Source organism: Rattus norvegicus, chromosome 10, assembly GCF_036323735.1.
Source record: "Rattus norvegicus strain BN/NHsdMcwi chromosome 10, GRCr8, whole genome shotgun sequence".
In the NCBI taxonomy this organism is placed as follows: domain Eukaryota; kingdom Metazoa; phylum Chordata; class Mammalia; order Rodentia; family Muridae; genus Rattus; species Rattus norvegicus.
In genome coordinates this window covers 93,544,197-94,687,901 of record NC_086028.1, presented here as the reverse complement: position 1 = coordinate 94,687,901, position 1,143,705 = coordinate 93,544,197, and the positions used below count along the sequence as shown (strand labels likewise).

Here is a 1,143,705-nt window from a genome sequence, read left to right as displayed (position 1 = left end):
AGACGGGAGGGACCGGGCGCCATGACAACCCTGGAAAGGAAGAGGCAGGTGAACTGGGAGCCTAGTGTGGGCTCTGTGAACATGGCTCCCAGGAAGGAATAAAGTAAGGAGGCCTGGTCCATTAGGGAGCGGTGCTGCCCTTCCGAAGGATCAAGAAAACGGAGAGAAGGAAGTTAGGGAGATAACTTCATGACCTCGAGCTAGCAGATGCTGAATTGGTTTCTAGGATAGAAGATAAGGCTGGAGTCAGAGCCCTGAGGGACACTGAAGGACTTAAAGGACAGAGGAGAGTCACCAGAAGGTTGTGAGGAGCTGAGCAAAGCAAGGAGAAGACACACAGAAGTTAGATCTTGAAGAAAGCTGGTGGGGAAGGCCATGTGGAGAAGGCAAGAGATGAACGGTAGAAGCTCCCAGAGATTCAGTCAAGAATCACCCACTCAGGCCTTGCGTGACAACTCATCTCCAGAGGGCAAGGATGTCAAGAGGATGAACATAGAGAAGGGCACTGGTTATGTGCACATCAACCTCCCTCTCACTTAACTTGCTGACTCCTCCCATTGCCTTTGTACGAGCTGAGAACTGGAAACTCGGCCTTCCCCCATCAGGTGAGAAGCATGGCAAGAAGATGCTTGCTTTTTGGATTCCAGGACACCAAGTACCGACCTGAAGTAAGTCGGAAGGGAACTGGGAAATGAAGAGGAAGGGCATGCACTATGAGTCTGGTGGAGCGGCCTGGAAAGACGTCTCCCAGAAGACACATTTGAGGAGAAGACATTCTGGACCCAAGGAGAGGAGAGCCATTGAGAACACTCTTAGGGTAAAGCCATGCCAACTGACCTGCAGGGCTGCTGTCCTCTCTCTGGCTACCATGTTGAGACTGGATTGTGAAGGCAGAGTGAGAGCAGGAATCCAGCCAAGAGGCTGCCAGAGGCCAGAGTGAGAAATGGTGATGATGATGATGATGATGATGATGATGGTGGTGGTGGTGGTGGTGGTGATGGTGGTGGTGGTGGTGGTGGTGGTGGTGGTGGTGGTGATAGTGATGATGATGGTGGTGGTGTGGCAGCAGGGTGAGGGAAGGGACAGTGTGTGTGTGTGTGTGTGTGTACACATGTGTACCCATGGCTATAGAGGGCAGAGGACAACTTCAAGTGCAGTTCCTCAGTTGTCCCTCACGTTGTTCTTTCAGAGAGGGTCTCTCAATGGCCTGACACTTGCCAAGTAGTCTAGGCTGTCTGAGATGCCTAAGGCTCTGCCTGTCTCTGTCTCCCTAGCACTGGGATTGCAAGCATGCACTACCACACTGAGGTATTCACATGAGTTATGGGGGACTGAACTCAAGTCTTCATGCTTGTGTAGCAGGCAGTTGACCGACTGACCTGGCACCCCATCTCTTTGCTTTGATGTTAAATCCCTCAGTGAGTTGGTTATGGCATCTGAGCACAGAGAAGGCTAAAGAGTAACAGTTTGGGGGAGGAGGAGAGAAACAGACACACATGGTGACATGGCTCCTTGTGGCTGGTGGGGGTGGATCAGAAAGAGCACTTATTGAGAAGATCAGGCGCTTCCTGCTACATGCAGGTCTCTAGTATATACCCAGTAGAGAAGTTAGCATCAGGCTAGGGCTCAGGGGAGTTCTTTGGACCTGAGTTAGAAGTCTGAGAGTTTCCCATAGGTAGGCAGGATCACCAAGCGAGTGCTGGTTGTCTAGAGGGTCTTTAAGGGTGTCCTGAGGCTCTCTGTGGAGGCCAGGGAGCACCAGCAAAGACTATTGAAAAGAAGCAAAAAATGGATGATGAACAGACCACAAGAACAGAGCACTGGAGGCTCAAGAAAGAAGTGTTTCACAGAGGAGAGAGTGATGGCTGTGTTCAATGCTCTTTTAAAATTGTTTTCATTTTTAAAGATTTTTTGTATATGAGAACACTATCACTGTCTTCAGACACACCAGAAGAGGGCATCAGATCCCATTACAGATGGTTGTGAGCCACCATGTGGTTGCTGGGAATTGAACTCAGCACCTACTGGAAGAGTAGCCAGTGCTCTTAACCGCTGAGCCATCTCTCCAGCCCCCTGTCTTCATTTTTTAAGGCAGGGTCTCATGTGTCCCAGGCTGGCCTTCAACTCACTATGTAACCATTGACTTTGAATTGATCCTTTGGTGTGTGCATGATGTTCTTGTGCCCAAGCGTAAAGATTATTCTTGTATCATTCAAATGCTGAGTTCTCTGCTCCCATCTGGTTGCAATCCTTATTCTAAGAGTCTCCTTTCTCTACCCTTGGCAGGGAATAGAGAGGCAAAGATTAAAACAGAGACTGAAGGAACACCCATTCAGAGCCTTCCCCACATGTGGCCCATACATATACAGCCACCCAATTAGACAAGATGGATGAAGCAAAGAAGTGCAGACCGACAGGAGCCGGATGTAGATCGCTCCTGAGAGACACAGCCAGAATACAGCAAATACAGAGGCAAATGCCAGCAGCAAACCACTGAACTGAGAATAGGACCCCCATTGAAGGAATCAGAGAAAGAACTGGAAGAGCTTGAAGGGGCTCGAGACCCCATATGTACAACAATGCCAAGCAACCAGAGCTTCCAGGGACTAAGCCACTACCTAAAGACTATACATGGACTGACCCTGTACTCTGACCTCATAGGTAGCAATGAATATCCTAGTAAGAGCACCTGTGGAAGGGGAAGCCCTGGGTCCTGCTAAGACTGAACCCCCAGTGAACTAGTCTGTTGGGGGGAGGGCGGCAATGGGGGGAGGGTGGGGAGGGGAACACCCATAAGGAAGGGGAGGGGGGAGAGGGATGTTTGCCCAGAAACCGGGAAAGGGAATAACACTCGAAATGTATATAAGAAATACTCAAGTTAATAAAAAAAAAAAGAAAAGAAAAGAAAAAAAAGAAAATTAAAATAATATGAAGCAAGTAAAAAAAAAAAAGAGTCTCCTTTCTCAATGTTGTGTGAGCAGTGCTCCTCAGTTATTCCTGATTGGTCAATAAAGCTAGTTGATTAGCCAGTGACTGAGCAGGGGAGAGAATAGGGCTGGACTTCCTCTCAGCTGGGGGATGGAGGCAGGAAAGAAAGAGAAAGGGAGAGGGAGAGGGGGAGGGAGAGGGAAAGGGGGAGGGAGAGGGAAAGGGAGAGGGAGAGGGAGGGGGAGAGGGAGAGGGAGAGGGAGGAGAGGAAGGCAATTAGCCAAGAAAAGAGAGTCCAAGAGAAATACATGGAGCAGAGAAAGCCATAAAATACAAGTACCATGGAATTTTGGCTGGAAGATGGTCAGATTAGCTTAAAGGATTAAAATAGAGTAATACTGCTCAGTAGTTGTGCCCTTAAAGCTTGACAAATAAATACACTACTCCAGTCTTAACTATTTGGGAGTTAGCTGGGTAAGAGGAAAACTGCAACACTTTTATAAAAACCTACTTACACTCTGGCCACTTGTGTGCTGGGGTTATAGGCAGGAACCACCACAGTGGAGGCTCAGGACTTTTTGCATTCTGAGTAGGTATTCTATAAGCTGAGCTATGCCCTCAGGTCTGTCCAATGCTTTTGATAAGGTCAAATAAGGTGCGGCTTTGGTGATGCAGAAGGCACTGGTGGCTGTGAAAATGGCAGTTGCCGTGGACTGAGGGGCATGCAATGGCCAGTGGACTCTGTGGTTTAAGAGATCAAGAGGGAAATAGAAGGCAGGGCATCAAGAAAATTTCCAAGAAGTTTTGAGAAGAAAAATGAGACCATTGCCTGCAGGACTGTGCAGCCAGGAGAGGTTTCAAGGTGGGACAAAAAAAAAAAATAGCTTGCTTATAATTTGGTGGAAAAGACCCAGAGATGAAGATATAGAAGGAGAAGGAGAGGACGGGTAACCATGTCCCTTACTATGTGAGAGGGGATGAGACCTTCTGCATAAGGGGGGGGGGCTGGGCTTCTGTTGGAGCACAGAGATATTGCCTCCAGGAAGAAGGGAACGGGGCAGAGTTCAGAGGCATCTCTGCTGAGAGCCATGCAATGCTATAGCAGGATCCCGGGAGAGCTCTCTTCCGGTGGCTTCTGTTTCCTCAGAGAGGAGACATGAGGAAGGATGGCTGATGGTGTGGGGAGAGAGGATGTGGAGGTGAGTCTTGGAGGAAGGCAAGAGCCAGAGCCAACAAGGTGAGTATGGGGGCTGCTGGGAGCATCTGGGATTGACCTGTGGTTAGAAAACATGCGCTTATATCCCGTGGGGTGACACTACTGTGCCAAAAATTTCCATAGGCAAATGCTTTGCTTAACTTCAACAAACCCCACTTGTCAGCAGGGGATACATTCCAAGACCATCAGTAGATATCAGACATCACAGACAGTATCCCCATACCCTTAATACACTATATTTTTCTATATATGTTGTATACACTGTGGTGGTTTGAATAGGTTTGGCCCCCATAGGTTCATGTGTTTCAATGCTCGGCCACAGGGAGTGGCACTATTAGTGGGTGCGGCCTTGTTGGAGGAAGTGTGTCACTGTGGAGGCGGGCTTTGAGGGCTCCCGCGCTCAGGCCGTGCCAGTGTGTGGAATCTAGTCTCCTCCTGGCTGCCTACAGAAGCCAAGTCTCTTCCTGGCTGCCTTCAGATGAAGATATAGAACTCAACTCCGCCAGCACCATGTCTGCCTGGATGCTGCCTTGCTTCCCATGATGGTAATGGACTGAACCTCTAGAACTGAAAGCCAGCCCCAATTAAATGTCCTTTATGAGAGTTGCCTTGGTCATGGTGTCTCTTTACAGCAGTGGAAATCCTAACTGAGACGTACACCTAACATGACATCTCAATGAATGGCTTCCCTTCAGTGTATGTGAATGAATGTCACTGTGCTCACAGGTTGGGGGTCATTATAAAGTAAAAATAGAGATTTATTTTAATTACATGCACTGGGAGAACCAAGACACTAGATCTGATTAACGAGACGGCCTCTAAGTGACTGACAGGTAGTACTCTGGCTGTGTTATCAGTTGCTGTGACAAAATGCCCTAATGAGAGAAAAGGAGCGGTTTGCTCTAGCTCACAGTTCTAGTTTATAGTCCATCATGGCTGGGAAGTCAATGGGGATGGAACTTGGGGCAGCCGGTCACACCCACAGTCACGAGGAGAGAGAGAGTTTGTTGACTGCCATCTATGGTAAGAAATCCCCAGACAACAGTGCTGTTGGTGTCCCATACGTGTCCCCTCAGTGTACCTCAGAGTCATGGTAGATACTCCCCCTGCAGTAAGACAGGGATGCTCTGTGTCCTGCCTTTCTGCCTGAGGGCCGTCTCTGGCCCTGTGTGAACCTTTGGCATTTTTGATGTCTAGGGCTAGGGGGCTCATGCCTAGGCTAGATCCTTCTCAGCAGAGGGCCAAGCTCGAGGAGGAATACTTCAGCTTTTTCACCTCCAATGCGACAATTCTGAACCATGTTCCACACAGTCTCAGAAGGGTTCCTCATCTCTAGTGACCCTAGTCACTGAGAAAGCAACAGTACCCACCTTGCTAGCTCCCTTAGTTCTTGCCTCCTCTCCTTCAGCCCCTCGCTAAGCTTTAGTACCTTTCAGGGCCATTTTCCACACCTGAATGGGATAAGATCAGTGATCCAAAACGGAAGCGTCCAGAAACCGTGCATAGCCCCAGGGAAGCCGCTCTATCCGTGGATTCTGCCTACGTAGACCCAACTAGACCCAACCTGGAAAACAGTCGTACCCGTTGGACAGGCAAGAAGGACAAGCTCTTCTGTAGAATTTGTGCTATTTCAGGAGTTAGGAGTAACCAAGACGTGTGATCCAGACAGAGGTGTGGGGGAAAAGCAGTGTTTTCTAGACGAGACAGGGCAGATGAACTCACAGAAACTAGGACAACATGGCAAGACCCGACCAAGCTCAAGTCAGATAAAATCCCAGCACGGGTTGGGCGTGACTGTGGGTAATGAAATCCTACTCCAAGCCAAGAGGCTATTCACGATTGATCCCTGCTGGGAAAGGAAAAAAGGAGTTTTCTTCAATGGAGGGACAGTGGGTTATATCAACCACCCAGCAGCACAGGACTCATGCTCAGGAATCAGACGGCACAAACTGAGCATGATAAATATGACCAAAGTATAGTGTATCCTTAAGGCCCACCCCCTAGCATAGCTGCAGCCATCTTGTTCCAGGCCTGCCAGCTATTTCATACTGCTGCCGTAATACACCTGCCAGTCACTGACTCAGAGCAGGGTCCTGCTGACCACATACCCTGGTATGTTCTGTATGTTATGAGGGTTGTCGACCTTAAGACGTTCCACAACCATAAGCATCACGTCGAATTAAAGGTAAAATATAAACTATGTCTAAAATGGCTTGAGTCAGGGCTGACCACTGGGCAGCACTTCCAGCACCTGCCTATGTGCTTACCGTGGGTTTTTTGAGGTTTCGGTCTCTGTGAGCGGACAGAAAAATGTTCAGGGTCTTAGCCTCAGTCTCTGAATTCTGAGCCCTGAGTCTTAGGGTGTAGGTTCAATTAACCATCCCTGTCCGACTGAGACCAGTGTTTGTGTGGTACATGGGGGGTGACTCCTGGACTCCAACAGTATGGAATTGACAAAGAATCAATAAAATTGTTATTTCAAATAACCTAGAGATGGGTTAGGCTTACTTAAGGTTTTGTAGGGTGCGTGTAGGCTCCGTGCAGACTGTGTACTACTATATTTAAGGGACAGTGCTCAGAACAAGTCCTTACAAAGCAAAAAACAAAACCCCTGAAATCATAGCAAGTGTATGGTGGGACTTGAACACTTACAGGTTTTGGTATCTGGGGGCGGGGCGTTCTAGGACCAACTCCCTGCAGCTATTGGGGGATGGCTGAACATCCAGTGCACTCTGACTTCCCTTTCTTTTCCCTTCCCCTTTCCCTCCCCTTTCCCTTCCCTCCCCCTCCAGCCTTCCCTTCCCTAATATACCTTCCCAGTTGTTTCGATGGTTCACTCTTGGACGCTATGCCACGGCTTCACGATCACACCCCCAAAGTTCAGGGATCACACTGGCAGTCTGAGAATGGGGCTGTTCACCGCCGGGGGCCAGTGAGTCGCCGAGGGCACGCAGAAGGGCGTCCAGTGGCGTGTGGACGCCTCTGCTTCATTGAGTTTCAAACGGACACTTCTTGTCAAGAGGCTCCTTCATTGGTCTCTGCTGACCATTTTGGCACGAAGCCCATTGGAGAGACAATGTTGCCCTTTTCTCTGAATAGTCCTTTGGGTCACCTCAGAGAAGACCAGGGCCGGGAACCGAGGGTGGAGAGAGCAATTAGGAAGGAGGAGATGTGGATTTTCAAAGGTCAGCTGGAGTATGATTAGCGATTGCCTGGAGATTTATTCCGAGTGTCTTTCCTGACTAGAAAAACAACAATGGGGGGGGGTAAAAACCCACCCAAGCCCGCAAGTGGGGTAGAAGTTGAAGAACACTTTAATTCATAAGGAAAAGGGCTTGAATAATGATGCTACCGCCCTGCCAAAGATAATTTCAGCCCGCTCCTTCTATCTCACAAAGACATTTAGCATTGACGGAGATCAAAGTATCAGGAACCCCTGCTGCTAGGCTGAAAGGCAAAACTCGCAGCGGCCTTTCTCCGCTCTGATAATGTCGTCTTTATGTAGTTAATAAACTGCGCACTCCAGTCAAACTATATCATTACAGAAGACTTAGGGAGCTAATAATTTAAAAGCAAAGAATTGCCTCTGTTCCTCACTTTGAACTAAACAACATTCTGTTGAATGAGGGGGACATCAAAGTCTTGTCAGTATTACCAGTGTGGCTCTAGCAGAAGGCCCCACAGAGTGGGTACTTCAGTCATCAAGGGGAAAAGAGGGAAAGAAAGGAAGGAAGAGATTAAAGACATTGGCTTATCCACCCGAAGGCGGTACCAGGTGTTTCGATTATTATTATTTTTACTGGGCGAGCATCAGGTGGCTCTCGGATCACTGCGTGTCCTTGTCCGACTGATGCCTATGAACCCAGGTCAGACAGTTCACTTTTCACCTTGGCCCTGCTTTGAACTTTGTCCTGATGATATCTCTGTTTGCCATTAGCCTGTCAGCCCTGCGAAGCACCTTGGCTTCCTTGGGTTCTGTTTAGGTGGCTTGCTTGGCCTCTCTCTGTGCAGGGTCATGGAACATCATGTTCTCCTTTCGGTGTTGGCTCACTGTTGGCCATTAAGTGGCTTGCAAGCCCGTTTGGCTGGACGAGGGAATCTGATGCATATCCACTTGGGGTATTTTAAGCAGGAAGTTATGAGATGGACAGCCCCGTCTCGATAGCATCTCCCTCCCCCACAGCCCCACCCCTCCACTCCCCATCCTGTGCTGCTGGGCAGTGCTGCCTGACAGGAGGGAGGGCCATTGTTTTAACCTCACACACTTCCTCAGGAATTATTCTGAGGATGGGGTTCACTCAAATCATGGATTCTCATGCAAGTGGTTTGAGAAACTCTGGGCAAGAAACTTGTATAAACACGAAGGAAGAGGATGATGAAGGGAGACCCCTGCTGAAGCCAAGTTTTTCTTGCCCTTCTGCAGGGGAGCTTTGCAATATGAATGGTGGTCCCGTTAGGGCAAGGAAGCTGCTGTCTTGTGTATTCTATAACAACTGTCTGGGGGCCGTGGCTATGACGGTGGTGGTGGGTACTGACATTTCAGACAGATCCAGCCTAACTGGTTCCTTACGCCAATGACAGTTTTGCAGACAACAGTTGGGGCTGCTCTGGGTCTTTTGCAGTCAATACTCACAGCAGCTGGGAGACGGTGTGTCAGCCTGCAGACGGCATCTGGGCAGGCTGACAAGGGTTCTGAGGGCAAAGCAAATTATCTACCAAATATAACTAGAAATTTGCAAAGTATAAACCTGAACCTCAAAGGAGACATACGTGTATTTAAAAGACGTTCTGCCGTCGGCTGGGCACGGTGGTCCATTCCTATTGTAGAGGGAGTAGGAGTAAGAATTTGATCAAAACTAGTCTCGGCTACATGGTGAATTGAAGGAGAACCTGGGCTAATTCTGTCTCAAGAACAAAATAAAGCACGTTCTATTATTTTTCTTCTCCATCTTAGTTGTCCCCAGCATCCTTAGACAGTTATGTCTTTTCTGCACACATTATATAATCTCATTTAGTTCTTTCAGACTGAAGCGCTGTGAGCGTCTGAACCACTTGAGCAGGCCATGTCTGGGGATGCTACTTGCTGCCGTGTTGTTTATAGCCATTGAGGTTTGGGATCAAGCTATTTCTCCAACACTGAGAAATAACAGAAAGATAAGCACTGCCTCTATAGAATGTCACGATGTGCCGTCGATAAGGATTCTATGATGACGCAGGGATGGATCCATAGTGCATTCTGGGATGGAAAGCATAGGCCTTCCAGCTTTATGATAGCAGTGTGCCTCAGTGGGTAAGGTCCTCCCTAAGCAGGCGCGAGGACCTGGGTTTGGCTCCCAGGCACCCACACAAGTGCCGTGTGTGAGTGTGTGTGTGTGTGTGTGTGTGTGTGTGTGCTTGTGTGTGTGTGTCAGTGGCCTATAATTCTGCTGCTTCGAAGGCAGAGGCAGAGAATCCTCAGAGCAAGCCATCTAGCTAAATCAACCATTACGAGTGAGCTCTGGTTCAACTGAGAAACCTGCCTCAATGGATAGGTGCAGTACGACAGAAGACTCCTGATGTCAACCTGGGACCTTGAGATGCACCTGCACATATGTGTAGGTGTGCCCCTCCGTGTGCAAATGCACACATTCATATGTGCACACCACACATAGATATTTGTCATTGGTATGATGTGAGTCCTGGGGCAGTTGTTGATGTATCCAGGTTCTTGTGTCTCACAGCAAAGAATTGCCCCAGGGAGCCACGGCTAGGAATGGAAAGTGAGGCAGCTTATTAGAAAAGGGAAAGCACTCTGAGGAGGGGGGTGGGCTAGTAGGTGAGAAGGAAATCCCCAGAGGCACTGGGCCATGAACCACACGACCAGCTATAGGACACTGACATAGTACCCACCTTTCCCTTGTTTGTATAGCATATACTTTTCTGGCCATGCTCTCTCTGTTCGTTCTAAGAAACTCAGGTGGGGAAGGGCATCTAGTGTTTCTCTACTAGCTGGATTCTTCCATGTATTACTACTAATGCAGACTTTTCTCCAGGCTTTATTCTCCAGCCACATACATACATGCAAAAAAAAAAAAAACCAAAACAAAACAAAAAACAGTGATTAGTGGTGTGTGTGTGTGTGTGTGTGTGTGTGTGTGTGTACATGCAAATTCGTATACATGTAGGTGCACATGAAGGTGTGAATGCAAATATGTTTGGAGGTTAGAGGACAAAGTTGGGTTGTTATGATCAGGAATGTTGTCCATTATATATATACCTGGTACTTACAGAGGATAGAGTGTCATTTATGTTGTGAGCCACCTTGTGGGTGCTCACAACCAAACCTCAGTCCTATGGAAGAGCAGCAGGTTTTCTTCACTGCTGAACCATCTCTCCAGCTTCCGTCTACCTTTTTTGAGGCAAGGTCTCTCTCACTGCCTCGAAGCTCATCACTTAGGCCGGTGTGGCTGCCCAGGGCACTCCACAGATCTCTCCACTTCCCTGAGGTTAGGACTGTGTCCCACCCTACTCAGTGGTTTATAAGGGTTCTAGGGACTGGACTCAGATCTCTATGCTTGCAACGCAAACCCTTAATTAGCTGAGTGATCTCCAGCTCTTGGGTTATTTTTTGTTGTTTTTGTTTTTTAACGTGCATTTTATTTTTTCCCCAATAAAAACATTAAATTCGAAGTTTGGAGAAACAAGCTAATTTAAAGTCTTTCTCCTCTTCCTACTTCATCCACGGCGAAGTCAGAGTAACAATGCTAACTCGTGTTTATTAAGGGCTCTTCAGATGGGGGTGGGCGCTGTCTGCCATTACTGTATTCTGTAGATAAGAAGTCAGAGGCTCGGAAACGTCAAACAACTGTTTCAGGGTGGCGAGAGTCAGGAGGCACGAGATTGGGAGGCCTGTGATCTTTCCCTTTCATCCACTGTCTATCAGCGGAACTTTATCTGCTAAACGTGAAACTAGCTGTAGCGTCCGGGGAAGGGGTTAGAGGCTGCGACTGAGCAAAAGTGCTGAGCCGCGCTGGCCCCGACGATAAACAGCAGAAGGCACACAAAGGGCTGGTCAGCGTGGGGCCGGAGGCCACAGCTGTCTGTGCAGTGAGAAAGGCAGACGTGCTTGATGGATGACATTGATGTCACAATGAAAGGGCCGTTTTCTGAAAGAGCGGAACTGTTATTAAAAGGCAAAGGCACATGAATCACAGAGGCATTGATCTGCTCCGTGTACTTTCTGAACAGGCAGTAGGGTTTGAAAGGTACATTGTCATTGAAGTCTGACATAAATAAAAAAAAAAGTGCATAGAGCAACCGGGGTACAGCTTGGTGGATCCTTCACAAAGAGGACTCACTTGTGTGAGGAGGGGCTCCCGGCTCTACAAGCAAGCCTTCTGAGACACCCAGAAACTCTCTTGGGTCTTGACCCAGTGATGTTCCCTTTAACAAGAGTAGCCATGACCCTGTGGTCTAATACTTCAGATTAGTTTGATATCTTTTTGAATTTTATGTAGATGAGACTTCTTGAACAGTGTCTAAACGGGTCACAAGGTATGCTACTGAGATCTAGTCATGATATCTACATAGGGTGTGGACTCATGCTCATTGAGCACATATTGGTCTGTCTTCTATCTGTCTATTATCGATCTGTCATCTGCACACACTTAAACACGTCAGAGTAGAATGCAATATTCCATTGAGTAGGATACATGTTGTGTATGGTGAGTACAGAAAATAGAATTTACAAATTCCGTTATCCATCTACCTCCCCTCCCCTTTCATGTTGCCTAGGGAACGGATCTGTTCATTTCTTCTGAGGAACGGAGTGCTCCATTGTGGGGTACACGTTCTACATGATTCGTTATTATCAAAAGGTTTTGTAAAGTATCGGACCAAGCTAGGAGTGTGTGGGTTTCTATTCTATTTTGGCCCCTTGGTATTATTTTTAAGGAATTTCAACACGTAAATTCTTTTATGCTATGGTTATTGGCCACATGGACATTCTCTTTTTATGAAGTCCTATGCAAGTCTTTTGTAGACAGTACTATTTTTAAATTTTCAGTCAGAGTTTCACTGTGTATCCCTGGCTGGCCTGGAACCCTCAGTGTAAACCAGGCTGGCCTCAAACTCACAGAGATCCACCTGCCTCTGCCTCCTGAGTGCTGGGATCCGTGAGTAAAAATGACATCTGGCAGTTCAAGCCTGACAACCTGGGTTTGATTGCTGGAAGCCACTCCACAAAGTTGTCCCATGACTTGCACAGCATGCCCTGGTGCATATACTCTCATATCACACAGATACACAACAAAAAAATAAAATTATGACTTTGGGTGTGTGGGTCCTTTGTGGGTCGTACGCCTGAGCACCAGTTGCATTCAGTATCCTTGGAAGTCAGAAGAGCGTTTTGGATCCCCTGGAACTTTAATTACAGGCAATTTGGGTGAGTGCTGGGAATCAAATTCTGGGTCCTTTAGAAGAGTCAGTGCTCTTGGTGCCAAGCCATCTCTCCAGCCCTCTTCCTCTCCCCAATTAAAATATCGCAGTTACCCATTTTTGCTAAGGTACAATATGTCTACATTGACTTCCTCTGATCTAGGACCTGCCTAAGCCTGCACACGCTAGAGGGGATGAAAATGAAAATCATAACAGGTCCTTTCGAGTAGTATGGAGATGAGGTATGTTCTGACTACCACAGTTAAGGGAGTTTGATAGAGGGGCATAAAGGCAATCTGGAGAGACGGGAGGTATCTCAGCTGTCCCAGCCAGGGCTCACGAGAATCACGACATCCTCCCATTTGCCAGGTGTTTCAACAGCAGCTCCTTCATCCAGAAAAGGGGTGGCTGCATTGCTACCTCTGAGCTGAAGATTTCTGGGGTCAGATTTCTGCTACTTTCCTCCCTCTGGCCAGATGTTGCCACGTAGGGGCTCCCACAGTCTCTGAAAAGTCTTCTCTCTGTCTCTCTCCATGACTGCCCCCCCTCTTCATCTGTTACACCTTTCAATTTCTCTGTAAGCCTTTATTTCAGCAAGAGCCATGCACCTGTATATCCACGTTCCCAGCACATTGTCCTTTCTCACTGTATGTCCTTGGCAAACCTGTCAAAAAATCAACTGGGAGGCTGAAGCAGGAGTATCATCATGAGTTCAAGGACAACCTGGGCTACAGAGTGAGAGCCAGATCAGTTTGAGTTATAGTGTAAGATCCTGTTTCAAAAACAAACAAACAAACAAAACAAAAACCAAAACCCCGCTTCTTTTCCGGTTCCCGCAGCGGCAGCCATGAGCAGCAAAGTTTCACGCAACACCCTCCACGAGGCAGTGCGGGAAGTCCTGCAGGGAACTAGCGTAAGCGCCGCAAGTTTCTGGAGACGGTGGAGCTGCAGATCAGCCTGAAGAACTACGACCCTCAGAAGGACAAACGCTTCTCGGGCACCGTCAGGCTTAAGTCCACCCCTCGCCCCAAGTTCTCGGTGTGTGTCCTGGGGGACCAGCAGCACTGTGACGAAGCCAAGGCCGTGGATATCCCCCACATGGACATCGAGGCGCTCAAGAAGCTTAACAAGAACAAGAAGTTGGTCAAAAAGCTGGCCAAGAAGTACGATGCCTTTTTGGCCTCCGAGTCTCTGATCAAGCAAATCCCACATATCCTGGGTCCAGGCCTAAACCAGGCAGGCAAGTTCCCCTCCCTGCTGACACACAATGAAAACATGGTGGCCAAAGTGGATGAGGTGAAATCCACAATCAAGTTCCAGGTGAAGAAGGTGCTGTGTCTGGCCGTTGCCGTTGGCCACGTGAAGATGACTGATGATGAGCTAGTCTACAACATCCACCTGGTTGTCAACTTCTTGGTGTCCTTACTCAAGAAAAACTGGCAGATCGACCGGGCTCTGTACATCAAGAGCACCATGGACAAGCCCCAGCGTCTATATTAGGACGCTCCAATAAACCTCGGTGCTGCCATCTCAAAAACAAAACAAAACAAAACAAAACAAAACAACAACTACAAAAAACGAAAAACAACAAAAAACCCCAAAACCCCCAAAACAAAAACAAGAAACCTATGAAAACCAATGAAGAAAAGCCCAATTAACCACATATGTGTGATTTTCCCGTGTCCCTCTTCTGTTTGGTTAGTTTACTAATCTTTTTCTATGCTAATATCACTGTTACTTTTAATTTATTCTTTAACAATTTCCTCCATGTAGTGGTGTATCTTGATCATATCCACGTCCACCCTGTCCCACTCCCTCTAGATGCCTCCTACCTTCATGCCTTCCCTTTGTTTCTTTGTTTCTTCCTTTGTTTCTTTGTTTCTTTCTAACTCACAGAATCCAGTTCCTGTTGCCCACATACACATGGATACAGGATCATCTACCAGGGTACCAACAACCAACCAGGGTTTATTCTCCTACCTAACTCACTCTTATTCTCCCTTCCTCAGGTGCCCACATCTCCTCAGGTGGAGGTCAGTCTCAAGCGCCCCTCCCCCATCACTCTGAATGTTGATGGCTTGATCTTGTGCAGTTCTTGTGCAGGTAACCACAGCTGCTCTTCCCTATCCTCTGTTCCTGCATTCTTTCTGCCCCCTATCCCGGGCTCCTGCCCCCTGCCCCTCGCCCCACGGCTCTTCTGTAAGGCAAAATTAAATTCTTCCTTCTCTAAAGCCATAGTTTCTGCCTCTAGGTTCCTGCCCAGGCTTCCCTCAGTGATGGGCTGTAACCTGTAAACAGAGATGAACCCTTTCCTGTCCAGCGTGCTCTTGATCCCAGAGTTTACTGCAACAGCAGAAAGCGACCTGGAACAGTCCACCTCTGCGTAAGAAAGACCTGGCAGCTCCCCCACCAGGCTGCATAGCCCCTTCTGGCTCCGTGAAAGCTGACCAGAAGAGAGGACTTTTTCAGGGCAGTTTGAGCTTGATTTCACTATGTCCTCCAAGCAAACTGTGTCTTCCTCAGCAGCAGGGCCTTTCACCTAGTGGTGGGGGCCGACTAAGTGTGCTCTCGGCTTACTGTAGTTCTATTCTGTAGTTTTGTACTGCCTCTGAGATGAGAGAGAGTGATACTACCAGCTTTATTCTTTTTCCATCCAGATTTCTCTGACCAGTCAGGAGTTTTGGGATTATAATCAAATTCTATGATTGCTTTTCTCCCCTATTTTTATGGAAAATGCCATTGGAGTTCTGGACAAAGAGTGCACTGAATCTAGAGATCACTTTAGGTGTCAGTGTGGCCATTGTCACGATACTACGTTTTCCAGTCTGTCAACATGGATTGTTTTTCCATCCATCTGTGTTAACTTCCTCTGCCAATTTTCAGTGTGTAGGATTTTTCACCTTCCTGGTAGATGGTGTGTGTGCATTTGAACCCAAAGCCACAGACATGTATGCCAAGCAATCGCCTTACCATTGACTTAGATTCCCAACCATCTTCAGTTAAAGTATTCCTACCTACTTACAGTTTTTATGAAGGCAAGCATACCCAAGGAGAAGTGGAGAGAAACATATGTGGTCTGTGGCAGAACAGCTACGTGACTGTAGTAGCCAGAAGGCATTTTTGTCCACTCCCCACCCCATATTTTTCCTTCTGGATGTAGCATCTTCTCTTTCTGATCTTTAGAATTACTCCTTGTTCATTCTTAATCAACCATCCCCATTGATCTGATCCGACCAATCAGAATACTCCTTCCAATTTTCTCCCTGTAGCGATTGGCTCAGAAGTGGGCACCTGGCACAATCCAGGCTTTTAGGATCAATCATGAGGCAGAGAACTGCTGAGAAAGACATCTATACTTTTCTCCCTGGTCATTGGCTGAAAGGACTAAAAGGCTCTGTGCTATTTGCTACGAAGAATCTTTTCAAAGTCACCTGTTTAAGCAATCCTTCTTGAGTGGAGAAGAGTGAATTTGCTCTTTAACTTTAAAAAGAAAGTGAATTCTGTTTCACCTGTATGGGTGTTTTATCTGCATGTATATCTGTGTAGTCCTTAGCGGTCCAGTGCTCAAGGATGTCAGAATACAGAGGGGATTGGGGGCTGGAGTTATAGACAACTGTGGCCATTGTTTTTGAGTGCTGAGAATCAGACCCAATTCTCCTGGCCGAGCAGGTAGCGTCTTTACCGGATGAGCTGTCTGTCCAGCCCTCAGAGTTTGCTCTTCAATTATTTATTATCATGCATTAGTTGTGTGTATTATTCTGTTTTGGTGGAATATTTCTATATATGCAAACACTGTGCACCGGTCAAACACATCTTCTTCTTTTCTCCCCACCTGTGAGAGTAAGCATCTGACTGTGATGCTCATTGACTGATTTCAGCTATACAGGAGGCAAACTGATCCCAGGGCTTTTGGGTTATGTACACTGATAAATTCGTGTGGCTTCAGCAAGGCTGAGTTATCTCCTATAACCCAAAGCATTCTGGGTAATAAGCACGCTGCCCACATAAACATTAATGTGAAGACAGTTGATCAGAAGTTGCAATCTTCTCCCAGGAATATTTTCAAGGTTTTGAGTACATGAAAATCCTCGAGTGTCCCTCCTCTGAGTACATGGAGTGAACCCTGAAGAAAGGGAGCTCTGGCTTAGCGAGACTTGAGATGAGGCATCCTGGGTTGGTTCTGCTTTGTTTCTGAAAGTTAATTCTTATACATTTTATCATTCCATTGTCTCAGTCCCTCTCCCGCTGCTGCAAGAAAATACTGCAAACCATGTGGCTTGTGAATATCATTATGTCTCACAGTTCTGGAAGCTACAGTCCAAAATCACAGCCCCAGCAGATTTGGTGTGTGGTAACCCTACTTTCCGCTTTGTGGACAGCGCTTTCAAGTTTGTCCTCCGATGGTTGAGGTGGAAGGGGCAGGGCTGTTTGAAGGTTCCCCAGGCCTCTACACTCAGGATCCAAACATTTCCCAAAGGTCCTGACAACTAATGCACACTGGTGGATAGTTTCAACATGGGAATGGGGAGGGAGAGGGAGGAACAGCAGATTTGGATGCTGGGAAGGATAGAAAATACTTGTCAAGTTGGATAATGTTTTTTCCATCCATCCATCCATCCATCCATCCATCCATCCATCCATCCATCCACCCATCCATCCATCCATCCAAATGCCTGTTAATTACAAATTTCCTGAGTTTAAGGGCTAAGTATAAGGCTGCCTGAGAGAGTTTGACCTGGGCCACAGGTCAAATTGAAAAGGCACTTTTCTCTCTAGAAGATGGGGTTCATCCAAGTGCCCTCTGTATTGCTTGCAAAGTGATGAAATCCAACTGAGTTCTTAAGTTGAACGCTCCTTTGAACCCCATTACTTGATGATTTACACAATTTTCAAAATAGGGTAACACCCAGAGGGTTGTCTGGTTCAATTTCCTCCCGAAATCCAGACTTGGGGATTTCCTTAAAGACCTGCCATTCTTTTCCTTCCTGTGGTGACGGTTTCACCAGTGCCGAGGTGGCTGATGGGTCTGGACCGAAGAAGATACTGGGCGGAAACCACAGGTACAGGCATCCGGTCCAGTTAAGATCGGAAGGAGCTTGTGTGGTAATTGGCATTGTGAGTGTTCATCCAGGTGTGGCAAATGGGAGAAAGGAGAAAGGGCGCAGGACACCTGCCTGCGTTTTTTCTTTCTCAACAGCTGATCTTCAACGATTCGGGTGGATTTAGAGTTACCTAGGAGACACAGCTTTATGCGCGCCCGTGAGAGCGTTTTCAGAGAGGTTTAACTGAAGAGGTACATCGGAGCCCAGATGTGTGCGGCCCTACCTCATAGGCTGGGATCCCTGGACTTTATAAAAGCATAAACACAAGAAAGCAAAATGAGTACCAGAATTCTGCTCTCCACAGAGGCGATGTGACCAGCTGCCAAATGCTTCTGCAGCCATGACTTCCCACCAGGATGGACCAAATCACCTCAAACCACAGGGATCCAAACGTTTCATTCAAGCTCTTTTTCCATCATAGTGCGTCATAAGACAATGAGGTGATTTGGTCCACCTTCCGCCCTTTCCTCGCTTCCTTCCCTGTCTCTGTCCTTTCCCTCTTCCTCCCTTCCTCTCCTTTTTTATCCTCCTTTCCTCGCCTGCTTCCTTTCTTTTTTTCCTCTCTTCCCTTTCCCAGAAGTTCAAAGACAGTGTGTGGACTTCCAAAGGAACTGGGTCCATCCTACTTCGCAGGATGCTACTTCTGAGCGCTGTCCCCTGAGCATGTGAAATGCACCCTCTCAGTGGGCTCTGGGCTGCTCTATCCAGTAGCCGTTTCCCCGGCTTCCCCTTTCCAGAGAGGAAATGGCAGGCATGTTTCTGCTCTGCTCAGGACCAGGGATTATGGAGTTTAAACTCTCTCCTCCAAGCCACGTTCAAGTTTTTGACTTAAAAGGGAAATGTTTCATTTTCGGCCAAATGTATCCCCCTCTTTCCCCCTCGCTGGAAGGAGAACAAAGCAATTCAAATCAGAAAACACAGGGAACTCCCTGCACACTGTCCACGGGGACCAGGCTCCCAACTGGATCCCACGGAATCTGATTGAAGTGCAACTGAGCCCTCTGCGTTTGTTCAAATGTCATTTAAATAGAAATGTTTCAAATCTCTGCCAAGGAACTGCCCAGGGGGTGACATGGGATGGAGTCAGCCCTCTCAGCTCGGCAGGCAGCTGTAGGCCCAGACTGCAGGGGCGGGACCCAGGCCAGGTGGGCTCAGGGGGTTCACAGGGGAAGCAAAGCGGTGGGAAAGGGGAGAGAGAGGAAGGGGGGCGGATGAAGGAAATGAGGTAGGGGAGGACCCTGGGCACTTTTTACCCCGAAGATACCAGCTACAAATGAGGGATATGAAATGCCTGTATTCTGCCATAGGCATTCTCTTTCTGTGTCTCTGTGTCTCTGTCTCTCTCCGTGTCTTTGTCTCTGTCTGTCTCTCTTTGTGTCTCTGTGTCTGTCTCTGTCTCTCTGTCTCTCTCTGTCTCTCTCCCCCCCGCATGTGTGGGGGTGTTTCCATACCAACCCTTATTCCTTTCCTTTCTTTCTTTTCTTCTTCTTCTTTTTTTCTTTTCTTTTTTTTTCGGAGCTGGGGACCCAACCCAGGGCTCTACCGCTGAGCTAAATCCCCAACCCCCTTTCCTTTCTCTCTTAAAACATGCACACTCCCATAACACACCTACTTTCAAAGCCTAGGTTTGGTGATCAAACCCCTTTGAGGCTCATCAAATCAGGAAGCACTCAAGGCCAATTCACCTGCTTAGCTTTTTTTTTCTTCTTCTTCTTTTTTTGGTGGTTGTTGTCACCAGCTGCCTTGCCAGGTCTTTGTATAGGATGTGGTTTGCAACTGGGGCTGAGGGTACAGGTATTTGCTTCCTGATTCCACATGACCAAGGTGGCTATGGAGTCTGGGATCTGAGATACTGACGGTACTCATTCCTGGGCCTCATCAGCCAGCCCTGCCTGTTTCCTAAGATGTCTAACAGGAAGTGTCAGGCAACTCATCCTTTGTCCACTAAGTTGTGGAAAATGATTTTTTTTTTCTTGTTTTGTAGTTCTGATGAAAAGTTTGTGGTAAGAGCTGGGGAAATGACTCGGTGGTTAAAGTGCTTGTTGGGCAAGGATTAAGATAGGAGCTCAGGTCCGCAGAACTCCCAAGTGGGCATGGTGGCCTACTGTAAACCTAACTCTCAGGAGCTGGAGATGGGGATCTCCTGAGCAAATGGGCTAAGCAGACTAGCTGTGTCCGTTAGCTCCAGCTTCAACTGAAGGACCTTGCCTCAGTGAATGAAGTGGGAAAATCTAGGGAGATACCTGATGTCAACCTCTGGCTTCTACGCATATGTGAGCCTCTACGTATGCAAACATGCATAGGTACCTTTAAAAAACTTTATGGCAAAAAAGTTGCTACAAACACAGCTACTAAAGTAGACGACATTTCAAAGTGTTAATGTTTCCATTCTGCATGGTTACAATTCAAGAGAGGTAGGAGCCGCGATGGTCAGTTTTGACTGTCAGCTTAACATGCTATAATCTCGTGGAAAGAAATTTTCAATGAGGGATTGTATAGATTGTGTTGGCCTGTGGCCATGTCTTTGAGGGATTATCTTGACTGTGCTCTTGGGGGATGGGAAGACCTGCCCACTGTTGGTGGCACATTCCCTAGGCAAGGTATCATGGACCGTATGAGAATGGAGAAATGGGGGTGAGCACTCGTAAACCTGTATGAATGAATTAATTGCACTCTCATACTGACTGTGGATGTAATGTATCTGGCCCCTTCGAGTTCCCGCTGCCTTGACTTCCTGCTAGGATGAACTGTAACCTGGGGTTGTCAGCCAAATAAACCCTTTCTCCTCTAACTTGCTTTTGTTTGGGTCTTTTATCACAGCGGTAGAAAGGAAGCTAGGAGAAGAGTGGAGGTTGTTCCTTCATTTCTGGGGATCCGTGAGCATGGAACGGGGCTAACCGGCTGCATGAGGAAGTTCCTAAGGGAGCCACGGCAGGACTACTTGATTGCAGAAGAGCTGAGCGCTGACCACCATGAAGCATAGAGCAACTCTGTCTGAAGGTTTGGTTCATGTCAAACCATTGCCCCATGATTACATCAGATGCCTTTCTTTCTCTTCACCTTTCGCACAGATACACACACACACACACACACACACACACACACACACACACACTACTTTGAATTTAATAATTCTTCAAAGTATGCTTTCATTTTGTTACAATATCTACCTGTCCTTGAGAACTGTTGTAATGCTTAACTAATGAAGACAGACGGGTACAAAATGCTCCCCATGGTGCTGATTCACATGAAGCCACTCACACCCTTCGCCTGTCACTGTGAATCAGAGCCCTGTTGGCTTTCATTAGCCTCTGCGAGACCGTTGCCTTGAAGGACAATTGAATTTCAAACATCCGCCAACTGAGGAATTAACAAGGTGTAGTGTATTATCTATAGCGAAAAAAATTTTTTTTATTAACTTGAGTATTTCTTATATACATTTCGAGTGTTATTCCCTTTCCCGGTTTCCGGGCAAACATCCCCCTCCCCCCTCCCCTTTCTTATCGGTGTTCCCCTCCCAACCCTCCCCCCATTGCCGCCCTCCCCCCACCAGTCTAGTTCACTGGGGGTTCAGTCTTAGCAGGACCCAGGGCTTCCCCTTCCACTGGTGCTCTTACTAGGATATTCATTGCTACCTATGAGGTCAGAGTCCAGGGTCAGTCCATGTATAGTCTTTAGGTAGTGGCTTAGTCCCTGGAAGCTCTGGTTGCTTGGCATTGTTGTACATATGGGGTCTCGAGCCCCTTCAAGCTCTTCCACTTCTTTCTCTGATTCCTTCAATGGGGGTCCTATTCTCAGTTCAGTGGTTTGCTGCTGGCATTCACCTCTGTGTTTGCTGTATTCTGGCTGTGTCTCTCAGGAGTGATCTACATCCGGCTCCTGTCAGTCTGCACTTCTTTGCTTCATCCATCTTGTCTAATTGGGTGGCTGTATATGTATGGGCCACATGTGGGGCAGGCTCTGAATGGGTGTTCCTTCTGTGTCTGTTTTAATGTTTGCCTCTCTATTCCCTGCCAAGGGTATTCTTGTTCCCCTTTTAAAGAAGGAGTGAAGCATTCACATTTTGATCATCCGTCTTGAGTTTCTTTTGTTCTAGGCATCTAGGGTAATTCAAGCATTTGGGCTAATAGCCACTTATCAATGAGTGCATACCATGTGTGTTTTTCTGTGATTGGGTTACCTCACTCAGGATGATATTTTCCAGTTCCAACCATTTGCCTACGAATTTCATAAAGTCATTGTTTTTGATAGCTGAGTAATATTCCATTGTGTAGATGTACCACATTTTCTGTATCCATTCCTCTGTTGAAGGGCATCTGGGTTCTTTCCAGCTTCTGGCTATTATAAATAAGGCTGCTATGAACATAGTGGAGCACGTGTCTTTTTTATATGTTGGGGCATCTTTTGGGTATATACCCAAGAGAGATATAGCTGAATCCTCAGGCAGTTCAATGTCCAATTTTCTGAGGAACCTCCAGACTGATTTCCAGAATGGTTGTACCAGTCTGCAATCCCACCAACAATGGAGGAGTGTTCCTCTTTCTCCACATCCTTGCCAGCATCTGCTGTCACCTGAGTTTTTGATCTTAGCCATTCTCACTGGTGTGAGGTGAAATCTCAGGGTTGTTTTGATTTGCATTTCCCTTATGACTAAAGATGTTGAACATTTCTTTAGGTGTTTCTCAGCCATTCGGCATTCCTCAGCTGTGAATTCTTTGTTTAGCTCTGAGCCCCATTTTTAATAGGGTTATTTGTCTCCCTGCAGTCTAACTTCTTGAGTTCTTTGTATATTTTGGATATAAGGCCTCTATCTGTTGTAGGATTGGTAAAGATCTTTTCCCAATCTGTTGGTTGCCGTTTTGTCCTAACCACAGTGTCCTTTGCCTTACAGAAGCTTTGCAGTTTTATGAGATCCCATTTGTCGATTCTTGATCTTAGAACATAAGCCATTGGTGTTTTGTTCAGGAAATTTTTTCCAGTGCCCATGTGTTCGAGATGCTGCCCTAGTTTTTCTTCTATTAGTTTGAGTGTGTCTGGTTTGATGTGGAGGTCCTTGATCCACTTGGACTTAAGCTTTGTACAGGGTGATAAGCATGGATCGATCTGCATTCTTCTACATGTTGACCTCCAGTTGAACCAGCACCATTTGCTGAAAATGCTATCTTTTTTCCATTGGATGGTTTTGGCTCCTTTGTCAAAAATCAAGTGCCCATAGGTGTGTGGGTTCATTTCTGGGTCTTCAATTCTGTTCCATTGGTCTATCTGTCTGTCTCTGTACCAATACCATGCAGTTTTTATCACTATTGCTCTGTAATACTGCTTGAGTTCAGGGATAGTGATTCCCCCTGAAGTCCTTTTATTGTTGAGGATAGTTTTAGCTATCCTGAGTTTTTTGTTATTTCAGATGAATTTGCAAATTGTTCTGTCAACTCTTTGAAGAATTGGATTGGTATTTTGATGGGGATTGCATTGAATCTGTAGATCGCTTTTGGTAATGGCCATTTTTACTATATTAATCCTGCCAATCCACGAGCATGGGAGATCTTTCCATCTTCTGAGGTCTTCTTCAATTTCTTTCTTCAGAGTCTTGAAGTTCTTATTGTACAGATCTTTTACTTGCTTGGTTAAAGTCACACCGAGGTACTTTATATTATTTGGGTCTATTATGAAGGGTGTTGTTTCCCTAATTTCTTTCTCGGCTTGTTTCTCTTTTGTGTAGAGGAAGGCTACTGATTTATTTGAGTTAATCTTATACCCAGCCACTTTGCTGAAGTTGTTTATCAGCTTTAGTAGTTCTCTGGTGGAACTTTTGGGATCACTTAAATATACTACCATATCATCTGCAAATAGTGATATTTTGACTTCTTCTTTTCCGATCTGTATCCCCTTGACCTCCTTTTGTTGTCTGATTGCTCTGGCTAGAACTTCAAGAACTATATTGAATAAGTAGGGAGAGAGTGGGCAGCCTTGTCTAGTCCCTGATTTTAGTGGGATTGCTTCAAGTTTCTCTCCATTTAGTTTAATGTTAGCAACTGGTTTGCTGTATATGGCTTTTACTATGTTTAGGTATGGGCCTTGAATTCCTATTCTTTCCAGGACTTTTATCATGAAGGGGTGTTGAATTTTGTCAAATGCTTTCTCAGCATCTAATGAAATGATCATGTGGTTTTGTTCTTTCAGTTTGTTTATATAATGGATCACGTTGATGGTTTTCCGTATATTAAACCATCCCTGCATGCCTGGGATGAAGCCTACTTGATCATGGTGGATGATTGTTTTGATGTGCTCTTGGATTCGGTTTGCCAGAATTTTATTGAGTATTTTTGCGTCGATATTCATAAGGGAAATTGGTCTGAAGTTCTCTTTCTTTGTTGGGTCTTTGTGTGGTTTAGGTATAAGAGTAATTGTGGCTTCATAGAAGGAATTCAGTAGTGCTCCATCTGTTTCAATTTTGTGGAATAGTTTGGATAATATTGGTATGAGGTCTTCTATGAAGGTCTGATAGAATTCTGCACTAAACCCGTCTGGACCTGGGCTCTTTTTGGTTGGGAGACCTTTAATGACTGCTTCTATTTCCTTAGGAGTTATGGGGTTGTTTAGCTGGTTTATCTGTTCCTGATTTAACTTTGGTACCTGGTATCTGTCTAGGAAATTGTCCATTTCCTGCAGATTTTCAAGTTTTGTTGAATATAGGCTTTTATAGTAAGATCTGATGATTTTTTGAATTTCCTCTGAATCTATAGTTATGTCTCCCTTTTCATTTCTGATTTTGTTAATTTGGACACACTCTCTGGGTCCTCTCGTTAGTCTGGCTAAGGGTTTATCTATCTTGTTGATTTTCTTTTTTTTTTTTTCCGGAGCTGGGGACCGAACCCAGGGCCTTGCGCTTCCTAGGCAAGCGCTCTACCACTGAGCTAAATCCCCAACCCCTCTTGTTGATTTTCTTAAAGAACCAACTTTTGGTTCTGTTGATTCTTTCTATGGTCCTTTTTGTTTCTACTTGGTTGATTTCAGCTCTGAGTTTGATTATTTCCTGCCTTCTACTCCTCCTGGGTGTATTTGCTTCTTTTTGTTCTAGAGCTTTTAGGTGTTATAGCGAAATATTTTTAAGTTCTAAGAAAAGAACGAGGGCTGAGGAGATGACTCAGTGGGTAAAGTGCTTGCTGTTCAAGCGTGAGGTCCTGGGTTTAAATTCCCAGAATGCAGGTAAATCTGCCAAGGGGAGAGGGAGCAGGAGACAGGAGAACCTCTAAAAGTTCATGAGCCTGTAAGCTAGACTGGCATACACAATGGTAAATAAAAGACTCTCTGGTAAAAAGGTGGAAGGCAAAGACTGACCACACACACACACACACACACACACACACACACACACACACAGAGAGAGAGAGAGAGAGAGAGAGAGAGAGAGAGAGAGAGAGAGAATTGAAAATTGACGAATGCTACATGCTACCACTTGGGTGAACCTTAAAAACATCATGAAAAGTTGAGAAGTCACACAATCAACTACATTTATAGGGAAGGTCCAGATTAGAGGAGATTAGTATCTTCCAAGATCTGTAGGGTTGGTGGTGAGGCAGGGTGATCACTGATAAATGTAGAGTGGTTTTGTGGAGCAACAAACAAAACAGTTCTATAATTACCAGAAGTTTCACAATCTACTGGATACACTCCAATCTGGGGACTGTACACTTTCAACTGCTAAACTTGATTGTCATAGTAGGGTTCCCATTGCTATGAAGAGACACCAGGACTAAGGCATTTCTCATAAGGAAAACATTCAGTTGGGGTTGGCTTACAGTTTCAGGGCTTCAGTCCATTATCATCATGTTGGGAAGCATGGCAGCATGAAGGGAGACAAAAATGGTGCTGAAAGAGCCCAGAGCTCTTCATCTTGATCTGAAGGCCACCAGGAGGAGACTGATTTATGCAGGCAAGGAGGAGGCTTTCTTCCTCTTAGAGTGGTGTTTGAGCACTAAGAGCCCTCAAAGCCAGTCCCACAGTGACACACTTCCTCCAACAAGGCCACACCCACTTCAACAAGGCCACACCTCCCAAGAGTGCCACTTTCCATGGGCCAAGCGTATTCAAACCACCATGTCAATGGAATGTGAGGTATGGATGGGTTTTAAGAAGAAGCTATGGGAATGAATTTGGGCAGTGAATTTAGACCATCAGCAGGGAGATGCTTAAGAAGCATCAGGACTTAATGTTGGATCACTCCAGGATTTTCTTTAATCATCCAGGATAAGTGGTACTTGTCCAACTCATTTGTCATTAGTGTCCTTGGCCCAGAGTCATGCTTCTGTGCTTTGTCTCCTGTCTTTCTTGGCTGGGTGATTTTCATGTTTCTGATAGAGAAATACTCATCTCTCCCCCTCTCCCTCCCGTTGTAGGTGCGTGTGTGCAGAAGTGCACACGTATGCATGGACACAACCATGTTTGTGCTTGAGTGGAGGTGCACACAAGCCCAAGACAACCTCAGGTGTCAGTACTTGCCTCCTACCTTGCCTGACGCAGGGTCTCCTGCTGCTCATTACTCTGTAAATCAGGCTCCCTTCCAGGCTCGAGAACTACCTCCTCTCTCCTCCCTTCCATGTTGCCTGAGGAACACGTTCTGCCTCTTCTGTATAAAGAGAAACAACGTGAATCCCAGAATCGCTGCGCCAGATTTTGGTTCTTCCTCTGCTCAACAGAGGACTTTGGTCTCCTGAAGTCTCAAATCCACCCCTGTGACAAGGGTGGTGGGAGAACTTGGTGCTAAGCTGTAGAGAGAATCTCTTGCACAATGTATGGAAGCATGACTTCTCGATAGTATGCTGTTGGCTTATTAGCTTAGGCAGGAAATAGGAGGTGGGGCATTCAGCTGGGGGAGGGGGGGCAGAATTCTGGGAGAGAGACTTGCATGGGAAGAGGATTCAAGCCCTTGACACAGAGGAAGATGGTCACATGAAACTGAGGACCAGGACACCAGTCATGTGGTAGAAGGTAGAATAGCAGAATTATTGAGATATGAGCTAGTCAGGGAACAGAGCTCTAGCTTTTGGTGTAGGCATTTATTCATATACAAGAAGTCTCAGGGTCATTATTTTGGATAATAAAATGGCTGGGTGAAAAGCACATGATTACACCAAGCAGGTGGAAGCTCTGTTAACACCTCGCTTTCCCCTTCTTTCCTCCAGGGTGATGAGAGCTTGGTGTTGATGAACAAACGGGTATTGAGGGATGCTGGTTGAAGACATTCATCTCCTCCACTCCCTCAGGCAACATGTGGTCACAGCCAAATCCCTTAGGTTCTGATTTGGTCTGATGACCGTTTCCTGTGGGTTTTCCAGGGTGAACCACATCTTGAACCAGAAGATGTGGAGCTGGATGAATTTCTCAAGTCGGTGTTAGTTTCAATCCTGTTGCTCTGCTAAAACCCACAGACAGAAAGCTGCATAAGAGAGAAAGGTGCTGATCTGGCTTACAATTCCAGGTTATTGTCTCTCAGAGCAGAGAAGCCAATGGAAGGATCAAGAGGTATCTAGTTGCATCACATCTTCAGCCAAAAGCAGAGAGAAATGAATGTGTGAGGTTTTCTGCTTTCTTGCTTTCTCCTCTCTTACATACCTACCTAGGGAATGGTGCTGCCCATGGTGGGCTTGGTCTTCCTATATCAATTAAAAATCAAGACAGTCTCCTACCGACATGCCCACAGGCGGGACTTTATCAAGAAAGTTCCTTAATTATGACCCCCTCCCCCCAATTACTTCTAGGTTACGTCAAGCTGACACTTAAAAACCAACCATCACCCCAAGTAATGACAACAAATGTCCCCACCCTGATGACTTCCTTTTCCTTGAAATGTGGACTGCTTGCAGGACTCTTTGGTACCTACATCATTGCATGGATGTTACCTGACTTACCTAGGAACCTCCCTTTCACTCTTTCATCCTCAGTAAGAAAAAAGAGGGAGGGAGGGAGAGAGGGAGGGAGGGAAGGAGGGAGAGAGGGAGGGAGAGAGAGAGAGGGAGGGAGAGAGAGAGAGACCCCAGCAGAGGCAGAAATCAAGGGAGACACTTTCTTCCAGAAGTCAGTCTTGTCTCTTTGTCCCCCTCTCCTCACTCTGACCTGCAAGCTGACTTTCATTCTTTTGGTCTCTCAAATCCTTCCTAACACTTGTCAAAAATTAAAGTGGGACCTCCCTTCAAACATTCTATCTGCCTTTGCCAAGAAGGCAAGTCTGTCACCAAAGAATTTACATTAATATTTCAAATATGCGCTGCTCGAAGACGAAATAGTGCCTTCTGCTTTCAAGCTGGGTTTGGGTGACCTCTGTGCTTTAATATTTTCAGCAAAGAGTCATGTGACAATTCAACTATGTTCAGAAAGAGAAGAAAGGAAGTGTGCCCTCATGGACGCGCCGACTCTATTGCAAATGGGGTGGGTGAGATGTAGCTCAGGGCCAAGTACTTTATTTTGTTTGTGATTTCTGCTAAGCAGGTCCACATGAAACACACACACTCTCTCTCTCTCTCTCTCTCTCTCTCTCTCTCTCTCTCTGTATGCTCTCTGTATGTGTGTGTGTGTGTATATGTGCACAGGCTCACATGCATATGCATATGCATACATACTCCGTACAAAAATGGAGGTCAGAAGATAATTTTGGGTGTCAGTCCGCCTTGAGACAGGGCCTCTCTTTTGACTGACACTGTATGACAGGCTAACATGCTTGTGTGCTTCTAGGAGTCACCTAAAACTTGACCCCACTGCACCATAAAAGTACTAGCATTATGGTTGCATGGTATCACGCCCGAGTTTGTGGGTTCTTGGGACCCACACCAGCTTTGAGTGGGTTCTAGGGATTTGAACTCAGAGTCTCACAATTGCACAGCAAGAATTCTATCCATGGAGCCAGCTCCAGAGCTCCAACATGAAGGACACTCATCTGCATAGAATGAAGAAGACCAAGGAGTCTTCATTTCCTAACACAAAAGCTCTTGTCGCCCCCCCCCCCAATCGAGCTTAGTAGCCTAACATTATCTTACTCCAGATTCCACTGGGGAGGGACTCTCATCACAGTCAGTGATGAACAGTTAGGATCTACCGACCCCTTTCAGGCCTGGGTCATGCCGTCCTGCGCCTGGGAGCTCAGAGGCTGCAGCTTAGGGTGCAGTTCCTCCAGAGGCCAGGAGGGGGGTGTCTTGTGCTTCAGAAGTTCCTGCGTCTGGGCAGCTGGTCCTCCTTGCTATCCTATCTTCTCTTGGCTGGGAAGGCCCGGTCCTGACAGAAGCATGGCGTTTGCTTCACGACGGCCTGCCACAATAATCAACTCTGCCCTAGGCTGTGCCACCCGGGTCTTTTTACTTAGAAGTTAGCCGAACGGCGGGATTTCTTGCAATGACCTCACTCATCACCCTGGCAGGCCTGGTGGGCATGCGACCGGGGGCAAGTTTACACAGATGCCTGCATCCTGGCACTCAGAGCAGGTGTCCACTAACCCCATTCAGACCACCCTCCCGGAAAAGAGCCCCCCTCGGGTTTGAGGGATGACAGGTCAGTCTTTGGAGTGGCCTGCAGGGAAATCCACTACCTGCCTGTCATCCACCAGTGAGCTGGTGTGGGAGGCTTGGAGCGGATGCTGGGGGACAGGACGCTGGCTTTGGTTGACACTAGGAACTTGATACAACACTGGCCTGATTTGTCACGACGGGCCTGAGGTACTTCAAGGCTGCTCTGTTACATATAGGAAACAGGCTCAGATCGATGACAGGCTATGCCAAAGGTCACCAAAGCAGCAGGTGGCAGAGCAATGGCTTGCTTGGAGGCCCTCAGAGCCCTGACCCATGCTGGTGAATCTGCCCCACCTGCACAAACAGATGGGCCCTCGGAGGTTGGAGAAATATCTAACCCTCACCAATGCTTTAAAATTTCTAGGACTTTTTCCTCTGTGCTGTTACTTCTGTTGTTTCGGATTCTCCCAACAGATCCCCTCCCTAGTGGTATGAACGGGAGAGACATTAGACCTGGGTGTCAACCATGTTGGACGGCTCACTTCACACCAGAGAGTCTCTCCTTCAGCAACCCCTGCTCCCCACCCCCACCCCCACCCCCACACTGGGCTTCATGGCTTTAATTAAAACCCTGAAGGGAGGGAACTTGCCCATAACGAACAGAAATGTGATCGAACGGTTCCCCTCTTAGAATATATGGAAAGGCTGCTACTTGGCACCTGGTTCTTACGTCTCAGTGCTTCTAGAAGCTTCCACCTCTATGTCTTTCACACAGAGAGGAGGGATGGTGTCTAAAGATTCCACGATATGTGGCATCTTACTTTTTAAAAGTTTGTGGAGGACCGGCAGGATAAAGGCAACTGTCACCTAGGCTGACGACTTCACTCCAGTCCCCAGATCCCACAGACTATCGAAAAAATCGTCCTCCGACCACAACAAATGTGCCATGGTTCACATGTACACAGCACCCAGTACGTAAATATAAATAAATACATATAATTTTTAAAAATTGTGGAAAATCATATTCTGTATCACAATTCTTCATTTCTTTTTAAATGTACCAGAAATATGCATTGTGTATCTTTTACCATTGTGACCATCCATAACCGTGTAATCCCACAGCACTAACTATATATATACACAGCCGTGGCCGTCTTGCCTTTATCTACCCACAGAATTCTCCTCACCCCTGCCTAACGGAAGCTCTGTGTCGATTAAATAGTAACATCCAATTCCTATCACCCCATCCTAAGACTTCCACTCTACTTTCTGTCTCTAAGAATCAGACTATGTGCGCCTCCTGTGCTTGGAATCAGACCGGTATCTGTCCATTCTGTGGCTGCCTTATTTCATTCAGTAGAAGAGCCTCACGGTTGTGTCCACGTTGCAGCCTGTGTCAGGACTTCCTTTCCACTCCACTGTGTGTCTATATCATATTTCGTTAGCCTGTCAACTCTTCATTTTTTTGAGGCGGAGTCCTACTATGTTGCTAGCTCAGACTGGCTTCAAACTCACTATATAACCCAAGCTGATCTCAAATTGACAGCAATCCTCCAGCCTAAGCTCCCAAAAGAGCTTGGGTTACAGGAATGAGCCACCATGCTTGGCTTATCTTCTTTAGGTGAAATATATTGTTGCTAACTCGGTGAAATGGATTATTAACACTATAATCTAGGGCTGGGGTCAGCAATCTTACCTTTAAGGACCGGACAGTAAATACCTTAGGTTTCCTAGGCGGTTTAGCACCCATGGCAGTCAAACAGTTGGGCAACTGTGATGTGGCACGGTGGTTAGTGGAAAGCATATGTAAATGAATGCGTAGAGCTATCTACCAATCAAAAATTTGTTTACAAAGAAAATGGCAGGGGGTTGGGGATTTAGCTCAGTGGTAGAGTACTTGCCTAGCAAACGCAAGGCCCTGGGTTCGGTCCCCAGCTCCGAAAAAAAAAAAGAAAAAGAAAAAAAAAAGAAAGAAAATGGCAGTGGGTTGGAGTCAGCCCAAGGTCAGTGATCTGTAGATTCTGGGAAGGAGATGGAAATAGAATATAAAACACAAACTTCAGGGTGGGGGGGATGAGGTGGTTTTTTTTTTCTTTTACAAAAAAGAAAAATTATTTCTAGCTTGATTGTGATATATAAATATAATCACAGTATTTAGGAGGCTAAGGCAAAGAGATGATAAGTTTGAGTCTATCCTAGGCTACATGGTAAGACCCCCCCCACCTCAAAACTCCAAGCAAGCAAGCAAGCAAGCAAATAACCAACTAACCAACCAGCCAACCAACCAACCAACCAACCAACCAATCAATCAGCCAGCCAGCCAACCAGCCAACCAACCAATCAACCAATCAACCAATCAATCAGCCAGCCAGCCAACCAGCCAACCAATTAATCAGCCAGCCAGCCAACCAGCCAGCCAACAAACCAACCAGCCAGCCAACCAACCAACCAACCAGCCAACCAACCAGCCAGCCAACCAACCAACCAACCAGCCAGCCAACCAATCAACCACTAATCAACCAACCAACTAACCAACCAACCAACCAGCCAACCAACCAACCAACCAACCTACCAACCAGCCAGCCAACCAACCACTAATCAACCAACCAACCAACCACTAATCAACCATTCAAATATTTTCTTCCTCAATAGCCACATATTTGCAGGGCTCATGAGCACCATGCTCTTTCCAGGACTACTCAACCCTGGTTTTCAAACCTAGAGCTGAGTTTGAATCCTCTGGCCAAACTCCTTCAACAAAGCTGATTGACTCTTTAGGGACCCAGTGGTTCTGCCCAGCCCCTCCATTCCAAGTTGCCCCTTAGTTGAGGGTCTTAGTTCTTACCTCATCCCCGATGGCCTCACATGGGGAGAGAGGACATTGAGGATGTGAGTACCTGAAGCGCATTGTCACCCTGCCCCAGCATAATCTCTGCGTTTGCTTGCAATCTCTCCATTTCCACATTTGGAAGACAGTTTTACTCAAGACACTTGACGCTTATCTCTCCCAGAGAAACTGACCCCAAGCCAGCATTTTTGACATCTTGTGCCTGATTTTTCAGAGTAGGAAATATGAGTTTGGGCACCTTCTATTTAGAGTCTTAAGACATTAAAAAAAAAAGAATTTACTGAGAAATAATTTACATAGGATAAGCTGCATATAAAGTCTACAATTAGACACATTTTACTATGCATACCTTATATGAGTAGGTTCATGCAAATTTTCATGCTATAAAACCCAACTTATTAACTCTATCTATCATCTATCTATCTATCTATCTATCTATCTATCTATCTATCTATCTATCTCATGTATCTATTGATGATCCATATCTATCAACTTATCCACTTATCACTGATCAATATCTATCATCTACCTACCATCTATCTACCTACCTGCCTACATATCTATCTTCTATCTATCTATTTATCTTTCTATCTATCTATCTATCTATCTATCTATATATATATCATCTATCTATCTCATCTATTTCTCTCATCTATCATTGATCCATATCTATCTACTTATCCATATCTACTTATTGATCAATGTCTATCACCTGTCTGCCATCTATCCATCATCTCCATCTATCTCTTTGTCTATCTATCTATCTATCTATCTATCTATCTATCCATCCATCCACCCACCCACCTACCTATCTACCTACCTACCTACCTATCTACTGACCTACCTGTATCTGAGAACTCAGCAGAGCAATCAGCATAGTCAATGGTTCATCTTCTAAAGTTTCCAGCTTGCACAGCCACTTAACCCCAGCGCTTCTGTGTGTATCTAATTTCTCATTCCCTTTTCACCTAGGCCAGGTTTCCAGAGCAGTACCTATGTTCTGGAGTCTCTGTTGATACACAGGCCTCACTTGACAGCATTGCCCACAGTTCATCCAGGTGCTCCATGTAGAGAAATGGGCTCTGACACATGTTTCGGGCCTCAGTGGTTTTTCTGAAACTTCAACTCAAGCCCCCTTGATCTTGTGTCTTGCATGCCTCCAAAGCCAGCACCTTGTAGATGACATCAAATTCTTCTGCCAACTTGAGATGTAGCCTGCTTGGTCCCTTGGAAGACTGTTGAAGCAGGATCTGAGAGGTTTCCTGGATGAACCCAAGAAAACAATTCCTGTTTGGACAAGATAAACTGGGGAGCACTCTCTGTTCAGGTATTCTCTTTGCCAATGAAGATACTTTCTGAGTGGGTTTGGATTCTTATGGAGCTTTCGATGGACGAGGTCTTTCTTCTTCCGATTGTCCCAGTGCAGAGGGTGAGATGAGAACTTAATTGCACTCATTTCCAACAATTACGCTGCTCTGTTTGACCCTGCATTGTGCTCTCTCCCTGGAACTGTAACTCACACATCTTTCTCCACCACACTGCCCAGTTTTCACCCCACTCTCCCTTTGCCCCACTTTCTGGTTTGAATTCTCACTATAAGTAAACCATGAAACCATCGAGCAGTAACCATGCCCTAGCCTGCATGGTCCACTAGGCTGGAATTTCCTCACCGAATGGATCATCACGTTACTTAACTAATTCAGCTTCTGACAGACTTGGGTGGAACATGGCCAGATCCTTTCCCAGAATGCAGCAGAATGACCCGTAGCATAATGCCTGGTAGAGTCTTTGTTCCCCTTTGAACCCCCATGAGTGTAGCCTTGGCTTCCTGACTTTCTCTTGGCTTTCTAACCACCCACGTGCCCACCAGAGCATGTTTCCACTCTTCTGGGCTTCACTAGCCTTTCTCTCCTAACACCTCCACATTCTTCCCACAAACCTCTTCCAAGGGCCTAGGAAGCACATGGCCAGGTGTCCCAGAGCAACTACCTTACTTCTTGGCATCACTTTGGTGGGGGGTTATGATATTTCTTGTTCCAGAGACCAAATGCTTACAACACAGACATCACAAGGGAGGAAGGGTTTACTGAGTATATCCCATCACGATGGGAAGGTGTGGTAGCCAGCTCCACGGTGTTGGGAGCATGTGGCAGCTGGTTATACAAAGTTAGCGGTCAGGGAGACTAGGTTGGAACCAGGGCTGGACTACAATTCACATGGCTCTGACCCACTTCCTCCAGCAAAGCGCCACCTCCTAAAGGTTCCACAATCTCCACAACAGCTTGACTAGCTGGGGATTGAGTGTTCAAACACCTAAGTCTGTGGGATGCGTTTTACATTTAAACCATAACTTCAATGGGTGAATATTTGAAAAAAAGGCATATGGGAATCTCTGATTACAGTGATGATTGCCCATTTCTCCTTACAGTTCTGTTAGAGTTTTGCTTCAGGCATCTTGAATCTCTGTTATTAGGAGACTCAAGGTTCAGAGTCATTATCTTTTCTTGAGATAGCAGGTGATCCTTTTATCGTTAAGAAGTGGTCATGTTTATCCCTGGCTTATGGCCCATAAGACAACGTTATGGTTGCTTAAGTACACCTTCACCCTTGAGACCACGGTGGATCGGATGAAGCTGATCCACTGTGGGAGGCTGAGTTACGGCGGGATCCGATCTACTCTGATGGACTCGCAATTTGCCATCTCCAAGCTATGCCCCTAGGCTTTCCCCAGGGAGGGAATTAGTAGAGGCCACTTGGGTAGCTGTGTAGAGTCCGATTTAGGGGCCAGGGATCTGAAACATCATATTCTATCACTGGAGTCATGCTCCAATCTGGTGAAGACTCAGGGTAGCAAAGCAATCGTGGTGACCTTGTCTAGGCTCTAAATATATATTTTAAGAGACAGATTTGGAAGCACGGCCCAGACTGTTCAATGTGTTCTAAGACGGTGTTAAAAAGAATCTACTGTACAGGGGCAATGTCCTGGGTTTACAGTTTCCTGACTAATACCATCATAAAGTTAATTGCCTTTTCTTTGGCTTTGAAGCCCAAAGACTCCCTTGGCACAAGACTCCCTCCTACACACACACCCAGACTCCTGGCAGGAAGCAATGACTCAATATCCAAGTACCAGAGCTCCCTGACTCGATCTCCAAATGGTTACTTCTGCCTGGCCGGGAGCTGGACTCTGCCTCTTCAGGGGGTGATGTCAGGGGGAATCAATCTGCCAACTACACCCTGGTGCCTTAGGAAGCCAATGCTGAGGCCTTGCTACATCCTACCTCTCTCCTGAGAGCCCTCCCGAACGCTAGGGGTTCCAGTCTGGCGTCTCCTCCCTCAAATTCACCCTCTGTGTAGTAGGAGCTGTGCCAACTCTCCCAGATGGCTTAACCTCTGCTGTCGCTACCTTTGGACTTCACCTCGCTCTCGCTACAATGAATGGCGAGGGCCAGGCAATAGTAGATCCTAGTCTTCTACAGAGCAGAAAGACCACTAAGGAGTGGTGAGGATGGGGAGTTGTGTAGGGACCCACAACAAGGAAGCCTAGGGTCAGGCTACACATTTGAGCCATTTGGTTCCAAGAACAGGACCGGTTCCATTACTCTGCATAAGCTTGTATTAATATCCTAGGTCCGCCATAACGAATCACACCGCAAGGCTTAAAGCAACAAGAATTTATTCCCTCAGAGCTCTGGAGGCCACACGTCTGAAAATTAAAGCATTGGCAAATTAAACTGAGGAGGCTCTGTCCCACACATCTCTCCAAGTTTCTGGTGACCATGGTGGTCCCTGTTCACTGGTTCATACATACATCTTGGTAACCTCTCTGTTTACACAGGAGCTTTTCTATGGTCTCCCCCCCCCCCGACCCTTTCTGATGGTAATGAAACCGGAGGCGTGATAGGAAAAGTGATTCACAGTGGAAGGAAGCCCTCAAGTCGTGAGCTTCTGGGTGAGTCTTGGCTAGTTAACCCTGCTGACTTTGCTGAAGTGTCCTCATGGGTGAAAGGAAGATGGCAAGGGTCTACACCTAGAGGATTCTGGAAGAGTTAAGTCTAAGTGGAACATTTTATCCTATACCTGGCAAGAGCCCAATTAGCGTTATTTGTCAGTATCTACTATTGGTTATAGGCTATGCATCTCACGGAGCATACAACCCGAAGCTCATCCTGGGGAAACAACACCTCTGTAGAGGACTCACTCTTCTGACTCAGATTTTGCACTCATCTCTTCTTCAGATTCCAAGCTGCCCCAGCTTTCATTTTTGTTGTTGTTGTTGTTTTGTTTTGTTTTTTGCTGGTACCTGCATGTGTCCAAAGACTTTCAAATATGGTTCCTTCTACTTGGCCTGCTCTCTTCTGCACCCCGGCCTGCCCAGACACTCAATTTATTCTCTTGTCTCTTTAAAGGCTGCTTGATTTGAGACAGGCAGTGACAAGTGACCTTTGTCCTTTTATGTATCTCTTCCGTCTCCGTGAATCATTTCTATTTTAATGCTCATCACTGATATATATTTATTTATCTGGTTGTTTATGTATGTCTTTTCCCATTAGGAAGCAAGCTCTATGGGACTTTATTTTTTGCCTCATCGCTCAGTCATTCATGCCTGTCACAGTGATTAGCAGATAGTGGTCATTACGATAACTATTTGTTGAATGAATGAATGAATGAGTAAATGAGTGAGTGAGTGGATGAAATCTTACTGATCTAATTCAGTTGGTAGTGAAGTCCATATCTACCATGATGTTTTAATAGCCTGTGTGTGTGTTTGTGTGTGTGTTTGTGTTTGTGTGTATCTGTGTGTGTTTGTGTGTTTGTGTTTGTGTATGTATGTGTGAGTGTGTGTGTGAGTGTGTGTGTGTTTGTGTGTGTGTATGTGTGCTTGTGTGTGTGTGAGTGTGTGAGTGTGTGAGTGTATGAGTGTGTGTGAGTGTGTGAATGTGTGTGAGTGTGTGTGTGAGTGTGTGTGTCTGTGTGTTTGTGTGTGTGTTTGTGTGTGTATGTGTGCTTGTGTGTGTGCTTGTGTGTGTGAGTGTGTGTTTGTGTGCTTGTGTGTGTGCTTGTGTGTGTGTGAGTGTGTGTGTTTGTGTGTGTATGTGTGCTTGTGTGTGAGTGTGTGTGTGTGTGTGAGTGTGTGTGTGTGTCTCTGTGTGTGTGTGTATAAAATGGAGATGGAGGTGAGAGGTCAACCTTGGATATCGTTCTCAGGTGTCATCTACCTTTCCTTTGTTTTGTTTTGAAATCAGATTTCTCTGCATCGGTCTCAGCTGCTGGGTAGAACCTGCCATCGGACAGCTGTGTTAGGTTCCCGTCTGTAAACAAACAGCATCACTGATAGTGTGAGGGTTGGTGTCTGCCCGTGGATGGGTCTCAGGCCGGGCCAGTCACTGGTTGGGTTTTCAGTCTCTGCTCTATCTTTGTTCCTGAATTTCCTTTAGACCAATTTGGGGTCAAAAGTTTTGTAGGTGAGTTGGTGGCCCTGTCCCACCACTGGGGGTCCTTCCTGGCTTCTGGAGGTGGTCTCTCCAGGTTCCACATCCCCACTTCAGCTAAGGTCACATTTCTCATTCACATAGCAGAGCTTATCCACTAAACCTGTGGGTGGAGAGCCCTTTGGGGCTGCATATCAGATATCCTGAATGTCAGTCAGTACAATGTCAGATATCTACAGTACAACTCACAGCAGCAACATATTATAGTTGTGAAGTAGCAACAAAATTATTTTATGATTGGGGGGGGGGTCACCATACCATGAGGAACTGTATTGAAGGGTTGCAGCATCAGGAAGGCGGAGAACCACTGCGCTCAACTAATCTGGCTGACTAGGGAGCTTCAGGCTCCATCGGCCTCCACCTTTCCAGACCTAGGTAGGAGTCAACACGGGCCACCATGCCTATGTGGCTCGAGGCATCAGACTCAGGTCTTTGTGCTTGCAAGACAAGTACGGTACATCTCTCTGGACCGTTTTTTATGGAAGTGGTTCAACACATGTTTATCAAAGCACAACCATGCAGTGGGCTTGCCCGATGCCCTGCTGCAGAGACTTATGGGGGAGGTCACAGTAGGCACCTACTGCATGTGCCTCACACTGTGCCCAGTACCTGAGTCTCTTTCCACATCCACTTTACAGGTGAATAAGTGGCCTCAGAGACAGTCGTCCACGACCGCATGGTTTCTAATGGGGAGCTAGCGTCCAATTCCCACTGGCCCAAGCAGGACATCTTTGAGCTTTGATTTCCAGAAGAGGAAGATCTGGGTAAACATGGAATTTGCCACCATTAGGGACTCCATGAGAATTCTCCTAACCTTGGCTCCCAGAAGAGGGTCTTGGCCTCTGAAATTCTTGGCAGGAGTCATGAGATGTACCCAGACCCTCCTGTGTCTGACCTTGAAGAAGTGTCTTCAGGAAGTCTTTTAATCTAAAATCCCCTGCAGCTTGGAGCCACCCACATCTTAAATCCTGTCAGCAGAGCCCTCTCATAGTTGACATTCTTTCCCCCAAGTTCCTGACCCCAGAATTCAACAGCAAAGCTCTTTTGTGTTCCCACCTCTGTGTTTAGGGAGCGCTAGGGAGGAAGGGGCAGGGGTGCCACAGATGGAGAGATTTGGGCCACCCCATTCGGGACAAGAGCAGAGGTTCTTCCACAGCTTGCCGAAGAAAGTCCATCTCCAGGAACATTCCAGAGCTTTCTTTGAAATGTTGGGGTTCCTTCTAGAGATGACGGCTCAGTATATTCTGGTCCAACCTCAGAGGTAATTGGCTTATCTCTCTCATGCAGGCATTTTCTCATTGTGGGCGGGCGGGTCTGTTCTCAGACATCAGAACCCTCATCCTAGGCTTCTGAGTCTATCCAGTACAGCCTTTCCCTCCAGCAGAGAAAGGAAGAATTCAGGACTAGTGGACCACTTGTCCCTTCGTGCCCAGTTCTGATGTCTGTCTGTCCATCTGTGGCCAGACCCTCACTCAGATCTCACCTCTACTCTGAAGTCCTCTCAGGTTAACTTGCCTAGCTTAGATTCCCCACAAACATCCTCTGAGAGGTAGCAAGGGTTTCCCCACAGCATGTGTGCTCCAGACAAAAAAAAAAAGCCTGGGTTCCGAAACTCTCAGTGACCAGTCTCTGTTCCCCTCTAGCTACCTCTTTGATTCTTCTGTCCTCAAAAGACTCTGGCCTCTCTGTCACCATCTTTGGCCCACAGCTTTGTCCATGTCACTCCTTTTGAGTCTTGGGTTAAGTGGCATCTTCTTTAAACCCACGTCATTCCCAGAGTCTCGGACTGTGACCTTATTGGACATAGGATCATTGCAGATGGAGTGGGTTAAGTGCATACTTCAGTAGGCTGAGCCTTTGATCCACTATGACAAGAGTCCTCAGGGCATGAGGGGGATGCAGGAGATGGGGGAGGAGGAGGAGGAAGAGAAGGAGGAAGAGGAGGAGGAGGAAGAAGAAGAGGAGGAAGAGGAAGAAGGGATGACAAAGAAACACCGGGATGACACAGCTCCCCCAGGCTTGCTCAGCTACCCTTGATGAGCCCCAGCTCATCTGCCTAGGGATGGTACCGCCTCCGGTGGGCTGGACCCTCCTTCATCAATTAGCAATAAGGAAAATGTCCTACAGACATGCCCATAGGTTAATATGATGGAGGAAATTCCTCCATTAAGGTTTCTTATTCTCCCATGCCTGACAACCAAGGAGAGTTAGCACATCCCATCAAAGCAGAGCGGGTTTCCCCAAAATGCGGCGTATCTTCCCGTGTTATCGTGATGTCCTGTTTACTTGACACGGGTCCTCGCACCTCCACCCCTAGCTGCAACAGGATATGTGGATCTCAGAGTTGCACCAGATCTGAGCATGTGTCCTAAGCGCCAACGGAAAGATTTCTATAAGTGGTCTCTGGTTGTGTTTAGTTCCTTCTTAGCCTTCCTTAACCATATCCTTTTTCCTCCCTCTGACCTAATGGGCCAGTTCTCTTCTTCCAGTGTGTGTGTGTGTGTGTGTGTGTGTGTGTGTGTGTGTGTGTGTGTGAGAGAGAGAGAGAGAGAGAGAGAGAGATGCATACACAATATACCACACACCATCTCACCTCCCTCCCTCACCTCTCTCTCTCTCTCTCTCTCTCTCTCTCTCTCTCTCTCTCTCTCTCTCTCACACACACACACACACACACACACACACACACGGCACCACTTGGCTTTCAAATGGGAGCTAGGGATTTGAACTCAGGTCCTCATGCTTATGTAGCAAGCATTCTTACCCACTGAGCCATCTCTCCAGTCCCTATACTAAGTTTTGACGGGCACCCACAGAGATAATTTACCAGCAAGACGAAGAGAGAGCTAGGCCAGTAGCATCTCCTTTTCTATTAGGGGTACTGCTCTGGCATGCATGTCCTTCTGGGAGCCCGTCTGGAGAGATTCTGAATTATCAGTGAGCACACGACCCTGGTAACCTTATTGTAAAGGCAGAACGCCCATTTCTGACTTCCTCTCACTTCCCTTCTCTTCCTTGAGCACTTCCCTGAGTCCGCATTTCACAAAGAAAGTGTCAGGGCTTTCTCATCTCTGCAGACTGTGCTTCCCAGAGGGCCTCATCTCAAACAGTGGCCAAATGAGATCAGGACGCAATATGCTTGGGAGGGGGAGGGGGAGGGGGAGGGGGAGTCACAGTGAACCTAAACGTCCTACAGGCTCTGTGCTGAAACAAAACTCCAATACATCTGTGAACAAACCACCAAGGAACGTTTATCGAATCCTTTTTCTGCAGTAAGCAGAGTCCAAGTGCTTTCGGGTTTGTCAAAATGCCTCTCAACCATTTGGGTTAAGAATCGCTATGTTCCCATTTTGCCAACAGGGAAATTGAGTCACAAGGTTCCTCAGTAACTTGTGACACAGATACCAAGGAGAGGCAGCTTCTTCTCATTGTTTTATTTTTTATTAAGAGCTCTCACAATGAGGGCCCAGGCTGGCCTCCAACTTAGGGGATTTCTGCTTCAGCCTCTTCAGTGGGGCTGAGGTGACGGGCGCGTGCTACAGTGCTGGGTAAAACAGTGTCTGATCTGGGAGTCCGGCTCCAGACCGAGCTCGAGAGCACTTCACTGACCTTGGAAATGCTCTTTTTTTTTTTTTTTGTGATGGTTGTTTGAAATCGGGTCACCTGCAAATATCAGCCAAGCTGACGCTCCTGGAAATGGGTTGTTTATCTTGGTTTCCTGCACAGCAGGCCCTGACCTTTCTGCCTTTGCTTACCTGATTGTTTTATGAGCTAATAATTTTACACTATGATAAATATTTGTAGGAAGGAAAGGATGGGGCAGAGGAGGGACCAAGGGACCTGCTGTGTGTGGGCGCATACCTATGCGTTCATGTGTGCATGTGTGCATTCATGTGTGTGCCTCTGTGTGTGTGTGTGTGTGTGTGCCTGCTTCTGTGTGTGTGTGTGCCTGCTTCTGTGTGTGTGTGTGCCTGCTTCTGTGTGTGTGTGTGCCTGCTTCTGTGTGTGTGTGCCTGCTTCTGTGTGTGTGTGCCTGCCTCTGTGTGTGTGTGTGTGTGCCTGCTTCTGTGTGTGTGTGCCTGCTTCTGTGTGTGTGTGTGTGCCTGCTTCTGTGTGTGTATGTGTGTGTGTGTGCCTGCTTCTGTGTGTGTATGTGTGTGTGTGTGCCTGCTTCTGTGTGTGTATGTGTGTGTGTGCCTGCCTGTGTGTGTATGTGTGTGTGTGTGCCTGCTTCTGTGTGTGTGTGTGTGTGTGTCTTCTTCTGTGTGTGTGTGTGGCTGCCTCTGTGTGTGTGTGTGGCCTGCCTGTGTGTGTGTGTGCCTGCTTCTGTGTGTGTGTGTGAATGTGAGTGCTCTAGTATCATACGTGTGTGCTGGGCTCAGAGGACACTCTTAGGGAACAGTAGGTGGTCAGTTTTCTCCTTCTACCACGTAGAACTCTGAGACCATACTCAGGACCATACTCAGGACCATCCTCTAGCATCATGGGGAGCAGTGGATTCCCTGGTGACACGGAAAACTCTTCTCACTCCTCCTTGTGGGGTGTCTGTCTTACGCAGGCTTACATGACAAGTGCCCTTTCCTACTGAGTCACCTGGCCACTCACCTTGACAAATAGCCCTGGATAGGCATCTAGGCATCTTCGATTCAACTTTCTTGGTTATGGCTCCCAAATTCAAAGCGGAGCGCCTCTTTTCTTGTACACGCCTGTTAGTCAAGTGCTTGACTCTGTGGCTTCTGACTATATCCAAGACCAAGAAGGATGACGTAACGAGAAAGCTCGGTGCTTTTTCTCTGGGAGTATCGCTGTCATGCAGTTATATAGGTTCACGACTTCAGGCTGTCCCGTTCCCATCATTCTCCATAAAACGGTTGCCCTGCACAGGAGCCACAATGTATGGCAATTGCCCAGGTCGAGGTCGGGTGGGGTGGGGTGAGGGTAATTGCAGGACTGTAATCGTTACGGACACAATCTGGCTTATCTGAGTGGCTCTGGGTGTATCCCTGTGCCATATCACAAGGCACCAGGAAGTCCTGACAGTGGCGCCTGGAAACCTGCCCTGTCTGAGGCGGGTTCTTGAGGGAGTGTTGGCAGCGGCATCGCCCCATCCACACGGTGCGCTGACCATCCTCTAGCATCGTGGGGAGCAGTGGGTTCCCTGGTGACATGGAAAACTCTTCTCACTCCTCCTGGTGGGGTGTCTGTCTTATGCATCTCTCATCTCTACCAAGGAGGCCAACAGCACCTTTTCATTTCAAAGTGTGAGCATCCAAACTGTCCCCATTGTCCCCAGGGACTGAAGTTGTTCAGGCACGAAAAGCAAATGCTTCGGAGGTCACTATTATCTACCACGTGGCCAGTAGCCACGTGTGGGTCAGCTCTGGTCCAACCTGTGCTCTAAGAACAAAATATGCACCAGAGTTTGGTCAGTCAGTCTGAAGGTAAATGCAACATACCCCACTGACGATTTTAAAGCATCGATTCCATGTTAAAAGGATAATACTTTGCATCCGGTTGGCTAATTCAAATATTCTGTGATACTCGCTTCATCTATCCATTTCGGTGTGTTGGGGTGCGTGTAGGCACGGGAAGGGCATATGAGCAGCTGCCCAACATGGTTGGTGGGAATCAAACTTATGTGGGTAGTGGGAACTGAGCTTGGGTCACCTGAATTCCTGCCATAGCTGGTTACACGGTCCTCCCATGTCACTGTCTAGGTCACCATGGCAGGCTTCATCGGTCACTCAGCCATGCTCTTGACTTCTGTCTCTTCCTTCTGGGATACCCAGATCCCATTAAACCTCCATCAAAGAAGCATCCATGGTTATCTCATGATGCCCCCAAGGAAGCCCAGACTCCCTAGCTGCATCCTCTGTCTTAGTGTAAGCTGCCTATAGCTGGGGTATGATTTTAGAGACCATCTCTATGGCTCTCACTTCCTGTTTCAGTCAGATGCGCCCATAACCTCTCTACCACTCCGTTCACTCTCTCCTTCAACCTGTCAAATCCCCATGACTGTTTAACATCTCTCCCCAGAGACAGGAAGACCATAAGAGCCAGAGATGATGAACGACTCCTGGGAAACAGGGTCTTCCAAACACGAGGCTGGTGTACATATAAACTCACGAAGACCGTAGAAACATGCACAAGTCTGTCAGGGTCCCCGCCCTGAGATGGATGGATGGAGAAGTGAACATGGCCTCCCAGCCCTACCCGAGAAACTGTATGCAGTTGATCTCCACCGGCCATGGGAAAATTGGTTTCCTCAAATGGGTAGTTGGCCAACACAAAATGAGCTCAAGGGTGGTTTTGTAGATTTTGTTTCACTTTACTTTGTTTTGTTTGTCTGTTTTGTTTTGTCATTTGGTCTCTTGGTTGTTTATTTTGACTTCTATTTTCGTGGGGCATGTGTGTGTGTGTGTGTGTGTGTGTGTGTGTGTGTATTTCTTGTTTTGTTTATGCATTGTTTGTTGTTGGTGACTTTTAAGATAGACAGAGGGGGAAAAAGAAGATAAAGTCTGGTGGGTAGGGAGGACAGGAGGATCCTAGAGCCATTGGAAGAGGAGAAAACATGTGATCAAAAGATATTGTATGAAAATATTTTTTTATTGAAAAATAAAATCTCTCCTCCTCCCAGGAGCCTTTCCAGTTACCATGGTGATCTAGACAACTATAATTGAGAGTGCCTCAAGGAAAATGGCAGGTAGGGTTCTCCTTCGCTCCTGTGTCTTTGGCTTTTCTTTCTTCTTCGTGAAGGACCTCCCTCCATGTTTTCTGAATCTCTGAATAGCCACTCAGGATTGACTTCTATGACTATGTTTTCCAGCGTTAGACAGGATGCTCAGAGAGTGGCGGTCGTCATGAGTGTAAGGTTCCTACCGTTTCTCAGCACGGCCCATGGTACGTCTGGCAACCATGGGTGCTTACCAGTTGGCTGAATGGAGAATGAATCCCCAGTTAGAAGAATGAATCAGACATACTGGAGGCAGTTCAAGATGGCTAGACAAAGGGGTGGATACGTTTTTAGAAATAACTGCCTACCACACCTGTATATTATAATGTGCCTCGGCCCTGATGGCTTTCACTGAGGATAGTGAGGGGTCATGGGGATATTGGTGGCACTGGGGCAGGGGTAGCGGTGATTGTTCTTTGGCAAGGCGTCTAGGACACTATTTCCTTGGATGTCTTATAGGTTGGTGAGTTCCTAGGATGTGGCTGTCTCTCTCCCCCTCCTGGTAGATCAACATTGGGACTGGAGTCTATTTAAATTACATCAGCCAACCAGAATGGTGAGACTTACTGCTCTGTGACACATGCACTGGGTTCTAGATGAAAGACTATAACCTCATCGAGGGGAGGGAGAGAGAGAGAGAGAGACGTCATGGCCCAGAGGATTGTTTTTCCCTTTCAGAGCACACAGCCCACATCGGGTCAGCCTGCCCTGAGCCACCTTGTTGCTCCATCTGCATTCCAGAAGATCAGCCATTGTTCATCTGTCTGTAAGTGCTTCTCCCAGGGCCTTCTGCACATTTTGGCCCAGCTGTGATCAAGCTCACTCAGCGGCTGATGCTGTCTCATCAAAGCCGTCCCTTCCCTTTTGTCTTTAGGGCAGGACAACGAAGACGAAGGACAAAGGTCCTCTCCGGTGTTCTTGGCTCAGGCTGTGAATAGGGAAGAATGAGGAGGAAGTTTTATAAAACGGCTGTGTGCACCAGGTTGAAGAACCCAGGCAGGTTCCCAGGGCTTCTGGGCTCTCTGCTTAGGATAGCCAGCAGGTGGCTCTGCTGCACAGTGAGGTGACACGAACCAGAAGCGGGCACAGAAAAGCTTTCTAGGCTGCTTGAGCGGGTTCTGAGGGCTGCCTTCTTGGGAGAAGGGAAGAGGGACATTTTAGGGTTCAGGAGGAGGAGTGAAGGTTAGAAAGGCAAGACAAAGTGAAGGTGACAGACAGGAGTGCACAGTGGAGAGGAATCAGCAGCTGGAGAAACTCCATGAGAGGGCCAGCTCTGTAGGGAACATGGCCAAAGTTGGCTGGGTATGAAGGGAAGCACACATCTTCAGGAGGAAGGCAGGGTCTGGGTTTGATTCCCCACTCTTCTTCTGGCCATAGAGTTTTGGGCAAATGCCCCAGTCTCTCTGTCTCCTACCCTGTGAACTGAAGCTCTAATGCCATTACAGGGTTGTTGGACCATATAAATGAGAGTCCAGGAGACAGGGAGCTGCCGCCATACAGATGTTAGAAGTGTCATTGGGTATAGCACCTTGTTGGACACGCATTAATCAGCATGAACTAAGCAGCGTGCACTGTGGCAAGGCACACAGCCTTGTGAGCACTCGGGGACTCTTATTTATCTGCAGGGGACCAGGCTATGAGGAGACATTGTCTACAGACCTGTGCGGCCTCCACCAGTCACCTGTCCTAGCCCCACTGAAGAAGCAACTAGGGAACTCAGGAACCAGATTCTCTCAAACTGGAAAGGCTGTGGAGATGTGGGTGTGTGGTCACTGAGAACAGGCCTGTGTCGGGGCATCAAGAGGAACCACCATTTATCACAGGGAAGAGGAGCTGTGTGGGTGGGGAACAGTTTGAAAGACAGGAGGCCACAGCCTGGAAGCTGAGTTTTCCTCCTTCCTGAGAAGATGTGTGGACAGGAACATGCTCCCTCCAGGGGAGCCTGAGGTGTTCTGGCTTAGAGAAGCTCAGGGGTCTTAGCATCCACACCCTAACCCTGCCACTGGTCATGTGGCCGTAGGGCAAGTGACATAAAACTCCTTTAGGTTTACTGACTGCCATGGAAGAGTTGTAAGTCATCAGTGAGTCAGCCTGGGTAGTGCCAGGTAGAGTGTGACATTGCCATGAGGCAGAGGAAGTGAAGAGGATTGTTAAGATCTCATTGTTCCAAACAATTTCATTTTAATTCACCTTCACTTTCAGGGAGGGTCACAGCAGGTTAGAACTATGAAGGGAATTTAATACACACACACACACACACACACACACACACACACACACACACACCACCTTCTTCCCAGGCGGAGTTATTACTCATGGTGAGTCAGGGGAGGTGGGGCTTGTCTCTTGACTTTAAGTCAAATGTTTCAGAAAATCGTTATACCTCAGGCCACTGAGATGGATCATCGGGTAAAGGTAGCTGGCTATTTGAGTTGGGTCCCCAGTATCCATGAAAAGATGAAGGACAGAATCAACTTCATAGAGTTGTCCTATCTATACCACAGCAAACCTTCCTGGATACACACACAGAGACAGACACACACACTACACATACACACACACATCATCGTTGTCGTCATCATCGTCGTCGTCGTCATCATCATCATCGTCATCGTCATCATCATCGTCGTCGTCGTCGTCGTCATCATCATCATCAACAACAACAACAACAACACCGATAAATGAAGTGCACTCCCAGCAGCCCAGTGTAGTGAAAACTCACTTTTAAAATTACATTTTGTGTGTCTGCGTGTGCATGTGCAGAAGTGGGCGTGTGCTATGTATGGCACACCGTGAGTGGGGCCCAGAGGAAAACCTATAGGAATTGGTCCTCTCCTTACGCCATATGGATTCTGGGGACCAAACTCCAGTAGTCGAGCTTGGTGGTAAGTGCCTTTACTTCACGAGCCATCTCTTTGCTCTGAGAAGCCTTTCTATTTTGTTGTCGTCGTGTTTATTTTGAAGACAGGGAGGGTCTCACTCTGGAGCCCTCAACAGCCTAGAGCACCTTCTATAGACCAGGCTGAGATCTGCCTGTCTCTGCCTCCTGAGTGCTGGAATTAAAGGTGTACACCACCACGCCCCACCTGAAATGTTATTCTTGAAGAAATTAAGTACCCCTCCCCACGCACACACACTTCTCTCAGATGCTTTCTGGAGCTAGCAGCAGAGAATATAGTTTGTATTGTCAACACAATCGTTGTATGAAGCAAGTTTTCATGTGGGACGTCTATGTAGCCAAGTATGAGTAATTACCTATCTGCTCATTCTCCATGATTGAATCTACAAATAAGGCTGTCAGTACAATGCATGCCCCTTAATCTGTGCTGATTGATGTATGCATATTGGACGTAGATCCATACAAAAGGACAGTTCTTCCACCTACCTGATGGGAAAATGAATTATCTTTCCTTCCGTCTTGGGCTTATCTGCACTCCATGACTGTTCCCAAATGAACGCACACGTCCACAGCCCCAGAGATCACTCTCATTGCGTAACCGGCGATGAGCCATCTACTTGAAAGAGTGCCTCTTCTCTAGGGATTAGCTACTGGTCCCATCTAATGCCTTAAAACAAAAGGATGTGGGGGATGTGTTCATCAGATCGTCACACGATACTAAATTTGGTGGGATGGCTCACACTCAGCAAGCCAAGAATAAAATTCAAAACAACCATGACAAATTGAAAACATGGCCCTACAGAATCCGGATGAAATTCAATAGGACAATTATAAGGTGACATACAGCTAAAAGCAGCCGCCATATGTTAACGGATAAAAAAATGGGTCCAGTACCCGATGATCAGTCAGCAACTACCAGGTGAGTCCCTCCCAGGCTCTACGCTAAAGGTAGAAGCACCCCAAAACAAGATCGCCCCAGGGATCCTCATTTCTGAATTTGAAAGTCTACTAGAATTCTGGAACCTACTAGAATAATCATGTATGAGGTACGACTTCCAGTTCACTGAGGGAAAATATCTCTGGGACAGAGTAGCCCTTCCCCTACCAGGAATGCCATTGTGTGACCTTACCATGTTAGGATATCATCCGTTCAGGGACAGGCTAGGGGAACGTTGTGGTGTGGCGGCCATGTGTCAGAGGCACTGTGGGACCTCTAGTGTAGGGCAGAAAAGTTAGAACTTCTGGGATGCTTTACTTGTTTATGGCGTCAGTCAAGAAGGCTATTTGAAATCTGAAGCAGCTCCAAAGAGCCTGTCCTAGACAATCCGGGGCATCTGGTGGTAGTCAAGTAAGCGCCTTGCCTGTTTCAAAGCTGGCTGGATTCCGCACACATAAAAGGACCATGATGTGCCACGAGCCCCCTAGTGACCCGCTTTGTCAGTCCCATGTCAGTTAGCTCCTCATTACAATGATGAGTGGAGTCTGTGTCAACCCCTCCTGAAAAGGCTTGAAGAAGCTGGAGTGGGTCCAGCCAAGAGCCACAGACACACTCAAAGAGATGGAAACTGGCTTCGTGTAGGAAGGCTAAAGGAATGAGAATTATTCCGCCTTGGGTAGAACAACACGGGTAAAGTCTGAATAACCCATGCCAGAGTGGAAGCACATACGACATTACCTTAGCCTAACCTCTCATCCCATTTGTGACTTGGCCATGGGTCACCTGGAAGTAATAACCAATAGCATGCATGGGTTCTACACTTCGTATGACCGTCTCCGGCTTTCAGTAGAGGACTTAGTGGTCCTATCATGATCTGGCCTTTGGCATGAAGAAGCTGGGTTCTGACACAGGCGTTCTGTCATGGCTGGAGTTATTTCCCTAGCGGGCAGTAGACACGGGCATCGAGCTAATGGTGTCTTGTGGTATTTCAGCCATGGCTCCAACAGCAAATGTCCTTTATGGGACCAAGTCCTTGAAAAAAGTCTTTCTCATCCCATGACGCACCAAAGGGCCCCAGAGAAGGCTATTAATAATAAGAACTTTCTTGGTTTTCCTTTCAGGTTTTGGAGACAGCACAGGCTGACTTTGAACTTGTGGCTTTGGACTCCTGATTGCCCTGCCTCTCCCTTCTCAAGTGCTGGGATTATAAGTGTGTACCATCATGCCTCAAGAACTTTCTGAATGACTAAAACCCTGACCTCCACCGGACTTTTTACACTAGTAATCTCATGTAATATCACATACCTATCCCCCTTGTACCCTATCAGAGTTTTGAGCTAGGTCCTGTTACCCATCTTCATTCATGCACTGAAGTCTTAACCTCTGAGACCCCAAGTTGTGACTGTATTTGGAGATGGAGTCTTTGAAGAGACTTTAATGGTGGTCCCTGGGCTGGGTCCCTCACTCTGTGTGACTGGTATCTTTGTAAGAAAAATACATTATTATAAGGGGACCCTCACAAAGGAAAAACCATGTGGAACCAGAGGGAGAAGGTAGACAGCTAAACTCAGGAGTGAGGCCTCCAAAGAAACCAGCTTTGCCCAGACTTTGGCCTTGAGCTTCTAGCTCCAGATTTGTAAGCCAGTATGGGTCAGTAGTTTAAAATACCCAGCTCTTTTCAGGGAAGCCTCAAATAAGCTACAATCTTCTGTTTAAAAGAATTATTTATTTTATGTATGAGTACACTGTCGCTGTCTTCAGACACACCAGAAGAGGACATCAGATCCCATTACAGATGGCTGTGAGCCACCATGTGGTTGCTGGGAATTGAACTCAGGACCTCTGGAAGAGCAGTCAGTGCTCTTAACCGCTGAGCCATCTCTCCAGCCCAGCTATAATCTTCTTAATAACCTTATTACCCACTGGTGTAAGGGTAAGACCCAAACCTGGAGCCTTTGAGTACCTTTCCCAGAACCAAGAACAGAGAAACCAGCAAGGCTCTCTTTGAGGCATATGTGTCTGAAAAAACCCAGCCAGCCCCATCAGGGCACAACAGCTCAGACCAAAGCTTAGAAACAAATATTAGCCCATCTGATTCTTGTAGATCAAAGAGCAGAGTGGCTACTGCCAGACTCTGGCATGTGGAATTTGGCTTTTGAAATCAGATCTCTGCTTTAGTATATAAAATTTAGGATCAAATTAATGGAAACTGGGAATCGAGTTCTGTGGACTCACCATGGATTCCCATGTGGAGGAAGGAGAAAATATCCCTAGATGTGAGTGAGGGGCTTTGAGGGGCTCTGAGGGGCTCTCACATATAATCCTCGCATAGAGTCCTTGGTAGACTCTTGGTAGAATGATGGTTTCTAGTGGGGAAGCAGCATTTGGAGGGGGCTACATGTCTTCCTTAGCATATAGGAGTGTTGGATCAGAGCAGTTGTGATGTGTCTGATTTCGGCCCATCGAGCGCATGATCCACGCACACCTTAATGGTGGCTTCCATGTTTGTCAGGTACTGTGGGTACCAAGAACTTTATTTTGAAGGCTGGCAGCTTCCAAAGTATCCTATTTTACCTGGGAATGAATGGAAGCCCACCTATGTCTAGCAATGACCAGAGATGGTAGGGGTCTCAACTCAAGTCTTCAGGGCAGGTCGGTCTTACCCTAAAGCTCCTGCCTTTTCCCAACACACGACGATCTTGCAATCTGCTTGCTTTCCTTTTGCTTTTGAACTTTCTCAGTGTTCAGCCTAGCCCTTAGTACCTCGTCTCTGTGCCCAACTCTGTTGGATCAGATGACAGGCAGAGCGTCTAAAGGAGTCACCTCCCAGTTGGACAAAAACATCAATCAGTGATGCTACCCTAAGCGTGTGTGTGATGACTCTGGCCCCATGGGTGTGAGGAGTGAGTGTAGCACAATCCATCTGAGAACCACGTTGCACATCCTCAGACAAACATTGTTGAAGGACACCTGAGGTACAGCGGATGGCCAGCCCAGCATTTGATCTAGCAGGCGCTAAGAAAGTAGGCATGAATCAAATGAGTGAGGCAAAATGGATGAAGTTCTTTTTAAAGACTTGTTTGGTTTTCCTGAAACAACTGAAGTTTAACTGACATTTCTTTTGGTTCTGAAAGCTAGAGGTCAAGGTCAAGGTCAAGGAGGACGGATTCCCTCCTGTGGGACTCCAGACGGCTGTCTTCTCACTGCAGTCACATGACTTCTCCATGGTGGGTGTGCAGAGGGCAAAGGGGGCGGGACAGGAATGGATGAAAGGAGAGAAAACAGGGAGGAAAGGAGGAGCACTAAAGAGAACATGATAAAGCGATAAGAGCATTCCAGAAAGCTGACTTTTTTTTTCTAAGAAGCACACTGAATTTACAGGGCCAGAGACCATCTCATTTAATTGTAATTACCAGTTTAATTAATTAGGGACCAACTCCAGACACAGCCACTCTATAGGACTCCAACACTCTGCTCCTAACATCCGGTGTCTCAAGCTTGTCTGTCTAAACAAATTCCTTTTAAAAAAATTTAAAGACTGATCCGACCTCCTTGGTATTTACATATCTATTCAAGTTTCTTTTTTAAAAAGTTGTATTTATGTGTATGTGTATGTGTACGTATGTACATGTATCATGTGTGTGCTGTTCCCAGGGAGGCCAGAGGAGGGCATCAGATCCCACGGAGCTCACGTTACAGGTGGTTGTGAGACACCAGTAGATGCTGGGAACCTAAGCCAGGTCCTCTGAGAGTAGCCAGTGCTCGTAACACCTGTGCCATCTCTCCAGTCCTTAGACAGGATCCTTTTTGGCATAGAGCAGCACGCTGTTGTACTCTGGGAGACGTGTTTCCAGAGAGGCTGGTGTGTATTAACACTGCCTGGCTTTCCAAACCCTCAGGGCTGGAGTTTGGAAAGGCTCATGGTGTAGAGTGGAGTTTGAGGTTAGGAGTTGCAGAGAAATATCCAGAGGATGTTTGGGTTCTGGAAGGTGCAGTTATTGGATGCCTAGGTTTTGGGGAAGGTACAGACAGAGTTTGGAGCCACTCTCAGGGCAAACTTTAAGTAACCCAGCAAAGGTACATTCTCCCTGCGCTGAGAGAAATCGCTTGGCAGCTCAGTTTGTTGCAGCAAACCCACAAATGATCGGGGTGGCTTAAACACCAGCATGCGTTTCTCTCAGTTTTGAAAGCTATGAGGTTTACCTGACTCTCTAAAGTCGTTAATCTCTGGACTGAGGAGTTGGCCCTGTTGGTAAAGTGCTTGACCTGAGTCTGATCCTCAACTTACACTTAAAAAAAGACCAGTCAGACAAAGAGACAAAAACGTCACCAAAGTAGGCAGAGTGGGGACACTCGTCATGCCAGCCTTGGGGAGGCAGAGACAGACAGGTGGGTAGATTCTTGGAGCTTGCAGGCCCAAAAGAATTCTAGACTGTCGAGTGATTCTGTCTAAAATACAACCAAACAAAAGGAGGGAGCTGGGAGATACAAATTGATTGAGAGTTCGTGCTTTGCATGCATGAAGGTTTTCCTCTGGCCTCCAAATTCATACATGTGTGTGCATATCCCCACAGACATGTATTCAAATACATACACACACACACACACACACACACACACACACACACACACACACACACACACAACAAGGGCTCCACCTTGAACTTTACTTTCACAAAACACCCTCCCCCTCTAATTCCCATCACATTACAGGTCAGTTCCCAATGTAAGATACTGAAAGGAAGGGCACAGCCTGTAGTCTATACCCAGGGTGAAAAGATCCTAATTTTATTTTTCTTAAGGAGTGGAGAGAAAGGGAGAGGTTGAAGGTCAAGCTTAGACATCCATGGGGAACCAATCTAGATGTCTGACTCCCCAAGTTGAGGGTAAGAGGCAGACAACCCTTTGGAAAGGGTGCCAGTTCCGGAGAAAATCCCCAGCCTGTGGAAGTCAAATCTCACCCCTGGCTGTGTTGAGCCTGTAGAGCTGTGGGAAACTGCTCTGCTCTAAGCGTTTCCTCCGGATACAGGCTGCAGAGTTGCTGTGTAGGCTTAGAGGAGGACGGTTGAGCATCATGGCTACAAAGTATCCATCAGAGCCTCAGTGACTTTGCTGGCTGCTACTCTCTGCATTGTTGAGCTCTTGGGCCTAGCATGGTTCAACCCAGCTCAGTAATGCTGGCCCAGTCTGGTAGATCTTTCCTTGCTTGCTCTGGTCTCTGTTTTATTTGTTTATTTTGTTGGGGTCTTTTTTGTTTCCTTTTTGGCACGCGCGCGCGCGCGCGCGCGGGCGTGTGTATGTTTGTGTGTGTGTGTGTGTAATAGATGTATGTGTCTGTGTGTTGTATATATGTGCTCGTGTGGGTGAGGTGTGTGTGCACGTCTGTGTGTGAGTGCATGTCTCTGTGTGTGTGTGCATGTCTTTGTATGTTTGGTTGTGTGGAGGCCAAAGGTAAATGGATGTTGAGTTGAGTGCCTTCTTCCCATACTCCCCATCCTACTTTGAGACCTTGTCTCTCCTTGAATCTGGAACTTATCCCTTCAGGTTGGCCCTCCCTGAACTCCATTGTCCGCTTGTCTTTACTCCCAACCCTTCAGTGCTGGGGTCATACATGCGCCTCATGCCCATTTCAAAATGGCTGCCAGGGATCCAACCTCGGGTCCTCACATTTGCTTGGCCATCATTTTACCCCCTAAGCTTCCGGCCTAAGCTTTATGCCATTTCTCTGCCCTTCTCTAAGGTCCCTTCCAACAGTTAACATAAGTTTCTGGGCTTCTAAAGGGATGTAGGGAGGCTTATGTTCCATCCTCAACCCAAGAGGTCTGAGTACAAGAGGGAAAGGGAGAGAGAGAGAGAGAGAGAGAGAGAGAGAGAGAGAGAGAGAGAGAGAGAGAGAGAACGACACGGTGTCTCCTTCCTTTCTCTGCAGCCCAATCCTGTCAGACCCGTAGCCTTGTGGCAGAGTCAGTTTGGAATATTTTTGTTCCATTCACGGGCCTCTAATGGAATCAAGACTGGGCTATTTATATTTACAGATGGCCCACATGTTAGCGGAACATCAATTGAGCCACATGTTGTTAGGACAGAGGAAAATTAGCAAACCTTTGCCTAACGGGAGAGCAAAGAGCCCCTTGGCAGCCGAACGTTTTCGGGACCGGGTTGTACTGGAGCCTCAACTCCGCAGCTGATACAGGACCGACCATGTGATGCAGGGTGGCTCGGCAGCCCAGCTAGGCATGTTAACTGCAACTTGTTTTGCTTGGGGGGAAAAAAATGCAGTCATTGTCTGTGTCTCTTGTTCCTTCTGAGACGATGCAGGGGATGAACAGTGGGCGTTTAATCTCCAATTATTTTCAGCCAAAGGGGGAAAAACAGATGGTAAATAGCACTAAAAATATTTTTTTTTTAGAATTAATATTAATAAAAGATGTGGTGGAGGTTGACTGAATCCCCTGGAAACAAGAGACAGCCTAGCGTTGGGGCTGGGGAAGGGGAGAGCGCCAGGACAGAGAGGTGACTGTAGAGGTATGTGTGGCCAGGCGAGACGCTTGCCCTCGGCCCCCGAGGGATCCCCAGGTGTTGAGGATGGTGTGGTGATGAGCTTTTGGGAGTCCAGCATCTGGTGCAGAGCAGAAGCCCTAATACCACGTGGCGCCTGTGTAAGCTTTGGGCACCGGGGGAGGAAGACAATGGGGCCAGGCTGAGGGCTGCCCACTCTCACTTACAAGGCTCACTGGCGCCACTGGTTCCTCAGCAGGCGGGTGTGGCCCAGATGGCTCTTTAGTGCAGCCGCAGCTCAGAGAGGAGGCAGGAGGGTGTCCTATACCTCCTGTGGCACGCCAGCCGCTGCGCCAGTCCAGCTCAGCTAGTCCCAATGTCTATCTCTCAGCGAAGGCTATAAGAGTGTCCGCCAGATGCCCAGCTGTCTTGGGAAGGCTTGAATTCCATTCAAGAAGAGGCGTCCACAGCGGGGGAAGAAAGGCCGGCAGAATGAACTCCGTAGAGAGGAGAGACTCGCTCTTCCGGGCATTCATGGACAAACATGGGCTCTCAGGCACTCCCTGTGTACTTGGTATTGTTCTGAGCCCTAGAGGGACACCGAGGGGCAGAAAGATGAGGCTGGTCCCGGGGAAAACTTATTCTGCGACACAGGGGAGAAGCAACCGTCAAAGGCACACGCAGATGTCTGAAGTCACCACTTACAGGGCCTCTGCGGCGTCTCCTAGCATCTGTTTCCCTTTAGCCCCAAGCTCGAGGAGGCATGAGCTTGGAGAAGAAGATGGGAAGAGAGTATGTGTAATCCAGAACTACAGACACCAGTGTTACAAAGAAAGGGCTACTGTAAGACAGAGATTCTCACTGGGGACCATCCTGTGGTCCTGACAATTCAATCCCGTTCCTTTATTTCTTCGCTTCTTTCTTAGGAAGCTTTCGGGCAAAGCACCATTTGCTTAACAGCAACAAATACCGCGGCACGTTTAGTAAGCCCTCGGGAAACAACTTTATCCCCAGCTTTAGGATTTCCTCCCCTGTCATATTTCATCTTTCTCTTGTAGTACCATCCCATTCACATCTGTTCCTATAAACTGCATCTTTTGGAGAATTTTTGGTCTTTACGTATGCGGTGCGCGTAAGTACACTCTTACGTCTGTGGGCGTGGCGCGGCGCCGGTGTGGTCAGAAGACAACCTTGAGTGCGGCTCTTCAGCTCCCACCTCCTGTGACGTGGAGGCCACTGGATATGCCAGGCTTCCTGGTCCTTGAATCAAGGGTTCTCCTTTCTGTGCCTCTCGTCTTGCCCATAGGAACACCGGGTGGAACGGCAGGTGTGTGCTACTGCATTTGCTTTATGTGGGTTCTGGGGATCGGGACTCAAATCTTCACGCTGACGTCACAGGCACGTGGTAGCCAAGCCTCGTTTGTTTTCAATGGGAATTCTGGGGATTTAAACTCAGGTCCTCATGATTTCATACCATGAGCTCTTATCCACTGAGCCATGGCCCCGGCCAAAAATCCCTTCTGAAACCCAGTTCAGGGCACAATACCCAGAACAGAATGGACAACTGGCAGCATTCTGTTTCGGCCTAGAAGTCACCTTTGCTTTATATGACTTAGGGTGGACCGTGAACCAGAGACCATTGAAAGCTACTGCTTGGATAGTCAGGGAGTTATATGGTACAGACTAGAGACTAGAGAAAGTACTGGCATATCGGGGATTTCCTAAATTTGGTAATTTATTATGGTATGTAAGAAAATGGAACCTTGCAAGGCATCTTGGAGGGTAAGGGCCCCTGTCGTGCAAGCATGGGCACCCAGGTGCAAATTATTTCTTTACTTTTGTTTTTGTATAGATGATGAATCTAATGTATTTTTTTTTTAGTTTCTTTTTTTAAAGACTTATTTGTTTCATGTATGTGAGTATACTGTTGCTGTCTTCAGACACACCAAGAGAGGACATCGGACCACATTACAGATAGTTGTTGTGAGCCACCGTGTGGTTGCTGGGAATTGAACTGAGGACCTCTGGAAGAGCAGTCAGTGCTTTTAACTGCTGAGCCATCTCTCCAGCCCCTAGTTTGCTTCTTTTTTTAAAAAAATATTTATTTTCTCATATATTACATCCTGACCTCTGTTTCCTCTCCCTCTCTTTGCTCTCCATCTCCCCTATCCTCCCCCCACCTCATCCCTTCCCATCTACTCTTCCTCTGTTTCTAGGTTTAAATTCTTGAAATCCATATGAAAGAAGGAGGGTGAAGAAGAGGAGGGGAGAGGACAGGAGGAGGGAGAAGAGGTGGGAGGGGAGGAGGGGATGAGGAGGAAGAGGAGGGGGTGGGGAAAGAGGAAGAGGAGGAAAAAGAGGAGGAGGAGAAGCATTTCTGTGACTGTAGCACTGGAGAATTGATACAGGTGGATAGAGAGAGTTTGCTGACCAGTCAGCCTTGCCAAAACATGTGACTTTCCAGTCCAGTGAGAGATCCTATCTTGAGGTAATAAGGTAGAGATGAACAGAGGAAGACACCCATATTCTGTTCTGGCCTCCACAAGCAAGTGGGATAACAGGTGCAAACATCCATCCATTCACACAATCTCTCTCACACACACACACACACACACACACACACACACACACACACGGTACCTCCTTACCTCTTCATATTCTGTCGTGTATTTTCGAAGAACAGACATTTTCGTGTGTGTGTCTGTGTGTGGTATGTGAGCTCTGGAGATGTGTCTCTGTGCCCCAGCACCAGCGGTATGCTGCTATGCCTGGGTTTGATATGAGTGCTGAGGAGATGAGCTTAGGTCCTCAGGCGTGCATAGACTTTTACCCCTTTTAAAAGGAAGCCTCTTTAAAAACCCATTCTGTCTTCTATTTTCTCTTTGAATTCCTTCTTTCTGCTTCCCACATCCTGGAGCACCCTGATTCCCTACTGGAATACTGAAGGAAAAATGGAGTTTAGAAGAACTAGGGGAGGAACTGTGTTCAGACAATTAGGCACAGTCCACCTGTGCCTCTGGTGTTGCCATAGATACAGATGTCCCATCTAGGTCATCAGCAAAGGGCTTCAACTTCTCAGTGTTTTTCTTCTGGAAGCTTTTATTAATCCAGAGGAGAGACAGCATCAGCTTTTCCCCTCAGCCTCTACTTTTTTGTTTGTTTGTCTGTTTAAATTTTTTTATTTATTATTTGTGTGTGGGGACACAGGGCAACTTTTTCTTTTCTTTTCTTTTTTTTTCTTTTTTTTTTTTTTGGAGCTGGGGACCGAACCAGAGCAACTTTTTTTAAATTTTAATTGTATATGAGTACGCTGCAGCTGTCTTCAGACACACCAGAAGAGGGCATCGGATCCCGTTACAGATGGTTGTGAGCCACCATGTGGTTGCTGGGAATTGAACTCAGGACCTCTGGAAGAGCAGTCAGTGCTCTTAACCGCTGAGCCATCTCTCCAGCTCCTAGCCTCTACTTCTTGACATTTGTAATGCAACCAAGCACTCTGGACTTCAGATAAAGGGAAGGAGAGATTGCCGGCAAGGTGAAACTCTTCTAGAATCATGGGTCAGTGCTTCCACTGGCTTTGCTCTTGGTGACTTCGACTGGACCATGAGTCCTCCCAGACCAGCACCCCTCCTCCCTTACACTCTACCATGTTTCACCCTCCATCCCAATTAAGGGGTGCTCCGCTGGGATCCCCAGCAAAAACTGTCGGTCCAGACAACTCCGGAAGGGGGCTTAGAATCTGCCTGCTCTGTACTTTAATTCCCAACGTGACCGGATGACAATCCTGAGACACCCTTCCAGGAGGGCACAAAACACTCGGGTTCCTAGCTACCCAGCAGAACACTTAGTTCTGTCCCTTAGGAACCTGTTTCAGAGTCCAGAACGCGCCTGCCCCTGCCCGCCCCGCCCCCGCCCGCTCCAGTCCCTGCCCCTGCCCATCGAGAACCTGACACCTGCGGGTTCACACACAACCTTGCCTTCTGAGATGCTTTAAGGAAAAATGACCTCGTAGGTCTCCTTCCTCAGCAAACATTGGAAGGAGGTCTTTCTTCTCCACTGTCTCTTTCCACTGAAGCTTGTCTCCCCAGAGTCTTCTAGCTTGAACTCGATGGGTGAATGGAGGCTGAGTCTTCCAATGGGTATTTTTTTCTAAGTCAGGAAAAGGTCAACACCATTGCCCTATTTAGTCCACAGAAATCCCATGTGCTTAGGGGGTGCAAGGGGGATTTGCGTCCCGTTCAGAAGTGTATAGGGGGGTGAGCAGGCAGAGTTGGGGCGGTCCAACAAACACGGCTGCTGCAGAAATTGTGAATTGAAGGGTGACAGGAGTTCCGAGAAGTCAAGGGACTTTCCTGGCACCACTTCTCAGAGAGTGACCCTTTATTCCGAGGCTCATTAATTTGCTTTTTTCCAACACTCTTCTTCGAGGCCTTTCATCCGTGCAGTTCAAAGTGTTTTCCCAACTTGAGTTCTTTAATCCAGGCAGCCGCTGTGTGACACAGGTGATGGTGGAGATAAGGCCTGGAGCAGGAGGCCCAAGCCCAACACAGCAAGGGAGGTTCGTCGGGAACATGGTCAAGGTGACCTCGGCCATCCCACAGGCTCTTCTTGGAGGTCAGGCTGGGCTGTGACCTAGGATAAGTTGAGGCACTTGAGGCAAATAGGGGTCGGGGAAGACTGAGGGACTGAGAAACTATGTGTGTGTCTGTATGAGTCTGGTGGGTGTGTGTCTGGGTGTATATCTGTGTGTGTGTCTGTGTCTATAGGGTGGGGTGTGTGTGTCTGTGTGTGTATGTGTTTGTATGTCTACGTGTGTGTCTACCCGTGTGTTTGTGTGTCTGTGTGTCTGTGTGTGTTTGTGTCTATGTGTATGTGTCTACGTGTGTTTGTGTGTATATGTGTGTGTTGTGGGCCTGTGTGTGCCTGTTTGTGTGTGTGTCTGTTTGTGTGTCTATGTGTGTATGTATGTCTGTGTGTTTTTGTGTGTTTGTCTGTGTGTGTCTATGTGTGTGTTTAGTGTGTCTATGTATGTGTTTGTGTGTATGTGTGTGTTTATCTATATGTGTGTTTAGTGTGTGTGTGTGTGTCTGTGTGTATGTCTGTGTGTTTTTGTGTGTGTGTTTGTGTCTATGTGTGTGTCTGTATGTGTTTACTGTGTGTTTATGTGTGTTTGTGTGTCTATGTGTGTTTGTGTATCTATTTTGTGTTTATATGTGTGTCTATGTGTATGTAACTGTGTCTGTGTATGTGTCTATGTGTCTATGTGTGTATGTCTATTATCTGTGTGTGTGTGTGTGTGTGTGTGTGTGTGTGTGTGTGCGCCAGAGTTGGGGTGAATAACCAGGTCCTAGACTGAAAGTGGAGCCTTTCACCTTTCAAGTCACCTCCGAGCTGGGCTCTGCCCCAGTTCTGCCTACTTTTCCGTCACACTGTCCCTTTGCAGCTTTCAAACCGTCCCATCCTCAGCTTCAAGGAGTCAGAGCCCAGGTCTAGCCTGGCCACCTGCTGCCTGCAAGATCAGAGCTTGGTGCCTTTTGTGGTCTCTAGGGTGGAAGACACCTGGTGGTCTGTCGGGGTACAACGTGCAAATTTGTGTCCCTCTCTATTCACGTGTTAATTCTGTACCAGCAGAGAGCTAATGGCCATCATTGGACTCCTGTGTATTTATTCCTTCTTCACCTGACTTATGCAATCTAGAATTATGTCTGATTGGCTTTAGTAGGAAGCTGACAGCCAATGGCTGGGCAGGAAGTGGAAGGCAGAACTTCTAGGCAGAGATAGAGAACTCTGGGAAGAATTAAGATTCTGGACACGGAGGTGAACTGACAGACCACAGTGGAGCAGAGGGGTAGACCTAGTCATGTGGGGGGATGTTGTGGCAGGATTACCTGGGTTGGAGTAGCCGGGAGATGGCCCAGCAAAAGGCCTAAGCTTTAAAATAGTAATAAGCCTCTGTGTCAGTGTTTGCAATGCTGGCAGGTCTGTGAGAGTCCCGTTAGAGGAGACTATCCTGCCTCGGACTGTCTCCTCCCTGTCTTACTCTCGAGTATATCTGGGGTCAGTTTTCTTGAACCCTCTGCTCTTAGCCCGCAAGCCCACCAACCCTAAGATTGGTGCCTGCTATCCAGTAGCTAGGTTTTCCCCTGCAGGTAAAATGGCTGCAGTTAATTCAGGCTTTGGGAAAGTCATCAACAGGAGACCTGAAGACTATTGGCATTTGAGAGGGGAAATGTTGGGACCATCTGTCATCCCACGCCAACCACTGAGTATGTAGTGAGGACTTCACTGCAAACCACTGCTAGGCTGACCCTGCCCCAAAATGGAGGACAGGCTAGCTGACGCTCATTTCACACAGGAAGACTCCAAGGCTCAGGGGATCTAAATTGCTGGGATAGAGTCAAGCAGTTTCCAGACATGGCTGTGAGTCTTCCCCCGACCCCTTAAGTTAAAGACACGTCACAGAACCCACAGGATGGTTGCAAGGTAGTATTTTATCCATTCACTTAAGAATACTAAACCATGTTGTAATCCAGCACTTGGAAGGCAGAGGACGAAGGATCAGAAGTTCAAGGTCATCCTTGGCTACTTGAGGAACTTTGAGGGCAGCCGTACGTTTAAACAACAAGCAAGCAGATGACAAGCGTTTGCTCTCATATGCCACAGGCACCTATGGCTTACTTTAAGATGGAGACACACAGGCATGGCTGAAGTTCATAGAGCTCAAGGCAGACACACACAGAGAAGGTACAGGCACCTGGCAAGTCAGACTCTGAGGTGGTAACACTTGGGCTGAGACATGGAAGGAAGAATCCGTCTGGAGAAGCAGAACTTCTGGTAAAAGACATAGAGGCCAGATGGAGCCTATCAAGTCAAGGAAGTGGCCAACTGTGGCAAGAAGGGATGCACATAGAAGGAAGAGGCTTCATGAGGGAAGCGTCTGAAGGCGTTGGTCTCACTTTCCAGAAGAGGTTTCAGCAGGGAGTTGAACACTGATTTTTGCTCCAGGGAGATGGTGTTAGCTTCTATGGAGAGAGACACACACACAGAGGTGGAGGCCTGAGGGACTCATCGGGGATGTAAGGGGGGGTTTGTGTATCTCATGTTGGAGAGTGCATAAGGGCATAGACAGAGAGATAAACTCCACTGAGTTGAGCATGCTGTTGACATGGGACACGGACCATAGGAAGCCATCAGGATGGCCTCACCCTGCTTAGATGAAGGTCAGACTGGCCTATGTCACTGCGCATAGCCCCACCCCCACCCCAGGGCCCTTCCCTCCATCATTCTTGAGGGTGAGCCCCATTTGCTCTCACTGTGGGTCACTGAGCTGAAGGCCTTTGTGAACTTCTGTCCCCTTTTATATGATGAAACTCCTTATAAGACACAAGGACGGGGGTGCCAGGCAAGGATAATAATATGGTTGCTAATGTCTTATGGATTTCCGCATACCAGCATTCTTGAAAGTTTTTTTTAAATGTTTATTTTGTGGGGATGTATGGATAAACGGTGTCACGGTGCACATGTGGGGGTCAGAGGACGACTTACAGAAGTGATTCTTTCCTGTTGCTATGGGAGAACATGCAATCGAACTCAGGTTATCAAGCTTGTTGGATAAAGTCATCTTGCTGGTGCCAGCACTGTTTCTTGTTGGGGTTACTGGGGAGGCAGAACCCGAAGTCCATGTGTATAATAGACATCCCTTTAGTTTCACTTTTTATTTCAAGATAGAGTCTTGCTAAGCTGCCCAGGTTGGCTTTGAACTCATGATCCTCCTGCCTCAGCCTACCGTGTGCTAGGATTACAGCACTTGGCTTCTATCACTCTTGCAAGCATTTCTCATGAGCAAACCTTTATCTGGTCCTCAATTCAGCTTAGGAGGCAGCCACTGTTGTTATCCCTACTTGACAACAAGGAAACTGGAACAGGAAGTGGGCCAGCATCCTGGGAGACCCCTTGGATAGAAACAAAGTCAGGGGTGTGAGCTATTGAATCTCATTCCACGAGGCAGCTTAGACAGTATCCGAAAGTCCTTCAAAATCTGGGCTGTGCCCAGCCTACACTGTCTCTTACACCCAGTGGCTCCATCAAGAAATGCAGACACTTCAAAGAGAGGAAAGTTCCCACTGTGCAGCAAAGCCAGGCAGAACCCCATAACTTTGGGGAAGCCTCTAACTCTTGAGGCATCAACACTGAGAAAGCCAGGCCCTTCTGTGGGAAAAGCAAGGATGATAGTGACTGGTCCCCTGCCACAAGAAACCTATACTTACGCATGATTAAATATGCTTTCTGGAGAGGAAGTACCCCATGGTTTAACCAAACTGCAGGGCACCCTCTCCCTCCTAAACACTGTTACAGTGGTTTATGTGGTATGTGCCGTTCTGAAGCTGACCCAAGTCTGTTAGGCCAAGTTCCAAAGTTGTTTGAGTTTTTGGTTATTTTCCAAGCAGGCCTCACTTAAGCCAAGCAGAGCCCACAGCGTAGTGGCTCTGTCCCTGAGCATGTGCACAGCTCAGGGCTGGGGCTGAGGACTCTGCCTTCTCACCCACCACCAGCTCCTTTTGGTGCCTCTTCTCCATTCACTAGCCTCCTCCTTTGAGCCTTCCTGAGTCTCTGGAATGCAACACTTCCTTTCTCCAGGAGAAACACGGTGAACAGGGTTTACCATAATATGCCTGCACTTTCGTCGTGACAGGCAACAAAAGGAATTGCAAGGGCTTGGTAAAAACCCACCCTTGGCTGGCCATCCCATCCCCAACGCAACTCCAGACAGGTGAAAGAAAGACCCTAACCACACACTCATGCAAAGACCTTTGTGGGGGAATCTTATGGTGATGATGGAGAGAGAGAGAGAGAGAGAGAGAGAGAGAGAGAGAGAGAGAGAGAGAGAGAGAGAGAGAGATCAGTAATTAACACCCCATAAAGGACGGTTCTCTGCCTCAGAAATCGCCAGCCTGGATCCTGGTGACTGAAGAAGCGGAGGATTTCATCTCTCTTTGTAGGAGAGATCTTTCAGATCTTTTGAGCGACGGTTGATCGCCTGGATGGATTAGGCTGAGGAGAGCACCTGAGCTCCTATCCCTGGCTTCCTGGACTCTGTCTCCCCACTCCCAACCATGAGATAAGACATCTGTAAACTCACTCTCTGAAACTCTTCCCCCTCCCTCTCAGGCTTGGGCTTTGAAGGAGAGTCGCGGAAAGACCTTCATAGGAGATGAAAATATCTTGCCAGTTGATAAAGGAGCAAGGCCCTCACTGATATCCACTCACTCATGGGGATTAGTGAACCTGAGGAGGTTGGTTTGGCTGGGAGACAGAGGTGAAAAATATGAGGTTCGGATTTTGGATTCTACCGAAAAAGAACCTAAACTCCAAACTTCCTTCATTGGCTACTCATCTGCCACTCCCAGGGGTGTGGGTGCTCAACCACGTACATCCACTCCCAGATCTAGGACGTCCTTCAATTTTAGGGACAATCCCTGCGACTTCTGTTTCAGTCAGGGCACAGCCTACTTGGAGACAGACTTGCTTGCAGGCAGATGCTGAGCTGTCACGGGCACAGTCTGACTTCCACAGTCCAGTTTGCAACCTGGCGTTATGGCTTGAACCAGAAATGCCCTCTGCAGGCTCATGTGTTTGAACTTCTGACTTCCTGCAGGGTGGTGCTGTTTTGGGAGAGTGCGGAATCTTTGGGAGGTGGAGCCTGGTTGGAGGAAGCGGAAGTAGATCTTAGACGGGGCAGACCTTCAGGGTTATAGTCTGGTGCGGCTTGCTGGGTAGTTCTGTTTTGTTTTGTTTTGTATCTTTGTTTCTTAAATTGAGAGAATCTAGGATCATCTGGGAAGAAGGAACATAAACTGAGAAAACGCTCCCACCAGACTGACCTATGGATGTGTGTGTGAGGCATTTTCTTGACTGATGGTTGATGTAGGAGAGTCCCGCCCACTGAAGGTGGGTGGGGCCACCCCTGGGCTGGTGGTCCGGCCTGATATATAGGAAAGCAAACCGAGCAGACCATAGAGAACTAACTAGTAAGCCGTGTTCTTTCATGGTCTCTTCTTTAGCTCAGGTTTCTGCTCCGACTTCCCTTTATGGGGGGCTGTAACCTATGAATCGGGAATAAATTCTTTCCTCCCCAGGTTGCTTTTTGTCATGGTGTCTTATCACAGGGACAGAAAGCAAACTGGGATCGCCTGTTTCCTGCCCCATCTGCGCACTCCGGTCTGCTGAGTAGTGAGCGTGTGGTTTCTACTGCCCAGCTTCTACTGCCCAGCTTCCCCACAGTGATGGGCTGCACCCTTCAAATCTAGGCAAAGTAGATCCCTTCTCCCTTCGGTTATTTTTTTTCTTCTTGTCCTCTTCCTCCTCTTCTCCCTCCCTTCATACCAAAGACCGGCCTCCAGTTCCCCATCCTCTTTTCTCTACCTCCCAAGTGCTGGGATAATACATATGCACCACCAAGCCCAATTCTTATATTTTTGGTTGTGAGCCCAGCCTTTAACGGCTATATCTCTCCAGGCCCCAAGCCCAATTCTTAAATGGCATCTTGTCAGGTATTCGGTCAAAGTGATAAGAAGAAATAACTAATACACCTAGAAAATTGGAGTTTGATTAAGACCCCAGGGGCTGCTTACTGTCTACACCTAATTTTAAGTATCATTTCTCCAGCGATTTACCCAAGGCTGTGGTCCTGAGGTACATACTAGTACTGGTGGTAAGAATATTGAGAAATAGTTATTCCTTGGACTCCAGGGGGGTCTGGAGACATCTTGGATGTCAAATCCTGAAGATGCACAAGCTCTTTATATAAAATGGCTTGGTATTTGTGTAAAATTCATGCACATCCTAGACACACCTTTTCTCCAGGTGCAGTGCATGAACGATACCTAACGTACTACAAATGCTCCTCTTGTCGTCCAGGATTATTAGGGAAGAGAGACAAGAAAAAACGTCCTCGTATATTCCTTATAAGTGACATCTTTTAAAGCAAGTATTTGCTGATTGCTGATTGGTTGGGGCTGACCGCACAGGGGCAATGGCTGATTAACGACCACGGCTTACAGTTTTCTGAGTGCTGCCAGATGGCTTAGCTAGTCTGCCCCACCACGGTGCCTTTTAGGCCTCCCCATAATTCAGGCACCGAAGAGTTAATTCAGGGCCCAGTAGAGCGTCTCTGAGTCCCTGCCCTTGCAGCTGAGGTGCCGTCCTGCTCTGATTGGCTGCTGCCTGTGATCCGCCTTCATCCCCTCCTCTGTATATACCTCTGGCATTGAAGTACACACCAGCTCCCAGATGCACGGAGGGTGGTGGATCGACGTGCATCTGTGTGCACTTTTCAGCGGTCAACCTTGGGTGATGTTCCTTCGGCACCACTAACCCTCTTTTCCTAGATGTGGTTTCTCATGGCCTTAGATTTTGCCAAGTAGGCTAGCTGGCTAATCACTGAGCCCCAAGGGTCCCCCTTTTAAAAATATTTTTATTTTTATTTATATGTGTACACTATTGCTGTCTTCAGACACACCAGAAGGGGGCATCGGATCCCATTACAGATGGTTGTGAGCCACCATGTGGTTGCCGGGAATTGAACTCAGGACCTCTGGAAGAGCAGTCAGTGCTCTTAACCACTGAGCCATCTCTCCAGCCCCTCCCATTCCCCTCCACGAGGTCCTTTAGTATCTGCCTCCCCAGCACTGAAATTATGCTCGTAGGGACAGCACACCTGGCTTTTCTTTTAAAACTTCAGTTCTGAGGAGAGAATATAGGTCCCCATACTTGCAAGACAAAGCACTTTACCAACTGAGACACACACACATCACACACACACACACACACACACACACACACACACACACACACACCATTCAACACAGACAGGACCCTTACCTCCGCCAGCCACAGGATTATTAAGATATCCCAAACTGAGAAAACAAAAAGCAAGCTTGTTAAAATGGTGTGCCCAGTAGAAGTTAATCATTCCAAGCAAGACAGAGACTCGGAAGAAAATATGCCTAGGATGTGACATTCGACGGATGCTCACTAGTGTACTAACTATAGCAGAGTTGGTGCACAGTGAGGGCAGGCGTCTGACTCCTACAGGATCCCACGGCTCCTCCTTTGAGAACCTGTCTCAGTAAGAGTGGAGTGGGGTTGAGAATCTCTGTTTTCTAGGTAGGTGCATAGGCCTGGGCAGAGCTTGTGTAGACCTAGGGGGCAGAGACCTGCACTGGCTGCCTCTGTGTCTTCCTCCCACCACCTCAGCATCACAGATGAACGCTTCTTGTGGCAGAGGGCTGACCCGGACATCCTAGGACTCTCGGCAGCATCCCTGGAGACACCAGAGGACTGCTTCTAGTTGTGATGATGACGTCCACCTCCTGACGGTGGTTGGCTTCTCTGGGAGGCGAAGGGTCCTCCAGTTGGAGCACCAGGTGTATTCTAGAATCCCAAGACAACTGTAGGAGACTCACAGACAACAGTCCAGAAAAGCCCGTGACCCTATATATACGGTGACATATGCGGCAGCTCCCAAGGCTCACCTCTGCGGCTGAGCGCATCTGGGCTGGCTAATTGTATACAAGAAAATCAAGGGTAGCTTTTAACTTCTCTAAAAGAGGTAGCCTGGTCAAAGCCTATTTGAAGACTGCCATGTTTTAAAACTCAACATGACTTAAAACAGAATCCTGTAAGTTCCTTTGCTAAAATACTTTCAGGATGTATTAAGCATAACAATAGCTTGGTACATGAAAACGGCTTTGAAAATCTTTAAAGTGTTCTAAAAGAAAAGGGACTTTTTTTTTTTTTTTGGGCCAGGCATTAAATTGGATGTGAATATGACAGAACTCAAAGACTGTCAAAATAACGAATTTACATCATAAATGCAGCAGCCTTCTTTGTAAAGGCTCTCCCACCACTCAGGAAGGCATTTAATGGTGAGGAAGTTCAAAATGTCGCTGACTCCCACTGGTACAAGAGGGAACCAATCCCCAGTAGAGTCACCAGGCTTCAGATAATGTCTCTGCTTCTTTTTAAGTTAATAAACTGCACTCCTGTCAAATTGCAGATAAATGAAAAGAGATGGCACCATTGTGGTCTCCCACCATCTTGCTAAGAAAGATATCTCCCAATATTTCGGGAGGACCAGTATGCCAAAAAAATATAATATATAATAATAAACTTGAAATAAATCCACCCTGCCGTGACTCTCCCGGATCAAAGACGACGGGATTTCCACAAAAGCACTTGTCTGAAGTTTGCCGTGCTTCCGTTCCGATAGCGGCTCATTAAGAAGCTTCTAATGCGTTTGATTGTTTCAAAGTTACCCATCTGTACGAGTGCGAGATAGGTACAGGGTTGCACCCAAACGCTGAGAAGCCTTTGTGTCCTGTAGGCTTATGTCAATATAATATTTTCCAGAATAATCAGCAGGTAGGGACTGGGGAGGGGGCGGCTTCAAACGGCTCCCCTCTTTGATGGGTGGGTGGACAGCTTTCTAAAGTTACCTTTTAAGGAATCCTAAGTCTGAACATTTTAAAATCTGGCGTCTTTTCTGTTTGACAGCGTAGAGGCGGTGGTCTTTCTGCTGCTCTTTCTTTCTGTATTAATAAGAGGGGGTTGAAACAGGGGTTACGCCACCCCCCCAAGCCTCTGTCCCCATAACTAGATTCTCCAGGATAAGAAACATTGCCATTCACTCATACTCATGGGTTTAATGTCCTTAACACGAGCCCCTTCTTTTTGGCAGGGTTGTTTTTCTTTCTTGAGATCCTCATGCGGGGTTGGAGAGAAGTCTCAGTGTGGATGGAGAGAGCTTGCTGCTCTCCCCGAGGACCTAAACTGGGTGCCCTCCAGCACCTTCGGTGTCTCACAACAACCTGTTAACTTCAGCTCCAGGGGGTCTGACACCCTCTTCTGGCCTTTCTGTGTTCTTGTACACACATGTGCTGACAACACGCACACACACACACACACACACACACACACACACACACACACACACACACACACAATCACAGCCAGTGCATTGAAGAATGCACCAGAAAAATCTCATAAGAGGCCACAGATGAGGACCATTCAACACATCTGTGGAAAGAGTCCTGGTGACTCATACGTGACCCAAAGGATAGGTTAGACCACAAGCAAGGATGAGCTGGCATCAGCCCCGCTGAGGCTCATCAAAGATGGGCAAGTACCTGATCGAAGAAACCCCATGTGCCACCCTGCCCTTCTGGATTAAAAAAAAAAAAAAAAAAAAGAGGATAAAGCTAAGAGTGACTGAACATGTGGGAACAGCCCCATAAGCTAGGGGTGGGTAAAAAGAGATGCCACTTTTCTGTAGGGCAATTAAAACCACATACACATTGCACCAAAATGTGTGCATTGCACACCTAAGAATGTGTTCCAATAGAAGCACACAGACACGCAGAATTTAGACATGTGTGTTACTTGCCGTATTGATGAGAAATTTTAAACTCCCTAGATGTCCCCCCCCAAAAAAAACCTGAATATTTCTTATAAGTTGTAGATGCTGAACTGCCTTTATTCAACTGTGTACGTTGAGCATAGAACGTATGTTTATGTGTGAGTATTTAGCATGTGACATACTATGAGCCAGGACCTATGACACACAAAAGAATACTTAGCCAGAGAACACAATTCAAACTACAATTAAGACAAAAGGCCATCTGCAGCTTGATGCGTGCGGAGCTAACATTATTTGGTAATTAAAACACAAGCATTCACATAGAAGAAGGGGATAGAGGCTCAGGCTGCTATCGCAAGATATGGTAGTAGACGACGGGTGGCTTAAACAGCAGGAAGTTACTCTTTCATGCATGGAGGCTGAAAACTCCCAGATTAAGGTGTCAGCTGACTTTTCCTGCTGAGGACTTTCTTCCTTGCTTATGGCCACCTTCTTGCTGTGTCTCGTGTTATCTGTGTGTGTGTGGCGTGTGTGTGTGTGTGTGTGTGTGTGTGTGCGCGCGCGCGCGCGCGCGCGCGCGCGCATGCATGAATGTGTTCAGACAGATCTCTGCTTCTTTATTCTCTTTTGAGTTCTTGTCATCTTTTTTCCCCCCTGAGACAGAGTCTCAGGTTGGCTTCGAACTCTGTAGTTGTGAAGGACCTTGAACTTCCAGTCCTCCTGCCCCTGCCTCCTGAGCTCTGGGATTACAGGCGTGTCCTATCATGACTGGTTTATGCAATGCTAGGCATGAAATCAGGGGCTTCATGTGTGTGCAAGGCAAGCACTTTTACTGAGCTTCATTCTTTCTTTTTTCTTCTTCTTTTCTTTTCTTTTTTCTTTTTTCTTTTGTAACCAAGGCTGGCTGGCTTGGAGCTTCCCGGGAGTGTTAGGGTTACACCACCACACCCAACTTTCTTCCTCCTTTAAAGGTGCCCATCCTATGGGTTAGAGCCCCACCCCATGACCTCATTCCATTTAATTTTTTTTCTAAAGCCCTGTCTCCAGATACAGTTCCATTTTGTGAAATGTATTCTGCATATGAATTTGAGGCCGAGGGGAAGGAGGTTGAAATCGGTCTGTAGGAAGATCACGCCGTTGACAGCAACTCTAGTTAAGTGATCGTTGCTATTGTCTATGTGAGCGAAAAGCCTCAGCCATAAGCCTGGGAACTGGGACACTTAGTGTCCAGTTGGTGGCACTGTTTAGGAATGGGGAGAAGGCTTAGGGGGTGCAGCCGTGCTGGGAGAAGCATGTGTGTCGCTGGGAGCAGGGTTTGAGAGCCTTGTGGCCTTGCTTTACAGCCAGCTTGTGTTCCCTGCTTCATGCCTGTGATAAAAGGTGATTTCTCAGCTTTCTGCTCCTGTTGCTATAGCTGGCCCTAGCGACCATGCTTCCTGACCCTGGGAGACCATTACCCCTCTGGACTAAACCAAGATGAACACCTTCCTCCATATAGCGCTTTTGCTCACAGTGTTTTATCTCAGCAACGGGAAACTAGCTAATACACAATGCCTATATGTTGAAGGATGGGTCCCCAGTTGGTAAAGCCATTCATCAGGGACACCCGGGTCATGAGTGTTCTATCTTTATTTATGGGTTGACCCCTAGGTGAATTCAGGGCTAAAGGGACTGTTAGGAGATGTGCCCTGGGAAGAGACAACCCCCATTACCTTTTATTTTCTGGCTGTTGTAAAGTGAATATCTGGGTCCCGCCATACCCTCCCACTACCCTGCTCTGTCATGGCACTTGTGGTAAAATGGTGCAATCTCTCAGCTGCCTGTTCCTTACCTCAGCACAGAGCTAGCTCACTCTGTACAGAGACCTCTAAAACCATGAGCTAAAATAAATCTTTCCTCCTTTGAATTTCTCTTCTTGGGTTTTTGTCAGTCACAGAACTGGCCGGCCAGCAGAAAGATGACAACAAAGGATTCTTGGGTCTTCTCTCAGCAAATCTTTTTATAGCATACATATGTCTTTGGGGAAATAAGAAAAAAAAATGTTTCTGAACATCAAACCTTTTTGCTACAAGTGACTTTAATCCATTTTATCTGAATAAATCCTAAAGGCCTCACCTCTGGAAAGTCCCTTGACCCCATCCCTTGATGTGTAGGATACCTTCACTACAACATGTAGCCCTGTCTCCTTCTGCTCTGGTTGGCCTGAGACATGCCCAGGTCACAGATGCTCTAGGACCGATATCCCCAAATGTATGTTTGGCCATGTGTGCTGGCCATGATTGGTGGATGGAACCCTTTCTGCAGCCACACTACTTAGAACCAGAACCAAAGCACATGAAGGAAGGCGCTGGTAACTTGATAACCAGTGCTCAGAACTTCGTTTAGCAGGATCCCAGCGGGTCCACAGCATGAAAGTCTGAGAGGAGAAAGAACTTCACCAGCCTGGAACGGGCTGAAACTTTGAAGCCAAACCATGAGGTGTGATTTCCAAGTGGGTGGCCCAGACAGGGAGTCTCCGCTTGCCTCTCAGTCCCACACCCCTCAAGCAGGGGAGCCTAGAGGTTCATCACTGTGTCAGACTCAAGGACAGGATCCAGCCCAGACACCATGATTCACTATTTGCTCTTCAGGATTTTTGTCTTTCTGGAATTGGCCCCAGGGGAGTTTTCAGTATTGTCATCTTATGTGCACCTTCCCAAGCAGGAGGTCTTCCCCTAGCCTCCCTGTACTGGTCACTTCAGGTACTACTTCAGGCAACCCATTTGTCTCTGTGACTTCGAAAGACTCAACAGCTTCCAAGTTGAAATGAAAGGATCTGTTGCACCTGCAGATCTTTAAAGGGACTCTCTCTTGTTTGCTGTGGTGACCCTGGCGGCTCTCACAGTGTCTGGCAATAGGATCCACGTGTAGAGAAAGAATTGTAGCAACACAGACATTAAAACCACGTAGTCCAAGAGATGGGCCAAGTCACAGTATGGGTGGCAGGCAACAGCTCTCATCAGCTTAGCCAGGGGAACTCCTGGAAGGGGGAAACAAGAGCAACAGTGTCACTAGATATTCTGGGGGCAAAGAGGAGATATAGAGGACCATTCACCTCAGACCTTGGGGTACGCAGTAGGTGCTTGATGTCTTCTGGGTGACTAAAGAAAGTAGAACATGAACTAGCGTGGGTGAAAGTGGTTTTCAAACTATAGAGAAACTTCATGAGACTTAGCTATTTGGTCATTACCACCTTCTCTGCTCACTGGATCTGCAGTTAGATGACACTAGCAGCCTCTTCTGCTGCTGCCACAGAAGAGGTGGAGCTCAAAGCCCGACTGTGGGGACCTCCAGGCAGCCAGGTTTGAAGAGGGCACAGCCTGGAGGTGGAGGGAGAGAGCCCTGTGTCTTCATTTAGGTAAAGCCAGTAGCTGACTGACTGCACAAGCCTGCTTTGACTTCATGTCAAGAAGCGATGGTTACCTCATTTTTTCCTTTTCTTGGGGGTTACTTAGCATCTGATGCTGTCTCGACTAACATGCAGTAGCAGAGGTCCTCCATGTTGCAGATTCAAGAGGTTCCTAGAGACTGTACAATGAATCAAGCATCCGGAAGCAGGGTGCTGGAGCCCTGGACACTATTCATAAGCAGAGAGGGTAACTTGAAAAGCCCTTTGAGAGCTTGTAAACCTGTGGCCCTGATGATGGTCCTAGGGGTCCAAATGGCCCCTGTGAAGACAGAGGGAAGTCACACTTAAGAGAACGACTATGGAGGATTTCAGCCTGACTGGAGCAGAGGATATTGACAAGGAGGCAGCAGTTGGAGACCGGCAGGGAATACTTACTGGCTCTAGTAGACAGACTATTGAAGCCATGGGATTCGATCTTAAGGATTCTAAGATGAGCTGCTGGCATGATTCCCAATTAGACCTTACAGAGAATAGCCAAAGGACCTGGACAAGGAAGGGAAGTAAAGCCTCTCTCCAAGAGCTCCAAAGGATGGAGGGTATCGTTTTGCATGCTTGCTTTGTGGATTCACTACAAATGCCTGGTTCAATTCCAAGGTCCCAAAACAATGCTTTCAGGAGAGCGCCTTGGTTCCTCACGAAGTAAATACACAGATTCCTGAGAGCAGGCCAGGCTTAGGCCATTGCAGTTCCGTTTCCCTCGGTCCTAATAGTCTAGCACGCCAAGGACATGCGATGGACGCTAATAATCAAGCTTTGTACGGCATCTGGCAAAGGCACTCATAAAATCCAGGGAGATTACAGGGCCTGGGAAATGGTGCAATTAGTTAGATTTATGGCCGGCTGACAGATTGTACCCAAAGGATGCTGATAAACAGGATATAGAATCTGCTAAATGGAGACCTTCAGGAATGAGACAGATATCGTCAATAAGTAGGAGTGGGCTCTGTGCCCGATAACAGGGGACAGTTGGGACAGAGGCCAAGTGGAGAGCCTGTGTATCGACTACCAGATGTGCTCATCGCACAAGTCCCAGGTAGAGTGCACGGTCTACAGCCTACATAACTGTATACAGCTGTTCCAGCTGTTAGGTTGTGGTTCTGGTGTTGACATAGCTTCAATCGTTCAGGAGAAGCTTTAAAAAAAAAACAATCCAGTGTTGGCCACTAATTCAAAGGTAAAATAAAAAAGAAGCATAAAATATTATTCACTCCAAACACAGCACATCTGCAGGCCTCATTTGGCAGCCAGGCCATCAATATGTGAACTCTGACCCCAGAAAGATTTTCAGTAGCACGGGGCTGTGACATGTGTCCACTACTATTCAACATGTTTATCAATGACTTGGATTAAACTCCAGAAAGTATGAGGATCAAATTGATTACTGATCCAAAGCCAGAGAGGCAGCTGAATGGCCAACTCTTGATTCTCAATCCTTTCAAGAGACTAGGGCTAGGTTATGCAAGAGGAGCACTGGGGTAAACAAACATTAGATCATGTCCTTGGGCAGGGTGTGAGGGGGACAGGGACCGATCCATACAAGAACACATGACTTAGCAAAAGCATGTGGTAAGAGGGGAAATGCTGTAGAGTTTCTGTTGCCCACAGATCAGCAAACACACATCGTTGAGATGCGGTTGCCAAGATGAGAAGGAATTTTCAGCTTCACCAGGGGGAACAGATCCCGTTCTGCTGGGGCCAGCAGCAGCTGGAGCTGTGCCCTTGGTTCTGGGAAAGCTCAGAGATGGATGACTGAGAGATCTGCAGCAAGGAGGGCAAAGGGATTCAATTCAAATGGAGAGTGATCTGCTAAAGATGTTAGGGCTTCCTCCTCTCTAAGAGAGCAGCAGTCCTGGCCTGTAACTCCTGGGCTCTGCTATCTGGGGAGTTTCAAATGGATGTCTCAGATAACACCAAAGGAGGAGGAAGAGGAGGAGGAGAAGGAGGAAGAGAAGGAAGAAGAGGAGGAGGAAGAGGAGGAGGAAGAGGAGGAGGAAGAGGAAGAGGAGGAAGAGAAGGAGGAAGGGAAGAAGAAGAAAGAAGAGGAGGAAGAGGAAGAGGAGGAAGAGGAGGAAGAGGAGGAGGAGGAGGAAGAGGAAGAAGAAGAAGAAGAAGAAGAAGAAGAAGAAGAAGAAGAAGAAGAAGAAGAAGAAGAAGAAGAAGAAGAAGAAGAAGAAAACCTTCCAAAGAGCCAGAGTTTAGTCAACCCTTCAGACACTGTACAAATGTGTCTCAGATTTGGGGAAGGACTACCTCACCCCTGTAGACAGAAAGTTGGGAGCAGAAGGATAGAAGTGATCTGACTGTGAAATGGGTGGCCATTAGAGACTCAGGACACAGCTGATGGGATGCAGAAAAGGCCCAGGTGAAAGTTAGCTGTGACATACATACATTCATTCATTCATTCATTCATTCATTCATTTATTTATTTATTTATTTATTTATTTGTTAGAAACCATTAAAACTAAATAGCCACGTACGAACTTCTAACTTGGGCTGTAAGGAACACCGTATCAAGGGAGGAGGGGGCCAAGGCCAGTGGGGACTTAGGAGACGTCAACAAGACAAACCAGTTTCAAAGGTGGGGTTTCTCCACCGAGGACCTCAGGAGACACCTCATCTTTTTCTGCCTCATGTAGCTCAGTGAGCCACACTTCCACAAAGGTGACTTTTCTCTCCAAGTCATGAGAACACTCTCCAATCTAAAACGTAAGAAACAGTTCTTCTCTCAGAATGGACTGGGATCTCTACGCAAAACATTGAAATACAATGTTGTCTTCCAGTGTTTGGAGGAAAAGTCCATTCTAGTGTTCCAGAGGAAAGAGGCGATCTTGGAATGCCAGGTGATTGCCTGCGGTCCTGGAGGTCTAAGTCTGTTCTAGAAAGTGTCACAAAGGCGAGAACCCCCGAGGCATGAGTCAGCAGACTCTGGGTGAGGTACAGAACCCCAGCAACAGACTGAGTTCAGATTCTTTGCTGCTTCACAACTCTTCACACCAAATATCCTGCTATAAAACAAATGGCCTTTGCATTAAGAACTAGCATTATCCTTGGCACGATAGAACATTTCTGTAATCCCTGCATCATCCACGAGGCTGAAGGAGGACATTTTTGACTCTGAGGCTGGCTTAGATTTATACAATGAATTGAAACATCAGCATGGGCTATAGAGTGAAACCTCTCTCTCTCTCTCTCTCTCTCTCTCTCTCTCTCTCACACACACACACACACACACACACAGAGAGAGAGAGAGAGAGAGAGAGACAGAGACAGAGACAGAGAGACAGAGAGGCAGAGACAGAGAGACAGAGAGAGACAGAGAGAAATAACCTGTAGACCATAAACATGAACATTGACTTTGTTCATCACAAACAATCCAGGTTAGCAATTCAGTGGTGTATGCTCACAGCAGGCAGGAGTTAGCCTGTAGGCTAGGGACAATTTCTATTGCCACACCATTAATGTGACCTTCAACCAGAGATGGAATGTCACCACAGTTGTGCACATCACCACCATTTTCCTGGGTGCAAGACCATCTCATTCCACTTCTGTCCTTAGCACTCAGCCTGGCCTATCATTGTAACAGAAAGCTTCTGGGGTAGTACCCAGTTATCCCTGGATTCTGATAATCACATCCATGCACACGGTTGATGGGGCCAACATGAATGAGGGTGACTCACTGGTGAGTAAGATATTACAGAAATGACAATTGTGATTCTTCAGGCAAGGTCACCAAAATACTCTTGTTTTGTCTTGGCAGCATCTCAGCCTACTGAGGGCAGGCCAGTCACCATGTTGTAAAGACACTCAAGCAGGCCTCTGGAGAGGGCCACACGGTGAGGGACTGGGGCATCCTGCCAACCCGTGAGTGGAAGCAGATTCTGAAGACTGAATCGAGTCCGTGTCACATGACCTCATGAGCTCTGTCTCATGTGGGACCCTGATCCAGGACCACCAAACCAAACTCTGGAAATCATGGTCCAGAGAAAGCAGAAAAGATAATATTTATTGTCATTTAAGTTGCTCTACTTTGAGTGATTGGCTACATAGAAAAATACCATTTATGCATCCTGGGTAAATGCTTGATGCATGGAGCCAATAAGGAGCAGGCAACAGAGCAATATATCTGATTATACCTGGATATAACCCAGTAGCCACTGTGGCTCAGCTCTGCTAAGACAAAACTGCCCATGCCTTATACAATGCACCTCAATTCCAGTCTACAACAAAGGAAGACGGCCGATAGCCCAATGTGGCTCTCACTCCACCTACAAAACTTATTTCCCCTCCAGCCCACCAGGAAAGATGTTTCCCTCAGAGGCCCAGATGCCTGACGTTCATTTCAAACTCCAACCTTATACATGTTCTTTACCCATTTGGAAGATTCTCCCCCGATTTCTCTACCCGGTTCTTTCGGCTCATATTTCCATAAAACATGGCCACGAAAGTTCCTGCCATCAACAGGGGAATCCTTATAAATACTCAAGGGATTCAGGAACCACTGTCCACAGGGTAGAATTCTGTACAATCATTGGATGGCCTACGGCATGTCTTGGACTCTAGTTCTAACAGGTGTTAGAGCATTTGTTAGGGTGAATGAGGAACCCTGGGTTCCATCCCCAGCACTATGGAGACAGGAGGAGAGGGAGGAGAAAGAAGAGCGAGGGGTCCTGCCAAAAGCAATTCATGGCAGGCAAGGAGCTGTGTTCATGACAATGCACTGCTGATTAAAACAAGAAGGCAGCTCTGATGGGCACAGGCAGATAACTTAGTGCATGATGTGCCTGCTGTACAAGCATGAGAACCAGGGTTTAGATCCCTGGTACTCGGGTCAAAGCCAGGCTGCCTGTGATCCCAACACTTGGGAAGGTGGAGACAAAGGACCATGCTAGCTAGCAAGACTAGCAGATGCAGTGAGCTCTGGGTTTGGCCAGAGACCTTGGCTCAGGGAATAAAGTGTGGAGTTAACAAGGAAGACGCTCCATTCCTACCTCTGGCCTCCATATTCACCGTCTCGCCTGCACACAATACACCCACATGTGCAAACATGCATACACACACACAACATAATACTTACTACCCATGTGATAGATAGATAGATAGATAGATAGATAGATAGATAGATAGATAGATAGAGATAGATAGATAGGCAGGCAGGCAGACAGATAGAATGACAGGTAGAATGACAGATGATAGATAGATAGATAGATAGATAGATAGATAGATAGATAGATAGATAGATAGATAGGCAGGCAGGCAGACAGACTGACAGAATGAGAGAGAGAGATAGAATGACAGGTAGAATGACAGACAGACAGACAGACAGACAGACAGGGCAAACAGCTTCTAAGAGAACAGACCTATATGAGCAAATATATTACAAGTACTTATTATTTATATTATTAAGTATGTTGTCATTGTGTATATAATATACGAATGATAAAAATACACCCCCATGCACAGCCAGATAGATATAAACAGACTGAGAGGGAGCATCTGGTTCTCCAAATGTGTGGGGTTTGCATGTGTATATTCAATCAACTGGGGAAAATATTTGGGGAAAAATCATGTCTGTGTGGAGCACCGAAGGGCCCTTTTTGTTATTACTGTCCCCCAAACAATACAATACGACAACTATTTACATAGCTTCCACATTGTATTAGAGATTACAAGTGATCTGGACATGTTTAAAGTGCACACAAGGAAGGGCCAGGTTATATGCCAATATTATATCATTGATATGAGATTCGAGCTTCCCAGATTTGGGGGCACACAGGGATAAGGTTTTATAGAACCAAGTCCACACGCTAAGCGAGAGACACCTATGTTCAGAAAATGCCGATGACTTTTCTCATATAAGATGATATGGCTAATTCTTTAAGAGTAGTGTTTTGTTTTTTTTGTTTTTTTTTTTTTTGTTTTTTGGTGTGTTGGTGTTTTGGGTTTGGTGGTGTGTGTTTGTTTGTTTGCATTCTGTAATATCCAAGTCTGTTCACTGTGTGTGCACTTATTGCTTATGATCAGAATAAACTCAGATTGTTTTTCCCAAGAGAGAAACATATGGCCGATTGCCTCAGCTCCAGGAGGGACCCTGCTCAGGGAGGCTGGAAGAACAAAGAAACACTCCTGCCCCTGATCCTTGTGATCCCCCACAGACACAGAATAAAGGCTAACAGGGAGCAAGGACCTGGCTAGGCTCCCACCGGCATGTGGCCCAGGGGCCACCATCTGGAATGGAAGGTCAGAGCCTTTTCCTTCCAACACAGCTGGAGTGGGATGGACCAGAGGTTGGGAGAGGAGGAAGAAAGCACAGAGATACAAAACTAGGTCATCAGGAAGTTGGGGAAATAAACAAGGGGTTCCTGTGGAGGGGGGTCCCTTTGATCCCAGGATGGGAATAGGAGAGACCAACTCTGGGAAGAGTGACCGGGTCTCTCTGACATCCTTGGTCCTCAGCAGGCTGACACAGTTAGAGCCTTAGAAACAAGCAGCGAGGAAGGGATGGAGCCCACCAGCCTCCCTCCCTCCCTCCCTCTCTCTCTCTCTCTCTCTCTCTCTCTCTCTCTCTCTCTTCACCCAACTCACAGTGGCACCGACCCCCCTCCCCTCCACCCTACCCCCACCCCCGCCTACTCCCCTGTCCTATGGCCTGCCACATAGCCCTAAATGATGTCCTTACCTGACACCAGCCATGGCAGTACCCTTTCTTCATCTTTGTGTGACTGGCTCTCTGCAAAGTGTGTTTACATCTCTGTCATTCAGAGCAGAATAGTCTGTGTTAGACTTGGCTGTTGAAATAAGTATAAAAGATTGCATTGTACTAAACACAGCCCGAAATGCACTCACTGTCTTATCCATGAGTGGGCATATGGTGACTAACTGTACTCACACTGTTGGGCAAGGTCACAACTACTGTTCCCCATCTCCCTTCTACCTTCTGTACGGAAATGCTCCCCATCAAATAGACTTCTCATTTCCCACTGTCTACAGACTGTGAAGGTGCCACTGGTTTCCTCCTCCTCCTCCTCCTCCTCCTCCTCCTCCTCTTCCTCCTCTTCCTCCTCTTCCTCCTTCCTCCTCCTCCTTTTCTTCCTCCTCTTCCTCCCCCACTTCATGAATTTGGCTACTCCAGAGAACTTCTATGTAGGCTCCTACAGCATGTGTCCTTTTGAGGCGGACTTGTTTAATTTAGAAAATGTCCTCACAGTTCACCTATACTGGAGCATAGGTCAGAATTTCCTTACTTCTCAAAATCAGAATAATATTCCACTTTTGTACAGACTACAATTTGTCTATGATGGACACCTGAGTTGTTTCCACCTTTGGTTTATAGCACTACTTATAATGTTGGTGTGTGTGTGTGTGTGTGTGAGAGAGAGAGAGAGAGAGAGAGAGAGAGAGAGAGAGAGAGAGAGAGATTATGACTATAGGAAACTGCATCAGTTACTTTTTTCCATTGATGTTACAAAGTCCCTGAGAAAGGCAAACTAAGGAATGAAGGAAGGAAAAAAGAAAGAAAGGATAGAAAGAGGGAGGGAATGAAGGAAAGAAGGATTAAAATAAAAATGGAAGGAAGGAAGACAGAGGTAAGGAAGGAAAGGTTTATTTCAGCTCACAGTCTGAGGGGACAGCCCCTCATTGTGGGTTGTTCTGTTTTGTTTTGTTTCAGAACTCCATGCTTTGCCATTGTGGGGATCCCTTGCCACTTGTCCAAGTAAGATCTGAGAAAAGGGCCTCCCTGCTCATGCCTCCTGAATGCATCTGAAACTAAATCAGTGGTCTTATTAGTTTGGTCTTATTAAACATTTACTGAAGTTGACAGAAAAAAATATCAGCCCCAAAAGTCCACACCCAAACCCATAGAACCCAAGAACACATTGTCTAACACAGGAAAGACGGTGAGAATGAGTAAATTGGGAACTTTGAGATGAGACTATCCAGCATGTGCCGAGTACCTCAGGATCATCACATGACCCATAAAGGAAGAAGGTGGGGAGATGGCTCAACCGGTAAAGTCCTTACCATCCAAGCATGAGGACTTAGTGTGACTGCCCAGAATCCACCTTTAAAAAGCCAGGTGTGGTGGCACACAGGTGTGATGCCAGTGTTAGGTTGGCAGACACAGGTATACCCCTCAGGCTTGCTGGCCAGTCAACCTAGCCTATTAGAGTAATCCAGGAAAAAGGAGACTCCTTGCTTCAAAAGCTAGTTTGATGGCATCTGAGGAATGATGCCAAGGCTGGTCTATTCTTCCACATACACACATGCACGCACACACATGTTTACACACAGAGAGAAGAAAGCTGGACTTAGAAGAGGCCATGTGAAGTCAGGTGGAGGCACAGGAAGGACTGGGTGTAGGAATACTGGGTGTTAGAAAGTGTTAAGACATGGATGAGGTAAATCCATTCCAACGGCTTGCACAGACTCCCGCTCCCTGCCCACCATCTCTCTCCCTCCAAAACTCCCATTTCCAAAACTCATTGCCAGAGGGGCCCAGTGTCCAGCAGGGGTTAGAAGCTAGAGACACTTTCTGTTGTGTATGAAAACTCTGCATGCTGACTTCCTGTGAGAGGAAGCAGACAGAATGAGGAAGGGTGCCACCTCAGACTTCCTGGATTTCAAGATACCTGCCTTGGTTAAGTACAGCAGAGTCAGAGAACGGTGGCCCTGGAGACCACCCCTCTGGGTGCAAGCCACCAAGTGTTGACATGTCAACACACACACACACACAGACACAGACACAGACACAGACACACACACACACACACACACACACACACACACACACACACACACACACACTTCCATGCTCCCTTTGGCCGCTCAAACTAGTGGTGACAAGCAGGAAGGCTATAAAGAAGAGCCTTTATACCTGCTGTCCCAATGGCCTCCAATAGAAGATGCCCAATCTTGAGAACAGTATTGACTTCCTTTTCCTTTTCTTTATTATCATCGTCGTCTGTCCATGCCTGTGTGTGTGTGTGTGTGTGTGTGTGTGTGTGTGTGTGTGCGTGCGTGTCTGTGTGTAAGCCAGAGATCAATGTCAGGTGTCTTCCTCAACTGCATCTCCACCTGATATTTTGAGACAGGGTTTCTCCCTGAACCTATAGATCATGATTCAGTTAGTCTGGCTTTCCAGGGAGCCTTAAGGCTCTCCCAGTATTTTCCTTCCCAGTGTTAGCATTACAGGGTGATACTTATGTGGGTGCTGGGGGATTGAATTTAGGTGTTTATGTTTACAAGGTAGGCCAAGCCATCCTCTCCGTCCCTCTATTCCCTTTTCCTAACAGTTCTACCAGTATCTCCAGATGCACGGCTCTTTTTATCACCACACACTGTAACAGTAATGTGTTACCCCTCTTCCAAATGGCCTATTGAGAAAATTCTCATATTTTAAAATCTCCAGTGTCTACTAGCATGCTTGGTAGCCCGGCATTCACAATCCTACCTGCTGTGAGTGAACAAGAAGGGCTGTTACCATGAGAGTGGGTCTATCCTACTTCCAAGCTAGGCTTCAACCACCAGACCTACCTGGCTATGTTTGGTGCGGAGAGAAATCTCTCCTGGCAAGTTCAGGTCATGTTGACATCACAGCCTCTCTAGGTGTTGGGCAGAGCTTACAGTTAAGTTTTCCTGATGTGTCTATCCTACACAGAAAACCATTATTTTTATTCTTATGGAATCTTGCCTTTCCCAAACATGCCTGTGTCCCATTTGACCCAGGAAGGCAACAGCATGGTTTTTAAATGAGCAGTCACAACTATTTTTAAGCAAAGTCCAGAATGACTTGGGGCAGGGAGGGGGCTGGCACAGGGGAGGAAACAGCCCGACTTTGTCTATTTTTCTCTTCTAGAGCTAGATTGACAAATCATCAAATTGAGAATAATCAGCCCAGACTATCTATTTACTTCTGAGACTTCTCAACATAAGGAACCACAGCGGGGTGGAAGTCATCAAGCAGGCAAAAAAGAAAAAAAGAAAAAAGAAAGGGGAAGGAGCTTTGAAATTAAACAAACAAAGGTCTGAAGTCTTTGCCCAGGTGCCTACAGCTGTGTGACTTTGGGACTAGGCTGTTGAGGGAGACATCATGCCCTCCGCTGTCAAAAGTGGGGTAACGCTACAATGTCTCGGTCTTGTTAGGATTCAAGGGTCTAATAAAAGTCTAGCACAGTACCAGGCACTGGCTGTCCAACCGTTTGACATTGCAACACGGTGCTAGGTCATACCCAGAACTATCCTTGGATGCATGAGCTGATAGGCAACGGACTGGACATATCTGACAGGCAGTCGACACTTCACTTGGAAATCAATCAATGGGACTCCTGACTGAGCTCAAGTGAACTAGATGCCTTGTTTACAAAATGGAAGAGCAAAGGGCTAGCCTCGGCACTTTCGTCCTACTGATCTGTCAGCTCCTGGTATGTATCTCTTCCACTTCTTGAAGATTTGATGCTGACTCAGGGTAAGACTTGATCCAGCTGTAGAGAGAAATGACCCAAAGCAACAAGAACAAAATAGAGACAAAATAGCATTGAAGGATATACTGCCTACATCCTCCCACCCTCTTGTTTAGGTTTCCTGGTTACAACCAACTCCAGTCTGAAAATATTAAATGAAAAAATTCCAGAAACAAGCATAGCATAAATCCTAAATTGTCCATTATTCTAGAGAGAGTGATGAAGCCTCAGGCTCGCCCACCCTTTTAACCCCTGGAATGTGGTGTCCCCTTGATCAATATCCACACCGTATATTCTATCCTCCTGGTAAGCACTATCACATCCGCTGTCACAATATACAGTGCTTGAATCACGACCCCTACACCATTTCCCGCAGGTCACCTCATCGGCTTCTCACATTAGATCACACCGGCTCACCTGAACACAAGGTGCATTGTGAATATAAGAAGTTTTGAGAAAGAGAGAGAGAAAGAGAGAGAGAGAGAGAGAGAGAGAGAGAGAGAGAGAGAGGGAGGGAGAGAGAGAGATCACATTCATATAACTTTTATAGTCTATTTTTATGATTATTCTATTTTATCATTCATTATTACTAATTTCTTAACATTTAAAAGATTTGTTTATGGGGTTGGGAATTTAGCTCAGTGGTAGAGCGCTTGCCTAGCAAGCCCAAGGCCCTGTGTTCGGTCCCCAGCTCCGAAAAAAAGAAAAGAAAAAAAAAGATTTGTTTATTATGTACACAGTATTCTGCCTGTGTATATGCCTACACACCAGAAGAGGTCATCAGATCCCATTACAGATGGTTGTGAGCCACCCTGTGGTTGCTGGGAATTGAACTCAGGACCTCAGGAAGAGCAAGTCAGTGCTCTTAACCTCTGAGCCATCTCTCCAGCCTGTTATCAATTTCATACTGTGCCTAACTTATAAATTAAACCTTATTATAAGCACGTCTGTTACAGGACAAAAAGTAATATAGAATATACAGGACTCAATACTATTCATGGTTTCAGAGGGTCTCTGGACATGTATATCCTACAGATATGCAGGGATCACTGCAAGGGACTTACTGCTCTCATGGAGAACTCTGGTAAGTAGCTTATGGTGGTTGGCTTTAATTGTCCTCTTGACACAACCTAGGATTATGTGGAAAGGGAGTCTCAGTGAAGGATGATCTAGGTTGGTAGACATATCTGTGGGAGACTATCTTGACTGAGGAGAGATGGTCTATTCATTGTGGGTGGCAATCCTTAGGCAGGGTCCCTTGGTTGTGTAAGAGTGAAAAGGTTGAGCTGAACAAAGCAGACTCATTTCATTAATTCATTGCTCTCTAGTTTTACCTTCTTTCACATTGTATTTATTGTGTGTGTGTGTGTGTGTGTGTGTGTGTGTGTGTGTGTGTGTGTGTGTGTATTGTGTGTGAGAGCACATTTCACACAGCAACATTTGGAGGTCAGAGGACAACTGACGGGAGCCAGTTATCTCCTTCCTGTAGCAGACTCCTTTACCCACTGAGCTATCTCTCTAGCCCTGCTCTCTCTTCTTGGCTGTGTTCATAATGAGACTAGCTGCTTCGGGTTCCTGCTGCCCTGACTTCTCTGCAATGATAGAGTGCAACCTGATATTTACCCTAACCCCAAGCTACAGTTTAGGTGCCAGACCCTCTTTCTTTCATGTTGCTTTTCTCAGGCGACTGTATCACTTCAACAGAAACACAATTAATACAGTGATACAAAGACACTGCTGGTTTCCAGACAACCAAGCCTGCAGGCTGCTGCTGCTGCTTTCTCCTCCTCCTCCTCCTCCTCCTCCTCCTCCTCCTCCTCCTCCTCCTCCTCCTCCTCCTCCTCCTCCTCCTCCTCCTCTTCCTCCTCCTGACACAGTCTCACTTTGTAACCTTGGTTGGCCTGGGACTCATTATATAAATCAGGATGAACTCAGAGATCCATTTGTCTCTGCCTCCAAATTAAAGGTACGCTCTAAAACACATGACTCTGGGCGTCTGTGTCTTCCTGCTCCACCATTTATCTGATAGCTAATATAGTGTCCGATTGAAACAATTATGTTACATCCATAAACTTAGAAAGGCAACAGGACCACAGCCTCCTGTTTCAAGACACTTACTGGCTGGGCGTGGTGGTGGGACACACCTTTAATCTCAGTACTTTAGAGGTAGAGGCAGGAGGATTTTTATGAGGTTAAGACAAGCCTAGTCTTCATAGTGAGTTTCAGGACAGCCAGAACTCTACAGAAAACACTGTCTCAGCAAACAAACAAAAACAAACAGCAACAACAAAATAATTTATAAAGAAACTTCCAGGGAGATGCCCACAGCACTTTTATCTGCTTGTGGAAATTTTGTCATATGGTCTCACCCAATTACTAAAGAGATTGGGAAACCGCATTTCTGTCTTAAACAGTCATGTATACAATTAAAATGTGCTAAGGCCTGGGAGTACAGCTTGGTGACACAGCACTTGTTTATTAAGTCCAAGGCTCTGGATTCAATCCCCATCAATGGAGAACAAACAACAATAAAATTTGTCAAAAATTGTACGGAAACCAAAATCCATTCGAAACCCACTGGTCATCTGCTGTAGTGACCTCATGGTCGACCTCCTTGCTCTCCTGGTGATCTGTTTACACAGGAGACGGAGGGTTACCTCCACAAGGAAGGATCAGTTTCTTCTCCAAATCCTACTTGTTTCTGGTAAAACATTTACCTCAGGTTGGTATTACACATTTTGGTGTGATTACTTGACTCCTCTGTCCTAAAGAATTAGCTAAGTGCTGAGGCTTATGTCTGTAATCCTAGAACCTGGGTAGCCTAGGCAGGAGGCTTGCTATGAGTTTGAGGCCAGCCTGAACTTCATAGTGAGACTGTCTAGAAAAATAAGGACAGAACATAAAGGCAGGTAAGAAAATCTGAGAGATGATAGACACGTAGCGTTGAGGGCTAGCAAAGTACAAGTAAGTATGTGCAGTTTATCATACGACATTTACTTAATAAGATTCTAGTAAGACAGTCATGGAAACAACATAAAAGAGTTACTGCGAATATTCAAAATATTAGCATGTCAAATGCATGAAAAAATAGTAAAGTGACAAGATTTACTTAGCAAAAAGGGCAGCCTAAAAGTGTGGTTCTAGGCACGTGGCCCAGCACAGTAAGAGGCTTAAAGTCACCACTGGAACTTAGTAAATACAAATAAAATAGTGGATAAATGTAGCATAAACAAATAAGTAATATACAGGAATTTCCTTTTATGTAATAATTTTAATGTTATTATTTTTCACAAGTAAATAAGTCGTGCCTAATGTTGGAACATTGTATTTTCCTTTAAAATCACAGGTGAGGGCTGGCACAATGGCTCACTGGTTAAGAGCACCTGCTGCTCTTGTAGAGGCCTCGGGTCTGGTTCCCAGGTCCCACACAGCGGCTCACTGCAATCTGTAACTCCAGTTCCACGGGTTCTGACGTCTTCTTCTGACTTCCGAGGGCACTGAGGACATGTGTGACACACATGTAAATGCAGGCAGGACAAAGCAACAAAAATTAAACAGCAAATGACATAATGATGGTTTCCGTCACTGCCTCACACATCTACTCTGTGCCACAAAGGTGATCTGGGCCAACGGAAAAGGTAAGAAAAGGAACAGAGGTGTGGTTTGAAAGCACAGCAGCAGGGCTGGCAAGGGCGAGTCACCATAAACATAAAGTCTCTAAAAAGTGACGTGAACACTACTGGAAAGGGGAGGATCTCTTGATACGGAATATTTTGGTAGGACCACAAGTGTATAAGAGGCTATGCTAAATAGATCTCGTTACAGTGGCAGCAGTAGTAAGTGGTGGCTCTCTCAGTTTATCAGGGTTTTCAAAAAGTGAATTGTGTTTTATGACTCACAATGCAATGTATAATTGAAATATAAGAGACAATAATGTAGTCCTCTCAACTGCAGCTGTGGCTTCCACATTGGAGCTTCAACCAGCCTTGGATGAAAAGTAAGGAGAGTCTCTTTTTCTCAGGAGTATGTCTCAAACCTAGGCTGCTGGCGCTCCACGGATGGCCCTGCATCATGTGTCTATGAGCAGCAAGTAGACTTGGTGAGTTATTAAAATAAAACAGGGACATGGAGTTGGTGAGGGGTAGGGGTGGGAGGAAGTGATTAAAAACAGTATACCCATATACAACATTCTCAAATAATAATACATAATTTTTAAAAGAACAGATTTTGAAAATAGTATGAAGGAAAGGGACATTTTAGTGATTTTAATTTTATATGTTAAATTAATACCGAATTAAAAAAGAATTATGACAGCACTGGACTCTTGCTCTGCAAAAATGCAACAGGATAGCTTTCTAGTAGCATTTACCTTGCATTCTGTATTACGCTTTTTTTTTTTTTTTTTTTTTGGAGCTGGGGACCGAACCCAGGGCCTTGCGCTTCCTAGGTAAGCGCTCTACCACTGAGCTAAATCCCCAGCGCATTCTGTATTACGAGTAGTCTAAAGTTGGTTTAAAGAACATTGGAGGGTACACAAGAGATAGATGAGAATGCATGTGGCCCTGGCTAGATCTTTGTCAAGCTGACCCAGAGAAACCTCAGTGGAGGAAATGCCTACATCAGGTCACCTGTAGGGTGTTTCTTGACTAATGATTAATGTGGGAGGGCCCAACCCGCTGTGGGCGGTGCCACCCCAAGCAGTCTTAGGTTATCAACACCAGGTGTTGATAGTGTTACAGAAAATGTCCACTGTAGCTTCACTCCCTGGATGGTTATAACTTTGCTTCTCACCAAGATTAGCTAAGCGTGTCCCCTTGATCTGCCTGTATCCATAAACCCTGCCTCCTTGTTTATCTGTATGTCATAGCCCTGTCTCTGTGTTCAACTGTGTGTAATAACTCTACCCTCGTATTCTACTATATATAGTAAACACTCTGTGCTTCTGAGGTGTGTGAGTGGCATTTTTTGGTAAGTTTGTTTTGCAGTTTTCTTCTTAACCCAGCTGGCTCACAAATAATTGGGATTGGACTATTGTATTTATTTAACAAGCTTTAAGGACACAACAACTGAGCAGTATTACTCTATTTTGATCCTCCCAGTCAAAATCCCCATTATACTTACATTTTAGTATTGATCTGGCTTTCTGGGTTCCAGTATTTTCTCATGGTGTCTCCTGGACTCTCCCCATCATGAATCCCCACTTTTGCTCTCTCCTTGGCCTCCCTTGGCTGAGAGGAAGTCTGGCTCTATCCTCTGCCCTGCTCAATCATTGGCTAATCAGCGTCTTTATTGATCAATCATGGAGTAATTGGGGAGCAATGTTTACACAACATTAAGACAGGAGATTCTCCAGATACGGGGGCACAGAAACCAACATTTGAATGATACAAGGATAATCTTTACACAGTGTTCAACATTATCCACACAAAGGTGCTGCAGTTTCTCCCTCAGAGAGCCCAGCCCACCTGATCCAGGTTTTCTGAGAATCTCTGTCTTTTCTTCTTTCCCTCAAAGCCCTAGTCAGGTCCATTCCTGGGATGGTGAAGGATGTCGGCATGATTGTTAATCATTAATTCATTAAGACATTTGCTGAGTTTGTGGCAGGTTCTGAAGACGCAGCCCTAGAAGCAAAGAGATCTCAGTGAGCAACACCAGAGCCAGGATTGGGGTTTCTAACACCATTTCCCAATGCAAGGATCTGGGGACCCATGGAGAAAGGATGGCTTCTAGGCTTTGGGCAAAGGATAGAGGAGCCAAGAATGACTCCTCCTATGCCAAAAGGACAAGGTTCCTGTGCTCACAATCACCATGCAGGAATTGATGGTTGAATACCAGGTATATAGGAAATGATAAGAAAGGACTCACACTGGCCAAGGCAGAAGTAATCTGAGATATGAAAAGGGCAGAGGATTTTAACCTAGGGCATAAAATAAATCTTCATGAGTCCAGACCAATATAAAAACGACTAGATGAATAATTTAAAGAAGACAGAAGAACCCCATATAAGATAATACTATAAGCCACACGCCTAGAAAACCTACTACCCTGAGGACATTAGTTTCCTAGCATTGCCCTAAAGAACAGCTATAGACTCGGTAGTCAGAGGAAACTACAGGTTCCCCCACAATTCTGAGTCTGGAAAATTGATAGCCAAGTGTCGGGTAGGTGGACGCCTTCTGAGTCCTCTGTAGACAAGAACACTGCCAACTGAACTACACAGCCCAATTTCTACTTCTTGTAATACCAACAGCTGTATCGGCTCAGGACTCATCTTAAAGGCTTCAATTTGACTTATTACCTTTTAAGAATATATCGTAAGAATATATTTTATTTATTCTTTGAGAATTTCATGCACGTATTCGATGTAATTTTATCTTATTCATCCCTACTCCTTCCTGCTAACTCATCTTAGACTCCCCATGCCATATGCCCAACTGCATATCCATGTCTTCTTCCTGTCTTCCTGTCTTCCTGTCTTCCTCTCTTGCTCGCTTCCCACTCCCTTCCTTCTCTTTCTTTCTCTTTTTTTCCTCAAAAACCCTCTGCACACAGTCAATGCTATTCACCTGTGTGTGGACGTGGAACCATCCACTGGAATACGGTCAACCTACCAAGAACAACACCCCTAAGGGAAATAGACAGCCCTAGAACTCACCAATGTCCCATAGCTCCTCAGCTGGCAGTGAGGCTCATATATTTCCCCTTCATGCTGGAATGTCATCTGGCTTGATCTTATTCAGGTCTTATTCAACCAGCTGCAGCAGTTGGGAGTTCGTGAGCACAGTAGTCTGGTCACATCTAGAAGACACCATATTTCCACAGTCCTCCCTGCCTCTGGCATTTACAGTCTTTCCACCCACTCTTCCACAGTGTTTCCTGAGTGTTGGCAGGAGAGTATGTGATCTAGATGTCCCATTTATGGCAGAGCAGCCCCAGACACGTACTCTCTGCCCTTGGACCAGGCGTGAGTCTCTGTATTAACCACTTCCCATTACACAAAGCTTGATGACCTCCTCTAAAGACTTTCTCCTAGCATGCATGCATTCCAAGACCCTGGGGCTTACAGCTTCAATGGATGTGCTCAGTGTGTAGCCTGCAGAAGATGAGGGGTGAGATTTTATATAGATTGTGGGCACCTTCTCTGCACTGCTTGGGATGAGAAGGCCTTCTGATTTTTAGAGTTTCACATATGATTGTAGTATTTGCTTTGACATTACTCAGGTCAAGTATCCGTAATCCAAAAATTCAAAATAAAAGATGCTTCAGACTCCAAAAGTTGGTAGCTAGGTTTGGTGGCTCACATCTGTATTCTTGAGAGGATTGTCAGGAGTTCAATGCCAGCCTGGGCCACAGAGCCAAACCTTGTCCAACACCTGGCAAACCTTATCTCACTAAGGACTCTATAAAGCCATGACACTGTGGGTGAGAATAGGAGCACTTTTTCCCCCTCTGGTCTTTGTTATGGAAATCTGAAACTCTTATTTAACCATGAGAAAAACATCAGGTATGTCAGATACATGTGTGTGGGACGCATATATGGGGAGGTCAGATGTTGACACTGAGTGTCTTCCTCAATCACTCTTATGTTTTAATACAGGCTTTCATACTGAGCCTGGAGGTTGGCATTTTGGCTAGGCTGACTGGCTGGCCAGTGAGCCCCTTCAATCCACTTGTCCATCCTACCCCACTGTCAGTGCAAGAGTAAGAGATGTCTATAGCCACGCCCAGATTTTACATGGGTTCTAGGGATCTGAACTCAGGTCCTCACCTTGTACAGCCAGCACTTTGTTCCTTGGGTCATCTCCCCAGCCCTACAGTTTGGATTTTAATATTCTCTGGACCTTGGCCTGAAGGTGGTGGAAACCATTAAGAGGGATCTACTGGGAAATTTTAGGTGTTTGGGGAGATGCTTTTTAGGGACTATGAGACGCTGGTCTCTTTCTTCTTCTTTCTGCCATGCTATAAGCACTTATCCCACAGTTCTTTCTTTCTTGCTGTGTTGGATCTCAGCCACAGGGCCAGAAGAAATTTCAAACATAGGTCAAGATTTGCACAACTCTTTGCCCAAGTAAGCTGTTTCTCTTTATAAATGTATTACGTAAAATATTTTGGTGTAGTAATAGAAAGTCAGCTAACATAAGAACTTATGGAAGAGATAATGGAGTCTGAAAGCCTACATTTTAAAGTAATATAAATTTTTTTTAAACCATGGGAGATGCACAAGCTATGGTCTGGATGTATCTCTCAGGTCCATGTGTTGGAAGTTTGATCCCTCAATGTGGTAATGTTGGGAGGTGGGGCCTATGAGAGGTATTTAGGTCATGGGTCATGCATGAAAGGGCAGGTTAATGTCATCATGTAAGGAATGGGTTAGTCACCACGAGAGCCTGTGCTATAAAGAAAGCTGTTCTCTCCCCCACTGCATTTCTTCTGCAGGTCCTCATTTCCATTCTGCGTTCTACCATGAGGCAACAACAACCAAAAAATAATGTTGTTGTCACGCCCTTGGACTTCCCAATTTCCTCCTCTATGAGCCAAATAAACCTCTTCCCCTCAGGGATGGGAGAGAGCTCAGCAGTACAGCACCTGCCAAGTATATACACGACCAGGGCTCAGCCTCCGGTCCCACAAATAAATTTCTTCCTGTTGTAAGTTACATAGCCTTATAACATGAAAAAAGTTGGCATATGACAGTCACAATAATACAAGAGGCTAACAACAGGAGAAAGCATGTATGGAGTATACAGGAATACTATTATCTTCACAAATGTTCTACAAATCTAAACTTCTTCTAAAGTTTATATATATAATTTATGTATGTATACATAAACACACACATATATAACATATGTATATGTATATATACTTAAAAATAACCTAGCCTCATGCATTTATATTCCAGAGTTTGGGAGGGAGTCAATTAGCAGTAAACAAATGTATGTAAGTTATGTGTTGGGTTGGAAGGAAATGCATGCCCACATGGGGCAGCCTGCACTCTGGATATTTTGGTAGGACGATTTCAAAATATAAAGTACTCATAACAGAAGGGTCAGGAAAATAATTCTAAGATTCGTTTTACGGCAAACAGAAGCACAATTAAAATATTTCCAACAGAGAGCCTACAAAACAAGGTGGTACGCACAGCACATCTAGGTCTCAAGGGTGTGTGCCTTTCTGAAAGTCTCAGGAGAAACAGGCTGTCAAAGAACCTGGGACAGTAGCAGCTCTATTTCAACATTCCTGTGGGGAATGGTGGCCTGCAAACTGGGCCTCAGTCTCAGATCAACTTGCAATGAGACGACACTGTAACCCATTTATAGATGAACTAACTGAGACTTAGCGTGCTTAAAAACCTTTCCTCTGTAAAGTGCTTTCTCTGGAGGTACAAGGTCCTAAGTTCAAGTCCCCAGGGCCCATGAAAGACAGCTAGGTGTGAGAGAGGGCACTTGAAACCCCCGTGCTGGAGAGACATAGGCAGATCTCTGGGGTCACCTGCCAACCAGCCTAGATGAACGCTCAAGTTCTCCAAAACGAGGCAGCTAGCACCCTGAGGAGTGACACACAATGGTGATCCCTTGCCACCAAACGTGTGTGCACACACATGCATGGAACCACACATGCACTCCCCCTCAACCCGAGACCCTTGCACCTTGCTTGTATTAGTATGCTTTTATACTTATGGGAGATGACTATGGCTTTCTGGTGGCTCCTCCCTGCTCTCTTTCAACGTTAGAGACCAAAGCACATGACACTCTCAACTCATTTATTTTGTTCTTGGCAGCCACAGAAGCCCCATACACTATACTCCCCTAACGTAGGTTGGCCAGCACACACACACACACACACACACACACAGAGAGAGAGAGAGAGAGAGAGAGAGAGAGAGAGAGAGAGAGAGAGAGAGAGAGAGAGAAAGAGAGAGAGGAGAGAGAGGAGAAAGAGCGCTCACATGCCAAAGAACCCCAAAGGCTCCATTGATGTGGTCCCAGAGGAAGCCCGTGTTGAAAGCAGACACACACAGACCGCTGCTGGTGACTCACAGCTTCTGAACCGCCTCTAGCCGGTTGCACAAACTTTTCCAGTGTATTGAAGTCTTGGAGGAACGGGGCTTCCTGGGAAGATATCAAGGAAAATGTTCTAGGAGCTGGCCAGCAAGCCCAACTCAGGGAGTCCTCAGCCTCTTTTTGAGGTTTCTTTCTCTCTCTTTTCCCCCTCAGCAATTCCTTTCAATTTTTTCCCTATCACCATTGACCTTGTTAGAGTTGCGAGCTCTCTCCCCGTTACACTGTTGCACTTCTGTAAATGTTTTTGCTCTTTGTTCTACTTCCTGCCCTCTTTGAGCTTGGCTGTGATGTCTGTTCACTGAGGCCCTTCTGATCCAATTGCTCCTTGCCTGCACATCCTCTCCCCAGGTATCAAACGCAAGGGCAGCCGGGCCTGGAGGGCCCCTCATTAGATGGAGGCGGCAGTGCCCAACCACCAGTCACAAGCAGAGAGGGCAGAGCCAACTCCACGAATGACCAGTATTGAAAAGAAAGCTCCAGGGGTAAGGGAGAGACACAGACTGGTGGAGTCAGAAGCAGAAGGTTAAAAATAAAGAAAAGAGGGAAAAAAGACCACCAAAAAAAAATCTGCTTTTTGACTGCCTAAGCGGATCCCCTTTTAGGACCTGCGGCTTTCCAAAAAAAAAGGGTTCTATGAGGGGCAAACCATTTCATGCTGCAAAAATCTTCTATCTGAAAGCGATACCTTGGGTACGTCAGACATCCATCCACTCCCAAGAGTGGCTGGCTGCACTCTGCTTTCTGCTCTGCAGCTGGGGGAAGCTCGTTCTCCCCGCCACAGTGATCAGAGAACTGGTCAGCTCCCCAGGAAGAGTCTGGGAACTTTGCTTGGGATCCAGATGAGTCAGCCTCCTTGGAGAGAGGACGATGAGGGACAGGAGTGCTGGAGAGTTGCCACTAGGGGCAGGAGGCACACACAAAGGGGAGGCAGGGAGATGAGAGGCTCTTTGGGGATGTTGTCTTTCCACTAAACTTGGGGGAGTGCAGGGGTGGGGTGCGGGGGGGGGGGCGCCACAAAAAGCTGTTTATTCTGGGTAGCGCAAGTGGGACTGGCCTTGGGCATTAGGAGTCCTGGCTCTGAGCCCCTCTGACCCAGTGTGACCTTGAATAAGCCTCTGTATTCTATTTCCTTTTCCATGAAATGGAGACAATGCCTTGTGTTCGCTGAGGATAAGACAGATGTTTACTTGAGCACCTACTATGCGCATGGCACATGTCTAGGATCCCCCGAGGAAGACTCTTACAGTTCAAGGCCAGGCTGGGCATCAGTCTCAGACTTTTTCTTTGAAATAAAGAATAACTATAGCAACAGATTTTAAATGTAATGGACAACATTTTAGAAAATTTGGTTTACCCAAACTAATACTAGAAGAATTACAAAATATCTCTATCCCTAAGCCCTTCTTTAAAATTAATCTTTGATTACAGAGATGCCAAGATTTTGAAAGTCCCAGATCCACATGGCGTCACCAGTAAATTATGTTCAACATTCAAATAAGAAATGACACTAGTTTCTCATAAACTCTTCCAAGAAATAAGAAAAACTCAATGCTTTCTAACTTAATTTCTAAGGACAGAATAAACTTGATACCAAAGCCCAACGAGGCATGTGTAAAATGGAAAATTACAGGCTGCTATGTCACATGAACAGAGTCAAATTCTAAATCTATTATTTAGGGGCATGTGTGTGTGTGTGTGTGTGTGTGTGGGTGTGTAAGGATGTATGTATGTATAATGTAGCTGTGTGTGTGTGTAAGGATGTTCGTGTATATAATATAGATGTCTGTGTGTGTGTGTTTGCACGCGCGCGTGCTGCAGGAGTATGTGTGTGTATAGGTTTGTGTGTGTAGTTGTGTGATGATGTGTGGGTATATGGATGTGTGTATGTAGGAGTGTGTGTATAGGTATGTGTGTGTGTGTATGCAGGAGTATGTGTATAAATATGTAGGAATGTGTATATATGTAGGTGTGTGTATAGGTGTGTAGGAATCAATCTACATATATGTATGTAAGAGTGTGGATAGGGGTCTGGGTAGGGGTAATTGTGTGTGCAGGAGTATATGTGTATGTGTAGGGGTGTGTGCAGGAGTGTGTGTGTAGGGGTGTATGTAGGGGTATGTGTAAGGGTATGTGTAGGTGTGTGTAGAGGTGTGTGTGTGTAGGTGTGTGTGTGTGTAGGGGTATGTGTATGTAGGTATGTGTGTATAGGGGTGTGTGCATGTGTGTGTGTGTGTGTGTGTGTGTAGGGGTATGTGCTCATGAATCTGCATATGTGCCCAAGATGCAGGTGCCCTCAGAGGCTAGAAGAGGGCATTGGATCCTCTGGAGCTAGAGTTATGTCTGCTGTTGGTAGCCAGCTGACCTGCGTACTGAGAATCTAATCCAGGTCCTCTGCAGAAGCAGGATGCCAGGCCTCCTGCCTGCTAAGCTGTCTCTCCATCCCCAAGACAAAAATTCCATATACTAGGTTGGGAAACCACCTCCAAAGTTTTCAAAAATAATAACGTATCATAACACATTAAATTTTTCTGTAAGTGTAGGGACTGTTTACTACTAGTTAGCTCACCAACGTAATTTGTAACCACTTATCGCTAAAAAGTAGAAGTCTGTTCCTTAGAAATAAAGCTAGGAGTGCCTGCTGTAGTTACTTCTACTCAGCATTCCTGTGAGAATGCAGCGATTCAATGTAACAAATTATCATTCTAGGGATTATTATTCGCAAACAGCATAGAGAATCAATGCCAATAAACTTGATGAGCTAAAAAAAGCAGTAACTCAGAAAGTTATTTTCGTAGAATTTTAACATGAAAAATTCACTATATTTATGTAACCCAACAACAAACAATTACAAAATAAAACTTCTAGAGAGTGGTTCTTAGCCTTCCTAACGCTGCGACCCTTTAACACAGTTTCTTACTGTGTGGTGACTCCAACTCTAAAGTCACTTTTGTTGCTACTTTATAACTGTCATTTTGCTACTGTTATGAATCGTAATATAAATATATAATGTAACATATTACATATATATGTAACATATACATTGTTTGTTTTATGCAATATATTATGATATATATGCATGTATATACGTGTGTGTGTGTGTGTGTGTGTGTGTGTGTGTGTGTGTGTGTTCCAACGTTCTTAGACAACCCATGTGAAAGGGTCACGACCTCCAAAGTGAGGCACAGGTTGAGAACCAGTGTCCTTGGGGATGGAGAGAGAGTTCAGTGGGCAAAAGCACTTGTCATGGGAGGCTGACAATCTGTGTTAGACTATGGCTTGCCTCTGTTATCCTAGCATCCCTACAGTGAGATGGGAAACCAAAACAGTAAAAGTTCATAGGCCAGCTAGCCTGGTGTACTGTGCAGTAGAAGAAACAAGAGAGACTCTGCCTGCTACACACACACACACACACACACACAAACACACACACACACACACACCCCACTCCAGTCAAGAATAAGTAAAACAAATATTTTTAAAATTTATGCTTACAAGCATATAAAATTGTAAATATTCAAGTAAGCTTAGAACTGGTAAATGTTCAAGAAAAATAAAAGATATAAGAGATAACTAAGGGACATTAAAGGTAATCTAGTCATAGAAAATTACATATTTATTGAGTGTCTTGGTCAGGGTAACTATTGCTATGGTGAAACACCATGACCAAAAGCAAGTTGTGGAGGAAAGGGTTTATTTGGTTTACACTTCCACATCATAGTTCATCACTGAAGAATGTCATGGCAGGAACTCAAACAGGACAGGAACCTGGAGGCAGGAGCTGATGCAGAGTCTGTGGAGGGGTGCTGCTTACTAGATCGATCTCCATGGCTTGCTAAGTTTGCTTTCTTATAAGATTCAGGACCACCAGACATGGGATGGCACCACCTACAATGGGCTGGGCCCACCCCATCAATCACTAATTAAGAAAATGCCTCCAGTCCAATCTTATAGAGATATGTTTTTCAATTAAGGTTCTCTCCTCTCAGATAACCATAGCCTGGGCCAAGGTGACATAAAACTAGTCAGCACATTGAGCGTTAATTTTATAAAGATCTCAGTTCCAGTTTCAATGCAATCCCATTTTTTTTTAAAAAAATGATGTTTTGTGTGTGTGTATTGACAAGAGGCTCCTGTAATTTATATTGAAATGCAAACAGATCTGAGGGGCGAAGGTACTATGAACAACTGAATGTAAGGAGGTGGCTGCCATGCTGATGTGAAGGTATCAACTGCTCTAATTAAGATCATGTAAGGATGGGGAGACGCTTGGTCCGTAAAGTGTTTGCTATGCAAAGAAGGGCCTACCTGAATTTGGATCCCCAGCACCAACATAAAAAGCTGAGCTCAGCAGTGTGTGTCTGTGATCCCAGCTCTAGGGAGTCAGAGGCAGGAAGATCCTAGAGCTACTGGCCAGCTAGTGTGGGTGCATCAGGGAGCTCCAGGGTCTGAAAGAGACTATGCCTCCGAAAACATGGTGGATAGAGATAAAAACACTCAGTGATGACCTCTGGTCAATATGTACATATATACATACATGCATACATACATACATGCTTGCATACATATATATACATACAGACAGACAGACAGACACACAACACACACACACATGACATGTGACCTTGATTATGCTAGTGAGATTTCCATCACTGAAACAATCAACTTAGAAAGAGAGAAGGTTTCTGTCGGCTCACAGTTGTACATGTTTCAGACTGTGACGAGGTTGGCCCTTTGATTTTTTTGGACGTTGGTGTGAAAGCCAGACAGACGGTGGGGAGTCTGTGGTAAAGCAAAATACTGGCTTTGCTGCTGACCAGGGGAAGTAGAAGAGAAAGGGGCTAGAGTCTGACGACTCTCTTCAAGGACATGCGCCCAGTGCTGGGCGGTTTTAAAGTCAACCCAACATGAGCTAGGGTTATTTGAGATGATGAAATCTCAATTGAGAAAATGCTGGGCATTTTCTGTGGGCAAGCCTGTGGTACATTTTCTTCAATGGTGATTGACATGGAGGGCCTAGATTGCTGTGCACAGGGCCATCCCTGGGCAGGTAGTCCTGTATAGTATAATAAAGCAGGTTGAGCAAACCATGAGGAAGGAGCAAGCCAGTAAGAGGCACTCCTCCCTGGCCTCTGCATCAGCCCCTGCCTCCATGCTTCTGACCTGAGTTTCTGAAATAAACTCTTTCCTCCCCAAGTTGCTTTTGGTCGTGATGGTTTTTTTTTTCCTCACAGTAATAGAAACCCTAAGACAAGCCCTTTGACTGGACAACATGACCCAAGCGTTAAAGGCACTGGTCTGCTTCTGAGTAGCACTAAGGGCTGGGGTCAACGTTAACTTATGTCCTTTAGGGAACATTCTAGACATAAACCACAGCAACTTGAACAGTGAGGGGTTAGATAATGGACCAAAATATCAGAGGATTCAGAAAGGACAGAGTCATGCTGTATTAGTCAAGTCTGTATTCTTTGAAACCAAAACATCTGAGGCCATCTTGAAGAGAAGGATTGTGTATGTTCGTGGCATCAGACATTTCGGTTCATCATGGTGGCGATGAGGAAGTCATAGCAGAGCTGAGCCCTTCACACTGTGGTTGTCGAGAAGCCGGGGAAGGGACTTACAGGAAGTGTGCAGGGCACAGAATAGCTCCGTAAGGACACATGCACAGACACCTACGTGCTCCAACTAAACTCCAGCTCTAACCTCACCCCGGGCCTTCCATAGCATGCCTATAATTATGAATTCATCAAAATTAATAGTTAATTCATTGACTTGGCCAGAGCTCTTTTAATCTGATCTCCTCCGGAAACACCCATAGAGACACGGGCAGTGCTTTACTCCTGACCTAGCCAATTCCCAAACCAATCAAGTTGACAGGATTAACCATCATATATACGGATACAACCGTTTGGTTTGCCATAAAGGTGATGCCACAGAACAGTGGGAAAATGATAATAACCCCATTTAAATAGTGCCGTGCCAGTTGGATCTCCAAACAGAATAAATTAAGCTTCATTTTATTTTTTTTTTTTTTTCCGGAGCTGGGGACCGAACCCAGGGCCTTGCGCTCTCTAGGCAAGCGCTCTACCGCTGAGCTAAATCCCCAACCCCTTCATTTTATTTTTTAATTGTGTGTATGGGCCAGGGGAAGGGTATGTATTCACTGAGGCCAAAAGAGGGTCATCAGACTACTTAGAGTAGTTACAAGTGGTTGTGAGCTACTAGGTATGAGGGTGGGGAGTTGAACTCAGGTCCTCAGGAAAAGCAGCAAGTGCTCTCAAGCCATCTCTCCAACCCCAGAATAAAGCTAATCTGAGTCTTGTTCCTATGGCCAATGAAGACAAATTTTAGGTAGAATTTAGATCCAAGCATGGGTGGGGGGGACCCTTCTGGATAATGGAAATAAACAAAGGTATTTTTAACAGAGAACTCAGCATAACACAGGATTCACTATAAGGTGAAAGTTAACAGTTGAAAACTTAGAACATTCCTGTTACCCCTCAAAGACATTATCAGAAAGCAAGAAGAAAAGGCATGTGGAGGGAAAGGACACTTGCGTGAAATATAGCGACAGAGTCTTTGATTCAAAATACATAAGAACACGTATGCTAGAGCACAAAATCAGGAACTACAGAAAAAAACTTTGAAAAATGCTCCAAGATGAATGCAGGTAGCTTACAAAAGTGGAAATGTGCTTAAAACAACAAGCAACCCCCAGGGGGCAGGGGAGCCAATCACAGTAACCCCCCAGGGAGTGCAGGGCCAGGCGAGTCAATTTCATTTGTCACCGAGAGGTGCTAGTTAAAATCTCCATGACTCGTTTCTATACATACACCGAAACAGCTATTTTAAGAAAAAAAAATCAATTATATCAATGACTTAAAAGAATCTGAGGTAACCGAAGACACGTGGTTAAGAGCTCTTACTGCAAGACCCAAGTTCAGCTCCCAGCACCCACCAGCACCCACATCAACAACCTGTAACTCTAGCACCAAAGGGATCTGACACTCTCTTCTGGTCTCAGGTGCACCTATGCCTTCACACACGTATTTCCATCATTAAAAAACAAATAAATCTTAAAGAGAAAGAATATGAAACAACCAGAACCCTTATTCATGCCTTGTAAGAATGTCAACTATTACAATCACTTAAAATAATTCAGCGTTACTTAATGAGGTTGAAGACAGGTACAGCCCACGGTCGACTTTACTCTTAAGGGTAAGGCTGACAGAGTATACGCACCACAAAACTTACATGCGCCTGTTTTCAAGAACATTACTAATGCTGTACCCAAGTGAAAGGAAACCACGTGCTTGTCAGAAGTAGAACAGATTTTCTCATCACTCAACACTGTTTAATACGTAAGTGTTGCAGTAGGCCATTAATGCTGCTCAAATCGCCCCAGCAGTGGTAGCAGTGTACACTGCCTGCCCCAAAGTTCTGTGTCCCCGAATGAAAGACAAACACAACAGATGCTGCCTTAAATTTCAATATGCCTTAAACGGCTCGATGGTTGGACCATTCTCGTGTCTTTATGGCTAACACCTGCCCTCCTATACAGAACATACTGATCATGTAAGAGCCCGAGAAAAGCAGCCCCACAAGTCCCCCCATCAGGCCTAGGGAAACAAAGATAGACTATAGATTTTAGTAAGTAATAACTCAAAAGTGTGGGAGGGGAGTGTTAGCCATGTAGAAGTTTGAGAGTGACCCAGTCACTGAGCTGTTTAAGGCATATTAAAATTTAAGGCTCTGTGTGTGTGTGTGTGTGTGTGTGTGTGTGTGTGTGTGTGTGTGTGTATTTCATTCAGGAACCCAGAACTCTGGAGTGGGCAGCAAAGAATGCATGTTGCCAACAGGGTAATTTGAATAGCTTTAATTGCCCATTGCAGCATAAAGTCTCACAGAAGTAGCGTCGTTAAATACAAGAAGCCAAATGGAGGGCCAGCAAAAGAGTTCCATGAACGAAGGTGCTTGCTGTCAAGCCTGTACACCAAGTTTGATCTCCAGGACCCACATAGCGGAAGGAGAGAACTGACTCCCACAGATTGCCCTCTAACCTGCACACACACAGTGTCGTGCACATTCTAGTGCACACATACATATACAAATGGAGTGCTTTTCTTTCTAAATTTAAAAAAAGAAACCAAATGCAAACAGATACATTCTTTTATATCCGACATTACTCAATCTATAAATAAACCTCAAAAACCAAACCAGCAAAAACTATTAATGGACTGCGGAATGTGTGTAAAGAATCGGTTACCAAATGTTGTCTTGCTGAGGAGGGAAGAATCATCCAGGGCTAGTGAGGTTTGTGGTATGGCTTGGGTCTGTGGTTTTGGCACGGAGATTCACAATGAATCTATTTTTGTTGTTGTTGTTGTTTTGTTTTTTTTTTAAGAAACAAATCACAAGATGACATACAAATATGTATTTATAGCAGACCCAGATCTGACTACGTACACCAAGAAAGCCAACACTTAAGGCAAGAGAGTTTGTGGGGAGGACACAAGCTTGGTTTTTTTATGTTCCCCAAGGTTGGGTCCTTGGAGGAGGAACTATCATTCTCAAAACTCCATCCTCGGAGACCTGACATACACCAAAGGGTCCCTGGGGTCATGCAGAGGGAAATGGCCAGGAGATTGTGTTTTATATCCTCTAAAACAGTGGTTCTCAACCTGTGGGTTGTGACCCCTTTGGGGTCGCCTGTCAGATCTCCTGCATATTAATACTTAAAGTACAATTCATCACTGTAGCAGAATTATAGTTTTGAGGGAGTAATAAATATAATTTTATGGTCTGGGGTCACCACAACATGAGGAACTGTATTAAAGGGTGGCAGCATCAGGAAGGTTGAGAAGCACTGTCCTAAAATTGTTATCTCTTCTTTTCTGATGGTGATGTCTATCTACATGGGCCTCAACCTCCTGTGGCGAGTTTCTGTGGTTCTCTGATAGACAGAGACTTTCTGCAAGTAATCTGACTGCAGTTTAAGTGATTTGTGTCCATGATGTATGGGAGCTAAAGAATTAGCAAGAATGCCACACATTCTGTGATTATTGTTCGATTGTTAGTTTATCAGCTCTGTAAGCCAAAGGGATTACTTACCAGTCATGATCTTAATCATTTACGTACAACTACTCTTTAGAATTTAAAAACTGGGCCTAAGGGAGGGGCTGTTGCCTTGTAAAAGGCAAGGGGAGGGGACCTTGCAGAGGACAACTCCCAAAGGACCAGAGACCTATGTTATGCATTATGCAACAAGAGAATTCCTGAGTATGTCTACACGTACTGTGGCTACTCAAACTCGTGGTCAGGCATTCAAAATAAATGACCACTTCTTTGTAAGACAATCCAGTGTCAAGAAAGGTAGCACAAATCGGTTGTAAGGAAACCCAGTTTTCCTCCTGCTTTTGCCTTAGGTGACAGCATACATCGCTGGGAAGGAACATAGAGAAGTGCATAGAGAAGAGCCTGAGTCTGAGTGTTGAGGGAAGTGGCTTGGAGGTGTCAATCTTTACCAGAAACTCCCCTGATAGCCTTCTGAATCCTGACCTCAGGGGGGGCTCACACATGTGCTGACCAGCTCTTCATCTCTGTCTGGTGTCCTCTGGGTCTCCTAACCCTGCTTCTAGCTGATGCGGAGTCTCTTTATTCACAGTGGCAAGACCCCTTGAGGTTGCCTCTCTTGCTTCTATCTAGAACCCTGGGCTCCTCAATGGCTCCTCCAGGTCCTTGTACCCTGCCCTCAGTCATACTTTATTTCTGTCATACTAGGGGACTAAGGGCTCCTGTAGCAGACGCTTCCTGTATAGGGAGTAGACGACAGAGCCCCGCTGTTGGCAGATTCTTCAATGTGAGCCTCTAGGAGTCACTGTGCCCTCTGTTTCTTTGCAGTCCATTAGAGACAAATTCAAAGTGGATGTGTACGTGTTTGTGCGTGCGTGCGTGTGTGTGAGTGTGTGTGTGTGAGTGTGTGTGTGTAGCTTGTCTCTATCAGACCCAAGTTTTCTACCTCCCCGTCTCCCTCTGCTTCTGCCATGCTGGTACGGAAAAGCTCTTCAAGAAGGAAGCTCACATCTTTTGACTCCCTCTTAGACTTTTGGGGACATAAATGCCAAGCTTCCGATCCCTTTGTTCTCTGCTTCCATGGTGACAGCTCTCCCCAAGGACAGCAAGAGGTGGGAAGAAAAATGGGAAGGAGAGAGCCCACCTGAGTCAGTATGATGCAAGCTCTTTTCTCTGCCTGTAGGCACCTGTGAATTTGGGGGAAAGATCTGGAAAGCATCACGGTGAACCATGCTTGGAGGTTACTAAATGACTAAAATACTGGCAACGTGCACACATTCACCTATTGTAGCAACTTGTAAAATGTTTGGCTTTCAAAGGAAACAAAGTAGACGATCAGCATCGACAGGCTTGTGTGTGTGTGTGTGTGTGTGTGTGTGTGTGTGTGTGTGTGTGTGTTTGTGTGTGTGTATGCAGAAGCCCAGGACAAGGTAGGGATGGAGGCCACTACAGACAACTCAAGTGATTTCCCACCAGCCTCCGGTGTTTTCATTCTTTACAGCCTAGGAATCTTCTGAGAACTGGTCAAAGGTATGCACAATGGCCAAGCTAAACATTTTTTTAAATAGAAACATTTATAAAATTCAAAAGTTTGAGGCACAATAAATACATCTGATCCCCCGGGGAAATGAGTTGGCTATAGAGGGAGTGCCATTTTTTATTTTATTTATTTATTTATTTGTCAGTTTGAAACAAATTAGAATCTTCTTGGAGGAAAGAACCCCAATTAAGAAATTTCCTTCATCAGATTGGCCTGTGGGTATGTCTGTAAGGCATTTTTTTTTTGATAAATGTGGACCATGCCACCACTCCTAGACAGGTGGTTCTGGGTTGTATAAGAAATGAGGCTGAACAGGCCATGGGGAGAAAGACAGTAACCAGAATTCCTCCACAGTTCCTGCCGGTGTTCTTGCTTAAGTTCCTGCCCTGACTTTTCTCAGTGACAGACTGTGACGTGAGAGTTGTTAGGATGAAAGGATTCCTTTCCTCCACAAGCTGATTTTGGTCAGAGCATTTATCCCAGCAAAAGGAAGTAAACTAGGGCAGGGAGTGCTTGTCACTCAGTCACTGACTGACAGCAGCATTCACTGAGAATGTCTTAGTTACTCTTCTATTGTTGTGAAGAGACACAATGACCAAGGTAACTAATAAAAGAAAACACTTAACTGGGGGCTTGCCTACAATTTTAGAGGGTGAGCCCATGGCCTCCATGGTGGGGAGCAGGGCAGTAGGCAGGCAAGCAGGCAGGCAGATAGGCATGGCATTGGACAGTAGCTGAGAGCTTATATCTTATCTTCGAGATGGAGGCAGAAAGAAAGAGAGAGAGCAAGATTGGGTCTGGTATGGTCCCCCTCCTCAAATCTCAAATCCCACCCTCACTGACACATCTCCAACAAGGCCACACCTCCTCCAACAAGGCCACACCTCCTCCAACAAGGCCACACCTCCTAGTCATTCCTACACAGTCCACCAACTAGGAACCAAACATTCACATACAGGGGCCTATAGGAAACCATCTTCCTTCCAAACCACCACAAACCACATCCTACCATTCCTCTACTGCTGGACACCTATCTTCCGCTGCTCAGCTGTTGTGAATGGTGCCACAGGAAACACCGATATGCTCGTGTCTCTGAGGTGTGTTGACTTGGAGACATCTGGATAAATAGCCAGGAGTGGCACAGCTATGTCATATTGGAGGTCCCTCTCCACTGTGGAAGGAGGAGGTTCAAGCAAAGGTGGCATTAGTCTGCAGAGGACACTTTCTACTTTGCAAGGGTTTCTGTCCCCAGTACTACTGCAATTTTGGAGACAAGAAAATGAATCTGGGCTTGTGTTGGAAGAGTTTTATGAAGAAGTAAATGGAGGCACAGAGAGATCCCTAAGATTTAATAAAATTAAATAGTCCTGAATAACAGATACAGGACGACTTTGGCCTCCTGAAAGAAAGTTCAGCCAATCACCCCTTTTTCCTAGGGATCAGTAGCAGGGGACTCCATGAGAAGCTCATAGGAATTTGGGAGTCCTGAAATGAGTGATGATTCTGTCCAGGTTTTACCAAGTGATTGCAAACGGCTCACTTAACCTCTAAGGATAGTTTCTGTCCTGAAATGTTATACCAAAGCTTTCACTGGAGGCTATTTAGTTTGCGCTCTTCAAAAGATGACTCAGAGCTGGGAAGATGCGTCAGAATCCAAAGGTCTTGGCACACAAGCAAGGGGACCTGAGTTTGATCGCTAGAACTCATTCATGCAAAACGCCAGGTATGGGGGCTGGAAGGATGGCTCAGTGGGGAAGAGCACTTATTACTCTTACAGAGGACCTGGGTTTGCTTCCTGTTGCGGTTAAGTAATAAATAATAAATGTAGTCTTTTATCCCGCGCTAGCGCCGGCACCGTAGGGTCACATGGCATCTGCGGGATATTCTCATCTCAGCGGCAGCGGTTCTAGTGTGGCACCATGCCGCGTTACCCCTAGCTATCCTCTAGCCCCGGCGGTCTCTACGTGTTACGTGTCCCCGTCCCCGTACTCCCCCCCCCCCCGCCTCGCCCAACCATGCTAGCCAACCTCTCCCCGCTGTCTCTCTGCTAACCCGGAACTCTCTGGTCTCTGCAACCCGGTAAAATCATGACTCTAGAGATCCCAGCAGCGGCTGGTCCATCGTGGCTCCCTGTCTCGGACTCTGCCCACACTCCCAGCGACGCAACGCCCCCTGGTAGTTATAGTATAAACTCACGACAACCCGTTAAAATCAAGACGCGATAAGCTGTAATTTAGCAATCAGACTTATATGCTAAATTCTCAATCCACAATAGGTCTACACAATAAACTCACAACCAATTGATAAAGATATAAACCGCCCACCCAGGTAAGCTGACCTATAGAAATCCATTCCTTAAGAAGAATTCATAACTACTTATGGTCATTTAAGACAACAGGATCTGGGTCATCCTTTTTTGCCTCCATGGTCCTTCTTTTTTCCTCTTCTCTCCCGCCCTAAAAAACTTTGTCCCCACCTTACTTCTTACTGTCCAGTCATGGGCCTTGACCCATCCTGTGCCAGTCCTCACCTGCACAAAGACATCAACCCTACAGGTTCCCAGCACTACATGTGCATGGATGTGGGCAAAACACTCAAATGCATAAAATAAAAATAAAATCTAAGTAAGACAGGTATGGTGCCGGGTGTTAATGACACTATGGATGCTAATAATACCGTCTTTGTATTAGAGGTGCAGGGACCGGTAGACTTATGGGCCTTGAAGACTGGACAGACTAGATTCCATGTCTAGGTGAGAGAAGCTGTCTTTGAAAAAACAAAGTTATATGTTACTGGAGGAAGAATACACCTAATGCCTCAATATACGTGGGTAAGCCTGTACAAACACCTGTACAAACACACGTGTGTGCATACACATTGTATGTGCACTTACACACATACATCATGATTCAAGATCCGGGCACCATGGCACACATCTGCAGGTTCAACCTACAGAGGAAGAAGTGGGAACACCAATATTTGAGGTCGGCCTGGGCTATATAGTGAGACCCTGTCTTAATGGCCCTGAGTAAGGACTGACTCAGAATATTAAAGCACTGCTGACATCCACCCATCGTAAGAAATTCGGTTCTTATGGAGGTCACAGAGAATGAGGTCATCCTTTGGACTCAGGTGTCACACACGGGACCACTGCTGCTAAACGCTCAAAGGGAGTCAGAAGGAAGCCAGCTACTAGAGGCAAAGACAGTTCGCAGGTAATGGACGGTTTTGGTGGCTCCCTTCTGGCAAAGAGCTACAAAACAGACCTCACAGAGAGAGAAGGCTTGCAGGCTCACGCTCCTCTCCCCTACCCCCTGCTTTTGCGCCTTTTGTCCCTTGACCTTTACAAACTTTAATTAACAGACTTTATTCTTTTGAACAGTTTAAATTCACACGCACACAAGGGTAGAAGCCGCAGCGTCCCTCTACTGAGCCCACCACTCTCCTTCTCTGTCACTCCCAGCTCGCAGTCCTGTGATAGCTTTGGGACAGATGGTACGTGTGGATGCACCGTCATTAGCTGGAGACCAGGGTCCCCATTAAGGCTCATGGTGCGCTGATAACTCATATAAATTTAATGGTTTATAGGAGGGTTGCTGTCCAAAACACACCTTGTGCACCATCAAGGAGTGGTGACAAGGGAAGGGTACTGAGAGGTAAATGCAAGCAAATAGTAAGATGTGTGTGAAAATGTTGTGATAAAATCCATTATTTCATGAATTTGCTAAAATGTTAATATTATAAATACATACAAATGTTTTGGCTCTCTTACCTGTTTGTACTTCTCCAGCTCTTGACAATGCCTGATCTCTGTGTGTTTGTGTGTGTGTGTATGTGTGTGTGTATGTGTGTATGTGTGTATTTGTATGTGTGTGTATGTGTGTGCATGTGTGGTGTGTGTGTGCATGGTATGTATATGTGTGTATGTGTATGCAGGTGTATGCAGTATGTGTGTAGTATTGTGCAGCTGCATAAGTTCGTGTGTGTGTGTGGTGTTTGTGATATTTGTGTGTGTATATGGTGTGTATGGTGTATGTGTGTGTGTTTGTGTGTGTGTGATGTGTATGGTATGTATATATGGTGTGTATGGTGTCTATGGTGTTTGTGTGTGTGTGGTGTGTATGGTGTGTGTGTGGTATGTATGGTGTATATGGTGTGTATGTGTATCTTGTGTATGGTGTGTATGGTGTATATGTGTATGCATGTGGTGTATGTATGGTGTGTGTGGTGTGCGTGGTGCATGTATGTGTGTATGGTATGTGGTAGGTATGTGGTATGTGGTAGGTATGTGGTGTGTGTGTGTATAGTGTGTGTGTGTGTGTGTGTGTGTGTGTGTGTGTGTGTGTGTGTGTGTGGTGTGTGTGGGGGCGAGTGTATGTGCAACTGTCTGTGGAGACCAGAGGTAACAGTGGGTGTCTTCCTCGATTGCTCTTCACCTTAAAGTTTTTGAGTCAGGATCTCTCACTGATTCACTAGGCTGTGTGGCCATTTAACTCTACCTTCTCCTTCCCAGATCCAACCACATTCAACTTTCTATGTGGACACCAGAGATCAGAACCCAGGCCCCACTCTGGTACAGGAGGCGGGCTCTTTACTAAGTAAGCCATCTCCCAAGAACTTTTCCTTGCCTCCACTATTTTGCCTTCTCTAGAACGTCAGAAAGAACTCGGGTTTGTGTACTATGTCGCCTATGTTCAGATTGGCCTCTTTTAAGTGAACAATATGCATCTTGTCTTTGTATGGCTTATCAACTCATTTCTCTTTAGCAATGACCATGTGACCTTTTGATGTGGGGCAGAAAACCCTGCAGGCTAGGCTCCTACTTGCCACCATCTCCTGGAAGCTGGGGGTGCTAGAGGCTCAGAAGTAGAAGTGTGCTGGCCAGACCTTCTTCAACAGTGATGCAGTTGAGTCAACCGCCCACCAGCTGCAAGGTGCCAAGGGGATGTGACAGATGTTGCGAAGGGTGTACTAAAATGAGAGGTAGGAAAAGCAACATCAATCGCCTGCCCACATCTTGTTAGTTTGTAGCAATTGGTTTGAGGAGGAGGAGTGCCTGGGAGATCCTTCAGAAGGACACATTCTCCCAGGAGCTGGGGAGACTCAGCCCATTTCATGCTTTTTATGCAAGCAGGAAGATCTGAGTTCTGTCTGACAGAGGCGGCATGTGTGTGCCCCTGTAACCTAGCGCTTGGGAGACAGAGGCAGACAGTTCTAAATCACTGGGGCTTCCTGGCCAGCCGGCCTAGCAGAATCAGAGAGCTCCAGAAAAGTCCTTTCTAAAAAAAATAGAGAAGGGAGTGATTGAGGAAGAGACCCAATACGATGCCGAGTCTCCATATACATGTGCGTGAACATGTTCACATGCATGAACGAAGACATATCCTTGAACCCATTAGACCCTCCGCCCTCCCCCTGTAGGAGACACAGCCTGTCACCTGAATAGCACAGACACAATGGGACATGATGAACCCTCCTAGACTCTGCCATGTGTTACCCTTTCCTTAAAACCAAGCAAGGAAAACGAAATCTCAAAGGTGAAAGATCACTCCCTGACTGCCTTAAATCAGCATGGCTGAGGCCAGCGGGCCGTAACAGCTGCCCTACTGCCTTCTGCCGTCCTCCATCAGTAAACTGTGTTTCAGAGGGACCAGGCAGCATCTGGACACCCCCAACCCAGGCAGGATCAGTTTGATCTCATCTGTCCCACTCCCCCAGGGCCAGGACAAAAGTGTCACTCTGCGTGTGACACAGTGGCCTGATTTGTTCTCACCCCTGCAGTCCCTGTCAATGACTCTCAACTTCCCGGCCTCGTTTCTGCTTTCTTCTTTGGCTGACGTTATTTATTGCAGCGAAATGAACAGAGAAGCAAGCCTTGGCCCTCAGGAGGGCCATTCGCCCACAGGAATTCGTCCACAGTTCTGTGGAAACCGAGCAGCCTTGAGGTGTTCGTTCCTTCATGCCGCTGGGCTCCAGAGAACTGGGGTGCAAAGAATTCCTGCAGAAGCCACCAAAGGAGCAGCATTGGAGTGGAAGGAAGAAAAATGGAAAAAACAAAAAAGAAGAAAAAAACACACATAGACTACCAGAAGAAAAAAACCACCATTTGTTACCATCTGATAGTTCTTCAGCAAAGGCTGGACGCCATTGCTTTGAAAGTCCGCATTTAACAATACCGGGGACCCCACGCCTGTGTATCTCAGGCCTAACTCATCTAAAGCCCAAACTACAAAGGTCTCTGATGTTTCTTCTTCCAGACTTTTTTTTTCCTTTCCACGATATGAACTTTCTTATGGCCCCCACTTTCCAAGAACCTGTCCTCCTCCGCGTCTCTTTCTTGCTGAAGCTGCAGATGTACAACTGAGGTGGTGTGAAGGAAGCTAATTAAACTGCAGAGTCTCTGCGGGGAGGCAGGGAAGGCCCCGCAGAGCGCGAGGGGTGATTGATTTGCACTGTCACACGGCTCTGCTGGGTGTCATAACTTAGTGACAAACCATGGATTACAGTGGCCCAGACTAACTCGCTCCCTTTGTTGTGCGGCAGACTTCAAAGCCGTCAAGCATATTAGTGTTTTTAATAAGTAGTTAGGTCAGGTCTATCTTACAGTTCAGACTTACTTTTCTGTACCACAGAAGATATTAGAGTTAAGGGGTGGGGGTGAGGGAAGGAGCCAAAATTTATTAGCAGGATGAAAAAAAATGAAGTATGATATAATAAACTAAAATAAAATAAAAAGCTGTCCTATAATGAGAGCAGGCTCTTTGTCGGGGTGTTGGAGATTTTTGCATTATTTGTCTAAACCACATGGCAGCCTGCTGTGGAAAACCATACCTTCCAGAAATTAGATTTTCTCCCCCGGGGGAAAATGACTCCCAGAACTTTACTTCTGCAAGGAGAGAGAGAGAGTTCATAAGCAAAGGGTTTCATTTTAATCAGCACAGGAGTCTGGGAGGGCCAGGGTGGTGTGTTTGTGAGTGAACATCCTGTTCTCAGCAACTAGGATCATAAAACAGGGGCGGATGGTCTTATCTCTGAAGTGCACATCTCCCCGAAGGCAGCTGCAGTGGGGGTTGTTTACCTTGGGGGTATTTACCTGCAGCCACAGAACATACACCTGAGCATCACAGTGAGGTGGTAGGCTAAAAGGCTCCCCTCTCTCATGCCGTGATGGCTGCTGTGGAGCTCATGGCTTCTCTGTGGACTGGCAAAGGTCTCTGGAGAATGCTACTGGGGTCAGGCCACAGTGAAATGCTTCAGTTGTCTTTGAGAGATAGAGGTTCTAACTAGGAAAGATTGCATGTGTGTGTGTGTGTGTGTGTGTGTGTGTGTGTGTGTGTGCATGTATGTAGGTTAGAGGAAGATGTTGAATGTCTTCCTCAAATTCTCTCCATCCAATTTTTTGAGACAGAGTCCCTTACTGAACCCAGAGGTTGACCAGTTGGCTAAGCTGACTAGGAAGCCTGTGAGAAACACTCTGTTTCTGTCTCCCAGGGTTATGCTCAGGTACGGTTACTATTTTCTTGAGATGGCACTCCTAACTCTAGGCTGGTTCTCAATTCCTGGGTTCATGCATGCATTGCCCTAGCTTCCCAAGATTCTGACACTACAGGCATACACTACCTGGGCTGGAGCCCTGGCAAGTTTAAGCATATGGGGCCTCTGGTCACGGCCATCATTACACCCGATCTCAACAAAGGAGATCCCACTACATGCTTAGTGAAAAGTTCAAAGACACAGTCATTCTGTCAGCCTCTCTGGGCTTCATTTCTTCATTCCACATAACTGAAGACAATCTGTCTTCCTCTCCCATCAAGTTATGGCCGTATAATAAGACAATGCTACAGGAAACGGTTCGCAAATTCCCTGGCACTATGAAATCCAGTCAGAAAATGAAAACTCCCCTGCACACTTTATGCACACAGTTGAAGACAGCCTGACCTTAAAGCCCCTATGGGGGCACTCAAAAAAGATTTCATCTCCAGAAGTAAGTTTACTAAGACTCATCTCGGTTGATGCTCTGTGTAAAGTCCATTTGGAACCAGAAGTAGCAGTGAATGCCTCTCATCCCAGCACCTAGGAGGTAAGGTAGGAGGACCAGAAGTTCAATGCCATCCTTTACTACTTAGCAAGTTTGAGACCAGCCTAGGGTGCATGGGACTCTGTATTAAAGTCAAAATAAAAGTGGGGCCAAGGAGGTGGCTTGATTGGTAAAGTTCTTGTCACTTATGCCTGAGAACCTGGTTTTGGAACTCTAGCACTCACTTGAAAAGTTGGGTGTGCTAACATCTGGCTGTAATCCCAGTCGAGGGAGGTAGAGACAGGAGGATCCCTGGTGTTCACTGTCTACTTAGTCTAGCTGATCGGGCACACTCCAGGTTTAGCAAGAGACTCTGTCTCGACACATAAAGTAGAAAGCAATTGAAGAAGGCCAGTTACATGGACTCCCTGGCCCCCCATGCACTAGTATACCCTTGTCCATTCACGCACACTAACATAAGACCCATTTGCAGTCAACAGTGGCCTCTGTTTCTCTCTTCGTACATGTATGAATCTGTATTCCTCCCCAAATCGTTATGAGCAAAACAAAGCAAACCACAAAACCCCACCACCAACCACAATGAAAAAGTACAGTTGTAGTCTCTTGCTTACCGTTCAGAATTAAAATGCCAGGATGATCCAGCTAAGATAGGCTACGGTAAAAACAGTAAAACGTAAAGACAAAGATGCCAAGAGCTCCCCTTTAGGGGGTCGCAGCAGGCTGCCAATAAAGCAGCAGCCAGCAGAGGAGGGAGACATGAGGAGATAAAGGTCCCAGAAACACAGTGCTTAGAAAGTGGGACCCGACCCCAGTATCTTGCTTCCTGCTATGCAGAGCCCCGTGACAAGTCAGAAACCCTATCTGTTTTCAGGTTGAAGACGATCCCCCTCTGTCTGGGTATCAGCCCCAATACATTACTCTTGTATATCCTTGTATATCCTCTGGGAACTGGCTCTAGTATCTGTCAAAGATACCCAAAGCCAGACATGCTTACAGAAAGCCCTTATAAGCATCGGTGGATTGGCACAGAGCCTACATGCAGCCTCCTGTGCACTTGACGTATCTCTAGGTTGCAGATAGCACAGAGCACACAGTAAGTGGCATAGGAACTGCAGCCGGGCTGCACTGTTCTAGGGGAACAGTGATAAGGAAAGGTACCTGCTCAGTGTAGACATGACTTTCACAAGTACTTCCTAGAGCTGGGGAGATAGCTAGGTCAATAATGTAGTTTCCTGTGCGAGCAAAAGCATCCGAGTTTGATTCCCCCAAAGCCCCTTTAAAAGGCTGAGTGAGGCATTTGTAACTCCAGTAGTGAGCTTATGGAGAAAAGCAGGTTTGTTCCCTCCCTAACCTGGACCCCGCTGCTCCAGCAGTCTAGCCAAACAGTGTAAGGTGCCAGGCCAATTTCAGACCAGTGAGAGACACAGTGGAAAGGAGGAGAGTGTCTGAGGAGCAACACACATGGCCTCCACACATGCATGAATACGCCCCCTACCCTTTTGTTGAATCACCAGATGGGAAGCCCGTGACACGTGACATGGAGGGCTGAGTATAAATGCACAGTGGCCTTGCTTCCATAGAGTCCCACTCAGAGCGTTCCATCCAGACTGTCCAGAGAGTGCGTCCCGCCCAGGGTGTTCCCTCTGCCTGAAACCAAACGCTTCATTGTGTGTTCATCCTTGTTCATCTGAATTAAGTCTACATCGAAGTTGAGATGGACATAAGGTTAGAGCACTTATAACCAAGACTGATAACCGGAGCTGAATCCCCAGGACCCACAGGGTGGTGGGAGTAAACAGACTCCAGGAGTTTGACTTCCGGTTTCCACGCGTGTCCTGTGCTGTAAGCAGCATGTCTGTCTCCCCCAAAATGGAATTCAAACACTTCTATGTTCAAGGCTTTGTGGCACAGGCACTCTGTCTTGGTTCTTTGGGAGGCTGAGGCAGGAGGATTGACCTGCTTGGGCTATTTAGACCCTGTCTGAAAAACAGATGTAAAGGGAGCTGCAGATGAAGCTCAGTGGTAGATCACTTGTCTGGCATTTATGATCCTGGGCATGGATGCATTTATGGTCTTAGGCTCAATCCTTGGAAAACACACACACACACACACACACACAGACACACACACACAGACACACACACACAGACACACACACACAGAGAGAGAGACACACACACACACACAGACACACACACACACAGAGACACACACCACACACACACACACACACACACACACACACACACGCACGCACGCACACACACACGCATGCACAGAGGAATTTACCATTACTTTTAACAAGCCGACAAGTCTCCTGTATGGTGATTACAGAAGGCAATCAGGAGCCCACCTGGGCCTGAGCTCCTCACGGTCAGGATGGAGAAAGTTGTTAGAGTGACGTCTCTCCGTGGGAAACCCTGTGTCTTATCTGGAGAGGTTGCACCTGCTCTTAGCACACTGCGCCACAGTTCCATCCCTGGGAGTTTACTTTGGAAACAGTCCCACAGGTGCACCAGGAGACAGGGACGGCGCTCTATGATCCCCGACAGGAATGCAGAGAGAACTGCCCAGACATGCAGCTACCTCAGAAGGGACAGAGGGCGGGGTTTTAATACAGAAGAATGTCAGTGTGTTGATTTTTAAAGATGTATTAATTTTTAATATTTTAATTAATTATTATTTACTTTTATTTCACGTGTATAGGTGTCTTGCCTGCATGTGCGTCTGTGTACCGCATGCACGCAGTGCCTGAGGAGGCCAGAAGAAGGCATTGGGTCTTCTAGAACTGGAGTTACAGCTATGAGCCACCACATATGTGCTGGAACAGAACCTGGGTCCTCTGAGAAAGCAGCAAGTGCTCTTAATCGTTGAGCCATTTCTCCAGTCCCTTAATACATAAGAATTTTAATAATATAAGAAGTAGAGGCTGGAGCGGGGAGCGGTAGCTCAGTGGTTAAACTTGTGCAAACCTGAAAATCCATGCTTAACCCCAATAACAAACCGTGGGAGGAAAAACTGACTCCTGAAAGTTGTTCTCTGTCTTACACACTCACACTGTCGTAGCCACTCACTCCCACCCCCACCCCAAACAATAACAGCAACAGTAAATGGCTTTAAGTACATTTAAATAAATACTACTGTTTTGAGGAAATGACTGAGCATTCTCTTTTGTGTGGAAGGGAAGTGGTCCAGGTGGATAAGACTCAGAGAGCTGGCACACTGTAGATACGGGTCAAGGTATGAGACTACCCACGGTCTTGGGGTCCTTACGTCATCAGCACGACCTGGCAATAGCCGGGTGGACACTTACTAAAGGCCAAGAGATTCCAGCCCAATGCTCACACCACTGGCTTCCTTCCTTCTACGTTCCTCTGAGAAACGGAATGAAAATGGATCACAGAATGGATAGACTGAGGCCAGCTGAGCTCTGGGCGTCCTCCCGCACCTTCAAATTCCAACATGCACTGTGCGTTTCCTACGTACAATGTCCTATACTCAGACTCCTCAGACAGAGTAGGGGTGCATGGGATGGGGCGGGGGTGGCAGGTAGGCAGTGGGGCAGGTACAAGGAAGGAGTGAGAAGGAGCAAGAGGTGACCCATGGTGACTGCCTGCTCCTTTGACTGTTAATGGGTAAGTATCTGTGTAAATGAAAGACGAGCACATGATCAGGCACCTCTCATCTTCACATTCTTCGGAGAAGAAACAGAGGAAGATGTACCACTCAGATACATATCTCTGTCTGAAAAGTCACCTCCCCATGAGAGACCGGAAGTGAGCACCAGTCACTGGCCAATGCCCCCACTGCTCATTCTCTGCACAGAACTTAACAGTGTCTCATTTTTATAATTTGTTCATTTGTCGCTGGTCTCCCTCACCCTCTGGCCCACAACTGCCCCTATTGCTTGTGTAAATAAAACTTTATTACTTTAGCACTCACATTCATGAGAGATCCTATGCTCTGCCCACAAATTAGGGCTCTGTTTGGATAGTAAACCCTTCATCAACCTCACAGCTATCTGCAAGACATTTTTTTTTCTTAGTTTATCCAGTGCCCAAGCCATCAGCAACGGCGGTTATTCCAAAAAGCATAACGACAACATGGAGGAATGAGGGGCCAAGAGAACGTTCTGCTCAGATTTAAGACTCAGACCAGTGGAACTACTCAGAGTGGGAAAGAAGGGAACATCCTTCAGGATACTGGTTTAGGCAAGAATATTTTTATATGGCCCTAAAAACATGGACCACAAAAGCGAAAAGTGGCAGAAAAGAGCCTAGTTAGTTTAAAAAGCTTCCGTGCAGAAAAGAGAAAACCAACAGGGTGGAAAGACCACCTACTGAGTGGGAGAAAATATTTGCGAGCTATTTATCTACAAGTGACTAATATCAAGAAGCTCTAAGGAACTAAACAACTCAACAGAGAATAGGCAGATGACTCGACTAGACAGTTTTTAAAAGGGAATAGAAGATTAGCCAACAAGGATATGGAGAGCGGTAAAAGCTGAATATCACTAATCACGCAGGGATGTGACACAAAGCGAGTGTGACTTTATCTTGCTGTTGTCAACTGGGCCAAAACCAAACCAAGAACAACAAATGTCGGTGAAGCTGGAAAGAGTCCATGGCTCTTGGGCACAGCTGCTGTGTATGAATACTAACTAGTAAAGCCATCTTGGGGCAGCATACAGAGGTCCTTTCAAATACTAGAAAGAGGGGCTTGCGAGATGGTTTAGTGGGTAGGAGTGCTTGCCGCCAAGGCCAACGGCCTGAGTTCAATCCCCAAGTTTCACAGTACGGAAGGAGAGAGTGGACTCCTTGTTGTTCTCTCACCTCCACACCTGTACTCTGTGTGTGTGCCTCCTTCTGTATAAATAACTGTCATAAAAATACATAAAAACCTAGAAATAGAATTGTCCCTGAGATCCCACTACCAATTTATGCTCAGGAAACGGAAGCCAGTATGGACATTTCAAACCGTCTCATTTGAAGTTGTCCTCAGGCCTCACCAGAAGGCCTACTCCTGTGTATCTGGAATTTATGCAAAATTATGTGGCTGTTCTCTCAGAATTTTTGTCTATTTGTTTGTTTAATTCCACGAAGTGCTTTTCTTTTTTTTAAATTAATTTTAAGCTAGCATACAACATCGCGGGCTTCCTTAAGGTATTTTCACTCGCGTGTTATATATACATTGTTGCAGTTCACTTCCCATCCCTGTGCTCCCTGCCCCCACTCTGGCTGCTCCTCTTGCTCCCTCCCCACCCCCGCCCCATAGTTTCCCCGTCGGCTTTCATGCCATCTGTATCCCATTACCTCTCTTTCCCATCCCCTAAAATTTCTTCCACTGTCCCATGATCCTTTTGTAGTGACACCACACCACACCACACCACAGACACACGCACACGCACACGCACGCATACACATACGCCCACAAACACATGCATGGGCACACACACAGAGGCATGGCACATGTGCACACACAGAGGTGCACATGCACACACATGCACACTTTTTGAGACAAAAATCTCATGTATCCCAGGCTGGCTTCAAATTTGAGAGATTGTAAAGGATGACCTTGAGCTCCTAAGCTTCCTGCCTCTACCTTCCAAGTGCTGGGTCACAGACCTGTGCTAAAGTTTATGTGGTGCTAGGGCTTGAACCTAGTGCTTCCTGCATGCTCGGCAGGTACTCTCCCGACTGAGAACGCCCTTCCCTCTGTAATTTTAAATTTAGGGTGTGCATATGAGAGAGAGTGCGTGCGTAGTCTGTGTCTAGGGCTGGCTTATCGTTTAAAAATGATTTTCAGCTTGATCCGTTTTCCTGCAAACGTCCTGATTTCCTTTTCCTCTGTGCTGAATAAAATGTCACTGTGTGTGCACACCTCGCTGTCTTTGTTCATCCGCTGATGAATGTCTAGGCTGGCTCCTTTCCCTAGGTACTGTGAATAGCACAGCAGTAAACATGGATGTGCAGAGAACTCCATGCTTCGCTGATTTACAGTCCTTCGGGTCTACACCCTGGGAATCCAGGCGAGTCTGATTTCCATTCTGATGTGCAGGTTTGCACTCCGACCGTCAGTGAGGGAAGGTCCTTTCCCTCCTTCCTCACCTCTTGCCAGCCTTTGTTACCACTTGTTTTGGTAACAGCCATTCTGACTAAAGGGAGATGGGATGGCAAAGCAATTTTAATTCGCATCTCCCTGATAGCTAAGGATATTGAAGGCTGTTTTAAAAAAATTCTTTTAGCTATTTTCCTTCAACTTCTCCTCCTCTTCCCCCCTCTTCCTCCTTACGTTCTCCTGAAATTTTCAAGACAGGCTCTTGTTATACAAGCACAGATGGGTCTAGAACTAAATATGTAACTCGGGCAGGTCTTGAACTCGTGACACTGGGTTTTATTTTTATCCCTTTCACCTTCCTCTTCCCTCGAGCACTCAGAAGCTTCCAGAGAAACCTCGGGAGTGGCCTATTTGTTTAAGTTCCAAAAGCGACAGTGTGCTGTCTCTCTGGGTGTATGCTTGCCTGGGAGTGACAACAGCAACCATGGCTAATGTTTCTATCCCTTGGGCTTCCATAAGGAGAGTGGCAGCCCTGCAGTGTCAGCCAGACAGCTTCATCCTCCCAGAAGGAGCCAAGCAGAGATCAGCCAGTGTTCTTACCAGCTGGAGAAGGTCCTCGCTCCTAAACCAGGAAGCTCATAAAAAGGTCTTATCTCTGGGTAGCCCGTGCCTCCCCCAGTTTCCACCTGCCTGGCGCTTGGGAAAGAACAACAAAGGGGTGTCAAGAACAATGGCCATCTGTGAAGCTGAGCCTGCTTTGCAGAGCCATGGGAACCCCAGGTCTCTATCCTCCCTTTCCCCGGCTCCGGGGGCCAGCCAGCTTCCCTGGGAGACCAGGCAGGCTCAGTGCCATTTGTGCTCCCCAGCTTGTGACTCAGCCACATCCTTTTAAAATATTCTCTTGATATTCTCTTAATGAATGCCCTCCTCTTTTGTTTTTTTTTTTTTTCCTTAGAATCCTCCCGAGGTCACAATTATAGAAACACCCCCTTCTCCCTCTGTCTCCTACCACTAAAGCCATTGTCCTGTGCATTCCAGTGAGTTTGGTTTCTGCTTTTATGAATGGGGGTCTCCCAGACCCCAGCAGATCCTGCAGGCAACCCCATCTTCACCAGCACTAAAACCTGGTCTGATTTTACTTTTGCCATTAGCCTATCCCAGTGGTTTTGTATATATTTTATCATTAATTTGAGATACATCTAGATGAATAGTTCTATTTTAAAGAAACCAATGAGCAGATTTGTCTGAGGCCAATATTCACTATTGGCTGAGAGAGGAGCCAAGACTCCTGACCCCTGGCCCAAGACCTCTCCCTATTCTGCCGTCTCAGGGACATTGCTCAGACTTCTGGTCCTATCCTATCTGTTCACAGCGCACACCACTGAAACTGAACAGGACCGTGTCTCATAAAGAGTATAAATCGGATACAGAAGTTGCTTCCCATGGTTAGATACTTCATTGGTGGCCACGCTCAGATAAGGTTGTGGGGCTGGTCCCTAACTTGGACTCATTAGAGACCCTTCCTCTGTTCCTGGGCTCTCAACTCAGCCAGCAGAGATGGGAGCATCTCTCAGCTAAGACATCAGATATTGGAGTGCTACTCAACCAAGACACTGGGAGGGACACTTTAGCCAGGACTTTGGGAGGAAAACTATTCAACCAGGATACTCGGAGGGACACTATTTGGCCAGGACACTGGGCTAGAGCATCATTCGGCCAGGACACCAGCAGGAATCACCATTCAGTTAGGACACTGAGCAGCTGAGTTGGAAACATGAGAGAAAAAGAGAAATTGCTGGTTTGGGTCTGGGCTTTACACTTTGACAGAAAATACAACGGGCACTCCCGAGTCCTGTCGGTTCCTCTCCAAAGTAACCCAACGCTCACGCCCCAACGAATCTAGGCTCTTGAAAGCAGAGTTTCAAGGCTAATTGTCCAGCCTCTCTTCTACCAGAATGGTGACCCCAAGTTCTTTCAGATGGAGACCTGAATGCTACCACAAATACAGAAAAATCTGTTTCCTAACAGAGAAAAGCCCTATCGTTTTAACACAGACATAGACAGAAGTCACATACACACAGAGTGGGAAAGACATATATTCACAGAAACATGCACACTGATAGACACACAGAGAGACACAGGTGGATAGACACACGCACGCACGCACACACACACACACACACACACACACACACACACACACACAGTGAGGAGGGGAGGACTGACATACACTCATTCCTGACAGTCGGTGTCTTAAATAGTAACCGTGAATGTCCTTGATTCGAAGGTTAGAGCCTAGTCATTGTCCCCTCTGCTTTGTTTACAACTGGCAAACGTGCTGAAGGGCATATATAGGAACGCCATGGCCCAAAGCATGAACTAAGGTTTTATTTCATTTACTTATAGATGTGTGAGTGGTGGATGTGTGTGCATGGATGTGTGTACATGTGAAGGCCAGAGGAGGGTGTTGAATGTCCTGTTTCAGCTCTCTTCATGTTATTAGCCTGATACAGGGCCTCGCACCAACCCTGGGACTAGGCTGGCAGCCAGCAAGTCCCAGTGGTTTTGTCTCCAGGTTTACAGGCGCATGCGTGGCTACGCCCAGCCCGTTTGTTTTCAAATGTACGATTGCTGAGGATTTGAACTTGGGTCCTCGCACTTGTGAAACCAATGATCTGACTCAGTTAGCCATCTCCCCATCCCCTGAAACAATGTCTTATTTTTTGACACAGGGTCTGACTGTCTAGGCCTAGCTAACCTGGAGTTCACTATGTAGTTCGTGATCACCATGAACTCAGACCACAAGGGATAGAATTAAAGGTTTATGCCAACATGCCCAGGCTGTACCAACATTTCAGAAAGATCCCAATCAAGGTCTTTGGAGGGAGTTCTTCCCCCACCTTCCTGTGGACAGCAGGTCCTGAGCTGTCTCTGGTGACTTCAGTGGGAAGCCCACCGTAGGTCTCCTTGAAGGTTCACTTCCTCACAGGGATGATTCTCTTTTGTGTCCCCACAGAGTCAGAGTCATATGGGAAAAGTCAAACTTCATTGTCCTCTAATCCAATGAAACAATGAAAACACAGAGCCGGGCCCATGGACCTGTGCTTACTTTTAAGTTGAGGCAGGACTCCTCCTGTCTCCCTTAATAGTCTCATATTAAAAACAGATGTCTGCTAAGGTGGTCCAGGGGCCACAGAGGGCATCACCCTTTACTGCCCCACCCCAGCTCTGCTTTTCCTCTCATCTCACATGAAAAGGGAGAGCTGTCTCTAACAAGGCTCTGCCTGGGATCTGGCACTTACACTGGGGAAGCGTACGCGGGAGAGCCGAAACCCCATCCACAGGAAAGCTTGCCTGTGAATATTCCTAATATCATTATCTATAACAGCTCGGAAGTAGAGTCGACCTCCATTTCTACCAAATGACTATCAACTCCTAACAACTGGTCCATTGTTTATCAATGGATACCCAGACGAAGAAATATTGTCCGACCATCCAAAGGAAGGAAGTGTTAACTCAGGCTACACTGGGGATGAGCCTTCACGGTGTAAGAGAAATGATGGTTACAGTTCCCAGACACGCGCTGGTTATCAAGACTCTTAGTTCTACATGTACTATGCTTCTCAGCCCTGCCTCTGAACCTACTGGCTGTGCCATCTGACCGTGGCTGTCCGTTATCATCTGTGGCTCCTTCAAGCACCCTCTCACCAATGTCTACTTCTGCCCCCTATCTCCTTCCTGCTCTGGCCATTCTCACCCTGCCCCACAGCTCCTTTAGTTCTTAGTGGCCCATGTCAGCACACTGGGTTCTTCCCTCTGTTAGAACAGCATAGAGGAACTGAGGCACACGCAGGAATGTTCAGGAACTGGGGTCGCAAATGGGATTGCCCAGGAGCGGACATGGTCTCCCATGAGGGGTCAAATCCCGCCATCTGGCACCACTGGGTGGGTTTAAACCAATCACAGTCTCACGTCCTGTCATGTAATCCCACCATCATGAGAAGGGCTCACTTCTGGTCCATGTGGAAATTGTTCACTGACGCTTGTAATTTGGGGGAGGGGGACAAAGGGTCTCAAACAGCCCTGACTAAGGTTGTGTTTTTGGGAACCAGGACAACCAACATTCACAACATCTATTGGGTGTTCCACACTGCCAGTGCTGGCCTGGGACAGTCTGACTAACTCTTAAGACTCAAGGCAGATCAGGCAATAGAAGGAAATCTAATCACTGATAATCAGAGAGTTCGATCACCCATCCTTGGTGTTACTGCTGATTTACATAAACCACATGCATAAATCTATCATTAGCACAAGCAATGATTTTAACCATGTTCTACACCCGCCAAAGAGGAAGTGAGTACCGACGAGTCTCATGCACACATTCCTTGGTCCTTTTCTCAGACTACAGCTCCCCACTTCCTTTATAGACCTGTCCTGTCCCCCAATACACCTTCTGCATAGGATTGTGGTGGCCTACCCTAGACTCAAGAAAAACTTGACATTCCAATATGGTCAATCAGAGAGCCTAGTCCCTGAACTACAATGATCTGTCTTGGGGTGATTTGTGATCCAGGCTAGCCCAATCAGAGTCCTTTTGTAGGACCTGATTGACTTACAAGCATTGAGAGGTTTACTTTTTCTTTGCCTCTGGGGCTGTTGGTACACAGCTCTATTGCTCTGTTCCTGTTGTGTAAGGGATATTTCTTGAACAACAGGCAGGGATGAGGCCAGTGTGTAGAACAAGACAGACGTGAAGGGCTAAGTTTGGGAGTGAGGAAATCCTGGCAGTGTTTAAGTTTCTGGATCAATTCAAACCTGTAGTCTGTGCCATCGTCTCTGTGGTTTCTTGTGTAATGTTAAATGTTGCTACCTCAGTAGTTTAAGTATGTTCTATGGTTTGGCTCCAGTTTGTCCCTCAGAGATTGATGCGTTGGAATCATGGGCCTCAGAGTGATGTTACTCAGACGTAGGAGAACTCAAAGAGGTGCATTCTATCAGGAGGTGTTACCTTCAGAAGGGATTAATGCTAAAGTTATGAAATGAATTAGTTATCATGAAGAGCAGGCTTGACCTAGGAATCCTGCTGGCTTTGCTGGATATTCTCTCCCTCTTACATGTTCCCACCACAGTGTCATCTGCCATGTTTTGATGCTGCCAACACAGCTAAGCTGAAGCCAGCATCACATTCTCAGTCTTCCAAAACTGTGAGCTAAAGAAACCTCTTCTCTTTACAAAGTAGCAAGCCTCGGGTATTTTGCTACATTTATGGAAGACAGACTCATAGTCTGGGTTGCTTCCTTACAATCAAGACAACCTCGAGGACATCAGGGATTTAGAGTAAACGCTCATCCCCCCACCCCCAAGGTAGAGCTGGGGCGCCTGGAACAAACTTTACAGCATCATTTTAATCTTTTCCGTTTGGGAAACAGTTGCGGAAAAGATGAAGGGCTCGCTGGTACTATATGCTGAAGAAAAGGAAGGAAAGATGATTGGGAAACTGGTCCCCTTATTGTCATTACATAGAAGCTATGGAAGACTCAAGGGTCACCATCTCCAAACAGCAGGTCTTCAATCCCATTTGACAGGACATAGACAAGAGAAGAAAAGCACACGATTCAGACAGGGAACCCAATCAGGGATGGAAAGAAAGACCTTGACCCCCCTCTCAATGCCCCATCAAACCACCTGTGCATCCAAACAGGAGCCCAGGGTCCCAGTGACATCAGGAAGCTCCTTCAGGCGTATCCTTCCTTCTTCAGGTCTCTTTGGGTCTCTCAGTCCATAAGTAGCTAATTCCTGGTCTTTCCAAAGCTCTCCTTTGCATTTAAAGTCAAAATGTAGTGTACCGGTGTCTTCTGAGTCTGAGGTAGGGGAGGTCACGGAGGTCAGCGGGCCTTTTCGTACAGAGAAGGAATAAGCACACAAAGCTGTGCAGAAATGTGTTGTGTGCGAGCACACACGGAGCTGATGGTTCCCTGACTTAATCCACTTTTCAGCTCCACTGTGCAAGATCACAGGAGAGAGCTGGGCAGTGCCTCTCACCAAGGTCCTTTAAAGAGCACAAGCGCATTCCCCAAAGTTGGCCTTTGTAGTTCCCCAGGTCTGTTGTGCAGATTTCAACCAAGCTAATTACTGGTCAGCCAGCAGTCACTTTGAACTGGACTCACACCAGAGGCCCTCCAAGGATCTCATTGGCTAGGTGACTGTTTTCATCTGGTGCCTATTATGTTTACTCTCGGTAGAGGCCTCCTTCCTTCGAGTTCTTTTTTTTTTTTTTTTTTTTTTTTTTTTTTTTTGCTTGAGACAGAGCAGAGAGGAGAGCCTTCTAATTAAAGCAGCGAGGAGGAAGTCAAGAAGCCCTGGGAGGTTCTGACAACGTCAAGGGCAAGGAGGCTGTAGAGAAGCTAAATTTGGTGGCTGTGATTCATTTGAAAACAAAACCAAAGAGAAAGAGAGAGCATGTGGGGTGAGGATGGGCAGTCATTTCCTCCGTGCCTAACCACAAGGTCTCCATCCACCCCCCTGTCTCCATCAGAGCTCCCAACGGTGTCCTGTGTGGCCATTTTCTCAGCAGCAATGAGCGATGAGTGCTTACTGCATGGGTGTCGGGGAAACTGAAGGGTGGCAGAGATCGTCTGCTCTGCTAACTAAGAAAACTGTTTTATAAATAAGCAATGGGCAAATGCTTGAGGACCTAAGTTCAGACCCTCAGCTCCCATGTAAAGAGCAGGGCATATGGGTGTGTGTGTGTGTGTGTCTGTAACACGAGTCCTGGGGTAGGAGAACATGCTCACCAGCCAAATGACAAGCTCCAAGTTGAATGAGAGACTCTGTCTCAAGAATATAGTGGAGAAGCAACAGAAGAAGACGTTCTGACATCAGCCTCTAGCTAACACACGGACACACACGGACACACACACACGGACACACACACACACACATGGACACACACACATGGACACAGATACACACACAAAGAAATACACATCCAAATATACACATACACAAACATATACACATACACACAGACACAGAAAGGAGGGAAACACAGAGAGACACACAGACACATATATGCACACACGATAAACACGGGGGGGAAAGAGAGAGAGAGGGAGAGAGAGAGAGAGAGAGAGAGAGAGAGAGAGAGAGAGAGAGAAACAGAGGTAAAATACTGGAGACCTAAATAATGAATAATAGTGATGTTCCCCTCAGGATAAGTTAACATTAAAATATGATCTTTGTAATTTTTTCAGGGAATCAAATCTAGGGTCTTACATGTCCTAGGCATGCAAAGGCTGTACCAATGAGATACACCCACAGACTTTGGTCTTAATTTATGCATCAAAAACCTGGGGATGGTAGAAGAAAAAGTGGCTTCGCAAGTAGAAGTATAAATTAAATCAACTGGATTGTGTCTCTTAAATCTGACCAGTCCTGAAGTTCCAGTGTGATGGTCCCCAGCATCTAGCTATGTCTGAAGACGGTTTTTATTTCCGTGGTTGGGATAGGCACTCTGCGTAAACAGACCTGGCTGCTTCTGCATGGAGGCCAGGAGCACCGCTCATCACTCTACAGAGCACCTTTCACTCTATAGAACGGGATTCTGACCCTAAAGCTATTCAGCGTGGGAGTCCATAGTGTCAGTGTTGAGAAACCCCAAATGCAGGTTATGTGCACATCTATCATGAACTTTTGTGACAACTCTAACTCCCAGGCAGTATAGCCCCCTTCCCTCAATCATGGCCATGGGCCTCACTGAAGACTTTGGGTGCCTCCTCCCTTCATAACAATGCACCCCTACAGACTCATCGGCCAGAAAGAAGAGAACATTTTTGGTCATGATTCAACTTCATTCCAGTGGTTTAGTTCAAACGTGTCCCCTTAAAATTCATGTAATGAGGCTGGGGAGGTAGCTATGCAAGCATGAGGACCCAGAGCTGGACACGGCAGCCTGTGCTTATAATCCCAGGGCTGGGGAGGTTGCTTCCCACAGCTATCCCTGCTGGTCACAGTGACTACCAGTCACACTAGCATTCCTGTCAAGCTCTAGGCCAGTGAGAGACCTTGTAACAAACAAACAAACAACAAAATAAACATAGGCAATGTCTAAGGAACTATACCTGCCATACCTGAGGTTGTTGTGTGTCACACACACACACATTCATTTATTAGAAACAATCCCTAAATCCATGTATTCTTTGTGTGTGTGTGTGTGTGTCAGGTCTTTGGGAGGTAATTAGCATTAGATGAAGCCATGAGCCTGGGGCCCCTGTGACAGGATTAGTGACTTTATAGGAAGAGAGACACAGCCGGTTCCCTCTTTTCACATGATGCTTCCTGCCCCTACCAGATGCTGGCATTAGATCCTGAACTTCCCATCCTCTTAAACTATAAAAAAAATTACATCCATTATATGCAACCTAGTACAAGATATTGCATGATAGCATCAGAAAATGAACTCAGACTCTGACGTGTGTCTGACTGAACCTGAGGTGGACAACTGACCAGAGTTGCTTTCTCCTGATGATTTATAACTACATAGAAGCCAGCCTGTTAGGGAGATATATGATTTGCTGTGACAATAAATAACTCTAAAGTAAACATAATAAAATTATATAATAAATATATTAAATAAAATAAAATACTCCTGATTTATTCCTTGCATGCCTGCCCATCCCTCGCATTACAGGCCACTGAAGGCTGTTGGAGGAACAACAGGAAAATGAGTTTTTCTGTTCCTTCCACTCACTCGGACCTCCTGGCTGACAGAGGCTTGGCAATCTTAAGAAACTATTGTCTTAACTTCAGGATTTGTCTCAGCAAGAGAAGAAACCACAGAAGTTGCTTCTACTGACCTCTAAGCGCTCAAACAGGCAAGTGGCGCAAGCTCCGCCCTCTTACAGCTCATTGGCCAAGATTAATCACATGGGTCTACCGGCCTGCAATGGCAGAGGCTTGTGCAAGACCCTAGAAAGGATGTGAGCAGCAAGAAGCTGAAACGCCACGCCCCTTCAGGACTAGAACGGATGCTAGAAGGCACTAGGAATTACGGGAATTATAGGTACTGAGAATGATGGGAGAGCAGTAAGAGAAGAAAGGATAGTTAGAAAAGAGAAAGTTTGGCAGATACAGGGGAAAAGAGTAGAGAGTCCCTGGCTCCTAAGAGATACAGACAGCAGGAACTTCCCTTTCCGACGATTTCCCACTTCTCAAGTGGCCCACTGCACTGACTCACGCTTGCTATTAATAATACTGCTTCAATACACCATGCACTTTCAGACTGTCTGGTTGGGCTGGCGTGTAGCTAAGCGCTAAGACACTTGTGTGGCATGCGAGGAGCCCTAGGTTCCGCAACCTCAATCGCATAACAAAGATGGCAGTGTTGTGGAAGGAAGCTGGACTCTCAAAATAAAGGAGCTACCCCCAAGATGACAAATATTCATCCTGAGTGAGCTTGACATTAAGAGACCCACTTTCCAAAAGCTCCGAGCCATTGATATAACTCAGAAGCTCAGAGGGACTATGTCCACAGCCACGTGATTCCCCCACATCCCAGTGATGATAATACAAAGGATTCTGGGGTGTTTTTGTTCTACCGAGCTCTTCCCCAAAAAAGCTCTTCGACGCTTTAAATAGTTTTAAAGCAGAAGAGAAAATACACAGGCCGACAAAGGAGGCCAATTAGCCCGAAGACACAGTTATCAAAATATCTTTTGAGATACACAGTTACCGCGCGAACTTTGAGTACATTAAGAAACCGTAGAGCCGGGTTTAATACCTACCACAATTTAAAAGTCGTAGCACTGAGTGTACATAACCATGGAAGATATTTGCTACTACTGTAAAAGAAAAAAAACATGAAAACATCTTTTTGTTTTTTCTGGAGTAAAAGATGCTGCTGTTGATACTGTGGTTTGCTGTCCATGTTTGTAACTGAAGCCCTGGCCCAATCACCCATAGACATCTATGAAAAGAAAGAGGTGTTCTTGTTCATGGAAAGAATATCTCATTGTTCCTGGAAACAGAGATGTACTTGGTATCAGTCGCATTTACAGGCGTCTGGAATTTTGGAGCCCTTGGCATTTCGTAGACCACTGGTTGTAACTCTCTGGCCACAGGCCCTAGACCAATGGTTCTCAACGTTCCTAACGCAGCAACCTTGAATACGGTTCCTCATGTCATAGTGACCCCAAACCATAAGATTATCTTATTATTTCTTCGTCACTGTAAATTTGCTACTGTAATCATAATGTAGATATTGGATGTGCAGGCTATCTCTGAATGTATGACCCCAAAAGGGTAGAGGCCCAGAGGCTGAGAACCACTGCACCTAGACAAGCTCAATTAGGCATCTCTCCCCTCCTCTTCTTCTCTCTGTCTCTGTCTCTCTCTGTGTCTCTGTCTCTGTGTGTGTGTGTCTGACTGTCTGTCTCTGTGTCTGTCTTTCTCTGTCTCTCTCTTCTTCCTCTCTTTCTCTGTCTCTGTCTCTCTCTCCTTCTTCCTCTCTCTCTTTCTCACTGTCTCTGTCTCTCTGCCTCTCTCCTTCTTCCTCCTCTCTCTCCCTCTCTCTCCCTCTGTCTCTCTTCTTCCTCTCTCTTTCTGTCTTTCTCTGTTGCTCCTCCTCCTCCTTTTCCTCCTCCTCTTCTTCCTCCTCTTCTTCTTCCTCCTCCTCCTTCTTCTCCTCTCTCTCTGTCTCTCTCTGTCTCTCTGTCTCTTCTCTCTCTGTTTCTTCTCTCTCTTCTCTCTCTCTCTCTCTCGTGTGTGTGTGTGTGTGTGTGTGTGTGTGTGTGTGTGTGTGTGTGTGTGTTTTATAGGTCACAGAATACCCTTCGGTGTTCTTCCTCAGGTGCGAACACCCCACCATCACCCCCAACACACATAAAAATGTCTCTGGTCTCTCACTAATGAGGAACTCACTGATTCATCTAGATTGGCTGCCCAGCGAGACCCAGATCTATTTTTCCCCACCTCTCTAGCACCGGGATTCCAAGCACACACCACTATGCCCAATGTTACTTTTACATGTAGTTTGGGGCTCTGCGTCACGTCCCTGTGCTTGCAGGGCAGGTGTCTTATTACTGAGACACCTCTGCAGCCTCCAAGAAGACTTCCTGCACATGTAAATGATGAAGAGGAAACAGAAGTGGAATGCCCCAAGGATAAGCAGCCAACAGTGACTAAAACCCAAGACAATGTCAGCTTATTGGTTTAGTTTTATCACCTTCTAAAGGGCTGAGTATACTGGGAACTTAAACTCTATAGAGGACACAGGCTCAGGGTGTGGGGGTGTGAGCTCACTGGGGTAGAATAGCCCATGCCCGCAGGGCTGTCTTTGAGGATTAATTTGAAGGGACTTTGAAGGTAGCACCTGCCTGTGGTTCCTGCTGTTTGCACTGTTTCTTAGTCTACGGTGTGAAGAACCTCCCACACATACTCTGGTTGGGTCAGTCACCGCCTCCAGACTCCCCTACCATGAGAACTTCTAAACCCTCCAGCCAACATAAGTCCTTCCCTCCCTCAGTTTACTTCTATTAGACATTGTGGTCATAGCAACAGAAATGCAACAAACTGATACAGGCTGATGTACCTGCCCCTTAATCCTTCCTTAAACCAGGTCTTTCTTACGGTTGAAGGAGAAGAAGTTGTGCTTGGGGACAAATTGAAAATTTTCTAAACACACATCCCTTCTGCCTCTCTCAAGGGCTAGCCCTTCTATGCGGAGCCATTCTTATTTCTCTGGGCCTTAGCATGATCTACTCTGAAAGGGGAGGTGGTTGGGTGAGATAGTCTCACCAGACAAGGTCTCCATGGAAACTTCTTCACCGTTGTTGCCAATTACAGCCATATGTCAAGATGTTCTGTGGAGTTTTAATGTAAAAACAAAATTACTGATTTCTGGAACTGTACATTGCTCATTGGGTAAACTGTTTGCTTATGAGTATGAAGGCCTGAGCTCAACTCCAAGTATCCACGTAGACACCAGACATGACTGTGACATTGGTAACCACTGCACAGGTAGGATGGGATGAGAAGGATCAGAAGGGCTCCCCGGCCAGTCAGCCTAGCCAAACAGTGAGCTGCAGGTTTGGTGAGAAGCCTATCTCAAAGAGTAATGTGGACAGCAATGGAGAAAGCCAGCTGACATCAACTTCTGATCCCCACACGCCCACACATGGGTATATACATACATGGGCACACATGTTTATGCATTCACACACATACATGTATACACACACAGACACACATGCACACATACGTGCACATGGTCATATGAAGACATGTGCACACAAAGATATACATTCACACACACACAGACACACAGACACACACAGACACACACAGACACACACAGACACACACACACACACACACACACACACACACACACACACACACACACAAACGCACCCTATCTCCTGGGTTAGTTGGCCTGTTCTGACTGGAGCATGAATGGAGCATGAAGATCACAAAGCTTCCTAGCTGATTTTAATTCCCTATCAAGGTCATGACCAAGACTCACACCCAATGCTGATGGGGTTGATCCTTGCCACTTGGTATAGCATTAATAAGAAGGGTAGTGGGTCGGTGTCCTGGGACAGAGGTAGGGTAACCAGATTCAATAAGACCCAAGAGTTGGGGCTGGGGATTTAGCTCAGTGGTAGAGCGCTTACCTAGGAAGCGCAAGGCCCTGGGTTCGGTCCCCAGCTCCGAAAAAAAGAATCAAAAAAAAAAAAAAAAAAAAAAAAAGACCCAAGAGTTAAAGGTAAAGGACCATACTGGGCCACTGAGAAATGCCAGGGAAGATGGCAAACTTGGGGAAGGCACAAACAGGGAATGGGGGTCATCCGGTAGAGAATGCTTGCACTGATTTTGTCCTCTTAGCTGAGTGGAGTTGGGCCAGGAACTTTGTCTCTGTGAACCTCTGGTTTCTCATGTATGAGTCTTGTATGAAGAAGAGGGGGGCTCACTGGGAAACTCCGTGTGGCTGATCATTTTCTGAAGTAGTACACACGCTGTTCCGTTGGATGCTTAGTACCTGGTGGACCAGGAAACCATTGTCGGAGAGGTCAGTCAAGAGTTCTTTCTCTTTCACTAACTGTAGGACCAACTCTAGTCGCGTGCCTAGAGTTGGGATTTCCAGCCCCAGCCACTAAAAATAGAAGCTACCCAACTCAATTTTAGGTTTACAAGAAGAGTTTTAGGTAAACAAGAAATACATTTTCCTTGCGATGTGTGTGTGTGTGTGTGTGTGTGTGTGTGTGTGTGTGTGTGTGTGTGTGTGTTTCGAATGTTGTTTTGTCTGACAACCCAGGCTTGAAGCCACTTTATCGACTGTGAAGACTCATGTTGTTCTAGTCCATTGTCTGGCGTCCTATTAGTACAGAGATGTTCGTCTTGGAGACTAACCCTCTGGCATGTGCCCTACATTTTTTTTCTTGCTCGTGTCTTATTTTTCATTTTCTTGACAGTGTTTGCTGCGCAGACGGTTTTAATTTTTATGTTGCCACATGTTCCAATCATTTTCTTTATGGTTTATGGCTCTTTTTTGCCATGCTAGAAATTTCCATTCAAGATTATGCGACTTTTCATCTACACTTTCCTGTAAACCTCGTGTGACTTTATTTTTCACATTTAGAGCGTCTGGAATTTATTTGGGGGGGGGGATGGCGAAGGCATTTTTCCCCCTAAACAGCTAGCCAGTTGTCCTGAACACACTCGATAAATTATCTTTTCTCCTTGCTTGTTTGAAAAATGCCCTTTATCACACACTGTATTGTGAGATTTACATGGCTATAATTCTGGAAACTCTAAATCTGTTCCACTACCCCGCCCTCCCCTTTCTGGTAGGACGCTGTTTAAATCATTGCTACTTTATAATGTGGTTTATTATCTATGAAGGCAAATGCTGCCTTGTTTCCACCCTTTTTAAGGATCCCCCAGTCCCCAGTGTGTCACTGTTCCAACATAATTCTACTGGTTTTTATTTGGCCCCCAAAACAGATTTTGAGATTTTTGATGCATTCTGCAGTGACCTTTCAGAAGTATTTAGGGAGTGAGGGCTCTTAATAGGGTGCTCTAAGAACAAAGGGATCTCCCTCTTTAGGTTCCCCTGTTCATGCTCATCCATGTTTTCCTTGTGCACATTTTTACACGGTTCTACTTAAACGTGTTCCTAGCAATGATAGTGATATATTTTTCTATTTGATTATTTACACAGTATGAACTGCTTTTGTTAGAATAGAACATGGGAGCAGAAGAAAAAGAGTGGGGGGAGCAAGTGTGATACATTGTATAACTTTCCCTAGGCCTATATTTTTAAGGACATCCCCAGGAAGGTTCTATTAGGAACACCATACAAGGAACCACATCCCCTTAAGGGCACAGTCCCCAAGCCTGGAGAGACAGAGGACTCATATACAGTTCTCCTCAGTCTTCATTTGCTACACCAGACTCAGACTTGCCCTTGATCGTCGGTGGCCCGGCCCCTCCCAACTGAGAGCCACCTCTGCTCCTGGTTCTATAGAACCAGGGACCAGCGTTCTTTGGAAATTTTTCTCCTCTTTGTTCTCTGGGTAAGCTTTCAGGTAATGTGCAACTCTGAAGGGCACCCAGCATCTCCCTGACACACGCATTTGCTGAAAGATTTACATTTTCGATTTCCTCGCCCCCTTTTTGACTGTATACATAAAAGAGAATTGTAAATGTTTAGAAAAATCAAAGTTCTTCTTAGACACCTGCAGTTCATCTGAATCTGTATTCTCCAGGTCGTGCCAATAAAAGGCGAGAGGAGTGAAGTGTAACACCCTGCCGATTTAGCACTGAGGACTCCTAAACTTTACTTCTTCCTCTTAGAGTAGCAGCAAGTTCCCGGGGCTGTTTGGGATCCGGGCAGACATCAGTGCCCTGCTTTTCTTGGACTGGGACATGTTAGGGACCCTCTCTGAGGCATGTAGTGGAGACAAGAGGGAGGGCGGGAACGGCAAGGACATCAGTTATTGTATAGGTGAGGATACACCGTGTGTTTATTAGATGTTACGCTCCTCACCCAAGACACAGAGCTTTTCCTGATACTGCCTTTCTACTCCTGTTATTCTGCCTGCTCCCTGTCTTTGGGCTTCTGCTGTGTTCGTAGGCAGAGGACACTTGGCGCTGCAGAGGTTATTGTCTTGAAAACTGGCAGATTTTAAGCTTAAGATAATTCACCCTCAGAAAAAAATATGAACTCCTCAGTCCTTTCTAGATCTTTTTGGAAGAGAGAGAGAATAGAGAGTGAGATGGTGCTACACTGGTGATCTAAGCACTCAGGGTGCTGGGGGAGAAAAATCCTAAGTCTGTGACCAACCTGGGCTGTATTGCAAGACTTTGTCTCAACATCAGTAATAATTCAAAGGAAGGGATGGCTCAGCGAGTGAAGGGGGCTTGTTGGCAAACCCGAAGGTTGATGGGATTTCAATCCAGGAACCTACATAGTAGAAGGAGACTCCTATAAGTTCTGACCTCCACACATCGCCTGCTGTATGCAGACACAAACACCCAAAGCCATAAATAATATTAACGCCAAGACCCTCAGAGCTATCCTTAGCATAGGCATGGAGTAAAAACAGCAGAGGTCATAGTTTTCTCTTGTTCCACATCAGGGGAAATGATAACGTCTAGGGTTTCTGGATGGACAAATATTGCTGCTCTGTGAACCACAGAGACCAGCGCAACTCTGTAGTGGCTCCATTGACTTGCAACCCACCCCAAGCCAGATAGCTATGAACTCTGCTCTAAGCTTCCCACATATCATCGCCAACCCAAAGAAACAAGGAAAAATAAGCCAGTGCTACCCCCAGTGCACCACACCTATAAAACAGGTTCTTTCTTCCAAATCTCCCACCAGGACCCTTTCAGGGAAATCTGAGCTTTAATAAGCTAACTTCTTTCCACAGTTCCCACCTTGTAATTACAAGGGAGTGGTCTGTGTTATGGTTGCCCAGGGCTTATATGGCGTCATCACATCCTCAGACTAAGATAGCTTACAACGTCAGTAGGCAGTGTAACCTTATGGGACCAAAATCCCACAAGTAGTCTGCCGTTGACCAGAATGTTACAAGGTATCTGACTATTCAGTAACAAAATGTGTCACAAGAGCTATAAGTTCCGAGACACCACAGTTTAGTAGTAGAATTAGTTCTGGATACAAATCTCACCCCTGACACAGGAATCTTCCTTTGTGGTCCATTGTTACATGGTTTGTGCACCCTGGTCTCCCGGGAGCCTCTCCTTCAATAGTTCAGCCTATCATGAGAACAGCTGGGAGTACCAGGGCAGTCGGGGAAGTGATCTCACGGCCCCTCTCCCCCTCATAATCTTTTATTGCTCTGCAGTCCCTCTGCTCAGTCTTTCCTTTACTTCCCCGGTCCTTTTGCTCACATAGGTCTGTGGGAACCCGCATCTGGAAACGGACTTGTGTTCCCTTGGAATGACACTGCCTGAGGAGATCTCAGTCAAATACCCAGCTGACAGGGTCATTTCCTCCTCCTTCATCTGCTCTTGTCTGGTTCCATTTGGGGCAGCTTCCAGGCTCATCCCAGCTAAGGCTTGGGGCTTTCCCCTTGATTTCTAGTTCTCATCTCTTGTGCATTCCCCCCAGGAACTTTTGAGAAGTGGGAATCAGGTAGCAAAAGTGCATCAAGGCTCTGAAACTTAAAAATAATTGGGAAAAAAAAAGAATCCCACGGAGCCCATTCCCTTTGGCTCCAAGTCCACATATGGTCAGCACATTAGAGACCTCATTCAAAAGAGCACATCAGGACTTGGGTGGGGCAGGGCTCCGGACTTCCGTCGTTAACACACAGTGCTTCCCCTAAATCATGTGGGCAGTCAGGGTTCTGTGCCTTCCTGTTCACTGCAGGTTTGACCATGACATTGGTCTTAATGCAACATGATACCTCTTCTAGGATGGTCTTCCTCTAGAGATAAAGTAGCAGTCTTCACGAATGATTGCTTCCAGGCCCAACAAAGAGAAACACATGTGCTAGAGAGGCCTGCCCTCCTTTCTCCACTGCACAGTGAAGTAGCCAACTTCAGTTTTGCACAGTACCGTTTGATAACACCCATGTGTGTATGTGTGTCTTCTGTATTTATAGACTCGGGAAAGGACCTGCTTGGTCAGTGTGAGATAATTTCACAAGCAAAATGGAACCAGATGTGACTTCATATTCAGCTCTTCAAACCCCAGCAGTTGAATTCCCAAGATCTCTTTGCCTGGATTTTCTGTTATTCTCCAGAAAAAGACCCCCTTTTCCACAGCGGTTGTCTTTTCAAGGTACCTAAGAAGCAAGAGTGGGCGGAATTTGAAGAAGCTGGTTCTCACCTTACTGTTTTCTTGCTTCCAACACTTGGAGAAACAGCAGGGCAGATGCTGCCTCTTTTAGAATAGAACATCTCAGTCAGGCAGTAGTCTTACCTCCCATTAACTAAACCATTCCTCTAACTTTCCAGAATATTCACAACTTATGGGTCTAGAGTCCATAAGCGCTGAAGTGAGTCCTTCAAACTCCAAAGCAAAGGAGATGGGTATGGCTGACACCACAAAGGGGCAGAACTTTCTTCTCATCCTAGTCTCTAAATTTTCATTCTTGATTGTTTGTTTAAATCAGTGGTAGATCTGCTTACTTTTCACGGGGGTACAACTTTTGCCCTACACAAAAATGCCCAGGCAAGAGACTAAGTGGGAACTGAAATCTTGGCTATGTAACCCCTTGTCAAGTCAGGTACCCCATCATGATATTTAAATATGAAAGAAGAAAGACCTCATTATTCTCTAGCAAAGAAGCTAATTGTTCACTGATTTGATTTTATTATTTTCAGAGGAAATAATTTTCTCCCAAGAAGTTGTTGGTGCCTGGGGTGCCTGCAAAACTGTTGATAGTCCAAGAGATGAACGTGTAAATGTAAGACAATATGTTGCGAGCTCCTATTTGTGTGTGAGTACTTCCCAGTGAACCCCACTCCTGTGCTCTGGGCTGTCTTTGGGAAGCTCCAAAATAACTCACCAGAATAGGTTTAAATATAGGACAGAAACCATGTGGCAATTGTAACACTGTGACTCTTTCTGTGGCAGACATAACTAATCAATTCCAGAACTCTTCACATTGAGCTCAAGTTGGCGGTCCTTCTGAACCCAGTAGACCATCCTACTCAGTCATTACAAACTGAGTGGATTCTCCATACAAGGGATATTTCTCCACCCTCAGTCAGAACTAGCTACAGCCACGTAATGCTACTACATAACAAAAACACCCTCAAATAAAAACTGTGTATCCTTTCTCACCATCTTTGGACAGTTAGGGAGGGTTTGGCTTTGGCACAGCCAGGCTTGGCTTCTCATCAGAGGCTGGGCTCAGATCTGCTCAATGTGTGCCCATTCTGGAGTCCTGCCAAGTACTCATAATTCACTGGAGCATACTCTCTCTTCTTGTGTCAAAAGCAGAGACACAAGAGGACCAGTCCAGTGTATAAGCACTTCACTTCTTTTCTTTCTTTCTTTTTATTTCTCTCTTCCTTTCTTTCTTCCTTCTTTCTTTCTTTCTTTCTTTTCTTTTTTTTTTTTTTTACAATGCTGAGTTGAACCCTGGACTTAAAATGCATACAGGCTCTACCAGTGAGCTCTGCCTCGTGCCTGGCACATTTTTAATTTGCTGATATCATACCCACTAGCAACTCCTTACTGGAAACAGATGTCGCTCAGTCCAACAATCAAAAGCTGGGAGCACGTCCCTCCCATTCTAAGACCAGGACTGGGGTGAAGAATTGTGAATAGGCTTTGGCACAGCCATGTAATCTTCCAGGGATGGAATCGAACCACATCAGTGTGATGCCCTGTGTCCAGCTGGGTCTCCTTTACTATCACAATGAAACCCACCTTCCTTAGTCATACAGGCATCATCCTGGACCAAAGGGACAGACAATAGGAAGGATGAAAGTTAAGCCCAGAATCTAAGACTACAGTGGCCACTTAGATACCCTGGCTGGTGTGCTTGTTGGGCAGTGCTGTTTGAGCTTGAGATGAAGAATGATTTTGCCCAAGGGAAAGGAAGAAGAAGCATATGAAGAAGGAGAAAAAGGAGGAAGAGGAGAAAAAAGAAGAAGTAGAAGAAGAAAAAGAAGAAGGAGGAAGGGGAGGAGGAGAAGAAGAAGGAGAAGGAGAAGAAGGAAGGAGGAGAAGAAGGAGAAGGAGGAGAAGAAAAAGAAGAAGAAGAAGAAGAAGAAGAAGAAGAAGAAGAAGAAGAAGAAGAAGAAGAAGAAGAAGAAGAAGAAGGAGAAGAAGAAGGAGAAGGAGGAGGAGGAGAAGGAGGAGGAGGAGGAGGAGGAGGAGGAGGAGAAGAAGAAGAAGAAGAAGAAGAAGAAGAAGAAGAAGAAGAAGAAGAAGAAGAAGAAGAAGAAGAAAGGAGAAGGAGAAGTAGAAGAAGAAAAAGGAGAAGAAGAAGATGATGATGAAGAAGATGAAGAAGATGAAGAAGAAGAAGAAGAGAAGGAAGAGGAGGAGGAGGAAGAAGAAGAAGAAGAAGAAGAAGAAGAAGAAGAAGAAGAAGAAGAAGAAGAAGAAGAAGAAGAAGAAGAAGAAGAAGAAGAAGGTGGTCAAGCAATCCCAGAAGCCTGGCTTCAGAGGGAATGGTTTGGAAGAATAAATAATGCAATAGGAAGCGCTCAGATGCAGAGTGCTAGCCCAGAGTGCATGAATCCCTCACTTTGATGTTCAATACCAGATAAACAAGAAGGGGTACGTGCCTGCCGCCCCAACACTTGGGAGAAACAAGTGGGAGGATCAGAAGTTAAGGTCATTTTTGACTGGAACAAATAAGGGGTAGAGAGTCTGAGCTTCATGAGACCCTGTGTTGAAAATACAAGAGCAAAGCATAAGATACGGTATTCAGGGGGTGGGGTGGGGGAAAGAGTCCTCACTCAAGAATTCCATGCTGGCTGCCGACCTCTGTCAACAGCAAACCCCTTATGCTCATCAAAAGCTGAGATTCCCTTCAGGGTATGACACATCATCACCATCATCAAAGCTGAATTCAGAAAATGACAGAGCTGGGATCTTCTCCCCCGGGAGTTCATGAGATAGAAACACCCAGGCAAAAAGCAAAACAGAGAACCCAGATGTCTGAAGCAGGCAGGTGGTAAAGGGAGTTCCCACCACAGGTAAGAGGAGGCAGGGACCACCATTGGGCTCTCTGGAGGAAGAGAGAAGGTGCTATCCCACCAGAAAAGTCTGTAGCTTTACAAAGGACATGGGAGAAGAGGTGGCTACAGGAAGAAGGGAAGCACTGTGCGCTGAGCTGAGAGGGGAGGAGGGGGAGGAGGAAGGGAGAGGGGAATGGGGCAGGGAAGGCCTGTGTTCTTACAAATGTCTGCAGCTTAATTCACAGCCAAGAGCTCTGTACCAAGACAACAAAGGAGCTTGAGAAGGGTGCAAATTTTCCCTCTTAGGAAAAGTTTAGCTGCCTTAGAAACATAACTTAAGCGCTTACCTAGGAAGCGCAAGGCCCTGGGTTCGGTTCCCAGCTCCGAAAAAAAAGAACCAAAAAAAAAAAAAGAAAGAAAGAAACATAACTTAAGAGGCTAAAGGGATGATTCAGTAAAGCGCTTGTCACACAAGCGTGAGGATCTGAGTTCGATCCCCAGAACCCATTTATAGAGCTGGATACAGTGACACATCTGTTACCCCAGAGCGGAGACGGGGATAAGATTCCAGGAGCACAGTGGCCAGCCAGTTTAGCCAAATCAGGAGGTGGCCCTGTTTTTAAAACTAACAAGAGGGACAATTAGGAAAGAACACCTGTTGTTGAACTCTGACCTCTGATGTACCTGGAGTTACACACAAGAATGTAAACACACACACACACACACACACACACACACACACACACACACACACACACCACTGGTGGGAGAGAAAGGCAAAGGTGGTCTTGTTTGTAGCTTGGCTGGTAGAAGGCTTACCTAGAAAGCACAAATCCCTTGGCTTTCATCCCCACCACCACTTAAACCCCCTGTGCTTATAATGCTAGCACTTGGGAGGTGAAGGCAGGAAGGTCAGGAGGTCAAGATTATGGTTAGCTACACTGTGAGTTCGAGACCAACCTAGACTATATGAGACTGTCTGGGAGACCAAGGTACTGGAGAGACTGATTATAATCTGATTTGGTTTTGTTTTGTTTCGAGACAGGGTTTTCTTTTCTGGGTAGCCCTGGCTGTCCTAGAATTCACTTTGTAGACTGGACCGGCCTCAAACTCACAGAGATTCGCCTGCCTCTGCCTCCCCCCTTAATCTAGAATAGACACCTTAACCACACCACTGTAACATCGCTAAGAGGTGCACTTGCCCAAAAGACCCAGCAGACACTACGTTTGATTAGACCCAGCCAGGCAGCAACTGCCTTTGTAAATCTGGATCATGAGAACGGAGCTGTCAAATCTGCGGCCATACAGAACAGTGCTGTGAGCGCAGAGCAAGCCTCCTAACTCAACCAAGACCCTTGGGAAAGGTCAGTCTCCTATCAAATGAGCCCCCCACCCCCATCTTCTGTCCGCTGCAGAGTGCCAGCATGCTTTCTTCCCTTGTGAAGTCAAGTGCTCCTGGCAGCCGAAGGGAGACCGAGAGAATGATGTCCCTTTCAAGCTGGTTCCCCGAGTCTGGCATGTAGGCAGGTGACTCATTGATTTCCCTCTCTCCTCCACAGAGGACTGCCACAGGTACATGGATTAAAGGCGAGGAAGAAAGACTGAATTGAATGGTCCAGGTTGAAAGGAAACTTTTGAAACAGGTTTGAAGACTACAGTCGGGGGTTGGTTTGGAGTGTGAAATGCCGGCTACCAGCTCCAGCTGCCTACCCTTGTTTAGATGTGGTTGAGAGGGAGGGAGAAAGTTACATAATTACCATGCTCCAATGCTGAAAGGAAGGGAAAGACTTTCTTGTGTCTTTCTTTGGTTTGGGGCGGCCTGTGTGTGCTGTTCTGCAAGTCTGACTTTGAGATTGCTTTTTTTTTTCTCCTTCCTTGTGTAAAACTCCGAGGCTCAAGGCTCCCAAAGAACAGTCTCACCCTCATGGGAGGCGATTGACAGACAAGGCCAGGAGAGGTGTGTGGGAAGCAGGTTACCTGACCTTGCTGTAGGACATACTGTGTCCTGCTCTGAGATCCTGTGGGACCTTCTGGGGAAACTGTCTGCAGTAGAGGCCAGTGGGGAAGATTGGGGGAAGGGGTGTGTGTGCTTTGACTTAGGTAAGAAGAAAGAAGAGGGACATGTTTGAGACTGCCAGACAAGGAACAGGAGTGCACATTCATAAGCACCATGTGGGTGCCTACCTTGGGCCCCGGGAGATGTACTAAATTGTGTAACAAACTGAATTCATTTTAGCCACTTTTGACAGGAACTTTGAGAAAGAATCCTAGCAAAGGCTAAGAAAAGAAGAGAGCTCACTGGGTTCTTCCTTCCAGACCAAAAGACTAAAGTTTTGGCTTTTCAAAGGAGTCTGGCTCAGTATAGGTGCTGGCCATCTAAGTCTTACAGATCTGGGTTTCACCCTGGAATTCACACTCAGGAGAGAACCACACATGATGATGATAGATAGATAGATAGATAGATAGATAGATAGATAGATAGATAACTTAATACATTTTAAAAAGAAATGACCAGAAGGGAGAAGAAAATAATTTATTTCATGTTCTCTCTCTCTCTCTCTCTCTCTCTCTCTCTCTTTCTCTCGGGATTGAATCCAGGACCTTGTGCATACTAACTAGGCAAATGCTTTACCACTGCACTATATCCCTGGCTCTCTCTTCACTTTTTATTATGGGACAGGTGCTCACTGAAACTACCCAGGCTGCTCCTGAACTAAGTTGCCAAGGTCAGCCTTGATCTTGTAGTCCTTCTGCCTTAGCCTTCCCAGTCTATGGCATCGCACCATCCAAGAAACAGAATTCTGTGTACAAAAGAGTCTGATTGCTGGTACCAGTCTCCCAGAAAGTCCCGTGGGACTCCTGCCACCAACGGCCTCTCCAGAGGCCAGGAGAGTTACACTGGGAAGAAGCCCTCTGTATGAAAGCACAAAGCCAGCCAGAGTGAACCCTGGCCTCCCCTTTGCTCCTGTGAAGTTAGCACCCCAAGTGTGCAGATGAGAAAGCAGAATGGTGAAGGACCCCACCCATGACCATACTAGAACTCATCCTGCTTTCGGACCAGCCTACTGGTCTACCAGCACATCCATTCAATGAACCCACTGTGGCTCCATGGACCTTGCACTCCTACCCAGGCACCCCCGTGTCCTTGATGAGCCCAAATGCATTAAAATTCTCCCAACTCTTCTAGAAGCTTGTGCTGTGTGTGGAAGAGTGAAGAGAAGGGGGAAGTGGAGAGAGGAGGTGAGTTCAGGTGATCAAGTCATGGGTCTGAAGTAGGACCACAAGATGACCAAGCATCCGTCTGTGATCCAGATCATCTAGGGACCCATTTTCCTCCTCTTTCCATGGAATCCTGAGTCTGACGTCGATTATGCTCCGGGTAGAAGCCACAGCAGATATTCCCTCCTCCTGTGTCTTTATATAGATCCTCTGTGAGCCCCAGCAAGCGTCTAGCTTCTTCCCGCCTCCCTGTGGAAGCACCTTGTGCACGCGTGCGTGTAAGTGTTTATTACGTGGCAGACACATTGCCGACTGCACGCCATCCTCCAATCCCTTGGTAGTCATTATTTTGAAGTCACGCCATATTTATCTTTTCTCATTCTTCAGTGGTACACACACTCTTGGCTTTCTGAAATTACCTGTGGTGTACAGATGTGGACACTTGTTGAAGAAGTGCTTCCTATTGTGAAAAAAAAAACTGTTAAGCTGCCTTAGGCAGTTTCCCTTGCCCTGGGACAATTTTTAATGTCCGAACTTAGTTATTCTATTACTCTAGGCCCATAAAGTGCTTTTGTGAATACCATGCTCCTTCCCCGAGAGGCTGCCCTGTTAATATTTCTATTTATAAATTCTATTACACATAAGGGAGTTAATTGCTGGGTGTGCCACATGGCAATACCTTGTGTGCAACAAGTGTCCTGTCATGTTTTGTAGTGAGATCTATTGCTGGATTTTCTCGGGAGCTTTTATCCCATGACCATTAGGTGAACATAAATGGCTTCCGGTTCATTCTCCTCATCATGCGTTGATCTATTGAAACGGTCTCCTGACAGGTTTAGAATTAATTGATTGTCTTTTATAAAGACTACTTGCAGGGAGCTAGGGAGATGGCTCAGTTGATAGGGTGCTTGTTGCACAAGCATGTGAAAGCTAGGAATGGTAGTCCAAATCTGTAACCCCAATAGATGGAAGGCAGAGAAGGAAGATCCTTGGGACTTGCTGGCCAGTCAGTCTAGTCCAGTTGGTGAGTCCCAGGTTCACTGAGAGACCCTGTCTCAAATAATGAATGAATGAATGAATGAATGAATGAATGAAGTGGTAAATGATAGGAAGACATTCAATGTCAGCATCTGGACTTTCATGAACACCTATACACAAGCTCACAAGCACATATGCATACCATGCACACACACACACACACAGATACACAAACACATACAATACACACAGACACACACACACACACACACAGATACACAAACACATATACACAGACACACACACATCCATACACATACACACAGATACACAAACACATATACAGAGACACACACACATCCATACACATACACACAGATACACAAACACATAATCAGAGACACACACACATATATACACAGATACATAAACACAAACACACAGACACACACACACAAACATACACACACAGATACACAAACACATACACAGAGACACACATACATATACACACACAGATACATAAACACATACACACAGACACACACACACACAAACATACACACACAGATACACAAACACATACACAGAGACACACACACAGATACACAAACACACACACACAGATACATAAACACATACACACAGACACACAGACACAGACACAGACACACACACACACACACACACACACACACAGACACATATACTAGCAGGAAGTCTATTGACACATTATCTTTAATTCCAGTTACTCAAGAGACAGAGTTAACAAACTCAATGTCAAGCTCCTGTCCCAAAATAAAAAATACAAGAGGAATTGGAAACGTAGCTCAGGGGTAGAGTTCTTGCCTGGTATACACGAGGCTCTAAGTTAGATTACTAATGTGGCCAAACAAACCAACAAATGGACAGAACTGTAGAAACACCCATTTTTGATACGTTCACACATGTAACACTACTCTTGCTCACAATTTCTTCCTCTCCCTTTCTCTGTCCTTCTTTCTGAAAAGTTACTCACGGGCAAATTAAAATGAGCTGTCACTGTCAAAGTTACAACCCACAAGCAGTATAATGAATCACAGCTGCCCCGGCTCTCAAGGTGACATCAGTCTGTAGCTTGTGAAGACCTGGGAACTTTTAGAGCAATAGATTGGATGTGTCCCAAGCCATTGATTACACTGAGTCAAGATTTTCTATTCTTTCACCGCCATTTTCTACCAGCTCCATCCTGGCAACAGCAAGCATCCTCTTCCTAATAGAAGAGACACAATGTAGTCAAGGCCTACAGGGTGGGGTAGCCTACACAAGCTCAGGACATGCAGGGTGTGGTCCGCAGACTCTGGCCCATGAAATCCTTTAGCTTGGCCTTGACATCTTGAATATCATGATGGGTGAATGAATGAAGCCACTCACAGATCATTTACTGCCCTTGAAAGCCCCAGAACGAGCGAGTGGACTTCCTACCTGTACACCAGGCCCGGTTGTCTCCCGAATGCTTCTGTGTGAGTCACATTAGGAATGGCTCCTGAGGAGTCTGAAATAGAAAGACAACATAGTGGTGACACTCCCCACCCCCATACAGTATCCCAGCGCTGGGGGTATGCGGGGGTGGGGTGGGGTGGGATGGCAGGACAAGTGGACCCTTTGAAGCTCAGTGGTCATTTCCTAGCTGTATCCGTGCTCTTCAGATTTAGTTTCAAAGCTAAGTGATTAAGGAAAACAAAACTCATTAGCCTCTGACCTCCACATGCTCATGTGCGCACACACATGCACACATACACACACACACACACACACACACACACACACACACACACACACGTTATCTTGTAATCCCCATGCTACAGAAGTGGAGACTGTTGAATTCCAGAGACTCACTGACCTGCTAAGCAAGCTACCTGGTGAGTTACAGACCAGTGAATGGGCCTTGTCTCTAACAACAACAACATAACCAAAAAAAACCCAAAGGCAGTCAGCACTTAGGAACAACACCCAAGGTTGTCTGTCCTCAGACTGCCACATGTACACAATACACGCGTGCACATGTACATCTGCACACATCGTGTACCTGCACACACACACACACACACACACACACACACACACACACGCATACACACATAACAAAAGAACACCTGTGGCAGGTGTGTTCACCCAGGATTCAAAGGTACTGAAGAGCACTGATGGGCTGATGATCAATCTAATAATAATTTCTCCTGGTCTCCATCTTAGGTCTGAATTTGTATAAGTAAATCCACACCAATGTAGCCTTTGGGACATGACCACAAAAGGGTCCCCAGAAAGCTTCAGTGCCCAGAGGGCTACTCCGGTTACCATCCTTTGCCTTGATACCTCTAAGCTATGTCCCGCCCCCTTCTGTGCCTTCCAGTTATGAAATTGGAATCAAACGTCCAAGTGAGAAACATTCAAAACCTCAGCCCAAGAACAATGGGCCCTTAATTAAGAAAAGATTGTGGATCTTTAAATAGACCAGCCCACAGATGTTCAATGCCGAGGGAAGCAGACAAAAGAAGGCTGACCACTTGAAACGTTTCATTCTTCTTAAGCACACAGATTTCTAAGAAGCAGTTCCTGCTGCGGGTGTCTTAGCTGCTAGCTTGGCGTCAGTGGACGGTGGGGGTCAGTGGGTGGTGGGCGTCAGTGGGAAGGTGGTAAGCATCCTTTGGCCAGGACTTTGCACACTCCCCTCTATACTTTCCAGTAACTCCCAAGAGAAATCTCATGATACCAGCTCTCCATAGAAAGAGCCCGAATTCAAGAACTGTCTGTCTCAGGGTAGTAAGTTTGGAGACAGTGCTGCTTTGAAGCAGCGGGTGTCCGGGAAATAGCGGTCAGCTTCCTGCAAATTTAAACTTCTAGGGGAACCAAGTATAAACTAAAGGGATCTATAGAATGCTTCATGTTAGATGGACTTAAAGCGCTTTTGGAGCTTAGTCTGGCTACAACTCTTTCCTTGTACAACGTAGGAACATGCAGGCCAATAGAATGCCCCTTCCTACCTGCCTGCAGCCTGCCTTCCCCCTCCCTTCTTCCTCCCTGTTCCCTTCTCCTTCCAGCTCCCCACCTCTGTCTCCTTCCTTCTTACCTCCCTCCCCTCCCCCCACTTCCTTCAGACCTTTTTCTTTCTCTTCTTTCCCTTCCTCCTCTGCTTCTTCTCTCGTGCTCTTGCTTTCTTATTTTCTTTTTATTATTCATCTCCTTGACTCCTCTCCTTCTTTCCTTTTTCTCTTCCTCCTTCCGCTTCCTTCCCGGTTCCCCACCCCACCCCCCACCGTGCGGCTTTCTTTCTTCTGCTTTCCTGTCATTTTTCCCTGTCCCTTTGCTTTGTTTTCTTTTTAAAAACATTCTCGGCATGTGGGCAGAAGAAGCCTTTTCCCTAAATTTGTTCCGTGCTGTTGTTCTGATTCATCAGCTCCAAGCTGCGCCAGCAAAAGGATTCTAAGCGCTTCCTACTTTCGAGGCCATAAGACGTTTTGATTGAACTTAACTTGGTAAAATTAGCGAAAATGTTAAGCCTGCTCCCCACTAGCTCTCCCCTTTGCAAAGTCGTTCCGTGCAAGTCTCTTTAAAATCTCTGAAGCATTAAATCCTCATTAATACAAACCCAGTATGTTTACGGCGTCGACGTAATGTTTCAGAGAGGCCAAGAGCAGCCGTTACACAAGTTGCTTCCTTATCAATAATCTAGGATCGTGCTTTTAAGTGTCATCTCTTTCCACAATGCACTATCATTGATGGCTTTCAGCAAATACATCATGGCAAAGGATTACCCTCATCAGAGACAGCCTTTGAAAAGGATATGCTAATTTCTAGGGAGCAAGAAAACATCAAAACAGTGCCAGCAAATAGCCAAGGGACTCTTATGTCTTAATATCCCTCAGAACAGCTTTATCTCCTGGTGCAACGTGCAGCAGTCTATAAACAGGAAGCAAGACGGCCGCAGCATCAAAGGGGCGCCCGGCCGCGCCTGTAATTTCAGATCAGGTTTAATAAAGGTTATCTGCAGTGGGCTAATCAAACAAAAGGGTGCATGTTTTAAACAGCCATTTGATAATTTTCATTTAAGGGCCCCTATCAAAGAACTCTCAACAACTGCCCTGAGTCTCTGTCGAGTCCCGGCCTCTCCCATCAACGGAAAAAAATCCCTTCATTGGATGAAGGCTGCTTTACCCTACATTTTTTTTTAGGGGATTCTAATTTTAAGGTGGCCAGCTTATCTGACGTTGGTTTACTTTAATGTTGACCTTGATCTCAATGTATATACGAACCCCCCCCCCCAAAGAAAATCCGAGATGGAAACTCTATCCGACATTCAGAGCCAGGCAAGGACTGGAACTCCTTCACCTGTACTCCTAATGATGATTTAGCCCACTAGTGTGACCTGGGTATTGGGCTTCGTGGCCTGACCTTGATGTCCAAGTACACTTGCAAAATTAGCGCGGCCACTGGGGTGCTGACTTAGGTACCCAACATTATTTCTAATATTCCACTCTGGGTAAATAAATAAGTCTTAAACTCCCGGTCTTCTTTCCCCTCTGGGTAAACCTACAGGTCCTTGCTCATCAAAAGCCTGGAGAAGCAGGGAGCAGAAAACAAATGTGTCGAGGCTGGGTTTTCAGCCGGGTGCTGAGAGAGGTACCAGAAGAGAAGAACACAGTTTCCCACCACACCCTATCCCCCCCCACCGCCAACCCCCAGGCCAGCCTTGACTCTGTTCTACCTCCCAGCTGGGCTAAGGGTTCCTCACATTTGCAAGTCAAACGCCCCCCATTCAATTTCTCCCAGCTGATGACCGCAGAGGTAAAAGGACGGATGGGCCACCTGCCCTCTATCTCCTCGGGGGAGGGGGAGTCAGGAGGGAAAAGGTCATCTGCTCAGGAATTGGGTCTGGCACAGTTTGGATCCAAGTGAGTCACTGCGGCGCTAAGTCCTCCCTTTGAGGTACTTCCAACCAAATTCAACATCTCTTGGCTAACCCGGGGCTTGTTTGGTTCCACGGGCATGCAGAAGTGGTGGTGGGGGCGGGGGGGTTGGGGAAGACTGTGGCTGAGGACACCTGCTTTGGGGGAAGATTTCCCCACACTCCATACCCTTTTTTTTTTCTGCCCCTCACCTGCTGGGGCTTTGCCTCCAACTCTGCTTCAGAGCCTGAGGAAAGCAAGGGAGGGGACCCTCTGGCGCTCGGCCTGTAGCCTATGCACCTCAGGCCGTCCGCAGACGAGGCAAGGCAAGCGCCCCCCTCCTCAGTGGTTACCATGGTAGGGCACTGCGCCGTGGGGACAGACACTGGTGGCCAGAGTAGGCAGGGTCAGTGCTGGGCTAGGAGAATGCCATATGCCAGGACTTGAGGCTAGGGGCTGAATCAGCCAACAAGACGCCCATCGCGAGAACCCTCCCGCTCCTTGTTGGAGCAGCTGGGGGGCGGGAGCATTCTGTGCTTTGTAGAGAGACAGTCTGTCCCTTTCATCTCTTCCCTGGCCCTCTGGCCTCCAACAGAGTCCTGACTATGCCTGGCTCGGGCTCTCCACATGTCTAGGATCTCGGCTACGTGAGAGTCATGCCGATGGGGCCCCGGGGTCGAGGAGTTGAGTCCCCAGTGGTCCATCTGCCCCAGACCCTTCCCAGACCCAGCATCCAACTCCCACAAGCAAAACTCAAGCTTGACAAATTCCCACACCACTAGCAACCCAACCCATCCGAATTCCAAACACTCGCTGTAATCTCTCCACCCCAATAGTCTGTGTAGGAATCTGATAAAACAAAAACTCAATCACTCCCACAAACAATGCGGCTGGCTGCGCCATCCATCCAGGATAACACATCAAAGCACCAAGGACACAGTCATAAACACCAGTCTTTAAAACCCCTGGGAGCTTTAATCCCCACCCCCACCCCCCCAACTCCACCCCGCCCGCCCGTTAGGAACGTGTGCAGGCCAAGTGCGGTTTGCAGACTCTAGGATGACTTTCAGGACAAGTGTCATTACTTTCTGAGAAAGCCGGCCTGGGAAAAGTTCAAGGGGAAACAAGCTTGTCAAAGTCAATTTTTAAAAGCTTGCTTGTCACTAGGATTCAGCGGTTCGTTTTTCCTGCCTTTTAACTTCAGTTCCTGCTAGAGGGGAGGCCGCCTGGCTCATGGACAAGTGTATAAGACTTGGGGTTCCAGGCAGCTTCTTGTTAACACTGCTTTAAATTCATTTACTCGTTCAGCATTTAAGGACCAAGTTTCTTTCCACATAAACACAGAGAGACACCCAGGAGAGTTCAAGGCTGTTCTACATGAATAGAATACACCACTCCTCGAAGTTTTGAGGGCTTTGATTGCTCTATAACCACGTCGGGTCCATTGGCAACTCAAAGCGGTCCATGAAAACCTGGATTGATGGGACTACAGTCCAGCTCTGCCATTTATTAGCTTTTGGAGCCCTGGTTTCCTCTTTCGCTTTGCAGTTGGGAAGATGGCTCAGTGGACGAAGCATTTGCCACAAAAGCCTGAAGACTTGAATTTCCGTCCTCAGAACCTGGAGACAGCCAGATACAGATCCGTCTGGAATCCCAGCACTTCTGCAGGGAGATGGTAGTGGAGACAGGAGGATCCCTGGGAGCTTGTAAGCTACCCTGCCTAGAGCATGCAGTGCCGAACAGGAGACCCTGTCTCTAGATGGCAGACCAAAGCGGACTCTCAAGGATGTCCCCTGACTTCCACTCACGAGTCGTGGCACATACACACGTGCACGGTGCGCGCTCACAAAGGTAAAAAAGAGAGGGAGAGATCGTTTTAAGGATGGACATATTTAGAAAGGAAACTTTATTAAGAACTTAATGTGGACGAGGCATGAAACTGAGCGCAGACCTATGCCAACGTTGTGCATGTGGAGGTCAGAGGAGAATCTGCAGGAATCACTCCTGTTCTACCATGTGAGTTCCTGGAGTTGAACTGAGGTCATCAAGCTTAGCGATAAACTTTCTGTCCACTGAGACATCTCACTGGCCCAGCTCTTCCTGTTTAGTTTTCTCAACTCCACAGTCATGAAGGCATTATGATGATGGCGATGATGATGATGGTGGTGGTGATGATGATGGTGGTGGTGGTGATGGTGATGGTGGTGGTGGTGGTGGTGATGGTGATGATGGTGATGATGATGATGGTGGTGGTGGTGATGGTGATGATGGTGGTGGTGGTGGTGATGGTGATGATGGTGATGATGATGATGGTGGTGGTGGTGGTGGTGGTGGTGGTGTAGTGGTGCTGGTGCTGGTGCTGGTGCTGGCGATGAAGTAAACTTATTCCTTTTGCAACAAGAAAGGACGATCCGGGAAACCACCCACGTTGCCTAAGGTCATGTCGCTACCCAATGTTGCAGTTGAGATTCGAACTTGAATCTACATTTAGAATAGAAACAGGCAAATGATCCTTGCCCTGTTGGATACAGTAGCCTCCATGTGGATAGGTAGAGCATTCCTACCATCATGGACTGCTCTACTGGAGAGGGTTGACAAGACACTCATTGTAAAACATAGCCGCGGAATTACTTTCTCCCCACGCCCCCTTAGAAATCATACATGAAACTTAACCGTGTTGAAAATGAACAAATGAGTTGCTTTTAACTGGGTTTCTATCTGAAGTCAAATGAATAACGTTTGCTAATTGCCCAATTGGTGAAAAGCTCATTTCTGTGCTTGTATATACTGGAGTGTATGCACATGCGGGGGTGGTGTACATGCGTGTGCATGTATCTGGATGCAGGAGTTAGCATGACTGTCTTTCTCAACCAACCCCACTTCATTTGTGAGACATGGTCTTTTACTGACCCTGGAGCTCGGCGATTAGCTAGACTGGTTGGCCAACGAGCCCTGGTAAGAGCCCTGGTATCCTCCTGTCTCTGCCTCTCTGGTGTTGGGATTACAAGCACCTCCCAAAACTTTTGATGTGGGATCCGAACTTAGGTTCTTAGGCTTGTACCAACTGAGTCATCACAGCAGTGCCATCCCCACCCTCATATTAATTAACATATTAATTAATATATTAATGAATTAATATATTAATTTCCATGCTGTCTGTTTTCAAATGTTTGCATTATGAAGCATTTTATAGGCGTGAAAGAAAGCCTAGGCTGTACTACGAAGTTTCATGAGTAATTACGGTGTTGACATGTATGTAACCACGGCCAAGAGAAGAAGCCAAACACTGCCAGTAGTTGAAGCAAGCTCCTTCCTTCCTCACACGGCCCTGTCTCTTTCCACTGTCATCTACATCCATCTTTTGGAGTTGATCACCACTCGATTGATGACAGCAACATCCAGCTCAAGGTTATCGATTCGGAGTGAGGGAAGAAAAGAGAGAAAAAAAAAAAAGGTTATCGATTCAAACAGCAAATTACGATGGCTCGTGATTTATAAACGGTTTCTGTATTTGTAAACTTTGGGCAATATTTAAAAGAGAAATAGTATTGCACAGCATGGGGGAAATTGTATATAATTTAGATCTCAGGGTCTGCAAATGGTGTATAGTTAGCACAAAGCCATGACCATAGATGCTATGCTTTCATTTGATGTGAAAAGCCATGTATCCACCATGAAGATGACACATTACCTTCTCCAAGCCAAAAGTACCCATTGTCTGGCTTCTTGTAGAAAAGTCTGCCTACTTCTGGTCTAGGTGATAATTCATTCCCACACCAGCCTCTGTATCTACTGTATACATTATTTCTACATTTCCACCTTGATTGCAATAACAACTGATTCACACACACCATGTTTTGAAACTGGGTTTTTCTTTTCCACGCATCTCACCTTACAAACTGTAAGACACACTTTAATTCAACTCATCTGAAGAGTTGAAATGGAAATAGTTTGAGATTTCATTTCCAAGTTCAAACATACATGATATTTAATTGTAGCTTACAACCCCCGCTCCTGTTTAGAGAAATGAATGATGCAGCTTTATTAATTAGGGTTAAAAAAAAAAAACCCTAAATACAATGTTTCAGGTCATAGCACGTGACACATTTCCCAGTTACGCTGCTACTCAACCCACAGTAAGACATGCCAAGAACATGCACCAAGCAGATGTTGCCTGAGTTCCACTGGTCTGTGAATGGAACTGGGCCCACACGAGCTGTGGTTTTGTGTGAGGAAACGGCCAGAGTCTGAATTTAGAAAAAGACCACTTCATGCTCTCTGACCCATGACACATTGAGTAGAAGTTCCAGGAGATCATGGGGACTGTAAGGCTGACATCACTATTTTGGATGTATTACACTTTGGTGGCTAACACCTATGAGCAGACCTGGTTGGTTTCTAGGAATGGCACGTGCATTCGTGTGTGTTTGTGTGTGGGACTTGCACATAGGTGTGCACATGTATGCTTGCACACCTCTGCATGGATGGATAGAAGCCAGAGGTTGATGTCAGGTGTCTTCCTCGGTTACTCTCTGTCTTAGGTTTTGAGAGGGTCTGTCTCTGAGCTTGGAACCTATCTATTCAGCTAGGCTAGCTGGCCGATGGGGTCTACTTGTGTACACCTCCCCAGTGCCGGGATTATAAGTACATGGTTTTTATGTTGATTGGCAAAAGATACAAGAGTGTAAGTGGTGCTGCTTGCCCAAGTTGAAGGAGGCTTGCACAGTCAAGCCCAGCAAAGCTGTCCTTTGCCATGGGGCCTGCGTTGGAAAGGTTGACTAGCTCAGCCCTGGTCTGAGTTGAGTCATTGTTACCAAACTTCATGGAGAGAGAGCAATCTGCATGTGCCAATGGCTTCATCACGCTCCTAGAACCTTCCTGAGTGGCTCCTCAGCCCTAAAGTCAGGTGCTATCATTCCCTAGTCTTTGTCCTCAGTGTCCGGCCCCAAGCTCTGATAGACCCCACCTCCCCTGCCCCCTTGTGAGTCTCTCCCCAGATGAATCGCAGAGTCTGGCTCACCCTTCCATCTCTTCTGTACATTGAGTCTTGAATCTCCTTCCCAGAACCAAGCAAGCATTTCCAGCTGGTCCCTTGAAAGAAGAGGTTCTGGTCTATCCCACTCCAAAACGCTCCATCCCTGGACTCTGAGGAGGGACGAGGCCACAGTTACTTTGTATCCTCACTGTTGGGGGGTGGGGGAGCTGAAACAGGAGTATTTTACTTAAAGATGTATTTTTATTTTGGAACTATCACAAAACTGAATGGAAAAACTCTCCCATTTTTTCAAATGCTTGTTTTAAAATGTAGGAATTTCAAAACCTAACCCATCAGAAAACAGATGTCTTCATTACAACTCATAACAGTAGCAAAAGGGCAGTTACAAAGTAGCAACTAAAATGATTTTATGGTTGGGGTGGGGGTGGGGAAAATCACCCCAACATGAGGAACTGTATCACAGGGTTGCAGCATCAGAAAAACTAAGAACCACTACTTTAAATCCTATTTAAATATTTCTTTTAAAGTGACATCCTCTTTGTTTCTATGTGGTTGTATGTGCAAGACTGCAAAGTGCATATAACTTATAAGGACAAAAATAAGAGCTAACTGTTTTCAGTCAGACCCTGGGTGCTGTTTCAGTGGACAGTTCTGAACTTGGATCTCCATCTTTGTTGTCTGAGGGTCGGGGGGGGGGGGGGACAAGCAGATTAGAGAGATGTTGAGCCTCCGGTTGGCGCTCTCTCCTTTGCTGAGATCCACGGCATGACAAAAGAGTTGGGTGGAGAGGAAACCATGACCCAGTCAATTCCACACCACCCAGCTATACTTCTTACACACTACTTACACATCTCTCCCTCCTGGAGCCACACACTGGGAAACAGTATACGTAGGAGCCCAGACTCAGATTTTGGTGATCTTGGCAAGTTCTAAGCCTGTTGTCCCTTTTTGATGAGGTAACTAACCTCCAGCCTCCAAGGTCTGGGACAAAGATGAAGTGAGAGATTGGACATGTGACATATTTCACGAGGCTCCCGTCACACGACAGGCACGCAGCGACTGTCTTCATTTGTTTGAGGACTATGCAACTAGCCTCAAACGTACTGAGTGCCCTCTGCTTGCTCACCAGGAGGTGCACTCTCAGTGTTAACGACTATGAACATGGAAAGTCCTCATGTATGTTCTCTACAGCCATATCACTGTAGACAGACACACACTTAGAAGATTACCAGGATGTTGTGACAGCCCTGTCTGTCCTCCAATTGGCCCTATGTCCTCTCTTTCCCTGCCCTGTGCCTTGTCACAGAGACGCCTGTCCTTCGTGTGTTCACTGCAAGCTCTGTGGTACAGAGCTCTCTCTCTCTCTCTCTCTCTCTCTCTCTCTCTCTCTCTCTCTCTCTCTCTCACACACACACACACACACACACACACACACACACACACACACACACACGAGATCAAAGATGCCAGGTAACCAAGGCAACCTCTGAGGGAGACTCTAGGATGCCAGCCTCCATTCTGAGCCATCTAGGCTGGAACTGAACTGTGTTGTAAATATTTTCCAAGCGGGAATTTGGAAGCTGGGAGCATGTAAAGAGTCCCCCCACCCCCACCCCAATTTGTCTCACTTGAGAAGCAGAGTAATGAACGGGTTTTAGGTTTTAAGACCACCCACTAACCTGAGCTCCTTTAAGTACTGGCAGGTGCTTGAAGTTCTAGAACGTTCTAGTGGAGGAGGGAAGCCAGATAGTGATCAAGAGGAATCTTGGGGCTGGGGATTTAGCTCAGTGGTAGAGCGCTTACCTAGGAAGCGCAAGGCCCTGGGTTCGGTCCCCAGCTCTGAAAAAAAGAACCAAAAAAAAAAAAAAAAAAAGAGGAATCTTTCTGTAAATATTTTAATTTTTCGCCCTGAATCTTACATTCTTTCGTTTAAAGAGAAACCCTCAAGCCCCATGTCTGCTCCTCACTGGAAGTTTCTAGATATGTTGCCCCAGAGGAAGCTGGCCCTGAGGAAAGCCAATACTATTAGGTAACAGAACTTTAAGCCACGGCTCTTCTCCAGCAACAAGCTGGGTGAGCAAAGAGGTCTCTCTGGACACTCATGTTTAAAGGGGGGATGGGGGAGACGCTGCTCTCTCTAAGGTCCCTATACACAAGTAGCTGAGTGACTCCTATGCTCTGATCATAGGCAGAGGAGCCTCCAATGCCCAGTGTCTCCATTTAGGAGGGAAACTGCTTTTACTCAGACTCCCCCGGATAGGTCAGCCTTCCCAGGACACACTGCCAAGCTCCTTCGTGTGTGAACTGACCATCAGTGGCGGTCCTGACGTTGGCAACCACTTTTTTTTTTTATAACGGTTCACCATGCCATGCTCTTTGTAATAGGGTGTATCTAAAAGGCAGTTGCTGAAAGTCCACCGGGTGTGTGGAACTTTCCAGGTGCACGATATCCCAAATGCAATCAAACCAAGTTCACTGTGATTAGACAACTTAGAAAAAGTCCATAAAAATATGTCTCTGGTCCTAAATTTTGCCTAATTCATTAGGACAGAATTTTATGCAGACTATATAATCCATTTAGATTAAGAATTTCCTGTGGTGTTCATTATGGCACTTTTAGCAGATAGGTTGTGTAGGGGAAATAGTAGAAAACCCCTATCAAGTCAGCCTAAACACCAAGGTAACTTCTTGGATCTTCTAATAAAAATTGGACTGTGACATGGGCTTCAGGGTTGGTGTGATCCAGCTATTCAAATCGCCTATGACTCAGGATTCTTGACTATTTTCTCCACCCTCTATAATGTGTTGCCATTATTCTTAAAACACTGAGTGACTAAACCACCAACCAAAGAGTAGACATGGGCTGGCTCCACGGCTCTTGCTACATATGTAGCAGATGTGTGCTATACCTGGCTTCAGTGAGAGGAAGGCACTTGGTCCTGTGGAGGCTTGATGCCCCAGAGAAGGGGGATGCTAGGGGGGCGAGGCAGGAGTAGGTAGGTGGGTGGGGGAGCAACCTTATAGAACCAAAGGGGAGGGGGTAGGGGTTTTGTGGAAGGGAGACCGGGAAGAGGGATAACATTTGAAATATAAACAAATAAAATGATTAATTTGAAAAAAAAATACATTGAGTGTCTTAAGAAGCAGGACCCCGAGGGCTAGAGAGATGGTAAGAGCACTGACTGCTCTTCCAGAGGTTCTGAGTTCAATTCCCAGCAACCACATGGTGGCTTACAACCATCTGTAAATGGGTTTCGATGCCCTCTTCTGGTGTGTACGAAGAGAGCAACAGAGCACTTGCATATATTGAATGAATGAATGAATGAATGAATGAATCAGGAGGAGGAGGGGTGTTGCGCCCACCTCGTCCGGCAAGGAAGACGCAACACCGTCGGATCCTTGTCAACAGCCTTTATTGCAGGACACCTTCCTTGCTAATACGGGGACCTCGAGCAGCAAAAGTGCTCGCCTTATATACACAACAGTATGCTAATAATCCTCCAGGGATTGGCGGGGCACGGGTCACCCCACTATCACCCCACTGTCATCCCACTATCACCCCACTACTTGTCCTCCAGGGATTGGCGGAGAATGAATCACCTCACTAGCATGGTACCGCCCCTCATTAGCATATTACTGGCCAACTGACACCAGGTGCAAAACCTGCGCATGCGCAGTACCATTGTTCACCACTGGAGGGCGCCCTACAGAGGGGCAGGGATCCTGAGACTAGGCATCTAGTATAAGTGGTTTATTTGAGAGATGGCTCCGAAACCTCTTAGAGGCAGGTGGGTGACACGGGTCAGGGAATGGCAGGCAGCTAACACAAGGAGCCGGTAAGGGACCACCGAAGACAACCGAGGTTTAATCATACCAGGAAACTCAGGAAGACTGTGAAACACACGCAAGAGACTAGGGGATCAATTTACAGGTTCCCGCCTGTAGTTATGGGTTGAAAAGTTGGTCTCTCGCACATGAACAGAAATGCCAACCGAGTCAAACCAAGTCCTCCCACTCGCTCTCCTGCCCCTCGGATGGCAGCATCCCAAACAAAACCAGGATTTATTCTGAATTATTTGTCATGCACCCTGAGCTAGACATGGCACCAGAAAGGGCTATGTGCTGGCTAGCACAATGCTGTGGGCTACGATGGTCCTCCAATGGCAACCTGGCTGTTGAGCAAGGACCGTGGACTGAGGGCCAACGCGAGACACAAACACCCACTGCACCACAAGGATAGGCCAGTCTGGACTAAGTGAAGGACACTGGATTACTAAACTCAAAGGCTCAGAGGCCTCCTAAGGGGTCACAAACCCAAATACTTAGGTGTCAAGTCATAGCATGAGCAGCTGAAACCTGTCAGAGGGGAGGTTGCTGTGTTTAGGATGCACACCCACCAGGGCCACCAGACCTCGCACTCAGCCGTGGCCAAGGACTGCCCCAAGGGATTGTGGGCCCGGGGGTGCCAGATTCTCTGATTATTTCAAGAGTAGCCAGAAATCTGGATTTTCATATGAACACTCCCCATCTGAAATGTTGGAAATGGATTCAGAATGTCTTGGCTCCTGCGTAGGCCAAGTGACACACATCTGCAAGCCAGACACAACCTCGGATTGCCAGTTTGCAGCCTCTGATGCAGATCCACCCCATAATTTACTGAAGGGGAAACCAAAGCGTTCCAGAGACCGTCAGTGACTTGCCCAAAGTCACGCAGCAGATCCCTGATGGAACTGGGCTGTCTCCATTGTGGTCCGTCGTCACGCTCTGAGCCACTGGGCTCCAGGAAGACCCATTCCAAGGGCACAAACCAAGAATGGCAAGCTACACAGCCCTCGGGTCAAATTGGGCCAGCACTCCGTTTTTGTAAATAAAGTTTTATTGGAACAGGGCCATGAGCATTTGTTTATGTATTGTCTGACACTGCTTTCCGGGTTACGGTGACGGAATGGAGTCGTTGGGACAGAGACCACATACCTCACAAGCTCAAAAATATTTACTGTCTGATCTCCACAGGGAAAAACAAGCTAACCAGTGGCTACTCTGGGCACTTGACATCCACAGATGTCACATTTCTTGCTTCAGCTATTCAGGAGGACTCCCCGGGGTCTAAGCAGTGTTACTTAGCAATGCATTTCAATGGAGTACAGCAGGCTGGGCAGGAGCATGCCCAGGGCAGGTTAGAGGTTGAGTCCAGCAGCTGAAGTTTCTCTCCCCTCACATAAGTTATTCCCTTGAGAGGATGAGTATGGGAAGCAGCAACAGCAACAAGGGCAGCTCTCCAACTAGCCTCAAGCTTCGACAAAAACGGTGAGTTCAGGGGCAGGATGAGGTGAAGAATGTGATTTCTGGTGAGTAGAAACTTTACAGAAATAGAAGTTGGGGAGGGCAGGCCAGCAAGATGGATTTAAAAGAAAAAAAGGGGCTGGAGAGATGGCTCAGGGGTTAAGAGCACTGACTGCTCTTCCAGAGAGGTCTTGAGTTCAATTCCCAGCAACCACATGGTGGCTCACAACCATCTGTAATGGGATCCGATGCCCTCTTCTGGTGTGTCTGAAGACAGTGACAGTGTACTCACATACATAAAATAAATAAATCTTTAATAAAAAAAAGAAAGAAAAGAAAAAAACAGCCTGCTGTTGAACCTGCTGACCTGAGTTTGATTCTCAGGAACACACGTGGAGGTAGGAGAAAGTCAACTACTACAAGTGGCTCACATCACCCCTTCTCTCCCTCTCCCTCTTCCCCTCTCCTTTCCCCTCCTCCTCCTCCTCCCACCTCTCTCTCTCTCTCTCTCTCTCTCTCTCTCTCTCACACACACACACACACACACACACACACACACACACACACACAGTTGGGCACTGGATAGTTGGTTCAGTGTTTAAGAGCGCTTATTACTCTTGCTGAGGAACTGAACTCAGTTCTCAGCACCATGTCAGGTGGCTGTACCTCCAGCTCCACGGGGATTGGATTCCCTTCCAGCCTCTGTGGGTACCTGCATTTCCACACCTGCATGCTTGCCTATGAAGACTCATATTCATTAAAAATAAAATCTTCAAAAAGTAAAAAGGCTTTGGCGGAGGCACATGCCCTGCCACACACAGACTTTGAGGAGCTGGAAAACATGAGGGCATGAGGGAGATGGGGTTTCAGAGTTCACCCCAAACTGTGCAGGAGCTCTGTGTGCAGTGAGTGTATGAGAGACTTTGACGTGAACCGAGATAGGTGAACCAAGCCCAGCCCAGTCAGGCATCCTGCCTGGTGCAGAAGTGAGATCTCAGTAACACCTAGGGCCTCTGGATTTTGTGTCAGCCATTATGGGATGTCATTTGAACGCTGATGTAGCTACCAATGCCTGTCCTTTTGTCAAATCTAACACAAGCAAAAGTTCTTTGGGAACAAAGAAAGAATTTGTCAAGAACTCAGGTCAGGTTTCTCAGAGGAGTGTGTGGAAGCAGAAGCAACTAGAAAACAGAAGAAACCTTGAAAACTCTATTGCTATGACTTTCTGCTGATCTGTGGTTCAAGAAGGCCATTCTTCTCTTGGCATCAAAACAATGAAGTTCTAGGAAAGCCACCAGACAGCATAGGAACTGTGGTGATGTTCGAAAAAAGAGTTACTTCTTATAATTCATTCTAACATCCATAGGGACCAGAATTAAAAAGTTAGTTCCAATGTGTGTGTGTGTGTGTGTGTGTGTCTACATTTGTATGATACAGCATACATATGCAAGCACATAGGTAGAACTTCAGTTTTCATTTTCCCAAGCACAAACCCAGCAACATAGAAGGTTTGGTGGCCTTAATCTTCTAGGTGACTATATATGGGGATAGGATCTACCAAGAATTGACCAAACTAAAGTGAGGCTATAAAGTTGGTTCCAAATCCACCATGACTAGGGATTTTTATCTGAAGCAGAAATTTGGTTATAGACAAATACACAAGGGAGACAGGTATTGATAAGCAAAAGAGAAGGCCTGGGAATGAATTCTTCCCTCATACCCCATTCATTTCTGCCATTTAAGTTTCCTAGTCTGTGGTACTCTGTCATAGCAGACAAATTACCATATTATATGCTAAGACTAGAAGTAATGTGGTCTTATATTTATTGTGTTCTAAAACCACCCACTTATCTATAAACACAAGGTGTTTATCCACATAATTTTTACTGATTGAAATAAAATCTATAAGCTGCCCAGCATATCTCCTTGATTAAGTGCAAAATATATAGACATATGCATATTTGTGTACTATGCATATGTGTAATGTACAGTGTGTATATATGATATATGTAGGGGTGGCTCTGGTTGATAGTGTATATTCAATTTGTAAGCTGTTCAGAAGTGTCTACTAGAGCCAATCACATATAAGCCAGTCATCTACATATGGATGTATGTACAGGTCATACATCTGAGATCAGCTTTGGTGATGGATACTTTTATTTTTTAACGTGTGTGTATATGTATTCATGTGCCTGCATGTGTACACGTGTGTGTGTATGTGTGTGTGTGTGTGTGTGTGTGTGTGTATGTACATAAGTGTGTGAATACATGCCAGAAGAGGGCTTTAAATCCCCTGGAGCTGAAATTACAGGTGGTTATAAGTTGCCTAATATGGGTGGGTGCTGGTAACTAAACTCAGGTCCTCTGTGAGATCAGCAAGAGTTCTTAACTGCTAAACCGTCTCCCCAGTGTCTGGTGATGTCTACATAAATATATATGATACATAAATTGTCTTCGGTAGATATTGCTAACAGGCATACAAACTGGAAGTGTGCTGTCCCCCTGACCTTCATTTTCTGACCCAAGGATCTTCCTGATCTCCCAAGAAGACCTGTGGGGGTAGGAAGCCCAGAAACATCCAGTTTAGATCTCTCCCACACCAATCCATTACCAATCCCCTGCCAGTTAGGTCCACCTGGGCCATAGCCAGCAGAGGTGAGCAGCATCCTCTTCCCTGAGACCCTTTGGTAGGCTCTGCCTGCCTCCCTGAGAAGCCTTGCTGGCATCAGGAACATTCAGCCAACACCAGGGACAACCAGATGGCCAAAGGATAGCATAAGAACACAATCGGTGAGAGCCAGGGCAATATGGCTCCACCAGAACCCAGCTATCCTGCTGCGGAAAGCCTTGTATACCCTAACACAGCTGAGGCACAAGAAGACAACCTTAAATATGATTTTATAAAAATGATAGAGGCCTTTAAAGAGGAAATGAATAAATTCCTTAAAGAAATACAGGAAAATTCAATTAAACAGGTGAAGGAAATGAATAAAACTGCCAAGGAACTGAATATGGAAATAGAAGCAATAAACACACAAACACACACACACACACACACACACACACACACACACACACACACACACACACACTGAGGCAACCCTGGAAATGGAAAACCTAGGGAAGAGAATACTCGAGATGGAAAAGAGAATCTCAGGCAGAGAAGACACAATTAAACAAATCGATAAATTAGACAAGGAAAATGCTAAATCTAAAAAGTTCATAACTCAAACCACCCAAGTAATCTGGGACACTATGGCGAGACCAAAACTAAGAATAAGAGGAATAGGAGAAGGAAAAGATTTCTAGCTACAAGGCCCAGAAAATATTTCCAATACAACTGTAGAAGAAAATTTCCCTAACCTAGAGAAAAATGCATGTGTGTGTGTGTGTGTGTGTGTGTGTGTGTGTGTGTGTGTGTGTGAAGTGTACAGAAAACCAAATAAATTGGACCAGAAAAGAAAATCCTCCTGCCACATAATAATCAAAACATTAAATATCCAAAACAAAGAAAGAATATTAAAAGCTGTAAGGGGAAAGGACCAAGTAACACATAAAGGCAGACCTATCAGAATTACATCCAACTTCTCAACAGAGACTCTAAAAGCCAGAAGATCCTGGGCACATGTCTTGCGGACTCTAAGAGACCATAGATGCCAGCCCAGACTAGTACACCCAGCAATCGCCATAGCTGGAGAAAACAAAATATTCCACGACAAAATAAGAGTTAAACAATATCTATCCACAAATCCAGCCCTACAGAAGATACTAGAAGGAAAATTCCAACCCAAGGAGGCTAATTACATCAAAGAAAACACAGGAAATGAATAACCTCACACCAGCAAACCAAAGGAAGGGAGGCAGGAGCACAAACACACACAAATACACACACACACACACACACACACACACACACACACACACACACACAACCACCACCACCATCAAAATATCAATGACTAGTCATTAATATCCCTCAACGTCAATGAACTCAACTCCCCAACAAAAGAACGCAGGCTAACAGAATAGATGCAAAAACAGGATCCTTCGTTTCTGCTGCATACGAGAACCAAACCTCCACAACCACCTCAGAGCAGAGGGCTGAAAAAAAGTTTTCCATGGAAGTTGACCCAAGAAGCAGGCTGGAGTATTCTAATAGCTAATAAAATAAACTTTTAATCAAAATTAATCAAAAGAGATGGGACAGGACACTTCACATTCATCAAAGGAAAAACTGACCAAGATGATATCTCAGTCTTAAACACCCATACCCCAAATACAAGGGCTCCCACATTTGTAAATGAAACATAACTAAAGCTTAAATCGTATATCCAACCGCGTACATTAATAGTGAAAGACTTTAACATCCCACTCGCACCAACAGATATGTCATCAAGACAAGAACTAAACATAGAAATAATGAAACAGAGGTTGTGAATCAAATGGACATGACAGGTATCTATAAAACACTTCACCCAAACACAAAAGAATCTACCTTTTTCTCAGCACCTCCAAGAACATTCTCCAAAATTGACCATGTAGTCAGTCACAAAGCAAGCCTCAACGGAGACAACAAAACTGAAGTAACCCCTTGCATCTTATCAAACCACCGTAGATCAAAGCTGGAATCCAACAACAGAAAGCCTACAAACTCATGGAGACTGAGTGGCCACCGAATCAGGGAAGAAATAAATTAAAGACTTTTTAGAATTCAACGAAAACGAAGGCACAACAGCCCGAACTTTTGGAACACAATGAAAGCAGTGCTAAGAAAAAAGTGCATAGCACTGAGTGCCTTCAGAAAGAAATTGGAGAGCTCTCATACTAGCAACTTAAAAGCACACTTGAAAGCTCTAGAAAGAAAAAAAAAACAAAAACAAAAAAACAGAAGAAAACACACCCAAGAGAAGTAGATGGCAGGAAAGAATCAAACTAGGGCTGAAATCAATTAATTTGAAACAGAGAGCAATACAAAGAATCAACAAGAACGAGAGCTGGTTCTTTGAGGAAATCAATAAGATAGATGGATCCTTAGCCAAACTAGCTAAGAGGCAGAGAGACGGTATCCAAATAAACAAAACCAGAAATGAAAAGGGAGACATAACAACTGACACTGAGGAGGCTCAAACAATCATCAAGGCTCACTTCAAAAGGCTGTGTTCACAAAACTGGGAAAATCTAAATGAAATGGATGATTTTCTTAGCAAAGTTAAATCAAGCTCAGGTAAACAACTCAAATAATTCTATAACTGGTAAGAAAATAGAAGTAGTTATTAAAAGTCTCCCAATCAGGAAAAAAAAGCCCAGGGACAGATGGTTTTAGCATAGAATTCTACCAGACTTTCAAAAAAGGATCTAATATCAATACTTCTCAAACTACTCCATGAAATAGAAACAGAAGGAACATTGCCAAACTCATTCTAGGAGGTCACAGTCACCCTGATACCTAAACCATACAAAGAATCAACAAGGAAAGAGAATTTTAGACCAGTTTCCCTTATGAATGTTGATGCAAAAATACCCAAGAAAATATTCACAAACCAAGTCCAAGAACACATCAAAAATATCAACCACCAATCTACCATATGAACCAACTGAAAGAAAAAGAAAGAAAACCCACATGATCATTTCATTCGATGCTGAAAAAGCCTTTGACAAAAATCCGAAACCCCTTCTTGTTAAAAGTCTCAGAGAGATCAGGGAAACAAGGTGCGTACCTAAACATAATAAAGGCAGCAGACAGCAAGCCAATAGCCAACATCAAATTTAATGGAGAGAAACTTAAAGCAATTCCACTAAAATCAGGAACAAGATGAGGCTGTCACTCTCTCCCTATCTATTCAATAAGTGCTTGAAGTTCTAGCTAGAGCAAGAAGACAACTAAAGGAGATCAAGGGGATACAAATTGGAAAAGAAAAAGTCAAAGTATTGATATTTGTAGATGATATGATAGTATACATAAGCAACCCAAAAAATTCTGCCAGAGAATTTCTACAGCTGATAAACATCTTCGGCAAAGTGACTGGATAGAAAATTAACTTTAACACAATCAGTAGCCTTCTTTTATACAAACAATAAATGGGCTGAGATAGAAGTAGGGAAACAACTGTACAACACCCTGTACAATAACCTCAAATAATATAAACTATCTCGGTGTAACTCTAGTCAAGCAAGTGAAAGGCCTGTATGACAAGAACTTTGAGTTTCTGAAGAAAGAAACTGAAAAGGAAATCAGAAGATAGAAATAGCTCCCATGTTCATGGATCAGTAGGATTAACACAGTAAAAATGGCCATCTTACCTAAAGCACTCTGCAGATTCAACTCAATTACCATCAAAAGTCTAACACAATTCTTTACAGACCGTGAAAAAAACCAATAGTCTACTCCATATGGAAAAACCAAAAACTTGGGATAGCTAAAACAGTCCTGAACAACAAAAGAACTTCTGGAGATATCGTCACCCCTGACTTTGAGCTGCGCAACAGAATAATAATAATAATAATAATAATAATAATAATAATAATAATAATAATAATAATAAATAGTAAATGCACAATATTGATATAGAAACAGACAGATTCATCAATGGAATAGAATCAAAGACCCAGAAACAAACCCACACATCTACAGACACTTAATGTTTGACAAAGAAGCCAAAACCATACAATGGAATTAAAAGAAAACATCTTCAACAATTGGCACTAGTCTAAGTGAATGTCTGTGTGTAGAAAATGGAAATGGATCCTTATTTATCACCCTGCACAAAACTCAAGCCCAATGGGTCAAAGACCTCAACGGAAAACTGGACATACTAAATCTAATAGGAGAGAGAGTGGGGGGCTGCCTTGAACACATTGGCACAGGAGACAAATTCTTGAACAGAACACCAATTGCTCAGGCAGGAGAATCACCAGTCAATACATGGGATCTTGGGAAACCGAAAAGCTTCTGCAAGGCTAAGGACACCATCGACAGGACAACATGGCAGCCAGAGAATGGGAAAAGATCTTCACCAGTCCTACTTCCCACAGAGGGCTAATATCCAAAATACATAAAGAACTCAAGAAAATAAGCACCAACAAACCAAATAAGCCAATTAAAAAAATGTGGTACAGAACCAAACAGAATTCTCAACAGAGCACTCTTAAACAGCCAAGAAAAAATTAAAGAAATGTTCAACATTCTTAGTCACCAGGGAAATGCAAATCAAAATGACCTGAGATTCCATTAGAATGACTAAGATCAAAAACTCAAGCGACAGCATATGCTGGCAGAGATGTGGAGCAAAGAGAAAACACTCCATCGTTGCTGGTTGGAGTGTAAACTTGTACAACCATTTTGGAAATCAATGTAGCAGGGTCTGAGAAAATCGGGAATAGCTCTACCTGAAGACCCAGCTATATCAATCCTGGGCATATACCCAAAAGATGCTCTACTATATTCAGAGCAGCCTTATTTATAATAGCCAGAAACTGGAAGCAACCAAGATGTCCCTTAATGGAAGGATGGATAAAGAAAACATAGTACATTTACACAATGGAATACTGTTCAGCTATTAAAAACAAAGACATTAGAAGAGCTGCAGGCAAATGGATGGAACTACGAAGTAACATTCTGAGTGAGGTAACCCAGACCTAGAAAGACATGCATGGTGTATACTCGATTATAAGTGGACACTAGCCATATAGAACAGGATAACCATGCTACCATCCACAGACCCAAAGAAACTAAGCAATAAGGAGGGCCCAAGGGAGGGTACATGAATCTCACTCAGAAAGAGAAATAAAATGAACATCGGAAGTGGAGGGAAGGAAGGAACTGGGCAGGTGATAGGGTGAGAAAGGATGGGGATTGGGTGTGGGGAAGGGGCAGGGAGGAAGAATGGAAGTCAGTTGGGGCATCTCTGGGACTAGCTGGAGACCTGGGATGGGGGAGACTCCTGGGACTCTGTAGAGGTGACCCTACCTGAACTCCTAGTGGCTGGAGATATAAAGACTGAAGTGGCCATCTCCTGTAGCCATGTGGGTCTTCCAGCGGAGGGAAGGGGGCATCAACCTACCCATAAACTTTCAACCCAAAATTTGTCCTGCCTACAAGATGCACAGCGATAAAGATGGGTCAGAGACTGAGGGAGTGGCCAACCAATGACTGCCCCAACTTGAGACCCATCTCATGGGAGAGAGCAAACCCTGACACCATTAATGATATCCTGCCATGATTGTGGACAGGAGTCTAGCCTTGGTGTCTTCTGAGAGGCTACATCCAGCAGAGGATGGAAATAGATTCAGAGACCACAGCCAAACATCAGGTGGAGCTCGGGGAGTCTTGTGGAAGAGTTGGGGATAGAATTGAGGGAGCCGGAGGGCGTCAAGAACACCACAAGAAGACCTACAGAGCAACAGGCCCATGGGCGCTCACAGAGACTGAACCACCAACCAAAGAGCATACAGGGACTGCATTAGGTCCCCTACACATATGTAGCAGATGTACAGCTTGGTCTTCATGTGGGTCCCCTGACGATTGGAGAGGGGTTGTCTCAGTCTCTGTTGCCTGCCGTCGGATCCCCTTCCCCTAGCTGGACTACTTGGTGGGGCCTCAGTGGGGGATGTACCTTGTCTTGATGCAGTTTGATGTCCCTGAATGAGTTGGTACCCAAGGGGCCCTCCCTTTCTCTGAGAAAAAGGTGGGGGAGGGATTTGTGAAGGTGAGATTGGGAGGAGAAGAGGAAGGAGGGGCTGCAGTTTGGATGTAAATGGGAATAAATTAATGGAAAAAGGTATATAAATTAAAATTCAAAATCTGGGAAAACCAATCATGTTTAATGTTTCTGATTTCATGGGTGCATATAGTCACAAATATAAATGCATATATTTCCATATATAAGTAAAGACAATTGTAGGCACGTGGGGGATGGAGAAATGATGTGTGTAAGTGCACTGTGGGCTACTTTCCCAAAGGACCCAGGTTCAATTCCCAGTACTCACATGGTAGCTAATAACCATCTGTTACTCTAGTCCCTAAGGGGTCCAACATCCTTTTTGGCCTCATGCACACATGTGGTACACAGACCAACAGGCAGACAAGACACCATACGCATAAAGTAAGTTTTAATACTTCTAGTGGGCACATAATTGAAAGCCATCTGTAGTCTAGAAGTCATCTGTAGATTTTTTTTAATCTATTATTTATAATTGACATGTTGCATAGAAAAGTATAATAGTCAGGGGCGGAGGATGAAGCTTGAGGGGCCGAGCGTTGCCTAACACCTAGAATCGGGGTTCAATCCCCAGCTCTGCTCTGACTTAGTTAATCCATTAACGAGTTAATATCCATTTTAACCACATCCCCTATGGGCTATGGGGTCATCGGTGGTCGCTGTTGACTGCTATAGAAGTTCCCAGGCTTGCAGAGTCTCTCACGGTAGGCATGGGATCTTTTTACAACCACAGAGGGAAATGTCTCTAAGGAAAAAAAAACAAAAAACAAAAAACATCTCGGAATCAAGCATGGCCACATGCTGTTATCATTGATCTCTGAGTCCTGCGACTTTGGATCGCTGTAGCTTGGTCTTCCTTCTAATTATCTGCCTCTTCTACGTAACACACCGACCACGCGTTACTCTTCGTAATGAGAGCGGGAGGAGCAGCGTTTTCTCTTTCTAAAATGGCCGCCGCCAGGCACGGAAGGAGCAGCCACGGGGTGTTTCCACAACCGTTGGCAGATGGCACGTGGTCAGCGTTCTTTCATCCCATTGGTCAGTAAGGAGGGACTCGGTTTCAACTGAACTACAGTTCCCCAAGTGGTTGCAAGGTACACACTATAGATCTAGGGGATTTGTGTCGTTTTTTGAAATGTGAAAAAGTGCATCTAAGACTATTCGGTAGGCAGCGTCACGCAAAGCTACGAAGCGATAAAATGTACCCAAAGCCTTAGAGCCTTGTGGGCTTTACTGACATCTGCAAGCCAGGATGAACCAAGGCCGTAAAGACCAGTGAAGACCCCTAAGTGGAAGAACACAGCGGGAGGGACTGAGACCCTCGCTTGGTCCCCAACTCTCTGGAGACCAAGGGCAGAAGGAGTCACCCGCTCCTCTGAGCACTCTCCTTGATGGAGGACACCCACTGACCGGGCTGGGAACTGTGTGTGACGTTTAATTGGCTAATGTCTGGAGAACGCTTTGAAGATGAAAAGTACCAGGTGGGTATCATCATCATATACTTCTTAAACTGATGCATGAGAATAATAATAATAAAGTTCTCCCCACTGGGCCTTTCATCCACGGATTTCAAAGCACTTAGCGAACCTTAATTAACCCTCCCAGCACCTCTATGAAGTCAGCATTAATAGCCTCTTGCATTGGAAAGAAGGGTAGGAGACTTGCCCAGGCCCTCAGAGAATCACACACACACACACACACACACACACACACACACACACACACACACACACACACACACAATGACTTCCTTGTATCAGACAGATGATGTGTGTTCGGTGCCTCCGCTACATAAAAGTCTCTTGTGAAGTACTTGGGACATCCCTATGGTGTGCTGAGACCAGCCAGGACTAGCTGGCGAGCCCCGGTTATTAAATTTTCAGGAAGTTAGTAAACCAGTTGTGAAACAAAGCCACTGTTCAAAATTAGGTTTACTATGGGTAACTGAATTGTATTGAAAACAAAGGAATAAAAACTCAAAATGTATCACTGTTGAGGATTTGCCGGTGTTTGCCCTCTCGCTCCCCGGTTCTTTACCACCATGTGGTAGAGATGTTAGATGGCACGAACAGAAGATTATCACTTCTTGTTTCTCTGCTCAGAGATATCCCAGGGCTTGTTAGAATCAGCCATGCTGGGAGTGTTTATACCACGGGAATGGGCGGACGCTAAAGGTCAAGACTTGATTGACTGCTCAACTGACGTCTAGACTAAAGGAAGTGATAGAGAAAATATCATTTCTGTCACTATTTAATTGCATAGAGAGGGAAGGAGGAGGGAGAGAGAGAGAGAGAGAGAGAGAGAGAGAGAGAGAGAGAGAGAGAGAAACAGAAAGACAGAGAGAGAATTCATCATTCAAAAGCTATTATCTAATTCAGCAAAAATTCACTCATGACGTCGCCGACAAGGAGTACCCCTGGGCACAGCACTTCTCTTATTTCACGAATGAAAATATTGGTCAGCACTTGTGTCAAAACTACATTTCCCTCCAACGCAAGCGGGCATAGGCTGCAAGCACCAGCGTTTGACAGATGGAAACAGTCTATGAGACCCTGTTGGCAAAAGTAGGTCTTCACTTGTAGGTCGCATATCATACAGTCTTTATAGGTGTGGTTTATTGGTGTCTGTGTCTGGTTGGTTTTCTCTTGTGATACATCTCAACTGGTGGCAGGCACTGGTGGGCTGTTTGTGGGCATGCAGTGAGCAAAGGCCTTCTCTGAGATAGAAGATAGACAAGCTGGTACCTTCAGGGCCTTGGAAATTTACGGGCCAGCTAGTCTAGGAGAAAACCAAGAGATCTGTCTCAAACAAGGTCTAACCCCCAAGCCTGTCCTCTGGTCTCCATGCATTCCCAGGTCCTGGTACAAGAATGTATTTACATTGTATGCACATAGGCAAAGTGTTTTTTTAAATAATAAACGTTTAAAAGTCACCATCAGCTGAGTGTGGTGAAACACACAGGCAGTCCCAGTACTTGGGACAGAGGAGTGAAGCAGAGGCAGGAAGATCAGATGTTTAAGGTCATCCTGGGCTACATAGCAACTTTGAGGCTAGGTATCTAGGCTACATGAGACTCTGTCTCAAAATTAATTAATTAGTTAATTAATTAAACTAAAATTAAAATCATTTTGAATGATGAATAGACAAAGCATGCAGTCAAAATATCAGAAAAGCATTCAAGAAGTTTAGGAAAATTCATTAAGAACCTGTATTATTTGCCAACTTTTAAAATTTTATATTTTTGTGGCTTGTTTAATCATTTTTTGAAAATATTTGGTCTTGCTTTTTAATGCTGCATTTGTCATTTGGGTCCTTCTTCTTAAGAAAGAGCTCCTCCCCAATTTCTAGACTGTTAGCCGATCACAGAGGGAGGGTCCCTGTGAGGATAAACATAGGGGTGTCCTATGGAGACCCAGAAGGGGTTGAACCTTGAGGAAGCCTCTAGGGATGATGCTGCCCACACAGAAATGTCATTGAAGGGTGGGAATTAAAGGTGCTGAGGACAGGAGGAGAGCCAGCTGGAGAGTAGGAAAGGTCTCTTTGATGTCAGGACATGACCCGTTGTGAAAACATCCCCTGGCCTGAAAGTAGCCAGAATGGCCCTGCCTCTCTGCAAAGCCCGTTTGGACTCCAAGTTTACTGTGTTCCTTCATTGTAAAAACAGTCTTCTTCTTTGACAAGGTTTGAGCGGCAAACCTTTAGGTGTTGGCAATAGGTGTGTGTGTGTATGTGTGTGTGTGTGTGTGTGTGTGTGTATGTTATATATGTATGTTGTGTATATGTGTGTGTTTGTATGTGTGTATACATGTGTGTATGTGTGTATGTGTGTATGTATGTGTGTATGTGTGTATGTGTGTATATGTGTGTATGTGTGCATGTATGTGTGTATGTGTGCATATGTGTGTATGTGTATATGTATGTGTATATGTGTATGTATTTGTGTATGTGTGTGTATGTGTGTGTGTGTGTGTGTAAACATCACCATAGTTTAAACATATATTTCACAGGGACCACCAAGATGCTTGCCACCAAGCATGATGACCTGAATTCAACCCCCAAAACATACATGGTAGAGAGTAGGAACAAACTCCAGCAAGTTGTCCTCTCTGACTTCCACACACACACTATGGCACAAGCATGCCCATTTACACATATACCCAATATGTACATATATATCGATGAATATTTGAACATATACATATGTCTACATATACACACAAAAGTGCACATACATATACATGCATATGTGTGCCATAAATATCTCAGATTCCAGGGTATATCTTTGTTCATACCCCAGCAAGCTCAGCTAAGGCCTGGCCTTGTCCAAGACTTCTTTCCAAAGATCTTCTGAGCTTTTTCACCTTAGAGTTGAAGAATGGGCTTTTAAATTACATCGGACTACAGCCCTGCTGTATCAGAAGGACCCCAGGCACCATAGATTCAAGAGCAAGCAGTTTCCCATAGAACTCCAGCCATCTGGATCCTTGCTGATGCCTTGGTCATAACCCATCTGACCTACATGTCGAGGTGATAGCCCAGTTTTCTGAAGTGGGCATGATGGGACAATCTTGTCCACCTGAATCTGACTGCCTTGTGAAGAGATTGCTCACTTTTTGTTTTTGTTTTTGTTTTTGTTTTTGTGTTGTTTTTTTTTTTGTTTTTTTCCGGAGCTGGGGACTGAACCCAGAGATTGCTCACTTTTTAGAAGATGGGCCTACAATAGCTGTCAGTAAAGCGCCCAAGGGTTCCTGAAGCAGCTTCTACTTGAGAGGCTTTCTATGTGTGCCTCTGTGTGTGTGTGTGTGTGTGTGTGTGTGTGTGTGTGTGTGTGACATTTTATGAAAACCAGAGAGCAACCTCAGGTGTCAACTCAGGAATGCCATCCCTCTGATTTAAATCACGGTCTCTCATTTGGCCTGGGGCTCACCAAATAGGCTAGACCGGAAAGTCAGTGAACCTTGGGGAACCCCTTCTCTAAGCCTCCCCAGCTTGAGGATGACAAACACCTCACCAGGTATCTTACATAGGTTCTGGAGCTCGAATTTAGACCCTTTACAAATTTACACCTTGTGAGGCAGACATTTTTTCTGACTGAACTATCTCCCTAACTCTATAAAGCCCATTTAGAAGAGTATCCCCCATTCCAAACAAAGGGTTCCTCAGGGAGGGATCGAGAACCCGCTTCAATGGAGGGAACACATCCTACCAGTCCCTCAGTCAGAGGTCCAAGCACCGTCCACCCTACCTCCTGCTTCTCCACTCCAGAGCATCTTGGGAGCAAGCACTTTATACAGTTTCATTCTGATTGGCTGAGAACAGGCTTGTCCAGTAGGGGCTAATCATGGCACCTTGCTCAGAACTGCCTGATTCTAAAGCTTGAAAGAGTGCCAGGCTGTCTGTAGCGGAAGCAGGATGATGTCACTCTATGGAGACAGGGTAGGCTGGCTGAGAACATCAATCTGTGGAGACAGGATAGCCTGGGTCCACATGGTCTCACACGAATAGAGTAGATTGGGAAAGAGAGGGAAGGGTGGAGCCAGGGCAGGAAAACTCAGAGAAAATGGAGTAAGTAACGTCATAGTTCCCAATTTCAGGTGGCCAGAGTCCTGTCTGCTTCCTGGACCCAGTGGGCTATTTAGATTCTCTTCAGATTCCATGATATTCCTCAGCATCCTTCCAATACATTCTTACCTTTGTCTTACCTCCCCTCCCCCTCCCCTTCCCTTCCCCTCCCCCTTCCTATGCCCCTCCCCCTTCCCATGCCCCTCCCCCTCCTCAACTCTGTTCTTTCCCTTTCCCCTCCCTCCCTAGGTCTTAGTATCTTTAGTTAGAAATGTCCCACATATTCTGACAGCTTAGGATGACAGATTGATTATTTTAAGATTTTTCTTTAAGATTTTTGATCTTTTAAGGTTTTTCCAGGCTTCTATCAAACTCATGATATAGGGTTAGTTGTGGGCACACTGAACACTGCAGGTTAATCTTTGAAAGTGTAGAATAGTGTGGTACTTGCATCTCGAAGACACACCATTGGATAAAACACAAATTCGAACCCAACATAAAAGGTAGTTTTCATGTGGATCCAGTAAAAAATAAGCCTTAAGCATATTATTTGTATTTAATGTGCATGGGTATTTTCCCTGCACATATGTCTGTATACCACCATACACACAGCACCCAGGGAGGCCAGAAGAGGGCATTGGATCTTCTGGAACTGAAGGTCCTCGGGAAGAGCTCCTAACCACTGAGCCATCTCTCCAGTCCTAGAAGTTAACTTCAGCTTCCTAATCCAGTTCTCACCCAAGGAATGAACTTCCTCTCCACCAGTGAGTCTCAACCTTAACGCTGAGACCCTTTAATGCAGTCCCTCATGCTGTGATGACTCTCACCAGACAACGTTTTCGTTGTTATCCATAACTGTAACTTTGCTAGTTATGAACAGTCGGGTGAATATCTGATAAGTGACCCTAAGGGGGTTGCGGCCCACAAGTTGAGAGCCACACTCCACCGTTGCTCCAAAGTTCTTCCATCCACCCCCACCCCAACTCCCCGAGCACGCGCCTGTCCGTTACAAAACAACCTTCTCAGGTTGAACCAAAATCTGCTTTTCCTGTAAGTTCTAACCACGGCTCTTAATTATACACCCTAGAGCTACGTGAAGGAGATCAAAGTCTTCGCTCACATGATAGCACTTGAAATATTTAAAGCCGAAGTCCTATTATTACCATCTCTGTTTATTGAGTAACCGCTCCGTGCCAGCACATAATTCTCACTCCTCCTCCTCTTCATCACAGCCAGCAGTCGGACCCTCGTCTTACAAGCGAGGATACCAAGGCAGGACTGGGATGGGAAGCGACGGTCCGGGAAGCGACGGTCCGTGGAGTTGTAGGTCAGCATCTTCCAGCAAAGAACTGCAAAGAGTCCAAGGGTCAGACCTTCTTGGTTGTTTGGAGTTTAGCCGTGTCATGATAGGTGAACGGAATGTGTTTAAGAGCGTGTGGATTTGATTTATTGCTTTTAATTATCGAGGCTCACGGTTTGCTGGCCTCTCTTTGTACTCCTGTCCTGAGTATAAAACTACCACAGCGAGCCAGCCGATTGCCTCAGGAGATGCCTTCTCTTGGTGACCGGCCAAAGACTATCCCTGTTCATTGTGGTCTCTCATTATTTACTTCTTAGGGTTCTGTGGTCCCCGGCCTCCTGCAGCATGGGCTCTGCCTCTCTTTCTCAGCTCCATCCAAACTGCCACAACTTTCTGCCCTTTGGCTGTTGTATGCAAAGGCCAGGATGGTGACATTCTCGGGTCAACGTGTGAGGGGCATATCCATTTATTTTATTGTTGTGGAGCAAACCATCCCAAAATAATGGCATACAGTTGCGGCCCTTACATCCTGACATTTATGAACAGCAATTTGAGCACGAGAAGTCAGTGGTCTCAGCTCCAAACTGTCTGCTGCCTTGAGTGGGAAGTCTGGAGAGCAAAAGATGCTTGCCACCTGGGCCAGAGATCATCTAAAGGTATCCCACACACCAAGAGGGAGACAACAACTGTCAGTTGGGACTTTGACTGGGTTGTTGATCAACACGTGGCTCTCTATGTGGTCTTTCTACATGGGCTAGTGTGGACTTCCTCAGAGCCTGGCAGCTGGGTTTCATGGGTCCTGAGAACAAGCATCTCCAGACAGCAGAGTGGACACATGTGGTCATTTCATGCTCTGACCTCAGAAGTCACATAGCACCATGCTGCCTTAGGCTACTGGTCGAGGGAGTGAATACAGGTCTTCCCAGACATAAGAGAAGGGACATGGGCCCCCGCAGTTCCATAAAGAAGAGCATATGAGATGGAAGCTTTTGTTGGGTCACTTCTGAAAGACAATTTTCCATAGAGAAGAAAGAGAATGGAAAGACCACCAAATGACACACTGGTCTGCACCAGGAGCTCTGTACTTAACCATATCTCGTCCGGAGATGCTTAGCTCTGAAAACTTAAGGATGTCCTCTTCTATTAGTGCTTATGGGTAAAGATAAGAGATCATCCTACATCCCAAAGGACCCCTCTCTTAAATTCTCTCATAAAACGAGACCTCATGAAGTGCTGGAGACAATGGAAAACTCTGGGTTACAGTTTCAACATTTCTAGATTTCTGCCTGTATATGTATTTGCTGGAGCATTAGACTTCAATGGGAGAGCCTTCGGGTCCCTCTTTCCCTTGGTGTGGTGGCCTTGATGACAACATTGGCTCTTTTTACTCTAGCAGAACATGCTGTTTTGACCAGAGGTGTGAATCTATTTGTCTTCACCGCAGATAGGGCACCAAAGACGATGCTAGAACGTAATTCTACTTGAGGCTAGCTCAGTGAACGGACGAGCTATTGAGATGCCTTACAGAAGCAGAGGTGACTCAAAGGTAACTGCATCGTCAAAAGCGCCAGCCCAGCATGGGCAACAACCCATGAAAGCTGTCACCCCGGAGCTCCCTTCCTGGCTTGCAGGCAGCTCCACCAAAGGAAGTGTCTACTCTTCTTTTTTTTTTTTCTTTTTTCTTTTTTTTTCCGGGGCTGGGGACCGAACCCAGGACCTTGCGCTTCCTAGGCAAGCGCTCTACCACTGAGCCAAATCCCCAACCCCGGAAATGTCTACTCTTATGGAACTGCAGGGAGGATCCCAGTGGATCTTGTGACCTTCTAGCCCACTGGGGGTCTGTAAGTTTTATGAGTGTCCTTAGTCTTCTAAGCTACCTTCCTCCCTCGAAGAATGTTTTGATTTGGTGGAAAGTGATTCCACAGCACCTGCCGTGCCTTTGAGGGCCTTAAAGTGAAATAAATTGGAAAGCATGGGTGTTGTTATGTCAGGACGTTATGACTTGAGGAAGCGTTTATTACCCCAGTATCACTAGTCTCTCCTAAATGACACGGGAGGAGAGACAGACGGAACATTCAGGCCTCTCCAAGGAGCATCATGAAAGACCAAAGGAAGAGCGGTTGGGAGAATGACGTAAGTACTTTGCTCCATTCCCTTGTCTCCTGAAGCCTCGTGACCTTATGACAAAACTCTGCTGACTTGGACCTTTAATCCCTTGTCCTTCTCCACACCCTTCCCCAACTTTGCCTTCCGTGTTCTTCGGCTGAACCCATTCTCTCTCCGCAGACATCTGGAGACAGCCTCCTGTAGCCAGATTCAAGTCTGCTGTTCTTAGGACCTCCACCCCGATATTACCCCCAGCCGGAATGCTAACAGCACACGAAAGGCAGCATCCTCTGGCTCCTGCAGGCCGGTAAAGAGGCCAGTGCTTTGTCAGTATGGTGCACACCGTATTACCCGGCCCCCTCCCTGCCTAACTGAGCATCCTTGGAAGATGCCCCGGGCTGACTGCGTTTGAGGCATTCCTGAACGTATATCCTGCCAGGCAGAAAGAAGAGAAAACTTCATGCTGCTGGTTTCCCACAGCACCCCACCAACAACAACCAAGGGGCTTCATTCAGACCATTGCCTTGCCCAGTAGAAACAGAGGCCCCCAGTTCTGGCAGAAGCAGCTGGGCTCCATGCCTGGGAGGCAGGAGGTGGCCAGAGCTTATCCGAAACTCCTCACCCCACCATCTGCTGTGCCGAGTTCCTATTGCTGTCTGATTTTTTTTTTTAAATAAGTTCAAGGGGAAAACAAAGCAAACTTGTCAAAAACAAAGCAAAACAAAACAAAACAAAACAAAAAAACAATATGAAGGAAGAATTTATATTTAGTTTAGAGTCTGGCCAAAAGAAAAAAAAATGTGTTTTTATCATCTTGAGTTTCATAATCCTATGGTTTTCGTCAAACTCTAAAAAGAATAACAAATTGTACTTCTCTTTTAACACACTTGGCGTCAGCTCCAGGAATCTCTATTTAGTCCCTTCTTGTCCCCTTAATATCATCCAAAACCCTACCCAGTCTCCTAACAGACCAGCAACTTCCTCAGGGGACAATCGCTCCTTTTAAGCCACACACAACCTTTGACAACATGCATGATATCTGGGCCTCTCATAAATGCTTTCCCAGATTGCTCTGCAGGGCAGGCAAAAATCAGAAGATCTTGACTTAGCTAGTCAGAAGCACCTTCATGGAGCGTGGCACAGGATTCACTATATAAAGGATGGCTGTGTAAACACCTGGCTTCCTGTGTAAACACGGAGCATCCAGGAACAGAGTCTGTGGTAGCAGCAGGGGCCACCTCTGCCTGGCCTTGTCCCAAGGAGTGGACAGCGACAGGTCATTTAAACATTGTATCAGGATACAGTGCCCAGTATCCGTCGATGTGATGATGACAGAAATGAGGCAAGATTCTTGTAGGCACGGCCAGCACACACCTCTATGCTCATTTCCCTGCTTTGAGGAAGGCAGAGCCGTGGGTATAGTAGCAAAAGAGAGACTTGTGGTGTCCAGCATTGAGCTATCACGGGCTATTGACGCAGTCTTAGCTTATCCCAACCACGCAATGGAGCAGATGAATGATTGGCAGTTAAATACAGAGGAGGAGGTGGAAACCCCTCTCAAGGTAGGAGAGTGGTCCCGTGCGATGGGAGGGAGCACAGGGAGGAGGTGGGAAAGGGCCGTGACTGTATGAGTCTGGGAGACTCAAGATAAGACTGTGGCGCTTGGTGGAAGCCAGACTTTATGATTTGTGCACCAGCCAAGTGACGCCGGGCCGGCAGGACTCACGCTGGCTCCCATTCTCCCTGCCCCTCACTCTGCCTAGGGTCTCTGTCTGCTTATTTTCAAGACCCTGCTGGCCTGGCCTCCTCTCCAATGCTGAGGGCCTTGGGAAGAAGCTGTACTTTTCCACCTACAGGAAGCTGCCCACATCAAAGCCTACGAAGCCACAGGCATTTGAGGAGTCACGGGTCAGATATTTAATTATCCTAATCTAGAAGTCTGCTCTCCTCACACTGCCAAGAACAGAAAGTTCCCTTTTGAAAAATAGGTTAGATCCCTGGAAAGGTTGAGTCTCATCCTTGATCTGCAGAGTTGCTCAGACCCCTCAGGATTTCCAAAGCTTGCAACGGGAAATACCACTCCTCACCCACAACATGGGCAAGGCAGGAACACACACACACCACACACACACACACACACACACACACACACACACACACACACACACACACACTGGTGCGTGTATACACACATGCACAGTGCCACGTCCATAGGACGGTTTGAGATGTATTTCATTTTTAGGACTAAGCCACCTTTGGAAGCAGGCATGTTTGTGCATACCTGTCATTACGACATTCTTGAGATAGGGAGACAGGAGGATCAGGAGTTCAAGGTCATCTTCAGCTACACAGGGAAGTCATAGCCATTCTGGGTACGGAAGACCCTGTTTCATCCTCTCACCCAAAATAAAGAGGACTCATCTTTAAAATGGGGAGGCACGAGTGGGTTCTGTATTAATAAACAGCTTTGTTGATCTGATGACATCAGATAAAGAAATTACTGAAAAAACATTGCCTCATCTACAAAGCTAAGGACATTTCCTCCCCTTTTTTGCTCTTTTTTTTTTTTTAATCTTTGAAAAAGATAATGAAAGAGGAAGCTTAAAAGCCCATTTCTATTGATGTTCGGACACACAACTGTTGGGTTTAAGAACCCTAAGAGATCAAAGGAAACGGGCCCATTCCAGCAGCGGTAGTGGAGGGTGTAGGGCTCATTTGGTAACTCGGAGGCAAGGAGTCATTAACACACCTTCTTCTGAGCTGAGGACAGGAGGAAAAAGTGCCCAAGATTCCAGGGGATTAATTAGGAGTGTGGCTGAGACCGTCATAGAAGCTGCACACACAGTCCACTAACGCCCCCATAGCAGCTTCATCCAAGAGAAGTGGAGGGAGGCGACTCTCCCCTACTCTCCAAAGAAACTCTAACCTGACGCTTTAACTGGCTTAGAGCCAGCAAGTCCATTCTTGCTGGGATCTGAGATCAGAGGTGGGGTTGACGGCAGCCGGTTCAGAAGCTGAACCACTGTGTCAGCTCTCAGTCCCACTTTTAAAAAACATTTTCTTTGTGTGTGTGTGTGTGTGTGTGTGTGTGTGTGTGTGTGTGTGTGTGTGTGTGCGCGCGCGCACGTATGTTGAATGTGCTAGTGGGTAGCATGCAGAGGCCAGAGTGCCGTTTAGGAACCTCTGGTGCTGTACCTCCTCAGTCAGTATCTCCTATTGTGGATTAGGCCAGTAGACTGGTAGACCAGCAAGCCCTTGGAGTCTGCCTCAGGACATCATGGGCAAGCACTTGGCAAGCAAAGCCTTTCTCCCAGTCCCATCTTGCTCTTGTGACCATTCCAATAATTTCCCACGCTTCACTTAGGGAATCCAAGAGGGGCCTCATTGCCTAAGACCCAGCTCTTCAGAGAGAGAGAGAGGAGGATGCTGGGCCGGTGTTATGGAGCGGGTGGCAAAGCTAGGGAGAATCCGCCTGGGTGGTCCTTCCAAATACCACCAACTGCTCCCTAAGTCTAGTCCTAATAGAAAGAACTGAGTCTCTGTGTTAAATGCAAGAACTTTGGCCACTGCGGGCAGCTGTCTTCATTCGTCACTCCAGAGTCCATGCCCGCGGAAAGAGCAGGAAGTGAAAGGGTCAAGATGATCACCTCCATCCTAAACCAGTCATTGCAAAGGGAAAGCCACACTGATACCAACTATTGAAGGGGGCACCACCTGTACCAAGTGGCCTTAGCATTGGCTCAATCCACGTGTAAATAGGGGAGTTGCGTTGACATCAAGAAGACAGGGAACCTTATTTTGAAAGCATGCCTGCCTGCTTGCTCAGCCCCTCTAAAAGGCAATAATTGCTTTATGAAGAACTAGAACGTGCTTAGCTCCTAGATTAGATGCCTACTGTGAGTTTCACGTATAATAAGACTTTCATTTCAGAAGCACTGTCATGGTTTGAATATGTTGGGCCCAGGGAGTGGCACTACTTGGAAGTGTGTCACTGTGGGTGTGGGTTTTAAGGCCTTCATCCTAACTCCCTGGTAGTGAGTCTTCCACTGCCAGCCTTCAGATGAATATATAGAACTCTCAGCTCTGCCTGAGTCATGCCTGCCTAAAGGCTGCCCTGCTCCCATCTTGATGATGATGAACTGAACCTCTGAACCTGCAAGCCAACCCAATTAAATGTTGTCCTTATAAGAGTTGTCTTGGTCATGGTGTCTGTACACAGCAGTAAAGCCTTAACTTAGACAGCCACCCACAGAGGAAGGTAGGTACCGTGTTAACCCATTTGACAGGCGAACAAATTGAGACTTGGAGTGGCCGAATGACTGTGCATCAGCACTGAGCCAGGGAATGGCAGAGCTACATTTGAAACATCCTTCCCTGGAGCTCCTAGTCCATGTTCTCTCCATCAGCTTCCTACCTACCTCTCAGAAGGTTGCTGATCAAATATCCAGTGACAGAGATTTGAATCTTCCAATCAGCAGATTGAGGGTGGTATTGACAGTTGGTTCTAGAGACTATGATCTTGTTCAGACTTTGAAAGGGATAATTCACTTGGGGGCTGGAGAGGTAGGTCAATCAGTAAAACGCTTCTTACGCAAGCTTGGGGACAAAGGTTGGCCATGTGAAAAATCCAGGCTCTCTGGTACCCACAGCACTAGGGGAGGCAGAAAGTAGAAGATCCCTAGTTGTCAATTTAACCAAATAGGCACACTGTAATCCTGTATTGAAAGAGGTGGGTGGCATTCTAGATTACACTTGAGATTAACCTCTGGCCTCCACAGGCTCCCACACTTGCATCCACATGCCCACACACATATACAAAAGAAAACAGAAAGAAGAAAAGTACCTTGTCACTGTAATCCTTTGATCAACCTATGGTAGAATGGACCAATGAGGAACACTGCTTGCTGGCTTGCTCCCTCTCTTTTGCTCAGTTACCTTTCTCTCTTAGCTCAGACCCACCTGCCTAGGGATTATACCACCCACAGTGGGCTGGGCCCTCCTACATCAACTGTCAATCAAAAGAATGCCCTTGTAGCCATGACCACGGACAATCTGTTGGAGGCAATTCTTCGGCTGAGGTTCCCTCTCCCAGGTGAGTTGACAACCGAGATTAGCGATCACACTGTGGCATGATGTCACTAGCCTACATTCTCTTGCTAGTTAGCTGCCTAGTTCCTTCAACCTGTTAACCCTGACGCCATTTCTATCAGGCATACACTTTCACCCAGTTTTTTTTTTTTCAGAAAAGGAGACTACAGTCCTGTGGACTAGTATGCCAGCTTTATGCAGCTCCTGAGGGCTAGAATTGGAATGTACATCCAGGGTTTCAAACTTACCCTCTTTCCTGTGACCACAGCTGTAATTCCCTAAGGACCCACATCTCTTTGGTCATTTCCTCTTATGTCCTGGTGTTAGGTAAGGCCCCCACCATCCTGCCTGCACCCTGTTAGAAAATTGAATTCTTGGGCTGGGGAAATGGCTCAGTTAGTTAAGTGCTTGCTCAAAAGCATGGGGACCTGAGCTCAGTCCCCAGCACCCACGTGAGAAGCCAGGCATGGCACATAGTGTGCGTCTGTAATCCCAGGTCTGGAATTCGCTGTTCAGTCAGCTTAGTTTAATAAGCAAGCCCCGGGTCTCGTGAGAGACCCCGTCTGTTTTTATAAACAGTGAACAACTCCAGAGGATCGATACTTCAGGTCGACCTCTGGCCTCTGTGTGCACATGCACAGCTGTGCACACATGAATATGTGTGTCCATAGGCACACACACACACATATGTACATACACACATACGTACATACACACAACACACACATACACACACACACACACACACACACTCACATTCACACACACAAAGGACATCTTCTGGTTGAATCCCATCTCATCTCAATATCTGGCTGCAGCCACGTTCATCAGTCTCCAGTTCACGTCTTCTTTAAGTCCTTTCTTACTAACCAACGTTTTTGTTTGCCTCCTCGGATAATGGTCCATAGAAGTGCAAAGACACAAGCAGAGAGAGAGAGCGTGCGTGACAAACATTCAGAGTAGAATGTCAGTTGGTAGACCGTTTGCCTAGTATACACAAAGCCCTGGGTTTGATCCCAGCACCTCATAAATGCAGGTCTATAATCTCAGCATATGGGAAATGGGGGGAGGCAGGCTGGGAAATGACCATTCAAGGTCATTTTCGACCATATAACAAATTCCAGACTGGCTTAGGCTTGACGAGGGACCCTGTCCTTTCTGGGGGCAGGGGGGAGAATGAGGAAGAGAGGGAGGGATAAGAAGGGAATAAAAAGAGGGAGGAAAGAATGAATAGGAAGGAGACAGATAGACAGACTATAGAGATTGACTGAGAGGTTCAAATAGCATTCTAACTGAACGTGGCTGAGCACGTCTATAGTTCAAGCACTGGGCAGGGGTTTGGAGAGAGGCTAAGGCAGGAAGATTATAAATATAAGGCCAGCCTGGGCTATATAGCAAGTCTTTGTCTCCCCCCCACCAACCAAATAAACAAAAACAAACTCAAACCAGTAAACCATGGGAATCTGAGCTAGAGAGTAGCTTTGAGTTTGAAATTCATGACAAGTGGGGAAAAGAAAAGAGCTATTACACTCAATCTCAAAAATTTTAAGTCTGTCTCCTGTTACATCTCTTGCAACTATGAAAACTGATACATCCTTTTGGGAAAATAATTTGGCCATATATATTAGCAGCTATAAAAACACTCATTCCCTCTCACCCAATAGGCCAACCCCTGGGAATCTATGCCAGGGAAATAACTCAAAGTAGAAGGGAAAAAAAACCCTTAGTTGTATGTAGATGTTTATTACATCTTTATAATAACAAAAAGTAACAAGAAGTTAAAAGCAAAAGAAACATTGAATTCTACTGGGACAGTAAAAAAAAAAAGTCAGTGTGATTACCTCAGTGTTATAAGTGGGCGACTGAAACCCAGGTAGCAATTTGGGGGCGGGGGGTACAGAGGAAGTGATGCCGAATGAAGTATATATGCCCCCCACAACTATAAATACACAAAACGTGTATTTATACAGATGAAAAATGGAAGGAGCCGTGGAGGAATGTAAATAGTGTGTGTGATTGATTGGTGGGATTATGGTCATGCCCTCTTTGATGCTTTTGAGTTAGAAGGAAATGTTCCAAAGCCCCTTTGAATCTCTCTAATGAGGGGACTGGTGGAGGTGAGTGGAGATTGCAGCCACAGGCCTGGAAGGAAGGGGTTTCTGCACTGTTCCGCTCTGCCCGTGGCGGCTGGCCAGCTCCTCACACAGACGTCATGGCCGCCTTGCATCTGGATGGATGGCAGAACCTTTCTTTGGAGGCTTTCCATTCCGGGCTGGTACCTTGTTCTCTAGAGTAGATGAATGCACTATCGGGCTCCTGTAGAAGGCAGCTCTGGGGCCTGGTCCTCTGATAACAGAGGGATAGCCTCAGCTCTACTGTTTTACCCGGTTTAAGAATGTGACACTCTTTCTGAAAGGGAGGAAGGTTCCAGTGGCCTTAACAGAAGCATGGTAAGGCCTGGACGAATGACACAGATCAGGATCTCGGCCAGGGCAGGTGGTTGGCTACAACTGAGCAAGGAAGCGCTCATGGGCAGCATTGTATTTCTCTGGGCTCAGAGCTTGATGGGTCACTGTTTGGGGACAAGTCCCTTCTGTGTCCCACCCAGGTTAGCCTTCTACATACTATGGTCTCCCCTACACCCCCATCCCACCCTGTGTGTATGATATGTGGATGTGTGCGTGTTTGTGTGTGCAGGAGCAGATGTGTGAACAGGAAGCCAGAGATCAACCTTGGGGGTTGTCCCTTCATGTGCCATCTACCGTGTTTGTGAGGCCATCTCTCGTTGGCCTAGGTGTCACCAATTCAGCTAGATTTCTTGGCCAGTGAACTCCAGAATCCTTTGTTGAGACCTCACCAGTGGTAGAATCACAAACGGGTGCTGCCAAGCTCATATTTGTTGAATTTCATTTGTGTGTGTGTGTGTGTGTGTGTGTGTGTGTGTGTGTGTGTGTGTGTGTGTGCGCGCGCGCACATGCGTGCGCGCGCACATGTGGAGGTCAAAGGACTTGTAGAGTTGGTTCTTTCCTTTTACCATGTGGGTCCCAGAGCTTGAACTCGGGCCTTGGGACTTGGCAGCAAGCACCCATGAAGCCATCTTGCTGACCCCAAGCCTTGTTTTTGTTCATGGATGCTAGGGCTCAAACTCATATCTTCATGAATGCCTGGCTAATAACACTTTGCTGACTGAGCCATCTCCTCAGCCCTCCTCTCTCCTCTTCTCCTCTCTTCTCTCTTTTCTTCCTTCTCTTCCTTTTCTCCTCTCTCTCTCTCTCTCTCTCTCTCTCTCTCTCTCTCTCTCCCCCCCCCCATTCATGCCTCCTTCCCTGCACCCCCACCTTGACCTTAGGTCTGTCAATGACACAAACCAAGGGCACAGGAACCCAGCTCTACCCCACCACCGACTCATTCTGGTAGGTACCACCAGCCGGCGCCCTGTTGGCTTCATCCATTTTGTCCTCTCCGAATGGTTCCAGGTCTGGCCATTTGCTGGAGGCCTGGGTGAGGCTGTCTGCAGTGACATTCTGTGAGTAAACACCCCTTCATCCCAGGCAGGATGCTTGCCGATGGTGGCTTTCATCTGGTTCCACACAGAAGGGATGGAGAATCAAGCCTTTGGCTGATCAAAACACAGCGGGCGGGAAGCCAGCAGGGGCTCATTGTCCTTGCTGCCATCTTGGACTGTGCTCCCACACAGCTGCCTCTGGGTTTTTAAACAGCATTTGTTCAGGGGACAGTGATTTAGCCAAGGCTGGCACCGGACTCAAAGGAGTTTGCAACCGGGTAACTCGGAATCACAATGATTGCTAGTAGCCTTTCCTCTCTTGGCAGGTGTCCTCTGTCCCAGAGACCATGGGCAAATCTGTTCAGGAAGAGAGGCCGGAATTCATTAGCAAGAAGATGTTATAAACGAAGTCTTCTTAACTGTGCCTGAGATGTTCAGGCCCAAAGGTAAAGCAAATCAGGGTTAATCCAGGATAATCGAGTGAGCGGCGTCTCTTCGAGGATGCTGGGAACAACAAAACGTGTTTCTTCCTGTTGCTTGTGCATCAGGGGTTCCACTGAGTTCTGGAGGGCACTTAGGAATGGGGGAGACTTTTAAATATCCCACTTGAGGGATGGTGAGATGGCTCCGTGGGTAAAGACACTTGCTGCCAACCCTGATTGAGTTTAATCCCCAGGACCATTGTGGTGGGAAGAAAGAACCAAGTCCCATGAGTTTTCCTCTGACCTACACATGCACACTGTGTTGTTCATACATGCATATACGTATGCACAATGTGAATGATGTAAAAAACTTTTTAAATATCTTGTTAGTTCTCTTCTAATATGTTTGGGCATTTCCCAACTTGCTGTTGCTCCTGCTGCTCTTGCTGCTGCTCTTGCTGCTGCTCCAGCTACTCCAGCTGCTCCTGCTGCTACCGCTCCAGCTACTCCAGCTACTCCTGCTGCTCCTGCTTTTCCTGCTACTCCTGCTACTCCAGCTACTTCAGCTGCTCCTGCTGCTGCTGCTCCAGCTACTCCAGCTGCTCCTGCTGCTCCTGCTTTTCCTGCTCCAGCTACTCCAGCTGCTCCTGCTGCTCCAGCTACTCCAGCTGCTCCTGCTGCTCCAGCTACTCCAGCTGCTCCTGCTGCTCCTGCTACTCCTGCTACCCCTGCTGCTCCTGCTGCTCCTGCTACTCCTGCTGCTCCAGCTTCTCCTGCTGCTACTGCTGCTTCTGTTGCTGCTCCTGCCGCCCCAGCTGCTCCTGCTGCTACTCCTCCTGCTTCTGCTGCTCCTGCTATTCTTGCTGCAGCTGTCGCCCTAAGATAGCACTGCTTAACCTAGCTAGTATGTGGCACCAGGGACTGAAATTGTCTTTGCCCAGGGAGAACTGCGCTTTATAAGGTGTTGAACAATATTCTTGGTCTCTATTTACCTTAGGACAGTAGCAGCCCTTCAGCTGTGATAATCAAAGATGCCTTCGTCATTTATATCCAACTTATGGGTCTTATGAAGCTGCATACAGCCTTGCTCAGGTATGAAAACATACAGTCATAAATTTAATTAAAACACAGCGAGATGGTCTTTTGATATTTCTTTCAAGTGACTCATGCAATTCTTAAGCATGCCGTTTTATAGATGGCAAACTTGACCTGTGATCTCCCCAGGATGGATATGGGATAGGGAGATAGATGGCTCAGTCTAAGAAGAAGTCAGCTCGCCAGCACAAGTAGCGCAATTCTATGCCCAGAACCCATGTTTCAAAATCTGGATGTGTTGGCATGAATTTGTAACCTCCCACTCTGGAGAGATGAAGACAGGTGTGTCCCTTGAGCTTTCTACTGAGTTGCAGGCCAGCAGAAAACTCTACTCAGAAGAAAGAAAGGAGGATGGGATCTGAAAAACAATAGCCAAGGCTGACCTCTGACCTCCACATGAACAAGCACAGATGTGCTCTCTCTCTCTCTCTCTCTCTCTCTCTCTCTCTCTCTCTCTCTCTCACTGTCTCTCACAAATGCACACACACACACACACACACACACACACACACAGAGTGAGAGAGGTTGGATGTGCCTACAAGTTAGACGTTATCAAATGTCTCTATAGGCAGCATTCTCCCTACCTCTGAACCCTCTGGTTTAAAGGGCGAAGGGCGGAGGAGGCTAAGGAGGAGGGATGTTAATTCAAAGAGAAAGAGCAGCACCTCCTCACCAACAAGTTACTATGCATGCGCTCTTGCTACACTTTCCACGGGAACCCCAAATAGGACATCCAAGTTTCTAAGTGGCTTCTCGTCTAGAGAGAAGCCACCAGAAAAGGAGGTGCCATTAAGTGCTGGTCACGTGGTGTGCTCCTTAGACTTCTGTCAACTTGACACAATCTGGAGTCATCTGAGAAGGCATCAGCTGAGGAAACACCTCCATCAGACTGGCCTATAGGCAAATCCGTGGGACATTCTTTGGCTCGGTACTAACGTGAGAAGGCCCAGCAGAGTGGTTCTACCCCTGGGCAGGTGGTCTGGAGTCATACAAGAAAGCCAGCTGAATAGGCCAGGGGGTCAAGTCAGTAAGCAGACCACCATGCCTCTGCTTCAGGTCCTGCCTTGAGATTCTGCTCCCATTTTCCCTTAGGATAAACTATGACCCAGACATGTAAGGTGAAATAACCCCTGTGCTCCCCATGTTTCTTTTGGTCATGGCCTTTACCACAGTGATAAAATGCTAACTAGAACCCATGTCATGTACAGAAAGTCCCTGCTTTTGGTGGGGAAAAAATTACCTTTTCTTTCTTTCTTTCTTTCTTTCTTTTTTTTTTTTTTTTTTTAATGTATGGGTTTTGCCTTTCTGTATGTGTACCGCGTGCATGCAGTTCTGTCAGAGGCCAGAAGAGGGCGTGGGATCCCCTGGGAATGAGGTTGTGAGCCACCTATCTACCATATGGAAATCTAACCAAGGTCCTGCAGCCCTATGTCCCTGCTCCTAAAATGGCCCTTGTATCAGTAACTATGCTGACAGACTCAGACAAGACAAAATATGGAGAGTTCTTTTTTTCTTTTCATCTTTCTTTTCTTCCTTCCTTCCTTTCTCTCTCTTTCTTTCTTTCTTTCTTTCTTTCTTTCTTTCTTTCTTTCTTTCTTTCTTTCCTTTCTTTCTTTTTTTAGACTAACAGGACTAACCTCCTAGCAAAGAACCCCCTTAGAATTCAGTTGCACTTGGTCTCACTAACCTCACAGCCTGTCTGAGCCACAGAAAAACTTCTGAGACTATTGCAATACAGTGGATGACACTGTCACCCGTTGTTTCTGTGTATAGCGTCAGCACAGGTCATTTTTTTTTAATCCGGCCTTTTCAGACATCTGTTAGCTAGAATGAGATTCATAAATGAAAGATAACAAGTGGTAAAAGTGTATTAAAGGATTCTGTCACTTTACTGTGTTTTGCCCAGCTGACACTGACCGGCTCTGACCCAAACGCTACATAGTAACAATGACCGGAAACAATTGGATATTCCGTCTGTTTGCAGAGGCAGGATGTGTGTTTTTCAGCCAATACAGGATGTTGGCTAGGCACCGAACATAGCTCTCAGTCAGAAGAGCAACTCAAAGGAGGCATCCTGGGAGGGAGGATCTTTGGTCAGGCATGGGTCCCCTTGCACCCCACTGGGCCTCAGAAAGCAATGCCCAGTACAAGTTCTCAGTTCTCCTCAGACACCTCACCTCAGCTTTGATGGCAGCTTGCAATTCTTTCATTCTCCAGGAATATTTCTCCTCCTCCCTTCTTTCTCCCCCTCCTCTTCTTCCTTTTTCCTCCTCTTCCTCCTCTTCCTCTTCCTCCTCTCCTTCCCCATCCTCCTCCTCTTCCTCTTCCTCCTCCTCCTCCTCCTCTTCCTCCTCTTCCTCCTCCTCCTCTTCCTCTTCCTCCTCCTCCTCCTCCTTCTCCTCCTCCTCCTCCTCCTCCTCCTCCTCCTCCTCCTCCTCCTCCTCCTCCTCCTCCTCCTCCTCCTCTTCTTTCCTGTGGCCCATGGCCCCCTAAGAAAAACCTCAGAATCTCCAGGCTCCTGTTCTTTCATTTTGGTGAAAGACATCAGGAGGAAAAAATCGCTTTGCTCGTTTCTTTTGATCTGTAAGCTACTGGTGCTATTTCCTGATAAATGAAGTAGACTATTGCCCTTTATTGCTTGCCCCCACTTGCCTCCAGACATTCAAAAGTTCAGGCTCAGGAGCCAGGGAGATAGCTTAGCCAGACCCGAGTTCAATCCTCAGAGCCAATGCACACTCTTGCAATCCCAGGGCTGAGCAGGTGGGTCCTGGGCACTGTTTAGTCTAATTGGTGAGCTCTGGGTTGATGAGAGACTCTGCTTCAAGAAATAAGACAGACGGCACCTGAGGAACAACATCCGAGGTTAGCCCTGCATGAACCTCATGCATGCCTACACATATGTAAGCCCACATACTAGGTACATTGCACACACTCATACAGAACTCAACACTGACACAATGGATGCTGTTTCCAGCATCGAAGAGAGCAAATCCCATAAGGCCAAGGGGCCAGGATCTTCAACTTTCTCATTTTCCCTCCCTTTACCTATGTCTCCGCATCCTTGCATGTAACTTTTGTGAGTAGAGCCATTTTCCCATCATCTAACAGCACCCCACTGGCCACAGCTGGTTGGTTTAGGAGTAAGCCTCCTCCGATCACTCTGAATTCCCTCCTCCTTATAGACTACAAACTATAAGCACCCCCTTCCCGGTACAACAACACATATTCTGTTTGTTTGGCAACTATATTTATGCTCTGTCTGCCTGTCACCTCTATATCATCTATCTGTGGATCTGTCTGTCATATTAATCTATATCATCTACTTATCCATTATCCATTTGTCATCTATCATCTATCAATCATCTGTTACCTATGACCTATCATCTACTATCTACCTATCTATTACCTATCTATCTACCTATTATCTCTCATCTACCTATCTATTTACCTATCTATCTACCTATCTATTATCTATCTACCTATTTATCATCTATCATCTACCTACCTATCTACTTATCTATTACCTATCTATATACCTGTTATCTATCATCTACCTATCTACCTATTTACCTATCAACCTGTATACCTATCTATTTATTATCTATCTACCTACCTACATATCTATCTACCTAGCTACCTACCTAGCTACCTAGCTACCTACATACATACCTATCTATTTGTACCTACTTACCTACCATGCCTTGACCTAAGCAGCTTATATGAGTTAATTTAATCTTTATAGCACTTCTGAGAGAGAGCTATGACTGCCCCCTTCTCTCCACATGCGTCATACAAATGGGAACACAAACGAAGAGAAGTAACAGCCAAGGACACAGAGCTGGCAAGAGACAGAGCGATAACAAACCATGTTCCTTTGAGGAAATAAAAATCAGCAGAGGAAAAGGTGGAATAAGGCTCTTATGCCATCTCTGTCACCTTCAAGTCGCCCTTATGTGAAGCACTTAGCTTTGCCGGGGGCGGGGGGTGTTTTCTTGTCTAGAAAAGGATGAGATTAGTTGAGATCAATGAGATCAATAGCTACCAAAGTGTGGGCCAGCTGCTGCTGGCATGAGAATTGCTATGAGTGATAAGTGAATACAGATATTTTCATTGTTATGCACTTAAGGGGACCAAGCCAAACTTGGTCACAGCATCATAGTTTAAAACCAAGATCTGGGTGCACAGGACCACACAGTAGAAAAGATGGACAATTTTCAGACTGCATCATGACCATGCTGCCCAAACCAAGGTGATCCGGGTGGAGATGACTCCATCCCTTCATGTCAAGGTGACTTTGAGCTGGCCCAGCCATCACGACTGTCCTAAGGCGAGAGATGACCTGTGCTGCAAGTGGACCAGGAAGACCTCCCAATAAGTTTTGCTGGGATGCTGGGAAAAGCGGAGCACTGTCAGAGGCATGTGCCTCTGCCAAGGGATGCCGGTGCTAACACTGAGACAAGGGGCCTGTGATGGCCCTGGGGAGCCCTGGGTGGCCCTAGGTAGCCCTGGGACCACCAAGCTGCCTTTACATCTACCTCTCAGTCTTCCCTACCTTTGTCTTTGCCTTGGGTGGCACTGTTTAGACTTTGTTTTGCTCTCTTGCTGAGCTCTGGCTGACACAGGTAAGTGACCACAGTTCTACAATTTGTCAGACAGCTTTTACCCTCTAGTAACACCGTGGCCCAAGATGCCATAGCAACTCTGGTGAGGAAATGGAGAGGTGGTGGTGCCCACATCAGATCAGGAGGAGGGAAGATGAGTAGACCCTGGTATTGAATTCTCCAAGCCTTCATTTCCTCATCTATAATGTGAAAATAATAACGGCCCCATGAACAGGATCACCCAGAGTCCAAATGGCCTATGGGGTGACCTATCTAACCAAATACCCAAGCTAAGACAACTATTGCCAGGCAGGTGCTCCTGGCATCTGTGGGTTCCCCAAGGACACCATATTCTACAGATATTTAAGTGCCTCGTATAAAATAATATCATGGTCACATAAAACCTACACATATCTTCCTGTGTATTTTCAGTGATCTTTGTATTATGTATAATACCTAATCCAACATAAACAACATATAACTCCCGAGTTGATGATAATGGACTGAACCTCTGAACCTGTAAGCCAGCCCTAATTAAATGTTGTCCTTATAAGAGTTGCCTTGGTCATGGTGCCTGTTCACAGCAGTAAAACCCTAATTAAGACAACCACATTCACATACATCATACTACACACACACACACACACACACACACACACACACACACACACGCACATAACCCAAACAAACCATTAATCAATTAATTAAATTACAACATAAGAAGGGCAGAGCTGTCATTTAAGCTACATCTAGAGGACCTAACCCATGTCTGGGTCCCCGGAAGGGATCTCTGAAACCTGGACGCATCCTTCCGAGGAGTCTGTTGTCACAGCATGTGAAGCCTACCCAGAGGTGTCAAACAAGCAAGGTGAAACACCACAGCCAGTTCCTCCGAGAGCTCCCATGGTGTCCTGCCCACCTTGGAAAGTTCCTTGGAAAATCCCGAGGCTCGGGGTTGGAGGGAAATCAGCTTCGTGGAACAAGATAGAAAACAATCAGCCCGGTCCCGATGCATGAAGAGGAGCTTATGTTAACCCACAACCACAGATCCCAGATGTTGTTATGGTTGGATTACAGGAACTTGGAAAGTTCAGGCATGAAATGCCTGGATGATAACAATAGAAAACAGATCAAAAGCCCACAGAAAGAAATCAAGAGAAATGAAAAACAGAAGGAATCGCTGGGGAAGATGAAAGAGGAAGGTTAAAATCTGACACCAAAGCAGAGCCAGCGGTGGAGGGCTGGCTGGAGGTGGAGGGCTGGCTGGCGGTTGACCCACATCCAGATGAGGGGTGTTTTTTTTTCAGCATTACTGAAGGTGTGGGGTTACAGTCCTTGAGTGTGTTTGTACATTTCTGGGACCTCAGATCTCTGCCTTGCAAGCAGAGATCTCTCCATCACTGGGTACAGATCATACCGAGCTTAATCCAAAGCTGGCAGGGTGGCTCAGCTTGTGGGGTGCCCGTCAGCAATCTGGTTGCCTCAGTTTGATCCCCAGAACATGGTGGAGGGGAAGACAGAGCCCTGAAAGTTGTCTTCTGATGCATGCCCACTCATGACACACAAGCCCATTTGTACACGCACAGACAGACAGACAGACAGACAGATACACACACACACACATGCAAAAATGTCACTTTAAAAGTTGAAAAGAAAAGAGCCTAATTTACAATGACAGGCAAAAGAGGGTGCCTATTGACGCCACTCGTTGAGAAGCCAAGATACATCTAACTTCAGGTATGATGCCCTCCAAGAGCAATGAAGATGTCACCAGGACCCCCCTCTCTCTGTCTGACATCACATTTATTTTTCTCTCCGGCTGCATGTGGTGACTTTGTGGCCAAATTTAAGCCGATTTTCCCATGTGTGAGTCTAACAGAAAGATATGTCTGTCTCCACAGTTTCAGTTCCTAGGCTCCTCAAGATTTATTGGCTTGCGGAGATTTGAGGAGACAGCTGAGCAGTTCAGAGCACTTGATTCTCTTACAGAGGACCTGACTTCGTTTCCCATTACCCAAGTAAAGCGGCTTACAACTGGGTGTAAATCCAGCTCTAGAGGGATCTGGTGCCCTCTTCTGGTCTCTGCAGGCACTTCATAACTCCGCACGCACACACACATGCACATACACAAACACACACACACACACATGCACATACACAAACACACTAGATCTCAAATACTGGCCATTGGCCCTCATAGGGTCATCTGCCCATTCTAGAATGCAGAATAACAAGATTGGCAGGTTGACTTAAATGCCTATACCAGAATGAATCATAAAACCAAGTCCATCTCCAGATTAGGAACTGAGAGTAGAAGACGGGTGTTCCTCCAGAGAAGAAGCAGAGGTGCAACTTTAAAATGAAAATGGATCCAGCCCAGCTCTCCATACCTGAGTTTGCTTAACTCTTCTATCCCAGCTCAGTGTCATAGACCACACCACACACACACACACACACACACACACACACACACACACACACACACACACACACGCCAGGTATAAAGTAGTCCAGGGGGGCCAATAAAAATGGCAAAGATTGGTGGTTCAAGTGTGACCTCCGGAATTTATGTGGTAAAAGGAGAGAACCATCGCCCACAAACTGACCTTTGACCTCTATACACCCACCACATGCCATCCCTTCCAAAAACACACAAGTAAATTATAATTATAATTTTTTTTAAATAGCTGGGCATGGTGGTGCACATCTTTAATCCCAGCACTCAGAAAGCAGAGATGGGTGGATATCTGGGGGATGTGGCCAGGTTGGGCTACACAGTAAGTTCAGGTTAGCCAGGGCTATATCGTGAGACCCTTGTCTCAGAAAACGGAAAGAGAGAGAAAGAGAGAGAGAGAGAGAGAGAGAGAGAGAGAGAGAGAGAGAGAGAGAGAGAGAGGAAGAAGAAGAAGAAGAAGAAGAAGAGAGGCACTAAAATTTAATTAAATTCAAATTTTTCTATCTTTTATTTACAAAAGTATTTTAAAATAAGTAGCCCATGCCAGCTGAGCAGGGGGCACCCATTGACATCTCTTTTTGACCATTTAGTGTCTGGGGAAAGGAGGGATATAAGAGTTTACAAGGCTTGGTTGTTATCTCTGAGGAATACACACTTCATTAAGGTTTAGGAAGAGACTTAGCCTTAAGGGGAAAAGATTAGCTCAAAATGTCTCATGAGATCGATTAGTCCTTAATTCTCCCAGAAAGAAACTTGCCGCCATGCCGTTCTGCAAATGTTGACCAGAGGCTTTACTGTTTTGCACTTATTTCTGTATTCAAGTTTTATTTTCTGCCTCTGCTTCTGTTTTTAATTGGCATTTCATGCAGGCAGAAACAAAGGTCAAGGAGGTTGACTGATTTGCATCGGGTCCAGTCTGGTTATCGTTGTGCCCAAACTTGGACTCTGGCTCCCCGTCCTCACGCCAAGCCACATGCACCTACCGGAAGCCTAAAACGTTGCCACTCAGGCTTGGGGAACATTGGTTATTTTCCCCCAAGGAACCAAAAGCATCCCAAAAGGAGCCAGAGGATGACAAAAGAGGGAAGGGCTAGAAGTCAGAAAGGACAGGGCAGCCTGTGTCTTCTAGAGATGTCAAGGCTGTTGCACTCTTGAACTTGCAAAATCTGTATGGCTGCCTGCACAAAACCAAGCCAGTCAAATTTCTAGCAAGGATGGGTGGGGGCTGGGAGCTGAAAGAGATTGGTGGCCGATGGCTCCTGAGGAAGAAAGAGCCTGTTTTCTTCAGGTGTGTGGCTTCTTTTGCTGTTGTTCGTGCCTCAGTGAGTGGCCCTGAACCCATGCATATTTGAGTAGTTCTAGTTGAACTTGATGGGTTATTATGAAAGAGAGAGAGTGTGTGAAACAGGGGGAGACCTGGGAGTCTGGGAGACGTTGCAAGGAGGATTGGGGAATGGATATGGTCAAACTATACTGTATTCTTCACCGTTCCAAGGCACTCAGTCCGGCTAGCCCATCTGCATTCTTTTAAATCCTCTGATAACCCACAAAACTGTTTTCTACCAAGAGTCACACAGCTGTCTGCCCACCTTAGCCCCTCCCCCTAGCTCATCTCAATTCCTTTCAGATTTGTTGCTACCTGTGACCAGAGGCGGGGAGCCTCTAAGCCTGTCTCTGCCACTCTTCGTGGAACCAGACCCCAAGTCTTGCTTAGAAGAACTTCAGAATTAGTTTCCTTCCCCTACCTACTAGCCTACCACCCAGCCAACCACTGCATCCATCTTGGACTGTTTGGAACCAGAACCAGAGCTCCAACCAGAACTTCAGATCAGACCGTCTGAACCCTAATACCCAGAACAAACCCAAGACTAAAAACAAAGCATCATTCTTCTGGTTTACAATCTGTCGGACCAAGGCAAATTAACCAAATAACCAGACATCCACCTGGTGAAGGTGAAATCAGATATCTACACCAAGCAGCGCCGTTGGCATATTTGTTTTATTATTTTATTTGGTTCTTATATCTCTACTCGCTTCCAACCCTTATTCCACCCTAATTCCTTCCAAATGCCCACCCCAGTAGGTAGGAGAGAAAGACGGTTAGAGGAGAAAGGGGACATAGACCTCTATAGGCTACCTCCTGCTAGAGTTGTTGGGTTCCTTGGGGGCAAGCCCAGTCTTCAGAATATCTAGCGGTCCAGCAATCCAGCAAACAGCAAATGCAACAGCAGGAGGAACCAGCAGCAGCAAGGGGAGCAACCACCACCACAGGCTCTCTCAGGACTCTCACATTCGCACCTTCTCCAGTGTCCCCAGAATTAAACTATCTGCAGCTGGCAAAAATCACACCCCTCTAGAGCGTGAGACAATCATAGTGAGCGGCTGTGGACAGACTGAAGCAGCCCCGCATCCCACACCTGGGATTAAAACAAAAGCATAGCCACAAAACAGAATCGGGTTTTTAAGGAAGTCAAAATTCTCACTACAATAATTCCAGATGCCTAGATCCCAGCACAAAAACACAAGACAGCGTGTGTCATCCAGAAACCGGCAACCCTACCTCAATAAAACCCGAGAAAAGCCACTCTGAAACCCAAGATGAGGACTTCAAAATATCAAGTATTAATATGTACGAGGACTTTACAGAGGGTATGAAATGCCTCAGTGAAGACTGAAAAGCACAAAGAAATTGAAGTAATTAATGAGAACAGTTCAACATATGAAAGTAGGACTTAACAAAGAAATAGAAGCACTTAAAAGGCCAAAATGAAATAGTGAGTCAGGAAGTCAAACAAAAAACTCAGAGGCGACTGTGTCTATGCAACTCATTTATAAATACAAGGTTTTGACCCAATCCTTCTAATAGCTGCTCTTACAAACTGTTTAAGATGACTAGAGAACACAAGTTAAGGGCCAGGTAGTGAACTCACATTAGATTCTGATTTAAGTGTTTTCAATTTATTCAAATAGAAATGGCTAAGAGTAGTTAAGGTTTAATAGTTCAGATATACTTAACCTAGATAGCCTTCAGAATATCAGAAATCCACAGAATGTGACATTTAATGTAATTTCATTATTAAGGATCACTTGACAATGAGCCATGTCTGCTCCTGACAGCTTCCCCACTCCCCTTCAGAGAAGGATTTGAGCAACCAAACTTCCATATAGAGTTGCTCCAGTTATGGCAAGGTAGCCACTGGACAAAAATTGCCCTATCCAGGAAAGGATCCGCAAAGTGGGATAGTTGACATTTTAGTTCTGCCAAGACAGAGCAAAGTAGTCCTTCATAATTCCTGGTTCATTTCAAGGTCTGTTCTGGGCCAAAAAGCTAAAGACAGATGCTCCAATGTTATAAGAAATTAGGGGCTGTCCAGGTAGTCAGCTGTCTCTACAATTTGTTTAAGTTTTAGAAGTTATGTTTTTGTCTTTCCTATATATTCAGGTAATAATTTGTTCTTAGGGTTGAAGTCCAGTTATAGTCTCATAGTCAAGCTCAAGGTCTTTAGTGTTGAGAAAGATGATGTGGATTTGAAAGGATGACTTTCAGGTAGTAATACAAGCTAAAGTCAGAACGTAAATTAAGATAGATGGTAGAGTACTTTATCTAATTGACATATATTATGGGCTGGATGTTAATTGTATATCACACTTTGTAATTTACATAATTGTTATGGTTGTATTCAATTTATGTCTGAGAGAAAAGAGCCTTTTTAATTGGACAGAAAGGGGGAAGTGAAGTGGGTTTGGCCTAATGCTGCTTGCATTATACTGTTAATTTTGGTCCCCAAAACTGCTTACACAGGTGGCTGCAGGTAAGACATTGAGGGACACTGTTCCCCAGTTGGTTCTAATTGGTAAATAAAGATGCCGGCAGCCAATGGCCAGGCAGGGCAGACAGAGGCGGGACTTTTAGATTGCTGGACTTGGGATGGGGAGGGAGACGAAGAATCCCTCTGAGAGGGGCATAGGATGGGCCACGCTGTGATGGAGAGGAGGGTGAAACAGCCGAAATGTAGTAGAAATGGAAAGCAGCCCTATGAGGGGTTGGGGGGGGGTATCCAGAAGGTAATAGGGCAACAAAGACAAAATGTAGATTTGGAGGGTGTCAATTCAGGTATAATGGAGGGGAGTATTTGCTATCTTCAGGGAGGTTTAAGAGTGCAGAAAGTTAATAAAGTTAATAAAGGCATATCAAACTTAACTGGCATGTGTGGTATGTCTTTCATTCGGAAATCCAGAGGAACATGAAGACCCACATGAGACCCTCTGGGAGCTCAGACCAGATTAATAAAATTACCACTACAATAAAACTAAATGCCCTGAATCTGATAGAAGAAAATAGATTTAATGAAGTCAAAAAGCTTCTTCACAGCCAAGGACACCATCATTTGAGCAAAGCAATTGTCTCTAGAATGGGAAAAAAATCTTTATCAGTTATATATCTGACAGAGGGCTTGTATCTAAAATATATGAAGACTTAAGAAAATAACCAAACAAATAACGATTAGCAAAACAAACAACCCAATTTAAAAACGAGATATAGAACTACACAGTTCTCAATGGCTGAGAAAAACTTAAAAACGTTCAACATCCTTAGGCATTGAAAAAAGGCAAATAAAAACCACCTTGAGATTTTTTTTTTAATCTCACTCCAGTCATAACGGCCAGGATTAATTAAATACGTGACCACGGATGCTGGTGAGGATGCAAGAGAGGGGGATAGTTACTCATTGCTGGTGGGAATATAATTTGGTACAGCCACTATGGAAATCAGTATGTCATAGTGATTTCATTCATAGGAGGTGTGGCAGAAAGCTGAAAATTGATCTACTATAAGATCCAGTGATATCACTCTTGGAAACAAACCCAAAGGACCCTGCAGAGTCTTTTCCAGAAACTCAACCACAGAGATACTTGCTTATCCACATTCATCGCTGTTTTACTCATAATAACCAGAAATTGGGAGCAGCCTAGATATTCACCAACTGATGAATGGATAATGAAAGTGTGGTACAGCTACACAATGGAATATTATTCGGCTGTTAAGAAAATTGGCATTTGAAAGTCAACGGACGGAGCTAGAAACAATTATTCTGAATGAGGTGACCCTGACCCCGAAAGCCAAACATTGCATGTTTACTCTAATGTGTAGATGTTAGGTTTTACGCTTTAGGTAGGTGTGTTTAATTTGGAATAACCACAAAAGTTAGGTAGCTAGTCAAGGACCAGGGTGAAGGAGGTATTCCTCCAATAAGAGGCAAATAGAAAACTGTGTTGTAAAGAAACTACAAGGATTAAATAAGAAAGAAGATGGGACCCTGGGGCCTACGTGCAAAATACATTCATGCAACAGTGGCACAAGAATGGAAGCAACCAATGACTCTTTTTTTTCTCCTTTCTTCTCTTTTATTTTGGGGCCTACTCTATGAGTTGAAACTCATACCCAACATTGCTAAATGGACAAGCACCTGAGACTGTAGGCCTGGGGCCTAGGGGAAAACCTACTGGGTGATATTTTACTGCAGCTATAGATCAGTGCCTCACTCAGCCTTTACCAGAGAAACTTCTTCTTGCATGAGATGGTAACTTGCACAAAGACTGACGACAGGAAAACTTGCAAGAGTGAGAGACTTTGGTGCACTCAGCCCTAAACGGAATGCCTTTATCAAACCTCTCTCCTTGAGGCTCAGGGATCTATGTGGAAGAGGAAGTGGGAAGATTGTGAGACCCAGAGGTGGAGGGTGAGCCAAAGGAAACAGCATCTTCCAGACAGAGGATGGGTGATACACAAATAAACTCACGGGGATTTGGATGACATGTAAAAAAAATCCACACGGGGTTGGGGATTTAGCTCAGTGGTAGAGCGCTTGCCTAGCAAGAGCAAGGTTTGTTTTGAGGTGTGTGTGTGTGTGTGTGTGTGTGTGTGTGTGTGTGTGAGAGAGAGAGAGAGAGAGAGAGAGAGAGAGAGAGAGAGAGAGATTGACAGTTGGGTAAGTAGAGATGTAGGGATCTGACAGAAGTTATGGGAGCAGAAATAATATGATCAACATATATGAATTTTATATTTATATTTATTTTATATTTATTTTAAAGCCAATAAATATAAAAACACATCATGTACATGTATGGAATTATCAAATAGATATATAAAATTAAATTAAAAAAATTTTCTGTCTAGGGGCTGGAGAGATGGCTTCAGAAATTAAGATCATTTGACACTCTTGCAGAGAACCAAGGTTTGGTTCCCAGCACCTATGGAGTGACTCACAACCACTCATAACCACAGTTCTAAACAATCCGATGCCTTCTTCTAACTTCCTCAGGCAGCAGGAACACATGTAGTGCACGTACATACATGCAAGAAAAAATACACACAGAAAATAAAAAATAAATCTGGAAAAGAACAAAAACAAAATAAAACTGAACTTTGTCTCACGTCTACTGGGTACAGAGAAGGCCAGAATCCCACAAAGAGATTGTCCCAAGGTGGAATATCTTGAAGCCATTTGAGGTTAGGGCTATCTCATATTCTGTATGACTCAAGCCAATGTTTACAGTTGTAAACCTTCCCGCCATTGAATTTATTCAATCAATAGTTTATGTTTGTTTGCTGGCCCGTTTCCCAGATGCCAGGGCCTCCCTGCACTTGCCAGTCTCAGAAGCTGACAGAGAAGACACAGGTCCTGCCTCCAGAGCTACACATTCAGGGGAGACTCAAGTGAGCAGGTCCTGGGGTGAAGCTCAGGAGTGGCTTCCATTTCTGGATACAGCTGGGTATGGAAAGAGTTTTCATGAAGTCAGGGTGGAGAGCTCTAGCAAGTGAATCCTACGAGTCTAGGAAGGCTTAAATGGCAGCAGAGCAGTTCATTCCACCTCACCCTGCAGTGTGATTGGCCCCAGAAGTGGATATGGACTTTGATATTAATGTCTATAGGTTGTACGACAGTCAAGGCCTACAGGTGAGCCATCTGAAGGCAGCTGCCTTACTAGGATGCTGTTCAAGTCACCCGCGAAATTATGGTGACCAGAGAGGGAGGGTGGACATGAAAAGGAAAATGCTCAGATTTGAGGGTGACTTGGGTAGACATCAAAAGAAAAGGGGGCACCTGGGAGACCCACAGTGGAGAACAGAGTCAGAGGCAACCAGGGGCAACTGCATCTGAGGCTGGTCACCTTGTCCAGGGAAGGGGCACGGGGACCAGAAGAAAAGGATGTTGAGGTGTTCTGAGCTTGGTTGAGATTCAACAGAAGTCAGCAGCCTAAAGCTTTCAAGAGAGCCAGCCTTTAGGAGCAGCCCAGGTTGGAAAGTAAGCCAGGACGCACCCTGAGCATCCCATGAAAGCAAACTCGGTGGTCATTGGAGCTGTGGGATTGAGAGCACCTCTTGGGGAGCAGTTCACAGAACGAGAAACAGATCACCTGCACAGTCTCGGATCCAGCTACGGGAGGGTGTAAAGGAAACAGGAGAGAGGATGTCCGAGGAGACAGGGAAGGAAAGCTTTTAGAGGAGACTAATTATCAGAGCCTTTGGGAAAACTGGAGAGATAAGGGCAGAGCAGTGTTGACTGGATTTCACAACAGAGATGTCCTCAGTCCGGTTGGCAAGCATGTGAGTGAGATGGTGAGACCAGGAGCCAGCGGACGATTACTGGACAGATGGACGGGAGGTGACGACATGGCCTCTGTGACCAGAGATGACTCTTTTATGAAGTTTGGCAAGGAAAGAACATAGGGGGAGAGAGAGAGAGAGATGTTAGGATGGAGGGATGAATTGGGGCTTAGTTCAGACTATTGTTATTTTAAAAGAGTAAAAAGTTTGGAATTGTTTGTGGGACCCTTGAGGCTTCTGAGCAGTGAGTAGGACTGGCCTAGGGTTCTGAGGGCTAAAGAGGAAAGGAGAGAGGAGTCAAGCATTAAATAAGTGTGTAAGTGTGAAGCAAGAGGTCAAGCGAGGTCAGGCAACCTGGGTTTCCTCAAAGAATTAAATGTCCGGAGTGTCATCTGCCTGAAGTGAGGGGTTGAGTCTGGGTCTACCAAGCAATGCTTAAGAACCTGTCGATCAAGTTCTTTTTAAAAAGTTGTCATAAATGTTTGCCGACTGTGGATTTGTGTTGGACTACTCTCATAGCTGTCCTTGGCCATTTGTGATCTACAAGGCTGAGGGCCAGACGTGGCTGGGAGGTTCTGGGTAACAGTGGCAGGGGACTTTCAAGGTTGCTAGGAACCCTGAGTTGTGGGTCTTAGAGGCTCCAAGGGGCTCTTAGCAGCCAAGTTGTGTGGGCTTCAAATCTGGTCTAGAATTCGTGCTGAAGCCAACAGGGACTGAGCTGAAATGCCTTGTTCAGGGAGAAAGGATGAGCTAAGCCAGTGGAGAAAATAAAAAACAAGAACAAAGAGCAATATTTAATCTGCCCTAGGGAACGAATTTTCAAACACTTTTACAGGGCCTGTCGACAGTCCCCGTGATGACATTATATAAGAAGACGCTGATCCATTCACAGAGGTGGATCTGCAGGATTTCTCCTTAACAACATTTGATAGCCTGGATTGAGTCACAAGAAGCCCTTGGAAGTAAAAAAAACCTTCTCAAATTGATCCAAATTCAATAATTCCAACTAAGCAAAGGGAGTAAGACTTTGTACTGTCACGGTCAATGGAATTTTTCATTAAGAAAATTAATGCTCAGACTGGAGAGACTGCTCAGCGGATAAGGTTTCCTACTTTCAGTTCCTAGCACCCAACTGAAGTGGCTCACGACAGCTTGTGACTCCTGCCTCAGGCGATCCATCACCCTTTTCTGGACTCCACAGACACCACACATGTACACAAACATACATACAGACATATACAAAAATAGAAAGTGAAACAAATCTTTTGGTAAAAGGAAACTAACGTAAAGAACTTAAGTAGCAGCATGTTGGGAAAGCCAAGCGTACTCCGTGTGCAGGCAGCATGGTGCACTGGGTCTGAACCTTCAGCTTGGGGCCACAGTCAATGTTGCTGTCCATGTCCCTCTACACCCAATACAGGCTCACACAGGGGAAAGATGAAGGCTGGCAAAGGGCGACCATGTCAGCCATAAGAGAACATCTTCTGATATAAGTCAGGTGAGGTCAGTCATCCAGGTAGGGACATGAACAGGACTTAGCACGGCCTGAGGATTCTTCACACTGAGGTTGCATAAAAGGCTGTGCATAGATGAACAACTAGGACCTGAGGACTGTTCCCATCCTCCTGTTGGAGATGAGGAGACAGAGACAAGGAAGGGGAGTAAGTAACATGTCCTAGGCTACTCAGATAGCACAGAGCAAAGCCGGGACATGAACCCATGGTGATAATGGTTCTCAGTTTCCAAGAAGTCTCTGCTGCCATTCTGGCTGTCAGTCTCCAGCTAGAGCTGAGCCAACCAGAGAGCAGCTTCATAATGAATTGGAAGAGACTCAGCAGCAGAAGCACTGAGTGAACACTGTGGCCGAATTGTTCTGTGTGCCATGCACCGTGTCAGATAACTGCAAGACTGAAGGACATGGAGTGGGTGAAATGATGTGACCAGAGTCAGCTGTGGAGGGGACATGGTGGAGGCTGCTAAGTTTAAGGTCACCAGCATCTTCCCTCAACGACAAGTAGCCAGTCTCTAATGAACCCTCGATTCTTTTCTAGGCAACCGGAATGCCTGGGATACAATCAGAGAAGGGCAGAAGTTCTCGAGGTGAAGGATTTGGGGGTTTGCATACCACAGTTCAAAGCCATCATGGTTGCAGATGTCCTGGTGTGAATCAAAAGGAAGAGTCATCAACTTGGCTGCAGTGAGGCAGCAGAGGACAGATGCTGAGGGGGATGACACTGAGAGGTCCTGTGGGCCCTGCTCCTGATCTCTCTGGCATATGGGCAGGATCTATACATGGCTTTTAGTCCGTAGAACAATGCTTCATCTCACCGGGGGATACTTGATATTATGTAAGGATCGTTCTTGCTCTGAGCCTATTGCCTTAACCCCTAGCTATGATGAAAAACCCTTTAGTACTTAAGGACAGTCCAACCCTACAAAGGATTGGCCACAAGTCATAGGGTTAATTTTTCAAAATTATTCATGAATCCTGAATGGTTTTGAAGACTGGATTTACCAAATTTGAATACCACTTCGTCCTGATTTGGGTACTTGATTTTTGTTTATGCCCTTGTTTGGTTTTGTTTTGGGGTGGGTCTCTCCATGGAGTCCTGACTGGCCCAAAATTCACAATATAGACGAAATTCACTATGTAGACCAGGCTGCCCTTGAACCAGCAGTGATCGTCCTGTTTCTACCTCCTGTGCTGGAATTAGAGGCATGTGTCGCCATGTCCAGTTGACTTCCCAGTTTTAAAATGACAGATCTCGCACCTAAAGAATGTTCTTACTCCAGAAAAGCTGGGGCAACTGATCCCCAGGTAGAAACACAACTGTTCCGTCATGGATCTCCCAGTTCTGCTGCTTACTGACCTGCGGGTGCCCTTGAGAAGACAGCATACGGGGCTGGGGACTTAGCTCAGCGGTAGAGCGCTTGCCTAGGAAGGCAAGGCCCTGGGTTCGGTCCCCAGCTCCGAAAAAAAAAAAAAAAAAAAAAAAAAGACAGCATACTTCCTCTAAGCCCTTCTTGGCTCTATAGCAGACATGTAACCCTTTCTGTACATAGCAAGGGTTGAGATTAGGATCTGAACCCAAGCTCAATTAAAATAGTTAATAAGAAAGGTTATTGATACTTTATTTCCCCCAAATTAAATGACATAAATAGCTAGACCTTGTATGCCATTATATCAGAATAGACACCTAGAAGGTTACTGAGAAGTTTTGAAGTAACTTTGCCTGGGCCAGGACAGAGTTGATAATGGGAAAGCAACTCTTTAGTAACTACCCTGAGATACTGGAGGTATAGATCAGGTGGTAGAGTTACTTGTCTAGCGGGCAGAAAGCCCCGAGTTCAATTTCCACCACCACATAAAAGTGGGCATGACTGTGTATGCCTGCAACCCCAGCACTTGGGAGGTAGAGATAGGAGCAGAAGCTTTAGGCCATATGGAGTTCACAGCCAATCTAAACTATAGGAATGCCCTCCCCAAGACGTGCATGTGTGTGTGTGTGTGTGTGTGTGTGTGTGTGTGTGTGTGTGTGTGTGCTGTTTTGAGATATTAACAGTAAACCTTGAGCATATAGACCCTGGCCACAAAACAATGCAAAAGCAAAGGCGGTTTCACAGGAACGTGTGCACGTGTGTACAGTGTATGTGCATTTGTGCGGTTCACACACATGCACACCCTTGGAGATCATCAGATCTTTCTCTATCACTTTCTACCTTATTCCCTCGAGACAGGTCTTTCACCAAATCTGGAGCCAGGCTGATGGCCATCCAGTCCCAGTAATCCTCCTGCCTCTGTTCTTCCCACAGTGTTGGGGTTCCTGCACATGCGTGGTCATGCCAGCTTGTTACATGGGTGCTGGAGATTTGAACTTGGGTCCTTGTGCTTTCAGGAGGAAGCACATGCTTTTACCCACTGAGCCTTCTCCCCAGCCTCACCCCTCGAGTTGCAAAATGTCTTAATCATTTATTGCTCACTGTTCTGAGAATGGTAATGCCATTTACAGGAACTGTTTCATTCATTCTGTTCTCATTTCTGAAGCAGCATGCATTTGCTTGGCTCTGACTCCAGAAGCCAGTGTAATTGTATCTCACGGTCATTTCTTCTGGTGGTGGTGATAAACATTTGTGCTACATTGTGTCGGCTTTCAGTGCTACTTCTAAAACAATCAGTGTCGGCTTTCAGTGCTACTTCTAAAACAATCAGGTAGTTGATAACACACAGAAGTACTTTGGGGCATTATAAACAACTTGGTCGAAATAAAAGAAGAAAAAAATTGTAATCTTTAAGTTACAGAAAAGTAAATAAATGCCTTCCTCCTCCCTCCTGCCCCCTCAATGTCTGATCATTCATTTGTGACTCTTAAAGGGTTGTTTTTGCTGGATTCAGACTTGGATGTAGAAGCTCTCGAGGAGGACGTCTCTTGGCGATCTGCTCCTGCTGCTTTTCTTTGTCTTTCTTCATTCTCTGGACCAATGGTTTCGCTTACTCTACAGCCTTTTCCTGGTTTCCCTTAGTGTGTTGTTTTTCAGAGCAGTATACAGTGTGCGTGCTGCAGGACATGTGGACGGACAGGACACTGAACCTTGGGCACTTTCGTCCTGGGCTTCTCATCTTTCTTTAAGGACATTCTGACTGTTTACTGGGGGACATCATCTTCCTTAGGGAGACTGAACCGCTTTCAGATTCTTTTAGCTTTTAGGAGCCCCCAACTGCCAAGGCTCAGTAGGACCTGTCAGTCCAGGAATGTGCTTGTCTCCTTTTATACAATAACCAAGTTAAGAACACTCAGATTGGCCTCCACAGCATCCTCAAATAGACGCTTGGTCTATAACAAGAATAACCTTTACTCAGGGCCAGTCCTGCAGATCCAAAGCTGATGAGGATCCAATATTGATGATTTCACAGAAACCAGAGACTTTGAACCGGACAAATGACTCATTGCGATGAACATTTGCAAGTGAAGGTGTGTGGACAGAGGGATGTGGGACATGCTGTGATATAGTACAGCTTCCATGATGAGATGCTTGCTATGCTGTGTGTGTGTGTGTGTGTGTGTGTGTGTGTGTGTGTGTGTGTGTCAAGATCAAAGGGCAGATAGCAGGGGGATAGGGAGATGAGCAGGACTAGGGTGAATGATGTGAAACTCACAAAGAATTAACAAAACATTAAAAAAATATTCGCCTTTACTCAACGTCAGGTACACTCTGCTGTGGGTCAGGATAACTCGGTTCATGGGAAAACCTCATCTGTCATTCCCACCGAGTCAGACCACACAACCCTCCCACTTTTAACCCAGAGCATGAGCAGCTACTTCTGGGGCCATACCCTTCTCAGAGAAAAGTACGAAGCTTGCATTCCCTGTCCACATCAGTGCATTTCTGTCAGCAGGTGACTAGAATCACCCTGTTGTGACTGACTGGCTAGGTGGTACCACGAGAAGTAGTTCTGGTTTTGGTTGGTCGGTTGGTGCCGTTGTATGTTTGGTTCTGGTTTGGTTTTGAGGCAGGGTTTCTCTGTGTAGCCCTGGCTGCCCTTGAACTCACTGTGTAGACAAGGCTAGCCTCTACCTCTGCCTGCCTGTGCCTGTTGATTGCTGGAATTAGGTGTGCCGTCACTGCCTGGTCTTTTGTTTATTTATTTTGATTGGCACACTGGGCAGCAGAGTTCACTGTGGCATTTACATCACTTGCTTTGCTCTTTCTGATCCTCATGCTCCCTCCTCCATCCCTCTGCCCACCCTATACTGGGTGCCTTTGCCCCTCCCCCCTCCCCCATACACACAACCTTCTACCTACTTCACATCACATGTGCTCTATGATCCTCCTTGTTCTCATTCTCTTTCTTTACTTCAGACCTTTCTGTGCCCTCTCATGATTCCCTCTCTGGTTTCATGACCTATAGACATCCCCAACACGCATCTAAAAATTAAGATCTAGGGTCTGTACACGGGGACAGAGGTGTACAGCGTTTGTCTCTCTGCGTCTGGGTTATCTCTGAGACCAGGTAACGTTCCTTACCGTGATAAATGCTAGTTGCGTCTATTTCCCCTCAAATGCCGTGATTTTGCTTTTCTTCACAACTGAATGAAATTCTATTATGTATGCATACTTTAGAACGTATCTGTTGACCGCCATCTGGGTCATTTCTGTTTCCTAGGATACACACAGATGCACATACATCTCTGTAATGTGCCGGCTTGGGCCTTCAGGTTTATACTATGATCATTTTGCTCCTGGTCGTGATGGAGAAACCCTATGCTGATATCCTCAGTGGCTGTACTAGTTTATGCTCCCACCAGCAGTGACTAGGGCTCTCTTCTCCATATCCTCTGCAGCCTTTGGTGTTGCCGTTGACCTCCTTAATGTCAGGCGTTCTGACTTGAGTGAGGTGGGATCGAAAACAAGCTTTATTTGCATTTGCCTAATCATGTGGACATTAATAACGTTTAAACGTGGAGCCCCATAGTATCGATATTATTGTTTTATGTGTACGGATGGTATATCCGCATGTATATCTGTGCAAGACTGATGCCTACCACACGAATGCTTGATGCCCAAGGAGGCCAGAAGAGGGCACCAGATGCCCTAGAACTGGAGATACAGGTGGCTGTGAGCTGTCATGTAGGTGCTGGGAATTAAACCCAGGCCCTGTGCAAGAGCAGTCAGTGCTCTTAAACCACCATGCCATCTCTCCAGTCCTCCGTATTGTAACTTTGTCCCGGGCCCTGTGAGTGTTGTAGTCCTGCTTAAAGAGAATCCTGTCATGTAAGGTTTGACCTCCAAATCTCCCTCCAGGTCTAAACTTCTAACACCTGGGGTTTAGCCTCAGCTGATCCAAATCCCTTGGGGTTAGAAACAGGAGCAAGGGGTTGGGGATTTAGCTCAGTGGTAGAGCACTTGCCTAGCAAGCGCAAGGCCCTGGGTTCAGTCCCCAGCTCCGAAAAAAAGAAAAGAAAAAAAAAAGAAGAAAGAAAGAAATAGGAGCAAATACTAAGGCAAAAGAATGGGTCTGGGGCCCCACAGCAGGTGCCAGCCTTCGCCCAGAACAAGCTAGCAAAAGCTAGGAGTTGTTCCCAGAAACAACGCCATGCCTGTTTGACTAGTTGAGTCTTTCAAAGGATCTTGGTCTGCCTGAGGCCAGGCCTGCTCTGCAGCTGGATGCTTACCCCCTAGAGGGCATGCGTATTAGTCATCCAGAAAAGTTGAGCTTATCGAGCTGGCAAATCCGGGCCCGCTAATGCCTGCAAATGCCGTTTACAGGGCTTTCATGGGCAATAACTGTAAAATCCCGTTCCCTGTCTTAACAAACCAGAACAAAGTGGGGTGCTGTTGCCAGAGGCATGCAGCTGCCTGCAACAGTGTATAGGAAGGAGATCTAAATCTCTGGAAGAACCCTCGAGAACAAAGTGTACTCATGCAGGGAAATAGCACCAGTCTGATCTTGGAGAAGGATGGCGCAGTCGAGACCAGCATTTTTGGGTTGACCGTCCCACGGCATGGAGGAACAACATTAGAACTCAGCCCTGGCGCCAACGACTTGGTGACCAGATAGTCCCGTGTTAGAGGGGAGACTCTACTGTAGAGTTAAGATTTAGCAGTGTCCCAGGTCTCTACCACGTACCCCTTTTTTTCTAGAGGCAGAAAACTTAGATCCATAAGGGTATTGTCTCCTGGGGCCAGAGGTCCAACCTTAGCTTATGCAGCAGTTACAAAACCAGCATTCAATCTTACTAACAGCTCTCCTCCTGGGGTTATGCAAAATTGCCTCCAGTTGAGAAACTCATTTATAGAAACTATTAGAGGGCAAAGGTAAAGCCCTACATGGTGGTGTTTACCCCAGCACTCAGAAGGGTGAGGCAGGGATTAGGAGTTCAAGGTCATCCTAGCTATTTAAGGAGTTCAAGGGTATTTTGGGTTACAGAAGAGCCTTCCTCGGGGGCAAGGCAGAAGTAATGGTGAGGATTAAATAAACAGAGTTGGTCATGATTTGGAACAGAACCCCACAAGGTTGGAACTGGGGGTGTGTTAAATAGATGAATAATGTACCCAACACTTCATCTGGGGGTAGTTTAGCCCATGCCCTTTCCATCAGCAGTAGTGCCCTACCCCGCAAACGGCAGTCAACACCCCATTTGCAGCTCTGTGTACCTTAGGGAGGTTTTGTTTTTTGTTTTTTGTTTTTGTTTTGTTTTGTTTTGTTTTGTTTTTTTGCTCACCTCTGCTTAAACCTCTGCCACCTGGCCATGTCTCAACTTCTCCGAGATCAAGACGGAAATGGGTTTATTACCGGACTCACCTCGTGGTGGTGTTCTGAAAAATAAATGTGTCTGTGCACCTGTAACAGGGGTCAGCGATTGTCACTGCCATCACCACCCACCTGTGGCTGGAGGGCATTAAGGAAGTGCATTGGTTAAGCCTGGGTGGCAGGTGTGAGTAGAATTCGGGAAAGTGGCTCTGAGGATGAAGTTCTTGCTACATGAGCGTGAGGAACTGTTCGGGGGCAAGTGCTCTGCAGGCATAGTGGCCCACCTGTGATCCTAGTTCTCAGGAGTCACACCAAGCCCCAGGGAAAGGAGGCAAGAAGTCTATCACAATTCCAGTTTTGCTGGTGGTAGAATGTTCTAGAAAGAAACCCCAAAGGAGAGAAAGCAGGTGGCTGCTGGGAAGCGATTGCGCTTACCTGCTTAGATCAGCCTGTTCGTTACTACAGTCCATAGCAAGCAAGGCTTCCCTCCAGAAGGGCGAGACTGGAACTACTTCCCAAAGGCAGACCCATCACTGCCCAGGCCCTATCTCCAACAAGGATGCGAAAGAGACACAGCCCACTGGCATCCGTCCTCGATCGCGAACCAGCCTCAGGAAGGGTCTCCCGGAAGCTAACTTCCAGCTCACGGGAGTTTCTGGTTTTCCGGCATTTTTCTGGAAGAGCTCTAGGCTTTAAAAACAAAACAAAGCAAACAATCAAAAAAAATCTAAGCTAAGGCTGCTGAATACTCATGCATATTCTTCAGAAACGCTCTGGATCAGGGCCTGCAAGGTGGCTCTGCGGACAGAGCACTTCCTGCCCTGACAGATATCCAGAGTTTCATCTTGAGAAGCTACTCAGACGAGTTGTCCTCTGACCTCCATGTGCACACTGTGGTATCCGGGCGTTTGCTTGCAGGCGCACGCACTACTTATTACACAAAATAAACAATTTTTAAAAATACCTTAGAACGGGGTTGGAGATTTAGCTCAGTGGTAGAGCGCTTGCCTAGCAAGCTCAAGGCCCTGGGTTCGGTCCCCAGCTCCGAAAAAAAAAAAAAAATACCTTAGAACAATACTTAAAATTTGAAAAGCATGCCTCCCCCCAAAAGGATAGGAAGGAAAGAAATATTTGTAAACGTTAATGCCTTAGATCGGTATTTATAATTGAAACTCACCTCCCTCCCAGTGAAGACACTGTCTGGCCCTTTCTTGCTCTCTTGTAGTTGAAAAGCACCTTTTGTTGGGCCCGTTCAAATATCACAATGGCCAAACACTTCAAGTGGCATTCAGATCAGGACCGCCTTCAAATCGCCTCTTCTGGGGCATTTGTGCTCAGGAATGGGCCTCCTTATGAAAGGTCTGTTTGAATCATACCTTCCAGAATTTTATTTTTATTATTCTTATTTTTTTATGTTTTCACTGTAAGGAAGAGCAGATGGATCATCCTCTGATTCCCCAAGGGCCTAGCTTGGCTCTTCTGGAACAGGACGGGCTGAACAGAGAGGACACTTGCTTTGCATAACACTTTGCCAATCAAGATTGTTTGACTGGACTAGAAACACCTCGCTCCCTAATCCCACGCTGAGGATCAAGCGTTTTAGCACCAACTGCTCCTCAGTGAGTCGTGAACTTTTTCCCTTAGAGTTCCCCTGTATTGAAGTTGGAGGCCAGTTCTGGCCTCAGCCAGCAAACTCAGAGTTGTTTCTCTAGGTGATGGGAACGATCTAACTGAGTTTTTCCAGCCCAAACTTTGTTTCCAGTTTCTGTTAAGTAAAAATATACCAGTTTGTGTTGAGTAAAAATATACCAGTCAGTAAAGTACTCATAGGGGAACCTGAACTCTATCCCTAGAACTCACTTTTTAAAAGCCAGGTGTGGGTGGTGATAGAATGAATCCGGGATCCCTAACTGAAAATGGGAGGCAGAAGGGTGCAGGTAGAATGCATCGCTATAAAGGACTAAACAGGAATAGTGATCAGAATGGGTTAAATTGGCATGAAGGAGTGAGTGGAGGGTAGAAAAGGGGATATAGGATGGTACTGATCTGGAAGCTTCATTCCTATTGGCTGGCCTTCATAGTACTAGAAGGTTCTATGCACTCTATAGGAGGAAATAAATAGTCATCGGTCTAACCTCCTATGAACTCTGGAACTGTGAGGGTCATTAATGACTTGTCTGGAAAATGGTTTCATTGCACAACAGTGGCATAAGCATCATGGACGTAACCAACCACTTTCTGATTGGATTTAAGTTCCATTCCACAGAATGAAACTCATACCTGGCATCATTATCAAGCCAAGAACCATGGCGATAAAGGTCATGGCCTAAGGCCCAGGGGGACCTACTACTATTATTCTTAAGTGAACGTAGTTTTAAAATGATTCCTAATAGCTTATCATTATACCCAAAAAGTAATGCATCTCTCGAACCCCATAAGAGATGTTTTCTATTTGCAGTAAGTAGTAATGAACACATAGATTTACAATTGGCTGTGGTATAGAGAATAAGACACTGTGGAATGCTCAGACCTAAATGGAGCGTTTATACAACACCCTCTCCTCTCAAAGCTCAGGGATTACTGCTGAAGAAGGGGAGGAAAGATTGTAAGAGCCAGACACAGTGGATGGCTACAAGAAAACAGTATCTTCTGGATACTGCAGGGCAGATACTCATATGAACTTACAGTGATTAGAACAACATGCACAAGACCTGTGCTCATCCAAACCAGAACAAATCCTAGCATTGAGAGGGGAGTTAGGTGCATAATCCCCTGCCTAACAAAGGAACTATTGTCAATTAACAGCTACTGGGAGAGGAGGAATTGGTTTTCTCTAAGAATGTAGCCCCTGATAAATCAACCACCCTACAATGGAAGGCCACACACTCAAGATCATTTAGGCAGCACAAATTGGACTTGCTGGTTTTTGTTGGTTTGATTTTTTTCTTAAACATATGACAGAAGGTTTGGTAGGTAAGGAAGGCAGGTAGATCTGAGGGGAATTGGGAAGAGTATGAATTGATCAAAGCACATGAAATTCTCAAAAAAAAAAAACAAATGAAACACACACACACACACACACACACACACACACACACAATTTCTAAAAGCCAGGTATGGTATTGCACATCTTTCAGCCCAGCACTGAGAAGTGGAGACCAGGAGATCCCTAGGCCAGCCGGACTGGCCTAATCAACTAATTGAAGCCAAATGAGAGACCTTGTCTCAAAAACACAATGGATGTCATCTGAGGAATGGCAACCAAGGTTGACTATAGCCTTCACATGTGTGTACACATGTGCATATGCATCTACACATAAACACTCATCTCCACATGCAAATACATACAAATACATACATGCACTTGTGCATTTGCTTTATGGGTTCCTGTCTATGCATCTTGGGATATTCTAGTTCTTCTACCAAATTGTAAGAGAAGATAGGATGCTTTTCGTACCAAGCAAGCAGCTCATCTTGAGATTCCTGAGGGGGAGCTAGGGTTGGGAGACGGCTCTGTCACTAAAGTGTCTACACATAAGCAGGAAGACACAGCTTCAATTCCCAGCAGCCATGTAAACAGCTAGGTGCAGCAGCATGAACCTGCAATCCAAGCATGGAAACATGGAGACTGAGGAGTCCCAGGGACATGCTGACCTGCCTGTTTAGCCTACTTAGTGAGATTGTGGTTCAACAAAAACAGGGTGGAGAGCATCTGAGGGGTGAAACTCATGATTAGCCTCTGGCTCCTACGTGCATATATGACCAAGCCCACTCAGTCAATCAGGTCTCAAGGGAGGGATCAGGGATGTATGACCCCAACAAATGCTGAAATGGGCTTAATTTTTTTCCAGTCTGTTTTTACATCATTCAAGGTATATGCAAAGAACAGAGTCAGCTCCAAGAAATAAACGAGTTAGTCAAGGAACAAACAGGGTATAAACAAAGGTCCCATGGTATTCAGGGGCTTACCAAGATGATCAAAACCTTGAGCCTACATTCTTGTCTTAGCCCAGTGTCAAATGCTCGCCAATATCTTTGAAGCGGCACCAAGAGCTCTCCACACATGGATATGCACCTGCACATATGTGATCACAGACATACATACACATGTGCACACACATTTTAAATCCAACAATTCAAAAATGTGGTTAAAGAATGGCTTCATGTCTTTTCAATGGAATCCTAAGTTAACTAAGTCTCACTGTGTAGTGCGACTTCTGTGCACAGATGCTGAGACAAGGCATTGCCTAAAAAGGGGTCCCTGAGGTATCAGCATGCAGTGAGAATTTTGGTTTCTTTAAAAACACAGCTATGTTATGTAAGTATGTTTTTGCTTTAATCCCAGGTGTAGGCTAAGAGGCTGCTTCATAGCAGACGACTGTGATTTGTCTTATGCTCTAGCAAGGGTGTGATTTTGCCAGCTGCACATAGTTTCTACCAGTGTGTGAGGTTTAGAATTCTGGGAAATTTTCAGAGGGTATAAATATCAGAGTCCTGAGAGGGGCTGCTGCTCCCCCAGCTGCTGCTGGTTCCTGCTTCCGTGGTTGTCATGTGGTAGTCAGCAAAGAAATGAGAAGAAGAAATTGGGTATCTTGAGGAAGATTGTACTTGCCCCAAAGAACTCAACGCCCTAATCAGCAGAAAGACTTTGCCCCTTTCCTCTCTAACCTTCTTTCTCTCCTACCTAGTGTTGGGGGTTTGGAATAGAGTAGGAAGGGGTAAGGGTTGGAAGGGTAGTAAATAAAAGAACCCAATAAAGTAGCTCAAAACAGAACACCAACACCATCAGAAGATTTTCCTGGAAAGAGGAGAGGAAGGAAGGATAAAGGGAGAGAAGGATTCAAGTATAACTGCTGACAGGCTTCTGCTCACCTTATGGAAAGCGCTGGAACCTGAATGGACTCTCATTATTGTCCCAAATTAAAAGACCATGCCTGATATCTCCTGCTCAAGACAATCCAGGGATGAAAAGGAAGGGACATGTAGCTGGGGACAGTTTCCTTCAATCTCAGGCAAGTATCAGTATCTGGTGTCCCTGTCAGTTGTGTCAAGGACAGAGACACAGGTCTATGTTGTTACTGACAGTCTAAGGAATTCCCTTTGAAGGGTCCTTTGTATCCCATTTTGTTTCCATTCAGAAACTAGAATGGGTAGCAAGTAGACCATTTGCTACCCATCTTAAGTGTAAGTTACTTTGCTTCCGCAGCTCATCTGCCTGTCTGGGTTCTCTGAGACAACAAGCTGCAGTGTCTAGTTTAGCATCTCATAGTAAAACAGCAGTAGGCTAGGTAAAGCAGTCTTTGTTCTGTATATACAGGGAATTGAACTGCTCTAAGTTTCTGGAAGAAAAGGGGAGGGAGACCTGTCTCTGTTCTCAGCACTTGTATGAATCTCAGAGTGTGTGATCACATGGTAAAGTTCACTACGAGTTTGCACATAAATTCAGGTCATAAATTGAATAAGACGTTTATAACAGATAATGTCGATATGCAATCCACCAGGAGTAATTATCTGGCTAAACATTCATCATTTGTTCCTAGCTTACAGGTTCATGGAAAATAACCATAACTAAGCTGTCCTTGAAATTTTGTATAGATAAACCCAGTCAATATTTTAATCTCCTATCTTTGTACCTGTGATGCATATCTTCTTATGACTTTCAGCTATTGGTTTGTATAACCCTTTGGAATATGTTCTAGTTTTTAATCTCAGAAGCAATTAAGCAGTTCTGTTATAAAAGGGGCTCAAATGCCTTTGTGTTACCATTCTGAAGTGATGGTGACCCTACCATGCTAGTTGTTTCTTCACAATTAAAGCTTTGTTTTTCTATACTATCTGAGTCTGAGCTCTTCCTTCAGTGAATTTTGAACCCTTACATTTGGTGCATTGGCCAGAAATGCTTTGGTTCCCCTTGACTTGATAGTAGAGTATTTTTTAAAGATTAATTGACTCTCCGCTGATCCATCAGGAGTTGGGGACATGCCTCGTTGTGCTGTGTGTGTCTTATCTTTGTCATGTTCTGAGTAGTCTTTTGTCTTGTTCAGTGTGGGGTGACTTCTTTTCTTTTGTCTGCACAACCTGGAGGACAATAGAGGTGGGAGAGAAAGGCCACTAACTCCCTCCCGGTGAGGGGGAGGAGTTGAGAGGATACTTACCAAACTCCTTCAGTTGGAACCAACCAACCCAGTTCTTCATGGATGCTAACAGGCTCTTCTCAGCCATGGCGCCCACTCCAGAGATAGGCTGCTGTTTCTGAACTCCTTTCAGTTGGAGTCAGAGAACACCAGTCTGACACAGGCTTTGTTGGAGACTGGCAGGAGCCTTCTGATTGGCAGAACCCACTTTTTTGATTGGCTGCCATCAGCTTCCTTTTGATTTCTTTTCTGCATCCCTGCAGGCTTGTTTTTGTGTTTGTGTTTCATTCTTTTTTTCTTGAGAACAACCATTGAAGTCCAGTCACACTTCAAGTACTTCAAATGCCTATTGGGGAATTTGGGCTTAACTGTATAGTAGGGGAGACTGATTTTTTTTTTTGCAGGAAAGCTTTCAATGTGGGGTGACCAGAAGGAGGCACTTTCTACTTCCCTATTATCTACTTGGTTAAAGGTATTGCGTATGGAAATCCTGGACATTCTGGTCACATACATCACTGTCTAGCAGTATCTGGTAGAAAGCCCTCCCCTTTGGCTGAAACTGTTCCTACCTCCTACCCCAGTGGTTTTGCAGATCAAAGAGACAGAGCCACCAAAGAATCGTAAGCCAGCAGTACTATCCCCCTTGGATCCAGAGGAGAACTCCTTCCTGCCCCCTTATCACCCTATCCCTGTGGACACCCAACCCTTATACCTTTATCTTTGAGGACCTTGACTCAGGTGAAATTGACCTGTTTCCTGTTTATGTGTCCTCCTTATTACAGTAAGAGCCTCCCTATATCCCCTTATACAGATAATATATCTCAACGATAGTGGTGGTATGAAGACTCCACATGGGCCCTTTGTTTCATCTTAACTCATGTTATATTGATGGTGCACATGTGTAAAAGCTGGCATGCCATGTTGGTGCAGTAATGATCTTAAATTGATGCATTGGAAATATATCTCTTAGCTCGGGCTGGTCTCAGAAACTATACAAACTTAAATGATATTCACTGGATAGAAGAAAGGAAGCACCATAATAGGAGAAAAAAGGTGGAGAAATGGGTCACTAGTCATTCAAGCCATTATTCACTGCTCAGTTGGTCAGTTTGGGTCTTATTGTTGTATGAGTCTAGAACTAACTGGTGATGGGAGAGGGAAGATAATCTGTGTCCTCCCAGGAGATATGTGCCCACACACTGTAGGCAGAGATAACCATGAAGCTGGGGTGACAGAACCAATGCCTGAAAATGGAAACAAAACACTCTTAGCCCTGTACAGACTTGTTGGTGATCTGCCACTAGAGTCAGGAGTTTGTGAACAAGATGCTCCAGCCAGCCCCTGAGTGCACTGGGACTTGGCTTTTGCAGCTGTAGCATGCTCTGACCCAGTAAGATAAGCAGCCGCAGATGGAGTAACTCAAATACCAAGACAGCTTGGCTAAGCACCCACTGGGAGAAGACTTGATCTCCTCACATCAGCCTCAACTCCGGACTCTTGCCTGGCAGAAGAACTGAGAATCCCGGGCCGCTCTGCTCAGTGTTCCCAGTGCCAAGGTACCGAGGTAGCCAGTGACCAGAAATATCTCAACTTTAAGTAGTGGAGCCCAGAACCAAGATGGTAGTTCCCACCTCCACCCCACCCCCATACTCTGATTTTCTTCTCAGTCCTATCTGGTTTCCTTGGGTCATGCATCTGGCCTGGTGCCTGGAACACTGGAATGGGGGTTGATAAAAGTTGCATTGAACTTGATGACTTTAATAAAACCAAAGAACAGCCACCACGGGGCCATTAGTTCACTCCCTTTGTAAGGGAAACCAAAGCTTACATCTTCCTGAGAATCAGAGCTTCCAGTCACTGAAAGACATTTCCATCACAAAAACCATATAAAACCATTGCCTCTGCACGAGCCTATTAGTGCTACCATAACAAAATACCATACAAACAGCACAAATGTTTTATACCAGTTCTAGAGGGGAGACAGCCAATCTCAAGGTATATGTTTGGTCTGGTTTCTATAGAGGCTGAGAGAGAGAGAGAGAGAGAGAGAGAGAGAGAGAGAGAGAGAGAGAGAGATCTCCATACTGTATGCCTAGCTGCTGGATCTTCCACATAACTCCTTAATTTTGTCAGCATTCCCCTGGTCTCTGATTTCCCAGCAATATGACATACTCCGCATATCCGTCATTCTCACATAACCAGCCATGTTGAACTCATCGTCCAATAGGATCTTGACTTAATTACATCTGCGATTAGTCTATTTCCAAGTAAAGACATAATTGCAACTTAGCCACAGCCTCCCTAAATGTGGTCATGATGAAGGTTGACCCGTGGCACCTGTGAGTAAGCAGCAGGTAGGAGGGACACTGATGTGCCATCTCTGCCTTTCTTCCATCGCTCTTCTGCCGTCTTGGAGACAGTGGACACGATGGCTGGAGCTACGGCTGCCATCTTAAGCTGAAAGGCATGCATAAGAAACTAAAAAGGGCCTGATCCTCAGGGCTCTCTCGCTCACAGTCCCCACACTAATGCTAGACCATCTTCCTCTGGACATTCATGGGAAGGAGAAATAAGTAGTATCTTGGTTGAGACACCATCACTGTGGGTCTGTTACTGAACTAATACAAATGGGTCCCTTCCCTATCTTACCATAAGTGATTAATCACTACAGATTTGCTAGATGAGATTTGGTGTTGCCGAGAGACTAAGAGACCTGTCTTCACTGGCAGCCATTTCTAGACTTTTCACTGCCTTTGGAATTGAATGTCTTGCTGAAGAATAGCAGAGAGACCAGCGCTGTTCTTTCAGACCCATGTCCCTGTGTGAGTAGCAAGCAGCCTGTGACTCAGAAGAAGAGCCTGATGCCCTCCTATGAGGATGGCAGAATATATTCCTAAAGCCTATGATGTAGTTTGTTTCCCTCTAGATTGATGAAGGTGAGTGAGAAATATGGAGAGAAATAGAAAAAAGCAGAGCCATTCCCAAATCAGACCAATCCCTCTACCAGCCTCCCCAGAGGAAGACAGTTACTATGACATCAGTCAGCACAGGCTCAGTCGCCTGCTGGCCAGGGGACCCCCACTCCCACTTCTCACTGGTGCTTCTCAGCTATGGAGGTTGGCTTTGAGAAGATGTTGGCTGGGTTTCATAGCCAGAGCCCACCCTAAACTTGTATTTAAATCCTCCAAACCCTATGTCCATCTTGCTAAGGTAGAAAACTATGAACACCCAGAGTCACACACAAACTGTTCTGAGCGAGTTGTGTATACGAGACCCCCACAACCAGAGAAAGACAAAGTGATAGGAAAAGAATAGGTTTCAGGGCTCTAAGGAGATTGAGATGCCAGTCCCTGCTTCCCACACAACAGCCATGTGACTGTAGGTGCATTCCTGGCCGTCAGACTGATTTCTTCATAGAACAAAGAATGCCCATTTCATGAGTTTCCCATGGGAACAAAACTGAAACCAATCTGATAACTTATGTAACACATCGAGTGAAGAGACTGAATATAAATAGCAATGTTCTTCCTCTTGTTTTAGATAGAAAGCCTGCCTAGTTAAAACAAAATGTGGGACAGAAATGGGACAAATCAAAATCATCCTTGTATATTGTTCCCAAACCCCTTCTGCCACTGACATAGAGCTCAGATGGAGATGGAGGCAAAGTTGGGAAATCAAAAGACCTGGGAGCCTGTTCTGTCTGGCCATTTGCCAGCTGGGTGACCTTGAGCCAGAGACATAACCTCTCTGGAGACCTAATGAGATCCCACACATGAAAGGATTTTATAAATTATAAACGACTATGCAAACAAAAATGGCAACCCATGCTCACACACAGCCTGGGGATAGAAGCCATCACTCCACACGTTTTCTTTTTAGAGGACAGCTGGACAAAGGACTATCCTCCACAAAGGAGTGGGGAAAGCAGTTTGGTTAATGGTCCTTCACCCAGAGGTCAAAAGGTGAAAGGTCATAGTCGGGCCTTGTCTTCCAGGGCAATTCCTACTGGGAGGCCAGGAGACTAGCTGCCCTTGCTGAGGCCTGGAGCAACTGGCTGTCTAACCAAAGAAAAGGACACTTTGTTTTTGAGATTCTATGGGGGAAAGAAAGAAGAGGAGAGAGAGAGGGGAGAGGGAGGTTGCCTGAGCCCTTCCACAGCCTATCCCACCCTGCCCTCATACTTTCTAACACACTAGACATTGAGTAGGACTCAATAATGTCTATCGGGTCTTTTTGTGATGAGTTAGCTTTGAATACTGTGTTAAGTAAACAGTGTCTCATTGGATAGTTTCCAGAATGACCTGACAACTGAGTTTAGACACATTACCCCAGCTGACTCCACAGCAGAAGCCTGTGAATTTTGTTCCATGGGCAAGTGCAGACATCTCAGAGCGTGATGGAGTAAGCTGAGTGGGGGCAGAAATTACACCAGTGAGGTTCCTCGGTCATAGATCAGGGAGCAGCAAGGGTTAAAGAGAAAGAGAAATGTGCAGAGGACATACACCTATCCCCTGTGCTGACAGCTAGCCCACCTTATTCTTTTCTTCTAGGGGACTATCATCTACCAATCAACAAAGAATTCTAGAAACTTGGGTCAGGGTCTCTCCCAACTCTTGCCCCCTTCCCTACATCCAGCTGCTTGTCCGGGTTAACCACTAAGTCCAAGGTCAAGCTCTGCAATCCTTGGTGATGGGTAGTGAGAGTTTCCTTTGGAGCCTTATCTCTAAATGACCCGAAGATATCAGGGTGGTTCCCATTCCAAGAAATGGGACAAGATGGTGGAAAGGGTCAGCCACTCCAAACAAATGAGGGCTGACTACCTTGACTTTCGTCATTTGATTGGTGGCTTCATGGGTTCTTATTTCACCTCCCCTCAGCAGACTGTATGTGACTCATATCTTTACTTCAGAGACAAGGAATTTGTGTCTGTCACCTTGGGTCACTTTGACAAAATGTCTGGGTGATGATTCTCTGGGTTTGTGTCCTTGGTCACTTGGCTTTGTTGATTCAGGACAGAGTATGATGAGCTACAGTGTCATGGTGGGACCACATGGTGGAGAGAGGGGGATCACCTCATGGCAGACAGGAGATAGGGACAGGTATATCTTTGCAGGACATGCCTTCAGTGGTGATGAATTCCTTTCAATGAGCCTCACCTCTCAATAATGCTGCCATAGTATGAATCTATCATAGGATCCATTCATTGACTAAACCAGAGCTCTCAGAATCCAATCACTTCCCCCAAAGCCTGCTGGTTGATGCCCACCTCATTAACACAAGAGCCTTCAGGGGACATTTAAGTTCCAAATCATATGGAAGTCTGAAAATCAAGAGGGAGAGATCACAAATTGATCACAAGGGATCACAAATTGAGGAGGTAGTCGAGCTATGGGTTTCTATTGTGATTCATTTCTCCATCTAGATGAACATAACACAGGGTGGGGGTGACGGATGCTGGGTTGATAGGGCCAGATTTCCACAATGACTTCAGAGTAGAGCATCTCAGATTCGAGCTAAGCTGAGTTTGGATGGGAAGTCAAGCCAATGGGTTGACACCATTCTTCCATCCTCACTATCTCCAGGGCCTCAGCTTCCTCTTATAAAGAAGATGTAACCATAATGTCTACCTCTTGGGATTGTTATGAAAAGTTCACAGATTAGTAAGTGCAAAGTACCCAGGGCAAGTACAATGTAACAACCCCTTCCATCATGGATGGGAAATTCCATGGAGATCATGAAAGATGGTAACAGTTTGTTCAGTGTCTATTCTTTGGCAGGAACTTGAGGTGAAGTTTTCACTAACTATAATACTACGAAAAAGAAATGAACCTCAAGAGAGGATGGGGCAGCCAGATTCCAAGATGACCCCAGGGATTCCTCAACTCCCTGCATTTATATTCTTCAACTAGCCACTGCCCACATCAAATATGGCTGACCTATATAACCAGTGAAGTAGTGTGGAACTGAGCACGAACTCAGAGACAGCTCATAAAATGCATGGCAGCTTTCTACCTTGCTTTTGGAGATGACCAAATCTGGGAAACTCACTCCTTGTGTGTTTAGGACACTCATACTGCCCTTTGGGAAGGGTGATCTGATAAAGAGCCAAAGGCTGTTTGTTCAAATGGCCAGTTCTGATTTACCAACATTAATGAACCACCAGCAGATCCTTCACCTTCTTATAACAGTCTTGAGCCAGCCACACCCAAAGGGTTCACCCCAAATTCCTAACCCACAGAAACTGAGAGAAAATGAATCTCCCTTAAGATTTCCAAGTGCTGTATATCATACATGAACAAATGAAGCCATGAAGAACTCATCCCAAAATAACAAGAAGTAAACTGGGGTATGCCTGGTTCTGAGACCCATGCTCATAAGGACCACCTCGTGGTTAAAGAGTGTTGTCTAGGCACATGGGCGAGGAATGGCGCTTTCTGAGTAGTGTACCACTGCCTCCCACCAGCTCCACTCACTGTGTCCAACTGGTTGGGGAACTGCATTCTAGGAAGACACAATATTGGATGCTGAAGCCAGAGCGAAGGAAGTTCAGAACAGAGGATTGCTCTATTGATTAGTAACAAGCATCTGGATACCGCCTTCTTGTTTTCAGAGGAAGGACCATCCATTCTGCTTGGAAGCCTCTAGCTCAGGTCAGTGGCCATGGCCGTTCTTAGCACTCAGAACTTCCTTTCCAGGCTTGGACTTAGCAGAGCACCAGTGGGGACTCTTTGGATATGCCTTACCCACTTCAGGCTGCCCCCGTGCTCCAGGTAAAGCCACCCCAGCTTCTAGGAGTATCCTCCAAGAGCTGCTGACAGAAAACAAGATGTCCTCTCCTACCCCTGGATGCTGAGTCTATACTTAACCCTCTTGCCAGTCTCTTCCCACCTGCTCAGCCAGGTCCTGCATCCCTCCAGAAGGGCCTGGAAGCCCATGGGAATCAGGCCTTTCTGACTGCTCAGAATTCTCAGTTGCATAATGTTCACACAACATCCTTTTCACTTTGAAAGCATCTAGGGAGACTTTTATCCCATGAAAAGGAAAAGAGCATTTATTATCAGAGACTGTTTATACCGGGACTAGTGTCCTCAAGGGACAAAATGAATTCTTTCTGCAGCAGAGAATGCCTCAAGATAGAAAACTGATGGGTAGGGCAGGAAATGACCAGAAAGCAACCTACTATGAGTGGGGAGGGAAAGAGCAACTGTAAACTTCTACAGTAGCTGCAGTCAGCCTGGAGACCAACACACTCCTCCTTATCTGTCCAGTTCCACTGGGGGCGGGGTGGTGAGGAGATGGAATACAGAGCCCATCGAAACACTCAGGTTTCCCTTCAACAGTTTAACTGACCACAGTGAGTTTCTCTGGCCCATGTACCACTTCATCCATAAAGAACGTCTCTGAGTACCTTCTAATAGAGAAGGCCCACAAGTTATACTGACAACACTGTGTGTACCCCACAACTTCCCCAAAGATAGCCCTGACCTATTTCAGACTTACTACTTTATATGAACATCATACTGCCAATCAGAGGGACCCTGGGCAGAGAGAGCGTTTGTTTGTTTGTTTGTTTTTGTTGTTTGTTTGTTTGTTTTGTAACCAAAGATTCGGCGTTGAATTCAGACCCCGCTGCTTCGTAGACTGTTAAGGTGATTCCAGGTGTGTCCCTGATGTCCTTAGATTGAGAAAATGTGTGTAGTGTGAGAAAAGGTCTGTGGGCCTGGCATCTGGGAAGTGGAGGCAGGAGGATTGGCATGCAAGAATAACCTCGGCATGTTTGAGGCTAGTTTCTGACACATAAGAACCTATCTCAAGAAAGAAAGGAAAGAGGGAAGGAAAAGAGAGAGGGAGGGAAGGAGAGGGGCAAGAAGGGAAGGAGAAAATAAGGGAGGAAAGAAGGGGGTGGGAGGGAAATGCATATAAAGTGGTTAGTGTATGGCCCAGCATGTAATATAGCAGAGGCTAGAATAAGGCAAGCCAAATACACTATCATTCTCACAGAGGATGAATAACAACCCCAGAGACCAGGCTAGGATCTGGGGTTCCCTATTCCCACATACCTTGTGGTTAGACATTCCTGACCTCACACATGCACATAAAACATGGAGGTGGGAATTGTCTCTGGATGGGGTGACTGTGGCCATAATGAGAGCACCGTGGGTAGTAGGCAAGCCATCAAGTGTCAGGGTTCAAATCTCCATTCTCCACTTATAAACTGTGATTTCTTGTAAACTGTTAGAATCGGGTGCCTCCATGCTCCTGTTTCGACCTGTTAACAAAGGTCTACTACACAAAATGATAACGTGTAGAAGCCGATAAATAATTCCAGTACCCTGACATTTAACTGCCTGGCACAACCTTGGCCAAGCCCTAAGCTAAGCATGCATGGACAGGCTTCCCCAAAGCGAGGAATGCTGGTCCACCCTGTCCTGGCCTTCAAGGGGTCTCAGTAGGTTGAGGACAGTTACTTGTAGACGCTGACCAGACAGAAGCCAGCCAGCCCTTAAATCCCCAGTGTCTGCAGCCAGGCATTACATGAGACAGTTACTCGGGCCAAACTCTTGGGTAACTCCGTTTTGAGCAAGTCTCTAAAGAAGCACGAAGTCCCTGAGAAGAACACGCCAGCCTTGTCCGAACATCCTCTGGGTTTGATCTCTATTTTAAAGACAGTCATTAATCAGCCTCCACTCTATTTTTAGATAGCTCATGTCTAACTATCTGACAGGCTTGGGCCTCTCTCCAAAACTGGACTCAGTTCTCTGATTTCATTTACTCAGTGTCTCTCTGTCTCTCTCTCTGTGTTTCTACCTGTCTCTGTGTCTCTCTGTCTTTCTCTGTCTTTCTCTGTCTCTCTCTGTCCCTCTCTCTCTCTGTCTATCTGTCTATCTATCTATCTATCTATCTATCTATCTATCTATCTATCTATCTCTATCTGCAAACTGAAATACAAAGAAGAAATACAGAAGTCACTATTCAGCATGTCTAGTCATAGCTAGCTTTCTTATTAAGATGATGATGATGGTGACAATGATGATGATGATGATTAATGATAATAATAAAATCAAGTTGCTGGAGAATGACTCAGCAGTTAAGAACATGTACTGCTTTTCCAGAGGACCTAAGTTCAATTCCTAGTACCAAAGTCTGGCAGTTCACAACTGCCTGTAACTCTAGCTCCAGGGGATCTGATACCCTTTTCTGGCCCCTGAAGGCAGCTGCACTCACAGATACAAATACACACACACACACACACACACACACACACACACACACACAAACACACACACACACACACACACACACACACACACACACACAATTAAAATAATTGCTTCAGACCCAATCATGGAAGCTGAGAGCCAATCAAAGCATATCCGGCTAAGACAGTATGACTTGGGCACCTAAGTCTGTACCATCTGATGTGACAGTCACCACAAGTAGCTATTTAAGTGTAAATTTAAACTAAATGTAAATTAAAACTAAACATAATTCAAAATTTGTTTCAGTAACACTAGCCGTAGTTCGGCGTTCAAAGCCACACATGGCTAATGGCTACTGTCCTAGACAGATCCAACAGTGAATTATTACTGCCTTAGAAGGTACTGTTGAGCTCCCTGACCCAGATGTGGCCTTTCTTGAGCCAGACCACAGCAGATTTCTTTTGCATTTCATTGTCGTTTTCATGAGATCACTTTAGTTCCTGTCACATAGAAACAAAAAGAATTTTAACAAACACAAGACTAGTTACACTTCAGCAAACACCCAAGGAAGCTAAAGTCCATCAAATGACATCATTTAGACACCTAGGGCCATTTTCTTTCCAGTCAAACACCTATTGGCACATGGGCCATTGAGTAAGTACCACATGTAATAGGATCGGCTAGTCCATCCTCCACCTTCAGCTAGGCAAATATGTTTCCTTCCAGGTATTGATAGCTTCTTGAGGGAGGGCAGACAGACAGACAGAGAGACAGACAGACAGAGAGGCAGAGGTGTCTCACATGGAATGCTAAATTTAAGCATGTCCTTCCTTGTCTTTATCCCTGCCCAGCAGTCAACTCTTTCTTATTTGCCCACACCCTAACTGCACCATGCCTTTAGTAACACTGGCAAGTATCCAGAACTTACTTGAGCTGTCACACATAAGAGGGATTTACTCAAAGAACCGTTAAGTGGGTGAGAAAGAGGGTCCCCACAAGAACTCTAGAACAGTCCCAGTCCCATTTCTGAGGTCAAATATAATTCAGTGCCGAAAAGGAAAGAGCAGGCCCTGAACCACATAAGCAGCCAAGTTGTCTTTGCGTCTTCTCTAGCACCCGGGTAGGACGTAATTCTGTTCCCCAACAAACTGCTCCACCCACATCTTCACATCGCCAGCTCAGACTCCAAAAGAGGAGACTCTGAGGGACTGCCCAGAGCTGCCGTAGCCACAGATGGTCATTTCATGGTAGGAAGGGTAAATGTACAAGAAAGGAGACCAGATGCAGGCCATCTGCAGTCTGCTCTTTGACGGTGGCCTCGGTGAACCGCTACCTATACTCATCCACGGAAAACAGGTAATAATACAACTGCCTCCCTCTGTGGATAGAGCAGAGCACACGCACTCCACTTGACAATAAAGTTTATAAAATTCTTTAAAATGGCTAGATCCGTTCCCGAGGTGCTGCACACACTTGGTGAGTAAGTGCTCCACCTCTGGCCTTTGACCTTATCTCAGCTTTAGTTCCATTTTGTATTGAAAGAGACTCTTGCACTACGTTTGTAATGTAGGGAAAGGGGACATACGGAGGCCAGAGAACAACTTGTAGGAGTTGGTCTCCTTCCACCGTGTGAGGATCGAGAACTCCGGTTGCCAGGTGTGGCAGCAAGTGCCTTTACTCACTGAGCCACAACTCGAAGGCCTCTGTTGGAGTGAGTCTCGTCGCCACAGTTCCCAAGAAGGAGCTAGGGCTCAGCTGGAAAAGGACCTGTCACACAATCATGAGGTCTTAATCCCCCAGTCATATATGAGCTAGCGGCCCCTGTCTTGCATGGCACAGACGCAGTAGGGAACACTCTCCCAGTGTTGAACTGAGTCTATGACCATGCCACTCCAAACATGCCGGTCTTCTCCCTCTTAGATGCTAAGCACCGTCCATCCTGGTTAGTAAATGCATAAGAGAAAGTTATCCCCTGACCCAGAAAATGGCCATGCCTGAGCTAGACTTATTTTTCTTTTCCTTGATTTTTCCCCCCTTAAGTCTCTTAAGTTTGTCTGAGTTGATTTTGTCCCATAAATCCTCAACAGTTCTTGCATTATACTGTTATCCTGTTCAAAATACTAAGATGATTAGACATGGAGGGGAGAAAATCAGACCAAGTAGCAAGAGAGCTTGGTTCTTGTCTGGTCTCAGCCAGTTGCTAATGACAGCTCAATCTTCTCATCTGAGGACATGACTATTTTACTGACTGAAGACAGAAGGAGTAGACCAGATGGTCTCACCCAGATCCATCAAAGTCTAGTCAAAGATTCTTCTATTTTAATTAAGGCCATTTCTTCCTGTTTGATCTCATAAGGGCAACGAACAACATATGCTCTCCTCATAAACACACACACACACACACACACACACACACACACACACACACACACCCTCATTTCTGCTCCACCCATATCAAAGCCATCCTAGAGAGGTCAATAGCATTAGGAGTCTGTGATTTGTCCTTCTCTTAGGTCCCTGTTATATCATCTACCAAAAAGCCTACCATTTCATGAAAATGCTCCTGACAGGCCTGCTTTTTGCTTCATAACAATGATACCAATTAGAACTGGTTGGTCTAGAAATAGACTCTAATCAGATCTAAGCCAATCCAATAGGCATGCTTTCTCTCCCTGCCCTTTTCATACTTTTGGTGGTATATGCATATGTGTGTGAACATGTGTGTGCATACACATTCACACTTGCATGTGGAGGCCAGGGTTGACAATGCCTGTCTTCCTTGGCCTATTTTTCACCTTAGTTTTTGAGACAGGGTCTCTCACTGAACCTGGGGCTCACCAATTTTGCCAGGCTAGCTGGCCAATGGGCCCCAAGAATCCACCTCTTTTCACCTCCTTAGCAATAGGATTACAGGTGCATCCCAGATTATTACAGGAGGGCCAGGATCAAACTTGGATCTTCATGCTTGCAAGATGAGCACTTTGCCAACCAAGCCATCTCCTCAGTACTAGCTCCCTCTCTTGGGAATTGTGATGAAGAGAGTCCCTCTCAGCAGAAACCAGACCTATAATATAAACGCCCATCCAAAACCACCATGGGAACCAAAGAGTAGAAAAGGATAGTCTGCAAACACAGAAAAGAAAGAAAACAATACTCAAGGAAACCAGAAGCAAGGGACCAGAGAGAGAATGAGCTTTGCTGCCAACACTCCCAGGCTCCAAGCCATGCTTAACATGGTACTCGGGATTGCTCAGGGCAGATATCTTATTTCTCATTCCATGTGTTCTTCCAGAGCCTTGACACAGAGATATCACTGCCCCTCAAAACTTGCAGCCCTGTGTGTCTACCCATGTGATTAGAATGTTGCATGCAGATATCTCACTAATTTCTAAGACTTGCTCATAGGTACAATGCCACTTCCACACAGTTCTGCCTCAAGACATTCACAACCATTATGCTCTGAGGAGACATGGGCTTCATGGAGGAGTCTGTAGGGGTGGTAGGGGGCCAAGTTATTCAATGCCTATCTGACAGCCATCCTGAAAGCAGCCCCTTCCAGTCTCTGCCCAAACAATCCAGGAGACATCCCATGGAGCAGAGCTCAGACTTCCCCATTGAGTCCCATGCAGATTACAAGTCCAGAAGCAATACACGATCAGTGTCATTTAAAACCATTAGGATTGATTCGCTCTGCAGAGAGAGATTGGGAGAACAAAGCTGACCCTGTCTTCATTTCCAAAAACAGCCCTCCGCCAGGCATGAGCCAGTGCACATGTGTTTATTTGACCTGCAACTAAAGACTGAGAGCTATTAAAGGCCTCTTTTCCTCATGTTAAACAGAAACGGGTAGGAAATTAAGGCTGCTGTTCAGAGCTGCACCTCTTTCTGTGCAGTCATACAAGAGTCCTGGGTCTTCACATGCATGTGTGTATTTGTACAGGACTTTTCCACTTTCCATCACTTAACAGACCAGTGCTGAGACTTTACATATAGCACATATGCAGGTCCAAAGTTAAGCATTAACCGCCCAGTACTAACAAGACCAACAGACACTTCAATTTAGAGCAAGAACCCTTCTTGCTACCACTGCTCTCCTGAGCCCCACGCTTCAGCCATCAACCTGTGCAGAAGACAAAAATAATGACCCAACTATTTGGGTGATAACAAATAGCTGTACCCTCCAGTCTAGAGCCTGAACCACTGTAGGGACATCTGGGAAGCCTGACATGCTAAGGAATTGGGAACTCAGCCACCATATCTTGGGCTCTGTATCAGGAGAAATAAACTGAATTCGTCATAGCTCATAAAGAAATTTTGGTCACTTATGTTTATGACATACCTCCTCTTACAAAAATCTGTATCATGTGAGGGGAGAGGGAGAGGGGATGCTCAGGCCCTGGAATGAGACAGCACATTGAATTCCACACCAACCAAGGGATCTTGGGTGTGTGTATGGTAAGGAGATCCTGTGTGGTTTCCAGAGTGTAGAACAAACCAAAAAGTGTCCCTGCTGTGAAAACAGGACTGAAAAGCAAGGCTCAAGTGACATCCAGAAAGACTGGGAAGGTGCTGAGGAGTCTCCCTTCCCAATATCATCCCCATGCATCCTCAAGGGTTGAGGAGACCAGGTGCAGTCCCAGCTTAGCCCTGAGCAGTGAGTTTCAGTTCTGGCTCTGCTATTACACAAGCAAACGGATCACGCTCTCTCATGGGAACTGGGCTTCCTTGCCCTCTTACGACTACAAGGTCTGCTGCTCACTCTCTGCTTTCTTAGCTCACCTGAGGGCAGCCCTTGTGTGGTCCCACAGAGCTGACGGTATCCCCTCCCCCAGGCTTCATAAATCTATTCGATCAACAAACTGCTGTTTGTCACGTCCGATCTGCATGGGCCAGCTGCTGCTACGTTCTTCAGAGTGTCCCCTGCCCTTCTCAGCTGCTCTCTCAGTGGCCCAGGGACCAGGTAAAGAAATAAAGTCATGAACCCTATTTGACAGGTAAAAGCTCTAGAGTTCAAAGATTTCCAGATAATGGGGACGTGGCTCAGTTAATAAAGTGCTTGCCAGAGAAACATGAAGACCTTACTTCATTGCCCAGAACACACTTGAAAAGCCAGGCACAGTCATGTGCCCAGGAAAGGGGCAGTGGGGACAGCAGGAACCTTGAACTTGCTGGACAACCAGTGTAGGTGAATGGGTGACCTCAAGATGCAGAAAGAGAGACAGTCTTGGAAAATAATGTGGAAAGAAGTTGAAGATGAGACTCAGTAGCAGCCTCTAGCCTTCTCTCTCTCTCTCTCTCTCTCTCTCTCTCTCTCTCTCTCTCTCTCTCAAAAATATTTAGATAAGTAGCCTGGATCTAGACATCCAATCTCACATCTTATAGGTTGGCTTTCTTGGGCATTAGAGTCTCTGGTCATCATGTTTGCTCTTGGATAGCATGATTAAAAATCGTCTTTCTCTCCTTCGAAAGATTCCTAGGATTCCAGATTGGAAAATGGACTCCCAGATCAGAACCCATTCAGTGTAAAATACACAAGGAACCACAGATTTTTCACTGTAGCTGCATGTCCTAGGACATCACCACGGTGGTCTCAGGACACATTTCTAGAAAGACTGGCTTGGTAGGCTAATCACTCCCTACTGGTTAGAAGTTGGATATCCATGTGTCTCAAGTAAACATTGTTGACTGTAATCCACAGCAGGTCAAGGTCTCAAACACTATGCACGTGGGATGTTCCCAAAGGGCACATTATGAATGCCTGCACAGTTCCTAATGCCAGAGCAACTGAGTCACTGTTGAAGGGACCCACCACACAGAAGAAGAGCCCAGAGGCTCTGAATACCACCTTGGCTGAGACAAACCTTGTAACAGTTTCCTATCCACTAACAAGGTAAGAGACAAACTCATCCACTATGTGAGACAGTTCCTTCTTGGAATAGATGTTAACAAAATCTACCCTCCTCTTCCTAAGGTTCCAACAACAAGCCAAACTTCAATTCCACCCAAGTTCACCCTGGAAAAACTAATGAATTTCCTCAGCTTGCTTGTGGAATATATAGATGAGTTACCAATAGTAATGTGGTTAATTGACTCTAATGTGGCCACACTAGAAAGTCCTCACCTAGAATGGTTGAGGTCTTCCCCTTAGCTTCTTCATTGGTGGGTCCCCACTCCCTGATTTTCAGCACTATTCCCAAGCCATATCCTATACACTTTAGCTGTTTGAATGAGAATGACCCCCACACCCCACCACCATGGGCTCATATAAATCAACTTGGTTCCCACTTGGTAGACTGTTTAGGAAGGATTAGGAGGTATAGCATGGTTGGAAGAGGTGTGTCACTAGGGCATAGGGGGCTTTGAGGTTTCAAAAGCCCATGCCAGGGCTATTTAATGCTCTCTGCCAAATGCTTGTGGATCAGATGTAAGCTCGCAGCTGCCATTCCGCACCATGCCTGCCGGCTGCCATATTCCACGCCACGATGATCATAGACTCCCCCTCTGAAACGGGAAACCAGCTCCCAATCAAATGCTTTCTTTCGTAAGTTGCCTTCATCCTGCTGGTTCTTCACAGCAATAGAACAGTAGTTGAGTCCTTCCCAAGTCCCCAAGTAGCTGAGCCCTTCCCAAGACCCCAAGGCCACATGTAATTAGGGCAGAGCATATATTACATACAAATGGCTTGAAGAAGTGGCTAGAATATTAGGGGCTGATGAACCTCCACACTCCCTCCTCTGAAGGGGTGTCGACAGTCCCCAGGCTCCATTACGATAAACTCTTACAAGTACTACGTACACGGATCTGATAAAGACAGTAGCCGTTTGACTCAGAAAATAGAGCTGTACAACACCCGGGTTCTGGCAGTATTCAAATCACAACATCTCTAGAATTATACGAAATTGAAGTCCAACCAGCTTCTGGTATTTTGTTGTAGCCACTCAGGAGGGCCAAGACTGTGGTCACTTTTCTTATTGCTGTGACCATACACCTAGCAGGAAACATACCTTTAATCCCAGCACTCAGGGAGGCGGGGGGGGGGGGAGCAAATCTCAGAATAATAGAAGTAAGATACCACAATCCCCTACAGAGAGACTCCTCAGACCTATGCCCCCCCCCCCCCCAGGGATCTTAAGTATTTCAGAGGGGTTGGTCCTGGCTTAGGACTCTGCATTTCTCACAGATATGGGGAAGCAGATGCTGTGGTCCTGTTGACCACACTCAGAGGTGCAGAGAAGGTGCGTGATCATTAACTCCTTCTGGCAAGCAACAGGTGAGGCCAACATTGTCAGTCCGTCTCATACATAAAAAGCCTCAAGTTCAACCGGTCTAATTAGCTAAGGCTTTATCTTGGGTAAGAAGACGAGTCAAGGTTTGAAGCCATACCTGTCTGCCACTCGCCATTTTTTAAGGCAGGATCGAATAGCCCAGGCTGGCCTTGACCTCACTGTGTAGCCAAGGATGATTTTGAACTTCTGATCCTCCTGCCTCCACCTCCCGAGTGAGAGGATCCCAGATCCATACCACCATGCTGGCTTTATGCAGTGCTGAAGATCCAACCCAGCTAGTGAGAGTGCTAGGTAAACACTCTACCTACAGAGCTACACCCCTACCCTGTCCCTGATGTTCTTGTTCCGGAAACCTTTCCCTCTCTGTCACCCCCCCCCATGCTGTCCCCTTCTTGGCAGCCCACACCAAGAATGACCTTAAAAGTACCTGACTGGGGCTGGAGAGATGGCTCAGCCGTTAAAGGCTAGGCTCACAACCAAAAGTACCTGACTGTCCCAATCTTAATTCTTTCTTTCCCTTTTCATCTCGAGTCCCAGCTCTCAACCCCATGCCTGGATGGAACACAGTAGATTTCCAGCCAATGCTGGAGTGGTGGAATTTCTCTTCTGCCCCACAAAGCTGGGCCCCCCTTTCTCAAGCCAGTCTGAAATTGAGTTTTCTTTCCTTCCCTCCCTGTTTATATTGTTCTCTTTCCAGCAGGAGAGTAAGGGAAAAGTTTATAAAAAAATGTATGGGAAAGCCCAACTAGGTCTGCTCATAAAGTAGCAATCCACTGCTTTGGCACCACGGTATTTCTGTGGTGGTTACAAAGTCCTGGCATCCAGGCAACAAGAACCTCACAGGGAGGCAGCTTCCACAGATGATGTAAGTTCTTGAGTACAAGGACGTCACTTGGTCATTTCTGCAGCCTTGGTGTGAGCAGACTGGCACCAAGATGGGCTTGAGGACATTTGCCGTGTGAATCATTTGTCAGGCATAGACACATTATTTTTAATGAACACATAGATAGATGTACAGTGCGAACCTTTGACAGATGCACACAGCACACAGTGGTTGAACCTGAATAATCCTTATGTCACCTCAGATATTTATGCTTCTTCACAAAGAGAAAAAAAAAAGCGATGCCAGGCCCACTTTTCTAGTTATTTTGAAAGATGGGACACGTTATAGTTTATTTTTAAGTCGGTTGGAGATCCCTCCAGAGAAGCTGCACAAGCCAGGGGCGGAAGCTCTTACCAGAGCAGGAGGCACTCGGGCCCAGCAGGTGGCCCTGAGCCTGACGTCCCCAGGCGGGGCCCAAGCTCTAGGAGAGGTGGGTGGGAGACCATCTGGCCGCAGCCCTTGCCTGAGTGCCAAGCGTATTTCTGTCTCCAAGCTGAGAACTGGGCCCCTGCCTCTTGCCAGCCATTCACAAGGGGAGAGATGATTAAAAAGTCGGGGAGAGTGACTCATGAGGAAATATGAAAAAAACCATAACAGTCCCCAAGTATGTTTAGCTTGGCACCGACATAAAAGGGAGCCATGATAAGGACTCCAAGTCGGAGGACGGCCACATGTGGCATGTGGGCTGCCTGGGAGGGATGCAGGGAAAGATGCAGATGGGACACAGGGGAAAAAGCAGTGCCTGAGTCCGGGACCTATTTCCCACGGGGTTCAGGGTTAGATTAGAGACCACTTCCAGAGGTTTGCGACACAACCCTCCATGCTGGCTACCCTTGACTTCAGCACCAGGAGATTAAAGGGGCCAATTTGCAACAAACACTTCAAGGGCCTTCTCCCACCCTATACCAAGCATGGCAAGTACTAGGCTTAGAAGAAAATCAAATTCCCCCGCTCTCAGGCAACCTGCCATCTCTTCGGAAGAAGTCCCTGGGGCTTTCCCCTTGGCTGTTGCATCTACCTAGAATCTCCTCCAGCCATCCGGCCCCCTCCCTCATCTTGTTTAAATTTATTTATTCATTCATTTATTTTTATGACATATTCATGTTTGGGGAGGGGCATATGCGTGTGTGTGCACATGTGACCAGAGGTCTACTCCGGTGTCTTCCTCGGTCCCTCTCATTTTGAGACATGGTCTCTTCCTGAAACTGGAGCTCACTGCTTTGGCTATACTGGCTGGCTACCAACTACCAGAGAATCCTCCTGTCTCTCCCTCCCAGTGCCAGGATTACAGGAACAGAGCACATGCCACCACACATGGCTTTTAACATGGGCGCTACGGATCCCACATCAGTTCCTCATTCTCGCTACCAAGTACCCCACTCCCTGAGCCATCTCCCTCACCCTTCAAGTTGTAGTCAGAAGACATCTACACCATGAAACCTACCTTATTCATTCTGGTGACTGCCTTGGTCTATTCTGTCTACTCTAATTAGGCCAGGTGGTTTATAAACAAGAATTTCTTACTTATAGTTCTAGGGGACAGAGATTCCAAAATCCAGGTGCCAGCATGTTCAGCATGTGTGATGAAAGCTTGTTGTCTCTCTAACGTTGGCTGCCTGTTACTTTCTCTATCCAGTGGCTAGACCTCCTTATAGCTTCTGGTACAGAGGTAACTGTACTAGTCAGGGCTCTCTACAGAACAGAATGTATAGACAGTAGATAGATGATAGATAGATAGATAGATAGATAGATAGATAGATAGATAGATAGATGAGATTTATTAGGATAAATTATGGGCTATGGCCAGCTAGTCCAAAATGGCTGTCTGCCAATGGAAAGACCAAGAATCCAGTAGTTGTTCAGGTCACAATGCTGGATGTCTCATGTGGTCTTCAGTATATGCCCTAAAGTCCCAAAGTTGTATGCCCTAAAAACCAGTGTGGAATGAACTTACCAGGAGAGTAAAGGCAAGTAAAGAGCAAAAGCTTCCTTCTTCTGTGTGCTTTGTATAGGCTGATAGTATAAGGTGTGACCCAGATTAAACGTGGCTCTTTCCATTTCAAAACTCTGGATTAAAGGTCCTCTCATGTCAAATGATTTAATTGAAAAAAAAAAAAGCTCTTACAGGTGTATCCAGTCACTTGGGTTTTAGTTCATTCTAGATGTAGTCAAGTTGCCAACCAAGAATAGCCATCACAGTAAACATTCCATTTATGAGCACAGCCATACACCTAAATGTTGTACCTCTTAATATATCATATCACGGGCAGTACATTAGTCAGAGGTCATGGTTAGGTTCCCAGTACCCATGCAGTGGCTCACAACCATCTATAACTTCAGTTCCACAGTATCTGATGCTTTCTTCTGACCTCTATGGACACTAGTCATATAGTGCACATGCAGGCAAAATAAATAAATAAATAAATAAATAAATAAATAAATAAATAAATAAATACATCCTAAAGAAATTAAGATGAAGGATTGTTTTAGTTTTGTCTGTTACTATGATAAAAAAATACACTGACAGAATTAACATTAAGAAGAAACTTTATAATTCCAGGTTACCACTTCTTACTTTGGGAAAGTCAAGGCAGGAACTTGAAGAGGCTAGTCACATCCACAGTCAAGAGTAGAGAGGAAATAAATTCATGTGTGCTTGCTACTGCTCCACACTTATAAAGTCCAAGACCTTCTGCCTAGAGGATGGTGCTGCCCACAGTGGGCTGAATCTTTCTACATTAATTAATAATCAAGACACCCCTACAGGACAATCTGATCTAGACAATCTTTCACTGAGACTCTCCTCCCAGGTGACTCTAGATTATTGTCAAGTTGACAATTAGAACTAGCCATCACAGTGGTGATTTTCCTTTAGCCTCTAGATGTGCACATGTGCATGTGTATGCGTGTGTGTGTGTGTGTGTGTGTGTGTGTGTGTGTGTGTGTATGTGTAGAGCCACACACAAATGACTGTATAGCTTCCACACACCCAACTCATCAAATGTGAAGTCATTTTGGGAGCAGGTGGAGACAGGAATTAGCAAGTTATGGAGTATATTCTACATATGAAGTAGTCTCCATTCCTCCCACATCCCAAAGCCCTGAGACTCAGAAATGTTTAGGAATTTGTTCAAGCAAACACAGCTAGTCAGAGGCTGTGCTGAGACCGAAATTTGGGTCTTCCCAAGTGTAATGTGAAGGGGTCTCTCCATAGATTCTTCAGCTTCCCAGGTATTCCTCCATCCCCTGCCCTTCTACCGTGACCCCCTCAAAATTATTGTTTTCTTCTCAGTATTTGGTTATACCAAATGAACCAAATAACTAATAAGTTTCCCATATGCCCGACCTGGCAGGAGCCAAGCCTTCTTCACCTTCACTGGACTTGATGACTTAATCTCTGAGGAGGTCACCAGCTCAAATAGATCCTGTAAACTGTCACTCCCAATGTACCTGTAGACCCACCCCACAAACCCAATTGCCTCTTAACTGCTAGCAGCCAATTAGAAACAACTTGGAAGGAGAAAAAAAATTATTTTGGCTCACAGTTGAAAGGTTCCAGTCCACAGTCCTCAGCTCTAGTCATTCGAGGCCTGAAATAAGATGAATCATTATGGCAGCTGGGTATGTGGCAGAGAGTACTTAGTAATGGACAAGAAACACATAATGGAGGTTGGGGTAGGAAGGGGACAAGACAAGATAGAGTCCCAAGGATGCTGCCCCAGGAACCTACTTTCTCTAATTGGGCCCCGCCTCCTTAAGGTTCCGGAACCTCCCAAAATAGGGCCAACATCTGAGGAACAAGTAGACCAGCATGGCATCCCGAGTTAGAGACACTCCCTGTTCAACTCTTTGGAGTTCACCCTAATGCATTGCCTCATTGACAAGGGTGTTGTTAAAAGTCAAATGAGTCTGCTGGTATTGCTACATCCACATTGGCGCCTCAGGGGAACTCTTCGTTTAGGTGTTTTAAGCTGAGGTTTGTGGAAGTGTTTGTTTTTCATTGGAAACCACCAGACCAGACGGTAGCTTCCTGGGTTGAACCCCTACTGTTGTTACTCAAGTGTTTAGCTTCTGACTGCTCCCTTCCCTCTTCAAGGTTTAACCAATAGCTGCCCCTTGTTTAACAGATGGCTCCGGGCTCCTTTGTAGTGGAGACCTGCATGTTAGCAGTCATCACTGGTGGGCACTGGAATGGAACCAACATCGTTTAGTAGTTTACTTATTAGTTCCCCGAACTTGCAGTATCCAGCCAGGCAGCTCTGCTCAGCTATGACACTGATCTATTGTGTCGTGTAATGTGAGCAAGACAGTGTTTCCCCAAACGACAGTCAGTGGATGATTTTGACCCTGACTTTCTGTGTCTATATTATATTTGAAAGACCTAACCATGTCCACAAACCCAGCTAGTCTACCTGGTCAGCCAAGTTACCCTGGTAAGAGAGCCTAGCCCTCAGTTGGAGCTCCCCACCCCACCCCCACCCCACCCCTCCACTACTTGTTTCACAGGTGAGGAATGAGGTTCTGGGGGAACTTATTCACAGGCCATTGTTAATTAAGGACTGCGATTGTTCATTTTAGCCAAGCAACACAGAAACTCTCCGGAATTGCCATGAGAGTCTGCCACGTCATCCTGTAGGGACACTAGGTATGGTTTGAAAAACCCTTGAAGAGGTCAAGATCACGGTCACTGAAGTGGATGACCAGACGACCTTCCCCTTTCAACAAGTAGTAACCTGTGTATCAACTGACCCAGAGTCCAGCCCCTTCAAGATGGAGGAGGAGGGCAGAATGCCCAGCAGCACCTGCCAGGGCTCCGAAACACAGAAAGGGTTGAAGAAGAAAGAGCAGGAAAAAGCTTTCTTCCCCCGTCAAGTTAGAGAACCGGCAGAGAGAGCAGGAGCCCAGATCAAAACCCAGTAAAGGTCCCTCAAGTCAACTTCTCCCTGTTTTAATTAAGCAGAGAGTCCTCCTGCTCCCCCCCAACCCTGTCAAATGCTTTGCAACTCAGCAAGAGCTGCCGCAGTTAAGCCTTCAAAGGACAGGCAGCCTCAGGGAAATGCCAGCAGCCACAGGTGCAAACTGCGGCCCCTCCCACTCTGTACCCAGACAGTCCATCACAAGTTGCCCAGGGGGTTCCCCAGAGCATGCCCTGGGCCTCTTTCATGCAGGGACCCTTGGCAGAGCCACCCTCATGAAGGAAAGGCATCCTCTGCAGGGACCCAGCCTAGTCCTGAAAGCATCAGTACCAGAGAACTCGGACCGTGTCTCACAAAACCGTTCTTCCCAATATCATATCCAATGCGTCTACGTTTCCTACTGTGCATGTGTGCAGGCGTGTAGACACATATATGCATGCATGTACAGACCAGGGGACAATTTCCTAGCGTTGGTTATTAGGTGTCATGCACCTCTTCAAGACAGGGTCTCTCGAGGGACTGGAGCTAAGGAGAAGCTACCCGGGTACTGGGTCTTCCTGTCTTCACCTCCTGATGCTGGGATTACAAACTCTGTGTCCTGCTTCTCTTTGTGCCCATTCTGGGGCTTGAACTCAGGACCTTGTACTTTCGCACATACACTTTACCCACTGAACCACCCCCCTGGCCCCTTTTCTACTCTATCTAAATGCCAGAGGTTTAGCTTCAAGATTCACTAAGGAGGCTACAGCTTCAATGTGAAACCCCATTCTGTGAGATAGAAGTACCAATGGGGTTGGGGATTTGGCTCAGTGGTAGAGCGCTTGCCTAGCAAGCGCAAGGCCCTGGGTTCGGTCCCCAGCTCCGGAAAAAAAAAAAGAAAAAGAAAAGAAAGAAGTACCAAGTCCTCAAGTATGTGAGATCCTGGGTCAGACTCCCTCATCCCAACGGCTCTGCTCTCTGTGCAAGTCCCATGCTCCAACACACATCCTGAATTCCTGCACATTTTAGTTCCTCCACATCCCGGCCTTCGCCACACTCCTCCCTCAGCCTGGACGCCTCTTGCTCTGCTCCCAACCATGTCCCATAACTGTGACTACCTCTAATGTAGTCTCCGGATCCCTGGACTGTTCCTACCACCACTGGCCAATACCCACATTCCCTGAACAGCTTAGCTGTGAACAACAGTGGAGATTAGGCTGTGAGTCTGTCCGGCTAGCCAGTGTTCCCAAAGCCAAGGTTTCCCACTCTGGTTTCCAACGGTGCCGGTTGTCATTCACCTCTGGGCACACTTTCGTGGCAGCTGAAATGCCGAGAAGCCCATCTAGAGATGCCTACGGGCCTCATGGGAAGAAGAAAGCAGGGACGCGGGACTTCACCCAGAAGGGCATCAATGAGAGGGAAGGAGGCCTCGACAGGCTAGAACACCCGACCCTATGAGAGAAACCACATCTGAAGGAGTCATATCTGACCTTTAACTTACAGAGTCCCCCCCTCCACCTGCCGCCCATTTGCCACCCTTGTCAGTAGTCAGTATTGTTGTTTGGAGGGGGTGGAAGGAAGAGGGAGAGGCTGGGGTAGAAGGGTGGAGTGGGGAGCTAACAGTAACCGGTGTTAGCGGCTGGTGAGAGGACGCTCTTGCAGTCCGTGATGAAGCCCACAAAGAACACCAGGCAGGCAGCCTCCCAGGCCAGGCAATTCCAGGATCCTGGGCTGGTTTCCCACTGCCTCCTGTGTTCTTACTCCCTGCCTGACATGCGGGGGTAGTGATAGTACCTGTCTCCTAGGACGCAGTGGCTTAATTCACACAAAGCACTTAGGACAGCAGCTCAGAGCAGAACAGCAACTGTTTGGAAAGGACACTGGGCCTACCTTCCAGATGAGGAAATGCAGGCTTACAGTCCTGCAACAGTATAGCCTCACATTAACTAAACAAAGGTCCTTGTTGAGCTCCCTGCCAGGGGAAGAGGGGCGTCAATGACCTGCCACCATGGGAAGAAGTTACCAAGTAAAGTTCAGGTATAAGCCAGGGGTCCTCAAATCAGATGCCACATTGGAACCCCATGGAAGTCCCACCTGTCCTGTAAGTCCAAATCCCTGTGGGGCAGACCTAGGTGTCAAGGATTCCAAGGCTCCCTGGGGCTACTGTGCTGGCTAACACCAAAAGCAGACTTGCCTCAGCTTCTGCTCTTCCAAAAACAGCAGCAGCGGCAGCGGCAGCGGCAGCGGCAAAATGGAAGTGGCCAGAGCCTCTCTCCAGCGGAGAGCAGCAAAGAACTGACTTCTCTTTGTGATCTCCATCCAAACCCCGTTTTCTTTCACTAAGGGAATCTCCCAGCAGCCTCCAAGCAACCAGCCAAAGGTTGGGTCCTCAGCTGCAGAACAAAGAACGCTTTGAGGCTTCACGAGAAGCTGTGTGGCTCTCTGGTCCTGGACTGCTAAGATCTCCAGGGAAGGCCTAGCCACCCCACCCAGCACAAAGGGAGTCTTGGAGTATGCTGGGTTGTCAGCTGGTCCATCCCAAAGGCAGCACCTCCTGCCACCCTTGCTCTGGGCCTAGAAGCTCAGCAAAGTGAGATAGCCACAGAGGACAAAAGCCAGAGGCTCACCCACATAGCTGGTGGCCCCTTCTGCTGGAGGGGAACCAGCTTGACTTTGACAGGTAGGTGGGACCCCCTAGGTACACAGGTCTCCTGTCCCCTAATCTGGTTACTTGGGGGAATACTCCTCCAATGAGACAGAACCTCTGTGTGAAGTAACTCTCAGCCCCTATTCTGGGGGATGCAGACAGTGAAGGTGGAGGGAGACCTTGCTCTCTCCTGTCTCAAAGGTAGATGATGGAATGGCTGTCAAGAAAACATCCCAGGCCTGCTTGTCCAGCCTGTAGTCTTATTACTTGGGAGGCTGAGGCTGGAGAACTATAAATTCAGGACTAGCTGGGGTTACAGAGTATGTTCAATTCCGGCCTAGTAAATTCAGTAGAACGTAGTCTCAAAGAATCAAACCATGTGGCAGTAGAGGCAGCAATGGTGACACACACCTTTAATCCCAGCACTCAGGAGGTAAAGACAGGCAGATCTCTGTGAGTTCAAGTCCAGCCTGCTCTGCAGAGCCAATTCCAGAACAGCCAGGGCTGTTACACCGAGAAACTCTGTCTCAAAAAGCCAATCAATCAAACAGTGTAAGAATGTTTAAGAAGTTTTAAAAGGGATGGGCATAGCAGTGCACACCTTTATCCCAGCATTTAGGAGGCAGAAACCGGCAGATCTGTTAGTTCGAAGCCAGCCTGATCTCCAGAGGTGGTTCCAGAACAGCCTTTGGCATACCTTTGTGGGTCACAGTATGTCACTGAGGGAAGTGAAGGCAGGAGCATGGCTTGCTGGTTCAGCTTATGGTGCCCATAGGCCAACCTGTATCACTTACTCCACTGAGAATCTTTTCCCCACCAGGGAACTCTAGGCTGGGTCAAGTTGACAGTTAAAGCTAAGTAGAACAGGAGAGGGGGAGGGGAGATGGGAGAGAGAAGGAAGAGAAACAGAAGGGAGGGGAGAGGAGGGAAGAGAGTCGGAGGGAAAAGGAAGAGAGGGGAGGGAAGCCGGTAGTTCATGGTAATCTCGATATTCAGAGGACTGAGTTCAAAGTCAGCCTGGGCCACATAGTGAGTTCCAGGCTACAGTGTTAGACCCTATCTCAAAAAAGAGCAAAACAGAGCCAATTGGTGGTGGCTTACACTTTTAATCCCAGAACTCAAGAGACAGAGGCAGCCAGATCTCTGCAAGTTCGAGACCAAACTGGTCTACAAAGAAAGTTCCGGGACAGCCAGGGCTAAACAGAGAAACCCGGTTTCAAAAAGAGCAAACCAAGAAAGAAAAGAAGGAAAGAGAGAAGGGAGGCAGAGATGGTAAGGTAGGAGGCTGTTTGGTTAACTTTTTCAGCGGCTTAGGAAAGACCTCGCTCGGGCTTGATCTGCGCATGCGCTTTGCTCTCCAGATCCCTGCATCTAGGAGTTGTGCATAGCCATCCTATGAAAATGAATTTGTCTGTTGCTGTCCTGATTCCCACCCTCTCACCTATCATCTTAGCAGCCTTAGATATGGCTGGCCACTGTCTCACAATAGCCGCAGTGGCTGTGGGGCCGAAGAGCTTGGTTTGAGGTCTGGCTGAGGTGGCCATCCCTGAGATTCTTAAACCTCCCTCTTCCTGGAGCATCATTTCTTAGGTAGAAAGAGATGATGGGATTTCTCCCTTCTCTAGCTTTCTTCAAAAAATACAACCAGGAGTGGGGATGTGTGTGTGTCTCCAGGATGGAAATGATTTGTGACACCCAGCTTCCCTACTCTCTTGTTCTGATCAGCAGACAACCCTTCTTTTCTCTTCCCTTTAAAGATTTTGGGTTAATGTGCAAAGAAGCTTGTGTCCAACTGTTATTTAAAGACTTTTTAAAAAGAATGTAGGAGGTGGGGGTGGAGTTTTGTGCATTTGAGTACAGTGCCCTCACAGACTAAAACAGGGCATTAGATCCCCTAGGGCTAGAGTTACGGATGGTTGTGAGCTGCCATATGGGTGCTGGGAATCTAGCCCAGGTCTTCTGCAAGAACAGCCAGTGTTGTTAACCTCTGGGCTATCTCTTTGACCACTTAAATATTTTTCTAAAATGTAAATAATAAAAAAAATGCTAAATGTTGTGAAGATTTGGGAAAACCAAACCCTGATTTGAAACTTGTAAAAATATTGAGTGTTGGAGGCTCAGTGGGTATGAAGATCCTGTTTAAGGGGTGTCTGTTAAGAAAATAATTGAAACTATATACTAACCTTCAGATGTAAATACATGAATCACAGAGTTTTTAATAATAATCTTAAAATTAAGAACAGCTCAAACATTTGAAAATAGGAAAACAACCTAGTATAGCTTTGCATGAGCATATCGGAAGGGATACACTGCAGCAAACAGCAATGATTATTTCAAGGGATATATAATAACATAAAGAAATACCCTGTACTTTAAGTGAGAGAAGTAAAATAAAACACAACTCTTTGATGCATTGGAATTCACTTTTTAAAAAAAGAGTTATTTGTTTTATGTATATGAGTACACTGTTGCTGTCCTCAGACACACCAGAAGAGGGCATCAGATCTCTTTGCAGATGGTTGTGAGCCACCATGTGGTTGCTGGGAATTGAACTCAGGACCTCTAGAAGAGCAGTCAGTGCTCTTAATCACTGAGTCATCTCTCCAGCTGTGTGTGTGTGTGTGTGTGTGTGTGACAGAGAGAGGGGGGGAGAGGAGGGGGAGGAGGAGGAGAAGGAGAAGGAGAAGAAGAAGAAGAAGAAGAAGAAGAAGAAGAAGAAGAAGAAGAAGAAGAAGAAGAAGAAGAAGAAGAAGAAGAAGAAAGAGAGGAGAGAGAGAGAGAGAGAGAGAGAGAGAGAGAGAGAGAGAGATTTTGATTGGTTGGTTCATTGGATTGATTGGAATTTTGATTGCTTGGCAGGGTTTTCATAGTGCCTTAGGTAGTCCATACTAACTGAATTTTCTAGGTAGGTGAGGCTGGCTTTGAACTCCTGATATGTCTTGCTTTTTACTTCCCAAGTGATGGAACTGTAGAAGTGCACCACAGCCAGCTACTAACAGTTCTGTTCGTTGATCTCCTGTGGATGTGGACGCGCTTGAGTCAATGCACAGCATGAAGCTGGAAGTCAGCACGGGACATCAGATCCCTTAGACGGGGTCTCTCCTGGAACCTGGAGCTAATGGTGTTGCTATGCAGGCTGGTGCATAAGCTTGGGGATTGGCCCGCCCTCACTTGCTCAGAGCTGGAGTAACAGATGTATATTGCCACTGAGGTGAGTCTTGAAGCCAACCTGGACTACATAGTGAGTTCAAGGCCAACCTGGGCTACATTGCTCTGACGGTAAATACTGTCAACTTGACAGAATCTAGAATCGCCTAGGAGACAAACCTCTGTGCATACCTGTGAATGGCCACTGTGGAACATGTGCGTGCCTGTGCACACAAATAAATAAGTAAATGCAATAGAAGCAAGATATAATTGGAAAGCTACATTGTTGGTACAACAGCAAGTTCTATGCAACATTTAAGGAGCTATAAGGCCATGATTTTGTTCAGAAAACAAAACAAAACAAACAAATAAACACTTCTCTATTTACTTCACAGGCCAAAATGGGTAAAAAACAAAAAAAAAAAAAACAAAAAAACATTTCCACATAAAAATCTTAGCAATTAAACCTCATGATGATTTAAATAGATAGTACATCAGGACAGAAAGGACCTCTAAGATAATTAACCCTTAATCAACCAAAGGCCAGTCAGAGTAGTAGACCTTCAATAGCAGCACTTTGGAGGTAGAGCCGGGGCAAACTGATCTCTGAGTTCAAGGCCATTTTGGTCTAAGAAGATAGCTTCAGGCCAGCCAGGGATAAAAAAGAAACAAAGGAAAACTAAATATAATAAAGTAGCAATCAATTATGTATATATCATAAGAATCAATGTATACGATCATATTACGAACATAAACAGATTTTAAATATGTGTTCAACTTAATAGCTATATCAAAAGGACTTGATGAAGTGCAATTTTCACTCATGGTAAAACTTCTCAGGAAGCCAGAAATAAGCCAGGTGCATCTTTAAACAGATGAAGGGTGTCCACCATCTTCTTACCTTTAGCAACAAACTTGATGACTTGAAGCTATTGTGGCATCTTACCACATGTACCATAGTTATGACCTGGAGCTCACTTCTCACAGAGATCCATTTGCCTCTGCCTTCCAAGTGCTGGGATTAAAGGTGGGTTCCATTATGGCCGACTAGGTTTTTATTTGTACAGAAATAATAAAGGAATTCAGCATAGTTTTTTTTGTTGTTGTTGTTTAGTTTTTTTTTTTTTTAATCAGTCTTTGGGCTGGAGAGATGGCTCAGCTATTAAAGGATAGGCTCACAACCAAATATATATATATATATATATATATATATATATATATATATATATATATAAAATCAATCTTCCATCTACATGCTAACATATAATTGGGAAATGTGATCCTTGGTATTATTTTCAAAATGTACTTATGGACAAATTAAATCAAACCCAACATATGCATATTAAAAATGAGAAAATGGGGCTGGAGAGATGGCTCAGCGGTTAAGAGCACTGACTGTTCTTCCAGAGGTCCTGAGTTCAATTCCCAGTAACCACATGGTGGCTCACAACCATCTGTAATGGGATCCGATGCCCTCTTCTGGTGTGTCTGAAGACAGCGACAGTGTACTCACATACATCAAATGAAAAAATCTTTTTTTTTCTTTAAAAATGAGGCTGTAAAGGTAGCTTGGAAGTTAAAAGTGCTGGCTGCTCTTCCAGAAGACCCAGGTTGGGTTCCCAGCACCCACGTAGCAGCTCAAAACCATCTGCAACTCCAGTCCCAGGAGATCTGATGCCCTCTTCTGGTTTGCTTGGGCACTGCATGTATGTGGTATGCAGACATACATGTAGACAAAACACCCAACCGTGTACATAAATAAACATGTTTAAAGAGAAAATGCCAATGAAAGAATTTAAAGGTATACGTGAACTATAAAATAAGCTGTGTTCAGGGTTAGAAGATTTAAAAATAGATTTGGGGCTGGGGGTGTAGCTCAGTGGTTGAATGCTTATTTGAAATGCATGAGAAGTCTACGGCCATACCACCCTGAACGCGCCCGATCTCGTCTGAAATGCATGAGAACTGGAGTTCGGGTCCCAGAACCCTCCCCCCAATCAGAGTGGTTTTGTCCAAATTGATCTATATATTCAAGTGAGTTCCAATCAACAACCCACGGAAATCGAGGTAGAAATGAACAAAATGGCATATGTATAGAAATATAACAGACCAAAACTGGTCACATACAGAAAAGATTTTTAGTGAATGGAGCTGGCGGGGGGGGGGGGCAGATAATAGCTTCTTGTCTGAACTCACTCAATGCTGGCCAGTACCACTCAATGCTCACCATAGACAACCCAGTGTTTAAAATTACAATTAATCACAGAGAATGATAGAGAGGTGCTAGAACAACCAGAGTGCACACGTCTCCACACCTGCCAGTGTAAGTGAGCAGTGGTGTAACAGCTTAGGGAAACAGTTTGGCAAGTTCATGTAGCATTGGAGACAAACACACAACCCCATGACTTCACTCTTAAGTGAAATCATGTGGCCATCCAGGCTTGTAACTCAATGGATGAAGACGTCTGGCTAAAAATAACGGCTCTGTTCATAACATCTCTAAACTGGAGGCAAGCCAGCCATCAATAAAGGAACAAGTAAATAATCATAGTATATCCATACAGTGGGCTAATAAGCAGTAATCGTGAACATGGAAGGACCTAGATGAGCCCCACAGAGCATGCTGAACAAGACAAGCTGGCCACAAAGAGGGTATGGACTGAATGTCTGGAACAGTTTTCTGTGAACACAATCGGGGTTGGGCTGTGTAGAGGCCAGGGAGGATGCTAACCATTCACCAGTACACAAGGCAGATTCCACAGCAAGGAGTCAATAAGGCTGGAAACCCTGCGATAAGTGACTCCAGTGACCAGAAGCAGCTTGGTGATTGTTTCTGGCTTCCGGTGGGAAAGTGAGGGTTGATTGCAACAGGCCTTGAGTGAAAGGCAGGTTCTACGTCTGGACTGTGGTCAAAGGAGACGCCATTTTAAAATGGGTTTAACATTTTGAGTGTGTGTGTGCTCACAGGTGCTCACGTGCCACGGCCACAGTGGGTGCGGAGGTTGGAGGGTAACTTTCAGGCTTTGGTTGGTCCTTGTGTGGTTGAGGCAGGGTCTCTCTTGTTTCTACGGCTGGTGTCCCTTGAGCCTCGTCAGCACGACCCTGGACATACTGCCAGGACAGAACCTGGGCTGCCAGGTTTACACAGGACTAGCACTTTTACCAGCTGAGCCATTTCCCCGCCCCTGAAAGGAAGCATCATATTTCACGTAAATTGTATCTCAATAAAACTAATGCTTAGGAAAATAGCTCTGGAAGCCTCTCTAAATTACATTCTTCACTACCCCCACTCAGCTCGTAATGAAAAGGTCATGATTAAATTACCTTAAGGCAGAGTCATTTTTTAAACAGGGTCTCAGGGATCCCAGGTTAACTTTGAACCTCTGACCCTCCTGCCTCTACCTCTCAAATGCTATGATGACGAGAATACTAGGATTCCCACTGTAGCCGTTTTTGCATCGTGGTGGCGATTGAACACAGGGTTTTGTGCTCAAGGCAAGCATTCTACCAACCGAGGCTTGTCCCCGAGCCCCTTTAAGTGGATTTCTAAGTAGTAAGGCTAAGCCTTTCACAGGGTGGGAACTTAGTTATGGTGGGGAAAGCCCGCACGTCACATAAAATTGAATTCGTGTTTCCTAATTAAAATCAGAGGAGGACAGAACTAGAGGTGGGAAACAAACACTTCTGGTCAAGCAATAGCGCTTCCGTATCCTGCTATCCTACAAATGCGCATGTGCGGACACACAGTGGTTTGACGCCACTTACGTAGAGCCAAGAAAACAGCAGCATAATAACCATTGACCAGCCCTGCTTGCCCTCTGCATGTGTGCTTACATCCCCTGGTCCTCCAGCAGACCCCAAAGGCTCTTTGCTCTTCCAAGATCACAGCAAACTTTTGGGAGAGAGGAATCGAAGAGAAGACACGACTTAGAAACAGGAGTTTTATAATCCTGTTCTGGCGTGCGCTAGAACAAGCCACCCCCTTGGGAAGGTCTTGGTGGACAACTCCTCTAAGCCGTCTGAGGTTGGTAGCCTGAAATTGATGACCGTGGGAATGTTTATACCATGGAAATCAGTAGATGCTCCAAGACAGGAGAGTTCCTCTGGAGACCAGCTTGGTCAAGGTCGCCAGCGCACAGCCTCTCTGACTCAGAGGGAAATGAAACTCATACCCACCCCAAAGAGAGGAGCCATGGGTGTGAACAGAGACAGTGTGGTTTGGAATTTATGAGTTTTCCTCTTAGGTCATAAGAGACAGTTGCCACTACCCCCGAAGATCCATCTTCCTATTGAAAAAAGAAACGGGATGGGGTGGGGGTGGGGAGGTAGCCTGGTGGGACTCCATGGATAGTAGTTTAAAAGAAAATAGTAGTTTGGTAATACTGGGCCTTCCGTTTGAATAAAACAAATCGTTTACTTTAGAAACCTGCTCTCGGAGCAAGGGAGACGTGGTTGAGGAAGAGAACCATGAAAGCTGGAAGATCTGAGTTTGATTCCCCCCCCCCCCGCCCTCCACCCCCACCCCCACCCCCACCCTGAAGTCATGTAAAAAGCCCGAGGAAGTTACGTGCATTTGTAATCTCGGCACTCCTAATGTGAGACAGGAGGCAGGGACTGGGCAAGCCCCCAGAAACCTGGAGGTCAGCAGTCCCTGGAGTACATACACAGTTTAAAGCACTGAGACCCAGCAAGTCAGAAGGCCACTCAAAACCTGTCCTTTCACCAGACAAGAGAGAAGGTTCCTGTGAGCTGCTAATGCACTTAATCGATTAGCTAATTAATCTAATGACATGTTCTTTGGCTGGCGATGTAGTTCAGCTGGTCAAGTGCTTGCACAAGACAAAGAACGGGTTTGTATGTCTGTGCAAGAGCGTTGGAGTCCCCGGAGTTAGACTTGTGAGCTGCCAGGCGTGTGCTGGGAATTGAGTCCGAGTCCTTTGGAAGGGCAGTGAGTGCTCTTAACTGCTGGCCCTTCTCTCCGACCCTGTTTTTACTTATTTTCCCAACTGGGTCTGATGTAGTCCGTTCTGCTGGTTGACCTTGAACTTCTGTAACTCCAGGGAATTCAACACCGTCCGTCACGCAGACACACAGAACTGTTCTTGGTCATCAGTGAAACCCAGTAAGAGAGAAGTGAATTTGAGCTCAGTCATGTTCTCGAAGGAAGGAGGGAAGGCCTTCTGTTTAACAGGCAGTCTCTGGCAGCCCCAGCAAGGTTCAAACCCCACTCCCTGTGCGGCCTGTAGCAGCACATTCTCCACCTTTGTTTTTTAAGGGACCAAGGCAAGGACTCAGGGCTCACTGTGGGTACTGGCTCTACTCTGGGCCATCTCCCGTTTGCTGGGGGCCAGCTTAGCTCATTGGGCAAACTGTAGTTCCTACCATAAGACTAAGACCAGATATCCCAAGGGTGGCTCAGTCAACACCAGCAAAGCGGGGGCTTTAGAGGTGGGAGCCGTAGAGCTTTCTAGGGCTTACAGGGACCTTGCAGAATGATTTAACTCATCTTTGAAATGTGATTTTTTTTTTCTCTTTTTTCCTCATCAAGGTAGTGTTGAGCTGAGTGTAATGGTATATGTCTACAGTTCTAGTACCTGGGAACTAGTACTTGTTCCTAGCACAAGAGGATTCCAGCCTGGGCTAAAGAGCAAGAGGCTAGCCTGGGAAGCAGGGAGAAACTGCCCTAAAAATAATAAAATAAAATAAAAAAATTAAAAAGAAAAAAAACCTGCCTCGTGACCTTGAACTTAGAAAGTACACCTGGGTAGGTGAACAAGACAATTTGAGCCCACAAAAAAAACAAAAAAAGACAGGCCTTCTCCTGGAACCCTAGGAAGCAAGGAAGAACAGACAGCTACAGAGGCCCACAGCCAGCAACCCTGCTGGGCCAGCCAGAGGAAGGCTGGAGTCCAGACTCCAGGCTCTGGCCCTTCAAAGAACACCGGTGCCCCTAGAACTCCTATGGGACCCAAGGGAGGGAGGATCGCCATTAGCATAGCTTGAGCACCCCCAAAAAAGAGAGTGAGGGAGACTTGTCCTCTCTCTCTCTCTCTCCCCTTCCCCTCCCTCCCTCCCTCTTCCCTCACCTCCTTCTCTCTCTCTCTCCCTCTCCCTCCCTCTCTCCCTTCCCCTCCCTCTCCCTCTCTCCCTCCCTCCTCCCCCACCTCTCTCTCTCTCTCTCTCTCTCTCTCTTCCCCTCCCTCTCTCCCTTCCCCTCCCTCTCTCCCTCCCTCCTCCCTCACCTCTTTCCCTCCCTTCCTCTTTCTCTCTCTCTCCCTCCCTCCCTCCCTCTCCCTCTCCTTCTGCTGGCTCCCTCTGCTAGTGGGATTTCTAAAAACTTGATCCAAAAAGAAAAAGGGAAAGAAAAAAAGAAGACACAAAAGAACAGGAGGGGCCAACCCCAGGTAGAAATCAATGCTGCCTTTAAACCTTCCCCGCTGAAAGGCTCTGCTTTGCTCGGCTGTCTCTGGGAAGCCACTGAATGGCTGGGAAACTGTTTTTAATAAACAAGAGTTCAAACGCTGAGTCTCCGTAGCCAACAGTCACGCCTTAAACTCTAAACTTTACATGAAAACTCTCGCAGTCCCTTTGAACTCTCCTTCCCTCTCCGGCACAGCATTCCTGTGTTTATGCATTTTTCGCGATTGCTGGCAGGATCGTAGGCTTTGAATACTTCCCGGCTTTTTAGCAGCCTCCTGCCTTCAGAACCCATTAATGCCCCACTCAGCAACATCAAGGTATTGCTTTGAAGTCCCTTCTGGCTACAGGCCTCTCACACTCTCTGGTTACTGTGCAATCAAATAATTAAATGGATTCTCAGGGAAAAAAAATCATTCTTTTCCTTGGTAATTAATCACTCCAGGTTGGACGGGAGCGCTGGGTTGCCAGGGGAGTGGGAATCAAGGCTCCAAGCCCAGAAGTCTTTGCTTGTGGCCCCCAAGGGAGAAAAATAATAACAGGAAAATCAGCTGGACCCGCACTGAAGTTCTGATGTGTGGCTTTCCCTTCTTTCTGAGCTCCTTGGTCTCTGGGTCCTCGCCTTGGGCTGCAGTGGAGGCCTCTCCACTGCGAGATCCCTTCTGGGGCTGTGAGGTGAATGGGTTTGTGTAACCCAGGCACCTCTTGGCCAAAATAAACTAGAGGGCAGAGGCCAGGGCTATGCCCTTTCTCTGTGCGCCCACCCCTAGCAAAGGCAGGGGCAGAAATTAAAATGGAGGAAGAATGGGGGAGGAGTGGGAGGGAGGGTAGGGAGACTGGCTGGAGGAGGGGTGGGGAAGGGAGGAGAAATGGAGAAAAGAAGGTAATGGAGATGGGGAAGGGAGAGGAAGGGAGTGGGGGAGAAATGAAGAGAAAAGAAAATAGGAAAAATATGAGGAAGAAGAGGAGTGGGAGGGCAGAAATTCGGGGAAGGAAGAGAAAGAACCAGGAGTGGGGTAGAGGGGAAGAGTATGGAGGGGCAGCTAGCTGGCAGCCACTGGTTTCTCATCTCTCCCTCTGCCAAGCCTTCTAGGACCCCAGGACCCAGCATTTCAAGAACAAAGGTGAAGGACCTTTCCATCGTGGAGACCCTAACTCGGAAGAACCCAGGAATTACAGCTTTGGTCTTTCATATTCTCTTGGCTTTGTCTAGGGTGTCTTTTCTTGATCATTCCCAGACTGCTTCAAGTCTCTAAAGTCCCTTCTTGGGGACCCAGTCAGGCACAGGCCTTGGAGTCTCCAACAGGCTCCAGTCAAAGCTTTGCCCTCTCAACCAGGATCCCCCACTAGTGAGGGGCTGTATCTTTAACATCTGTGTTCCATTCTAGCATGCAGGCACACAGCATTTCTCAGAGGATGCTGCCATTGTGTGGTTACCATGACTCCCAAGTTTCTTTAAATAAAGCCTGTATCCATCCTAGGGTTTTGTTATCCACCTCTGAGTGAGCATGGTACCCTCTGTGGCTCAAACTTGGGCTATCTAACCCTTTATCACTCCCATCTTGTTTTTCAGTTTTCCCTCTTAAGCCTCCTCTCCACTTTTGGACCAGCCAGTAAGTATACTCATCCCCCAGGGACAAGGATTCTGTGAGAACCAAAATAGTCTTGAGAACAGATCCCACCTCAGGACTGGAGCCATATTGATAGAATTCTTCAGGTTAGACATGATAAAGCAATGTGGTGGTTTGACCAGGAATGACGCCTACAGGCTTATATATTTGAATGCTTAGTCATCAGGAGGTGGCGCTACTTGAGAAGGATTAGGGGGTGTGGCCTTGTTGCGATGGGCGTGGCCTTATGGAGGAAGTGTGTCACTGGGAAGTGGGCTTCGAGGTTTCAAAAGCCCAGGGCAGGCCCTGTGTCTCTCTCTTTCTGCTGCCTGTGGATCTGTATGTAGAACTCTCAGCTACTCCTCTAGCACCATGTCTAACACCATGCCTGTGTGCTGCCATGCTCCCTGCCGTGATGAAAATGGACTAAACTTATGAAACTGTAAGTGAGCCCCAATTAAATGCTTCTTTAGCAATAGAACAGCAACAGAACAGTTACCAAGACAGACAACAACAAAGCCCACACCAAGCTGACTTATAATAAGCTTTAATAGTAATAACTTAATAAGCTTTAATAATACCTGTCTTTCAGGACAGTTGAAACCAAGGATTCAAATGTATCAGGAAAGGGTCTTTTTTTCCCCAATCGCCCCTCTCGTGGGTCTGTTCCTGTCAACCTCAAGGGGCTGCTCTTTAGACCACACGCCGGAAACTCCAGACTACTTTATTCGTTAATAACCCGGGAGAAGAGGCCACTTCAGGAACAGGGTGCTGCAGTATATCCCTGTAAACCAGCATTTAGGAGGCTGAGGCTGGAGGATTGCAGTGACTTTGCGGTTGACCGAGATTACATAACGAATTTGAGGCCAGCCAGGGCTACAGAGTAAGAATCTGTCTCAAACAAGAAAGAGGGGGAGCTGGCTCATTGTGTAAAGGAATTTGCTGCCAGGCCTGAGGACTCAAATTTGATCGCTGAGACTCTCACAGCAGAATGAGAGAAAATAGTTCTATAGATTGTTCTCTGGTCTCCACAGGGCACACCCACCCACCTCCACATGCACAAATAAATAAATATAATAAAACGTTATGACTTCACTCTTAGAATTCCTACAAAAGTGCCAGGGCTGACTCTCATTGGACCAGCTTAAGTCACATGTCCATCTATGAGCCAATCACGATAAGCAAAAAACGATAGACTAACTAACTGGTCCTGCGCTCATCTTTGTAGCTGTTAGGTGTTCCCTGAACAAAAACTGAGGTGCTGTTACCCCAGAATGAGAATGTGCAGGTTGGAGTTCTAAAACCCCGTCTGACTGTGGTGTCATGTATAGAGTCTCTCAGAAGAAGGGGACTCAGAAGACTGCTCTGCTGCTGGTGGACGGGGTGGATATAAACTAGGAAGAAGACCTTGGCCAGTCTTATACTCAGCAGAGGCATGGCTTAGCACAGTACTAGTTAGTGTTAAGTGTCAGTGCGACACAGCCTAGAGTCACCTGGGAAGGAGTTTCACCTGAGGGGTTTCCCACATCAGATTGGCCAGAGGGCATGTCCCTGTGGGGTTGTCTTGACTGTTGACCTGTTACAGGAGAGCTCAATCGATGTTGTGGAGGAGAGAGAGAATTCTCTGGGCAAGTGGTCCTGGGATGCTCAAGAAAGCTGGCTGAGCATAAGCCACCGACTGAGCCAGCGAACACTCTTCCTCCTCGGATTCTACCGTAAGTTCCTGCTTGAGCTCCTGCCCTGTCTTCCCTCAAGGATGGGCCCTTTCCTCCCCAAGTGGCTTCTGGCCATGGTGTTTGTCACAGCAACACAAAGGAAACCAGAACAGCAGGAGAGTCCTGGAAGAGCCCAAAGGTGACCAGGGGGTGGGGCAGGGCAGACAGAACACCAAGTTGATTCCCTCTCCAAGCCAATTCCCTCCTCTCCCAGGGGTTGGCACACAGCTACTACAGATCCTCAAGCTGGAGCTCACTGTGGCCTAAGCCTGCTTTCTGCCTCTGAGTAGGAGGGGCTTTGTCCTGTCTCTTACTTGAAGAGGAGGGAAGAGTCCAGGCAGGTCTGGGCCATGACAGAGACTGTGCTCAGAAATGGCCACAAAGACGGTTGGGAGCTTAACTAGTTGCATGAGGCTCTGTGCTTTGTCCCAGCTCTGGAGCGGTGAAGGCATCACAAAGAATCCTGCAATACCATGATGCCCACCTATTCCAGGAAGAATCTGCACGGGACAGAGTCCTCCTGGAAATTTGTGAGCAACTTAGTTGATTTTTCTGAGCAATCCAGTAAGCCACACGCCGGGAGGATAATGTGAACGGTGTCACCATTTGGCGTCTTTGAGTTATAAGATCACAGGTGTGCTTCTTTGGCCTTTAAAGAAATTAAATTCTGTGTGCTATTCAAGTTCTCTACCGTGGCCATTTATTTGGGGGAAGAGTCAAAGGAAAATAAAACTACCGGATCAAAATTCCCAAGTGACACGTGTGAAAACACACTAAAACAAACTTTCTAATACAAGCAGTTTTCCATTTATTTCGCTGTCTCATTTTTAGGGGTGTTGGGGGGTGGACACATATGACCGGCTGTCCCTCAGTCCAGACAATTGCCTCTGGGCTGGCTGGAAGCAGGTGGCTGATGCAGCCCGGCTGCTACAGAAGGGTTGGGTGAGGCAGAGGCTGGGTCTGGAGGCTGGGTCTGCATCCCACTGGACCTGGCCAGGGCTCAGAAGCAGGGCTCAGATGCATAGCAGCTGTGGCCCTCCCCCACCCCAGACCCCTCCCCTTCCCTCACCTCCGGGGCATTTTCAGGCTGGATGAATGAACAACAAAGGCCTTGTGGCCATCTCAGCCTTGCCAAGAAATGGGTGTCATCTGGAGGCTGTGCCAGCATCGCCGTCCGCCCCCCCACCCCCCAACCTTTCATGTTGACAAACCAAGTTGACAGGAAGACTAATTGCTTCTCACTGTCTACGGTCGGCCAAGTGCTCGGCAAGGATTCACAAAACATTTCCATGAGGGATTTCCACAAAACATTTGACATTGGTGGAAACAGTGCCACACACCCATTGCCTGACTGGAGGGAACTGAGACTTGAGACTCTAGTGACAAAGATCCCAATAGAAATCCCCCCACCTCCGACCTGGCACAAGGTCACCTCAGGGGGTGCCAGGCAGTGGATCCCTTTCCCTCGGTTAGTTAGACAGAATGGCCTCATACTTCCAGGCCTGTGCCACATTTAAAATCCCTTAAGGGAGAGACAGCTCGGCCCAAGGAGATGTAACTCAAGGCTGGAAAAGTTCCAGGTGACAAATGAGACCCTCAGTTTTGAATGCTCTCCCTAGAAGTCTTCAGAGACAGAAATTCAGGATTCCATGATGCTCCAAGGGACCTGTTCCAGAATTTTCTATCCTGGTCACGGGGATGGTTTGTGGAGGGGCAATCATGTCCCCTTACCTCCACCATGTTCAGCCTTTGTGGACACCAAGTGGAAAGGTCCAAGTCTACCATTTTCCAATTTGACCTTGCCTGGGTGGAAAGGAAAACTGTTCAGAATGGAGATGCTCAAGAAAGCTACCTTCATGGGCTCTGATGGGTATTGGTTAGTGTGGAGGATGGACAGACAGGAACAATGGGTAAGAGGGGAGTCTTTCTCCTAGGAGTGATGTTGTGTGTAATACAGGGGTACCCCCAGAATTGACTAAGTATTCCATTCTGACCCTGAACTCACAGACTGGCATTCAGGATCCACACTGGACTTTTTTTTTTTCTTCTGTTTTCCCCCCATTTGAGGTCAAAACAGCAGGGAGACAGATGACGTGGTGGCTTTTTATCACAGTGGAACTGTCTACCAAAAAAGATACAATGAGATTTAACTCCCTCCCCCTAAGAAATCCACCTCATTTGGAAGTAGAGTCTTTATAGATTCTAGACGGCCCAACCGGATGGATAGGCAGTAGTTGGATGACTTGTGTTCCTCACACAAGGGGATCTGTTGGGATGGACGGACGGCACAGGCTAAGGGCACTGGCTGCTCTTACAGAGAATCTGGGTTCAGTTCCCCAGTGCCCACACAGAGGCTCACAAACCCCTGGAACCTCAGTTCTAAGAGCGTCTAACCCCGTCTTTCACTTCTGAGGGCTCCTGCACACATTTTGTGCATGGATAACACTCAGGTGTACACACTTACACCTAAAGCAAATATTTCAAAACCTGGGAAGCCAGACACAGAGACAGAATGTGCAGAGGGAAGCTGACAAGATGTGAAGTCACACGGAGGGGTCATGTGAGGGTAAGCTGCATTCCCACAGAACAAGGTGCTGGGAGAAGCTGGAAGGGGCAGAGGGTCCTTGCAGAAGGTTCTTCCTCCACCTCTTTCTGAGAACATGATCCTGATAATACCTTGACCTTGGATCAACTTAGTTTTTCTTCTCTCTCTCTCTCCCTCTCCCTCTCTCTCTCTTCTTCCCTCTCCCTTCCTCCTTCCCTCCCTCCCTTTCTCCTCCTCCTTCCCGCCCTCTCTTTCTTCCTCTCTTCCCCTCTTTCTCCCTTTCCCTCCCATACCCTTCCTTTTCTGACAAGGTCTCGCTATACAACCCAAGCTGGCCTTGAGTGTATTCATCTTCCCAGCTCGTCCTTCAATTTATTTTTTCTTTTGCAATTCACGTTTTAAGGGTGTGGGTGTGTCCACAATCAGTAAAAACTGCTTCATATTTCCGACTTGTGTTTTTCTGGGCTAGCGCCATAGACTCTCAATCCTCAAATAGAAGTTGCTCCCGGTCAGCCAGCAAGCGCAGAGGGAGCACTAGATCCCCGCAGAGCACCTGGCCAGTAGAGGAGGTGCCTTCAGTGCATTCTTGACTGGCAATACTTAAGGGTATGAGAGGGTCCTTGGACAGAAAGCCAATGCCAGTCTAGGACCACAAAGAGGAGCCTGGCCTAGGGTGCAAAGCCCTGAATATCAGGCTGGAGACTCCAACCAACGGCAAAAGCCAGGTCGGGTGTTAACTGTGTGCAAGAGAGGAGATTCAAAAAGCCACCACCTCAGACAGCCTGGCAGGATGTGGGCAAAGTCCTCAAAGGACCTTCTTCAGTTTGACAATTCTACATGGGAAACCTTCATGCCAGAGACCATTAGCCGTGAGTGTGGTGGGAGTCGTGGTGAAATTCAGGAAGATCTAGCCTTAGCAATTCGGTTATACTCAGAGTCACAAAAACTAGAAGCTACATCAATATCCCGTCAGAAACGACTAAATAAATACATTTAATTTTTCCTGTGAGTGATCCAGAAAGGTTCCTGTTGCTATGGAAACATGCCCAACAACTTTATTGAATGAAAACAGCATGTTACAAAACAATACGAACATATGGTATGTGTTTAATCCAAAAGGACGATGCCAAGGTGCTATGCCCATAAACAATTTTTTCTTTTGCTTCTATTTCATCAGCGTTAACTGAGCAAGTGCCTGTGAGGTGGTAAGTGCCCGGCTACGTGTTATCCGTACACTAGTGAAATTTACTTCCTGCTGTGTGAGTACATTAGTAAGCAATTAGGTAATTACAATATTACACATTAAAATACGCAGGGTGGAGATTAAGAAAGCTCCTCCTCCCTCTAACTTCATAGCATCCATGTCCATGCATGCACGTACGCACGCACGCACGCACACAGCCCAGCCCCTTCTCTCTGCCCTCATGGTCCCTTTCTCTTTCCCTAGCTTTTATGGTTACTACAGGTCATATAATTACACGTAACGGTTCAGAACCAGGACCTACAAACAGGAGAGGACATGTGGAGTTTGTCTTTCTGTGTCTGTGTTAGCTCATCCAGTGTACGCCTTCCTAGTTGCATCCGTTCATCTGTAAAGTTTCCTATATTCTATCTCTGTATCCCATAGCATCTACAGACCACATCTATACTATTCATTCATCCATTAAAGGACATTTAGGTTGCTTCCTATTTCCTAGCTATTGTGAATGGAGCATCAGTGAACGTGGCTGAGCCAGCGTCTGTTGAGTAGGGTATCAGGTCCTTTGGACATATAACAAGGAACAGGTACAGCTGGGTCATAGGGCAGGCAGGTCTGCTCTAGTTTTTCAAGCATACCCCACAGTGATTTGCTGCACAGGCTTGCAACCCCACCAGAGAGCGAGGTGCCCACTGCTCCTCCAGCCCCTTCAGTTCTGGTCCGCTGTTTTGTTGATCTTTATCATTGCAAAAATGCAGTTGTCTCCATTTGCCTTTCCCTAATCGCTAAGGACTCAGGTGCCATTATGATTCTTAGCCATGTTTGCTGCTACTTCCGGTAATTCTCTGTTCAGATCTGTAGTTCAGATTCTTCAAACTGAGTCCCTCCCTTTTCTTAATCTTTCTTATTTATTTATTTATTTATTTATTTATTTATTTATTTTTATTTATTTTAGGTCTTTGCTTATTCTGGATATTAATCCTGTATTGGATACATAGCTGGAAAAAATTCTCTCCCATTCTGTGGGCTCCCTCTTCGTTCGACTGATTGCATCCTGGGCTGTACAAAAGCTTTTTAGTTTTGTGCAACCCGTCTGTCAACTGCTGGCTTGAATTCCTAAACGAATGGCGTCCTGTTCAGAGAGTCACCTCCTGCCTGAGGCACATAGTCGTACTGTGTATGTTTCTTCTAGTAGTCTCCTTGTTTCCAGTTTCAGAATGAGGCCTTTGGAGTTAGGGTTTTGTGCAAGATGATAGATCTGGGTCTAATTCCATTCTTGTACACATCTACACCCAGGTTTCCCAGCACCGACTGTTGAGGGTGCTGTCTGTCCTGCATTGTGCAGTTTGGCATCTCTGTCAATGATCTGAGGGCTGTGGTATCATGCATTTATGATGCCTCTGTTTTCCCCCATTAACCCGTATATCTGTTTTTGTACCAGTGCCATACTGTTTTAGTTACTGTAGCTCGGGGATATAGCTGGAAATCCAGTGTGGTAATCTCTAGAGGATTGTGCTTTTTGCTCAGAATTGTTTTGGATGTCTGAGATCTTTTCTACTTCCATATGAACCTTAGGATGCTTTTCCTACTTCTGTGAAGAATGTCATAGGATTTTGATTTGGGGCTAATGCATTAATTCTGTAAATTGCTTTTGGTAGAATGGTCATCTTTACATTATTAATTTTACCAATTAATAGAAGGTCTTTCCACTTATATGTCTCCTCTGTCTCTTTCTTCAAAGATCTAAATTTTTCACTGTAGAGCTCTTTTGCCCCCTCAGTTAGGCTTATTCACATATATATATATATATATATATATATACATATATATATAATTTATATTGTAATATATTGTATAATCTATCTTCTATAATATATCTAATATAATATAATTATTATGTAATAAACAACATAATACGATATAATATTGTATAATATATAATACATATTTATACTATAATATGCATCATATATAATATACATTAGGCTATTGTGAGTAGGTGTGCTCCCATGACCTCTTCCTCAATCTGCTTGTCACTGGTACTCAGAAATGCTTGCTCATTTGTTTGTCTTAAAGTTTTGTCTCTTGCAGCATAGCTGAAAGTGTGGTCATTTCTAGAAGTTTTCCGGTGGAATTTTGGAGAGCAATAACATGATGGATGTTAGAAAGCTATAAGGAAACATCCTTTTATAAGCCTGCCCTTAGAAATGCATGTGTACATAAACACACACATACACAGTTTGAATAGAGTTACACTAGAATGTGATAAAACTTCCCACCAGAGCCACAGACTAACAGACTCCCCAGTGGCTGTCATGTTAAGCCTCCCTTTGACTTGTTGGTTGGGATGGGATGGTTCAAGGGCCCCCAAAACCAATACAGACTTTTACCATCGCCCTTGTCTGCCTCTCATAGCATGAAGCTGAAACCTCATGGTGGTTAAAGACACCACACACTGTGAATATGAGGAATGGAGCTGGAACTGACCTGGAAGCCCCTCCCTGAGGCTCCCATAGAGCATGCTGGTTCATCCAATGCCTTCTTCCACCAGCAAAGGTACACACATGGTACGCATACATGCAGGCAAAACACACATGCATACAAAAACAATAAATTTTAAAATAAAATTGTTCCAAAGACTTAAAGAGACTTCGCCAAAGACTTAGAAATCGTCAATAGGAATAGGATAGATTGATACCACCAACCTTCCAGGACATGTAAATGAGGTTGCTTTCTCATACCTGTTAGAGTGGCTGCTAGGAAACCAGAAAGGGCCAGAGAGACGCTCAGCAGGTAAGCATGGCGGCCTGAGTTCAGTCTCCAGAACTAAAGAGCTGGGTGAGCCAGATGTAATGGCACACTCTTAATCTTAGCGCTGGGGAGACAGGTGCAGGTGCAGCTCTGTGAGTTCGAGGCCAGCCTGGTCTACACAGTGAGTTCCAGGACAGGTGAGGCTACACAGTGAGGCCCTGTCTCAACAAACAAGGCTGGGTGCTGTGCACTGCTTCTGGAGTGGCAGCTCTCCTAAGGAGAGATGGGAGGTGGCCACAAAGGAGTTGTCTGGAAGCTTGAAGGCCAGTCAGCCTGGAGTGTGCCACATGGAAACGACAAAGGAGACCCCTGCCTCATAACAGCTGGAAGAGGAGACTTGAGTTCCAAGTTATTCTCTCTCTCTCATCATGGCACATGTGACATACACACACATGCGTATTACATACACACATACATACACACGCACACACATACACATATACATATATACACACACTGTCCCTCACTATGGTATGTATGCCACACATACACATACGCACACAGATACACACACACATACATACACATACATACATACACAGAGATACAAACACAAATACATATACATACATACACTGTCCCTCACTCATTATGGTACATATGCCACACATACACATGCCTACCACACACACACACACACACACACACACACACACAAGTACAGAATGCACACACATGCTTGAACACACATGCGTCTGCACACACACAGATGCACACATGCACACAGTTCTCTCACTTATGACATACGTGCCACACTCACACATGCATATCATACACATGCATACACACAGATACACACATGCATGCAAGCACATGCATGCACATGTGTGAGCACACACACACACGCGTGCATGCAAATAAAAAAGGCAAGTATTGGTAAGCAAATGGTGGAACCACTTTGGAAAACAGCATGGGAATTTCTTTAAATAAAAAAAAAAGCAATATTCACATTTGGAGATTTGTATCAAAAGGTATTAAAACCAAGATCTCGATGAGTTGCACTGGTTACAAGAGCCAGGATGTGGAATTAGCCTAAGTGCTCACTGTTGTGTGACAAGGAAGAGAAAATGTGGTATGTGCATACAGTGGAATACTACTCAGCAATGAAAAACGAGATGTCAGTGTGACATGGGTAAGTCCCAGGGGCCACATTTAGTCACAGGATAAATATGGTTTGCGTGACTCCACTTAGACGCTTTTATCATAGTCAGAGATAAGCTGGAGAGCTGGCAGCTCGGTGGCTAAGGGCATTGGCTGCTCTTACAAAGGACCCAGGATGGGTGCCCAGCATCTACATAGTGGCTCACAACCGTCCACAACTCCAGTCCTGGGAGATCTGATGCCCTCTTCTGACCTCTCGGCACCAGGCACACACGTGGTGCACACACATCCTCACACACATTAAACAGTCTAGAGAACGGTCAGAGTAACACAGTAGCTGTCGTGGTCAGAGGAAGGCATCCGGTAATCACACAGCCTTAATTATGCAGGGTGAGGGACGGCTCAGTGGGTCAGAGTGGGTCATTGTGCAACATGAAAACTTGAGTTCCCATCTCAGTGACCAGTTCGAAAGCCAAGTATGTGCACAAATATCAGTAATCCTGACACCATGAGGAATGGAGGCAGGAGGATGGCTGGGACTTGCTGGTTGCCAACAGAGCTCCAAGTTCAGTAAGGGATCGTCTCAAGAGAAGGTGGACTAATGGAGCAGAACACCTGACATCTCGCCTGCACTGGAAGGTGCACCTGTGTGCACACAAGTACAGATACAACTCTCACACAGAGAGAAGTTCTAATTGCACAATCTTGCCACTGATGCGCTTAGTAACCTTGTGCACTTGACAATTTGAGGCTGTGTAACATTAATGTTCTTACCTGACTGACCAACCCAGCTATACTCCTCACCCAGAAGGCAGTGGTGTTGGGACTCAACCCTAGGCCTTAAGCCCTTTTTGCCTCCTCCTTCTCTTCAATGGCAGAATCAATGGCTTGAAGATGTAGAGCAATTGACCAGCCCTAAACCTCCATGCCTACCTGGCTCGGGCATACGGAGCCTCCCTCACCTTCTTAGAAAGTTCCAGAAGGATCCCTTACTCCTCCAATCTCCACGGGAAGCATCACATATGGATCCATCTTCATCCATTTGAACCAACAATAACTAATGGACAAGAAGGACCAAAGTCCAATGCGACCCACTGGTAAGTCTAATGGCCCGAAAAAGCAACAGGAAGCCAAGAAAAGACCAAGCGCCACCAGACTCACGCCCCATCTGGTGCTGAGGACAGAACCCTGGACCTATTCACGCCTAACCAAGCTTTACCACCCTAGCCCATCATTAGACTCCCTAACAGTTCACCTTGTGGGACTTCAAGTGGACTCTGTCCAATGCCTCAGCCTGGCTTTCTGAGCTGCGCAGGTGGGGAACACATGATGGGGTGAGCAGAGGCTAGCTCATGTGCACGGTCATGTAACACCTGTCCACCAAATGGCCAGCTTGTCCTCTCCCTCCTACCGAGGACCTCAGATTTGGTGCCAACACTTGACCTGCCCAGAACCTAGACGGTGCCTGAGGATGATCTGAGGTCCTCAGATCCCAGGACAGACAGGGTGGATGGCCATCCCTTGACTACAAACCCATTCCCAGAGGCTTTTCACCCAACACTGAGAAGACCACTCTGCCAGGCGGGAGATATGCAGGGAGTGAGGCAAAGTCTCCAACACAGTTGCCCCACGAGAAGACGACCTCGGTCAGGTCCTGTACAACTTAACCGTGCAGGCTCCAGGCCCCTCAGAGCCAAGCTTAAGCAAGGGAAAGCCATGCCCAGACACATTCCTGTACAAAATGGGTTCTCTGGTCCTATACCCGCCCTGGGTGGGGGGAATCCAAAGATGAGGCCGACATTTTGAAAAATATAAAATTTTAATAAAGGCTACATCTCTTAATTACAATAATTATTGTACCAAGTAATTTTCCTTAAATGAACTCTTTATAATGTATAATTTACAGTCTAAGTAGAACAAAATGCCATGACAAAAGTCATTGAGTAACAAGACTTGTAATAAAAAGGCATAAAATATATTTATACATAAACCCCTTTCAAAAACCAAGGGAGAGCTTGAGCCCTTAATATAGGGCGGCACACGGAGCGGTCCCCGTGCCGTACAGGTACTGTACTGATTCCCAAGTCAAGCACTAGCCAGTGGGTTCTTAACGCTCTGCCCTACGCTATATACGGGCCTATAGTACAGGGAACGCTGGCAAACAGGACATACAGATTAACACAAACCCAAGCGAGCGCCAAGGGGAAGGTAACGGAGGAGAGGTGCTGCTAGGTGCCTGCCCCTGTCCTCGCCGGGTCAGGTGGGCGAGGGCAGATTCCTGATGGCCGTAGTCTAGAGACTGGTTTTAAAAGAGAACAAGGGACCCTTGCTTCCTAAAGAGGCGGAAGCTCGAATCACCGTAATGGGCTCCAGGACTCAGTGAGTGGAAGCTACGGGGATGGTGTAGCCTCTGGCTCCGGGGTGAAGGCTCCCCCACGCCCCCACTCTGGGTGGTCCCATTCCCAAAGTGGTGAGGATGCTGTCACAATCAACCCCTCAGGACTTCTGTGACAAGCAGAGCAGCATGGCTGGGGTGGGGTTGGGGTGGGGGTGACCGACTTCTGCATGTGTTGATGGGTGGGCACCACATATATATTTTTTTTTCTTTTGTAAAGAAGCCTGTCTTCACTTGGAGAGATGCCATGCAGAGCGGATTCCTCTGTTAACGAAGAAATGATTAATGCGTTCCCGGCTTGGCTCTTAAGCATAGACAGCAAACCAAACTTCTCTCTCTCATTTCCAGGTTTAAAGCAGCATAAACTGGGGGTTGGGGGTTGGGGGTGGGAGTGGGGTAGGGGAATCGACTGTTCAATAAATATCAGTAAGGACTCCTGTTCGGGCAAGCTATACACAGTTTTCTCTTAGTCTATGGATTTCAGATCCCTAGGAAGCCATCTATTATGTATGGCAGTCTCTCGAGCACTCAGCATCTTCTATAGCCCAGAGTGGTCATGTTTTGAATAAATAGTTCGGGCTTTTCTGATCTCAGTACCCAGCTCGTGGATATTGAAAACCAACCACCCCCGCCCTCCTGAAGGCCCAGGGGCCAGTCCCTCCCTAGGCTTTGTCTTCTTAATTGGTTTCATTTTCCTTCAAAATATTTCATGGCTGTTGTGTAGGCCTGAGACAGGTCTCTCTGGGCTCCGGCTCCGTGGTGCACGCGGAGGTGCACGCGGAGGTGCACGCGGAGGTGCACGCGGCGGAGGCCGAGGCTCAGTCGATCCTCTCCACTTTGCCCAGGATCCTGCCTTCGTACATGGGGAGCACTGTCTCATCATCCCAGATCTCCTCAAAGACTGCTCCACAGGCAAATTCGTCACTCGCCTTCTTGAAGTAATACCTTAAGAGAAGACAGGAAAGAAAGCTTGTTGAGACAGCTTCTTCTTGCCAATGGAGAACCACACTGGGCATCCTTGCTTACAGGTGTCCCTCAAACCATGGCTCACCCCAGACTAACCAGGGCAGCCCGCCTGCCCACATGGACCAGGCAGATGCACTTGGTGGGCAGGAAGGCCAGGCTCTCTCTGTCTCTCTCTCTCTCTGTCTCTGTCTGTCTGTCTGTCTATCTCTCTATCTCTGTCTCTCTCTAGTCAGAATCGTTGCCACCTGCCAACACTCTCCTTCCCCCCTTTCTGAGGGAGGAGAATGGGAAGAGCAAGGGCCCAGGCTTCATTTCTGATGGAGAGGCAGGGCAGGGAGATCCCTTCAGAGACCTGGGACTCTGCTCAGCCTGTAGAAGTGGAGGGCTGACTGGCTCTGGACTGCTCAGGCCAGAGACCACTCACCCCAAGTGCCAATAGTCTTTGGCCCAACCCAAGAGGAGGCTGGTGGGACAGCTCAGGACCCATCTGTGTGGAGCAGGCATGGAACCCTCCCTCTCTTTCTGTCCCTACATGGCTGCCCCCTCTCCCCCTACCTTGCCAGGGTCTAACACTCAGGTCTTCTCCTGCCTTTAATTAAAAGCTCCTCTTCTCCCTCTCCAACATTCTTCTCCTTCAAGGACTGCCTGACTATACAAACAAACATGACAGCCCCTCACACCCTCATGCTCTGCACACGCGTCCCATGCCGGGCCTACCCAAGCCTTTCAGAGGACTGAAAACAAAGCCTCACCCTTCCTTGTCCCTAGCAGGCGAGGACCCCCTTGAGTAGATTAAGCTTTCGCTGGGGATTGTACCTTCCAGCCTTTAAAGGCCACTCCCAGGGAGGAGGTCACCACCCCATGGAACCGTGGAACTGCTAAATCATAAAAATCCTGTCCTGTGTTTACAGCTGAGGGTTCGTTTCTGTACTTTCTCTTGGGAAACAAGAAAAATTAGCTCTCCCCTGGTGAGAGCTGTGTCCATCGTTCCTTTTTAGAGCAGGTGAACTGAACTGAGAGGCTGAGGGAGGGGAAGGGGGCCTAACCAGGGACAGCCATTTAAGGGGGACGGCATTGCTATGAAAGAAGTCAAGATGCTTAGGGGAAGCCTGAGGGGAGGGGAAGTGGGGAGGGAGGGTAGAAGGGAGGGAGAGCCAGGAAGGCCAGGGGCTCCTTTTTCCCAATAAAAAGAAGGGAGCACCAACACTGAGGTCCCCAGCTCCGATCCCAGTGGCAGCTACCAAGCTGGGCTGGGGCTTTCATAGCACCTCTGGGCAAACACAGTGACCTTTTCCATAGCTGCAACCTCTTCCAGCAGGGACGGAGGCTACATTCCCCAGCCCCAACCCCCCAGGACTTCAAACACGCTGCCTAGCCCGCCCGCATTTTCTCTGAGAACTGGGTTTTCCACAGCACCAGGCTTCATGTGGCAAACTCTGCCTCCTCCTGACATCTGGCACCGAAGGCGGCGGTGGCGTCTGGCATGTCTGGGGAGACTGTTTGCTTTCTGAACTCCTGCCATGGAGAGATTACTCAATGGGGCCCAGGTCCTGGCTCCACAGGCCCAGCCTCACTGGGGTATCCTTTATTAGGATGGGGTCTGGGGGTCACGGCCCTGGTTTGAGAGCGGGGAGACGACACAGTACTCTCATGCCCCAGCCCCCACCTCTAGGAGGACACCAAGCCCAACTGCAGAGATAAGGAGGGTGGGAGGGCCTTCCGGCAGCCTGATCCAATCAGGAAAGAATTTGAGAGGGGATCATTTGTGCAAGTCTTTGTGCATTAAAGGGGAGGCCAGAGCTTCAAAGACAGGCTTATTAAATGTGCCTTAGGGGGAAAAAAAAATCAGAGCCAGATGTGGTCAGAGTGGCTGAACGAGGCTGTTCCCTGTAGGCCCCTACATGGTGCACTGTGACACTTTCGCCCCCTGAAGGTCACCTGCGGTTCTCCTCAAAGTTGGGCCGAGTCAAAGCCAAGATCAAAATGAATCCCTGGAGGGGCAAACTCGTTGTAATTAGCTTCACCTGTGTCTCTGTCAAGATTAAAGGCAGCAGCCGGGCCTGTTCCCCAGACCCTTTGATAACTTTCAGAATGGCCTCTTCAACAGAGAATGACTTATGCCCAGCTGCACACCTGCCACCCCAGAAAGCTGTCACCTGCGGGGGTCTTGGTCTTTCTCCCTGCAAAAGGACACTGTTGGTGCCACCAAGAGAACTCCATGACAGAATGGCTGGTGTAGTCACACAGGGCCCAGGAGAGAAGACAGGTCAACACACTGTGATCTTTCAAGTAGGCTCCCTGGAGGTTGAACATTGTTCAGACTCTCCCCTCTCACGTCTGGGTCCTGGGGACAGACACACGTGGACTGCGCCCTTTACCTAGAGCCCAGGACATTCAACTGGGGAGAGGATACTTCTTGGGTCGGAAGCTAAACAGTGGGCATCTCCTCGTGTGCCTTGGGTGTCTTGTTCGCCTCACTGTCCAGGCCTGGTGCTCTGTGACTGGGACTAAGTGAGCGGAACACACGCTACAATCCCAGGGAGGGCCGAGTCCTAAGTGAACTGACAAAAGCCATCCCCTGCCTTGGTAAGAAGGCTAACAAATGCTTCAGAGATAGACGGCTTTCTTCATCCTTAGCTCTGGGATTCTCTCCTGACAAGACCAATGTGGAGGCCAGGCATCAGGGAGAGGACAGTGAGGCCCAGGCCCAGTGAGGGCCCTGGCCAGCCCTACTCGCTCTCAAGCCCAGCCCCTTCTTAGTTACTGACAAACACTGCTGCTACAGGTAACTTGCCAAACCCAGGCATCACCCTGGTTGGGCGGACGGAGCAAGAGAGGGGCTGGTGAGTCTGGCCCTGGGCTCTGCTTTTCTGAGCTTCCAACATGGCCTCTGACTGGGCTCTCCCTTATCAGTCCCCAACCCAAACAGACAAGGGAGTCTCCAACTTCAGGCTGAGCCCCTACCACATAGCCTGGTCCTGCTCTCATGGTTAAATAAACAAATGGCTGTGTCTTTCTTTGGTCCTCAGTCTTGTTCACCTGGAAGAGAAGGCCTGGCTGGCTCTCCAGAGAACCATTCCCTTTCAGCTTTCCCCATAGCTGTTCTCGTTAGAGCCGAGGCGGGAGAGGCAAAAGGAGGACCCTAGACCCGCAGCAGCAATGTCTCCAACCCATCCGAGGCCTGCAGAGACCGAGGCGCTCTGGGGGCTGGGTCCTCGAGCTCCGAGCACGTTCCAGAGCAGACAGACAAGGGAGCTGCAGGCGGGACCCTTACCTGTAATTTCCCTTTTTGCTGAGCTGCTCCTTGAAGTGGCCCAGAGTCAAGCTCTGCGCCTTCAGCATCCTCCTGTATGGAATTTCTTCTCCACAGAAAAAGTAGGTAACAATCAGCTCGCTGGCTTGGAGTGCGTGGACACTAGCCAGTCTCTTTGGCTCTTTGTGACTGAAAAAGGAATCGGGGTGTCACAAACCCGGCCTCACAAAGCAGGTACACGCTGACACCCACACAGCATGAGGTCTGCCAAGGAGGCCTGGGGCCTCCCGTGACAGACGGACGGTTGTCTTCTGGTTGTAAACTGATACCATATATCCCTCAGTGCCTTCAATCTAGGGTGCCCGGAGGACTCCTTCTGGCTAGCAAGCAAAGTGCTCACCAGTACAGACCAGAGAAGAGACAGTCTTGGGAAGCCGTCCCCATGAGGCTCGCTGAGACTGGGGAATACCGTGGAGGCAATCCCAGGCCAGGTTTCCTCATGGACAGTGTGCGCTCAAATGCCTTGAAGGCCTACCCGTCATGCCCGCAGAACCACATTACTGATGGACAGCCTGTCTCACAGATCCCAGGCTGGCCCCAAACTTGCTGTGCAGTCAGAAACAACCTCCTTCCTGCACCTCAGAGACCTAGGGATTACAGATGGTCACACACCCCGCCTCCACCTCCATTTCTGTGGTGCCAGGGAGCTAGCCCAAGGCTCGGTGCATGGTAGATGGATGGTAGGTAAGCACCCTACCAACTAACTCAGTTACAGCCCCGGCCCCAGTGTCATTTTAACTGTGCCACTTATTCTGTTTGTGAAGTGGCTTTTATAAAAGCCACCAGTGTTGACAGCTGGTAGACTTGAGGTTAACCAATTAAAACAAGGAAAGGATCTGGGAAGGTGCCTTATTCGGGATCTCAAACGTCAGTCACGGCTTGGGATGATGATGCTAAGAGAATTTTATCTGGATCATTCTGTAACTGGCAGATTTGAAATCCTGCAGACAGGACAGGGTTCAGAGTCCCCTCTCCAAGTGCAAATTCTCAGCAAGGCTCATGACCCACTTTGGGACAAGGAGGTGGACTTCTGGGGAATTTGGGATGTTGGAAGCAGAGAATATTTTGCTTCTCGAGGATACGACGAACACTCGTCCAACTCTGCTAGCTCCCGAGTCCTACAAAGTAACTCGAGCCTCCAGATTCGGCCCCTCTACCCTTCTGACAGCGGCTTCACGTCTAACTTTTGACTACCGTGACCCTCCCTCCTCCTGGAAACCCTGTGTTGCGACTTGGAATCCTTGGGAGGTGATGTCCTGTGAGCCTCACTAATGGCAAGGTTTGCCTTTCACGTTGCTCATCGCTAAGTGTGGATGCAAAGGTCGGTTCAAATATGGCATTACACACACTCATTACACACACACACACACACACACACACACAGCATTACACACACACACACGGCATTACACACACACACACACGGCATTACACACACACACACACGGCATTACACACACACACACACGGCATTACACACACACACGGCATTACACACACACACATGGCATTACACACACATGGCATTACACACACACACATGGCATTACACACACACACACACGGCATTACACACACACACACACACACACACACACACACACACACACACCACTCTGGATAGTGACATCCCCAGAATGTAAGGCCACTCCGAGTGACCCAGTATGCCGGAGAGGCAGACACTCACTCTTCTGAAGCCAGGCTCGGGTTGGAGAAGGATGTGGGTCCTGCCTGACCTGTGGCTGGGTGGTTCCTGTCCCTCTGCTGACTGGCCACGCAGCACCTGAGGGTGGAGGAGGGTGGAGAAATCTTAGAAGGTAGGCCCTCATCCTCACGGTAACCGGGGAGCAGAGAAAAAACCACTCTGGCCTCCCAAACAGATGTAGACCCAAACCAACTCCCTCCCTGCGGAGACCCAATGAGACCTTGTGCTCAAGGACATTCTGGAACAGCCCACAACAGTGTCGACAAAGGACTCAGAACTCTCCCCGTCACGGCTACGCATGTGCTCGCTAACATGCCTCACATGTAGTGTGGACACGTAAGGAATGGGATTTACAAGGAAATCATCCTACTTGTAGGATTGCCTTGCCTGGAAGACCCTGCTTGAACTCTAACAATTGAACAGGACCCAAGAGAACAACCTATGGGGGCTGAAAAGGAGATTGGCTCAACCAGAAGCAATTCCTCCCTGGGAGAGTCTGAGAGACCAGAGCTTCCCTTCCCCATCTCCAAACCCACCCTCTTCTGAGCTCCTCCCGCCCTTCCCTTCACCTCACCTCTGTTTCTGGGGCTTTGACACCTCGGCCAGCCTGCGGCAGGCTTCCTCTAGCTGCGCCAAGGTGTTGGGTGGGGTTAGGGGAGGCATGGCAGGGTCCTGGGTAAATGGGTGAGCCCGGGCCGCTGAGCGGGGGTGTCCACTGGCCCCCAGCAGATGGTGCCGGCTGACTCGTTCGCCTGGGGGCGCGCGGGCAGACTCCAACGGGTAGCTCTTTCTTATGCTTTGGGTACTGAACAGGACAGGAAGGGTAGGAGGAAAAACTGGGTTAGGAAAACTGGAAAATGTGACTTCGATAGAAACTTGTCTATTCTACTCTGAGGGAGAGAGAAGAAAATAACTCTACCATAACATGAACAGGGGGGGTCACTGCCAAAACATGACATTTTTGTGGTCTCCTCGGCCCAGTGTCTAACACCGAGATGGCAGGGCAGTCACATTTGCTTTCCACAGGCTGCCCCCACACCGTGGCCTCTGTGTCAGAGCCCTGGGGAGTGGTATTTACCTATGGGGCTTGGACTTGCTCTGACGCTCACTCTCCAACATCCACTGCCAGACATCCTGTGACCGGTCTCCTTCTTCCCCAGGAAGCTGAGGGGCCCCTGCTGCACTGGACATCCCTCCTTCCCTGGCCGGCAGTGCCAGACCCGGTTCTGTGCCTTTCGTATTCCGTTTTGGCAAGGTGCCACCTCTGCTGCCACTGCAGGAGCAAGAACACCCGATCCAGACACCTCGTTAAAACTCCAAGGCTCCTGGAACTGGGCAACCCCATGAGGGTAGACTGAGGGCCGTTCCACTGCACCTAGCAGCCCCCGTACGTACCACAACTCCCACCCGTGCGTGCCCCTCGGGGAGGCTAAAACAGACCCCCATGGACCCTCTTCACACCTGCTCAGGACTCAGGCTGGAAGGGAAGCCCCACCTCTGGGGCGGGATCCTGGTCACTTACCAAAACTGCTCCCCAGGGAGGGGCTCTGGAGGCTTCGAGTGGCTCTTGCACTTGGAGTAGCAGTAATAATCTGTGCCTCCAGGGCAGAGGCAGCGTACTCTCTGTGTGGCTTCTGCCTCGATCTCCTCCTTGGTCTTAGGGACGGCGTGGTGGTGGATGTAGTGGTGGTGGACGTGCTTCGTCGTCTGTTTGGTCAGGAAGCTCTTGCCTCCAAGGAGCGGGCAAGCAGCCTCGGGGGGCAGCTTGCCCCCAGTTGGAAGAAGGGCGTGACACTGCTGATGGTGGTGGTGGTGGTGGTCGGGGGAGCGGGAGCGTGGGCTGTAGCGGCCCACACCAGGGGACTGGCAGCCGGGGGTCTTGAGGACCCTGGACAGGTGGTCGTCCAAGATGGTTTGTGGGTCCTCTTCATAGCTGCCAGAGGGTAAGAGGGCCAGGGGGTGTTGGACCGGTGCTCCATCCCGTGAGCTCAGGGCCTGCTCAGACCCCTCCTTTTCTTCATCCTGGAAACAGAGGACCCCGAGGGGGAGGTGAACAAGAAAGCAGCCCCTCTGCTTCCTGGGTTCATGCGCCCCTGGGTTGGCACACGCGTGTGCACTTGCAGGTGTGGGCGAGCACATGCACAGGGTAGAGAGGATCCAAAGCTGGTCCTTACCTCCCGGATCTGCTGCAGCCGTTCCTCCAGGCTGTGGCGGCTCTCCAGCTCCAGTTTCAGCTTCTCCAGCCTGGAGATGAGCTCTGCGGCGAAGGCAGCAGGTTCCACGGGCGTCATCTCCTTGGGCAGGCGGTGGGTTCTCTGAGGGTGTGGGGAGGAGGAAGGAAATGGGCACCATTAGCAGGCCGGGCAGGCACCGGCCATACCAGCTCGGGTGGACCTTGTGGGGCCCGTGGATGTGTGCCGAGTCCCTGTGTTTGAGTGGAAAGCGGACGGCGAGACGGCCTGCGCCGTTCAGGACTTTTATGCACCGGCTCTGTGGCCTCATGGAGAGCCATGGTCCCCACCAGCGTTTGCCTTGGGCAGGAGCAGTTGGTCGCACTCCGAGAGGCCCTGCTTGTTCTCTCTGTAGTACAACCAGCCCATCAGTAGCTACTCTGAAGTAGAAAATCTTCAAAGACTGTTGTCAAACATCAAAAAAAAAAAAAAAAAGGCAGCCCTCTGAGATGAGGAGGGGAAGAGAAACCAACTCAAGGAATAAAAAGTAGAATCTAAACAGAAAGGGAGTTGAAAATTAAAAAAAAAAAAAAAAGATTGGAAAAGAGGCAGGGGGGAGGGGAGAGTCACCGGCCCCAGATCAGAGAAGAAGTGGTAATTTATTTCCTGGCCTCACACTGGGCACCTTTGAGGTAGTGTTGTCTCAACACTGTCCTCCATCTCCCTCTTTTTTTTTTTCCCCCTCCTCCCCTCCTCCTCCTCTTTGTACAGAAAATGAAGAAAGCTGCTGCCGGCTAGCAGCAGAGCACTGCTGAGCTTGGCTGCCTGAAGCTGATCTATCAAGGGAAAACGGAACATCTCCAAACCAAGTACGGAATATAAAAAGGCGTCGGGAAAGCCTGCCAAGAGCAGCAAGCAGCGAGAACCCCCACCGCCCGGCTTTCTGTCCTTTCTCTGTCATCTCGCCCCCCACTCTGCCCTCCCCACCTCTCCACTTGTTCCTCCTCCTCCTTCCTCCTCCCTCCTCCTCCTCCTCCCCCCCTCTCTTGCTTTGCCTTTTTTCTTTCAGGGTGGGGAAGAGCAGAAAGCCAACTTTCTCTCCCTGGCTGAAGAGCCAGCCTCAGTCAGCACAGCAACCATTTAGCTGCACCAAGTGAGCGGGGAGGGAGGGTGGGGGGCAAAGGCCCCCCGTGTCCCCGTGTAGATGGCTGTTCTTAGGAAGGCTGGCTCTGGGACACACACACACACACACACACACACACACACACACACACACACACACGTTGATTTGCACAACCCAGGACAAAAATCAGCCAATGCATAGACTTGGGGAATAGAATTCTGATTAACACATACCCCCTCCCCTTCCAATAAACTATCCTTGTCATCTATAATATTGGGGTGGGGGAATCATAGAAGTCACTCCCCAAAGCCATCTTAATATGCTAGTTTTAGACAAGGTAAGTCTGCCGTTGTCTGTGCCAGGAGTTCCCAAGGAGAGCTACAATCTGTAATGCTACTCGGGTGACCTGGGACTGGAAGTCTGATGTGTTAGTTCTCTGAATACAGCATAGCCACGTGAACCAGCTGGATTGTCTGAAGCTGCCAGGAAAGATGGCCTTACAGAGACACTGGCTGCTGTAAGGAAAGACGGCCTTACAGAGACACTGGCTGCTGTAAGAAAGCCAGGCCTGGGAGAGCACGAGAGCTCTTGAGTGAACTGTGCTGACTGCCCTCAGGGATGTGTACTGAGCTAGGGACGGTCCCAGAGGACCTGCCACCCTCCCTCAGCCATGGGAGGAGGTTTCTCCAGAGAGCCTCATTCTAGACACCCTGCCCATCCACATTCATCAGACACAGGCTCAAGAGAGCCCAGATCTGGAACGTGAGACAGTAATAAGACTGTTCAGTTCTCCTCTTGGGGCATCCATTAGTAAAATGGTCAAGGAGACAGATGGACAGTGAGTGACTGAGCTGTACAAGGGACAGAGTGTCCTGGGAGGTTAGTTTCTTTCCATGGTGAGCAGGGCAGAAGGATGTAAGACACTGAGATTCTCCTCAAGTCATTCATTTCATGCTTAGTGAACACCTGTCTGTGACAGGAACAGTGGCTAACAGACGCTAAGAGACAAAACTCTGGGGCTGTGGAGAGGCGTCAGAAGTTAAGAGCACTGGTTTCTCTTTCAGAGGACCCGGTCTCAATTCCCAGCACCCACACAACAGCTCACAACCACCTGTAACTCCGGTTCCAGGGGATCTGACGCCCTCTTCTGGCATATATGAGTATTGCATTCACATGGTACACATACACAGAGTCAATGAACTTATGCATATACACCAGGCATGAATGAATGAATTAATGAATGAATGAATGATTCCTTTGAAGCTCCCTGCCCTCAGGGGGCTTCTAGTCTATCAGGAATGCAGTCTGTTCTTTGATTCAGGAATGTCACTCCATTCCTAACACACCCAAAAGAGCCATTTAATTTCTTCAGTCCGGCCATTCCTTTTGGTCCCTTCCACTCCAGCAGATCTCAGGCACTGCCCCCACCTCCCAGCTCCTGTTCTGATTTAGGGCCTCACAACCCGTGTCCTGTTTGTCGTCTATACTCACCGGGAAGTGAGGTAGAGACACTTGGCCATTGGCCTTCACACTGCGGTGCATCTCTCTCTGGAGTTGTTTCTTACTCCCCATGCGGTAAGGAGGGATTCCATCTCTAAGGGGAAAGACAAAAATCCACACAGGCTCACCAAGGTGATCTTGGCAGGTGACATCATTTGCACGACCCTCCCTGAGATTCTGCCAATGGGAAAGGCCACGCGCATGCTTCCCTGGGAGAGAGCCATGCATCGCCGGGTGCAATCTTATAGAGAAAGACCCATCCAAGACCCTGCCACCCACTGCCACCGTGGCAAACATGGCTCTCCCCAAGATGCTGGAATGCTGGCCGGCTTATGTGTCCTCAAGTAAAGAGCCATGGGCTCCTTTGGTCCTTCTAGACTGTTATGGGTCTAAATTGGGAGAACAGTGCCAGGGTAAAAGGCTGTAGGGTGAGGTTAGGAACCGAGCCCAGGGGCTCAGCCACCTCTTTGAGAAGGTGCACGAAAGTTCAGTCATGTCCAATGTCAACAGTGTCAAGTCAGCAGGTCCAACTTTCTCCTCATCAGTGGTTGTAAAAATCGCCATCTCAATGGAGACTCCAAGAGACAGAATGTAAGGACGTAAGGGCAAAGCTCATCCTGTGAGGTACTAAAAACTCACCCAAACACCCAAGTATCTGCAACGCCTCAGACACTACCTAGATACCTTCCCTCTGGGCAAGAGGTCAGTGGGCAGGAGGGACGGAAGATTCCAATCCTCTTAAGGGGTTGGTATCCTGGTAGAGTGCCTCAGGGTAGTGTGCAAAAACAAATGGTCAAAAGTGGCAGCCATCATGACAAGGTACAAATAAGGGGGGAGGGTCTTGTAGGGATGGAGGGCATGCAATCTAAAATTGGGGTGTGGCCAACGAACTCTGGGTGAGCTTCTGAGGCCCATGTTTTTCAATCTGTTTAAAAAACAAGACATGGGGGGGTTGGGGATTTGGCTCAGTGGTAGAGCGCTTGCCTAGGAAGCGCAAGGCCCTGGGTTCGGTCCCCAGCCCCGGAAAAAAAAAAAAAAAAGACATGGGCCAGGCGTGGAGACACAACACAAGCCTTTGATCCTAGACGGATCTCTTGGAGTTCCAGATCCACTTTTTTTAATCCTAGGTGGATCTCTGCGAGTTCCAGATCCACTCTTTAGAGAGCCCTGACTCACCAAAAACAAAAACAAAACTCTTAGCAAGCGGAAGGGAGAATGAAGAGCTAATACCATTTTAAAAATAAAAAATGTGTTTCAGGCTTAGGAGCGCTATGGCCAAGGTGTGACTTCTCCCACTGATATCCCCTCCAGAGACCCCAGGGGTCACAAGCGTCCACACTCTGTGGCTGTGATACTAAAACTAGGCTAAATATTAAATAAATACTACGGTCTGATGGCTTCCCTTCCCTTCCCTCTGGCGTTTTGTTCATCACAAGAAGAAAAGAACCCTCGTTCTCTCAGCGGAAGGTGCCAGTTGAGTGTCTAAACAGTGGCCAGGAGGAATGGCCTGGGCCACAGAACAGGGTCCCTGAGTGAAGTTCCTACGAGGTCAACAGTCTGACTAACTCCAACCTTGAAAGCACTGAGGAGGGGGGTAACTACATCAGGGGATGCTGGGAGGTGGGGAGAAGAAAGTTCCGAAGGGGGGCGTGGCATGGCTCAAGTTGCCTGTCCTGCTCCAGGAGGTAAAAGAAGCTGACAGAAACTGCTAAGTATCTGGCTTGCCAAGGGCTTCACTTGACAAGGCCCCTGAAGATGAAGAGGGCTATACAGGTTTTAAGTCCAGCAACACATTGCATCTAAAGCTAATTTTACAAAGACTCTGCTCTCTCACCTTGGAACAACTGTCTAAGCTCCACAGTAATTTGGGGTTCTTCACCAGCACATAAATCACACCCAAGACCAGGGACTACAGCCTGGAGCTTCTAGCTCCTGTGGATCAAGTTCAGGTGCTACTGTAAACACCTGACATGCCATCAGATTTTGTTCTGACAGGGACCCTAAGGAACGACATTTTCTAGGTGACCAGAAATAGTACCTTGGGCTCCCAAGCCAAGCAAGCCATCCCAAGCCAAGCAAGCCACCACTGACCTCTAGAACAGATACCCTTAACTCAGCAGCCTGCCTTTGGTACCCAAGCACGTGATGGTCTGAACATGGGTCCCAGCTCCTAAGTCTCAAGAAGCCACAGGTCGCTGTAAGAAGACAGACTATGAGAGGACAGACGGCATCCTCCACTATTAGCAATGTGCCGGCTGAGGAAATGCCGGGTCGGGGTCACCCACAAGGCTTTTCTGTTCCTGTCCCAGATCTTCATGAGTGACCATACATCTCTCATGACCAGCTCTTCCTCTGGGGTCTTCATGGTGGGAGGTTGCTACCCATACACCCCTACCTTGGAATAAGATGTAACAGGGTTCAAGAGTCCAGTGAGGTGGTTCTGTAAGTAGTGAAGACTTGAGTTTGAGCCACACACATGTACACATGATAGAGTCTGAGGAGAGGCTTCCCAGCCGCCCCCCTCAACTCTGCCCTTCATCTGCACCGGCAATCTTACCCATCTTTCTTTCCTCTCAGTGGGGAGGCCTTTGTATTTTGTATGCTTTTTCCATATAAGGTAAGGGGGAGGGGGGAAGGAAAGAGAGAGAGAGAGTGTGTGTGTGTGTGTGTGTGTGTGTGTGTGTGTGTGTGTGTGTAGGGAGTAGGGGTGGAAGGCAGGTGACAGCCAGAGCGACCCACAAGAGGAGTAAGTGATTTCCTAGGTGCCCTCTCACAACACCCAGTGCAGGTGAAGGACCCAGCCACAGGAAAGGCAACCTCTGCCCAGAACCCAAAGCGGGAATTTTAGCTTGGAGAAGTCAGAGGCTTAGAGACGCCTTCCTGGAAAGATGGCTTTAATTCCCCCCAGCCAGGGATCTTCTTCCAAAACAGCCCCTCATTCCACAAGGGGCCTCTCCTTTCTTCTGTTTGGGCTCCAGAAGTTTATGACCAGTGTCCGGGCTGCTCATAACCCTGGGCTGAAGAGCGCCAGAGTTCTGGTCCCTCTACGGTCTCCTTTAATTACAAACATTTTGGCTAACGAGCCTGCTGCTGGGCCCAGCTGTTTCTGGGGCGCACGGATTTTGAAGTGTAGACTCCACTTAGCTGCCATTTAAGGCGAGCCAATTAGCTCAGCCCTTTGACTCCACTGTGCCTGACCTAACCTGAATGTCACCTCTTCCGGTGGCTTTGAAACAGCAGGCGTAAGCGCACGCGTGTGCCCACGTTTGGCAGCCACTCTGAAGCGGCCTCTGATCACAGCCAACATCAAAAGCCTGGTTTGTAAGATAAGGTGATATTTGAAGTTCACTGGGACGCACTCCCCAGTGTCAGACCAACCCCCACCCCCTCAACCACCTAAGATATGAGGAAATAAAAATAATAAATCAACCAACAACTGCCGGAGTGGGGACAGAGAAAAGTGGTCTTGTGTTTGTGTGGGGGACACACAGATCAGGAGTAAGCTACAGTTGAATGCAGCCAAACCTGATGACGGGAATGGTTCCCCACAAAAAGGCGAGATGGAGAAGCCTGGTACCCTTGTCGAGAGTCCTTGAACTTGGGGAGTAAAGCACAGCTACTCCCAGGCTCCCCCTCCCTAAACCAGGTACTCTGTCCTTTTCCTTCTGTCCTGGCTCCATGGCCTCCTGCTCCTAACCCTCCCAGGCCTCGGGTTTAAGGTTTTGCTAGAAGTCTGGCAGTAACTTTCAAAGGAGGGGGCTAGAAATTAGAGCCATTCCTTCCCGGAATGCAGGTTTCAAAGTAGCAAGCTCATAAAACAGCCTTTTGGGGGTGGGGGTGGGGGGGCCTAAAGTGGAGACTTGAACCCCGCAGCCTTCTTTAGGAGGGATTTTTACTTAGTGGCACAAGAAAAGTCTGCACTAGCGCTGGGCTCTGGGCGGAGGCTCCACACACCCAGGCCAAGCCGTGCAGGTCCCAGGAAGAACCAGGGCCTGGCCAGCCCCGCCCGGCCTCTACCGGGATCTCTTGCAGAGGCCCAAGGCGACTTAATTGGTTCTGTCGCAAATGAGACGATTGCTTCCCCGACTTGTGTCTAATGAACTCCAACCTTCTGGAGTCTACTGAAAGCTGCCTCTGACCCCTCCCCTCACGCGCTCGCGCATACACACACACACACACACACACACACACACACACACACACCCCTCGTCCCTGTCCCCTCGAAGATCGCAGCAGGGCAGGCTGCCCTGCTCCCCAGCCCCTCAGCCCCCAGCAGCCCACGAAGGCCATTGTGAGGAGGAGAAGCAGCCAGGCCTCTTTTTTCATGCTTGATGGGGAGCTCCCATTCACTCGTGCAAGCACATTTCAAAGAGGCCTGCTACCCTCTCCCCTCTAAGCTTCCCCAGGGGACAATGGGCTGAAACGGTTCAGCTTTGCTCTCCATCCCCCCCACCCAACACACACTTTATTTCTCACTTAGCTCTCTCATCTGCACAAGGCCCTCAGTTGGCAGAGCTCTGAAGGGGGGTGGAGTAGTCTAATCTCAGCCCTGGGAATCCCGGGTGACTGCCCAACACGGGGTAGATCACACACACTCTGGGGCAAGCCAAATCTGTTGAGCAGGAGACTGGGGATCACCCTGAGGGGCGGGGATGGGGGAGAAGGACCACCCTATTCCTGGCAGCTGAATATAGCCGGACACCCATAGGAGCCTCTAGGCACAAGCAAGTCCTGAAGGGGGCTCTTGTTCGTGAGGACCCCTTCGCCACACCCCCAAAGGTTGCTCCAGATAAATCCCAGGAGCCCTTGGAGGAACTCCTGATGCCCACTGTGCTTTTAGTCAGTCCGACCATGCACGAGTGGATACATCTGTGAGGAGGGATCTGATGGAACGCCCACTTGGCTGGGAGGCTCTGGACTGATACCCTGGACCCTCGAACTCTAAGACTCACAATACCTTTTCTTGACTTTCTGGTTTATTTGACATCTACCCACCATGACATGAAGTCCTGTTACAAGGCCAAAGAACAGGCCACCAGGGGCCCGAACAGAAAAGCTGCCAAGTGACAGGTTGTTGTCCCTTTTCTTCAGATGGTCCTTGTTGGCCCCATGCTCCCTAGGGTCTGTCTGGGCCTCAGAGGAGTTAAGTCCGTCCCCAAGTGCTTTAGGTGAAATGGGAATGTTTAAATGAGATGGAGGTCTAGGTTTATGATTACTGCCTAGCACTGTCAAGTCCCCGGGTGTGAACTCCCGCACCTCACCTAACTATAATGCCAGCTCTTAGGAGATAGAGGCAGATAGCCATGGACATCTCTGGCTACACAATGAGTTCAAGACCAGCCTGGGCTACGTGAGGCCTTTTCATCCTGGGAAAGAAGGATTAAAAGAAGAAATGATTTGGGAGGGGCCCTTCCCCCAACTGAGAAAACAAAGCGTTATGATCAGTGACCAACAGAAAGAAAGGAAGGAGGTTTAAAGGCCTCAAAGACAACCGATTTCACTAACGTCTCATGGTGGACGAGGAGGGCGCAGCAGGGCAGGCGCCATATCCAGTCTGGGTCTGGGTTCTGCCTCTGCCACGGCTAGTGCCTGATGCTACTTCCTGCCTGCTTTCGGTCACTGCCTACCGTCCCGATCATCGGGTCCTGTGAGGTCAGACAGAAACAAGCATGGGACCACACCCAAGTTATCTCATCACGGACCCAGAATAACACCTCAGTGATGAGGACTGAAACTCAGCCAAGGACCAGGAAGCAAGCCAAAAATAGTCTCTAAGAAATCCAAACAGAAGCCCCGCGGTCTTACGTGAAGGGCGCCGGACTTTGGAGAGTCCCTCAGTGCCTTCATTCAGACCCAGCTTGCTCCCTGTGTCCTGAAGGAGTAATGGCTCCTAGAGGCCGAGCCCAGACCTGAGAGCAAACAGGACAGTAGAGAGAGATGGGAGCACTAGGCACAGGGACACTGGTCCTACACAACCTCGCAGCCCGAGACCTACAAAATACAAAACATCATGAAACCCACCTTGGTATTAACTTTTCGAGCTACGAAGACGCGCACTAGGGCCAGATAGAGTAGCATACGTATGCCTCTGATCGCGGCACTTGGGAGGCAGGATGCTGTGAGTTCAGGGGCCAGCCTGGTCTACATAGTGAGAGCCAGTCTCCAAAACAAAACAGAACAACACAACTAGGTCTGTTAAAACAGAACAACACAACTAGGTCTGTTAAAGAATAATGTGGGTCTTAGGGGGTTCTTTGAGGGTAGGAGGTGGGGGATACTGGCGAGGTGGGGCTCAGTGCTTAGGTTAGGTTCTCAGCACCCACAGTCATCCCTAACTCCAGTTCCTGGGGATCTGGTGCCCTCTCCTGACATCCGTGAGCACCGCGCACACAGACATGCATCAGGCAAAACGCTCGGATACATAAAATAAAGACGACGGATTCCCCACACCCTGTGTGGACAGTTAAGGAGCTCGGCCGATTATGAAGCAGGAACCAGTGCTCTGAAACCTTTCATTCCTGGCGGATGAATGATGCGTACCCTACTCTCACTCATGCAGAAATGACGTCCTTTCTTTAAACTTCAACTGGGGCAGGAGGAATGGCTCAGCAGTCAAGAGCACTGGCTGCTCTACCGGAGGACCTGGGTTCAGTTCCCAGCACCCACATGGCAGCTCACAACTGTCTGTAACTCTAGTCCCAGGGAACCTGATGCCCTCACAGACACACATGCAGGCAAAACACCAACACACACACCTAAAAGGATAAGTTATTTTAAATAAATAACTTCAACTTTTTACTGACAGGGAAAGGCTGAAGTAACACAATAAAAGCTGACCAGGGGCGGGCAGGTGGGCGTGTTAAGGTTGAAAGCCCCAAACTAACCTCCCCAACTTTCCAACTGGTCAGGTGCGGCCAGTCAGGCTATAGGACACCAGCCAACAGAAGCCAGATAGTTTCAAACATTCGGAGAATGGACAGTTCAGTTTTAAGAAGCTGAAATGAGTAAAGTCTCAGAGAGTGTCCCAGAATTCAACAGCGCTGGCTTAATGGGCGGTCTGTCTTTCAGGGTCATTTGCTCGGCGGGGGGGGGGGGGGGGGGGGGGGGGATCCTCATCTAAAATGCTTGCTGGGAGAAAGGCTTCAAAGGGCTTTCTGAAAATACTGATTCTCAATTGGGTGCTGGGTGAGAAAAGCCTTTGAGTGTTTTAGCCAGGCCAAATTCTACCCCAACTCTGCTGAATCAAACACCAAAGGGTAGCCAGAAGGAGGGCACTGCGGCCACCACTACACCCCAAACTCCACTCTGAGACGAATGGAGAGTTGAGGCTGTCTATCCACACAGATCTCTCTGACTTCACTTCAAATGACCCACAACTCAAAGCATGACCTTGCCCGACAGTCTACTGACCTCGTCGGACCACTTCAATGACTTGGGTTGCTTTAAAAATATCTATCAAAGCCATCTGTTGGCCAAGGGTCTGAGATCAGACAGTCCTGTGAAGGGTCCCTTCCTCGGGTCCCCGGCATCTGGCACAGACTTGGGACGTCATCAACACAGGCCTGAGTGCGCACTGAAGCTCACACACATGTAGGCAGCGGGCCCTTTGGAGAGGGTCTGGCTCTCTGCTCCCTGCCTTTAATAGCCTTGTCTCAAAAGTCCAAACTAAAATGAAAGCCTCGTGATAATGTCCCGTGTTCTGCCTGCTGGTTTTGCAGGGGGCACACTTCACTCCAGGACCGGTGGGGTTGTTCTCCCACAAGCACGACCAGAAAGAAGATGGTTTTCACACTTAAATCCAGATGCTCATCCTAGCCTTCCGCTATATACTTTGGGTTCCAGTGAGGACACCACCCCAGCTGTCTCTTTGAGGATCTCGCTGAACCCGCCTGGACCACCATGCACCAGGCTACTCTTTACCAGCATCAAGGCCAGCACATCCCGCCCAGGAAACTGATGGCCACTCAGAGATGGGCTCTGCAAAGCTGGGTGAGGATAGATTGACAGCCGCCCCCCCACCTCCGCTGCTCCCCGGGGTGCCATGTGAGAGGGACGCCGGATACTTACACGCTACTGTCTGTCATGGACATGGAATCGTCGGTCAGCGCGTCGCTGGATAACTCGCTGTCGTTGGCGCTGGTGGCTGGTGCAAAGACATAGCCAGAACCTACGTGATAAGGATTAACCGGTTCGCTTCTCTTGAAGGATCTATGGGGAAAGTACAAGAGGATCGTGGTCACTGATCCCCACTGGAAACCCAGGCCATCAGGTGACCCCAGAATGGTGCAGTGCACAATCCCACATCTGGCCCGTGTCAACCTGCTGTCCTGGCCCTGCTGCAAGCCTGGGAAGATGGACACAATAGACCCCCCCCCCCCTTGGAGAGGAGGCGGGCTGGGTTCCCCAACCCTCAAGAGATGAGGGGTCCTCTGGAGTTGTGTTACAGAGGATGCCAGGGAACGCTACCAACTCCTCAGTGCTCACACACAGAGTGGCAGGGGCTGGCTGTGGTAGGCCTCGAGACTAGGACCGTGTTCTACGACTGGGGACTGGGGTGGGGCTGAAAGAAGACAGCAGACAGCTGTCTGTCTTCTCCTGGTCACTGCACCCAAGCCAGTTCTCGGGCTCAGGAATACCTGAGGCGGCCTAACTCCCTGCCAGCCTAGTCCACAGACGCTAAAGCCTGAGGCCTGGGTGAGCCTTCCCCCTTTGACCCAAGCCTACGGTGAGCCAGAGAGATGGCACAGACGCTCAGGTGTCCAGTGGTGGCCATGGTACCGTGCCCTTCCCCCCCACCATGGCCTTCCTTTCCTCAGGGCTGGCTAAGGCGCCAGGACTGAAATGAGCAGCTGTGTCCAAGGCAGGCCCGGCCCCTCCTCTGAGGGTCTCCAGGCCCTTTGTCTTAGTGGCCTGTGGGTCCCCATTTCCCCTCTCTTGATCTCCTCTCAGAACACCAGTGTGCCCATCTCCTCCTGGGCTGCATTCCACTTGTGTCGCCAGCTAGGAGCTTCTGTTAGGGGGAGGAGAGACAGGTCAGCAGGCCGCTGCGGGAAGGACCCCTTCCAGGGCTCGGTCAGCCTGAACTTGCAGGAGGCTTCGTTTACCCAGCCCCTGGCACAGTCCTGCTTAGCTGGCAGCAGACCTGAACCGGAGAGGGAAGAGCTCCAAAAGGAGACACATACTCCAGCCCACAGCAGCTGCTCCATAGAGATAACTGTGGGGCTGGCAGAGGAGAGGGACCTAGGAAAGGTCATGGGCAGCCATCTGTTCTTGCTCACCAAGTTTCTGTCCTTGCACTATGCTGGGCTTCTGTCTCCTGGCACCCGGGTTCTGGCTGGGACATGTCACCATAATATAAGGGGTGGTCATAAGGGGGGGGGGGTGTTTGGGTGCTGCCGAAAGCCTATCAGATCGCGCAGCGTTCTCTCAGGCAGAAGGCACGGGGTGCAGTGTCCATGTTCAGGATGAGACCCTGAGTGGTGTCAGGCATACGGTAACCACTCCGCAGAGCTGGGACTGGTGGGCTTTCACTCTGTCTCTCTCTGCCTGTCACAAGATGCTTTAGAACGTTCTAGAATGTAGGGTTCGAGGCAGGGGTATGACGGAGAGGTTTCTAGGCAAGGCCAGCTGGAAATGGCCCCTGTGACAGAGGGAACCAGGTGCATCGTGTCAGATGAGCAGGAATTTGAGATGGCTCAGGACACTTATAATACAGTGGGCAGGGAAGACTGCAGAGTCCTCTCCAGACTGAGAAGAGGGTGGGCTCTAACCAGCTAGGCTAAAACTAGTTATACTAGTTAAGACTGGTACAAGGGCCATGCATGCCTTTTTGGTAAGGCCAGTGTCTATCCTAACAGGACAGAGAGGGGTCAGGAGTCTGGGGGACAGTATCACGGGCAGTAGTTACTAGCAGCACATGGGGGCCCAAGAGGGCCACAGGGTTGGACTGGAGGGAGGCGGGGTTGGGGGGAGTGTAAACAGAAGCCCAGGAATGAACCACTGTCCATTCTGGTGAGGCTTTCAATGTGGCAGTGAAACTAGAAAACGAAGGGGAAATGAAGCCCTATTCAAAGAGTTTCTGCTCTATCTGGATCCCTGAGTCTCTCGCCTAGTGTCCTCTACCTCTGAAATGCTGATAAGAACCAAGTGACCTGAGGTGGAGGACCTCCTTGCTCCCCTGACACCCAGAACAGGGCTACACCGTAGTCACATGACAGCTGCTGCCCGTTATCCGGAATCTCAACAGCCATCCTACGAGGGGCCCAACAAAGCCAAGCATCAGGACCAACTGACCAGAGACCCACTGAGAGCTGCAGGACGTTATTAGCTGGGGCCATGTTTCTGACCCACTGCAAGAGTCTGGACATGTCACTCAGAAACAGAAATAAATGCCTGCAAGTGCAAGCTAGGGGTGCTTCGTGTGAACTGTCCGTACACTTTTGACGAGTGGCTCTAAACTGTCCCTAGGCCGCTGGCCCTGCCCTATCACCGGGGCAGGGAAGACTTGTCACCTCCCAGTACTTTTTAATGAGAATTTAAGACTGCCTGTTCCTCACCGGCTTGCCCTCCTCACTCTGGGGTTCCCAGTCACCCATGGTAACAGGGATGGAGAGCACAGGGCCAGAGAAGACTGAGGGGGCGACCAGTGGCACCAGGTTCCTGGCCAGGGAGGGACGCACGGGAAGACAGTGAGTCCCTGCTCACCATCGCCTCTAGAGGCTGAATCGGAAACAACAGGCACTGTGTGGGGTGAGAGGGGACAGAGACAGGCCTTTATTTAAAGCAGCCTAGAGTCCCCTGCTGGGATGGGCCTGTCACAGGGATCCCCCCCTTGGGAATGCAGTGGTGCATACAGTCTGCACACTCATGATAGGGTGCAGATGTCAGAGACCTACAGCTGGTGAGACCTACAGCTGGTGTTGACTTAGCTAATGGGGGGCAGGAACAGCTCCCCTACATGCCAGGGGCAGGAGGGGGGGGCAGTTCAAATGTGGCCACTTGCCTTGAAGCTTCTAAAGGCAAGGACATTGGAATGGGGGGAGCCCGAGTAGGACTCCCAGTTCCCAAGTGCCAGCAAAAATGGCGAGATGTTGTGTCCCCCAAACCTCTCTCCCTTTCAGTCCTGTAGTATTTAGCATGTATCACAGCGGAAAGCATGTCTTGAGCCCCAGACTGCGTGCTCTGCGGGGGTACGACCTGCCTTCACACATGTATCCCCAACACCAAAAGCAGGGGGGTGGCCCCGTGGCAGGAGCTCCAATCTTGGCTGAGCCTCCTTCAAAGGCCTACATCCATCAAATGGGTTGCTGAAAAGGTTTTCGGGAGGCATGGCGTGAGATCAAACCAGTGAAATCGGCCTTAAATAGCCTTCAAACACCTTCCCTCCCCTCCGTCTTTGCTATCTTGGTGGTATTAACACATCAGCAGTGTCTCAGATCTAAGACTTATACTCCAGGCTCTGTGAGGAGAAAATGACTCAATAGAAATTCCTTCCTCGCCACCGAAACAAAAAAGATGCCCAAGTCAAACCCTGAGGGCCTGTGTGTGTGTGTGTGTGTGTGTGTGTGTGTGTGCACGAGTGCGCCTTTCGCACATGACTCCCAAAATAAACTTGTCTCCCTCCACTTAAAATAGAGGGCTACTGTGTGATCGGTCATTAAAAACGGAATACACTGCTCTTAACTTGGTTGACTGCAATGAAGCGCTTGGATACTGCTACGACCATGACAAGACAGGCGGAGAAAGAGGCAGGGTGGTGGGGAGATACACAGCAGAAACTCAGTTTGAAGCGCTTCGAACTTTCTCCAAAGTGCCACGCAATTTTAAGGAAATTGGTTTGAGCTGTCTGTCTTCTAGTGATTACTTAAAAAAGGGGTGGGGGACTGGACCGTGCCACCTTAATTGTCCCGGATGCTTTGATGACACCCAATGTCTCTGCGTTCCTACAGAGCTCCGAGGCTTAGGGTGGTACGCACTGTGTGGACTGGCCACTCTGCCACTGAGCTGACAAGCTGACAGGGCTTCATGGTTCCTGAGGGGAGGAAGTGTGCGTGTGCTTGGCCAGTTCGTATCTCTCGAGGAAATGCCGGGGCCGCCTCTGCTCCTCCATAGCTATGGGGGAGTCAACAGAACCCCCCTTTCTGAGGACCCTCTCCCAAGAGAGCAACAAGAGGGTCCACCTTCTGAAGCTGAGCTTAGGGCTCAACTGGCATTTTGGGAGGCAGGATGGAGGGATGGGTGGATGGTGAGGGGTCAGTGTCTTCTGTAACCAAGCCTGGCAAGTGACTCTTGGCCAGCTGCGTTCCTTGGCGTTTCGTCCTCTGACTGCTGACCACTGTTCTCAGCACAGCTTCCCTGTGGCATCATTTTCTGTGATAATTGAAGGCAAGCTTGAGTCCAGTGTCTTTTCATAGAAAACACGGGCCTCATCAGCGAGTTCTTTCAGAGAACAGAAAGCCCTTGCGGCCAGCACAGGACGGTCCTGCTGGGCCCCTGGGATTTTAAGCCAGGCCAGAGCAGAAGGCCCAAGAGGAAGCAGATGAACCCTGCCCAAGGCCAGGGCAGAAAGGGGTGCACACAGGGAGCTCTCTGTATGCTCGACACTGTCCTCCCTCTTAAAATAAGTGTGGGCCTAGCGCCTTAGCTCGAAGCCTGGCTCCACACGTCTCTGACACACCTCAACACTGGGGGTTGGGGGTGGGGGTGTTGTTTGTATGAGGGGTTAGGTCACACGCTCCCACCACCAGGTCACTTGTGCCCTTAATTATTTATAGAGACCATCAAGTGCCCGGGCATCCCACTCGACCACGCACAAACCAGAGCCCATCCCTCCAAGGGTAAATTTTGTTCTTCCGCCCTACTATTTATATTAAACCCGACACCAAATCGGTGAGGGTACAAACAAGTCATTAAAATCTTCGGCTCCTTTGAGTGCCCACATAAACACTGGCTTGGAAGGCTGGCCGGTGCCTTGGGCACCCCAGTGGCCAAGATGACTGTGTGCAGCTGAGGCAGACGGCCCCTCAGCAGGTTCAAGCTGCTTCGTACACTTTACTGGGTAACTTTCTCAGCCTGGCTCCTGGGGGCTTGGGGGGGTTGGATGAGCAGATGGGGAGAAGAGGGGGCCTCAACTCTAAGGGGGGTGGGGGGTGGGCGGGGGCTGGTCCCTGCATTCCAAGAATATGCTGAAAGGCAGACTCTTAAATGCTCAGAAAGTAGGGGGGGGGGGGGTGCCTCTAAAACATTATAATGAAGAATTGGGCTAAACCCTCAGAGTTACTATTTAAAACGGCTGTGTGCTAACCTCGCTGCCCTTTTCGGAGACCCAATTATTATCGTTAATTATACTAATTATAACACTTAGCATCTTTTCAAAATGTTTCCCTTTACAAAAAGCCTTTCATGTTTATTATTTTGATCCTAAGAACAACCTTAGGACATGGACGGGAGAGACAGTGCCCACCTACCTGACGGATGGGAACGTGAGGCTGAGGAACATTCAAAACAAGGGATGCTACTATGACAAGGCCTGGAACTTGACACAGTACCAGACTAGAAGGAGAGCTCGCACGTGTTAAAAAGAAGTAAGGGCCATCTGGGCGTGTCCAGGTAAACGTTTCCTTCCAACCTAACAGTGGGAGAACACACACCTGATCTGTGTAAGCTAACTAACGGGGTCACTCAAGAGCTGTCATCCACTCATCAGTGACATTCACAGTTCCCAGCCCAAAGGACACTGCTCCTTGGGGACCCAGTACTCTGCAAACATCCTAATGAAGCCTCTGGGAAGAGGCAACTCAACGTTTCGCCTAGGCTGCCCACCCACAAGGAGGAGTCCAAGCACAGTGTGGCTTGGAGAGTGCCTTCTTACTGCTGGCCTCGGAAACTGCCCTGTGCTATTTACAAAGGTGACACTCTGAGCCTGACACTGAAGCCACAGAAGACCCACTGTGGAGAAGCAGCCTTACCAAGGGCCTTAAGGACTCTTCGTCACTGGCTGCCAGGCTGGAGGGTGAGGAGACCAATAGCAAACTTTATGTCCTTGCCACGGAGCAGGACAACAGAGGCAGGTACCTGTTTGTACCCAGCCCCAACAGCCTGGTTCTGCAAGCTCAGTGCCACTAACCACGCCCTCCTGCGACCCTATGCTTGCCTTCAAAAACCCAAGCCAGTTCCGTTTAGGTGTAGACCAGATGTCTGAAAATTGGTTAAGTTTGCTTCCAAAGTTGCAAGAGCGCCCTCTGGTGACCAGAGAGCAAGTCCTTCCCTTACTTGCCACAGCAGCCAAAACTGAAGACCATGCATGCCCACAGAGCAGCAAAGGGGGCTTGCCCCCTCCGGATGCTTCGGGGCATGGGAGACCACGCCCCATGAAGCCGGTGAGATCTCCAGAACCTGTGTGCAGAACACATATCCTGGGTCCCCGAGACAGAGAAATGCACAGGGACAAGAAGAATAGAGCCATGCAGATAGCAATCTGGTGTCACCCCCACCTCCCGCCCCACATGTCACAAGCAACAGACTAAAATTAATAATAGGTGCACTCCTCTTTGGGGGAATCTCTGGAGAGGAAGGAGAACGGAGAAACGCATTCTAACAGGTCTGAAGTTGCTTGCAAAGGCCAAGAACCTTGAGACTTGGCTAAATCTATAATGGGCAGTTTGTCTTAGAAGCTTTAAAGAGAGAAAGTGGGGGGGGGGGCAGTCCTCTCCCCGCACCCACACTTCTCTATCAGCACTGAGCAACTGAGGTCTGACCCTGGAGCTCAACAGCATTTGAAAGCTGGATTAATAGCCAGCAGACGCCAAAGTGAAGTCTCCTTCGTGGGAGGAAGTCGAGGGGCCTTCCCCCCCAAGTTAGTCAGAAGTCTTCCTCCCTGGGAAATACCTAATTCTACAAAGGGGACCACAAACTCGCTTGCTAATCTGCCCGCTGGCTCTGAACATGAAGTGAGATGGATACCACTCATCCCTCCAAGGTGCACGGCTGTCCTTGTGTCCCCCCACCCCCGCGCACCCCTCCTCTGCCACAGCCCAGCGGCCCCTCCCCCCAAGCCAGAGTAATTCTACTTTGATGAGTATCGGTGAAAATGACCCTTTCCCAAACTGGCACTTAGTGGGTCTAGTGACTCAGAGGCATCAAAAGCTGCAGCATTCACATTCCCTCTTTTCCCTCTCTCTCCCTCCCAACAGCTTGGGATAATAAGTCACCACATTAATGCTGCTTGCCACTGTTTGAAGTTAGCAGTGGAAGGCTGCAGGTACTCAGCTGTGAGTACATTGCAACGCCCCCTACACACACACACACACACACACACACACACACACCCCACCACCACCAACAACAACAACAAAACATAAGATCAAAGGGTCCCCAGCCAGAAGTCCTGGCTCTCAATCAACCTTTATCTGCTTCCCCAGCCTAGCCATCCACCTACCCGCCCCGACAGAAGACATCCTCCAAGCCCTGTCCCCACTGGGGGGGGGGGATACCCCACCCCCAACCCAGCCCAGTCAGAGCCTCACCTGAATCCGTTTTCAGCCGTTTCTGTGGATCTCACGCTCGCTGTGGCCCGGAGAGTTTTGCTGGATAGGCCAACCACGGTGGGTGAAAGTTTGCACTTCAGGTCGGCACATGTCCACTCCTCTTCCTCATTCAGGGTGGGGAGGTAGCCACATAAGACCTTTAGGCTCCCCAGTCCCCCATTGCTCATGTAAGCTGTGTTTTCTCCCCCACTCCTCACATATTCGAGGTATATGTCAGAAGTCAAGAACACCTGATAGGCATTTTCCTCCATCACCGCCTGAATCTCCGTCTGCGCCTGGTCAAACATGACCGAGCCGATCTGCTGCTTCTTGATGCCATCTCTTATGTAGGTCTTGGTGGCGGGTTTCAGCTGTTTGGAGACAACACTGTTGTTCTCAATGTACCTCTTGTAGATTGCTTTGGCCACTCGCAAAGTTTTGGTATCCTTCAAGTTCATCTGCCTGAACCCATTGCAGGCAAACCAGAAGTCCAGGGTATCCACACATTTCTCCCTCTCCAGGAAAGTCCGGAAGAGGTATGCACCATCTTGGTCCCCCAACAAGGAGTGCAAAGACTTGGTCCACCTGGTCAGAGGGGAATCTGGGGAGGCCCGCCCCTCGGGCTCCCCCAGCCCATCTTCATTCCGCCTAGCGTTAGAGGAGACAGGCATAGGTTTGGTGGACTGGACCTTGCCCACGCTAGGCTGACACGGTGGGGTCTCCCCTTCTTCTCCGGGAACCGGGGGCCGCGGAGCATCCTCGCGGAAGCTGCTGCTTGGATCTGGAAGGAGAGTCACTAACACAGCGCTACTCATGGTGAGGGAGAGCGTCTCACTGAGTTTGGGTTTTGTTTTGCTTTTTTTTTTCCTCCTCCTTTTTCTTCTTCCAGTTCCTCTCAGCAATCGGCTTGGTCTCTCTTAAGTCAGCAGGGGCTCATGTGAGCCTCCTCTCTGGAAAGAAAAGGAGGGGGGAGGTGGGAGAGAGAAAAGGGTATTGATCTAATCAAAACCAGATCTACCCAACATCAAAGCAAGAAAGTAAACAGGCTTTTCAACTCCTCAAATTCAAATCAAGCAACCCAGCTATCCGCGAGGTGCTCATCTCAAGTATCCGACACAGCTTTTTCAAAGGCGAAATCTGAGCTCCCCACACACTTTTTCCGCGGGGGGGGGGGGTGCTGGGGGGCGGGAGGGGGGAAGGTGAGGCTGAAACAGTGACACAGGAGGTGTAAGACACAATCTTCCCCACATTCACGAGGCCCAGGGACACTTGGGGCAACCTAGCCGGACCCCCTCCCACGACAACCAGAGCACGCAAGCCAGCCGCCCGGCTGCGTGCAGGTGAAACCAATTTCGGTAAACTTCCCCACACTGCTCTGCACAGATAACTCGAGTTCTCAAAGTGCCCTTCCCCGGCATCTGGTTCCCATTCCCCCCACCCACCCCTCCCTCTGCGCTCCCTCGTCCCACTTCTTACAGAAGATCCCCGCCTGAAAAAAAGCCCGCCCAGCATCCGCGGGAAGGGGGTCAGCAACTCGCGGATTCCGCATGCACCCCCCCCATTACCCCGGATCCCAGACGATGTTGCCTATACTCAAGACTCTCCAAAAACGTGGCTCAGTCTACACTTCGTGTCTTCTTCGCTTCCCCAAAGCAGAAAACAGTTCACTAAGTAAGAGGCTTTGATCTTCAAACTTTTAAAGAGAGAAGAGAAACCTCGAGACCCGCCGCCCCCGGCTCCCCAATCCACCTCCTAGAGCCACGAACCCAACAAAACCGGATCAGAAGGCTTCTCACGCTACTACCGCCTGTGCCAAGAATCCCAAACTACATTGATCCCAAGCCAGTCTTTCTCCAAAAGAAAAGAAGTCTTATCTAACCAATAAACAAGCTGCTCTCCCTAGCCAGGGAAGGATCAAACTAAGAAGGGGCGGACCGGGGGACAGGGAGAAACTCTCCGGGCCAGCTGCCCGAGACCCCGGGTCTGGGTGGATGCACCCCTCCCCAGTCCCGGAGCTCAGGCCGCCAGGCTGGGCACAAACCCGAAGTGGTGGGGCAGGGTAGTGCCAAGCACCCGGGCGCAGAGAAGGTGGCGAGACGCCGTTACCTGGAAGATGAAGGCCGCCAGGCTCTCATCTCCTCTGAGCCCCTTCTGTCCCGTCCCTCCCCGGCCCAACTACAAACAAACGCCTCCAGAGTCCCGGTACGCCGTCCACCAGGAGCGAGGCCAGAGACCCCGGAACCCGGATCGGGGTAACTCCCTGGTGTCAAGCCTCGCAGAGGTTCCCGCAGAAAAAGGCACGGAAAGCAACCGCCTAGTCTAGAAATGGCGACGCGCGGAGTCTCAGCCTCTCCGCAAAAGGGGCGGCGAGGGGACGCGAGCGCCCTGGGCTCCGGCCGGTTCTACCCTCAGACTGAGCCTCTGCCAGAGCTCCAGGCACCTAGGCACGGACCCGCGGATGGGAGGGGGAGACTAGTGGGGAGAGGAGTAGGAGGGGGCGGGGGAGGGGCGGGGAGGGCAAGCGGGGGGCGCCGCCACCCTTTTATCCCACCTTCCAAAAGCACTCGCGTGCACACGCACACCCCAACTCATCCACACCCACGGCGACTCGACCCCCGAGGGCGAGCTGCCGGTCTCCGCCTCCGCCCCCGACGCCACTTGAAGAAGTCTCCCTGACCGGCCCCCCGCCACCCCGGACCCCGAGCAGGGGAGGGGACTCCAGCTCACCGCGCGCAGGGCTGCCCGGCCAAACCCCCCGGAGCGCTGGGCGCCGAGCCCGCCGCTTCCCCTCCGCGCGGGCCCGGAGCGCGCCCCGAAATAGCCGGCCTGCCAACTTCAAAGCGCCGCCCCGCACATCAAAGCGCGCCGGCCGCCCGACCGCCGGGGCCTCGGCACTCACCATTGATCCGCTGGCGCACTCCTTGCGGAGACCTCGCAGGCGCCGCGGGCAGGGCCCCTGCCCGGGTCCCCCGCTGGACTCGCAGAGGCTACCCCGGGCCCCCCCCGGGCCCTCCCGGGCGTGGGGAACATGAGGAGTCTCGCAGAGGCGGAGGAGGGGGTGCGCGGAAAACAACGATCCCGAGGCGAGAGCGAGCTCTGCGCTGGGGAGGGAGGGGGGGAGATCGTGCGCCCCGCTGCCCCTTTTATGCAAAAGATCCGAGTGGGCCTCCGCCCCCGCCGCGGCCGCCCCCGGCCCCCGCCCGGCCGGCTTTCAACCCAGGTCCAGTTTCCAGCAGTCACTAGGCGCACCAAATGTCCTCCGGGCGCTTCCAACAAAAACTGCGCTGTGGATTTAACTGTGCACTTCAAAGGCGCGAGCCGAGCGCACGGTCCTGGAAGGGAGGTATGCGAGCCGCACCCGGGCCAGCCCAGCGCGCTCCAGCGCCCCTTTTGGGGGCTGTGCAATCCGCACCCCTCTACTACCCGGGCCTGCTCCCGGCCGCCCCCTCCCGCGGCCCCGCGCCCCGCTGCCAACCGCCCCCGGCCGCACCGAGGTTTCTTGGAAGCGACTGCGGCGGGACTAAGCCTCCGACCCCACCTTTTACAGCAGAGCTCTCCTTTGGGGAGGCGGACGCCTCGGCCTCCGGGTGGCCCCGAAATCCATCGCGATCGGCGGCTTATTTTTATTTCCCGGTTCTCGGGCCGTTACTGAGTTGCCAGGACCTTATCAAAGCGCAGCCGGCTCCAGCCGACTCCCCCGGGCCGGGCTCTGGGAGCCAGTGATCCCGCCGCGCCAATCACAGCGGCGCTCGGCCGGCCCGCGCCGCCCGCCTTAAAGGGACAGCGCGCGCCCGCTCTGCCCCGCCCCGGCCCGGCCCCCGTCGCACACTCAGCTCCCGGGTTAACCCTTCCTTAGCCCTCGTCTGCCCCCCGCCGGCTAAGGGCGGCCCCGGGGTGTTCTCGGCCGGAGTTCTGATTTCATCTTTCAAGTTCTCCAGCCTCTTTGCTCATGCCTCCTCCCCCTGCCTACCTAGCGCTCTCCAGCTCTAGAATGCCAGTTTCTTGTGGCTGTCTGGCCACTGCAAGAACTGCAATAAAGCACCGCCTAACCCCCTCCATCAAACACGTTCCTACCTTTTTTCAAATTTCCCTGGGAATTTTGACTCGGAGGGCCTTCTGGTAGAAGCTATAGCCCTGGGATCTGCTGGCCAATTCTTAGGACATACTCTGAGACTCAAAAGGCATGACTTTGCGCGTGTGTGTGTGTGTGTGTGTGTGTGTGTGTGTGTGTGTGTGCGCGCGCGCGCGCGCGCTCCTCTGGGCGCGCACTTGTGCTCCAGTATATGTTTGCATTAATATAGAAATAGTTTGTGGACGATCTGCAGTTGTGTTTGGGTGAAAATGGGGGTGTGAATTTGTCTCCACAGACCCCTCAGTTCCCCAATTTTGCAGAAACTCAGAACCTTCCTTGCACACACATGGACCTCTTTCCCCAATAAATTCATGCCCATCCCACTCTTCCAAAAGGCTGCCACCATCCCATATGTTACTTATTAAACAGCCGTGGAATGTCTCCCACACACACGCAGTGTTAAAGTATAAAAATTCACCCCACTGTCACCTTTGAATTCCTTCCCACCTTCTCCCCAAAATGTTTATAAGGCCTTAAAAAAATACACCATAAGCCCAGAACACTTATTCATCCATCTATTGTCATAGAGAATTTCTCCATGGATGGGCTGATAAACTTGTCGTTTTTGGGGGGTGGGGAGGATGGAGGTGAGTATGCAGCCTGATAGGTCTGCTCCCACCCCTGCACCACATAAACCAGAGTTGGTGACACATGGCTGCCACCCCAGAGGTAGAGCCAATAGAATGAGAATTCCAAGACCAACGTAGTAAAATTGAAGCCAGCCTGGGCTACCTAAGGCAAGCACACATGTTCTCTCTCTCTCTCTCTCTCTCTCTCTCTCTCTCTCTCTCTCTCTCTCTCTCAGACAAAGCAATAACAGAACAGCAACAATAAAATATCAACAGCAAAGCCCACAGAGAAGTAAAACCAAAGAAAGGAAAGAAGTGAGAAGCAGGGCCCTGGCCTTACAGTGCCATGTAGCGTTTTGGTTCTCAACCTACTTGTCTTCCTTGTTTAACTTAAAACTGAATGGAGGACAATCATTCTGCTTTGGGGACTTTGAAACAGGTGAGAAACATGACTGTTCAAAGGGAGAAAGTCGTCACCATGTTCTACTGGAGAAAAATCTCGGGCTATAGTCAAAGGCCAGAGAAGTCTCACAGCTCAGGCCTCAAACTCCATAGCCTAGAAAAGAAGGCCCAGCGGTCACGTCACCCTTCTCTGTGTCCATGGTCAGTGCACCTGGCTTGCCTGGCAACCAGGAGCCAACCTAGATCAAGCCAGCAGTCCTGGCTGTGAAATGGGGTCCTTCCTGGGAAGACCAGAGGGAATGTGTTCCCATGATGCATCTGTATCTGGAGACAGCTACCAGGTGTGAGGACACTGGGTGGCTCTAAGTTCTGTCTTCCAGCTCTGAGATGGTATATGGCATCCTGGACCAAAGGCAGACCTCCTCAGTGGACCTCAACAAAACCTGTTACCTGGAGGTTCTCAGGCCACAGAGGGATTGCTACTGAAACAAGTGTAAGAGAGGCATGAACTTTCATAGACACAGTTACAATGTAAAAACCCAGGTGTACACATGTGAGCCACTCCACCCTCCTGATTCTTGACTCACCGCCCCCCTCCTCTGGGGGTAGGGGAGAGGGGACATTAGAATCATCAAACCAGCCCAAATCAAAATAAACAAGGTTCAGAAAAAGAGGAGGCTTTCAGAAAGGAAGTGGAACCTGGGTCTTCATGGGTGGTTTTCCTCCAAGTTGTCCCCACTGACCCCTCACTGCCCCTCAGCCACCCACAGTCATCACAGGCTGCCTTTAAACCAGAGAGCTCTGCTGCTCCGTCATTATCCCAGGGCTGGGCAGCGGAAGTGCAGCCTGGGGAGTCCCTTGTGGTTGGGATCTTCTCCATAACAACCCCTCTGGGAGCTGGGCTTCCAGAGCAGGTGTTAGGGTCACCTCAGGCCAACAACTTCCTCTACGGCCTCTAACATCTCACCCAACTTCACGTACACAGGAACACTTTGTATCCAGCCAGAGAGGCTGGGAGAGCCCTGAGAGGCTGGAAGCCCTCTCTGATGCCGGGTCTTTGACTCACTTGTTGCTAACATTATTAGAGGAGCATCCAAAGGCCTTCGCTTATCCCCAGCCCTTTCCTCAAGATAGCAGCTTGCCATTTTCCTCTTCGCCCTGGCAGGAGCGTTATCATGTGACTTGTTGTCATCCTGCGTGGTTGCCTGGAAACTGGGAAGCAAGGTGATGGATTTCTGCACATGCTCACTCAACGCGCCATCCCCCTTCAGCCCCCCTTTAAAGCAAAATCTCACAGAGGATAGACAGTCCCCTTGGCTTAAGTGTAGACAAGTTTAATAGAGCAGAGAGGGGTCCTTTTCTGGAATTCTGTCCTGGGCTGAAATCCTAGAATACCAGAAAACAAGGCTGAAGGCTTGCTCCATGGGAGGCATCCGGCCAGATCCCTGACCCGTGGCAGCTTTCACAGAAACCATTGTGCAGGGGAAGCCGGGCCAGCTGGGACTAGAGTGGCTGAGACCCGGGATATTGCTCTGGGATCCAGGAACTCTGACTTTTCCTCCTCCTCGGGGGAAAAGTGCCACCTTACACAATGTTCCTTTGTTGAGGGGGAGAAGAGGGAGACGTGGCTAACTATGGCTGCTTAGCTGATCACTCTGGGTGCCGTTTATTTATGAATCTAGAGACAGGTGGTGCTCCACGGGAAGGTTGTAGTGAACGCAGGCAATGAGAACATACTACACACACATGTGGCAGTTTGTATGTATGCAATACTTTTCACCTCCCGATTTCCAAGATCTTCTCCTAGCTTTACTAATAAGGGTCCTGTGCCAGCATGCATTTCTGATGCCACTGAAGAAAGGAAGAAGGGAGGCATCAGATCCCTATGGAACTGGAGTGGCAGATAGTTGTTAGCCACCATGTGGTTGCTGGGAATTGAACTCCAGCCCTCTAGAAGAGCAGCCAGTGCTCTTAACCACTGAGCCATCTCTCCAGCCCCATAATGGTTATTTTCGCAGTTACCCTATTCCCTCGACAGAGCGCTTCTGGTTTGGAAAGAGACTTTCCTATTGGTGTCCTTTGTGTCTCTGCAGCACGGCACACGGCAAAAGCAACTTGAGAGGTAAAAGATTTATCTCTGCTCACAGTTTCGGAGGGCTTCAGGTCATCATGGCTAGGAAGTCGCTGAGTTCATGCGGTGGGAGTGTGTAGTAGTTGTTCACACCACAGCCGGGCAGGAAGTAGAGAGAGCTAAGATCCAAGACCCAGTTTTACCTTCAAAGGGCTGTTACTTGTGATCTATTTCCACTTGCTATGCGTCACTCTTAAAGGTTCCATAGCTACCCCAAATGGGGAACCAGCTGGGGCACCAGTGTTCAAAAACACTTGGGGACATTTCCTATTTAAACTCTAACACCGCTCAACCTCTGAAGAAAAATATTATCCAGTCAGGAGTCAGTAATGACCCCGGAAGCTGACCGTCACAGGAGGTCTTGTAGAAGACAAGCCACAGGAGACAGTGGTGGTTGATCTTACTGGCCGACTTAACCGGATTTGTAGACACAGCTTTGGGTGAGTCTGGGAGGCTGTTTCTAGAAGGATTCATTAAGAAAGAAAGACCCATCCCGGATGTGGGTGGTACCTTTCTATGTACAGGCGTCCCAGAGCGAATAAAGATGACCAAAGGAGGGTTCCCCTTTTTACCTTGAGAACAGTCATCAGCTCTGCTTCCTGACTAGCTGCAGTGTGACAAGCCACCTAGTGTCTCATACCCTCCCTGCTGGGACAGACAGCATTCCACAGAGACAGATGGGAAAGTAACTCTAATATAGGACCTTTTGCCTTTCCGCCATCTTTCAAAGACTGTCCTACCCAGTACTAAGAAGAACAACAACAGGGCTGAAGAGATGGTTTGGTTGGTGACATGCTTGTCACACAAGAATGGGGATCCTCTAGAAGCCTGTGTGAATGGGTAACTGAGCTCAGTGAATAAAGGTACCTGTCCCCAAGTCTGACAACCTGATTTCTATGGACAAAACCCATTGAAATCCTAGGCAAGATCCTTTACACACACACACACACACATACACACACATACACACACACACATATACACACACATACACATACATACACACACATACATATACACACATATACATATACACACATACATATACATACACATACACATTACACACATATACATATACACACATACATATACATACACATACACACATACATACACACACGTATATACACACATACATATACACACATACACATATACACACATACATACACATACACATATACATATACACACATGCATATACATACATACACATACACACATACACATAAACACACATACATACACACACATATATACACACATATATACATGCATATACACACATATACACACATACATATATACACACATACATACACATACACACATACACACATATACACACATACACACATAGAGACATACACATATACACACACATACACATACACCTCCCCCACACACACACACACGCACACACACTAAATGTAAAAGAACAAAAGGGTTGGGCATGGCAGTGCAATCTGTAAAACTAACAACTTTCTGGCCAGTCAACTTTAGCCTAATAGGTGATCTCCAACTTCACTGAGAGACCCTGCCTCAAAAGAGGTGAAGAGCAATTGAGGAAGGTGCCTACTGCTAACCTCTGATCTCTGTCATGTGTGCCTGAATATCCACTCACACCCCTACACCCCATAAAACAACACTTTTCCATCCAGCTCAGGTGACTCTTCAAACATCATCTAATCTAACCCTCCACTTAAAAAAATCAAGGCCAATCATTCAAACAGACGGTGAAGAGATTTGCCCAGGATGATTGTGGTGGTTTGCATATGCTTGGCCCAGGGAGTGACACTATTTGGAGATGTGGCCATGTTGGAGTAGGTATGTCATTGTAGGTGTGGGCTTTAAGACCCTTGCCCTAGCTGCCTAGAAGCCAGTCTTCTGCTAACAGTCTTCAGATAAGATGTAGAACTCTCAGCTCCTCCTACACCATGCCTGCCTGGATGCTGCCATGTTCCCACCTTGATGATCATGGACTGAACCTCTGAACCTGTAAGCCAGCCCCAATTAAATGTTGTCCTTATGAGACTTGCCTTGGTCACGGTGTCTGCTCACAGCAGTGAAACCCTAAGTCAATCATCACATCCATACTAGAGGTATGTTAGTTTCTCAGAAGTCTTGTTGGCAGCACTGTTCCTCCCAAACCATGGGAGGGAGACTTAGGGGAGAGCCACTAACAGCAGGGCTTCCACAGCAGGCTCAAGACAGAGGTCGGGATGCTTTCCTAAAAGTGCAGCCTAAAATGTCTCCAAAGTGCAATTCCTTCAGCTGCTTGACCCTGAGAGCTCAGGTCTTTCGGCCTCCCCTGTGTAACTCCAAAGTCTTTCATGGAAGCAGTTATATCCAGGGGCATCTCAGTGGGCAGGGCCCACCTGAGGAAGGGGAGCCTCTCACCAGCCCCAGAGGAAGGAGTAAAACACGGACCCAACTTCCTGACGCTCTCCCTACCTCTCTTCTCCTGCAGAGGAAGCAACATGGATGCTGAGGACTTTGAAGCCACAAGGGGGAAAGGGTGGTTTTTCTGAGAAAGTTAGAGAAGCTAATTTATCATGGATAGGTTAGATTGAGAAACCTCAGAAGATAACGTTTTTAAACTCCCAGATGCTAATTGCGTTGGTCCGGAAGGGGCTGTGCTTAGATAAGACATGATGAATCTACGAACCAACCGCTGAGTGTTTTTAGCAGCTTCCTGTTCATGGTTTTAAGAGTCTGGCTTTTTAAAGTTGGCCTGAACTTGTAAACGGGAGATGTCAACAATCTGAAAATCAACGAGGAAGAGGGCTGGAGAGATGGCTCAGAATTTAGACCCGACACTGCTCTTGCAAAAGGCTTTAAGTTCAGCTCCAGGGGACCTGAACCCCCACAGTAGTCCCTGTTTGCTATTTTTTCCCCCTAAGACAAGGTTTCTCTGTGTATCCCTGGCTGTCCTGGAACTCTTTGTAGATCAGGCTGTGGTTTTGTTTTTTTGTTTTGTTTTTTTTTTCTTTTTTTCGGAGCTGGGGACCGAACCCAGGGCCTTGCGCTTCCTAGGCAAGCGCTCTACCACTGAGCTAAATCCCCAACCCCGATCAGGCTGTTCTTGAACTCAGAGATCTGACTGCCTCTGCCTCCCGAGTGCTGGGGGTTAAAAGTGACCCCATTTGCTAATTTTAAACAAACGTCTGGAGAGTAAAAATAAGATGAGCTTGACTTTGCTGTTTTTGTTTGTTTCTTTGTTTCTGGACAGGGTTTCTGTGTGTAGGCTTGGCTGTCCTGGAACTCACTCTGTAATCGGGGTTAGTCTTGAACTCACAGAGATCCACCTGCCTCTGGAGCTCTGGGATTAAAGGCGCACACCACCACCTCCTGGCTCTTGGCTGGTTCTTGATTCACTGTGTATGCTGTAGTACTCTGGCTGGCCGTGTTCCATGAGGCACTGAAGGATTCGGCATGGAAGGGCAGACTGCTCTACAGAATCCCAACCTAATCTAGAACCTTCTAGATGTGATGCTGTTCCACATCCCAGAATTGTGTCTACATCGGATCCCCCGTGTTCTGCCTGTTTACCTAACCTGCCAATGGTGGAGCTGTGCCCCAACCCCCACCTCTCATCCGACTAGGTGTAACTGAGTGAGGTAGTAGATGGCTTTGCCAAGCTCCTTTCAATGGGTCTACACTGCCTTTCCTCTCTTGGTCTGGTCAGCCCATTATAGTCTCTCTCACAAGCAAACCATTTCCAAGCTGTTAAAAAAAAAAAAAAAAAAATCTGGCTGAGCATGTTGGTCCAGGCCTCAGGAGACAGAGGCAGGGGCATCTCTGTGAGTTCAAAGACAGCCAGATCTACACAGCAGTCCCAGACAGTAAGAGTGTCTTTTTAAAAAAAAGGAAAGAAAAGAAAAAGAAAAATCCTACTTGTGAAGCCATGAGCCTTTGGGACAGAAGCTCTCTCCGTTGTCCCCCTCCCTTAACTAAAGACACCTCTTCTTCCTCTCACTGGGGTCTCTGTCCCTAGGCTTCTCGGGAGAGTCCCTTGAACTGTACAGAGCCCAGGGTCTCCCGAAGTTGCAACTCTAACATCTTTCACGGTCTTAGTTCATCACCGTCATATCTTGCTAAGCCAGCCATAGTTCTGTCCAATTTAACAAACTTAAGACAGAGCTAAGCTCCGGGTGTGGTTTGGTTAGTTCAGTGTCTGCCCAGCAGGCAGGAGACCTGGGTTCCATACTTGACACCCGAAAACTGAATGTGACCCCTGTCACTGTGCCACCTTGCCTCTCACCGGAGCCGGACATCTTTGAGGAAGGCGGTCCAGGCCTTGACTGGTCTTTCTCCTTCAAACACTCCATTCATTACCCCAAATCCTGTTGGATGCACTCCCTAAAAATCTCCTGTCACTCTCCTTCCCACAAGCACGGCCACTCCCATAGCTTTCGACGTCTCGCACCGACAGCGCCTAACTGGTTTCCATGCCTGCACCCCATATTGCTATCTCAGTGTGCGTTACACAACTTAAAGCTGGCCTTGTCCGTCCTTGGTTTCAAATCCTCCCCGGTCTGCCTATACCTTGTACCTTTGTGTAAGGCCCCAACCCCTGAACATCGCCCCAAGAGGGCCTTTCTGGGCGATCTACAGCTCCATTCCTGCCTCTCCATTCTCACCACATGGTGGCTCATATCTTCCCCTCCCCCTCTTTTTCAAGATCCCCTGAGTGGCCAGCCAATCTCTGGCTTCTTCACTCCTGTCCTGTACAGGTGCCCCTGGGCCGGGAGAGATGCTTACCCCCATAACTCCTGCAGCACTCGGGCCCTGAACTCTTCCGTCCCATGGACTCAGTTGCGGCCAGTCTCAGACCTGGGTTTATGAGCTTGCAACCTAGGTTAGGTGCCTGGCATATGGTTCAAGCAGTGAGAGAAGTCGGTTGTGGGCAAGAGCATTATGGGAAATATTTAATGGCTAGTGAATGCTGTGAGAGAGCTGATGCTGGCCTCTGTGCTGAATTCATCTTAAGGGAGGGGAGGCTGCCAAAGCTGAGCCTTTAGTGGCTGCTCCTTAGGACCAACCCTGGGTTGTTTCTAAGATCAATCTCCACTTCTTAGCATCCGAGTCCTGTGGAATTCCCATCCCTGGACCATAGGTGGGAATTACTCACTGTCTTCTAATAAATAGAACGTAGAAGGACTAATGGGATGTCCCTACTCGAGATTAGGTTTTAAATGGTTGTGGATGGGTTTGTTGTTTTTAAGGACAGTCTCACCGTGTAGCCCTGGCTGGCCTAGATCTCTGTGTAGACAAAATGGGCCTCGAACTCAGAGATTCGTCTGACTTTTACCTCACAGTGCCGGCATGAAAAGCACTCCCCCACTGTGTCTCCAAAATGTAACATCTATCTGTAATATTTTCAGTGGGATTAGGAGACAACCTTCGTAGCACCGGCCGTGTGAGAGATCTGGAAGCCAGCCCCCAGCCAAGCCTTGAGAAGGCCCTGCAGGCCCAGCCACTCACAATCTCACAGGAAACCCTGAGCAGGCAAGCCAAGCCCAGACTCTGAAGCCACAGATTGAGACCCATCCCTCAGGGAGGGGAGCGGCACGCTCAGATCTCTCAGATAAGACTTTTGCCCCGTCAGCTCATCTTGCAAAAGCTAAGAGCCAGGTTGCAAGGCACACTGGGGGCGTGAACCCTTCCTGTACTTTTATTAGATAAGCGAACACTGGGGGGAGGGGTGGGGGTGGGTTGCAGTGTGACCTGGCAACAATTAAAGTGTGTTTGAAGCTCTTCAAAGGCTTCTTCTGGACCTTTATAAAGTATATCAGAACTCTCCAAAGAGATTATGAAAAGAAAACCAAGTCATTTGGAGATCGCACTGATTACGAGAGCGGGAGGGAGCCCATTCAAACCCCACCTCTGCCTAAATTCCTCGTGAAACCTCGGTAGAACTTACAGTTTTAGAAAGTGGGTATTGTTAGTCAGCTGCTCCTGAGCTGATCTCACTGGAGGGATGCGGGACCCGAAACAAAAGATGCTAAGGAGGGTATCTCTGATTTAAATGCAGTGTTAAAAACAGAGGTGGAAGTGCTAATACTTGGGTTGATGATCTTAGGGAAAACAACTTCCGAGTGCCAGTCAGAGGCAGAGACGGAGCGGGGCGTGGCCCAGGAAGACTTTGAGGACGCCTTTGTTATTTGATGGTTTTTTTTTTTTTTTTTTTAGAAGAGTAAGTTCCTTCAAACTGCATACTCCGAATGGAGAAAAAACAATTGTCTCAAGGTCCCTATGGGTGAACATCATGGTTTTCTTAGCAAAAACATTAGCTTCATAAATGTGTGCGCTGAGCCTGACCTCCTGTACTTCCTCAAAAAATAATTTCACAGATAACTTTAGGGCATTAAAAAAATAGACTAATTATTGAAACTATAAAACCTTGCTCAACGAGTCATCCCGGCATTAAAAGGATGTTGTGTGTGTGTGGCGGTGGGGGTGTGTGGGGTGTTGGTTAAGTGGCATAAACATAAACAAGTGTGCCCAGCTTTTCAGGAAAGGAATTCTGGGGCCGGACTGGCGAGGAAGGCAAGGTGGCGAGAGAAGCTTAGCCGGCGATACTGGCTCCCTCTCGCCAGGGTGGATGGCCCCTTTCTACAGACTTGGAAATCGATGTGTTCGGTGTTCTAACTCTGCCTGCCTCGGTAAAACCAAGAATCCTCCGTTTAGTTCACAGCTCAGACAAAGATCCTGGGTCTGTGTGCCAGAATTTGGTCACCCGGGCACTGGAGGTGTGGTGAGGAAGCTCCCTCCCTGTGGGCGTGCCCGGTCCAGGGAGGGATCAGAGTCTGCAGGACGTTCCCGAGGCACAGAGGTGAGAGGCCCCGGTGTCAGACAGCTCCCTGCCCTGGGGGTGGGGGAGGGACGGGTCGGTGGCCAGGTGCTGTATACTTGCAGGGCACCCTGGGGACACCCCCAGCTGCTGGATCGCCTGTCGTGGTCAAGACTGAGGAAGATGCCCCACAGTAAAGCCCTACCACCCAGGGAGAGAGTGTGAGCTGGGTAGGACGTTGGAGGTCTCCGGTCTAGTTCCACTTTCTCTGGCGGCCACCCACTTGGGGAAGGTCATGCACCTGCTTCACCCAAACTGGGCTCATCTTTCACTGACGAGACCTTCCCTAACCCTAGAGTCTTGCCCTTCTCTACCCTAACAAAAGCAGACTTCCTGTCTTCCCCTAAACCTTCTCTGGAAGGGGGGGAGGGAGTCCCCTCCTCTGAAGGCGCAGGTGAAAAGGTGGGGGACCTGAACATTCTTAGGCTGCTAGTTCTTCGAAAGATTGGCCTGGCCATTTCCTAAGGAGTCTGGAGCTGGGAGGGAAGTAAATGCCTGATGCTGTGGTTGCCCCCTGCAGCCTGCCATTTGGATGAGGGTGTGAAGGAGACCATCAATCACCCCGTGGCCAATTTTGGGGTGTGTGTGTGTGTGTGTGTGCCAGGGGTAAGGGGTGGGGTGGACTAAAAGGGCACTAGATATGGCCCTGAGAAGCTGAGGAGAGGCCAGAAAGCCCAGGCCAGCGGATGTGCTGCCTTTTCTAGAACGCTCTAGAAATGGGCAAGGCTACTTTGAGAAGGCTTAGAGCAGTGGTTCTAAAACCTGTGGGTCCCGGAGGGGTCACCTCCTGAATATCAGATATTTGCATCATGAGTCCTAATACTAGCAAAGTTAACAGTTATGAAGTAGCAACCAACCAGTGTCATGGTTGCGGGGGAGGCGGTCACCACAGTGTGGGTAACTGTACTAAAGGGTCACAGCCTAGGAAAGCCGAGAAGCCCCGGTTTTGAGAATGTGAGCCCAGGAGGTGGTCCCTTCCTGCTTGCCCTCCTTCCTTCCCTTCCTTTCATTGTTGAGATTAAGGAATTCACCATCTTTCTGCCTCTGCTCCAACACCGCACCCCACACCTGGCAGGAGGTACTTTCTTTGTGTGAAAATGTAACTCTGTGCCCAGCAGAGGGGCTCAGGGTTATGCATGGGAGCTCTGGAAGGGGGAGCCTGGCCCCTGTGCAGAGCCTCCACCATTCCTCTATGCCTTGGTTTCCCTGGTGTAAAATGCTGGGAAGCTTGACTGTTAAAGTGAGGTGTTTAGGGCCCAGCCGATGTTCTGGGGACACTAGGCTGGGATTAGCCATCTTCGAGAAAGAGAAAAAGAGCAAAAACTGAGGGTGTCATCCTGGCAGGGTTCTGTTTCCCCACTAGAGATACTCCTCCAGGGTGTTTTGTTTTGTGGGTGGTGGGAGGGGATCCTCCCTCCTTCCCTTCACTTTAAAGTGGAAATTAAAAGGGTAGCTTGAAGTGATGAAGGGGTGGTGTCCAAACAGACATCGATGTTCCCAGGGAACATTCTCTCCCCCCCCTTCCCCCCCAACAGGGTTTCTTTGCATAGCCCTGGCTGTCCTAGAACCTGCTTTGTAGACCAGGCTGCCCTCGAACTCAGATCTACCCGAGTGCTGGGACCAAAGGCATATGCGCCACCATAGCTGGCTGGCAACTTCACTTCCTGAAAGCAGCCAGTTCTCAGCTTCCTTCCTGCTACTGAGTGGCTTCCCAAGGCGGGGGGGTGGGGGGGGAGCGCTTGGCTTTCATTTTATCTTTCTGTGGCATACTGCCAGCCTTCTTATGCTTTGCCTGCCTCCAGCTTGGAGTTGCACCATCCCCACCCCCACGGCTCGCAGCCATGATCACGGAGGAGACCTTTCTGCTTTCAGCGTGCTTATGATCTGTATTTAGGATGGAGCCAGTCCCAGGTGGGAAATATTCCAGGTTGGAAAGGAATTTGTGTCTGTGTTCAACGTGAAGGTTTTATTTTTTGTGTTTATCCTTCCCCGCAAACAACACAGCATTACAGCCATGTGCATGGCTTTTGTGTTGTGTTAAGTGGTATGTCCGTTTATTTATTATTATAACTATTATTACTATTATCATTTTGAGGTAGGTCTCATGTTTCCTGGTCTTGGTCTTGGTCTTGACTTATGATGTAGCTGAGGATAACCTTGAACTTTGAAATTCTCCTGCTCCCACCTTCTGGGCGTGCGTGCCTTGGGACTACAAATGTATCCCAATCATATATGGTTTATCTGGTGCTAAGTGTGGAGCCGAGGGCTTTGTTCGCGCTAAACAAGCCACACAAAACTGAGTTAAACCCAAGCCTAGTTGTGTGGCCTCTTCAGCATCTGTTTCTCGGTCCATAAAGTAGCAGTAAGGACCAATAACCGATTCATGAAAACGTTACCTATATAAAGCGACCTTTAACCTTCTTACGTTTCCTGCACACCAAGCACACCTGGGCACGGAGATAATACAGTAGGAATAGGGACCGTTCAGTTGCTGGCCCTGCAAACAGTGACTAGAGGCATGGACTGTGTTAAGCCGACCTAAGGAGCAACCTAGAGCCCTGGGCAGGGCGAGCAAATGCAGCCCAGTAAGTGTGGTCCCGGATGGAACCAGTATAGCCAGAGTCTTCTAAGCTGACCGCTCTGCAGTCTGCCCAGAGGGAAGGTGTGCCTGAGGCTTATAAGTCACATCCACCAGCAGAGCCCTCTGTCCTTGAGGCCAACTTTGCTCGGTCCTTGGCGCCATCTTCTCTCACAAACGGCAGCCCTGTCTGAACCTGCAGGGCCGAGGGAGCAGTAAAAGGACCATAAGGAGTGGGACGAGCTGGCATAAACCAGAGACACAGTCATTAGCAGTTCCCTTCTGATAAGAGCTTCAAGGGCTACCAGCAGACAGCCTGGTCCCTCCCTTCTCCCCCTCCCTACACGATATTTGAATCCTTACTTCCGAGCTCACAGGGGAGGAGGATCAAGGAAAAGAAGCAAGGGGTGGTGGCGGGAGCGACAACAGAGGGGTGCACACGGTTCAAGGGCAAGACACAGGCCGCAGAAGGTTCCAGGTAATAGCCCAGTAGGGACAGCTAAGGTGAAGAGATGCTTCCGGTGGGCTGGCCTTACAAATCACCTCATTCCCTTCCCACTCAGCCACTCCCCGGGGTAGACACTACTGCTGTCAAGTAACATTTCTGAGCTGTAGCCTAGGCCATCCTACAGAGGCAGCCCGATGCGGCCCATGATGCAGTCCGGAGAGTCCAGTGTGGACTGCCTTACTTAACACTAGGGATGCCAATATGGAGGCTGCATAATACTCGACCCAGCCTAGGGCCCCCCGGAGCACACAGGGGTCCTTAAGTGATCCCGTGTCCATCCTATACCCGAGCTGGTTCCTCAGTTCCTCTCGGTCCTTGTACAAGATGGACAGCAGCCACTGGCCAAAGGTGAAAGGGTCAGAGAGGAAAGGTGAGCCGTTCAAGGTCCCCCAACTGCCTCCCTAAGACAGAGGATTAGAACCGATGCCGCCCTGGGTAGGGCAAGCATTAGGGCAAGCATTCGGAACCGGAGGAACTATTGCGTAAATGTCCTTCCTCCTTGGGTGGATGGGCTCTGCTATTAAGAACTCATCTGCCTTGAAGGTTAGGGCTCAGGACTGCCCATCCTGGGCCCTCCTTCATAGACAAGAGACTCATTAGGACCCTGCTGCAGCCTTAGCACACATTCTTCTCTGACTGGCAGGACGTAGACGCAAACCCGTGAAACAAGCAGTGTGTCCTTGAGGCCTCAGGTTGGCCTTAAACTAGCCAAGGATGACCTTGAACTCCTCCTGATCATCCTAGGACTAGAACCAGGTCTCTGTGCATGCCAGACAAGCATTCTACCAAATGAGCTCCAAAATCCAGCCCCCGAGCTGCTGTTTTTAAGGACTGGGGCCAAAAACATAAGGAAGTGTTTTATTACTTTTTCCAGTTGGTTACGTGTTCCTACCGTGAGCGTGTATAATCAGGACCGTGGTGACTACCCAGGTTGGGCCCAGTGGCCTGTATTCCAGCCCTGGCTCCTGCTGTCTCTGTGACTCAGGCTGTTTAGGGCCACCCTGGACCTCATCAGCGATGAGGAAGGGTTTGGGTATCAGCGGCTCTGCCAGTCATTTCACCAGCTCCTGTCTCCTCGTGCTCCTTTCCCTCTGTAGGCCTCAGCTTTGAGGGAGGCAGGCTACCACCTGCCCATGTCTGCATGATATCTGTAGCCTGTGCTGTCTTGGTGTCGCCCGAGACTGGCCCCGGAAGGGAGAATGCTAGTCTGCGTGGCCTCGGGACTAGCTTTCAGTTCTGGAACTTCCAAGTGGAGGTTTGTGCCTGCAGTGCAAGCACGTGGAAGGCTGAGGTAGGATTGCCATGAGATCCAGGCTAACTTGGGCTACAAAGTAAGACCTTGTCTCTCTCAAAAAGCCCAACCAAACAAACAAGGACGATGAAATTTTTTTCCCCCAATATTAAGAGGCAGGGGCTTACCACCCATTCCCTCTCTCCCTGTGACCTATTCCAAGGAGCCAGCATATTCCCACTTATGAAAAGGACCCAGCTTCCAGTGAGCCCAGGATATCATCTCAAATGTTCCTGAAAAGTTTCCAAGTGTTTAGGTTAAATAGAAATGCAAGATTGGGGCTGGAGAGATGGCTCAGGGGTTAAGAGCACTGACTGCTCTTCCAGAGGTCCTGAGTTCAGTTCCCAGCAGCCACATGGTGGCTCACAACCATCTGTAATGGGATCCGATGCCCTCTTCTGGGGTGTCTGAAGACAGCTACAGTGTACTCATATATAATAAATAAATAGATCTTAAAAAAAAAAGAAAAGAAATGCAGGGTTGTCCGTAAGGGATTGCCTAAGCAAGTCACACGCACTTCCCAGGTAGTGATAGGAATGTTACAGTGATTAGAAAAATAGTGGAGCTGTCCGTGGAGGAAATGCCCTGAGATGTGCTCCAAACGGCAGGATACAAACTATAACCGAACGAAGCGAAATACACAGAAATGAAGATCCAGTGACGCCTTGCTTTTTCTTGGTTTTAATGTTTGTCTTGGCACGCTTCTTGGAGAGATAATGGCTACACTGTCACTGTGGCCCACCCCTGTTCAGACTCAGCTGACTGGACTGCCTCTGGCCACGTCATTCACAAGCACTCTACTCTACTCTGGCCAGCACCGTAACATTGAGTAGATGAGTCTATGGAGATGATCTGGGTTGATCTTTTTTGGGGGGCTCAGAAATATGAATATTTAAAAACAAAGATATTATACTCCAAAGGGCGGAGGCTGCTGAAGGGGACCAGAGTGAGGTGGGATGGATGGATGCATGCATCTGGGGACAACAAGCTTGAAGAGGTTAGGAAGAGACAGGAGTTAAGAAGAGACAGGTCAACAGAAAGGGGGTGGGGGGCAGCCATGGCCTGGGCGACTGCCTGGCTCAGCCTTTCTGGGTCTCCAACTTCTCATCAAGGGACTTTATTCTTACAACGCACTTCTGTCTCCCATGCTGTACCTCGAGTGAGTCCCAGACATTCTTGCAGGTGACAAATATCACTTACACTTTCCAAAATGTCTATGCCATCATCTTATTTTTAATAAGAGATCACCAAAGAGGGGACTCCACAGAATCTTTGGGTGGCCCTCCCATTTGGGGACGTTCTTTTGAATGAAAAGAAATTAAATGTTTCTTTCTATATTTTTGGAATTGCATGTTTGTCTGTGCAGACGTCAGATATGTGACTGAAGGTACCCATGGAGACCAGAGGCCAGACCTCCCTGGAGCTGGAGTTATAGGCAACTGTGAGCTACCTGATGTGGATGCTGGGAATCGAACTTAGTCCTCCAGAGGAGCAATGTGCACTCTCCCTACAGAGCTACCTCTCCAGTCTCTGGGATGTTTTCTTAGACCCTAATACAAATGCTCCTTAACCTTCAATGGAGTTCTAGCACAAGCTTGTGCTAAATTGAAAAATCCCAAGTCAAAAATGCATCAAATACACATGACCTACTGCATTACTCCCACCGCCCAGACGGGGGTCGAACTTGTGATCCTCCTGCCTCAGCATCCCTGGGAGTAGAATTATAGGCATGTGTCAACATGTCAGGTTGTAGCTGACGTCTTAACTCCCTTACCCTGTGCTCACAACTTCTGTCTGTCTAGAGCTGCTCAGCACCATGGAGCACAAAGCGTCTCTGTAGCGAGGCGCTGGATAGCTCACATGGTCCACTGAATGCTGTTTTCACAGGGAAGAGTGCTGGCTGCACTGATTTGCCTTCACACCATGGTGAAGCTGAAGAACCTCTCTTGTGAGGCTGGCATGGTCTGCGTTTAAAATTAACCTGGCCTGGTTTTATTTGTTTATTTATTTTTAGCCTGGATTTCAGAGGAACTACAGTTCAAGGCCCACGTGAACCTGTGCAGCCCAGGATCTCTCTTTAGGGTAATGGCATCACCCCAGTCAATGCTCACTCCACAACAGGGTCCTGTCCCACTTGGAATTATTCAGGTGTTTTTAAGACAGGGTTTCTCTGTATAACAACTCTGGCTGTCCTGGAACTTCTTTTGTAGATCAGGCTGGCTTTGAACTCACAAAGATCCACCTGCCTCTGCCTCCTGAGTACTGGGATCAAAGGAGTGCACCACCATGTCCAGTTTGGAATTGTCTTTGAAAAGCAGTATGATGTCCTTTGCCTCGTGTTGACCGCATTCTTAGACTGTAGTTGGTGGACTTGAGGTTCCTATATATTTTCTAGCACTACACACACACACACACACACACACACACACACACACACACACACACACACACACAGTACATGCATGTACTCGACCTGAACAGAAAGTGTGAAAAGTGTCCTGAATCTCAGAATTGCTATCTCCTGGGCACTTCTTGAAGTCTGTGATCTCCATACTTCCTGCTATTCAGATTCTTGGCCAGATGGAGGGACTTGAAAAAGGCAGAAGATGGCCTTGAATATTCTTCCTCCGGACAGAGCACGTAGAGCCAGGCTGCCTGTTAGCTATTTTCAAAACTATCCATTCATTTTTGGTGTGTATTCATTCATTTTTTGCTGTGGTGTCTGTGTGCAGTATGTGTTTGGAGGTGGAGGTCAAAGGTCAACAACACTCAGGAGTCATCCTCCTTTCACCAAGAGAGTATCAGGGACGGGAGTGGGGGGGGGGGGTGGTCAGGGCTGGTGGCGAACGTCTTTACCTGCTGCGCCATCTTGTCAGTCCCTGCCCAAAGCTCCGGGGAGCTTCCTTCTTAACTGTCCACACTCTGAGTGGAAGAGGCCAAGGGCTGACAAAATAAGGGAAGGAATTGAAGCAGGGAAGGGAGGGTGTCAGGTCAGTCAGACCCAGTGCACCTTGTCCTTCCTCCCAGGTCTCCACCCTGGCTTCTGGGAAGAGGGCTGGCTTTCTTCTGCAGTCAGAGAAAACTGGCATTGGAGGCCTGAGTCTCTGCTTTTTGTTCTAGTGTCGCCACCAAAAATGTTGTATGAGCTTTGCCAGATTTTCTCAGCCTTCACAAACCTCAGTTTTTCCAACTGCTAAATGGGAATGAATTACTCCTGTTTTTTTTGTTTTGTTTTGTTTTGTTTTGTTTTTGTTTTTTTTTTTTGTTTATTAAAGAAGGGTGAAATAAGAAAATGGCTACAGTAGGTGCCTAGAAGGCATCTTGTAAATCTGTGTTTCTGTTCATCTTGTAGAACTAGGCTGTGGTAGTTCTTCAGCTCTCTGCTCAGAGAAAATGGTCTGTGGTCCTGTGGGGCAGGTAGTCATCTTACAGGTTCCTCCATGAGCAGACCTACTGTGTGCTTTGCACACGATGGCAACTGGTAGTGCTGTTCTGGCCCCGGGGAAGTGGTAGGGATGGGCCTGGCTCTAACCTACTGGCTTTCTATCATGTTCTAACCAGGGCTCCCATCCTCTCCCAGAGGCTCCATTCAGAAGGTCCAGCCATGGAGGAGGAGCCTGGCAGCACTGGGCATGAGTAGAGGGGCAGGTGTGGGGTCAGTGGACCAACAACATCCAGGAGACCCCACCTAGCCGGATATCCAGCTTCTGATCAGGTATCCTTTCCCCACGAGGTGGGGAAGGAGCTGGACAGAGGGGAGTTGGGAGGCACTGGCCGGCCACCATTATTGGGTGAACCATCAGCCTCCTCCAGGGAAGAGACATGTACCATAGTAGCAGATAGGCCTGGGGCTGTTAGCCAGGGAGCGGGTGGCTTCTCTCTACTGGGTTGAAAATGGTGGCTGGGAAAAACATGCATCACCACCCAACCACCTCACAAGAGAATATAGCATACCGGCCCAGAGTCGCAGAAGGGAAGCAAGTGTTTTGAGTTTAGCTATTAAGCATAGTTTCCAGCGAGTGTTCTCATGTCTTGAAGTGAGACATATGAAAGCAACATGTGTCCGTGGTTGCAGGAAGGCAACAATGTCATCAACAGGAAATGCGGCAATTGAACACCGCTGCCTCGGCCCAAAGCTTAACTCTTCTGCTCATCCCCCCAGCTCGTCTGCGCGGAAGCGTTCTGCACGCCAAGGCCTCTGCCTCCCCAGCCCTTCCTCACCGGCCCTCTGGGAGCTCTCTGTGAGGACCCTGAGCATGTCTCTTACCGAACAATGAATGCTCTTGGGAAATGGAGGAGCCCTTGGGCCTCTCTCTCTGCAGGGCTTGCAGAGCCCTGCCTTCTCCCTCTGTGAAGAGGTTACACAGCCTTGGCTGTGGACCACAGCTAAGAGTTCCTGGCAAAGACAGTGCCAGCTGCTGGCAGGGGCAGCAAAAGCAAGGCCAATGTGCTGGTGCTAGGGAGGGCGGGTGGCGCCACCAGGGAGTCTGTGGGCCCCGGGAGATGCTGGCTTTGGGAGCTGCAGATGGAGGAGGCTAGGGGCCAAGACATCCCACTTTTCCTGCTCCTTATCCAGGACAGAAAGGGTATGTGTGTGCGTGCATGTGTGTGTGTGTGTGTGTGTGTGTGTGTGTGTGTGTGTGTGTGTGTGCGCGCGCACTTGTGTGCATGTGTGCATATGTATGTGTGTGAGTGCATATGTGGATGTGTGTGTGCATATGTGTGTGAGTGCGCATGTGGATGTGTGTGTGTAACTCTGTGTGTGTGTGTGTGTGTGTGTGTGTGTGTGTGTGTGTGTTTGCTGCCCCTGTAGCTGACCCCAAGGAAACACAGGGAGAATGGTGGCCCTGGCATAGAAAAGTAAAGCTAGCATCCCCAGCCTGGAAAGTCTTTCTCCTTTCATCTCTGCTGAGCACACTCTACTGTTTGGGGATGCCTGCCTTCTTGCTGGCTCTATAGACCACATGCAAATGATGCATAAAATCTAGACACCAAACAGGAATCTTGTGGCTTGGTGGGGTGAGAGCATCTGGTGTGGGCAGCCCTTACTATCTGGTTCCGGGGGCCTTGGGCAGTTCTCAGTAAGTCCATGATCTGGAGCGCTGAAACTCTGCGGGTCAGTTCCAAAGGTCTGCAGCTTAGCCCAAGGGGGTTTAGAGGAGCCCGGACTGAGGAATCTTGAAACAGTTGGATGGTGGGATCGTCATTACATGTAGATAAAACTGAGGGGCAGAGATATCTGCTTCTTCTCTCAGAACACACAAAACGACAGCAGCAGTGCCTTGGGTACATCCTAGAGGAAGGGTTTTAGTAGAGGTACGTGGGTCGGTATGCAGAAGTAGACCTATCTGGGTTGTCTGCACTCCTGTGTCATTAGCCTGCAGTCCATAACAAAATGTCGTAGTCTAGCTGGGTTGCACAGTTGGAATTTATTTCTCATAGTTTGGAAGCTGGAAGTCTAAGACGAAGGTGATGGCCAATTTGGCTCTCTGTGGACATGGCGGACAGAGAGCCACTTCCAACACTGTGCCTTGTATGTGCACTGACCCCATCGCACTGGCCTACTGTTCTCCGAAGGCCTCATTCCCAAGGATTGGGGTTCCGCCATGTGCATTCAACCCATAATCCCATGTTTCACCTGACTCCCTTCAGTAGGTGTCTGCCTCATGTGGTGCACTGGCCTTGGCTCACGGGTGATGACAGTGGTGATCGTGGGCTTCGTTCAGCCTACAGGAGTCCTCCTTGTCCAAGAGATGGGCCCAGAAATCCAGACAACTTGGTAGCAGTGGCTAATGTGGCAATGGGCTCTGGGGCGTGAAAGGTCCTGAGTCCACCCTGGATAAGGGGACAGAGGGTCAAGGACAGCCCTTGGCCAGCCTGAGGGAACCTCTGGAAAGTGGAACAGACTGAGCAAAGCCCTAATGGGGGTGGGGGCGGGAGGCGGGTCGCAGACGGCCACACTGCAGGCTCCACAAGAGGCAAGGACTGGAGTTTGGCATGACCGGAGCTTGGTAAAGATTATGCACCGTCTTGGCTTTCCGGATAAATTTCCTTACAGTGGGCAGTGGGGTGCTACATGATCAGAGGTGAGCTTCTGGAAGCTCTCTACTGTGGGAGTGTAGGGCAGGGTTAAATGAGATAGGGTTCGCGGAATAGGGGATCGTGGGAGTCCTTTACAGTGGTCTGAGATGCTATTCAGATATTTTTATTTGATTGCCGCAACTTGGGTTCCCCAGAAACTGACCTTGGGGGTCTGATACCTTGTGAATTCTAGAAAATGGTCTCAGAAGGAAAAAGTAAGGACCTGCCAAGGGATGAGGAAGAAGAAGGGAACACAGGAGGCCGATAGGACGTGACAATCTCACAAGGGCACCTCTGGTCCACCCACCAGCACATCTAAGACAGACATCTAAGGGAGCTAGAGGCTCACACACTAGCATCTGTCACCACCCTGGGGAGGTGATAGGGCACAGGTGCTTCAGTGCTCTCTCTAGTTGCAGGCTAAGTAGATTCTAGTAGCTTCCACCATACATGCAGGATCCGAAGCATGACGACAGAGTGAGATAAGGGGGCAGGCAGTCCTTAACAGAGCCCCACAGGAGTCTGCCACCCTTACGAGGCTGCCTAAGGGGCTTCCCATGAACATCAACCTCAGTCATGCTTATCCAACCGGGAATGGGTGCTTGGGAAGAAACAATGGGTTTCAAACATGGCACGTTGGGGGTGGAGAGATGGCTCAGAGGTTAAGAGCACTGACTGCTCCTTCAGAGGTCCTGAGTTCAATACCCAGCAACCACATGGTGGCTCACAACCATCTGTAATGAGATCAGATGCCCTCTTCTGGTGTGTCTGAAGACAGTGACAGTGTACTCGCACAAACATGGCACGTCAAGGAAATCCCCAAACAGGCCATGCATATCAGCTCCATTTCTAGGACTGCAATGAGCTTGTAGCTCTAGAGACTTCCTTGGTGGGACGGGGCAAGGGCCTTCGCACAGATGGGGGTGCTAGCCCCCATACTGACCTCCCCAGTGAACTTGGAACCACATCAGTAGCTACCATAGGGCTTTGCACTGAGCCCATGCAAAGGCTACCAGTGATGTTTAAGGGAGCAGGAAGCAAGGTCCGAGCCCAGTCCACAGTGACTCAGGGTTCCTCATCTCCTCCAGCAGGACGGCTCTGCCCATCCCACACACCCTTCTGACTGTTAGTTACAAGGATGAAAAGTGGGATTCCAGTCTGGGCAAGTTCTCCAAGAATGTGTGAGGCGTGTTATAAACCCACATCATACCCCACATCCTATGTGAGTAATGTCAGGCGAGGGCAAGCAACGAGGAAAGGCGATGTTTGCTTCCCATTCTCTGGGGGCCAAAGACGCGGTGGCAGGCTTCATGCAAAGAAAGAGAAGTGACACTGACTGGACTTTGAGCATGAAGGCCGGATGCTGACAGAGACCTTGAATCTTCTCTGTAGCCACAGATATCAGGAAGGCATGGGGTCTCCACCCAAGATGCAATTAATCACAAGCATATGAGTTACGATTCAGACTGGAGGATTCAGAGAGATCAAAGGCAGCTATTCAAAGAGCCAGCTCCCTGTCCACCCAGCTCAGCATGTCACACACAGTAGACTCACCATGAGTCCTACCCCGCCCTCCAGGGCCAGGCCAGCCAGAATCATTTGGCTTCCCAGCTAATCTCTTTCCTGTTACCATGGAGGTAGGAAGCCCCCATCTTGCTCCTGGGAGATAAGCACTTTGCTTGATATCCTTACCTCACCCTGGCGGACCCTCCGATATGTACCCTTCTAAATAAACACCCAAGTCTACGTCTTAGTCATGTCTTGTTTGTCTTGGGCCCTCGAGATTGGGAGGCAAAAATCAGAATTCTGGTTGTACCCCCTGAATTGTTCACGGAACCCTCTGTCACTTGTCAGAACTGTGAGATCTGCCCTGTTGTCAGATCCAGAGCCCCACCTCCCTGTGGAAAACTGAGTAAGGGGATTGAGACCTTGTGGCTTTCTCCAGATTGTATGGGATTTCCCTGGTGCTTCTGCTGAAGTTCCTATCCGGCTGGATGACAAAGCTGCCTTTGCCAAAAGCTCTGATCCCTAAAACCTTCCAAGAGCAAGGTCCAGCTTCCTCTCTCTCCCAGAACACCTGCCAAGTGGGTCAGATTAGTGATGACCGGCTGTGTTTCAGTACTCATCTCCTGAGCAAGCTGAGCCCTAAAGGCTCTGAAGTGTGGCCAAGCTGAGCCAGTCAGTCAAAATGTCAAAGTATGACCCGGAATGCCTATAACTTCAGAACCCAGGAGGCTGAGGCAGGAGGGTCATGAATTTTAGACCAGTCAAGATCTTATCTCCAAAGGGAGAAATGGGACGGCTGGGGAGATGATTCAATCTCTAAAGTGCTTGCTGCCCAAAGGAGACTGGAGCTCAGATCCCTAGTGCTCACACAGAGAGTCAGGCAGGCAGCCTGTGTATCATCCAAGCACTGGGAGGCAGAGGGAGGATCCCTGGAGCTTGCTGGCCCTTGGATCTAGCTCTAGAGTCAGTGAGAGAGGCAGCCTCAAGAAATGAGGTAGAGGGGCTGGAGAGGTGGCTCAGCGGTTAAGAGCACTGACTGCTCTTCCAGAGGTCCTGAGTTCAAATCCCAGCAACCACATGGTGGCTCACAACCATCCTTAATGGGATCTTCTGGTGTGTCAGAAGACAGCTACAGTGTACTCATATACATAAAATAACTTATTTAAAAAAAAAAGAAATGAGTTAGAGAGTGAATGGGGAAGATACTGGAAGTTAACTGCTGACTTCCACACGCGTGTGTGGAATTCCATATGTGTATGCATGCAGATGTCCTGCGTGGTGCTCTCTCTGTGTGTGTGTGTGTGTGTGTGTGTGTGTGTGTGTGTGTGTGTGAGAGAGAGAGAGAGAGAGAGAGAGAGAGAGAGAGAGAGAGAGAGGCTAAAGCTAAATGCAAGGGTAGCTTACTTCAATATCTAGGCTCCTTTTAATATACTGCACAGCTCTGAACTATCCTGAGTTAGGACATCATACAAATAAAAGGCAGGTAATGCTTACATTCCCAACCTCCAGTTTCCTACATGGGCTAGTTCTGTCCCAGAGACAAGAATCCTGACCTCAGCATCATTGCTGACGAGGAGGTCTGGTAAGAGCACGCAGAAGGCTATGTGCACACAGTGTCCTGAGAGTATTTCTGGTGACTTCCATGCTGTCCTTTCTCTGAGTACATAGACTGCTGTGCATATACAGATTGTCAGATGGGCATTTCAGAAGTCTCATTTGATTCTGGAACACATCACACCACATTCCCCTGTGTGGGCTACGCTGACCACCATCCACCATAATTTCTCAAAATCAAACGGAATGCCGGGAACTGACCAAGCAAATATCACAGGAATAATTTGCTATGACGGAGAGATAGCAAGCGGGCAAAGTGCTTGCTTTGCAGGCATGCTAAAACCTAATTAGGCATGGCAGTGTGCTTGGGAGGCAGGCACAAGCAGATCCCATGGGGAGATGGTACCCTGCCTCTGACCGCCACATACACGTGTATATATACATGCACACACACATAAGCATATATGTGTCGACACACATGCAATTCCTAGAAGCTTTGTGTGGTGGTGGCAATACCTTTAATTCCAGCACTCGGGAGGCAGAGGCAGGTAGATTTCTGAGTTTGAGGCCAGCCTGGTTTATAGAGTGAATTCTGGGACAGCTAAGGCTACACAGAGAAACTCTGTCTCAAAAAACCAAAACCAAACCAAAACAACAAAACAAAACAAAACACCTCCAAAAGTCCTGGAAGATGAATGACATATGACCAACCAAGAAGAGGTGTGTTTTGTATTATACACACACAGTACAAGTGGTTTCGGGCTCGATTTCTTTCTTTCTTAGACTTTAATTTTTAAATTATGTAAATATGTGTGCATTTGAGTATAGGTTTGAGGCCAGAGGGCATCTGGGCATTGGATCCTGGAGCTAGAGTGCTAGGTGTTTGTGAGTTGCCTGTCATGGGTGCTGGGAGCCAAGCTTGGGTCCTCTGAAAGAGCAGTGTGTGTCCTTCACCATGGAGCAGGTCTCCAGCCCCAGGGAGTCCTTTCAACAGCCACAGGATCCCAGTTCTTTTTCAGGGGATACTGTGATCTCTGATGGTTCAGGAATAGCTGGTCAAACAGAGTGTCCTTTTCTGAGCAACAACAAAACTCTGGGTCTGGTGACATGGAACTGTAATCCCAGCCTTTGGGGAGGTCAAGACAGGAAGATTGTGAGACAGGCACCCCACAACTTCAAGAAGACCTGATGGAGCTTAGTGGCATTGCCTAAAATTGCACAAGACTGTAGATTCCATCCCCGGCACTACAACAGAAAACAGAAGAAGAGGAGGAAGAGGAGGTGGGGAGGAGGAAGAGGAGGAGGAAGAGGAGGAAGAAGAGGGGGAGGAGGAGGAAGAGGGAGAGGAAGAAGAGGGAGGAAGAAAGGACTGGAGTAAGCTTGACTAGCTGATTAGATCCCAGGTGTTGGGAAGTGCTAAAACCACAGGGTCACTAGCTTCCCAAGACAGTTATTCTGCAAGGGACTGGATATGCAGAGCAGGGGACATTTGCAGGACTGGGGTAGGGGGGCCTACAGGGGTCTCTGCAGGACTCATGGCCTCCCCTTGGGCCAAGTATGACATTCTACTCCAGGAGTTCCCATTGTAGTTTGAAGTCCTGCACAGACCTTTTGCCAGGACAGCTCTCATACTTCTCTAATGAAGGGTGGGAGGTTTGGGGAGGAACCGGAGGAAGGACTGCCTTTGAACCAGACCCTGAAATAGTCTCAGACCTGCCAGACCTCAGACCAATGCCTCTGAGACCTGAACACAGACCCCTGCCCTCTGCAAACATGTATGAAGTCTCGCTAGCTGTCCTGCACTGTGCCAGCTCCGGGTGATGCAGGAGGACTCAGGAAGTGCTCTGTGCAAGCCTAGGAGAAAGGGTGGGAGGCCAGAGGTATGCTGGCAGGGGTGAAGAACTCTAGGAACAGCCCCTCCCCCAATAGAAAAGCCAGGAAGGAGGTCAGAGAGTCCTGCCCTGCAGCCTGCGCAGGCAAGAGGCTTTAACTGCCCAGGGCAGCTGTTCAAGTGTGGAGTCCATTTCAAAGGCCTTTTGTTAAACTTCTAACAGCCAAAAGGACTGCCCGAGGCCATTCACTGGGAAGGCCTGGCAATTTCAGTGACCTGGAAGACTATCTCCCTCCAGCTCAGAAGAATGGGGAGCTCAGAGCTCTGCAGCCAACGCAGTAAATCAAGGACGGGGTCCTAAAAAGTCGCTATGACCAAGAGGAGGAGCCCCCCACCCTTTATTGAGGGCCACATACAGGTGTGTAGGGCAGGGCAGTGACTGACAGGCTGACCAGGATGCTGCTGCCTTTGTTCACGAATGCTGGGTCTCCCTGGGGCAATTCTCTAGTTCAATGCGGCCGTCCAACACCCACCCCCACCCCTGCCTTATCTGCTTGTGGGAGAAGGAATAGCAATGCAACCAATTTGCTGATGATTTTGGGGCTCCAGGCAAAGTCCTCTCACCTGTTTGAAACACTATCTTCTAACTCATAAGATAAAGATTTTGACCTGGCCACCCGGTCTGCTGCTCTGTGGAGGGAACCAGGAACATCTCAGATGTGCGTGAGAAGGGAAGTCCCTGAGCGTTGAAGTCTGCTTCCCACCTCTGTCCCCAGATAGGCACCAGACTTGGGTGGAAGTTTTCAAGACCGAGGCCCTCCCCTCCAGCACCCACAGAGAAAGGAAAACAGTGCTTTTCCCTCCCGGACCTCGCTCTTTGTATGCCTCTTCATTGATCTGAATTCTAGATTGCGGTCGCCAAAGGGTGGGCCTTAGCGGAACCTTAGATCTCCTCCCCTCCCCCCAAGGGCCGCGTAAGAGTTAGGGAAGAGCTGCGGCCGCCCTGGCTGCTGTGCGCATCCGGGAAGCGCTCGCTGGGACCCAGATTGATGGCAGGTTCGGGCCAGGCAGAGTGTTTGTTACCTGAAGCTCTGAAACCCATAATGACTCCAGACCGGCTTCTCAAGTCGGTGGCTACAAATGTTAATAAAATTAAAGCCACCTGAGAGTTGAGCCTGGCGATCCTTTGAAAGCAAGTCTGTGATGGGTTATTACCCTCAATTACCTAGTTGTCCACTCTCTTAGCTTGGGGTTAAACTCTTAAGTCTTCCCTTTGAAGTCATTATCCTTTTATCTATGACTGGACCAAGGAACTTCAGGACAATAATCAATGGAAACTTCATAAGAACAGAAGAACCAGGCGGGGGAAAAGGTGTGAATATCCCTTCAACTGGGAGCTGACTCAGGGCAGATGGGGGGGGGGGTGGTGGGGCGGGGCAGAAGACTCTGTCCTCAACATAAAAAGGCAAAAAGAAAGGAGTGTGTGTGTGTGTGTGTGTGTGTGTGTGTGTGTGTGTGTGTGTGTGTAAAACAACAACAATCCGGCAAGTAATTTTCAGATCTTTTGGAAAACGAAGAGAGAGCGATAATTTGGGGCCCGATCAGAGAGGTGCAGCCCTCATCAAAGGAGGAGAGAAAGTTAATGAAGCAAAAGACACAATTAAAGAATGGATTTAATTAGGGCTTTGATGTCTGACATGGTGCACGACACTTCAAGGGGGCAAGGGACTACAGCGCTCACGCACCAGGAAATGGCTTGTTAAAACGATCTGTCCCTCAAGAGGCTGCATAAGGAGGAGGAACTTTCATCCTGGCCTCTCCTACCAGAAGGAAAAGTCAGGCTCACAAGGAACGTAGCTAGCAGGAAAAACATCACCCCTTCCCCCGCCTCCAAAAATCTGGGTTCCTGGAGGCAGTGGCTGTTTCAGGATCATTATGCTGCCCGCTTCTCTGTAAAAAAAAGGGGGGGGGGGAGCATGTGAGAGAAAACCGGTGTGCGCGCGCTAACTAACGTTGGAAATGTTTCCCTTCTCCTTTTCATTTAATCCCATTTGGAACGCTTGTCTACACAGGGAAGATGAAAACGCCAGAGGAAGAGCCTTTCTCTGCAGTGGCATTGGAAGGTGCAAAGAGCTACCCCGGAAACGAGGCACAACTCGCCCGGCTGCCGGTGCAGGAACCGCTCCCACCCCGGACCCCGAATCCAGGATCCCGCACCCCGCACCCCCACGCCGCACACACAGTACACGCCCGGCCGGCGGAGGGCTGCCAAACTCACGTTTTGCCCTGTTACGACTCTCCCGATCCTCATTAAAAAAATAAAAAGAAAGAATAAAATAAAAACTCCCTTTATTGTGCTCAACATCTGGAAAGTTCCTTTCTCCATCTGCTCTGGGCCCTGACAAAGTTTTTGACCACAAAGCCAAAGGCTCCTTCTGTAATGTTGTCACAGAGCTGAGGGCGCTGGATGTCCAGTCCAGGAGACTTGGGAGGGGTCAGACAAGCAGGACTAGCGAGGTCTGCTGGTTGTTGGAGCTGGGAACCCAGAATCCCCCACCCTGGGTTCGGGAACCTGGGATTTCCAGTGCTCTGTGGACGAGGGCTCTCTTGAAGCAGGCCCCCTAGTCCGCGCCGGGTAGGACAGACTGCTTTGAGACCTCAAGGCTGAGGCTTAGGATATCCGATTGGAAATGAGCCTGTTGGGGTTTTGCTTCCAAATGGCCCCAGTCTTGGGGCTTTTATTTCTTATCCACACATTCAGCTGGCTAGCACTCTGGCGAGGGGGAGGGGTGAAGGCAGCAGGCTTGGAAAAGTAAAGAGGTTTATGTGAAAAGATCAAAATGTTTCTCATACTTTCTCCAAAGGCCCAGGGCTCTTTTCTCCCAGGGACTGAACTTTTTCTCTGAGAGAGTAATCCTTGAAAGCCTCGGCCCTCATTTCTTTTAGGTCACTCCTCCATTTCTTGGATTTAAAGGAGGCAGAAGGGTCACAGACGTGGGCACGCCACTCAAAGTGAACCATGGGGTGCACCCATCTATAGGAGGATTGGAACAGAGACTGAGAAGGGCTGGCCAGCTGAGAGACCCACATGCTCAGGCCCAGCCAATGAGAAGCCTTAGAAATGTAAACTGCTAAAACAACTGTTGGGGAGCTGGGATGGGGTGGGGTCGGGTGGGGTGGGGTGGGGTGAGGTGGGGGGATGGGGGTAGGGGGATGAGGGGCTGAGGAGGTGGGGGGTGGGGATGGGAGGGTGGGGGGTTGTCCCGAATTGTGAAGCTTTCTCACTCTTCACAGAGATGCTCACGAATAATCTCTTAGGCCAAGGTGCTCAAGAGTCTGGGATGTGTCTGCTCCCAATTAACGTGAAGGCTAACGTTAGCTTAACAGAAAACAAACATCTTCGAATTAAGCATAATTATTGCAGATCTGAAAAGGCTGCTTCATAATGTGATTTGTGTAGGCCCTGGAGGGAGTTGGAGTTGGACCGGAGGGTTTCATTTGCCTTCCTGCCAAGACTCCGAATGCTCAACATTCTGCGTCAAAATGAAAAGATTTAAAAAGCACCTTAAGCTTGAGTCGGCCCACGCCGGGCATCGTCGTAATCTCTCCTCACCGCGTGCTCCTCCACTTGAGAGCACCTTTCTAATCTTTGCACACTGCAAAGTAAGATGCTTGGGGATGTTTACAACAGGAGGGGGAGAAACCATTATGGAGGGACTGATTTTGAAAAGAGTTTGCAAATGCCCCAGGTTATTCTAAAATGCTTCTGAGAATGCATTGGTGTTCTCTCCTCCCAACAGGAGGATAGGACACATAAAATATTTTTAATTATCGGTTCAGGAAAAGCTAAGTCTGTCTTCTGATGTGCAATTTAGGCTGGACCCGACTGGGTAACAAGCAGTGCAGTGGGCTAGCAGGGTTTGGGGACCCAGGGTGGGTGGGGGGTTGAACACTTTAGGGGTTAGGGACTTGGTGGCTTGAATGTCACTGACCATAGTTTTCTTGGGAACGCATCCTTTGCATCTCAGAGGGGTTAGTTTGTTTATATGATGTATTTCTGCAGTTGGGAAAAGTGGGTCTTAATCAGTAGTTGGAGTTAAACCTGAATTTACCAAGAGATTTTTCCAGCAAGAGTTGCAGGCCAAACCCGAAATCTTACCTTAGAAACCTAGAAAAAGGCTTATCTTTCATGTTGCTTTCAGAGGCAAGCTTTGTGAGAGATGAGAGGACTCGTCAGGGACAGGCTCCTACTCAGGGTGGCTTTGCTGCAGGGCTGTAACAGCCCAAGGCCAGGGACATTTTCTTAATAAGTTTTCACCAGCACTTGGCCTCAAGCAGGAACGGGCCCTGGACAGCGCTCACAGAATCGCTGTGTTGTCTGGCTGGGGCTGGCAGTTTTATCTATCAGGTGTAATCTGAGCCTACGCCTGACTCTGCCCCACAGTCTGAAGGTAACTTTGCTTAGACAAGTCAAGCAGTTTCTCTACGCTTCAGTCTAATGGGCTGTAAGGGGAGAGAGGATGAGTCATGGCTTAGAGATGCTGTGGATGTTAGGGGGTGGTGGCACACTGTGGCAGGCAATGAGAATAGTCATTATTTTCCTGCTAATTTTCCTCTGAGAACAGAACAGGTTAGGATGGATTTCTGCAGCCTGTGACCTCTCTGAGAACAGGGACTGCTTCAGTTTCTAGCATGCTGCTAGGAGCCCTAGGCACAGATACAACCTTGTGGTTATGGACCATTAAAGAATTGCTGTTGGGGCCCAGAAGGTGGAGGAAACAGAATTACAGTGTCCTTTGCTTTACAGAGCATAGGATTGTTTTTTTTTTTTTTTTTTTTTTTTTTAAAAAGGATTGTTAAATGGAATATTGAGTTTTATTGAACACAGGTACCAAACTTAAGGGGACTGAACTGAATAGCGACACCTCCTGGTTGAGCACAGAAATGCAGCCCAATTCTATTAGGCATCGCAGACAGCCCAAAGAGGGAAAACCAGTTTCAGATGGGTGGATCCTTGACCCTACAATCAACAGACCAGGAAATGAAAGTGAACCAGACATTTTTAACTTGGGAGGCGTCCAACCCTAGCAGGCTGTCAACTTCTGACAGAACATGCCTTGGACTACCTGCCTGAGGGGGATCTGATATGACCAGGCAATTGTATGAATGGGCTACCTTCTGTCCTCCTAGACGTTCTGAACTCTGTGATTCAAATGCATGAAACGACAGGTGGGGCTTACTCTCTTATGGTAGGACCTGGGAGATAGGACAGGCCAGAAGATGGTTTTGACGCATCAAAACGGGTCAGAAGCGGATGCACTGTGTAGAGTAAACTAGTCAGGGAGGTTCGCACCATCAGTGGCTCTGGCCTGGCAATTTAAGTTGCCCAAGGATTCACTCTCTGTTGTTCCTGCTAGACCCTGCACATGATGTGCTTCTGTGTTAGCCATGGTGTCTGGAGGGAGAGCCATGCAGATAGCTTTCTGACTGCCTGTTTGCTTCCGCTATTGGTCCTGGAACACCTCTTGTGTGAGAAGTGTTGTGCTCGGATGAAGACTGTTAAAATGCAGGGGGAACAATTGTGTCGGGACCACCCAAGCAATTCAGTAAGATGCTTCATCACTGTTAGCTGCTGGATCTTGGCCAGGCCTCTGAAGTGCTTCTGTTGTTGTTCATTTGTTTTTGAGACAGGGTTTCTCTGTGTGGCCCTGGATGTCCTCATACTCACTCTGTAGGCCAGGCTGGCCTTGAACTCACAGAGATCCTCCTGCCTCTGCCTCCAGAGTGCTGGGATTAGAGTCGTGGGCTACCATCGCCCATGACATTTAAACTCTTTGTCAATCAGTTTCTCTCATATGGTGAGGGAGGTGGACGGAATCATCTCCAAAGCCCCTTGCAGACGGATATACTCTAGGCGACCAGATCCACACGGGGTGGGAGGGGCAGGTGCTGTTTCTGGTGTGAGCAACGGCCCAAGTGCAGAAGCGGACTGCACTGTCTGTCACAAAGCTGCTCTGCTACGTCGTCCTCTTCCCTGGGAAAGCCCTACTCCCACAACCCCAGCACCTGACCACGACTAGTACCATTCCACGCCTGTCCTGTGACACCAAGGGAGACAAGTTGGCCACGTGACAGCCAGCACCTTCTCTGGTCTCTGAGAGCACTGTGAAGGAAGGGGACAGCACGGCCATGAGGGATGGGAGAATATAGGCCCCGTTGCTTTCCCTAAAGCAGCCACACTGACTGGATGGACACTGGCAACTCTACCCAGAAGCCCCTTGCCTTTGTGGGGCTCCCGTGAATGTCACACTGGGGAGGTTTCTGGGAGCCGCTGAAGAGCATCTGTCCCCTCGGCTTTGGAGGAGCTGTTTGGGTGTGAGCCTCAGTGTCTTGGCATTTTTTTTGTAATTATCTCAGTTTTCCATTGAAATGGAAATGTCTTCCCACCTACCCGGTTTTCCTGGAACATCCTGTAGGGTAGGTCTTCTGTTGTTCTCAAAAAGAGGCAGCGTTTGGAACAGTCGGCAGTGGCTTTAAAGAAGAGTCAAGCCATCCATTCAGCTAAGTCGGAGTCAGCTCCTCTAGAAAAAAACTTCCCAAACTTCTTTGGTGTATGACATTTTCAAAGCAGAATTCATTTCTTTCTTTCTTTCTTTTTTTTTTTTTTTCAAAATACCACAAGCAATGCATTGAGTTCGGGGAATACTGCCTGCCAAACTTCAATTTTTATATTTAACCTTTCTTCTTTTTTTAACGTCTTTGCAAAAAAAAAAAAAAAAAAAAAAAAAAAACATGCTTGAAACTCTTCAAAAACCTTTCAGCTTGAAAGTTTGCAGGAAAGTCTTAGTGGATGAAACTCTTAGCTCTCAACTTCCTTCCCCATAGCTTCCGTTCCTCTCCTTGCGTTAGGGAGAAAGATTATTATCGCCTGCTCACCGAAGAAGCCGGCATGTGGTGCTGGCTGCCGACTTGGACATACATACTTCTTGGATGATATATCATCAGCTTAAAGCCTAGCACAGGTTGGCCCTAGAGCTCAATCTTTCTACCATAGCCTTCCAAAGAGTGCTGGGATTCCAGGTCAACTTTCCTGTAGGCAGCTTCCAGTGTTTTCTCTAAGGCAGTGAGTGGTTCTCAACCTTCCTACTGCTGTGACCCTTTAATACAGCTCCTCATGCTGTGGTGATCCCTGACCATAAAATTATTTGTGTTGCTACTTTGTAACTGTAATTTGGTTACTGTTATGAATCTTAGTGTAGATATCTGTGGCTTTGACAGGCTCTGGGGGGTCGCGACCCACAGGTTGAGAAACACTACTCTATGGCATGAGCTCATAGTTCTGGAACCATTTGAGGTGAGAAACCTTAAATCCATGGTTAGGACCGAAAACAACATTGAACGCAGCACACTTGTGTCAGGCGGATGGTGTCCTGTAGTCCAGCTCTGTCTCTGGGACTGGGAACTGGCCTGAGAGCTGAACTTTATAGAGTAGAATCCTTGAGAGAATAGAGAAATTGGATTAGTGGTGATGTTCTGAGCATGGTGTCCTTTGGCTCAGAAAAAAAATCATCTTGTTCTATTTTTTTTTTTTTTCTGGGCCCAGCAAAGCACCCGCGCCCTAAACATCAGCCCTCTAATCTTATTTTCTTTCTCTCTGGCATGTATTTTATTAACCCATTTTCTCATTTACCCACTCTGAATAGCTCAGTGGGTAGCATCCTTCTTAGAAAGTGAAAACCTCCTTGGAGATGCTGCACTGGAGCAGAAATGCACACAAACCCCTCGCCCGGGCGCAGGGAAGAAAAGCCGCTTCTGTAATCCTGTCTGGTGAATCCGCACATTGTATTCCAGCCTTCCAGGACAGCGCAGGCCTGATTAAAACACTGGCCGTCGAGGAATGCAGCTCATAATAGGCTAGCGGCTTGTGAAGTGATTAATGTTGAGGTGGGGGAGAAATTCGGTCCTTCCCCAGGCAAATCCTCCCACAAATCTGCCACCTGGCAACAAGCTGCTGTGATCCAACAGGGTGGGCCTGAGTGCTTGCCCCGTGACCTGAGGTAGTCCTGCCACCATCTTGGTTTAATGACCATGGACAGCTACTTCCCCTCGCAGAGCCAGTGTATGAGGGCAACCCCAGGCCAGTGGCCAAGTTAGGAAGTGCAGGGCAGTTGGACAATGTTCAATCCTTTGTCGCCTGGATTAAAGATGTAGGCAGGACACCTCTGTTTCAAAGGCAGCGCTTTCTGGTAGGGCAGCTCCATTTCTTTAAGAAAGTATTTATTCATTCGTTTTTAATTAGTTATTCCTTTCTTTGTAGTTTTGGGGATAGCTCCATATCTGCCCAGTTGCCAATTCTCACTCCTGGTCTATCCAATGTTCCTGACAAGCTGAGCTTCCAGGAAGAGAGCACTCCCTCCAATCCAACAGACACCGAGTTCCTGTCACACACTGAGTGGATACCGGCTGCTGACACACACGCCCAATTCTTCATTTCCAACGGCTCTTCACTAAGGCGATGTAAGTTAACACCACCATGATCTAATCCTGGACATCCACCAGAAGAGCTAACATGAAAAAACAAAACAAAACAAAACAACAAACAAAAAAAAACTATAAACAACAATAGCATGTGTTGAAAAGGATTTAAGGCAAGAGGAACTCAGGATCCATTTTTGGTAGAAATGCAATTGATTCAACCACTTTGGAAACTTGTTTGGTAATACCTACTAAAACTACATGAACACATGTACGAGGTTTCAGTAATTCTTTTTCTAAATGTGTTTAGGATAAATGGCTGCCCATGTTCATTAAAAGACATGTACAATAAAAACCATAAAAGCTCTAACCTGAAAACAACCCAAATATCTATCAGGGGATTGTGATGGTTTGTATATGCTCACCCAGGGAGTGGCACTATTAGAATGTGTGGCCCTATTGGAATAGGTGTGTCACTGTGGGTGTGGACTTAAAGACCCTCATCCTAGCTGCCTGGAAGCCAGTATCCTGCTAACAGCCTTCAGATGAAGATGTAGAACTCTCAGCTCCTCCTGTACCATGCCTCCCCGGATGCCGCCATGCTCCTGCCTTGATGATACTGGACTGAACCTCTGAACCTGTAAGCCAGTGCCATTTAAATGTTATCTTTTGTAAGAGTTGCCTTGGTCATGATGCCTGTTCACAGCAATAATACTCTAAGACATAAGTTGGTACCAGGAACTGGGATATTGCTCTGATAGGCCTGACCGTGTTTTTGTTTGGAAGATTGTGAATTTGGGGACTGTGGATTTGGAAAGCCACGGAATGTTTTAAGTGGGGCTTAATGGGCTATCCTAGTAGGAATATGGAAGACTGTTACTTAGAGTGATTTGCATTGTGAGAACCTGGCCCAAGAGGTTTCAGTGAAGAACCTCAGCATGTGACCTAGAGACTGGTTTTGTGGTATTTAGGTGAAGAATGTGGCTACTTTTTGCCCTTGTCTGAAGAGTCTGCCTGAGGCTAAGGTGAAGAGACTCAGATTAATTGCATTGGCAAAGGAAGTCTCAGAAACACCCATCATAGACTTTGTTCTCTGGGTAAGTCTCATGAAGAACATTTTAAACAAGCATAACAAACTGAGAAAGGGCAAATATAAAATATATGGTTTGAGTATTAAAAGGGTACCAGGAAGTAAAGTGTAACTGAATCCTGTGTTCAAGGAGATAACATATTAAGGGAGTGGGACTTTGGGTCAAGATCCTACCTAGCTAAATTTGGATCTAAGCATGGTGATCTACACCTTTAATTCCAGGAGACAAAGCCAAGCAGATCACTGAGTTCAAGGCCAGCCTGAGACAGAGCAAGTTCTAGGTGAAGAAAAGCTTAAATCCAGGTACGGTTGTACACACCTTTAATCCCAGGAGACAGGCATGCAGATTTCTGAGTTCAAGGTCAATCTACAGAGCAAGATCCAGGACAGCTGAGCTTAAGCAATGAAGGAGCTGGAAAAGAGGAAGCTAGAGATAATGTAATAGAACAAGGGGGCCATGTTCCAGCTCCTGCAACTGACTGAAAACAGCAGCTTTGGCCATGTGACTCTGGCTTTAGAGTCCAGAGTACAAGGGACTACTGGGATAATTGATGCTGGTTAGCTAGAGCTAAAACATTAGTGGTGATTAATTAGAAACCAGCATCATTGAAGTGAAATCTTCTGGGAAGTGTTTTCTGAGAGCACAAAGAAGCTGTGTTCCAGAGAAAGCCAAGGTTGTACCTCATGCTGCAGGTGCACTTGGTAATGTGTAAGAGTCACCCACGTGGTATAGGTCTTGAAGACATGAAGGGGTCATGAAGAACAGCTGAGGCTTGACACTGTGAGAGGCCATGGAAGGCCATTAGTGAAGGTGCAGCCTCAGTTGCAGTAGATGGTCCAGAACTGAAGGGGTCATAGAAAGGAGTCAAAGCTTGGCACCATGAAGAGAGCCTATGAGAGGATATTGGTGAAGCCTAGTTGCAGCAGAAGACCCCAGCAAATTGCAGATTCCTGTACCATAGGATGGTCACCAAGAACAGCAGTGGCAGCGGATTAGATCAACCTGAGCTTAGAGAGCCATAGAGGGCAGAGCAGAAGTGACACCAGTCCTTGAGAGGAGCCCAGAAGATCATGTGTGGATCCCAGACATTGAAACAAGAAGCTGTAACACTGACGTAACCTTGGAGAGTCTTCAAGATGTTTGAGATGCCAGAGCCCTGGTCTGTCTACTGAGGAAAGCAGTTAACAGGGAGTGGAACCAGCCCAGGAAAAAGAAGTTTGTTGTAGTCAACAAGGATGAAAAAGGAGTGGGAATTTGAAGACCACTTTGACAGCAGACACGGAAATGCAGAGTTTGGAGTTTGTGCAGCTGGCTTCCTGTCTTGCTTTGGGGATTACAGTTAAGTGACTGGATGAATCTCAGGAGAGACTTTGAATTCTGGACTTTTAACATTGTTGAGATGGCTATAGACTATGGGACTTTTGAAGATGGACTAAATGTATTTTGAATTATGCTATGTTTAGGTATGGCCCCCATAGACTCATGTGTTTGAACAAGTGAATGAAGTCTAGGGAGTCAAATGTTATGGTTTTTATGGTTGGCCCAGGGAGTGGTACTGTGTGGTCCTATTGGAGTAGATGTGGCCTTGTTGGAGTAGGTGTGTCACTGTGTGTGTGGCCTTTAATACCCTCATCCTAGCTACCTGGAAGTCAGTATTCTGGTAGCAGCCTTCAGATGGAGATGTAGAACTCTCAGCTCCTTCTGCACCATGTCTACCTGGACACTGCCATGTTCCTGCTTTGATGAAAATGGACTAAACCTCTGACCTGTAAGCCAGCCCCAATTAAATATTGTCTGTTATAAGGCTTGCCTTGGTCATGGTGTCTGTTCACAGCAGTAAAAGCCTAAGAAAGACAAGGATGAATGTGTATAAATAATTATGTAGAAATAAAAATAATATAAATCATGAAAATTTATAAATAGACTACTACTACATGCAATAAATGGGATGAGTACTAATACAAACAAACGCAGATACAATTCACGGCTGTTATGTTGAACAAAAGAGCCAGGCTCAAAAGGATATCTGCATGGTTCTGTTTGTATGGGCTGTGAGACTGGACAAAACTAACCCTTGGAAGTCACAGCACTGATCTCAGCACCAGCTAAAGACCTTCCAGGGTAATGGAATATTAGAATGGTTTACAGCTTAGACTGATGATCACATATTGACCGGCATATATAAATCGATTAAACTCTGCACATAAAATTTGTGATTTGTTGTGCATGAAAATTCCCCCTTAGCTAAGGTATTTTGTTTTCTTTTGCACTTCCTTGGTCTTCTTAACCAGATCACAAATTTTTCTTTATGAAACCATGTCTTGCAGCTGGAGAGATGGCTAAACAGTTAAGAGCACTCACTGGCTGTTCGTCCAGAGGATCCAGGTTCGATTCCCAGCACCCACAGAGTCTGTAACCTCAGTCTCAGGGGATCTGACACTCTCTTCCAACCTCTGTGGACACCAGGTCTGCACGTGGCACACGGGCAAAACATAGGAACCACATAGGGACAAAAACAGATCTAAAACTAAACAATGCCTGACGCTGACAAACAGCTGTAATAAAAACAAACCGCCTGTCAGCCGGTTTTGGGGGGCTGGAGGAGGAAGAGTACCTGGGGTTCCAGGGCAGCATAGGGTCTAACATGAGACCTTGTCTCAAAAAAACAATCAAACAAAGGAAAAGCCTGAGGAAAACTGGGCACATCTGTGAACAATTTCATAGAACCACAGAGATGGACACACACGCACACAGACACATGCACACATGCATATATGTATGCATGCACACACACACACACATGATTGCACACACAAATGCATACACAGGCACAGGCACACACATACACACATGAATGCACACACGTGCACACACGAAGGGGAAAGCTGTTTCTGAGGTGATCTAAAGGGACGCTCTGTCCTGTGGCTCACGGATGCCTTCTGGGCGCCAGTGTTTCTGGTTGGAAGTCCACAATCCTTCGTAGCCTGTAGCCGTGGTCCCTTCCTCGTGTCTTTCCAGTTTGGTGGTTTCTGCCAGCCTCTGATGCCTCTCAGCGTGGCTTGCTTTGTTGTATTTACTGTTTTGTTGATGACTCTTTGACTGTCTTTGTAAGTTGATGGTTTTCATTTGGAAAATGTTGTCCATTTCTTGCAGGAAATTCCGTCTGTCTTGAAATGGGGTGACTTTTCACTCCCTCCGACCTGCTGCTGTCAAGCCACTGAGGAAAACCTTCCTCTTAGACCTTGGGCCTTCATCCTTAATTTTTATTTTTATTTTCTCAGAGATTCATCATTTTAAAGTTCATCACGACTATATTTTCCCTTAAGTCTTTGAACACATTTACGAAAATGGCTTGAAAATCTCCTCTTTTCTCTCAACTTTTTTTTTTTTTTTAAGAGAGAAGCTTGTTTTGTAGCCCAGGCTGGCCTCACAGTTACATTTTTTTTTTTTTCTGCCTCAGCCTGAGTACCGTGTTGTTTGTTTGCTACACTTTGGCTCTGTTGGTGCTGCTGAGGTTCAAACGCGGGCCTTACACCTGTTAAGCACGTGCTCTATCGTCGAGCACAGTTACACACCTGCAGCCTACATGCATGCTTTTTAAACGCCATAGAAACAGACTGGATTTTAGATCCTTAAGGCTCACTTGGAAGAAGGAAACTCACTTGGTGTATTCAAAACTTCACACTGTGTGTATGTGCGGTATGTGGTGTGTATATGTGGGTGGATATTAAGGTGTGTATATGTGTGTTGTGTATGTGTGTGTTCAGCACAATTAAATATAGTTACTTCCATTTTCTATTTTCATCTACTGTTTTCTGCAGCTCCAGCTCCTGGGGTCTCTCACACAGCGACACAGTTCAGGGGTCAACAGTTCGGGGGCCATCCAAGGAGTTAAAGGACGTTCATATGCAGAATTGGGAGCTTGCTATCCGTGATGTCTTGAGTTCTCCTCCCCATGTAGGATAGACTGACTGTCCTCAAATGAAAGATGCTATAAACATGGCTCTCAGTGAAGTTCCCTTCTTTCAAAGGTTGGGTGCTTTCCAGTTTAGCCTCTTGCCTCTGGGTCTCTAAAATCATTTTTTGTCAAGTTTACTACCGTATGTTAGATCAGGAGTTCAGTGCACACCAATTGTTTGAAGTAGAACTTGAAGCCGTCTTCCTGGTCTTTACCTCTTGATCTTTTATCTAATGAACATCTTTCTTTACCTCAAAGACTAACAACACAGACTGTGGCATGACGGTGATTCTCATGCCTTGGAACATCTGGCCTGGTGGCTGTCTCTGTGAATGTATGTGGAGGTGGTGGCTGCAAGGAAAATGGCATTCAAGGAGATGCCTGGAGTACTTTGGGGGGTGGGTATATGCATGCTCACACACACGAGTCTGAAGCCAACCTCAGGTGCCACTCCTTGGCTAAGAAGACCTTATTTTAGAGACAGGGTCCCTCACTTTGGAACTCATTGCTGAGATGAGGCTTGCTTTTGCTGGTTTGCAAGCCCCAGGGCCACTTCCACCCCAGAGCGTGGTTAGAGCATCTATCACCACGTTGGTTTTTGTTCCTCCCCCCAGGACAACTCATGTCCTCATGCTCCCATGCTAAGCATTTGACCAAATAAGCCATTTCCCCAGCCTCGATTTGGAAACTTCCCGAGCATCTGTGGGGGATGCAACTGGGCTAAGTCCAAGGGATGCTCATGGCAAAGATCACAGCGTTTGTACCCAGCTCTCAGGGCCAAGAAAACAAGGTTCGCCAAGTGAAAGGCTGAATTCCAGTTCATGTCCCTGCTCAAAGAGCTCACAAGGTGACATGCTCATCAAAATGGCAACATTTCACCCAGAAACACAACCACCTATGAGATGGCCTACACATTAAAAACAGCACCTAGGACTGGAGCTTTCGTCCAGGGATAAGAGTTCATGTCTGGCATCCTTAGTACTGCATATACAAAACAAGGAGCACGTCTAATCCAGCTATGTGGTATTATGGTAGAAGTTTCATAATTTGCATCAGTTTCTCCAAATGGCTGAGGAGGCCCCGTCTGTGTTCCCAGGATTCCTGTGGTTCTGAGCTCCATCACTGTGAAGGACTCAAACTTGTTTGTGGTTTATAGAGAGCAGAAGGGTCCCTGTGACTCCTCTAAACGTGGAGTCCTGAATTGAAGCTGAAGCTACAGGGCGACCTTGGTTTGAGTTAAGTCCTGTATAGGTCAGAGTCCTGGTCACACAAAAGGCCACTCGGCATAAAGAATCATCAATTGGTCAGCTGCAGCTCAGCCTGTGTCCTCTGAGGGAAGGGGCTCCTGGACTTCCTGGGTGTCAATCATTAGGGGAAGAGTGGTGGCAGTGACAATGGGCAGATAATAAGCCATCACTTACCATGTGCCCCTGTGCTGTGCTGTGCACGTCACAGACATGACAGGGTAAGAACCGTGGAGTGGGGATCTAAGTATCACGCTCCACCAAGCTCCTGATTACTTTGTCATCTTCCAGCTAAGTCTCCATATCTCATGAACAGCAACTGTATGCCTCCAGGTGCTTCTGCCAATCACTCTGCAGCGGCCCCTGATTTTCTGTATTCTGTCCAGCAGCCGTACTATCAAGAGCTCACACTCCAGTCGATTTACCCCTGGGGTCTGGTGCTGCGCTGCCCTCTCAGGTAACTCAACAATAGTTGTACAGCCATTTCTTTTAGGAAAATGGATTTTAGTTGTCCACTGATTCAATGGATCAATCCACAGACCATGGCTCCAGGTCAGCCTGAGCTCAGATCTGCAATTTTCTCATTCTGTGAATGTGGGACAATGTTCCCTTCATAAAGGCGATAAACACTGTCTTCCCACTAGCCATCCTGACTAGCTCAGGCATGAAGGTATCATGAGAGGCCACCAGCTCTGCTTTGCTTCTGTCTACAAATATGATGTAATTTTGTGGTCCCTTTAGCTAGACTTCCTCACCTCTGGCTTCATGGTCTTTGGGAGCAGCCCTTCCACTTTACCAAGGGATTAGATGGTGGGGATTAACTCACAGAGAGGCCTGAGGGGTGCAAACTCTTATGCCCACACTGGACAGTTCCACATGACCAAAGGGCACTTATTGTAAGCGGGGGATCATAATTCTTGGGTCACCCATGACAATGTTTCCACTGAAGGGGAGACATTTCAATTAGCTACATACAGCATTGGTCTAATGCAATATTTGCCACTCTTCAAAACAAAATATTGAAAACTCCAATTGATTTCTTTAAAGATGTACTTATTATATATAAATATGATGTAGCTGTCTTCAGACACACCAGAAGAGGGCATCAGATCTCATTACAGATGGTTGTGAGCCACCATGTGGTTGCTGGGATTTGAACTCAGGACCTCTGGAAGAGCAGTGAGTGCTCTTAACCACTGAGACATCTCTCCAGCCCTCTCATTGATTTTTAATCAGAAAAACTTCACAATTTCTCTCTAGTCATTTCAGAGACTTACTGTCTTACTCATAGACGGGCAAGTACTGAATCCAAAACCCTCCTGCCATCCACCCTTCCACTTGAGCTTTTCTGGTTACTTGGTCACTCCCAGCTCAACTTGGGACTGGCTCATTCCTGATCAAGGGGTAGTAGGTGCTGAGTGACCTGAGGCAACCACACTTTCTACTTAACCACCTGATTAGAGCCAGGGCAGCCTACGGATCCAGACACAGCTTCCACCAGCTCAGCAACCTCATGAGTTGAGACAGACTGAAGCTAGTCCCCTCCTGATATGGGCTTAGTAGTATATCAACCTGACATGGAATGAACTGGATGATAGAATGGACTGTTGCTGCTCCAGAGAGAGGTTTCAATATCTAGCCCTGCCAGGTTGCCTCTAACTTATGGTTATCCTCCTGCCTCTGCATTCTGGATGCTGGGATCATAGGTGTGCAGTGCCACACCTAGCTGCTATGATGTGATTCTTACTTCAATGCGTTGTTATGCAACATTCCTGAGGCCAGGGAGTGATGCCTTACATTTGGAAAAAGAAAAGCGATGCTCTAGAACGGAATTGGAGACAGACTGAGGTTGGAATAGGAGTTATGAAGGGGACTGCCAAAGGGACTCTTGGGGGTTTTTGATGGAAGACATAGTTCCTTAGTAAACCTAGCCTTTCCTCATCCTGAGACTGTAATATCCTAAATTGAGGAGGTGTCATACTAGGGGTACAGAGTAGGGCTAGGCTCAGTACCATTCCATGTCAGGTTGATATACTACTAAGCCCATATCAGGAGGGGACTAGCTTCAGTCTGTCTCAACTCATGAGGTTGCTGAGCTGGTGGAAGCTGTGTCTGGATCCGTAGGCTGCCCTGGCTCTAATCAGGTGGTTAAGTAGAAAGTGTGGTTGCCTCAGGTCACTCAGCACCTACTACCCCTTGATCAGGAATGAGCCAGTCCCAAGTTGAGCTGGGAGTGACCAAGTAACCAGAAAAGCTCAAGTGGAAGGGTGGATGGCAGGAGGGTTTTGGATTCAGTACTTGCCCGTCTATGAGTAAGACAATGGCAGAAAGACTCAAAGGTCATGAGGAAGGCTGGAGCACCAATGCAGAGAGAAAACAGGGAAGTAAATGGCTTCCCTGGGAAGGTTCATCTTCATTGGATGTAGTATGGGTCACCATGGAAACATGGTGTGTTTATGGAGATGTTTTCAGAAAGATGAAAGACCTGAAGAGGGAGTGTCCATGCTGAATTTGGGTGCCATTCCCCCTTGTGTTGAAGGAGGAGGAGGAGGAGCAGGAGGAGGAGGGGGGGGAAGCAAGCTAGGCATAAACATCCAACTCTGCTTCCTGACTATGTGATTGCCTTGTGACCAGATGCCTTACACTCTAGCCACAATACCATAACAGGACTGTATACTCAAGATGTGACTGAAGCAAACTCTTTCTTCCCCTGATGTCTGTCTCTGTGTCTCTCTGTCTCTGTCTCTGAAGCTCCTATCTATCTCTATCTATCTATCTATCTATCTATCTATCTATCTATCTATCTATCTATCTATCTATCTATCTATCTATCTATAGACAGGGTCTAATGTAGTCGAGGCCAACCTGACTTGCCCTGTTACCTGGGATAACCTTGTACTTCTGGCCCTTTTGCTTCTAGCAGATTACAGGTGTGCACCACCACCACCCTTAGTTTTCTGGGGAGGTGGGATCGCTAGGGCTTTGAACATGTTAATCAAGCACTCTATACATCCCAAATCCATAACAACAAAAATCCCCTTGTGTCAATTACCCTGTTATTATATATGGTGGGCTTTGCCAGTGTCAGGCTCCAGCCCAGCACAGTACATGTAGATCTAGACTTCAGCCTTTCATATCCACATGAAGCAAATTTTCTGTTCTAATAAGTAAACTTTCGAGGAGAGATGGGGTGGGGAGGGAGTGTGGGGGAGAAGGTTCTTGTGGAGATGCTGGGAGAGGCAGGGTTAAGGACATGTTTGATCTGTTCCGAAAGCATGGGGCAAAGAGAGCAATTAATGTCTGTAAGGAAGATGCCACCACTTGGTAGTGAAGCTCATGCTGGTTGGCATCGAGCCTTAGAGCAGGTCAGGTGCCTGTTGCTCATGCTAAGGCAGCCATGTACCCACAGTGTACAGGTGTGTGTGTGTGTGTGTGTGCGCGCACGCACTTGCCATGGCACATTCGTGGAGGTCAGAGAACCATCTTGGGTGGTGGGCCCCACCTTCCGTCTGGCTTTTGAGACAGGGTATCTGTTGTTCGCCATGGTGTGTTCCTGGCTGGTCGGCGTGCGTGTTTCCGGGAATTCTCCTGTCTCTGCCTCCTTCCTCACCATGCCTGGCTTTGTGCAGGTTCTGGGCCTTTGAATTCAGGTTCTCATGCTCATGTGGCAAGAACTTCCTTCATGGAGCCATTTCTGCAGCCCAGAAGACACCACTTAAATTTACAAATCTATTTTTCCAGTAGGAACAGTTGAGAAAGACATGTCCCAGTCCACAGTTCATAGGAAACCTCATCCTATGGTGCAAAGGAAATGTTTGCTCATCCACCAGAAAATGTTTCAGGGTGCCAAGGAGGCTTCATCTAGTGGCCATGTTTGGCACGGGCAGGAATTTCACCCTCCCAGATGTCTGCTGATCCACTCTTTAGAGGAGTGTCAGATAAATCTCTATTAAGCCTGGGATTAGAAGGTTCTCTGGGTGTTTCTCTCTAGAAACATACACACATTTGTTTGTTTGCTTGTTTTTTTTTTTTTAAGATTTATTTATTTACTTTATGTGAGTACAGTGCCGCTGTCCTCAGACACACCAGAAGGGGACATCAGATCTCATTATAGATGGCTGTGAGCCACCATGTGGTTGCTGGGATTTGAACTCAGGACCTCTGGAAGAATAGCCAGTGCTCTTAACCACTCAGCCATCTCTCCAGCCCCTGTTTACTTGCTTTTTTGAGACAGGGTTTCTCTGTATAGTTCTGGCTGTCCTCAAACTCTCAGAGATCTGCTTGCCTCTGCTTCTTGAGTGCTGTAAAGAAACTTTAAATAGCCCTGAGCTTGTGATTCAATGAGCCTGGTATGGATCTAAGAGCTCCCCAGAGGATCTACTGTTCCCTCTTGCTTAGTCAGCAGAAGCTTCCATCAGATCTCTGTACCACCCAGACTACCTTAGGACCCATCTCTTCACCTGTAAAGAGGAGACAGTGAGCTCTGTCCTCAATGGCCACAGTGAGGATTCAAGGAACCATGCTTGTCACGGGGACTTGCCCTCTGAAAATGGACCAACATCATTGTTCAACAGGTGAACATTTTCTGTTTCAAAGTTCGCAGGTTTTGTCTTATTCAAGAGTAAACTCAGCCAATGACTAAGGTTAGGTTTTCTCAACGATGGTTTAAAAAACAATGTTTTTACCTATGTAAGTGAAGGGGGTGTGGGGGACCCCAGGCTTATCCTGAAGTCATCCTACCACCTGCAGACCTCTATGGGATCCAAAAACCACTGGCCAAGAATATGACTTGGCCATGCTGCTATCTGAGAGCATCTTATTTTGCAAATGAAAAAGGAGACAGGGACAGGGACAACCCCACTGGGAGAGCAGGCAGCTCTGCCTCCCTCTGCAGCCCCAGCTCAGAAGGCTACCGGACCACTCCCATCCCATCCACCATCTGCAATGGAGAAGCAGAGGCATCAGCCATGTGAGGCCGGATCCTCCGTGCCCACGGCATGGCAGCAATAGGGCCTCACGTGAGACACTCAGTCTCACCAGTCAGACATCAAGGAGCTGTTGGTTGCTCCACATTTTATCCCCCAATCACCTCAGAATAGCTACTTATCAGTTTCCTAAGCTTTTGTCCTGGAATCACAGAGTTACAAAAGAACTGGGAGATACAGAAGAAGGGCTTACCCAATGCAGCCTGCTGCCTCTCATTTCCCAGACACCACAACCTGCAGGCCTGGAGGGAGGAGGGACCACACCTTCAAGAGAAAGGGGGGGCCTTCCTAAGTGGCTGGCTATGCTCACCTTTTGAAATAATAGCAGAGACATGAAATTCCAGAGAAAGCGTTTCCTCATCGGCTGACCGTGGCTGATGTTGGAATGTGGTGGCTGTTTCCTGGACTCTTTCCCCACTGTCTAGGGGACCCTCCCGCCAGAGAACATGTAGGAAAACCCAGATTCTTTGCAAAGAAGGGGACTTTGTGACCCGAGACACAAACCATTTGGAAGGGAGGCCAGGACTCCCCACTTGCGATTCCCACCCCATTTTTCAAACTCTTGCCCAACATCAGGCTCTTTGGGATTCTGGCCAAGTGTTGTTCCCCTATAAATGTCTTATCAGATGGTTTATGAAATTAGGCTTTGTTGCCATATAGCATAATTCCAAACAAACACTGTTTCCAGGGTAGCTAAGGGTGAAGCCTTTGAACCTTACTATATCACGAGACACATCAAACGCTGAAGAAATTAACTTGTAAACGGATAGTGAGGCAAGAATGACAATAATGATAATAATAAAAAATAATAATAAAAAAATAATAATAATAATAAAGATAATAATGATAATGATAATAATGAAGGTTGGGGAGGCATGGTCCTTTGATTGTAAGTTTAGTGTGACTATGGTATGCTGTGGGATAAACAGTGGGGTGAAGGACCCAGAATTTGTGTTCTAGACTGAATTGGGCAAATAATCTGGTCTTTGATTTCTTAAAAATCTTAATACCTGAAGAGAGTCTCAGTTTTCTTATCAGGTAAAAAAAAAAGGAGAGAGCAGGGTGGTGTTGGTGGTACATTAATCCCATCACTCAGGAGGCAGAGGTGGGTGGATTCTCTGTAAGTTTGATGCCACCCTGGTCTACAGAGTGAGTTCCAGGACAGCCAGGGCTACACAGAGAAACCTTGCCTTGATACCAAAAGGGTAGTAGGGAGGAAGAACATGGCTGGAGAGATGACTCAGTCAGCAAAATGCTTCCTTTAAAGATGTAAGGACCAAAGTTTGGATCCCCAGAACCCACATAAGAGCCAGGCACAGTGGTGAGCCCCCTGTAATCCCCTCAGACGGATGGTGAAATGGGAGGCAGAGAGAGGCTGTGCCTGGATTTTATATTTTTCCTTTTTTTAAATTCAGATGTCAGTCAAGTTGAGGTCCTCATGCTCACACAGCAAGCTCTCTTATCCACTAAGGCATTTCCCAGGCCCTAAAAGTTGACTTCTCTACTAGCATTTAGGTGAGTCAAGCTCAGGACGTGGTGAGAGGGGGAAATTAGGCCGCTGGACGAGGATGTTCCTCATCCTCCATCTAACCACCCAGGGTTCCACTCCACAGAGGGTGGGAGCCAGAAGTGTCCTTAAAGGCTCTTGGCAACTGACAGATTCCATGAACATAAGAAGTTCTTAACTAAAGCATGTAAAAAAGCCAAGAGACCCTCTGCTAGCTGTTGCCTGTCAAACACATGGTTTGTCAATAAAGTTTTACTGGATTGAAGACATACATTCTCCATGATGCTTTTACATTATGACCACAAATCTGAGTGGTTGTATCACAGTCCACGTTCTGAAGCATAAAATACTTAAGCCTGGGCCTTTAAGGAGAAATCTGCTGCTCTCTACTCTACAGTCCCAAGAGAGAATGCTGACCCTATCTATGGCAAAATGACCCTCATCTGAGCTGGGTGTCTAGTTGAAATGCCTATAGCTTATCTTAGATCTAGTATACAAATTTATTTAGTGACCTGATCTGCAGGGAGAAGAGAGAGCAAGTGGAGGCTCAAGCCGGAAGCTATGGCGCATACCCAGTCATGGGTGCCCAGGCTGGAGCTCACAGACGCCAACAGTAGGCAGGGGCATAGCCTCATACTCTCAGAACTGAGCAGTGGAGATAGCTGGAGAGGCCTGACAGCCCCTTCCCCTTCCAGATGGACTTTCTGATTGCTCCTGCTCTAAGAATATGGAGGGTGAGGAGGGTGGAGTGGGTTGGCCGGATGTTGTTTGTATTTTAATGTTAATATTGGGTCCCCAAGACCTGGTTGCCCTAGAGACGAGATAATCTGCATGTAGAACCAAGTGACGTTGTGTAACCTTGTCCCTAAGTGTTCTGATTGGTAAATAAAGATGTTGGGGTAGGTGGGCAGAAGAGACATAGGTGGGTTTTAGGATTTGGGGGCTTGGGGGTTGGAGGAGAAGGTGGAGGGGGAAGGAGAAGTCACCTTAAGTTTAGGTGAGCCATAAAAATGTGGCCATGAGGGCTGGCCAATTGGAGTTAGGAGCAGCCCAAAGTAATAACTCAGGTTATCAATTAAAAATAGATTTTAATAACACAGAGGGTAAATATCTGCCCAGCTCTTGTACCATTTAAGACATTATAAATTCAAAGGTTGTGTGTGTCTGTTATCCAGGAACTAGATGGTCTAAGGTGGGGTAGGAACCCCCCAGGATGAGATTAAATAATTTCTACCATAGGGGAGCTTTTTATAGACTGATGGGATGGGTACAGGTCTATCTAAGTTAAGAGGACTTCTTTGTCCTGTTTATTGCACAGCTAATAGTGAAGGGGACAGTTTTTGAGGTGTCATATGTCTGTCTTTGGCAGAAGAGTCACTGTGCTCACCTCCTTGGGGGTGTAACATCAAAGACAACCTCTCTACTTTCCCTCTCAGGGACGGCCCCGCCTTCCTCCCCTCCCACCGCACCCCCACTGAGGTCCTGGTACTTGAGCGACCAGAGGTGGCCTGAAATGATTTCAGTGGGCTTGCCCTCAGGCAGAGCTGAGGAGGAGGGGCCCGACCTTCCATGCCAGGATGTCTTCAGTGGAACGCACTGTTCCAGGACAGTGCCCTGTGTCCCGAAACCTGGAGAACTGCTACCCACCTCCTGGAGCCTCTCAGCTCAGAACGTTTCTCCTAGTTTTTAGTTGAGACTTTTATATGAAAAAACCAAAACAACAACAAACAAACCAGTATATATTGCAGGCATTTATATGCTATTTTATTCTTCTCTACTAGATGGTGACCATCTCAGGCATGGAACCAGGGTCGACCTACAGAGGATGTCTTAGATATACATGGTATGAATTACTGAGTCTTAAAGTCTGCTGTGTAGTGATTTCCAGGTTAGCTACCCCAAAGGAAGAACGGCCTCCATGCAGAATCATTCACTCCACCATGGAGAGAGGAGAAACCATGACCATTACATAACTATGATCATGCTCAAATTTGTGACTCGACAATTTGGCAACTGTAGGCATAGCCACACACTCCACCTGGCTGCAGGCTGAATCTTGGATGAAAGTAAGCACCGTTTGATATTCTTATGGAGTCAAGAAGGGTAATCAGGGTGTGAGCATGAACAGGTCCTCTAAGTGGAAGAGCTAGGGAATTGGACACGGCAGGCATACCTGTGGTAAGGCAAGCCACACAACGTGGGAGGCTCTGTTTCCACAAGGGATGAGGAAGGTGATTGTCTCCTCTGTCTGGGTTGGAGGCCTAGGCTTGTCACTCGATTTTTAGTCAGTGTGTGCTAGCAAGGGTGTGGGGGCGGGGCATTGGCTGTGGTCTTGGAGGAGAGACATAGTTATGTTACTGTTTGTGAAGTTGTTAACTGCTATGCCCTGAGACAGCTCATGTCCTCATCCAATCAGTCTCCTCAAACCAACCATTCTGGACAGGTGCACGGGCCAATTGATAATTTACTTTTAGGAAATCAATCTTCTGGACATGTTCTTGGAAAGTCCTTGATTCAGAAAAGACATTTACTTGGGCTATTCAGCAACTTTGCTCTTTCTATCTGTCTGGTAACTTTGGATTATTGGTACAAAAGATTTACATGGTGGGTCGTAAGCTGAAGGAAGTATATATAATTCTTAGTCTAGAATTTACTAGAAAGCCAAGTGACTCATGACGTAAGGTAACTGGTTACCGAGCCTCCCCCAAGTGCTTTGTGGGCCTTGGACTGAACCAAGGTGTGGTTACACATACTAAGTATTCTCTACCAAGGAGCCACACCCTCACCCCCCGTAAGTACCTTCCTAGAACCAAATAATACTTCATTTGCGCGAACTTAATTTGTAATGTTAAAAAAAGAAAAAGTGGCCTCGAAAATAAATATAAAAGCACAGTAAGTAGGCAGAAGCAACAACTGAATTAAAAACCAGGTTATTTATGCTCCTTTTTGAAGGTTTTCCTTTATGAGCAGAGCTGACCAAGTTTTCTAAAAATACGAGGCTGGAGATGTGGGACAGAGAAGAGCATCTTTGTGCTGCTCCTCTTCATGGCTCCTAGGGCCTTGAAACTGTGCTCTAAATTAGTCGTCCCTAGAAAACCGTTTCTGTGGGTTTAAGGTACCAGGCACTGCAGAGGCCCACCCAGTGGTCTCTGTCACACGGGAAGGCTTCCTTTGCTCCCCTTTCATTGACTTTTGCTCTTTGAACTTCTCAATAGGTCCTTAAGCCTTCCTTTGTCCTTTTGACATCAAAACAACAGGTTCATTTCTGGAGGAGATGAAACAGAACTTTGGTGCTGCGAGCTGCCTTCATGTTCCTATGTGTTTAGCACAGAACTGGCTCGTCAGCTCCCACTGCTGCCTGGCACGTGGGGATTACACCCAAGTCCTGACACTTCTGCCCGCCCTCACAAATCAGCCCACCCCATTCTCTCAGCACCAGCAACTGGCCCTCTACTGGCTTCAAATAACTTTTTACCATCCTTCAAAACTGTGCTCATAATTGAATGAGAAGTTTCCTCTGGCTAAATGATTTATTTCCCAAACCGTAGCTTTTTCGTCATCCTTTCATAGATTTGAGAATCCATACACATCATATTTATTTTGCTTAGATATGGTGAGGTAGAAAACCCCTCTAGTACTTAAAAGTAAAAAGGGAATTATTAAAAAGAAGATGTATCTCTCCCCCTTCAGGAGTCATGGGATTTAGGACTACTGCTTCAAGCTTGAGTGGACAGAGAGAGATGCAGGCCACACTAAATACCCACTCTGGTGGGGGTGGGGCTTTACTGAAGTTAAGAAATGATCCTAAAATGGGGAATGAAACAACTCCAATAGCGGAGCAGCAAGGACTGTGTATACCAGTGTCAGCTGCAGGTGACATTACCCTGAGCGTTGAAACTTCTGCACTATACAGTTTGCTAGTTTGACAATACCAGTCATTATTTCTTGCCTCCCCGTCTGGATGGTGAGCGTATGGCACAGTTTGAGTGTCTACTGTCAGAGCTATTTTAACCAAAGTGTTAGCGAATGAACCTGGCTATCAACATACACACTTGCTTAAATCAAGTTGCATGAGCTATTCTTTTTAATAAATGATTTAATGATGCGTCCCAAGGCACAGTAGAATTACCCTTCCTCTTCTCAGTAGTCAGAAGACAGGAAATAACATTCCACTGTCCTAAGGGGCATAGTTACTTTATTAGTACAGATAAAACAATTATGATCAAGTCAAAATTATATCATAGGGAAAGTATATAAAATGGAAATACATTGTATTTCAGTCAGGTGAATGCAAAACCAGACTGTATTTCTTTTGCCCAAACCCTCTTCAGAGGATGAGAAATACACTCTCAGCTTTACACACGTTTCCAGGAGCCAAACTCAGGACATGTCATTGTGATAGTTTTCCTGGGCTGAAACCCTCTCCATTTGTTTTTGAAGGATGGGTTGCTCTGCTGAGTGGGAAGAGTCCAGCCAAGTTCACAATTACTCATAGCATCTCTCAGTTTGCTCCTGGCAGGTGCCGTCTGGCAGATGAGTGGATACCAGTTGCTGGAAAGATCCAGTCCATGCCTAATCCCACTCTCTTAGGGTTTTACTGCTGTGAACAGACACCATGACCAGAGCTGAGGACCGAACCCAGGGCTTTGTGCTTGCTAGACAAGCGCTCTACCACTGAGCTAAATCCCCAATCCCAAGGCAAGTCTTGTAAAGGACAAATTTACTTGAGTTTGCTTGCAAGTTCAGAGGTTCAGTCCATTATCGTCAAGGCAGAATCCAGGCAGGCATGGTGCGGGAGGAGCTGAGAGTTCTACATCTCCATCTGAAGGCTGCTAGGAGAATACTGACTTGCAGGCAGCTAGGATGAGGATCTTAAAGGCTACACACACAGTGACACACCTACTCCAACAAGGCCACGCCTACTCCAACAGGGGCACACCTTCTAACAGTGCCACTCCCTTGGGCTGAGTATATGCAAACCATCACATTCCTCTCCTTGGCCTCCATAGGCTTGTTCAAGCACATGAGTCTATGAGAGCCATACGTAAACATAGCATAACAAAAAAAGAACATTTAGTCCAACTTCCAAAGCCCCACTGCCCTCATAGCTGTCTCAACAATATTAAAGTCCAAAGATCAAAGTCTCTTCTACATTCATCCAATCACTTAACTATAATTCCCAATCAAGACAGGAAACCAGCTGGGCAAACTCCAAACTCTGCATCTTCATGTCTGATGTCAATGTCAGATCTCCACTCCGTTTTCATTTTTATCGACTACAACAACATTCTTTCTCCTGGGCTGGTTCCACACCCCATTAGCAGCTTTCCTCAGTAGATAGATTATGGCTCTGGCATCTCAAATATTTTGGGTCCTCCAAGGCAAGCTTCTTGTTTCAATGACTGGGATCTACACATGATCTTCTGGGCTCCTCTCAAGGACTGGTGTCACTTCTGCTCTGCCCTCTATGGCTCTCTAAGCTCAGGTTGATCCACTCCACTGCCGCTGCTGTTCTTGGTGACCGTCCTATGGTACTGGAATCTGCACTATGCTGGGGTCTTCTGCTGCAACTAGGCTCTACAAATATCCTCTCATAGGCTCTCTTCATGGTGCCAAGCCTCACCTCCTCTGCATGACCCCTTTAGACCTGGGCTGTCAACTGCAACTGAGGCTGCACCTTCACTAATGGCCTTCCATGGCCTCTCACAGTGTCAAGCCTCAGCTGTTCTTTATGACCCCTTCATGTCTTCAAAACCAGTACCACCTGAATGACTCTTACTCATTACCAAGTACAGCTGCAGCACGAGGTACAACCTTGGCTTTCTCTGGAACACAGCTTCTTTGTGCTCTCAGAAAACACTTCCCAGAAGATTTCACTTCAATGATGCTGGTTTCTAATTAATCACCAATAATTTTTTTAGCTCTAGCTAACCAGCATCAATTGTCCCAGTAGTCCCTTGTATTGTGGACCCTAAAGCCAAAGCCACATGGCTGAAGTTGCTGTGTTCTGTTGCTTGCAGGAGCTGGAACATGGCCCCCTTGTTTTATTACATTATCTCTAGCTTCCTCTTTTCCAACTCCTTCATTGCTTAAGCTCAGCTGTCCTGGATCTTGCTCTGTAGATTGACCTTGAACTCCGAGATCTGCATGCCTGTCTCCTGGGATTAAAGGTGTGTATCATCATATCTGGACTTAAGCTTTTCTCCACATAGAACTTTCTCTGTCTCAGGCTGGCCTTGAACTCAGCGATCTGCATGGCTTTGTCTCCTGGGATTAAAGGTATGTGTTGGGATCTAAATTTAGCTAGGTAGGATCTTGTCCCAAAGCCCCACTCCCATAATTTGTTATCTCCTTGAACACAGGATTCAGTTACACTTCACTTCCTGGTACCCTTTTAATACTCAAACCATATATTTTATATTTGCCCTTTCTCAGTTTGTTATGCTTGTTTAAAATGTTCTTCATGAGACTTACCCAGAGAACAAAGTCTATGATGGGTGTTTCTGAGACTTCCTTTGCCAATGCAATTAATCTGAGTCTCTTCACCTTCACCTCAGGCAGACTCTTCAGACAAGGGCAAAAAGTAGCCACATTCTTTACCAAAATACCACAAACCAGTCTTTAGGACACATATTGAAATTCTGCACTGAAACCTCTTTGGCGAGGTCTACACAGTTCAAATCACTCTCAGTAACTAAGTCTTCTATATTCCTACTAGAATAGTCTATTCAGCCCTAATTAAAGCATCCCACTGCTTTCCAAATCCAAATTCCCCAAATCTACATTCTTCCAAACAAAAGTATGGTCAGGCCTATCAGAGCAATACCCCAGTTCCTGGTACCAAATTCTGTCTTAGTTAGGGTTTTACTGCTGTGAGAACAGACACCACGACCAAGGCAACTCTTAAAAGGACAACATTTAATTGGGGCTGGCTTACAGGTTCAAAGTTTCAGTCAAGTATCATCAAGGCGGGAGCATGGCAGCATCCAGGCAGGCACGGTGCAGGAGGAGCTGAGAGTTCTACATCTTCATCTGAAGGCTGCTAGCAGAATACTGACTTCCAGGCAGCTAGGATGAGGGTCTTAAAACCCACACCCACAGTGACACACCTACTCCAACAGAGCCACACCTTCTAACAGTGCCAGTTCCTGAGCCAAGCTCACACAAACCATCACACCCTTTCTTCTGGTGTCTCTGTAAAGGGATTGCTGAGCTGAATGCCCACATAAGACATACTTTAAGGTTCTTATTTCTGCCTTGCCATCTCCTGGCCAGGGAGGTACATGTTTTATTACTGAAACAGAACTACTATCCCTGCGGTGACATGTCCCCTCAGTCTTTGCCAGCTACTTGCCACTGTCACTGCTGTTGACAATCCCAGCAGAAGCCTTGCCTCAGCAGGCTTCCGCATCCATGTTCTGGGGCTGTCTGGGTTGACCAGGTCCTCCCTATAGCTCACGGCCTCAGGAAAAGCAGGATTCCTTCTGTGTGGGAGGTACACTCAGCAAACCAAAAATGATTGCTGATTTTTTTTCTTTTTCCCCAACACAACTCAAATGATCAGTTTTTCTAGGCAGTAAAAGGCCACCGTCCCTTTCTTTTCGACAAAGAGCCCATAATCAGAGCTGCTTGACGGTGAGCCACGTCTTCCCTGATTTTCTTCTACGGCAATGCTAACTTTAAGGGTTGGGATCAAAGAAATGCTGGTGCCACATTTTTACAAAATAAGGAAAAGACATTTTGGACTTTCAGATATTATAAGCCAGATTCCATATGAATTTACAGAATCTGCCCAGGAACTTTATGGAATCCAAATGCTACTGTGTAGTTACAGTCTCACCTCTACCTCCAAGGTTTCCTAAGTTTAAGGCTCTCTTTCTCCTTCCCATTGCCTCTCTCTTCTTAGGGCCTTGTACACTTCCGTTAGTTTTCCTAACACTGACCTATGCACCAGACAATTTTCATTTTCAAATTGTTGTTTAATCTCTTGGTGTTCAATAGTAAAATTCTATACTTGCCCTTGTATTCTTTATTTTTATACAGTCTTTAATTTAAAAAATTGTGTGTGTGTGTGTGTGTGTGTGTGTGTGTGTGTGTGTGCAATGGCATGTATATGGTGGTCAGAAAACAACTCACGAAAGTAGATTCTTTTCTTCCACCATGTGGTCTTGGGGAATCCCATTCAAGTTGTCGGGGTTGGCAACAAGCACCTTTACTGGCGAAGCCACGCTGTGGCCCCAAACTGCTGTTTTTAATGCCATCTTTTTTTTACCACAAATATGTGCTCCCTGTGCTAGCCATGGAAGTGTATAATTTCTTGATTAAGTGTACTAGGCCAAGGTCGAGTTCTATCTAAATACTAAGTTAAAGTTGACATGTTGTTGGTAGTGGTGGTAAGAATAAAAATATCTGCAAACCAATGAAAATTCCAGAATTTCCTATCAGTAAGGATCAGAAACAAAAATATTTGACTAGGCTTTGTAGAAGAACTTCCTTCACAGAGGTTCAATTTTAGTCATCACAATTTATCCGGAGGGATGGGTCCACACCGGGTTCAGGTAGTGCTGAGGACAACCAGGTACTTGTTGCAAACAAGGCAAACACTCCACCTACTGAACCACACTGCTGTGCGCGCTCTCTCTCTCTCTCTCTCTCTCTCTCTCTCTCTCTCTCTCTCAACTATTTTTCTCCCTTCTAGAGGAAACCATAGCTTCCTAATTCAATCTAACTCAGATGGTTGGACTTGGCACATTCCTGGGCCCGACTCAGGCCTCCAGCCACCTGAAAAAGCTTATTCCGAAGTCATTTTTTTTCCCTTTTCAAGTCCCTGGCACACATCTTTTAGGTGAAACCCTTGGCTCACATGTTTCTTTGTCTTCCACAACCGTCCCATTCATTCATGTGCCACAGTAGCCGTGGAGTCAGTCACTCACTTTCCATTCACAGAGAACTCATTCTCCCCCAGGAGACCTGGGCCAATTTAAGGGACTACTTCAGGCACTCCCCTAGTTTTCGTGTGCCTCCAGCCTCTTGTCTCCTTTCTCCTGTCCTCCTCATATTGCTGCCAGACTGGGCTCATAACAGCTTCTCATGGAGTCATTTCCCATTTAAGGGTCCTTTCCTTAATTGCCCCTGTCGCTTATAAAACCGAATTTTCCCTCAGCCACATGGGCAATGCATTACAGTGGAAAAAGCAGACACGAGGGACTGAGGACACAGGGGTTCCACTTGCTGCTTTTACCACATACTAGGTAAGTGGCCTTGGGCAAATTTCCAGATTTCTCTTTGCTCTAGCTTTCTCGTATGTAAATAATAATTATGAAATTAGAGATTAGCATAAAGTAAAAATAGGCTTCATTTACTTAGTTTATTACATGCTAGACTTCTAAAAATGGGTCATCTCGTTTAATCTTTTTTTGTATATGTGTGTATGCAAGATCATGTGTTTGGGGGTGTGTATGTTTAGGCACACGTGTGAATGCATGTGGAGCCCAGAGGAAAGCCTCTAGTGTTATTACACTTGATTGGTTGGTTTGTTTTGAGACAAAGTCTCTGATTGGCTTGGAACTCAGAGTAGCTAGACGGAGAGTCCTGGCCTCTGTCTGCCTCTGCCTCACTAGCCATGGGATCACATGGGCATGCCACCGAATTTGGCATTTCCAATGAGTCCTCTGGGTGGAGCCCAGGTCCTCGAAGTGCTTTACCAGATAAGCTAATTGCCTAGGCTCTGCTCCACCATCTCTTTGGAGATCAGGTCTTAGCACGAAGTCCATGGTGTTGGCCTTGACTTTCAGTCCTCTTGCCTTAGGGATTACAGACGTGCTACAACTAGCTCCTTCCATCCGCATGTTCTGCAGTAAATTATTTTTACATTTATTATTGTGTGTGTGTGTGTGTGTGTGTGTGTGTGTGTGTGTGTGTGTGTAGGTACTCTAGTGAGCTTGTGCCACAATGCTTATCTGAAGCTCAGAAGACAAGCTGTGGAATTGGGTCTCTCCTGCCATATGAGTTCCAGAGATTGAATTAGGGTTGTCAGGTTTGGCGGCAAACCCTCTGCCCAGAATTCTCTCCTCCAGACTTAGGATAAGGAAGCCGAGACTCAGAGAAGCTAAGGAACCTACCTAGTTCTGGGTCCTTAAAGGACCCCCGTGCCAGCTCTGACTTGGAGAGTGACTATCAGTTAATCCATTCCCTTTGTCTTCCGCCATGTGGCAGATGGGTTTTCTTTTTCCTTTATGTATTTACTTTATCTTCCCCAGTGGGTCAGAAATTCGGTGTGGACAAGGAGCTGGTTGGCAAGGTGGTCTTCATCCTTGCATGGCGTCTATAACCAAGTCTGGAAAGATGTGACCGTCAGCAAAGGTCTGCAGAATGTTTAAGCATTTGAGCAAATTATTCAAGTTTTGAAGAGTGGCGCTCAAGCTGCAGTTAGAGGTGCTATCACAGGCTACAATTACACTGCGAGAGGGAGATAAGGCCAATTAATCTTTTTTTTCTATCAATAAAAAGGCAGAGTGTGAACATGATATAGTTTTAGGCGAAGTATCTAACAGCAGGGGCCAGCAGTGGGAGGGCTCCTTAGGTTTGTTATCTTAATTGGCCTATTTAAAGAAAGATTTGGGGCATTATAAAGAAAATTTGCCTTTGAAGGTATACAGATTTAAAATTTTGTGGAGAGAGAGAGAGAGAGAGAGAGAGAGAGAGAGAATTCAAATGGGATCACAGAAAGCAATTTTAAAGAAAATCCTAAGTACACCCAATTTACATGCTAGCAGCTTCCAAATTCACAGGCTTAAACGCATAAATAAAAATGCAGGAGATGGTAAGATAATGCAAGTGGGAACTCTGTCAGAGAAAGGTTCCCCCGACACTGCAGGAAATGTCACTCTAGGCAGCCAACTGCTACCAGAGATCCTTAACTCAGAAGGGGCAGGTGGAGACATGACAGGGCAGCACTGCCAGGCTTCACACAGTCACCACGGTGGCCGTCTTGGATAAATATTTTTGTTACAGACACAATGGTAACTGATGGGCCAAACGACCAGTTCTGGAGAGGGTTTCTCACACATCTGTGACACTGTGACATTGGGAAATAGCGAGGTGTTCGAGGGAAACCAGGCAAGGACCAGTTTACATGCAACTTGAGAAGCTGCATCAGGGTTGATGGCAGGCAAATGACAACCTCTGTCACCTGGCATGGAGCAAAACTGGGAGACTCGGAAAACCAGAGAAATCTTGGTGGATCTCAACACATTTATTTAAAAAGAGTCTCAGAATTCTTCATTGTCTTGCCAAGAAAATATTCCCTCTTCCAAAGGAAGTGGTGAGTTTTTTCCCCCTATTTTTCCTTTCACCCCCAAATTCTCTAGCTTCACTTACTCACTGTAGTCAAGTCAACCCTTTGATGTTCTTAAAGCTTCACTGGGTTGACTCTGCAACCAGGAAGCATCCGAGTCTGCAGCATGTGGGAAGATGAGGACTTAGACATCAGAGGCAGCCTACCTCCTTGTACTTGGCTCTGTTTACATATTTACACACATTTCCCCACCCAGGCTCAGCTGAGAGGTCAGATACAGGAGAGGGGCCCAGCAGCACAAGTAGGGGGCTCCCTTGCTGTGGGGTGTGGGGTGAAAGCTAACAGGGCCATTAGGAGGAGGATTCATTTGTTTATCTAGAGGATTATGTTCAATTTAGCTGAGTAGTTTTAAGATCTGTGGTTCAGGAAATTTCCCACTCATGTCTCATCAAACGTACACCCTTCCCTGTGCCTGAGACTCCCCCAGAAGAAGGGAAAGCCCTCCCAAGTAGAGGGAGTGGGCTTTGGCAGATCCTTAAAATAATACACAGGCTAAGACGGCTACAATACATGGGACATAACAGACAGGGTGTGGAGATTAAACTACAGTTGCTTTCATCATTGAAAAGACCCACAGAAGAGAAATGACCTGACTGAATATTCCAAACTCAGGGCTTCCCAGAATGCACTTCTAAATCCTCAATTTAACCTGTGATTGTAGACATTTAACACACATCAGCAGGAGGTTTAAATAGCAAGGAACTTAAAAAAAACAAAAAAAAACTAGTCAATTTGTTTGGGATTTCTCTCATCAATATCGCATAGAACTCTATAATAAAAGATATCAATATCTCATAGAAATCTATAATAAAATAGAAGGTCTCAGCAGAAGCTTAAGCCAAAATCTAAATAAAAAGGAATAGTTATGTGGGCTAAATCGTTTTAGGGAATTTCAGGTTAAAGAGAATTAAACAGTTTTTGTTTATTTGTTTTTGTTGTTTTTAACCGAAGGTTATGGCAGGGTCAAGGTGTCACAGGGGCTCTGCCTTCACTGGAGCTCTGTCCTTTACCCTAGAGCCGGGCAGGACTCCAGACAGGCTCTGTCCTTGGTGGAATACAGCGGAAGTGCTGCTGGTGTCAGGCCCAGAGCTTATGTGGCTTCTGATGTCTGTCTGGCCTCTTGCTCCATCAGAAGGCTCTAAGCAGCTGCCTCACCTCGTCAATGGGGAGCATTAGCTTCCTGAATCTGAGGGAGCACTGTGGGCTCATATTCATGTTTCCAGTGACTGCCCTCCGAGCCGCATCTGATGGCACTATTGGGAACCCACGTGCGAGCAGCCAGCCTGAAGGGGGATCACACACTAGAGTTTTATAACAAATGCCACCAGGCTTGGGCTTACCTGTTGTTATCAGTTACCAGTTGATAATCAGGAACCAATCAGTGACGAGTTGATCAGGGAAAGCGTGGGAATCTTCAGGTGGGGAATATAGCATGTCAGAGTTGTCAGAATGGGACAGCAGAACATTTTGAGATAGGTCACACCAAACAGACCTTGATGGACACTGGTTTGGGGACCACTATTTTGTGTTTTGTTTCTGTTTTTTGTTTGAGACAGGGTCTCTCTGTGGAGGCCTGGCTGCCCTGAAACTCACTCTGTAGACTAGGCTGGCCTAGATCTCACGGAGATCTGCCTGCCTATGTCTCCTAAGTGCTAAAGGACTAAAGGCGTGCACTGTCATGCCTTGCCAGTCTGAGAAACACCAAATGAAAGGGTTGAAGTGATGTTGCTGGGAATGGTAGTCACACCACATATGATGGTTTGTCTTAGATACAGAAGTGAGACCCAGCAGGTAAAGAGAATCACCAAGGACACAGACTGCAGACATCACCCCACGCCTGTGCTAAATTCTTTTCCTCGGTTAAGGGACAGACTGTGGGCAAAGTGGCTTTATCCAGGTTACTACCTTTGGCTAGTCAGATGAAGCCAGGGTCTCCCTGGGTAGCCCTGCTGTTTCATGATGAGGCCCTTGTGCTCCCTGCCACGCTCCACCAGACCTCGTCTTAAATTTCAGACTCCCAAAGAGTTCATCTGGTTCTCTGTTAGCCTTAAGACTAGACTAAGCTGCCTTTTCTCAGTGACAATCAATGACAACATCTACAGCACTATTTAGGTCTCTAATGTAAAAATGTTTGCCCAGTGGAAACCTCGACTTAGAACTGAGGTGTCTGAGGATCGAGGTTTCCAGCTGCCATGGATCCTGGGGAAGGAACCAGTATTACGAATTCCTTGGTCTCATGACACTGATTTCAATTCTTTCCCTCTGTCTGAGGCAAATGACCTGAAGTCTGATTCTGCTTTTAAAACAATACAGTGAAGAAGGTTAACATTCACCCTGTAGAATCTGGAGCACTCGGCTTCACTCCTCAAACATCATTTAGGGTCTCTGCCACAGCTTCCTGAGGAAGCCTCTAAAGCTGGGACGGACCACTCTGAGAGTTGAGAAAGTTTTGTCTAATTATCTCCTTCCCTACTTTGAATTGGCCAACCACGTATCTTCTCCTGGTTTTATCAAAGCGGCTGCCAGCACAAAAGCACATCCAAATTTAAGCAGGCTTTAGTTAGCAGACTTAAAATTGATCATGCATTTTAGTTTCAGTAACTTGCAATTTCTATACCCTTTGATAATTCACTTTAAAGAGCAAACTGTCTTTAATGACAAGGCTTAAAAGAGGCGACCTTTCTGAACAAAATATGAAAGCTCAGAAGACAGAGTTCTTTTGAGGAAACTGAATTCAAATGACCTTGTGTTCTGAAACTTTTCTCGCAGCATTTTTGATGTTTTACCTTTCTGTTCACCCTTAGACAGAGAGCACAGGCACCCTGCCTTTCCTGGCTGGTGATGCACTTCAATGAGGATGCTGTTAATTGTTAATTCAGATTCCCAGTTCCTCCTTCTGCACTTTCCTTCACAGACTCCTTTAATGAGGCTGCTTGCCATTGTAAGCACATGGTGGTTTTGGAAGACTCACTGTTAATATGCGGCATTTACAGAATGAGCCCAGCTCATGAGTCGCTCTCTTCTGGCCACCTTGCCGCCACCAATGCTTTTGTGCAGTCTATGAAGCAACTCTGTCCTCTGTTCCCTCTGTCTTAGACTTCCTCTTTCTCCACTGTCTCCCTTGATGGCTGCCCTCTGTGTAGTTCTTTGGTGAGTGGGGAGGTTGCAGAATCAGGGTCAGACTCCCAAGAGGTCTCAGTGCTGGGGAACTAGAACTGACAGGAGCTATGATCCATGCCAGGTGATGCAACTGCCCACGGCCCTGCAGCTTCCCCGACCCCTGCAGAACAGCACAGCACCTGTCCTGTTGACAGCTAGGAGTTGGAACAGGAAACGCACAAGTAGGAACTCAAGCATGGCGGCCAGCAATGATACCTGGCGACATAACTAGGCACTCATGAGCAACTGGAAGGCCGCGCTCTTAGAGGATTTTATAATAAGCTGCAGCGTTTATCACTCATCTCCTGAGCATCCGCTTTCCGTCTCAGCAGTCACCTACGTGCTCCGTGCTCAGTCAGGCTCCTCACACATGCCAAGCGCCATTTTTCTTTCTTTCCTTTATCAGAGAATGTCGCAAAACCACTAGGGTCAGCTCCCCACTCCCATCACATCCAATCAAAGTGACCCAAAGTTTCGCCCACTTTACCCTAGACATGCTAATGGGCACACTGTATGGGAAATGGGATCTGGGTAATTTCAGAGGCTCACCAGTGTTTGTAATTTCATAACCCTTGAAATAAGGAAAAGAAAGAACAGCAGGCAAGCTTCCAAAACGCCTACTGATATTTACTCATGAAATACAAATATTCTTGAGTGGGAGTTCCAATCCCAGCAAACAAAACAACTCAGAAAGTATTTCCACTTCATGCCACTAATAACCTTGAAATCGTCTGACCTCAACCTGCTTTTCATGGTCCCCACAGAAGCACAGAAGCATACAGCCTTCTTTGTCCCAAGTGCTAAGTCACTCCTTGAGTATCAAAACTGTCCTCATTGGCTAGGTGGCTTTAATAGCAGCTATGATTTTGCTTAATGTGAATATTCTCAAAGCCTGTGTGGTCATTCACAGGACACAAATTTATCTCCCTAGAGAAGGTATTGGGGAGGAGGGTAGCTGAGAGGCACCAGGAGGTTGGTGGTTCCACAAAGACGACTGAGTGCAGGATGCCAGCCTCCTACTGATGGCTTTGAAAGTGGCTGTAAAACCTGGTTTTCTTATCTTCCCCATGTCTCAGACAAGGTAACAAAAAAGGACACCTAATCCCGGACAGCAAGCAATGGGCATATTTGGGCATGGGAAAGAGACAAGAATGCTGAATAAATATAAATTCTCTCCCCGACCTTGTACAGTAAACCAGGTGACTGCAGCCCCACCCCTCCCACTTCCCACAGTTTCAGTGTCCCAGAAGGCCCAGGCTCACTCAAATGAAACCAGAGAATCTCTGCAATTGCAACCAGAATTTCCTTGGCAAATCAGGGCAGGACTCGATGTGGGAAAAGAAACCCAGGTTTAAACGCCATTCATAAGAGCAAGCACACTGCAGACAAACAAGAGCAAAGGACAGGCGTGGTGGCTTGCCCACAGCTTGTGTCCTCAAAATGTGGGCCAACTGCTTAAGGATCATAGACAGATGTGACAATCAAAGCAACAGCCACAAAGGAGACATCAAGAAAGTAACAGGAAACCAGAGCTGCCTGCATTTTGTTCCCACCCCACACTTCTGCAGCCCCAGGGCCAGACTGGAGACGCACACAAGTATGACACAGTCATCTGATGCTGGACAACCGTTTCATGCTGAAATTATGAACTGATGTTTGACATGGTATGAGGTATTTTCCTCCAAAGCAAAAATTGAGGTAATCAGTATTTGTTAGGGGGAAAATACCATGTATATGCCATACTTAGCAGATGAGGTGAGATAAAATGTAGAAAGAAAACGGAGTAGTATAAAAATGACATTTTAATATATGAACAATGAACATGGGGATAACATGAACAAGTTAAGCATTTTGATATGATACTACAATCGTGATTCTTATCATTCACAACTTGTAAGACCCTTGCAAAGCATCACCAAGGCATACCACAAGCAGACAACTCCTCCAACATAAGCAGTTGTCAGCATGTACTCCAGTACAAACATGGGAGTCAGGAAGGAGATGGTCAGACATAACTTAGGTAGACACAAATAAAGCCAACCCAGTGTCTGGATGATGCATGTTTTTATGATCTTAATTATACTTAAGCATTAAAAAAAAGCCACTGATCTCACAGTTTACAATATCCAAATCTTCAAACCTGCTGGATGACGTCCTCAGTGCAGCCCCGATGACTTTCATATATCACCCTGTACCACTCAGTTACCTGGAAATCAGAACTCCGAGTTAGGGTTTTCAGTCAACTGTAAAACGTGTTACAATTCTGAAGGAGTTGGAGGTTCAAAAGGGTATTTGCTCTCAAAATTTCATCACCTATGCCTATAAGCAACTGATCTTATCATCATTGGGCACACAGAATCTTTTGAAAAGTAAATGATTCACAAGCTCATTCCTTTTATTGTGATGCCAAGTGAGCAGCTTCGTCTGTGACTGCACTTAAAAGCAAAGTTCTGACTGAACTGGACCATCAGCAGACATCACCTTGGTCGGTGATATCACTGGGAACCTTTAGGAAGGTCTCCTGCATCTCACAGCTCTGGACTCTGGGACACTCCATCTCTGTGAATGTCTAACACCACAAAGCCATTGCCTTATTCTGGTCAGGAGAACAGTGCCAACCCCCTGGGGATATGGGACTTTGAAGATGTGAGCCATCACAGAGAATTGCGTCATGCCAGTCTTAAAGGAAGATGATGTCTCCTTCAGTCCACACTTGGGCTTCAAGACTACACCTTGCCTGACTGCCCAGGTGAGGTCCCTACCTACTTGCCACACCCTGAAATTCCCGAATCTTGGTCTGATGAATCTAAGCCCTGTGATTAAAGAGGTGGGTGACTTCTGAAAGACAAGCTGTTCATTAAAAATGTCTTCCTTTCAAGACTTATCTTGTGTCTAGACATTTCAGTGAAGTCTAGCAGGTCAAGGTACAGGGCTCCAGGGGTATATAGCACAAATTAACCAGAAGGCGTTTCGTCACAGCCCCTACCTTCTGCTCTGGTAGGTGGTCAGTTCTTCTTGAAGGATAGATGCCCTCTTTTGCAGAAAGTTGACCTAGAAAGACATCTTATATGAGAGAAGGGAAGTGCAGATGTCAACACTACACACACACTATGCTAGGATTTTACTTAGACAATCTCCTGGATAACACTCGGAGGAAGTGAATATTAAGGATGCATTTTCCTGTATCTGGTTACTTTCTGTCCCCACTGGAAATCCACCCAAGGCTACAGAACCAACTATAAGCTGTGTCCTAGCGGCCATCTTGATTGGCTGCCATTCTGTCTCTGTGCCTGCCTCCCTCCTCGTGACCTTCCTACCAGTGCCACCTTCTGTCACCCTTTGGCCTGGGCCATTTCTCACTTTGGAACATCTACTAAAAGTCCCTTGGCCCCCCGCTGCTGCCTCACAAGTCAGCCCTCCCATTGCTTCCCAACTGCTCACATTGGCCCTGCTGAGTCCCAAGCCAGAGGCCTATCCTCTGCACCTGATGTTCTAGACTTTCTCACACTGCCTTGTGGTTATGCTTCCATGGCTGTTCCCAAACCCTGTGATCTTTTCAGGAGAGGGACGACTGCCTATCTCCAGTCCCCAGCTTCTTTTACAGGGCTGGGCATGTAGCTGGTATGCACTGGCTGTTTAATGAGCGAATGAGTGAGTGAAAAGAAAATTACTGCTTTCTGGAAACCTCAAATCCATCCTGGGGATTCCCTGAGGTTAGACAGAGTTTGGGAGTGGAAAAAGTCTGAGCTTTTTCTGGAGTTAGGCCAACTCCACTTCCATCCCTGGCTTGGCCTCTAAGGCCCTAGGAAGGTTACTCAGCTCTTGCTGTGTCATCTGTGAAGTGGGCTTCAGGACAGTTGCTTCCCAGGGTTAGGAGTGATGAGCTGTGCCTCTCAGCAAATGCCCAGTACAGGCTTCACAGTAGGTATCACCGTGGAGTGCAGGGCTGGAGGACAGAAGCTATTGCCCTGGCATGATTTCTTCAATGAGGTCTTTATAGTACATGTGATACTTTGCAGTATAAATGTCTATGGGATCAATGACACCTATATATCAGGCATCAATTCCAAACACCTTATCCAACCACATAAAAACAGTTTGGGGACAGCTTAACTATGGCTCAATGTAATCAAGAGTCAGTGGCATTTGATCTGCTCAGAACTGTTTACTCTTGGTTCTTTGGTCTGAGTGGAAACCATGGCAACGGCTGGTTTTGAGGCATAGTTATGCAAGAGTACAGCTGGAAGACCCAAAAGCGAGCTGGAAAGAGAAGAAGGCACAGCCTGCTCAGTGGTGTGTATCACAGTGGTCCCTGGGTTTGCTCGCCTAGGATGGCGACTGACCGGCTCCTCATGTCATCCGAGTGCTCACACGAGCCATAGGACAATTGATAATTTTGACAGATGCAAGGATCATACTGCTTTAACTTCCTTCCCCCACCCTGCATTGCAATCGATTGGAATTCCAACAATTTTCAAAAACACAGGCACCTGTGCTTTCAAACTAAATCTGCTCACTCTAAGGCCTGCGACTCCTCCGTGCAGCTGCCAACTCTGAGGCCCTCATGCAGCTGGCAGCACTCTCTCTCTCTGGGTCAACATCCAGTTTCAGGAGGTTGAAGCAGCTTTTATTACAGTGAAATGATATGAACGATAACAGAAGCTATGCAGGTGGGTATTGGATTTCTCCCCTCCCCCACACCAACAGAATAGAATCTCCCTCCTCTGAGGGTGTCAGGCTCTCCCAGCTGACCCCATGGGCACTCTCCAGTGAAGCCACATTCAGTACTGCCCTTACACTGTGTTCTGCCCCATCCTTTGTTTTCACATGCAGAGGCAAGCAGCAGAGTCTAGGAACAGCCTCTGAAGGACTGGGGGAAAGGGCTTTTCACTGCAGCCAGCTCACTGAGGGAGCTAGAGAAGAATCACCTCAAATTTGCTTCAGGTTGGCATGATGGCGCAAGCCTGGGAGGCTGAAGCAGGGCTGACAGGAGCTGGAACCAGCCTATGTTTCCTCGTAAATTTTAGGTCAGTCTGCCCCCAAACAAATTTCATACTGTTTTTCTCTCTCTGCCCTCCCCGTATTAGGTAGCCATGGCTGGCCAGATACTTGCTATGTAGACCAATCTAGCCTTGAACTCACGGAGATCCAGCTGCCCGTCTTCCTACTGCTGGGATTCAAGGTGTGCCCCATGGTGCTTGGCTCCATACAGTTTTACATATTATAAACACTCAATGTGAGTATTACCAAGCTACACTGGTTGTTTTATTATCTAATGAGCAGTTGCTATGTACCAGGTACAGTCCTTAGCATTCAGAGTGCAGAAACCCTTCCCAGGTGGTGACATGAATTTGTATATCTTGAGTTTCCCAGTGTGTTGGAAATGGGACTACGAAAGATTCCTCCCGTAGGAACTGTAAACTCATAGGTATTCAGATGTGGTTGTACACACCTTTAATCCCAGCACTAGGAAGGCAGAGGCAGACAGATTTCTGTGAGTTTGAGGCTGGCCTGGTCAACACAGCAAATCCCAGAATAATAAGAGCTATATAGAGACATTTTATAAACAAATGAACAAACAAAAAAATCACTCCCAAAACAACAAACACCCGCCAACATACAAAAATACCTAAAATACTCACTACATGGTGGGGCACACCTTTAATCTCAGTGCTGAAGTTCCAGGCCAGGCTGGTCTACAGGATGAGTTCTAGGCCAGCCAGTGCTACAGGGTAAACCCACCCCCCAAAGCCCCTCCCCATCACCAAAAACAAAAGCAAACAGTCTTTTAAACAACACTCAGTACAGAAGTATGTTGGGTTCTTTGTTCTTTTGTTTTGAGAAAGGATTTTCCTTATGTAGTCCAGGCTGGCCCTGAATTTGGAATCCTCTTGCTTCAGTTCCCAAGTGTTCATTTCTCAACTTACATTTTAAGAACCACGTACTTCAGTAAGGATCATTAAATTTAATTGTTTGAATATTTTCGTGTTATTTTGCCTTGGCCTTAAGCATATACCTTTGAAAACCATATAAAACATTAGGAAAATGCTTCTAAATTAGTGACACTTCTGTCCCACTGTACCTTAGCATAGCAAGGAGCCAGCAGTACACCACAGAATGGCATTTTGGACCCTGAACCAAGAAGAAAAGGTGAAACGGCACTGGGCTGTGAATGAATCAAAGTTGCCACACCTGACCCAGTTTCAGGAGAGAAGCCAGCTCATGCTGGGGATGGGGAAACGGGATCACAGTGATTCCTGGTAGCAAGGCACAATCGGGCTGTTGGCAAGCTCTTTCCAGAATGCGGGCCCCACCTACAGCTTAGAACAGTCTTCTGCTCTGGGAGTTACCTGCGACTTCAGGGAGGATATGGTGTCCTCGAGCTCCTGCCTTAGAGATGCCGGCATCAAGCCTTTGAACTTTGTTTCATATTCTTGTCGGATGTACATCATCTAAAATGGAAAAATATCATCTGTACACCACACATGACTGCTTTGAATTTGAGACATTTTAGAAAAATATTTATTTACCCCAAACAGTTTCCTACATTTATTGTCAGAAAGTATCTAATAACATGACATGGAACTAAAGGATTTTATACATTGGTAAGTCGCCAGCTTGAGCACGTGATTCTGGTACAGATGGACCCTGGAATGACACTCTTTTTCTCTTTAAATCCCTCGTCACTAAGGTGGCTCACTTGAAGTTCTTGTATCCAACCAAGATTCAGTTCCCAGTGCGGATGTGAGACTTACTACTGCCTCTACAGCTCCACTTACAGGGCATCTCACACCCTCTTCTGGCCTCCACCAGGCACACACAGGGTGCACACACCTAGCATGGAGGCAAAACACTCACACATAAAATAAAAACAAATGAATCTTCAAAAAGGGCAAGTCCCTGTTAGCACAGTTTTCAGTATTCTGTTAAGTAAAACACCATTCTTTTATCTCTGCTTACGGGGCAACCCTGTGCCAACCCTGAGGCCTTTTCTGCACCAGGATGACAGGACTTAATTGTAGTTGGGGACAACTCATAGCATGCCTTTGGTTTGACTGACATTCTCTGAGATTACTGGAGGATTCACGGGGTGCTGAGGATGCCAACGCTGTGGGATCTGCACAGCTGGGTCCCCGAGCCTCCAACATGACAGAATGGTGGTGTGCCCATCACTGGGCACTGGTGGCTCTATTAACCTTCAAGATCTAAAGGATAAGTTGTGGAAGTGACAGCTTTGGAGGACTTGCCTGGGTATCACACGAATGTGCGTGTACAAACAGCAGTGGCTTCCTGCAGCCCTTTTCCCTGTAGCCTAAGATGTAACGTTACTTTAACACTGACTTTACGCATTCTGTGTGAGTTAACAATGCTAGAGCTGAATTGCAGGGTACCCTATCCGCAGTCCATCAAACAACTGGAAACGGAGTTACACCAGGGAAATGCATTCAACCCCTGAATTCAGGTGGGCAGCGCAGGGCAGGCCTACAGATTTGCTGGGATTAATTTAAAGTCACTGACCGTCCTGCAAGTCCAATTCCTCTTCCACTAAATGAGTTAAGGAAGACAGGTGCTACAGCGACTATTTCCATCACCTTCTTAAGTCCCCTGGCAGCTGTGCTAGAGCAACGCTTTTAACCTGTGATCTCAGAGGAGATCATGGAAAACAAACACACAGACAAACACACAAACGAACAAACACACAAACAAACACACAAACACACAGACAAACACACAAACAGACCAAAATCTGGCAACAGTAAAATTACCTCAAGCCCTCTAAGGTGCTCTGGGCAGCCCTTGCCTGTGCTGCATCTCTCGACCCCTGCAGCCCTGGTTCTGGACACATAACACATACACTTTGCACATCACACCAGCATCCCTAAACACTGTCGGAGACAACAACGGCTCAGAGTCAAGGCTGTCATATGCAGTGTTTCATATGCAGTGTTTGCACTGCACATAGTCTTCTGCTCTTACAGAGATATAATGATTTGATTACAGAAAACAAAGACTTTTAGTATTTTACTATTGTCATTCCTCAGCATGTATTAAATTAGTATCTTTAAAAACATTATTTTAAAAGATATTTTACAGATGCATTTTTATCAAGGTGCAGTGTGTCTGTGTGAGTAAATAACCCTTGCGCGTGGGTTCCTATGAAGGCCAGAAGACGGCCCTGGACTTGGAGTTGCAGATGGTTTTGAGCTTACAACATGGGATCTGAAAACTGAACTCCGGGCATCTTGAACGTCTGAAACATCTCCCTAACCCTACAGACCCTTTCTTCGTGTGTAAATGTGGGTGCAGGCCATGGTCCATATGTAGAGTCGGAGGACAGCTCTGCAGAGTCGATTGTCTCCTCTCACCTTTATCTGGATTCTAGAGACTGAACTGAGGTGGCCAACTGCCATGGTACCCGCCACTAGCCTTCACCTGCTAAGCCACGTGGCCTGTCAGTTTACTATACTTTAAACTGTGTTGGGTTAGAATGTCTGATCTTAAAAACTGTCCAGTTGTTGACTTTCATGAAAAATCATTAACAAATTTTGTCTTAGGATTAAAATAGAATTTCCAGCAATTTCTGATAGGGTGAGAATTCCCATTACTGACTATTATAAAGTAAAAAAAATTGATACTTTGAAAAACATAAGAGGATTTTCTATATCATGCTGTATCAAATATTTAGCAAAGATAGAACTATTTATATGCAAGTAAATAATCACATCTATTTCATTAGTATGTAAAATTGCTTTTGTCTTTAGTAGGTGGTAAAATTACATGTATACACAAAGACTTGTTTTAAAGTAAATTTATTTTTGATTTAATATTGGTAAATGTTTGTATATCTATTTTACATATCTATATAACTAATGTTACATAAAATCTCTCAGGTAAAAAGGGATGTAAGGGAAAAGAAAAAAGTTTAGAATATAAGTTTCTTTTAAAGAATTATGTTATTTGTATTTGTGTGTGTATATGCATATGTATATGAACATGTGTGTCCAGGGGAAAAACAAAATATACACTTTATAAACCATGTCTTTCGGACAGCATTTGCTGAGATTTCTTAGGCTAATAGTTTTTGTCAACACCTGAAATTTTGTGTTCTAGTTTAAAAACTGGACTAAAATGCTTTATTTTGTGCATCTCTATTATGGTCTGCCTCCTTACTACGATATGTAAAGGGCAACTTGGCTGGGTATAAAAATGCTTCACTTCTACTTTATTTCTTTCTGAAATCTTTTCCCCACCCATGTCTTTCTTTTTTAAAATTCAGTGTGAGATTTTCCTTATAAATTTATATTTATTTATTTGCTTATATCCCAGACATTTTTCAACTTTTAGTGATTATCCATGTATTTCTGCATACTGCAACTTCTTCATACTTTGTCTTATAATTTCAGGGAATTTGAGTGAATTAAAAAGAGCCCCTGGAAAATGTAAAATGACCTCACTTAAGAGCAAGACTTCCTATCAGAAAAATATTATTACTCTGCATTTGGAAGTCCCAGTCCTGAATCAAGAAATCATTATATCAAGCAGAATCTTGTTGCTTTAATAAAAATCATGAAAAACTTTAGACAATGTGCTTTTATTCTTGGCTTGGAGCTCATCCTGTAGGCCATGCTGGCCTTTAATTCACAGAGACTAGCTTGCCTCTGCCTCCTGAGTGCTGGAATTAAAGGCGTGCATCACCAAGCCCAGCCCTGGCACCTATTTTTATATACTCTGTTCTATAGTTTAATACATCATTTCAAATGCTAAAATATTTCTTGTACCAGCAAAGGAAAAGGAAGTCACAGCCTATTAGAATAGCGTCCTTTATTACACACCTCTGTCTTTCCTAGCATAGGAGGGACAGGCATGGACAACTGATACCCTTCCTGTATCCATATAAGAAAGGGTTATTTTTATTTTATGTGCATGATTGTTTTGCCTGCATGTATATCTGTGCATCATGTGTGTGACTGGGGCTTGTGGAGGCCAAACAAGGCATTAGACCCCCAAAATGGAAAGATGGCTATGAGTTGCCCTGTGGGTACTAGGAACTAAACTCGGGTCTTTTGGAAAACCAGCCAGTGCTCTAACCACTGAGAAAGCTCTTTTCTCAGTCACTCCCCTTACTGTCGTATTGCTTTAAAAATTTAACACACTAAAGATTTGATCATGACAAAAATCTATACCTCACTGTACTTATTAATCTAAAATAAGAGATTTATAAATCTCCCTAAATACACATTTCCAAGTTGTGACAGGTTTAGAATGAAAGCTAAATATGTCAGTGGATTTGGTGTGAAATAATGAGATAAACCTCTAGGCCAACCATGAGACATTGAGTGCTGCTACACCACTCTCTCCTTTCTACCCCCTGACATTTCTTCCAATGTTGATTATGGCATAAACCTCCCTTACAATAGATTAAGAAGCAAGAGAAGGCAGAACTGACCTAATCAAAGGGCTTGATGGACATACAGCATTTGACAAAAGGGTAAAATTGGCACATGTAACTCATACAGATGGTCTAGTGGGATGGCTCAGTGGGTAAAGATGTTTGCCACCAAGTCTGATGATCTGCATTGATCCCCATGTCCCCATATGGCAGAGAGGACAGATTGTGCTATGCCAGGCTTCCTTGTCTGTATGTGGGTGACTCTATCTCTGTCTCCCATCTCAGAGCAGGCATGCTGTGATTACAGATGTGGACCACTGCATCAGGCTTCTGTTTCTTAGCGAGTACTGGGGATTGAACTTGGGTAGTGCATTTACCCTCTGAGATATTTCTGTAGCGCTAGACTCTTTCTTACTTCAGGGAAGTTTGCCGCTGTGTCTGCCCCCACCCTCTGGATCCTGAGGGTTCTCTTCTAGGTTAATGGTAAGAAAGCTAGTTGTGGGGGCTGGAAGTTAGAGATCAGAGGCTGCATGGCCCACTGTATAAAGAGCGTATCCTTGGTGATGTCCATGCATGTCTTTCTTTGCTGTGTACATACAATCGGACAGTGAGCTCTGGTCTCTTCCTCTTCTATAACATAGGCCCTCATCCTGATTTAATTAGCTCCCTAAAGTCCTATCTGCAAATTCACTGAGGACTGAGGGCTCACCACATGTGTGTAAGCAGGCATTCAGTCCATATGGACAGATTGTCTCAGGTCTCTGCCTACAACTTGGGTCTGTAAGTGGGAAACCATTATTTGATGCCATGTGACTAGATTTAAGGGAAGGATGTCAACTTAAAACTCCACCTCTGGATTGTATTTCCACCAATTAGAAACACAGGGAGGTTCAGGGAGAAGAACTGATGATTTTGGTCATTGTGGACTGATTTGCTCGTGAACCTGTCCTTGGCTTATCAGAAGGCTGTAAAGCAAATGGACTGTGACTGGTGTGTGGATCACAGTGGGAGGAGAAGAGAAGAGGAGGAGACTCAGGCTCACAATATATACTGTGCTTTTAAAGAGAGGGGCATGGGTGAGCACCATGGTGGGCGGAGGCACAGTGAGCGCCGTGGTGGGCAGCCAGAGGAATAGGCAGGAGCAGGGCACAGGAAGGGAGGTTAGCTGCCTGCTATTGGAGATAATATAAACAGAGGGTTTGTCTTTGTATAGCAAAGAAGTTTCTGCATTGGCACTTTAGAGGAGTGAGAATTTAGAACTTATATGTCTGACTTTCTGGTTTGAAGAATAAAAATGAAAGAAACAGTGTAAAAGATGATGCAAAAAAAAATCTGCAGTGCAGAGAAAATGCAATGCCTTCTAAGAAATGTCATCATTATCGGGGTTAAGGTGTGCTGTGTTGCCACAGCAACTGCCAAGGAAGATCCATTTTAGGAAGGGTGCTTGCTCCCTTTGCAGCACAGCGCATATGGCGAATCTCAAATATAAAGTGAAACGTAAAAGAACCATAATTTTCTTAACCTTTAAATATTCATTCCCAGCTCTTTCTGCAGTATAGTCTCGGCTCTTTGTTTTAAAGGATGTCTCCCTGTGTGCAGGCTGCTGGAAGTCCTTTGCCTGTGCAGAGGGACCAGTTTCCAGCAGGAGGGAGGGAAGTAGTTCCTGGTTAGGCCAGACACCACCCAACCCTGCAGGCAAGCCAGTGGCTGGAGAGCTAAGCAGCTGCTAACCTCAATATTTAAAAGGTAGCATGGGATAGTTTTGGGAAATGGTGACCTTTTCAGTGTTTTGGTGCTATGGAAAGAATGGTGGCTTCAAAGTAACAGTCATTTGGATCTAGTGCTTTGATTACTTCTAAATGCTCTAAGTCAAATGATTCGCTAACATTAAAAAGAAAATGGAGGCCTGTTGAGGCTGCTTAGAATGATAACCCTCTTAGGAAAATGTGAGAGCGGCATGATGTTCAAAGAGAAATTGACTAGTAACTGCCCAAGCCTGCTCACGAGCCAAAGATTCAAATACATAATAAACATTGAGGCTGTGAAAGATTATACATGCATACTAAAATTTGAGGCAGCTGCATATAAGCTGTATAATTGGGCCTCACTGAGTGCTTGCACATGGCTATATGTGGCACCAGAAGCTGCTGGCAGCGTCTCACCTGGTGAGCAACAGGGACACATTACGTTGCTGTACACTTATCAGTCCTCTAGCAACTGGAATTCATCTTTCCTCTCTCTTCTCTGTCCCACCCAAGGTTGGAGAGAAGAGTGTGACAGGGCCTAAGTCAATCATGATGTCACAAATGACTGATTAAGGCTTGGGCACATGATCCAAGTCCTGGCACCCAAACTGATGAGCGGCACAAGGCATGGGCTCTCTGACCTCATCCACTAGCCTTTCCCCCGGGGGATGTTGGTAATGTCACTGCTATCTTGCCATAGTGGAGTGAAAAAGAGACCTGCAGTAAAGGCACTCCAAGGAAGATGAGCAGGAACCAGAGCGAGAACCTGGGCTCTTTAACAGACTGTTCCCGAAGTTGGAGTTTTTCTGAGCTACTCTAGGTTTTGTCAGTTGTGATTGGAATAGTCTAGAACAAAACAATGCAGACAAGCAAATATTAACTCGCATCAGACATGTTGCATCCATTAGACCAAAGGTCTGTGAATCTCAGGTTGCACGTTTACCAGTGTGGTAGTGCAGGCCTGTCATTCCAGCCTCAAGATCCTAAGACAGAATCGCTAAGACTTCGAGGTCAGCCTGGGCTATAGAGAGAGAGCTGTCTTAACAAATACATAAAAATCAGGGTTGGGGATTTAGCTCAGTGGTAGAGCACTTGCCTAGCAAGCGCAAGGCCCTAGGTTTGGTCCCCAGCTCCGAAAAAAAGAACAAAAAAAAATACATAAAAATCAAAAACTCAAACAAACCCATTCGAACTGAAACCAAACCAAAACTTCATTCTGCAGACCAGGTTGGCTACCTGCCAGTTTGGTAAATAAAGTGTTTCTGGAACACAGGCTATTTCTGAGTGACCAGGGCAGAATTTAATAATCACGGCAGGGCCCCTATGGCTCCTAAGCCTGAAAATATTTGCAACTTGGCTCTTCATACAAAGGTGGCTGGCTACTCCCTAAACTATATAAACTATCAGTGGCACAGGGTAGAGGCTGTGTTAATTTTGTTGATGGCTGAAGCCCCAAGGCTTAGCATGGTGCCTGGCATATGGTGGCTGCTGTTGAATGAAACCAATCCTCTGTTCCCACAACTGCTGGTGCTAAGTCGGTCTTTATCGGAAAATGACAGGATCCTCAGAAAGTCTAGGGTAAATTAATCACAAAAGCTCTCCCTAAATACAAAGAGTATTTCTTTCATCATGGAATTGCAGTTCTTAATCAGCACAGTGGCTATTAATAAGTAGGCCAGCTTCAAAGCTGAGAAAGTTGGAGGCAAACACCCAGGCCTACAGAGCTGCTGAGATCAAAAGGGATCTTGGAGATTCGAGGAGGGGAAGGCGGAGTTGGTTTCATCCACAGTTTCCTTCCACCCAGCCTTGCCTTCACAACTATCAGACTTTCTACAGAGGGGTGACAGGAGATGACCCAGGCCTCTTTCTTCTGTGACAAAATGCCAGATCTTTTCTGCCTAGACTTCTCTTTCTGTTCTCATTTTTTCATGTTTCTTTTCCTAATAATATCACTCCCAATGTTTCTTCTTCGCCTAGGTTGGCGTGTCCTGTGAGCACGTCCCTCTCTCCATGAAAGGCTGACTTGGGTCTTAAAGACCCCAGCTATGCACAGGAGTTCTATCTGCAGAGGAGATGAGGATGATGCATGGAGGGTGGGAGGTAGACACTGAAGGGCATGCTGGGAGGTAGACACTGAAGGGCATGCTGGGAGGTAGACACTGAAGGGCATGCTGGGAGGTAGACACTGAAGGGCATGCTGGGAGGTAGACACTGAAGGGCATGCTGGGAGGTAGACACTGAAGGGCTTGTATACCTGGAGAGTCAAGTCTCCATGAGCTAGAGGTCAATGATCTCTCAATTGTATAAAGCAGAGCTCAGAAAAGGTTTGAGAACAATAAAGTTTGGAGGAGGGACATAGTGACTTTTACTTCTATTTACAGAGTCTGATCTTCTTAAGAGAGTGCTAGTTCTAGCTGGTCAAGACTAGACTTCCTGTTAAGGTAGTTTCTATTATCTAAAATCTAAAAGCAAATGGAGAGTAGATGGAGGAAGACTCCTCAAGTTCATAAATGACTTTTAGTAAAGGACCCTGAAAGACTTGCAGGCTGAAGCTTGTGTTCAGTGTGGCTGAGGGGAGCTTGGAATTCCGTTGATTCTTGGGCGCTGAAGTAGGTCAGAACACTTGATATACGGTAAATGTGCAAGAGGCTAAACGGACAGCTGAGTAAGTAGTGGGACCTTGGAGTTGTGATGGGCAATAAAGGTCATGCCAACAGGGCTAGATTTAATGAATCAGGAAGAAGTTCAGAGAGTGAAAGAAAACTGCGTTCACAAATATTTGATACATACCAGATACTATAGAAACACTGGACATATACTCTTACACACAAATTGTAAAAAATACTTTTAAATCTTTGCATAAAATCTGAAAAATAAGATATCATTACAGCCAACAAGGAAATGGCTCACAGTGGTAGCTGACTGCTAGAAGAGGAGAGAAACTGGATCCCTAACCCCACACTGTCCTCTGTTAACTGGGAAGGAGAGGAGAGGAAAGAATGAAGCTAGAATTACAGTGAAGGCATCTCACAAGAGGGTTAGCCTGGGATTCCAGGGGTAGCTGCTACTGTGATCTAAAAAGGAAAGGTACTCGCCCGGGATATCACCTCTGAGGTCACAGAGTAGAAACTGACAGTGGCTTTGAGAACAGCAAGAGGCAGTGAAAGGAGAGTCTACACCTCAGCCAGTGTCCACATGGCACCTACTATAGGACAGAGTGATCAGTAGGTGAAGTTGGCCTGAGCGGTGTTAAAATGACATATGTGGGGCTGCCTTGCCTTTGTGTGATGCTCTGGAGACATGGTCATGAGGAAGTATGAGTGCAGGACATGGGGACAGCCAGAAGTAGAGACTTAACAACTACAAGCTAGAAGAGGGAGTTGAAGTTGAGAATGGAAGTGCTCTCTGACTGAGGAAGGACAGCACAGGACTCCACGGAGACATCCACATTTAGAATGGAGGAGAGAGGGAAGCAAGAGGCGCCAGGAATGCTACAGAGGAAGGAGGGCATATGTGTCTGGACAGTGAAGTGCATGGCTTGGGGTCTCATAATAAACAGGGGCAGGCAGGTCACAGATGCAGCTGAGAGGTCAAAGAGGCAAAAAATAAAACAAAACCAAAGACAGCAAACAACAAATACACACAACAGCAAAACCCAAACAACATCCTGGTGATTGTCTATCATGTGCCTTAAATGTCATTACCACAGGAGAAACAGCGACCTAGGGGGCACATTACTCACAGGAGACCTTGGTGAGCAGTGGTGCTAGAAATAAAGGGGTTTTAAGATGGGATCAATCTTGATAAATAAAGTATTTCCTGTTTTGAAGCAAAACTTAAAATAAAAGCTCCCCGTCTAAATGCTAGTCAACTTTCATTCAGAATACCTGATTTAGTCAGAGATTTTTGACCCGATTTAAAGGCATTTTTCAAGAGGCAATCTATGACTGCTCTTTCTTTTCTGCATATTTAAATTCTTGACAGTTATAAAGAAGTTAAACCTCTCCCTCAAATTACCAATTATCTTCTTATGTTTGAGAAGGCATATGGTATCCTATACAAAATACAAAACAAGGATACAAAGGCAGCCATTGACTCGCTCATGCACCCGGACTTACTTAGGCAGCTCCAATTAACATTAATGAGGATTTTGTGCAGGAATCCCTTTACCTCCTCACTGAATGGAACAGAAACTGCACCACCTCACAGCAGCTAACTTCCACATACCATTGTAAACAGTCACTGATAAAGGCATGGGCCAGTCACTTTTGTACAACAGAGGGAAGAGGATCTGCCTTCAGTTAAAAGTTTGGGAGCACAGCGTTTTCCAAATGTTCTATCTATCCTTCTGGAAACAGGCCTGATCAGGAATAATGAAGTAAGAGGGATAACGGAAACTCCCAAGAGGTGACATTTGCTTTGGGCACGGAAGACTAAGTGGAGCCTCCAGATGGATGGGCATAGGAGAGGCTGCTGCTGAGGTGAGGAGTGAGGAAGTGAGGAGCAGCAGGACAGGGCATGCCCATGGCTTCCTTTGCTTGGGGGATGGGGTCAGGAGTAAGCAGGCTGGGGATGATAGCTAGGACTGCGCTCATACCCAGGCCTCCTTGGTCTGAGGAAGTGGAAGAACCCATGATTTCTGATTAGGGACTGATGTCCTGATCCTCAGGACAGGAACAGAAACCTTACTGTGCTTTCCCTTCTTTCACTATCAGATGTTGATCTGATCTGTCACACTCAAGTAAAAACACTATGATGGTTTCCTCTAGCTCCAGGTTAAAGACTACCTCCTCTGTCCACATCATCCAAATCTGTCATCATAACCTGAGCCCACCTTCCCAGCCTCATGCTCAAGCAATGACGTTTCCCAGCACAGTCTTGACTTTTTCTAGACTTTCCATCTATTCTTCTGGGTCCTCTATGCCTTTCTACCTCTCAAGTAGCGAGAGAACTCTCCATGCTCACAGACTGTACCCTCTACTATGATGCCCTGGTGTTTGGATCATCTCACAACTATTACTGTCACAGTGAAGATGACTGAAATGTGTTTTCTAAGTCCTAGGTAACGTGTTGCATTCTCATGGAAACTTTATACTTCATGGAACCTTCCTGAAAACTCCCCAGGGTACACTGACAGCTGTAGTGAAGACAGTAGGCTTGAGAAGGCACTGCTTCATCCAAAGACACTTAGTACCTGTGCTGGGAACTGGAACTAGGTCTTCTTTACCCTGAAGCCCCTGCTTTTACTTCACTGTCACATACTATTGTAATGATTGATTTGCATACCCCTTTCTTCTACTAGCAACGCGAGTTCCCTAAGGGGAAGTTCTGTGTTTAACTGGAGATCAATGGTATTTAAGAAGTAAATAAGATTAAATCGTTATTTCTTTGAAGTTTGAAAGAATTATATGGATTGTTTTTGCTAGCATAGGGGCATTTTTTACTTTCTATAAGCTGGAGTGCACATGAAGCAGAACATCCCCCTGCATCTGGCCTCTTGAATCACCTGCTGCAGGTGAGGGGGAGTCTCTTTTAAGAGAGGACGATGTTTGTATTTTTCCAAGTTAGATCAACTGGTAATGAATACTAACTTGGCTTACTAGACTTAGATTTACTCAGAAGTATGAGAGTATGATAGGTACTAGGACCTTACTTTTAAAGATGTAAGTATAGGTGTACCTGTAATTCCAGCATTTGGAAGGCTTGGTCTGGGTGACCATGAGCTTGAGGCCATCCTAGGCTACATAGTCAGTTCTAGGGTATCCTGGGCTATAGGGTGGAAACTGCCTCAAGAAGCCAGTAATGAAAGTGAAAGCCATCAACAGACAGTTGCTTTTGACTTTGATAATGCCAGGGCAGCCTTAAGAGACTGCACAGGGAGAGAGATTCTCAGCTTTAGACTGAGCAAGAGGCTTCATTGGCTGATCTTTATTTCATGATCCTGTCTACTTGTGTGCTCTTTCAGGAATGTCTCTGCATTCTTTATAAAACGGTTGCCCAGATCTTTTAAAAACACATCAAACCAACAAAGGTCAAATAAAGAGCAGGCATATTTTGTTCTTTCAGTTGAAGGCATTTCTTTAATATTAAAAACTGTACTGAAATCTAGAAACAAATTTTAATGATGTCTGAATTCAGGCTACAGAATCGACAAAGCAAAAAGCACTTGAGGATCAGTGGAGGCGAAGGGCCATGGGAGCCTCACTGGGTAGCTTCTTCTTTGACTTCAATGGTGAAAGATTCACTATTTAAAACTAGGGGAAGAAAAAGTTCTAAATATTGTCACTCTCCATGTTTTTTGGCCTGTGTGGCTGTCATTTGGGAACTGGTAACTTTGGACTCCACAGTGAATTAATTCTTTCTCTTTATCCTGCATATGCATTTCAAACCAACATTGGCAGCAGAAACTCTAAGATGCAGGGATGGTGGTTAAGGATAGCTTTTTATTTTGTATTATAGTATACTAACTTTCTTTCACCTTAGCTTTGAGAAAACCTGTTTTGCTTTTGTTTTTTTTTCTCTCCTTTCTTTTGATGAGTTAAATTATATTTCCTCTTTGCCATAGGAAGAGTTTTAAGACTAAGACAAGTGAGCCCAAGACCCAGTACAAAAGTGGCTTATGCAATGTTTGTTATGTTCAGTGATCTTGAAATAAGAACTGCTGTATTATAAACTTAGTTTAATCTGTACTTTAGCTGCCCCTTAAAGCAAAGTAAACGTTTGAAGGAACTGTAACTCCTTAGGCGTTCTGAAGTTTCTTATTCAGTCTACACAGAGTATAGCTTGAGCTAGTTTGCGGCTCACATGTGGAGCTGTAAGAGGCACAGGAGGAAAAAGGCCAGGGCGGTTGGATCAGGGTCGGTGGGCAATACAGCAGGTGGGGTGGGCTGGCTGCTCTCAGACATGGAGGCCTGTGAGTACATCTTGGGACTCTGGGGATAGATTCCTCTTCTTAATTGATTTCATTCTAGTTTACTGATAGAGATGGTTATCTGGGTCTGGTGAGAAATGGGTAGGATGGTGGAGTTGCCAGGGGAGACCCCACCATTACACCCCTGCAATTGGATACTTGACCGGATACCCCTCTTCATTTCCTTGATCAATGCTGAACAACTGGGTGAGGAGAATTAGGCTGGACTCTGCATAGAAAACAAAAGGGATCCACAAACATTACACATCCAGTTCTGGGGAAAGTGTAAATAGACTGGAAATTTGGGTGAAGGAAATCGTCTTTGGATCACGAGTTGGTTGGAAAATCTAAAGGAAGAAGTGAGTCTTGAGGTGTGCCCCCAAAAGGGAGTAGCACTTGGATGGTGAATTCTGGGTGAAGGAAAAGATGTGAACTAAGGCGCCATGAGTGTGGCTAGTGCAGGCTAGCCCAGTGATGCCCAGGGTGAGTGAGGAATGAGAAGAACTTTGAAGAGTGGGCATAGGGCTCAGATGCATGGGTTGGAGCCGTCTGTTTTGAGCGAGGAGTGGGAGGATGACAGCTCTGATTCAGTAAGTCTCCTGGGTACTGGAGGAGGCCGAGAAGACGCCATTTCATCTGACACAAAGGGTTTAGGGATCAGAGATGTCAGTGGGGAGAAGGGGTTGGTGAACAGAACTGAGGTGATATTTTGATGAAGTGACAGAGCTAGATGGTGACATAGATGATAAAACCGCCAGGGAACAAGGAAGTCAGGGCAGGGGCTCCAACGCAGGAGCCACAGAGGAATGCTACTTACTGTAGCTCAGCCGGCTTTCTTAGACAACCTTCCTGGGGTGACACCACCTACAGTCGGTCAGGCCCTCCCTTAGTGATCATTAGTCAAGAAAATGTCCCAGAGGGTTCCCTACAGGCCATCTGATGAAGGCATTTTCTAAGCCAAGGTTTCTCTTCCCCAATAACCAGCTTGGGTCAAGTTGACAAAGGATTAGGCAACAAACCCTCTACCCTCCACCTTTACTTTCTTTGGGTGCTGTGGTAAAATGCTACAAATGGAAGCAGATCAAACCATAAACCTGCTTCTCACAGTTCTAGAGGCTGCAAGTCTTCCTCCTGGGTCCTCACAAGTCAGAGACAACAAGATTCCTCTCCTGTATCTTCTTAGAAAGGCTCGAATTTCATCATGAAGGCCCCAAATCTATACTGTTGCTGCTGCTGCTGCTGCTGGTGGTGGCGGCAGCGTGTGTGTGTGTGTGTGTGTGTGTGTGTGTGTGTGTGTGTGTGTGTGTGTGTATGTGTATGTGTGTATGTGTGTGTGTTGTGGAGTAGGGACACAAACAAGTTTGGTCCACGCCATCTCTCAATCTTAATGCTTCAATACAGGTTAGACATACTTTGAGCTCCTCACTGTCTTTTTTAGGCCCAGCCATACCAAGCTGCTGAAGTGAGCTGTGTAAGAAGGGGGCCATTAGCAGCCTCTCTCCTGCTGCTGGAGAACACTGGACTCCTCACAATTGCAGACTGGGTATGCTGTGGTCTCGTGACTCACATGCTACCTTGCTGCCGTCAATCAGTTCTATGACAGGACTTCTGTCTCCTGACTCACTGCTCAGGGCCTGCTAGGGTCAGAGCACAGGGCAGGCAACTATGAGCCTAGGATATCTATAGGAGCTTTTGAGAAGGGGAACTTTCTCTCTTCTGCTGATATGAATCTGGGAAAATAGGTCCAAGAACTGAGAGCAATAGTCCTGCAGCTTTGAGACAGATAGCTTGAAGAGAGGGAAGCTGAGGAAAGAGAAAAGAAAAGGCAGTAAAGCAAAGAAATGAAGAAAAACTGGCTCTTGGTCATAGAATTTGAACTATCGCCTTAGGCTTCCCTTGAAGCCAACAGTGCTCAGTTACACGAGTCAAAATGTCTCATTGCTTAAACTGGCTTGAATTTCAAGCAGTTATTTCTAATAAATTGACTGGGGCCAAGGTTCCCTGCCAAGAGCCTAGGTTTCGCCCCCTATGGGCTGACCCAACTAACCCCTCAGTGAGATAACTAGAACCTCTCAGTGTAAGGCAGCTAAACCCTAATGCTGGATCTCCAAACCCATGTTCACATTTTCAGCTGCCTCACCATTTCCATGCTCGTCTCTCCCACTCAATGCCTCCCACGGTTTGGAACTCCTGAGCTAGTTTTCCTCCTGTTGACCCTCCTGCCTTTATCTAGGCTCCAAACACTAAAACCTTCTGATGCGGGGTCTTCCGGTCCAATCCCCATTCCTGTCATGTGCTTGCTACAGAGAGTGAGTAAAGAACAGCAGCACACACTTTTACTAGAAAACTCGGTGGACCCGCTCTACTGCGGGACGCTCCACAGCCTCTAGTTTAAGTGTGTGCACACATATCTTGTGGGACGCCTGTGTGTCTGGCAAGCCAGTACTGCTGTTGATCTTAATGACTGGTACCATTCAGGGCCCAATCACAATCATTTGGTGGAAGCTGTTGGAAGTACCCAGGGGACACCACAGAAAATAAGTTGATGCAAAGAAAGGAGGGTCAGTTATTTGCTGTGTGTCTTACCTGATGCAGGCCATCAAAGTATTAGCTGTAGGGAGTAACATGTAAATCAATAAAAGTAGCAAATGGGAGTGCTTAAGGCAGAGCCACTTTAAAAAAAGAAGTGTTCAATCTACCAAAAACAAAACCAACTGCTTTGCAAAAGAAATTCGAATGGCTTGCTTTGTTTTTCCTGAAAAGCACTAATAACAAATGGGACCGTCGATTTATAATTAGAGAGAGGCACACTGTACTTGCAGCTTTTGTAATTGAGGCGACATTCTTTTTAAATCATGATAGTCTGGCAAGGCATGCTCAAGGTACTCTGGAGTCTTTGTACTTTTCTCTCCTTTATTTCAGATTCTATATGAATGAAACATGATGACTAATTCTTCTCTTTGGCTCCTTCAGGACATTATTTAAACACAGGCATCTGGTCCAAGGGAAATTTAATGCTAAGTCAGAGGAGGATTTGAAAAACAGTTTACATCTGGTTTTCCACTCCCTGTCCCTGGAAGGCTGTAGCTGGGATTGGGGGATGAGCTGCTGGCCCTGGGCTCCACGCTGGTGGGGCTGGTTCCTTTGGTGTAATACACACCATGGTGCTCCTTTTTATAAGGGGAAGGATTAATGCCACCTTCTTTGTAGCAATGTCGTGACCTCTATAATGCTTCTTAAATTGAAGACAATGATGGACCCACCAAGCCTTAACACGTGATTTAAATCTGATCTGACAGTACTTAAACTCAGAAGTCCAGAAGGCTAATGGTTGAACAAGCTTGGGAAAATGTCCAGAGAACCAAAAGGAAGCCTGGTGAATTACAGAGAGAGCAATGGTGAGGGGATAAGATGACAATTCCTGAGCTGGTGTCTGACACAGGGATGGTCACTGCTATGCATCCTTTGTAGTGTCCAAGAAGGGAAAGTTTTATATTCCCATCCCTGGTACATCTACAAGTTATCATATCAAGACTATGAGCTTTAAACACAGCCCTCTTACAAATGCACACAAACATACGGTTTGGAGAGGAATCTCAGAGAGGCTAAAGAAGAGCAGTGGCATTTTAGGGTGGTCAACAGATTTAAGTACAAGTATATTTTAATTTCTCACATGTAATTAGGTTAAAATGGAGACAGATTAAGATCAGAGTATAAGGTCTGTATACACAGTATAAACGTAAACATCCAAAACCTAGAAGAACAAACTACACAGAGACGTGGTATCACCCGGGAGCCTAGCAGTCACCTGGTGGTGCAGTAGCAAGCTGCTTGCCCTCCAGAGCGGGGCCAGCCTGTGGCCCTCCCGTGTGCACTGGGAAGGATACACCCTGTTCAAACCAACCAACAGCAGTGGAAATGCCGCTCTTTGCTCTTTAGTTTGTGTTTACTTTGTCTACAACTCACACCTTGGAAACACCGTGCTGTCTGCTCTGACTGTCTCAGGCTACTTTTAATTATGAGCAGCCATTCAATACACATGCTGAGCCGGCCTTCTAAGCTAAGCTGGGGACCTTCTACCCATCCCTGAGACCTCATTGCCACAGTGACTTGGACTTCACTGCTCTTCTTTCCACGACTTTGATATCCTTCACCTGGGAAATCCTCTGCAGAACTAAACGTTTATATAATTCATAACACGAGCACAGGGTAAAGCAGAAAGCAACCCGACAAAAGCACCCTGATGCTACCTGGCTCCATGTAGCTGTTTAGGGTCGACATTGCTGGGGTTACCTGTACTGAGAGCTGGAGTCCCTCTGACAGCACAGGCCCATCCCTGTCTGTCCTGGGTGGAACTGGAGGATGCCCTTTCCTCTGTGTGTCTGATACAATCTGATACAGCCCATCAGTCCCTGAAGTCTGTCCCATCCTTTCAGCCAAAGACAAGTTTGGACAGGCTCTGTCTGACTGCTAGTCTAGCACTGTGCCAAACTGTCAAGTGATGCTCTCCTTGGCCTCGAAGGCTTACTATTGCTGGTCTTTCTGTCTTCTGTAACATGTTCCGACACCCAAGATTCTTTTTTTTAAAAAGATTTTTATTTATTATATAAAAGTACATTGTAGCTGTCTTCAGACACACCAGAAGAGGGCATTAGATCCATTACAGATGGTTGTGAGCCACCATGTGGTTGCTGGAATTTGAACTCAGGACCTCTGCAAGAGCAGTCAGTGTTCTTAACCACTGAGCCATCTCTCCAGCCCTCTTTTTTTAATTTTAAAACTTTTTATTTCTTTTGAGATTATAGTAATATAGTTGTATCATTCCCCCTCCCATTTCCTCCCTCCAAGCCCTCCGTATACCCCAATTTTTTCTATTTCAAATCCATGACCTCTTTTTTAATTGTTGTTACATGCATATAGCTGGGCATGGTGGCACATGCATATAGCTGGGCATGGTGGCACATTCATATAGCTGGGCATGGTGGCACATGCATATAGCTGGGCATGGTGGCACAGGCCTTTAATCCAAGCACTAGGGAGACAGGCAGGCAGACCTTTGAGTATGAGGCCTGCCTGGTATCCTTAGAAAGTTTTAGGTCAGCCAGGGTTATATAGTGAGTTCTTGTCTCAAAAAACCAAAACAGCAATAAAAATGATATACAAAATAAAAACATAATTCAATTTATGTTTTTTGTAACAATTTGATCTTCATCACTGTCATATACTTCTTTAAGATAATTATTGATTATATCTAACTCATTTTTAATTGGTTATTTTATTTATTTACATCTCAGATGTTGTCCCCTCTCCTGGTTTCCGCTCTGCAACCCCCCTCCCATCTCGCCTCCCTTTGCCTCTAAGAGGGTGCTCCTCTATCCACCTGAAGACCCCGCCTCACCACTCTAGCATCCCCTGCACTGGAGCATCTGGCCTCCACAGGACCAAAGGCCTCCCCTGCCACTGATGCCAGATAAGGTCAACCTCTGCTACATATGCAGCTGGAGCCATGGACCAGCCCATGTATACACCTTGGGTTTAGAAAGATTGTTTTATTTTTCAACCCACGTTCTCCTAGCAAACTCTTCAGGGAAGGTCTAATGTTTAGCCATTTCAAGGTGTAAATTACAATAGAAAATCCAATTGAAAAATGAAAGTTCTGTTCTCTGATATTCATACTATGACCTATAATTCTACTTTCCATTAGGGGTCGGGCAGGGGTCATTTTGGGAGAAAGGCAGATGGCCCTTCCATCTGCCTTCCTTAAAAGTCACATGATGAGGGGAAGACCAGTGCTGTTGTGTGGCTGTACTGACTAGTTTTTTCCTTAAACAAACTGTTATGATACCGAGCCTTCACACATAGGCCTCCCTGGAAACCTGGGATTTGAAGCAAGAAATTAAGGTTAAATCTCCTGATGATTGGTTCTTTTTTTTTTTTTTTTTTTTTTTTTTTTTTTCAGAGCTGGGGACCGAACCCAGGGCCTTGCGCTTCCTAGGCAAGCGCTCTACTACTGAGCTAAATCCCCAACCCCAAAGTTAAATCTCAAGTACCAGACTGAGTACTAGTAATGCTGGAGTCAGTGGGAGGGGCAAAGAGGTGTGGCTTGGGATGGGGACGTGAGTGAGAGCTAAGGTTAAGGGGATAACATGACTGAGACCACATTAACTCCCTCAAGGAGGAAAGATGACATCAGCAGGCAGAGAGAATGAACAGCTGGAAGCAGTGGGGAACAGAGACCACAGGGCAGGCAAAGTCCACAGCAATAGAGAGATGGGTAGAGGGAGCTCCTGAGAGGAAGAAAACCGGGATATCCCACGGCAGGAGCACACTGCAAGCTCACTTAGAAGAGCCTCTTCCAGGTCACCACCCTTCAGAGGAAGACTCTTCTGTGCATCTTCTAGAACCAGTCAATAATGTTAACCTAGCCCAGAGTAGGTGTTCAGTAACTGTTTGTAAGTGTTCAAAAGAACTCATTTCTCCCTCTAGTGTGGTGCATGTCCTTTGAGAGACACTTATATTTAAAAGATTCAAAACCGTTTGTACTCTGTCCATTTCAAAGTGCACCTTAATCAGACTCTAGCAGGTGTGGCCATCACAGCAGGGCTCTCTCATTGGCAGGACAGCAACGTGCCACTGTCTTGCTACTTTCTGTTTGTTTTGTAATGGTTGCAATTTTAAAAATTCCTCAAAACTGCTATATCCAGGAGGTTTTGATTTGTGGCAGTATCTTATATAAACTGTAAACTGTTTTATCATGAAGTGTCACTTGTCTAAAAGCTGAACTCCAAAAAAGTGCTAAGTTCATAACACTTGCTGTGTTCTTCAGGCTTCAGTTTGACCTCACCTTCTCCCCAGTTCAGATTTTCCTAAATGTCACAGTTGTGAAGAAGGAGTGGTAACTGACCACAGGGCTGGGGTTGTAGCTAAGTGGTTGAAGCATGCTAGAGTACATGGGTTTGCTCTCTAGTACCAAAGAGAAAGGGGAGAAAAAGAGGTTAACCAACACAATTCTTACATTGATCGCAGTCAATTTTCAGCAGGCTTCATTAAAAGCCCATATACATACAGCCATCGAACCCAGACAATATTGCTGATGCCAAGAAGTGCATGCTGGCAGGAGCCTGCTATAGCTGTCTCCTGAGAGGCTCTGCCAGAACATGACAAATACAGAGGCGGACGCTCTCAGCCAACCATTGAACTGAGAATGGGGTCCCCACTGGAGGAGTTAAGAGAAAGGACTGAAGGAGCCAAAGGGGTTTGCAACCCCATAAGAACAACAATACCAACCAATCAGAGCTCCCAGGGACTAAACCAGCATCCAAAGAGTACACATGGACAGACTCATGGCTCCAGCTGCATATGTAGCAGAGGATGGCCTTGTTGGGCACCAATGGGAGGTGAAGCCCTTGGTCCTGCCAAGGCTGGATCTCCTGCCCCCAGTGTAGGGGAATGTCAGGGCGGGGAAGTGGGAAGGGGTGGGTGGAAGGAACACCCTCATAGAAGAAGGGGGAGGGGGATCGGATAGGGGCTTTATGAATGGGAAACAGGATAACATTTGAAACGTAAATTTAAAAATATTCAATAAAAGAAAAGTTCAGTAAGATCCTAAAAAATAAGCTACTTTAAAGTTAATGAAAGTTCAGTAGAACCTACTTCAGAATTATGAATCTGGCCACTCGGGGAATGAAGCTCTGTGTGCTCACTTAACTTGAATTCCTGGCCTGATTTCCCTCAATGCTGAACAGCTACGAGCTATGAGATGAAACCAAGCCTTTTCTCCCCAAGTTGGATTTGGTCATGGTGTCTTCTCACAGCAACAGAAACCCTATTTGAGACAGACAGGAAACCCTTAATGCTACAGTGCAAGAGTTCCAGAAGGGGAGCTGGGCAGGGGCACGTGCGATTATGCAGTAGGGAAGACACTTCTTTAGCTTCTAAGTAGGGAGAATCTTGTACTTTGGAGATAGACTTTTGCTCCGTGTCTGAGACTCCATGATGGGCACAAGAGGAAGGGGCCAAAAAGTCCCTCTGTGAAAGAGGAGCTGAAGGAAGTGAGGTTCCTGCCTTACACTTGCCATAGCTTTCTGTGTCTTTAGTTAGTAGGAGCTCCTGTGCCAGCACGAGAGGATCTGTTCATCTCCTATATGGCTAAAGATGACTGTGAGGCAGACATATTTATGATGTACATAAATATTTATTATATATATATATGCATGTGTGTGTTATTCTTACTACAATATATTCCCCGCTCCAAAGAAGTCTTAGTTTAATGGAAATGAGAAAATATTCTTACAACTATTTATAACAAAGGTGATGTTTTAAAATCCCTAAATGGTAGCTATTAGAAACCCTCAGGAAGGGGTTGGGGATTTAGCTCAGTGGTAGAGCGCTTGCCTAGGAAGCGCAAGGCCCTGGGTTCGGTCCCCAGCTCCGAAAAAAAAGAACCAAAAAAAAAAAAAAAAAAAAAAAAAAGAAACCCTCAGGAAGAGGCTCAGTGGTTGAGAGCATTGGCTGCTCTTCCTGAGGATGTGGGTTCATTTCCTAGCACCCACATGGTTCCAGGGGATCCAATGCCTTCTTCTGATCCCCACTCCCCCAAGTATGTAGTGCATAGACATATATTCAGGCAAAAAACAGATACACACACACACACACACACACACACACACACAAATGAAAAAGAAATAAAGTCTTAATTTTTATTATTTTATTTTTATATGTATGGATACTTTGCCTGCATGTATATCTATGCACTATGTGTATGTGGACCATGGAGGCCACAAGAAGTTATTGGATTCTGTTGAACTGCAATTACAATTACAGATGGTTGTGAGCCAACATGTAGGAGCTGGGAATTGAACCCTGGTCTTCAGGAAGAGCAGCAAATACTCTTAACCACTGAGCCAACTCTCCACTCTAATAAGTAAAATCTTTTGTTTTTTAAAAAAGAAGCCCTTAGGAAGGACATTATTCCAATGGAATAGAGGCTCGATGCCACACTGCAGGCCTGAGCTGGGAAACAGTGCTAGTTGGGATAAGGGATGGAAGGCAGGACGAAGGTGTCATCTGCTCAGGAACAATAGAAACGTTTACTTAGAAAACTCAGCAGACATAGTGAAAACTCCTAAAACTGAATACCAGACTGATTCTGCTTATATAGCACAGGTCTATCTGTCTGTCTGTTCCTCTGTGGTGGTTTGTGATGCTTGGCTCAGGGAATGGCACTATTAAGTGTGGCTGCTGTGGGTGTGGGGCTCTAAGACCCTCACCCTAGCTGCCTGGAAGTCAGTACTCTGCTAGCAGCCTTCAGATGAAGATGTAGAACTCTTAGCTTTGCCTGCACCATGCCTGTCTGGATGCTGCCATGTTTCCACCTTGATGACACTGGACTGAACCTCTGAACCTGTGAGCCAGCCCCAATTAAATGTTGTCCTTATAAGACTTGCCTTGGCCATGTGTCTGTTCACAGCAGTCAAACCCTAACTAAGACACCCTCTTTCTCTTCCTTTGTAATACTCAAAAACTTCCTTTGCAAAAACTTTGAATACTTCCCTCAACTGTAAGTGGTAGCCATGCAGAAAATATAAGGGAAATCCACAGAAGAAAAAAGAAAATTCCACAATAGCTGAAATCAATTTACTATAAATAGACCTCCACCTGGAGACACGGGTCAGCTGGCCCGAAGCGTACTGAAGAATAGCCCATGAAATGCAGAGTTGTGAAGGGCATGACAAGAAGAGTCAATATTGCAAAGACACCGATTATCCTAAAATAATTCATAAACTCAGTGTTATACCAGTCGGCCCATCAGAGGGATTCTAGAAAAGAAACTCCGGAGGCTTAGATCATGAAGCACACAAGGAGGAAGGCCTGGGAGTAATCAAGACAATGCAGGGAGGAGCCAGCCCAGGATGATGTCAGTTCCACATCTGTGCTCTTCCAACCATAGAACGGAGCTGCCTTGCACATAAACTCAGTGAGGTGGGGATTAACCCTTTCAGGGTAGGGACATGGAAGGGACAAGTGGAGCTGCTTGCTGGAGGATCTACAATGGGAGCGACAGAGCTGGGATTGGAACTGAGCAGTGTTCCTCAGCACTTGTAGCATATAACTGGGATCTGCACGAGATAAACAAGTGAGAAAGAGGAAAAGAGTTCCAAATAGATTCACATTTATACAGCAAATTTAATGTTTGATAAAGATGCCTTTTTTCTTAAATGTAGGAATTATGTCTCAAAAATGATATTAATAACTATCTATTTGGAAATAATACTAATAAAGTAACATTCCTATATTAATTTTCTATCATCACAAATGATCTGCTATTTATTGCTGACATGAATTTGCTATCTGATAGTTCTACAGGTCAGAAGTCTGAGGGGATCAGCTGGGGATATGGGTATCACAAGGGCAAAAATCTGGTCCAAGGTCCTATTTGGAGCCTCTGAAAAGCACTCTTTCCTTGCCTATGCATGTTATGGGCAAGTTCAGTTCCTCACAGGTACATTTCCTTGCTGGCTGTCAGCTCAGAGGCCTGTGCTCCTCCTCATAATTATAAGTATGCGTTGATGTCTCCTTGGTCTTCAAAGGGAATGCTGTGCTTGGCCTTTCTCAGCACTCTGACCGGCTGTACTATTGCCCCCTCTGCCCCTGGCCATGAACACCCCATTGCCCTGCTCTTTGTTTCTGCCAGAGGAAGTTCTCTGCCCACAGTAGTCTTCTGTTTGGATTGGCACAGCACTTGGGATAATCTCTTTCTAAGGTTACCTTGCTCACACTTGTAAAGTCTTTTTTCTTTAATCATACCTACAGATTTCAGGGATTAAGAAAATCATCTCTACTAGAACCATTCTGTCTCTCACAGCCTTACGTCACAGGATATATAGTAAATGGTAAACGTACCAACCAGAACTCTGTACTTCATTACCTGGATCAGAGAGCCTTCCTAAATAACCATCTAGAAAGTCACCTAGGGAAAGACAGTTAGCTGGGCCTTGTGTCACAGTCGCAGCTACTCAGTGGACTTCCTAGGATGAAGCAAGGAGGTGGCAAACACAAAGTCACAGAGTGGGTTTTAGGCTAGCCTGGGCAATTTAGCAAGACCTTCAGGCAAAAGGAGGGAGATGGGAATACAGCTCAGTGGACGAGTGTTGAGCATAGGTAAAGACTAAGTTCTTTCTCAGTGCACACATACAAATACACACACACACACACACACACACACACACACACACACACACACCTCTTAAAAGAATAGCAACTAGGAATACGTGCAATGTACACAACTAGCAGATCCTTGATATACTGACTATGTCTTTAAAGCTCCAATAGGTCACACGAGGAAAGGAGAGGAAAGCATTAGGTAGAAGAGCAGATGCTGGGCTTGCACTGTGAGCAATGGAACCCTAGACCATCCTTTCCCAGTTTGCTTCAGATCCCTAGAGAACTGACTGGGCAGAGAAGAATCAGGCCAAGATCACGTAGAGCCAGGACTGGCACTGGGAGCAGTTCATGTAGTGGGCTTGGCCGATGTCTAGAGTCATGGATGGGAAACTGAATAGGTGGTTTAAGTCTCTCACACATGAAATTGCAGTCTGGGGCTTTCTAAGGGGGAGGGTCTGGTAAAACCCCATGCTTTGGGCATACGCCAAAAGGTTACATTCTGTGAGTAGGAGTGACTGACTTGGAAACAGACAAAGTCTGGTTTTAGATCATCTCTGTCTCTGAAAATGAAGTGGAGTTATTCCAGATTGAGACTGCGGCTACCTGACTACAAATGTCAATTCTCTCAGGAAGAAATTAACATCATCCTAGATCTTAAATCATTTCTACAAAGCTCCCTATGAAGCATCGACACTCAATTCAGTCAGTTCAAAAGAAAAGTGATTAAATGACCCTGCCCAACTTTGCTTTAGAATATGGTGATCACACACATATTTTAAAAGAATCAAGCTATATATGCAAGAGAATTAGGAAAATGATTGTGAACTTTGGTATAAGATTAAAAAATTAAAAAGAACTAAGTAGAAATTCTAACTGAAAAATATAATCAATATTTAAGATGGGCCTAGTAGATTAGATACAGCTAAGAAGAAAATTAGTGAGCTAGAAGCTAGATAAAGAAAAAGTAATCAGAGTAACTACAGATTCAGAAAACAGGGTTGAAGGGTTCCTCAGACGCAAAGATGAACACAGGCACACGCATAGACACACATGTGGATGTGCACACACAGTAATACTATACTTGTTATAGAATATTTACAACTTGTTAAAAATATTTCAACATGAAAGATTACAGACCCAGAATGAGACTGAGGGATAAACCCAAGGCCACTAGGCAGGGATTTTATTTCTGAACTTTCTCAGCTCTCTGGCAAGTACATCCAAAAATATTTTATTTTGTTATTTTCTGTGTATGAATATTTTGTGTTGCATTTATGTCTGTGACTTTGCAAGGGGGGAGAAGGTATTGGATATCCTGGTACTGGGGATTAATACCAGGTCTCAGCCTCCAGTACTGGAGTACACAATACACAGTGCATGGCTGTTTTATGTGGACGCTGGGGATCTGAACTTGGGCTTATACAGCAAACACTCAACAGCCTTAGCGATCTCCCCAACCCTCCTGTCTAAGATTCATATAGGAATGCAGAAAACTATGGAGCGCGTACACAAAGGCTTGGCAGTGCGTGTGCCAGTGACGCGGCAGGTGCTTGCTGAATGTCTGGTAAAGTGTGGTAGGTTTCTCAGTTGTCCTTGAGTTGTCCTGTGATTTCTGTCTTTGCCAAGTCATACAGAACCTCAAAATCATAGGTACTGGATGGAATACTAGAGATCAGCCACACTAGTTTCTGTTTTTTCTTTCATGTGACTGCATCCATTCACGTAGAATCTGAAGCTGAAGGGCAGAGCAGGAAGTTGAGTTCCTGCTTTGGTCCCTGCAGGGTGCAGGGCTGCTGATGCTTCTCTGAGAACAGGGTCAGAGAGCCACATTGTGCCTTTTCCTCTGTATAGAAAGAGCTCATGACATCTTTGCCAGGTCAGTACCAAAAATGTCTTCTTTGTCTCAATCATCAGGACACCTCCTAGCCCCTTCATCACAAACCTGTGGAGATCTTAACTACCTAATTCCTTGGTAGTAGGAACCCTTACAGCATAAGCAAGCTTTCTTGCCATGTCTACAGAAGTACTAGGCAGTTTCATTCAAAACAGGCCACTATTAACGTCTTAATCATGCCTGTGATATTATATTCTTTACTAGCTCTTTTTCCCCATCTAACTCAGTGTTTGACTATTTATACTATTTTTCTACTTGTAATTATCCTGATTTTTTTAAAAGATTTTACTTTTATTTCTCTCCTCTCTGTCTGTCTCTGTCTCTGTCTCTCTGTGCCCCTTTTTCCCTCTCTCCCTCTCCCTCTTCTCTCTCTCTCTCCTCTCCCACACCCCCGTGTGTGTGTGTGTGTGTGTGTGTGTGTGTGTGTATGTGCAAGGATACGTGCCCATGGAAGCCAGAGGAGTTCAGATTTCCTTGAACTGTAGTTATAGGTGGCTGTAAGCCACAAGACATGGGTGCAAGTTCTTTGTTAGAGTATTATATGCTCCCACTTATTGAGTTTTCTTTTCCCTTTCTAGTGTTTCTTTTCCTTTCCTTCCTTCCTTTCTTTTTCATCCTTCCTTCCTCCCTTCCTTCCATCCATCCATCTATCCTTTCCTCCCTTCCTTTTTGATTATTTTGAGACAGGATCTCATTGTCTGGCCTGGAACTTGCTATGTAGACAAGGCCGGCCTCAAATTCTTAGAGATCGGCCTGCTTCTACCTCCCGAGTGCTGGCTTTAAAGGCGTGGGCCCCTGTACCTGACCCTCGATGACTGAGTGATGCATCGCAGCCTCTGCCTGCAAACGGTTCACTGCTTCCTTACGTCTACTTTAACTGGCTTACAGCTGGTCAACCTCAATAGCCTCTACTCCCGATGGCTTTTTTTTCCGACAGGAAAAGGAGATTTTTTTTGGCTGTACTAAGGTGAAAAGGGAACTAGAGTTGGTGGCAGTTTTGAGTGCTGGGTGCTCTCTCTTCTGAGCACACAGGCAGGTAGGTGAAACCCCTTGCTGTCTTCATCAGGCTGCTTCACCCCAGCCTCTGCACCATCTCTGCTTACCTCTCGCTCACTTCCTCTTTCCAACTGTTCACTCCACTCCAGAAATTCAGTGCTATGTGACCGCCAGAAACTTAAGCCTTGATAAGGTGGGGCTCAGGGACATAGGCTCCTTCCCATCGTCCCGAGAGACCCCATTCCATATCAAGGTGAATGTTTCACAATTCTTACCCATTGAATTTAAAAGATGGTAAAGAAGCAACTTGGTTTTTGTTTCTGCTGTATAATTTTTAAAGTCTCTATATTTATTGGTTTGGAATAAATCATTTGAGGATTAAAAAATGTCTTAAAAAGTTCTAAAATTAGACCCAAACTATCTAATAAAAGAAGTGAGAAAACATCATCAAATTACTTCATTAGAAGGGCATAAAATGAGCACCATCCTAGACAGACAGCCTTGCCTAGAGTGCGCAGTGCCGTGTTGGAGCCCGTGCAGTGCTGGGGCTGCAAGGACAGAGCCACTTCAGCAATGCAGAAAATGCTCTCTGGACAAACAGCTGCAGTGGTGTGGTGGGTGCCTGGCTGATACTTGCAGCTGATATGTCAGCAAAGCACAGGATTAAAACCACGCAGCAGGCACAGCAGGGGTCCCGCCCCTTCTCTTGTCCCCAGCACAATAGGTCCACTGAGGCTCAAAACAAAGAGACTCTGGAAAGGAAGGAGGAAACACAGAGCATATTCACATCAGGAGAGAGCTTTCAGTTTGCCTCAAAACCACTGTGATGACTGTGAACATTTTTTTTTTTTTTAGTGAGGGGTTTAGGGACAAGTGCTTGACTTGCCTCACTACTGACGTCTCCCGGACAAAGTGCTTTATAAGGAACATTCTGAGATGTGTATTGTCATAAAAATATATTGTCCTGACACCGAGTTCAAGTGTTTGAGACACACGTTAGTCAAGCTCATTGAGAAGATGTGGCCAAAACTAAATGCGTTTCTATCCTTCATAACAACCCCAGCCTTAGGAGGAAGCCTCAGCCCACTGTCTGGGAACAAATGCACTTTGCTGGCACAGGAACAAAAGAAGCAGTCTCAATTTTGTAAATAAACTGTGGTTATTAAAATTACTTGAAACAAGCCAGAATAATAACCATTAAACGTGAAAAGTCAATAAAAGCCTTTGAATTATATTTCTGTTGCAATTATTATTCCTGTTTTCATAATATGCTCTGGGAGAAAGCAGAGTTTAGCGTTGTTAGTACTTTCAAATAGAGTTCACTGCAGATGAATTAGCCCACAGCAGCCAAGACTGGGAAGTTTTAAAATCCATTATGGAAAATGGGGAAATTAAAGGCTTGGAAATTTGTAGAAGACCAATTCTTCCTTTTAACAATTGTCACGATTATTGCTTAATCGACTTTCTGTCTTCACAACTCCGGCTCTTTAGGGCCGTCCTTACTGGGCTCTATGGATTTGCTGGCTGCCCTTGATGATGCGGGGGTGGGGGGGCTAACGATAAGAATGCTGTAAACCGAGAGCTTTGAACACACTGACTTGAGGTCTGCTCTACCCATGTTTCCCTGGCATATCACTGAGCATTGTGGTAGGCATGCAGACTTCTTGGAAAAACAGGCCCTAGCAGTTGTAGGGGTGCAACAGGTGGAAGGGTATGAGACACTGCAGGTGCCATGCTGTCACCACCTGAAAGCCACGTAACACTAAAAGCCCCAGACTTCCTCCATCTCCCGGACCTAAGAAGGAAGAAGCAGGATGACAAAGGACTCCTGAATGTCCTTTCACTCTGCATTTCTCAGGACATTAAACATATTTTCTTATTATTGGGTGTGTATGCTATGTGCATGGGCAGAAGTCTGCTGTGAGATAGTGTTCTCTTTCTGTCTGTCTCTGTCTCTTTCTCTCTCTTTGTGTGTGTGTGTGCGCGTGCGTGTGTGTGTGTTTATGTGTAAATCAGAGGACAACATTTTGAGGTCGCTTCTCTCCTTCCATTGTGAGCTGGAGAGATAGAACTCAGGTCATCAGGCTTGACAACTAAGTGCTTTTATCTGCTGAGTTATCTCACTGGTTCCTGAGAGGCTCTTTTAAGAGAAATTCAGGAGGAAAATCTGCCGTATTTTAGAGGTGAGCAGAAAGGAGGGCTGCATGGAGCGGGTCCTGTCATCTCCATCTTAGTTTTCCCTGGTTCCCAACCCTTTGTGCTCTAATGTTTGGGGAAAAACTGAGGGCCACAGAGGTTTCGAAGAGCCATGAATGATCTTAGCAAATGAAATGACCACATCAGATGAACAGCTGCAGTAGTATTTTCATAAAAGTCTAGACAAACAGAAGCCTAGAGAGTTACTTAGGATATGTTTAGGAGGGCACTAAAGGTGCCCATGAGCCAAGTTCTGTGGCTTTAGAACAACTCTTCTGCTTTAGACTCCCTATAGCATGTGATGCTGTTAACCTTCCTTCCTGCTTTCTCTTCTGAATCCTCTCCCCCTGCTCTGCTGCTCCTTCCTTCCTTCCTTCCTCCCTCCCTCCCTCCCTCCCTTCCTTCCTTCCTTCCTTCCTTCCTTCCTTCCTTCCTTCCTTCCTTCCTTCCTTTTTCCTTTTCCCATCATACTTCAAGAGCACTGCGTGGTGTGGGCAAAGGGCTAAGTGCTGACAGACCTAGCATGGTTCCAGCACATAGTCCTACCCTCAGCGCATAGTCAGAATCCAAGGAAGCTGGATGGGAAAACCTTCAATGGAGACTACAGAAGTTCTACACAGCACAGAAGACAGAGGGAAAGGGGAAGGGGATGGGGGGCAGAGGGGAGGCAAGGTTCAGTATGGGGTTGAAACAACAATGCTTCCACAGAGTGATCCAAATGGTCTGCAGATGTCATAAAGTGGGAGTCCTTATCCAACAGAATGCAGTTCCTATCTTTCTACACCCACTTGACTCCTTCGTACCTGCCTGTCTCTTGAGACCCTTGAGTTGGTCCTGACCATGGCTGCTCAGGGCCTCTTGGTACCCATGCTCCTGCTGTGGGTTTCTGCTGCACTCCCACTCATGCTCACAGCACATGGGTTCTTTCTGGAGTTGGTACTTCTCAAACTCCATGTTTCCACTTGAGTGTTGATCTTAACGTCTCAGAAATAACCATAGTAGTCTATCGTGTCATCTTGTCATTAAAAAAAACAAACAAAAACAATAACAACAACAACAACAACAACAACAACAACAACCCCTTAGATAGTTTTGATACATTTTTTACTTCCGCTTCCACATCTGTGTTTTGAGAAATTTTCCTTGTGAGTAAATCTTCCTATCTACCCTTTCTATTCTTTGTGACATCAAGTCTTTCATGTTTCTCTTAAAACTTGCAATGTGAATTTCAATGCTAAAATGTCTGAATGGATCTCCCATCTACTGTTACTGATTAATCTTTGCAAGAGCTAAACGAGACTGTGTAGCACTCTCCATTTGAAAGAAGTCTCCAGTGCTGACAATGACTGAAACCCCCGAGCACCCCACCTAAGAGTGGTCACCAACTACCCTGACACACACCTGTGCTTAGTGAAGAGCAGTCAGTGACAATGCAGATCTCTCTCTTTCTCTCTCTCTCTCTCTCTCTCTCTCTCTCTCTCTCTCTCTCTCTCTCTCTCTCTCTCTGTTGACAAATGAATGAAAGCAGTGTTCTGGGCCTGTTTTCCTCTTTACTGACCAAGACATCATTTAGCATCCTCTGCCCACTTCAGAGTAGCTCTGCTCGCAACTCCTCCCACTCTGTTCCCTGACTGGAATGCCTTTTCTCGGTTCATTTAGTGTCCAGCTCAGAGGCCCCCTTCCCTGCTATGAACAGCTAACTGCACACACTGTGGTGCATGTTTTATCATCGCCATCTTGTTTGATGTTACCAAGAACCCTGTGGGAAGAACAGTTAATGGACGAGGAAGGGACCTGACCAATAACGTAAGGCTTGTAGAGACAAGGGTGGGTGAGAACCACAATGCTTTTACTGCCACATCACTTCCTCTCCTTGGGTCTTGATGGGGTCTCTGGGACACCCTCAGACATAAGCACACAGTCACCACTGAGACTGGCTTTGGTCATTAAATTCTCTCTTGAATTAACCAGTATGTTTATGTCTTAACCATAAAGCTGGGCCTACAAAACTATGACTGAAAAGTAAGGGGTGAGTGACTTTTAGAAATTACATAATTGAAAATAGCTTATTGACTACCTGTGCCTGTACAGTCTAGACCTGGACACATCACATACTATTAGGAGCAATGGCAATCAAAAAGGCTGGCCACAAAGCTAGTTTGGCAGTAGGATAGATGGGAGCCAGGAGCTTTTCACTGAAGGCTTCTGGAGAGGAAGCACTAGCTCTCTCCCCACAGCCATGGAAGGAGCTGCTTTGCTCCTGGCTCTCTTGAGACCACACCTTGTCAACAGGGCCTGGGAGTCCAACCTTCTCCTGGCTGAATCCTCCTCACCCTCCTCTCCCAGGGACCATGGGGATGTGAGGTGACACAGGCTCCTGCTCTTCCTATTCCGCAGCTTTGTGGAAGCAAACCCCCACTCTGAGTCCCTGCCCGGAGTCCACACAGACATCAGCTTCTTAGTACTGTGACCCTTGTTGGCAGGGTCCACCATCATCTGTCTTGAAGTCTTCTCAGACCTGGCATTGTCTTGGGTGGAGTGCCTGTGAGGACTGAAGTGGCTTAGTGGCTCTGGGCTCCGTCCTCACCACCAGGTAGGGAGAACATAGGAAGCGGTAAGTAGGTGGGAAAGGAGTACCTCTTCCTCACACGGTGAGCACACAAGATGACTAATAAGGAAGTCTTTCAAGTGTTGGCTTTGAAATGCTAACTTATTTAAAATATTTTTTTCTGAGAAACAAAGTGGTCAATGAAATCCAATATGAAAAAGGAGAAAGTCAACAATGTATCAAGAGACCATGAGAGCTAATAAAAATCTTTCCTTAGCCACTGGCAAAATCAATGAAATCAATATGAAAGCTAATTATGTTTTCAACTTTCAGATCACCAGTCTGAAACAGGGGGCTTGTTACGTGTGTTTAGAACCCACTGTAATAGGGCAGAGTCTGACACTGTTTCATGACACTGTTAGAAAAGTATGCTGCACAGTGTTACAAATACCAAGTAAGAGGTTAGAGTATCTCTTTTTTCCTTCTTTTCTCCATAATTGGTCAGTTTAATAATCTATTCTCCTTGTGAATTATAAAACATTTGGTCCCAAAGATGGGTTTTGGGTTTAGCCACAATGTTCTGCTCTATACCTGAGCTGGAGCGGTAGAAGAACTCCAGAGAGGAGCGGAGCACACCCAGCCCTCCGTGGGTCATCAACCTCAGAAGCACTCATCGGAGGCAGCACAGTCTCTGCACGAGGAGGAAGTCTGCTGGAGCTCCATTCCTCACCCCTTCCTGCAGTTGTGGCTCTACTGCCCAGGTCTTACCTGGGATTGGAAACAATGCTAATGCCTGGTGCGGATAGATAATGGTGTATTTATTTCACAACCTCACTATTTGAGGACTACAGGGTGGATCACAGTTTTGTAAGGTTAACTTAGGGAACTAGTAAATGTTCATCCGAGTTCTCTGACTGCACATGTGGGCCAGGGTTTCCTTTGGACTCCCTGATGGCGGTGTGCTCTCTGCAGCTATGCCTGGCTCGCTGATCTGCCAGTGGGGAGAAGAGCAGAGCCGATGGCACCAGGGCATAAAGGCTACCACCCATCAAGACCTGGTGAGAAGCAGCCTTTTGTTTTTAATTAAAAACAGAGCTTTTAAAATGCCTCATTCATTTTTTGTTTTTGTAAAATCAAAACACAGGAATTTTTCTTAAATGAAAACCAGAAACAGTTTAAACTTTTTTTTTTTTAAAAAGCAAGTAAGTTATAAAAAGCAGCCTAGGAAATTGTCTTTTGTAATTCTGCCAGTTTCAATTTGGTTTTTTATGCAACTAGTATCAGGATAATAATATTTAGTCGACAAGAAAAAGAATAAAGCTCTAAGTAGCTGTTTTACGTTCAGCTCAGTTGTTTGGTTGGTGATGTAGGGCCAGCTGCTGCTACTGTAGCCACTTTGATGGGTGATGAAAAGGCAAGGCCTATCAGGGTGCTGTCAACATTTCAGATACCAGAGGTCCACGCAGACGCAGACCCTAGGAAGCCATCACCAAGGGAGCCCTAGTCCTATTGAATGATTCTCTTGGGGTCATCAACTGAAAGGGGGAACATGAGTCAAATTTTGATAAAAGGTTAAATTAAGTTACAGATGAATATTATTTATTTATTAAGATTTATTAAGTACAGATTCCTCGTTACTCATTTTTCTTGAAACACCTGGCCTTTCTGTTCCAGCTACATTCTAGAAACTTGTGGAAAGAAGCTAATACCTTGAGGTGGCAGTGACTAAGGAACACTGAGCATTACCTGTGGGTATTTCCCGATGTGTCTTTGGTAAACTGTACCCTAATGGGAGATATCAGGGGGTTAGTGTAAGAAACACTCTAAAGCCATTGTCACTGCAGACATGAAAGCAACTTTGATGATCAAAAAGAAGTCAAGAAGAAAAGGCTGAGAGTAGTTCCTGAATCCTTCCCTATTGTGCATTTGGGATTTCTGGAGTTCCCAACTCTCAACATATTATGGAATTTTCTGTGTGAAGTTTTGCCATGAATTTAAGTGGTGTCAACAAAGTTTTACCTGAAGTCACATTTTACCACAAAATGGAGAGGCCGAAGCCCTCTAGGGAGCTCCAGAAAGTTTTGTGTTTTTGACAAGCTTGTTTTTAAATTATTTTTGTCACGAGTGTCTTGGACAGAGAACTGTGCTCAGGTGACCTTCTGCACAAGTAGACCCACGCTGCTTGGGCCTGCCTGTCACTGCACTCCCACTAAAGAGCAAATCTGCCCTGAGCTCACTTCCTTTGCCCGGCTCACTGCTCTGCCTGTAAAAGGTCAACGGCAGTAGCTACTGTCACGGGCATTTTGACATCCGGGTTTATTCTCCTGTCACCCTCAGGGAGCCTGTGATTTGGAACCAGCACCAGCTTGTTTGTTTCTTCCTTTCTTATACTGAATAGACATGGACTGCGAAGTCATCACGATAGGAACAAAGGGCTAGAAGTCAGGTGACGTGTTTGACACGGCCACTAAGTGTGGGCTTATATGGCCACTGGTGGCATAAAGATGGCAGGGCTGACTTTCTTTGGACACAGAGAAGATTAAATGTTTCTAGTACAATGTCTGTCCCTTGTAGACATTTGGAAATTGTGGGTGTTTTTTAAATCAGAGCATCTTACCTGTTTTCAACTGTATGCCAAGACACCATATAATCATATAATACACTATACACTACACTACACGCACACACACACACACACACACACACACACACACACACACACGAATTTATGAAAACAGAAGTATCTATGTGAAATAGCTTCTACAGGGAAGACACTATGGCATGGCAAGAAATTATAGGAAGTCATGTCATGCAGTAAGTTTTAATTCTTAAAAAAATAACTTTATTACATTAATATTATAAAAATTAACCCAGGCCCCATTCTCCCCTACCTCATCTTCATCAGACCTGTGGATCCTGAACCATACCAGTGAGCTTCCCTTCTCCTAGCCATCTTCCCTGCTGGCTGAGTCCTCTGTGCACACCAAGCTGCCCTGAGCAGGCTGACTGCCCAGGTGGCCCTCCATTCTCCCCCCACCACTTTGCCCATCTTCATCAGATCTGAGGCTCCTGAACCATAGAGAAGAGACCTGCAGATCCTGAACCATATAGGTCTACAGGTCCTGAACCACACAGCCCAAGGATACCCATCAGAGGCCTGCCACACCAGGACCATTGAAGTTGACCCTCCTCCCAACACCTACTACAACAGCAACATCCAGGGAAAAAGCTAAAGGACCCCAAAAGAACACAATCAACCAACGCCAGAGCAGTCTGACATCCTCAGAGCACGACTGCCCTACCACAGCAAGCTCTGGTTATCCCAACACAGCCGAATCATAGAAAATGGTCTGAAGTTTAATCTTAACAAGATAGAGACCTTTAAAGAGAAAATGATGAAATCCCTTAAAGCAATGCAGGAAAATACAGTTAAACAGGTAGAATTCTTTAGAGAGGAGACACATAAATGCCTGTAAGACGTACAGACAAACACGATAAACGGGTGAAGTAAACAAGTAAAACTGTGCAAGACCTGAAAGTGGAAATAGAAGCGATAAAGAAAGCACAAACTGAGGGAGTCCTGGAGATGGAAAACCTAGGGAAGAGAACAGGAAGAGCAGAGGCAAGGATCAGCAGCAGAATCCAGGAGATGGAGAGAGAACCTCAGGCACAGCAGATAAAGTAGAAGACATTGACACATCAGTCAAAGAAAGTGTTAAATCTAGAAAATTCTTGACACAAAACATCCGGGAAACCTGACATACCATGAGAAGACCTAACCTAAGAATAGTAGGGATAGAAGAAGGCGAAGATTCCCAGCTCCAAAGCCCAGACAATATTCTCAACAAAATCATAGAATAGAACTTTCTCAACCTAAAGACAGAGATAACTACAATCATGTAAGAAGCTTACAGAATACCAATTAGACTGGACCAGAAAAGAAACTCCTCCCATCACATAATAATCAAAACAGAAAATCTACAGAACAAAGAAAGAAAATTAAAAGTGGCAAAGGAAAAAGTTCAGGTAACATACAAAGGCAGACCTATCAGAATTACACCCAACTTCTCAACAGAGACTCTAAAATCTAGAAGGGTCTGGACAGATACCTGGGAACTCCTAAAAACAAACCAACAAAAAAACCCAAAAAACAAAAACAACAACAACAACAACAACAACAACAAAACCAAACCCAGAGATGCCAACCTAGTTATACCCAGCAAAACTCTCATCACCATAGATGGAGAAAACAAGATATTTCAAGACAAATCCCAATTCAAACAATATCTATCTCTAAGTTCAGCCTACAAAAAACACTAGAAGGAAAACTCCAACCCAAGGAGGATAACTACATCCAAGAAAACACAGGAAATTAGTAATTCCATATGAGAAAAAAAAGGGACATACACACACACACACACACACACACACACACACACACACAAACACAAACACACTCATACCACCAACATCAAAATAACAGGAAACAATCACTGGTCACTGACATCTCTCACCATCAATGGACCAAATTTCCCAATAAAAAAGACACAGGCTAACAGAATGAAGGTGAAAACAAGATCTATCATTCTGCTGCATACAAGAAATACACCTCGCCACTAAAGATAATTATCTCATAGTGAAGGGCTGAAAAAAGCTTTCTAAGCAAAAACACCCAAGAAGCAAGCTGGAGTAGCCATTCTAATATGTAATAAAATAGACTTTCAACCAAAATTAATCCAAAGAGACAGGGAAGGACGCCTCATACTCAACAAAGGAAAAATATACCAAGATGATACCTCAATTCTGAACATCTATGTCCCAAACACAAGGGTACCCACATTTGGAAAAGAAACATTGCTAAAACTTAAATTGTATATTGAACCCAAACATTAATCGTGGGAGACTTCAATACCCCACTCTCATCAATTAACAGATCATCCAGACAAAAATTAAACATAGAAATAATAAAACTAACAGACGTTATGAATGAAACAGACCTAACAACCATCTATAGGATATTTCACTCTAACACAAAAGAATATAATTTCTTCTCAGCACTTCATTGACCATATAGTCTGTCACAAAGCAAGCCTCAACAGATACAAGAAAGCTGAAATAACTTGTATCTTATCAGACAGACCACCATGGATTAAAGCTGGACTTCAACAACAATAGAAACACCAGAAATCTCTACTTGATGATCTCTGGGTCAGGGAAGAAATAAATTAAAGACTTTCTAGCATTCAATGAAAACGAAGGCACAGCATATCCAAATGTGTGGGACACAGTGAAAGCAGGGCTATGAGCAAAGTCCATAGCACCAAGTGCCTCCATAAAGAAATTTGAAAGTTTTCATAACTGCAATTTAAAAGTACACCTGAAAGCCCTGGAGGAGGGTGGGGGGGGGGGGAGAAGCAAGCACACCAAAGAGGAGTAGAATGCAGGGAAAAAAAAAATCAAAATCAGGGCTGAAATCAGTTAGGAACAGAGAACACAATACAAAGAATCAATAAAACCAACAAGATAGACAAACCCTTAGCCAAACTAACCAAAAGACAGAGACAAGTATCCAAATAGACAAAATCAGGAATGAAAAGGGAGATATAACAGGCGCTGAAAAATTCAAAGAATCATTACGTCTTATTTCAAAAGCCTGTACTCCACAAAATTGGAAAATCTTAATAAAATAGATTTTCTAGACAGATACCACTTACCAAAGTTAAATCAAGACCGGGTAAACTATTTAAACAGCCCAATAACCCCTAAAGAAATAGAAGCAGTAATTAAAAGTCTCCCAAACAAAAAAAGCTCAGGATCAGATGGTTTTCTACCAGTCATTCAAAGAAGAGCCAACACCAAGACTCCACACACTATTCCACAAAAAAGAAACAGAAGAAACACTGCCAAACTCATTCTATGAGGCCACAGTCACACTGACATCTAAACCACACAAAGACTCAACAAAAAAAGAACTTCAGACTGATTTCTCTTATGAACACTGATGCAGAAATACTGAACAAAATACTCGCACACTGAATCTAGGACCAGATAAAACATTATTTCTCATGATCACATAGGTTTCATCCCAGACATACAGGATGGTCAGTATATGAAAAGCCATGAACATAATCCACCATATAAACAAACAAAGAAATAATCACATGATCATCTCATTTGGTGCCGAAAAACCTTTGACAGAATCCAACACTAATTCATGTTAACATTATTGGAGAGATCAGGGATACAAGGTACATACCTAAACGTAATCAAAGCAATATACAGCAAGCTAATAGCCAACATCAAGGTAAATGGAAAGAAACTTAAATCAATTCCACTAAAATCAGGCCCAAGACAAGGCTGCCCATTCTCCCTCTATCTATTCAGGATAGTACTTGAAGTTCTAGCCAGAGCAATAAGACAACTAAAGGAGATCAAGGGGATATAAACTGGAAAAGAAGTCAAAGTACTGATATTTGTGGATGATATGATAGTATACATAAGTGACCCCGAAAATTCTACCAGAGAACTCCTACAGCTGATAAACACCTTCAAGCAATATGGCTGGATAAAAAATTAACTCAAAGAAATCAGTAGCCCTCCTTTATACAAATGATAAACTGGCCAAGAATTAGGGAAATAGCATTCTTTACAATAGCCATGAATAATATAAAATATCTTGGTATAATTCTAACCAAGCAAGTGAAAGATCTATATGACAAGAACTTCAAGTTCCGGAAGAAAGAAATTGAAGGTATCAGAAGATGGGAAGATCTCCCATGCTCATGGATAGGCAGGATTAAGGTAGGGAAAACTGCCATCTTACTAAAAATCAATGTACAGATTCAATGTAATTCCCATCAAAATCACAACACAATTTTTTATAGACATTGAAAGAGCAATTCTCAACAGTATAAAGAAAAATAAAAAAATCCAGGATAGCCAAAATAATGTAGAACAAAAGAACTTCCAGAGGAATCACCATCCCTGACCTCAAGCTGTAGTGATAAAAACTGCATGGTATTGGTACAGAGACAGGCATGTTGATCAATGAAATCAAATCGAAGACCCCGAAATAAACCCACACACCTATGGTCACTTGATTTTTGATTAAGAATCCAAAAACCATACAATGGAAAAAAAGAAAGCATCTTCAACAAACTGTGCTGGTCTAACTGGATATCTACATGTAGAAGAATGAAAATAGACTCATATTTATCATCCTGCATAAAACTCAAGTCCAAGTGGAAGAAGGACCTCAACTTAGAACCAGAAACAGTAAATCTCATGGAAGAAAAAGTGGAGAAAAGCCTTGAACGATTAGTACAGGAGACAATTTCCTGAACAGAACACCAGTGGCTCAGTCTCTAAGATCAACAATTGATAAATGAGACCTCGTGAAATTGCAAAGCTTCTGTAAGGCAAATGACACTGTCAACAGGACAAAAGGCAGCCTATGGATTGGGAAAGGATCTTCACCAACCCTTCATCTGACAGTGGGCTAATATCCAAAATATATAAAGAACTCAAGAAGTTAGATACCAGCAACAAACCCAAACAACCAATTAAAATGGGGCACAGAGCTACATAGAGGAGTCTCCACAGAGGACTCTCGTAGTGGAGAAGATTCTCCACAGAGGACTCTCGTAGTGGAGAAGGTTCTCCACAGAGGACTCTCGTAGTGGAGAAGATTCTCCACAGAGGACTCTCGTAGTGGAGAAGGTTCTCCACAGAGGACTCTCGTAGTGGAGAAGATTCTCCACAGAGGACTCTCGTAGTGGAGAAGGTTCTCCACAGAGGACTCTCGTAGTGGAGAAGGTTCTCCACAGAGGACTCTCGTAGTGGAGAAGGTTCTCCACAGAGGACTCTCGTAGTGGAGAAGGTTCTCCACAGAGGACTCTCGTAGTGGAGAAGATTCTCCACAGAGGACTCTCGTAGTGGAGAAGGTTCTCCACAGAGGACTCTCGTAGTGGAGAAGGTTCTCCACAGAGGACTCTCGTAGTGGAGAAGGTTCTCCACAGAGGACTCTCGTAGTGGAGAAGGTTCTCCACAGAGGACTCTCGTAGTGGAGAAGGTTCTCCACAGAGGACTCTCGTAGTGGAGAAGTGCTTAAAGCAATGTTCAGAGTCAAATGCAGATCAAAACAACTCTGAGGCTCCATCGTACACCCCTCAGAACGGCTAAGATTAAAAACTCAAGAGGGAGCTCATGCTGGCGAGGATGTGGAGCATCCTCTGCCTTGGCTGGTGGGAGTACAAACCTTTATAACCACTTTAAAAATCAATATGGTGGTTTCTCAGAAAACTAGGGATAGTTCTGCCTCAAGACCCAGCTATGCCACTCCCGGGCAATATATCCACAAGATCTCCTCCGTCCCACAAAGACATTGCTCAGCCATGTTCACAGCAGCTTTATTCGTAATGCCCAGAAACCGGAAACAACCTAGATGTCTTTCAGCTGAAGAATGGATAAAGAAAATGTGGTACATCTATGCAATGGGATACTATTCAGCTATTAAAGCCAAGACAGCATGGATTTGCAGGCAAATGGATGGAATTTCAGAATATCATCCTGAATGAGGTAACTTGGTCCCAAAAGGACATGTATGGTATATATTCACTTATCGGTAGATATTAGCCAAAAAATACAGGATACCCATGCTACATTCCATTTACCCAAAGAAGCTAAACAAGAAGGAAGGTACAAGTAAGGATGTGACAAAATGAGACCCTGGGACTGGACTTTTAAAATATTTTTTACTAGAAAAAGAAGAAGCTGATGAAGAACATGAGGGAGGGAGGGAGGGAGGGAAGGAGAGTGAGAGGGAGGAAAAGAGGGAGAGAGGGACAGAAGGAGAGAGGGAGGGAGGGAGAGAGGGAGAGAGAGGGAGAGAGGGAGAGGGAGAAAGAGAGAGAGCAGTCCAGATGAAACGTAATAAATAGTAATTTGGGGTTATTGACAGGGAAATGGGTTCTAACTGCATGGAGGGCAGGCAGCTGTCCAGCTGTGGCATGCTTAAGGCATGTTAAAAACATGGAGGCTGTGTGTGTCCTTCATCCAGGGACATAAATGGTCTAAACCAGGTAGAAACCTTATGCCTGGATTCTTAATACTTTTAAGTACACAAGGATGCTTGAATCTCACTTAGAAGGAGGAGTAAAATAGTTATAAGAAGCAGATGGAGGGAGGGAACTGGGGGGCAGGGAGAGGGGTTGGGAGGGGAATGGGAATGAGAATGTATGGAAACCTGCATCCCCAGAAAGAGACAGAGACCTGGGATAAAGGAGGTAGCCAAGAGTCAACGTGGGTGTCCTTTGCTGTGACTCACAGCATTGGGGATATGGAACCTAAAGAGGCCACCTCCTATAGCCAGGCAGAAACATCAATAAAGCGATAGGGACACCAACCCACCCACAAAACTTTCGACCTAAAATTTATCCTGTTTACAAGAACCGCAGGGATAGGGGTGTAGCAGAGACTGAGGGAATGACCAACCAATAACTGCCCCACTTGAGACCCATCCCATGGGCAAGCATCAGTCCCTGACACTATTAATGATACTGCTATGCTTACCGACAGGAGTCTAGCATGGCTGTCCTCTGGGAGGCTCCACCCAGCAGCTGACTCAGACAAATGCAGACGCCCACAGCCAATCAATGGATGGAGCTTGGGGACTCTTGTGGAAGGACAGTAGGAAGGATTGCAGCCCCCAAGGGGATAGGAACTCCATAAAAAGACCAACAGAGTCAACTATCCTGCACCCTTGGGGCTCTCAGACTCTGAACCATCAACCAAAGAACATACACGGGCTGGACCTAGGCCTCCCTGCTCATAGGTAGCAGATGTGCAGCTTGGTCTTCATGTGGGCCCTGAACAACTAGAACGGGGCTATCCCAAAAGATGTTGCCTGAACGTGGGATATGTCTTTCTAGATGGGCTTCCTCGTCTGGCCTCATTGGGAGAGGATGCACCTAGCCTCATAGAGACTTAATGTGCCAGGGTTGGGGGATATCCAGTGGCCCCACCCTCTTAGAGAAGGGGAGGGGGTTGGAGGAAGAATTGTGGGAGGGGTGACTGGGAAAAGGCAGTGAGTGGGATGTAAATTAAATAAGTAAAATAATAAAAAATAACTCAGAATAGATCACATCCTTGAATATACTTTTAAAAAAACTGTACAACTTTAAGGCAAAAAAGGAGAAAATCTGAAATTTAATGTTAGAAACAAGTTCTCTAGATTGATACTAAGAACATTATCCATAAGAACAAAAGGTGATACACTGAACTTAACTAAAACCTTTTGGTTGATGAGTCTGTTAAAAGAATGCAGAGATAAGCTATAGAACATGGGGAAGCCTTTGACAACTCAGAGACTGTTAGAACCCATACCATTTGGCCACATTCCTGGCCTTGAGCCCCTTTTTGTCAATATCTCCAGAGATGAACAGAGCCTCCATTACCAGACTGGAACACTTATATTTTCCAAAAATCAAAGCAACCCATCCTGAGATCCTGTACTGAGCTTTCCTGGCACAGCTGAGGTATGGCCATGTGGCAACACTCATGGTGGTTTGTGGGTAGTGTCTGGTGACGCCAAGGAAGGGGTAGCAAGACTGTACCCAGGGGCTGAGGACAATGTATCCCCTGGATCTCACCAACACTCATGCTCTGTGTTGGTCCACTGCTAAAGCTTTTAAAGGGTCAACATGGCCAGGTACTATAATTCACTAAAACTAAGGGTTGAGTATAAATAAGCTTGCCATTTGAAAATAAAATAGGTTAATGGCTACTGTCATGGCTTATTTTATTAACCTAATGAAAAGAAAGAGAACATCAAGATTGAAAAGAGAACATGATTTTTGTCTGTTAACTAAATAATGTCCATTTATGTTATGGAGTTGTATGTCCACTTATTTTTAAACAATGGCATAGAAGACACTGTGAGATGCCTACTCCATATCTATTTCTCTACTTCTGTGTTTTTCTTTCCCTTCCTTGTCTAAGTTCATCATCAGCTGATGAGTCCTGATTGGCTAGTTGGGCGTATCTCAGTCCTCTAGCCTTTGATTGGGCATGCTAGGTCAAGTAAGTGATCTGCTGCTGCCAATAAAAAGAGGCAGAAGTGAGTCTAAGAATTTCTGACCCCTCACAAGATTCCAGAAACTGACGACTCTGTATATCCAGAGAGTGCAGAATGGGTAGGATATATGGTGTTGCTGCAGCCATCTTGGAATTGCTTTGAGAATTAAGACACTAAAGGAGGGAGAGCCACCAGAAGGTCAGAGATGCAGTCTTTATCATCTCTGGACCTCTTGTTCTGACTGGTAATATTTGTCCTTGGTTTTGACCATCCAGTGGGCACTCTGTCCTCAAAGCCAGAGGCCCTAGCTGACACAGGAAGCAGCCCCTGAGCTGGGGAAGGAACAAGCGAGGCGGAAAGGACCTACCTGTTCCTGTGCCTCCAGTTCTTTGTGCTGTAACTTTTTCTCTGCACTTCGCACCTGATTAGAGCGGGTTTCTAGCTCATCTTGTAAAGCCTGAAACAGTAAAATAAAAGCAACATCAGAAATTAGCACACTTGACAAACGAGCCCTGCCTCACGAACTGGCATCACCCAGGCCTCAGGTCCCAGCTTAGTACTTTGTTTCCAAGATTTCGGCAGGCACAGAAGCCCAGGCTTTGGGTGCTCCGCTCACAGCATTTGAGCTAGGAGTACTGAGGATGAAAACCTGCAAATGTGGCTGAGTGTGGTGGCACATGACTGCAATCTGAAAAGGCTGAGACAAATCTAGGCTATACAGCAAGATCCTGTCTCAAAATTCCCAAAAAGCCACAGAAAAAAAAAGAAGTCCTAATGTATAAAATAGACGAACTAGCAAGTTTCAGTTATTACCAAAATGTCTCCTATCCAGCATAGGGCTCCAACCATGTGATAAGGGAGGAAGCCATTTTTAATGAAAGCAGCCCTACTAGTGTAACAATGAAAAGCATCAAAATCTGTAGGTATTGTGACATCTAGTCAACATGACATTTAAAGATTATAATGATTAATTTATAGCAAACCTAAACCAATCTCCATAGAAACTCTGAGAGGATGGTGTGGAATTTGAAATCTTTGCAAGTTGTGGAGAGAGAGGACCTTTCAGTTGCCAAGTAGCTGTCAGAAGCAGATGCTGGTTAATATGGGGAGGCTGGAAGCCACTCCCGTCCGCAGTTGGCATCACTGTAAGTGAAGAGTAGACTAGGAAGGACAGAGCACAGTATGGCGTGCTGTCCTCTTATGGAGCCAATGCACAGAAAGGTATAGTGAAGAGAAGGCATGGCATGGTAACAGCAAGGATGGTAATGTAAAAACCAGCTTCATCCAGTTTCTGTTACTGCAGGATGCTGAGATCGTGACAGTCAGGAGAACAGAGGCACCCTCCTGATTCCCCAGAGTGACATTACAGTGCTGGGGAAGTAGCGAAGAATTATCGAGCTACACATCCTTGGTCAGTGAAGAGGAGAATGACAGCAGAGGAGGGGCCATTCTGGGGAAAAGTTACAATGTTAAGATGGATGGCACAAGAAAGGTTATCTGAGTAGATATTTACCAGCAGGGAGAACAGAGCCACACGGATCGCCAGGAAAGCCGTTCTTACATTACGGCAGAGGCCACTGCATATGGGAAAGCTCTGGGGAAGCCACAGAGGTCACTGTGGAGATGGAGAAGAGGCGGAACAATGCGGTCTCAGGCTAAATGGAGTGAGTGTCTCAGGTCAGTGGAGTCGTTTAGGCTCCACTGAGGTAGGAAGCTGCTGGAGGACTCTGAGTAGGCACCACTTTGGCTGCAGACTGGACGACGGCAAGGCAGGTGTGGAGAGGCTGACCAGGACCTGTTGGTTTCCTGGGAAAGAGTGATGGAGAACTGGAACAGGGTAGAATCAACTGGTGAATGAAATGCTGGATTCCAGGTAGATTCTGAAGGTAGAGGTCGTGGTCCTGAAGAGCTAGGTCCAGAGCATGAGAATAAGTGAGGACCCCTGAGGAGTCTGACCAGTTAGTTCTAAGAGATGGGGCAGGTGTCAGGAGAAGCCCTGGAGCTCAGCCTGGCATATATGTCTAAAATGCCTATCATATATCTAAGTGCCACAGGTACAGGTGTAATGTCTAATTTAGGGTTCACTAAAACTCAATGTATGAGGCAACAGTGGCATCTGCCTGTAATTGTAGCACCCAGGAAGCTGGGGCAAGAGGATCATAAATTCATGGTTGTCTTGGTATATAGTGTGATATGCTGTCTTAAGAAAGAACAACAACGGGGTTGGGGATTTGGCTCAGTGGTAGAGCGCTTACCTAGGAAGCGCAAGGTCCTGGGATCGGTCCCCAGCCCCAGAAAAAAAAAAAGAAAAAAGAAAAAAAAAAAAAAGAAAGAACAACAACAAAACCCAGCAACAACACACACACATAGGCTTTTACACACACACACACACACACACACACACACACACACACACACACACACACACACACAAACCATTGTTTTTATTTTGGGGGTTGGGTTCCCTCTCTGAGAATCTAATGAAAGCTAAATACATGGTCACTCTCCAAAAAGGAAAAAGCATGGTTATGACGTTGTTTCAGAGTGTAGAGATTGTATGAAGCATGCTCGTGGGCAGACCTTATATTAAACACTTTCAATTTAAAGGGTAAGATGATTTTAAAATGAGCATATATGGTTTTAGGGTCTTTTTGATATTAAACATTGTGAATTTACAATCTGACTAGGTCTGGGAATGAGCTTAGAAATCTCAAGTTTTTATCTCGTCTTATACTATTGTGGTCTGATTCCAAAAAGACAGACGACATTGTTCCCATTCTTGTCAGTTCTGTAGCATTCTTTTACTTGTGATGGCTCTCAGGAGACAGGGTGTGATAAAATGGCACGGCTGTGGAGAGTAACAACCTCTGCTGTGGAGAAAATGCACACACACTTTCCTGTCCAGCTCTTTGCTGCTAAGTCACTTCACTACTGCCAGTGACCTTCTGAAACCCCAATCCAATGGCCATGTCTGCCCACTGACATTTGGGGCTGCTCTCCCCACCTCTGCGATCTAGCTTGACTTCCTCAGTACAGCTAACAGGGCCTTAGACTAGCAGCATGGAAGAAGACTGGGGGCTCGTGTGCTGTGCTGGGGCCACTGTTACCATCAATAACAAGCTAAGGTGGGGTGGGGGCTGTATTTACAACTCTCATGAAGATCTTTGTAGCAAGTCATATTCTGTCTTAGGAAATCATGGGGGCTCAGTGTGCTCAAATCCCCATGGCCAGGAGGGAGGCACTGGGCTGGCACTAATGTTTCTCTAACTTCAAATTCAATGTCTGGGCTGCGCCCTGCGCCTCTTTCTCTCTGCCTGCTCTCTCTTTTCTTTGTCCCACCCACCCTGTTCTGAAACTCAGGGCGGAGCTCACTGGACTCCTCTGGGCTTTCCCCAAGCTGCTGTTGAAGAGAAGTATCATACCTGTCTGTGTGAGGCTGCAGATGATTACAGCTGTGGGATCCCTGTCACTTCTGCAGGCTTAGTGCCTGGCCAGACCAATGCCTGGCACAGACAACTGCCAAACTGCAATGTAAAGGGAACTGAGTCGTATACGGTGGAGTTGCACTCCCTAAGGAAGTCCGTTCCAACCATCAGGGCTTCTGGCGGTCCTTAATCGGGCACATTTAACCAGTGGTAGGCTTGTGTTTGGAAATACAGACTGTATCTATGTTCATATTATATTTTGTAATATGCATAGCCATCTCTGTACACACACACACATAGTGGTGATTATACTCATATGTTGTCTGGTTTCTGTCATAACAAAGTGGGTTATTTTCCAGTTTTTGCTTTACTCACAGAAAAATATAAACTTGTGCATTTCCCCTGTCTTAAAGGAAAGCCTGTTTCCTTCCTCCTGGTTCCGCCTCCCCTTCACTAGTAGGCCCCATACTCTGCACAGTGTCTCCTCCTGCTGGTCCCCGCGCCTCTCCTCCTCACCATTCTCCTGGTCTCACTTCACCAATCACTTGTTACCTCCAAATGCCAGAGCCTGAGGCTAATGTGCTTCTCTCCTTGTGGCAGCATTTCACGGCTATTTGTGTTTTTCTTTTGAATTCTGAGGAACTAATTGTCCCAGTGAAGGCAAGGGAAGGAAGAAGGCTGTTTCAGGATGGACAGTCAAATACAAGACCTTGAGTGGGAGCTGTGGCTATGGAGAAGCAGACTTAGGTGGTAGAACCATGAATGGCAGCTTGGGAGGAGGAACTTAGCTATCTCAGGGCTTTGACCATGAGAGTCAAGGATTTTGGTAATAGCAACTCAGAAATGTTGGGGCAGTATGGTTTTAACATGCTGATTTTAAAGTGCTACTGGGACTTCAAGGAGGACCCATTGCTGTGATATTAATATTTATATCCAATAAGTTCATACATTGAAATCCTAACACCCAAGGCAATGGTACCAGTTTGAGCTTCTCAGATGTTATACAAGGGTCCTGGGACAATGGCTGTGGTCCAGTCCTGGGTGCTTGTGTGCCATACTGATTGGAATCATGCTCAAAAGGAGGCTAGTCAAGTACAGCCGCCCGAGAGACGAATTGCAGTCTCACAGACATCCCCTCTGCTGAGGTCTTGATGGTGGAAGGTCCAGCCTCTTTAACAGAGAGTAACCAATGTGTGACGTTCAAAGCCCTGTAGCTCAGTAACTGTAGTCACAGCCCCCTGAGCTGAAAGTTGACCTGACAGTTAGGTCTGAGCAGGATAGAGAGCCTCTTAGACGCCATGTGCAGGGGGACCCTTGTCTGGGAAAATGAGCAAATTAAAGAGTGTCCTGAACCTGGGCTTCATGATGGCCACGAAGCAGAGTAGGCAGAGGAGGGAAAAGGAGCACAGAGAGCTGCGAGATCAGGAGGGGTGGGAGGCAGTGGTGAGACAGTGGGGGGGGGAAGTCAAATGGAATTGTCCTCACACCCCACACAGTGAGTCTATTCAGCCCACCAGGTTTTATCATTATTATCAAGATAGAATTCCAATTACATCTGCTTTTCAAAACCAGTAGTGCTTAGAACTTGCTCATAGTTAAAAAATGTAAAGCACAAAAATCTTTTCAGAGGTTAATCAGAGAAAGTTGTATCTGAAATGACTTTTATTATCTATTAAAAAATCATTGTAAAAATTGAAAAGTAAGCCAGAAATATTCTTTCTCAATTAAAGTGTAGCACATGAAAGGAAAATGATGGTTTCTGTTGGCAACTGTTCCCAGAAGAATATTCTAAAACAATTGTTATTTGAATCTGAACCTCTGATTATAACATAGAAGACCATGGGAAATGACCACAGCTTTTCAGAATGTACAACCAGTGGGGTTTCTTTCAAGTTGTGGTTTTTTTTTTTTTGAGAAACCACCAGTTGTGACATCATACACACATGTATACACGTGTACACACATATGATATGCACACACTCAGACATACACATTCCCGTCTACACTTGAGCAAATACACTTGTAAACACAAAGTCACATACACTTGCATACACACGTGGCATACACACACACACACACACACACACACACACACACACACACACACCCCTTTAGCTTATTCCTGAAAAAAAGAAAAGTTCAAGAAGTTGAAGAACAGAATGTCCCTTTAGGTCAAAAATAGGAAACCAATCCTCATTGCGAACATTTAAGTCTGTATCCTGCAGGACTACTCCTTCTGTGTTAATTCTGTTTTGTCAATTGGTATCGTCACTAAAGAGATGATTCTTTAATTATATCTGCTTTTAACTACTCTGTAGGCCAGTTTGGCAGAGAGTAGAATTGTTCTGGTATTTTGTGGTAGGGAGCAAAGGAAAACATGTTATAGAAGAAAAATGTAAATGACATAATTCTTTCTATACGCACAATGAGGGTGTGCCCCTAGCAGTGAGGGGCCTGGGAGAAAAGTTGCTTTGTTTGTTTAAAACATGGAAACAATCAGAGCAAGGCCAAGTGTGAAGGATTTTATGGATCTGTAGGGCTCTTCAGGATAAGGAGAAGGACTGGTGTTCCAGGCCTTCCCATTGGGTGGGTTGTCCAGGGACAGGAGGCGGGATTATAATACTCAATGCTGTTTTTATGACGTTAGCCACCATAACTTAGCATGAGGCACTCCCTAGATTGTAAACCATGTAGTAAGAACATATGTGCCATTGTATGTAAATCCAAAGTTCCTCATATAGCGGTGAATTAATTAAACAAGGAGGAAGTGGGTAGATCCATACCTTCTAATCATAAATAAATGGAACAATAGTTTATTTCAATCACAGAGCAGTTAAAAATCATTCAATAAAGAAAAAGCTCATTGGAAGAGAGTACCACGGAACAGTGATTCCAAAAAGAAAATGTCCCCAGGAGCATGGCATAGATAGAGCTTTCTGATAGCACAGCATTTGACTGTGTCCAGAGTCTTTCTAGAGAACCCTGACCTTGCCTAGGACGCCTGAGTGTCGTGCCTCCACTGTCCCTTCCTGGCTGTCTCAGAATGTATTCCAAGCTGTCATCACAACAATATGACAATACCGTTTTCATCTCCTTTTCTCATCCTGACATAAAAACCTCAAGTGAAACTGGGAGTTACTTGCAAATGCAAACAGAACCATCAGCAGTGTGCACTAGCCTCCAATACACCTGCTTCTGGAAGCATTGAGAGCCACCACACCTGAGGCACCCCCTCTGTTGACTTAGACTATGCTTTGCTCCTTCGTGAGAAGACAACTAGAGACCAGAGGTCTGCTTGTTTTCCAATTTAGGTAAACGTGAAGTTCAGGGTTTCGTTTTTAGTGGTGGTGTATTTTCCATTTGAAACATGTAAGATGATTTTTAAAGTTTATTGTTAAAGTCTGTAAACTATTATATAGTTTTAATATATCCTTTAGTTTTGATCTTAGGCAGAAATGACAGTCTTTGGCCAGTGTAGAAACCATGGTGACAAAGGGGGAATGAGGGTGACTCTCCCTTCAACTCAGTTGCCTATGTAATGATGCCCATGTTTGTCTATGCTACACACTCACACCCAGCTCTAATGGTGCTCCTTGGAGGAGGCTTTCTTTGACATGCAAATTGACACAGAACCGATAGACATCTTTCTTTTTAATATTGCTAACTTCAGGCTAAGATAAAATACAAGTGGGGCATAAGATTGGACTTGATTTCCTTCTTTATTTTTATCTTAGTAAATAATATAAACAAACAAAGGAAGAAGGCCAAGCCCTGTCACTCATGTGGGGAGACGCACAGCTAGGGCTACTAAAGGTGCCATGATGGCAGAATGTGACATTTTAATGGGCTGGTTTCATTGGCTATTGAGGGAGGCCACTGCATCTCCTGCTGTATTACTAAATATTTAAATAGGCCAAGTCTAGGAACAAAAGTAACAAGACTTTGCTGGCTGAAATGCCGCTCAAGCTGTCTCCTGTAGTGTCGCTTCATTCATAGCTTCAAAGTTGAAGAGATGAACCATGAAGTAGTGAGGGATGGGGCAGCACTCAGCCACAGATCTACAGTGAGCTCCAACTCCTGTGGGGACCACTGAAGCATCCCCAACACTTGGTATCATTTTTCCTGTCATGGTGACATTCACGTTTCCGGTCCCACACTCCTGCATTCCAAGAAACCACTTCTAAAAACCTTTCATAATCAGTCTGCCTTGTGACACTGGTGTGAGGAAAAGAGGATGCTGGGGGATTTTAATCCAACACATATGCTATTTTGCACGTACATTAAATTTTCTCTCAGGAAAAACTTTAGTGCTGTTTCTAAGCCACACGTGTAAGAACAGCATTTGACTGTGAACCTGCTAGATCTCCCATTCAACACTAAACAAAAATATTATGGACAATGTGAAAAACAAAAATGGTGTTTTCTGGAAAGAAAAGACAAATTTTCCCCCTTTCTTTCTCACATCTATTTTCAGTCCTTTAAAAATCCCTATAGGATTTCCTCTAAAAATGCACTTTAAGAAAAGCTAAGTGTTTCCTGGTCTTCAGAGAAGTTCCTGTCACTCCAGGACTTTGATGATCTGAGGAGGCTGGAGTCCCTCAACACACATCATCAGTGCTCCTGTCACACGGCGGCCACCGACCACCGACAGACAGTCCTCACGCCTATTTCTACCCAGGAAATTCAAAGCACATCCGCCCCTCTCCTTCTCAGGCAGCCTCACTTGTGAACAAGTTCTTATCTTGGGTGTAAAATCCAGGATCGAGTTTAAGCACCACAGCTGGGAATTTTAGGAGCACAGGGCATTTCCCCCTCTGGCCAGTGCTTTCACCGCGCACACACTTGAGTTCGCCCTTTGCAGAACAGAGTACACATCACTAGAAATGTCAGATCGTTAGAGACCACCACTCTTTTGTACAAGCCCAAGAAAGGGAGTAGACCCATCGGCCATTCATTTAAATTTCAACTTTCTTACAATGTTAACCATTCACACATTTGATCTACAATCCCCATATTCAAGGGTTTTCCCAGGAAACGTCTCAAATCTCGATTCAAGAAAATTCAGGCTACTGGTTAAGGCTGTGTGCTTACAACACACCCATGCTTCAGCTTTTGGAATTTCATCTGCTTCCCCTTGTTGTATAGACTGCTTCATAAGGGGAACAACTTCCTCTCCCAATCTTTAAAGCGATCTCTGAGATGCTTGGACAATTATTGGTTCTTTTTTTTTTCTTTTTTTTTTTTTTTCCGGGGCTGGGGACTGAACCCAGGACCTTGCGCTTCCTAGGTAAGCGCTCTACCACTGAGCCAAATCCCCAACCCCCGGACAATTATTATTTACACTATAGTAGCAGTTTGTGCTGGTAATACCAACCAGCTACGTAAAGATCAAATGGCTTTTTATTTAAAACACTTGAGTAGGGCTCAAGAAATGGCTCAATGGGTAGAGGGCTTATTTATTGTGCAAGGATTAGAACCTGGTTTTGAATTCCCCAAACCATACAGCCAGGTGTAGTGGCATTTTTATAATTCCAATGCTCCTGTGGGGAGCTGGGAAGTTAAGACAGGAGAAGCCCTGGAAGCTCATGGGCCCGTTAACCTATGTATGTGGTAGTGAACAGGGATCTTGCTTCAAGTGAGGCTCAATGCAAGAACTGTCAAAGGCCATAGTGTGTACACACACATACACACACACACACACACACACACACACACACACACACACACGAGAGAGAGAGAGAGAGAGAGAGAGAGAGAGAGAGAGAGAGAGAGAGGAGGGAGAAGGAGAAAGGGATGGGGAGAGGTGTTTTAAAAAGTAATAAAAACAGCTGTGTTCTGATCATCCAGCCTGCTTCTTCAAGTGTCAACAGTGTGGTCTCTTCTGGTTTTAAGACAACAGGAGGGGTTGGGGATTTAGCTCAGTGGTAGAGCCCATGCCTAGCAGGCGCAAGGCCCTGGGTTGGGTCCCCAGCTCCGAAAAATAGAAAAGAAAAAAAAGACAACAGGTGTCAGTTCTTCCTTTTCAAATTCAAAGGGTCAGTCATGGCTGAGTTCCTTCGTGCTCTCATTGGCAGGCTGTCTTCCTTGCTGCCCTGTTCCTTCATATATTGTACAGATGGGCTATGAGCCAGTACAGTGGTGACTTCAGCCTTGTTCCTCTTATTCTCTGATGCTCATGGACCTTTGTTTTGTTCTGGATACCTTTCATCCCACTCCTCATGTACTCCTACCACCAGCTAACTTCCTCCTCTGTAACCTGACTCTGTTTCCAGTGATTGCTGAAGCTTGTTCTCTGCAAGGTGAGCTGTGACCTTTCTATGGCCAATCCAGTGCCCGCACCACATCTTTATTGTCTAGGGTTTCTCTACTGGCCTGGACATAGCTGGGCCTCCTCCTTCCAGACATCCTTTCCTTTCACATCACAAAATTGGGATGGTCTTCCTCAAGCTTCTGTTGCTTTCCTCATTTTTTTTATCCTTTCAACTATGCATATTTCTCCCAAAGGATCTTCTCAATCTACTTTTTTTGTATAGAGCATCTCCAATGGGCAATATATTGATTTTTATAAATTTCAGTTGGAACCCACACCACACCATCTGGGTTTCCATGTATGATGGGCAATGTTAACTAAGTTTCCCTGTTGCTGATTCCCAACATTCATCTCCACACATAGTTCCTCACATGTCCTCTAATTTGATGCCTACAACTGTCTCCCCTGTAGATACACGGTCAGTCACCTCGCATTACCTCAAACTTACCAAGTTCAAGGCCAAGTTCATACATTTTCTCCTCAATCAGCTTCATTCTCAACTCTCCTGATGGTTTGGCTGAATGATATCCTTCCCAGAAAAGATAACTACTGCAGATGTGTGATGGTGGTTCTTTCTATGTGCATGTGGGGCCTTACAGACATAATTAGCTGAGGTTATACTAGAGTGGGGTATACCCTTTTAAAGGAAAAACTAAAACAAAGCCAATAGCCTTGCTAGGTAATCCAGCCTGGGCTCAAATTCATGCTCTTTCACCTCAGACTCCTGACTTCTGGGATCCCAGTTATGTGCAGCCATGTTTGGGTTTAGCATGGGCCTCTTAACCAACCAAGCTATGTAGGAAAGAGTTGGCCAGAGCGTGGGGTGACTCTGAGCCAAGAGCATTGAGGAGCTCTGGGCAATAGTAAAGCTAAAGAAGCATGGAAGCGTCCATTCTGACAACATTCAGAGGGGACTGAGTCTGCCCAGATCTAAGGCTCCTGGCCCCTGAGCTGTGAGACAACCCTTTCTAGTTTCAGGCTCTTTAAGCTTTTAGTTAGCATGCTAGCTGCGGGGGGGGACCCTTCCATTGTTGACTTTGTTTTCTGTTGAAATACTGAACACACACTCGCGCACGCGCGCACACACACACACACACACACACACACACACACACACCCCTCCTCCATGGAAATAAATCAGAGATCAGTTGGCCCTCGTAAGGTCCCCTGCTTGTCCCAGAGGACAGAAGAACGGGATGTTCTGACTGGCAGGTTGAGTCACATGCTTGTACCATAATGAACCATAAAATTAGTTCCATCTCCAGGTTAGGAAATGGTAACGGAAGACAGGTGTCCCTCCGCAGAAAAGGCGGAAGTGCATCTCTAGGAGAATGAAAATGGATGCAGGAAATAAAAAACCTGACTCAGTTGTGCCTCTCCCATCTGGGTTACATGAAAGTGTGTGTGTGTGTGTGTGTGTGTGTGTGTGTGTGTGTGTGTGTGGTGTTTTGAGAGGGAACACACACAAAAATAGGAGGTCTTTTTTTTCTCCCATGTGTATTCACTTCCTTTGGCTAACACGACAACCAAAAGCTTTCATAGGACCCAGTTCTACTAGAGGTCATTTTGTCCTTGTGAGGAGCGGCAGTGTACTCAGACAATCTGGAGAACAGCACTAGGGGAATGTATTATGTCGTACTCCCTCTTTAGTGTTTCTATGGTTTTGCATACATGGCCATTTCATGTCATAAATGAAGCAGTTTCAGAACAGCAATGACGCATGCTTAGATGGAGAGAGACGCCTAGCATGGCAAGGCAGAGTCTGAGGTGTGCTTGCTTCCCATCCCCCCACATTTACACAGGGGATGCAAATCATCTATGTCAGGAAAGGGTTGTTCTTTTTTTAACCTTAGGATTCTCGGATATCTGGAGCCCATACTTATGAGGGAAGAAGTTTAAAACTTTCCATTTAAAGCACTTAGAATGAGAGGATTTACAAAGATCCTGTTTAATGTTCAGCTGACACATTGTCAAAAACATTTATCACGCAACCTTTTGAAGTTTCTCCCACTCCTTTCTAGTTATTAAAGCTCAGTTTGCACTTAGTTATCAACAACAGAGCAAACACGTGATTGTCTTTATAGTCAGCCGTTTGGTTTCTGAACTACTAAGCAGAATTCAGTTCTTCTGATCAGAAAGATGATTAGTGACCTAGTTTTCAGGCTGGAAGCACCACCCAGCTGATTTCTAAAATCACTTCTGTATGGACTCAGGAAGAATGCCAGAAGAGTCTTGGAAATTTCTTTTTAAGTGTTTTATGATGCTCCAAAATTTCAGAATGTTCAGCTATGAGAATGTAGCACTTTAAGTCCGGGTGAATGGAATTCTTTCACTATAAACCAAGAAATGGAGACCTACATTAAGGTGGTGAGTTCTCTGGCAACTTAACCCCTAATGTAAATTTCTTCAGATTAAGAATAAATGAAATATATTCTAAGAATACAGTAAGAATAGATTAAATTCATATTACATTTAAAATTTTTTGAGTCTATACAGAATGTGCTCGATATTATATGGGAGGCTCAAAGTGGGGTAAGCCTTGGTCATATCTTTTAGGCAGCTGACATTATCATACAAGCTACGTGATAAAGACAAAAGGCAGGAGGGCACAGTAAGTGTCTTAAGCTGCCAATTGAGAACAAAAGGAAGGAGAAGAACAGAGAAAGAGGTTCAAAGACACCACAAGGAAGGAAGCAGATAAATCCAGAATGTGGAACATTCTGCAGGACAACTGACCTGCTTTCTGCAGGAAGTCAATGTCATGGCACAAAAGCAAAGAAAGGCATGCTTTAGATTAAAAAAGACAGAGATGATGAAGATCAAATGCAACATTTGCATCTTGTTTGGATTTTGATTCAGACAAGTTGCCCATAAAGTGGCAATTTGAAGTCAATGGGGACCCTTAACTATGAAACAGGTAATAAATAAGGCTAAAGGACAGCTTAATTCTCCTGGGTATGACAATGAGACTGAGGACTGTGTGAACCATGTTTTCTCAGATGAATTCTGGGGGTACACAAGGAAAAATGATGTTTGTAGCTTCCTTCAGTGTAGGTTAGCATAAAATGAGAGGAAAAAGAAAGGAAATATGGGCTTTAACTCAGGATCTTATTCTGTTGACCAAGCTGTCCTAGAACTCTCTAAGTAGCTAGCCCAGGCTGGCCTTGGACTCAGCGATCTTTCTGCCTCAGCTTCAATGTGGTCAAATCTTGACAGCTGTTAAAGATAGGTGCTCAAGTCCAACACACAGTAAAAAGGCATGGGGTTTTGGTATGATGGCAACAGTGTCTTAGGAAGAGCTTTGAGGAACAGCTAATTTTGACAGGCAATAGGCAGGGAGGAGGAGGAACTGTTTCCCAGGAAACAACCTTGTAGAGATCAACAAAGAGAAAACAGGGTGAGCTGAGCAAGGATGGCACAGTCCACGTGGCAGGGGCTGAGTAGTCCTGCAAAGGAAGGCTGAGCAGAGGCTCAGGAAGCCTTTTATTCAGTAAGAACAACTTGTACATTCTGTTATCTATAGCATGAGTTACACATTTTATAGTTAGTTTCTCTCTTGACACATCTTTTCCATCTAACTTTCAACACCTCCCTCATAGAACAATCTTTCCTGTCAAGTCTGCTCTGGTCCTTCCATAGCCCCAGCTGACCAGTATATGTCCTAATTTTACTGCTGTTGCTGTGTTATCCTGACAAAGAGCAACACAGGGGAGGAAAGGGTCGTTCTGCTTGTGATTTCAGATTACAGTCCATCACTGAGGGGAAAGGCAAGGCAAGAACTGAAGGAACCAGTAACATCATGTCCGTAGTTAAGAGCAGAGAGAAATAAGTGCATGTGGGTATCCTTGCTTGCTCGTTCAGCTAAATCTCCTCACTTTCACATGTTTATGGCCCAGCCTAGAGAATGGTGCTACCCAAAGTGGGCTTAGCCAAGTAATAATCAAGACAATTCCCCAAAGACATACTCACAGACCAAACTGACAAACTGATCTAGTAATCCCTCAACTGAGACCCTTTCCCCTTGTGATCCTAGGTTATGACAAGTGGAGAGCACACCATCTATTGTTCTGCCCACTGTTATTTGCATGAGTAGTGACGTTCTTGGCAACAAACAGCTTTTAAGGTAACTTTTTCAAGAGCTACTCTGGGAAATGAAATTCACGGAGTGAGAGAAGAACACATGCGTGTACTTTCGAGTCTGAATGTACAACAATGATCACGAATGCTTATGATCCTAACCACAGAGTAAGCATTGCACTCATGATGAAATTATGAGGCTTCTGATGTGGTTTGTATTGCTTGCTTTAGATGAAAGTTTCAGAAGTTTCTAACTAGATTTTTTTTTTTTAAAATTACTGGCCTGGCCATGTAAGCCTTTTTCTCCTTTAGCACTGATATTGCATAATAAACATGTCTTTCACAAAGAAAAAGTTAATGTTTTAACACTTTTTGAAGTAACTTTAATCACAGTTGGTAATGTGTAAAGTAAATTAAGATTCCCTGGACAGCACAAGATCTAATGTAGGCGGTAGTCACTGTAGAAAGGTACATGGTTTCTTAGACCAGTCTTTACCTTTTGTGTTCTGGAAATGAGCATTTGCTTAGGCTGACTGCAATCGTGATCCTCCTGCCTCAGGTGGGATTCTAGTGGTCCACCACACTGAGCTCAAACATATTTTTAAGCAAAAATACAACTGGTTCTTAGTAGTTTTGCCCAAATTTTAAGAATGTTGTTCAAAATCTGTTAAACCTTAACTTTTGAAAGGCTTCCTGTACCACTAAACTCTGACAAAAATATAATCTAGTGGGTTGTTTGTTTGTTTAAATAAATGGTTCCAAACCAAACATCTCAGACTTAAAATACAGTGTTGTTTCTCTTACAGACAGACAAAACTCTTTTGGCACCTTAAAGGAGACCTCATGTGGAAATCTGATTTTAACTAATCTAGTTTTGAATTGCATTTACTTATTGTATGTGTACATGCCATGGTGCAGTACAGGGGTCAGAGGACAACTCCTTGGACTTGGTTCTCTATCTGCCCTGCAGATTTTAAGGATTAAAGTTAGGTCATCAGGGTTTGTGGCAAGCACCCTCACATACTGTGAGCCAGCTCTCTTGCTCCTAGTTAATTTGTTATAGTTATGTTTCCTTATCAATTTACTATTAGCATTGCTTGTCAGTCCAACTTCTGAACAGCTAAGGCCATTTGGTACACCACTGGTAGATAAACCCTGTTTCTGGACTAATATCAATTTTAAAATTGTGTTTCACTTTGGATTATAAAATACACAGGAACTAGAAACAACAACAACAACAACAGCAACAACAACAACAACAACACCACATTAAGAGAATTGAAGTTGCCTAATCACTGTATTCAGACATAACGCAATTAATACAAAGTCTTCTTCTCCATGTCTTTCCCCCTAAGCATACAAAGCAGGCATAATGAACCTGGGGACTCAGGTGTACCCATAAAAACCTTTGTGCCTCCACTGTTCCTTTCATCCTGCTCAGTGGAGGCTGCTCTTCTCTGGCTGCTGGTGAGGACTGAGAAAGGAGCCTTGGTTTCTCAGGTCACTCAGCCTACAGTCACCTTAAACTGCACAGTCTGAATCTGTTGGGTCGTTCTCAAGAGATTTTGAATGCTTCCTAGAAGCAATTTATTCTAGAGTATAACATACCTAAAGTATCCCAGACTGCCATTCTGTGGCTTCTTATTGAGGGACTTTGGGTCCCCCTTGTCTTTGACTAGGGATTAGACTGGATGTTTGGTGTCCACTGACCTCATCCTCCTAGTTGTATTTTTTAATATATTTCGAATTCTTCAAGAATTTTACGCAATGCTTTTTCATATTCACCTTCTATTACTTCTCTAACTTCTGCCAGATCAACTCCCACCTCTCCAAAATTTTCAAAAAGAATAATCCATTGAGTTTAAATTTGCTGCCCATATTGTCATGGGGTGTGGTGTCGTCCACTGAAATATGGTTGTCCCCAGGGTTCATTCCCTCAATGAAACTGACTTTCCCTCCCCAGGGTCCATCAATTAATAGCTCTCAGCTAGTGGTGGTGGCGGTCAGGAGCCCCTCCCTGCTCCATGTTGGAACATTGATAGGCTTGGTCTTGTGCAGACCTTATGCAGGCAACACAGCTGCTGAGATTTCTTGAGTACAGTGTTCCTGTCCTGTCCAGAAGGCACTGTTTTTTCTCTGGTCTTTCTTGACCTCTGACTTGTACAATCTTTCTACCCTCTCTTCTATGATGATCCCTGATCCTTGGGGGCTAGGGGCAGTGACATGTATTTTATTCTTCCCTGGGACTACTCAATATTTATCTTCAACCTGCCTTCCCAGACTTCGGCAGATTGCCACTATTCTCCCTGTCAACTGCTCTTTGCCTGCTGGATGAGGGCCTCTTCATTCTTCTTACTTTCTGCAGGTGAAGCTCAAAAAGTGACACTCTCCCTGTAAGTGGGAGATGTGACATATGAACTTCAGGATTTTGCAAGACTGTGAACTACCACATTTTCTGCAGTAAAAGTCTAGTGTGATTAATGAGCAAAGTGTCAAAAATATTTGCAAGATAGATATCACAGTACATAAATATTCAAAATTGTATTCAGAGACACAGTCCTCATTTGGGTACATCTCATTGGTCCTCATGGAGAGGGTTATTCGGAATAGCCTTGAGGTAGTCCTACTCCCACTCCACTCCTAGTGCTGGAACAGAACAAAGATGCTCTTGCTGTGTTCCACAAGAGCTTTTCTAAGCCAAAGAAGAATGCACCGGAAGATCATTACGTTTCAATGTACTGAACTGAAAACGTAAGCTCTTTCAAGGGGATATGAAAAATAGGTAACAGAATCTTTAGCCCTAAAAGCAAAAATCACTGGCTGAGAGACTGGTGAGTCCAGCTTTGGGGTAGGAATGAAGGAGATATAAGCTCACTACATCACTGTTATTTGGTAGTGTGCTGGAGCTGCTGCGAATATTATCACATGGCCTGTTAGGTATGCCCAGCTCTGTTTTAGAGATAAAGACACCAAGATGCAATACAAAGTACCTCAAAAGAAGACCCCGGGTTAAGCAACAGCCTCTAGCCCTGGTCCAACTGACTATAACCAGTCTTGCTGGTGCTAGTCAACGTCTCTTCCATCGAGCCCTGTCCATCTCGGCCTTGAGCAGCTTGATGCTGATTTCATGTAGGGATGTTGCTGGGAATCTGCTGTACCATAAAGGTCCTCCCACCCTAAAGCATCTTCCTTTGCTTCCCAAGCTCTCTTACACATGGTTGCTAAGGGCCTTTCCTAGCCTGGCTTCTCTGAGACCGTAACAGCTCTTCTCTACCTACAGAGGTTTCTAGATCCCAAGCACAGAGGATATCCCTGTTACTCAATGTGTGTTTTAAGAACCACTATCGTAATGGAAGGTCTCAGGCGACCTGCTGGCATCCTGGAGTGTGAGAAGCCCTGGTCATCTAGGGAATGCTCCCAGCAAGCAAAACCCAACTCTTGCTTTCAGAGCAAAACTGCTGGAGAAAACCTTCTGTGGCCCAGGCCCCTGATCTCAGCTGGGAGGCCTTGGAGCTGGCCTTAGGCAGTAGTAACCTGGCGCAAGCTGCAGAGTGACACTCAGATTAACCAGGAACCAGTCAGTTTTCTGCGAATGACCCAACAGATTCAGACTGCGCAGTTTAAAGTGAGTGTAGGCCGAGTGACCTGAGAAACCAAGGCTCCTTTCTGAGTCCTCACCAGGGGCAAAGAAGAGCGGTGTCCACTGAGCAGAATTAAAGGAGCAGCTGGAGCTACAGAGAGGCATTTGTGTTTCCCAAGACCTTGATTTAGTTTCTAACTTATGTCCTTTGTCTTCAGCTGCTATGAAGCTAAACTGTGATGGGCATGGCCACTCTCGGCAACTTTAGACTTTATGACTGGCGTGGTTATTACACCTACTCTTGGCTCTGTAGCATTTCCCCTATATGTCTGACCTTGATTTTCTCACTAATTACATTTAACTCTGTGGAATGACATGCTTCTCTATCTGAAATGCTCACTGGAATGAGGTGAGGGAGAGTTGGTAGCATTTGTATTTGGGCACTGCATCAGGGAAGCAATGGGGCCAATATATGTTGCATTTCTGTGACTTCGCTTGTCCTAGACAGCATGTATAACACTAGTCCTAGCTTCTGGTGCAGGCTGTCTGTACATGTGGAACTGCAGCATAAGACACTTAACTACAAACCCTGAGTGTAAGTTCATAGAACCTTCTATGGAAAAACTAGGGATTTTGAGGGATGCCAGCATTTGAGAAAAGGCTTGTGGCGGGCCACACGGCAGTGTGAGGTAGATTTCTTTGCAATGGAAGCTGTGCTGTCTATCCTGACTCACCTTCCTCTGTGTCTCTCTACCTTTCTAAACCAGGAATGCTGTCTGGCTGGTCTTAGCCATCATGAACTGGGCTTCAAAGAGTCAGTCTTGCACTAAAGAGTGGAAAAAGAAGTCTTCTATTTGAAAATTGATTCAAGTCAAGCCATAAAACAGGACAAAAGAATAAAGTCTTCACTGGATGTCTGTGATGTAATGGTGATGCAATGGTAGTTAATTGCTTGGAAAGATACCATTGGGTGAGCCTGTGGCTCGCTGGGAAGAGTGATCTGGGCACCTAGTGCCCTGTTTTCTCCCCTGCGATGAGTATGACCACTGACTGTTTAGCTCCAAGAACCTGTTTCTGCATGCATGCCAGTGAGATGTTGGAGAAAATGACCTGCCAATGTGTTAGCATTAAGTTCAGCTGTCACACAATTCTACTTCCCTATTATAAAGGTGTGTGAGCCAGTGTGGAGATGACTGGATGTCACTGCAGAGCCAGTGTGGAGATGTCACTGCAGAGCCAGTGTGGAGGTGACGATGTCACTGCAGTGACTGTGTGTGTGTACTTTCTAGTCTTCCTGGCTGAGTTTTCATGGCTGCTTCACCTCTGTCACTTTTACAACTTTGGACACTCAAAGTTCCATGGATACCAGTTTGTGGGTGTGTCAGTAAAGGAATAACAGCAGTAACAGTCTCACTCTTGTCAAGGGGGTTATCACAGAAAACCATGGCGTTACACACAGGGGCTCAACAGGTACCATTATTCGATCGCCACAGGGCAACCAGAAGTGGTTGGCCACATCTGCAACTGTGCACTACCTTTCCCTTTTGTTAAGTACTTGTTACTATGTTTCTCATGAGTACTGGATGTTAAGTATGCCTAACTGTACAGTAATGGGCACGGAAGGACTCTCGAGCCTTTTGGAAATGCATCGCAGTGCTCATCAAAACTGGAGTTGGAACATTTTAAACATATTTTAAACACATTTTAAACACATTTTTCCTTTATGTCCCTGCTACAGCCATGGAATAAATAGCAAGAGGGCAGAGAGGCTGTCCCCAGCCTCTCCATCCAGAACAGGTTCTCCTCTGTTCTATGTTCCACTGCCGTTACCTGCACCTTGCTCTGCCCCATGACCCGAAGACTGTGACTCCTGAACACAGTAAAGCAGAGGTGGAAGCGAGACAAGAGAAAACCCACACCCCAGAGCCCCTGCTGCTTAATTTAATCTGCACCAGGGTGTGTTCAGTGCTGGGTGCCCATGGCCCTCTCACATCCCTTCCTTCAGCAGGGACAACGACACTCTCTCACCAACATCTGAGAGTCTGAGCACTGAGAAAGAGCCTCACTGCCACTCTGAACTCATTTAACTGCTACCAGCTGCCCACAGAACTCAACAGAGGAAACACTGGAGATGCTGAAAATAAGGGAAACAGAGAAAGAAATGGTTCCTGCCTCCATAGGGCAATTATGACAATTCTTTCTTTCATAATTCATGGACATGACATACAGAAGTTGAAGGATACGGTAAAAATAAGCACCCCCACATTCATTTCTTCTAGGTCTGGAAGAAACTGAAGCACTGTATTTCTGGGTCAGGTAGAAAGCACCCTGGAGAAATGCTGTCCAGTATGGCTTATATCTCAGGCACGAATAGTCCCAATTAATTTTGAAATATGGCATATTAAAATTGTTAGCAGGAGTAACATCAAACAGGACCAGGACCTCAGCACCACCACCATCTGTGACCGCCCTCTTCCATCCAACCGGCAAAGCTCACGCAAACATGTAATTTCTGCTGTGCTGTGGGCTTCAAAAGGGTTTTGCGCAACAAAAAAAGCCTTCTGCTTTCTCACCAGCAAATGTAAATAGTGACCAGAATAGTACTAGAAAGAAAGCTGGGCTGGTACTGTCTGGGCCCTGCTCTAATTTTTGCTTTTGACGAGAAGATGTGAGCAAGTTTGTCCTCTGTGTAGGTGGGTTCTGCCGGAGATGTTTTGGAGCAGGGGTTCGGTGGGGTACATAGCTGTGCATAGTGTGGTACAATAACAGTAATGAAGCTTGAGTCAGTGCCCCAAGTCACCTGTGTCGGGCTCAACTGGCTAAGGCTGGGTCAGGCAGGAAAAGCCCTGATCATTAAAAACACCTTTCTTATTTTTAATGAGCAGAGATGAGGCACAAAATAAATGGGCACAAAGTCCTGACCACACGAACCACACTATAATCTCTGCACACCAATTATTTTCACTTTTCTTATGTGTGTTTCTTCTCTGAGTCCAGAACCTGGGTGCTTAGGTAGCTTTACAGAGATCCATGCTAGGAGAGAGAGAGACTCAAGCGGCCGGCCTTCCAGCAGCTAGTGATGGCTGAGGGGGGACCAGGTATGCAGACAACTAGAGCATGCTCATACAGCTAGAGTTGTTACACAGCTGCTGAAATTGTTGTTTTCATTTTAGGCAACTCCAAGTCCAAGTCTGCAAAGGACACAAATTATATTAACTTTAGAAACAAGAGCATAGGAAAATCTAAATAGAGCTATTTTAGGAAAACCTATACTGTCTAAAGAACAATTTAGAAGTTATTCTAGGAGCTATACCAAATTGTGCTGCAGACTGGCTCCAAAAAGATGTACTTAGGTGACAGCAAATTAAGATATTTCATAAATACAGTCTTTCCTTTCTTTTTCTTCTTTCTTCTCTTTCCTTCCTTCTCTCTCTCTCTCTCTCTCTCTCTCTCTCTCTCTCTCTCTCTCTTTCCTTCCTTCCTTCCTTCCCTCATTTTCCTCTTCAGAGTAAGCTTTTGTTGTATTAACAGGCCAGCCATGATTTAGGATACAATAACCCTCATACAATGCCCTTATCAAAGCCTGTTAAGTATGAGGCTCAGAAATGGTTTGTGGTGACGGGATGACAGGATGATGGGATGACGGGATGACGAGATGCCTGAATAAGTTAAGGAAGTGCTGCGCTCACAAACCCCACTTCATTTTACGCCCTTGACAAAGTTCTTCCGGCCTGATGGCCAGTCTCTTCTTGAGGCACCTGACACAGCTGAGGAGATGTGAAGATAGGTACTCTGCTTCTAAGGCCTCAAGAGTGGAATGACACATGGCAAACTGCCTGCCTGCCTGCCTGCCTGCCTGCCTGCCTGCCTGCCTTCCTTCCTTCCTTCCTTCCTTCCTTCCTTCCTTCCTTCCTTCCTTCCTGTTCCACATTCATTCACTGGGAAGAAGACAAAATGGCGTATGCTCTGGGCAAGGTGACTGGTCCTGTTTAAGCCATGGGTCTAACACCCCTCTTCCTGGATCTGCAGTGAGCATGGTTTGGGGGGAAACTCTGCCTCAGTGGTGGATACGTCTTTCCAGGAATGGCTGCCAGTGATGAGAACATTAACTCAAACTGTATCTAAACCCTCCAGATCTGCCACAACTGTTTGTTCTGATGATATCAAGGGAAACCACACTGAAGGTCTTATTGGTACTGCACGTGCTGTACATCTTGAAAACTTCCACTGCGGTAAGAATGGTGAATTGGCTTCGGAGCAATGCTGACATACAACTATGCCTTTGGTCACCCAGTGTCATGCCTAGGGACATGGGCTGGAATTGCTACCACACCTCCACCCTTCAAGAAGTCTGGCAGCAAAGTAAATGCTTGAGTCAGAGGTAGTCTTTCACATTTGGTTTGGTCTCCATGTGTCTCTGATCCTTGGCCATCCCAGATGTGAGCAATATGGTTCAGGGTCCTGAAGCTCAAGGGGACTGTGCTGAGAAGGAAGCAGTGCACTGCTTGGTTCCTAATCAAGCCTCCATCATTACCATTGTAGCTGCCTTACAACAGGGACCCCAGTGTCAGTGAGAGGGGAGAATATGGTTGGGTCGGGTGAGAGGCCAGCCTCTAGGTACAGGAGCTGACAGAAGGCAGCCAACTGTAAACATCTCATTCCTTCAATGCTGACAAACTGTTTTCTTACTTCTATAAGTCCATTTTCAAGGAGCTGAAGAATAACCAAATGACCTCTTTGTCTTTGTGTAAAACAGTTTTTTGGTCACTTTTCTAAAGAAACCTCTGAATATGCCCTTTGACTAAATTCTGCAAATACCCTCTATATTATCTTTAAAACACTAACCACCCTCTGCTCACAGTGCACCTTACTGGTAGACTTTCTCCAAGCCCAGTTGTTTTCACTCTCCACGGCTGCAAAATTCACCAAGAATTGCGACCCTTGAGCTCCAACATAATTCCTTTCATAGATACATAGATAGGTATGAATACATAAACAGGCATACTTCTTCCTGGTATGTATTTATTCGGCAGTATACTCCTTGACAGTATGTATGTATATACATATATACACATAGATGTATAAATACATACTTGTACATACATATATACATACATGTATATTTACATATATTTTGGTATCTGAAAGGATATGAGGGCCAGGAGGTCAAGTTGTGATTCTTCTGCAGTTGTTAGCTTGTGAGCAGTGGGAATGGATGAATTTGTTAACAGAAAGACAGGGAACAACACTGTGGTATTCTAGAGCAGAAAATACATTTAGAGATCCCGAGAGAGAACTTTAAGGTAGTGGATGGAGGGAGGGAGGAGAGAGGATCCAAGTGGAAGGAAGATCATAACTGCTGTCTTCTGCCGTCACCATCAGCACTATCACCACTTCAACAACAGTGGACGCTCCTAGTCATTCCTGCTGCTGGTAATACTCAAAGTATGTGGGGAGTTGCTCACGTCTGAGAGTGTGGTCTCATGGTTGGCAGACGAAATACAAATCCATTTCATCATTCAGCAAAAATTTACTGAGTGTGTAGCGTTTGCCAAATATCAAACTGGGAAAGGGAAGAAAGCACAGAACAAGAAACAAATGCACGGCGAGAGCACCGGTGACAGGCGACAGGCATGGGCCTGGTCTTTTAAGAGGCTGAAATGAGAAAGCAGCCAAAGCGGGCTCCTCAGAGTCAAGTCAACAGTTACTTTTCAGAGAAGAAATGATCCTGGAAAAAAAGTATTTAACCTTTGTATGCCTCAAATGTTGTATATAGTAACTGTAGGATGGGACCCACCTAGCATTTCTAATGCCATTTCTGTTAAAATGTGTCCAAAGTTTGGGAAACCAAGTGCACCTCTCTCCTTGCAGCAGTGTAGGTAGGGACCAAGTCAACGTACAAGGACAATGGCAGACATGAGAAGGAGCTGAGACTACTGTGGTGGTTTGTATAGCAATGGTCCCAGGAGGCTCCTCTATTTGAATGCCTGGCCACCATAGGTGGAACTGTTAGAAAGCATTACAAGGATTAGGAGGTGTGGCCTCACTGGAGTAGGAGTGGCCTGGTTGGAGGAAGCCAGTCACTGGGGGTGGGTTCTGAGGTTTTAAAAGCCCATTTGAGGTCTAGTTTTCTCTTTCTCAACCCCCTCAACCTGGGGGTCCCCGTGTAGCTCTCAGCTACTTCTCCAGCACCGCCCTGTCCTGTCTGCCATGCCCCTGACATGAGGGTACCCCTGAAACTGCAGGCAAGCCCCAATGAGATGGTTTCTTGTATAGGAGTTGCCTTGGTCACGGTGTCTCTTCACAGCCACAGAACAGTGACTAAGTCAACTGTGAAGGAAAAAGCCAGTATGAAGGCACAATGGCATAAAGGGTGAACTGTAAGGCTCTGACACCCGGTTAGGAATGCACTGAGTATGAAACTCATTGTGTCTGACTTCTAGAAAATTATCTATTTTATGATGTAACCTTTAAATAAAACTTTGTATATTAGCCTTTAAAAGGTAGGAGGCTCTAAATAACAGTGCCAAGGATCCAAGCCTAGAGACATTCTCAGCTGCCGTAAATTTGTATTTATGTGTTCCATTTTTTTTTAATTCCTAGAAAATGCTAACCTTTATGACTGGGCTCTCATTGGGGAATATAATTTACTCAGCTAAAAAAATGTGTATATTTTAGGATTTGTAACCACATCACACTTAAAAGTGTTTGCTGTGAATTTAAAAACTGGCCTTGCCCCCCGAAGCAGCCTTTCACTGGATGCTCTGCGCCTCAGGCAGGCAGCTGGGTGGGCTGCACAGAGCACACATGTACTCCCTTTAATCTGCCGTGATCTCACAGACATAGGCCCAGTGAGACTCAGGAGAGAGAAAGGTTCTGGAAACAGAACAAAAATCAGGTTTCGAAACTTATTTGCTTATTTCCAGAAATGCCATATTTTAACCACTGTCCCTACTTTCTCTCTTTCTCTTTGATGAGCAGTTTCTCCCCCTGAGCTTTGAATCCTGGTTCCTTCTCTTGGCTGCAGGCTTTAACTTAAAAACAGATATTTGAAAGTATATATTTTAATTCAATATCTCCTACTATATTACATGTATTAAAGATGCTATATAATAAATACAAAGTATTGATTTTCACTTTTCTTTTCTTGAATTCTTATTTCTAGGCTCATCCGTGTCCGTTTTCCTTATAAACTATTCCACAGGAGAGCTGGCAGCCAGAGGGTCTGTGCTGCAGGGGAGTCAAGCTGGCAGACGCAGACCCGGTGGCTCAGGGTGAAATGACAGCAGGAGAGCTAACTGAATAGTCCTGACCACTGACAATCACCTAAAGGGACAGGCTCACACCGTAAAACACACAGAAAGTAGAAAAACTCATCTTTTTAGCCACATTTTTCTGCTGTTTCTCTACTGATCTAAAATTTAGTTCTCCACAACAAACCATACATAACCAAGCATAACATGGGTATAAACCCCACGCCTTCTGCCTAAGCTCAAGCGAACTGTAGTATTTTGCTATCAAATGCATAGCATTTACTATTTTATATCCAGTCAAGTATTTACTACATTTATAGTGATACATTTATTTGTAGTAATATATTTACTATATTTATGTAGAACATATTCAATGATGAGTTTGGACAAAGAAACTCTTTTCACATCATACTGTTGACACCCTGTTCCTTTAATGAGTGCACACTAAACTCCATTGTTTAATTTTCTCTGAGGGGATAGAGCTCAGCCCAAAGTCTCTACATTTAAGGCTTTAAGGGAGTTACTTGATAAAACAAAAGGAATTTTTACATCCTGAAATAGTATAGTTTCAACATACTTTTTAAAACCTTGGATAAATATCAAAAGAAAGGAAAGGACATTCCAATCCCACAGAGCTTCTAGAAGGCTTAAGGACTGAGGGTAAGAAAGGAATAACTAAAATGTTCTTATCTTGAGGTAAAGCCTCAAAGGCTGGCCATTCCCTTAGTCCTAATTTCCTCAGATGTTTCCACAGGAAGAACTCAGTGAGACTGGAGAGAGAAGGGGAAGGAAAGTAAGAAGGAAAAGAAAGGGAAGGGGAGGGGTGGAGGAGGTAGGTGGGGAAGGATGAAGGGGGCAGGTAGGAAGGGGTGAGGAGGGTAAGCAGGAGAGGGGTGAGGGGGAAAGGTGGGGAGGAGGGGGAGGGGGCAGGCAGGTTGGTGGTAAGGGGTAGGCCTGGTTAAGACAGGCCTTTTGTGCATGTGCTAGTTTTTTGCACTAGGCACTTTTGTATCACTGGGATGAAATACCTAATAGAACCAGCTAAGGGTGTATGCGCCATTTTGGCTTACTACTTCATGCGATTTCAGCCTATCAGAGCGAGGAAGGGATGATGGGGTGATGATTCTGGTGAAGGGAAAGAGACGGCTGGGTGGAACCAGGGCCTGCCTTATCCGTTTAAAGACTCATCTCCCAGTGATCTACTTCTGACCTATGCATCCACTAAAGCTCCAACACCACTCAAAATAGTGAGTGCCACTGCCCAGAGAGCTCAAGTGCCTAGGATGACATGCCAAAACATGCCCTTTAAAATGTACTGTCTCAGGTCAACTCTGGCCCTCATTGTTCTTTATATGTCACACAAAAGTGGACACCAAACCTAGGTAAACTTGGTGGTGAGCTGCAAGTTTACCCAGGTAACATCTATGTTTCTGGCAGCCCAGGAGTCAGTTTGAGTCACAAAGAAGCAATGGTAACCATGACAGTCTGTGCATGGTGAGGTCAGAAGATGCAAAGGCAGCACACAGTGGACCCCGAGCCAGTGCTGGGAGGCTAGCTGATTAAGGAAGTCTTTCTGGAGAGAGATGTCTAAGAAGAGACTGCAGACAACCTAGGAGTTAGACAGGAGAGGAAGGAGGCAAAGCAATAAGAAATAGCATTTGTCAGCTTGGAATGAGAGAAAGCTTATGGATTTGAAAAGCATCTAAAAGATCAGTCTTGTGGAAGTAGGGGGAGCAGGAAGCTGACTGTGTCCGGTGTGGGACAGGAAAGTCTTGAGGATGCATCCTCAAGGCCATTGGAGACCCAATGAAGTACTTTTCCATGTGTGTGAAGGGAACTTGTAAGGGCAGCCTGCAGTGGGAGCTTGCCTAGAAACAGGTGCACTGGAACTTTCCTAAAGGTCTGACAGAGAGGAGGACCAGCCAACGTGAGCAGTGGGGACTGGGTAGCTGCCAGCATGTGGTGATGAGGAGAGAGGAAGGTTGAGGCTGAAGGGTTCTATGGGTGGCTATGACCGACATTTGGGTAATATTCTATATTTATAAGAGTCTGATAGAGTTTGGGGCCTACTGGGGTCCGGGCTTCTATAGGACACTATCAGATCTATGTAGGTATCTAGAAAGTTTCCAGAAATGTCCAGAACACAGTGCCAGAAAGAAGGAATGTCTGCAGGTCTCAGAAGAAAGGCAAGATAGGGTATGTGGGTTGTAAGGAATAACGAGAAGGGAGTGGACACAGTCTACCTGAGCAGCAGATGGAGGAGCAGGAGAGACCAAGAGGCCCGGAAACAAACAGAAAGCAAGCTGCCAGCAGAGCAGAGGGCCCACTGTGTCAGACAATGCAGCAGAGTCAAGCTGGCAAAAGCAGATGGCTGTGCAGACTCAGTGACAAGGACATATCACCAACAGTTTCTATAGCGCAATGAGGACAGAAAAGCAGTAAGGAATCATCAGGGATTACGGATACACAGTAGGTAGAAAGGAAATAGGATCAAGAAATATGTATCCAATATGGGTTATTATGGGGCTCTGACCACACAGGCTGTTTTCCTGTGTGTGTGTGGGGGAACTATGGACCTACTAACTGGAGGGCACTGTTAAAATGTCTTCTAAGCATTAACTCACCCAATTCTCACAATTCCCACAAGACAAGCTTAGTTATTATTCTCATTATGGAGATGGCAACACTGAGAGATTAAGTAAGCAGCCTGAGGCACATAGACTCTAAGCAGGGGAGCCAAGACTTGAACCAGGTAGTACAACTCCAGATTCCACGATAGTAAGGCCCCAGGTCTCTGTTTAGTGCAACACATCCAAGGTAATCCAGAGCTTTCCTCTAAAGCTTAAGAACCATGAAGAGGCAGAAGTCCTGAGAAGATTGGGTCTCCCAGACACATCAGCTCTGTCAACTGCTTAAAGAGTGCTGTTCAGGCCACCATTTTTTGGTTCTTCTGAAAACAGACAACACTGCTATATTGATTTGTTTATTTACACATTGATCCTTTGACATCATAAAAAATGTCATTTGAACTGAATTCTCGGAATAATTGGTTTCGTTTTAGAAAACAAATTCCTCAGGCTTTTTGCAAGTCAATCTTGGCATTAAGTCTTTGTGGAATGTCCACATTGGGGAGCCAGCAAGAGATCATTATTGATTAGCATTTCCTTCCTTGGGAATGGCCTTTAAATTCGATGAACTATCCAGAAAGCTGCCTTTCAAAGTATAGCCTCTTTCCTAAGTTGGTCTTCAACATTCTGTTTATGAATAAGAAAATGGAGGAGGGGAGGAGAAGGAAGGGGAGGATGTTGAGGAGGAAGGATCACAAAAAAGCCACAGCCAATTATTGAAGGAGATACTTACTTCTTAGTATACAGAAGAAATGGCTCGTCCAAATTCCACGCTCAGACAAGAGGAGGTTCTGCCCAATCACAGGAAGCACAGTAGACAGTGTCACACAACTCATATATTTTGGTCAAAGCACTATCTCAATTCTCATGTATATTTGAATGAGTGACTGAGCAAAGGCTTCAGAGTTCAGATTGGAGACATGACATTGCCAATAGCTACGCTGAAAGGATCAGATTTGTGCAAGGCTCAAGATGTGCCCTTGTGAAATGAGAGACCGGAGAGAGGAAAAGGGAGGTCAGAGGGTCAACTCCCTAAGATTCTTTTCATTAAGAGAACGAAACAGACGCAGAGAAATTCATCTACTTAATGCTCTGCTCCTAAAACATAGACAGGAATTATGGAAGAGCTGGGAAGAGTGAGGTCCAAGGATAGAGGGATGGGGGATTTGGTTAGAAAGCTGCCATCAAGAAGGAAGAGAATCTGAATAAAACCTTGACCAGAGTGGGACACAGAATCTGACGACAAGCATGCTATTTGAAGAGATCATAGATGGAGGTCGGAGTTTCTCAAAAAAGCACCAGGCCAAGGAGTGAACAGGCAGACTTACTGGCAATAGGGTTGAAACCAGGCAAGGTGCAACATATGGAGGAATGGCCACTGTCAAGCCTCATAGAGAGTGTAGATGGCTGTCCTGGAACTTGCTCTACAGACCTCACATTCACAGAGATCTGCCTACCTCTGCCTCCCAAGTGCTGGTACTAAAGGCATGTGCCACCACTGCCAAGCAGAGGGCCCATTTATTAACCACACCAAAGAAAGGATGAGGCCCAACTCAGTGAGTCTGTAAACAAAAGTCTGCTGATACAATTTAAAAACAAATGATGGCCAGGGAGACAGCTCAGCAGTAAACGTGCTTGCTGCTAAGCACGAGGACCTGGGTTCGAGTCTTTAAACTCACACGGCAAAAGGAGAGAACTGACCACCCCCAATTAACCCCTAGCCTCCAATGTGCGGGGTGCACAGAATAAAACAAACAGGATATGAATTTTAAAATGAAATAAGTCAGCTTGGAGAAGAGGAGGTAAACATTTCATGCAGGGACATCAGTGTCCATTAAAGTCTGGAGTATTCAGTACCTGAAATGGTGGATTTCCAGGACAAGGATGACTCACTGCAGGAAAGCCAAGGGCCAGCTGAGCTCGGGTGAGCCTTGTCTAGGAAGCCAATTTTATCAGGAGGAATCCGCAAAGAGACCAGTGTTCTGGATGAGGAAATGACGACTAACATCACTTTTGAACTTGGAATGAATTTGCCGCTAGGAATGGCAAGAGAATAAAAGATGGAAAAAGCCATTGCAGAGGAGGAAGATCACGCTGGCTTCTGAGAACGCTGCTGCCTTGTTTGATGAACTAGCCTATTTGTTTTGGCTCCAACTAAACTCAAGAATGTTTCTGCATATTTTACAGTGTAGTTTATAGACATCAAAGGAACAATCTCCCCTTTCATCGTTATTTACACATAAAAATAATGCAATTTGTGGTGCATGTACAAGTAACTTCTTAAAAAGCTCTCGAGTCTAATTTATTAATTGCTTGAGATTTAAAGTTAAACAAGGGTGAGATGCAAATCATCTGTTACTCTGAAACATTTTACCACCAAATCTTGTTTTATTAATGAGATGTTGAACAGCCATATGAATATTTATGTAGGTGGTTAGAGGGCTTTAGGAAGAGTCCTGGAGCAAGTGACAGAGACATAAAAGGAAAAGGGTTCTAAGTCTCTTGAAAAAAAAAAAAAAAACAGGGGCAGTTTCTTTGTTTTTAGACCTCTCTTTCTTCTGTGCTTCCAACACTAAAGCATCCTGCACCCGGCCCTGCACCCAGTCTGGGCGGCTCCGAAGCTTTAGTTTCTGTCAGGCGGCTGTGGTGGCGACTGTGACAGCCCCTCTGAAACCCCATTTCCCTCTTTTTGGGTGGCAGGACTCACTGAATTGATTTTCCAATGATATGATTTTTGAAAAAAAAATGATCCGTGTAAATTATTATACAATTTGTGTGTTTAATTGCTTCTGATTTAGTTCCTTAGAAAATTTCATATAAAGCTGCATCATTTCCTGTTGTATAATGTATAAAAGCATGAGTTAGAACTGAGCCATTTCTCCTGAGTTAGAAAGCACATTTGTGCAGAAGTAGGCACGGTACTAGAACTGTTTATTAACACCCTAGTTTTCCTCACTAGTATTGTGCAACCTCACAAAGGAATACGTCTCTAGATATTAGTTCTGCATTTGTTGGTGGGGACGTGTGCAACACAACCTACGTCCCCATGCTCTGTGCTTCCTTTTTTTTTTTTTTTTTTTTGGTTCTTTTTTTCGGAGCTGGGGATCGAACCCAGGGCCTTGCGCTTCCTAGGTAAGCGCTCTACCACTGAGCTAAATCCCCAGCCCCTCTGTGCTTCCTTTTTGACAGTAGCCATGTATCTCAGCATCTCCATGCTGAGTCAGGTGTGTAAGCTCTGTCTGAACTCAAGTCCACCAGCAGGTGTGGGCTCCAGCCTGGTTCCTCTGTAAGTCAACCTAACTCCTCCTGTGTTCTGCAGAGGTGATCCTGCTGTCCTCAGGGCTCTCCATGCCATCCCTGGAGCCGCCTTCACGTTTATTCCTCAGGTTATTACAGTTCTTCCAGCCATCTTCTTCCCATCTCCCTCCAAATTCTACTTCCTAATCCTTCAGGTGGGAAGATCCTCACCAGATTGTTAGGAATGAACCATTTGTGATGTTTTATATCTACAGCATATAGGAGTTATTTCAAGCAGTTAAAATGCTAACACATCAAGGATGTCTGCAGTTTAGTTTGCTAACCTAAGGGCTCATGATTTCACTGCAAATTTGTAGGGTAAAGGAGTGTGAATACTATCTTCTCTTCAAAATTAATCATACATCTCATTTATGTGGGCACACATGTGTGGATGAGAGCATGTGCTAGGGTACACACATATTAGCATGGGCGCATGACATAGTGCGCGTCCAGCTTGGAACGCAACGTGTGGAATCAGTTCTCTCCAGTCATGTGGGTCCTAAGGGAACTGAACTTAAGTCGTCAGCCTTAGTGGCAAGTGCCCTTACCCCTGAGCCATCTTACCAGCCCCTCCACTTCCATAAAACCCAGATGAGGACTGATGTAGTTACAGCTGCCTTTACAAAAGTCATCGTAGGTACTGAAGAGACTCTGGCCAGCTCAAGCAAAACAATCATGGCGCTGGCAGTCCTCACCCTTCTCCCCTCAGCCTTGTGGAAAAACCATTAGGTCACATCCCTAAAGTGAACCAGCCCCAAGGTCTACCCCTTATGTGGCCACTTCCTCCTCTTGAGGCTCACTACCGAGGCCAGCTATCGAAGTATTGAAGTCCGGCAATCAAAACCCCCTTTGGTTCATTTGATTAACATACCCTATTAAAATTAAACTCCTCATCCTAACACGGGTTTCCCCTTGTACCTTTATAAACCACCATTTTCCTATGGGCCATGTTTGTCTCCTCTCTCTCCAGAGGCAATCTTTTGTCCCTCCTCCTGAATACTCCCTCCCCCTTTCCCTTGTTCCCTTCCCCTCCTCCCTTATCTTCTATCTCCTTTCTTTGTTTTATTCTCTACTCTTTGATCTTCTGGGGGCAAATAAATCTATGCCAAGAACTTGATCTTGGGGTGTCCTGGGCCAATACTGATCCCCTATAGGTAAAAAATGTTTACTAAGGACTATTCTATAAGTCAGTTAAGAGTTATCTTCTGAGTGCCCTTTACTGTGTAGAAACTGGAATCACGAGGCATGAAAGGTACAGGACCATTTAGTATAGCGGCATTTCAGGATGAAGGGTCTCCAAGCACTGGGCACTAAGAACTGCTTCACGGCAAATGTGGTGTGCCCTTGGAGCGACTGTGCTAATACGGCACTCTACCAGGGAAGACGGCTGTGGCAGGAGGAGGATGACTTCAGAAGCAAGTGTCGGCACAGAGCAGATGCTTGTGGGTGGTCAGACAGTCTGAATAAGACAACATGGGCATCAAGTGACTGGAGGAGGCTGCACGGTTTGACAACCAAGGGACATTCTGATCTTGAGGTCTGATCATTTGGTAAGATGCCACCATTGAGAGGTTAAAACATTGTTACAACACAAGGAAACAAGCCTGGGCCCCTCTCGTTACTCATCTGAATGTATAGCGTGACCTCTGCATTCTCTTGGTTTATACTCACCACACACTGGCCCTCCTGCTTTAATGTCAGACTGGCGCACCCCACCAGCACCCACTTTGTAAGCGTGTCACTGTACAGGCACATTATCAGTTGTTTCTCCATTTCTCTACTCTAGAAATACTGAAAAGACATCGAATATACTTGCAAGTACATCTAGAAGATGAATTCTTGTCTGTGGACCTGCTGGACCAAGGTTCTAGGCTATTCTGAGTTTCCTCCCATTAATGATGCATGAGCCCACGTGACTCCTCAACCTTTACTTTCTGAGTTTTTTCCAAATTCAAATTTATGCAAATCTGATGGTAGTTGGACCCTTGAAAGTACAATTTTGATTTTAATTTTCTTTTTACTCATGAATGAGAATGAGCACAGTTTTCATGTTTGCTAAATACTGATGTTCTGCCTGTGATCGGTCTTCATATCCTTTGCTCTTTGGGGGAATGGGCTGCTCGTATTTTCCTACTGACTTCTGAGTGCTCTTTGGAATGTAGGATGCCACAGTCATTTAAGAATTTACAGGTAGATTTCTTTCACCCTGAAATGTCCCTGAGAGTTTGGCTGTCAGCGGAGACGAGGCAGCTTTAAAACTATCGCAAATCAAGGAATGCTCTGAACAGGGTCACGTCAGACAATAAGAGATTAAGAACTCTGGTGATAAGCAAGAGAAACCGCGGTGAAAGGAAAAGAAGGACAGCCGTGATCTCCACGTTCCTAGTGGGAAACAGAAAGTCTGAGAGGAAGCTGTATGGATGGAGGGAGACCCAGTAGAGAGGAAGGGAGTTCAGTGCTGCGTCTCTGACTGACATAGTACTGCACCTTTCCCCCACACCCAAGAAGGTTATTCACAGCTTCTGCAAGATCCAGGACCCAGCCATGAGCCAGGCCGCAGCTTCTGAAGGTCATCTCCACAGAAGAAGGGAGACGATGTCCCAGAGGGAGTGAGGAGGAGAGCTGAAGCTCAGAGTGTCCTGTGAGCACACACGGACAGCAAGAGTGCAGTGAGCTCACAGATCAGGGGTTTGCAAGTACAGCCAGCTCACCAAACACAGCAGTGACCCCGCCCTCACAGCCAACTGTTGGTAGACTGCGGTCTCTGCCTTTCACCACGACACCGTTAGCAGTGTGCCACTGTGTGCGGTGTACAGAGCCAGTAACTTTTACCATCCATCCCTTTACAGGAAGTTTGATAACCTGGTTGGGAAAGAGAATAGTTTGGTAGAGTCAAATGGCACGTGAAACCAGAAAGATGGTTATACACAGAAACACTTTCTCTAAAACACTTAGAGAAAATATAACACATTGCTCTGCAAAGTTTCTGTATTATACGGATTACAAAGGAGATTTTAAAAATGGGAAAAACAAGAGTAAAGTGAAACCTATATCAGAGAAGGTCAAGAGGTTAGATGGTAGCTCTTCGGAGCTGCAGAGGCCTGGTAGAGTGGGTCCATCCGGATGCACAACCATTTGCCTGCTGTTTCATCAAGAAAGAGGGGGCCTCAGAGAACTGCTGCAGCAGCATTCCTGGGCTTAACAACTGGGTCTCAGGAAGTAACTTCAGCATGCACTACTGCAGGGCTTCTGACAGCAGAGCCACAGCTGGCTCAGCCATGCAGACTGCCATCAGCATATCACTGATGTTAAGACAAGCCCTGGATGCTGCTGTTAGCCGTGAGGCATGAGGTATGAGAAAAGAAGGCCACCGTGCTGTTCTAGGAACAAATCCTGGGATGCAAGAGATAGGATGAATGATGGTTACTATGAAGACGTAGTGTCCTGGTTAGATCCTGGGTCAACGTGACACAAGCCTCTGGGAAGAGGTCCGTCAAGGGAGAAAATGCCTCCATTAGACTGTGTGGGCAAATCTGTAGGGCACTTTCGTGTTTAGCAATTGCTATGGTATTGCCATAGGTGGTGCTTGCTGCCCTTGGGCAGGTGGTCTTGGATGCATACATCCATGGGCTCCGTGCATATACCCTCTCCATTGAAGACTTCAGTGTTGCCTCTTCTGTGACCCCTAAAAAGAGTGAGCAGTCCATGCGGACTGTGTTCCTTTTCTCTGGGGTGTTTGGGGGCGCTGTGGTACTGAGTCAGCCCTCTATACAGATCTTCAGGGTGGAAACCAGATATTGCAGAATCCATGAGGTTATAGTATACCTTCCCCAGGGGGCAACTGGGACAACACACCATCCTTAGATACAAACAAAAATGAACATTAATGCATTAATATCTAATAAATGCCCTCAGCACCAGGCAGATCTGTTGCTAAGTATGTTAACCACAGCCTTTAGAAAATAATTTATGCCTTTCTAGACTTCTGGTAATTCAGAATAGGACATGTGGGCCTGTAAAATCTGATTCGGTTCTTTTTTTTTTTTAATAACGTGGGCTCTGAGCTTCTCAAGAACATGCATTTACTGTGTATCCTCTGGTGGAAGTGTTAAAAGTCTGCTGGATAAATGAGCTTCCCGGAAACCAATGTCCTAGTACCCAGTGATATCACCGGATTCTCAGGCTTAACTTATGGCGATGAGCTGGTAAATGTTTGTGGTAATAGAACAGATATGATAAAGGAACTTAGATCTTTTAAATGTTCTTCAACAAGGTGATAGGGTCATTGTGGAATTTTAACAAGTGGTCTTTATGGGCTCCCTTCCTCAAGTACCTTTCCACACCCTGAGAAGTCCTCTTTTTACTTAACATGTCACATGTGAGAAACCTTGTGACACATCTTGCTTTACCAGGCAGAATCTATTAGAGTACTCTCTGCCTTACATGTCCTTGAAGAGCAAGCCTTATGTTCTCCTGGGAAGTTCCTACAGAAGGTTGTGAGCCAGAGACAAGTTCCTGAATGCTGGTTGGCACTACCCACTTAGCTCACAGAAGTTCGTCTGAGGAAACGCTGGGGACTCTTCTGTAGGCTACTATGGAACATTTCTATGGCCCTTCTGCACCACCAGAGCGAAGTCCTCTCTTTGAAGCCTGAGTATTGAAAGTTCTCACTGTGAGGCCAGATGTCCAAGCAGAGATTTCATATCAAGGAGAAATACTGTAAAAAATGTTGCTTGCAGGCATAGAAAAGAGCTTTTAAAGAACCAATGCTTCTCTCTCTTGGCCACTGACTGGAGTTCACGAGAAAAGGTCGTCTGCCAGTAGGACACCGAGAAATCTGCTCTGTGTTACCAGAAGGCTTGAGGGGAAAAAGGAATATTTCATAAGCTTGGGCAGTTCTCACTGTGCTAAGAGCTTATATGAATCAATTTCCAAAGAATAAAATTACAAGCCTCTTTGAGGGGTTTTAGTAGCATTGAGACACAGAAAGAAATCTCGGCCTAGCCTCAGATGGCTTTCGTGGGGACCTGTTCGTTATTTAATTCTTGCTTTTCCTGTGTGCATGTCCTAAAGACACAGAAAAAAGTGGCATTTTCTTTGTGCCCCCTGAATTAGAATTAATGATGCTTAGAAGGGAGTCTTTCCATCTATCCCACCCAGGAAGACTTGCCTGCTAACTCAAAAAGGGGGGGACACTTGTGCGAACAGAAGCCCAAGAGCCACTTTCCTAGAAGACAGGCTCAGTCCCAGTGTGGCAGTTCTGACCTTGCTTCCGAGGAAGAAGAAGCGGTGACAGCGAGGGAGTGAGCACAGGGGACACGAGCAGCTCTCAGGGGCTCACCCTGCTTCCCTCCAGTTCTAGCCTCTGCCCAATTTTCACTTCATTTTAAAATTTGTAGAAAAAGATCCTCTATTCAGTAGACAAAAATCTTTCAAGTTGCATGGAAAATACTTTGAGCCCTTAAAACACTGCTTGGTATATTATAAACCAGAGAATAAGCAAGAGCGAATGGTGAGGGTATGCGGGGCGTAATTATAAGAATAGGGGCAACCGACTCGATGGCCTGGCCCACTGCACCCTTGTGAGCCTGCAGTGACTGTGTGTGGACTGCACTGCTGCACTGTCCAAATAAAAACAGCCTGTGCTTAACCAGGAACTAGAAAATATATGGATTATTTAGCTTTTTAAGAATGTAATAGGTATTTAAAAATTAACTTTAATAGTTCTAAACTATATTATATATGGTTCAAAGGCACTATAAGACAGTGATTGCCCAAAAAATATACATTTAAGCTTCACAACCAAAATTATTGAATAATTCATACTCTTCTTAAATAAATTTAAAATTTAACTTGAAAATAAAAATAACCTCAAAAAAGTTTTGTTTATGTAGACTATATCTATTGATACATTAGAAGTTAAGACTAATAAGGTATTAAAACATTTAATTGGCTTTAAAATAGTAGAAATACACTCACTGAGAGTGAACATATAAAGACTATTTTTAAATCAAATGACCATTTGCATACATGTGCATATGTGGAGGGTGTCTTCTTTGACTGCTCTCCACTGTAATTCATTTTTATACCTTAGGTTTAAATATTTTATAAATTTATTTAATGCGTATGGGTATTTTGTCTGCATGTATGTCTATATGCCTTATGTATACAGTTCCCAAGAAGGCAAGAAAAATGCATCACGTTTCTGGGACAGGACTGTACATAGTTGTGAGTCATCATGTGGGTACTGAGAACCAAGCCTGGCTCCTCTGGAAGAGCAGCTAGTGTTCTTAACTGCCAAGTCCTCTCTCCAGCCGTTCCACCTCAGTTTTTCAGACAGGCTCTCTCACCGAATCTTGAGCTCACTGTCTCAATGAGACTGCCTGGCCAGTGAGCGTTAGAAATCTGTCTGTCTCCTTTCCTTCCCCACCAGGTTTACAGACACCCCTGCTGTGCCTGGTCTTCTGAGTGAGCACTTGAACTCATGTCCTCAAGCTTGCCTAGCAGCTACTTTACTAAGTCATCTCTCCAAATCCTAAATTGTTTATTTCTCAGCTTAAAAAAATCAATGAGATATGTGGGTGTTTTATATTTCTACAAATCTCTTTAACAGAGGGAACTGGACTCATCTATTTCTGTATTTAAAACTCCTGCAAAAACATTGCTCCCAATGAAACATGAAAAGAAATTCAGTCACACAGAAAGCTGGTCAGAAAAGGGCAGAGGGGTCTCTCAGCAGCCCTGCCAATGACTAGAGCATTTTGCTATTATGTAATACCAAACGGCAGCAAGTGGTGGTTTCTGAAGCTACCTGCAATGTGAAATCTGCAACTCTCATGCATGAACTGTGCATGTAGGCCCATTAAAATCCTTTGGTCTCTTTTATGCGTTGGATGAGTCTTTTAGTCATGAAGGGATTTGTAACATCAGGGATTGATCATCTGAAATACATGGTATAATGAATCATGAGTCAGATGACTCTTTCAACTAGAGATGCTCCATTCTCTCCCTACCCCTTTCCTACCACTTGCAAAGTCACTGATCTCATCAGAAAACTAGGCATTGCCAAGCTGTCAAACTCACAACAGTGATACCAATTTTTCCCAAATCCTAACTTACTGTTTGAAAGGGCAAATGTTATTATTAGCAACAATATAGTCAGTTGTTATCCTTGGCATGTCAGGCTTACTTCATTGATTTTCTAGAAAATGTCAGATACTAGAGTGTGCACAAACACAGGCTGTCAGTCCTTTCAGAACAAGAGTGCATTCCACAGTGGGTGCAGCCCTGCCTTTCCCTGACACACCCGCCCTGCTTCAGTAGGTAGCAGAAGGGTTTGATGTGCTCTCCCATTATTAAAAAGAGTATTACGTGTCTCAAGATCTAGATAATAAGGTGGATATTTGGTTGTTTCCTCTTTGTTTCAAGCATGTGCATGTGGAAATCAGTACTAGGATGGCTGATTGGGACCAGCAGTTTCATCTCTGCAGTTTGCTGCTGTGCAAAGAGTGAAATGCACACACAGCGATGTGTCTGTGTTCTTATGAAAACAGTTGGACCCTGAGGAACCGAAGGACAGGGAGCAACCCCAGAATGGCAGTTTTAGATACTGTGCCTCCTCTGCTAGGAGATCAAGTTTAAGATGTTGCTTCAACAGAGGAATGGATACAGAAAATGTGGTACATCTACACGTTGGAAGACTACTCAGCTATCAAAAACAATGTCTTTATGAAATTCATAGGCAAATGGATGGAACTGGAAAATATCATCCTGAGTGAGCTAACCCAATCACAGAAAGGCACACATGGTATGCACTCATTGATAAGTGGCTATTAGCTCAAATGCTCTAATTACCCTAGATGCACAGAACACATGAAACTCAAGAAGGATGACCAAAATGCAAATGCTTCACCCCTTCTTTAAAAGGGGAACAAGAATACCCTTGGGAGGGAATAGGGAGGCAAAGTTTAGAACAGAGGCAGAAGGAACACCCATTCAGAGCCTGCCCCACATGTGGCCCATACATATACAACCACCCAATTAGATAAGATGGATGAAGGAAAGAAGTGCAGACCAACAGGAACCGGATGTAGATCTCTCCTGAGAGACACAGCTAGAATACAGCAAATACAGAGGCGAATGCCAGCAGCAAACCACTGAACTGAGAACAGGACCCCCGTTGAAGGAATCAGAGAAAGGACTGGAAGAGCTTGAAGGGGCTTGAGACCCCATATGTACAACAATGCCAACCAACCAGAGCTTCCAGGGACTAAGCCACTACCTAAAGACTATACATGGACTGACCCTGGACTCTGACCTCATAGGTAGCAATGAATATCCTAGTAAGAGCACCAGTGGAAGGGGAAGCCCTGGGTCCTGCCAAGACTGAATCCCCAGTGACTGGGATTGTTTGGGGGAGGGCGATAATGGGGTGAGGGTGGGGAGGGGAACACCCATAGAGAAAGGTAGGGGGAGGGCTTGGGGGGATGTTGGCCTGGAAACCGGGAAAGGGAATAACAATCGAAATGTAAATAAGAAATACCCAAGTTAATAAAGATGGGGAAAAAAAAGATGTTGCCTGTGGGAAAGGGAAAGGGAAAGCTACTGATGGACTTGAAGCTGGAAATGCCATGCTCACTGGTGTTCTAGAACGGCTGTGGCATCATCGGTGTGAGGGACAGCTCTGTGGGCAGTCACTCCAGGGAGGATGCGTTCTGAGGAAGGGTAGGAGCTAGTGAGTGTGGAATGAGCTGTGCCCACATATACTGAGGAGTTGTCCTAAGGACTAATTTATGAGAGACAAGGGCAGAGGAGGATCCTGTCAAGTTTCCAGGGCTCTAACCCGAGTAATGAGGTGGACAACGGTGATTTGATTCAGATATCTGGCACAAGGAGAGTAGCTTAGGCTTGGGGAGAGCAAGAGAAGAAAAATTCGGTCTCATAAGATGTCTACTTTGAGCTGCCTGTGGACCATCTGAATGGAGATGTTAGTGGTGACTAGAAATGCTGGCCAATGCAGGGTGTGGCAGCCCAGTATTTCAATCCCAATACTTAGAAGGCTGAGGTAGGGGCTACTTAAGAAGACCCTGGTCAAATAAATTATCAGAAAAATAAACATGTAAACAAAGGTTGTAGGTTCAGGGCACAAAAACTTAAAATTGAAAATTCATTTGTGTGGAAGTTCCCATGAAGGGCTGAGATCATCAGGGACAGCACAGACAAGAGGCCTGCATACGGCACACACAAAACTATTACTAAGTGTTAAGGAGGGAGGAGGAGAGGGAGAGACTAGAGACAGAAATGAGGGATTTGTAAGTTAGAGGACGTGGGAAGGTGTTGCTATGGAAATTCAGAAGCACTCAGAGACCAGCTTCAGTACATCATAAAGCCACAGTTGACAGACACCTGAGAATGGGAATAGAACTTCCCTGCCCCAGAGTTGCAGACACGAGTGAGTGGAGGCTACAGAGACAGTTGCACTCATCTTGTATTTCTGGGATCTACCGACCATCCCAGGCAGCCACAAATCCAAAACAACGGTACAGACGTAGAGTCAGCCATATCCAGTTGAAGACCTGAGTCAAACACCAACAGTGCCTGAACCCTCCGCCAGTGTCCCACGGCCACACTGCATGAAAACCAGCTACTATTTAAAACCTCTGAGTCTGGGAGACTGTTATCATCGTAGCAGCTGCTGACCAACACAGGCTACTTGTTAAATGTTATAACAAAATCAGTCAGGATTTTCAGTTCAGATCACTGGTAGTTTCCTTCTAGTACCAATAGAGTCAGTAAACGGGAGCAAAGACTAGATGCTTGGGGGCCAGCTCGATGGCATCGCACGAAGGCAGAAGGGGAAGGCCATGAGTTTAAGGCCCAACACAAAACAAAACCCACACAAACCTAAGCAGAAACTATCCAAGATCTACTAACAGAAATAAAGAGCAGTAATGTTGATAAAATACAAAACACTATCAAAAGCCTGTGCCCGGGTAAAGGACTCTGGAACACTCTGGAGAGATTCACAGTGGTCCAGGCCTGCACCGTCTGTAGAATATCTTTGGATTGTGATTCTAAGTCTGGATTCCACAGTCTACCTCTGGAGAGACGAGGACTGTGGGGCCTCACTGTGTGCCTCGTGGGACGGGAGGAGGAGACGAAGAGGAAGTGCAGGTGAGGACAGCAGCAGCTCTGGGTGTCAGGAGGGAATAAGTCTGAGCTCAAGGGACAGAAACAGAAGCAACCTGTTGCAGCTTGGCAACGTGAACCCTGAAAGACTGATTTAACGAAGTGTCCAAGGGCGAGCAGCCAGCTCCACAACACGCACGCCTCCCATCCCATCTCCATTCTTCCTTTCCCTTCCCTCAAGCTACAGGACAGGAGGAAAACAGCAGAGGTCAATTCTCTCCACAGAGGAGATCACTACACTTCAAACATATCTGCAATCAAGTCTGACCACCTTAATAGCTGTATACACCCTGGATTACCCAAACTTCCCTGGAGGAACATTAGGTCCTTCCTGCCTTCCTTCCAGCAATATTAAAGTTACAGAAAATTGGGCATGGAGGTGCATGCCTTTAATCTCAGCACTTTGGAGGAAGCCTTCTTTGGGTCTCTGAGTTCAAGTCCAGCCTGGTCTACAGAGTTCTAGGATAGCCAGGCCTATACAAAGAAACCCTGTCTAAAAAACTAGAACCCAAAACCAAGGCAAATAAAACCAAACCAAAACCAAATAAACCCCAAAACACTGTATGGGTGAGTTACACACTGGAAGAAGAGGTGAACAAAAATATATTGTCTGTGTAACACGTCTCAAATGCAAGGCCTGGCCAGTAGCATTCTTATTACAAACAGCTCCGAGGAGAGGACCGCTGAGAGCCACCCGTCACTGAGCACCAAGTCAAGGAGGAGCTCTAGAACTGCAGTGCTGAGGGAAAGGCACAGTGCACAACTGCATCCGTACAGCATGAGAATTAAAGTGTGTGGCTAAGCACGACCAAGCATCATTGACCCGAACAGAGTGGGAAGGGCAACACCACCCAAGGAAGTGAGTGGGCAGGAAGGGATGGCGTGGAGAGGAGAACGTGCAAATGCAGCCACTTCTCAGCCCTATGTCATCAACTCTGTTCCATAGTTCAACACTCCGATTTGCTTTTCCCTTCTCTTTAGCCTGTGTGATTAAAGGCAAGTGTTTCACAAACAAACATGCAAACAAACAAACAAGCAGTATTTGAAATGGGATTCACTATGAATCTACTTGTATCTCCCCGACTCCCAACTCCTAACCCCCATTTATGTGTAACAGCGTATCTGAACTGATGTCCACATTGGTTCTATCCTGGTTATTTTTGGTTAGTGACATTTGGGATGACTTGAAAAACTTTTTAACTTTTAAAAGAAATTCTGAAGGATTTGTCATGAGTGTAAATTACTTCATATTTTTATAAAACTACAAAACAAATTTGCTTAAAAAAAGAAAAAGATGTAACTTTATGGTGAAGTTAAGAGTTAATTTTCAGGGCTGTTACGCAACTGAAGAATGAATGGTGAAACTAAAGCCTTGGTATGGAATGACTGCTGTGACCTGAAGGTCTTTGGCACTGACCTGACCTGTGATGGGGAATGAAGAAAGGAGACAGACAGACAGACAGACAGACAGACAGACAGATGGACACACACACACACACACACACACACACACACACACACACACACAGCTGGTCCAGGAGGTGGGTCTGTTACGAAGCTGCAGGAGGAGGCAGGTGAGCTAATCTTGGTAGGGGTCTCTGCAGGGGAACGGTGTCAGCAATCCCACAGTCCCACCGTCATCTGGGAGGCGACAGCTGTGGTGAATACCATGTGCGTACGCTGTCCACATTTGTACTGGCTGTGGACAAGGCCTTGCCATTGCCATGGTTGAGGCACTGGAGTTGGGACATGGTGGTGCTCATGTCAACAGTGCACACTCACTTAACACTCCATTTGCTTCCCATAGATGGCTATGACTTTTACCGTGACCATATAATCCCTGCCATCCTCACTGCAAAAGAGTCTACTTCTTTTCACTTGATTCAGCACTGGCCTGGCACCCTGTCTTGGCCAGCAGAATGTGGTGGGAGTGATTTTGCATCTTCCTAGTGCAGCTTCATGCCAAGTGCAGGTTCTGCCACACATCTCTGAGGCTCCGTCTGCCACACCAGCTGCTGAGAGAAAGTCTGACCACTGTGCACTCAGGGAGGAGGCTAAATCTCAGGTACCCTAGCCACAGTCAAGCTTTCTCCTAAACGAAACCCACCGATGCACTGCATGAAAAGAGCCACCTCTCTCCCTGCCTGATTCTAGGTCCCTAGAACTCTAAGCATAGAATGAAGTTATTGCTATAAGCCATCGAGTTGATGTGATTTTGGGAATGCATCGGATAATCTCTCCGAGTAGTATTACCCTCACTCATCCATCATTGGAGGGAATGTACCATGAACGGAAGCAAGGGCATCCACTGTGGGCAGCAGACTTCCACGGTGTGGGTTCTAGAGGTAAAGCTCAGGTCACCAGGCCCCATGTGAGTGGCTTTACCCACTGATTCATTTCTCAGCCCCAGAGATAATCTTTCCTGCAGGTATCATTTTAGATGTAGAATAGATAACTGAGATAAAGCAATAAGTGGGAAAGATTTTATCGCCTTTATTGTATTAGTGATGCTATAACTCAAATACATCAGGATGATTCACAGGCCGAGAGGTGGCTCACTGGTAAGAGTCCGTGCTGCTCCTCCAGAGGTCCCGGTTTGATTCCCAGCTCCCACACACACACACTCTCTCCTGCACCTCCAGTCCTAGGGCACTCAGTGCTCTCTGCTTGCCTATGTGGGTACCAGACAGGAATGTGGAGCCTGAGACTGTGCAGGCAAAGCATCCATACACGTGAAATACAATAAAAATAATTTCACTGCAAATTTACTTTTCAGAGTTATCTAGGAAGTCAGCTCTGATATGTAATCACACTGTTGACAGACATGTTTAACTTTACGTACAAACTTTGTAACCTGAGTTCTTCTGGTAAAGCACCTGTGAACATCTTCAGTGTGCTTAAACTGCCTTCTATGACAGGAGTTCAGTTCCTTCCTACAGTAGAGATACGAGGAGGAGACAGAATGCTTGGCGTCACAAGTGCCTGAGACAGGACAGCGCAATACCGTGGCCAAGCATTTCATGACTAAAGCAAAGAATGTTTCTCTAATCATCCATATTGGGGTGAATTCTAGAATTGGGTCAAAGGCTAAGCAGGCCTCCAAACAATTTAATGGTGATGAGCACGGTCAGATTATTATCAAAAGTATTTTACCAAGCTACAGTGCATGCATGGGTGTCCTCAGTGGACCTGAGACCGCTTTCTCCCTCACATGTTCTCTACAGCATGATTTAAGTGCCCACAGAAATCCAGTTAGCTCAGGGGCAGGCACCAGGTTTACTAATCATCTCTAGTGTTGGTCCTCAGTTTGAGAAAGCTCAGCTCATCAAACTGAGTGCTGGAGCAGGTTTCACAGTTAGCATCCTGCTGCCTATACACCATTGCTAACTGCTTCTTCAGACAGACGTATTGGCTTCCAGAAAATTGAGTCTCATGGTGACTCCACCTCTCTGTAATTATCTACAGATGTCCCTGTATCTGCAACTGGATGTATAGAGCCCTAAGTGTAATTAGAATGTAAAATGCTTAGATGTGTTCCGTCATCCAGACAGACAGAAGAGTGGAGTAAGGATCCCCACCTGGCATTTGGTTACGTCATTCTTTTTCGGAGATTTGGCGTAAGGACACCAAGGGAAGGCAGAACAGTGGAAAACAGCTTAGGCTCTCTAGGAAATCAGACCGCGTCTTGAACCTTGCACACCAGTTGTCAACCAGTTTGGTGTTGGTCTGGTTATCCAATCTCATCTTTGCCTCCCCAAAGTTATGACCAGTAAATCCATTTCTTAAAAAGATTCCCTTAACAGTTGGGGAAACTAAAGTGTGAGCAAGGGGTGAGGCAGAGAAGGAAGCTGAAAAGGCACAAGGCCCTGGAGCTGCTGGAGGACTGGAGGACCAGAGGGCATGGATGGGAGATGAACTGGGGAAACCCACAGGGGCTGCCATAAGTGTTGAGGTGACCAAGACTCCTCCGCACATCCAGCAAGCTCAGACTAAGTTGAAAGGAATGGTGCTTACTCTTGCTCCAAAATCCATTCAGGAGCAGAAGCTTTGATGGACAAGAGGGAGACAGAGGAGAGGCCTCCAGAAGCTGGGGTGAGGCAGAGCACGGCAATGCCCTCAGCCTGGCCTCCCAGGTGCTGCCTCCTCTCTCAGAGACACAGGCAGGCTGCCTGAGAGCTGGAAGCTCAGTGAGGGAGAGAGAAGTCTCCTGGAAATGTCTATGACCACGAGCTAAGTGCTGGACATGGAACTGGGGTAAGGTCGGTGGAAAATCAAAGGGATTGTTCCTTGTCAATAGCCTGCAGGCCTGTCTTTGGATGTACCTTCCCCTCTGTATTTTTTGAGAATTAAGGAGGACATGAATAGACAAATAAGAGTTAATTTGGGCTATATGTATAGATGTCAAGACATTTGCTAATTTTGTTGTTTCATGTGATTAGTTTCCAAAAGTTACAGATGATAAAAAGTATGAATTAGGCAAAACAAATTTTAAGGGCTAAGTGATGTAATGGAACAAAAATAAATGAAAATGTTTGTTAGAGAAGCCAGAACACAGTGCCACTTAAATTAATATCCTATTATTCCGTGTGTGTGTGTGGGGGGGAGGGTCAAAGAAACGACTGCCAATAAATCAATTATAGCGATGCTGATGGAGGTAGGTTAACAATGTTTTCTTTACATACTAAGTAACAGATCCCAAACTGAATTGTATTTCCACTACTGTTGCATTTTCATTTTTCTTTAATTCCCCATTTTCTTTTTTTTCCCCAGACAAGATTTTGCTATAAAGCTCAGGCTGGCCTTGAACTCATGATTCCCTCTGCCTTAGCAAAGTGCTTAGATTACAGTAATGTGCCACCACACTTGGCTTTTTAACTGTATTGTAACTGTAATTTGGTATTGTCAGGGGAAAAAGCTACATATGTTTTATGCACATTATATACATATTGACTGCCATTTTTAAGTTCAGTCTGTGATTTGGGATGGGTCTGAAGTTATGATTAAAAGGCTTTTCCCTTTTATCATGCAAGTGGATTAAAACTATAAGAATAAATATTTAAAAATGGGTAATTGTCCTATTTACAATTCTTTCAAGGTATCTTTAATTCTCTAAAAACAATGCTAGGATGGTTGCTGGGGTAACCTAACTCATGCCTTCTCCTGCTTATAAATGGGATCCACTTGTTTATTTGAAAATTGAAAATTACCAACCACTTGGTTATTTGGATATAAGCGGAAGAGAAACCCACTTAAAAGGAAACTTTTATGTAACTGAAACAGTTTAAACAAACTCTACAGCTAGGTCGTGCTGCAGAGACAGGAGACAGAACCAGGCTAGTGCACAGACTGCGGTGAGAAGTGGGTATCCAGTGAAGGGGCTGGCAGACGGACGCTCTCAAAGGCCAGAGGCCAAAGGAAGGTGGACACTCACCAGCCAGAGCATGAAAGGAAATGGGCTTTTCTTTCTTTCTTTTTTTGTCTCATAACCCATGGAGGGTTACAAGTAGAAATAAATTCAGTACCATCTAGGCTTAAGTTATACACACACACACACACACACACACACACACACACACACCCCACCCACACACACCACACACCACACACAGACACACAGACACACACACAGACACACACACAGACACACACACAGACACACACACACACACACACACACACACACACATACACACACACAGCACATTTTTCCCTGCTCTCGATGCTTACTCTACATGCTTTAAGTATTGTTATAGCAAAGGCAGTGAAAAATAACCTTTTGCTGGGCATCCTTTAAAACAATTTTGTTCTCCTTTCAGCCTTATTTATAAAGGTTTCCAGATGCTGCTCCTCACAGATGAAGCGCAGCATGATGCAGACACTTACAATAGCGTCCGCTGCTAGGAAGCCAAGGACAAAGCTACTTTGAGCTTTACCTGCCTCTAACCCAGCAGCTCAGGTCCAGTGAGCTCTCTGTTGCTACTAAGGTGTGACTGGTTCTCTGAAGCCATTTAGAAACAGCCAAAGTTCTCAGCAGCAACAGTCAGACTGCGCTATGTCAGAGCACATCAGATGGCTGGCATTCCAGTTCTGGATAGATACTATTGCTCATGGTCTGATGCATGATGAAAGGATGTGGGCAAAGAGTGGAGTGTAAATGGGACCTGATTTCTGGATGTGCTAGGCAGCAGCACTGGGCTAAACACTCATCCTAATTTCAAGAGACAATTCCAAAGTAGTTCTCAAGAGAAAGACGAGGTATTTTTCAAATATTTGTTCAATATGAATGGGTAGGGCTTGCCAAAACTGACTTTTTATGCTGGCATGTGATCTCTTGGAGGGAAGTCAGCCTGAGTCACCGGCTACATCAAAGGTAGAGAGTCCAGTGAATGGAATTACTGCAGGCTGTGTGAGCAAGCCAAATACCTGCGTCCATCTGCCCGCTGCTGGGACTTCAGCCTCCTTTTAATTACATTAAAGCAGCTGGTACCCCGGTTGCTGCAGTCTTCAGATTACCTTGATTGCTTGGTCATTATCTCTAATCAGCTGCTGCTTCTCATCTTCAAACTTTTGTATAACATCCTGGAGCCGCCTTTCTGCAGCAAGCTGCTGCCGACTGCTCTCCTCTTTCAGAGAGGAAATGGTTGTCTGAAGTTCTGCTATGATCTAAAATGAAAACAGCATGCTGTAACTTCAAATTCTTTAGCGAGGGGCGTCTATTTTATATGTATTTATGCTTAACAAAAGAATGAATTTGGCAAACCTCTAGTCCACAAACTGAACATTTTCAATTAACATATCACTCAGGATAATGCACAAATTCCACACAAGAAGAGACTCCAATAAAACTGTGAATGGTGAGCAACTGCTGAACCAAATATATTTGGAAGACATTTCCATTCTAACATTCCACAATATTTACTCATCAGAAGAAAGAACATCTGTGATCTCAAAAAAATGAAAAGCATCAGATTGTATTTTACTAAGAAATAAACTTAAGAGTGAGAAAGGCTGCTCTGACTTTTGTAAGACTTTGTACCACTACCACCTATCACTCCCTCAGCCCCCATCACCACCACTCGCCACCCCCCACCACCTCCTACCCATCACCTCCCACCTCCTACCCACCACCTCCTACCCACCACCACCTCCTACCCACCACCACCACCTACCCCCTCCTACCCACCCCCACCACCTCCTACCCACCACCACCTCCTACCCACCACCACCTCCTACCCACCCCCACCACCTCCTACCCACCACCACCTCCTACTCACCCCACCACCTCCTACCCACCACCACCTCCTACCCCCCCAACTCCTACCCCCCTACCTCCTACCCACCCCCACCACCTCCTACCCACCACCACCTCCTACTCACCCCACCACCACCTCCTACCCATCACCTCCCACCTCCTACTCACCACCTCCTACCCACCACCACCTCCTACCCACCACCACCACCTCCTACCCCCTCCTACCCACCCCCACCACCTCCTACCCACCACCACCTCCTACCCACCACCACCTCCTACCCACCCCCACCACCTCCTACCCCCTCCTACCCACCCCACCACCTCCTACCCACCACCACCTCCTACTCACCCCACCACCACCTCCTACCCACCACCACCTCCTACTCACCCCACCACCACCTCCTACCCACCACCCCACCTCCTACCCACCACCACCACCTCCTAGCCCCCCAACTCCTACCCCCACCACCTCCTACCCACCCCCACCACCTCCTACCCACCACCACCACCTCCTACCCCCTCCTACCCACCCCCACCACCTCCTACTCACCCCACCACCACCTCCTACCCACCACCCCCACCTCCTACCCACCACCACCAACTCCTAACCCCCCCACCTCCTACTCACCACCACCACCAAACTCCTAGCAAGCTGAGTTAAGTTCACTCTTCATGGTCACCTAATTCCACTCAGTAAGCTTTGGGTATTAACTAATGTTTATGGATTGTGTTGAAATTTAAAGATTTTATATTATTTGCTACTGTGAGATAAGAATAGTTTATTCTTTTTAAAATGATGAAGCAGGTACAAAGTGAGGTCAGATACCTTACCCTGTTGAAGATGGTTTCCAGCTATGGAGCTAGGTAAGAGCTGAAGCCCAGGGTCAGCTTCATCCTCCAGTGAGCCAGTTTCAGTTTTAACAAAACTTTGGCATCAAAGAGAAGTTCATACTTCCAAATCGGTTGTCTCCTTCTTAACTATGCACAAGCACGAAGTTTACTCTGGCTCAAACAGTGCCCTTTCCCAGAGTCTGCAGCTTTCTCCACACTTTCCTAAGTGTTAGTTCCCTCCAGCTTCTCAAATGAGCACCTCATGAGGAGACACTGGACACTCTGGGATGCTTCCTTTCCATTTCGAGAGTGAGGGAATAAGAGAAGCTGTATCAGAGCTCACAATACTGCTCTGAGAGGGAATGTACTTGGGGAGAAATATTGGGCTGAGTTATCTTTCTTGATTTCAGTTTTCCACAAAACAGGAGCACAGCATCAAAAGGCAAAACAAACAAATAAACAAACAAACAAAAAAACAAAAAAAAACCCCCAAAAAACCCCCCAACTATATGAAAGTCCATAAAATCTAGGTTCTTAAGAAATATTAGTTGTTACAATGGATGTAAATAACATTGTTCATGCTTAATGTACAAATTTGCTGTAACAAAGTTTAAAATGTAATCAAACATTAAGATTGCTTTGAAAGGATAAAATTCCTAGGAGCAGTATGAGAATATTAATGTTCCTCTGCGGTGGGTGGAGGGATTTACTTCACAATAGTGTTCATCTATTTTGAGAAATTTGCTTAAATGTTGCGTCTGTTCGATGACCTCACAGCACTTCCATGAAGTGGTGACGTTGACAGAGCAAACGTTAACACTGAGGGAGGCGCACAGGGTCAGCTCCTCGTTATAGGTGGGGACCTAGGGATGAGAAAGCCGGAGTTCTTCAACCTACCATGAAATTGAAAATTGATATTTTATAGGAACACGGAGCGAACACGGAGCCAAACAGTGAACAACCTAAGATTCCAATGTCTCGAGTTGAGCAAGTCACACTTTCATAGAAGTGGGAGTTTAACTCTGTAGTGTGTGTTTAGTTCTATGCAAGTTTATCACATGTATAGATTTGTGTATCTACCACAACATGTAGTCTACGTTTAAAGTACAAAATACATTTAAAATACTAGCGTTGAGCAAATCAGTAGTGCGAGCAGAGGCATGAGGATCAGGAGTGCAGGGACAGTGTCAGCTACAGGTTGAATTTGAAGTTAACGTGGACACGAGATGTTGCCTCAAAAAAAAAAAAAGTTGGGTTGAGATTAGTAGCTGAGGATGAGAACAAAAATATTTGGGATATTTCAGATGATTTTAAGGGGTCAAGACCAAGATATTCCTAATTTTTAAAAGATTCTGGGGGTTGGGGATTTAGCTTAGTGGTAGAGCGCTTGCCTAGCAAGCGCAAGGCCCTGGGTTCGGTCCCCAGCTCCGGAAAAAAAAAAAAAAGAAGATTCTGGGCAACGCATACAAAAAGAAATGAGTGTAGGTTTGGGATGTTCCAATGGAACGCAATGTTCCAAGGAAGGCACACTTGCTTTTACATTCTTTAGTGGGGAGGGGAGGGAAATAAAGACTTGTGTGGGGAAAATGGGATTATATTTGGAAAGCTATTTTCAAAGCTCATAAAGGTAGCATAAGAAAATGTCAGGACACTGGAGTGAAACACTGTGGTCAGACACGTGGGTAGAATGACTGGCACCAAAAGGATTTAATACTTCAGAGTAAGAGGTAATCAGAACACTGGGTTAACAAGCATAGTGTAGCCAAGGAACACAACAGCCACATCTACTCACTGTAGACTTAAGAGTGTATGAAAACATGTGTCCTCACCTTAGCTCATTGCTAGATCATTAACACTAAGTATTTAAGTAGTGATTATAACGGTAAATAAGAAACGATCATCGCCTGGAAAACTATGGACACAGTCTAGCCAGTCCATAAATAATAGTAAAAAATTTCTGAAAAAAAGAATTTATTATAAATAATCATAATTGGGAGTGTCCATTTTGGATAGAATCATAAAGAACACAAAATGTCACTAAATGTTCAACCTGTATCCACTTCAGAGTAAGGAGTGGATTACGACTTTTTCATGTAGATATGGGAAATTAACACTCTGGCAAGCGACAGGGTTATTTCAGGAGGGTGCTATAAGCAGCCTGACCCATGACAGCAATAATAGTTGCTAATAATGGTTAAGCAATGAAACTTTACACAGATATTAGGATCTTATCTAAAGGCTACATCATTCTACCGTTTTTCCAGATTTTGGTACAGTTTGAAACTCTTTCTCTAAGTTCAATAGCCAACATAAACCAAAAAGACAGAGGGAACTGGGGCTCCTCACAAAATGCAGGAAGGCAGAGACCCTCGACAACCCTCGACTTCCTGGCATGGCCCCTGGCCACAGCTGGGGCATTAATCTGCACTGTGGAGGGAAGCAAGCCAGGGGAGTGATGAGGGCTGATCGGCAGTGGGCGGCTTCAACTGGCAGCGGGTCCTCTTCAGCTATGAATACTTTTGGAAACTAAGACCTTGGTTTGGAAATTGAAGAGTAGGGAACTGAACTGAGAAGACTGAGAAAGCAAGGTCTCTGTCTAATATGTGACGGAGAGAAATACCCTGCCAGAGATGATGCCCCCTTGTTCCTATGATGACTGCTGTGTGGTTCCTGAGGGGCACAGCCTCTGAGTGTGCTGGGGTTAAGTGCACGTTTTCTACTAGGTCCAAAGCTTGCTACAATCTCAATGATCAAGTAACTTCCTTTACAGGAGGAAAAGATTTCAAATATTTTCTAAATTTAAACTGCTGTTCTCTTGAGTGCCAATGGGCCCATCAGTAATGTATTCGCATTAGCACTGCTCTCAAGAGAGAGATTTTAAATCCCAATAAACACACTGAAGCAGCTTTGCTTCTGGCACTCAGGAGCTTGAAGAGATAAGCAGCAGATTCCAACAAACTGGCATCTGAAGGCACAAACAGCCCATGCTTCTGTGTTTTTAAAAAATGTTCATTTAAACATAATCTGTCTCTCAGCAGTGACTGGCACTGTAGCCTAATGCTTTCAAATGCCAGTTCAAGGCTATAAATACTCACTGTATCAGAGATGGGCAGAGACGAGCACAGTTATCAGAATAAGGCTATCTTCCAGCTGACGTTCCTTCAGTGTGTGTTTCTGCCATCAATCGATCTTTAGTTTATGAAATGATTACAGTGCATGATAGTTACAGGTTGTTTCCCACGGCCTCTCCCTTAATGTCTTGAAGAAAAGTAGCACACTTGTACATTTCCAACTTTTGCAGAGAAATTTCATCAGTCTATAAACACCTCAGAGCATGGTATCTGATGAAAAAATTTCCACTTTCCTCTAGACCTTCTCCTTGACTTCTTCCTTTTCCTACTGCAATATCCACACAACTAAGGTTACTAATGGTTATTGAATGTTTTAGTACATACAAGACACTGCTTGGCTATTAGTTTTACTTACTAGTTAAAACTGTCGTAAGGGGTAGGTGATAATCTTCCCTTGACTAATGAGGAAACTGAATTCCAAAGGTGGCCGGTAAACTCTCTCAAGCACACACAAGTGTCATAACTGTCTAGTCTTCCAATCCAGCCTGTGGATTCCACACCCAGGCTTTCCTATATGCTAACATTTAATTTGCTTTAATGTCACCTAATCAGACTTCTGCACACATTCCGGTAGCTCAGCTTAAAGTTTCTGTTTACACCCTTGTAAGTTAAGCATTTTATTAGCCAACTTCCAACTTCGCTCTCTGTATCCCCCATTTCAAATAAAGCAAAGTAAGTCGCAATTTTTCATGTTTCTGTTTAACCTTTAATTCGGGAGCGCTAACACTTCTCTCAGCTGGTTGTAAGCATCAATCTCAGCAGATTGACAAGGGCATTTCATCCTGAAGAGGTGGAATAATGGCAGCCATGCCATCATCATCTTTCATATAAACACCTATGACTATTCAATTGAAGACTTTTGGTTTTCTTAGTGGCATGAGAATTATATAACATGCCCATTTTGGAAATAATTACAGAATGGACATTTCCTGATAACTACATCCAAAGTTTTGCTGAATTAGGAAGGTGAAGCACTGGGGCAGACTGCTGTGTCAAAGGTCAAGTCTGCCGCTTTGAAGTCAGATCCAGGCTGAGTCCTGGCTTAGTCACTTGCTAACTCCGATGAGCTCATCTCTCTGACCTCCGTTTTCTACTCTCTACTGCTGGCTGCATCCTCTGCCCTTAACTCTGTTTTCTCAACTGGAAAAACGGAGCCAGTAAGGAAGAGTGAGTAAGTCACAGGGTTTGTGTCCGGACTGTTGGGTCCTGCAACCATTTGTTTTGTTGCTCCTATTGTGAGGCACTCAGAAAATGTCTCCTGAGTTTCACTTTAGAAGCCACTGCATACAGGCAATGACACTAAAGCCATCTTAAACTCATTAGACAGGAAAACTGTAAAACTAAATGGCTTAGTTACTCATTTACCGAATGAACGTAACCACTGGTTACTTCTAGGAGAACTCGCAGAACTCCAGAGGTTGACATTCCCTAACCAAAGCTATGGGAAATGGATCAACTCGAGCAGCAAAAGTACCTGCAGGCATCCACTCTCGAGCAGAGGTTGATGTGAACTGCTGGTCTCCCTTGTAGGAAGACTGCTGGAGGGAACAAACCAGTGTCTTTCCCACCCACCAGAAGAAGCCAGCCTCTGAGCTTATGACTTAACCTAGAGTTGGATGTCATTTTGAACTAGTCAACAAGCTAGCTCAGGGGTGCAACGAGTTAGAATATTGAAAAAAAAAGAAAGGAAAGTACAGATGTTATCAACCTGCTTACGTCACAGATGTAGGTGTGTATCTCCTGCCCGTGTGAAATATTTTTGGCCTGGGCTTGTTCAGGTGTGCTAGCTAGTTTTACAACATCTGTGTGTGTGTGTGTGTGTGTGTGTGTGTGTGTGTGTGTCTGTGTGTGTGTGTGTGTGTGAACCTGAAGGTGTGTGTCTGTAGTATGTTGATTCAAATGGTTCAATATCCATGATTGTTCCTAATTTAATAAGATTAAAATATTAAAAACATTTTATATACCCATAAAAATAGCATACTCACCCATGAAAAACTGACAAGAATTCAATTTAATTCTGAAGTATAAAGGTTTTGTTGTGTTTGTTGGTTTCATTTCTGCATTTTTGTTTTGGATTTATTGTTTTCTTTTGTGTCTTTGGCTCATGCTTACCTGGGAAGATTTGGCAAGCTTCTGAGTGTATTCTTTCTCGATCTGCTTCAGCCTGCTGTTGGCCTGCAAAACACACATACATGAACACACACAGTGACCTGTGAGCTTGGTATCTCTTCCACATGCCTATCACCAGGCAGCTGGGATGACTGCCAGCTGCGCCGCCCTTCTGGGCAGCCAGAAAACCACAGGGCTCGTCTTTGATCTGATGCCAACTATTCATCACTGAAGAAGCAAGCAAGAAAAAAAGATCTCTCCTGCCAATTATTAGACAAACATAAGACTTCTGTGGATAGAAAGAAAAAGGGAGAAGGAGAGACAGAAATAGACACAGCAAGTGTGACGGCTCAAAGGTAAAGGAAGGGAGAATGAAGAACAGGAAGGGAAAGGGAGACAAATGGGACAGGGAACTGGCAGAGGAGGAAGGGAAGGAAGGGGGTAAATTGAATACTTTTCACCTTAGCTGAAACAGAAAATAGAAGCTCTCAGACAAATGCAGGTGTGAAAAGTTCAAACCACTAAGCAGAGTTGAGCCCCTATTTGGCTGAACACACAAGAGCAATCTTTTGAAGTGACAAATATATCTAAATCAAAGAGTTTTCTATCCTGGAACTAGGGTAGCCTTCCCAGATTAAGTCCACATTGCTTAGAACGTGATTGTACTCCTGCCACTCAAGCCTTGGTCTTTTAGATGTGACCCTATTCCTGCTCTCTGGGAGTGCTTGGGATCTTCACGCTTTCCTTGGTGCTCAGAAAGGCTACAGTGACTTGTCCTATCCAGGGCCCTTTCCCAGTCAAGCACATAGGCCCTCAGTTTTCGGAAAGGGCTTTAGCTAGTACTCTTGTCTGCTCATCCATCTGCCTGCCTCTGTTTTGTCATCTCTTTTCACTGTTTCTATTTTCCATATCTTTGAATTGATTTCTCTTAGAGTTTCTTAAACTTACACTTTAATGTTCTATGGGATTAGCAACAACTGGCAACGTAGCTGGAATTTCTATGGGTTCTTTCTTGTTTTTGAAACAGCATCATTGTGAACTTCCATTTTATGAGTGAGGAAACTGAGGCACGAAGAGTGTTAGTAACCCGCCTAACACCATTTTCCTAGCACAAAAAATGACTGAGCTGAAACTTAACATCTGTTACGCGTGCGCACACACACACACACACACACACACACACGTCAAACTCTGTAGCTATTTTAACATTCAGCCCAAACTATAAGTCCATGGCCTTTTCTTTTTTTTTTTCACGCTTTTGTTCAAACCCAGGGATTCTAAATGGGACTATGCCACGTGCCTTGTCCCAAGGCCTAGGGCTCATTCAGGAGGAAGGTGCAGAAAGACTGTAAAGGCAGAAGAGGTGGATGACCAGAGTGAAACTGTTCTCTGGACACAACTGGCAGTTAAGCGTGAACTCACAGTGTCTTGCCAGCAGGCCCGAGATCTGCACCAGATCAATCTAGACAAATCCTAGCAGGCAGAGGGGGAGGGAGGTATCGGGCAGTTGCGCCCTTAGCTGAGGAACTGTTGGCAACTGATGGCGATAAAGAGAAGAATCGGTTTTCTTTGGGGAGTGAGACCATAGAATGGGTTCCATGCTCCAGTGATGACCCTAAACCCAGGCACACGTTGGCAGCACTATTAGAATAGAAAAAAATGGGAGGGAACAGTGGTAGGAGACACAGGAAGCATTACAGGGTTGGAAATGAGAAGTAGACTTGGTCATGACACATTATATACATGCATAAAATTCTCAAACAATGAAAATCATGTTACATTAAAAACAAGCAAACCCACAAAATGACTCTAGGGCTTCATGTTTTACATTACAAACATTACATCACATCATATTGTACCACTGAGCTGTATCACCAACCGTTCAGTTTTCAGCTCTGATGGTACTTCCTCAAGACGTGGAGGTAGCTAGGCAAGTGCTGTCTCCTGTGTTTACAATCAGCAAATGGTTTCTCTATTTGGCTATCGTAACGGAATGAGGGAGCAGTCAGAGCAGGTTCTTCTAATCGCAGCACTGAGGCTGATGTGAAAATCCCTGTGAGATCCTAGAGGGCTGGCTCCCATCCCTCCCGAAGTGCTTGCTAAGAAGTGCTTGCTTAAATACAGAGGCGAATGCCAGCAGCAAACCACTGAACTGAGAATAGGACCCCCGTTGAAGGAATCAGAGAAAGAACTGGAAGAGCTTGAAGGGGCTCGAGACCCCATATGTACAACAATGCCAAGCAACCAGAGCTTCCAGGGACTAAGCCACTACCTAAAGACGATACATGGACTGACCCTGGACTCTGACCCCATAGGTAGCAATGAATATCCTAGTAAGAGCACCAGTGGAAGGGGAAGCCCTGGGTCCTGCTAAGACTGAACCCCCAGTGAACTAGACTGTTGGGGGGAGGGCGGCAATGGGGGGAGGGTGGGGAGGGGAACACCCATAAGGAAGGGGAGGGGGAGGGAGAGGGGGGATGTTTGCCCAGAAACCGGGAAAGGGAATAACACTCGAAATGTATATAAGAAATACTCAAGTTAATAAAAAAAAAAAGAAGTGCTTGCTTAACAGTGGAGACATAGACAGCACCCAGCCTTTTCCTGTGCAATCTCCTACCCCTTACTTTTGAAGAAATCCTTTCAAAACCATGTTTCTTGGGTTCAAGTTAAAAACAACTCTTTGCAGCTTACTCCACACATCCCCACATCTGTAGTCCCATCCGGTTTACACTCTAACTTTTTTCAAGTGTGTCGAGAACATGTGACTACTGCTATTTGTTTCATCCTCACTCTGTGACTAACACAGCAACTTTCCATTGCAGAATCAGGGCCACTTTGAACCTCTTGAGGTTTATTGGTTTTGGTTCATATTCTGCTAATGTTACTTATCACAAAATGCTTGATGAAGTATTTGTTGCTTTTAAAATAAACACAGAGCTCGTGCCATGTGCCAAGCACTGTTCTAAGTGCTTTAAAAATATTTGCCCACTAGAGAACCTAAAAATTAACTGCAGTGCTGTGAAGACCAATTTCCTTTTCAGGCTGTGTCTTAGCTGCAGTTCTCTGTAGGACCTGTGGCCAGCTGACCCGAACAAACTAGACACGCTCCTCCACTGACAGATCTCCAAGTCACCCATCCAGTCTAGGGCTACAACAGTGCATAAGGCACAGACGAATCTCTCTCTGCTTCTTTAAAAAGTGATGGTTTGACTGTCCATGAGAAAGATAAAGGAAGGAAAAGGGGGATGTGTGAAAGGTAGAGGGAAGTTTGTAATGTAAAAAACACAAGTTCTTGAACACTTCCTGATAGGCTCAGGAAGTCATGGGTACAAGGGCCCTGAGTCGGGGGAGCACAGACTACAAATGCCCACTGCAGGGCCAGTAAGCTAACAGTAAGCACTGACGGAGCTGAGCTCTGAGAGAGAAAATGACCAGTCCCTAAGGTATTGCATGTGATTGCAAAGAACTTCGTTTTTAATATGAGTAACAGGGGACGTTCCTGAAGTGTTTTCTGTATAGGAGAACATATCATTTATTTTAGGTAGTAATAAGATCACTCGAGATTTTGTTGGGGGCAAGCATCAAACAAAGAGGCCATTTATCTGCTGCAGCAAATAATGCTAAGGGGGGGGGGTGGTGAGACGCAGGTGGACTTCGCAAAAGGCCTGAGAGAAGAATGGACTGACGATGCACTGACTGAAGTAAAGAGATGAGGCAAGAGTGACTTCTGGGGCTGGGGAAGACACTGGATGTACAAGTGTGAGGACCTGAGTTCAGGCCCCAGACCCCACATAAAGTTGGTGTGTGTGGCAGCTAAACATTGGGCACCCCTACATCGGGATAGGAAAGGGAGACAGGAGAAGCCCTGGAATCCTGTAAGCCAACCAGCTCCTTGTACACGGTGACCAACACCAACACCGACGACGACGACGACGACGACGACGACGACGACGACAAAAACAACAACAACAACAACAACAGATTCAAACAAGGTGTCCACATGCATATCATGGTCTAAGCCTACCATATGTACCAACATACTTCCATACACATGCATACCATGGTGTAAGCTCACCGTATGTACCAACATTCATATACAAACGTTAAAAAAATAAGATTTTTGTCCTAAATAAGTAGAAAATGAAGTTACTACTCGTGATATAAAAAAGTCATGAGTGGAATAGATTTTGGGAGGAAGATCAAATGAGTATTTTGGAACTATTACTCTCAGAGATGTGTGTTAGACATCATGGTTGAGGTGACTGGGTGTTTGAGTCTTGAGTTTGTGGTAGATGTGTAGGCTACAATTACAAAGCAAGAACGTCCCGAGATGTACAGTGTATGAAGTCATGCTGCCGAGTGAGCTTGCAAGACACTGAGTAGACACCAAAAAGGAGGAGGTGTAAGTATATTCAGCCCTGGCACTGCAGACTTCCAGAGGCAAGACAACGAGGGGGAAAGCAAACGGAAGACATGGACAGGGAGAGGTAACTAGAAGAACATGGAGTCAGGAAGCCATGTGGAGGATGGAGGCCAGCTCTAGGTCTAGCTGTCAAGTGCTGCAGGAGGTCATGTCCAGTGAGGACTGAGAGACGCTCACCTACACCAGGCACCCAGTGCTCACTGCTGATGTGGAAAAAGAAAATGTCGGTATAACGCAAGGGATGGAAGCAGGTCAGGAGGAGCTCGAGAGAACGCAGAAGTAGGCACTGCAGTGGGATAGAAATAATTGTCAGAATTTTAAAAAGAAAGACACGAGGGACGAGCACTGCGGAGGGAGAGGTAAGTGGAGTACTGATCCAGTGGATGAGGGAAGGCATATCTGAACTGTGTCCCAGCACAGCACAGGCTGAAGCTCAGAGGTAATTTGGAGACAGAGCCTTTAAAAAGGCACTAGGCGGAGGCCACAAGGAAGGGGAGAACAGATAATACATCTAACCGTTCTTCCCCTCTCTCCCTTCCCCACCCATCTCCCCGGGAGGAATGGGGGTAAGCATGCAGTGGGCAGAAAGCTCTACCAGCCAGGCAGGTTCCATCAGAAGAGTCCTGGCCTCCAAACTCTAGGGCAAGTGTGAGGGAATGGTGCCCCTCAGCGTGTGGGGTCTGTGACAGAGCTGCCATAGACTAACTCAGACCTCGGGAGGAGATGCCTTTGCTGGTGTTCCAGGCACGTGATGCCCAGAACAGAGGTTCTTGATGCTTTCTCTAAGAAATAGGAGGAAAAATGCATCGGCTGGATAAGAGAAGGAGGGAGAGCACTGGGAGGTGTGAGGCATGGGGAAAGACGGAGAGCGGCCATCTAGACAAGACAGGGAGCAGGGCAGGTCTCGGGGTTCTAGGAAACATCTGGAATTACAATGTTGAATTTAAAGCAAGGTTGGTCTGTGCTATGCAAACACCTCTAGAACTTGCCAATAGCATAGAGGAGAAGACTCAGTATACTGGAGACAGAATATCTGAAAAGACAAAATATTTATCACCCTTTGAGGATTTTACTGTTTTTCTGAATCTAATTCACAGTGAATTTTAACCCCCTGAAATAAGTCTAAAATGCTTTTGGTAAGAATGGTTGAAAATTAAAAGCTAATTTACCATGCAAACTGGCCTTAAAACATTTTGAATGTTTTCTATTCTCAAGGTAGTGCTGACTGTAAATTTCATTTCTATATATAAAATTAAGATTTAAGTATTTCAAACCAAGTCTTAGAAGTTGCCCATGGCAGAGCACAACTATACCTCAGAATTTAGGAAGCTGAGCCATGAGAATCCTAAATTTGAGACCAGCCTAGTTTACAAAGCAGTATTTTCTTTCAACAAAAGCCAAACAAGCAACAACAACAAAACAAACCTTACTTTTATAGGCAGCACTTTCTATGTGAAACCATTGTTTCCTCAGTCCACCTCAGCATGGCCTGAACAGATAAAAACCAAACCAAACCAAACCAAACCCAAACCCACAGAAGAGAAAGCCCACCATTGTTACAGACAGCCTTTTTGTAGAGCCTGCTGCCCTGTCTCTCATTGGCCCCCTTGTCAGTGCCCACAGTAGTGACTGGCCATGCACTTCCCCCTCATACTTAGTCCTCTGCCTTCAGAGGCTGCTTCTCTAGGTCACTCCTAGAACAAAGCCCAATGTGCTGGTCCCCTCTCCCTATGCAGTTTCTAAGAAAACCTGTGCAGCAGCTCCTGCCTCAGGGTTTCTGCCCTGTTGTAATTCCTGTCCTGACTTCCTTAGATGATGAACAGTGATATGGCAGTGGGAGCCAGGTATCCCCCACAGAAAACCCACACAACAAAACTCATTTACAAAGAAAAACAAAAAACAAACACTAGCAGGCCCCTCACCTGTCTCAAGACCTCTCACAAAGGTGCCCATTGGGTTTCAGGTCCAGGGGTGAATATTTGACCTACCAAAGTGGACCTGGCTTCCAGGATCTCCCAGAATCCCCCAGAATCCCCAGAATCCCCCAGTTTCCTCTCAAACTGTCTGAGGTGCACTTTCTTTTTCTTTCCCTTCCTCACTGTCTCCTTCCCCACAGCATCTTCCCTGGCCTCCTTCTTTGAGACCAGCAAACCAGGCCTGAAAACAGTTTCCCAATAAACCTGCCTTTATTTACTTAAATGTTGCTTCAATTGCTCATTTCTCTGGTAGAGAAAGAATTTATCAGTGTCAATGGCCCAGGGTTAATGTGCTACCTTTTTGTTCAGGGTTCTTTTTAAGTGGTGGTCAGAGAGTCCTGACCTTCTATCTTGTTTGGGACAGGGTCTCATGTTGCTCACCACTGCCCACACCAAGCAAGTTGGCCTGTAAGCTCCACTCAGCTGTCTCCACATCTCATGTCTTCATAGGCAACATGTGACTGTGTCAGACTCACATAGGTTCGGGAAGTGATTTACTTCCTCAGTCCCCTCTCTGAAATCTCTTAAAGCACTGTGAAGGCATGCTGGTAAAACCGTACCCACTCTACCAATAAAGTGTTGAGAGAATTCACAACCATATTTAATTTAAAATACATGCAGACCAGTTGAGCTTCAAAAATCACTTACTTTACTTCCAAATAGAAGCACACATTTGGTCAGGCATGGTGACAGGTCCCTTTCATCTCAGAAGCAGTGGATTTCTGAGTTTGAGGCCAGCCTGGACTACATACTGAGTTCCAGGACATCCAGAGCTATGTACAGAGATCATGTCTCAAAACAAAACAAAAACAAAAAATAGGAGAAGATTCACATTTGTGGAACACAGATAAGAGTCATGGTTTCTACTCTGACCAAGATGAGGTAAATGGTAAAGTTATAAAACCCAACAGGATTTTGGAGAAATAGTCTTAGGAGACTGGCCATCAGTAAGCACAGGCCTGTGGCCCAGGGACAGAGGCAGATGAGGTCAGCTGTCCTCTCCCTTGGCTGACTAGTTTCTTTGCTTTTTGTCATTGGCTTTGTGGTTTCCCACATATAAACCTGCTCCATATTTTCTTATATTCTTATATTTGTACTTAAGTATTTAATGTTGGAGAATGGCTATGTAAATGTTATTATGTTGTAAATTTAAAAGTCCATTTTCTCATTGCTGTATCCAGGAAAGCAGCTGACTTTTATATGTGAATCTTGCATCCTGAGACCTTCCTATATTTGATTACTAATCCCAGGGCTTTGCTAGTTCTGTTGGATTCTCTACAAAGACCATCATATCCTCTTTGAGCCAACAGTGCTATCTCTTCCTTCCTTATCTGAGTAGTTATTTCTTTTTCCTGTATGACTGCATCATCTAAAACAGCGGGCAGCACGATGCTGAAAGAGTGCTCAAAGGAGACCTCTTAGCCATGTTGTTGTTACAGAGGGACACTTCAAGTCATGAGTGAAATGTTACCCACGGGGCTTTGGTAGATGTTCTTTCTAGAGCTGACATTTACCTCCATTACTATGGAGTACTTGGGGTTCCACAGGTAAGTTGGCTGATGGGGTATGTGTACATTCACAAGCCACGTAACCAGACTGCAGTCCTGCCCGCAATAGTTCCACGTGAAGCATGGGAAGCCATCCCCCAGCCTCAACAAAAGGCAGCGTCAACTGTCTCTATTCTGAACTTCACCTAGCTGTGGCCTTGGGAAACTCTCCTTCATACTAAAAACACAAACACAAAAACAAAAACCCTAGAGTGTGTACTGGATGAAAAGGTATTTGTTGGTTATTTGCATGTATATTTCTTTTCATTATATATAGATATAACATGCATATAATATATAAGTGTTGCACTTGTGTCTTGTGAAATGTTTTTCTAACATTGTAGTAGTTTAATTTCTATTTGACTAGCATTTATAATTCTGTACAATGTTAACCTACTGTATTTTAAACCTCTATGTCGCATTCATGACAGCCCCCAAGTGTTCTACATAAAACCTGACGTTTGAACATCTAATATAGTCTCACTGTTACTTCTCAAACTTCCAACCCATACCCCACCCATCTCATACTGTATCCTGTCTTCTTTCCTTCTGCATTGCTTCTTTATTCCATTACTTAAATACTGATACAATCTACTCTTAAAAACAAGTGTACTAGGGTTGGGGATTTAGCTCAGTGGTAGAGCGCTTGCCTAGCAAGCGCAAGGCCCTGGGTTCGGTCCCCAGCTCCAAAAAAAAAAAAAAAAAAAGAAAAAAAAAAAAGAAAAAAAAAAAGAAAAAAAAACACAAGTGTACTAAAAGGTTTCTTAGAGCTAGGAAGCCAGCACTGCCAGTAAGCCGGGGAAGCACCACGGTAGCCCCCTCCCCAAACAGCTTCAGGAAACACAAAGTGAGGCAAAGAGCCCCATAAGGGGACTCACAGAAAATGAAACAAACAGCCACACAATGGAGGATGATGAAGGAACAATGTAAAATTGGGAGACATATCCAGTCTAACAGATACACTACACACAACCAAGGCACACAAAGAATGTGAGGTCATTGTATTCTATCCTATCCTATCCTAGAATGGACACCACAGCCACTCAGCTGAAATGATCTGTGAACGAATTCAGAACCCTACCAACATTTTAAAAATTTACATTTTATTTATTTTGTATACACATGATCTGTCTCTGTCTCTGTGGGCTTATGGAAGCCATGGTGGGCGTGTGAAGGTAAGAAGGTAATTTGGTTCTCTCCTTCCACCATGAGGGTTCTGGGTTAAGAACTTGGGTCCTCAGGCTGGGCAGCAAGTGCCTTTACTTACTGAGCCATATTATGGGCTCTGGAATTTTGCTTTTGAAAAGGATTGACCACAAAGAACAGTCATATAATCTAGTGTTTGAATTAAGAGGTTCTATTTGAGACTTTGAGAAGGTAGTTCCTAAAGAAAACAGCATATGGGAGGAGAAACCACAAAGGACAAATTCAGCAAGGAATGGAAATTGAAACAAAACCAGAAATTTTGAGAATTAAAGAAACAATCAGACATTTTATCAAAGCACATTTACTATAACAGCTTATGAAGGACAGTCCTAGGCAGTCCACAGTGGCCTTCTGCATCCTGCACATGCTCAGAGCTCAGGAGCCGCTCACTCCATGAAGCTGGATGCTTCAGTACCAGCAGTGAGTTTACTAACCTTTAGTTCACACTTGAAGGACAGAGAGGAGCAAATTCTGACTCAAGTGAGGAATGGCAGCACCAGATGGATGTCTCACCATCAAGGGGGAAATGTTCGCAGGCAGACAAGCGGCTCTCAGCCTTCCAGCACCTCTTCCTACTGGGTCACCCAGCTGAAGGAGCTGCCCAGCCTGGGGAGAGGATCCTCTCCTCTGTTAGCCATCTTTTCTGAAAAAGCACTGACAGACCTCTGAGCCCTCCAGTTGATAAGTGAGATGAACCATCACACACAAGTTTGTGGAACTTTTTTTTCCCCAGAATGAATGTTGAATTCTATCATCTCTCAATATGATTTACATGATTTTTTCTTTATATTTTTATATTTGATTTTTAAAATTAATTTTTAAATATTGACTCAGTCATGTACAACTTTGAATAAATTCCATTTGGTCAAGGTGTGGTTTTGTTTGTTTCCTTTTTTTGTTTTGTTTTTTGTCGATTTTGGATTTTGACTTGTCTTTTTTTTTTTTTTTTTTACTTTAGAACCTCTGCTTCTGAGAGATAGTGTCCTGTCATCTTCTTGTAGAGTCTTGGTACAGTTTTGTTATCTGGGTCAAGCTGACCTAGCAGGGTGCATTAGGGGATAGTCTGTCCTTTTCTAACTTTACAAAAACACTAAGAGGATCAATATAGCCTCTTCCCCACATGTTGGTAGAATTTATGATTAAGTCATATCAGTCTAATGCCTCCTTTTTTGAAGAGGAGGGCCATTACCCGCTGAGTCATTTTAAAAGCTATAGTGCTCCATTCAGTAAGAGAAATCATGCTTGGTACTGGGAACTTAGCCAGCTACCCAGAGCTAGGGAAGCCATGATCTTAGAGGAGAACCCACAACTGCCACTTTACTAAATCAACACAATCCCTGACTACATTCTGAATATTTATACTTACAGCCACACACGACTCCAGTTCTCACCCCCATCAATCAAACTTCTCTCTGCAAAAGACACTACTACAGAAATCCACACGTGGTCACAATGTAGAGTTGTGCAGCCCAGTCCAAAAAGGTACAGCTATCCTACATATGCTCAGGGTTCTGTGGAGAAGGAGCAGAGAGCTGGTAAGAGACAGAGGGACATCAGTTCGTCGTGAGATCGCTTCTCTGGAAATGTCAGAGAAGAAGCATTAATGACGTCTCGCCAACATGGCTGCGTAAACACAACTCAACAAGAAGACACAAATGACTTGCTGATGTGGACTGAGGAGCGTTCAGGAATGCCTTAACCCTAAACACAGCACTCCAGGCGGCTAAGGGATGATGAGGTCAGAGGTACTCTGCAGGGTAAAGCACACCTATTGGTTATCCAGTACCAAATGGTCAGCCCTGAAGGCCTACATACGAGTAACTTTATACACACTCAACAGGTTGTATTTTTTTTTTTTTTTGGTTCTTTTTTTCGGAGCTGGGGACCGAACCCAGGGCCTTGCGATTCCTAGGTAAGCGCTCTACCACTGAGCTAAATCCCCAGCCCCAACAGGTTGTATTTTTATATTTTGGTTGCACACATACATGACAAGTACACATATACACATACGCACCCATTAATGATTAAAGAACAAAGGCCATAAATTTGAAAGTGAACAGGGGGTGGTGCGCGGGAAGGTTTGAAGAGAGGAAAGAAAAGTGGAAATAATGTAATTATACTATAATCTCAAAAATTCATTAAAAAATATAGACCAACTGAGACTATTACGTGAGGATTTCTTTCTTTCCCTTTGCTCTTTTGCAGTAGAGAGAGAAAAACAGAATCTCTTCTACGTGTTAAGCAAATATTGTACTACTAAGTCTTATAAAACTCTAAAGAATTATTCAAATGATGTTTCACACACACACACACACACACACACACACACACACACACACACGCGCGCGCGCACACACTGGAAGGGTCTTGTGTAGGCAGCGCTGGCCTTGAGTCCCCTATGTGAGCCTGTGTGTCTTGAGTTCCTGATCCCCTGACTACTACTAGGATGCAACCCACTTCACTTGTTTGCCAAATAGCAATTTTAAAAATCAAACATTCTACAACACTTCATTCAAAGACGCACTAATTTGACACATGATAAGGAATGACAATAGGAAAACACTTTGTTCTCCATAATTAACCTTGTTGTTTGTTGAAGAGCAGAAAAGTTTGCATGTGCAGTAAACCCATTAACTTCACAATGTCCGACACTGTGGAAGCTGAGCTGAGCTGTGTCAGGCTCTTTTCACTGGTGTTCTGTGGTATGATACCATCCTGTCATGGTTTGTATATGCTTGGCCAAGGAAGCACACTATTTAGAGGTGTGGCCTTGTTGGAGTAAGTGTGTTACTGTAGGTGTGGGTTTTAAGACCCTATTCTAACTGTCTGGAAGTCAGTATCCTGCTAGCAGCCTTTAGATGAAGACGTAGAACTCTCAGCTCCTCCTGCACCATGCCTGCCTGGATGCATCATGTTCCTGCCTTGATGACACTGGACTGAACCTCTGACCCTGTAAGCCAGTCCCCAATTAAATGTTGTCCTTAGAAGACTTGCCTTGGTCATGGTGTCTGTTTTCAGCAGTAAAACCCCAGCTAAGACACATACTAAGTGTGTGTGCTCAGTGTTCAGAACCAAGGCTGAGTGAAGTTGTTCCATACAACACATGCAACACATGTAAGCACATGCAGACACATAAAACACAGAAACACATGCAAGCACATGTAACATGGCACCAGATGCAAACACATTCAAACACATGCAATGCAGCAACACACAAATGCTACCAGAAACACACTAGTCCATTCTGTGCTTTATTTTGAATTAATTATTTTGGGGGGTTGGGGATTTGGCTCAGTGGTAGAGCGCTTGCCTAGGAAGCGCAAGGTCCTGGGTTCGGTCCCCAGCCCCCCAAAAAAAAGAAAAAAGAAAAAAAAAGGGGGTTGGGGATTTAGCTCAGTGGTAGAGCGCTTGCCTAGCGAGCGCAAGGCCCTGGGTTCGGTCCCCAGCTCCGAAAAACAGAAAAAAGAAAAAAATTATTTTGGTATGTTTAGAAACCTTTACTGTTGCCAACCTTCTTGTGACCCTCATTAGTCATATGATCCCACAGAGAATCACGGTTCAGTCTGAGAAGTTATGGTTAGAGTATGCCCCTCTCACTCAGTCAGATAACCCCACAGAGAATCACCATTCAGTCTGAGAAGCTATGGTTAGAGTATGCCCCCATTCAGTTAGATAACCCCACAGAGAATCACCACTCAGTCTGAGAAGCTATGGTTTAGTGTATGCTACAGAAGTGGTTCAGAGATGCTCATTATAGCCAGTTGATTGATGGTTTCATAAAGTTCAACTATATCCTGATTTTCCTGTCTGCCGGATATTTCTGTTACCCACAGCTGGTGTTGAAGCCTCCAAATATAATATATGGACTCATCTATTCTTGCTCAGAGTTTGATCACTTTTCTTCACATATTTAATGACCTACTTTAGGGGCATACACATTTAGGATTCCTCTGTGTTCTTGGAGGACTTATTCTCTTGAAATTATATAATGCCCCTATCTCTGACAACCTTCCTTGCTCTGAAGTCTACTCAAAACATAACAGATCTTCTGATTAAATCAGGATGGCATATCGTCCTCCGTTGGTTTGCTTTTACTCTATATGTGAATTATATACAAGGCAGGCTTCTTGTAGAGAGCAAGCATATAACTGCATTTTATCTTGGCCCAGACTATTTCTGCCTTTTTTTTTTCCGGCGCTGGGGACCGAACCCAGGGCCTTGTGCTTCCTAGGCAAGTGCTCTACCACTGAGCTAAATCCCCAACCCTTATTTCTGCCTTTTAATTGGTATATTTAGGTCATTACCATACAAAACTATTTGTTATTTTTTTATTTGATTCCTTTTTTCATATTCTTTTTCATTCTTTTTTATCTTTTGTGGTTTCAACTGAACATCTTGTATGGTTCCATGTTTTTTCCTTTTTTAGCATGTCAATTACATTAAAACATAATTTTTAATTTTTACCCTAGAGCTTATAAAAAATTCTTTCAAATATCACTTTATAGGTAGCTAGTACTGTACAATAACAAAATAATTCCAACTTTTTCTGCCTACCCGTTTTTTATAAATAATTATTTATTTCACATGCAAATATGATACATAAGTATTGATTGAGTACCTGAGGCTACTGCTATTTTGAATCTGTTAAAAGCCTTTGTTAAGATGAGCTTTGTGGCATAGGCACAGGCCTGTGATTTCAATACCTGGAAGGATGAGGTAAGTGGGACATCATGAGTTCAAGGCCAACTTGGGTAGGCTATACAGTGACACTCTGGCTCAAGGAAAAACAAAACAAACATCTTATGAATTATTTCATGTATTCTTCCACTAATACACAATCCACGTTCTGACCCACAGGCTTTCCTTCCTTATAGAGAATGCGCCTTGGCACTTCTTAAAGGAAAGGCTCCATTGTAAAAAGCAGCAGACTTCATTAATTCTTGTCTGAGAAACAATTTCTCCTTAACTTTCAAAATGAAGAATTTCATATTTCCGCAGGAATTTTTTTCAACACTTTGTGCTCTAAATATTTTATCATAGTTTCTTTATGCTTGAAGGGTTTCTTAGAAAGAGGATATGGTTACTGTTTTTGATCTATATAGGTAAGGTGTTTCTCATCCCCTGGCATCTTTAAAACTTCCATTGAGAACTTCTTAGAATATTCTAGCAGGGGAGTTCAGCTACAGTATACATCTGGCCAAAGAGCAGTCCTCTCCTATCAAGAAGGCATGCTCTTTGACCAAGCATGTGCTTCAGGAGGCAAACGGATCAATAAGAGAGGCAGAGGCTACTCTCACAGGCAGCCAGGTGAGGCAATCAGTCCTGATAACATTATGACGTTTTGCATTCAGATCACCCTCACATCTTAGCAATTACTTTTGATTTCTTATGTTGTCATCAATATGTCCACTGTAGTTACTGCTTATATTTATTCCAAGTAATGTCCTACAAACATCCTGAACTGTGGCTTTGTAGGTGACGCTAATTTTGGAAATTTAGAGTCATTATTTCCTCTAATACCTCATCCTTTCTCCCTGTTCTTTTGTAGCCCTACTATGCAAATTTTAGGCATTTTGTGATGTCCCAAAGGTGTTGGTATTGTTTTTCTTTTCTTTACAATTTTAGACATTTCTTTTGAGATCTTCCAAGCTCAGTGGGTCTTTACTAATTCTTTACAATATACCAGTAAGCTCATTAAAGATATTCTTACTTCCTTTTTTTTTCTTTCTTTTTTTTTTTCAGAGCTGGGGACCGAACCCAGGGCCTTGCGCTCACTAGGCAAGCGCTCTACTGCTGAGCTAAATCCCCAACCCCTCTTACTTCCTTTCTGAACAGGGTTACTGTGTAAGTCCAGCTTGGTATCAAACTCAATGTCCCTGCTCTAGTTCCTGACTCAATATCCCTGCTCTAGTTCCTGACTGTTGGGGTTATACGTATATGCTGTCGTGCCCAGTTCAGGTTGTGTTTTCTAGCTTTAGCATTTCTTTGTCTTTTTTCTTCCTTAGAATTGCAACCACTTTGTTTATAATGCTCATTTCTTTATATATATATATATATATATATATATTGTCTATTAGATTTGATAATACATAATTGTTTTAAATTATTGATCTGGTTAATTACAATTAATTACAAATCTTGCTTCAATATCTGAAACTGGCTTCAATATTTGCTGTTTCTTCAAACTGTCTTTTGTTTTTTGATTTTTTTTTCCTTTGGTTATATACTGTCTGATGTTCTCTTGATAACCAGATACTATATTTCGGGTGTAAATTTCTTCCATAAAAGCCCCTCACAGGGGCAGGAGCGGTGCTCAGGGTTTAAGGAAGAGCATATACTGTTCTAAATTCAGTTCCCAGCACCAACACCGGGCATCTTACAACTGAATATAACACTCCAGTTCCAGGGAGACTACAAAGCTAAAACTAATATAAATCTTTAAAAGTCCTTTACAGTATGGCACGGGTCTGGCTTGGGGAGAAAGTGTTTGGGGGTTCTAGTGTAGGGGTTGGAAGGTCCCTGATGTCACTTAAATGGCAGCTAGGGATGGAGACCACAGCTAAGAAGGAGAATCCCGGGTGCAGTGAGAGCTGAAGGAAGCCGCACTCCACAGCTCACACTGAGGACTGGAGTCACCTACTGGGCTGCGCTGTGGCAGCGGCTGGGAAGCTCCAGGTATAGATCAGGGTAGTAACTGTGGGTGCAAGGGTAATGGGAGCAGCACACAAGTGCTATTTTGAAACCCAGGGCACAGTCTTTTCTGGCCCTACAGTGGGAAGGCTGAGTGCTTGGCTTCCCTAACACTGTACAGGTATGGAGGGCCACTGCACCCCAGATATGGCTGGGAACTCATTTGGCAGGCTTTGGTTTTACCTTTCTCCATCTAGGTCTGACAGCTTGTTCCTGATTTGTTCTAGTCTATGCTTTATTTGAATGCACGCACACCCAACCAATCAGGGCCCAGCATGCTTCTTCATACGTGTGGACTACAGGTTTTTGGGTTTTGTTTGCTCTTTAACATCTGGTCCCTGCTGCGGTTCAGTCTTCAGCTGATTCTGCTTGGATCTTGGCTCAGACACACCTGCTCTCTTCAGAGAGAGACTGAAGATGTCAGAGTTGGGTTTGCTGGACATCTAGCTGATTGAGGAAGAGAAGGAGGAAGAAGACTGCAGTGATCCTCAATGACGAAGGAGACAGAGTCTACCCAGCCATTCACCCAGACCTGCTGCTCCAGCTCCAGGGCTTGCTCTGCCTTCAATCCTGCTGCCGGCTACTCCATCATCAGCGATCTGTTCTTAGTTGACTAATCTCCCAGAGCCTGCACTTGGCGTGAAGCCTGTGAGGACTTAGAGCTCTCAGCCTCCTGTTTCTGCCTTCTCATTCAAGTTCCCAGCTCCTATCTAGATTGTTCTCGTGTGGACAATAACGATCTCCTTGTTTGTTTTCCTTTCACTGCATAATCACTCCAATTTTGGAGAGGACAACAGAAAATCTACTGTGTCTCTGAGCTACGAATCCCACTGGTGTCTCCCAGCCCCTTCGTCTCAGGGCAGGCAGGGTGGCTGGAGGGAACTGGAGTTGTGCACTTCTCTTTCCCCATGCAGAAGGTTGGAATGGGCTAGTGTCGATCACTTCCCTTCTTCTAGGTTTCGTAGGATCTGAGAGATCTCCATTAGGTTGGGCTCTGGTGAAACTGCCCCTTAAGGAAGGAAGGTCTGGTTAAAGGTACCAGAATGCCCAGCTGTATCAGAAGGGTCACCCTCCCCTCCTCTATAAGGAGCATAGATAGATATTCCTCTTGTGTTCAATCTGGTGAAGCTTTTGGAGGTAAATTCACCAGAGGTTTATCTTCCAGACTTTCCCTGACCAAGTCCCTATCATCCACCAATCCCATTTTAGGCTGTCCTACCAACACTGGCTCTGGTAGGTTTCTCTAAGTAGGATTTGCTTTGGTAGATTGTGATTCCCCATGTCTGTTCTCCAAAATCTAGACCAGGAACTTTCCCTGTGAGGTCACTTCTGACACAGAACAAAGGCTGCTGACTTTTTACTTTGTTTAGGTCTGAACTCAATAGACTCAGTGGCACCTTTGACTACCTTCTATACCTGAGGAAACTTTAAATTGACAAGAAGTTGAACTTATAATAGCTAAATTATTTCCAGAGAGACAAAAGATAAACTTAATGAATAGTCTTAATAATCTCTGAGACAGCATCACATCCACATAATTATTATAGTACAGATGGAGAAAAAAATGCTAACAATTTTTGAAGATACTATAGCTAGAAGATTTCCAAACTGAAAAAGAAAACCCCAAACCACAAGTCAGAAGATCATTGAACAAAATACAAGAGAAACACAGAAAACCACATCAAGGCATAGCACGATAACTCTGAAAGGACAAGAAATAAAGCTATTACTTTCAAAGCAGCCAGAGAAAACAGATACAGTGGAAAGATAATAATGACCAAGTTCTTACTCACCATACAAGTTAGAGAGCCATGAAAGCTGAGGGACACATTCATCTAAAGTGGCACACAATGGAAATGACCTTTCAAACTGAAATTGAAGAACAGATTCACAAAAACAAATCTGAGTCTCATCAGTAGCGGTATATGCCACACAGAAGGCTGCCACACAGAAGGCTGGAGGGCTGAAGGCCCACTGTTAAGAACACATGTTCTGCACCCAGGAAGATCCGAGGTGGAAACTCCAGCACCCATGTAAACATTAGGTATGGTGTTTGCAGACAGATGGTTCACAGAAGCTTGCTGCTGGCCAGCCTACCCTAAGCGGTGAGCTTCTTGATTGATGAGACACTGCCTCTAAATAGCAACAGGGTAGGGCATGATGGAGGAAGACATATGTGCGCGTGCATCCCCTATCTGCACACTCATGTGTACCCCTCCACAAACATAATGGTTGAAAGAATCATTCCGTTTTAGAAACACAAAGACATCGAACAGAAGCCTGCATGAACTAAAACAAATTGCACTGGCTATAGAAAGTACATGCACGAATACAAAATGCCCTTATTTTAAAGTCTCCTCAAACGCAGACTGAATGTCAGTTGCATTAATAAAAAGCAGCACATTGCAAGGTTTATAACATTTGTAGAAACAGGAGAACGAATGGAGAAGTGGAAGCATGCAGTTATGAAGGACCGCCTGCCCGCCCCATACAACTGGCCTAACAGCAGGTAAATGCTGGCTGTGACTAACACAGCCTACATGGCAACTGAAGAACCAAGGAGCTGCATGAGGTAAGAACTGAAAACTTTAATCCATTCAGTGATGGAGCAATCCTAAATAAGCAGATACCAACTTCAAGAGCCTCAAAACATACGAAGCAAAGGCGGGTAGAAACAAGAGGAATAATAGGCAAATTTATAAATTGTAACCAAAGAAAATTTAGTATTTCTTTCTTAGTAATTGATATCAATAGCTGAGTAATAGTGAGGACAAAGATAACCTGAAAATTACTACCAGCCAGCTGAATCACAATCAAGACAGACCATGTTCCTGGCCTAAGACAACTGAGAAGTTTAAAGGGAACTGATTTCATAAAGAGCACGCTCTCTGATACAAAGAAATTGAGCACATTGTCACAGAAATGCTTCTGATGTGCCCCAAGTATTTGAAGGGCATTATATACAGGTAAGTGATCTATAAGTCAAAGAATTTTAAAAGGAAATTGTAAAATGCTTTGAAATAAGTGACAATGTTAGGGTTAAAGACTAATTTGTGGACTTCGGCTATGTTAGTACTTAGATAAAGTTCGATTTGAATTTATTTATTAGTAAAGAAAGAAGATCTAAGACAGAATAGATAAGCCTTTCCTGCAGAAGCTTAAAAAAAATAGCAAATTAGATACAAAGCAAGCAAAGCCAATAAAACAGAAGGGTAGGAGCTAATGAAATAGAAACAGAAGAAGAAGATTAAAAAAATCAATAAAATAAAAAACTTATAAATTAAGAATGAGTTGATAAATCCATTGAAACATGGATTAGAAAAAGATAAAAATTGCCAATATCAGATGAGAGAAAAGAACACTATCAGATTCTATAGAAATTACTGTATTGTAAGACAATTTATAAAAACATTTATAAATTTTTCATAATTTAGACAAAGTACTTGATTCTCTTAAATAACATGAACTACAAATAATTCAAAATGACTCACATAAAGTAATAAAACCCCCAAGATCCTTGTATTTGTTACATACATTCATATGAGAGGACACAGGTACACAAAGCAATTACATCCAAGTCCAAGTGATTTTACTCGTGATGCATCAAAAAAGAAATATGAATTACATTCAGAATTTTGCATAAAAGCCATGAGTAGAAATCACATCATAACCTGTGTGTGTGTGTGTGTGTGTGTGTGTGTGTGTGTGTGTGTAAATGAAGAGGTATGCTGTTTTAGTAATGCTGATTTGCTCGTATTCACAGTATTGAAAATATCCAAACGTCAGGGTTTCTCATTCGCACACCCTCTCAAAGTAACCCTGCTTAGCCTGGGACTCGCTGTGTAGGCCAGGCTACCCTCAAACTCACAGATATCCACTTGTCTCTGTCTCTAGAGTGTTAGGGTTAAAAGCATGTTCAAACACCACGCCCAGCTTCTCTTCCGTTCATACCAGGAATATCTTCTTCTACACTAACTGACTGGCTTTCCTCCTCCAGACATACGTGCTACAGTGTGCACACACATACAGAGGCACGGTCTTTTTGAAGTCTGAACATACATTTGTGAACATGACTAGTCTCACAGATGTCTCCTTAGTTTCTCTTCTGTGCTAGGTCGGGAAGTACAAGCCTCAGTGCATTTGGGGAGGAGACAGACGAGTGAATCACTAAGACGCTGTATGTCAGGAGGGAGAAGTAGGAGACACCTGATAGGGATGGCTGTGGTACGGCGCTAGGTAGTAAAGGACAGTGGTGACTACAACAGCATCCACAGAACGCTCATTGTTTACACCGTGGAAACCTAGCCTGAGTACTTTATAAACACCGACAGACGGAGGCTCTGACACAGGAGCTCTTGCTAACTTCGCTGAAACCAAGAGATGACTTAGAAAATATGTTCAAGGTTATACAGTGAGGCATGAAAACAGAAAACACAAAATAAATGTAATAAGAAACTATCTTTTTAGACAAATATTTTGGGTATATAAATTACTATGCAAGCTATTTTTGAAAAATGTAAATGCATGTTTATTGTATGAAACTACGGAAGAAGCCCGCACAGGGTGGAGAAGCCTCTTGCCCTTCCCTCCGCAGCGCAGCAACATGGGCATTCTAGTGTCCTGTGCTGGAGATTTCTGCACGCTCCATGGCATTCTCAAGTTTTAAACCTCCTGACTTTGAAGGCCTTCACAACCCACAACAAAGTGCCTCCACCGTAAGCTATAGTGTAATCAAAGGAGTCAAACTGCTGCTTTTCAGCATGACCTTGGCCCACTGGGCCCTGGTACAAAAGTCTACTAGACAGTCTATAGATCCTGCTTCTACTTCTTCCCCAAACCTCAGACAACAAAAAAGTCTCCAGGCTGAGAAAACTCGTACAGACTGAGATGCTTCTCTGTGGTTCATTATTGAAAGAAGTTCACGTGTTCACCCTGGAGAGAAGCCTTGGAGAGGAGGAAAGACCAGAAAGCCTATGTAGGAAAGGTTCCTCTGAGGAAGAAGGGGCCTGGTCTTTTTAGTGACACTGGCATGGGTACTAACTTCATGGGCGACAGAGGCTTGGTAGTTGTCTCAGCAGCCACTAAGAACTCTGGTCATAGTTCTCCAGGGGCTCACTTCTCCTCCCAAGCAGCAAGAACATCCAAATCCTGACTGTCTGAGAGCAGCATGGTTGTAGCAAAGAGAATTCTGGCTCTATGGTCTTTCAAAGAAGAAGAAAGGCTAACAGGGATGCAAGCTGGCAGCCTAAAGTCACATTCAATTTCACAGTGGCTGTCAGCTCATCCATCGTATTCATGACGGCCACTGGGACTGACCTGCTGTCATAGGGAAGCATGCGGTAATGGAGCTGAGGGAAAGCACTGAGCTTCTAGTGCCACACAGTCAAAGGGTGACTCAAACAGAACTTAAATGGCAGAACGCTTTTAACGTCTGAACGGGCGATCCCAGATCTGTGACAGTGCTCTCACTAAGGGTACAGTACTGATGCTTGGCTTAGATCCTAGCCTGCCATCAATCATGTCTCCCCTTCTTTAGGAGACATGAATGAAAGCAGCAGCAGCAATGGAGAGACAAAAGTTACTTTATTACAGGCTGTGAGGATGCCCAGTATCCTTGATGTGGTAAGTGGGTGGGAACTAGAGGCTGTGCCTCTGAGGTTGAGACTCCTTCCTCCCAAGCCTGAATTAACATCTAACCATCCTTTGGTCAACTACAGGGCTGGAGAAACATGAAGCAAGAGCAAGCTGCCTTAGGCTTGATGAGAGGCAGAAGACAGATGCACCCAGCCCAGCCATCTTACCCTATGCAGCATGGAAGGGAGCATAGAAAGCAAACACTTTTGAGTCACATGCAGGCAAACAGGGACAGGGTGGCACCTTTATAGGGTTAGTCACTGCCACTGTATAAGGAATAAATAGACAGAAGAAAGGTGATGCACAGCACAACATCAGATTTTGATCAGTTTCCCCACTTCGTATTACCTCACAACTCTGTGCACAGACATTACTCCAAAATCTACTTTAGAAGCTTACTAACTCACCATATAGATTTAGAATAAAAGTAAATGCCCCCACAAATTGATAACACCAGTTTCACTATAGCCATGGAATTGAGTAGCAATCAGAATCATTAGAAACACAATTAATTAATGACAACTCACTTTGCGAAGTATGCTTCCTCTATAATCCCAAAGTTGCCAGGATCTTACTTCTATAAAACAGCTAGTCTAAGGGCCAGTCCATCAGGCTTGATGTCACATGCTTCCTGGTGTCACAGCTTTGAAGGGATCCCCACCCATTCCTACTTGGCTCCACTTTGCTTTGATGGCCTGCCTGCTAGACCTTTCGATCTAAATCATACCCTGGTAACCTCAAAATTAAAGCTCTCTACAGTTGTGTGAGGTTGAAAGTGCTACAGGCACTTATCAGCCTCCAAGCCTATTCCCCACCCAGGCCACGGCTAGGTGATCTTCAAAGTCCATATTCAGAGATGACGTCCGCCCCACTTCATGGCCATTCCTCCTCTGGGCCATGCACACGGTGTAAGATTACATGACATTCCCTAATGTTTCATGGAGAATTTTTTTATTTCTTTTGTAGAAGAGGATTCAAGTATTTTAACATAGTTCCAAAGAAGAAAAGAACATCAAATTTGAAAGGTCTACTCCTATTGTGTATTTACAACAGAACCTCTTCTGAGCCTCTTCTGGGATTAAGACATATCCTTTTTCTCCAGAACTGATCTCTAACACTCTCACCATTTCATTTTTCAACCTCATCTCAAATTCATATTTAGTTTGTCTCTAGTCTACTCTAGATCACAGCGACAATTCCTACAGCAATGTCTTTGATGATACAGAGTCCACACCATTGTTCTGTTAACAGGCTTGAATTCTACCTTTGTTTTACCAGAACATTAACTCTTCAAGGACTGAAACCATTGCCTAGTCTGACCACTGATACTGCTCAAGACCAACTGCAGCCAATAATTACTCAATGAATAAAAATTCATTTTGTAGTATGTCTTAATAGAGTTTTCTAGACCATATTTTGTGCTTTGAGTCTGCCTTTCTGCCATTTCCCCCTCATCTTACCAACCCATAAAGAGCAGTTCAAACACCAACATTACTTTTGTTTGCATCTCTAGAAGGTGTTCTTTTTAATACTTTAATATTCAGAGTCCTGACAATATGAATGGTTCTTCTGTGGGCTTTAGGGACATCTTTCATATCTTAACAGGTTCCAGACGCTTATCTTGGCTTCATTCCTTTGCTGTCAGTGGTTTTGAATGAAAAATATTGATGAACTAATGGGTAAAGGAGGTGTGGATGGAGTAAATTGGTAAAACTTTAAAAAATAGAATTTGGAGAAGAGCTATTTATAACTTTAATTTTTTAAACCTTATTTTTAATGATGGTTTTTAAACACTTTAATTTCCCTTTTAGTCTACTACTCACCAGAGGTAGTGGAAAGAAAGGATATGGGCAAGTGGACCTGTTTAGAAAGGTTTTCTTTTGGAGTAACTCCCATCTTTGTTGTCTAGAAATCAGCAGTGGCAGCTCGATCCACTCACAAAGCTTCGTGGATACACCCGCAGTACAGTTTGGTAGAGTCCGGATGGCAAACAGGAGTCAGTAGTACTACCTAGCAGACACAGCCGTGCCTCAGCCTCCATCCCAGTCAACAGGAGGAAACAGGGAGGAACATCAGGAGAAGTTCTTGGCTTTGCCTTTCTCAGGAAAGTGAAAATCAACAAAGATGGGAGACCCACAAGTGTTACATAGCTAGCTGTACCAGCAAGCCAAGCTCGGGCCCCATCACTGTCCCTTGAGTCCTTTTATACTCTCTCCAACATCACATGTCCTCTACAGGTTTTGTCTCAGCACATGTGTCCTGTCTCAGTTGATGTCACTCTGTCAATCAGTCCAACACCATCAGAAAAATTTTTTTGAGTATTAAGATGGTTTTTTTTAATATTATTAACTTGAGTATTTCTTATATACATTTCGAGTGTTATTCCCTTTCCCGGTTTCCGGGCAAACATCCCCCTCCCCCCTCCCCTTCCTTATGGGTGTTCCCCTCCCAACCCTCCCCCCATTGCCGCCCTCCCCGCAACAGTCTAGTTCACTGGGGGTTCAGTCTTAGCAGGACCCAGGGCTTCCCCTTCCACTGGTGCTCTTACTAGGATATTCATTGCTATCTATGAGGTCAGAGTCCAGGGTCAGTCCATGTATAGTCTTTAGGTAGTGGCTTAGTCCCTGGAAGCTCTGGTTGCTTGGCATTGTTGTACATATGGGGTCTCGAGCCCCTTCAAGCTCTTCCAGTTCTTTCTCTGATTCCTTCAACAGGGGTCCCGTTCTCAGTTCAGTGGTTTGCTGCTGGCATTCGCCTCTGTATTTGCTGTATTCTGGCTGTGTCTCTCAGGAGCGATCTACATCCGGCTCCTGTCGGTCTGCACTTCTTTGCTTCATCCATCTTGTCTAATTGGGTGGCTGTATATGTATGGGCCACATGTGGGGCAGGCTCTGAATGGGTGTTCCTTCAGTCTCTGTTTTAATCTTTGCCTCTCTCTTCCCTGCCAAGGGTATTCTTGTTCCCCTTTTAAAGAAGGAGTGAAGCATTCACATTTTGATCATCCGTCTTGAGTTTCATTTGTTCTAGGCATCTAGGGTAATTCAAGCATTTGGGCTAATAGCCACTTATGAATGAGTGCATACCATGTATGTCTTTCTGTGATTGGGTTAGCTCACTCAGGATGATATTTTCCAGTTCCAACCATTTGCCTACGAATTTCATAAAGTCGTTGTTTTTGATAGCTGAGTAATATTCCATTGTGTAGATGTACCACATTTTCTGTATCCATTCCTCTGTTGAAGGGCATCTGGGTTCTTTCCAGCTTCTGGCTATTATAAATAAGGCTGCTATGAACATAGTGGAGCACGTGTCTTTTTTATATGTTGGGGCATCTTGTGGGTATATGCCCAAGAGAGGTATAGCTGGATCCTCAGGCAGTTCAATGTCCAATTTTCTGAGGAACCTCCAGACTGATTTCCAGAATGGTTGTACCAGTCTGCAATCCCACCAACAATGGAGGAGTGTTCCTCTTTCTCCGCATCCTCGCCAGCATCTGTTGTCACCTGAGTTTTTGATCTTAGCCATTCTCACTGGTGTGAGGTGAAATCTCAGGGTTGTTTTGATTTGCACAGAAATTTTTTGATGCACTTCTATGGAGTCCCGACAAATGGAGCTTAACTACACGATGAATGTTGTTAGCAAAGAATCCCTCATCACATGTCCTTTCATCTGCTTGCTTAGCAGAACATCTCTCCTGAGTCTGTTTAAGCTAAACATTCCTTCACGTGCTTGCCCCCGCAAACACTATCCAACCGACTTTCCAAAGAACCCTTAAGTTTCCACTTCAGCTATTCCTTTCTACCCACCTTGTGTGGCTGAGCAGTGTAAGGAGGGATGAGAAAGAACCTAAAGTAAATGGGAACTGGGCAAAAAATGTGAGGAAGGTGTCTGTTATTTTTGATCCTGGTAAATATTATTGGTTTCATATGGCATAAATGCAAGACATTTATCAATATTTAATCAATATTTATCAAATATTTAAAGAAAACTGTGTAGGCTTTTCCTCCAGATTTAAACATCTGATCCTAGGGAAAGGTTCTTTAAGATACAGGAAGTGAACAAAACTTACTCAGGGCTCAGGAAACCACTTTTTCCCAAGTCTCAGAAAGTTTCTGTAACTTGAAAGATGCAAAAGGCTCTTCCTTCTGACTTCGGAAGCAGTGACGCCTGCTGGGGAACAGGAGCCCCTGAGCCTGCTGAACTGCCTGCAAGTGGTACATGGCTCAGAGACGCAGCTTTTGTAAGTTGTCATTCATGCTCGGTGTGCTTCTCAGTGACATCCATGAAGGTGATACTTCTCTGATAGTCCTGCAGTAACCCCAATCCGAAAAACCCATGGGTTCACTAAGGTGGACTCAGATGGGATTGCTTCTTTGATCTGTTGTCTGTGCCCTATGAGGGGTAATAAATTTTTATGTCTCTCTTGGAAAAGTCCTGTAACATCAGTTGATTATTTTAAAAAAAACAAACATGAATAACATTTGGCTAACTTAGGGACACCAGCTAAGTCACAAACCTATGATCTGTCACAACCTGTCCTGCCTACACTGGGGCGATGGTGGCTCAGAGCTTGTCGGAGTGGCCAACCAGTGGAGGGTCTAACTTGAGCTCAAGCCCCACACAGTGTGGATGGCCAGGATCCAGAAGCTGGATGGCTCAGGACCTAGGGTAGAACCTAATACGACAAACACGAGGCAGAGTCAGGGGAACCCCACACAAGGGGGGGAGAAAGGACTGGAGGAGCCAGAGGCCACCAGGAGAACAAGGCCTCAGAGTCAACTGAGCAATACTCCTAGGAGCACACAGACTGAAGCGGCTACCATGGAGCCTGCATGGGTGTCTGCTAGGCCCTCTACATACATGCTGTGGTTGTTCAGCTGGGGTTTGTGACACTCCTAACGGTGGGGGTATCTCTGACTCTTTGGTCTGCTCATGGGGCCCCTTCGCTCCCACTGGGTTGCCTCATCCAGCCCTGACATGAGGGCTTGTGCCTGGTCTTACTGTATCTTGTTAGCCAGGTTCGGCTGATGTCACTGGGAGGCCTGTTCTTTTCTGAAGGGAAATGGAAGAGCAGCGGATCTGCAGGAGAGGGAGGTGGGGGCCTTAGAGGAGGGAGTGAGGAAAGGCTAAGGTCAGGGTTCAGTGAATGAGAGAATAGGGAAAAAGTTAATGTAATGAAGTCCTGCTTGTCATTTACTTCATAAGACAATGCTTTGCATTAATCAAACACTACTTTTCAATGAATGTTGAAAACAGGCTTAACCCACCATTGACTTTATCATCCTACTTTGCATATGGCCTTCCTCAAGATCAGTTCCTTAGCTGACCAGCAGGACTGTGATGGCAAGAGCTCTCATTTTAAAGACCCTTTTTGAAACTGGCGATTGAGGCAACAGAGAGAAGTAAAAATTGTTGACTTTTATATGCCAGATAAAGACAGCAGTAAAAACAGAGCAAAGTTCCCGTGGATACATCTTAAACTTTTAAAATATTATTCTGAGGCAAGGATAAGCACTCTGATACAATTAGAAGAAAATATTCCCGAATTACAGACTATTGTCTTTTTCTGTCCTTAGATTTAGATGCCTATATGGTAAGCTAGTGCAAATGCCATTTTCCCCTCCTCAACGAGCCCTCAATGCTGACTAACTTCCAGCACACTCAGTTGTCCTAGTTTCTTTGCCTACGGTCAGAAATTAGGGACTGGGCTCGTAGAGTCACAACGGAGAGGGCAAGCCCTTTGTCAGAGAAGGAGGAAACTAGGTTATGGAAAGGGCTATGGTATTCTCAATGCTACCGTCAACTGAGTGTTTACTCAGTAAATATTAACTGTTCATTCTTAGAAGAGCCACTCCTGAATTTGGCCCTACTTCTGAATATACCAACTAGCATTTGATGTATTTTTTGACTACATAGAATTAGTCACTGTGTCCAATCCTGTGGGCTAAAATAATGTGTATTTTATGGGAGATGACCTAACTAACACAGGACACTGCTAACTGAGGACTAATGTTTTCACCACTGAAGCACACATTCAGGTGGCTAATAACCCTACATGATCACGTAAGATTTATGTGTATTTTCTCTCCCCACTGATTGAAAAAGAAGGCAAACTGTGAAACAAGCTTATGGAAACAGTTAAAGAATTAAGATTTAATCATATTTCAAAGCTCACCCTCAGAGAAGCTCACTGAAGCAAAGGCCACAGAAACTGAAACTCATTTATTAGTTGGGCAGGAATACAAACTTTAAGAATAAGGGAAAGGGAGAGGAAGCTTTAGTTTGCTCTAGGGAAGAGGTAGCTATTCTCTGATGTGCAAAAAAGAATTTATCATCAAAGACCTAATGGAAATGGGGCCAATTAATTTTAAGAATCTCTACCTCCTGTAATGTTTTTACATGTCTTTGACACTGTTATACTTTACACCAAAATCTAATGATTTGACAAATGTCAATAGAAAATGACTACTGTAGTTAGCTAAATCTAGCAGGCATACAGCTGGGGAGAGGGCTCAGCTGGCAATGTGCCTGACGTGTAAGCTCCAGGAACCGAGTCAGGGCCTCTGGCAGTCAGGCAAAGCCCAGGGGTGGTGGTTTGTGCCGGTATCCCTAGTGTGGAGACGGAAGTGGCAAGGGGACCCCAGAAATGAGTAACTCCCCAGTCTATCCAGTTGGTACAGTGAGAAGGAAGAGAGGTATGAAGACACCTGACTTCCACCTCTGATGTTCACATGCCTATGTGTGAAAATGTAGGCCAACAAATATTAACATGGGCAATCTGCAAGCATAATATACATTTAAATGTACTTAAAATACTTCACACGAGTTACGGTATGTGGCACATTGTTTTCAGTAGTAGAATATTTCCTTCAAACTCTAAAATGGTTCCATGATCAAGTGGCAGCAATTCAATTATAGATTAGATAATAATACACAGTGCCAAGCTAACGCTAAATTAGGGTCTTAATATCCCAACCTGGGATACTCAGAAATTTCAAGAATATTTCACTTACACTGAAAAATCCTCCATTTTGGTTACTTGTTCAAAAAAGAGGTAATCAACAGCAGGCCCCCTGTGAGATAATATACTTGTCACTTTGACTTGGAGTCATCTTTAGATAATAGGATAATTCAAATCTTTGAGCTGATTCCTTTAGAGAGATGCCTGACAACAATGGATTTGATGCCTATTCTTCACTCAGTGTGCAAGTAGACGGTGTGTCCAGCTGATGATGTCACTCTGTAGTTGATTTCCCAACACCCCACCCAGACCCTAAAAGCTACTCAACCATCTTTTCCATACATTCGAGTCGCTTTGATTAACTATACCAACAACTACTGCCAAGTGGTAAGCACTCGAGCCTGGTTCTTAACTGTACTGACTTTGAAGTTCAAGCAACTTGGGTGGTGTGACCATGGCAAATCATGTAGCTTTCCTGGACATTATTCCATAGAATGCGCACATCAAGTGGACAATAATGACTGAGTGTAGTTGAGGTGCAGCACCGTAGGAACGGTAGAAGTTCTAGATGGCAAGGCATCTGAGAGCGGCGAGTCGGCACTGGAATGAGGACAGGGTCCAGGTTCTTTATGCGTGAGAAAATGGAAGAAATAAAAGGCCAGGCAAGAGTGATCAAAAGGAGCATCTGACAGACTGAGATTTAGAGGTGAATGGCTGAGTAATGTTAGCTCCAAGGCTGCACTTCCATATTTAAAGTCAAAGCAAGACAGAACTTACTCAGTTCAGATAAGCTGAACGGCAGCACGGCCTGCTAGGAAGGCTGCCCACGGACATCAGTCAGGGTGGCTTCCAGTTATGCCTCCTAGTTCACTCTTCCACTCCGAGTCCACGAAAAACACTGCCTCAGCTTCTTTACTGGGGAAATAATTTTCTTCCTGTCATGTCCCTAGGGCTAGGGCACTCTGCTGCTTCCAACAATGTTAATCAATTGTTTTAAACCTGAGAAATATAAAATTATATAGTTCATATGCACAAAGGAGTATAATACTATCTGAGGTTAAAGAAGCATCCTAGGGCTGAGGAGATGGTCATGCATTATGAAGACCCTAGTACTTAGTTCTGGAGACGCAGTAAACCCTCAGAATCTATGTAAAAGTCAGGCAGGTGCGAAGACTGCTTGTAATCCACAGTAGCCAGATTAGTTGAATTGGTAAAATTCAGGTTGAGTGAGAGACTATGCCCAGGAAATATGTGGAGAATCATCAAGGAAGAGAACGTCAAGTTTGGATCTCTATACGCATGCACACACATGTATGTACAGAGTATGTGAACATGCTTATACATACACAGGCACACACATGTATGTACAGAGTATGTTAACATGCTTATACATACACAGGCACACACATGCATGTACAGAGTATGTGAACATGCATATATATATACACAGGCACACAACCCCACCACAAACCCTCTGAAAACAGTAAGACAGCTGGAGTACATAGTGTTTAAGTGCATTTATGAGCACTTCCTTCTCATCATCTCCATTCTGAGAGCTAATTACTATCCCATGTTTTATTTATTGTTTAAAAGTAAGCATGTGTGTAAGCATCTCTAACATGTTTTGTTTTACTATTTTTAGCTTGGTTTCAACAAACTACTCTGTGTCGTTGCCTACAACAGTTCTTTTAACATTGTTTATAAGATTTATTCATGTCACAGCTGAAGCTGCATTTTTCTTGTTTTCGCTGCTTAACAATTATGCGAACAGATGAAAACCACTTATCCCTCTGTAACTCGGGCTCTTAGATTTTCTCCTGGTGAGCCACAGTCCAGGGCAAGTCATGTTGTTGAGTTTAAAGAGCCTGTGTTATGTAGCTGAAATGACGCTTCATAAATTAAACGGTTGACTTTCCCAGCCTGGTCATCTCCCGAGCAGCACTGTAGACACGCTCCACAGAAGCGCTTTTTGTTCCATACCCTCAACCACACATAGCAGTCAGATTTTCTACTTAACAGCTTTACAATGGGAACTTTAAACTGTACAACTCTGAAGTTTTTAGTATACTCACAGAGCTATTTCTTTGAGCTGGATACATAAAAAGTCACTTCCATTTTCTCCCTCTGACACCGGAGACAATGATTGTACTTTTTGTCTCAATGGGCTCTCCAACTTTGTACTTGTAAATGGACTATGCGTTCTTTCACTTAGCCCAAGTCCAAGAGCCATCTGTGATAGCACGTTGATCACTGTGCCATTCCATTGCCAAGTCCACTGTATGGGTAAGCGCCTTTATCCACATTACAGGAAATGAATGTGAGGGTTCATTGTCATTGTCATCTTGATTGGATTCTTAAGTACTGAGGAGCTACTAAAGAGATGACCAAGGGAGGAAGACATATCCTCAATGTGGGCGGTACCTTCCAAGGACAGGTGGCTTGGACAGAGCAAACGGGAACAGGAGACAGTTCTCTGCTTCTTGGTCACCGTGCAGTGCACAGCTCCATTCCACCATGTTCCATCATGTTCTGTCTCCCCACAGGACCCGTAATAACGAAGCTAGCCAGTATAGCCTGACGCCTTAGAGATAGAGACACATGTGAAATATTTCCTTCTTTAAGCTACTTTTCTAGCTGTGTGTTGTCAAGGTGATCAGAAACTAACACCGAACACTTAAGTTGTTTCCACTTTTAACAGTAACAGTGCTACTGTAAAATTCTTGTGGACACTTTTTCAGGAAATACACACACACACACACGCATGCACACACACACATATTTTTCAGTTTTTATGAATATTGTCTTGGTTTTTTCCACTATTATAATAAAATATTTTGAGAGGAGCACTTGGGTGCAAAGGTTTCTTTTCACTCTCAGACTCAGTTACAGTCCGCCACGGTGGGGAAGGCAGGGTGTTATGAGCTCGAGCAGCATCTATTCTGCCCACAGTCAGGAGAGAGCACACTAGTTATCCGCTCGCTTCCTTTCATGCAATCCAGGATTCCTCGCCTGAGGAAGGCTGTCACTCACAGTTGGTGGCTCTGCCCACCTCAATGAACACACTCAAGATAAATGCTCAGAGATGCACACGGGATAACCCAAGTCTCTTTTTGAGGCTCCCTTTTCAGGTGATTCTTGATCTGCTGAGAAAGACTACTCTAACCATCATAGGTATACACATCATCGAATCATGAGTTTGAGGCCTGCATGGTCTTCATATGAGACTCCATTTTACATATATTTCATTAAAAGTTTTAGCTTATTTATAAAAATGATTTGTTTGCTTTTGAGGACAGGGTCTATGCAGCCCTGGCTATCCTGGAGTGATTTAATTTTCTTTTATATCATGTGTACTAGTATTTTGCTGTACGGACGTCTGTGCACTGGTGCACATCTTGTGCCTGTGGAGGTCATGGTGACATTTCTTCTCATTTCATGGCCTGAGCACCACAGGAGGCACTGGAGTCTCAGTGGAGAGCAGAAGCTGAAGTGACAGTGGGGTTCAGGGAAATAAAGACACTTCCCTCCCCATCCCTGTCTGTAGGAGGAGCTTGCAATTTGAATCCCAGAAAAGAGATTAGAAAGTTTGCTACATAAAGAGCATGATTTGAGAATGTAGGACATGGGAAATGGAGATTCCAGACAAGGACAATTCTTGACATGTGTGCCCTCAAGGAGAACGCCATTTCCAGTTTTGGAAGAACTTGAAACAGGGTTTCACATAAACTAGGATAAAGATTAGGGCCCATTTCAAAGATCTACCATGTATTTATGCTGGGATGGGGATGAGGGCAAGAGTAGATGGTAAGACTACAGAAGATGTGACTGTGACTACATGGGCTCCTTGGAGGCTCGTCTGGCCTAGGCCTTGTAGGTACTAAATAAATAGATTATATCTCCTTACCCGCAACATGAAGCAGCCAGAGCTCACCTAACTTCGACGATAGCCTACTCTGTTCTGGTCCAGAGTGCTCTAAACTAGAGTGTCTTCAGCTCCTTTTATTCCTTGGTCAGAGGCAGTGTGAATTAAGACCCATAATTTCCACCCATCTGGGTTTAGGTTACTCTCTCAAAGAGCAACCTACTTTTTGTTTTTATAGTGATGTTCTCAATTGGATTTGGGAGGCACCACAGTGTTATTCAAAGATACCCCCCAAAAAAGAGCATGTTAGAGAACTCAGGGCTCCATCCCCATGCTTGTCTGCGGAGTTCTCCAGTTGTGGGGCTCTTCCTTTAGGCCCTGGCGGCAATACCTCTTCTGTCTTAGTACTGTCGTTTGGGATGTAGCTGACACACAGACACAACGTGACCCCTTATTTCCTTTCAGAACAAAAGCAGCACCTCTGGCTGTCAGATCCATACCCCACGTATACTTTGTTATGAGTCCATTTGGAAAGGGGGTGTGGTCTAAACCTTCATATGGTTTTCTGGTAGGGATCTGTGTGAGTCTAACCTTGGTCTGATTTATCACAGCATTAGTGCAAATCTCCTAGATTTCAGAAGAGAAGAAAGATCAAAAAGAGGATGACAGCAGAAGGCTACACACAGAACAAAATCTTGGGACATCACGTGTAAACTTCTCGTATCTGTTCACAGACACTCTCACGGGTAAGAATGAGGAAGAAAGAAAACATTGCTGGGGAGAAAGGAAAGAACTGTTGAGTTTCTGAATCTCCTCAGTTGGAATCATGAAGCTTCTTGGTTAAGGAAACAGTATGACGTGTTCCTCAATGTTGTCTGATGGTCCTCCAAACAGGGGAACCACTGTTCTACTAACTGGACATATACTGAGACCACTTTTCTAAATAATAGTATAGGAACAACAGTTTTCATAAAACCTGTGACTTCTGCCTGTTGGTTTTGCTACATAAATCCTGCTACATTGATTCTTCTTTGAAAAAAGCCCAACCACTTGAGACTGATTTTCCTAAACAAGAGACGATCATCAATTCTGATTACCACAAGAGTCTCTGTAGTGGGTACAGACACATTAACAACCAGGATCTACTCACTGCTGCTCTGAGCTTAAACAGATCCACTTTAAACAGCTTTATATGCAGTCAGAAGCAACCGGGTCAGTTCACAGAGCATAATAACTATGGCACTATTTAACTAATTACCTGTCCTCCTGAACACGAACACAGAGGCATGGGACACATTGTTTAATCATAAGAGCAAGTAAAACCAGAAAATAAAGTTTTCACTGAATCCACCACTCTCAGCATGTAATTATTTATCTAATTTACGTCATGCAGTTCTGTTAAGAACAGACTTCTCCAGACTAACTACTCAAATGGAAAGCCATTTTGGGGTTTGATCCTCATTCAATTTCAACCAAATATTCAAATTCATTTCCAATTTACACAAAACTGCAACAGTTTCACCTAAATCAGTTTTCTACAAGTTAAACATCCCTCCTACACTCAGATGTGATTGTAGAAGTGCTTTGATCTTTATTCCCAAATTTATTGCTCTGTGTAATCCATGACAAAATGTAATGTGATTTACTGTATCTCTGCATGACAGCCCAGCAGCTGACAGAACTTACTAATTTACCATAAGAAAAAAACCCTCCTGGCACCAAAGTATACGGATCATAATGGGGGCTCTTTAGTGTCAGTTTACAATAATGCTTATACAAGCCGATCCTAAGAACTTCAAAAACAATTCTTTTTTTTTATGTTCTTAATGAAGGAGATTTTTATTCCTTAAACATGCTTTGTAGCTGCAAGCAAGTCATTCTGGAACATCTTGCTTTTGTTCTCATTAAAACAATGTGGGACCAGTCATAGACTGATGCCCATTTCTCAACAAAAAATACTAATTTCCTACATTTATTTTCAACTCAGTAAAGGGTCATGAAACATGGGAATCCAGAAGATTCTTTACAAAGTACATTACATTCATGTTCTCCATGGGAAGAAATGAGGTAACTCGGCACTCTATATATAGTTGTGAGAAGGCAATGGGATGAGGCCTCCTCTGAGGAGTCACTAGCTACAGTCTCACTGACATAAGCTTTCTATCAGGAATCTGCAATCAGACAATTAACATCAGACCAGACATCTTTCAATTTGAAATTTCTCTGATCTTTAAGATTTTAGCAGTTTTCTTATTATATAAGTCAGTTTTCTTTAACACATTTGAGTTATGTTTATTTTATGTATAAGATGTTTGCCTGCATCTATCTAATGTGTGCCATATGTGTTCTTTGTGCCTGTTAGAGCAGCAGAGGGTACTTTCCCTGGAACTAAATTTATAGATGGTGACAGATAGCCTCTGGGTGCTGTCAGCTAGACTGTGGTCCTCTGTAAGAGCACCAAGTACGCTTACCTACCGAGTCAGTTCTCTGCCTGTGTTTTCTTTCTAAAGAGAGAAATTTAATGTCTATAGCTACATGTGCAAATGTACAAAATAAATGAAAGTTCCTAAAGTCACGCCCACAGACAGAGCTAACTTTACAGTAGGGACAGGAATATAAACTCAATGGGTCCAGTGGAGGAGGCTGCACGACCCAGGCTAGACCAGTCTCTGGGCTTTCTAAGGCAAGTCTCTAAGACAAATCTGACCTGCCTGTGTGTGGAGATGCCAATCGTCCATCTTCATTCTGAGGTCTGAACTTCAAGTGAAAAGAATTCCTGTGAATTAGTAAGCATGCACTTATTTGGCTCTTACTGCATACTTGTTATCAGTGGCTTTGCCTGTGCACTGGCACCTCCCATCTCCAGAGGCTCCTGGAGAACAGGTCTGGGGGAAAACGACTTGCTTTTCTTTGATTCTGATACTCAGACAAGGTTTGGAAACTGCTCTAGAATAGCACTGGACTGCACTTACAGTCTGTACAGTACTAAGCACTCTGGAGTGATCTGGCGCTGCTGACGACAAGCCATATCTATATCTTACTGACATGGCTTAAAAAATAGGGCAGAAAAATACAATTTTTACCATTATCAAAGGAATTTCTCACTCTAGGTACTTTTAAAAAACTTGTTTCAGATTCCTGTAAGAACCTGCATGTTTACCACCCCCGCCCCGTGTGTGTGTGTGTGTGTGTGTGTGTGTGTGTGTGCGCGTGTGTCACTCTTTTGACTCTTCTGCCCTTAAGGCAACAGGTGGAGAGAGCTCAGCTGACTCTGACTTGCCCACAGTCTGGAGCACAGACATACTGTTCTCTAGTTTTTATAATTTCCCAGACTTGCCAGCAGCCTGGACTACAGGCACATCTGTTCTCTTTTTCATAGTTTACTTGCTTGCAGAGGCAAGAACTCGCTAAGTTCCATTGACTCTCCAAAGCTATAATACAAATGTCTCTTCCTAAAAATGAAGGTCTCTTTGACTCATCCATTCTCCTGTCACTTCTAACTTGATGTGAAATTAAGAGAAAATGTTTTCTAAGCTCAACTCCCACGGCCTCTGGCAGCCATCAAAGATCTATGTAAGTACCTGTTACTAAAGCACACTTCCCCTGACAGTTCAGACAAGCAGCTGCGATCTGGCATAGGAAGCTGTGAATGTAAGCTGGCAGCAGTTCCTGGACTTCACCCCAGACTCACCTCATTACTGCTCTACCTAGCCTCCCACCCACCTCTGGCATAAAGGTCAACAATTCAAGGTTTAAGCCAATTCAAGGAATCTTGAGCCAAGGAATTTGGTTTTTATCATGACATCGTGGGGTATGTTAGAGGCCTGTGAGCAAGGAGTAAAACAGTCTTTTGATGTGGAAATGAAACCTCGGAACTGTGGGAAGTGGACAGGAGAAGAGCAGGGAACAGTGGCAAGCATTAAAAGCTGCCAGTGGCCAGGATGCTGTGTCGCGGCCTAAGGAAACCACAGTCTCGAGAAGAACACGACGTAAAGTCAGGCTAGTCTAACATTTAGAAATCCACATTGTAGAAAACCAAAAAAGAAACTGCTTTGTGAATCCCTACTATCCCCCTTACTGCTCTGACTCTGGAAGTTTCCTGACACCCAGACAGACTCATGAGTGTACTCTCTCCCCACCCCACCCCATGATTCTTGAGGACAGAGCTTCCGCTCTGGGTTCCCTGTCAGAGAACCAGGTAGAAGAGGAGGTCCTGGCAGATCTGAGGACAGCAGTCATCTGTGCCCCTCAGAAAGTGATGATAGCACATTGCCTTTGTCTAGACATAAGAGCAGTCTCACAAATTCCCTTATGTTTTCAACTCTAAATATCCCGAAGACAACAAAGCCCAGTCGCTCTGACTTCAGAGCTGCGAGGGCTTCACCAGTACCCAAATCTCCTCTTCCTCATTCTAAAAGAAACCGCCCACAGCTAGGCCTCCCAGGACAGTCCGCTGCCCGACGTTCCTGCTCTACTTCCTGCTGCTGTGAGTTTGTTCACAGAACTTCATATAAAGGGTGCGTCTGATATGTCACTTTTCCTGACTAGCTATTTCCTCTCCATAACAATTTCAAGATTTAGCATTTTGTAGCACCCATCAGTATTCCGTCCTTCTTATAGCAATACTATTTCATTGCATGGATTTATGACAATTTGTGACCTCATCAGAACAGGGATATCTGGGTTGTTTCTGCTTTTTACTGTTGGGAATCATGCTGCTGTGAACATGAATATCCATTTTTGTGTACCTGTGTCTTCAGTTCTCTTGGAATACATATATGAAGCAAAGCGCCCAGTCCTGTGGTAAGCCTTTAAAATGTCTGAGGTACTGCTGAACTATTTCCAAAGAAGCTATACCACTTGATACTCTGGCGGTCAAAGTATCTGGGTAACTTCTCCACACTCTTTCCCCAGAGTCTGACCTTACCATAGAGCCCGTGTGTCCTCCACACACTTTCCCCAGAGTCTGACCTTACCACAGAGCACATGTGTCCTGGTGGGTGTGAGCACTTATTTCCTGTTTGGATTTGCATTTCGTGGACACTGAGGACACTAAGCATCTCTAGATGTGCGTCTTGTTCCAGTTGGTTTTCCTGGAAAGAAGTCTACTCAGACCCTCTGCTTACTTTTATGTTATCCATGATGTTGCTTTGTAAAGTTGTTTTCAGTATATATCAGACTTTTACGACACAGAAACCTTTTAAGTATTTCCTCTATTTTGTGCGATGTTTCAGTTTACAGCACTGGGAGTCTCTGAATCCCAGAGGTTTTAAACTTTGGTGGAACCTACTTTATTTTCTTTCATTGCTTTTGTAATCACTGAAATATATAAATAACTGTTGCTTTGTTCAAGGTAATGAAGATTTTATAATATGTTTATTTTGAAAATCTTTATAATTTTAGTTTATAGACAAGTCTGGTAAGAGACTGACAAATTCACTTTTTAAGCTGGCAACATTTTTATGTATCTTATTCTAAAGGGTGGATTTTGCTGATGCAGGATCTTGGTTAATTTCTGATGAGAAATCTTTTTTTTTTCTGTTCTAGTTTTTGGAGTATTGAATTGGATCTAGGACCCTGTGCATGCCGGGCAGAGCTCTCTCTAGAACAGTGCTGTGCCCCCATGCTTTTTACTGCGAGAGAATCTTACTAAGTTGCTCAGGTAGGTACCAGGCCTCAAAATTTGAACCTCCTGCCTCAGCCTTCTGAGTAGCTAGGATTACAGCCCTGTGGTCCTCCTGCTTTGGTCTCTTGAAAAGCTAGGGTTAATGTCCTATACCAGCAGACTAACTGACCTTTATTTCTTCAGAAATTTCCTTTTATTTCTTTAAATGTAGAGTAGGCTCCTCAGGGACAAGCCCTATTGATTCCAGTGTTTCTCACCCCAAGTTTACACTAGATGCTTCACATGCCTCACAATTATTTGACTGAAAACTTGCCATTTGGAATATTATAACAGTAATTCTGAAAATGTGATTTCTTCTCCCTTCCACTAGTTATTTGCTGTTATTGGGGAGTTATGCTGTGTCACTGTTTATTGAGCCATTTCTGAACTAGTATTGTAAAGTCTGCTTTCTTTGTCACAGGTAGCAACTGAAGTCCACGCTTGGCTGATGGACGGTTAGGTTCTCATGGGTAGACATGCTTAGGTAGTGGGCAATGCCTGACTTTCTAGTCACTTCTAAGTTTCATCTGTATAACAGACTGCACTTTGAAGAGATGAGCACACTCTTCCTTCTATACTCCATGAGGCATTCTCATTGCTTGACTCTGGTAGAACAAAACCATAATTAAAAGAGGGTCAGAAATAATATAGATTTATTTCAAAGGTTCATTCAAAAGATGATGTAGATTCCATTTGGTTTATGTCCCAGGACATGGAGCTTGTGAAGAGTGAACCAACACGGGAGACACTGACCTATCCTGAGAGCTATCAGGAGGGGCCACATCACAATGGAGGTGTGAGAAGTTCAGCTATTTGTAGCTTCCTTGCCCAAGGACCAGGAGCAGAGGTGGGATGTTGAGATAAACTTGGCAACGACTAACTTCTGAGTGCAGTCACAACACATCTTAGGCAAGATTTATCCTGAACCAGCTTCAAACCCACTCCTAAACTCTCAGTCTACAATATGGTTAAGCGTGAATATTATGGTTTGAAGTCAGGATGTATTATTTTTTTTTTCCTTTTCTTTTTTTCAGAGCTGGGGACTGAACTCAGGGCCTTGTGCTTGCTAGGCAAGCGCTCTACCACTGAGCTAAATCCCCAACCCCGGTAAGATGTATTATTTTGTAATAATTTTATTATGGATTTGACCAGGGAAACAACAAATGAAAGACAGAAGATTCTAGCAGAGGTGTATCTTGGTATGTGCATAATAGTACCATTTCTCTCCCTACCACTCATCCTTTGATCTTTCTGTGTGGCCCTGGATGTCCTCAAACTTATGGCAGTCCTCCTGCCTCTGCCTCCTAAGTGCTGGGAATCCAGGTATATACCATCATATCCTGCTTATCACTTTAAAGTAGAAAAATGTGTCAAGAAATTAAAAGTGTCTCGCATTCATGCTTCCAGGTGAAGCCAAACAAGGTGTGAAATGACCTCACATCTACCAAGGCAGCCCTCGTTCCCAATGCATTGAGTTATAGTCTTTGCTTGAAACACAGCTTACTGCACTGTTTAGTCAAGTGCCACATGATATCCCAAAAAGTAAACCCCTGTTCATGCTATCATCTCTCATATTATCTCAAGGATAATTTCTAGGTCATTCCTATGACCAGTTCTTAGCTACACTCACTGACTTTTCTTAGGCAATGTTCGCTGAGTTCAATGTCTTAGGGTTTTGTTTAGTTTCCAAATGGAAACAGCAGTTTTGTGAAATACTGAGAAGTGTTGTTAAGTTTGAATTTTCACAGAATTAAATTTAATAAAGTTAAATGCTATTGCGGATTACAGACCCTAGATGCAAGCTAATCCACAAGAAGGGATGTGCTTTGATTTCAGGGTTCAGCGCTGAGCTGCAATGACTCGCTGGCTACTCGGCCGGGATGAAAGGGGCGTACACCAGGGCTCCCACGGAACAATCTGCACCTTTACAAACCTCTCAGTGTAGCTTAGAAAGAGCTGAATTAATTACCTAAAATTTCTAAAAATACGTTTTATCGGGTCTATCAAAGCCAAAATATACGTTAGCTTAAGTAAACACAAGAGGGATTTGAATTATGTTTCACAAAATTAAAAAATGCCTCCACATTCACGACACTTTTGTATTCTGTCTCTGAAGCTTGTTTTGTTTGTGGCTGGGAATCCAACCCAGGGCCTGACACATGCTAACCACATGTGCTATTCACTGAGGCACCTCGGCCCCAAAACTTAAACCAAATGGTATTCAGATAGTTTTCCTTGTTAATATAGGTAAATAAATCTAGTCACTCGGCACATATGTTTGGATCACTGTATCATACAAAATCTCTAGAAGAGACATGAGGAAATACTTCACTCATATTTGTTTTTACTTAACATACTCAATTTAATTTTTTCTACTATGTATACAATTGATGACATCATATAAAAATCCCTTATCTAAATTTAAATTACAAAGAGCTATATTTGGAAACAAGCGAAAAAAATTATGATGGCTTACAAATTATTTAAAATATACTTATATGTAATATATATGTGCAATGTAATATATATGTATATATATTTATACTCACAGTTGGGTAACACTTGATGTTAGAGTGAAAAGGGCTAGAGATGCAGTTCAGTTAGCAGAATGTGCCTAACATGTACAAATCCTGGGTTCATCCCAGAACAACAGAAAACTAGAGTTGGTGGTGCACACTTGGAGTGCTAGCATTCAACAGGAAGAATAAAGAGGATCAAAAGCTCAAGATCGTCTTGAGTTTAGATCAGTTTGGGCTCTATGAGATGTCTCTAAAAAGGTTATGGAGGAGAGAGTTGCCTCTGGGGAGATGGGTCCATCAGCAGTCAGTCTCACAAGTGTGAGGATCTGAGCTTGAAAAATGTCAGGTGTTAGCATGCGCTCATTATCCCAACAGGTGCGGTCGGCGACAGGCAGGTCTGGCTCTGAGGCTGGACTATTCACTGAGCTCCAGGACTAAGAGCAACTCTGTCTTCATGGTGAAGAAAAGGCAAATGACTCCTAAAGCAAAGCATGTGGGTATTGTCTAGCTTCTGTATGTATACAAACAAGTACACACACGCACACACACACACGCACACTCTCATTCTGAAAAATAGTTATTGATGCCCAGCATAACTGTCCTCTGAGAGGCTCTACCTAGTAGCCAATGGAAACAGATACAGAGACCCACAGTCAAACATTAGATAAAGCTCAGGAAGTCTTGTGGAAGAGCTGGCGGAAGGACTGAGGGACCTGAAGAGGACAGGGACTTCACAGGAAGACCAACAGAGTCAAGTAACTTGGACCCTTGGGGGTTCTTAGACACTGAACCACTAACCAAAGAGAGAGCATGGGCGAGACCTAGGCCCCTGCACATACATAGCACAAGTGCAGCTTCGTCTTCATGTGGGTCCCCAACAAGTTAGGTGGAGGCTGTCCCTGAGTCTGTTGCCTGCCTGTGTGGATCCCATTCCCCTAGCTGGGCTGGGTGCCTTGTCTTTCCTTAGTGGGAGAGGGTGTGCCTAGTCCTGCAGTGGGGGGTACTGGGAGGAAGGGGGATGATGTTGTGATATAAAATAAATTTTTATTGAAACTAGGACCTACAGCCATCCTAAATAGGAGCCATATCTTCAACTTCTGTTGAGTTATAGTAAACACGATTATGCAGTGTGAGGACCCAGTCCATTTATCAAAAGGCAAGTCCTTTATGAGCTAGCCTTAAAGATATAAAATTCTCATCTACATTATCACTTTAATGTGTTTTTAATTACTTCACTATTTCTATCACTAGTACAAAAGTCTTTCAGCAGTGGTCTAGAGTCGTCAGGACTCGGGTGATAGTAAGGGTTGCCCTGCCCATGGATGGATTATAAAAGTCAATCAAGTAGAAAGCAGTTGTCAGCAGCATGAAGTAGGGCAAGTGAAGGGCTGGTGAATTATGAAAGGACCAAGAGCTGGAGGGGCCACCAAAGCCACATTTGTTACAGGGAATCTCTTATGTTGTACTATAATATTGATATGGATTGATAACTTTTGCATTTTTTTGTTTGAAAGAACAAGGCTAGCATGTAAAGCATGTCAGAAAAAATATCATTTAGAATGGTGAACTCTTACAAGCACATAGAGGTAACATGGAAAATGACACATGGGAAATTTTATTCCTGGAAAACAGCTGACATATAAAGTATTTCTGTACTTCCTCTCACCTGGCTTAGAGTGAAATTCTTTTGAAATTCATCCAAACAATATCTTGTTGAAAAAATAATCAGAATTAATCAAGACATGATGTTAGAAAATCTGACTTTGATTTGCCCCAAATCAAAACTGAACTCTCACAGAGAAGCGTCTTCTATCATTGCATCACAGCAAATCCCTTTCCCAAACGTTTTTAGCAGCTATGCATTATTTTAAAAAATTTAGGCCACATATTTTATGTAAAAGCGTATAAATATTTTACTTTTTTATTCTATATAGTATTACTTTCCTGTGAAATCAAAACTGAAGGATCATTCTTTTTGAAACGTTTTCAGCATCACTTTAGGGAGAACATTAAAGATCTAGGCAGCTGTCTAGTCAACAACTTTTATCATACCCCAGCCAGCATTCTAAAGACAGAGCAATCTACAACCAATGAGAAGTAAAAATAATTACAACAGTAAAACCTAAGACTTGAGAAATGTAGCCAGACATGGGGTGAGGGGTGGAGGACAGGTTTTGACCCCAGCACTCATGAAGTAGTGATAGGCCAATCTGATCTACACAAGACCCTCATCCCAAATAAAAACATTCGAATGATTGAGAACTATGTGGACTAAAAAGGCAGGCTATCACAGCACAGTGACGGCACGGGCAGCAGTATGATGCAGAGTCCGTAGTTTTGAGCGATGAGGTAGAACTCCAGACAGGGACAAAGCAGAAAGGCCTTGGGTCAGCTTGGCCCAGTCATGCATGGCAACGGAACTACTTGATTGGACTTTGTAAGTGAAGGAAAAGAGGGAGGAGGTAAGTTGGAGAGCCGAGTATTTGGAGGATAAAGGTTAAAGAGGAGTTTCTATTTTCCTCTTAAAATGAAGAGAGGCCACAGGAAGATTTGGAGCAGGGAAATAACATGATCACTTCTATTTCCAAAACATGGTTGACGTGCAAATAAACTGTCAAAGGTAGCAATGGTGAAAGCAGGAGAACTGGGTAGGAGCCACTTTAACAGTCCAGTCCAGAGCTAATGATGTGTCATACCAAGGTGATAATGCCACAAAGGACAGGGAGCGGTGTGGTGTTGTGTGTGTAGTCTGAAGAATCAGCAGGACTTTCTGATAGGTGGCATGAGGGACTGCAAGCAGCCAAGTGGTGGAGGGCATGCTTCACTCCCAGCACTTGGGAGGCAGAGGCAAGCAGACCTCCGTGAGCTCTGTAGAATCAAAGGCTTTCTTTTAGAGCGATTAAATGGGTGAGGCCTAGTACATTTCATAGCAACACTTCAGGAAGAATGTTGGGTCCACAAGTTTGGAGCTCAGGGAAAAGGACTAGAGACACAAACTGAACATCATCAGGACAGTGCCAGCCTGTAGATGGCAATTAAAGCTCTGAGACTGGACATGCTACCTCAACAAGTGAGGAAAGAAACCTTAAAGATATGTGAAGATAAGGCAGGGCCACTTGAGGTGAAGCTCAAGAGTAGGTGAAGCTGAACAAAGAGAGGCTCATGAAGAGGTTGCTGCTGAGGGGATGGGAGTGGAGTTCTTTAGAGAGGGTGGTGACCAGGTGGGTCCAGAAGACTGAGGGGTCAGTTAAGATGAAGACTAATCGTCCTGTTTAGTTCAGAGCATTGGTCAGACAGACCAGTGTTTCTGTGCACTGACTAAGGACTTCATTGCCACTGATGAAGGAAGGGAGCTCAGTGGGACAGGAAGTGAGACAGTGGTCTTTCAGAAGACTGCTGTGAGAAGAAACAGAGACAGTGCAGTGAAGGAAGGGCAGGGCGGATGACAGCAGAGCATGGCTGCAAACTGAGCAGGCACTATCTGGCTCTGCAGCTGCCTCCCAAATAGTTTCCGGCCCTCTTGCAAGGACACAGTCTCTGTCTAGTCCTGCTAACTTAGGGCTTTGAGTGGAATGTGTCACTTTAGGTCAATGCACAAAGAACTTGGCATCGTTTCTTCACACTCTCTCTTATCCAGCCACCCAATGACTCTTAGGTAAGATAATGGAGTTTTTCTGCCCATCAACACTCTATAATCTGGAAAGCATTAACTATTCAAATGATCAATATACAATCAGTTTAATGTATAAAATGATATTAACCTAACAAGAGAACTTTGTTCTGTTATGCTACTGAAAATTTGGGGGTCAGTTTATCACCTCAATATAGTTAAGCAAAATTTGATACTTTATTTTTAACTTTATTATTTATTATTATGTGTATGTGCATGTGTGACATGTGTGGGATGTGTGCATGCCATGGTGTAAATACAGAGGGAGGATGCTTTGAGGAGTCGCTATCTTCCTCTGCCTTTACTTGAGTTCTAGAAACCAAATCAAATTGTCAGGCTTGCAAAAAAAGCACCTTTACACTCTGAGCCATCTTGTCAGCCCTAACTTAGCATGGAGCAATTCTTTAATACATGATTCCATAGTTTAATGACTTTGGAAAGAAGAAATACAGATGAGGAAGGATGGCTACTGGACAGGGTAGAGAAGCACAACATACTAATGCAGGGGTCAGGAAGAAGCACACTTCCTAAGCCAAGTCCCCTTCACTCTAAAGGAAGGAGAGCAGACTGTATGGAGAAGACACAATGAGGTAGTAGATTTGGGTTGACTGATGAGATGGTCTCTGGTGTTTGCTTCCATTTTTTCAATGACACCCAGGTAATCGTCTCAAAGGAGGACTAGGTTTGAGAAGGAAAGCAGAGAATTGCTTCAGATAGCAGCAGAATGAACCAACTCTGTAGTCTCTCTCAGCCTTTTGGCCCTGAGCTTGACTGAGCACAGTTAACATGTCTCTCCCCTTGAATCGTGTTTAACTGCTCAGATACAGTGGGACAGAACATGAGCATTTGATTTAATCAAGGTTAGGATCTTGCTAGCAACGAAGAGGTGAGAGGCAAGGAAGTTGAGTGATTGTAGTGATAGGTCATGGCATGCAAGCTGTGAGGCAGAGAAGAGGCAAGTGACAAAGAGAAAAATGGAGAGTTAATGGACTGTGTGCCCCACAGGGCAGAAACCTGCCAGGGAGAGGAGGTACAAGTTCTAAAGATGAAAGCAGGATGGGTAGACAGAGGAATGCCCAAAACTAAGACTGGAAGGTGGCACAGCTACAGGGATTTTCAAGGACTCTGGAGCACAGCCACACACAGAGGGCTGATGCTAAGGAATGATGGTGGTTATGGCTTTTACACCACACTCATCCCATACAAGCTATATACAGAAGCCTTACACACACGGGTGTGAATTAACACCGGCATTTCAGTAGTGTCATTTATTTGAATGAAACAAATTAGTTGCTTTTATCTCCCAGTATCCTATTTTAAAATGAAAACCAAATTAATAGATGTAGATTTTTCTAAAATAATAGAATGCTTCTGTTTTGGACTGCAGCTCTGAATTGAAGTACTTTACTCCTAAAACACATGTAATTTTTATTTTCTTTTCATTGTGAATGCATAACTTTCTGTCATTTTTGCTTAAAATCATAACCATATGTATCAAAAGCAATTTTACTTGTTGAAACTATCTTAATCTCTAGACTTTTGCTCTCCCAAACATGTAAATGTTTAAAAATGGCATTTTTCCTAATAGATGGTTCAAAGTTTAAAAAGAATAGGAATGACTTCTACCCATCAAAATGGACCCAATAGCCAAGAGCCACACTTTCCTCAGCTATGGAAAGCAGCAGTGTAATGAGGCTGACGAGGACAGCTAAAGCAGTCAGTCACCCATTTCTAAATGAAGATTCATTCAACTATTTTTGGTTCCTGATACATATTATCTCTACCACAATACAACTAGATTAAAATAAAATATTACAATACAACAACAAAACCATTTTTATTTAGAAAAAAAAAGCAACTTTGCAAACCAACATGCTAATCTGTCAAAGACAATGATAAGATATTCTGACAGCTTTTAAAGGCAGTGACCTGCATGCATTGTTATTTAAGCTGACATGGATTTCCACAGATATCAGAATATTTAAAGAGAGTATTACTAAAAACAAGCACATTTCTACAGAATTTATTAGGAATAGAAACTTGTTTCAAAAATTGCTAGGATTGAAAATCAAATCAATTACTGTTTTTCTAAAGCTATGAAATAGAAAGGTTATTTACAGAGAAGTCAAAATCATAGTATAAACTAAAATATAAATCATAAACCTAGAACAAAAGGATTAAAATAGTCCACAGGTGATCATTCCCCTGAACCCAGGTGGCCTACAGCACATTACAGATGAATCTTGGCAAGAGCCCATGAAAAGTCGACTGATCTCATAAGTCAAGAGTATCTTAGATTAAGTCTAGGGTCATCAAAAAAGAGCTGAAAGATCAACTAAGGGGAACCAAGAAAAAGGGTAGTGAGCTGGTGTATAAAAGGCACTACAGCAACTGTGGGAGTGGGGCCCTTATCACAGTTGGCTTGGAGAATGGAGAATGTGTAACAAGTTCTCACGTACTCATAAAATACTTGTCCTTCAGGAGGAGCTTCTATCTTTTGCTAATGGCAACCTCCTGGAGCTAACAGATGTCTGGATTAGCTGGCAATGGCCTGGGACCCCAGCAATTCCTCACAGGGTTTTCTAAAGGAAAGACGCAGAACTAGCCCCTTATAGTTGCCTGTACTGAGCAAGCTCTTTAATGCCCCAGAGCCTCAGCAGCAGTCATTTCAAAGGGTTGTGGGAATTTAAGGGGTAACACACCAGGGTGCCTGACACATGGAAGCACGCGAAAGGTCAGGAGGCCGGCAGATTCAGAGCATGGGTGGCCACCTCTTTCAACTTATGTCAGTCATTTTCTGAGAGTTTCTTTGAACAAATGAAGAGCTAACCTGAACACCTGGAGTGTCTGACCTTAAAAATGCAGTTAATCATTCGTTGACACTGTCAACTTCTAATAAAACTTCTACAAAACACCTTGCATTTCTTCACTAAATTGTTGTGGTAGAAATGACAAGGGGAAAGGGGTATTAAAAAAAGAATCTTGTGGGGTTGGGGATTTAGCTCAGTGGTAGAGCGCTTGCCTAGCAAACGCAAGGCCCTGGGTTCGGTCCCCAGCTCCAAAAAAAAAAAAAAAAAAAAAAAAAGAATCTGTAAACTTATACCCAGATCATAAATCCCTTTATCCACCAAATAAGCCTTTCCTTGAAACAGAACAGAATGAGAAAGCATGAAAAACTGAAGTCTGCAAAGACAGAAGCCACAGAAGAGACCGGCAGGATCCTAGGGAAGCTGCCTGTCTAGAGTTGTGGCTGGTAACAGACAGGCTTTGCTACAGCACACACGTCTCCTTGCACATGGGTTTAATGTTAACAAGTGGTGTAAGCATTAGTTCCTCAGGGAAGTCTCTGAGGCTTCAAAATCTATCTGTGTGCTTTGGTCTGTTCTCAGAGTCCTCTATTTCCCTTCTCAGTCTGGTCCTCATGCACATTGTTGCCATGTGCTTAACAGATGAGCTAACGCTGGCAAACAGATTGAACGCCAGCTCTCCAAACGCTGAGCACATCTAAGCCCTTGACCTTATGGGCTTGATGTGAGGACAAAGATAAGCCTTTACAGGACCGTCAAGACATGATTCAATAAACATGGCCCACGAATGTGGGACATCTTCACCAGGAGTCACTGAAGGTAATTAGGGCAGAGTCTAATATCAAATACAATGACAACCATAGAATGCTACTCCCTAAACCACATGGGCTGGCCTGTGCTCCTTCTCAGACACTTAGTTGAACTGATACCTATCTACTCAACCATCTTTGAATGTAGTTATGATTCCATTTTAAAGGCAGGCTTTGCAGAATCCAACCTGCACTAATTTCAGTGTTCAGTTTAGTCCAATAAGATGAATTTCACAAAAACGCTATTTAAAGCTCCTCTGTCACCAAGGTATAGTTTCTGTGGTACAGTTCCTCATCTTTAAACATGTCTCACTGAGTCCCAGCAGTTCTTTCTACAAATGGAATACATAGCCACTGTCAGGCACACACTGTATGTTTCCTCTTAGCCTGGACCTGGCTCTTCCTGCTCCCATACTTTTCTTACAGTAGGCCTAGGCCTTAATGGCTGAGACATCTTTACAGCCCTTCTGGATGTCTGTGAAGAACAAAAACATTTAATTTTTATGAAGTCTGTCTCTGTCATCTTTTTCTTCCATGTATCACATGTTATATACTGAAAGAAGTGCTCTGCTCACTCAAGACCACTAGCAAGCTTTCCTGGGTATTCTCCTAGAATTTTGTACTATGTTTAGAACCATGGTTCATTTTAAATTGAATTCTGCATAAGCCTATGATAAAAGTTAAGGCTCATTTTCCCAGTATTATATATCTATAGAAAGACTATTCTCACACCTATTATCTTAGATCTCTTTCTTGCCCTTTCCTTCCCTTTTTTAAATTTTTAATATCAAAAGTAATGAGAAAAACTAGGTTAGTTATAAGTGTGAAAGACTGTTTAGTTTTCTTTCATTGGTATATTTACCTTCACCTAGTGACACATTCTCAAAGATTACAGCTCTACAGTCACAATGTCAGCAAATATGATCTCTCAGATTTGTACCTTTTGAACAATTAATGCTCAAATAAAATTTAGAGCCATTTCCAGTGTGTGTGTGCGCGCGCACGCGCATGTGTGCATGTGTGCATGTGTACCTGCTGAGGTTTAGATTGGACCTCTGTTGACTGTAAGGATCAACATGGGAGAAATAATATAACTAATTTAGTTCCATACCCATAAACATGATTTTTTTCATTTGTTCTTTAATTTATATCATGAAAGCTTTGTAGTTTCGAATGTACCAGCATTCTTGTAAAAATATTTATAATTTGTGATGCCACTATAAATGATGACAATGACTTCACAATCTACTTACAAATTATTCATTGCCAGTGCACAGGAGTATAAGGGATTTTGTGTATTGACAAGTTAACAATATGACCTGTAAGTAAGTTTACCTATTAGTTCAAATGGGTTTTTTAGACTAGTTCATATTAGATTATTTTGCTTGTCAATAAAAAACATTTCTCTTCTTCCTTTGTCATGTGTATTTTTCCCCTTGCTTTTTCAGGCTGGCTAGTAGAACTGTGACAAAGCAGTGGAGGTGAACATCCTCGCCTTGCTGCTGATTTTGGAAGAAATACAGTTTCATTACCACTAAGTAAAAATTTAATTGTAGAATTTTCTTTTTCTAGTTCTCCTTATTTTCTCTTTGGGTGGGAGCTATATTTCATATAAGGCTTATTTTGCATCTTTTGAAATAATTTGATCTTCAATTAATATGGTATTAATTGTTGAACCAACTTTGTATTCTGGTCAGCTATCCTTCTGTCTTATCTTCTGTCTTAGTTACTTTTCTATTGTGCGTGGCTGAGGTAACTTATAGAAAAAATGCCTATTGGGGCTAATGATTCCAAGACCACAGTGATGGGGAACATGGCAGCAGGCAGACATGGCACTGGGGCAGCATCATATCTGTAATCTGGGATGGACTTTTTAAACCTCAAATCCCACCCACCAACACACCTCCTCCAATAAGGCCATACTTCCTAATCCTTCCCAAACAGCTTCGCCAATTGAGCACCAAGCATTTAAAGACAGGAGCCTTTAGGGGCCATCCTCATTCAAATCATCATGCACTCTGTATACTGTTGGTTTGACTGGTGCTATTTTGTTAAGGATCCTCTGTGCCTGTAATGCATAGAGTTTTTTTTTTTTTCTTATATCAGTCTAGTTTTCTCCTCAGGGTATAATGCTGAGCTTTATGATGTAAGTCAGGAAGTGTGGCCACGTGGCACCACCCCATGGGTAGGAGTCCTTGGAATAAATTAAAAGAAAAAGAAAGTTGAGCTCAGCCCAGCGTTCATCTCCAGAAGCTTCCTGGCTGCAGACTCAGTGTTCCTGCTCTGTTGCGGAAACTGCAGCCACCCCCAGCGCCCCTCTTTGCCTGTCCTGATGGTCTATGCCCCTCACACCAAGAACCAAAATGAATCCTACCTCTTTAAGTTTCATTTACCAGGAGCTGCTTTTGCAGCAACAAGAAGAGTAACACACCAAGTCCGGTGCCATTTTAATGCTTTCCAAGTGTGCTTCTCCTATAACTTTAACACATGTAAGTGAGCATCTCCTGGTGCAGCCACACCCCGCAAAAGTCCCTTTCAAACAGCAATGCAAGAAGACAGCCACTGTGGAAATCCCAAATACAGCATGGCTCGTGGGGCCTGAGACAGCCTTTTCAGAGGCCACAGTGCACAGACTCAAAAAGTCCTAGATCTCAGCGACACTGAGCAGAGTAAGATGTGGTAAGGAAGTCTGTGTTCGGTCATTTAAAAAGAAGCTGGAAAGGTTGGTGTACTGGCTGGTTTTGTGTTTCAACTTGACAAAAACTAGAGTCATCAGAGGAATGAGCCTCAGTTGAGGAAATGCCGCCATGAGGTCCAGCTGCAAGGCATTTTCTCAATTACTGATCAATAGGGGAGGCGCCAGCCCATTGTGGGTGGCGCCATGCCTGGGCTGGTGGTGCTGGGTTCTATAAGAAAGCCAGGAGGAGCGAGCCAGTAAGTAGCACCCTCTATGGCCTCTGTATCAGCTCCTGCCTCCAGGATCCAGCCCTGCTTGAGTTCCTGTCCTGACCTCCTTCAATGATGGACTATGACCTGGAAGTGTAAGCTGAATACCCCCTTCCCCCCAAAAAAGAAGTGTTTCTCCACTAATCTCTGAAGCAGACTGTGTTGAATTAGTATGATTTCCTATAAATGGTATATTTATAGAATATACCATTATAGTTATCTTCTTTAAAATGAACTTGCTCATACCACCATTTATTATTCCTAGGGTAATTCTCTAAAGGGCATGGAAGCAGTTTATAATTCTTTCAGAGAATATTACCAATTGCTTGAATACAGACATTGACAGATTTCTGAAAATAACTAAAATTTCCTTCCTCTTTTATTATGTCAATTATGAATACTGTTGTGAAGATATAAGTGGTAAATTATGTGCATATATTTAATTAATTTTTATACAGTATAAACTTAGAGATTGTCTAAAAGTACAACTAATCAAGGGGATGCTTTCTAATCAGTTAAAGCATGGAGACATTTCATATATACATCCATATTCTTCATTTCATTTGATGGCCAGTTAAGTCAAGCGTTACAAAAGAACAAAATCATTACGGCAAAATGAATACACTGACTGGTGTAAAACTGTTACAAATCACTGGCTGAAAGGTGATGTGAAAATGTGAAGCTAAAAGAACTAAGAGCTATTTTACCGAGAAAGATTACAAAATGGCCTCCTGAATTACTTCATTCTTTTCTTTGTCAAATGAAAGGAAAACCTGGCTTCCTTTTATGCCTGTGTAAATCTTGTAAGCATGTCTTTTATAAAACTGCAATCTCTCCAATAACTTGTCAAAAATGGTGCTATTTCCTGCATTGGAATAGTGGGGATTAAGTAAGTTTCTTCTGCTTTTTCTTTCTTTTGTGTTTGTTTTGAGACCAGGTCTTTCTGTGTAGGCCTGGGTGTCCTGAAACTTGCTATGTTGTTTAGGTTGGCCTTGAACTCACAGAACCATGCCTTCTTTTGCCTCTGCCTCTAAGTGTTGGGACTAAAGGTTTGCACCACCGTGCCTGACAATCAGTTAGGTTTCTAACACCCAACCAATCTGATTTCCTACTTTGATTTCTGAGGTCTCACAGGATATTTAAAAATAAACACCAGTCTCAATGTCTGGATTCTGGACCAAAGTGCTGTTTGATTCCTTGGACACCTAAGCACACTTATTAGATACTACAGGGAAGCTAAAACATGTCCAAACAGTACTCGGAAATTTTACACTGTTTTATTTTCAGTTTATAAGCTAATAAAGTTGGACAACATGGGAATCCCATAGTCGTTCCCAATTGGAGCCCAATTACTTTGAGTAAGATTTCTATCCAATATGACCTAAGACATGATGGAATGAGCTAGTATCTCACTGGCTATATTTATAAGATATAAGCTTATTGTAATTTAAAAGTTGTATAAAAATCTACTTTAATCCTTTAGGTGTTGGTCAATGACTTCTTTTGTTGCTTCTTCAGTTTTTATCAGAATTCCCTGCTCATGTAGTTAGTACTTAATAAAAGCTTTACTTGAATATGAAATACCTTGGTCAAATTTGTAATTCAGCAACTTGCAAAGAACCCAGCGACCATCACCTGATCAGACACCATCAGGACCCAGTGAAGATGTATCTGCATTTCCTTCGTCCTCAAACAGTTGATGCTAAACCTACAGGTACCAATCCTGGCACTGCACAACTTTGTCATGTAAACACTGATTCAAATACTGTTGACATTTTGATTTTTTCGTTGTGTAACAAAGCTTTCACTGTACAAGATCAAAAGCTGTGTTTTTAAAGAGGATAGCATTAGCTTTTAATAAGACAAATTTAAAGGATAACCGGGGGGGGCACTGAGCACTTCTGTACCTTCTTCCATCCTCTCCCCCAACCCCCCCTTCTCAGCGGATACAGCTGTCAGAGCAAAGTGTGAGGCAAACCCAACCAACCAACCAACCAACCAACCAACCAGCAAAAACCCACAAGAGTTACATCTGTAAAACAAACCTCTATTTTGTTATCTCTTTCTCCTCAAGGTTAATATGGGATTATCTTAAAACAAGGTTACCTGGAGGGCATCTCTATGCACTTTCCTTTAGAGTGATCTAGGATGAAGGTGTCTACATCAGGAAAAATGCTATATAACAAGGTCTTAGCTCTTTTGCACAATAGCATTCAAATAGCACAGATGTAATTTTTTCAAAATTCTTAATTTTCTTCCTGATATCATTGTCTTCATATGTGTGTGCTGTGTGCATACATGTGCAGATGTGTGCATAATGTGTGTTATGTGCATGTGTATGCACATGTATGTGTGTGTGAATGTATACATGTGTCTGTGTGTGCAGATGTGTATGGGTTGCCTGATTATTTGGAAAAGTATAAATGTACACACGTGGGGAACAGAAGACAACTTGTGGTAGTTCAATCTCTCCTTCCACAGCGGGGTCTGTGGGTCAGATACAGGCTGTTAGACTTGTAGCAGCCCTTACCTGGTAAGCCATCTCACTGACCTAGGAGTATTTTTATTGAGCAAAGTACTATCTGCTTATTACAATTTAATTCAACAAAATCTCACAATCCATATAACTTATAAGATCACTGTTTCTAAACGGTTAAGTTTAAGCAAAACCTACCCTGTTTTCACACTGATAGACAGACAGATAAATGGTGTTCAGTGAGGACTCTGAGAAAGCTAAACAACTCATCCTCTTTGTGAAACCTCACTGTATAGTTTTCTGTGTTTTCAAGTCCGAGAAGTAGAACTAATATCTTTTAAAAGTCTATTGCTCTGACTCTTGCGTTAAGTGTATCTTCTCTTTACAAATGCTACTATAAAGAATTGATTTAAAACACACATAGTAACTGGAAAGGAGACACTGAACAGAGAATACCACCAAGAAAGCCAGCTCCCTAGGAAAGTGTTTGCCCAGGTTTGGCTCACAGGCCACCGCAGTTATAATACTAGGGACACAGGCTACACCATAAGCTGGCAGAAAAGTCCAACAACAATCAACTTGATGCTGACTTTCACACACAAATTTCAAGAGTGGAGGAGTAGAGGCTTGCACCAAAGAACCTGAAAACCTGAGGCCAGGCAATGTGTGAAAGCTTCTGATTCAGGGAAGAGAGGCCTTGAGCCCACTGTGTGACTTCCTAAAGGAGAAATCTCAGTTGCAATGGCTATACTAGAATGTTAGAGAGGCCAGTAAGATGGGTCTTGTACTAAGGACACGGAGCTGGATCGAGAGAGAGCATGTGTGCTGCCAGGGCTATCCTTGGCTAATGGTGTCCAGAATATCCTATCATGAGCCATGGATTTCAGACATGGAGCTGGAGGGTTTGGTTTGCCCTAATAGGTTTCTGTTTTGCCTCAATCATACTTGTTTTGTTTTGTTTTGTTTGATTTTGTTATTTTCCATATCTCTTTGGAATGGAAAAGTTTACTCTGTGGAATGAAGACTGGAAGTCTATGATATAAGTTTTTCTTTTATAGGGGCTCACATTAAGAGACCACTTTGAGCATTAAGCTTTGAAATATAAGCTTCTGTTTTTTTAAAAATATACACATGTATATGTGTGTATGGTATGTGCATATGAACAGAAGTAACTGCAGAGGCCAGACCTCTCTGGAATGGGAGTTACAAGCAGCTGAAATTCCCCTGAAAGTTTGGTGCTGGGAACCAAACTTGGGTCCTTGGCCAGAGCAGAACATATTCTTTTAAGCACTGGTCCATCTCTCCAGGCCCGCAATTTTACGCTTTAAACATTGTTAGATCTGTTATGTTGTTGGAGAATCTTACAAGTAAGATGGATGCATTTTGTCTTACTATGAGAGAACAGTTTGTCTTTGATGACAAGGAATGGAAGCTTAGGGTAAAAAAGTGATGTGACGGGAGTCAACCAGAGATGGGTAGGGTAGACTCGTGATGGTCAGTCATCATTGCCAGCATCACTGGATTTAAAATTACCAAGAAGACAATCCTGCTGCACCTTTGAGGGAATTTACAGAGAGGATAAGCTGGGGAGAGACAGCCCACCTTGAATGAGGGTGATGCCATCTCCTAGGTTGAGGTTCTGGACTAAATATGAAGAGAAAACGAAGGAAGACAACTGAGCAGTGATGCTGTAGCTCATGGATCAGATACCACATGATCGGCGGCCTCAGACGTGTGCCACCATATGTTCTGTCATGATTATAAACAGACGAAATAAATCATCCTTCCATTTGGTTACTCTGTACAGTAGCTAGTCACATCAATGAGAAAGTACCCAACACCACATCTTACAACGGAAAGTTCATAACTTTACACAGTAGAAGGTCAGTCTCCTGGTTTGAGTAACTGTATTTGCACAAATAAGATGTTAAGATAAGAGAAGCTTATAAGAAAGGCACTTGTACTACTGTCTGGAGTAAGTAAAAACAAATTCTCTTAAAATGGTAAGTCACAGTAGTCTTTAAAATAAGTGAGGTTTTCATAAACAATTACTACTTGACTTTCTTGCAATTAGCTTTAAGGTCACAGATTCCAGACATAGGAAACATCTAAAGTCTAATGTCTTTCAATGCTGCACATTAAAGCCTGTTCTCCCTTCAAACACGTTTATCACTATAGCTTTCCTCTGATCCACAGCTCTTACTTTGATGTAGAATTTTCTTGCACATTATATAGTTTTCTAATTGCTATGTCTTACTTTCACAAGAATAAGAAAAGCTCTGATTAATCGATGACAAAGGTACTTAACTTTTGTGATCTTTTCCAGAGCTGAAGAAAGTATACAGTAAATATTGCTAAAATATATGTTGACTCATCTACTAATAAACTTATAAAAAATAGGTATCTGAGGGTTAACATCAGCCAATTATGACCTCTCTCTGTGCGTGCTGTTAAACTTCAAATACAGTGCAGAATGGGCCATTAGTTATCATTTATGCATGAAACTTATGATCACTTCTTCTATTTAGGAATATGTATTTCCATCACTTCACTTTAATAAAGTAGCTGGGGTTGAAAAACACCTTAATCCTTATTATGTAAAACTATAATTTTGAGAAATATAGGCCTAAACTACAAATTCTTAAAGTATCATTTAGAAATCTACTAAAATTCCCATTTGAAAACCAGTAACATATCCAACTTTCAAAAATCAGATTCAAAGATACTGATATTTTATGAGGTATTTTCCATGACCCTGGGTTGTTTCCTTAGAATGTTCTGAGGATGTCTATTGATCTGTTAAAATTATGCAGTAGAAACAAATGTATTTTCTTTGCCAAAAAATACCATAGATGAATATTAAATATACGTCTGCTAGCCAAAATTCACATCTGTACACACTTAAACTCCAGGTCTTCTTTTTTTCAATAGTAATTTGTAATACCTTCTGAAACACACAGAAATGTAATACGATATTCTACACCTGGGTGAGCTACTAATTATAAATACAGTGCTACAGGCTATGCAGTCACAAGACTCAGTCAGTTCAACCTCAACTGTGGGGTATGTATATCATATGTGTAAATATTAGTAAGTCTTTTTTGGCATTTTGTGTGTGTGTGTGTGTGTGTGTGTGTGTGTGTGTGTGTGTGTCTGGGGACGATAAATTGCAACACTGTATAAAATTTTTTAGGAAGAATATAAAGTTCAAACACACTCTAGTGCTCTAAGCAACCACTTGAGAAAACAATAAATTTAGAAGAGCCAGATGGGAACTTCCTACGATTTTGGGACTCAAAAACTTTGAAGAATTCTCATTGAACAAACAAATATTTAAAAATATTTAGAAGAATTAATTCACTGAGAATGCCAAATATCACAATAATACTTTTAAAAATGCTTAATTTTAAATGTGGGAAATTAGTACATTTGACTGGATGGTAGAAAAGAAAATATGCTGAGTTTGATTTCTAAAGTGTGATCTATAAACCTTCACAAGTAACCAAAATGAATACAATATAACAGATGTAAATATAATCTAAAAATTTTATAACATTTTCATTTCTTCTTTTTTTTATTAACTTGAGTAATTCTTATATACATTTCGAGTGTTATTCCCTTTCCCGGTTTCCAGGCAAACATCCCCCTCCCCCCTCCCCTTTCTTATCAGTGTTCCCCTCCCAACCCTCCCCCCATTGCCGCCCTCCCCCCATAGACTAGTTCACTGGGGGTTCAGTCTTAGCAGGACCCAGGGCTTCCCCTTCCACTGGTGCTCTTACTAGGATATTCATTGCTACCTATGAGGTCAGAGTCCAGGGTCAGTCCATGTATAGTCTTTAGGTAGTGACTTAGTCCCTGGAAGCTCTGGTTGCTTGGCATTGTTGTACATATGGGGTCTCGAGCCCCTTCAAGCTCTTCCAGTTCTTTCTCTGATTCCTTCAACGGGGGTCCTATTCTCAGTTCAGTGGTTTGCTGCTGGCATTCGCCTCTGTATTTGCTGTATTCTGGCTGTGTCTCTCAGGAGTGATCTACATCCGGCTCCTGTCAGTCTGCACTTCTTTGCTTCATCCATCTTGTCTAATTGGGTGGCTGTATATGTATGGGCCACATGTGGGGCAGGCTCTGAATGGGTGTTCCTTCAGTCTCTGTTTTAATCTTTGCCTCTCCCTTCCCTGCCAAGGGTATTCTTGTTCCCCTTTTAAAGAAGGAGTGAAGCATTCACATTTTGATCATCCATCTTGAGTTTCACTTGCTCTAGGCATCTAGGGTAATTCAAGCATTTGGGCTAATAGCCACTTATGAATGAGTGCATACCATGTATGTCTTTCTGTGATTGGGTTAGCTCACTCAGGATGATATTTTCCAGTTCCAACCATTTGCCCACGAATTTCATAAAGTCATTGTTTTTGATAGCTGAGTAATATTCCATTGTGTAGATGTACCACATTTTCTGTATCCATTTCTCTGTTGAAGGGCATCTGGGTTCTTTCCAGCTTCTGGCTATTATAAATAAGGCTGCGATGAACATAGTGGAGCACGTGTCTTTTTTTTTTTGTTGGGGCATCTTTTGGGTATATGCCCAAGAGAGGTATAGCTAGATCCTCAGGCAGTTCAATGTCCAATTTTCTGAGGAACCTCCAGACTGATTTCCAGAATGGTTGTACCAGTTTGCAATCCCACCAACAATGGAGGAGTGTTCCTCTTTCTCCGCATCCTCGCCAGCATCTGCTGTCACCTGAGTTTTTGATCTTAGCCATTCTCACTGGTGTGAGGTGGAATCTCAGGGTTGTTTTGATTTGCATTTCCCTTATGACTAAAGATGTTGAACATTTCTTTAGGTGTTTCTCAGCCATTCGGCATTCCTCAGCTGTGAATTCTTTGTTTAGCTCTGAGCCCCATTTTTTAATAGGGTTATTTGTCTCCCTGCGGTCTAACTTCTTGAGTTCTTTGTATATAAGGCCTCTATCTGTTGTAGGATTGGTAAAGATCTTTTCCCAATCTGTTGGTTGCCATTTTGTCCTAACCACAGTGTCCTTTGCCTTACAGAAGCTTTGCAGTTTTATGAGATCCCATTTGTCGATTCTTGATCTTAGAGCATAAGCCATTGGTGTTTTGTTCAGGAAATTTTTTCCAGTGCCCATGTATTCCAGATGCTTCCCTAGTTTTTCTTCTATTAGTTTGAGTGTGTCTGGTTTGATGTGGAGGTCCTTGATCCACTTAGACTTAAGCTTTGTACAGGGTGATAAGCATGGATCGATCTGCATTCTTCTACATGTTGACGTCCAGTTGAACCAGCACCATTTGCTGAAAATGCTATCTTTTGTCCTTTGGATGGTTTTGGCTCCTTTGTCAAAAATCAAGTGACCATAGGTGTGTGGGTTCATTTCTGGGTCTTCAATTCTATTCCATTGGTCTATCTGTCTGTCTCTGTACCAATACCATGCAGTTTTTATCACTATTGCTCTGTAATACTGCTTGAGTTCAGGGATAGTGATTCCCCCTGAAGTCCTTTTATTGTTGAGGATAGTTTTAGCTATCCTGGGTTTTTCGTTATTCCAGATAAATTTGCAAATTGTTCTGTCTAACTCTTTGAAGAATTGGATTGTTATTTTGATGGGGATTGCATTGAATCTGTAGATTGCTTTTGGTAAAATGGCCATTTTTACTATATTAATCCTGCCAATCCATGAGCATGGGAGATCTTTCCATCTTCTGAGGTCTTCTTCAATTTCTTTCCTCAGTGTCTTGAAGTCCTTATTGTACAGATCTTTTACTTGCTTGGTTAAAGTCACACCGAGGTACTTTATATTATTTGGGTCTATTATGAAGGGTGTCATTTCCCTAATTTCTTTCTCCGCTTGTTTCTCTTTTGTATAGAGGAAGGCAACTGATTTATTTGAGTTAATTTTATACCCAGCCACTTTGCTGAAGTTGTTTATCAGCTTTAGTAGTTCTCTGGTGGAACTTTTGGGATCACTTAAATATACTATCATATCATCTGCAAATAGTGATATTTTGACCTCTTCTTTTCCGATCTGTATCCCCTTGATCTCCTTTTGTTCTCTGATTGCTCTGGCTAGAACTTCAAGAACTATATTGAATAAGTAGGGAGAGAGTGGGCAGCCTTGTCTAGTCCCTGATTTTAGTGGGATTGCTTCAAGTTTCTCTCCATTTAGTTTAATGTTAGCAACTGGTTTGCTGTATATGGCTTTTACTATGTTTAGGTATGGGCCTTGAACTCCGATTCTTTCCAGGACTTTTATCATGAAGGGGTGTTGAATTTTGTCAAATGCTTTCTCAGCATCTAATGAAATGATCATGTGGTTTTGTTCTTTCAGTGTGTTTATATAATGGATCACGTTGATGGTTTTCCGTATATTAAACCATCCCTGCATACCTGGGATGAAGCCTACTTGATCATGGTGTATGATTGTTTTGATGTGCTCTTGGATTCGGTTTGCCAGAATTTTATTGAGTATTTTTGCGTCGATATTCATAAGGGAAATTGGTCTGAAGTTCTCTTTCTTTGTTGGGTCTTTGTGTGGTTTAGGTATAAGAGTAATTGTGGCTTCATAGAAGGAATTCGGTAGTGCTCTATCTGTTTCAATTTTGTGGAATAGTTTGGATAATATTGGTATGAGGTCTTCTATGAAGGTCTGATAGAATTCTGTACTAAACCCGTCTGGACCTGGGCTCTTTTTGGTTGGGAGACCTTTAATGACTGCTTCTATTTCCTTAGGAGTTATGGGGTTGTTTAACTGGTTTATCTGTTCCTGATTTAACTTTGGTACCTGGTATCTGTCTAGGAAACTGTCCATTTCCTGTAGATTTTCAAGTTTTGTTGAATATAGGCTTTTATAGTAAGATCTGATGATTTTTTGAATTTCCTCTGAATCTGTAGTTATGTCTCCCTTTTCATTTCTGATTTTGTTAATTTGGACACACTCTGTGTCCTCTCGTTAGTCTGGCTAAGGGTTTTCTATCTTGTTGATTTTCTCAAAGAACCAACTTTTGGTTCTGTTGATTCTATGGTCCTTTTTGTTTCTACTTGGTTGATTTCAGCTCTGAGTTTGATTATTTCCTGCCTTCTACTCCTCCTGCGTGTATTTGCTTCTTTTTGTTCTAGAGCTTTTAGGTGTGCTGTCAAGCTGCTGACATATGCTCTTTCCTGTTTCTTTCTGCAGGCACTCAGCGCTATGAGTTTTCCTCTTAGCACAGCTTTCATTGTGTCCCATAAGTTTGGGTATGTTGTACCTTCATTTTCATTAAATTCTAAAAAGTTTAATTTCTTTCTTTATTTCTTCCTTGACCAGGTTATCATTGAGTAGAGCACTGTTCAATTTCCACATATATGTGGGCATTCTTCCCTTATTGTTATTGAAGACCAGTTTTAGGCCGTGGTGGTCTGATAGCATGCATGGGATTATTTCTATCTTTCTGTACCTGTTGAGGCCCGTTTTTTTGACCAATTATATGGTCAATTTTGGAGAAAGTACCATGAGGAGCTGAGAAGAAGGTATATCCTTTTGCTTTAGGATAGAATGTTCTATAAATATCCGTTAAGTCCATTTGGCTCATGACTTCTCTTAGTCTGTCTACGTCTCTGTTTAATTTGTTTCCATGATCTGTCCACTGATGAGAGTGGGGTGTTGAAATCTCCTACTATTATTGTGTGAGGTGCAATGTGTGTTTTGAGCTTTAGTAAGGTTTCTTTTATGTATGTAGGTGCCCTTGTATTTGGGGCATAGATATTTAGGATTGAGAGCTCATCTTGGTGGATTTTTCCTTTGATGAATATGAAGTGTCCTTCCTTATCTTTTTTGATGACTTTTAGTTGAAATTTGATTTTATTTGATATTAGAATGGCTACTCCAGCTTGCTTCTTCTGATCATTTGCTTGGAAAGTTGTTTTCCAGCCTTTCACTCTGAGGTAGTGTCTGTCTTTGTCTCTGAGGTGTGTTTCCTGTAGGCAGCAGAATGCGAGGTTCCTCGTTGCGTATCCAGTTTGTTAATCTATGTCTTTTTATTGGGGAGTTGAGGCCATTGATGTTGAGAGATATTAAGGAATAGTGATTATTGCTTCCTGTTATATTCATATTTGGATGTGAGGTTATGTTTGTGTGCTTTTCTTCTCTTTGTTTTGTTGCCAAGACGATTAGTTTCTTGCTTCTTCTAGGGTATAGCTTGCCTCCTTATGTTGGGCTTTACCATTTATTATCCTTTGTAGTGCTGGATTTGTAGAAAGATATTGTGTAAATTTGGTTTTGTCATGGAATATCTTGGTTTCTCCATCTATGTTAATTGAGAGTTTTGCAGGATACAGTAACCTGGGCTGGCATTTGTATTCTCTTAGGGTCTGTATGACATCAGTCCAGGATCTTCTGGCCTTCATAGTTTCTGGCGAGAAGTCTGGTGTGATTCTGATAGGTCTGCCTTTATATGTTACTTGACCTTTTTCCCTTACTGCTTTTAATATTCTTTTTTTATTTTGTGCGTTTGGTGTTTTGACTATTATGTGACGGGAGGTGTTTCTTTTCTGGTCCAATCTATTTGGAGTTCTGTAGGCTTCTTGTATGCCTATGGGTATCTCTTTTTTTAGGTTAGGGAAGTTTTCTTCTATGATTTTGTTGAAGATATTTACTGGTCCTTTGAGCTGGGAGTCTTCACTCTCTTCTATACCTATTATCCTTAGGTTTGATCTTCTCATTGAGTCCTGGATTTCCTGTATGTTTTGGACCAGTAGCTTTTTCCGCTTTACATTATCTTTGACAGTTGAGTCAATGATTTCTATGGAATCTTCTGCTCCTGAGATTCTCTCTTCCATCTCTTGTATTCTGTTGGTGAAGCTTGTATCTACAGCTCCTTGTCTCTTCTTTTGGTTTTCTATATCCAGGGTTGTTTCCATGTGTTCTTTCTTGATTGCTTCTATTTCCATTTTTAATTCCTTCAACTGTTTGATTGTGTTTTCCTGGAATTCTTTCAGGGATTTTTGTGACTCCTCTCTATGGGCTTCTACTTGTTTATTTATGATTTCCTGGAATTCTTTCAGGGATTTTTGCGATTCCTCTCTGTAGGCTTCTACTTGTTCTCTAAGGGAGTTCTTCACGTCTTTCTTGAAGTCCTCCAGCATCATGATCAAATATGATTTTGAAACTAGATCTTGCTTTTCTGGTGTGTTTGTTTTGATGGGAGAATTGGGCTCCAATGATGCCATGTAGTCTTGGTTTCTGTTGCTTGGGTTCCTGCGCTTGCCTCTCGCCATCAGGTTATCTGTAGTGTTACTTTGTTCTGCTATTTCTGACAGTGGCTAGACTGTCCTATAAGCCTGTGTGTCAGGAGTGCTGTAGACCTGTTTTCCTGTTTTCTTTCAGCCAGTTATGGGGACAGAGTGTTCTGCTTTCGGGCGTGTAGTTTTTCCTCTCTACAGGTCTTCAGCTGTTCCTGTGGGCCTGTGTCTTGAGTTCACCAGGCAGGTGACTTGCAGCAGAAAAGTTGGTCTTACCTGTGGTCCCAAGGCTCAAGTTCGCTCGCGGGGTGCTGCCCTCGAGCTCTCTGTGGCGGCAGCAACCAGGAAGATCTGCGTAGCCGTTTCCGGGAGCTTCAGTGCACCAGGGTTCCAGATGGCGTTTGGTGTTTTCCTCTGGCGTCTGAGATGTGTGCAGAGTGCAGTCTCTTCTGGTTTCCCAGGCGTGTCTGCCTCTCTGAAGGTTTAGCTCTCCCTCCCATGGGATTTGTGTGCAGAGAACTGTTTATCTGGTCTGTTCCTTCAGGTTCCGGCGGTGTCTCAGGCGCAGGGGTCCTGCCGCTCCTGGGCCCTCCCCCACGGGAACCCAGAGGCCTTATACAGTTTCCTCTTGGGCCAGGGATGTGGACAGGGGTGGGCAGTGTTGGTGGTCTCTTCCGCTCTGCAGCCTCAGGAGTGCCCACCTGACCAGGCGGTGAGGTCTCTCTCCCACGGGGTCTGGGAGCAGGGAGCTGCTGCAGGCCGGGATCCGTGGTTGTGGGACTCCCGGTAAACACAGGAAGTGCCCGGTCCTAGAGGAATTCTGCCTCTGTGTGTCCCGAGTTCACCAGGCAGGTCTCTTGCAGCAGAAAAGTTGGTCTTACCTGTGGTCCCGAGGCTCAAATTTGCTCGCGGGGTGCTGCCCACGAGCTCTCTGCGGCGGCAGCAACCAGGACGATCTGCCAACATTTTCATTTCTTAAATCTTCATTTTCAAAATACCAATGACTTCAATACTTAAAGTATAATCTGTAACTTAAATACAGGGGTTTAAAAGTATAACTTTTCCTATCTTCTTTTTATGTATGATGTTGTCATTTTAAATAATCACGTGAGTATTAGTCACTTTAACAGTTGCAGGAATAAAATATCTGAACAACTGAACTAGTGCCTTGAGCAGGTCTTAGGCACTGGCTCTGCACCCATTCCCATAATATCCAGAGGAAGCCAGACTTCCAGGTGCTCTGAAATGCCAAGGATCACAGGAGAGGACACAACATCTACCCCAACACCCAAAGTAACTAAGTCCTCCAGGATCCAGGGACACAGGAACCCCCTCAGAGTCAGTGGCATAGGTTTCTTCCAGTCTGAACCTGGACCTGGAACAGACCTGGGGTGATGGATCCATTCTTACAACACCCAGAGGGAGCCCGACTCACATGTGCTCTGAAATTCCAGGATCACAGGATAACAGAGGAAACTCAACTCCTAGGAGATGGGACACAACCAGGGGCATTGGAGTTCTGACACACTCAAGATCACAGCTGAGGCCACCACATCTTTCCCAATACCCAGCTTTACTGGGACCACCACAGGAACCAGGGAAACTCAAACACAGCCCAGCCAGAGGCACGGGTTCCTTCCAGCTTGCACCTGTGCCATGAGCAAACCCAGGGCTATGGCTCTTCACCCACTCCTCCAACACTCTGAGAAAGCTTGACTCCCAAGAGCTCTGACACAACAGGATCTCAGGAGCTTGGTCACACCAGGATTTCAGGATCCCAGAGGCAGCTTGACCCCCAGGACCTCTGTAACACCCAGAATCTCAGGATCAGAGAATCACAGAATAACAGGATCACAGAGACAGCTGGATCCTGACAAAACCAGGATCACAAGAGGGATAGGCTCCAGTCAGAGACAGCAAGATCAACTAACTTAAGAGCTAACCAGATGGCGAGAGGCAAGCACAAGAACATAAGCAACAGAAACTAAGGCTACCTGGCATCATCAGAACCCAGTTCTCCCACTACAGGGAGTCCTGATACCCCAACACACCAGAAAAGCAAGATTTGGATTTAAAATAACATTTCATGATGATGATAGAGGAATTTAGGAAGGACATAAATAATTCCCTTAAAAAATACAGGAGAACACAAGTAAAGAAGTAGAAGCCCTTAAAGAGAAAACACAAGATTCCTTTAAAGAATTACAGGAAAACACAACCATACAGGTGAAGATATTGAACAAAACCATCCAAGATCTAAAACTGGAAACAGAAGCAATAAAGACATCACAAAGGTACACAACCCTAGAGATAGAAAACCTAGGAGAGAGACCAGGATTTACAGATACAAGCATCACCAACAGAATACAAGAGATAGAAGAGAGAATCTACCATAGAAAACATTGACACAACAGTCAAAGAAAATGCAAAATGCAAAAAGCTCCTAACCCAAAACAACTAGGAAATTCAGGAAACAATGAGGAGACCAAATCTAAGGATAATAGGTATAGAAGAAAATGAAGAAGCCCAAATTAAAGGGCCAGTAAATATCTTCAACAAAATTATAGAAGAAAATTTCCCTAACCTAAAGAAAGAGATACCCATGAACATACAAGAAGCCTACGGAACTCCAAATAGACTGGACCAGAAAAGATTCTCCTTCTGTCACATAATAGTCAAAACTCAAAATGTACAAACACAGAAAGATATATTAAAAACAGTAAGAGAAAAAGGTCAAGTAACATATAAAGGCAGACCTATCAGAATTACATCAGACTTCTCACCAGAGACTAAGAAAGCTAGAATATCCAGGGCAGATGTCATACAGACTCTAAGGTATAGCCCAGGCTGCTATATCCAGCAAAAATCTCAATTAACATAGATGGAGAAACCAAGATATTCCATGAAAGAAACAAATTTATACAATATCTTTCCACAAATGCAGCCCTACAAAGGATAATAAATGGAAAACTCCAAGACAAGGAGGGAAACAACACCCTAGAAAAAGCAAGCAAGAAATAAATCTTTTTTCAACAAACCCCAAAGAAGTTAGCTACAGAAACATAATTCTACCTCTAACAACAAAAATAACAGGAAACAACAATCACTATTCCTTAATACCTCTTAACATCAGTGGACTAATTCCCCAGTAAAAAGACAGAGTAACAGATTGGACACATAAATAGGACCCAGCATTTTGCTGCATACAGGAAACACTCCTCAGTGACAAAGACAGACACTACTTCAGAGTAAAAGGCTGGAAAAAAATTGCCAAGCAAATGGTCCCAAGAAAAAAGCTGGAGTAGCCATCTTAATACTGAATTAAATCAACTTTCAACCAAAAGTTATCAGAAAAATAGGAAAGGACATTTCAAACTCATCAACAGAAAAATCTACCAAAATGAACTCTCAATTCTGAACATGCTCCAAATGCAAGGGCACCTACATTCATAAAAGAAACTTTACTAAAGCTCAAAGCACACATTGCACCTCACACAATAATAGTGGGGGATTTCAACACCCCACTCTCATCAATGGACAGATTATGGAAACAGAAACTAAACAGAGACAAAGTGAAACTAACAGAAGTTATGAACCAACGGATTTAACAGATATCTATAGAACATTTCATCCTAAAAACAAAAGAATATACCTTCTTCTCAGCACCCCATGGTACCTTCTCCAAAATTGACCATATAATTGGTCACAAAACAAGCCTCAACACAGTTACAAGAAGATTGAAATGATCCCATTCATCTTATTAGATCACCATGGACTAAGGCTGGTCTTGAATAATTACAAAAACAACAGAAAACCCACATATACATGGAAGCTGAACAATGCTCTACTCAATAATAACTTGGTCAAGGGAGAAATAAAGAAATTAAGACTTTTTAGAATTCAATGAAAATGGAGGCACAACATACCCAAACTTATGAGACACAATGAAAGTAGTGATAAGAGGAAAACTCAGAGCTCTGAGTGCGTCCACAAAGAAACTGGAGAGAGCATACACTAGCAGCTTGAGAGCAGACCTGAAAGCTCTAGAACAAAAAGAAGCAAATATAACCAAGAGAAGTAGACAGTATGAAATAATCAAGTCCAGAGCTGAAATCAACCAAGTAGAAACAAAAAGAACTATACAAAAATCAGGAGCTGGTTCTTTGAGAAAATCAACAATATAGGTAAACCCTTGGTCAAGTCTGACCAGAGGGCTCAGAGACAGCATTCCAATTACAAAATCAGAAATGGAAAGGGAGACATAAGAACAGAAACTGAAGAAATTAAAAAAAATTATCAGATTCTATTATAAAAGCCTATACTCAATAATACTGGAAAATTTGGTTGAAATGAAAAATTTTCTAGACAGATACCAGGTACCAAAGTTAAATCAGAATCAGATAAACAATCTAAACAGTCCCATAACCCCTAAAGAAATAGAAGCAGTCATTAAAAGTCTCCCACCCAAAAGAAAGCCTAGGACTAGATGCGTTTGGTGCAGAATTCTATCAGACCTTCAAAGAAGATCTATTACCAATACTCTCCAAACTCTTCCACAAAATAGAAACAGAAGGAACACTACCCAATTCATTCTGCGAAGTCACAATTACACTTATACCTAAACCACACAAAGACCCTATAAAGAAAGAGAACTTTAGACCAATTTCCCTTATGAATATTGATGCAAAAATACTCAGTAAAATTCTCACAAACTGAATCCAAGAACACATCAACACGATCATCCATCATGATCAAGTAGGCTTCATCCCAGGGATGTAGGGATGGTTCAATATATGGAAATCCATCACCGAATCCACTATATAAACAATCTCAATGAAAACAAAACCATATGATTATCTCATTAGATGCTGAGAAAACATTTCACAAAATTCAACACCCCTTCATGTTAAAAATCTTGGAAATATCAGGAATCCAAGGCTCATACCTAAACATAGTAAAAGCAATATGCAGCAAATCAGTAGCCAACATCAAACCAAATGGAGAGAAACTTGAAGCAATCCCACTAAAATCAGGGACTAGACAAGGACGCCCAATCTACCTATTCAACAAGTACTCGAAGTCCTAGTGAGAGCAATTAGACAACAAAAAGAGGTCAAAGGGATACACACTGGAAATGAAGTCGTCAAAATATCACTATTTGCAGATGATATGATCATATACTTAAGTGACCCCAAAAATTCCACCAGAGAACTCCTTAACCTAATAAACAACTTCAGTAAAGTGGCTGGATATAAAATTAATTCAAATCAGTAGCCTTCCTCTACTCAAAGGATAAGCAGGCTGAGAAAGAAATTAGGGAAATGACCTCCTTCACAATAGTCACAAATAATAAAAGGTACCTTGGAGTGACACTAACCAAGCAAGTTAAAGATCTGTATGATAAAGAACTTCAAGTCTCTGAAGAAAGAAATCAAAGAAAATCTTAGAATATGGAAAGATCTTCCATGCTCATAGATAGTCAGAATTAATATAGTAAAAATGGCCATCTTGTTGAAAGCAATCTACAGATTCAGTGCAATCCCCATCAAAATTCCAACTCAATTCTTCATAGGGGTAGAAAGAGCAATTTGCAAATTCATTGGGCATGACAAAACCTCAGGATAAGGAAAACTATTTTCAACAATAAAAGAAGTTCTAGGGGAATCACCATCCCTAGCCTCAAGCAGTATTACAGAACAATAGTGATGAAAACTGTATGGTATTGGTATGGAGACAGGCAGGTAGATATGTGGGATAGAATGGAGGACCCAGATACGAATGCACACACCTATGGTCACTTGATCTTTGACAAAGAAGTTAAAACCATCCAATGGTAAAAGACAGCATTTTCAACAAATGGTCCTGGTTCAACTGGCGGTCAGCATGTAGAAGAATGCAATCACACCATTCTTATTGCCTTGTACAAAGCTCAAGTCCAAGTGGATCAAGGATCTCCACATAAAACCAGATATACTGAAATGAAGAGAAAGTGGGGGAAAACCAATGAATACATAGGCATAGGGGGAAATTTCCTGAAGAGAACACCAGTAGCTTATGCTTTAATATCAAGAATCAACAAATGGCACCTCATTGTATTGCAAAGCTTCTGTAAGGCAAAGGACACTGTCATTAGGACATAACAGCAACCAACAGATTGGGAAAAGATCTTTACCAATCTTACATCCAATAGAGGGCTAAATTCCAATATATACAAAGAACTCAAGAAGTTAGACTCCAGAGAACCAAATAACCCCATTAAAAGGTGGGCTGCAGAACTAAACAAAGAATTCTTATGTGAGGAATATTGAATGGCTGAGAAGTACCTAAAGAAATGTTCATGGGGTTGGGGGTTTAGCTCAGTGGTAGAGCACTTGCCTAGGAAGCGCAAGGCCCTGGGTTCGGTCCCCAGCTCCGGAAAAAAAAAGAACCAAAAAAAAAAAAAAAAAAGAAAAAGAAAAAAAAAGAAATGTTCAACATCCTTAGTCATCAGGGAAATGCAAATCAAAACAACCCTGAGATTCTACCTCATACCAGTCAGAATGGCTAAGATCAAAAACTCAGGTGACAGCAGATGCTGGCAAAGATGTGGAGAAGTAGGAACACTCTCCATTGTTGGTGGGATTGCAAACTGGTACAACCACTCTTGAAGTCAGTCTGGCGGTTCCTCAGAAAAGTGGACATGGTACTTACTACCTTAAGACTATTATCATTCCTGGGCATATACCCAAAAGATGCTCCAACATGTAACAAGGACACATGCTCTACTATGTTCATAACAGCCTTATTTATAATAGCCAGAAGCTGGAAAAACCCCAGAAGTACTTCAACAGAAGAACAGATACAGAAAATATGGTATAGTTATACAATGGAGTACTACTCAGCTATTAAAAGCAATGACTTCATGAAATGGATGGAACTAGGAAATATCCTGAGTGAAGTAACCCAATCACAATAGAACACACATGATATGCATTCACTAATAAGTGGATATTAGCCCAAAAGCTTGGAATACCCAAGATACAATTCACAGAATACATGAAGCTCAAGACGAAGGACAACCAAAGTATGGATGCTTCAGTCCTTTTTAGAAAGGGAAACAAAATACTCACAGGAGGAAATACAGGGACAAAGTGTGGAGTAGAGACTGAAGTCCAGAGACTGCCCTACCTGGGGATACAGCCCACACACAGTCACCAAAACCAGACACTATTGTGGATGCCAAGACAGGAGTCAGGATGATGACAGGAGTCTGATGTAGCTGTCTCTTGAGAGGCTCTGCCAGAGTCCTACTGATACAGATGAGGATGCTTGCAGCCAACCATTGGACTGAGATCTGGGTCCACAATGGAGGAGTTAGAGAAAGGACTGAAGTAACTGAAGGGGTTTGCAACCCCATAGGAAGAACAACAACATCAACCAGACACAGACACACACAGACACACAGACACAGACACACACACACACACACACACACACACACACACACACACACACCGAGCTCCTAGGGACTAAACCACCAACCAAAGAGTACTCATGGAGTGATCTATGCCTGCAGTTGCATATGTAGCAGAGGATGGTCTTGTCAGGCATCAATGGGAGGACACACACATACACACACACACACACACACACACACACACACACACACACAAAATATCTGTGCAAAACAGTGTAAAGAAGGAGGGTTTATGTTGGTTCACATCAGAGCTGCAGGCAATCATGTTAAGCAGTGGGTAGGGCATGAGGTGGAAGCTGAGAAGTAAATACACACTTGTGTTCATTATTCTTTCTTTTATCCAGTCCAGGATCCCAACCTACAAAATGATATTGCCCCTATTTAGGATGTCTGGCCACCTCAAATAACAGTCTAGAAATCTTTCAGACATGCTCAGATATTTGTCTCCAAGGGATCCTAAATCTCATCAATTTGTTATCATCAAAGTGACATACAATGATTTAGAAAACAATTTCAATAAATTGGAAATTAAAGAAGGAATAGATCAGATGGTTGATGGTGGTGTGCCCCTTTAATCCCAGAACTTGGGAGGCAAGGCAGACAGATCTCTGTGAGTTTGAGGTCAGCCTGGTCTACAGGACGAGTTCCAGTTTAGCCAGAACTACATAGTGTCTCAAAAAACAAAAAGAAGGAGCAGATCAATTTCTCTCTAGATACATATGGCCTACCAAAATTAAGCCTAAAGGATATGGAGATCTGTAGCAAGTAAAGCAGTAATAGAAGTTTTTCAACTATAACCAGGCCAGGTCAAGATGGGTTCACTGCTGAATTCTACCAAACCTTAGAAATGCTCACACAGAAAATCATCAAAAATTCCATTAAAAAAGAAAGTCAGTAGTGTTATCAAATTTGTTTTTTAAAGTCTGTACTATTCTGATACACAAAAAGGATAAAAAGATGGCAAAGAAGAGAATATTAGAACAATCTCCTAGACGAGCATAGAAACAGAAATTCTGAATAAAATATACTTGCAACATTGGCTAAGATATGGCTCAGTGGTTAAAAGCACATACAAGTCTTACAGAGAACCTGAGAGCTTCAGGTCCCATCGCCTGTGTCTGGTGGCTCATAACCACTTAAACTCCAGCTTTTGGAATCTAGCACTTGTAACTTCTGTGTACCTGCACTCATATGTGCATATCCACATCCATATGTATACATTAAAAAATCTCTAAAAAATCCAGAACAATACTTGCAAACCTAACTCTACTACATATCAAAAAAGTAAATTATCATACCAAATGGTTTCCATTCCTGGGATGCAAGGATGTTTCAATATAAGCAAGTCAGTGACTATAATGCACCACATGAGTGAACTGAAGCCTGAGTCACACGGTCATCTGAAGAGAGTCGTAACATGCCTTTGCACACAGAACAAACAGGAACAGAAAAAATCTCAACAGAATAAAGATTGTAAATGACAAAACAATAGCCAATATTATCCTAAATGGCCAAAAGTTGTAAGCATTTCTTTTCAAATCAAGACTAAGACTTAAATGGTTATTTTCTCCATTTTTATTCAATTTAGTCTCTGAAGTCTTAGAGAAATACAAGAGAAAAATAAATGAATCATAAAGAGAAAACAGAAAATCATTAATTTCTAGATGAGATGGTTCCACATATAAGTGACCCTAAATATTCCTTTAAAATACCTAGAACTAATAAACACTTTCAGTAAAGTAGGACTAAAAAACCATCAACATACAAAATTTAGTGGGTGAGAAAATAATAAGGAAAACAAGACATTCACAATACCTTAAAATACATAATACAGATAACTAAGAAATGAAAGACATCTATAATAAAAATTTTAAAACACTGAAAAAAGTAATTAAAGAATATACTAGAAGTTCAAAAGCCCTCCCGTGGGGAGAACATGCCCCAGCTAGATATCTTAAGCCACTAAGTAAAATCTCAAGTGCCAGGAATGGGTTCTATATTATTATTTTTTTTTGTAAAAAATGTTTATCAATTCTATTTTTGTATAAAATACAAGGGAGAGACCTGGCCAATCAACACATGACTGACCACAGGGAAAGGAGTTTATCAAACTTCGAGAGTCTAAAAACATACAAATGTGTCTTCTGTCTACAGCAATTGTCTATGCTTTCCCACACACCGACTGGTACCCTCTGCCCAGTCACACACAGTGAGGACAGCAGGTGGGTTCTATATTATTGAGTCTTTGGTCAACTGGGTATTATAGACGCCCTGCCATACCCACAACATAACGAGCTATGGTAAAAGCTCTACAACCTGACTGTAAGGCCCTATTGCCAGAAACATCACTTCCTTATGTCATTAAACATGGAAAAATTGAGCTGGTGCCCAAATAGAAGCTTCATCCCTTCACTGAGTGGGACTCATGGTTTGCATAATACCCAAGGAGAATGTAATCATCAGTACCACCCAGTTACAAACCCTATGATGTATGACAGAGACTGGCCTGCAAGACACACTAATGCAATAGTAGCAAAATGCTAGGGAATAAGCAGGCACTTTCCTGTCTGCTTTTAAGCCCCACTATATGAGATCGAACCCATACCTGAAACTGCTAACATGACTAAGAACATGAGACTAGACAGTTCATGGGCCTATGAGAAAATGTACTACTATTATTCTGCTAAAGGAACAAAGTGATAACACGACTCCTAATGACATACTTCTATATCCATAGATCAAAGTATCACTCCATCCTCCTCAGAGAAGCTTCTCACAGTAGATGGTAATTAACTAGACTTCCACAACTAGACAATGGCGAAGAGTGAGAAACTTTGAAGTGCTCTGCCGTAAGTGGGATGTCTTTATCAAATTCCTCCCCTCAAGGCACAGGGATCTATATGGAAAAGACGCAGATAGATTGTAAGCACCAGAATTAGTGGATAACTCCAAAAAAAATTGTCTTCAAGACACAACAAAACTGATACACATATGAATTCACAGAGACTGTTATAGGATACATAAGAGTTTAACAAGTTTAAACCAGAAAAATACCACTTCAGAGGAAGAGAAGCAGACAAGTCCCCATTCTTAACAAAGATGTTCTTTGTAATCCATCCCTGCTGGGGAAGGGAAACTCGGTTTTCTCCAATGCAATGTTTCTGGGTATCACAGTCCAGGCCAGTCTCATGGTCAGGTGTAGTTGACCAACACAAAATGGAGTCTATAGTTTTGGTGATGGTGGTTGTTGTTGTGGTGGTGGTGGTGGTGGTGGTGGTGGTGGTGGTGTGTGCACTTTTTTGTTGTTGAGAAAGAGAAAAAGAGCAAGAACATGATATTGGATGGGTTGGGGTATAGGGAAGATCTAGGAGGGGTTGGGGAAAGAAAAAGAATGCGATCAAAATTTATTGTATGAAAAATTTTAAATAAAAAAGTCATCCTATGTTCATGGATTGAAAGTAATGTGCAGTGAGTTTTGAGAATTCTGAATTTTGGTTTCTTTAAGAACCACAGAAATATTACACAGAATAACCACAGCAGCTGACTATGATTAGTCCCATGCTCTATCAGAAGCATGGTTTTGTCAGCTGCAGATAGTTTCTGCAACTGTGTAACATTTGGATTTCTGGGAACTTTTTAGAGGGTATATAAATGCTATTGGAATAAGTGTGGTTGGTGGTCATTCAGGGGGGTTGATTGAGGTAGTCATGATCAAAGAAGAAACAAAAGGAAAGTAATTAGAGTCAAGAATGTCTGTCTTCCCCTCCATTATTCCTTCTCTCCAGTCTAGTGCCAGCAGATGAATCTGGGGTGGGGATAAGATTAGGGAAAGGAAGAACCTACAAAGTTGCAAAGACCAGCTATGAGCGGTGCCTAAATGTTGGGCTAAATAAAGAAAAGACGAATAATTTGATTTCAAATGCCACATAGAAAATGACAGAGGATGCAGGATTGTTTTTTTAAGGACACCATAAAAAATTTATTGCAGCTGCTACCACTAGGATATCTTTTCCTCCCAGAGGGGATTTTCTGGGTTTTTGTTGTTGTTGTTGTTTTTGTTTTCCTATATTGTTTCAAAAGTTTGGAAGAATGGCTGAGCAGTTAGAAAATTGTGGGTGAAATGCAGGGGCTTAAGAAACAAATTATATATATATACATATATATAATTATATACATATATATATATATATATATATATATATGAATGAAATGGGAAAACAAAAGGGGTCACTCTACTCTTTCTGAAAGGGCTGTAGTTTCTGGTGCAACTGGAGAGGTTGTGGGTGGAAGCACCTGAAAAGCAAGGAACACCAGAAAACAGAGAGCAAAAAAGCTTTCTCCTGGTGACTGAGTAACAAAGTAGGGGTTTCCTGCAGGAGGAAAATCGGAAAGAAACTGCTGGAGGGCAGTCAAGTCAGAGAAAAAGTAGGGTTTTGCCATGAAAACGTAAGAGGACAATCTGATAAAATAGCCTGTTTTGAGAGAAGGGGTTAATATCAAACCAACCTCACCACCAGAGTGGGAGGATTGGCAGCCCAGGGTTATACGATCACAATCAGAGTTTTCAGTAGTTGTTCACCAAAAGCCTGTTAATAGTGTGGCACAAGGTTATGATGAGATAGAACAGCATCCTACAGAAATGATTGATATGAGGTATTTTAAGAGGTTATGATTTCATATGGGATGCACTTGCCTTATGTGAAACAAATTCTAAATAACTGGGCTACTCAAAATAGAATTATTTCCCAAGACTTGAAGGGATTAGTGACAGCTGTACTAGAGGCCAGTTTGCAGTTGCAATGGTTTACATGGTGGAGGGAAGAAGCCACAGATATTGAACAGCAAAATAGAGCAAGGGGAACGAATACAGTAAAAGATCTGTTGCTGGGTGAAGGACAGTACAAGATCAGATTCAGCTTGATGACACTACTGTAGAACAATGTCGATTAGTGGCTTTAAGAGCTTGGGGCAAAGTTGAGCCTGGGAAAGCATCCACCTTGTTTATAAAGCTTGTATAAGGCCTTCACTGTTTTTTTTCTTTTTGTTTGTTTGTTTGTTTTTAACCAAGATTAGTCTTAGCTAAGAAAGCCAATATTCGACCCTGATGACAGACAAGTGTTAAGAGCATCCTGGGCATTGGAAAGAGTGAAGACTGAGTGTAAAGGGCACTAAGGTGCTAACAATGCCTATGTACGGATGGGTGAGGGTGAGCGCAAAACTGGTTCCACAGCGTTCCATGCTAATATACTAGGTCAAGCTACAGCTAGAAGCCTGCCACACCAAGATGCCCAGGGCTCCAGTCACAGGAAATACAGTCACTTGCAGAGAGGCTGGGACCACATCAGAAGGCCCACATCTCAAAATGCCGACTACATAAACAACGAGAAATATAGTATTTTGTGCAGGAAAAGTAAACAAGCCATTTGTAGGGGCAATGGTTTTCCTAAATCTCAAGCAGAAAGAATGCCTGGGCTTTCTGGGGAGCGTATGCAATGCAGCAAAGGCTGCTCTGGTTTCAGGAGAGCTTTTCAAAGTAATTTCTTACCATCAGGAAACAGCACTGGGGCCCTGTCTCGGGGCCTCACAGCAAAAATTATGAGTCAATTCAGTCAAGGAGTAACATGCGAGAAAGAGAAAAAAATAAAAACCCCAGAGATAGATTAATAGTGCTCTGTAAACTTTAAATTTTCTGAATGGTAATTGAGAAAGGAACAACAGCAGCAGAGAGACATTGTGTTATAGAAAAAAACCCGTGGAATTAAATCAACCTATATATTATAAGGATGTGTTAACATCAGAATGGAAGCCAGTGTGAATTTTCCATTGGGGTAAGTATTTGTTTATATATCTGCAGGAGATAAAAAGCTATGGAAACCATTGAAACAGGTAACGATTAGAATTGAGCAGAAGTTTCCTGAAAACTTGGGTCACTAATTTAGAAACCGCTTATTTCATTTTAAATGTCTCTTTCTAATTTCCTGCTACACACAACACAATTAATGGCTTAAAACAGAAGGTAGGGAGAATGAAATGACAGATTTGAGAATCCTAGGATTTTGGTTTCTTTAAAACACACTGAAATATTGGAAGCATGTGCTTTTGTTTTATTCCAAGGTGTAAGGAGGTGGGCTGTTTCAGACTGTCTGCAGCAGCTGACTATGATTGGCCTCGTGCTCTAGCAGAAGCATGGTTCTGCCAGCTGCAGATAGTTGCTAGACTGTGTGATGTTTGGACTTCTGGGAACTTTTTTTTTTTTCGGAGCTGGGGATTCTGGGAACTTTTTATAGAGTATATAACAGGCATGTGTAGTATACAATATAGAGCCACAATAGGCATGGCTAGTGAATAGGCATTCACGGGGTTGGCTGAGGTTTGTTAGTAGTCACGGTCAAAGAAGAAACAATAGGAGAGAAATTAGATTCAGTGATCTCTCTCTGTCTCTCTCTCTCTCTATGTCTCTCTATCTCTCCCTCCCTCCCTCTGTGTTTGTGTGTGTGTGTGTGTGTGTGTGTGAGTGTTGTCTCTCTAGCCTCCTTTCTCTCTTATCTAGTGATAGGGGTGAAAGATGAATGGTGGGAAAGAAAAGAACCCCAAAGTAGCAAAGACTAGCTACAATAATACAGCAAAATGACTATGTCACAAGAAATATATTTATACTTTTATATCTTCCTTTATATTTCAGCTTGTTGTATCATGTAGATGATCTTGTTATAAAACAAACTAAACCTAAAACCCATAGTAGTTATTTATAGAACCATGCTCATCATCAAATCATTAATAATTGCTTAAAGGTGGAAGCAAGCCAAATGTCCATAAATAGATATAAAGATAGACAAAATGTGGTCTATCCACACAATGAATTTTGACACAAGCTATGGCACCCCAGTATCAAGTGAAATACATCAGTCACAAAATGGTATCTGCTGAATGATTCCTTTTGTACCAGACACCTAGAGGAGTCAAATATACAGAAACAATTCGAGTCGTGGTTAGCAAGGGCTGGGGAGAATTAATGGTGAATTATTGTTCAAAAGAGACTATTTAGTTTTGTGAAATTAAGTGTTCTGGAGATGAAAATGGCAACCACTGCACACAACTTAAGTGTACTCAATGCTATGGTGATAAAATGCTATGTAATAAAATTGTAAATGCTATATTTGTCATATATTTAAATACAATTTAATATTCATTTAATGAAAGTAAATGCAAAAAATTAGAAAGGGTAGAAAAAAGAAATGGTATTATGCAAATATTTTTCCAAAAGGCATGAAACTGTAGCAAAACTTTGTTTTGGGCAATGCCACTTTGTAAAAATTTAAGTAATAGGTAAATACAATTAGCTTACAACCTATCATTTCTAGAAAATTCTGCTCAATTCCTTCCATTCACTCTTGACTTTGAGACGCTATCCTAGATGTTTCCAAGGCAATTCAATGCAACAAAGTTACATGATGACCTTAATTTCAGTTAAATGTAAGGATGGTTGTTTCTAATATTAAGCCTCCCTCCCACTAAAATTAATCTTTTTAATGGGGAGGGCTGTGTTCATATCACCCGTGTGTCTAATTTAGGTTATTAAGAGAATTAGGGTATTTTAAAAATCCCCACTTCAGACATTGAGGTATCTGTTTCTCATTCTTACCATGTTTTCTTTGGGGATGGATGGTCCTATGTCCCTCAGGGGTCTCATTCTGTCTGCCTGCTTGGCTGTTGGGGCATTCCACTTCTTTTCTTTTATCCCTGTTAGTTCCAGGGCCTGACAACACCATAAGGCTATGGAGCAGGCAAAGCTATGGTGCCTTTCTTCAATGTGCCTTTACCCTGACAAGTGACTTACATCTATGGGTCACACTACCGAGAAATCCCTCATCTCAGTGACATCACAATCACCTTGCTTGTTTTCACATAATAGTGCCTATGGGCCAGCACATTCTTTTCTCCATGATTTTGATCTTCTAGAGTGGAAAGGTCAGAAACAGGTGAAGCTATCCCAGGGCTGGGACAGGGAACAATATGAACAGACAGTGACCCCTAAATATCCCTGTTCAGCTTACAAAATACCTATAATATACATTTAGAAAGACAGAAAATCACACAAAGTGTCATCCAACCATACCATTCCACATGTTCACATGTGTGAGCCTTTCTGTGGGTGACTTCTCCATGTCTTGCTCTGCAGTGTGTACCATGATGTCTCTATTTTCAAAATACACCTAGAATCTGACCACCTTTTTCTACACTCTGGTCTCATCCACTGACATTTCTCACCTGCATGACCAAAGGAGCTTCTTAGCTAGCTTCCTACATTGTTCTCAGACAGCTAGATTTTCCCTTCAAGGAGAAATGTTCTCATGTCTCCCTTTACTCAGAGTCAAATCCAAATCCTCGTCTCCCATGAAGAACAGATCAGTGTTCTGGAACTCCGGTGGTGTCCCATCCGAATTAGTCCTCTCTGCTCACACACCACTCTTGCTTCAAGCTGCTCCTTGGCCATTCAAGTTCTGCCTTTTGCCTCGGGGTCTTCAAATGGCCGTTCAGGTTTTAGTGATCCCTTTATCCAGACACTGACATGGCCCATAACAACTTCATCTCAATGAATTGAAGTATAGGCATGCAGTTTAAATGGTTCTGTTCCTGGTACTTCAGAGATATTAATCTGTATCGTTACATTAGACAACTTAAAATTATGTAAGTCACCTATATAAATCACAGCCTACAGCCAAGAGTTCCTGTTAGATAACTGTGACATACCCTAACTAACCAGGGCTGTATACGACACAGGTATCAAATGCAGAAAGTGTGTGTGTGTGTGGGGGGGGGGGAGGGTATGTTGTTCTTCATCTCCTTATTCCTTTATGATATCCTATATCCTCCTCCCTCTTCCAATGATAGCATCTTTCTGCCTTTTAGCACTGTGCAAGGCAACAGGACTCATGCTTTCTTAGCTGTAATCCTAAAACCTAGTTTTTGTCAGTGGCTTAGAACTACACAGGAAAATTCTATGGCAATTCCTTAAAAGGAAATTACTAGTTTCCTCACTGTCTTTGACTACTTTTCCTCACTAGCTGGAAAACAGAGCCAGCCTTTGATGCAGGGATGGATCACTACATGGGGGTGAGAGATATGCACCAAGAAACTAGGTGCTTAGGTGATCTTTCACAGCAGTATTCCCTGCCTCTTCTGGCTCCTCCACAGCAGTCACCTAATAAATCCAGACTGTTATACGAGAGAGAAATAAAAGCTGCTGTCTAGTTTATCACTGGATTTTATGTATTTATTTATTTATTTATTTATTTACTTACTTACTTACTTACAAAAACTTACTTGGTCTCACTCTATTACAGAGGGAACAGTGAAAAATTTTTCTTTGAACTTATTAATATAGTGACTTACACTAACTGTTTCTGATATCAAACCATCTTTGCATTCCTGAAAAGAAAGCCATGTGATTTGTGGTATATGAGGTTATAAAAATGTAAATAAATTTTGTTCACTGAATTCAAAAAGTGTTCACAATTAAGATCATTTCTAGTGGTATATGTTCTATACCACTATGTCATGGGACCTATGTCATGTTAGCCAAGGACTAGGTCCCAGTCAAGGAGATGGGTACTTCTCAGGTCCACTGCACAGAAGTAAAAGAGACACTCAGTTTAGTGTTAATCTTAAACATTCCAAGAATCAAAAACTTTGTGTGCATGACCCACAAGTGCTTATTTCTGTTATTTGATGGCAGCTCTTTCAATCTGAACTAAAACCTGAAGATAAAAAAATGAATTCAAGTAAGTTCCCAAGTCAAAACAAAATGTTTTACTGCATTAACCTAAAAGATTTCCACTTATTCTGCTATTAATTTCTCACTTACGGGCACCCAAACAGAGACTTCTAATGAAGGGCAGAATCCTCATTTTTTAAGTGGTTTTACCAGAACTTTAGAAAGGTAGGCTGGAGAATAATGAGGATTCTCTGATTTATAAACTTCAATGCTTAATTTAAAATTAAACACTCACTCACATATACTTCAGGACCTTTTGGTTTTGTTCTGTTTTGTTTTGTACTGAGGTAAGCTTTCATGTATCCCAGACTGGCTTGAACTCATTACATAGTTAAGCATGAACTTGGGATTCCTGGTCCTCTGGCCTATACCTTCCAAGGACAGGGGCTACTGATTTGTTCCCCAGGGTCTGCAGAGAAGAAGAGTGCTCTTTAACTTCCTGCAGAGGCAGAGGGAGGGAGAGCAGCAGACAGGGAACGTGCAACCCTGTGGAAGACAGCAGCCTGCTTTACCTCTGTCTGAGACTTCCCACTACCACTGAACTTGGCAGTCCCACTGGGTAAGATGGACCCTTTGCACAACGAATATGGAAGCAATCTGAGTTATTTGTATATTCTAGGTATGAACTCTCTGCCAAGTGTTTAATTAATTGGTAAAGATCTTTTCCTATTCCCTAGCCTACATCTTTCCTTGATGATGGTATCCTTTACTATGCATAAAACTTCTACTTCACAAGATCCTATTTATTAACTGTTGGTCTTAGTGCCTGCACTGTGTCCTATTTAGAAAGCCTCTTCCTGTACTATGAATGTTCAAGCCTATTCCTCTATCAGATTTGATTTTGAATATCTGGTCTTATGTTAAGGTCCTTGATTCATTAGGAGTTGAATTTTTTCATGGTGATATATATACATCTATTTTCATTCTTTTTAAAAAAGACTTATCTTTTTCCAATCTGTTAGTTGCCATTTTGTCCTAATGACAGTGTCTTTTGCTTTACAAAAGCTTTGCAGTTTTATGAGGTCCCATTTGTCGATTCTTGATCTTAGAGCATGAGCCATTGGTGTTTTGTTCGGGAAATTTTCCCCAGTGCCCATGTGTTTGAGACTCTTGCCCACTTTTTCTTCTATTAGTTTGAGTGTATCTGGTTTGATGTGGAGGTCCTTGATCCACTTGGACTTAAGCTTTGTACAGGGTGATAAGCATGGATCGATCTGCATTCTTCTACATGTTGACCTCCATTTGAACCAGCACCATTTGCTGAAAATGCTATCTTTCTTCCATTGGATGGTTTTAGCTCCTTTGTCAAGGATCAAGTGACCATAGGTGTGTGGATTCATTTCTGGGTCTTCAATTCTGTTCCACTGATCTATCTGCCCGTCTCTGTACCAATACCATACAGTTTTTTTTTTTTTTTATCACTATTGCTCTGTAATACTGCTTGAAGTCAGGGATGGTGATTCCCCCAGAAGTTCTTTTATTGTGAGTATAGTTTTCACTAAATCTGATAGAGGGCTAATATCCAAAATATACAAAGAACTCAAGAAGTTAGACTCTAGAGAGCTAAATAACCTATTAAAAAATGGGGTACAGAGTAAAACAAAACATTCTCAGCTGATGATTATCAAATGGCCAAAAAGCACCTAAAGAAATGTTCAACATCCTTCGTCATCAGGGAAATGTAAATCAAAACAACCCTGAGATTCCACCTCACACCAGTCAGAATGGTTAAGATCAAAAACTCAGGTGACAGCAGATGCTGGCGAGGATGTGGAGAAAGAGGAACACTCTTCCATTGTTGGTGGGATTGAAGACTGGTACAACCACTCTGGAAATCAGTCTGGAGGTTCCTCAGAAAATTGGACATTTACTACCTGAGGACCCAGCTATACCTCTCCTGGGCATATACCCAAAAGATGCTCCAACATACAACAAAGACACATGCTCCACTATGTTCATAGCAGCCTTATTTATAATAGCCAGAAGCTGGAAAGAACCCAGATGCCCTTCAACAGAGGAATGGATACAGAAAATATGGTACATCTACACAATGGAGTACTACTCAGCTATCAAAAACAATGACTTCATGAAATTCATAGGCAAATGGTTGGAACTGGAAAATATCATCCTGAGTGAGGGTACTCAATCACAGAAAAACAAACTTGGTATGCACTCATTAATAAGTGGATATTTGCCAAAAAGCTCAAATTACCCAAGATGCAATCCACAGACCACAGGAAGCTCAAGAAGAAGGATGATCAAAATGCGGATGCTCCCATTCCTTCTTAAAAGGGGAAAAAATATCCATAGGAGGGGATATGGAAGCAAAATTTAGGACAGAAACTCAAGGAATGGCCATTCAGAGCCTGACCCACATGTGGCCATATATATACAGCTACCAAAACTAGATATGATTGATGAGGCTAGAAAATGCATGCTGAAACAGATCGGATATAGATCTCTCCTGAGAGACACATCCAGAGCATGTCCAATACAGAGGTCAATACTAGCAGCAAACCACTGAACTGAGAATATGACCCCCTTGGGGGAAATTAGAGGAAGTATTGAAAGAGTTGAAGGAGCTTGCAACCCCATAAGAACAACAATGCCAACCAACCAGAGCTTCCAGGGACTAAACCACTACTGAAAGACTATACATGGACTGACCCAGTTCTCCAACTACATATGTAGCAGAGAATAGCCTTGTTTGAGCACCAGTGGAAGAGAAAGTGCTTGGTCCTGCCAAGGTTGGACCCCCAGTGCAGGGGAATATGGGGGCAATAAGGGGGATATATAGGGGGAATACCAGTATGGGGGAGGGGGAGGGGAGGGGATGGGGGCTTATGGACAGGAAACCAGGAAGGGGAATGATGTTTGAAATGTAAGTAAAGAAATATCTAATACAAAATTAAAAAAAAAAGACTTATTTATATGAGTATACTGTAGCTGTCTTCAGACACACCAGAAGAGGGCATTGGATCCCATTACAGATGGTTGTGAGCCACTGTGTGGTTGCTAGAAATTGAACTCAGCACCTCTAGAAGAGCAGTCAGTGTTCTTAACCACTGAGCCATCTCCCCAACCCCTCAATTTTCATTCTTTTACATGCAGCTATCAGGTTTGTCCAATGCCAGTGCTGAAGATGCTGTCTTTACTCCAATGAACATTTTTTGGCTTCTTTGTTAAATCAATCAATCAATCAATCAATCAGTCAGGTGTCTGTGGGTATATGGAGTTATGTCCAGGTCTTTAATTCTATTTCAACCTGGCGTTATTACACCAATGCCCTGCTGTTTTTCTAACTATAACTCTGTGGCACAGCTTGAAATCTGGAATAGTGATATCCCCAGCCGTTATGTTATTTTATTAATCAAGATTCTTTTACCTAGCAATCTATCCTGTTGTTTTTTGTTTACTTTGTGTGTGTGTGTGTGTGTGTGTGTGTGTGTGTGTGTTTCTATGATAAATTTACAGGTTTTTTTTCAATTTCTGTGTGGAATTCTGTAGGGATTTGATAGGGGTCACGCTCAAACTGTAGATTACTTTTGGTAGAATGGCCATCTTCACAGTACTCCTCCTACAGGTCCAGGAACATGGCAGATCCTCCTATTTTCAGATGGCTTCTCCACTGTTGTAAAGTTTTTACTATATAGGTCATTCACTTGCTTGGTTAGCGGTTCTCCTTTTTTGGAAGCTATTGAGAAAAGCACTGTTCCCCTGAGGTCTTCTCAGTATGTTTACCATTTGTATACAAAGCATAATGGAAAGAAACCCTTCTCTTTTGTTTAATAAATGAATGCTCAGAAATGACTCTGGTGTTGATTTAGGGGACTTCCTATGGGACAGGTGCTTCACAGGAACAGGATAAAGTAGGAAACTGAGAAGTGATGTTCAAAAAGGGATAGAAAAGAAGAGGAAATAAACAAGAAGAACACATTGCCTCATGTTACAGAGGTGATAATAAACTAATTTAGTTAAAATATTTGACTTGGTATCCTGTCAAAACGATAAAAACCTTAGCTTTTAGTAAGACAAAATAACTTGTTCAGCACTCAGAGGAGGCTTACCATGGAAGTCACCCATACACTTAAAATTCTAGCCCTTAGGGACTGGAGGGATGGCTCAGTGGGTAAAGCATTTGCCACTCAAGCTTGAAGACCTGAGTTTGGATACCCGGAATTCAGTAAAAACTAGGTAAGGATAGTGTTTGTTTATAATCCAAGCAGGCAGGAAATGGAGATAGGGAATTTCTAGAACAAACTAAGTACTCAGACTAGATCCGGGTGTGACAAAAGATGCTACCTCAAAATATAAGAGCAATCTAGGAAAATACCAGACCACAACCTCTAGCTTCTAAATGTACTTACATACATTCAAATAATGCAGTTACACTCACATATTTAGCCCTACATGTGAGCACACAAACATACACAAACATGCACACAATCCACACCATACCATAAGTGAATACTAATCTATTGTATCTGAGTTCTGTATCATTCCTAGATTTTCCAAGTTTACATTGTGAAATTTTTTCTTCCACAAATCCTTGAGGTGCCATAGTAGTCCATTACAACTCATAGACCCACAGGAAAAGGACAACTCTAAGTTCATTATCTGGAGGATATAATGTAGATTAGCCTGGGTGTTATTTGTCAATCAATTTATACAAATCTCAATATTGAATTTAAAAATTTTAATCAAAGGAAAAAGTCAGGGAAAAGATCAAAGAAAGAACTGAAATTAGAAATCCCTTTAAAGCTAAAATGACAGTGTCTTTATAAGTCAATATTAATCCTTTAATTATAAATTTCAAAGGTCTGAGTAGTTTCTATGACCTTAGCTTTGGGTAATTATGCCATGTGAGACATTTCTTAAATTTGAAAAAGATGTTGAATTGTTGCTCAGAATCTTTTAATGACTTTAGGCTGGCAGATTTCCAGAATAATCCTTCAGGTATCATTTAAAATTATAGACTGGGGACCTAACCTGGTAAATGTATGTCAAATCCATAAGAGGTTTTCATTTTGTATACTGCAGAAAATCATTTGTCCATATATTTTAGAATATCAAAAAGTTAAGTTTAAAACAATTATTTATAGGTGAGCATTTATAAAAAGGGCAAGACAGGAATACTAGACTCAACACACATAAGAGCATTTCTACACCATATAACTAAAAGGCATGTACCAAGAGTATTTGCCAGAATGGTAAGACTTCTATCACTAAAAGTAGGAGTTTATATGTGTTTATGAAAAAAATAAGGGAGAGAAACTGCCAAAGAAGTAACTGTACTCTCTGGTTTTGTGTGTCAACTTGACACAAGCTGGAATTATCACAAAGAAAGGAGCCTCAGTTGAGGAAATGCTTCCATGAGACCCAGCTCTAAGGCATTTTCTCAATCAGTGATCAAGAGTAGGAGGGCCCAGCTCCTGGTGGGTGGTGCCATCCCTGGGCTGATGGTTTTGGCTTCTATAAGAGAGCAAGCTGAGCAAGCCAGGGGAAGCAAGCCAGTAAATAACGTCCCTCCATGGCCTCTGCATCAGCTCCTGCTTCCTGACCTGCTTGAGTTCCAGTCCTGACTTCCTTTGGTGATGAACAGCAATGTGGAAGTGTGAGCTGAATAAACCCTTTCCTCCCCAACTTGCTTCTTGGTCATGATGTTTGTGCAGGAATAGAAACCCTGACTAAGACAAGCACCAACATACAATTCTACAGAAAATGAAAAATACATACTACAGATTAAGAATAAATATTCGGTCTCTGGATGATAACTGCTTTTCACAAAAATGTAAAATAATAAAGGAAATACAAATAATGCTAAGGGCATACTAAGCTACACCAATGCCCGACAGGGGAGATGAAGGGTAAGCTAAGCTTACTGGACTGCAACAGGACCTCATGATTTTATAGGAATTTTAACTAAGGAGAAAGAAAAATTGAAAGTGTTGATAAAAATCTGTGGACATGCTAATATCCATATTAAAAAATTAAAAGCCCAAATATCTCAAAGTTAAGCAACACAATCAATTATGCCATGTTCACAAATAAAATACCATAAAACAAGTTATCATTTTAAAGAAGGCAAATGAAAAATCTTCAGCATAATCTGAAGAACAGGAAGAGTCTCAGGCAGCTAACTTGGACTCTTAATTCCCATACACATTCAGCTGCTCTCACTGGTTATAACCCAGGGGGTCAGTGACAGGAGCTTCCCACAATTCTTTGTTCTTCCTATTTTCTAAACATCCTTTATTTCAAGTAGCTAAGAGTTTTCCGTAATGGACATTAAAATTATTTACCATCAGCACAGTGTTGCTCTTCAACACCCAGAGGGCCCTACAGCATGGACGGATTTTAAGAGTGTAAAACAGCAACTTTCACTCTGCAAACGTCAATCATGTGTTCTCCTGGATTCTCTGCTTCAAGGACTTGACCTTGTGGAAGTACTTCATGTTTTCCGTAACTCAAGGCCAGGGAAGAGATCACTGCTGACAGGTAGGTAGGACCCGAGACTCGGGTTGCTCTAACCCTCATACTGTGCTACTGCAGGGATCCAGGCTTACACATAGGACTCCTTAGACTGCATACTATTCTAGTTACTGTCTGCGTCTCCTTGAACCTAAATTTACAGTAAACAGTAAGATCTTGATTCTGACTAGATTTTGAGTTGCTAGCAAATATTTGAGCTTTCACGTGTATGTACACACGTGTGGGGCATGCCCATGTGCATGTGCTTAATGCAGAGGACCGCACTGGTGTCCTGCCTTACCATGGTATTATTCCTTTCAGTCAGTGCCTTTCACTGACCTAAGGCAGCCATTACAGCTTGGCAGTCTAGCCAGTGAGCCCCAGTTCATCCACTTTTCTCTACTCTGCAACACTGGAGTTATGGTTCTGAATGACTGTACTGGATTTCTAGGGAGAGATTGAAGATTTGAACTCAGGTCCTCATATTTGTGTAAGTGCCCTGACCACTGAAACATCTTCCAACACTATATTCACCTTTATAATTGAGTTAGAAGAATTTGGCAACTTTGCAGAATGATTAGCAACTAAACTTTAAGCTTATTAGTACTGATTTAAATTTTCATAGAAGAAATTCAAATGTTTATTAATTATAGAGAAATATCAAAATTATGTCTAAATATGCTTCATGATTAGGTTATTTAGGAAATATGGAGGAAATTTTTTGAGACACAAATGAATATTTGAATACAAAGATAAATTTTGCCTTATTCAAAGTATCTATAATGGATTAAAATCAAATTTAGATGAGTTATAATTTATTGATACACACTGTCATACACTAAGCTATTCTGAATTCTTTGATTCACTCATATAACACTTAATGAATATATTTTGTGAAGAGCCCTATATTTGATCCTAGAGCTTTAAAAAGTAATATTCCACAAGGTATGCTTTTGACTTAGTTCAGGCAAGTTTTTACAGTTGAAATTGCTAAATTTTTGTTTTTACTAATTAAGTAAAACATTTCTTAGTATGAAAGACAAATAATTCAGGATCAAGAGTCTACTACTTGGATTTTACCACAGACTTTGAAACAGTACAGTGGCTGTCTGCACAGGGTCTAGTTCTCCCCTTTCTCCAGAGCGCTCTCTTCTCTGTGCCCGTGATTCCCAGCATGCTCTCTTCTCTGTGCCCGTGATTCCCAGCATGCTCTCTTCTCTGTGCCCGTGATTCCCAGCATGCTCTCTTCTCTGTGCCCGTGATTCCCAGCATGCTCTCTTCTCTGTGCCCGTGATTCCCAGCATGCTCTCTTCTCTGTGCCCGTGATTCCCAGCATGCCCTCTTCTCTGTGCCCGTGATTCCCAGCATGCCCTCTTCTCTGTGCCCGTGATTCCCAGCATGCCCTCTTCTCTGTGCCCGTGATTCCCAGCATGCTCTCTTCTCTGTGCCCGTGACCCCAGCATGCTCTCTTCTCTGTGCCCGTGATTCCCAGCATGCTCTCTTCTCTGTGCCCGTGACCCCAGCATGCTCTCTTCTCTGTGCCCGTGATTCCCAGCATGCTCTCTTCTCTGTGCCCGTGACCCCAGCATGCTCTCTTCTCTGTGCCCGTGACCCCAGCATGCTGGAGAAGCTTCATGTTGGGTCAAATGGCTGCGCTCACTTCAGCTGTCCTGCCTGACTCACATTTTCAGTCCATTTTAGGAACTCCATCCTTCCACATTCACACTGCTCCACCCCTCCTGTGGGTGGAGCATAGTCCTGCACCCCAGTATTCCCATGCATCTCACTTCCATGCTTCTTGAAACTCCTGACACAAGTAGACATGATTCTGCATCATGCATGATTTTTTACCTATAAGTTCCTTTCAAGTTCCATCATGGAGGTTTTATCTTTATCAAAGCTCCTTCTGCTTCTCCTGTGAGTGATGGGCATGTCTCGCCCCTCACACGGTATACACTAGTGCTGAGTGTCCACCAGGTGCCAGGCTTCTCTAGCATCAATGGTACGTGACTGAACTGAACAAGGCTCTCTGCTCCTGGAACTTACACTCTGGTGGGTTGGAGGAAATAGAGAACAAACAAGCAAGCACAAATGCAAGCATGAGATGAGCTAGGAAGACATTAGAAAAGAGGTAGTTAAGTAAGTTAGCCTGTAGATAAAGAATGTGGGGAAGGACCCTCCCGGGCAGGCAGGAGGAGGGAGACCAGCTGTTAGATAACTATATAACATCATGAGCAGAAGGTGGTAATACAGGGCCCAGAAGCAGGAGAGAGTGGCATACTCCAGAAACAGGTTGGTATCTCAAGCTTCTTTCCCTTGTGGCTGAGGTCTGAGGTGGGCTGGCCCTCAGCTGCATACCCTGCTGCTGCCAGAGAGCCTGCCATCAGTCATCACTTGCCAGTCTCCAGCTTGGATTATCTCCAATAGTCCCCTCTCCTGCTCAGAATGCTCATGATGCGCTCATTGTAAAGTGAGACTCTGCATTCACTCCTGCTGCTCTTTGAAAATCTAACTTCCTGATTTTAATGTCACAGTTTCCCAGTCAACAGAGGGCTCCCTCACCCGAAAGGCCCCACTCAACTTTGGCAAATGTGGTTTGCCTCTACACTGTCATTTTCAGTGTGCTGTCCAAGATCATCAGGGACTTCTCAGTTTCAAACACAGTGACCTCTCCTCAACCCTCAACCTTCTTGACTTTCTGTCAAATTCTTGACAGGCCTGCTTTCCAAAGATTCTTTTTTGGCATTTCATGAAAAGTTATTCTGTACAGAGTTCTGCTACCTTGATGACCCTTCTTTGACACTTACCTCCTAACCTCTGAAATGTCTGTGCCCTCCACCTCATGGTCTGTTTGCTTCTCCTTCTTCCTCACCTTCTTATGAGCAGTCTCACTCCCAAGGCTGTGAGGCAGGCATTCTCTGTAGTCAACTCCTACATCTGTTTTTTCCAGGCCTGCCTTTTCTTCAGGAGCCCAGAAATATCCTCCAATCGCCGGTGAGCACCACAGCTCATGGTTGGGCGCCCTCTCAGTCCAACGCAACGCTAACTGAACTCATGCTTCCCGCAGCCTCAAGACTCCTTCCATGTTCGTAGATGATTAAGGTTAACTTGCCTGTAATAAGACTCACAGTGCCTTCTCTGCAGCGACTCACCGCCATGTCCTTTCTGCTTTGTTGCGACATTCTGCTCCCTCATACATACCTCTAGCAAGCCCTCTAGAATCTCTCCTGGGCTAGACCAGTTCCCTTCAACCCTCTATCTGCTGCTATGCCATCAAAGGGTTGTTGACAGAGCGATTCTCCCAGTGATCCCCAGATCCTGACTCTTCGTTCCTCAGCATCTCTGGTGGCTTCTTGCCACTTATTCCACGTAGTAAAGACCCTGAGCTCCACGAGCCAGAGTCTAGCATTATCAACCTGCCCCTCTTGGGATCTGCCTGTATATCATGGACATGGTTTTGTTTTTTACTGAATTTGTTTTTCCTATGTCTTGGAATGCCACACTCCATATCTATTTGTCAGGAATTCCTCAATTTGCTTATATCTAATTTTTAAATATAGATGGCATCTTCATCTCAATGGATAATAATTTCCTCTGGTTTTGCATTTCCCCTTATATTACTTATATCCATACATCTACATGCATTTTTGTCTTGTGGTCTATTATTTCATAATCTTTAAGATGATCATTTTGAGGATAATGTCTAAAGCTCTCTTTTCGTCAGTATGCTCTAAGTTACTCTCCAGCAGCCTCTCGACAGTCAAGAGCTCGGTTAACTGTGTGAGGACACCAGCATTTGTACCTGAACTGTTCTGATGCAGGCTCACCGCATCCCGCACACTGCTCCTCAGCCAGGCACCTCAGCCTGACTGGACCCTGCAGGGCCTCGCCTCTTGCTCTCATGCTCTTCTTTTCAGCAAAGAGCGATTCCATCTGTCCACAGACTTCACCATGACTGCCCCAGGCTTGCTGTTTTTTGTTCTCTCACATATAAACTAACAGTAAATCCTGTCAGCACTACCTTTCAAACATACTCTGGTCAACTTAAAAAAAAAGAAAGGAAGAAGGAAAGAAAGAAAACCAAGCCTGCTGCTGCTCTAATTCTTAGGCCCAAGCCTCTCCTGGTTTGTTTTGATCATTGTAGTTCTTTATTGCTGGTCTTCCCCTTCTTCCTTTGCCCTACTCTTAGTCTGTTTTCTTCATGGAGAGATCCCACTTCACACAGTGTTCATGGAGAGATCCCACTTCACACAGTGTCCATGGAGAGATCCCACTTCACACAGTGTTCATAGAGAGATCCCACTTCACACAGTGTTCATGGAGAGATCCCACTTCACACAGTGTCCCTATAGAGATCCTACTTCACGCAGTGTATATGGAGAGATGCCACTTCACACAGTGTCCATGGAGAGATCCCACTTCACACAGTGTTCATGGAGAGATCCCACTTCACACAGTGTCCCTATAGAGATCCTACTTCACGCAGTGTATATGGAGAGATGCCATTTCACACAGTGTCCATGGAGAGATCCCACTTCACACAGTGTCCATGGAGAGATCCCACTTCACACAGTGTTCATGGAGAGATCCCACTTCACACAGTGTTCATGGAGAGATCCCACTTCACACAGTGTTCATGGAGAGATCCCACTTCACACAGTGTTCATGGAGAGATCCCACTTCACAATCTCCCTAGAGAGAACCTACTTCACACAGTGTTCATGGAGAGAACCTACTTCACCCAGTGTCCCTATAGAGACCCTACTTCACGCACTGTATATGGAGAGATGCCATTTCACACAGTGGTAAGTCAGATCACACCACTCACCACTGCTCTGTTCAAGCATGCAAGCCACTTCTTCTCATAGTCACAGCAAAGCCCATGGCAACCTCAGGATCTGGGCTGGGGCCCTGAGGCCTCCTCTCTGGATTCTTCTTGGACACATGTGCTGCCACACTAGCACCCTCACTGGTTTTCTGAGAAGCCAGGCACACTTTTAGCTCTTTAGAATACACTTACTACTTAGTTGTGAGTGCAGAGCTACTCTGCTAAGGGCAAAGTGTGTTAAGATCTGACTCCCATGTGAATTCGGGCACTAAGGCAAGGGCCGAGGCTCACAGTCTGTGAAATCTGAGCAGTGCTGCCTAGCGTGATTGTGTGCAGTCTTTCGGGGCTCAACATTACTTGAAAAAGAAAAAGAAAGGGAAAAGAGAAGTAGAAAATGAACAGAATTAGATGATTCTTAAATTATCTGTTACAAGTTTTATACAGACTGGCATTAATGAAAGAGCTCAGGGAACAATTACAGCTGCTATGATGAACAGCCACTCGCTTTTTACCTGATAAATATCTAAACTTTTAAAAAGAACATTCAAGACTGTAACTTGAATATAATCTGAGTCAAATGTGTAAATATTATATTGAAATTTATTTATGAACTTATTTCTACTAAAATAATAACCTAGAGACTACATTGTCACTTATGTTAGTGTTATTAAAGGGAAACTATGAAGTCTAAAAACACCTATTATACAACAGTTTACGGAAAATGCACAACTCATTCTAAACTTGAGAAAATTCAGAGCTAAAGCCAAATATCCCTACAGTACACGGTCTGTGACAGTGTACAAGACCGATCTATCACTGTACTGAATTCCTAAGAAAGGGGACAACCCAGAGAATCCCTCCATAAAGGTCAAGGGTAGAGTTAGGTAGTTCCTTATAGCATTTTTGCAGTGCTTAAGACAGTAAATATTCAAACTGCTCCTCTAAGTCTGAAGAGTATACCCATGCCCACCACCTTTCAGAGATGAAACACCAGAGCAGGTACAGTGGGGTTTCCCTCTGCACTTGTGGCCTCACCCAAGTCCTACCAGACATTCCTCACCTTCTCCAGAGTCATCTCAGTCTCAGCGGCATGCGTCTTTTTCAGCTCCATTTTCACCCTCTCTGACTCAGCCTTTAGCTTCTTGACAGCAGTCTCGTGGTCCCTTGCAGCCCTCTGCTTTTCTTCTTCCCGAAGAAGACCAAGTTCTACCAACTGCTGTTTCCGGTGGGAGTTCACATTGATCAACTCTTCCCTCAACTTGTGAACTTGGGCCTCCATGTCAGCAATAACCTAGAGTGGACAGATGGCAGAGATATAAAGAGGGAAGTCACAAAGGGACAACTCCACAGGCCACTGAGTATACATGTCAGATGTTCACTTGTCCTCATATCCCCGCCCAGGGCCCTTGTTGATTGCTGTCTGTGTCCTTCAACCCTGTTCCCAAGGAACATTTTCCCATAACCGCCATCACACTGCCCAACTTTACCTGCTCATAATACACATGCGGTGCTACTGTGAGTTTTCTTCTGAAGCCTGCTTTTTCAATACTCAACATCAAGTTCTTAGAATTTACTCAACTATGAACTACGGGCATAGCCCTTGGTGTACCAAGTTTATGTACGTTGATGTCTAAGTGATTCCCTGCCCAAAAGGCCCAGACTCTCATGAATGTTCCATTCCTATGCCTCATGAGAGTAGAAGAAAACAAGACACACACAGGCAACCACAACTGCTGTGACCTCATGGACATATCAGTCCTGTCATGTCCAGAAAACACACACACACACACACACACACACACACACACACACACACACACACACACACTAAATACTCACTAAAGAGCTAGGGACAAAACCAGCAAGACAATGGGTGCAGGCAGACAGAATGGATGATTTAATGCAGTTGAAACACAGAGGAAGCAAACAGGTAAAAGTAGAAGGGAGCTTAATAAAGCAGCCACATTGCAGCTCAGTAACCCAGAAAATAACAACTAATGAATGAGCTGGTTCAGCCATGGAAGGGATACACGAGAACCTAATATACAGCTAATTAGAGTTGGAGGAGTAAGATGATAACAGGGCCCAGCTGGAAGACAGGAGAATTGCTCAAAGTGGGAAGTAGGGAGCAGCACATCTGCCAGCAGGAGAAGCAGGGAGGAGGATGGGCTGCATCTTCCAGTAGAGTAGGGCGCTAACTGACCAGCCACACAAGAGGAAAGCACGGGGCCGCCTTACTCACATGCAAGATATAAAAATGTCAGTGACTCCAATACATAGAGCGAACAACACAGTGGTCACTAGGGATGTTGATGGGGTTGGCAGGGGAATGGGGACTTGGAAGGTCAGGGGTCAGAGGCAGAGTTGCAGAGGAATACAGTGAACAGGCTTCATTCTGTACACACAGCGTGAAGATTTGACTGTCGCAGGTTTACGGGCAATGCCACAAAGTTGGGCAACTGTGTGTGTGAATTTACTTCAGTATAGTATCATCTCGTCATCATTTCCCATTCACATCAGTTTGTTTGTTGTAACTAGACTCAATGGAAGGTTTTTAAAAGGAAAACAAGGAGAGACTGAGGGAAGGAAGAAGGGAACAGAAGCATGATAAGCACCGTAGAACTTTGCTGACATATTTTCCTAAATTCCAATTTCATTCTGCACCATGGCACACTGACATACTTTAGGAATTCATTCTGATCCCTCTTTCTACATTTGTTTTCATTGGTGCCCTTAAAATATTCCAGACTTTCAAAACGGGCTGCTAGCAGTCTACAGGAACGAAACTGTTACCAACTCAGTACGAAGGAGTGAGCAGGGCTGAAGGAGTCCTGATTTCAGGACTTGCTATAAAGGGTGGCACAGACTGCACAGACTGAGCGAGGACCACACGTATAGCCTGATGAACGGCACATTACCCAGAGAAACTACCAGCGACCATTACAAAGCCTGGAAAGCCATTCAATGAAAAAATTCAAAACTCATGGTTCTGGAACAATTAAATATACATTAAAAAAGAGCCAAGCTGGGGTTGGGGATTTAGCTCAGCGGTAGAGCACTTGCCTAGTGAGCGCAAGGCCCTGGGTTTGGTCCCCCTCTGAAAAAAAGAAAAAAGAAAAAAAAAAGAAAAAAAAGAGCCAAGCTACAATCATCACATTTTTCATAAAAATTAATTAGATATAGATATACTGTGGACATAAAGGTAAACGCAAACCCTCAGAACAAAGAGCTAGTGTACAGAGCAATGATCACTGCTTTGTATCACAAAGCCTCAATGATCTTCACTGCTATACACATACACACCATACACACACACACCACACACACACACACACACACCACACATACACACCACACACACACACACACACATACACACACACATACATACACACACATACAAACCACACACACACACACACACCACACATATACACACCACACACATACACACACCATACACACAGACACACACACCTACACACCACACACACCACACACATACACACCACACACACACACACACACACACACACACAAACACACGTGTACTGGAGGAAAAATAGGAGGAAGTGTATCGGGCCTTGATAACTTGTTATTAGATACATTAGCAAAATCTATGAAATAAAAAGGATCCAAGGAACAATCTTCTTAAATTTAAGATATGTTAAAAGCATGACAAGATAACCCACAGTGCACAGCAGAGGACACAGCAAATGGCATGGAACTATTGGGAGAAAGGCCACACCCCACAGCCTCAGGGAAAGGTCATCCCGGAATAGAACTTAGATGTATTTATGAGGTTAAAGTACTGGCATCACAGACACAGCAGCAGAGGGCTATCCTCTACGACACTGAAACGGAATTAGCTGCCAATCAGTGGCCAAATGGGAGCAAAAGAAGACACTTCCCATACACTTCAGAATTGAAAGTGCTTGCTTTAACTAAGGCAAAACCAAAAGGGAATGTAGAGGAGCTAGACCTGCTCTGTGAAGGGCATTGGTCCTTTTTACACTGGGACTATTTTAGATAGGAATGAAAAGGGTGGGTTACAGCAGGTCAGGGGGTGAGTGGAAAGTATTTGACTATATCTATTTTTGTAGCTTACAAATTCTGATTGATGTTACTTATTTCCTAGCCCAAATGAATCCATAACATTTAAGTAAGATGTTTATAAATGACTGATAATTATAAAGTTCCCTATTAAGACTTAGAGGATGAAACTCAAACCAGGAAAATGAGTCTTGATGTGTTATTTATTTGAAATGCTAATTATCAATGATAGAGCAAAATAGAGTAACAAGTTGGATAAGGACAACAAGTCCTGGCAATATTAACCAAGGAAGCTAAAAGAAGGCATGGACAAGAAACGTTAGAGACAAAAATAAAGCACTGGCCAAGCCTCCTACAAGAACATGGACTTACAACTGAGACTACAAATCAGGACAAGGTATATAGATTTATCAGAGTTGAAAGATTTTAAAACATTATGACAATACTTGGAGAATTTAGATGAAATGAACACATTTCTTGCAACATACAAAATATCAAAATAAGAAACTGAAAGCTAAGCAAATTCAATTTGATTAAAAAATAAATTAGCACCTACAAATCCTTCCACAAAGAAAATATTGGGTTTATATATTTTAGGTTGAGTTTTAAAATTTTTGAAGGATCATATATATCACTCTACCTGTTATAAACTCATAAAACAGAAAAAGGCAAAACTATTCACAAAGTAATGTAAATGTGAGTATAATATTAATAAAAGATGACGGGGCAGTAGAAGAAATAAAATTACCTAGCAAAATCACTTACGAATACAGGAATAAAATTACCCTGCCACTCAGAAGGCTGTGGATGGCCTCACTGTAAAGCTGTGGCATGATGGCATGGGGCTGCCCAGAACATCATCCCTGCATCCACTGATGATGCCAAGGTTGTGGGCAAGGTCATCCTAGACGGAACAGGAAGCTCACTGGCTTGGCCTTCCATGTTTCTACCCCCAATGTATCTGTTGTGGATCTGACATGCTCTCTGGAGAAAATTGCCAATTATGATGACATCAAGAAGGTGGTAAAGCAGGCATCCAAGGGCTCACCAAAGGGCATCCTGAGCTACACTGAGGGCCAGGTTTTCCTGTGACTTCAACAGCAACTCCCAGTCTTCCCCCTTTGATACTGGGGCTGCCATTGCTCTCAATGACAACTTTGTAAAGCTCATTTCCTGGTATGACAATGAATATGGTTACTGCAACAGGGTGGTGGCCTACATGGCCTCCAAGGAGTAAGGAACCCTGGACCACCCACCCCAGTAAGGACACTGACAGCAAGAGAGAGGTCCTCAGTTGCTGAGGAGTCCCTGTCCCAGCTCAGCCCCCAACACTGAGCATCTCCCTCAGGATCCATCCCAGACCCCATAATATTAGGAGGGGCCTAGGGAGCCCTCCCTACTCTCTTGAATACCATCAATAAAGTTCCCTGCACCCCCAAAGAAAAACTGAACAACCAAAATCAATAAATGGACAAACGAAGAGGGCAGCCAGTTCTCCAAAGATAAAGCAAAATTAGCCAACAGAAGATGAAAAGTTCGGTCTCACAAGACATCAGAGAAATGAAACCCAAACCACACTGAGAGCCCATGTCACAAATGTGTGCTGATAAGTATGTGGACAGAAGGCAATTCTTATAGATACGCTGGCAGCCATATGGATTGTCCCAACACTATGGAAGTCAGCAGGAGCATCTCAGAATACTGAACTGTACCCACCTAACGTCTCAGCTATACCGTCTGAGCAGTCCAAGCCAACACACTGCAGAGGTGTTTGAATATCAACATCTACTGCAGACTTCTTCACAACAGCAGAGCTGCAGAATCTACACAGCGTTGGCAAACAGCAGCTCGGGTAAATACAATGCAGTCTATCAACACAGACAGACAACGAATAAAGTCATGTCGGTCGCCAGAAAATGGAGGCAACCAGAGGTCATCATGCTAAATGATTAGGTCAGAGAACTCCTACAGCTGATAAACAAATTCAGCAAAGTGGCTGGATATAAAATTAACTCAGAGAAATCAGTAGCCTTCCTCTACTCAAAGGATAAGCAAGCTGAGAAAGAAATTAGGGAAATGACACCCTTCACAATAGTCGCAAATAAAATAAAATACCTCTGTGTGACTAACCAAGCAAGTGAAAAATCTGAATGACAAGAACTTCAAGTCTCTGAAGATAGAAATTGAAGATCTCAGAATATGGAAAGATCTCTCATGCTCATGGATTGGCAGGATTAACATTGTAAAAATGACCATCTTGCCTAAAGCAATCTACAAGTTCAATGCATTAACCTTAAAATCCCAAGTCAATTATTCATAGAGTTGGAAAGAGCAATTTACAAATACATTTGTAAAAACAAAAAACCCAGGATAGGGAAAACTAGTCCCAACAATAAAGGACTTCTGGGGGAATCACCATCCCTGACCTCAAGCAATATTACAGAGCAATAGTGATCAAAAACAAAACAAAACAAAGCAAAAACTAAAACAAAACTGCAAGGTATTGGTATAGAGAGAGTCAGGTAGATCAATGGAATAGAATCAAAGACCCAGAAATGAACACACCACACGTATGATCACTTGATCTTTGACAAAAAAGCTAAAATCATCCAGTGGAAAAAGACAGCATTTTTAACAAATGGTGCTCATTCAATTGGTGGTCAGCATGTAGAAGAATGCAAGTTGATCCTTTCTTATCTCTTTGCACAAAGCTCAAGTCCAAGTGGATCAAGAACCTTCACATCAAACTAGATACACTCAAACTAATAGAAGAAAAAGTGGGGAAGAGCCTCCAACACATAGCCACAGGGGAAAATTTTCTGAACAGAACAGCAATGGCTTATGCTCTAAGATCAAGAATCAATAAGGACCTCATAAAACTGCAAAGCCGTGGTAGAGCGCTTGCCTAGGAAGCGCAAGGCCCTGGGCTCGGTCCCCAGCTCCGAAAAAAAGAACAACAACAACAACAACAACAAAAAAAACCTGCAAAGCCTCTGTAATGCAAAAGACACTGTTGTTAGGACAAAACAGCAACCAACAGGTTGGGGAAAGATCTTTACCCATTCTACATCCAACAGAGGGCTAATATCCAATATATATACAGAACACAAGAAATTAGAACCCAGAGAGCCAAACAGCTCTTTTAAAAAGTGGGGTATAGAGCTAAACAAAGAATTCTCAGCTGAGGATTATCGAATGGCTGAGAAGCACCTAAGAAATGTTCAACATCCTTAGTCATCAGGGAAATGCAAATAAAAACAACCCTGAGATTCCACCTCACACCAGTCAGAATGGTTAAGATCAAAAACTCAGGTGACAGCAGATGCTGGCAGGGATGTGGAGAAAGAGGAGCACTCCTCCATTGTTGGTGGAATTGCAAGCTGGTACAATCACTCTGGAAATCAGTCTGGCAGTTCCTCAGAAAATTTGACATTTGACCTGAGGACCCAAGCTATACCACTCCTGGACATATACCCAAAAGATGCTCAAACATATAACAAGGACACATGCTCCACTATGTCCATAGAAGCCTTATTTATAATAGCCAGAAGCTGGAAAGAACCCAGATGCCCTTCAACAGAGGAATGGATACAGGAAATGTGGTACATCTACACAATGGAGTACTACTCAGCTATAAAAAACAGTGACTTTATGAAATTCATAGGCAAATGAATGGAACTAGAAAATATAATGAGTGAGATAACCCAATCTCTCTCTCTCTCTCTCTCTCTCTCTCTCTCTCTCTCTCTCTCTCTCTCTCTCTCTCTCAAACACACACACACACACACACACACACACAGAATATAGATAATAGTGGATATTAGCTCAAAAGCTTGGATTACCCAAGATATAATTCATAATTCATAGACCGCATGAAGCTCAAGAAGAAGAATGACCAAAATGTGGATGCTTCAGTCCTTAGAAGGGAGAACAAAATACTCACTGGAGGTAGAGGGTGGGAGGGGCTTGGGAGGAAGAGAGGAGGGAGGAGGGAAAAAGGGGTACAGGATCAGGTATGAGAGGAGATGAGGATGATATACAGAGGGTCAGGAATTTGAACAGAGGTGTGTAGCAAAGGGGACTAGAGAACTGGGGCTGGGGGTAGCCACCAGCAAGTCCCAGATGCTAGGAAAGCAAGAGGCTCCCAGGACCCAACAGGGATGAGATTAGCTGAAATGCCCAACAAAGGGGAGGGAGAACCTGTAGAGACCATATCCGGAGGTTAGGCAAGGTCCCTGGTTGGGGGATGGAGCCTTCTCAAAATTTTAGCCCAGAATTGCTCCTGTCTAAAGGAAATACAGGGAAAAAGAGTGGAGCAGAGACTGAAGGAAAGGCCATCCAGGGACAGCCCTACCTGGGGATCCAGCCCATATGCAGCCACCAAACCTAGTCACTATTGCTGATGCCAAGAAGTGCATGCTGACAGGAGCCTGATATGGATGTCTCCTGAGAGGCTCTGCCAGAGACTCTTAGATACAGATAAGGATGCTCGCAGCTAAACATCGGACTGAGCACGGGGACCCCAATGGAGGAGTTAAAGAAAGGACTAAAGTAGCTGAAGGGGTTTGCAACCCCATAGGAAGAACAACAGTATCAACCAACCAAACACCCCAGAGCTCCCAGGGACTAAACCACCAACGAAAGAGTACAACACATGGAGGGACCCATGGCTTCAGCTGCATATGTAGCAGAGGATGGCATTGTCTGGCATCAATAGGAGGGGAAGCCCTTGGTTCTGTGAAGGCTCATTTCCCTAGAGTAGGGTACTGCCAGGGCAGTAAGGTGAGAGTGGGTGGGTGGCAGGGGGAGCATCCTCACAGAAGCAGGGGAAGGGGGATGGGGAAGGGGATAACATCTGAAATGTAAATACATAAAATATCCAAAAACAAAATAAAAAACCAAATGCTTCTTCCAGTCGTCTGACAGCATATATAGAGAATTCAGGCAACCTGTTTCTTACATACATGATGGAGTACAGATCAGAGGTGGTCCTAAGTGCCATGGGATGAAATCTTACAGATGAACTGTGACTTGAAAAAGCAGACAGTTTTACTGTAACAACCCTGTGTTTGGTGTTTTTATTTCGATATTGCTACCTTTCACGTGTTTGGCCCTTTCATTTTACCTCATACGGAGGAGACTCGAGTAGTGATTCTACATGAGTGACATATTAATGGGACAGTTGACAAACATCAATACAACACTGCAGGCAGTGAGCACTGTATCAAGGAGGGCGAGCTGCTGTGTGTGCACCCAGTGCAATTTTACTTTTAGTTTTAACGGAAAGAATTCATAAAATAACTAAGGGTAAGAATGCATGTATAGGTATAGGGGCTTTGGGTTAAATTTTGGTGACCAGACATATACCCTGTAAGTCCTTTAGAGAGAAACGTGCTTGCCATTGTTATTAATTTTTAATTGCTATGTATATTCATAAAAATTCCCCACTTCATTCATTTTACTTTAGACCCTAACAATAAGAATTCATTATATAACACCATACCTTGACTAGAATATATTTTCCATCTTAATGTTTTAGTTAGTATTATTTACAATTAAAATTTTGGGAAATGGCCTTTATTTTTGGATCAGGCAGGTGAGGAGGAAGGACTGCTTCTCAGACAGGCTCGTGAACAAAAAACCCTATAACCAGAATCAGAAACACAGATATGTGTCTTGTCTATGCACCACACTTGTTATTAGTTTATGCTACTTATCATTATTACTAAATAATTCTAAAATCAAAATATAAATAATACATATTTCCATTATATATTTGCTTAATGATTACTCTATATCGAGATTAATAAGCTAAAATTCCATACTCTTATTCATCTAGAACATTCACTCCATTAAATACAAAAGCACTTTGTAATTCTATTAAACTATTAAACATACAATATTGATTTTTTGAAAGTAGAGATTCAGATCTCAGATTACAGTCATATACTAAATGAAAAAATCAGTCATACTATATGTTTGAAAACTATAGCAACAAAAAATATTTTGGATAGATTTATTATATCAACTTGTATCACAAAGAATAAATTTATGTCATACATAAAACTATATATATATTATATGCTTATTATTACTCAAAACTCAATTTTAACTTAACATTCAAAATAAAAAGCAGGTTTTTCTAGTTATAACCTACCACGTTAAAATATATTTTCTAAACAATGTTTTTAATTCTTTGAAATTAATAAAATATATTTTGATCACTTTAACCTCTTCCTAAATTTTCTCTAGATATTCCTTCCTTAATAGCCACCAAACTTCATATTTTGTCTGTCCGTCTGTCTGGGTTGATTATTCCTGGGTCTGGGGCTTGCCCAGGCCTGTGCTGATAGCAAGTGTTCCTCCCCTGACTAGACTCTGTCTTTCCCAATAATTATCCAGTGCCAATAGCCTTTCAGCTAATGGTAGGATATCATGACTACATCTCCTCTCCTTGGTGGGACTGTGTCTGGTTCCACCTTGTCATTGTCGTCATGTGCATGTTGTCCCAATTGTTGGGAGGTCATATGTTCAGCTGCCCCATTGAGTCTGTACAACACCGTTTCCTTGACGTTCTTGTACAGCTCTGGATCTTCCAATTTTTCGACCCCATCTTTCAAATGGTTCTTGGCTTTGAGGGGAGAAGAACAACGCCGAAATCCCAAGTGGACTGAGAACTCCACAGTCGCTTGTCCTCTGCACCTTGGCCTCTTGTGGGCATTTTTATTAGCTGCTGTCTGCTCCAAGCAGTTTCTGTGGTGAGGGCTGAGTGAGGCATTCATCTATGGGTGCAGTAATGAGCCCTTCTGTCGCTGTAACTATTTAGTAACATAATAAATAATAATAGGTTCCCCTGGGAAATGTGACCTCCGTAGCCACAGGTTCTTGGATTTGTTGGAAGTTCTTAGAGTGGTGGGCTTCTATATGGATTTAAAAACAGTCTCTGGTGTTAGTAATATCCTTCTCACATATTCCCCCCTCTATCCCCCTTTCCCATTCCCTACCCCATTTAATCCTTTCCATTTTGCCCCTTTCCCCTTTGAAAGTACTGTTTTCTACTTCCCCTTCCTTGAAAGATTCCCTCTTCTCCATAACCCCTTACTAGGTAGTCAACCTCTGAGGGTAATCCAAATGAGACACAGATATCTAAAGTTTAAAAGCCGATGTCCGTATATAAGCAAACAGGAAAGGTTTTCTTTCTGAGTCTGAGATTCTCCACTCAGAATGACTGTTTCAGTGCCACCCACTTTCACGTCATGGCTATTGTGAACACACTAGCAATGAATTTGGACAAATAGGTATCTGTGCACTAACAGAGAGTCCTTTGGATATATGTGCAAGAACGGCTGGACCTCGTGTAGAGCTAATTTCAGCCTTGGAGGAGCATCCACACGTGTTCCACAGTGGCCGGGCTACTTTGCGCTCCTACCAGAAGTGAAGGCTCCCCTTTCCTTACCCTTCCTTGTATCACCCTGTGATTTGTTTTCTGTTTGTTGCTTGTTTTTATCTTGGCCATTCTGAAAAGTGTTTCTTGGTCATTTATATTTCATATTTCATGTTTAATTCCATGATTCAGTTTCAATTGGGTTATCTGTTTTCTTGATATTTAGTCTTTTTAGTTGATATATTAGTAATTGGTAAGGATTTTTCCCATTCTATAGGCTATCTCCTTACTTGAATGATGCTGGGGAATTTTGCTGCGCAGAAAATTTTTAGTTTCATGTGGTCCCATTATCAATTGGTCTTACTATATGTGCTATCTAGAACCTGTTCAGAAAGTTACTTCCTGTGTCTAAGTTCCAGTGCGTTCTCCACTATCTATTTCTATTCAGTCAGGTTCTAGCTATCAAGTCTTATATTGAGGTCCTTGATCACTTTAGAGTTAAGTTTTGTGCAGGGTGAGATATGGGATCTAGTTTCATTCTTCTGTGGTTATCCAGTTTGACCAGAATCATGTTTTGAAGATACCGTCTTTTTTTCCAGTGTATATTATTTCCAAAGTCAAGGTGGTAGTGGGTGTGTAGACTTATGTTCAGGTTTTAAATTCAATTCCATTAATTTAACTGTTTTATTAACTGTGGTGTCAGGCAGGCAGGAAAATGAATTGTGAAGTGGTCAGACAACTCCATTCATATTGACTTTTCTAACCAGGCTCAAGACTTTGGGAAGTCTGGTCCCAGGCAGTTTATTCCCAACATTTTTAAACACAGTCACAATTTGTTGAAAAAAGGTTTCTTGGTGTAATACAAAGCCCAGTGCATGAGAAAGTATAATTACATCAAAACCTGACTCAGCATATATGTCATTTCTGCCATGAAGATGGGCTATTAGGGGCCTAAAGAAGAGAATGGCCTGGTCTCCATGATACAGATAACACAGAGGTCATCGGTGCTATTGAGCCAACTCTGGTCCTGGCTGTGGGAGCTTGGGGGAGCCCCTGGCCCAAGAGATAATGCAGATCACTGGGCTATTAATCACCTCCAACTCTCAGCTTTCTCCACAGAAAAACATCTTTCCCATTCGAAAGAAAATCCTGTAGACTTGGCATCCTAGTATTCCTGGAGATCTGTGGGTACAAGGACCTCTGTGATGTTCTCCAAACAGTGTTGGATTTTGTCAAAGGCTCATTCTGCATCTAACAAGATGATCATGTGGATTTAGTATTTTTCAAAATTTATTATTTTAAACTAAGTCCTGAAAAATTATTCGTACCTGCGGTATTTTTTTATTTGACTTTCTGAATAAAAGTCCTGTTTTTATGCTACTGTTTTTCAGAAACTCTGTAAAACATTAAAGGTTTGTCCTGGGTGCCACAGGAAGTAGACGTAATGGCTAATAATAGAAAAGAGAAACATGAACGAATACAAGAAAGCGTGGGCCAGATAGCAGGTGCTCAGATTCCTCGGGCCACATCTGGTCTAGTTTAACTGAGACGAAGAAAACCTTCTGTACTGATAACACCGGAGCCTCTATCGAGTGGGAAATGGTTTTAAGCTGGTAAAGGAGCAAGAGGTGCTTAGAAATGGACCAGAAGCTTTACCTTTAAATAAGTTTAAAATAGCCGATTTCAACATGCGTGCTAGAGGCATTAAAGTACCTTGGAGTTTTCTAGTCTCCTATCTTATTGTTTCTAGTCCTAGAAAATAAGAAGAAAACCATTATCCCACTTTGTGTTTCAGTTAAATATCAGTGTATTCTGAACTTGTAAAGATGAGAGGAAACTTAAATTTCCCCTCAATCCACTTTTAAAAAGCAAAGTTCTGGAAAGAATTGTATGCATGAGGTTATAGTGCTGTTCTGTTGCTCATGAAGATGCTATTAAATTACATGATCAATGAGAAGACAGAGTTTACCACAGAGGGAAGGGGAAACTTTTAATAGGCTACAATTTTAGAACAATAAACAGGCAGTTTTGGAACACACTCCCCAATGCTAAGGCCAAGAAATGTTGCTTTTACTTGCAAAGGAAAAAGTATTCTACAGAGGGCTTTTGTTTTAATCAATGGAAAAAGGGCAATACAAAGGGTCCTCATTAATCTATGTCTTCTAGAGAAAGATCAACCTTCATTAGTAATACAATATATGATCACGTCACATGACCAGCAAGAACAGCTGCATTTGTTCTCTGTAATGATAATAAAAATCTAGAACTGTTGTTTAAACTTCTTGTCTTATTTTAAAAAATTTCAAAGTATGTAATTGAAACTAGATTTTGAGGAAAATGAGTTAAAAACCATACCAATGTGCTTTCCCCCATCATTTCATGTGTATGTGTGTGTATTCGTGTTCACCTGTGTATGAGCACATGTGTGTATATGCATGTGGAAGTACAATGTTGAGGTCTAGAATGTTCCCCGATTGTTCTTCCCCTCACTCTTTGAACAGCAGTTAAAAGTCATGATCAATCCCAGAGTTTAGCAATCCCTTTGTCCAGGAATCCCTTCCCAGAACCCTTTGAGGTGTAAATGATAGGCGTGACACCGCCCCAGAGCCTACAGAAAGCACAGAGGCTCTGTGGACCTGTGCTGGTCCTTCTGCTTGCACAGCTTTAACCTCAGAACCATCTCCACGACTCTGAGAATGTCATTTCAGGTAAACTCAAAGTTAATGGAATGTAAGAGTCATTGATTTTACAGGAGCACTTAAGTCTACAAGAAGATGAAGCAAATAATAGGACCAAGAAATAAATGCTTATTGTACATATTTGTACTTAGATAGGATTATATAAGTGGAAATATTTTACTTGAAAATGATGAGTCTCAAATGTATCTACCTTCAATAATTTCATGTTGAAAGAAAAAATGTATACATTAAAAACTTCACTAACTGCATATCCAATAGAGGACTAATATACAAAATATATAAAGAACTCAAGAAACTAACCACCAAAAAACCCAAATAACCCAATCAAAAAATGGGGTATAGAACTAAACTGAAAATTCACAATAGAGGAATCTCAAATGACTGAGAAGCACCTAAAGAAATGTTCAAAGTCCTTAGTGATTGGAGGAATGCAGATCAAAACGACCCTGAGATTCCACCTCACACCAATAAGAATGGCAAAGATCAAAACATCAGCTGACAGCACATGTTGGTGAGGATGTGGAGAAAGAGGAACACTCCTCCATTGCTGGTGGATTGTAAACTGGTACAACCACTCTGGAAATCAGTCTGGAGCTTCCTCAGAAAATTGAAAATAGATCTATCTAAAGACCCAGCAATACCACTCTTGGAATATAGCCCAAAATGCCCACTCTGTCACAGGGGCATAGAGACAAGGACATGGAGACAGAAAACGTCGTTCATTTACACAATGGAATTCTGGAATACTACTCAACTATTAAGAACGAGGACATCCTGAGTTTTGAAGGCAAATGGGTGGAACTAGAAAATATCATCCTGAGTGCGGTAACTCAGACCCAAAAGGACATGTATGGTATGTACTCACTAATCAGTGGATATTAGCCAAAAAAAAAAAAAAAGTACAGAATACCTGAGATACAGTCCACAGAACTCAAAAAGGTCAACAAGCTGAAGGGCCCAAGTGAAGACGCCTCAGTCCCATTTGGAAGGGAGGAAGAAAGCGTCCACTAGGGGGAGGGAGGGAGGGAGGGATCTGGGAGGGGAAGAGGACAGGCTGGAGGGGGGCGAGGGGAACATGATTTGGTATTGGGTGGGGAAAAGGACTGAAGCCCTGAGGAAAGAATGGAAACAGGTGACCTCGGGAGTTAGGAGGTTGGGAGGATCCTCCAGAATATACCAGAGACTGGGAGGTGAGAGACTCTCAGGACTCAAAGTTGGGATGGGGGAGAAATCTAGATGAAATGCCCTACAGTGGGGAGAGAAAACATGATGAGCCCACCTCCAGCAGAAAGACAGGGCATCAAGTGAGGGACGGGGTTGCTATCCCAGAGTCAAAAACTCTGACCCATAATTCTTCCTGTCTAAAAGAAATGCAGGGATGAAATGGAGAAGAGCCTGAGGAAAAGAAGGTCCAGTGACAGGCCCAAAGTCGGATCCAGCTCAAGGGGAAGCCCTGACACTATTACTGAGGCTATGGAGTGCTCACAGACCTATCATGACTGCCCTCCGGAAGACCCAGCAAGCAGCTGAGTCAGATGCAGATATTTGCATCCAACCAATGAACAGAAGCTGCTGACCCCTGTGGTTGTGTTAGGGAAAAGCTGGAGGAAGCTGAGGAGGAGAGTGACCCTGTAAGAGGACCAGCAGTCTCATTCAACTTGGACCCTTGAGATCTCTCAGACACTGGATCACCAACCAGGCAGCACACACCAGCTGAGATGAGGCCCCCAACACATAGACAGCAGAGGACTCCCAGGTCTGGGTTCAGTCAGAGAAGATGCACCTAACCCTCAAGAGACTGGAGGCCCCAGGAGTTTAGAGGTCTGGTGGGGTGGGTGGGGTGGGGACATCCTCATGGAGACAGAGGGGAGGAGGTATGGGATGTGGAACAGTTGGAGGGTGAACCAGGAGGGGAATAAAATCTGGAGTGTACAAATAAATAAATAAATAAATAAATAAATAAATAAATAAATATGCCCTACAGACATGCCATCCATAACTGGTTCACTATCATCTAATGAATAGAAGGTGCTTATGTTCAGAAGATGGGTAAAGTTTACAGCACCTAAAAACACTTAACAGTATTGTCCTGACAGTGTTTCCAGGAGTATCAAGCAACCTATTTAACCTTCAGAAAACAAATTCCAGGTAGATTTTTTTCTTTGCTACAAACTTCCTTCTATAAACAATGTCATTCATCATTCAGGTAACGGAACCAGATCTTCCACACGCTTGTCACACCACCACCCTGTCCCAGGGAAGCAGCGTCCTACTGAACTGTGCAGTAGGATGCTGTTACTTCAGGACCAGTCCCTCTCTGAACACTGCATGTGGTCCCAGCAGCCTGCATGGTACACCCACATCATTTGGAAAGCACTAGTTACCTATTGTCAACCACACAATGACCTCAAAAGATGTGTGTGCTTAACTAAGTAGAAGAAAATGTATTAAGTGCAGCAGTCCTGCTGCTACAAAGGTAAAACAGGCCTGCCAACCATCTCAGTCAGAAGCACAGCAATCCCTCCCATCTCTGTGCCGCTGACACTGTGCACTCCATGCATTAATTGTTGGAACATAGGCAGACGTATACACAGAAGTTTTAAGTTGGTAACATACAAAACTCAGAATTTCATTTTGAGAACTGTTTTTTTAAAGTGGATAGCAGAAAAAATAGGTTAATCTTATCTCAAGGAATAATCTGAAAATAAATATATTACTTCAATGCTTGTCTTTCTAAGTGCTAGACAGAGATAGACTAGATAGTACAAAGATTTATATTCCTCCATTTTCTCTAGTATAAAATAATGTATTTCTTGGAAGATTTGTTTCTAGGAAATCTGAAAAAGGCTTAAGCTAACATCCAGTCCGAAGGAAATCCATTCTGGTGGGGGGATATACATACATACATACATACATACATACATACATACATATATATATATATACACACACATACACACACACATACATACATACATATCAGAGTCTATTCTAATCAGCTGACCTCCCTGTGGTCACTCTGCACTCTGTGCATGAATCATTAACACACCTGCCCCGAGACAGTGGGCAACAGCTACATTTACTACAGTAGCTTCAGCGTTTACACGTGATCTTGTTACTTGCTGAATTTCTTTCTATACTCCTAGAATGTATTCACCTAATACAGAAAGAAATTAAGTGGTCTAAGCCAATGTAAATAACTAGAAAACGGCTGTAGCAAATTCACCACAACATCTGTCACTGAGTACACGTATGCAGCATACAAGTTTTAATTCCTTAGGCTTTCTGACCTTGAAACTACTTGCAATTCTAATACCTCTCCTGGTTCATTCTTAGCGCCACTCTTTCCTACTGTTTTCTGAGCATACAGTCAAGAGGTAAAGTACTGCTACATCACATATACAGTGGCACATATACTCTATTAAAACTGTGATACCCTCATAAAACTACAAAGCTTCTGTAAGGCAAAGGACACGGTGGTTAGGACAAAATGGCAACCAACAGATTGGGAAAAGATCTTTACCAATCCTACAACAGATAGAGGCCTTATATCCAAAATATACAAAGAACTCAAGAAGTTAGACCGCAGGGAAACAAATAACCCTATTAAAAAATGGGGTTCAGAGCTAAACAAAGAATTCACAGCTGAGGAATGCCGAATGGCTGAGAAACACCTAAAGAAATGTTCAACATCTTTAGTCATAAGGGAAATGCAAATCAAAACAACCCTGAGATTTCACCTCACACCAGTGAGAATGGCTAAGATCAAAAACTCAGGGGACAACAGATGTTGGTGAGGATGTGGAGGAAGAGGAACACTCCTCCATTGTTGGTGGGATTGCAGACTGGTACAACCATTCTGGAAATCAGTCTGGAGAATCCTCAGAAAATTGGACATTGAACTGCCTGAGGATCCAGCTATACCTCTCTTGGGCATATACCTAAAAGATGCCCCAACATATAAAAAAGACACGTGCTCCACTATGTTCATTGCAGCCTTATTTATAATAGCCAGAAGCTGGAAAGAACCCAGATGCCCTTCAACAGAGGAATGGATACAGAAAATGTGGTACATCTACACAATGGAATATTACTCAGCTATCAAAAACAACGACTTTATGAAATTCGTAGGCAAATGGTTGGAACTGGAAAACATCATCCTGAGTGAGCTAACCCAATCACAGAAAGACATACATGGTATGCACTCATTGATAAGTGGCTATTAGCCCAAATGCTTGAATTACCCTAGATGCCTAGAGCAAATGAAACTCAAGACGATGATCAAAATGTGAATGCTTCACTCCTTCTTTAAAAGGGGAACAAGAATACCCTTGGCAGGGAAGAGAGAGGCAAAGATTAAAACAGAGACTGAAGGAACACCCATTCAGAGTCTGCCCCACATGTGGCCCATACATATATAGCCACCCAATTAGACAAGATGGATGAAGCAAAGAAGTGCAGACCGACAGGAGCCGGATGTAGATCGCTCCTAAGAGACACAGCCAGAATACAGCAAATACAGAGGCGAATGCCAGCAGCAAACCACTGAACTGAGAATAGGACCCCCGTTGAAGGAATCAGAGAAAGAACTGGAAGAGCTTGAAGGGGCTCGAGACTCCATATGTACAACAATGCCAAGCAACCAGAGCTTCCAGGGACTAAGCCCCTACCCAAAGACTATACATGGACTGACCCTGGACTCTGACCTCATAGATAGCAATGCATATCCTAGTAAGAGCACCAGTGGAAGGGGAAGCCCTGGGTCCTGCTAAGACTGAACCCCCAGTGAACTAGACTGGTGGGGGGAGGGCGGCAATGGGGGGAGGGTTGGGAGGGGAACACCCATAAGGAAGGGGAGGGGGAAGGGGGATGTTTGCCCGGATACCGGGAAAGGGAATAACTCTTGAAATGTATATAAGAAATACTCAAGTTAATAAAAAAAATATATTAAAAAAAAAAACTGTGATACCCATGACATGATCACACTTGAGATGATGAGATCGTATAAAGACTGTAAGTGAATCTACAGGATTTCGATTGCCAATTTAAGTCTATGTCTTGTGAGGTAATACTGAAATCTTTCCAACATTATATTCTTAGTTCTGATAAAACTAGACAGTTTTGTCTATTTGTATATCTCAGACATTTAAATACGTAAGTGCAAAACACATTGGTTCTACCTGTACAACATGTAAAGTTAAGGAACAAAGGCTGCCTAGATCAGTACCATGGAAACCAAAAGGTTTTGAGAAGAGAAAGTTACGTTCAGAGTGGGAAAGCCATAAATCATAAATCCAATAGATTTTTTAAAATCCACAGAAACACTGAATTTAGAGATTAACAGAAATTCTAACAGTGGCCTATGAAATTTTTTTAATACTGATATTTTGATTAACTATTAACAAGCATAAGCTCTATTTACAATGAGCATGTTCTATACAATTCAGTGTGAGCTCATTTCAAGTATTTCACATTTAGACAGCTCCGTGTGTGACTATCTTCACTCTTTACCAAGGTTCTAATGCTATCAGAACTACTATACATGGCACACGCTGTACTTACCAGTGTGCAGAGCAGTGACCCGACCAAAGTATCTATGACATCATTTGTGATTTCTTTAACCAAGTGACTCAAAAATCCCTTTCATCCAGTCTCTCTCCTTTACTACCAAGAACAAGTTTGTTCTCTTTCATGTACTTATGATTATCCCCTCAAAACCATGCTGAAAGGGCCTTGCCTTTAAACCATCTCACTGTGACCAACTGTGGTCACTGTCCTGCCTGACTCTCTATATATAACCTACATATTTGATACTTGCTTAATGATCTGGGATCTAGATTCATGCCATTAGGAATGTTCTTAATTAAGACTACTGTTCCCAATTAATTTTAGGATTAGATTCTCGACTGTCTAGAAATATATCCTTTTTGTTTTTTTGTTTTAGCTACTTGGACTTGAGGCTTTTCCTGATTTCAGGATCTGATAAAATTTCCCTAACTCATCTAATTTGATTGCTGACCCATCAACTCATCCTCTGAGGCCCAACGATCAACAGCCAGGCTAGGTAGTCAGGCTTTAGTCCTATCTTCTGCCACTCCTAAAGTACTGGCATTATCGGGTTTATTCTCAGGCCATTTATTGAACCATTTACCCACCCCCAGCAAAACTAAGTAACAAATGAATAACTACCTGTAAGGTATTGAAACAGAAATGTACGTTGCCATGGAAACTGAGCTCTATTTGTGACCTAAGTTTTATTCTATGCAGTTCCAAAGCCAAGTAGTAGCCAGCAAGGAAGCAAAGACTTAAGTAAGAATGTGATCAAAGAAATTAGAAAGTACATATTAGTTTAACAGTAGGAAATTGTATAAAGGATTCTTTCTGGTCTGTTTTTGTTGTTTGTTAGGTAAGAAATGGCATGAATTTAGGTAGATAGTAATTTTATACATCACAAAGACATAATTTTCCTAGATCTGTATGTTCACAATTGAATGTATGTTACAAAGTAGCTGATGTTAACTACAATGGTATCCATAATCTTGGTCACCTGATCACCTGCACATCTGTTGCCATGGTATCAGCCATACATTCCCAGCATACCTTAGGTTCAGTTCCCACCTGCACCTGGGAACAGTTACACCACATTTCAAATAAAAGGCAGACCTTTCCTGTTCCCTTTCTCTTTCCTTTCTCTCTCTTATCCTTCTCTTCCCCCCTTGTCTCCACCATCCCATAAACCTCTCCATGTGGAACTGTGTGGCCTGGCGTTTGGACAAGAGCTGAGATTTCCATCCCAACAGATAATACAAACCACATCACCTAAACAAATACCTTTCTTTCTAGCTCTATTTTTAGAAAAAAACATTACTTAGTATTATATATATATTCTATATGATTAAAACTTCACAAGCAGCTTCACATATTTAGATGAATTCCTTCTAACAAACTGTAGATTGCTATTTCAAAAACAAAACAAAACCATAAAAGAGGCTTTAAAAGGTGGGTTGCCAGGTGTGGTGGCATACATCATTATTCCCAGCACTCAAGAGGAAGAGACTGGTAGGTCTTTTGAGTTCGAGGCCAGTCTAGTTATAGAGTGAGTTCTAGAACAGCTAGGGCTACACACAGAAACCCTGTCTTGAATAAGTTATGTGTTTCAGTTCAGGAGTGGCTGAGTTTGCACCCGTACTCTATTTGATAGTGCCACACTTCAGCCAGCTGTAGCATCTTGCCTTGAATCTTACTGAGATCCAGTACAAAGGTTCAAACTCAAGTGATTGGGAAAGGTAAAAACCTTTTGTTGAAACATAGTAGCCACTATTGTTTGTGCTTTTGTTCTAAATAAATGGTTGCCAGCAAAGTCAATAAATTAAATATTCTAACACTGAAGAAATCGTAAGGAAATCTAAAATAACAACACTGCTTAGATAAAGCACACGCTCGAGTCTTCCAGAACGAATGGCTTCCCATGCAAACCTCTGAAAGAAGGCAGTTTTGTTGAACGTGATTTTACTTCTTTCCTCGTATTTTACTGCATCACAAACTGCACTTTAACAGGATGTTGAAGATTTACTATGAAGTTTGCTGGCTCCATCTCGTACTGATTTACTCTGACAGCTCAGTCTCCCATGTGCTTCCCATCTCTCTGCATTCTCACTCCTGACGAAGACAACTGTGTCATGGCCATCCTGAACGTGCTCTCGATCCCAGTGTCCTTTCTATGTTGTAGACTCTTCACTACTGGGTATTATTAAAAGCATCAGTCTTGAGCAAGCACCCGTGATCAACACTCTGGAGAATACAAGGTTTGTCTTTGAGCCTTAACTGTTCATCCTGATTATTACTAATTTTTCATCTTCTTTATCCTAAAACATGTATTTTTATTACATCAACATCACAAAAAAATTTATTCACTGTTCTTATAAAATAATAGTAAGTGATGGAACCCAAAGTTGCTTCACAAGACACAAGATGCATTTCAAAACATGAGAGACAAACAAGAAGAATTATGATCTCCAAATTTCCATTTAAACACTCACGATGAGTTATCTAGCCAGTAATGCCCAGACCTGTTCAATTGTGAGGACCACCTGAGAGCAGAAAAATGCAGTCATCGAATAAACATTTTCTTTATGAGATTTTTCACTCGAATACTTTTAGTTTTGACACAAAAGCAAAGCAAAGCAGAGAAATGCAGTGCTTTTTATGATTTCCCAGCTCCTTTCCACTTCTCAGAAGCTGCTCTCTAAGTTTCATGCTTTTGATTAACTATCAAGATGTCTTTATAATCTTTAGGAATTACTAATTTATTCATTACTTGATATTTTCTGCAACAAAAGACAGATAGCTTGTAAAGATCTGCTCTCTTTTCACCATCTCCAAAACACAACTGCATCACCATTACAGCTACTTTATTGGTTATCATTATAATATCGATAAAGTAAATACTAATTCCTTCATTGGCAATCATTATAATGTCAATAAAGGAAGTATTGTTTCTGTCACTTACTTCTCACTTTGTACATCAGTGTATTAGAAACCTAGCTTGTGTGCATGTGTATGCACATGCTTGTGTATGTATGTATGCATGTACACATGCACATGGGTGAGGGAGTGGAGGTCAGAAGACAAGTTATGGGATTCCTCACCATGTGGGTTCTGGGAATTGAACTCAGGCTGTCAGCATTGGTGGCAGACGCCTTTACTCAGTGTGTTATCATGCAAATTCATACATGTATTTTCATGATCTTTGTAATTTTTTACTTTTGTCATTTGTACTTATATTGAGGTTGGCAACACATAGTGTCTATCATCATGAATGCATTTTCTTATGATTCCAAAAGGCAAATTTAAACATATAGATATAATTATTATTTAAAATAGTACAAAATTATAGAGCCCCAAAGCGATAGGCAACAAAAGCAAAAATAGACAAGTAGGATTGTGCAAACTAAAATTTAAGTTCTGTAAGTAAACAACTGCCAGAGGTAAGAGCTACAAAATGGGATAAAATATGTAAATCTTATACTCGATAAGGGAAATAAACAATAAATAGTACAGGGGATTCAGACAACTCATTTAAAAAACCTCTCAAATAACAAGTACAGTACAAGAACGTGAATTAACATTTCTCAAGAGAATACATAAAAATGGCCGGTAGATGCCAGCATCACTAATTATCACATACCTCAAAATTTAATTCCCCGTGCTTGGTGGGGAGGCAGTTCACTGCATAAAGTCACATGGGCCACAAGCCTGAAAACCTGAGGCCAATTCCCAGATCTAACGGTGGAAAGGGAGGACTGTTTGTGGATGATGTCTTCTAGCCTTCACACACAACTGTGCATGCACACCCACACAATGATTAAAACCTTAAAATTATTATGAGATACCCAGAGAAAGAGACTCCAGAATCCCACGTCTGGGCCTCAGAGATGGCTGCATAACCATGTTTGCTACCTACTATTCATAACAGCAAAACATGAAAACAACCACAATGAACAGTTCAGATAAGACGTCTATCTCTACAGGAGTCTATATGACTCAAATGACACCCTCAGTTTATGCCAACATTGAAGAACCCGGAGGATACTCGAATCAGGCTAAGTGACAGAAGCCAGACTCAAAAAGACAAAGTAGTATATTATTTGTGTGAAATTTAAAATAATCAGCCTAACAAAAGCAGAGGATAAAATGAGAGTTTTCTGAGGCTGGGGTTGGGGAGGGAAATAGGGAAATGCTGATTATAGGTTAGAGTTTTCAGTTACAAACGATGATCAATTCTGTCAGCCTGATGTACTTGATGTGTCTAACCACACTGAATTGTGTACTTGGAGTCCAGCAGATTTCATGTGTCCTTTCCACAACAGGAACAGGGGGAAATATTCTGACCGATGAGATGCTAGGAGCACTAAGTAGCTGCTGGATTAAGACAGCACTGGTCATTGAACAGTGAGAGGAGAAGAGAAAAGCAAAACCTTCAAGCTATACTTACACATATACAGTTATTTGTCAATTATAGCTCAGAATGGGAAAAAGAAGATACAGTGAATAAACATAGCAGATTTTAAAGTCTGCTTTTAGTAACCATTAATTAATTTTGTAAACTTCTAACAGGAGATCTTTAGAAAAAAATTGTAGAACTATGAGCGAAGTGAGCCAGAGAAACAAAACCTTGGGAAAACATTAGCTAACTGGGAAGCTTACACAGCTTTCTGGGGAGCAGGAAGCTGAAGGACTGGTCCTGAAAGGAGCAGCCAGACTGACAGCTCCAGCTAACTGGAGGGAGGGGCTCCAGTGGGCAGGCCTACGGCCAACTACGCAGCCTCCCAATTGGTTGGGCTCTGAAACCAAGCAGAGGTGAGATCACCAAAGGAGCCTTCCCAACTGATACATGGTAGCTGACAAAGAAAAGCAAGAAACAAAACAAAAACAGAAGGATCTTTCCTAAAACAAAATTAGAAAACAATCTGAGGAAGCCATGGGTTCTGATGTAGATTTCACAGTCTGAAAACAAGCCTCCCTCAATCTTGGACTCAAAAGGAAAGAATCTTTTTTTTTTTAAAAGATTGTACATTTATTTATTTATTTATTTATTTATTTATTTATTTATTTATTTATTTATTTATTTATGAGTTGTTCTGTATAGCTATTCCTTTTCTTTTTTTCTTTTTCTTTCTTTCTTTTTTTTTTTTATCAACTTGAGTATTTCTTATTTACATTTCGATTGTTATTCCCCTTCCTGGTTTCCGGGCCAACATCCCCCTAACCCCTCCCCATCACCTTCTATAGGGGTGTTCCCCTCCCCATCCTCCCCCCATTACCACCCTCCCCCCAACAATCACATTCACTAGGTGTTCAGTCTTGGCAGGACCCAGGGCTTCCCCTTCCACTGGTGCTCTTACTAGGATATTCATTGCTACCTATGAGGTCAGAGTCCAGGGTCAGTCCATGCATAGTCTTTAGGTAGTGGCTTAGTCCCTGGAAGCTCTGGTTGCTTGGCATTGTTGTTCATATGGGGTCTTGAGCCCAGAAGGAAAGAATCTTAACACAGCTACCCCAACTCCAGAATTCTGAGTTCTCACTCAGGAAGGGGCCGTTTAGGACAAGGGCTCTCAACCTATGAGTCTTGATTCCCCTGGGGAATGAACAACCTATCACAGGGTTGGACTGAGACCAGATATTTACACTATGATTCACAACAGTAGCAAAATGACAGTTATGAAGTAGCAATAGATATAATGTTATGGTTGGGGTCACCACAACATGAGGGACTGTATGAAAGGGTCACAGCATGAGGAAGGTTGAGAACCACTGGGCTAGGAGAGAAAGAGAAGCCCCTTTAAACAACAAATAAGCTGTTGGTATCTCATCTGCGAAAAATTGAGTAAGGACCTCCTCCTCCTCCCAAGGACGTCAATACGATGTTCTAACCCTCAGAACCTATAACTGTGATACCTCCGTAGTCTAACTGAAGGGACATTAGGAAGTTAATTTAACATCCTTTGAGGTAGACTGGCTCTGGTAGCACACACCAGGCAGGCAGATCCCTATGAGTTTGAGGCTAGCTTGGTGTATATAGGTAATTCCAGGCTAGCCGGGATTCACAGTGTGATCCTGTTTCAAAATAATTAAATAAATAACTCATCTGGAGTTGGGGAGTTTTCTTGGACTCTGCACAGGGACCCACTGTCACCACAAGGCTCTGTAACAGAGGCAGCCTAGGGTCCAGTGAAAGTGAAGTTGTTTCCACAACAGATGCAGAAGGTAGGAAATATGGTGTGAAGCCATCAGGAGATTCTGGGTCACTAGCAGCAAGAAAGCAGGAAGAAATATATTTTCCCCTGAAAGAACCAGGAGGAGTCAGCTCTCCCGACAATTTGAGTCCTGAAAGATTAATTCAGGCTTCTCACCCTCAGAATTGTGAAATAATGGGCTTCTGTTCTGTGATTCAGAGCTTGCTTTAAATTGTTACATCACCAACAGGAAACACACACACTATTTGCCTTTTGTAAAAATAAATCAAAAGCATCAATTGTAGGCATATAAGAAAAGCCAACATAGATGTGCAAGATAAAGACAAGACAACTAACTTTGGGAAAAAAACAAATTCAAGCAATAGAACTTAAAAATCATTCTAATTCATAAACTAGCAAAGATAACACAGTTGATTACATCTCTAAAATAAAAACATGTTTTTATAGAAAAAATATGAGGTTGGGGAGAGGGCTCAGCAGATACATGCTTTCTGTGCAAGCATGAAGGCTGGTGCTTGAGTCCCAGCACCACATGAAAGGCAGGGTTGTTACCCTGTACCTTGTAAGTCCCTTCCCCACCAGAGAGGGGTGAGGACAGGAGATCCCTGGGACTTGCTGAGACCAATCCAGCTGAGACAGTGAGCTTCAGGCGCAGGGAGAGACCAACCAAAGAAGACTATTGGCTTCTGGCTTCTATACATGCACACACAGGGAAGCACACCCTCACACATGTGCATATATATGCACACGCACATGCAATACACAAAAGTACACACAAAATACTGGAAAAATACAAACATGTCTTTAGAGTTTCAGATTATTATTCCTTCTGGATCCTAGCTTTAAAATTTTAGAGCTGTGTACTTAAGTTGGAAGGTCAGCAGCGGTCAGCAAGCAAGAAAGGGGGCACGAAGGGGATGAGGGGAGAGGAGAAGAAAGTCGAGGGGAATAGGGACTTGGAGGGGGATAACAATTTCAATGGAGATGAAAGCTGGCTAGCTTGTATAATGTTGAAAGGTATTTTGGAGAAAAACTGAGAAGAGGAGGTATTGGTGAACTGGTTAAATAAAACTAAGAATACATGAGAAGTCTTAGCTACTTTGCATATATATACATATATAAATAGTGTATATGTTTAAGTAGGGAGTATATAAGTAAATATATATATATAAGTATACAGAGTTAAATAAGGAATCTGACTATAATATACTTAAATACTTATATATGTATATATACTCTCTTTAAATATATACATGTAAAATATACTTATATATAATATATAAGATATATATTACAAATATAATATATAAGTGTACATATTATATACATGCTTTCTATTATATTTAAATTCATATTTAAATCCAGGCCAGGTGCTACATGGGTGAACAGCGCTCCTCAGATGGCATGGTTCCTTACCTAAAAATCTCAGTACCAGTGCGAGATACTTCCCCACAAATTATTGGTCAGTGAGTTTCCCAGAGCCCTCAAAACAACATTACCATTGCTCTTGTTGGCCCACAATAACTGAATGGCAATACCCTATTGTTGAAGACACAACACACTTGGGTTGAAGGACATAGGAGAAAAGAAACTAGAATGAACTGAAACCTTTCTTCCTAATGGCTAGCTTCCTTAGTGGACGGAAGCACACTGCAGGCCATCAGGAAAGAAGTCGGAAACAGACTCGCACCCTAAAAGCTACAATCCAGCCTGCTGAACAGTGTCCACTGCTGTGGCATTAGCCAACCACTTCTGATGGAGGTGGAGCCTCCACAACAGGAGGGAACCCATCCCTGATACTACAAACCTGGTAAAGACCCCACTGCTGGGGAGACTGTTGATTCTAAACACCTTTATTACCATGAATCAGTGCGGCGCTCAGCTTTGGTCAGAGAAGCGGCTTTGTGCCTGGGGCAGTGATTAATGCAGAGAACCACAGTGGTAAAAATGCTGGAACTGGGGCTGTTGAGCATTCCGCTCTACATAGGCATCTATGCCAACACCTCCAACGCTTATGCAACATCCTAGAAAAGGGGCAGCAAGTAAGAGCGCGAGGCTGGGGAGTGGTGCTGTGACGTGCTGTCTTCATGGTCACAGGCTCACTGCAGCTCTGGTTGCCTGACCTGGACAAGATCAAGCCGGCAACATTCCTTATGGACAGGGAGGGCTCATGAGGTGAGCCCCTAGCTGAGGAGATGCTACATTTGATGGCTGCTGGGGGAAAGTCATTTTTCCTCTAATATTTTAAGGAACTATCTCTCTGTTACAGGATAAACAGCATTTACATGTCAATGCAAGTTGCAGCCACCCACTAAAGCTTAGGCAACCCACCGGAGCCGCATCCCAGAAGAAAAATGGCAGTGAGTATCAACATGATTTTAAAGTGTTGCTTCTAAAATGTCCTTATTAGCCATGCTCGTGATGTAAAGAAGCCAGATTTAAAATACAATGAGAAGAGTTAGCCCTCATAGATCTTTATCAAGAACATCTGGGACCGTGAGATAGCTCAGGGGCAGAGTTATTACTGCCAAGCCTGATGACCTGACTGTAAGCCCCAGAGCCCAAATGGTGGAGAGAATCAGCTTCCACATTAACCACTGACCTCCACAAGCACATTGTTCACACAGTGGGAACCACATTAACCACTGACCTCCACAAGCACACTGTTCACACAGTGGGAACCGGGTAACAGAGGATCTGAACAAGGCGCTGGTCTACAGCCTCTAAAGGCCCAAATGGCAGCCTTTATCTACATTACAAACAGCCACTGGACTAGTTTTGTTTTTCTGTGGTTTAATTCACAGTGAGGAACACTGTGTAGAGTCACACGCTGAGCCTCTGTTCAGCACCAATGCCCTCCTGACACTCCTGCTACCAAGAACAGGGTAGCTCTGAGCACAGAGCTCCAAGTTGGTTCTGAGGGTTTCATTCCCTTCTCTTGAAGCTGTGCTGCTCTCAAGTGCTTTCTTTGGTTTCTGCATTTGGTGCTTTGTGAGGTCTGTAGGTGGGGCTTAGTGTTTACTCCTTGTCCATCTAGGGTTTGTGTCTTGGTCTCTTTTTATCAATTTCTTTCAATTCTCAGTAACCAATCACAGCAATACCACACTGGCTTTGTTTTCTTTTTGGAATCCAGGTTAGGGTAAATGTTCCATCTCGCATACGTCACGGCTCCTGCTTTCCCACGCTTTCCATTGATTCCATGCTGTATTCTAGTTGGCTTCTCAAGATTAACTTTCTAGTTCACAATTCTATTTTAGTACATAAGTTTTGTTTTAGTCTTCCCAATGAAAATATTTCAATTTGCTTTTAATTTTGAAAAATTCTGTTTTTACATTTGGATTGAAAATTTTGAACAGCTTCATGTAAAAGTAGCTTTTATTCCCTGATTAATTGTTATCTCCAGGGCTTACTGCCTCTGTCTGCTAACCTAGGCCTAGTCCTGGAAGCCTCCACACAATCTAACCTAGGCCTAGAATGTTTTCAGCCTCTGAGACTCACTGCTGACTATGCTAGCCCTCTCTAGTTGTTTCTGAGCTTTGGCTGGCTTGTTCACCTTTGCTGTTCTGGTTCAAACTCATCTTCAAGCTGACTGGTCCTAGCTGGCTTCTCTCTCAACCTCTAACTGAATTGCTCTGCTTGGCCTTATACTAACTTTGGCATTATGTTCTAATCTTCTGGCTTCCCACTCTCTGGCTTGTCCTGTCTTCCCCTGTGTCTAGCATGTTCTCTCTCTGCAACCTGTCTCTGTACAACTGTCCCAGTAAAACTCTACATTTGAGACATTTGCTCCTCACTGTGAATTAAACTACAGTAAAACCAAAAATAGTTCAACTGCTATTTGTAAAACTTCCATGTCTTCTTAAAAAGTAACATTGTCCATTTGAAGTGTGATGGAATTTTGGTTAATTTTTGTCAGCTTGACAGAGACTAAAGTCACTTAGAAGGACAGAACTTCAATTGACAAAACATCTCCATCAATTTGGTCCATATTCAGGTCTATGAGGCATCTTCTCATGTTGAATTGGTGTGGGAGGGCTCAGTCTACTGTGCATAGAGCCACCCCTGGGAAGGCGGTTCTGGGATACACACACACACACACACACACACACACACACACACACACACACAGTGCTAGGATACTGGGATATTAACCAGTAAGCAGTATCACTCATGGTCTCTGCTTCAGTTCCTGCTTCAGGGTCTTGACTTGAGCTCCTGCCTTGGCTTGCTGCAATGAGGACCTCGGCTTTTTGGATGTCATAAACCCTTCTCATCTGCAAGTTGCTTTTGGTGGTGTTTAGTCACAGCAAAAGGAATGCAAACTAGGACAGATATCAACTAATTTAAGAAAAAGAAAGATACCACTAAGGAAAGGTATGAGAGTATGAACCTGTCTGTTAGGTATGCCAAGTTGGGCCATTAGAAATCAACACAGATGAAGTCAGACAAGGCCATCATATCTCCTGTCTCTGGTATAAAAACTTCTTCCTGTGAGTGGTCCAATGGTCATAATACAATATACCACAGAGGGAAGTAATGGTTCAACAACCATTTCAAAATTGCCAGCTAATAATACAGCCCTTACATATTGCTTTCTGGTTTTATTGGTGCTGGAGATCTAGCATGGGGTCTCATGCATGTGAAACACATGTTCCACTACCAGACCCTGTTTTCACTTTCTTTTCTTTTAAAGAAAGATCTCCTTTAATAGCCCTGCTTGGCATGGAACTTGCTATGTAAAGCAGTCTGCCCTCGAACCCACAGATATTTGCCTGCTTCTGCCTATTTAGTATGTGTACCTGCTTTCACTGTCTATAAGTAATCATGCTTTCACTGTGAGTGCAAAGTAAATGTTATCAACTTTCACACTAAAAGTGACTACACAGAGAGCAGAAGAGGTTCAAGAAACAAAGAACAGCTTTCCTGTCCTTAACCTGGATAGAAACAAGGACCTCTGGTAAAGGCCTAACATTACCAGAACAAGATACACAAGTTTAGGACTATTATTTAGCATAGTAGGGTTAATAATAGAAGTGGAAAATCTAATTATTTACTATTGGGAAAGAAGGCTGGACAGTGGGCATCTCATGACACTTAACCCACTACTACCATGGGAAGGTGCCAGCAAATGTACAAAGAGATCAAATCAAGACTCAAAGACATCAGTAAATTTTTCAACAATAAAACAAATAAAAGCTAGTTTAACAAAGCCTCTTCGCTAGATTAGACGGGCAGTAGAAAGAGTCTGATCACAGTCTACTTGGTATTAAAGCATTTGAGAAGGCAGTAATACTGGGGTGGAGAGTGGACAGATGCTCAGCAAGTAACAGCACTTGCTGCTCGTGCAGGGGACCTGGGTTCTGATAACATCACCTTCGTGGTGGCTCACAACCATCCACAGCTCCAGGGCTCCAATAACCTCTTCTGACCTCCAGGGGCACCAGGCTCCCACAGGAAGAACAGACATATATTCAGGCAAAACACCCATACATTTAAAATAAATAAAACATGTAAACTAAGAGTAAGTCAGTAATTTTTAAAAACAGAAAACTTAAGTTGGATAAGAGGGAGCTGCCTCCTAGAGGCAGATGAGGTGTTGAAACAGCTTTTCCAGTTCAGCCCCACAGGCATGACTTCCCATTCTTGGGCAGTGGTAACTTGAAGACCTCCCTCAGGAGCCCGTGGGCTCTGACAGAGGCTAGGCTGTCTGCCTCAGGCTCTGGTTTTGAGTCATTCACTGTAAAGGGGCAAACGGCTCTGAGGGCAGGGCAGTCTGTCCCCCTGTCCTTGATGTGGAGCCATTATCTAGCAAGTGCTTGCAGCTGGTTAATTATCGTAACTTTTCTTACTCAAGTACTAAAATCTACAGATTACTCAGACCACAGTCACTGGCTAAAAGAGCAGTGTTTAGCAACTGCCAAATGAACACAATCTCAAACACAATTAATTACAAACATTTTGTGAAAACAAAAATAGGAAGAGGAAAAGCCACTGCAAGCCAGAGCGGCGGGACTTTATTTTAGCTGACGTCATTTTTATAAGAATAGACATAGCCAAGTTCACACACTAACTCCAGAGGCAAAACATCAAAACGGCCGTGTGTGTGTGTGTGTGTGTGTGTGTGTGTGTGTGTGTGTGTGTGTGTGTGTGTGTGTGTGTGTGTAGGGGGCGGTGCACACATGCATGCATGCAAGCATGTGTGCATGTTTTCCCTCTGGCCATCAGACGTAGCTTCAAACAACCGACTTATTATTTTCCCCCATGAAAGTTAATTTATTGCCTGGAGAAGAGTTAAAGGAGTTCTTGAAGATGATCTCAGACTATGTCCCTTGCCAAATAACCATCCCTAATTATAACATCATACCCATTGGACATGGGTACAAAGGACGCGTGAGGGTCCTGTGGTGCAGCTCTTGCCATGACACAGCTGTCCTCACATGGCAACACCTCCACGTGTGAGCAGCACTCCTGCAGAGTTTAGTTTATGTACCAGAGCTATACCCAAAACGTCTCCAGGACAAAACCACATCAATGCCCATGATCACAAGGACACCACAAAATGAAAGACATTCTTCATAACAGACCCCATCCGAACTACTGAAAAAACTTTAAAGCCATACAGAGTGCCATTTTAACATCTAGGAATCATATCAGAATTGGTTTCTTTCAAGAGTCTTTGTGACCTTCAGCATGGGGGACCTTTGTCCCTATTTCTTATTGGCGTTGCAACTTCTGCTGGGAGAAATTATATGGATGTATAATGTTGGAAATATTAAAGGAAGAAAGGTATACTGAGTGTAAGAATCCACGAGGAGAATGGAGCCCACAGAGTAGTCTCCTCTGCAAGGCAGAATTACCACGCATGCCCACTGTTACCTCTTAAAACGGTTTTAGCTTTCTTTTCTATGGCACAGAGACTTTCATTGTTTTTAAAACGATACTCCACACCTTATTTTATATTCATGCTCCTTTGTCTTTTATCTGTCACGATTAAGTGAATCTTACTCACTTTTGCATTTTATCCAATAATGACTAAACCTAACTAAAGATGCCCTCAGCACACGTCAGATAGATATTCTTTCATTTTATCTTTCTACCAAAACGGTAGTCAGTACTCTGAAGTCATTGTTATTTGGTGATTTAATTAATGTGTTCTGCATATTTTAGATAGCTAAGGGTTTGTGAACTATAATATAGAAAGAAGCAAAGCTCAGACCTAAACTAATTCCTTTAGAATGCTTGCTTTAGTTTATGGCTTTAGGTTCACATTTAGTGACTAAGAAGGAATACTTAGGCCAGGGCCTCCAGGAGGTGCTCGTACAGGGCATGCTGAGAAACTGGGGGTTTATTCTAAACAAAAGCAAGGGGGGCTACTCAAAAGAGTTCTCTAATCCAATTTATATCTGAAAGATCCTTATATAATGATACTTTGTATCTATACAAAGTGATCACCAAAGATCATTATGCTGCTGTTAAAAGAATAAGAAAGTCAGAAGATAAATGTGAAGGTTTAGACTAGGGCAATATGTATAAGTAAATGGATCTTGTCCATGGATCTACATGGAGTTCTGATTATAGCACTTACCAGTAGGTTAAAAGAAAGGAAAAAAACAAGGAAGACCCCAAGGTCAGCTTCAGTTTGAGTTCACCGCCATCCACCTCTGGACAGGACTAGAAGATGTCTATGAGCAAGTTAAGGGTGGATGCAAAGAAGGCTATGAAGTTGCTGAAGAGGGCGAAACAGAATGGCACGGATCGATAGATATTTGAAAAAGAGATGGGCACTTGGAGGTTTTAGCATATTTCTGTTTCTTAAAATCAATGAAACGCTGGTGACCACTTCCTAGAAGCATGAGGAGAGAAAAAGTGAAGGGCTTGGCTTCCAGCAATGAATGATAATGGAGCTAGTGGCAAAAAAAGAAAGATGAAAAGGAGGAAGCAGCAGGAAATCTAGGGCTTCAGCGGAAGACCCAGGTCACTGGGTAGGATGTTGACCAGGGAAGACAACCCAGGCACTGGAACAACTGTGGTGCAAGGTGGCCTGGCTGCAGTCAGTGCAGTGATCCTCAGAGCTAAAGATGTCTAAAGGCAAAGCAGGGGGACTGCACCACGAGAACTCTAGATTCTGAGTGACCCCGTGAATACCGAGTGTCTGCAGAATGTGAGTTCTGAAATGTGTTCACTGACAAGTCTGCTTGCAAGTGTTTTATTCCATGGTTTCTTTGAAGGAGAGAAGAAAAAGAAGAATTCTAGACTCTGTGGCATCCCATTGACTTCCACCAATAAAAGTTTTTCCAAAGAGTTTATGTTTTGCCAATTAACATCATACTTGTCAACAATTTGTTCTGTGATTTATAGTTTACTTTATAGTTAAAAGTTGAAGTTCTAGTTTAAGAACATGAAAAGTTTTACAGAATTATTAGTTATGTATCATCAAACAGTACCAAATCTTCATATTATTCTGGGAAATAGATTATAAATTACTAATACAACATATTATCTTGAGAAAAAGTGTTAATGGATTATTATTTATCCTAAGTGACCACTAGAACATTAAAAGGATCAGTTTTGACTTTAAAGTGCACTCGAATCTACATTATACATTTATAATTTTCCTAAATCACTTACTCGATTACTTAGTTGCATGACTCAAGGAGCTGCTTATTATTCAGTAGAATATGGACAAAGTTAGAATCCACTGCCACAAAGGCTTCTTTTCCAGATCGATAATCAGATAAGGAAAACTATTTAATGCAAAGTAAGTGTTTTAAATTTGTTTTCCCTTTAAAAATAGTTTGAGTTTATCGATTTGACTTCATTAGCCTGAAACAGGCTTGCACACATTAAGACTGCAAGAAGACTATGAAATAGCAGAGGCTTGGTCTCCAAATCCTTCTTGTCAAATAGTAAGAGACTCCAATCAGCCAAACACCTCTCTAATAGTCATGGGACTGCTGTTTTAATTAGCTGGTGATATTTCCGACCAGGAATCTCAGATGATGAAACTGTTTTTCCTTGTATTGAACCGGCTTGGCCCAGACTAGCCTGTCCCGCAGTGACATGTATATTGAATACAAATCAGACAGCACGGCTTAAATCTGTGTTGCAGCTCTCATTTCCAATTCGAGAACTGTACCATAATCATAAGCTTCTGGTGGATGAAAGGGAATCAGCTCTCTGAATATTAGCTAATGCCACATTTGCAAGTCCTGAAGAGATCTGTGCTGTTAAAAACTAGACCATCCGCAGGAGCCTATGTATATGAACTGCTTTGTAGTGTTCAGCTGATAGAGGCGGTGCCTGTGCTGGGATCAAACCCTTCTCATCATAAAGCCTCATCTGGCTCCGAGTCCAAGTCCATCAAACCTTTCCCTTTAAAGTCCCGCCTTTGATTCCACATCAATTTATTCAAACCGCAGCTGGGTGGCTGAAAACGAAAGGACAGCATCATTTAAACCAACCATGTTCCCAACTTGAAAGAAGGGCTATAATTAAAAAAATGGGCATAAAAGAATGGAAATGGGATAATATTTTTTAATGGTAGTTCAAAGGCCGACAGATGTCAAAGCCTTTGAAGATGTCAGTACACTGAGCAAGAAGTTGCCATAAAAGAGCTCGCCTAAGAGGTGAAGCAGCTTTGTAATGGCTGCAGAAACCCTTGCAGACACATCCTTGTGTTTTTAATTTGTCAGAGCTTCTGCAGTATTTTCAGATTAATGACACATGATGATAACTGCATAGCAGACATATTTTTATACTTGGCTGAATGAATAGTTTATTTCACATTCTTTCAGAACTAGATAAGAATAAGGACACTTTGCTAGGAAGTCCCAAACTCTTCTGATTACCTCACATATTTATGCTAATTTTGTGGGACTGGCTCAAGGCAGAGAAGCTACTGCTGCCAGCTTTTGTTCTTTAAGAGTCAGATTGCTTGTACCATGCTCACATGTGCTAGTTAGGATGTGTTCCACCACGGCTTCCTTCTTTTCATGCACTCTGAACAATATGTGCCTGAATAATTAATTTGTGCACAAGTCATGTCAAAGCAAATTAATGTTTAAAAGCATTCCAGAGCTCAATCTAAACAACCACAGGCCACCATCGGGTTCTGAGGAGACAGAAGTGCAGAAGAGGAAACACTGCAGCCTCAACTACAATTGGACATTAAGCTTACTTTAAAAGAAAGGTTTGTGGTACTGAGAGGATGTGCTGGTGAGCGCGCTGCTCACATCCAGGAGAAGGGTTCAGGGCATCCATGCATCCCTGAGTTCTGACATGTCAACTTGATTTGCTCTGTGAAACTGCCCTCACAGTATCTATGAGTGCTAGCCACAAATCTCCAGTGAGCAGCAGCAGAAACATCTCCCACCAATCGCTATCCCTGTAATTTACATGCCATACAGGTGAGAAAAGAGTTCATGGGGAGGGGATGCAGGCGGGTCGGGTTCAAATCCTGTCTTTACAAATAAGAAGAATTGTTCGGGTTTGCTTTCCCATCTGTGAAGACATTCTCAAGCAAAAATAATGTATTGAAAAACTGAGGCCATTTGGAATTTGAAAATGGTTATATATTCTTGTATACAACAAAATCACATTTTAATGAACATATTCATCTTTCTAAGGCAGAAGCTGAAATTTCCCACTGCCTCACAAGCAGTAGTTTGTGAACACCATCTATCACTGCTTCTGGAATCTGACATGGCCACAGCTACTCAGAGTCTACAGGATACAACTTTCGGCCTTGACGGGCCAACTCTGTAACACCCCCTGCAGCTGCTCTCCAGACAGGGTAGGATGTGGGGCAAGGTAGAGGGAACAGCATTGCCAAACAGAATGCTCGAGAAACAGAAAGTTGATGCAAACGTGGAGCTTAAACAGTTAGTCCAGCAGCCTCCCACCTGCTCCTAAGTTTCCTGTGATAGGGAAATATGAGGGTTATTTTCCCAAGGAAGGGCCCATTTTTCTCTTCCAGGTCTCTCGGTGCCTATAGTTTTGGTCTGAATGGCTTTAGTGACAACTTCAAACAGACTGAAGCTTCCTTAAAGCATCGCCCTGCTTGGCTGCATCTTCCTAATGCTGCCTCCTGTCACCATCTCCATATGCCCAGCCCTCTGGACAAACCTCTAGCTGGCAAGTTATTAGAAATTCATCCTTCTGTAAAACCCTCTGCCTTCCCCTCCAATTCTCTTTTCACACAGTAACATTTTCATTTTCTAGTATAATGGGTTTCAGCTTATGAGAAAAATTTAATTCAAGAAACTATTACAACATGGCCTCTAGAGTAACTCTTTTCCAGTTCAATATCATGTTTTCACTTCTTAAGAACTTCCCCAGCTCTGGAAGGCATGCTCTATGTATCATCTGATTAGAGATGTGGACAGTCAGGTAATAGCACTTGCTTCATTTGGAACGCTTCTTTCACTTACTAAATTGCCTGACAGGACCCTTCACAGAAGGGCTTCCACCCAGTTCTTGTCAACGAGTCCTGCTTGTTCTCCCTCTGTTCTTGGCTCCTTAAACTCTGGCTTGTAGGGACACCCAAAAAAGCCTGTTTTGTTTCCTGCTAGACCTGAATTTGTACTTTAGTGGGTAATGCTGGCAGTCAAGCATGTTCATCTGGTGGAGATGCAAAACCTTTCTTGCAACCAACTTGGGGAAAGTTCCATGTGGACAGGAAACCTTGATGCTCTCAAAATCAACAGTGGGACTAGGTGAGGTGCTTGTGATGTTCTCTACGTTACTAACATGCCCACTCACCATCCAAGCCATCCTCAGGAACTAATGCCCCAGGTTGCTCCATTCATCCATCTAAGCTTGTTCCTTGACTCCTTATAGGACTCTTTAATCTCTAAATCCATGTCTACCTGCAGGATTATGGAGGCAACATCCTCATCTGGTACAGTACACCCAGTATACTGTACTGTTGTACACCCAGTATACTGTACTGTTGTACACCCAGAGTTTCAAAATAAATGCCTAGTATGGTTAGGGCTGTTCTAAATTATGTGCTCATTTCAAATCCCTGGGCAATCTAGGTGGCAAGTCTGATTTTACAGTTCTCTTCTTCCCTCTCTTAAGCATTCCTCTGTTTCTATCTCTCCCACCTTCCCTTTTGCACGGCATATCTGCCAGTTCTCGTCTGCTTCTGCCACACTGGTATCCACTACAGTCCATGCCTGTAACCTCAAGCTACTTCTAATGGTGATGGAGAACTTTCTTTTGAACATTAGTCCTGTATGCCCACATAACTCAGTGGCATCAATACCATAATGTCTAGTGACACATCAAACCATTGCTCTGGGTGTCTCTCCTCTCCCTACCTGATCTACTGTCTCCACGGCACTGCTTTAGATAAGAATCTTATCGTGTCTCAGTAGCTTTGCCCCACTCAGTCATCCAGCCTCCAATCTCACTATCACGAGAACCCAAAGGCCTGGCAAAGCAGGTGGCTAAACAATCTTAATGGGATAATTAATCAAGCTGAAAGTTGCTGCCATAGGAAAATTCTATATTTATAATCTTTGCTACTGTTTATATAAAAATTTACATAGAAATAAATTTGATGTATCGGTCCTCTGAGGAGTGATAACTCTATAGCTTTTATTGGTACTCCATTTTCAATATTAATGCACAGTAATGTGGTTTCAAAGAGCAATTGGAATAGGTAATGATTGAAGTTTTTAAGAGATGTACACTTCATATTTCTGAACTGAACAATTTAGCTTTCACAGTGCTTTGCAGGTTAGGGGAGAGAAGACATCCCTGGACTTACCCAGCACTGGACTCTTCATGCTGTAATACCAATACCCCAGGCAAGACTGTCTACTGGTGTTACAGTGGCACCACGGCAATGGGAAAATTAACCACCATCCGATCAGATCTGAGGCCTGCTATACAGGAGGGCACATTGTGTCTGGTACTATATTCCTGGTCAAAGTCCATGCCTGGTCTTTACTACATAGTCACATTGTCAAGGTGCTTGATGCACACGTTTTAAGCACAGAGCCTGTGACTCTCACAACCTCGCTCAGAGCAGCTTCTTTGTGCAGAGGCAGCAGCAATGGAGTGGTGAACAGCAAGAGTAAGACCCAGGCTGCTGAGCTGTATTAGTCCCACCCACCAGCAAGGCCAGGGAAAGACAGAGCTGAGGCTGGGGATGAGAGGTGTGTAACACTGTCTCCTGGACATGGCTAATGCAATCCTGAACACACAACCGTGGTTACCTGCACAAGACCTATCTGAGATCAGGACAGAAAAATTCCAGCATAGATAGATGAGGGGATCTTTAGTTGTCACTCTTCCTGAGGAGATACTGGCAGTTGTTTCTGGGAGTGGGGAAATCATTCTTTGAGAGCATGGCTACTTATAGTTTCCCATATTCCAGTGGCTGGCCCTACACCCACACGCATGTAGACAGCACTAATTGGACTTAGTGTATGTTTATGTATAGACACATATGCACATATAATATACAGATACCATATTTATACATGTATATATAATATATACACATATATACATGCACACACACACACACACAAAGCTGGGAGTGGATGTGTTGAGGGTATATGGTGGAAGTTGAAGGGAAGAAATAAGGAATATATGTGGTCATATTTCATTATACACATGAATGAAGATTCTCAGAAAAAAGCATCTACGGTGCTGGTGATGACTTTTTCTTGCATGCCACTAGAATGGTGCTCCATGTTTTACCAAAGCGTGAAGCATCTGCACAGGCCTACTGACTGCAATGTGAACCTCAGACACTCCACATTTGAACCTGCGTCTTTGTCAAGTGCCAGCTTCAGTAGTAATCTTTGAGCAATTGAGGATCATTAATAATTGCTCATGCATTAAGATAAAGAGAAACAAATTGCCTAACACTTTCAAACTTTTCAAAGGCCTGTAATTTTCCCATTGGAAAAGTCCCATGTTCTGGGATTGGGCCTGAACACACTGGTGGCGCCCTGCTGGGTGAAATCTCCCCACACTGGGGTCTCTGTGTACTGGGAAGATGTGCACACATGTCTAGAGACCGCTGCTGCACTACAACTGTCCCCATAAGCAATGGAAAAGACTGAGATCTAGTGTCACAGTGTCTACAACTTGATTCTCTAAAATATCACTACTTTATATTCAAATAGTACATATACTTTCAGGATGTGGTTTGAAATCTAAGGGAAAAAACACGAGAGAATTGGAAAAATGATGCATGTCCAAACCCTGGAAGTCTAATTGTTAACAGTTTACAACTTCTGGTATTATTTCCCAACAGTTGAGTACACAAATATCCAAAATTATTAGAAAGGTCCGCAAATCAGATAATTATTAAAACAAGTGAACTTTAAAAAACAGACTTTGCTATTTGTTTCAAATGAGAAGTATTATCTTCAAATTTCAACTCATTAATACTGATTTCAATACTTTTAGGATCAATAAGGCCTATTTTATATAAAAAGTTTCTACTTAAGATATTTTTCAAATGCTTTCTGCAGTTCCTTGCTTTCCTCTTGAGATATAAGTTCTCCTTTCCATCAACTCCTGTCATTTTTGTCATCAAATGGCTCAGTTGTCAGATATCATTCAGATCCAGCTGATTCCAGTACGTCTGGCATGGAACCCAAAACAGCTTATGAAGCTTCCATTTGCCAGCTCTTTGAGCATTTGATGACATCATCATTCCGACAATCATTTCTTGCATTCTGGCTTCAACCTTTCTGTCATGAAAAATTACCTCAACTATACAAATGAAGGCCTCAGGGATGTCCCTTACAGAACTGATGGGGTCAGAAATCCAAAACTGGCCTTTCTAAGACACGAAGGAAGAAGATATTCACCCAACTTCTCCACAAAGATAATTTCTGCCAACACTCGGTGAATTCACGGAGACCAAGTGAGGTGCACAGACTGCACTAGAAATCACTACGCTAGTGTTGTTAAGATGTAGAGACCTACTGCACCTCACTGCATGAAGCCGACAGCCTTATCACACTACAACTTCACTGCAACACTGAGGATGGCCGTCACCAAAAGAAATGCAAGCTGCAAGTGCTCAGAGAATCCCAGCATGGGAAGCAAAGACCAGGGAGTCTCTCCCGCTCTGGGCAAGGCTCCATGTACAAGCTTGCACATTTTTTGCCATGTCCAAACCTTTCAGAAACCTAAAACTTTCTTAGATGAGGATCTGACATAAAAAAGTGAGTTAGCTATTCTTTTGGTGTAAATAGCTTTTATTATGTTTAGATATGGGCCTGGATTACAAGCTGGTATAACTACTCTGGAAATCAGTCTGGAGGTTCCTCAGAAAATTGGACATTGAACTACCTGAGGACCCAGCTATGCCTCTCCTGGGCATATACCTGAAAGATGCTCCAACATATAACAAAGACTCATGCTCCACCATGTTCATAGCAGCCTTATTTATAATAGCCAGAATCTAGAAACAACCCAGATGTCCTTCAACAGAGGAATGGATACAGAAAATGTGGTACATTTACACCATGGAGTACTACTCAGCTATTAAAAACAATGAAAACAATAACTTCATGAAATTCTTAGGCAAATGGATGGAACTAGAGAATATCATTCTGAGTGTGGTAACCCAGTCACAAAAGAATACACATGGTATGCACTCACTGATAATTGGATATTAAGCAAAAAGCTCAAAATATCCACAATACAACAAAAGTGTGGATGCTTCAATACCTCTTAGATGGGGGAACAAAATACAGGAGGAAATATGGAGACAAAGTGTGGAGCAGAGACTGAAGGAAAGGCCATACAGAGACTGCCACACATGGGGATTCATCCCACATGCAGTCACCAAACCCAGTCACTATTGGGCATGACAAGAGGTGCATGCTGACAGGAGCCTGATATAGCTGTCTCCTGAGAGGCTGTGCCAGAACCTGACCAATACAGAGGTGGACACTCTCAGCCAACCTGAGAATGAGAACCCCTATGGAGGAGTTAGAGAAAGGACTGAGGTAGCTCAGGTTTACAACCTCATAGGAAGAATAACAATATCAACCGACAAGACCCCCCCCCCCAGAGCTCCCAGGGACTAAACCACCAACCAAAGAGTACACATGGAGCGATCTATGGCTCCAGCCACATATGTAGCAGAGGATGGCCTGTCAGGTATCAATGGGAGGAGAGGCACTTGGTCCTGCGAAGGCTCGATGCTCCAGTGTAGGGGAATGTCAGGGCAGGGAGGTGGGAAAGAGTTGGTGGGTGGGGGAGCACCATCATGGAGGCAGGGGGTGGGGGTATAGAATAGAGGGTTTCTAGAGGGGAAAAAGGGAAAGAGGATAACATCTGAAATGTAAATAAAGACAAATAACGCTATAAAAATGGGGTTCAGAGCTAAACAAAGAATTCACAGCTGAGGAATGCCTAATGGCTGAGAAACACCTAAAGAAATATTCAACATCTTTAGTCATAAGGGAAATGAAAATCAAAACAACCCTGAGATTTCACCTCACACCAGTGAGAATGGCTAAGATCAAAAACTCAGGCAACAGCAGATGCTGGCGAGGATGTGGAGAAAGAGGAGCACTCCTCCATTGTTGGTGGGACTGCAGACTGGTACAACCACTCTGGAAATCTCAATCTGGAGGTTCCTCAGAAAATTGGACATTGAACTGCCTGAGGACCCAGCTATACCTCTTTTGGGCATATACCCAAAACATGCCCCAACATATAACAAAGACACGTGCTCCACTATGTTCATAGCAGCCTTATTTATAATAGCCAGAAGCTGGAAAGAACCCAGATGCCCTTCAACAGAGGAATGGATACAGAAAATGTGGTACATCTACACATTGAAAGACTACTCAGCTATCAAAAACAATGACTTTATGAAATTCATAGGCAAATGGTTGGAACTGGAAAATATCATCCTGTGTGAGGTAACCCAATCACAGAAAAACACACATGGTATGCACTCATTGATAAGTGGATATTAGCCCAAATGCTCGAATTACCCTAGATGCACAGAACACATGAAACTCAAGAAGGATGACCAAAATGTAAATGCTTCACTTCTTCTTTAAAAGGGGAACAAGAATACCCTTGGGAGGGAATAGGGAGGCAAAGTGTAGAACAGAGGCAGAAGGAACACCCATTCAGAGCCTGCCCCACATGTGGCCCATACATATACAGTCACCAAACTAGGTAAGATGGATGAAGCAAAGAAGTGCAGGCTGACAGGAACCGGATGTAGATCTCTCCTGAGAGACACACCCAGAATACAGCAAATACAGAGGTGAATGCCAGCAGCAAACCACTGAACTGAGAACGGGATCCCCATTGAAGGAATCAGAGAAAGGACTGGAAGAGCTTGAAGGGGCTCGAGACCCCATATGAACAACAATGCCAACCAACCAGAGCTTCCAGGGACTAAGCCACTACCCAAAGACTATACATGGACTGACCCTGGACTCTGACCTCATAGGTAGCAATGAATATCCTAGTAAGAGCACCAGTGGAAGGGAAAGTCCTTGGTCCTGCCAAGACTGAACCTCCAGTGAATGTGATTGTTGGGGAGAGGGCGGTAATGGGGTGAGGATGGGGAGGGGAACATCCATATAGAAGGGGAGGGGGAGGGGTTAGGGGGATGTTGGCCCAGAAACCAGGAAAGGGAATAACATTTGAAATGTAAATAAGAAATACCCAAGTTCATAAAGATGGAAAAAAATAAAATAAAATAAGAACTAGAAAAAAAATGAAATGTAGATAAAGAAAATACCAAATTAAAAAATGGAAGACAAATGAAGAAAAAAATGTAGGGAAAAAAGTGTGGAGCAGAGACTGAAGGAAAGGCCATGTAGAGACTGCCCCAACTAGGGATCCATCCCATATGTAGCCACCAACCCCAGACACTATTGCTGATGCCAAGAAGTGATTGCTGACAGGAACCTGGTACAGCTGAACCCTGAGAGACTCTGCTAGAGCCTGACAAATACAGATGCAGATGCTCACAGCCAACCATTTGACTAAGCATGGGGACCAATTAAGAAGTTAGGAGGACTGAAGGAGCTGAAGGGGTTTGCAACTTCATAGGAAGAACAACAATATCAACCAACAAGACCCCCCCAACCCCAGAGTTCCCAGGGACTAAACTACCAACCAAAGAGTACACATGAAGGGACCCATGGCTCCAGCTTCATGTAGCAGAGAATTACCTTATCTGGAATCAGTGGGAGGAGAGGCCCTTGGTTCTGCGGAGACTAGATGCCTAAGCTTAGGAGAATGCTAGGGCAGTAAGGTGGGAGTAGGTGGGTGGGAGAGCACCCTTATAGAAACAGGGAGTGGGGGGATGGGAAGGGGTTTGAAGAGGGGAAACTGCGAAGAGGGATAAAATTAGAAATGTAAATAAGTAAAATAACCAATAAAAGAAGATCAAAACAGTGGGTGAAGAGTAAGAAGCCTTAATATGCTAGTTCTGTGCCCTTGGGCAAGAAGATGTCCTTGAATTCCACATACCTTATTTATGAAATGAAATGATGGATATTTGGTCATCTCTAGCTGACCTAACCTGATTATATTTTTATTGGATACTTAAGACATCAGTTATGACTAATGCCTTTGTGTGTGGTGGAACAATCGATGTGGTTCAATGACCTCTGGTCACTACAGAGGGATCCCATTCTAATCTGTATTTAAACTGTATCCAGCATTTAATTAACTCTTTTTCAAGGGCAATTTTAATATTTCCAAAGAAACCCATTAAATATAATGAGAACAAAGAATATAATTTTAAAAGCAGTCATTATTAGTTGATACCAGGTTGTTAATTCAAAAGGAATACTTTATACATTATTATTTAGAAGGTTTCTCTTTAAATGAATATTCTTTATCTAAAAGTGGACCACATATCATAGCATGTGGTTTCCATGGTAACTAACCCATTTTAAAAATATGCAGAAAACTACAGATACACTGTATAATTCTTCTAGGAATGAATCACTATAAATCACCTTGTTTCAGCTTGTATTATTGTGTTTTAAACTTCCTTTTTCCATGATCAATATGAAGATGACTTATCTATGGTTTAGTTACCAGTATATTTGTACTTTGTAACATGAACAATTTTAGAATTATAATGGAAAAAGAAATCTAGAAATCTTTTAAATTATTAAGGTTTGTCTTTAATTGAAATGACATTCACTTATATTTTTCTACATTAAATCATATTAATAGATATTCATTTTAACTTATAGAACACACAAATAGTAAGTACATTATTGATATCACTGTAAAAGAAACCACTGTTGGATACAAATAAAATGAGACTTTCCCCTCAGTGTATGTATGGCAAAATATAAGGAGGATTTTTTTTTCACCACTTCCATTTGGAAAAATCTATATGATCCAGGATGGTATTAGAATAATATGGAATTTTCCCCACTGGCTTTTTAAAAAATGTAGTAGTTAGGAAAGCACAGAGGGATATAGCAGTTAGTGACAGAGCTTAACTAAAGAAAGCAGATCATTATAATGTGTGCTTTTATCAGTTATCTTCCCTAAATGTCATGTTTCCTTTGCAAAGAAAATGAAATGTAAAAAGTCTTTCCAACCAGTCGTCTACTGCCTGGAAAAAACTTTGTGCACTGCAGCAAAATCCTCTTAACACTTAAAACCCACTTAATTCTCCTCTACTCTGCCTGCCTATACAAGCAGCTGGTCTGTCCGGAAGACCTGAGTGTGGTGTGTACATAGCTGGAGCAGCAGGCGGCCACTGCAGTGGCTGCCACTCAAGGAGGAGGAGGTGGGAGCAGGCAGGGTGACAGTTCAGCAGCTGCCTCACGTAGTTTGGGTTTTCCAGCCAATGAGGTTGGTGTGACCCAAAGAATTAAAAGCTTTTGAATACAGGAAATGACATTAATAGAAACTGGTGATGTAACACTACTTCAATCACTTAGTATAGATACAAAATATCTTTTATTCCTGGCATAGACTACCATTTGATTTTACTACATAATAATTTTTTCACAGTCAGTTCAGAGAACAGAATGTAATGGAAGGTAGAAAAGCATTTGGAAATTAGCTAAATTCTGAACCCGGCCTGGTTTAAACTGTTACTTCAAGATATTTTATTAGAATTCAGGCGCAGCAATAAAATGACATCATTAGAATATGGTAGATTGGTAACTCAGTGTTCTTTCATATGATTTATAGTGACTTAAACTTAGATCTCTCATAGTAGTTTTGTTCTCTGATTTGAAAAAATTATATTCTAAAAAAAAAATCACAATGAATTGTGTGCTCATTAATATGAAGTATACTACTACATTTTGTGTGAATGCTCAAAGATTCAATGTTCCTGCACCTGATATTGGAAAATATGAAATTTACAAAAAACATGCCAACATGTTTTATACTCAGCCCCATATCACAAATTTATACCAAAATGAGAGTTAGGGAGAAAAGTGATGGCTTTTCTCACTGTGAATAGAATCACGTATTCAACCTCTTTCCCTTTTTACTGTGGCTACCAGCACACTCACAGGTGAACCTTACATTTAGCCACAGAATTTTTACAAGTGTAGATTTTCTAATGTGACTAACATCATCTATGGTTTAACAATTATTTTTGATCATAAAGTATGAATTTGTTTTAAAATGTTGCTATAAGCAACTTTTGAAAGTAGCATGTATATTTTAAAAGGTCAAACTTTTTGATAGAAAAAGGCTAAGTCCAAAGACTGTCAGTAAGTAGGCAAACTAATAAGGTCCAGGTTACACAAATTGTTCAATTAGCCCTTTAAAAACGTTCAAAGAGTTATATTCATGCTTAATTCATTGCAGTATACATATCCAAATTATCAACGGGAATTTATACTTGTGCCCATGCATGCAAATTAATAGAAAATGTAATGCTGTCAAAATATAATAGGTAGAACTTCTTTGTGTAATCAATAAAGCAAAATTAAGATGATTTACCTACTCACTACATAGAAGTTGTTTTATCATGATTACAATCACGATTGTCCATTTAAGAAATTAACAACATTCAGTATGCCAATGTCATGCAAAACCCATAGTACACATGTAAGTGACATGTTTGACGTATTTTTAGGCATTGCTAAATAACTTTCTCCTGAGGGTGCTCACAGAGGTTGCCAGTTCCCCTGACTTAGCAAGCAGTCTATCCTGAAACAGGTCACATGGACCTTCTAAGGTGGTAACACCACCTCTGGGGTGAGTCGCTAAGGCTCCATAAACTGCCTTTTGGTATTCACGTACACTTCCCATTCAGGCCAACCAGGGACAAGGATAGGACATCTCTAAAAGGTCATCACCCTAAATGGACAACCAACAACCACAAGTCAATGAAATGTGTGTTTTATTTTTCTTCCAGGTCAACATTGTGAATTCATTATGTGCTAATACTTTGCTTTAGCAAAGTCATAATTGCATATAGAACTACCATACTAGAAAAATCTTTGTAAGATGATACTTATAAATTTTCTTTATATTAAAATGTGATTCAGTCAATTAAACTGTTCTCTAATTTCAGTAAAAGAGTGTTGGTTAGCAAAAAATATTCGAATAAATCATGGTGTTGATTTCCACCAATCTGGATGTTTTTCTATAACATGATCTTAGACAAATTCAGACTAAACATGTTAAACAAGGGTGACAAAATTTGATGTACATTTTAGCAAGCATAATTATCACATAATAATATATCTGTTGTAAAAAGTATGAAAAATGATGCCTACACACAGAATAATTAACTAATAAGATGAGGGTGGTGACTGACTGTCCTTCAATGTATTACAATTGATATCCTTATACAGAAATGGGGAGTTACTAGGATAAAATGTAATGTGTTAGAATTATAATCATATTCACCAAAAGAATGTCCCTAACCGGCAAGGCTCACGCAGAGAAGGATAACTGTGCAGTCGTGATTGTCTTTCAGTATATAATATACTACTTATTTGGAAAAAGCTGAAATGATTTATTCTTTAACATCACCTTCAGTCTCGGGATCTGATGGACGAGAGCGGCAAACAAAGCCATGGTGTCCGAAACAGACACTGCAGTGGTGTTCTGCCAGCCAAACACTGCAAAGGGTCCTTGCTACAAAATGGCCTCCAATGCTAAACTGGATGACCCAAATGCTAGCTTAAAACCAAGTCTCTCTGGGAATAAAAAAATTAAACAATCTAATATTTAAAATATATGTGGTTTTTTCTGCATTAAATACCATGGTGAGTTTTTTTATTTTCTATTTTAAAAAACATCAAGCCATTTTGTGTATTTTTAATTTGTGAATGGAATTCAGTAACCCCAAGGTATCATATATTAAATTTTTAGGCCACAATCATAAAAAGACATAATATAAAACTTAAGGAGCTACCTGAAGGATACTGAGTTAATATCCTCAGGAAAGCACTATCCAGACACATTTTTAGTATTTTGGTAGACGATAAGATTTTTAAAAATGTGGTTATTAGTAAAAGTTCTTTAAAATTCTATACTAACATAGCTAGGTAACAATGTGTACCAAAGTCTTTGCACTTTGCTTAAGAATGAATGACTCCAAGTCTGCGCTGCTTACTGGCTCTCCCAGGACAGCAATCCCAATCAGTAAAATGCTTAAGAAAAACACAAAGTATGTGACTTCTCCTAAAGCAAAGTGCCTCAACGGTCAGAGTCTTCACAGTGACCACTCTGATGAGCATAAACGCAGTTAACAGCCATATTGCACCATTCCTATGGTTGAATTACACATAATAGTTCTGAAATTTCCCTTTTGTTATGATCAGATGAACCGCGCCCTACATGGCAGATACGGCATATGCAGAATCAGAAAGATTTCCTATAAATTTGGTCTCTAGTGTGTCGGCTTTCCACCACAGCATCAAAATAGTCAGCAATTAAGCAAACCAATGGATTTTATTGTATCTATTATGCAATTTTTCTATGCAAACAGATCTTATGCTGACCCAGACCTCATATCCCTTATCATGGGAGGACAATGGTAAGGTTAACATTATGTCTGAAGGAGAACGTAAGTTTGAAAATAGTCTTTAAAAAAATCAAATGACCAAAAATTAAAAAAACAACAGCATATATTTTCTAAAAGTTCTAATGAGGTTAATAGCAAAAATATAACGAATGCTGTAGAAACCACATGATTAGTCTCGGACCATGCGCATTATAACAATCCCCTGTTAGTAGGCATATAACCATACAGCAATCGAAACATACGCTCCCGAAAAATGTATATTATTGACAGAAAATCTGATCATGTATACTCCTATTGTACCAATTACTCTCTGAAACAAGACAAACCAAGGTCAAATGAAAAAGAACCAACTCCCATTTTTGCCTTACCGCCAGCTGCTCTCCACTCAAAACTTAACATCTTCTTTAATTAGAAATGTTGTGATGTTTGGGTAATTACAGAATTGCTTAAACACAAGATTTATTTTGCCATTTGGAAATTCTATTAGTTTAGAAGGAGGGATAACCAGGGCTTAACTCTAGTGTGGTTAGCATGCTTGGATTTCAATGGCAAAAGAGGTCTTTAGACCTACTAGATGATATGGTTTTATTAGGAAAGAAAATTATCTTTCTATTGTTGTCAATTGCTCCTAAATTTTTCTTTAATAAAATTTCACAGCAATCTGCTCAAGAGGATATACTAAAGGCCCTTGATTATATAGACCCTAAAGAATGTATTGTACCACAAAGATACATACCCAATAAGATTTTTTCATCTGAAATTTATAAAGATAATTCTCCATGCTGACACTGCACATTTCATCCATAAGTTTGAAGAGTCAAATGCTACCACAGCTGGAGGTTATTCTGCCAAATGGCTTCCAACAGGGACTACAGAGATGGGGGCTAGGAGGCATGTGTGTGTGTGTGCAGGAAAAAGCCAGACCTGATGGGAAAGAGCACTTCTCTGGAGTCATTTTTATCAATTACCATCCAAATAAGGTAATCGAACAGAGAGGAAATCATGGAGGAAATCATGGAGAAAAACAACAATAGGAAGGAGAGGCGAATATTAAAGCAGCTACTTGATTGCCTTCAGAGATTAAAACAAAACGCCAGGGTGAGGCTAATATATTTCTTAGGGATTTTCTAAGGCTGAGGGGAGGGGTAAGGGGCATACCTTTAAAAAAAATCATGAAAGGAACTGAGACAAGATTATAAGGGGACCAAGTTATAGCGCGCCATGGGATTTTTAATCTGGCTACCTGTGGTTTCTGTAGTTAAAGCCCTTATTCATCCTCCAAACGGGGGTGGGGCGGGGAGAACAAAAATCACATTTATATGTCAGTTTTGCAAATGATCAAACAGCGTGCATCAAGAAGAATAAGAAAACATGAAACGCTGATGACTTTTTAAGATAGACACCCGTTTTAATAAATATTATTGATAATTACCTGTGCGTCTCGTTTCTTGGACTCTTGAATTTGATTTTCGTGCTCCATATTGGCAGCGCGAAGCTGATTCTCCAGGTTTTCAACTTCCCGTTCATGGTCTCGGACTAGGCTATCCTTCTCTGCGTTATGCTGCTGTAATAGGTGCGTCTTCTCCTGTTCATGCTCCAGCTTCAGCTCTACTATCTGATTGGACAATGAGGAGGACAGTTCATCAACAGAACATCCTTGTCGTCATGACAACTCATGTACAGCTTAATTTTTCTCTAATTTGTCCAAGTTGAAATTTTTATTTTTGCGTCATTATTACCTCACCCTTAAAACATTCAATTGATGGGGAGCATTTTATCTAAAACAACTAATATCCAAGATACGTGGCATATTCAGGAAATCCTGTGCAATCTGTTGACACTGATGTCTGAACATTGAAAACAATTTCTGTTGAATAGTAGGTATTTCCTCCCCAAGAACTGGGTGTTACTGATCAGCAATGGTTGTAAACGGTTAATAGTCAGTACGCCTTGCTTTCTGCTTGAATATATACAATGTAAAAAGCAACAATTAAGTCGATCAGTTCCCTTTATGATTTCCCAATAAAAGATCTGAGCTAAATGCGCATCTGGATTATTGTATATACAGTTGTCTCTTAAAAATAAAATGATAAACTTCAAAGCTCTATTATCTCGTTGTCAGCCACGGTACACCAACATAAACAGATGTTATGTCTTCCAGAAGGGCACCTGCTGTGCCGCGAGCCTGCGCCATCATTTCATAAAAAGCGTTCTATTCTCAGGGTCCTTTCCCAGTCCACTCCACACTGGAGACTGTGACCTTGGCCAGTCTTAGCCTCTCCCTGCTAGACTGAATGGCAGCCTGAGACCAAGGGCCTGGTTGCCGCAGCTTTGATACTAATCCTCCCAGACTGTGCACAATGGCACCCTACCTGGCCTGCAAACTATAGCCAGCCAGGCTGTCTTTGAAGCAGGTGATGAATAGGGACTGCAGGAAGCCAGCTTCCCCAGTGAACTGCAGGCCACACAGCTGCTAAGAACAGTCACTTGGATTTTTCTTCAGTTTTGGTGGATTTCAGGGTGGGGGGCTGTTATTTAGAATATGTTGTGTTATTTTCAGCGTGAGAATCCATCTTCAAAAAAGCTAACAGTAGGAGTCTGCTCCAAATCGATCTTGTTTCCTGCAATGAATCACCAGACTACCTTATCTTAAAGCTATAGCAGCCATTTCTCCAGGAATGCACACGACACTAAACCTCAGAAGTAATCTCTCTATGAATTTTAAAACTTTCATTCCCTAATTGCAAATAAGAATCAAAAAATAAATCAAGTTTGCTTTTAGATTATAACATATGTTTTAAAATATTTTTATTGTGACTTTAGAGTTGGGAAACCAATAATAAATTTATAATTCTTCATAATTGTGTTATACTAGTTAGAAGAAATGTATGCTAATTCTTGAACATACCCACTTATGCCTATGTTACAACACTACATAAATAACATAGAAAACACATTTTGCATCAGATGTATTCTAGTCAATTTACTTAAAATTTGGGTGTTTGTCCCTATATTATTCCAATGTACCAGTAAAGAGAAAAAATAGTATGCATTTATTCACAATATATACCAGTACACCAGGTAGTAAAGAAAAGTCTTTTATTATTTAAAATAAATGTATGTTTTATTCTGTGATTTACACAACGATAATATTAATCCCAACAGAAGAGGGAAATTAAAAAGTGAGCATTATTAGAGCCGATTTTCGGCAGCTAACTGTATTAATTATTGAACTAGAATGTCTTTAGTTCTTCGACACATCATTACTTCTACTCAGTGTTATAGTATCAAGTATCGTTATAGTAAAGTTTAAAACATTAATCAAGGGGTTGGGGATTTAGCTCAGTGGTAGAGCGCTTGCCTAGCAAGAGTAAGGCTCTGGGTTCGGTCCCCAGCTCTGAAGAAAGAAAAGAAAAAAAAATTAATCAAAATTATTTAAGCATGTTTTACACTAAGGAGAAGTAGAGGGAGGCATAGAACATTCTACTAGGGTCTTTGAAAACTTAAAAATTGGGAAAATGGGTATGACTTAAAATTGATAGAAAGCAAAATATTTATTAATAACCAAATAACCTGAGGCTACACTGGAAGAATTATAGAATATTCCCTTGAAAGGACATGCCAAGAAACAGCATAAGGCCACTAGTAATGAATGACGTCCAACTGTTTATGTCCCTTTATTGTATAAGCTTCATACATATATACAATATATTGTGATTATGTTCACCCCATTACTCAGGTATGCTCCATTCCCTTCCTTCTGAACATTGTCTTCTTCCCACCTAGTTCCCCAGTGGCTGCATTAGAGAAAATGATATCACTTCCTTCAGCAACCATTTGTAGTCGATTGCTCCCCAGGAGCTAGGCAACTCCATAGGTACCTCTCTGTTCAGGATGAAAAGTTGGAGGGCTAGCTTTGTACATGCAGGCTGCTGTGTGTGTGTGTGTGTGTGTGTGTGTGTGTGTGTGTGTGCGCGCGCGCGTGTGTCTGTCTGTCTGTCTGTCTGTCTGTGTTTTCCATGGGCAGGAATATACACACTTTATACTACAGATCAAGCCAAAAGCTACAGTTGTTGAGGGCATGAGCCCAAGGAAGCAACACACTGCTATAGTCTCCCTGATTGAACGTGCAGTCAGACAGCCATCTAAATGTTTATACCATAGACTGATGCAACTTTGGTCTGAAACAGGGAGCGTTTTGTAGAGGGTGGCAGTTAAAACTTACATGCCATTAGAGTTCGAGAAGAGTAACTAAACAATACCTAGTCTTGAATAAGACAACCGTGTCATCCCTACATTCCCACCCCTGAGGCCTGGGGCAGAAGAGAGGCTGAAAAAAAGTCCGGAGGCAGAGGATGGAGAAGATTGCCATGAAACACTACTGTCTCAGGATGACGTTGCTGAATTCGTCTACAGTCTAGTGACGGTCTGCTCCCATATAACCTCAACGCCTTTCTAACCTCAGTGATCAGAAGGGTTCTGATAGCCTGTTCAATTATTCTGCATTGGTCAAATGTGTTTCATCACTTAAAAAAACAAACAAGAAAAGAATTACTAGAATTTCAACTGTAAAAATAGATGCTAATGAATTGTTAGTATAATATTTTTCCCAGTGAGTCTTCTTAAGGAATAACTATCTAGGTTAGTGAATCCTAGTAAATGCAAGAGCCGAGGCCTGTCCGCTCACTTACAGACTATGCAGCTTACTTCTAAATGTTCTAAGCCTCTTCTGGATTCAGCCTAGGTTTCTTCACTGTCAGATTTTCCTGTCTTCTCCAGATAAATGCAGAGTCCACAGGAAAAGCCCAAATGTTCTGGGGATATTTTGAAGATAATATTTAGAATCACGAAGAACACCGCTGAGGTGGAACTGTGTTAGAAACCGAACCTTGGCTAAACCCTGGTCCTTTCGTATCAATCGAATGGGAAAGAGTGGTCCTTCACTGTTTTAGTGTGGTCCTTTACTCAGGAGCACAGTGCTCAGAGAAGCATTAAGCAGCGTCTTTCTTGTCTTGGACTCATGGACACTTTGGGTGGAGCAACAAAGTCTAAGAATTAATGTAAGTGAGGAGTTAGATTGTGGAAATACCCATGTTGTAAAATCAGATAACATCCACATGGCTAAACTCTGAGAGGTCAGTGAGACTCTGAGTCAAGGGCGATGGGGAGGTCCAGGCCTTTGTATATGCAAAGGGGCATAGGATGCGCAGTGACAAAGACTGGCCAAAGCAGTCCCCATGAAGAGCTAAGAAAGTTTCAAATTCCTAAGAGGCATGGGACAGCTAAAAACATGTTTGGACATCTATAAAATGAGAGTTAAAGCATGATTCATGGTTAAGAGCTCTCCCTGCTCCTCCACAAGACCTGGGTTCCATCTCAGCCTGCATAAGTGTGGCTCACAAGCTCTTCTGTCTTCAGTGCAGGGAATTTCACATGCTCTCCTGGCTTCCATGGGACACCACCATCCACACATGACATACATTAACACAGACACCTATGTAAAAATAATAAAATTAAGTACTTATAAATGAAAAAATAAAAGAATTTAGCAAAGATCAAACAAATAAAACAAAAAGAGAAAAGAAGGCCCTTCATGCTTAAGGAGAAAATATACCTTGTAAGTCAAGAACAGCTATGGGGAAAGTTTAACAAGAGGATGAGTAGAATGAAAGAAGAACTCAAAACCCAGAAGATACGGAAAAAATTAAGTACAGGTCAGACAAACCCACCAGGAAACTAATGTAAATTAGAAGCAGCAGTGAGCGGCACCGATGAAAAATCCCACCAGGACACGAAGGGCCACAGAAAATCATGGCAAAGGTGCAGGGAAGAGTGGGAGGAGAGAAAGTGGAAAGAGAGAAACTATGCAGTGTGCAGGTATGAAAACTGAAGACTTCCCTGAAATAAACTCAGATCTCAGAAGTGCACACTGCACAGCAAGGAAAATGAATCACAACTGAGAAGAACAGCTCTGGGTTATCGCTAACGCAAACATGGCGACCTCAGACCAAACCATACAGTAAGAGCGGCAGGTAAGGTTTGAGAAACTGTGAGAGGAGTAGACAAGCTCAAAGTAATGTTTAGAGGTAAAGGCAATGTGAAACTGCACACAAAGCTTTGCGGGGGATGACAGTCGGAGAGCGTGGTGCCCAGAGAAGCCACCCTTTACATACTGTGATTGCTGGGCCAGCCACAAAGTGAGCACACTGTGAGCTCTTGCAAAGATGTTCAATGACGAGATCTCATCACACCCAAACTGCAATGAAACTGCTCTCTCTCTAACTGCAGGAAGGGTCACAGAACATATATTATCATATGTATACATTACAGACCTCAACAATGGACAGGTAAGTCCATAGATGGCAGACTGACGGACGCAGCAAAGAATTCTCCACAAGTTCACTTGAGGTTCTGTAGTAGGAAATATCTAATGTCCTCAAAAAAATTTAAAGCACCGTAAACTTGATGTGTCATAATCAGCACTCTTTTAACATCCTAAGAACTCATCCTTTATATGAAGAAATAGCTTTCTAAACTTCAATGATGTTTCAATTTCTTTTATTTTCCATCAAAATTCACAAAAAATTAAATTTTACATTTAAACAAAACTGGCAAGTATGGTATGGTCCTGTTCTACAAATCTGTTTTTATCTCTAACCTCCTTATTCTTAAATTTGTCAACCTCATGAAATTTATGTAGTGACATCATTAACAATGTCATTTCTGGAGCTTCTGAATGAAGTTAAGCTCCCATGTCAGGCTGCAACAGCTCCCATTGGAGGAATATTTCCATAGAGTGCTGCAAGAGAATTTTAACAAGGCATTCACTCTCTCTCTCCAAAGCAAGGGCTTCTGGGGTCTGCAAACTCACATAGATATGATGTTTAGGTGAAGAACCGAGATTTTCCAATTAACCAGACAACTAAAGCATGTTCACCAACTCTGGACTTTGCTCTAATGTTCTGCAAGTTGATCAGTTACTCCTCTCATTGGCTTTGTGTCTATCTTACTCCTGGAAAACCATGCTCTGTCTATTATCACTGGAGAACCTGTGGGGAGAGAGACCCTTCATCTGTAGGCTTGGCTGATCATTTTGCCTTACTTCAGACACTGGGTGTCCCATGTATTGAATGGCATTTTCTATCCCTACCATGCTGCTAACAGTAGGCAGCCCAGTTCCAAAGAAACCTCCTGCATTTGCCCACTGGAACACAGGAAGGCAAGGCAGCATGAGCTGCCTGATGGGATCAGCATTCCCACCAACAGCGAGGGCCTCTAGAGAAGGTAATATCATCATCTAGGCCTCTCCTGGGATAGGTTTCCTGGGCTAAATGGCAAACTACCCTGGTATTTTCATTTCCTCAATTTTATGACTCTCCCCCAACATTTTGCCAGGGAGTTCTAGTACTGCCATCACAGGTCAGCACAGCTGAAGAGCGGTGAAGCACATACTAAAATCTATCTAGAAGGGGTCTGTTGTCTCCTTCCACCATATGGGTCCTAGGGACTGGACTCAGGTAGTAGCTTTGGTGGCAAGAGCTTTTACTGCTAAGCTATCTCCCAACTCTATCTACATTTTTAAATGACAAATTAAAAGCAGTTAAATGGGTTCTGATCACCACACTAATAGTTCAAGGGATAGTCTACTTTAAGACGTTAGTCATTAAAAGACAGATTTTTTTCTATAGGGATTGCCAGGCGACATTTCAATACCATGCTACATTCTACTTGAGGGCTCTCTGTAGAAAACTTTCATTTCTTGCTCATAAAATTTAGTATTACGTTTATATTTCTGGAAGACATAGAATAAGGTCCACACCAAGCAGGTAGAACCTTTTTACTTTCCATTCCTGAGACACAGACCTATCATCATCATCTGGTTATAGCTCTGGGAAACTTGTATATGCAAAAGGTCACATCTAAAATGTTAAAATGAGCTACAACATTCTCTGGGGCACTAGACATTCAGCTCAAGTAGGGTAAAATTCACCGTGAGTTTGGCATGATTTCACTAGACTGGCTTTATGTCCTTACAAAAGGAGTTGGCATCTTTAAAAATAATTTTATGCTACAAAAAGTGCTACTTTTTTACCTAAGAAAATGACTTCCTTAAATGTGACTTTCCTTCAGAACATATAAACCCTCTCAGTGTCTTTGGAGTCAGAGTAAAAATACACTGTGATACAAAAATCTGTCAGTGTGATATAATTTTGTGACTGCTACAAAAATTCCTCCGGGGGAGAGTAAGTAATGTCTACCCTGTCTCCTATGGTCCCAGTGGCAAACTGGGGCACAATTCCATGAAAGTTCGCTCTGAAGAACCAAGGAATTTGTTGGGCTTCCTAATAAATGTAGATACAGGGGTGTGGGAACTCGTCCCCTAAAGGTTTTACACACAAGGATGAAGGTCTCAAGAGCTGTATAGACGGAGCTCTCCTCTCCTAATCTTTTCTGACCTATAAACTTATCCCTCCAAGAGGCCACAGTAATCACACCAGAGTTACATGCAACAGGTAGGAGAGAGTAGTCAGATGAGGGTCTTGTGGTCTTCTCCATCCTTTACTGGGGTGTATATGTATAAACAGTCTACAAGCACAGCTCAAAGAATCCTTTTGCATGGAGGGCCAGGCTAAATTCTCTAATACGCCATTTATTTGGTTCTGAGAATATTTATGCACAACATCTAAATCTTGATTAAAAAAATAGGCACAAAAGTATTTTTTCTTACTAAATAAGGCTGGGCATATAGCTTAGCTGGTAAAGTGCTTAACTTACAAACATGATCACCTACATTCAACACCCAATACTTGGAGCTGAGCATGGAGACACGCTTACAATCCCGACTCTGGGGTGGAGAGTCAGGTGATCACTGCCGCTCACTGGCAAGCCAGGCTAGCCAAGTCTCAGGGCAATGAGAAACCGTGAGGGCTATATATGAGCCTGATCTTTTCCACATGGATGAGTGTATGTTAATCTCCATATATACGAACATGCACCACATTAGCCACCCCTATGCAAAAGAGCAAAAGGAAGGCTGTAGAAACACAAGCTATCATTTGTGGATTGCCACGAGGCTCCCGGGTTCAATATTTCCTACAAGAAAAAAGAGCCATCCATAAAACCTGTTGAACCACAGTCCATTTTAGCTAGGAAAGTTCTGTGTTAAAATGTGGTTGACATGGTAACTGTTATGGAGATGGGGAAGGCTGGGCAGCACGACTCAGTCAACTGTCAGTGTCTAGGAAAAGAAACCTCCTGAAGGTCCTGCTGCTCAAGATGCAAGGGAGCGAGCCAGAGGCTGGCAGCAGGTCTGACTGTGACTAAGCAGATGACTAGGCAGAGCTTCTCTCACACAGTTAACACTCAGCGCTTCCTCCCACTGTTGATGAGTGAAGCACCAGGCATGCTATCTGAGTAGCAAGTGCCCTACAACTGGGCCCCACCCTAGATTCTCACTGAACACTTCATAATACTTGCAGGCCTAGGGGTGATGATTAGCAAAAATAATCCTATGTATTAAAGCATGCTGAGAAATAGCTATTACTTCTCTATGCCAGATATCAGTAGAAACTCAGGAAGCATTTCTTGTTTCAATAATGCTCAACTCAAGTGAGAATGATAAGCAAACTTAGTTAAGAATTCCCTTTGTAGGCAGAGTTCAATTTTGGGATGGGACCACATCTTAATGTTACATTTCTGTTAATTTTACGTCCGTTCTAGATGAACTGTACCCTTCCTTAATCAAACACATCACCGCTATTGGAGGAGTATTAACCAGTGAATACGTTTGACACTAAGTATGGAATTGGAAAAAAAACAAACTCGTCAAATTTTAGAAACTCCTCCTTTACCCACAATACTTCATAATCATTCATCATTTTAAATTGAACAATGTGGGATCCAGGAATAAACAAAGATGAAATCCGGGCTGGAGAGATAGTTCAGTTGGTAAAGGGTTTGCTTGTGTAAGCACGAGCACCTGAGTCCCATTCCTAGAACATGGAACCCAAAACCAGGTGCTGGGTGGCAGACTCCTAATCCTAGTGCTGGGGCAGAGGACAGAGACAGGTGGATCCACAGTGGTCGCTGCCAGCCAGGCAGGCCTAAGAGGGGGGCTTCAGAGGAGTAAGAGAAGGAACACCACCTGAGATTGACTTCTGACCTTCACACACACGCACACGCACGCACACGCACACAAGTAGATGGAACAATGCTACTTCACTTTTCTCAGCACCAAACTGACCTGTCCCTTATGGGATCTGTGCCCATCCACAGTTTGAGTGGCTAGGCAGATCTGCTGCTGCCTAGGCCGACTCCTCACCAGTCACTGTTTCTACCAATTCTCTTACAACATAAAAATGTCACTCTCACAAGACAGCCATCACTTTCTGCACATCATTGTTCGTTCTTTTGGATCATTCTCACTTAATAGTATGCTTGGAATCTATTTCAGTTTTGAAGTCTTTCCCTTGACCCTACAAGACCTGTGGCTATCACCTCATTTCTCTGATCCCCTTCCGTTCCTCAAAAGGACTGCTCGGACCCTGTTCTCTCGCCACCCGCACTAGCCGGGCTTTGTGCCCACATTTAACTAGAACTGGACTAGCTGGCTAAAGATCCACTTGCCAAATTTAATAGATCTCAGTTTCCATCTAACGTCCCATGTTGGCAAGGCCTGAAACAAAAGGCTACTCACGTCCCCCTTCCTTGAGGAAACCCTGTGTGAACCTTACACAGTCAAGCCCTGCTCCTTCTCAGTCTCCTCTGTTGCTGTCAACCTCTTTCCTACCTCTAACCGTGTGATGACCTTGGGTTCAGTCTTGGTGCTTCCTGTCTACACTCCTATTGTGGCATCTGGTACAACTGTCCCTCCAGCTGCTCAGTGGGAACCATCTTGCTCCATTTGCATTCCATAAGCGTTGACAAATCCTGTTGTCCTGGATCCCCATTACCATTTGTCATTGCCTCCCACTTCCACCATAGTCCCAGCCATGGTGGTTATGTTGGACAGTTACTATGTTAACTTGATTCAAGCTGGAGTCATTTAAGAAGAAAACATCAGTTGATAAAATGTTCTGACGAAGCTAGACTGTAGGACATTTTCTTGGTTAGTGATTGATGTGCAAGACCCAACCTCTTGTAGTTAGCCCTGAGCAGGAGGTACTGGGTTCTATAAGAAAGCAGGCTGAACAAGTCGCGAGGGGCAAGCCAGAAAGCAGACCCCCTTAAGGCTCCTGCTCCAGGTTTCTGCTCTGTTTGACTTCTTGCCTTGACTTCCCTTAGTGATGGACTATGGGGTAGAACTCTAAGTTGAAATAAACCCTTTCCTCCTCAAACTGTTTTGGTCAGGTGTTTTATCACAGCCGTAGAATCCCTAACTAAGAGAGTGGTCTCTTAGCAGACTGCCAACACCATCCCCAACTGTATGTCTCTGCTTCTTTCCTTCCTCCACTACAGTGTCCACAAAATACTTGAAAAACAAACAAACAAACAAACAAACAAACAAACAAACAAACCTAGACAGTAGCTCTTGCTCAAACATTCCCAGTTTCTCACTGCACTTGGAGTGGAATCTAAACTCCATGCAGTCTGTCATAGCACTGGGTAGGACTGACCTTCTGACTTCACTGCCCCAGACTAGGAAAGCCCAGGTCCCTCAGCTCAGGCTGGGCAATGGGTCCTGCCTTCACTTCCCTCAGATATAAGTCAGGTGTCAGTTCATCACAGCCCTCTGCTGCCAACCTAAGGACAGACAGCTCTTCCCGTAAAGCACCCTGCCCTCACAATCACAGCTCTGTGGAGGTGAAAATGATGGCACCGCCTTCCCTTAACACAGTAGAGTTTCAACAAGACACTCTTCACTGCCATGGCCAACCACTGGAACAATGGTCAGTGAGGGCGTTTTCTCTATAGACATAAACTATATTGAGGAACCACTGTTCCAGCTCATACTTTAATCTAACAGACAGTGCATTACTACCCAGGGAGAAACATTGTTAAATGAAACAGATACAGTCCATACTCGGTCACTGCCTTCACCCTGGCCCTCCTAAGTCACATTCTTTTTACCATTCTTTAATCTAGGTGGGAAAATGTCAGCTGCTCCCTACCTTCCAATGACATACAAGAAAAGGCAGACAGCAGGCTTGCCTTCTACAAAGCCAGTGTCTCCAAACCCAAGCACTTGGCTTGTGCACATGCCCAAGCCCGGGAGCCTCACTACTTGGATCTCTGCCTTTGACAGCTTAATGGGTAGAAATAGAGTTCTTATCCTTCATCCTGTAGGAACAATGTGTTCCAAAAGAAAAACTATTCACTGTAGATTGTAGATCTGTGGATACAGCTCAGTGGTGGAGAACTTGCCTAGCATACATGAAACCCTGGGATCCATCCTGGCATTGGAAATAAAAACAAACAATCAAATGTAAAAGAAAAGCTAAGCAAAAAGAATTTTTTTTGCTTTTCTAAAAAGCATAAAGTGAATAGAATACAAAGAGAAAACTAGCAACATGCTATACAGGACGCACAGTGAATTATACACATCTAAAATTTAAAAATCACATGAAAGTACATTTTGATAATATTTCAGGGAGACTCACAAATTCTTCATCACTAAACACATCTAGGTCCTCAATAATGAAGAAACATTTTTCCCTAATTTTAGATCATTCTTGCAACCACCAGAGTAATCCAGTTAACTTAGCATTTCTCCCCTGTAATTCTCTAGTCTCTATAAACATTATTGCCCTCTCTCAGAAAGACACACTTCTAGTGACAAAACCACCATAACTGTGTTAATCTGCCGACATCATGCCACCCTTTCCTCTCTGCGTACAGCAAGGCCCCGTCCCTCTGAGTCAGCAAACAAGTCAGCCTGTGGTAAGGACCCAAGGCCGCTGACTAAATGAGGGGATCGCAAGCTCTCTTTCTCCCCGTGTCTGCTCGCTGCCTTCCTTTCTCTCTCCCCATCTTCCACTCCGTCTCCTATTCTGTGTAGATTAAACAGCCCCTTCAATGTCCCACCTGGTCCTAACTGAAAACTTCCCATTTACGTGTCCTGCAGAATGGCCAGCTTGTCTCTGCCACTGTGCTTGGTGCCAAGAGGCTTTGTTTCAAATCATTCAAATCATGACCTTGCTAGCGGACGGCCCCATGCTTGTTTCTCACAGTCGCTAACAATAAACACTTACTCTTTCTGAAAACTGTGGCCACTTGTTTATCTACTGAACAGCATTTCTCTTTAAAGGCTTTGTAGTATAAAGGGAAGATATAAAATAGAAGATTAAAGAGTGGTAAGATAAAATTGTCAAAAACACATTTCCATGGTTCAGGAAATCCTCGCATGCCTAGCTGACTGTTTGTTTCCAGCATGAGTGAAGTCTGTGAAGAGGCAGAATTGTCTCTCTGTCCCAGTGGCAGACACAGGAAAGGGACAGGAAATCCCAGGGAAAGCTTTCAGGGCTTACAGGATATTTGTGAGTATTTATTCCATGTGTTTGATGTTTCTCCTTCCACATCTGTACACTTTGTACTACATTTGGCCCAGGATAGTGTCCTTTGCTTTTCTAAAATCATTATAGCTCCCAGTAAGATGCCTTCTATTATGGGAGGAGCTCAAAAACCAAGCCCAGAGAAGAAAACTGAGGCCCAGATAGCAGAAGTCACCCCGTCCCCTGAATGCTGGCTCCTTCATTGCAATGTAAGGATTGGCTGGGGACGTGCTCCTCAAACCTTCCACTGCAGGATCCCCGCAGCAGCAAAGATGACTAGTGTCCCCCAGGGACCTGAGGCCACAGTCAGAAGCAGACGGCCAGTGAAAGCTTCTTTAAAATGTTCAATTTCATGTTAGAAAGTAGTGAGAACTTTGCATTTTCACAAAGCAGAAAGTCTGTTTGTTTTAATGGGAATATTACCTCAGTAGTAAAGCCGCCTGCTTTCTGTTAAAGCAGTCATGCGAATCCAACACTACAGGAAGCAGGTGAGGAGCTCACATATGTGTTCACCACATCAGCGCTCGCCCTGCCCCAATGAGAGAAGAAAGGGTTTGGATGCAGTGGCTAAGGGTCTAAGTATTCATCTTTGGAGAAAAGTAAGGCAAAGCAGTAGAAAACCTGTCACACTTCGATTTGAACGGTAACTGGGAAAGTAGGTGGAAGTGTTGTCTGAGTAAACCTGGTAAGGATGGGTCCGTCAGAGGACCCGCAAGTCTACATCTCTCAAGGAGAGGCTGAGACCAGACAAGTGGAAAGCCACACAATGTTCAACACAGAAGGGACCTTCACAATGAGATGGTCCCAAACGCACACCTATCTTCACAGTCCTCACAACAGGTATTTGACATGCTTGACACTGGAAAACAAACTGTCTCACAGACTTATCAGTGCATGTCTGGATAGTTTTCCAGTGAGAGCCACCAACTGCCATAGTGCCATCAGACTCGCGGTTCTATTCCTGCTCCTGGAGCTCCACAGCAGTGTTTAGAGTGGGAGTTATGAGAACAGGTCAGGTTCCAGTTCTGATCTGCCATCTACTCACAGCATGAACTACGCCGGTGATATTTATAATTGGACCTGCCTTGCATTCTACTCCTAGAAACGGGAAAACACATAAAGATGCCTGCCTTACCAGAGCACTGTGAAAACGAGCACACAGTGAAAATGAAGTCAGAACAGAGAGGGCAGAGGTTAGCCCCGAGAGCTGTGGGCCTACAGTAAAAATGGAAGAAACTCAATTCTATTTACTCTTGCCTTTTCTTGGTGAGATAATCTATTCCTTTAAATGTTCCCTCTGACATAATTCCAGACCTTGCTACATTCTAGAAATTTCTTATTGAACATGTTCACATTTGTCAGTGTCCTACATAAATAGAACCCAAATTTTGACTCCTTATATGACGTAAGATAGACTAGGTTCAGAGCTGTTTGCATGGTCCTAGTATACTGTCTGCGGTCCTGGTTGCCATAGTCTCCTGGTCTCTGATTCTTCTGATCATCTTTACTCTTATTTACTCTCAAATTCTGCAACCAATATTCTAAACCAAAGTACAACGTTTTATATTGAATCCCAGTTAATAGTCTACTTAATTCCAGCCTATTTGAAGCTTCATAAAATTGAGGGATTTTTCTGCTACATATCAACTCCCTGTCTGAATTCTCAACTTTAGGAAGCTTGATTCTAAATCACTACTAGTGATTTAGACACTTACTTGTCTCAGTTGAGGTTGACACAAATCATTTAAAGATGGCTCTGTGAATTGTCACCTAACTGAGATATTTCTCACCTTCATGATGGCCCTTGTCAGGTAGCTCCTGAAAAGCTCTCCCTAAGCCCCTGTCAGGCCAAAGAAGGAAAAGAGCTTGCTTGGCTGGTTAGCTCTGGGCATGCTCATGCTGACAAGTGCAGTCATGACTGCACTATCATTTCTCAGGATAAAATTTTATAGGAAAAACCTGCAACTTGTGGGCTGACTTCTGAGAATATTGTTCTGGCCAATAAATCTTCCTGCTAAAAATGATTTAAAAGTTTTTAATGTCATCACATTGACAACTATTCTCCTAAAGTGTGTGTTGTACACACCTCACCCTTCTTTTCATCACTCTCCAGCCCAGCCTCCATTGCTTAATGTAATATTCTGTACTCCATTTTTAGTGCTATTTCCAAGGAGCCTCTCTCAGACTGTTAGGATTATGGAAAATAACCTTCATGGCTCATTAGGCCAAGTGCCGTCCAGAAGAAATGCGCATTATTAAGTTGGCATGTCTCAGAATAACTTTTAGATGACATTCCATATTTATCAGAAATTGGCTATATCACTTTTCTAATATGCAACTTTAAAAAATCTGATTGAAATATTTTATACAGTTAGAAAATACCATGTTACCCAGATTTAACACCTTGAAAATAACCTAATGCTTTACCTTCTCTTTTGAGCTTCTCATTGTCTCTCTCTGTCTCTCTCTGTCTCTCTCTGTCTCTCTCTGTCTCTGTCTCTGTCTCTGTCTCTGTCTCTGTCTCTCTCTCTCTCTCTCTCTCTCTCTCTCGGATAGGTGGAGGTTGAATTCATCATTTAAGATGTACTATAATATAAATGTTTATAGTTTCTACAGTTTGTTGGCATTGCTGTCTTTAATATCCATGTCATGGGCAGGTTGATTTATTAATTTCAGGTTCAGTGGCCTACCTAGGGCATGATGGGACAATCTGAAGTCATTATATTCTTAACCTACATGGCTGTGCTCACTCCACAGAAATGTGTAGTCTTATGAAAATTTTTTTGCAGAATTTATAATCACATGACAGGGATACATATCCTTTAATTTTACACAAATAAGATAATCTACAAGTTGTTCTAAAAAGTAGTTTTTCCTCTTATCAACATAGCATATAAATCTGTGTATTTTGATATAGTATTGCATCAGATAGATTTGGTGATATTTATTTTATTTACAACTTTCTATTACTCCAAATAATCTTACACATGCACACACATACACATATATACACACATGATCACATAAGCAATCAAACAAATGCACATGCACACATGCACACACACATACCTTTTTGTACACATGTGTAAATACTTTGTACGGGAGGCTCTTCTCCTCCTCTCTTTGACTTAATCCAGTCCACTTATCTCACTGCTTACTACTCTAGTACAAAATTTAGGCTGGTACTCTAAGCAGGTCATTTCACAACTAGGATGAATGATATATTAGTATTAATTATTATTATATAATATTAATATTGTACTAATATAAATTTATATTAATAACAGAGATAATGAGACAATTTTTCAATAAAGAACAATTTAAGGTACAAACTTATCTGCCAAATTTTATAGTTCTAGAGAAATACCAACAGCAACAACAACAAATGACATAGCATAAAAAGATGCAAAGTCTGATAAAAAGCCTTGACCACAGCTCAGCTCTCCCAAGGAGGACATTAGATGCCTGCTTAGAACAGAGAGCAGGACTGTCAGATTCTAAACAAGGAAGATTCATTCACATGCACTCTTTTTTTTTAAGCATATGCAATTTATACTATGCCTATGGAAGTTAATCAAGGCATTTATTTTTACTAATATATTAAGATTAAAACAACATCCCTCAGGACACATACCAGATCAGGCTTGTTTTTTGTTTTTTGTTTTTTGTTTTAACTGAATTCAAGTAAACCACTAATTGCTATCAATTAGTAGAGGAAATAAAATCCAATGATCATAAGGGATTAATTAGTTTTGATAGAGTACCTGCTTAATGGAGCTTAAAGTAGATTTGAAAAATTATTTTTATTTTAAAATTTTAAAGATTCAAAAATCTTTAGAAATAAATTTATTAATTTGAGTTACAAATCCAATTAATTCTTCTCCAGATGTTAAGGACAAGCAAATTAGATTTTAATAACTAAAAGAGAGGAAAACAGGTCTACAGCACTCCTGACACACAGGCTTATAGGACAGTCTAGCTGTCAGAAATAGCAGAACAAAGTAACACTACAGATAATCTGATGGCGAGAGGCAAGCGCAGGAACCCAAGCAACAGAAACCAAGACTACATGGAATCATCGGAGCCCAATTCTCCCACCAAAACAAACATGGAATATCCAAACACACCAGAAAAGCAAGATCTAGTTTCAAAATCATATTTGATCATGATGCTGGAGGACTTCAAGAAAGACGTGAAGAACTCCCTTAGAGAAACACAGAAAACATTAATAAACAAGTAGAAGCCTACAGAAAGGAATCGCAAAAATCCCTGAAAGAATTCCAGGAAAACATAAATAAACAAGTAGAAGCCCATAGACAGGAGACACAAAAATCCCTGAAAGAATTCCAGGAAAACACAATCAAACAGTTGAAGGAATTAAAAATGGAAACAGAAGCAATCAAGAAAGAACACATGGAAACAACCCTGGATATAGAAAACCAAAAGAACAGACAAGGAGCTGTAGATACAAGCTTCACCAACAGAATACAAGAGATGGAAGAGAGAATCTCAGGAGCATAAGATTCCATAGAAATCATTGACTCAACTGTCAAAGATAATGTAAAGCGGAAAAAGCTACTGGTCCAAAACATACAGGAAATCCAGGACTCAATGAGAAGATCAAACCTAAGGATAATAGGTATAGAAGAGAGTGAAGACTCCCAGCTCAAAGGACCAGTAAATATCTTCAACAAAATCATAGAAGAAAACTTCCCTAACCTAAAAAAAGAGATACCCATAGGCATACAAGAAGCCTACAGAACTCCAAATAGGTTGGACCAGAAAAGAAACACCTCCCGTCACATAATTGTCAAAACACCAAATGCACAAAATAAAGAAAGAATATTAAAAGCAGTAAGGGAAAAAGGTCAAGTAACATATAAAGGCAGACCTATCAGAATCACACCAGACTTCTCGCCAGAAACTATGAAGGCCAGAAGATCCTGGACTGATGTCATACAGACCCTAAGAGAACACAAATGCCAGCCCAGGTTACTGTATCCTGCAAAACTCTCAATTAACATAGATGGAGAAACCAAGATATTCCATGACAAAAGGAAATTTACACAATATCTTTCTACAAATCCAGCACTAAAAAGGATAATAAATGGTAAAGTCCAACATAAGGAGGCAAGCTATACCCTAGAAGAAGCAAGAAACTAATCGTCTTGGCAACAAAAGAAAGAGAATGAAAGCACACAAACATAACCTCACATCCAAATATGAATATAACGGGAAGCAATAATCACTATTCCTTAATATCTCTCAACATCAATGGCCTCAACTCCCCAATAAAAAGAAATAGATTAACAAACTGGATACGCAACGAGGACCCTGCATTCTGCTGCCTACAGGAAACACACCTCAGAGACAAAGACAGACACTACCTCAGAGTGAAAGGCTGGAAAACAACTTTCCAAGCAAATGGTCAGAAGAAGCAAGTTGGAGTAGCCATTCTAATATCAAATAAAATCAATTTTCAACTAAAAGTCATCAAAAAAGATAAGGAAGGACACTTCATATTCATCAAAGGAAAAATCCACCAAGATGAACTCTCAATCCTAAATATCTATGCCCCAAATACAAGGGCACCTACATACGTAAAAGAAACCTTACTAAAGCTCAAAACACACATTGCACCTCACACAATAATAGTGGGAGATTTCAACACCCCACTCTCATCAATGGACAGATCATGGAAACAGAAATTAAACAGAGATGTAGACAGACTAAGAGAAGTCATGAGCCAAATGGACTTAATGGATATTTATAGAACATTCTATCCTAAAGCAAAAGGATATACCTTCTTCTCAGCTCCTCATGGTACTTTCTCCAAAATTGACCATATAATTGGTCAAAAAACGGGCCTCAACAGGTACAGAAAGATAGAAATAATCCCATGCGTGCTATCGGACCACCACGGCCTAAAACTGGTCTTCAATAACAATACGGGAAGAATGCCCACATATATGTGGAAATTGAACAATGCTCTACTCAATGATAACCTGGTCAAGGAAGAAATAAAGAAAGAAATTAAAAACTTTTTAGAATTTAATGAAAATGAAGGTACAACATACCCAAACTTATGGGACACAATGAAAGCTGTGCTAAGAGGAAAACTCATAGTGCTGAGTGCCTGCAGAAAGAAACAGGAAAGAGCAGCTTGATAGCACACCTAAAAGCTCTAGAACAAAAAGAAGCAAATACACCCAGGAGGAGTAGAAGGCAGGAAATAATCAAACTCAGAGCTGAAATCAACCAAGTAGAAACAAAAAGGACCATAGAAAGAATCAACAGAACCAAAAGTTGGTTCTTTGAGAAAATCAACAAGATAGATAAACCCTTAGACGAGAGGACACAGAGAGTGCGTCCAAATTAACAAAATCAGAAATGAAAAGGGAGACATAACTACAGATTCAGAGGAAATTCAAAAAATCATCAGATCTTACTATAAAAGCCTATATTCAACAAAACTTGAAAATCTTCAGGAAATAGACAATTTCCTAGACAGATACCAGGTACCGAAGTTAAATCAGGAACAGATAAACCAGTTAAACAACCCCATAACTCCTAAGGAAATAGAAGCAGTCATTAAAGGTCTCCCAACCAAAAAGAGCCCAGGTCCAGACGGGTTTAGTGCAGAATTCTATCAAACCTTCATAGAAGACCTCATACCAATATTATCCAAACTATTCCACAAAATTGAAACAGATGGAGCATTACTGAATTCCTTCTATGAAGCCACAATTACTCTTATACCTAAACCACACAAAGACACAACAAAGAAAGAGAACTTCAGACAAATTTCCCTTATGAATATCGACGCAAAAATACTCAACAAAATTCTGGCAAACCGAATCCAAGAGCACATCAAAACAATCATCCACCATGACCAAGTAGGCTTCATCCCAGGCATGCAGGGATGGTTTAATATACGGAAAACCATCAACGTGATCCATTATATAAACAAACTGAAAGAACAAAACCACATGATCATTTCATTAGATGCTGAGAAAGTATTTGACAAAATTCAACACCCCTTCATGATAAAAGTCCTGGAAAGAATAGGAATTCAAGGCCCATACCTAAACATAGTAAAAGCCATATACAGCAAACCAGTTGCTAACATTAAACTAAATGGACAGAAATTTGAAGCAATCCCACTAAAATCAGGGACTAGACAAGGCTGCCCACTCTCTCCCTACTTATTCAATATAGTTCTTAAAGTTCTAGCCAGAGCAATCAGAGAACAAAAGGAGATCAAGGGGATACAGATCGGAAAAGAAGAGGTCAAAATATCACTATTTGCAGATGATATGATAGTATATTTAAGTGATCCCAAAAGTTCCACCAGAGAACTACTAAAGCTGATAAACAACTTCAGCAAAGTGGCTGGGTATAAAATTAACTCAAATAAATCAGTTGCCTTCCTCTATACAAAAGAGAAACAAGCGGAGAAAGAAATTAGGGAAACGACACCCTTCATAATAGACCCAAATAATATAAAGTACCTCGGTGTGACTTTAACCAAGCAAGTAAAAGATCTGTACAATAAGGACTTCAAGACACTGAGGAAAGAAATTGAAGAAGACCTCAGAAGATGGAAAGATCTCCCATGCTCATGGATTGGCAGGATTAATATAGTAAAAATGGCCATTTTACCAAAAGCAATCTACAGATTCAATGCAATCCCCATCAAAATACCAATCCAATTCTTCAAAGAGTTAGACAGAACAATTTGCAAATTCATCTGGAATAACAAAATACCCAGGATAGCTAAAGCTATCCTCAACAATAAAAGAACTTCAGGGGGAATCACTATCCCTGAACTCAAGCAGTATTACAGAGCAATAGTGATAAAAACTGCATGGTATTGGTACAGAGACAGACAGATAGACCAATGGAATAGAATTGAAGACCCAGAAATGAACCCACACACCTATGGTCACTTGATTTTTGACAAAGGAGCCAAAACCATCCAAAGGACAAAAGATAGCATTTTCAGCAAATGGTGCTGGTTCAACTGGACGTCAACATGTAGAAGAATGCAGATCGATCCATGCTTATCACCCTGTACAAAGCTTAAGTCCAAGTGGATCAAGGACCTCCACATCAAACCAGACACACTCAAACTAATAGAAGAAAAACTAGGGAAGCATCTGGAACACATGGGCAGTGGAAAAAATTTCCTGAACAAAACACCAATGGCTTACGCTCTAAGATCAAGAATCGACAAATGGGATCTCATAAAACTGCAAAGCTTCTGTAAGGCAAAGGACACTGTGGTTAGGACAAAACGGCAACCAACAGATTGGGAAAAGATCTTTACCAATCCTACAACAGATAGAGGCCTTATATCCAAAATATACAAAGACTCAAGAAGTTAGACCGCAGGGAAACAAATAACCCTATTAAAAAATGGGGTTCAGAGCTAAACAAAGAATTCACAGCTGAGGAATGCCGAATGCCTGAGAAACACCTAAAGAAATGTTCAACATCTTTAGTCATAAGGGAAATGCAAATCAAAACAACCATGAGATTTCACCTCACACCAGTCAGAATGGCTAAGATCAAAAACTCAGGTGAGAGCAGATGCTGGCGAGGATGTGGAGAAAGAGGAACACTCCTCCATTGTTGGTGGGATTGCAGACTGGTAAAACCATTCTGGAAATCAGTCTGGAGGTTCCTCAGACAATTGGACATTGAACTGCCTGAGGATCCAGCTATACCTCTCTTGGGCATATACCCAAAAGATGCCTCAACATATAAAAGAGACCCGTGCTCCACTATGTTCATCGCAGCCTTATTTATAATAGCCAGAAGCTGGAAAGAACCCAGATGCCCTTCAACAGAGGAATGGATACAGAAAATGTGGTACATCTACACAATGGAATATTACTCAGCTATCAAAAACAATGACTTTATGAAATTCGTGGGCAAATGTTTGGAACTGGAAAATATCATCCTGAGTGAGCTAACCCAATCACAGAAAGACATACATGGTATGCACTCATTGATAAGTGGCTATTAGCCCAAATGCTTGAATTACCCTAGATCCCTAGAACAAACGAAACTCAAGACGGATGATCAAAATGTGAATGCTTCACTCCTTCTTTAAATGAGGAAAAAGAATACCCTTGGCAGGGAAGGGAGAGGCAAAGATTAAAACAGAGACTGAAGGAACACCCATTCAGAGCCTGCCCCACATGTGGCCCATACATATACAGCCACCCAATTAGACAAGATGGATGAAGCAAAGAAGTGCAGACTGACAGGAGCCGGATGTAGATCGCTCCTGAGAGACACATCCAGAATACAGCAAATACAGAGGCGAATGCCAGCAGCAAACCACTGAACTGAGAATAGGACCCCCGTTGAAGGAATCAGAGAAAGAACTGGAAGAGCTTGAAGGGGCTCGAGACCCCATATGTACAACAATGCCAAGCAACCAGAGCTTCCAGGGACTAAGCCACTACCTAAAGACTATACATGGACTGACCCTGGACTCTGACCTCATAGGTAGCAATGAATATCCTAGTAAGAGCACCAGTGGAAGGGGAAGCCCTGGGTCCTGCTAAGACTGAACCCCCAGTGAACTAGACTGTGGGGGGGAGGGCGGCAATGGGGGGAAGGTTGGGAGGGGAACACCCATAAGGAAGGGGAGGGGGGAGGGGGATGTTTGCCCGGAAACCAGGAAAGGGAATAACACTCGAAATGTATATAAGAAATACTCAAGTTAATAAAAAAAATTAATTGTAGTTAAGTATTGTGGAAGATTTTAAAAAAAGAAAACAATATTTGATTTTTAAAATCTAAAATCCTTCCACCATTGATTGGGTCTAATTCCCCTGCTCCCACAGCTAGGAACCTTCTCTCTGTGTTTTGCCTAACCTGGGCTTACTGTCACCTTTGTCACCTAGCTCGCTCTCTTTCTGGGTTCTTGTAATTCCTAGTTTTCTGCTGAGAATGCAGAGACCTCTTGGCAGCCCCCTCACAGTGCTCCAGAGAACTCTGGGCAGGGATCTGAAGGACCCATCCATCAGTGCTGAGGACCACACCCCTGCCCTCCTGTGGCAGTCTCTTGCCATATTCCCCATATTCCCCATATTCCTCTCCTCCTCTTGACTCACTTTTCAGAGTCATTTCAACTTCTGTTCATGTGGTGATTGTCTGCCAAAATCTAGAATGCCTCGGCAAAGGAGTCTTGTCTGCTGCCAGCCCGGGCTGAGACCTGCAGACCGCAAGTGCCTATTCTATCCTGTAATGTCTGAGTAAATCATTCTAGGACAGAGGGATAGAAGGAGTCAGGAATCACTTATTGTGATTTTTAAACTAACTTTATTAGTTTTCAATTAAATGTTCAGAATAACAAACCATCAAGATAGCCTTCAGAAGAATATTAAAAACTCTTCTGTCTGGGTTTTAATACAATTATTATTTTAAAATTTTCAAATATATCAATGGTCATGCTTATATTTTACAGAGATTTCTGTGATAGAGAGATGATTAAAAGAGGAGTTATAGTCATATTAAAAATTAACTGGTATCATGAAAGCGAAAGGCCAACCTGCTGCTCGTATCTCTGCCTGGCGTCCTCCAGCTGCCACAGAAACTCCTTGGACTGCTTCTCACGCAGAGACTTGGACCTGCTTAGGTCTGCTTCCACCTTTTCCATCTGCGAGAGTCAAAAGATTTAAAAACGTGTATCTCACGGCTTAAATTTTGATCATCTCTAAAAATCCCCAAACTTAAACAACTCAATAATCTGTGATAAAAGCAAGGCTGGGAAGAGAATGGACTGGGTGACTATTTTAGTTTACTTTGATAATTTCAAGAAGGGATTAAAATTGATATACATCTGAATATGGTCTAATGTTATAACTACAATAAAACATACACTAAGGAAATAAGAAAAAGTCTATGTAACCACCACAAGAGTTTAAAGAAAAGCATTAAACAAAACTCAATGTCTTTTTCTTTCCTTTAAAGATGTGACTTTTTTCAAATTGAGCCTAAGCTGGCCTAGAGCTGCAGGGCTCCCTGCTGCAGTCTCCATTACTGAGATTACAGGAGTGTGCCCCCACTAGTAGCTGAAAGTCCACATTTTTATAATTAGAAATTCTTGACAAATGCGACATAGAGAGAATGTAGTTCAACACAATAATAAGGTTAATCACCAAATTAGCATCACACTCATCTGTGGAAAGCTGATGGTCCTTCCTCTAAGTGAAGGCCCTGGACAACGGTGTCAACTTCCACCCTTTTGTCCATAGCTGGAAGTCCAGGTCACAGCAAGGAGATGCTGAGAAAAAGAGAGTCCACCAGCAACAGAAATAAAATCATCTTTGACCTTACAAATAGAAATCCCTAAAAGTGTCACAAAAAACTGTGAGGAGTAACTAACTCAATAAAGTTGCCCAATCCAGAGCAGCAGTCTAACACCAGGAGCGCTGATATATGCCACCAACAAAAGAATTTAAGACAAAATGCCACTCGTAACAAAGTCTAATGATTAGCTATAACTTTTCATGAATAGCTGAAGAATATATGTGTCAGAACTATAAAATGCCGATAAAAGAAACCAATGAAAATAATTGAATACAAAGACATCCTGTGCTCTCTGGTTAGAATAATCAATACTTTTGAAATGTCCATATCGACCAAAGCAATCCACAGATTCAGTGGCATTGCTACCAGTTCCCAGTACCATTCTCACAGAACTGGATATAAGAACCCTGAGAGTCCCAAAGAGCCAGAGAAGATGTCTGCGAGCCTGCGCAAACCTGAGCCGAAGGAACAGGAAGATGTCTGCGAGCCTGCGCAAACCTGAGCCGAAGGAACAGAGCTGAAGCCGTCGCACTACCCAACGCAGATGTGGAAGCTACAGCTCAGACAGCACGACGCTGGCGTAAAACCAGACACACTGACCACTAGGACATGGGTCTAGAAATGACACGCATCCGTAGTCAGCAGAGCATGCCAAGATCACAGAAAATGAACCTTCTCCAAGATGGCGTCTGGAGAACTGGTTGTCTACCTGAAGAGGGTGGAACTGGATTCTTTTGCACAATATACAATAAATTCAAAACGGATGAAGGATTTAAACATTACACCTGACACTGTAACACAATTAGGAGTAGACATATGGGCAAAGCTTCTCGGCATTAGTTTTAGCAAAGATTTCTTGGTGCAGCAGCAGAATGAACTGTCAACAAAACAGAGACATGAAAGCAAAAGTTTCTTTACAGCTACTATGACAATTCAGCTGACCCTGGATGGAGTACATTTCGTAAAGGGTTAACATCAAAACAGCAAGAGAATACAGAGATTTAAAACCAGGAGAAGGGTTTGAACGTGCATCTCAAAGGAGACATCCAAATGGCCAACAGATTAATCAAAAGAACGTTCAATATCACCAATGAATAGGTAAATACAAATTAAAACCACAATTAGCATCTTCTACCTGTCAGAATGATCGTTACTTACCAGACACAGACACTGATGAGAAAGCAAAATAAGGGGAATTTCTGATACTCGTGGGGATGGAGCAGCACAGTAACTGTAGAAAACCATGGAGCTCTCTGAACAACTAAAAACTATCGTTTGATTTAGTAATCCGAATACTGTGCATATTATCCATGGACATAAAATTGATATGTTGAAGAGATAGTCACACTCTCATGTTTACGTAGAGCCATTCACAGTGGCCAAAGTCTGAGTCTTTCCAAATGTTCACGGGCATGCATACAGGGTAGTGTATAACACATGCAAAACAGAATCTCGCTCAGCCTTTGGAAAAAATAGGGGACCTGGCATTTGCAACCACACCAATCAGATATCATTCTAAATGAGGCAAGCGAGCTCAGAAGACAGAATGCACGGCCTCGCCAATGTGGAGAATCTGACCAAGTGAAGCTTATGGAACAGAAAGGACCATGGCAGCTACTGAGGCCATGGAGGGGGAAAGCGTTAGGACGTGTTGTCCAGGACAAGCTTCAATGACAAAAGAGGAGTGTCCCAGTGATCTGCAGCACTAGGAGGGGCTGCAGTCCACAGCACAGACTCGGATCCTCAAGCAGGCTACCACAGAGAAGGGAGGTGACGAAGAAACTAGCTGTCCTGCTGCAGCGAACTGCATGACAGAAAGACGTGAACCAATGCACCGTAAACGCACATGCCTGGGACTTGTGAACTGAAGAAGTAACGAAATCCTCATATTCTGAGACTGAAAGCTTTCTTACAGATGAGTGAAAGGATAAACAAAGTAAAAGGCCAAGGAGAGCAAGAGGCTGACAGGCGCGGACCTGGCCGATGGGCGCGGACCTGGTCTGATTAGTAGTTCCGTACAAATGCTCACATGACACAGATTCTTGCTCCTTACTATTTCAGTACAGATAGAATATCAAAAGTGAGTAAATTTTAAAATTGAAAATATGTAAAGATATAAAATAAAAATTAGCACTTTATGTCCGTAAGCAATATTGTCTGTCATCAGAATAGAAAATAATTAAAACATACAAAAAAGACTTTAAAAATACAAATGTTAAGAAAAACCAAAGTAAATAACAATGGCTGGTAAGTAAAAATGAAATATATTTCACTTTAAATTAACACTGACCGAGAATGCCAAACCCCACTCCATTCTTCCTCCTCAATTTAAGTAGAATAGAAAACAAGCCTCGCAAAGCTTATCTAAAACTAGAGTTCTCAGTTGCCATAACTACAAAGGATTCTGCTTCCTCACACATCATCATTCCAAATTCCATTCACTTCAAACAAAACCAAAGGGAAGCAAGAGCTCCTTTATTGTGTATCTCTGGCTTCAAGAAAACCAAGAATACAGTCTGGCAGCCCACCCAGGAGCAGGAGTAGGACTGCATGCACCTCTGTTTGTTTGGTGGCCCAGAAGCAAGACTAGAAGTGGTAAAGGCACTGGCTCCTCCTGATGGGATCCACAGACTTACTCCCTGCCAGAGGAAGGAATACTTCAGAGAAAACCCAGGTACCCGGCCGGGGCTTCCACTTGTACTGTGGGACCTAATTGTTTCCCAGTGTAAGAAAGGTCAAGAGTAACCATCTACAGGAGGCCAAAGCTGTCAGGGTCACAGCTGCTGCGTTTCAACGTTGCCCTGGCAGTTGCAAAATGATCTCTTTAGTTCTGGACATCTGGGAAGGGGAGGGCAGAGGGTGAAGGGAAGGAGAGAAGAAAAAAGGGTATGGATTAGCTCAGATTCCTCTTTAAAGCCAGAGCATGATGATCTATCCTTGCTGTCAACATTATAGTTGGAATCACCTAAAAGACACCCTTCTGCGCATGTCTGTAGTGATGTTACACAGGAACTGACTAAGGAGACCCACCATCAATGTGGGCAAAATCATCTCTCAGGCTGGGGTCCCAGATTAGATAAATAGGAGGAAAGGGAGAGTGCAAGCTGAGTGCCAGCATTTATCTTTCTCTGCACTCTGAGGACACAACGTGATCAATGATTTACCTGCCTGCTGCCACGCCTTCCCACAGTGATGGACTGCACCTCAAAATGCAAGCCAAAGCAAACCCATTTCCCCCTGAACTCCTGAAAGCCTAAATTCCTGTCAGTAGCAACTTCACTGCCCTATTTGCATCTTATTACTTTGAAGTGCATTAAATGTTAACTGCTTTCTGTAACAGAAGAGTTTTTAAATGGATGACTCCTCATTCCCTAAATGAGATCTGGTTCTAGGAAAAAGGAAGAATGGACAACAGATAAGCATATAGCATTTTCCATCAACTACAGTCATAAAAAGTAACTCATCTTTCTCCAATAAAGTGCTGTGCCCCATTACATCGTAAGTAATATAACACGCACAATCTAAGTTGTATAATTACAAAGTTATATAATTTAGAATAGAAATATACTTTATCCTATCTACCAAATATTTAGAAAAGTGCTAAGAAATTGTCTTCTAACTATTTTAAGACTCATATACATAGACATACAAAAACATTGAGACACACAGAGTGGTCAATAGCTAGGTACAAATGCGGGAAAGGATGGTTTGGGAAAAGCTCCGTGGCTGGCGTGCTTGGCCCACAAGTGTGAAGAGCAGAAATGTCGGGGAGGAAGCAGCTTGCCTATGAGTAAAGCCTCACAGTAAGAAAACGGAGCCCCAGAGGATGCTGGCTAACACAACTAACCACATCAGCAAGCTCCCATTTGATTGACAGAGCCTGCCTCAATGAATAAGGTGGCAGGGCCATTAAGGGTGACCTCTGACATCAACCTCAAACCTCTGCACCCATAACACTCATGTCCACATATATGCAAAAGCTGTATACATATCCATGCACACCACAAACCTATACAGATTAAAAAGAAAAGAAAGTGCTAGAAAGCTCAATAAATAAGTATTTATATGCTTGGCTAAATAGAGATTAAAAACGTTAAGTCCTACTGCTTTAAGTTAACGTTAAGAATCTACTGCTTTATTCTCATACAGATTTTGTTCTATACCAGTCACATACTATTTATACAATTGAAAATAATTGAATGGGAGATTCTAATCTAGCATGTACTCCCATATATTTTAGCATTTTGTTTAACATTTATTCAAGTTCCCCAGTAAGAATCATTTGACTGATGTGTGAAAAAGCAGCTGTAAGGATCCCATCGCACATGGAATCCCTTAGTGTTTATACAGGCAGGCCTTTCTTATCTCGGGAATCCGATTCTACTTGGAAACTCTATGTAATAGAAACCATTCCTTCAACAAGAGACAACCAAACGAACATCCTGCTTTGTCATCACTACTAGTATTCAAAAGTGTGAATTAGCCCCACCCAGCAACCCAGGCTTGCAAATGCTTCTCTCGAAAGCAGGCCATGGAGCCAGGAAATGTGGAAAAGTAAAAGGATACCACAGCATGCACTACTTAGGGCCCTGTGTGAGCTCATCAGCTCACAGAGACATGGGAAGAAGAAGGTAGGGCACATGGACTCTTATGGTGGTCTGGCAGGTGCGGTGTGACTGGAAACTGGAGGCTGGCGCACCACAGAACAGAGATGCTCTGAGGACTGATCCAACAGACATGGTATTTCCAAAGGCAAATCTCCAAATGCTACCTGTCATCTCTAACACTCCACAGCTGATGGCCACCTCATTTTACATATGGGTGAGGTTATTAAAATAATGGTTCCACAGTCAGACCCAGCTGTGAACTCTATGATTGCACTGGCACTGTAAGATATGTCCATGAGCTCAACAGTGGCATGTACGTTATGGGGGCAGCCAAGTGCTTTCTGGTCCACTCCACAAAAGGAAACTCATTGCTGTTACTGTTAATCTGGCCAATAACCTATAGCCGGATAGTTCAGAGGCCCCCATGGTGAGGCCAACACTATTACCTTCTAAATATGTTTCTCTATAGCCATAGAGTAAGGCAGCTCTCAGTCCTCATCAGAGAAATATCTTTGTATAGTGGCCTGCAGTTAAATAAAGCCACTCACAACTGGCCAAACTTCAGAGAACAAGTGTTGGAAGATGGCTCACCTATACATGGAGCATCTATGTCACATGACCTGTCCACAGAGCTCAGGTAACTGCAGAAAGAGGGTGGAAAGACTGGACAGGCTGTAAGTCAGGGAAGACTGTAGCAACACTGTCTTCTGCACAGGGCAGGCAGGCCTGCTGCACAAATGAGATCATAACAGCTGTGGTTGACTGCACAAGATGAAACCAGACAACATTCTGTCATGGATGGTAGACATAGGCCCCAACTTCCAGCTAAGAACCTAAAGAGTCAATGCTGCTGGGGAAGGGAGACCCCGTCTCCTTCATGAGTGCAGGCTCTGTGAGCTGACGATGCCTCAGTGGATGGCCTGACCCCTGCCTCTATGGGCATTCAGCAGTAACTGAAGGCAGTGGATCATGAAGGACAGGGGAAGACAGACATGGGGACAAAGAAATGATGAAACTGGGAGGGTGACATGAAGGGGATGATCCAGAAAGAATAGAGGGACAGAAATGGAAGGTGAGTATGATGGGAACGCATTGTGTGAGTGTATGAAATTTATAAATGTACTTTCTCTCAAAATATAAAAATGTCATATAACAAAATAATAATGTGGAAATACATACAAGCAACATTGTATAGATGGAATGGGGTATATATATGAATGTGCACATACACATATGTAACAACAATTAATTAAAAAAGGGGCCATGAATTAATGAAAAAAGAGGGTAAGCAGGCAGGGTTTTGTGAGGGGATTTGCAAAGAGGAAAAGGAAGGGGAAATGATGTAATTATAATCTTAAAAATGAAATAATTAAATTATAATAACAAAAATGGTCCCTGAGACCATTATACTGTTGTCAGGGCTTTCAGTTCTATATATTTTGCCAAGCTGGTATTACTTTGTTACTCAAACAAAATAAGGACACATACATACATGCACATAGATACATTAAAAATAAGGAGTCAATCTCTAGTGAATAATGAAAAAATTTTCAAATTCAATAATTAAATCTAAAAGGTCATTTAGAATTGGTTGATTTGAATTTAATCATAAAGATGGTTCAGTATATGTAAATTAGTAAATGTACCCGTCACATTAGAATCAAAGAGAAAATGTCATGATCTTTTCAATAATTTCTAAAAAATCATCATAGATATCTTCATAATGAGAGTCCTAAAGAAATTAATAAGAGACGCATGTCTCATGATAATAAAGATGAACAATAACTACAACAAACGTATAGGTAATATTTAACAGGTAAACACGAAGCACTTCTGATGAGATCAGGCATGGAGTGATGGTGTCCACTTGCCCCACTGTTACTCAGCACAGCCCTGGATGTTGGGAGTAATACCACTGAGGACAAGGTTCATCCATACCTGCACACAGCACAGAAGAACACAGAACAACAAAGGTGCACCATAAGTGTTGCAGCACTGATAAACACTCCTGGCACAGCAGCTGTATCCAATATCAACAAATAAAAACCAGTAATTTTCTATCCCCACCTACTGAGTTCACCAAGAAAGGAATCAGGAAGACAAAAGCCTAAAAATAAATACAACACTGGACAGTAAATCTAATGAATGAGTGGAAGATATCTACAATGGAAATTTTAAAACAACAAGAAAGAAAATGAAGAAGACATGAGGAAGAACTCATACGCTCATGGACAGAATATCATGAAAATGCTTATATTTCCACAAGCAAACCACAGACTCAATACAAACGGCATCAAAATTCCAATGAGATTACTCACATACATAGGAAAAGAAACCTGAAAGTCCTTATGGTAGCACAGAGAGCCGAGGTTGCCAGAGCAATCCTGAGGAAAGACGGCAATGCTGGGCAGCCACAATGCCTTTTCTCAAACACCACCACTGAGCAACAGTAACAAAACCAGAAACACACGCAAGTGCAGCCGGAGAGAGGACCCTAAACAAACAGGTCCAGCAACCTAGTTTTTGACAAATATGCCAAAAAAATACATTATATAAACAACAACCTTGTCGACAAATGATGTCAGAAAATGGATGTCCACGAGTAGAAGAAAAATAAAACTAGAACGTAGGCTCTCAGCCCACAAAAGTCAACTAAATGGATGGAAGACTGTAATGTAAGAGCTGAGAGTGTTAGGAGGGAAACCAGGGGAAACACTTCAGGATAGAGGCACAGGCAAGAACTAGATGAAGAAGACTTCAACAGGGCAGGAAGGAAAAGGAGAAGTTGGCAAACGGGACTGCATGAAGTTAAAAGGCTTCTGCACAGAAGAGGAGGCCAACAAGGAAGACAGAATGGGATGGCCCCTTTCTTAGATTATGGCTGACAAACGGACTACAGCAAGAACTGTCCTGTGCAGGAGCTCCTACTCCACGTGTGCACCTCAAACACTCTAAGGCACACACACCCGAGAACTCCCAGCATTTCCATGGGTAGTGCAGCACTGGCCACAATAGCTAACTTACAAAATAAGCCAAGTGCATGTCAAGAGAAAGAGGAAGAAAGAACTGTGGTGTACAGACTTGAGCCGTGTTCATCCCTAAAGAGTGACATCATTTACATTTCCCCGATGACTAAGGACTCTGAACTTTTCTTTACGGGAAATGCAAACCAAACCGACCCTGAGATTCCACCTTACACAAATCAGAAAGGCTAAGATCAAACTCTCGGGTGACAGCACATGTCGACAAGGATGTGGAGAAAGAGGAACACTCCTCCATTGCTGGTGGGATTGTAAACTGGTACAACCACTCTGAAAATCAATCTGGAGCTTCCTCACAAAATTGGAAATAGATCTACCTAAAGATCGGCTATTCCACTCCTGGGCATGTACCCCAAAGATGTCCCACCATACCGCAGGGGCATGTGCTCCACTATGTTCATAGCAGCCTTACCTATGACAGCCAGAAGCTGGAAACAACCCAGATGCCTACAATGGAAGAATGGATACAGAAAATGTGGTTGATTTACACAATGGAGTACTATTCAGCTCTTAATAATGAGGACATCATGAGTTTTGCAGGCAAATGGATGGGACTAGAAAATGTCATCCTGAGTGAAGTAACTCAGACCCAAAAGGACATGCATGGTATATTCTCACTAATAAGTGGATATTGGCAAAAAAGTACAGAATACCAAGGATACAATCCACAGAACTCAAGAAGGTTAACAAGCAAAAGGGCCCAAGTGAGGAAGCTTCAATCCTACTTGGGAGGAAGAAGAAAACAGAGGGAGGGAGGGATTTGGGTGGGAGAGGGGAAAAGAGGAACATGATCAGGTATCCAGGTGGAAACAGGAGAGAAGCCCTGCTGGCCAGCAGAATGAGTAGGAAATATGTGACCTGGAGGTGGGAGATGGGAAGTAGGGGGACCCTCTAGAATGTACCTGAGACCTGGGAGGTGAGATATAATAAAATATCCAACATTTGGGAGAAGGAACTGAAGGAGTCCACCTCCAGTTGAAAGACAGGACATCAAGTATAGGGATAGGGTTGCCATCCCACAGTCAAAAACTATGACCCAGGACTGTTCCTGTCTAAAAGAACTGCAGGGACAAAAACGAAGACGAGACTGAGGGAAACGTGGTCCACTGACTGACCCAACTTGGGATCCATCTCAAGGGGAGGCTCCAAGGCCTGATACTATTACTGATGCTATAATGTTCTTATAGATAAGAGCCTAGCATAGCTGTCCTCTGAGAAGCCCAAAGAGCATCTGACTGAGGCAGATACAAATACTTACACCCAGCCAATGGACAGAAGCTGCTGACCCCTGTGGTTGAATTAGGGAAAAGCTGAAGGAAGCTGAGGAGGAAGGCGACCCCAAAGGAAGACCAGCAGTCTCAAGTATCCAGGACTCCCAAGATCTCTCAAACACTGAGCCACCAACCAGGCAGCATCAGGAGCTTGTCAGAGGCCCTGACACATATACACAGAGGACTGCCTGACTGGCCTCAGTGGGAGAATCTGCAAGCCTCTGCCTTGAGGCCCCAGGGAGTGAGGAAGTCAGATTGGGGGTGTAAGGAAAGGGATAACATCGTCTTGCAGACAGAGAGAAGAAGGGATAGGATGAAGAACTGTGGGAGAGGGGACCGGCAGGGAACAATGACTGGATTGCGAAATAAATAAATAAATAAAATTAATAGCGAAAAAGAAGAGGAGGAAGAAGAGGAAGAAGAGAAGGAGGAGGAGGAGGAAGGGGAGGGGGATGAGGCAGAAGATTGAACGCTGTTTGCAGGAGAATAAATACAATTGGCCATTGTCTTACAAGTGAAATAAGCCAGACTTATATATCAATCACTTATGGATCTTTGATTTTAGATACAGTCATAAAATCGTGTGTGTGTGTGTGTGCGTGTGTGTGTGTGTGTGTGTGTGTGTGTGTGTGTGTGTGTGTACGTACTGATATGAAAGTCTAAAGAAATTTAATCTAGGGGATGAAGATTAGGAAGGGGTGAAGTAAAAGAATTTGTGGGGTGAGCTATTAAATATCTGTCCTTAAAAAAATTTTTTTTTTGCTTCTTTTTTTTCGGAGCTGGGGACCGAACCCAGGGCCTTGCGCTTCCTAGGCAAGCGCTCTACCACTGAGCTAAATCCCCAACCCCTAAAATTTTTATTAAGTAGAAAGTAACAAGAGTAAATATGTTATCTGCAGAAAAATCATAAGTGGGAACTTCTGCCACTTATGGTAAAACCAAGTAATTTTTTCCCTTTCTATCTGCATGCCACGTTTCATTAATCCACAGTGGTGCCCTCTCTCCTCTCAGCCCAACTGCACCCATTGCCCTTTATTTGTTCTTAGTGTAGCTTTAGCCAATTTTGATACTGTTTCTGAACCGTCGTTTGGGCCGTCCCGACAGCTGTCCACTTCCCCACATCTACTCCCTCACTGGTTCCTCGCCACTCTGTTCTTCCTGCTTCTCTAGACACACACTTGCATTACTTTTTTTCTCTGTTCTTAGGATGAAGGTGAGGGTGGTGGCTTGAGAATTTTCTCTTTAGACATAGATGCTTCAAACTATAAATTTTTATTTATTGCTTTACCTGAACTGAAAAAAAAATTGATATGTCCTAATTTTTGCTTTAGATCAGGTCAAAATATTCTCTTTGTTTTACCTTGACCCATGAATTATTCTTAAAAGTCTATTGTTTAACTTTCTAATATTTGAGTGTTTCCCTGATTTGTTTTGTCATTTATTTCTAAATTACAATAATGTGGCTAACAGAGTACACTGAGCATCATTTTAGTCCTTTACATTGATTGGGACTGCTCCTGAGGCCAGGCACATCATCTGTTCTGGAGCGTTTCATGAGTCCCTGCAGTCACTGGGTGTGGGTGACTAAAATCACCACCAACGCTCAAAGTCACACAAGCGGCACAATCAAAAACAATTCAGCATGCTGGAAAACTTTCCACCTTACATAACATAAATGTTCCCAAGGAATGAGACAAGCCCCCTGGCTCTGAAAGGTATTCAGTTGATGTGAGATTTAAAGAGGCCTCCGCAGGGTCTAAAGCATTCTAACAGAACCAGTGATTAGAAAGCACTCAGTACAGACTTTTCTGGTTTTATATTCTTTCATCCACAGGCTTGGAGACATCCATTTGTTGAGAATTATCAATAACCCAATCCTTTTGATGGCTCTACATATTATTTATTAGTTCCTGGTCATCTTTTCGTTTGTTGAGCAGCATATGAATTACTGTTTCTGTCAGTAATTGTGCACAAGTTCTGGTCTACACTTGTTTTTACTTCCCTTCAATAAATACAAGAATCCCTGACGTACAGTACATGTAGCTGTTTACTGGCAATCTTCTACAATGGCAGCGCCATTCTATGTTTCCTAACCACGTGTAAGAGCTCCATCCAGCTGCATGGCACTCCTGATCCTCTGCTCTCCTCATCATCTTAGCCATTCCATCCGGAAAGCGACATCTCACTGGGTTTCAGTTTGCATCTCAAGTGAGGTGTTCAGCACCTTTCCTGTGCCTACCTGTCCTCAGTCTATCTTCTGGGAGGGGGCTCTATGAGTCTTTGTCTATTTTTGATTGGGCTACTTGTCTTGTTATTGAGTTGTACTGATACCTTTCATATTTTATACTCGAATTCTTTGAAATGTAGAAATTAAAATACTTACCCCATTCTCCAGCCTTTCCTTTTGTTGTAATTTATTGGAGTCTTTCAGAGAGCAAAACCCTTTCATTTTGGTGAAGTCAACGTGGGAGTTTCAGTTCAAATTGAATTTCCAGTTTTATTACATTGTGGTAAATAACGTCTTTTTTGATATGTCAAGTTTTAGAAACAAAATGAAGTTTTGTGTATGGTCTACTAAATTTCATAACGGATTTACAAGAGTAAAAATTTAATGTGCTGTCTCTAGACAGCAGAAAGTAGAAAATTCATCTGGTTCATCTCTGCAGTCTAAAAGACAGAGAAAAATGTACATGATGACTGTGACCTCTCTGTGTGTTCCTAACACCTTTCCAAAGAGGGGACTCAAGCAGTCCTGCCTTTGACACACAAACACAAGCCCTTTGCTCTAGTTTACGAACTTGTATTAATTCTAATTTGTATGATGCTTTAACACAGTTCTTCATTTCCTCTGAAAATAAGTGAAACAATTTCATCATACTTTTAACAAAAGTTTTTGGTTTTTTTTATTCCAGTGGTGTCTTTTGTAAGAGCATATTGTAGATTTAGGTCTGTTAATACTATTTATTAAGCAGAAAAAGTTAACCTGTTAATATTTACAACCGCATGAGTGCACTCTACTGTAGTCCTCAGCTCCCATTCTTTGACAATATTCCCTCTCAGGTTCTGCAATTACCTTCTCAAGATACTTATGAAAATGTGCACCTAGATAATTAATGATTTAGTGCCTATACGTTGCTGAAATCATAAACTGGTTTAAACCAGTATTCGTATCTAAACAAAATTCGGCATAAAGGAACTTCCATCTACAGTGTCAGTTGTTGCAGGCAGGTTCCAAGTAGCCTGACACTACCTGCCATTGGTAAGCAGCAGAGCAGAGGGAGCCACACAGTGAGCCTTAGGCAATCCCAGGTTGGAGGCTGCCATGTAATACCAGAAAGGGCAGCGGGCAAAGTGGCAGAAGTATACCAGTCAGGAAATAGCTGTTGTCACGCCTAGCTCTTTGGTTATAAAGGCCACTCACCACACTATGAGGATGGGGTGCTGTGGATTCTGAACCAATTTTATTCTACTATGGTACCCAGTTCTAGAGCCTTAAAACAAAACAAAATAAACCCATGGTCAAGTAAACTTTACAAAGCTGAACTGGTCTTCGTTGTTTTGCTTGTTTGTTTTCCTCTACTTAAAATCTTAAAAGATTGACACCCAATAAAAACATTGTAACAGAAAGAGAATGTAAACTTTAATCAAGTTTTAATTTAAAAAAAAATGAGCGCACGCACGTGCGCGTGTGCACACATGCGTGCATCATGGGTGGGTATGTATGGAGGTCAGAGGGTAGCTTCGTGGTGGTGTTCTTTCAAGATTCTAGGGATCAAACTCAAGTCCTAGGGATCAAAATCAGCTATCTCACTGGCCCTTTCCCCTTCCCCTCCCCTGGCCCTTCTTCCTCCTCTCCCACCTTCCCTCCCCCTCCATCCCTCCCTGTCTCCCCTCTTTCTCTTTTTTCTGTCAGTCTCTCTATGTAGCCCTGGCTGCTCTGGAACTCACTGTGTAAACTAAGCTGGTCTCAACATCACAGAGATTCACCTGCCTCTGCCTCCAGAGTGCTGGGCTAAAGCTATGTACCTGGCTTCAGGGGTCCAGGTTACTCTATGTTATGTTTCCTTGGTTTAGGGATCATACGAGTTTCACATTAGTGACAAAGAACCTTATATACTAAGCTCTTCTCAATATCCACCAATCCCTTTGCTATGGCTAAGGGATACCCAGACTCACAGTCTCAACCAGGCTACCCAGTGTTGGATCAGTGTGCTATTTCTCCTAGTCCTATACATTTATTAATCTTAGCTAGCTTAATGTGGAGATTTCATTTTAATTTGTTAATGGAAGGAATGTATGTGTTCACATCCCTCTGTTTTGTGTGCACAAGCAAGCAGAAAATAGACAATGAGATCAGGTATCTTTCTCACTTCCTGCCTTAGGTTGTTAAGTATGTGGATGTTTTACCTGCATTTATAGACATAAACACACCACATATTTATGTACATACACCACATATGTACAGTGTCCTCTGAGGCCAAAAGAGGGCGCTGGATATTCTAGAACTGGAGTTAGAGTTAACTGTGAGCCGCCATGTGGGAGATGGGAATTGAACAGAGCCTTAATGCTCTCAAGCCACACGTCCACTTCACTTTTTGAGACAGGGTCTCTCACTGCACCTAGAGCTCCCCAATTCAACTAGCTTCGCTGGCCAGCAAGCTCTAGAGATTTACTATGTCTGTCTCCTCCCCATATCTGGCCCCTGGACTGGAAGCACAGAAATGTGTGACCCAGCATGGCTTCTACACAGTTATCAGGGGTCCAGACGTCAGGCCTCATGCTTGTGTGATAAGTACTGCGCACACTGAGTAATTTCCTGGCCTTTTCAAGTTTAAATTTGTGTGTGTGTGTGTGTGTGTGTGTGTGTGTGTGTGTGTGTGTATTATAAAATACAAATTTTATACACACACCCCTACATACTTTCTTTTGAGAATTCCATTCACTTCATATTCGCTTTTATAATAAGATTTTTAACATCATTTAAATTCATTTCTACTTTGATGGATCTTTGCCTCACTGTTTAGATGATGGCATCCCTATGTGTGGGAAGCTTGTGCTTCATCTCTAGATAAAATGTCTTCATGTAATGTTTTTGAAGAAAAGAAGTAAGGTGTGTGTGTGTGTGTATGTGTGTGTGTGTGTGTGTGTGTGTGTGTGTGTGTGTGTGTGTACATGTGCATGCGTGCATGCATGTGGAGTTTTTCTGATATCTAGTGAGTGAACAAAACCCTTGGTTATTGATTAAACTGAATTGTAACTTTTTTCTTCCCAAACTGTAAAACACTATTATTGTTCTCATTCCTTTACTAGTATCATAATGCATAGAAAGTCATAGAATGTTTATTTTATTTTAGAGGTTCAATTCTTTTTCATATATATTTATAGGGGAGATATATGGTTTTTAGCTTCTTCTGAATTCTAACGTAGGCCATTTTCAGATTTGTGGCTTTACACTGTGAGGACTGAATACAAATTCTGATGTTTGTATTGTTCCACCAACTCTAAGTGCACTTGGTGACCCGAAAGTTGACCATAATAGCTTTTATTGAAGTGTTCTACTATTGGCTACGCATTGCCAAACACCTAATATCTAGTCAATAATTCTTGGCAATATGTTTACATATTCTTGCCTCAAGCTTTCTTTTTTGGTAATTTCTTTATTCCTTTAATTTTAAGCCTAACAGAGAATTTCCGATCAGTTCTGTGAAATATCTGGACCACATACACATCCTAGGTCCGGGTGGAACAGAAAGTGAAATCCACATCCAAGCATCAGGATGGATAGTCTCTGCTGCCTAGCACAAAGTCCCCAAAGATTTTACCTAGGGAACAAGCTGAAAACAGAAAAATGGAGTCCTCCAAATCACACTCCCAAATCAGCATTAGTGGAAATCAGAACTGAGAAAGTCACATCAAAATAAGCAGTTTCAAACAGAAGCCTGTAGGTTTTGCTCAGGGCCATTTCTAACACTCACGTGTGCTTGGTTTTCCTAGGGGAGACACCTGCAGCTGAAGAGAAACAGCATAACTACACCATGCTGCTTCAGCAATGTGCAGCCTATAGTTTATGTCAACCTGACAGGAGCCAGAGTCATTCCATAAGAGGTAACTTCAGTTGAGAAAAGGCCTCCAGAAGAATGGAGTCTGTGGGATCATTTTCTTATTTAGTAATGGCTGGGTGAGGGCCCAGCCATGTGTGTGTGACCACACTCATGCACAAGTAGTCCTTGGTGCTGTAAGAACATAGACTAAGCAAGTCATGAGGAGCAAGCCAAGTAAGCAGCTCCTCTCTAGAGCTTCTCATCAGGTCCTTCACCAGGTACCAGCCATGTTTGAATTCCTGCCCTCACTGCTTTTGATGGTGAAAAATGATATAGATATGTAAGCAAAATAAATCCTTTCTTCCCAAGTTGCTTTTGGTTATAGTGTTTCATCACAGCAACAGAAACCCTAATTATGACAGAAAACAATCTAAATATACTTACTACAAGGAGCTGATAATTAAAATGTGATCATTTTCAAATGATAAAATATATTTACCATTAAAATATACTAGTTAAACATAAAAACATATATATTATTAAATGTACCAAATAAAATGAGAATAACAGATAAAAGCTTTTAGTACTAGCATAATCTTTTCTTTTAAAAATGTACTCTTTGCTGGGCCGTGGTGGTACATGCCTTTAATCTGCACTTGGAAGGCAGAAGCAGACAGTTCTCTGTAATTTTGAGGCCAGCCTGGTCCACAGAGTGAATTCCAGGACAGCCAAATCTACACAGAGAAACCTTGTCTTGGAAAACAAAAACAAAAACAAACAAAAAATTAATCTTTGGACATTTCCTACATGTATACAATTATACATTGTTGTATTAACATTGCTGCCATTACCACACTTTGAGATGGACTTTAGTACTCTTAGGTGACCATTCTGGCTTCAAAGGTGAATCGCAGGTTCAGACCCCTTTGCATTCTTACTCGCTGACCCCGCTGTATTGTTACTTCTGACAGGGCTTTCTCTTTCTTCAGATAGGGGTCTCACCATATAGCGCTGGTTGGCCTGGAACCTGCTATGCAGACAGGCAGTTTTGGAACTCATAACTATGCCCAACTCTTATTTGCATATTTAATCACACATACTCATGTGAGCCTGTGTGCCAGTATCTACACATAAGTGGAATTGTCATGGAGACAGGCGAAAAGCGTGTGGTGGGAAGAAGTCCGGTCCTCTGTGACACCGGTCTGTGCTTTCACTGCTAAGCATCTCTCCAGCACCAACGCAGCTTTAGAGCAGTGCAGTGTCCTGGGGGTGAGTGGGTCTCACAGTGCAGTGTCCTGGGGTGAGTGGGTCTCACAGGGCAGTGTCCTGGGGGTGAGTGGGTCTCACAGTGCAGTGTCCTGGGGGTGAGTGGGTCTCACAGTGCAGTGTCCTGGGGTGAGTGGGTCTCACAGTGCAGTGTCCTGGGGGTGAGTGGGTCTCACAGTGCAGTGTCCTGGGGTGAGTGGGTCTCACAGTGCAGTGTTCCTGGGGTGAGTGGGTCTCACAGTGCAGTGTTCCTGGGGTGAGTGGGTCTCACAGTGCAGTGTCCTGGGGTGAGTGGGTCTCACAGTGCAGTGTCCTGGGGGTGAGTGGGTCTCACAGTGCAGTGTTCCTGGGGTGAGTGGGTCTCACAGTGCAGTGTCCTGGGGGTGAGTGGGTCTCACAGTGCAGTGTCCTGGGGTGAGTGGGTCTCACAGTGCAGTGTCCTGGGGGTGAGTGGGTCTCACAGTGCAGTGTCCTGGGGGTGAGTGGGTCTCAAAGTGCAGTGTCCTGGGAGTGAGTGGGTCTCACAGTGCAGTGTCCTGGGGTGAGTGGGTCTCACAGTGCAGTGTCCTGGGGTGAGTGGGTCTCACAGTGCAGTGTCCTGGGGGTGAGTGGGTGTCACAGTGCAGTGTCCTGGGGTGAGTGGGTCTCACAGTGCAGTGTCCTGGGGTGAGTGGGTCTCACAGTGCAGTGTCCTGGGGTGAGTGGGTCTCACAGTGCAGTGTCCTGGGGGTGAGTGGGTCTCACAGTGCAGTGTCCTGGGGTGAGTGGGTCTCACAGTGCAGTGTCCTGGGGGTGAGTGGGTCTCACAGTGCAGTGTCCTGGGGTGAGTGGGTCTCACAGTGCAGTGTCCTGGGGTGAGTGGGTCTCACAGTGCAGTGTCCTGGGGTGAGTGGGTCTCACAGTGCAGTGTTCCGGGGGTGAGTGGGTCTCACAGTGCAGTGTCCTGGGGTGAGTGGGTCTCACAGTGCAGTGTCCTGGGGGTGAGTGGGTCTCACCTGCTCTTTCATGTCACTGTAGACCTTCTCGGAGGTCACCTCCACCTGCCGCTTAAACTCCTCCAGGGCAGCGTCTGCCTGCTGGGCTTGCAACCTCTGAACCTCAGTCACTCGGCCGAGCTGCTCCTCCTTCTCCCTGCAAAGTTCATAAAGCGCCAAGTTACATAAGAAAAGGATGAAGAAGGTGGTGGAGGGAGGAAAGGAAAAGGGAAAATGATGGAATTATATTTAATTTAAAATTTTTTAATTATTTTTGTAAAATTAAAAAAGAACTAAGTTTCAATAAAAATAATAATTAGCTTTCTTTTGAACAAAATTCAGACTGTGTTTTCTTAAAGTTCTCTTTCAGAAACTGATAACTGGGCAATCTGTCTGGGAGAAAAAACAAACCACACAACATCTTGATGAAGGCATAACTACACTCTAAGACACCCTTAAAACAAGCCACACAACTATGTTTCTCCGTCTGTGGTGAATATATAAAACATGGCATACCTATACAGTGATTTTATATATATATATATATATATATATATATATATATATAATCTTCAAAGTGTTTGTTTAGGCAAGTAAGTCAGTAATGAAATAAATCACATGTGATCCCACTTATGTAAAAGAACTGAGGACTGAAAAGAATTTGTTGTTGCTGGAGACAAGGCATGTGGGCAGGGGGTTAGCTACTTGATGGACAAGAGCAGTGAGTGTGACACGGACTGGAATGGTGGTAACAGGTACAGATTCCTCTAAGCAGGTGAGTGCAATGGTGTGTGGACTCTAGGACAGTTTTAGAAATGAATGACATCGGACCGGAAGACATACATTCTCATCAGGTACCCTAAAGATGGTCAAGGCAACACAGCGATCCCGTGACTAAAGGTGCTTCCCATCTGTTCGCACATCACACTGAAACCAGGCAGGCAAAATGGAACCATAAAGCAGTAGACCTCATCCCATGGTGACATAAAAAAATGAAGTCATTAATTTATAAATGAGTTCAAATTCTGAAGTTCTGACTAGGTTCTGTGCATTAAGCAAAATATTTTCATATATCAATTTTCATTTATCTCCACAGTAAGCCTGTGTGAGAGTTATTCTATCCTTTCCTTTCTAGAACAGGAAATTGGGCTTACACTCACTTCCAAGACCATCGTCCTTGTGGGAGCTCATGCCAGGACTCCATAGATGGAAATCAGTTCCAGAGCTCCTGGGGGTGGCTGACTCACCAAGCTGCTTTCCTGATGGACTAGGCTCATCTTCCCTACTGGTAAGTTCACAGACACACACACACACACACACACACACACACACACACACACACACACACACACTGACTATCACTAACTAACAATGATGCATGCTGGGAGATAGAGCAATTTAACTCATGTGAATCAATATATGAACTTTGTCAGAATCGGAAGAGACCTTTCCAAACCATTTTTGCCACTGTCGATTTAAAGGACAGAACAAACAAAAACAAAAACAAAAAAACATCCAACCGATCAAGCAACCTTGAACTTCCTGGAGTTACTCAGATGTGAGTTTGGAAGCATCCCTCTAAGATATAGCATGTATAAGCTTCCCATAAACATATTTTATATCAAAACATCAAGTTTTCTTACTAATTGCAAACTACATCTTTGCTGAAGCCTCAGTGGCTAACAGATAACAGGGGAAAGTGGCCTGCAGCTGCCATGTAAGCTGGACTCTCCAGTCTCTCTGCATTCAGTGGACACCACCTCTCCATCCTGGATTGGGGCACGACGGCATGTGTGTATCTAAGCTACTCTGCCTATGGGCTGACTGAACATACTGCTTCATGTAAGGACACTTTGTGTCTATTATCTCCTCAGATCCTCCTCTGCATCTGTCTACCTGTGATTACACCGATACTTGTGATTGTATCAGTAGTAATCTCTACCTGTGATTACACCAACAGTAGTCACGGCACTATACATCCATGGCAAACCACTATCTCCCACCGGAATCCCTTCTCCTCTCTTCTGTAATGATGGCCACCCTTAGTATGCCCTATGGAGTTTAAGACTGCTCCAAGGCATGGAGGCACGTGATACTATGCATGGGATCAAAGTCATTCTAATCTGGCTGAAGACAAGACACTGCTCACAACAGGATACAGACTTCTAGAACACTGAAACTTTCCTTTTAGGTGACATTTTATGTAGTGTGTGTGTGTGTGTGTGTGTGTGTGTGTGTGTGTGTGTGTGTGTGTACATGCACAGTAGACTGTGTTGCAGATGCACATGCTTATGTTGGATATGCCCATGGGACACCAAGGGCAACTCTGATACACTCAGGCACCGTCCGTTTCTCATGTGTCTTTCACTGCTCTGAAACTCATCAAGCAGGTTGGGCTGCCCGCCCAAGAGCCAGAGGAGCCTTGTGGCTCTGCCTTCCTAGGGCTGGGATTACAAGTGTGAGAACCTTCCTCAGCTTTCTATGGACTAACCTCCTGTCCTCATGCCTACACAGCAGGCAAGCACTTTACCAACTGAGCCATCTCGTCAGCCCTAATGTGTTCATATTTTGTTTACTATTTTTCTAACATGTTTTAAAACAAATATCTTCAAGGTAGGAGTTCTAAGTCGCAAGACCCTAACATTAGTAATGATTTTTTCCACTTAACATTATAAGCTCTTAGATAATAGTGATTGATAACATGTAGAAGACTAAGCCTAAGACATCATTTTGTACAAAAGATCAAGCACTGTGATGGCTATGGGAAATTTAATTCAGTCTGGTGTATCTATACTTTCTATAGTACTATACCTAAAAATCAGAGAGCCTTTAGCTATATGCACAGCTTTGTTATATATATCAAATAAATTGACTACTAAAATATTTGCATATTGAAACTACATGGAAGACTGTAAAGTCATAAAACTGTGTCAGCCACTACAATTTAAACTTCAGCAGAAATATGGGTGTTCTCTGCTAAAAAGATCCTAAGGGACAGCAAGAGGGTATTTGAGTTTTTTGTCATTGTTTGTTTGTTTGTTGTTGGGAGCAGGCTCAAAGAGAAAAGCAGTTATGGTTGGCAACTGGTGACCCCATTACAGTGTTGTGTTAGACAAGGGAAAGGCTACTTATCCATTGCTCAGAGATTACAATGACTAGTTTATGTAAATGAATTCTTGAAAATTCATCAAAGCCTTATCTATGTTTGGTCAGTCTGTACATGGAAAAATAGTATTAGGCAATATTTGAAAATATCAAATATTAAAACCATATAGTTCAAAATTATGTACCATTTAATCATCACAAAGAAAAATCTACTAACAATTTTATAAAAATATACAATCTAGGCTGACACCTAAGACCCCACTCTATGACCTGGGCTCAACTCCTCTTAAAGCACAGCCAACAGCCATGAACTTCATTCCAGACCCTGTGCTCCATTTTCCATCCCACACTCTGCCTGCTCTCCTATACGCCATGCCAGCAACAGAGACGCCAGGTAAGCCCTCACCCAATGCAGAATACCTGCTAACTTCCCTTAAAGCACAGCCAACAGCTGTAAAGTGCACACCAGCACCTGAGCTCCATACTCTAACCTATAATTTTGGAAGATCTCTGTTTCCCTGAAGCCACACCCGTTCTAGGGATGCCAGAGGCAATGCAACATTGGCACCCAAAACCCAGGTCATACAGGCCACAAATAACCCAGCAGAGACACACTACTAGACCTAAAGACTTGCTGGTCACTAGCACCTCAGGGCACGCAGGCCAGAAGACCAGAGAGGAAACAGAAATTAAGGGTAAAAATATCCAAAAACCACCCACCTAACAAAGATAAACAGATATGAGCACATAAATCTGTAACAATACCAAAACCCAGAAGACTAGAGGCCATCAAAAGAACACAATCACCAACAGCCAGGGAAACATGACAGCATCAGAGCCCAGCTATTCTACAGTAAGTCTTGGATATTCCAACACAGCTGACACACAAGAAAATGACCTTAAGTCCAACCTTATGAAGATGACAGAGGCCTTTAAAGAGGAAATGAATAAATCCCTTAAAGACATACAAGAAAATATAATCGAACAGGTAAAGGAAATGAATAAACTGGTTAAGACCTGAATATGGAAAGAGAATCAAGGAAGAAAACAAAGTGAGTGAGTCCTGAGATGGAAAACTGAGGTAAATGTGCAGAACTACAGACGCAGGCAGCACCAGCAGAAGACAAGAGATGGGAGAGAGTGTAAGAAAAGTATAGTGATAAGATAAAAGAAATTGATACAGCAGTCCATGAAAATGTTAAATCTAAAAACTTCCTGACACAAAATATCCAAGAAATCTGGGACAGTATAAAAAGACCAAACCTAAAAATAATAGGAATAGAGGAAAGAGACGAAAGCCAGCTCAAAGGCTCAGAAAATATATTCAACAAAATCATAGAAATTTTTCCTCACCTAAAGAGAGAGGTGGCTCTAAAGATAGAAGAAGCATATAGAATATCATATAGACCAGAAAAGAAACACTAAACATACAGAACAAAGAAAGAATATTGAAAACTACAAGGGAAAAAGAGCAAGTAAGATATACAGGTAAACCTATTAGAATTACACTGGAAGGCCCTGAACAGATATCCTGCAGACTCTCTATATCCCAAAGATTCTACATACATAAGGAACTTGGTTTTTAATAAAGAAGCCAAAATCATTTAGTGGAAAAAAAATAGAGCATCCTGAACAAATGGTGCTGGTCTAACTGGATGTCTGTATGTAGAACAATGTAAACAGATCTTAAGTCCATGTGGATCGAAGACATCAAACTAAAACCACATACACTAAGCCTGACAGAGCAGAAAGAAGGGAATAGCTTTAAACACATCAGCACAGAAGACAAACTTCCTGAACAGAGCAGCCACAGCTCAGGCATCAAGATCGACAATCAACTGTAAATAGGACCTCATAAAACTGAAAAGCGCCTGTGAGGCAAAGGACAGCATCAAAAGTCTACAGAACGGGAAAAGATCTTCACCTGTACCTTATGTGACAGAGGGCTAGTATCTAAAATATATAAAGAACGCAAGAATCTAGAGAGCAACAAACCAAATAACCCAATTGTAAAAGGGGTGCAGCTCTAAACAGAATTCTCAACAGTGGACTCTCTAGTGGCTGACTTAATGAAATGTGCATCATCCTTAGGTCTCAACGGTGGGATCTCTATTGGCTGACTTAATGAAATGTGCATCGTCCTTAGGTCTCAACAGTGGACTCTCTAATGGCCGACTTAATGAAATGTGCATCGTCCTTAGGTATCAGGGGATGAAGTCAAATGACTCTGCGAGCCCATCTTACACCTGTCAATGCCAAAAATGATTAATTCAAGCAACAGCTCATGTTAGCGAGGATGTGGGGCAAGGAGAAAACTCTTCCACTGCTGGTGGGAGTGCGAACTTTTACAGCCTCTTTGGAAATCAATTTGGCAGTTTCCCAGAAAGTTGGAACTAGATCTATGTCAAGACCAAGCTATACTGCTCCTGGCACAGACCCAAGGCTTGCTTCCCCACACCACAAGGACACATGCTCACCTATGTTTGTAGCAGCTCTATCCTAACAGCCAGGAACCGGAAACAACCTATATACCCCCAACTGCAGAACAGATAATGAAACATGTGGTGCATTCACACGATAGAGCATATTACTCAGCTATTAAACACAATGACATCATGAAATTTGCAGGCAAATGGCTGGAATTAAAAAAGATCATCCTGAGTGAGGTAATTCAGACCCAGAAAGACAAACATAGTATCGCTTATATGAGGAGGTTTGCTGTAAAGGATAACCATGCTACAATCTACAGACCCAAAGAGGCTAAGTAACAAGGAAGACTCAAGAGGTCATATGAATCTCACTAAGAAGGGCTAGAATAGCCATATGGGTGGAGGAGAAGGGGACTGGATGGGAGAGCAGACGGGGACAGGAGCAGGAAAAATCAGGTGAGGGGAGGATGGAGGGAGAGAATAGTGGGAAAGACAACTGGAATCAGGAGTCATGGGGCGGGAACATCTCTACGGGGAGCTAGAAAACCTAAGGCAATGGAAACTCCCAGGGATCTATGAGAGGAACCCTGCTTAAACCCTTAGTAATGAGAGATATGAAGCAAAACTTTCAATGGAGGGACCAGGACACCAGTTCAGATACAAAGTCTTCAACCTACAATTTGTCCTACTTACAAGGTGTGCAGGGGTAAAGATGGGGCAGAAATTGAGAAAATGGCCAACCAATGACTGGTCCTGCTTGAGACCCATGCTATGAGAGGGAGCCCACCCCTGACACTGTTAATGATTTTCTGCTATATTTGCAGACAGGAACCTAGCATAACCATCATCAGAGAGGCTTCACCCAGCAACTGATGGAAACAGACAGAGAGACTCATTGCTGAACATTAGGTGGAGGGAGCCTGGGGAATCCTGCAGAAGACTGGGAGGAAGGATTGTAGGAGTCAGAGGGGTCAAAGACACAAGAAAACCTAACAGAGACTGAACCACCAACCAAGGACCATGAATGAGACTGATCTAGGTCCTCTGCACATATGTAACAGTTGTGCAGCATAGCATGGTCTCCATGTGGGACTTCTAACAGTGGGAGTAGGGGCCTTCTCTGACCCTGATGCTTGCTTTGGGACCCTTTCCCTGGACTGGGCTGCCTCATCTAGCCTCAATAGGAGAAAAAGGTCCTAGTCTTACTCTAACTGGATATCAACTGTTTCATACCCCTGGGAACCCTCCCCTTTTCTAAAGAGAAAAAGAGGAGTTAGATCGAAGGGAGGTGTGGGAGAAAGACTGAAAGGACAGAGGGGAAAATGTAGTTGGGATATAAAGTAAATTAATCAATCAACAAAAAATACAACCTAAAACTGAAATGTGCATTTGGAAATTTATCTTTAATTTGTGTGTAAGAATTCATATGAGGTGTTTAAACACTTTAAATTTAATGAGATAAATCTTTTCTTCACATTTTGTCATTCTTGCCCACCAAGGTCAGTTTGCAAGGTCGGTTCAACATATAAAATCATGAACTTCAGCCATCATCAATATATTCTATAGACATTTTAAAATGTTCAAATAAGCTCTCTGTGCTAAACCATGCCCTCATCTAGATTAACAACTAGAATTTTTTAAAAATATGAAATAGCGAGGACAAGGGGCTAGAGAGATGGTTAATGGTATGAGGACCTGGGTTCAATTGCCTGAAAATGTTAGGTAGCTCATAACTGCCAAACTTCAGTTCCAGAAGGATCCAACACATCTGGCTTCTGTGAGTACCTGCATCCATGTCCACATTCCCCTCCAAACACACACAGACGTATACAATTAAAATCTTTAAATAGGTTTTAAAAATGGTAATCGTAGGGAGCTATTAGACATTGGAGTAGTTCCCAACCCTCCACAGGCTACTCTAAGCACACAGGCTACTCTAGCCACACAGGTTAGAGCTAGCTGCCCCAGGTCTGTCCCATGCACACCAGTGTGGCTGCTCAGTGTGGTGCATACACTCATCTCCACTCACTTAAGATTTTTATGTCTGGGGTTGGGGATTTAGCTCAGTGGTAGAGCGCTTGCCTAGGAAGCGCAAGGCCCTGGGTTCGGTCCCCAGCTCCGAAAAAAAAGAACCAAAAAAAAAAAAGATTTTTATGTCTTAGTGTAGATTGTCTTACTGAGACAGAGGTAAACTTGAAGCCTTCATGGTCAGAGGTCTGTCCCTTGAGGTCAGAAGAACGCTGCCTCTTTCAACCATGACCCCAAATAGTACAGGACACAAGAGGCAAAACAGAAAGAAATGTGACTTTGAAGATTATTTTTTTCCATGGACTTGTGCAGCTGAGGATTAATGCATCACTCAAATGCCTTAAAGCTGGGTTTCCATGAAGATAAAAAGGTGGAAAGGAAATGTGCTTTTTAGCTGTGATTTATTTATGAAATTTTCCTCATCTAAGTACATAAGGGACAAAGAAAAAAGAAGCTGCATTCTTACCCAGCCACAACTCAGCTCAGATTAAAGGATGCTCTGAAGTGAATGATTATTTCAGAAAGGGCAATAAAATGCAGGGGACTAATGGACTACCATTTGGTCTGTCTTGTGCTTTACAAGCTAGCGTTTGTATGTGCAGGCCAACCCTAATTTGACAATCCTTTGGCACATTTCTGTAGCTGCACTTTTGATAATGATGGCCATGGTCCAACACATAAGGCTTCACATTACACTATACTTCATTTGCTGCCAGCTTGGCATCCCCCCTGGAAACTCCAAGAAAAACAAAACAAAACAAAAAACTTCAAACAAGCCTAGAAAACAGCTCGAGTTCTCCACTCCTTTCCATCTGGGCTTGGAGCATAAGCTTTTCAAGAGGCAATAATATCACCTACCTTCTTGGCTGCCAATCAGAACTGAAATTAATTAGACTGAGTCAGTCAAAATGTCATACCATTCACTTAGCATAATTAAAATTTACTCTTTATCCTTTTCTTCATGAGACTTCAATCCACACGGGATCTACTAAATCCTTTAAAACATGCGGAATGCATATACCACACTTGATATTCTTCAGGTTCAGAAAGGAATGCCTAATAAAATGAACATCAGTATTGGTTTTACTATTGACCATATACCAATACTGTCGCAACTGACCTGCAGAGTTAACACAATCCATGGGTTCAAGGTCAGAGGCCAAGCACACCAGCCTCCCAGAAGATGTCCAGAGCAAGGGGCTTACTCCTGGAGCTCTCTCCAAGATCAAGGATCCACAATACCTTGACTTTACCTCCTCAAGTCTCATACTGAACTACTGACTTCCAGAACAGCAGAGAATAACTTGAAACTACTTTAAGACGATGTGTTTGTAGGGATTTGTCACAGGAACAATAGAAAAATAGTACAATGTTTGCAATTATCAGACGCAGTGTGGTCAAGGTATTTAATATAATATTCTTAAACTTCTTTAAAATACTATGGAGAACAAAATATGAGTTAGGTATAGAAAATTTTTACAGTTAAATCAGACAAAGAAAATAGGAATATATTCAATATTATTTCTATGAATATTTAATTTGTGGATTTTCAGTGACTTGACATCTAAATAATATTATCAGGTTAAAAAATTCCCTAACAGAATTCTTTCTTTAAAAGGCACTACATAAATAAAACATGAGCAAGTCTGAGTTAATAAAACCCAGGATTTCCAGACTATTAGTAGGGCCAAGCACCCCTAGACTAAGATGCGCTCAAATCATCTGTTTATCAGTGAAGTCACTTTAGTTATGAACTCAGACTTCAGGAGATCAAAATGCTAAAAAAAAAAAAAAAAAAAAAAAAAAAAAAAAAAAAAGGAAAAAGAGCAGCCAACAAACATAAAGGAATTCTATAAAATTTTCTTCTGACATGAATTTAACAGTCTCAGAAACCCTGTTCCCAAGGTCAAATTTTAATATTAAAGAAATGCTAGTTATAAATAGGATATGAATTTTCAACTAAGATATTCATAAATCCTTTCAAGTCAGCTGGATTTTAATTTAGATTCAAAACAAGTGGGTCTGTCACAAATCTCCTGGTCGTCAGCTGTTGTCTAGAAGCTGAGATAAGAATCCTAGTGACAAATTCTGAGATCTATTCATTAAATATACCCCCCCCAAAAAAAAAACCCATAAAATAAGTAGAAGAAATGACTCTCATCTTGGAGAAACATCAACCAGACTCAGGAAAACTGAAAGAACCAAGAAGAAAATCAAACAACACAGCACTATCTGTATCACAGGCTACAGTGTGAGCACTATCTGTATCACAGGCTACAGTGTGAGCACTATCTGTATCACAGGCTACAGTGTGAGCACTATCTGTATCACAGGCTACAGTATGAGCACTATCTGTATCACAGGCTACAGTGTGAGCACTATCTGTATCACAGGCTACAGTGTGAGCACTATCTGTATCACAGGCTACAGTGTGAGCACTATCTGTATCACAGGCTACAGTGTACACAGGAGTGTGCTTGTGACAGTGTGAGTGACACAAAGAGGCAGCTAGTCTCCATGGAAACTAATCTCAGGTGGGGAGGGCCTGCCCCCCCCCGCAGTAAGGTGCTCACCCAACAGCATTAGCTCCTGAGTTTGGAGTTCTAGCACCTACACTTTTATGCCAGTGCAGTGGTGTACATCTTTAAGCCCAGAGCAAGTGGCCTGGAGGAACAGAAACAGGAGACCCAGTGGAGCTCATTAGCCAGTCCAACCAATCAGTGAGCTTCATACTCAGGAGGAGCGTCTGTCTCAAAAACTAAGATGTGAAGTCATAGAGGAAAACTCAATGGCAGCCAGCCTCCAACATGCGTAAGTATATATACCCACATGTGTTCACACACACACACACACACACACACACACACACACACACACACGCACACACACATAACCACAAAAAAAACTAATTTCATGAGACCTGACTTGTGTGTGTAGTAGAAAAGGCTTGTGCCATTTAACATTTTGTATAATAGTTTATGCAAAATAAACATGCCTATAGTAAGGGTATAAAGAAATAAATAAAGCAAAAACCCTCACTCTGGGAGTAAAAAAAAAATCAATATTTTCATGGTACAACTTGAAAATCACAAGAAATGATCTTTAAGAGTAAAATAACCCTTACAATGAAAAAAACAATTCTTTAAAATTTTAATCTTTAAACTTCAAAACAAATTCCAATCTAACCATTCCTTTTTCTGTTTCCTATACTTAAGAAGCTGCTAATTAAAACTTCCATTGAAATTACATGTCATCTATATAGAGCTCACTGGCATTTCAACTGGTACAATTAATTTTAGAGAATTATGTCAGTAAATAAGGAAATATATGCCTTCCTGCAAAGTGGTCAAGGCTGAATCTTATGGAATAGGCACAGAGCCATTTCTTGTTACCAGGGAAAGAAGAAAGACAGTGTGAAGTCATTCAAGCAGAATGACAAGCAATCCAAAGCCAGATCAAAGGAATGAAGAAAAAAGGCTGAAATGTGGAGCTGAAATATTTATTCCCTTCAAAAACATCATCCATGCCTTGTCCCTGGGCACTTGAATATTTCAAAGTAGCTGGAAAATATTCTCACTTATGTTCATCACTATGCACAAATAGATCAAATTTTAAGTAGGCATATTTTCTCCTTATTTATCAAATACAAATGCAATATTTATTGTGTGAGGGACATCTTCAGCTTATTAAGGATGATTTCTGAGTGATGGAGAAATGGTTTCAGTGTGACAACAGATATTTTCTAGTACTTTAATGAATGGTGTGTCTACAGCCTACAACACTAACAGGGTAACCACATGGTCACATTTAGAGACAGCCTACTATGCTCATTACGGGTCAGGGCAGTCCACATGTTATTTCATTTAATTTCAATAGCTATGAAAGTTATTATTTTAACATATAAATAAATGGAATCTTAGAAATTTTATTTTCCAAATTTGACAAAGTACATGGTAGAATGACAAGCTTGGTAGTTTATCTGAAGCCATTTAGTATTTGTTAATTACTCTCATTAACAGGCTGATTACTCATTTAATACCAGGTGCAATACTAAACATTGGGAAAGCATTTCTGAACTAGTTGTATCCCATCCCATCCACTAACTAGCTTTCAAGGGGAAAGGCATTGCATTAATACAAAAAATAAACATAAACTACCATGGGCTTAGTAAATGCATAGAGAAATTATAATTATTTAAGTTGATTTAAATGAATGGATACAAATATAAAGACAGAACCTCATAGAATTAGCACACAAGAAACTGGCAATAAAGTTAACTAAAGGAGGAACAAGACCAAGGAAAAGAAAAGATGGTCAGCATTTCTCCCCATGGACCCCAGGACCATGAGCTGAACAAGTGTGGATAAAAGACAGTCAGGTTGAGGGACAACAGCAGCCAGACTGGGGGAGGAATGGAGACAACGGTCTGTGCTAACGCTAGGAATGGCTGTGCCATCTGCACTTCTAGAAAGGGGATTGCACATGCAGTGAAAAGCATGGAGCCTGGATTAAAGACCAGTTCGCACCACTAAAAAAAAGACCAGAGCTGTGGGTGTAGCAGTGGAACTTGAGCTGGGGCACAGGAAGGGAAAGTCAGAGAGCCCATGACCACTGTCAGCAACTTCATATGACTATATTTAGAGTATGCAAAAGAAAGAAAGACATAGGATATACATATTTTTAAGAAATAATAGCAAACATTTAACTTAGCAAGATTTACAAACCTACAGAGTCAAGAGCTACTAATACAGGCAATATACAGGAAAATACAAGTTACATGATAATAAAATTTCTCTAAAAGAAAGAAAAATGTTAAAGAATAGCTAGGAAAAGGTGATTCAGACTTTCCATGACAAACAATGAAAAGAGAAGACACTTAAGCAATACCTTTCAAATGCTTAGCTCAAAAGCTTAGATTACTCAAGATACAATCCACAGACCACATGAACTTCAAGAAGAAGGACGACCAAAGTGCAGATGCCTCAGTCCTTCTTAGAAGGGGGAACAAAAATATTCACAGGAGGAAATATGTAGAGAAAGTTTAGAGCAGAGATGAAGGAAAGGCCATCTAGAGCCTGCCCCATCCCCGGGGGTCCAGCCCATATACATACAGCCACCAAACCCAGACAATATTGCAGATGCCACAAGTGCATGCTGACAGAGGCCTGATATAGCTGTCTCCTGAGAGGTTCTGCCAGAGCATGACAAATACAGAAGTGGATGCTCGCAGCCAACCATTGGACTGAGAACAGAGCCCTCACTGGAGGAGTTAGAGAAAGGATTGAAGGAGCTGAAGGGGTCTGCAACCCTTATGGGAACAATACCAACCAATCCAAAGAATACACATGGACAGACCATGGCTCCAACTGCATATGTAGCAGAGGATGCCCTTGTTGGGCATCAATAAGAGAAAAAGCCCTTGGTCCTGCCAAGGCTTGATGTCCCAGTGTAGGGGAATGTCAGGGCGGGGAGATGGAAAGGGATGGGTGGGTGGAACACCTTTATAGAAGGGAGAGAGGGAGTGGGATAGAGGGTTTATGGACAGGAAACTGGGAAAGGGAATAACATTTGGAATGTAAATAAAAAAATATCCAATAAAACTAAAGTTTATCCTGAGTTTCCTCTCCCACTGTTAGGCATTTTGGCTAAGTTCAACCCCACTGAGTCCTTAGAGTCTCTCACCTCCTGGTCTCTGGTACTTTCTAGAGGGTCCCCCACCCGCCAACATCCTACCCCCCAAACCCTCTATGCTGCTTATCTCTAATAATTCTCTTGGCCTTCTGGGCTACTCTCCTGACCCCCCAAACCTAATCCTGTTCCCCCATCCCCTCCACCACCCAGGTCTCTCCCTCCTTCTGCCTCCTGGGATTATTTCCTTCCCTCTTCTAAATGAAATTGACACATCCTGCATTCCTAGAAACAGAAAAGGGAGTCTTCCAAGTTGAAAGGCAACAATATAGATTGGAATATAAAAGTATTATCAAGATTTGTACTTACACAGACTAGTTTGAAATTCATTCTATAATTGTCTTTAAAAACAATTCACTTCAAATGAAAATAAGGCAAACTAATGATGGCTTTTTATAATGTATAATGGTAAAATGTATAACAAAAACAATGCATAGTACAGAAATAGAGAAAAGCAATAATATATCATAGGATTCTTATATATAAACTAGACTGATAGTACTTGAGGGTATACTGTGATAACTTTAAAATGTATAAGCTAAATCATGAATTAACCTCTAGACAGCAAGTAACTGATAAAGACAATAAGAACCAACAACTAATCAACCCGAAAGTTAATCTATATTTTCCTTTTTCTTTAATAAATTAACTATGGCCCATACTTTATCATTGCCACATGCAGTACCTCCTTTCAAAAGATTTTTTTCATGGAATGAAAGTTTATTTTAATATCCTTCCCTGTCAAAATTATCACAAAATCTTACTATCAAAGTTTGAATTTGTGAATATAAGATGCAGTCACTTTATTAAAGAAAAAACAAAAAGCCAGAACCAGGCAGGTGAATGTATATACATATTTAAAATTTAAAATTATTAGTAACACTAAATGTAAATGGTTTAAATATCCTAAATAAAAGGCAATGGCTGTCCAAATGATTGAAAAGGCATTAACCAACTTTTTATGTTGTTTAGACAGAAAGATTCCAATAAGTTAAAAGTAAAACTATTTTTTAAACTATCAACATTAAGAAAACAGATAGAATGGCTATATTAATTTTGTACAAAATAGATTTCAGAACAAAGAGTGTTATCAAGGTCATTTTATCATACTTAAGTAACAACTGAGTTTATAAATAGGAAACAAAAGTTAAAAACACAAAACTTACAGAACTACAGAGACAAACACATGCTTAAACAGAACTATCAATTTAAATATCCTTCATTATTAATAATTCAGAGAAAAATAAGACAGGAAAACAAACAGAAATTGAATAAATTATCAGTAAACATGACCTTAATGACATTCATAAGACATCATGTCACAACACAAGAGAATAAACAACCATCTCAAGAGCACACAGAACATTAATCAAGACAAACCATATTCCAGGAGATAAAACAAGTATCAAAAATTTTAAAGGATTCAAGTAAAGACTAATCTGGGTATTATGTAGAAACATGGCAGATTTATAAAATGTGACAAAGAAAGATGTTTATTTCTGGAGAAAAAGGAAATATATATCCTAATGACATTCTTTCTTATATTAAATGTATGAATACTTATAAAGCATTAACATTAGATATATGTGAACATGTGTGTTGGATTTTGCAATTTTTCTATATTAAACTGCCTACACAATAAGCACTTTGACTCCTTCAGCAAGAAAAGTTCCCTGCCTCTCTTTTCACACAACCCTAACAACCCTTAACTCTGGAAGAAATAAGAGGAACTGTGTTTTCAGCTCCTTTCTTACCTACTCAAGACTTGCCTGTCATCAGTGCATGATTTCTTGGGGAAGGCTTTGAACATGGGCTGGTGAGTGCATGTAAGCTCATGCGGAGAGGTTTCCTGACCTCCTGCTTTCCAATTTGAGTTCTGAATTTAGCAGGAAAGGGGTGTTGCATATTAGCTTCTAATCTTTTCCAAATCAAAAATGTTATAAAAATTTAAAATTTTACACAAGTTTATAAATGCTGGAGAAACAAAACAAAATACCAACATGTTCTAAATTAAGTGGCAATAAGCTAATTTTATTTATAAATGATCTAACTTAAACTTCCTAAGGGGTCTACAGAATTAAACTATTCACATATTAATTCATACTTTGATATGATATCCTGCCATAAACTGTGATAGTTTCAATAAGGAAGGAAAATAAAACTCATTTTTATTCTTTCCAAGAAAAAGTCTCCCTTTAAAAAGTAATGTATGTGGCAATTATAGTATATTCACCATAGTTAGTCTACTTTTAATTTCTCTTTCAACTAAATAAATCCCCAAACTCATAGTAACTGAATAAAATGTATATTATAAAGATGCAAGGTCTCAGAGAAGGCTCTCTTTTGACATGGCACGTACGCTAGGCCCCTCATCTACAGCTGTATCTCTTATAGACTTCCTGATTCACGCTGCATTTGCCCAGTTCCCTTACATCAGTGCAACTGCTGAAAAATTCAGTATGATTCTAGTCCATATGGGCTGTTGACTAACGAATCTTCATTATGATAACTGGGAAAGTTAGTCTTCCTTGTCGATATGACAAGACTTATAATCTAGAAGAAACCACTGGGAACATCTGTGAGGAGTCTCTCAGAGATGCTAAAACAAAGAAGAGAAGACTCAACTTTAATCTGGCTGCGTATCCAGACTAAATAAAAATGGAAAAAGGAGAGAACAGAACACTGGAATTCCCCTTTCACTGGCCCTTGTTCTATCTAAGCAGCCTCTTGTTTGTGGCAATAGTGACGGGCTACACCCTCAAGCCATGAGCAAAAATAACTTCTTTCCCCTAAGTTCCTCTCTATTTTGCCACAAAAACAAAAATAATGGCTAATATAGTAACTTCTCAGGCTTTCAGCTTCGGATTTCAGTTTTTTTAGATTTCAAATTTCCATAGTCAGAGAGGACTGTGTATGACACAGTGGCTAACAAGAGAGACTTTGGAGTCAAACCCATTCAAAGTTGTTAGTCCTAAAGCTTTATCAACTGTAGAACATAAGGTCTTTGTACCTCAGGGGAAAACAAACTGGTCCCTTTGGATCTGAAAACCAATCTAGGCCCAATAATTAGAGCAGAAAAAAGGAGATGTGCTGTAGGAGAGAAGGGAGTGGGCAGCTTTCTGGGGTACGATGGACTCACACGGGGTTAATGGACATACTTATAAATAATTTGAAGTCAAGTCAAGTCATTTAGAAAGCACAGAAGGAAAGCTATTTTTGTCAAGTTTAGAGTGGCAACTCAAGCCTAGAGTAAATCCTAGTATTTGGAAGGCAAGGGAAGTAAGATCATTTGCAAGATGAGTTAGCCTGGCTACATAACACTTCCAGACCAGGCTAGAAAGAGAAACGGTGTCTCCAACAACAATGACAATAGGCAAAAAACCAAACCAAAACCAAAACAAACAAACAAAAAACCCGCTTTGACGACAGAGAAGGTAAAATTTACATTTTTTTTTCTGGATAAGAGCACTGATTTAGACTCAGAAGCTCCAGGTATGAAGCTCAGCTCAGTAACAGATCATGCTAGCCAAGTTGCTTCATTTCTGAAACTCCATCTCTCCCAGGAGATAACATGACCACACAGGAGACTCCGGAAGACTTGGCATCAGTATTGTTGTGTTTACTGTGAATAGTAAGTGAAGTGCGGCTTTACACCATTAGCTGATTCCACTCCCCCAGTCATGCTTATTCACCACATTTCACTGTAAAAGTGGAACTGTTACTGTAATAAAACTCAAGAAGCCAAACATATAGGCTGCTTTAAAAAGAGCTTGCTGAATTCTGAAGCAAGCGTCCAATAAGCCTAAGAGGAGTCTCACGTTACACATTAAACTTAGAGTGTGAAACAGTGTCACAAATGTCTCTGTCAGTAAGAAGTTCCCTGACCACCACACTCCATGTGTCCTCATGAGAAGAAATGTAGTGTTCTACGATGACATTTCTACAAAGTACCACTTAACAGAAAATACATTTCTTTCTCTGCTTGAAGCAAGGTGGTCACATATTGCTCTCTTCTGCAAACTTCGCAGAGGGAGGGTTAAATCAGCATGCTCACTGGAGCTAAGGAATGTTTACAATCAACTGCAAGCTTTGACTGCTCTGGATCTAAACTGGTTTCAGATGGTCCGGCAGAGTGGAGAAGAGAGAACAGCTGGGCCCCCTTTACCACCACACTGGTATTCAAGAAAGCTATTTGTAAAAAGAAAACCATGCTCAGATTTTGGGAACTTACTAAATTATATGGATATGTTTTCTCAAGATAATACAAATGATTATATGAATACAAAATTGAATAACCATTATCCACCTACTAAGGTGTATTCTCATTATGCCTTTGACGAATTTAAGTTTACTGTGAAACTTAAAATACACTTAATTCTAGTTGCAAGAAAAGCAAATATTCACAACAAAATAGCTAGAAATTATTAAAATAAAGCCTATTTAATATATAATATACACATACACAAGAGAGCCTCAACATGCAAAATAAATGAGTATACATCATACACGATAAACCTTCATGACAAACTGGAGCATTCTTGACTAAACATGGTGAATCTCTTTAGTATCATTTCAAACTATTGCCATTTTGAAGTAAACGATTAGTCCTAATGGCGTGAGCTAAGGAACAATTAGCTCCCAAGTAAAGAACTTGATATGTTTCTAATTATAATCACATAGCACCCCTTTAAAAAGAAAAGGCAAAATCAAAGAATCAGACATCAAAAGGCCATTAGGTCTCAATACAGACCATTTCCAGACCTCGTTTACTCCACATAAAACCTCCTTTGGGGTGTTTTCATTTTTCACTAAGAACAGAGATATATGGTTTAAATTACTGAAGTTTCTTCAAAGTTCCTTGACATTTGTGTATTCTACAATTAAAATGAATAAATTTTATATCAGGTAATAAAAATTAGAGGATTAAAATTTAACAGTTACCAATTGTAAAGAACCCTCATTAACTTTCATGACACCAAACTTCAAGACCTATGATTTAGGAAAAAAATAAAGGAAATTGAGTAGGGAAATAAAGGCATATTTTTGAATGCTAGATGTACTGAACTTTTTTTAATCTATTCCTTATAATTATCTGACAAAAGCCTTCTTCCAGGCAGTCATGTCTGTTTGCTATACTCCTGACCTCTTGCTTGGACATTAACATGTCATACAATTCATGATCTTGAAATATTAATTCCTGTTGATGAGACAGCTCTCTTTTGCGCTAACTCATTTCTAATCCCTCCTTTGCATTTAGCTTATCGCCAATTACTACTAAGCAAAGTCCATCTTTCTGCACTGTCACTTTGTCTGTCTACCACTCTGCTAACATTCTTTATCATTGCCCTCCGGGGAAGCAGAATCATCAGTTCTGCACACTTTGGTTCCTCCTAGTAATCCTTTAGTTCTACACACACACCATGCACTCTCCATGTCTATACAGGGGTGTTCTTACAGCTTCTGTGTGAATCAACTCTGCATAAAATAAACTGGGACAGGCACATTGTTTGGGATAGTGTGCTTGCTTGCCCCGCACACAGGAGACCCCAGGTTCAATCCTCAAAACTGGGGATAATTATATTAAAAAAACTATTTGACACATAAGCTGGTGTGTTCAGAATGGAACTTGTGGGCTTTATCGGGAAGAACTCCACACTAAAATTAATCAGACCAAAAGATAATTTATGAAAATTTGCTAGCAACAAAACGTATTTTCTAGATTTCTATTTTCTTTCTGATAGCTAACAGCCACCACATTCAAGAAGGTACCATCACTAGGGATGTTTTCTCATAATTTCAGATGTGTTACATAATTTGGCCTCTTAAGTGTGAAACAAACTACAGATAAACATTGCTTTCACCATGGCTGATGACTAGCATCTCATCTCAGTTGCTTGTGTAAACATTTGGCTTCCTTTCATTATCATTAGTACTACTCTTCTAACTTTCAAAACCACAACAGGCAACGTTTACCTACTGCATGCGGTACACGAAATTGCACACACTGCGATGGGTATGCAGAACTGAATGACTGCACCCGCCTACAGGGAAGTAATTCTTGTGAGAAAGAAATTCAGTTAATTCTGGTTGCAAGAAAAGCAAAAAATAACATTCTGAACTAATTAATTAGATATTATTAAAGTAAAACCTGTTTAATATATAATAAATATGTATTCAGATTAATTCTGAGACCGGCATCTAACAATTCTACTGTAACCTTAAAGGAACAGATGGTCATAACTTGGTTTAGTTTACTATTTTTATTATGACGATTATACATGGAAGGATATAAATGTAGACTGAAAAAGAATGGTTTCACCACTACTCATCAGAGAATTCTGCTCATCAGGCATGACATAAAAGTGAGGGCAGTACAACCCAAAGTAGAGAAAGGACAAGAACCCAACCCGACAGGAATTCTGTGTGCACGGCCACACTTCCCTAGGTATAACGCTATGAGCTTGAAACAACGCTTCACTCTGTGGTCATGTTGTTGAACATAAGAACATTAGGGAAAGTGCTGTTGTCAAGTGCCTGGAAAGCTTGTACATGACTATAGTGACATTTTACTTTGAAGGCTATTACAGCAGCTCCATCTAGAGTAAAAGGACACAGCTGTGCCAGCTGCCCAAGTATCATTCAAGACCAGGAACAGAAGCCAGGTACCAGAACAGCCTGTCTTCCCAATCACTCTGCATCTAAGCATCTAAGCATTCACAGAACTGAAAAGAACAACTGTCTTTGATAATGTACAGTGGTGTTATTTACAATGGCTAAAAGGTAGAAATAATCTAAGTGTCTATCAACAGTAATGGATAAAGGGATTATGACTTATGTTCATCATGTAATATTATCCATCCATCAAACAGTTATGATGAAACTTGTGAACTATGTAAGTTAAAGAAACCCGACACAAAAGACTACAGAATGTACTATGCCATATACGCATTCATGAATATCAAGGCACAAAAAGACAGATAAACAGACAGAAGATAGGAAGGAAGGAAGGAAGGAAGGAAGGAAGGAAGGAAGGAAGGAAGGAAGGAAGGAAGACAGGCAGGCAAAGCAAGGCCACGGTAGAACAGTGGAGGGTGGATGATATATAGTAACTGTGTAGTGTACTCAGAGCTTTATTTGTGCTGCTAAAAGTTAATTGGAATTATATAAAGGTAGTATATGTACAATCCTGTGAACATACCAAATTGCTAAGTTTAAAGTAATTTATGATACACAAATTTGGCCTTAATTAGTACACAGTTAAAAAAAATACTATAGCTAAGTGGCTGGAGAGATGGTTCAGTGACAAAAGCACTGGATGTTCTTCCAGAGGACCTTAGCTTGACAGCCAAATCCACATGGAGATTCATGGCCAGTCCCAGGGAATCCTATGTGGTCTTCTGGCCTCTAGAGCACCAGGCACACAAACACACATGTGGTGCACGGACCAGGCAAAACATCCATCCATGTAAAACAATTTAAAACACTCTAGCTGCAAAAAAAGCACAACAAGCTTCCTAATTCAAATACCTACAGGGACCCTGGTGGAAGAGCAAGCCTTTAATCCCAGCACTCAGGAGGCAGAGACGGGGGATCTCTTGAGTTCACGGTCAGCTTGGTGTTCAGGACAGTTCCAGGACAGCCAGAGCTACATAAGAAAACCCTGTCAGAAAAACGAAAAAGCAAAAACAAAACAAAACAGAAAAACAAAAACAAAATAAGAGAGAAAGAAACAAACTATCTACAGGGGCCAAATGATGAAACCAGAAGAATAAGCTAAAGATTATGCCTCACATGTGACTATGGTACTTGACTGTTTTCATTCCTCTAATGTATTAATTGTGCCTTTCGGTCGTTCCTTTACTACTCTTATGGAGCCTTGACTCACTGATTATTATCTTCTCACATTATTTCTGGTGATTTTTTACTCTGTATTTTTGGTTTCACTGGTGCCTGGGAGAGGAGAGGGTGTTCTCCCTGGGACAGGGGGTTTGGCTAGACTGACTATCCAGGGAGCCCTGTGTCCATCCTCTGATGCCTGCTGCTGTTCCTGGCTTTTCCTTGGGTGCTAAAATCTGAACTCAGGTCCTCATGCTCGCACAGCAAGCCTGATGCCCACTGAGTAAGTGGCCTCTTCAGCATGATACCACCCTTCGCATTACTTTGTAATTTTCCATGTTTAGGTTTATATTCTAGCTAGAAAGAAAAGTGTATCTAATATCTGTCTAGAAAGAAATTTAGAGATAGTCTACAACGCTGGATGAGTGACAATTTCATTATTTCTCATTTTAAATGTTTGACAATTATTATTGCTTCCCCTTTTAACCTACTTTAAAGTGTAATTTTTTTTTCTTTTTTTTTCGGAGCTGGTGACTGAACCCAGGGCCTTGCGCTTGCTATGCAAGTGCTCTACCACTGAGCTAAATCCCCGACCCTAAAGTGTAACTTTTTTTTGGTTCTTTTTTTTTTTCGGAGCTGGGGACCGAACCCAGGGCCTTGCGCTTCCTAGGTAAGCGCTCTACCACTGAGCTAAATCCCCAGCCCCCTAAAGTGTAATTTTTAAGTTTACAAATGTAAGGGTTAAAAATGAACCTACTAGCTATTTGTTGGTTTAGTGTATTGTTTATTTAACAATCGTGATTTTTGAAAGTAAATGTGATTTCATTATGACCTTGTCTCTGAACTATGCAGCCTACGTGTGCCCCTGAGAGGTGACGGCTCAATACTCACAGATCTTGTTTCAAAATATCCAGAAATCATTTTTGTAGTCCTCAAATATCATGATGTTGACAGCTAATTCAATGTGGTACAAACTAACTCTGTGTTCCGAAGAAAGGAGCCTCAGGTGCAGAAGTGCGTAATGTCTGCTGAAAAGCTCGAATGGATGAGAAACTACTGAACAGAAGAAAATCAGACTGTAAACTACAGAAGCAGCAAGGGACAGCAGCGCAGACAGAAGTGACATGGAAAGGCATGAGTCTACAAGTTCTCACAAGGTGGATTTCAAAACAGAGGTTTATAAATGGAAAATATAAATCAAATATTCTCCTAGCAAGTGACATAAACTAAACGAAGCTAGCAGTCCATGTCTGACACACGCATTCGAGGTGCACTGATGGTATCGAAGGATGGTCATTAAGCCACTGCCTACTGCGGTGTCTAAGGAAATAATGTAGAGCCAGATGAGGGGTGACGAACATGCAGAGGACACTGAGTGCAAAGAAGAAAATGGAGAATGGTTTGAATCATAAAACACAAGAAGATCAAGGCCATAACAACAAAATCCACATCGAAGTCTGCAGAAGCTCTGGCAGGACAGTCTTGGTAACCAGAAGAAAGAAGGCAGACCAGATGAGGCTGATGGGTGGGCGGTGAGGCAGAGGGAATTAATAAAATAATACTTGAAAGGAAATCGACTTTAGAAGTAAAGGAGACGAGGCCTAAAGTAGTATTGAGAAAGGAGTTCTAAAATGGAGAATTACGCATCTATAAATGCTAAGATGAATATGGTTGAAAGACTTAGGGGACATTTTCACATCATAATTAAAAAATAAAGAAATATGCAGTATTTTTTGTAATAGGAAGCAATTAATAGATGGACAGCCTGGTACATAAAAAACTTCAATTAAGAAAATGCAGAAGCCAAGGGTTTAAGAAAAGAACCTTAATGAAATCAGAAACAATATTTTGGCACAGATCCGAGAGACTGGACCAGGAACCAATTTGATGTGTAATTAGAGTCAGAGGATCAGAGAAGCGAAGGAGGACCAACCACTGTCTAACAGCAATGACAATGGCTACACCATACACTTTGTGAACAAATGATGCCAAGAACAATTTTTTTAGGAGATAAAAGCTCAGAAGGAGTTGTCTGCAGTCTATTATATTAATAAAGCATACATCCAATGGTGTGAAAAATCAAAGAGCCCTTGTGGCAACAGAGAATATGATGATTTTCCTGGAGTAAAAAAAAAGTCATTTGGGAGATGGTGAGTCAGTCTTTGATTCTCTTATTAATTTTGCAGAAAGCTAACCGAGCAGTACTTCTCAGGAGGTCACCGCGCTCCACACGCTTCCCTATATCCTCTTGAAAAAGAAGCAAAAGACCACAAAGCAAGCTGAGATCAAGGACTTCTTTATTTTAAGAAATCAAGTTTCAAAGTCAAGAAGAGGTCAGCATGCAACTAGATTTCAGTGCCACAAACTAATCTATAATTGAATCTACATTGAACCTCAATAATTGATTCCGAAAGTGATGGTACTGACTTAAGAGGGACTTACCTATGCATGTATGAAGAGCACGGAGCATACCACATATCAAATTCAGAAATCTAGCCAAAATTCTGGGCAAAGATAAGTTCTAGCTGCATACACTCACCCACCCACCCACCCACCCACCCACACACACGCACGCGCGCGCGCGATGACATCTGCTTAGCATCTCTCAAATTATCTCCCCACGTGATCACTATTATACCTAGAATGGGAAAAAAATTTACCATCAAAAATCGCTTGATAAAACATCCAACAGAAAAAGTGAGGGGCATCTGAATGAAGAAGACAGTCTGAAGAAATAAGTCAGGGCTGAAAATTAACTTCCTATTTCAACAGACTGTATCGCAGAATGAAGAAAGTAGGGTAGTAGTAACCATGGGTACCACAATGATAAGCAGTTTATCATTCCCAAAGAGAAAGACAATGGACTTTAAGATCTCACATGAAACAAAGTAGCTCCAATTGAATACACAAAGGCACCTTACATCATGTCAAAGGTAACTCAGCATAGCAATTAGATACAAGTAGGAGACCTAAAATGTGTGACTTCCAGAGGAAAGCATAGGAGAAAACTTTTGTGATCAGTTAATAACAAAAAATGTTTCCTAGCTATGACAGCAGAACCTATACTCCACAGAACAACAACAACAACTACAAACTCAATTAGAAAACTGCATGAAATTCAAGAACCTATGCTCTTGAGAGGCACTGTTAAAGCGCAGTGAGTAAAGGCGCTTGAGAACCCGCGCTCCATCTTCTGAAGCCGCCATGTGGGAGAGGGCTGACCATACTCATGCCCTGCCACACGCACATTGTCTCCTTCCCCAGCAAATAAACGTAAATATGCTTTAATGGCTACAAATTGGGAAAAATCAAATGAAAAGTCCCAAATTGGGAGAAAATATTTTCAACTATTTAATAAAGGAATTATATTTAGACTATATTTTTGAGAACCCCTCAAAACTAATGAATACCAAGGTAACTCAGAAAAATAAAGTTGGTCAATGAAGATTCTAGAGTACAGCAGAAGGGTCTGGGCCAAGGAAAAAGACGTAGATATATCATGCTATGGTACTTAGACTGGGGACTTAATGAGCTTACCAGAGACAACAATGCACGGAAACGGGCAGTACGTTCATGAAAGACCTCTAAACTACAGTATCCTCTCAAAGAGAGCTGTGCAAGACAGACTGAAGCAAAGTGCTGCCACAGACCAGAAGATGCTTCTTTCTGTGGGAAGAAGGGAAGCCATACACCAGCCAACCTGTCACAGTCACAGAAATCCTGGGTAAAGTTTAGCAAGCTGGATCCAGCAAAATTTTTAAAACCATTCACCATGATCAATGAGGATTTATCCAAGAAATTTAAAATGTAACATTTGAAACCATATATATGCATTTATATGACTTATTTCATAATTTACATTATTTTATGTTAAAATGTTCACAGTGTTCTGTGATTATTTCACTGGGCAGAATGTTTCTGAGAGCTGTAACATCGATTCATGAATTTTAAAAATATAAAAACTCTTATCAGGGCAAGGCTAAAGTGTCTGTCAAGCACACATGAAACCCAGAATGTCATTCTTAGTAAGATACCAAAGGAAAATATTAACAACAAAACAAACAAAAACAACCTCTAAACAAACTAGAAACAAGCAAATCTTTTATCAGCCACAATGTGCCAAACAAAAACCTTTAGACAAACAGACTCTCTTGCCATAAGTTTTGCCCATTACATCCATGATGAAATGAAAGATTTTATTGAACATTATAACAAAGCTAAAAGCTAAGAGAGAGATACCATAAAAACTGAAATAGAAAGAAAAAGTTATAATTATTTGCTCCCTGTGTAGTTAGTACTGTGTACAAAGCAAGCCCAAGGTAAATTACTTTAATTTTTTTTAAACTTTGAAGATATAACTAAACAAAATTTCTAAATATAGCAGTTCAATATTTAACTGCCTCTCTGTTCAGATGGATACAAAATTTAAAACTATAATTGTTTTTAAAATGTAAAATATAATAATGTGACCTATGAGGGACTTACATATAACTTAATAAAACAAATATGAAATATAGTTTCAAATGTTTAATAAGTCAAATTAATGGAGAACTATACTCACTATAGAAAAGAAATAACATTTTTATTTATATTCCAGTTTAAGCAAAAGTATTAAAAATCCAACAAAAAATCCTACAGAATTTCTGCAAAACCTAATTGTAAAATTCAAAATGAAGAGGCAGGTGTAAAGAGCAGCTTCTCATTCTGCAGGGCTCCGGGGTTAGCACACGCTCAGGGTAACTATGATGATGCAGCAGGAGCCAGGCTACTGAATGCAGTCATCACTTGAATTTTACTACTAATAAATGCACTGACAGTTTCTCGGTGGACACTGCCAATATGCACAGTTCCTTCAAACACCCAGGACAGGTTGCTTAAACATAACCTCCTGTTAGAAAAAAAAAAAAACATTCCCCTTTGGATTAGTCTAGAACTTGAATGGCAGTCATAATAAGCTCTTGCAGTAATTCCACAATGAAACAATCCATCAATGAGAAATCTTCTCATTGTAATTAAATGGAGTCCCAAATGACTTTAGACCTGTCATATATTTTCTTCTTACTCTGCAACTCACTTATGTTAAGTTACATTATAGCTAGACATAAAAATATGTCATGTCTTAATTGAATAATACCTTACGATTTATATCTGTTATTAGCATTGGTAATCATAGTGCTAGAAAATGCCTGGGAGTGGGCTCAATGGGTAAAACACTTGCCACATAAGTGTGAGACTTGAGATTTGCATCTTCAGCACCTGTAGAAATGCCAGACAGATGTGACAGCAGCCTGTAATCCCAACCACCAATGGCAGAGACAAGGGATTCCCAGAACAACTAGCTAGCTAGACTGCACATGAGGGCACGCTCCAGGTCCTGCCTCAACAAATAAGACAGACAGAGTGATCAAAGAAGATTCACGACATGAGCCTCCATATGTGCACATGAACTAGCATACACACACAGGAGTCCCCACAATAGAACATGCAGACACACCCACATGCATACTCTACACAGAGAAATATACAAGAAGAATAGTAATAGAAGATGATTTATTGTTTTTATTATATATTTCCAGTTGGTCATTAAATATATTTCAATCAATCAAAATCAGCAGGACATCTTTATCAATTATTATAAATTATAAACCACTTTCACATTGTGGCAGTATTCTACTTCCCTTAGAAGATATTTAAGAAGTGTAAGTTTAAAATTTCTTATAAAGGTGTGATGGTTAACCGTCAACTTGACAAAGATTGGAATCACCTAGGAGACAGGTCTGTGCACATGGTTCTGAGGGGTTTTCTTCATTGAGTTAACTGGGTTGGGTACCCACTCTGCAGGTAGCACCATTTCACAGATTGGGCCCTGGACTAGATAAAGAGGAGAGGAGAAGCTAACAGTAGGAGCAAGAGTTGAATCTGACTCTTTTGCCTGTGCTTGGACCACTTTCCTCCTAATGGGTGCCTCATCCAGCCCTGATATGAAATCTATGAAGTCTGATTGTAACTTGTTGTGCCACGTTTGTTTGCTATCCAAGGAAGGTCTGCTCTTTTATCCTGGGAAATGAAGGAGGAGTGGTTCTGGGAGGCGAGGAGGGAGGTAAAACTGCAGTCAGGATGTAATGTATGGGAGAAGAAAAAATTCTGTAAAAGTTCACTGAAATTAAAGCCCCCTTTTGAGTAGGCACATGATTATTTAGCATTCTGTTAATATTTATTCCTAATAAATACAAGGACAGAAACATTATAACTTTGCAGCTTCAATATTTTTAAACCATTCCCATTTGAAGATTAATCTCCATTGCTACTAATACTATAAATGTTGATTCAAAACACCGAACAAGCAACCAGATTTAAAACAACTTTACAGAAAATTTTTTCCAATTACGTGCAAAAATATAACTTATTTTGAAAATAACTTTCGAGGTAAACTGTTTTTCCACTCACTAAGAGATTACAAATACTGTGCACATTAAGTGAGAAGACGTGTTATTTGTTTTCAATATATAGCTCATTTTGTTGGAAAGGTAACATAAAAAGATATTTCATGTAATTCCTAACTTTAAAGAAAACTAGAAAAAGTAGGCAGAGAAGGTCGTCTGCTAATTTCACACACACAGCTGCATACAGGGCTTTCGGTGACATGGTTGAATGCATTGGTTGAATGCTACTAGCATTGAGAGTAAGCTTTTAATGGTTTAAATAGAAACAAAACTCAAGAGCACTCTGAAATGAATTGCTTTAAAGCCCCATTTAGACCTTGTCAAATTAACTCTATGTGTAACTGAGATCTTAATTGAAATGGCAGTTAACATGTGAAAATAGACATTTTCAAGAAAGATACACATGCAGAAACCTTGCTTTGAGAAAATCCTTTTGTGTGTGTACACATACTTACATATATTTGTCTATGAATTTAGTCAAATAAGCCACTAGAACATCTCACATTGTTTCTTTACATTCAACAGCTGTTCAATTATCTATCCTTTGTTAACATGCAGATGCATGACTTAGAGGGCTGAAGTCATAGATTCTCCTCAGGCAATGAGGCTGATCATGACAAGTGTGCTCTCAATGTCTGAAGTGAGCAAAAGAGATGAAAGGCCTTCCTTAAGTCACTTCAGACCCTCTGCGAACAGCTCTGAATAGTCAAACTCTGTTAGATCCAGGGTGTATGCAGAGGACTATCTTCATACATGTGTCTGTCCTGACTATACTGAAAGCTTGATAGAAGACTGTGTCCAACAGAAAAGCACATGTGCACAATTTTATGTTGTCCATGTTCTGATTCTCCTTTTCCTCAGACTATAACTTGTATCTATTTTTAAGTTTTGTATAAATAGGACAGTAGAGAATGGGCTATTTTCTATGAGCCTTCTTTGCTTCACATTTATGTTTGTGGGATAAATAAATTACAACTTTATATTTCTAGTACTACCAGAAAGTCACAATTCATATATGCAGTGTTAGTATAAAGTATATTTCATGTGTGCTTTTAAAAATGCAAAGAAATTAAAAGGATTTTGCTGCAAAGACCTTGAAAAAGTTATGAATCAAAAAAATTTCTAAACACCTCACTGAATACGTCAGACAACTTCTGCACTACTTCAAACTCTACCTTATTACTTTTATAGTACCCACAACATAGCTTCAAATTTGATAAATACGGGAATATTGAAATACAGATGATGTAAAAGATACCATCTATATCTGCTGAGAGATTTTTATTTACCCATGTATTTATTCACACATTTTGGTTCAGGGATCAAGCCCAGGTTCCTTTTTATGCTGACAAAGTTTAACTGCCCCAAAGAGGGAGGCAATGTTCTTGCAGTATTAGTCCTCCAGACAGTAACACTAAATGGTTCTGTTATACTAAGCATTTTTCTAGTTGTTAGTCAATGAGTTTCCTGTATTCTTATCATTGAAAAATATAAATCACATATAGTTCATGACATTAGCAGTATAGTTTCAGATAATGTTTAGTTTCATGAAGGTATTAAAATTACTTTCTACAATAAAAATGAAACAGGAAAGAAAAATGATCACAATACAGAACAAAATACAGAATGGCAGTAGTCAGCAACATTAGAGTAGTTCTAGATCCTGAAACCAGTCAATGAGCTCTCCAGTTAACATTCAGCGTGAAATACTGACTGTGGTCTCTGATGGTTTATCCTCTTTATCAATATCCCAGAGTGGAGAGGCACCTACAAGGCCGGTGAAGAGTTCTTGTGTGTGTGTCTAGAAGGGCATCTCCAGAGGACAAATAGAATACAGACAGAGATTCTGAATGTGAGCAATGCCAACCCCTGGGCTGGGGCCTCTGGCGGGAGCCAGCATGACACAGGCATTCCTGTCTCTGCTCCTCTCCTGCCATCCAGTGACCTGCTCTGCTCTCCTGTGACACGATAGAATGGACCTTGAAAGCCAGGAACCTGTCAGATACTTGTCACAGAGATGGAAAAGTAACTGATACATGATCACAAAGATGTGAACCTTTCAATAACGATAGCTTTGAAATAGCAAGCCTAAATACAAAGCAAACTTTAAGTCGGGCCATTTCAACTGCTTAACGACAGGGTCAGCACCATCTTCTCAAAGCCTCTCCAGACCTTCAAGTCTCTGGCACGACTACATCACAGTAAAGTCACAGAATCCCCATAATGGCATCATAATCAACACACATCTACGTGGTTACGGAATTCTGGGATGAACTCTGTGAGAGAATCAAATGACCTGAGGTGTGGGAACTAAGATACAGGAGGAGCAGATCTGAAAACATGAGGCAGAGAGGGAGAAAAGCACTCTAAGAGCTCACGAAATCCTCACTGGAGGTAGAGGGGGGAGGGACCTGGGAGGAAGAGAGGAGGGGGAGGGGAAAGGGGTACAGGATCAGGTATGAGAGGAGATGAGGATGATGTACAGAGGGTCAGGAGTCTGAACAGAGATGTATAGCAAAGAGGAATAGGGAACTGGGCCTTTGGGTAGCCACCAGCAAGTCCCAGATGCCAGAAAAGCAAGAGGCTCCCAGGACGCCATGGGGTGACATTAGCTGAAATGCCCAACAAAGGGGAGGGAGAACCTGTAGAGACCATAGCCAGAGGTTAGGCAAGGCCCCTGGTTGGGGGATCAGACCACACACCCTTCTCAAAAATTTAACCCAGAATTGCTCTTGTCTAAAGGAAATATACAGACAAAGTATGAAGCAGAGACTGAAGGAAAGGCCATCCAGGGACTGCCCCACCTGGGGATCCATCCCATCTGCAGCCACCAAACCCAGTCACTACTGCTGATGCCAAGAAGTGCTTGCTGACAGGAGCCTGGTATGGATGTCTCTTGAGTGGCTCTGCCAGATTCTGACCAATACAAATGCAGATGCTCACAACCAACTATCGGACTGAGCACGGGGACCCTAATGGAGGAGTTAGAGAAAGGACTGAAGGAGCTGAAGAGGTTTGCAACCCTTAGGAAGAGCCACAATGTCAACTAAGCAGACCCCCCGCCCCAGAGCTCCCAGGGACTAAGCCACCAACCAAAGAGTACACATGGAGGAACCCAGGGCTCCAGAGGCATATGTAGCAGAGGATGGCATTGTTGGCATCAATAGGAAGAAAAGCCCTTGGTTCTGTGAAGGCTGGTTTCCCCAGTGCAGGAGATGCTAGGGTGGTAAGGTGGGAGTATATGGGTGGGAGGGAGTAGCGGGGGAGAGGGGCTAGGAGAGGGGGAAACTGGGAAAGGGGACAACATTTGAAATGTAAATACATAAAATATCTAATTAAAACAAAGAGCTCACAAATGGAAAGGACGTGTGACCGGGCCAGCCCTGGCTGGCAGGCAGGATCTCCAAACAGAACAAGACCAAAACCCAGGAGAGCTTCCCATGTCCCCACCCTCCGTGAAATCAGGTAAAGAGCTGCTCCTCTCTGACAGACCTGCTATTAGCAATCTGTCTTTTTCTGATCGCTTCCACGTTTTAAATTAATGGCCTATGCTGTCCTTATATACACATGCTTCTAGCTCCTCTGGCATCTTCTATTATCCATTTACCTGCACATACGGAATAGCCATTATTAAATGAAATGAAGAAAGAACAATTACATCAGGACACAATGGTCTAAACACAAGATTATTTTTACCTTTGTGAATATTTATTGAAGAAAAAAGCTTGCAAGAAATCAAGGCAAGTTTTTACATCATAGGCTGCAAAATTAAATCATACTTAGGCAAACACAACAGCACAATTCTTAGATCAAAAGCAGGTAACATCCTGCTTAGAATATTTTCCATTTGGAAAATAGCCAGCTTCTGCTATTTCTTCTCGAGTTCCAACTTCATGGTAACTCCCTGTTACTTCCCATCTTGATAACTGCTGCTGTACTAGGTGCTAAACTGTTAAGACCCTCAGCCAATGTTCAACGTGGGGACAACGACTGCCAAGGGGATGAGAGGAATGAATCTACCAGGAAATTTTACTTAAAGGTCTAAAATGGTTTATTTTAACTGCAGGTAAAATGTGTTGTTTTGGTATGATCCTTTCAAGCCTTTGGTGAGTGTTAGTATTGTCACAGCTTAGTAAGATGACAGTTCAGTGTCTCTCAGGAGTGCAGCTGCTGGCTTTTGATCCCCTTCATGGCTGTGCTTCAGAGCTGATGTGAGCATATGAGCAATGAGTCCTTGTGTGGATAGAAACATTACTTCTTGTGATGTCACAGCACATAAGTCATCCTAAGATGTTCATTTAGCAAGTAAGCCAATGCTTTCATTAATCAGCAAAGCAAGGGGACAAGCCGGGCAGCAGCTCTCAGGGAGACTGTGATGGGAAGCATATTTAACAGGAGGGATCCTTTGGGGTGGTTCTGTAAATGACTCTGGGTTGGAAGTTCAGAAAAGAAAAAGCATGTAGGTACACCAAACTCCAGGAAGCCCCTCTCCTGAATCCCTTGAATCAGGTGCTAGGATGACTTTCCTCCAGGGAAATAATCCTGTCTGCCTGTATAGCAGCTGCCAAAGTTCCTAAGTAACCTACCAAATGGCTTTATGGTCCTCTGGGAATGTGTTTTCATACACTGCCTGACACACGGTAATAACTGAGTATTTACCGAGTAAATCGGTGTGTCGCAGCTAAAACTTACACAGGAAAAACCAAACACAGTCAAAGAGTCCATTCAACCTATGTAAACGGATGGAGGGACAGGCTCCAATGACAGGCCCTTCTCATGACAGGTCAGGGGATACAACCCTTCCAAACAATGCTTAGAGAGTAATCGATTTGTGAACATAACTAAAACACTCTAGTGCCCAACAAAATCTGCACAGGGATTTCTAAAGGTCCAAAGGCCTAAAGCTCATTTTGTGAAAATGTGTTTCCACTTAAGAGGAAGAGGGCATCTGAAACCACTAAGTTCTATTTTCTCTCATTCCTATCACTTAAGAACAGCTGAGCTGCTTTTTCAACTAAAAAAAAAAATCAACCAGTAGAGTAGGTCTGAAAACAGACCCAGGTTGGAAAAGCAGTGTGGGGCAATACCCTCTGTGGCCATGGTGAGCACATAACAGTCTAGTCAACTTGGCTCTCAGTGTGCTACGAGCAACTCGTGCTTCTTGATTCTGCTTTCAACTTGATTGTTGTTATCTGTATGGATTCTTGCCTGCTGGCTTGTCAGTGCACCCATGCATCCGATGCCCACAGAGTCCAGAAGGGCATGAGATCTTCCAGATACCAAGCTATACAATAAGTGTTAGCTACCAAGCTGGGGCTGAGACTAGACCCCAGGTTCTTGGGAAGAGAAGCTAATACTCTTAACCACTGAGCCAGCTCTCCAGCCCCAAGTAAGAGCAATTTTTTAAACATTAAATATTTTGTGACTGCCTTTTTTACTCACTTCAAAGCTTCCTCAAATTTATGGATCTTCCTCTGAGCATCTTCTTTCTCTTTATCAAGTTCACTCTTCAATTCATGAACCTGCATGAGAGAGTTCGTGAAATTTACTGGACGATAAGGAACTCAAGTACAAAAAACCAACAATCTCACATCCATTGTGATATGAATTCAGACTTATGTATTTCATGATGGAAACCTGATTATTCATAGAATAATTTTAATATTCTACTTCTAATATTACTTTTCAGTTCAACACTAATAATTAGATTCTCTTCTAAAGGACTTGGTATACATCAACTTCAAAAAGCAACAATCGCTTTGGCAAGCAAAGAAATCTTACATGATTGAGAAGACTAGGATAAGAAGTGTATCTGCATTAAGCAGATATAGAAAAGCTATTATAAAATCTTCCTTCACTAAGCATGATTTGTGCATCCATTGACCAAGTTTGGAACAAACTCCTCCATCATGGCTGCCTCCCACCTGCACGTAGCAACCCTTGAGTGAGTGGGATGAGGGCACTAACCACGAAGGTGAAAGATGTTTTTCACACATTCAAACTGCAGTGTGGTTATTCCATGTGGACATGATGGTGATCTTAAAATATGGAAAAAATGTGAACAGTCGGACAGAAAGGGAAAAGTGAATGACTTATGGTTGTACCTGCACACTAGTAAGGCTGCGGAGCCTCCCTGAGTGCTAAGAAAGCTCTCAATTTGGTACCTGAAAATACCAATAACAGACCTGCTAGCCACCACCATAGGACTGAACATGAATCCGCTGGACAGTGAGGCAAAAAAGAATGACAAGAATCGCGCATCACACACACACACACACACACACACACACACACACACAAACTCACACACACTCACACACACACATACACTCACACACACTCACACACATACTCACACACACTCACACACTCACACTCACACACACACATACTCACACACACTCACACACTCACACTCACACACACTCACACTCACACACACTCACACACATACTCACACACACTCACACTCACACACACACACACACACAAACTCACACACACTCACACACACATACACTCACACACATACTCACACTCACACACTCACACACTCACACACTCACACACTCACACTCACACACACACACACAAACTCACACACACTCACACACACACACACACTCACACACATACTCACACTCACACACACTCACACACTCACACACTCACACTCACACACTCACACTCACACTCACACACACACACACACAAACTCACACACACTCACACACACACATACACTCACACACACATAAACTCACTCACACACACACTCACACACACACTCACACTCACACACACCCCACACACCATCACCACCCACACATTCTAAAACCATGTCACACACTGCATCAGAACTAGACAAAAGGAGTTTTTTTTTTAAATCAGTTCAGTTGGGACCTATTTTACTCAAATCCCCCATGCTTTTGCCCTTTCTTTTTTTTAATATAAAATTATCTTGAATTTTTCCCTTCGTATAAGGCAAAAATTAGTAAAATCAACTACATTCTTTTAAACTAACAGTGAGGCTGGACAGGCAACTTTTCATGATAATAGCAAAAAGCCTCTACTACTTCCTCTGATGGCAAACCTCTAAATCAAGGCAGGACTGAGAGGCAGAGAAGACTGCATTCTGAGGCAGTGACTGACCAGGAGAATTAACAGACACAAGCCCCACTTCTTGGTACTGTAATGATCAATTTAAAATATCTCATAAATACTATTTTCTTATGATAAGAAGGATCACTTCACCTTGAAATTTTTTACCACTAAATTTATTTTATTCTGCATAGGAAAAAAAAGTCTTTTCACAATTTCCCAGGCTCAGACTTCAACTGCTGTGTCACTTCTTATAGATCTTCGATATGTATTACTCTGCTTGGCACAGTGTGAGAATCTTAAATTGGAATAGAAACAAACTTTGCTCATTAAGTATTTGGAGGGCAGAAAGAAACTTTGGCAAGAATGACAGGACAAGATTAAATGGTCATCTCTCTACTTCCCAAGTTACTTAGCATGCTGTGTCTCGGTGCCCTCCACAGATGGGATGGGCAACAGCCACAGGAAGATTTCTGGTAAAGTGAGTTACTTCAGGCAGTGAACATGAGAACATTAAAATGCTCAGTCGATGTAAAACATCACAGCTACAGAGTCAGATAGGAGACTACAAGTATCTCGGTTACGTAAGGTCAGTACGAGTAACAGTCATGGTGTGCACAGTACCCAAGACTGACTGCCCTTTCAGAAAACAGTCCCTGGAGGCCAAGCATCCTGAGTGCTCACCACACACTTAACTCTTTCAAATCTCAAATGTGTGTACTTAACGATGGTTAGTGAATGGCACCTTAATAAAACTAACTAGTCTAAGACTATCAGCTCCATTTCTGAAGGTAGAGGGAACTCTCAGGATGGGGGAGAAGGGCTCCCCTTTAGTCAAGAAGGCATGCACTGATGACCATTGTAAGCTGTTTCTCACTTATGTTACTAAGTGCCCAGCATCCCTGACCCACACTACAGCAGTCATTAGTGGATGTTCTGGGTTTGTTTCCTCTTGACAGACTATTTTAGTGTCTCATGATTGAGATTCCCTTTAAATTATGCCTTCGTTTGATCTATATTTCATATATTTGTTGGTAATATATAATTAAATACCATGCAAGTAATCGATGCATACTGATTTTGATGGAAGACTACAACTTAATATTCGGGTTTTAATGTTATATAAATCATTTTTACATAAAAGAAAAATAAAAAACAAAAAGATAGTGCTACTGACTAAGAACTACTTATTTATTTCTATTTATTTCATTTTTTTTTACACAGAGACTAGCTATGTTGCTCAAAGGTAATGTGAAGTAAAATTTAATATGATTTATTTCTAAACTTTTTTCAATATATAATTAATATTAAACTATACTATTGAAGGTGTTTAAGGCACCTAGTTTACTCTTAAACATGAGAATTTACTATTAGTTGATTTCAGTAGGTATAACCACACTGACTGAACATATGCTAAATATGGTTTATATTCCCTTCCGTCCTCCAAAGTTAGGGAACAAAAAAGAAGCATATAAATGAGAAAAAGACCATAGATCATGGCATAGCAAAGAGACAAAGGGCTGGGGCTGGCCCCAAAGCCAGCAGGCTGGAAAACACTGCCTCTGAACTCTTCTAATCTCCACAGCCTACTGTTAACACTATGCATGGCCTCAATGCATGACTTCATTAAATACTACAACAACACAAATTTATTTTTCTCTTTTAACTTTGGGAAAATTATCCTTTTAAAAGAAAATTATGTCAGTAGAAATTAAAAATACAATCTAATATATTACATATAAAACTGCTGTGAACATGTTTAAATTATTTCAATATAATTATATAAAGTACAATGAATGCTAAGCACTGGAAAAACTGTACTGTAGTGTTTCAGAACTCACATTTGTTAACAGTTAGGACAGTGATTTGGGGAGAAGTCAAGTGTAGCATGGGTAAGCCTGTGCGTGTGAGCATCTGCCTCATGTTCTCCGTTGGGTAAACAGCACCATCACTCTTTACTCCCGTGCCTGTTTGGAAAACAAGCACCAGGTCATTTGGAGGAGGCAGGTGCTTCCTTACTAGTAAAATCATTCACTCCAGCAGTTTCCTGATCTAGCAGATTACCACACTTCATCAAACAATGACGGTTAGCTTTATGGCCTGTTATTTGTTTGATGTTCGAAGATCTGAAGAGCAGGCAACAGCCACCAGAGATCAATAAAGACCACGAGATAATATGTGTGTGCTTAAATCAGGGCCAGCATCTGATGCTGTTTCTTTCACCTCAAAGACTGGTGGGATGCTACGCTCCCACCCTGCTGCTTTCGCGCTGGCATGAGGAAATAATGTCATTCAGACGGCATTTCCTCCTCTGGACAGATATCCAGAAGCACATTTTATAGGGAAAGTCACTGAATGTGCACACCTGTAATTCAGAACAAAAGCTATCCACCCATTAGCTATCCAGTCACCCCGCTCGGCATAGGTGAGATTTATGTTAGCCCTCTGAGCTGTCAGAAGGATACTCCCTCAGGGGTAGGAGACATCAAATCTTCAAGGCTTGAGATCACAGCAGGTTTAATAAAGAAAGAAGAACAGATGTGAATTTAAAGGGGAGATTATGGAATTAATTGTGAAACAAAAAGTGACACACTGAGGAGCTTTTCTTTAACGTAAACAATCTCAGTGACGTGCAACATGAACTAATACATATTTCCTTCTATAGACTGTGGTTTAAACAAGTCATGTTTGAACTGAAAACAGCAAAGGGTATTCTGGTTATTTATTTAAAACTGAGGCCAACTGACAGCTCATGGAAGATGAGTAACTGCTGTTGCAATGCCTAACAGAGATTTCAGCTCTCCTTTCCAAGGTGGACTACAACAGAGCCGGCCAGCAGGTTACTGTTAAAAATGAAATTATAACAGACACATAGACACTGCCTTTCTACAGGAATGCATTGACCCCCACTTGAACTCACAGGGTAACTGAAGGCAAGATGAAAGCCTGGCCTGCATCTGTCTCCTTTTCCTCAGGGGTGACTCGCTTACCTCTGCAGTAGTCAGGGTTCACCACTCAAGAAAATCTACCCAGGATCCAGTGCTCCTAACTTACCTCAGTCCCTTCAAAGCTGAAAGCACAAGAAGAGAACTGAGGGATCTTACTGTCTGCTCTTCACTGTCTTTGCTCCAGACCCCACGAAAGAGCTAAAACAGTCTCCAGTCACTGTTCTGAACCTTGGACTCCAAGGAGAACAGCGCCTAGCAGGACCAAGCACCTCCAAAGAGGGGAGTTATCCACGATAGTGAAATCATAACTGGAGCAGAGCAGGCTTTTTCAAGGAATCAGCTTGTCCCCTCCAGTAAAGACTTCTTCAGATTACCATGCAGAACAAAAGCCGAGATGTTGATCAAGCAGACCACAGCTTAACAAGTACGGCTTAACTATGCATACCACTTGCCCTCCACCCTAATTCTTCTCCATTTAAACCTAAAGCTCACATCCGTTCCCGCAGATAGGACGTGTGGTCGCTGACCACATTTTCTGCTCCATGAATCTCTCTTGCTCTACTTTTCACTCCTCCTTGGCTCTGTAATGTGTTGTGAAGTGGCAAAGCCTATCTTTCACGGCTGCTAAAATGTGTGCTTTTCCCCTAAGCTCCAGTTACAAAGCAAATTCTCAAGTTTCCTTCCTTTTGTCTATTCGCCAGGGAGAAAGGCTGACAGCCTTAGATTACTTGGTGGCTAAAATACAGTAAAGAATACAGTAAAAGCAAAGGTTATCTGGATCTGTCTCTCCACAAAACAGTTCTCAGTGTGCCTTGCTCCTGGACAATGGCACATCCTGTTCCACAGCCAGCAGGGGAGAGAACTGGCACAGACCACAGCTGAACAAAAGACTAGAAAGGGGTCCATAATGGAAGAGCAGCCAGAGGGCTACCCAGAGAACAACGATGAATAGTACACCCAGTGTGCCAGGCTAACCCAGTGCCTGACACAATGGAGAAGGCGTCCAGTAGTCAGTCAGTCAGTCAGTCAGTCAGTCAATCTCTCTCTCTCTCTCTCTCTTTCTCTCTCTCTCTCCCCTTCTTTTTCCCCCTCTCTTCCCTTTCTCAAGCAAAATATTTAGGAAACTGCATTTCTCAGTAATAGAAACTAAAAAGCTTCACCTAAATATTTTGTAGATATAAATATACTAAACATGTTACAATGAATTATAATAAAACTGCAGGAGTAAGAAAATAATTACAATTATAAAAAGCACAAAAAAGATCAATATACATCAGGAGAAATCCTTTTTTTGTAAGTCACAACACACTATTCATCCTATATATCTCTTGGTGTGTTAAGCTCTTGGAGGGCAGAGTGACTGACAGCTCCCAGCTTCACCCTATTACTGAACACGGTGCCTTGTCCAGTAGAAGCATTGAAACAATATCAACTAAGCGACTAGAGGGACAAAACGATGGTTACAATGTAAAATGAGAATACCACAATACATACCAGGGTTAGCTTTAATTTAAATATTTTAATGGAAGGATAAACCTCATTTTGTATTATATTTTACAAGCAGATTCACTTGATAAATATTAAAAGTAAATAATGACCAAAATATCAATAAAAACTTTGTTATTTCGACTATTTTTACTTTCCATGTCTTACAGCAAACCATTTTCAGAACTGAGATATCAGTCACACATCTATACATTGTTGTCTGAAGTATTAAAACCTTTAGTTACTTCTGATAATAGGAACATTAAAATGCATTTCAGAAACTGCATGGTTCTGAATGCTAAGAAGCTGCTAAGCTGCAGGCAGTCAATGCCCTCACTGTTTTAGGGTTTTTGACTACAGATTTGAGGTTCTTATCACATGGATTATACACAGGAATACAATGAAAAGTCCCAATTATTTCAAAATTGTAGAAATAAAAACATCAAGTTGTTCATGAGAGGTTCAGTCAATGAGAGTCTTCACTCACCCAACAGAATATAAAACTAGAGCTTTAATATTGGTGTCATTAATAACTGAGCTTGACGCTGTTGATAAACATGAAAACATTGATTATACCGGTTAGCTGAGACTGAGTTAGTAAGAAACAATCCATGAAGGGATGGGGTAAATACAGTACTTTATTAAATCAGCCTCCTTTACCTGAATAAGTTATTTTAAATGTTTATGTTTTCCAACCATTTACCTTTTCCTCGTAGATGTATTTTAAGTGGTTTTTCTCCATGTGAAATTTATCTTCTTGATCCTGTAAGTGACAAATGTTTATTCTTAGTATGTTTTATATTACCTTTAGAGTCAATAAAATAAGTGTCCCAGTGATGAAAGCAGTGAATGTCCTGGATGTCAAACTGGAGTCATACATGTCATTTGCTTATCATTGAGAGAACCCTAAGCCCCTGTGAAAGTCACCAGCGTCACCAGCAGCTTTCTATACCAAGACCTAAGCCCTCAGCTGTGTGAGGGTATCCCTGTCCTCAAGCTTGGAGACCACTGTGATACTTAAGATTATGAAAGCAGGAATAAGCAACTAAGCCAAGATGGTAGTGCTAACCCCGAACCCACTGCATACCCTCCTCCTGCTGCTCTGTGACTGAGAGGAAATGAAAGTGCTGAGAGAAAGAGAAAGGGAAGAAAGACAGTGGAGTTTGAGAACCTCAATGGGAGGTCTTTCTAAAATAATACACTTACATAAGAGATTTTTTTCACATCAAACAAAAATCTGATGGCACATTATACTAATAAGATATGTAGAAAAAACAGGAAATAATATATTCATACTTATATACTTTAATGTAGCTCCTATTCACACCAGTGCCCTGAAGCACATTATACCGAATAATAAATATTAGGACTTACTTAAAAAATGTTAAATATTTAATTTATATATTTAACATATTTAAATAATTTCACTTCAAATTAGCATACAACATATTAGATATCATTATGGCATTTCTGAATCCCGTATATTAGTAGAATTTCGTCGTCCCCACTTCCCCTCTCCTCGGTTCGTCACAGTCCCCTTGTTCTCAGTTCCCAACTTATTTCCTCTCATGCTCCAGGTGTCCTTGTGTCAACCCTGCTCTTCCCATCCCCCATCTTTACCATGTATTGGTCTCCTCTCTTGTTTGTTAGCTCTTACCCATGCTCCCAACACACACAGATGTACACATTATGAGCTATCACCTCCATACATATGCAGGAACACATTCAAGGTTTATCTTTATGCATTTGGGTGGCCCTACTTTATATTACAAGGGTCAAATTCTTCTATTTTCCTGAAAATTTCAAGAACATCCTACACTTTGACTCTTTGACCAGTTGTGATTCTCTGTATTAGCCATTGCATGTAGCTCAAAGACACTTCTCTGACGAGGGCAGTGAGCTATGCCAGTGTGCGAATTAAAAGATGACTATTTACAGTGGGAAGGATCGGGCAGAACCAATTAAGAATTTTTGGGGTAGCTAAAAAATTCTATTCCTAGACTTTGGCAGTGATTACAAGAATGCTCACTTTACACAAAAACATTTGTTCAATTGTCTTTTCTGTATTTTGGTTTTTGCAATATTGATAAAATAAGGATTTTAATTCTAAACTAATCTCAAAAAAGATCTTTCAGATCAACTGACTTTTACTCTCTACATGTAAGTAAGTATCTTCATTTGTTAGGTAAATGCCAGCAATAAACTCAGAAATGGCGATGTCCAGAAGGGATTTTCTAGTAATTTTTTAACTGACTCTCATTTATAAACAAAAGATCATGACAGTAAAGGAACTGGACCCAGTGACCTTGGTAAAAGGACAGGACTCACTTTTACTTGCTGTTTCCTCTGAAGCTCCGATTCCTGGACCTGCTGTTTTAATTGACGGATGTTCTGTTCTAGCTCTTCAATCACAACAGATGTCTAGGAGGATTGCAAGAACAGAAGGCAGAGCACTGACTTTTTGTACCACTGCACAGTTCTGTTTGAAATAAAGCCCATTTACCCCTGAAAGTTTAGTCAGGATTTAAGTAAAAAGATATTTTGAAAGACAATATAAAATTTAAGTCTATTTAAATCACACTGTAAGAGGGGTAGCAAACTAAGCAGTCTCTAGAGCAACATTTGAACCAAAATTAGTATTTTGAAGTAAAAATGTAAATTAAAATCTGCATAGTATTTAATGCTATGAAAATGTAAAAGTGAGTTTAATTTTTATGGAAATTTTTTAAATTTAAGAAATAAAAATAGAATAAAACAAACCTTTCAAAGTAAACTACTATATGTGTGCAGAAACACTTCAGAAAGCATTTCTAAGAATTCCTTCTTTAAAACATTAGTGCTTTAGGCAAGCATCAAGCAGAACCTGCTACTAAGCGCTGTGTGGGCTATGAACCATTTAGTGTTTTCAGGGTCCTAAACGGCATCACGTGTTTTCAAGTCTGGTGGTTTCAAGAACAGAATGAAGGGGCTAATCTCAAATGGAAATGACTGGCTGATACATCGCAGCCCATGGCTGACCACGTGTGCAAATGCAGCTACGGACTTGTACAATACCTTAGAAGTGGAAAGTGCATGCTCTTGTCGCAGGATGTTAATGTCAGAATCGTATTTGGTTTTTAGTAACTTCACATTTTGCTCATAGTCATTTACAAGATGTTCTTTCTCTGTATGTAGTAAGTTTTGCCTAAAACAGTAAGATAAATAACAATGTTTTATATTTTTGGAACCAATCTCTAAAATAGACATCAACTAAACTAATAATCAACTAAATTTAAATATATTTTTATATATGAAGTACCCATATTTTCATCAACTCGTTTCAAACACTATGTTTTTAAGTATTTTTTTAAAAATATGTAAAGAATCCTGCTTAGATAGAAATGTCATGACAAAGTTTGACTGGCGGGTCACCTACAGTCAGGGTGCCCACAGACAGCATCAGCACTACCTTGTCTTTAACTCCTGTAATTCACTACATGTTATCTGGTAGCATCTTTCCAGCTCCAATTTTTCTTGGGTCAGTTTCTGCCTCTGTAGATTGCTGTTCTCGGCTTCTCCCATCAGCTGCTGCACACGGCCCTCCAGGTCTTTGATCATGTGGTTCTAAAGAACAAGTCTCTGTTAGGAAAACCTCTCACTAGCCTTTCAGCCATGTGTGCCCATGAGCACTATGAAGAAACATATTAGAATTATGAGAGCAAATAAGCCATAATCAATATTAGTAAAAACAAATCTCTAAAGTAATTTTTTTGTTGTTGGTTTGTTTGAGACAAGGTTTCTCTGTGTAGCCTCATCTGTCCTGGAACTCACTGTAGACAAGACTGGCCTCGAACTCAGGTCCGTCTATCTCTGCCTCCTAAGTATTGGGATTAAAGTCACGTACCAGCACCACCTGACCTACCACCTTTTTACCATAAAATTACCAGCATGCTTACATCTATCCAACCATTCACTCATTTGTGGAATGTCTGCTGAGTCTGACCTTCCCGTGAGAGTAAAGAAGAGAGGTGCTCCCCTCAGGTCCATGGCAGTGCCTCTGTGCCTCCTCATTACAGTTCAGTTTGTCCTCTTCACTTAAGGTTCCAATCAGGAAACTTTAAAAAATCCATACCTCCACATTTTAATGGCAGGAGTACCACATGATATAGTCAACATTAGAAATTATGTAAGAATATTTTATCACATAAATTCTTATTTGTTTCATCTGTTAGATTTTTCTATTTCATTTAAAAGAGTTTTGTATTTTTCTAAAGTATTCAAAAGCATCATTCAAATAAATTGCCTCTTTTTATTTGGTATTTAAGTTATTTTGAATTCTTCACTTTGGCAGGACTGCATTTAAGGCTTGAATAAAGGTGTTTATGAGCTTCTAAATGCTTTATTCAAACCTGCACTAAGCCAGCATTAGCTGAGAAACAACTGGTTTTCATTTTAACAACCACTCTTCTAATGAATGCAAATAGGAAAAGGTTAGTGTGGTTCTTCTTTCCTACTGTTTTTCCACAACAAAGAGTTAAGTTTAAACATCACTGTTAAACTCCAACATTCTCTCTTCATTTCACCTTTTCTTCATTATAAAACTGAATAAATTGGTGGGGTAAATTTTGGCGCAACAACTTCCAAATATGTGAAAATAAAAACAACACATTGGTAATTTTTTAACATGACAGCATGTGTATACATGTATTAGCATGTATTAACATGTGTAGCTCCATTCTGACCCACTGTATCACCTCGGCCTGTGCTGAGCTGAGCGCTCCTTTAGGAAGTTAGCTCCCCTCAGAGAGCACTCAGAACCTCCTCCCTGCACAGTGACTGTGTGACACAAACAAGAACCTTTGCTCTCCAATTTTATGTTGTGGCAACAAAGGGATTCCTAGCCCTCCTGGCATGGAATTGATGAAAAGGAGACAATGTCTAGGAAAAGCAGAATGGCTACTTCACCTTAGGAGCCTAGTAGAGGTAATACTGCTTAGGAGGGGGTGGCATGTAGACCATCACTCTCCCATTAAGAACACGGAAAAGACACATAAATCAGTCTGAAACAGGTAAGGAAGGTGTTATGGATGCCAGGGCAGACTGGGCTGAGGAAGAGGAGAAGCATCAGGCTGGGCCAGCACTTGAAGTTGTACTCCCCACCCTTCTTTTGCTTTTTCTTTCTTTTTTAATCCTAGGGGTATTTTCTTCTTCTTTTTCTATATTCTGTTTTAGATTTATTTTACAGTCTTTTTGTAAATTTTTATTTTTGTCTTCCATTTTTATTAAATTGGGTATTTCTTATTTACATTTCAAATGTTATTCCCTTTCCCAGTTTCCAGGCCATCATCCCCCTAAGCCTTCCACCTTCCCTTCGATATGGGTGTTCAACTCCCCATCCACCCTCTCATTACCTCCCCCCAACAATCCCGTACACTGGGGGTCCAGCCTTGGCAGGACCAAGTGCTTCCCCTTCCACTGGTGCCCCTATTAGGCTACTCTTTGCTAACTATGAATCTGGAACCCAGGGTCAGTCCATGTAGAGTCTTTGGGTAGTGGCTTGGTCCCTGGAAACTCTGGTTCGTTAGCATTGTTGTTCTTAGGGGGTCTCAGGCCCCTTCAGCTTTCAGCCCTTTCTCTGATTCCTTCAATAGGGGTCCCATTCTCAGTTCAGTGGTTTTCTGCTGGCATTCACCTCTGTATTGGACATATTCTGGCTGTGTCAATCAGGAGAGATCTATATCTGATTCCTGTCAGCCTGAACTTCTTAGCTTCATCCATCTTACCTATTTCGTATGGGCCACATGTGGGGCAGGCTCTGAACGGCTGTTCCTTCAGCCTCTGTTCTAAACTTTGCCTCCCTACACCCTCCTATGGATATTTTTGTTCCTCTTTTAAAGAAAGAGTGAAGCATCCACATTTTGGTAATCCTTCTTGAGTTTCATGTGGTCTGTACATCTTGGGTAATTCGATCATTTGGGCTAATATCCACTTATGCATACCATGTGTGTTTTTCTGTGATTGGGTTACCTCGCTCGGGATGATATTTTCTAGTTCCATCCATTTGCCTATGAATTTCATGAAGTCATTGTTTTTGATAGCTGAGTAGTACTCCATTGTGTAGATGTACCACATTTTCTGTATCCATTCCCCTGTTGAAGGGCATCTGGGTTCTTTCCAGACATAAGGCTGCTATGAACACATTGGAGCATGTGTCTTTGTTGTATGTAGGAGCATCTTTTGGGTATTTGTCCAAGAGAGGTATAGCTGGTTCCTCAGATAGTTCAATGTCCAATTTTCTGAGGAATCTCCAAACTAATTTCCAGAATGGTTCTACCAGTGTGCAATCCCACCAACAGTAGAAAAATGTTCCTCTTTCTCCACATCCTCGTCAGCATCTGCTGTCGCCTCAGTTTTTGATCTTAGCCATCCTGACTGGTATGAGGTGGAATCTCAGGATTGTTTTGATTTGCATTTCCCTTATGACTAAAGATGTTGAACATTTCTTTAGGTGCTTCTCAGCCATTCGGCATTCCTCAGCTGTGAATTCTTTCTTTAACTCTGTACCCACTTTTTAATAGGGTTATTTGTCTCTCTACAGTCTAACTTTGTCAGTTCTTTGTATATTTTGGATATTAGCCCTCTATCACTTGTAGGATTGGTAAAGATCTTTTCCCAATCTGTTGATTGCCCTTTTGTCCTAACAACAGTGTCCTTTGCCTTACAGAAGCTTTGTAGCTTTATGAGATCCCATTTGTCAATTCTTGATCTTAGAGCATAAGCCATTTGTGTTCTGTTCAGGAAATTTTCCTCCAGTGCCCACTTTTTATTCTATTAGTTTGAGTGTATCTGGTTTGATGTGGAGGTCCTTGATCCACTTAGACTTAAGCTTTGTACAGGGTGATAAGCATGGATCTATTTGCATTCTTCTACATGCTGACCTCCAGTTGAACCAGCACCATTTGTTGAAAATGCTATCTTTTTTCCATTTGATGGTTTTGGCTCCTTTGTCAAAAATCAAGTGACCATAGGTGTGTGGGTTCATATCTGGGTCTTCAATTCTATTCCACTAGTTTATCTGCCTGTCTCTGTACCAATACAATACAGTTTTTATTGCTCTGTAATACTGCTTGAGGTCAGGGATGGTGATTCCCCTGGAAGTCCTTTTATTGTTGAGGATAGTTTTAGCTATCCTGGGTTTTTTCTTATTCCTGCTGAATTTTCAAATTGTTCTGTCTAACTCTACAAAGAATTGGATTGGAACTTTGTTGGGGATTGCATTGAATCTGTAGATCGCTTTTGGTAAAATGGCCATTTTTACTATATTAATCCTGCCAATCCATGAGGATGGGAGACTTTCTATCTTCTGAGATCTTCTTCAGTTTCTTTCTTCGGAGGCTTGAAGTTCTTATCATTCAGATCTTTCACTTGCTTGGTTAAACTCACACCGAGGTATTTTATATTATTTGGGACTATTATGAATGGTGTAGTTTCCCTAATTTCTTTCTCGGCTTGTTTCTCTTTTGTGTAGAAAAAGGCTATTGATTTATTTGAGTTAATTTTTTTTTTGGTTCTTTTTTTCGGAGCTGGGGACCGAACCCAGGGCCTTGCGCTTCCTAGGCAAGCGCTCTGCCACTGAGCCAAATCCCCAACCCTGATTTATTTGAGTTAATTTTATACCCAGCCAATTTGCTGAAGATGTTTATGATGTCTAGTAGTTCTCTGGTGGAACTTTTGGGGTCACTTAAGTATACTATCATATCATCTGCACATAGTGATATTTTGACTTTTTCCTTTCCAATTTGTACCCTTTGACATCCTTTTCTTGTCTGATTGCTCTAGCTAGGACTTCAAGAACTATACTGAATAAGTAGGGAGAGAGTGGGCAACCTTGTCTAGTCCCTGATTTTAGTGGGATTGCTTCAAGTTTCTCTCCATTTAGTTTAATGTTAACTACTGGTTTGCTATATATGGCTTTTACTATGTTTAAGTATGGGCCTTTAATTCCTGTTCTTTCCAGGACTTTTATCATGAAGGGGTGTTGAATTTTGTCAAGTGCTTTCTCAGTATCTAATGAAATGAACATGTGGTTTTTATCTTTGAGTTTGTTTATATAGTGGATTATGTAGAAGGTTTTCTGTATATTAAACCATCACTGAATACCTGGGATGAAGCCTACTTGATCATGATGGGTTATTGTTTTGATGTGTTCTTGGATTCAGTTTGCAAGAATTTTGAGTATTTTTGCGTCAATATTCATAAGGGAAATTGGTCTGAAGTTCTCTTTCTTTGTTGGGTCTTTGTGTGGTTTAGGTATAAGAGTAATTGTGGCTTCATAGAAGGTATTTGGTAGTGCTCTGTGTTTCAATTATGTAGAATAGTTTGGAGAGTATTGGTATGAGGTCTTCTAAGAAGGTCTGATAGAATTCTGTTCTAAATCCATCTGGTCCTGGACTCTTTTTGATTGGGAGACTTTTAATGACTGCTTCTATTTCTTTAAGAGTCATGGGGTTGTTTAAATGATTTATCTGTTCCTGATTTAATTTTGCAACCTGGTATGTGTCTAGAAAATTGTTCATTTCTTGCAGATTTTCAAATTTTGTTGAATAAAGGCTTTTGTAGTAGGATCTGATGATTTTTTTAATTTCTTCTGATTCTGTAGTTATGTCTTCCTTTTCATTTCTGACTTTGTTAATTTGGACACACTCTCTGTGTTCTCTGGTTAGTCTGGCTAAGGGTTTATCTATCTTGTTGATTTTCTCAAAGAACCAACTTTTGGTTCTGTTGATTCTTTCTATAGTCCTTTTTCTTTCTACTTGGTTGATTTCAGCCTTGAGTTTGATTATTTCCTGCCTTCTACTCTACTCCTGAGTGTATTTGCTTCTTTTTGTTCTAGAGCTTTTAGGTGTGCTGTCAGTCTACTGATGTATGCTCTCTCCAGTTTCTTTCTGCAGGCACTCAGAGCTATGAGTTTTTCTCTTAGCACAGCTTTCATTGTGTCCCATAAGTTTAGGTATGTTGTACCTTCATTTTCATTAAATTCTAAGAAGTTTTTAATTTCTTTCTTTATTTCTTCCTTGACCAGGTTATCATTGAGTAGAGCACTGTTCAACTTCCATGTATATGTGGGTGTTCTTTCCTTATTGTTACTGAAGACCAGTCTTAGTCCGCGGTGGTCTGATAGGACACGTGGGATTATTTCTATCTTTCTGTATCTGTTGAGGCCTGTTTTGTGACCGATTATATGGTCAATTTTGAGAAAGTACCATGAGGTGGTGAGAAGAAGGTATATCCATTTGTTTTAGGATAGAATGTTCTATAAATATCTGTTAAGTCCATTTGATTCATAACTTCTGTTACTCTATGTCTCTTTAATTTCTGTTTCCATGATCTGTCCATTGATGAGAGTGGGGTGTTGAAATCTCCTACTATTATTGTGTGAGGTCCAATGTGTGCTTTGAGCTTTAGTAAGGTTTCTATTATCTATGTAGGTGCCCTTGTATTTGGAGCGTAGATATTTAGGATTGAGAGTTTATCTTGGCGGATTTTTCCTTTAATGAATGTGAAGTGTCCTTCCTTATCTTTTTTGATGACTTTTGGTTGAAAGCCAATTTTATTCGATATTAGAATAGGTACTCCAGCTTGCTTCTTCAGGCCATCTGCTTAGAAAGTGGTTTTCCAGCCTTTTACTCTGAGGTAGTGTCTGTCTTTGTCTCTGAGGTGTGTTTCCTGTAGGCAGCAAAATGCTGGGTCCTCATTAGGTAACCAGTCTGTTAATCTGTGTCTTTTTATTGGGGAATTGAGTCCATTGGTGTTGAGAGATATTAAGGAATAATGATGGTTTCTTCCTGTTATTTTCATATTTGGAAGTGAGATTATGTTTGTGTGCTTCTCTTCTTTTGGTTTTGTTGCAAAAAGATAAAGGTATTTTTTAATCTTGGATGAGACTGGACAAGAAACTCAAAGCAGGAGGTAGCCAAGGCCACTGAGCCTTAAAGTAGCAAAAGCTCTCAAAAAAACACTGAATAAAGTGAGGTTTGGTCACTGTATACACACAGGAGACAAGAATTCCGAAGTCAAGGCAAAGATTACCCATAGTCAAAGAAAGGAATGAGTAGCCATTATAAACTGTTAGAAATTGACACGGTTGACAATGAAATAAATCAAGACCTAGGGACTGAATTGATACAGATAAACCTAGAGACTTTGCTTAAGGAAAAAAGGTCTGTATCAGCAAGCAAACAATCTTTTTCTACAGTATTAATAATTGAATATAGTGAAGATAAGAGGAAATGCTCACATGAAAGTGCAAACTACTTTTTTTTAGAAGAAAACGAAATGAGAGGGACAGATATCCAGTATTTGAAGAAAGTGACAGACACTGAAGCAATACATTCAATCTCAAATGTCAGGTGTCACTGATGGTAACTGTGATAATGTGAACATGAAATTTTAATTTGGATATTAATCAACATTTAAAACTTTATGAGGGGGCTGGGGATTTAGCTCAGTGGTAGAGCGCTTACCTAGGAAGCACAAGGCCCTGGGTTCGGTCCCCAGCTCCGAAAAAAAGAACCAAAAAAAAAAAAAAAAACTTTATGAGACTTAAACAAGATACTTGTGAGGAAACTGTAAGCCATTGGCTATGCCTGCTAAATAAAGCTATCTATCTATGCTACAATACGAAAATAACAGGGTTGGGGGTTTAGCTCAGTGGTAGAGTGCTTGCCTAGCAAGTGCAAGGCCCTGGGTTCGGTCCCCAGCTCCGAAAAAAAGAAAAGAAAAAAAAAAGAAAATAACACATTTGTTGAGGATATGGAGAAATTGAAAATCTTGTATAGTACTGGCAAGAATATTATACAAATGGAAATAACCTAAGCCCCTAAAGACAAACTCCATATATCCCCTCAAATGCAGAACTAAGCTGGAACTTTTAGATAACTAGAGTTAAGTTGGAGTATCAGTAGGAGCTAGTTAGCAACAAAGAGCCATGAGGATGGGAGGTCAGTGAGATGAGGGTGGGACAGAAAACCCAGAAGAGGGAAGCCTAGAGAAGGAAAAGACAAAACTATGTAGGAGCAGAGAAAGACAGGGAAAGGCAGACGGAGGGAGTCAGTCAAAACTAAGGAGATAGGACAAATATAACAGCATGATACTTTATATGCTAAATAAAAGTACAACTTTAAAAAGAACATTTATGAAGTACCCTGCATATGTGAAGTGATCCCAGAAGATAGAGGATTTCAAACCAAAATCCCAAGACCAAGTACAGAATACTCACCTATGAGTTGTTGGCTAGACAATCTTCAGAGGTTCCAAAACCAATCAAGACAACTAGAATAAAACACTATTGCTGAAGACATTGCACTTGGATACAGAATACAGAAAAACTAAGATGGTACTCGGTTGGAAGCTTCTCCCTGCTGGCTGGCATTTATAGACTCATAAGGCTAGAAGGAGCTATGCAGGCTATAGGGGAGAGCAGTGATTGTATTGAGCTATAAAGCAAAAGGGCTACAATCCTGAACTGCATTCCAAAATATGCTTACAGGTACAATAACAGCGTGAGTGTTCTAGAGATAACTTTCCTCTGACTGTATTTGAGGTTCCTCTTTTTTTAATTGGATTTTTTAAATTTACATTTCAAATGTTATCCCCTTTCACAGGTTCGCATCCATAAACCCCCTATCCCATCCTCCCTCCCTCTGAGGGTATTCCTGCACCCACCCCTTCCCACTTCCCCACTCTGACATACCCCTACACTGGGAGGGTTCCAGCCTTGGCACCAAGGGCTTCTCCTCCCACTGGTGCCCAACAAGGGCTTCCTATGCTACATATGCAGCTGGACCCATGGTCTGTCCATGTGTACTGTATGGATAGTGGTTTAGTCCCTGGGAGCTCTGGTGGGTTGGTATTGTTGTTCTTAAGAGCTTGCAAACACTTTCAGCTCCTTCAATCCTTTCTCTAACTCCTCCAATGGGGTGCCCTGTTCTCAGCTCAATGGTTGGCCCTGAGCATTCACCTCTGTATTTGTCATGCTCTGGCAGAGCTTCTCAGGAGACAGCTATATCAGGCTCCTGTCAGCATGCACTTCTTGGCTGGGTTTGGTGGCTGTATGTATATGGGATGGATCCCCTCCTCTTCATTTTAAAAGAAATTCTTACAGAATAATTGAGTTTCATAAGACTTTTCCATACATCCTTACTTCTGTTTAACCCACCATAACCTCTATTTTCTTTTATCCCTATCCCTATTCTTGCATAAACTTTTAGTTCCCAGTACTATTTATCTGTTCTTTTATAGCACATACATTACATCATCTGGTTATATGTATTCTTTTTTTATACAATCTATAAATTTAGTCCTTGGTAGGTTGTGATAAAAAACATTCATAAGCCAGCATCTTAGAGTAGCAATTCTCAAAATTTTACAAACTCCTGAGACTGCCTGTGATTCTTGGCAGGTCAGCAAGATCAAATCTATTTTTAAGTAACATGAAGATACTAATCTTTATGCAATTTCTATAAGTGATATTATGATGAATACAAAGGAGTACAGAATCCTGCCCCCTTCTGTTAAGCCAGAGCTTAAGAATAACAAAGCGGAAAAGCAATGGCAGAGGCCACTCAATTTCTTTTGTATATAAAATTTACATACATATAACATAAACGTTTATATTTAGTACTTAAAAATGAGATCTTAAAATATTGATATTTGTGTTCATATGCAATGCTTTTATTGTTTTACTTTAAATGAATTCAGAAATTAGCATTTTGTAAAACAATGATAAAATCCCTACTATGACAGCAGACTCCTGTAATGTCAACCTCCAGGATGCTGAGGCAGTAGGTTTCTAAGTTTGAGACTCTTGCCCACTTTTTCTAATATTAGTTTGAGTGTATCTGGTTTGATGTGGAGGTCCTTGATCCACTTAGACTTAAGCTTGGTACAGGGTGATAAGCATTGATCGATCTGCATTCTTCTACATGCTGACCTCCAGTTGAACCAGCACCATTTGCTGAAAATGCTATCTTTTTTCCATTTGATGGTTTTGCCTCCTTTGTCAAAAATCAAGTGACCATAGGTGTGTGGGTTCATTTCTGGGTCTTCAGTTCTATTCCACTGGTCTATCTGTCTGTCTCTGTACCAATACCATGCAGTTTTTATCACTATTGCTCTGTAATACTGCTTGAGTTCAGGGATAGTGACTCCCCCAGAAGTTCTTTTATTGTGAGTATAGTTTTCACTAAATCTGATAGAGGGCTAATATCCATATTGTTGAGGATAGTTTTAGCTATCCTGGGTTTTTTGTTATTCCAGATGAGTTTGCAAATTGTTCTGTCTAACTCTTTGAAGAATTGGATTGGTATTTTGATGGAGATTGCATTGAATCTGTAGATTGCTTTTGGTAAAATGGCCATTTTTACAATATAAATCCTGCCAATCCATGAGCATGGGAGATCTTTCCATCTTCTGAGGTCTTCTTCAATTTCTTTCTTCAGAGGCTTGAAGTTCTTTTTGTACAGATCTTTTACTTGCTTGGTTAAAGTCACATCGAGGTATTTTAGATTATTTGGGACTATTATGAAGGGTGTCGTTTCCCTAATTTCTTTCTCGGCTTGTTTCTCTTTTGTGTAGAGGAAGGCTACTGATTTATTTGAGTTAATTTTATACCCAGCCACTTTGCTGAAGTTGTTTATCAGCTTTAGTAGTTCTCTGGTGGCACTTTTGGGATCACTTAAATATACTATCATATCATCTGCAAATAGTGATATTTTGACTTCTTCTTTTCCAATCTGTATCCCCTTGATCTCCTTTTGTTGTCTGATTGCTCTGGCTAGGACTTCAAGAACTATATTTAATAAGTAGGGAGAGAGTGGGCAGCTTTGTCTAGTCCCTGATTTTAGTGGGATTGCTTCAAGTTTCTCTCCATTTAGTTTAATGTTAGCTACTGGTTTGCTGTATATGGCTTTTACTATGTTTAGGTATGGGCCTTGAATTCCTATTCTTTCCAGGACTTTTATCATGAAGGGGTGTTGAATTTTGTCAAATGCTTTCTCAGCATCTAATGAAATGATCATGTGGTTTTGTTCTTTCAGTTTGTTTATATAATGGATCACGTTGATGGTTTTCTGTATATTAAACCATCCCTGCATGCCTGGGATGAAGCCTACTTGATCATGGTGGATGATTGTTGTGATGTGCTCTTGGATTCGGTTTGCCAGAATTTTATTGAGTATTTTTGCGTCGATATTCATAAGGGAAATTGGTCTGAAGTTCTCTTTCTTTGTTGGGTCTTTGTGTGGTTTAGGTATAAGAGTAATTGTGGCTTCATAGAAGGAATTCAGTAGTGCTCCATCTGTTTCAATTTTGTGGAATAGTTTGGATAGTATTGGTATGAGTTCTTCTATGAAGGTCTAATAGAATTCTGCACTAAACCCGTCTGGACCTGGGCTCTTTTTGGTTGGGAGACCTTTAATGACTGCTTCTATCTTTTTGTCTTGTCTCTTCTACATGTTTAATAACAAGTATGTATAGATGTATTCTTGTTTTGTTTTTTTCATTTTCAGATATGAGAGCCAAGGAAACCACTTTTATTTATTTTTATATGTATGTTTGTTTTTCTAAGCTGAATGTGTAAGTACGTACTTTTGACAAAATATTAATCAGTGTCTTCCTTGATAGAAGCATTAGTAACAGATGTGACTTATACTTTTGTATACTATATATTAATTTTTATTTAGCTGTAAAGAAAAAGAAATAATATTTGTGGGAAAGTGATTCTAAGTAGGAAGCATTATACACATTATGAATGTGTAAGCATGTGTGCGTGCATGCATTGCGTGTGCTCACGCGCGCGTGAGTGTGAGTGTGTGTGTGTGTGTGAGTGTGTGTGTGTGTGTGTGTGAGAGAGAGAGAGAAAGAGAGAGAGAGAGAGAGAGAGAGAGAGAGAGAGAGAGAGAGAGAGATGAGGGCAGCAGAGCTTTGGGAGAAGAGGGAAGGGGACAGCAAGAGGGACAGGCATGAGGGAGGGAGGGAGGGCAACAGGAAGGGAGGTAAATAAAAACAAAACATGCACGATACACCATAATGACAGCAATTACTCATATGCTAATTTAAACAATGGACAAAATAATGACAATAGAGAAGCAGCCTTTCTTCAAATCCTGAGTCTACATATCTTTTGAAATAAGTTTTTAGAAACTATGTTTCCCACCATTACTTAACATTTGATATTAATTCTAGTTAATGTACAGACTGTAAAAGTATTTTGTTATGTATCCATAAGGGGTTAAATCTGTGATAAATATTTATAGCAAAAGTATATCTTTTAATTATATAATTATTTATTTCTTTATGCTTTATTTATTTTTTTAATGTGTCTGGATATTTTGCCTGCATTTATGTCTGTGCACCACATGTGTGCAGTGCCCATGCAGAAACTGGAGTACCAGAGAGTTGTGAGCTGCGATGTGGGTACTGAGAGCTGTGAGCTGCGATGTGGATACTGAGAGTTGTGAGCTGCGATGTGGGTACTGAGAGCTGTGAGCTGCGATGTGGGTACTGAGAGTTGAACACAGGTCCTCTGTATAAGCAACAAGGGCTCTTAACCATTGAAGAACCCCTCTAGCCCCCAAAAGTATGTGACTTTTAACAGTAAACATCAAAAAATATCATAAATGATACTATAAAGAAAAGATGTTCGCCAAGTCCTATTTCTTCTGAGAGTGGAGAGCAGATTATAAAGGTAACCATCAAAGAAAAGGGCTCAGGCAGGACACCTGTACGCAACACGGAAGACAGACTGCCACACTGAACATCCAGAGTAACTATAAGCTACAGTAATGACATCAGCAAAGGCAGACAAAGGAGCCAGCCATAAGCAGTGGAAACTTGCACCGAAGGGAAGTTACATGTGCGACAGTCAAGATAGACGGAGAGGAAGAAAGACTCCAAGTGAAACTGGAAAACCAAGTCATCCACGTGAAAACAGTGAAGTTAGAGTCCAGTCTTTCACTGACAAAACAAAGCAACAAGCCAGAGGTAAAGACTGCACACAAGCTAACCTGTAAACCGTCCAACAAGGCCGTGGTGAGGTCTCCTGCATTTGCGGGAGAGATTTGTATAACGACACACAGGGCGGGACTCTGACAATGCTTGGGGAGGCTGGAGCTGAAGGCTAGCCTTATCAACATAGTAGGTAAGGCCAGCCTGAGGTAAAGCCAGACCTTGTTTCAAACAAAGGAAAAGAAAGGGAAAGAACTGGGATAGTAGAAAATAGAAAGAGAAGGGGCGGGAAGGATGAGAGTAGGGGAAGGTAGACAGGAAGAGAAGGGGAAGGCACAAGAAACAGGAAAGGGGGAAATGAAGGGGAGGAGACTAAGAAGAAAGAAAAGAACATGAAAGGAGATAAAGAAGGAAGAGAGAAAACGAAGCTTCAAGTAGGGAAAATAGGAAAAAAATTAGCAAGTTTAAAGGATGCATAAATCTGATGAAGTTACAGGCTTCCTTCATTCAAAGACCACTCTCCCCCTAAAGCCCATTAGCTGATTGTTATAATCTAGGGACGCCATCTCTCCTCAAAGCTATATTCCTTTCAGGATTGGTGAGGCCTGCATCTTACATATGAGAAACTGCCAATGGGCCTTTCAGAAGCCTCTATCCTGAGGCTCACCATCTCCTCATCTCAACAAACTCTGTCTTAGTTCGCTGTGCATTGCTGAGATAAAACAGCAAGATCGAAAGCAGCTTGTGGAGAAAGGGCTCTACTCTGCTTCCACTGCTACATCATGGTCAGTCACTAAGGAAGTCAGAGCAGGAACTCCAGGCAGGAACAAGAACCTGATGCACAAGTCATGGAGGAACGCTGTTCACGCTCACCCAGACTGCTTTCTCATATCACCAAGGATCACCAGACCAGGGGCAGCAGAGTCCTCAGTGAACAGGGCCCTCCCACATTACTAAGAAAACACACCTCAGGACTGCTCATAGGCCAATCTAATGGGGAGAGTTTTCTAAATGGACGTTGCTTCTCCCCAAATAATACTAGATTTTCTCACGTTGACATGAAACTAGACAGTACAAGCTCTCACTAACCAAGGAAGAACCTGATCTCCTACTTTCCTGAATACAAGTCAGAATGACAAACCCCAAGGACATGAGTCCACAATCCAAAGCAACTGGGACTTGTAGAAGGGATATCACTAAAACTTATTTTTAAAGACAGTGTAAGTGTACAAGACTGTTTTCTGTTACTGTGACAGAGAAAAGCAAGACAGGAGGAAAAGGTTTAACTTAGCTCACACTTCCAGGTCACAGTCCACCAGTGAGGAAAGTCAAGGCAGGAGCACAAACGAGATGAAGCAGAAACTATGACGAGATGCTGGCTAGCGTTTCATTCACCAGCTCATGCTTAACCACTTACATACCTCAAACCTACCTATCTAGGGTTAGTGCCACCCATAATGTACTGGACTCTCTCGCAGCTATCACAAATCAAAGCAACCGCTCACAGACATGGCCACAGGACAGTCTGATCTTGACAACTCTGCAGTTTCGGTTTCTCCTCCTCAGGTGACTCTAGGTTACATGAAGTAGAAACATGCCAGAACAGCAATGTGGATTATGCTGTCATTCATAATACACTGGCACAAGAAACTGGTTAGAAGGGCTTTTTTAGAGTCAAGCAAAAATACTGGGCATGAAAAAAAGTAAAGGGTAGCATGCAATCAGCAGAACATCTATTGAAGAATGGACAGACGACACTAGAGTAAGATAAGAAGCTTTCACAGAAATAAAGAACTGTGAGAAATTGCAAGGAGATAGAGAACACAAAGTAAGGCCTAATAGAAGATCTTTTGTTAAAAAAAAGAATTTCTAGGAATTCATTTATCCTAACAAATGAAAAATATTTAAAGGCCTCAAAACGATGACAAATGACATTTTTAGGAATACCACAGTGACAGTGTATATAAAACCTAGGAGTCTGGTAGTGTTTAAAACTACTTATTCACTTGGAAAGCACTAGGAGCCACATCTTTTTCTAATGTGCACCTAACAGCAAAGCCCCACTGTCATGTACCGAGTAAGCGTCTAAGGCCACTGACACTCTTATGAGTGACTTGGTTTTCATTGTCTCTAGGGTGTGGGGCAGTCTTGCTTTACAGCCTGCCATTCAAGGAATTCAAAGAACTTCACAGACTCTGGGGGAAAGAATCTGTCCACCACACTTAGCAAACTACACTAAACTCAGAGCCTTCCTTCTCTCCAGAAAATCATCCAGCTTTTTTCTGAGGAGTTAGAAGTTGGACAATGTGGCTCTGTGGAAGAGACCATAGAGACACAGCATCCTGTTGCTGCTCATTCTCTCCGTTTTGAGGACCCAGCTATACCACTCCTGGGCATACACCCCAAAGATGCTCCAACATATGCTCATAGTGGACACGTGCTCCACTATGTTCATAGCAGCCTTATTTATAATAGCCAGTAGCTGGAAAGAACCCAGATGCCCTTCAAAATGGATACAGAAAATGTGGTACATTTACACAGTGGAGTACTACTCAGCTATCAAAAACAATGACTTTATGAAATTCTTAGGCAAGTGGCTGGAACTAGAAAATATCATCCTGAGTGAGGTAACCCATTCACAAAAAATCACACATGGTATGTACTCAATGATAAGCGGATATTAAACCAAAACTTTGGACTACCCAAGATACAATTTACAGACCCCATGAAGCTCAAGAAGAAGAATGACCAAAGTATGGATGCTTCAATCCTTTTTAGAAGGGAGAACAAAATACTCATGGGAGGAAATACAGGGACAAAGAGTGGAGCAGAGACTGAAGGAAAGGCCAATTAGAGACTGCCCCACCTGGGGATCCATCCATATGCATCTACCAAACCCAGACACTATTGCTGATGCCAAAAAGTGCTTGATGACAGGAGCCTGATATGGATGTCTCCTGAGAGGGTTTGCCAGAGGTTTACTTTTACAGATGAGGATGCTTGCAGCTAACCATTGGACTGAGCACAGGGACCCCAGTGGAGAAGTTAGAAAAAGAACTGAAGTAGCTGAAGGGTTTGCAACCCCATAAGAACAACAGTATCAACTAACCAGAACCCCCATAGCTCCCAGGGACTGAACCACCAACCAAAGAGTATACATGGAGGAACCCAAGTCTCCAGCCGCATATGTAGCAGAGGATGGCATTGTCTGGCATCAACAGTAAGCCCTTGGTCCTGTGAAGGCTCATTTCCCCAGTGTAGAGGAATACCAAGGTGGTGAGGTGGGAGTGGGTGGGTGGGAATGGGAGCATCCTCATAGAAGCAGGGAGAGGGGGAGGGGGAATAACATTTGAAATGTAAATACATAAAATATCCAATAAAAATAATAAAAAAGTCGCATCAGAGACATCTGAACCACATGCAAATGTAGGCTCATTGTGATCAGTCCTTGTGCCCTCACCCTTGCTGCTGCTTACAGACCCAAGAATGTCAGCATTGCAGGCTGCAGAAATGCTGAAAGGCCTGATGAGTGCAGAGCCTCTCTGCGTCCTGTGCGTTCTTGAACCTGTCAGATCAATTTCGACTTCTCCACTGCATTTCCAATGCTGTTATGATTTGAATCTGAACTGTTTCCCACAGGGTCATGTTTTGAAAGCTTTGTCTCCAGGTAGCTGTGCTGTTTCAGGAGCCTGTCAAGCCTTTAAGGGGGGACCTGACTGACTAGGGCCATGCCTTTGAAGGTGAGTTTCTGTATCCTGGGTCTGTCAGTAATTTATTTGCTTCTTAGCCTGATGTTATATAAGGCGCCTCTGTGACATGTTCCTGTCACCATGAATTCCATAGGCCTTCCCTGTCATCAGACTCTCAGCAACAGTCAGCCAAAATGAAACTTTCCTTGCATAGTTTTTATAAGTTATTTTGTCACAATGACATAAATGTAACTAATACAAACTCCAAAAATTATACGAACCTCTTGTGTTCTTTCCATCGTCATTTCCGACTTCATCTCTTTTCTGTCAGTTTTACAAGGAAGGGAAGCCAAAAATCCTATCCTCACGCCAGTGTTAATTAGTTTCTTAGAGTCTGCCTTTTCCACTTATATAACACTAGTCTTCTTATATGTTGCATTTTTGAAGATAATAACAACTAATATTGAAAGCTTATTATATAACTTCATTTGCATATCAATTTAATATTTTCAAAAACTTCCTATTATTTTATTATGAAAATGAGAAAACTTAACATTCAAAGCATTAAGAAGACTTCTAAACAGTTTAGGATTTGAGATTTCTCCAAGTGATGTATATATATGGTGCTTCAGATAATGCTCTACTAAGAAAATGTGTCAGAGTAGTAATACTTCTAATTTCCTTCACACTAACTTTAAATATTTAAAAAAAACCACTTGTATCTTCAGTTTAAAAGAATTTTAAAAAGAACATAATTAATTCTAAACTAAAAGTTAATGAAAAAAATTTGCGACCGTTTCTAAGAGATTGAGAAATGTAGGTAACACTGAAGAGTCGGGTCTGAGCTCTTAGTGAACCCCTAGGCCTGCCCACTGCTGCTGGCTCCTGTAAGAAAGGAACGCTCTTCCTTTAAATTCCATAAGTAGTTTATAAAAGTACATCCGGGAAGCATGAGGCATGGGGAGGAAGATCGCTGTGCAAAGTCGGACGGAGAAGCCAACACTCACTGTGGACTGCGTCTGCACCATGTAGTCCCCCTCCATTTTACTCAGGCGCACATTTGTGTCCTCCAGCAATTCCTGAATAGTCTCCGTGTGGTGCTTTTGAAGCTCAAATTTTTCCTTTTCCATTTCCGCTACAGCACTGTGAAGCTGCACAATGAAGTCCAGAGTCTTTCACTACCATGGAATATGTCACTTTGAATTTAATAAATGTTTTTCAATATCCTATTTATATCTATAAAGAATCTAAAACCCACAAGTAAAAATACCATACAAAAAGGATATAATTTTTCCTGTTTTCTTGAACAGAAAATTTCAATAGATAAGGCAAATATTAAAGAAATGTCCTGTCTTGTGTAGAAACTAACTAAGCCTGATTGATAATATATTTCTCAATTAAACAATATTATCAGTGGTCTTCAAAATACCAACAGAAGAACACATACTAACGATCTTGTTGTTTCTGGGAACTGGAACTCAGCGTCTGTATCATCTGTTTCCGCTGTACAATACAAATGTAGACACGCTTTCTCACCTATGCAAATTCCCAAGAAACTTGCTTGGCTTTCCATAACCAATAAAACAACAAACACGAAGATGGTGTTTACAAGTGGAATACACAGAGTAAGGTTGATAATGAAGAAGGATTGTACATCACAAGTGCTGTGTGCGAGTCTTAATCAATATTCTTATGTTATGCTGCTTAAATGGCTGAAGCTTTTAAAAACACACTGTGAAATGAGGTAAAGGAAGCAAAACCGCAAGTGGAGACCAGGCCATCCCTTCCTTCATCCTACGCAAACCTAATTCTAACTTACCATCCCTGGATCTAGTGCCACTCATGGGATGGGGAACGAAGTTCAAGAGTCTAAGAGGTGCCTTGACTCACTATTCATGAACAGAGAGAAAGGCAGAAGCTAATGAAGGCAATGTGAATTCCCATCTGACAAGGAAGATACTGGAAGAATAGGAGGCCGGGTCATGGTGAGAACCAAAAGCAGAAAGCAGGCAAGATGCAGTACCACACTGGTAAGGGTCTCAAGAACCTTGAGCAAGAAGAGTGAGGATACTCAGAAATAGCCATCCAGGAGACCTTTCAGCTTTGCCAAATACAGGCAGTTTTGACTACTGGAAGCATTCCTTCAAACCTGACCCCTGAATCTGTAATTTTCTGAAGGCTGTTTTCACACCAGGGATACACCTAGTACCAAAAGTGATCCAAGATGGTCACTAAGCCCTGTACCAATGCCTCCCCAGTGCATGCAAGCAGGAACTGTCCACTAGGGATTTTACTCACATCCAACAAAGTTTGAACTATCAGCTTCAGCCTGGGGTATATAGTGGTGCCAGGCATTTTAATAGAGAAATGATTCAAATCCCAAATTGAAACCATTATTTCCATAATCATTTTAGTTAAAACCTATTGGCTATGACAAAAAATGCAAAACATTAATTCAATAAGTCACAAATATGACTTTAAAACAAAAACTATTTCTAGAATACAGACTTTGAAGTAAACATATACAAAAACAGCAGCACTAGCAATCTTTGTTTCTCTTGAAGTTTGAAGTGTTTTCTGCACTTGCTAGCATGTCCCTCTCACATGCACAGGCCTGTGGCTGACTTGGGGAGCTTACCTTTTTTTCCCAGTCATTATTCAGAGATTCTGTGCTCTGCTCACATATCTTCTTCAGCTCGGTTATCTGATTCTCTTTAGTTTCTCTGATAACTTGACAGTCACGTATAAGGATCTGAACTGTCAAAAACAATGAGACTATAGTTAAACCAGTTCTAGGAACCATATTAGAATTTGATATCTAAATGTAATGATACATTTAATAGATAGTTTTTCACTAACTTACTTTTCTAAAAACTCCTCTCATTTCATTGCTTTTTGGCCACTTCTATAAGCATAGATGAAATTGATTAGTCTTTATTCTCTCTCTAGAATATTTAAAAACCATGCTACCCTCAAGTATTTCTCCTCTAATATGGCCTCCGTCACTCTAAAGAGTCCATTCAACAGAGCAGGTCCCATGGGTGTGCCAGCTGGGAACCATACTGAAGTTCTACTCCCCTAAAGGCTATGGGCCAAAGGCTCTAACCGAGAAAATAGCTCCTCACAATCCCACTGCTTTGGCTCCATCTCTTGTGTCTTCCACATCATAAAGTGGCACTGCGAACACCGCCGTCTCTGTGGGCCCCCGGGGACGAGCTCATGGTCTGCTACCATTTCCAGCCCCCACTCCTTCATACCTTTCTTCTTTTGTGGAACATTTTGTGCTCATGGAGTGTCAGCTCAGGGTATAATTTTTAAAAACACTAACCGAATAGATTCTTCCCTTTGAAAATAAAGAAATCCCTCTAATTTGCACAAAATCAGGTCTCTAGGCATATATGTAGGCAGAATACTGAATACAAAATAAACAAAACTTTTTTAAAATGAGGGTTTTTAAAACTTTTTATTTATTTTATGTATATGAGTGCTCTGCTGCATGTAGAAAAGACACTACCAGATTCCCATATGGGAATCAAACTCAGGACCTCTGGACGAAGAGCCAGTGCTCTTAACCACTGAGTCATCTCTCCTGCCCATAAATAAACCTTAAAAAAAAGAAAGAAAAAACATTATTTCTTTTCTTAAAAAATTAAAAAGAAAACATTATTTCTTTTTTAAAAAGGAAAAAGACTGAATAGTTTTAAGTTTAAGGATGTTTGAGGTTCCCAATATGAAAAAGAGTGAGAAAGAAAATCTAGAAATATCAAATACTTTAGATATTCCTTCACTTTTTGTAATTGTTACCAGTGATAGCTAATCACTTTCACCAACATTTTTAAGTGAATAAGAGTCTCCATCCTTTCTTTTTTAAAATTTATTTTTACTTTATGTGCATTGGTGTTTTGCCTACATCTATGTCTGTGTGAGGGCGTCAGATTCCTTGGAACTGGAGTTACAGACAGTGGTGAGTGGCCATGTGGTGCTGGGGGGAATTGAATCCAGGTCCTCGCTTAAGCACTGAGTCATTTTTCCAGCCCCACTTTAACCAACATTTAAAGCAGGAAATTAAACTAAAAAAACCATAAGTTATTGGTTAATTCTCACATGTAACTGCCCACTAGACTGTCAGGGATATTACGATCCATTCTACCACATTAGGTTTGCTCTGGGAAAACCCAATAAACTTGGCAGCAGCCGAGATCGAAATCCCCTTTGTCCCTCATTCTTACTCATTGCCTACATGTCTGCCATCAACCAGACCTTAATCCTTTCAGTTCCACACTCACTGACCCCAAGGTTGTGACTCAGATATTCTAGGCCTTTATCAAAGCATTTGCAAAATTACACAAGTGGACACAGACAGACAGACAGCCACAAGCCTGTGAACTAGAGATGTGCTCAGTGGTCAAACATTGCCACATATACACGTACACACACACACACACACACACACACACACACACACACACACTTCATCAATTTTACCCTTCCTACCCCAACACAAGAAATTCCTCTCTTCAACTAATCAAATTCAAACAAAGGTTAATTTCACAAAAAAATGATATCTTGTTGTGAATCCTTGAGAATTTTAATTTTGGTTCATAGCAGCCAATTTAAAATTTAATTACATGCTTTCTTCTTCCTTCACAATGAATAAGTGGGAAATATTTGAAGATTTTTTAACACACACACGCACACACACATGCAGGAAACTTACTTTACCTAGTTACATGAAAGTCCATACAAATTTCATCTATTGTTGGAAGCTCAGAAATGAAATTTTACATTTTTACATTTAAATCATTAAAATAAATATACACAGGTATTGGAAGATTCACATCAGACACCATCACCTTTCTTCTCAAGCTTTCGCACAGTCTCCTCGGTTTCAGTTTGTTTCTTTTTGTATAAGATTTTCAACTCTTCTAATTCATTATTCTTTCTTTCTAAAATCTGAAAAAAACAGTGGATAGTACTTCAGTACATAAAATTAGTATAGAATATATAATAAGTGAGCACAGTATTTTGCAATTCTATCAGTCTCATAAATGATTCCACCTAAATAAAAAAAACTTACTTTATATACAGATAAAATATTAATACACTAGAATAACTAATTTTAAAATATTTGTTTAGAATTTTCAAGATAATATTAAGAAGAATATGGATAATATATTACATGAATCCCTAAAACATGGATTGGAAATTAAACTGTCATAAAGTAGTGGAGCGAGGTCATCAGAAATCAGCTCTTGGCTCATGCACTCCTCTGCACTGGGGTGCAGCATCCTTCATGAAGACATGGAGAAACCCTGCCATAAGTGTCCTACTGTCTTGCTGCTTAAAGCCAAGACCTTTTCCAAGATGATGATTTACAACAGGCTCCATTCCTATCTATCTGTTTTATGAATCAGGAAAAAAAATGAACTCAAAATGTAAAAACAAGTTTTACACCATTTATATTTTACCAGTTGTTTCAAATTTAAGTACTTAATAACTATAGCCATTATTTTATACTTTAGCATAAAAAGAAGTCAAATTAAAAAGAGGAATAACTAAAATAGGAAAGTTAATAAACAGTAGAAAATGTTACCCAGGAGTGCAAAAGAAAACCAGAGTGAGGAGTGAGTGGGCCAGGCTAATGGTCTCACAGTGCAGCTAGACTTCCATACGCCCTAAACCAACTTTGAGTAAAACGTAGAAAGACTCCAAAGTAGTTTTTCTTAGTGTTTTTATTAGTAGCCTTCTACTTTATCTTTCTTGTTTTAGCCTCAACCCTATGGCTGCTAGATCATAACCCACAAACATAAGCCAAAATAATTTTCCTTTTCTTATTGGATATTTTATTTACATTTCAAATGTTACTCCCTTTCCCAGTTTCCTATCCATAAACCCACTATCCCCTCCTACCCTACTTTTTATAAGGGTGTTCCCCTCCCCATTCAACCCCCAGTCCAATCACCACCTGACATTCCCTTAAACTGGGAATCCAACCTTGGCAGGACCAAGGGCTTCTCCTTCCTTTGGTGCCCAACAAGGCCATCCTCTGCTACATATGCAGCTGGAGTGATGGGTCTGCCCATGTATAGTCTTTCGGTGTGGTTTAGTCCCAAGGAGCTCTGGTTGGTTGGCATTGTTCTTCTTATGTGGTTGCAAGCCCCTTCAGCTATTTCAATCCTTTCTCTAATTCCTCCAATGGGGACCTAGTTCTCATTTCAACGGTATACTGCTAGCATTTGCCTCTGTATTTGTCATGCTCTGGCTCAGCCTCTCAGGAGATGGCTATATCAAGCCCCTGTCAGCATGCACTTCCTGGCTTCATCAGTACTGTCTAGTTTTGGTGGAGATATATATATATATGCTGGATTCCAAGGTGAGGCAGGCTCTGAATGACCATTCCTTCAGTTTCTGCTCCAAACTTTGCCTCTATACCCTCCTATGAATAATTTTGTTCCCCCTTTTAAGGATTAAAGCATCTGCACTTTGGTTGTCCTTCTTGAACTTCATGTGGTCTGTGGATTGTATCTTCGGTAATTCAAGTTTTTGGGCTAATATCCACTTATTGGTGAGTGCATACCGTGTGTGTTTTTCTGTGATTGGGTTACCTCAGTCAGGATGATATTTTCTAATTCAATCCATTTGCCTATGAATTTCATAAAGTCATTGTTTTTGATAGCTGAGTAGTTCTCCATTCTGTAGATGTACCTCATTTTCTGTATCCATTCCTCTGTTGAAGGGCATCTGGGGTTCTTTCCAGCTTCTGGCTATTATAAATAAGGCTGCGATGAACATAGTGGAGCACGTGTCTTTGTTATATGTTGGGGCATCTTTTGGGTCTATGCCCAGGAGATGTATAGCTGGGTCCTCAGGTAGTTCAATGTCCAATTTTCTGAGGAACCTTCAAAATGATTTCCAAAGTGATTGTACGAGCTTGCAACCCCACAAACAATGGAGGCGTGTTCCTCTTTCTCCACATCCTCGCCAGCATCTGCTGTCACCTGAGTTTTTGATCATAACCATTCTGACTGTTATGAGGTGCTACCTCAGGATTGTTTTGATTTGCATTTCCCTGATGACTAAGGATGTTGTACATTTCTTTAGGTACTTTTCAGCCATTCGATATTCCTCAGCTGAGAATTCTTTGTTTAGCTCTGTAACCCATTTTGTAATAGGGTATTTTGGTTCTCTGGAGTCTAACTTCTTAAGTTCTTTGTATATTTTGGGTATTGGTCCTCTATCAGATATAGGTTTGGTAAAGATCTTTTCCCAATCTGTTGGTTGCCATTTTGTCCTAATGACAATGTCCTTTGCCTTACAGAAGCTTTTGCATTTTTATGAGGTCTCATTTGTCTATTCTTGATCTTAGAGCATAAGCCATTGGTGTTTTGTTCAGGACATTTTCCCCAGTGCCCATGTGATCGAGACCTTTCCCAACTTTTTCTTCTATTAGTTTGAGTGTTAATTGGTTTGATGTGGAGGTCCTTGATCCACTTGGATTTAAGCTTTGTACAAGGTGATAAGAATGGATTGATTTGCAATCTTCTACATGCTGACCTCCAGTTGAACCAGCACCATTTGTTGAAAGTGCTATCTTCTTTCCATTGCATGGTTTTAGTTTCTTTGTCAAAGATCAAGTGACCACAAGTGTATGGGTTCATTTCTGGGTCTTCAATTCTATTCCACTTATCTACCTGCCTGTCTCTGTACCAATAACAGGAAGTGTTTATCACTATTGCTCTCTAATACTGCTTGAGGTGAGAGATGGTGATTCCCCCAGAAGTTCTTTTATTGTTGAGGATAGTTTTCTTTATCCTGGTTTTTTTGTTATTCCAAATGAATTTGCAAATGGCTCTTTCTAACTCTATCAAGAATTGAGTTGGAAATTTTTGATGGGGATTGTATTGAATCTGCAGATTACTTTTGGCAAAATGGTCATTTTTACTATATTAATCCTGCCAATCCATGAGCATGAGAGGTCTTTGCATCTTCTGAGATCTTCATTTTCTTTCTTCAGAGACTTGAAGTTCTTGTCACTTGCTTGGTTAGAGTCACACGGAGGTTTTTATATTATTTGTGACTATTGTGAAGGGTGTCATTTCCCTAATTTCTTTCTCAGCCTGTTTATCCTTTGAGGAGAGGAAGGCTATTGATTGGTTTTAATTTTATATCCAGCAACTTTGCCGGCAGGAGTAATATAGTAAAGATGGCCATTTTGCCAAAAGTAATCTATAGATCAGGCTTAGTAGTTCTCTGGTGGAAGTTTTGCAGTCATTATTTATACCATATCATCTGCAAATACTGATACTTTGACTTCTTCCTTTACAATCTGTATCCCTTCGACATCCTTTTGTTGTCTGATTTCTCTGGCTAGGACTTCCAGTACTATATTGAATAAGTAGGAAGACAGTAGGCAGCCTTGTCTAGTCCCTGATTTTGGTGGGATTGCTTCAAGTTTCTCTCCATGTGGTTTGATGTTGACTACTGGCTTGCTGTATATTGCTTTTACTATGTTTAGATATGGGCGTTGAATTGCTGATCTTTCTAGGACTTTTATCATGAAGGTTGTTGAATTTTGTCAAATGCTTTCTCTGTATCTAATGAAATGATAATGTGGTTTTTTTTCTTTGAATTTGTTTATATAGTGGATTATGTTGATGGATTTCCATATATTGAACCATCGCTGCATCCCTGGGATTAAGCCTACTTGATCATGATGGATGATCATTTTGGTGTGTTCTTGGAATCAGTTTGCAAGAATTTTATTGAGTATTTTGGGGTTGAATATTCATAAGAGAAATTGATCTGAAGTTCTCTTTCTTTGTTGGGTCTTTGTGTGGTTTAGGTATAAGCATAATTGTGGCTTTATAGAAGGAATTGGCTAGTGCTCTGTCCGTTTCTATTTTGTAGAATGGTTTGGATAGTATTGGTCTGATAGAATTGTGCACTAAACCCATCTATCTGATCCTCTGCTCTTTTGTTGGAAGACTTTTAATAACTGCTTCTATTTCTTTAGGAGTTATGGGGTAGTTTAGATGGTTTATCTGATACTGATTTAACTTTGGTAGCTGGTATTTGTCTAGAAAACTGTCCATTTCGTCCAGATTTTCCAGTTTTGTTGAATATAGTCTTTCGTAGTAGGATCTGATGATTTTTTTGAATTTTCTCAGATTCTGTTGTTGTTTCTCCCTTTTCATTTCTGATACTGTTAATTTGAACATAATCTCTGTGCCCTCTGGTTAGTCTGGATAAGGGTTTATCTATCTTGTTGATTTTCTCAAAGAACCAGATCCTGGTTTTGTTGATTCTTTGTATGGTCCTTTTTGTTTCTACTTGGTTGATTTCAGCCCTGGGTTTGATTATTTCCTGCCTTCTAATCCTTTTGAGTGTATTTGCTTCTTTTTGTTCTCGAGTTTTTAGGAGTGCTGTCAAGCTGCTAATATATGCCCTCTCCTGATTCATTTTGGAGGCACTCAGAGCTATGATATTTTCCTCTTAGCACTGCTTTCATTGTGTCCCATAAGTTTGGGCATGTTGTGCCATCATTTTCAGTAAATTCTAAAAAGTCTTTAATTTCTTTATTTCTTCCTTGATCAAGTTATCATTGAGTAGGGTGTTGTTCAACTTCCATGTATATGTGGGCTTTCTGTTGTTTTTGTTGTTATTGAAGACCAGTCTTAGTCCTTGGTCTAAGGATGCATGGGATTATTTCAATCTTCCTGTATCTGTTGAGGCCTGTTTTGTGCCTGATTATATGGTTAATTTTGGAGAAGGTACCATGAGGTACTGAGAAGAAGGTATATTCTTTTGTTTTAGGATGAAATGTTCTATAAATATCTGTTAAGTCCATTTGGTTCATAAGTTCTGTTAGTCTCTATGTCTCTATTTTAATTTCTGTTTCCATGATCTGCGAATTCATAAGAGTGGGGTGTTGAATTTTCCTACTATTATTGTATGAGGTTCAATGTGTGCTCTGAGCTTTAGTAAGGTTTCTTTTATGAATGTAGGTGCCCTTGTATTTGGAGTATTTAGATATTTAGGATTGAGACTTTCTCTTGGTGGATTTTTCCTTTGATGAATATGAAGTGTCCTTATCTCTTTTGATAACTTTTGGTTAAGTTGATTTTATTCGATATTAGAATGGCTACTCCAGCTTGTTTCTTGGAACCCTTTACTTGGAAAGTCATTTTCCAGCCTTTTATTCTGAGGTAGTGTCTGTCTTTGTCTCTGAGATGTGTTTCCTGTATGCAACAAAATGCTGGGTCCTCTTTATGTATCCAGTTTCTTAGTCTATGTCTTTTTATTGGGAAATTGAGTCCATTGATGTTAAGAAATATTAAGGTTAGTCATTGTTGCTTCCTGTTAATTTTGTTGTTAGAGGTGTCTTGTGTGTCTCTCTTCTTTTGGGTTCATTGGAAGGAGATTACTTTCTTGTTTTTTCTAGGTGTTGTTTCCCTCCTTGTGTTGGAGTTTTTCATCTATTATCCTTTGTAGGGCTGGATTTGTAGAAAGATATTGTGTAAATTTGGTTTTCTCATGGAATATCTTGGTTTCTCTATCTGTGTTAATTGAGAGTTTTGCTGGACATAATAACCTGAACTGGCGTTTTTGTTCTCTTAGGGTCCGTAAGACATCTGCCTAGGATCTTCTGGCTTTCATAGTCTCTGGTGAGAAGTCTGGTGTAATTCTGATGGGTATGCCTTAAATGTTACTTGAACTTTTTCCCTTACTGCTTTTAAAATTATTTTTTTTTGGTTTGTACGTTTGGTGTTTTGACTATTATGTGACAGGAGGAATTTCTTTTCTGGTCCAATCTATTTGGAGTTCTATAGGCTTCTTATGTTTATGGGCATCTCTTTCTTTAGGTTAGGGAAGTTTTCTTCTATAATTTTGTTGAAGATATATACTGGCCTTTATTTAAGTTGGGAGTCTTCACTCTCTTCTATACCTATTATCCTTAGGTTTGATCTTCTCATTGTGTTCTGGATTTCCTGGATGTTTTCGGCTAGGAGCTTTTGGCGTTTTACGTTATCTTTGATGGTTGTGTCGATGTTTTCTATGGTATCCTCTACCCATGAGATTCTCTCTTCTATTGCTTGTATTCTGTTGCTGATGCTTGCACCTATGACTCCTGATCTCTTCCCTTTTATTATCTCCAGGGTTATCTCCCTTTGTGCTTTATTGTTTCTGTTTCCATTTTTAAATCCTGGATGGTTTTGTCTATTTCCTTTACCTGTTTGGTAGTGTTTTCCTGTAATTCTATCAGGGATTTTTGTATTTCCTCTTTAAAGGCTTCTACTTGTTTACTTGTGCTGTCCTGCATTTCTTCAAGGGAGTCATTTATGTCCTTCTTAAATCTTCCATCATCATCATAAAATGTGATTTTAAATCCAAATCTTGCTTTTTTTGGTGTGTTTGGATATACAGTATTTGCTTTGGTGGGAGAACTTGTCTCTGATGATGCCAAGTAGTCTTGGTTTCTGTTGCTTAGGTTCCTGTGCTTGCCTCTCACCATCAGGTTGTCTCTGGTGTTAGCTTGTCTTACTGTCTCTGAAAGTGGCTTGGCCCTCCGGTAGGCCTGTGTGCCAGCACTCCTGTAGGCCTGTGTGCCAGCACTCCTGTAGGCCTGTGTGCCAGCACTCCTGTAGGCCTGTGTGCCAGCACTCCTGTAGGCCTGTGTGCCAGCACTCCTGTAGGCCTGTGTGCCAGCACTCCTGTAGGCCTGTGTGCCAGCACTCCTGTATACCTGTTTCTTTCAGCCGGATCTGGGAACAGAGAGCTCTGCTATCAGGTGTACAGGCACTCCTGGCGACTGGCTTTCAACTCTTGGCTCAGGCAGAAACCAAAGGGCTTTGACTGCTCCTAGGTTCCTGTGCCCAGGGGGCACAGATGGCACTAGGTGATTTCCTCTTGGGTCAGGAATTTGGGCAGAAAGTATTCGTCTCCTTTGGGTTCTCAGGAGTAGCCGCCGCTACTAGGTCCAGCTCTCTCCCCCCTAATTTTTCCTTTCTTAAGCTGCTTTTTCTCAGGTATTTGGTATAAGTGGTATGAAATTAATTAGCCTAAGTTGTGACCATGAAGTGAGGTCACTGTTGTGATAAGCCTGATGGTATAGTTCTTAGGTCTTTGGAACTGGTATACAGGAAGGAAGAGGAAGACTCTAGAGCTGCAGGCTAAAGAAACCCTATAATACCATACACAGAGCTTAGGAAGCTCTTCCAGCTCAAGGTTTGCAAACTAGAATACCAACAAAATGGAGATACTGTATCAAAAGGCATCCTGGCCTCCATCAGAAGCTGAGCTAGATGCCATTCATGTTTTATTCTGGCAAAGAATTTGGCTGCATTCTGCTCATATCCTGAAAATACATGAAGCGTAACTAAAAAGTTATAGACAAATTTGTCAAAGAAAATTATGAGACAGCACAATTAGCTAGGGGTGTGGCATTGTTACTACTTACTATTTTAGTTGGATTTATAAAGAGTGAAAACAGAAAGAAATGTACAATTAGACAAAAAATAGAAAAGAAAAAAGAAAAAGTGTAAATCTAATTAAAATTGAGGACAAAGCAGGTGGGGACAAAATGTGTATTTGTTCAATAGAATAGTGCCAGTAGAGAGAAAGCATAGATTTAGTGCTGGGCCAACAGGAAAGGAGCCATAGTGGTCAAGACTTCACACATCCAGAGCAGCAGAGTTAGGACAATGCAAAGTTATCTAAAATTTCCCACTTGAAAAGACAGTGACTAAACACAGAGAGCTAGCAGGGAATCCAGCTAAACCAGGGTTACCTAGCCAAGTGTTTTTACCAGGTTTAAGCTCAAAAACATACAGATGAAATTCAGCTCTGGACCAAAGGATCCAGGATACATCTCAAGTCAATATGAAGACATGATGTTCTCCACGTGGTGCTGGTTTTGCAACTATGAAGAGTGAGGAGGTAACAAACAAGGCCTTGTGCAGAATTCTAGAAAGTCACCGAGACCAGGCAATGGCCCAAGGGAGAGGTCATCTATGTTACAGGCAACTGAGCTGGAGAAGCAAAGCTAACAAAACCCAAGGAAGAAGCCCATAACTACCCCATTCCCCATATGCCTGACATGGAGCTGAAGGCTTTGTATTTCCCATGATGCCTTTCACTACTACTTTGGTCTGGTCTATTCTCCCTTCCTTCACTCTAGGATGAAAATAGTTTATCCCATGACATTATGTGCTGAAAATATATAACTTTTTCCTTGAAAAGGGCTTATATTTAAGAGACTGCCTTGAGTCTAAAAAGAGACATGGTCTTTGCTCTTTTGAACAGTACTGGAACTATGAGACTATGGAATTGTTTAAGACTTTACTGAATTCATCTTGAATTTTGAGAAGGCCATGATCTCCTAGGTCCCAAGTTTTGGAATGTTTGGTTTGTATATAAAATTCCTTCCATAGACTCAGGTATATGAACATCTACCTCTCAGCTGATAGTACTATTTTGAGAGACTGGAACATTTGGAAGATGGGGCCTCACTGGAGGAAGAAGAGCTTTTGGTGTCAGGTATTGAGGTTTATAACCCAACCCCACTTCTTGTCCTATCTACTTTCTAATCTACAAATAGGAAGCACTCTGTCGCTGTTGAATGCCACTGGAATAGAGATGCACCCCCTAACTTTCTCCACTACTGGAGAGAGTATTCTCTAAAATGATAAGCCAAGACAAAGAATGAAAAAGCCTTTCTCCTATGTTTCTTGTCAAGCATTGATCAGGATGATTTAAAAAAAAAGGTAACTGGGGTTAGGGATGGGGGCAAAATGGTAAGCACCAAGCTCCTGTTATAGACAAATTTGTCAAAGAAAATTATGAGACAGCACAATTAGCCAGGGGTGTGGCATTGTTACTACTTACTGTTTTAGTTGGATTTATAAAGAATGAAAACAGAAAGAAATGTTCAATTAGACAAAAAAATAGAAAAGACTGTGTCTCTGAAAAATGAGCTGGAAAATGATAGAGGGACATATGCAAAATAGGACTCTAGCCTTCATAGGCACATGCAATAGAAATACACCCTTATACACATGTTGCATATACAACACATACCACATGTACAAATGCATGTGCATGCCCACTCTCATAACCACCCCCCACACACAGGATAAATCAAATAATACTTGTCTTAACAGTAAAGTATTTTCTATTTCAGAGATGCTTGCATCCATGATACTGTGGTCTTGGTCTTCTGCCTCTGCCCCTGCTGTCTTCCTTTGTTTAATTTTTGAGCCAGAATCCCTTTCTCTGAGCCAAGGAGACTACTCTGGCGGTGCATACCAGCTACTCTAGAGAGCAAGGCAAGAGGAAGATGAGGTCATGCTGTGCCTGGACTACAGATGTGTGTAAGGCCAGCCTGAGCACCCAGTGCTAGGGTTAGTATGCCCAGCTGATTCTGTCTTTGTTATTCAGTTTGGGGAAGCAGACACATAGGCTTAGTTTTTCAATAACATGTGTAAATGTTCTATTTGTACAAACATCATGCATTTAAAACACACATCATTAGCACAAAAATGTTTAATTATAAAAATATCATGAACTAAAATTCTACATAGCAAAGTTAGTTGAATTTGCTGAGACACCAGGAAAGATACAAATTTAATTCAAAATATTAAAAAATTGGGGCCAAGCTTGGTAGTTCAGAGCTACAACTTAACTACTTGAGAGACTAATACAGAGTAAGCTTAAGGCCAGGCTAGACACTGATCCAGATACTGACTCAAAATAAACATACTTTTTAAGTGGGTGGGACGGTAGCCTAAGAATGGTATAGTACTTCCTTAGCTTTTATGAATCCTTGGCTCATAACACATATAGTGAGTGAATAAATAAATAAACTAATAAATAGACAAATACTGAAAAGTTGGAAAGCAAAATCTGAGAGGCCTACTCAGAGAAGCCTGACAGTCAGTGCCAGGACCACATTACATGCTGTCAACAGCAAACAGAACTAAGTCCAAGAGTTTGCTTGTTTGCTTTGCTGTTCCTTTGTGAATTATGGGCTCTCAGGAGAATTTAGTTTATTTGAAAGAAAAGCTCAGGGTTGGGGATTTAGCTCAGTGGTAGAGCGCTTGCCTAGGAAGCGCAAGGCCCTGGGTTCGGTCCCCAGCTCCGAAAAAAAGAACCAAAAAAAAAAAAAAAAAAAAAGAAAATCTCTATTCTATAGGCATCTGTGTTTTCACTCTGAGGGAGCAAGAGGTCTTTCTGAATCTAAGGAGAGCAAGATGCGCTGGCACTCAGGAGCCCAGGTAGGAGGAGCACAAGCTGGAGGCCAGGTGGGAAACAATGTGATTCTGAATCTAATTAATTAATTAATTAAAAACAGGAACTGAATCAGAAAGCTGAAACAATCAGGATAAAACAAACTATAGTATTTACAGCTGTTATTTCACTTCACATTTCAAGGATGGCGCAAAACCTGTGGGTAAAGACCTGTCACCCCAGCTACTTGAGAAGGCAAGAGAAGAGAGAGATGAGGCCAAGGCCAGGCTGAGTAATACAGTAAGACAGTAAGGTCCTGTCTTAAAATAGCTCCGAAGTTCTTCAGCTACACAAGTCCACACAAACACACTCACAAAAGTCACTAGTAACGATCTAGTAAAAACTATGACATTCAGTCTTAAAATACAGGTAATGTAATAGGTAAGGGGGAACTGGACAAAAATAGTCACGGTTCACAAATAGAGTTCACAGATAATTTTTATATGATTTTACTTCAGCAAATTTCATTAATGACGTACACTATTTTCAAATGCCTAATCCGTGGGTAGAAGGAGATGTGTGGCCTGTCCCAAGCCCCAGAGTGCAGTGACACTGCAGACAACATACATGACACAGCCCTACCTTCTGCACCTCGGCATCATGCTTCTTCTGCAGCTTAAGTTTCTCTTCAGAGAACTTCGCTTCCATCATTTTTGTCTTCATGTCCAACTTGAAGGGAAAGATTTTCAAGATTAGCAGAGCGTCATTTTATAGTGGTGTCCTGCTCTCACATGAAAACCCACACAGGACTTCAGGCTTTAGTATTGCCATGTCAACAAGTCTCTCCCAACGTTTTCTCTTTGCTCACATCTGCTTGCTCATTTCAAAATACTGTTAGCCTATGTGTTGAAATATGACATTTTAAAAGAAAGAATATTCATATAAATGGCAAATTACTGTCTAGCAGTCGGTTCAGTAAAGTGTTTGCTATTCAAGAATGGCTTTGATCCTGAGTCCATGTTATAGCCACAATCAAACCAGGCATGGCAGGACACATCCCAACTCTGGGACAGCAGAAACAGGAGGGTCCAGAGACTGGCTGGACAAAATAAGGAGTGTACTTGGTAGGTTGTCAGCCAATAAAAAGGATTGTTCCTTTCAAATAAGAATGAAAATAAAGCAAACAAATGATTTCTCAAATAAAAACTTTAATATGTCAAATAAAAATCTCAGTAAAACGCCTTACCTATAAAATGGGTCACATGTAAAACAGAGTAGTCAGATATAAGCATTAACTCAGAGGATATGGATCATTTGTTAAGGCCAACAATAAATTTAAATATCTATAAAAATATACAAGCTCTTTGATATACTGTGAAAAGATCAAACTTAGAAGTTATAGACGAAAAAGAAGAAAAATTCCATGTTAAAGATAGAAGATGTATTTAGTATAATAATGGAAGAAATTGTCCAATACTAGAAAAATAGACAAGCATCCAGATAAACAGAGGCAAGCAGAACCAGGAAAGGAAATCCCTCATATTGTGCAATGGCCAAAACACTTACAATTCAGAAAAATACAAAATGCACTGAAAATGGCAAGAGAGAAAGACCAAGTCGCACATACAGGCAGGCCTGAATTTTCAATGCCAATTCTAGGCACTAGAAGGACATGAAAGCATACACTCAAGGTCTGAAAAACACTCCACTGCCTACTCACTGCCTACTTACTGCCTACTCAACAGAACTGTCACAGTATTAGGAGAAGGAAAATCTTTCTGAGACAAAAGTAGGCTAAATCAATATCTGACCAATATATGGCCAACGCTGCAGTTGATACTGGAAGGAAGACTCTGAATAGAAAAGAATGTCAAACACATTACAGAAGCTACAGGGCAAAGGGGGGTTCCAAGATAAGTATTTACCAAATGAGGCCTTAAAAACCATCAGACACTACAAAATTAACAACAAAATGACAAGAATAACAATTCGGAATGTCAGTGACTAGACTCTCCAATCAACAGAGACACAACAACTGACTAGACTCTCCAATCAACAGACACACAACAAATGACTGGGGTAGAAAGAAAGCACAGGCCCTCTTTTTGTTTTTTGAGAGACATGCCTTACCAAGACAGACAGGAACCGGATACAGATCTCTCCCGAGAGACACATCCAGAGCATGTCAAATACAGAGGCAAATGCTAGTAGCAAACCATTGAACTGAGAACTGGGCCCCCGTTGGAGGAGTTAGAGAAAGGACTGAAAGAGTTGAAGGAGCTTGCAACCCCATAAGAACAACAATGCCAACCAACCAGAGTTTCCAAGGACTAAACCACTACCCAAAGACTATACATGGACTGACCCAGGGTTCCAACTGCATACGTAGCAGAGAATAGCCTTGTTGGGGCACCAGTGGAAGGGGAAGCCCTTGGTCCTGCCAAGGTTGGACCCCCAGTGTAGGAGATTGTTGGGGGGGCAGTAAGGGTGGGTGGGGAGGGGAACGGTCTTATAGAAGGGGAGGGGAAGGGGTTAGGGGGCTGATGGACAGGAAATGGGGAAGGGAATAGCACTTGAAATGTAAATAAATACCCAATTTAATAAAAAGGGGGGGGGAGAATGGGCAAAGGTATTTCAAGCCACTAGTACCAGGAGACAAGTGGGGTTAAGTACTCTGATACCTGAGAAAACAGACTTCAAAGCAACACTACTCAGGAGAGACAATGGTCTGTTCATACTGATTAAGAAAACAATCCACCAAGAGAACAATACAGTTCTAAGTATACTACACTTGACACAGGTGACACAATTCCATACAGCAAATACTAAGAGATTGACTAACATCAACAAAGTAATAGTAAGTGACTTAATACTCCATTCTCACCAACACACAAGCCATCTGGGCAGGAAACAAACAAACATCAAAGATGAATGTCAGCAAAGATAAAAGGAACTAAGAGGCTTCTACGGACAACTCCACCTGAGCACTACAGAACATGCATTCTTCCCGCCAGTCCACATGTTCTAGGACACAAAGCTAGTCCCACTCCCCCATCACCCACCCCAAAAGAAGAAAATTGAAATAATTTTCTATATTCTATCTGACCATAGAATAAAACTAGACATCAACAGCAAAAGAAAGCACAGAAAATACACAAACTCAAGTAAACTTTATGATACTGAATAATGATGGTATCATTGAAGAAATCAAAGGAATTTACACTTTTCCAGAACTGAATGAGGATGAACATACGGCATTCCAAAACCTATGAGATACAATGGAGGCGGTTCTTCAAACTCTAAATGTTCACAGACAAAATCAGGAGGACCTCAAACCATCAACAATGACATACCTCAAGGCATGTGAAAAACAAGATCAAATAAGACCCAAAACAAGTAAACAATTAAGATGACAGCATAAATCAAAGAAATAGAAACAAATAACAAAAAAATGAAGTTACTGCTTTGAAAAGCAAAATTGACAAACCTTTCACCAAATCAATAAAAGCTAGAGAGAAAACACTCAAAACTCTTAAGACTTGAGATAAAAGGCAGATTACAATAGATAGCAATGGAATACAGAAAATCCTGAGAATTTCCTCTCCCAAAACCATCCAGTAGAAAAAAGACAGCATTTCCAAAAAAAAATGGTGCTGGTTGAACTAGAGGTCAGCATGTAGAAAAATGTAAATCGACCCATTCTTAACACCTTGCACAAAGCTCAAGGCCAAGTAGAACTTGGACCTCCACATAAAACCAGATTCACTCAAACTAATAGAAGAGAAAGTAGAGAAGAGCCTCAAACACATGGGCACATGGGAAATTCCCTGAACAGAACACCAATGGCTTATGCTCTAAGATCAAGAATAGACAAATAGGACCGCATAAAAATGTAAAGCTTCTGTAAGGTAAAGAACACTGTCATTAGGACAAAACGGCAACCAACAGACTGGGAAGAGATCTTTACCAGTCCTATATCCAATAGAGGGCTAATATCCAATATATACAAAAAACTCACGAAGTGAGATTTCAGAGAATCAAATAACCCTTTTTAAAAAAATGCGATATAGAGCTAAACAAAGAATTCTCAACTGAGGAATACAGAATGGCTGTGAAACAACTAAAGAAATGTATAACATCCTCAGTCATCAAGGAAATGCAAATCAAAACAACCCTGAGATTCCACCTCACACCAGTCAGAATGGCTAAGGTTAAAAACTCAGGTGACAACAGATGCTGACGAGGATGTGGAGAAAGAGGAACACTCCTCCATTGTTGGTGGGATTGCAAGCTCGTACAAACACTCTGGAAATCAGTCTGGAGGTTCCTCAGAAATACTGGACCTGAGGACTCAGCTATACCTCTCCTGGGCATATACCCAAAAGATGCTCCAACATATAAGAAGGACACATGCTCTACTATGTTCATAACAGACTTACTTATAATAGCCAGAAGCTAGAAAGAACCCAGATGTCCTTTAACAGAGGAATGGATACAGAAAATGTGGTACCTCTACACAATGGAATACTACTCAGCTATCAAAAACAATGACTTTATGAAATTCATAGGCAAATGAACAAAAGTTGAAAATATCATCTTGTATGAGGTAACCCAGTCACACAAAAACACACATGGTAAGCACTCACCGATAAGTGGATATTAGCCCAAAAGCTTGGAATGCCCAAGATACAATTCAGAAACCACATGAAGCTCAAAAAGGAGGAAGACCAAAGTGTAAATGCTTGAGATCTTCTGAGAAGGGGGAATAAAAATACTCACAGGAAGAAATATGGAAGGAGATAAAATGTGGAGCAGAGTCTGAAAGCCATCCAGAGACTGCCCCACCTGGGGATCCATCCCATATATAGACACCAAACCCAGACAATATTGTGGATGCCACAGGTGCATGCTGACATGAGCCTGATATAGCTGTCTCCTGAGAGGTTCTGCCAGAGCATGACAAATCAGGGGTGGATGCTCGCAGCCAACCACTGAAAAAGAATAGGGTTCCCAATGGAGGAGTTAGAGAAAGGACTAAAGTAGTTGAAGGGGTTTGCAACCCCATAAGAACAACAATATCAACCAACCAGACCCTCCAGAGCTCCCAAGGAGTAAACCACCAACCCAAGAGAACACAGGGATGGACCTATTGCTCCATCTGGATATGTAGCAGAGGATGGCCTTGGCAGGCATCAGTGGGAAGAGAGACCCTTGGTCCTGTCAAGGCTCAATGCCCCAGTGTAGGGGAATGTCTGGGCAGGAAGGTGGGAGGGAATTGGTGAGTGGGTGAGAGAGCACCTTCATAGAAGCAAGGGGTGGGGATGGTTTAGGGGGATTCCGGAGGGGAAGCGGGAAAGTGGATGACATTTAAAATGTAAACTGAAAAAGCCTAATAAAAGAAAAAAAACAAAATTGGAAATATAAAAGGATGAAATTATAAACATAGCAAACTTAAAACAAACTAACAAAAAGAAAAAACAAAAAATGTAAATAAATCCATACCAAGAAATATGATTAAAGTTAGTAGTAAAAGCTTGCATATGCACTGGAGCTCAGGAACTCTCTCTATTCCTGAAACTCCTTTGCATAGTAAGCCACATCTTTTCTTCCCCATTCCCTCTATCCTTGCCCACCCCCCCCTCACCCTCTGACTGTACTAACCTCTATGCCCACTGGCCTAGCTCAAGGTCGGTGGCCTTTGAGACTGTCCTTTAGACAGCCACCTCTGACTGGTGACACCTTCCTTCCTCCACCATCCTTCCCTCTGCCCACTGCCGTCTCTGTACCCACAGCCCTGGCTCCAAGGCCTGGAGCCATCTTTCCCTAGACCAACTAAACAGCTCCCCTGCCAGCTTTGCCAGGTTTCACTCCTGTCACGGATCAGCTGCACTAGCCTAATCTAAGGAAAGCAGATACCACGTAAGACACAACCAAAGAAATAAGTCCACATGCTCAGGTCAAATCACTGAAATAAAGCCCACGTGAGTGGCCAAGATAAACATCCCTCATCAAACCCACTAGTCCTATAGAAATGTTCTCTAATGAGAAACACATAGATGAACACCAGGACACAAAATTTCAAAGAAAATCATAAGGATTATTAAGGAATGTAAAGAAGACACAAGCAAACATTTCACTGAACTCCAGGAGGATAACAATAAACACTTGAGTGATTTCCAAGATTATACAAATACATAGATTGCTGAATGAAATGACAAAGATAATTCAGAATTTGAAAAATAAATTCAATAGAGATAGAAACACTGACTATAACGCAAGCTGAAATGTAGGTTGAATTGAAAAAACTCAATATTCCAATAGCAAACTTATGAGAAGCCTTACAATAGAATGCATCAAACCAGAAAGAAGAATCCTGGGACTCAAAGATAAAGAGGGATGCAGATTGGAAAGGAAGAAGTCAAAATGTCCCTACGTACAGAAGATATGATAGTATATTTAAGTAATCCCAAAAGTTCCACCAGAGAACTACTAAACCTAATAAACACCTTCAGCAAAGTGGCTGGGTATAAAATTAACTCAAATAAATCAGTAGCCTTCCTCTACACAAAAGAGAAACAAGCTGAGAAAAAAATTAGGGAAATGACACCTTCATAATAGTCCCAAACAATATAAAGTACCTCGGTGTGATTTTAACCAAGCAAGTGAAAGATCTGTATGATAAGAACTTCAAGTCTCTGAAGAAAGAAATTGAAGAAGACCTCAGAAGATGGAAAGATCTCCCATGCTCATGGATTGGCAGGATTAATATTGTAAAAATGGCCATTTTACACAGATTCAATGCAATCCCCATCAAAATTCCAATCCAATTCTTCAAAGAGTTAGACAGAACAATTTGCAAATTCATCTGGAATAACAAAAAACCCAGGATAGAAAAACTATCCTCAACAATAAAAGGACTTCCGGAGGAATCACTATCCCTGAACTCAAGCAGTATTACAGAGCAATAGTGATAAAATCTGCATGGTATTGGTACAGAGACAGGCAGATAGATCAGAAGAATAGAATTGAAGACCCAGAAATGAACCCACACACCTGTAGTTACTTGATCTTTGACAAAGGAGCCAAAACCATCCAATGGAAAAAATATAACATTTTCAGCAAATGGTGCTGGTTCAACTAAAGGTCAGCATGTAGAAGAATGCAGACCGATCCATTCTTATCACCCTGTGCAAAGCTTAAGTCCAAGTGGATCAAGGACCTCCACATCAAACCAAATACACTCAAACTAATAGAAGAAAAAGTGGGGGAAGAGTCTCGAACCCATGGGCACTGGAGAAAATTTCCTGAACAAAACACTAATGGCTTATGCTCTAAGATCAAGAATCGACAAATGGAGTCTCATAAAACTGCAAAGCTTCTGTAAGGCAAAGGACACTGTGGTTAGGACAAAACGGCAACCAACAGATTGGGAAAAGATCTTTACCAATTGTACAACTGATAGAGGGCTTATATCCAAAATATACAAAGAACTTACGAAGTTAAACTGCAGGGAGACAAACAACACTATTAAAAAATGGGGTTGAGAGCTAAACAAAGAATTCACAGCTGAGGAATCCTGAATGGCTGAGAAACACCTAAAGAAATGTTCAACATCTTTAGTCATCAGGGAAATGCAAATCAAAACAATCCTGAGATTCCACCTCACACCAGCCACAATGGCTGAGATCAAAAACTCCAGTGACAGCAGATGTTGGCGAGGATGTGGAGAAAGAGGAACACTCCTCCATTGTTGGTGGGATTGCAAGCTCGTACAAACACTCTGGAAATCAGTCTGGAGGTTCCTCAGAAAAACTGGACCTGAGGACCCAGCTAAACCTCTCCTGGGCATATACCCAAAAGATGCTCCAACATATAACAAAGACACATGCTCCACTATGTTCATAGCAGCCTTATTTATAATAGCCAGAAGCTAGAAAGAACTCAGATGTCCTTCAACAGAGGAATGAATACAGAAAATGTGGTACATCTATACAATGGAATACTACTCAGCTATCAAAAACAATGACTTTATGAAATTCATAGGTAAATGGATGGAACTGGAAAATATCATCCTGAGTGAGGTAACCCAATCACAGAAAAACACACATGGTATGCACTCATTGATAAGTGGCTATTAGCCCAAATGCTCAAATTACCCTAGATGCACAGAACACATGAAACTCAAGAAGGAAGACCAAAATGTGAATGCTTCACTCCTTCTTCAAAAGGGGCACAAGAATACCCTTGGGAGGGGATAGGGAAGCAAAGTTTAGAAGAGGCTGAAGGAACACCCATTCAGAGCCTGCCTCATATGTGGCCCATACACATACAGCCACCAAACTAGATAAGATGGATGAAGCAAAGAAGTGCAGGCTGACAGGAACCGGATGTAGATCTCTCCTGAGAGACACAGCCAGAATACGGCAAATACATAGGTGAATGCCGTCATTAAACCACTGAACTGAGAATAGGACCTCCGTTGAAGGAATCAGAGAAAGGACTGAAAGACCTGAAGGGCCTTGAGACCCCATATGAACAACAATGCCAACCAACCAGAGCTTCCAGGAACTAAGCCACTACCCAAAGACTATACATGGACTGACTCTGGGCTCCAACTTCATAGTTAGCAATGAATAGCCTAGTAAGATCACCAGTGGAAGGGGAAGCCCTTGGTCCTGCTAAGACTGAACCCCCAGTGAATGGGATTGCTGGGGGGAGGGTGGTAATGGGGGGAGGTTGGGGAGGGGAACACCCATATATAAGGGGAGGGGCTAGAGGGATGTTGGTCTGGAAACCAGGAAAGGGAATAACATTTGAAATGTAAATAAGAAATACCCAATTTAATAAAAATGGGGAAAAAAGAATGAACATTGAGCATCCAAAAAAAAAAAAAAAGAAACCAAACAAAGATAAAGTGGAAAATCTAAACAAAATAAGCAAAAAATATGAAAAAAATTAAAGAAAGGAACATTCAGAACACCTTCAAAATACCAAATATTTGAATTATAGACATGGACAAGGGAGAAGAATCAGGTATGGCATGGACCCATAGCAGCAGCAAATGCTGCTAACCACTGAGCCATGTCTCCAGCCCAGGAAAAATATTTTTAAAAGAGAACAAATAGGTTCTCTTTTAGCTGGGAAAGGGGAAAAATTTTTAAAAAGTAAATAAAAATTACAAATGATATTCCAATAATTAATTAGAGGAACAAATAATTAGATAAGGTTAATGCTGCCATGCTCCTGCCTTGATGATAATGAACTGAATCTCTGAACCTATAAGACAGCCCCAATTAAATGTTGTCCTTATAAGACCTGCCTTGGTCATGGTGTCTGCTCACAAAAGTAAAACCCTAACTAAGACACTTGTTTTTGTGACTTAACATTAACATTAACATTAACATTAACATTAACAGTAGCAACAACTGGAGCAGCAACAATACCACTACCAGCCACAAAAAAAAATAGAAAAATTGTAGAAGAAAAATAACTGGTTCATTACACATTATAAGCAAAGTATAGTCCTAGAGATCTGCATGCAAAATTTCATTCAATCCCAACAACAATCTCCCAAAGTAGGTGCTTTATTATCTCAACCCTACAGAACACAACTAGATCACAAAGAGCAGTAGCTCAGGGTTTCACGACTGGAAGGTAGAAAGTCTAGATTCACTCACACTCACAGGTTTGTGTACAGCTGATAAGTTTACTTGGTATGAAATGGCTCTTAGAAGATGGTTCATCTATTCTAAATAACTCAACATATAAACAGAACTCAAAGGAGGACAAGAAGATACATTCTCCAAATAAATAACCTTGTGGTCTAAAATTTCTCTGGGAGGAAACCTGGCCAACTGGAGAGAGAATGAGACTGGGCCGAAATACATACTCATCGTCCAAGCATGCCTGCCCTGCCCTGCCTGCTGTTGGAAGAGGCCTTTTATTTAACTGACATTTAATTGACTTTATGGAATCTCAACTGAATGTTTCATAGAAAAATCTGCTGTTTAAATGTTTGAGCTTTCACAATATTCCTTATTTTTAACTAATGAAACTTTCTGTGAGTATTCTATATTTTCTGCTTTAATTCTTTACTCCTTTCATAATGTATTTTTAACTCTACTAAAATAGCACTTTCAAGATCACGACAGTAGAGAGACATTTGTCAAGGTCCCAGAGACCAGCTAGAGTAGCTGTTATCACAGAAGCCAAGGTTAGCTAGGAGTGAAAATAGTGAGCTTCTCTGTGCATTGCCCATGATTTTCATACAAATCTACTATTTTTCATACAAAGAGCTTTTGATAACCAAATCTCAAAGCTGCTGCATCCTTAACTGTGGTGTTTGAATAGGAATGGCCCTGATGGACTCATGTGTTTGAATGCTTGACTTCAGGGAATGGCACGATTAGGAGGTGTGGCTTGTTGGAGGAAGTGTGGAGGTGGGCTTTGAGGTCTGATATGCTCAAGTGATGCCCAGAACTCTCAGCTCCTTCTCCAGCACCACGTCTGCCTGGACACTCTCATGCTTCCTACCATGATGATAGTGGACTAAGCCTCTGAAACGGCAACAGCTGCATTAGAAGAATAGTCACGGTCATGATGTCTCTTGACAGCAATAGAAACCTTATCTAAGAAATTCGCTGTTGAGCGACACACAGAAGCTCACTACTCTCACCCCTTCTTTCACTAGCTTGCCTTGACTTCTGTGACAGCTGCTATTCAAGCTTAGAAAATGTCTATACTGTCTCTGCATTTTTCCCATTCTTCTGCTACCTAAGCTAGCCATTCTCTCTAAATGAGTCCTGTATTCATCTTCACTGGCTACAAACGTGCACCTCTGGGGCCTTAACTGTTCAGCTGTAGCTGTAGAGGAATAACAGTTCTGTCTTCAGGCCATAGTTCCTCTGTGTCAACTGTCACCTCAACACCTTCTATAGAGTGACTATAGAGTATCAAATTCAACAATCAATAAAATCAGTACTCACTATGTACAACAGTTACGTACTGTATTTTAGACTCCTCTTTTCCTTCCTCTTCAATGTCTAAGTGACTTACCAAGTTCAATCCCAGAAAGCCTGACTTCATTAGCAACCTTACAGTTTCTCATCTGACGGTTCTTCGACCCTCACATTAACTGTTACAACAACCTTTCCACTCTTTTCCGAATTTCACCATACAAATCCAACGGAGAAAGCATGCTAATTTAAGTGCCTCCAGTATGTGGAGAGCCGCAATAACATTCGCCACCACAAGATTCCGCTGGCTTCCACTGCGCCCCACGTGGAAAGCCGGGATAGCTTTTGCCATTACAAGATGGCGCTGGCCTCCGCCGCGCCAGCCGACTTCCTTTCAGGAAGTTAACTGTGTGCACATGTGCAAGAGTGTCTTCGTGCCAGGTCTTTGCCCACTCCAGGGCATGCCTATGAGATCATGGGTAAGCGACCAATCAGGTGTGGATGCGCCGCGCTACGGTGTATATAAGCCGCACCATGCTAGCGCCGCGCGGCCCCTCTCTTTAAGATACAATAAACGTTTTGCTGCAGAAGGATTCGTGTATCCACGTGTGTTCTTGCTGGCGAGACAATAGCGCGGGACATCTGGTGTCAAAACCCGGAAGAAACGCCACACCATCGCCAGGTGCCGAGAGGGGGTCCTCCGTCCGCGGAGAGAATCCAGAACTGCAGTGTCTAGAGTAAGCTCTGAGAGATATGTTTGGTCTTGACCTTTTTCACTTCTCTCCCCCACTAGAAGATGCAACGGAAGCTTTTGTTATCGTGTTAGCAGCCTTCATGCTTTCTCTTTTGGTTTTTGATTTTGTGGCTGCTGCTAGACCACCATCAGAGGTCGTGCCTACAAGATGGGAGCCGCCCAACTGTAATAGCAGGACAGAGAGTGCTAGGGGAGTTACAAGACAGCATGTCAGAAACAGAGCGGTGTAAAAGATTAAAGAGCTCAAAGAAAAAAGGTACAAATAAGAAAAAAGACCCTCCCAAAGACTTCAGATCTGAGGGAGCGAGAGATTGGGGAAAGATCGCCCCGGGAGAGAAACAGAGAAAGGAGAAGAAAGCTTTGAAAAGGAGAAGCCTTTATCCAGTAAAGGGGTTAGAGGTTTTAGAGCTTGATAGTTCAGGAACAGACGAGCTTAGCCCCTCTGAGGAAGAGGATGTAGAAGATGAGGCAGCTCGCTATGAAGAAGAAAGATATGGGCCTAGGTGGAGAGCCACTGTGAAGAAACCAAAAGTTATGGATCCTTTGTGGGCAAGGCTGATAATTTTGTTTAAACTTCACAGAGTCATACTGATCAGATTTGATAGAGGTATACCGCCTGAAAAATTTATTCAGGAGAATCAAACAAAAGGACATCTCAATGCCCATGCACAGCTTGATGGAGTTAATGTAATTGGGTTGTGAGTAGAAATAATCAGGACTGTGTTTCACTTCCATATCATTTGTGAATGTCAGTTGTGCTGCTCAGATATCCCGTAATATATCTCAGTATCTTACAGGAATTTGGTTTCAACACGTTGATGTACTAGTCCAGGAATTGAGACAATCCATCGTCCATATCAACTCCACTCGAGTGGATGGTCACGGTGGAAGTGGTGGGAAAGGGGAAATCCTACCTCTCTGCTGACTCCTATTGGAACCTGGGATCCTTTTGTGGAACACCATCTAGTTTTTTCCCTCTTTGTCTATTGTCTGTCCTTGGTGCACCAAGCTGTCCATGTATGTCAGTTTATGTCTGTGGTTTTTGTTTCTGTTGCTTAAATGTTTTATGTTTCATGTTCAAAAGAGAAAATGGTAAAAACTTTATCTGCTGGTCGTTCACACCTTGATTTGGTTTTAACTCGTTTCAAAAAAGGAACAAATGAATAAAAAGCGGTTTCAATCAGTCCTTAGAGCCCTGTACCTGTAGCCAGGTGTCTAGGTCAGCTGGAGAAGCTGCCCGGGGACTGAGCGTCTGCACGAGCTGATCTTAAAGGCACCAGCAGCTTCACAGCTTCTATGGTAATAAAACTGATGGCTGTTTCTCTTAGAAAATCTTTGACTGTGATTATTAGACTCAACAGGTGACAAGGTGCTTCTCTTAAAATCATAGCTAAAAAGGTAAAAATGGTGCTTGGTCTAAATATTAAAGATATGTGTAGCCACTTCAATTTTGTTTCTCACTGGTTTTAAATGTATAAATATGCTCTACATGCCTTGGTAATGGACTATTGGCTTTTAAATTATTGCATATGGTTAAAAAGGTATAATATTGGTAACAGAGAGTTGACATAAAGCTGGTAATTTGGATTGAGTCATTCTAGACAACATGTGGCATGAGCCAACCTAGGGAAACAGGTCTAAATTGAGATAATGTTTTTATGGAAATCTTATCGTAGAAACCAGGCTTCTAAAAGAATTGAGGACAATGTCTCCTTGTTGAGGTACTGGAGACTACACCATCGTGCGTTTATATATAGGAATTGGCAGTCAAACTTTGTAGCATGAAGGATAGACTTGGTGTTTTAGAGAATGGATTTTGGAGACGAGATCATTTGTTGGAGGTTGAGTTTTGCTTTCCAAAGTTGTGGTTTGCCCTAAAGTTACTGTATTTTAATGCTAATTCTACTATCCCAAAGACAGTACTCAGAACTCAGGTGACTTGCCAAAGTTGTGGTTGTGCTCTGGTGTTACAAGGAGAACTTAAGGATTTGATTAAAGATTGCCAGTGTTACATTGACTAACTCAAACTTATTTGTAATTTAGAAAAAAAATCAAACAGGTAGAGATTGTTACAAGATTTATGAAGGAGTGATGAGGTTTTAGAACTTGTGAGAGCATTACAGCCAGTTTGTTTACTCCAACTGCCATTTCAAGATAGATTTAGAGGATTGATTGTGAGTTTTCATTTTGTGCACTTGCTTATAACTTTAGAGAGTCCATGAAGTGATATCATTAAAAATTTTTACAAAAGAATGGCTAATAGCCTTATATTATGTAATTTTGTTGCTTCTTCAATGTAAGAAGTTAGAACTTTGAATCTTTCAGTGTATATGGAAATTTTTACTACAAACCTTTGCTCTCAAAATGAGCTTTAATATTTGGGGAGTAGCTGTTACACTACTCCAAAAAAGAATATTTGAAACTAATTTTAAGCTTCTAAGGATATGTTAATTGGCTAAGTACCTCACCTTACTAGAGGACTTAGGTCTTTGTTTGTTATCCACATTGGAGATAAAGCTTCAGTTGTGTTAATACAGAATTGTAGGCTAGAGTCATGGAAGTATTTTAAAAAGAAACCTGGTAAAACATCTTATTCCAAACAAAAGTTAAATTGGTTATTACAAAATACTGATATTTGGCCTATTACATATACAAATTTTTTAGGCAAAATTGATAATTTTACTCTTTGCATTCTTTTGTACTTCCTGTATATTTGTGCATACAACCCATAAGAAATGCGCTTACTGTATTTAAAATGTTAAAAAAATCAAGCTTTCAATTCACATACTGATAGCCAATGTGTGGCTTGTGGTTTATAATTGACTTCAATTACTTAATGCTTTACTAGAGACAAGTTTTCTACATGAAATCAGTGAGTGATGATTTCAGTGTGAATGTCTGACAACTCACTGTCCTTTCAGTGCTCTGGCTCAGACAACTATACAAAACCATAGAAAATGGTAATAGAGTTGATATGAAAAGAGGAAGACTCCATTTGCTTACTTTAAATTCCCAGCCTCGCCCTGCCAGCTCAGGGATTTCTAGTACAACTGAATCTAGACAATATTTACAGGATTTGACATTTTTAATTAATGCTTATGTTTAGGTAAATAAAGTTTGTGAGGTGCTAGAGAAATGGCTTAGTGGTTAAGAACACTAAATACTGTTACTTTATAGGACATTAAGAACTCAAACTGGATTGCCTGGACTCCTTAACAAGGGAGGGCAATGATACCAGGCAGATTATAGGCCTTACATAGGAACAATTAGTCAAAAATCTCATTCTTTCTAATATTTTAATAATTAAAAAGGGGGAGTTATCCCTGTATGCTAAATAATGCTTCTTTTATTTCAATTTTAAAATTTGGGTGACAAGGAACACTCTGAGTGTTTATGGCACCCTACAACTAGGCATACTTCTGCCTAGGTGAAATAGAAAGATCCACATATTGACATGATCCTGTCCAGGTATTTTTATGGGGAAGAGGGAATGTTTGTGTTTTTTCTACAGGATGCTACAAGAGTATGCCAGCTGCCAGAAGTGGTTGGTGAGACTTGCTGATCCTGGTTGCATGAAGATTCAGCTCTCGTGGTTCGGGTCCCTGGAGTCATTCCTCTGCCCTGAGAGGAAGATGGAAGATTCCCCCTCATCTTTTGTCATCACAGAGATTTTGGTGTTGCTGCAGTCAGTGTTACCGCTGCGTGTGTCCCGTCCCACTGTGGCCTGCTCTCTGACCCTCTGTACACTGCTGCTTTCTGGAGAAGACTGGACTCCAGCCGTTGCTGCCCCCCTCATTCCCCTGGTGACTCTTGCTGCCTTAACTCGTGTTGTCATTTTGCAGTCTATAGCTTCACATGAATGCCACCTGTGTGAAGCTGCTGTGGACTGGGGAACTCTGCCCTGGTTATGCAGATCTCAGACATGGTTCCATTGCCTGCTGGTTGTTCCAGAAAAGAATGGCTGATCCTGAACTGTCCTGGGAAAGACCTTGTTATTTTCGCTGCTATTATAGCAGCCATTTACTGCTGCAGCCATTGTGTCTGCAGTGTCTGGAGTTACCCTCCCCCCAATCTATTGTTAGGCAAGCACAGTGGGTGAACTTTCTGGAGTAGTTGCTAGAACCAGATGAGGTGCCCACTACTTATCGGGAGTGGCTCTGTTTGGTGCAGCCCTATGCTGTGGATTAGTGTTCATGCTATGGTTGGTTTGCCAACTCAGATCTCAACAGAAACGTGACAAGGTCGTTATCACTCAAGCACTTGTGGCCATTGAACAAAGGGCCTCCCCTGGAATTTGGTTATCTATGCTCAGGAATTAGTCGACATCTGTGTTCTCTGCTCTTGCACCCCATGAATCTGTGGATCCATTGCACTGGGATGAGAGAGACTCAATGATTCTTTGATCAGCTCTTCTACATCACTGAGGTTTCCTCATTGTACGCGATAGGGTGATCATGATTTCCCCACTAACTCATTTTCTGGCTGGCCTCTTTTTAGAGTTCACCCTAGGTCATTTAACAGTTACTGTCACACAGCACTGCGGTATCCAGAGACGGGCAACTTTCCTCATGCACAGACCAATCTAAGACACAGGGCCCAGTGGCGATAGGGTTACCCTACGACGGATAAGGCTGTGACATAGAGGAACGACCTAAGACAGGAGCCACAGCAGATGGACGTAACAGCAGGGACCTAGACCAGCCTCATCTAGTAAAACAATAAGGGGGAGATGTGGAGAGCCGCAATAACATTCGCCACCACAAGATGGCGCTGCCTTCCACTGCGCCCCACATGGAAAGCCGGGATAGCTTTTGCCATTACAAGATAGCGCTGGCCTCCGCCGCGCCAGCCGACTTCCTTTCAGGAAGTTAACTGTGTGCACATGTGCAAGAGTGTCTTCGTGCCAGGTCTTTGCCCACTCCGGGGCATGCCTATGAGATCATGGGTAAGCGACCAATCAGGTGTGGATGCACTGCGCTAGGGTGTATATAAGCCGCGCCATGCTGGCGCCGCGCGGCCCCTCTCTTTAAGATACAATAAACGTTTTGCTGCAGAAGGATTCGTGTATCCACGCATGTTCTTGCTGGTGAGACAATAGCGCAGGACACCAGTACACTTGTAAAAGTCTTGTTCTCTCCTGAAGCCTCCAGAGGGCCTTGTTTTGTTGTCAGCATTGTGTATCTCTGACCACCGTTCTCTTCGTCCCCACCCACCATGGATAAAAGAGCTCTACTAAGCACAGGCCTTGTTCATCCTCTTGTCTTCAGCTGACTATTAAAATATCACACACAGGATTCAAATCTTGGCTCAAATATCAATTCCTCCATAAAATCAACAATGAACTCTGCTGACAGAAGCAAAGGTCTCCTCCATTATGTTACAATGTTTCCTACTCTACAGTGCCTTTCGGTTGCTTTACACACTTTCTTTCCCAGAAAGAAAGCGTTACGTTTGAGGAACTTCTCATCTTTATTGAAAAAATATTTTGTAACCATATTTTTAATGATAAATTAACATACTTTGAGAATGATTATAGTCATATATCTCCTTTATGTTGAGCAAATGTGTGTATGCATGCATCAATAAACATTAAAATATTATATATTATATAATATATATTATAATAATTATAATTATAATTAAATATTATATATTAAAATTAAGTTTTTACATCTTATGAAAATAAACAAAGAAGCCAAATTTTAAGAAATTTTAAGTGAGCCAGTGGGGCATGTGAACAAAGAAGCCCTTCTTAAAATGGTACATTTTAAAGTTCCTTTTCCATTACTCCAAACCAACTAGTGCTCGGCTCATTCTCATCTCCCAATCTTGTAGCTTTAAAGAGCTTTATTTTGAGACTGAAGTATCCATCTAAGCCACTTGATCCCAACATAAATTTTACAGTGAAAACCCAGTTAAAATAAATAGGGAAAACGCCCTTCCTGACTAAGCTCTATACGTATGCCTGGAAGACAATTTCCTTGAACACCCAACTAAGAACCCATATTTAGAAGGAGTAATGAGAAATAGGAAGATGAGGGCTGACTTCAGAGTACTATAGTGTACGCCAACCCATGCTGTGGAAGTCACAGCTAAGACAAAGAAGCAGAAGTCGGGTAACTCCACTTTTCAAAGAGCCTTCTCACAAGCTTTACTTTTTTTCCTGAAATTGTATTTAAAATTGGGCCCTATTTGCTCTTAAGTGTTTACTTCAAACAACTGCTCTGAGATCGTACATTCCTACAAAATTAATAAAGCTAATCAATATGCTGACTCATTTAACATGAAAGTCTCCTTGGTTGTAAAGACGCTTTATTTATAGTATAACTGACTGAATAAAGAATTAACTACAAGTGTCATTTGTTCATTCTATTCCACTTCATGTTTACAAACTTTATGCTAAGCAATGTCTCCTTGAAAAATAATTTTCAAATGTTTTATTCAATCAGTTATTCACATAATTCATACAGGAGCTGTGCGCTTAGATAAAATGCTGCTTTTTTATTATTACCTATTTGAAATAAACAAAATTTAGTATTTGATACTGAAAGCAAACATCTCTCACAAGTTTAAACCAGCAAGGCCAGGGGCAGAGGTGCAGCCAACAAGTCTCTGGAGAGCTGATGGCAGGAATGCTGCTTGAGCCCAGAGCTTAGGAGCAGCATGGATAACATAATGAGATACCGCCACACACCTGCAAGGGGGGACTGTGTGTATGTAAAATCAAATACCAAGAAACGTCCCGGCATGTTGATGAACTGCTTAAAGCAGATCAAAAGAAACCAAATATACAAAAAGCAATCAAAAGTTAGTCTGATATATAGAATAACTACAAACTACAGATTTTGAATGAAATTTAGAATGTGCCCTATTTGGAATTTAAATTCTACAGCATTAACAAAACCTCAAGCATGGCACTATCAGCCCTCTCTATAGGCCAGAAATTTTCAAAACGCTATAAGCAAAACCAGAATGACACACTTGTTCGGTCACACTTTATTTCTAAATCCCAAGGCTCATCACCAATCGATTTCTAGTACTGATTAATAAAACAACCATCATTCTCATTAGGAGGCAACTTGTGACCACCCTCCTTCCGGAGGACTTGACTCCCTACTGCTCAGATGAGTCACCATACTGGGAACCAGCTCTCTTTTAATAGTATATCAAGTGCAGCTTTCTCTCAAAAATACAAATTTGAAATATTTCATGGGGCAAGTTGTTATCTGTTATACCAATTTATAACAGAACAATTCACTTGCATGTTATTTCCAGGAATTAGAGATACATAAAATTCTCCCAAACTTAATAATTGTTTTAGAACCTATCACATATTAAAAATGATAGGTATTACATGCATAATTTATTCTAATTTTTGATATTTTGATTTAAAAATTTGTTCATACATAAAACAAATTATATGAAACAATAAAATAACTAGAAACTACTGTTTTATTTTTAGTTCTCTACATGTCTTGGCATTTATTTCCTTTAGTGACTTCCTGTCTCTTCCTCATTTCTTCCAACATCAATACCTGGTTTGTTTGGGTGTTCTGTGTGAACAACTCAGCAGAAGTTAGAATCTATTCAGACACAATCCATCAGAACACTCACCAGCATCTAGGACACTGACACTGAGCCAGCTCCTGCCTGGCGAATTTTTACTGTGGAATTTCTTTGTACAATTATCTATTAAGTTTTGTGATGGTATATTTTATTATAAAGCCAGTTCTTTTATTTATTATATAAATCGTTTTTTTTACTCTATTTAAATATTAGGTTTAACTTGTGAACCCGTAGGAGGGAAGGCCTAGCTAGCATTCGGTGTAAGAGGCATGCAGCGTTCCTTGCACAGGTAAAGTTGAATGTGCTCTCATTTTACCTTTCAGACAGCAGTTTCAGAGCTGGAGAGAATGGTCAGCAGTTAACAACACTGCTGTTCTTCCAGGGGCCCTCAGCTTGATTCCCACAGAGCGTGACAGCTCACAATCATCTCCAAATCCAAGTCTTAGGAGATCTAGTGCCACTAGAACATCTGCCGGCACCAAGCACACACATGATGCACAGACATACATGCAGAAGAAGCACCCGCACACATAAAGTAAAATAAATTTGTTGTTTAAAAAAACAGCAGTTTCTACCCTATTTTCTCTCAAAACTGACAGCTGAGGTGAAAGGTGATCTTCAGTTTGCTCTGTCTCTTGTTTTCAGGGACAGCAGGTTTCCAAATGTCTTGGTCCACATCAGAAACTTTTGTTTCTCAGCTTACAAGAAAGAACCAACTACATAAATCTGCGGGTGATACACCCCAACACGCTATTCAGTGACATGGCTGTCAGAAGAATGTGTTAAAAGCTACAAAACTCTGAATTCTAGAAACAATCTAGACTGGTGGCCATAAGACCCAGGATGACTGAGATAAAAAGACATGAAGGCTCACTTAAGTAGGAGTTTTGGCCTTGATTTTTACATGGATTCTCAGAATGGGAATAGAGCTAATAACTGAATGCCATACATCTCAGTATCATTGAGGACAAATCTCAAATACTCATCACAAAAAGACTATCATGTGCCATGTATCAGCTACAGTAAAGATCAATTAGGCAGACGGATGCAACTAGTAAGGATTTAAGAATAAAGATAACTTACAAGTAAGCAGCTAGAGACAGTGCATGGATTTACTAAAAACCGCCATTGCCTCTATTTCTTGACCATCAGAATCTGAAAGTCAGGAGAGGATGCGGCAACACACCTCTGCCTAGTGGTGGAGTGGAGCTGGGGTGTGCAAGATGGGAGATGCACAATGAAATCTTTAATTATAAACCCAGCCCAGTCTGCACCACGACCTCGTTTTGAGCCCAGATAACTACCCTCTTTATCCTGTGTATCACATCTGCACAGAGTCTGAGAACTATTACACAGACCAACCGTGTTAACTCTAGGCATGTGAGAAATAGCACAGTCCTACCTCTTTCTCGTGCATTCGAGAGAGAAAATGATCATCATGTAGATTGCTAGAGTTCCTCAGGCTGACCTTTGGAGTCATCTGTAGAAACAACAAGAGCTATTTTAAACTTCTCAGGTTAGTTTATGGATTCTTTAAAGAGAAACTCATTTCAAAGGAATGTTGGCTTCAGAGAAGAAGGGGATTGACTCACTTTCTAAGCAGCAAGATTAGAATGACTTATGCTTCCTAATGGGGAATTTATAAACAAAACATTATTTTATAAATTTTAAACTTCATATTTTATTTATAGTTAGCTGTCCCTAGAAAATATCTAGTGGAATCATCACCTACCAGAGAAACTGGAAGAGGCTTCTGTCTCAGGTACCGGGGATTTTCAATCTGAAAAATTACAATAAAGACATTCATTATGGAAATATTTGAATAAAATACATGTTTCTATGTGAAAATTTCTTCTGTATATCTTAATGTTTTGTCTATTTTCTGAAGTGCCACATATACATTTCAGAACCTCCATAAGAAGTCAGTGCCTGCCTAAGTACACCATGCCGCCCTCTCCCAAAACACTCAGTCTCATCTAATCCTCCTCACCACACACCTCACATTGCCCAAAGCTTCAATGATATACAGTGCCAAACTTGTGCCCCTCTGCCTGACTGTTTTAGTCGAAGCCTTCTGAGCACTCATGGATTTGAAAGACCCCCAGAGCGGGGAGACCCTCACTCAAGTCTCGGGATGACGTGACCCCCCAAGAATTCACGTAAAACCATCCTTGCTGTAATTTACACGAGGTTTATTGATAGGAACCAGTGCACTGGGGTCGAGACTCGTATCCCACACAGGGGCAGTGGAGTTCGACCACCAGTAGCTAAGAGAAGGGGAATTTAAAGGAAGAAACCATAACCCAAGGGGGTAGGGAGGGCGTCATTGGAAAATGTCGAGAATACCAGTGAAAAATCACAAGGAGGAGCTTCCTGTTTCTCAAGATTGTTTAACTTTATGGTCTGCTAGTTCCTGGGAGAAGCTTCCTGCTTCTCAAGATTGTTCTCTAAGATTTTAATCTAACTTTATGGTCAGCTAGTTCCTGGGAGAGAGTTGCTGAACCAGCCGATGTAATTACCCATTCTATGGTCCTAGGAGAAGCTTCCTGGAACATACAATTCCAGGGCCTAACCAGTTTTTTTTCTTCTACTCTGAACCTTTGTCTAGTGGGGGACAACCTTAAAACTTCTACCTTTTAGATTCACTGTTTAAATCTCACTTTAGTCACTACACCCTAGATATGCTAGGGACAAGGCACTTTCACTGAAACAAACAGCATCGATGAGGACACAGAATCCCTGTGTGAGGCTCCCTAGTCTATCTTTAAGCTTCCCTATGCCCAGCCTTGGCTACACTCCAGTGGCACCGAACTACTTGTACAGCACTAGCTGCTGTGAGCTGCACTCACTCTCCCACCTTCTTCGAGACTCACTGGCTCAGAGTGAGGCTCCCCAGGAAAATTAACTCCCATCAGGCAGTGCCACTGTTGATGCTCATCTCTTGTTCATGGCCCCAAATCCATTTTCTCAAAAAAAAAAAAAAGTGGGTCCTAAAACAAAAACTTTTGTTCCCAAGTCTATTCCTAAACCCACTCCAGTGCCCTGTGATCTTCTCAAAGCAAGGAGAGAGAGAGAAGGCAATGCATTTGGTCCCACCTCTCCCCAGCTCTAACATATCCTGGGTTCACATAAACAGTCCTGGCATAACACCCAAATTGTTGAGCAGTGTGCTCCTACACACACCTCTGGGCAGGTGGAGTTCAAGGATATTGTCTCCTCAGCTTTGGATCTCTCTCTCCTAGCACATATTTATGCCTTTCAATGAAGTATTGCTTGAAATGCTTAATGGTAAATTCTTTAAGATTTCTATACCAACCGTTTCATTTACAAATAAAATAAGAATTAAAAATCATTGTCAAAAAAGTCTAATTTCTTCACATCATATACTCACAATTTACTACACCAATAATCACAAATTGAACAAGAACATCATGACTGACCAAAGAAAGTGTTTTTACCCTGAAATATTCAATTACAATTGAGTGACAAGCTTTTTCACATATAACTTATTAAATTAAATCTTCAAAAATCTTAGCTTGTTTTCAAAAGGCTGAATTTTATATAATTGTAAAGGTATCTAACTTCAATTTGATATAAGAAGGAAAGATGAAAATAATCAATTAAAGAAATAGAGGTAATAAATTTAAAATTACAAAGAGTCTAGTATAACAAGAGACAGGCTCTGAGAAATACATGCATTTTAGTACCTAGAACAGGAAAATGGGCAGTGATTTTCTTCACCTAGAGACTAGATGCTGTAAAGTACTGACAACCAGTCTGAATTGAAATTTGTTTCCCATCCTCCACACAGACCAACAATGGAAGCAAAGAAAAGTGCCTACATCACAATGAGGAAAAAGAGAATGCTAACTCCAAGATCTACATGAAAGTAGCCAAGGAAGATCCTAAACCTCAACAGAATTAGCAAAAAAGTAGAGACCCCAGGGCTTGGGTCTTCTGTGTAGAAGCCTGCCAGGGGAGTCTCAGCAGGAACTTCCTGTCACCAGGGCAGTGACTGAAGCACTGCTCAGAGAAGGTGCGGACTGCACTTGCCCAGTGAACTTGTAGGAAGCAGAGGGCTCACTCACTACCCATTCTCTGAAAGTCCACGTGTGAAAACAGAGTTGGCACTCAAAGTGAGTCCTTCAAAGGCATACACAAACCAACACATACACTCAACTCTAACTCATGAAGCAGAATTAAGTAAGGGGAAACAAGAAAAAAATAATTCTCAAAGATGCTCAAGCTCTAATTAAGTTTAGATTTAAAACCAAAAGCCAAGGAAACCAGCTGTGACTTATTTTTTCCCAACTCTACATTTCCAAGAGGACACAAAATATTCGTTTACTTAATTACAATGCAGCATTTCAACTCTACAGAAGTAAGTTTTATTCTACCCCTTCATCTTTAAAAGTATTAAATAAAGAAGATAAATCCTTCTGTTATTATGAATTATTTTTGCAAACTAGAGAATAAAGAAAAATGTCTATTCTAATTCATAAAAGCAACAAACAACTGTGAAAACTGGTAACAATATTCTGTTGTTCTTCATTTGTAATACACTGAGTTTGGGAAATATTCAAAGAAAAGCATGTTCTTGAGTCTATTTAGGGAAAATAAGCAATCTATTTTCTGATTTTGTAACAACAGCCAGATGTGCTTTGAAGTTGACGATTCCCACTTTGTAATCCGCAGGCAGCATGGACTTGGATGGAGCAATCTGTAAACAGTCTTAAGGCCGACTTCTTTCATGCTCTTTCAGAAAACCTCTTGTTCTCTCAAAATACATCAAGAATGAATGCCACAAAAAGAATGTCTAGCATGGAAGCAACAGCATACTCATGTGAAAACACTGATGTAGATGAAAGGCTATGAAAGGCAAGCCCCAAATAACTGGATTCCAACAGTATGTGAGCATCAGGCGTCTGCACATTTGTTCAAAAGCAAACAGAATAGCAATAATAAAATATATGATAATTTAACTAGGCAGTGATACAGATATCTCAATGTTCTCTACTGAAAACTGGCTTTTAATGTTTTATTTTGTTTAGCAGGCACACTGAATTACAAATTGTTTTTGTTGGCTTAGATCTTCAAATTATTCAGGTTTTGGCTAAATTGTCCTAAGTTGATGCCTTCCGATAGACGAATAGTTTGAGTTTGTTTCCAGAAAGGTTAAAAAGCACTTTACCAGATATATGAACTTTAGAAGGAAATACATCATCAAACAATATTTACTAATAATGCCACTAAAATATTTTTTAATTACAATATAGGAAAACTCTCTACAGGAATGAAGGGAGCAGCTGTGGATTCGGCTTTCGACATCAAGTCAGCTGTGCTTCAAGGTTCGCTCTTATTAATATTTTAGGACTCAATGTTTGGGGCAAAGATGGGTCAGTGGTAAAGTAACCTGCAGCGAAATTTGGCACCCTGAGTTCAGGCCCTGGGACCCACATGGCAGGAGAACCAACTCCCATAAGTTGTCCTCTGACCTTCATAAACATGCACATGCACAGATATGCACACGAGCGCACACACAAATAGAGTAATTTTTAAGAACAATATTTCTCTACAGAAATAATACTGCATGTGAAGATTCAATTATTAGTTTACCGAAAATATTTCAACAATCACTTAACAGGCTCAAATAACATACATATACAAACACACCATCCAGTGACAAGGAGAAGGGAAAAAAATCAAATGAACAGAACACAAGCAGGAACTGTTGTTGTCTGCTGCCTGTGAGACAACTTAGACCTCAGCACAACGAGGAAAACATGCTCCATCTGTTGGTTCCTATGTGCTGAGAGTTTCCCGTTGTTTTAGCCTGTTTAGGCTTGCTGTTGCTGTTGCTTTGACTTTTTTCCTTAGGGTTAGATAAGGGCTCACTGGTGGATCTTTGATTCTCAGTACCACTTAGGACACACTGTAGAACTTTCATCCGTGTTCACCATTCCTCTTTAATGTTTACCTTTGGCTTTAGTTACCACTTTTACAAGGCTATTTTATGTTGATATTTATTGTATTTTTACTTTTATTCTCAGGTAAAAACATAAAAGGAAACTATTCTTTTGGTGGCAATTTCTCGTTTTGTTAAAATAGTCATTTACTGACAATATATTTACTTCCAATCAGATCAACTTTATAAATACTCCATAACCAAAAGTTGTATGACCATACTTCACACTTTCAGAAATTGTCATCTCCTTTTTAAAACAAAGCATCAACTATTATAATTTTTCTAACCTCAAAACTAGTTTTCTTTTCCTGTTCTTTTTTTGTTCAATTTTATTTTTCTTGGATTTTTTTTGTATTTACATTTCAAATGTTATCAGCTTTACCCCTCTCCCTTATTTTCTACCCTCCCCCTTCTATGAGGATGCTCCCATTCCCACCCACCCACTCCCACCTGGCATTCCCCTACATTGGAGAAACAAGCCTTCACAGGACCAAGGGCTTTTGCTCCTATTGATGCTGGACAATGCCATCCTCTGCTACATGTGTGGCTGGAGTCATAGATCCTTCCATAGGTACTCATTGGTTGGTGGTTTAGTCCCTGGGAGCTCTGTGGGGTCTGGTTGGTTGGTATTGTTGTTCTTCCTATGGGGTTGCAAACCCCTTCAGCTTCTTCACTCTTTTCTCTAACTCCTCCATTGGGGTCCCCTTGTTCAGTCCAGTGGTTAGCTGCAAGCATCTTCATCTGTATTAGTAGGGCTCTGGCAGAGCCTCTCAGGGGACACCCACATCTGGCTCCTCTCAGCAGGCACTTCCTATTATCAAGCAATAGCCACCGGTTAAGGCAGTCTCTGGATGACCCTTTCTTCAGTCCCTGGTCCACTTTGTCCCTATATTTCCTCCCATGAGTATGTTGTTTTCCCACTAAAAAGGAATGAAGCGATCTTCCTGGTTGCTGCCGCCGAAGAGAGCCCGTGGGCAGCACCCCGCGAGCGAACTTGAGCCTCGGGACCACAGGTAAGACCAACTTGTCTGCTGCAAGAAAGCTGCCTGGTGAGCTCGGGACACACGGAGGCAGAATTCCTCTAGGACCGGGCACGTCCTGTGTTTACCGGAAGTCCCACACCCGCGGATCCCGGCCTGCAGCAGCTCTCTGCTCCCAGACCCCGTGAGAGAGAGACCCAACCGCCTGGTCAGGTGGCCACTCCTGAGGCTGCAGAGCAGAAGAGACCACCAACACTGCCCACCCCTGCCCACATCCCTGGCCCAAGAGGAAACTGTATAAGACCTCTGGGCTCCCGTGGGGGAGGGCCCAGGAGCGGCTGGACCCTGCCTGAGACACCGCTGGAACCTGAAGGAAACAGGCCGGATAAACAGTTCTCTGCACCCAAATCCCGTGGGAGGGAGAGCTAAACCTTCAGAGAGGCAGACAAGCCTGGGAAACCAGTAGAGACTGCTCTCTGCACACACATCTCGGACGCCAGAGGAAAACACCAAAGGCCAACTGGAACCCTGGTGCACTGAAGCTCCAGGAAGGGGCGGCGCAAATCTTCCTGGTTGCTGCCACCACAGAGAGCCAAAGGGCAGCATCCCGCGAGCGAAGTTGAGCCTCAGGACCACAGGTAAGACCAACTTTTCTGCTGCAAGAAAGCTGCCTGGTGAATTCAAGACACAGGCCCACAGCTGAAGACCTGTAGAGAGGAAAAACTACACGCCCGAAAGCAGAACACTCTGTCCCCATAACTGACTGAAAGAGAGGAAAACAGGTCTACAGCACTCCTGACACACAGGCTTATAGGACAGTCTAGCCACTGTCAGAAATAGCAGAACAAAGTAACACTACAGATAATCTGATGGCGAGAGGCAAGCGAACGAACCCAAGCAACAGAAACCAAGACTACATGGCATCATCGGAGCCCAATTCTCCCACGAAAACAAACATGGAATATCCAAACACACCAGAAAAGCAAGATCTAGTTTCAAAATCATATTTGATCATGATGCTGGAGGACTTCAAGAAAGGCGTGAAGAACTCCCTTAGAGAACAAGTAGAAGCCTATAGAAAGGAATCGCAAAAATCCCTGAAAGAATTCCAGGAAATCATAAATAAACAAGTAGAAGCCCATAGAGAGGAGTCACAAAAATCCCTGAAAGAATTCCAGGAAAACTGGTTGCTGCCGCCGCAGAGAGCCCGTGGGCAGCACCCCGCGAGCAAACTTGAGCCTCGGGACCACAGGTAAGACCAACTTGTCTGCTGCAAGAAAGCTGCCTGATGAAATCGGGACACACAGAGGCAGAATTCCTCTAGGACTGGGCACGTCCTGTGTTTACCGGAAGTCCAACACCAGCGGATCCCGGCCCGCAGCAACTCTCTGCTCCCAGACCCCGTGGGAAAGAGACCTCACCGCCTGGTCAGGTGGGCACTCCTGAGGCTGCAGAGCAGAAGAGACCACCAACACTGCCCACCCCTGCCCACATCCCTGGCCCAAGAGGAAACTGTATAAGGCCTCTGGGCTCCCGTGGGGGAGGGCCCAAGAGCGGCAGGACACCTGCCTGAGACACCGCCGGAACCTGAAGGAAACAGGCCGGATAAACAGTTCTCTGCACCCAAATCCCGTGGGAGGGAGAGCTAAACCTTCAGAGAGGCAGACAAGCCTGGGAAACCAGTAGAGACTGCTCTCTGCACACACATCTCGGACGCCAGAGGAAAACACCAAAGGCCATCAGGAACCCTGGTGCACTGAAGCTCCTGGAAGGGGCGGCGCATATCTTCCTGGTTGCTGCCGCTGCAGAGACCCCATGGGCAGCACCCCACGAGCGAACTTGAGCCTCGGGACCACAGGTAAGGCCAACTTTTCTGCTGCAAGAAAGCTGCCTGGTGAACTCAAGACACAGGCCCACAGGAACAGCTGAAGACCTGTAGAGAGGAAAAACTACACGCCCGAAAGCAGAACACTCTGTCCCCATAACTGACTGAAAAAGAGGAAAACAGGTCTACAGCACTCCTGACACACAGGCTTATAGGACAGTCTAGCCACTGTCAGAAATAGCAGAACAAAGTAACACTACAGATAATCTGATGGCGAGAGGCAAGCGCAGGAACCCAAGCAACAGAAACCAAGACTACATGGCATCATCGGAGACCAATTCTCCCACGAAAACAAACATGGAATATCCAAACACACCAGAAAAGCAAGATCTAGTTTCAAAATCATATTTGATGATGATGCTGGAGGACTTCAAGAAAGATGTGAAGAACTCCCTTAGGGAAACACAGGAAAACATTAATAAACAAGTAGAAGCCTACAGAGAGGAATCGCAAAAATCCCTGAAAGAATCGCAAAAATCCCTGAAAGAATTCCAGGAAAACACAATCAAACAGTTGAAGGAATTAAAAATGGAAATAGAAGCAATCAAGAAAGAACACATGGAAACAACCCTGGATATAGAAAACCAAAAGAAGAGACAAGGAGCTGTAGATACAAGCTTCACCAACAGAATACAAGAGATGGAAGACAGAATCTCAGGAGCAGAAGATTCCATAGAAATCATTGACTCAACTGTCAAAGATAATGTAAAGTGGAAAAAGCTACTGGTCCAAAACATACAGGAAATCCAGGACTCAATGAGAAGATCAAACCTAAGGATAATAGGTATAGAAGAGAGTGAAGATTCCCAGCTCAAAGGACCAGTAAATATCTTCAACAAAATCATAGAAGAAAACTTCCCTAACCTAAAAAAAGAGATACCCATAGGCATACAAGAAGCCTACAGAACTCCAAATAGATTGGACCAGAAAAGAAACACCTCCCGTCACATAATTGTCAAAACACCAAATGCACAAAATAAAGAAAGAATATTAAAAGCAGTAAGGGAAAAAGGTCAAGTAACATATAAAGGCAGACCTATCAGAATCACACCAGACTTCTCGCCAGAAACTATGAAGGCCAGAAGATCCTGGACTGATGTCATACAGACCCTAAGAGAACACAAACGCCAGCCCAGGTTACTGCATCCTGCAAAACTCTCAATTAACATAGATGGAGAAACCAAGATATTCCATGACAAAACCAAATTTACACAATATCTTTCTACAAATCCAGCACTACAAAGGATAATAAATGGTAAAGCCCAACATAAGGAGGCAAGCTATACCCTAGAAGAAGCAAGAAACTAATCGTCTTGGCAACAAAACAAAGAGAATGAAAGCACACAAACATAACCTCACATCCAAATATGAATATAACAGGAAGCAATAATCACTATTCCTTAATATCTCTCAACATCAATGGCCTCAACTCCCCAATAAAAAGAAATAGATTAACAAACTGGATACGCAACGAGGACCCTGCATTCTGCTGCCTACAGGAAACACACCTCAGAGACAAAGGCAGACACTACCTCAGAATGAAAGGCTGGAAAACAACTTTCCAAGCAAATGGTCAGAAGAAGCAAGCTGGAGTAGCCATTCTAATATGAAATAAAATCAATTTTCAACTAAAAGTCATCAAAAAAGATAAGGAAGGACACTTCATATTCATCAAAGGAAAAATCCACCAAGATGAACTCTCAATCCTAAATATCTATGCCCCAAATACAAGGGCACCTACATACGTAAAAGAAACCTTACTAAAGCTCAAAACACACATTGCACCTCACACAGTAGTAGTGGGAGATTTCAACACCCCACTCTCATCAATGGACAGATCATGGAAACAGAAATTAAACAGAGATGTAGACAGACTAAGAGAAGTCATGAGCCAAATGGACTTAACGGATATTTATAGAACATTCTATCCTAAAGCAAAAGGATGTACCTTCTTATCTGCTCCTCATGGTACTTTCTCCAAAATTGACCACATAATTGGTCAAAAAACGGGCCTCAACAGGTACAGAAAGATGGAAATAATCCCATGCGTGCTATCGGACCACCACGGCCTAAAACTGGTCTTCAATAACAATCAAGGAAGAATGCCCACATATACGTGGAAATTGAACAATGCTCTACTCAATGATAACCTGGTCAAGGAAGAAATAAAGAAAGAAATTAAAAACTTTTTAGAATTTAATGAAAATGAAGGTACAACATACCCAAACTTATGGGACACAATGAAAGCTGTGCTAAGAGGAAAACTCATAGCGCTGAGTGCCTGCAGAAAGAAACAGGAAAGAACATATGTCAGCAGCTTGACAGCACACCTAAAAGCTCTAGAACAAAAAGAAGCAAATAGACCCAGGAGGAGTAGAAGGCAGGAAATAATCAAACTCAGAGCGGAAATCAACCAAGTAGAAACAAAAAGGACCATAGAAAGAATCAACAGAACCAAAATTTGGTGCTTTGAGAAAATCAACAAGATAGATAAACCCTTAGCCAGACTAACGAGAGGGCACAGAGAGTGCGTCCAAATTAACAAAATCAGAAATGAAAAGGGAGACATAACTACAGATTCAGAGGAAATTCAAAAAATCTTCAGATCTTACTATAAAAACCTATATTCAACAAAACTTGAAAATCTTCAGGAAATGGACAATTTCCTAGACAGATACCAGGTACCGAAGTTAAATCAGGAACAGATAAACCAGTTAAACAACCCCATAACTCCTAAGGAAATGGAAGCAGTCATTAAAGGTCTCCCAACCAAAAAGAGCCCAGGTCCAGACGGGTTTAGTGCAGAATTCTATCAAACCTTCATAGAAGACCTCATACCAATATTATCCAAACTATTCCACAAAATTGAAACAGGTGGATCACTACCGAATACTTTTTACGAAGCCACAATTACTCTTATACCTAAACCACACAAAGACACAACAAAGAAAGAGAACTTCAGACCAATTTCCCTTATGAATATCGACGCAAAAATACTCAATAAAATTCTGGCAAACCGAATCCAAGAGCATATCAAAACAATCATCCACCATGACCAAGTAGGCTTCTTCCCAGGCATGCAGGGATGGTTTAATATACGGAAAACCTGGGCTGGAGAGATGGCTCAGCGGTTAAGAGCACCCGACTGCTCTTCCAGAGGTCATGAGTTCAATTCCTGCAACCACATGGTGGCTCACAACCATCTGTAAAGAGTTCTGATGCCCTCTTCTGGTGTATCTGAAGACAGCTACAGTGTACTTATATATAATAAATAAATAAATCTTTAAAAAAAATATACGGAAAACCATCAACTTGATCCATTATATAAACAAACTGAAAGAACAAAACCACATGATCATTTCATTAGACGCTGAGAAAGCATTTGACAAAATTCAACACCACTTCATGATAAAAGTCCTGGAAAGAATAGGAATTCAAGGCCCATACCTGAACATAGTAAAAGCCATATACAGCAAACCAGTAGCTAACATTAAACTAAATGGAGAGAAACTTGAAGCAATCCCACTAAAATCAGGGACTAGACAAGGCTTCCCACTCTCTCCCTACTTATTCCATATAGTTCTTGAAGTTCTAGCCAGAGCAATCAGACAACAAAAGGAGATCAAGGGGATACAGATCGGAAAAGAAGAGGTCAAAATATCACTATTTGCAGATGATATGATAGTATATTTAAGTGATTCCAAAAGTTCCACCAGAGAACTACTAAAGCTGATAAACAAATTCAGCAAAGTGGCTGGGTATAAAATTAACTCAAATAAATCAGTTGCCTTCCTCTATACAAAAGAGAAACAAGCCGAGAAAGAAATTAGGGAAACGACACCCTTCATAATAGACCCAAATAATATAAAGTACCTCGGTGTGACTTTAACCAAGCAAGTAAAAGATCTGTACAATAAGAACTTCAAGACACTGAGGAAAGAAATTGAAGAAGACCTCAGAAGATGGAAAGATCTCCCATGCTCATGGATTGGCAGGATTAATATAGTAAAAATGGCCATTTTACCAAAAGCAATCTACAGATTCAATGCAATCCCCATCAAAATACCAATCCAATTCTTCAAAGAGTTAGACAGAACAATTTGCAAATTCATCTGGAATAACAAAAAACCCAGGATAGCTAAAGCTATCCTCAACAACAAAAGGACTTCAGGGGGAATCACTATCCCTGAACTCAAGCAGTATTACAGAGCAATAGTGATAAAAACTGCATGGTATTGGTACAGAGACACACAGATAGACCAATGGAATAGAATTGAAGACCCAGAAATGAACCCACACACCTATGGTCACTTGATTTTTGACAAAGGAGCCAAAACCATCCAATGGAAAAAAGATAACATTTTCAGCAGATGGTGCTGGTTCAACTGGAGGTCAACATGTAGAAGAATGCAGATCGATCCTTGCTTATCACCCTGCACAAAGCTTGAGTCCAAGTGGATCAAGGACCTCCCCATCAAACCAGACACACTCAAACTAATAGAAGAAAAACTAGGGAAGCATCTGGAACACATGGGCACTGGAAAAAATTTCCTGAACAAAACACCAATGGCTTACGCTCTAAGATCAAGAATCGACAAATGGGATCTCATAAAACTGCAAAGCTTCTGTAAGGCAAAGGACACTGTGGTTAGGACAAAACGGCAACCAACAGATTGGGAAAAGATCTTTACCAATCCTACAACAGATAGAGGCCTTATATCCAAAATATACAAAGAACTCAAGAAGTTAGACCGCAGGGAAACAAATAACCCTATTAAAAAATGGGGTTCAGAGCTAAACAAAGAATTCACACCTGAGGAATGCCGAATGGCTGAGAAACACCTAAAGAAATGTTCAACATCTTTAGTCATAAGGGAAATGCAAATCAAAACAACCCTGAGATTTCACCTCACACCGGTGAGAATGGCTAAGATCAAAAACTCAGGGGACAACAGATGCTGGCGAGGATGTGGAGAAAGAGGAACACTCCTCCATTGTTGGTGGGATTGCAGACTGGTAAAACCATTCTGGAAATCAGTCTGGAGGTTCTTCAGAAAATTGGACATTGAACTGCCTGAAGATCCAGCTATACCTCTCTTGGGCATATACCCAAAAGACGCCTCAACATATAAAAGAGACACGTGCTCCACTATGTTCATCGCAGCCTTACTTATAATAGCCAGAAACTGGAAAGAACCCAGATGCCCTTCAACAGAGGAATGGATACAGAAAATGTGGTACATCTACACAATGGAATATTACTCAGCTATCAAAAACAACGAGTTTATGAAATTCGTAGGCAAATGGTCGGAACTGGAAAATATCATCCTGAGTGAGCTAACCCAATCACAGAAAGACATACATGGTATGCACTCATTGATAAGTGGCTATTAGCCCAAATGCTTGAATTACCCTAGATCCCTAGAACAAACGAATCTCAAGACGGATGATCAAAATGTGAATGCTTCACTCCTTCTTTAAATGAGGAAAAAGAATACCCTTGGCAGGGAAGGGAGAGGAAAAGATTAAAACAGAGACTGAAGGAACACCCATTCAGAGCCTGCCCCACATGTGGCCCATACATATACAGCCACCCAATTAGACAAGATGGATGAAGCAAAGGGGTGCAGACTGACAGGAGCTGGATGTAGATCGCTCCTGAGAGACATAGCCAGAATACAGCAAATACAGAGGCGAATGCCAGCAGTAAACCACTGAACTGAGAATAGGACCCCCGTTGAAGGAATCAGAGAAAGAACTGGAAGAGCTTGAAGGGGCTCGAGACCCCATATGTACAACAATGCCAAGCAACCAGAGCTTCCAGGGACTAAGCCACTACCTAAAGACAATACATGGACTGACCCTGGACTCTGACCTCATAGGTAGCAATGAATATCTTAGTAAGAGCACCAGTGGAAGGGGAAGCCCTGGGTCCTGCTAAGACTGAACCCCCCAGTGAACTAGACTGTGGGGTGGAGGGTGGCAATGGGGGGAGGGTTGGGAGGGGAACACCCATAAGGAAGGGGAGGGGGGAGGGGAATGTTTGCCCGGAAACCGGGAAAGGGAATAACACTCGAAATGTATATAAGAAATACTCAAGTGAATAAAAAAAAAAAAAAAGGAATGAACCATCTACATTTTGGTCTTCTTTCTTCTTGAGCTGTAGAACTAGAGTTTCATAAAGGTTACTCATTGTCAGAGCCCGATTGCGCAGAACTACAGTTTCATACAGATTGCTGCTTGTCAGAGTCCGGATGTGCAGGGCCGGACATGCCTGAGGGAGAGCCAGAGATAGGACTTGCCAAACCAGCTATCAGCCCCAAGGACACTGACCATCCGTAGCCACCCCCTCCCCTTCCTTCACCCCCCTGAATGAGATGAGCCACCCTACCTGCCTGCCGAGCTGCTAGATAACACATACTCCTTGCTGATGTAATTTCGCGCCGAAAGTAACTATGCACCATTTGAATTGACCAATCATGTGTAACCGTGTGAATGCCCCTTACCTCCCCTATATAAACCCCCGAGTTTGGAAGATCGGGGTCGATTCCTCTGTCTCCTGTGTGAGATACGTGTCGATCCGGGATCCCGCTAAGACCCGATATCTCGTTAAAAAAAGCTACCTCTTGCTGTTACATCAAGAATGGCTACTCGTGATTCCTGGGGGCACCCCACCCCGCGATCGGAGCGAGAGACGCGGCTCCCCGTTTAGCGGTACGCTCTTTCATTTGGGGGCTCGTCCAGGATCGGAGCGTGACCCCCCGGAACCCTGAATGCCACTTGGAGGTACGTAAGTGTGAGTGCTGGAAAGCAGCCGCTGTGTGTGTGTGTGTGTGTGTGTGTGTGTGTGTGTGTGTGTGTGTGTGTGTGAATTAAGTCCTATAGTCTGTGTTTTTTGGTACCGGTTTAGTGTCTTGGTGCACTGTCTGGGCAGAAGAAGGATTCCTGCCCTGTGCACGGGTGGAAGAAGGTTCCCCACCCCGAAATGGCGCCTGTGAGTAGATGAAGGATTCCTACTCCGAATAGTCTTTTTCTTTCTTTTTTCCTTTTTAGAAAGCGCACCGGGGGACGCCCCAATCGTGCAGGCTCTGGGACGCGTGAGAGACGTTCCGCAAGCCAGCCTTTCTCGGGTCCTGGCTCTGGGACGCGTGAGAGACGTTCCACGAGCCGAATTTTGTCGGGAGGACCCGCCAACGGACAGTCAAAAAGATCTGACTGTGACTTGACTTCGGAGGTCGAGTTCGGCTGCCTATTTGAGTATAGGCACGAACAAGTGTGCTTAGATGTGTTAGTGTCTGTTGTTTGTATTCTGTTTCTGTATTTGGTATCCCAGAAGCAGCTAAGGTTAAGCTACAGTTTGGGCCAGGTACTGAAGGTACCAGGCATCTGTGGAAATTGGTTATAGGATGCTTTGTCTTGGTCTTGTTTGTCTGGATTGTTTTCTGTGGTATTGTAAAACAGTGTTTTATCTGTGCTTGTGCTTGCAGCCAGCGGTGATGAGTTGAGGAAGATTTAAATTTTGCTTGGGAACAAGGAATCTTTTTTTTTTAACGTGAGTATTTCTTATATACACTTCGAGTGTTATTCCCTTTCCCGGTATCCGGGCAAACATCCCCCTCCCCCCTCCCCTTCCTTATGGGTGTTCCCCTCCCAACCCTCCCCCCATTGCCGCCCTCCCCCCAACAGTCTAGTTCACTGGGGGTTCAGTCTTAGCAGGACCCAGGGCTTCCCCTTCCACTGGTGCTCTTACTAGGATATTCATTGCTACCTATGAGGTCAGAGTCCAGGGTCAGTCCATGTATAGTCTTTAGGTAGTGGCTTAGTCCCTGGAAGCTCTGATTGCTTAGCATTGTTGTACATATGGGGTCTCGAGCCCCTTCAAGCTCTTCCAGTTCTTTCTCTGATTCCTTCAATGGGGGTCCTATTCTCAGTTCAGTGGTTTACTGCTGGCATTCGCCTCTGTATTTGCTGTATTCTGGCTGTGTCTCTCAGGAGCGATCTACATCCGGCTCCTGTCGGTCTGCACCCCTTTGCTTCATCCATCTTGTCTAATTGGGTGGCTGTATATGTATGGGCCACATGTGGGGCAGGCTCTGAATGGGTGGGAACAAGGAATCTTAAAGGCAGAGTTTCAGCCGGTATGGCAATTAGTGCGTAGCTGCCTAAAAGATCAGAAATGCTGTCAACAGGCTATAAAAAAAAAAAAAAAAGGGACAGGCTGTGTTAGAAATGCAACAGGAAGAACGCCTGAAGGTAGGGAGTGCCAGGTCTGCCACCAGGCTCCAAGGGTGGGTCTCTGAGGGGCTGGAAAATGCCCCACCAATCTGGCTAAGAAAAGGAAAAGATATGAAGAGAAAGTTACAGAAATTTGAAGGGTTAAGCTAAGTCACTGAGAGAATTATTGTAAGTTGCAGAGAAAATAAGTTGATGCGTGGTTCAGGGTCTGTGAAGAAAAGTGGACAGCACCTAATAGCTGTAGAAGAAGATGCAGAGAGACTGAAAAAAAAGAAAGAAATAAAGAGGTAAAAAGAGCAGGAAGCTAGGGAAGAAAAGAGACAAAAAGAAGAGGAAATTAGAGAGCTAAAGAGAGATAAAAGACGAGAGAGGAACATATACTGGCCACAGTAGTTAGGGAACCTAGGAAGATAGTACCTGGCAACAGAAGAGAATTCCTGGCTAAAGATCAGTGTGCCTAATATGAAGAAAAAGGACACTGGGTCAGGGACTGCCCAAGAAAGGACAAGAGGGGCCACTGGAGAGCTTCTTGGTCCTAGAGTGCTGGCTATGTACAGAGATAGAAGGGAAGTGTGGATACAGGGACCCAATGCTCTGTGCTCCTATGCCCCCCAGTGGGCCAATATCCAAAGACCTTGAGTGCAAGGGGCTACTGGCAACGAACAATACTTATGGACTGCCCGAAGAACAGTGGACCTTGGCGTGGGCCGGGTAACCCACCCACTAGTTCATGGTCATCTCTGACTGCCCCTATCCCTTGCTCATGAGAAAATTGCTCTCCAAAATGGCTTGCGTGGGCTGAAATGGCTGGGTGAGGCCATGTGTATGCATATCTACAGACTGTGTATGTGGAGCTTAAGACCTGTCTCAGTGCACCAGTACCTGATGCTGGGAGATGTGTGACTTAGTCCTGTTCTGCCTGGAACATATCATTCCTGCCAGCCGGGCACTAACAATTATCACCCAATCCAGGACTTAAACTGTGATAGAGTGGCTGATGTTTTGCCTTTGAATAGAGTGTCCCAAAAGATGGGACCACTGGTCAGCTGCCATGGACTAGATTCTCCACCGGCTGGGGACAATCTGGTCACCTTGCTGCCCAATCCGGACCTGGAGCCACCACAGCACGAGTGTCAAGCACTGGCAGAAGCCCATGGGTAAGGAAAGACCTCTGCGACTGGTTGATTGACCCCTGCTGAAGGCAGAGGCTACCTTGTCTACAGACAGGAACAGTTCTCTTCATGAAGGTCAGAGATAAGTGGGTGCTGCCATGGTGGACAACACAATGTCATCTGGGATGGCTGAACCTCAACCCCCCAGTACATCAGTGCCGCAGATGCCTTTACCATCTCTTGGATGCCCTGGTGAAGCCAACAACTGTGAGTACTATTCATTGCTCAGGATATCAGGAGGGAAGTGATTCAGTGGCATGGGGCAATAACGAAGCAGATCAAGTGGCTCGAAAAATGGCTATGCAGGAGCCTATCCTGGTTGCAGGCCTGCAAGAGACAGCCACTGAGAACTAGGATCGGACTAAGGGATGGCCTCACTTAGAAAAGGCCCAAATTGCTTAAAAGATAAAGGACAATGGCACACTTGAGGGGAAAGCTATACTCCCCAGAGAACAAAGAAAAGACTCACTTTGCCAAATACAGAAATGGACTCATTTAGGAGATAAGAAGTTTGTCCAAGTAGTTAAGGTGTATGTAACAGACTTTAAGATTTTAGCCAGAGAGACAGTAGAAAGTATAAGGTATGTCAATAAGTGAATGCTTAGCAAGCAAACAGGGCAAAGAGACCTAGAGAGTTTAGTGAAAAGTCGAAGTGAACTTCACTGAGATAAAACCAGAAAAATATAATCACAAGTATCTCCTAGTGCTTGTAGATACTTTTTCAGGAATAGATAGAAGGTTTTCTCACCAAATGAGAGACGGCCTCTGCAATCATCAAGAAGATACTGGAAGAAATCTTCCCCCGATTTGGAATGCCCAAGGTAATCTGGTCAGACAAAGGCCCTATTTTCGTTGCCAAGGTAAGCCAGGGTGTGGCCAAGTATTTAGAGGTCGATTGGAAATTACATTGTATCTACAGACCTCAAAGTTCAGGACAGGTAGAGTAAATAAATAAAATTTTAAAAGAGACCCTGACCAAATTAAATTAACCATGGAGACTGGCGCAGACTGGGTGACACTCCTTCCCTCTTGCTCTCTTCAGAGCAAGAAATACCCCTTCCAGATTCAGCCTTACCCGCTTTGAGATCTTATATGGGGCCTCAGCCCCCCACCCCCGAATGTATTAGATGATGTTACTGAACCAACATGTCATAGTGCCATAGTAATAATGATTTTTGTGCCAGGCTAAAAGACCTACAGGTGATACAGAAAGAAATCTGCTCACAGCTGACAGCAGCCTATGCTCCGGAGACCCCTGAGACATCTCATCAGTCATGAGTTCCAGGAGACTGCAGCTACACTGAGCCCAGACAACTCGAGCCTCGCTGGAAAGGACCATACCTGGTGCTGCTGACCACCCTGACAGCTGTCAATTCTCAGCCCTCACCAGCCTCGTACTAGCTGTTGGGGCTGAGAGCTGGGACCTAGAGGGAAATTCAGTCATGTTTGTCCTGGGTTCTATCAAGATAGGTGTGGGATAGGCTTGATTTCCATTACAAATGATGTAACATTGCATATGTTAGTACTCTTAACACTTCTTGGGACTGTGCCTCAGGGATCACAGTCTGTATAAGCTTAGAAGTTCTAAAAGCTAGTCATGACCTTGGTGTATAGGCTTGGATAGTGTTCAGATTAGAATCCTCATGTTAAGACAACAATACCAAGCTGTTATGCTAGATGAAGCTGAGTTCTCCATGAAGTTCTAAGATTAGAACTATTAACAAAAAAAAAAGAAGTGGGGAATGTAGAACTAGAGTTTCATAAAGGTTACTCATTGTCAGAGTCCGGATGTGCAGGGCCGGACGTGCCTGAGGGAGAGCCAGAGATAGGACTCGCCAAACCAGCTATCAGCCCCAAGGACACTGATTCCTCCTAAACAGGGAGCCACATCTCTCGCTCCGATCACGGGGTGGGGTGCCCCCAGGAATCACAAGTAGCCATTCTTGATGTAACAGCAAGAGGTAGCTTTTATTAACGAGATCCCGGGTCTTAGCGGGATCCCGGGTCGACACGTATCTCACACAGGAGACAGAGGAATCGACCCCGAGCTTCCAAACTCGGGGGTTTATATAGGGGAGGTAAGGGGCATTCGCACGGTTACACATGATTGGTCAATTCAAATGGTGCATAGTTACTTTCGGCGCGAAATTACATCAGCAAGGAGTACGTGCTCTCCAGCAGCTCGGCAGGCAGGTAGGGTGGCTCATCTCACTCAGGGGGGTGAAGGAAGGGGAGGGGGTGGCTACGGATGGTCAGTGTCCTTGGGGCTGATAGCTGGTTTGGCAAGTCCTATCTCTGGCTCTCCCTCAGGCACGTCCGGCCCTGCACATCCGGACTCTGACAAGCAGCAACCTTTATGAAACTCTAGTTCTGCACATTCGGGCTCTGACAATGAGTAACCTTTATGAAACTCTAGTTCTACACCAGCATCTGCTGTCACCTGAGTTTTTGATCTTAGCCATTCTCACTGGTGTGAGGTGAAATCTCAGGGTTATTTTGATTTGCATTTCCCTGATGACTAAAGATGTTGAACATTTCTTTAGGTGCTTCTCAGCCATTGAGTATTCCTCAGTTGAGAATTCTTTGTTTAGCTCTGTACCCCATTTTTTCAATAGGATTATTTGATTCTCTGGAGTCTAACTTCTTCAGTTCTTTGTATATTTTGGATATATTAGTCTTCAATCAGATGTAGGATTGGTAAAGGCCTTTTCCCAATCTGTTGGTTGCCGTCAAAACTAGTTTTCCTTTTGATGTTTTAAACTTTATTGACTTACGTGTGGGTGTGTATGCACACCCCACAGTGTGTGTGTGTGTGTGTGTGTGTGTGTGTGTGTGTGTTTGTGTGTGTGTGTGTTTGTGTTTGTGTGTGTGTGTGTGTGTGTGTGTGTGTGTGTGTGTGTGTGTGCACTCATGGGTGTATGTAAATCCAGAGGACATCTCTGAGAGTTGGTTCTCTCCTTCCATCATGAGGGTTCTGGGAATCAAACTCAGGGCTTGAAGCTTCACAAGTGCCTTTGCCCACAAAGTCATCTTCACAGCCCCTGTTTTGTTTTGCTCTATCGTGTTTTGTTTTGTTTAAGGCAGCGTTACTCTATAGCTTAGACTAGTATGCAATCTTCCTGCCTCAGCTTCACAAATGCTAGGATTACATGCTTGCCTGGCTATTTCTTGACTTCTTTCAAAAGATAACGCAAACTGAATAATGATTTTTTAAAAGGAAAAAGTCTATATGTGTAAACATAAATTCATTTTCTGAAAGGTTTCCAGGTTTTGGGACATGATAAATAAATAAATAAAAAAAACAGAAAGTACATGTGTAAGTCGTTTTTTTTTTCTATACATAATAAAAAGGCAAGAGCATACTTCATGGCTGACTAATCATAAGCTTCAGAAAGCATTTACCTAAGTTTTGTGAGTTACGACTTACTCCACAATTCTGGGAGTTTGAGCAAATCCATCCAATGGTGCTGTCTTACTTTGTTTCTACTGCTGTGATGAACACCGTGACCAAAAGCAACTTCTAGAGAGGTTTCCTCACCTTCACGGTGGCAATCCAAAATGAAGAAAGTCAGGGCAGGTGTAAGGCAGGCTATGGATTCAGGAACTGATGTAGAAACCATGGAGAACCTCTACTTACTCGCTTGCTCTCCACGGTTGGCTTAGTCTGCTTTCTGAACAACCCAGAACCATCTGCCCAGGGACAGCATTGTCTACAGGGGGCTAGGCCCATCCACTCAATCACTAATCAGTCAGCTGATGAAGGCATGCTCTCAGTTGATATGTCTTCTTCTTCAGTGACTACTGCTTGTGTCAAATTGACAAAACCAAAACCAAAAACAATCAGCACAGGTATAATCTTTAAACCCAAAGAGCTCGAACTTCTTAAAAGTTTGTATATACTGAAATCAAATTCTTCTTCAGCCTTTAACATCTGAAAAGTACTGTTTTAGTCTGTAGCCTAGTAACAGTTTCTTTGTGTCTGCCATACAAATTCATCCCTTTTTGTACGACCTGCTATCAGTTCTTTGGACCACTGAGGGAAATTCCATTGTATGTATGCGTATGCCATCTGTTCATCCATTCTCCACTCTGAGGCATTTGGGGATATTTGCATTTTAGTCAATTATAAAATAAAGAGGAGGGGATTCTTTACAAATATATGTATCCAGGTTTGGTTTGAGCATACACATTAATCTAAGCTTTGGTGTGAAGTTCCTGGATGTGAAAACTGTCCAGCTTTAGAAAGCACTATTCTGCATTCAGCAGAAAAGCATGTGTTCCTGTTGCTCCTCTTCCTCCTCAGCATTCAGCACCTTCCACTGTTTGCTAAATCTAACATCTAACAGACAGCCGCTCGTTGTATCTCTTTGTAGCATCCTTGCCTGTCTGTTAGATTTTCTTAGCAAGCATTCTTCACATATTTTGTATCAAAGTATTTATTAAATATGAGCTCTCCATATTATTTCCTATCATTTTTGATACTAACACTGGCCACACAACATAATTTGGAATGTGATGTTTTTGTCTGTTGAAAGACTGTGAACATTGTTATTTCTTCCTTAACTGCTTCATTATTTGCATCAGATAAGCCATCTAGGACTGGAGTTTTACTAGTGGAAGATTTTTAGCTACAAGTTCACTGCCTTTAATAGCTGTAGAACTATTCAAAATTTTTCTGGTGAGTTTGGGTTGCTGAAGGACTCGCCCCTTTTATCTACGGTCAAATTTATGCCCACAGGGTTATCTGCAGTAATTCCTTACTTGACTTTGAACATCTGTAGGTTCTGTAGTCTATCTTCCTTTTCAGTACTAATATTGGCAAGCTTATTATTTTGTCATCGTTATTCTTAGCTTCGTTAAATGCTTGTTGAGTTTATTCATCATTTAAAGATCCAGCTGTTAGTTTCATTTATTTCTTCTAATGCTTTTGTGTTCAACTTCACATGTTTCTATTTTAATCCATTCTATTTCCTTCATCTGCTGGCTCTGGGTTAACTTGCCCTCTTCGCTCTAGTTCCTTTAGACAGTTTAATGACTTAGTACTTTGTTCTGTGTTCTCATTCTGCTTTTATGATTTTTTCTTTCAATATTTTTACAGCAATGTGTCTATGCATGAATAATCTTTGCATTTGGACTTAATAGAAAGTCACTAGATATTATGAATGTTATGTCTTGTATGTTTTCTTGAGAAGCATATATTTTACAATATAACAACTACAGAAGCCAATTCCTCTGTCCAGAAGTACTTGCTGTTATTTACCTGCTTAATTAGTTAGTAGCTTAGTCAGACTATGTGTGTAATTTATTTCCCTCACATTGTAAAGACTTGGTGTCACTCTTCAGTAGGTACAACATAGGTCATGCAAATAACTGTCTTTGGATGACAATGATTTTATTTGAGTATTTCCATTCTTTGTTTCTGTTAACTGTAGATCTACTTCAATTTACCATCAAAACCCCCATTGTTTTCTTAAGCCTGCTTAGGCTTGATCTTCTCTATACTGTTTTTGGTACACTGTGTCCTTGATGAGAACTGATCTCAAGCTCTGGCCTGCTTGGCCCCTGAACTAGACTTGGACCATTATATGAGCACTGTTGGATTAGACTGGTACCAATATATGGTACCTCTGTTGTTCTCAGCTTGCCTCCCTTGGTATGAAATCGGCCCTCTGAATGGGAGCTGAGTAAAGAAAGGCAGCCTGTACCCCATCCCTCAGCTACATTTACCAGAAGCTTACTCTTTTTTTTTTTAAATTAACTTGAGTATTTCTTATATACATTTCGAGTGTTATTCCCTTTTCCGGTTTCTGGGCAAACATCCCCCTAATCCCTCCCCCTCCCCTTCATTATGGGTGTTCCCCTCCCCATCCTCCCCCCATTGCTGCCCTCCCCCCAACAATCTAGTTCACTGGGGGTTCAGTCTTAGCAGGACCCAGGGCTTCCCCTTCCACTGGTGCTCTTACTAGGATATTCATTGCTACCTATGAGGTCAGAGTCCAGGGTCAGTCCATGTATAGTCTTTAGGTAGTGGCTTAGTCCCTGGAAGCTCTGATTGCTTGGCATTGTTGTACATATGGGGTCTCGAGCCCCTTCAAGCTCTTCCAGTTCTTTCTCTGATTCCTTCAACAGGGGTCCTATTTTCAGTTCAGTGGTTTGCTGCTGGCAATACAATATAGCACAGGTCGGCTTCAAACTCATAATCAAGCTGAGGGTGACCTTGAACTCTTAGTCCTGGAGTGCTGGCACTGTTGGCATGCACTACCACACATAGTGTTATACTTTGCTAATAATTATGCCCAGCTGTGCCTAAGAAGATGATAGTCCTCTCTGTTCTCTCAATTTCCAATCAAGCTATGTGGATGCTGTCAAGAACCCTGGCCACTACATGGTCCTAGCCCATTTCATTACTTTTACAGGTCTCTAGTTTGATTTCTTTATCTGAGAGGTTATAATTATGATCATCATAGTTAGGTTGTAAGACTCAAAATGTTGAGGAAGGTGGTATGGTTTTCAGTGGACAACTGCCAGGTGTTAGAGCTACTCACAAATTCCATCGCCCCTTCTGTGGAAGACAGTGCTGATATCAGTTCTATTGTCTATGTCACTACAAAGCTATCATGGAGATATCATCCAGGGATAGAGAAATAGATTGCATTGTAATTCAAGTCTCTAAAATTTCGCTGTGAGTGTTGAGTGTGTTCTTAATAAAGATACCTTAGAGTAAGGCCAAGTCTTGTTTTATATGAAGAATTCTCTCCTCCCCTCTTTCCCAGATGCCCCACACATTAGCACTGAGCATTTCTTTCTCAGTCCCACAGGACAGAATGCTGAGATCCCTCAAACTTCGTGTCATCTAGAGTATCATATAGCTCCATTGACTGAGCACTCTCAAAGAGAAAATACAAGGGAAATAGATATAACCTGCATCAGAAAATTCTTTGTGTAACACAGGCGCCTTGCCCAGGTTACACTGACACACAGGCCCAATCTGCTGCCACTGTGACACAACACTGGGCTAGACGAGGAATAGGGCCAGGGAAAGAAAGAAAGAAAGAAAGAAAGAAAGAAAGAAAGAAAGAAAGAAAGAAAGAAAGAAAGAAAGAAAGAAAGAAAGAAAGAAAGAGAATGAGAGAGAGAGATAGAGAGAAAGAAAGAAAGAAAAAGAAAGAAAGAAAGAAAGAAAAAGAAAGAAAGAAAGAAAGAAAGAAAGAAAGAAAGAAAGAAAGAAAGAAAGAAAGAGAAAGGAAGGAAGGAAGGAAGGAAGGAAGGAAGGAAGGAAGGAAAGACAGAGGGAGGAAGGGAGGGAGGGAGGGAGGGAGGGAGGAAGGGAAGGAGAGAGGGAAGGAGGGAGGGAAGGAGGAGAAGGAAGAAGAAAAGAAAGGAAGCAAGGAGGAAGGAAGGAAGTAAGCAAGCATTGTTACTGGCTCTCCCAGTCTCTTTTCTAGAACTCTAGCCAAAAAAGATAAGTTCCTCTGTGGAATTTTACAACCTAGGTCTGCCACAAAATCCCCCAATTTTGCCTACCCTGGAGTCAGAGAAAAAAACAATTCTACTGACTGACACCTGGGCCCCCTAGCAGCCACCCCTGTAGTGCTGCCCCAGCCTCCCTGGGTCCCTCTCCCAGCAGCCAGCTTTGTTGACTTTTCAGCATCCTAGCTGGGTGCTCTCCACAGTATGTTCAGAGCTTTCAATTACAGGACCCAGGCTCTAGAGGTTTATATCATTGTGGAATGAAACAGAAGCTTATATTCACTTTTAATTTCTCAAATAAAACTTTTAAGACAGTTTCACATCCTAAATGTAGGCTTGAAAAGTACTATAAATACTTTCATGGCTGTGTTTGCTTTTATGAGTAATAATTAATATAAAAATTAGAAAACCTAAAATGTTAAGAAAACAATAATTCATATTTTTCCACACAGAAATTATCTTAATATTCTGAGTACATATTTCCTGACAGTTTTAAACATTCAGAGAATTTATCTTACTAAAATGTTAAAATTTTGCATAAATGCCCCTAAAACTCTCATTAGAATGAGTTGTCCTCCTCACAAAATCTGATAGATTTACTCATTCGGGGAACATCTCAGGAAAAAGAGAACTCTAACATGTTAACATATTCATCTTGATCTCGCCCCAAGATTCATCTGTAAGACTCGAAAAAAGCCCTCTGAGCCCTACGTTTGGGAGGTCCCACTCACGGAGACACAGAGATGGAGATCGATGCAATAAGCAAGAGGTTTAATGATCCAGTGCACTGAGGTGACCCTGTACTTGGGACAGAGGTGACCCAGAAGAACAAAGGCCCACACCCTCTATATTTTTTCAGGGTATAGGCTTTAGGTTACAGCATGAGTTGGTTATTTCTCATTGGTGGGGCCTATTACCTTTAGAATTCATTGGTAGCCGCCTATTGTCCTTTGAATCCATTGGAGGCCCTTGGTTGGGTTAATATCTTTGGCACACAGAGGGTGTGGTGAAGGATCCCTGCTAAGGCGGTTAGCTCATTTCCTGGAACAGGGTTAATCCTAAATTCTGCCTGGTGTTTGCCTAAGGCAGCCGTTGTCCTTAAGTTTGAATCTTACATATCCATAAGACAGAAGCAGGTTTCTAACATAATTGGGAAAAAATCGGATTGCCCAAATAAAGCTGTATGAGGTAAGTGAGCTGACATGGTCCTTGGTGAACACCAGCCCAACTCACGGAACTCTAGGAGCCAATGCCAGCACTGCCTTTCTCAGTCCCTTCTGTGAGATTGCTGGAGGGGACTTATAGAACAGAGCCTGAAAGAAATGGGAGAAAACAGGGAAAAGAACAACAGAACTCTGAATATTCATTCAATCAAATATTATCAGCTCAATCCCAATGTGAACATAACTAAAATTTTAAGATGGAAACTGATCTTCCCATGAAGAATTATTTTTCTTTTAAATTAACAGTAAATCACAATTTTCCTGCTGCAACTCAAATGCTCTATGGGAAGGAGTGAGGAGTGCCTGCTCCTTCACATTATGACATTGACTGCCACTGGGTGTTAAGGTTACTCCACTTAGAAAAGAAAATGCACAGAAACATTCCAGAAACCCATAAGACAGCGTTTATTGGTGCCTGGGAGATGGTTCAGCAGTTGAGAGCACTGGCTGCTCTTGCAGAGGACCGGGTGGAGTTCCCAGCACTGGCACGGCAGCTCTCAAGCGTCTGTACCAAGGAAGCGGCTGGCTTTACCTCACTCTAACTCTGTTCCTACATCTGGTTTATTTGGATGCTGCTGCTCTGTGGCAATCGATGAAACACTTAAGAATTCAAGTCTAATTTAAAGAATCAGCATCAACCTCAACAAGGATTTTCATAAAACAAATGATGAAGTATAAAAATAAGTTAAAGATCTGGGCAAAAATTTAACAGCAAGAACAAAAAATCAGAAAGGAGATATGAATCCTGAAAGGAAAACGTAGACATAGAAGGGTCAATATAAAATCAAACAGAACTCCAGAGAGAGCATCACCAATATACTGACCAGGAAGAAGAAAGAATGTCCAGAAGTTAAGATAAGGTTATTGAAACAGTTTATTCACATAATAATAAAAAAGGGGAAAACTAAGCAATCACAAGCAAGACTGAACAAAACTGAAGGTTAAAAGGTGAAATATTTTTAAAATAAAAGTTAAAACTCTCATTACTACTTCTTTTAAAAATCTCTACTTGAAGTGCATACTACAAAAAAATTAACATATGCCTCGTAAAAGAGAGTATATTTTGAGGGAAAGAAAATGTGCTTAACAAATTCTAGAATATTCGAATTCTAGAATATCAACTGCATCAGAAGGAAGTCCTGGCAGTGGTGCAGCACCATAGAGAATGTACCCTCACTCACACACTGACCAACTCTAGGGGACAGAGAAAACTAAACCAAGCAGGCATTCACAGACGAACCCGAAATCAAAACAAATCCAAGCTTTCCACTAAACTCAACAGTTCACGCCATCTGATCAAGAAATACAGGTCAGCCTGGTTAATGTATGTGCATTATAAGTCTATAAGAAAGTATGGTCTTTCCGTTTTATATAATGTATAAATCTGTCAAATAACAAAACAGTAAAATACATTCTCAAGCAAGACTAGTTTTAAAGCATTACATCAAAAATATTTTAGATATCTTAAACTTTTCTTTTATGAAATACTGAATCCTCTTAATAGTGAAGTAACCAGGAAAATGCACAGTAATGTACATTTGAAGCTCCAAGTAGCTCCGGGCCAAGGCAAGTTTAAAGGAAAAGCGCCAGGGCTCACTGTCCTCTTTGCTGTTGGTCCTAGCAGAGGCCTCTGTCCTTCTGTGGGGCGGGTTTCCTGTGCTCTGCTCCCATGCAGGCAACAGGACTCCTCCAACAGCAACATCCCCTTCACAGAGGAGACGCTTTCCTTGGGCTTCCTCTTTGCCTGCCCTGCCCGCCAATCGACTCCTCTTCTCTCTGTGACAAGCCTGCTCCTCAAGTGAGCAGGAGAGCTGCAATCCTTCCACTTCCTATCCAGTTCCCCCTCCTAACTGTTCACTCCATCACCCAGACACCCTCTGCTCTCCTCTCGGGAAACTACAACTGTTCTTGCATTTTGGCCACACCTCCAATACAGTGAGTCCAAAACATGCCTGCAGCCCTTGAATTTCATGAGCTCCAAGTCTCTAATAATGCAATTAATCCTACCATCTCTTTGAACTCCACCAGTCTAAAATAAAATTAAGTTTTAAAATAAGTCCCTCTACCTGACAGTCAATTAACCTACCAAGCCAATGTTTCCATTGCTCAGAAGCAGCCCTTCAGTTACTCACTAGTTCTGCTGTCCAGTCAGTCACTGGGCATCCTTTATTCTTTTGTTATTATTTGTCCTCGCTGTCTTTTCTAATAGCAACCACACTAACACAGGCTGCACTATCCACACCTAACGGACAAGCGATCTGCTCTAGCAAGTCCTCCATAATGCCATTAACTACATTCGCCTACAGCATCTCATAAAGCGTAGGATGAGCAACAATGAAACTGGCACAAGCCTTCTGAATGACACCAAGTTTTAATGTAAGCAACAGAATGTGAATACAACAATTCTGGTCCAGAACTCACATTGGCAACAAACTGAGAGGAACTTAGCTGTCCAGAAAAAGCAGAATACTTCAATTTTGGACTACATATGCAAAAGAAAAAATAAATTTATATAAAATCAAAAGTCATAAGTCATATAGAATTCATAATATATTCCAATTTTATTTAAATTTTAAATGTTATAAAATCATATAGAAGAAAATATCATCAGGTCAAATATCTCTTACGTAATAGATACAGACTCAGAAGTGTACAAATTTGGAATATATGCAAAACCTTGACCAACAGAGTACACCTAATCCTACAATCAAAATTCCAAACTGTTCACTGAAACACTAAGTGCTAACGATGCTTCAAGATTTTATTTAGAGACCATTTATTCTTTATATTTTCAGATAGATTTCAGAGCCTCACCCATGTAACAATGTTAATCTTTGTGTTAACATTTTGAGATTTTATTCCTCTGATTTCCATAATTGTAACATTAATTTTCTTATTCTTACAGTGCCAAGATATAAATTCTTTTTTTTTCTCTTTTTTCGGAGCTGGGGACCGAACCCAGGGCCTTGCACTTGCTAGGCAAGCGCTCTACCACTGAGCTAAATCCCCAACCCCTAAGATATAAATTCTTAAATGGCAAAAAGCATAATGAAAATCATTTGAAATACCTTTTAATATCCACAAAACAAATGAACTGCATATATGAACAATAGAATTTGGAGAGAGAGAAAACTTCCAGGTCTCACTATAGCCTACTATCAGAGAATGAAGTTACCCAAGCCAGTGGGGCAGAACACACTTTCATCTCAACACTACAGGCAGAAGGACTTCCCACAAGTAGAATGTGAGACCAGCCTGATCCACATAATGAGTTCTAGACCAACCAAAGCTACGTGAGACTCTGTCTCACAAAGCAAATGAAAACAGCGAAATGCTCAGCTGAGCAGCAAACACAATCCAGCCCTCGAACCCTAACTACTACTTAGAAACATAAGCTCACATGACCAGTGGGGTTCACGTACACTAGCAGCCTTCTGTCATAGCTACTGTTGCCTTACATTCCTCCTGCCCACCTATCCAAACACTCCTCTGTGAGAAGGCCCTTTGGGAAAAAGCTCTGACACCATCTGTTTCCCAGGTACACCCGGGATTTCCGATAAGTCACAGTAGTCCAGAGCCTCTGGTTTACAGGGGGGCTTTTCTAAATGTCATTTGAACAGCTCTGCACGGCCTCTCACCGCAGACCTGCCTCTTCGCTGACTTGAAGCTGCACTACTCCATACCCATAGAGCTGCCAAGATCTCCAGCTTGCCTCACCTGTTTGTGCTGAGCTCCTTTTCCCTCTCTGACTCCAACTGACTGATCATCCTTACAGTCCTTCGGTGTCCATTTTTAAATTCTTTTATCTACTAGACCAAGAATCTGGAAAAGAAATCTATGTCCTTAGTGGCATTTGTACATGAAAATATCTGCCTATCATGGCTACTCATTCATGAAGCTTCCTTGAGGTTTGTTTGTTTGTTTTAATCTGAATGACTTTCTTCATGTTCTTACCCCTTTTCCCCCTCCACTACTGCACATTCACAAGCCATATAATATCATGAAAAGTGAAACACTTGTAAAATGATGATTCCATATTATTATAGCACTGAAAAATTACCATAGAAGTAATATCATAGACATCATAATTGTTCATTCGTCTCTTTAGGAAAAAACAGAATGAAGTTTATTTATTTATTTTAAATAAAGCTGTGCTATTGTGCCAAAAATACTCTCTTGTTTGATTGCACCTCTTGGTTAGGTCATGAGGGTGACACACAGAGATTGGCCTAGGCTATCTGGGCTGGTTAAGTATGTCCATTTTTGATGTCCACACAATGAGGAAATCACCTAACAACGCCTCACAGAACACAGGATGTGCCCACAGGATGCGCCCCTCACAGAACACAGGATGCGCCCCTCACAGAACACAGGATGTGCCCCTCACAGAACACAGGATGTGCCCACAGGATGCGCCCCTCACAGAACACAGGATGTGCCCACAGGATGCGCCCCTCACAGAACACAGGATGCGCCCCTCACAGAACACAGGATGCGCCCCTCACAGAACACAGGATGTGCCCCTCACAGAACACAGGATTGCCCACAGGATGCGCCCCTCACAGAACACAGGATGTGCCCACAGGATGTGCCCCTTACAGAACACAGGATGCGCCCCTCACAGAACACAGGATGAGCCCACAGGATGTGCCCCTCACAGAACACAGGATGCGCCCTTGTTACTGACACTCGAGCCTACTGTGCTCCCACATTGCTGACTTTGGTAGATTGTGATATATCACATCAATTATTATTTAGCTATTGTATGTGCCTGACTGATTTTATCAACAAGAATGTTAGCTCACCACAGACAGGGACCGTTTTACATTTTGTTGGAATGTTTTCTTATTTAAAGTAATTCTTTCTCATACTTAAAGTTCTTTCAGGGCCATAACAAGAATAAATGTTTAATATGCAATATTCACTGAATAGAATTGTTACTTAATATATTTTCTACATACGATTCTACAACATCAACATGCATATAAAATAAATAATGGTTTTACCCCAAGATTCCAACTGTTCAAGCGAACTTCAATGTCACTGTCATCCAAAGAAATAGGAGACTTTTTTGGATGAACTTCCTGAAATACAAAATAAAAAATGGAGAAAATGAGGAAGCAATGGAAAAAACAAAGGAGGAAAGAAAGAGGAAAAAGGGGGAAGTAGGAGGAAGAAGAGAAAACAACAGAAGATGTAAGTCATTGGAAGTCACGACAGCTGTGTGCACTTGCTGGGTACCGGCACCGCCCTCAGAGGAGAGCATCGAGTTACAACTGAGCTATAGTCGAGACTCTAACCAATGACGTTTGTTATAGAGGTTACGGCAATGAGACGCCTTAACAATATGTTCACAAAGTAACTAGATTTCAAAACAAAAGAATATTTTGAAAATTAATCCAGACTTTTCTCTTTAAGTTTTTCTACAAGAAGCTGCAACTGTGCAGGGAGGGGACGTGAAAAGATGAATTATTTACTTTCCTTAAAATTAGTTAACAGGAAAGTTTTGTGTTGATGTCCAAGAAGCTCTTTGTTCTTAAATTCATTCTCATTCATACACTGTATAAAAAGAGAAATAAACTCAGGACTCACATCATAAAAATGCAATTATGGTAACTCTTTACTTTCCTCCTGCATAATTCATAGTGTTACACATTTATCAACCAAATTAAAGCTAATCAATTAAAGATAGCCTATGAGCTATGCAGAGAAATAACTAACAGTCTTGAAGTTCTAGGTCAAGCTGCACAAAAACAACTGTTTTACAGACCTGCAGTCTCTTCTGAGATGGGCTCTGTTGACAGAACAGGCCTGTGCTTTTGAAGAATCTTGGTGCTAAACACGGGGTGGAACCACCTATGATTATTTACACTGAAACACAGCTCTCCATAGTCTACTGACTTTCTCTAGTTTCTTTTCAACAAAATGTAAGAAGTTTCTATTATTTCTAACCTTAATAATTGTGATGACTTCACTGGTGGTCATCCCTTATGGTTGACTTCTTTCTGAACACATGGTCTCCCTTGTAACTCAAAGTTACACACCCTGAGGGAGCGAACATTAGGTAATAATGACTGCACATAAGGACACTTCTCCCTTACACAGCTTCTTCAAATCAGGCTACAGACAGCACACTGATACAAACGGCATTTTATCTGAATATATACATTGGTTATCTTTATTTTAAAAGCAGCATTTCCTCCAACAGCATAAATTAATCCACTTTTTAATTGTATGATCACTGGGGGTTCTAATCTCTCAATTAATATACTGAGTGAAGAGACTAAATAAGGAACAACAGAATGTTTCCGAGTTACTCTTTGACATCCAGGAGAAATGATGGGCTGACCAGCATAGATCAGCATCATTGAGCAAGCAGAATCACACCATTCTTTTTGACATCCATAAGACTTGACATCCAAAACCTTCACACTTGTTTGTTTGTTTGTTTGTTTGTTTGTTTGTTTGTGTTGAGATAAGGTTTCTCTGTATAGCTCTGGCTATCCTAGAACTTGCTCTGTAGACTAGGCAGACCTCAAACTCACAGAGATCCACCTGCCACTGACTCCCGAGTGTTGGGATTAAAGGCATTTGCCGCTGCCACCACACAACCTTGCACTTCATTTTTTAACTTCAGACTTTTATATACTAATTGGAACTTTAACAAATGGTGGGATTCTTTTTAAAACAAAGAAAAAACAGAAGTAAAACCTAGTCTTACACAGATCTTTGAAGTAATGTGTTGTCTGTCTTCTCTATCAGTTGGACTCACAGAATGGGACCTCATTCGGAGCTTTCCAGTGTACTGTTCTCTATTAAAGAGACCAAAAGAGTAACAGTCAAACTGTGAAAAATCAAAGGACAGAAAATACCCAAATCTAGGATTACCTACTTTCTTCCTTGACATGAGAGTTCATAGCAATTATGATTCACTCAACAGAAAAAAAGTCATGTAAATAAACAAATAAATAAATAAGCATTTGTACTTTCACACCTTATTTCATTTACATTAAATCGTAAGTAAAATGCCACATAAAGGTTATATACTTCCTTACAAACAAATGCTGTTTTCAAGTGGGACTTAACTACATATATTTAAATACTTTCTCTTCCTTTCCCTTTTTCCCAGTGTTAAGAGAAAATAAAGTATACATTCTTAAAGAAACACTGTCTTGTCGTCAACAAGTTTTGTTACATTCAAGATGAAACCTTAGAATATATAAAATAACAAAATTTCCTAACTGCTTAAAGTTTCAATTATTTTGAAACTAAGAATTCTCAGGACACAGAAGTTGTTGATTTAAAAATAAATCATGCTAATTCAGGTAAAATGCCTTAAGTCTAGGAACTAGGGAGATGGCTCAGCAGTTAAGAAATCTGTCTTCTATTCCAAGTTCAATTCCCAGAACCCACATAGGAATAATTCCAGTTCCAAGGAATCTGCTGCTTTCCGCTGGCCTCCATGGACACCAGGCTACACACTTGCTACACAGACATGCATGCAGGCAAAACACGCAAACACATCAAATTTTAAAATTTAAATGTAAGTCTAAAAAAGAGAAAATCTTCGACTAGATGTTAGCAAAAAGGCTCCTCTCTAGTATAAAACATCCTATAAAAGACTACTCTCGGGGCTGGGGATTTAGTTCAGTCATAGAGCGCTTACCTAGGAAGCGCAAGGCCCTGGGTTCGGTCCCCAGCTCCGAAAAAAGGAACCAAAAAAAAAAAAAAAAGACTACTCTCTAAAACTCCAAGTTAGCCCAGTCTCTCACACCTGCTTTGACACCTACACTCCAAGCAATGGCTGTGATGAGAGTTAAGGGAAATAGACCAGTAAGCTAAACACGCTACCAGTCTTGGTTTTGCAGCTACAATTACCCCATCTAAACACATTCTGAAACTATTAAATAGAAAAGTCAAGAAATAAACAATGCATTAAATATTATCACCAGTCTGGGCCTACAGAAAAATAGTATACACACAGCTGAATACACTCAGAGTTTCTCAAAACTTACTTCCCAAAGGTGAGTTGGGAGACCTCTGTATATTGAGTTTAAATCACTAACATTCAACCATAAACTATATCAGAATTTCTTTCCTTCACAAACCTCAAGTCATAAGAACACCTGAAAGGGACAGAAGGGACAGCTCAGCAGAAAAGACACTCACTGCAAGCGCATGCCTGAGTCTGAGCCCCTGACCTACACAGATGGAAAGAGACCCAGTTCCACACGTTTCTCCTCTAGCTTCTATCATGTAGCGCACACACACACACACACACACACACACACACACACACACACACACCATACATAAATAAATAAGGCGAAGTTTACAATGAATACCCAAAAAGGCAAACAAACTACATGATCAAAAAGACAGTGCTAAAGCAATGTAGGGTTTGGGATGGGGAACACTGACAGCATAGCATCCTGTGGGTTGGCTACTGAGCGATGCTGGATGTCTGCCCACGCTGTTCTGAAGAAAGCTACTTATTTTGTATATGCTTGTAAGCTTCCAGCTGTGCAAATAGTTAAAAGAAAATGATAAAAATGGACAAGCGAGATGTTGAGAATAACTTCATTAGTCAACATGCCTGACTTTATACAAGCATTTAAAATTTGGTTTATAGCCAGATACAGCCTGATACTCTAAGCAGTGGCCTATTCTTTTCTTTTTCTTTTTTTTTTTTTTTGAGAATTGATTAAACAGTCATAAAAGGAGCTATAGTTAAAAATTGAAAAATGGTTAAATATTAAAACTGCTTCTCATAGAAAATATTAATAAAAAAGAGGCCTGAAACATTTATCTATTTATTGCACAGGAATGTGCATAAAAGGACAGACTAGTAATTCATATGTAGCTGTTCCTAGGTACCAAGCAATCATGTTAATATTTTCCCTTCACAGTAAGTTTTCTGAAAAGATCCCTACCCTAGCTTGTCATTTATTTCTCAATCAACTGCCAAATGACTTTTAGTCATCCTATGCTTCAGAGATATCCTTCAGACTTGGCTCTCTCTGTCTATCTCTCTGTCTCTCTGTCTCTCTCTCTATCTATCTATCTATCATCTATCTATCTATCTATCTATCTATCTATCTATCTATCTATCTATCTATCTATCTATCTATCTATCTCTCCCCTCCCCATACATGTTACAACCTTAGAGTTCTGTGTTTAATCTCAGTTGTTTTAGTTTTACCTGCTTCTCCTGGTTAACCAATAGACTGTTGGTACTTCAAGTAGCAAGGGAAAACTTTGTTTACCTAATCTACAACCCTAATTCCAATCACTCTTAGCCTCCAGTTCCGTGACAAATGCAAACTGAACAGCACTGCCTCCAATTGAACATGTCCAAAACTGAGCTCATAGGAAGCTCCTAAAACATGCCCGAATGAAGGCCAAGGAAAGCAGAGACATGGCAGAAACCAACTTCTTGTCAAGGCAACTACGCCAACTAAAGGAGGAGCTTGATATTATTGCTAAAATCTGACTGGCACGAGAAACAGGATACTAGGCACAGAAGTTTAATTCCATGCCATGAAGCTGTCTTCAGCTAGAAACACAACTAACTTGAACTCTTAGGTATGTACAAAGACAACGTCAAACTTGCAGTGATGGAACGATCAGCCAGAGCGCAAATGGGACAATGAGTAGGAGGAAGCCAACACTACAAGTCTCTGTGAATAACAAGGCACACAAAATGCCTGGCTTGATCCTTGTACAACTAAGATATGCTTGTACGTGTGCCCAACTTAAAGGGGTGAATTAATTCTGGGTGCCAAAGACTCAAAGAAAATCTGAGTATCTTAGGAAGCTTCCCTGGCATGCTTCTTACTACTGCTAAGTAGTAACACTAGAGAAAATACATACTCCCTTCTACTTTTTCTAGTGCTAAAATATTTAACCCCATCAAACTATTTCAAATACCAGTGAAATGTAGGTTTGCCCTGTACCCATAAGAAGCTAAGCAGTGTTTTGTTACTAGGATTTAAGCCAGCCCCCCTCAAAAAAAAAAAACAATGAAATGTTCTCCACAAAAGAAACTTTCTACAAGAACTGATGCAACCAAGATGGTAGAATGGGAGAAAGTTCAGGACTTCCTGTCTTACTTCATCAAGCAATTTCCAGTGTGTGCCACTGAGAAACCAGAACAGAGGCTCATGCACCACAGTCAACAATACAACCACATGCACTAACACAGGTAGAAGGGACATTCCTGGGCTCTCCAGCTCCAGTTTCAACCCAGGGTGAGGAGGAAAGAGAAAGGTTGCACACCACCATATTGATTTTCCAGATGATACTTAGAAGTTGGATTTCAGTCTCAGCTCAGAATCTGAGCTCTTAAAAGGTGTCAGGTTATGAATTGCTAGAAAGCACATCGTTGTCCACTCGTGCAGCAGGTAGTTAAAGTACCAGCTCAGCACAGAACTAACAACTAAATCATCCAAACATCAGTTTCTCCCAGGGAGGGAGAAAACTGGGACACCTGTCTAACACTCTGGTCTTGTGGAAAGAGCCTAAGGGACTGGATAATGTAAGCACAAATGTATGGCCATGCATGGGGACTCTACTGCTCCAGTTTCACAAGAAGTGAAAGAAAAGACAAGAATAAGTATGATCATCAAACTTTTTCAGGAGCTTCCCAAAGGACTTGTTTAACCTGTTTTTGATGTTATAATGGAATCAAGTAGAACGTACTTGCAGAGGAAAAGACACAAATAGAAAAGCAACAAAAAGTTGGGCCAGGACTCTACTGCTCCAGAGGATCCAAAGTACAGTGACAACACCAGTGTAAACAAGATTGTAGGATGATGTCATTATGCAGGTGAAAGCAGGTACAAGATAGAACGAGGCCTGTCATTGGATAAGAAGGAAGGAAAAGTTTGAGAGAGGAAGAGGAGACAGGGAAAAAGATACCGAGAGAACATTGAGGCAGATATTAAGATTCCTCTCTGCACATTACAGGTTGTTATGACTATTCTTAAGGGTTGGCTATGTACAGGGCTTTGTAAGTTTAGGTGGGCAATTATATCTTATCAGTTGGATCAGAGGTTATTGTGTTGTGTTATTTCATGTGGCTATTTAATTGAATTCAAGAGAGTGGGTGGTGGCTGGAGACACTGGGCCATCACAGAATTGGGATGTATATGTCTGGCATGGTGGCAACCTGCCTTGGGTTGGTGCCAGGCTCAGAGAGTAGACATTGGCAGTGTGATATGGATGGAGCAAAGCAAAATGTAGGATTAGTAGATATTTTCCCAATCTGTTGGTTGCCATTTTGTCCTATTGACTATGTCCTTTGCCTTACAGAAATTTTGCAATTTTACGAAGTCCCATCTGTCAATTCTTGATCTTAGAGCATAAGCCATTGGTGTTTTGTTCTGAAAAGTTTCACAAGTGCCCATGTATTCAAGTTCCTTCCCCACTTTTTCATCTATTAGTTTGAGTGTATCTGGTTTTATGTTGGAGGTCCTTGAACCACTTGGACTTAAGCTTTGTACTGATTGATAAGAATGGGTCAATTTGCATTCTTCTACATACTGACCTCCAGTTAAACCAGCACCATTTGTTGAAAATGCTATCTTTTGAATGGTTTTAGCTCCTTTGTCAAAGATCAAGTGACCATAGGTGTGTGGGTTCATTTCTGGGTCTTCAATTTTACTCCATTGATCTACCTGCCTATCTCTGTACCAATACCATATAGTTTTTATCACTATTGCTCTGTAATACAGCTTGAGGTTAGTGATGGTGATTCCCTCAGAAGTTCTTTTATTGTTGAGGATAGTTTTCCATATCCTGGGTTTTTTGTTATTCCAAATGAATTTGCAAATTGCTCTTTCTAACTCTATTCAGAATTGAGTTGAAATTCTGATGGAGGTTGCATTGAATCTGTAGATTGCTTCTGGCAAGAGGGCCATTTTTACTATATCAATCCTGTCAATTCACAAGCATGAGAGATCTTTCAATTTTCTGAGATCTTCTTCAATTTCTTTCATCAGAGACTTGAAGTTTTTGTCATAGAGATCTTTTACTTGCTTGGTTAGAGACACACCAAGATATTTTACATTATTTGTGACTATTGTGAAGTGTCATTTCCCTACCTTCTTTCTCATCCTGTTTATCCTTTAAGTAAAGGAAGACTATTCATTTATTTGAGTTAATTTTATATCCAGCCACTTTGCTGAAGTTATTTCTCAGCTGTAGGCATTCTCTGGTGGAATTTTGGAGTCACTTAAGTATACTATGATATCATCTGAAAACAGGGATATTTTGCCTTTTTCCTTTCCAATTAGTATCCTTTTGGTCTCTTTTTGTTGTTTAATTGCTCTGGCGATGACTTCAAGTACTAGATTAAATAGGTACAGTGATAGTGGGCAGCCTTGTTTTAGTCCCTGATTTTAGTGGGATTGCTTCAAGTTTCTCTCTATTTAGTTTGATGTTGGCTACTGGTTTGCTGTATATTGCTTTAGCCATGTTTAAGTATGGGTCTTGAATTCCAGATCTTTCCAAGAATTTTACCATGATGGGGTGTTGAATTTTGTTAAAAGCTTTCTCAGAATCTAATGAGATGATCATGTGGGTATTTTTTTTTCCTTTGAGTTTGTTTCTATAGTGGATTACGTTAATGGATTTCCATATATTGAACGATCCCTGCATCCCTGGAATGAAACCTACTTGATCATGATGGATGATCTTTTTGATGTGTTCTTGGATTTGATTTGCTAGAATTTTGAGTATTTTTACATCGAAACTCATGAGTGACATTGGTCTGAAGTTCTTTCTTTATACGGTCTTTGTCTGGTCTAGGTATAATCATAATTATGGCTTCAAAGAACGAATTCAATAGTGCGCCTTCTGTTTCTATTTTGTGTAACAGTGTGAAGCGTACTAGGATTAGGTCTTCTTTGAAGGTCTGATAGAATTCTGTACTGGTCCTGCGCTTTTTTGGGGGGAACTTTTAATAACTGCTTCTATTTCTTTAGGGTTATGGGACTGTTTAGATGGTTTATCTGATCCTGATTTAACTTTGGCACCTTGTATCCATCTAGAAAATTCTCCATTTAATCCAGAATTTCCAATTTTGCTGAATATAGGGTTTTGTAGTAGGATCTGATAATTTTTCCCTCAGTTTCTGTTGTTATGTTTCCCTTTTCATTTCTGATTTTATTAATTTGGATACTGCCTCTGTGCCCTCTGATAGGTCTGATTAAGGGCTTATCTATCTTGTTGATTGTTTCAAAGAACGAGTTCCTGGTTTTGTTGATTCTTTGCATAGTTGTTTTTGTTTTTACTTGATTGATTTCAGCCCTGAATTTGAATTTTTTTTTCCTGCCTTCTACTCCTCTTTGGTGTATTTGCTTCTTTTTGTTCTAGAGCTTTCAAGTGTGCTGTCAAGTTGCTAGTGTAAGACCTCTCCAGTTTTGTTTGTTTTTTTGTTTGTTGTTTTGTTTTTGAGGCACTCAGAGCTATGAGTTTTCCTCTTAGCACTGTTTTCATTGTATCCCATAAGTTTGGGTATGTTGAGCCTTCATTTTCATTAAATTCTAAAAAGTCTTTAATTTCTTTATTTCTTCCCTGGCCAAGTTATCATTGTGTAGAGCGTTGTTCAGCTTCCATGTGTATGTGAGTTTTTGTTGTTTTTGTTGTTATTGAACACCAACCTTAGCCCAGGGTGATCTGATAGGATGCATGGGATTATTTCAATCTTCTTGTATCTGTTGAGGCCTGTTTTGTGATCGATTATATGGTCAATTTTGGAGAAGTTACCTTGCGATGCTGAGAAGGTATATTCTTTTGTTTTAGGATGAAATGGTCTATAAATATCTGTTAAATCCATTTGGTTCACAACTTCAGTTAGTTTCACTGTGTCTCTGTTTAGTTTCTGTTTCCATGATTTGTCCATTGTTTAGAGTTGGGTTTTGAAGTCTCCCACTATTATTCTGTGAGGTGCAATGTGTGCTTTGAGCTTTAGTAAAGTTTCTTTTATGAATGTGGGTGCCCTTGCATTTGGAGCTTAGATGTTCAGAATTGAGAGTTCATCTTAGTAAATTTTTCTTTTCATGAGTATGAAGTGTCCTTCCTTATCATTTTTGATAATTTTTGGTTGAAAGTTGGTTTCATTCAATATTAGAATGGATACTCCAGCTTGTTTCTTGAGACCATTTGCTTGGTAAAAATTTTTTCCAGCCTTTTACTCTGAGGTAGTGTCTGACCTTTTCACTGAGGTTCATTTCCTGTATGCAGCAAAATGCTGGGTCCTGTTTTTGTATCCTGTCTGTTAGTCTATTTCTTTGTATTAGGGATTTGAGTCCATTGATGTTAAGCAATATTAAGGAATAGTGATTGTTGTTTCCTGTTATTTTTGTTAGAGGTGGAATTATGTTTGTGTGGCTATCTTCTTTTGGGTTTCTTGAAAAAAGATTAATTTCTTGCTTTTTCTAGGGTGTAGTTTCCCTCCTTATGTTGGAGTTTTCCATCTATTAACCTTTGTAGGGCTGGATTTGTGGAAAGTATTGTGCAAATTTGGTTTTCTCATGGAATATCTTGGTTTTTCCATCTATGGTAATTGAGAGTTTCACTGGATATAGTAACCCAGGTTGGCATTTGTGTTCTCTTAGGGTCTGTATGACATCTGCCCAGGATCTTCTGGCTTTCATAGTCTCTGGTGAGAAATCTTGTGTAATTCCTATAGGTCTGCCTTCATATGTTACTTGACTATTATTTCTTACTGCTTTTAATATTCTTTCATTATTCATTTTGTGCATTTGGTGTTTTGACTATTATGTGATGGGAGGAATTCTTTTCTGGTCTAAGCTATTTGGAGTTCTGTAGGCTTCTTGTATGTTCATGAGCATCTCTTTTTTTAGGTAGGGAAGTTTTCTTCTATAATTTTGTTGAAGATAATTACTGGCCCTTTAAGTTGGGAATCTTCACTCTCTTCTATACCTTTTATTCTTAGGTTTGATCTTCTCATTGTGTCCTGAATTTCCTGGATATTTTGGGTTAGGAGCTTTTTGCACTTTGCATTTTCTTTGATGATTGTGTCAATGTTTTCTATGGTATCTTCTGCCCCTGAGGTTCTCTCTTCTATCCCTTGTATTCTATTAGTGATGCTTGCATCTATGATTCCTGATCTTTTTTCTAGGTTTTCTATCACCAGGTTGTCTACCTTTTTTGATTTCTTTATTGTTTCTATTTCCATTTTTAGATCCTGGATGGTTTTGTTCAATTTCTTCACCTGTTTGGTTGTATTTTCCTATAATTCTTTAAGGGATTTTTTGTTTTTCCCCTTTAAGGGCTTCTACTTCTTTACTTGTGTTCTTCTGTATTTCTTTAAGAGTTATTTATGTCCTTCTTAAAGTCCTCATCATGAGACGACATTTTAAATCCAAATCTTGCCTTTCCAGTGTGTTAGGGTATTCAGTACTTACTATAGTGGGAGAACCAGGTTCTGATGATGCAAAGTGGTTCTTGCACTTTCTTCCTGCCATCTGGTTATCTCTGATGTTAGTTGGTCTTGATGTCTCTAGCTGGAACGTGTTCCTCCTGTAGGCCTGTGTGCCTGTGATGTTAGGAGTGAGAGTACTCCTGGGAAACCAGCTCTCTCTGGGCAGGCTTTGAGTCCAGAGGGCTGTGGGACAACCTTAGCTCTGAGCACAGATAGAGACCAGAAGGATCCTGTCCCAGGCTGATCCGTGGTTCCTGTGCCCTGTGCACTCCTGGCAGGTCCCACTTTGGACAGTTAGTAGAGTGAAAGTGGAGTCTCACCTGTAAACTTAGGAGTGAGAGCACTCCTGGGAGACCAGCTCTCTCTGGGCTTTGGGTCTGTAGGGCTGTGTGATAGCCTTAGCTCTGGGAGACCGGAGATGGAGACCGGAGTCTCCAGCTAATTCTTAAAGGTCTTCCATTGATCAAAGAAACAGTCCAAGGAACTAGAGAGAGGATTGTTTTCCACATATACAGAAACAAACACAAAGTGTTAAAGACTGTGTACGATGGTCCAAATAATGGAAGAAATGAATCTCCTCAAGTTAATGCTTAAGAAACAGGAGCCTAAGAGTGACCTGCACCCAGTGTTCTGGCTCATGCCTATAAACCCAGCCTCACAAGAGGACTGTCAGGAGTTTGAAGCCAGCCTGCTTAGCCTGAGCCAAGGAAATGATACAAAGAAAGAAAGTCTGTCAAAAATATAGAAGTATCACCAAAATGCTCAATAGGCTTGAAAACATTGAACATTAAGAATTTAAATAATTGAATGTGAAATTTTTTTAAAGAAAAACAAAAATGGGGACTAACTGAACTAAGAAATTAACTAGAGGGAGGTCTAGAGAGAGGGCTCAGTGTGAGAAGTACTTGCTGTCTATCATGCGAACTGGCGTTTGATCCCATCACTCATCTAAGGAGCCAAAGGTTGTAACTGCAGGCTTATCCACCTGCACCCCAGTTCCCAAATAGCACTTGTAGGCTTATTTATGTATGAATAAATGCCTAGGCCATAAGCTTGGGCTTGTTCCCCATTAGCTTATAACTTCTACAACCTGTTTATTCTATTCTATGCCTGCTACCACGGCTGGTTAGATATCTCTCCTGGTTTCATACATCTGACTTCCTCAAAGTCTGGGGTAAAACTTTCATTCCTGACTATATCCAAGAGTTCCTTTCTCCCCCAGATGTCCCACCTTCTTATCTTGCCTTAGCTCATTGGCCATCAGCTTTTTATTGACAACTTCCACACAATGCAGAAGAGATTATCCCCACAAAAGGTCCCACATACAACAGAAGAGATTATCCCCACAAAAGGTCCCACATACAACACTGAATTCCAGTTCCAAGAGATCCAACATCCTCTTCTGGACTTCATATATACATATACTACCATCCATACACATATACACCTACACTCACACACACACATCAACACACACATACAAACATGGCCTACAAACACATATAACAGCCAAACACATACACACACAAATAAATAAGTAATTTTTAATTAACTAGGGGGGCTCAAGAGCATTTATTATAAAGAGCACAAAAAAATTAGTACCTCAAATCACATTTAAAATTATCCAGTTTGAGAAGCAAAACAGAGAGGAGGGAAAATAAAGGAAGCATAAGGAATGAAAGGATTGCCCATCTGACCATCATGCAGTACTCTATTGAAAAAGAAAAGGCAGCTACTCAGCTATTAAAAACAACAACTACCTGAAATTCATAGGCAAATGGATGGAACTGGAAAATATCATCCTAAGTAAGGTAACCCAATCACAAAGAAACACACATGGTATGCACTCATTGATAAGTGGATATTAGACCAAAAGCTTGTATTACCCAAGATACAATCCACAGACCACATGAAGCTCAAGAAGGACGACCAAAGTGCAGATGCTTCGATCCTTCTTAAAAAGGGAATAAAAATATTCATAGGAGGAGATATGGAGAAAAAGCTTAGAGCAAAGACTGAAAGAATGGCCATTCAGAGCCTACCCCACCTGGAGATCCAGCCTATACACATACAGCCACCAAACCCAGACAATATTGCTGATGCCAAGAAGTGCATGCTGACAGGAGCCTGATATAGCTGTCTCCTGAGAAGCTCTGCCAGAGCATGACAAATACAGAGGTGAATACTAGCAGCAAACCATTGAATTGAGAATGGGGTCCCTACTGGAGGAGTTAGAGAAAGGATTGAAGGAACTGAATGGGTTTGCAACCCCATAAGAACAACACTATCAACCAACCAACCAGAGCTCCTAGGGACTAAACCACCCACCATCGAAAGACTACACATGGACAGACCCCATGGCTCCAGCTGCATATGTAACAGAGGATGGCTTTGTTGGGCACCAATGGGACCAAAAGCCCTTGGTCCTACCAAGGCTGGACCCTCAGTGTAGGGGAATGTCAGGGTGGGGAGGCTAGAAGGGGTTGGTGGATGGCTGAGGGAACACCCTCATAGAAGGGGATGGGATAGGGGATTTATGGATGGGAAACCAGAAAAGGGGATAACATTTGAAACGTAAATAAAAAATCCAATAAAAACACATAGAAAAATTTAAACAAAGAAAGAAAAAGACAAGACAGAAACAGGCAGCAGGACTGTGTGCAAGAGTCTGCTAACAAAAGGACATCCAGATTTATGTAGCTTGAAGAATTGCAAACAAGCCAAATGAAAGAGAGTCGCGCTGCAGCACACCATGAATCATCCTGTCAGAAGACAAAGCGGGGATCTGAGATAAAAAGAGTAAACTAACTAATATACACTGGAGCCTCCGCAAGACTTCCAGGAGACTTCACCACAGACTCCTGACAGACTAGGAGAGACTGGATGATATATTCAAAGGACCGAAAGAGAAAGAATGGACTACCATGATTTTATGCCCTGCAACACTTTGCTCTAAAGAATGAAAGCATTTCGCAGCCACAGTCACAGCTGAAGGAGTGCATTGTCACTAGACCTGATCCAAAAGAAAGGCTGCAGGGATCTCCCCAAGTCAAAGGAGAGGACACTAATTAGCAACATGAATAAGCAAGTAAGTGTAAAGACAATCACACAGGCAAATAAAGATTAGTCCATTTATGTAATTTTCATATAGAAGTAATTTTCAAACCCAGTATAAACACATAAATTTTAAAAATAACTACAATTATTTGTTAATAATATCTAATATAAAATGGGAACATTAATAAGATATGTGGAGGGAATAGGAATAAAGAGTTCTTGTATTAATCAAAGTTGTTATCACAGGCTTAAAATAAACACCTTCCTTCCAACACCTTCCCAGTGGATGCTTCAACAGTGGACAGTATGTACTGCCCTACCAAGACACATAGTACTAAAGTACTGGGCATACCAAACACACCATATTCTCAACAAGGAGCATCCATGTAGAGATGGGACAAATGCACACGACTTCATCGTTCTGCCTACAATGTAAAAATCTGGATGATTTATTTCTGGAATTCTCTACCTAATACTCTCATACTACAGTCCACTGTGACTGAATCTGCAGAAAGTAAAACTGTGGTCAAATGGACTGCTGTAGCCCATCATAACTAAAACATGATTTATGCAAGTTGCATAGTAATATAATTTTTAATGTAGTAAATATATCAAATATAAATAAAAACAATCCAAGCATACTGCACAACCAAAAACAATTGAATTACAAAGAAAGGCAATGAAAGAAGAAATTAAGAAAGGAACTATAGGGGTTGGGGATTTGGCTCAGTGGTAGAGTGCTTGCCTAGCAAGCGCAAGGCCCTGGGTTCGGTCCCCAGCTCTGAAAAAAAGAAAAGAAAAAAAAAAAAAGAAAGGAACTATAAACCATAGAAAGCACTTCATTGAATGGTCATGCTAAGTGCAAAAATGGGTAACAAAACAATGCACACATGCACACTTGGGGTTGGGGATTTAGCTCAGTGGTAGAGCGCTTGCCTAGCAAGCACAAGGCCCTGGGTTCGGTCCCCAGCTCTGAAAAAAAGAAAACAAAATGCATACTTTAACCAATGGATCAAAGAAAAAATAAACAAATTTAGAAAACACTAAAACAATTGAAAATTACAATATAATAAAATGTACACGGTGAAGTGAGAGCAATGCTACAAAGAAAATTTAGAGTTATACACATCTAAAAAATGAGGGAAAATCAAGTCAACAACCTAAATTTAAACCTTCAAATATTAAAAAAACAAAAAACCCAAATCCTACAAATAGGAGAAAATATTAAGATTAGAGCAGAGATTAAAAAAATAAGGATTATAGAAAAACCAACAAGAGTTAATCTTCTGAGAAGATCAAAAAAGTGACACTGAGGCAAAGGGAGGCTCAACTAAACCAGGAGCCAAGGAAGAGCTGCCAGGAGCAGTTTATCAGGAATGAGGACGTTTCCAGAGAGTGCGGCTGTCAGTCATGTGGCATACTGGACAACGCAGGTAAAATGGAACCCCCTGAAGATACACAGCTTGCAGAATCTGTATCATGATGAGGCAGGAAGGGCAGGAGCAATACAAGTTCAAGGCCAGCCTGGGCCAGCCTGGGCCAGCCTGGGCCAGCCTGGGCCAGCCTGGGCCAGCCTGGGCCAGCCTGGGCCAGCCTGGGCCAGGCCACAAGCAAAGGAATAATGCAAACTATGCGCGCAGCAGCCAGACCCTGTCTGAGAAAGAGAACTCAGAGAGAAGGAGGAGAGGAACTTGTTTATAATGGTCTCAAAATAGAATAGAATACCTAGAAATTAATGTGACCAAATAGATATATGCCGGAACTATGTAACACTAATGAAAGAACTATAAACACAAATAAATAAAAAGGCATTCCATGTTCGTGGGTTTGAAAAATTGATGTCATTAAAAGATTTATAATACTCAAAGCAATACACATCAAAATTTTGATGGCTTTTTTCACAGAAAAATAAAAAATAATACTAAAATCTACATAGAACCAAAAAGATCATATATAATTAAAGCAATCTGGAGAAAAGCTAGCAAAGCTCAAGACATAAAACTTTTGGTTTCAAAATATAGGACAAAGCTACAGTGATCAAAATAGTGCAGTTCTAATACTGGAATAATATGCATTCCGAAAGGAGAAAGCAAAATAGAAGCTGATACAATTTTTAAAACATAGCAATGAAACAGCCTTCTAGATCACACAGAGACCTGGGCGTGGGGACATGCCTGTACCTCCAGAGCTCCAAAGGTCGGGGCAGGAAAACCACCTGGAAGTCAAGGCCAGCCTGGGCACAGGCTGCAGGCTTAGCTAGAGTGAAGTCATTCTAGTTTGTTTTCTGTTGCTGTGATGAACACCTTAACCAAAAGTATCTTTATTTTATTTTATCTCACACTTTCAGGTCACAGTCCAGCTTTGAGGGAATCAAGGGGAAACTCAAGGCAGAAACTTGAAGACAAGGACTAAAGCATCAACTATGGAAATCACCAGTTACCGGTTTTCTCCCTACTTCTGACCCTTGCTTTCTTAGATAGTCTGAAACATCCTGCCTGCTGATGGTACCAACCAAAAAGCTGGGCGCTCCGTTTACAATCAAGAAATGTGTCAAAGATGTGCCTACAGGCCAATCTGATGAAGCTGCTAACCCCACTGAAGCTCCCTCCAATGATTCCCAGGCTGTATCACTGTAACAAGTTGACAGCCGAAGTTAGCTAGGAGAGAAACATTGCTGAGGGAGGGAGGGGAGGGAGGGTGGGGAGGAAGGGGAGGGAGAGACACAGACAGAGAAGCAGACAGACAGACAGAGGCAGAGAGAGAGAGGAGAAAAGAAGAATGACTGCGTAGGGAAGGGAAGCCTGAAGACTTGACCTTTGGACACCACTTTCGCCTGGGATGAACAGGAGGAAACTGAGGGCCTGTCTGGTTTTGATTCCAGAGATAACCAAAAATAGTAAAATCTGACTGCTGAGAAGAGGAAATCACAGTCAATCTCACCAAGCAACCAAAAACTCAGCTGGAGATCCTGCTCTTGAGAAAAGATTGCAGTGGGCACGGCCATGGTGCCGTGCAGCTTCTCTGCAGTCTACAGAAGAAACAAGCTCAGAGCAGACATCAGGGCCTCCAGCTCTTACAGTCTTCCCGCCCTCTTCCACGATGCTCCCAGCATCCTCAGAAGCTGTGTTGTAGATGGACCCATGGGGGTTAGGACCTGCACTGTCAGCTGGTCTCTGTGGGTTCTGGAGGACGTGTCGTGTCCTGAAACATAGGAACTTCTTTGCTGGGGAGTGAGGTTTATACCCAACCTTCTATGCCTTCCTCATGTCCTCACACTGCGTACCCGTGAGTATAAGGGTAAGTATTCAAATGCAGCAGTAGGTTCTCCTCTGGACCCGCTACCTTACCAGCCACAGGAGGAATCTCACAGCCCCCAACCCTACATGAAGAGCTACAGACAGTTAGTGGCTTCTGGGAGAAGAGAATCAGTCTTCTCCAGGGAAGAGCCTTTCCCAGGTTATCCAATCCCAAGTGATCAGTCCTAAACAAACATATATACATGCATACATACATACATATACATATATGACTCAGCAGTGTATGCATATGTGTGCACATGTGCATAAGTGTGCATATGCATAAAACAATAATTGAAAGGTCATGAATTGGAAGGACGACATGGGAGGAGCTGTGGAGGAGGGAGGCAGAAATGATTTACTTTCAGTACACATACATGACGTTCTAAAAAGAAAGTCATAAACACATGTGAAACAATTTGCAAAAAAGATTGCAGCAAAGGCAGCTGGAGAGGCAGCCAATGTGCAGACTGTGGATCTGAATTCAGATCCCCAGCGCGGGGCCCACTTGTAACTCCAGAGCTAGAGAGGAAGGGATGAAGATGAGCAGCTACCCTTAGCTCTCTGACCAGCCAGCCAGTCTCGCCGAACCGGTGAGCTCCAGACAGACAGACAGACACACACACACACACACACACACACACACGCGCGCCCAATTATTATCAGTCAATCAATCTACTCCATTCACAGGTACACTGTGTACACACCAGTACACACATAAACATATCATAGCCTCAACACCATAACTCTAAGCCAGGTTTATGCTGGCTTTAGTAACTACATTGTTACGTCTTCTTATCTGTGATGAGTAATCTCCCAAATGGAGTGCTTCACACTTGCTGAATTCTGTGTCCTCGTATGCCTCTCCACGCTGTATTGGGGTTGGGTTTATGATTCATTTTCTTTAATAAAACACACCAAACTGAAACTCCAGTAGTGCTGGGTCAAAGCCTTAAGGTGGCCCTGGAACATTCACTTCTACCCAGTGAAATGCTGCGTATCCATGTCAGAAGTCCGAATGCCCTAGCAGAGAGAAGAGACACATGGAAAGTCCATGTGGAAAAGTGACAAGAAAAGAGAAAACACTGATGCTGCATGACAAAATGACCCCAGCCTTCAGAGCCAAGACAGTCTGCCAACCACCCAACCGTCCCACCTCCAATGTGCCAAGTGAAGGAGTGAGCTATTTTCAACATTACAGCTCTGTCTGTCTAGTCCCTAGATCAGAGCAGGCCAAATCAAAAAGAGAGAGTGGTCCCACTCAGTCCAGTCAGTCAACACATAGACAAAGCAATAAAGTCATTGCCCTTTAAGTCCTTAAGATGGGTCATCACAGAGTTACAGACCAATAAGACAGAAACTAGTTCCTAGTAGCAGTTAAATAACTGGACCTAAAGCAACCAGTCCAGTGGTAGGACAGGCACCTTGCAGAGGTGGGAGGAGTCTATGTACTGGAAGAAAGAAGAAGAAAGAAGAAGAAGAAGAAGAAGAAGAAGAAGAAGAAGAAGAAGAAGAAGAAGAAGAAGAAGAAGAAGAAGAAGAAGAAGAAGAAGAAGAAGAAGAAGAAGAAGAAGAAAGAAGAAGAAGAAGAAGAAGAAGAAGAAGAAGAAGAAGAAGAAGAAGAAGAAGAAGAAGAAGAAGAAGAAGAAGAAGAAGAAGAAGGCTGGAAGGACATGGAAGAAAATGGTATTTAGTGTAGAATAAAAGGTCAATCCACAGTTTGGAGACAGAAAGCTTGCCAAATATAACCTTAATGTGGAAAATAAAAGGTATCTTTAATGAGTTTTATGACAGTAGACTAAAGATAATTCTAGCTAAATACTAAAATGCAACTAACTTATTTTAGCTGAATCATAAAATGTGGAAAGAAAAATAAAGGTTTCAATTTCCAGCAAGCACATGCTAAAGACATTCCCAACATGGGGCTTATAGCTTTTAAAACAAACCATTTTTCATTCTCAGTTTCTCATACCAACAAAAGAGCTCAAATTAAGACCTGACATTCAAGCAAGGTCTGAGCACTACCCAGATAGAAAAGGCAGACTTGTCAAGGTAAACCCTTGGTGAGACTGAGGAGGTGGGAAGCGGCTGTCAGGCGATGCAAGCCCTCACACGCAGAGTCCTTTAAGATAAGTGTGTGCTTCACATACGGGTCCACGCGCACACGAGTTCTCTAAAGCTCGCTGAGGTTTTCTCTCAAGTGTTCTCAGCCAAGACTCAAAAGGTGAAAATGACATATCTCTAAGAGAGATTAGATGTGGCTTCGATAGTGTGAACCCTAAAGGAATGCACAGATATCTATGGACACTGGGCTCCAGAAGGGAAAAAAAGGCTTCTGAAAGACAGACTAGGAAAATTATTCAACTAGGAAAGAAGGATAACTTGGGGAGCTGAAGGATAATACAGAGCCCAGTGAGACAACTTTGAAATGTGACGAGAGAACATCTAGCATTTGCCCATCTAGATTCCGGAGCTGTTAGACTCCAGTGACTCCTTTGTGGCTCCCACAGGTTGCTTGTAGGAAATGTCTGCTGAGGTTTTCCTTCATGTCCCTCATCATCATATCCTGGGTGTCTCCAGGAAGACACAATGTTCAATACAAACACAAAAAGATGCTACTGATTCGGGGCTGGGGATTTAGCTCAGTGGTAGAGCGCTTACCTAGGAAGCGCAAGGCCCTGGGTTCGGTCCCCAGCTCCGAAAAAAAAGAACCAAAAAAAAAAAAAAAAAAAAGATGCTACTGATTCCCTATTAGTGAATATAAATTACAATCACAAGATATATACCATACACAGACTACTACACACCCATAAAAACGAATACCAACACTTACCTAGTACTCCTGGCAAAATTCTGTATTATAAAAAAACAGCAAATCTTTTCTTAAACTGTTATGTATACTTAAAGCATTTCTAATTAAAATTCTCATCAGAGGTATGTATAGAAAATAGAATGTAAACTAATTACAAAGTTTATATAGAAATGCAAACAAGAATTGCCTGAGTGTGCTACTTTGAATGAGAATGGCCCCCATAAACCATGTATCTGAATGCTTAGTCACCAGGAGATGGCACTATTTGAAAGGATTAGAAGGATTAGGGGTAGGGACTTGTTGGAGGAAATATGTCACTGGGGGGTGAGCTTTGAGGTTTCAAAAGCCCAGGCCATGCCCAAGCCTAGCCTCTCCCTCACCCACCCCCTGTCTCTCCCTCTATCTGTAGAGAGGACATAGCTCTCAGCTACTGCTCTAGCACTATGTGCGCCATGTTCCCAACCATGATGATCATGGACTAAGTTTCCAGTTAATTGTTCTCTTTTATAAGAGCTGCCTTGGACATAGTGTCTTTTCACAACAAAAGAACAGTGACTAAGAATACAGGTAATCTTGAAGAAAAAGAAAAGCTACAATGGCAGTAACAAAATCTCTGGAATTGTTCTAAAGCTAAACTACTTGAAGCACTATGGCAATTTTACTGTGTCTCCAAGGTGATTCTAGATCCTATAAAATTGAGGGAGAAAATCAACATGGACCTGTGACCTCCACATACCCACACACACGCACGCACACGCACATGCCACACACACGCAAACGCACACACACACACAAGTCTTGTCCATAGCAGCAGGTAGAGCTCTAGCTCACCAACAGTGGAGCACATTTCCAGCATGCAGTAGGACCTGGGTTCAATTCCAGGCACTTGAATCACTACAGCATTAACACAAAGACAAACAGAAAAATCTACAGGTAAGAAACAACCCACACAAGTAAAATTCCTTGATTTCCAAAAAACAGCATTAAACATAGCAATGAGGAAAGATTGGCTTTTAAAAAACAAACAAACAAACAAAAACAAAAGCAAAAAACAATGCTAGATCAATGGAAATCCTGGTGACAATTCGGGGAATTAGCTATGACCCCTACCTCATACATATAGATCAAATCCAAACAGATCACATATCTAAAAAAAAAAAAGGAAAACCAAGAAAGCTTCTAGAAAATATCATAGATAACCATTCCAATGATCTTGGGGGAAAAATCTCAAATACAAAACAAAAACAGACACAACAAAACTCTAACAAAACTACATTCCACAATTATTGTTCAACGAATAGTTTAATGCTTTCCCTCTCCTAATTGCATGCTAAATTTTTGTCTCTAGAATAAAGTTAACAGTTAATGTAGCTGAGTAATTAGGCTATGGGGATCTATGCCATGAGTTGGTTTGTCCTTATAATAAGAATAGATTTGCTATAAAACAGCAAGCTTAGGTCCTCCCCCCTCTCTTTCTCTCCTTCCCCCTTCTTAATTCTACCATGGATTTACAGCAAAGTAGCTCTTTCAGGGTGCCAGCATCTTGACATGACACCTATCAGCCTCCTAGAATTGTAAGCCAATAAGTTCTGTTCCTTACACTATCTAAGCAAACACAGTGTTAAGGCAACATCAAATGCAGTAAGACCCTCCCCTCTGTAGATGGAAGTGCAGCTGTCAAGATGAGAAAAGGTGTTTGTGGGAGGTGTGGTGTGTGGTGTGTGTGTCTGCAGGTGCACACGTGAGCCAGTGGAGAACTGGCATCAGTGCCTTCCTCTGCTGCTCTCCACTCCATTTTCTCTCAGTGACCTTGGGCTTACCATTGACTAGACTGGCTGCAGGAAACCCCCAGGGATCCATTTAGGTCCACTGTCTTCTCCCCCTGCCACAGTACCCCACGGTGTGTGCTTTCCAACACTCTCCACTGACCTGACTTTCTCGGAACAGGTACTGGGAATCAGAACTCCGTTCTCTGTGCTCCTGCAGCAAGTGCTTTACCACGGAGCCGTCTCCCAGCCCCTGATGTTTCTAACTATCCTATCCAACAAAAACTTCATATTCCGAATTTATAAGGACAAATAAAGAGTAGGAAAAGACCATTTTTATGTATAGAAAACAGTAAAGTCTGGAGCAAGAATTTCACAAAGAGGAAATTCACACGGTAAACATGAATAAAAGATGTTCAAAATCTTTAGGGATGAAGGACAATGTTAACTAAAAGTACACATCCACAACAACCCCAAGCTAAAATTAAAATACAAATTAACAATCTAAGTATGAGCAAGGATGGAGACCACAGAATGCTTCCAATCTGCCTAGTGGATCTATCCATTATCATGACACCTTAGAAAGCTCTTTGGCAATATCTGCTGTAATTACCCTTCTAAGTCAACACACAATACAAAGCATATGGACACACAGACACTGCAAAGGCTGTAAAGGAATGGTCACAAGAGAATTATCTGTAGTAAATAAAAACTAGCAATACTCCAAAAGCTTAACAATGAAGAATAAATATAAATAGTAATGTGTTCACATAGTAGTTAATAAATCTATTCTAAGTATAGCAACACAAAGCAAAGGGAGCTTGAATCTGAAACAAACATACTATGTGCATTGTTTTTTATTTTTTTGTTTCTTTGGATTTTTTGTTTGTTTGTTTTGCTTTGTTTTGTTTTTTAAGTTTAGACGCTGGGCAGTGGTGGTATACACCTTTGATCCCAGCACTTAGGAGGCAGAACCAGTCAGATCTCTGTGAGTTCGAGGCCAGTCTAGTCTACAGAGAGTTCCAGGAGGGCCAAAACTACACAGAGAAACCCTGTTTCAAAAAACAAAACAAACAAATAAGAAAATAAAAAAACTTCAAACTAAACTGTGGTGAGATGAGAGCAGTGCCCACCTTAGGGGGAACAGCAGTAGAGGGGCTGGTCAGGAGAGCTGGCTGTGTTCTCTGTCTTCGTCTGTGATGTCGTTCTATCAAGGTTTTCATTGTGTAGAACTCCATCAGGCTTTATAATGTGATGTGCATTATATTCTGTGTGCCCTGCTGTGTATGTACACTTTGGTTTTAAAGGTTTACCACAAGACAAAGAATTAACTACACCTAAACTTTTAAATGATTAATCTGAAAACAGGAAGAAGCAAATCTCAAATATACAGTGTATGAAAAGAAGAACTGAAGAGGAGGAGGAGGTTGGAGGAGACGGAATCGGGGTTAAAAAGAGGCAAAGGCAGGATTGGCATGAACACAAGACCGGTGCTTTGCTCCCTCTCAGGAAGAGAGAAAAGCAGCAGCAGCTGGGAAGGGCACCAGGTTAGAGTCAGAACATGCGGTCACTGGGCTTAGAGCAGCGCAGTGTTAGCTCTGTCATTCTTCTCCAAACTTCCAGGGCATATGGTTTGCACACACTGTGACTTGCGTATGTGGCACAGCTGTAAGCCATAGAATAACCTGAATTACAAGTGATCACACGGCTATAATGAGTCCTGACTTTAGATACATGTCATTTCACTCATCTGAGCAGCAGTTTAATATCATACACGACCTGCAGAATAGTCTTGAATATACTGCAAAATAACAAAACACTACAAAATAAACAGCAACAATCTTTCATACCAGTAAAGCATCAAATAACATTTTTATAAAAAGTAACCAATGGCCATAACATGCTTATTTTTAACTTTCCAAGAAAATGTTACTAGAAATAAAAAGGAAAAGCTAGTTAAAAAGTTAGATGCTTCACTCCTCACTGAAGGACTATGACCTGTGACAGATCCTAGGAGAGGGATGTCACTATCCTTATAGTAGTCAGAAAGCTTACTAGTGTTCCAGTGGGTGACAGCCCACTCACAGCAGTAAGCAACCAGGACTAAACTCGGTGGCTGTCTTAGTAAGGGTTGGACTGCTGTAAACAGCAGACAGTAAACACCATGACCAAGGCAACTCTTATAAGGATATTTAATTGGGGCTGGCTTACAGGTTCACAGGTTCAGTCCATTACCACCAAAGTAGGAGCATGACAGTGGCTATCCAGGCAGGAATGAGAGTTCTGTGTCTTCACCTGAAGAGAAGACTGGCTTCCAAGCAGCTAGGGTGAGGGTCTTAAAGCCCACGCCCACAGTGACACACCTACTCCAAGAAGGCCACACCTCCCAATAGTGCTATTCCCTGGGTCAAGCATATGTAAACCAGCACATTCCACTCCCTGGCCCCCATGGACTTGTTCAAACACATGAGTCTATGAGGGCCATATCTAACCATAGTTTAATGAATAAGTATATTAGTCCAACTTCCAAAGTCCCCAAATTCTACAGCAGTCTTAAAAATGCTAAAAGTTCAAAATTCAAAGTCTCTTCTGAGACTCATCCAATCACTTAACTGTAATTCCCAAAGCAAGACAAGAAACCAACTGGGCAAACTCCAAACTCTGCATCTTCATGTCTGGAATTAAAGCATCTTCACATCTCCAGCTCCTTTTTCATCTTTGTTGACTGCAACAAACTTCTTTCTCCTGGACTGCACTCCCTGAGAGCAGCTTTCCTCTGCAGGTATCCCATCTTTGACATCTTTGGGTCTTCAAGTCAACTTTAGCTTCACAGCTTCTTGTTCCAATGTCTGAGATCCACACATGATCTTCTGGGATCTGCCAAAGGGCTTACGTCATTTCTCCAGCTCTGTTCTCTGTAGCACTCTAAGCTCAGGTTGATCCACTCTACTGCTGCTGCTGTTCTTGGTCTTCATTCCATGGTACTGGCATCTCTAATACTCATGTGTCTTCCACTGCAACTAGGCTTTACTAATAGTCTCTCATAGGCTCCCTTCACAGCACCAACCCTCAACTCCTTTGCATGACCGCTTCAGTCCTGGGCCATCAACTGCAACTGAGGCTGCACCTTCACCAATGACCTCCCCTGACCTTTCACAGTGCCATGTTTCAGCTGTTCTCCATGATCCCTTCATACCTTCAAAGTCCGTTCTACCTGGGTGAGCCTTACATATTACCAAGTCCAGCTGTACCACGAGGTACAACCTTGGCTATCTCTGGAATATGACCTCTTTGTGCTCTCAGAAAACACTTCCCAGAATTCACCTCAGTGATTCTGGTCTCTTCTTAATCACCACTAATTTCTTAGCTCTAGCTAACCAGTATCAACTGTCCGAGTAGTCCCTTCTATTCTGGACTCCAAAGCCAGAGCAATGTGGCCAAAGCTGCTGAGTTCTGCTGCTTGCTGGGGCTGAACATGGCCCCCCTTATCCTTTTACCAGCTTTCTGTTTTCCAACTCCCTCACTGCCTAAGATTGGCTGTCTCGGAACTTGCTCTGTAGATTGACCTTGAACTCAGAGATCTACATGCCTGTTTCTGAGGATTAAAGGTGTGTACCACCATACCTAGACTTAAGCTTTTTTTCACCCAGAACTGGCCTTGAACTCAGAGATCTTCTTGGCTTTGTCTCCTGGTATCAATGGTATATACCACCATTATAACTCCCTTAATCTGTTATTTCATAGAACACAGAATGCAGCTCCATTTTACTTCCTGGGGCCCCTTTAATACTTGAACCACATATTTTGTATTTTTCCTTTCTCAGATTGCTCCTTTTCATTAAAACACTCTTCATAAAAGTGAACTATGATAACCACATAACAAAATTTATACCAGGCTATCTTGAGACTAAATCTAAATCTCTTCAACATAGTTAGCCTCAAGTATACAAGGGCAAAAATTAGCCACATTCTTCACCAAAATATCTCAAAAACAGTCTCTATGCCAGATTGAAATTCTCCATCGAAATCTCTTGGGCCAGATATGCAGATCAAATCACTCTCAGCAACAAAGCCTCCCATATTCTTTCTAGGATAGACCATTAAGCCCCACTTAAAGGATTCCACTGCTTCCCAAAGGCAGTCCCCAAATCCACATTCTTCCAAACAGAAGCATGGTTAGGCCTATCACAGCAATATCCCACTCCTGGTACTAATTTCTCTTAGTTGGGGTTTTACTACTGTGAATAGACACCATGACCAATGCAACTCTTATAAGGATATTTAATTGGGGCTAGTTTACACGTCCAGAGGTTCTGTCCATTATCATCAAGGCAGGGTATGGCAGCATCCAGGCAGACATGGTGCAGGAGGAACTGAGAGTTCTACATATTAATCTGAAAGTTGCTAGGAGAGTACTGGCACCCAAGAAGTTAGGATGAGACTCTTAAAGCCCAGGCCCACAGTGACACACTTACTTCAACAAGGCTACCTCCTAATAGTGCCACTCCCTGGGTCAAACATATACAAACTATCACAGTGGCAAAAAGGAAAAAAGATCCAAGGTAGGAAGATCCTGTTGGCAAAATATATTTCATCAAAAGGGGTAGGAAATAAAGGTTAAAATAAACTAAAACTCAGTTTTACAAATATAAAACTGTCAAAAAAAGTGCTCAGCACAGTCAGAACATGACTCCATAATATATTTCCTGTTCCCTATGTTAAAACAGCTTAAAATACAAAGTATATTTGACACACCTTTAAATTAGCATGTTTTACTATATCTCTGGCTTACAATTCTAGTTGCCTTAAAATTAAAGTTTATAATACATGTGTTAAGTACAGTTGGTTTTTCTGTTATTACAGAAAAAATCAAAATAACCAATATCTTAATAAAAGAAGCTTGTTTATAAAAAAACGGTGTTATAAAGCTTTGCTCATTATAAAAGAAAAATATGACAAAATCTGACTTAGTTGGGGAAACTAGTGCATGAGTACCACTTCACAGTTGTTCCATCATCTCGGGGACCAAGTGTCGCCACTTGGCCTGCACTGCTATATCCTAAGAATGACATTTAACTCATTCACAGTGAGAAATAATGAGAAGTATGTAATTTTATGATTAAGGGACAGATTTCACTACTTGTTATCATAGCACACTTATAGCAAGAGCTAAACAAGATACTATCAAAGGTATAGTCAGATATCAAAGTATTCAGATTTATTCAATACTAGTTGTTTTTCCCAAATAAATTACTGAAAGGCTGGGCTTTTTTGTTAGGGACAGGTTCTTGGAAGGCAGAGACTGACCAGGGAAGGGCAACTCGGTACTGCTCTCGGGTGATCATCAACCAAGGGGATGTCCAGAAACAGCACAGAAGCAGACAAAGGTCTTCCCTCACCTGGCCAGCTCTTATCACAGAACCCAATCCTAGAACTGTTTCTAGGCCACCACCCACTTTCTACCTGCACAAAGGACACGGCAGCGGTTCTCCATACAGGTCAAGTTCTGCAATGGCTCAGCAAAAGACCCAGGTCTAAAACTACAGTGTCCATCACAGTGATCACTAGTCGCAAACAGCCACTGAAATCTACTAGAATGTATAATTTAATAGTTTGCAGCCTTTTGGCCAAAATCAAGCACAGAATGCAAAGTTTGGTTCCTCAGCCTCATTTCAAGCACGTAACAGCCATAGTGAGAAACACACACTGCATTGGAAACACAGCTACAGAAAGTTAACCACTGTTACCAAAACAAAACATCTATTGGCCACAACTACAATCAAATGTATCTTTATCCAAACACTGAAGAGACTCTTAAATGAATATTTCTTTATTAATACTTAAGAGCCTTCGCTATGTGAATCCTGGTCACACTTCTGCCAACAGTCAGATTCTCTAAGGAGAAAGGTACTGACTAGTTCCCTGACAAGTCCCTACTCCCAAATCAGGAAACAAGGTATTTATAGTGTGTCATCTACACATAGAATGAAGTTTGATAAAGTAAAACATTCCACTGCTATTTTGTGGTAACACAGTCTAAAAAATCAAATTAATAATCTTCAAATAAAGCAAACCCAAACAAAAATGTTCAAATAGATCAGGCAACAGAACAGGTTTTCGTTGTACTCCACCACCCTCTGCTGGCTGTACTCGTAAGCTGCATGTGCGAAGGAAATTCTAGCTACACTGGGAGACCTTTTTAAAGGGCACAGAGAATATCAGCTTTCCACCACAATACATTCCTGAAAACCACATGTGAAGAGGATCATTGTAAAGCAAAGCACATTTTCCATAAAGACAGACTATGACTATATTCCTCATTCCAAACTAAAAGCTACCATCAAATAGGCCATGGAAAACCCCCATGAAAGCAAACACGCAAAAACTATAGTCCCTTGTAATCACTTAAAGCAGGGTAATTACTCTCCAAGTCCTTTCTTATACTTATAAGCGTGTGTGTGTGTGTGTGTGTGTGTGTGTGTGTGTGTGTGTGTGTAATTTAGCTGACCCAATAAAAGTTAAAAGATAAGTTCCAATTGATATAAAATTAGCCTAAATTTGATATGTTGAAATGTATGCATATCATGTTTCAACAAACCTAGAATTTTTAAATAATCTAGACTTAAAATAAAAATGATAAAAATGAAATATAAAATGATAAAAAATACATTTCCCACCAATTAATTGAACTCATCTACAATAGGCAGAAGTGGTGTGCCTCCTCCATTGTGAAGCAGTGATCAGAGGCCAGAGATTATCTAACTTTAATCCCTTCAGTCTCTGTTTTAGGGTTACGACGGCTGTAATGAACACAGCACCATAACCAAAGAAGCGTGCAGAGGAAAGGGTTTATTCTATTCAGCTCATACTCCACATCACTGTTCATCATTAAGGAAGTCAGGACAGGAACTCACACAGGGCAGGAACCTGGAGGCAGGAGCTGATGCAGAAGCCATGGAGGGTGCTGCTTACTGGCTTGCTCCTCAAGCTTGCTCAGACTGCTTTCTTACAGGATCCAAGAGTACCAGCCCAGGAAGGTACCACCCACATGGGCTGGGCCCTCCCCCATCAATCATTAATTAAGAAAATGTCCTAATCTAAAGGCATTTTCTCAATTGAGATGCTCTCCTTTCAGATGACTTTAGCGTGTGTCAAGTTGATATGAAACTATCTATCCAGTGCATCCTCTAACTCTTTTTGTTCCAGTTTGTTTGTCTGTCTGTTTGTTTGTTTGTTTGTTTTTTCCGGAGCTGAGGACCAAACCCAGGGCCTTGAGCTTACTAGGCAAGCGCTCTACCACTGAGCTAAATTCCCAACCCCTTTGTTCCAGTTTTTAATTTAAAAACTTTAAATGACATACAGGTATAAGTATTTTATTCTAAAAAAGCAGAAAGAATAAGGCTGGGGGATGGTTTAGTGGGTAAATTTCATGTTGTACAAATATGATGGTTTGACTGTGTATCCCTACCACCACATTAAAAACTGAAGAGGTAGCACTGAAATCCCAGTGTTCTGGAAGCATTAGCAGACAGATCTTGGAATCTTACGAGCCGGTCAGCCTAGCCAAGCAGTGAGCTCCAGGCTCAGCAAGAGACCCTAGTTTAGTGAGAAACCCTGTTTCAAAAAATAAAGTAGAAAAGGATTGAGAAAGACACAGCATCCATCTCTGACCTCCACATGCACAAACATATACATGCACACACACACACACACACACACACACACACACACACACACACACACAGAAAGCCAGCAATGGTAACACCAAACTTTTAATTAAACCCTTCAATAAAAATTAAGTGGTATTAAATAGGTATTCTTTGCCATCTTGTTCTATCCCATATTTCATAGGCCTTGGAGACAAACTATCAGATAACATATTTCACTGGAAAATTACAACAACAACAACAATAAAAATAATAATACTCTTTTTTTTTTTGGTTCTTTTTTTCGGAGCTGGGGACCGAACCCAGGGCCTTGCGCTTCCTAGGTAAGCGCTCTACCACTGAGCTAAATCCCCAGCCCCAATAATACTCTTTTTTAAAGCTTCAAAATCTTCTCCATAGAATCGTAAGAATGCAACATGTCAGCTTTATATTTTGTCTCTGAGATAGAACATGAGTACTGGAATGCCATGAGTAGTATCTACACATTACCTGCACAGCAGCCAAATGTATGTACAGCACAGCGCACCACACTGTGTCCTAAAGAGTGGGACTAGTTCCCTTGAGTAAACATGCCTACAAATCAGCTCTTAAATTCCCCAGTCAGGGGGCTGAGGAGACAGAACAGGCTGGGGTGCTTGTCTAGCTGCAGGAGGCCATGGGTTTGGTCCCCAGGACCACGTAAGTCCATAAGCACACACCTGAAACTCCAGGAGGCAGAAGTGAGATCAGAAAGAAGCTCAAGCTCATTCTTTGCAGCTTGGCAAGTTCAAGGCCAGTCCTTGGCACGTGAGCTCCTGTCTCAGAAACAAACAGTAAGAAGCATCACAACAACCTCTGTAGAGTGTGCAGTTGCAATAGAACCTTCCCACCCAGATACCAATTAACTTATTTTGAAGAATACAAGCGGACTTCTAAAAGCCGAAAAGAGTCAATGACTAGTAGAGCTGAGACTCCTTTAGAAGGACAGTCGAACTATGACAAGTGAGTCCTTGAATGAACTGTGACAACAGCAATCACCATGCCACCAGTGTAGCAGCCCCAGCTGATACTCAGTAAGTCCTGTGCTGAAGGCTCCATTATTGTTTCACTTTGTCCTAACACTGAGTTCCAGACAACCACATCTTACAACATGATGACACTTGGGTTTAGAGAACTCGTCTGAGGACAGATGGCTGCCAAGTTATCAGAAGTAGGATTTGAGTCAAGGCAAACCTAGGAACAACAAAGGACAAAGGAATTTGTTTAGATTTCTGGGGTGGCAGAGAGTAAAATGCAGACAAAAGGGCTGGAGATGTGGCTTAGTAGTTAAGAGCACAGGCTGCTCTTCCAAAGGACACAGGTTCAATTCACAGAACTTACATGGCAGCTCTTAACCACATATAACTATAGTCCCTAGGGACCTAACTGGGGACCTCTTCTGGCCTCTACAGGTATTGCATGCACACTGCACATAAGATAATGCATGCAAGCAAAACACCCAGACACATATTACATGAATACTAATTTTTTTAAAAATGCAATTTCTATGTTTTTGCCTAAGCTACTTATAGATAAGCGTGTCCTAGAAACTCAACCCATTCCAATACTAGACAACACTCTGCTGGGAAAGCCCTGAGAGCTCCCAAGGATGCTACTACAGCCACAGATACAAAGGAGCGATGCTGTCAACCTCCCATGCATACAGAGATGAACAAACCAGATAATTAAAAGACATCTCCAGAACAGTACCTACAATAGATTGGGCACTCCAAAAATGGCACAAATGGCCTCGCTCGGCTTTCCTGCTTTAACAAATGAGAACACAAGTGGAATTCACAATTTGTGGAATGCTTGCTCTTTAGGAAATTTCTATTCCTATGTTTAAATTCACATACAGGTCTGCTACATCTACAGACACGTTTGTTATCTGCTTAAATGTATTAATTTCAGCACCAATATTAAAATTTTGTATGCCCAAACACCTTAAAAAGTTAGTGTTATAGAAGGCAATTTGACTGTATATATGTATATATGTATGTATGTAACATACATATGCAATATATACGTCTGTAACATGTATACAAAAATGCTTCTATCTCTAAACTCCAGGTATGTCCCACTCACTAAAAGTGACATCCAGTAAGTCTACACACACACACATATACACACACAATTTCTTTAAAACACTTCTTTACACAAGTGTTTTATACCTCTAGGCACTTTTTAGAACTTTATATATCTTAAATATCTTCCCAAGATAGCCCATGTACACCATTTTATATCATCCTACAAGATATTAAATCAATGAATAATCCCACCAATAGAGCAATGCATCTTCTAGGAATCCATTATAGTGTAAGACACAGGAAAGTGTGTATATCTATTCTTGATGCTATAACTGATGAACTGGTATCTGTAAGAGCTGGGCCAAAATAACAGCCAAAGTTGTTTACCTCCATAATATCTCATGGAAATCACATTAAAAACCCCAACTACCCTAACATCTGTGCTTTAATTCATACCTATGTGTTCATTCCCCTTTGCTCCTTCTGCCTCCTGAGCAAAACCTTGGCCTCTCCACACAGCCCTGAAGGACAAGGTACTTCCTCTTAGAATCTGAATGGCAAGCTCTTCTTCAAAAGTGGCTGTCTCCACATTACCTTATACTTGATTAAAACAAATCCCAGGTATATTGTAACCAAGATATACAATGAGCTAGGCATTAAGGTGTGACCAAAGCATCTTTATAAAGAATGAAATGCAGTATACTTTTTTAAAACTATGCATCAGTGGTTTTGAGACCTAAGTGGAAAAAAAGAGAAAGTTACAAAGCAACCCTAACACTTCATAACTTCTTACTCCCATGAGCATAGACATGAGGTATCCATTAGAGAATAGCATGTGCCAAATTATCCTGTATTACCTTTCATGAGGAAAGTGGGAAAGAAAGAACATAAAAACCTTGGCTGTTCATTCTTCATCCTTTACATGGAGGCTTCCACAAGCCTTCACAGCGGCCTCCAGTAAGATAAAGTCTGCATGTGTCATGTATGGTTACGCAGCACTGCTAATGACTGAGGGTTAAGTTCTATGTATACATTTTCTCATACTTCTGTGGAAGCCTAGGAAGCTGGGTAGGCCCTCTGCTGTGACCTCACAAGCCTTCAATCATGATTTGCTGAGAGCTGTATTTTCATTTGGAGGCTCAACTTCAGAAAGACCCGCAGTTCCCATGATGCTTGGCATTCAGTTCCCTGTGGCTACTTCTTCAAAGTCAACAAAGGCTGCAGAAGGAAAACCATGTTGACCCACAAGGCAATCACAGGAATGACATCACCACTGCCACATTCTATTGGTCAGAAACAAGTCACAGGCTCTGCCCATGTCCATGAGGAGGGACTTAGACAAAGAATATCAGGAATCAAGTTTTGAGGGCTACCTTAAAGACAACTCATCATAAAAACAAGGTGATGAGCTCCTTAGAAACATCTTAGTCATAACCAGCTGAAGTCAAATATAACTACACTATTTCTTTGTCAAGAAAAAAGCCAGATGCTAAACACAAAAATGTAATAGCAGAATTTCGATAATAATACCTTTTATATCAGTGGGTCTTAAAAGAAAACATGGGTAATAATGTGAATGTAAACCAAGAAATATGGAGGGAAAAAGAGCAAGCAAAGGAGAACCTGAGGAGTGACCGTTACTATTTGGTGTAAAATGCTAAATATACTAATGCATGCTACATTTTGGGGGGACAAAAAGGAAGCATGATAATAAGAGCTAGAATGTGGCCTCATAATCCTTCTAGGGAGTATGAAGCGAGGCTGCTACAAGCCTACAAAAGAATAAAGGTAAAGGAAGGTGTCATCTCTCCTGAATAGGGATCCTAACAAAAAGGCTTCAAAAGGACTCTGCATCTTTAATAATATAAAAAGGCTAGGGCACAAACAGCATAATCTAAAATGCCATTAGAAATGCTTCACATACAAAAAGGTCTAAGTAAAGCAGGGTTTTATAAAGTGATCAAAAAAGAAACACTAAGGGGGAAAATCTTTTAAGATTAAAGAGGTTTTTCAAAGGACAAGTTGAAGTGGCTGTAAAATTTATGAGGCAGCATTAAACTTCAGTTCTAAGTAACAATAAATTATTCACTATAAAAACATACATGTGTCAAATATTATAAGCCTCTTAAACTTTTTAAAACAATTTCTTACAGAAGTTATTAGATGTAGTAGGTCAACATTAACAGATACCAACTTCTTCGTTAGCACAGTATGACCACTCAGAGAAAAGGAGCCCGATTGGAGGAGCGAAAGTGAAAACTGGGCCTGGAGGGTGCCTCGGTTCTATGGTGAACTGAAGCACACATTGAGGCAGCCTTCAAACCTATCTTTGTAACTTCAGACAAAACAAATATTAGCTTTAGTTGTTAAATGTCTCCATGTACATAAAATGACAAATACCTGTTAAGTAATATTTGTGTAGATTAAAGCTTAAATAAAATTTTAATGTTAAAATAAGTCAAGCCATGAGTATTGAAGGAGTTCAGAATACTGAGAAGTGTCTTATGACCCTCAGTGAGCATCAGCCTTATGGCACTGGCCTTTGGCACGTCTTCTCTGGCTCCTTCAGTGCTGTGTCTCACACTGTGTACTGACATCTTTATAGTTCATGGCTATGTGTCCTCTGCCATTTTGTAAAGTCTATCCTCCCCTCTAAATCTTCTAAAAGTTCAATTTTGTAATTCTTTTGAACTATTATATCTGCTACAATACATGCACCTTAGGTCGCTCTGCACAGTGAATTAAATATGTAGCCGTGACTAATAACCTTCATTCAAGCACATGAGTAACCCAACTGAATATAAGGGCTTGGGAAATTTCTAACATGCCTCCATTTGATATGAGAAACCGAAAATAAATCACAAATATGAGACACACAATTCCTACCTTAAGAAATTGGACTCCACACAGCTCTCTGTGCCCAAATCCCATGGGAGAGAGAGCTGGAATCTCAGAAGAATCCTGAGAGCTCAGGGGAGACCACCACTTCTGCTCATATTCCTGGCCCGAGAAGAACCCGCCTAGTGCCCTCAGGATACAGGAACCTAGAACAGTCAGCAGCAGGAACTTGCTGCCTGCACCTAGTGCTGAACCAGTCCCACAGCTCTCTGTCCCCAGATCCTGCTGAAAACAGGAGTGCTGACATACAGGCTTACAGGAGGGTCAAGCCACTGTCAGAGACAGCAAGACAAGCTAACACCAGAGACAACCTGATGGCGAGAGGCAAGCCCAGGAACCCAAGCAACAGAAACCAAGACTACATGGCATCATCAGAGCCTAGTTTTCCCATCAAAGCAAATACTGGATATTCAAACACACCGGAAAAGCAAGATTTGGATTTAAAATCACATTTTATGATGATGATGGAGGGTTTAAGAAGGACATAAAGAACTCTCTTAAAGAAACAGAGGACAATACAAGTAAACAAGTAGAAGCATTAAAGGGAAAACACAAAAAATCCCATAAAGAAGTGCAGGAAAACACAAGCAAACAGGTGAAGGAACTGGACAGAACCACCGAGGATCTACAAATGGAAACAGAAACAATAAAGAAATCACAAAGAGAGACAACCCTGGAGATAGAGAACCTAGAAAAGAGATCAGGACACATAGACATAAGCATCACCAACAGAATACAAGAAATAGAAGAGAGAATCTCAGGGGCAGAAGATACCATAGGAAACACTGACACAGCCAACAAAGATAATGTAAAACGCAAAAAGCTCCTAACCCAAAACATTCAGGAAATCCAGGACACAATGAGAAGATCAAACCTAAGGATAATAGGTATAAGGAGAGCAAAGACTACCAACTGAAAGGGCCAGTGAATATCTTCAACAAAATCATAGAAGAAAACTTCCCTAACCTAAAGAAAGAGATGCCCACAATCATACAAGAAGCCCACAGAACTCCAAATAGATTGGACTAGAAAAGAAATTGTTCCTGCCACATAATAGCCAAAACACCAAACACACAAAACAAAGAAAGATTATTCAAAGCAGTGAGTGGGCAAAGTGAAGGAACATATGAAGGCAGACCTATAAGAATCACACCAGACTTCTCACCAGAGACTATGAAAGCCAGAAGATCCTGGACAGATGTCATACAGACCCTAAGAGAACACAAATGCCAGCCCAGACTACCATATCCAGCAAAACTCTGAATTAACACAGATGGAGAAACCAAGATATTCCATGAGGAAACAAAATTTATACAATATCTTTCCGCAGTGAAGCCCTACACAGAATAATAGATAGAAAACTCCAACACAGGGAGAGAAACTACGCCCTACAAAAAGCAGGAAAGTAACCTCTTGGCAACTAAACCAAAAGAAGAAAGCCACAAAACCATAATTCCACCTCTAACAACAAAAATAACAGGAAACAACAATCTCTATTCCTTAATATCTCTTAACATCAATGGACTCAATTACCCAATAAAAAGACATAGACTAAGAGACTGGATATGTAAAGAAGACCCAGCATTTTGCTGCACAGAGGAAACACACCTCAGAGACAAACACAGTCACTACCTCAGAGTAAAAGGTTGGAAAACAATTTTCCAAGTAAATGGTCCCAAGAAATGAGCTGGAGAATCCATTCTAATATCAAATAAAATCCACTTTCAGCCAAAAATCAAAATATAAGGAAGGACACTTCATATACATCAAAGGAAAAATCCACCAAGATGAACTATCAATCCTCAATATCCATGCTCCAAACGCAAGGGCACTTACATTCATAAAAGAAACCTTACTAAAGCTCAAAGCAGACATTGCACCTCACACAATAATAATGGGAGACTTCAACACCCCACTCTCATCAATGGACAGATCTGGAAACAGAAATTAAACAGAGACATGGAGGGGTTGGGGATTTAGCTCAGTGGTAGAGCGCTTGCCTAGGAAGGCCCTGGGTTCAGTCCCCAGCCCCGAAAAAAAGAACCCAAAAACAAAAAACAAAACAAAACAAAACAAAACAGAGACATGGAGAAACAAACAGAAATTATGAACCAAATAGATTTAACAGATATTTATAGAACATTTCATCCTAAAACAAAAGATTATACCTTCTACTCAGCACCTCATGGTAACGCCGCCAAAATTGACCATATAATCAGTCACAAAACAGGCCTCAACAGATATAAAAAATAATCCCATGCATCCTATCAGATCACAATGGACTAAGGTTAGTTGTCAATAACAACAAAAACAACAAAACAAAGAAATTAAAGACTTTTTAGAATTTACTGAAAATGAAGGCACAACATACCCAAACTTATGGGACACAATGAAAGCAGTGCTAAGAGGAAAATGCATAGCTCTGAGTGCCCCCCAAAAGAAACTGGAGAAAGCATACATTACCAGCTTGACAGCATACCTAAAAGCTCTAGAAAAAAAAGAAACAAATACACCCAAGAGACGTAGACGGCAGGAAATAATCAAATCCAGGGCTGAAATCAACCAAGTACAAACAAAAAGAACTATACAAAGAATCAACAAAACCAGGATCTGGTTCTTTGAGAAAATCAACAAGATAGATAAACCCTTATCCAGACTAACCAGAGGGCACAGAGATTGTGTTCAAATTAACAATATCAGAAATGAAAAGGGAGAGATAACAACAGAATCTGAGAAAATTTAAAAAAATCATCAGATCCTACTACAAAAGACTATATTCAACAAAACTGGAAAATCTGGATGAGATGGACAGTTTTCTAGACAGGTACCAGGTGCCAAAGTTAAATCAGTATCAGATAAATCATGTAAACAGTCCCATAACTCCTAAAGAAATAGAAGCAGTTATTAAAAGTCTCCCAACCCCCCTCAAAAAAATCCCAGGACCATCTAGATGGGTTTAGTGCAGAATTCTATCAGACCTTCATAGAAGACCTCATACCAATACTGTTCAAACTATTCCACAAAATAGAAACAGAAAGAGCACTACCAAATTCCTTCTATGAAGCTACCATTACTCTTATACCTAAATCACACAAAGACCCAACAAAGAAAGAGAATTTCAGATCAATTTCCCTTATGAATATCGACACAAAAATACTCAATAAAATTATCACGAACCGAATCCAAGAACACATCGAAATGATCATCCATCATGATCAAGTAGGCTTCATCCTAGGGATGCAGGAATGGTTCAATATATGGAAATCCATCAACACAATCCACTGTGTAACCAAACTCAAAGAAACAACCACAGGATCATTTCATTAAATGCTGAGAAAGCATTTGACAAATTCAACACCCCTTCATGTTAAAAGTTCTGGAAAGATCTGGAATTCAAGGCCCATACCTAAACATAGTAAAAGCAATATACGGCAAACCAGTAGCCAACATTAATCTAAATGGAGAGAAACTTGAAGCAATCCCACTAAAATCAGGGACTAGATAAGTCTGCCCACTCTCTCCCTACTTATTCAATATAATTCTTGAAGTCCTAGCCAGAGCAGTCACACAACAAAAGGAGATCAAAGGGATACAAATTGGAAAAGAAAAAGTCAAAGTATCACTATTTGCTGATGATATAGTATAATTAAATGACCTCAAAAGTTCCACCAGAGAACTACTAAGCCTGATAAACAACTTCAGCAAAGTGGCTGGGTATAAAATTAACTCAAACAAATCAGTAGCCTTCCTTTACCCAAAAGATGAACAGGCTGAGAAAGAAATTTGAGAAATGACACCCTTCACAATAGTCACAAATAACATAAAATACCTCGGTGTGACTCTAACCAAGCAAGTGAAAGATCTGTATGACAAGAACTTCAAGTCTCTGAAGAAAGAAATTGAAGAAGATATCAGAAGATGGAAAGCTCTCCCGTGCTCATGGATTGGTAGGATTAATATAGTAAAAATGACCATTTTGCCTAAAGCAATCTATACATTCAATGCAATCCCCATCAAAATTCCAATTCAATTCTTCATAAAGTTAGAAAGAGCAATTTGCAAATTCATTTGGAATAACAAAAACCCAGGATATCGAAAATTATCCTCAACAATAAAAGAACTTCTGGGGCAATCATCCCTGACCTCAAGTTGTATTTCAGAGCAATAATGATAAAAACTATATGGTCTTGGTACAGAGACAGGCAGGTAGATCAGTGGAATAGAATTGAAGACCCAGAAATGAACCCACACACCTATGGTCACTTGATCTTTGACAAAGGAGCTAAAACCATGCAATGAAAAATAGCATTTTCAACAAATGGTGCTGGTTCAACTGGAGGTTAGCATGTAGAAGAATGCAAATCGACCCATTCTTACTGCCATGTACAAAGCTTAAATCCAAGTGGATCAAGGACCTCCACATAAAACTAGATACACTCAAACTAATAGAAGAAAAAGTGGGGAAGAGCTTCGAACGCATGGCCACTGGGGAAATTTTTCTGAACAAAACACCAATGGCTTATGCTCTAAGATCAAGAATAGACAAACGGGACCTCAAAAAAAGGAAAGGTCCTGTAAGGTAAAGAACACTGTCATTAGGACAAAACAGCAACCAACAGATTGGGAAAAGATCTTTACCAATCCTACATCCAACAGAGGGCTAATATCCAATATTATACAAAGAATTCAAGAAGTTAGACCCCAGAGAGCCAAATAACCTTATTTTAAAAAATGGGGTACAGAGCTAAACAAAGAATTCTCAGCTGAGGAATATCGAATGGCTGAGAAGCACCTAAAAAATTGTTCAACATCCCTAGTCATCAGGGAAATGCAAATCAAAACAACCCTGAGATTTCACCTGACACCAGTCAAAATGGCTAATATCAAAAACTCAGGTAACAACAGATGCTGGCAAGGATGTGGAGAAAGAGGAACACTCCTCCATTGTTGGTGGGATTGCAGACTGGTACAACCACTCTGGAAATCTCAGTCTGGAGGTTCCTCAGAAAATTGAACATTGAACTTCCTGAGGACCCAACTATACCACTCCTGGGCATATACCCAAAAGATGCCCCAACATATAACAAGGCACATGCTCTACTATGTTCATAGCAGCCTTATTTATAATAGCCAGAATCTGGAAAGAATCCAGATGCCCTTCCACAGAGGAATGGATACAGAAAATGTGGTATATTTAAACAATGGAGTACTATTCAGTTATCAAAATCAATGACTTTGTGAAATTTGCAGGCAAATGGATGGAACTAGAAAATATCATCCTAGGTGGGGTAACCCAATCTCTCTCTGCTCTCTGTCTGTCTGTCTGTCTGTCTCTCTCTCTCTCTCTCTCTCTCTCTCTCTCTCTCTCTCACACACACACACACACACACACACACACACACAAACACAAAACAAAACATGGCAAACACTCACTGATAAGTGGATATTAGCCCAAAAGCTTGAAATACCCAAGATACAATCTACAGACCACATGAAGCTCAAGAAGAAGGACGACCAAAGTGCAGATGCTTCAGTTCTTCTTAAAAGGGGGAACAAAAATACATGCGAGGAAATACAGAGACAAAGTTTGGAGCAGTGACTGAAGGCATGGTCATTCAGAGCCTGCCTCACCTTGGGATCCAGCCCATATATACATATAGCCACCAAACCTAGACAATACTGATGAAACCAGGAAGTGCATGCTGACAGGAGCCTGATATAGCTGTCTGCTTAGAGGCTCAGCCAGAGCACGACAAATACAGAGGCAAATGCTAGCAGTAAACCACTGAACTTAAAGAAAGGATTGAAGGAGCTGAAGGGGCTTACAACCCCATAAGAACAACAATACCAACCAACCAGAACTCTCAGGGGCTAAACCACTACCCAAAGAGTACACATGGACTGATCCAAGGCTCCAGCTGCATATGTAGCAGAGGATGGCCATGTTAGGCACCAATAGGAGGAGGAACCCTTGGTCCTGCCAAGGTTGGACGCCCCCGCAGTGTAGGGGAATGTCAGGGCGGTGAGGCAGGAAGGTGGGGTGGTTAGAGAGGGGGAACACCCTTATAGAAGAAGGGGGAGGGGATGAGATAGGGAGCTTATGGCCGGAAAATCGGGAGAGGGAATAACATTTGAAATGTAAATAAAAAATATCCAATAAAAAAGTTGGACTCCAACATTAGATATTTACAAATGTGAGGAGTGCAAAAGCGAGTCATGGGGCCTACAGGAAGAAGTAACAGTATCACTGGAACAGGCTTGGATGCCAGACTTTTGTGAGGCTGTGAGGCTGGAGGACAGATAGGATCGAGAGCATCAGACAGCTTTTCATTTGCTTAACGTTTAATCAATAACATGCCTGTAATCAAGTAACTATTTTTCCTTAAAATTCATTTAAGTTACAGATACCAGTGATAGCTAAATCATGGTTAGGTGGATGAGATTTGGAATCACACAGGAGATACTCAGATATTGCATATCTGTAAAAAGATTTCCAAAGAGGCTGAACTGAGGAGATTTACCAGTGTATCCCATGGGCCGGGCTGGGTAACAAGGAGAAAAGTAGAAAACTGGTCACAGGCAGTGTGACCAAACACCTCATGTTCCTGCTAAGTCACCTGCCCCAACATGACGAGCTCTACCCCCTCACGCTTAACTAGAACAAGCCCCTCCCCTCCTTACGTAGCTTTTAACAAATATTTTGTCCCAGCAGTAAAAAAGGTAGCCAATACAATGGACCAAAGGACAGATTACTTCTTAAAGTGTAGATTTTGTTATGTTTTCATTTTGCAAACAAGTGACTGGGTGATACACAGGTATTGACACTGGGGCTGGAGAGAGTTCAGCAGTTTAGAGCTCATGCTGCTCTTTCAGAGGACGCTACTTGGATCCCTGCACCCAAGTTGGGAAGCTCACAACTGACTATGACTACAGCTCAGGGACTCCATTTCCCTCTTCTAGGCAGCTCCTTGGGCACCCCACAGACGTCATACATTCAACAAAGACACCACACACACACACACACACACACACACACCAAACAAATAAATAAAAATAATTAAAAAAATATTTTCACTGTATTTTTCTCAAAATTTATCTTGTGGTCCAAAGAAGAAAATGTCCATTCCCCTAGACTCCTGTTAAGTCCTTCCTATCCTGAATCCTTCTTTGATACACATATCCATCTTCACACGCATTTGCACAGTGGTACATGACTAGTACAACAGAACTCTGTGTGCACTTCTCCTGTACATCTGAAACAACTCATCAGCCACAGCCGCAGGACTGCAGCAGGCCACAGGCCAGTGACACTGCTGCCAAACCTAGCACTTGTGCAAACACATAGAAGCCCTTGCCTTCTTGAGTCGTCTGGTCCCTCTATTAATATTCTCTGCACTTTGGAATCAATAGGAAAACACTATCTTAAAGTATATTTAAAGAAAAAGGTTCATGCTCACTATTACATACAAAAGTGTAAAACTCAAAAATAGCACACTACATTAACAGAGTAAGCAATTATAACTACTTATCTATACTGTATGACCCCATGGCTAGCTTACAAAAAGATTACCAGGTTTTTAGACTTTTAGAAGGAGCATAAAAAAAAACTGATTGCTAATTTTGACAAATCCAAAAAAGAAAAAAAAAGAAAACTTGAAGACATTACTCTTCCTTCATTGTTTCCTTTTTCTAATAAATTATTTCAAGGGTTCTTTGTGTTCAACTCTTCTTCCCCTTCATAATATCTTAAGTCTGAAAGACACACAAGCAGACAGCATCTACAGTGGATGCACTTCTAATTATGAATAACATTTCCACATTTAATAAGAAATAGACCAAAAAATTATAGTGGACAAGAAAGTCTGCTTTGTTAACAGAAACAAATCTATAAAATTAAAATTACCAAGAGAATGACCAGAAGTGAAATATAAAGTGTGGTACATGTCAACTGACATTGTCCAATATTTTTAACATTTCAAGAAAATCAAATGTCAACAGGAAAAATCAAAATTTAATAAAAAAATTTACATCTTTCTTTCTTAAAGGCCAAAAATTACACTGCAATAATAACAATCTTTTGGTCCATTTTTATAACACAGAAGTGTATTTTTATTTGTATGAAAAGTCTACATAGGTTTAATACTCTACTACAAAGGCAACTGAATGGGTCACATTTATATTCTTATTTCATTAAATGAAAACAGTGGCACCACTCAGGGGTGTGTGGAAGGAGAGGTGCTTCTCAGAAGATGCAACATGGATGTGTGCGGAATGTTACATTTTTTTGATAATGCTGTCCTAAAGAAAACATGTAGTTGTGTGGAGGTTAGAATATGCTTGGCCCAGGGAGGGGCACTATTAGGAGGTGTGGTCTTGTTGGAGGAAGTGTGTCAATGTCGGGGTGGGCTTTGAGGCCCTCCCTCTAGCCACCTGGAAGCCAGTCTTCTCCTGTTTGCCTTCAGATGAAGATGTAGAACTCTGAGCTCCTCCTGCACCATACCTGCCTGGATGCTGCCATGTTCCCTGCCTTGATGATAATGGACTGAAGCCCTGAACCTATAAGCCAGCCTCTATTAAATGTTGTCTTTATAAGACTTGCCTTGGTCATGGTGTCTGCTCACAGCAGTAAAACCCTAAGATAGTTAAGTTACTTAGGATTCTCTGCCACACTTTCCAAGCAACAAAACACACAAACACACACACAAACACACACACACACACACACACACACACACACACACACACACACACACACACACAGAATATATTCATTAAATGGCTTCAAATGCAACTGTGTACTAAAGTCTAAAGCCTGTCATTCTTACCTACCAAACATGTACTCAACCTTAGTGAAAATATTAAGTAAACCAAATACTTATTATTAAAAAGAAAAAAGCTCTAGTATATGCGCCAGCTGCAGAAGAAGATTAACTTCTAAAGACTGCAATCATGATGTTTCGGCATACCTGTGGGCGTCACTTGCCGACAGCAGCAGTGCGTTCTCTTCTCCACAAGAAAGCTGCCATGAGTCACTCAATCTCCGCTCGCCCGGCTCCAGCTCACCCATCACCCAGTCAGGCAGCTTCTCCGGGCTTGAATCTTTTGATTGTGCTGAATTTGGCTCATCAAAATAGATGGACTGGTTTTTAAACATCAGAGAAATCATTCTTACAAAATGTACTGTAAAGAAAACACTTAAAATTTCCATCAATTTTTAAGTTTGACAAAAGCTCTTCAAATATTCAATTAAATTAAATGACAAATATATAAAATTTATCATTCAATACATAATAAATTATGAAATACTAAAATAAGATGGTTAATATAATTATATTTCAGTTATGTTCTACTATAGAAGAAACCTAATGAACAGAAAAATTACCATCAGGTAAATCTGGGATAATTATTTCTTTAAGGAAGTGTTAATAGATTTATAGCAGTGGTTCTCAACCTTCCTGATGCTATGACCCCTTAAAACAGTTCCTCAAGTTGTGATGACCCCAACCATGAAATTATTGTGTTGTCATTTCACAACTATAATTTTTCTACTGTTATAAATCATAATGTAAATATTTTTGGAAACAAGTTTATCAAAAGGGTCATGACCCACAGGTTGAGTACCACTGCTTTATGGTTAAATGGAAAACTTTTACAATTATATCTTACTCTTTTTACTCCTGTAACAATCAATTAATCTGAATATGTGAACATAAACACACACATGCACACACACACACACACACACACACACACACACACACACACACAAAATATCAGTATTTGGAGTGGCCAAAACTAAGATGTGCTAGAAATTAAAATTAAAATCAATTATCCCTCAGTGAGGTGAGAACTACAAGATCAGAGGCATGGGAGTTGGTTCCGACCACACTGCTCCCTCCCTGAGCAGCCAAGGCAAAGCTCCAGGCCTTCTTATTTTCATCTGTAAAATAAAGTCCTTGCCTACAACTCTATGGGATTGATGGTGAATGGAAAAATATGATACAACATACTCATACCTTGCCATGTGATATACTTTGGAAAATATTCCATTTTTAGATACAGGGATAACAGCCCATTAATTTGAATGAACCAGGCTGCATAATATGCTCCTGAAGAAAACTCTGCTTGAATAACAACCAACTACACAGAAATTTTCAAGGGGCTACTCTTCAGAAAATAGTAACACAGGCCCTTATTGTACATAGAATGGAGGATGGTTTCTTCTTTAGTGAAATATGGTTTTCTTGCTTACACACTGCTTCTCTTTCCATTGGTTATCTACAGTAAACCATGGTCTGAAACTGTAAGTGGGAACTTGCACAAGTAAGTTTTCAACTGAGTGCTAGTGTGAGTGGTAATAAACTCTCACAAACCCTGCTCCACTACCTCCAGCAACATCTACTTGCACAAACACACTATTATGCTGGCTAGTTCTGTGCTGACTTGATTCAGGTTAGAGTTAAGTGGGAAGAGAGAACTCACTTTGATACTGGCCCACGGCAATCCTGAAGGACTCTTTCTTGATGGGTGATTGATGTGGAAGGTGCAAGCCCTCTGTAGGAAATACACCCCTATGGTCCTGGGTACTATAATAAAGCAGACTGGGGGCTGGAGAGATGGCTCAGCGGTTAAGAGCACTGGCTGCCCTTCCAGAGGTCCTGAGTTCAATTCCCAGCAAACACAGGGTGGCTCACAACCATCTGTAATGTGTGTGTCTGATGACAGCTACAGTGTACTCATATGTGTAAAATAAAAAATAAAGACAGGGCATCAAGTGAGGGATGGGGCTACCATCCCACAGTCAAAAACTCTGACCCATAATTGTTCCTGTCTGAAAGAACTGCAGGGACAAAACTGGAGAAGAGCCTGAGGAAAAGGAGGTCCAGTGACAGGCCCAAAGTGGGAACCAGCTCAAGGGAAGGTCCCAAGGCCTGACACTATTACTGAAGCTATGGAGTATGCCCAGAAAAGGGGACCTATCGTGACTGCCCTCCGAAACACCCAACAAGCAGTTGAGTCAGATGCAGATATCTGCACCCAACCAATGGACAGAAGCTGCTGACCCCTGTGGTTGAAACAGGGAAAAGCTGGAAGAAGCTATGGAGGAGAATGCCCCTGTAGGAGGACCAGCAGTCTCCATTAGCCTGGACGCCCGAGATCTCCGATACTGGATCACCAACCAGGCAGCACACACAGCTGAGATGAGGCCTCCAACACATACACAGCAGAGGACTTCCAGGTCTGGGTTCAGTCAGAGAAGATGCACCTAACCCTCAAGAGACTGGAGGTCCCAGGGAGTGTGGGCAGGTCTGGTGGGGTGGGAAGTAAAGGGGACATTCTTGTGCAGATGGGGGTGGGGGGTAAGTGCGCGGGGGGGGGGGGTGTATGGGATGTGAAACAGTCAGAGGGTGGACCAGGAGGAGGATAAAATCTGGAGTGTAAAAAAAAAAGATTAAATAAAATAAAAAATAAAAATAAATCCAAATAAAGCAGACTGAACAAGTCACAAGGAGCAGACCAGTAAGCAGCACACCTCCATTGCTTCTGTATCAGCTCTCCCTCCAGGTTCCTGCCCTGATATTATTCAATGGCAGGCTGTGATGTGAAAAAGTAAGCAAAATACCCCCCCCAAGTTACATACAGGCATAATGTTTTATCACAGCAATAGAAACCCTGACTAAGGCAATACCTACTCATAGCCATTTAGTAGCTGTCTTAGATGTCAGTACAGAACAAATAATTCCATTCTATCTGCTGTTTTGGGAACCTTGAGAGGGTGGGTAAAAGCTTCACGGATATCAGGGAGACTCATGTATTCATTCTAATGTCTAATCAAATACATAGAGTCACTATTTTCCCCACTACTGATAGTCTTGGCATAAGCAAAATGTATGTGACTCCTTTTACAAGAGATAACAGCATTAAAAGTTTTTGCATTCGGCCATCAACAAAAGGAATGATCCTCTGATTGCAGCATGCCATGTTACCAGACTTTCTTTAGGAAACTGCTAAAATGTAGGCAAATTCTATATAATAACTTTGAAGTTCATATATATACGTACATATATATATATGAACTTTATATACGTGTATGTATATATATTCAACTATAGTTAGGCAGATATCATACTCAAAACGCACACAAACAAAGAGGCAAATTTATGTTTACAAGGAGCAAGACAGGGTCAATTCATCAACCAGCTATAAAATAAGTGCCTTGTAACAAAGGAGATAATAATTAAAGCAATACAGAAAACCACTTTTAAATTCTAACTTACTGTTTCAACAAACTAGAAGGAACTTCCAATAGTTATTAAACTGATAATATGTTAAATAACATATTAAAGAATTAATAAGCTATAATTTACTGAAGTATTTAAATTATTGAGTCAAATTTGAAAATTAGTAAGTAATTAAGACCAGCTTTAAAATTTGTTTTTATATAATGGAATATAAATGAATAAAATATAACAGAAGAATGTTTCTAGTAAAATGGGAAAAAATGAATGAGAAGAAAAGCCTTAACTTACAAACGATGCAGCACACATAACTCACTATCACTTCCATTCCCAAAGAGATAATAAATCACACCCACTTTTAAAGACATGAAAACGACTGTCGACGGTGCCTACCATGTATGATGGTAAGACTTTCAGTGTCCCTGGCTCAGGGCGGTGTGTGAAAGGGCCTTCAAGGACCCCTCGCCTAAGCATATGCAGTAGCAGCTTTGCATACAGGTTTCGATTCTTCCTGCCCATGAGTCCTGCTCCTGTTCCTGAGGGCTCACACAGCTTTCTGATCCAAAGAGCACACCTCTGCCGTTCTGTAAGTACATAAGAACTATGTGAAACCCAATGTTTCAGTCATAATGCATAAATTACAAAGGCATATATAAGCGCCTACTGTAATCTAGAGCAGGATCAGCCAACTTCAGTAAAGGGCCCAACTTTAACCTTTCAAGGCCATGTGATTTCTAGCTTAGCTTACTCTAGCCGTCTTACCAAGAAAGCATTAATAAACCATGTACAAGCAAATGGCTACATTTTAATAAAACTTTACAACAACAAATGGGTGTGGGCTGGAAAACAGACTATACTGCCAGTCTAGAGTTTACCTTCATTATTATTGCAGTTAGGCAACGCAAATGTGGATACATATTTTAATAAAAATAAGACTCCTATAATCTATCTTTGAAAGTTAAGAAAAATCTTTGAATACTATCAAACATGCTTTTAGGTAAAAATTTGTTGTAATTTTATATCAATAAAATTACTTTTGACACAGTGAAAAAGCCATTCCTACCTCCTAACTATATAAACACAGAGAAATAAAGCACAGTCTCTGACTGCTAAGCAGTACACATCATCTCCAAAATTAAATCCAAACATTTTATCTATTAAAGCCAATAATTTCAAGGGATTTGAGGCTGATTTAAGGCTTTCTTTTACTATCTCTAAAATAATTGAGTACTATTTATGTGTAATTTCATGAAATAATTATCCTTTTAAAAAAATCTACCTAAAACTGTAGCAGTTTAATCCACATATAATGACCCACGGAGTGTATTATCTTGCTGTAACACAGGATTTGTTAAGTCTCATGAACACTACTCTGATATTTTTGTCAGTCTAACTCAACTTGTGGATTACATATATTATACAAATCACTAATCTTTTGGCTTATAAAGGTCACGTTCATTTATTATTTTGTCTAAAAAGAAAAACCACTAAGGCTGGATTTACCACTTTGTAATCTCACCACAGGTATAAGAGGTAGGTCTTTTATTAAAAGTATATATTTTTGCTTTGAAAATTATATGACCACCAAACAAACTTTATGAATACCCAGTGTACTTTATACAAAAAGAAAATACAGAACTGGAACTGATAAGCTTGAGCGAGTAGTTGAAAACTGTGTTTTCTTCATGTCTTACACCAAACTGACGTCTTCATTATATTTGGTGCACACACTACGGCACGACTTGACTCATGGAGAGCTTGACTCTCTATTAAAATGGAAGACAGGCCCACTGTCAGATCTAGCTATAAGATGAGATGCACTGGGACAAATTTCTAGTTCTCAAAAAGGATATGAACTCCTACATGTTCATTATGAAGTAGTAAAAGAGGGTCATGAATGTTACATAGAGACGATGTGTTTGAACCTAAGGATATATTTAAGCAATTCTACATACCTAAAATCTATTTTTAAAAGAAGACAAAATATGAGAATGGTTTGATTTGAGATACATTTATAATAGGAAATTCTAGTATAAAATTTCTTAACTGGCAGATGCAAGACCAAAAAGAAGTAAAATGTAGTAATTATAAAGTTATGGAATCAAAGTAGATGTCCATCTGTGAGGAAATGAATAAAAAATGTTATGTTTATACAGTATGATTTTACTCAGATATAAAAAAAATCATGGTATCTATAGGAAAATGAAATGAACTACAGATTATTATGTTAAGCAAAACAAACCAGATTCAGAAAGACAAATATCACATATTTTATCTCATACACAAAATCTAGACTTAAAAGAAGAGGCCATGGAACTGAGAAGGGATAAGGAAAAGCATTAGTAGGGAGGGAGGCAAGAAAGAATAATAAAGGGAACAGCCCGAGCAAATACAGTGTTCATAACAGGTACGAAAATGTCATCATGAAACCATTATTTTGTACAACTGATATGTGATAATTTTTAAAAGGTAGTGACTATCAGAAGAGGATATAACACAGATGTGTCATTACACACTATCTGAAGTCATCTTGGTCAGCCCATGTGAAGGGACTTGAAGCTGTGATATGAGAGAACAACAGAAAAAAGGGAAGGCTAAGGACCAGCAAGGGAGGAAAAGAAGCAGAAGGCAGTTAAAGGGAAGGCCAGAGAAGGCTGCAGGCTCCAGAACACTGACTGAGCAGACTGTATCATTTCTATGTCACACTGTCTCTCAATGCAGCCCCTTGTGCTGTCTATAGTATTAAGTTAGCACCTCACTTTGGATATAAGTCTACTTAGAGATCTCGTGGAAATGAGAACTTGGAAGCCATAGCTTCTTAGCCCCACTCCACACTCCCTACTCAATGTCTACCAAACCTGAATTTCCCTCACAGTCAGTATGACCCCACAGCTTAGAGATGACCTTAAACCCCTAAATTCTATTAAACTACCCGTTGATGCTTTAAATATCTGTGAATCACTATTATGTAACAAGGATTCTCATCCAAAACTAGAGATAATAGGACAGAAATGAGAAGTAGGACCACAACAAAAATCATTTGTAGTTGATCGTACAGGTTAATCAGAGGTCAACAGTGTCGTCATGAAATGCGTGACATTACAAGGGAGGAGGAGAAGGAAGACAGTGAAGAGACAGAAGTCCCTAACTTTACGATCCCGTGCTTTACCTCAGGAGACATGGCGCTGCATCACAACAGAGTAAAGCCAACGTTTAGAGGACACTGCACTCAAGTTTTCTTTATGCTGGGACAGCTCAAAGTAAACAATCCTACAGCCGTGGTAAAAACTAGAATTCAGGCAAGTTTAGTTCCATTTTGACAGCTCACTTGTGTAACAGTTAATCTCGATTGGAGATACTGAGATTCACCATGGAAACACATTCCTGGATGAGTTTATGAGGGTGTTTCCAGAAAGATATAACTGAGGAAGACCCGTGCTATGGGAGGGCAGCACTACTCCAAGGGCTGGAGGACCCTAACAGGATAAAAGGGAAGGCAGGCTGAAGGGGTAGCCACTGCTCTCTTCCACCTGCCTGTGGAGTCAGTGTGACCAGTTGACTCAAGCCTCTGCCACCATGCCCTCCTACCCTGACAAGCCCTACTCTCAGACTGTGAGCCACGAGTTTCTTAAGTTGCATCTGACAGATATTTTGTCATAGCAAAGATAAAATAATTATTAGCTAATATAACAGGTCAGATTAAATAATATTATTTTTAATTTGAATCTAACTTCAGCTAGATAAGCTGGCCCATGCATATAATCCAAGCACTAGGAAAGTTGAGGTAGTTAGATTGCCATATATTGGAGAATATCCTGGGCTACATAGTGAACACCAGTCCAGCCAGAGCTACATAGCAAGAATATCTCAAAAAGAAGTCAAAGTCTAGTTTCAAATAAATTTCAAACAAAACAATCTTACCTGACCTGTGGGGTAATTTTAGAACAAAGGGTTTCATATCTACCACGAAGTGATCAAATTCTGCATCTAGCTTCTCCCATTTTTCTTCTTCACTTCCCATTTCCATACTCCTATCTGTGAAAGAATTAAAATTAAGCATTAAGCATCTGTGGGAGGTAAGCCATGAAACTGTGATTAAAATACATTAAAGAAAACGTGTCAGTTAAACACCAGTCCTCCTTAAATTGACTGCTATACTCAGGGAATTCCAATCAAAACTCAGGCACATTGGCTATAAATACAGACATGCTAATTCTAAAATGTACGAAAACGTGATAGAATCAGCATAGCAGCAACAATTTTGAAGAGGCGAAAAGTTGGAGGGTTCAGATCACCTATTGTAGAATGTGCTGCAGACTCAAGACCAAACAGACCAGGAAAACAGGACAGGGAGCACAAAGTGAACCAATACAAATCTGGACCTCTGATTTTAAACAAAGGCATACTCAAAGAGAAATGACAATTTTTATAACAATGCTATAACAATAATGCTATACTATATATGTAAATTAACTCCAAATTAATAGTGGACCTAAGTGTAAACTGTAAAAAATGAAAATAAAAAAAATCCCCGTGACGTTACTAAGGCAAAAATAGAATTATCTACAAAATAAAAAACTGTAACACAATATTGGACGTCGTACCACACACACCACACACCAAAAAGGAAAAAAAAAAGTCCTGCAGACTTTGATCTGTGAAGACTCTATTAAGATACTGCGAAAATAAACTAGAGACCAGGGGGAAATGCTTGCAAGTCCTGAAATCATAAACAACTTCAATCAGAGGACATGTGCGGCTGCAGGAGTGTGCAGAGCTGTGAGTGCTGTGTGCTGTGAGGTCCTGGGCTCAACACCCAGCACAGAACGAAATTCCAACTAATAAGGAAACTGAGTAACTCTCACCATTTAGCCATAAGAATGAGAATATGCAATAAAAATGCTGCAAGGGTCATCTCTCTGACAACAATCGGTTGTATATTTCAAAAGAGAGTAAAGAGGGAGAAATCAATAAATCTGAAGTGATGGTTATACCAACTACTGGGTCACTGCAGATTGTATACACGACTTCAAATACAGTACTGAACCCTCCAAGCATGTCCAACTTCTAGGTGTCAGTTCACGTTATTTCTTCAACATTGATCCCTTCACCAGAGAAATATAAACAATGACAATTATGCACATGAAAATATGTTCAACCAAAACCATACTGCAATACCCCAACACCACAGGAGGACAGCCAGAATGCAGGCGAGCGATGCAAAGTGCTGGTGAGGATGGAGAACACAGAACGCTTGTGTATTGCTGGCCAGAGAGTGAAATGACAGGGACATTCTGGAATAACTTGCCAGTATCCTTCAAAGCTAGTCCTGCACTTACCATACAACCAAAGAAATCTCAAGTAAAATGCAAAATCTATATTGACACAAAGAATGCAGATGTGGTACTTAGAGTAGCTTTTTAGAAAAATCAACCATGGAAATAGCCAACAAATTGTAGTGTAATCATGGATACTAACATGGCAACCAAGAATGAACCAACATAAATAAACGACTCCAGGGGAAGGAAACGGCTGTGTGCTAAGTCCGCTGCTATGGAGTCCTAGAAAGGAAAAAACTTCAATAGTGAGAAGAGTCAATGGTTCATAGAGGTCATTAGTGAAGGACAGTCTGAATAGAGAGAAACAAGTGTCAGAAAGAAAAAAACCCACTAGGGGTGCTTAACCAACAGTTCTGTATATGAATTGCAGAAGAGACTGAGAAATCTGAACTACGAAAATTCAGTGAACTGTATATACCAAAATCTTAAAATTCTGTAATTCCCCTTAAACTTCTAAAAATATTCTTTGTATATATTAAATATATAATTGAGGTAAAACTGACAACAGCAGAAACAAAATATCTTATATTAAAATATGTCCAGAAGATGTCGAGATGGCTCAGTTACTAAAGAGCTTATTGCTCTATAAGTATGGGGACCTGAGTCTGGATCACTCACATAAAGTTTCCAGGCACAGTCACAGGTGCCTGTAATCCTCCTGCAATGGAGGCAGAGCCTGGTGGGTTCCTGGAACTCACAGGTCACCCAGTATACCTACCCAACAGATGAGCACCAGGTTCAGGGAAGTCTCTGTCTCAAAAGATACGGTAAAAAGAGGATGAAATGGTCTACACACACCCACACTCAGACACACTCACACACACTCAGACTCAGACACACTCAGACACACACACACTCAGACACACACACTCACACACACACACACATCCAACCCTTACCTGCCACACAAGCATGTAATGCCATAACTCAGAATACTCAATGCCTGCCTGGGTTACAGTGTGGCCTCAAGGCAAGCTTGGAAATTTTATACAGACTTTTGTCTCCAGATAACAGGTAAAAGGTATAGAGAACACAGTACTTGTCTAGCATATCTGAAACCTAGGTTCAATCTACAAAATCTAAAAAAAATTAAAGTGTGTATATGTGTGTGTGCGCGCATGCAGGCGTGTATGCATGCATGTACATGTTCATGTGCATCAGTTCAAACCACAAAACTGAAGAAAAAGGAAAAAAAGAAAAATGCATCCATAATCAATATGTCCACTTAAAGGCTATATTTACATAATATATAACAAGGCTATATTTACATAATATATAACAACCAATTTGTCACATATTTAATTTATAAACTATAGGCTGGGGGGGGTCTATTCTGCCTTAAAAGCCATCTTGTTCCACAGCTTAACTATTCCCTACAAAAGGACCATCTGTCCTGCCTTTCAGATTCACCTCATTTCCTTCACAGCCATGAGTGGGAACTATGGTCTCACTACTGCACATACATATGTGTTTTATTTTCTCCACCCAATACTACCTAGAAGGGAAAACACTGGCTGAGATCCCTGCCTCCACCTCCCAACTAGTGTTCCTCCAACTTCAGCCCCCAAAGTCACCCTCTTTGGGACCTCCGATCTCCTGGCTACATCTCTTGCTTTCCAGTCCCATTACAAACACTCCATCTGCTATCAGCACCCCAAGTGCTCACTTGCGCCTCCCTCCTTTCTGTTCCTCAGTCTCCCACCTCCACCTTGGAGCGCTTCTTCCCACTTGGCCATACTGCAAGCCCTTGATTCCCCAGCTGTATCTCCCTATCCAAGGAGCAACCAAAGAAGGATGGCAGTGCCTTGGAGTTAGGTAGCTCTCATCCACGCTAATGGGAACTTTGAAGAGTTTGCTTTTCCTCAGTCCACAAAGCAACTTTTAAAACTTAATATACATATTAATGAAATGCAACTCTTCTCTCAGTTGAAGGGGAAAAAACTTAGTTAATAAAAAATAGATGGTAAGAGCCCTAGTAAACCGGTTCTCCTCTCAGCTCAGCCCTCTCTGAAAGGACACATCCTTACCGAAGTGCCTTGCCTCCATTCCCACAGCCCAGGCTGCAACACCTCCTCCTCCTCCCATTTATCAGCAGTTATCTCCTCTCCCTAGTTCCCATCCTTCCTCACCGGCTCCTTCCCTCGGTGCCCTCCCAGCCTAGCCTCCCTTTCCAGTCGGCTGGTGCTGCTCCAGCTCCGTCCTCCCTTCAGCTCTATCATGTACTGAAGGCTCTCAGGGTTCCCCATGATCCACTACTCTTACACTCAAACAGCTGTCTTCTGTCTGTCAGACACTTCTGCAGCACCTCGCCCTCCTTAGAACTCACCACTCCTAGAAATGCATCTTTGACTTCAATGGCTCCCTCCCTCCTGCACTGCATTTCTTGGCTGTTTCTCAATGGCTCCTTTCTCCAGGCAACACTAAGTCCAGATTCTGCCTTGGCCTTTCCTCAGTCTCCTTTTATTCTGACTTTCCCCCTTCTCGATGGGCAATCACAATCAGTCCTAGAACTACACGTTGTTTCCTTGGGTCATTCACCCTTAAATTGTATTGCTAACTCTACTCTCTCCTTGAAATTCCAACTCATATTTACAACAGCTTCCTGGACCTATTCCACAATGTCCTGTTTGCTATGAAGTCGTAAATCCCAAAGAAAACTCTACAATTTTCCCATATGCCTGGTGGTATCATCTATTTCACCTTCCTTCCTTCCATGTCAAGGTTTCCACTATCTAAACTCTCCATAAAACAACTAAGTTTAGGGACAAAACACCCAGAGATCCAGCTTCTCTATTCTCATTATACTCAGAAAACCCTGAACACCACTAACTAGTACACTACAATGACCCCATGACCTGCCTTCCAACGAGCCTTGTCTCTACCTCAGAAAAAAGTGAAGCTTATCATAACTATTTCAAAATCTCTCTACTGCCTACTACAAGATATTTTCCAAGCTCTATGTTAGCTGTGCAGATGTCTTCCCACTTAAGCCTACCTCTTACCACTCTGCCTGTCTAAACAAACCCACCAATGGACACTTTAACTCCCCAGTGTCACCACCGTTTTCTACCCATTCTTCAAACACTGACCTGGTTCTGCTCCTGATGCGAGGGTCTTTACAGACCTGCGTCAGATAAATGCAGCTCCCATGTCATTGCTGAGTGTACTAGTCCTACTTACCTCAGCACGCTGTTGCTCTCTTCTACTGTAAAAGGCATACATTTGTGTCACTACATTTACTATAAATCTGTCCATCATTTACATATTTTCTACATCTGGGGGAGACTCTTGGAAAGCAGGGGTCGTAACTTCACCTTAGTAAGCACCTCAAATGTTATCAAGTACATTAGGGCCAAAGAATTGATTGCTGCATAAACAGATCAATGTTCAACTTGCCTATGACTAATTGCCTTTTTGACAAATTGTTTGGGGGTCATACAAGTTTATGTGGGTGTACACAGTGATGTGGAATCTTGCATGTGATCCTTGATCACAATCCACATTAATTTTTGAGACAGGGCCTCTCACTAAACCTGGAGATCATTAATTCAGCTAAGCTGTCTGGCCATTGAGAACCAGAAATCTACCTGTGACCAGCATTACAGATCCACACCACCACATCTGGCTTTTACTCCAGTGCTGGGGATCCAAACTCAAGTCCTCATGCTTGAACAGCAGGCACTTTGCAGAGGATGTCATTTCCCCAGCCCCAAATGATTGGGTTTTAATGCTTCCATTCCGAACACCCAATAGTTCTTACAGGAATATTACATGTTCCCAATCCCACTTGCCAAAAATGGCCATCCTACTTTCTGTGTATCAGAAGAAGGAATGTTTTTCAATTTTAAGACATGGCTAGAGGGCTGGAGAGAAGACTCAGAGGTTAAGAGCACTGACTGCTCTTCCAGAGGTCCTGAGTTCAAATCCCAGCAACCACATGGTGGCTCACAACCATCTGTAAAGAGATCTGATGCCCTCTTCCGGTGTGTCTGAAGACAGCTACAGTGTACTCATACACAAAAGATAGATCTTTTTTTAAAAAAGGATATGGTAAAACTAAACTTTATTCAGGGGAGGCAGCTCTGTGGCAGAGTACTTACGCATAAATGAGACCCTGGTCTCAATTCTCAGTACTGCATAAATAATGAAATTAATTAATGAACTAATTTTTTTAAACTAAATAAATCAAGTAACTTGATTTAGATTTTATGACTAGTTGACTGGTTTGGAGGCATTGTGTTTGGTTTGTCTCATTTTAAATTCCTACAATATATTTGGTTATGTACTTGGTAAAAGTACAGTATAATATTATATAAAACACAGTACGCCAGCATACTAGGTATTAGAAAGTAAAGTTGAAAACAACTATTCAAATGGATAAGTAAACCAATGGAAACTGCTAGATCCAAAGCTTTAAGCACAGCTCTGCCCTAGATGTGCCTCCAGCTTCTACACCACGTCCATGTACTCAAATTCCTGCCTAAGCCTGTTGTTTGCTGTGGCCAAAGCAAAAAGATTGCTCATAATCACTAATTCTCAATAAATCCTTTGACCTTTGTGGAAATGTTAGTGTTTGATATAAGAGGAGACTAAAATTCAGCAGTTAAGTGACTCCCAAAACCGTAATTGCGCAAATCCCAGATTAAACTTCGGAAATCCCTAGCTCTTACGGCCATTATATCTGACCACTTAGCCATTTACATGAAAATCAGCAATATCTCCAACATAAAAAAAAGTAATTTGAATAGCAGACAGACTACTGGCATTGCTATCAGGATATGTAATAATTAAATCAAGTACTCAAAGAACATCACGAAAAACAAAAGCTGAGGAGAGACAGTTCAGTCAGGAAAGTGCTTACTAAAGGAGGAATGAACTTCTTTAGTAACCACCTAGGAAGCTTGGCCTAGTGAGGCACCAGAGAGGCAGACAGGTGGCTCCCTAGAGCTCACTGGCCAGCCTGCTAAGCCTAATGGGGAGCCCAGGTCCAAAGTGGGACAGTTCCTGAGAATATCTAAGGTCAAGTTTGACCCCTGGTCTTCAAATCTGTGTGCATGCCCATACCCACGCAAAAATAAGGCCGAAGTGATACCTGGTGAAGAAAAAAACCTGCTTTCCCTTGCCCCTAATCATTCTCCAACAACAAAAAAATATAAATTAACATTTCAATTTTGAAGGAATTCCTGCTACATAAATTATGTGCACATAAATTATGTCTTGCTATTGAAAAGGTTTTTATGCTATCCATCAGAACTTTAAATTTAAGGTATTAAAATGGAAAAATAAGGTCCAGGCATTGTGGCATATACCTTTGATTCCAGCGCTTGGGAGGCAGAAGCAGGCATATCTGTGAATTCAAGGCCAGCCTGGTCTACATTATGTGAATTCCAGCATAGCCAGAGCTATGGAGAAAGACCATGTCTCAAAAAGTTTTAAAAAAAAAAATACAAAACTGAAAAATAAGCAAAGCTCTATTTCTGGTTTAGGATTAAATTACTCACAGTATGCCTTTCACTGACATCAACTACAATGTGACTCCTATATATACAAAAGAAATAAAAAGGAATTCCTCAGAAGGAATAAAAGAGTTGGGTGGCTCTTCTTGTATATATATTCTGTATTTATACTGTATTTAACTCATCAGTCTCGCCTTTTTAAAAAACTCTGTTTCTTTGTGGACAGCTCTGAAATGGGCTAAGACCTTCTTAGGGTGCTCAGCTGCCACAGAAGTCAGCAAAACACCAGCAAACCACCAATATTAACAGCCTTCAAAATGAGACCCAACTAAGCCAAGAACACAGTTCATCCGCATAGCATGCGCCTTGCCAAGCACAATATATTCCTGGAAGTTTTGTAAAATGCTTTTTGTTCCAACAAATTACATTTTAAGTATATTGTGCAGAGTAATACAGAAGCCTTGAAATGTCCACAAATCGACAAGGGTTACCCAGGCACTATTTTTGCGGGTTACACATTTGGTTTTGTTGTTGTTGTTGTTGTTGTTGTTGTTTGGTTTTTTTTGACAGGAGCCTTCCCAGAAGACACCGGGTGCAGCTATGGGTGTCATAGCCGTATCCCGGCGAGCCCTCCAATGCACCTAACTTGATAGGAACAATTTTCGTTGTCCTTAACAGGCTTGAAGCTGGGACTTAACCGCGTGAAGGACCTGACCCAAATCCGGTAGGCAATCAGCTGGACCTGAACACAGAAAAAATTATCCTCCTCTCTGCTTTGCTCGGCACTGGGGAGGTGGTCACTGTGTAATGGGGTTCGCTGGCATTTTGCTTGCCTTTTCGATCTTACCTTCATTTATCTTTAAATAGTAAAGACAAGTCATAAAAACATCAGCACACTGATGGAGGTGTGGGGGGCAGGGTGCTCAGGAGGCAGAGGCAGGGGAATCTCTGTGAATTCCAGGCCAGTCAGGTCTACACAGTAAGACCCTGTCTCGAACACAAAAGAAAGGTCAGCTGTCCTAGTGACTTGTTCTCTGGATCACTACAAACACTGTATGTCTCCCCAAAGGGCCAGGACTCAGGGCTGGGTCCTTGCAAGCTCACTGTTCATCAGGACTTTCTCGGAGCCGGCCTGCAGTCTGATTCTCCTCCTCTGACTGGTCTGAGGGGACTTAAGAACTGCAGGGTCCGGTTCCCGGAGGTCACTTCCTCCGCCGGTGTGGGCACTGGGAGCGGCGCCGGCGTGGCCCACCCAGGCCCCGGCCGCTCTCCTACCTGCTCCAGGACACAGATCTCTTCTCACAACCGCAAGCCCCTACCTCAGGGCTCTGGGCTCTGCCATGCCGCCCGCCCAAACTTTTCTGAGAACTTTGCCTGGCCATCGTTCGGCTGCTGACCCCGCCGGGGCGCGCGCCACACAGGCCGCAAGCGCGGGTCCCGGGCCTGCGGGTGACACCCCTCCCCGGGCCAACCCGCACGCGAGGGGGCTCCATCCCGCGCAAAATTCCACTCAGAACCTGGCGGTAGGAGGGGAGAGGGAATTACTGATGGAAGGAACAAGAGAGAGAGAGAACCTGGCGCCACAACAAGCAAGCGGTCCACTCGGCCGCCGACGCCCCGCCGCCACAGCCGAACGGTTTCAAATCCTTGCGGGCCGTCCAGCAAACCAGGGGCGGAACTATCAAGCTTGCCTGTCCCGCCCCCTCGAGCTGCGGCTGGCATTCAACTCTGTTGCCATGGCGACGCCCCGGGGTACGTCTATCACGGCCCCGCAAGTCCGAGGGGGCGGGAATTTCCGCCCTTCCGGCAGTTGGCATGCCAGGGTCGGAGACTTCCCCCCTCGCTATTCCCCACCCTCCGGGAAATGGCCCGGGCAAGCAGCTCCGTTGCTATGGTAACTGTCTAGCCCAGTGCGCAGGCGCCCAGCGCGTGATTTAGCCTACCCTGCGGGTAACGGTTGGTTTCCAGGCTTAATCTTCTGTGATCCCTGGACTACACAGCGGACGCTGCAGTTTCCCGGCTTCTTACTCAGTAGTTTGTGAACACTTTAAAGATTGAGAAGAAAGAACAAGAAAAACTCAAAAGTGATGGAACTACTGGACAATAATTGGAAGAAAAGCCTGTCTTTTGAACAGACAGACATTTCACCGTTGAGTAAGTCCGAAGCAGGCAGAATTTACCCTTGATAGCTCACACAGAAGTGAATTATTCAGGACATGAAGCAGTATATTTTTATTTGCTATTTAGAACCATTATAAGTCTGAAAACACTAACCCTGCAAGATCCTGAACTGAAATTAAAGAGCTTTCTGTTTACCACTCTGTTCAGAATAGTACCATCAAGTGGGGGAAAGAATGTATTTTCCGCGCTTCCCAGGAAGTCTCGAGGACCTCGGGGCTGTCTACATTGCTGTGTAGTGGTGTTCTTTGATCTTGTATGTTTCTGGAAGCTCTGAACTGGGTGATTTAAAATACCAACAGAAACAAAATTTAAATCGTAAAGAACACCCCCTTAAATGAAATTCAGCGTGCCTGCCGCTGCTCTTCACCTAAGTTCACAACAGAATTCCTTCTGCAACAGAATCTTGGCGATTGACTCAGTGTGGTGCCAAGCCTCACAGAAGCACGGTTTGAAGCATATTCTCAAGTTTACCTAAGGAAAGTGGAGGAGTTGCTGGTTTGCAATTAGTTGTTTTCAGCCTCCAGAGGGAGACCATATTCTTTCAAGGTGCACTTTGGAATCCACCTCCCTGGAAGAGACAGCAATTGCTCATTGTTTCAGAGGCAGTTCATTGTTACAGAAGAAAGAATGCAGAATGCTTTCAAGAATATTTGGTTTCCCAAAGGATATTTGAACACACTGGCAGATGAGGAATGTCCCACAATCCAGACCATATGTACCAAGAATCAGATTGCAAAACCTGCATATGCAGAAACGAGACTAGTCAGAGACCACTCGTAAGAGGTGGCATTTTCTGATCAAAGGATGCGGATTTCCAAGTAGAAGAAAGAAATTCAAGAGGACTATAGTCACCATTCAGTGTGGCGACTATGGGCCGTAGCTCTATATTGAACCTTTTGAAAGGCCATTTTAATTTTATATTTATGTACAGAAAACTTAGCAGTGTACAATTAGCCGAGTTCAGTGGCAAGTTCTTTGGCCCCTGCCTTTTCCAGCCTGAAAATACAAACCATAGGTTTTGGACTGAGAACATTGTCACCCCAGTGGAGGCAGATCTCCTTGTTATGTGTCATTGTAATTGGTCCTGATTGCTTCCACCAGCTCAGCCAGTGTGATTTGTCTTATGAGTTAATCTGTGTGCAGACAACAGTAGTGCTTGTCTTCCTGTGGATCAGCCAACCCAGCCTGGACTTCTCTCTGATGATGCTGTAGGAGACCCCCATCTTGTGACACAGGGCAGGCAGGAAGAGCACCAGCCCACTGGCATCTACATTGTGTGCAATCACCAAGAGCAGAGCTTTCTTATTCTCTGCCAAATTAGTGACCTTAAAAGCTCCTCCTGGAAAGGCAGGGGTCTCTGAATGGGAACTTCCCTTTGCCAACAGCTTTCTTCTCAGCATGGCTGGCAGCCTCTGCTGCTTCTCCTGCTTCCTCTCTGCCCTACACTTGTGGGTAACCTTAAGCAGCTGGGTAGCTGTTTCACAGTCCAGGGCCTCAGACAACAGGTTAATAGCAGGAGGTACTTTGAGTTGCTTATAGAGGTTTTTTTGGGGGGGGTTGTTTTGCTGTTGCAGCTGGATGTATCGGGCCATTTGATAAAGGGGATCAGATTTCTCTTGGGTTGGATATCTTTCCAATGCTGAGCTTCTTAAGTCTTTTCTCAGAGGATTTGCCACTTTTTTTTTTTAAACCTCCTACTTCACGATGGTGGGACCAGGGCCATCTTCTTCCCCTTGACCTCTTTTGAGGAGGAGAGAGTTGTATATTGTATTCTTGAAAATTCAACTCAGGGTATATTGCTATAGTGCTCTCCTTGTAAAATAGGTAAGTACATAAAGCGATGTGTATGTGAGTTTTCTCAGTCCACGATGCATGTATATCTCAAACACCGTGTGGTACCAGTAAATGCACGTACAAAACTCAGCCACAGAGACAGCCCAGTGGGTAACTGAGTGCTTGTTTGGGTGTGAGGATCATGGCTCAGTTCTCCCACCAGGTGGGTATAGTTCCCGCCCATAATTCCCGCACTCAGAAGGTATGGATAGTACCCCATAGCAAAATGGATAGTGAAGCAAGTTCTACAGATAAGCTCTGGGTTCAAATGAGACAGCCCGCCTCATGTGAATAAAGGAGAGAGTGATCAAGAAAGACTCCCAATATCAGCCCTTAAGCGCGCGCGCGTGCGCGCGCGCACATACACACACACACACACCTACAAATGTGTATATACACGTGCAGTCACATCACATATTTTCCACAGAGGGGGAGGAACAAAGGAAAAATGTAATTAAGTCAAGTTCATAGCAGAGGAAATGAGGGAAGGAATTTTACTCCCTCAATATCTACCCTCAAATCTCTCCAAAAATAACTCTTGGAAAATATTAATGGAAATCAGAGTTATGATGGCTCATTTTTCTTTTCTTCAGTATTTTGAGGCCAAGGTTTCAAAACCTTGAACGTGAGTTTGTCCAGTGTGAGTGATAAACACCCTGAAAAGACAAGACTCAAAACTAAATGTTACAGACTTTGACTCACTGTAATGGACCATCAATCACTTCCACTCTTGGAATAATCAAGAATTAGCTACCAACAGATGGAGTTTTAACTTACTAAGCTATGAATTTTCAATTGCATCTGTTTTCAGATCTCTGTCCATGCTATTGTAGGTAAACTGGAAAATGCTGGGATGTTTAAAAAAGGAAATTGACATAATTTTACCATTAAAAAGTAGCCAAGGTCAGCATGTACACATTTATACATATGTTCAAATCCTCTACAATCATTTCTAAACATAACCTTATTGCCCTATCACATGGATATAACAATTTAATTTTCTCCTATAGTTACTAATTCCGGTTCTTAGAATATTTCAGTAAGAAAATCTTTGTTGTAGTCTTAGTTGTCAGTGTATAAGAGATTTGTTTCTCCGGTTGTGGTAGTGCACACCTTTAGTCCCAGCACTTGGGAGGCAGAGACAGGAGGATCACTGTGAGTTTAAGGCCAGCCTGGTCTACAAAGTGAACTCCAGGACAGCCAGGGCTGTAACACAGAGAAATGCTGTCTTCAAAACAAACACAAAAAAGATTTATTTCATATATATGTAGGCACTTGTATGTGTTGTGTTTGTGCAGGCATGTGTGTCCGTGTGGCAGTCAGAAGTCAACGGCAGGTGCCTTTCTCCATTGCTTTCCATCTTTTTGAGAGAGCCCCTCACTGCATCTAGAACGTGCGGCTTGTATGGCCCAAGATGCTGTGTCTACTTCCTGCCTTCCCCCACTGACCCCATCCTGGGGTTATAAGTCACTGTGCCTGGCTTTTATATGGTCACTGGGGATCAAACGTAGGTCCCTGTGCTTTCAAGAACTTGCTTTATTGACTAAGTCATCATTCCAGCCCATGTAAGAGATTTTCAATGGACATAAAAAAGCAATCTAGCCTTCCTCCCAAATTACTCATTAATATTATTTTGCAAATCTGTAAGACATGCAGCAGTCTGAGAGAGAGTGTCAGAGTCACATTAACAGCTTTTTGGATCTGTACAAATTTTATCTTTAAAAAATATATCACTTTTTAATTAGCATTTGCTACTCTTTGAAAATGCTAATGTTTCCTATTAGCCCTTTTTAGTCTTCTAGAGTCTGGTAGAATGTCTTCTGCTCCTGGTTCACTTTGAGGAATTTGACATGATATAATGTGGTGGTTGGAATGAGAATGGTCCCATAGGCTCATATATATGAATATGTGGTTCCCAGTTGGAGGATTATCAGGAAGAATTAGGAGGTGTGGCCTTGTTGGAGGAGGTGTGGCCTTGCTGGAGGCTGTGTGTCACTTGAGCCAGGGGAGCTTGAGCTTTCAAAAGCCCAGGCTGCCAGGCCCAGTCTCTCAGCCTGTTCCCTGTGGATCAGCACATAAAGCTCTCAGCTACTCCAGCACCATGAGTGCCTCTATATTCCCCAGCATGATGATGGTGTGCAAACAAGTCCCAAATTAAATGTTTTCTTTCATAGGAGTTGCCTTGGTCACAGTGTCTCTTCACAGCAGCAGAACAGTAACAAAGACAGATTAACAAAGATCTTCCACGGTTTTAAAATTTAACTATCAGTGGCTCTGTACACCTTTTATGTAAAGCTGGTAGTTTATACAATGAAATTTTAGTCATATCAGAACAGCCCCATAACCAGTAAAGTCCTTAAATTGGATGGGAAATGACTCAGAACTTTCTATTTAGAGACCACAAAAGTATAAATTTCACCACAAATGGGTGAAGTTTAAAGAGAACAGAAAGGAAAAGGCATTTTTTCTGTTCCTCATTAATAACAATTGAAAAGGTCACTACCTTTAGTACAGTACTCTGGGCTCCTTAATTTAAACCAGAGCTAAGCATTATTCCCGATTCTATTCCTTTTAACCCAACGTCTTGGAGAAACTCATGCTAAGAGTTCTTAACAGAAAATCCTGGTTCCACTTCCGGCCTCCAGAGGTCTCCATGTCACCCTCGGCCAGTGTTGGAACAAAGAGCAACCAGTTAGCAAGGCACACTCCAGTCTGCTCTGCACAGTGATCTTACCTGCCCTCCGGGGACACTAGGCTGCAAAATCCCCCGCTTTCCAACACAGCTACGTCCAGCAAGCTACGTGGGGGGGGGGGGGGGGGAATCAGACCTCAACCGGATGTACAGCCTCCAGTCAAAGACCAAAGCTCTGAAGTCTGTGTTCTGAGGCTCCTTCGCGACGTGAGGCAGAAGTTAGACGACTTCTCTAGCTTCCTTACGGAGCAACTGACAAGGATGGCGCATATGGAAAATTTTGCTCAGCACCTGACACGAGGACATTTCAATTTCTTCCCCACGTCTTTGTGAACACTGAGACCCAATGCGACTGCTCATATTGTCTGCTAACTTTACTGTATCTGTAGGCACAAAACCCAGGCTGGTGGGCGTGCCTGTGGGAATTTTCCTAAACCGAGTATTTGAAGCAGGACACTCACCCTAAATCTGGAAGAAAGCTAGATTTTCTCTGTCTGCCCTTGTTCTCCATGGAAAATTCATCTATCCAGTTGCTGAGGCATTCCTTTGCCTGGATTAGGACCAACTTCTTCAGGAGTCCAATGTAGACTGACGACCAGCAGCTCTCCAGGGATCTTCTAGGACTACTGAGACTTCCAGCCCCCTGGACTGAACAATCAAATTCTCAGCCTTTGCATCACAAGGCAGCCATTGTTGGACTCCCCAGAGGACAGCCTGTAGGCCAGTCTAATGAATCCCATTTTCGCCAACATCACCATCTTCTCACTACTGAGGAGAGGTTTGTATAGATGTGTATGTGTATTCAGTCTATCAATTCTGTTTCTTCAGACAACTCTAATACACACAATAAATGCCACTAGGAGGCAGCAATAATACAGAGAAAAACTTGTTCATAATTTCCTCTCTCCCTCTCTCTCTCTCTCTCTCTCTCTCTCTCTCTCTCTGTGTGTGTGTGTGTGTGTGTGTGTGTGTGTGTGTGTGTGTGTGTGTGTGTTCCAGTTGTCAGGCCTGGTACTAAGTGATATATACACATACGTAAATTTATTTAATAAAAATCAAGTTCAAATTTAAAAACTTTTTAAATAGCTCGAAACAAGAGAGACTGCACTTTGCATTGTGGAACTGCAAACTTACCTGAAAATCCTGCCTTTAAAAAGAAGTTGCCTGAAAACATAGAGCTACGGAGTGCCCTGCTCCAAACTGACCACTGGGGGACGTGTTCCTTCCCATGCCTCTGCCGATCACTCACAGGGCAGTCAGCTTTTACTGTTAACCCCGTAGTTCCCAGAGTACATGGGGAGAGTCCCCATGGCACACTGTCTGCATTGGTGTGGCCTGTGGTTATGTCTGTGGGCATCGTCTTGTTTAACTGATGCAGGAGGACAGCCCATCGTTGTTGGCACTGTTCTCCAGGCAGGGGTCCCTGAACTGGGTAAGAGTAGAAGAATTGAGCACAAGCAAAGACGCCTGTGTTCATTTCTCTCTGCTCTTGACTGTGGCGCTCCTGTGTTAGGTGACCAAGGTCCCGAAACTGTGACTTCCTTGCACGATGAGTGTGATATAACACAAACCCTTCTCTCCTAGGCTGCTTCTTGTCAGAGTATTTTTATCACATCAGAAACAAAACTGGGACACACAACAAAAATGAAACAAAAAATGTCACTACAATATTTTTGTTTTAGGAAGGAGAGATGTACTCGGCACGTAGAATGTCTTAATTCTAAATGGATTCTGTTGAAGCTATGTATTTAGTTGCATAACATAAGAAAATGTACGAACAAGTTGCCCCTGGTTAAGGGCAGGTTAATGAATATCTTGGGTGTTGCTTGGTTGAAAAATCCAGAAATTTCTGCAAATGTTTTCTCTAGATTGAATCTGAATAACTTTGAAACTTTATATTGATTCTTTGTGAGTTTTATATCACGCACCCCAATCCCACTCATCTCCCCTCCCCTTCCTATCTATCCTCTGCCCTTGCAACCTCTCTCGCAAAAGAAAACAAAACACAAAATAAACAAGACATTAAAAAGCATTTCCTCGTGGAAGCTGGAGTGTGTCACTGTTTGTCACACAGTGTACCCTTTTTTTTTCTTTTTCTTTTTTTCGGAGCTGGGGACTGAACCCAGGGCCTTGCGGTTGCTAGGCAAGTGCTCTACCACTGAGCTAAATCCCAAACCCCACAGTGTACCCTTTTATCTACACACCTTTACTTGCAAATATCCATTGCAATGAGACCTTGGTCTGGGTTGAGGCCTCAGGTTTCTGCTACACCATCAATACCAGGTCCTTACCAAGACTCCTCTTGGATATCTTGTTACCCTCTGTCATGGAGACCCTAAAGCTTTGGATCTTCAGGACTTTCATGAAATCCAGCAGTTCACAGATGAGGAAGAGATTGGGGTGGCGAAGTCAAAGTCCTGGATCTGGACATTCGTGGCAACTGAACTGGTCACAATGCCAGCTCTCCCACACATCCAGGGTGACCTCCAGCACTGCCCCAGCTCACCCAATGCTTGAGCCAGCAAGGGGGAGGGTTTAGACTTTTGGGGCCAACTTGCCCTCACCCACACCTCCAGAACCAGTTCTGCTATGCTGCCAGTCAAGGTGCCAGGCCCAGTCTCCTGATGCTATACCCAGCAAGGGACAGGGCCAGCTCTCAGCTCATAACCCCACCCACACCAGGGCCTGCTCTGCTGTGCTGCCCAGGTGAGGTGTGGGCCTACTCTTCCGACTGCTGCAGCCTGTGAGAGGCAGGACCAGCTCTCCATAAATGAATTTTTTTCATCTCAACTCTGAATTTAAACTCTGTGGATGTCTTTCAGCCCATTTTTCTCCTTTGAACTTTCAGCTTTAGATGACCAAACAATAGCAGATGGGATTGGGTGAGCTTGGAAGACAATGCAAAGGTAGGTGGGGTTTTTTTTTAAGCGTAAAATGGCAAAAGCAAGGGGAATCATTTATCCGATGACCAACAGACATTTGTGTTTCTCGGATGTTCCTTGCAGAAAATACAATGGTGACAAAGTGCCAGGTGTATATTGTCGGCTCTGACTAATTACCCTGGAACACTGTATTAGCTACTTTTCTTCTTACTGCAGCAAAATACCCAGGAAAATCAATGCGTGGGGGGCTGGTGGGGGGGGGGGCTTGTTCATACTCACGGTTTCGAAGGAATCTCTGTCCATCAAGGTGGGAAAGACAAAAGGCTCTGTGCACAGCAGCAGGCACGTGAGGCCTCTGCTTGTCCACATGGCAACAGGAGAAGCCAAAGCAACATAACTTCCAAAATTTGCCCTCTGCGACCTCCTCCTGCTAACTAGGCCCCATCTGCCAGAGTTTGGAAACCTTCAAATCGATGCCAGGAAGTGGGATCTGGGCTTTCAAACACACAGACTCGGGGACGTTTCACATTCCAGTGGTAACATTCTGAAACTCCTGGCCCCCACAAAGTCTCAAGCCAACTCTCTCCTAATACTGAGTGCATGAAACTAAACTTCAGAAGTCCCCAACACTGTCCCAAAGCTCCAAGTGCAAATTCTTCCTAGACTTAAATCAGTGAACTGTGAGCTCTAAAACCAAGAAGAAAGTTAAGCACACAATAACAGGCAATACAAACTAAATATTCTCCTTCTAGTAGGAAGGAATGGAAGAATAATAAAAGATTGGCCCAAAGGAATACCATCATTCAGCAGGATAAAGGGTAAATTCTGAAACCAGTGTCCAGCAACCAGGTATTAGTCTGCAGTAATACTATTTGAGCTCCAAAAGACTTGCGCATCCCTCCCCTGTAGGCATAGCATTTGCAATGCCTGTACCTTTTCTCTGGGGCAGGCTCAACTTGGTGCTTGCCACTTTCCTCTGCAGACATCCTATGTTCCTGGCATCTCCAACATCCCGGGAGACTAAAGCCTAGCTTTCGCCTTCACAGTTTCACACGGCGACTCCTCAGGGTCAATATTCAGAGAGTATGACTCTACTAAACATTGCCTGGCCCAGTTTCCTTTTCTCTGGAACCCTGATGTAAGCTCCACTTCCTTGTAGTTCTTGCGATCTACACACAGGAAAAACCAGTGCCGGGTGTGTGATATTGAGTTCTGCTGCCAGCTTGAGGAGTAGCCGAGCCCCCTTGGGCCATGGATGCAAGTGTACAGCTGCAGGAGTATGAAGCCTCTGCTTGGTCACATTACAGCAGGAGGACCCAGGAGAGAAATAGCCACTGAAGAGAGCAGAGGTGTGAGCAAACCAGAGACAGATTGTGGAAGTGTCGGACAGAATTTGAGAGCCTACGTCTGCTGCATCCATGAATTTCAACTGGGATCTAGCCTCGTGATGGTAGGAGCGGGCATGGGGAAGAGCGAGAGTCTTGAGTGAGTTCAGCCAACAGATAAAGCAGAACAAGGGAAGGGCAGAAGAAGGATGCCAAAGCCAGATGTTAGAACGATAATGAGTAAGGGAAGGGTGTTTGTTTGCTTGCTTTTGCCTCAGGTAAACACAGCATCAAGTATTCCAGGCCAGTTCTGTAGACCTGGAAGCCGTGCTTTTTCCTTTATTGCCACGATTCTCAAACTCAAAGAATTATCTAGGAACCATGTCTTCCTCAGGCCATCCTCAGGAATTGTGGAACATACCATTTTTGTTGCCGTTGTAATGAGTAGATAGATAGTACTGGCTTGGAGGTCTATGAACCGGTCTGTAAAAAGTATTATAATGGAACAGGGCTACCCTGCTAGTGGGTACCTTGCTACTTCACTGACAGACACCACAGATCCTTGGGGTATGTGGATCCCTTAGCATAGCTAAAACCGTGATGTCATGTGGGTCACACTGTAATGACTGAGGCAACTCGGTAGTTTATTCTGCTATTTCAGTTGATTCCTCAGACAAGCAGAGATACAAATGAGACATTCAATTTTGATTCTGAAAATGTCTTCAGCACGGTGTCACATCTGATGCATCCGTTTTCCAGAAAGCCAGAGAACTGTGCTCTGTGGAAGGAGGGGAAAAGACAAACAAGAGAGACAGTCATTTCTTAAATCACCTAAACAGCTCATCCAAATCAAATAAATCTTACACATGTGTTGAATAAATTTAATTCTAGGAATAAAATCGTTTAGTATGAGGTCTCAGCGATGGGAGCAGAAAAAAAAATGGGCAAGGATAAGCCATTTATTTCCAAGAAGAGAAAATGAAAGGTTTTATATAACTCTGACAGGCAAGATTAAAAGGGGGAGAAATCATATCCGCCTTTTATTTACTCCCTGCGGAATCCAGAGCACTGCCTCTCTCTGAAGGCCACAAGCAAAATCAGCCTGAAGAAAATACAGCAATGAAATTCTGACTTTTAGATTAACCTCTTCTAGGAGTTTCTCTACTGATTTGTGTAAAGCCTATTACACTTTGTCAATTTTATAATTAATGTCTCAGTAGTGTTCTTCCAGCGTGTGTGTGCACGCTCGTGTGCGTGAGTGCTCACTTGCGTGCGTGCAGAGGGTGGAGGCTAGACCTCAGTTGGGTGTTTACCTCTATCACTATCTATCCACGTTATTTTCTGAGACAGGGTTTCTCACTGAACCTGGAGCTCGCTGATTGACTGGCTAGGCTCTCTGCCAACTCTTCTACCCCAACCATGGAGTTATAAGCTTAGTACCCAGCCAGTTTTTAATAGGTTCTGGAATGCAAACCCCAGGCCCTTATACTTGTGCAACCAGTCCATCCTCGCAGCCAAAGCTCTTCTATCTTTTGGGCAGTGAGAACTTACTCATTAGGGTTCTAACTATCTGTAGTTGTGATAATGCCATGGGTTGAGCACTTATCCTATGCCACGCACAAAATATCCATCAATCAGGGTTGAGGCGACGGCTCGGTGGTTAAGAGTACTTGCTGCATAAGAGTTCAGATCCTAGCACCCATGTAAAATGCTAGGCATGGCGACACCATTTTTGTGAGGGCTGGAAACAGGAGGATCGCTGGGCCTTGCTGACCACCATCCTAGCTCTCTGCTTCATCTGAGTTTTCCCTATCACTCATCTTTTTAAAAACCCAGTAGCCAGTTAGCCTTAGCTTCTCAAAGTCACTCATAACCTAAATGCTGGCCATAGCCGGGGCCAAGTGAAGTGGCAGCTAAACTGCCCAGGGCAGCCTTACCCTTGAAGCATTTGGGGATCTCGATGGTGCCGTCTATGCACTGAGCCTCCTCGGTGTAGCTGCACTTCTTCTCCTTATTTTTACAATAGAAGTGAACCTTGTCACCATGCATCATCCCATTCTTAAACTGGTCCTGGATCTTCACCCTCTGCCCTTGGTACAACACGGTGGCCTTCTTAACAGAGAGTTTGCAAGATGCTGAAAGAGAGAGCACCTGCAGTCAGGACAACGGCCCATGGATTCTTTGATAAAGATAATCTAATTACTTCCAGCCAGTGAGCTGGCTCAGTGGGCCGAGGCACCTGCCACCAAGCCTCGTGACCTGAAAGATCAATCCCCAGGACCCATGTGGTAGAGGAAGAAAACTGTATCAAGTTGTCCTCTGACCTCTACAGAGGCACCGTGATGCATGTGAACCCACATACACATGCGCACATGCACACAAAATAAATACATGATACAATTAGCAAAAAAGCATGCAAACTTTTGGGTTAGTAGGGGAACACAACTGAGCTAAACAGGCCAAGACAAGAGGCTTCCAAGAAACGAGTTATATGTGATACCAATGTGATTGGTGGGAGAGGTTCTCTGTCATTTCTGCCCTTCTGGGACGGTGTAAGATCAGAACAGCAGCAGATTCTTGGGTTCTATGAAAGAGACCTTGATGCAAACCAGAACTGAGCTGCACTCAGGCCCCAGTGATGGATCAGATCAGCAACCCATCAGCCAACCACTGAGGTGAATCTGCTAACTGCTCACAATGTCTCCTGACCAAAAGCTTGTTTCAGGGCCAGCGAGAGCTCAGTGGATAAAGATACTTGCCACCAAACCCGATGGTCTGAGTGCAATGTCCTTCCCCAGGCCACATGGCAGAAGGAAAGAATCAACTCTAATGTGTTGTAATGTGAACTCCACATGTAGGTCATGGTGCATGTGCAGACATGCAGATACACATAGAGACACATATACACACACCACATACACACACAAACACACACACTATAAAAATAAGGCATTCTTAATTTCTTTACATATAAGTGTGTGCATATGTACTCCTCAATATATAAATACAACCTGCTCAGCCCATACAATGTTACTTGTATGTATATAATTTCAGTGCTGACCACATGATATTGGATAACCAGCTGGTGGGGACAAAAGGTTCTTCCCTGGGGAAGACTTACTGCCACTTTCAATGCTACCTAGTTCCCAAGGTTCTTTGTCTAGTGACACCATGTCATTCACACACACACACACACACACACACACACACACACACACACACACATATATATGTGCACGTATACACACACAAGCACACATGCGTGCACACACATGTACATTCACACACATGCACACATGCATATACCCATGCACACATGCATGTATACACACACAAGCACACATGCACACACACACATGCACACACAATCATGCATACACCCATACACGCATGCATTCATACTCACACAAGCACACATGCATGTATGTACATGCACATTCACACACATGCACACACACATGCATACACACACAAGCAAACATGCACAAACACACACACATGCATACACCCATGCATGCATGCGTGCATGCATACACACACAAGCAAACATGCACAAACACACACACACATGCACACACACACACACGGACACATGCACACACACACACGTACACACACGCACATGCCAGGACTCTGATGTTGGCCTGAGAGCCAACACCTACCCTACTTTCCCTGTCCTGCTCTCTTCTGAGACACTGGCTTCATAAATCAACTGCACTTTAACACTTCGCCCAGACTCTGCTTCTAAGATATTCCAGCCCATAGCACCAGCCATTCATCATTTAGGATCCCTGCCTGCTTTCCTCTTCTGTTTAAACAGTTCACCGTGGGCAGAGATAGAGCGCTCCACGCTTGCTCTTTGCATAACTGTTGCATTATGCAAATCATGGCACTGACAGGATCAAGAACAGAGGCCCAACTCCAGAGAAACTGACATCTCAAGGAAGGGAAGCCAGCTGGTGATGGATGCCTTATCTACCGTAGAGTCAAGGAGTTCAGACAAAGAAGAGGACACAGAGATGGGAGAGGATGGTGAAGTGCTGTATCTCAGGTCCTTGTTTGCATTTTTCTTGTTATTATAACAAGCCTGTTTCCTTGAACTAGCTTAGAGGTGTGATTGATCTTTGCAATAAGAAAGCCTTAACAAGAAAGAGCCAAAGTCGGGGCACGGGGGTGGGGGTGAGTGGGATGCTTGGGCTGCAGAGACGGATGGCTCAGTGGTTCAGAGCACGAGATGCTCTTCTAGAGGACCAGAGTTCTGTTCCCAGTACCCACATCAGGTGGCTCACAACTGCTGCTAACTCCAGTTCAAGGAACCTAACACCTCTGATCCCTGCAGGCACCTGCGCTCATACCTGCCCACACACAAATTTAAAAATAGTAAGATAAATTTTTTTTGGTTCTTTTTTTCAGAGCTGGGGACCGAACCCAGGGCCTGCGCTTCCTAGGCAAGCGCTCTACCACTGAGCTAAACCCCCAACCCCAAGATAAATATTTTTAAAAGGGTACTCATGGGCAGACTTAAATACAAGCGGGCTGGAGAGATGGCTCAGTGATTAAGAGCACTGACTGCTCTTCAAGAGGTCCTGAGTTCAATTCCCAGCAACCACATGGTGGGTCACAACCATCTGTAATGGGATCTGATGCCCTCTTCTGGTGTGTCTGAAGACAGCAACGGTGTACTCATATACATAAAATAAATAAATAAATAATTCAAAAAAAATACAAGCAAAAACCGTGGTCTTCCACGGTTTTACCAAGGCTTACAGACAACCCGCTTGTTTCCTATAGCCGAGTGCTAAGCAACCTTCCTAAGCGTTACAATCCCCCGTGGGCTTTGAATCCTTAGGGCATTTATATGTCAATTCTATGAAACGAGTCTGAGCAACAAATGGAGATCAACTAGAACAAGAAACTGGCGAATGAGTGTGGTCCACTCACTGGGCGACTCCAGTACTTTACAGACCTCACCCACATTTCCATACCTTTACAGCTCGGCAGGGCCGACCAATTTCCTGTCTTGGTACACTCCACTTCTTCCGGGCCATCCAGTTTGTATGTTTCATGGCAACCAAATACGGCTTTATCTTTATAAGAAAGCACCGGCTTTGCAGGGTAATTCACAAACCCATTGTCTGGCCTTGAAGGGAAGGGACATTTTACTTCTGAAAAACGTAATCAGTAAAGAAGAAAGAAGGAAAGAAAGAAAGAAAGAAAGAAAGAAAGAAAGAAAGAAAGAAAGAAAGAAAGAAAGAAAGAAGTTTTAAAAAATGTTAGTAACTCTAGCATTTTCTAATAGTTGCAGAGAAGGCCACATTCATCTTTCCCTTACTGCACAGAGCCGCTGAGAGCTCCTGTGAGTGAAAAGCAGTTCCTAGGTACCCAGTGCTTGATTCTATCCCTGTTCTCTTACACTCAGAGAACTCTGAATAGTTAGGGAAAAACACATTAAAAATAAATAATTTAGCTTTTGGGCTTTGAGTTTTCATCCTGAAGTGTCATCCATCACAAACTTCTATCTAAAAAGCAGATAGGAATTGCTTCTCGGCTTTTTGGCTAAGATCAAGTGTAAAAAGTAGATAGGAGAGAAGAGGGAGAGAAGTCTCTTTTTTTTTTCTAGCCAATAAATCAGATTAAAAAAAAAAAAACAAAAACAAAAAACACTGCAGTGATTCTTAAATGTAGGTAGATTATAAAGTCATAGCCACCAATCTGACCATAACCCAGTTTTTAAAACCTGCATCCCTTAATTCCAGGGACACCTCACCGGTGACCCAGCTGTCACTAGACACAAGTCCGTTCATGCCTCTCTGGCTTTGCAAGTGATGTGCAAGTGACACCTTTCCTTTAACTTCCACTCATGACCCAAAGCCCACACGTCGAGGGTCTTGACCTCTGGAAATGCCGCTTCAGACCGTTAATTGCAAAATAACTAATTCCCCGCACGTCAGAAGCTGACCTCATTCTCCTGATATCCCGGGTGCAATACACACTGTTTGGCGCATGGTAGACACTCGATAGACACAGCGTGGTGTGGCTTACACCTATAATCTCAGCACTGGGGGTCAGGAGGGTAAGAGTTAGAGGCCCATCTCAGGCTACGTCGGGAGTTTAAGATGAGCCCAGGCTACTGTATAGAACTTCCTTCAGGATTGAAATTTCCCCTCCTTAAAGGAGGAAAGGCGCTCACATAACTCAAGAAGCAAAGGGAACTACACGGCCCCGACCCAGGGTTGCGTCACTAGTGGCAATTGCTGGCGAAGACTCTCCTGCTGGTGGTGCAGCCTGCGCACACTGGGCAGAAAGCGGCAGGGGTGCAGCCTTTTTATATCATCACCCACACATGCTGAAGTGGGCTTTCAGTAATGGCGTTGCCTTTGAGTCAGTCATGGAGTATGCATGTAACCCCTCGCCTACTCTCCTGTAATAACACCAATAAACCCCTAATTCCCTAGGCTAGACTCAGGCGGTATCTTTCTTTGGCCTTTGATTATTCATGTCTCCCTAGGAAAAGTGACACAAGGGACACCAGTGACCCTTTTTCAGAACAAAGCATCTGGGCAGTGGTCAGGCACACCTTTAATCCTGGCACTTGGCAAGCAAAGGCAGGCAGATCTCTGTGAGTTCAAGGCCATCCTGATCTACAGAGAAACTTCCAGGACAACTAAGGCTATACAGAGAAATCCTCTCTCAAAAGACCTGCTCCCTCCAAAAAAGAAAGAAAGCAAAAATCAAAATAACTTTTCAGTTTGTTGAGGGAGGGAATTTGGAATGTTCCTGGCAGTCGGCACTTTCGACACATTCACAGATGTGTTTCTATGCTACTCCAGTTGTTTTGTCTTATTTTTGTCTTAGCCACTTACCCCGGCATTCTGGCAATTGGGTCCAGTTTCCATGGGCTGTGCACGTAACTGTGTCATTTCCAAACATGGCAAAGTGTGGCAAGCATTTAAAGACCACTGTGTCCTGATAAAAAGAGCTGTTCCCAACTGAAGTCTTGTATTCCTTAAGGGCTGCAAACTTAGGAATTGGTGGTGGCGGGCAGGTGATCCCTGCAAAGAGAGATCACTGTCATCTCTATGGAAACTGGGATTTTGAAATGCACTCTTCAGAGGCAGGTGTGTATATATGAGTTCAATGCCAGCCTGACATAGTCTCAAATAGTAGATAGATAGATAGATAGATAGATAGATAGATAGATAGATAGATAGATAGATAGATAGGCTCTGTTGGTTGGCAGGATACCTTTGTACATAAAAATAATTTGCTGCCTCACTCAGACCAGAGTTCAATTCATGGGACACACGTAGCAGAGAGATCCATCTCTCACAGATAATCCTTGGCCCTCTACACATACCCCAAGAAATGATCTTTTTTAAACAATTATTTATTTTATGTATGTGACTACACTGTATCTGTCTTCAGACACACCAGAAGAGGGCATCAGATCCCATTACAGATGGTTGGGAGCCACCATGTGATTGCTGGGAATTGAACTCAGGACCTCTGGAAGAGCAGTCAGTGCTCTTAACCACTGAGCCATCTCTCCAGCCCCCAAGGAAATAATTTAAAAATTAAAATACGCTCATTTCAGAATGAAAGAGAATATGAGAATGAACTTGAAGAAGTGAAAACTTTGATCACAGGGTAAAAGCAAGCCATTATTGATGACAAGTAAGAAAAAGTCAAATCAAATTGCCAACCAGTCAGAAACTATGCCAACTGGAAGAATAAGGAGGGAGAGGAAGGGGAAGAGGAGGAAGAGGAGGAGGAGGTGGCAATCACAGCAATATATTTCTTGTCATAGTTAATTTGTCTTTTATAGCCAGTGTCCTGCACGTCTTTGACATAAAGGCTACCTTGAAAGATGTTTCTAGAATGTATAGAAGACACTGCTGGGATACTACCCTGAGATCCTTGGTACTGTATTGCTTATGGCTCCGAGTTCTGCCCCTAGTACAGTTTGTTTGCTCCTACAAACACCTCCTGAGTCGGGAATGAAGACTTGGAGGCTACACATGAAGACATGCAGGGACCCAGAGAACAGGCAGTGGCTTATCAGCACACCTTGACAGTAAATAGGGTTTCCACAGATCAGGGACTATTATTATACTAACATAAAGACACTGCTGATGAAAACATGATTAACAAGATCTATACACAGTCATTGTTTCTCAGAGAGCGGTCATTGACTGGCCTGGCAGCCTATTGAAAGCTCAAACCACACCAGGTACCTGAGTCGGCATCTACACGTTAACACCTACGAGATGTCAATCCTGGTGACTGCTATGCACTTGTAAGCGCGAGACTAGCCCATTCAGATTAGCTCGAGTTTAAAGTAGATTTTCTATTCCTAATTGAAAGACACAGCTAATTTACATAATTGGCATAAAGATGCTTAAAAGGGAGAGATTTACATGAGCCATGGTGAGCCTTACTGTAGATAAAGAACTCAATTCATCTTTAAATGCTTTTCGTGGTTTGCTTTCAATTTGGTTAGGATCTATCTAGAATTACTTAAGTTTTCTACTTTGCTGGGACGAGTGTCCCTGAAAGGTTAAAGGACCACATCCATGACTGGTCTGGGCCTCTTAGTCAAAGACTGGAGTTATATACACCTCAAGCTAGGATACCTGAAAAAGACTGTCTCTATGGAGATGGACCCAGAGTTTCCACTGACTGCTTAAGTCATGAGTAAGTCATGAAGGCCTTGCTCTTATGATACAGGTACTTGGTAGTTTGCTATGAAGGACTGTCCTTATCTCTATCCGTAAATTTGTTCACTTGGGGCAGGGATATCCTCTCCTTGAGCCTCACAGCAGAGGTTCCCAACTTGTGGGTTATAACCCCCTTTGAGGGCTGAATATCAGATATCCCGCATGTCAGATACTTACATTAAGATTCATGGTGTAAGATAGCAGCCGCAAAATTACACTTCTGAAGTAGCAATGAACTAAGTTTATGGCCGGGGGGTCACCACAACACGAGGGACTATATTAAAGGGTTGCAGCATTAGGAAGGTTGAGAACCACTGCCTTATAAGCTCAAAATGCAGCATGCAGAGCCTCAGTTCATGTTTGGTAAAGATGGGAACCGGTTATCTCATTAATAAATGAGGAAGAACGCACTAACAGGAAAAGATGTCTGAAGTCGCTGCTGGCAGAAGTCCTCTGTGACAGGACCCGTGGTGTAGATGAGAAGGTAGAGAGAAAACACCACGCCTGGCATTTGCAAGACTCTGGCTTGGCTCCCCAACATGACAAGAAGAAGAAGAAGAAGAAGAAGAAGAAGAAGAAGAAGAAGAAGAAGAAGAAGAAGAAGAAGAAGAAGAAGAAGAAGAAGAAGAAGAAGAAGAAGAAGAAGAAGAAGAAGGAAGAAGAAGAAGAAGAAGAAGAAGAAGAAGAAGAAGAAGAAGAAGAAGAAGAAGAAGAAGAAGAAGAAGAGGAGGAGGAGGAGGAGGAGGAGGAGGAGGAGGAGGAGGAAGGAGAAGGAGAAGGAGAAGGAGAAGGAGAAGAAGAAGAAGAAGAAGAAGAAGAGGAGGAGGAAGAGGAGGAGGAGGAGGGGGAGGGGGAGGAGGAGGAAGGAGGAAGGAGGAGGAGGAGGAGGAGGAGGAGGAGGAGAAGGAGAAGGAGAAGGAGAAGGAGAAGGAGAAGGAGAAGGAGAAGAAGAAGAAGAAGAAGAAGAAGAAGAAGAAGAAGAAGAAGAAGAAGAAGAAGAAGAAGAAGAAGAAGAAGAAGAAGAAGAAGAAAGAAGAAGAACCAACTCACCCAAGTCCTATCCAAACTATGGCAGGCCCTGATGGATTCATGCCATACCTTGCTTTTGCCAAAACAGTGAGGGAGCTTTGTAGTTTGCAAACACAGCAGGTACTGGCTCACTAGGCAACAGACACATACGAGTTCATAAGTAAAATGCTTCTAGCCTGCCATTCGAGGGTGGGGTGCTGCATTGTCTAGAGTACAGAGATATCAAGGCGAGCATCCCCATGAGAGACCAATCATCTATCTCACTGAATCAGGACTCTGTGTGTGTGTGTGTGTGTGTGTGTGTGCGTGCGTGTGTGTGTGTGTGGTGGGGCAGGGGAGGGTCTCTCTGGGAACAAATAGTTTCTGGGTTGTGGAGTTGACAGTACTAAGACCAGGAAATTTCTGGACAGACCAACTTGTCCCTTAACTCTCAAGTGGAACCCACAGACTCACGAGCACAAACAGGAAGTTCTGGACTCCATTTTCCTTCCTCCGTGCACTTAGAAGAGCTAGTCCCGTTCAGATAATACCTGGAAAAGGAAAATGTAATGTATCAACCAGTGAAGTGACCCCCTCACTGGCATTAGAAATGTGCTAGGGACTGAACTGATATGGAGAAGACAGAAATTCTACCACTGAGACCACCCCCCACCCTTAACCCTATTAATTTGTTTTGAATCAGGGACTCACCATGTTGCCAAATAGGAAAACTCAAGGGATCCTCCTGCCTTAGTTTCCCCAGCGGCTGCCACTATAGTCACGTGCTATTATACCCCCCAATACCGTGACCTCTTTTCTGTCTCACGGTGCTGTTTTTCTAGTGGCCTTCGTCCTTAGGACTCATGGGGTGGCCTAGTCAAGATTTCAGGTAAGGAAAGAAGAGAAGAGAAGAGAAGAGAAGAGAAGAGAAGAGAAGAGAAGAGAAGAGAAGAGAAGAGAAGAGAAGAGAAGAGAAGAGAAGAAGGGAAGGGAAGGGAAGGGAAGGGAAGGGAAGGGAAGGGAAGGGAAGGGAAGGGAAGGGAAGGGAAGAGAAGAGAAGAGAAGAGAAAAGAAAAAGAAGAAGAAAAAGAAAAAGAAAAAGAAGGAGAAAAAGAAAAAGAAAAAGAAAAAGAAAAGAGAAAGGAGAAGAAGAGAAAAGAAATCTCTGGAGGTTTCGTGGTTGGGGAATGTAGAGGCTGATACCCCTAAATTCTTTATTTCCAGCCAGTTGGCCGAGTTGTCAGCTCCCTAGAGAAGCTGAGAACCAGCTCTTTGACAGGATGTCAGACTGCAGCAAGCTGTGATACTCGCTAGTTCCACTGACAGGAATATGTGTGAAGAGTGCATTTCCATCATTGCCAAAGAACCTTCAGCACTCTCACTGAAGCCCCGCCCCCACCGGCACCCTACTCCTGTCCAGGGGCCTTTGGGATCAGCCCCACCAGCAGCTTGGCATGTCTGTGGAGTGACCCGTGCTTTCTCCCTCACAGACGGGTTTCCAAGTCTCCACGGTGTCACTTGGGTGTCACAGGTGGAGTGCATGACAAGTGACATGTGAGACTGTGACACACTGCATTCAATGAGCACCAACAGAACCAGGTTCAGGCTGGAGAGACAGCTCCCTGGTCAAGAGTATGCTGCTCTCGCAGATGGCCAGAGTTTGAATTCTAGCACCTCTGTTGGACAGCTCACCTGTAACTCCAAACCTCTTCAGATAACACTGGTATCTAAAGGCAGTGGCCCCTGTGGAGATCCACTCATGTGTACCTATTCACACACAGACACCAACACAGAAACATAATTAAAACTGATAAAATAGATCTGTGGTGGTTTAAATATGAACGGTCCAATGGGCTCATATATTTGAATGCTTGGTCACCAGGGGGTGGCACTATGTGAAAGGATCGGGAGGTGTGGCCTTGTTGCAGGAAGTGTGTCACAGTGGGTAGGCTTTGAGGTTTCAAAAGCACAAGCCAGGCCCAGTGGTTCTTTCTTTCTGCTGCCTTTGGATCCAGATGTAGAAACTTAGCTACCTCTCTAACACCTTGTCTATCACGTGCTGCCACCCTGATACTGTAGGAAGCCTCTGAAACTGTAAGCAAGCCCCATTATATGCTTTCTTTGGTAAGAGTTGCCATGGTCATGGTGTCTCTTCACAGCAACAGAACAGTAGTTAAGAAAAAAACTCTTTAAAGGAGAAGTAGTTTCTGTATCACCATATTCCAATATTCTCCACAGAATCCCTTCAAAAGACTACCTACCACACTGGCCAGTCGGTCTTATAACTAAAATCCCAGCCACATTCCCACTGTATTTTAGTCATATGCTAAGAGCTGCCCCAGAGATGAGAAAGAATTATGGTCCAGGTTCACTCCCTTCCTTCTGTCTCCTCCTACAAGTGATTAGCAAGGGGGCACTGAAGGCGGAGTGCTGGTCTCCTATAGCATTTGATGATATGTTTTCTACTTCTTGCCCCACCTTCAACATCACCACAATGTTTGGTAAAAGCAGAACTTAAATGTATTTTGTATCCGGTAAGCCCAACCCACAGACTAGAGAGAAAATACAGAGCAATTGTGCTGTGTGGCTGAAGGACCCGGATGTGTGCTCGCTGTGTGCCAGATGCTTCATCTTGCTGCGATCCTTACCCAGGGTTACAAGCAAAGCCAATGGTGTTGGGATATTCAAAAGTCGTGTAGCGTACAACTCCATTTTCTAAGATTCCGGCAAAAGGACACACTCTGGCTGCAATTGAAAGAGAAAGGCTGGTAAATCTCTGTTGAAGTATAGATTTGTAAACTTGCAATCTCTTGACCCAGTAACTACTAATAACTGTTCTAAGACAGCAATAGGAAGGGAGGAATGATAGATGTATTGAGATAGCCTTTAGAACAGAATTTGGACAGTCTAAATGGTCATTGTTACGGGACTATTTTAATTAGGCAAAATAAACCACCAACTGAACTATTATGTAGCCAATAGACACAGATTATAAAGGTTATAGAGACAGTCAATTTAAAAATTTAAAAATGGAAAAACACAAAATTATATATACTCTTTGCAGTGATGCGAAAGCCTATGAAAAAATAATTTGGAAATTACATTATTAGTGATAAGAGTTATGACCGATTCAAAGTGACTTTTCCATTAAAAATGGAAAAGGCTTAAGGAGTAGGAGTGTAGCTTGGAGGTGGAACACATGTTTAGCCTACACAGGTCCCTAGATTTAACCCCTGGTGCTTCCAGAAAACTAACTTAGATTTTAAAAAAATAAAGAACAAACTAGAATCACTTGCAAGATCACGTATAAATATGATATAGGTCATATCTCTATAATCAAAATCATCAGAGCTCTGATTGTGTCATCTCACTATTTTTGCTACCATATATAATTGCCAAAATAATCTGGCTGATTGCTTAATATTTGACAATAGAAATTAAGCTGAGGGCTGGCTGCAGTGGTTCACATCTGTGATCCCAGCTCTCAGAGGTAGGGAGTTCAGGTCCATTCTCAGCTACCTAGGAAGTTCCCGGAAGACTAAAGCACAAGGCACTGTGTTAAGAAAAATGGCTAACAGGATCATAAGCCATGTTCCAAGGAATAAATGAAGACAACCCTTTACCATGAAATAACGTGTCATAAAATTTATATTGTCAAATTGTAACATGTCTATATTTCATCGTAAACATATACATAATTTAAATAGATTTATACTCAGTTCAGGAAATACTAAGTCTGCTTCAATTCTGAGGCAAAGTTCAAAGACATGATCGTTCCCCATCTGTTTACCCATGAGTCTCTTTGGCAACACTTCCCCACTTGTTTTTAACTTGTGTTATGTGTCCTCCATCAATCAATCCTGTTCTCTCTCTCTCTCTCTCTCTCTCTCTCTCTCTCTCTCTCTCTCCCTCTCTCCCTCTCCCTCTCTCCCTCTCTCCCTCTCTCCCTTCCTCCCTTCCTCCCTCCCTCTCTCCCTAACTTTCTTTAGCTGTCTGCTTCTCTAAATGCAATTTTGTGTGTGTATGTGTGTGTGTGTGTGTATGATACCTTACACCCAGCCCTGGGCACCCTGGGCACCCTGGGCAGAATGAAGTAGGGTTTTCCCTCCAGATACCCAGAAGCCAAACAAGGGAAGAGAACTGGAGAGGCATTTATTTCAGACTTACGTATACATTTCAGGGTGTTGATGGGCCACATCCCTGTGAGAGGACAGGTAAACCGTCTCATCCCTCCCCTGGACACATAGCCTGGCTTGCAGGAATAGACAATCTGCTCCCCTGGGTCATAGAATGTTTTTAAGGGAACAACCACAGCAAACGGTAGTTCATCCGGCTTCGGACAGGCTGAACACAGCAGGACACAAACCAGATAGTTAAAAAGAAAATCTCAATCCACAGTTTTAAGGTCAGCTAGCATGTAAGAGAAAGACATTTACAAATTGTAGGTCTACCCAATTCTGTACCAAATACTTCCCATGCAAGATCTCATCTGACCTTAGTGACCATTCGAAGGAGACCTTACTGTCATCAACATGTTACGGGTCAGTGTGCTGGGGTTAAATTTGGCTGAGTATCCTACCAACAAGTTTTAAGAATGGCAATATTGGAGAATAAAGTAAGTTTGGTGCTATTCCTCCAGCATCCACTGTGACTTGAGAACCGTCATAATTGATCCCCAACATAAACTCATTGGTCAGAGATATCATTTTTCTCCAAGGCAAGAAGTACTCACTCCGTCCCGCAATAGCAACATGGCAGAGGAAGGCAGAAAAGAAGATGAGCGCCGGAGAAATCATTGTAGATGGCTCCCACTAGCTCCTCCAAAGCAGTGTCTTCTGCTGAAGAGAGACACACAAACACAGAGGTGCTTAAATATTAAACCACTTTCGGGGTGTACCTTCACTTCTGTAAACAGAAGCTACCTTGCTGTGCTTCGGAAAGGACAGAGAGAACTCCGTTCTTCAATCATTTACTCCACTTCTCTGGGTCCATTGTGAAATCTTTGGTGGGCGCTTCTTGGAATAGCACATTTTTTTTTTCTTGATAGCACAAATAGGTCATAATTGCCTCTGAAAGAAACCTGCTGTCATTGTGTCCCATACGTTTGGGAATGTTGTGCCTTCATTTTCATTAAATTCTAAAAAGTCTTTAATTTCTTTATTTCTTCCCTGATCAAGTCATCATTGAGTAGAGCGTTGTCCAACTTCCATGTGTATGTGGGCTTCCTGTCATTACTGTTGTTATTGAAGAACAGCCTTAGTCCGCGGTGATCTGATAGCATGCAGGGGGTTGTTTCAATCTCCATGTATCTGTTGAGGCCTGTTTTGTGACAGATTATATGATTAACTTTGGAGAAGGTACTGTGAGGTTCTGAGAAGAAGGTATGTTTTCTTGATTTAGGATGAAATGTTCTATAGATATCTGTGAAATCCACTTGGTTCATAACTTCTGTTAGTTTCTCTCTGTCTCTGTTTAGTTTCTGTTTCCATGATCTGTCCATTGATGAGAGTGGGGTATTGAAATCTACTTTTATTGTGTGAGGTGCAATGTGTGCTTTGAGCTTTAGTAAGGTTTCTTTTATGAATGTAGGTGCCCTTGCATTTGGAGCATAGATATTCAGGATTGAGAGTTCATCCTGGTGGATATTTCCTTTGATTAATATAAAGTATCCTCCCTTATCTTTTTTGATAACTTTTGGTTGAAAGTTGATTTTATTTGATATTAGAATGGCTACTCCAGCTTGTTTCTTGGGACCACTTGCTTGGAAAATTGTTTTCCAGCCCTTTACTCTGAGGTAGTGTCTGTCATTGTAAAAATGGCCTTCTTGCCAAAAGCAAGCTACAGATTCAATGCAATCCCCATTAAAATTTCAACTCAATTCTTCATAGAGTTAGAAAGAGCAAGTTGCAAATTCATTTGGAGTAACAAAAAACCCAGAATAGCGAAAACTATCCTCAACAATAAAAGAACTTCTGGAGGAATCACCATCCCTTACTTCAAGCTGTGTTACAGAGCAATAGTGATGAAAACTGTATGGTTCAGAGACGGGCAGAGAGATCAGTGGAATAGAATTGAAGACCCAGAAATGAACCCACACACCTATGGTCACTTGATCTCTGACAAAGGAACCATCCATCCAATGGAAAAAAGACAGCATTTTCAACAAATGGTGCTGGTTCAACTGGAAGTCAGCATGTAGAAGAATGCAAACTGATCTATTCTTATCACCCTGTACAAAGCTTAAGTCCAAGTGGATCAAGGACCTGTACATAAAACCAGATACACTCAAACTAATAGAGGAAAAAGTGGGGAAGGGCCTTGAACACAAGGGCACTGGGGAAAATTTCCTGAACAGAACACCAATGGCTTATGCTTTAAGATCAAGAATCGACAAATGGGACTTCATAAAATTGCAAAGCTTTTGTAAGGCAAAGGACATTGTCATTAGGACAAAATGGCAACCAATAGATTGGGAAAAGATTTTTTACCAATCCTATATCTGAAAGAGGACCAATATCCAATATATACAAAGAACTCAAGAACTTAGACTCCAGAAAATCAAATAACTCTATTAAAAATGGGGTACAGAGTTAAACAAAGAATTCTCAACTGAGGAATATCAAATGGCTGAGAAGTACCTAAAGAAATGTTCAACATCCTTAGTCATCAGGGAAAGGCAAATCAAAACAACCCTGAGATTCCACCTCACACCAGTCAGAATGGCTAAGATCAAAAACTCAGGTGGCAGCAGATGCTGGTGAGGATGTGGAGAAAGAGGAACACTCCTCCATTGTTGGTGGGATTGCAAACTGGTACAACCATTCTCGAAATCAGTCTGGAGGTTCCTCAGAAAATTGGACATAGTTCTACCTGAGGACCCAGCTACACCACTCCTGGGCATATACCCAAAAGATGCCCCAACATATAACAAGGACACATGCTCCACTATGTTCATAGCAGCTTTATTTGTAACAACCAGAAGCTGGAAAGAACCCAGCTGTCCTTCAACAGAGGAGTGGATACAGAAAATATGGTACATCTACACAATGGAGTACTATTCAGGTATTAAAAACAATTACCTCATAAAATTCTTAGGCAAATGGATGGAACTAGAAAATATCATCCTGAGTGAGATAACCTAATATCTCTCTCTCTCTCTCTCTCTCTCTCTCTCTCTCTCTCTCTCTCTCTGTGTGTGTGTGTGTGTGTCTCTGTCTCTGTCTCTCTCTGTCTCTCTCTGTCTCTCTCTGTCTCTCTCTGTCTCTCTCTGTCTCTCTCTCTCTCTCTCTCTCTCTCACACACACACACACACACACACACACACACACACAGTATGCACTCACTGATAAGTGGATATTAGCCCAAAAGCTCAGATTACCGAAGATACAATCCACAAATTACATGAAGCTCAAGAAGAAGGATGACCACAGTGCGAATGCTTCAGTCCTACTCAGAAGGGGGAACAAAACTATTCATATAGAGACAAAGTTTGGAGCACAGACTGAAGGAAAGGTCATCCAGAGATTGCCCCACCCATATCCAGACCATATACATACAGCCACCAAACCTAGACAATGTTGCTGATGCCAAGAAGTGGATGCTGACAGGAGCCTGATATAGCTGTCTACTGAGAGGCTCAGCCAGAGCGTGACAAATAGAGAGGTGGATGCTCACAGCCAAACACTGAACTAAGAATGAGGTTTTTATTGGAGGAGTTAGAGAAAGGATTGAAGGAGCTGAAGGGGTTGCAACCCCATAAGAACAACAATACCAACCAACCAGAGCTCCCAGGGACTAAACCACCATCCAAAGACTACACATGGACTAACCCATGGCTCCAGCTGCATATGTAGCGGAGGATGGCCTTGTTGGGCACCAATGGAGGAAAAGCCCTTGGTCCTGCCAAGGCTGGACCTCCCCCCCACCCCCCAGTGTTGGGGAATGTCAGGGAAGGGAGGCAGGAAGGGGTGGATGGGTGGATGGGGAAACACCCTCATAAAAGGAGGGATGGGATAGGGGGTTTATGGAAGGGAAACTGGGAAAGGGGATAACATTTGAAATGTAAATAAAAAATATCTAATAAAGGAAAAGAATCCTTATGATTACTGGCACTGTCTGGACCTCTTGTTCTCTGTCTCTCTGTCTCAGGCTCTACTATGTCTCTGTCTCTGTCTCTGTCTCTGTCTCTGCTCTGTCTCTGCTCTCTCTCTCTCTCTCTCTCTCTCTCTCTCTCTCTCTCTCTCTCTCTCTCTCTCTCTCTCTCTCCTTAGATTGCTCTGAGTTTTAGTATGTTATAGATGGAACACCAAAAATTGGAAGCTCCTATTTCACTAGGTGTCCTCAACATGTGAAGTCAGGACAATCTTCTGTCCTCAATTTCCATGTCTCTAAAATGGTATTCCCTGGGCCACGGGGAGTGGCTTCTCTATTAAGAGCACTCGCTGTGCTCACAGAGGACCCAGGTACTGTTCCCAGCACTTGCATCGAGTGACTCACAAACACATGTAACTCCAGTTCTGTGGGGTCATACATCTGCTTGTGGTCCTCAAAGGTGTACACACATGGTACACATAAACCCATACAGGCACACACACACACACACACACACACACAAATAAAAATTAAAATATGTAAAATGGTGTTCCAGTCTGTACACAGGGGAGTCTAAAGAATATCTTCAAGTTACCCTCCACTTTAATGGACCCCAAACTGAACTCAACATCTGTCTTAAAAGAGCTAATTTTTTTTCCAAATTGATCTTTTTTAGTTGCTCTTCATAACAAGGTCTTCTTAGCAGCTCAGATTGTGACCTTGGAGCTGTTCTTGACCCCTCAAACTTCTTTCTCATCAAAGAAGCATTCATTCATTCATCCATCCATTCATTCATTCATTCATTCATGCCAAAGCATTCATTCATACATATTGCATCATATATCTATCTAGGTGGGTTTCTTTTTTTAGGGGCTGGAAGTTGATATGAAATCACATCAGAACTCCCTTAAGTAGGAGAAGAGGAACAGACCACTGATGCTGATGATACTTGGGAGAGCTTTGAGCATTCTTGCATCCATAGCTCTCTAACACACCTGTAGGATGATGTCATCATGCAGCAAGGCAGGTCCAGGATAAGGCAAAGCCTATAATTGGATGAGAAGGAAGGGTAGACGGGGAAAAGACTAAGAAGGAGGAAAGAGGAGAAGGAGACACAGGGAAATCGAGATGGAGACGGCAGAACAGGATGATCGAGATCCAGGTGGACTGGGTCAATTTTATTTTGTCTAGGTGGGCTGTTTCTATCTTTATTAATTGGCAGTGAATTTGTTGTGTGGATGTATTGTGGATTGAGAATTTAACATATAAATCTGATTGTTGGGTTACAGGTTGTTGAGTCTTGATTTTACCCGGTAGTTGGGGTTTATACTACCAAGGGGCTGTTGCTGGGAGTGTGGGCAGAGTCCGTGGCAGGAAGCTGCTATAGGCCAACTGCTGCTGGACGTCTAGAACCCTGATTTTATTGGTTGCTGGAAGCAGAGAGTTCGCTCCTAGCAGAGAGCCACCGGGAGAGAGACTAATCTGAGATAAATTAGCACTAGTTCCAATGGCCCATTGGAGCCGGAACTAACGATGCCAAGGTACTGTTCTGCTGCTTTTTTATTTTTACTGTAACACACACCCTAACACACCATTCACTCCAAGAGACATGGGTACACTTATGGACAATGGCTGGGTTGTACTCAACAGAACCATGACCCACAGTCTCTGTAGCAACCAGCCTTTTAAGAAGCCAGACAATGCACATCTTTGCAGCAATTGGTTCTACAAGAGAAAGCCCAAGTTCTCCTAACCCTCGACCTGTGGGTTGTTCAACCCCTCTCACAGGGGCCGCCCAAGACCGTCAGAAAACACAGATATTTACAATGTAATTCACAACAGTAGCAAAATTATAGTTATGAAGTAGCAGTTAAGATAAGTATGTGGTTGGGGTTACCACAACATGAGGAATTATATCAAAGGGTCACAGCATCAAGTTGAGAACCACTACCCTAAGCAATCATGAAAAATGCCCCACATCAATCTAGCCTGCCTCCATACATGCTATGCCAACATCCAATCAAAATTTCTTCCCTCTTTTATAGTACATTTTTCCATTCCCCTGTCTTACTTTGTTTTACTCCTGAAAACTCAAATGTTATGAGCTGATTCTTCTACTTCAGCAAGCTCTTCTTGGTTGGGTGATCTTGTTCTGTCCTACACACACACACACACACACACACACACACACACACACACACACACACACAGAGTAAACTTCCTGGAGATAGATTACTTCAGAAATGCTCCTGTCAGGCAATGATCCTCAAACCAAACTTCTGAGGGACACCGTGTTCTATGACATAAAATAATGATGGCCATAAAATAATGATGGCCTCTCTCCTCTTGTTATTCTAAAGAGGATTCTTGCTGCCTGCATAGCACCAGGGTTCTGATTTGACAGCACAAGGTTGAGGCTGTGATGCACGTCTTGCTGCAGAAGCTGTAAAGGGAAGGACCTGGCCTTAAGAGATGCTGCGAGGGTAGACTGGGCTTACTGAGGTTGGGTAATGGATGAGTTTCAATGCAGAGAGCATATTCCAGAAGAGTAGAAGTACTTGGGTAGCTATACTTGGGGTACATGCAATCCTCAAACTCATCCAACTAAACATTTGAGACCCATGCCTTTACTTGAACCAGTGCATGCTTCCTTCCTAGAAAACACAGAGAGAGGGCCTAGAGAGAGGGGTCAGAGGTTAAGAGCACTGGCTGTGCTAGGGACCTGGAGTTGGATTCCCAACTCCCACACAGTGACTTGCCAACTAGCTAACTCCAGTTCCAGAGGATCTAATGCCGTCTTCTGGTATCCATGGGTACTGCAAACACAAAGTACCCAGGCATACATATGGGGGAAACCCATGTATGCATAAACCTAAACCTTAAAAAGAAATTTAAAAATGTATAGGGAGTTTTGTCTAAAAGCAGGATGCCAACTAGCAATATAGTAGAAATGTGAAAAGTAGGATTTTGAAGTCATAAAAATATTTAACTCTGCCAAGAAATGTCCCTAGGTGGTGAAACTAAGGGATGCAGAGTGGAATGAGAATGGAAACATCCACAAGGTTCCAAAAGTGTTTCTCAAAAAAATACCATTACTGCAAAGGGGTGAAAGGGGGATTCCTCTGGGGGTACCACCATAAACAAGTGATCGACGTTAAAGTGACCATCGATGGCACTGATTGTCATGATGTGCTTCCATTGTGTTTTGCATGAGAAAACTCTATCTGCTCTGCAATAGTCCTGCTAAGCCAGAAAAATCTGGATCGTTTCACAAGAAAGCCTTGTGCACAGCCAGTCATATTTAAAGTACACTGTGCCCATAAGGAAGCCTTGTGCATAGCCGTGTTTGGGGAGCACTGTTCCTGCAAACCCTTCGAATAGGTGAGAACTAGGAAGGGCAGAGAAAAGTTAGGAGGTGAGGGCGATATAAGGTATATGCAGTGTGACTCTTCTCCTAGAAAAGCCTTTAGTGGGTGTTTGAGGTATTTGAATGGAGATCTCTGGGCTTGGAGCCTATAGAAGCCTCTTGCCCTATTCCTGCAACTTTCCTATACGGTTGAAGTAAAAGGTACTATAAAGTACTTAAGAGATCATTTAAAAAGTTTTAACTTTATTATTTTATTTTAAGGACTTCAAAAAGAACCAAAAGGTTATGGCCCTTTTGTGGTTTGCTTGAATACCCTTTGGATTCTAGAGAGGGTTCAGTCACTGTCTTTAGTCGTGCACCCAGCACTGAGCCCTCAGGCTCCAGTGGATAGTTCCAAAGCCAGAGTCACACGCATGGCCTTGGTGAAATTCATTGGATCAGGAAGAAAACAAAAGATGTGGACATGGAAAAAATACTTTTAGGAGGCGGGAGATAAGAGGGGTTGTGGACTAACAGTCAGAATGCATTATATACATTCATGAAATTGTCAAAGATTACATTTAATCAATTAAAAACATTCTTCAGTGAATTCTGTTTGAGAGATTCTGGGTTGGCTACCTGGTTGGTTGGTTGGTTGGTTGGTTGGCTGGCTGGCTGGCTGGCTGGTTGGTTGGTTAATTGGTTGGTTGGTTCTTTGGTTGGTTGGTTGGTTGGTTGGTTGGTTGGTTGGTTGGTTGGTTGGTTAGTTGGTTGATTGGCTGCCTGGCTGGCTGACTGGCTGGCTGGTTGGTTGGTTGGTTGGTTCTTTGGTTGGTTGGTTGTTGGTTAGTTGGTTAGTTGTTGTTGAGTGCTGGAATGGAACTCAGGGCTCTGTGCATGCTAAGCATCCATCTACCACTAAGCTACATGCTATGATTTTGTTCAATTTGTTTTCTTTTAGGTTTGTTTATTTTATTCTATGCCTGTGAATGTCTTGCCTACTTGTGTGTATGTGCATCACACACATGTCCAGTGCTTGAGGTGTTGAACTAGAGATGTGGATGGTGGTGAGCCACCATGTTGGTGCTAGGAACTGGTTCTTCAGCAAGAGCAACAAGTGCTCTTAACCACTGTGCCAACTCTCTAGTCCCTCAAGGTACTATGCTTAAGTCATATGGTGATATGAGGCCTCAAATTTTATTTGTACCATCCCTAAAATGGTGCAGTGAATAAAATTTTCTCAATTGTGTTTGGCCTGCCTTCCTATTTTCTCAACTGATTCCCAGTTCCTGTCGCCAGCTACTGAACTTAGGGGAATGATGTTGATATGATTGGGGGTGTATTCCAGAGTGGTGGAGTCTTTCTCAGGGAGCTAACAACATCCCAGAACTCAAACCACTAAAACCTTCCCACACTGGTGGCTTTGAGGTTCTTGCCCTATGAGTTGGGAAAATGAAATTCATGGACGCCAGAAGACAAGTTTTAGAGAGAAGTTCATTGCAGATCCATAGGTGGATGCTTAAGAAGAAAAGGAGGACTGGGAAGAGAGAACAGAGAACTTCTATAGCACAGGGGGTCCCAAGAAATATGGTGCCGCTGAGCCTCATGGCCTTGGCGTTAGTAAGACTTTCCTGGCTGGAGGAAGGGAAACAGAGGGTGAACTGGTTGGCCCAGTTCCCACACCAGTAGTCTTCCAGCCCCACTCACAGGAAAGAGGCTCTTGTTAGAGGGAATAGAGATACACAAAAACCAGACCCAACTTCTGGTGTCTCTCCTACATTGGTCTCGAGTGGAACCAGAGACATTTGGGCTTAAACACTTTAGGCATCTCTGGCGTCCAGCTCCTGAAAGTCCCAAGGGCATTACCAGCTTTTGGATAAGAAAAAAACAAAACCAACTAAACAAACAAACAAACAAACAAAAAACTGGTCACTTTTCTTCAGGATCCTAAACCTCCTAGGCAGTTCCTACCTCCAGTTCTCATCAACATGAAATAACAGAAATCGAGAAATGAAGAAACAATTAGACCAATCTCAGACTGGCAGGGTGTCATGTGTGTTTGTGGTTATTTTTATTTCCTGGCTGGTAAAAATAATCCTCTCTTTCTACAATTAAACACTGAGATTGACTGGGCGATTAATAAATGATGAAGATTCTTAGTCCTGAGCGCTTTACAGCTTGAATATATGACTGAGAGCTACAAACTGTTCCCAGAGCTCTTCCAAAAACACTAGTGGGCTGATGAAAAAGCCTTTGAGGGGAGAGGTATGGGGTGGTACCATTCAGTGCTTTCTATTATCCAGTTTGGGATGCATTGTTCTGTGTAACTTCAGAAGAGAAACTGACTTGCCTAGTTCTCCTCTGGCATCCATATGTGGTATATATATGTGGTATACATATATGTGGTATACAACATGGCACAGGCATGGCCTCAGTGTTCTCTCTCTCTCTCTCTCTCTCTCTCTCTCTCTCACACACACACACACACACACACACACACACACACACACACAACTATTCATCTATTGTTCATCTTCCTCTCCATATACTTTAGCTTACACTCCAAACATTAGCCCAGGCTAGCTGATCAACTGGCTGGTAATAAATGTTAAATAACATTTTAAAGGCATGTTGGGATTTAACATCAAAGTCTAATTTGGCAAGGCAAATGGAAAAAACCATTCAGGAAAAAAAAAGCAAAAACAAACAAAAACCAAACAAACAAACAAAGAAAAAAAAATCCTTGAGTTACTTTGGGAAATGGGGAGTTTGTTTTGAATTGTTGGGATTTACAATTGTTTGTGTTGAATTGTTGAATTGCTATTGTTTTACTTGAGGCAGGGTCTCAATATGTAGCCTGGGCTGTCCTAGATTTCAGTATGTAGATCAGGCTGGCCTCAAACTCATAGAGGTCTAACTGTCTCTACCTCCTGGGTGCTGGAATTAAAGGCACGAGCCACCAGACCTGGAAATTCTTAATTTTATTTATTATTCTTGTGTGTGTGTGTGTGTGTGTGTGTGTGTGTGTGTGCGCGCACACACACACACGTGCACATGCACACATGCACGTATGTGCATATGTGAGATGGAGGGAAGGGCATGCATGTGTCATGGCGCATATGTGGAGACCAGAGGCGAACTTGACAAGTCAGTTTCTTTTTCTCTCTTTACAGAAGCTCTGGGGGTCAAACTTGGGTCCCCCGTCCTGTTCAACAAATGTCTGTACCTGCTGAACCTTTGGACTTAGTGTTATATCTTTCATGTTACATTTAACCAGTCATAAGTAGGCCTACATAGATATACAGATATATTTCTGTTGAAGAACACATAGCAGCATTAGTTTTTACAGGAAACATTGTGTTTGGAACTCTGAAACTTTATATCTTTGCCTGTCCTCGTTTGTACATCAAGCGATAAAGCCCTGGACTCAAGAGTCCAAAGTCTCATTGAACCAATTGCTTAACGTGTTCAAAACTTTATTTACTTCACAAGCAGAGACTTTGACCATATCACTACATAGTTAGCCATAGTTTAGAGTTTAAAACAAAACTATTCTCACTGCTGTCTCTTCACATTGATGATGTCTGGCCTCAATGGAAAAACCTGAGTACCTTTGCTCCTAGTATAATAAAGCTACCAGTGGCTATGCAGGCAATTTGCAGAGGGATAAGGCAGCATGTTCTAGGGCTTCGTGGGCATAAATACATGGAAAAATCCCCATGCGATGATAGGGTTTGTAATCATGGCGGTGCTGATTTGGAGACAAGAGAATCTCTGGGGCCTGGCCTCATCAGTATGATCTGGGTCAGTAACAGACTTTCTGTCAAAAACAAGGTTGGGGAGTTCAAGAAACAACACTAGTGGCCTCCAAACACACATGCACATAAGCACCTGCACACATATGAACACACACACGTGACAGAAACAGCTTCATGTGTTTACTGGGATCCTCTATTCATAAATACATTTCCTTGGAAAAATATAATATATCTGTGTTAAACCATCTCTGTGTATCTAGGGCAACCATTCTTAACCTGTGTTGTACATTAGTCTCTCAGTGCTTTTAAAAAGCATCAAGGCCTGGGGTCTTAGTCTAGGACAGTTGAGATAGCTTCTGATTTTAAAAAACAGAACCCATTTTCTGTGAGGGTCAAGACCTACAGTCCCAGCATGCCAGTGTTTACCTATGCTGTGTACAAGTCCTCAAGTTCATCATATACATCCCTCTGTTGCCAAAGGGAGGCTCCTTTCTACCCCTCCTTTCTGTGGAATTCAGTCCCTGATTCCCTGTTAATTACTTCCTGAATTTCACTTACCTAAGCTGCTACTGAGCTGTACTTTATGGTTGATACTTTACTGGACTTGTTGAAATTAAAAAAAAAAATAATAAAAATAAAAAAGACACGATGACTATAAAAAATGTGGTTTATTAAGTCTGAGAGCCAAGGTTGTAGATGAAGTAACAAAGGCGAGGCAAGGTACTTGTGTTTCCTCACAAGAAAGGATCTAATGATAAAAATGGAGGTACCTCTGCCATGCCAAAGCAAAGGAGCAGAAAACAGCATGGGGCACCCCAACAGCTGCAAACAGCTGGGTGTCACTAGTGCAGAAGAGTTCAGGTGACAAACAGGAGAGAGTGTGACTGGGGGGGGGGGGAACTAGATCAAAGGCTCTTGGGAATGAATTTGTACTCATCTTGACGTCAGTAAGCGGTGGGTACAAGGTGAAGTTTGTATTTTGAAAATAAAATATTTTGGAAAAAAAGATCAACAGCAGAGTTCTGGACTCATTAGAGGAACACGATAATGCAGGGAGAGAAGGAAATCATAAGACAGACTGTAGCGTGTCACTAAGTAAATTCATCGCTAAGTAAAGTCATCTTCTACTCCACTCCTTTTTTTTCTTTTCTTTTTTTTCGGAGCTGGGGACCGAACCCAGGGCCTTGCACTTGCTAGGCAAGCGCTCTACCACTGAGCCAAATCGCCAACCCCTACTCCACTCTTTAGCAAGAGCATCCAACCTGATACTGGCATGACACAGTCAGCTGCAAAGTTCACAATGGAAACACACACACACACACACACACACACACACACACACACACACACACACACACACAAATCCAAGAAAATCTTATTAAGTTCCAAGTAAGCTTATGATTTTCGGTTAGTCTGCTTTCCAAAGTACTCACAGCACTGGGGAACTTTCTTGGTCTTAGCGTGTGACAGCTGGGGAATTTCCACCACAAGATCATCTGCAAAAAGGGTTGGTTTTGCTTCTTCCTTTCCTATAGATTTTATCTTTGTATCCATAGACCCGAGGTGCCCTCAACCTTGATCAGAGAAGCATCTTTCTACAGTGGACGAAAGTCGATGGAGAGATATATAATTTGTCAATGTTGAGAATGAGATCTTGAGCCCTCAGCTGGAAATAGGATATCTATATCAATTCCCCTCCATACCAAAGCTTAGGGATTTTAGGAAGAGAGGCAGAAGGAAACTTCTCCAGAGAATGGGAGGCGATACTTCTTCTGGACATGATGTTGTGTTGTATAGCAGTTTTCTTCTATATGGAAGCTCTTCATCCTCTAGGGAGGCTCATTAAGATAGAAAGAAAACTACTCAAAGTAGCGCAGGAAGTCCCTGAAACTGACAAGATTCACTAGGCCCCTCCTTCCACAAGAATATATAAAAACACTATTGAGGAAAGACCTTTTCAGGCAAGAGAAGCTGCAAAGACTCTCAAACAAGCCTAGCAGCCTGGAGGAAGCAGAGACGGGCCAAACAAAGAGGAGCTGAGCCACCTGGAAGGGACACTCCAACCCCTTGAGCTGCCTGCAGGCTGTGCAGTGTTAACCAGTTTTCCAGCATTGTAAGCTCTTTTCGAGATATTTCTGTAACTATAAATAACCCTACACGTACATTCCTGTGTGTGACCCCCTCACTGGTTCACTAAGTTAGAGTTTGGCGGCATCCATACTTTGGCCTCTCATGGGATCCCTATCTCGGATAAGTAAACACATGTGTTGCTTTTCCCCAGGAAAAGTCTTGTCGGACAGCATGGTTAGTGTAATCACAAGTTCACAGCACCTTCGGTTACTGGCATAAGACTTGCAGCCAACCAATCCTGCAATTCCAACATAAAAAGGGAGGGGTGCTTTTCAGGCCCCACCCATTTCTGAAGAGTTATTTATTGGCAAAAGTTATTTACTGGGAAAAGAAGAATCTTTAAGGGTGTGGCACTGGTGAGCTTCCCATGCTCCTGTGGAAATTTCCACAGGAAATTTCCCTTAGTAAGTTATAAGAAGAAAACAGCAACAAAGATATAAATTTGGAAATGGGACATGTCATTGGGGCAATATGGTGTCAACTCAACTCGAAAGAAACAAACAAAAATAGCTCTTACCTTAAAAGGAATAAGAATAGTTTATTCTGGAGCCATTTTAAGTGACCATGGTCTGGGGACATAGATTTAGGTTGCCTCAAACTTCATGTTCATAATTTTTTTCTACAGTTTTACAGAATTTGAAGCCAGAAGCAAAGGCATGCTTCAAACACGTTGTGGGTTGTGGGTACATCAGAGAGGTGCTTACAAGTTGGGGGAAGCTGTTTTCTAGCCTTTGGATTGTTTTTATGACATTCTTAGTCTGGGGTTTGGTGGAAGCTAGTGGTCTGTTAAGTTAATAGATTTCAAAGGGTTTTTTTTAAATCTATTAGACACAGGATGTTAGGCACAGAGGTAGGCAAAGCTGTTCAGGTGGTTAAGCCACCCCAGATAAGATAATTGGCAAAATTCTAACCTTTTCACATTACTGTAGTTCTGATCAGCCAACCAGAGAATTGTCATTGACAGTGGAGGATGTTGGGGAGAGGGGACGGTAACTACAATCATGTTTTGTTGTATATGTGTGTGAAATGCTCAAGAATAAAGAAAAAATTTGGGGCAGGGTCTCACTACTCTAACCCTGGCTGGCCTGGAGCCCACCATGCAGACTCTGATTGCCTTGAACTCAGAGACCCATCTGTCTCTGCCTCCTGAGTGCTGGGGTTAAAGGTGTGTGCTGCCACATAAGGCACCATTAATTTCTGAAGCTCCCTTTCACCAGAAAGCATATCGAGTCCTCAGGGAACTGGCTCATAGTCAGTGCTTGCTCAAATGTATCCCCCATTAACAGTCTTATTAATATAAACACCTCAGATGTCTTACACAAAAATACCTGAAATGCCTACCCGGATCACACACTCAAACAGCTCTAATGAGGCCTGGGGAACTGGTACTTGTCACTAGACAGCCCAAAGGAACAAAAGATGAAAGGAAAGAGCTTTGCCTTGTTCTCTGTCACTGAGAGACGGTGAGAATCAGCTTCAGCCGTTGGATATGGAAACTTGTTAAATTAAAAATATATATTATGATCAGTGCGCGTAGAAATGTGGCCACACTGCTTACATGTCGATGTCAGGAGATGAATCTTAGGAGATCTGGGGATGAAACTCAGGTCACTAGGTTTACAGAGCAAGAGCCTGTATCTTTGGGGCCATCCTTGAATATGGATATCTTAACTCTTCCACTTTTTGATCATGTGTTGGAACAGGATGCAGCTGGTCACATATCTGCAGTCATGAAGCTGTGAGCAGGAGGTGGGAGGGGGCTAAATAACCTCAAGCCCGGTCCCTAGTAACCTTCCACTGTAAGAGTCCACCTTCTAAAAGGTTCTGGAACTTTCCCAAAGATCACCATCAGGGGCCCGCCAGCTGTTCAAACATGTGAGCCCAGAGAAGACATTCAAGACACAGTGGACCCCAAATAGTACTATAGGGAAGAATTCAAGCCAGAGTGGATTATTGTAAAGTAGTTACTTTAGGAAACTATGACACAGCATCACCTTTACTAAGGAGATTTTTATATACAATATAAAGGTCTGTCTGTTTTCTAGTGTCTTCTCTTCTGTACCAGGAAGGGGTGCCTACATCACTAGAGACACCGGACACTGAAGCGGGCATGGTCTAAGTCTTCCTTGCAACCCTGACATTTGATTCATAGGGGCCGTCTTACACATCTGTCTCTCCCACACCTCTCTCCCACATTCTCCATTCTTTGTCTCAGAAGAGGAAGGGTGCTTAAGCCGGGAGCTTTACCCTTTCCTTTTGAGATTCATTCACTGGAGAGAGATGAACCTCTTTGAGTTTCCTTCATGCCTTCATGAGATGTACATGTTAATCCACTTCCGCATTTCCTTGTCGATCTACCCAGAAAGCTCCAATTAGGATGGATAAAGGGTAGAGAGAAAATTCTTTTTTCCTTCCCTACATGACCAATGCTAATTCCATGGTCGTGTCCCTCAAGGCCCCGGCTATCTCTGTGTTCTAAGCCTGAGTTAAAAGATCAGGATTACCACACAGTAAACTGCTCTAATCTCTTCAAACTCAGATTTTTTTTAAGCAAGTCAAAATAGTTCAATATTTAGGACTCATCTTCGGCTGGGCAGGCAGAGAGAAGAGCTCCACACACTGGGTGAGCGAGGGAAGGTGAAATTCCTCTATCCCACACTCTCCTTTCTTCCACACGGAGATGATAACATGAGATGCTTTTATAACGTTTCTCTCTCTCTCTTTTTTTTTTTTTGACAAGCATAAAAATCTCACACCCTTGTTTTATATTATTTGAACCTTAACAATATGTTTAAGACTGACAAGAGTGTCACTAGAGGGCAGAGAGTCCCCTTTACAGATTCTTGGTCTCATGGATAAATGATTTTTTAAATCACTGTGATGGTTTGTATATGCTTGGCCCAGGGAGTGGCACTATTAGGAGACGTAGACTTGTTGGAGTAGGTATGGCCTTGTTGAAGGAAGTGTGTCACTGTGGGAGTGGGCTTTAAGACCCTCATCCTAGCTCCCTGGAAGCCAGTCTTCTCCCGTTTGCCTTTGGAATGAGATGTAGGACTCTCAGCTCCTCCTGCTAAGCCTGCCTGGATGCTGCCATGTTCCTACCTCCATGATCATGGACTGTACCTCTGAACCTGTAGCCAGCCCCATTTAAATGTTGTCCTTGATAAGAGTTGCCTTGGTCATGGTGTCTGTTAAACCCTGTTAGCAGTAAAACCCTAACTAAGATAGACATAGAAGGGAATGGAACAATATTAGAATCAGGGAAGGCGAGAGCAGGCAGGCATGCCTGGAATCGGAGAGGCTCCTGCGGTGGGGGATAGGAGGAGGAGAGAATTGGACTTTCCGAGTCTTAAGTCAGCACAGATGACTGCACAGTGTGGTCTCATTAAGGGGGTGGTTGTTCCTCCCACCCCTTCATCGTGCCCTCAGACGTGTCAAGTTTCTTTCCATCTTTTGATTCTAGGCAGCTCTTTACGGTTGGAAAATAGGACTCCCTTTCAAGACTGAAGGGGTCTCAGCATGAGGGAGGTCCCTGCCCAGATATGGACGGCACCTGCTGGCATGTATGCAAAGATACTGCTGACATGAGACCTTTCCATGCGTAAAGGATATCATTAACCATTGGTCACGTAACCATTTATATCGGGTCAGAGTGCCGATGGGCTGGTGTTCGTGTGTCTCTGATGATGCCAGGCAAGGCAATTGGCTGGGCCGGCCCCTTTCATTCTCCGTATCCCTTCCTAACAGCCCCTCTCAGGAGCAATAATCAAAAGGAGAAAAGAAAAATTGTGAAATCTCCATATTTTAAATGTTGGCCACATGGTGCTGGTTACTGATAACATCATCCACATCAAGGACAATGAAAATCAAATCATTAGGAGGCCGATCAGTTTTGAGATTTGGGCAAACACAGATTCAAGCAGTCTTCGTGATGTGTTCTGAGGTTTCAAAATGGCGGCTGTGTTGCTAGCTTTCAAGTCACAATGGGCTTGGAATTTACAAAACTCATCATGCAGGAATTACAAGCGATGATCCTAGAAGCCAAGTGTTCTTGCAAGACAGAGGCGGTGCGTTGTCTCAGCCTCTGGATACTTGGAGGAAGAGTTCCAGTGAACAGAAAGTCAGTCACGGTCTGCAACGTTTTGGGCTGGAGAGTTGGCCCTGTCAGTAAAATGTGTGCTATATGATGTGAGGAACTGAGATTCATCTTTATAACTCACATTCATTAAAAAGAAAAAAAAAAGGTAGGCTTGGTGGTACACAGTTGATCCCACCACTGGGAGGCAGAGACAGGATTCCTGAGGCTTCCTGGTCAATCACTCTAGCCTAGTAGTTCTAAGACACAGAGAGACATGTCTTCAAAAAAAAGAATGAGGTAGATGGTGCCTGAGGAATGACACCTGAGGTTGTCCTCTGAGCCCCACCCAACTACACATGCCTGCATAAAAACATACAGGAGACTGATTCACGTAATCAGAATCACAGCCAACAGTGCGTACATTTTTCACTTTGGTGTATAACCTCACGTTGCCTTCTCTTGGAATTTGGCAGAGATTCTGGGATTGTCCTTAGCTGAGCCTCTGACCACTTTACACTTACCACTAACATAAGAAAAATACAGGGCAGTTATCGTGTGATGGCTTGGGTGTGTTTCCCTCCGTGAACACCAGATGGCAGAACAGCCCCTGATATGTATACTGTGGCGCCTTAACTAATGAAGGAAGAGACAACCTCTGGGTTACGAGAGAGTCAGTCCGTGAAGCTGGCTAAGGACTTGAACTCTAATGCCTGGTGGTGCTGTTTCTCTCATTTACTTGAAGGAGCACTGAAAAGATCCACCTCCTGTCTTGCTCCAGACGTCTTCCCTGTTACCAGGCACTACCTTTTCCTCAGCTGAGCGGGAAAAGTATAGAGAACACAAGTTAGCGCGAACAACCCCTTGGAGTTGGTCTACGTGCGAAAGCGGCTTATTTAATTCATGTTGCTGCAACGAGGAAATGCATGAACATATGTGTGTCACGTAAGGATATTTCTTCAAGCAAATAGAAATGAATAATTAAAGTCGATGTATTTACTGTGGCAAGGCTTCCATTTGGCAGGAAACCAGCAAACCAATTTCACAGCAGAAAGATGGTTGATTTCCCCCTCCCTGGAGAGTGTGCCATTAGAACAAGAAGAGATACAATTAGAGTTATCCCTGCTTTGCAACTCATGAATGGACTTTAAGGTGTGAGTACAGATAGATACCCACATCCTACCTATCACTAATGGAGAAAGGACCCAGGGACGAACAGACAGACAGACAGACACCACACACACACACACACACACACACACACACACACACACACATACACACACACAAGTTCACTATATATACTCAATATATATTTTCACTTGTAAGACCTCCTTTTAGTTGCCAGTTGAGGAGGGTAATTTTTAATCAACATATCATTTTCTTAAACGGTATACAGGTAAGAAGTTAATGAAGTACCTGGATCAATAGTCACTAGCTACAGAGTATATTTATACTATTCCTGAGAAAGTGACAGATGTCTTATAGAGCCTCAAAGAGGAGATGCGCTTCACTCAGGCCCTTCCGCAAAGCAGTAAACTAAGCTTCATGAAGACCTACTAAGTGCTAGGCTGTCTTCGCTTGTCACCTCATATAATATTTATTACAACAAAAGTAGCAGGGTATGGTGACACACACTTTCAGTCCCAGCCCTGGGGAGGCAGAGGCAGGGAAATCTCTTGAGTTCAAGTCCAGCCTGGTCTAGAGCATTCCAGACCAGTCAGGGCTATAACAGTGAGACTCTGTCTCAAGAAAGAAAGAAAAATAAAAAAAATGTTTTATGCATGTCTCCGAGAAGGAAGCTATGGTTGTCCACAAAGTAGCACAATTCTGAGTGGATGAGCAGAGATTTGTGTGGTAACTTATCCTGTGTCCTGTTCTCAGAAGTCCCACCACCCCAAAGTGAGCATCGGGGACAAAATCAGGGTTGCCTAGAAATGCAAATTCACAGGCACCAACCTAGTCCTACTGTATCAGAGACTTTGGTGTAAGCTCAAGCAATCTGACGTGGTGTGTGTGTGTGTGTGTGTGTGTGTGTGTATGTGTGTGTATGTATATGTGTATATGTGTGTATGTGTATGTGTGTGTATGTGTGTGTGTATGTGTATGTGTGTATGTGTGTGTATGTGTGTGTATGTATATGTGTATGTGTGTGTATGTGTATGTGTGTGTATGTGTGTGTGTATGTGTGTGTGTATGTGTGTGTATGTGTGTGTATGTGTGTGTATGTGTGTGTATGTGTGTGTATGTGTGTGTATGTGTGTGTGTATGTGTGTGTGTGTATGTGTGTGTGTGTGTATATGTGTATGTGTGTGTATGTGTATGTGTGTGTATGTGTGTGTGTATGTGTATGTGTGTATGTGTATGTGTGTGTATGTGTGTGTATGTGTGTGTATGTGTATGTGTGTATGTGTATGTGTGTGTATGTGTGTGTATGTGTGTGTATGTGTATGTGTGTGTGTATATGTGTATGTGTGTATGTGTATGTGTGTGTATGTATACATGTGTGTGTATGTATATGTGTATGTGTGTGTATGAGTATGTGTGTGTATGTGTGTGTATGTGTATGTGTGGGTATGTGTATGTGTGTGTATGTGTGTGTATGTGTATGTGTGTGTATGTGTATGTGTGTATGTGTATGTGTGTGTATGTATACATGTGTGTGTATGTGTATGTGCGTGTGTGTTCTTGCACATATATTATGCATGCATGCACTTGTATGTGCCTCTGGAAGCCAGAGAACAACTTCAGATGTCATTCTGCATGTAGCGTATCCTAGTTTTTTAAGACAGGATCTCTCATTAGCCTTAGATGTGCCCATTAGGTTAGATTGGTGTTCTAGTCAGGGTTTCTATTGCTGTGGTAAAACATCATGACCAAAAAGCAAGTCGGGGAGGAAAGGGTTTATTTGGAATACACTTCCAGATCAGACTGAAGAAAGTCAGAGCAGAAAAAGCAAGGATGGGATCTGGAGCCAGAAGCTGATGCAGAGGCCGTGAGAACCGGGTGGTGGTGAGGTAGTACTTACTGGCTCGCTTCCCCTGGCTTGCTCAGTTTGCTTTCTTATAGAACCCAGGACAACCAGCCCGGGGACGGCACCATCTACAATGGGCTGGGCCCTCCCCATTCATCACTGATTGAGAAAATGCTTTACAGCTGGGTCTCAGGGAGACATTTCCTCAACTGAGGCTCCTTTCTCTCTAATGACTCTAGCTTGTGTCAAGTTGTCACACAGAAACCAGCCAGTGCAACTGGGTAGCCAATAAGATGTTGGTATCCACCTGTCCCCATGGTCCAGCACTGGAATTAGAAGCATACAGTATGTCCATAATTTTTTTTAAATATGAGTTCTGGGGACTAAATTCAAATCATCATGCTTGCAAGGCAGATGCCGTCCTGACTGAGGCATTTCCCCAGCCTTGAAGGATAGAATTTGTTATTATTATTTTCACATCAAACAGAGGGACACAGGATAACCGGGCCATTTGTTGATACTCTCTGTACCGGTAAGAAGCAGTTTATACTTTAGTGTATCTGACTCCTCACTGCCAACTTCCATGAACTCCTAGAAAGCTCTGAATTATCAGCGCTGAGCTGGCTAAGCATGTGTCTATCCCGAGGATTCTCTCTGGCCATAATAAGCTGGATTATGCAGGTTTGAAGCCTAAGTCTAGATGAATGAGGGCAATGAGAAACAGAAAGAGGGGCATCTAGAAGCTCAGTGAAAAGAGGCAGAAGTAACAAAAGCAACCAGACTGGAAAGAGACAGCAAACGCTAGTAAAAAGGTAACAACGTTGTTAAACATTTTAAGATTGTATCGCTTTTTGATTAAAGCAAACAATAGAGGTTAACTTAAAAGAGACCGAAGGTCTCCTGCTACGTCCTGTAAGGATAAACATCAATGGCTCTTGGATCTGTCATGGCTTTAATGGGTATGAGATTATGGTGACTGTGAAAGTCACTGTATATAGAGTGCTCCACAGTGTGTGCAGTATTTCCAGGAAAATCTATAGAAGGAACAGCTAGAACAGAGATAGAATTACAGTTTTTTTTCCCTTTCTTGAAACAGGATCTCAGTCAAGCCCAGGCAGGCCTCAGACTCACAGCAACCTACCTGCTTCACCGTCCTCGATGCTGGGACTGTAGGGTGAGCTACCACACCCCAATCAATGCTCGGTTAACTAAACTGGCGAAAGTCACTCTCCTTGCACACTGTTAAGTGAATAGGTGACTTGAACAGAACAGTGACAGTGGGACACTTAGTGTGACAACCAAGACAGGTCCTCAGGGACTAAAGAGCAGCTGATATAGACACTGGACAAGGGGACGCTCAGATCCTGGGCAGAAAAAGGCAAGACATATACTGTCATTCGACGTCACCATGCAACTTTAGAATGCCAGCAGTTTACAACTGGAAGTTGTTTGCTTTGAGCAGTTTGCATCTAATAATTTTAGTTATTATAGGTAACTAAATCCAGGGGAAATTAACCACAAATAATTGGAAGGGTTCTTGCGTTCTATCTTATAAAGATGATCTCATTTACTTATAGTAAATAAAGAAGAACAGTTATTATTCAGCGTTATAAAGTCAAGATTAGTTCTTTGTTTACTTTGAGATTTTACTGTATCTGGAAACTTTAAAAAGGAAGACTGTTGATTTATAAAGTAGAAAAAATAGTTTTGATGAAGAAAAAAAGAAGGGAGGTGGCTAGAGAGATGGCTCAGTGGTTAAGAGGACTGACTGCTCTTCCAGAGGTCCTGAGTTCAATTCCCAGCAACCACATGGTGGCTCACAACCATCTTCTGTAATGGGGTTCATGCCCTCTTCTGGTGCATCTGAAGACAGCTACAGTGTACCTGCATACATTAAATGAAATGAATGAATGAATGAATAAAATGGGAGGAGTAGCAGGGAGGGAAAAAGTAAAGGTAACAAGAAAAAGATGGGAAATGGCTCAAAGGGCATTTGCCATGTAAGTGTCAGGACCTGAGTCTAGACCCACATAAAGCTAGATGCAGGAATGCATCTGTAATCACATATCTGCTACAGAGCAGAGACAAGAGAAATCCAAGAGGCTCATGGACTAGAGTCTGGTGTATACAGAGCAGAATAACAAGAGACCCTGTCTTGAACACAGTGGAAGGCAAGGACAGAACCTCCAGGCTGTTCTCTTACTTCTATGAGCACAATATGGCGTGCACGCGCGCACACACACACACACACAGGTTAAGAAGAAGGAAATTGCTAAATAAGCAATAGGTTGGCTTTTGGGGATAGTTATAATTCTTTTATATTCCTCAGGAGTATCATTGCCTCAAACCAAGTTGGCCTTGGGTTCTTCAGACTCTAGATCCATCCTGGTATAGTTCCAATGTTTGCTGAAAATGCATGTTGGACTCTCGTATCCAGCGCAATAGTAGTGAGAGCTGGGGTCCTAGAGGGGTAATTAAACCATGAGGGCCTTACTTCCAGTATAGGATCAGTGCTCTTACAGAAGAGATCAAGAGAAAGTTTGGTCCCTTTTTGTCTTCCTGCAACACTTACCCTGGCCACCAAGTGACGATGCAGCCATCTTGAAAAGGAGAGGAAGTCCTCACCAGATACAGACTCTGGTGAGCATTGAACTCCTCAGCCTTCCAGACTGTGAGAAATACATTTCTGACCTTTATAATCACCAGGTTCTAGTGCTTCTGTTATAGCACTAGACCTTTTAGGACTTTCTGTTATACCAGGGACCTTTTAGGACACATTGTTTCTTCTGGTTCAGTTTTACTATTTGAGGACCTCCTGCTACCTGTAGGCCTGGTCAGAAGTTCTGAGGTACAGACTCAGTTCCAGCGCCATGAAAAGGGCCTGGAGTTTAGATTTAAGTAGCCAAATCTCCTTCTTCAGCAGGATGCATTTTCATGTGGTGCAGTCTGCTGCGGAAGAAGTTCAAACACCATCTGTGCCACTCTTGCTACTCTCAATTGATTCAACTACTTAGCAGAGGCTCTGGGTGTTTTTGTAATATTCCAGAATCGGGGACCGAACCCAGGGTCTTGTGCTTGCTAGGTGTCTTAGTTGGGGTTTTATTACTATGACGAGACACCATGACCAAGGCAACTCTTATAAAGGCAAACATTTAACTGGGGCTGGCTTACAGGTTCAGAGGCTCAGTCCATTATCATCACAGCAGGGAACATGGCAGCGTCCAGATAGACTTGGTGCTCGAGAAGGAGTCCAGAGCTTTACTCCTTGATTGAGGGCAACCAGGAGGAAACTGACTGTTTTCTGCAGGTAGCCAGGAGGAGGCTCTTTCTTCTGCACTGGGCAGAACTTGAGCACTAGGAGTCCTCAAAGCCTGCCAATATTTCCTTCATACACACTTCCTCCAACAAGGCCACACCTACTCCAACAAGGCCACACCTACTCCAACAAGGCCATGCCTCCTAAAACTGCCACTTCCCGTGGTCCAAGCATATTCAAACCACCATGCTAGGCAAGCATTCTACTACTGAGTCGAATCACCAACCCCTTCAATTACGATTTAAACTTCTTAAAAATTAATTTATTAAATAATTTACTTATTTTTATGAATGTTTATATGTTGAGCGTATACCCGTAGCCCCTTATCCCTCCTCCTCTCGAAACCTTTAGAACTCTCTGCCCCCCTCACAGAGCTTTACCTCTACTTTGTTTCATGCTGTACATTCAAACATGATTTTATGCACCTGCATAAAATCTAAGAAGCGTAAGTGAGAGGAAACATATGGCGTTTGTCTTTCTGGGACTGACTTAATTCGTGTAATTGGGTCATCTTCAGCATCATCCGTCTTCTCAAAAATGACATGATTTTATTCTTTTCTCATGGCTAACACATTTCCTGCTTTGTGGATGTACCTGTCCCACATTTTCTTAAGCCTTTCCTCTGTTGGCTGTTTTTTTATTGCCATAATGTGTTCACTTGGAGTCCTTTGGGTAAATACCCGGGAGTGGTAGGTACCTCTGGGGCATAGGAAAGATCTCCTGTCTGTTGTTTGAGGAACCTCCGTACTGGCTTCCCTAGTGCTTGCTGACTGGTTTACATTCCCACCAGCAGTGTGTACAAGTTCTTTCCTCATATCCTCATCAGCGTTTGGGGTTATTTGTTTTCTTAACGACTGCCATTTTGATCCGAGGAAGATGTACTCTGGGTGCCATTTGGATCTGTGTTCCTCTGCAGGCCAATGACTAGCCAGGATTTTCGTTTGTTGGCTTGTTTCTGGATTGTACCAGGCTTCCATAATTACAAACAAAACATGAGCTAGACAACTCTCAGAGTCTTGGACATCTCAGAGACTCATAGATACTTCAAGAGGCTGGCAACAGAGACGAGCCAGCTGGCCCAGGATAGGGTTCTGTGCCACATGCACCCCTAAACCACAGGATCCCACGTCTTCAGACTCCTGTTGGGTCTTGCTTGAGTGATCAGTGAGAGTTCACCTTGGGAAGCAAAGAGCATTCCTTCTGGAATCAGGATGGGCTTATGGCTGGCCTCTCCACACGGACTGAAGCATGAGGGTAGCACTTGGAAGGTTGGCGGCTGAGCAGGTACAGTGGCAGCAAATCCAAGGGAGCCCTTTAAGTGGCTCCTACTAGCACTGAGGGTCCCAGACCTTCCAGTGCCACCCAAACAAGCGCCCCCCTCAAGATGCAGACCACAAAGCAGCAGAAGTTTCTGTAAGGATTGGCTTGAAGGGAGATGGGGAGAGAGAAGAAGATCTAGCCTATTGTGAGAAAAGACGTTTGTTTCTTCCTATTGAAAGTGGTATCTATCTTTTTCCTCAAAGATAGTTACTTGGTTTTTATTTTTAAATTCTATTTAGTTAATGTCTACGTTTTTCTACCAAAGGTTGTTAGCCCATCAAGGATTCACGTTTTCTGGACCTTCTTCACCCCCTGTGTGTTTATTCGCCCACTGTGTCAGGGCTGTGAAGTTGAGCTCCCACCAACAGAATGAACCACAGTCAACCACCTATATCAGAGATGAGAGACGGGAACCACGGTGGCCAAGCGTGCTCGCCAGTCCAGCGGGGGTCTCGGTGCACCCTTTATACAAAACCAAAACGAAGCAAAACGGAATCTCCTTGCCAAACTACGCTCACTTTGTTGTTCTGCTCCTTCGGACGATGCCAAGATTGAGATTATTCCGCTCGCTTCTCCCTCCTCCCTAGAGCATTGATCAGCTCCAGGCTCAGCACTAGTCCTTCCGACGCTAGATCACTATCGAGCCCTATCTTCAATCTCCTTATCAATGTCAGCCGGGTTGGTCCTGTACTCCAGATACCGTGCTCAGTGCCTCCGGGCCTCATGTCAGGCAGCTATCAAGACTGTGCAGTGTGAGCACTCTTCGTTTCCCTTCTCTCTGACTAAAGCACCGAGAACCCGGAAACCAAGCGTCTTGCCCAAGGTGATGTGGCTGGTCTGGGATTCAGTCTCTGGCACCTGGACTCCAGAATCTACTCTCCGGATCCCCCTCACCGTTGCTGTTCACAGTGGGGTCCCCAGGGCAGGCAGTGGGCATGGCTAACCTCTATCATCTGGCATTTGCAGAAAATGCAGAATTTCAAAGGGTAGAGAGTGGTTAGCGGAGGCTGGGGGTGGGGTGGAGGGAGAAAGTTTATAGGAAGAGACTGGTCAGCGGGTATGGTTACAGTCGGAAAGGAGGATTGGTGTTCTAGTGAACGGAAGGTTACTACAGTTAACTTGACCATGTTGAATATTTTAGCTTAGTAGAAGAGAAAAAATATTAATGACCGCAATAGATGAAGTGACCTGTGTGCAAAATACCTATACTACCTATACTTGATGGTTCTTTTCCTCTGTGTGTGTGTGTGTGTGTGTGTGTGTGTGTCTGTGTGTGTGTCTCTGTGTGTGTCTGTGTGTGTGTGTGTCTGTGTGTCTGCCGGTCTGCCTGTCTCTGTGTGCAGGCCAGAGGCCAGAGGACAATCTGAGGTGTTGGATCTTGCCTTCCCCTTTGTTTGAGACACTTGGTTGTTGCTGACTATGCTAGGCTACCTGGCCTGCAAGCTTCTGTGGAGTCTCCTGTCTCTACCCATCGTCTTCCCTTAGGACCTCAGAGATGATAGACAGATGCTACTGTGCCTGGTTTTACATGGGTTCCGGGGACCCAAACTCATATCCTCACACTTGTATTTTGCCCACCGAACCCTGTGGGCACACATCAAGATATCAATCAAACTGTGCCCATAGACATGAATGATTGGCCTGTACCCTAAGCAAAAATGAGCTTAAGGGATGCCACATCTCCAGTCCCTCTTCCCCGCCCGACACTGGAGGAGCATTTGATTCCTGTGCTTAGTAATCGAAGAGCAAGATCAGTGTACCTTGCGCATGTTTCTTACTGCTTTTACCTTGTTCTCCATCGACTCACATCCATGACCACACCCTGCCAGTGAAGTGCTGGGGTGGATGGGAACCAGGGAGTCCCAGACAGAGGAGTGGGATGGGTGGGGCCCATTACTTCTGCAAACTTGGAAATGACTTGTGTCTCTCCTTCTCCAGGCTGACAAACTCTCCTGGTGTTAATGGGTCTGAGTGCTTGCCATTGCGATGTTTTTCTTCAGTGCTCCAATCGTGATCAAAACTGCCTGCCACTGCCGCTGCTTCTCAGGCACGTTGAGCAAAAAACGATATGGCACTTACCTCTCTGGCTGAGAATAAGTCTTCAGCTGCAGAATCAAAGAACTCTGGTATTGGTTGAGGATCCTAGGGGTCAGCTACCATCTTATCTCAGGGTTCCTAAACACAGAGAGCTATTCCTGGGTCCCCAAGGGCTCTCCTAAGATACGTCCTTGCTGGGGGAGCTCTTTCAATAAACTTTCTATCAGAATTAGCATTGGCGCCTTGTTGTTCAGCCTGTACCTGATCCCTCCCGTGACACAGAGAGAGCTCACTCCCTAGCCAGGGACCTAGTTGGAATGTTGGGAAGATTTTTCCAGTCCTGCGAACCCAGGTGAGGGTGACCACTGCCTCTTGGAAATGCACAGTGATTATCTGACTCACACGATCTATGATGGTTATGATTCAGGACTTAAATGCTTCTACTGTTGGGAGGTGGTAGCACCCATAATAGGCTGGGTTTAATGAGCGGAAGCTGGATCACTAGGCTCGTGCTCTTGGAGGAGATAAAGAGCTCTCAGTCCAGTCCTCTCTCATTCTACGTCCTAGACACCACATTGGGAACAGCTTTTGCTCTACCATGAGCTCCAAGCCGTGACGTTCTGCCTCAGAACCAAAACCAACGAAATGAGCCAGCCACGGACTGAAATCTCTGAAACCAGGAACCAAAATATTGACGTTCTCCAGAAATATAGCCAAGTGGGAACAAAGAGAGGAGCTGTCTCTGTTCAAGACCGTGTACTATAACAGCTTTGCTGTATGGAGTTCACTTATGGGAGTTGCTTCTGCATTGAAAACACTGTTGTATCTGACTTGATAATGTCACGCCTGGCTACACTGATGGGCAGAAATGGAAAGGGTACCTAGTATAAGTGTAAGCATAAAGTGACAGGGTTATGTCATTATATCTATCAACATTTACCTAGAGTATATATTATATAATATATATTATATATAACTTAATAACTTTACAGTTCGCCTATGTTTGTAGCATGCATTGGCACTCAATTCTGTTTTATGACTAGTATTCCTTCTGTATAGATATACCACAGTTTATTTACTCATTCACCCGATGAAAGACTTTTGAGGTGTTTTCATTACTTGGCACTTTATGGCTTGAGCTTTTATATATATATATATATATATATATATATATATATGTATATATATACACACATATATACATATATATGTACACACATATATACATATATATGTACACACATATATATACATATATATGCACACATATATACATATATATGTACACACATATATATACATATATATGTGTGTGTGTGTATATATATATATATATATATATCATGTACAAGCTTTTATGTAGCTGTATATTTTCATTTTCCTGGGAACTGCCCTGTCTGTTTTTAAGGGACACCATGACAGTCGTTATGCACCAGTCTTATGCGATTCCCCAACAAGACGAAGCCCAGCACCCGCCTGGCTGTGAGCGGCTCCGAGACTCTGTGCTTCTTGTTGCCCGTCTGAGTTTCCACACTTTTATTTTGAGGAAACAGTCCCAAGCAGAACTCCCACTATGCATCCCTCTGGTTCTTTCTTTGGACCATCCAAGATAGGATGATGATTAGGATATGAAACTCTGCGTGTTCCAGCTTCGTTCCGTTGCTGTGATAAAAACTCTGGCCAAAGGCAGCCTAGAGGGGGACAGGGTTTGTTGCAGCTCGCAGGTTATAGTCTGTGCCTGAGGGAGGTGATGGCAGGAACTCAAGCAGGAACTTGGAGCTGAGATCATGGGGGAGGTGACGGTGGAGAGAGTGTGTCATCTGGACGCCACAGAGCAGCCACACATACGAATGCATGGCGGTTATGATAGGACGAATCTAACCTCTGTAAACCACAGCCAGACCAAATCCCAGCATGGAGAGCAGAGCGGGCACCCTTAGCTGTGGAATGACTGACAGCCGTAAACCGTTGGGGGAGGGAGGATCCATTTTCTCCTAGAGTGTAGCTCCCCTCTCCCTGTAAGTCAACTGTACTCTAGTGGAGGACCACACATCCAAGAATATTTTGGTTGGCATGAATTGGTCTTGACGGGTTTTGTTTGTTTATTTTGTTTGACACAAAGTTGGGTGGGTAGTGAAGTGGGGTGAATCTGGGAAATATTGGGGGGAAGTGAATATAATCAAAACATGTATGAAACTCTCAACTAATAAAAAAAAGAAATAAGCTGTGGAGAAATACTGCTCGCTGGCTCACTTTCAGACCCGTCCTTGGCCAGCTTTCTCATACAGAAGCACCTACACAGGGGATGGTACCACCCACAGTGGTCTAGGCCCTCCTATGATTAACAATCAAATCAATCCTCCACAGACATTCCCCCTGGCCGGTTTGATATGGCCAATCAAGAATCATGTCTCAGGTAACTCTGGGTTGTGTCAACTTGACAGTTAAAATTAACTAGAAAACCGTGGGTTTCCAAATCTGTTCACATACCTGTTCTCAGGCGTCAGAGAGAGAGAAGTGGTGTCTCCAGTTTCAGTAAAGGCAGATGGGGGTCTTTGGGACGAGCAGAGAAGAGAAGCATCTTGTCGATGGCATGCGATGCTATCAGGAATCCGTTTTAGCCTATGGATTCCCACAACAGTCACAGAGATGTGGCTGATGTCAGAGAGGTTGGTGACTTGCTTGAGGCTGTCCAGTAAGGGAAGGACAAACAGGCCAGTCTGGAGACAAGTCTGTTGCGTTCCAGCAACTGTGCTCTTAACACCCTGCCCCCCCCCACAAGCCTGCCTTACAGTGCCCCTCCCGGCAAGGCAGCAATTCCCTAATGGCATGGAGTAAGAGTATCTTCTTGGCTCTCCACCCTACCGCAAAGAAAGCCAATGCTGGTTTTTTTTTTTTCTTCTTTTGCTTCTACTCCTGTAAATTTCCCATTCCTGGCGAGCAGCTGGCTTTCCTTGTTTTCCCTGGATAGAATGCAATCTCCAATTGCTTTTCAGCAATCGTCGATTGAACACGTGCCTCTGTTTCTTGTTTTTGCCAGCACTGACGTGCTGCCTCTTACACAGTCCTCTAGGGCAAGGATCATCCCTGTGGGCGAGTAAGGCACCATCTCCTGGTTGGAATTCAGTATACGTGCCTCAGTGGCAAAGGCTCTAAAACAAAACACCAGAAGCTTCCACCTGCTGCTGCTTCCACTGCTCCAAGGGTGCTGACCGTAAAACCGCAAAACTTTCAAACTGCTGGAAATCAATTGCTTCATTCAAGACCCATGAGATATATGATAACAGGGAAAAAAAAGTAGTCTATACCAGCAACGGAGAAAAATGAAGACACCAGGATTTGGTGGGAAGAATAGCTGATCGGAGTGGGAAACCCAGTGTGAGTCCAGGTTCTGTCTTTTTCTCTAGCTGTTTGAATCTGACTAAAGTAATTGATTTCTCTGAACCACAGAATGAGGTTTCGATGAAGATAGAATCAGATTATACTTACGAAAGCTTTCGATAAATGTTAGGGGAGAATTAGGTGGCTCAGTGGGTAAAGGTGCTTGCTGTCAAAGTCTGGGGACCTGAGGCAAATTATGGAACTCATATAATGGTGAAAGGAGGGAACTGACTCTACACAGTTGTCCGTTGACCTCCAAATAAGTATCTTGGCACATGCCCCTGACTGCCCCACCCCCTAAATTTTAAGAAAGGTTAGGTCTGTCGTTACTGTTTCTACAAAAATACATGTTTCTATTTCCTGGAAGAGCGGGCTAATATCTGAAAGACAGAATAGTTGTGAATAGTCTCTTTGCAAAAAAGGAAATAAAACAAAAATCAAAGCATTGACTTACAGACTCTGTCGCATGAATAAAACGACTCTAGGAGCTCACTAAAACCACATGCAAATCCCAGGAAGGGCCCGGATGCTTTAAAGGGCTACATCTCAAGAGCTGGTTCCACAGTGAACAGTGTGGCAAGTCCAGCTAGAGACTTAGACAAAAACGCCAAGTCTCAAGTCCCACCTGGACCCATCGAGTCTGGAACTCTGAAGGTTGCACCTTGTAACCCGTATTTAACAGGTGCTGAGGTGAGATTTTGGTAGCTGAGGTGTGACAGCTGCTTTAATACACGAGCCTCGGGGCTGGAGGTGTCATTGAGCTGGTAATGTGTTTGCTTAGCGCACATGAAGCTCTGAGTTTGGTCTCTAGTATCTTGCAGCCGGGTCACGGTAGCACAGGCCCGTAATCCCAGCACTCAGTGGGCAGAGGCAGGAGGGCTGGAAGTTCAAGGTCACCCTTGGCTACAAAGAGAATTCAAGGTCATCGGGGAATAAAAAAGACCCTGTTTCAAAATAGGAAAGAAATTTAATTAATTAATTAATTAATTAATTAATTAATAGATAGTATGCAACCTCAGTTGGTCCTTAGCACAAAGGTGGTAGGTTTTACTGCCCCTGAATTATTGTCCAGAAAACAGAAGAGGCTCAGAAGAGAAGTAGACATTATTCAAAGTCTCAGGAATTTGTTTGACTGCTGCAAGCTTCCTTACCCCTCTGCCCACTGCCTTCTAGAAGGATTACGTGTCTAAAACAGTCCTTCCAAGCAGCTGACTCAGTAAGCTGGCACACACTTCCAGCCTAGCCAGTTGAATGACCACAAGGTATCAGGAAGATGTGTCACTAAACAATCAGTCCCCGCGGAGAGATACACTGTGCTACAATGGGTAGTTGAAGCCCAAAGTTCCAGCCCTGGGGTGGGGTGAGGCAGGAGCTTTGCGGGGGGGGGGGGCGGGGGGAGAGTGGTGGTGCGGGGAGGGGAGTGGGGGAGGAGTGGGAGGAAATGGGGGAGGAGAGAGGGGTGCCACTGGCGGCGTTCCCCAGAAACTTTCAAGGGCAGATCTTTTCCTCCTTGGCTCTTCACTTTGTTAAACAAACAACTCCATGGCCCTGAACTTGCTCAAGCCCCACCCGCACCCCCAGAGTCTGGTCTCAACCCTGCCTGGGAATTCAGGCTTACTGCTTTTCCAGGGACCTCCACAGAGCATGCGGGCCTCTCAGCTCTCCCCCGAATCTTGCCCACGTGGAAACCTGTGCCTTCCCACCCTGCTTCAGCTAAGAGGAGCCCCAGTAATGTGGTTCTTCCTAAGACGGATCAGACTCTCCTCTGCCTACCCGCCTCAGCTTCGGAGTCTCTGAATACATCATCCCGTGTGCCAGAAAAGGCGACGAAAAGCCGTTCTCAATGTTTTATTCAGAAAACCTCGTCTCCCCAAATGCATCTTCGCATTTCACTTTCTGGGGAATCCGAAAATGTACAGAGACAGCAATCTATTCCACACTTACACTATCCCCGTGTTGGCAAAATGGGAGAATTCCAAGTTCTACTGGAGAATGTCCTCACTGATCCCCAGTCTCTAAAGGCGTGGCTGGGTGGGGTAAAGGAACTTTAGAAATTGAAGCTCAATTTAAGCCACCAAAGAGCCTGACTGGTAGGTTTGTTTCTAGGCTGCTCTCTTTTCTTCTGCTTAGAGCTTACCCGCCACTTCCAGGCTACCAAAACAGTTGGAAGTGCAGTGTTTCAGCCTGGATGAGACAGCTCCCTAAAGAAAATAGGAGGGGACAGATGAAACTGGGTGGCAGATAGTGGCACTGGTATTTTAGAAAGCTACTGGAATAGTGAACTGTGATGTGAGAGATGGGAACATGACATAGACGATTAGAAAGTCACTCGGAAGAGAGGAAGGGGAGGGGGAAAGGGGCAGAATCAGGTATGGGAGGGGATGGGGGAGATGTACAGAGGGTCAGGAAAGTGAACAGAGGTGTGTAGCAATGGGGGATGGGGAACTGGGAGTAGCAACCAGAAAGTCCTAGATACCAGAGAGGCAATAGCCTCCCAGGACCGCACGGGGATGAGCATTAGCTGAAATACCCCAAAAGTGGGAAGGAGAACCTGTCAAGTCCATATCCAGAGGTTAGGCATGGCCCCCAGCACGTGGTTGAGGGATGGGGCCAGCCAGCAATCTCCAAAATTTTAACCCAGAATCGCTCCTGTCTAAAGGAAATACAGGGGCAAAGAGTGGAGCAGGGACTGAAGGAAAGGCCATCCAGAGACTGCCCTACCTGGGGATCCATCCCACGTGCAGACACCAAATCCAGACACTATTGTGGATGCCGAGAAGCGCTTGCTGACAGGAGCCTGATACAGCTGTCTCCTGAGAGGCTCTGCCAGATCCTGACCAATACAGATGTGGATGCTCGAAGCCAATCATCAGACTGATCACAGGGACCCCAATGGGGGAGTTAGGGGAAGGACTGAAGGAGCTTGGTCCTGTGAAGACTAGATGCCCCAGGGTAGTGGAATGCTAGGGAGGTGATGTAGGAGTGGGTGGCTGGGTGGAGAAGCACCCTCACAGAAGCAGGGTAAGGGGGGATGGTATGGGAGGGTTTGCAGAGGGGAAACTGAAAAGGGGGATAACATTTAAAAAGAAAAAAGAAAATGGAGACGGGGGTGGGAGGGGGAGAAATTCACATGATCTGTGTATGTGTGCTGCTGAAGTGAGAACTCATGTGATCTATGGGTCACGGGGGAGCTGTGACCTTTGGGAAGATGGAGTCACTAGAGTGCTGGTTTGGAGCAGAGGACAGCTGACAGGGGCTGAGGAAGAGAAGCTGCAAGAACCAGGCAAGTGTTTCAGAAGAAAGACTGCTGGTTAACAAGTTAAATAGTAATAAAAAAACAAAAACAAAAACAAAAAAAAAAAAACAAAAAAAAAGAAAAAAGAAAAGAAAAAGAAAGAAAGAAAGATAGCTGGCCACACAGCTCAGTTGGTAAAGCGCTTGCACTCAGCCCCGGGTCCAGCAGGACAGGAGCCAGCTGTGGTAGTGCACATCTGTAATCTTGCTGAGCCCTCTCTCCAAACCCCAGGTCCCTGTTTTCCAGAGTGTGATGCAGTACACACACAGGCGGATCCCTGCAGCCCCCAGCTGACTGATGAGTTTCTCAGAGGGAGGTCCTATCTCAAACATCAGGCGGAAAGAGCGCTGGAGACAGTTCAGAGGTTAAAAGCACTGGCTTCTCATCTAGAGGACTCTGATTAGATTCCCAGTCCCACATGGTAGCCCACAAGCATCTGTAAGTACAGTTCTAGGGGATCTGACCTCCTCTTCTGTTCTTTGATTGTACCAGGCATGAGTGTGGTGCACAGACATATGGATAGGCAAAAACCCATACACATGAAATAAAAGAATGAAACAGGAAGCAATACAGCAAGGAACTTTGCATTGACTTCTGACCTCTTCAACAAGATGCTTGCCCCACATACATTACATATATATCATGGGCACACACACACACACACACACACACACACTCAAATTAAGCAGATGGATGGGTGGAGGAGAAAGGCCAATTGCTTCTGGAGTCTGAATTCGGACAGGGAATTCCTCTTCTCATCTAAGTCACTCAAGTCCAGGCCTTTCTTTTGCGTGTTACTCACAGGCTGCAGGCATCCTCGGAAGGACAAGCTGGAGGGCCTTCGAGGCTTGAAGGCTGTCAGGGGGCTTAAGCCAGGTAGGTGGGCAAACCTCCAGCTTCTCAGGCAGAGCCTCCAGGGACACCCAAGTGACTTTTCAAAAATAAGGCGAGCAGGAGCCATGCCACATGCTTCTGTTTGTGGGCTCTCTCAGACAGCAGACGACAGAGTAGCAACTTTCACAGCAAGTGAGGGCTAGCCCCGGGAGAGTTTTTAATAGTCTTGGATATTTTCTGTTCTTGCTTTTTCAATCTGTTATGTTTGGTTGGTTTTTTTCCTTGTTTTGCTTTGTTTTCTGTTTTTGTTTTTGTTTTTGTTTGTTTGTTTGTTTTGCTTTGTTTTGTTTTGCTTTAGAACCGTGTCTTGTTATTAGTCCAAGCCCACCTGGCATTTCCAATATATCCCAGGCTGAGCCCAAATCCATAGCAATCCTCCTGCCTTGGCTTTCCAGGTCTAGGGATCGACTGTAGGCATGAATCACCCTGCCCACTCTATTGCACGAATGTATCATTCTTGTAAAAAAGTGATGGTGGGTTTGGCCCTCAGTTGCACTAGTGGGAATAAAAGGGGGGGGGACCACATGGAACGAATACTTGGAGACGTTCTAGGGATATCTTGGAGATAGTCGTTAACTCTCTGTGTGTCCAGGAAGATTAAATGTCTAACATCCGGTGAGGCTCTCCCACTGATGGTGGAGCTCTCTCATGATATACTTTATGTCTTGCACGATGACGGTACCTTCAGTCCCAGCTCTTGGTATTGAAGTGTTGGGAAGCAGAGGCCAAGCAGATCTCTGTGAATTCCAGGCCAGCCAGGGCTACGTAACGTGATTCTGTCTTTACAACAAAGCACCCAACGAACTATATTTTATGTAGCAGAAGAGGCCAAAAATTACATTGACATGCTTATTTATTATCTTCTCATGAGATACCCCTTACTGAGATGAATCAGCTTTTTTTTTCATATTTCTAGACAGGGTCTTACATAGCCCAGGTTGGCCTCAAACTCACTATGTAGCAGAGGATGGCCTTAAATATCCGATGCTCTTGGTACCTCCTTTTACCGCAACCCATTTTGTTTACAAATATTTATTAGTCATTTTGAGGCCGAGGAAATGTGAAAAATGAATTGTTATATATGATTAGTAGTGTTCGTAAGCTGGGATTGACCCTTTCGTTTAAAATCTCTGGTGGAGCAAACTTCTGAGGGGACAACACAGGGCCGTTGGCCGGTAGACATTTCAATGCACATGTATAATGTGTAATGACTAAGCCACGGTAACAGACCTGGCGTCCATCTTTGCCTCAGATATGTGTCATGTCTGGATTGAGGACATTCAAATCTTCTCTATTGGCTATGCTAAATATTCAGCTAATTATCATCCAATAGAGGCTGGGGACATGGCTCTGTTGGTAAAGTACTTTCCTGACAATCATTAGGACACCATAGTGCCCACTTGTAATCCCAGCACTGGGAGGGAATTGATGTGTGGATACCCAGATTTACTGGCCAGCTACGAAGGCTGGTCCCCAAGTTTCAGGTTCAGTGAGAGACACTCTTAAAACAAAACCAAGGTGGATGGCCCAAGTTGACCTCTGTCCTCCTCATGCACATATAAGCATGTGTACCTTTAAGTACGTGTGTACCCATTATGTGCACACACATTTTTTAACCAGAGTTATCCCACAATGCTACAGAATATGGGAATTTATTCTCCCCATCACACCCTTGTACCCATTCACTGTCTTCTCTCCATCTCTCCACCCACCCACCAGGGTCTCGGAACTGTGAGGTCAACTTCAGCATCCACACAGGACGGAGCTCGTGCAGTATTTTTTTTGGGGGGGGGTTCTTTTTTTCGGAGCTGGGGACCGAACCCAGGGCCTTGTGCTTCCTAGGCAAGCGCTCTACCACTGAGCTAAATCCCCAACCCCTGAGCTCGTGCAGTATTGGTTTTACATGACATGATGTCTTCCAAGTCCATTCATATTGCTGCAAATAACAGAATTGTGATTTTTACAGCTGAACGATATTCTATTTCATCCATCAATGGACACTGGATTGATGAGTATCTCATACATTGTGGACGGTGTTGCAAACAGCCTGTGAGACCAACTATTCCCAAAACATGGTTATTTCCATTACTTTGGCTGTCCATGATGGAGTGTGATTCCTGGGCTACATGGCAGTTCTGGTGCCTTTAAGGGGGGCCCCACGCTATTTTATATGATGGCGGAAGTGTTTTATTTTCCTACCAATAGTGTATGAGGGTTCCCCTTAACAGTCTTTTGTCTTTCACTTCTAAAAGAAACTTGAATCAACGCCTCATCTTGTAGGACAAATACCTTTCTTTAAACGGAAAAACGATGTAGAGGTTACCTCTGGAGGTGGGAGGGACAGGTAAGTGAGGGTGCTTGTTTAATGTCCTTGGTATGTTGGAGGCTTGACACCTAGTGTGACATTGCTGAGGACATGGTACTTTAAAGAAGGGGAACCTCAGGCTGGGGACATGGCTCAGCTGGTAAAGTGTTCCCCATTCCGGTATGAGGATCAAGTGTGAACCCTCAACTCCATATAAGGCCAAGCATCAAGGTGGGCACTTAAAATCCCAGTGCTGGGGAAGGGGAGATGGGCCTATCCTACCCAGTTAGCCTCATATCCCAGGGAGAGATTGTATCTCAAAAGCAAGCAAACGAAACAGCAGCAGCAGCAACACAACTAAACTCAGCACTCAGCACTCAGCACTCAGCACTCAGCACTCAGCACTCAGCACTCAGCATTCAGCACTCAGCACTCAGCACTCAGCACTCAGGATACCGAGGCAGGGGAATTTTTACAAGTTTGAGAGCAGTCTAATCTACATAGTGAGTTTCAGGTCAGCCAAGGCAAAGCTACATAGTGAGATCTCTGTCTCTCTCTGTCTCTCTGTCTCTCTGTCTCTCTCTGTCTCTCTCTGTCTCTCTCTGTCTCTCTCTCCCCTCCCTCTCCGCCTCCCTCCCTCTTCTCTCTCCCTCTCCCTCTCCCTCCCCCTCTCCCTCTCCCTCTCTCTCTCTCTCTCTCTCTCTCTCTCTCTCACACACACACACACACACACACACACACACAGACACAGTGTGAAATAATGCTCAAAAATGACCTCTAGCTCCCACATGCATGTGCACCCCAGTCGTTAGGACCTGTGAAGTAGGAAGGGGTGTCAGGGAGTTCCAGGCTTTGCTTATGACTTATGAGTTACTCTGCTTACCTCTCTGTGCCACAGGCATGCATGAAAGATGAAGAGAAATGATAAGGTGATGGCCCTAAAATAACTTACAGAAACCTTTCTCCCCCCAATGAATAGCTGGATGTTTAGGGCGAAAGCCACATAGACTTTAATTCTGCGCTCTTGTCTGAGAGGTTCGGGCCCCAGCATCCCTGTTTGTAAAGCAGAGCTGCTTCCAATATAGGGACTTAAAACCCAGGGCCCATGTTTAGTAGACAAGGACTCCAGCCCCAACTAGATACATCTGAGGTCCTAGTACAGTATCTTCTAATAAATAGGAGTCTATTTTTGCATATTCTTGCAGACAACGGGGCTGCAGTATTCAGAGAGAGTGTGAGATGGTTTCCCCACACTCTACAAATCCTTCTTAAAATTACACATTTATGCCTTCCTCATAGGAAGCAACACGAGGCACGCTGGTGGCTGTTAGGTAATTTTATATTATCAAAGGGTTGTTTTAAAATGGTGTTTGACACTTCAATCTAACCTAACATTTTCCAGCTACTGGAGGAGACATCAGTGGATATAGGTACACTTATTTTAAGAGACTCTACATGTGGGTGGGAAAGAAACAGAGACTGATTAATAGCCCGGCTGACAACCTCCAATTTCACACGAACCAAAAATGGGATTTGCCCCCAAGACCCTCATTAAATCCAGAAGGATGAGAGGGCAAACAGGCAACTTTGCCCTCCCAGGGCTCCCCCACTTTCCTGTGGGTGCTAGGGAGGTTTGCAAAAAGCTGGAAGAAGTCTGGCACACGCCGGCACGTACATGGAATGCCAGCACCAAGAAGCAGAGGTATGGAATTTTAGGGCAGCCTGGGCTACAGACCAAGTTTGAAGATAACTTAGGCTAGTAAAATCTTGTTTCAAAATAAATTTTAAAGAAATCAATAAAGATAGCCAGAAAGACTGATAGTTTAAGGGCTGCCCAAAATGAATTTATAATGCAAATGAAATCTAAGATCGGCTTTGGGAACTGAAGTAGTGTGTGAATTTGGTCAAACAAAGGAGGGAGCAAGGGTTGGGACAAGATTCTATTTGGGGTTTTGATGGCTTACTTTAGCTCAGCTCAAGTAGAATGGAAGTTTCCTAAGAAAGGACATTCGTTTTAGTAAATATTATGTCCCCAGTGCCTGGTATGTAGTAGGCATTCGAGGCAAATTTGTTGGCCATGGATTGAATGGGTCTGGATTATGCCAGATGCCATTATACACACACACACACACACACACACACACACACACACGTAAACATGCTTGTACACATGCACACCCATCAAAAACACAAATATATAAATATGCAAAAGTAGGAAAGATAAAGGTTTTAATATAGCTTGCATCAGTGAGACTCAATATAAAAAGATAGTTTCCAGATTATGTCACAGACAACTTGGAATGTTGTTGGGATGTAGAGAAAGATCCAGCAAGAGAAAACTTCTGCTTAATGTTGGTGATCAGAAAAGAATATCTGGAATGTCTACGTGTGGAAGTTTCCAACTAAAAGAGCAGTATCAGGCTTTCTCTGACTGCCACCATGGCATCTACCCTGCCAACCTCTTCATCTCTTCTATAGTCGGGAAGGAGCTTCCCCTAGCTCCACCCCACAAGGGATGGAATTTTTACTAAATCTTACCAACCAGGTATGATTAACTACTAGAAAGGGAAGAGGCTGGAAGGCTCTATGTTTGAGGTCACCCAGGGACATCTTGCTTGGATAGACTTCATCTACTCTTTCCCAGGCAGGTTCTGAGAGACCAGTCCGTCACAATCCAGAAGAGCATCCCCTCTTCTAGCTCCTCCTTTCCATTCTGCAAACTCCTTCCTCCTCAAGCTTCCATTTCTGTCAGCTCAGGGCTCAGTTAGGCCTCAGTTCTCCAGCCTTGGTGGAGTCTTGTGTTTTGCTGGCTTCCCATCCTATTGATTCTACTCATTCCAGAGACCCTTTAACCATGCTCCCCCTGGTCCCAGCCATAGGAGAGAGGATTCTACTGCTGGCCTGGGAAGAAAGTACATGGAGCAACTCGTCCAACAAGTCAGTGCACAGAGTGAGCAAGGCCTGTCTGTTTGTATCTCGATTTCACACATGGCAACATCTGGCTGAGGCATCTTCGTCCTGATGGCCTGTCACCTAACTCCTCAGGAGAAACAATGGCTGATCACATGGCAACACTTTATCCACACCTATCCTACCAAACTAGGTGTGTCTGTCTGCCCAAGGCTCTACAGGTTCACTTTGTACCTGAGATGAACTGTCAAGTTTAAGTCATTTTAGTGAATTTGCTAATCTGTGTTCAAGAATGATAGAGGAAAAGTAATAACCTCAAAGCAAATTTGCCATTGTTTTTGTTATTTGACCATTTAAACACACACACACACACACACACACACATTATACTCATACCACAAGGACATACACAAACACACACACACACACACACACACACACATACCCCAAAGACATATACATACACACCACAATCAGAAGGATACACACACCACAAACATGCACACACACACACACACACACACACACACACACACACACACCATAAGGACATAGACAACCACACACACACATACACATATCACAAAGACATACATATACACACCATAACCAGAAGGACACACACACAGACACAACAGACACACATACAGGCACAGACACGTACACAGGCACGCAGGCGCGCGCGCGCGCGCGCGCACACATACACACACACAAACACAGATACTTGTTGATTCTGGATGAAGGAGGACACCATCTTCTGGAGCTAGGGTTACAGGTATTTGGGAACCGCTTGTCACGAGTACTGGGAATTGAACTCAGGGCCTCCGCAAGTGTAGTATATCCACTTAACCTACCAGCCATCACTTCAGCCCACTCTTTGGGCTTTGACACTCTTCATAATAACATCTATCTTTGCCATGATCTGTCTGTAAATCCAACCATGAAAAGGAAAAGCAGGATCCTTCTGGTAGCAGCAGGACAACAGAGGACAGCGCAGAGGGATACTTGTCACTCACAAGAATTGCCACCAATGCTAAAGGCTCACAGTATCCTCTTCTTCTCCCTTTCTTCCTCTGTCCTCTTTCTGGGGCTGGGGATGGAGCCCACATCCTCACAGATGCCAGGCTACTGCTCTACCACTAGACCACAGACTAACCCAAGAAATTATATTCTTCTTCACTAAGGATTCTTTGCTTCCAGAAGCCCCGGGTTTAAAACATTGTGGAAAAACAAATGATGACTTACCGCGTCTCTGTTCGCTTTTATCGTCTTTGCCTCGCCCAATTGTTCTGAAGTAAATTACACACTGTATCAAACAAAGAAGGAGCTGACAAGTAGGGGGTGACTCAGAAGGCACATGGAAGTGTCGTTTGTTCCTTCTCGGAGCTGCTCAGTCAATCACCACGAGCCGTCCTCGCACGGAGATGGAAAGCTCAGCCTCTCTCCGACTCTCTCAATATTTACATCCTGTCAGCAGTGGCTTTCACGCGTAACCGAATGATCTGCTGAACTTGGAGAGGGGAAATGATCTATTCTGCTCTGACAGGACCCGCTTGGGTAAAGAACTCTTGTCAAGCTATGGAGGTTCTGCATAGATGATGGTGACGGCGTCAGCCAAAGATGGCAAGCCAGTTTAGTGGGTGGTTTTGTGGCATGGTTGTGGGGGTTGGATCTCAGTTCTGCTGGCCTATTCTCTGCGACCTGATGGTACCCCAATTTTCTCACCAGTCAAAAGGGACAGGGTATTCTCACCTACCACATAACAGGGATTGGTAGATTGAATCCAATAGGCTTATGAGGAGGAGGAACAGTTCCTGGGACGTTCTTTCCAGGACATAGTTAAGCATCAGATACATGTTAACTTGTCTTACACAGTTTCTCCCTTGCTATTCTTTAAAACTAATTTAGTCAAGTGAGCTATAGAGAGCTAAAGCAGCTGACATCAGCTAAAGGTATTTGTCAAAGGCAGCATTTATAAATTGGGTAGCTATGCTTTACTGGTCCAGAGGGCAAAGAGATAATTTAGTCAGACTTGGCTTCCACCAGCCTCCCTGGTTGCCACTGGTTCTGGATAAGAAGAGTTCATATTAGATATTATGCTTGCCCTGCATCCGGCTAGGTTATACATTTTTTAACTTTGTTCAAGGCTATGGAGCAATTTGGTGAGACAGGTTTTCTTTTTTAAATATTAGATTTTCATTACTTTATCTTTTAATAAAAGTGAAATCAAACCTTTTGTTTAGGGTCTTTTGAGACAGGCTAGCCTCAAACTTACTAGCTAGCCCAGGCTGGCCTTGAACCTTTTGATTCTTCTGCCTCTACCTCCCACGTGCTGGGGTTACTATGCCTGTTTTTTGTGAGGCTAGAGGGCTTTCCGCATGCCAAGCAGGCCCTCTACCCCCGGAGTCCCGTCTCCAGAACTCAAACTTGGTTTTTGTCCCATATTCTCATACTGTAACCCAGTGGTTCTCAACCTTCCTAACACTGCAACCCTTTAATGCAGTTCCCTAGCCATAAAATTATTTTCATTGCTATTTTATAACTATAATTTGCTACTATTACGTATCGTAATAGAAGTAGTTTCGGAGACAGAGGTTTGCCACAAAGGGGTTGCAAAAGAACACCTACAACTACCCAGTACTTGAGAAATAGAGGTAGAGAACAGAGAGGTAAAAGCTATCCTGAGGTCTACAGTGAGTTCAAGACCAGACTGGGTACCATACACCCAGAACTCTGTCCACAAACTAACAAACAAACAAAAAACGCACAGGCAAGCAATTTAAAAGTCTTCACTTTGTAAGTTTTAAAGCTCAGCTTGCAAGTTATTCTTCACGAATTACACTAGAGATGTTTGAGCAAAAATAACGGCAAGCAGTAAAAACATCGTTCTTTATCTAACGAAGTTCTCCTCATTCAGAATAAAGTCCTGTCATCTGAAGCAAGGTGGATGGAACTGGAGCGTATGATATCAAGCAGAATAAACCAGACGTGAAAACACAAGAACCCCGTGTTCCCTCTCATCTGCAGAAGCTAAAAGGACACGCGATTTGGGTATCAAATAGTGGTTGCAAAAGTTTGGGAAGGACTTGATGCAGAAGGCCAGACCTGAGAAGTCAGCCTTGATCCATGTATGCTGCAAGCTTGTGCTGAAACACATCAGACCCATTAATAGGCATAGTCGATGCACGGTCATTTAAGACAAGATGGTGGAGGGCCCGGGAAGATGGTTCAGCAATCAAAGGAGCTCGCCACACAAGCCGGGTGACGTGAGTTCAGAGCCCCAGAACCATACAAAAGCCACATGCTACAGATTTCACCTGTCGTTCCAGCAACTTATAAACAGAAAGGACCCCACTGGGCTTCCAGTTTCAGAGGGCTAGAGTCCATGACGGTGGACCTGAGGCTTGGAGGCAGGAACTGCCGAGGGCTCACATCTCCATCCACACGTAGGAAACAGAGAGGCTGCACTGGGAATGGTGACCACCACATACTGTTGGATGGTGGGAGAGTCAGGAGAATTCTCCCAGAAGCTCCTGGGCCAGTGAGTCTTCAGTAGGAACAGCAGCAGAACAAGAGAGGCTCTGCCTCACAAGGGGCTGTGGGGAAGTGCAGACTGACACCCAAGGCTATCTTCTGACTTCTACACACATGCCACAGCGCATGTGTATCCTCACACATGAACGTGTGCACACACTATACACACACAAAAAAATAATTTTTAAAGCTTCTAGGGGAAGTGATAAGGGCATTTGAATTAAAATAATTTTTATTCTTTTTTTTTTTCTTCAGTGATTGGAATTGTATTTAGGACCTCACACATACTAAGCAAATGGTTCAACCTGTCTACCTACTACTATATATACCCTTAGCCCAAAAAATGATTCTTTGGACACAGTATTTCATATATCCAAAGCTGGTGAAGGAAAAGATATTCCTGCTTCTACCTCCCAAGGGCTGGGACTTCAGGTGTGCTCAGTTATTCCAGGTTTGTGGTTTGTTTGGCTCTAGGAATAAAACCCAGCATCTCTTCTACCAACTGAGCAAAATCCACAACCCGATAAAGTTATTTTAATATATATGTATATATATACACACATACATACACATATATACATACATACATATATACATACATACATATACATACATGTATATATTTATATGGGGGGATATGAGTGGTCATATGCACACATGCCTTAGTGTGCATATGGAAGTCAGAGGACAACCTGTGGGAGTTGGTTCTCTCCTTCCATCATGTGGATCTTGGAGACTGAACTCAAGTTACTCACTTGGCAGCAAGCTTCCTTGTCCACTAAGCCATTTTGCTGACCCCAGAAAGGATTCTTTGTGGTAGACCATAGTCACAGGGTGAACTGCAGTTGGACAGTACTATTCTTGCCATTTTCCAACTTACAGTCAGAGACACAGCTGCTAAGGGCTATGTGGAAATCAATATGCACATAAACAGTTCTACGACGCTTAATCACTTATATCCACATAATAATGATTAATAATATATCCATGTGTTCTTTACATATTGCATATTTGTATATCAGATACAAAAGAATTAAAGTCTTTTTGGTATACTACTGGGGATGGAACCCAGAATTCTGCACATAGTTTGCAAGTGCTCTACCACTGAGCAATCCTCACAACTTAGAAGAGTTAGAACTGAAGTAAACTCTCCAACTTTTAATTAGGCTTAAAAAACTTGTGTGCTGGCTAGTTTTTACTGTCAGATTGTCACAGTCTAGAGTCTCCTAGGACTCTACACACACTCACACACACACACACACACACACACACTCAAACATACACACACAGATACACACATATACACATAGTTACCCACACACATAGACAGACACTCAGAGATACAGACACATACAGATACAGATACATACACCTAGACATACAGAGATGGACAGACATATACAGATATACACACATACACACATATGCATAGTTATTCACACATACAGGCACAAACACATAGACAAACACACACAGAGATACAGACATACAGATACACACATAGATATGCATACACATAGTTATCCACTCCCCACACATACAGACACACATACAGACACACACTCATACACATACATACACATAGTTACACACATAGACAAACAGATATATACAGATACACAGACATACACACATATACATAGTTACACATACACACACAGATACAGACAGACGGACAGGCAGACAGACAAAGATATACACACACAGAGTTTTACTTTGGTCTCATTGTCTATATCCCAGTCAGCTTCAGGTTTTTTTGGCATGTGTGTGTATGTGTGTGTGGCGTAGGTGTATGTTTTGAATATGTGTGCCCATGGCAGCCAGAGGTCAAGGCCCTGTGTTCTCTTCTCTTGTGCTCCCCCTTATTTTTTGAGACAAAGTCTCCCACGGATCTGGGATCTGCCTGTTGCCATCACCCTCCACCCCTCCAAGGCTGGTGCTGTGGATACGCATCGCTGCATCGGGCTTTCCACCAGACTAGGGATTTGAACCCAGATCTTCATGCTTCCTTGGCAGGCACTGCACCTAGGGAGCCACTTCCTCAGCTTGCCTTAAAGTTCCTCCTGGCAACCTGGGACAGCCCTGCCCTGAAAGAGTTCTGATCACTCTTCATGTCCAGCATCTAGCATTGCCTCAGAGGGCAGAGCGAGCGCTCAGTTACCGCTTTTTATAGATGCGTCTCTGCAAACGATTCATGTTCTTCCTCCTTGTTAGGATCATACACTTAATGCAACATTTGAACAGACTCCAAGGCTTTGGTAGGTGTTATCATTCTAGATCGAAGGTCATACCAACCAGAGACGGGACTGTGAGTTAGACAGTATGCCAAGTAAGATCACGCATCCGTCAGAGGAACAAACCTGCGATTATCCCATTGACTGCTATGAAATGGCCCCAAGGGAAGACTGTTCTTGTGTGTTGTTGAGTTATCTGTCAGCCATGTTGGACAAACACACCTGGTGAGCCACTTCACCAAGTTTCATTTGAGTCTGTCTTGTGTTCCTTGGTAGAAGTTGTTCTGTATTTGCTCTTTCGGTACTCGACAATCTAGTTTTTTCTCTGTTGCTGTGATAAACATTCTGACCAATAGCAACTTAAGAGAGGAAGTAGGTTTACTTGGCTTGTACTCACAGATTACAGTCCATCCCTGAGCAAAGTCAAGGCAGGAACTCAAGCAGATAGTGACATCACATCCACAGCAGAGAGAAATGAAGGCACCCAGGCTGCCTACGTTCTCTCATCTAGATTTCTCCTGTCATATACAGTTCAGGCCCCCTGCCTAGGGAATGGTACCACCCACATGGGACAGGGTCTTCCAACATCAGTTAACAATCAAGACAATTCCCCACCTGGATGCTGATAGGTCAATCTGATCTAGATAATTCCTCAATTAAGACTCATTTCTTGAGTAATTCTAAGTTGTGGCTAATTGACATGGGAAAAAAATTAGCCACCACACCAACACAACACATCTGAACTAAACCAGGCTTCAAAACACGTGGTTTTGTTTGTTTGTTTAATTATTGTTGTTGTTTGAGATAGAGTCTCATATACCCAGGCTGGCCTCAAATTTGTCATAGATGACTTTGAACTCCTGACCCTACAACTCCCTAGGGCTAGGATCACAGGTGCTTGCCAGCACTTCAGGCTGGCATGTTTTGTTTGTGTCAGGCTTTATTAGGTAGAGATGAAGGGATGAGGTGGCGACTACTCTGAGGATTCATAATGAGTTGGTCATTGTTGATGGTGGAGCACAAGCAGATAGTGTTTGTGGCTTTCAAGTGCTTGCTATCTATCTATCATCTATCTATCTACCTATCTATCTATCTATCTATCTATCTATCATCTATCTGTCTATCATCTATCTATCATCTATCTATCTATCTATCTATCTATCTATCTATCTATCTATCTATCTATCTATCTACTTTAAAAATCATTAAAAATGGTTAGCTGGCATCACATGTGTGATCCCACCGTTCAGAAAGCCAGAGGCAGTCAAAGTGCCAGGAGTTCAAGGCCAGTCTACCTAGCAAGTTTAAGGCCACTCTGGTTATATCCTGAGCCCCTGTCTCAAAACAAATCAACAAGCAAAGTACAATGTGAATTTGTTGATTATGCAAATTTCTTTGAAGACAGAGGCTACTGGCTCAGGCTAGAGGATTGAAGCATCATGCGAGGGCAGGTACTTCTCCCCAGGAAGCCTGGGTATACGCCATAGATAACTTAAGTACCTGCTTCCATTCTGTTAAATGAGTGGACAGAAACTGGAGGAAATCACTGGGGTCCTTTGGGAGGGATGATGAGCCGGGTCTCTTTATAATGGGAACTGATATTCTTTTTAATATCCCACCCATGTGACCTCTCCTTGTTCTTAATTGGTTGTCACTGGGAGTGTCATGGAAGGAAAGAAGCTTGAGAGGCAGGATGGGTGAAGGGTGGTGGGGAGGGGGCTCTGAACTTTCTTAAATCCTAAACACAGACAGGTTAGGGATGATTGACCTTGAATTTCTATGACATTTTCTGAGTGCTTAATAAACACACACACACACACACACACACACACACACACACACACACACACACACACACATCTCACCTGGCTATCTTTCTATCAGAAATATCCTGGGCTGGCTAGAAGATATCTCTGCTTTTATTTATTTATTTATTTATTTATTTATTTATTTATTTATTTATTATTTTGGTTCTTTTTTTCGGAGCTGGGGACCGAACCCAGGGCCTTGCGCTTCTTAGGCAAGCGCTCTACCACTGAGCTAAATCCCCAACCCCATATATCTCTGCTTTTAGATGGGGAAATAGAGGCCTGGGAAAATTATTGATATTGATTACCAAACCCAGTAACTGCACAGGATGATGGTACTTGAGTCCAGGTTCTCTGACTGACTTCTGTGGCCTGGCTGTGTGGAGGATCAAGAAGAAAGATAGGAAACTCACACCTCACAACCTATAAGAAAGGAGTTAAGGTCACTGCCACCAAGAAACTCTAGGGTTGGAGATGGGAAAGGGACAATGTTTTTTTTTTTTTTATTATTATCTTGAGTATTTCTTATTTACATTTCGATTGTAATTTCTTATGTACATTTTGGTTTCCGGGCCAACATCTCCTTAACCTCTCCCCCTCCCCTCCCATAAGGATGTTCCCCTCCCCATCCTCCCCCCATTACCGCCCTCTCCCCATCAATCACATTCACTGGGGGTTCAGTCTTGGCAGGACCAAGGGCTTCCCCTTCCACTGGTGCTCTTACTAGGCTATTCATTGCTACCTATGAGGTTGGAGCCCAGGGTCAGTCCATGTATATTCTTTGGGTAGTGGCTTAGTCCCTGGAAGCTCTGGTTGGTTGGCATTGTTGTTCATAGGCAAATGGAGGGAACTGGAAAATATCATCCTGAGTGAGGTAACCCAATCACAGAAAAACACACATGGTATGCACTCATTGATAAGTAGGGACAATGTTTTAAACTAGACTTCTCAATGTTCTGCACCCAAATGAGTAAATGGTGTGAGAGAAAGTAACTCTGTCAGTAGGAACTAGTGGGACCAGCATGATGGTTCAGCAGGTAAAGGGCCTGCCCTACAACTTTGATGATCTAAGTTCAATTCCCCAGAACCCACATAAGGATGGACAAAGAGAACCGACTCCACAAAGCTGTCCTATGACTGCCACATGTCACATGCCCATCTTGAGCAGGTCTCAAGGAGCTAACCGTCGTGCAATGGAGATGCCGTGTCCAAAAGTCAGCACTGAACAGCACTGAACAGCACTCCTCTCCACTCTCCAGCCCAATGTTTCCCGAACCTTTATGGGTAGGAAGTGATCTACATGACCTGTCTGAGGCTCAGTACTCAACAGCCACTCATTCTCAGAACTCTGAGCAGGTATTAACCCGCATTAACCATCAGCTACAACCGAAGAAGCCTCTGGGACCAGCAGAGAGAGCAACACTAACAAATTTACAGGACTAAACACACATACTTCGCAGGTGGTTTGACACCATATCCATCTGGCAAAACAATGGTAGTAGGCTCTTCCCTGGAGCCCATGACCTTCTCATCCATGGACCTCTAATGAGGTTTATAGCACCAGGCATGTATTTCTATGGTGAGCCTCAAATCCAACCGGAAAGCGATTGGTTACCCCATTATAAGCATGCCACCATGGCAACGGTGGGTTCATCTTGCTGGCCGGTTGCTACTGTACCTCACGGGGCTCAGAGCTAGGTGAGATTTTTGGTGACTTTTCTTCCCTGGCTGTTCTAGGGGCAGCTTCTGGCATTTTGAAAGCTAGCTAGCACGGTAGAACACCCTCAGTCACTTCTAGGCTGATTTCTCTAAATCCGAAATGCCTCATTAAAATTCTTGAAATTATATTTATATATGTATGTGCTTATGCACTTCCCTTTCCATATCATTCTCCTGTGTGTGTGTGTGTGTGTGTGTGTGTGTGTGTGTGGTGTGTGTGGTGTGTGTGTGTGTACCTTGCATATGTTAAGTATAACCCTGCCTCTGAAATCTCTGAAATACACCCCCAGTCCTAGATAGATCCTCTAAAAAGTGCCAGCATACACACTTCTGGTTCTGCCTCTCCACTCGTGTATCTGGAAGTTATTTCTGCATCTGTGTGTATCCTTTTTAAATAGCTGTAATTCATGGCCAGCTTATGAATTCATCATAGCCAATCTGACTAGTCTCCTAACTTGATATTGATGTCTATGCTGCCTCCCCGTGTGCCTGTCTGTTCGCCCATGCAGACACACATTTAGAAGTGGAGTTGCTGGGTCAAAGAATTCGGAGTTGTTCAGGTTCCAGTAGTCCTTGCCACATTTCTCTCTATCAGATCTCGGATGGTTAATTGCCCGATTGACAGGATTTAGAGTCTCCTGGGAGATGAGCCTCTGGGCATGCCGGTGGGGATTATCTTGATTTCCTTAATTAAGGTGGGAAGATTGATCCGTGTGCATGGCATCCTTCCTGGCTGGGATCCTGGATTGTATAAGCGGAGAAAGTGAGCAGGATGCACGCACACCCGTGTGCACGGATTCTCTGCTTCCTGGGTTTGGGTGGGGTGTGTGTAGCTGCTTCAAGCTTCTGTTGCCTGGACTTTCCCTCCACAGTAGACCATGCCCTGGAAGTGTGAACCAGAATAAAGTTTTTTTTCCTCCCTGGAGTTGCTTTGGCCAGAGTATTTGACCACAGCAACAGAAAACAAAAACTAAGGGTTGTTGGTTCTGTAACAGTTTTGGGGCTTACCAATGATAGATGATATAATTGGTCACCTCATCCCTTTATTGAATCAATGATTTCCTCATATTTTAAAACTATGTCCAAATCTTAAGTCACAGTGTGACTTTAGTATGACCTTAATTTACATTTATCTTACTATGAAATGGAAATTTTCTCGCACACACGTCTTTGCGTCTTTGTGTGTGCAATCCTCCTATTTGAAAGTGAACAGAGATGTATGTGTTTGGAGGTTAGAGGTCAAGTTCAGTGTTGGTTTTCAGACATTGTCCAACACGAAGTGTTTTTGAGACAGGGCTTCTCATGGGCCTGAGATTCACTAATTTGCCTAGGCTGCTTGGACAGTGAAGTCCAGGGATCCCACTATCTGTAGTTCCCGGATCACAAAAGCACAGGCTACCACACCCAGCATTTCTTCTGTGGATTCTGGGGATTGAACTCATGACCTCATCCTTGTCAGACAAGTACTCTCCTAACTGAGCTATCATCCCAGATACTTGAAATCTTGCTAGAGAACTCTCTGGCCAAGACACTTACCTCTAGGGTATGATTTCTCACTTGTTTCTTTATTTGGACTTTTGAGTTAGCTCACACATTATTTTCAAGTCTACCCTATGTAGCTGTAACAAAACACCCAAGGCCAAATACATTATAAAGAAAGATAGTTTTTCTAGTTTAGTCTTCAAGGCTGACAGTTCAGGTTGGATGGCTTCATCTGGTGAGAAGCCTGCTGAATATGTGGTGGAAAAACACAAAAAGAAACAGCTGTGTGTAAAAGGGACCACACACGTGTGGTGGCTGAAGTTTATAATAACCTGCTCAGACAAGTACTAATGCCATCCAAGAAGAACTCTGTTAATCCTCTTCCAGGGTGGGGCTCGTGACTTACTATCTGCCTTCCATTAAGCCCCACCTTTCAAAAGTCCCAATGCCTTCCAACAATGCCACGCTCAGATACAAGCTTCCAGCACACAAAGTCTTCAGGGACAAATCACTTTTAAACCAGAGCCAACTTCCTCGGAAAACATCCTATTTCATTTGACCACGTTTATTTATGGCTTAATTTAAGGGAAATCGGCATCTCTATCTCTTCCTCCATAAATAAAGGACATCTTTACACTTATTCAAAACAAATAAGTAGTTTTCAACAGGTACATTCTGTAGGTGAGGAGATGGCTCAGTAGCTAAGAGTGCTTGCCGTGCAAGCACGAGGACCTGAGTTTGAATAGCGGAACCTACGAATAAGCCAGGCACGTCTGTAACGACAGCACTGTGTGGGGTGGAGGCAGGAGGATTGCTGGGGCTTCCTGGCTGGCAGCCTCTCTCCAGGTTCAGTGAGAGACCCTGTCTCTTGAAGAGGTGGAGAATGATGGAGCAGGATGCCTAACCTTCCCTTTGGCTTTCATCCATGTGCCCTGCACATGTGCACACGTACCACACGCACAATCACATAAACACACAAACGAATTAGCAGAGGCATTTGAGAAAGGACAATTGCCTGTGAAGCTTAAACTTTAAAAGGGGCCAGAAGCAAGATCAGGTCGGTGGTTCTGCAGAGGTCCAGGAAAGAGTTGATGTTGGACATATACCATATTGCAGTCAATGGGCCAAGAAGATCTGTCCGGGATGAGGGGCACACAGGACACCTCTTAGACTGGATGAGGGGGGAGGCTGAAGGGGTGAGTGGGAAGGCGCTTTGGCCTTCAGTTTGAGCCACAGGGTGATAGTGACACTGTGAGACTGAGGGTGCTGAGAGAGGTCTCAGATGAAAGCTTGCTTTTAAAGGCCAGACCCGAAGGTCCTTTCAGGTCAAATGCCAAAAGCTGGAATCAAGTAGAGTGTTAATGGGATCCCGACTAACCTCCACGGTATCTTTCTGTGAGTTAGAAAAGAATATTGGAACTCCTCCTGAGAAGACAGAGGTCTGTGCCTTGTTGAGGAGTATATGACCTGGATTTTAGTTGCTTCCCATTCTGCTGTGTCTGGAAGGCTTGGCACTCATCTCTAGTGGGGACCTCTAACTCACTGGCTCTCGACGCTTGTCTGACAACGGCCCCTGGCTCTTCCAGTCTTCTTCTCATTTAGACCCCAGTCTATTTATTTCCAGACCTCCTAATCGCTGTAGATCTATCTGCTGGGTTATATATCCTAATCTGCCATCTTACCTTTCCCCAAGCTTTCTACGCAGTACGTCGAAAAAGCCCAAGTGACGAGCTCATCTTTACGACAGGCTATTTCAGTGCTTAAGCCGTTCCTACTGCCCGGTTTGAAAATGGCCCCTGTTGAAAGCAGAGTGGGTGCGGTTTCCCAGAGCAAGTCGTATCCTCCAAGTCAAGACTACCCATGTGAAGTAAACCATTCTTGTTTGAAACTGTTAATTCAAGACCCCGGCTTTGACCCCAGCACCAAGCTGCTACGTCACCACGATGTAGCTGTCACCTCTCCAAGGAGGACTGACATCAGGGTGGGCATGGATGCCACATCCCACCCATCATCTTCAGTTCTTTTCTGGTACCTTCTCCATGAAACAACAGATTAAAAACAATCACCAGCACCGAGCCCAGGAGGCCACTTCCTTAATCATCTCCATTTTAGCCACCCCGAGGTGGAAGGAATCTTGTCGGGTGGCCAGCATGGGTGAATGGTGACCCAACCCTTCCCATCAGTCCATGCTCGCGATGCAGCTGTATTGCTCAGTAGCTGACGGTCCTCCACTCCAGGTGCACAGCTCTCTGGGCCAAGGGAGTTGATGCAATCACACTCAGCCCAGCTAGCAAGCAATGGGCTTTCAGTTAGCCATTTCTCCTCACACCCACAGGGCAGAAGCAAGGAGAGCAAAGCCACAACTCGAAAGGGAAGAGACATGGCTTCCCTCCTATTGATGCACAGTTCAATGCGTGCACAGAAGATGCCAGGCTGCTGCCCAGCCTGTCTGATTTTGATTTGTGTTCAAGAATGCCCAAGCAACCCCACCCTCCATTCCTCTGCACCTCCCCCTCCCTGCTTCAGGGAAATAGAAAGAAGCTTGCCTTTATGAAACATGGCTGGGTGAGGGGTTGTGGCTTCGTTCCACCATGCCCCATTTCAACTACAATTAGCAACTAAACATGGAGGGTTTGAGACCCTCATGATGGTTTTGGTTTCTGTGTTTTTGAGAATTCCATCCATTTTCCTAGTGTTCTTCATTCTTCTCCCAACCCTTCCCGCCTTGCCTCCTTGGCCTGGAAGTGCTGAAATTTACTTTCCAGATAGAATAGCACCAAGCACCAACAGTACTGGCTGTGCTGGCTAGCCCTACCCACTTGACACAAGCTGGTACCAATCGAGAAAATAATTCCCTCCATAAGATCGGGCTGTAGGCAAGCTTGTAGGGCATTTTCTTTTCTTTCTTTTTTTTTTTTTTTTTCTTTTTTTTTTTTTTTTTCCGGAGCTGGGGACCGAACCCAGGGCCTTGTGCTTGCTAGGCAAGCGCTCTACCACTGAGCTAAATCCCCAACCCCATAGGATATTTTCTTAATTGGTGATTGATGGAGGAGGGCCCAGCCCGTTGTGAGTAGTGCCATCCCTGGGCCGGTGATTCTGGTTGAGCAAACTAGTAAGCAGCAGTCTCGCATGGCCTCTGCATCAGCTCCTGCCCTCAGGCTCTCTCCTGGCTTAGCTTCTCTCAGTGAGCTGTGATTCAGGATACATACGTAAGCCAAACAAACCCTTTCCTATCCAAGTTGCCTTTGGTCATGGTGTTTCGTCACAGCAATAGTGACCCTAAGACACTTGCTCACCAGATTGTAAATGGGTCAGAGAAGAGCCCGCTCTACTGATGGCCAATCAGCCGCCTACACTTGTTTAAATGTAGAAGCTATCTTTTCATCAAGAGTCGCCATTAGGGCCTCTCGAAAAAGAATAGTCCTTCATGGTTTACGGGATATGCTGGGAGCTAGTATCTCAGACGATTTTTCTTCTTTTAAGATCTTTACTTGAGCTCTTAAGTTCCTGATCCTCTGGGGGCCACTCGCTGGTGTCCAAGTTAAAAGTGCACATTGTCTTGATGGATTTGTACTCAACGATAAACGAAGCTGATGAGATGGCTCATCCCTGTAATTCCAGCACCCAGGAGCTGCGACAGGAGTGTTACCTCGAGTTCGAGACCACCCTAGGCAGATTGGGACACTGAACTTCTTGCTGGGAAGTGATCGCTTAGGTACCAGGTTTAGAATCCTCCAGGCAGACCTAATAAATATTCATCAGGCGCTCTGGTGGCCCAGCCCCAAGCGCGCCCTTTGCATACAGATCCATTCCAGCGACTCCTTCACGAGCAGTTTTACTTGGTAATTTACAAATGTTCTGGCTGAACTCTACACCTGCCAGTATCTCAGCAATTAGCTTAGGATGCAAAATGATTTCTAAATTAAGGTTCTGGACATGGAAAATCAAGAGAGCTGGATCATCATCGGCACTACAGCTCTGACAGTCAATGAATAACATCACGAACCAGGGCAAGCACTCTCTGGCATCTTCCAGGGCGATTACGGCTGCCGTACAAATCTATAAAATAAGCAGGTGAACTGCAGGTCAAAGATCGAAGGTAGGTAAGAGGGCCCGCGATCAGTTATTCAAAACCGCTCCCTTTTACCGACTCTAAACTGAGCGAGGGTTAGGGTTTGGCCATTTTAGTGGCATAAACGATTAGAATGGCATTTTGGTCAGGTACAAGGTTAAATGGGTAAGAGGCTGATAAAACGCCAACAAACCCCGAAATGCCGGTGGGTCCAGGTAGCTAGACAAGAAGCTACCTCTGTACCTGCTAAGGGGGGGGGGGTGGCATCAGGGTGGTGCCCTGTGCTTGGTTCCTCCGGGGCACAACTTCCATCCCAGAAAGAGGAAAGCAAGAGCAGGAAAGCGTGAGTGGGTGGAGGAAGGTGGGGAAGAGGAGGAGGCCGGGCACGACGAGCGGAAGGAGAGGAGGAGAAAAAAGAGGGAGGAGGAAGCAGAGGAAAAGGGAGGAAAAGAAGCGGGCGGTGGAGGAGAAGGACCCGCCCCTCTCGGCTTCTTCCTGGGCTGGGCATCTCCAGGGCCTCTCCCTGACCGCCGCCCTCCGCTGTTGGCCCGGCTCACAAGGGCCCCCCACCCAGTACGCGTGTCCAGCTCGGTGCAGAGCAGCGCAGCTCAGAGGCCCTAGGCTCGCCCCGCGCGCGTCCCCGCCCCGCGCGCTCCTACTCCAGTCCGCGCGCGCGCGTGCACACATACACACGCTAGCTCTCCGGGCATGCGCAGTGGGCGGCGCCGCTCCGGGCCGCCTCTTGCTGCCGCGAGTAGGAAGCGCGAGCGCCAGGCGCCGGGCTGTCAGTGAGCGTGGGGCCAGCCAGAGAGCGAGAGAGCCGGAGAGAGCCAGAGAGAGCCAGAGAGAGCGGCTCAGCTCCCAGCTCCAAGCAGCGCAGCGCCCGCCCGGCTCTCCCCGGCCACCGCCGCCACCACCGCACCTCAGCACCGCCACCTCGGCCGCCGCCCCCGCCCACCCCGGCCCTCCCCGGCTGCTGCTCCCCGGCGGAGGCAAGAGGTGGTTGGGGGGGACCATGGCTGACGTTTACCCGGCCAACGACTCCACGGCGTCTCAGGACGTGGCCAACCGCTTCGCCCGCAAAGGGGCGCTGAGGCAGAAGAACGTGCATGAGGTGAAAGACCACAAATTCATCGCCCGCTTCTTCAAGCAACCCACCTTCTGCAGCCACTGCACCGACTTCATCTGGTAGGTGCGCGCGGCAGCCCGGGGGACCCGGGAGCCACCTTTGCTCGGGGCTCAGGTCTCCTTGTCCCGGGGACTTGGGCTCGGGGACGTCTCTGAGCCCCGGCGCGTCCTCACTCTTATGGCCAGGACTCCTCCGAGAACTTAGAGTGACCGGCCGGAGTCCGAACTCTCGCCAGGAGTGACAGGCGCGCACCCACGCGGGACACTCCCTGGGAAGTGGCCCGGCGCTGCCACACATGCCCTGCCCTGAAGGGACTCATGGCTCGGCATGGGGTGACTCGGATGAGGGAGAAGGTCCCCTCGCTTCTGGTAGGCTCACGGGTCTTTCCCGTCGCCAAGCGGAGCGGCCAATGCAGCCCGGTGGGAGCGAAGGGACCGGGAAAAGAGAATGCTGGTGGCAGAGTGGCCCCGGGACGCGCAAGAAACACGCCCCGGAGTAGCGGGGAGCCGCTGCGAGCCGCTCCAACTTGCTGGCGAGCCAGGCTGGGCGCGTTCCGGGGAGTGTTTGTGCCTCGCGTCGGGCTGGGACTCCGCTGGAACCTTGGGTCCCTGCCTACTGTAGGCTGTTTCTACTGGGCACGGAGACTTTGACTTTTCTGGGTGAGCCCAGAGGGGGGAGGGTGGGGAGGGAGAGAGATGGAAGGCAGCAAACTGTTGAAAGCTTGCAGTGGGGGAGGAGGGCTAACCTAGCAGGCAAATGGCAGAGGGCAGAGGGAGTCATTTAAAATAGACCCTGTCAACAGGAGATTAGACCTGCAATCCAGTTGATGAGGACAGAGGGCTTATTTAAGAAAAATACTGTAATGGCTAAAGGTGTCAGCGCTCAGGTGATTTCCACTGAATGCCAAGCCTTGGTAACTGAGGGGCTTGATAGAAGGAGGGGCTCAGGGATCTATCTCTCTGGAGCCTGCAAAATTAGGTAAGATTGTATTTATGCAGATTTACGTTTTTACTTTTTTAGAGAATTATAGCTTTCATCAGATTTTCAAAATGTCAATATCGCCCCTCCCATCCCAATGCTTAGAGATCTGGAACTAAGGGAACTCCCAGCCCCCCCCCCCCACGACTTTGAACATCAAGTGTCAGCTTTTTCTGACTCTTCTCCGTGGATTTGGAGTAAAAAGTTCCTTATAAGCAAGAGCTATGGCTGGGGCTCCTTAGCTCCTTCCTGGGTGGGAAGCCATAAGGGGTGAAGTGCACTTAGATACCAAGCAGTCAGCGGGCTAGCATTATACACACTGGGTATCCTAGTGGCTCTAGTGGCGCTGAATCCACCCAGAGAAGAGAATTAAAAGGGGGAGTCCCACCATCAGGGTGCCAATAAGATGCCTGATTTTTCCTTCCTTTTAAGAAATCATTCAGAAGTGCACCTTGGTGAACAAGGCAACCACTTGACAGTTTCTGTAGTGTAGTTAGCATCTGAAGCAATCCAGCTCAAGGAGTGGGTGACCATAGATAAGGCTACTTAAGATGACTTTAGCATCCGGGTAAAGGGAGGATATTGCGTTGGGCGATTTGCAGCCTCCCATGTTAACCACGAGAGTGTATTCAAAGGGGCTAGAGTGATAATTACTTCTACAGGAAGTAGATACGTTAGAAAAAGGACTTACATTTTTACCACGCTAACTAATCAGTCTCCACTATCACTGTCCAGAGGATCAGTCCCCCGCCAACTGATGAGGTACTCTGGGTACCAGGTTCCCTGTGATGTAGTCCACAGGAGCACAAGTGCTTCACTTAATCTGAAAGCATCCAGTTAGATGGCTTGGGAATCCCCCACCAAGATCATCTTGCAGTGGATTTAATTTCTCTGTTTTCCTTCATTATGACTCCTATGAGTCTTTGGTTTACAATTTAATTTCAGTATTTATTGTATTTTAAAGGAAAATATTTGAACTTAGATTTTTTTTTGGTAGGGCGATGACATTAAGATAATTATAAAGGAATGCAGAGTGCTTTGTAAGGTTAAAATGCTATGCAAAGCAAGAGATTGTGAGCTACCTCGGAGAACATTTTGATGCAGTTCGTTCTGTTGGAACAGTGTTTGTAGTCAAATATCCACGTCAGGGCTCTGTGCTTACAGAGTCAATTCTCTAAAATGATTTACAAGAACAGAATGGCCTCAGTATAGACTTTGGTTCTCCATGAAAATTAGACCACAGATAATCTCAAGTATGCGCTATAGCAGAGATGTTTCCTCTAATCGGATTCCTTCAGCCAAGATAAGATGTAAACAGTGGTACTCTTTGACAGTTTTTAGACACATACTATTTGAAACAAAATTCTAACAAGCTACTTTTTGATTGTCTTTAGGAAGAAAAAATTACTTTGTTTTCAGGACTAAAAAGGAAGTCCCCCTGGGGTTGGGGATTTAGCTCAGTGGTAGACCTGGGTTCTGTCCCTAGCTCTGAAAAAAAGAAAAAAAAAAGGAAGTCCCCCCCTCCAATCCCCAATTTTAAAGCATAAAATTTAAGCTTCTTTGTGTCATCCGAGTACTGTAGCCAACAATTTTGAGTTTGAAGTCTTGTTCTTGTTTTGAAATTTAAGATACCAATTCTAGAGCAGAAAAGACTAGATAGACAAAAGCTTGATAACAGTTCAGCAATCCTTTACAGACAGATTTACATGGTTATCTCGTTAGATACTTAGGGCTGTTTTTTCTTATGGAACTCTCGGGTTTCAAGCATAGACTTTTAGACGCTGTAGAATACTTGTTCTCGGTGGAAAGGAGGCTAAGATATTTGTTCTTATTTTCTGTTTTCCAGGGGGTTTGGAAAACAAGGCTTCCAGTGCCAAGGTAAGCTGCCTCGATGGGCTTCATTTCCAAACATCCAGGCGTGAGCACCGCACACAGGAACTGTACTTCTGCTCAACATTTCTTTTTGATCCGAAAGACATGGTACTTAGATAATATTTTCAAAACACAAGTGATGTTAGTTTGTTCCTTTGAAGAAAAGAAAACATAATATCACCTAGTAATCTGGACACAGGACTGCCTTTTTTTTTTCCATTGAAAAAAAAAGCAAAAGCCTTCATTTTTTATTTTTGCCGAGAACATTGCTGTCAGAAACTGCTGTCTTTGTGTGGGTGTTTAGGAAAATAAAAAGGAATCACTTTGTATTCATGTGGTACTTCTTTCCCTTTCTTTCCCTAACTCCCCCCGCCCCCTACACACACACTACAGCAGATACTCGAGGCAACTTGTTTTAGGCTATATGTAATTCCAGGAAACTTGTGTAGGTCACCCATTGTCACCATGAACAAAGTATGCACACTTTGACATTACGTCAGTGATGTGAGGGTGACTGACAGCTCTAGTGTCAGTGTGCAGTGTGCCTTCCCTCCAGCCTGAGTACACACTTCATGCATGCTCTCCTGTGCGCAGGCTCCAATGGTTTTCCTCCCTCACCTACAATTGCGTTGTGCACTGCCACTACTGTGCGGCCACCAAATATCTAACTTTTTATATTCTCTGTCTTATCTGTTGGGTTGGATAAATAAGCCCTTTATAGCTATCGAAGGCGTTTCAAGTTCCCTAGCTCGCCTGCTGGCTTGTCTGCTCATAGTCTATAACATGTTTATTTAGTTTGAGCTATATTTCCCATCTGGGCATAGGTTTATTATTAGGGCAAGTGGAAAGTACATTCTAGCCTGGAAAATATCGTCCTAAGACTGTCTCTTATTAAGTGCATTAGAGAAAGACACTGTGTGCGTGTGCTTTTCTATTTTCTATTTTTACAGGTGATAGTGTATTATTAAGTTGATTATCTTTTTGTAAACTTCCAATTTGGTGACCTTGTTTCTAATACACCGTATTAGAGAGGGGACATTTTATAGCATAATGATCATTAATACTGTACCTTCCTTAATTCCATGATGTGCTTAAACCTCTGATTGAATGAGTCGTTTAGAGAGCTCCATTTGGAAATGAATGGATATTGATTTTAAACAAAGAGGAAAGCGTGTTGTGTCAGCCTTTATATTAGATGAAAGAAAGACCTCGGTTCTCCAAGTTCTGGGCCTAAATTTTGTAGATTAGGCTTGGGTCTAGGTTTGAATGTGATTTTAGGTAGTTCAAACATGCAAATGAGATCTAAGTCTGTTACTATTTTGATTTTGGCTTCAGTTTGAGTCAGAGCCTATGGAAACTTACAAGAAAAATAGTTACCGAATTTCCTCAACTTGTCCAGGAGAAAGTAGTTATGTTGTTTTAAAATTGTATCTTTAGAGTCACTGGGTCTCTGCTAGCTCATTGGTCAGAGCAGGTACTGTTGGTAAAATCACAGGATATCCATGGTTCAAGGTCACCGGTTCTGTGAGATTCCCTACATAGTATGTGCTGAGCTTCCAGTGGATTCTCAGATGAACAGCCTCTTGTCTTCACAACTCGCTTTTATATGATTTCTTTTTAAAAAAAAATACTCATAAAATGTTTAAAAAGTGAAATAGTATACCTCTTTCTCTTTCTACCTGCCTCCAGGGATAATATCTTTTAAAAACACCCATTTAGTCTCTGTTTGCACATACTTAGTTGTAAGAGCTTGAACTCTCCTGTTATCTGTGCAGGGTGCATAGCTTTCCCCCATGTATGCTAAGTAGCTGTGTGAGCCAGCCTCGGCTCTGTCTGACTCTACACAGTGGCTATTCACTCTCGTCTCCTCCACTAGGGATGTTGGTTACTAAGTTCACCCAGACACATTATAGACAGCATCCCTGGGAACCAGTGTAGGTGTTTCTAGAATGGATACCCAGATGTGTGGAGGTGTGCATTTTAACTTTTAATGGGAACTATAGAGTTGCTGTCCAAAAGGACTCCAATGCGTGGTTTACCATGAATGTAAAGCCTGCTTGCCCTTCCTAGCACTCTCTGGGTAGAGAGGTTGCTATAGAAATTGGCTTTATCTTTTGCTAATGTCAGAGGGGAAGAGGACCTTACTTTTAACTTCTGTCTCCCAGGCTATTAGTGAGGTCAAAGTCCCCTCCCCACGTGCCGTAGACGTTTGTATTTCTTGTGTGAATTTCTTTACTAGATTTACAATAAAACATGGATAAATGGCTTTACAAACCACACTAATTAGAGAAGAGTGCTTTATGTCCAGTTCTTGGTTTTAAGGAATTTACCCTTTGATTGCTTTAAGTAATGAATCCCCCTAGTGCAAGCACACGTTTTAATTCACAGTAACCTTTTCAAGGATGACTGTATTTAGAAGTGCTATCTGCTGCTATATCTTGTTTAGTGTGCGTCATCTGTGCTTGACTTCTTGTGGCCATATTGTATCTTATTGTGGTAACTTAATTAAGAAAGATGCTCTGCCTAGGGCAGCGCTTTTACTCCCCAAGCAGTACTTATCCTGCCTGCCTTGCTTTTAATGCCTCCTTAAATTCAGTGTTTCTCTGAGCACCTGACCACTTTGGAATACATTTTATCTTGATGTCCCGACTTTCTCTCCTTTGGTTCTGGTTATTAGAAAGTTATTCCTATTCAGGAGACTAACTCATTCTCATCCACACTGCTGGATAGCCCTCTCTTCCAAATAGCAGCCTGAGTTTGGGAAGAAATTTTTAGAGAAAGGGTCTCACCATGTAAACCTAGGTTGGCCTTGAACTCTTAGAGATCTTTCTGCTTCTGCCTCCTGAGTGCTGGGATTAAAGGCATATGTCACCATGCCTAGCCCTGAAGCTTTTTATATTCTTGGTACATTAGGTTTTTCTTACCTGTTCTTATGATAATATTTTCTAGCTACAGAAACAGTTTATTGATTTGCTCCATAGGTTCAGTAATTGGAGCAGGTGTACCCTACTCCTCCTCTCCTGTCCCTCTCTCTCCCTCTCCCCCTCCCTTCCTCTCTTCTCTGTCTTTCTACTCTCTCTCTCTTCCTCTTCTTTCTTTGCATAGGTTGTAAATAAGGGTCAAATATCCTTGTCACAGGTAATATATCTTTGTCATAATTTTGCTTGGTGAATAATAAGAATTATGATACTAAACTAATAAATTAATTTCAGCCCTAAAAGCTGAACCTATGTCACTAGGAAAGAGTTCAGTTGACACATGGAACACTTATGTTTATTTCTTTGGCCCAAGATTCAACATAAATGGACTCGGGAAACTTCCAGAGAAGTGTTTGTTGAGTTATTTGCACTCTCCCAAAGTGGATGTTGTGCCATTCTTAGTTTTATTGCATTGTGGGTACACAGTGATATCAGCAGGCCTGATAACCAGGAGGATCCCATATGAGAGTCTACTCTCTGGATGATGTCTTGGAGATGGAACCAAGAGCCTTAAATACTAGAGGAAAGAAAAAAAAAGTTCACAGTGGGCCCTGACACCATGAAACAGCTTCCTTACCGTCTTCAGAGAGCAAGGCAACCTTGTCTGTTTGTAGCTCTTAAAGGTTGGCGGTGAGGCTCATAGCTGCCTTTTGAACTTTTGCTTACTATTTCCTGTATTTTTTACTTGGTGACTCTAGGGCTCTTTTTATCTCCCTAACCTCAGCAGATAGTCAGTCCTCACTCACATTTTCTTTCTTTTCTTTTTCTCAGAGAAAGGGAAGTAGACTTGTGTGGCCCAGGCATTGGTGGCACTGAGTTTGAGTCTGCTGGGCGAGGAGGTCTGTCTCCAGGCAGATTCTCTCTTGCATCAGCTGCTTCCAAAATCATGTGTTTAGGACACAGTGGTCCTTGGTGCTGCTCTTACAGAGCCTGGTCCTCTGGGGCTATCTGCTACTTTCACTACTGGAAACGGGACTGAGCCAAGTCATTTTTTTCCCCTTCTCAGAGTTAGCAACAGCCCTGCCAGTCTCTAATTACAGTGGTGAAAGCAGCTCTGAGAGGGAAGCATGACCCGCTTGTTTGAAGCGCCAGGCTTCAGCTCATGGCCTCTGAAAATTTCCTCCTTTTCCCATTCTCTCTCTTTCGTTTAGTATCTCACATTTAAATGAACTTTATCCCTGAGGGAGCATTGGAAATCAGCTGGACTTGTAACTATAGGGTCCACGACCCTGCAGGGCCAACCCTGGGTTCTCAGGGCACTGTAGGGATGAATCTGCATCTCTCTACTGCAAAGCAGTTAGGAATCTTGAAGGTCTCTTGCTAGGGACGCGCATATCATAGCCTGTACTTTACTTGGGACTCCTCTGAAGCTCCGACTTTTCAGTAATAAAAGTCAGCTTTTCTTCTGCTGCTCTGGTGGCATTTTATTTTAAAGCCCCGATAACATATCTGACCAGGATGGGTTTTGCATTTCCTCAAGAAAGTGAAAGTTGTGGGGTGAGGTGGTGGTGGGGGGAAGAATACTTATCTGCAATACAAGCTGAAGGAAGAGAGAGAGAGAGAGAGACAGACAGACAGACAGACAGACAGACAGACACGCTGACACTTAATGGAGGCTGACCCTTTTTGAGACAGTGTCTCATATACACTAGGCTGGCCTTGAACTTGCAATGTAGCTGACCTACAAACTTCCCATCTTCTTGCCTCTCTGTGTCTGTCGGGTGCTGGCATCACAGGCGTGTACACTGTTCTTTGTTTATGTGCTGGGAATTAAATACGAGGCAGGCTCTCTACCAGCTTAGCTATTTGCCCAGACTGAGACTGACCTTTAAACAGAAATGGGGCAGTGGGGATCATATTGGCAACCTTGTAGGAAAGGGACGTCCAGTTGTCCTCCTCTGCCAAGTAGTGTGGGTACCAGGTGCCAGGAGATAGACAAGGGCTGAGGGCCAAACTGAGCACAGTCGTGAGCTTGGCCACCTTGAATAGAATATTTGTTCTCATGCTCTGCAATCTCTGCCTGTTTGTTTGTTTTTGTTTGTTTTGTGGTACTTGGCATTAAACCTAGGACCACTAAGTGGTAATCCCAGCACAAGGTTTGAAGGAAGCACATCTTATAGGTAGCACAAAAACTCAGCCACCTAAAACTTAGAGTGAGCTCCAGCGGCCCATGGGCTTCGCACTTGTGTTGGAGGTTTCTGTAATCGTCTGCCTATCAAGCAGAGACCTGCCCTTTGACATCTCCTTTCTGATAGTCCTGGATCCCTGGTGAGAAGTGTAACTCTGGGTGCATGTGCATCTGTGTGTGCACATTTGATTGTGAACGGAGCTGTGCCCATACTGTAGCATGCATGTAGAGATAGGAGAATGAATTCAGAGGTGCTCCTGTCTCTCACCTTGTTGAGACAGAGTCTGGTTTTTCCACTGTGCTGTGTCAGGACAGTTGGCTTACAAACTACTGGAGATTCCCCTGTCTCTACCTCCTATCTCCCTGTGGAAGTGTTAGGATTACATTTATGTATTGTACTGCTTCAGACTTTCTAACATGGGCTCAGGGGATTTGAACTCAGGTCTTCATGGTTGTGTGGCAAACATTTTGCCTACCGAGGCATCTCCTTAGTCCCCTGTAGGTGAGTTCTTGGTGTTAACTTGGAACTCCGAAGAGTTTGTAACAACGCACAGAGTCAATGTCAGAGGCTACACGGCTTGCACTTGAAAGTTTCAGGGCTGGGGAGTGAGGGCTTAGGGGGAGGGCAAGTGCAGCCCAGGCCCTTCTCAGCTACCTCCCCCCTCCAGTAAAGATGTATATTGTTTGTTATAAGTAGGGGTGCCAGGCTGGAGCTGGTGCCAGATATTCCCGCTGTTTGCCCCCCTCTTAAAAGATTTCTGATTAATGGCTGAGCGGCCCTCTTTTACTTGGGGAGTGAGAGTGCTCTGTTGTTTGATGAACAGGCTTCCTCCCCGACCAGAAGCCAGAGCTGTAGTGTGTGGAGTGCTTCCCCCCTTCACAGGCAGCGGGGACCTAACAGATGTTTACTTTCGCAGAGGAGTTTGACAACCAGGCTCCCTTCCTTTCATTTTATGGTTTCTTGAGTCCATCATGCCCTCTGATGGCAATTCCACCCTCCCAGATACTCTCACCCAAACTGAAGTTTTCAGATGCAGCAGCCATTGGGTTGTGTCTCTTTACAGAGTCAGACCAGTTTCAGAGCAACATTGATCTCTGGGCTGCCCTGGCCGGGTGCGGTTCAGACCTCAGCAGCTCTTCAGTGTACTCGGCTGTTCCCTGCCTCTTCAGACTTTCCAATGGATGTCTCCCTCCTTCACTTACGGACGCTTCGTCCTCTGGTCCTTCTGGCCATCATAAGCTGCAGTTGACCAGGTGACATCTGTGACTTTAAGTCTTAGCCGCAGTGTAGCTTAGGCCTGTCCCAAACTGCCAGCCCTTCTGGAGATTTATGCCCATCGTGGGAGCTTGTCACTACACCCCTCTGCCTCACTCTTCCTCTGCTGACAGAGTGCAGGATTGGGACTTCTTTCTGTGTGTGTCCCCAGTGGTTAGTGCAGTGCCTGGTACTTTATAGACACTATGTAAATATTTGTTGGGTGTGTGATTATATAAATATTAGAGAAGTTATGACACAAAGGCTTATAACCAGAAAGATAGCGACTTTTGGCTGAGTTTATTTATTTATTTATTTATTTATTTATTTATTTATTTATTTTTAAAGCTAGCTTCTTATCTAAAGGTATACCAGCCTTCAGAGGACTCGGTAGCTAGGCAAAACAGAGAGCAGAAAAATCCAGTTTGGGGGTTGGGGATTTAGCTCAGTGGTAGAGCGCTTGCCTAGCAACCGCAAGGCCCTGGGTTCGGTCCCCAGCTCCGAAAAAAAAGAAAAAAAAGAAAAAAACAGAAAAAGAAAAAGAAAAATCCAGTTTGTATCTCTAAAGAGTTGTGTGTACTGCTAGCCCTAATAAATTAGCACAGTGGGAGTGAAGCATACATTCCTTCCCTCTCATGAGAAATATGCAGGTACCAGGAATACATCTTACCGCCACAAATACAATCAAGGACATCTTATGGGCTGTATTAGGAAGGCAAGATGTGTTGAATCCAGGGTGAGAAATCGAAGCCACTCTTCAGGGCACTTTTGGCCCCGTCACTTCAATGTTCTGTTTTACTTTGAGATCGCTAATAGCTGACCCCACATTGTCATGCCCAACCACATTGATCCTGCTATTTTTAAATTTGAAAGGCTTTTTAAGCCTCAAGGTGAGAAAGAGAGGATGAGAATGGTGGTATGAAATGTCAGTAATTGGGTTGCGACAGCTTTAAAGGGTTTATTCAAATAGAAGAAAAAGCTAACATCGTTAGGTGCTAGTCACTATCACGGCTTTCCCATTTTAGGTGATTTTATCTAAAAGTACCTTAGAATCTCCTGTGAAGAAGGAGAGAGTTGGGAGCATCTCCAGCCTGGGGCAGGGGCCTGGGTTCACATTGTAATCATTTTGAGGAAATACTCCTCCCAGCCAACTGGAAACCATTTCTTTTTGGTGCTTGTGAAGCCTGGATTTGTAGGCAAGGAAAGAATGATGCCATGAAGGGAAACACCGAGCCACCTCCCTGGGACTAGACTGGCTTGGTCTTTGCGGTCCTCACCCTTCTCAGACTTTCCACAGCAAACCCTTCATTTTAACTCTTGTTTTCCACCAAACCGTGAAACTGTTAGGAGACGGGAAGTTAAGCCATAAACACAGGGGAGGGGATACAATCTTAACAGTTAGGGTGAGTTGAAATTGCTAAAACCAAATTAAAAAAAAAAAAACCCTCCCTATTAAATTATATAAGGGGGAAATGACTTGTGGAAATAGGTTTCTGTGAAGAATGGAGAAGAGGGAGAATGACTTGATTAATCGTCAGCACAAAGCTGGAATTATTTAGGAGCAAGTTCACAAAGGAAGACAGCTGAAGGACAGTCCATCTTTCATGCCGCCTTCTCCTGCTGTCTCCCTGCACCCCGTATCTACACATTTCTATTTTCAGTATCGTAAGAAATGCAGAGTCCATCTGTCTTGTCTGGGTAACTTTAATAAGGAATTGAGAAATCACTAATGATGCGAATACGGGGCATAGGCTCTTAGAGGTCCGTTTAGGTCTGACTTGTGCAAACTGCTCTTTTCCAGTGTGGTCCGTATGCAAATGTTCAACCACCGAGTTGCACCCCCAGTCCCAACCATGACTCTTCTGATGTATCTCATCACTCCTGTGTAGTACGAGCTGCCCATGGTCCACAGAGGGGCATTTTCCTGTGCTTGATGCACAATGACAACCACCCCTCTCCCTCCCCCTATGTAGTGTTTTAACATTAGGCACGGTTCCATGTACTTTTCTTAAATTACTTGGAACATTAATTAGCCTCAACAATTGCAAAGAGATAAGCTATATTGCCTCTGTTTTACAGATATGCCAGAGGAGAAGGTTTTGATATACATTTACAGTTGACTGTGGTGGAGCTGGGACTCAAACCCAGGTCTATATGCCGTGTTACTAAGCTAAGGTTGTGCTGCCTCTCATAAGTCCCCATTTATTGATGTTTCTGTCACTCACTGACTACACTTGCTTGTGGAGCTGTTGAAGAATCAAAAGCCAATGTACTCTTTATTCATGTGCCTTAGATGCATGGACTCTCATTTGCCCCTGTACCATGCTAGCGGTTCAGCGCACAGCGGATAAGCTTGTACTAGGAACTCAGCATGGAGCCCAAGAAGTCCTCCATGAGAGCATCGAATCACGACTCTACATCTAATGTGTACATAATATTACATTCTGGTCTGGATGGATTAATTGTGGAAGCATGTGGGAAGGCAGCATATACTGTTTGTACATACTAGATGATGGCTTTAGATTTGGGTTTAGAGGGTGTGTGGAATTTTCTTTCTTTGGGATGACGGGGCAGACATTCTAAGGTTAGGAAATAGTAGCAGGATGCGTGGTAGGCGAGTGTAACTTTTGTGTTCTAATAGCAAAACACACCAGGATGAGAGCTGTATATTTAAGATGTTACCAGTCCCAACCGCCAAGTCCTAGAGCAGATTAGAGAGCTCTTTATGGGGCTGTTGGTGCCTGTTGACTCAGTGGACAGTGGCTGTTTTGCAAGGATACATCGTTTCCTCTTGTGTCTTTTTTTTTCTTCTTACTGTATCTAGTTTATGTTTCCGGAAAAATGTTATAGTGGGAGAGATTAGGCATTGTAGCTTCTTATGAAAGATACATTGTATCAAAGTAGGAAAGGCCCTTGCTGCTGCCTTCACACTGTTGCTGGCTCTAAAGAAGCCTGGGAGACTGATTACAGAGTCACTTTAGAAGTCTAGGGCTCTTGATCCATGGAAATTAGGTCTGGATATGGTACACTCAGTTATACTAGATATGGGAGGGAAAATATAATTAGAACATTTACATATTCAAAACTGGCAGCATTACTTTAGAAACTAGCTGTTCATTTAGATTTATTTCCTCATTCAATATCATTGGCTATTGCTTTATTATTTAGTGTCTGATGCATTTTCAGCATACTAGAGAACTTTGCAAGAGATACCGCTGAGCTCTGGGGCTCCAGGTTGAAATATAAGCTGGGTTTTCACCTGGACTTTTATCCGAGCTCCCAAGGGAGAAATGGCAGTTTGCACAACACCACTCCTGAGCTCATGTGTGCTTACAATGTGTGCCTATTGTGCTCTTCCTGTGGAGAGCTGGCAGTGCCACCCTTGCCCAGCAGCAGGGACACTGGAGCAGAGAGAAGTTAAACAGCTTACCCTCCATCGTGCCAGCAGGGAGTGGTGGAGCTGGGACCTGAGACCAGGCAGATTGAGTGACAGTGTGGGTTTCTAGGGCAGTGTTTTCTTCGCAGCTGAAGTCACACAGACTATAGCCTATCCCGTTTCCTCATCTCACTGCATTTGTGTTTCCTTCAGGTTTTTAAGCAAAGTATGATTTGTGATGCTGTTTATGACGATAGACACAAAAGGCTCAGGGACTGGAGAAAGCTTGGCTCGCACTCATGGAGGCTTTACTTAGTTCACATCCAGACCTAACCTCTGCTGCCAGGCATCTGGCTTAGAGGTGGAGTACTTGCCTGGCAAACATGGGTCCTGGGTCTCATCCCTCAACCATTTACCATGAAGTTAAATACCAGAACTCAGCTTAAATTCTTTTTCATATGTTATGTTAATACTTGAGGCTCCGGTGGGTGGATTCCCATAACCCTATAACTGCCAGAGCTAACCTGACCGATAGGCAGAATGTCTAGAAATAGAAATGGGGCTTTACTATTGAAAACAATGTAAATATTGATTCCTAACTATACTATATAGCAGACCTTAAAGTGCTTCCTGTTCTGTCTTAAATTCAAGTACCTCTCAATTCCGTTGTTATGCCATAACCATTCCACAAAGCATAGTTGGCATTCCATAGGCAGAGTGCAAACTACAGTGATCATGTTGGGAGCCATCGTCCAGTAATAATCCTAAACTTGTTTTGGAACAAATCTAGTTTTCCATGTGTTCTGTCCTTCCAGTTTTGCACTGGTGGCATCCATCTGACAACTCAGTGGACAGACATTTGGTTTCCGTTTTAAAGTGTGGCTTTCATATTTTATTTCTCTATACTACATGTGGTTTTAAAAAAAAATCAAATGGTTAGTAGTTATAAAGAGTTTAGAAACATGCATATCTTATTCGATTTATTTACTTGCTTTTTAGAATCGAAGTGAAGTTTACTGCCTAAAGCTGCCATGTGTTCTGCTCTTACTCGACTTAAGTGTATAGCCCGGGACCCTTCCCAGTTAGTATGGGGATGAAGAACAGAGCTGTCCAATGGCCAGGCCATGCGGTTTACCTTGCAAAATCATCACTTAGGAAGATTAATTCTTGGACTGCGGCAGGGGCAGTGGATGTGCTGAGGCTTCAGCTTGGTAAACTAAATGAATGGAATGCAAGGCTGCATAGCTCAGAAGCCCTGAGGCATTCGCTTCAAGTTTGCATTTAATATGATAAGGAGACATATTGCTAATGCTTTTGTGAATGCTTTGATGTCTTTTCTATTCTTTTCTTTCTTTTTCTTTTCTTTTTTTCATTTAAAGTAAACCCTGGGTCTGGGGAGATTGTTCAGGGTGAAGTCCTGACTTCAGATACTTAGTACCCATGTAAAAGCTGGTGTGGTGGCCCCTGCCTGTTACCTTGGTGCTGAGTGGTGAAGACGTGCAGATTGGCCTCGTTGGCCTGCCCGCCATCTCGCTGAAGCAGCAAGCGTAGTTCAGGGAGAGATGCTGCTTCAAAGACACGGCCAAAACAACAAAGATGAAGCACGATGGAGAAAGACTGGTGGCCACCTCTGTCCTCACATGTGCATGCCTGAGTGGGTATGCACACACATGTGCATGTACCACATACAGACACATATACATATAAGTAGACTCTGGAAGAATAACATATTTATGAGACTAATTTTGATTGCCTCCCTTGTGCACAAGATGTTTTTGGCAGACTTGACCATTGGTGACAGTTGTTTGATGGCCTCTGTTTTATCTCAGTGTCAGGAAATGCATCATGAACTTGGGCTTTTTATGCATTTTCCACCTGTCTCTCTTTTTTATTGGCAAATTATATTACATTTTGTTGAACTGTTCTGAAGCCATATGGTGACTTTATCTTAGATTTTCAACTCTGCCCCATCCCCAGTAGGTTATCATTATGTAGTCCTGGCTGGCCCGGTACTTGCTGTGTGGACCAGGCTGATCTTGATATCATATAAATCCACTTGTCTCTGCCTCCCGAGTACTAGGATTAAAGACACGTGCTCCCCTCCCCCCAAATATATTCATATCAGCTTGATTAGACTTTTGTTCACTATGAAATAATTGGATGGTTCTTTTATGAACCATGGGCTTTTTCATATTGCTTAAGGTAGGATAGAGTCAAAGGCACGAAATCATGCTTGTGTGGGATAGGTTGGCTATCTGTACTCATATGCATCGTAGAAGTTCACGCCTCACCTCCTTGGCCATTCTGGTAGTCATGAGGTCAGGGAGAGCCAAGTTTACAGAATTTAGATCAAGACAGGAGTGTAGGGCTAGAGATATGGCTTGACTGCATGGGTTCTGCATGCAGAAAACCCTGAGTCTGGTTCCCCTCCCCCATGGCCCAGTTATGGTGGTGCAGGTCTATATAACCCCACCACCTGGAAGGCTCGAGGCTCTGCTTCGCTACATAGTGAGTTAGAGGCGGTCATGGACCATATGAATACATGAGACTTTGTATCAAAACAAAGCAAAGCCGCAACAAGAAGAAAAAGATTCTAGCCCAGATGCTTGCAGCTGTGATGTTGGCTCTGTGAGGTAAGTAGCTTTCTGTGAGCCTAAGCACACAGGGTGGACACTTTAGTGTCCAGTCTCGGTACCACGCCTTTCCTGGTACCCACTGTGTTGTCCTCCTACCTCCCAGCAACTCATGTATCTCTGTATTGTGCTCAGTGGATGTGGACTTGAGTCAGGAAGGCCGCTGCCTAGGAATGGGGGTGTCCACCCAGCAACATCTCTACCTCATCCAGCAGCCCAAGCGATGCTTGTGGAGCAGGCCCCAGGTTCCTCTAGCTTTCTTGGGAAAGTAACAGTTCCTTCTAGGAACAGAATCGCAGCTTTCATTTAACTCTAGCAGTTCCAAGTAAATTAGGATTTTATGTTTAACTTTGATAGTTTATAGATAAACAGTCTGGCAATTATATATAAAGCCCTATTTAAAATAGCTCATTAAAATTACTGAGACCTTTGAATTTGTGCTACATTGAGAGTTCATGGGCAAAGGAAAGACTCCCTTTGGAATTATATACCTTTGTTTCTTAGCATGGCTTGACCTTCCACCAGAAGTGATTTTGCATTTTAATTAATTAATTATTAATTAATTGGTTTTGTTCTCTTAATCGTTGGATGCACGTATTTTTAGTCATCCTCTGAGCCAGACTCACAGGCTGACACAGACTGCAGCATTTATGTTTGGTCGCTTTGCTTGCAGTATTCCACGTTGCCTCCCTCTGAGAATGGAAGTTATTTCTAGACAACAGTCCAAGCCAGATGCAGAGTTAAGCCTTTGTTTCCTACAGTTTCTGTGTGGTAGATTTGAGGTTCTGACCTCAGAACTGTGGACGCAGCTAATAACCACACAAAATAAACAAAAGTGGCAGATCCAATGATAAATGAAACAACAATGTTTATTCACGCATCTCCCAATATTTATTTTCTGGCCGAAGCTGAGTACAACACTAAAGTCTTGTAAATATTCCTCAGGAAAAGATGTTTCCTATGTGCTAGATTTATTTATAAGTTGCATTAAAAATTAGCCCCAGGGTTGGCAAGATGGCTCAGTGGATAGACAGGTGCTTGCTGCAAAGTCTTAGAACCTGAGTTCAATCCCCAGTATCTACCTGGTAGAATGAAAAGGAGTGACTTTCACTTTCACTGATTGTCCTCTGACCTTCACATGTGTGCCACTGTGCACATGTGCGCGCGTGCACACACACACACACATTAAATTAAGTAAAACATAAATGATTTAAAAAATGACTCCCAAAAGATAGTTCTTTCTTTTTCATTGGTGAGTTCTCTTAGGCATCCTGTATCACTCCAACAGTCTTTGAAACATGTTCAAGACCTGATGAAACTGAGGAAGATTGTGTTGAAGATATTCTAAAGACAGTTTGAAATTATCACTGTAGATCAGGTGTGTAGGAATAATTGTGAAAACTTGATACTTTCACTGTCATTAATTCTCCATAGTCCCTCTGGGATGGAAGCCTCCTCCCCCAGCACACTTCCCTTTCTAGTAATGCAGCTCTTTTTTCTGGCGGGGGAAATCCTTGGGTGTTTCTTGGTGAGAGGGCGCTTACCTTTATTTGTTCTATGAGCTCTGGTTGCGTCAAGCACATCTTGTCTCAGAGTGGTCCAGCCGTGTCTAGTTCTAACTGGAGTTCTTTCCTGCCAGCCTCTGTTTTAATTACATGGATTATTAATTAATTAATTTTTGGGAACTGGGTCTCACATTGTTGTCTAGGCTGGCCTCGAAAACATGTTCCTCCTGAGTCTAAACTTCAAAGTTCTGTAATTTCAGGTGTGGGCCACCATTCCCAATTCTTTGTTTACTTTAGAAGAAATAGGATTCTTTCCCTAAATTAGTTTAATTTTCTCCCCCCGAGACACCACACACACACACACACACACACACACACACTTTTTTTTTTTTATAAAGAAGGCAGGGAGTTTCTACATCTCCTGGTACTTTCCCAGTGCCAACACTGACTTAGCCACTGTATAATGATCAAACCCAGGAAATTAATGGTAGCACAGCCCCGTCACTAAGTTATAAACCTTCCTTTAATTTTTCTCAAATTTTCCACAAATATCTGTTTTCTGTTCCAGAGTCCCATTTTGAATCCCACATTTTTTTTTTTCTTAGACTCTCTCTTAGCCAATTTTCCCCTAGTCTTAGAGGCCACAGTTTGTCATCAGTGTTGTATGGGTGAGGCACATCTGGGCAGGAGCCAGATGTTTTCCTTGGTGTTAATGCAGACTTGTCCTGTCCCCACCTCACTGTTAGCTGCATAGAGTAAAGTTACTCTGGGTGAGGTCAGCTTGTTGTCCATGTGGTTGCTGGGTGGATGTCACTGTGAGTTTATACTGGTTGTCATCGACAAGAGTCCTTTCTGTAAGCAAGAATTAATAGGGATGCAAGCCACCAACCACTAGGAATTGCCGTACTTGCCGGCAGAGATGGCTTAGGGATCCCTGGATCTCTGGCCATCTGCAAAGCCCCCTTTGCCTAGATGACCACTGACTGCCCCAGAGGATTTGTGCCACCAGGAAACCCACATTGTGTATTATTACGATGCGGTAGCCACAGATACCATCTGGCTAGTAAACCCTTGAAATGAGGAACTGAATTTTTTATTATTTAATTTTAATTCATTAAAATTTAAAGTTAAATGGCTACATGTGTATTGGAGTTTTCAGCTTTAGTGTTTCCTTGGGGAGCAGCGTTGGATCACAATTTAAACCTTTCACTGTACAATAAAACACAGATGGAGAAAGTCATACAAAACAAATGCCCAGTTTAAAGAAGGATCATAAGGTTGACATTCTGGTGACCCCTGCCTAGGTTGAATAGAGGACTCACGTCTGACCCATCCTGCTCGAGGGGCTTGGAGGCTTGAGGCTTGGAGGATCACTATTTTCTTATGTTTCCTTTTATCACCTGAGCGCATATCCCTGCACTGCCGTTTTAATCTCATGCATTTAAAAATAACGGGAAATGTCCTCAGGTCTCTTGTAATCAACAACGCCCTCCTCTCCGCTGCAATACTGGAAGTAATGTGCGGCTAGATGTGGGGACCAGTAGAGTTTCCTCCAGTCCAAATTTTACCTTTGCACACTCAGGTAGAGCTGGCGATGCTCCTCTGCCTCCCGGTTTGTGAGACTCCTCTGTATTTTCTGCAAGTCGCAACCTGATCCAGACGTTCCATTGATCAGGCTCGGGTCAAGCTGGGTCATACAGTTTTAAAGATGCCTTTATAACGCCCTTGCCTGTTTGTTATATGTGTATTATTAATGTGGAAAGAGCATCAATAGGACATTTTCCATCCCATGAAGCATACCCAATTGAGGGCAGTTCATAAAGTTAAAGTGGTTTATGGTAAGCCTGCCCGTACATACATAACATGACACATGGTGTACCTACTGTGTGCTGTGTGAGGGAACACACACGATCAGGGTTCTTTCCAAATACATACACATACATTCATTTGACTTCTCTGCAACTTAGTGTGTCTGCGGGTAAGAGGTGTGTCTCTGTGTGGGTGTGTCTGTCTGTTGGGGCGGTGGGGAAATTCTAATCGAACTGTTATCTAGCCATTTATTTGTCTAAACAACACCCACGTGACTGTGTGCACTGTCTTCTTTAATGTTCTTGTCTTTTCATTTCCAGCACAAGATCAAAATTGGACTTTAGAGTTATTTTTGTGTGAGGAGACATCTGGAGGCAAAGGGAACAAACACGGGAGGGTGAAGTGTGGATTGCTCCTGGGTTGGCGGCTTAGCGGCTTAGAGCTGCTGTGTAAGACCCTCTGTTAGCTGTTGGAGTGGGGTGTCTAAGAGGCTGCCTGTGCCCTCTCATGAGGAGTTTACTGTGTGGCTAGGTAAGTTTGACTGAACTTCACAGAGCACTAGAGTTTGTTTTAGTTTATGGTTGTTGTCGTTTAATATAAAGAAACGCCAACGTGTGTTAACCCATTAAGTGATGGACATTTTTCTAATGTGAGAGGTGAAGTCTACGCTGGGAACAAAACAGTCTTGGCTTCGTTTCAAGCTTCTTCCCTCACATTATTCGCAAACGGAGAATCTGGTCTCCGTTAGGGCACAGATATGGGCTGCTCTTGCCTGCACCTGGGGCAGATCTTGCTCATTAGTCATTCCTGCTCCAACAACAACTTCAGATCCCCTCTCAATGCCATGTTCTAGGCACTGGCAGGAGAGGACACTTTGTCCTCCCTGGTATATTCTTCCCAAGTTCCCTCTGGCTGTGACCACCTCTGAAGGCAGGAGAGATCCCCAGGCATGCTGCTAGCTTACCTGCTTCTCCTCTATTTTTTTTCTCAGTTCTTTGTAGGAATGCAGAACTTCTCTCACACACAAATAGATGGTATTGAATGTTTTCTTCCTAAAAATATTATCACTCGGGCTAGGGAGGCATCGCAGCTGGAAAGCGCGTTCTCTGCAAGTGTGAGGACACTGTTTTGAGTGAGATCCTCCGAATCCACATTTGAAAACAATAGACTCACTGTTATTGGTGCATTCTTATAATCCCAGCACTAGGGAAGCAGACACAGGCAGATGTCTCAGGCTCCGGGCCAACCTGTCTAGCCTATGTCACTAAGTGACAGGGCAGTGAGAGAGTCCGTCTTAAAAACAGTGCGTGGATTCTGAGAAATGACACTCAAGGTTGTCCTTTGGCCACCACGTGAACTTATACATTTGTGCATCTGAACCTGCACTGAATACACACACACAGACACACACATACACATATACACACACATATACACATGCAGACATATGCACACACACACACATACACACAGACACCTACACATGTTATCACTGAAATTCTGAAATTCCCATTTTAACAGACTGCTGCTGTTGGATATTGGCCTTCAGCCAGAACCGAATTAGTTTCAGATGAAAATCCTAACAAACACACAAACAACCTAACCAACTAACCAACCAACCACCACAAAAATCCGAACAAAGTGCCCGCTTGCTTCTGCACGTTACCTTTGTTCGCACGTGCCGTGTGAAACGTTAGGCTTTTCTAACGCATGTTGGGTCTAAGCCAGCGTTGATCACTCAGGTTTGTGTGAGTCCCTTGCAGCTGAAGTGTGGCGTTGGGGCTGTGTACTGGTTTTCAGTCTTTTACAGACCTTTGTCTCTGAAGTCGTTCTAGATGTCCCTGAAACATCTGGGCCACTAATAATAAAAATAAATGCCAGCAATAGATAGACTTTTCTGACTGATTTTAAGAGGGACACAAGAGAGGATAAAGTAATAGCGTCCTTACAGCAGGGACTCCCGGTCATGGTGGATGGTGGGAGCATAGATTGCTTTTTCTACAAATATGTGGAAGGACTGGGGTGTAGCTCATGGCAGGTGTTTATTCAACATGTGTAAAGCTCTGGGATCCATCCGTGTGTGTGCACTCGCGTGTGTGCGTGTGTATGTGTACGTGTGTGAGTGTGTGTGTGTGCGTATGTGCATGTGTGTGTGTGACATTGGATGCCAGTGTTCCTAAGACTGAGTGCAGGGAGGGGGTGAAGTGCCTAAAAGGTGGGTAGTTGTGATTTATTGAAAGCCTGCTTACAATCCTTTGAGCTAGCTAAGAGAGCCCGAGGATTACTCTGAGTTTATAGGACGGCATGCTTTTGCATGCACAAATCCTATTTGTGCAAATTTGACCTTTAAAATGATTACCATTCGCTTTCCCCATCCGTCTCCTTTCTCCTACCCTAAAGCCAGTCCTTTGCGCAACATATTTGGTCTTCTGTGTGACGTTGGGGTCCCGAGACCATCTGGGGCTGGCTACTATCCATCCTCCCTCCACATACCTATCAATTATTTAGCACGTTAGTCACCAGGGATCACCCATGCTATGGGGAGTAATTATAGTACCTAACATTTATTGAGAGCCCCCTTGTATATGGCTCAGTGTTAAACACTTAACATGTTTTCTTCCTAATTTAATTTTACAACCAGACTGTGGTCGGTCATTTCATGGATGTATCTCAGAGAGATGGAATGTGTGCCCGAGTTTGCCCGTAGATGGCTAAATGAGCAGAGGATGTAGTTGTGCAAGCCTGATAGCCTGAGTTCAAACACGAGGACCCTACCGTGGGAGGAGAGAAACAGCTCCAGGAAGTTGTCCTCCGACCTCTGCAGGGAGGCCATGGCATGAGTGTTCAGCCCCTCTCCCTGCCTCACACCTGTTTTGTTTTGAGATGGGCATCCTATGTTGGCCTTAAGCTTGAGATCTTCCTGCCTCACACTCCAGGATTACATCACATGCTGGTCTGAAATGGACACCTCCACCCCCACCCCCACCCCCAAGTCAGAATTTCTCTGCATAATAGCCCTGGCTGTCCTCGAACTTCTTTGTAGACCAGGCTGTCCTCAAACTCACAGAGATCCTTTGGCCTCTGCCTCGCAGATGCAGGGACTAGGGGTGAGCACCACCATGCCAGCTGATCTGAAACAGTTCTTGATCATGAATTTTATTTTGTTCTTCTCGTCATAAGGATTTTGCTACATTTCCTTAAAAAGCCACCTTAAAGATAAATTCCTCATGGATTTGTGCTTTTTTTTTTTTTAAAGCAAATTCCCCATCCTGACAGCTTGAGTCTATTCGTTATCTTTCCATACCCAGCACACATAATAAAATGTGTGAGATCTTCTGTAGGAATGTGCTTTTTAATTTCCTGTCCTGGCGTATAGGGTGTAGTGTACAGCGAGTGTAGTCATGCCCGGCAGATCTTAGACCGATGGCTTCAGTGGCACACGGGGAGAGTGGGGGAGAGTTTGTATTGAGTTGAAGTCTAACTCAGGAGAGTCTATTGTTTCTGCTTGAGTTTGGAGGGTTCTGTGTGTTCTCGAGACAGCTGCTCTCTGCTGTGGTTGTCTGTCTGTCCTCCACACTTGTGGAACTTATAGTCTGGCTGCCATAGTCTTTTCCCAAGCTTGAGAATGTTCTGGATGTTTCTGTCACCATCTCCTCGAGTAACCTTCAGACAGCAAACATTTGTAAACCTCTGTCCATCTCTCTGGTCTGTGCCACTTTAGGCTCCTTCTCTGAACATATTCTTTCGGTTTTGACCATGCCCCCACTAGCACCTCTTCTCAAATTTGAAGTTGACTAGGCGAGCTTGTATTTTAGTTTCAACATGACACATTTGCAGGGGCCTCGTTTCACAGAATGAAGTCTAAAAACTCCCAGAAGACTGTTTTCAAAATTACCATATCAGTAAGGCCTTGGGTTTGATGCTGGAAACGGAGGAGATAAAGCTGAGCTCTGCTGTTATCCTTTTAGGGATGAACCTAACCATAAATTTAATAATTACTCTGACAAAGAGCTGAAGGCTTTGCATGGGGTTGGTGGAGTACAGCAAAGGAAGCGGGTCTGAGTCTGAGGTCCGGAAAACCTTACTTAGGGGAACAGTCTCTGAGTGAACCTCAAAAATTGGCAAGGAGTGACCACTGCAGAAGAAAGGAGGAGCCTTGTAGGGAGAGCAGCAAAGGCCCCCAATGAAGGCTGGGAAGCAATTCTGTGTACCAGGGATGCTCTGAGTAAGGGAAGGCTCTGGGTTTGGCAGCACCAGCCTTACAGGTGGGAGAGCTTGCATACAGGCGCTCCAGTCCCTCAGCTCATGAGCTGTGGGAATTCTCCAATGGGCTTTCAGCAATGAGATGGCATGGTCAGAATTACCCTGGAAAGGACTACACACCATTTCTGTATGAAGAGCTAAACTAAAGTGGGTAAGAGTGGATGTTGTGACCTACTGTGGGGCCGCCTTTTTGCTCCTTTGAGACATTGGATTCATGAAGCTGGAACGACAGTGATGGAGAAACGAATCCAACCTCTATTAAGAGGTAGAACCAGTTGGAGATGAGGATGGATTGGTTATGGGAAGGAGAGGTCAGAGCCCAAGGTCAGGATTGCAGTGTGGAATGACAGAGGAAGTGGCCTTCATGTTGTGGGAGGAGAGGGCTTCAGAGGTCTCCGAAGGCTGCTAGATTTAGGTTCTGGAGCTGAGAAGGGCACTTATGTTTGTACCAGGACGGAGTGCTTAGGCGAGACCTGGAGGGAAAGGGGAGATGTGGATGGAGATGATTCTGCAAAAGAGAGAATGGGCGTGACCACTGAGGTGAATGGGCGTGGCCACCGGTGTGTGGGCTTGGTCCCTGAGGCGGGACTAAAACTCAGGGCTGTGAAGTTAGGAAGGCAGGGAAGGAGGAGGGGCTATAGTAGCATGGGTTTGGGGGACAGGAGCTGTTCCCATAGTCCGTGGAGGCTGGGGCTTTACTGTGGTCAGATGCAGAAAAAGCAGTGGAGATGAGAACTGTCTGGGTGATAGTTCCCTACTCAGTTTCTGAGGAAGGCTCAGCTAAACAGTGTTCACCAGAATTCTTTGACTCCCGGGAACGTCAGGCCCCTTGGAAAGGATGAGTGGGACCCTGGTCCTTACTCTTTAGAAAGAAAGAGGTCAGATTGAGATCTCGTCTTTGCATGCATTCCATACCCAGGCTGAGTTCAGTTTCACTGAACCATTCTCTCTGCATGTCTTAGCTATCAACACAGAAGGAAGTAGCTAGCATGGCAGGCCATTTTCTCAGGCCTTTGTATGCAACTGAGGAAGCGACCCATCAGCTATTGGCTTCTTCCTTTATTCGTTCAGCTATGACATTTGTGTCTTTCCATAAAGGGATTTTTTTTAATTACTATTTTTCTTTTTTTTTTTTTTTTAGTTATGCGCTTGTAATATCTATCCATCCCATCAGGAGAGATCAGCTGGATAAAATGCGAGGCATGTAAGCATTTGCCGGCATTTGAGAGATTTCGTTAAGCTAGAATATTGCATTAGAGACTCAGCCCCATTTTCAAGTATTTGGTTAAGAAGGCCTCTGGGTGATTGTAGGAGAATGTATTTGGAGGGGTCATGTCCTTGGATATTAACTAGATTATAGAATTTTATAAATTGAGGTGAACATGAAATAGTAACAGGAAACTGTTTGGGACTCAGCCTGTCTACAGAGATGGTGAGAGTGTAGCCTAGTGGGTTTCCACTCGGGTGTCAGGGTAGGAACAAAGCAGAAGGTACTTCCCCTCTTTCTGCTCTCAGACAGACCATTCATTTGGGGTTTTGCTCAGCAAGAATTTTGTCTGTGTTAGTAATTGCTCCATATTTCAAATCCCTGGAGAAGCATCATAAATTAACAAGTGGCTGTGTCTACAAAGATGGCCCTGGACAAAAGTTTTATTTAGTGCTTTGTGGTGATGTGTAGATATGGCTGTTAGGATAATTTGGAAGCCGTGTGTGTGTGTGTGTGTGTGTCTGTGTGTGTGTGTGTGTCTGTGTGTCTGTGTGTCTGTGTGTGTGTTGTATATGTGTTTGGTAGGGGCAAGGTAAGATAGGGCTTTGCAGTGTAGCCCAGGCTACCCCTAAATGTATGATCCTCCCACTTGGGCTTCTCCAGTGCTGGGGTTCCAGGTAGGGCCACTGTGGTCAGCAAGAATTTGGAATTTCAACTCCCTGTTTCTCAGACTCCAGTTATCAGGAAAGGGAACTTGGGTTTGTGACTGTCTTAGCCATGCCTTCTGATGACCTGCTCTCAGTGTTTCGGATGGATAGCCTGTGCATCCAAGGCTCCTGCACTTTCTCCCTCGGCCTGGTTTCCACGATCAGGCATAAACAGGACCCTTCTGGATCTGTCCTCTCGGGACTCTGATGTGCACTTGCTGTGTCCTTGCACGTGACTGATGCTGCTTAATGAGTCGGATGTGCTTTTGCTTCTGTCCCGTTTCTCGGGGCTGACAAGGTCCTGTGTGCCGTGATAACACACACTCCCGATTCTCGGAGGTTCAACACACCAGGTGGTTCCTTCCATCTTGCTGCCCATGTGCTTTTGTGAATTTGTGGTGGCAGCTTCTCCACACAAATGTAAGAATCTTACGGCTGGAGATTGAGGCAGAATCTTTCAGGAGCCTGAGAAGGAGAGAGTGGAGGGTCGCACTTAGGCTCTGGGGCTCTCGAGTGCATCTGTCACTCACAGGCGGGGCAAGCCATGAGACCTTCTGAGGGGTAGTGTGGTAGCAAGGGTTGGATCCCGGGGAAGCACTGGGGTATTTGAGGAGACTGCTCTCCTCCATGCTACCTCCGTGTCACCATCATTTCTGTTGTTTTGACAACTGTGTTCCCTGCATAGCTGCTTGGTTGTTGCTTCTCTGTAATGGAAACTGTCTCAAACACAATGTGCTCGACACACAATCACCTCTGTTTTGTTAAAGCACTTATTTTTATTGCTTATTTTTCTTCTTATAGTTGAAGGTTTGATCAGTGTTTCCCTTTTGAATTCAGTGATAGCAAAACAATTATCTTTTTATTCACAATATATCAGGGGAAAAGAAGTTTCCTCAATCTCATCTATATCAAGGTATAGAAATAGAGTATCTCTCAGAAGAGACTGGTAATTCTGGTGATGCCCCGTTATCTTTTGTGTTTTAAAGATGTATTTATTTATTTTTATCTTATTTCTGTCAGTGTTTTGCCTGCATGTATGTGCACCTCATGTATGCCTTGTGCCTATGGAGGGCAGAAGAGAGATTTGGATCCTCTGTAGCTGCAGTCGCAGATTACTGTCAGGAGCCTGACATGGGTACTGAGATCTGAAACTGGGCCCTTTGTAAGATTAGCAAGTGCTCCTAACCCCTCAGCCATCCATGCTCCACTCCCCTTATCATTAGCATTTTAAATATGTTTCTTTGAGCATCTTTTAAACACATTGTTTCTTTTTTATGCTTGCCTCACCAGTATTGGACCCACTATCCTTGCCGGGCACATCCTTGTTCAGCTGCTCAGTTATCTGCCACATAATTCTCTGTCACTTGGCAGGTTGATCCCCATGGGGTAGTTTTCAGGCTTTGCAAGGAGAAGGGAGACTTCTTGCTCCTGGCGCTTTGTTCCTGTTTTTGGCCTGAGACAAGGAGCCTGGATTATGTAAATGGTGGGGAGAGGGACAGCGAGTGAGTGAAGTGGGTGGAGCTCCCTTGTTGTAGGAGTCTCCTGGGATTGTCATCTGGCCAGAGTGCACCTGTTCTGGCCCTGGCCCAGGACAAGCAGAGGTCAATCAAATGTTTCTTCCTGTTGGTGTTCTTAATTGAAAAAAAAAGGCTTCAGTCTGTTGCAACCTTCACTTTGTGGTTGGGCTGAGGTTTTAAAAATTTGTTTATGTCCCCTATCCCTCTGATTAAAGCAGTCATGTGTGCTCAGTTTAGAAAAACTGCAAATGAAGCATAAGAAGGAAACAAAGTCACACCTGCACTCCCTGCCAGAAGCCAGCTCTGTCAATCTGTCAATCATTTGCACTTCTTTTCTGGTGTGTGTGTGTGTGTGTGTGTGTGTGTGTGTGTGTGTGTATTATTTTTATATATATAAAACATTTTATATATAATATATTTATATATTAATATTTTATATTTATATTTGCTAAAATGTATTTTAGATTCTGTTTTTAACTAGTTAAGAATATGTTATGATAATGCAATTTGATTAAAAACTGGATGAAAGACTTAAATAGCCATCTCTGCAAAGAAGGTATCCAAACCGACAGACAGTGGACACAAGACCAGATGCCCACATGGTTCTCAGAAAGGGAGATGGAAATGGAGACCTCAGGAGGGAGCACTTTGCACTCACTGGGATGACCATTTGCAAAGAAATCAGAGCAAAGGGAAAGCCCAGAACAACAGCAGCAAAGTCAGGAGTTAGGACCTCACTCTCCCCATTAGCAAATGCTGAGGACTCTGTTCAGGTCGGAGTTCTCCTGTTCCTGTTGGTAAGGAATGTAAAGTGCTATGGCAGCTGTAGAAAACAGTATGCTGGCTCTCCACAGAGTTAAACAGACGCACTCTGTGGTGCAGCAGTCATGCCTTTCGTGAATATCTGTATTCCCATAGCCGTGGTGATATCCACAGGACCCAGCAGGCAGAGCATATCAAGAGTCCACAGTGGGTGGGCAAAGAGAGATATGCTTTAAATGCATAAGGTGTAAAGTGCTATTCAGCCTTTAAAGGAAAGATACTCTGACATACACAACATGAATGAGCCCGTAAGGCACGACACTCGTGACATTCATGAAAAGGTTTCCCTGTGATTCTGTTCATACAAGGTACTGAGGCTGTCAGATGCATAGAGACAAAGTAGAATGGTGGTGCTGGGGCTGGGAGAGGAAGAAGAAATGAGAAACTGGTGCTCTAACGGTAGCTTTAATGCAGGAAGATGAACGTCCTGGAGACGGGGGACAGTAGGCAGGCATACAGAACTTCAGGAGAGACACCTTGGTGTGAGACTCCTGGGCTACATTGGTTTTAAGGCTCCTGATCCTTCTTTTCTTTTCTTTTCTTTTCTTTTCTTTTCTTTTCTTTTCTTTTCTTTTCTTTTCTTGTTTTTTTTTTTCCCGGAGCTGGGGTCCGAACCCAGGGCCTTGTGCTTGCTAGGCAAGCGCTCTAACACTGAGCTAAATCCCCAACCCCGCTCCTGATCCTTCTTATCACAATACTTTCAGATTATTAAATTCCATCTCAGCCAAGCACTTCCCCAGCAGCGGATGTGGAAATAGTCACACATGTCCTCTCCAGTTAGTATCAGAAGCATCCCCATCATCATCATCGTTTGGCATGTTTACGTTGTAACCAGGGCTTTGAGCATGCTCAGGAGGTACTCAGCCACCGAGCTAACACCCACTGGTAGTGGTAAATATTTCCTCGTTTTCATTAATAATGCCTGAAATACAACCAGGGCTTTCGCTGTGTTAAACGAATTTTCTGAAAGTCTGCTAGATACTATACTCTCCTTTAGATACACAGACCATTATACCCAGCAAAATGGATGCACATTATATTTCCTGGTTACACTCCTGGTCTAGGGCAGTGCTTCTCTACCTCCTTAATGCTGTGACCCTTCAGTACAGTTCCCCATGTCGTGGTGACCCCAACCATACAGTTACTTTGTTACTACTTCATTGTAATTTTTGCTTCTGTCATGAATCACGGTGTAAGCATCTGATATGTGACTCCCATGAGAGAGTAGAGTCGTTTGATCCCTAAAGGGATGGCGACCCACAGGTTGAGAACCACTGGTCTAGGGGCAGCGTCAGATAAAGGGCAGAGAGATAGCAGATGAGGAATGAGCCTGCTGCCACGGAGACAAACATTGGGAATACCTAACCTAAGCCAACACGTGGATACAGAGCCTTCTGCACGGACACAGTCTGTGAGCCGAGACTTACGGTATGGAGGCATCTCGCAGGGATCCTCCAGGTAGTGAGAGGGTGCAGAGGGAACAAGGGAGCTTCCTGGGAACTAAAGGGACCGTGATGTCAACCATTCCTATTTCTTCTTCTAGAATTTCGCCACCTGTTACCTTTTGCTATCTTAATTTATTTTTACATTTATTTTGCGCATATGACTGGGTTTCCTTCACGGATGTCCGCACACTGCGGGTATGTGTCATGTCCTCAAAGCCAGAAGAGCATATCAGAGTCTCTGGAACTGCAGTCACATGTGGTTGTGAATCTCCGTGTAGAGGCTGGGAGCTGATCCTGGTCCTTTGCAAGAGTAGCAAGTGCTCTAAACCACCTACCCATCCTTCCAGGACCACCTTTTAAAATCATCATCATCACCATCATCATCATCATCATCACCATCACCACCACCACCACCATCATCATCATCACCATCATCCTCATCCTCATCATCATCATCTTTCCTATTAGTGTATTCATTTCTAGGCCTTTTCTTTTAGCAGGGTTTTATCCAGGCTAGCCTTGAACTCACTAGGTAGCCGAAGGATGACCTTGCACTTTTGATCCTCCTGAGTGTTGAGGTCATATATCACCAAACCTAGTTTACGCAGTACTTGGGTTGAAACCGGTGTGTGTGTGTGTGTGTGTGTGTGTGTGTGTGTGTGTGTGTGTGTGTGAGTGTTTCTCTCCAAACTCAGCTACATAACCATCATAAATACTAAAGCAGGCCGTATGCAGTATATCATTAACCTTCAGTATTAATGTTTGTCATATTTACCTTTTTCTGGTTGATTTACTCTTTATCCCCTGAGCTTCCCCAAAGCCCAGCACCAAACACTCAGCTTCCATGTCTGTGTGTATTTTACCACCGTAGGAAGCGCGCTGCATCTAAAGGCCGCAGAGAAGGGAGTGGCCCCACTGGCTTTCTCATCGCCTGTAGACTACAGCAAGTCTGGAGGGCAGGCCACTCCTGTATCAGACTTCCCTCTCACTGTTTTGCCAGGGCTCATGAGCCAAAGACCCAAAGTCCCCCCGCTCTGTGGCAAAGGTAGTTCCCTCCCCCCCCCACTTCCCAAGTGCACCAGACTCGTGTCTGCATAGCAGCTGTGTGCTCTAGGAATCAGAGTCACCGTGGCTTCCTCAGTGGGACCAGCGATGGGAGCAGCCATTCACCTCCATCCTCAGACTAGCGGCTCCTGTTTTGTGAGAGAGAGGCTTCTGTTTCCATTTCCTCCACAGAGTCACACTCAGACTCCTGAAGGTAGCAAGAAAGTGAACATGGAGGCCACACGGGAGTCTGGCGGTGTCCTGAGAGAAAGGATGACAGCTGAGGGACTTCAGGAAAGGAACAGAAACTGACATCTGCCCCCTGTAACCAAACGGCTTATCATCTTCTCTCTCTCCTTAACAGTAAAAGAAAATCTTCCTCCACCTTACCAGATCTCAAAAAGGTACCCATTGTTTGTTCTGGATGGGACATTTAAGCTTGGTTGAGCCAATCCCATCTTTTTCTGATGAACCTCAGAATTGTCATTATTATCATTATCATCATCATCATCATCATCATCATCATCATTATATTATTATTACTATTATTATTGTAGAAAGTATCAGAAATTGGTGCTGACCTTTTGACTTTGAGTGTTGAAAGAGGTTGATTCCTAGGTAGGCTAGCCTAGATAGTTAACCCTTTTACGCCTTTGGGGATGACAGTTTCTTCTTTAATTTCCTGTGGTTCGTGTGCATGTGCAGTGGCACATGTGTGGAGATCAGAACTGGTTTTCTCCTTCTGCTGTGTGGGTCTAGAGAGTTGACCAGAGATCGTCAGGCTTGGTGACAAGAACCTTTATCTCACTGGCCCCTCCTAAGGGCATTTTGAAGATTCTCTTGGCTACCCTTTCCAACATAGCTTTCACCCTTTATATTTCCTCTCTTCTGGAGTGGTTTTGAAAGGATTCCTGAAGCAGCCATGTCCTCTTGCAATCACCGGAACACATTGGTTTTCTTTGGTCGCTGACCAAGCTTCTCACAGCCTGGCTCTGGAAGGAAGAATTCAGTCCAGTTTCCAGAATTGTCTGCTTTTGCCTTGCTGTGCAGAAAGCACATCCTGGCCGGGAGCCACACGCTGAACATCGGCCTAAGCTAAGCACACACTGCCGCTTCACTAATGGTGATCGTCAAGTAGACGGATGAGCCAGGCCAGGGCTGAGGATAAGCAAGGGCTGGATATTTACTGTCCTCCTGTTAGTCTTTCTGACGTCTCGATTCTTTTCCTTATGCAGCCGTCTAACAACCGGAGTGGACACAACATTCCCTCCCAACAGTTTTAAACATAGGCAGCTTTTGGGTTGCTGTTCAATGTTGTTTTTTAGATCAAAGAAAAAAATTGTGAGGTGGAAGTTATTATTCTCTAGCACAGGGCTACTCTTCAATTCTGCAAGTAGCCAGGGTGACCTTGAATTCTGACCTTTGCCCCGCCTCCGGGTTCTGGCATTACAGCTGTGTGCCACCGCACCCGATTTTTATGTGGTGCTGGGTATTGAACCTCGGGTGCTGTGCATAGCAGCCAAACACACTCCTGTGGGAACTGCCTCTCCAGCCTTTCAGACTCACTCTACACCATCAAGATTCTGCGGTTCCCCATGTACTTTGACAGATGTGATTAGGTGGGGCTGCAGTGGGAAGAGAGAGAAAAGGTTACATTTGTGCCGCAGGATTGTAACTAACAAACAAGGCGCTTTTGTCATTTTAATTGGCTCTTCCTGGCAGAAGTTTCATACAGCTGTTTCTCTGGGACACTGACAACTATTTATGGTAAGCAATTTCTGTGGACTGTAACAAGATTCAACAGAAAGTCGGATCATCCCCCCTTGGAAGGGTACTTCCTGAGCTCAGGGCAGACGGAATCGCAGTCATCGCCTGCTCTAAGATTTTCAGTTTTGCTTTTTCTTTATAAAATGTTCATCGTCGAAGCTTTGACTCCAGTTCTAGCTTCTCTTGGGCCACTCCCCAGTTACTGAAAGAGTGGTTGGTAAGTGTTGGGGAAGGAGACGGGTTGCAGAGTGGATGGGCATTTGGATGCTGGCAGCCCTTACTGCCTCACACAGCAGCAGAGCTGTGTGCTGATGGCAGCCCTGCCCAGCCAGAGCTCTTTCCTTACAGTCTCTGCAGTTTCCAGTGTCTCCTCCATCTCCTTTAAAACGAGGCGGTCTGAAAAGAAAACCACTCGAAAGGCAGAATTCTTTTATATGATACCAAACTTCTTCAGCCTCCCCGGGATCAGAAACCTCCCACCCACTGCAAGAATTATTATTTAATCGTAGCATGCACAGCATTCGTTTTTCATGCCCAACTCCGGCTGTTTTCTGGATAAGTGTTCCCATGAAGGAGACGAGGTTTGGGCTATGATTCAGCTTCAGCCCTTAATATTGTTTTGGCCTTACTACTTGAAGGGAACTTACGAAGAAGCAAAACAGCTGTTCCGGAGTACATTTAGAGGCTGAAACTCCAGAATCTGTTGATCTCCCCCTCCCACTCCCCCTATCCCCAAAGACCTTTAAATAGAAGCTGTTTCCTTTTGCCACATTGATCCCAAACCCTATCTGATGTCTTCAGTTGTGGAGCAGAGTGGCAGCTTGCTCCTGAAGGCCACCAGGAAAGACTTCAATGTTTCATGGAAATGGCAACAAAATAACCTAATAGTAAGAGCACCTTAGTCAGATTTTGAAAATGCTGTCTCTAAAATTATACAATCGAGGTGGACGTGAAAGGTTTAATTACATTGTCCTGTTGCATGGGCTACGATGTGTAAGCCCTACCATCTGCCGTGCACTTTGCAGAAGGATCTTTTTTTGGGGGGGGTATTCTCCCCCGCCCCCAGTGAAAACACACTGTGGATTAATTCTGTCCTAAATGGCTTCATCTCATATGCATTGCATTAGCCTCTTGGGGGAAGAGATAACAAAAGAGAGTTAAGCCATACAGACAAGCTCCATCCATCTAAAAGGTTCATTATTGAAGCCTCAACTCAAGTTTTAGCTTCTCTTGACACCACTCTCCTCAGACATACATTGTAATATGGGTCGGTATATGTTGGGGAAGGAAACTGGCTTTTAGTGGATGGACGTTGGCAGCCCTGGTGCTGCTGGAAGGAATGGTGGCCCATTCTGTGGTCATATGACAGGCAGGGCCTTGTGCTTTGTCGTAGACATTGCTTCGCCAAGTCCAGGGGACTTTTGGTGGGTGACAATCTCAGTAATGGCAGACAGTTTGGGAGGCCTTGGGGGATGGGTTTAGGGTGGGTGGAGCAGCTTGGGCATGGTGGTATCTGGGCAGTCGGCTTGCTTTAAGAACATGGCCTCCATTTGGCTTAGGTCTTGAATGCCCAGGAAGGCCTCACAGTAGACAGGGTCATCAGGAATTTAGTGATTCTGCCATGTAGACGGGGTATTGTTTTAGGATAGTAATTTTGTGCAAGCATGACCATGGCTCATGGCTGCTGTGTGTGTGTGTGTGTGTGTGTGTGTGTGAGAGAGAGAGAGAGAGAGAGAGAGAGAGAGAGAGAGAGAGAGAGATTGAGAGAGAGAGAGGTGGGGGAGAGAGACATTTAAAATGATAGAAAGGAGTTCTCAAGTCTCTAAGCCCATCTCAATATGGACCCTCAGAAATCCTCTATCCAGAAGTTATTCCCATGGCTATAGTCACCTCTTGCCTCAGAAACAATGATCCTGCTGAAATTATTTGGCAATTAAGAAGGTAGGAGTATAGTTCAGTTGGTAGAACACCTCGCTAGCACCCGTGAAGTCCTAGGTTCTGTCCCCAGTAACACATAAACCAGGCATGGTGGTGTAGACCTGCAGTACCAGCCCTTGAGAAGTGGAGCCTGGGGGATTAGAAGTTCAAGGTCATCCTTAGCTACACAGGCAGTTCAAGACCAGCCTGAGCTGCATGGCACTGCATCTCAGACAAGAACTAAGCAACAAAAGAAGGTGGAGTGAGCCTGTGTGTGGATAGTAGTGAGCTCTTATCGAAAGTGGCACAGCATCTGGAAGTGTGGAATCAGGGAAAGCCTCAGAGGAGTCTTGTGATAATCAGAAGTGTGCAGACCAGTGAGATCCTGATGTTTCTTACGCCTGCAGACAGGATAAATACCAGAGATATGAAAATAAGCCTTTTTAACCTGTGTGTGTGTGGGGGGGTGCATGTGTTTGTGTATCTGTGTGTATAAGTGTGCACATGTGTGTGTCTCTGTGTGTACATGTCTGTGTGTTTGCATGTGTGTGTAAGCCTGTGTGTGGGTGCGTGCATGTGTGTGTGTGTTTTGATTGATGCCATGCTAAACTGAAGCTTTGGCTGGTGACAGGTCTTTGTCTAGAAAGCTGATACTTTCCTGCTCTTTAATGTAGAAGTTTTGGGATCCAGCAAACTTCACAGACAGTAAATGTTCACTAAGTTCTTCAAATTCAGTCTCATTATGTCAACCCGTAGGTGACATTTTCCGCCTTGCATTTAATATCTGAGGCACAAAGTCTTACATATTAAAATACGTCTAATGTCTTGTTTTCGCTATGAAGCACTCCTCACCTACATGATTAAGTGAGCCATGTTCTGCAATGTGTGCACAGGTCTGAAGAGGTGGGCCGTTCACTGTGAGTGTTTACCGGGTCAGACTATCCCACTTGAAGGAAGCTTGCTAAAGTGTGAACATCACTGTATAAGCCACCTCAAGTGTACGCTTTATGAGCAATAGTCACATACAAGGAGCTGTCTTCAGGAGATGAGTTATAAATGGTCATCAGTCATGAATAATTAACTCGGAACTTGACCGTGCCCATGAGGTTCCAGCCCGTGGTGATAGCCACTATGGTTTAAAATGAACTTGAACCTGTTATCCTCTGTTGAGTTTCCCTGTCTCTTATGTATCTACATCCATTTTTATTGCGTGTTGACCTAGACATTTGTCCTTAAAAGCCCACCTTGCAGATCTCTGCAATTTACCAAGGAAAAAATAATCACACAGGAAGGCAGCTTGTAAAATTGCGATAAAGATTTCAAGAGAATTATTTCCTTAGAGCTTTTGTACATGGTCATTTTACATAGGCCACAGATGTGCTGTACATGGCTTCAAAGGTCGCGAGCTATTTTGACACTGTTTTGCGGTGATAAACTCAGCCATTCAGCCGAGCTCTTGGGAGCACCTGCTGTTCACCCTAAGGTGAACTAAGGGTGCAATCAGTGACTAAATCGGCCATGCTCCCCATTTTGAGAGAGTTAAGCTCAGTCCAATTTAAAGCTGGATCAAAGTAAGGAATGTGGATGGTAAGAATATTGGAGCTGAGGGGGCATTGCAGCTTCCTCATGTGGAGGTGCCAGGCATTGGACGTTAAAGGGAAGGGTGGAGTGTAGATGTTAGGAGCTGAGATGATGTAGAAATAGTGTCCATGTAGAAAAGTGTAGAAGTAGGAAGAGAACACAGGTTAGGACGCCATTGTCCATGACACACCTCCTAAAGTGGTCTATCCACTCTGCTAAAACTAAAGAGTGTTGTTCCAAGCTGTTCACTCAGTCAATCCATCCATTCATCCATCCGTCCGTCCGTCCGTCCGTCAGTCAACCAACCAACCAGCTGCCTGTCTGCCTGCTTGCCTTCCTTCCTTCAATCAATCAACCAACCAGCTGCTTACCTTCCTGCCTTTTTGTTTTCCTTCAGTCAATCAGTCAGTCAATCAACCAATCTATCAATCCACCAGCTGCCTGACTGCCTCCCTTCCTCCCTCCCTCCCTCCCTCCCTCCCTCCCTCCCTCCCTCCCTTCCTCCTTTCCCCTGTCCTTTTCTTTCTTTGGTGTTGAACTATGCCCTTTACCATTGAGCTACACGCCTAGCCCAACACCTCTTAATCTTTTTATTGTTGTAGTTTAGTTTTGATACCGTAGTTTAATCACATCTTTCCCCTTCTCTCTCCTTCCAAAAACTGCCATATACCTCTCCTCTTCTTCAAGTTCATGGCTCTCTTGACATTAAATATTATTTCGTGCATGTGTTTGTAGATATCTGTAGCTTTAACTATATTCTGGTGTGTGCATATAATGTAACTTGTCAGGGTTGTTTGGTTCTGGACAATTAGTGGTGTGCCCTCCCCTGGGGGGGGGCACCTCTCCCGCTCTCAGCTTTACTTGGCTGTCTGTGGTTCTTTGTGTAAGGCTGAGACCTAATGGACATTTTTTTGTTTTTTTGCCCAGTGTGTCAGGTTTGTTGAACACGAACATTCTCAATCTTAAATTTCATTAGTTTTGATTCACTGGAGTCAAGAATATTTATGTCCAATACATTGATATATCAAATATGTTAATATAGTAAATAGATTAAATGTTAGCAAATGAAACCGTGGGAGCTACTGTTTTCATAAAAGTGTCCCTGTTCACCTGTGCAACCAGCCACCTCTGCACACTGCAGGATGATGTCTAGAGTGGCTCCTGCCCAATGCTGATATTTTTCTGTGTGCTGTCATTAGAGGGGACTTTTTTCTCTTTCTTTGCACTTGTCTTTCAGCTCTGTGCTGAAACTCCTTGTAAATATTTTAATTTTTAATGATGTAAACATGTGACGATGTCAAAAGATAATTTTGATTATTGGGAATAGCAAAGATATTTTTACTATCTTTTTTTTTGTGTGTGTGTGTGTGTCTGTGTGTGCTGTGCACATATATGTGCATGTGTGTATGCCTATGGAGGTCAGAAATCAATGCCAGGCATCTTTCTCTGTTGCTCTCCACTTTTTTTTTGAAACAGGGTCTATTATAGAACCTGGAGCTCATCCTGTGGCCTTGACTGGCTGATCAGCAAGTCCTCAGTATCCACTCATCTGACTCTCAGCAGTGAGGTTGAAACATAGTACCGGGCTTTTACTTGTATGCTGGGGATCTAAACTCAGGTCTTCACGCTTGCATGGAAATCTCTTTACCCACTGAGCTATCTCCCTATCTCATTTTTTCATACTTTTAATAATTTTTTAAAATTAGAGGCGAGGAGGGAAGGGAGAGAATGTTCTGTTTGCCATCCTAAATACTGGTTACACACCCGCCCTGGCTTCTGAGGTGACTGACGGATGCAGAGGGGGCTGCAGGTGCTTTGCTGAGTTCTCACCACTTCTCTGCCAGGCTTGTCCTCAGCATCTCCTCAGCCTTCCAGGACCACATCTCTCCTCGCTATCAACGGTAGAATGCTGTGACTTCCTTCTAGCAGGAAAAGTTGCTTGTTGGTATTGCTTTTGAAGCAGTGCCCGAGGGGAAGGAGTTTCTGGCTTATGCCACTTCTTGTGCAAGAGCCCATTAGAGGCTCTTGCTGTGTCTGAGTCCACTAGTCAGGTGCTAACAAATCACTCTTGCCTGCACGAGGGCAGCTTAAGCAGAGGAGGTGCATGTGAGAGGCTGGACCTGAAGACTGGACCTGACTCAGTGAAAAGCTGTATATGGGGGACACTGAGAGGGAGGGCGTGTCCACGGTGACTCCTAGCTTCTTCCTTGAGCAGCAGGATGGATGGAATTGCTGCCCACTGAGATAAGGGATGGACAACAAGAGCTTGCTGTTTGCACATCTGAATCATGCCTGACCAGGTGACCTTGGGTTTCATTTCAAAATCAATAGCATTGTAACGTCCGACACAGAGTGCCTTTAGCAGGTGCTTAAGGGCGGGCTTCTTGGGGCCTTACCACTGCCCTGATTTTATTTATTTATTTTTTCTGTTAATTTCTCAACAGCATTTTCTGGGAAGAGGTGCCTTTGGTATTTCTTAGGGAGTGCTATGACTCAGGGAAGGTTAAGAACCACTGACTAATTATGTTCCCTCGCAGAAACCGCTCAATAAATACTTGTCTTGGCCTCACACTGCCGAGGAACGACGCTGATGGATGGAAATTTCCTAGTCAGCCTCAGGAAAGAGAGTTTGATCCTCTCCCTTGTGCTGTTTCTCTGGGCTGTCACTCCCCGTCCCCCAAAGCAGCCTCTGTGGGGCTTTGCCGCTCTAGCAATTATCAGACACACACTAGCTTTTAATATTTTTTAACATTCATTTGACTAGTGTGTGTGTGTGCATGTGCGTGTGTGTGTGCATGTGTGTGTGTGTGTGAGTGTGTGTGTGTGTGTGTGTGTGTGTGTGTGTGTGAGAGAGAGAGAGAGAGAGAGAGAGAGAGAGAGAGAGAGAGAGAGCGCGAGCGAGTGAGCATGTGTGTGTGTAAGTCAGAGGACAAGTTATGGAAGTCAGTTTTCCTACTATGAGGGTTCCAGGGGTCAAACTCTGACTATCAGGCTTGTTGGCAAATGTCTTCAGGTTTCTGAGCCATTTCACTGGCCCAAAGCTTAATCTTTCTGATAGAGATGGTTATGGTATTAGTATGTCGCCATACCCTTTAACTTACCCCCTGCTCAGTGTTAGTGTCCCCTTCACATGAGGGAACCAAGGCTCGGTAAGTACTAGTTACAAAGTGTCAGAAGTTGGTCCTGCAGCCAGTGTTCTGACTGAATAGCTCTACTGGTTGGGAGGGGACTGAGTTCCTTCTTTAGAAGTCAGACAAACAAAACCAACAAACAAACAATGGAGCTGTCCCTTTATAGGAGCCAAATATGAGTGGCCATGGCCCAAATAAGCTCCGAGTGGAGCACAGACTTAGGTTAGTTGAAATTCCATGTTCCAACCTGGTAACTTTTGTTTGTTTGCTTGGTTGACTTTGTGTTTCTTTCTAGACAGGTTTTCTTTTTTTCTTTTTTTCTTTTTTTTCCTGTGTTTCCCTGGCTGTCCTGAAACTCACTCTGTAGACCAGACTGGCTTCAAGCTCACAGAGATCCGCCCGTCTCTGCCTCCTGAGTGCTTGGATTAAAGGTGTGAACCCCCAGCGCCCTGTTAGCCTGATAAAATTTTACGACATTTTATTAGTAACAGAATGAAGAAAGTCATAAATCAAGACCTTTCAAACACATTAGTGGGGACGTTGGGCAGGTAGGGTGCATCCCCATGGGGACGCTCTACTTCATGCCTCAGCCCTTAACTGATGCACTCTCATTAACCTTTGGTTGGTAGAGGTTCAGTGGTCTGCTAAGGTAATAGATTCCAAAGGTTTCACCTGATAATCACCAGGATGTTAGGTCAGGCACAGAGTTGGGCAACAGCTATTCGTGGGGCTGAAGAGGGTGCCCAAGATAAATTGCAGTTAGGCTGTGGATCTGCATCATTGCACTCTCTTCATGGAAGTTCTCACCAGCCAGTCATCCTTGGAAAGGCCTGGCTTCCTTCCAGGAACTTCAACTCCCAAGTCACACCTCTCTCTTACTATCTATCAGGCACAGTGGCACACCCTTGGGATCCTAACAGCGCTTGGGAGACACTAGGTGGAGGATCAGAAGTCCAAGGTCCTCTGCTGTGTAGTAAGTTTGAGGCCCCTCCCCCCACCCCAGCCCCAAGAAAGTGAGGAAGAAACAAAGAACAGCGGAATACTACAGTGTGCACAAGTCTGTCGTATGGTATGAAAGGGCCTCTCATATGCCTGGCTAAGAACCCTGCTCTGTCTTCCCCCTCTTGTCTCTCAGGTCATGCTGTAAATTAAATGACTTTCTGTCTCTGAGTGGATGGACTTCCCTAGGAGCCCTTATGCCCTGTCCTGCTTTGAAAGTAACAAAGTTACACAGAATTCCAGAATGATTAAACAAACCCAGTTCACAGATTTGAGGTTGCTATCCTTCCCATCTCCTCTGTGTGCATGTGTGTGCTGTGTGCTGTGTGCTGTGCTGTGTGTGTGTGTGTGTGTGTGTGTGTGTGTGTGTGTGTGTGTGTAAATTGTGCAATAGAATTAGAACCCCTTGTTAGGCAGCCGGGTCTGAAAGTGGTCATTCATGCCTGGCCTGTGTGACCGATGGGCGGTCATCTCCGTTTCCTCTTGAGTCTGCTGTAATGATTTTCAGACCAGTGTTAATGTGTGCAGTCTCTCACCTAAGGAACTTTGTAAGGAAGCCCATGCAATCTCAGGTTCTCCTGACAGCGGGAGCCTCCTGAGGGTGGTCTCAGGTCCCCTTCTGATGCTACAGGTCAGCCCTCTCAGAACTTCTGGGGGAAGTACTGTTTTGTTTTTTGTTTGTTTCTGTTTTTTATTTTGTTTGTTTGTTTGTAAATCATGGAAGAACTAGAAATAAAACAGCTTACTGTCCGTTTATTGGTAGATTTCTCTCTTTGTATGTGTTCGTGTTTGTGTGTGTGTGTGTGTGTGTGTGTGTGTGAGAGAGAGAGAGAGAGAGAGAGACAGAGAGAGAGAGACAGAGAGAGAGAAACAGAGACAGAGAGACAGAGAGAGAGGAAAAGAGAGAGGGAGAGAGAGACAGAGAGACAGAGAGAGACAGACAGAGAGACAGAGAGAGACAGACACAGAGAGACAGACAGAGAGACAGAGAGAGACAGACACAGAGAAAACAGAGAGAGACAGACAGAGACAGAGACACAGAGAGACAGAGAGACAGAGAAACAGAGAGGAGAAGAGAGAGGGAGTAGGCAAAGGCTCAGTCTCTGGTATTGTTCTTTAGGATGGTCAGCCATCTTGTTTTCTGAGACAGAGGTTCAGTGGTCTCCAAGGTTGTTGATTAAGTTGGATCGTTTGGCTCAAGGGATTTGCCTTGCTCTGCCTCCCCCCACTGAGAGTAGTTCGTGCCACGGTGCCACCCAGTGTTCTGTCCGTCTTTGTTTGCATGTGGTTTTTGGGGTTGAACTTGGGTCTTCACACTCCCACGGAAGTGCTTTATACACTGTTACTCCCCATCCCCTAGAGGCAAAGTCCTTACCATAGGTTCTTTTCATTCTTTTTATTAAATAATTGTAACTAATTGGTCGATAGCCTCTAGGCTGAGGATGAAGAGATCTTTTTAACTTCAAGAAAACCGAAGCATGGAGGAAACATGGATATCAAATCCACACACCAGATTACGTTGTAGACTAGTGTCAGGGCTTTTAAGCCCAAGAGGGAAGTGAAGCATGGTGGGTGGCTGATCTTACTGGCATTAGCTAGGATCTGAGGCTCCTGGAGTGGATGAGGCAGGTCGGCCAGCAAGCTCTCTAGGGATCCACATCTTTAACACCAGATTGGGATTTATTGAGATGCACCACCACGGCCAGCTTTCTCCACAGGTGCTGCACTCCAACTTAGCCCTCCTGTTTATGGGGCAGGGACTTGGCCTATTGAGCTCTCTCCCCGGCCTACGTGTATTCCACGTCCAATACTTCTCCACACTCTCCGCTCCGGGGGCAAAGCATTCCTCTCACTGAACCACATTCCCAGCCCACAGCATTCATTTTCAGAAGCCAAGCTTATTAGGTGTATCATTTCGTATCCCCCCACAACCAGAAATCTACTGCTACTCGGACAGGTACTAGGCATGTATGTGGTGCATACACATACATGCTAACTACTCATACATATAAAATAAAAATTAATAAACCTTAAAAAAAAAAGACCTTTCATGACATTAGCATTACAAATAAAACCAAGCGAGGCATCCGTGGCAGGAAAGGTAGAGCCTCCCAGTTAATAGGGTGCTGGTGCCTGGGTTCCCGCCAAAGATCCTACTGTCCCAGCCCCATTGCCCTCTGCAGCAGCCTATCTGCTAGCGTGCAGATAGGAAAAGCCAGATTCTCCAGAAGAATCTACTGGGGGCTGGTGAGATGGCTCAGCGCTAAGGTGTGTGCATGGCCAAATCTTTACAACCAAGGCTGATGACCTAACTTTGATCCTAGGACCCACTTAAGAATCAGCTCAAGAGGAATTGTAATGGTCCGTGGGTCAGATTTAGAAACACACTTTTTTCCTTCTAAACTTTTACATATTTTGAGGTCCTGAAGTCAAATATGGAATTGAGGGCCTTGTGCATGCTAGGCTAACTCCTTATTTATGAATGAGAGCTCAGTCCTTGAAGCACACTTAGGCGAGGCACTAGGAGTATCACCATAGCCATTGGGTAGCAATTGCCCAGAAGAGTACACCATGGCCAGCTCTTCCAGGACTGCCCATCACTGCTGTGCAGTCACACTGGCTTGCATCCCTCCATCCTGGAACGGAAGTCATGGGGATGTTATCTGGAAGTGGGTTAAACCACAGAGAGGAAGGCAGCTTAAGGTTAGGGTCATCTAATGAATGAATCATCTGCCTATGAATAATGGAGCAGTAAAATGGCCAGGCTGTAGTCAGCACATTAGCCAAGGAACCATACTGTTGAAAATTCTAGGCCCCCCTCCAATAGACAGTGGGTGAGAACTTTTAACATGGCGCTTAACTGAGAGTGTGTCCTGGGTTTGCTTGCCTGTTCTGACTACCAATTCCTGAGTTAGAGCTTGGCCATTTCCCTGACAAAATGTTACAGACTCATCAGGCACTGAGTGGACCGTGATGTGTTGAGGTTGCCACCCTAGAAAGCACCTGGTGCACAGGGAACAGTATACGTACTGCCTTCTTCCTATAATTCGAGAGTCACCCCGACTTGGCGCAGATGGCCTTCTAACAAGTATCTCATGTCTATGGCAGTGGACACATTGTAAACATTTCTGCCTTTCACGTGAAGACTGGATAAGCTAAGAACCAAAGTGGTGACCTGAGTTCAATCCTGGGACGCACATTGTGAGAGGAGAGAGCAGGCTCCCTTTGTGACATAATTATATTTACTATATTGCATGTAATCTATTATATATAATGTAATATATAGCATGTAATATATATTTAACACACATATGCATTTAAGTCATCTTATAAAATAATGTGTCTCCTTATGGCCTTTTCAAATACACTGGGTCTCACTTATCTCTTCTTCCCTCCTTGTCTCCCTCTGTGTTTCCCTCCTCGACTCCATTTCCTCCCTTTTCCCTGTCATAGCACCTATATTCTACTATTCTGCCCTCTAAGCTCCCCACAGTGGTCTCTATGTCACTGGCTTCTGTAATTACTCCAGGCTATACAGTAAACTCTAAATGCCCCCTTACCTGTTGAGCCACCTCCCTAGCCATGTCTGTCTTTGAGATACAGTCTCACTCTGCTGCTCAGAATGGTCTTGAATGCCTGCCTACCTGCCTGCCTGCCTGGGCTTCCCAAATAGTAGGAGCGCTGGCATGAGACACCACATCCAGCCAAGACCTCCATTTTAAAAGAGGAGACAAGTTCAAGTTCCAGCTGGTTTCTGCCTGTCCCAGTGTGGCTGAATTCACTCCTGCGGCCGGCAGGACTGAAGAAGTAGCCGGCCTTCATCCAGATCCTGTCAGGGGAACTCATCTTGGGGATACAGAGCTGTTTTGTTACAACACTTTGCCAAGAGCCTGGCTTCCATCTCCTGGATTTTATTATCCTTCCAGCTTCAAAGAGAGAGTAGCCAGCCATCCTTCCAGAGCTTCTCCCCCAACCCTCCCCAACCCCTGGCTGCAAATCCTTTGTTCCTGTGGGTAGCTCTGATAGGATAGAGTCCTTTTCTGGAGCCTCCTGCTTGTCCAGTTTCTTTAGGTTATTGATTTCCAGGGTTGCTGAACTCATACCTCCTGCAGGAAAGTATGTGGCTGGTTCCCCCGGCCTGCTGCAGTCCGCCCTCTGCTCTCACAGAGGCTCTGATTGAGTATTACATGTCTCTTTGGCTGCCTCCCCGGCCTCTTATTTTTAGGGCCTTCGTTAATGTCTGCTACGCGTGAAACATGAAAACAGAGCTGTAGCTGCTGGAATTGGAAACTTGGGGTTTTGAGGCCACTGTGCTCTTATCATGTGGGTCCATCAGCTTCTTTAGTTACAGAGGTTTAAAAAAAAAAACAACTAAAACCTCCACCCCAGGGGCCTGTCTGTGGGCAGGTCGAGGGGTTCGGGGATCAGAGCTTGGGGTGTGCACTGTAGGCTGTGAAAGAAGATATTGTAACTAAAGCTCGGGCCAGTGTCCCAGGGCTATGGCCTTTCAGGTGCTGGCAGGAGTCTCCTTACAGCTCAGCCATGATACATTGTGACAGCTCCACTTATTTACTTTCTTTCCTCTGTCCTTTGGGGACTTCTGGTCCCATGGTTCAGGAGGCTTGGGAATGAGTCTGGATGCTCAGTGAGGGCCATCCTTTCTGATCTAAGAGGAAGGGCTCCAAGGGTTACCACCACATGTTGACATGCCCAGTCGGTTCAGCCCACCCCAGGACCCACTGAGGCCAGGGATCTGTGTTCTCTCAAGAGAGGGTTGTGAGGGAGATGGAAAGGTAGGACAGCAGGTGGTTCTTTGTTTCCTAAGAGGCACAGAAACCTATTCGAAGCATTAACGTCTCTGGGTTTTCATCTTGGGGATGTTGAACACTTGGGATCCTGGCCAGCTGTTTGATAATCATTAGAGTTGAACGAGTCTGCATCAGCTCCTAGACCTGTGACTTCTCCTGCTTGCTCTCTATCAAGCATGTGGAGCCAACATTGTCCTTTCCCTCTAGCCTTTCAACCAGCCGGTTGTAGGCTCTAGACACTGTGGGTGTATCCATTTCTTCTCGATTGCTAGAGTGTAACTTTCATAGCATCTAGAACCCCACTCCCCCACCCTGGTGACGTGGGGAGAAAGCTGGTCCATGGTAGGCGCTGGCTGATTGAATGAGTACAGCCGGGTTTCCTGGCCAGGAAAGTGCAGCGTGTCAGCGCTGTTCTAATTTTTATTGCCTCCCCTGCCCCCAGACGATGGGACTGTGCCAGCTAACGGGGTAGAGGTGGCAGTCACTAGAAGCTATGTATTACCTAAATGCCAGCTGAGTTCAACTGGCCCTGCTTCTGAGCTGCAACGTGCACTGTCTTACCGCACACTGGTTCCATGCGTCTGCACTTCCAGCCTGTAAGGTGCCCCTTTAGTGGGAGGATTAGAAGTGAAAGCCTTTGCTCAAGGCTAGATTTTATAGACCATAACGCTGAGCAGGGAGACAGTATGGACACTCCCTGAGTCCCCCTCCCCAACCCCGCACCCCGTACCCTGCACTCCATACCCCATGCATGTGGTTGGGTTTAGAAGGGGCCGTGGGGACCAGAGCACATACTTTGAAACTGTCAATACGTGTACTTTATTTTAATATAGGATGCTGGAGAGACGTGCATTAGACGCTGTTCTACTGGGGTTCTAGACCGTTGGAAGCTAGCTTTTAAATGATTAAACTTATGGCCATGTCTTGTTAATTACAAGTAATAAATGCCTACTTAAGCAGGCACAATCAGGATTCATTTAAGGATACCCAGGGTGGTTTATGGGAACAAGGGCAGGGCCTGGTGCCAGACTGTGGGGGTGTCTCATGGCACAGAGAGAAGACAGAACTCGGCTGGCCTGGGGCCTGCCGGCTTCCGCCTCTCTGTCAGCCTCTTCTCTATGGCATCCCTAGGCTTTTCCCCTCTATTTAAGGTCTAAAGCAACAATACCGGCTCTCGAGTAGCTGGATGCCAAGTTCTAGTACTAACAGACACAGGTCTCGGTTCAGGTTCCTGAGAGAGACTTCAAGGATGAGACTCCTACCCGGATCCAATGAATGCAACCCACACAGAGGGAGCCAGAGGACTGAATGAAGCCCAGGGGGCTGCTGTAGGATTCCGAAGTGTGGAAACCGTTTCAGGAGTCTGGAGATCGCCTACCAGGACTGCATGGCCCCAAACAGAACATCCTTCCACTACCTACCTTCGTTCTCGTCATCTTCCTGCTTCTTTCTGGGAAGCTCCGGGCGTCTTCCTGAAGCTCATCTCAAGGGACTCATCTGCTTGCATGAACTAAACTCTTTAGTGAGGCGTGGGCTCTGCAGATGGCCCAAGAGGTCTCTGCTGCGGGGTGTCTAGACAGTAAGTCGGCCAAAGTAGCGGGACTTCCACGGACAGGGCCAGAGCAAGCAAAACGGAGAACTAGGAGCATCTAGCTCATGTTCTCCCTCCAGCTGTGTTGTCAGGGTTTTGTGGTGAAGGGAAAGGGAGCGAGTGAGCCAATGAGGGGTGCTCTAGGCTATTCTTACAGATGAGAGTTTTATCAAGCCCTTCATACTTCATGTATGCCAAGCCCTTCAGGGATGGGTCCTTAGTATCTTCTCAGATATTTTAGCCCGTGAAAGATGGCTGTTCATCATTGCCCCCTGCCTGTTTGCAGTGCAGAGAGCAGTTGGGAGCTTTAACCGCATGAACTAGCTAAGTCCCCTGGTTCAAGGCGGATGCCCTACATGGCGTCTGGTACAGCAGTTCTCTCTGCGCCTTTTACTGTGGCTTAAGCATTTGGTGATTCGCTGTTGATCGTGCTTTCTGTTTTAATTTTTCCGATCGCTCCCGTGATCTTCCGTTTAGGCCCACTGCCAACTTCAGCGGCAGGTCTTGCCCATTACCCAACCAGCATAATCCTACAGAGGGGGGTCACTTGATTCCTTCCTGACCCTTATCCTGCAAACGCTGAGGAATTCTCTTATAGAAAGCAGTCTGGTTTGTTTTCTACTGTTATGATAATAGACATCATGTCCAAAAGCAGTTTGGCGAGGGAAGGGTTTGTTTCACTTCACAGGTTAGATTTCGTCATTGAGGGAAGTCAGGGGAGAAACTCAAGGTAAGAACTGAAGCAGAAACCATAGAGGAGTGCCGCTTATTACTAGATTGTTCCCCATGGCTTGCCCAGCCTGTCTTCTCACACAGCCCAGGACCTCCTGCCTTGGGATGGCACCACCCATAGGAGGGTGGGCCTCCTACATCAATTAGCAATCAAGAAAATGTCTCCCAGACGAGGCCACTCTCAGCTAGACAACCCCTCAGTTGAATTTTCCTTTCCCTAGGAGACTCTGGATTGTATCAAGTTGACAGTCGAAGCCTTGACATAAAAGGAACAAGGAAAGTATTTGGAAATGAAGGGGTTAAGACGGTGTCTAGTCTGCAGTTCACCAAGTTTTGCGTCACTGGTGGACCTCATCTGTAGTCTTGAAGCAAACGGTAGCATCTCATTTCAGCCTTCTAACTGTCCTCAGTTGCTGCAACCTCTCTGTGTATTGTCTGTCTATCTAAACTGATGTGGCCTTCACACCTTCTGTGATTGGCTTTTTTTTTTTAATTAACTTGAATATTTCTTATTTACATTTCGAGTGTTATTCCCTTTCCCGGTTTCCGGGCAAACATCCCCCTAATCCCTCCTCCTCCCCTTCTTTATGGATGTTCCCCTCCCCATCCTCCCCCCATTGCCGCCCTCCCCCCAACAATCTAGTTCACTGGGGGTTCAGTCTTAGCAGGACCCAGGGCTTCCCCTTCCACTGGTGCTCTTACTAGGATATTCATTGCTACCTATGAGGTCAGAGTCCAGGGTCGGTCCATGTATAGTCTTTGGGTAGTGGCTTAGTCCCTGGAAGCTCTGGTTGCTTGGCATTGTTGTTCATATGGGGTCTCGAGCCCCTTCAAGCTCTTCCAGTTCTTTCTCTGATTCCTTCAATGGGGGTCCTGTTCTCAGTTCAGTGGTTTGCTGCTGGCATTCACCTCTGTATTTGCTGTATTCTGGCTGTGTCTCTCAGGAGAGATCTACATCCGGTTCCTGTCAGCCTGCCCTTCTTTGCTTCATCCATCTTGTCTAATTGGATGGTTGTATATGTATGGGCCACATGTGGGGCAGGCTCTGAATGGGTGTTCCTTCTGTCTCTGTTTTAATCTTTGCCTCTCTATTCCCTGCCAAGGGTATTCTTGTTCCCCTTTTAAAGAAGGAGTGAAGCATTCACATTTTGATCATCCATCTTGAGTTTCATTTGTTCTAGGCATCTAGGGTAATTCAAGCATTTGGGCTAATAGCCACTTATCAATGAGTGCATACCATGTGTGTTTTTCTGTGATTGGGTTACCTCACTCAGGATGATATTTTCCAGTTCCGACCATTTGCCTACGAATTTCATAAAGTCATTGTTTTTGATAGCTGAGTAATATTCCATTGTGTAGATGTACCACATTTTCTGTATCCATTCCTCTGTTGAAGGGCATCTGGGTTCTTTCCAGCTTTTTTTAATGCTGAATCAGGAAGCTACGATGTTCGGTACTGATGGGTTCCTCGTGACCCAGCTAGGAAGGCTCACCGTTGAACATGCGAAATCCACCTTGAGCAATTCTTCTATCTCAGTATGGAAGAAATTGTAGCGTCTGTTTTTCTAGAGAGTTCTTGGTCAGGGTTATGGGCATGAGCACTTGTTCTCAGGCTCTGTGCCTAAGTTACTCAGTGTGTCTCTGGAGTTCCTTTTCTTCTGGGCACTGGTCTGTTAATTCAATCCATCCATCCCCATATCAGGACTCAAGGTTGAGAAATTTGCTTGTCTTTCCTTATAAGTTACAAACCTACCTCATGGACGGAATACTGAATCCTGTAAGCTAAACTTCCTACAGACCTCCAGGTCCTCCCTTGCTATCTATACACTGCCTAATAAGGCAGGTACCTCATAAGTGTTGTTGCTTTTGTCCATGGATGGATAGATGGGCGGTACCTATTCTGAACTGGCTTTGTAGGGTGCAAAATGTGTTTTTAGCCACACTGAGGCTGGCAGCTGCTATTTGGAGTCGATTTTGAACACAGAAGATGGAGAGCTGTCTTACAGATTGCAAACTCAGGTCTCGGAATGGATGGCTCAGGTCTCTTCCTCCCCAGCACAGTGGCTCACAGGAGGCTGGGCTGCTTTTCCCCTCTGGCATGGATGCCCTCAGGACTGCCTACTTGCCTAATCAGTTTAAGCCCTTCCCTCTAAGACCACTAATCCTATTTCCCCAGCTGAGAGGCAACAGGATGCTAGTAACCTTGTCCCGCAGCCACTGAAAGATGCTATCACCTTGCACACAAAATAATGCTCATCTTTTTCCCTGCAAAAGGATGACTAAGAAGAAATTTAATTTTCATTTATACCTTTTTATCTTTCTGTGATATTTCTTCATGTCTTGTAGTGTAGTCAGGAGAGGAACAGGCTTTTTTTTTTTTTTTTTTTTAAATTGTAGCTGTTGCTGATTACATCCTACTGATTTTGAGCATCATAACCTCAGGCGGCTTGCTTCCCTATGCCTGCTGGCATCTTGCCAGCACATGATGGATCCTAGTTGCCAGGAGGGGAGAAAAGAGTAAAAATGAAGCCACCTTTGGTATGTGCTAGTTTCCAAACACACAACCAGATTAACGTGAGAGATGGACGTGTTTCATGGTATTTGCTCACCACAGCCTTGTCTGGATTCCTGCAGGTCAAACTTTCTTATTGATTTTTCTTTCTCTGTAGTTTACAGGCACAGAAAGGCCTGCACCAAGTCTGAGCCCATCACAATCCACTTAGAAGCAGACAGGCAGCCAGTCCTGATTCTTTTATGTCCTGCTGTATGGGCTAATGAAGGCCCAGGAAGGAAGTGCTAAGGAAAGGAGGAGGGGACTCCTCCTCAGTCAGGAAGATTTAACCAGAACTTCCTAGGCTCCTAGGAGCTGCCTGTCCAGCTATAGGGGGCTTCCCTTCACCCCCCACTCTTGTGGCTGGCTTTGAATCTCTGCTGTTAGGTGCCCTGTCTTAGTGTGCAGGCGCATCTGTTACTCTTGGAACCTGCTGTGTGTCTGAAGCACCATGTCCCTGCTCGCAGCTCCCACACATCTTAAAAACTGAAGAGGAGTTATTGCTTGTTAAACCTACCTGTTGCTCACCTTCAAAAGCAAAGGCCCAAATGCTAGAAGCCTTCTGTATGTCTGGTTGCAGACGAAAACATTCAGGCACAACCAGCCCTGTGCACTGATGAGGCAAACAGATGAATATGGAAACACGCCCATGAAAATGCGCCCTGTCGTTCAGGAGAGTAAATTACATTCCTGGTATGATTACAGCTATAAAAAAAAAAAATACCTCATGCACTGGAAGAACCTGAAAGCAGTGGAATGATGGAAGAGGGTTTTATTTCTGTTGTTTTCTCTAATTTTCTGAACTGTTCAATATGTGTCTTTTAAGCAAAATGATCTCCCAGCATTCATTGTTGCCTGGCAATAACATAAAGGTCGTCAGAGCAATATGAGCGAGTGCTTCAGAACTATACTCTCAGCAGAAGACGCCTTAAAGAAACAAGCCGTATTGCCTTCCTGGCTCCTTCCTGGCCATTTTCACGTAGGAACACGGTCATCGTACGGTGATATCTCCTTTCAGCATGATCTGACCCGGTTGATTTTTGGCTTTGTTTTAGAATGAGTCTTTTCAGCATCATCTAAGGTGTGGTTCGTATGTTCATCAAAACCGATAATCTAACCCTCTGTCCACATATTCACCTGCCACACTGCAATCTGAGGTTGATTTCGCGAGTGTCCGAAGATGGGGTTGGTGGGCTGTGTGGTCACCTTCTGTATCTCTGGACCAGTGTCAGGGAACACCATGGTGGAGTCTCACAAAGACCCCATGGATTTGCACCGCCGAGCATTTTTATTATTTTTTTTAGAGGAATCGGATTTTTATTTATAAGCAACACCGTATAGTTGAACATTTAAAAGTGACAGAGACTTGGAAAGCTAAAAGTGGTTGCTGTGACAGTAAAAAAAGTTATGCTTAAAAATACAACCTTTTGGGTTTAGAATCACTGGATTTCGTGAAGATTTTCTTGGAACAGGATTGCTAAAAGGTGATACATTTTCCAACTAATACTTCTCCTTCCTGTTCTCAGCTTTCAAGAGTCAGCCCTAAACAGGAAGTGCAGAAACTGATGGTAGGGTGTGGGGTCTGAAGGGTTCTGGGAGGGGCTCAGGCAAGTTGGAGAAGGGCTCAGAACAACAGTGATCTAAGTTACTGGGTCTCGGACAGTCCTTGCTGTCTTAGTCACTCATGTCATCTTTTAGATATCTGTAGATACAAAGCTAACCTGGAATATTTAACAAATCCACCCCCACAGTAAAGGCAATAAGTCATGTAAACACTGTAAGAGATAACAACGGATGACTCAATTCTATATTTCCTTTTGAAGGACTTACAAAGATGTTATTTTGACAAGTAGAGTCCGAATTCTTTCTCATGTTTTACATTTGTTTGTTTGGTTTTGCTTTTGTTTTGTGTTTGTTGTTGTTGTTTGTTTGTTTCTGAGAAAGGATGTCATGTATCCCCAACTGGACTTGAACTTGTTAGGTAACCTTGGATTCATGATCATCCTGCCTCTGCCTCCCAAATGCTAAGGTTACCTCTTAAGGACAGTACAGGAGGGGTGGAGCGAAGGCTCAGCCGTTGAGGGCTAGGCTTATAAACACAAAGATGGGTGAGGTGTGCAATCATTGTGGGTTGTGGAGCTAGAGCAGAAGTGACTACTGCCTCTACTGTTCACAAACAGCAAATCGGTCAAACTTTTGTCATCCCTAAATGGGGAATGCTAGAACTAAGAGTAGTTCTCCCAGTGGCTTGTGGTTATTGGATGAGAGCCGATGACTATGAAGACTTCTCGATTGTTTCATGTTGTGGTGCGGACTTGGTGGATGATGGTTATCATGACGGACTGTTAAAGGAAGCAGTTTTATGTAAAGCTCTATGGGCTCGTTGCCATGGACCTCAGTATATCATGTCCTAGTTTGGAAGAGAAATTCTGTCTTAAGCCTGTGAGAGGACAGCAGAGTGCTAGGAGCCCAGTCGCCTGGGAAGCCATTCTTTCTGCTGAACCCCAAAGCAGAGAAAATAGTAACAGGCATTACAGAGCCTAATGACATTAATTAGAATCGCAGAGCTCTAAACTAATTATCTTTTGTTTTGGTCTCCTTCATTTAATACTTTACAATTTGAAATGGATCTCTTGAGCATTCTGAAAGAAAGAAATTGAGGAAAATATATTTGTTGGTATTAGGCGTGGGTCTGTTTTCGTGGATGTGCACACAGAGTTTAAGGCTAGAAAGTTCCTTAGTGTGGGGTTGCATTGGGGTTTTCCCTGAACAAGGAAGTAAATATTTAAAATACGGTTTGAGGAATGAGGCTAAGGAACTCTTCACCACATATGGAAGTAACCAGGTCATTTTTAGCTATTAGCTGGATTTAATTACCTTTTTCACTGATGATTTGTATTAATGGATACAAATTATATAATTCCTTTCTCGAAGATTCTAGACTAAAGGTGATGTCATATTAAGAACACACACATACACACATATACACATACACAAGACACACAGAGACACACATAAGACACACAAACACACACATAACACACACACACAGACACACACACAGAGACACACACACAGACACACATAAGACACATACAAACACACACACACAAGACACACACACAGAGACACACATAAGACACATACAAACACACACACATAAGACACACACACAGACACAGATGCACACACACACAGATACACACACATGCACACACATGCACACATAAGACACACACAGACACAGACACACACAGACACACACATAGACACACACAGACACACAGACACATACAAACACACACACATAAGACACACACACAGAGACACAGACACACAGACACACACAGACACACAAACATGCACACATACACACAGATACACAGACACACAGACACACACACAGACACAGGCACACACATACAGATACATACACACACACACATACACACATACACACATACACACACACATACGCACGCACAGAGCTCTCTTACTCTTTGCCACACAGTTCATTGTACTATGGCTTTTGTTTGTTTGTTTAGTCATCAACATAAAAACTACTAACAGTCCCCTTTTATCTATCTTTTAAACTTAATATTTCTATGTCCAGAAGGATGCTGGCATCCTGTACCTGCTCCGGTATGGCCTCTTCATGGTTTATGCATTCAGTGATTACAATCCCAGCAGCCCCACCCACAAAGAAAGCATCTCACACGTCACACCGACAGCACACTCTCCCGCTTTCTTTCCATAGGCGCTCACTGCACTGTGTCAATCTTGGAATTGTAAAGCAATCTGATAGGCTACGAAGGGAGATGATTGCTGAGTGTTTCACACACAAACATTCTGAGAAGGGAGTGTTGCACCTGGGGGTATGAGGAAATAAGTCTAAAATGTATTGTGAGTTCATTAGGACGTCTTATAAACACAGTCCTTGTTTTCCTCTGGCTGTTGGTTTTTATTTGCGTCTTAGCTGAACTCACCTGTCTTTGTTAGGGTTTCCATTGCTGTGAACAGACACCATGACCACGGGAACTCTTATAAAAGACAACATTCAGTTGGAGCTGGCTTACAGTTTCAGAGATTCAGTCTGTTATCGTGGTGGGAAATATGGCAGCATACAGGCAGACTTGGTGATGGAGGAGCCGAGAGTTCTACATCGTGATCAGAAGGCAGCCAGGTGAAAGGTGAATAAATCTTCTCAGGCAGTCAGGAGGAGGCTTTTTCCACAGTGGGTGGAGCTTGAGCATGGAAACCTCAAAGCTAACCCCCATAGTGCGCACTTCTTCCAACAAGGCCACACCTCCTTCAACAAGGCCGTACCTCCTCCAAGGCCATACCTCCTCCAAGGCCACACCTCCTTCAACAAGGCCATACCTCCTCCAAGGCCATACCTCCTTCAACAAGGCCATACCTCCTCCAAGGCCACACCTCCTTCAACAAGGCCACACCCCTCCAACAAGACCACACCCCCTCCAACAAGGCCACACCTCCTAATAGTGTCACTCAAACACATGAGTCTGTGGGGGGCAGACCTACTCAAATCACCTTAAAACCCAAATGGAAATCCAGTGTAGGCATTTTATTCTTTTAAAAGTTCACCATTCCCAGATGAACCTCTTCAGAGCCAAAACATTTAAAAATGTGAATTTGGTTACTTGAATTAATTTTTTAACATTTATATAGTTTGCATGTGCATGGTACACTTGTGCATGGCACTGGCCTGGGCGGACACCAGAGGACAATTTGTGAGCTCTGGTGTTCTTCTTTACCTCATCCACTCTGGGAACTGAACTCAGGTCATCGGGTTTGCCAGTAAAACACCTTCCCCAGAGGAGCCATTTCACCAGTCCCAGTTTAGAGGAGAAGCACGTTAAGATTGTTCTCAACAATGAATTTCCAGAAAGTTCTTGAGTGGCAGCAACTTCCATCATGAACAGCCCACGGCTTGCTTTACTTTAATTCTCTGAGGACCTAATTCCTCAGAATGATAAGGTTTTAAATGAGCTCGAAAGCCTCCCTGTTGCAAGTTCCTTTTCAAGATGCTGTCACTGCTGGGTGTGGTAGCGCATGTCTGTCATCCCAGCACTTGGAAGCTAGAGGACTGGTGCAGTTTGAGGACAGCCTGGCCCATGTGGCGAATTACCCACCAGGACTGCGCAGTGAGACTGTCTGAATCAAACTGACGAACCAAACTGAGTCCAAAGTTAAACAAACCCAAAAGTTATTACAGCTCCCAATTCTCCAGCACTGGCTTTGATACTCAGAAAGCTCTGAGTATCCTCTGGCTCCTTAGGAACCATCATATCATATAATGGCCTAACCTTTCAGGAGATGGGGAATTGACCAGATTGAGGCCTCCTCTTTATAGAAGATTCTAGTCTGGCTGCATGGGTCTGACACTCAGGAGCTCATGGTCAAGTACAGTGATCCTATTCGGTTGAACACCTACGGTGGGCGAGTTGGAGGCTACTGACACACGGCTCAGAAAGTTGTGTCCTCAAATGCAAACATCTCACTCTAGGACAGCATCAGAAATAGTTCGGATTTTTTTTAAGGCTTTGCTTGAATAGTTGGGAATGGAAAACAATTATAGAAATATTTATAGTAGGCACAAACTCGCACATAAAATCAAAGAACTCTGAGCAAGCTCGTTACTGTTATTCTTCAAACAACTGACATAAATACTTGTTTCTTGTTCTTCTGATCATTTAACTCTAACCAAGACATGTGCACGGTATAGATGTCTTACAGCTCAGTTGCTTTTTAAAAACCCATTACATTTAATTCTGGATTAAAAAATAGTAGCAGTGATGGGGAGAGCATCTTTGAATATAATAAGATCCCGAGGAGCTATTTGGAGTGATATGTAGTTGGGGAATTTGCATATCACTTTCAAACAGCAGGAAAACCGTTATTTCAGTGTGGTAGCAGTACAACCGGACCTGATCACTAAGAACCCCCCTAAGCGTGTGAACTTTGCAGTACTGGGAATCAGAGAGGAAAGCCACCTTGGATGAACTATTTAGCTATCCGTGAGAATCTATCAGGCTGAGTGAGGTCTCAGTGTGGGTTTGGAAATGATGTCAAGAAGCAAGTCACTTAATGGCTGACCCCTTCCAGTTCTCGGGGCTGACTACAGAAGGACCTTTGAGCGGAATTTCTGTCTGCAGGTCTCAGTAGCTATGTGCTCAGCCCATTAGTGCAGGGATCACCCCAGCATGCTCTCATGTATACATGACAGGTATGACCCTCTTTTGGGATGCTCTCCTTGTTTTTTGCCCTGACCAGAAGTTTCTGGGGGTCTTGGCTTGGAAGAAATCCTCCCTCAGACAATGAGATGTTCTGGGTTGTTTGGGATGGCTGGGAGTTGGGGCACAGAGACTGGGAGTGCTCCACTTAAACTGGAGAGGAGCTGCAGGCAGGCAGGCAGGAGGAAGGTCAGAGTGGGCTGTACTTGCAATATCTTTCCTGCACATATATTGTGGGAAGTAGAAAGGTCTACAAGCTCACATGTGCACTGGATAACACAGCTTCTTGGCTTCTGTAGGACCAGGTCAAACCCGGGTGTCCTACTAGTTGATCTGGAGAACGGTCAACTCCAGAGGAGCTTAGGAGGGACAGGGCCCATGAAGAGGAAGATTTAAGGAGTTTAGAGGAGTGGTGGTTTTATCATTACTATTTCCCTCTCTCCTCAACCGAAGGAATTAAAGATACAATCATCATCTTCCCTGAAACAGAGTATGCCAGGTAGCCAGCCTAGCCTCAAGCTCCCTGTCCTCCTGCTTCTGTCTGGAATTACCACATGTGCCAAGGCAGTCCCTGTCTGTTTCTTTGTTTAGCTTTCCATTTCATTTGGGATGAGGATTAAAAGCAGAAATGGAAGAAGGGAAGAATTGAGCTTAAGACTCCCAGTGATCTGTGACCATGTTTGTTTCACTGAATTGTTTCCCTTGTAAATGGTGCCTCTCTGGTTCTGGACTGTAGAGAGAAAGAATGTTCCCAAAGGCCATCGAGCCTGAGTGGTCCTGTCCTCGTGTTAGCTGGCAGTAGTCATGAACAAAACGGAACATCTACATGCCATTTGGCATCGAGCCTTGCCTGGTCCTGCTTCCTCAGTCACTGGGCTGGCTCATTCCTGTGCTGCTTCTCAGAGATCTGTGCCATGGTCTTTTCTTCCCTCCCCAGAGGCGTGTGCACCACACAGTCTTCCTTGTTGTGCTGCTCAACATTGCCTTTTAGCGGTAGCATTTTAAGTCTCCTGTCTCCTCTTTGCCCTCCCCAGAGCAAGTTTATTGGACACCTGCTGTGGGACTTAAAGAGGGTTGCCCTCCCCTGACTTGTAGGTGTCTAGTTCTCCCTGGCTGCTGGCCTCTCTCATGCGCACACAAACCTTTGATACCTCTCTCATCTCTGCATCCCACCATGTGTCTTCTGCAAAGCTTCTAATAATTTGACCCAAACAGCTCTCAGATAACATTTTCGGTTTTGGATTATTCTGTACTTGAAGAAGTTTACATCCAATCACACCAGGCTTCTGAACAGTGTTAGTTGCGTGTGTTAAGAAAACCAATATAACCCAAATATTAGAAGAGAAGAGAGGTAGCATTTGTCTTTACATCTTGATTTTCCTAGAATACATTCTTCTTTATACATAGAATTCTTTGAGCATTTTTTTTTCTTTTTCTTTTCTTTTCTTTCTTTTTTTTTTCTTTTTGGTAGAGTTCGGAAGGAGGTGAACCAGAATTAAGAGCACAGATTTTTCAGGAGATCCTATTGCAGAAAGGTTTTAGCATTTTTTTTTTTTATTTTTTTGAGCAAGAAGTTTAGAATACTTGGCATTATGTATGCCTTGAGGAGATCAGAGGTGGAAAAAGGAAAAAGCACACGTTTTGTTGGCTTCCTAGGGGCTCCTTTAGAAAAAGCAGGAAAGGGAGAGGGTGTGAATGGCTGACTCAAGGCCTGGAAGTTCCTTTAGCATTCGATTCAAGGAATGTGCATCTTAAACAACTTCTCTCATGTGCTCACATGCTGTGCCCTTAGCATACGGTTTCTCTTTCCTGATGATTTAACTCTGCCCTTAGAGTCTGGTTATTTGTAAATGGTCATATCTACTTCTTTATGTGTGTGTGGTGTATGCATGCTTTCACGAGTGTGTGTGTGTGTGTGTGTGTGTGTGTGTGTGTGTGTGTGTGTGTGTGTGTTCTCTCCTGTGAGGATGCCCATGGAGGCTGAGTTTTAGGATACCTTCTTCAATCACTGTACACCTTATATTTTTGACAGTCTCTCATTGCATATTGACCTCTCGTCTCGACATTTTGGCTGGATTGGACAGCCAGCAGGTGCCCAGGATCTGCTGGTCTTTGACTTCTTCTGGCTCCGTGGTTGCATGTCACCACACCTGGCTTTTCACACAGATGTTGTTGATCTGAACTCACATCCTTATGCTTGTGCAACGTGACTCTGTGCACTGAGCCATCTTCCCAGCCTCTCGACTAGCTCTTTGCTCATGCTGTGGTTTCTGGAACAAATTCTGTATTACTGTAAGTGCTGAAAGGAAGACCCTCCTGATAACATGACTGGTTTTATTCAATGTATGTGAACCAATCAAACAGGCTTATAAATGTTTAATGCTCTCTGCTCGTCATAACTTCTCGTTTAAGCAGAGGTATAAAATGCACCCCGAAGCCTTCCATACATGATTTATTCAGCATTTAATGCTACCTGAACTGTGGCTCTTATTGTCATTGAGAACTGAGTGTTGAAAGAAATACAGCATTGAGTTTCTTCTCATTGTTTGCCAAGTAGATGTTACTGTCATCTTTCCTGAGTGGCCAGACAAATAGGAATGGAAATCTTTATGTAATTAATTTCATGTCCATGTCATGACCAAGATTCCCGTGCTTTTGAAGTCTGCTTTATTCTTAGGATTTTAGTGACTGCAAGTCTGCCACGGAACCCACGTTCTCAGGTGTCTTCTCAGTGGAAAAATCCTGTGTCTGTCTGTCTGTGGCCTGAGGTCGCTTTCATATTCATGACCCTCCAGATGTCTGTGTGGACAGCCTTTTCACGTGTGTTTTTCATAATGGAGCATGTAGCTTTTTAATGGAAAAAGTTCCGTCTGATGCCAAAAGGTTTTATCAGCACCTCAATAGATACAAACATAGTTTGCTACAGGTGGGACTGCGTATTTAAAGGAAAACTTAATTACCCCTCCCTCCCTTCCTCCCTCCTCCCTTCCCTTCCAGTCTCCCTTCCTTTTCCCCTCCCTTTCCTCCTCTCTTTCCTCCTCTGTTCCCACCCTTCTTTCCTCCCTCCTCCATGATGGTTTGAATGAGAACGTCTCCCATAGGCTCACATGTGCTTGGTCCCTAGTTGGTAGAAGCCTTTGGGAAGGAAGGGTTAGGAGTGTAGCCTTGTGGGTGAGGTGTGTCACCTGCACCAGGTTTTTCAATTTAAAAAATCCACGGTTGTGTCTCAAGACGTAAGCCTTCAGCTGCTGCTCCAGTGTCATGCCTACCTGCCGGCTACCATGTTGGTCATGGACTCTAATCCTCTGAAACCGTAACCCTAAATAAACTCTTTCTGTAAGTTACCTTGATCATGGTGTCCCATCACATTGATCTAAAAGGAACGAAGACACCCCTCTTTGTTTCCTTTTCTTACTTCCCCTCTCTCCTTGCTCACAGTAGACTGCATCCCCAGAACTATATCAGCGATCCTTTTCACAGGGATATGCAGCTGACTAGCTCACTAAAAATCAATGGCCAGGGTTGCAAATCCATGTACTGTACATGGTAAAATACTTGTCTAGAGCGTGCCCAAACTAACCAAGACAAAACTCAACACTTGCGTCTGGATTTGTATTTCGGGCCCTGGTACTGGAAGTTGGAACCCGTTTGGCTTCTCCTCTCCTTCCCCTTATCTCTGTTATTTTGAGACATGAGCCCAGTCTGTAGCCCCGATCGGCCTGGAACTAGCTGTGAAGACTAGCCTAGCCTATAACTTAAAGGGATCGTCCTGCCTCTGCCTCCCAAGTGCTGGGATTACAGATGTGCACCTCTACACCTGGCTCTCAGCCCCCCATTCCTTTCTCTGTGTAGTACTGAGGCTCAGGCTTAGGTCCTAGTGAGCAGGAGGCAAGCCTTCTAGCACTGGCCCCAGCTCCAGTTTTCTGTCCTGTAGATCCGATAAATGCTGAACTCAGAAGAGGGTCAGATTGACCCTTTCACTGAATTGAGCACACGTATGAATTATAGAAAAAACTTAAAGTTGAGTAATGTCCAAAAGTCTGAAAGATAGAAATGGGGTTGGGGGGTTAAAGAAGAATCAGTGGCCTCACGCCCAGGTCCAGTGTACTTTGGGTGGGACAGTGAACTAGCCAGAGTTAACCTGCCCTGTTGGTCATTATCTTAACTAGAGAGGATGGACTCTTCCCTGTGTCCTTTGTAGACAGCAGCAATTGTCACTGACTCCAATAATTTAATATGAAAACAGAAGATACTTAGCAATTACGAAGTCAGTCTTTAGAATAGAACTTTGTCGAGAACAAAATTTTAAATTATTCCCCCAAATCACTAAATAATTTGAGAAGTATATTGGGGGTTTTTATCCCGGGTTGGTCTTTATGGAGCCATCATTTCCTTGTCAGAGGGATCTGCTCAGAATACCCTCTCCCCTTCCTCTCCGGTGTTCAGGTAATTATGTTGTCAGGACCAAAGTAAAACCCTTTGAAAACATTGCTTTCAAGGTGCCAGAAGCAGGGCACTCATAAATGGTTGCAATTTGCAAACAGTTTGGGAGTTTGATAAGTTTTTAACAGGACCATGTTGGGTTCAGAGAATCTGATTTCTTTGAAGGAAACAAAAAGAGAACAAGAAAGAAAGAAACCTGCTGTTCAGTCCCTCTGCAGAAGAGCCTGGGCTACTGGCCAACAGTTCCCTGACTGGGAACCTGGGCTAAGCCCCTGGGCACAGGGTGGATAAAAGACTTAATAAAAGCTCCCAGGGCAGGTGAAAAACTAGGGTCTGGAAGCCAGAGGCTGTTAACTGCAGAAAGGAGGGAGAGACAGGTACCCGGTGAAAGCTACAGCAAGCTATAAAACGTGGAGTCTGAGGCTCACCTGTTTCTCATTTGTGTGTGTGTGTGTGTGTGTGTGTGTGTGTGTGTGTGTGTGTGCGCGAGCACGCGCGCGCGCACTGGATTTTGAACCTGAGTCCTTTGCAAGAGCAACCAGTGTGTTCTTGGGCACTGAGCCATCTCTCCAGCCCAGTTTTATGTGAGCTGATCAGCAAGACTCAGGAATCCCCCTGCCTCCACCTCCCCAGCACTAGGGTTCCAAGTGTGCGTTGCAGCATTGGCCTTTTTTCATGGGTGCTGGGAGACTGGAGAGATGGCTCAATGGTTAAGATTGGGCGAGAGGGTACTATTTAGGTCCCCGTTCTTACATAACAAGCAGTTTACCAACTGAACCATCTCTCCCGACCCTTCTCTGAATTTACTGTAAGATTCTAAAAGACATCACCGTAAGAAAATGGGATAAAGTAGTTCCATAAGGTCTGCTTCTTCTCTGCCTCCTTTTATCCTTCTGAGAGAGGGACTGATTAGATTAGGTGGAAATAGCCAGGCTGTAGGCAGCACAGCGAGGACCTGGTCTCAGACCACGTTTAAATCTGGATTATGTCCTGCACAGCACAAATACATTTTCATCATTCAGCTTCAGAAGATGCTTCATTTGCTAACTATGGGACAGAGCAAACTACACGACAGAACTCACAAGCCTATGGTGCTAACACAGGCCCTGTCTCAGTTAGAGTTTCTATTGCTGTGGTGAAAGACCATGACCACAAGCAAACTCAGACGTCTATTCCTCAGTTCATCATTGAAGACAGTTAGGGAAGGAACTCAAAACAGGGCAAGACCTGGAGCCATGAGCTGATGCAGAGGCCCTGGAAGAGTTCTGCTTGTGGTCCTGTGACTTGCTAGGTCTACATTTTTATAGCACCCAGGACAACCAGCCTAGAGGTGGTAGCACCCACGATGGGCTGGGCCCTCCCACATCACTAATTAAGAAAATGCCCTATAGTCTTCCCTGCAGCTCTATCACAGTGAGGTTCCCTCCCCTCAGGTAACCATCTCCTGTGCCAAGTTGACATAAAACTAGCCAGCTTATATATAGTAGGTATTCAGTAACCTCTGTCCCTGCATATCTTAAACAAGCACTTAAAGGAGTCATCAGCAAGGAGCATCTGTGTTTGCAGGGCACTTTAGGACTCGGAACGCAGAATGGCACTGCCTGAAAGAGACTCAACATGGTGGGCAGTTGGCTCGTAAAATAAACTCAGAAATCCAACCATTAACACTGGGCCGGTGGCTTCTGTCAGAACAGGCTGAGGGTGATGAAACTCCCCAGTACTGTCCACTCTTGCTTCCTGCAGAAGTCTGTGCATTCTGAGTTAAATTACGGGAGCCCGTTTGGATGTTTCAAACTACTAGGCTCAGTTGCTGACTCTTTTCATAACCTCGGGGCCATGTTTCCTGCTCACAGTATAAAGGTAGGAAGGGTTCGTCTTCAAATGAGGAGAGATGCCTACGAGTAAACACACAGTGGAAAACGCTAAGCTTTTCATAAGTCCATTTTGCATAAATGCAAAATTTGAGGATTCATTTTGAGTTTCTTGGTTTAGTTGGCCTTAGAATATGTAGACAGGTGGAGGTCTGACTGAGTCTTGCTCTCTATCCTGTCCCAAAACATCTGCCCCAGGAAAAGATACCTAGAACCTCTAGACTCAGTTTCTCAGTGTGATAGATGAGCGCTTTTGACTCCATGACTCTTGAGCCCTTTCCTCCCAGACATCCTGTTCTAGCTGGTTCATTTTACTCTCAACTGGCATGTTCTTCCCGAGTGACTGAGGAAAGACTGCTCATTCAGAAAGCTGTGTTACCCATAATTCACATGTGTGTGTGTGTGAATTGTGAGTTAATCTGAAGTCCCACTGAGCAAGGCTGAGGTGAGACCCATTAGGTGCGGGGTTGTGGGTCTGTCAGTCTGATGCAGCTGCAAAGTTCTAAGGTCTGAGCTGCAGTGACCACCTCCACCTAAAGGCAGCCGGGAGCAGGACACCATAGTGTTTCTATAGGAGGGTTGATCAGAGAGCAGCTAGAGAGATGGGAAAGAGCAGGAGATCTGAGAGGAGCCCATAGCCCTGCAGGTGTTTCCTTCTCCTCCCCTCCTCTTGTGATTTAAATTGACTCCCCGAAACCGACTCCAGCTGGATGCTGATCAGATTAAGGAAATGGATGCTGGGATAAAGGATTAATAAGCAAGGAACATTTTAACGTGGAGCCTGGAGGACCTCATTTCATCTATAAACATTGACCCAAGCCACTCCATAATATCCATGGGCTCATTTATGCAATCTTTCAGCCATAAACAGTCTGTCAGCTTTATAAAATTGCTTTCTGTCTGTTCTTCTCCAGGAGAATGGGGGGATGAGTGGAGCGACAGCCACTACCCCTTCATGTCTGAGTTCTCTGTCCCTTCTCTGAACATCCTCCCCTGTACCAGCCAAGCTTCCAGACAGCCTCTTAGAAATGAATGCTCTCTGGCACCCCCATCCCCAGCGGACTCCCTCAGCCTGGAGGCATCACTAAGAAGGGACCAGTTAGATCCTGTCAGAGACCACAGTTGTTTTCTCAGGCACCTTGTAGTTAGAGGACACGCAGTTCATAATACAAACTAGGACACTGTTACAAGTGAAGCGGGGAAGAACATTAGTCATTAAAGCTGGACAATAGGCACAGACTTGTCACCTGTCCTTGACCACAGCCTTTCTGACGGTAAGGATTGCCCTGGGATAGCTCTTTGGCCTCTGTGATGATATAGACATAACTAGTTCACTGGGGGAAGAATAGATTAAACAATTAGTTGGCTAGGCTTTCCTGAGGCATGCTGGTGAACAATTAGAGAGGTTGGTGCTTCCTAGCTACCAAATTTGGCACTTCAGCGATTCTGTGGCCCTCACAGGAGCTTGACCATGTGCCATTATTTTCGATATTACTCCAGATTGGCCTAGAATCCCAATCCTTCAAACCATAGGCTTCAGGATGCCAGAATTACAGATGTGTACCATCATAGTTAGCGACTCTATTTTTTAAAAATTATCGCGTGCATGTGCACTTGTGTGTGTGCACGTGTGCATATGTGTATGCATGTGTGCCTGTGTGATGGATTCACTCATTTGTGTAGTTATTCTTTGAAGGCTTCCTTATCTTTGTTAGAAAGATTGCATTTTCACACCCAGGAAAAGTTCAGATTAGCATCGGTAGAGAGCCAGACCTTCATCTGTCTGCCTCACCCCACAGTCTCTGATGAGGTCCAGCCAGACTTTTGCACAGGCTAGCCAGAAGTTCAGATCGGCAAAGACACTTTGCTGCTGTTTTGTTTTTGTTTTTGTTTTTGAGACAGGGTCTTAATCTACAGTCTCAGAGCTGCCTGGAACAGCTCTGCCACGTTTAACTTGTGACCTTGGCATGTCATTCGCCCCCTGCCTGTTCCAGTTCCTATCTGCAAAGACATGAGTGTTAATGGCCCCAGCTATGTGATGACTGGTTGTCCTAGGAATGAAACCCAGTACTATGTGCAAAGTCCCTAGAATAGGTCCTGCCTGGAGCAGCCCTAGAGCTGTCTTACCTGCTTCATGCTCACTGCCCTTGAAAGGCCGCTAGGTGATATATTAGAGCAAGAGAACAGTCCAATGGCCCAGCTCCTGGTAATGGCTAATAAGAAAGAATGGGCTGCTAGACTTTTCACCTTAAAAGTGGATAAGTTGGGGTAACTGGATGTGTAGGCTACAAAACTAGAAAGGAGAAAGACAAAAAGGTGTTGACAGGCAGGTATGTGTGTGTGTGTGTGTGTGTGTGTGTGTGTGTGTGTGTGTTGGGGGCTGTCCCACTCTTTTGCACACTTGTGGAGCCCTCTTCTTCCTCCTGGGTTGACTTGTACAGCTTTGATGTGACGGGACAGGCCTGGTCTTTTTGTAGCTCGTTATGCTCTGCTTGTTGGTGTTCTGCTCTTCTGTGGGGGCAGGGGTGGATCTGGGAGAGAGGAGATGTGCCCTGGGTCAGGGTGGGGGCGGGGCGAGGCTGTGAGGAGGGGAGGGTTGAGATGTAATGCATGAGAGAAGAGTGAAAAAAAATGTAAAAGTTCTTTTAAAAATATTTTTAGATATATGTTATGTGTATCAGCGTTTTGTTTACAAGTGCGTCTATGTACCATGAGTGTGCCTGGTCCCTTCAGAGGTCAGAAGGAGGTCTGGTCCCCTGAAACTAGAGTTAAAGACAGCTGTGAGCTGCCCTGTGGGTGTTGGGGATGGAAACAGGTCTTTTGAAGAGCAACCAGTGCTTCTAGCATCCAAGCCATCTCTCCAGCCCCTCAGAGTGGTTCTTCAGATGCAAGGCAGCCTCCCACCCCAGCTTAGCACACGATAAAAAGATGTCGTTTATCCTCCTTTACATTCGACTAAAAACCATCAAGGGTTTAGGATCTTTTTTTCCACTTTTTTTTGTATGCATTGTGTATATTGTGTGTGAGAGAGTGTGTATGTGTGCGTGTATCTCTCAGTGTGTGAGTTGTTTGTGTGTATCTCTCTGTGTGAGAGAGTGTGTATCTTTGTGTGAGTGTGTGTGTGTGTGTGTGTGTGAGAGAGAGAGAGAATGTATGTGTGTATCTCTGTGTGTGAATGTATGTGTGTGCATCTCTCCGTGTAAGAGTGTATACATGTTTGTGTATGTGTGTGAGAGTATGTGTGTGAATGTGTATGTATATGGCTGTGTATGTGTCTCTGGGTGTGTGGTATGTTATACAGGGCATATGTGGAGATCAGAGGATGGCTGGCTGGTGGAGTTTTTCTCTCCTCCCACCATGTGAGACCTGGGAATGGAACTCGGGCTGTCAGCTGGGTGACAGTGCCTCTACCTGCTGAGCCCTCTGAGCGTCCCAGTCAGGTGTTCTCACTGCTATGCTGTGCCCCTCCAGGGTTGTCAGCTATGCGTTGACTTTGTCAGAGACCAGTAAAGGAATACATACCACGGTGACTTTCTCAGAGACCCATAAGGATATACACCAAAACAGCCCCTGCACCTATGCACATGGAAGGAGTTTGATGAGTTTCGTTGTTCTGAAGTTTCTCCTAAGCCCCAGTTGTTACTTCATTACCTGGCAAAGAATCCTAATGAGGGGTTACTGCAGTGGAGATGCTGTCGGGGCCCTCTCTCCTGCTTTCTTTCACAATCTTCCATCCCTGAGTGAATTCATCTCTAATGTGGGCCACACAGACAGGGCTGAAGGCTTGGATGTAGGTGAGAAGCCGGTTGAAAGGGAACTCACATCTTTAGCTCTGGTCCCACTCCCCTTCCCCCCCTGTTATCAGCTCTTGTTGGCACTGAGCAATTCCGAGTGCCAGCATGACTCTGGGCTCTCTTTGGAGCTGCGATTGGGTGGTTTCCTCCCAAAAGATCATTTATCTAGGGCTAGCTCTAGCCTCTGGGCTGGCATCAGCCAGGCAGGGTGGGTTTTTCGGTGTCTTGTCTCTGGTGCTCACATGGCTGCTTACTGGTTACCATGGCACCAGTCCAGCCTGGAGGAGACTCACTATCTGATTTCCTCCCTCATCCTGCAGTCCTTCTGTACCTCACTGTCTCCCCCACCCCCAGGCAATTAGGCAAGTGAGCAAACAGGTCTAGGTTGACCCTGTTAAAGGGCAACAGGATTCCCGCTCTGTGGGGAGCTATTGGGAAGGGTCTAATGACATAATTACAACTGCCACTCTCCTGAATGGCTGCTAAGGGCCTGGTACCCGCCATGCGCATCCTTTCTCCCATTAACTCTTCCTCACCTCCACAGAGTGGCACCTCAAGGTGCGAACAGTGTAAGGGAGGCGCTTGTGATCTAAGAGGGAGACCGTAAACCTCATCTGCAGTCTCAGAAGTGCTGAGAGGACAGGGCAGACAGGGAGAGAGAGAGCGAGCGCTTCCTTGGTCAGCTTTTATTCTGTGTGTGTGTGTGTGTGTGTGTGTGTGTGTGTTTAAAGAATAGTCTCTTCAAAAACCTGTGCTCATTTTTAAAATTGGGTTATTTGAATTGCGATATGTCTCACCATGTAGACCAGGCTGGCCTTGAATTCACGGAGATCTTCCTGATTCCTGGGATCTCACCATGCCTGACTTAACCAGTACTCTCAAGTGATGCTTTGATGAACCCTAAATCATCTACTTTCTTGGTCACGTTTCGGGTTTCCTATCTAACAGCCACCACCAAATCCAAGGTCACAGAGATTTGCCTGACTATTTCCCTCCAGGACTTTTAAAGCGCTGTCAGTCATACATACTCGTGTCTGTGATTCATTTTGAATCAACTGTTGAGGTATGTTTAATTTTTATCCTTAAATGTCATCTTGGACTTGAGGGGCAGCCGAAGAGGTAATGATCTAAGTCTGACTTCCGGGAACCCTTGCGGTAGGGTTCCACTCTCTAACCTCCATATATACACCGAGGTATAGGCAGGACCACACGTACACGTGCACGCACATGTGTGTGCACACGAAATGCAATAAAAATAAAAGAATAGGGTTAACGTCATCTTTGTCAGGGCTATGGAAGCGTAAACACTGACAAAAACAGCTTTACATTTTCTAAACTGGATTATAATATTCAGCTCTGTCTTGTCGCTAAAATTACTAGTCACAGGATCCCAAAATTATAGGCTTAGTTTTCTGTGAGAATAAGTAAAAGGTTCAATCTCAAATTAATTTTATTTTGAAATTGAGCTAACTGCTCAGACATCCCATTTCAGGAGATGTCTGACATGGCCCCCAGTGAGCGATTCAGGAAACACAGGAAACAAACATTCTGGGGCTGCCCCTGGGGAACTGTTTAACAAGTCTGTCATCGAAGCATTTGAAAGCACACGACTTAGATGTCTGCTTGCACTTACGTGGATTCCCGTGTTTAAATAAGTTTCTACAATCTGAATCAGAGACTAGCTAATTCGGCCTTCCAGCTTCCCCAGGAGCTCCCCTTCGTGAACCAAGTGAAATAGTAATATGCCCCTCACAGCGTCCATGGGAGGGTTAGAGAGCTGCTGTGTGTACTGGAAGTTTAGAGTCCAGCCCTTAGCAAAAACCTATTTAGTACTCATTACTAAGTATTGCCTTCATTTATCCTAATATTTCTTGTATGCATTTCAGCCATAAGCATAGCAGGTTTTATGATTAGTTTAATGATTGTGATGTATGTTTACTGCTTGCTTCTGTTTGTTTTCCAGTAAGGCCTTCCTGTGTAGTCCGGGCTGTTCTTGATTCCCCGGCTTCCGCACCCTGACTATTGGGACGTCAAGTACGCATCACCATGTCTAGCTATCGGATAACACTACATTCCTCCTTTAGTTATAAAAGCTTAGATTCCAAGTCTCCATTGTATCTCTAGTGGCCAAGTGGGCTTGAAGGATCTCAGAGCAGAACAGGGCTGAGCTGCTGCTGGGTCTTGGGTATCGGCGTTCATGATAGTCAGAAGTGAGAGGGGTACGTTCCCACTTGGGTTGAAGTGCAGCCTTGTGTGAACTTCCTGGTTATCTCTTACAGGGTGGGGAGGAAAGGATTGCCAACCCAGCCGCTCTGCTTTCTAGAAAGCAAAGGAACCACCAAGTGACAGGACATTTCAAAACAATTTGAGACTAGCTCCTGAGGCATTGTCGGAAATGGCTCTGGGGCATTTTAGTGTCCTTTTTTTTTTTTTTTTTTTTTTTTTAAATATATATCTTGGGTTTCTGTCTCTATCCTTGGTGCAGGGAAGCAGGGAGAGAGGATGGGAACCCTGGAGCTCACGACTGAGGGTTACAGCCCGTAGGTTCGTCAGGGAGTTGGAGGCCAGTTTGTTCATCATCCCAGCCACTCTCATCTTGACCACTCTACAAGCATTCCGAAGAACTGCCAGGAGACGTCCTTACTTAGCACACAGCCACAGAATTACAGATTTGCTGATATACATTGCTGAAATCAAATGAGGACATTGCTGTGCTTTTAGTTTTTTAATCTCACTACTTTGCTTATTGGAGTCTTAGGAATAATTTAATTTATTTTCCCTTTACTTTCTAGTTGTTATGTGTTTTCTCTCTGGCCTGCTGTTGTCAGAGCAACAGTATGTGACCAGTCAAAATAGTATTCCATTCCTCCTCCTCCTCCTCCTCCTCCTCCTCCTCCTCCTCCTCCTCCTCCTCCTCCTCCTCCTTCTCCTCTTCTTCCTCTTCCTCCTCCTCTTCTTCCTCTTCCTCCTCCTCCTCCTCCTCTTCCTCCTCCTCCTCCTCCTTCTCTGTTTTTAGACAGGTGTGTGTGTGTGTGTGTGTGTGTGTGTGTGTGTCTGTCACTCTGTAGACAGGCTGACCTTGAACTCAGAGATCTGCCTGCTTCTGCCTCCCGAGTGCTGGGATTACAGACATGCACCCCCACCACTGAGTGTCCAGCTGAGCAGTTACTAGGGAGGGACCTGAAGCTCCATCAGATGTGGAATCGGGTAACACGAGGAGACGTGTGTTGTTTTCCCAGCTGAGAAGAAAGTCTTCTGAACTCATGGCAGGGAACAGGGTCTCCGGTGTTAGGAGAGAGACTGTTTTGTGTTTCTCACCCCCAGTTCTTCGCAGAGGAAAGACGAGGAGGTGTTTGCTGGGAGAGTCGCTCTGGCGAAGAAAGCTGACTTTCCTCCAAGACATGTTCTCAGGGTGGCCAGAGGACTGTCCTAATGCTGGGCGAGAGAGAGAGAGAGAGAGAGAGAGAGAGAAATCCACGTCTCTGTTCTTGATTGGGGGGGGGGGGCATCCCATACACGAAAGAAAAGAAAGGGTTTCAGCTCTGAGTGATGACTAAATGTCGGCCTCAGTGATTACCATTTATATCTGTTCTTTCAAGACGGATTGCTTTAATATGTAATAAAACAGAAGCACATATTACAGACTAGAGAAAGAAAGATTAAACCACTTAAACCTAGTGGTTGTCAGCCAGAGTGCTTTTACTCTCCACTCCAGTGACATTTTGATGGTGCTGGGCAGTTAGAGGGAAGAGTCTAGATTCTGTGTACACAGACCCCATACAAGAGCGATTCATTCGGTCTGAGTTCTGGCAGGGCCGAGGTTGACACAGTCTGCAGAAATCCTACAGGGATCAGGTGACCCCACTTCTAATTGTGTTAGCATGTTGGTGCCTTTCATCATTTCCTGTGTATTACACATAATTATGTGCATGGCTATCAAGTCTTGATCTATTCATTAGGCCTTATATTCCAATTAAAGAGACTGCTGTACATTATTCAGAACTTTGCAATTTTTGTTTTTCCCTGTGCTATGAACACTCTAGCTGGCTGTTTCGTGACTGACCCACGATGATTGTGCATTTGCCCCTTTCTTAAATCTGTGACTTTTGGGGGATGGGATTTACAAGTGTTCACATTTTCTTCTGAGGAAGGGGTGAAGTTATTGTATTTTTTTTTTTTGTAAACATTTCCAGCTGGCATGTAATTGTTTTCACAGTGTCAATAGCAATGAGTAGCTTCCTGTTTCTCTGTGCACTTGCCAGAGCACAATACAAATGTTTTGGGGAGGAAAAAAAAAAGCACCCGGTTTATTCATTTTTATTTATTTATTTTGGCAACTCAACAGGCAAATAAATGTGCTGCCTCTTTGATCAGTAGTGCTTCTCTGTTGGGAGAGCCAATGTCCTTTTAATTTTCACGAGGCCCATCAGAAGTCATTATGAAACCCCCGTCTTTCTACTCAGCAGGGGTTATTAGGAGAATAATTCTGTATCCGTAGAATGGTGCCTCTCCTTGCTACAAAGAAATTTATTAAGAAAACTAAATTACAGCCTCAATTTTTGTAGAAGAGCTTCTAAGAGAACCAGAGTCATCCGAAGCATCATGGGAAATCTGGTCAAATTCTAAGAAAGAATATATATATGAAACCACTCAGGTTCCGAGGAAAAACAACCTCGGGGACAGGTCAGGGCTCCATTTACTTGCCCGATTTTGGTTATTTCTGGAGCCCTTGGCTCTCTTCACCATTGCATACTCAGTGTCTATGTTTGGCATGCAGAGTGGTCAGTGGCTGTGTATTCAACATGAATAAACAAATGCGTGCCCACGTGATGGGCATGGAGTATAATTCTCCGTTGTGATAATGGCAGTGAGGTATAGCTGGCTATCACCTTTTGAGGTATGACTGGCCCGGGTCGCAGTTTGCTTGGCACTGGAGACATGGTCAGGAAGAAGCACGGCCTTGCGTCCCCTTCTCAATGGTGAGCGCGCTCACTGTAGTGGATAGTGGTTGGGAGCAGGACTTTGCACGCTCAGCATTGTTAGAAGCAGGGGTCTCATTTTTCTCATACACCTGTCCATGTAATGCCCAACTGCAGTGGGTATTGATTTAAAAGCATCCTTCTGATTTTTGAAGGTTGGGTTCTTTGATATTAAAATACCATAATTTCATATTATGCTTCCTAAGGGTCTTTGTCCCTCAGGACAAACCCCTGCACACTTATAAATCACTTGTCGTGGTTGAAAATTCTTCTCTCTGTACTTCATTATAAGGAATTACCCTTATCTTAGCAATGGTGTATGCAGATTGATGCCTAGTCTAGTCTTCGAGGCATCCACCACGTGAGTCCTTAACTTTTAAAGCTTGCTAATCCCTTGCACAATGGTGTCCCGGATTAGGACTTCTTCCCTGTGTCTAGGTCTAGGGTTAGGTAAGCCTGCCTAGGTCTGGCAGCCATGCAGGCAAGGCAGGGCCATCACTGTCCCCAGGAGGCACTGAATCTAGGACAGGCCTTTTCTGACCTCCCTTGGTGACACTTTGGAGCTTCTCACCCCTTCCTGTTTCAGCCTGTCATTGAGCCGAGTATAAAGGAGGAGCAAATCTGGCGATTAAATTGCCTGATGCCAATAAGCCCGCTCTGTGCTGTCTTCCTGGGAATGGAGCGCTTACTGGGAAAAGTAAAGCTGGCATCCGATGGCTGGTTCTGCTGCTCAGTAAGATGTTGCCTCCACCAGTCATACATACAGTTTTCATACGGAGCCTGAAGTTATGTTCCTCTTTCTTAGATACCATATTCATATCTTAGGTGCATAGATATATGCATGCTCTTCGAAAATTCAAACAGGTAGAAAGTCATAATCTTTTTTTTTCTTTGTCTTAAACTTCCTTTCCCTTACTGAAGGCCCATTTTGCAAATGTCACAGCGTATTTTGTCCCCTCTCCCCACCTGGCCCCATTCTTTGTTGGTTGCCTACCTCCTAAGTCTGCTTTTCCTGTGGTTCTGCAAGTCGTTCTGTCATACCCGCAAGGTAGACCTTTCTTCATTCTGGTGCAGAGAAGCCCAATAGCTCTGTAGTTTCATCCTGTCCTTACTGATAGGCATCAAAGCCACTCGCTTGCATTTTTGTCTTTAGTGATAGCATCCTCACCCTCCTGGGTTGGAATCCTGCCCCTTATGCTTCTAGATTTATGCATGGCTCTGTCTGTCTGTAGGTTTCTCCCCACTCCACTGGGTTGCGTGTGAGCAGTGAAATAGTTCATGCCTAGGGATGTGCCTGGAACAGGGTTTGCTCTCCCATCCGCCTCTGTCGATGCCTCTAAGCTGCTTATGCCACTGCTGCACACAGACAGCATGTCAGTCAGAGTGACTCCTAAATGCAGAACTTCTGTAATTTCAGCTCGAAGACATGGGCGATGCTAATTTTGAAGTGTGTTGGCAGTTCTTCACACATGTCATCCGGAGTGACTCTTCTTGTGGAAGCAGTTTTACTCTTGAAGTACAAGGGCCCTGAAAACAAGTGTGGTCTTTACTTCCTTCTACTTATCATGCGTTTGACCTCAGTACAGAATGATGCAGCTTAAGAAACGCTGGTGCGAAAACAAGCCTGGGGCAGCTCTGCCAGCAGCTCTCCCACGGAAGAATCGGTGACAGCACTCGAGTTCTAAATGGTCTTCACTCCGCAGTTACAATCCTCCCCTTTGTTTCAGTATAGGCTGAGAATAAAGGTTACCTCCTACATGTCTAATGTTGCCTGACATTTGCATATAGGCACGTACATCCTGTTTGATGAATAGTGTCAAAAACCAGCAGGGTGATTGACACCTGCATGTAGTAAAATGGGAAAACACTGTGAGATTAATTTTCCCCCTCTCTGAGTGGGGTTAGGGGTTGGGCACAAGTGAAATGCTAAGTTCTGCTTAGATGAGTTTCTAGTGTCTGATGAATGATGGCTCGGCCACTGTGTGGGCGGTAACACTGAGGTCTGTGCACACGGGACCTGGTGCAACAGGACCCACCACAGGGTCAGGCCTAGGCTATCCACACAATGAGAAGCAAAACTAGGAGAAAGAGGAGTGAGTGAGTGAGTGAGTGAGTGAGTGAGTGAGAGGTACTCTTGGTAGATAGCTTTGAGAGCACTGGACTTGTGGAGACGCCTGACAGCTCAGTAAAAGAGGCCTTTAATTTTGACCTTCCTATAGGGTCACAGGCATGGTGGGTTTCCAGTGGAGCATGACCTAGGAGCTATTTTTGAGAAAAGGTCTCTCACTGGTCTGGGGTCCACTGATTAAGCCAGACTGGCCAGGGAGTCCCTGCCTCTCCAGCACACACCATCATCTCTCTCTCTCTCTCTCTCCCTCTCTCTCTCTCTCTCTCTCTCTCTCTCTCTCTCTCTCTCTTTCTCTCTCTCTCTCTCTCAACCTGGGTGTTCTGGGGATGAAACTGTTTCTTCAAGTGTTTTTTTCCTCTCTGCATTGCCGGCAGGGTTGGGAGTGCTCTTGAGAAGGCTGAGATGAGCCCTGTGAGTTTTGATTCCAGAATTTCCCCGTGATTACCAAGTTCATCTTTTCGGCAATGCCTTCTACCCTCGGTATGAACCCTTATTGCTCAGATGACCCTTTCATGAGAGCCCCGAAAGGCTTCATCGTGATTTCCACAGGCTTCTCTCCTCCAGTTTTTTCCCCCCAAAAATAGATTCTGTCATCTGTTGACCCTGCCTCTCTCTTCATAATCCCTGCCCTCTGGCCATATAAGTGGTCAAGCCAGGGGAGTAGGCAGTCCCCTCCCATGCCCTTATGGAAGGAGGAAGCCAGAGGTGGTCTGCCTGCCCTTTCTCCTGGATGAAAGCAGAAGCCAGTTCTGGAGCCCAAAGATCTGTGGAGCTGGGGATCCAGATATGAGGACGGGGGAACCTGGCAACCCCAAAATCCTCAGACATGAAAGCAGCCCCTGCCATGGACTTTAGTGGAAGCCGTGTCTATGGTGGAAAGGAATTTCCCACCGGACAGGTTAGGTGGGTCTGTGTTCAGTCAGGAACTGAAGATACTTATGGGGACCTCCAGGTGCCTTTACTCCCCATCTTGGGGTTCTGGCTGGGGCTGCTTATGGCTCTCTTCAGTCGCTTTCATGCTGTGCATCCTGGGAGGAGCTTTGAGAGCAGAGAGGGGAGGACCACATGATCCCTCCCATTGGGGTTGCTTGCGTGCTTTTACCCAGCCAAGGTGCTCACCCAGCCCGCACATGTGGAGATCAAAGGGTGCAAGTCTCCCTGCCACTTCCACGGGCTCTGTGGTCCATTCTTCCGTCTTGTAAACAGTTGAGTGTGGCATGTGTCTTGGATGGTCCTTGGTGACCTCCTCCTCCTCCTCCAAGAGCAGAAGAAAGCTTCGTTTTTCCTCCTTATACATCCCATCTGCTCCTCTCAGATGGCCCAGATATTATTACCTGTGGGGCAGGCTCATGGTATCTTTGGCTCTGCCTACCACAGTGCCCGGCAGCAGCTGGAAGGAAAAGCCAGACCCACAGCCCCTTATACATATACACACACACTCATACACATGCATACATACACATCTACTCATATACACACATACACACACATTAGACACCATACACATTGCATGCACATTCACATATACTGTACACCATATACAATACACACATATACACAGACATATCACACACATATACACATATACATACATACATTAGACGCTGCACACACACATATTACATACACAACACATATACACCTGTGCACATGCTAGACACCATACACATACACACACACACCACACTGACTCTACACACACATACACACACATATACACACTACTCATACACACATACACACTAGACACCACACACATATTACACACACCACACATATACACACAAATACACACACACTATATACCATACACACATATACACACATCACACAGGTACATCACACATATACACACACTTACACACACATATACACACATACACACACACCTACTCATACATATACATACACATACACACTAGACACCACACACACATATTACGCACACAACACATATACAAATATACCTACTCATACATATACATACACACACTAGACACCACATACAACACATATACAAACACACATGCATACATGTTAGACACTATACACAATATACACACACCACACAGACATATATGAAACTGTTTCTTCAAGTGTTTTTTTCCTCTCTGCATTGCCGGCAGGGTTGGGAGTGCTCTTGAGAAGGCTGAGATGAGCCCTGTGAGTTTTGATTCCAGAATTTCCCCGTGATTACCAAGTTCATCTTTTCGGCGATGCCTTCTACCCTCGGTATGAACCCTTATTGCTCAGATGACCCTTTCATGAGAGCCCCGAAAGGCTTCATCGTGATTTCCACAGGCTTCTCTCCTCCAGTTTTTTCCCCCCAAAAATAGATTCTGTCATCTGTTGACCCTGCCTCTCTCTTCATAATCCCTGCCCTCTGGCCATATAAGTGGTCAAGCCAGGGGAGTAGGCAGTCCCCTCCCATGCCCTTATGGAAGGAGGAAGCCAGAGGTGGTCTGCCTGCCCTTTCTCCTGGATGAAAGCAGAAGCCAGTTCTGGAGCCCAAAGATCTGTGGAGCTGGGGATCCAGATATGAGGACGGGGGAACCTGGCAACCCCAAAATCCTCAGACATGAAAGCAGCCCCTGCCATGGACTTTAGTGGAAGCCGTGTCTATGGTGGAAAGGAATTTCCCACCGGACAGGTTAGGTGGGTCTGTGTTCAGTCAGGAACTGAAGATACTTATGGGGACCTCCAGGTGCCTTTACTCCCCATCTTGGGGTTCTGGCTGGGGCTGCTTATGGCTCTCTTCAGTCGCTTTCATGCTGTGCATCCTGGGAGGAGCTTTGAGAGCAGAGAGGGGAGGACCACATGATCCCTCCCATTGGGGTTGCTTGCGTGCTTTTACCCAGCCAAGGTGCTCACCCAGCCCGCACATGTGGAGATCAAAGGGTGCAAGTCTCCCTGCCACTTCCACGGGCTCTGTGGTCCATTCTTCCGTCTTGTAAACAGTTGAGTGTGGCATGTGTCTTGGATGGTCCTTGGTGACCTCCTCCTCCTCCTCCAAGAGCAGAAGAAAGCTTCGTTTTTCCTCCTTATACATCCCATCTGCTCCTCTCAGATGGCCCAGATATTATTACCTGTGGGGCAGGCTCATGGTATCTTTGGCTCTGCCTACCACAGTGCCCGGCAGCAGCTGGAAGGAAAAGCCAGACCCACAGCCCCTTATACATATACACACACACTCATACACATGCATACATACACATCTACTCATATACACACATACACACACATTAGACACCATACACATTGCATGCACATTCACATATACTGTACACCATATACAATACACACATATACACAGACATATCACACACATATACACATATACATACATACATTAGACGCTGCACACACACATATTACATACACAACACATATACACCTGTGCACATGCTAGACACCATACACATACACACACACACCACACTGACTCTACACACACATACACACACATATACACACTACTCATACACACATACACACTAGACACCACACACATATTACACACACCACACATATACACACAAATACACACACACTATATACCATACACACATATACACACATCACACAGGTACATCACACATATACACACACTTACACACACATATACACACATACACACACACCTACTCATACATATACATACACATACACACTAGACACCACACACACATATTACGCACACAACACATATACAAATATACCTACTCATACATATACATACACACACTAGACACCACATACAACACATATACAAACACACATGCATACATGTTAGACACTATACACAATATACACACACCACACAGACATATATCACACAAATACACACCACACACATACACACAAATATGTTCACATATACATATTACACACTAAACACATACACACATACCACAATACATACACACCACATATCACCACACACCTCACCCATCCCCCCCACACACACTATGCTCACTCACATAAATATATACTACATTATACACACATGCAACACGCATCTCACACATGTGCGTGCTCGCTCACATACACACACACACACACACACACACACACACACACACACACACACACACACACACCCCTCTATTACATTCTGATCTTCCTCTTTGGTGGAATGGCCTGTAAGCAGGTACTCTTCCGATGTTGAATGGAGAAGGCAACCCAAGTGTTGTCATGGGAAACAACAAGAAAATGTGCTTTTCAACAGACCGGGCAATTAGCATTGGCTTCTGTGGGAAGGGGACACCAGAGTGCATCTGTGTGTACAGGCAGCGGCTAGCAGTGTCTGCGCCTGTAGCAACCAGGAAAGGTATTGTCTTGCGACAGAGCCACTTGTCTTGTGGAGTGCTCACTCGGCTTTACCATATTTGGGGCTTTGGCCTGTGTGAGTCCTCTGTGGTTCTGAACTAACCTCATTTATCACTACCTTAGCCTCTCAGGGGCTGTCACTGGAAAAGTGCCTTTAATTTTGCATGCACTCACTAGCAGGTTTATTAATGTGCAGAGAGGCAGGGGATTGTGCGGACCTGGGAAATGTTTAGTCAGCAGGGCCTCCTCACAAGAGCTCAGTGACCTGGGATGGCAAACAGGCACACTTTTGCATATTAATAGCTGCAGCTTAATGTAATTATACTTAGGAATTCTGTACATCCACATATAAGAGGAAATACGGGCCACACCAAACAGCCAAATCTTCAGCTCTTTCTACTGTGTATATAATGGAGGGTTTTGTTCAATTTAAAGATGCCAGAAGGCCCCACCGAGGCACTTCGGGGACAGCATGCTTTCTGATCTATCTACATGCATATGTGGCTCAAGTGAAAAATACACACCCTAGACCAGCAGGAGACAGGCACTTTGGGGAGGCCCATTAGGCACTTTGTTGGCTAAACAGTGGGGGAGTTGTGTAAGACAAACATTACATACTGGTGTGAGAGGGAAATAACAATAGCTCACTTCAGACTGAGGTAATCCAGAACACAAACCAATGATGTTGTAAGATTCAGGGTGCTACGGAAGTGATGGGTGACCCCTGACAAACCCAGGCACCGTGTTTGGCTTCTAAAGTCCTCCCTGTCTATGCTCTGTAAAACCACTCTGTGTCTGTTCATCATGCTGACAGGTGGTGCTGTCACTGGGGAAAGGCACTGGCAGGTCTGCGGAGTGGGGAGGTGCAGGGAATGGCAGACTGCAGCTTGGTGCAGCCCTGCTTCTAGTTACTAACTGCATCTGCGTTCTCTGGTGCTGGCCTTTGCTACTCAGGAGTGGGCCATCACTGCTTTGAGTTGGAAGTAGTGCTTAAGCCTGGGTTTTTGCAGAGTGTGGGCAAGCATGGTTTCTCACAGGAAGCCCCCCAGCGTGCTGCAGAGCGTGTGGTTAAGCGCGCACACACGAGCTTTCCAGAGAACTGGTAGGGGCTGGTGAGCCCCTGTTCGGAGAAGAGACTCCTATGGGGAGGAGGAGACTCCAGGGCTAGCTGGCCATCTGCAGGCAGAGGGGCCGAGAGGATTGTGAAGAGCCACAGAAGACACGGAGGTCACTGTGGGGCTTTCAGTTCCAGTGATACCTGAGGAGGCAGGCATGGAGAAGAGGCCTTTGCTCATCCACAAGGCATCTTAGCATTTTTTTCTTTTTTGGAGCTGAGGACCAAACCCAGGGCCTTGCGATTGCTAGGCAAGCGCTCTACCACTGAGCTAAATCCCCAACCCCGAGTCTTAGCATTTTAAGAAGTTCTTAGTCATTCTGCAGTGAGTTTGGAGGGAGGCTGGGCTTATCCCACATCCAGCAGGATCCTACCCTGGGACCTGAAGGGGACACGGGGGCAGTTAGGGAGGTCAGAATGACTTTGCAAGGAAGGATTTATGTCTAAACTATTAGGTCGGAAGAGAGTCTGTCCCCACGGGGGTGAAAGTGACTAATGTTGGCTGGTCTTTGAATCATCACTCACAGTCAGTGGATGGCAGCAGGCACCTCTGGGTTCTAAGTGCAGTGTTTAGCAGTGGACGGGGCAGGAGAGCGCCGTTCTCATGAGACTTCTGTTCTGTGGGTGGAGGTAAGTCACGTGGTAAGCCAGTGAACCCCAGAGGAGCACAGGGCCATTTAGACAGTGTTCTAAAGAAAACAAGCCATCTGATGGCCCGGAGTAGTGTTGTTGAACTAAGATATGATGCAATTTTCAAATCCTGGCATCGGGGATGTGCTTGTTTAGTATCAGGAAGCCCAGAGTTTGCTAAGCCAGGTGTGGTGCAGCCTCAGGAGGGAGCTGGCAGAAGGGTAAGGGTTAGCTTTTGGCTCCAGTGAACATCAGAAAACAAGGAACAGTTCTTACTGCTAACGAATTTTGCCTTTTATTTATTGCTGGTATACCCATAAATCAGGGTTATTGTTATTTTTACTGTTGCTTAGCAGTTTACAGCGGACAATCTTCAGACCCGGACGTACAGAAGTACGTCCTTAGCGTGCCCAGGACTCAGGGTGCTAGCCCCCAAAATGCAGAAACAAAAATAATGACAGCACAACCCCCTCCAGATTCTCTCTATTTTTCCCTTTCACCAACCCTGCTATAAGAGCTAACCATGGAAAGGCCTCGATAGTTGCATAAACTGTGGAGAAGTGTTTTGGGGTTTCCGGAGCCCCATTTTATCGGGGCCTCATTTCCCACCCAGGAGCCTTGGCATTATAGATCGCTGCCTCCCAGCCCCTCTCCGTCACTACAGGAAGGAACCCTGCCAGCCACACGTCTCCCACTGGGAAAAATAATTGGCCCGGGAGCGGGGCTATTTTTAGCATTATTTCAATTCAGGTTTAAACTGTTAGTTCATAGAATATGGTAGCTATTAATTTAAGATGTGAAGATACGGTTACAGAGTGTAGCAGTCCTCCCACTCATTTGGAGTCTTTTGGCGGGGTGGAATGCTACTTGTTGAATGGAGTGGAAGTTCCTTCTATCTGAAAGTTTCAGGTGCAGCCTAAATCTAGCGGTGGCTTGGAAGGGAGTCAATTGAAAAATACTAGTGTGTGTGTGTGTGTGTGTGTGTGTGTGTGTGTGTGTACATGTGTCTGCTTGTAGATGTGTTTATACATCTGCATGTGTGTGTACATGTGTATATGCATATGCACATCTGCACATGTGTATGTACATGTGTACCCATGCATGTTCATGTACATGTATGTGTGTATACATATACATGTCGGCTGATAGATGTATGTATACATCTGCATGTGTATGCACATGTGTATATGCATATGCACATCTGCACATGTGTATGTTCATATATGTGTACCTATGTGTACCTGTGTGTATATGCGTGTACATGTATGTGTGTGTACATACACATATGTCTGCTTATAGATGTGTATATACATCTGCATGTGTGTGTATGTATATGCATATGTAAGCCTGTGCACATATGTGTACATATCTGATATGCATGTGACCCTATGTGTGTGTGTACATGTATGTATGTGTGTGTTTGTGGGAGAGGTGGGAGAATGAATTTAGGAAGGAGTGTGTGATAGAAGACAAGAGCAAATACAAAGCAAAAGTCTTAAAGCCAACCTTCCTGCCCCCATGTGTAGACGTATGCTATGAATACATATTCTCTGGAGCAGGTTTAAAAGGGGGAGAAGCCATTTAAAACCTTGCATCTCACTCTCTCTTTAGGGCACCACCATACATCTATTTCATAATGAAACTTTATGCAGTGTTACCCCTCTTTTTTCTACTTACGAGTACTTCCTCCATTTCTTAAAGATTTTCCTAGAAATTAGGGGTTGGGTATATAATATTTTTACTTGATAAATGTGCTGTTGTCATTTCTTTTCTTTCTTTGTTTTCCTTAGTGGGGGTGTGTATCTTGCCATGTTGCCCAGGTGTATCTGGAAATTGTGGGAACAGTGACCCTCCCACCTCTGTGTCGAAGTAGCTGGGGTACAGACACAGGAGCCACTATGCCTGGTGTCCTTCTGTCATTTATTTAACCCTTTACGAAGCTCTCCATTGCAGGCTTCCCATTGCTTCTTCCCACGTGAGGCTGAGATGACCACGTCTTGGCATAAATGTCTACAGAAATATCTAATTTTCACAGGAGAAATTGTTAAAAGTGAAATTGCTTACTGGGTCCGGCCGTAGAGCATTTCTTAGGGTGTTAGGTACACGCTGCCAAGTTACTGTCCCCAAACAGCACAGTTTTACATTCTTGCTCATGGCCTGCTGAGTGCCTTTCTCCTCACAGCCCAACTCGTGCTGGGGTTTATGCTTTCGGTGGCACTTATTAATCTGATAGATGATAGACACACCATTTTGTTGGGATTTTTTTTTTTTAAGATGAGGAAGCCAGGATGACGCATGGAAGTTTGACTTGCTTTAGTCTCTTGAAGTCCTTGCTTAGCTAAGAGTAAATATTTTCCTGAGAAATGCCCGGTTTAGTGGCTCACAGGTGGATTGTCTATCGTCTGTGTCTCCTTTTCCTCCCACTCCTTCCCTCCCTCACTGGAGCTACTGTAGGTGTTAGGTTTATGACTGAAAGCTCTTTATGCTAAAGACTTGAATCTCTTAGTGAACCCCAGAGCTTTGCTGTAACTTCAAGTCCCCAGGTCTGTACTTTGTCACGGAGGGAGGATGGCCCATTCAAGAAGGCTCTCCTCCTTAGTACCCATGTTCATGACTCAGAAACAACGCCTGCCTCCTGGCAACATCACTACAGTCTGAGTGGTGTGTTCTACGCATCTTCTAAGGAGTCTTCACAGTGCAGGAGTTCCCTGTGACATCGTCTAAATGCCAAGGATTAGAGTCACTGTGTTTCTATTTCCTCTAACAAGAGAGCTAGTACCTCTCATCACTGACAGCTTTGAACTCTATACCAGGATTTGGATCTCGGGACTTTCTTTTTTCTTTTCTTTATTTCTTTTGGCACCAGGGACTGAACCCAGGCACGATAGGCAGCTGCTCTACCATTGACATACATTACTTTATCCCCAGGGCTTTCTTTCTATCATTAATATTTGTGTCAGTATATAGGGCAGATGCTATCAGTGTTTGTATTTTATGGGTGATACAACTAAACCTTAAAATGTTCAGATAACTTCCTTGGGATGATATAGCTAGGAACGGACAGTGCTGGAAACTGGACTGATTCCAGGACACATGTTCAGATGTCCTAAGTCTCATATCTTTAGGGGCTGGAAGGAAACAAATGAGAATTATTAAAGTAATACCTAACTATTTTCAGTAGCTGGGGAGATGGTTCAGTCAGTAGAACTTTTGCTATTTTTAAGCTTCTTCGCTTGGGCCTTCCTTCTTGTTTAGCTTCTTCGTGTCCGTGGAGAGTGTCATGTGTACCCTGTACTCTATGGCTAATGTCCACTTATAAGCGAGTACACATCACACATGTCCTTTTGGGTCTGGGTTACTTCATTCAGGATGATATTCTCAAGTTCCATCCATTTGCCCGCAAAATTCATGCTGTCTTTGTTTTTAATAGCTGAATAGTATTTCGTCGTGTAGATGTAGCACATTTTCCTTTATCCACTCTCCAGTTGAGGGACATCTGGGCTGTTTTCAGTTTCTGGGCATTACGAATAAGGCTGCTGTGAACACAGATAAGCAAGTGCCTTTCTGGGATGTTGCAGCATTGTTTGGATATATGCCCAGGAGTGGTATAGCTGCCTGGGGGGTCCCACTCACTCACAGGAGAAGGGGAAAGGGGCAGGGGGAAAGGGGTGACCAGGCAGTGAGCAGGATGTAAAGTGACTAAGTAAAAATTAAAATAAAATAAACTAAAAGACCCACTTTACCCTCACATTATAATTACAAACAACAGGTGGACTCTGAAGCCATCTCGAATGCCTCCATTGAAGGCACCCATCTCATTAGCAATTGTTTGACGACTCAGTTTCCTCATCAGTATAATGGAAGAAATATATTTACTAAGTTTAATCTAATATATGTGATAAATTAGTTTCCTCAAAAAAATCAAGCTTTTGGTATGTAAACATGGAGACTTGATTTCAATCTCCCAGCATCCATACAAGAAAAAAATATCCGAGCGTAGTGGTATATACCTATAATCCTCGCTCTCAGTGGGGTGGAGACGGGAGGGGATCCCTGGGGACTGGCTTGTCAGGCATCTGCAAGCTCCTGTTTCATTCAGACAAAGTGGAGAACAGTTGTGCAGACACCAGATGTTGACCTCTGGCCTCTACATGTAAGTGCATGTATGTGCACATGTGCCTGCCTACACATGAATATGTATATACATCCCTATGAACATGGCTGCCCAGTGTATTGTTCCAGCCCAGAGAGTCTATCTGCTCCGAGAGAGAGAGAGAGAGAGAGAGAGAGAGAGAGAGGCTGAAGCAATGAAGTGAATTGGAACTCTGACCACACCTTCTAGTGAATGGTGTCTTGAGCCTCCAAGCAGCTGGAAGAGAGAAATCAGAGTTGTCCTTGGACTAAGTTGGAAGGCCGGCTGGGTGAGACAAGCTCACATGGATGGAGAGCCAACTGCAATGAGGAGGAAGTTCGGTGGGGAGAGCCATAAAACAGGGAAAATTGCCTAAGAATGTGCCAAAGCTGGAAGTCACTCAGGCAAACGGTGGGCAGGACAGAGGGAGTGTTCCCCATTCGGAGGCTCTGTATTAGCATTCAGGGTAACCAGGAAGAGAATAGGGACCATAAGCAATTAGCCAATGGGGAAGTAAATGGATGATGGGGAGGTGGGTGGCTGTACCCTACTTGTCTGTCCTTTTAATAAGTAAAATTATAGCATAATTTCACCCATTCATTGAATGGTTGTGCAATTAGGGTCCTGCTGCTGATAAAAGCTTCCAGAGAGTTTAGTGCACCAGGCAGAAAGAATTATGGTGTTTACTTTAAAAATCAAACTCGTTCTCTTCCCAGAGACTTAATTGTATTTAATGTTCAATTTTTGTGTTTACTGGCTCTGCATAGATAAGGATCCAATTGTAGGAATATACGGCTTGTTTGGCTGTAGGAAGCCCAGGATGGTGGCCTTTCAGGCCTGTCTTTGTGTGGAACCTGTAGAGTTTTATAAGGACGAGAGTGTTGTTACAGCCCTCACCCAAATCATATTTTCTTTAAAGCAGTAGATGAAATACAAGATGCTCCTTTTAACAATCCAAAATATTCTATTGATACAGTTTTAGAATTTTGGTAAAAGACATGTAACAGACCTTACTATCTTAACTCTTTTGAGATGGAGTCTCCCTGAGTAGCCCTGGCTGACCTAGAACTTGCCATGTAGACCAGACTGGCTTCAAACTTGGCAGAGATCCACCTGCCTTTGCCAGCAAAGTACTGTGATCAAAGGTGTGTTTCTCCCAAGCCCAGCTCGACTTAACCATTTAATAATACATTTATTTTATTTAAATCTCTGAAATTAAAATATAATTACAGCACCCCCTCTTTTTCCTCCTTCAACTCTTCCTGCGTACCCTACCTTGCTTTCTGTCAAGCTCATGAACTCTATTTATTTAATTGTTAATGCAGACACACAAGCATGGAGACACATAGACACATGCACACACATCCATGTTCACACACCCTACACACACACACACACGACACACACACACACACACACACACCACACACATACACATACACACATACACACACATACACACACATACACACACATACACACACATACACACACATACACACACATATACACACACACCACACACATACACACATATACACACACATGCACACACATACACACACACCACACATACATACACACATATACACACACATGCACACACATACACACACACCACACATACATACACACATACACATACACACACACCCTACACACACACACACACCACACACACATACACATACACATACACACATACACACACATACACACACATACACACACATACACACACATACACACACCACACACACATACACACACATACACACACATAAACACATATACACACACACATACACACACATACACACACATACACACACCACACACACATACACACACATACACACACATAAACACATATACACACACACACTACACACACACACATACACACACATACACACACATACACACACACATACACACATATACACACACACCACACACACATACACACACATACACACACATACACACACTACACACATATACACACACACCACACACACACATACACACATACACACACATACACACATACACACACACACACACACACACACACACCTCTATAAATGCAGCCTACTCAGTCTGCATACTGTTATCTGTGTTGTCCAATCTCAGGCCTTACTTCTTGGTATTAGGTAGCCAACTGTGGGGCTCCTCTTCAGAGAAGACAGCACCCATGTGACAAACATCTGAGACCACCTCATCTTGCAAAACTGAAACTCTTTTAAACCACTTCCTATTTTCCCTCGCCCCCAGCCCCTGGCCTCCACCCTCTTGCTTTCTGTTTCTATCACACGATTACTTCAAGTCCCTGAAAGTAGGGCCACACAGTAGGCGTCTTTTAGTGACTGGTCCACTTGTCTCACTTCCCCGACATCCCCCTGCCTCACTCCCCGCTGCAGCTGTGCGGCTTCAGACTGACCGCTGCCCTCTGTTCGCCTATACTGAGTTTATTTATTCATTCCCCGGGGGGGGGGGGATTTCGGCGTCTTCCACATCACCATGATGGGTAGCCCTGCCACAAACATGGCTGTGCTCTCAATTATTTTGGATAGAATCCCCACCCCGAGGCGAGTGGTGGAGAGAGTAGCACTGCGTTTCAAAGCTGTGGGAGCCCCCATATTGTCTTCCACTGAAACTCCCATTTCACTGCCTAACTTTACAGCACTGCCTCCCCACCCCTGTTCCCCCCACTTCTGTTGTTTTGTATCCTCACCAACGTCTGCTGCCCTGCCCCTCCAGTCTCATCACGGCAGCCATCACAGTGGGGTTCTGAAGGGGGCTTTAAGTTTCTTAACCACATCAAAAGTTTTCTCCACAGTTAAAGCTTTGCGATTTGAGATTTTATATATGCTTTTGTATATGCCGCTGTACCGCCCAAAGGGAGGGTGGTGACCACACAGAGTCTAGTAACTTAGAAAATACAATGAGGAATGGTTTGTTTTTTATCATGGGCTGTACTGAGCATCACCTATGAGGAACACACTGAACTCATAGTGACATGGCTTCTTATTCAGCCAAGGAACGTAACCTATCCACTGAGACCAGCATTCCAGTTGAGCCCTCAGAAGAGACGCTTTTCCTGACCCTGAATTAGTGGAAGAGATAAAGCCCGTGCTTGTATGAGGAGATTTACACTTACAGATTTGGGCACAGCCCTGCAATGTACTATGTACTTAGGAATGAGAGCAAAAAACCCTGAGAACCCCCAGTCCACTATAGCTCTCAAGTAAGGCACGGACACTATTTATTTATGATTTTACCCCGTGAGCTCTAATTCAAATCTATGGCCAATCAAATGAAAAAGCGAATCAGTGGGAGTAGTGTTTTACTTAGAACCCATTAAAGCAATTTAAGTGCAGGGTTTTTTTTTTTCCAGGTATAAATACCCAGCTTTCCGCAGGAGAGCAAATGTAGATGTGGGAATACCTTTATGACTGCTCTGGGGGAGGTGGAGGGAGGAGGCACACAATACAGCCCTTCAGGGAGCTCAACAGCAGCCGCAAATCCACTTACGAACAATCAAACTCATGGAGCTTTGCTGCAGAATGCTAGCATTCAGTAATGCTGTTATTTAAGAGAAATCAGAGGTTCGGATGAAGCTCGTGGAGAAATGGGCCATTATAAATTTGAATAAGTGAGTGTTACTTTTTGGTGGATCCAGTAGATTCCCTCTTTACTTTATCCTGTGCTCCTGTTGTGTTTCAATTATTCAGATAGGCAAGGAGACTATTGGCGGGGAAGAGTGCTTCGCCTATAAGACGTGGTTTATAGCCCGGCGTGGTGCAGCTTTTCCTACGGTCATTGCACACTTTGCGATTTGTAGAGAAGTTTGGAAGCCAACTGGCTTGGGGAGGGGTGCACCTTCCCACTCCTCATGCTTGCACAGTAAGTGCTCTCCTTACCAAGACTTCCCAGACTTCTGGCTATTCATTTGTAGACGAGGAAATCAAGGCTGTAGACAAGTGCCTGACTCGTTACCCACCTTGGTCATTTGCTTCAGCTCCACAGTCCGTGCCCCATCTGTAAAGCAGTGGACAGGACGGGGAAGACAGTAGCCATAGCCCATGCAGGACCTTGCGCTCGGAGAGACCCAGGAAGTGTTGGTTGAGTGTCTTCACCAAATGCCTATGGTCCTCTGGATGTCAGTCAGCTCCCAAGTAACCCTGGCAAGAACTCATCCTGGTCTTGACTCCAGCAGGAAACAAGACAAACAAGCAAACATCAAACAGAAGCTCAAGCAAGTTCCCTTCGATAATACATTCTGCCAACCCATGTGCCAAGGGCGATTGCGTGATGCCCTCAGTGTGTGCTTGTTTCTGCTTGTTTGCTTCTACCTATCTCTGGTGGGACACTTCTTCATGAAGTAAGTTGCAAGCTTGCCCCAAGTCCTCGGCAGTAGTCACAGTTAAGAGGCGCTGAAACATGCTTGCTCTCTATCCATGCATCTCCCCAGTGAGGAGAGGGAAGAGAGAATAGCTGTTGCCCCAGGACGATCCCTACTTACTTTGCCACGGCAGCATAGAATCTCCACCCCACCCCTGCCCCAGGGACTGCAGGTGAAGTAGATGTGGGGCGGAGGAGCCTGGAGCATCTCCTAGCTGACCTCCCTCGGGTATAATATTGTTCCCTAAGTTCCATTGCCACTCTCCTCTGGGTAGACATGGTCATGTTGAGCCAGGACCCAAGCCAGCAGGTTTCCCTGCTTCCCTGGGTTTACCCGCCAGCTGTCCACTCCCTCCTGTGATGCTCTCTGGATCAGGGCCAGCTGTTGCTTCACATGGAAAACATCTACCTATATTTAGTGTCCCCACTGGGCCATCCAGCATCAGTTTACTGTTACTTCGTATTCATTAGTAATTGAGAGAGAAACAGCAACAATGTAGCCCTGTATGTATTTGCACTTGAGTCTCCTTTCAGCTACAGCAGACATTTAAAGTTTTTTTTTTCTTTTTGGCTTTAAAGTCTAAAATTAGAAGTTCTTGGTAGGTGAAGCTGGTTTCTCCAAGGGTTTGTAATCTAACAATTCAAGCCCTGTTCTTTTACATGTAGAATTAATCCTTCCCAGTTGGTTCTAACGCCTGCATGAAGACGGTTGAAAATATTTGGCAGATGGGTCTCTGTGCTCTTCATTAGGAATGAAAAAGTCAAGCATTCTGGTCAGAGAATGTACTTGGCCAGAAGCTACCAGGCTTCCTGTGGCTGTGTTCCCATTAGCGGGCTTTGGGGGCTTCCTGTGGCTGTGATTATAGTTAGTGTGGTGGAAGAATGGACTATATTATTCTCACCTCCCTAAAAAATAAAAAAGAACGTGGCTTCCTTCCCTCCTCTCCAGCGGCTGTCAGATTTGAATGCCTGCCCCAGTTTGCTCTGTCATAAGCGAGTTAGTGGGTTGAGTGACAAGACCTGGCAGCTGTATCTCTATCTATCTATCTCCATATATATACTTAATGGTCTCAGAAGTATTTGCAAAAATATCTCTAACAGTGGAGACAGCATAGGACAACCTTCAGTGATTGAGAGGCTTGTCCCAGCAAAAAGGGTGCTATCGAATCCCAAGTCAAGTCAGCTCCCAGGTGGCTAGAAAATCACTTTCTGTGTGATATCTGGAAAACAGGCTTTCCAGGACAACATGTTGCCAAGTCCACATATCCATAGGTACACTTGGGTCTTCACTGTCCTGGGCTGGATGTCATAGGAGTGTATGAATACACTGTGCCAATGCTACCTAGTGGTTGGGTCCTAAAATTCAAATAAAAGGAATTCAATCATTTGGGCTGATTACTTAAGGTTCTTGGAGCCTAACTCCATGCAGGTCAAGGTGAGGGTCCATCCCTTTTCATCCTCTTAAGTCCATGGCTGGACCCTCAACCACCTGCCAGAGGAGAGGACAGTGAAGCCAGGTGGGGCTTTGTCCCTTCAAGTAAGAGAGCCTGTCTGTTTAGAACGGACTGCAAATTCTTGGCAGCGTCTTCTTCTGTGGAGGACACTTCACTTCCAGGAAACCTCATTTCAAGGAAATGATTGCATTTGTGAAATTCTTGGCCACGTAACATCAAATCAGTCGTTGCTTTGACAGCCAAAATTGTGTCTTAATGCTTTCACATGATTTCAGAGATCTGGAGAAATTAACTTTGCATGTGTTCTGTGAACATCCCATTGAGATACGAGTTAAATGCATGAATTGACCCCTACTTGTCTTTTCAGGCCTTAGTGTGTTTTATATCCCCATCTGTCTCTTCTTTACTGGGACCTGAGCGTATGCAGCTTAAGAAGTCCACTGGCCTAATATAGCGTAGTCCACAGATTCACATACAAAAAAAAAAATCTGTTTGTGTGTATGCGTGTGTGGGCATGTCAGAGGTTGACATAGTGTCATAGTTTGTTTTCTTTATCAGTCATTTTTAGTTTTAGTTTTGAGACAATTTTCTCACTGAACTTGGAGCTGTCCATTTGGGTGAGGCTGGCTGGCCGGCCAGTCCCCAATATCCTTATGTTTCTACTCCATACCCCAATGTGATGATTATAGGTGAACCCGGTCACAGATGGCTTTTATGTGGCCACAGGACATCCAAACTCATGTCTCGCTACTTGCTTTATGAACAAAACCCTTATATGTTCATGTCAGGCATTTATGTAATTCTGCCACTCTGAAGAGTATTTTGCATTTCTTGGGAGGAAAAAAATGTAGATTTCTTTTTCCTTATGGTTAAATTAGCATATCAACATCTTATGATGCATTAGCAGAATTTTGCAACATTTTCACTTGGCAAGGATTATGGCGTTCATACTGAACACTACAGGAACCATTTAAAGTCTGTCTTTAATGTAAATATGCACTTTTTTTTTACATGTGTTTCTTATAAACAGATAATGGAAGAGTAATTTAAATTCATCATTTAGCAGTCGTAACTTATCTTTTTGAAATGCTTTGGATGGGGATTTTCGCATTTATGTAATTTGTTGTTAGGACTATCCATGCCTTCAAGAAGGTTATGGTCAATTACACATTATAAGAATTGGTATTGACACTAATTCACAACACTAATTCACTTGTTGTGTCTCTTTTGTGGAGATGGATGACACACAACTTAAGAAAGAGTCACTGGAAAACATTCAGTAATCAAAGGAGACTGTTGGAGGCAAGCCGAGGTCAGCGGCATTCCGTTTGCAGATAAACTCAATGCAAGAAAAAAAATATTTGGAGGAAAAAAGAAATTTGAATCTGATTATCCGGTGTAGAGAAAAAGACCTAGCTGTGGGAATGTGTTGACTATTTCATCAATTGTGAGTTAATTATTACCTTTGTAATTATATAATTTATTCAAATCGGCGCATTTTTAGGAAATGATTTCAATCTGAAAGTTGTCAAACATTGTAATATTGTAACTTCAGGTTCGAAAACTGGTTCATAAAGGTGAGGGAATCTAGGCTGCTTTTGCTTTTGTTATTTTTGTTTGACCTAGGCTGGCCTTGCGCTCACTAGCTAGCTGAAGATGACCCTGAGTTTCTATTTTCCTGTCTTTACATCCCAAGTGCTGGGACTATAGGATTGCACCACTGTGTCCAGCTTAAAATTTTGGGAATCTCTATATTCTTTGTTTTGTCAGCGACGAAGCAAATCTGGCTTGGGCATTACAGCTCTCTGTGTGTTAGCCTGTGATGGCCCAAGTGGGAAGGCCCACGCCCATCACAGAGCATGCATTTGCTCGTTTATGCAGTCTTACAAAGGATGGCTCTCATCTTATGGTACCCATTTTCAGTTCAAGTATTCATTTCGTTTTACCTTGACAAGCAATGAGAACAGAGACCAAGAAGGTCAAAAGCAAAGCCATTAATTTTGCTGCTTGCTAGTTGGTTAGTGTGTGGGAAATGTGCCACTTTTAGTTGAAATAGTGTTCGTCGGGCATCTTAAAAAAAAATCTTAATTTTGGGGGTGAGCATTTTTACTGAATGCAGAGAAGTGATGAGTGGAGGAGTGGGGAGAGCCTTCAAAACCTCACGAGAGTCCGTGGGACACTCTAAAGTGGGATGGGGTGACATGATGAGGGTCAGTGAAAAGTCTTGGGTGTTGACAGCTGGTCCTGGGGTGCTGGGTGAACTTTGTGCTATTCATATAGGGGACACCCTTATTGTCTTGTGATCCTGCTTATGGGGTCTGCTCCACTGATGGGTTATAATTGACGGTAAAGGTTTTTCACCCTCTGGGGAAAGAACACTTAGGAGAGTGATTCTCCCTTGCTTGCTTCTGCATACCCAGCATTTCTGGGCAATATTCTGTTAGCATATCCAACAGTTCTCTCACGGCTATTGGAAATATTATTGTAAGACCAGTACTTGCAAAGAGATTTGCACCTAGATCGATGTATGCTATGTACTCCATTTTGAATAGATTAAACCTCAAGTCCTTGAAAAGGTTGGACTCTATAAACAGACCCTACTGACCTGTTGTAGCTAATACACTTTGTTCCTGAGCTCATTCATTCTCCCAGTCCCTGTCACGTGGTGCCTTCCCACGTGCCAGGTACAACGTCAGGCGGGAGTGAGTCCTAAAGGACCGACTGGCATCTCACTGGCCCTTTTCACTGAAACATACGGCAAATGTATTCATGGATTCCTGCCTTGGGTACCTTTAATTTTCATCTATTTTTTTTTTATTTTTATGGTGATGTGCTTGGAGCTCCGCTTTGCACATGTTAGCACCAAGCCAAACCCCATCCCTCTTATTTTATAGGGGATGACCAGCGTGCTCTTTTTAAATGGCTGACAATCGTTTGCATATCCATTATCATTCTCTTTGAATGAAGACTATTTGCATATCATGCCCGTGAGCCAGGGAAGTGCACATCCAGTAGGACTGACTGACTCATGAGTGGTTTCATGGTGGAGGCTCAGCCACGGGGTCTTCCTTGTTTCTCACTGAAATTTGCACTACATGGTCAGTTACTCCACCTTAAGGGACAGTTTGCAGCTGCTAAAACTACCAAGGAAACAGTCTTGTATCCTTGAATCATAACCATGGTTAATACTTGTTTATCATGGGCAAGGCATTTTTTGCGGGGGGGGGGGATTTCTTATACAGTCTTGTATAAGAAAGTCATTGCTTAGCTTACGAAAAGGAAAGATAAATTGTCACTCCTGGTTCCCGAGCACAGCTGTGTAGATGACATTCTAGTTGACTGACATTGTGAAGTAGCTGAACCCTTGAACTTCCCAATGACTTCCTCAGACGCGGGCTCAGGGCGTACTTTGACTTCCGGTTGCTTCCACCTTTCACTGAGCCAAACCTCGTGTAGAGTTAATATTTCCTATGATTGCTAGCTGTTTATTGTCTTTTTTAGACACCTGAAAAGACCAGCGTCAGCCAAGAACTCAGGCTTATGCTTAGCGTTACTAATTCATTACAAAGGCTGTGACAGGGTCCCAGGGGAGCAGCCAGACAGAAGAAATGCAGAGAGGTATGGCTCATCCAGTAACAGAGGCTGCCTCTGCATAGACGCAGGGGGCTCACAGAGCCTCAGGGGCATCTCCTACTGGAGGACCTAACTGAGAACTGCCTTAGAGACCAAGGATTGCTGTTGTACACAATGCCAGCCAATCAGGAACTGCTGTTTGGAGGAGAGGCCTTCTTGGGACCAGTGGGGTGGAGGGTATTAAAGGAGCTTGCAGCAGTGCTCACCTGCGTCAGGTGTCTGTGTCTGACTCCACACCACCTCACCTCCAACTCCCAAGGGCAAGCAGGGCCCGGGCAGAAGTCCGTGCCTTCTAAGAGTTCACCATCTACCTGGCACCAGCATGTGCTCATAACCAGGAAGCTCTGAACCTTGCCTTTTGGGGGGATTTATGAGTCTTCATCTTATAGATAGGTTGTGTTACATCACTGACCAACAGTGATCAGCTGACCTGCGGCTCCCTCTCTTTACTCCCTGAGGACAGAGGTTGGTGCTGAAACTTTCAGCTTAAGTCAAATGCTTGGCTCTTTGGCCAGCAGTCTCTGTTCTGATAGCCTTGTTCCAAAGTTCTAAAGAGGAAGCCTGCAGAGGTCACCTCTTTAGAGCAAAAGATGTTTCTGTCATCCACAAAATCCAAAGGATTTAGGAGTCTCATGCCAGGAATTGGAGTCAAAGGTCAAATATAAGAGCAGAAGACTCTTGTCATATCTTGGGCTTTAAAGGTGCAAGAAACGGAGCGGACATCCGTTATACCTCTGTTTGCAGGATCACAGGTTTCTACATATGCATGGCATGAAGGTGGGATTTTATATCTCTCTTCTTCTGGGCATCACAGCCTGCTCTGTGCACATGTATGGAGCAAGGGTAGGATTTTTCGAAAATTTGAATGTCTTAAGTAGCACAACCAGCTTGGCAACAGCGCTTGCCCTAACCAGTTTCTGTTTCTGTTTGACTGTGCAAATCAGGAAGATGTTAGAGTCCACAGACAACAGGCAGGATAGGGAAGGAAGCAGAAAAAGTCCAGAGGATGTATTAACACTTCCCGGTTCCTGGTGCAAGGATTCTTAGGAAGACATCAGAAACAATGTAAAGATCTATTACTGGCGTAGTCACTGAGATGAGAAATGGCAACTTATGAAAGTCTATAGCTACAGCAGGAAGAACACGATGGAAATATGCTTGAATAGTTCTGGAGGAACAAAAACCTGAAAGCGCCCCAACGTGGACACAGGTGCCCTGGTTCAGCCACAGCAGGCTTCCCTCTTCTTCCAGGTTCTCCCAGCTTCCTGAAATGGCCACCTTAATAGTCATCATTTATACAAACCTTTTAAAGAAGACAGTTTTGTATTTATGTAGTCTCCATGGTCTCTGCTGACTTCGAATTTATCAGTATTGTGCATTTAACATGACTGAGGCAGCAGATGCTGTCGCTAAGTTTAAATAGTAAGAAGACAACCATTCAGGAAATTACAAAGTAGCAAAGGATCTTCTAGGCGTTCTTCAGAAACCAGTCTTATCAAGGCTGGGGAGGGGCAGGTTCTGCGCTGAAGAATGTCTTTCTTAATTAGCCACAGTGATCTGGAAGAGATTAGAAATTCACCACGAAGAGTCCGTTTACCCACGTACTGCCCCTGACGTGTAAATAATTAACTTTTGGTGCAGCTGTGGCCCCAAGAGAGCTGGGAGCGGTTCATTCTCCAGCACCGTAGCAGAGGCCAGAGGCTTCAAACCACACTGCCAACTTCTGAAAGTTCCTGACCAAGATCAAAGATTTTGTGAAGTTGATGTTACAGATGTAGAGAAAGTTTATCCTCCACAGAAAAGAAACACTCTGAAGCTTTCCAGCCCTACCCAGGTCTAAGTACCCAGGGGACAGGATACCCCTTTCTCCGGGAAGGTTGAGTGACAGAGGCTTTGTCTATACGTTGTCAGTGACAAACCAGATGTGCCTTCACATCCGCTTGGTGGTCCTGCAATTCTGGAACACACACCCGGCACACAGGGCGTTCTTTTGCGTGTTAGTTCCTTGGTGATAGTTGAAGGCCTTCCTGAGGCTGTGGGAGTCCCACGTGTCTGTAAAGGATTCTGCAGCCTCTCATCCTGACCATATCATTATATTGGGGTAGATCATAGACTGGGCTCTATAGGTCATGGCAGCTCCAGCCACACGGTCTAGACCCCTAGAGTATGGCTAGCCAGAGTACCAATCATGTGGAAGAACTCATCAAAGAAAAGATGGGCATGAGCTACCTAGAAAGCCGAGCCTAAGAACCGGCATACATGTGCCCGTGGCTGGAAAGGGCAGGGAAGGATGGATGGCTTGAGTGACAGGAAGCTGAGTCAAGTTGGAGTGGGAAACAGCCATGATTAGCTGTGGATTGACAGGTGGAGAGTTGTCCGCACAACACGGCAGTCCAGTGCGGTCTGCCTGGTTTCTTCTGAGACATTTCAAGGACTGACCAGAATCATAACCATGGTTAATACTTGTTTATCATGGGCAAGGCATTTTTGGGGGGGGGGGAATTAATTCACCAAGTCTGTCCAGCCGTCTTGAGTGGACGCTGCTGTTCTCTTCGTTTGAGGATGTGAAGGCCGATGTGAGAAGCAAATGAACCACAGTGCTGCAAAGGGAGACGTCAGGCTGTGACTCCAGCAGCTGACCCTCAAGTCTACACGACCTCTTGTCTCTCCCATTCCTGGAGGGACAGTCCAGTCTGTGGACTGCTGTTCTGAGAGCCAGGAATTTCCTTGTGGGATTAGTGTTTGAGATTTCCCTCCATCCACACATCACAAATCAACTGAATTCCCTCCCAGAACTCAAGCCCTCTCCCTTTTCTTTACAAAGACAACAAAAAGGTTAATTAAACATCACGAAGTTCATACTGAGGTTTGCCGGAATTTGTTGTATCATTTGGCTTAAGTGTGAAGGCAGATAAGTAGCCATCTCAGCACGGCAGTGAGGGGAAACGCTGATGTCTGAAGAGCCGGCAGAACCCGTAGCCAGCATTGCAGAGATGTGTGTTGTCCCATGGTCTTGAGTTGTGCATTGCCTGTGTGCCTGGCCACTCTTTGGGCTGCAAGGGATGCTTCAGGTGTGCCCTCTGGAGGAGACCGCAGACCCTTTCTGGAATTGCTCTGGGCTCAGGTTTACCGTGGAGAAAGCACTCAGCCAGTGTGCTGGCCGTGTTACTTCAGTTTTCCTTCATTGCTCACTCTGAACGAGGAGTTCCACCCTCTCTCCGAGTCACTGTGAGGGCAGCTGCGTCCTGGTACACACATGCACACATGCACACGCAAGTGTGCACAGACACACACACAAACACACACATGCACACACACAAACACACACACACACACACACACACACACACACACACACACACACCCCTCCATTGATATCTCAGAATGCTCTTTATGTAGACTCCCCTATCTCAATCGAGACTTAGAGGGCCTCCTTCTTTTAGCTACTTAACTCTCATCTTAATTAACTCCCAGAAATTCAAAACAACCTTACAAACGACACACACTTTCTGTTCCTTTAATCAGCTGCGTCATAATGCGGTCCTCTTTGAAGACAGCACAGATGGTTCAGCACATGCTTCTGAGAATTGTCAGTGAACCTGAAGTTTTACCGTCCCCCGAATCTGTATCCTCTCATTTGGAAGGAAGATGGAGGATGACAAAGGAAAGAACTTGCCTGGTTGGGAATGGGGGTGGCTTGTAGATTTCCAGGTGCTCAAGGAGCTGTGAAAACGCAGAAAGCAAAATGCCCATTCACAAGTGGGTCTGGGTTAATAAAGCCCCAGAGACAGGCAGGATTCTCAGGAGAGATGGCCTGTCTAGTTTACTGCTCCAGTCACCTGCTGATACCCTCCTGTTTCTAACACTTAAAGCAATGCACCCAAAACAGCTCTACTGAAGGAGTAAAGAGAGAGACACTGGGTTTCCTAAGCTCTGGGGGAGGAGGGGTGTGGGGAGTGAGAAATAATTAGTCTTAAAGAAGAGAGAGCACCTGAGGGATTTCTTCTCTTGGAAACAGTTTCACAATGTGGCCACAGATGTCCTAGCTTCCTATGTAGAACAGGCTGGCCTGGAGCTCCCGGAGATCCACCTGCTGCTGCCTTCAGTATGGATGTTAAACATGTACACTCCTATACCTGGTAGCACGCTCTCCCGTAGCAGAGGCTGGCCCTGAACTTCCTATGATTATGGGTGTGCGCCACCCTGGCCATCCTGTTCACTAACCGGCCCACCTGCCCAAAGCTTTATCATTTGAAGACCCATTCGGGACCAAGAAGATAATTAAATGGTCTCTCTCAGTCTGAAGCTTGAGAATTCAGCGACATCTTTGTGGTCTTTTCTTTCCTCTCTTGGGGTTTCTAAATATTCTTTAATGGGAGAAACTGACCCTTCGAGGCGGATCGTGACCTTGACTGGAGCTGGTGACACATCACCTTTGTAGCCAACATTCACAGTGGAAGTCTTGCATTCTGGTGGGTGGCTGTCTAGTGACCCAGCTTAGCCACCCAGGGATTGGTATGTTGAATGCCTCACCCTAGTCCCTTGGATGACCCTCTCCTATTTTTACTCATGAGATAAGAGAAGCGGAAGTGAAAGTTTCTGGTGGAGTCATCGGGAGGGAGGGAAGTGCTGAGGAGAATCTGGGGTGGGGGGAGTTGGTCTCAGGCACTCACAGGCCCTTACTGTACTGCAGAGGAGCCAAGTCTCCCTACCCTGGAAGGAAGAAGGAAGGGGCTGCTCTTTCCCTTTGTTATTTTCTGTCTGCCACAGCTGTCGAGATGTCACAACTCAGCCGTGGGAGCTGGAGAGACAGCTCAGCGAGGATAGTGCGTGTGGAGCAAACAGGAGAGCCTCAATGTGATCTCCCCTGCCCATGTGAAAATGTCAAGTATGGTAGAGTACAATCGTCAAGTCAGTCCTGGGAGGGTGGAGGCAGGAGAATACCTGGGGCTCAAAGGCTAGCCATCCTAGTGTACTGTGTGAGCTTCAGGCTAAAGAGAGGAACACACACACACACACACACACACACACACACACACACACACACACCATATTCATTAAAAACACCAAACTTGGCCATGATAGTCTTCCTTCCGTCCCCCCTCCATCCCTCCCTCTCTCCTCCCTCCTCCCCTCCCTCCCCACCCACCACTCTCTTTTTGCTACCTTGGGCTACTTCCAATATTACAGGGAAACCTATTCGTGAAATGCCCTTTCCTCTGTCCCCACTCTGCTCACTGGGTTCATTTGCTTGGATCATCGTAATGCAGAACAGACTGAGGTCTTCAAGGATAGCAATTTATCTCCTCACGTCCTAGAGCCTGGAAGTCCGAGATCAGAATTGTCAGCAGATTGACTTCACAGCGCTTTACAGACAGAGGCCAAGGCCTTCTTCTGCCTGTGCTCTGGCCATGCTTCTCCTAATCTCTTTCTATCAGATTAGGGTCCATGTCCGTGACCTCATTTAACCGCATTTATCCCGATTACCTCTTGATAGAAAAGGCTCTATCTCCAAATGAGGTCACCTTCTTAAGGACAGGAGGTTAGGCATCAAAGCACAGATGTCCCAGGGGACTCAGTTCAACTCAAGATGGATGCCCCACTGTACCTTTTCACCACAACTCTAGTTCTAGATCCCCTGGGCTTCAAGAACCCAGAACGTCACATCTTATAATTATCCCATGGGTCAAGAGCTGGAGTAAGGAGGGCTTTGTTCTGTCGGACTCGTGAAGCTCTCCTTGCAAGGCTGGTGCAGAGTCGAGAAGCTCAGCACACATTTGTGGAACGTCGTTGGCTGGGTGGGTGTCATAGGCACATGAAAGTTCAAGGCATGACAGAAGGACATGTTTCAAAATGCTCTAAGTGGTGAGAGAGCAGGAATGATTTTGTTGTTGTTTGTTGTTGTTGTTGGTGGTGGTGGTGCTGGTGGTGGTTTTAAGGCTTGGAGCAATAATCCTAAGTGGGAAAGTCTCACACTGAAGGCAGCCCATTAGGACAAACTCTATATCCAGCCCTCGGTTACAGCATCATGGGATAGAGTAGGGTATAAAGACTGGTCAAGTCCTTTGGGAAGACACTGCATTTTTATCTGTTATTTATATGTTTCATGCGCATGCATGTATTGTGTATGTGGGGCTGTATATGAGCATGTGTACGCACGCCCGTGCATATGACTGTGGAGGATGCTTGGTTTTGTTCTCTATCAAATTCCCGTTTATTCACTTGAGGGCAGAGTCTCTCACTGTACCTAAACCTCACCATTTTGGCTAGACTGGCTTGTAGCGAGAATTTGGGTTTCTTTAAAAAAACAAAGAAATACTTTTATAAGAACATGTTTTCATTTTAATCCCAGGGGCGGGGCATGGGGCTGCTTCAGATTGTCCACAGCAGCCGGTTTGACTCGGGCTCTAGCAGGGGCGTGGTCTTGCCAGCTGCAGATAGTTTCCACGAGTGTGACATTTGGAAGTCTGGGGACCCTTCAGAAGATATATGAATGCTAGGGCCCCAAAAGGCGATGTGTGGGCTGTTGGTTGGTTGCGGTTTCTTAGGTAGTCATGTGCAAAAAAGAAAAAGGAAGAAAAAAGAAATAGACACCGTGATGGTGAAGACCAAACTCGCCCCAAGGAACTCGACGCCCCTTATCAGCAGGACACAGTCTAATGATAAGGTCACCCCCTTCCTCTGCTGTCCTTCCTTCTCTCCTATCTAGTGTGAGGGGCGGAGAAGGGCGGAAGAAGAAAACACCCACAAAGTTGCAGATGTCCAGAGGCCGACTAGCCAGTGCGAGCCCAGGGGGTTGGTGCTGCTTCTGCCTCCCCAGTTCTGGAATCACAGGTGCAAATCATCACGCCTAACCTGTACACAGGTGCCAGGGAACTTAACTCCAGTCCTCACGCTAGCAAACTAGACTTGTTACCCACTGAGCCTCCCCTCCAGCCCGGACACTGTACTTTTAAAATGGTGGTTGGACTAATTACAGCCTTGTTAAGTCCATTTATTTACTAGACAGTCGGACAGTGCTGCGTCTTATTCACCTAAAGCATAGCCACAGAGGCTGTTAAAACCCTACATCTGCTGAACAACAGTGCTGGAATCTTTTTTTACTCAGGGTACCAAGGTGATGCTGTCTCACAGGAGAGCATGGGGCTCTTGTCTCTGGACTTTTCAAGTAGGCCCTTTCTTTTTGGGCTCAGATAATTCCTTTTGTAAATAGCTGTGTCTAACATTTCTGTGATCCCATATTTGGAAACCTTAGGTTATTGGGAATTTCCAGATTGGAAATTTTTATAATTCAAAGAGATTGGATTCAGTCTTCATAAACCAGAGATTTATCAAACATGATGAATAATATGGAAAGAAATGATCCGGAGAGACTTGGATTTCTTCCCGATGTCTTCAGAAGCATCATTTGCATATGGTAATTGTTCACTTGACTCAGAAGAGAGTCTCCTAAGAGCCCACCTGCTGGTCCAGGGTCAGTATGAAGGCTTTAACAGAGACCATAATGGAGTCTTTTTACTGTGTCCTTGGTTTCTTCCCAGGAATCTGCCGTTATAATTACGGCTCATTGGAGCATCCCGTCCCCAGTTGAGACACACAATAATATTATGCAGGAAAAGAAAAATTTAAAGCACACTTACCACTCTAGAATCTTCTGTGGATGGCTCTAATTACACAGGAGCCCTTGTCTGGTTTGAATGTGTTTCAAGATTTCAGTCGTTCAAGTGCCGCTGATGTCAGATTTTGAAACAGCAGCCTGCTGCTCCACTGCGAATCCTCCTCAGGCCCCATGTACTTTAGCGGATGGAATCAAGTGCTTGTGCTTCAGCCTTTTAAGAGCACAAAACCCCTGTTTATTGAAACAATTCTCTCTGGCACTTTGTAGCATTAGGATAATGCTGCCTTAGCAGAAGTGGAGAGTCTCCTGAACTCTTACCAGAAGGAGAATTGCTCTTTCCCCACAGTGTCCTGTCTGTCTGAGGATGTCCTGTCTGTCTGTTTGTTGTTGTTGTTTTGTTTGCTTGTTTTATTCATGGCACTTTGGAGTGTCTTTCTACTTGCTATTCTTCCCTTCCCCCCCCTCTCTTTCTCTCTTAATCTCTTTCTCTCCTTTTCTCTGTCTCTGTCTCTCTGTCTCTGTCTCTTCCCCCTCCTTCCTGTTGTTGAAGATAGGGTCTCCTCAGAAAGTCCAGGCTGGCCTGAAACTCACTGTGCCCCCCAGCGTGGCCTCAAACACATCATGATACCAGGCGGGGAGCCGATACACCCGAAGATCACAGTTCCCACGGCCTTTTGAGCAGTGGCTTCCAGGTTCACTGTCTCATGCCCATGAAGGATAAGAAACATGGACAAGGAGTGAACAGGAGGAAGTAGAATTATTAAGAAAATCTCTCGAATAGGAGGAGTTGTCCCAAAAGAGGGGAGCTACATACCGCCCTACCCAATAGCTTTCAGAGGGTCCTTTTTGGAAGTGGATAGAGGCTGACATAATCTTTATTAGTAATTGATCATTTTTTTGAAGGCATCAAAGGCTTAACCAGTAAGGAGCCCACACACCTTTTCACCTTTTGTATCCTCCTAGCCCAAATGAAGAGGTGAACCCATCATGCATTGCTCCTCCCATCATGCATCATGGCCATCCTTATCTGCTTTCTCTCAAGTCATAACCACTGACCAGGTCACTTCCTTTTTCTATTCTAAAATAGTTCGACTAGCTTCTAATCTATCGCAGGCCCCTGTTGTCACTTCCCGTGAGAAGCTAACTCCTGTCTCATTGGCAGCTTCTGTGCTAGGATTGCATGTGTGCACCACATTCAGCTTAGAGTATCTTCCCAGAGAGAAGAAACAGCAGATATCCTAGCTGTCAGGCTTGGTGCTTTCTGTAGTGTTTTTATCATATAGACCCCCTTTTAGACATTTACAACTTTAGCTAAGTGGTGGTAAAAAAAAAAACGACTCTAAAATCTAGCAGATCAATTTACAACAAATCTGTAAATAACTCGAGCTTGCCTTATCATTTCCATACATGGCCTCCGGAGCGCTGCAGTGTGTTCCATGCTGCCTTTGTGTGGAAAATGTATTGTATGTGTAAATAGTTTTAAAACGTCCCTCACTGAATAGTGCAGTGTGACTGGCTTGTGCATTACTGTGGCCAAGACTTGTAGAGCCACTGCAAGCTCCTGCGTCCAGGCTCAAACTCCTTCTACTGTGGGCAGTCCCATCCATCAAGAAGCCCTGCTTGCCCTCCTCTGTTCTCCGGCTACCTGCCCCTCCCCCTTCTCCGAGTGACACTCATGCTCTCTGTCTTGCTCATCTAGCAAGGCGTTCACACTGTGCTGCGAAGAAAACTGCTGTTTGCTGCTGCTTGTGAGGGGGACATTTATCAACTCCCGTGTCAGCCTGTGCTTTGAGGTTCTTTTATTTTCTCTGTCAGCTTCGTCAGCGTCAGCGATGGCTCCCCAGCAGTTCTGCCAAAGAGCACAGTTAAAGGTATACTCATAACACTTTCTAGGAACAGAAAAATAGAGTTGCCTTTCTATCATCCATTTCCCCGAGTTGGAAACAAAACAGCATTTTGAAGAAAGCAGTTTTAAGAAACTTAGAAAAGAAGGCATGTGTCCTCTTTTAAACCCAGTCATTTCAACATGCATGTTATTTGTTTGCAAGTAAGTTATCCCTTGGAAAGCTTTGCAGTAGATCGGCTGAAGTGTAAGGGATGTTAATTTGTTGGAATATGAATGTTCTGCCCTTTCCCCCTTTTGTGGTACTAGGAGTTGAACCTAGGGCCTCGCTAAGTTCTACCATTGAGCTGCACTCTAGTCTAGAAATGGGTTGAGGGGCTGATGAGGTTCAGGAAGAGCAAGAAAATGGCTGTAGGCCAGCACAATGTCACTGTGGGTCCTTTGTCCTTGCCGTGGCTCTGTGAAACAGGCTTTATGATCCTGGCTTTGTGGATGAGCCCCATAAATCCCAGTGTGGCCAAGCCATTACATGTGGCTGAGCTGGCCAGGAGTCTAGCCTGGCTCTTCCAAGCCCATTGTACAATGAATGACTTGTTATATGTCTACAGAATTAGGGGAGGAGAGAATGATGAAGTTGTCAGAAGGAAAGGAGGGAGGACATTTTAGGGAAGAAAAGAAGCAAAATGTTGGAGTGGAAGAGGCTACGTGTGCATGAGCCATTTGATGTTCAGGGAGCAGTGGGCAGACAAGTCCAGCTGGAGGAGAGGCTAGAGTCAGGCTGGGGAGGAAAGGCGAGCGAGCAGAAGGTCAGAGCCTCTGCCAGACCAGGTGGAGACTGAACAGTTGCTTTCATCCCTACGAGGGAGGGTTCTTTAAATTTTTTGAAAACACTTCTGAGGACACCTGGCATAGGTGACCTTGAAGGGTTTTTCAGTGTCTGTTGTACACAAGAGCAAGATCGTAGGTCATCGAATAAGAACTATACTACTGGGCGTGCTAACCTCGATGGTGGAAATTCCACAAGCTCTACTGCACAGTGAAAGGCAGTCAGTGGATTCTGAGAGAGGAAGAATGAGTTTTCTTTTTTTTTTCTTTTCTTTTTTTTCAGAGCTGGGGACCGAACCCAGGGCCTTGCGCTTGCTAGGCAAGCGCTCTACCACTGGGCTAAATCCCCAACCCCAAGAATGAGTTTTCTTAAGGGCCAAGTCTGTAATAGGTTATCCAATCCCAAGTGGTCCTCCCTAAACACATGCATACAGCCTCAGTAGAGTGTGTGCGTGCATGTGTGTGTGTGTGTGTGTGTGTGTGTGTGTGTGTGTGTGTGTGTGTAGAGGAAACAATAATGTCATGAATTCGAGAGTGACAGGGAGATAGGAGGAGGTAGTTGGGGAAAAGGAGCAGTAGAAATGATGTAAATGGGGTACTCCGTGTATGAAATTATCAAAAAAAGGATAATAAAACAAATCTCTTAATGCATGGTAAAAAAATATTGCAGATCATATCACTTAGGTCAGACATTTTCTTTCAAGGGGCCAACTTTGTCCATGTTACTTGAATAAAGCCTGCTTGATTCAGGGCAATCCTGGGAATGCTTCTGGGATGGGCACATAATTTCTGTCCTGAAGGAGACTACCTGGCTTGCAGAAGCCCAACAGATCTACCTGCTGATCTCTGGTTTCCTATTTATTTACGAAGTCTCTCACATGCCAGCCGTGTTTAGTGCATAATAGCTGCAGTTTGCTGGGTAGACATAGGTTCAAGAGGCCAGCTGTGCAGACAGGACTAACAATAGGCACTTGGGATTCAAGTGCATATCTCAGAAGTTAGGTAAGAAGGAACTTCTAAGAATGGTCGTCATATTCTGTGACTTTTCCTTGGATACGCGAACAAATGTGAATTTACCTCAGACAGGGCACCCATGAAAGAAGGTTCCACCCACGTTTATAGTGGTGAGCCAGTGAAGTTACTTACCCCCTTACTAATGGGTCTGACGGTTTGCAGACAGCTCTCTTGAAGAGTCCCCCCTTCTCCAGCAACTACCGTAATAACTCAGGGGAAGGGCCTGGGAGTCTTATGGTTTCCTATGCAAAAGCTCTGCTAGGAGATAATTTTCCAATCTGGAGGAAACAGCTACGCGACCCAGGGAGTCTTCGATGTCAAGTGTACATTAATGTTTGTATTAAAATGATGTGGAAGGCCAGGAGCCAAATAGGTGATGAAAAAGAAGGATCTAATTAAAAAAAGCCAGTGGGCAGATCAGTTTACAGCCATAAGTTAGAAGAAAGGCCCAGGCACTCCAGCTGTGAATGTAAGATGTGTCGTAATGGTCCTAGATATAAAAGTTAATGTTCAATCCTATTTGATCCAGATAAGGATGAAGTTAAGTAAAATTGCTTGCCATTGTAATCTGGTTTTACAGCCTTTGCGAGACCTGCTTCTGACCCCTGATGCTATGGGACCGAGACCCTCCCTTTATGCCTGTTTGACTATTCACGCCTTATTTTTATGATCTTTCTTATCGTGAACAACCCACCCCCTATGCAAAGCCCATGCATATTACCGGCCCCAGCAGTTTCTACTGTGCTTGCTGCTGCCGTGAGCCTGTGGCCCCCGTGGCCAAGCTCCAGAGCAGGGATGCAGAAACCTGAGGTGGGCTGGGTTGCGGGAGAGGGGCACATGAACACAGTCTGGATCCATAGACTTTAGCATGAAACGATGTCAGCTAAAGCATTGCCCTGCCTTCAGAATGCTAATGGCCAGGTGAGATGAGGTGTCAGAGGAAGACAGAGCGAGCCAAGGGTGATTTATCGCCTCACTCTATGGAGGAAAAGCGGTCGACATCACATCAGGATTCAGGGGAGAAATGCACAAGGCGTTTCAAAGAGGTTGAGACTTATTCCAGAAGAGCGAAGTTGAAAGTTTCAGAAGGGGAGGCAGCTGCTAGCAACATGTACGTCATCTGGGTGGGATGAGGAGTTAGAGAATCAACAAAGGAACCATCTTAAATTGTATCACTGACCAACCCAGGACTTTAAGAGCTTTTCACACACGTTGAACTAGTAACCAAGATGGAGAGATAAAGCCATAAGGCCCTGTCAGAGTCCCAATGGTGATGACCGTCTGGTTCTTCTGCAAGATCCACGCTCCCTGAGTAGGGACTGTTTATGTTCAGCCAATCTTTGACATACGTCTAGGCGTACAGTGCCCTGTGAATATATGTTGCATTAATGTGTCTTGCCACAGATTTTAGAGGACAGATGTCCGTACGTCGCCTCTGACAGTCTAGTTCAATGTGGCCGACACTCCCTCCAAGATGAAAAGCTGTGAGTCAGATTTGATGTTGTTCGGTTTAATAAAAGTAGAATGCAGGATTTTACTTTATCATGATGAATTTTTAGCACGCTAACGTAAAAATGGGTCTCCAGGAGAGGACTCAAGTTTATGTCTTGCAGCTGATGGAAATGAGCGTTTTCTACTTTACACATAGAGGTTGCCATGTGTTTGGGAACCATCAGCTTTCTAGATGAAGAAACTGAGCTCGATGTCCTCACTCGAGCTCCATCTGATGGCTGTACCTATGAAGGAAGGCTGCCACCTGTCCCATTCCTTCTTTGTCTCTGAGGAGGCCTGTAACTAGCTCCCCCCTGTGCCTCCCTGGAAGTTTTAGGCGTATACATAGCGGCGTCCATTTTACACGAGTGCACATTGGATAACAGACGTGAACTGGGCAGGAACGAGCTGGTCCGGAGAGGTCAGGGTGGTGCGTCTGGTTGTCTTTCTGATTGCTTTAAGATGTTCTCCTTGTGTTGGGACTTTGCAAGGTTCTAGATTTAACACTTCATACCATGCCTCCCACCCCAAAAGAAACCTCACTCATTTTTTTTTCTAGGTATGATAGCTATTCACTTATAATTTAGGGGGTCAGGCTGGGCAGGAAAGTTATTCATTCAGGGCCATTGCTAGGTTACTAACAAAAGACTCACCCCAGCAACATCATCAGCTGGTGAAACTTTTGCTCTATCAATCTTGGGCTGTGAGTGTAAGTGTATCTCTGGTCTGAGCTGCTGGTCCCAGCAAGCATCTTTCTTTGTAGGCTGGCATCAGTGTTTTGGATGATTCTATATGGGCGATCCTTATCATGTCCATACACCCCCTGATGGGCTCCTGCCAATGGCAACTGAGAGCCTTCATCCCATTGATCGTCAGGATTTCTTTCATCCTTGATGAAATCCTCTGGTTATTGGGCCTGGAAAAAGAATACCCTCTCTGCTCTGTTTTCTACATTCCAGGCCATCGAGCTTCTTGGCTTCGGGGGTGACACCAGACACAGGGGCTGAGTGTGGTAACAGCATAGCTCTGTCAGCCCTTGCAGCTGTTCCTCCTCTCTACAAATTCCAGGACCTGGGGGGAATCACACCTCAGGCTCCAGGAAATGGGTTTAGAAGATCCAGCATCTTCAGGAGTGCGTATGTTTCTGGTATCCGGGAAGTGTCTGCCATGTCCTACCTTGTTCATGGAGCAGTAGCATCTCTCTGAGGTATTAATACCGGAGTCTAGGGCAGAGAGGCTCATGCCATGGGGATCATCCTGAGCCCTGTGCTAAGTAAGAACTGGATACTTGCTTATCGTGTGGACAACATACAAGGATCGAGATTATTGTTCACCTCCCCACCATGTTATTAACTTGTCCTTGCAGATTCTGAGGGTAGCTGTCAGGAGGCCTTATGGGAGCACAAGGGATGGCTGAAGGTTGGAGCGCAGAGCCATTTAGTGGCTGTTTTTTCTCAGTGCAGTAGCCAAGCCTGTAGCAACATAGCTTCCTGACCTCTGGTGGCTTCTGTTCTGTTGGTAACCTCTTACCTTCCCGTGCAGAGAGGAAAAGCCTGACCTGCCAATGGGCAAGAGGCTATCCAAGGAAATCACAGGACCCAGGAGAAATGGTTCCTAAGAGGAAGCTGCTTCGCTGAAGCCTGGCTCAGGCCTCAGGTTCGAAATGAACTCCCAGCCACACATTCTTGTTCACACTGGAAAATATATTCCTGTCTGCGTGTTACTAAGAGGCACTTCTGAGAACACTCCGATCCTTTTATGGGTGTCTGCTAATTTGCTGTACTTCTGATGGGAGGGGGCAGAACAATGCATTTGAAGTCACCCCTGCTCCTTGTGCTACTGGCTTTATTGTTCCAGATGCTTCTAGACATTTCAGACTCGGATTTTTAATATGCGTTATGAGATGCAACGTTCATATTTATTAGGGCCATTTAATAGCAATGGAAATGAGTCCAGTGCAGCTGTGCTGGACAAGAGGGATGGGCTCGTTCTGTCCCTTTTATTTCTTTTATTTGCTACTTCAGATCCCTTCATACTTTTTCCTAATGGAACAGACTTCGTTGTTGTTCCTGAGGAAAGTTGCCCTGACATTGCCCTTTGCCTACAAGGAAACACTGTTGCTTCCTTTCGTCTGAGCTGGAAAGAATAAAGTTCATTCCATGTGAAGCATTGCAGAAGTTTAGGCCCAGCTCCTCAGAGGTCTTGCAGAGAAGGCTGTGTCTGTCCGTCCGAAGCATCTCTGTCCTGGCTTTCCTGGCCCGTGTGTTCTCGCCCTCCTTCAGAGCTGAGAGTACAGCAGTAACGGAGCTGAGCTTCGAGCTGGATTAGTTTGTAGCTCAGCTTTTAGAGGTCTCCCGTGCTCCATCCCTCTACTCACATTGTTTGCAGCTTTCACTCTTTAGGAAGCCAATAATCAAAGACATTAGCATTTGTCTGAAACTGGTACCCAGTAAGCCTGACCGGTCCCATAGAAACCACAAATACTGTCCCTTACGTTTCTCATCTGGATTTTTGTTTTTGTTTGTTTGGGCTCAGCATTTCCTGAGTGCCACAGGGCAGGCAGTACCTTCTTCACACCTTAGGCAGAATGGTGCCCTAGAAGGCAGGCGAGAGCACTTTCATGATTCGTGTCCAAGAACAAGGCCACTGGTCAGCGTTTGAAACAACATGGCGAATTTATTATTTATGTAAGCAAGGGAGTGAGTTCAGTGTGGCCGGCAGCTTCTCTCAGCAGAGCTGAGAGCTGATCTTGTATCGTCTAGTTTCAGGAAGCGGGAGTTAAGGCCTGGTCCGGCTCTGGGAGTGGGAGTGAGTGGCACTGGTGAGATTACTAGTCGAGCTTGTTGCCGACTGATTTCCCGAGCAGGTCACTAGGTGACACAGACCTGCAGAAGCCTGGGTGCTGCTTTCCAGCTGTCACTCAAGAGAATGGTAGTTTCTTGTTGCCATGACGACGGATCAGTTGAGCGCTTCTTCCCCTGAAGTCATGTTCCACATCCACCACACTTTCTGATGTTTTCTCAGGCAAAGCTTCAGGAGAGCCCTCAGGGAGAGTCTTCTTGGCGGTTAGTTATCCAGTCTCCTTCCTGCTAATATTTCACCTATTGGGGTCTGACTGATTTCTGTTTGTCTAACTTCGGGTGGCTAGGGAAGCCAAGTGGTTTCTCTTGGTTCCTGAATTTGGTCAGCTGAGAATCTCATCCTTGCGGTGCCTCTAGATATTCAGCACATTGACTCCAGGGACTGGCCCTCACGCATGTGGTCTCCTGGGTGCACAGCAAATAAGTTTTGTGCAGTGGATGCTGGGAGTGCTGAACAAGGCAAGATTTACTGTATTTCTGAGACGGTTAGACACTTGCCGCTCTTTAGTCTCAGCTCTGAGAGAGTCTTCTACCTACAGCTTCCCAGTCAGCCTAGGAGGGACCTTCAGTTAGATGGGAGGGATGCTTGAGGAGGCGAGCAGGTGTAAGGTGAAGAAATGAAAGGCGAGTGTTCTGAGCAAGGCTCTGGCATGTGCAGGGGTGTGCGCTCACGTGTGTCCGTATGTCCACCCTCTGTCTGTCCCCCCACCCCTTTTCTTCCATCAAGGAGAATTGTGAAGATTAATGTCCCCGGGAGGGGCTGTGTCTTCTCCGGAGGCCACACTACAGCAGTATGCATTCCCAGTAGTGTGAGTGCCGGAGAACAGCCCAGAGTGCCCTCTGGGCCCTGGAGCATCTGTGAGATTACCTTCTCCGAAGTTCCTATAGCACAGCCCAAGCAGCCCTTTTCCTCACCTAGAGGTTCTAAGCTCCTCCTTTCCCTGAGCTGCTGAGGGAGAGAGGCTGCCGGTTGTAGAAGGAGCTTGCTTTGTTTCTTGCCCAACTCTCGTGGAGACCCTGCAGCCACCCGGGGATCACCAGAGCCCTCATAAGCTAGGGGTGGAGGATGGGGTGACTGGGCAATGGCTTATCCTCCTTGGAGGGCAGATAAAGGCTGCTCCTCCACAACCACTTCCTGTCACCAGGGCAGGCTCTCCCTTCTCCTATTAAGGGTTGAGATGGAAGTGTGAATGGAGGGAGGCCCTTCTCCACTGGACTCTACCGTGAGAGTTATCAAATGCGGTTTACACCAGCCTAGCAAAGGCATCCTGGGCCTCCCATTTTCAGATGCCCCCTGGAAGAGAAGGCAATCAATGGACTTAAATGGCGCTTTGTTGAGGGTAGATAATGCACTGGCTCGACCCTGTGACTGGAAGCCGGCAGAGCGGGAGGAGGGGAAGGCTCCCCATCTTAGCAGCAGCTAAACCTGTTGTTCCTGCAAGGCTCTTTATTTCTGTCACCATCCTTGTCATTCTGACAGTCTCCACTTTCCCTGGGTGAGCAGGAAGCCCAAAGCCAGAGCCCTAGCCACGGCTTTTGTCCTAGGAAGTCCTCATCGCCTTAGTCAGATGCCCATGGCTACAGTCCACCTGTAAGCTGTGTGGCTGAAATTCTCGGTGCTTCGGCTAAAATTATAAGCACTTCTGCTTTTATAATTCATGCTAATGGCCCCTCATATTAGCACCGTGTCCTCTCTCATGGTGTTCCTGTGAGTATTAACGCAGGAATACTAGTTGGGCGCTAAGAGCCTTCCTAGAACAGAGCAGTCAGCCATCCAGTTAATGTTAGCAAATCTACCACCACCAGGGAATCCCACCTTGAGTTAGGATGTTATTCTCGGCCCTCAAAGTCACCCTTCGGTCTTAATCTCTATTTTCCCCAATTCTAGTGTCTAAATGTATTTGGATTTTAGGGTCCCTATGCTTCTAGGTAATCTTTAGTTATTTTGTCAATGGTGATGGGTCATTTTGATTGGACTGAAGATGTCTATGAGGTGAGTGGTAGGCATTTCCAGAGACAGCTAGCTACCTTGGGAAAAGAGCCTCCCTGCGTGTGAACAGCACCATTCCCTGTACTGTGGGCCTGGATGGAATACTAAATGATCTGGAAGAGAAATGTCATTAGCGTTGACCTCTCCCCTTTGTCCCCACACTCCCTCCCCAGATGTCATAATGTTAGCAGTCTGCTCCTCTAAACCCTCCTTGCCTCAATGGATCGACACCTCCGAAACCATGAGTCAAAACCCAAATGCCCCTCCCCTTCAGTTGTTCCTGGGTTATTTTGTCATCCTTGTGAAAAGCGTGACTAACATATGCATGCAATGCAAGAACTCAAATGCCAGGCTTCCTCAAAGGGGCCCAGTGCTCTAGAATTTAGAATTCGGAACAAGACAGAAAAACATGGAAGTCCAGAGGGGCTAGTGCTATATCCAGAGTCCCCAGCCTGGAAACCACGTGCTGGCTACCAGCAGGGCACAGGCGCGTTAGCGTTTATATTCCCAGAACTGTCCTTCCTTCGCAGACCCACTTATGGCCTCAGCACTGTGTTTCACAGACAAACCTCTCAGGGAAAGCTGAGGCTTTTCATTTCTCACTCTGAATTCTTTTTCGTTTGTAGCTTATGTTGTTATAGAGAAAGCATTACGCGCCGACACTGAAAGGCTTCTCGCAAGTAGTGTGTTGCCACATGTGGCAGTGCCTGTGGACTATGTTCCTAATGACTGTGGAGTGTGCACATGGGCAGAGAATGACGGGAGCCACCTAGGAAACTCGCCCCGTCCCATGAGCTAGCAACGAGGCTGTTTATATAGCACTGGCCTTTGAATAGAGGGGTAGGGCACTAGCTGGGATATAGAAGGGCAATGTACAACTTCAACAGGGAGAGAAATAGTATGTAATAAAAAATGTGAAAAGATATATTCAAAACAAGACACTAGGCCTAAAACCTGTGGTGTGGTTGGCATGACCAACTGTGAAGATGTCTTGAAAGTTGGTGACTTCAAGTTAGTCTTAGAGTGACTTGAGTGATGTCAGTGCAGGGGTAGTGCTGACACTGTAGAAGATGCTAACATTGTAGAAGGTACATGTTTGAGGTGTCCATCATGAACGACCCGTGCTTTGCAGAGCCTGGTAGCAAGACCAGAATCACAAAGGCTGGGTTGCAAGGTAAGAGGTGTAAACTTATCACTGCAGCAAGAGAAGACCACTGGAGCTCCTGAGTATACCTGTGATGGGATCCTTCCGTGGTGAGCGGGATGGATGGATGTTTAGTGAAGATCAGCTGAAAGCCGATAAGGAATGGTTTAGCAGGAACACTGCTGGGACTCCCAACTTCTGCTTCAGACCTTGGTTTTACCAGCTACTAGCCGTGTAACCTTAGCCAAGTCTACCTCTCTCTATGTTTCAATTTCCTCTTTTATACAATGGCGATGATGCAGGCTCTGCCTCATGAGGCAGTTACACAAGCCGGATGGTTAACACATGTGAAAACTTGAAACAGCTTCTAGTCTGTAGTAAGTGCATGGTGAATGCAAGATCCTTTATTATCATCAACTGTCATCCTACCAAGAGTCAGAAAGGTAGGTGTGGCAGCAGAGAGAGAGAGAGGAGGGGATAAGAAGCTGAGAATAAATCACAGAGCTATGGCTGATGAAAGCCAGAGATTAAAAAGATTCACCCAAGGAAGCGGATGCCGAGGCTGATAGGCAGAGGGTCAAGGAAAGAGATCAATAGAGCACCACAAGGAATACCTCTGTGGATGCTGAGAGGATAATGAACCCAAGAAAGATACAGACAACGAATAACCAGAGAATTAGGGGTAAATCAAGAGCATATGTTGTCATGGAAACCAGGGAAAGAGTCGGCAGATACATTGAGAGTTGAGTGGGGACTGAGGGTAAGAACCGTACCACTAATGGGGCCTGGGTATTATTTAAAAGACCAGAACAATCCAGTTGTAGGATGTTTGAGAACCATGAGAAATTGGGGTATGGGGATGATAAGAAAAAGATGAGGTGTCATTTAAGGAACAGTAAGCAGAGCAAATGAAACATCCCCATGAGAGAGTTGAGTTCTAAAGGCATACCCAAAGAATGTAACATCTAAAGAGGACAAGGAGATGTGAAGCAAATAGCCAGGGGTGGTGGGGTGGGCAGTGGTGGTGGATTGAATACAGAGCAAGACTAACACATTCCTCTTGGGCAGAGTGAGGGGATAGGGATTGGTAGAGTGAACTTACAGAGGAAACCAAGGCAAGCATTGGCTAGCAAACAGATTCCCTGATGGTATGTGTTCATTTGGGTGCACACGTGTGTGTGGAGGCCAGAGACTGAGGCCACCGTCATCCATGATTGCTCTTCACCTTGACTTTAAGACTGGTTCCTTACTGAAGCTGGAGCTCGTCAATGAATTTATCTGCTTACCCACCCTCTCCCCATCCTCCCAGTACTGGGACTGCAGATGTATAAGGCTCACCCAGTGCTTATGTGGGTTCTGGGGACCTGAACTTTGACTCATACTCTCGCACAGTAAGTGCCTTAGCCATCCCTCCCACTCCTGAAACAGAGAACAGAAAAGCCAACTTACGTGAAATTTGGTTTCTGAACCTTTCTGTTATCGTTTCTACGAGTAAATATGTTTACCATTCCTAATGCGTCTAAACGTGAGGAAAGAGGTAAGTTAGGCAGTTTTGAATTCCTCTCAGTTTCAAGTGTCTTCTAGGGAAGGGGGGATGGAAAGTAGTTGAGTGCAAAGGCCTGTGCTCAAGTACGTAACATGTGTGGCCCACAGAGGAACCTGGGAAGGAAGCACCTGCTTGCTTGACTTACCTAAGCCCACCCACGAAGAGCTATGAGGTTTTTACAGGGCCTCACATTCTCTTATCATGCCTTTGTTAACCAGCGTGAGTTCCCTTGTGTCAGAGGTTTGCAGAAATCCAGTGGAAGGTCTAGGACCTTTGCTTATCTCTTTCTTGTCAGAGGCTCTGGGAGGCCAAGGTGTGCACACTCTCTGGCTGCTGCTCATTTTATTAGAGAGTGGCTCTGCCCCGTTTCTTATTGGACCAGGAAACCTTCCCTGCAGTTGACCTTAAAAACCTATGAAGAAAACCAGCACCATCGTTTTTCTAAAAAGGAAATAAGAGATTTATTTTGGTCCCCTGGAAATCCTATAATAAGTACATCTGCCTCCTGCTGCTGCTGCTGCCTTCTTTAAATCCCTCTAGGAGAGCTCTTGGGTGGTATGCACGTGTATTCCATCCAGACAAACATCTTGGATCCCCCCTCCCCCACCCGCGGCATACAGGATGTACCAAGAAGATTTATATATTTTTGTACGACATACCAGAAGCACTGAGTCTTGAAATTCCAAAGAGAAGTCTTTAACATCTAAGTGGTTATGACTATATCAAAGTGATAAACTCAAATCACTGACATGAGTTACATAGCTGGAAATTATCCCAGGCTCTGAGCTTGATGAATTGCCCTCTATGGGCATTGCTATAAAAGGACCTCTGGTCTTGCAAAGCTTAAAGGTTTGGTCTAAAACATACCAGTTCTAAGATTTTTCATGTTTTATCAGCTTGGTTACTTGGTTAATTGGGTTTGTTATACTTAGGCAGCTTGCAAATACTCTTCAAGCTCTGAGTTTCTCAGCTCCTGTGGGAATGGATGAAGCTCAAATGAAAGTTATCTGTTGCTCTCGAAAAACATACAGGTTTGCAGGTGGATAGCCAGAGAATACCCCAGTGTTGCCAGCCCTAACATTTATGAGTGGCGTGACGCTTCCCAGAGCAGTAGAGAGACATCTAGTTGGGTCACACCTGGCCCTGATTTGCCATTTTTGAGGTTTCAACATTTAAACCATGACTATGTGGGGGCCATTGAGAGCCTGCGAGGGACTTAGGAGGGTGAGGTAACAGACAGTGTGGCATCATTAGACACTATTCCTGGAGGACCAGGGTGGTTCAGTTCCCAGCTCCCTAGGATTTGCCTTTCTACCTATCTGTGTTCTGGTCCATGAGGGTGGACCAGCTTCTCTTTCACCGCAGCCCCATCTGTTTGATGCTGTGTTTTAAAAAAAATGTCTTGTTTTTATATGGCTCCCTAGGCCCCTCTCTCAGAGAAGATGCCATTCTTGCGTGGGTGATTTCAAGGTCACCTTGGGACCTGGATGTGGAATCGGGGATTGGTATCTGTGAGCCACCTTCCCAAGGCAGCCACTAGATAGTGCTGGGACTGGGTTTCAACACGAAGCTGGTTTTCACGTTTTGAGCATCCCACATGCTATTGAGGTGAAGACAGAGTGTTCTATCCATGCTGACACGACTGTTCCTTGGTTCTTCCTAGATCAGGAGAGATGTTTCCCCTCATAATTCATTTTCCTTCTTCCATTGGACTGAAGCTTCACTGAGGCTAAAACCTGACCTTGCGCCCCGGCGCTCAGCACATTTAAGTGCTTAGTAAATGCTCTTCAAACGTCCGTTCCTCCTATTTACTTTTACTTTGTCTCTCACACATGGGTGCTTTCTCTTCTCCCTTTTGAGATAACTGCGCCATAGTTGTGTGGCCACAAGGGGTTCCTGGATCTCTCTATTTGCCTAAGAGCCAGTAACAGACCTTAGATTTTTGCCAAAGATAAGCTGCACCGCCCTTGTGGATATGCACGTGAAAATGATCATGTCCCTGTCCCTGCCTGTTTGGTCCTCAGCTCACGTGCATGGTCTCCTTTTGCAGGGCCACGAAACACATAGCACCTCATAGGAGGTCATGGATCCCTGCTGTAGTACAAATTTCACTTCCTAGAAAAACAGCGGAAGTGGCAAGTTTGCAAGGCTGTGGTTCTGGTTTGATGAGGTGACCCTTTCTAGACTGCTTCTGTGGTGAGGCTCTTCCATGGTGAGGAACAGGCAGGCCCTCGCTGACTGCTTGATGACTTGAGATGACGGTAGAGCAAAGTGCATTGACACGGTTGCCACTGTGACTTCTGGCACAGGAGACAGGGAAACCCAGTCAGGGTTCTCAGATGTCACTGCATTGTAAACAGAAAGCCTGGTCACTCTGGCTGTGGAGGGTCCCCATGAGAGTCTGGAACAATGAACTTGACTGGATACATAACTCACTAAATGGGTTAAACACTTTCCCTCAGCTGCAAGAGAATGTCTCCGTTATGACACGCAACACAGTATGGCTTGCTGGGGTATGTGAAACAGCTGATGCAAAGCCTGTTGGGCAGCCTTCCCTGAAATAAGAGGCCAAGTCCTCTGTCAGTCACTGAGTTCCTCCTATACATTGGCCAAGGTCGTGACTTGTGTGGCCCATGTAACATGAGGGTCAAAGGTCGAGGTAGATGACTGGCAGGTTTGGGAGGAAAGGTTTAGGTATTTATTAAATCCTTGACTTCCCATGGCCCAACGAGAAGGGATGCCTTCTCATTCTGTCTGGAGGCAGTAAATAGGGCCTGCGATGAATCAGAGGAGGGATAGAGCCCTATTGCACTGGAAGACAAGGCTCCTCCGAATGCCCAGGCTGGAGAAGATGCAAGGTTTAAACAAAACGAACTGGGGTTGGGATCACGCCTTCTACTTACTTAGCAAAGTGTTGTCTTTTTTCTGAGTCTCAGTTTCCAAATCTATAAGGTGTGTGTGTGTGTATGTGTGTGTGTGTGTGTGTGTGTGTGTGTGTGTGTGAGAGAGAGAGAGAGAGAGACAGACAGACAGACAGACAGACAGACAGAGACAGAGTGACAGACAGACAGACTGAGAGACATAGTAACAGAGAAAGACAGAGACACAGAGACAGAGCGACAGAGACAGAAAGGCACAGAGAGAGACACAGACAGACAGACAGACAGACAGACAGACAGACAGAGACAAGGATAAAGCCTAGCAGGATAATTGCAAGACTCAGAGGCTGTATGAATATGAAGCCCCTGACACAGGGGGGGTCAGCACACAGTTTGGTGAGGCAGCTTCCGAGAGAAGCTAGTCTGTAATCCTCTTATCAACTCAAGGCGAATGTGTTCTAGGACCTGGAGGGATCCCGCCGGATAGTGTGTCTCACTTCACTGGCAAGAAATTGTTGATTTCTTGCCAGCTTATTCTGTGGTGGATTGGTGTCTCGGATTTAGTGACACCCACTGTCAGGTCACATGTTAGAGAGGCTCCTTTTTAAGGCATGGTCAGTGGTGAAGGGCCTCAGGGTCGCAGTCCCCTGCCTGCAGACTCCAAGCACCTCTCTTCCTGGACCATAAGGCTGTACATCTCTGGTTTTCTGTGGAGGACTGTGATGCATGTGGATCAAAGGGAGGCTTTTCCCCTTGTCGTCTGTTTACGTGGGAGTTTAATTTTAGCGGTTGGGATTGTGAATTATTTGTGGAGAGGTACTCCCACCTCGGCAGCCCTTGTTTGCACCTGGCAGAGACAATAAAGCTTCTAAGAGAAAAATACACTTTTCTTCCCATACTTGCGTCTTTTCTTAGCATTTTAGAAAACCCTACTCTATTTCTGGAGCCCTCGAACATCTTTCTCCACTACTCAGAATACACAGCACACGGATCACACATACATGCAGTTCCACACCACACAGCTGACCTAGGTGATCTAGTTGGACCTTCGAATGTCTGCATGCACAGGTACTGGGGTTCATAGCAACGTGCACCTGATGGGCTCACTTGAGCATCATGTCTGCAGCAGGGGCCCAGCGTGGGGCTTCTCAACAAAGTCCACTTCACCAGCTGTTTGCCACTGCAGAGAGAGAGAGAGAGAGAGAGAGAGAGAGAGAGAGAGAGAGAGCGAGAGAGCACGAGCAGAACTTCCTGGGATGTCCATTCTTGCCCTTTGGGTTCTTAGGAATGTTTGAGAAAGGAATGCAAGAAAGTGGGAGGAGACTCAAGCTCTACTCCCAGCAGAAGAGCATGGGTCATTTGCTTTCACGGTCAGATGGGTTCAGTGGGTCCAGGCTATTGTTGACACACAGGAAGGTGAAGTATTGAAGGTAAGAGGCCATCGAGAACAATTACCAATTGCCTCAAATGGAAGACTTCCTGACGGAGTGAGTGATAAGGAGGAATCCCAATTATTAGATTATTCAGGCACAAGCATAATTGAAAGCATTCTGGGAGAAGATCTAATTAAGGCTGGCTTCTCAAAAGGTTAGAACCACTCCGTGTGAGGCAGAGATAACGCTCTGCCTTGGACATAGCCAGGAGCATGAGACCGTGCTCACATAGGTTTGTCCCAACATTCCTTCCTTAACAGCTTCAAAAGCAATGCTAGGTGTGAATAGCATCCATGTGTCCCCATGACCCTAAAGAAAGAGGCAGAGTGGGTGTGCTCTGAATGAACCGTATGTGCATGTGCAAATGTTCATGCACATGCGTGTGTGTGTGTGTGTGTTTGCATGTGTGTGGGCCTGTGCAAGCACTATGTGTGCATGTGCAAACACCGTGTGTGTGTGTGTGTGTGTGTGTGTGTGTGCCTGTGCAAGCACCTGTGTGTGCCTGTGCAAGCACCTTGTGTGTGCATGTGCAAACACCATGTGTGTGTATGTTTGCTTGTGTGTGTATGTGGGGGGGGTGCTGTGTGTGCATGTACAAGTGTGCATGCACGCCAGCAGTCAACACGGGGTATCTTCTTCAGTTTCCCTCTCGACCGGGTTCTTCATGACAACGTCTGTCACTGAACTGGGAGCTCACCAGCTTGGCGATGCTTCCTGGTCATGGAGCTCCACTGATTTCCCAGTTTTGCTTTCTCAGTGCTGGGATTACAGACGGGAGCCGCCGTGCCAGGCTCCTTACATCAGCTCTGAGGATGGAGCTTGTACAGCAGGTGCTTTACTAACTGAACCATCTTCCCAGCCCTCCTGGTACAGCGTTTTAATTATCCCACATTGCGGTTCAGTTTGTCTTCTAACTTAGGAGTCAAGAGTGAAGGAAGAATGTTTGAGTCCCGGGCTTTTGGCTGACCCCATTAGTGATCTGCAAAAACGCTCTCATGGAGACCTAGACCAAGTGTAGACTCTGCTGATCAATACACAAACACTGCCTCAGACAGATGAGGGTGCCCACTCACCTCCATCAGGGTGCAGCTTCCAGGATCCTGTAAGCTTCTGACAGACTTTGTGCCCTTTCCCCTCTGTGCTTGGATACCTGGTCCTCTCCACCCAGCCTTGCTTGGAACCCTCCGCTCTCCTCTTCAACTCTCAGGTTCCCTTCTGATATTAACTACAGGGTTTGCTGACGACCAAATTCAAGTCTCCACCAGTGTCCAGCAGAACGAACTGTTCCTGTGCAAACCTCTCAAAGCACTTTGTGTCTGCCCCCGTGACCCACGGGGATTTTGTTACTGTCCCACATAGGCAGGATGGTGGACATTTAGTGCTTGATAAGCTACCTGAAGCTCAGAGAATAAGGCAACCAGGAAAAGCGACTGGGAAGCTTAGGGTCTTCTGAGCACAATCGTCCTCTGTTCCATTGTTGTGTCTCTTTCTGAGCAACCGAAGTCGGGCTCTGGCTTAGTTCTGCTGGTCTCCCGGGGTGTATTTAGTGCCTCTGAACTTTAGGCTGACAAGGATCATTAGACATGTATGTCACATTGCAGTCCGTCCTCATGAACGTGGTACTGGGATGGGGAAGGAAAGATCCAGGTCAAGGGAGGGGTGGATTTTGCAGCTTTGGTGCCAGAAAACAGCTGAAGTTGGTTTGGAAAATCAGGATGCCTGGCAGAGATTAGCGGACTGGTGCAGCTGCGTCGTGCTCCCTGGGCCCAGTTAGGCACTGAGCCACGAAACCGCTCTGTGGAACAGGGATGGAAAATTGTGAGGAAAGAGCCTCTAAATGCTGCTCATCTTTAGAGATACCCTGTGTGTGTGTGCGCCTACCCTTTATTCTGAAAATAAGCCTGTGCAAAAATCCAAATGTAGCGATGGGATCCAGTGGGGAAGATTGATCACTCTGGTTACAGCAAATGTCTGTGGCTTCAAAGGAATTCACTGTGGCTTTCCCTGCATCTTGACATAATGTGACTTATTTACAATCAAGTTAAACAAGCAAAGGAAAAAAAAATCAAACAAACCAAAAAGCTAAATAAATCCTAGATCCCTTTACAAGACCTAAGGAGATATTCATGCGTTTTGTTTTGTTTTTTTCCCACCCCCAAAATGTGCATCGGGAGGAAGACGGGAGAGAGACGGGAGGCTGATGTAACATCACCACCAAGTTCATGTGGACAACAATGCTCGGGGGCAGATGCAGATTGTAAAGATTATTTTGTGTGCTGGTAAGATAGCTCAGCTGTTGTCAGGCATGTAAACCTGAACTACATGGACCCATGGGGCAGGAGGAGAAAACTTAACCTTTCAAGCTGTGCTCTGACCTCAAATGAGTAGGCCATGGCGTACGTATGCTCCCAGCCCCGCGCTCATACACAAAATAAATAAAAATAATGTGACGAGATTTTTGTCCGTCAGATGTATGTGTGTGAAGTGTGTTTTCCCTCTCAGCGTGTGTATTCCTGTATGTTCTTGTGTGAACGGTGCATACGCACAAGTGTCTGTGTGCAGGTAGAGGTCAGAGGACAGTCTCAGGTATCATTCTCCGGGAGCTGCCCACCTTGGTTTAGGAGACAGGTTCTGTCCCTGGCTTGGTGCACAGCAGTTAGGCTAGGCTGGCAGGCCAGTGAGTTCTAGGGGTCCATCTGTCTCTGTTTCGCCCCAGGCACGCATCACTGTGCCTCGATTCCACACTGGAAATCCAAGGTGAACTCAGATCCTCCCATTTCTTGCAGATGACAGCCGAGCCGTCTCCCCAGCACCCTTTTGCTTGTTTTGTGAAAACACTTCAGGTAGTCCTGGCTGGCTTGGGATTGACTATGTAGTCCAGGCTAGCCTCAAACTCTTGATCCTCCTGGTTCAGTCTCCCAAGTGCTTAGACTGCAGACAGTGTGTTTTCCATTGTATTTTGCAGAAGGTTATACCATGTTTGAAAACCTCTGAACTTAAAAAATAAAGTGTATGAACTCTCAGAAGGTATGTAAAGAAATAGAGCTATTTTCAATGGAACTCCACACCCATTGTGCTGTCCACCATCCCTGGGCTGAGCCCTTTCACCCAGGCAGAAGTTAAACCTCAGAGCTGTGCGTGGTGTATGCTTCAGCCTGTGCATAAAGCAACAAGTGCAGAAGCAGGTCCAGGCTGCCGCTATCTGGCATCTAACCTGCCCAGTAAGCAGCTCCTGCCCCCTGCTATGTTTACCCTAAGTAGATCTCTCTTGATTATTTAGAAAGCTGCTGAGTTGATGGAAGCAGATCACCCTGTTCTTGAAGCTGTAACACCAGACGAACAGGACGCTCCCCCAAACTGCTCTGTGTCTTCCCTGCTGACTGACGCTTTGGGACTCTGGTGATGGCAGAAACTCACTCCCTGGCTCCCTCGTGCAGTGTTGCCTCCGTGTATGGGGAGGATGGAAAGGGGTGCTGGGTTCCCGATGAACCAGGAGGCCAATGTATCCCAAATCTCTCTCTGTCCTTTCTCTGATTTTCCTGTTCAGGAACTAAATGGTACACAGATGAGAAAAGATTAAACTTGGCAACTTACCGTGATCTGTCTTTCGAGTGTTAGTCCATTGACATTTAAATGCTTCTACCGTGCCCGCTGGGAGCTGTTTCCCCTGACTGTGAGCAGAGATTCTAATGACAGACTCTGATAGAAGCTGATGTCCTTGGAACTGAACCCCAGTCCTCTGCAAGAGCAGCAAGTGCTTTTAACAGCTGAGCCATCTGTCCAGCCCCTTGACTTTTGTTTTGATAGCATGTAAGCCGCACATGATTGAAACTTTGTTATTTCACAGAATGCTAGTAACTTTTTTTTTTCCTAATTAGATGACTTCTATGAAGGAGGAAGGATTGAAATGTTCACATTCTCTTAGTGCCCAGGGCTGGACAGCTGTTACGGATGAGTAGGCTATGCTTCCACCATCGGAGAACCCTTCCTGTAAGTGCCCAGGCAACAGAGCCCCACAATGTCAGGGGCACAGCAGGGAAGGAACTCAGGTCCTGTCTTCTGCCCGCAGTCCTGCCTGCCCACCAAGGCCATGAATCAGAGTCTCTGGCACAAAGTCTATTATGAACCCTGGGCTTCCTATAGAGTTTGGCTCATTCCAGGCTGTTCTCTAATAAAGACAAAGGCCAGGGGACAGAAATATCTTTCTTCCTGCTCCTGGCAAATACCATTTTGATCCCGTCTCCCTCTCAGTGTCCAGAAAATTGGATTGGAAGCAGGACATCGCTGGGGAGTAAATCAGATTAGAGCTTCCTCCCTTGCTGCCTCCAGCAGGCCTCTCATTCTACCGAGCACTTCTCTCATTTATATGGAGTCGTTTACGACACCCCTGTGTCATAGGGACAATTCTAAACCAACTGAGTGAGTACAGGCAGTGGGTGACCCTCCCATTCACAGGGCCCAGAGGATTGGGCTTATTAGAAAACACTGCCAATGGCTTCATTTGGTCCAGAGAAATGTCTGTGTCCTCACAGCTTTCATGCAGCTCGACACTAAGTGACCTCAGGAGGACCCCTGTCTGTCCCGAACAGATGACTTGGTGTCTGACAGTGGTCCAGGTCCCAGAGCTGACTGGAGTGGGACCTGAGTCCTGGTTCAACACAGGTGTTTCCAGAGTCCTCTTGGTGGGCACTTACGGAAAGGACCGTCTGTTCTCGAGGTGGTTTACAAGGAACTATCTGCTGATAAGAAGCAGGCAACACAGCTGTGTGGGACAGGAATAAGGAACTGCCCGGATGGGTGTTGAGGTTTCCGGTTCCTCTTGAGACCTTTTAGTCTCTAAGAACTTCTTGGAGTATTTCTGTCACAAGATGTGGATGGGCTCTGCTTGTTTCCATGACACAGATGCTTTTAAGGACAGAGGCTTGCACACTTCAAGCCAAAATTAGGTTCCAAAAGCCCAGAGATGATTCTAGAACTAACTCTCCTCAACCCCACTCCCAGGTCAGTCACAGAACCAAGACCTCCTACATCTGAACATGACTCTCCCACTGAGCTCTACCCCAGCTTTCTGAACCCCATTGGAATCTTTGGCATTTCCCAAAGCCACAGGGACTCACCCAAGCCCCATGCTGTGCAAGGAGCCTCTCCCTGTTGCCCTGATAGCTTTCACTATCTTTGTAAGTTTAGAAGTATTTGGGTGGCCCAAGCTGAGAGCCCTCCACACCCCAGAGGCCTCTAGTCCAGATGCAGAAGTCTACTCTTACTTTCCACTGGCTATATGGCCATAGGTCGTGAGATATTCATGTCCAGTACCACAGAGAAGGCTCGCATGAAGTCAGGAGGCTCTGTGGTAAGCAGGAATTGGAACTTGAGGAGGTCCCAAGGAGAGAGTTAGAACTGTGGTTTAAGCGCTGCCATCTGGCCCTCCACAGGCCACCCTCATCTGCCTCCTTGAAGTTTCTAAGGCTGGTCTGATTGGTCTGTTTGTTTGTCTTGTGGTCCTCATTATCCACTTCAGACTGAATGGCATAAAAGTGAGTCTCTGGGAGTAGACAGACATAGGCATCAGAATACCATAACATTTTCCTCAGACCAAATAACAAGAAGGCTTAGGCTTTTAGCATTTAAAATTGTGGGTTGTGATGTCATTGTATTTGGGTTAAATTTATTTTTGATTGATAACTGCAATGTTATTGTGCTTAGCTATCAGCGTTGGGCACAAACCCAGGGCTAGTGTAGACTTTATTTATGTCTGATTTCTTTGTGAAACCGATTCTTTCTCGCGCCCTACTTTTAGGATTCGAATTTTAGCAGAATTAATCTGAAATGACTCAGAATTATACAATTAATCGCATTCAGCTTCAATTACAGTTTGTGCTAGCTGAGCCAGGCTATTGTCCTCCCTGGGGCAGGCACTCGCACATGGCTGTCTTGGCAGGTGCTAAGGCCCTGTGGCTCTCCCATCATTGTGCCAGCTTCCTGGGGAAAGTCATTCAGGGCTGACAGTCTTTTCTTTTGCCAAGTGCATGAGAGTGGTAAGGACCCAGGAGTGCCATGGGGCTGTTGACTTTGGATTCTTTTCTTATGGTAGAGGGGGAAACCAGACTCTGACATAAAGGGTGAAGGGGTTAAGAATTACATAGGTGGAAGCTTCCTCCTTCATTGCTGTGGGTCCTGTTATCACTGACCACGGCTGGGGTCAGGGAAGATGGAGGGCCTCCTCCCAGCTCAGAGGAGCCAGAGCATGAGACCAGGTCACAAAGAGACTCAGAGGGGAGGTGGGAATTAGCAAGGGGCTGCAAAATGCAAATGGGTGGCATGGAGAGGAACACTCTATGGTTGAATCAGCTACAGGTCTGGGCTTCTTCTGCTGGGGTGGGGGATATCTTTAGATCAGTGTGCTGAAGTCAGGGACAGCCTGTCTCCAACTCCTGCTCCTCTGGAATGTTCTTATTTTCTTCACAGGCTGACTTCATTCACACTGTCTATTTGGCAACACATGACCGAATTTGGAGCCTAGCTCTTTTTGGCAGGAAAAGTTCATTAATTTTAGTTGGCTCTCCACACCCTTCACAAGTGTGCCTGGAGAGAAAAAAAAAAATCTGCCTCTCATAACCATACAGACAGCATCCCTTGCCTGGACTTCCAGGTTCTAAGATGGTTCTGTGTGTCTGGCTGGGGGTGGGTGCTCTGAGAAAAGAGAGGCCCCCAAGAGGGTTTGAAGTGGAGCTGCCAGAACGATGGTTAAATGCAGAAGCGTTTGTGAGTTTATAGACCAAGAAAGATTGTCCTAGTACCTCTGATTGTGTAAGCGTTGATCCACTGTGCCAAGCTCAGTCATCCTCACCGGCTTACAGCAAACGGCCCGCTCTGGCATTTGGATGAACTGGGTTCTTACTGTGTGGGTGGGAGATTTCCTTCCACTCGGTATCCAAGACCTCGGGGTTGGAAGAAACCTGTGTGCACGCTGCACTCTCTTCGTGCCGTTGTGAACGGATCGGGCTTGCAGAGCACAGCGTTCATAGAAACCTTTGTGTTGGCTGTCCTCATCTCTTTACCTTCCCCGTGCTCCCCTCCTGGTTTCTCTTTGTAGCCACTCCAGCAGTATCCTTCCAAAGTTCATGTCCCTGTGTCACCTCACTATGTGACCGTACCATAGTCAGGTACTATGGTTGGTTCCAGCGAGGTCTCCTTAGGTGGGCATTGGCTCTCGACTCAGTGGCCCTGAGAACACACAGAATGGAGAGGAGATGGCAGAGGTTGGTACAATGCATGTGCAAACCAAAGAATGCCAGGAAGCACCAGAGACTGGGAGGGAGACACAGAAAAGATCCTCTCCAGAGCTTTAAGAAGGAATCAACTGAGTCAACACTTGGAGTCCAGGTCTCTCTCTTCGCAGAACTGGAGAACAGCGTCCTGCTGGCTAAAGCCATCGGTGCTCAGCCTTGGGAATTAATTAAGCATTGCTTTGCACCTCCTCATCCTCTGTACTTTTTGATCAACATAAGACATACACTGTTGCCCATTCTAAGTGTGCCCGTGTCTGTGTTCGACCTATGTGTAGAGCTGTAAGGGCAATTTTCAATTGACATTTTGAAGGAGGTTCTGTGGGAGGCCATGATGAGTCCTCAAATCCAGAGTCGATAGTACTCAGAAGTCCCCGTGCTCCCTTCCTAGATGGCGATGAGCCTCAAGTACTGTCATCTACCGTCTGTATGGGAGTATGCAAGCTAGCTGTGTGCTCCCTTTGCTGCTGTTCGAGATGGTTTGAGGGCTGACTTTGAAATAAGTAAATGAAAGAAAAGCCAAAGAAGACAGAAACTAGAGAATCCCCCTCACTGGCTTGCAGTGTCCGTTGCAGGGAGCTGGCTTGAGCACGGCACGGCTGGGCTACACTATATGTCCACCCCCCTATCTTGTTGCTTTGCCGATGGTCACACCATAGCACTGGATGAATGCTCCCTGTGGTAAAAGGGAGAGGTGATAGCTGGCTTGGAGTTGTTCTGGTGGTTTATGCTAGCTAAGACTTCCCCAGTATGCCTTGACTGACAGCTGCTCTAGGTAACCAGCATGAAGTGATCACAATTGAGAGAAGTGGTTCAGGTTTTGGAGCTTTTAGGGTTTGAAATTTTTGCTTAGGTTCTATGGTTTCAGCACCTGTAATCGAGATACTCCAAAATGCAGAACTTCTTGGATGTTACGGTGGCGCTTGGGATTTCAGATTTTTGCTGTAGAGATTCTGGACTTTTTATATAGAGTTTCTTAGTGTGCAAGGAGGGTCATGAACCCTAGGAGACCTCAATGGCCCCATCCTGCTTCCAATCTGTTGAGTCCTAGAGAGCCTTTCCCTAGAAAGAGGATGTCAATGGTACCATCTCGCGGTTGCTGCTGCTGTTAGATTGCACCAAAGCTAGAAGCACCCAGCTCCAGGAAATCTCAGTAACTACTGACCAGGACCGTTGACTAGTCAGGGCAGCTGCTGGGGTATGCTGAACTCCTGTGGACATCAGTTGTCTCTCTGAGATGATGGGATGAGGCCTAACACATACCTTCATGGGTCTATTTTATACATAAGCTCCTCTGCCCTCTCTCACTTGTCAAGATGGTTTGGAGCAAGCAGCCTGACACCAGTTTTACAACTTCCACAAAACCATGCTGTGACAGTTGTGGTTTCTAAGACAAGTCATCACTGGGATTCAAAACTACCTGGTGGGTGAGAACACACCATTTTAAAACTTGAAGGTTAAGAGACAGTATTGAAATGAAAAAGGAAGGAAGGAAGGAAGAGAGGGAGGGAGGGAGGGAGGGAGGGAGGGAGGGAGGGAGGGAGGGGAAGAGAAGGGAAGGGAAGGGAAAGGAAGGAAGGGAAGGGAAGGGAAGGGAAGGGAAGGGAAGGGAAGGGAAGGGAAGGGAAGGGAAGGGAAGGGAAGGGAAGGGAAGGGAAGGAAAGCTTCTTAGAAGCCTGCAGTGGCATCACCCACTTTGTCAGGGTCTTGAGGACCCTGTGTGCAATGGATCTACTTTGTGTTTAAGATGTTGGAAGAAGGTTCTATCTGAAGCATTGTAGACATGAAGTCAACCTCCTAACCTTGTAGTTAGAAAAGACTAAATACTGGAAACTTGTTATCAAACCCCTAGCAGAATAGTCTATGTGCTCAGGACACCCCCCCCCCTTGTGTCTTTACAAGCTTGTGCGTTGATGTACCTGTGTCATATAAAGGTAAACAAAGAACAGGACAAGAATGGAACGAAGGGATACCTTTTAAATGCTCACCATGAGCCCAGCCTTTGACATGTTCATATCACCCCCAACTTACAGAGGGATAGGGGCTTGGAGATGTGAGATGAATTGCAAAGGAGTTGGGATTTAAACCTAGGCTTTTCTCCTGAGTTTCCGCACTTACATTAGTTGTCCTGGCCATACAGTGTGTGTGTGTGTGTGTGTGTGTGTGTGTGTGTGTGTGTGTGTGTGTGGGTGTAAAGTTAAATATATATACTTTTTCTCTACTGTGATCAAATATCAAATATCTGACAAGCAGCATTATAGGGGAAGGAGGATTAATTTTAGCTCCTAGATCCATTGGCAGGAAGGCACAGAATAGGCTCATGGAGGCCCTGCCTGTATAGCTCTGGATTGGCTAGCCAGGCCCTATGTATAAAAGGTATCAAAATCTCCAGAACAGCGCCACCAGCTGGAGACCAAATGTTCAACCATGGTGGTTGGGGGGAATTTTACAGTAAAACCATAGCACCATATGTATAATATATTCACCAAGAGGTCACCCGGTGTTATCCACCCATGTCAATGAAGTGAAGAAGTATGCCATGCAAAACTCTTGGGAAATACGAATGGTTGGATCCTAAGAGGCTGCAGAGATGGCTTAGTTCATGAGGCACCTAGCATAAAAACATTAGAACCTGAGTTCTGATCCCCAGCACCCAAGTGATTAAAAATGGTAGCCATGGTAATAAACACCTTTAATCCCAATGCTAGGGAGGCAGAGGCAGATAGACCCATGAGTTGAAGGCTAGCCTGGGCTATGCAGTGAGTTCTAGGCAGCCAGAGCTACACAGCAACACACACACACACACACACACACACACACACACCAAATAAGTAAATAAATAATAAAGCTATTTTAAAGTACTGGTGGGTTTGGAATAGGTTTCTTTTTCTCTTAAAATTTTTTTCTTGGTTAGCTTATTCTAGTGTTCAGTTCATGAGGGTTTGTCAGTTTTAAGCACCCCCTCTCTGACCATTTCTTCCCTGTTCACATAGAGAGGCAAGGAGGGACACCCAGCTGTATTCCGGGGACTCTGTTTGCCTTTAGCGCAGTTATCGATCTGCCTCTCTGGGGAGAGTTTTTAAGCAAATAATTATTTGGGCATGCTAGTTTTCTTTCAGTACCCAGGTCTTGCTCTGTGCCTGTTTTATTCTCTCATCTAGAACCATGCAACTCCCCCAAAGTCTGTGAGTGTTACACAGCACATGTGCAGGAAGAACCTGCCCGGGGACCCTGAGTCATCCATCCGCATTCATCCTGGGGATGAATCATTCAGGAGTACAGGTCTTCCAGCTCAGGCCTGTCTTGCAAAGTTGATTTGTTTAAAAATTCACACTTGCTTTGGGCTTATTTCCTATACCAAGAGTTGTATTGTTTTGTTTCCGAGCAAGTTTAAAGGCGTGGGCTTGCTTGGCTTCAGTGACCATGCAGGGTGATGAGTTGTGTCGTTGACTGTAGACTTGACCGTGACGTCATAGATAAGCGCAGATGCACTCACAACCCTTGTGCCTGAAGTCATGGTCATGACCTCGGCTAGATGACTATAATAATAATTTTGTTTGTTTGATTTTTGAGACAAGGCCTCTTTTTCCATAACCCTCCAGCTCGCTGGGTGCATATTGCCACAGTGCATGTGGAAGTCAGGGACAACTTGTAAGAGTCAGTCTTCTCCTACCGTGTAAGTCCTAGGGATTGAACCCAGGTTTTCAGGCTTGGTGGCAGCTGCTTTTAACTGCACAGCCATTTTGCCAGCCTCTAAATTTAATATCAAACTGATGCATGGAAGTATAAAAGTTATAAGTATTTGGGGTACTGTGTGACTCTATGATACATGTATCATTATGTAGAGCACATAGACAGAACACACAGACACACAGACAGAGCACACAGACTCACAGACAGAGCATACAGACACACAGACACACAGAGGACACAGACACGCAGACACATAGAGCACACAGATGTGGATACAGAGCACACAGATGTGGATACAAAGCACACAGATGCACATGCAGAGCACACAGACACACAGACACAGAGCACACAGGCACACAGACAGAGCACACAGGCACACAGACAGAGCACACAGACACACAGACAGAGCACACCAGGCACCACAATGACCTCAGTAAGAAGCCAGCAGCTTTTCTGCCTTTGGCGCCCAGTTCTCCAGTGGGAAGCCATCCTGTCAGTGTTTGCCTGTGTGGGCGCTCAGGCAACATGCACGTGTGTGCAGAGGCTAAAGGTCTTCTTTGGATGCCCTCCTTTATAATTCTCCACCATACTATTTGAGACAGGTTCTCTCAGTAAACCTGAGGTCTATCTAGAAAGTCCTGGGGATCTGTCTGTCTGTCTTCTCTGCCACCCTGGTGGCTCTTTCGTGGGATCTGGGGATTCAAACTCAGGTCCCCATGCTTGTGCAGCAAATACTTTCCCCACTGAGTGCTAGGAAACTATCGTCAATTCTGTCACTTGAGGAAACACAGCGCATCTACCGCTCACTGCTGTGTGCAGAGCGCCGTCCCTAGCATTTGTAAAGATTCCCGGGCAAGCCTGTACCTTTTTCTATAGTCAATGGATAGATGTTTTTTGGCAATCGAGCTGCACATGTGGAAAGAATTTATGTGTGGGTGGAGGAAACATCTGGCAGCCGAGCAGAGAGGTGGGGACGGGTCCCTCGCGGAGTGGCTGAGAGCTTGAAACTGAGCCAAAGGGCCTGTGTATGCGTCATGCGCTTCTGGCAAGCTCTCTAACTCCAGAAGCCCTCTCTGGGCTTCTAGGCACTTGGTGTGGAGTTAAGGGGGCTCTGAGTTATTCTGGAAAGTTTCCAAGTGAACAGCAAGCAGCTGCCTCTCCCTTCCAGGTCCTTTTTGTACTCATCACAACACAGAACGAACTTCTTGGCAAATGATCATTCACCGTAAGTTTGCCACATTGGATGTTGCAAAAATAAATAAATCAAAGTTAGACTCCATGCTGCCAAGAACTGATACGTCTCCCACTAAAATTCAGACATCACTCATTTTGCTGTAAAGCACAAAGACTTAGATGTTTGAGATTTTAAAATAAAAGTCAACCTTATTTCCACGTCTCTCCAGGGCAGGGGACAAGAGTGGGACTTGGATCAATGCTACTAGAAAAAGCTTTGCCTGTGGCATTCTCTCCCACAGGGGTCAAGGAGGGAAAGCCTCAGTGGGAATCCAAACTGTGACCCTTCTTCCTTCCTAAAAGAGGCTGGAAATTGCTCATGTCCTCAGGTTGAAGTTTGAAGCTGGCATTTGATACCGGAGAGTGATTCATTTTTCACTGTAGCAAGGCATGCTTGAACTGAAAGTAAAACCACACTAGCGCCCAAGCAGAAACTGCAAGAGAAGGTTTGCCATGCGCTGTCACCTCAGCTTCTCTGAAGGCATGGGTTCTAATGGCAGCTTTCTGTGTAGCAAGTCTTCTCATTCTCCGGCTTTCAGCCGCTTGCAGAAGTTTAGCCACACGTCTCACCTGCTGGCGAGAGATGGTGTGGGGAGATTTTAGCCTACATAGTACCTTACAAACTGAGACCCTAGCATTGGACATAACGATTACCATGAACAGTTGAGGCTCATGGACACCAAGGAGTTTGAATGAGGCATTGATCCCTTGCTGTCTCCCCACTGCATGCTACAACAGCAGATTCTACTCGGAACGGTTATTAAAATATAACATGTTGTTCCTGGTTGGCTTAAGGTAAACAAACCCAGTTTCCTCATTTGTAAAAAGAGACTCAGTGATGTCTTACTTTATAGTGAGCAGAAATGCTTAGGGGAACATCTTTTTCTTGAGCTCAAGAAAATACCAGAAATGGTGCCCATCCTGGTACTTTTAAATTAGGAAGGGGGCTGAGATGGGGCCTCAGTGGTCGATCGTTGCCCCACATTGAGGAGACTGTAGTTTCGTCCTTTGCGCCTCAAAAATAATCAAATACGAATTCATCAAATGAAGGCAGAGTGATTTTTGTTTGTACATTAAAGGTTGCTTTCTTTGCTCTGCAGAGTGCACATGCCAAGTTCCTCCTCTCACCATTCATTCTCCTCCCTACTGTGACACCTTTGGTCTTGAGAATGCTAGCTTGCTGTCCCCCATTCCCTCTCAGCTTCTTTTTTTATATTTCTGCTCAGCTAAAATGCAAGCTGAAGACTGATGTCTCTTGAATGATAAAGTTAATCAAATAAATGAATATTTTCTGTTTAATTTGGCCTTAAGAAATGACTATACAGAATGGGCTTCTGCTTTATCTGGGTTTGTGCCTCATAGTTTTAACTACAAGGAAAGGTAACATACATGAAAAAAAAGTAAGCTAGAAAGCAAGCAAGCTACTTTTTGTTGTCTCTAAGTCAAAGCAAAACTTCTTGCAGCTCCATGGCTGTTTCTGAAGCTGAGGAATTCCAGGTTCTCATTTTGGTAGGGCAGGCTACATCTCTGGCTGCCACAAACACATTTGTCACCTGAGAACAGTGGCTTGCACTCGGCCGACCAAGTTGCTTCTGAAGATGCACTTTTCTTCTTGGCGAGTCAGAGTGCACATTTCTCTCAGGGCCCAACACTTGTGAGCAGCAGCTGATGTCTGGCTTTAACGAGAGCACTTTCCTCTACTTGGTTTGGTCCCAACATCATCCTGACCTTCTCAGTTGCACGCTGACCGGGAGTGGATGCAGCAATGTCCTATAAGCATCCAAATCCAGGTTGTGACTGGACAAAGTACCTACAGTGTCATTCGACCAAGAGCCCTAAGGTGGTTCTCTGATGGGCCGTAGGAAGCTGGCAGTGGAGTTAACCCTTACCCGAGTCAAGACAGAAGAGTGGGGACCAGCAGCCATTCCACTCACTGCTCCCTCCTATCTCCCAGGGGGTCATTTCTCTGTTTTCCAAATCTCTCCAAGGCTTCGCTTTCTCTCCTCAGGAAGCATGAAGGGAATATAGCTCAGCTCAGGTCCCTCATGGGCTGTAGTTTTCAACTTGGGCTCATTCCAAGCAAGAAGGCCACAGACTATGGTGGGGTGCCTTGTGAGGGCAGAAAATGTCACCCCACAAAATGCCAGAGTCTCCATGGTTACGATGTCCCTCCTTTTTCTGTGGCCACCACTTTCAAGACCCCTCCCACTCTGCCCTTCCCCTCCAAGTCTGCTCCTCCCACTCTGTATCTGGTCATATGTCAGTCTCCCCATGGCGTTCTGGGGATCTACTTGTGACCAACGTATTTGCTGAAGACAAAGCTTGTTATGGTACCAGGGCTTGCTAGGAAGGCATCTTCCCATCCTTTTCTTGCTGCTCCATACCCAGGGTGGTGATTTGTTCAGTGTAGGAATAGATGTGATGGACATCAAATTTATTTTAAAGAGAGAGAGAGAGAGAGAGAGAGAGAGAGAGAGAGAGAAGTATTAAGAGATTAATGTTCAGTAGAGAAAATAAAATATAATGAAAACAAACACAATCCATTTATCAGATAACAGCTTCTCTGTGGCCCCTTATCACAGGAGTCTTAAAAGGAAAGAAAAAGCAAGGCTCGGTAGTTGAGAGCACCATCTGCTCTCCCAGAGGACATGAACTTGATTCCCAGCGCCCACATGACAGCTCACAACTGACTTTAACTCCAGTCCCAGGCGATCTAACACCCTCTTCTGGCCTCCACGGGCACTGTAGGGACGTGTACCCAGAAACACACGTAAGCAAACAGAGCCATAGACACCTCAAAACAAGTGCAGAAAAATAAATTCCTCTCCAACTTATCTGCTAAGCAACTGATCTGCCGATCTAATTTTATGAGTTGGTATTAATGATATGATCTTGGAAATTAGCATAATTTAGCTGCAAAAATCTTCGCGAGGCTTTTCACATTTAGTTGCCTCCCAGGCTGCCTAATTCTGTCATTTGTGCTACTGAGGAGTTGTTTGGAAGTGGGACAAGGAACTGTCTGCAGCTCCTTCAGCTCTGAGGATGAGTATTTGATGTGGGGTCCCTTGGACTTTATTTCTGAGATGTGAATGCACAAACCATTGGGGTAAAGTCTACAGCTTCTCAGACAGGTATTTGGAGCTTTGTAGGGAAGAGAAAAGAAACTTGGAGAATAGGTCCAAGGTACCTGGGGCACATGGTGTGGATAAAAGAGTCATAGGAATCACACACACTCAGAGGTTTGCAGAACTGGAAGTTGTTTCTGCTCTGGGTAGAGACAGCCGTCCATCCATCCGTACACCTGCTCCACATGTTCATGTGTTTCTTTCCTTTAGCAGAATTGGAAAATGGCTTGATCTGGGTGCTGGTACCAGGAAGAGGCTATAGGAACTTGCGTCACAGCCACATGGTACCAGAGAAACTCCCCAGACCTATCTCTGGGCCGCTGCTTAATGAGACTGAAGCAGTTTGCATTTTTACAGAGCAGAATCACAGCAGCAGTTGGAGCTCCCTGGCCTCGCCTGGCCTTGGGGACCTGCTCCGTGTAAACCTGGTAATTAATTCCCCAGGTGTCAGACAACTCAGACTTAAAGGGCACCAGAAGCCCCCTCATTTCAATACGAAGGATTGCCCTTTTGAAGCAGCCTTGAAGGACCTGACATTCTAGGGTTTAATTATTGGAGAGACAGGCAAAGGCAAGGAGATGCCACTCTGAGGCAAATGTTTAGCCTCTCGAGTAGAAGAGGAAGCAAGTGTGATCAATCCCCAAAGGGAATCCTCAAGTCAGCTTTCTCCTTGCAGACGGATGGGCAACCCGCACCTCTAGCCAAGTGAGTGTGTAGACGGACCTGTAGGATGTTTGAGGCAGGGGACAAGGCATCCCGTTCCAAATTGTTCCTTGCCTTTGAGGTGTATGTGAGACTGATGTGTGCCTTTTAATTTCATTTCTAAAAGCTTCCCATGAATCCTAGAATGTAAGGATATATAAGATAAAGACCGTTGGCCTTATCCGGGGCAGATTCTCTACTTCCTGAAACAGGATTAATTCTGTTTCCATTTGCGGACTATGCACTAGTTACTTCTCTCATTGCCAGGGTCAAACACCTGAAAACCCAGCATAAGGAAGTGTTTATTTGGACTGGCAGTCCACTGTGGTGGAGAAGCCATTTTGGCAGGAGCTCAAGTTGGGCTGGTCACTGTACGTCAGTTGTCAAATGTTTCCTTCCTCCTCTGCATTAAGTCCAGGAGCCCCGTTCTATGCAATGCTGACACCACAGTTAATGTAAATCCTGTCAGCCAAATCTAGATCATCCCTCAACAGACCTGCCCAGCACTTGTCTCCTGTGTGACTCTAGATCCCCTCAAGATGACAACCACAGGTGACTGTCACACTGAGCAAATACTTCATTTCTTCAAAATCACGTTTCCATCAATACCTTTCCCTAGAGGGAGGGTTATTGTCAGCAATCAATACATCGCTAATTAAGACCAGGTACTCTGGTGTGTCAAATAGCCTTTGACCTCTGTCCTCAGGTGGCACCACAGATTATAACTCTACCTCACAGCTTGTTCATCTCTGAGGGTCTATGGAGATGGCCAGATTGGATATTAATAATGTCTCTCAGTAATCCTGGAGCTCATTGCCTAGGCTGGCCAGTCAGCAAGCTCCCAGGATTTTTTTGGTCCCCTCACTGTCCCTTCTGACCCCCCTGGCTTTGTGTGAGTGCTGAGGATCTGAACTCAGGTTCTTACCGTAGGTGCTTTACCCGTATAACCATCTCCCCAGCCTCAATGGTACCCACACAGGGAGCACATTTTATACTGGTTCACTCTCCATTACATCCTGTCAGGTTCCAGGAAGAGCCATATTGATAAAGTTGGACTTGGTTTCTGGCATCAGAGTGACATACCTTCAGGGCCATAGTGAACCGCTTACATGTGTTAGTGAAGAAGGATGTCGGAGCAGGAGAGTTTGAATTTTGTCTGTCACTTCCGTTGATCAATAAGGAACTATTCACAGTCAACACGGCAACCTCCCTGGAAACCAAAGTTGGAGGAAGTACCTATTAGATGTCAGAGCGTGTTGCGGCCTGCTCAGTCCTGTGCCATCATCCCAGGTTTGCTCCATGACGGTAACAAGGTAGAGATGATCTGAGTCACTATTGACAGCCAGCCCGTGAATCCTATTAGCACTTCTCCAATTTTCTCTTTTTTGTCGAGGAAACAGAAATCCATTATTAAGTACTTCCACAAAATGACCTTGCATTTCCTTTCCTGGGCTTTCGTTCAGCTGTTGGAAAGAAGAACCAGCAGGGTTTGTGTTAAGTCACAGGAAACAAAAAGCCCTGAATTGATAAGACATTGTCAGGCAGAGCCATTGGCCTGCAGAGGCCCATCTTCATCTGGCAAATGAAGTTTCTGGGAAAGAGATGTCTTGAGGGTCTCTGTAGGTTTCCAACCATAAAGCTGTTGAATAGTCAAGGTTGCATGGGGAATGACCAAAAGTCTTATCAGTTCCCAGAGAAACTGCCTTTGAGATCATAACAGGCCACAGCCGCCTCCACCTGACTTCCACCCCCAAACCAGCAGCCTCCGCTATCTAAGCTGTGTGTCTATACTTGCCTAACTGGGATGGTGAAGGAGGCAGACTTTGCTTTCTTCCAGGTTGAAAGCCCTGAGGCATGGCCGCCCTTCTTTCTTGGTTAATTTGTTTATTTTGGCAGGGACTCATTGCATAGCCCTGGCTAGCCTGAAACTCACTGTGTAGACCAGGCGAATCTCAAGAGATCCACCTGCCCCTGCCTCCAGGGCGCTGTGGTTAAAGCTGCAGACAGGATGTGCGGGAGCCACCTATCTCTCTTCCCTACCTGGTCTGTCTCTTACTCACTGCGGCCTCGTTTATGTCCGATCATCCAGGAAGACCATACCCACCACAGCTCATGAAGCCTAGTGCCCCTCCCTGTTGCCTGTTCCTGCCTCTTCTCCCTGGGTCAGGACTCTGACTGTGACAGACTTTTCCCCCATCACCTTGCCTGCTGCTTCACACCATGGGGAGAGTAGGGAGGGCTGCCTTCCTTGGTTAGAGCTCCCTGTATGAATGTAAACACCACACATGCTAGGAAAAAAAAAATCTTTGAAGAGTAGTGTGAATACAGTCAGTGTTATGAAGGTTCAACTGTATTATTGATTCCTATTTTCTCATGTGCCCAATCAAGTTCTAGCAATCCAACAGTAAACAATGTCATTTCAAGAGCCTCTTGCAGCAACATGCCCAAGTCGGGGAGAAATTACACCAGCAGTGCAATTGACATAGTCAGAACCCCCTAGTGACATTGTCTCTGTTTCCTTGTGTGTATGTGCCTGCATGCCTGAAAGCTTTTTAAAAAAGCGTTGGAGACCCCAAACTGTTTGCAGTGTGCCCTCCTGCCTGGTACTTAGGGATCGAGGTCTCTGCATAGATTGCTGAAGGGAGGCATCAGTCCAGTTGCAAGGCCATGGTTGTTACTCAAGTTAGAAGAGTACATACACTCTTTAGCCATACTCTTGAGAGATGATCATAAGACATCAGTGTAGCCATGAACAGAAGAGTCTCCCTCCTTTCTTCTTTCTCTGAGAGTCCTGTAGATACATTGTATTATCCTTGTAGCCCACGCCTTCAACCCAAAGGAACATGAGCAATGGCTAGAGAATTTCTAAGTAGAACTGCTCTGTTCCTTGGTTTGGCAGAATTTGGCTGTTTTGGAATTACAGTGGATAGACAGGATATCATCAACTACATGAGCACTCTCCCCAGGATTCATTCCTGTGGACAGTTTCATTTTGACAGAAACCTTCTACCGCCCTCTATAACAGGGAGCTGACATCCAGCAACTTTCTTTTCTATAAGGTCTCCCTCTATTAAGGACAAACAGAAAAGGCTGAGTCCTTTAAATATTGGACATTCAAGTATCGTAAGGACCGGTGAGTTGCAAGCCAAGCCTTTCCCTTTCCCTGACAGTCTTCTTGTCATTTGAGAACGTGGTCCTGAGACTCACACTCCGGTCCTTAGAAATCTTAGTCAGGAGAACCAGGTGATGTGGTCGATGCAGGTTTATCATCCCAGCGTTTGGGGGGCAGCAGATGAGGCAGGGGAATTACTATAAATTTAAAGTCAGGTTCGACTATGTAGTGAATTCTAGGCCAATTCAGGGTTCAACCAAAACCTCTTTCTTGCTTCCCCCTTTTTAGGTACTACCTGTGTGTGTCAGCACGGCCTCTTCTCTTGGATCTCCAGGCGGCCATGCTACATTGCTCATGCCATGCCTCGTCTTCCTGGGCACTATCCACCCATCCCTTCCCACCTCGTTTCTGTGCCTTCAGCCAGTTGTTAGCATGCGGATCACCTCTATTACTTAGTTAGTGTCTTGGTAGTGATCACCTTGGTCCGGCTCTGGGTCTTGCTTTTGTCTTCTTATCTGGTCACAAGCCTTACTGTTTTGGGAAACGTGACATCTGGAAACCGAACCACGAAGACTTCATCTCTCCTAAACTTCAGCTCCTGCCCTTGGAAAGGATGTGATTTTTGCTTTTCAGACCACCCCGTCTGGTAGTTAATTAAACCTCAGAGGCCTGGTTCACATTGGTGGCATCCGGCGGTGTGGCACGTTCCTGGGCTGAGGGTAGAATCAGTGACGTAAGGAAGACGGAAAGGATGCAGGGGAAACGCCTTCCCATGGCAGCCCGTCCTGTTTGATATTGCCTATGCCCCACCCTCCCAGGACAAGATGACACCAGGATTTTCTTTGGTCCTTTTCTTAGCTGATATCCCGAATCACACTGGGAGCCTCCGTGCTGTTGGCACTGAGGAGAGAGAAGCTGAATCTCCTCAGGTGTGTCGCTTCCAGGTGTGCCTGTCCTCACCACCCCATGTCCTGACTGAACTGGACTCTTGTCCTGCCTGCTGTATGGGCAAACCTGGGCTCATAGGGAAGCAGTGGAACGGAAGGAGAGGCCGTCTGTGACCTCATCTGTGGGACACAGAGCTGAGATGTGTCCTAATGGCTGGCCTTGGGCAAATGGGAACCTGGAGAGGAGATGGTAAGGGGTGATGGACTTCTCACTCCCTTTGCCTCTCTGTCCAGGAGAGGTGTCAATAGGATTCCATTGTATATTTTCTCTCTGTGTAGGAAAGAGAGTAAGGAGAAGTATCCCTCTCCATCCGCCTACGTGGGCTATATGCAATAGCCTTGTTCCGTCCAGCATTCTTTGAATGCTGCCTGGTCTGCCCTTGGATATCTTTCCCCTTGGTCTAGCCCCTAGTTATCAATTATTTGGGAGCCCCATGCAGGGATCTGTACTTAAAAGTAAAAACCCTCTTGCTTTGGTACAAAAGAAAGAGGGAAGGAAGTCTAGGCTGCTTTTCTAACCTGAAAATTAAAATCCTGAAAAAATTCCCAAATCTGAAACTTTTTTTTTTAACATTGATCTGTCCCACAAATGGGACACCACACACCATGAAATTTGTTTGATGTGTGGAAGTATCAAAATTCCGAATAAACTTGTCTTTAGACATGTGCATCAGGTGTACATGGAAATTGAATTTCGTAGATAGGGTTCCGTCCCCAAGAAAACTTACAGCTATGCAAATATTCTAAAATTAAAAATATAGTCAGAATTCCAAACCACTCGGTCTCCAGTGTTTCGGATGAAGGATACTCGGCCTGTTTGCATGCCTGCTGTGTCCCAAGAGAAGCTGGCATTTAATCATTCCACATGGGTCTGCTGGACACAGCAGGCTTGGTGGGTCTCGTTTCCATGGCTGAGCTGAGAGGACTAAGTTTCTGAGCTTGGCATACACAAAGCCAGGCCATTAGATAGGGACAAGGGCCCCATAGCCTCCGGGCCCAGCAGGCAGCACATCCAAAGCTGTCTGGGACCACATTCCTGGTACTCAGAAATACAGCCATGTCAGAGACCTATATTACAACAGGAAGGTTAGCCATTTTAATAGTAATGAAAGGTATCTAAAATATGGAGATAAAAACAAAATGACTCCAGTCATTCCAATCACGGGGAGTACACCTAGCAACCCTGTTCATAATTGCTTTGTTGTTTAGGGATGTCTCTTGTTTTGGGTTCTCTCTCTCTCTCTCTGTCTCTCTGTCTCTCTCTGTCTCTCTGTCTCTCTCTGTCTCTCTGTCTCTCTCTGTCTCTCTGTCTCTCTGTCTCTGTCTGTCTGTCTCTCTGTCTCTGTCTCTCTCTCTGTCTCTCTGTCTCTGTCTCTGTCTCTCTCTGTCTCTCTCTGTCTCTGTCTCTCTCTGTCTCTGTCTCTCTCTCTCTCTCTTTCTCTCTCTGTTTACTTTATTTTGGGGCAGTTCTGAGAATTGAACCCAGGCCCTGCCTTATGGCAGAGAAGCCCTTTACCCTACTGCTGATGTACATCTCCAGCACTGGTTTTAGTTTATCGACCATAGCAATTTTGAAATACGTTCACGTAATGGGTAGTTCACTCGTGTGAAATAGATGGGCTCGGCGGCCCTTGGTGTTGTACAACCATCACCTGCAAAGGAAGTGCTTCAACTGTCGCTCCTCCTCCTCCTCCTCGTTCACCAGACCCTGTAGTCTCTCCTTCCTTCCATGGAGGAGCCCCTATAGCTGCTCCATGCTGTCATTCAGCGGACCCCTTTCAGTGTGCAGCTCTTATTGGACTTCAATTCTTGCTTGAATCAGTGTTATCAACTTAGCCAGGTTCCTCCTTCAGGAATTGAATACTTCCAAACCTTTCATTTGGAACTTGTTTGAAAATTATATAGTAACACTATCACCTTTCAAAGTCAAGCTAATTACTGCTAGCATTTTGCTTGCATTGCCAATATGTCATTTTAAAATCTACCCCAGTCTACTCTAGTCAGTCAGTCTCTCTCTCTCTCTCTCTCTCTCTCTCTCTCTCTCTCTCTCTCTCTCTCTCTCTCTCTCTTTGTAATGGTGCACCCTACATGTTTACCTACAATTTAGTTCTTCTAATAGATAGGCACTAACTCAAATTTCCGAACTCAGTTCCTGACTTTTCATAAATTTCCTGCATGCCACCGATCTTCATGCAAATCTGTCTTCATTTACTTTGAGTTCATTGCCCTGTGAGCAATGAGGAGCATGGTCTCCCAACAGTGTTGCTCTGACAAGCGGTTAGAGGGAACCCAGGTTTTCCTTCTCCTATCCTCTGGGCTGTTGTTCATGTTGCGGCCAGCTATCCTGAAGTTCCTGAGTTGCATTTTCTAATTGCTCTGCAGACTCTGTGGCCAAGTGGAGACCTATGTTAGATAAGCATCTGGCAGACCTGCACACCAAAGCAAGTATATCTCTGTATACGACACTCTACTCTGATGGTTTGCAAAGCACTATGGGATCTTGCAGTGCCTGGTGTTGCTGGGAGCATCGTTTAAAGTATGATATTTTTGCAAATAATTCATGAATGTCGGGGGGGGGGGAACAGAGCGAACAGAAAACACCAGCCTAGAGATAACCCCCATAAAAAGTGTTTTAGGTGCTCGAGAGATTTGCCCTCATGAAGAAACAACCGGGACATATTTTCACATCAGAAAACAGTTGCAAGTGTCTTTGAAGCATCACGTGACAGTATAGGTTAAACAGCATTTTCAGTGGTAGGAAGATGGCTCAGCAGTTAGGAGCACTGGCTGCTCTTTCTAAGGACACAGGTTCAATCCCCAGCACACACACGGCTGCTCACAACCACCTGTAACTCCCAGTCCCAGGGGATCCAATGCCCTTTCTTGTATGACACGACATATGGCGCACAGACATGCGTGCAGGCAAAACACCCATACCCATTGAAAAAAGAAAGGAAAAAGTGAAAATAAAGAGAACAAACCAACCTTCCCCCCCCCCCAAACATTTTTTTTTTCGGAGCTGGGGTCTGAACCCAGGGCCTTGCGCATGCTAGGCAAGCGCTCTACCACTGAGCTAAATCCCCAACCCCAAAACTTTTTTTTTTTAATTTTTATTTATCTAATGTATATTACAGATGGTTGTGAGCCACCATGTGGTTGCTGGGATTTGAACTCAGAACCTCTGGAAGAGCAATCAGTGCTCTTAACCACTGAGCCATCTCTCCAGCCCCACCCCACCCCCACCCCCGCAAACATTTTGAGTGTAAAATTCTGAGTAACGGCTTGCTGTATTTATTTTAACGTTTGCTTGGCCCCGTGCTTCTTGGCAATGTGTGTTTTGAGGGATGCAATACATTTGATGTATTTGTCTGGTAAAGTTGATTATTTTTTTCCTTTTCATTTGCTAATTTACTTTTTGCTTTTCTGCCACCCTGGATGCCTTAACGTCCTTATTTGTGTGAAAGAAAATGTTCCCCTCCAGGTTATTCAACACGGTCACCTGTGGCTTTGGAGCCCCTTGGATACCTTCAGATTTCCTTGCTGGAGGCTTCTGGCCCCCTCCTTTGTAATTATGCGCTGTTCCTCGTCCCTGATGTTTTCTTAGTTTCCAACATTCTTGATAAAAGAGAGGTAATTAGCGTATTATGGCTTCTCTTTTGAATTGTTCACCAAGATAAGCAGAGGGGAATATGCTACATGGGTAAAAATTTGCATAACAACGGGAGCAGCCTTTGCCGCAGAAGCTCAGTGTAATCTCCGGGAAAATGAAAGTACTTATTTATGGAAAGTTCCTGCATGTACTTATCTCTAAGAATTAAAAATCACCACCGGCTGGCGGTGGCCTCTAATTTCAGAAGTCATGTCCCGTCCTGGTTGCTCTCAGTATGCCCTGGTTTTCAAGCTACACCCTGACATCCTTCTGTTCTCAGAGGGTCCCTTCCCTCCTTGAAATGCTGACTGTGGTCAGAGCCCAACCAGAAAGCTAAATACGGAACGCTATAGAATTCTCTTCCTAACTAACTCACAGGAGCTCTGTACTGGTGTAGCAAATGAGTAAATGAATTGGTGAATGAATGAATGAATGAATGAATGAATGAATGAATGAATGAAGAATGAATGAGTAGTAGATACATTTCATAAAAATAGTGTTTTCTAAAATGCCTGGGATAGCCTTGTCATTTGCTTCTGTGATCCAGAATGAAAAGTAATGTCTTCTCTGAATGGGAGGCACTTCCTTCCCGTGTCATCCCGGGTTCGCCTTTGACTACCTGTCTCCACAGTTTGCAGGAGGCAGCTTAAGTCTCTTTTCATCGTTTTGCATAAGTGCTACCACAAAACTCTGTCAACTGGGCTTTCCAGCTGGGAGGAAGAAGTCTCTAGGTCTTCAGTCTTTGCTCAGCCTTAGCACCTCTTGGCCCCTGACTCGGGGATGAGAGACCCTGGCTCTTTGCCACCTTCCCCTTGGGTCCCTCTCTGCTCTTGGCTGATTATTTTTCTCACTCCCAAGCATGGCACCTGGGGAATTCTCTTTTCCACCTACACCTTCTAGAGAACACACTCAGGATTTCCGTCCTCTCTTCTAAGCAGTGCAAGTGTTATGCTATGCTTCCCCGCCTTCGGCGTTGGCTAAGTAACAGACAGACACGGGTACGAGCTTATGGAGTTACACATAGCAGAAAGAAATTACAGATAGAGGGGTTGGCCTCATCCTGACCTTCAGTCTGTTGCCAAGTGGACTGCTTACTGCACAGTATGAATGGAGACTGCTATCCCATCGCAACCGACTTAAAGGGCTAGCAAGATGGCTCAGTGGGTAAGAGTATTGTCCTACAAGCCTAATGATCTGAGGTCAGTCCCCAGAGCCCAGGTGGGAGGAGTGAACCACAAAGTTGCCCTTTGACCTCCACAGCCAAGCAGTGGCATGGCGACACACATGGATAAAATGATTTCAGAAGAGTTCAGTCTATTTTGACTTAAACGTAAAACTAGCCAGGGGCCAAATGAGAATAGAGGCGGAGGAGGTGGAACCATCACCTTAGCTAGTTTCCCTCCCTTAGGCCCCCAAAGGCCTCTTCAGTTCCAGCATGAAAGCGGATTCTTCTCTAAGTCTCCTGACTTCAACTCCCAGCTTAGCTGCAGGCACTTAATGTCTTTTAGATCAGCAAAATCCTTTTCAGAGGTAAAAGCTGCAGGTCCCTCTCTTAGGCCTTGGGTCCTGTGTACCTTGCAAGTGTGTTTTTTGGGCTGGAAACCTGTGTGGGAGTCACGTTCTTGTGTCCTGCTGAGGGTGTAAGCGTTCTCCCAGATGTGGTCACTGCGTGGTTAGGGCCGCAGAGCCCAGCTGGTGTACTGTGTAGAAGAAAGCTAATGATTTTAATGTGGACTTGTGATTACGCATTGGCACTAAACCCTTTAGAAACTCCAGCTTTATTAAACCCATTCATAATCGTGAACAAGGGAGTCTAAGGAAACACCCCAGATCTTAAGTTCAGTTTCCATTTTCTATCTGTAGTTTGGGTTTGAATCTCCCTGTTTTGCTTACGATCAGCTGCAGTCCTGGGATACTTTCCCCATGGATATATTAACGCAACCCTAATTCATTTGTCTAGCAATCACTCACTGTAGCTTTGGACTTAATGCCCTTGATGGTGATTTAGGTAAATTTGATAGACACAGATGTGCCGTCTCATGAAGCTTTTAGGGAGGAGCGTGTTGAGTCCCCAGCCCCTGGTTCTCATTTCAATGATTTCACTTCTTCTTCTTGAGCCCTTCGCTTTCTAGAAACTTTCCTGGCATGTATATGAGTTTTCTAGGGCTGCCACAACAAATTCCATGTACTAATTAGCTTAGAGAACAGAAATTGCCCTTTGGTTCTAAAGGCTGGCTGTTGGGAAGGTTGACCTCTTCGAATCTATTCTTTGACTCACCCCTAGCTTCTGGTAGCTGGTGGCAACTTGTGGCATACTTTGGCTTATAGATACATCACCCTAGACAGTCTCCATCTTCACGTGGACTTCTCCCTGTGTACCCCACATATGCTGTCTTTTTGTAGAGAAATAAAAGTTGGCCATGTTTGCAAGTCCCCAAATTTATATTTTCAGCTCTCAATTACTTATATTTTTAGATAGCCACAAGAGTAGACAGTAATGTTATAAAGATCGTGCAACTGTCTTGCAGCTTCAGGAATCATCAACGGCTTCTACAAGTCACGCGTCATCCTTCCTGCGTCTTGTGTTTCCCCCTCTGCTGGGAGAGTTAGAGAGAATCACAGATACCATATTATTTTACTTGTATAATTTTTAAAGACAGAGAAGAGCAGCAGACTACCCTGTCTCATCTCAGTGGCAGTGAAGGGGGAGAAAGGTTAAACTGCTTCTGTTAGCCTTAAACATGTATCTGGCTCTTAACACTGCACCTCATTAAAGGAGTCAGGGATTAAAAGGGAGCAGGGAGTTCTCTCTCTCTCTCTCTCTCTCTCTCTCTCTCTCTCTCTCTCTCTCTCACACACACACACACACACACACACACTGCTAGGAATTGAACCAATGATCTTCTGAATGCTATACATTTTTCTAGTCCTGCACACCCCCCACCCCTTTTTTTTTAACTTCAAGACAGGTCCTGGCTAAGTCGCTCTGCTTGACCCTTTTGATCTTTACACAGTTCAGGCCTTAAACTTGTGATTCTTCTAAGCAACTGGGACCCCAGACCTCCACCACCCAACCTTCGGCGAGGTCTCTTCTCTGGCTTTCTCCGTCCTCTTCTCCCAGCTCCTGGATTGCCCCACCCTTTCCACCACTAACCACATGTGAGTGTCCCTGGCTCTCCTCTGGTTCCTTAGGATTCTTCTTTGCTGTGTAGAAGCCTTGTTAGGAAAGTCGCCTCTGACTTCAGTGCTGGATTGACTAGCCCGATTGTCTGTCTGGGTGGTCATGAAGCTTAACCCACCCAGCCTGTCTAGGGCAGAACCCAGGCCTAAGCTACACAGAGGACTTTTCTTCTTCAGCCCTGTATCCCACTCAGCTGAGTCTCAGATTCCAAGTCTGCTCTCGGCATCTGTTTGATCTCCTGTATCCACACTCCGCAACCTCCCAGAAATCAATCCCTTTACCACGAAGCATTCCGAGTACAGAGAATCTAATTCAAAGTGGCAGCAACCATAGAAACAGGCACGACGTGGCCCTGCTCTCCAAGATCCTAAACTATGGGGATTAATAGAATGAATGAAACAGATGGCGTTCTGCTGATGACGGGGCTGAATGCTAGACACGACCAAGAGTCTGAGTGAAACTGAAGGCCGCAGACCCTGACGTCTGACTTCTTAGATCTCCTCAGCCCTTCTTGCCCCAGCCTTGGCCCAAGGTACCCCTTTGGCTGTGAGACGGTTGCACCATCTGCCACGTTGCTGGAGCCAGTAACTTTGAAGAAGCTGTTTGCAGGATCCACGCCAGGGGGAAGCGTAAAGAGAGGGCTCTCAGGAACGCCCAGTGACATTGTAGGAGAGGAAGAGGTGGATGCATGGTCAGACATGGAAGTACGGGAGCTTTGGAAGCATCTGGGCATGTGCGCATGACTGCTTGGGGGCAGAGCCGACGTGCCATCGGATGAGCCGTATTCTTTACTCTGTGTGGCACGGAACATCTGTTGAACTTGTTGCCATACAACTTGACCGTGTATCCTAGGCGAAGACCGTTTTCACCCTTACAAATATGAAACCAATAGTTTTCTTTTAAAATGCAGATACAAGTTCAGCTTTCCCTTACTTTTCCCACGAAGCTGAAAACACGTTGCTGTTCCTCCTGGGTTCAATTCCCAGCACCCACGTGAAGGCTCGCAAGCAGCCGCAACTTCATCTCCAGAACATCTGACACCCTCTTCCCTCTTCTGGCCTCTGCAGGCCCTGCGTGCATGTGGCACACACATTAATGGCGGCGTAAACACCCATATTATGTAAAAATAGACTGCAAATGAGGGCTGAGGGTAGAGCTGTGCACGGGAGTGCACGCCTAGCACACGCAAGGCCCTGTACTGCAGTGAGGTCAGGAAGCGGGGAGGTCCGGCTATAAGCCCGTTGTCCTGACTGAAGCAGGCCTATTCCGGCTAGCAGGTTCCTGGTAGCAGGTTCCTGTTGGAATCCAGTGTCCGTTACATCACGTTTCCACACTGTTAATTTTAGATAATAAGAAATTGTTATGCTTACATAACATTTACATAAAGGAATTTTACATGAAGGAATTGTCTGCGTTTGAAGTGATTTGGACTTGAGACCGAAAGGAAAGGAAGTTATTTTTTTTTGAAGAAATGCAAAACTGTCCGTGGCATTATGTATCTGCACCCATGACGATCTGTATCAAGTGTGAGTGTGAGTAAGACATATCCCATTGCGCATATAGATCTAGTGGTAAACGTTGTTGACTGTTTGGTAAAAGAGCACAAGCCACAATTAGGAGGCACTTATTCCTGTCATTGTCACTGAGCACGAGTGCCCTGGAAACGTTGGGGAAACACGTGTGGTAGCTCACAGTCATGTGTCAAACTGGACTGTCCCCAGGGCCCCACTCGATTTTGACATTGATTTCATTGGAAATTTTAAAGAATAAGAGAAATTTTTTTCTTGATTCTAAGAATTATGAATGTGCATATCACAAAAAATCCATGTAAATGGGACTATGAGTCTAAACCTCTTCCTGTCTATGACTTCCTACAGCATTTACTTTATAGTAGTTATTATTTGTAATTTTGTAAATGTTGCGCTTGGTTAAATACTTTCTTATTGTATAAAGCATGTTATATGAGTTTTTCCATTTAAACTGTCTTGAGTGTGTGCTTCAGTGGCACTAAATATATCTACAATGTTCTGGAACCATCATCACCAACTATTTACAGAACATAAAAAAAATGTTTTATACAGGAGCTCTGCATTCACTACACATCAATTCCCAATTTGTTTCATCTCTAATCCATAGTAACCTCCTTTGTGTGTGTGTGGGGGGGGGGGGAGGGAGAAAGATTTTTATGTTTGTGTTTTGTATATCTGTGTGTATGTGTATAATTTGTATGCATATTCATTTTGTATGTGTGCAAGTGTGTATTTTGAGTATGTGGACATGTGTGTGCATTTTGTGTGCACGTGTGTGCACATGTGTATGTAAGTGTGTGTGTGTTTTTGCAGGTGCACACATCCAGGAGAGTTCATGTGCATGCTGTTTGCTGACATCAGGTGTCTACACTATAGTGTAATACTATTATATATTGACTACTTAATATATAATATATTATTAATAATATTGAGAAGGAAGCTGGGGCTTCCCACTTTGACTAGTCTGGCTGGGTAGGGAGACCAGAGATGCACCGGTGTTGGACGTATGCAGTACCCTGCCAGGTTTAATAACTCTGGTTCTCACTTTGCCCCTGAACCACCCTCCCTGCCCCAATAACCTCTTTTCTGTTTTCCATCTGTCTCCGACGAGGGGACTCACATTCTGTTGCGTGTGTCTGAAGTATGTTCCTCCCTAGGACTGCAGAGCGCCAGGCCGCACCCACTCCATCTCAGTTACACATCTGCTGGTACGCATCTGGGTCATTTCCACTGTTTGTCAGGGAATAATGGACGCTGGTGACTTCTGGCTTTCAGTTATTTTGAGGCTATATCTAGGAATGGAATATCTGGGTCATATGGTAATTCTACATTTAATTTTGGGGCGCCTCCAAACTTTTTCCTGAGCAGTTATATTACTTTATATTTCCATCCGCAGTGGACATGGGTCCCATTTCTCTGCGCTCTTGTCAGCACCTGCCAGTTTTCCTCTTCTTCCTCTTCCTCTTTCTTGTCCCATTCTGACCCTTCATCCCCTCCCTCCTCCCCTCCCTCCTCCCCTCCCTCCTCCTCTTCTCCCCTCCCTCCTCCCCTCCCTCTCTGTTTCTTTAGTCCCTCCAAGTGATTATCTAGTGATGGTGACAATTGCTTTCGTTTGAGAGGTTCCCTTAGGCACAAGGGGCATTGCTGCAGGCGGCGGGCTGTGTGTGGCTGTTTGTAAGGCTCCTCAGGAGGATGCAGGGTTGACCAGGCCGGGCTCTGCAGCATCCCATTCCTGTGTCAGTCCTATCAACCTGCCATATTCTTTCTAAGGCAAACGTCTCTGGATTAGTGGAGCATGGGGGCAAGCCTCCGACTTGCCCTCTGCTCAGTGTCTGGCAAGCACTCTCCCCAACCAGGAGGCCTGAGACATCCATCCACATGAAGATGGTTTTGACACAGAGCGTTCACATGCCCTGGTGTGTGTCTAATGGACCGAAACTCCTCGGTCAAGTTAATTTTTACCAGATTCATAAGAGGAGCAATGTCGGAAGGGACTGTTTCTCTCACTCTGTCTGGCTTTCCGTATGCCCTTTGTTGGTTTTGGATCTCCTCAGACTAAACTCACGTGACTGAGCATCACCTTAATATCAGCACGACACTCCTGCAGCATTTAAAATGAGTCTCTGACCCAAAAATTAGGCCAGTGTTATTTGTTCTGTTTCTGTACTTTTGGCAGATGGGGAGCGTCCTCCTTCATTTCCGCTTATTCACACTGTGTGACGTTAGCCATTGACAGGGATCTGGGCAAAGTCAGGTCCTGTAGAGGAGACTCGCTTCTTCAGGCCTGTGGACCGAATTCCTTTCTGTGCTAATGCATCATTTGCACAGTGTGGTGGGCTCAGTTCAGGGGCCATCGGTGTCTGTGGGGAAGCACAAGCACCTACAGAGAGGTGCATTGAGAGGACAGAATGAAGATCTACTCTGAATCACCTTCACTGGGCTGCAGGTTGACTCCTGGAGACCAGGAAGATGGTTCCTTAGGGAAAGTGCTTGCCCAAGAGGCATGAGGGTCTGAGCTTGGGTCCCAAGCCCACCCATAAAAAAGTCAGGCACCATGGGGGTATGCTCCTGTAATCCGGGAAGACAGTGGGAGCCCTGGAGCTCACAGAACAGCTAGTCTTGCCAAATTGATGCATTTCAGGGTAAGTAAGAGACTTTGTCTAAATAATCCCTAAGACAGAGAGTGAAAGAGGGTGACAATGACCTCTGACTTCCACATACATACACCTGTGTAACCCCCAAATACATGCTTGTCACCTCTGATACACACACACACACACACACACACACACACACACACACACACACCCTAGCCCATGTATGAGTCTGCCAGGATGACTAGTGCTTCTTCAAAGCAGATCTCTGCAGCATGAAACTGAGCACGGTTGTACCTTCACTTCCCTCAAGCTGAACGTGGCAAACTTGAAGAGACCACAGTCAGGCCGCTGTTGGGATTGTGCCATGTGAATGTGACAGGTACCCCAGAGTCCACCTTCTCTCAGTTCTCCTTACCCCATAGTACATGGGCTTTAGAATTCCTCTAGACTTTAAAGTAACACAGTAGCTCTCAATTTTGGACCAGAGGAAATCTCCACTGGCCACCTCCAGGGAAGCGCAGAGCGTTTATTAGGCCTGCTCCTCCTCCTCTTCTCCCTGCAACAGTCCTGTGGCATCTCTGACACTTAGATCACATCGCCCTGCAAAACCCATCTCACCAATTCAGTCTGCAGCTTGGAAGCCAGGTCCAGGGCAGCCATCTGTAGTTTTGGAATGTCTGACCACTGCGCACATTTTCTAGGGCAGCTTTTCCCAGACAAGTGTTGCGTCCAGCCAGTCAGCCCAACCGCTCTTCCCCTTTTCATTCCCTTTCCAGAGAGGATGGTAATGGCGAGGGGAGGGGACAGCACAGCTTCTCTCTTTACTAAGGCCTGGGCATACTGTTTGCTCTGTTTTGGGAGAACCTATATTGCTTGTTCTTTTTTAAGACAGAGCCTCCTGCAGCCCCTTGTTGTCCTCCAATTCACTGTGTAGTCAAGGATGGCACTGAACTTCTGACTTCCCTGCCTCTACACCCCCTCCCCTGTATTCTGGGATTATAAGTGAGTGCCACTGTACCCAGTATATACAGTGATGGGGCTGAACTTAGGGTATTGTGCCTGCTAAGTTAAACATGCTTCCAACGGAATGTTCAAAGTGCAAGCAGGCTTAAGGGGCTCTATGCCCCAGGTAATTTATACGTCCATGAGAATCCTAGAAACATAGGGTCCTCTGTCTGCCTCCTCTTGGAGGCATTCGTTGAAATGGAAACGTTACATGTGAGAAATCTTGGGAGGAGGAAGTCATTTGGGAGTAGGTAAGGATCTCGCTGCCCCTGAAGAATTTAGAGAGCAGTGAGAGCTTGATTCTTAGGAAAATATCTGAAGTAAGAGTTTTCTCGAAGCGTGTAATAGAGATACTTTAGCAGTGCCCCGGTAGGTAGAGATGACAGATGGCAAAGGAACACTGTCTTCCAAAGGGACTAGATACTTACATGTGAATAGTGCTCATCCGGACGTGGAGATGGTTAGCAAAGAAAGTGGAAGATTCAAACGTTGGAACAGATTAAGAAAGAAATCAAAATGCTTGTTTACCCCTAAAACTTCACCTTCATCACAAATGACGATGAGGCGATAGTGCCCTGAAACCCTTTTCCTGTCGTAAGTGATTCTTCTGATAATCTCAATAAATAAAACATACCTTTGTGATGGGTGTGGAGGAGTGAGCAGCTTCTTGTGGCTTTCCCTATTGCTGCTTTATTAGCTATCGTTGGAGAATTTCCAACCAAGTTGCCTTTGGCAGAGGCTTGTGGAAGGGACCCACATGCTCTCCAGACCCACAGGAGCTCAGCGTTGCCCTCTGATTGCACATTTAGCATTGCCTGTCCATTTAGCTCTGCACTCAGCTCTCTCCTGAGAAGCCCACACCCACGCTGTCTCATTCTTCTTAAGAGTTGCCTCTTTATCGACTTTTGAGGCCAAATCCTTGTAAAAATCTCAGCAAACACCAACTTCGCCCTGGTTCGTCCTAATATTCTCTTCCGAGCAAAGTCAAGAATGCTGACTTACCTGAGCTGCGAGCTCTGAAGCAACTCTCTAGGCTGCTACAGGGAGCAGCAAGGACCTGGGTTCCCTTCTCTTGATGCCGACAGTGGACAGGACACTGTGAGGGTAAAACAGGCTGTGGCATTAAGCAAAACTTAGCATGAAACCTGGCTGCACTACATGGTAGGTGGGTGACCTTAGACAAGGCCCTTCCTTGTCTGTCATTCTTTCCATTTGTCCCCCCCTGGGGGTTTTCCCCACCTCCCTTTCTCTCCCATTCATAAATATTCGTTGTGTACTTGAAGCGGACTATACATCCACACAGTGTTTTTCCTTCTAGAACCGAGGATACTGAGGCATACTGCACAGTGTGGTATGAGGCTCTCTATGACAGCACACAGGAAGGGATGGCAGGACTACCCGCTCGCAACCCCACTGCCTTTAAATGGTACCCTGTGGTCACTCAGCAGGTCCATTCACTCTTCTGCAATTCTTCTTTATCTTAGCAGTCTGAATAATGATTGGCAGTTGCTTTCATACCTAGACTAGGTAAGAGGCTCCTACCTAGCTTTAGCCCTCAATCTCTCACGCTGGATTCTTTCCAACGCCCATGCTTGTGCCTCTGGCACGTTGCTGTCATACATGTTTCTCTCTATTCGAGACCTTTCAACGGTTTAAGGGACAGGAAAGGAGTCTGAATTTCTTCCCAGCCACCCCTGACTCTCTAAGAATCCTTAGCCCTTGGCTTGGTATGTGAATTCTCTGGAGATTTCAGCAAAACTTCAGGGTAACTGTCAGGTGACGGTCCTTGGTCACCGGCTGGAGTGACGCCCCCTCCTCGTCTCCTTCAGAGACTAATGCAATGCAGGAGGAAGAAATCAGGGTGCTCGAACCTTCTTTGCACTGTGTCTTAGTCCCCTTCTGCTGCTGTAACAGAATTCCCCCATGCTGGATAGTATATACATAACTCCCTGTTCTGGGTGCTGCAAACCCAAGGTCATGGTGCTGGCTTGGCAAGCACCTTTTAGCCATTGGCTCCAGAGGGAAGGAAAGCAATGATCCACAGGAGGGGTGAAGAGTCTAAGAGATAAAAGGGCAGGACCACGCCCTTCTTACTGTGCTTACTTTGTGTGTGTGTGTGTGTGTGTGTGTGTGTGTGTGTTCATGCATACACACTCCACGGTACACATTTGGAAGTAAGAGGACTGTCTTGAAGTTGCCCTTTTATAATGGTGTGAGTCTTACTTACAGGGGACAAATTTTTATCGTCCAGTCCCTTTTCTGGGGATCCTTCTCCATGTACCGCTAGAATGGCAGCCAGATTTTATCAGCGTTTGGTTTGGTGGGAACATATATGCAAACCGTAAAATGTAGTAAGACTTTGTAACTTCCTGAATACTTGAGGTGGCCAGCATATCGCCTCTTTAACACATTCTCCGTATTCCACACAGAGCAACAGTAGGGGGTCTTAGTGAGCTCCGCTCTAGGCTCTGAAGAAAGGACTAAGATGACTTTTGCATTCTCCGCATTACACCACCCACAAAGACTGCTTGGGGGATTACATAATTCATTTCTAATAATTAAGTTATTCTATTGATCCATCTTCAGGGTTAGTTATCAAATTGGCACTGGGCTTAGAAAAGTCTCTTAATACTTTTGCTAGATTTGCAAAGGTTCTTGGATCCATCACAGATACTGACAAGAAAGTGTTAGACCACACCCAACTGATTTTCAAAGGGGTATTTCCTATAGATTGAGTTAGCATGTTTTTTTAAAAAAATATTTATTTTTATTTTTTGTGTATCAGTGTTTTGCCTCCACATATGTTCTATGTTACCACATGTATATAAGTGTCCGCGGAGGCTAAAAATGATTTTCAGATCCTCTGGAATTGGAGTCGTAGTTTGTGAGCTTACCCAGGGGTGCTGGGGATCAAACTTGGGTCTTCTAACTCATACTCAGGATAATTCTGGATTACCTATCATCAGTTATTTCTTTTCTAGTTATTTTTATTTTACCTGCAGTGAGTATATAATGTTTGTATCCATATGCACATGTGTACATATGTGTGCATGTGTGTCTGTACAAATGTGCAGAGATATAGGAAATTGAAACACATGTTGAATTTATAATCCTGGGTTATACACTGAGGAAGTATCTCATATGCTTTGGCTCTCCTCTCCCCCAGCTTTAGAGTGGAGAAGTCATGAGTTAATTTTCCTGAGCATTTTGTGGTATTATTTACAAGCTTAATCAAAATAAAATGTTGCTGATTTTTGAACGAAGTGCCTAAGCGTTGCTGAGAGATTCTGTCTGTATCGAAACTAAAATGACTTCTCACCATATGGTACATTAAATATAAACCCTTCTGATTTTCATTTTCCTTTCTCTCCTCAGTTTGCTGTTTTGTGGTTCACAAGAGGTGCCATGAGTTTGTTACTTTCTCTTGTCCGGGTGCGGATAAGGGACCTGACACTGATGTAAGTAATCTGAAAACTGTCCTTTGATGTTAATGTGAATGTCTGAGGCTATTTATTTTTTTTATTGCCTTTACATCCGTTGTTCTGGAACATGCTATTAATAAAGAGACCTCTCAGTTTTCTCACTTTGTCTTGTAATAATGAATACGTCCATCATCCTTCTGAGTTGTTCACTAATTCACAGAGATATCCTCAGAGAAAAATCATTAGCTAGTATTTTCCCCCTGAGGATGACTACTTCACCAAATTTACAGTAGCAACTCTATGGATACATTGTACACTGGGCGTGGACCACCCTTGGGTTTATCTGTGAAAGTTTGTAATTGCTACAATAGTCAGCAGTCTGTCCTGAGCATTGTAACAAACTGCCCGGAGCTCCCACCCTGAGATTGATGCTACATTTTCACCACCTGTCATAAATGCCTGCATTGAAGGGATCCTGTGGGCAGCTGTTTCACTAACCATGGTCCCCGAGATGTCCAGTAATTTTATTTCATTTATTTATGCCCTCATTCTCCCTGTTTCTATTGAGCATGTCAGTTTTATCTCTTCTTACCAAACTACAAGACCAGCAGAGGACACCAAGAGCTGGGAGAAAATGAAGGACTGGTGTTTAAGCTGTACTGGGTGGAAAGACACTTGGTGGCATGTGAAAAATAACATTTTAACTGAAAAGGGGGTACAGTCCTCATCTGAATTACTCACCCTCAATCAGCCTGATTACTTATCCTTACATTTTGGCTTCCCACAATTCCCACCTATGGCACCTACTCCCGTGAGAGAACTGATTTCAAAGAGGCTTCTCAGTGAACAGGATGTTTCTCAGAAGGTGACATTTTTACAGTGGGCTGAGAAGAATTCGGATGTGCCTTGTTATAACCCATGTAGTAAAGTAATATACCTTTGATGATTTGATTAAGGGGTTGGCAGAATCAGCCTTGGTGAACCCCTTAGCTTAGCGAGATGGAACAGAGAGTACCTCAAGTCTCCCTGCTTTATCGCCTGGTGTATGGGGCAGCTCCAGTCCGTGAAAAGTTTGACTGTGTTGCCTCTGTGCAACCAAAACTAGTGTCCTTTCCTCTTTTAACCCACTTTTCCATATTTCCTTTTTTCTAAACTGTATCTCCATATAGGATATTTTAGAAATAAAACAAGAACAAAAGTTATATACCAACTTCCCCCCTCCTTTAATTAAGCAAAAATTAATTATATGCAATAATGGGTTTCATTTTCACATTTTCATGCACTCTTGTACCCTCCTACTCCCCCTACTCCCCCGATCCCTCTTCTCTTCCCAGTCTACCTTCCATTTTTGTGTCTTTGTCTTGTTTTGTTTTGTTAGGTGACCCAGTGAGTTCAACCCAGGTTACTTACGCAAACATAGGTGAGGGGTTGTTACAGAAGTGTAGACGCCTTTCAGGTGGCTATACCACCAAAGAAAATGTCTCTCTTCTCCTGGCAACCATTAACTGTCGGTGGCTCCCAGAGACAGGTGTGGCCCCATGAGTCCCTCTTCCATCTCTGAATGGAATGTTGATGGGCTAAATCTTGTTTAGGTCTTGTGGAGGCAATCACAGCTAGTGTGTGTTTGCGAGTACAATGGGCACCTCTTGCCTGAGGACCATGGTCCATAACACTCCTTCCTTCCTCTTGCTCTCCCTGCTTCTACAGTGTTCCCTGGTAGAAGTCCCACATGGGACTAAGCATCATTAGCCAGTTAAAAGTCTCCACAGTAATTAACTCCCACTGCTTCTCTGACTGAAAGTTTTCTGACCAAAGATTTGGGCCGCCCCGATCTGTGGACATAAATATTTTGAATACAACTTGATGTGTCAGCTTAGCAGAGTAACAGCATCAGTTTCCTCATGAGGCTCTATGACTACTCCAGTCACAGACTTTTTGCCATATTTATAATACCAGGCATCAGATCCCTCTGAGGCAAGAAATGCCCTCAAATCCAGTCAGGAAAGTCATAAAGTGCTTGGTTACCTCCATGGAAGCTATTGTTCCAATGGGTGCGTCTGGCCTGGCAAGTCAGTAGTGTCCCATGCAAGGTTCACGGTTGGCTATGGGCTTTGATGGCTTTTCTCTCTCGGGGAGGAAGCTTCCAGCACAGTTCCAGTCAAAGCTCTGGCGTCTTCTATGACAGGTCTTACCATCTAATTCTGGTGAGCGACCAGGAGCAGTGGCGGAGCTTGCATTGTTTTGGGGGGCCTCAGGGCCTCCCTGATAAAGCACTCACAGGAAGGGTGTCCCACTTACTAATCTGTCTCCTGGGGTGGGTCACAGTCTAATTCTTTTTTTTTTCTTTTTTTTTTTTTTGGAGCTGGGGACCGAACCCAGGGCCTTGCGCTTCCTAGGCAAGCGCTCTACCACTGAGCTAAATCCCCAACCCCCACAGTCTAATTCTTAACTCTTAATTAACTTGCAAAATTGTCAGATTCCTTTGTGGCTTTTTTTATACATCCTTATTTTGGGGTGACACTTCATCCACACTCCATCTCCCTGACCCATCACTCCTTAAAGCTTTCTAACCCTAATACTGACCTCATTTTCCCAACAAGGGGTTCTACTCCCCAACTTCCACACCTCTGTTCCCCTTCCTCTTGTGGCTCCTTTCTAGTGTCCTGGCCTCCAGACACATTCACTCCCACGTGAACACACATAATCTAAGAATTGGAAGCTAGGACTCATACGGGAGAGAGAGCATGTGGTGTTTGTCTTTCTGCGCCTGGGTCTACACTCTCTTCTCTTATTCCCACTGCATCAAGAAGGAGAAGCTCCAGGTAGGTTATGGGAGCACAGACAGTCCTTGGCATCTACTTTTCTTCTCCTACATTTTCAGTCAAGTATCAATTACTGAAAATTTATAATGAACAAAAATGTGTCTTGCATCTTGAGGTACAACAATTAACACACACCTGGCCGTCTGCTTCATCCGCTGTGGGTATTGTTGGGGGCGGGGAGTGTGCCTCATTTTCTTTGGTTTGGTCCTGAAAACCTGACTGGGGCAACTTGGAAATGAAGAAACCAACACATACACACACACACCATGCACATACAGAAAAGCTGGTGTTGGGTGGGCCGTGCTTACCCTGGAGGAGGAAGTTGTGGCAGCTAGGTTTTGCATGTACACCGTTCAATCTTTTGTCCGTACTCACAAGTGGATCAGAGAAAGGTTTTGCCAAACTCCTGGGCCTCACCCGGAGAAGGTGTTGCCCTTTCCCTGGGCCTGAGGCATTAAGGTCCTTAACGTGCCATGTTCACGTCAACAATGCACATGTTCACTCAAGATTTCCTCCACTACCCTCAGAAGTGGACATTTAAAAGTCACTGATTAAAACGGGACATCTGCGTACTGAATAGTATCCTTAAATAACCTACTCTAAGTGGCTGTGGAAGAATTCCTTGATGAAACTGAATTTAAACTGAGTTTTAACAGTGGGCAGAAAACAGGCAAGTGGGAGAGTGTGTGTGTGTGTGTGTGTGTGTGTGTGTGTGTGTGTGTGTGTGTGTGTACGCACACACACATGCTGGGATTTAAAGGGCTATCAAAAGAACTGTTTCAGATACAGGGAAAGCAGGTAGGGAGGCCAAGCTGTAGGTAGGAGCTTAATCTGTGAAGATGGGAGAAAGCTGAGTGTCAGGTGTCTGGCTAAGGATTTGGAAGGCAATCTCAGAAGTGATGGAAACCCAGGGCCACAGAGCACCTGTTGAAGGTTAATCTGGCCTCCTTTTAGGAGGTGCCCTGGGTCAGAAGTCCCTGTACTGCTGGAACATGGGAAGAAATACCAAAGGCTGGAAAGGCTCCCACTCTCTAGAGTACTAAGACAGTGGTTTGTTGGAGTGAGCATTGATAGAGACAGACAGAGGGAACACACTCAAGGATTATTTGAGAACCACATAAGTAGCCTTTGGTCTTTATGAGGTCAGGGAGATGGGGGTACTGAGAATGAGTCTCGGGTTTCTGACCCAAATACATGGATGGATGGAGGCAGACACTGCAGAGAGAACATGTATTTGAGAGAGCACAGTGGGAACAGATCATGGGTTCACTTTGGGTCCATTGAACTTGAGAAGACAGTTGTATGGGGACCAAGTGTGAATGGAGGTCAGAAGTGGGTGGGTCCAGAAGATACCAATTTCATGATTTTGTTAAGACTGAGGGATCCATCCTGTGGCCTAGAAAGAGGATGTAGAGAGAGAGATTAAAAGGGTTTAGATCCTGGGTCAGAGCTCTAAGGAACTCTATCACATTGGTGAGAGAAGACCAGGGAGGAAAGAGGAGAAGGAATAGCTAGAGATATAGGAGGAAGAAGGGGGGCATTGTATGTGTTAATCACTTCCTGCAGGGACACAGTTTGCAGTGCACAGTGTCCCACAGTTTACAATGCCCAGTGTCCCACAGTTTGCAATGCACAGTGTCCCACAGTTTGCAGTGCCCAGTGTCCCACAGTTTGCAATGCACAGTGTCCCACAGTTTGCAATGCACAGTGTCAATGCACAGTGTCTCACAGATTACAATACATAGTGTCCCACAGTTTGCAGTGCACGGTGTCTCACAGTTTGCAATGCACAGTTTTCCACACTTTGCAGTGCACGGTGTCCCACAGTCTGCATGGGAAAGTCTTGGCTTAGATCACAGGTCAATTGGCGCACACTAGTTTTCAGCACTCTCTCCATACTCAGGATGTTTTCCTGTTTAGATGCTCGTCATATGGTCATTCCTGCTCCTGGAGGCAGAGAACCAGGCAGAGAACCTTCTGTGAAGGGCTGCTTAGCATAGAATGCCATGGGAACAGGTGGTCTGATGTCCAGCTAAGTTCTGCCCCTATGCCACCTGCAGTGTGTGTGTCAATTTACTGCAGGCATGGGGCTTCACATCCTTAAAGGTGATGCTGGGGGATGGCTTGTTTCAATATAAGAAAGAAAAGAGGCTCGCGAGATATAAGAAGATAAGGACTCAGCTAGCCCTGCCTGTCTGACTCACAAAGGATAGTGTATGATGCTTCAAGAACATCTGTCTCTCCTTTGGAGCTCAGAGACCCATGATTTTTGACTTTCCTCAGCCAGGACACATGACGTGCGATCCCTCTGTATCCTTGGTGGTCATTGTACAAATCTCTAGAAGTTTTAGAAAGCCACAAGATTGTCACACCGAGCCACACAAGCAAGGTATTAGAAAAGCATTCAGGATAGAGAACTGCCCTGGGTAGTCGGCTGGTTTGGCTAGACTGGCTTGCAGTGACTTGCAGGGACCTACATGTCTCTGCCCTCTAGTTTAGTGACATCCTTCGAATTTAGGTTTCTTTAAAATAACACATACACACAGAGAAATATTGTAGTAATATGTTTTCATTTTAATCCCAGATATGGAATATGGAACTGCTTCAGATTGTGCACAAAAGCTGATGATGACTTACCTCATGCCCCAGCACGGGCGTGATTTTGCCAGCTGCAGATACTTTCTGTGATTGTGTGATGTTTGGCATTCCGGCAACATTTCAGAGGATATATAAATGCTAGGGCCGTGAGAGGCAGGGTGTGACTGGTTGGTGGTTGGTCACTATTGCTTGTTGGTGGTCATGGTTTGTTAACTAGTCATGTGCAAAAGGAGAAACAACAAGAAGAAATTAGATATTCCGATGGCGAACATCAGACTTACCCCAAAGGAACTCAATTCCCCTAATCTAACAACAGAAGTCGCCCCCTTTCTCATCTATCCTTTTTCCTCTCCTATCTAGTGTTAGGGGATTGAAAGGATAGAAGGGGTGGAGAAGAGAAAATAAGGGGTGGTGAAAGAAAATAAGCATGAAAGAAAGAAGAGCCCATAGAGTAGCTAACATCCAGCTGCACCCTAGCTTACCTCAGCACTGGGATTACAGTGCATGCCAATGTGCCCCTTACACGGGTGCTGGGGATCCAAACTCAGGTCCTCAAGTTTGTGAGGCTGACACTTTACCCACTAAGCCACCTCTCCATCTCACATGCTTTTTTGAATACATTTCAAACTATGGAGCTGGAAGGGCATTGAATATTGGTCTAGGCTAACCTTGTTTTGTAGTAAGGATACTGAGGCATATTAGAGAAAGTCAAAAATGACCTGGGTACCATTGTGTGCTGTTTGTTGGGCATCTAATGGGTTTGTTGTTGGCTCCTTCAAAGAGTGAGCCCTGAAGGGAATGAAAGAGGGGCCAATGGACGGGTGATGTGTGCTGTCAGTGGAGAAGTTGGTAGCTTGTATTGTCAATTCGGATCAGATACTCACAAAAGCTCCAAAGGGAAATTCTCATTGCAAGAATGGGTGGGTGGGAAAATGAGGTAGAATTTATGGGGAAAAGCTGTTCCAAGCATCTTTCCCCTTAGAAAATGTTAAAGTATTGAATGGAGACTTTCTTCATTGCCTGGGGAAGGGTTACAATGAGTTGTTTATTTTGCTGTTTCCTGAGATGCCTCCACTGAGCCCTACCCCAGGGAGTCAGAGAAGTCATAGAGCTTGTAAAATCCACAAGTATTGGGCCTGCCTTGCCATCTTCAAGAACAAGGGGTCAGAAAAGCACTGACGAAAAAGCCAGCTGTGCCCAGCGGGCAGCAGCCTGTGGAAGTGTGTTCTGAGTTCTGGATGGAGGTGCTCCTTGGGCTCAAGAAACCACCACAGTTGGAAGTCTGCATTCATTTTGGGTATCTGAAGAAGGAAAGGGCTTTGTGTTTCACTGAAAGGACCCTTGAAGATTCTCAGGTGAACTTCTTAGCCTCTCATCTGCTCTGAAGGAAAATGGTCCATTGCCCAGCCCTTGTTCAAAGCGCAGTGGGGGAAAGAGGCAAGCATTTCCTAGAGTCCGGGAGCAACCCCGCACCCTCCAAATGAAGGGTAAAAAGAACATAGAAGGCATCTAAAGACCTCAGGCTTAGTTACTGGGGCTGTGGATTTTCAGAGCTAAGAGTCTGCAGCTGGAAAGTAACAATATTGGGGTGCATGGCTCAGAAATTGGGTAGTGCTGAAAGCCACTGGAGCGCTAGGCTTGCAGCCTGAGATGGCAGCTAGGGCCCTGCCCACCATCCTAACATCCAAAGTTTTATGGGACAGCAGCCTAACACATTTTAAAAACTGGTCCTTGTATAAAAATAGTCTTTCGTCTTTCCCCACTGAACTTAGAGATGGTCAGGACTCCGGACTGGCCGCAGAGGGAATAAGACCTCATTTTACTTTGTGTCAGGGACAGTAAATGTGGCTTTGCTCTGTGGAGGAACCACACGAGTTGCTCTGTCTTCAGTGCCATGAACCCCATTCTCCGACAGGGTTCTTTTCCTTGTTCTGGCCACGAGGAGGTCAGGTGGGTAGGAAGGGTGACAACGGATCCAATAGCCGGCTGATCTCAAGACCGATCCTCTCACTTCTTAAGATCGTATCCGCTAGTGTACCTCACAGGCCTTCCTATTCTTAGAATGTCTCTATTAGTCTTCAGTCAGGCCTGTTCGCAAAGCTCGCCCTGCCAGAAGGGAAGTGGAGCATTCCAGCCGGTCAGTATAGATGCACATGTATGTGAAAAATATGTATGTATGTATGTATGTATGTACATATGTATACATATATATACACACTGGCATATGTATAATATACTAATATATTATCACTTTCAATCATTTTCTGCTTTCTGCTTGTCTCTCTATCTTAAGTGGAACCTTTTCAAAGTGTCCTAACAGAATTAATGCCTCCCTAAACACTGGCATGCACAGCCTTCTTTTAAAGCTGCAGATCTGGGTGAAAAAACATAGTCTTCTATGCCATTTATAAAAAATACAAGTGCAAAAATACCACCGTACTTACTGCGTCTACAGACTCGGCATTGTTCATTCTGTACATTGGATGTAGGTGCCTTTGACCAGGATGATGCCGATTCAGAGGCCTCCCCAGTATCCGTAGGCTTGCCAGGTATCTGATGCGCTTAGCTGTGCTATTTGGAAGGGCCTTTGCCCGTGGCATATTCCGATTGGGAGACTGTCCACGGTGTAGCTTATGCACTTTGTGTCTGAACCAGTACCACTGAACAGGGTTCAGGTGAATTCCTGGTCACGTCTGTACCTCACATGAGTCAGCTAAAATGCTTCCAGGCAGCATCAGAAGCCTGGTGTTTGCCAGTATGTCTGGAAGGGCAAACCCAAGGCAGGAGTTAACTAACTTGTGCATATGACTTGCCCAGAATGAGCAGACCTCCAAGTCTGAGAATTTATAAAGTTTGTCTCACTCAAATGTCTAAGAGCAATGATACTTGTCAACACCAAGACTCAGCAGCAGAAGCCAGGGTGCAAACTGCGGCAGAGCAGAAGCAGGGTCCCACAGCAGCTGACGCTGGCCGTGTGTAGGAGTCGGAGTTGTCTTTGCCTCACTGTGACCGTGAGTGTTCATTCGTATGTCTTGGAAACCATTGCAAGAACACAAGACTGCTGACGTTGTTAAAATTTCACACTTCAAAGATTCATCCACGATAAAAACAAAGGCATTTAAAATAAATCTGGAGACAAATTGAATTAGTAGATTTTATAATTTTCTCTCAAGTGTGCTTTTACATTTAGTGCAAACACAAATAGATTTTTTTTTTTGAACAAAGCAGGTTTTACTCCAACACTTTCTTTTGGGGGCAGGGAAAGGCTGATAAAGACAAGTGATATGTGTGTAAGATCCAGGCACAATGGAGTTGGGTGAAATCTCCCAGAGTGCACTGCTGCCTGGCCATGCTATTGAGACCCTTCCTCCTCCTTGGTTTTCTTGTTTATAAACTTGGGGCTCAAGCTTCGTAGTCTTCGAGGTTGGTTTTGTCCCTGAATACCATTCCGTTATCATGTGGTACGAAGCATACAGAGTTGGAGAGTCCCTGCCTCTCACAGTGGGGCTGTCCTCCAGCTGCAAGGACAGACTCAGAGGGGGCGTGGTTCAAATACAGGGCGATGGCATTAGGGGTGGGAGGTGATGGGCAGTCATCGGGACAATTCAGAGGCTTCATGGAGATGGCAACATGTGAAGACACACTGTTTGGTTTGTTTTTCCTAACGTTGCTTACAAAAACCACATATTCCAATATTCCGTACACTGGGACACATCTCTTGCCCAATGGAAAAGGACTTGCCAAACCAGAATTCGGGTGACAGGCATTACAAGAGGGCCTACCATTAACACAGGAAGAGAAACCCGTGTTCTGCGTGCCCCAGTGGGGTGTCCCCAATGAGCTTCTCAGGAAGCCCCCTCTGTGCCCACCCACTGGGGTCCCTCCCCACTCACCGTGATGCCTGCGTGGGAAACCCGAGAAAGCAGTTATGTCAGGGAAACAAACCCAACACCAGAGCCCCGGTACTAATTCTGCTCCTCAGTGGGTGGATTACCTTCTGTGCCAGATTCACAGCAACAGAAGTCTGTCCATGGGGAAGCACCTCTGTTAATTTAGCTGCAACTTGAAAACAGCTTCAAAAGCTGGCCTTCTTCATCCCAGGCTCAATGAGCTGCAGGGTGCAGCTGTTGGGTCTTGGGGAGGCATCTATCTCCCTAACCCGGCAAGAAGAGGGAAAAATGGTGTGCCTGTCCCTTGGTTTATAGTTGATTAATTAAAAGAAGTGTGTAGTGTAACTAGAAATATATCATTCAATTTTTAACCAGTTACCTAAAGCCATGTTTTCTAGGGAGTTGTCCCAGGGCTCTCTCACTTAACCCAGTGTTTTTTAGGTCACTGTCATCTCAGGAATTTGGAGAGAGAGGCAGGAGAACTGTCCAAGTCCAAGGTCACCCTGTTCACAGTACCTCACAGCAAGCATCACCTCAGCTAATAGAGTAACATTTCCAAATAAATAATAAATACAGTAAGTAAATAAAAGAGTGGAATTGGTTAGTGGTTACATTTACAAGTAAATTCTTTGAGGGAAAGACTGTGTTTTTTTCTTTCCCAAAGTAGAGTTTTTTGCACTCTATAGCCTGGCATTGAGAGCAGTGGCCGGTGAAGTCCCCATGTCCTGATTTATATCAGTTTTACTTGCCAGGTCTTGATGACCTGAGTGTTTTTAGTGCAGGTGAAACTCATGCTGAGCCTCAGAGCTGGGGAATGAGTATTTCACCTGCTCCATCTCTGTCACGATAGGCTGGGTGTGTGACATACTTGACGGGCTTCCCTGCTTTTCACGGGGAGCCATGGAAAACCATTTTCTTAATTAGTGCAGAGTAGTTTTTTAAAAAAAGAAGAGTGGCCCTTAGCAGCCTGGTTTGATTCAAAAGTCGGTGTGCTAGATCCCTTTTAGTGTTTCCTGAACAGTGTGCCAGGGAGTTTATGATGCACTGAGGCTGCCTCAGCCTGAGCTCTGCGTGTGGAGGTAACGTCTGAGGAGGCAGCCGCTGAAGACCCAGGGCTGGATGACACACTGCACACAAGCTGGCATGTTCATAGAACCACTTGACATGTAACACCTCCAGTAATTATGCTTTTTTTTTTGCATTTGCTCACGTTACATAATCATCACATGCTTCTCAAACATTCATAAATGTGGCAGGTGTTATGGGATGCAGATGTTCGAAAAACATAGCCTTTGTCTCCAAACAGCATCGCCCTAGTGAAGTCATTCACGTGCACGTGGATTCTTTATTACCCCTCGGTGGAGAGCGCCCAGCTGCAAGCGGCTTCTGTCTCTGCCTACTGTAAGGGTATGAAAACCAAGGCTAGGGGTGAGGAAGTCCTTTCTGGAGTTGAGTGGTGGTGCACGGAGCTCTGAGCTCTGAGCTGAATATGTCTGCTTTCAGAATCTGCCCTCTCTTCCTGTGCTATTAGACTGCACAGCAAAGGCAACCAGAGAGGCAGGCAGTTTTCAGTCCCTGCTTGGGGGCCAAGCCTCGGGTCAGTGCGACTATGAGAAACCTTAAAATGGCGAGAGATATTGGAAATGAAATTATCAGGAAACTCGACCATTAGGGAGACCAGAAATGTGCCCTTCTGAGACCAGGCATGTAGGGGACCAGGGCTGGTTGAGGACCTGCAGTGGCTTGCTCTGGCTCTTCAGACAGTAAGGAGGAGGGTTTTTCAGGGCACCGAGTTTCTGGAAAGATGTTTCATGTGGCCTCACCCCTGTCTGAAAGCTAGCCCAGAGCTTGTGGCTCACGCCAAAGATTCGTTCCTGGATTCTCGTGAGTTACTTTTTAAATAAACTGATCTCAACTCCATTCAATTAGCTGATACCTTCCTCACCTTGGCTCTGCTTTTCACGGCTTAGTGTATTTTCCATGAGTAGAGCCAGGAAGACTCCGTGGACAGAGGCACACATAGAACTGGGATCTAGGAAATGGAGGGGCTTACTGAGGACCTATGAGCATCTCCACAGTGCCTCCGGCTTACTTAGAGTGGGATCGAAGACCTTAAACCATCAAATAAACTCACTTGCAAAAGGTTTGTTTCAGCTTTCAGTAGTGGCTCAGGGAGACTCAGCCAGCAGGAGGCATAACTTCTACTGCCATCCATAATATATGGAACCGGAAGTTAACTCCATGTGGACTACAAGAGAGAGGCAGTGGGAGGGTCTATTGCTTTCTCTGTTACTCATTCAGTCTATCTTCGTATGCAGACTTGCTCCTAAACATTAGTTTAAGGAACAATGTAACAACAGAAAACAGCCAAAAGAGCGTCATGGTCCCTGTGAGCTTTGCCACCAGCCCTGAGACAGTTCTGACATCACTACTGACGGGTTTCCACATGTCATCGATGTGGAGCGTGTCGGAGGCCGCCACCCTCAAGTCTAGGATGGCATGTTGACATGCGCATCCCTATCCTTACTGATTCGTTCTTGTGTCCCCTCCACTCTTTGTCCCAGAGCTTGCTCCTCTCGTCTTATCCATACATCAGTGTCTCTGCAGCGCCTCCAGAGTCAGATACCCCAGGGTTGTCTTGGTGTTCTGCGTGCCCTCGTCCCCTTCTCGCTGTGTCTGCTCTTTCCCCTCCTCCATTGTCGTGAGCCCTAAAGGTTGGTCTCATGGTCCCTGACCTCTTTCCCCTCTTGCTTGTTTCTACCCAGTGGCATGTTAGTTATTAAAAAAATAAATAAATAAAAGAGGGCTGAGGGCTCAGCAGGTTAAAAACAATGGCAGCCAAGCTTCAAAATATGAGTTTGAACTCTAGAACCCGCCTAGAGGAAAGAGAGAACCAAGTGCTGAGAGTTAGCTGCCTGCTGACCTCCACACACAGACCATGACATGCTCTCTCCGACCTGCAAAAGGAACAAGCGATAATGAAGAGAATTCTCAAAGGAAACAAGACGTGTGGGCCCGGCCCTGCCTCTCCCGAATCACCCCTCCCAATGTTGGGACAGATCAGTGAAGTGTGAGCCCAATGGCTGGGCTGTGACTGTTAGGTGGGACCCTTGTTCTTTGCCATCCTAGAAGCTCCAGGAGGGTAACACGAGTGGCTGACGTAGTGGAGTCAGTTTTACAAGAGTCTAGGCCTCAGAGGACACAAAGGCTGGCGTTTCCTGGTTTAACACAGCCCCAAAGCCTGAGTCCTTACAAAGGGTCCAGGTCAGGACTTTCCAGAGAAACAGATTCAACAGGGGGCATCTACCTATGTGGGTATAAAGAGGTTTTCTATAAGGATTAGATGCATGGATTTAGGGGATTAGTCCCAAGATTCTCGAGGTTGATTTGGCAAGCGGAGGTTCAAGGCAGAGGACTGCCTATTCTGTTCCAGCTCTATGTCTGTGTCCTGAGACCCAGGAGAGCTGATGTCAAGCCAGTCCCGGTATGAGCACGGGTAAGCTTGGATCCTGGGAGCATCCGGGAGCAGGAAAAAAAGAAGCCCACTTTGAAAGCCTTTAGTCAGTCTTTCCTTCTATTCAGTTTAAGGGATTAGGTTGGGCTCACACAGGTATGGAGTTTCTTAGTTTCAGTTCCTGCCCCTGCCACAGAAACTCCTTGCGAAACAACTTAAGTGCAAAGGGGTTTAGTTACAGGAGAAAAACATTTTTTTTTTTTTGGCCCACAGTGGCCGGTTACAGCCTGCTACTGTAGGATCTGGAAGCCACTAGTCACAGTGCATCCACAGTTGATAGACCCCTGCATGTTAGAGCTCAGCTTGCTCTCTCAACCAGGGCAAGGATTGGTGCTACCTACCGTGGATGAATCCTCCCACCCCAACTAACATAATCAAGATACCCCTGCCAGACATGCCCACAAGCCTGCCTAGTCTAGATAATCCCTCCTTGAAACACCCTTCCCAGGTGCTTTTGACAGTTGAAGCTAGCTGTCATAACAACCTACCTTCCTTAGCCTAACTTGCTCTCATCCCCAAACACCCTCAGAGAAACATCCAGAATGAGATGTAACCAAAATGTCTGGCCACCCAATGGCCCAGTCAAGGTGACCTAAAACCAATCATCACAGATACACAGGCTGTGCACCCTGGAAAGGGTGAGCCATGGGGGCCGACCACTGAGCCATATCACAGACGACTTTACCTTTTCTGTAGACCGTGCTTTCTTTCTCCAAATCGTATTCATCCCAAACCCCCCAGTATAGATGACCACTGTTTGTTGTAAAGAGTGAGAATTCCATGTATGTGCAGAATGAGATATAAATGTCTACTCCCCATGTATGGAATTCTCAGAAATAAAGGAAAAAAAAATAAGACTACAAAGGCATATTCTACACAAAACTGGATATGACATTTATATTATTAACTATTTATATGTATCATTAGACTTTCACATACTTTATTCCTATATATGAATTCCTCTATGGATATATACATTTACCTAGGCTGACTCAGATACAAAGGAGGCAAAGCTCCTATATATTTCATTGAAATTTTATGACACAAGCCTAAAGTGCATCGAGCCTGCATGGATTGACAGATGGATTATTCTTAAAACCAGAGTTATATGTACACTCCAAGGAAACTAAAGTACACGAGGGTTCAGTTGAGGGTGGATTGTGTCTCTTATTTGTAAAACTCACAAGAGCTTGCTACCAATAACTAAAATAAAATTTAAACAACAATAACAACAACAAAAATCCCATCCTAAACAGTTTAGAATAATACTTAAACTTTTAAAATTCAAATAAAAGAGAGAAAGGATTAAGGTTTCTGGTCCCAAAAGTAAATTGGGAAAATTGCCTGAGTTTCTAGTGAGAATATATAAAATGTTTTTAGTGGTGTCTCAGAACCGCTCCTGGCTTCCTGGATCGTAAGGCCTGGTCTTCAGGAACCGAGTCTCTCTTTCTTTTTGTTTTGCTTTTTATCTTTTCGAAGAAGCAGGTTTTCTTTTTGCGTTAGGTACTTCTGAGTGCTTACATGCAAACCCTCACGAAGTAATGCCAGATGCCCACTAAACTAGGTGACTGGAATTTTTCTATTTAGTATACCTCTCCCCCACCACTTATTTTTCTAATGCCAATTTGGAAAATGACCTACTGAAGGCAATTCCGGTTCTGTCAACTGTGTGGGGTGCAAGGATGCTGGGGGAGACACTCAAGACCTCCTCGAACATGTAAAGAATGACCCAGCACTGAGGCACACCCTCAGCCTTACTACTGCTTCTGGATTGGTATTCCTTGCTGTTATAGCTGGTTATACAGCTGCCCATCTGGAGGGGTTCGTATGTTTCAGGATGGAGGAGGTTAGGAATGGGCAGTCTTTGGTTCCCCTCTACATCCCAGCACTCCTTTCATCCAGCATGCAATCCCACCCAGACCCAACTGCTTGGATCAGTCTATGTCAGTCACCGGGCTGCTGCCCCTGTTCAGCAGAAATTCATCTGATAGACATTTTGAAACACCTGCTTTCACTGTTTTATCTGGGTGAGATGTTAATAGGTCATAAATCAAACTTAGGGCACACACCCTTCGGAAGGCAGCTGGCTCTTGGCTCCTCCTCTGCAGCCTCTAGGCCCTGGCTTGTCCCTCCCCCCATCCCTGCTATAAAGCAAGAAGCTTCCTTGTGTTAGCATGAAATATAAATGTTTAAAACATGAGCGTTTCATACTTGGAAATGGTATTGTCTGTGGAGGAGGGTGATTTTAGGTTTCTAGATATTAAACTGTACTGACTCATTTGTTCTTAAACAAGTCATTCTCCCAGTTACTAAAATTAACCACGAAAAAGACCAGGGAGGCTTGAAAAAGAAGAGGAGTGGGCACAGAAGTCCTTAAAATTAGAAAGCCAAGGCTGCTCTCTTAGCATTTGCTGTGTTCGAATGATGTGCCAGGATTAAGGTAATCCACTTTAACCCTTTCCTCCCACTAAAGTCTGGGAAGTCAGAATAGTTTCATGTACAGAGCCAGAAGTGGAGGGAGAAACATGGCAGGTGTGTTGAAAAAAATGAAGTGAGCTACGGATATAAGAGAAACAGACTTTTTACATCCACACACTCCTGTCAGTTTGGAGTTGTGTTCTTAGGGGCTGGTTTCCGGACAGTAAATGCCTGTGAATCTGATAACCGGATAATGGGGCGTCCATCAAAGAAGCCTCCGGAGCAGTCTAAGGCTTGCTGGAGGACCTCCCTGCTCCTTCATGGCTTGCTCTCCAATCTGACTCTTCTGCACAGCAGCCAGAGTGGGACTCTGCAACCGTAGCAGATCAATCACTTCTGAATTATTCCACTTCCCAGCTATTGGTTGGAGTACATCGTGGCTCCTACCATGCAGGGCAAAACCTGTGACAATGGTGACCCAGCTCTTGCCCACTTGCTAACCAAGCTCAGATCTTCCCCATGTATGTTGACATCTTCTAGTACCCTGTTTAGATGATGAGCTCTTGGGGACGTGAGGTCACCTTCCATTATAAAGGGTGTTCTATTCCTTTATGATTTTCAAACCCTCCATTGCTGTCTGAAACCTTGGCACTCCATGATTAATGTTGTCTGTCTTTTCATTATCATGAACACAACATAAGAGCAGGGCCTTATTTTACACTTCCATTTAATCTAAAACAATACCGGGTACGTAGTAGGTGCTTGCTACAGGTTGGTTGGTTATATATTGTCTTAGGGTTTTACTGCTGTGAGCAGACACCATTACCAAAGCACGTCTTATAAAAAACAACATTTCATTGGGCTGGCTTACAGGTTCAGAGGTTCAGTCTATTATCATCAAGGTGGAAACATGGCAGCATCCAGGCAGGCATGGTGCAGGAGGAGCTGAGAGTTCTACATCTCCATCTGAAGGCTGCTAGTGAAAGACTGACTTCCTAGGCAGCTAGGGTGAGGGTCTTTTTTTTTTTTTTTTTTTGGTTCTTTTTTTTTTTTTTTTTTCGGAGCTGGGGACTGAACCCAGGGCCTTGCGCTTCCTAGGTAAGCGCTCTACCACTGAGCTAAATCCCCAGCCCCTAGGGTGAGGGTCTTAATCCCATGCCCACAGTGACACACCTACTCCAACAAGGCCAACCTTCTAATAGTGCCACTCCCTGGGCTAAGCACATACAAACCATCACATTTCACTCCCTGGGGAGAGCATATACAAACCATAACATCATATGTATATATGGGAGATGAAAAAATGTTACCAGGTTTTGTTTGCTTCCTAGTAACAATAAATGGAAATATTGTAGGACTCATGGAGATTTTTCTTTATATATATATATATCCCGACTGTAATGCTGTACCATATAGTCATAAACTAGCCAGGCAACAAAGCCAGGGATTTGCCCTTTGATTGGGAACTATTTCTAAAACAAAAAAGACTATTGTTCACAATGTTAATGTTAGACTATGTGTCCTTTAAAAACTATTTTAAGACACAATGTATCTTGTCAATGTTACTTAATCAGAGTATCCAATTAACCATCAGATTCTAAATGCCAACCATTCTGGACACAGGAGATAAATGTTGAATTTAAAGCCTCGAAACTAATTTTTTTTTCTGTCTAACAGGATCTTAACGTCTATTTTGGCCAGCAGGTAGTGTCCTCTTTTGTGGATTTCCCTTGGGAGTCTTTGGTTTCTCTGACTCTTATTACTATGAGGCGTTGTTAAGTCCACTTTGGTTGAGCAGAGCGGTAAAGTTTATAACAATAAGGCAGGACACAGAAAATGTTCATACGTTGCCAGGTCCCTAAACTCAATGTAAAGTGACTACTAAGATTAGGACGGTGGCAGATGTTATTTTCAGGGAGCACAGACAAGAAGGGAATTTAAGGAATCAAAACTGCTAATACTTGGATGTTTCAAGTGATTTGATTTAGCGATATTTTTACATTTAATCTTGTCAGTACAATATGATTTTTGAAAGGTTCTAAAATTCCCACTGAGCCATTCATGCCTTGCTCTGATGCTAGTCCGGCAAGTCTTTGAGACTGCAGCAAGTTGCTACCAGTTTCTCGGATGTCACCTGTATGAAATATGACCATCTGAGAGGTCTTCTTCACTCCACAGTGTGGGATGAAGCTGCTTGGCACCAATGTCTGGACTGCTACGTGAGCTACCAGCGCTCTTCACCACTGAACTACCTTGCCAGCACCATGAGTTTATCTGATTGCTTTTCCCCCAAGACTTTGTTGGTTGTTTCTGTCTGGTGATTATATATCTATATTGATTGGTTTGGGAAGAATATTTTGTTTTAGTAATGAAATATTTTGAGCTTTAATAAGTGTGTGCATTTAGTCATGATTTTTTATCGTGTAGTTACTCCTAAGAGTAGGTATTAACAGTCAGTTGGAACGAACAGTGAATCCACGGTTCAGGAGACAACTTAGCAGCATTCAGAAGAAATAGAGCATTCCAAAGCTAAGGGGGCAGTTTCCATCAGGCCAAGGGCAGCCAGAGAAGCATCTGAAGGCTGTTTCTAGGTAGTAAAGAGTTGATATAACCAAAGCAACTGTGGGTCATGACAAAGGATGCAGAAAAACAAGCCTGGAATGTTCATCAGGTCAAGAGAATCTGTAAGTGACGATGAGAGCTGCCTTCCTAAGGGGAATGGTGTGTTGGCCTTTGGAGCACCAGAGGGTGGCCCTGACTCAGAGCTTAGCATAGTCCCCAAGAAGAAGCTCCAACAGATAAATATTTCTAACACTAGAAGGAATTCAGAACATGGAGTCCCGAGAGGCAAGATAAGATGTGCCAGTCTTGAGCTGTGTTGCTCCAGAGGGGCCCAGGAAGACTGCCAGGTTTCCTCTTCAGAGTCCCCTTGCACCACCCAATTATTATTCTTCCTTTAAGATTTAGGTTTAGCATCTGTCCTTCCAGGAGATTTCCCAGTACACCCCCACCCCTTCAATGTCGATGTTATTCCCCAGCCCCTTCTCCACCTGCATCCTGTTGTCTCTCGTCTTCCTCTCTGTGCAGTCTTTTGAGACTTGCAAACCTCAGTGCTGTCATTGTCTTCATCTCTATTCATGTATGGCACATAGCCCCTTGAGAGTAATGCCATCCTTTTATCTTGGTGTCCTCAGTGCTAACTGGGAATCAGACTTGTAGGTGGCTTTCATTACTTACCAAGTTTGCAAAGAAACAAACCAAGTTAGTAAACCTAGTTAACGAAGAGACTCCAGTGAGATTCTTTTTGACTTAACCTTGGCACTGAGAATTTCTGACTTGACTTTCTTGACACCCGTGCCATCAGCTTTTCCTGAGTCAATCATGCTAAGAGTAGCCTCTCAGCATGGCAGCTGGCTTTTTTAGAACAAAGAGTAACCCACATTTCTTTGTGCAAGTGACATAAAATTTTAACATCTAACTTGTATGCCCCTGAGAAGGTAAGAAAATTACTCACAAGATCACTCTGCAAAGCACTTCATACATTTCAGTTTGTGAGTGAAAGACCCCTTCTCTGTTGTGTTGATGATGGCCGTATGGACTGTTGAACAGCTGGGATTCTGAGAATGGATGTGATCCCAGAAGGGCCCCACGTTCCCTTTGTTATTGAAACAGGAAAACTGGGGAAGAACAGGACAAGCTTTGAAAATAACTTGGTACACATGTAGGTGAAATAGCCTTACCTCCCATTAGCCAAGAATAAATGGGTCTCGCTAGCTGTTGTTCCAGGATATTTTTAGAAAGAGGACCTTTTCTTTCTTTCTTTCTTTCTTTCTTTCTTTCTTTCTTTCTTTCTTTCTTTCTTTCCTTCCTTCCTTCCTTCTTTCTTTCTTTCTTTCTCTCTTTCTTTCTTTCTTCTCCTCCTTCTCCTCCTCTTCCTCCTCCTTCTCCTCCTCCTCCTCCTTCTCCTCCTCCTCCTCCTTCTCCTCCTCCTCCCCCTTCCTCTTCCTTTTCCCTCCTCCTCCCCCTTCCTCTTCCTCCTGCTCCTGCTTCTCCTCCTTTTTTGATAGTCAATAAAGAAAAAGGAATCCTGGTAGAAAAATAAAGACAAAGACAAAGAGAAGAGACCCCAGGCAGTTTGGTGTTGCTTTTTAATTTCTGTTTCATTAAGGAGAGAAAGGTAGAAACTGAGCAGAACCCATGGATGGGGATGGGAGTGGAACTTCCTCTCCTCCTCTGATGCTGTGAATGACAGATGGTTTGCTCTGAACATGTGTAGCTCAGAGATGTATAGAGAACCTGAAGGACCTTCTACAAAATTCCTATTTGTAGTGCTCATCGTAATTTTATTTGAAAAACCATTTTTGGTGTTTTCATGATAGTTTTAGCTTCTAAATGAATGTCATTTATTTACTGTAGTATTTGAACTTTCAGTACCATACTATTACTGCTCTCAGAAAACTTGGTCTCTCTCTCTCTCTCTCTCTCTCTCTCTCTCTCTCTCTCTCTCTCTCTCTCTCTCTCTCTCTCTCTCTCTTTCTCTCTCCCTGAATCTTCTAAGGGGAATTGATGAACCTGATAACCTAATTTTAGACCTCCTGAAATTTGGCAGATGGATGGTATTTATAGTGTTCTGAATCAGTTCCTATTAGAAACTTAAAAATAGTTACACATTAGAGAATATATTCAAGATAGAGAAGATTTTTTTAACCCTAAATCCAGTGCCCGTAGATTTGTTTTTAGCCTCCTAAGCTGTGTGTGCATTTTGGTAGCAATTTCTAAAGAGGCTTTTTGTACTCTCTCCATTCTCTTTCCTGTGTGATGCTGCTGTTGTCATGGAAACAGATCTTGGAGTCACTTTGTTATACAGCGTAAGGGACTCCCTGATATGGAGATTAACCACAGGTTTCTGTCATCCACACACAGTTGCGTATGATGCATTTTGTATAAAACTAAGAACACTGTGTTTTTGATGTCACATCACTTTTGACATCTGTGCATGAAGCACACACACATCAGGGTGTCAGCCCTGGGCTTCCCGAAATGAGCATGTAGTGCTTCTTTTATAAGTGAATTCCGTCCCTGTTCAAGGCAGATCTTATCCCCGCATGTCCAGGTAAGGGCAGCACACTGAGAAAGGAAGGCTTGCGTATATGTTTGTCTTAAGTGCCATGGGAAAGGAACAAGGCCTCACATGAAGGGGATTTCTGTTTAAACTGCCCAGTCTTGTGTAGGTACAATTGGCTCCTGGGATTAAAAACTGGCTGTGCACAGTGTCGTGTTGGGTATGTTCCAAGCTCTGAAGTTAGAAAGGTTTATCTCCATGTTTGCGTGTTGTAAGATAACCCAGTCAGATATAAAAGCAGGACACTGTGACATTGTGGTTTGGGTCATCAGAGTGAGATGGGCTGCTCAACACTGGAAGGTGCTGTGGGCTCTCACTGCCCCGAGATTGTCCTCAGCCTCAGTTATTCCCGCCTTGGGTGGCTCTTCAGAGTTACCCTGAGAACGTAATAGAGGAATAGAAGACGAGCAGTGTCTGGTGTTCGATAGATGCTAATCCCTCCAGTCCCAGTCCCTTCGGTGTTCTTAGGCCAGAGGGCCCTAAAAAAACATCTCAGACCTGCACCTCAGGATCCCACAGAGGGGCTGGTCACCAGACTCTTGCTGTGAGGCACGGTACTTGGGAAGCTTTAGCCTGGGACACTTTCCTGGCAATGTTTGTCACTATTGCTGCTATTGTCATTGCCGTTGGTTGTGGTGGTGGTGGTTGGGATAGTTTGGTGATGGTGGTGTGTGTGTGTCTGTGTATCTGTGTGTCCGGTTGGGATCAAACCCACAGCTCGCACATGCTAAGTGCTTGCTCTGTGACTGAACTGCGTACCCTCATGAGCACAGATTTATTTTGGATGTGACTGAGTGTAGTTCTTACTGACAGTCAAGGCTCCAGCCCTGCATTGAGCTCATCCACTCCATGGGTCAAGGAAGGCATGGGATGAGGTTGGGCTCTTGGGTTGTTGGAGGAACAGAATGAGAACCTCTGCGTGTATTTATCTTACTATCCAAGAGCAGGGTAAACTCCGGTTCTCAAAACTAGCCATTGCTTACCCCTACATTCCGGGTGTCCAGACGCATTCCCTACAGTCAGCTCACACTTTCAGGGTCAGGCTGAAGAAGTAATTAGTCGTGCTCTTTTCTACGTCTCACATTATTCATTCTGATTCCTATGGGACTTGGTTTCTGGGCCTTGCAAACCAAACAGTTTATCTTAGCCTTGCCACATGAGAGAGAGAGAGAGAGAGAATCCAGTCCCAAACACAGCTATTTGAGAGACAACGAAATTCATGTAGACCTGCCATTACTGAAGTTACTGATTTTAAAAGCCCAGTTTAAAGAGGGAAAAAAAAAAAAACAAGTCTTGTGATGATTTTAAAGTCTTGTGGCATTGGGGGATGAGGAACCTCATTTCTGTGACATTTCAGATACCGTGTGTGACATGTGGTCTTTGAAAGGCTCTCGGGGGGATCTGCTCACTTGACAACATCGAAGCTGTAGCTTCAAATAATTTTGGCGCCGGGCTTTTCTAAAACAGTCTCTGGGCTCCAAGAATATGGCATAAATGACTGGATCCGGTTGAATTCTTTTCTAAGAACAATTGAAATTTAATCCCTCCACCCCTCACTGTGATGGCTATTCCTGATTGTCACCTTGACTATATCTGGGACTAAACCCTAAAGTTGGAGGGAATACCTGTGAGGGACTTTTTGCTCAATTTGAAATAGGAGGATTGATTTCTAATCCTGAACTTTCAGTTAGGAAGACACACCTTCAATCCGTCCAAAGACATGCCTTTAATCAGGACTTTGCCTTTAATCAGGACTTTGAGGTGGAAAGACACACTTTTAATTTGGGCCACACCTTCTGCTAGAAGCCTATACAAGTTCATGCGTGGAAGAAGGGAGCTTTTGCCCTTTGCCCATTTGCTCTTGCCTTGCTAGCACATCTATTCCTTCACTAGCATTAGAGCCTACTTTCTTCAGGAATCCAGTGTCTGCTGAATCATCCCAGACCAGCTGGACACCAGCTCAGACCTCGTGAACAGAGAAACTACTGGATTCTTGGACTTTCTTTCAGTTCAGATCCAGCCATTGTTGGATTAGCTGGATTACAGCCTGTAATTAATTCCAATATATCTCCTGCCCCCTCCCCTGTGTGTGTGTGTGTGTGTGTGTGTGTGTGTGTGTGTGTGTGTATGTCTGCCTGTCTGTCTATGCATATGTGTACAGAGGAATTTTAATCCAGCAAAATGACTACTCTGGCAAGGGAATCATATCCAAAGACCTAGGTCTTTGTGATTCAGATGGATATATATATATATATATATATATATATATATATATCACATCACATCACATCTTTAATCCCTCTGGCTGGAATACAGACACATCTTTAGGGCATACCTTTAATCCCAAACAATGATGCTTATTTGAAGGTCAGACAAAGTGACAAATCAGAGAACGATCTGACAAAATGAGTCAGAGATAGGATATGACCAACTCTTATCAGAAAACACAGGAAAAAGAGGCTACTTAAGACCAGCAACAGAGAAAAGGGGGGTGGTGTGTGTGTGTGTGTGTGTGTGTGTGTGTGTGTGTGTGTGTGTGTGTGTAAGTTTTACAGAGACAGATTACAGAGAGAACAAGCTAGATAAAAGTGAAGACAAAAGCCAGAGATGATAAGGAGCCAGAAGATTAAAACATATTGCCAAAGTTAATATGAGGCGCCAGGCAGAGCAATTTAGTCAGAAGCTGAGAGAAGCTAGATTGAGTCAGTCAGCTTAGAAGATCAGATTGTATGGAGGCTAGAAGCTTCCAGGCTTAAGCCTAAGGATAATTAGAACAGAGAAAGAAATACTCTGGGCTTATCCCAAGCTGTGAATTGGCACAGCTTGGGTAAAGTTCTTATCTTATCCCTTCATAAGAGGATATAAAAGAGACATTTGCATATATATGTAATATATAATATACGTAATGCATATAGACAGAGATTCATTCTGTAAGTTCTGATACTCTGAGAATTCTGACTAAAAGACCTCCTTTCCTTAAGATAATTAGAATGATTAAAAGTTATCATCCAGTTAGGAAGGGATTAATCTAGTCTAACTGGGCCCAATTTGGGAAAAATGTCTATGAGAAGAAACACAGTCTACAAACAGATTGAGTCTCCTGGTGGGAAAAGTTAACTTCTTGGGCTTAAGGTTTTGTACCATGTGTGTAGGAAGAGAAAATGAGGTCTGTGATTGTTCTGTCCCTCTACTCTTTGGAAGACAAGAATGCTGGCTCAGGAGATGAGAGACCCAGTTTCTAGCTTTAGACAAGTCCTCAAAATGCTGGATGTTCTTTAGGAATAAGATATTTGTGTGAAGAAAGAATTTAGAAGCAGACTCATATTTAGCTCTGTAGCAGACCTCAGCTAATGTGCATTCTCTCTCCCTTTTTAATGTATGTCTGTCTATAAGATATGTAGTGTGTGTGTGTGTGTGTATGTGTGTGTGTGTGTGTTTGTGTGAATGTTTGCACGAGTGGGGGTGCACATGTATGAAGCCAGAGGATAATCTGGGGTGTTTGTCCTCACCGTCTAGCTTGTTAGAAGAGGCTCTTATTCACTGCTGCGTATGCCAGGCTAGCTGGCCACAAGCTTCCAGGGACTTCTCTGTTGTCGCCTACCATTTCTTCACAATCACAATCTGGCTTCTGTTCTGTATGATGGAGAGGAGTGTTTCCTCCTCATCTGGATCACAGACCTCTCCAGCATGAAGCTCCTGGGTAAAGTGCAGGTAGATTGGACTCATACCTGTGGGTAGTCTATGGTGTCCAAGGCAAAGGTGAAAAGCCAGCTGTGTCAGGACAGGACAACTGAAGCTTCATAAAGCCTGCTCAGTTTGCTTTTAAGCTTGTTATTTCTGTTGCCTGGTGCTATTTTATTAAAGCTCTTTAGCTGTGGGAGACCTTGAACTTTGACCTTCCTGTTTCCACCTCCTAAGTACTAGAAGATAACACTATGTCCATTTCTATGTGGTGCTGCGAATTGAACCCAGAGCTCTGTGCATGCCAGGTAGGCACTGAGCTACATTCTGGTTCTCTAGTAATGTCTTTATGACATTGTAAGCTCTGTTACGGTGCACAATAAAAGAGTTCTTGCCTATGGCCAAAGGCATGAGAGATTTCCCAGATGGAAGAATGGGGATTGAGGCAGACGAGCCCACAACAGGGCAAGGTGAAATTTAGGGACAGGGCTGGAAGCTTCTTGTGTACTATTTTTTCTCTCAGAGGGTCTCAGTCCAGGGTTTGATTACCTAATATCATAAAGTAGCCAAGTTCTTCCCTTACAAGTGGAGAAGTACTTTGGGGGAATAGGGACCAGCTACTCAAAACAAACTGAAAGCCCGGTGAGGGATGACAATGCAAGACAAGAGATCATGTGTAAAAACAGTGTAAGCACCATGGCTATTCTAAAGTTTAAGAAGCAGGTAATATCAGACCATCCAGTTGAGTCTGTCATTTGCTGGTGTATAATATATACATGTGGCTCATTTAAAAATCGAAGTGATGTCAGGTAGGGGTAGCACATGGCTTTTATATGAGCACTCTAGAGTCAGAGGCAAAGGCAGGTGGATCTTTGTGAGTCCAAGGCCAGCCTGATCTACATTGCAAGTCACCGGACAGCCAGCACTGAATAAAGAGGCTATGCCAGGAGTAGGAGGAGGAGGAGGAGAAAGAGGAGGAGGAGAAAGAGGAAAAGGAAGAGGAAGAGGAAGAAGAGGAAGAGGGAGAGGAAGAGGAGGAAGAGGAAGAGGAGGAGGAGGAGGAGGAGGAGAAGGAGGAAGAGGAAGAAGAAGAAGAGGAGGAGGAGGGAACAAAGCAAGGGAAGAAAGGAGAGGGTGGGGCAGGCTCCAAAGGATGAGTGGCTGGAGCAGTATCCACTGTGTGTCCACTGCACAGCACCTTGGACTCTGCTCCTGTCCTGGGCTGTGTCTTGATGAGACCTCCAGTGCCATTTCTTCCCCAGCTCTGGTACAGCTTCTGGAGCCGATGTTCTGTCCTCTCCAGTTTCCAACAGTGTCCAGAAGTTGCTGTAGGAGATGCGAGGAAAAGCGGGAACAGAGGAGATGAACTCTGTGTTTAGGCCACGTCACCGGCAAAGATTGGCCTTGAGTGCGCTCACACTGCCATTGTGGCTTCAAGGAAACAGAAGCAGGTTCATTCAATCAACATACATTCCCAAAATATGGGTCAGTGACCACCCCCAACCCCAGCTGCCCAGTTGAATCCTGGGGTTTACTTTCCAGAATAAGTTTCACTGCTATCACTCCACCTAGGTCAATATTCAACCCAGAAAGACCAGGATGAAAAACTAGGAGAAATCTTGGCCTCCGTCTCAGCACCAAACACACTTTCTAGTTCTGTGACCTTCAATAGGTCACTTAGCCTGCCTACCCCAGCTTCCTCATCTGCGGCCAGAAGACATGGAGTTTAAGGATGACTTTAGTGAAATGCCAAGCATGAAAAGCTTGTTGCTCGCATCCTAGTAATCTTTTAGAAAATATTAACTAATTTCTATTCTTAACCAAAACCCGCACATCAGGTGCTGGCTCGGCGCTGTGGAAATAATGCAAAAGATCGAAAGTCATACGTCCAGCCCTGTCGATTATCTGACTGAAATGGCCGGAAAAGCCAGTGCACAGGGGCAGCCAGTGAGCTCTGGGACAGAGACCCCTCTGTTCACATTACACGAAGTGTGTGTAACCTGCCTTCGGGAGGGGTTCTGGGTGGTGCTGGAGAAAATTGAAGAGGGTAGAGGCTTGAGAGGCATTTCAGAGCAGGCGTCAGAGGGACTCACAATGAGCCCAAGTGCTTTCTGACGATGCCGACATCTCTAATACTAGACTCTGACTAATTGCTATTTATAGCTGCTTGTATTCAAAAGCCTGTTTATGCCGTAAGCGGGGCCGAAAAGGAATTGTCAGCTGAAGGGCGTGGAAAGCACTCTGAGCTCAGAGCCTGCTTTGCAAAGTCCGTGAGCCATCTCCACTCCTTACTAGCTGGGTGACCTTAGACCAGCTATGCGGCTCTATCCTTCACTGAACACAGGATGCAGGGTGGAGGCTGTGCCGGGGAAAGAAATAACTCCTAGCTCCTGTGTCTAACAGTCATAATCCACGCTTGACAAAATGCTCTACAAGATGCTTGTTATATGTGCGTAGTCTCTAATCCTTTCTACTGTCTAAAAGGCCATCCCCAGTGGAAGGCTGCTTTCCAAATGTAATGCGTACCATTGAGGTTTCTATAAAGAGCGTTTGGGTTCTGCTTGGCTGCGTAGACAACATACTTCATTGTTCTGCATGTGTCTTCCTTCACCAGCGTCATCTCCTCCCACTCTGGATTCTTCTGCTAAGAGATCATACCGTGAAGATGATGCCACCCCTGTAGTACACAGAGACAATGAAAGATGTGACCCTTGGGTGTGTGAGGCATATTGCAAAGTAGCCACAAACCTTCACTTATATTGGAGCTCAACTGTAAACTCCATATCCTCCTGCCTCTGTTGTGCGGGGTTAACAGGCATGTAACCATCATACCTGGGTGAAATGAATTCTTCCTTTCATAGTGTGCAGAGTTAAACCTAGGGCCTCACTGCCACTAAGCTACAGCCCTAGCCTAAGAGAAAACTTACTAGTGGATGGAATTAATAAAACAGGTCTCAAAGTAAATATGTGGTCAAAATGTGTGTGTGTGTGTGTGTGTGTGTGTGTGTGTGTGTGTGTGTGTGTGTTTCAGAGATGGTTTTCTGTGGAGAGATTGGATGGCTCTGAAATAAAATAAACAGGTAGTTTGCTTCGTGATAAATTTGTACCAGTTTGCTGTGGTCACCTAACAAACCACCACAGAGTTCTGTGGCTTTTAAACAACCATACCCCTCTCCCATAATCCACATGTTGTGGGCTCCTCATTGGGAAGCTGTGTATCTATTGTATTCCGTGGGCCTCCTACCCTCCTAGAGGAGGCAGCAGCTGGCCTGGCTGCATTCAACAGCTAGATGTACCACTTCCTTCTAAGCTTATAATGGGGACCCTGTCACCTCTTGTCATCTTGGTGCAAGTCAGTCACAAGACTAAGTAATCCTAAAGTCTAGAGACATGTGAAGGTACACGTGTCAAAGGAGGAGATGTCCAGAGTGAGGAGTGAGGAACTGGAGCTGGTCATCAAATCTGAGTGATGCTGTGAGGATGAACAAACGATAAAGCTTGCCAGAGATGGGCAGTGAACTTTGGGGGAAGGGGATATTATTATCTGCATATCCTTGTACCATGGGTTGCAAGCTATAGTTCACTGGGCTCTACCCTTTTAAGGCCTAGCTTTGTAAATCGTTTGTTGAAACACGTGCCATTCCCATCTGTCCCCACATTGCCTGTGCCGTGTGTAGGTATCTGTTGATAGCAGTGTGTCTGAGAACCTCAGATAGATGTTGTATGGCTGCAAAATGCAGGTGCCTACCATGTGTCTCTCTGCAAATAGGACTTGGTGTTCCTCTTTTACACGATGCAACTAAATGGTTTCACAGAAGCGATTTCAGCTGTAGCTCCGTCTCTCTGGCTGTCCCAATTCCTTTTAGGGCTTTTCTGATAAATGCTTTGCGTTCTGATTCTTGTGTGTTTTTATAAAACAGTTGAAATAAAGAGATAATATAATCCCGATGCCTGGCTTTTGTTCCACGCAGCCAACACAGATCACACCTGCAAGCTACCATCCTTCAAAGTTCACGAGTCTTGGCAGATTGCAGAATGCAGAGCACAGGGAGGGAGCTGCTAATTTTGCTTTGCTATTAATGTTTTGTGGCTGCGAGGGTCATTCACGATGTTAGACAATAGGGCCATTGTTTCTGTTCTGCTGAAAGACAGTCTGATTGTGTTTTTATAGAACACGGTGCAGACCCACTCTCCCTGATCCCAATGAGAAATGCCACAGACCTTTGTCTGCCTAAAACACCTTCTGTCAGCTTTGGGGCTGAGCAGAGGGCTGATTGTCGAGAACTAATGTGTTAGTATACATTCAGACTGCTTCCTAGTTTCCTTTCTTGCTCTGTGTGTGTATTCATGTATGTATGTGTTTATGTATGCATGTATAATGTATGTATGTTTATGTATGTATTATGTATACATGTATGATATATGCATGTGTATGTGTGTATTACATATATTTTGGTGGTGCTGTTTTTTTTTAAACCCAGGGCCTCACATCAGCTACACGGGTATTCATTCTCTTTAATGAATAAGTGACTTTCTTGTAATATATTACAAAAAAGTTTTAAAAGACCAAAACTATCCAGTCTGTGTTGCTTATCATGATGCTGACAAGTACAATGGTTTTATTAAATGGGAGACCATCATGGGATTAAAAACAATCACTTTAGTTTACTCTGTAGAAAATGTTTTAATACCACTGTCCCTTTAAAAATGTAACATAGAGTTTCTGCAGGTACACTGTTGCAAACACGTAACAGCTGTGTTTGTTTACAAGAGTAGAACAATGGCCCCTTAAGACATCCACATCCTAGCTTCTAGAGTAATGATTCTCAACCTTCCTAACGCTGCAACCCCTTAATACAGTTGTTCATGCCATGATGACCCCCCATCATAAAATCATTTTCTTTGCTACTTCCTAAGTGTAATTTTGCTACTTTTATGAATTGTAATATAAATATCTGTGTTTTCTGATGGTCTCAGGTGACCCCTGTGAAAAGGTAATTCTACCCGCAAAGGAGTCGAGACCCAACATTCAGAACTGTGTTCTAGAACTTGTGGGGATTGTCCATGTGGCAGAAAGTAATTTGTAGGTGTTACAGAGCTAAGAGTCTTGAGAGGAAAGATGGTTGGGGATTTTTTGGGGGTGGGCCTTGTGTTATCTTAAGGGTCCTTTTGAGAATGAGGCAGGAAGGTTGAAATCAGAGCGGGTAAAACTGCAGAGGGCTTCGGATGTTGCGGTTTGAAGATGAAGCAGATGGTACTTCTAACAGCCAAGGAATAAAGGTCTCTCCATGATAACAAAAGCAGGCAGCACTGAAAACTACATAGCTTTGAAAGTGAGTCATTTCCTGGTCTTGCCCCACCTCTCAAGACCCTGTGACCTTGCAAAGCATCCCTCCTGGACTAAAGGGTGTAACGACACTCCTGTGCTCTGTGGAGATACAGTCTGGGCTGTGGCAGTTCTAGACCTCAGGCTCCTGGTCTTCCAGGCTCTGTGTATGTGTGGGCAGAATCACCATGACTTAGTGAACTCTTTCCGGTCACATGGTGGGGAGCTGGGAGCACCCATGAGTGGGAATCCAGAGTGCACAGTCAGTCCTTCTATTCCCCTTCACAAGTAAGAGGAGCCTTTGAAAATCTTCATTTTCCTTTTACTTATCCCAAGTGGAGGGTTTGTTCCCTTTGTTTGGTTTGTTTTTTCAATACAAAGATGGTGGAAAGCCCTTATCGCAGGACCCTAGGGATGCTGCTCATTGCTGAGGTACTCATGCCAGGTCTCTATGTACCGCAGTTCCTGGCTTAGCTGTCTAAATCATAGTCGAAACCCACTTCCCAAGCTTCAGAATAAGCCACTGATTGCACTGCCCCGATGTGCAGGCTAATCAAATGCTCTTGATATTGCAGCTGACTCACTCACATCCGCTTCCCCACCCCCATCTCCTTCCATCTGTATCTGCCCTTGCAGATCTGCTGTACTCGGGGAGGTGACCTGAGTCAGGGAGGACATGAACGCCTTCCGTCACCGTGGACCAAATAATGAATCACACGGTCTCGGCTTTGGGTTGTCTCTAATGCACCTTTGACAGTTCTTGGAAAGTCAATGATTTGGTTTGGCTCCAGTCCCAAGTTCAGTTTCCTTTGGTTGCTTTCTGAATAATGTATCCTGGCTGGAATCCTTACTGTCTTGGGGTTCATCAAGGAAAGATTCTGAACCATCAGAATGGAGATGCGTGTCAGCTGCTTTTCCCATTGTAGTGAAAAGTGCCTGATAAAAGCCGAGGAAGGAAGGAAACTTTGCCTTGGCTCACAGTTCAAGGATGCACAGTCCATCATGGCGGGAAGGCTTGAAGCCAACTAGTCGTATTATGTCCATCTCCACAGTCAGGAGCAGGGGGAGATGAATCCTGGTGCTCAACTCTCTCTTCCTTTTTAACCCTGGTAGTCGAGAGTCCCAACCCATGGGATAATACCACCCATATTTAGGATAGGTCCTTTCACCTCAGCTAACCCAATCTACACACTCCCTTACATGCATACTCAGATACTTGTTTTCTGCATGATCCTAAGTACTGCCAATGGATGGCCAATACTAACTGTATCTGGATATACATACATATATACATATATATAACATTATTATATATTATATATAATAATTATTAATATATTATATATAAAATATGCACATGTATGTATATATAGTATATTTATATTTTGTATATTTATACATCTATTAATATATTAATATGGTAATAACATTATACTTATAGATAACCATATTATATTTATTTATTAACATATTTATATAATGACATAAATATATAACTCATATATATGCATATCTTTACATGTAGTCATACATATTCTATTGTGGCCATTATTTGATTCGAACAATGGAAGGAGAAATCAAACAAAAAATATACTGGCCGAAACTATCCCGTATCTGATATGCTTAGGGCCGTAAGTGCCTCACATTTTGCAGTGTTTTCTTATACTTTATTATCTGATCGTTCCTAATGCCCCCTCAGAAATATGAAAGGCTTGGAGCATTTAAGATTTGCAGACTAGAGATGCCCAATCTTTTTTTAATTAAGTTGAGAGATTCCAGAAGGACAAGTCTTGCAAACACTTGCAGATGTGAAGGGCAGAATACATTCACATTCTGGTACAACAGCAGTTTTTGAAGCTCCCTCCAAACAGGAGGACTGAAAATATTTGGACAGTGGGGAAATGTCAACTAGCATCTGTTTTTGTTTTGGTTACTTTGTTTTGCTTTGTTCTGTGGTTGGGGTTTGTTTTTCTATTGCATGTCTGGCTGGGTATAAAAAGCAGAACAGGGACTTTGCAACTTGCCGCCTCTTTCACAGCTCTTGGTTTGACTCTCAGGTTCCACCAGGGTGAAAATGGATGTTTTTGTAGCATCCTCTCCCTGTCAACTTCTCCTAAAAGGCAGAAGGAGGCACAGGCTCCAGATCCCTGTGCACTTGCTGTTGGGAAGGTCAGTTGCATGTTTTTCAAGCACAGGGGAAAAAGACTCCTGATGCACTTGATGACATTCTTAGTTCAATCGAGGCCAGACAATCCGGGGATTTCTTTCTTGCATTTTTGTTACAGTTTCTATGCCACCGTGGACCTTGAAATACTGATGTTCCATCCCATCAGAATCGATAATATAGAGGCAAATGGTGATGAGCTAAAAAAAAAAATCTCCATGATCCACCATTCCTTAGCTATGGAAAAAGCTGTTACCTCTATGCCCTCCTGCGTTCAGATGACAATTCCTTAATTGATATAGACCTTCACAATAAGGGTCTTTGCAGGAGCATTCTTGCCTCTAGTGAGAGTTTTCTACCTTCCCTTCCTGCAGGAAACAAGCTAGCAAGGGGTCCCAAGAAAGCCTACAGTACAGGAAACTCACATGATGAAGAAGCCAGGCAGGAAGCCTGCGTGTTGTATGCACAGGAGGAGGCTGGGTGTGAGGCCCAGAGAGTTGTGTTCAGTTCAGGTTCTAAGCCAGGAAGACATCTCTTTGAGGTTCTCTTTAGAGCAATAGGTCTCAGCCATGACTGAGCCTTATGTTCAACTAAGGAGTGTTTTAAACAAGCCTCAGTCCTGGGTCCCCCTCAATTGTGTCCATATCCTATGGCGGGATCATTTGATCTATGCTAGGTCAGAGATTTTTGGTGACCAGGGTGGAGGGTCCCCATGTTAACCTTACCTGTCTTCATTTACCTTTGTAGAGCCAAAGTCTCTTGTCATGGTGGGTATCAGAAAACAGGAGGACATGCTGGCTGCTGGTTCTAGCACTAGTTTATGGTGTTTGAGGTATTCAGACCTGTCCTCAGTAATTTTGTAGATTTACAGTGACCTCCTATCATTCTCAGCTGCCTCTGTACATCTGTGGAAACATCTGCAAACCAAGCCTGAATTTCCCACCTGTCCATGCCTTTTTACCTCCATATTGTCATCAATGTGGTGCACTCCATAGAACTGATAGATTCCAGGCAACAGAGTATCTATAAGTCCTTGGAGCAAACATGTCTCAGAAAATCAGATTTATCCCCAAAAGTGTCTTCATACTCCTTATCCCAGACCTCGAAGTCTGGATCCCATGCTTCTAGTGAGGAGTTTGATTTCCCTGGAGATTATCTGTAAGTGGATCTAGGACCAAGAACCCAGCCACGGTGCGTGCAGCCAGTACCCAGAGCCTTCCGTGGACTCACTCCTGCAGTTGCTAGCTGCTTCCTATTGGAGCACCGTGTTCTACATCTGAGCATATCAGGGTGAATTTCCAAGGGAAAACTGCACCTGGCTTTGCCTCTGGGAATGTGTTTTCCTCCCAGAGTGACTCACTTCTTGTAAAAGCCTCTGGTCTCTTAGGTCTCTCTACCAACTCTGCTTAGGAGAGATGAATGGAGCCACTGGGCCTTTGAAAAGTTACACAGTAACTTAGTATCTTTGGAGTGGCTGCTTTTCATAAGGCAACTCTGTCAGCTTTTAGGTAAGACCATTGACTCACCATTTTATGTTTTTGTTTACTTTTTCTTAAGATGATAGTCTCATGAAACCCAGGCTGGTCTTGAACTTACAATGTAGCCAGTGATAGCTTTGAACTTGTGATCTTTGGACTCCACCTCTTGAGTGCTGTGATTGGCAGGTGTGTGTAACCTCACCACTGGGCTCATGTAAACGCAAGGGTGGAAAAGTCTTGAACAGGATGCAAATGTAGGCGGTCAGTGCTCCTCAGTCCTATAGAAGTGAATTTTAGATAAGAAATTTCAAGTACCAGCTGTCCTTGTGGCAGATCCTTCAGATAATGCCCTTTGTTCTTATTTTTTCTTGCTCTTTGTTTCAGTAAAATTCAGAGGTATTTCCATAAGCTTACAGAAAAAGTCAGGGGTGGGGATGGCTTGGCTGCTAAAGAGCTTGACTTGTAAGCCAAAGGCCCTGAGTTCTATACTAACACTCCTGTAGTCAAATGAAGCATATGTGCGACACCAGCACTGGCTAAGGGAGGCAGGAGGAGCCCTAAGGTTGACTGGCCAGACAGCTTAGCTGAATTTGTAAGCTCCAGGCCAGTGGGAGGCCCTGTCTCAAAAGACTGTGATTCTGAGGATGACACTCTAAGGTTGCTCTCTAGTTTCAATGTTCTCTGGTCTCAGCATGTGTATGGGCAGAACACACACACACACACACACACACACACACACACACACACACACACAAGAGTCAGGAAAAAAGGCACATTTTAAAAAGAAAATTATATGTGCTGATAAGATAGCTCAATAGCTAGAGGCATTTGCACACAGACCTGACGACCTGCAGTCGACCACTAGATCCCTTGAGACGTCTAGTGTCCCCGTGTTGTTTGAATTGGTCCCCAAAAAATTGTGATCCAAACAGACTTTAGTTTCGGTGAGACTAGGACCTTATTTATCCACACCAAAGCCTAAGTAATGAAGATAACACATGCACGATAAACACCCAGTGCCTTTCCCAGGACATTATGTGAATTGGTGTCTCTAATTATCCCTGCACTCTGAGGTTGCAGTGCCATCCGCATCTGCTTTCCTAGTAAGGGACTAATGAGTGTGGGTTTGCTAAGGGACAGACAGAATCTGAGGGTTTGCCCTGTGATTTGGGGTCTGCCCTTTACCAGAAGCTCTGGGCTATCCATCCCGACTGCACCGTGCACATCTTGTATTTCGTCAGATGGGGAAAGCTCACCAAGGATGAGGCCCCTACTTCAAATATCCTTGAGTGTATATAGCCCATCTGTTAATCTGTGTGGTCCATCACATTAGAGCTCTTAACTCAGGCTGGCACAGGGCAGGAAGAGGGAAACATTGGTGTCTTTAATGATGGTTGTGAAACACACCCTAGCAGGCAGCACTCTTTTGGATTTAGGCATGTGTGCCTACGTGAGTTTAGCATCACGCATGTGCAGGTGCCTGTGGAGATTAGAGGGAAAAGTGGGACGGACTGAAACTGAAGTTACAGGAGTTTGTAAGCTACCTGCTGTGGGGCTGGGAACTCAGCTCAGGTCCTCTGAAGGAAGAGCGCACATGCTTTTAACTTTGAGCCACCTCTCCAGCCCCTGACACAGCTTCTCAAGTCTCAAGCCCTACCCCATCTTGTAGTCAGACGTGAGCATCTCTGCTGTAGTATGATCTGGTCAGATCTGCACCAGGTCGGTTTCTTTGAGACTCTATCTTTCATTAGGGCAGGCAGCAGATGCCATGGCCCTTGGGGTAATTTCCCAGACACCTGAGCTGCAGAGACCCCTTCTCTGTGGCTGTTACACAGTTTCTGTTTGTGCCATTTCTCCTTTCAGAAGTTCACTGGGCTCTCAGGGCCTCCTGGTCCTATCTGTTCTCTCAATAGCAAGAAAAACTGACTGAAATCATAGATTTTTTTTTTCTTTCTATGAACATTCCATTCCTTCTGGAGACAAAGGCACACAGCTGTGGAGTTGTTCACCTAAGCCATACCTGCAGCTCCCAGACTTGCTTTTTGTTACAATAAATGCCTTTATGTGAAATAAAGGTGAAAGGTTGTATCAAAACAGTCTTGCCTAAAACACATTGTAACCAGTATTTCTTTTCCTTCCTTCCTTACTAAGCCCCTGGTTATTAATTGAATTAATCGCTTGCCTGGACTTCCTGTGGCTGTTGGCTTCTACCCTCTGATATTTGCATACTGGTAATTTCTATTTCTTATGTGGGTTTGAATAATGGCCTCTCTTTTTTGAATGTTCCCCCTTCTCCCACCCTAGCGATGCTTGCAATCTTCTCAGACCCCTGCCAATCACAGCACTGGGTGGTAACGCTGTACTGCACTAGCATTAGAGGCCCCTTTAAAGGGTATATAAGAAACACAAACTATTTGTATAGGGCTCTGCCCAGGTCTGACTACGTCCAGGCATAACATCCACATGAATCCTCTGCTGACCAAGCAGGGCTCATTCAACATGGATCCACAGAGAAACATCTACACAATCAGAAAGCAGAATTCACAAGGAAGGGCTTCATGCAGTTTTAACACATATTGGATTATGCACCCAGAGAAAAGAAGAGTAATGCTAATTAAAATATCTGAAACATGATTAGCCCACTGTAAACACAGTTAACCTCCGAGTCAGAAGCCCTGGTTTGAAACCTGGCTTCTCCACTTCCGGCTTCCATCTATGGCCCTCTTGCATCTTCCCTTGGGGCTGTGAATGGGGTTGCTTCTGCTGTTGATGTCACCCATCACCACCAGTGACAGCAGTAGCAGCTATAAATACTTGTGGTTATTGCTATTATTGTCATTGTTATTAGTAGCCGGGGCTAACAAGACACACTCCATCTGCTCTTCCCCCATGGGAATCCGTTTCCTGCAGAGGGTCCTGTGGGGGATTCCTGTGGATGCCTGGGACAGATTCAGGGAGAGACTATGATTGCCCAATTCCTGTCAGATCTTCCAGCCTCCTGTGTATATTAGACTGGTTCCCCCTTAGGGGAGGAGGCCCTGGGCTGAGTACTGGATACATGGAGCTTCGACAGTCTCCTTGCAGTTCACTGAGCAATTTCTGAGGGGCAGATTTCAAGAATTCAGTCTAGCAAGGCCCCTCTGCATCTGAGATGTTTATGTAGCAATTTAATAGGCAGACAGGCATGGAGGACTTTGGCTTTCCCAAGATCAAATGAGCCAAAAGGCTGCAGTGTGCTCAATTTATCCCATATACATCCCTTTCCCTGTGTATACATGTTCATGTATGTGCATACGTGTACAGTGCCTATACAAGAATGTCCATGTACATGTGGGGCAAGAAGTAAGTATCAGGTTTCTTCCTCAACTCCTTCCTACCTTACCTCCTAAGACAGTTTCTCACTGAACCTGGAGTCCACATTTCAGCTAGACTGGCTGGCCAGGGAGTTCAGGGATCTGCCAATCTCTGCTCTCTCCAGCTTTGGAGCACCCGATTTTGTGTGTGTGTGTGTGTGTGTGTGTGTGTGTGTGTGTGTGTGTGTGTGTGTGTGTGTAAGAGAGAGATAGAGAGAGAGAGGAGAGAGAGAGGGAGAGAGAAAGAGAGAGAGAGAGGGAGAGCGAGAACTATGCACCTGTGTGTCTGTTTGTGTCTGTCTCTGTCCGTCTCTGTGTGGCTTGGTGTATATATTTTATCTATCTCTGTGTTTGTGCCTGTATCTGTATCTGCACATCTGGGTATATATGTGTATCTGTGTGTGTGTGCATGTGTGTGTCTGTCTGTCTGTCTTTTCTGTCTGTGTCTTTGTGTCTTTATCTGTATCTGGATGTGTATGTGTGTTCATATGTGTATGGGTTTGACTGTCTGTCTGTATCTGTCTCTGTGTGTTTATGTTTGTATCTCTGTGTCTCTCTGTGCATGTCTCTGTCTCTGTGTGTCTCTCTGTGTGTGTCTCTGTGGGGGGGGTCTGTGTGTGTGTGTGTGTGTGTGTGTGTGTGTGTGTCTGTCTGTCTGTCTGTCTTGTCTGTCTGTGTCTTTGTGTCTTTATCTGTACCTGGATGTGTATGTGTGTTCATATGTGTATGGGTTTGTCTGTCTGTCTGTAATCTGTCTCTGTGTGTTTATGTTTGTATCTCTGTGTCTCTCTGTGCATGTCTCTGTCTCTGTGTGTGTCTGTGTGTGTGTGTGTGTGTGTGTGTGTGTGAGAGAGAGAGAGAGAGAGAGAGAGAGAGAGAGAGAGAGAGAGAGACTTAAACCCTCTCTTCTCCTTGCTCCTGCAGTATAGTATGGTCATTTCTCTCAGCCTAGCTAAAGTGTCCCCTCTTTCCTACTTCAGAAGCTCGTAGTGTGTACTGACATTGAGTCCTGCTTGCCTCCTCTGCATCCTCTTGATGCAACCAAACAGTGAAATTCCAGAGCCGACCCTGCGGGCGGTGTGTAACCAGGGAAAAGAACCAGTTCCATTGCTCACACAGAGTTGTGGATCTCTCGGATGTGCTTGATCTCTCCGACCCTTAGTTTCATAGTCCTCAAGATGAGAGGTTTGCTAATCCCTGGGTGGGCTCATGGATAGACAAGAGTGAACCAAAAGCATCAGATGATAGGAAGGGGTGGCCATTTTCATCTTCACGTGTTTGTGTGCTGGCGGCTAGCCTGCACTCTGTGTGCAGTTATGAACACACAGGATTTCAAAGCTGCTTCGCTAAATGGAATGGGTGCCAGCGTGAAAGAGAAGTCTGCCTCTAGCCGGGAAGCATTCCACTGAGCAAATTACCTGACAGTGTGGCATCCGTAATGGACTTCAGGGCATTTCCAGGGAAGCCCAGCATGCCCCCTCTGCAGAGACCAAGCTCTCTGCAGGGCCTGCACCAAGGCCCTCCTCGACACATAATCATGGCAGCAGTTAAACCCTTTTATCATCCAAACTGTGGTGAAAAGCACAGTCCACTCCCTTCTGACCTCTTCCGCATGCATCTGTTCAAGAGCAGGTGAACTAGAATGGTGTTTCCAGGGCTGTGTTATCCACCGCTGCGATTCTGCATCGTATCTTCCTCCTTGCACTGTGGTTGGGGTTCTTCTGTTTTACAGCCCTCCACTCTCATTCCCCCATTTGTTTTGTTTGTTCAGTCTCCCTTCCCTCCTTGAAAGCACCTACCTGGCTGGCTCATGGGTGACAGTGAAGGCATGCTTCAGGTGGGTCGAACCTTTCTGTTTTGACTAAGGGGGTCAAACAATGTAACAAGAAAAGCAAGTGATTCTTGCAGTTCTTTTCTAAAGGCTGCTTATTCCGTAATTTCATCGGAGCGCCCTATCTTAACAAGAGCTGTTAACTCTCAAATGAAGATTTTTTACATCAGAGAACCACACTGATGTGGATCGTTCTTCCCATGAAAGCTGCAGTTCTCTGGCCCCGGGTGGAGCAGACCAGACCCAGCTCTAGGTGGCACCAATTAAGAAAGAGTGAGATGCATAAAATAGTTTTTGAAAAGGCCACCACACTTAGAAATAGAAATGCACCATTTCTCCTGCCAGGGGGCAGGGAGGGTGTTCAGGACCAGTCTAGAAGATGGCATAATCAATTTAAACAGGTAAGCCTGCCATCTCTTTGAGAAACCCAGCTTGTGCCTCTCTTTTAGTCCCGTCATCACTGAGCTCCAGTTTGTTGCCAGGAAGAAGAAGTTCTTCCCTCCTGGGAATTCCAGGCCAGCAAACTTTTGGAAGTATCTGGCAGCTTGAATGCTGCTATTTAAGGCCTGATGAAGAGGCAGCTTGGAGAAAAACCTCAAAAATAAATACTCTGATTCATCATTGTTGTTCAGGCTTTCCAGCCATCAGAGCCAGCCCTGGGCTCCAGAGACAAAGGGTAACATTCACCAGGAGCTGTTCAGCCCAGTCAGGAGCCCTGGCAGTGGTGAGGAGGCGGACAGGGAGGCAGCTTTCTGCAAAACCCGGTTCGGGTTAGACCGGGTGCAGGAAGGAAGGATAGAACGAGACAGCCGTGCTGCTAGTTTTACTCAGTGGAGGAGGAATGAGTCAGCCAAAGATGGAGGTCCTCCCAGAAGAGTGGACCATGTTATAATAGCCCCGGGCAGTGGATTGGCTAGCTAGCAGAAGTTAGCGGGCCTTCTTCAGTGTCTAGCGGCAGATGACAAAGTGCTCTGCTGTCTGCAGCACTGTAGTGCAAGGCTAGTAGGCCTGGAAGGCAGGAGTCAGGAGTTTGCAGATGGTGGACACGGAGATGGATCAGGGGTTAGAGTCTTGGACTGTGTGTGGACCCCTCAGCTGCTCTAGCTTTGGGTCCCGTACTCCTCTGCATCCTCCTCTACTGGAGAGATCCCAAACCTCTCTTGGCATGCTGATTGACTGTGCTTTGCACGAAGGTGTGTGGTCGAAGGCCATCAATGCCCATCTGGTTGGACCTCTAGACTTGATACTTCTTGGGCATTGTCATTTCTCTGTCCTTCCTGAACTTCTTTTCCTGGTTAAGAAAAGGCCAACTCATATGTTGAGTAACCACACTGGCAAGGTGTGTGCCGGTGTCTATGGGACTCCTACCAACATAAGACGTGTGTGTTATTTAGTTCCCACTTGAGTTCACTGGTCATTGCAAAGCTAGTTACAGGGAATGGCAGGAGTTTAGCAGAGACTGTGCAATGACTGTCATCTTTGCAGTGATTCAAGCAAGGAAGTTTGATAAAGAGCAGTGCAGAGAGAGGCTTTTCGAGCCAGATTTTAATCTGCCGCATGCCGTTTTCTTCTCACTGATGAGATAAGCAAAGTCAGTTGCGGATTGCAGGCAGGGAGGTTTGTAGAATGTACTCCTCCAGCCCCTTTCCATAGGCTCGTCCCCAGCCGTCTTAAAGTATCTACCGCACCGATAGCTTCAGGGGGTGCAGCCCCTTCACGAATGAATATGTTTCCTCCGAGGCTTATATCGATTTTTGAAACAAAGAACAGTTGGCTGGGATCCAGAGCTAATTTTTCCTTCTAGATCTGGATGTGGGAGAAAAAGAAATAGTTTCCACCTTCCAAACCGAGGCAGCCCCAGAGACGGCAGATGACTGTTCTAGGTAAGAGAAGGAGTTACTAAACTAGCATAGAGCTGGGTTCCCAAGCCACTTCTCACAGCACTGGGGAAGAACACCAAATCTATGTGGCCATCACTAGGAAAAGCCTCTGAAGTTCTTCTAAAGTGACTGGGTGTGCCAAAAAAATCAATAAATAAAAACACAGCTTCTCAGTGTTCCATGTACAGAACAGTGTCCTGGAAGTCGCAGAATGTCACAGGCTCTCTAAAAAATATACAGTGACATCGTTGGGAATATAACAATCCACTAAGATCGTCCATCAACCCTGCCTCTCAATCATCACTTAAAAGACCAGAGTCCTAAGAGTAGCTAAGCCCCTAGAATTCTCCTAGGCCCCCAGGGCAGATTTTCAGAGGTAGCTTGACCACGTTTGTTCTGTGTAGGCTGATAATTAGCCACAGGGTGGAATCCCACAGCAGGGGGTTGGTGACAGGCATTCACAGAGGCACTGAGCTCAAGTTACAATTATTATGGTTCTATATAAAACCACGGGGTGGGGAGTGGCGTTATTTCATGCTCTTAAAACTTACTAGCTGGGGCTGGGGATTTAGCTCAGTGGTAGAGCGCTTACCTAGGGAGCACAAGGCCCTGGGTTCGGTCCCCAGCTCCGAAAAAAAGAACCAAAAAAAAAAAAAAAAAAAAAAAAAACTTACTAGCTAACATTTAAGGAGCAGGCTAAGCCCAAACATTTTCTCCTAACCTCAAAATTATTACAGATAGCCATAAGGAAGTATTGTGTGTAAAACAATGTTAAAAATAGGATTTTTTTTTCTGGCGGTTTTTTTTTTCTGTATGCCTAGGATTTTCGTAGTGTGGTTTGTAGGTCACTTCCTCGGGTTATATTTAAACAGCATCACCCTGTGCAAGCTTAGGGTGGGCTTCTGTGGGCGTGCGGTGGGAGCGTGTGGCCTAAGGAGGTTCCTAGGCATGGAGAAAGATGGCCAGATGGAAGACCATAGCCAGAACCTAGAGGTCACATATGAAGGCAGCAAAAGCAGCCCCTCCTTTGCATGTTTATGTTGATGCTTCGGCCCAAGACAAACAGTGTCTGTGGACGCAACCCAGGAGATGGTAATAGGACTGAAAAATTCTCACCTAGTAAGGTTAAAGCCAGGATATCAGTCACTGGTTTGGGATGATACTGTGTAAACCTGTGTTTCGTCAGTCCTATTAAGTAAAGTATAGCACGTATCTAAAATTGCATCCTGACAGACTTGGGACTGCATTCTGTACTCACTATACTTACTTATCATTTTAGAGTGTAAGGCTTTCATATCTGTAAATGACTTATATGAGCGTGTTTATGTGTAAATGCACCTCACATTTAGGGCATTTGCTAGGCAGACATTCTTGTTATAAATTTGATCTTGTGCTGCCTTGTTCATTCTGGATTAGGAGGAATAGGCTGTACCATAGAGCCAAGGTATGAAGTGGGTGGGTTTATATAAGTATGTCCCGTGGTGTCTGTGTAAGGAGGAAATCATCCAAGGTGCATCTCTCAGAGCACACATGGTTACTGTGGAGGTGAGTTGCTTTCGTCCAAAGATATCCTGGAAAACACACAGCAATGAGGAAGACCCAGCTACAAGACACTTGGATCAAGAGATACTAACGGCCAAGAGAGGCACACAGCGCCTGCTGGGTAGAGGTCCCAGGCTGGAGAGTGTGAGACTGCAATAGTTGTCTAGAATTCCATTGGTGAGGTGTGGTAGATGGGTCAAAGGCTGCACAGGTGAATGAATTGCAGGGTGGAGTCATGTAGCATTAAATGTGTTTGTTTCCCTTGAAAAACGATCATCATTAAGTAATGGACTAAGTAGTGGCGTTATTAGTGCACAGGCTTTGCTTTACTAGGTTGAGTGTACATTGAGTTTGACAGGCCATTGCTACTGTGTGTGTGTGATCTTTTGCGGGGTGCGTTTTAAAGATTGATTTTTTTTTTTTGAGACAGGTCTTATATAGTCAGTGTGGCCTTGCACTCCCATGTGTGGAGGGTGAACTTGAACTCCTCTGTATCTACCTCTGTGTGCTGGATTACAGGGGTTGGCCACCACAGCTAATTTTTATGTGGTACCAAGGGATCAAACCCAGAGCTCTGTGCATGCTAAACAAGCAAGCACTCTCAGCAGCTAAACTACATCCCTTAGGGTAGAAGTTAATAATCTACAAGGTGTTGTCAAATAACTTGCTATATTCACAATGAATCAATGATCACCTCATCGATAAGCCTCTACTATGGAATTGTGCTGCTAATTTATACATAATTGCCAAAGCTATGTGCTTCTGTGATTCCCATGTTAGTTTGTAGCCAAGGGAATGTCAAATACAGTGTGCCTGGTTCACAGCCCCACACACTATAAGTTTTGCCCAATGCATGGTCATCTGCTTGTTCCCTTCATAGGATGACAGCTGCCATCGTAGCAAACAGAGCTTAACGTATTTATATAAAATGTAATTTGGGGAGAGTTTCCTTATAGCATAGTGGAAGATTACTAATTGAATCTTCAGTAGAATGCCAGCGTTTCCTGGCTTCCTGGCACACTTCGAATGCCACGTGGCTCATTTTTCCTGTCTTTCAATAAGGCTCCACTTGTTTACTTATGTATGTAATGGGAGACTGCAAGATACCAGAGCATATGCTCCCAGGAGAGCTTTCTGAGGTGACCAAATCCTCTTTGTTACTTAAACAGACCAAAGAAAGTTCCTAGGAGTTTCCACTTAGCTACTGCTGGTTAGGTGAGGTAACAAGGCTGCCAGTCAGGCTGGAGAAACGTTGAGCACCAGCACCAGGCAAGCACCAGAGCTGCCCAGAAGCCCGTGCACCCTCTGCCCAGAACAAAGCAAGCCTCACCTGAGGCAGCCTAGTTTGTTAGCTTAAAAGTCTGCAGAAAATGGGAGAAAACTTCAGCAGGCTCACTGATGGTACAGAATGAAGCTGTTTAAGGTGAAGAACAGGAGCCCTATGCAAACCCATTGGATAGAAATAGAATAGCGTAAGCACTGAGTCAGGGTCATTGTAACCATGGAGGAACTGTAAAGTATTATGGTTTAGTCTGTTTACGAACACAGGGCACTTACAGTACATTTATAAGTATTGGCGCACAAGCTGTTGTTTTTTTTTTTTTTTTTTTAAGGAACTAAAAATAAGCCTTAGTACATAAAAAGGAAATGCCCAATTATCTAAAAAAGTCACTGTTCCCTGACAGAATGGCGTACCTGAAGCTTTGTTGCAACACTTTCTGTCTCCTTTATTCAAAGAAATAATTTCCAATACATTTTAAAGAAAATTACCACCAAGGCCCACGATGAGTTGCTACTATTCTCTCTGCTTTCGGATGAGGAAACAGTAACTAATCTCTCCAAGGTTACGTAATTTCAGACAATCTGATATGTATCAATGGCCAAGCTTTTCTCTAGTGATAATCCAATGCTGGAAGACGGTTCCTCTCTGGGATTTCAGAGATGTTACTGCTACGTGTGAGTGTTCCAAGGGTTGTGGAGAATTCATCCGCATGCCATGTGCCTTCAAATTCACAAAAGAACATTTCCATCTTTGCATTACTTTGTCTTTAAATCCCAGCATCTTGCTGTACATGTCTTAGTGCAGGTGACCAGTGTTTTTGTCTGTTTCTGGGTAACCAGAGCTAAAACATAGGAAAATCTAATGAGGGGAAAAGAAGAAGAGCTGCCGTCTCTCTCAACTTGCGTTCCCTTGCTGGCTGTATATACCTTTTCTCCCCCAAGGAACGATGTCAATCAACGTTATAAGCTCAGGTCCAAAGAGAGGAGAACATTTCAAAACTCTGATCACTATAGAGTCTGTTCACAGTAGAGCGTGTCCTAAAGACAACAGATACTCCACCAATCCTGGTAGAATATGAAGAGACGGATATCTAATGTGGTTGGAAAATAATTAATATTCATCCTTTACCTGGTACTGGGGGAGAATCACAAAATAATAATTTTGCTCTGATTTATACTTTTGGAGCCGTGTCTTTTGGGTTAGCATCAATATGGCATCTCCCAACCTTTTACTTAGTGCATCCATGAGCTTAAATTTAAAACGGGCTTCCCTGTGGCACCCAGGAGTTTGAGCCTCTCTGCTGTGACATCTTTGCCAATCTCATTGGAGACCTTACACTGTTTACATGTAATGGGATTGCTACTAATTTACATGCAATTGGGTTCGTATTTAATGTACACTGTCACACTTACATCCACACCCAGTTTTTCTTTCTGGCCTCCTTTGAGGATAATTAAATACCTTTAATTTTACTGCATTTTATCTTCATGATTGGTTTAGTAGCTACATTGCTTTCCAGAGTTACCTATAACAAATTATCACAGTGTGTTTGAAAACAACAGACATTTACTTAAAGACAGTTCTGCAGCCAAGACATCCAAAATGAAGGTGTCAGCAGAGTCAGGCCAGATAAAGGACTTGTCACACATCTTCTTAGTCTCTGTCTACTACCAGAAGTCCTTGGGGTCTCTTGGTTTATAGCTCATCACCCCACTTTCAACATCTGTCCCAGTGACACTCTCCCGTGTGTGTGTGTGTGTGTGTGTGTGTGTGTGTGTGTGTGTGTGTGTGTGTGGTGTTGTTTTCAAATCCACCTTCCCTTGTAAAAAATGGCAGTCTCTGGATTGAGGGGCCACCAAGTCCTGTGTAATCTTATCTTAGCTGATCTGTAAGGACTCTATTTTCAAATAAGGCCACATTCAGTTAGACCTCCAATGAGAAAAAGCTTTGTGGAGAACACTCTTCAGCCATACACACACACACACACACACACACACACACACACACACACACACACTCATACATACATATATACATACATGCAGGCATATATACATTTATACATTCGTACACTCATACATACATTCATACATACATACATACACACACACATATATTCATGACTACTCTAAGGTTTATAGTATAAACCTCTAACCAATCCCAGTTTACTGTCAATAACCTTCTACCACATTCTCTATAGTGTCAGCATCTCAGCAAGTGTACATTTTCCCTCAGACCTGGCCAAGCATTAAGTACTATATGTTAAGCTTCCATAACATCTCCTGCATCTGTCTCCTGTTCTGAATTGCTCCTGAGTCTCTATTGTTTCTTGTCTTCTGTTTCTAAGAGCCTAAGTTTGATCAGTTTACTGAGACATCAGGGGCTACTGTCATTTGCTTCTAGTTTCCATGTCTGTGTGACAAACACATCTGTATTTCTTGCTCACAGAAGTCTCCAAGGTTTTCCTGCTTGCTTTATCATTATTTCCCCTTTGACACCCCACAGAATCTTGCTTTTCTTGCATCTCCAGTAGAGTGTATATGGCCTCTGTGCCCCACTCTTGCCCAAGCCCCACCCCTACCCCCTTCCTTTTCATTGGATAATCTGTGTATTCTCTCCTTCCCTGGAGGATATAGGGGCCTTTAAAGAGGCATTGCAATTGTCTTGGAACATAGCCCTATCCATTCAGCGTCCACTGCATGAAACTATTGGTGACATGAGAGGCAATTGCATCAGCCCTTACTATTCACTACGAGTCACGCACTGCTGGCTCCATGGTCCCTTAGTAGGTGCAGTCATAAATCTTGTCTAGCCTATGGAAGTTCTCTGTCTTTTCAGTGATAACTTTCTAAGGCACTTTACTAGACTAGTTTGGGTCATTTCAAGTAGTAAAATATGGATGTGGTTGTATTCTCCATGTGTTTCCACACAAGTATTAAAAATAAGGAACCATTAATACCAAAAGTTTGACTGGACAATAATTTTTGTGATTAAAGAAATCTGTTTATGGTATTTTGTTCTGCTACATTAAAGCACTTCAAACAAGAAAAGGAAGAAGACACTGTGGGGGTAATTTCGACTAAAAACACTAGACTGTTACAGACATCTTGTATCTTGTTAGAACTTGAACGAAATCTTGTTACAATTCTCTTTTCTTAAAATATCTCACAATTCCCAAGTCATTCTTTACACATGGCTTAATTTTTTTTCTGATTAGAGAAATCAAACCAAGCACAGCTATAATGGTGGATCAACAGAGCAAGGGAACATTTTGCTAGTTCTCATATTCTGTAGTGGAAGAACATCCTAAAATAAAAACAGTAATTCCTTACATTTCTTATTGTCCATGAAAATAAAATTGAAACAATGTGTTGAGATGGGGGAGGGGACTCTGTGGGGCTTCTAGGGTCTGTGGTGCAAAGATGCTCCTGCTTGGCACCTGCTTCCCTTGGCAACAATGTGCTATGCCTCATTCCTGCCTCCTGGGAGCCTCGTGCAAAGACTGTGGGATCTACCACTAGCAGAGTAGAGTAAAAAGGCAGCTCCATCAAGTTACACACTCTGGCCGCCAAACTCAAGGTAAGTGCACCATGTAGATACTTTGCAACTTTGTCTTCACAAGAGCTCATCAAGAAAGGTGCTGTTGTCTGCTGGAAAATAGCCCCTCTCTAAAGTTACCCATGTCACTCTCTAGAAGCTGTAAATGTTGCCTTGTTTGTAAAAGGAGCCTGTGAGATCATTACATTACAGATTTTGAAATAAGTAGGTTATCCTAGGTCATCCAGCTGGGTGCTATGCACCATCACAAGTGCCATGCTCTAAAAAGAACAGATACAGAAGAACAAGAGGCCAGGACTAGAAGTCTAGCAGCCAGGGCTGGAAGCAGGCTCTCCACATAGCTTCTGGTGCCAGCACAGCTCTACCACTGGTGTATGCTTTCAGCATGATGGTGCGTGCTGATTTGGGCCTTGGGCCTTCAGAACAGTAAGAGAATAAATGTCTGGTGTCCAAGCCATCACATTTGTGCAGTGGAGACTCAGATGCGTGAGGTTAATCTTACATTTACAGAAGTAGGAACTGAGTCTTGGTGATGTGGTTCACCTACTCACAGCTGCCAACTTAGGATAAATGGGGCTGCCACTTTTGGTCAGTCTTTGACCCCATGTGTAGTAAATCATCTTCTGCCCAGTAGAGGATCACTAACTTGTTTTCATGGCTGGTAACAGCTGGGTGGGATGTAGCCAGGGTCTCAATCGGTCCAGCAGGTTGCTCCTGTCTGCCTTGGAGTCACAAAAATCACAGGAGGTCCAGGTTTCTCTCAAAAGACTGACATCTCAGATAGAGAAGGGCGAGGCCTCTCCAGGCCACAGGACTGTTCTGCCTGCTCACTGTTGATCTGCACCATGAAGGCAGTTGAATCTCATAGCCCAGAGTTTGAGAAGCCAGCATTTCTGTGGGTTCCACTTGGACCTCTTCTGATAGGGATTGTAGCACAGTATTTGCAGTATTTGGTAAGAATGTAAGGCAATAGCTGTGTGTGTGTGTGTGTGTGTGTGTGTGTGTGTGTGTGTTGCTGTTCACAGTTCTTTTCACTTGAGGCAGGTGGGCGGGGTGCTTTCTTCCGGGGGAAAGTATAGGTAAAATTCCTTTCTGAACCTAAACAAAAAGAAGAGGGGATTATGAACTCCAGAATCGTAATCTGTTTTATGAAGTAGAAGCCAGTATTAGCCTCCTCCATTTGGAAAGTCCCTCTGAAACTCCCTGTATGCCTCTGACTTTTAGGGTCTCTGTGTGCTAAAGAGTCCCACGTGTTTCTTGGCATCTCACGGGCACACGGACATGCCTTTCTGACAGGTTCTGAGTGCTGCTTACGTTTCCTTTTTTAAATAGTCGCGGCCAGGATGGGAACGGAGCTCCCAGGACTAAGACGGTCAGTGGCATCCAACTTCCATCTGACTCAAATGCAACATTCTCCCACAGGGGCTTTCTCTAAAATGTCCCTGGTTATAGGCCCTTGGAGACAACTTCAGTACTCATTGTCCAGTTTCTGGATGCGCGGACATTCCATTGCAGTCAAGGCAAGGTCAGAACAGCCAAAACACAAGAGATCTCTCCAGTGTGAACAGAGGAGCAGCACTACCTCTATTATGGTCCCTTGGCATCCCCAAGTACAAATGTAGGTACTCAGGGACATGACACATTCACCCACCCACAAGGACTGCACTGTTCCCACAGGCAGATCCCTCATCGCCAAGACAATGTTTGTGTATCCTCCTGTATGGTCAGTGCTGTTGAATGCTCACAGATTGTGTATACACACACACACACACACACACACACACACACACAAAGTCCCTGCTTTCCACACCATACCAATGGATTGGTTTCACAGATGTCTTATAAAAATACCTCTTTGAAGAGGTACCTGATAAAAATCCTCAATTTTTACCTTCTAACTTCACCCTGGTTATTTCTTGGCAATGTGATGACTTATAGATGACTTACGTGCTTTAAGGACCACTTAATGGTGGCTTGAGAGATAGCTCAGCCAGTAAGAGCACTGACTGTTCTTGCAGAGGACCTGGGTTGAGTCCCCAGCACTCACATGGTGGCTCACAATGGTCTGTAACTCCAGCCCCAGGGGACCGAATGCCTCTTTGGCCTCCATGGGCACCAGGCACATACCTGGTACACAGTCACACATGTAGGCACATCAAAACACCCAAAATCAATCTCTCTCTCTCTCTCTCTCTCTCTCTCTCTCTCTCTCTCTCTCTCTCTCTCCCTCTCTGCAAACCAAAAAATGAACAACTTAGTTTACCAGGAAACTACTCCACCCAGGGATGAAAAGTCTTTTGAGTATTTTTTAAAAACTATGTCTGGCACATGTGCTGTGAGCTACCGCGGCTGACAAGTATTTTCCATGGTGATCTTAACTGTACGTAAGAGCTTCCCATCCAGATGCTGTGTGATGGAAAGAGTGTAGAATCCAAAGCATCATAAAGACTCCCGCTTGCCACACCGTGGAGCTGGACGCTGCTGTTGTCGTCTTTGGCCCCAATGCTAAATACAGAGCCTTGGGATTTATTTTGTCCAGTGAACATTTGCTGACAAGTATTTCCTAAGAAAGGTGTTCTGTGGTAGACAGTCCAGCTGGGCTGTGAAGGGTGAGGCATTCAGGAAGCCCTACCCCCAGTGCCCATGACCCTGCTTCCAAAGTTTCCAGCTTGAGAGAGAGCCATGGGCATTGTGTGTCTACCACCTGGTGCTTCCCTCCTCGGGCACATTTGGATATTTTACTGAAAGGCACTTTAAAAATTCAAGCTTTCGCTGATATCACCAGAAAACATCTATTAAAATATGCATCTGCACCCTGAGTGGTGAGCCTTATGCAGATGAGTTAACCTCCCCTCCGGGGCTCAGAGACTAATCTCTCCTTTTCTTTTGTCTTTTTTGCTCTCTGGTCAAGAGGATAGTCTTCCTGAGCACTAGGTGGCAAAAATCTATCTGATAGCGTTTTTATAGTTCATAGGATATTGAAAAGATTATTAAGATGTTTGATTCCTGAAGCAAAAGAAAAGGAAATAATTAGCAGAAAGGGGGAGAGAACTCGAAAACCACAAGCTGTGTTCGGACCTTTGAAGGGCAGTTGGGTGCAGGAGGGCCAGTTACTTCATGATTCTCAATGGAACTCATGTAGGACCAGGGAAAGGAGGAAGGAAACCAGGTTGGAGCTAGACGTGGAGCCTCAGGCCTGTGATCCCAGCTTAGGAACTCAGGCTTATAAACTCAAGGCCGTGTGGATTACACAGTGAGCTTAAGGCTAGCTTAGACAATTGGCGAGATACCGTATTAAAATATACATACATACATACATACATACATACATACATACATACATACATACCAGGAGTCAGGGATGCAGCTCTGTGGTCGAGCACTTGCCTAGCATGGGAAAAGCTCAAGGTTCAATCCCTACTGTTGAAAGAGGGGAGCATGGTTAAAATTTAATAAATAAATTTAAAAAAAAAAAGGCAAGTTAGTTTGGGTCAGTCTGGGAACAAAACTGTCAACACTGTAGAGCCATTGACCCAAGTCTTCAAATATCCTTGAACTGGGGGGATTTCATGAAGTTCTGATTTCTCTGGGATGCAAAGACTGGAGACCCATGGTGGCCTTCTTGTCCTGTCCTGTGGCAGGAGTGTCTTCAGTAGGTGTGACCTTGTAGCTCCATCTAGCTTGATAGCTTCCCTGGTTATTTCTCACTTAAAGGGTTGAAGATTGTCTACAGCGTCTGATCTTTTTTTTAAAAGGGATTTGGGGAAGGACATAATGAATTATTCAGAGACGTCAAGTTGCCTAAAGACAGACATCTTGATACAAATTACGATTCTAAAATTGTTAGTAATCTGTTTTATTCATGCACTCTACTTACAATAGAAGACTCTGCTGCTGACAGTTCTTAGACAGATCACTCATGATCCCGCAGCCCACAGTCGCTCTTTGAATGGGTGCTAAATCCGGTTGGGGGCTGGGTAGGCTGACATCTAATGGGTGAGGTGAATCTTAATTTTCCTGGGAAAAGGTTACTCGTTAGGAGTTACGAATGATGTATTCAGTATCCCCATTGATGCAACTGCTTTCTCTTGGAATAGGAACCAAAATATGGTTCGTGTTCTACACGGGTGGAGCCTTTTCAGAACAATTTTAGCACAAATACCTCTTTTGTAGTTGAAGCTGTAGACATTTTCGTTTAGCAAATGTAACAGCTCTTCTGCCCACCCTTTGATAACACACAGATCCTTTTCTGGTTCCATTTTGATTTCCCTTTTAGTGAGTATGAGTTCCCCCCTTGACAGTTTTTCTGCAGGCCTGGGAGAAAGTGTCAGCCAGAGAGGGTTCTTGGAGCTCAGGTGTAGTAGAGGTACCACTAGACACAGCATCAGATCAAGTCCCATCCCCCAAATCCACCTGCCATGCAGGTCCGGGATAGCATAACTGAGCAGTCCAGATGTGCTGGCACCTGGGGTGCCTCATGATGGAGCTGCTGTCCCTAAATAAAACCCAGAGGCTCCCAGGACCCAACGGGAATGACATTAGCTGAAACGCCCAACAAAGGGGAGGGAGAACCTATAGAAACCATATCCAGAGGTTAGGCAAAGCCCCCGCTTGGGGGATGGCGCCACCCGCCCTTCTCAAAATTTTAACCCAGAATTGTCCCTGTCTAAAGGAAATACAGAGATAAAATGTGGAACAGAGACTGAAGGAAAGGCCATCCACCTGGGGATTCATCCCATATACAGACACCAAACCCAGACACTATTGTGAATACCTAAAAGTACTTGCTGACAGAAGTCTGATTTAGCTGTCTCCTGAGAGGCTCTGCCAGAGTCTGACAAACACAGAGGTAGATGCTTGCAGCCGACCATTGGACTGAGCATGGGGTCCCCAATGGAGAAGTTAGAGACAAGACTGAAGGAGCTGAAGGGGTTTGCAACCCCATAGGAAGAACAATATCAACTCACCATAGAGCTCCCAGGGACTAAACCACCATCAAAAGAGTCCATATGGAGGGACCCATGGCTCCAGCTTCATATGTAGCAGAGGCTGGCCTTGTCAGGCATCAGTGGCAGGAGAGGCCCTTGGTCCTGTGAAGGCTCAATGCTTCAGTATAGGGGAATGCCAGGGTGGAAAGGTGGGAGTGGGTGGGTGGGGGAGCACTCTCATTAGAAGCAGGGTGGGGGTGCTGGGAGAGGGGATTTCCGGAGGGGGAACCAGGAAATGAGATAACATTTGAAATGTAAATAAATAAAATAGCCAATAAAAAACAGTCCAAAGGAGAAAGAAGAGGAGGAGGAAGAGGAGGAGGAGGAGGAGGAGGAGGAGGAAGAGGAGGAGGAGGAGGAGGAGGAGAGAGAGAGAGAGAGAGAGCGCGCGCGCAGAATTCTGGGAACTAGGCTAATGGACTCATTCATACACTAGGTATATTGAGGCAACTATATAGAGAGCACTGTAAAGGCACCAGGACACTAGAGGTCTTTCTGTCCTCGGAGGTTGGTCTAACTAAAGGGACAGATAATGAACACATATCCAAATGATGACCTTAGTTTTTTCCAGACCGGGTCTTATGTAGCCAAGGTTGTCTTCAAAGTTGCTGTATAGACAAGTATTACCTTGAATTTCCAGTCTTCCCGCTTCCACCTCTAAAGTGCTGGGATCACACTCCCAGGAGTACACGCAGCTTTATACAGTGCTGGGAATCAAACTCGGACTCTCACTTTTGTGCTAGGTAAGCATTCTATTAGTTGAGTTACACCCCCAGCCCAACACAAACATTTTTATCTAAAGTCAGTCTGGATGCTAGGTTGGAAAAATAACAACAAAACAAGCAAATACCCAGGTAGAGTAATGGAGAGAGGAGAAGGGTCCCTCATCTTTTAGATCTTGAGGGATGACTTTGCTAGGATGGAGACGTTACTCCAAGACTCACAGGATGCGTATAGACTCAGTCTACACAGGAACAGAGAACAGTGCAAAGAAAAGGACCATTGCGGGCACAGAGGGCATGGTGCAGGTTCAGGAGGGTAAGCTGGGTAGCAGGGAAGGGTGAGAGGGTTTGATGAGTGCTGAGAGATTCATTTTGACTGAATGGTAGAGGGGAGCCAACTGTCGGAAGAGGGGACAAAACCTCCAGTGGGCAAGAGAATCTGAGATCAGCCATAGCTGGGTGCTATCACTTGAGCTAAGGATGACAGAGCCCACACGTGGTGTGAAACATCAAACACGGCGGGATAGGAAGGTCTGCAGGTAGGGGCAGCCTCACTTCCCAAGTAGTCACCTCAGCTCCTGGGTAGCTCAGCACAGCAACCCTTGGTATGATCCTGCTCTGTAGCTAGTGTCTGAGACTGAGGTAGTGAAGGCAGGAGATATGGGTCCACTGCGGGCACGGTGCAGCAGAGATGGTGAGACGAGAAAGCCCCAAGAACTCTGTACTGAAGACTCTCCCCGACAGTGCCCTATATTTGACATTTGAACAGGGGCAGTCCCTGCCCTCCAGGGTTTGAGGGCCACATTCCTTTTGATTCACACACTTGTGTCTGTCTCAGCTTCTGCCAGGGAACATGGGGGATTTGAGTAGAGGAATCTGTGACTCAGGGATGGTCAGAGCAAGGCTGAGCCATAGAAGCCCTCTAGCATCTTATCTTGAAATAAAAACAACAACAACAATAACATCAACTCAGAGAGTTGCAGGCTCAAACAAAGACACACAGCACACCTGAGCACCTGGGCTTGGGAGAAGCTGGCCACTCTTTACAGAGTTTTGAGTGATCTCGTAGGTCTTCATTAAATCCTGTAGGGTCCAATTTTTAAAAATCCTTTCACAATCAATTTATTTAAGGATTAAGCCCATCAAAACCCCAGGAGCATTTCAAGTAAACAACTTACAAGTGGAATCTCAATGTTGCCCAGATAATTTCCTTTGTGTGTGCGCTGTGGTAATTGGGCTCCTGTCTCTCAAGTGAAAAGCCAAACGGTTTCAGATCTAATGAGTCCTGGCCGCTAGGGCAGATAGATTTCGGAGTTCTCTATTTATAGCATCTTCCAGTGTCACTTGCACCTTTTCTTTAATAAGCACTGAGCTGTTGTGCAACCCACAGGGCCTTGAGCATACAGATGAGCAAGCTGGGGTATCTGAGCCAACAATTCGGGGTGCAGATGAAGGCCTAGTGTGGGATGCTGGCTTCTCCGCGGAAACAATGCTTTCTCCATACCAACATTGGATCAAGCCTTAGAAATTGGTGGGTGCACTTGGCAGAACTGAATGCATGTTCGTTCTCTCTCTCTCTCTCTCTCTCTCTCTCTCTCTCTCTCTCTCTCTCTGGCTCTCTCTCTCCCCTTCCCTCCCTCCCTTCCCCCCTCTTCCTCTCTCCCTCTCTCCCTCCCTCTCTCCCTCTCTCTCTGACCCACAGAAGTTTTGACATTGTATGTGCCAGGGAGAGTTAAACGATCCAGACAAGGCTGCAAAAACATTGTCCAGGAGGACTCAGCTGAGCTCAGAGATCAGGAAAACAAGCAAGGAAGAATGTGGTTTAAAATGGAAAATAGCAATTGAAACAGAGGCCAATCCTGAAGGATCCGAGAGCCTAACCCACAGAGGAACACAAGGAGTTTCTTTCAAGCCCTCCACCAGCTTGTCAGGTAGAAGGGATGTTCCCTTACAGCCGAGCTTTGCTGAGTTGAGAGGCAGAGTGGTTAGACAGGAGCGGCACTGGACCAGGACTCTGTGGTCTGGAGTTGGCTGCAAGCCATCTAGTCTCCCAGAGCCTCAGTTTCCTTACCCGTTAACTGGAAACAATAGCAGTCTCCTCATACTGACTTGATATGAGGATCAAAGGAGACGAGGCACAAAGAAAGCAGTTTGTAAGCCGGACACATCATTCAGAGATGCGTTTCTTCCCAGATCTGAAGGCCACGCTACACATTCAAGTCACCTGGCGTCCGGCCTCTCCTATGACACTTTCCATTCATTATTCTGAGTTTTGCAAAGCACTTGTCCTTTTGCTAGGCAAACCTTGCTGCAACATCAGTCCTCACCAGTAGGGGGCGCTCTGTGGAGCCAGAACACCGTGACCTGGCTGGCGTGTGCCTTCAGGAAATCACCTGGTGGTCCAGGTCAGCTGCCATGCTCCGGTCTGTGTGTCCTTCCTCTCTGTTTACTTCTGTCTCACCCCCACCCCACCTCCCAGGTTTTAATGCCAACTCAGCTGCAGCCTGCTGGGGTTTGAAGCACCAACAAACGATTGTCTGAGAACTGGAGGAAGTATTGTTCACAGAACATACCATTTTACTCGATCTTTAAGTCTGTTACGTTAAACTGATGTGATTAATCTGGTGGAGTGGTAGATGCTCAGGGATGTGCATCTTGACGTTCATTTTAATTCAGTCAAGATTAGTGAGAGACCTTGTGGTTAGCAACCGAACAGGAGCTGAAGTCCAGGACTCAGCAGACACACAGGGTGTAGTAATGCATGCAAACTGTCGTCCTCTGTGTCCACATGTGGAACTGACAGGGTGGGCCTGCTTTGAGTTATAAAGATTGCAAGTAAACAGGCAGAGTCGCTTTTGACCCTTGAAGCTGGGCTAGCCCACTTCTCGTATGTGTGCGTGCATTTGAGACAGGGGCTTGCTCTGGATTCAAACTTGTGATCCTCCTGCCTCAGCCTTCCAGTGCTGGCATTTCAGGGACAAGCCACGATGCACCGCTAGCCCCACATTTCAATGGTGCCACCAGAAATGACTGTCCTCTAGTCTACGCAGGAAGTCTTTGCCTTGTGATTCTGTGTGTATCAAATCCGTATTCAAAGACAGTGCCTTTTAAGGGGAAGATGCAGGAGGAGGGGCATAGCTCAGTGGTCGGAGGCTTTCCAGGGTTACAGAAAGCTCTGGGCTGTGTAATCTCCAGCACAAAAGGAAAAAGAGAATGTGAAACCCCACCTTCAGGTAAAAGTCTGGAAGAGGGGAAAGCAGAAACCCAAGAGACACCCATGTTGACAGCAGTGTTATTGATGACAGACTTAAAAGGTAGGAGCAAGCCAGGTGTCCACAGACAAGTAAATGGGCAAACAAAATGAGGTCCGTTCATGCAGAGAAGTCTTACCCAGGCACTAATTCTGGCACATGGAGTGAGGAAGTTGACTCAGTAGATTAGAGTGCTTGCTGCACCCACCTGAAAGCACTTACAACCCAGAGAGTGATGGAGCAGGACGCCTGACATCCTTTTCTTTCTGGCCTCTACACAAGCATGCAAGCATGAGCACCTGCACACATGTGTGTACATATACTGCACACATATACATATATATGTGCACACACGTGTGTACATACACTACACACATATACCACAGGCCCATGCCCCCCAACACAAAAGTCTAATGACAAAAATCAAGATGAGGGGCTGGGGATTTGGCTCAGTGGTAGAGCGCTTGCCTAGGAAGCGCAAGGCCCTGGGTTCGGTCCCCAGCTCCGGAAAAAAGAAAAGAAAAAAAAATGAAGATGAATGAGCCTTGAGGGAAAACGCTAGAAACTCTAGCGTTCTAGTTCTGTGACTTGGAAAACCAAGTCACAGAAGGACACATGGTGTGTGGTTTTTCTCATCGTGAGGTTCTTAAGAGTAGTTGCTAGGGCCCTGGAGAACGAAGGGTTATAAGTAAGTTAGCGTCTCAATGGTACAGAATTTGTTTGGGGAGACGGAATGGGACAGAAATGGATGGTGGTGGTGTCTGTAGAACAATGCGAATGTGCCTGGGGCCCAGAACTATGCACTTAGAAGCAACTAAAATACCAAGTTTCCTGTCACGTGCGCTTTACAGGAATAAAGCAAGTTCTAAGTAAAATGGGATATAGGTACCCATAGGTCTTCCTTGCCCCACTTCAGAAGACTTCTGCTTACAGACAGACACCTGTCAACCCGGTCTTCAGTTCTTTGGACAAGATGGCGCCAAGTGTTTCCTCCTTGCTCAGTGGAGGTAGGAAGAGTAGCAATTGCTGAGGTCTATCCTGGGCAACCTGGAGAAGAAGACCTGAACTTGAGCATCAAGTATAACAAGGTGGAAGGAAATTGAGTGGCCCTTTTACCCTTTACTCCCTTTCCCAGTCAGTCCCTGAGTCTCCCTGGCTTCCATGTCTCCTGTGCTGTCTGTCTGTCCTACCAGCTGGTGTTCCTCAGTGCCAGTGTATGTGATGTGGATGATTATATACCATGTCCTATGAGAAATGCCTTATAAAGTGGAATTTAAGAATTCTTTGGATCCCACAGTAAAGAGAACCCAACTGAGGATGAAGAAGACAGTTGTCAAAGGCTGTCAGACCAGACCAGACCAGACAGGGCACCTCCTATCTGGGAATCACAGTGGCTGGCAGACACATGATCATCTTATACATTACGTTCTCCATGGGCAGAGGGAGTGTCTAAGAGTTAGACTGGTAAATTTGCATATAAAATAAGCTATGCTTTTAACTGCTAACTGGATGATGTATATGCATGCTTGTGTGTATGTAGGGATACATGTGTGTGCAGGTGCCCACACAGTCTAGAAGCGAACATTGGATGCCCTGGGGCTAGAATTACAGGTGGTTTTGAGCCACCTGATATGGGTCCTGGGAACCAAACCCAGGTCCTCTGAAAGAACAGCAAACATTCTTAACCACAAGCCATCTATCTCTCAGCCCCCAAGTTTATGATTTAAAATCAAATTGGAATAGTGGCCCTTCTCCATGATTGCTGGAAGCACCCATGATTATAGCAACCAGTCCATCCAATGAACAATTTTAAACAATTATTCTCTGGAGGTGCTAATTTAGGGTCACAGGAAAATACATAGCTTTCTCATATACCTGACCTACGTCCGCAAACTTGTACCATCTACCCTGTTATGAACACCTTGTGTTGCTAAGTGTGGAACATTTGTTACAGCTAAGAAATGGTCAGTAAACATCTATAGCTTGTGCTCACACCCATTACTGTGCATGCAATGGGTTTTGAAACGTATGTGAAGACATAGAGCCATTTTACACATCATTATAAGTTGTTGCTACTGCTCGGGAAAACATTTCCTCTGTCCAAGCTGTGATCCTTTCACTACCGGGTTCATTTTGCCCTTTCCGGAACGTCTTATGGCACAATGTCAAACTGTGTGTAGCCTTTTCAGACAGCCTGCTGTCACGGAGGAGCATGCTTTTAGGGTTCTCCCATCCTCTTCCATATCCTGATCTCCCATCACTTCTTTGTCTCCTGATTAATGGTCTACTCCTTCACCGATGGGTACTTTGGCTGTCTCCAGGCTCAGTCACCTTTAAGATGTCTGTTTTCAGGGCTGGACAGACAGCACAGCAGTTAAGAGCACGTGTTGCTCTAGGTGACTGTGTCAGTCCTGTTCTCAGTACCCATATGAAGTAGTCATAACTCCAGCACAAGGGGATTCCCTCCTTAGGTCTACAAAGCCATAATATCTCTCTCTCTCTCTCTCTCTCTCTCTCTCTCTCTCTCTCTCTCTCTCTCCACACACACACACACACACACACACACACATATCGTGTGACTTGGAGGCTACCCTGGTCTACATAGCAACTCCCAGGCCAGCCATGATTATCCAGTGAAACTGTCTCAAAATAAACAAACTCTTGGGCTGTACTATCCATTACAGAAGTCACGGGCCCCCTGAGTCTACTGAGCAGTACACAGGTGCCTGGACCAAACGCAGATGTTCAAACTGGCTGTGAAACATACACACTGCATAGTTTTGAGTGTGTATCCATCGAAAGAGTTCCCAGAACTGAAAGAGCATGAGATGCTGTTCGTGACACATCGCATTGATTATGTATGGAAGGGATGGTATTTCAGATTTAGTAGCTGAAATAAAACGTGGTGTTAAAATGAGTTATGTTGATTTCTTCTTACTTTTTAAAACGAGGCTACTAGGAAATGTAAAACTACCTCCAATATTGTTCTCTAGGGCAAGGCTGCCAGAGAACAAAGGCAAGTGTTCCTTTAACTATGGGCACTGATGTTTATTGGCCACCTGCTGTATGTGAGCACTGTCTAAGCATCAGAGACGATCACTGGCTGAAAGAGCCTTGTGGGATTTAATACTTGGTGGACTTTATAGCATAGGGTTTGTTTTCCCATGAACCCCGCAGTCCTCTAAGAAGACTGGTATTCCCATACAGAGGAAAGAGGCTATGGAGGTGACCCCAGCACTGCTCAGATATGCTGCTTTGGACACACCCTTAACCTTTCATCTTCAGTGTCCTGACTGTAGACTGGGGGTTAATAACTCCCTTCTCATGGTGTTTGTTGCTTGTACTCTTGGCACAGAGGAAGAGATCCTTGTAGATCCCATAAAACTGCTCATCATTTTAAGGGGCCTGTCTCCAAGCCACATCTGTGGACACAAGGCTCTGGGCACAGGGACTTGGGCTGGGGTTCACTCTACCTTGTATGGTCTCATTTCCAAGTCTTGACCTCTGCCTGTCTCTTCCCAGCCATGTCCAGGAGGCATGCTTTCTTGGGGTACCCACCTCTCCTCTTGCAGTGTTCCGACCAACTCCAGTACAAGTCATAAACCAAAATATCAATTGTGGCTTCTCAATTTTATTGTGGGAATTCCTGTCTAGAAGCGCGTGCTGTAGCTGAGAGGGGGAGATACGAGTGAGCAGGGCCTCCTTCGAGCTCCGAGGCCTCTCTCTGCATGGGGTTGATACTTGCGTGCGTCTCTAATGACTGCACGTGTTAAAGAGGAGAGAGGATGCGCTGAGATCATGCTGATAAAACACACAAGTTAAAGCTCTTAGAATCTCCGTTCCCACACTCTCTGCTCCCCTCCTTTGGTTCTCAGCACAGTAGAACTTAGACCCCCCAGGAACCTGTTTTCTGTTCCTAGTCAGGTTTACTGATCACCCACTCTTCTATCCTCCAAGCGTATGCATTTTTAATGTTTTCTGAAACTGCCCTGGAAACTAAACCTTGAGTAGCACAGCCCCCACCCTGAAGCAGCTTACGGAACACACTAGTGAGCGATAAGTTACAGGAGCTGGAAGAAGAGCCCTCAGCTGAGCCACCTGACCTGCCACTCTCGGCTGATGCTGAAGATGCATCTTTGCAGCTGAGGGTGAAAGAACAAACAGGTGGGACAGACTGTCCTGGTTCTTGGGCGCCATGGCTTCTGGACCACTTCTGACTACCCTGGCAGGGTGCATCCCTACACCCATCTCCTCCATTTACATTTACTGGCAGACTGGATCCCTTCCTCACAGTGATCTCGTCCCTCTTAAGGGATGGATGGGACCAGGCTCCCTCACTTTATTCTCCACTGAGGTTTGTTTGGTGCAGGGGCGAGAAAGGGGTCAGATACCATTTCCTTTGGAAATGTCTATGTGTGTGTGGTAGAAGGACACAAAGAATATAATTTCTATTTAGATCAGCATGTCGTGACTTTCTAGTGAAACAGACCACTTACAAGGAAGGTCTATGAAAGAAAGATCTTGTTTGTAGAAGTGAGTTTCCTCAGTTTTGGGTAATGAGAACTTGTTTGCCTCCTGAATGTTATATTGGATGAAACCTGATTAGTGGAAGAGGGTGTGTGTGCGTGCGTGTGTGTGTGTCTGTGTCTGTGTCTGTGTCTGTGTCTGTCTGTCTGTCTGTCTGTCTGTCAAAGTGTGTATGGGAGTCAGATGCTTCTATCACTTTCTACCTTCTATTTCGAGACAGTGTCTCTCACTGAGCCTGGAGTTCAGCAGTTGGCTAGCCTGGCTGGCAGTGAGCCCCCAGCAAGCCTGCTTTTGCATCCTCAGCACCGGGATTAAAGGCACTCAAGACCACAACAGACTCTTCTTCTCTTACATAGGTGCTGGGGATTGAACTTGTGAATGTTGGTCCTCAAACTTACAAGGCAAACACCTTATCAACTGAGCCATCACCCTGGCATGAGATTTTTTTTTTTCCTAAAGGAAAAGGTGACTTAGATAAATAAAACTGTGCCCTACCAATGTGAAATGCCCTTTGTTAGACAAACATTCTATTTTGATTGAGTGTCTACTCACCTGATCATCAGAATTGATCTTGTTCAGCATTGGGGCACCATTCACAATGAGTCCTAGAACTCAAAGTCTACCAGTCAGGAGCCTCTTGAAGCTTTCTAGAGGCTCTGAAAGGGGGATATCTGGGAGGGGCTGTTAATAAAAGGATGTGATATATTTTGGAAAGTAAAGTGTTTATCACATAGATAATTGAAAGTTGGATGGGAACAGTAGAAAATAAAATGACCAGGTAGCATTTACACAGTTCCCATTGCAAGTGAGAATGCATTCTGTACTTCATTTCCAAAAGGTGGGAAAGACAACCATTTTGCTGTGATAGCTAAGTACCAAGGGAGAAGAAAGCTGGGCTCACTGTGGTCATTGATTTAGCTTAGACAAGTCCCTACTGGAATATCAACCCAGCACTGAGGTGACTGAATAGGACAAGGTTGTTCATGGTTAGTCAACAACTGTATTCCACAGTGTGACCATGTAGAGTGCCTCTTGGTTCTTTGGGATGATTGAGACTGACCCCTGCTGGTGGGTAATGGCTCAAGTGTGTGTGTTAATGATACTGGACTCCAAACTTGCCAAAGAGCCTGCCTGGGTCTGTCCCTCCATCTGTGCCTATAACCCCTGGTGGTGTTGTCACGGTCTCCAGAGGGAAGAGGAACAGACCTGACATCTCTCAGTTCTTGGTCTCAGTCTTGACCATCAATGCTTATCAGGACTCCACTGCTCTGTCTCTCCTCCCTTCTCTTTGCTCAAGGTTTTTGTGGAAGGAAGAGAATAGACCCTTCACACCATTACAGAGGCTGGGACCCCAGGCCCACCTCTGGGCTAGTTAGACACTGGAGAAATCTGATATCTGGGTCATTTGTGTTTGGTGAAAGACAGATGAGGTATTCATTTGGGAGGTATTGGAAAATTCCTGTCTTAAGGATATGAATCAGTGGCAGGGAAACCCGGAAGTCTGGGTTCATGCCTGCAAACTGATAGGACCGAGTTCTCGGGAGCAATTGGATGGGGAATGAAGAGATGGCATATGGCATTAGTGTGCTTCCCAGGAAGGGAAACAAATCTTAAACAGCATTAGACGTAGTGCAAAGTATTACATGCTGGGCTATGATATATAGGCAGAGCCAGCATTTGAGTCAAAGGATTGCATTCCCCCCCACAGGCTGGTTAGCAGCTTTTTCTGGAACTGCTGTGGGTGTCAGAAGGAAGGAGACCCTGGTCAGAAGGAAAGGCTAAGTCAGGGGACTCAGCATTCCCTCAGGAGTATCTGCCGTCCATCAGGACCCGAAGGCCAACCCTGCAAGATCTGATTGCCTTTAACTCACTTCGCCAACCCATGTTGCCCCTGACAGCTCTGGAATGGCTGATGTAGAATTAATGAAGTTGGGATGTTTCTAAAATGAAATTTTAAAATTGGGCTTCGAGAAGAGCATGATCAGTGCCTGGTGCTGTAAAATGACATTTTGATCATTTCATTTTGAGATGATTTGACAGCCGTTTCCTCAGTCTGATGTCTATAGCTCACCAGTCAGGGAAAAGAATGATTTTGTGTGTCTTGATCAAGTGATGAAATTCAGAACAAAGCCTTTTGTCTTTAGACTTGTGTTTCTATGTTCAGGCTCAAGTTGCATCCAGGTATTTAGGGGAATAGAAAGTTGGAAACCTGAGGTCTCTGGCATTGTTTGTCTGGGTCTATTGAAGACCTTCTATTTCATGGTAAAGCTGCACTTTCAATTACAGAGCAGAGCACACAAGGAAAGGCCAGAAGGATATCGCCACCGAAATCCTCAGTCCCAATTAAAACCATACACAAAAACTGATTACAGTTAGATGGTGAACCTGTCATAAAATAATGAATGTCTGAGAAATATCTGGGGGTGGAGTATGTTTATGAAATTGGAATGGCTTAAATAGGACTGGTGATAAAGGAAAAGATTAGTATTTCAGATTTCAATATAGTTTTAAGATGTGTGTTAACTAAAACGTTAAGAGAGTTGCAGGTAGGCTGGGAATTAGAATCAGCCACACCTATAACTGTGAAAAGACTTGTATCCAGAATGTAAGGCCACATCTACAGATCATCAGGTAGTCCAGCGAAGAGCAGATAGCCGGGGCAGGAGAGACCGCTCAGTGGTTAAAGCACTTGCTGCTGTGGTAGAAGATCCAAACCTCCATGCCTAGCAGCTCAGAGCTGCTTATAACTCTAGCTCCAGGGGAATCTGACTCCCCCTCTAGCCTTCTCAGGGACCTACACGTACACATTCACATACGCTTAAAAGTGTCTTTTAAATGTCCGGTGCATTTGCACTCTGTGCAGAAGGATTTATGTTTAGGAAATTCTCAGCCTCAGTCAGCAGGGTAAGCTGAGTGAGACCCACGTGACATAAGAGAACGAATAACCATCACTCACTATAGGGTAGGCAGGGACATGCTGGAGGGGCATGGGTTGGTATAACCACTTCAGAAAATGGCTGAGTTTGATCTAAAGCTGAATACCCACCCTGGAACACACGGGCTTCTGGTCTTATGCCTATGCTCACATCCACGCCAAAAGCCATGTGTAAAACACCCACAGCAGTGTTTTCCTTGAGTGCCTTTACTTGGAAGCCATCCAGTATAACTGTGCCATGAAGTGCACTCAGCACTGAATGAGGAACCTGTAACCTGGACCAGGTCTCTCAGATATGACACGGAAGTGAGGGACCCAGGCAAAAGCTGCCTGTTCTGTACCATTCCACAGATGTGCAGCACACAGGGAAGTGGAGGCACTTGTGCTGCATGGGGCACATGCACCTCCTCAAGGAGGTTCTGTGGAGGAGGCAGAGGGGGCTCCTGGGATCCTGCCCCAATCTGAGCAGACAGGGGAACACAGCTGAGGTCATGCAGTGAGAATGCTTTGTTCTGCGCTGTGGTTCTGTGCACAGGAAGAGAGATGACGTACGAAGGACAACAGCTCGTTTTAGAACGTCCTCCAGTACCAGGCTGCTGTGCACTGTGTGTAGGGTGCCATGAAGTGTTAGAGAGGAGCAGAATGCTGCTGAGGAGAAGACGGTGAGACAGAGACTTCTCACCACTTGCCTGTGGTATGAAACACTGTTTGGTTCTCTAAGGGGGCGGGGGCATCCCCTGCTATCCTTACCAGCTTTGGCAGTTTTCCTATTAAAATTGTGTGTAGCACCTCGATGTTACTACTGTTGCCATTACTCTGTTCATCTGGAGCTGCAGCATTAAGTAAATGTCTTAACCCGAATTGTAGGGATTAAATTTCCATTAGTGGAACTTCAGCATAATCCAACGAGGTGTATTCTGAGCTGGAAGTCAAGAGCCCTGGGATCCAGGTTCACCTCCCAGTCCTGACCTAAAGCAAGCTATTTAGCCATACTCTGCAGTGTCTTTCCCACCCACAACACAGTAGCAGTGCAGCTATGGAAACCACACTCCCATCTTTAAGATGGCTGTAAAGAGTAAGCAAGATCATACCTGTGAGCACACTTATGGAGCAATAAATCTATACGCAAACCCTACCTTCCAATACCAGTCATATTTACATGGGCTTCCTGAGTTTCTTCTTCCTGGCTTTTCTTCTTCCTTCTCCTCTTCCTCTTCCTCTTCTTCCTCCTCCTTCCCTCCTTCTCCTCTTCTATTCCTTCCTTATCCTCTTCCTCCTCCTCCCCCTCCTCTTCTTCCTCCTCTTTTTCCTCCTCCTTCCCTCCTTCTCCTCTTGTTTCTTCTTCTTCTCCTTCTTCTTCCTCCCCTTCCTCCTCCTCCCCCTCTTCCTCCTGCCCTCCTCTTCCCCCTCTTCCTCTTCCTCTTCCCCCTCCTCCTCTTCGTTCTCCTTCTTCCCTCCTCCTCTATTCCTCCTGCCCTCCTCCTCCTCCTTTTTCTTCCTCCTTTTCCTCCTCCTCCTTCCTTATCATCACCATCCTCTTCCCCCTTCCCGTCCTTTACTCCTCCTCCCACATCTTCTGCTGGAGATATACCAGGCAAGCATTTTGCCACTGATCCACATCCCAGTTCTCTCTCCTTAAGTTTTCTCACTCACTGTCTGTAGTCATAAGTGGTAAAAGCAGGGCAGTATAAAGGATGACCATATTAGAAGAGTTAGGGAAGAACCTGGACACGCTGAGTTTTCTCCACCCTAATCTCTGTTCTCTGGGGAATTGCATGCATTCATTTCTGCAGGTCCAGATTGGTGCCTGACCTCACTGAACACACAGGAGCCAGCTCAGGAGAGAAGCGCAGTCCTTTATCCACACTTCAGCTGTCCGTAGAGATACGTTTAGATCTAATGATTCGCCTGTCCACACCGCGCAACCTGCCAGATTCAGAATGTTTGATCATGCTAAATGAGTTCAAGTCTAGCCATCACGAACATTTAGAAGACTCTCTGTGATGGAAGAGGCGGCTAATTTGGAACCTTTTAGCCAAATTAATTTGTCAGGAGAAATCTATCTAACAGGGAGGGGGAATCCATGTTTTAATCAACTCCAATTTAATTGAACAACCTTCCAAATGAATACTTTAGACATTGTTTTTCTCAGAAAATAGACTATCGATCCAAGCCAGTGGTTCCAAAACTTCCACTTAGCAGCAGACACATATTTTTGCAAATGAAACCTTTCAGTGAACATAAATGTGTAGGGCAGATCTGAGGATGGCCAGTTGTGCTGTTTGGGGTGGAGACGTGGGTTGTGGAGTCAATAGACAAGGGTTGAGTACCTTATGACTGTTGACCATAAAGGGGTAGAGTCACTGTTGGCCCACTCTGGGGACATGCGTTCTCTGTGTGTAGTTGTGCCCCGTTCTGTTCTGAGACTGGGTTCAGTGACCTGACAGAGGTGGGATGGGTGGTTTGGCTGCGGCCTCAGTAGGCTGCGATCCTAGGTAAGCGAATCTCCAGCACCCCAAGATTCTGAAATTGATGGTCAGTTCATTTTATGATTTCCTGAGTGAATACTGTGTTTCGAGAGGCTGTGAAAAATTATATCAATAACTGAAAAAAATACCCGAAGTGAACCATCTTCCTCAAAATATTTCAGTTATAAGATCCAGCTAGCCCGCCTTTAAGACCTCACCCATGGAAACCTTCCTGAAACTTTTCTTTTTTTGCTCAAATATTCTTAAATGTTATGGAATTTTCTACTTGTTTGCCTTTTCGTTTTCCTCTTCCTCTTCCTCCTCCTCCTTGTCCTTCTCCCCTCCTCTCCCCCTTCTCCCTCCTCCTTTTCCTCCCCTCTCTCCTCCTCCTGCAATAGAGATTATGAGATCATCATTTTATCCTCTTCCAGTAAATTTCAATTTAAAAAAAAAAAAAACACAGAAGCAAGTAATAGGATACTAGAGCAGACCTTGCTGCCAAGCCTCAGAAGTGGGTTCCACCTTTACCTTTCTGAAGACACTTCCATAGCTGCTGGCCCTGGAGCTGGTGAGAGTGCACACAGGCTTCTGGGACTGACAGAGCTACATTCTGTCTGCAGAGGAAGCCTTTTAAGGTTATCATTTTAGGACCTCTTTTAGAGAAACTCTGTTCAAGGATCAAGCCAACGAGATAACTCTGGAGAAGAAGAAAATGGACTGAGCAAACCAAAGCAGATAGCTCATGTGGCTGGGTTTGTAGGTCATTGGTCTACAGGAGGCTCTGCCAACTACAGCCAAACTCAAGCTCTGGGAACAGCTTATACAGACAGGATGGTAAAGGCTGTTTCCTTGGATGGTTTGGCCTCATGTGGTGTGGCTGTGTCACAAGCAGCAAAGAGATACAGGGCAGCTTAGAAACCCCTGAGTTTGAAAGACGCCCCATGAACTCTTGATCAGCTCTGGTTCTGCCAAGGCCAAAGCCCACCCTCATTAATTTCCTTTAGGATAAAAGCAGAAAAGCAGGATTTACAGCCATCCCATCCCCAAACCCTGCTTGAGTTTGAAATATGCTTATTAAAACATAATGAGTATACTGCATGGCTGTGGTTTGCAGAATGTAATAAAACCTGATGCTTTTCCTAGATCTGATGTTTCCGTTACTCTTAGGGAACTACCTCTTGTTACCCAAATATTACTTCTGTGGTAATACTTACCCACTTACCAGAAGATGCCCTAAGCTCACGAAAATATTCTACCTTTTCAAAAGATGAAATACAAATAGAAATAGGGGAAGAAAATGGCCTCAGAGGCAATGAAGAAAACAAAGTGAAACAAGGTCCTAGTTATTAAACAGTGGGATCGCAGTACCCAGCCTGGTAAAGAAGCCAGAAATGCCAATCTTAGTCCCTGCTTATGCCTTGCTTTTGCTGTGGGACTTCTGGAAACAAATTTGGTTACATTTATCAGTCAACATTACTGTTTGTAACCTTCACCTTTTCTTTTCTAATTCTATTTGCCTAAAGAAACAGTGTGTCTTTAAGAGCTGCTAGTTTTGAACTGCTCCTGTCAGGGAAGCAGCCTGTTAGCCAGTTTCTCATCGCTGTGATGAAATACCAGAGGAAGGGATTCAAGTATGGAAGGTTTATTCTGACTCACTGTTTTAGAGTGTCTGGCTCTGTGGTTTCTGGCTTTGGTAAGGTAAGGGCATATGGCCAAGGTGATCACTGACCCCATAGTAGCCAAGAAGCAGAAAGAACTTGCAGGCAGAGGCCATAGTTTCATAAATACCCTTCAAAGTCACAGCCCCACCCACCCTCTTCCTCCAACCTGGGATAATCCTCCGTAGAATCTACCTGATCCCAGTAGTTGGTTACAATTTTGAATCCACTGCTTGATGAAATCAGAGCCCACGTGATCCAGTCATCTCTGGAAAGGCTCTGGCAGACACACCCAGAGATGTGCTTTCCTGATGTTCTAGGTGTCCCTCAGTCCAGTCATAGTGACAGTGAGCTTAAGCAGCACAAGGAGTCAGCGGTAGCACAAGCTGTAGCTGACTTACTAGAGTCCCAACGTTTACCAACTGTGACCAGAGCAAGCCACTCAGCCCCTAAGCCTTTGTGTCCATATTTTTAACTAGGGATGACAATGACTCCTGCTTCATGGTGTTTCCTGTGGAGATTAAAACGAAGCTCTAATACCTGTTGTACTTATCACAGTGTCTGGTTTATGGAAAAATACTCTTTATATGTCTGTTGCTACCTCAGGCATGGCTGTGAGGAAGGACAGCGTGGTGGTTTGGATAGGCTTGGCCCAGGGAGTGGCACTTTTAGGAGATGTAGCCTTGTTGGATTAGGTGTGGCCTTGTTGGATGAAGTGTCACTGTGAGAGTGGGCAAAGAGACCCTCCTCCTGACTACACAAGAGACAGTCTTCTGGTGGCCTTCAGATGAAGATGTAGAACTCTCAGCTCCTCCTGTGCTGTGCCTGCCTAGACACTGCCATGCTCCCACCATGGTGATACTGGACTGAACCTCTGAACCTGTAAGCCAGCCCTAATTAAGTGTTGACCTTGTAAGAGTTGCCTCGGTCACGGTGTCTGCTCACAGCGGTAAAACCCTGACTGAGACAGTCAGTGTCTGGATAGAGTAAGCAAACTGCCTGTTTGTGTTTCTACTCATACTAACATTAGCACATAGCATTTAGAAACAGTGACCAGCCAGTAATCAAAAGAAAGGCAAAATACCCACAGCGGGTTCCAGTGGTGACTGTGAGCCTTCGTGAGCCTTCGTGTGCCTTCGTGTGGACCAGCTGGTCACAAACTGTGTTCAATAGAAGCAACCAGATACTGAGTGCACATTCGTGCTAGATGGAGGCAGATCTCTACAGAGCTAGACTAAGAAGATGCTGACACCTCGGTGGCAGTGGCATCTATGGCAGATGGTGACAGAGAAGCTTTGTTCTGATCTCACAAAACCAGTCCAGGCACAAGACCCATAAGCTTGTACTGTGTAGCTACGTCAAGATCAAGAAAGGACTGCATTATTCAGGATCCGTCTACAATTTGCAATAACTGACTTTTGAAGTTCAGATCCCAGGGTTCCTCACTCTGGCATTGAATTTGCTTCCTACTGGTTTCTTTCCGTGCTGAAACATCATTTCTGCTGTTCCCAAACAAGAGAAATTCGACACCTTTGTACAGCTTGACCAGGCTTGAAATTGCATTTTATTTGATTGCTCAGCTGGTCAGATAAATGATCAGATTCAGACCTTGGCAGGGAACACCCACAGGGCTGGCCATGCCCCTCCTTGTGTTTCCCGAGAAAAAAAAGCCTCTGTGACATCATCTATGAAAGGCTCGCACAAGGCTTGCAAAGGCTCGCAAAAACTGTTTTCTTCCTGGAAGAAGGCAATGTCCTCCCATTTCAGCGTTCTTCATTCAGAGGGTTAAGGGTTGATAGAACAAGCCGTCGGGTTTGAAGCATTCTGCAGGGTGTGGTCAGTATTGCCCCTAAATTCTGGAAGACGGGCTTATGATATAACTCACAATTGAAAGGTTGTTTCTTCCAGGTTCGTTTGGCATGAGAGAACAGACTTCTAGAAAAGAGTAGAAATAGGTGAGGTGTCTGTGGACAGGCAAGCAAGTGCCACATCTGCCTCCTGCGATGGGAACAGGTATCCCTCTCATCCATATTGGTGATTGTTACAGTGTTGTCCTCGCTGGCCACCTGTCTCGGAGCCTGTCCGTACAACCCATTCCTCTACACTGTGGATCATGTTCAGGTCTGATACTTCTGTTTCAGACCTGCTGGGTAGCTTCTGAGATGACTGCCCTGTGAAGTAGCCATAGGCACCCTCAGCAGCCCCACGCCTGGCCCTCATCTCCATCAGGCTTCTGGCGTGGGCTCTGGCCTCTGGCAAGGCTCATTCTGTATAGGCTGCTACCTCTTAGCTGCAGCGTTACAGTGTTCACAGCCCATAGGAAGTGGTTGGGTCCGTCCTGCAGTGATGCCAGGAGGCTGTCTTCATAGGAGGGTAGCTCTGTCCTTGTGGCATGTGCAGATTGGGAGAGAAGGCACATGACACATCATCACAGCCACAATCACCTAATTAAGCCCTGTGACAAGAGCTGGGTGGTGCCTGGAGAGACACAGACCTGGGTAGGATGGCCTTCCTGCATGCACTGCATGTGGTTACATTTAAGCTGAAACCTAAGTGGGAAATCTGAGAAAGAGCTCAGGGACAGACCTTTCCATGGCCAGGTAGCAAAACAGAAAAGGGCAGAAAGGTAGAAAACAGCAATGGTAGCAGGAACAGGTGGGCCCAGCCTGCACCTGCTGCAGGTGGTGGTGGGCCCAGTCTGCATCTGCTACAGGTGGTGGGTCCAGCCTACACCTGCAGGATAATCACCTCCCTGTCCTCACACTGGACATGTGTGTTTCACAATATGGAGAGGCTAGGTGATGGGACAAGATCAGGAGAACCATCAGATGGATTCTCACCAACTGGTGGTGGGATCTGAACCCAGGTCACATGGATCCCTAGACCACATTAGGAGCACTGCTGAGTCCTTAACTCAGTGAAGTCCTTTGTGGCGGGAGCCAGTTATGTGAGACTAGAAGGTAGAAGGCAGGCCAGGGTGACCACCTTGGCAGTTTAGGGAAGGCCATGATCTAATTTGCATTTAAGGGACCCATCTGTTTGCTTGGGAGGACAGTAAGTTTAAGGGCAGCTACAAAGAGAGAAGTTACACACAGTAGATATGACATCAGCCATTGGGTCCCCACTGCACCCCTTCCTTTTCCAGCCCTTCCTGTGTACCTTACACCTGGCACCATATTGCGTTCTGTTTGTGGCTCTCTCTTCTTCACCAAGTTTCCTCAGGATCCAGGGAGACGCCATCTAGACCAGTCAATAGACGATAGGAACGTGAGAGGAATATTTACAAAGATAAGAAGTTAGACACTTTACTGGGTATGTTAGTCAGGTGACTGTCACAGAGAAGGCTACCTATGGCTGATATCTCAAACAGAGTGATGCTCAAATGGTACTAGGGGTCTATTGTTAAACTTCCCATTTGCTTCATTTCCTGAGTGACCAAAATTATTCCCCAACCAGACATTCTTAAGGAGTCAAGAGGTCACTAGCTGGGGCAACAGCATTCCCACCCCACCAGAGATACCCTGGGAGTCTGCAGCTGCTAAAAGCCGGAGCCCTGCCCGAGATGGAGGATGGCTGCCTCTCCTGGCTGTGCTCGTGGCCTATAGTACCCTCATGGACCAACATGAGAACACAGAGCAGCGTTTTTGGCTCAGGTCCCAGAGTTCCAAGCATTCTTAGCATCCCAGGCATCCAAGAACAAGCCTCTTTGCTTCCACACGGCCAGATCTCAGAGAGGTGCCCGTTTCTTAGCACTCTGCACAGTTGCTGAAACACGCGCACTTCATAGAATGTATGTGTCATAAGCGGGCTGTCAGATGGGTTCTCACCAACTGAAGGGACACACTTGGTTCAAAACGCAGAACAGGGCTTGTGGGGTGGATCAATGAGAAAGTGCTTGCTATACAACCATGGGGACCTGACTTCAAATCCCCAGAAGACACATAAAGGTGAGCATGGTAGCACACATCTATCATCCTGGTGTTCATATGGATAGATGGGAGGCAGAGATAGGAGAATTCCCCAAGAGCTTGTGGGACAGATAGCCTGGTTTAGACAGTAGGGAACAACAAAGAGGCCCTGTGTCAAACAATGTGGAAGATCAGGACTGGCACCATGGTTCTCTTCTCTCCACATGCATGACAAACATACACCATATCATGCCTATCTCCATCCCCCAACGCACAAACCAACACACCAGCCTGGCCTCTTGGCATGACTTTGTTGACCGTTCTACCTCATGAAGGTTATACATTTCACCGTAAGGCTAGGAATCGAACCCACATGCTGGACACATTTTGCACTGAGCCACAGCCCCGGTCACGTGGAGTTAGCATCTATCATCATTCCGGATAGCCTGGGTTAGCGTTACCTGGCTCGGGCCTTTCTACCGGTGAAGCCATCAATGCACAAAAGCGATTTACACTTAAGGTGAAATCCATCTTCTCAGCCTCGCCCTCCCCATAGTCCCTTGATGACATGTTGCCAGACAGAGCAGAAATGAGATGGATGGAAAGCCTCTTCACCAGAAGAGAGCAGTCCATGGAGAACTGCACGTGCTTGCACCAAGCCACATTTCAGACTTCCGCCCTCACGGTGGCATTTGTAATTTGCTGCATTAGCATGCTGTTGCCTTGCTTATTCTTCTCTCGACAGAGAAAGAGCGTTTCTCCTTTTCTCCCGAGTAACTTTTCTAGATCAGTGGCCTGTGAGCGTTTCCTGCAAAGGCCTCATAGTAAACATTTTTGGCTTCTCGGGCCATATGGTCTCTGTCGCAGCAGCTTCGCTCCCTCTCGGGTGCAAAGCCAATCCCAGACGGTATGTTCTGAGGGAGTATGGCTGTAGTCCAGAAACCGGATTTATGGACCTAAAACATGAAGTCCACAGGGCTTCCACTTGTCACAAAACGCCATTCTAACTTTTAACATTTCAATCATGTTGGAGAAGACATCTTTCAAAAGTTTTAAAACACTTGACATTCTCGGGGAGATCGGGTAACATTTTCTTAGGAAACATGGGCCTCACAGTCTCACTAAACATTGAAACCCAGACCTGGCCACTTGCTGTGTGCTCTCAGGCCAGTTGCCTCTTGGCTGGGCATCTGTTTCATGTCCTGTGGAGTAGGGATAAGGACCTTCAGATGGTCACTGCAGGACAGCTGCTCTGGGGCGCTCCTAGGGAACCTCTAATCTGGCCTGTCATAGCAAATCACAACGGGTCAGCTCTTGGGCCGTGTCACTTATTAATGGTTTTGGAGATGACCCTTTATCGTGGTATCCCCTCTACAGAGCTGCATTATGCCCCCAACACCTGCCAGCAATTTTCTAGTTCTTCTTTCTCCTCTGCTTACAGAAATGACTTCAGGCTTTCTGAACCAAAGCGGGGATTCTGTTCCGACATTAAGTCCCTCAGGGTGCCAAGACATTTATATTTGTCTAAATTCAAATAATATCCCATTGCCTTCATGGACTCCTGGTCAGGAGCTATAACTTTATCTAGCCTGCCTTAACATCAGCTCTCAGCTCCACCACCAGCATTCCTGAGCTGACACAAATTAGTTGATTGACTGATTAATTATCCATACAAGGACTAGAAAGATAGCTCCATTGTTAAGAGCACCAGCTGTTCTTGAGAAGGTCCTGGGTTCAATCCCCAACACGTCCATGGTATCCACAACCTTCTGTAACTCTAGTTCCAAGGGGTCTTATGGACCCTTCTGACTTCCACAGGTACACACGTGGTATATAGATGTCCATGCAGGCAAGTCACTCATACACTTTAGAAATAAACTTTAAAAATGTAAAAGAAAAAAAAACAAGCCTCGATGCACAGGGGAAGCCCACGTCAGTTCCTTGGCTGGGCTCTTAAGAATGTGAGTCTTACAAAATGAAGACAGTTGAGAACATGGGGTGAAAGAAATTCTTGCAGGGTTGCCGAGAGTTTTAAACTAATCCATTAGGCTCTTGCACCCAGTCCAAGCAGAGAAAAGGTGCTTGCAATTGTCTGCTGCTAATATTTTTTCTCTTCACTCAGTAAACATATTGCTGCTGGGGTCTGGGGCTTGGTAAAGATGCTTGAGGTTCGAGGGTGTGGAGAGAACTGTTATTCTGAGAAGTTACGCATCCTTGGTGCACTTTGGAAGTGATGCTAGTCTGCGTTTCCTCACTATTTTGTCTGTCATAGCTCCAGGCGGCTCACCCTGGACTAGTTGGTGTCTATAAACTCACAAAGGTTCTACAATGCAGGGGTTAAAGATGGCTGAGTCAGAAGTACAAAGTCACAGTTAATACTTAGCTGTCTCTCGGGTGGCGTTGTTGAAGGAGCGCTGTCCTGGCTTCAGGTCTTGGATAGAAATCAAATAACTCCTAGTTTAATGTTTAGCTGGGTGAGCCAAAGTTTTGAGAAGTGTCATTTTTCTTGATCAGGATCAGAGAAAATTTATTTGGAGAAGTGGTGTTTTAAGTTGAGTAATAATTCAGCGAGGATGGTGGGGTCATGTGGAGAGGGAACACCTTAAGCTATTGTGATGTCTTTGCCAACTTAGATTCTCTTCGTTGTGAAGCTGAGGTTGCAGAATCACGTGCCATGAAGTTCCAAGCTGCAGCCCAAAAGCAGTGGTTCTCAACCTGTGGGCTTCAACCTCTTTGGAGGGGGAAAGACGACCCTTCCACAGGGGACACCTAAGACCGTGGGAAAACAAACATGCTTGCATTACAATTCATAACAAGCAAAATTACAGTAGTGAATTAGCAACAAATGATTGTGCGGTTGGGGGTCACCACAACGTGAGGAACTGTATTAAGGGTTGCGGCGTGGGGAAGGCTAAAGAGGCACCGAGACGTGGCAGTGTGCACAGGGAGCAGCTGGTATTTGTGTTACCGGTTGCCTTGATTGGTTTGGGTCTGAGTTCTAATCAGAAATCCATTGGATGAGCAGAAGGGAACAGATATCACATGACCTCTCCTCCCCTCTGCATCCTCCCCGCCATCCATTCCCTGCTGGCTTGACTGTCAGCAGAGATGTGAGTGGAATCTGAGCTGGTGGGCATCACTTAGTTTCCCAGGGCTAGTAGAACAAACTACTACAATCTAGTAGTTGCAAGAAATCTGTTTGTTTTCACATGTACATGTGTGTGGCATCGATAAATTCAGGGGCATGCTTGTGTAGGCACATGTGTGTAGGTGCACATGCATGTGTATATGTGTATTGTGGGTTGGGGGCAAAATGACAAATGTCACCGTCCACCATATTCACTGAGGCAGTCTCTCAATGAACCCAGAGCTTGATGACTCCAGCTAATCCAGCTTGCCCTAGAAACCCCCTCCCGTTCCTCCCAGTGCTGGGACTGTAGGGTGCCACTGTGCCTACCTGGCTTTTATGATGGTTCTGGATCCTCATCTTGAGGGACTTTTATCCAGAGTCATCCCTGTGACTGAAATCACTTTCCTCAGAATTTTGAGGCCAGCATACAGAGCCCGCCTGTCAGTGGGCTAACATCTCTGGAGGAAGATCTTTCTGGACTCTTCCAGTCTCTGGTAGCCTCATGACAACATCATTTCATCTTCCCCTACATCGTCCCTGTCTGATGGCTTCCCCTCCCCTCCAGGGGACCAGCCATTGGCCTTAGATCCTGAAGCCAGTCTCACATTGATATTAAGTTAGGTCTACAAAGGCCTTTGTCCAACTCAGGTTACATACCCAGCTACCAAGCACCAGGGCTTGGCCTTTTATTTCAGAGACTACGTTTTGCCAGCATTAGTCAGCTTCACAAATGTTTTAGCTGACACAAGCAGCTATCCACTGGCAGACCCTCCCCGAACTTGGAGTCCTGGCAGTCTGGGTAGGGAAGAGCTGCAGTGTGGAAGCTTCTCCAGTTTGCAGGCAGCTCCCTCACTCTGATGCCTGGGACGCTGAGGCTTTTATAGTCTCGCACTGTGGCTCCTCTAAAATGTCTGTCCCTCTGGGTCACGGACAGAATGTGGGGCAGTCTGAGAGCAGGATGCCCAGCTCACAGCAGGACCTCATCACATGTTGCTCAACCTGAGTTCTGGTCACTCCCCACCCCAGCATGAAGCTTCTTACCCAGAAGCTATGGCATTTGATAACTGGCAAATCTGTTTGGTGACTCCAGACTAATGTGAGTCGGCCTTTCTGGATGACATTTGCTGACTGAACGCATGTGACTTAATTTAAAGAGTTTCTCAGTGCCTGGCTCAGCAGAGGGACACTGTGGGCCACTGCTGCTATATCTTGTTTGTCTGACCAGTAGAGGTCAGACCTTAAGAGGACTTCTAAACCTAGCCTGGGGTCAGCTGTGACAGTAGCTACCCCACTTCCATTTATATTCTATCACCTAGCCCAACTCAAACAAATATGATTTACTTAAAAAAATAAGATTCTGGATATTCAAGTAATGAGCAGGATAAGCATGATTTGCCAGCCCCAAAAGTGTGTGTGTGTGTGTGTGTGTGTGTGTGTGTGTGTGTGTGTGTGTTCATGTAGGTGGTGTCTATACATGCATGTGGAGGCATGAGTATCATTCCTCAAATATTATTGACCTTGTTATATAAAACAGGGTCTCTCCTTGACCTGTTACCAAGGTCAGGTTGGCTGGCCATACCCCAGGGATCTGTCTTTACCCTCCTTCCCAGAACCAGGACCACAAGAACATGCTACCATGCCCAGACTTTACTCATGCCTAGGAATTAAAGTCACATTCTCATACATGGGGGGAAAAAGCATTTTCCCAACCGAACTATCTCCCCAGCAGCCCTAAAATCTTTTCAAATGCTACAAAGAGAGTAAAGGTCAGCCAGCCACACTGCAGCAAGCAGAGCGCATTGTGCAGAAGGGGATCCCTCCTTCCTTTCTTAGGTCAGATTCTGTTCTCTTCCACAGTTTAAAAGAAGCTACACTGGTCTCGGCTGGTGAGAGGTTGGCCCTAGTGGCAGATACAGAGGTCACAATGATGCTGAGTGGCAGAACAGTCTTTTTGAGCGGTAAAGACTTTCATGAAGTTCTTCAGCAGCTTGCTTGCCAGAGGATTCGTGGTTTGCTCCTGTCTGAAGCCAGGGGTTTCCCTCGGGTAAAGTGCTGTGTTGTGCTTTGATCCTTCTCTATGGCAACCGTCAGTTGCTCATTATAATAATAAAGAGTGGTCAGAAATCCATAGCAGACCAGGCTCTACCAACACACGAATGGGAAACACTGCCCCCACCAGGCAGTTATGGGCCTGAAACTCAAGAGAACCTGGGCCCACGAACGGATCCAGGTGAGGGATGCCCGTCCTGTTGTTCTTGTTGCCATTAAGAACGGCTTTTGTGGCCCTGGTCAGCAGTGGACATCTACTGAGGCAACTGTAGATCTGGGCCAGCCTGGGATAGCAAGGAAGCAAGCTCCTTGGACTGAAGTCAGAGAATGTCATAGACAGGATCCCTGTCAATGCTGAGTTTGCTTTCTTCCCATATTCCCGCAAATCCATGCATGTGTGTGTAGGTGACTTTCTTACCCACTCCCATCCTGTATTCTTCACCTTCCTGCTGGCATAACCGCTGTTCTGAACTCTGCTGCATCCTCAGATGCCTTCCCCGCACGTGGGGGATTTCCAGCCTTTTGTTACCATCTTGCTGTGTTGAATTACACTTTGTGTTACTTGTATCACATTCTACAAAATCTCTGGCAGCTTTTTTTTCTCTCAACATTTTGAATATAAACTGTATCCAGCTTTGGCTCCCATCTATTCATTCACCTTCCAGGGTCTGTGACAATCATTTATCCATTTCCCTGTTGGTGGGTAGCTACGTGGCATCCACATTTCTGCTTCTTTAAACAAGCGACAGGGAATACTGGACTTTTGTGCACCTTGAACACATAATAGATTTACCAAAATCCAGAACAGATTTAGGAGAGGAGTTGCCTGTCATAATAAGGTGTAAGGTGGGCAGATCTTTTCCTTCTGTGATTCCTGTTCTTCCTTGTCAACTTGACTACATCTGAAATAGCTGAGATTCAAAAATGGAGAGCATGTCGATGAAGGTTTTTGTTTTGTTTTCTGTACTGCTGCTGCTGTTGTTGATTTGTGTAATTTGAAGTAGGAAGGTCCACTTCTAATCTGGATCTTGAGGTAAGAAGACACACCTTTAATTTGATCCACACCTCCTGCTAGAAGCCTGGATAAGGATGTGGAAGAAGGAAGCTTCTGCCCTTTGCCCATTTGCCCTTGCCTTGCACGTCCATTCCTCCATGGCATTAGAGCCTACTTCTCAGGAATCCAATTTCTGCTAAACACCAGTTGAGACATCCAGCTTTGTAGACAGAAAAACTACTAGATCCTTGGACTTCCCCTTTGTGTGTGTGTGTGTGTGTGTGTGTGTGTGTGTGTGTGTGAGAGAGAGAGAGAGAGAGAGAGAGAGAGAGAGAGAGAGAGAGTCCTGCTACTCTAGAGAACCCTGGCTATGCTAATACACCTACTATGTTTGCCCCAATACAGGAGGGACCAATTTGCCCTCCACCAGCTGTGTGTGAGAATGTTTGCTTGCTCACATCCCCACAGTCAAAGCTTTGGTCGGATTGACCAAATCGAAGGTTTCAACCTGACCTCTGTGAAATCCCAGGCACTTACCTCCCTGGGAAGCCCTGAAGACAAGGCAGCCCCTCCCATGTTCAGTGCTGCTATTTCTGGGACTGTTTATGTCATTGGCATGCCCTCCTGCTCCACCAGGGAGAGGTGGCCTTTTCTTACTAACTGGTAGAAATCTGTTACCTTTATTACTGCTCTTTTCTGCTGCCCTCCTTGAAAGGTGTTACGTACCCTTCTGGGCTGTGACATTTTCCTAGGTTTTTTTGTTTGTTTTTGTTTTTGTTTTTGTTTTAAACGAAAGAAAAGTGAGGTCCAGGGAGGAGCACACAGAGCAGACCTTTAAGGTCAACCTGCAAAGGTCCATTTTCTCTGCCTCTGGGACTAGTCTGTGGTGTGGGACCTGTCTGAGTCCACCCCCGCCAAACACACACACACACACACACACACACACACACACACACACACACACACCTCATTCCCATCCTGCCTGAGGTCATCAGAATGGGAATGAAGTTTGCTGTCTTAGCTTTTGTCTTGCTTTTCCTTTTTAACCACAGCCTGTAGGGACAGGCCTGTGTTCTCAGTTCTCTACTCACTTACTCATTTGTGAGTTTGGGTCAGGAGTTGTCCAATCCAAAGCCACAGGAAGACACAGTTTACCACTTCTGGTTATTGTATAACTGATCTTCTAAACCATAAAGGATTTAAGAAGTTTACCGACACACACCAGTACACGGATGGCTAATCCCCTACCTCAATATCTAGATAAACTTTCACAGTGCAGATGTGACTCCACCTACCAAATACAGTTGCTGTTGATATCTGGTCTATACCCCACTGTGATTTTTCTAACACATCTGTGACAGCCATGTAATAAAATAACAGTAAATGTTTCAGATTATTTATGCTTTACATACTAAAGGACTTAGAAAACCTTCTTTGGTAGTAACTATATTCCTACAGTGTTTTTTTTTTTTTTTGAAGGCTGCATAGTAATCCTTTGTATCTTGAAGAGTCCCAAAGATTCTTTAGCATCAGATATGTTAGGGTTCTCTATGCTTTGCTGTGCTGTGAGAAACAGTCTCGAAGAGAACATTCCTATGCATGGATGTTTGTGACTGTCCTGAACGTCTCATAAAATATCCAGGAACGAGACTTGCTAGATCAAAGCTGGCTCATTGCTCAGGTTTGCTCTTATGAGGGGTTCTTTTTATCCTCAATTTGAGACACATTGGAAGAAGGAAACTTACTTGAAGAATTTCTTGATCAAATTAGCCTGTGACAATACCTATGAGAGATTGTCTTAAGTTATGATTCATGATGTTGGTTGTTGGGGGGGGGCAGTCCCTAGCCCACTGTTGGCGGCACCATCCCTAGGCTGGTAGGTCTGGACTCTAAAACAGCTAGCTGGGTATGTACCTGAGACTGAGCCTGTAAGCAACCTTTTTCCAAGGTTCCTACCCTGACTTCCCTCAAGGACTGAGTGTGCCCTGGAAGTGTAAGTCAAATTAACCCTTTCCTCCCCGAGTTGCTCTTGGTCATGCATGGTGTTTATCACAGCAATAGCAGTCAAATAAGGACAATCCTGTGTGGTTGTTTATGACCAGAGCAGGGTAATCCCATGATTCTCTCATTTGGGAGACATTTTCTGAACATCTGTTAAATGCAACCATTTTTTTGTGACTTGTTGACACAGAAAGACTTTTGTGATCTTGGGGGCTCATCATCTGGGAGGTCCAAAGAAGCAGTTGAGCTAGGAAGACAATGGAATCTGCATCTAAGGGGAACTGTCACTTGAAAGTGTTGGCTGTTCCCCAGGATGCAGAAGTATATAACAAAATTCAGAAACTATCTTGCTATGAGTCCCGGGGGTCCCCTCCCCACACATGAGCTTGCTACAGGAGCGGCAGCGCTGGCTTGCATTGACTGGATGTGCTGTGAGTCACTTTACTGCCTGTTCATCGGTTCCCAGTCGGGAATAATAATGGCGCTGGCCTTATCTGCCTGACAGATGTGAGATTCAAGTCTCCTCATAGATGGAAAAGTGGCTTGGAGACTCTAGAGGGTTCCATCGGCGCAGCATAAAGAGACTTGACAGTGCCGTCCTGGGGCACACACAAGGGCATCTGATGAGTAACCGCTCTCCGAGGACATTAGAGGATGCTGTTCCTAAACTGAAACTTCCCCCACTAGTCAGGAATGTGGCTAACCACAGATCCCACCCCCTTGCCCTGCATTCATCCTCAGTGGAGGCCAGTGGTGGGGGAGAGCACACCCTCATCTCTCGCATGACCCAGGTTCAAATCCCCGTGAGCGAGCGCCATTCCGAGTGCGGTGCAGTTTCTACCACTGTGCGTTTGGTGATCGTGGAATCCTTGTGGGAAGTCAAAGGAATGAAGCCATCCAAGTGCTCAGACCACCACTGGGCACTAACAGGGGCAACACTTAAGCCCTTGTTCATTATCACCATTGTTCCCGTCATTGTTGTTGTGAGCAGCTTTGGGGGAAAATGCATTCCATCAGCCCTTTGGTCTACTGCAAAGCCACATTTTAGTTTTATGATAGACTGGGTTGTTTGGCCATCTTTCTGTGTACTTCCTAAATAGCCCCTTCCTGGTAAAAATGCCCTGTGGGGGATACTTGGTGACCAACTTTCCTAAGCAAAGTTTACAGAGGACTAATTCGCTGTAGAAAAATGAACAGACATCTTGCAGATTTTGTCTCTCCTCACTTCTTGTGTTTCTAAAGCACCCACCCCTACCACCACCACCCATGTACTGGGAAGGAGATGTAATGAGATGCTTCGAGTCATATCATGGATCATAGCAGGCAGGGCTAGAGCAAGGTAGCCTGACAGGCTGCCAGTCCTGAGTGATTGATGGCAGTTCCGGTCCCTGCGTGCTGTGGATCCGGGCTACCATGTGGTTGCGTTGTGTGGTTTGGTTTCTAAACTATGCACCGCCAAAGGACACCAGTTCTGTTCGTTTAATAAAGATGTATTCGTCTAGCGTTCTAGTGTCTAGCCCTGAGGTTTCATATGGGTAAAGGCTTAGCTACTGCACTGAAGAAACCTTGGTTTGCAGTGGAAGGTGAGAGGGAGGTTTGCTACTTCATAGTGAGCCCGTGTCACATGCGTCGTCATGCACGCATTTGGGAACCTAAACTGTATCTTACAGGTGCACCATCACTTTCAAGGGTGCTGTCTCTGCTTGCCTGGTTGAAACAGGATTTCTCCATGTCTACTTAGGGATGGGGAAGGACCGTGCACTTCTCTGTATTTGAAGTCAGAAGAGCAGCACCCACGCCTATTCACAGCCTATTTGCTCAAACCCAGTAATACAGCTGAGTCTAACTGCATAGAAGGCTGGCACATGTCCCTCAGTAGCTAGCAGACAGGCAGCAGAAACTTGGGGCTGCTGTGAAGAGGAGACCTTGTTATCCCTGTAAGGAAAGAGCGCCTCCTGAGAGACACCAAGTCCCTTATCAGAAAGGGAAGTTTTGTTTGTCTTTTTTTTTTTTTTGAGGGTCTCCTTATAGCTTATAACTCTCTTATAACTCACTGTGTGTCCCAAGCTAGCCTCGAACTGATGGCAGTCCTCTGCTTTGGCCTCTCAGATGCTGAGACATTACAGGTACAAGCCAGCATGCCATGCTGAAGATTCTCTTTATTGTATTCCCTCACTCTCAGACTGGGGAGAGTAAAGCCTACTTCTTGAATGGTGTCAGCCTTCAGTCCGCCTGACTGGATACCATCAGTATTTTGGAGGACAGATGTCTGGGTGGACATAGCTGGTGTGGAAGGGACTCTGCCCCCAGATTGTGACTTCCCAGGGTTGGGTACAACAGCAAACTGAGTCTCTTCTCACCTGTGGTGTATCCCCCTTGGACATAGGCAAGGTTTGAAGATGAGCTGAAGTCACCAAACTTGGTCATATCACCACATTACACACTTGGTGCCACATCCTGGCACGTGGATTTTGAGTGGAGTGCTCTGCTGGCTTCAGAGGGGTTGAACTTGCATTAACCTGCTCTCAGAGGTCCCTGTGGAGGCTCAGCCAAATGAACAAAGACGTAGATGGCTCTTCCAGGTGGCTCCTTTATTTTTAGCTCAGTAAAACAGTCCTAGAATCTCTCTATTCCCTCCCAGCAATGGTCTGAGTGACTCCGATCACGGGTGACATCAGACCCTCCAGGAAAGACGCACTGCTTAGTATGTTATCACATGGCATGCCCAAGGAAGTCACAGAAAAGCTCTATGACTGGGCAAGGCCTGCGTTGTCATCTTGGCACACGAATGCTTAGACAAGAGGATGTTTGGGGACCATCCTCTTTCCCTGGGGAAAATTAAGCAGTTATGAATGGAAGTGGTGCCGGGCTCTTCTGGGACGTCTCATGCAGCAGTTGCTATACTTACACAGCTGCAAAGACCAGGTGGAGTCAGGAAACACAGGTGACTCACAGATCCACATTCCTCCACTAAGGTCCAAAATAGAAACTATGTAAAGATTCTCACTGCAGAGATAAGGGCTTTCTTTCCTAAGGCTGCCATGGCAAGCTGCAAGTTAGTGGCAGGAAACAACAGAAATTGGTCTGGCGGCTAGAAGTTCAAAGCCAGGGTGTCAGCCAAGTAGGCCCTTACCATTCCCTGCTCTCTCCTAGTTTCTGCAGCTGTCTTTCATGGTCTTTGTTGTGGATTATTCTACCCTTTGCCTCTCTCTGTGGCTTTGATCCCACTCTACTTTCTGCTATAAGATCATCAGTCGTTGGATACAAGACCTACCCTAAATTCAAAATGAGCTCATCCCAGATCATCAACTTAATTATGTCTTCAAAGACCCTATTTCCAAATCAGGTCACCTTTGTAGATGCCAAGGACTCAGACTTGGGTATAACCTTTGGGGAGAAATAATTCAACACTGTGATATCATAGCAAACATGTATTATAAAGAAGCTAAATCCATTGCTAAATCCCATGTTATGTCAACTGTAAGGACTTGTAGCACAGAGCTCTAGAAATGCTGGAGTGTCAAAGGTCCCAGAAAATTAGCTTTACGTCCTGCGGAGGTAGTTCTCATGTGAGGTGGTGCACACCTTTAATTTCAACACTCGGGAAGCAGAAGCAGGGGGATCTACATAGCAAGTTTCAGGTCAGCTGGGACTACATAGTGAGATCCTGTGCATAAAGTGATGTATGTATTCACACATACAAAGAGAGAGAGAGAGAGAGAGAGAGAGAGAGAGACAGACAGACAGACAGACAGACAGACAGAAAGAGACAGAGAGAGACAGAGACAGAGACAGACAGAGACAGAAAGAGATAGAGAGACAGAGACAGACAGAGACAGACAGAGACAGAAAGAGACAGAGAGACAGAGACAGACAGAGACAGACAGACAGAGACAGAAAGAGATAGAGAGACAGAGACAGACAGAGACAGAGACAGACAGACAGAGACAGACAGACAGACAGAGACAGACAGAGACAGAAAGAGATAGAGAGACAGAGACAGAGACAGACAGAGACAGAAAGAGACAGAGAGACAGAGACAGACAGAGACAGAGAGACAGAGACAGACAGACAGACAGAGACAGACAGAGACAGAAAGAGATAGAGAGACAGAGACAGAGACAGAGACAGAAAGAGACAGAGAGACAGACAGAGACAGAGACAGACAGACAGAGACAGAAAGAGATAGAGAGACAGAGACAGACAGAGACAGACAGACAGACAGAGACAGAGACAGACAGAGAGACAGAGAAAGACAGAGATAGGACAGAAACAGAGTGAGATTGATTGGTTGATTGATTGGTTGGTTGGTTGGTTGATTGATTGGTTAGTTGGTTGATTGGTTGGTTGGTTGATTGATTGGTTAGTTGGTTGATTGGTTGGTTGATTGATTGGTTGGTTAGTTGGTTAGTTGGTTGGTTGGTTGGTTGATTGATTGGTTGGTTGGTTATGGATGGCCTCTGGCCATGAGCCAGGCTCATGTTGACACACAACTCCATTTGCTCGATTGTCCATGAAACCAAGGCTCACACCTTGTTAGCCATATTCCTTCATGTGTACTCTCTTTTGAGTTCACACAGTTAGTTCAGTGGGTTCGGTATCTGTCATTTATCTCTCTGGGCTTGATAAGTATTACTGTGCTTCTCCTTGAGTACCTTGTCAACATTTTCTACTTCATACCTCTGCTGTTTATTGTTCCATTGAGCTTGATAAAAAAACAACATTTTAAAAAGCAAATGAGAACAGGACAGTTTGGAAAACTCAGAGCTGTAATTTTCTCCTGTGAGGCTCAAGGGATGTGTTTTCCTTTACTCTCCTGTCTGCAGGCCACCACTCCTCCTCCACCTCATGCCTGGTGACACAAAGCCACCCCCAACAAGTTTCAGTCCCTTTGAGAGTAACTGATGTCTCTTTAAATGCATGATAGAAAGGGATGATTTTTATTTCCCGTATCTGCTCAATTTTAGAAAACAAACCATACCAGCTACATATATGAAATAAAACAATATAAATATATAACAATTCCTATCTGGGATGCTATGAAAAAAACTAAACCAAAAAATAATAGGAATAGAAGAAGAAAAAGAGTCCCAGTTACAAGGAAAATATTTCCAACAAACTCATAGAAGAAAGTTTCCCCAACCTAAAGAAAGATTCCTATATACATACAAGGAGCATATAGAACACCAAATAGATTTTTCAGAAAAGAAAATCCTCCTGTTACATAATAATCAAAACACTAAATGTGCAGAAGAAAGACTATTAAAATCTACAAAGGGAAAATGCCAAGTAGCATATAAAGGCAGACCTACCAGAATTATACCTGACATCTCAACAGAGACTCTAAAAGCCAGAAGGGCCTGGGCAGATACTTTGCAGACTCTAAGAGACCACAGATGCCAGCTCAGACTAGTATACCCAGCAGAACTTTCTATCACCATAGATGGAGAAAACAAAATATTCCATGACAAAAGCAAATGTAAAAATAATATCTACCTAAAGTCCAGACCTACAGAAGATACTAGAAGGAAAACTCCTACACAATGAGGCTAACAAAATTCAAAAAAACACAAGAAATAAATAACCCCATACCAGAAAACCAAAGTAAAGGAAACACACACACACACACACACACACACACACACACACACACACACACACACACACAACCACCACCACCATCAAAATAACAGGAATTAACAAGTACTGGTCATTAAAATCTCTCAACATAAGTGGACTCAATTCCCTCAATGAAAAGACACAGGCTAACAGAATGAATGTGAAAACAGGATCCATCATTCTGCTGCGTACAAAAACACACCTCAGCAATCAGATTACAAGCAAATGAACCCCCCCCAAAAAAAGCAAGCTAGAGTAGCCATTCTAGTAAAATAGACTTGCAACCAAATTTAATTAAAAGAGATAGGGAACGATATATCATACTCATCATAGGAAAAGTCCTCCAAGTGGACCTCCCAATTCTGAACACTGATGCCCCAAAGTGCAAGGGTACCCACATTCATAAAAGAAACATTCCTACAGCTTAAATCACACATCGAACCCCACATGTTAATAGTGTCATACTTCAATACCTGACTCTCAACAGTGGACAGATCATCAAGACAGAAACTAAACAGAGAAATAACGAAACTAGCACAGACTATAAATCAAATCTAACATATCTGTAGAACATTTCACCCAAACACAAAAGAATACACATTCTCAGCACCTCACAACAACAAGACTGACCATATAGTCAGGTCACAAAGCAAGCCTCAACAGATTCCACACAATTGAAATAACCCCTTGTTTTTTATCAGACCACCACGGATCAAAGCTGGAATTCCACAACAGAAAGCCTACAAACTCATGGAAACTGACCACCTCTCTACTCAGTGATCACTGGGTCAGGGGAGAAAAGAAACGAAAGGCTTTCTGGAATTCATGAAAATGGAGGCATAGCAAACCCAAACTTATCAGACACAATGAGAGCAGTGCTAAGAGGGAAGTTTGTAACATTAATTGCATTCATAAAGAAATTAGAGAGATCTCATATTAGCAACTTAACAGCATACTTGAGATCTCTAGAACAAAAAAAAAACAAAAAAAAACCCAAAAAACAAAAAACCAAAAAACAACCAAACACATGCAAAAAGAGTATACAGCAGAAAATAATGAAACTCAATAAATAAATGATAAAATGAATAAATAATAAATAAAAAAATAATGAAATCAATAAATTAAAAACAAAGAGAACAATACAAAGAACCGGTGAAACCTAGAGCTGGTTCTTAGAGAAAAATCAACAAGGTAGACAAACCTTAGTCAAACTAACTAAAAGTCAGAGAGACAATATCCAAATCAATAAAATCAAAAATGAAAAGGGGAGACATAACAACAGACACTGAGGAAATCCAAAGATTTGTTAGGTGTTACTTCAAAAGCCCAAACTCCACAAAATTAGAAAACCTAGATAAAATGGATGAGTTTAAATCAAGATCAGGTAAACAATTAAAATTAGTCCTATAACACCTAAAGAATAGAAGCAGTCATTAAAAGTCTACCAACCTCTACCCCCCCCCACCCCAAGAAAAAGAAATCAATCAATCAATCAATCCCAAGGCCAGATTGTTTTAGGGCAAAATTCCACCAGACTTTCAGAGAAGAGCTAAAACCAAAAAAATTATTCAATGGATATGGTGATTGGATTGAACGGGACAAAGCATGAACTGGATTTGAGTGTGTGGCAGAGTGGGGTGGCCTTGGATGCTGCCACCTGGAGTCCTCCTACTTTCTGGTCTGGAGTTTCCTTTGAGATAGGGTTTCTGTGAAGAAATGTTCCTACCCTGGACATCTCTGGTGCTCTGGCCTTTAGCCTTTTCTTTAAAGTGCCATCTTCTTGAACATAGGAAGAGAACTCTACCACTCCAACAACCCCCTGTAGTTGTTTCATGGTTGAGAAAGAACAGGAGCCTTGAAGATACCATGTGCGTTTCTCAGGGGTTGAGAAATAGATTGTTCTGTATATGGACAGATCAGTGACTGAGATCTTAAGCAGCAAGGACAGGAAGAGGGAACTGGCCTCCTGTGCTGTCCCTTCTTTGTGTATGTGTGTATGTACATGTATCAAGGTAAATGTGCAAGTGTGTGGTATTTTTATCTTTCAGGCTAAACAATATTTCACCATTATGTCCCTGCACCCTGCCCTCCATGGACCCCAGAGCTGTTCCCTTCTCTGATGGAGCCTTCCTCCATATGTGCTTCCAGCCCCAGCTTCTAGCTCCATAGAACAGATACTAGTGGTTGGGAGCTCCCCTCAACGCCCCCCCAAAAAACGTGTCCACATTTGCTAACAGAGAAAGACTAGATGATGTTCTAAATGAAGACCCCCCCCACCCCCTTCAGGGTCCGGAGAGATGGTTTGGCTATTAAAAGCACTTGCGCTCTTACAAAGGACCCAGGTTTGATCTCCAGGAACCACATGGTGGTTCACATCCATCTTCAACTCCATCATCTGACACACAGACATACATGTAGGCAACCATCAACACATACAAAATAAAAACAAATAAATCTTTCTTTAATTTTTTTTATTAACTTGAGTATTTCCTATTTACATTTCGAGTGTTACTCCCTTTCCCGGTTTCCGGGCCAACATCCCCCTAACCCCTCCCCCTCCCCTTCTTTATGGGTGTTCCCCTCCCCACCCCATTGCCACCCTCCAAACAATTACGTTCACTGGGGGATCAATCTTAGCAGGACCCAGGGCTTCCCCTTCCACTGGTGCTCTTACTAGGATATTCATTGCTACCTATGGGGTCAGAGTCCAGGGTCAGTCCATGTCTAGTCTTTAGGTAGTGGCTTAGTCCCTGGAAGCTCTGGTTGCTTGACATTGTTGTTCATATGGGGTCTCGAGCCCCTTCAAGCTCTTTCAGTCCTTCTCTGCTTTTTAGCGAATATAAATAATAGTTTGTTGATCTTGTTGAGCAACCACAGCAGCCTCATTCACTCCTAAGAATGTAAATGGAAGGAGCCAAGATGCCCTCAGCTGTCGAGCGGGTAGACATGTGCGATGTGTTCATACTATAGAGTGCATCTGTATGATCAGAAGAGGTAAGGTTCTGGACAAAAGACATGGACCTTAAAGGCAGCACATGGAGTAAAAGTAAGGCGAAAGGTCACATGCTTTGTCATTCCGCACACGTGAGATTCCCAGGATCCACAACTTTTGGGGGAAGGAAGTAGGATAGTAGTCACTGTGGGCTGGAGGAGAAATAGAAGAAGCTGCTAATGACCCTGTCCGGTGAAGAAATTCAGCCGATGGTCAGATCTCTGGGACAGCACTCTGCTTTTTGGCTTGAACGCCTTACATGGAAGTGTCATGTGGTCTGTGAATTGTATCTCAGTAAAGCTGTCGAAGTCATTGATGTGCATGCTTGCCCGTGCGGTCCCTGCTGACAGTAATAAGCTGGCATACTGCTGGAAAGCCTACTCACCGGGCACCTGCAGATCCTTGCCTCTGGGTTCGGGACGTCACCATGTGGCCTGTTTGGTGATGATAAGCACTGTAGGAGCTATGCTAATTATCAAGGCCACTCCGGCCTTGGTCCTTTCCGATCGTCTCCATGTTCTCCAAGGCTTTGCTGACTCTCAGACAGTCTTCTATGGGGGTTGGTTACAGACACACACCTCACACCTGTGGGAGGTAGAAAGCCACAGCCTGAGTACGTTCCCATCATCCTGAACCTTTGGGAGATGAGGGCTCCAAGCAATGGGTTATGCAGATCAGCTGGCTGTCCCATCTCTGTTTGCACTCAGTCCTTGCAACAAGTCAGAGTTATGGGGAAGGTCTTCCTCCTCTTCCCCACCACACACACACACTGTCCAATGCCAGAATTTTACTATATCCAGCAACCTCCATGCCCTCTCCCTGGCTCCTTTGTTGGTGAGGTGTCAGCCACCATCTTTGACCCATTTACAAGTACGGTGAGTGTCCATCCTTCAATGGAGTTTTCAGTACTCAGAGAGTTGGTAGCCTAGCAGCAAATCCCTAGTGGCCATTTGAGTAAATGTGAGTTTTCAGAGATGAGGTTGGTGGTAGAATTCAATTTTACTTAAGATAAAGAATTCATGGAAGGGGCTGGGTGTCAGGTCAGTCAGTAACTGGTTAGAAAACACACCGACCTAAGGTCCATTCTTAGAACTTCTCTCAAAAAAATATGGGGGTGTAAACTCATGGTGCCTTCTCAAGGGAGCAAAACCAGGAAGATCCCTGAGGTTCACTGAGCTCCTGGCCAGTGTAAGACCCTCTTTTAAAAAAAAAATCAGGTTGCTCCAGAGGAATCATGTCCAGGTTGTCCTCTGATCCCCATGTGTAAAGAGAAGAACACATACAAGTTCAATGTCTGGAAACCCTTGGCCTCTCCCGGGGACTCATCCAATCCTTTAAAGATGCCAGCAATACTCCAGGCCACCAGTTGAGGCTGTGCATGGAACCATCAGAGAACAAACAAGTTACACAGAGATGTGTGATAGAGGGGCTACCCAGGGCAAAGATAGACTGAGGGAGGATCAGCGTAGGGAATGGGTGGGAGGGAGGCATTCCCTGCATACCCTTGTCTGTTTCTGTTGCCCAGGTAGTAAGTTTATCTGGGTCCCTGGGAACCTCTGGAATCTCCATAGTGCATGCCACTATTAAACCGCTGTCTTCAGGGATACTGGGAGAATGAGTCACAATTAGATGGACAGCTCATAAGAGTAAGGTTCTTGCTTGATGGGCATTTGGCATCTGCTGTACCTTATACAGAGTGGAGTACAAATGTCTACTGAGTTCAGGCATGCTAAAATGACAGAATTTGTCACAGGGAAAGGAGGGAATTAGAGCAAAATGGAGCCAACTAAACATGTCAGCTGTTAAATGTCCAAGATAAGTAACATATGAATCAACAGGGCAAGGGAGCTAAACTAGGTGGCGGCTAGGTGCCTGTAAGATTCTACAGCTCAGCACTGTTGGGTTTTAATTTCATTGATCAGTCTCAGACCACACACGTGCATGCACACTCGCACACACGCGGGCACAGTCATCAGTGTATGAGATTGAGTAATAGAAGTTCGGTTCAGATTTCTTTTTCTTTTATCTGCCATCTCAGTGTCTTTAAGCATATTGTCACCTTAGTTGAAGAGGGCGGAATCCTGCTAAATTTAATTATTCGTCATTAAACTACTACTCGTCAATGGGAGGTAAAGATAATTCAATAAAGGCCAGGCAGGGGTGAGACACACCTTTAATCCCAGCACCTGAGAGGCAGAGGCAGGGGATCTCTGAGTTCAAGGCCAACCTGATCAGCAGAGTTCCAGGAAAGCCAGAGCAGACAGACAGAGAAAGCCTGTCTCAAAAAAAAAAAAAAGAAAGAAAGAAAGAAAGAAAGAAAGAAAAGAAAAGAAAAAGAAAGAAAGAGAGAGAGAAAAGAAAGGAAAGATAATTCAATAAATAATATTTGTAATACCCTTGTCAGTAATAATGCACACTTTAGACACTAATCAGGAAGATGAAAGGATTAAATAAAATTGATGGAAAAATCAGGAAAGAATCATGTCGACATCTAGGAGGCACTCGTAGAAATCTCTAGACTCCAGTAGATAAATTGGTAAAAGAATACAAAAGGAGAATTCTCAATAGAACCACCATAATTAACAGGTGTAAAATATTCTGATAACCTAACAGATGATTTAAAAAACAAGGGGGAAAATGAACTACAATTTCTCCTTTTTAATTAGCAAAGGCTTTATCTTAGCGAGTAATGCAAATTGCTGGTAAGGATTGGATATCAAAGGATAATTTTTCCCATTCCAAAATGGAGCATAAGTTGGTACCACTCTTGGAAACCACTATGGCAGCGCACAGCAAAAGCTTTAAAATGTCTGTGGCTATTCTATGTCTGGAAATCTCTTTTTAAAAAAAAAACACAGAAATTAAATTATATGTCTTAATATGTGCTTTGTAATATTATCTTCCAATGGTGGCAAAGTAATGAGGCAAAGCAAGTCTGTGCATTCGTTTAAGAATCCTAAAGTCATATCAGTGTAACGAAAATTCATTTACTGTTAAGTGTTTACTGTGTTTTTATTTTCTCTACAGCCACACAAAGTAGGCAGGTTAAAATTACCGAAGAAAGGTGCCCTTAGGTGACGTGGTGGAGCGGGGAGGGGATAGCCTCCATTTTCTAATTCCATTTTCTAATGCAGGCACTTTTAACTTTTAAAGCATCATTATAAATAGATTTTTTTCCT

The 1,143,705-nt window shown here is 44.4% G+C and overlaps 4 protein-coding genes, 10 long non-coding RNA genes and 1 pseudogene across 45 annotated transcripts in view; 9 read left to right on the top strand and 6 right to left on the bottom strand.

Moving 5' to 3' along the window:
- The first annotated feature begins 13,406 nt into the window (after positions 1-13,406).
- On the top strand, positions 13,407-14,069 carry Rpl10a-ps5 (ribosomal protein L10A, pseudogene 5; annotated as a pseudogene).
- A 1,115-nt stretch (positions 14,070-15,184) lies between these two features.
- On the top strand, positions 15,185-21,084 carry LOC102550454 (uncharacterized). Its single transcript, XR_005490508.2, has 2 exons — positions 15,185-18,101; positions 20,482-21,084. It is a non-coding gene; the product is annotated as an uncharacterized LOC102550454 (long non-coding RNA).
- A 19,599-nt stretch (positions 21,085-40,683) lies between these two features.
- Positions 40,684-53,864, top strand: LOC120095202 (uncharacterized). Its single transcript, XR_005490507.2, has 4 exons — positions 40,684-44,396; positions 44,689-44,785; positions 44,908-44,995; positions 45,104-53,864. It is a non-coding gene; the product is annotated as an uncharacterized LOC120095202 (long non-coding RNA).
- Positions 53,865-69,068: 15,204 nt separating this feature from the next.
- Positions 69,069-79,511, bottom strand: LOC120095201 (uncharacterized). The gene is made up of 2 exons (XR_005490506.2): positions 79,104-79,511; positions 69,069-71,998 (listed from the first exon to the last, which is right to left on the bottom strand). It is a non-coding gene; the product is annotated as an uncharacterized LOC120095201 (long non-coding RNA).
- A 6,624-nt stretch (positions 79,512-86,135) lies between these two features.
- LOC102550334 (uncharacterized) lies at positions 86,136-145,295 on the bottom strand. 3 transcript variants are annotated; one of them, XR_005490503.2, is made up of 6 exons: positions 145,158-145,295; positions 143,486-143,555; positions 89,540-89,682; positions 88,750-88,801; positions 88,006-88,505; positions 86,136-86,381 (listed from the first exon to the last, which is right to left on the bottom strand). It is a non-coding gene; the product is annotated as an uncharacterized LOC102550334 (long non-coding RNA). The 3 variants fall into 3 exon arrangements; XR_001840309.3 differs by lacking the exons at positions 143,486-143,555; positions 145,158-145,295 and adding an exon at positions 123,338-124,917; XR_005490505.2 differs by lacking the exon at positions 88,750-88,801 and having other exon boundaries at positions 86,136-88,505.
- Positions 145,296-150,112: 4,817 nt separating this feature from the next.
- LOC102550112 (uncharacterized) lies at positions 150,113-171,614 on the bottom strand. Of its 4 annotated transcripts, XR_005490500.2 has the most exons (4): positions 153,743-153,780; positions 153,619-153,664; positions 151,964-152,088; positions 150,113-150,345 (listed from the first exon to the last, which is right to left on the bottom strand). It is a non-coding gene; the product is annotated as an uncharacterized LOC102550112 (long non-coding RNA). The 4 variants fall into 4 exon arrangements; XR_005490501.2 differs by lacking the exons at positions 153,619-153,664; positions 153,743-153,780 and adding an exon at positions 171,185-171,598; XR_010055463.1 differs by having other exon boundaries at positions 153,619-153,824.
- LOC120095200 (uncharacterized) lies at positions 166,957-202,577 on the top strand. 5 transcript variants are annotated; one of them, XR_005490495.2, is made up of 5 exons: positions 166,957-167,420; positions 172,734-174,934; positions 183,827-183,946; positions 184,920-185,014; positions 201,734-202,577. It is a non-coding gene; the product is annotated as an uncharacterized LOC120095200 (long non-coding RNA). The 5 variants fall into 5 exon arrangements; XR_005490496.2 differs by lacking the exon at positions 201,734-202,577 and adding an exon at positions 188,760-188,927; XR_005490498.2 differs by lacking the exon at positions 201,734-202,577 and adding an exon at positions 172,114-172,265 and having other exon boundaries at positions 184,920-185,081.
- A 47,026-nt stretch (positions 202,578-249,603) lies between these two features.
- On the top strand, positions 249,604-252,549 carry LOC108352227 (uncharacterized). 4 transcript variants are annotated; one of them, XR_010055282.1, is made up of 4 exons: positions 249,604-250,155; positions 250,500-250,594; positions 251,738-251,867; positions 252,082-252,549. It is a non-coding gene; the product is annotated as an uncharacterized LOC108352227 (long non-coding RNA). The 4 variants fall into 4 exon arrangements; XR_005490822.2 differs by lacking the exon at positions 250,500-250,594 and having other exon boundaries at positions 249,642-250,155; positions 252,361-252,549; XR_001840403.3 differs by lacking the exon at positions 250,500-250,594 and having other exon boundaries at positions 249,643-250,155.
- An 8,773-nt stretch (positions 252,550-261,322) lies between these two features.
- Positions 261,323-294,523, bottom strand: Axin2 (axin 2). 7 transcript variants are annotated; one of them, XM_039085705.2, is made up of 11 exons: positions 294,389-294,523; positions 288,220-289,169; positions 280,763-280,903; positions 272,687-272,789; positions 270,076-270,216; positions 269,424-269,923; positions 268,980-269,174; positions 268,476-268,706; positions 267,884-267,979; positions 266,158-266,325; positions 261,323-262,862 (listed from the first exon to the last, which is right to left on the bottom strand). In XM_039085705.2, the coding sequence occupies exons 2-11, from the start codon at positions 289,032-289,034 to the stop codon at positions 262,736-262,738; spliced, it is 2,517 nt and encodes an 838-aa protein (XP_038941633.1). In that variant the 5' UTR covers positions 289,035-289,169; positions 294,389-294,523; the 3' UTR covers positions 261,323-262,735.
- Positions 294,524-301,482: 6,959 nt separating this feature from the next.
- LOC120095199 (uncharacterized) lies at positions 301,483-320,023 on the top strand. Of its 2 annotated transcripts, none has more exons than XR_005490492.2 (2): positions 301,483-302,294; positions 319,734-320,023. It is a non-coding gene; the product is annotated as an uncharacterized LOC120095199 (long non-coding RNA). The 2 variants fall into 2 exon arrangements; XR_005490493.2 differs by lacking the exon at positions 301,483-302,294 and adding an exon at positions 309,530-310,404.
- A 35,199-nt stretch (positions 320,024-355,222) lies between these two features.
- Positions 355,223-822,272, bottom strand: Cep112 (centrosomal protein 112). 11 transcript variants are annotated; one of them, XM_039085646.2, is made up of 28 exons: positions 822,043-822,257; positions 813,595-813,708; positions 810,067-810,257; positions 806,401-806,573; positions 765,164-765,254; positions 763,920-764,001; positions 763,449-763,522; positions 733,245-733,292; positions 732,915-732,992; positions 712,880-712,966; positions 701,866-701,965; positions 699,651-699,769; positions 698,020-698,163; positions 680,788-680,942; positions 680,394-680,523; positions 679,668-679,760; positions 678,043-678,102; positions 671,248-671,327; positions 638,298-638,433; positions 620,316-620,423; positions 597,691-597,873; positions 548,440-548,670; positions 456,436-456,498; positions 449,623-449,772; positions 402,720-402,809; positions 359,787-359,888; positions 356,423-356,487; positions 355,484-355,642 (listed from the first exon to the last, which is right to left on the bottom strand). In XM_039085646.2, the coding sequence occupies exons 1-28, from the start codon at positions 822,188-822,190 to the stop codon at positions 355,639-355,641; spliced, it is 3,099 nt and encodes a 1,032-aa protein (XP_038941574.1). In that variant the 5' UTR covers positions 822,191-822,257; the 3' UTR covers positions 355,484-355,638. The 11 variants fall into 11 exon arrangements, 10 of the variants coding, with proteins under 10 accessions (NP_001099319.1, XP_038941574.1, XP_038941580.1 ...); XM_039085652.2 differs by lacking the exon at positions 822,043-822,257 and adding an exon at positions 818,102-821,978; NM_001105849.1 differs by lacking the exon at positions 763,920-764,001 and having other exon boundaries at positions 355,223-355,642; positions 763,449-763,526; positions 822,043-822,203.
- On the top strand, positions 356,333-363,016 carry LOC120095198 (uncharacterized). Its single transcript, XR_005490491.2, has 3 exons — positions 356,333-358,380; positions 358,524-358,672; positions 362,841-363,016. It is a non-coding gene; the product is annotated as an uncharacterized LOC120095198 (long non-coding RNA).
- Positions 667,632-669,161, top strand: LOC134480891 (uncharacterized). Its single transcript, XR_010055857.1, has 2 exons — positions 667,632-668,106; positions 668,548-669,161. It is a non-coding gene; the product is annotated as an uncharacterized LOC134480891 (long non-coding RNA).
- A 9,732-nt stretch (positions 822,273-832,004) lies between the features above and the next one.
- Apoh (apolipoprotein H) lies at positions 832,005-845,910 on the bottom strand. The gene is made up of 8 exons (NM_001009626.1): positions 845,839-845,910; positions 845,274-845,450; positions 843,755-843,851; positions 841,581-841,657; positions 838,245-838,433; positions 836,367-836,546; positions 833,319-833,516; positions 832,005-832,159 (listed from the first exon to the last, which is right to left on the bottom strand). Exons 1-8 carry the CDS (start codon positions 845,900-845,902, stop codon positions 832,104-832,106), a joined length of 1,038 nt encoding a protein of 345 aa, NP_001009626.1. The 5' UTR covers positions 845,903-845,910; the 3' UTR covers positions 832,005-832,103.
- Positions 845,911-900,284: 54,374 nt separating this feature from the next.
- Positions 900,285-1,143,705, top strand: part of Prkca (protein kinase C, alpha) — a 398,627-nt gene continuing 155,206 nt past the window's right edge. For 2 of the 3 annotated variants that reach the window (XM_017597006.3, XM_039085211.2), the window contains exons 1-3: positions 900,285-900,975; positions 903,741-903,772; positions 1,052,779-1,052,861. In XM_017597006.3, the coding sequence (XP_017452495.2) occupies positions 900,803-900,975; positions 903,741-903,772; positions 1,052,779-1,052,861 (288 nt within the window). In that variant the 5' untranslated portion in view covers positions 900,285-900,802. 3 annotated transcript variants of the gene reach the window in all.

Bases quoted from the DNA above. Each gene is read 5' to 3' on its own strand.
- Axin2 (XM_039085705.2), bottom strand. From the start codon at position 289,034: ATGAGTAGCGCTGTGTTAGTGACTCTCCTTCCAGATCCAAGCAGCAGC. The intron at 270,217-272,686 runs GTGAGTATAGAC...CCACACCCTCAG, and splicing joins TGTCTCTACCTCACTTCCCG to AGAACCCACCGCCTGCCCAA. The intron at 268,707-268,979 runs GTAAATACCACT...TGTCCTGTTCAG, and splicing joins AGCAAGTCCAAGCCCCATAG to TACCCAAAGCATAAGAAAGA.
- Cep112 (XM_039085647.2), bottom strand. From the start codon at position 822,190: ATGCCAGCCGCAGCTCGAGGGGGCGGGACAGGCAAGCTTGATAGTTCC. The intron at 765,255-806,400 runs GTATGCCGAAAC...TCTCTTTAATAG, and splicing joins TCGGCAAGTGACGCCCACAG to AGAACAGTACACTGGAAAGC. The intron at 680,524-680,787 runs GTAGTGCTGATG...TTACTGTTTTAG, and splicing joins TTACAGGAGTTAAAGACAAG to GCAAAACTTACTACATACAG.
- Apoh (NM_001009626.1), bottom strand. From the start codon at position 845,902: ATGATTTCTCCGGCGCTCATCTTCTTTTCTGCCTTCCTCTGCCATGTT. The intron at 838,434-841,580 runs GTGAGTCTGTGG...CTCTCTTTGCAG, and splicing joins AGAACTTCCTGTTTGTGCTC to GGATCACCTGCCCGCCACCA. The intron at 832,160-833,318 runs GTAAGGCTGCCC...CTCCTTCCACAG, and splicing joins GATCCCCAAATGCTTCAAGG to AGCACAGTTCTCTGGCTTTC.